Source organism: Topomyia yanbarensis, chromosome 2 (genome assembly GCF_030247195.1).
Source record: "Topomyia yanbarensis strain Yona2022 chromosome 2, ASM3024719v1, whole genome shotgun sequence".
Lineage (NCBI taxonomy): Eukaryota > Metazoa > Arthropoda > Insecta > Diptera > Culicidae > Topomyia > Topomyia yanbarensis.
In genome coordinates, this window is record NC_080671.1 from 155,427,867 (window position 1) to 156,581,299 (window position 1,153,433).

General features: G+C 38.4%; 8 protein-coding genes across 14 annotated transcripts; 5 read left to right on the top strand and 3 right to left on the bottom strand.

Annotated features, from left to right (window-relative positions):
• Positions 1–30,478: 30,478 nt before the first annotated feature.
• Positions 30,479–95,538, bottom strand: LOC131681818 (protein bicaudal C). 2 transcript variants are annotated; one of them, XM_058962870.1, is made up of 11 exons: positions 95,270–95,538; positions 58,461–58,906; positions 45,335–45,384; positions 45,111–45,260; positions 44,566–45,018; positions 44,330–44,440; positions 34,252–34,359; positions 33,216–34,124; positions 32,799–33,153; positions 31,920–32,216; positions 30,479–31,817 (listed from the first exon to the last, which is right to left on the bottom strand). In XM_058962870.1, exons 2-10 carry the CDS (start codon positions 58,666–58,668, stop codon positions 31,969–31,971), a joined length of 2,592 nt encoding a protein of 863 aa, XP_058818853.1. In that variant the 5' UTR covers positions 58,669–58,906; positions 95,270–95,538; the 3' UTR covers positions 30,479–31,817; positions 31,920–31,968. The 2 variants fall into 2 exon arrangements, with proteins under 2 accessions (XP_058818853.1, XP_058818854.1); XM_058962871.1 differs by lacking the exon at positions 95,270–95,538 and adding an exon at positions 94,828–95,006.
• Positions 95,539–138,002: 42,464 nt separating this feature from the next.
• Positions 138,003–714,010, bottom strand: LOC131681821 (uncharacterized). 5 transcript variants are annotated; one of them, XM_058962877.1, is made up of 9 exons: positions 712,853–714,010; positions 592,846–592,989; positions 591,105–591,763; positions 295,745–295,959; positions 256,980–257,109; positions 247,060–247,193; positions 192,264–192,386; positions 175,185–175,374; positions 138,003–138,792 (listed from the first exon to the last, which is right to left on the bottom strand). In XM_058962877.1, exons 3-9 carry the CDS (start codon positions 591,163–591,165, stop codon positions 138,656–138,658), a joined length of 990 nt encoding a protein of 329 aa, XP_058818860.1. In that variant the 5' UTR covers positions 591,166–591,763; positions 592,846–592,989; positions 712,853–714,010; the 3' UTR covers positions 138,003–138,655. The 5 variants fall into 5 exon arrangements, with proteins under 5 accessions (XP_058818860.1, XP_058818859.1, XP_058818858.1 ...); XM_058962876.1 differs by having other exon boundaries at positions 592,637–592,989; XM_058962875.1 differs by having other exon boundaries at positions 591,105–591,881; positions 592,637–592,989.
• Positions 487,739–488,403, bottom strand: LOC131681822 (microsomal glutathione S-transferase 1-like). Its single transcript, XM_058962879.1, has 2 exons — positions 488,186–488,403; positions 487,739–488,121 (listed from the first exon to the last, which is right to left on the bottom strand). The coding sequence occupies exons 1-2, from the start codon at positions 488,309–488,311 to the stop codon at positions 487,795–487,797; spliced, it is 453 nt and encodes a 150-aa protein (XP_058818862.1). The 5' UTR covers positions 488,312–488,403; the 3' UTR covers positions 487,739–487,794.
• LOC131681820 (probable cytochrome P450 4d14) lies at positions 626,057–628,159 on the top strand. Its single transcript, XM_058962872.1, has 3 exons — positions 626,057–626,804; positions 627,470–627,603; positions 627,659–628,159. The coding sequence occupies exons 1-3, from the start codon at positions 626,145–626,147 to the stop codon at positions 628,011–628,013; spliced, it is 1,149 nt and encodes a 382-aa protein (XP_058818855.1). The 5' UTR covers positions 626,057–626,144; the 3' UTR covers positions 628,014–628,159.
• Positions 714,011–1,001,720: 287,710 nt separating the features above from the next.
• LOC131679850 (uncharacterized) lies at positions 1,001,721–1,002,266 on the top strand. The gene has a single exon (XM_058960599.1). It carries the CDS (start codon positions 1,001,721–1,001,723, stop codon positions 1,002,264–1,002,266), a length of 546 nt encoding a protein of 181 aa, XP_058816582.1.
• An 89,301-nt stretch (positions 1,002,267–1,091,567) lies between these two features.
• Positions 1,091,568–1,093,339, top strand: LOC131681834 (aldehyde dehydrogenase, mitochondrial-like). Its single transcript, XM_058962888.1, has 2 exons — positions 1,091,568–1,092,559; positions 1,092,623–1,093,339. Exons 1-2 carry the CDS (start codon positions 1,091,746–1,091,748, stop codon positions 1,093,273–1,093,275), a joined length of 1,467 nt encoding a protein of 488 aa, XP_058818871.1. The 5' UTR covers positions 1,091,568–1,091,745; the 3' UTR covers positions 1,093,276–1,093,339.
• Positions 1,093,340–1,099,363: 6,024 nt separating this feature from the next.
• On the top strand, positions 1,099,364–1,101,209 carry LOC131681835 (aldehyde dehydrogenase, mitochondrial-like). The gene is made up of 2 exons (XM_058962889.1): positions 1,099,364–1,100,377; positions 1,100,441–1,101,209. The coding sequence occupies exons 1-2, from the start codon at positions 1,099,564–1,099,566 to the stop codon at positions 1,101,091–1,101,093; spliced, it is 1,467 nt and encodes a 488-aa protein (XP_058818872.1). The 5' UTR covers positions 1,099,364–1,099,563; the 3' UTR covers positions 1,101,094–1,101,209.
• Positions 1,101,210–1,108,063: 6,854 nt separating this feature from the next.
• On the top strand, positions 1,108,064–1,109,732 carry LOC131681836 (trans-1,2-dihydrobenzene-1,2-diol dehydrogenase-like). 2 transcript variants are annotated; one of them, XM_058962891.1, is made up of 4 exons: positions 1,108,064–1,108,171; positions 1,108,227–1,108,436; positions 1,108,495–1,109,033; positions 1,109,161–1,109,732. In XM_058962891.1, exons 2-4 carry the CDS (start codon positions 1,108,232–1,108,234, stop codon positions 1,109,428–1,109,430), a joined length of 1,014 nt encoding a protein of 337 aa, XP_058818874.1. In that variant the 5' UTR covers positions 1,108,064–1,108,171; positions 1,108,227–1,108,231; the 3' UTR covers positions 1,109,431–1,109,732. The 2 variants fall into 2 exon arrangements, with proteins under 2 accessions (XP_058818874.1, XP_058818873.1); XM_058962890.1 differs by having other exon boundaries at positions 1,108,068–1,108,436.
• The last annotated feature ends 43,701 nt before the right edge of the window (positions 1,109,733–1,153,433 follow it).

A 1,153,433-nucleotide genomic window follows, 5' to 3' on the forward strand; every position in this document is an offset into this window, starting at 1 on the left:
CGGGATTCCACGAATGTCATCTTTCCTGAATGTGTCAAAGAATACAATTGCATCAGAAGCATGCGAAAGATTGTCACGGTTAGGATAAAAATCAGAGTCATAGCAATTCTGTTTTTCGTGGGAGGGAGGGGGTAATTTTTTTGATTAAGTTTAAGGTATATTTAAACATTTATGTTACAACGACATTCAATTCGCAAGGGATTGGAAGACGTAAAGTATTTTTAATGCTAAGAGTCTTAGTACTCAAGGAAGAGCGAGACGGTTATGGCTCCTACGGTAGAAGACAAAGGGTTAAGTCGTTGGGAAACTCTAAGCTTGGTCGTATGACCATTCTACGCTATTCTAAACTTTCGCACTTCACCATCTCGCTCATTACAACATTAAAGAAAAAATTGACTCACTCTTAGTCATTAATAAAATGAAAAAAAAAAAAAGAAAATCATTGCCAGAAGACCCATCCCTTGATCGGCAGCTACTACGCGATCTTCAATGTGGACAAAGCGGTTGCGCAGTATCGCGACATGGAGCATAACATAGCATGCACGAATACCTGCACAAATCGTAGATAGAGTTGCGGAAATGAACATATCCATTAGGGTGGGGCAAAATGATCGTTTTTTCAGCCCAGCGCTTTTTTGGTTCCTTTTGGGGTCCCAAAAAACTGGGCAAAATTTGGGGTCGATTGGTGTTGACCCGGCGTAGCGCATTGCGTTTGAAATTTGTATGGAGATTAGTATGGGAAAACCTACATTTTTGCATTTTTAATTCTACAGACTACAATTCTTCCTGTAGTATACCAACAAATAGATAGAAGTGTAGTCCAGGATATACTAAAAAACTTTGCTGAACGATATATGATGTTAGAATGTCTCTAAGCCAAGTTATAGCTGTTCAAAGTTCAATATGTCGAATTAAATGCCAAAAATTATTTTTATTGCCAACACTGCGGGTGTACCAATGGAATTTCATATAGAATTCCAAAATAACATTATTTATATTAGATTTATCACATTGATATGTTTGGATGAATTATTCAAAAGCCTTAGCTCAATTTCATGAGGTAGTTGTGCAATAGGGCGTAGTGAGGGGTGGGGACTTTAATATGTAAAAATTCGAACTGAAATGTTGTCGAGTTGGAATGTTCAGATGAATTATTTCAAAACATTTACACATTGTCCTACGCATAATAGTAACGATGAAATAAAACATTCTGTATCCATTTGCCTTGACTTTTATCAATAGAAGTTATGTTACAGACTGAATAAAATGATGTCGAGTTGATATGTCAGAGGATTATATTTCGGTATAATACGCATGATTTGATAGCATGCTCAATTCAATGCTGTTCGATCACGAGGCGTGAAGCTAATTTCTGGATTTCAACATGAAATCCACCAGGTCCCTACATCATTTTTGCTGCAGGTGATCGAACAGCAGCGAAATGAGCATCCCATCAAATCATAGTGCGTATTAAACTGAAATATAATCAATGCAATCCTCTGATATATCAACTCGACATCAGTTGATTCAGTCTGTAACGTAACTTCTATTGATAAAAGTCAAGGCAAAAGGATACAATATGTTTTATTTCAACGCTACTATTAAGGGTACGATATTGTGTAAATGTTTTGAAATAATTCGTCTGAACATCCCAACTCGACAACATTTCAGTTCGAATTTCTACACATTAAAGTCGCACCCTCACCCCTCACTACGCCCTATTGCTCAACTACCTACGGTCATGAAATTGAGCTAAGGCTTTTGAATAATTCATCCAAACATACCAATGTGGTAAATCTAAAATATATAATGCTATTTTGGAATGCTATATGAAATACCATTGGTACACCCGCAGTGTTGGTAATAAAAATGATTTTTGGCATTTAATTCGATGTGTCGAACTTTGAACAGCTATAACTAGGCTTAGAGACATTCTAACAACATACATCCTTCGGCAAAGTTGTTCAGCATATCCTGGACTATACTTCTATCTATTTGTTGACATACTACAGGAAGAATTGTAGTCTGTAGAATTAAAAATGCAAAAATGAAGGTTTTCCCATACTAATCTCCATACAAATTTCAAACGCAATGCGCCACGCCGGGTCAACACAACCATAAAATTTTGCACAGTTGTTTGGGACCCCAAAAAGTACCAAAAAAGTGCTGTGCTCGGTTGATGTGGCTATGATTACGTTTTGCCTTTCTCATATAAAGAAAGGCTATGCAATCACTGTAAAAATCGACTTTTTAACCGAGGCCCGGAGGGCCGAGTATCATACACCATTCGATTCAGTTCGTCGAGATCGGCAAATGTCTGTGTGTGTGTATGTATGTGTGTGTGTGTATGTGTGTGTGTGTATGTGTGTGTGTCATTTAAACTCACACAATTTTCTCAGAGATGGCTGAACCGATTTTCGCAAACTTAGTTTCATCTGAAAGGTATAACGCTCCCATAAGCTGCTATTGAATTTTTAGTTGATCCGACTTCCGATTCCGGAGTTACGGGTTGAAGAGTGCGGTCACACAGCAAATTCCTATATAAACTGGTACCACCATAATGTTCAAATGATGTAAAACATATTAAAATTGATGTAACATTACTCTAGTTTGCGGGTCTGGATCACTAATGATCAATCAAAGCAGCTTTGACCACATTGGCCACCTATGACGGTTCATGACGCCCTCGGGGAACCCGCCAAGTTCCTAAGCTAATATCACACCCATTCCACAACGAATTCTCTACCGATTTTTACGAACTTAATTTCAAATGAAAGATACAGTAATGCCATTGACTGCTGCTGAATTTCATTCGGTTCTGACTCTTGCTTCCGGAGTTACAGGGGTGTTAGTAAGGATACACTGGAATTTCCCATATAAATCGGTACAATCGTAATACCTCAGAGGCTAAAAACTATTGAAATGGTCACCAAATTACTTCTAATCGTAGATCTAGATCACTGATTGCCAATCAAACATTCTTTGAATATATTGTCCACTATCGACGATTCCGGAAGTCCGGAATTCCGGGCATATTCTACAATTAAAGTCACGTCGGTTCATCGGTGATGACTGAACCGATTTTCTCAAACCAAGTCTCAAATGGAAGGCAAAATATGCAGTTGAGTATTGCGTAGCCGCCCCTTCCCCCCCCCTCCCCACCTTGCCCTTACACCTCCCTCCTTCATCACTCCCCTCTTCTTGGATCACCCTCACGCCCAGATTTCCTTCATCCACCCCGTATACCGAAATAAGATGAAGGATTTCTGACGCATCCTCCACACCCACTCTACTAAACCCCCATTCCCTACACGTTCAAACGCATTCCACCAACCTTTGCAAATTATAATCACATGAAGATAACATTGAACTCATGCTTATTAAGCTAATTAAATATTATTCTTTTGCCTTTCTCATATAGAAAGGTTATGCAATTGCTCCAAAAACCGACTTTCTAACCGAGGCCCGCAGGGCCGAGTCTCATATAACATTCGACTCAGTTCGCCGAGATCGCAAAATATCTGTGTGTATGTATGTATGTGTGTATGTGTATGTGTGTATGTATGTGTGTATGTGCGGATTTGTTAACAAAATGTCCACATCGGTTACTCGGAGATGGCTGAACCGATTTTTACAAACTAAGATTCAAATGAAAGTTATAATATTCCCATAGGTTGCTATTGAATTTCATTTTCAACCGACATCTTGTTCCGAATTACGAGTTGAAGAGTATGGTTACAAAACAAAATTTGTTGATTTTTCCAAATCGGTTTCTCGGAATTTTCTGAACCGATGTTGACAAACTTAATTTTAAATGAAAGGTCCATCAGCTGCTGTTGAATTTTGTGTGGATCCGAGTTCTGGTTCCTGAATTACAGGGTGATACGTACGATCACGCAGCAAATCCCGATTCTAACGAATTCTGCGATGAATGTAAAAAGGTGATTTTTTTCCAAAATGTAAACACAACTGTTGAATTTGTAGATCTAGGTCAACAACAGTCATTCAAAGTCTCTTTGGCCACACTGGCCACCATCGACGAATCCGGAAGCATCCAAAGTCAGAATAACGGTTATATTGGTTTCTCGAAAATGGCTAGATTTGCTCAACTTAGTCTCAAATGAAAGGTGTTGCGTCCCCAGAAACTGATATTAAATTCCATCTCCATCCGACTTCCAGCACCGGAGTTACGGGTTGTGGAGGTCGATCACATAGAAAACTCCGATTCAAACCGATACCGCGATGAATGCAAAAAGGTGCTCTTATATATACTTACCAAGTGTAATAAGAATGAAAGACATTTCCATAAAGTTATATTGTACGAACCAGCTATTAAATCATAGTTTGGAGAAATGAGAAAGGCACAATTGCACCTCTAGGTGGATTAAAACAGGTTTTTTCATATAACAATGCCCCACCCTAATATCCATTGTCATATCAGTTATTGGCTCAATCCTCAATGACTTAGACTCGCTCTTTCCAAGCACCTGGCCACGTCCTTACAAACGTTTAAATTTCGTTTTTTATCATCTATATAAGGAAAACGCTCGGAACCGAAACAGTTTTCATAGATTACAGAGATAACAAAGGGCGAAAGATATAAATATTATATTAATTAGAAGTTATACAAATCGATTTTACTAATACTAATTAGTTATACTTACAAACTCAGCCCTTCTAGTATTCTATCCTTTCTTCAGCAAATAATAATATTACAAATCTTTATCTCAAAGTTTTATCTCACCAAATTATCTGCTCAAAGTATCGAAACTCGTTTTGAATATCCAATGTTACACGACATAGTCTTCGATCCGATCATCGGCATCGACATCTATCTATTAGGTTTTCCTAATCTGGCAGCCGGGAACATAATTATTCCGATCATCTGGGCTTGTGTCGAACTCGGGATTTGGAATTCTTGATCGATCGCTGGCCATCTTATTGGTAGTGTTTTATTCTCGAATTCTGGACTGTGATTGTACATGCTTTTGAACTTTTCCATTGATGAAAAACACGACACCATCATTGTAAATCTCTCACCCGATTTCCGACAAATTGTAAAATTACGACGGGTGCCCCGCTCTTGTTCCTTTTGGATCTCCAGCTGATTTCTAGATAAATATTTCGATACGTTGGTAGATTAATTTTCGTCCCGTTCTGTGCTACCGACAAATTTACTCGTTCGCCACTCGCTTCAAAATCTTTCGCAACAAAACAATTCAGGGTAAATTGGCACACAAAACTTTTCACGGAACAAAATCACAAAAAATTACTCTAGAAGGCTGACCGCGTACAGAAACGCCAAAAAAAATCGACGAAATTATGTCGTCATGTGGCTGCGATCATTGCACCTGCTGAGCTTTGCGTGCTGGGAGCTCACCAGCTGACGAAAACACTCGACTCACTAGTACAGCAATAGAGTGCCTTATCAAAATAGCTGAGGCATTACCGAAGACTACATATTAAGAAGACTGATATCTCTTTCCTTCCCCCATACAAACGAGAAGCGACTGAGGTTACAGCACCTCTATTGTAGGAAAGTAGGAGCTTAATGTAAAAATGTTTATGTGTGTGTGCATCACTATGGGAAGTAGGGGAATTGTGGGAAAAACCGACACTGTGGGTAAAACCGACACCCCACAACATTTCCTAGAAATCAAATTTTTATTCATTTCATAATGATACATTATTATTAGTACGTTTATTTAGAGCATTTGAAGAAAAATTGGATTTACGTTAGTACGCCGAATGTAATAAAAATAAACAAAACATACGACAGCAGCGTTCATACTCGTCTGGATGTTAAATTTCGTTGGTAGATTTTAAGGTTTTAACCGAACAAAAGCTTTTCAAATCACCACATTTTTCAGTACCTATTATTATCGGCCTGTCCTATGATCAACTAGGTGCATTGAAGACGAGTTTGAGAAATTCAATATTTTTAATCGCTTTTATAAAAAAATGTGCGCTGTTGGGGTAAAACCGACACCCTATGGTTAGGGTAAAACCGACACGCTGTCAAGATGGTTGTGTATATTTGCGATTCATTTCAAAATACTGGGGATCTTTGTGACACTTCAATTAGCCTGTTAGAACACTATAGTATCAACAGAAATGCACAGAAATACTTTTATTGTGTTTATTTCTTGTAAGTCTCTTTAAAAATCAAAAATTGGAATTTTTGCTTATCTGATTCTATCGAAGCTGTAGCTATTTCTGCAAAAAGCTCATCAAACCGAATTTCTAGTGTTCTCTTCGTTTGTCATAGACGAACTTTATCACAATGAGACAGTGATCTTATGTATACCCCAATAGATCGTTGATGATCAGAGTCCGAAAAATCAAATCTGAAAAAGATAGTTTTACTAAGAAGTGTGTGTGTGTCACTTATAAGTGAATGAATCCAATTAGCAGAACGTAGAACGCTTGCAAATCTTCTCGTACGAAATAATATGAAACTGGAGGTTGCAACGATGTGCGCAAGGATTATTTGGAAATACTCATCAATATATAATCCTATAGCATAAAATACTCTTATTTATAGTACTACGCTTTCCAACTTTCTTCCCCTCACTACATGATGAAGCAATAAAAAGCACATATTTGCATCATACATACTCACACTTTATTATTCACGCATATATCTCATGTTTAATAAAGATAAAGATTTTAAAAAGTGGAGAGAAAATAAATTAAAGGGGGTGTCGATCTTACCCCTATAGGGTGTCGGTTTTACCCGCAGTGCCTACAAAAAGTCACTTTGTTTTCCAAGTTTTACAACCAATAATTTTTAATGAAATTAATTTTTTGAAGTGCTGAAAAAATTAAGTCTTGTTAAGAATTTTCTTAAGAAGAATTCTGCATAAAAACTATAATTTTATTGGTTTGGTGGCAACTTAGAAAAATTGTTAAGCTTAAGGTGTCGGTTTTAACCATAATTCCCCTACCACCTTCACCCGTAAGTGGCGTTGCTGTTACTGTCTCCATAGTCCATAGTTGCGAGTCTTCTTGATATGCAGTCTTCGGCATTACACTTTTATGACCAAATCAGCCACGACAAGCCCGAAGGTCTACCGGATATAGGCGATGTCACTAGCTTTTGAGCCAGTATTTGGGAAGCCCCCGTACAACATCACGAAGGGCAACCGTGGCTAAGGGCGAAAAGGAATGGGCAGGTGAAGAAATTGACGAGATACTAGCTGTCTCCTTCGAAACCAATGACGTACACGAGGCTTCGCGGTACCTTAGGAATTGGGCGACACCTGGACCCGACGGTGTCCAAAACTTTTGGTTCAATAAACTGACCGTGGTACATTCCACGATGGCTGTATGTTTCAATAGGGTGTTAGGCGAACCACGTTTACTGTCGGATTTTATCACCCATGGTACCACAATTCCCCTCACCAAGGACAGCAACACTTTCAACCCATCAAAGTACAGATCAATTACCTGTCTAGCAAGGCTGCACAAGATCATGAGCACCTTCATCACCACATACGTATGGGCCCACTGTGAGCAGAATAGCATCCTGACGGAATGCAAGACATGATGGCCATCATCTATGCAGTCATTTGTCAAACAGCACTTGTCCCCCTGGAGAATTTTACTAAAAACAGCGTTTTCCTAAATTATCAGACATTAGAAATATATAATGTTGAGAAAGTTTCATTTTCATTAGCGACGCCTAGTGGGCAATTTCAGAACTAATTTGTTTGTCTTAGGACAGAACTCGACCTGTCTATGAATATTACCACCCTTCCAAATGATCATGATCTCGAGATACAGGATATGAAAAATAATGCTCACTAGCGCCAACTGGCGGGTCCATTCAACTTTAATCTTTATTCATAATCGAGTAGCTTTTGACCTCCTCAAGAACTTTGCCGAAAACACCATCATTCTAAGTTATTAGACTTTTGAGATATATCATTATCTACTCCATGCTGAAAGCATCTACGCTCACTAGCGCCACATAGTGAGAGTATTCTAAACTAATCTGTTACCGTTGGGTAGTCCTCGACCTCTCGAGAAACTTTGTTGAAAACACCACCCTTCTAAACTGCCTTTATATTGAGATGCAGAAATTTAAAGGAAAAATTCGTGCTCACTAGCGTCACCTAGTGGGTAAAATCGAAATTTTCCTATACATTGTCAAACTGCACTTGTCTGCCTAGAGAACTTTACCAAAAACAGCGTTTTCCAAAATTATCAGACTTTAGAAATATATCTATAATGTTCAGAAAGTTTCATTCTCTTTAGCGCCATCTAGTGGGCGAATTCTGAACTAATTTGTTCGCCGTAGGACAGAGCTCGACCTGCCTATAAATATTGCCAAAGACACCACCCTTCCAAATGATCATGATCTCGAGATACATGCTTTGAAAGAAAATGCTTACTAGCGCCGCCTGACGGGTCCATTCCAGTTTAATCTATCCATAATCCAGTAGCCTTTGACCTCCTCGAAAACTTCGCCGAAAACACCATTTTTCCAAGTTATTAAACTTTTGAGATACATCATAATCTACCATATGTTGAAAGCCTCTACGCTCACTAGCGCCGCATAGTGAGAATATTCCAAACTAATCTGTCACCGTTGGGTAGTCCTCGACCTCTCGAGCAACTTTGTTGAGGATAGTACTAGTCTATCTAATCACGTTGTTGAGATATAGAATTATTTTAACATGTGTTGAATATTTGCATTGGCACTAGCGCCGCCTGGTGAAGTGATTGCTACTTATACTTTCTACCATCCAAAAGCTATGGACTTCTTTTATAAATTCCCCGAAGACACCACCTTTCAAAATAATCAGGGTCTTGATATATTTGACATTGAATCCATTTGATGATAGTCGAAATTACGACGAGAATTTCGATTTATTTACTCTCTCTTCATAACACCCCTGGCGGCATAGTTCTTAACTAATTGGATACCCAATTACACTAAGTTGTAGGCCCAAGTGAGTACAACAACTTTGCCAAAGAAAGTATGGCGCTACATGTTGACACGGACGAAATAATCGGCCACAGCCCCAATTAGTCGAAATCCCATAAGCTATGGGTATCCTACAACGCGGGTACCGCGCAGTAAGAATCCGCGCAGTAGGAATTCGCGTTGTAGGAATCCGCGTTGTAGGAGACCCGACTGTATTGAGACTGGATTATAATGAAAAGTGTCGAATACTATACAGTTTTATTGAAAAGACAATCGGCTCATTTCATATGGACCACTTATGTAATTGTATTTCCGTTGGATAGCTTATTCTCTGGCACTCCGCCAACTTACCCCTTATATACCGGTAACTTACCCCGAGGCTGGGGTAAGTTGGCGGCTTTTCCGCGTCACATATTTTTGTCTCTAGAAATGAAGACAACGTATCAAACATTTTAATAAAATTGAGAGAAGTTGCCAATAGTCTACCCTTTCATGCAACGTTTTCTATTTTGCAAGATTTATGAAAATCAAAGTGGTAAAAAAAGAAAACTGAAAACACCGCGAACTAGCCCCGGTCTCCCCTATTGTGCAATCTTTGCGTAACATAATTGATGAATGATCCACAATACCACTTTTCCAATTTGCTGGACTAATGCATCCCTTTAAACTCATTGTTGATGGTCCATTTTATATTATCGACAACACTCCCGAGAGCCGGCTGTCCGGAGTTCAAGTTGTCAAGTGACCTTACAGTCAATAAACTATTCAAACTTCTAATGCACGAAAATATATTCTCAGTCGCATCGCTTACTTGAGGCGAATCTTGACTAACATCCCACCCACCACCCAATCCGTGGTAGTTATGGGAGTGTCACTGAATCAGGGCCTTCCGTTAAGTAAGTACTACATCAACACTTCCTTTCTCATATCCCAAGTTGCGGTAAAGATGGTCGTGGCACGCACGTCATGGTGGTTCTCAGGCGAAATTCTCGCCTGGACTGGATCAATTGTTATTCCCAAGTAGTCTGGCTGGAAATAAGAGTCATCAGTCTGCAATCTACGAAGTATACAATGCTTGCGCAATGCAACGTAATAAGGAGAAAACCGTTTAAAAACCATCTTTGCGCGTGAAGAAAATGAACATCCAACGGTTTGAATATTCTAGCCTCGCATGAACAATGTTACGGTTTCGCATGCGCAGGTCCGTGCCCCAAAGAGTGTTCATCGATGTTTCTCTCGTTAGTCCATCAATGAACCGGTGCCAGTAACTACGTTTCTTGGTTTTGATCAATCACTAACGTCGCGTACTGTCGATAACTGGCCGTCGGCCCAGAACGTCTCCTACGCGGCGGCTTTCTCGCGTACACTTCTGAGAACTTTTTATCCCACCATGGGTTGGGAGGACGTCTGCGTGCGTTCGCGTTCGATACGTGATTAGTCTGAGTTTGAATTGCTTTGTCGAGAGTCAAGTAGGAAAAAACCGGTACTATTTCTCCAAAGGAAGCTCTTGTGAGGACTCGACCTGATTGGATATCGCGGACGCGTAGCTCTTTCAATCAGCATTTCATACAAAATTGCGATTGTACCTTGATTACCTTCCACATGCAATCTAACCGCAGCGATGTCAAGCAGAAGGATAAGTCTGAGACATTCTGACGTGCTGGGGAGCCGGAATCCGTGTCATTTCACCCGTACACAAAATGGTCATATTGAAGTTGTCGCAAAATTCGTGGTGCGAGGTATATTGATTATCATTATGAGGGTAAGCTTACCGCGAGAGGTAAAATCACCTAAAACTTGCCTTGGTGCGGCGAGGAGTTCTGCAGTATCTAGGCTCTAGGAAGAATGTAAATGGAAGCTAATTATAATTTGGCACGAGACAACATTATACCTGCCGTCTAGGGGTGATCGATTCGATTAATAGAATAGAAATTTTTGATTTTCAAAAGTACGTGTCCGTAAGAGACTTCTCGATCCAAACGAATAATATTAAAATCGTGAACGTTGAAATCTTTTCTGGAGTTCTGAAGACATGTTTCGAATAGTACAAAGTATCAAATTATTTATTAAAATAGTATTTATTAAAGTTTTAAAGGAATCGATTTTCTCGATAATGTTTCTGCAATTCCACTGTAAAAGAGTGATCAGATCCGTGACCTCGTTCGATGAATTAGTCATAGAAGGATACAATCTTATCGAAGAATATAATGAACCCTTCATTTTGCAGTCAACTGCCTCAATGTTTGTAATGCGAGAAGAAAGTTTATCAAGATGCTTTCAAGAGAGTGATTAAATAAATCTGTGAAAATATGGTCCACAACGTCAGAAAATTTTTAGGCCAGCGCTAGTTTTTTTCTCTGGTTGTGATATTGGCCACATGGGATTTTTGATGTCCCAGAGAGTTCTTGGAACTACTTTTCTGAGCTTAGGTTCCTGAGACCAGGAGCTACTAGTTCGATTTTGCACCAGTACTTTCTCGAGTAGTTATTTTTTGAGGGCCTTGAATAGACAGACACCTTCTAACCTTTTCATTAATGCTTCTAGGCAGAGCACAGGAAGTTCTCTCCTAATGTTCAACAGTGTTGCAGTTTGCTTCAGTTTCTCGTCGCGCTGTTTGTACGTGGGTCATTTCAGGAGTACATGTAGATTTACTCCAAAGTAGAAACACTTTTAAACATCCCTTCACATGATTCACATCGCATTTCACACAACAAACCTTATTGCTACAATGAGAGACTGTGTGTCCCAGTTGTTTGCAATTAGTGCAGTTCAGGAACCGCGGTACAAAAAGATGAATAGGTAGACGAACCTTGTCAAAGAGAAGTTAGTTGGGTAGAGCAGACCTGATAGGAGTGTGAGTAGACATATGTGCTCTTCCCGTCAGTTGCGACTGATGCTGAATGCAAACGTTTGCAGTCCAATATCTTCACTAACTCAAGTATGGGGTGTTTAAAACAAACAATCCTATGTGTCAGCAGATCCCAGCACTTCAAGCTCGAATCGAAGACGACCCCACAGATTTCAACCCGATTAGCTGGTACATATACTCAATCGTCATTAGGCCATTAGAGTGATAAGAAAAAAACGACCCCTGTCGGCTCACCCCTGAGTCGATTCCTAGTCCCACCAGGAGTATTTTCTCCAAATTTGAAGCAAATCGGACAAGTCTAGCTACCGAACCAACGTGCCTGAAGTTTGTATAGGATTTTTCGACAATTTACACTAGTGGGACTAGGAATTGACTCAGGGGTGGGCCGATCAAAAATTCATTATTTTTCTGGGCAGTCTAATGGCCATTTTGTAAGCGGACTGAAGCCGCTTATATTTGTTTGTAGTTGATGAATCAAACCGCAATTATACGCCCTTCGAATAAATTCCCTAAGAAATCGCCTTGATCGAAATGATAGTTGAAAATATAAACAAATAACTGTAATAACTACACGGAACGGATTTTTTAGAATTCATATAAACTGCAAAAAATCAATTCTTTCTCTTCAAAAATTAGATGCTGGGAAAATTCAATCCATCGAAAAAAAAACTTAAATTATCTATAATCCAAACTAACAATTTGGAGCTTTATCTAATTCGACAACACTGCTCGTCGGTTGTGTTTACGGAAAGAATTTTTAAGCAGCGCTTTAGCTTGTTTTTAAAACGGTAATCATAACCAACTGTGAATAACAGATAATGGTTAGTACGCCATGTATACTATTTATCGTTGGAAATTTAGGTTGTATCGATGAGCAAGTATGTTTGAGACAATTATTTTTACAATTTTAGGCAGCGGAGTTTACTAGAAAATTTGATTTGAAAGCAGAGTCATAGTTCAAAACCAAATTGTCAGATTTCGAACCAAGAGGGGTACAGTATTGCAGTATTCGAATTAATAATATTCATCGATGGATTAGAAAAATAATTTTGTAATAACTTTCAATGAATTAGGTTATGTCTGTTTGATTTTAGATCCGTTACTGACACATCATTGAAGCTCTTGAAACATATATTATACCATCATAAAGCATTATTACTTCAAAAGAAGCGATTTCTTGGGCGCACCTTATGGTGCCTAGAGATGACATACCTGTCCTAAGCGAATCACCAACAACAAAACAACTATTGTAACATGTATGGCAAACAGAGGCAGCCACAAAAGCTAACAGGAAAACAAAACGTCAAGTATGACGTCATATGAAAAATCTAGTTATCGATCGATTGCTATCTATTTCAAACGATGGGACTACATTCTGACATTGATGATACTTTTCCAATGAAACATAAGCCACTAATTCTTTTTCGTCTAGCGTTTCGATTTGATTGAGTATTTTTTAGCATGGAAAACAATACAAAACATTTCTATCCATGCAATAGGAAACGGATCTTACGTCTATTCGCTGCATACATTCACACTAATCCAATTATAAGCTTGTTAGTTTTCAATGGAAGGAGATACATTTTGCGCTCGGTTTCAATTACCTGCACTTCATCGAACTGGACGGTCGGACAGTTCTCATTTATGATCGTGCCAATTATCCACACTTTCCAATGTATTTTCCTTTTTCTATGAGTGCGGCATGCTACGGCCAGAGTACCTATTATGCTTCATTACCTTTCCTGTGATTTATCGCACTGCCGCAGCATCAGGTTCCCATAGACTGCACCAATTAAGATGCCTCGGTACATTCATTTCAAGTGGGTAGATGGGGTGGATTCTGTGCCAACGGCGTTATTGTTTTACATTCTGTAGCTCAACAATTAAGTCTATAGTACTTGCTGTCAGTCGCACAAACATTAGTTTATCTAATCGTTAGATACTGTTTTCATCTGTTATCTATACATAATTGGAACCACCTCAAGGCTTCCAGTCACTTCAAGCCCGCCCGAACGCTTCTACTTTGCAACGCTGAAAAATTAATTACCTATAGCACCATTAGGAAGCGGATAATTGCGGCTTCATTATTTCGTAGCTCGCGGTCACTATATCGAGATTCACTTTATTCTCGGCAATTTGTGCGGGCGCGATAATTGTGATAATGATAGCTCTGCAGGGCGATGCGGATTTGCGATGCAGGTATGCTAATTGGATCGGTTTTTTATAATCATTCTGACCAGCAGGAAGAAGACAAACTAATCAATCAACAGTATCGATGCTGGAAATAAATAAATCCTTTTAAATGGTGGCACTATTTTTCTCGAAAAAGATTTTTTTGCGTTAAATTGTTATCACTTTGGGCAATGATATCAAATAAGGGGACGGGCATAGCGTAGTTGGTGAATCGATAGCCTTGTACACAGCTCACCTGGGTTCGATTTCCAAACCCGCAAATAGGGTTAGAGATTTTTCCAAAAGGAGATTTCTCTAACGCGAAAAGAGGCGAATGATCATATGGTTAAAACCTCTATAAACCAATGAATAAAATAAGCAAATTCACTCTCAGTACAAGGCACTCTAGCCTAACCTGAAGTGCCAACCACTAAAAAACTAGTTGTGGTCTACAGGGGGCAGAACATGGATGTGGATAAGGATTTCGTTGGAAAGGTATTCCGGACTGACAGCCTCGCAATTGCACTACCCAGAAACGGCGAGTGAGCTAATGATACTGGTTGTCCCCCGTTCCGGTAAAACTTTGGTCGAACTCTAACTGGGATCGAAACTGGCCTTAGCCAGTGAAAGTAGGCTCAGGGTAATGAAGGATCGCGTCAACCCTCTGCTTGCAAATGTAACCATGGGATAATATAGAGGTAATTACTTACTACGGGCGTAGATAGCGGCTTGGAGTTGGGACCCAACAACCACAAACGAGACGAAAAACAACAAAAATAAAAAAATATCGGAGCAAGTGTGCTGAAAAGCAGCCGCAACAGCAACAGCAGCCCAGGGAGGCCATACGCAGCACGAGCGGAGACAAACCAATAGGACGCCAAGGAACGCTAGGGTTTAAGCACAGCAAACAGACGTAACACGAGAAGAATTTTCATCGCCCACAGAAAAAAACGGTCGATTTAAATTATGTAAAATGCGCCATCTCACCGAGCGTGGCGCTTGTGAAGCGATTTTGACACATAGCCATAATGTGTCACTTCGTTACCACAAGCACCCGAAAACTAAGATGACGGGAAAGAAAGGCGGGAACATTCGTCACTTTTGAGTGTATTAGTTTTATACATGTCAAATTGAGCAAGGCTTCCACGACCCATAAAACCCATAAACATAAAAATCGGAACGAGCATCCTGATTCCATCCTGGCGCACAATGGAAGGAGAGAAAAGGCCGAACTTCACCATGAATCTTCCGATTTGAACACTTAGGGACACTTTTTAATCTCGAAACTAGCGTTAAAAATTGTTATGACTGAACCGAATCAAAACCTTTGCCCACTACGTTATTTGTTTATGTTTTTAATCTTCATATCCATTTGTTTTATCGATTTTATCGAAGAAATATGGCAACAGTACGTATAGCTGGAACAATGTGACATCCTGTACCATCTTGCCCGAAAACATAACCGCCATTTTCATTTTATGCAAACCAAAACAAACAAAATGGTCCAGAAATGTGAAATGCATTCCTGTCGAAGTGTTCAAGGTAAGAATTGTTCAAAATCATTTCGTAGTTTCCTGCACGACGCTGATCGGTGAGCAGATACATTTTAGGATCTTGCCAATTTAACTGGTTCGGTGTAACAAATCTAACCAGATGTATGCAATGGATTCGAATTTGTTGGTCCCCGGAGACTTACGGAGAAATTCAACTTTGGCGGGGCGCAGGAGGTACAAATATTGAAGATACGCTTAGACCATATTCAATCTAGATATATTTAATGATCCGTCGCAACCCAACAGGAGGTAAACTATCAAGTCGTGGGATTATTATGAATGATAATCACTACATATTTAGATTGCGTAAGTATATAGTTCCGTAGAAGACCAACACATCTAACATACTTTGCACTCAAGACAGAAGCAAAGATTTCGTTGAAAGAGAAAGTAGTGCCATGTACTCGTATGCAGAATCATCGTGGCGAACCATCCGTTTAGAATTTTATAAAATTAAATTCTCCCATAGCCTATATGATGAGTTTTCACTTACGGAAAACGTTAAAAATGAAATCGTTGATGCGAATTGATCCTGATATTGGCAAGGAAATTTTAGGGGTTGTGTCTCCGTGATCTTGATCCAATGATGACCTCGATAGCACAGCCGACTCTTTAAAAATAGACTAAATAAAATTAAGAGTACCTGATGTCTCCGGGATTCCAAAAGAGCGACGACAAAGAAGAGTAAATAGAGACAAAAATCAATCATACGACCAATTGACAAAAATTGATTTCTTCACACGAAAAGAAAAACAATTTTGGCGTTGCTTAATTTCCCGAAACAATAAATGGTTGTGTTGGGTTTTAAAAATGCAGTCGTAGCTCTGCATTTTTTAAATTTGTCAATTGCAATAATTATGCCATGGAAAATTGAAGTACGTGACAGGCGATTTTTTTTATTTTGCTCTTCAAATTTAGCAGCCGCAACAATGCCCCTACCTTTCATCTACTATCTTGCAGTTGAAAATCGGTATGGGCATTGTTGCCAGTACTTCGGTTGAAAAAATATTGTCCCATGGTTGCCAGAATCACATTTTGTGCAATGTGTTCAACAGATGTCGCTAGTATACCGTGGGCGATGATTTTTTTTAAATTTTATTCGAGCTGTTACGTCTGTTTGTCTGTGGTTTAAGGTTCGCACGCCGAAATCAAGCATAACACAAGCAAACCAACAGTTTGGGTTGCCTAAAGTGTTCAAGCTGAGGCGAATTCGTTGTAGCTGCCGCTGAATGCGAACAGATGACGTTACTAAAGCGAGCTGAAAACGTCGAAAACAGTGAAGATCACAGAGAAAGAGCGAAAGCAGAAGCCTATGAGACGTCAAAAGGGTGAGCGGTATTCTCGTTCTGCGAAAAGAGTAAGGAATACACCAGGAGAGGAGGGGTAACCGAAGAAACCCAAGAAGGTTAGTGAAGGACAGTGAACCAGCCGACAAATGAAGAGTGGATGGCGAACCGTAGAAACCGTAGAAGAGAGGAGGAAAAATAGCAAGAAAGGGATGAAAAGAAAGAAAGAACAATGAAGAACTTAGGCCGCGCTAGGAGGGGTGTAGAGGAGACGCACTAGTCGTCAAAAGAAACGACAACTTGACGTACGCTGAGATCCTCAAAAGGGTGAGAGAGGACCTAAAGCTGAAGAAGGTAAAGGAGAACGTAGTAAGAACCAGACGCATTAAGAAAGGTGAGATGCTCTTTGAGTTGAAGAACGATCTATTGATCAATAGTTCGACCTATCGAGAAATTGTTGCAGAAGTGGTAGAGCGAGAAGCTTTAGTTCAGGAAACATAATCTGGACGAGATCACAACGGAAGAAGAAGTGAAAGGCTCGCTAACAGGGCAAGGTAACCTGGCGAAAGAGCAGATGTCAATGAAGTGGAATACAGACAGGTAAGATCTAAGTCCGGTGTGCTGGTTACAATTGATGCCTAGAGCTACTAAACGAATGGAGAGGTGTTCCAGGCACCTGATTTTCGCTCATCAGGCAAGAAACTGCAAAGACCCGGACAGACCTGACCTGTGCCGAAAACGTGGGGAAAAGAGACAAATTGCTAGAGATTGCACAGCACAGAGCAACCGAAGTGCTCTGCACAAACATTCTTGTCCCTGGTTAGGAAAAACCACATAACGGGAGGCTTCCTATATCCAGAGTACAAAAAGGCAAAATCAGTTCAAAGATAATGTAGATAATCCAGCTTAATTTCAATACTTGCGACATTGCACAGCAAATGTTGGGGCAGTCATCAACAGAAACGAAATTCAACGTTGCAATTCTTGCAGAGCCGTGCTCCCCTCGATAACGGTAACTGGGTGATGAATAGTGCAGGGATGGCGGCAATTCAAGTGTTGGACGGTAGATAGCACACACGAAGACTTCGTGATCGCCAGGAGCAATGGCTTATTCGTATTGATTCTGTTATGCTCCTCGATGGTGGACAGCAGAGCAATACAAGCGGATGCTTGACGCACTAAACGACTCGTTAGTCGCACGAACACCGGTTGTTGTAGCAGGCTGACCAACGCAAGTGGTTACAGCTTGTTGGAAGCCCTGGAGAAATTGGATGTATGATTGTGCAACAAAGGTTCCGCTAGCACATTGCGTAAAGATGGTCGGGAATCCATCATCCACATAACATTCTGCAGTCCTTCGCTGATGGATAACATGAAATGGCGAGTTAGTGAGTAGTATACACATAGCGACCACCAGGTGATCGGTGAATTGTATTATAATGCGGAAAGGAAGCGGAAATGAAAAATAGGACTTCGACAAGGATTATTTCAAAGCACTTCGTGCTAATAGCCTCCCTCCAATTCAGAATGCCTATGAGCTGTCGGAAACAGTAGCGAGGGTATGTGATGTAACAATGGCTAGGAAAATATGAGACGAGGAACTACCGGCGTCTTGCAAACTGGTGGAGCGAAAGATTCAGCATCCTCCGGGCTGTCTGCCTAAAAACCAGAAGACGCGTTCAGAGAGCAAGATCTGAGACAGTCAGAGAAGAGTGTATGGTAACATTTCCGGCGGCCACAGCCGCTTTTAAACGTGAGATAGTGCTAAGCAAGTCAACAGGGAGCTGTGCAGAGTAGTAGACGCAACACTCTTGGGCAACGCTTACCGTGTCGTTATGACCAGAATCAACGGTCCAATGCCGCTAGTCGAAATGTGCGCTGACAAACTAAAAACTATCATGGAGGATTTTTTCCCGAAGCATGACCCAATCGCATGGCCGCCTACACCGATGCAGACGGTGGAAATAATGGTGGCAATTGAGTCTCTAACGACGAGCTTTTTTTTATTTCGATTATAGAGGTTTTAACCTTAAGGTCATTCGCCTCTTCGGGTTAGAAAATTCTCTTATGAAAAATTTCTAACCATATGTGCCGGGTCGGGACTGACAACGAGCTTCTTATAGTGGCGAAATGATTGAAAGCGAAGAAAGCTCCCTATCCGGACTGAATCCCCAACGTGGCACTGACGACCGCGATCATGGTATTTCCGGACATGCTCAGGATAGTTGTGCAAAAATGCCTGGGCGATGGCTACTTCCTGGATAGATGTAGTAGCTGGTGTTGCTGCCAAAACCAGGGAAGCCACCAGGAAATCCAGTATCGTATTGGCCTATATGCCTGCTGGATACTCTTGGTAAACTTCTGAAAGGGATTATCCTCAACAAGTTGACGAACTACACTGAGAGTGAGAACGGACTATCTCATAGGAAATTCGAATTTTGGAAAGGGATCTCAAAGACGGACGCCATCCGTACTGTCATCGCGAACGCGGAGAAATCATTAAAGCAAAGTAGAAGAGGTAATTGCTACTGCGCCATGCTTACGACCGGCGTGAAGAACGTGCTGAACAGCGCCAGCTTGGTGGCTGTCACCGTAGCGCTGCACAGAATGCGGGTCCCGGATTTTTTGTGAAAGATTCTGAATAGTTGTTTAAGGTGACGGGAGTACCTTAGTGCTCCATACTCGGCTCAACGCTCTGTTGACATCGGAACTGCCCAGGGGAGTTGAGATCGTCAGTTTTATAGATGAAGTTGTCCTGAAGGTGAGACTCTCGAGGAGGACTGATGCCAAGTTGCAAATGGCTCACCCCAAGTCGGAGGTAGTGTAATCAGCAACCGTAAAAATCCAACGCACCATGACCAGTGTCAGAGGACACTCAATCCCATTGATGAGTACGCTGAGGCACCTGGGTGTGATAGTAGTTTTTGTCTGGGCACAGATGCTTGCGGGAGTACCTGCATCGGTTTGGACATGCTTCATCATTCCTTTGCCCGAAATGTGTGAACGTGCAGGAGACGAAGGACAACGTGGTCTTCGACGGCCCTATGATCGAAGAAGTTCGAAAAGGTATGCCCGACGTTACAGTTGACAAGTTGGTCGAAGAGATGTGCCACGATAAGTATATCTGGTATGCGGTCAACAAATAAGTGTCGAGTATTCTATACGAATTTCAGAAGCAGTGGCGAAGGGACCGCCGCCGACTAGACGGCCTCCGTGAAACAACAAATCGGGTTAGCATAGCATAGCATAGCATGAACACCTGCACAAATCGTAAGGTGGAGTTGCAGAATTGAGCATAACTATTGTCATATCAGTTTTCGCTACGATCTGCAATGACGTAGACCCGCTTATTTCTACACACCTGGCTACGTCTATACAAGCGTTTTTATTTTGATAATAGTCCGATCATCCACTTATTGAAAACGCTCGGAACCGATACAGTTTTCATGGATGACGGAGATAATAAAAGGCGAATCGAATGTATATAAACCTAAAGTGGAAGTTATATCAATACTAATAAAATTACCAATGCATACACAGCTCTCCTGTTTTCGTGTAATCAAAATAACATAGAAAAATCTCACCGGGAACTCCGTGGTACCTTCACAACTTCCGGCGGAATGCCGGTACACGTAGGACCCCTAATAGTCGGCGAAGGAATTTCCGAACTGCCGTCTGGGTTTCACACCAGCACGCAGAAGCAGTCCCAAAAGCCGGCAGATCAAACAAAGCAACTAATGGTCTCTTGTTGGCATCACGTAGGAAACTGTCCTCCCGGGAACGCTGCGCCTTTTGTTTCTTTGATGATTCACTATCAAAATTACGGCACCGTGGGTGAAAAACAAACTGTTATATCAATTAAAATGCACAGTAGAAAACTGACAACGAAAAAAGCGTTCTACTCCAGACGAGACGTTCTACTTCTCGGCCTCCGTGAAACAACAAATCGGGTTCGGCAAAAAAAATCGCCGCCGGAGTAGTCAGTCAGTATAGTCAGACGGTTACCAGTTGAGTAGTATGAGTAGTAGGCCAGATCTACCGCCGGGGTCTAGATCGAGTAGACTGCGTTGAACAACTAGTGGCGGGTTGTTGGGGCGTCAATGATTCGGAAGCTACGCTCCATCCGGGATCGCTGGATGGTACCTCATGGCTGGCCCATTGAGTAGGCTAAGGTAAATTAACCGCCGTGGTATTCACGGTACGGTTGATTCTAATTTGGCTGGGTGCAAATTGGCTCACGAAACAATCGACGGTAGCGAGGGGAACTCTCAGTGGGAGTAGTGTAGTTTCACTGTCGGATAATATCCGAGTAGATCTCGATAAAGCGGGGAGCTATATTACTCAAGATAGCGAGTATCAGTGTTGGGAGAACTTCCTCTGTCGGTGAACTCTCAGTTGGAGTTCATCGCTGGGGACTATCTGAGTAAATCGTAATATGGCTGGTGGTTGAATAACTCGCGGAAACAGGAAATTGCGATGTAATAGATTGAAATGAAGAGCAGTAGACGAGCTAAATGACTCAAAGGTCGAGCCATTTCATAGATCAAGTGAGGCTGCAAGACAGCTGCGGAAAACTCGTTAGCAAAAGAAAGAGATTCGATGAAAGCACAACGAGCCACCTACGAAGTAATACCATGATGTAGTTCCGAGGGGAAGAAGGGTGAAATAAGAGTGAGAAGTGCTTTAGTGGTTAGGCAGGACGGTCCTATACACTACAGCCCAGATATTTGAAGCTTTGCAAATCTTGCTAAATAAAAAACGGAGGAAGCAGGGACAGGCCCCTTTTTTCATTGCGCAATTGTGTTGCGTACCCCAGCCCAGTGTGGTAGTGTGACAAAAAATCACAGCCACTTTTTCAAAAGCACCATTCAGCTAAGCCGATGGTTTTTCCAGCAGGTATTTTCCATGATTTGAATCATGGTGATCTAAAAAATCGACTGATATTATTCTTTTAGAGTTTTGAAAAGGTTAAAATGGATAATCCGGTGGCAAAGCTGAACACAAATTTTCCTACGCACACTACCAAGCGTTCAATTCTAACATATGCTTAAAAAAGGTAACTGGAGCCTTAAGCTAATGCAAAAAATCAAGGATATCTTTGTTTACGTGGAAAGCAGGCTCGCGCCCAAAAAAATCGTGGAGAGGGTTTTGAATTTTTTTTTCGTCATTTATATCGACTTTTCAAAGGCTTTTGATAAAGTACCTCACGACATCGCAATCCGGAAACTACAGCAACTAGGATTTTCATCATCTCTGACTAATTGGTTGCGATCGTATCTCTCTGATCGGTCCGTATTTGTTTGGATAAATAACACGCGGCCAAGCATGTTTAATATACCCAGCGGTGTCCCGCAAGGCAGTCATCTAGGTCCACTCATTTTATATCTTATTCGCTAATGATCTCTGCAGTCGTGTCAAGTCTGGAAAACTGATGTTCGCTGAGGATTTCAAAGTTTTCCGTACCATAGTTACGGTACTCGACTCTATAGTGCTTCAAGAAGACATCTGCGTGGTACAAGAGTGGTGTATGCTTAACGACATGGAAGTTAACGTTAAAAAATGCAACGTGATTAGAGTGTGTACAATGATGTTTCGTGCGATTCGCTCTCAAGAAGCTTCCTTGGAACGATCCCGTCAGATCACCGCCATACACAGACAGATGTATGTTGCTTGACTTGTAGACTTTGGAGATCCGGCGCATCTTTCTGCAGGGAATTTTTTTTTTCAATTTGTTTATTTGATAAGGCACGTATGCGTTAGCTTAAAGGTGCCATTTTTTCATTGTTTTACATTTTGAATTTCTTAAAACTAGAGGGTTACACATTTCAATACTATTTTGTTTTATATAATGAAACTAAAAAAAAAACTTTACAGCTAACTTATACATATAAAAGAGGGGATAATATATTATTCGTAAGATTAGGGGGGCGGGTCATTTTGTGTGTTCTTTGTATAGTAATTCACTTCATAATTTTTAGAAGGGAGATTGTAGGAGAAATTAATTATTAACTAAGCGGAACATTTTACAAGCGTATTAACTAGAAATAACTAGAAAGAGTGGTGGGAATTAATTAGGGCTATTTTAAAGTAGTGGTACTGTTGGGCATTTTTAACGAGATTAAATATTGATGAACTAAAACTAGAAGATAGGGGGGCACATAAGTTTTGGGAAGATATTCAAGGGGAGAAGGGGGTGAAGTCATACATCTGTGTATCAGAGACATGGGAGAGAGGGTGGACAAGGCGGAACGGGGGGGGGGGAGATATAAACTTTCAGTTTCCGGCATCAGGAATCAACGGCCAGGATTACAGATCGAACGGATGCATCAAGTATTGAGACGCCGGGTGGTTTTCCTCGAGCCGGCAGGGGTTTCTCCAGACGATTTCGTATTACGGCTCAGATACGGATCGGAAACACACCGCGTTGCGCGTGTGATGTTTTACTGTAGGTCTCGTGTTGTTGTCAGGGAATTTTAGTATTCGACTTAGTGTCGGGCAACATCGACAACCCCAGTCAGGGCCGCAGAGAGAAAATGCGGGCCCGGGGGGTCCAATGTACCGGCCTCCACCACTATGTATTGCCTGAGTACCAAAAAAAGTTAATGTTTGAAATCCATTGGAGTTTACTAATATTATGTACACTCAGGTTTTTACGCGGTTTTTTGCGCGGTATTTTTTACGCGGATTTTGAAATTTACGCGGTTTTCATTTACGCGGATTTTGAAATTTACGCGGTTCTCATTTACGCGGTTTTTTTTAATTTACGCTGTATCCATTAACGAGGTTCCCATTAACGCGGATTCTTAAATTTACACGGTCTTCATTTACGCGGATTTTGAAATTTACGCGGTTTTCATTTACGCGGATTTTGAAAATTTGCGCGGTTTTCATTTACGCGGCCTATATCCCCCGCGTAAAAAAACCTGACTGTATAGTACACTGAAATTTTTTATTCATGTACCAGTTTTTTCTCTAGTTGTTTGTAGTGCCAATGAAAGAAAAAAACGTAGTTTTTTACACTTTGGGAGTTTTTTAATACCTCTTCGACAGTTTTGGTGACTTTGAAAAGCGCCATTTTTGTCAATAGGAAAACTAAATATTAAAAGAATGTACAAAAGAGCTAAAAACAACAAAATCAACCAAATAAACAAATTAATGTCAGTTGTCAAAAAATGTTTATAAAAAAAAACCAAAACGAAACCTATAAAAATTGATAAAAGAAAACAGGAAACTAGAAAAACATATTGCGAAGATTGAAGAAAGTAGGAAAATTTTAAGAAACAATGAAAATGAAAAAAAGCTACCGAATACTTTAATATGAAAATTCATAAAACTGAAAAACTCGATAAATCAAGAATAATAAAATTTATTTAACATTAAAAACAAGACACATTAAAAGCAATAGAAAAAGTAAATAAAACGTTAAGAATGCATAAAATTAGAGGAGTGTATATAAAAGACAAGAATAAAATAATTATAGAGAAATTAAAAAAATGGACGAACTGGAAAATTTTGAAAACTGCAAAAATGGAATGATGAAAAGACGAAAAAGTAAAGAAAATTGGAGGTATTAAACAAAAACGGAGCAAACAGACAAAATGGAAAACAAAAAATAGTAGAAAAAAGTCAACTATAGATCTATAGAAACACAAAAAATGAAGAAATTAACACGAAGAAAATGAATAAAATAGATTAAATTATTTAAAGAATAGAAAAAACACTAGAAATGAAATTTGAAATAAATTCAAGCAACGAACTAAATGTAAAATGAAGAAAAAGTGCGCATAGTGTCAAAAAACGCTTTTAATCCACCTAACAGTGTGATGAGACATTTCTTATAACTCTTATCACTCTCTTCGGATATTATATCGTTTGAGAACATTTAGAACTTGATGCTTCGCGATGTTTTTGATAACACATACTACATGGGATAGTGGCAGGAATCACTCAAATCAGCATAGGACAACATCAGTGCTAGAAATTTCAAACCAAATCAATGGGAAGGCGAAAAAATGGCCCATAAAATATACATACAAACGAATTATTGCTAATGCTTTGTTAATAAAATATCTAAATTCCTCAATCAATGCATTGTGGTGGGAAAACTGATTTTTCTAAAGGGGTTATGTATATTGTACTGAGCCAAAAAAAAAATCGTTTTTTTAAACCGATTTGAAGTTTATACTTTACTCAAATTTCCAACGCGACTGAGAATTAAGAAATCAACGCTTTTTCTTGAAAAAACCCACCATTCCACTATGGGTCACAAGGGCGGTTTTTCGGTACAAAAATCAATAACTTCCAAACCGTTCATTTTAGAGAAATTATGTCTGAGAGAATATTTTTGGAAATTAAATTTTCTTTCTTTTGAAGCAAAATGTAGCTATGGTGGTCCTCTCAAACATTATTTTCGAAAAATTATGTTTAGAACTAAATGGTGTAGCAAGGTATTTACTTCCGCAAAGTTGTAGAAAAATGTTTTTCAAGTAACATTTTCAAATGCATCAAAGTTATAGCATTATAGCATTATCGGTTTTCATGTTATAATTATTTTTCTTCTTTATCTTAGGGTGTCATTTTAGTGTTTCTGAAAAAGTCAGTTTTTTAACTATAACTTTTTAAATAGTTAGTCTATCTTCATACTCTCTATGAAGCAATTTTAATACTCTTCATTGCGCATATTTCTGCTGAAGAATGTGAATCGATATCATTTTTCGTTATCGAATTACGATCATTTTTTTAAATAAAAATGATGACCTCTAACTCAGAAGGTTGCAAAAACTAGCAGCTAAATTTGTACTCTTTCGAAAGTGCATCAAAAATACTGTAAAATATCTCAAAATCAACTTTTGCTTTTTTTGTCATTCAGCGAAAAATGTTGACATCAACATTATGATTAAATGACATCAGCATACGGCTGTTTTTAAGGGTCTGGTCATTGCCATTTAGAACCTGCTTTACTAGATCAAAAAGTCGAGTTGTTAAATGATTTTTTGAGCTTGTCAAATATATGTACACAAATATTGAAAACGTTAGGCTCAGACAGATATTTATTTTACTATTCTACGTAACTACTTTATTATCATCGTCATCCTCATAATTATTATAATCACAATCATCAACATCATCAGCATCGTCGTCGTTATAGTTATCTGAATCGTGTCTCTTTTCTCAAAGTGCTAACTCATTTAATATTGAACTTATTTCAGTGCGTTTATTGTATCGGGATCGTCTAACTGCAAGAACCGGATTAGACGAGTCCATTGCTCTAAAGAAAACATCTTCCATGTTCGCGACTCTTGAACAATTTCTACCGTGACTCAGCCGATCGTTCCGAGCCTCAGCTCCTTGTTCGCTCATGAAACTTGTTGGTAATGGAAGTGTTGACATAATATAAAATGTAGCGCATTTTGCCTTAAAAAGCAAATGAATTAAGGATTACCCTTCATTCTGTTCTAAGTAAGCGACGAATTTCTGTGAATGCTGGTTTGGGAGGAAGTGCAGTTTGAATCTTTTGTAGGAACTGTTAACGGCTTCTCAAAATATTTCGAATTTTTATCGAGCACTTTCGTCTCAATTCGATTACTGTCTTTCCAAAATTGATCAAACCTTTTACATGTTTTAATTGTTACAGCTTTTGCATTCTGAGTGAACTTATTTTTTTCATTTTGTCCCACATCAAATTATCTCATTATTTCCTCAAACACAACTTTTATTTTATTTTTATTTTCACCTTTGGCCACTTTCCAGAGATCGAACAACTTTATTTTATGCATTTTAACAGCACTAATAATACAAAGCACTACACGCGTTGATCAGAGCAGTCGTCGGCTACTGCGATTCGATTCATGAATGAGATTGATACCAATTAAACTGTCACGACTCGTGGTGTTGTTGTTTATATTTGACATCGAAGGGCAAAAATGCTGACTTTGATTTTGAAATATTTTATAGTATTTTTGATGCACTTTCAAAAGAGTACAAATTTAGCTGCTAGTTTTTGCAACCTTCTGAGTTAGAGGACATTGAAAACTATCATTTTTATTTAAAAAAATGATCGTAACTCGATAACGAAAAATGATATCGATTCACATTCTTCAGCAGAAATATGTGCAATGAAAAGTACTAAAATTGCTTCATAGAGAGTATGAAGATAGACTAACTATTTAAAAAGTTATAGTTAAAAAACTGACTTTTTCAGAAACACCCTAAGTTAAAGAATAAAAATAATTATAACATAAAAACCGATAGTGCTATAACTTTAATTCATTTGAAAATGTTAACTGAAAAACATTTTTCTACAACTTTGCTAAAGTAAGTACCTTGCTATACCATTTTGTTCGAAAAATAATTTTTCGAAAAGAATGTTTGAGAGGACCACCCTAGCTACATTTTACTTTAAAAGAAAGCGAATTTAATTCCCAAAAATATTCTCTCAGACATAATTTCTCTAAAGTGAACGGTTTGGGAGTTATTGATTTTTGTACCGAAAAATCGCCCTTGTGACTCATAGTGCATTCAAAGAAAATCAACAGTGAATATTTCCAGACTTGGTTCTATTTCCAATTTAGAACTATTGTGTTTTTTACATCCTAGATGGCATGATTCAGTGATCGAAACCCAAAACTTCATGAAGTATTTGAAATTATTAAATTAAAATTTGTGTTTGCTATTGAAATTGACAAAATGATTGTATATATAGTATATAGTCCCTTTGGCGATTGTTTACTTTTTCGGGTTTACGGCGAAATCAATTAGAATTTCGAATTAAAGTGATCACTCGACAGAATTTTGGAGCACTTCCATTGCTTTTTATTGTATAAAACGCTTAAAAACAAATAAATATGCACTGTTTTATTTCATATGTAGCTCGTAACACTAGAGGAAAAATATCTTATTTTCTTCACATTCACCGTAGAGTGTAATGTTTTGGTAAAACACTCCACCTTTCTGTGCCATTCACATTTAGTTGTATGTTTTTGCATATGTTAACAGTTTTGTTGATATAGTTGGGTGTAGTACTTCGCTTCCACGGATATTCACAAAGAATCTAAAAGCACCAGCTACTCTCGCTGTGAAGGATAACCCTCTGCTTCTCAGTAAACAAACAGGATTTGCTCTGCTCCTCAGTAAACAAACACGGAGTGTGAAATTACACTTCAATTTTTTTCTAGAATCTTTGTGAGGAGCATTGATCCATTGAAGCGAAGGTTCAATGGGGTAAAGTAAACCCAAATGGCACTTTTAAAATAATATTTGTCAACGCCAAAAGGGGCCCTCCTTAACAACTAGGGCCTGCAACCCGAGGATGATGTTTATGAGGACTGGGTGCGGGACGGTTCCTGGTAAAGAAAAGGGCAACGTAAAATTGCAAAATAATCCAATGGATTCTTCCGGGCGAATTCGGATTTACCTGGACGAAGAGACGGAGTTCGCCCAAAAAACGGTATGGCAATCCTAAGCAGGGTTTTTTTTCTTTCAATAATTACTTTCGATACTAATCCAGCGCTTTCGAAGATTGGAAATTCAATAAATAAAAAAATCAAATTCATATTGGGGAAATTTGAAGACAACCTCATGACTTCTAATCAAACCATTTAATGGTTTAACCTTAACAAGTCTGATCAGAATTTAGTTTCGAGTTTATTTTAACCTTAAGGTCATTCGCTTCTTCATTCAGGTTAGGAGTTTTCCTATAAAAAATCTCTATTCCTGTGTGAAGGGTTGGGATTCGACCCAGGTGAGCTGCGTACATGACATTCAATGTACAAATTCCGCTATGCCCGCTCGAGTCTGACCTTATTTCGATGCGATAATTAGGTTGGTATAAACATATTTGATATCAAATATGCAGTAGTTTAGAACTTTCGCTATTCTAGTTACCTCATACACAAGATATTGAATTTTTAATTGCATTCTCAAAAAAATTTTTGGCGAGAAAGTATTTGTCAAAATTTTAGTTTCTGTTAAAAATCCGGCCCCCCTTCAGAACTCTGGGCCCGGGGGGAAACACCCCAGTCCCCCCCCCCCCCCTCTCTGCGGCCCTGACCCCAGTATTAGTTTGTCTGTGCCTCCTCGTTTTTCTACGTAACGCCACTATGTTATGGATCCCTATTCACCGAACTGTGTATGGTGAAAATAGCCTAATCGACAGATGTTGCCGCAAATTTAACGAGATTTGTTATGTGTACGATTTTAACGCGTCCAAGAATAGATATGTCATAATTGGAAACATTTAAAACAAAAATACGTCTGTGTGGTAATTACCGAAAATTTAGAAATGAATAAATAAATAAAAGAAAGATATAAAAACCCTCAAACTTGAGGGTCTAGAGAGTTGAGTCTAGTATATCAATCGACTCAGCTTACCAGAGTGGGTAAATTTCTATTATGGAGAATGAAGCTTCAACAGACACCACAGCCTGCCGGCTCGTGGTATTCACACCGATCCGTTCGGGGAAACCGGTAGGTACTACTTCAGTACGGATGTTGCTTCTGCTCTTTTTATTTTGTGTTGTTCATGGTTTTCAATTGCTGGACAATAAGTAACATGTTCATGTTACTTATTGTCCAACCTTCGCAGCGTATCTGACCATCTCTTTACAAACACCACGCAGGATTTCTTATCCTTCTATGGTGCTACTCATTCCTATTTATCTGATAGCTGATGCTGAGAGTTCCTCGGCGGTGGAATTTCTCCCAATACCGATGCCCATTTTTGTGAGCCATTTACCTGTCACCCACTACGACGGAGAGATCATCGACGGTTAAATTTTTCTGGACAATAATATCCCGATTTTCTCCGACTTCGTCTTTTTCTTGCTTAGCTCCCGATGCTAGCCCGCTGACTGATTTTTGCTGTGTAACTGGTCTACTAAAGACTTGCTAATACCGAAACTTGTCAAAACATGATCCGATTCAGAGAAGCCGACCAACTTGACATACATCCCTTTCAAGCCACCGTCGCAAGGATCCTTCCTTGATTTCTTCAACGACTTGTTTCTAGAGTAACTGAGCTCAAATGGCATTATATGTGTCAAAACGGCTCGCAGTATAATTTAAAGTTAATTAATAACTTTTTAAAGCTAATTCAAAACCCTCGTCGGAGGGGTTTGAACCCCTAGAATCTTCCCCATGTGATCGGACCTGGTGGTAAGCAAGGGCAACGTGCGCGGACATATCAGGGATCTAGTAATTAACGTCAAATCCACCAGAGCAGCCGTCGCATGTGCACAGATGGCCTTGTGAGAGAACTGAAAACGTCGAACAGGCAATGAATACCATGGAAGAATGACATTTTCCTATCTCGACGAATTGAGTCAAGTGGTATATGCCAGCCGGCCCTCCGAGCTTCTATTTGAAGATCGATTTTTGGTGTGATTGCAATTCAATAATCGGACAACGCTTTTTAATACTCCCACCTTCACTGAGATAGGCCGATGGTACTAGGCTTCCAAAAAAGGTCGGCACGAAATAAAAAAAAACATTTGTATTGAAAATAGGACGGACACTAATAACATTTTGGTGAGATGAAAATAGAACAGTTTTCTGGGTTACTGATCCGTTTTCATAAAAGGATTTCGGACAATATTATCACATGAGTTGACTGTAATTTTTATCTGAATATGATACTTTATAGTATTTGAAAATGAATCAACATCGCATATTGTTTAGGCTGGTGTAAGTGTAAACAGTGTGCAACAACTCATGACTATTATTACCATTAAGATCAATCAACACAAGCATATTTGTTAGTGTTTTTTCATCATACTGAGAAATTAATTGGATCAACATAACGTTACAATAAATAGTCAAATTTTTAAGTGCTGAATGGTAATTGAACATGCAAGTTTAATTAAAATATTTCTCAAATGTTTACAATTAGTTAAATTGTGAGTGTTTCTGATAATAATTACCTAGCTCGTGCAAACTTTAAATTCGCTTCCACGATAGCATTCCTTTTGCTTGCCTACTTCTAAATAACAAGGTAACTATATCTCCGATCGCTTCAGGCTAACTGCTGTTACTTATACGTGTACAATATGTGTTGAGAATTGGAGTTGCCTAATTTCAAGTCCGAAACGAAACCTTGACGCGTCGGTTGCCATTTAGAGTATCTAGCGTAACAACTTCTGACCCAGCAGACAACGTTAATAATGGTCCCGTCTGTCAAGCCTTCGTTTCGCCTGCGGGGCAACCAAAACCACTTCACACGGAACAGCCAACGGCATCGGTTTAATTGAATTTTTATTTAAATGGCACGAAATTAAGCGGCTACTTCCAGAGATGCTGGCCCATGGACACCGGGGTGCCTTAATTACCGCGGCAGAACGTTTCCGTGGCTCAAGCTTCGGTAAAATGAAAAATGCTACTATTTTAACCAGAATATTTAAAAAGTGTGTGAATCGCATGCAATTTGAAAAGTGTGATGAGTATTAATTGAATGTGGCAAATGCTCAGGGGCATCAAATGAAATAAATATGATGCAGATGAGGGCGGCAATGTCAAACTGTCGATGCGGTCAGCGGTGGTAGACGAATGAAGCGGAAACTCACCAGATTGCAAAAGTTACAGAATGGCGGGTGGCAATGTTACATTTAATTAAAATTATTTTGGGTTTGTTCCCTTTCCAGGCTGAATATCTTCTGGATCGCTGTGCAGCTACTAAAGAATAACAATGCAATAGTGCACGAGAAGATAGGTTCGATATTCAGCTGTGCTTTTCTTCTACTCGCGGCTGCAAAGCGAGAATAAACACAATTTCGCTCACATTGAATTATCTGCGGGTGCATCTCGTAAAATCAATAATTAATTAGTTTCTTAGGCGATGAAATACGCAGAATCTGAGTGAGCGAATAATCGCGAAAAGGCGAATAATTAAAACCAAATTAAATTAATTGTTTTCTCGTTAATATAGCATGCACCGCCGTTCTGCCGAGGGTTATTATCGTTTTTTAGAGATAGCATGCTTTTTTTCTCATTTCTATGTACGATCGAATACACGCCTGAAAAAAACTTATGAATTACTATATAATGAATGACCAGGCGTCTCCATCCTAATTTATATAGCGGAGACGCATGGTATTTGGTGCGAATCATTTACTTACCTCGGATACTTTCCTCTAGATTTTTCAACCACCCTAAGTCTTATCACATCTACTGACCGCTTGAAGTACGACGCTCAGCTCCGGGTGCAGCTGATCCAGAAAATCGAGACATTGACGATGACGACGACGCCGGTGACATGTTTGCGAATGGGTTTCCGTGGTGACGAGTGTACAGGTCGTGAATTGCCATTAGAATTTTGCGGCGGGCACCTAGAGGTTTGATGTCCAAATTCAACAGGTCCTGGTCGGTTAGCGTTTGAAAAACGGTCATGTCAATTTCACCATTGATGAAGTTTTCTGAAAGGGGTCAATCGATAAATTTTAGGAAAATTCATAAATTGAAGAAAAAATAGAAACACGAAAATCCGGGTAACAAATGAATGATCATGGAGCCTTAATATTCAGTTATCCTGGAAATTATGCGGAAAGCCCAAAGTCCATTTAATCAAGGTCCTCGCATGCGACAAACCTGTTAGTGGTAGTGAACAAAGACAGCCTATAAAACGCGAATGAATGAATGTTAATGACGTAGACGCTATCATTCGCCTTAGAAACTGTCACACATACGAGCACAGAGGCAGTTTTCGTTTTGACGCATGCTAGGATCTTCCTATATAAGGACTTTGCGAAAGCCTGAAATTTAGCATATAAGAATGCTCATTTTTTAAATTGAAGGATTTGAAAAATATTGAAAAATTCAAAAGTTTTAAAAGGTTTAGAGCTTAAAATACTCGCAAAGTTTTGGCAGCCTAAAAAGTTTAAAATGCACGAAATGTCAGAAAGATTGTCTAGTTTGAACATTTTTCAAAAATCTTAAAGTAGTGTTGAGCTGTTACGAACAGTCAGTTCACCTCCAATTCGATCGTCAAAAATACTCACTGATATAATGATCCAGTCCCAGGTTGGTCAGTATGGAGGTAACGTCATTGTACTGCGATAGCTGCTCACGTTGACGCATCGGAGTGACCTCGATCATCGTGGTAGTCATGTTTAGGCGTGAATCGCTCCCGGCAGCTACACTACCACCGCCTCCGCTGCTGCTTCCACTGCTGCTGTTGGCCCAGCTCAAATCGCAGGCTTCCAGTGGAACCGGTGACGTCTGGCTTAGGCCCAGCCCTTGCCAGGATGGGGTCGGAGTGCGCAGCTCTCCGTGCTGGGGTGGAAGGTGCATCGCCTTGTAGCCGGCAACGACGCGTGGGTCAAAGTTGAACACGAAGGAATCGTTGAGTGTGCTCTGCGAAAAAATAGGATTGCTCAACTCTCGATGGCATGACAGCTATAGCACTTTTGACTAACCTTCTGCTCGTAGGGCATCGGCGTCCGCTGGTCGACATAATCCGTCTGGAACTGGGGGCTGTCACTATAGCTCGTGTGGCGACATCGGTTCAATGCTGATCCACCGATACCGCCGTTGTCCGGCGAACTATTGATAAGTGATGTAGAAGTTGACCCGGAAGAGCCAGGAATGGAAGTGTTGCCAACTTGCAGCTGCTGATCCAGAGAACTGTTGCTACAGTTCAAACTATGATAACCGCTTGAGTGGTCACCGCTGACGCTACTATTGCTGGTATTTTGACAGTTTCCATTGTTGCTGCTGCTACTGTTGGAGCTGCGATTGCTTAACGGTAAATGATGATGCTGCGCTCCAGGCACTTGCAAAAGTGTTTGGCCTTGAGAGAAATTCATACCCGGATGAAGTGGTGGCTTTCCAGCGCCGTTGTAGTTTCCCAAACCCGGAGGGACCGTGAGAGGATGGTGCATTTTCGTTGGTCCCAGATTGAAGTTTTGAAACTGGTTTCGCATCTGATTGAGCGCAAATTCCGTTGCGGGCGTAGGTGATGGCCATGCATTAGTAGCAAATGGCATCGGGTTGATCGGTGATAGTGGCGAAAACGGTTGTGGAGTTGGACCGGCCAGCATTTGGGACACATTTTGGGAATTCTTTGCCTGCTCGTTGGGTCCCAGATAGGACTGAGGCACGTCCGCCACAACTGCCGGGCCAGTACATTTGAGCAGGTTGTACCGGGCCTCGTAGATGTTGGAAATAAACTTCTCGATTCCTTTGATGACAATGCAGAGGGTGCTTTGACGGGACTTTTGACGAACCGAAATGAAGACATCGTGCGAAAACATCAGTTTGGTGATCTCTTCCGAATCCACAGTATTCTCTGGGTAGTCGAATATCAAAGCAATCGGGAGGCTGCCCTGTTTTAATTGAAAACAATTTTTGATTATGATCTATTTATAAATAGCACCTGATTTTCAGGATAAACGAACAGAGGGACGCATTTTGCCAAGATTGCAAATTGCACTGCCCCCGGAATATTCTTACTATTAATTGCTGTCTTGCCAGGTAGACGCCGTTTATTGAACCGGTAATGGTCACCTGGGAGCGCTTGATTGGTTTTATGTTCACATCGTTCGCATCTGGAAACATTATCTGAAATGAGAAATTTATACGTGGGGCGATCGGATCAATGCGAATATGAATAAAACAATCGATGGTTATTACTAGTTAGACAACAATAACGCCAGAGAATAGGACGGACAAACGTTGTCAGGTGGGTTGATATTTTAAAAATTTGCGGGTTTGCTTACATTTGCAAATATTTTGTTACTACATTTCTCACAAAAGAAATGTATAGGATTCGCTCAAACTTTGTAAACTTATCCCGATGCCCGGCGGGCCGAGTCTCCTACACCAATCGACTCAGCTACATAATTGTACAAAATGTCATGTAATTATCTCAGCAATGGCTGAACCGATCTTAATGAAACTAGTTTCAAATAAAAGGCCTAACGCACAGTGGTGGATTTCCCTAAAACCTGGCCAAAAGTCGAAAATGGTTTTGATTGACCTGCAAAGGTGAATGTTACGGTTTTTGGGGCGCAGATTACGATTTTGATGTCAGATTGCCAAAATTTCAAATGGCGGATGCAAAATGGCCAACATTTTAATATAAATATAAGTAAGTTTTCACGAATGAAGATTTAATGGATCCAGTGTATGCCAATAACGTTTATAATGTATCGATTTTTAAACAGTGTGTAGTTAAATGATAGAATTTGTTGATTTGCACGCATTTAGATCTTTGGGTGTCTAGATAATGTAGCTATTATGAGAATTGATGTTATTAGTCATTTCAAACTTGTATTTTGAAATATTATGCAACATAGTTACAAAACTTTTAAACTCTCTGTACGATTATTATTCAATTGCTGTCCGATGCCCATATTTCTCAAAGAACAAAAAATAGTATTTTTCTTAATTACAGAAAATAAGCCGATTCTGCGGCGAAATGCATGGAGTGAAAATTGACAACAAGTTTGCAAATTAGAGTAACTAAAAATTAATATGAGAAAAATACAAAAATAAGTGAAATTTTATAAGATTCATAGTTTTATTTAAATTAAATTTGACCGAGGATTGGTCAAAAGTCCATTATTACGATGAAACGGCCATTTAAATTCATGCGTTATACTTGGTCAGGACATGCTTTTACTACTTCCTGGTATAGTTTTGAGCAACCACGTTTTGTTGTAATGCTTGCTGACATGCTATTACTGTCAACCTTCTCACAAACAAATTTGCCAAGCTGGAGTGTACGCTAAAATGAGCTCTTTGACAAAATCACTGCCGGAAATGCCAGTATTCTTCTGCACTACTCTACTCTTTTCGCTTGTAGTATCCAGTCATATATTTCACCTCAAGATTTGTTCTGCTCTGCATGATCAAACGACGTAGTATCCCGATAACGTTTAATCATTGTATTCATAATCGATTTTTGATATTTGGAATCTTTGACGATCACTTCTGTTGACCTCGTTGAATTTCTATATGAGCGAGCAAAATTACTTACGTCTTTTGCGTTCCACTTTTGATAACTTTTGAACATGTTTATGAATCTCGATGAAATTTTCACCACTAAATACACAATTCTTCCTGATCAAAATGAGCAAATTCTATTTAGCACAAATTTTTTTTCGGGAATATGTGACCAAAAAGTAAACTTTGAATTCCAAAGCAAATTGAACGTTCCAGGTTCCTGATAACTAATTAAAGTCCATTAATAATGTTGAAACACCATAAGGTCTCGGCATGAACCATCATTTGCCATTCCTCACATGCCCTCACCATCTCTCTCTCATCGTATTCATGGTAACTGTCACGACTTACATCTATCTGGCTATTTCTCTATCCATTTCTTAGTTGTGCGATAAGATCCTCTGCTAATCTTTATTAATATTCAAGCTAATTACATGTGTGCGATGTAATTGTGATGGTTTGAGAAAAAAAAAACTATTTTTTTGTCTGCTGTTACCATATTATTTTTTTTGTAGAAGAGACCCACGGAAACAAGTTTAATAATACATCCTACATGGCGATTAAAATATTTGTAGTCCTGAGTAAATTTGCAACATATTTGCATTATGGGAAAACTATCACTATTTTCAAGTGAAATAGGTATCCCATCGAAACGTTGCACTATGGGTAAACAGGTGACCATCGAAAACTACATGCACTCAAATTTAATTCCGTTCTATTCCGAGCTTAAAAATAATTAAGGAAATTCAACCCTGGTTTCAATGGCAGCCACAATTAGTAGTGAGGCATTGGATAATTCAGCACACGTTTCGTTCGAGTTTTCCATATTGTAGAAGTCAATTAGCGAGGATTAAAATAAGAGTTTATGCATTGGACAGTAGTTGATCTGACTAATTTTTTTGCCATCCTGATAGTTTGAACCATTTCTTTTTCACAGTATTGGTTTGTATAAAACTTATTTTACCATATTTCCTGAACGAGAATTCCGAACGAAACAATATGCAAGCAGAGTTACCACTATTTTTCAAAGAATATCTGGTAGATCAATTAAAAATGTCTGGCAAAATCTGTCACTTAACAGCGACCTCAAAGTTATCGAAACTTATCACTCGATTTTTATTAAAATGGGGGAAATATGCCCAAAATTTCCAAAATGTATGTGCAAACACTTCTATAACTTAAAAATCTGGCAGAATGAGAGGTTTGTCGTTTTGTCTGGAAGACGCAAAAAACTCTGATTGTGCCAGATAAATCTGGCATAATGGCAGCCCTGTATGCAAGCTATAAGTATGGCTGGAAAGAGACTGCATTGTAATCAATTGAATGCACGCCTTTTATGCTATCAACATAGCCTAGACAATTCACACTCTTTATTTTAATGCAAATGAAAACTTTGAAATATTTACTTGTTACCTTTACGAATCGCATTATTTCTCTTTCGCTCTCTGTTCAAGGGGCTTGAAAGCACATCGTCGCTGTTGTGCTATCTTATGACAAGCGCCATTTAGCACTTTTCGAGAAAAACGATTTTTAAAGTTTGAGATTGAATATCTTAAAATTTATAAATGCTAGAAGCTTTTCGGAAAATACATTCGATACTTCTATCTTTTCTGAAGTAATCTCTCGATTTGTGTGAAGATCGGTTGACTACACTTACAGTTTTTGCATAAAATTTAAACTAAAGTCGCTCGCATACGTGTCATAAGTGTGTATTCATGATAAAATATGTATGACGTGTCACAAATGTGCACAGAAGATTTCATATAAAAATGAATTATAACTGGTTCGTAAAATTATGCGTTATAGATAACTATGTCCAATATTATACTTTTCCATGCGATAGCAGCAATATCAGGTTGCAAAATGATAGTATTGGAACACAAAGTTTTCCCAATTTTCCTCCTTTATTCAGGAAAAACAATAAACAAAAGTTGGTTTCATTGACAATTTAGAAACAATGTCTGTCAAACAATGTTATTGTTGACAGGTGACTAGACGAAACAAATATTCTTCTTGCATAATCCATCACTACATTTCGGTATACTTTCCAAAACAAGTGGAAATCTCAAAAGGAAATTTGTTCAATAATCTTGAATATATAAGCCAACCATTCCCAGAAAAAAAACTATGGTAGGAAAAGTTTTGCTCCCGAGACAAGAACCTAGCTAATGCTTATGGTTGATCTGCATAGGAATTACCTATGTCATCAGAGACATCTGTTGGCTTGCTATAAGCTTTTCGGCTTATAGCAAGCCAACAAACTAAGAATGTTGTCTCTTTTTTCTTTGTCATAAGATAGCACAACTCGATCACTCGAGAAGTTGGCGCTTGTCATAATCGTGTTTCGCTATATCTCAGTAACCCAGCAGAATTTCAAAATTCTGAAAACGCGACTTTATGGAGATTTTAAAACTTAGTAACATGGCATATCTAACTCAGTTCACCCCAAAATGGCGTTTGTCATAAGATAGCACAACAGCGACGACATGTGACCTTGTCTCACTTTACTATATTCAATTGGGCGTTAATTTACTGGACCAGCAAATTCTATTCAGCACAATTTTTTTTGGGAATATGTGACCAAAAAACGTAAACTTTGAATTCCAAAGCAAATTGAACATTCCAGGTTCCTGATAACTAATTAAAGTCCATCAATAATGTAGAAACACCAGATAATCTTAAAACGACGCTGTCAAGTAAAGAAGCGTGAAAACGAAAAGACTGAAACAAAAAAGAGATGGAAGCCCTAGAAAACCCATTGTATATTAATTAGTTTTTTTCTAAGAAGATAAGATTTTCAAAAACATACCATAACTTTCTGATGCAATGGTTCTCAAATTCAAGATTGGGTTATTTATTTTCAAAAATGTTTTTTAACTTAAACTTTAAATGATTATAAAATTTTAATTAGGTATTTAATTCAGCATCTTTTTATTCATTTTGTTCATCTGCGTTCATTTTATCTACTTTATTCTTTTCATCATTTGGATTCACTCTGACCAGTTTATTCTTTTCGTGCGTTTTACTCATATCATTCATTTTACTTATTTTATTGACTGTTTTCATTTAATGCATTCTATTCATTTTTTCCAGTCCATACATTTTTTTCTTCATTTTATTAATCTGAGTATTTTTCAGTTTTTTTTCATTTCATCCAAATAATTTATTTGACACAATTTTTTTTCTATTAATTTATCACCGTTTAACATCTTTTAATTTTTCATTTCAATAAATGAATTTTATTCTGCTCATTTTCTTCTTTTTTATTCATTTTATCAATTCAGCTCATTTTGTATATTTGATTCGTTTGTTGCATTTATTCATTTCATTTATTTTTTTATACATTTTATTTTCTTTGTTCATTACATTTTTTTATTCATTTGATCCATTACATTCATTTGATCTCCATTGTATTCACTGCATTAAATTAAATTGATTCATTTAATTCATTCGATTCATTTGATTCATTTGATTCATTTGCTTCATTTGATTCATTTAATTCATTTGATTCATTTGATTCATTTGATTCATTCGATACATTTGATTCATTTGATTCATTTGATTCATTCGATACATTTGATTCATTTGATTCATTTGATTCATTTGATTCATTTGATTCATTTGATTGATTTGATTCATTTGATTCATTCGATTCATTTGATTCATTTGATTCATTTCACAGTAATAGGCACATCCCATTTTCTAAGGATATTTTCTTTCAATTGCATCGAACTCCAGGGGTATCGGAGTCGATAAAATATATCGACTTCTTCCAAAATTCGGCGAACCTATTCCGATTCTTGCGATAGTTTATGTTAAAAGGATACTCTTTTAACATAAACTAAAACTTTTTTAGCCCCTAAATTAATTTGTATATTTAAGGGTTTATATGTTGCAGATAGAGAAAATTCAAAAATTTTCAGCTTTTTCTACAGAAAATTACAAAAGCTTCTTAAACAACTGTTTCTAATAAGATTATGTAAATTATAAAGTATTTGAAAATTTTTAATAGAAGTGACGGAAGGTTATCGATAAGTTTCGTGAAAAAGAAAATTTCAGTAATGATAATGATTTTCCCTAACGGGTTTCGAGAGTTTTTTATTTGTTCTTTGGCATTAGAATTAGGGATAATAATTCAGATCAAAGATACTAGTGAGAAGTCGTTTTTAGAAAAAGTCGATATCGAAGTAAAGTTTGAACTATGCACGCATGCACTTCAGAGGTAGCGAGATATCAATAGCTGAAATTTCAGTGCTTAATTCTTACCCGCTTTGGCAATTTGAGTAAACGGTATTGAGTATGAACTTCAAATCCTTTCGAAAGTTTGTTTTTAGAATTTTTTGACTCAGCACAACATTTAGTTTTCCCTGCACAATGCATTGAATGAAGTATTTATATATGTTATTAACGGAAAATTAGCAATAATTCGTTTGTATTTCTATTTTATGGGCCATTTTTTCGCTTTGCCATTAAATTGGTTTAACCTTTGAGATTTCTTGCTCTGATATTGTCCTGTGCTAATTTAAGCGATTCTCTGAGCCCTGGCACTATCCCAAGTAGTATATGTTATCAAAAACATCGCGAAGCATCAAGTTCTAAATGTTCTCAATCGATAAAATACCTGAAGAAAGCGATAAGAGTTATAAGAAATGTATCATCACACTTGTAGGTGGATTAAAAGCGTTTTTAAATGTAAGTTTGAAAATTCCTTAATTGCAATCCACTAGTTTTAAGAAATTTAAAATGCAAAATGCAAAAATTGGCACCTTCAAGCTGTAAGGGTACCGTAACAGATTAAATAAAAAACCGGCTTTAATCCACCTAGCGGTGCAATTGTGCATCTCTCAATCATGAACACTAGAATTTAATGTTCATTTTAAGCTTCTTAATGTACAAATTACATTTTTATTATACATGACATGGCAACTATATACAAGAAAAGAAATCAATATTCGATTTCTAAAATTTCGTAATAAAAATAAGACCAACTCGAAAACTTGAACCATCAGAACCAGTAATCGGCGGTTTGCCACTTAGTTTGGTTATCTTGATCAGCTGGTGAAAGAAGAAGGGTTCGCACCCTTGAAAAAAAAATCCCAAAGACGTGAATAAAGTGCCATTCAGGAACAATCACGTAAAATAGTTCACAAAATCAAAATTTCATTCATGAAATTGTGAACTGGTTCATGACTCGTAGTACATGATTCACGACTTATCTTGAGTGCTTATGATATTCAAAAGATAGCCGTAATCATCTTCTATTTCATGCATATGGTCTTGAAATTTTCGCGTGAACTGTTTTACAAAATTGGTTTTTTTCTCGTGAAATGTCATATATTTATGTACAGCCTATAGCGACTAGTAACTGGTGCAAGCAGCAGATATAAGAAAACTATTTGGACCTCGAACATCATTATTCATTCGATAAAGTTCAATGTGATGTTTGGACAGAAAACGAAAACTGCGCTGAGTATCAAAAATATATCATAGAGCCACGATTCTTGTTAGTGAAGTAGTTCACAAAATGCGATACCGCGAACCATTTACGGTTTTATGAACCAAATCAAATTGTCACGTTACTCCGAGTAAAAAATGCGACAGTGATTAAAAATGCACAGTAATCACATTAGTGCACGAGTCAAATGCGAACGTGAGCTCAAGAATAAATTATCATGATAACGTGCATATAAGTTGCATATAAATAACGAAAAAACGTGAACATCATGAACATAAATGACACTGTGATTAAAAAATCAAAAATCGTGACTATGATCCTGTAATCAGGAACATAAATCACTCTACGTGTGACTAAAATATCACGATAACGTGAATAGAAGTTACGGAAATTGTGACTGAGATCCTGAAATCATGAACATAAGTCACATTACTCTGCCAGAAAAATCCGATATTAAACTCATGAATAAAATATCACAGTAAGGTTCTGAAATCATGACCGTCGTTTTAGTTGATATACTACAAACCAAAGTGTGTATATCAACAGTAACCCAACCAAAAATTGTAATGCAACGGAATGTCATGTCATAACTTCAGGCACTTGGTCACGATTTTCGTTAATCACTTAGTTCACGAAATCGTGATTTTTTGTTCATGAATTTATGAACGGATTTTTTTTCCGTTTGTAGGAATGATATTTTATGCCCAAAAAGTCAAAACACCAAGAAGTGTTCCCAAAAGTTTCGAAGCAGCCAGACTTTTATTAAATTCAAAAAAATGCGAAATCGTCCCAAAGCCCGAAAAAGTCGATTCTTGTCAAAACAATTTTTTTGAGATTACATAACAACGCAACGTTTCATGCATTTCAAAGATATTTGACATCAAAAATATGAATTCGATTTCTATAAATTCATTGGGGTCCCCTCTTGAAAAATAAAATAGTTCCGGCTTATATGGGAAATTCATATGTGAGCGGACGGTTAAGTATATATTTACGGAACCATATAACCGATCCGTACGAAATTTACTGTACGTCTATTGAGATAATATACCTTTCATTTGGGACTTAGTTTGTGAAAATCGGCCAAATCATCGCCGATAAACTAATGTTAGTTTGTTAATGTTGATAAGTGGCCACTTTTCCGGCACACTTCCGGAACTGTCTATGACGGTCAATGTGGTCAATGAGACTTCGGTTGGCCGTCAGTGACCTAGAACAGCAAATGGAAATTGTTTAACACACACCAGCAAAATTTTTACATTTTTGCTTTCACGGCTGTATCGGTTTAAAGCGGAATTTTCTACGTGACCGCACGCCACAACCCGTAACTCCAGAACCGTAAGTTGGATCGGAATGCAATTTAATAGCGGTTTACGGGGTTGTGAAAACTTTCATTTCAGACCAAAGTTATTTCCACTGAACTTGTCATCTTCGAGAAACCGATGTAATTGTTATTTTAAAACCGTCGCTGGTGGCCAATGTGACCAAAGAGAGTGTTGGTGACCTAGAATGCAAACCCAAGCAGCTGTGGTCATATTTTCGAAAAAAATTCAACTTTATGCGTAGATTACAGTATTCGTTGAAACCGGGATTTTCTACCTGATATTGCCCATCACGCTATAATTCAGGAACTACAAGTCAGATCTATACAAAATTCAATAGCAGACGATGGAAGCGTTGTACCTTTCATTTAAGACTAAGTTTGTGAAAATCGGTTGAGAAAATTCCGAGAAACCGTTGTTGACAAATTAAAACAAGATTTTCTGTGTAACCGTATTCTTCAACTTGTAATTCTGGAACCCGATGTCGGATCAACACAAAATTCAATGGCAGCTGATGGGATTGTTATACCTTTCATTTGAATCATTGTTTGTAAAAATCGGTTCAGGCATCTCCTAGAAACTGATTTTTGTTGTTGGACATTTTGTTAATATATCCACACATACACACACATTGATACATACATACATACACACAGACATTTTGCAATCTCGACGAACTAAGTCGAATGGTATACGAGACTCGGCTCTCCGGGTCTCGGTTAGAAAGATGGTTTTTGGAGAAATTGCATAACCTTTCTATAAGAGAAAGGCAATATAATAGAAAGGCAAAAATTACATAATAAAAAGGATGAAACGAATAATCTTGTACGAGATGTTTTACGAAAGATTTTATTTTTGAGCAATTTCTTTACAAATTCGATAAACTAGTCATTTTATAGCGAGTTATGGACTGGTTTACAGATGTAGCCATAGATAATCCATCCTAAAGGATCAAATGAATAAATATACGAAAATTTGGTTCGCTGAATATTCGTTTTATATTCAAACATTTAGCAAAATAGCGAAATAATCACAATAAATAGTTTCGCTTTCTACGATAAATTTTGTGCAACGTACACTAAATATTTAAAATGATCAAAAAATTCGTTCATTGCGTTGCCATTTTTTCAGTTCATGATATGAACGACACCAACTAACGCACTAAAATGCTTTGTTGCAGAAAACGTCGAATTGCATTATACTCATTTTCATTTTATTTATTTTGGCAGCGATAAAAAAATAATGTTTGCTTAGGAATGGCAATGCGTATATTATTGAGAAAACATCGGGGAATTTTTTTTATGGCATGGTTTTTATTTTTTGCTGCTTATTTTCCTTTCGCCTTTGTCTGTGCTGCGTGACTATTACCGACGGATTTCTCCATTTAATCCCACTATAATAGTGAAAATAAACGAAAGACATTTCTCTTAGAAGAGTTCAAACTCAACTCGCTACATTATTGTATATTTGCATTCTAATTCTGATGTTGTCCATCAAAGGTATTTCAAAATGAACAAAAAATATTTAATATATTACTAAAGAAAAATCTAAGCGGTCTTATGACTTTGTAATACTTTTGTAATTAAGCCCATTAATATTATTGTTAGGGACTGGAATAAAATCATTGCAAGTATTGAACATAATGCAGTAAAGTATTCAATAGCGCAACTGTTTACATTTTCAGTTCACACAAAACAAACAACTAAATTTTCCAAACCTACACAAAGCGGCCAAACAGAGAACCCAGCTCAAAACATTCAGTTAGACAAACCTACAGACAAGCATCGTACATACTCAATAAATTTACCTGTGTTCCGGTTCTGCTCATAATTTCCCGCAAATTGCTTGATGCCCGACCAAGCACAATCGGATGATGTTGGGTGGATATTTCCAGCTGCATTTGCACCGGTATCTGGCTCTGCATCACCGGCGACGGCAGTCGGAAATAGTCATAGAGTGAAAGAGCAATAGAAAAGCTCGTTGCAGAAATTACAATTTCGCTATCATAATTCATAATCAAGCGGCATTCGGGTCGGTACATACCGCAATGTTTTCGCACATCAGATCCATCAGACGACGGGTGGCTTCCTTCACCTTCAGCTCCTCCTTTTCGGATCCCTTGACCAGCACCAGTGAGGAATGTAGTTTGGGCCGGGTGGAGAAAATAACCTGCACGCCGTACTCCTTTTCCACTTCTTTCACGTAGGGGGTTTCATTGTCCGGCGGTGTCTTCCCGGGAGCAAGGATAGGCAATTCGAACGAGATCAACAGCGGGGTCGAGATGCGAACCAGCGCACGTGCCCTCTCGACGCCCTCTAGACTACCGCACAGCGACACCTGGTTGCTCTTCTCCGTCGGATTCGACCGGTTCGAGTCCGGAAAGTGGATATGGGTTGCCGTTTCCTCCATGATGCGCTTGATGTTGTTTCCCCCGCGGCCGATAATGAACGAGTGATCAGTGTACGAGACGTCCATTTTCATAATAACGCGGCTTCCCTGAAAGACAAAGCCATTGCCAAACGGAATTGTTGAAATATTGAATTTCATCGACGGAAACGACCGTGCTACAAATCGGAGAACCACATTACCCGTGAGTCCAGACGTGCCATCACTTTGTCCTTCGCCTTCAACACATCGGCCATTTTGCCCACAATCCGGATGTGTGGATCCTTTTTCGTTTTGGCGCCAATTTTCAGGCGGCACGGCCAACTAACGTACGTGGTGGTTTCCTTCATGATCTGTAGGCATGGGAAAATTTGGGAAATTTATGTCGTACTCTGACCTGTATATGCGTAAATCATCTTTCACTTACATTTGTGAAGAATTCCTCGGCGCTATTCATTCCTTCTGAATACGTTTCGACTGAAAGTAAACAAAACGAGAAAAAGACAATCAGTGGCTGGTACCTAGCAAGCCATGCGAGGTTGGTGATTTTTGATTCGGGTTGGTGGGGTTGGTGTCACAAATTCGATGATTTATGCCATGGCTTGTAAAGCGAACGTGATTTTTTTGCGAGACATATTTTGTTGATGATTGTTATTGATTCGATGCCGTAGCCAGCCATAGAACCCAGGTCCTCCCTAAACCAAATTAAATCAGTGGCGGATCCAGGGGGAGGGTCCCGGGGGCCTAGACCCCCTCCGAAATTATTTTACTTAAGAAATTTTAAATGAGTTTCAATTTTATATTGGTTTCAAACTCAAAATCATTCAAAACCAAATTTGACCAACAAAACTGAATTTAATTACATAAGATTATTACGTATTACGAAATGTACAATCTTCATTTTAAAATCGAAATTTCGGACCCCTTCCGAAATTTTTTTCTGGGCCCGCCCCTGAATTGAATAACAATTTTTTTAAAACCGTTTTCAAATGGAAACTACCCCAAGTTATTAAAAAAAACGAAACGTAACTTCATAGGATTCTTTTGTTTTTGTTTTTTCACGATTTTGTAGAAACGCTAATTTAACTAATTTTATAATCCCTGTTAATTTTTGATTTTATTTTGTACCGCAGTTCAGTTTAGTTCCTAAGACGTTTTTTTTTCAAGAATTGTCTTCGAGTAAATTTAATTTTTCAAGACTATTATTTATCATCACTACGGTATCAGGTTTTTTCCAAACTTGTAATCAACATGTATTTTTACTTTCGATCCACAACATTAATTATTTTGAAAAATTGTTTTTTTTTGCTTATTTGACACGGCTCAATGATTAGCATAACTAAGGCTTGAGTCCTTTTTTTTATTTTTACGATATGTAAATTATAAAAATTAGTTTTCATTTTCATCATATTCTCGTGTATATATCTCTATTATCCTTCAATCAATTTTAATAAAATGTACCTTGTTGAACGTGGAAAATCTCGAGGAACAAAATAAAAATTGATTCATTCCCAACAGGACCATGTGCGGGGGGCGGGGGGAGGGTTCAAACCCTCCCATGAGCGTTTTGAATTACTTTTAAAAATTTATTATTTTCCTGTCCAGGAAAAAATATACTGCAAACCGTTTGGACACATAAAATGTCATTTGAGTTCGGTCACTCTAGAAACAAGTCAATGAAGAAACCAAGGACGAAACTTTGCGAGGGTGGCTGGCAGGGGATGTATGTCAAGTTTGACGGCTTCTCTGAAGGATCGGTTAACGTTTCGACAAGCTTCTATATTAGCAAAAGTAGTGAGTAGACAGCAGATGTCGGTCAGCGGGCTAGCAACGGCTGTTATGGAGGAAAAACACTAAGTTGGAGAAAATCGGGATATCGTTGTCTAGAGAAAGAGTGGCAGCGAAATGGATCGCGAGAATGGGCATCGGTATAGGGTGAAATACTGCCGCTAAGAAGTTCTCAGCACCAGCTAGCAGATAATTAGGAACGAATAGCACCATGAAGGATAAGAAACCCGGCGAATGTGGTTGTAAACAGATGTAAATCCTTATGGTCGACACCTCCGGATCGGTTCATGTACCAACATATTTGCACGATATTTGCAGCAGAACTGAGCAAGTGAGATATATCGCGAAGGTTTGACAGCAAGTAAGGAAAAGTAGCTATGGATAAAAACATGACGATTAACACAAAACAAAATAAGCAAGAACACAATCCTTACTAAAGCAGTACTTAGCGGTTGCCCCGGATGGATGAGTATTACGGGATACAAGAGGTTTAAGTTTAGTCGGTTGGCTTAACAACTACTACAAACCAATCAGAATCCACCACGAGCCAGCAGGCTACGCACAGTGGTCGGAAATGCCAAAAACGTCACTAGAGGCCAAACCGTTGAATATATTCATAGGGTATCTTTGGAGGAATTTTTCGTAAGAATATTTCCCACAACATGATAAAAATTAAATCGAGGCATGGCTTACTATGATTGAACTAGAAAAGTTAACTTTTTATGCTAACGAGGTAGAAAGTTGGTGTCTTCGACAAAGTTTTAGGAATGCTCATAATGAAGAATTTTGCTCAACAACTTGAGCTTGTTGGACTTAATGTTATCGATTTATAAAGCGTTTTCTAAGGCAAACCCCTTAAATTTAGCTTTTTAATATAGCTTTTTTCGCTGTGACTTTTCGTGCAAACGATGTTCCAGAAAAATGTTGAGGTGTTAAAACCACATAATATTGTTGAAGAGTGCAAGTAAAAATTAAATTATTGTTGAAGACTGCATGTAAAAATATTGTTGAATACTGCATATAAATTTTTTACCTGAAATCGGTGGCGCGGCGCACACCCCTTGTAAAAATACTCATTCGTTTTAGAGTTATTGCAGAATTTTAAATTTTTTTACACTAAGTTCAACTGCGTATAAGAGAGAAAGGAGCAAACCAAAATGGACGAGCAGGCACTATTTTTAATGTCCGGACTACGCATAATAAAGGTAATAAGGTTTTAACCTCATTTTGTAATGTTTTTTACTTGGGAATTTTTACTTACAGTCTTCAACAATATTATGTGGTTTTAATGCCCCCACATTTGTTTGGAGCACGGTTTGCACGAAAAGTCACAGTGGAAAAAGTTATGTTAAAAAAACTTAAATTTGAGGGTCTTTCCATAGAAAACGCTTTACAAATCGATAACATTAAATCCTACAAGTTCAACTAGTTCAACAAAATTCTTTATTACGAGCATTTCTAAAACATTGTCGAAGACACCGATTTTCTACCTCGTCGTTTAATTTGATTGTAGCAAGCCATGCCTAATTTTAATTTTTATCAGATTGTGGGGAATATTCTTACGAACAATTTGTCCAAAGATACCCTGTGAACATAGTCGATGCTTTGGCCTCTAGTGAATTAAGCTCACGTTTTTGGGGTTTCCGACTACTATGCAGCGCCCTACCAACAATTGTGGTTTTATGATAATTTTATAGCCACTGATAAAACTTAGATTGCACTTGTAGCGTGCTATGAAACTTCAATTGTTACTTGGGCGGTGTCTTTTGATGACTCCTTCTCGATAACAAACATTTACCCAATTTATTGAGTAGAGTCGTTTGGTTCACAAGACTAGGTCCAGGCCTCTGAAAAAATTTTCAAAGTTTGAGGGTTTCTGTACGTTTCTTTTGAAATAAACGTTAACAAATCAACCCCCCCCCCCCTTTGAGAATTTTCTGCGCACGGGCCTGGTTCCCAATAAAGTTCAGAAACATCAGATTTTTGGTATTAACTCTACAAACCACATTTTGATGTTTCTAAATTTTACCGGTATCCGATCAGAAACATATAACAAAAAGATTTCAAAACTATATCTCACGTTGTTACTTGTTACAATTTTTTGTTATTTTAACTACTAACGAGACCTAATTTATAACACAATGTGTTACGGAAATTGCATTCTGGTATAATCTTGTTATTTCATTCTGATCGGGTAACGAATCTATTTCTATTTTATTCCCAAGAAATTTCCACGTTCAATAAGGTACATTTCAAGAAAAGTGATTTGATTCACACTTTTATTCTCCGATTGTCTGGAATACCCTCTAACGTCAAAAATGTGAAATAGTTATTATCAAATATATGTTTTCACAAAAAAAAAAATTAAAGGGTTGTGTACAGGACACGACCACGGTGACATTAAAAATGTAGCTTTTTTCAAGAGCGTGCAAATGAATTTTATCTATCACACATATCGACACGTTCTTGCTCACTCGCCTGTTTTCATATGTTACAATTTTCTATATACCCTTCCCATTACAACATAATTTATTGAAGGTCATTTAGCGGTAATCTATTATTACAATTAATCAAGTGTCTCACTAGGTGATTGGCGTTATTTGGCTGATCCATCTAGTAAAAATAGGCTATAGGCCAGAACATATATTCAAAAGAAAAGTTCCATATTGAGAACTGTGATGAGGAAGCCCACGCCCGCCAACGGAAATATACAGATTCTCCATGAAATATGAAATTTCATTTTCCATTTAAATTTTCAATAATGTACTAATGAACTTAAGTAAACAATCTTAAGGTTAAGTATTTCTTGATAGATTAGTGGTGGAAAAAAGGAAATTATTTGATAAATTACATTGTTATACAACGTTCGCACTACCAGTTAAAACGGGTTTTTATGCTATCTTGGTGACATTTTTCTTGTTGATAATTATTATTACATGTTATAACTCTGTAGTGTAAACATTGTATTGTTGAACCAATTCTGCAGCGTCTTATGTTATATAGGTGTTTTATGTGGTAATAGGACTGACATAATTATATCTTCAGTACAGCGGTGTGTTTCATAATGTAAAACAGATTTTTTTTTAAATTTAAATTAATATACCCGACCGTTCTATTAGTTGTAAACTTTAAAACGCAATTAGAACTGTGTTTTAAATACATAGGGCAGGACAGACACTCTGACTGGATAAACTGGGAAAACAATTTTAAGTCCAGTAACGCTTAAGACATGGCTTGAATTTGAATCGAAAAAGAACACCCGCTTAAACCGCTGCTGGGACGGTAAGTTCTGTTTTAAAATTTTCCGTTGTGTGCAGTACGAAACAAAAGTGTTTGAAATTAGAAAACAAAAAGTTTTGCTGGGAATGTGATTGTTTCCGATGCAATTACACTCAGATTTTTCACGCAGGGAATACAGGCCGTGCAAATGAAAACCGCGTAAATGATACGCGGTTTTCAGTTTCAAAATCCGCGTAAAAAACCTGAGTGTACTCTCCTATATAAAATACTACGCTGCTGAACAGTGCAATAACTACAGAAGCACGTTGTCAGATGCCTTACTGATAAAAAACATAACCGAAATATATATATCACATATAACCGAAATATGAAACATATGAAAACCAATAGGCTCTTTACCCTACGCAGCTTCAAAGCGCCGTAAACATGGATTAACAAGTTACAAGGCACACGCATGCATAAAAATAAATATATTTTTTTCAAACGCAACACTCTTAAGCAGCACACACCGTATTGAATTAAATCCAAACCACCCCACCCACCCACTTTGCAAATCATTCTGTGACACCGTGCTGGTACCCGAAAAATCCGCACACGGCAACCGCTGCCGAAAATGCATAGCGTCTACCGCTTATTGTAGTGCCCAGACACTGCAGCCATGATCTTCCCCGTTCGACATAAGAACAAAAACTGATTCAAACGGGTACGGGTCACCTCTATTTATAAACTAACCGTATATGGTTTAGTCACTTAGGTGCGAGTGTATGCGAATGCCAACGTTGCCGAAAATCGATAGCGCTTATTGCATCGCCCGGAGACGATGTTGCTCATATGGGATAAGAGCAACAACTGATTTAAACGGACATGCGTTGCTTCTATTTATGACTTTTCGTTTGTGATTGAGCCACTAACCTACCCTCTAATGACGGCTGTGTCTGAGAAATCTGCATCACGAATGGTAATTTTCCCTTTTTCGTGAACTTTTTAATTTTACCAATTTTTAAAAGTCTACTTTTATTGGGGAGATTTTAAATTATTACCAATATTTAAGTTAGGTGTTTCTGAATCGGTTGGTGTATGAATGATTAAAATCCATTTTGTAATATCGGAGTTATAAGCGTGCAAACCTTACATAGTTTCGTTACATGGGAGATAGTTTAGATTTTAGAATGACACCTAGCCCCAGATAGTGGAGTAAGACATTTTTAATGTCAAAATATTTAAAAAAAGCTTTTTTGGACCACTCGATCGATTATGTTGATGTTGGTCGCAAACAAAAGTTGCAAAGATACTGAGTTTTTGTGTAGAGTATCATTCAACTTCTATATAATAATAGCACAATTGAACAATATTTTTACAAAATCTCATTGCAGAAACTGAACGAATAGCAGTAACCAAGTACAGGAGTGAATTTCGGGTTGATGGGTGCGGAAATACAGAAACTCTGAATTCAATACGATTATACAGAAATACTGGATGTGAACAAGTACCAGTAAGTAGGGTTCGTCGCGGTGCGGATGTGGGCGGTAAATGGATTGTCCGCACCGGAACCGCAATAAAAATAAAACCGCACCGCTTACCGCAACCTCACATTATTTACCGCACCGCACCGTGCGGTAAAATTTTTATATTTTTAAAAATAGTGTTGAAAAATTGTTCATTTGTGTAACCATATATAATAAAATGTTATTCTTATTCACACGAAATTTAACTTTAAGAGACTATTCAGAATGTAATGTTTATGAAGAAAATCAATTTTTACTGCAGTAATAGGAAAACTTTTGTTTTAGCAACCCTTCAGTTAATTGAAAAAAGTGGAATAAAAATGTAATAACAAATGAAGTTGCATATTTTTTTCTTTAAATTTTCATATTTTCAATGTTTTTGACATATGAAAATGAAATGGATGAGTTTCGCATTAACGCAGTAAAAACCACCTTTCATTCTTAAAGGAATTTCACAAAAAAAAATTAAAGTCGAAATACCAGTACTTCTATATAGTAGCGCATATATTCCAATACAGTGAAATAAAAACATATTGTATTTCATCAATAAGAACGACGCCATATTTGACGAAAACAAATTGCTCTGTACATTACATCTAATCAGGAGTCCGGTCTCTACCGGTACAGAATTATTGAACATTAGAAAAACTGCAAAAAAATGTATGATTTGTAGCATACAGAAAAAATGATTTTTAAAAATAGGGGGTTTTACGGACAAAATATCCCAAAACTCTAACTTCCGCATCCTTCTAGAAACAGATGTATTCTGATTAAAAAACTAAGATTGCTTCCTTTAAAAATGTATGAAGTGTAATTTTCTAAAGGCTAGTTGGAAATTTCTAGCATTTAATGTAATTTCCTCCAATATTTTCCCAAAGAGCCAATGGCAAAAACTTCAATTGAAGTGAACGGGAGTCAAACTATGTGGTATTCGGCAAAACAAGCTTCAAAAACCTGTTTTAATCCACCTAGGGGTGCAATTGTGCCTTTCTTATTTCTCAAAACTATGGCACGGAGGCTTTTTATGTTCAACATAATTGTGGAAATGTCCATTACATTCTTAGTACACTTTGCACTTATACACAATGGCTTGCCAGCCACGAACTTGATGAGCTACGTGTCGACGGTGAAACACTTGAAACAAAAAAATATCGTACTTCATTAGCCTAATCAGCATTAGATCAATGTTATCTGCTTGCTAACTCATTTTGTCATGCGGGGGTGAGTATGTGAGGAGGGCGAAAGTCCCATGAACGAACGACTCCCCAGCTTAAATTGGTATGCTTTGTGATATAGTGGTGGTTTAAAGATTATGGGGTTGAAGGGGTGGTCTGAGGGGTGATTTAAGAAGATTTTTAAGGGAGGAGAGTGAACAGTAGAGGGGGGAGTGTAACCCCTCTCCTTAAACCCTGTTAAAATCCAGAAACCTTATGCTAGTCAAAAAAAAAATATTATTGGGATTAGGTTGAGGTTTTTCAGAGTGATTGCATAACCTTTCTATATGAAAATCCCGCCAGCTTGAAAGTGAATGATTAAGGGAGGCTTTGAATTTGAATCATGGTTTGAGCTAAAAGGCATTTGAAAATGAAAATTTGCACCACTAGTGAACACACTAAATGTCTTCTACCTTACGCTGTCCCGTAGGTGATGAGCTTCTGTTTGCTGATGAGGCCTACTGAAATCGAACCTTACTTTAAGCTAAGCTCTAACCTACGGAACATTAAAGTTTTTCTTCAGCAAAAACAATTGTTTTGCTTTATTACGAACTTTTCATGAGTTATTTGCGTTTCTCCATCAACAACAATAGGTTTTTGACAGTTCGTATACAATTTTCTGAAACTTTCCTTTTGACATCAAGGCGATAATGACAATTATTTGAAAGCTACATGAAAACAATGAATATATGATTAAACCATATAGTCTAAAGATTCAACCATGTAGGTGAATCATATTTTTATTGTTTTTATGTTATAGCTTTCAAATGGTTTATAATATTGCCTTGTTTCTTTTTGAGAGTATTTATTTTGTTCTGCAGTATCCATGCTCTGTAACTCTCCAGCTTCAATGGCATAAATTTTGGAAGAAGTTTGAGATTGAAAGTTTGCAGCTCTTTAAAAATTACAAGTTTGCTTGCTAATTTAGTCACATTCAATTTTCTGCATGACCTTATTGAGATCGCCGGTTCATGAGCAAGCATAACCTGTTTAAATATGTAATGCTTAAATCAATTGGCCTGCGTTAAAGCAAACCGAGCTGAGTGCCATAATTTTTCCTAGTATTCTTCATGTTAAAATGTATTTTTAGATAACTTACCATTAACGTAGTAAGTTAATGAACACTTATTTACTTTAGTTAACTATTTGAGTTCCCAAAACTAAATAGATGGGGGAGTTGTTAGTGCTATGTCGGATGCAATAGCGTTTTTAGAGCATGTGTCTCAAAATGGCGCTTGGTCTTCTTTGGCTAAACAGGCTAACTTTAATTAAAAATTAAGCTAAATTAAACCAAATTCATTGAATTGATTAAACAATCAGAAAGCATGTATTTATTTGGATGCCAAGCTATTAAATTCGTCTAGCTCGCCCCACCTATTTCGGTAATTGGCATTCGAAGGTTTCTCATACAGTGTCGGAAATGATGCAAATACCCACCATACACAATTAGAGGCTGCTCAGATAAAAATTTGAGAGGCTCCGAATTGATGGACTGTTTAACCAGCACAAATTTGCACAACTTAATGTAACAAATCACCCAATATTTGCACGATCTGGCAGAGAAGAGGTGTTAGATGTAACTCTCTGCTCTGACAGTATTACGCATGAGTTGGAAAACTGGGTCGTACCCAACGAGCTCGAACCGTCAACATAAGTATGTACATCGTCTTTAATCATTTGAATAAGTGGTAGAAAAAATTGAATTTTCGGGGAATCGAATATTGAGTCATTTCCCACAACATCAGGTGTGAAGAATGGTAGTGAGCTTGAGCTTATGAGCTTGTGCGACCACCCCTGGCTGCTACTCCGTTATCGATCTGGACTAGCTTAAGTTACATAGGGAATTAGTAGCTAATTATGCCTGGGAGTAGCGAAACATCTTTCAATGTGCAACTCCTGGTATTCCAAAAGTGTTTATTGATCAATACCGGCGCCGGCCAGGCCCGAACGTAGATCGCGGAAGGAAAGGGAAGGGATGTTAGTTCGATACTTGCTTTTGCTAGAGGCCGAATATACTACTGCGCACTCCACAAGTATCACGGTAGGAGGAATTTGTTAGTAAGTATAGAAGTTGGATTCTACTTCTCCTTTACCGACGCCAGAAAGGACTATATGGACTAGATATTATCGATCCATCAACTCATGGACCAGGGACCAACGGCTTTACATCCCTTCCGAAGGAAGACGTGACCACAGATTTTTCACCTCAGAAAAATCTCAACGACCTGGGCTGGAATTGAACCCAGGCCAACTGGAATGAGTGGCGGTCGCGCTTACCACTCAACCACCGGCGGCGTCCATCAGGTGTGAATGCTAGTAGTTGCGAGAAACGTGCTTCTTCTAATTCCTTAAAAATGAAAAAATGATCAAAATCAAAGAAAAGAAGAGGTGCTCTCTTCAGCAATGCTTCGGTTCATTGCATAGAGTCTTCGAGTCTCAATACTCATCGAGTGCAAGCAAGGTTGGAGAGAGGTCACTTTTCGATAGGGTGATTTGTTGAAAGATCTTCACAGGTGTCTCCTTTCAACCCGCCTAACTCATTCATCCCCAGTTCAGTGAGTTTGGATAGGTGTGGTATTGTTTGGTACTCTCCGGATAACGAACAAAGCTGTACCTGACTGAAATAGAAATTGGAGGAGATGAGTGAGAAAGCAGGGTACTTCCTTTGTGTGAAATCCCAAACAATGTTTGAAGAGTATTAAGGTTCAAGTTACCTTTTTTAAGCATGTGTTAGAATTGAGCGCTTGGTAGTGTGCGTAGAAAAATTTGTGTTCAGCTTTGCCACCGGATTATCCATTTAAACCTTTTTAAAACTCTAAAAGAAGAATATCAGTCGATTTATTAGATCATCACGATTCAATTCATGCAAAATACCTGCTGGAAAAACCATCGGTTTAGCTAAATGGTGCTTTTGAAAAAGTGGCTGTGGTTTTTTCATTGCGCAGTTGTGTTGCGTACCCCAGCTCGGTGTGGTAGTGTGATAAAAAATCACAGCCACTTTTTCAAAAGCACCATCCAGCTAAGCCGATGGTTTTTCCAGCAGGTATTTTGCATGAATTGAATCGTGATGATCTAATAAATCGACTGATATTCTTCTTTTAGAGTTTTGAAAAGGTTTAAATGGATAATCTGGTGGCAAAGCTGAACACAATTTTTCTCACGCATACTACCAAGCCTTGAGGTAACTTGAGCCTTAATGTTTTGATGAGGCTACAGTTCCATAATCCTGGTTCGTAGGCAATTTGCTGGGAAGTTCTGAGAATCAAGTCGCTTACAGAAAAAATACAGCACTATTTTTGCGGTATCGACGACCGTTCTCTGGAATTTATAGCGAAAAAGGGTTATAAACTGAACTACGACTTTCAATAAGTCACGGCGAAAGTTTATAAACCTAAATCGGTTTAGGCCGAAATTGAATGACAGTATCTCTTCGGGGGTGTTGTCGTTCTGTTATCTCAATATTCTCAAAGATGTTGATATATCCGCACATCGAAAAGTGTCTTTATTCCCTTGGGAGTGAAGACTTGACTTGACTTGACTTCCGTATTGTCTATGTTCCTTGTGTCGTTATTTCCCTTATCCCTAACCTTATCACTTCCCCAATCTTGCCCATCGGGGAAATGACGAAACGACAAATCATGGCAAGGCACAAATCTCCGAACAACATGGGGGACGTGCCATTTGGACCATTTGCTACTGATTCCTGATATTAGGCTTGTATTGTAGTTTAAGAAAATTTTGCTTTTAAATTTTGTAAATATTCGTATAATCCAAAAACCCGACCAATGTTAATTGGCGTAAGAGTCACTTAAGATCAAACGATCAGGTTATGAGACTTTCAAAAGTTCAATCAGCTCATACAAATTAAATAATTGGACATATGCATCATGACATAAAACCTACCATGAATATTTTCCATTTGGAATATTCCTACGACTTCAAGAACTTTTAAATCGAAGTTTATATCGATTTCTTAGTTACACTTTTATTTCCCAGCTCATGTAAGTGGAGTAAAAAACATGCATAGAGAGTACAGAAAGCCTATTAAATCCGAAACTATCCCACTTAATCCTGGGACTGGGGGCCCAGCACTGGCGGCTCTAGGGGGAGGCACACGGGGGCACGTGCCCCCCCCCCTTTTCAAACAAAAAGTTTTCCAGTAGAAAAGCGCTTGCATATTTTTCGAGGAATAAATGCTTTGCCAAATTTTTCGTCGCATTCTACGCTTGCCAGGAAAAGCGTTTTCAACAATCGAAATTCCACTTTTAAAATCATAAATCATCAGATATATTTTGCAAGGAATGCGTGCCCCCCTTTACCATCGGGTTGGGGCCCAGCGAAATGACTAAGACAAATAATATACGTAAACAGTAGACTGTCCAGAAAAATATTAAATTTTTGAAAACTCAATCCGCCCACCTCTGAGTCGATTTCTAGTCCCACCAGGAGTACTTGCTCCAAATTTGAAGCACAACGGACAAGTCTAACTACCAGACCAATGCTCCTAAAGCTTGTATGGGATTTTTCGACAATTTACATGGAGAAAACCCACTATCTCGCATTTTCACCGCTAGGTGGCACTGTATTCATCGTATAATCACTATAAGTAGAACTAAGAAAGATAATTTAATTGTCTATAACTTTATCCAAGACTGCTAGTCAATTAAAAGACTGCTAGTTTTTTTAAAAGAAGTTATTAAACTTTTAACGAATTGATGTCAGAGTAAGTTTTGCATGGGGCCTCGCAGTGCATGGTTTTGTATCAGTACTCGATTCCTACGAACTATTTTTTTTTTAAATATCGGATAGGTTTATCTCAATCGTATGTAACTTCAGGAGTTGGTCCGGTAGCTAAACTTGTCCGATTTGCTTCAAATTTGGAGCAAGTACTCCTGGTGGGACTAGAAATCGAGCTGGGACTAGAAATCTTGTCACTCTAGTGAACAGTTTGGGGCGCTTTAAGCATGCGAAGCCCATGTTCAAGCGTTAAGCAACGGTTATAATAATAAACATAATGCAAAAACGAATCAAGTTAGAGATGCAAATTTTATATTATGAGAGTCACTGGAAGTTATTAATTAATAGAAAAACATCCTAAGATATAACCAAAAGGCCGCAAACGCATATTTGAAATTTAATAATTATAAATCGAACCTTCGTTAAATTAAATACAACATGCTTAATCTTGCTAGATAAGGTGTAACTAACCTTGAAAGATTACTGATTTTGTTTAAATTACCAACGATATTGGCTCAATCAGTGATTCAATATGTACACTAAATAAACAGTTTAATAATTCCAAAAGATTCTCAAAACTATGTAATCAAGAAAGCATTGCATGCAATTTTTTTCCACTGGAACACTTTCTGTTTGATTAAGAGGAGGGGAGTGCAAGTACCTTTCGTGCCGTCCCCAGGGCCATTTTTCAATTATCCGTTACATGTTCATGATATCAGGATTTACCCTCCATCAAAATATCGTGACATAAAGCAGCAAACAATCGCCAATCCTTACACCTTTGACACTACTAGTTCAGACAGCTTGTTTGATGTCATTGAGGGGCCTCAATATTTCTAAACCTAGCCCATATTGCGCCCGTACTTAAAAACGGTATGATTAGAACCTTTGCTATCAACCCAAATCATCCATTCATTACTTTGATTTTTTTTCATTGAATCTGTAGAGTAAGTTTAAAAATGGAATATGAAAACCTTTCCGGTACCCCAAAAAATACAATCAAACAAAATCATCAGCACCCCGATAACGCGACGGCTGAAAAGGTTGACAAATCAAGCGGCTTACCTACCTTTGATCATATCCTCAAGTTTCTGACGGTCCACCTTGAACCGCTCGACATGCAGATCGTCCGGGTTGGCCACACCCAGCTGGGCCGCAATCAATCGCAGATCACCCCAGTCGCTTTCGACCGACGAGATTTCGCTGCCGGTCGTCTCGCTTGGCGGTCCCCCATTGATGAAGATGTGCTTGTTGAAAGGCGTACAGGATGTCATCATTTTTCAGGCTGTGCGACGTTGCTGTTCGGTCTCTGGTTGTTTTGCGGGCGAGGATTTTTTTTTCTCTGGTCGCGGTTTGTTCTAGTTGCTTGTAAAAATTTCGCCTCGATGGGATGTTAGGCGGAGGAGACCAGGCGTTGTGTGACAATGTGTGAAGCCGGTTTGTTGTGTTTTTTCCGCACGCAGATTTGTATCTGAACAGCGCACCTGGATGGCTGGTGGAAGTTGATGTTGGATTCTGTAAAGAAGAGGGGATAATCCGGAAATTAAAATCGAAACATGATTCTGCCGTCGAGGGCGACAATAAATTGGATTTTTTTTCGAACATAATTGATGGTATCTCATAAATTACTTTTCAGCGGTTGTACTTCAGCTATGACAAACTAGGTTCAGTGGATGGAGCGCGAAGTTGGGAACAAAAAAGGGCTATAGATTAGTTATATTGTACCTTTGGTAATATTTTTATTCAATGCTTTTATTTGATACTTAGATTTGTGATAGCTCTTATTTGCGAGTATGTTATGTTTACAATAATTAAGGAATTTAACATTTATGAAATTTTGCAAGTAAGTCAAAACCAATTTAAAATGATTTTGATTATTAAAATTAATCTGTTATTTTTTCCTATGACATACAAAATAGGTAATTAAACATGACATACAAAATGGGTATTGAAAATAAACAGGGTAGTATTGGGAAATTTATAGCATAAAAAAGCAAGTGGATTTAGATTATTTGATTAAAGTCCTACAAAGTGCCTAGATGAATTTGGTTCATTTTTTTTATAATTTGTTTTAATTGTGTCGTAATGACGCGGTGGGATGAATCCGACCTCATTTTTTGCTATGAAATTGTTCATGTTTTTTCAATTATAATGTATTTTTATTATGTTTTTTAGCACAATGGTTAGTAATTACAAACGAAAGACACTGGAATGTGATGAATATAGTATTCGTCGAGCAGTTGGCGCGATGCAAATGGGAATATCGTTACGTGCTGCTGCTCGTGATTTTGACATTTCGAGATTGACATTTAATTTCATTTTTTTTATTGCCCTTCAATAGCATAACATTCATTTATTTATCATTGAAAAACCATCAAATTTAAGTAATATCTGTACTAAATTAACCAAAAATATAGGCGGTCGGGTTTACCCCACCATGTAGTTTGAAATACAAATGATCGAGCATTTCGGGCTTTCGAATCTCTAAATTATAAACCAACAAAAAAGAAGCTTGTGATTTCATTGGGTCTTAGAAGAGATGCTTCTTGAAGTCACAATTTCAGCTTGCCTTTTTGAGGGTTAAAACTTGTAATTTCAACCATCAAGCATTTCCCATCAAAAGCAGTTTTTATGTCCAGTGACACTTTCAATGAACACTTGCTTTTCTAAGAATTAAAATACTTATCCTGACAGTTTCAAGGATTGGTTTGTATAAAACTCATTTATTCATATCTCCGTAACGAGAACTCCGAAAGAAACAATTCTCAAGCAACAAGGATGACTGTTAAGAGATTGCATTATAATCAACTAAATGCTATCGACAAAGCTTAGACACATTACACTATTTACTTCAATGCAAATGAAAACTTTGAAATATCTACCTGTCTCATCCACGAATTGTATTGTCCTTCTGTCGCTCTCTGTTTAAGGGGCTTGAAAGCACATGTGACCTTGTCTGACCTTACTATTTCGAAATACGCGTATTTTTGTATTCTGTACAAAAATCTTTTTCTCGGGAATATGTGACCAAAAAGACTTTGAATTCCAAAACAAATTTTACATTCCGGTTTCCTGATGACTAATTAAGGTCCATCAATAAAGTAGAAATACCAGATAATCTTGAACGACGCCGTTAAGAAAAGAAGAACGAAATCGAAAAGATAAAAACAAAAGCTAATGGAAATCCTAGAAAGTCCATTGAATATTATTTAGCCATTTTTCGGATTTACAAAAACAATTCATAAATTTCTGATACAATGGTTCTCAAATTCATACAATTATTCATTTACTTTGATCAAAAATAATTTTTAATTTCATTCTTAATAGTTATTTTTTCAGTTTATTTTATGGATTTCATTCGTCTTGTTTATTTTATTCATTTTGAATATTTGACTAATATTAAGTACATTATCATTGTATTTTAATTAATTATTTCATTCAGCATTCTTTTTATTCACTTTGGAATTTTTTAGAATTTTGTGTGAAGCGAATTGATAAAAAAAATTGGTACGTTATAGTGTATCATTTCAATAACATGCTGTAATTTTTCTATGCAAAAACATTGACAAACGACTCGGGGACGAAGCTTTTTGAAGAACATCTCTGGAAAAACATGATTTGCGGTGTTACCTGCCATTCCAAAACTACTGAACCGATTTCTTTCAAACTTTTCATACACATTCACTGTGAAAATACCTAACCCCTACGTTGAGTTTTTTAGATAAATTTCAATTCAATGATGATAGTTTCGGGAGCTCAAACTTCTCGATGAACCCAGGATACTGACATAGTTGATCGACGATGAAGGATTGTGATCGAGGATGCCTTCACATATAGATGCCGTGAATTTCTTATCTACGAACATATAATTTATTCAGTTTATTCGAGGTTTTATTCTTGCAGGAGCCTGTTGTGTGCCTACTTCATATGAGTTCTGCAAACTAATAAATTATCCAACAGTGAGATGTGAAAGAACTGTCTCATTTCACTGCTAGGTGAACTAAGTTGGTTTTCTAACATATTTTAATTTTTTTTTCTTGGAAACGGAAAGACAAATTGGATTGAGATTTTTTGCATATAACACACACTAGTCTTGAATAATAATTTTTAGTTGCATACCAAAACCCCCTCACCGCTCCCCTCTGGTTCATTGCAGTTGAAATACAAAAAAAGATGACATGCGGTACCATGTGTTGTCGCTTGTAGGTTCGTCTAGGTAGTAGGTCTTTGAATACGTAATGATTTCATTCTGCAGTGTAGGCAAAGTAACTTAAGATTTAAGATAAAACTTAATGTTAATTGCTTGAGTATAGCTCTGTATGAAACGACATGCAAACAGATTTTTTGTTTCAAAATATGTTTTCCTTTTTGAACGTCGTACAACGGATACCGCAAGTTACCACAAACAATTATGTATTTTTTATAGATATTTTAACCTTAAGGTTACTCGCATCCTCGCGCTAGAAAAATCTCTTATGAAATTTTTTTAACCCTATGTGAGGGGTCAAGACTCGAACCCAGGTGTGCCACGTACAAGGCAATCGATTTACCAACTACGACACGCCCACCCCTTAAGCAAGCAAATATATCTTAGTTGCTGACAAACTCAAATAGGGTACTCCAAACAAAAAAAATGAACGAGATGAAGCTGGAGTAAAAATTATCCAGTTTTTTTCTTCCTTTTAAAATTCTTTCTTATTTATTTATTTATTTATTTATTTATTTATTTATTTATTTATTTATTTATTTATTTATTTATTTATTTATTTATTTATTTATTTATTTATTTATTTATTTATTTATTTATTTATTTATTTATTTATTTATTTATTTATCATCTGATCTTGTTGGTTCTAATGAATATGGGGATGGGAAAGCCAATTTGAGTGAAACATTAACTCTTAACTGCAATAAACGTTGACAACGAAAATTTCAAACACAGGAGTACCCCAGGAAAGGCACTTGGAACCGTTAGGAATTCCACGAAGATCTGTCCGAAAATTTTTAAAATCGCGACCGACCATCTTAGATTCCGATGAAACTGTACACGTTAAACCGACATAGAAGACTAAACATTTTCCACAGTCGATAAGATTATTTTGACTCAAGTGCAATTTTTTAAAAGGGCGCAGGCGTTTCCATGTGCATTAATTTTAAATTTTTTTGCTCTGTTACTCTATTTTATATAGTAAAACTATCTGAGAACGAGTTATACTACGTTCACACTACGAGTTAAAACATGTTTTAACGCTATCTTGATGACATTTTTCTTGTTGCTAATTATTATAACGTGTTTTAACTCTGTAGTGTAAACGTAGTATTACAGAGAATGAACGAAAAAAATATACACTGAAAAAAATGTTGTCATATTTCGCAAAATATATGTTAAATTTTATATATGTTTTTTAAATATTATACTAATTGACATACAAAACTGAAAATTTATTACAGAATATAAATCTAAGTATTATTTTGAATCAAAGTTCATTTAGAAATATCTTCCAGAATGCGATAGTTTTCGAGATATTTGGAATTTTGCTTCAACAAAAACAATTAATTCGTATAATTTTGTCATTTTTAAAAGTTATTCGCGTTACCCCCATCATAAAATGTCAAAAATATATTGTTTTTGGTTTTAAAGACATAAAAGATACTTCTTCAGTGTATTTGGATCATGGAGAAGCTTTCAATAAAAAAGTTTTCCTAAGAAAAACTTTTGACAAATTTTTATAATTCATACTATTTGCAGCCAAAAGCAGAATTTCATTTTTGAGTATGATTTTGAATGCCGTTCTAAATCAAACTGTTCATAACAAAAAATTTCCGAAATGTAGTAGTTCTCGAGATATTTTAAATTTTGTTTTAACAGCACAATTATTTTGTTTGATTACGACCTTTTCCGAAGTTATTCGCGTTTCTCCATCAACAACAATTAGTTTTTCGGCAGGCTCATAACGTTTTCTGCAACTTTCCCATTGACATCAAAGCGATATTGTACCATTCGAAAGCTACATGAGAACAACCAAGATATAATTCAATTACATAGTTTAATCATCAAACCCTAATGGCGAACAAAAGTATTTTTTGGCTCTCATTGATGTTTTTGTGATTAAGTGTCTTCAGCTGAGTTACATGAAGTTTGATTACACCTATAAATCGGCTAGCACCTTCACTTTTCTTAAGGTACTACCATTTCCAGAAACATTTTTTTCTTCAATATATTAAAAATATTTTTCTTTCTCAACCTTGTGTAACGGTTTATGTTGGAGTAACTTAATTTAGGGCACTATTTATCTATATGCTTGTACGAGCGATATACATATCTATGTGTTGGTAGCAGTTCCTTAAAAGCTGTTTCTCCCAATGAATTTATACAACTTAGGCTATTCTTGTTCTTGAAATATTCATTTTGAAAAAGCATCAATTCGTTCAAATTTTCGCTTTTATCTCAATATTGATATCACTACAAATCAATGCGTTCACGAAAATTAGTGCCTGAAACTTTAAAGAATAAACCGAAGTAACTAATACTTAGATACATGTCGCCCATTTAATATAAAGAAAAATACACTAATCCTATATGTCACTGTGTTAGGTTCGTTAATTTGTGGATATACCTTATTAAGAACCTATACCTGACGCAAATGATCATTTAATGACATTCCGAGGTGAAAAAATACATTTTAGCTATGCATCCTCTTCCATTGAGTGCGGCATCTCACCCGCAATTTTGATGCGGTGCTGAAAAATTTGCGGCACTCCGTGGTGCAACTGAACGCACAAAATCATTAATAAAATTTTCGTGAGTAATTAAAAAGGATTATTTTACATCTCTAGAGTTATAATTCTTCGAAAGACAAACTCACAATATCATATTACCGTATAAAAGTGACCCCATATACGAGATATAGAGAGTGCGGCATCTCTCCTGACGCGGCATCGCTCCCGAAATTACCCTACCGTATACTGGACACGGAAATTGATCCCGTTAGTGACGTAAAGGATTAAGCAGTAATATTGGATTCGCAACTTACGTTTAAACAGCACGATTTCTGTACAATTACCAAAGCATCTCGAACTTTGGGACGGATCTTTAGAATAGCCATAAATTTTACTGCTCTTTATCGCGAACATTTGTGAACAATTGCTGTGAAGTTTGAAGCCCAAACTATAATAACGGCGCTTTTTAAGTTTTGAACTTCGTAGATTGCCGTGGAGACCCTGTACCTGGCCCAGTTACAAAAGCCGGTGCCAGCTGATTCATTTGAATGTTAGAAGGAATACTGCAGGGGCTGTGTTGGTTGCTGAAACTTTGTGAAGTGATCTGGATTTCCCAGTTATCTTGGAACAGATAAACATAAATGTCGCACCTCGACCAACGCGTTACAACTTTATGCTCCGATTAACATTTCGACGCATCAATTACACGCTGCTACAAAAAGTCAAACATCGAACGAACTTGTGACCTAGTATAAGTTGTAGGAGTACTCAAATACAACTCAAAAACAATTTCAGCCGGTTTAATATACCCCCAAAATCTTGATTTATAGCAACAAGTCAATTTTTTGGGACTTTCTGCACAAAAAATTAGCTGCGCTGCCATTTTACAGCCAATTTTCAATATTGTAATAGTTTTGGATAGAAGAAAAATAGACCATTCCAACAGTATGCTGTATGATGGTCTTTTGTAAGAAATAATATGCGATTACAATATAAAATTTGCTAATATTTTTAGAATTTTTGCTGAAACATATGCAAATGTTTCAAAATTCTTCCAAAAGCACGTCCTAATTCTAACCACAATTCGAAAGAACATTCAATTCCGCTTCCAAAGATATCTTGATCGTCAAAATACCCTAGTTATTCAATTTTTCTCAAATTAGGAATTGTCACCCATGACTCTTAAGGGGTTTATCGAAGACTACATATTAAGAAGACTGATATCGCTTTCCTTCGTCCAAACCAATGAAAAGGGACAGAGGTTACAGCACCTCTATTGGAGGAAGGTTGAAAGCTTAATGTAAAAGTGAATATGTGTTGCAGTTACTGTCTCCAGATTCTGGACAGAGTTGCTTGTCTTCTTGATATGCTGTCTTCGGGATTATGTAGCATTGCTACTGTGATCAGAATTGCACCACAGCGGTTTTCGCGAAATTGCATTTTTCGCCTTAACAGTTATGTGCCCAACAAAAAAAACACCTTTAACAGGCCAACGTGGGTACCCGGGTACCCACAATTTGAAATGCTCATAACTATGGCTTCCTTTAACCGATTTGGACACTTTTAGATGTTTTGGATTCAGAAACTCGTCCACTTTTTGATTCTGTAAAGTTGAACCGGATGAATGGATCTGGTTCTTGGTAATCCGGATTTTCCGGGGTAATGTTCCAGTACTAGGGTATGATTTGTAAATTTTAATAATGTCCTAGCAATATTAGTATCAAAACTCTTCAAATTGTCTCGGAAGTCTGTTATTTATTGTTACGGGACCCTATGGCAATTTAAAAAATTGAATTGGAATGGAATGGCCACTCACGACCCCACGGGAACCTGCTCCGGAATGTCCGTTCCGGGGTCAAATCACCAAATGGTTCCAAAACCACGAGATACAGCCTACTGATACAATTCCAAGAATTTTGATACCCATATTGCCAGTATTCCATTGAAGTTCACAAATAGTATCCCAGTACTGGAACCTGCTTCCGGAAATCCGGATTCCCGGAAACCGAATGAAGTAACCCGATTCATTTTTACCGCGTCCAAAAGCGGATGAGTTTCTGAATCCAAAACACCCAAAAGCATCAAAATCGGTTGGAAATTACCTTAGTTATTGGTATTTCAGTTTTGTGGGTACCCGGGTACCCACGTCGGCCTGTTACGTAGTAAAAAAATTCAGGAGCCCCTCCTAACTCCCTCCCTTACTATATCAACAGTATTATTAACCTAAAAGCTTGACTTAGTGAAGTTCTAAGATGTCGCAAAGTTTCGATTTCCAGCTATGGATAAAACATGAGAATTTTATTAATTGAAACCTAAAAAGGTACCCGGGTACCGCGTCGGATACACAACGGTTAAGAGTCAGTGCTGCATTCGGTAACCGTAAACAGAAATCCTTCCTACACGGTCGCATGCACTCATATTCGACTCTCTTTCCGTGTAAGTTCTCACACTGAGACAGCAACATATACTGTCAGTCATACTACGTGAGTGCCTTTGCGGAAAAATCTAGACCTTTTATTCAAAACGACATATCTACAATGAGTGACTCTCTTTGTTTACTTTCTCTTCTGTTAATAATTCAGTCGCTTTAACATTTATCTATAAACTCTGCATAATATGCTAGTCAAAACTACCGTCTTTCGATCTGTACTGTAAAATAAGTGAAAAGTGCTATGGAGACGCCGTAAAAATCGAAAGAGAAAGTAAACAAAGAGAGTCACTCATTGTAGATATGTCGTTTTGAATAGAAGCTCTAGAAATGTTCTGTCTTTTTGCTCTTTTGCTCACTTGGTTTCGGTTCAGCTTGACTGAAACCTCTCGATGACAGTCAGTTTCGAAAATTATTGTCATTAAGTCTGGCAAAGGAAGTGTTAAATTCTCCACGATTCATGTTTAGAATTCAATATTACAGTTCAAATATATTACCTATTAAAAATTGGCTTAATTGCTAACCGAAGAGGAAAATTGTATTTCAATTTCCGTCGCATTTTGGAAAAGAGTTGTAGTAGAATTACGCAAACTCTTGAAATCATTCGATGTATGATGATGGAACATGCTAAAGCCGTGTAAAATGCTCGTGTAATGTAATATTTGATAATATAATATTCGTGCTGTATTCTATGGGATTCCTTAATAATATAAGCCTGAATTTTGTCAATTCGCAGTCTAGAGCATAGAGAAGATAGAAAACCTAACCTATTACCAATAGCAGTAGGCAGACTTAAAATGTAAGGAAATCAAAACAAATAGGTTTTTAGCTTTTTAGTCATGTTTGTTGTGTATCGAATAATTAAAAGGCACAGTTTAGTTTCCACCTCTTTATTCTACGACTGTCTCTCGAGAACTGACTCACGCATCGTTTACAGGAAACTTCCTTACACACTAGTTCGCTACCAACTTAACAACTAACAATAGTAATAATTTATAATATAACATTTTGTTTCAAGATAATCATAGGGTTCTGTATTAGTACACATATATATCATTTCTCCCCTTTTAGCTGAATATTTGTTTACATTTAATAAGTGACATTTGTTCTTCTTCGATTGGATTTTTGACTCATGTTAAAAAATTCTGTTTGTTTACGTTTGCGTTGCGATCTTCTTAAATTTGAGAAACCGGTCCATTTGTTTCTATTGTATCTTTTCCTATTAAGACTATTTCCACCCGTGATGACTTGGTTTTTCGGTGGTAACACTGTACTGGGGACAACTGCTATATTAGGATGAAATTTATCACTCAAATTAGATTTCCTTAGCGCTGACATATGAACTATTCTAACACAATCATTAATCTCAATTTTATACAACGTTTTTGATATCTTCTCCAATATTCTGGCTGGTATCCATTTAAAAAATGTTTTGTGGTGATTTCTGTATAATACCTTCTCGCCTTTTTCAAAAATACTTACAGAGTTTAAAGTAGTTTTCTCACTGTCAAACATATTTTTTGTATTTTCGTTCGTTCTAAATGTTTGCACTTCATTTCTAACCTTAAGTTTGTCAATTAAGGTGTTTGGAGTAAACCGGAACACTGCATGGGAAGGAGAAATTCCAGATATAGCATTTGGGGTATTACGGTATTTAAATAGAAAATTATCAATTTGTTCTTGAATTCTTAGTTTGTTGAATTTCGAATCCAGTAAGAAACGCTTCAATGAGTTTTTGACGGTCTGGACACCTCTTTCCGCCAATCCATTTGACTCCGGGTGGTAGGGAGGAGCTTTTGTAACTTTAATCCCCTGTCTATAGCAAAATTGAATAAAGTTTTCAGAATTAAATGGCGGCCCATTATCTGAAACAAATTCTCGTGGCAACCCAAATGTAATTATGAATCTTCGAACATGTTCTATCACTGTGAAAGCTTTAGATGAAGCTAATAGACATACTTCAATCCATCGACTATAAGCATCAACCATTATTAGAAACGTATACTTTCCAAAGTAAAACAAATCAAGATGGACCCGTTCCAGTACGGTCCTTGTTTGTGGCCACGGAACAAATGTTTTAGAATTTGCCTTTTGCGTTTGCTGGCAAGCTAAGCATCGGCTTACAAAGGTTTCAATATCATCATCAACTTTTTTCCACCAAACATACTGTCTCGCTAATATTTTCATTCTAACTATGCCAATGTGACCATCATGCAATAGTTCTAGTACTCTTTCGTGCAATACTTCTGGAACAACTAATCTGTCTCTGTACATTAAACAGCCATTTTCAATTGAAAAGCTAGTTTGAAGTTTTATATAGTAATTCATTTCGTTATTCGAGCGGCTCAATTTGGGCCACCCTGATTGGCAGTAATCCAAAAGCTTTTTCGTTAACTCGTCACTTCGATAGCATTGTTTTATCGTTTCTATATCTAAGGGTAACTCATTTGTTAAATTTAGTGTTTTAATTTGATCTAGGGGAGAGAGGGTAGCAATGAAACACATTTTTTCTACAATTTAATTTTGATGATAATGCATGTTATTTGTGTAATCAAAAGTGATGCATAGTGCCACTATGTTGTTAACTAATACATATATTTTTTCCAGCTGGTAAAATTCACGGGAAATAACATTTTTTGGATAATAAACAGTTGGTGGTAAAATGTATCAGTGTGCCCCATGGGTAGGAACTATGAAACACGATGTCATCTATTGTGAAATATTCTACTTATAAATTTTATTCTTTTGTTTTGACGAAGAATGATCCTAACGCTTTGAATTAAAGTTATATTGAGGCGAAAATCGTTTGTTTACGAAAGAATCCACTATATCATCGTGTAACATCGAACCACCATATATGCATATTAGCTGCAATCCTGAAATAAGAGACAATTTCTACAAAATTTGGCCAAATTTACTAATTTTGCACTATATGAGTAGTATTTAGTGTGGAAAATCGGAACCCATTGACATTTTGAGACAGACCACAAAAACAAACAAAAATCACTGTTCCCCATACGCCATCGTTTCACAGTTACCCAATGGGTCTATTCATGAAAATTGTGAAATCACACAGAACCATGAGTAGTTACCAAAAAACTTTGTTCGCGGCAAATGTTGAGCATAAAATTTGCTATAAATAGCAATAGACTAAACATTTATTCAATGAATGGTAATGCATAAAGATGGAATAATGTTTATCATTGCAAATTTACTCTGGCTATCACAAAACAAACAAATATCCATTAAAAGAGATAGAGTTAGCAGATCTCTTACAAAATATAGCAACACGTGTAAAGAATTAGAAATTGTGAAATATGAGGGAATTAGACGATTTCGATCATGCATTGTGATTTTATTGCGAATGTTTCATAGTTCCTGCTGATCCACTGTTACCCTCTCTCCCCTACTCCCGTAGTATCGTCCAAAGGTAACCGAGATAATGCATCGGCATGATTCATTCTGGAAGACTGTTAACTGAACAGCCCATCGCTGCAGTCGTGCAGCCGCAACTGCATTTTTACATTTTCTTGGGTTCAAAATCACTTGGAGTGGCTCATGATCGGTGTGTAGCTCAAAAGAGTAGCCAAAAATATACTTATGGAATCGATTAATTGCAAACATGATCGCTAAAGCTTCACGATGCAATTGGGAGTTTTTCTCTGAGGGAGAAAGAGTGCTTGATGCAAAAATGATCGGCCTCTCCTCTCCGTTTACTTCATGTGAGAGAACTGCTCCTACCCCGTATGGAGACGCGTCACATGATACTAGCCGCGTCCTTAAATCCACCAGCAACTCATCGGTATTTTGATGACTTTTTGTTGCGGGAGAGTAAAGCGACGCGCTGTGACACCAGTGTGCAACATAAACAAACCTTGATTATGTTGCGCGAGAGAGAGATCATCACATCAGACAGCTCAACAATCCATCGTACGGTGAGGGCCGATGATTTGGTCAACAAACGGCATCGAGAGGAAAGAGACTTTTAAAGTACACATACCAATACACCAGTTATTTGGCATGCGCTAGTATTGAATTGCTGGTGAATAAGTTTCACTTCTGCGTGTCAGTCGAGTGAGCAGTTTAGAAACTGATTGGACTTGCGCCTGTCGTTTTTTCCTATTTTCGGCCTGGGCAACTTATGCGCATCTTATGTACATTTTAGTTAATAAATTGCTTATCCTAAACACTAGTTGCGCACTCTGAAAATAAGACAATAAACAAAGAACAAGTTCACTATCTCGCTTTTCAATTGCAATCAGAATACTTTTCCTTTATGGACTATTCTTTAAATGCATTTTTTTAGCTTCCTACAGTTAATTATATAGCTATTTGAGTGTTTTTCGTGTTGGGTCTACTAAAAAGGTCTATATGTACTCGTCTCAATGCTTCAGGCATTAATTGAGATGAAACCAAAACTGTTATTAGCATTTATAATTTAAGTTTGATTCGGTGGTAAGTAGTTTCTTCAAAATTGTTCGCGCTTTTGAAGATTCAAAATTTGAATATCTCATCTTCAGTTCAGTGTTTTCCGCACAGCTGAACGGTCAGTTAATTTTTTCAATTAATAGTTCAGCAACGTGGCTTCAATTTACTGATTTTCAGTAATATATTTTCCGAGTTTCAGCAAAACAAACGTCACTTGTACTGAGATCTTGGTTAGCTCGGCTGCATAAAACTTGGTAAAAAGTTGCGGAAAAAGTGAGAGTCGGTAGAACAAAATTAGTGGTGTAGCTTCCAATCTGCTTATTTCGTTGACGTTGGAAAATGCCTGTATATTTTTATGAAAATATAAGGTAATGAGCAGATTTTCTCCTTGTTTCTATTATCACCCTACCTGTTAGATCAGAAAAGCACCTAAGCCTAAACAAACAGTATATTTACTGTTGGAAAATAATTCAAACAATAATACGTTCAATGTTGCTGATGTATACCAATCACTTAAGGGACCATAGATGTTTTTCTACGTTTTCTGATCCGTCTTAAAAAAAATCATCGAACACGAGAATGTCAAATATATTGAGGTCTCTTGCGTAGTTAAAAACACACTTCAGTGTTTAAATACAATATTTGGCGACATGCAAAAACTGTTTTACTGCCCCTCTTCGGTACCTTGAAATTGTTTAGGCAAAACAGATAAAAAGCGCAATAGTTGCAATGCTATTTTGAAAATACTTTCGAGAGTCCACAGAGTTCCAGAACAAAGAATAAGCCAGCGGTCACTGCTTGATGAATGTAAAATTTACAAATTTTACATTAAATGCGGTGTTGTTTTTGTCGAAAGGAATTTTTTAACTTTAATTGGAACTAATTGGAATTTGAATTCGAGTTTGTGTAAAATTGGTCAATTCATATTCTAGAACTTATATGGACCTTAATTCAGTCACCAGTATATATTAATATCAGTAAATCTACTAAAAATGCTTCCGAAAAAAAAACTCTGAGTTGAAATGAGAAATTCATGAAGTTTCAATCTTATTTTAGTTGAGATTTTCTACATGCTTTAAAAATTATTATAAAGGTTTTGAATCAGTTTTATCGATTGACCACATTATCTTTGTACAGTATTATTGATGCCACACATGATCCATTTCGGCACCGATTCGTGTTGGCCAACCGCATCAAAGACATTATTTACCAAACTCTGAATTTCTAACAAACAATTTGGTTTCAAAAACATTTAAATATGGCTTTAAATAATTTTGAATTATTTGTTACAAAAATGTTACACCTAACGAATGGCTAACATTTTTCTCGTTGTTTCACTTCATATAGTTTCGTAGTAGGTAGGGGAAACTGGTCGGTTGCCGTCACTGGTCGGTTGTCGACAATTGATTCGTAGGTTCTGTACTACAACCAAAATATTTGTTGAACAAGTGAAAACCTGCTTAAATTTTTTTTGATCATTTGCTGAGTGTTATAGAAAGAAGCAGATCGATCGAAAAAGTATGCACATAGAATATTTACGAAGTGAATTAATTTTATATTGTGGTTCAAAAATTGAATGCCAATTCGCCACAATTGTTATTATTTATTTTACCCCATTTTTGTGGCAAATGCTTAATTCTCTCTAACCTAATCAATATGGGTATTTTCGGAACAGGCTTTACGAGTAGATACCAGAGATCGATTTTGGACGCAATTCTGAAAACCAAGATGGCAACTTCTGGTGAACCGTTTTTGATAATTTACATGGGAAAAGCCCATGGGTCGTGTTTTCACCGCTGGGTAGCACTGTATACACCAAATTGTCACGACCAGAGAGACAAGGGGCCATTCATAAACCACGTAGACCAAAATTTGAGAATTTGATTGCATTGCTTAAAAATATCCCATCACGGTATTACACTTAAATGAGAGCAACAGGAGCATGTCTTACCTGTGAGGCGATCGTAAGCAAAAAGATGGCCGGTCGAGGTCGCTGCGATCAATGAGCCCTTTGGCTCGTCGTTGCTAACGCTGGTGTGCGTATACGAGCAATGCATTAATGGCTCAAAAAAATCGTGCTCAAGGCATTTAGCTGAATACAATGCGATCGTCCCGATCTGCCATGCCAAGCTTTGTAGCGGTAATATTTTATGCGGGCGGCCATTTTGTTTTAGTCTTACGATTGATTATATGCAATTATGCGATGTTATTATGTTAGAACAAAAGGAAAACTATTTGTTTTGTGATTTGAATATAAAGTGGTTGTCCCGAACCGTCATGCCTAGTTTTCATTGCGGCAAGGTATTTTTGCTGATATTTATGCGCGAGCTTTTTTATTCAATTGCGATGTGGCGTACTGTAAGGGGCCGTTTATTTACCACGTGGACAAAAAACCCCTCTTTTCTGACCCCCTCGTGGACAAGTGTGGACGATTCATAAACCCCTACCCCTCCCTACGGTGTCCATGTGGACTTTCAAAAAAATGGGTAGTTTCATAAAAATGGGATCTAGAAAATTTTCCCATGTGGAAGACTAATATGAAGCAAACCTTATGAAAATCGTTCAAATCTCAACGACTTATGATATTTTATATTTACATTTCAAAGATTCATCACAAATAACCTTTGAATTCTTGAATTGGTTCGTAATTTCAACCTCTAGCTATGAAATCCAAAATTGATGTGATTAGACCATGTTACAGGTAGAGGAGCCCGTATTCATCTCATTAGTCAGGATATCACACTCTTTCGTTGATAACTCGACTTAGAGTTAGTGGATTGCGCTTAAATAGGTATCATCATCTTCGCTTCGTTCCTAAGAAGCAGCACAGTTTAAAAAATTTTCCTGGGAATTGTAAAATACTCGCGTTTGAGCGAAGCGAAAAGTCGAGCACAACGTACCCTTATTCATCCTACCATTTGAGCTAATGCGTTGAATAGAGATAGCAGATACTGCTCTAACTAATGTGTTCAAATGGGTGAGATGAATATAGGTGTTAAGATGAATTAGGGAGCCCTAGTTAAAAAATTCTGATTCTTTTTCGTGCGAGTTCTTATGATTTTTTCGATCATAGTCTTCATAGATGTTTTCAATTTTCACACGTGATGCACACGCACTTATAAGTTATAAGCACTTGGACTATTTAAAAATCTTGAAAAAATTGAATATAACCGCTCACACCAATGACAATACAAATTTGTTTCATTTTTATATAAAAAACAAAAATATGACGACGTGGACATTACCCATACCCCCATCCCAATGGACAAGCATGGACTTTCTCGTGACCTCTACCCTTTCCTAAATGGTTCACGTGGTATATGGATGGCCCTTAAGGCGATTTTTGCGAAATATAATATATGCATGCGGCTGCTGAGTTTTTTCTTTGCAGGCTACAAAGCAGCCATTTTTCATGACAGGCGACCAAGCAGCAATTTTGCTAGTATGAAAAGGCACGTGGTTTACACGCTTTCACAATTCTTTTTCTTTCGAGTCGCCATATTGTTTTGGGAAGCCTTTCAGTTTACACGCTTTCACTCTTTCCTTACTTGATTTAACCGCATGGGGGATTCTAACTGGATTCTTTTTACAATAACCGGCAGGATCGCCAATGAAAGAATTTGATTTTACCAATGCTCATTCTACTATTAAATTTATTCTATATCATTTTCACATCAATTTGAAAACACGCTTGTTTGGAATTATTATTTTTTTTATTTGTGATCATTTATCATTATTCCCGAAAATGTGGTGGGGGAGCAGAGTTACTCTTTAGACTCCCCCTCCTTCCTTCTGGCTACGTGCCAGCGTGGACTTAAGTCTGATTTGTCCTAATCTTTAGTTAAAATATAGGTTGCCTGAAACTCACTCAATTGCAATGAATGCGATCCGCCAGTGCAATAGTAGTACGTAATACTCGCACCAGTTTTTCACATAGGTACATATATCGTGCATCTAATGAAGAATGATGTTGAAAATGCCTTTGATGGTGGTTGAAATGAATAAATTTCCTTTTTTTAATGTTTCTCTGAAAAAAAAATCTGTCCTTTGAAATGCAAAGAACTTTTTTAGCAGTTTATTTTTTGCGTGGATTTCGAAATTAACACGGTTTTTTTCAAAAAAATATTCTGAGTCCTTTTGAATGCAAAAGACTTAGAAGATTTTCAGAAACCTGAAAGACGCGGGTCTGGAAGATTCCTTATGGCCCGCACCTCAACAATATGGATATTTTCGGAATGGTCTTGAAGTAGGTACCAGAAATTGATATTGACGCCATTTTTAAATCTAAGATAGCGACTTCCGGTTTAGCGAAATTCGCTATAACATAATCAGTATGGGATGTACAAATAGCTTTAATTAGGCAGTTGAATTTACTTGAATTTTAGCAATATGTTTAATTTGAATCAATTAAAACCCCCAACTCACATTACATACATCTCTTTCTTCTCTCATTTCCATTCTCACCGCACTCTTCAGGATGCACACATAAAAATATTTTACATTTCGCTGGTTTATGATTAGATCTTTTATTCGAGGATGTTTTGGATGATCGCCCAGATTTTCCATTCAGGAATTTCGGTTAACCGGAAGTCGCCATCTAGAATTTCAAAATGTCGTCAAACTCGACATTTGTCTCCTGCTCGTCAAAAACCATTCCGAAAATATTCATATTGGTTAAGTTGTAGAGAATCTCGCTAAGCCGGAAATCACCATCTTGGATTTCAAAATGGCTTCCAAAATCAATTTTTCATGGACAACCTTGGGCTGAAGATGCTGATTTATTTATTTATTTATTCCTGGCACCTACTCGTTAACACCATTCCGAAAATACCTATATTGATTGGGTTACAGCGAATTTCGCTAAACCGGAAGTTGCCATCTTGGATTTCAAAATAGCGTCAAATATCAATTTCTGGCACCTACTCTTCAAGACCATTCCGAAAATACACATATTTATTGGGTTATAACGAATTTCGCCAAACCGGAAGTCGCCATTTTGGATTTCAAAATGCCGTCAAACACACATTTCTGGCACCTATTCGTCAAGACTATTCCGACAATACCCATATTGCATGGGTTGTAGAGAATTTCGCTAAACCGGAAGTCGCCATCTTGGATTTCAAAATGACACCAAAAATCAATTTCTGGCACCTACTCGTCAAGACCATTCAGAAAAGACCCATATTGTTGAGGTGCGGGACATAAGGAGTCCAGACCCGTCTCTTCCATCTTTCCGAAAATCTTCTAAGTCTGTTGCATTCAAAAGGACTAGGCATATTTTTGTAAAAAACGAGATAATTGCGAAATCCGTGCAAAAAAAAACTTTTAAAAATATTCTAAGTCTAAATATATTCTAATATTCTAAGAATTAACGCGGTTTTTTTACGAGGATTTTCGAATTAACGCGGTACGTAACCCCCGCGTAAAAAAACCCTGAGTGTAATACATTTTCGTTATACATGACATGACAACTATATACAAGAAATCAATATTCGAGTTCTAAAATTTTGTAAAAGAAAAGACCGATCAAATCGATAACTTGAACCAGTAATCAGCGGTTTGAGTTTGGTCGTCTTGATCAGCTGGTAGGAGAAACAGGATAATGTTCGCATAATGTATAGGAAGGATGCCCATATGATCTAAACACCAAAAATGGTTTGGTTAAAATCTCGATGTTTCATGCATTTTAAAGATATTTGTCATCCCAAATTCAAATTCGATTTCTTAGAATTTTTTAGTTCCTTCTTCTATGGGAATTTCATGTGACCGGACGATTAACAGTTTATATTTCCGGAACCATACAACGGATCCGTACGAAATTTTGTAGCAGGAAAACATGCCTTTAATTTGAGGCATTTGTGATAATCGGCCAAACCATCACCGAGAAACTGATAATAGCAAAAATAACCCGAGAATAGTGAAAAACTGTATTTGAGCGCAATGAAAACTTGAATGCTCTATTTATCATACAACTGCGCGCATCAATTAACAACCATCCTACCAGATGCGAGCCCAAGAGCACACTGACGACAAAACTTCGTTGACGGTGGTATACGCATTCTTGAAAGAAGCTTATACAACAGGTAAAAGAAGCGAAAGAGATAGCATCCTGGGTGCCGACCACATGTTGTGAGAATGGGAATTTATTTCGGCCGACTGCATGCCCCCACCATCATTTCAAGAACGAATGAGAAGCGCGATTGACAGATCTGTATGCGTACTGCGCAGTGCTACCAAAAGTACAGATGTTTCTATAAAGCTGCAGATTCTTTGAATTGTATAGGTACAGATTAAAATGATGTCTAAGGAAACTACAGCATGGTACATATTTTTGGAGATAAAATGGTAAAGCAATAGTTTTATTTGACATTTCTAATACCTAGTAATATTAAGAATGTTTATATAGGATATATAAATTTACGGAAACTGTTTTTCTTTGGTGTGTAATACAAATATATTTTGTAATTTGACTACTCCAAACAAATGATTTGCTGGCGAATGAACTTATTATTGAAACCTTAACAATAGAACAAATGATTTTTGCACTAAGAACTCAGTGTTTTTTATTTATTATTGACGGAAAAATAAAGCGAGATTGGAAAGGTTGATGTATAAAACACCCAAATTAACCAAATATTATTCAACTAGCAAAACGTTTGCATTAACTTATTGCTGTAAATTTCGGTACAAATTTTCTGAAAAAGTAGTGCGATTTTTTTATTCCCGGTAAATAATATAAAATGTGGCATCACTGGTACCAGCTTATTTTAGTTTCTCTTTGCTGCTCAGCAGCGAGAGGGGAATGGGTGTCGCAGCTCTCCAACGTGCAATGTTGCATCCGAAGTTTTGTATCACAACAGAGCAAAACTTTCTCTTTTGCTCACCGAAAAAAATCGCGGCAGCCATGTTTAACTCAACAATTTGGTCATCGATGACCAATTGTTGAGCAATGTTGAATTTCGAAACACGCCTACTACTATAAGCTTTTTCGTAGGATCGTAAATTTCAAGCAATTTATTAGAGAGCAGCAGTTTTTTACTCTGCTCAAAAGCACGCTGACATTCAATTGACCATTCGAACTTAACGTCTTTCTTTAAGAGATCATATAGTGGTCTCAAAAGAGAGCTCACATTTGGTAAAAACTTCGAATAGTAATTCAGCAATCCCAAATATGATTGTAGTTGAGTTACATTGGATGGAGAAGGAGCTTTTACAATAGCCTCCACTTTCTCAGCACATGGACTAACTCCGTTTGCACTCATCGTGTGCCCGAGGTAATTTACACTCGGCGTAAAAAAACTGCATTTGCTAAGATTCACATGGACGTTGTAATCATTCAGTCGTTGTAATACCTTTTTAAGATTCTCAAAACACTCTTGAAAATCTTTTCCTCCGATCAATGTATCATCAATGTATGATCTCACATGTTCTAATCCTCCTAATACCTGATCAATGACTTGTTGAAAGGCGGATGGTGCGCTTTTCACACCGTAACACAATCTTTGAAACTCGTACAACCCCTTATGAGTATTAATGGTTAAATACTTTTTCGAATTATCCGACAATGCAATTTGCTGATAGGCACCCCTAAGATCGAGAACACAGAATACCTTGCACCCCGAGAAGCTGGCTAAAATATCATCTACCCTGGCTAAAATATCATAAGGGGTAGTGCTCAGTCTCCACAAATGCATTTATTGTTCTTTTGCAATCGACACAGACCCGCACAGACTTTCCATCCGATTTTGGAACAACCACAATTGGGCTTGCATACCTACTATATTTAACCTGTTTCAAAATTCCCGCTGCTACCATTTTATCAATTTCTTGTTCAACCGGCTCTCGCGTTTTTAATGGTAATTGGTAAGCTTTATGAAATACCGGAGTATGCTCCTTCATTACAATGTCGACTTTGAAGTCTTTTATGGGTGCACTCATGTCTTCATCTAAAGCCCTAGGAAATGAGTCTCTTAAGGCTCTCAAGAACTCACTTGTGTTTTCAGTTACCAAGCGTTCAGTAAAGAAATCTAGATTCAATTTTGTATATCCCACCTTATTCTGCTTTACTGCGTTATCATAACCGAGTTCCTCTTCAATATTAAGCAATCTCTGCTTCCATCCTGGGTATAACACATTTAACCAAGATCTCCCAAACAGTGCTTTGAATTTGTATTCTGATTTAATAACACTGATCTCTAAACTAACGATTCGCTCACTGTTAGGAAAGTTCACTCGGAATTTACCCACACCCAACGATCTAAACTTTTGCCCAGTAATCACTTGAAAGGATCTCAACTCAGGTTTGAGCTCAATATAACCAAATTTTTCAAGATATTCATCTTCCCCGATTATTGTTTTACATGCGCCACTATCGACTTCCATACTCACATTCTTGCCTTCAATTTGCACCGATAGCGTCAAAGGGGTCTCAGTTTCACCTACCCAATGAATGCTACTAATCAAATTAGAGTCATATTCACTACTCTCATCGTTATCTCTCTCTTCTACTAAGTTAACACTTCTCGTTCTACACTGGTTTGCAAAATGGCCTTTCCTTTGACACTTATAGCACGTGCTTCGAGCCGCTGGACACTCATTTTGCACATGGTTAGATCTTCCGCACTTGTTACAATTTTTAACAATTTCTCTGGTATGCTGCTTCCCGCTAGCTTTACGATTCAATAAGGCGTGCCCTAGGGGCTCACTATCCCCCTGCCTTTTCGGTTGCACATAGTTAACACTGTGATTCCCTTTTAAGCGCGATTCTTCGGTATCAGCTAATTCCATTCCTACCGCAATTTTGAAAGCTTGGTCGAAGTTCAAATCTTCTGATAGAATCCTCCTACGTATTTTGACGTTATTGATCCCTATGATGAATGCATCACGGAGGGCATCCGACAGGAAGTTTCCAAAATTGCAGGTTTGAGCTAAATGCTTAAGTGCTACTGCATATTCGGCAACCGGCTCGTTGAATTTCTGTTTCCTCGTGTACATCTTATACCGTTCAGCAGCAACAATTACCATAGGTTTAAATTGGTAAAGGAGTTTTTCAACGATTTCGTCAAAAATCTTGTCGTAGGGATCCTCTGGACTAAACAATGAGTCCAAAATCTGGAACGTATCGTTGCCCATGATCGTTATGAACACAGCCGATTTCAGATTTTCTGGAATTCCGTTGGCCAGGAAGTACATCTTAATACGCTTAATGTACACCTCGAAATCATCACCTGGTGTGAATGGCTCCATCCTTCCTACCGAAGTCATCTTGGAATTTGTTTCACTACTTCCCAACAACGTCTGTGCTTTAGAATGTTGTGGGATGGACATTTTCCACTCTTTCCTCGATCACGTTTTTTTTGCACACACGTGGGTTACTTAACCTCGTCGCCAATATCTGTTGTGTATCGAATAATTAAAAGACACAGTTTAGTTTCCACCTCTTTATTCTACGACTGTCTCTCGAGAACTGACTCACGCATCGTTTACAGGAAACTTCCTTACACACTAGTTCGCTACCAACTTAACAACTAACAATAGTAATAATTTATAATATAACATTTTGTTTCAAGATAATCATAGGGTTCTGTATTAGTACACATATATATCAATGTTGATGTGCTCGGTTAGTTAAAAAATGTGCTTTATCTGTTGATAAATATGGTCAACCATATATCACAAGCTCAAAAAGCATATAAGTATCTTTCAAGTTCAAATATCAGTATAGTAGTTTTCGATCGAATTTAAGACAAGTGCGAATGGCCAATAAATACTGGCTAGTGATTGAATCATATGGTGTTATTTCAAAGAATAAAAACCACGATTGTAGAATTTGCGATGTAGACAAAACAGCGCGTGGTAAACAAAACGGAAAGAGACGAATTTGCATTGTGTTCTCACTTAACTCTGCTGTCTGCGCTGCGTTCCGTCACTTTTTTTCACTCTCCTTCGTCACTGCTGTTGGCACTCACTATGCTCAGTTTTGGTTGCTCAAGTTCTCTCAACTGAAAAAGACGATCATTTTGATTTGTGACCGAAGTTTTATGTACATTTTGATGAAAAAGTGATAGTCTTGATTTCGTGCAACTCTGACTTAAGACTCAATGCGCAACAATTCTTCATTTGGGAATAATTGAATAACTTTATCATTTCCCTACCGATTTTCATGATCAAAATGTCATTGAACGCAGAATTAAAACTTCTTTCGAAGTATCATTAGAACTAGGACGTGCCTTTGTGAAGAATATTGAACCATTTGCATGTTTTTCATGAAAAAATCTCGAAAGATTGGTAATTTTAATATTGTTATCCGAAAATTTCACATTGTTTCTTACAAAACAGCATCATATAACATACCATTAAAATATTAAACACAAATATTAAAATATTGGAAATCGGCTGAAAATGGCAAATATTGGAAATCGGCTAAAAATTTTTTTTTGTGCAAAAAGTCCCAAAAAATTGACTTTTTGCTCTAAATCAAGATTTTGAGGGAATACAAGTATTTCTCAATCAATTTTTTGTACTGCATTTGATGCGCCCTACAACCTATACTAGTTCTCTTGAAAAGTTCAAAATCACTGTAGCACCGTGTTGAAGTATGCATTGAGCCATTACAGGCCTACAAATGCTCTTCAACAGGGTCACTTCACCTTTCGACTTTAATTAATCTTGCCAAACTCTGCATCGACGATTTTCTAGAACCTTCCATGAACCTGGTAACTTCGGCTGATTTATTCATTAAAAATCATTCCTAAATTACGTAATGCTTTTAAAGGAAGGAGTGTGACATTTCATTATGGGGAAGAGGGAGTAATGTGGAACGCAAGGTAACATGAGTTTACTGAAGAAAACAAAATTTTGATAGCGGATTTGTTACTCATTAGAGGAGGGGGATAAAGAAGTTTATGACAATTTGTTACATTCACTTTATTGTCATTATATTTTTAAATACATTTGTGCCGCGTTAAGTTTTACTAATAAGCTTAAAATCTTACATCATTGGGGCTTTTTATTGCCTATTCTGCCGTTATAAGCATATTTGTCCCATGTTCTATGGGATTCCCTATATACATGGAACAATTATGCGTAGAACGGCAGTATTGGTGTATATAAAAAAATACAAATAATAAACAATTCGAACCAAAAATGTTTCATCCCATCACATTAATGGTTTTCCTGCAGTCCATTTTCAAAAATGCGTTAAAAACTACAAGGGGCAGCCCTATGGGGTTGCACGAACTGTAGACGTAGAACTATACTACTTAATGTAAAATATTTATTTTCTTAGTACATTTAGAGTAATAATAAATCAAACATATTCCTTGCGGATAGTTTAAGCACAACCAATCAACATCGAATATTACATATTGAACCAAACCTTCTTGGTTATAAGCTCATTTCATTTGTAGTAGGTGATCGAATCCGATTAAACTTATTTAAGAAGATCTGAAGAAAGAAGACAGAAAACCGTGACCGAACTAATATCTAGAACTAAATTTATATACCACAAGATCACATGCTTTTAAAAATTGTAAAAAACTTTTCTATTGTATGTGGTAAAAAACCCGGACCGCTGATGAAAAATCAAATATTAGACAATATAATCACATTTCATGTATAGACCAAGCTTTCTATTTATATATTGCCGTTGTTGTAACTACAAATGTACCGAATGCACTAGTCTTAATCATATACCGAAACTATAAATATACAAGAATCGAAAAGAATTTTATATATGGACTTAGGTGCATTATTGCAACGGTTTTTCGAGTGCAGTGTATTCATGCATAAATAGGCTTTGTAGTATGTACCTATTAGCAGAATCAAAATAGGATAGGCTGAGTGGAAATTAATCACGTGAAGTGGAAATGAATCAATTAATTGATTGAATGTAAATAATAAATTTTCGTTGTGCTTTCCATCGATCCGCGTAAATTTGTTGCTAAGAAAGTTTTCGCCTTTGCGCAACGAAAGTACAGATTGCTATCATACAGGTTGCGCATGCAACCGCTAACAATATGTGACAAATCACAATATTTCTGAAAATCTGTGAAATTTTCATCAAATTGTCAAAAATCTGTCATCTGTAAAAAAGAATCTGTGATCAAAAATTGTGAAAAAAAATCTGTGATATTTCAGTAAAATCTGTGAATATGGTAACCCTGTTAACAAATTAGATGACATTAAACCCAAGCAAAGAAAATGTGTTAACGCTGAAAATGATGGGTAGAGTGAAAGAGACAACTAGTACCACGACACCATGTTTGCAAATGGAGCTCGAATGTACAAGCGATTTTGTGTACGAATAATTGTGTTCGATATTAAACATAAAAGTGTGCTGGAAACGAGGACAACACAAAAGAAAGCATAGTGTTTGAACGGACAAGCTCAAAGGCGCGCGCTAGACGACACTGGGTAGCGTACCTCCACAGCCAGTGTAACGAACTTCTAACTCAGCTACACTGGCTGTGAAAAGACACAGAGCAGTGATCTGCTCCGCCTGCCGTTGAACAGGCAACTGAGCTTGTCCCGCCAAATCCGTTCTTTAAATAGTCGATGATGACGTCATTCATAGAAGCGTAGCGCGCTCGGTACACAAATATGTCGTGCCGGACTTGAAAAGCGCTATCTTCTGTGTGTAAATGCGCGATATTTTGACTAGGTTGCACATTATTTAAATTTTTAATGCCATGATATCAAAAATCTTTGGGTTTATCGATTGTAATCAATTCTTAGAAATATTTCGGGGCGATATGTGCAAAAAATTGAAAATTTATCGTGAGATGGCTGAACGCATATATTTAAAATTGGACCACTTTTCGTTACATACCATTCTTGTAGGATTTGCAAAGTACACCCCCATATCGAAAACAAAGACGTAGTCCTACGTCAAAAAGCATTATTTGTAAAGGACTTCCTTAAGCAAACATACTCTGTAGAGTACCTTAAAAAAACCACGAGTAATAGTTCGCATGTCGAAACAATCGTTTTGTTGTACACAAGCATTAACCAAAAAATTCAATTCGACTTGATTGTACAATGTGGCCCCAGGGTGTCACTTGTCAATTTCGCGAGCAAGCTTACACACACAACCGCGTGGGGATTATGGATGAAAATCTTCTCCAGTGTGTGTTGAATTCAGACTAAAGCACCATTCAAACTATTTACATCGACAGAGGCTGTATTTCATACTGCCAGTGCAAGAAATCACCATAAACGAAAAATCATCACGCCATAAATCACACTCGAGTATCAGATAACACATAAATCAACAAACATGAAATTATGCAGCAAGCTTTCAGCGGATGGTCCGAAACTGCATTCGATAAATACGATCTCAGATCAGGATCTATCTTTGCACCTATAAACCATTTTCCAAAAGCGCATGGGCAAACAAATTGCCACTCAACAACGAGTCCCTAATTGGTGGTACCGGGCCAACCGGGACAGCAGCTGAACCGTCTACGCAATTCGGGACGGGGGTACTTACATATCGCAACAATCGCGTCGCGATGTTGTTTGCGGAGCAAATTGTATCTGTTTCGAAATCAAATTTCAACCATTTGTACCCTCATTCGCGAATAATTAATAATTGTTCGGGTAAGTCAGGACTCGAAAACCCGCAAATGACATCAGAGGTTGCGGAGAGATTCCGGGAACAATAATTGAAACGTCGCTCAGTGGATTCAACCTTAGTGGCTCACTGCGGATTGGCTTTGAGGGATAAAACCGCTGTGATGGTGCATCGTGCCCGAACGCTGCGATCGGATTCTGCCGGGGGTGTGCATAAATTTTTCAAATTAGCTGTTAGCGCGATGCAGTTTATTTAGATTTACTTATTGTTCTGATTGTAAAGTTCGTGGTTCAGCTGTTCACTTTATTTCAAAGCTATAATCACTAAATGTCCAGTGCAATGTAATAAATTCATATTGTTAATCTTTGAGTGACTAGACTTACAAAAAGATACCAGAGATCGATGTGTGTACTTCCCAGCGATAATACTGAAAAGTGTTGACAGTACGAAGAACCGTAACCCGTATAGCATAGGAAATTTGGCCCGGTTCGGAACAACCCTACTTAGCAGCCAGTAAACCGATTAGTGCTCTTGCTCTGAATTTTATGACTTGCTTTCACTTTTGTCAGTTCGGTTGACTGCAAAGCAAATGACAATCGTAGCGGTTTGCTATCAGACGAAGGCCGTATATCGATGCTGTCAATAGGGCGGCGGATTGCAAGGATTGCTACACCACACGAATCCGTGGTCATGCATCGAGACAAAAGTACACCGACCGACCGTAGAGAACTTGCGCCCAATTTGCCACTGAATACCTACAGACTGCTACACTTTGGCCACCCAGTCATAATTAATTCGAAAACCTACAGAACAGCTTTCCCCTGGCAATGGGTTCGAATTGTACCAAAATACTGTTAGATTTTTTGGTTCAGATTCGGAGCTGTTCAAACGTGTAACTGGGAATGAATTGTGAAGGCGGACTTTGTCGATGCCAGGCACCACCGGTGCCATGCGAGAAAATGGACAAAGCGTTGACCGGGAAAGGATTTGTTCGCCAACAATTTTGCTTATGGGTGAACTTTGATTGCTGTTCGTGGTGGGAGTCATTTCCGGAATGACAAGGAATGTAGTTTGGCACCGTAAGCAGCTAGATAACATCGATTAGGGCCGTGTAATGCTATAGAGCTCGAATGAGGTTGGCTCTTCGCGGAAAGTCGTACCACCTAAAAATAGGAACGAATTTTTGTAATTGCACTGATAAAATAAATTCGTAAATAGAACGAAAAATGAATATACAATGCACGAATTCATTTGTCGTTTTATGCAACGAAGCAATTTCGCGCTTTATGAATAATTGGATTCGTCCATGTGAAGTAAGAAAACGGCAACTTGAAAAACGAAAATTTTCGGGATTTTGGTGTACGCTGCACGAAATTTATCGTCGATGGCGATATTATTTTTCGCGATTGAAACGAAAAGTTTCGATTATTTTACTAAATGTTTGTAAGAACATTTTAGGAAAGGGCGTTCTTCGTTCTTCAAGCCGCCATTTTTTCAGTTCGTGAAATGAACAAAACCGACTAGTTTACAGAGCCTATTTCCTCACTACTGGAGATGGTACCGTAAACCGGGGTGACTTTGATTATCGGGGTGACTTTGATCACTCCAAACTTTTTTCGTAGATTGCTTATTTGGACCGAATAATCTACCGAATCCTTAATATTTGAAATGAGTTTTGCTCTAAACCTTATAAAATACTGATTTGTTATATTTTTTGAGTATATTGTTCGGTTCTTGGGTAAAAAAAAACTACAAAAAACCGAAATTTTGCTTTACTTTATTTTACGAAGCTTCGTATAGTGTCTATTTTTTATAAAGCAAATAAATCTCAGATTTTAGAGTAATAAATTCTAAGTGAGTTTTAATTTTTCTTTCGAGTGGGGTGCGCAAAATTTATTTTAAATAGTTCGCTTATTTTTAAAACAATTTTCTGTAAAACTAGTTGGCAATAACTTCAGATTATTTCCAGCGAAAATTCGCTATATTTTTTATATTCAATACTCCAAAGCGTTAAAGTGGATGAACTCTTTGTACATTGCTAAACTACTGAAATAAATCAAGTTTAGCAATTTAAAATGCTTTCAGATTCTTTTATTCTAGTTAAGCTCGAAATATACAAATTCTGGTCACTCGAATTTCACAGTAGATTGAAATACTTTATACAATACCAATTAACATCTATTTTTAACATTTAACCCTTTCATGCCCAACTTTTTTCTAGTGCATGTAGGGTTTCAAAACTATTTTTCCTTGAAAACGGTGGGGTCAAGAAAGACGAAAAGCCTATTTTCATAAAGATAGGTACTTCTATGACAGTGCTAGAAGCTGGTAAATTTTTACCTTGTAATGCTCAATACAATTCTCCTAGAATAATTACAATAGTCCAATTACGTGGAAAACGTAGCCAACGACGGTCTAAATTGATAAGTTTTATCGGTTTTCAATAATATTGCACCATAACGAAGATATATGAAAAAATCATTTTCGGTCGTCAACGTAAACTGTCCCTGGCAGCACTGTTCCATCGGAATCCAATCAGACTAATTGCAATAATTTCAGTTCTAGAGCTGATCCTTGTAACTGTTAGCACTCAAATTAAAGACAATAATCACATTAATGAGCCTTACTTGTTTTTGTGAGCAAATCTCGCCTCAATCAAAAGTTATAGCTGTTTAAAAACGTTGTTGTCAACACACAACATGGGCATGAATGGGTTAATAATTGAATATCTTTACAGAATTAGTCTAACTAAACAAACATTTGAATGGAAAATATTGACATCAAGAATTTAATGTGGGTGAACATGCAGGTTATCAAAATCACCCCAGAATACGAAAGCGGATTTGAAATTGATTTTTGGACAAATAGTTATAAGCGAACAATTTCAGGTAAAACCATCCAATCTTCTTCACCATACATCAGCACATGGTTTAAAAATGATAAACTTGAAAAAAAATGTGCTGCGTGGAAAAATATCTAATGATTACTTCCAAAAGTGATCAATGTCACCCCGGTTTACGGTACCTCATTTCATCTACTCGGCCTACAATCGATGGAATGCGTGTGAATTGATATCAGTACCTTTGCCTCGTTCTTAAGAACCAATATTATAATACAAATGGTCTAGAAATAGTGAAGTGCTCGTATTTGGGCCAATATGGGCCCCGTTATCGCCCTGCCATTTGAGCCAATGCATTGAACAAAGATGGCAGACGCTGCGCTGAGATACAGCTCCAATCGGTATGAATATAATAGAAACTGGATGAAAAGAGGCTCATAACCCCATTTACAATGCGTTTTATGCAATTGATTTTTCGGTGAAAAATCGTTCGTATTACGAATGATGCTCTCAAATATTAGGAATAACTTCGTATATCTCATTTCGGCTATTTCGCCTGACTAATGAAACCGATTCGTAATAAGCCAACGAAAGTCGTTTCGTGGTTTTTACGAAAACTCGAAAAAAAAGTTAAAACGATTCCATACAACTACGAATGATTTATCATATGTACAAAAAAAATCGCATATTTTATCAAAGTTTTCTTCACGATACACTTTCGTAGCTGATTTATGAATATATTCTCTCATTTCTTCTGGAAAATAGATAAAAAAGGCTTCAACATTATTTCAAAATTAGAATTTGTTACATATGTTTCGTAAACCGAAACAAACGTTCTGCAAGGATGTTCAAATTTTGTCTGATCACTGAAGATCCCATTTTATGCATCCAATTTTATCAGCTGAATCAGAGATCCGAAATATGCAAAAATAAAAATTTTATTTTATTTATTTTGCGCTGTCAGATCACCTTAAGATAAATTTAAACTAAATAATCAGAAAAGGTTATAAGGCTATTCCTAGGGAATAAAGAAGAATATTTTTAGAGCTTCGGTTTATTAAAAAGAAAGAAAAATGTATATCCCGATTTTGTCAATGTCCCCGTTTTATGAGTCTAAAATTCACCAAGGAGCTGATTAAAACGGCTCTTTACTGTAGTTAGATACATACACTCACAGTTTTGTATTTCATATTTCGGTTATGATTCAATTGTGTAAGAGATACTGATAAAGAGTGAGTCGTGATAGAATCACGAGTCTGTCGATACCAGTAAAGTGGAATAATACTGTAGACGAAATTCGCGCTAATTCGAATACATGTTCGCAGCACCCTCACAGATTTTAATGAAACTTTCTGTACAAGAGATCTTTGTCACAATGAGCCACTTTGCATACTTTGATTTTTTCAAAAATGGTCTGGACTGTCTTTTGAAAAGGGGCAAATTTTTTAACATTTTTTTCAAATCTATCTACCTATCTATCTATGTCTATGTATATGTATATCTATCTATCTATCTATATATATATAAAAGTCAATGTTTGTATGTATATGATTTATGGACTCCCAAACGGCTTAACCGATTGCCGTAAACATTTATACTTAGTTGGCATTTGTTCTGGAGCGTGTTTGTGTGCTATTGGTTGGGGATTATCTGTCCGCCAGATGGCGCTTCAGAACAAATTGTGTTTCCCTCCTATTTCACAGAAAGTCGCAGCAACGCGCGATGGGTATTAGCTAGTAGTCTATAAAAATGACAAATCCTACAAAAAAGTTGTAGGAGTGATTTTCTTCATCGACTCCTACACTGAAAAAATCGATTTTATAAAATTTAGTCGATTTACAAAAAAACACCATCTTTGATTTGGATAAAATTTTGTTCCAAGATAGGTAATTATGTTCCCTACCTACCGTCAAAAATTCCACTTGGGCACTTTCAAGGAAAAAAAAATAATTTCAAAGAAACTTTTCCTTGTCCAAACTGAATGGTTTTCAGTGTATTTTTATCGAAAATTAAACCAATGAAAGACACCATCACCTCAGAATATAATTTCCCAACTGCTAGTTGCCTGATTCATACAAAAAGTATCAGTAATGAATTTGGTATATATACATAACAAACTTAAATGAGGACAAGGGGAAGCCATTTAACATCATCGATATATACGCGATTCAACTAAATACTACTTGGCCGTGTACGAAGAAGTATCTTATCTATGTACCCGCCCGGGAAGTGGAGATTGATGGTGTAGTCTCCAACAGGGGCCTTATTGGGAAGTATGAGATTCGCTCCTTCAAGGCCAGTGAAAATTCTGGCTAGCAAGCAATTGCGTTCAGGAAAAATCAAGGAGTATATGAAAACAACTTATTTTCCATAAGCTTCATTTCGAAACTTTCGACGAATCTGTTCTTCCAAACTTTGATCTTTTGGACGGGGCTATTCTACTAGTTCGCCATGAACTGCCGTCGTTGGAAGCAATTGGGCCTACAGCGACTTATTGTACAAACAAGCCATGCTGTGGAGAGAATCATGAAAAGTTTTCCTACTGTGGAGAGACTCCGCATGATCTCTCGACATATCCCGCATATAAATTATATGTCGACAAAATAAAACATTCTTTTAAAGAATGCTCCTATACGAAATGCAAAAGAGCGCTTCGCCGCCGACAACGACTAATTTCTACGTTTCCTTGTATACTAAAGAGCGAGAGTCTAACCATCCCATTGTAAGAACAACTTCTAATGTGCCTATAAATTTCCGAAAGAGGAAAATCAGTTTTCTCTCCAAAGCGTCCTCGTAAAGGCCTGAGAGTATCCATTGAAGGGTGATGTTACAAAACCGTAGTAAGTGGTTCCTGGTCTCGATAATCTTAGAAACTAGCGGAAATTTCCACATGGGACATCGAAATCTCCAAGTGTTCCTATATTTCACAATGCACTACGATTAAAGGTAAGACGAAACGAGTACCCGACGCGAACAACCGTGAACAGTCTCCTACTTCGTAGTGGGCAGAGAGTGCTTAGAACTGTACGCGAAAGGAACTTTGGATCGCTCGAATTTTTCCCAATACACGCGACGCTACAAATGCAAATGAAAAACTTGATGAAAACTGAAAAATGCGAATATTGGCACCGGTCCGTCGACGGATTAACGAACGGATCATCAGAGAGCCAATGTTTCGTCTAGTGGCTAGCGCCTACGTTGTGTATTCGATTCATCTTGTGATTAGAATACACGGAACGTTCGTCATATGATGACAGCTATGCATCATCCTGGAGAAAACATGGGAGTTTTTGAGTAGTTTATCTGAAAAATCATAGCAGATTACTTTGGTTTGAGTTCTTTCGCAGTGCTCCATTCCGGGTGGTGAGAAGGCGGACACTTGGATTAGAATGATAATGAGAAGATGGGCATTAAGGTATTAGAATGTGATATTTATGAAAGATCTCGTAGCGTCAACGAGTTTTTAAATATTTCTTCTCAGAGGACGCTCGAAAGTTGGCAAGTTTCGTGGAGCGATGGAAGTTCAGGAATCCCAAAGGTATCAACAAACCTTGGTCCAAGAGAATAGATGAGGGCCATGACTTCATTCGGGTGATATCTCAAGTCATGTACAATCATTAGACGTAGTATGCCCATCTCCAGCGTATTGGGGTCGTGGAGAGCGGTCACTGCGCATGAGGGTGGCGGTTATCGCGATATTAAACATGTTGTCTGGTCGTGCGCTGAGTGTTCTAGTACCAGATCTCCGTTAAACGAAGCTAAAGTTTAGTTTTCGATAAAAATACCTTGAAAAAAATTCAGTTCGAACAAGAAGAAAAAAATCAAAATAAGTTTTTGACTTTCTCATATAGAAAGGTTATGCAATCACTCTAAAAACCTCGAACCTAATCCTGGCCCGGAGGGCCGAGTGTCATATCCCATTCAACTTAGTTTGTCGAGATCAGAAAAAGTCTGTATGTATGTGTGTGCGTGTGTGTATGTATATGCGTGTGTGTCAAAAAATGTCACTCATTCTTCTCATTCCAGAGATGGCTGGAGCTATTTGTCCAAACTTAGTCTCAAATGAAAGGTGCAACCTTCCCATCAGCTGCTATTGACTTTTGTATCGATCGGAATTCTGGTTCCGGAATTACGGGTTTAAGAGTGCGGCCACACAGAAATTTCCCATATAAACTATAGGAAAAAATTAAAATAGAATTTTTATTTTTGATGCCAAATGTCTTTAAGGTGCATGAAACGTCGAGATTTGATGCAAACTCGAAAAAAAAAATTACGAGAATTCACTTTTTTGGATTTTGGCACATTTTTGCATTTCTCATATAGAAAGGTTATGCAATCACTCTGAAAATCGTCAACCTTTTTGACTCGCTTAAGATTTCTGGATTTTAACAGAGGCGCAGTTGAGGGTATACGGAGAGGAGTTAAACCCTCCCCCCACCCCTTCACTGTTCACTCCCCTCCCTTTAAAATCCCTTTAAATCACCCCTCAGACCACCACCCTGTCCAGCCCTCATACGCCACCCATCCTCCTTAATCCGATCATCTTTAAATCACAAAGCATACCAAATTAAGCTGGGGAGTCTTTCGTTCGTGGGATTCTCGCCCTCCTCACACACCCACCCCCGCATGACAAAATGAGTTAGCAAGCAGATAACATTGAAACTAAGCCATTGTGTATAAGTGCAAAGTGTACTAAGAATGTAATTGACTAATCCATGTGCAGTTGTGTTAGTGCAAGATTGAGATTAAATCGGGTGGCAAAACTATTTTGCCAAAGGAGGTTAAATCAGATGGCGAATTGTAAACATTGCGTTATATGTATGTTTTCCATACACATTGCAACTGTGTTGGTGTCCTAGACGTCAAATAAGTTAATGGACATTTCCACAATTATGTCGGACATAACCAGCCATCGTTTAGTTTAGAGAAATGAGAAAGGCACAATTGCACCGCTAGGTGGTTTAAAACAGGTTTTTTCCTTGTAAGTGCCTTGTAATTTTTTTAAATCGATTTTTTTCAGTGTAGGAGTCGATAAAGATTTTTTTCAATATTTTAATTAAAATGTTTTGTAGTATTTGTCGTTTTTAGATTATAGCCATATGAAAAAAATTCATAAAAAAGTTTGACCCTTTTCAAAAGACAGTCTAGATCATTTTTGGAAAAACAAAATATGCAAAGTGGCATTTTGTGACAAAGTCTTAATGTACAGAAAGTTTCATTAAAATATAAGTGGGTGCTGCCAAAATTTGTTTTGTCATATATGAAATAAGCACTTTTTGTCAGATTGTCCCAAGGCTGGGCCGTTGCATGATACGTATTCCTCCATGGAAATACCTGAATTTCTACGATCTCAAGGAGTTAATCGCAAAAATACTGTGTGTTTTGTTCAAAGGGTTGATTTATTTCCAGTAAAAAGCTTGCTTTTTACCGTATGTTATGAATTTTGCTTCATTTTCTCTCAGCATATTTGGTAACCCTAGCTAAACCAAGGACAGCCAGAAACCTGGCGGAACGATTTTTGTCGGAGGACTCGTTGCCCGAGGAGATATTGATTCAAATTCAAATTTTTCGTCACTTATAACATGAATTTAATATTTAAAATTTTTTTTATTCAAAATGGAGTCTACTATGTTTTTGTTCAAGTCTGATGTAACAAATACAACCTCTAGAAAATAAATCTAGAGAACTGCTTGAATTATCTGACACATTCTTTCGTGACGTTTACAACGATTTGACGAATCTTCAGTCGACAAATCTGTTATAACTTTATCAAATGGACGCCTACATCAAAACTTATAACAGATTCAGAAAGTAGACAAAATTTTACGAAAGATTCAATCAACATGAACTGAATATACTGGAAGAGGATTGTTTTATGTCCGATAATGTAACGTGACGATACAACAAGTCACAAACTAGAACTTTCAACGTATTTCAATAAAAGTCAAATCATCATATTCTAGAATATTCAATTTATGTTGAATGAATCTTTCGTGAAATTTTGTCAACTTTCTGAATCTGTAATAAGTTTTGATGTAGGCGTTCATTTGATAAAGTTATAACATATTTGTCAAATAAAGATTCGTCAAATCGTTGTAAACGTCACGAAAGAATGTGTCATCTGCTTTTAAAAAAAGACGACGTGCCTTGTTCAAACTCTGTATCACTTCGTTCAAGCTGAATATCTTCTAAGAAAGTCAGCTTGATTTGCAGCAATAAAATTATCTTTCTTATTTTCACTTTCAGTGATAAAGTGATGCATACACCACTTAACGGTGAAAGGGTGAGCTCATCGGTTTCCTCCATGTAAATTATCGAAAAATCCCATCCAAACTTCATATACGTTTTTCCAGTAGCTAAACTTGTTCGATATGATTCAAATCCAAAAGCTTTTAAAATTAAGTTTTATTTCTGGACAGACTATTCGACATTTATTTTTGCCCCTAGTCTTGGAGAACGGGTATAGATGCTTCGAAAACGTTTAGTGTCACGAATCATAAATACAAAAATAATTAAATTTACCGAAAATAATTAGCATAGCATAGCATAGCATATACGATTGCACAAATCGTGGGTGGATGTACAATGATCAGCTAATATTCACCAAGATATTCACTACATCGTGTCGCAAGAAGAAAAAAAACATTTGGGATTACCGCTTTTCCTTCATAGTGGAACAAGCATCATCGTGAACATTTGGCCACGTCCTTGCAATCAAATTTACCGAAAGTAATTACGCAAATAAATTTAAATGTTAAAATGATTTAAAATAAAATATCTTGAACAAAATCTACCTTTCTTATCAAAAATTTAGTTATTTTTTAAGATCTTGATATATTTACAAATATTTCAAAAGTTTTGTATTCAGAGCTGCTGGAATAGTTGGATTAAGGAAATCTTTTATGTAATAGTATAATATAAGTTTTCTTGATTCTTCTTTGGCTAGGCATTAGCCAGTATAAATATATCGTTCAAATGATCACCAAATATATTGATCAAATGAAACAAATAAGTGTTCATAAATTTGATTATGATTATGATAATTGCTGATTATTTTGAACAGTTTGGAATATTTAGTTTGCGTTGTGAGCTCCCATTTGGATTTTCGTCACTTGAGCCGTTCATGCATTGAACCCCTCAGTTAACCAAATAGTAATCCACTCATTCATAGTCATGCCAAATCCAATATTCTTACACCGAATTATGTGATCCAGAAATTTTCAACAGAAGAATTCAACGTACATATTTATTTTGTGTCCAAATAATAATTTCGAATCGCCATATATAAGAACCTAACAATCTCAATTCACTTTCTGTGCTGTTCTGGAATAATTTTCATAGTCGAAATCATACAACACTATCCTATACACACTAATTGAAACCCACGACCCAAAAAATCCATGTGGTTCACACTTTAGCAATCGTAAAGTTGTACAAAAAGAAATTACCTGAGATATCAGCTACTTTGTTCAGGCTCACTTCAGTTCACGTACTTCTGAGGTGCGCAAGAATCACGAAAATTCAGCAAACTGTTCTCTTTTAAATCAAATAACCGACCTATTCAAGTCTGGTCAAGAAAGGAAATTTCAAGGAATCACTAACCACAACCACTGATTTCAAGAGACTGATGGCTATAAATGGCGTACATTTTGAAGGTTCATCATTTAAAGACGGCTAAAAACCAACACAACAAACCCAAAGGTTATTGACCTCAGATCCTAGGTCAACGAACTTGTCCCGAGGTAAAAACAAACCTAGGTGTAAATAACACGGCTACTGCTCAAAATACTCTGCCCGGTACGGTGAGCAGTTAGTTCGTATGTGTGTTAGTATCCAGCACCCTACCCATCGCTGGTGGTACCATCACTAAGTCAATCAACGCTTTCTTACCGAAATTGGTTCGTACAGCCACTGCCTGAAATTGATCGCGTTCTCGATGATTCCTTGCCGAACGAGATCACTCACTCACACGCTTTTCAATGTCGCGAAACTAAACTTGAGCATGCAGATTGTTCACTACATAAAAAAACACGCGACTTCGATTACGGTTAACCACTTTCCTAACTCTGGGTATCAATTTTTCACAAAATTAATAGCAGTTTGGTACATTGGATCGCACTGGCGATCTGGCGTCGTATTGAACTGAAAGGCGTGAGAGTGAGAACCGCCAGCAAAGAATCGATCGGTCGATTATACGGGGCAAGGGAGATGGATACTAATTGGAGCGGGAAAGCAGAAAATCCGATCGAAATGAGATGGGTGCTGATAGTGCTATCATTTCCTGTTGCACGCTTGACGAAGATCGTTGCTATAAAAGAGTGCGTTCAATGACTATCGGATTGTTAACCCTTTCATTTACAAAGGATGCGGTCAGGGGATTGGGTGCTATCAAAATTAACGACACTCCAGCAGATAGAATATGTTTTCTTCCTTTGATGAAGATTTCAACGTGCATCTTTTCACAAGTCCCGTAGCTTGAAAATTACAATTTAATAAAAGTGGAATAATGGAGTATGTTTGAATAAGACAAAACCCTTGAGTCGAAGAAGGTGTCGAGCTTCTTCCATAGGATGAATTTTTCATTTATTTGATAGCCGTGTTGCACCGTGCTAAGGTGCATAGTGGGAGAGAATACTCCTTTCGAGGATAAAATTATAGCATTCTGAATTGGCCGTCTTGGTACTCGACCAGCGTAAACCCATCTTTATTGCTATTAATCTCCTCGATCATGTTGCCTGAACTGCTGCCACAAATTTGGCAATTGTTTGTGGTTCAGGTATTAGTAATGAAAATTTTGCTTTGGATTGTTTTAAAGTGGATGAGATGGCATTTGTTTGAGATGAATTTTCTTCTGCAATTTCTGCACATGTTATCCATGGTATATTGTTTGATTACAGTACTTACAAGTATGTGTTTGCCCTTCATTGGTGCACAGCATGGTTTATTTGATAGTTCCGTGAGTTTCCAAGGTCTTCTTTCCAAATGATGGTACCGCATCTCGATAAATATTGGGTTGCAGTAGATGCATTTTACTTAGCACCTTCGGTGCAGGGTTTTTCATGATGTGTCGTCTGATCATAGAACTGGCACGTAGGATTCTGTCCTTGATGGATGACTAACGTGGTTTGTGTAATATTATTTCCATGTGTTTTGAATTGCTTGGTCAGATATAAAGGAATAGGTCTTGAGACCCACTCCTACACCACAACATCACCGTTAGGGATATCCTGAAAAAATTTTTTCCAAGTATCAGATGTGATAGATAGCAATTAATGACACATGAATTTTTCAATAGGATCACAGGGAGTACGCGGTGCCCAATCGTTTGGTCTTATTCCAACGTTCTTACTTTCATCCATGTGTTCTAGGTTGTTTTACAAAGCGGAACGTTCTACTTGGGTGAGGGAACTGTATTAAGGCTACTTCCATTAGCCTAGGTTATAGTAATAATAGTAGTAATTATTCAACCTTAAAAGTATTCGGTCGAATACCATAAAATTTAAAGTCGACTACAGCGGTCCTGAACATCGCTTTTTGTCACATGGAGATAGGAATGAAAGCAACTGTTTCTTCATTTTTGAGACAATGCACACTAGATCGAGATATTGTTAGTTACTGTTTTCTCGGCTCAACTATAGCTCTCATTCTGGCACTGGAACTCGTAGCCTAGATTAACGGGTGTATGAAATCCAATTGCATCACATTCAAATTGCTGTAACGTTTGCCAAAGTTTTTTCTATCAATTCGTACGGAGACTCTCGAAGCGATCAGTTGAACTCTCGAGTCCGTTCAGTGTATAGCGATAAAGAATAGTGTTAATCCGTGTTCAAAGTTATCTGTGGATTCTTCGCCTCTTCGAGGTTTTGAACTTTTTTATTCTTTTGTGTGTGTTAACCATCAATCGACCAGCAAAGAAGTAGCAGTGTTTCGTTTCGTGAGCAGCCTAGATATCGGGATACCGCTATCCAAGATAAGTACCGCCACTTTTCCCTTCTTGGATCACCTACTAACGTGCACTGGGCGCCTACTGGTCTTGCTACCTGTTGTCTGTATATTTATTTATTTATTTATCGCGCGCATCAACAGGCCGCACTCGGCCCCAATGATGGAAACTAATTACATCTAAAAAACTGCAGGAATCGATTTCTTAATGATATCCGAGACAAATGAAAGACGAACAGGTGCGACACACGATTGAAGAGGTGTTGTAGTCCCGTGATAGCGGCATTAGCTGTTTGAATAGTTCGTCGAAACGGTACTCTCAGAAGAACGTTTCCGCGTAACGTTCTGGACCTTGCTTGGATGTTAACTCGCTCTAGTAAATCTGGAGAATCGATGCGTCCTGACAGAAGATCAGAGATGAATAAGGCTCTTGCAGTTTCTCTACAACGCTGGAGGGTATCGAGCTGATTGAGTTGACACCGACTCTCGTAGCTTGGTAGACGAACAGGATTGCGCCAAGGCAGGCGTCGAAGAGCATACCGTATAAATTTTCGTTGAACGCCTTCAATTCGATCGCTGCTGTTCATGTAATTCGGGTTCCAGACCGCCGAACAATACTCCAGCGTGGAGTGCACTAAAGAGCAGTATAGGCTTTTGAGGCAATAAATGTCTGTAAAGGATTTAGCTGTACGGAAAATGAAGCCCAGGCTTCGCGATGCTTTACCAACAACATACGAAATGTGATTCTTAAATGTAAGTTCCGAATCTAAAAGGTTGTAGCCGGTCTTCCCATGAACATCGACAAGTTTGCACCCGTGTACAAAATTTCGTGCACGCGTTTAACCTCAAACATGCTTTGGCTTTGTGTACAGGTTCGCATCGAACACCGAACCCAAGCGAACGATGTTCAAACTTAGGTTTAAACACCGTGTGCATACATAAGAAAGGGACACACAAAACAGAATGAGTCAATGCTAGCGATGATGGGTGAGAGAAAGAGAAAACTAGTATCAAGAACCTGTGTGTACGAACACCGCTTACGTACATGGGGTTCGGTTGTGCAGACGAACATGTGCTCGTGTTTTGGTACGCATTAGCGCGTTTGAGTTTGCACACGAAATGAGCGAACGTGGTGTTCGATGTTAATTTGGGAAGACTGGTTGTCGCAATAGCAATTTTCTATAGACTGATATTAAACACTGAAGAGGGCGATACGTATTTGTTGGAATACTAGTATCCGATTGACAGTTTTTGATTATTATTTCTATAGTGGAATGAAACGGAAGACATCTGTCTTACCAGGATTAATTCGGGTGGTGGTAAACAGTTTAAACCAGGCAAATGATATTGCTGACAACGGGTTTTTTATGAAGGATGTAACATTTTGTGTTATGCAGCAATTACTAAAAGGACATTTTTAAATTATACATTAAAATAAACTAATTACAGCTGAGTGTAGATGCCATAAAAATATATCAAAGAGGAGGCGGCTCGGAATCGTAATAAAGATTATGTCTTGGCTAATCGCAACGCTTTAAGACGGCTATTATCTCTATTGGAAAATTTTAAATGAACCACATTGTGTTATATACATTGTTTTCACGCCAATTATGTATGTAACCGCCACGTTAAAAAAATCGCCATTTCGAAAAGTAACCGCCTCAAGTCTTTATCGAACAGAGGTTTCGTACACAAGGAATTTGAACTACTGGTGCATTTCGTTAACGGTTTGGCTGGTATCCAGAGTTATAAGTTCTGGACACGTTTCTTAATTGAGTTAAGTGCTTAAAGTAGTATTTATTCGAAATTGACTAAGAGTTATATAGTTTCTTTCGACCAAAAACTGGTCGTTGCGTCCAACTTCTGAGTTTTGCAACAGACTAGTACACGACAGCGCTTGTCCAATGGCGGATTTATATTGTACGGGCTGGAATTATTTGGACAATCGGAACGGGAGTCGTCATCTACGTTCAGTGTGGACAGACTCGTCTGCTTCTTGAAGGCCCGCCATTTTGGTATTCAAACGGAGAAGTGGTAAGTTCGCTTATTCCGTTGTGAAATTTACACAGCGTCCACCAACAACCGCCGAGCTGATTTCTACGTTACATTTCCTCGTGGATCGAAGTCCTAGAGCCGGCCTTCGTCCCATACGTAACTAAAAGCGTAACGAGGTAGCGAGTCTGAAACGGGCGCGAAGGCCATCCAGAACACGTTTGTCTCCGTGGAAAACTTCTCCAGGAAGCGTACCTCACTTGTGTCGTCATGTTTGCTGTAGTTAGAACAAATCGGAAGCTTCGTTTTCGAGCGCTCAGTCGAGACAGAAGTGTTTTATTGCATGGCCGGGCAGTCTATAGCGACAAAGAATAGTGCTAATCCGCGTTCAAGGTTATCTTGCGCACTCTCCGCCTCGTCGAGGTGTCAGCATTTGTTTTGTATTTCTGTTTCTAAGTAACGTTAGCCGGTCAGTGAAGTGAAGCAGTGTTCTTCTAGTAAGCCGTCTGGATACCGTTACCTACACAAGCTAAGTATTAGTTTACGTTTCCCCCTCTTGGTTCTCTTACTAACGTGCATTGGGCAATAGGCCCGTGCAAAAATGACTTCCTGTGACGGCGGTTCATCTCAAAGTGTGAAGATACTGGAGTGCAAACGTTTGAATTCAGCATCAGTCGCAGCTGACACGAAGAAAATATACGTCAACTCAGCCTCTTATCGGGTGACCTTCGCCGGCTCTGCCCTAGCCAATTACCTCCGGGTCCTACCGGGTCATGAACTGTACTAATTGCAAACAATTGGGACACACAGCCTCCCATTGTAGCAATAAAGCCCGTTGTGGGAAATGCGGTGGGAATCATACGGATGATTCCTGTGGTAGAGATGTCGAAAAGTGTCTCTACTGTGAGGGAAACCCACATGATCTCTCTTCATGTCCCGCGTACAAACAGCGCGAGGAGAATCTTAAGCGTTCCCTTCGGAGACGCTCTAATCGATCTTTTGCAGAAATGCTTAAGATAGCTACGCCACCTGTCTCTACGAACATCTATACCAACTTGTCTACTGACGAAGGCGACTGTGATGAATCCCTGGTGGTAACATCTTCTGCTGTGACAAGAAGCAATAGAAAAAGGAGGAACATTTCCTCTCCCAAGCTTCGTCGTAACGGCCAGAAGGTGTCTCTACATGGCCCCCTAAAATAACCACTCAAGGAAATACTGGTGCAAAACCGAAGCAAGTCGCTCCCGGGGTCAGAAATCTGAGCTCAGAAAAGGAGTTCCCAGCACTTCCAGGAACATCAAAACCTCAAGTGTTCCCATAAAGTTAAGTAAAAACATTTGCGATGCGGTTCACTGTGAAATGGCTTCTCTTTTAAGTGATTGAATCCTTCGATGGCTAATTCATCGAACGAGGTTACGGATGTGGTCACTGATCTACAGTGGAATTGCAGAAGCATTATCCCGAAAATCGATTATTTTAGAATTTTAATAAATAATTTGAAATGCGATGCATTTGTATTATCCGGACACTGGTCACTCCAGAAATAGACCTACACTTGCACGATTTTAATATTATTAGTTTGGATCGAGAAGACTCTTACGGAGGCGTACTTTAGGGGATTCTATTCTTTCAATCGACTCGACCTCCTCTCGACACCAGACATTGAAGTTGTTGCTTGCCAAACCAAAATTAAAGGCGAAGACCTTTGCATTGATTCCACCTACATCCAGCTCCTTCCCGCACAGAGGCTAATTTTTGGTGATTTAAACTCCCACGGTACAGCATGGGGTTGCTTTCATGACGATAATCGATCTACCTCACTCCAGAAGCTTTGCGACAACTTCAATATGACAATTTTGAACTCGGATAAAATGACACGGGTTCCTGTCGCTCTGCACGACATCGCTGCGGTTAGACTGCATGTGGAAGGTAGTCTCTGATCCCCATCTGCCAATCGTAATTACTATTGCTAACGGTTCAGGGCCACCGAATACAATCAATGTTTTGTATGACCTCACACGAAATACTGATTGGAAGCGCTACGCATCCGCGATATCCGCTAAAATCGAATCGACACAAGAGCTTTCTCTAGAAAAAGAGTACGGGTTCCTGGCTGGCTTGATTCTCGATACTGCAATTAAAGCTCTGACTAAACGCGTACCAGACGCGAGCTCTTGCGGACGACCTCCCAACTCATGGTGGGACAAAGAGTACTCAGACGTGTACGAGAAGAAGGGCGCCACGTATAAGAACTTCGGGGAGGACAAGTTACCCGATATCTACAGGTAGTACGCGATGTTAGAAACGCGAATGAAGAGATTGATGAAAGAAACGTAGCTACTGGCGCCGGTTCGCTGACGGACTAACGAGAGAAACACCGAAGAGCACTCTTCGGGGCACAGCCCTGCGCTTAGGAAACCTAAACAGTACTACCGAGGGCGTGGAATATTCAAACCGTTGGATATTCGATTTCGGCAAGAAAATTTGTCCGGATGCCGCCCCAAAACAAAAGATCTACCACGCCGCGTCCCCTAAAGATAACACGAACGAAGCACCGTTTTCAATAGTGGAGTTCTCACTTTCTCTCTTATCATGTAACAATAAAACTCCCGGTCCATACAGAATCAAATTAAACTTGTTGATGAATCTACCAGACTCTGCCAAGAGATGCTTGCTGAATTTATTGAATAAGTTTCTTGAGGGTAACATCCAAAATCCTTGAAAACCAGCCTCCGATCACAACTCGTATCGACCGATTGAAATGCTGTCCTGTATCCGAGGATTGTTCGAGAAAATGATCTTGTTTCGCCTCCACTCATGGGTTGAAGCAAATGGTTTACTGTCGTATATACAATTTGGCTTTCGCAAATACAAAGGGACGAGCGAATGTCGTGTCAGAAACAACACATACATTTTTCGCATGGTGATCTATCGACATCACGAATTGGCTGCATGGGTCTTCCCCAGGGCTCATGTCTTTGCTCCCTTCTCTACACTTTTTGCGTGAATGACATTTATGAGTGTCTTGTCAACAAATCCTGCACGCTAAGGCAGCTTGCAGATAACGGTGTGGTCTCTTTTACAGGTCCCAAAGCTGTCGATTTGCAAAGACCATTGCAAGATACCTTGGGCAATTTGTCTGCTTAGGGCCTCCAGCTGGGTATCGAATTCTCCACGGAGAAAACTGAGTTAGTCGTATTTTCAAGGAAGCGTGAACCAGCACAAGTACATCTTCAATTAATGGGTCAAACTATGGTTTAGCTTTCAACTTTAAAATATACGTGGAATCTCGGATCACATACGTCCGCAAGTGATCCCAAGCATCTCTCATAGTAAATTTCGAGAAGTAAAATGCAACAAGATGTTTTACACCGACAGGTCAAGCCTCGACGGCTCCACTGGCTTCGGTATATTCAACCAAAACCGCCTCATTCAAACTCAATGATCCTGCTTCAGTTTACGTCGCAGAACTTGCTGCTATTCAGTATACCCTTGGTATCATTGATATTTTTTCCCACCGATCATTACTTTATTGTTTCGGATAGCCTCAGCTCAGTCAAAACTCTCCGTTCAATGAAACCCAGAAAACATATTCCACATTTTCTGGGGAAAATTTGGGAGCTCCTGCGTGTTTTGTCTGTAAGATCGTACAAGATTACCTTAGTTTGGGTTCTCTCGAATTTCTCCAACTCAGGTAATGAAGAAGCGGACTCTTTAACGAAAGCGGGTGCTTTAGAAGGTGACATCTACGAAAGATCAATCTGCTTCAATAAATTTTTCAATGTCTCTCGTTAGAAGACGCTAGAAAGTTGTCAGACATTGTGGAACAATGGAGAGTTAGAACTGTGGCTAAATTCTGTCATCCCGAAGGTATCAAAGAAGCCTTGGTTTAGAGAAATGGACATGGGTCGCGGTTTTTCTCGTGTGATGTCTCGGCTTATGTCCAATCACAACACGTTGGGCTCGCGAATAGTGGTATCTGTGCTTGTCGCGACGGTGATCACGATATCAAACATATTGTCTGGGCTTGCGCTAAGGATTCTTCTTCTAGATCTCAGCTAGCGGATTCCCTTCGAGCCCGGGAAGGTTCACCCAATGTCCCGGTTAGAGAAGTACTGGCAAGCCGCTACCTTCTCTATATGTCTCCTGAATATACCATTCTAAAAACCAACAATATACAAGGTGTAACCGTCCCTTTTGTTTTCTTATCATTCTCAGAAGTGCCCTCTTTCGCCTGTACCGAAGCTAACGAAGGTTTGATAAGACTTCAGGTAACACAAAACATTCCTGTTGACTGAGTTAACAAACATGGGACTTACAATACAAACATCACACGCGCAACCCAGTGTGTTGCCGATTCACATCAGAGCCGTACTACGAAATTGGTTGGTGAAACTCTACCGGGACCATCCGGTGCCCCCGTACATGATGCTTGCTGATGAAGGTCGTCCGAGTCTGTAATCCACGCCGTTGATCTCCTGATGCCGGAAACTGAGCGCTAATATTTTTCTCCTCCTGTCATCATTTTCCACTCTCCCTTGTCTCTGAAACAAAGATGTAGTAATTAACCCCCCGCACCTTTTCTCTGAATATCTTCCCCAAACATATTTACCCTCCCTGTCTTTTGTAGTTTTAGGTATTAAATTACAGAATCTCGTTGAAAATACCCAACTATACTACTACTCATAAAGATAGCTCTAATGAATCTCACCTATTCTTAATAAAATTCAATCACTCCCACTAATTAATCTCAATTTTAAGATGATTGTAAAATTGTTCTCCTTAGTTTTGAATTAATTGCTACAGTAATCGTCTTGTTAAAAAAATCATAACTGTATTTACTATAAAAAATATTTAGTTTTAGAGCCCCTAATTTGACGAAAATTTGATTTTCCTCTCTTGTATATGTATAAAATAGTTGTAAAATTTCCTTAATTTGAGTATAAAAAATATATCAAAGTGTAATCTTCAGTTTTAAGAAGTTTAAAATGTAAAGCAAAAGAAATGACACCTTTGAGCTAACGCAAACGTGCCTTATGAAATAAACGAATTGAATAAAAGGTTTTCCTATAAAAATTTTGGCTGAAATTACTCCAATAATGTAAATTGTTTTCATTGTGTAAGTTTCATTTCCAACTCTGTAACCTTTGTACAAATGGAGTCCAAAGAACATCAGCGACGTAAAAAAAGTTTGCGCTACCCAAGTAGCACTTGTAACAAGCAACGGCAGCGATTAGTTACATAAGCATAAGCTTTTACACGTGCGCTTTTTTGGTTGCTAAACCAGCTCAATAATCGTTGCCATATACCTTTATGTAACGAATTATGTTGCTGAAACTGCTAGTCAACAATCGGTGTTGCTCGGGTAGTACCTAGAAAATCCGAATCTCTCCCACCGTACCATTAGCAAGAAGCTGAAAATGGTCCAATCTACGGTAAGTCGTGTTGAAAACGATACAACGATCATTCGGAGAAAAGTGGCAATAACGGATCTCCGTAAAGTGTGAAGTAAGCGAGTAATCGAAGCTTTTCAGACGAATTCCAATAGTTCAGTGAAAGACGTGGCGAAAAAACTGCATTTAAGCAAAATATTTGTGCTAGATGCAAAAAACAAATTGAAGGGATGCGTTTAAAAGACGCCAAATTGCGAAGAACGGCAGAGAGAAAATCACGTGCACGGAAACTCGTTGATGAAACTACATTATTTTGTTACGGATGGCGAGAATTGTGTGAAAGCAGATTTTCGGAAACTTTCTGGGTTCCTTTTAGTCGCTGCTAGTCCTAAGTTCGGCGTCTCTAAGGAAGTTAGAAAGCAAATATTTATGTTTGACAAACATTAGATGATTTGGCAGGCAATTTGGAAAGCGAAGCACCTCGTTCCTGATACCCGGAACGGTCAATAGGCAGATTTACTTAAAAGAATGCGTTCAAAAGTGCCTACTTCTTCTTTTGAGGTCTTTCGATGGCCCTAACCTTTTATGGCCGTATTTAGTCTCATGTCATTTACCCGAAAGATATTCTGGAGTGCAAGGATCTTAATCCAGCGAACGCACCGGAATTGCAACTAATTGAGAAATACTGGACCATAATAAAGCAGGCACTCCGGAATCATCACAAGAAAGTGAAATCAGAAGCAGAAATGGCGGAAAATGGATTTCTACTCAAAACTAATTTGCCCTAAACGATGTACAAGTCCTTATGATGTACAAGTGTTAAGATGAAGATACATACGTTTATTTGGACATGACCATGAAATTAAATAAAACTAATCTAAAAAGATTTAATAAGTTTTAGTTTTCTTTCCTAGAAGTTTAAAAATGAGTGATTGGATTCCGTATACCTTTTAATCATGTCTACTTTAGGAAATAGGTACAACTAAATTTTTTGATGATTGAATATAAATTTCTTGGTCAATTTTTATTTTCATTGCAATCGAAAATATAATGTTTATAATTATGAAGTAGAGAAGTTTGTCAAAACAACCAACATAAACGAAAAAAGCCTTTTACTAGGGCTTTTCTGACTAAAAATAGTTCCGATTCAGATCAATTTCAAATGATCTTAGTGAAAACAATTGAATACGCAAGTTACTTTAGCGATGACGCCAAACCACGGGAATACATACCAATATCTAAAGAAATTTTGTTCGGCGAAGGTAGCTTACTACCCCACAGTGCGGCTCGGTCGCCGCGTTTTGCAAATGGGAAAGAATGAGAGTGCCAGCGTAATGTCGTCATTTTTCATCAAGTCGCCTACCATCGCCCTTTCACCTGTGAAAATGCGGACAATCCGTTGGGAGTCACACCTCGACGCTACTGTTGCTTACACTTAAGGACCATCTGCGGTCCGTAGGAAGATGATTTTTCCTGTGTCTTTTTCTCCGGGCGGAAGAAATCTTCGCTGTCATTCGCCATAAGGTCGACTTATGTTATCTACTGCGGATTACATTCGTTTTTTGTACAGTACTATACTCACCCCCCGTTCCTGTGCAGTTAGGGTACGCAGAATGTCATCTAACTGGTAGTGTGCTTGATCAACATACCTTTTCGGCTCCTATTTTAAAGCTATAAATAAATGTGACCTGTCAGCGTAGCCATAACGGGAGCATATTTCTTACGTTTAAAGCATTTGTTCTGGCACCCGTCGGAAATAGGCGACCCACGAGCAACAGTTACTTTTACGACTTCAAAATTGATTAGTCTTCTTCTTGATGGATCATTTCAGTCACATTTGGAGACTTTTCCGGAATAACACTATCCCATCGGACGATAGATGAAATATTTCAAGTGATATAAACGTTTATGAGTGGCTATCAGGCGGACCCAATTTCGACCGATTGGACCTTGATTGCTTTTTTTGTTGACAGCCATGTCAAAAAGGGGTACACTGCAGTAATGAGATATCGAAATGGCTTTCTCTAGGACGGTGGACGACGCTATACGGATATTAAAACTTGTCAATTGTTGACTATCGACAGGACAAATAATCAAGCCCTAATCATAGCGGTGCAGTCATCCAAAAACCAATAACAATGAAACCAAGACTTTATTATTTCGTCACAATCGTGACTCGTTTGATGACAATAGTGTACATCGTGAGATAAGTGATTCTTTTATGTTTTTTTTTTACATTGCTGAAATATTTTACACGATCAAATTTATAGTTTTTGTGTTATTATTGACTTCACGTATTTCGCAGAATTTGTACATTTGTGATATTGGCAGGCATTGTAATTCTCTCTCACTCACGCGAGAAGTAGCTTATCCGATGCCCAACTTTTCCGAGATAAGATGAGTCGCAAAATTCTCCGTCTCCACAAATAGTGTGAGAATGATTTTCCGGATAAAATTTATTTGACTTTTTCCTTCTCACCGGAGAAGGTGATAAAATTTTAATTTCGTGGAAATCAATTAAAACTTCAAAAAATACACTTAATTGCAAAGAAAAGCGGCAAAGAAGTATGATAGACTTGTTTTTTCGTGTTTTGGAATAACGACAACGAAGCAGCGAACGCAAGAAGGATACCGTGATCAACTCATTCACTCATTCTCCGGCTGTTTTATTTATCCGGAGAAATAACACGTCGTATTTATCCGAAGAAGTTGTGTGAGTGCCAATAACTTTTCGTGTGAAAATGTGAGTTTTTATTGTCGCAGTAGCAAACTATCCGGGCGCATTTACTCATATGAGCGATAAATACAATGCCTGGATATTGGTAAACATCGTGTGGTTATTCTCCATTCCATCAATTTATTCGCTGTCATGCAACGAAAACAAATGTAGCCTTTCCTGGTGAGGATATTTTGCAGGGCCTAGCAAATGTGTTTACATTTCATATTATTTTCTTTATCAGATTATAGTGTGAATAAGTGTGATAGTATTACGAAAATATGAATGTTGCGTATTTTTGTATTTATTCTGGTCGAACAATTTGGGTGTTGCACAGTGTTTTAGTTTTGTCAAAAAACGTCGTGCGATCCATATTATTGATGATATCTTTTAACATTTTTATGGACGTTTGGAGTGGATTTATTTTTATGTTATATGTTCAATGAATTAATATGCAATATTGCAAAATATTTGACTAATGTCAAGAGCTTGAAAACTTTTTCGCACATTACAATTACATTACATCAATGCAATTTCATGTATTTTCGAAATTTGTGTACTTTATGTTGGAAATAGTGCCAATTTTTGATAGAAATAATTTAGGGACGGGTAGAAAGGGACAGTCATCACAAGTCACAATTTAAAGTTCAATAAAAGTGCAATAAAACACATTGGATCTAATTTGACTATCGCTACTTGCCATGTAAAAAGTTGAAAAAATTGTTGTTTCTCAAGACTTAATTAATCCATTATTGCCCAACCTGCTATATTTAGCATGTTTTATAATAACTACGATTACTCAAGTAATAAACTAAAACAGGCATTATCAATAAGTTAAAATTTAGCAAGTATTCTTGCTGGATACGTTTGGGCAAGTTATAGAGGATAAACAACTGTTTATGTTTAGTTTTTGTACAATTTTCCCTTGAGCGGTTATAATTTTTTGTCAGGGTGAACAAAATCGATTTTTTTTTAATTATGTGTCGATCAATCGAAGAAGGTGCGTTAAGTTCGATACGTGGGACCATTACATCGCTCCACCGGTCTTTAAACTCGATTATATCAAAATTATAAAGCTCCGTTGCAGCGACTATGATATCAGAATTAGTTCATGAGATATCGTGATCGTCACAAAGGAACTTTTCCGATCATTCTGATTTTTTGACCAGTTGTTCAGTTGTTCCTTTTAATCAACTAGTCTATTTACAAAAATATTTTTATTTGAATACGTTGTTTGCGAAATCTTCGAAATTTATCTTCTAGATAAATCACTCAGCTCACACTATTGTGGGGTATGAAGTGGAACTAGGTATGTGCTCCGATTAATTTATGATTGACGGTGACACTTTTTCGTCTTTGTCAAATAAATCAATTGAACTCCTACGAATTTTCTCTAACCTTGGGAGAAAAATCGCGTCATAACTAGGGTTGTGGTACCGGTAATACCGGTACCGAAAATCCCGGGAATACCGACCCATTTTTGGTACCGTAATACCGGTACTGAACAAAAGCCAATTTACAGAAAAGCAAGAGAGGAAATGCGAGCAACCTGCTCGGATTTACTGCCATTCTCTCTTTGATTTACTGTTATTAATAGGGTTTCTTACATTTACCATCTGTTGAAGTCAACAAAAATCGCACCGCTTAGCAGTTAGTGATATCAAAGTGGCCTAGTATTTAAAATAAAATAAAGTGCCGCATACGAAAAATATCTTCTGTGAAATGAGTCATATCATTCCGAAGCAATTAAAAACAATTAACATGTTTTTTGATCAGCACAAATCAATCATCTGAGAATAAGGTCATCAGTTTGAGCATTCGATTTCACTTTGAAGCTGTTTTTGATTTTTTTTTAAATGTTAGAGTACCGGTACTTTACCGGTACTACCGGTACTGAGGGCTTCAGTACCGTAGTACCGGTTCTCACCAAAAAGGGTCGGTACTGCGAACCCTAGTCATAACTTGCGACTAATAGGATAGCAAATTCCTTAAAATGGAATCACTGAGAACTGACATACAAGTTTTCAACTTGTGTAAGAAATAAAAGTGTCGCTTTGAAATGACAACAGCGAGTAGCAACTTGCCACTGGTCGGCCAGCAATCGCTATACGACACTTGTGTGCAAACTTGGATACAATGGTGATTAGGGTTCGTCGCGGTTGCGGTAATTACCGCAACCGCGCGGTATTTACCGCATCCGCACCGCAAAATCTGCGGTGCGGTGAGACGCTTTTTCCCGCAGATGCGGTGCGGGAAAGAGCTTTTACCGCGCGGTTTTACCGCAACCGCACCGCAAAAAATAATTGATGAAGTGATAATTTTGATTATTCTAAATTGATAAACTGACTGCTATTACGAAAGAAAATCTAGCTGTGTCCGAAATATTTTGACGCTATTATTTTTACGACATATTTTGGACTAGTTATTTGATACTTCTAAGTAAAAATTCACAAACTAACCAGTTCAAATACATGAAATGCAAGATCCAAATAGAGACAAAATTATTACATCATTTAAAAACAATAAATTTGTACTCTTAAATCCAATTTAAAAGTGCATCACTTCTCCCGATTTCTGTTGGTAAGAGTGGAATTATGAATCGTATACGATATCAATTTTTCAATTGCGAATTTTGACTAATCTAAAGGTATTAGAAATCAACTAATTATGCTGGGACTTGAACACAATCCAAAGAATATATTTATCTTCGTCAAACCAAACGAATTTGCAATAATTGGCAGTAAAGGATACAAATGTATGAAAGCGTCCAAAATAAGGAGGGGTCCAAATTTGGATGATTATTCTATCATTCGATCCTCAACATCGTATTTCTATCTTCTTTGATTGCTGTGTAAATTCAATGTAAATTTTTCTACAGTCAATTTTAATGGACTCTTTCTCAAAAAGTATGCTACATAACTTTTTTTCGCGTACTTCCATTCAAATTTACTATAATTTTCTACCAAATCAAGTCCTAATATTTTTCAGTTAAGACTATTTTGTAGCTTTTTTGAAGCTTTTTTTTGCCAAATACCACATAGTTTGACTCCCGTTCACTGCAATTGAAGTTTTTGCCTTTGGTTTATTGGTAAAATATTAGAGAAAAATACATTAAATGCTAGAACTTTCGAACTAGCCTTAGGAAAATTATACTTCATACATTTTTAAAGGGAGCAATCTTAGTTTTTGAATGAGAAAACATCTGTTTCTTGAAGAATGCGGAAGTTAGAGTTTTGAGATATATTGTCCGTAAAACCCCCTATTTTAAAAAATCATTTCTGCTGTATGCTAAATCATACATTTTTTGCAGTTTTTCTAATGTTCAATAATTCTGTACCGGTTGAGACCGGACACCTGATTAGATGTAATGTATAGAGCAATTTTTTCGTCAAATATGGCGTCGTTCTTATTGATGAAATACAAAATGTTTTTATTTCACTGTATTGGAATATATGTGCTACTATATAGAAGTACTGGTATTTCGACTTTAAATTTTTGTTGGTGAAATTCCTTTAAGAATGAAAGGTGGTTTTACTACGTAAATGCGAAAATCATCCATTTTATTTTCATATGTCAAAAGCATTGAAAATTGAAAGAAAAAAATATGCAACTTCTTTTCTTATTATATTTTTATTCCCCTTTTTTCAATTAACTGAAGGGTTGCTAAAATAAAAGTTTTCCTATTATTGCAGTAGAACCTTTTTTGAATGTATCATGTTTGCCTTAAAATGAACGGAATTTTATTAATAGAAAATGCAAAAGTTGATTTTTTCATAAACATTACATTCCAAGGAGTCTCTTAAAGTTAAATTTCGTGTGAAAAGAAATAAAATTTTATTTTATACTGTTACACAAATGAACAATTTTCCAACACTATTTTTTAAAAATATAAAAATTTTACCGCATTTACCGCATTACCGCGCGGTGCGGTGCGGTAAATAAAGTGCGGTTGCGGTAAGCGGTGCGGTTTTATTATTTTTTTGCGGTTGCGGTGCGGACAATCCATTTACCGCCCACATCCGCACCGCGACGAACCCTAATGGTGATTCACGCATGCAAAGCTGTATGCGATGGTGACTTTCAACGTATTTTCATTTACGTGTTTACACAGGTTTTTCGAGAATGTTTGTTCTAACTTATATATTTGTTCTCTGTGATGGAATTTCTACTTAAAACGGAGAAATGGGCTAAATCCGGAAACATTTTTCGAAATTTAGCGAAGATCTTAGCTGAACCATCTATGGAAAGTCCGGAAAATGTTTTTAACGAAAGAGCTCGTTCTTGTAGCAGCCTCAAGTGCGACAGCTGAGTGGTGAACGGTTCGTAGAAAAAAAATGTACCTAAATGTTTTAAAAATATCCAAGGCGAAGATATAGAAGCGTTCCGAGCACTCGAAGAGACGATTGCATTCATTTGCAGAAACGGTTTCAGTAGGGATCAGTTTCATGACCTGCGATCAACTAACCTCAACCACAGAGAACAGACAAATAAGCTAGAACAAACTTTCCCGAAAAACCTGTGTAAACATTTACATGAAAATACGTTGAAAGTCACCATCGCATACAGCTTTGCATGCGTGAGTCACCATTGTATCCAAGTTTGTATACAAGTCCCGTATAGCAATTGCTGGCCGATCGAAGCGCCGACCAATGGCAAGTTGCTACTTGCTGTTGTCATTTCAAAGCGACAGTTTAATTTCTTACACAAGTTGAAAACTTTACTTGTATGTCAGTTCTCAGTGCCTCAACTAGGGTTCGTCGTGGTTGCGGTAATTACCGCAACCGCGCGGTATTAACCGCACCCGCACCGCAAAAACTGCGGTGCGGTGAGACCCTTTTTCCCGCGGATGCGGTGCGGGAAATGAGCTTCTACCGCGCGGTATTACCGCAACCGCGCTTCAAAAAATAATTGTCTGCAGTCTGCATTAAAAAGTGAATTAAAACTATGACTTTTACCATTTGAGAAGAACGCAACTAGATTTATTTTCTGAACGAATGCTTATCAATGTCATTATTAGGAAAATTCTTCTGTCAGAACGTTCGAGTCTTACTTATTACCCTACAATAGAGAAACATAATAAACATTTAATTGCTCTAATTTCCATAGACTTGACAATGATTTGAGAAGAAATTCGAATATAATCTGTATTCGACCTATCGCAATTTGATTTTTTACATTTTGGTTATTCTATTATGATAAAATATACTATTACTAAGAAATAAAATCTATAAGCTGTGTCCAATATAATTTGGCACCATTATTTTTACGACATATTTTGAAAACTATTTATTTAATACTTCAAACTAAAAATTTACAAACGAGCCTTTTCAAATACATAAAACGCACAATCCAATCATTGAAATTGTGCTGTCAAATCCAATTAAAAATGCACCATTTCTCTCGATTTCTCTTGGAAATCGCGGAATTATGAATCGTTTTCGATGACATTTTCTCAACTGTGAATTTTGATTAATTTGGAGAACTTAAAGATGAACTAATCATACTTAGATTTAAAAACAACCCACAGAATGTAATTATCATCATCAAACCAAACGAATTTGGAGGATTTTTTTTCGCGTGCATCCATTGTTCGTCTAACTGGGAATTTTTTCTACCAAATTAATATTTTTCAGTTAGGAGTATTTTGTAAATTTTTGAAAGTAGAGCTTTCGTAGTTAGTGTAGGGCATTGCGATTTTTTTTGTGTTTCTCAAAGCCTCCCCTCATACTGTGAAAAGTGTAAAAATTAGCCCAGATGCCAAATTTTGAATAGTTTGGACAGTTTTTGCCTTAATTGAAAATTTATCTTGAAATCTCAGCGTAGGGGTTAGGTATTTTTACATAGAATGTGTATGCAAAGTTTGAATGAAACCGCTTAAGTAGTTTTTGAATAGCAGGTACCACCGCAAACCATGTTTTTCCAGAGACGTTCTACAAAAAGCTTCGTCACCGAGTCGTTTGTCGACTGCATGGATTACAGCATGTTATTGAAATGATACACTATAATGTACAAAACTTTTTATCAATTCGCTTAACTCCAAGTTTAAAAAAATCGCAAAAAAGTATTTTTTTGCGCCAAAACCCTTACCACTCCCCCCCTTAATAAAACTTTCACGTTGAATTCTTTCATAAATATTACATTCAGAGGAGTCCGTAAAGGTAATTTTGGTGTAAATAAGAATAACATTTTATTATATATGGTTATACAAAATAAATGAATAATTTTTAAAAATACATGATTTTTACCGCATTTACCGCATTACCGCGCGGTGCGGTGCGGTAAATGCAATGCGGTTGCGGTATGCGGTGCGGTTTTATTATTTTTTTGCGGTTGCGGTGCGGACTATCCATTTACCGCCCACATCCGCACCGCGACGAACCCTAGCCTCAACCAAGCAATAATTTTGACCTTCATAAAACAGTATTGTTGAAACAAAAAACTCCAACTCTGTTATATAAGCGCATCAAATATTTTAACAAAGTTTAATATTTTTTAAATATATTAGTGAAGTAAGTCAAGTATTTAGAAGTGACTGTAGGGGGACTGCTGTGGTAGACTATTCTGCAATGCGCTTAATTGAGTACATCAAGTACAATACTGCCGCTCTGGAAATAAAAATGATTTTGATCATCAAATGGAGAGCTGATGAAAGTTTTAATCATGGTAGGTAAGAGGTGTTATATCATCGACGAAGATGAAACCAGAGAATACAACGATTCTCCTGCATTTTTGATGATTCTATTGCGTTTGCTGGTGGAAAGTTAGAGGAAACCGATTCTAGTTTCTATTTCACTCATACATGACTATTTCACCGTTTTCCGGCACTCTTTTATCATAAGAGAATTTGAAATTTTGGTACCATAAATGTTTATTTGCACTACCTCATGGCAGCGCTGGGCGACGATTTGCCAAACAATATAGAAGTGATTCGGAGCTCGCTACGGAGCTATTCAGATCGTCGTTTTTTATTTTTTACAATGAAATTTTATTTACCTGTGAAATGTTTGTTGTAGAAACTCCTTAAGAAGCAAAGAAATAAATAAATTTGCATTACAAAACTGTTACAGCTGTCGGTTGTATTGGTTCTACTTGGGCCTCTATACGATGCAGCTGGAATGACAGTCAACAGGAAGACCATTTCAGATCTCTTTGATAAAAGCTTAATGTTTGCACGTAGCTTCAAAAAGAAATGGCCAAAAAACTGAAAAGCCTCAAAATCGACAGCGCTTCCCGTGGAAACCGCCATTTGTTTGGTGCTAATACACAATACTACTACGACGGTAAAGATGCAATCCGGAACCTTGGTGAATTAAACTGATCTACCATTCTAGACGAAAAATGTTTGCTCAGACACCTTACTCCTTCAACCTCGTTGATTTAGAAACTTGTTTTAATTGGTCAAAACATTTTTCGTAATACATATTTGGAATTTAATAACCTCATGTTAAATAATATTTATTCAATGATCTAATAATTAAAAATATATTAATTATTTTAGCTGTTCAAGAAATTCACTGTCGTCAAACAAAAGAAAACCTAAAAGACGTGATAATGGAAGTTGTCAAGGAATATGGTGTTGATATGAAGCAGGTGTACTCCATTGCCCATGATAATGGTAGTAATATGGTGGCGACAGTGAAATTGTTGAAAGAAATGCTAGAGAAATCTGGAAAAAAGCCCAACAATTAACTTGCTCGTGGCAAATGAAGAGGTAGCATTTTTGAGATAGCTGATGATACATATGACTTTACAAGTGACGATGAGTTAATGTCAACGGAAGAAGAAAGCACCGTATCCAACGACGTATTGGAAGATAATTTCTCTAATGGCAAACAAGGGAACCCACATTTTGTAACTCCAGATGAAGAGGAAACATTTGGCAAAAGCGAGGAAATTCTCGACAGCACACGATGCGCTGCGCGTACAGCACAGTTGGCAGTATGGGACGTATTAAAACCCTACAAAGAACGTATCGCTAGGATCCAAAAAATAGTGGTCAAACTACGGTATCGCGAATATCACCAGACGTTTAGAACACACGATGCACATCTACCTCCTATCGCCAATGACACAAGATGGTATGGGAAATTTCTCATGATGACATCGCTTCTTAAACAACGTCAGTTTTTCAATTTGTTGAAGACTAGCTTTCCTGAAACAGGGGAGAAAAATTAATACATAAAATTTAATTTATTTTTGCTTATATCTCATAAAACTTATATTTTCGCAACGCGCTATAAAATTGTCGTTAATTTTTTGTATAACGTTACGAATATTACGCATTTATTTTTCATGGCTCGTTTTCATTCTAGACGTCACTCGACATTGGCCGTTTATTGAAAACATTTGTGAAGCTTTAGAACCAGCTTTCATTCTAACTCTCAAACTGCAGAAAATGCATTTCCCGTTGTCAGATTACTACATATATTGGCTGCAGGGCCAAGTACAATTGGATAAATTAAAATCGAATATTCTCGCTAAACGATTGTTAGATGCATTTAAAACACGAGCAAACAAACTCACCAGTTTCCTGCAATTCAAAGCATGCTTGTACTTGGATCCAAGGTTTAATTTCTTAGGTTCCAAGCGCATCTCAACAGAGGATAAAGAAATGGTTCAGGTAGGAATAATGTTATAAATTGTAATTACTTGTGATCGGAATTATACGTTAATTACTAAATGGATTGTAAAGGAAAAACATCTCTCTACCATTATTTAACAATAACTTTAAATCTGGACGAATTATTAAAACATTATCAAAATTTTCAGAAATTTCTTCTCCAGCTTCATCATCGGCTTAACGAAATTGAAGGCGTAACAACAGAGCCAGCCCCATCTACATCTGCTAGTAAGCCACAGGACGACTTAGTTTTATACCTTTCTGCTTATTTCGAAGAAGAAAACATTCCGATGGGAGTATCACATTCCATAGACGAATCGGTACTGTCTCAGATTAACGAAATGGAAATACAAGAAAAAGTGCCAATTACACAACTCACAGACGTCTCCAAGCCAAATACTCAATTCAACATACTAACGTATTGGGAGTCAAAGAAAGTTACGTCTCCGATTCTTTATCGTTTGGCGATGGTCATTTTAGCTTCACCTTCTACTCAGGTTTCCGTGGAGAGGGCTTTCAGTGGTATTAAACTGATTCTCACAGATCATCGTATGCGACTGACTGAGAAATCGGTGGAAGATTTGCTTGTCCTCAAACTTAACTCGGATTTATTGAAAAAAGTTGCTGAAGGTTTGAGTATCGACACTAAATTTTAAGCCATTTCTTGTTTTATTGCTTTGCATTTGTTTTGAATTTCTTAAACTGTATTTTATTAACTGAAATATATATGTAAAGACTATTATGTTTATTTTATGAATTGATAAACCCTATCGAATTACTACTTATCGAGGTTTTGTACTGTATGTAGTTATACACTCCGATCTTCTTCTTCTAGTTATGGTAGTTGAACGGCTTACTGAAATACATTACCTTCTGGCAGTATTCCACCAACGATTCGTTGATTCCACTTTCATTATTCCTTTGATGCAACTATTGTACGTCTGACAAAAAGATTAATAATTAACTTAATAAAATTCAGGACGTTTGCATTACAGCAAGAAAGTATAACCCTATAACATGGTCGAGTAAGGCCGTTGACACGCGTACTCAAACTCCGAAACACTAGTAATGAGTGAAGTTGATGCATCTTATGTTGGTTTCGATTCTAGATTTGAGTTTGTAGGTTCACTCTAATGTTTTCAAAATTAGGATTGGCTTTGAGATAACCTTGAGCGACCCAAATATAACAATTAAATCAGTATCTCTATATAGTGCCTGTGAAGAATGTGTAATTCCACTATAGAAGAAGTAGTGCAAAGGCCAACCTCAGTGATATCCTATTGGTGTTTCCTATACACTGTTTCTTCGCATATGCTACGCATACCAGCGGAGGATATGAAGCCACAACAAACATTTGGAATAACTATACGTTTACTATTCCTGAACGACCGTCTGTATATTCCGACGCGCTTGCAATATTTTAAGAAAAAAGCTTCCAAAGATTCTAACTCGAACGGTATTTAAACATTTAAGCTGACCAGGAAAACATGTTTTGGCCAGGCGCAAACTTCATCGCAGTATTAAAGAGTTCTGCAATCTTGCCAAAATCGCGTGCAATCATTGATAGATTTCCATGCATATATAGTTCCCGTTATCCTTTCGAGAACATATTGCAACAGTCACGTCACCTAGTGACTAGAAGGAAACTTCCTTCTAATCGCTAGGTGTGTGACTATGAAGGTGTCCCGTATCCAAGGGTTATTTTTATTTTTATACTGAATAATATATTCTCGGAGATCCGGAAGTATCAGAAGCTTTTCTGTAAAATAGAAAAAAGCGAGATATTTCCAAAAAATACGTGATGTACCGATATAGGAAAATTATTTCTCGGTTTTCCAGCAGCTTTTCCGAAGTTCGCTTGGACGCTCGCCTAACAATCAGTCATATATTGCACATGTGGATGTACCTTGCCTTTAACTTGAAATGGAGAACGCCAAACCTCCTGAGAAATCAGCTTCTAGACCTCCAGCCAAAGATCTTCGGATTCCGAACCATCTAAAATGATCCTGTTCTGAAAAGTGTTTAATTGAAAATGAAAAGTCCATCGAAATCAAAGCCAATCTCGATCGAGCAAATAATATATCAGGTATAACTGACTGCTGCCCCAACAACAACCAGTAGCAAGTTGTATTGCAGAAAGTAAAATCAATCACACTTTATTGAAGGTAATTTCCAACCGATTTTGATACTTTTTGGTGTATTGGATTTGCGAAGTTATCCACTTTTAGATTTGATAAAAATCCGGATTTCCGGAAGTATGTTCCAGTGCTGGGCTACTATTTGTGAATTTCAATGGATTACTGGCAATATGGGTATCAAAATTCTTGAAATTGCATCAGTAGTCTATATCTCGTGGTTTCGGAACCATTTGGTGATTTGACCCCGGAACGGACATTCTGGAGCAGGTTCCCGTAGGGCCGTTAGTGGCCATTCCATTTCAATTCTATTGTTCAAATTGCCATAGGGTCCCGTAACAACAAATAACAGACTTCCGAGACAATTTGGAGAGTTTTGATACTCATATTGCTAGGACATTATTAAAATTTACAAATCATGCCCTGGCACTGGAACATTACTCCGGAAAATTCGGATTACCAAGAACCAGATCCATTCATCCGGTTCAGTTTTACAGGATCAAAAAATGGACGAGTTCCTGAAACCAAAACATCTAAAAGTTTCCAAATCGTTTAAAGGAAGCCATAGTTATAAGCATTTCAATTTGTGGGTACCCGGGTACCCTCGTTGACCTGTTAAAGGTGTTTTTTTGTTGGACACACAACGGTTAAACAATAAAATGACTGAAATTAAAAAAAATCAGCCATATTAAAATATAATAGAATTAATAGAATAAATTAAATGTTGTAAATGAAATGAATAAAATGAATGACTGAACAAAATTAGTCAGATTATTAAAATGAATAAAATGTGTGAACCCGAAAAATGATATAAAATTGCATAATACGATAAAAGTGAACGAAATAAATTAAATAAATGATACGAAAAAGATACATGAGATAATAAACTGATCGGAATGCATACAACGAATGAAATGAGTTCAATAGATAAAATGAATCAAAAGAATGATAAATGAAAAAAATCATTTATCGTATACAGGGTGTTTGGTTCATGGTTAAGAACCTCTCGAGGGATGACTGTCATATTTAGAGAAAAAAATCGTTCTACACATACCATGAAATCTCATTCGTTACTAAGTTATTGAACTTTTTGTGTTAAAAACTTAGTTGTCTTAAAAAAGCTCTAACTCAAAAAATATACTTTGTATTTCAAATCTTTTAGATCCATTGGATAGGTGAAAAAAATTTCCGCTGAAAAATGTCCTCAAATGTTTCAGCTAATGAGGTTAAGTAATCTTTTCACAGCATTTATTCAAAATTTAACAATTTTGATCGATTTTTCATTCAATTCGCAAAAGTATGGCACTTATTGTACCTTCTCTTATTTTTATTCGAAAGCCAGGAAAATTTTGCAGAGAAAAATGTATTAATACCTTTCAGTTAAGCGAATTTAGTATTCTTTTAGAAGTTAATTAGTTTAAAGTTAGTGTTATTATTAGCATTTTCGTTATTTTCTTAAAATAGTAAATAATAAATTTCACCATTATTATCATGGAATTAATGCATCTCAGCAGGTTCTACAATTCTTCCTTTAACTCCATTCAGTTATCTCTTTTAGTTTCGAAGCAAAATCATTTTTATCTTCTCATTTCATATGCAAAAACAAAGATTTCGAACCCACTGCAGGATGGCCTGTGTTAACTATTAAATAGCAGCGAAATGAAAAGCGATAGGGATAAAGTGTCAAATAACAAGTTGGAGAGAATATTAAGGGGCACCAAATGAACAACAGTGACGATAAATTTAGTTGATTAATAATTAGAATAATTGCAAAAATCACCAAAAAACGCAAATTTTGAGTTATTTTACTAGTAAAAAGTTATGTAGTACACTTAACTAAAAGATATCTATACATACATCAAAACGAAATTTTCTCAGCTTTCCAATGAAGCCCTGATAATATATATAAAGCATATTTTTAGATTAGAGTCTTTTAAGAACTTGCAAGTCAATTACTGGAAAAGTTTAGAAGTCAAATTACATGGAAACGAGAAGAGATAGGAATATTATGTTGTAGAACAAATTATGAATCGTCTTCAAACCCAACTTTTGGATAATAGATATTGCTATAATCATAATTCATTATTTTGAGAAAATTAACAAAAACCTCATCAAAAACACTAACTTTTAACCACTTTTCAACTAAAAGGTAATTAAAACTAATTATCTAAAGTTATGAGAACATTACTCAATAGAAAATTTTCTCACCTTTCCAATGGCTCTAAAAGATTTAAAATACGAGGTATACTTTTTGAGTTAGAGGTGTTTTAAGATAAACAAGTACTTTACACAAAAAGTTCAATAACTGTGTAACGGTTGAGATTTGATGGTATGTGTAGAACGATTTTTTGCTCTAAATATGACAGTAAATGACCCCTCGAGAGATTCTTACTCATGAACCAAACACCCTGTATTTAAAATAAGTCAAATATTTAAAAAAAGTAAGCAAACGAATAAAATCCATAAAATTTAAAAAAGTTAAATGAAGTAAATGAATAAAACGAATTTCACGAATTCCTAAACCATTGTTTCAGAATATTCTGAAGTGTTTGTGAAAATCTTTTTGACGGCCTTTGAAGATTATCTGGTGTTTCTACTTTATTTATGGGCCTTAATTAGTCATCAGGAAATCTAGAAAGCAGGTATTTGTCTTTTAATTAAAAGATGTCTTTTTGGTCACAGATATTTGAAAAATGATATTTGTACATAATAGAATTTTCAGGTCCAGTATATTAACGCGTGACTTGAAATAGTTAACTGAGATAAGGCCACCTGTAAATAGTATTCATTTGCATTGAAGTGTATAGAGAAGAGTGTCAAGTGTCTAGGTTATGTTGACAATTATATTATTGTCGAAAATGCAGTCTTATTACACCCAAATGCAGTCTTATTACACCCATCCTTACCATTTGAGAATTGTTTCGTTCGGAATTCTCGTTCTGGAGATATGGATTTATGAGCCTTAAATTCATCGAAAAGCCAGTGGCCATTAAAAGTATCCCTAGACTGCTTTTGAGACACGAACATTCTTGAAATTACAAATCGTGTTTTTTGGCCGTGTTTTTTGTTTTATGCTTTTAGTCACATTGATCATGAAAAATGTATATTGGGTTTTTCAGTACAACTCAGTATTAGTTCCATATCAACATTAGAATAGGGCTAATAAGATTTGTGAACAAACTTTTGTTTTGCTGATTCCTCTTAATTTGTTATATTTTCAACCCAGAAGACATTTGAAATTGATTCTACCAAGGGTAAAGATGTTGATTCATGTGTATCTTTCATGAAATTCGACTCGACAGCGAAGTCATGAGCAAAATAAGTTTGTTTATAAAAATCTCATTAGCCCTTTTGAAGAATTGATATTGAGTTGTAGTTACACAGTAATATGTATGACATAAATTCAGTGAGATCAACTATCTGCCCAATGCATCAACTGTGATTGTAATCCTCGCTAATTTACATGTAAAATACGGAGCACTCAAACGAAATGTCTATTAAATTATCCAATGCCTATACTAATTCTGACATTGAAGCTTTAATTGAAGCGTTCTCAGCATAAGACAAATTTGGGCAATTGAAACTATCGCTATACGTTAAAAGCATCCTTTAACTGGGATGCAAGTATAGTTCGATAGTTCAGCGTCTTTGGGCGCCATTTTCCCCGGAGCAAATTTGTGAATATTTTTGGAATTTGATCTGTTATGTTTCATAAAAGTGCAATCCAATACAATAAATCTCCTTTTTTAATAATATCAACCCACAACAGGTGTTCTCAATTTTCAAATGACATATTTGGGCATATGTTTCATTTTAAATTCAGTAGAGATACGAAAAGTTTAAAAAAGTGCACGTGGGTTGTCTCTGTTCAACAACCATATTACCCAATTTGAAATACCCAAAGATTTCCGTAATTATAGTATATACAAACACTCAGTATAGAATTGAATTAAATTGGAATTGATGTAGTTTTCGGATTTTGGTCATATGCCTCTCCTTAGTGCAACGTTTCGAAGGAATAGCCCCTCATCTTCAGAGGAAAGCAGGGTTTGAACATAAATTAGTTATAGTTTTCTTATAATACAAATATTTTGCAAATTTTGCCAGGACCACAAATATTTTCTTTTTTCAAGTAGTATGTAATATTTAGTTTGTTTCCGCAAGTGGCTCTGTTCTACATTAAAATGGAAAACTATATTTATAGAGAAACAGAAGACAAAAATAAGTTTGTTTTCTTTAACTTGAACAAATACATCGCAATATTAAATTAGTTGTGGAAACTAACAAATATTTCAGATTAGTTGAAAATCTTATGACACATCTTAGAAATGTATTTGGAAATATCCGAATAGATCTGAGTCGTGACAGTTTCCACGAACACGATTGGTGAGTGATCGGGAGTGGGGAGGGCGACAAGTGAGGAATGGTAAATGATGGTTAGTACTGTGACATTATTTTTGTATATAGGGCGAAATTTTGATTCCTTTCATCTTCATTATACATAATGCAACTGATAATTTTTACGTCATAATTAGTATAAAATAAAAAGAAAATAAACTTTCACTAGGATTTTTTTATTCAAAAACGTAGTTGCTCTCGGTGATGCTACGAGTATAATATGAATATGAATTTTGGTAGAAATCTATTTTCTCACTACTATATCGATTTCGTTGGCTATTTTCGGCAAATTTAAGACTAAGAGAAACGAATGCAATGAAATTGAAAGACGGATAGGTATTCTAGAGCGAATCAGTTATAAACTTAGAACGGAAAACTAGAGCTAGGCGGGCTCATATGGGCATGATCGAAAGGAAATGTGAAGAATTCTTTGCCTTCTGCAGAGTGGGAGTTGGGCGTTGCACCCAAGTCTACCGCATGGTCTATGGTAGAACATAACTCATGATCATGTTTTACCGTTTTAACATGTTGATGAGTTATGTTCTACCATAGACATTACGGTAGACTTGGGTGCAACGCCCAACTCCTACTGTGCAGAAGGCAAAGAATTCTTCACATTTCCTCACTACTAGGTGGATTACTTGGTGATCTGTGAATTCATATACCATCCAACGTCTATCTCACGACCGAATAGAATGCTTAATCCAACGGATAAATACATAAACTCTGGACAAATTTTCACTTTGAACTGAATTTACACATTGTTTTGTCTTTAACTTGCATATTAATTTTTGAGAAATAGTTAATTATTAAGTAAATTCACAAAATGCTTTCGCAATCGAATTCCTTCAATCGCGCAGATGTGTTTTCATACCCGGATATTTAAAATCGGTTTAGTCTGGCTCCTAAAACACTAGTAAAACAATACTCTGTATCTAACGGTCTCATTTTAGCTAATAAAAATTGGTACGCGAGGAATTAAAATACAAAATGTTTAATATGTCCGCCGTTTGTATACGGATTTTAACAATCTGTAGCTTGTTCGAAAGGTATTTTACGCTACTATTTTTACGTTTACGCTTTCTAATTACGCGCACATAATACGACTGAATTGCTTTGTTCGAAAGTTATTTGCTAGACCCTTTGCGTTTTGACAAAATCGTCTATATCTCAGAAAGTAAACAACATGTCGAAAAACAATAATAATAGTGTCAAGTGGCAGGCCTTTCATTTGAAAATAATTTCGTTAAGATCGATTCAGCGGTTGCTGAGATAAGTACATGACGTTAGTGCACATTCATACATACACACATACACACACACATTGTCCCAATTTGTCGAGCTGAGTCGGTTGGTATTTGAGCCTCAGCAAATAGTTTTCAAACTTTGAGCGAATCCTGTACATTTCTTTTGTAAGAAATGTAACAAGAAATGCAATAAATCATATTATAATCTTTCGGTTAAATCGAGTAAATCGATTAGTCGATGTCAATAAGTCGATAACATAATTCATGAAAGGTATGTTAACGCCAAATATACACATCGCATAACAAAAAGAAAAACGCCCTAAAATATACCCACCGACCTTTTTTTGGTTGGCGAACTAATATTTACTACCTAATCGATTATTTTGGTCGATTATTCTAATCAATTATTCGAGGTCTCAAAAATTACTCGGTTAACGAAAAATCGAATAATTTTTTCTTCGATATTAAATTATTATCTATAGGCGGTCAGCTATTTTTGTCCGCGTACTTTACCACTTATTTTTATAAAGTGTTATAAAGTGTTTCATCAACAGTGCTATCTTTGAAAAGGCAACTTGGTTATGCAACCTTTTTTCAATGCAAATAACTATTTTAGTAGTTTTCATTTTATTATATTCAGAATGGGACATATTGTGTCGTATGCCATTTTAAATGTTTTTTGGTTTGATGCCATTGGAAAATAACACGTATCCGCTTGTTGCTGCCAGCTAACATTTCTTTGGACTGAGTAAATTAATTTCTTTGTTTGTTAAGTGTTCATTTGAACAACTAGGAAACTAATCCACTGGGAATTTATTGTGCGTAGGGAATACGCATTGTATTGTCTGAGTGAATGATGACTTTTTAATTATGTATGAGGGTGGAGAGTTGACTAGAACTAGAGAAGAATCTAAAACCGGTTACCAATTTGCGGTGGTCATAGAACAAAATTTTTATTGCCATCTTCATTGGTTTACTTTTAGTCCATTAAATCATCAATCATTTATATTAATTGTTCTCTTTGTATTGAGCACTTTCATATGCTTTGGAGTCGTACATGCACTATATTATTGTCATGTGTACCATATTTATTCATGAGTAAAACAGCTTGATTATTGACGAAAAAGGTGACAAATTAGTTTCTATTCGTTCTTATTATCTCTAATCTTGTCCTAGTAATTAGCACCTGCCGTTTGATTCAATTAGCTATAAGCAACATTCCAGACTGTCTGCTGTCCGGAGTTGAAGGCATTGCATTTCAAAATAAATTCAACAAACGATAAATCTATCATAAATTCTCGGCAGCCGGCCCAGAGCAATAAATACTCTGTAATACTGCTGAGAGTTGCATGGATCGTATCACTTATCAAGGTGAATCCAGATTTGTGTAACTCTTTACCCTATCCTATTATCAGAAACTCCTTCCCATGGCACACGTGCAGATAAAGAATTCTACACAGTCTCCATAACAACGTTTGTCACACTACCATTCCTTTCCTTCCTCGATGACTGTACGGACGCTATTATTGGCATTTCAAAGTATAAAACACTTGAAACGTGCTTATTGATGATAGTTAGCTAATCCCAGGCTCCATTTGTTGATTCTCTGTGCAATTTCGCTTGCTCTGGTCAATTACGGAGTAGCAATTACGAATTGTATGGCCATCATGCTCATGCTCTTACTCATACTCATGCTTATTATTAAATTAAATTGATATAAATTAAAATTCAAGTGTGTGTAAATGATAAAAATCCATTCAGTACTAGCGGAGTTGCAAACGTGCAAACCTTACAAAGTTTCGTTATATATACAGAAATATTTTTGATTTTAGAACCCCTAGCTCCAAATAGTGCAGCAAGACATTTTTTATCACAAAAAAAGTACCGAAGAATTTGAAATTCTATTTGATTAACCCTTTCATGCCCAACTTTTTTGCATGTTAGGATTTTTAAACTATTTTTCCTTGAAAACTGTGGGTTCAAGAAACATGAAAAGCCATTTTTCATAAAGATAGGTGCTTCCCTCGCAGTGCTAGAAGCTGCTCAATTTATACTTTCCAATGCTCAATACAATTCTCCTAGAATATTTACAATAGTCCACTTGTGTGGAAAACGTAGCCAAAGGCACTCTAAATTGATAAGTTTTGTCAGTTTTCAATAATATTGCAACATAACGAAGATATATGAAAAATTCATTTTTCGTCGTCAACGTAAATTGTTCCTGGCAGCGCTGCTCCTATGGAATGTAATCAGACTAACTGCAATAACTTCAGTTCTAGAGCTGATCCTTGTAACTGTTAGTACTCAAATGAAAGACAATAGTCGCATTTATTAGCCTTACTTGTTTTTGTGAGCAAATCTTGCCTCAATCAAAAGTTATAGCTGTTTAAAAACGTTGTTGTCCACAAACAACATGGGCATGGATGGATTAAACTGAACTGATAGATTCTTACTTGAATAAAAATGTCTGTTTTCAGGTATAGGCGTGCATGACCTTAAAGGCATAAGAGTCCCATATTAAAACACAGCGGAGGAAAATGACAATGTAATCCAAATATGCAAGATGTAATAAAAATATTTTGCCAAACATCAACCATCGTCGTTGTGTTCATTATCGTGATACAGATGTCACCATATAATCAACAGTAGAATCCATCAACTTAGGAAACCAAGTAGGTAAATGACATCGTTGATCGTTCTAAAAAGAAAAAGATTCAAATAGGTATCTTTGGCATTATATTCTATTAAAACTTACGCTGAAGTGCAAATTATCCGAGTTTTAAATCTGAAAATCTTCCTGTATTCCATTTCTACATTATAATACCTAGAAATAATAAAGTTAATTGTAAGAAATTTAAATTTGATTTTATGTTTTCGGAGTTTCGGAACTGGGTAAATTACATTTCAGAACGGACTAAATGGCATCTCATTGATTTCGAGGAAAATGAGTTCAAAGTTTGAATCGCTGCATCCTTTACGCTATCATTTGAAATAAATGCATGCCGTAAATGTTGCTTATGGTAACATTTTACAAATTCGGCAATAGTGAAATCTAGCTGAAGGATCCAATGCAATCATTTCCTCATTTTCTATGATTTGACTACTTAATCCGCTCTCACTTAATACCGACCATATAGTTGATCCACCCTTCGCAATAAATCAATAAAACTTCCGTTTTTTATGAAATAGTAGCAGTAACATTTTATTCGTCTTTCATGTATTCACTAGTTGCGATCTATCTGTTTTCCTCTTCTCATTGGCTCCGCTCGGCAAAGTGATTACGTTTTTTTCTTCATACGTACAAAAACAGTTTGAAAACATTGTTAAACATTGATAGACAGTTTTACCCATTATTGTATCGCCGTTTGCTAGCATTTAATTCGTTTAACTTTTTACACTTTTTGCTCTGTATGTACTTTGATTTTCCGTTACATTTCTATTTTGTTTTGTTTATTTTTGCCTTTCGAGAAACTAATCTACAGAGGGTTACCATTCGCTACAATATTTACAGTTGGGTTTTAGAACGGTTGCAACAAAATCCTAGTAACAAGTGGTGAAGGTTGCAACAGCGCGTCGAATCTAGTGTTCTTTGCTTTCGGTCTATGGGTTTCGACGTTTGTTCACTGAGATGGGTTCTGGTTGCGTTGGTTTCTGTAGAATTCGCATGGTAGGAAAATAATAGTAGTTAGGTTTCTTGAATGTTTGGTCATGTAAAAATTTTTTTTGCATTTTTAATTGGCAACATTTTGACAAAGGATGTTCTATGGAACTAATTAATACAACTGGCCGATTCCTGTTAGCACACAAATACGAACTAGAGGAACATTATGCAAGAGAAAATGGCGCTTGTGGCATGCCTACTTCAACCTAGGGAGCATTGATAGCGAAATTTTAAGGCCATACACTAAATAAGGGAAAATAAAAAAAGGTGGAAGTAGATTTGCAAGAGCTACCCATAAAAACACAAAACATAGAACGGCTCAGTTTTGCAAGCGTGTTGAGCCGTGTCAAATACTAAAAAAATTAGGATTAATAGAAACACAACATCCGGAACATTAATACACCCAAGGTGTCGCATTCGCTGACTGTATGCAATCGAGTAAATGCACAGGCGTCTCGCGTAAAAGGAGCCTCTGCCTGACGGTTCACAGTGGGACGAAATCCAAAGAAGTCGGACATTAATATTTGCATCCAAACTATTGGTTATAGTACTTCGATGTCTTGAGGAAGGTTTCTTTATTTTTTCAGCAATTTAATATGATGGCGGCAAATTTTAATTTAAGGGGAATGTACTCAGATGAAAAACTTAACTTTTTCTTTTATTGTTGAAATGGTAAAGTGTCTATGAAAGGTTTGTAGATCTAATTTTGAGAAAATTTGTTGAAGATGCAAAATGTCGATCTCTTAATACAAAAAAGTTATAAAGTAAAATAGATGTACATGTCGATATACCCCCTTAAAACAAGTTTTTTTGCTATATCTATTTTATTTGATTTTTCATTTTTTTGTAATGTTTTGGAAAGTTGTAGATGCTTCAAAAACCTACATTTTTGTGAAGTACTCCAACTCGCTATCTCTTCTCCCTTACTTTGTTGGATTTTTTCACTCTAACTTTAATGGACCTATAAAACCTAAAGTTGCAGAAAGTTGTAGCTAATATTTGTTGTTGTTGAAAAATGCCTAACAAACAATCTAGTAAGACTTTGAACTATTAACAATTTTCAAACGATAAATTATTGTAAGTTTTTTGTACATGTCACTTGGAAAAAAGCAGAATTATTAAAGAACATACAACGTGAGAGTCCATTTTTCTTAACCATCATAGGCTGATTCATTGGCGAATAATGAATTTTTGAAAAAAAAAAAAATTCTGACACAAACTTGCATAGATTTAACGTTTCCGACAGCTACACTGTCGGTAATAATTCAACGATTCACAGAGTCATCTGTGGTGAGCTGATATTATTATATGGTGCAATGGGAATGTAAATGATGTAAAAAAATCAACAGCTCTAATGAAAGAACTTCATTTTTCGTCTTATGGCCAGCCCTTCGGGATTTTTGACCAATTTTTTTTGCTCAGGAAAGTTAAACTGAATCGGATGACGTTTCCGCGTGAACGTAACCATTGAGCTTACTCGTGTTTAAAACCATTCGGTTTAGATCACACCACGTACTAAAGCTGTCCAGTTCAGTTTTACCCCGCATTTGTTGAAAAAAAAATCATATCGTCGGCGAAAGAAAGACGGGGTCTTTGTAATTTGATATTGAAGTCATTAAAGTGGAGGAGGAAAATTAATCAACCGAGGTGGCTTCCTTGTGGGATGCTGGATGTAGCAAATAACACTGCAGATAGGCAATCGCAGTTACAGCGCTTCGAAGCGCGCTGCGTTCACAAAGAACAGTAGTAACTTGAAATTTAGAGCTCAATTATCTCGAAATCTCGTTTTTCTGATTTTCTTCAATTTTTTGTTCAGTTGTTTGTAATTAATTTTTCTCATACCTTAACGAAGCCTTTTTATGCATACATTTTCGTTTAATAGATAAGAATTTTTAATGCAATTTTTATAGCTTGAAACATCGATATTTTAGTTGATCTTTTGGATTTCGTGATCACCGCAAGCCTGTTAAATATAAAATGGTTTCGGAAAAAAGGCATAACTCTTTCAACTAAATTTTTATAAACTGTACTGTTAATATTGTTTAATAAAATCATTGCTTTATACCTTTATATAAATTCAAACTTTCTTGAAAGGAACAGCCATGTGATAGTTAAATGTTATGTGGATGATAATTTGTTAATTTGTTAACTTTGTTTCCACGCCACGGAGCGCTAGTGCACACATCCAATAAAGAATTTAGATGTAACATAAATGAAGAAACTCTTGAAAAGCTCAACTTGAGGAATAAATATGATATAAGATCTTTTCACTACATTTTCAGCTTATTCAGGTTATTCACGTGATATTAATTGCATGTCCAAGTAATTTCAAAATTTTCATGTTTGGTTCACTTTACGATCTGGAAAAAGAACGTTTTCCGTTCGATATTTTTTACAAACTTGTTTAATTTCTACTGTCAAACGTAGTGGTCATGATCAAATGAAATAAATTTCCCATGTACACATGATCAACTTCGTATAAGACGTAAAACAAACGAACCTTTAGGTTTGCCACCCCTCCTGGTTTGACCCGGACACTCCTGTTTTGACCCGGAGACTCCGATTTTTGGGGGCAATCTCTGAACATCCGGGTTGTACCTCAATTTATCCGGGTCTGGTGAGACGACACATTTTTAAATTTTTACAGTGCTGAATTTATTTGTTTTAAACTATTTCTTCTGGTGTTATGCTGCCTGCTCCAGCAGTGGTCCTTAACAGTTGATCAGTGAGGAGAGATTGTTGGAACCTGCTTGCGATGAATAATCCGCAAAAAAATCCGGAAAAGGCTGCAGTGTCATTCGCTGTTCTCTTCCGCTGTCGTGAAGAGCAATGCTCATTCGGCTTATCCACTACAGCGAGAATGGCTGGTGCTATTGGGTTCTTTGCGGTTAGCCGGGGAAGTGAAACCCATCTAAACCAACAGAACTATTTACCAACGCGAAAAATGTGTGTTTATAAAGCTTAATGTGAACGCAACAGAACTGTGGTACGCATCATGCTTTATCAATACAAAACACTCAGGTAATTTTCCTACCAGTGCTTAATTGATACCCTGACGAGTTACTGATGGAATGAAAAAGTATTTACTTGTTTCTTTTCATCTCAGTAAGTAATAATAACCGATTATAGTTCTCTAAAATGTCAGACCGCAAGAAGAACGAGATAAAACAAGTTGAAGTACACAACTTTACATGTACACTAGTGCCATACAGTTAAAAAATTTCAAACTAAAATATTCGCCTGTCTGATTCCCTTGCATTGAATAACAACTTCTCCGAAGAGAGAAATTATGTAGAAAATCAGGATGTCGAGATACAGCATCGCGACTTGACCCTTATTCAGGTGATGCTAAACTTTTTGGGGATGTTGCAATACTTATTGAAGCAGTCGGTTCAACAATCCAACTGTATATTTTATCTTCCGGTTGAAACTTGGTTTAAGAAAATCGGTTCAGTCATCACCGAAGAACCGATGTGACTTTAATTGTGGAATATGTCGATAGTGTGACCTTACTAACCAACCTGTAACTCCGGAACCAAAGTCGAAACCGAATAAAACTCAATAGCAGTCAATGGGATTACTGTACCATTCATTTGAAATCCGGTTTTAAAAATCGGTCAAGAATTCGCTGGGAAATAGATGTGATATTAGCATAGGAACTTAGCAAGTTCCCCGGGGGCATCAAGAACCGTCATAGGCGGCCTATTTTAATATGTATTAGATCATTTGGACATCACGGTGTTACCAGTTTATATGGGAATTTGCTATGTGACAGCACTCTCCCACCCTTAGCTCCGTAACTGAAAGTGGGATGAACTAAAAACTCCGGAACCAATACTTCGCTCAAAAGAAATTCGATAGCAATCAATGTGAATACTATACCCTTTATTTAAAACTAAGAAACAGAGAAACAGGTTTGACTCTAAGTTCGCGTTGGCCATTTCCTCGGATCTTCCGGAATGCTCAATAGTTCCCAAAGTGGTCACAGAGACTTTGATTTGCAATTTGTGATCAGGACCAACTATTTCAAGCAATTTAAAACTCATTTCAATCAGTTTTGCATCATTTAGATGTAATGATTATACCGGTTTATATGGGAATTTCGCATGTTACCGTATTCTTCAACCCGTAACGCAGGAACCAGAACCCCGACTCCAATTGAATTTAATAGCAGTTCATAGGGATACTGTAGCTTTCATTTGAGACTAAGTTTGAGAAAATCGAATCAGACATTACTGAGAAGCAGATATGAATTCAATTCAGGAAATTAGCCACTTTCCCGAAGCTTCCGGTTCCGGTGAAGGTATCCGAAGTGATCAATGTGGATTCGATTGGGAAACAATGAGCTGAAGCTATAAATCCTGACAATTCAAAATACATTTTATGAAGTTTTGCATCTTTTAGATAACACGCTGATTCCTATTTATATGGGAATTTCATGGGTGACTGCACTCTTCAACCCGTAACTCCGGAACCAGCAGTCGGAATTAGATGTAATTCAATAGCAGCCTAGGGGAACGATGTACCTTACATTTGACTTGTTAAAATCGGTTCGGCTATCTCCGGGTAACCGATGTGCATGTATTTGTCGCATGCATACATACACGCAGAAAAAAGATTTGTAGGTTTAATAAAAATATGGGTTAAAATCAATAAATTAAATTTATGGGTAGGAAAACAATAAACTTATTTATTGAATTCGATAAAATTTATTTATTGTTTCGATAAAAAAAAATTTCGTTCCATTTTTCAATAATATTTTTATTAAAATTAAAAGAAAAATATTGAAATTAAAAATTTAAAACAAATATTTATTGCTGTTCTAATAAAAAAAAAATTTCCAAGCCAATAACTTTGTTGGTTAATGTGATAAATAATAAATTATTTGATTCAAAAACACATATTTTTGGTTTAAATATGCTAAATTTTCCTGCGTACACACATACACATAAGCAAATTAACAGTTTACGTAGTGTTAAAATGAACAGCTACTTGATACACTTTGTGGATAACTTGTCGAGAGACACTTCATTGGATACTCTTTGGAACACAGCCAGAAGAATTCGAAATCGAAAGGTAAAGGTAAAGGTTTAGATTCTAATACTGTGCAGAATATCATTTGATATGCAAGTAATGTCTTAATTGACTCACACAATGATGGAGCTTTCAATTGAATGCTCAGGGTCAAAACAAAATCAAATTCAACTCGATGAAAAATCTTTCTTGCAAAAAGACGCTAGTTGAATTTATTAATTTATTATTTTGTTCAAGATGAAATTTTCGGTAACCAATCACGATCTGGTTTTATTTGGGTGCTGTAAAATCCGTTTGTTTCGGCTCGGTGTATGAAGTTAGCAGTAAACAATCACGAACTGGTTTCGGTCGGGTGTTTAAAATCCGGTTTTTCGTCGTGCATGCTACTCTCTAACCATCAGAAATGAAAATAATTTCCTCTGCTAGTAGTTACCTAAAACGACCCAAACTGATTCATCCACCAGCCGTGTACAGTTCACAAATATTTTCTTCCCGTTATTGTACAACCCTTTGAGAACCCTGTACGCTCTAAACAGCTCAACACAAAATGAAACAAAACTGTATTTAAAGTTTCTCATCATTTCAGTGTCTGGTTGGTGCATCATATTGAAGGCTCTGACCGAGATGAGCTGAAACGTTTCCCCATTTCCAAGTAGTTTTTTTTGAAAGATTTTCCAAAACAGTTTTTCGTTATTAATGCATGTCATACATAACTCAAAATTTTATACAACATTGTTGAACTTATTTTCGACAAATTTCGAAAATTAATTAATTCCATGCAGTATGATATGATAAGATATGAGCGTTCCAAACCTTACACGACTTTCATACCGAAATTTTGAAAAGGGCCCGTACATTGAATGATAAGTTGTTAGTCACGACAAAAACGGAATAGCAGTTCATAGTATAATGGGTTCCGCCGCGGTACAATTTTCGAAGAAACACACTTTTATTGGCCTACTTTGGGGCCCTAGAAATAATGTCACTGTTGAGTTACTTAGTGCTTTGGAATGCACAGGGCTCCAGAAATTTAAATTTGTAAATTTAGCAGGAATTTTATATTTTTGCTAAAATTAAATGATTTACTCTTACAATATGTTTGGCAAAGTTGTTGTATTTTACAAGCCCTTTATTTTGGTTTAAACAGAAGCTAAGGTGGTTGTAATTTTAGCAATATTTAAAATGAAACTTTTGAACGGTTCGAGATAGAGCTTGACTATCTTCGATGAAGTTGTAGAACAACATATTTTTATATCTGCTGAAGACACGCAAGCTCTTGCTTTTATACTTTCTATTGCCCGACAAATCCAAATGTAGCTTTAGGGTGTTTCTAAAAACGGGTTTATTTCTATGAAAAGTTTTCATTTTACACTAAAGTACCCTTTGGACAAGGGTGCAAGATTATTTTAAGGTGCATAATTTTCTTTAAAACACCAACTAAAAAAAAATTTTCGTTTGAAAGGTATGGAAATTTGACTTTTTCAAATAGCATTATCTTCAATTAGGACACTTAACATTTAGGTGTTGCAATATTTACGTATAAAACAGTTTATTTTTAGTAAAAAGTATATATAACTTTCTAACGAGAGATGCTAGAGGTTCGGTACATTGAGATAAAATGCTCTCCTTCAAAACATCTGAAAGTATTTATAACGTGATCTTAATGAAAAATTAAAATTGCAAAAGTTATATAAAGAAAATCATTTTTTTTAAAACACGCTATTTTTTGGTAAATTTCTTGTAAAATGGAAAATACATGACATAGAGTTCCAGTGTCTTCGACCAAGCTTTTTTAAATTTTATTTTCTACGAAGCTCTATCTCGAACCATTTAAAAGTTAATTTTATGATTTAAAAAAATTAGAACCACCCACATCAAAACGCTAGCTTCTATTATTCAAAAGATATAAGTAGTTATAATATCACAAATAGATTTTTTGTAATCATCTTTATGAACTTTTAGAAAATAACGTATTCGTTATTTTTTGCTCGATTATAACTCTAGTAATGACCTTAGTTGTACTTGAAAAAGAATTATTATTTGTTTGCCCCAATGAGGGATATTGTTATTGTTGGCGAAAAAGTGGTCATAACTCTTCAGCAAAAATAGTTAAATATGTGGTGCCATGAACCAAGTTATCCGTCTTAAAACAATCTAAAGTTGTCTGAAGACTACTTCACTTTTAAATCAATACCGAAGTCGTTCTACAACTTCGCTGAATGTTATTTGGCTCTAGCTAGAAAGATTAAAAAGTTATTTTTTCGATCTTGGTAGAATTAGAACCACCCTAACTGTGTTTTTAACAAAAAGAAGAGGCCCACAAACTACGAAAAGTTATCCAAAGACTTATTAATGCTAAGTTGTATCGTTTTGGTAAAATCTCAAAATTCCTGCTAAATTTGCATTCTGGACCACTGTGGAATCCGTTTTTCAGTTCACATGGACTACAATTACAAAGTATTGATTTGTATTGTTCAGTTTGGAAGTTTTGTGAGGTACCAGATACGACGAAAAATTGACTATCGGGCCTTCAAATAGGCGTAGTATCCTTTGCCTACTACCAAAATATCAGTCCCGTACTCGTATACCACACATGGTACGTCTTGAGGCGACCAACGAGCACCGACGACAACAACATACACTATATTCCGCCGGCGATAGCGAGCAACACCCAGCCGGTTCAGTCTCTACTGTAAGAGCGATCGACAAGCACCGTTAGCAATTTTGTACCTCTCGCAGGAGACGATCTAGCCATGCCAGAAGAACCGCAAAAGCAAAATTCAAATATCTACCCAAGCAACATGGTATGTTGATAAGCTGTTTTTACAACACCAATGTCAAACATTAATTTGTGAAAATATTCGTTGCAGCAAGCGTTATTCAACTGTTATGCAATTAAAAAAGCGCAAGAGGTGGAGCTTATATGCAACATGTTCATTTGTTACGAATGATTTACCAAGAATCATACTAACAACAGAGATTGTTGCAGAAATGCTAGCGATCGCTTTGAAAACAACTTTGTCGAAATGAAATGAAACTTAATGTATTTCATGAAATTATGAAACAAACAAATCATAAATATTATGTCCACATTCGAATATGACAATATTATTAATGTGGGTGAAAATTTATAACCAATAAAAATGAATCTAGTAATTTTTGAAAACGCTTTGATATTTTTAAAGGGCCTTAAAATATTGTTGATATAAACTCAATAAATTTTATACTTATTGTGTGAATTATTTATCGTACGCAAAGCACTGTCTTCAAATTTGCTTTTTTCGAGAGTAATCAAAAATTTGAAGCATAATAATGATGAAAATTTTGGGTTCTGATCATAAAATCTAAACATATCGTCAGCAACTTTTATCGAGAAACAATTCATTCCATCAATAAATATGGCGGTTGTTTTTATTTCTACTAGGTTACAAACTCAAGTTGAGTAAAAGTTTTATAAGTGAATCCGAAATAAAGTTTGCTGGCAAGTTGAATAATAATGTCATCTCTAGTTTTCGCGATGATGCTTGCAACAAAATTGTTTTAGCTGTTCAGTAGAGTCACAAAGATGTTGCAAAAACACCATATTATGGGTGTCAAATTTGATTGTTTCAGAAAACGTTAGCAATACAAATAAATAACTAAGATGTAACGTGCAGCAGCTGTTTTTCACACATGCAACAGTCGTGTTTTTTTGCAATTCGGTTGTGATTGTAATGCAACAAATAACTTTTGTTGGTTTTATATAACATGTTGCAAGTGCCACTTGGATAGTGATGTACCACTCTGATGGGCAGGAAGCGCAATTGGCATGCACGCTTTGCTTATTTGCAAAAAGGGGGGGGGGGTGTTGAATATAATATAAGCACAGCGCGAATTGAATTGTAGCCTACTTAGGTATTTATCCCAGGGTGGCAATATTCTAGCACAATATAGTACTTAAGCCCTGTAGTCCGCGTAAGATAACAGAATATATTTCGAGCAGCCTATTTCTAAGTTATAAGTGAGGACAGATATGATGGAAAAGTCACAAATTGGCATTCGAATGACCCTAGTAGTTCTCCAATCTAACTGGATTGACAGCGCATTGTGTACGCTTCTTCTGCGAGAGGTAACAAACGAGCACTATATAATAAATATAGGAATTAGGAAACATTCAAAAGGTGTATTAAAGTATATTTATTCTCAATGCTGTTTGCACCACTAAGCGGCCTAAATTCTATTTTTACGAGACAGGAAAGCCTTTGAAATACTGTATAACTTCGCAGAACATCAGATTGCACTATCTCTTACCATTGTATAGGTAGGAGTATTACCTTGAATTAATTTTGATCACTGGCGCCACCATGTGGTAAAATTCTGCATTTTTTAAATGAGAAAAGAAAATATTTTTTGCTACTCTACAACTTTGTAGAACATCCAAATGCTCCATCTCTTACAGTTGTACAGATAGGAGTATTCCCTTTAAATTTCTTGGCTCGCTACCGCACCCTTGCGGAGAAATCCTGAAACTTTCCAGCCTTCGTAAAAGGAATGTCGTTTGTTTGCCAAAAATTCTTTTATCTCTAAAAATACAAAAGTTATTAGTAGATTGTGTTTATTAATTTACGCGGGTCATTTTTCGGAGAAACCTAGCAGCATCAGTACCTGTACCAACAATTTGCACTTTTTTAGATCTAACATTTCCGATTACCTGGCAACCATAAACCCATCATCACATCTCATAAACACCAAGTGAATTTGAACACTAATTTCATCATTGATTCATCCGAAGCGCGCTTTACAAACGGAGCGAAAAATCTTTCGCCTATTTTAATAGATTTAACGGCCAAAATAATGTACAGCTCTCCAATGGGCAACACCATATTGAATCATCAGATTTTGCAATAATTTATTTACACAGTTAACATTTGCTTGGATTTTCGCGATCGCGTGCCAATTTCTGTCCCACTCCCACCGCACACGACAACTATATAAAAATTCTTTTCCGCTGCCCCCAACCTGACCGGACAGCAGTGGTTTCAGTGGGGTAGTTTTTTCCAGTGTCCCGGTGGAGCCTTTCTGCTTCTGTATTTTGCATATCAACAGTTTAATCTTTAAGCACAATTAATGTTCACTACCCAGACCTTGTATAAACAATTCCGACTTCTATTGTTTGTATTTCACTTAACTACAGCTATTTACATTTGCGCGGGCTCCTCCGCCGCTCTTCGAAAGGGCTATTGTTTTGCGGACGCAGTTTTTGTTTATGTTTGTTTGTCTTTCCTTTGGTTGCTTTCATTTCACGCAGATTACAGTTAGGTGTTAAAACTGTTTTTAATTAGTTTTGAAAACCATTTCAGAAGTTATTTGGCGGTATTGCAAAATCAAAGGAGTGCTGTTCCTATACTATTATTTGATACAGTGTCAATCGATTCAGCATCAATCATAATTCAACAACCTAATTGATCTAATCGTTGTAACTTAATAACACCTTCACTCTTTCTCCTTTTTATGTATGCCCTAGGGTCCATATTCACTAATTGGAACTACCTTCTATTCATTTCGCTCAAGATCCGTATTTTCCTTTACGTAAGCGTTCGGTGACCGTGCACACTGCTTCACTTAATTAAATTCCACCGAACTAAACCCAGCACATTCAATGTTCCTGCCCCACTCGATAAAGTCGGTAGAATTGCCTTAAATATGAACTCGTGCAGCATTCCTGTAGTATGTACTAATAGAGTGAACCAGCTAGCACCTCTCAATCGCCAGCTAGCCGTTGGCAGTTGAACTGCACCGGTAATTTTTGCTGCCCTGTTTCGCTACACAACTCGTTGTTCATCATAGATTTTGCTCGGTAAAAAAGGGTTCCTTCACTATTCGATCGCTGGAAGAAGATGCGGTGATTTGGAAGCAAATTATGGCGTTGTTTGTTATCTCACAATTTCTCAATTTTAGCACTTTTTTGGCTCCGACTCCGGCATTCGCCCAGTCATGTTAGTTTATTTTCCGTAGTGCAATCCATTTTGGGTACGCTTTTCAAATTTTCAGCTACTGCCGAGCATCGACAGTACCGTGCTCGTTGGTGCCGGGATGGTTCTGGAAGGGGTTGATGCAGCTGGGCGTTTATATTTTGATTATCTCCTTCAGGTTGTACAATCAGGATATTCCAACTCGAAGCGAGTACAGCAGCACGGTGCAGATGGTGCAGATGTAGAATGTGATCCAGCATACTTTCACGTATGATCCCACCATCATACCGGCGGACGAAGTCGTTGGAGGCGAGGATTTGTCTGCTGCAAGCAAAAAAAAATGAAGGAAAATCGATTACTGCTTGTTTAAGCTGAATGTTAGCTGAAGAGAAAGGTTTCTATTGATTAGGCATTGTTGATTGTTAGACTTCCTGTTTGGTTAGTAGAGTATTGGGAACAAAAGTTTTTTGTGTGTCTTTTTTAGTATGAACGTACGAAGAGTACAGTGATTGTAGTTGATTTGATATTTCTTTGTGAAGTTGAATGGCGCCCATCGAACATTGCACAGTGGGCCAGGAACCGATATGAAAAACACTCCAACGCTTTGGGTATGCTATTTATTGTTAACTTTCATAGTTATCACTCTAGAGGTTTGAAATCTTCGTCAAAATTCTAGAATGTGTAAATCCATGACAAGTTTTCGAAGCTACTTAGGTATATATATATATATATATATATATATATATATATATATATATATATATATATATATATATATATATATATATATATATATATATATATATATATATATATATATATATATATATATATATATATATATATATATATATATATATATATATATATATATATATTATTAGGTTACAAAATAGTTGCGATTTTTGTAAGTTTTACTGAAATTGACAATTTTTGCACAATTTTATTTAGATTCGTTAAATTTCTTTATTTCGTATGTATTGGTACTGATAATTTGCGTTTTTTTTTTGAAGAGTTTTGCGAATTTTCGACATGTTTGATGTACTTTCTGATAAAAAGTCATCTACGTTCATTAGTGTATCATATATGTTCAACCAAATATGGAAATATGCTCATAGTTTCTGCTCGTAGTACACTCAGCGCACTAGAGCATCTACCGGAAGATTACACATGTTGAATTTTTGTGTCTACACATAGACCCCCTACAAAAAAAAATCAAAATTTGTTAGTGTTTAGGGTCTTATACAGAGCTGTACAAATAAATTACGGGCCCGAAGGGTACAGCATAAGGGTCCCCTTCAGCATTATAGATTTTTCGAACATAGAATCGGTTGATCTATTCGAACATAGAATCGGTTGATTTATACAGTCACCTCGTCCACTTTGTTCGCCACAGCCAGTTTACTTAAACAGTTTTGAGTCTTCTTCAGGTTCCGCTTGACGATGGACTAATAGTCCTCGATAAGGCCGTGCTCTTTTGTGTAAGGAGAGTTCTTGTCCTTGAGCGCCACCTGGCAAAATAGTATAGAAGATCTCAGCAAAATACCACAGAAACATCGTATTGTTTATGAAATGTAGCGAACGTCTTTTCATGCACTCTTTTATGTAAATTTCCTGGGTGAGGGTCTTGGTTGTAATGAAATTGTTACTTTTCAAACCACAAGTACAAAAAGCGTGCCAAATCAGATATTTATGTGTGTACTTCGACAGCTTCAAATGCTTGAAAATATCGGTCGTTATACCCTTCCGGTTGGCATTACGCTAGTGGCAGTTGATTTGGTTACGAGCAAAATTTCGCTGTGTTGCTTCTTTCACTTGGACGATACTTTTATAACTGAGAGAATGTCAACATCAAAAAAGAGGCATCTTTCTGCATGCAGGCAAATGTAAGTTTTACAATTTTTTTGAATATCGTGCATAGAAATGCGCCAACTTTTGAAAATCTCTACGATTTTTTTTGAAGTTTACCAATAATTCATAATAATCCAGGTTTCGGTATTGCATAGATTTGTTCGGATCTTTTTCTAGTTTCACCTAGAATTCGTTAAAGTAAAACACATTCAACCAAGTCGGTGTGCTACAACATTGCCTGCCGCTGAAAACAAAACATTTCATTTGCTCGATAGTGTAAGTGCTGACTTTTTTCGGTTTCGGAGAAAACTGATTTTGCGAGTGTTTGTACAATATTACTAAAAACAAATATTTGCAACCTTGTGCAAATAGTAACAAAATAGAACCGCAATAAATTAAGAAAAACATCCAACGTAAAGTTTAAAGAGGGAAAACAAAAAAGTCAATAAGAAACAAACGAACAACAAATAAAAAATATATAAAATGGAACAAAGCGAAAAAATTGAAAATTGACATTTAAAATAATGGAAAAAGATTAATAACATGCAAATAGTCAAAAACCTACCAATATTCAAAATAAAAATAAATGCAAGGCGGAAAAACAGCAGAACATGAACAAAAATTACGACGAAGAAAAAATTGAAACTGAAAGCCTGTAAAAAATAAGTAAATAGCAACATGAAACAGATTGAATAATTGAAACAATGAAATTAAATGAAGGAAATTAAAAATGAAATTAGATCGAAACTGAAGAAATGAAAACGGGTAAACGACAAAATAAAAAATAAAATATCATAAGCTTGGAAACAGGAAACGATAAAAGGTAGAAAAAAGAATATAAAAAAAATAAAAACAGATCTACAAAAAAGTAAACGAATATAAAAGTGATCAAAATAGATCCACTGAATTAGACGTAGAAATAACAATAATACGAAAATGGAAAGAATGAAAACAGAACAATAAGAAAAATGTACAAAATGATTCAAAAAAGAATAAATGATAAACAAAGAACGAGAATGGAATAAAGAAGTAAAATTAAAATAGCCATGAAAAATCAAAAAAATGGACGATTTTTAGTAAAAGATCTAATTTGGAACTGAATAAGTACAATGGAATAATAAATGGGAACAATTGGACGCAATAGATTGAAGACAAAAATAGAGAACAGGAACAAATGGAAATAGCCCAAAACCAGACAAATGTGAAATCATAGAAAACATATAAAATTTAAAATGGTTTAAATGGGTAAAAATGAAAATGCTAGACGACATGGGAAAAATAGGAATAGTGAAATAAAGAAAACTAATAGAAAATTTTAAAAATGAATGGGTTAAGGGGTTATATACAAAGTTGTGGTGAAAAGGTGAGCTAAGTTCGTGACTGTTTTGAAGTGTTTTATACAAATTTTATTTGAAAATGCGAAAGACAGTTCGTTAGAAGCACTATCGAAGAGAAAAAAAACGAGACGAATTAAAAAAAAATTCAAGGTTGTCGGAGTTATGGCCCATCCCCCGAAGTGAGTTTTTTTGGCAGAGGTTTGCGGTGAACTCTCCAAGGCTTTCAATTGAGCGAACCGCTCAATTGAAATCCAAAAATAATAAAGATTATTGAAGAAAAATGTATTGTTGTGTAGTTGAACGGATCGGTTTCCCAATAATTTTTTTTTTGCAGAAAAACATGTTGACCAAAAAATTAAGTTTTGTTGTGTTCAAAATTTTAAATAAAAATTCATTGCAAAGAATTAATAATTTTTTTAAGAAATAGAAACCATTCAAGTACACGTGATTGTAGATTAGAGTGCCCAGAAAAGTAATGAATTTTTGAAAACTCTATCGGCCCACCCCTGAGTCGATTCCTAGTACTTGCTCCAAATTTGAAGCAAATCGGACAAGTCTAGCTACCGGACCAACGTGCCTGTAGTTTGTATGTGATTTTTTGACAATTTACATGGAGAAAATCCACTAACTCGCATTTTCGCCACTAGGTGGCACTGTGAGCATCGTACTATCACTGTAAGTGAAAATAAGAAAGTTAATTTAATTGCCTACAACTTTGTCGAAGACTGCTAGTGAATCCGGATTTGTTAAAGGAAATTATTAAACTTTAACCGAAGTGATGTCTGAGTCAGTTTTGCATGGGGCCTAGTAGTGCACGGTTGTGTATCGGTACTCGATTCCCACAAACTATACATTTTTGTGAGATAATGGTTAGATTTAGCTGAATAACATGTTCAGAAGAAGTGTAGTACATAATACGAGCTATGCTTTGGTTGGAAAATTTTAGTTCCACTTGTGATCGCATAGAGGGCACCAATACTATCTTTTATAGAAGTGATCCAATATCGAGATGTTCGGAAGAATTATTTAGAAATGCTTGTTCTACAACTTTGTAGAAGACACCTAATCTCTAATCTTTTTCCGGTGCAAAGTTAGTGTTGGCGCCCTCTATGCGGTAAAATGTGGAACTAAAATTTTCGAACCAAAATATGACTCGTATTACTTACTATAAATCTTCTGAACATACTATTGACCTAAATCTAACCATTATTTCACAAAAATGTTTAGTTCGTGCGAATCAAGTACTGATACACAACCATACGCTGCTACACCCCATGCAAAACTGACTGAGACATCACTTCGTTAAAAGTTTAATAACTTCTTTTAACAAAGCCGGATTCACTAGGAGTCTTCGACAAAGTTGTAGGCAATAATTATCTTTCTTATTTTTACTTATAGTGATAATACGATGCATACAGTGCCACCTAGCGGCGAAAATGCGAGTTAATGGGGTTTCTCCATGTAAATTGTCGAAAAATCCCTACAAACTTCAGGCACGTTGGACCGGTAGCTAGACTTGTCCGATTTGCTTCAAATTTTGAGCAAGTACTCCTGGTGGCACTAGGAATCGACTCAGGCATGGGCCATTAGGGGTAATTTTTTTTCCTATCACTCTAATGTAGATACAAACAATTCAAAACAAAAAAAAATGCAACAGTTAAGTTAATAACAGTTTTTGAGATATTACGTTCACCGCAACGGTACTTTTCAAAAAACTTCATTTCGAGATAATTGCATTTAAAGTTTTGTGTCCACTTCATTCGTAGTAGAACCATCGCGCAGCAAACGGCTGTAATTTTAAATCTAGTACTCCGATCAGGATGGAATTTCGCAAGGAATTTCGCACAGATATTTTCAAAAGTATGTACTTTCAGAACATTCAATTATTTTTTTTGATTTTTTGAGTTCCAATTGTGTATATAACCCCTTAAATGATAAATATATTCGAAAGACAAACAGAGATGAACAGCAGCAATTCTCATTGATTGATGCTAATCGTCAACAGGTTTTCAGTGGTGATCTCGCGTGGCTTTTCTTTGGTCGGTTCACATGGTAAAGAGAGACAAATCTGTCTTTACCAAGAGACATGCTGGTGAACTCGAGTGATTCGTAGTTATGCTGCCTAAGCTCGGCCCTCATCAGCAGAAGACAAAAGTTAAGCCCGTAAGATATTAAGCCTATTCTAATGACCCTGCCACTTCTAGTTTTCCGATCTGTATACTTCACATCCTTGCTCTCACTTGAGTACTATGTCTCTAAATTTTCATAGCTTTCCCTACCCTGTAATTTCTAGTTAATTGAATGTCGTTAAAATGTAAAAAAGAAAATGTGATTAACATAGTCAGAATTAAAAAAAATGAAAAAATATTCATATAGCGTATAGCTAAAAATTGGATGAAATGGGAAACAGAAAACATGCACAAAATACAAAAAAGTCAAAATAAAATAATAGAAAAATTGTTAAATTATAAAATAATCAAAAAAGAAAACAATAAATTCAAAATTGTTAAAATGGACAAAAAGGGAAAGTCCTAAAGGCAATGGAATAAAATAATAAAGAAAAATTGAAGAATATTAAAAAATCTATACAAAAGAAAAGTATAAATTTCGGAACTGCCAAATGGAAAAGAAATGATTTTTTTTAGAAAATGAGAGAGACCTAATAATGAAAATATGGAAAAAGTGAAGAAAATATTAAAATTAGATTATTGGAAAATTTAAAAAAAATCAAGAAAATCACAGGAATTAAAATTTTTAATTACATATGTTTGAAGAAATGAATTGAAAAAACAACAAACAAAACGATAAACAAAAAGCAAAAATAAAAGAAAAACATAAAAAGATGAAATGAATAAAAAAGGACAAATATAAGAAAATTAGAGGAAATTTAATAAAAAGTGGCAAAAATGGCAAAAATAAAGAAAAGAAAATATGTAGCAAAATATATAAAACAAAATGTGAGATAAGAATACATGAAAAAATAGAAAGTTTAAAATACCTGGATGAACTGAAAACTAAACAACAAAAAATGCAGAAAATTAAAAAATGAAACGATAAAACAAGCAAAAAAGGATGAATAGAAACTCCAGATTATACGAAGAATTTAGAATTTATCCGACTAAATGTCAATAAATGGAAAAAATCGTTTGAATTGAAAAAGTTGGTTTTAAATGAAAAATAACTATCGGGTCCGCGTGTTTAAATAATACTTTGAATTGAACACGAGAAATTACTTCATGATCTTTCTTGATTTGTGGGGTTATTCAGAATTCGTTACTCAAGTCTTATTTGACAAATTGAGCACTCTAAAAGAAGGTTGCTGAGTTTTCTTCTTCTTTCTGATAGATACTTTCGTGATTAATTTAGAGGGTACGAAGGATTGAAAAAGTAAAAATAGAAGTGACATATCATTCTGAAAAGATAACAAATTGCAATTAGACTAATGATTTTAACCGTATAGCAGCTTAAACTAAAAACAAGCCACGGTTTTTTTGAAACCCATCTACAGATTGCAAAGTTTCGAATTACTTGGTAAAAAAAAATTCGAGAGCCCTGAACTCAAAAAAACTTAAGAATTATTTAAATAGTCAGTCAAAATCCAAAAGTTAATTATAGTAAAGTATGAAATAGAAAACAAATTTCAGTCTCTAGTAGACAAAGATCTTATGTATTTTTGCCCACTGCACGTTGAAACTGTTTTTATGTTCGCAAAGTTTTTATTTGTTTGGTCTTTCATACAGTGTAAACTTTACGATATAATTTACAATTGACTTTATGGTGGAAATTGGACCATCTTAGCTAATTTCTGTTTTTCCCAGAACGGACCTCTCACCATAGTTCAGTTTGGCTTTATCAGTTGAGGGATTCCACGAAGATCCGTCGGAAAATGTTTAAAATCGTGACCGACCATTTTAGATTCCTATGAAACGTTACACGTTTCACCGGCATAGAAGACAAAACATTTTCCACAATCAATAAGATTATTTCAAGAGCGATTTTTAAAAGTGCGTAGACATTTCTACGTGCATTAGTTTCAAAAAAATACGATCGAAAACTTTCTGAAAACGAGTTACAGGGAATGAACATTTCTGTACGAAAAAAATATACACTGAAAAAAATGTTATCATTTTTCACTAAAATTTTTTTTTTTTTTTTAATTTTAAATTGCAAAAAACCCATTTTTTCAGATTTTTTATATTTTGTCAACAAAAACCTATAGATATAAGAAACGTTTGGAAGGAGATTGTATGATGGAGAACATTTCGGTAAAAAAGTTTTTCTAACAATAACTTTATACATGTTTTTAAATTCCATACTGAATGACATATAAAACTGTAATTTTATTACAGTTTATAATTCTAAATATCGTTTTAAATTAAAATGATTTTAACAAAAATCTCCCAAAATGCGATATTTTCGAGTGATTTGGAATTTTTTCCCACCAAAATGATTAATTCGTGTGATTATGCCCTCATTAAAAGTTATTCGCGGTACCCCATCATAAAATGTCAAAAATTATATGTTTATCATTTTAAAGACGTAAACGAAACTTTTCTTGGTGTATTTTGACATAGAAGCTTTCAATAAAAAAGTTTTCCTAACAACAACTTTTGACATATTTTTATAGTTCATGCTATTTGCAGTCGAAAATACAATTTAGTTTTTGAATATGATTCTAAACGCCATTTTAAATCAAAATTCAAATAACAAAAAAATGAAATGTCGTAGTTCTCGAGATATTTTAAATTGTTTTTAACAGCACATTTCTTTTGTTTTATTACGACCTTTTCAGAAGATATTCACATTTCTCCATCAACAACAATAAGTTTTTCAAAAGGCCCATAGCACTTCCTGTAACTTTCTCTTTGACATCAAGGCGATATTGTAAATCATTTGAAAGCTATACGAAAACAATCAAAATACTATTCAACCAAAGGGTCTGATGATTGATTAAACTAAATAGCTCGATCATATTTTGGTTGGTAGGTTTGTTGACAAAATTTTAAAAAAATATGAAAAATCGGTTTTTGCCATTGAAATTTTTTACACAAATTTTTGTTTTTGTGACACAACATTTTTTCAGTGTACATTTTTTCATATAGAAATGTTCATTTCCTGTAACTCGTTCTCGTGTAAAGTTTCATAGGAATCTATGATGGTCGGTCATGATATTGCATATTTTCGGACGGATCTTCGTGGAATTCCCCAGCTAATACAATCAGTGAGAAAGCCACAACCAATGACGGAGTGAAGGGAAAGATGTTAGAAAGAACACTTGATCAAGAACATCAAGGCAGCATCCCCGTGGATGACATGGACGTGTGCGACGGCGAGAAACAAAAAAACTCAAAGATACAGTTGGCGTGATGCAAATATTTCCACGTCGCAAAAAATGATCTCGGTCAACGTCAAGTCGCGCGTAAGGAATTGGGCGGATTTTTACCATAATAAATATATAAAAGACCCAGTAATCGTCATAATTCTATTCCACTTCAGCTACAATTAGTGCCTACCATTTTACAAATAATTGTGCTTGATTTGATCTCAGACCTTGAACACATGCCTAATAGAGTGGGACATGGTTATATGAAAAAAATTAATTTTCGCTCCGAGTAACTTTTTGGGTTCCATTTGGGTTCTAGAATAACTGTGCAAATTCTAAGCTCGATTGGTGAAACTATATTTTTGCGCCCATTATTTAAAGTTTACATGGGATTTCGTATAGGGAAATCGTCTTTTACGAAATAATTCATCCAACAGTCGCCCAGTGCTTCCTAAAAATAAATCAATGTAAAATTTTTATAGCAAATTTATCAAGGAAACAAAGTCTCGAAGAATGAAAAACGATTTGACGATTGTGGAAAAAGTTATTAAACAAAAATCAACTAATGTTCTGAAAATTGATGAAAATTTCAATTTTCATAGCACCACTGCTGCTGACGGTCGAATTATATACAGAATTTTTAATTTTCTCCAATTTTGTACAAAAGAAGCCTCAATTTACCCTCAAAACTCTTGGGAAGTGAACAAACAGTTCAGATCGTTGATTTAGAACAGTAAAAGAGAGTCAAAACAAAATTATATATAATTGGACAGCCAAATGCAGTGGTGCTAGAAAAAATGAATATTTTTCCAATCGTAAGAGCATCAGTTGATTTTTGCTTAATAACTTTTTCCACAATTGTCAAATCGTTTTGCGGTCTTCGAGACTTTGTTTCCTTGATAAATTTCCAATAGAAATTTTACATCGATTTATTTTTAGGAAGCACTGAGCGACTCATGGATGAATTATTTTGTAAAAGTCGATTTTCCCATACGAATTCCCATATAAACTTTAAACCGTGGGCGCAAAAATATAGTTTCACCGATCGAGCTTAGAATTTGCACAGTAGTTCTAGGACCCAAATGTAACCCAAAAAGTTGCTCGGAGCTTGAATCTAATTTTTGTCCCACCCTAATGCCTATATAGATATTTATATCGCAGTGCAATTGAACCCTTCTCTTCCGCATTTTCTGTGACATGTATTAATAAAACTTTATCCAGTTTCAGCATTCTATTTTGAGAAGAACCTGATGAAAGGTCGGCATTGCGTTATTTGCTAGTGAAATCGCGTTGATAAATAAAGGAAATCCTATCATTTTATCGCCCATTCGTTCGCCAACAATTTCATCACACCGGTTGCCAGTAAATCAATGGAAATTAAATTTCGTACATTCCCCAACAGGATTTCCTAAGGCTATGTCTCTACCGTCTATTGGTTTTCAGCGTTCCCATTGCTGAAAACGGAATTTTCAAAACACCGTTGCAGCCTTCGGAGGAAATCCTATTTTCAGTTTCTTTCATCGGCACAAAATGTTGCCCACAAACACACGAGTACACAAAGGCAACCCAAACAGGCAATCGAGCAAACAGTAAAACATAGACTACCCCCGGAATCCGGTACTGCACAGTTGAGTCTGTGCGGGGGTGTACTGGTTGGTGGGAGGTTAAACTGCACGAACAGCACAAATTCTACGGGATTCCTTCTCGGTTTTCTGTGAACAGTTCCCATCGGTCCCGTCATGCTTTCGAGCGCGGTGTGGCTCGGTGCGGCTCGGGGCCAGAGTCTTTCAAAACAAGATTTACTTTTTTTATCACATTTTTTCCACAGCGGAAAACAGATTTCCACTAAATGACCTCAAAGTCAGTTTGCAAATAACCGTAACCAATTTAGATCGCACTTTTTATGCTTTACTTGGGTATGGCATTTTTCTCCTCTCTTTATTTTTATTAAACATTGCCGACGTTTTGCAGCTTTTCTGGTCCTGGTGCCATTTGGTTGGATTTCGAATTGAGTTATGATTGTGTCGTTGTTTAAGTTTGTTTGTACATTTTTTTCCTGGACAGGATGCCTGATTTGCATAATTGGCCAATATTGGATTTGCGTTCATTTCACGGTTTCTGTTCCATTTGATTGCCTTCGAAAAATTGGTGAAACTGAGATGATTATTTGAACAGGTAAGAAAAGAAATACACAATCGGAGAAATTTATGACCGATTCTAGCCCTTTCTTTTGATGTAAGGTTTTTGTCGATTAATTCCTCTAGAAGTCATCAGCTTTTTTTTCAAATTGCCTTCTACTCAAATATAATGAGTGTTGCGAATGTCACTCGAACACAGACAGCCAATTTGAACTAGACCCAAAGCATCATGTCACAATCAATGAATGGCGACGGCCGCTTTTTAAGGGCCAGATTTTACGACCACCGACAAAATAATGCTCACATCCGAAGGAATACTAACCGGACATGAACATCTCATGCACATATTTTTTCCATGCCATTCAGGAATATTGCCTCCTGTGGAATCCTATGGAAAAATTTTGTCAAGTGAAAGAACCGGCCATCTTCAGCGTAACGTCTGTTAAGGTATAGGAATGTAAGTGGGAGCAAGCATCGCGTTTTTCAAACCCAAAATAAAAGCAAATGATCGAAAAGTTAAAACCTCTGCAATCAAAATGGGAGTGTTATAAGTATTCTAAAAACATCCAAGGATGGCTTACATCGCACACGTACACATATTTTGTAGCGTGGAGCGTTTAGATATTTTTCGAGAAAACAGTTTCACATATGAAAGGTTCCTTTGTTCGCATACCCAACATAATCTCATTGAACTATTTTTTATTCTATGACCAAAATTTAAATCTTATGAAAACACAACCCTTAAAGAAATAAAAAATATAATTCTTCGCGTAGTAAAGTAACATAGCAAAGTAGCTGAAACGAAAGCCTAAGAATTCCAACGTCGGCCATCCCTTTGTCATTGAAATTCACGCGGGATAGCAATGTTATTTAGCTGCTAAAGTTTTGTAATCGATTTGATATATCGACATTTCGTGGTTTGGCACCTTATTGCAATTTAACATATTGCGCCTTCGTGAAGTTGTTTTCGACAACTAACGCTTGGGCATACGTCTATGTTTTAATACGGTACAATATCCAAATATGGAGATGGAATGTTGAAACAGTGATTCAAAATCGAATTCGTGCACCTATAATATATTTATTTAATATTGTCTTATAACACTAGTTTACAAATTTTGGGGTGATTGCATGAAGTATCGAAAAAAGGTATTTCCTAAGTCAATTTTGGATCACTGAATACGAATATCATATCCACGTTATTTTTCGAAGAATAGTTTTTGAGATTTTAGAACGTGTTTTTGAACACTTTTTGCAGTTATTGAGCAATATCTCCGGGACAAATCTTCCGATTAACACAATGAACTCATCGTTTGAAAAGTATTGATGTGCCTATTCAAAAATGTATGATTAAATGTCAACAATTTAAGGTAAAGAGCAGCCAAAATAAAAAAAACTTTTTTAATTAATCATTTTCAGTTGAATTATCATAAAAAATAATTCAATGATTTTTTTTAATCTTATGTGACATACAAACTTCTCACGTAAATTTTAAGCCTAAGATTACGAAAGTCTGATAAAAAATTTTGATGTTATTAAGCACCGAGTAAAAATTGTTGTTTTTCGCATATCTCTTACATTAAATTAGATTACACTACAGTTTAGTTAACAAGAAAAATGAAGTTGCGACAAAAAGGTTTTTTTCTAGATTAACCTTCCGGCAGTCGCGCTAGTGCACTGAGTGCACGTTGCTCTGAAAATCTAGCGAAACCGTCTTAGGGCACCAGCAGCTGCTTGTTCAGTGAGCCATAAGCACGACTTACGGAGGGTTGATTTTGAGTCGCTGAATACGAAAATCATACTCAATTTCCCTTTCAAAGAAGTTCGAGGTTTTTTTACATCACTGACAAAAGAAATGTATAGGATTCGCTCAAACTGTTTCCGTGGCCCGGAGGGCCGAGTCTCATATGACGAATTTCGCGCCAACTCGTACAAATGTTGACAACACCCTCTCAGATTTTAATGAAACTTTCTGTACATGAGAACTTTGTCACAAAAAGCCACTTTGCATACTAAGTTTTCGACAAAAATACACTGAAGAAAAAAATTCAGTTTGGACAAGTATCGAAAATCGAGTATCGAAAAAAGGTGTTTCCTAAGTCAATTTTGGATCACTGAACACGAATATCATATCCATGTTATTTTTCGAAGAATCGTTTTTGAGATTTTAGAAAGTGTTTTTGAACACTTTTTGTAGTTATTGATCAATATCTCCGGAACAAATCTTCCGATTAACACAATGAACTCATCGTTTGAAAAGTATTGATGTGCCTATTCAAAAATGTATGATTAAATGTCAACAATTGAAGGTAAAGAGCAACCAAATTCAAAAAAAACTTTTTTGATTTTTCATTTTTAGTTGACTTTTCATAAAAAGTAATTCAATGATTTTTTTTTAACTTTTTGTGACAGACAAACTTCTCACGAAAATTTTCAGCTTAAGATCACGAAAGTCTGATAAAAACTTTATTAGGTTATTAAGCACTGAGTGAAAATTGTTCTGATTTTCGCGTATCTCTTACATTACATTATATTACACTAGTTTACAAGAAAAATGAAGTTACGACAAAAAGTTTTTTTTTATAGATTAACCTTTCGGCAGTCGCGCTAGTGCACTGAGTGCACGCTGCTCTGAAAATCTAGCAAAATCGTCATAGGGCACCAGCAGCTGCTTGTTCAGTGGGCCATAAACGCGACTTCCGGAGGGTTGATTTTGGGTCTCTGAACACGAAAATCATACTTAATTTCCCTTTCAAAGAAGTTCGAGTTTTTTTACATTTCTGACTAAAGAAATGTATAGGATTCGCTCAAACTGTTTCCGAAGTACGGAGGGCCGAGTTTCATATGACGAATTTCGCGCCAACTCGAACAAATGTTGGCAGCACCCTCTCAGATTTTTATAAAACTTTCTGTACATGAGAACTTTGTCACAAAAAGCCACTTTGCATACTTAGTTTTCGATAAAAAAAAAACTCTGAAGAAAAAAATTCAGTTTGGACAAGGAAAAGTTTTTTTCAAATAACTTTTTTTCCTTAAAAGTGCCCAATTGGAATTTTTGATGGTATGAAATTAACATAATTATCTATCTTGAAACAAAATTTCATCCAAATCAAAAATAGGTTTTTTTTCGTAAATAGACTTTAAATTTTTAAAATCTATTTTTTTCAGTGTAGGAGTCAATAAAGAATTTTTTCAATATTTTTATTCAAAAATTTGACTAATTTTGTGAAAACCACTCCTACAACATTTTTGTAATATCCATTGCACAATATTGTATTTGTATAAAAAAGTCCAGCTGACAATTTGTCTAAATGAACTATACTAAGATAAGGTAAACTAAACATAATTAAACTAGTGGCAATACACGACGAGGAAACTGCGAAGAATTCATGACGAAGTCGAAAATTTCATCAAACTCGTTGAAGCGACGACTCATTGCTAAAATTGCTAAAATTGGACTATTGGTTAGTGCTGCGCATTTCGTAGAGGCTGATTTGCGCTAGTAGCTCCGGATCATCATATTCAGCCAGCAGAATCTTTGACACGAAGGTAGTTTGCGCTGCATGTCTCCTGAATGTTAAAGTATTAAGTCCTAAAAGACGAGAGGTTTTGTAAGATTTGTTATTTTTAGACTATAGCCATTTGGAAAAAAAATGGTAAAAAAGTTTGGCCCTTTTCAACAGACAGTCTAGATCATTTTTGATATGAATATGCAAAGCCTTCATGTAGAGAAAGTTTCATTAGAATCTTGGAGGGTGCTGTCAACTCTGAATACGATTTGACGCGAAATTCGTCATATACCAATTGACTCAGTTCGACAAATTGGATCAATTTCTGTATCTATGCGTGTGTGTGGGTTTACACTAGTGTCATGTAATTATCTCAGCAACGGCTGAACCGATCATAACAAAACTGGTTTTAAATTAAAGGCCTGGCATGACAATTTGACACTATTATTTTATATTTTTGATATGTTGTTCACTTTCTGAGATATGGGTCATTTTGTCAAAATACAACATGTTATAAGCAATTAACTTTCGAATGAAGCACTTGTTTATAATTAGAAAGCTTATGAAAATATCTTTCTAACAAATTATAGATTCTCAAAATCCGTTGCCGAATAGTGGAGATATTAAATATTTCATATTTTCAATCCTCACTTACCAATTTTCAATATATAAAAATGAGACTGTTGCATAAAGAGCATTGGTTAACTGGTGTTTTAGGGGCAAAACTAAACCGATTTTGAATATCCAGGTATGAAATCTGCGTGATTCAAGGAAATCGATTCCGAAAATATTTTGTTAATTTATTCAATAATCAATGGTCTTTTCTCAAAAATTTCATACATAAGTTCACTTCAAAGACAAAATAGTGTGTAATTTCGCTTCAGATTGAAAATTCTTTCAGAGTTGTGATTACCCCTTGGATTAAGCATTGCCTTCAACAGAAAGGATGGTGTTATAAGTATATTTCATATAATACTTATGCAGATTATAATCGTGGAGAACCGAGAGCAACTTTATTTTTGAATCCCAAAACTCTAGTGAAAATTTGACTTCATTTTCACGATTTAGGTTATACTGGTCATGCTGAAAAAAATACCAGTTACGTTAAAACAGGGATGCAAGGTCAAAACAACTTGAAACAAGTCGTCGAATGTAAAGACATTTTATACAGTATCTCAACCTATAAAGATGTTGACAGTATTGAAATGAAGCTACATGATCTGGCACCACGTACTAATTCCGCTGCCATGAAACACCTCATGTCAAAATACGGAAAGGCGAATAGTAGGGTGTCCCAAAATAACATCATCTGAAAAAAGTCATCGGGCTCACTTCTTAAATGAAAGGAGGACTTTCTTCTTTGGAGTGAATTTGCTAAAACGCTTCCTACTGGTGGCGAATTTTGATTTTTTGAAAAATGGGCCGTTTTTGGATAAAAAGTCAAATTTATGCCTGTTGAAGTGGTCCTGAACTGTCTTAGATTTTTTCCAGCATTTTTTATTTTTCTGGAGATCCAAATGGAGAAGTTTGGTTAGTTAGTTTGCACAAATTTTGAATTATAAGAGCGGCAGAGCCATTAAAACTTAGTAAAAAGTGAAATTTTTGATGTTTTTTAGTAGTTTTTATTCAAAACTGGGTACCTATAAAATTTTAAACGTATAGAAAATACTTTATATAATTGAGCCGAATACAGGGGCGTAATTTTGCTGAAGAAAGTGTATAGCTACGGCCAATGGGGCATGAGTTATTTAAGTTTTTGTTAAGTAATTTTTTGACATTTTATGATATTCATCAAAAATAACGCTGTTCTACAAAATAAAACAACTTAATTGTGCTTAGTCCGCATATTATTTTTCGGAAAATAGAAGGAAAATTATGAAAAATGGCTTTTTTCGCTTGTCTCTAGTACATCAGAATCGGTTTTTATGAGCATTTGACGATTTTTTTTAAAATTATTTTGTATACTAATAGCCACCTAGCGGGTTTGAAAATCACTAAAATTAAAGAAATATGTCGAATTATTGGTAAGTTATGGCGTGTATTTGAAGGCTGAATTGATTGGCGTATTCACATTTTGTATATAAGGCCTTATTTCCATGTTAGGAACTTTAAAGTGGAGAAAAATGCAGAAGAGTGAGATGAGTGTTGAAAAACTAATATTTACTGTTTAAACCACATAATAGTCATAGTAGTCAAATTTGGGGCACATATCCTCCAAAAAGTTTTACAACAGAATACAGCGCATCTTCTGACACAATTATTTTGTTGAAGATGCCTCCTAGAATTAATTATGCAGAATTAACTCTTCAAAAAATAATTAGAGACTTGGCGTCATTAGCAAAGTTAACATTATTTTTATAATTTAAGTTACAAAAAAATCATCAGATGCTCATTAAACTTCGTCCTGACATACTAAAGAGTGCAGAAAACGTCATTTTTCTTCTATTTTCCGAAAAACAATGTGTGGTCAAAGCAAATTTGAACTAATTTACTTTTTGGATCAGCATTATGTTTGATTAATTGCCAAAAATGTCAAAATATTTTTTAACAAAAACTTAAGTAACTCATGCCCCATTGACCGTAGCTGTACACTTTCTTCAGCAAAATTGCGCCCCTATATTCGGCTCAACTACTCAACCCATTTTTTCAAGAAAAACTACTGAAAACTCAAAAAAAATCACTTTTTACTAAGTTTTAATGGCTCTGTCGCTCTTATAATTCAAAATTTGTACAAACTAAATTACCAAACTTCTCCATTTGGATCTCCAGAAAAATAAAGAATGCTGAAAAAAAATCTAAGACAGTTCATTCGACCACTTCAACAGGCATAAATTTGAAATTTTATCCAAAATCGGCCCATTTTTCAAAAAATCAAAATTCGCCACCAGTAGAAAGTGTTTTAGCAAATTCATTCCGAAGAAGAAAGTGGTTCTAATACCCTAACCTTTCATTTAAGAAGTCAGCCCGATGATTTTTTTTAACATGATGTCATTTTGGGACACCCTACTGAATAGTGTTAAGGAAGATACTTAGAGGAACGTCTTCCCAGCACTTCACAACGGCGTTAATGTAGTGAGAATGCGTCCGACAAAACTTACACACTCCTACTTGACCGCCTCATGCAGTGATCACCAACGTGTTGAATATTCTCAACGAACACTAGTCACGTACCCAGGGCAAATTCCTACATGCCAATATTGTGATCAGCCGCTACACCACGGAAAACCTTGCGCAGATACTGCTAAGGAAATTCCACCTGCTACGACCAAAGCCGGTATGCAGTCGTCGTATGCTAAACCACAACCAGTTGGTGAATTAACGACTGCGGTCCAGGCAGTAACAAACACTAGCTCAACAACGATCGGGCCCAGTACCCCTACACCAACTGCCGTTACCAAGACCAACGTAACAACGATCACACCAAATGTCTCCAACCCAAAAACTAACACCACCAACAAAGAATCAAAAACCGACGAAGGATTTACAACAGCGACATATAAGTACATGAAACCAACAAGAGCATCCGATCGTGAGCATCATGAATACAGTACCGATGACGACATGGACGTGAACGAAAACGTGATAGAAGACGGATCAAATGACCTTCAAGGCGCGGCAGACAACGTACCTAATGTTTCACCGCCAAGGAGGATGATCTCAACACGCAGCAGCAAACTGCGTCGACAAGACCCGATGGACAGTTGAAACTTAATTTTAATTTGTACTTATTGCAAAAATCTTAAATGACCCACTGCTCAGTTATGCTAACGCATTGAGCCGTGTCAAATAAACAAGAGAAAAAGGGTGGCCGGGAATCAAACTATCGTCGTAATGTCACACCACTAACCATTACCTATAATTCCTCACCCTCCTCTATCTCTTACTTTTCGTGTTCGTGGCAGCTGTCACGATTCATAACTATGTTGCTATTTCTCTACCCAGTTCTAAATTGAAGCGTAAGATCTCCTAGCAATCCGAAATATTTGTTAATGTCCAAAGTATAGAAAGACAAAACCATTTTTGTTTGCTTTTTCCCTACAAATAGTTTTTGCTTTTTTGTATACAATAAATTTAATATTACATCCTACATGAAAAACAAAATATTTGTAGGCCATCCAAAAATTTGCAAAATCTTTGTATTATGAGAAAACTATAACTAGCTAATGTTCAAACCCTGCTTTCTTCTGAAGATGAAGGAGTATCTCTTCTAAACGTTGAACTATAGGCAAGCATGTGGTCAAAAATCGAAAACCACATGAACTCCTATTTAATTCGATTCTAGACTGAGTGTTTGTGTATATACTATAATTAACGAAATATTTGGGTATCTCAGAGAAATATTCGACTTAACATTAATGTTCAAAGATGATTTTGAAAACAGACATTTCACGTGCATTTTTTAAACTTTTCGTATCGCTCTTGAATTTTGAATGAAACATATGTTCAAATATGTCATCTGAAAACTAAGATAACCCGTTTTGGAAATGCAAATTAATTGTACTGACTGGTACTGGCACTTTTATAAAAAATAAGGGATCAAAGTCCAAAAATATCCACACATTAGATTCGGGAAAAAGTCTCCCAAAGATCCTTTAAACTCTCGGAGGGGGTTACAAGTATAATGATTCTTTTAACATAAAGCGAAGGTTTCAGTTGTCCACATTTACTCTATACTGAGAACGCTTCAGTTGGAGTTTAAATGACAGTCACAATTAGTAGTCTTTTTCGTGGTATTGGTTTGTATAGGACTCACTAATCCATATCTCCGGAACGAGAATTCCGAACGAAACAATTCGCAAGCTATAAGCATGAGGCAGCATTGTAATCAACTGATTGCACAGCCTTTGTACTATCGACAATTATATAACTGCTTACATAGCCTACCCGAGCAAACAAAAAGCCCATAATTCCCCCATGGTCATGGTCCAAATTCACTCCCACTTTATGGTGCTTTTATAGTGTTTGAAATGGGTTTAACCCATGAAAACACCATCACCATGGTCCAGAAGATCCCATATAAAAACCATATTTTAGTGTACTTATGGTTTCTTGAGACCATTTTATGGTTGTGAAATTTGGCGCGGACCATAATCATGATATCTTAATGAGGTTGTGTAGGGTTTAAATCCATGAGAATTTACTCGGGTAGAGACTTGCACTCTCTTCTATTTACTTCAATGCAAACGAATACTTTGAAATATTTACCTGTCTCTTTCACCAGTATTCTCTCTCTATCGCTCTCTTTTTAAGAGGCTTGATAGCACATGTGACCATTTGTCATCGTATCTTCTTTTTTTCTGAAATCTGTGATCAAAAAGACATCTTTGAATTCCAAAACAATTTGAACGTTCCAAATTCCTAATAGCTAATTAAGGTCCATAAATAAAACGGAAATACCAGGCAATCTTGAACGAAATCGTCAAGAAATAAAGAACGAATACGAAAAGGCAAAGAATGGAAACACTAGAAATTGCATTGTCTACTAATTAACCATTCTTTTTTTCTTTTTTATTAAAGACTAAGAGTGAGTATTTTTTCTGTTTTTATGTTTTGAATGCGAATTATCCAAGTCTGCGGCATGCCCGGACAAGCGTAATGTAACTTAGCATTTTACACTGTCGGGTTTCTTTAAATAATTAGATTTTACCAAACATTTCAGAGCTTTCTGAAACAATGCTTCTAATATTCTTATTTGAATCATTTCAATGTTTTTTTAATTCCATTCTATAAACTCATTCTATAATTCATTCATTTGGTGGATTTCATTCGTTTTGGCAAGTTATTTTTATAAATTATAGTAATTTTTGTGAAAAAAGTCAAAAGCGCGATTTTTTCACTTTTTATTTTGTTCAAAGCAATTTATGTATCATTGATTCAATAAATTCCGTACTTTCACTTACACAGCTGTTTTCGCAATTGAAAAACGAAGAAAATTATGTATTATAGTGCCTGAAACTTTAAAGAATTAACCGAAGTAACTAATACTTAGATACAAATCGCCCGTTCAAATATATAAATAAATTGACTCATATTCCTATATGCCACTGTTTTAGGTCCGTTTAGGTTGTGTATATACCTTATTAATAATCTATACCTGACGCAAATGATCATATAATGTATACATTTCGAAGTGAAAAAAATACATTTTAGCTACGTATCCTCCGCCATCGAGTGCGGCATCTCACCAGCAATTTTGATGCGGCATCGCTCCCAATCGTATGGGAGAGATGCCGCACGACGAAATTTTCCTCTGAAATTATGGATGACCGTGCTCATGATCAGAAAGCCTTCTAAAAGGTCCCAGCTACTCAACCGATACATGATTTACCAAAAAAAAAAATCGAACAATTTTAAAAAAACGAAATTTTAATGTGGTACTGAAAATCTTTCGACACTCCGTGATGCAACTGGACGAACATAATCATTGATAAAATTGTCGTGAGTAATTAAAAAGGATTATTTTACATCTCTAGAGTTATAATTCTTCGAAAGACAAACTCACAATATCATATTACCGTATAAAAGTGACCCCATATACGAGATATAGAAAGTGCGGCATCTCTCCTGACGCGGCATCTCTCCCGAAATTACCCTACATTTGTTTTGCTTGCTTTTTTACCTGCGAAAATTGCGATCAAACGCGTGGGGTTAATAAGTGCAACCTTCTAGGGTGAAAAACGCAAGTGCAACATTCTAGAGCTTTATTTATTTTATTGACTTTATTTTTCTTACCCATATTGTTTTTCGTGTTTAATTAATTTAATTTTTTTATACATTTTGTGTATCTTTTTACTTTATTCCTTTTTCTCTATTCATCCATGTAATTAATTTCATCCATTTTCTGATTTCATTCAATCCATGCATTATATTCATTTTGTTTATTTTGTTTATTCTATTCATTTTATAAATTTTATAATTTTCTTAATTTGATCAATTATATGAATTTTTTCAGTTCATTCATTTTATTCAGCTTCTTTGTTTTATTAATTTTATTGATTTTGTTCATCCATTCCTTTAATTCATTTCATCTTATAAATGGTATAAACAATTCAAACAAGACAATTGATGCTTTTATTTATTCTGTATTAATCTCTGAAATATTACGAAGATCACTTTGATATGTTGCGAGTTTTTACTAAAAATGTAAACAAAAGTCGCACTCACAAGTGTCATAGGTGTGTATTGATGATAAAATTTGAATGGCGTGTCATGATCGTGCATGAAAAATTTAAACCAAGTCAAGATTTTTTAATGAATGAGGTTCAACAATTTTACTCAAATTTTTACCCGGCAAACCCTATTGGGTCGTATTTGTATATCCAAATTTTATCAAAGTCCTCCCTAATGCTTTTCAACTTCAGCAAATAAAACAACAGCCTAGGAATGTTACTTGCCCGGTTTCTATATAGAATATTTTTCAATTTGCTGCACCTTTTCACTGTTCGATAAAATTTACCAGAAGTCAGGTAAGAAGTCAAACAAGCAAGCTTAACTGGAGATCGGAAACACGTTCAAAATCATGCACAGAGGCACTTACAGCAAAGTGATAAATCGACACACTATTCAGTTATCTTATCGCACCGGTACGAGAGCTACTTCCTGGTAGCAAATACGATACAAAATCCTGTGCTTAAGGATTTGTACCTTGGTTGCGAGAGCGACGAGAAGAGTTTCTGTATAAATTCAAGCTTTTTCCTCTATACAGCTGTCACGTTTTGGTTTCCACCTAATGTGTGTGTACGAATATTCTACTTTTTTTCTTATCAAGTTTTGATTTATGATTCTGGACGTGGTCTTGTACATTCACTACAGCACGGTGTGTTCCTGTATGGTGATTATCGTGTTTTTTTTAATTGTGAAATTGTGACATATCACAAATGAGCAGCATGAAATAAAAGTCAGAAGGGCGGATAACGCTTCGCATACTGTCTAATACACTGTGTGTAAAATTTGGACTTAGGTTCGGCGAAAGAATTGCCTAAGAAATCATGCCCCGAAAAAATTGACAGTAACACTAAAAAATGGATGTTTTTCATTCTACTCTTAAATCAAACAACCGCAGTCAGAAGTTTGCACTTTAAGGTAATAGCAGACTTCCAGAAATCTTCTATTATCATTGAAGGGTTTAAGAAGAATAGGCTGTCTGAAAGCCTTGCAGCATCTGCTTCATATTTCATCTCATGGCTATGTTCAAATTCTTGTACCAATCAAACTTTAGCATATAAGCTCAAAAATTCAACCCTCGGGAAACCGAGCGTCGAGCATTCCAGGTTCCCCAAACTTTCGATTGCCACAGCCACGAACGCTGGGGCTATGATTTACAACGTAAGATGAGCTGCACTCTCGGTGAATAAATTCTCAAAGAGATTCACATTTCACAAGTGTGCAACAGAAAAGACTTAGTATTACAATTTATGAGCTTCCTTACTCGAGTTTATGCTTGCACTATAACTGCTAACTCCGCTCCAGCCATTGAATCAGTTAGTGGTGGGTGGAGGCTTGTCTCGGCTCAAAGTACTTTGCTAGGGAAGAGTTTAAGGTGGTCAAAACTTCTACCTTCTGTGGCCCAAGGTGGCAAACAATCGCACCGTTAAGAGTATTTCATAGTTTATAAAAAAAATGTTAAAAATAAATTTCTAAAGTGAGGAAATGCATTCGTCAGATCCTCGAACAATCTTCAGGTGAAGCGTATCTATTCTACTTAAATTTCGTTCCACTCGAGAAGACACCCCCATTGCAGAGCTGAAGCACGTACTCGGAAGAGTACATTTGAAAATAGACCATCGTTTATATGGGATAAGGTTGTAGATCGAACGGACGCCGGCAGTAGTCTTGCAGAGATGGCAATTGCACGAGGATGGACGGAAAAAGATGACAAGTCGACTAGACGGGATAAAAGATGGTTTGTTGATTTCCCAGCACTCTCATTCAGCCTGCTTGAGTAGGTATAGTTCGGATCATAGTTTGCCTTTTTTTCCTTCTTTGTAGCCATATGGCCGGAAGAGTTCATCGTTGCTATACTTGGAAGTGGTTTCCAGGGAATAGTTAAAAGACGATTTTATCATACATGTCTATTGAAGAGATTTATAGATGATTTTGTCCGGAGTGAAGCTAGAAGTACTATCTCAAGTGTGCATCATAACATCGTGAAAAAGAAACTTTGAGATTAAAACGACTTCAGAATTCAAACTAGTGTAAGTAAGGGAGACGGAAGTCAGTTGGCAATGTTTTGAACTCTGTTTATTCAGCTGTTTAATGTTCTTAGACTATGAAAAATAAAACAAACGTTTCATAAAAGTGCATAAAGCTGGCTACATCACCGAATTTGATCAGAGTTTGATGAAATGTAAGCAATTTTTTAGATAGGGAAATGAGCTTTTTGCACCCTGTTTCTATCATCACCCTCCCTATTTGAAACCGTTGGTTAGGGCAGCGTCTGTCATATTTGTTCAACGCCCCCAACGGCTCTAACGGTAAAGCGATAATCGGGATATTCAATTCGAGTTTTCTTCGCGCTCAAACATGAATATTTCACCGTTTTCGGGTCATCTGGTTTGTTATTTTTGGTCTTAAGAACGAAGCTAATCAGTTGATGCCAATTTGAACGCAGTTCGTCGATTTTAGGCCGAGTAATTAACGAAACAGTGAGACACCCTTCCTAATAGAGCCAAAATAGTCACTTTATCCAAAATAAAAATGATGCTGTAGTCCTACATGTATGTGGTAAGTTAGCGTAATATTAGAATTTGTTTTTCTGGCAAAGTTATAAACATTTGCTCCGATAGTCAGGCTGTATCAATGCCCTTAGCTCGGACAAATCACGGTACAAGCTAACGATCGTAAATTCGTTCACACGAGCGACTGTTGCCAACTGTGGATTACAAAGTAGTCAAACCTTTGTGCGTACTAATTAACCATGAATAACGCACCAAGCAAGAAATCTAAAAACTTCACAGTAGTTCACGATATGGGAAAACTCCGAATGAACGATGAAGCTTGAAATTTTAAGAGCAGCGTCAAATCTTCACGCGTGAATGTTTGTCACATAGATTCGCGAAGCTTAGAAAGGTTTCTCGATGGATGAATACTACTTATTTTTTCAGTGTATTTTTACTGACAGAGCGAAATGATAGAATAAAGAAGCAACTGATGTGCTTCTTCGTTGGTTGTGATAGCTTTGGTTCGCGTGTGTTCGCAGCGCAAGGTTGCTATGCATCATTTTCCAAGGAAACAGAATGCATCACAACTGAAGAAAGCTTATTTGTGAAGTGCAAATGAACGGTTCGCGATGTGATATTTCCCATGAGCTGGATACTTTTTTCATTTAAGTAAACAGTTTTGGTTCAAGTACATTTCAAACCTATTAGATGTATTACAATTGTATCCAAATATTGAAAAATAAAACAAAATAATGAACAAACATTAAGCTTTGGAACCTACGTAAACTTGCAGTGTTATGGATAGCATCAGTATTAGGCTACGGTTGCTACCCCAAGTAGCAATTGCAACTTGTTGAAAATTTTAAATGTTTGCACAACTGCTACACAATATTTTTTATTGGTGGATATATTTGAAAAGAATTTCCACGGGTTTTTAAACTGATTGTGCAACTATGTAACTATAGAGCTGGCCAATAGTGTTAAGTATGCAAACATCAATAACAGTTGTGAAACTAATCAGAAACTTTGCTAACTTGCACAAACAGTCTAACAAGTTGCAAATGCCTCTTTGTTTGCCATTCCACCCTAAAACAGAACTGTCCAACTACCCAGTGCTCGACAAATGGCACAGCTATTGTTTTCATTATTTTGCTGCAATTAGGAACATGTTGCACAACATAAAAACAAAATGCGCTTTTTTCATAACATAGTTGTTACCAAGAGAGGTACAAATACTATACAGTAGTAACAAAGCGTGCTACTTGGGACCTTTGTGACCATACCTTTTTTGTTTCGGTAACTAGCACAGTACCAGAAAAAATTCTTCCTCGTATTAGACGCATCTTTGATGGCCTCAAGCATATAATCGTTGAACTGAATAATTTGCGTGTTAATCAATATGGAAGTAGCAAATTTCATATATTCGTTGAATGAATAATAAAATGCACCATTCTTTCTTTCATGAGCTGTTCTTCGAGGCATTTATTTTCTTCTATTCTATTTAAATTCTATGTTCAGTAAGATTCCATTTTTGGCATGCTCCCTATTTGTCATACTCCGATTTTGGAAACAAATGGGACAATTGATACTAGACTGGCGAATCGCCCGGACGTATTGTTAACGTTCAATATTTTACAAATTTCCAGTGTTATACAGTATATTCAATATGAAAATGAAATCAATCGTGTAGTAGGTCATTTTTCCTGTTGAGTTGCGTTTTAGTAGGTTGAAATATCGCTATAAAAGTGTGATTTTGCATCAAGATTTATCGCCACAACTTTGCCATAGGAGTATGTGAGGCAAGCCGCCAAAAATACACGCTTTCGTTACGCTTAGCGCCTACAGCGCTATCTGGAACTGAGTAGCTCCCAACACATAGTTATAATTTTCTGGTTACCCAAAACGGTAACACCGGACCCTTCTGAATCAACCTTTTCGAAGACGATTACTATCTTACTGGACGGATGCTGCACTTCTAGTAAAACAGATTTGTCCGCTGGTTCTTTATGACGAGATGGAGGATGTCAGGGAATTAAACTTTTCGAAGACTGACTTGTCTAGACTTCATAACTCACTATAGGCAATCGATTGGGAGACAACTTTGAATTTCGGGATCGATGTAGATGTTGCCGTAGAAAAACTTTTACTGGTGCTAAAATAGCTTTTCAGGATACATGTGCCTGCACCTGGTCCCCGACCAAAACCAGCTTGGCCCAACAACCAGCTATGTAAACTGAAAAGATTGTGAAGATAGATCACAAGTAAACACTATATACACTGATCTTAAAGCTCCTTCCGATCGAGTAATCTGCTACTCTCTTCATCTGGCAAAAATCGAGCATCTGGGCGCTCCATCAAATTTTACAGGTTGGCTTGTATCATATCTCGTAGATCGTTCTCTGTCTGTGAAATTAGGAAGTAAGGTGTCACATAGCTTCATCAACTTGTCGGGGGTCTTAAGGGAGCAATCTCGGACCGTTACTTTTTTCTTTATTCCTCAATGACGTTTGCTATGTTATACCCCCGGGTGCAAACTTATACACGCTGATGATCTCAAACTCTTTCTCATTGTGCGGTCAATAGAGCACTGTATCGAACTTCAGTAACATCTAGATGCTTTCTGTAACTGGTGTAATCGGTGTAACTTGTTGGCTCTCAGTGTGTCCAAATGCTCTATAATATCTTTCACGCGCAGAAAAAAATCCAATTCTCTGGAGCTACGACATCGCCGGCTATTCGCTAGAGACAGTGTCAGTAATCAGAGACCTTGGTATACTCCTGGATTCGCAACTGACATTCAGAAACCATTACTTTCACATTATAGCAGAGGCAAATCGAAAACTTGGTTTCGTAATAAGAATCACCAACGAGTTTACTGATCCATATTGTCTGCGGGCACTGTATTTTACACTTGTTCGGTCTTTCCTGGAAGCTTCAGCAGCCATTTGGTGTCCTTATACGAACATTTGGACTAACAGACTTGAAGCAGTGCAAGCAAGATTCCTCCGCTGTTCCTTCAAACAAGCGTTTTTTGATGAAATTGAGTTAGGTTCAGGCAAAACAGAGGTGATGTTGGCGCACCAGAAATATACTTCAGGTTAGAACCCAACGCAATTTCCAGACCTGAGTTAGTTTTTGCCTCAAGCAAAAACAACACATAAATTACCCTTCGTTTGTCACCAGCGAAGGACTACTCGAAATTCGGAAATAGATTCCATTGGAGTGCTAAGAAAACCTCAATCAGAATCCTGGAAAGTATCCAAACAGAATGATCACATATCATTATCCCAAGAGAGTGTCAGAAACCGACCGAACAAAGTAGGAATAATGACATTTTATGTGTCACAAAAAACCTGCAGTAACCGATATGCGTATTGCGAGAAAAATATGCTTTTAGTTTAAAACTAAAAAGTTGCATATTTGGCAACACCGTTAAAAACCAGTGTTTTTTCTAGATTCATTCTTGAACAAATACTCCTAAAATCATCTCGCTGATTGATTCTAGTGCAAATGGTACAATTTGTTAAAATTAAGGATGGCGTCTGGTGTAAAGTGCTCAAACCCAATTTTTTTATGATTTTGATGGCAAGGCAACAATGGATCTTTTGTGCAATGTTAAGATTTATTTATACATTCATTGTGTACGAAAAAATGTTTTTAATTGCGCAGAGCCACACACATGAGCGTTCCAAGAGTAGACGTTCAACCAATTCAATAAGATTTGTAAAGCTTATTCGTGATCTAACGCTAGATGTCGACCGCGAGAGCATGGAAGTGCAATGATGATGTTTTTATTTTCGTCTGTCAAAACACATTGGAAAGTAAATTCTAATTTTTTAAATTTTTTCAATATTATAATTAAATGTTATTTCTTCTAATGAAAAGTAATATTGATGAAGAAAATATGTTTCCTGCCTCTGAAAAATATCCAGATGGTAAATTTCTTGTTACTTCACTCACATTTGTTCTTCCGGTTTCAATTTATACTAAAATGAAATTCAGAGATTGAAATTTCGATAGAAAACACGATGGTGGGCAAAAATCACTGGATTATAGAGTGTAGTTGTTGGTAGTCGACGTTATCCACTGATAAGTCCAATTTCTAGATAAACATTTTCCATATCTAAAACAACCAACCTAACCTCAACAATACAAAAATAATTCCGCATCTCAATAATTCGTAATAAAATATTGAGTTCAACTGGATGTTTTGGTGTCAAACGAAAGAACGAGTGTTTTCTTATCACCTGTAATCAAGCTTTTTGTGAAATTATGTGATATTTATTCTAAAACAATTAAAATAGAACAACCATCCTGGGAGTGGCCGTAGCGTATTGGTAAATCGATTGCCTTGTACGCAACGCACCTGGGTTCGAGTCCCGACCCCGCACATAGGGTTAGAAATTTTTCCTAAGAGATTTTTCTAACCCGAAGAGGCGAATGACCTTAAGGTTAAAACCTCTATAATTGAAATAAAAAAAAACAACCATCCTATACCATCAATGCTAGAAAATGTTTTCATCATCATTTGACTAGTACCAAAAATGAAATCCAGTTGGAGCATCGAGCGAAAAAGTTTCGCTTTTGAGAGCCAATTAGTTACTCACTGAACTTAACTTTCTTTGGTGTTGTAGTCAATATGACCCCAAATGAAATGTATAACTTTTTAAGTTTTACACCCAGAAGTTTTACAATTTTTTGACTCTTCTTCTTTCATGTAGAGCAACGATTTTCAATAGAGTTTTAGCTCATTCCTGAAGGGCAGTACAAAAAAATTACGAATAAGGTGTTAGCGAGTCATATTGACCCCGATTTCAAACTCAGATTTAAGACACATTTTCAACCAAATCCATATGAACTGGTACTTAAATTGTTTGTTAGAGTTTAAATTTTCAGTTTCTGGTAAATATTACCGTTTTTGACCGGGATGGTCTGTGGGAATCGGTGCCGAATGAGGTCATGTTCGGGATCCATAGATGTAAGAAGAACCATCATCATAAATCGCAGGTTTATTAAGAGAATACTAATTATAAATACAAACAAAACTAAAATGAGAATGTATATATTAAATTTGGACATGATACGACCGATCTTGGATGTCCCGGATTACGATTCCGATGCCGATTCCGGTGGTACAATAGTATTTCTCTTTTACTATGTTTTAATTGCCGCAAGGTTCTACTGTATCGATTTTGTTGGCTATTTTCGGCAAATATGAGACCAAGAGAAACGAAAGCAATGAAATTGAAAGATGGATAGGTATTCTAGAGCGAATCAGTTATAAACTTAGAACGGAAAACTAGGACTAGGCAGGCTCATATGGACATGATCGAAAGGAAATGTGAAGAATTCTTTGCCTTCTGCTAAGTAGGAGTTGGGCGTTGGACCCAAGTCTACCGCATGGTCTATGGTAGAATATAACTCATCATCATGTTTCACCGCCGATGCCGGCAAAAATTATTCACAAATCCTCGCCTAGAACGACCATGCGATCATTCTTCTCCCCCGAAAAATCGGGTCCAACCTGCACAACAACAACCTTAAATTTCATGGGTTAGATGAAAAATGAGAAGTTAAACAAATAAATAAATAAGAAATACACCAAATTCTTTTTTTGCACGGGGGATGCGTTCCGTGCAAAAAAAAAACCGTGTAAAAAAAATCCGTGTTATTTCGAGAAACCGTGTAAAAAAAATCCGTGCTATTTCGAGAAACCGTGCAAAAAAAATCCGTGCTATTTCGAGAAACCGTGCAAAAAAAATCCGTGTTATTGTGAGAAATCGTGCAAAAAAAATCCGTGCTATTTTGAGAAACCGTGCAAAAAAAATCCGTGTTATTTTGAGAAACCGTGCAAAAAAAATCCGTGTTATTTTGAGAAACCGTGTAAAAAAAATCCGTGCTATTTTGAGAAACCGTGTAAAAAAATCTGATTTTTTTTTAATTAACAGCTATTTTCTTATGGTATTTAACAATGAATACTGTTGGACATTTTAAATGCACAAGGAGGCTGTCAATGTGCCCAGTAGAAGTTTTTTAATTTTTCGAGGAGGTTTACATTTTTTAGAAAAATGTAAGTTTTTTTATTCGTTAAAAGAAGTTATTGTCCTTCGAAAAGCAATAGTTAAAATGGTAAAATGTTTCAACTATTTAGAGTTTGTTAACTTTTTGTAGATTACACTGTGCTACAGTGATTTTTAACTTTTAAAATGAACTAGTATAACATATGCGATACAAAGTAATGTACACACGAAAATTTGAAGCAAAAAAACATTTTTTGGGACCTTTGCCACAACAAAATTAGCTACGTTGTCATTTTCAGCCGATTTTCGGTTTTGTAACATTTTTTGAACGAAGAAAACTAGACCTTTCGAACAGTATGCGGTCATATACAGTTTGGTAAGAAACATTGTTCGATTCTGGGACAACAATATCAAAATTGTATTTTTTTGCGATTTTTTCATGTAAATGGTTATTTTCTCATTAAAAGAATTTTCATGAAAAGTAAAAAAATCATTTTGATGCAAAGACTCTTGCGCAATTGAAATGTCAGAAATTGTCAATTTTCAGCGGCCTATTGATTGGCTTTTACTTAATTAAATACTCTTTCCTGGAAAGAGGCAGCATTTGCCATTTTGCAATGTTGACATTTGCCATTTTGCAATGTTTGATTAAAAATTCTTTCCTGAAAAGTTGAAAAATTTGTTATTTTTCACTTAGCGAATCTAGTTTTTTTAACGACTGCAACCTATGCCATGGTGGATATCGGTCCGTCCCGCGAGGCAAACTTTTCAAAATCGTACGAAATTGCGACTATCTGCCAATTAAACACCGATCTTCAGGAGGACGATAAAGTTTTGTGCATGTGTGTCTCAAAAAGTGTGATGTCCTCTAATTTGTCTACTTCTAAAAAATATTCTCCTGCCAGTGCGTTTGAGTCGTCTATATCTATACTAAACCAATTTAGAATTAGAACCGCCTTTGTTTCTATTCTTTTCTTTCGTCTCCTAGGTCTGAAGCGGATCAATCGACTATTAATAAATATGATAAAAGATGCCAGCAGTATTGGCCCTTATTCGCAAATACTTTATTCACTACAACTGTGCTATATTTCTTCTCGATCTTATAACAGAATTTGAAAATCTCTGTTCTAAATAGTCGATATTGGTAGTTGTTATGATGTACAATACATTAGGAAAATATGCTAGAGTAGTGACAATATTTTTCAGTTCCACAGATACAATCTCCCTTTATTGGATACTTCAGAGTTATTCGCATCTGCTCTCGGAGACCACCAATCCTCCAAACACATTTCAACCACTGAGCATTCAACTCGAGCATATCACACCGAGGAAGCGATTTGTTATTTCCAAGAACCAAAGCTCGAGTAAAACAATCAACATTCTCGTAGGTGCCAGTCCTGCATATCTTCTTGGAACCAGCTAACATATCCAAGCTCGACAGCTAGCTGAAGTCACATATATTTCCACCCAAGCGAAGTGATCAATCACTTGTAAGTAGGACACTCATCCACAAACCAGTCATGAACATATCCGTACCAACGAGAATGGATCATACCAGACGAAGGCCACAGGTCCAGCACCAACTTGTCCCATCTCAGTAAAAAAATAGACTTGTGCCTGTTCCTAACTCTTTGAAAGCTCTATTTAATCAGAGATCACTGATTGGTTGATAAAAAGAAACATCAGTCGTTATCTACTCAGACCAAACAATACGTATTGCGTATCCCTGCATATTAAAATCTCCGCTATCAGTTTCTAGCTTATCAAACTGAACAAGCAAAATTAATATACATTGTGTAGTGGCACTACCCGGAGGAACTTGGCCAAATACCAATTGCTCCATTGCCAATGCGATGTGATATATGAACCGGAATATTATTTGATGATATCTAAAAAGCATACAACCCTATACAAACCATAGCCCAACATTATTGATTTTCAACTACCATAACTTGAATTTTGATTAACAACTCTTTTCCTAAAATTGAAAAATACGCGATTTTTACACATTGGTAGATCATCCCCATTTGTATTGCAAATATCCAATGCCATTTATTTTCAGCTGCCGTTACTAAATGCCTATTAAAAAAAATATTTTTTTTGCACGGTTTCTCGAAATAACACGAATTTTTTTTGCACGGTTTCTCAAAATAACACGGATTTTTTTTGCACGGTTTCTCGAAATAACACGATTTTTTTTACACGGTTTCTTGAAATAACACGGATTTTTTTTGCACGGTTTCTCGAAATAACACGGATTTTTTTTACACGGATTCTCGAAATAGCACGGATTTTTTTTACACGGTTTTTTTTTCACGGGATGATCAAATCATTAAACTGGTATATCGAAATAGGTATTTTATACATAAAAATCGTGTTATTTTGCAAAACCGTGCAAAAAAAGTCGTGCAAAAAAAATCCGTGCAAAAAAAGTGCGTGCAAAAACAGAATCCGGTGTAGTTTTATAGCTCGCAAGTATAATTTGCGCACAATAACTGCTGTAACAGCAACGTTACGGGTTACCAATGCATTACTGGTCAGAAATATTTATTCATTTCAATTTCCACCCCATTTCGTGGTATTTTCCAAAACCCGATTTTTAAACTTTCACTCTTTCAAATAATTGCACTTTTTAAAACTATCGAAATTCAATTTTACTCCGTTTCGAGACCATTCTTTCAACTTTTAGAACCATTTGATTTTTTTTCAAATTGGTTTAAAATTTGCAAAGTTAGTCAAAACCGCGATTTTTTCTCTTTTTATTTTGTTCAAACCAATAGGGATCTTTAATTTGGAAAAATTGTGCCAGTTTTTCATATGTATTGGTAGCGGGTGTCCTTACGACTCCACTCATATCATTCTTAAACCTTAATTATTCTTTTATGATTTTTAAATAAAAAAAACCAAATTAAACTCAACCAGCAAACTGACAGTTGTCCTACTAAATGACGTATCTGCAAATATCTCGTTCGCCTCATTGTTAACCGGGACAGCACCCCACACAGCATGATCTGGTACTTTGTCAATCCGCTAGCAACCTGCCATCTCAAGTTTCATCTGCAAACTATGGTAGATCTGATAAGGCAACCTATAGGGTCGTGCAAGTCGCATGGGTTTGGATGTGTTATTGTCCTAAAAGGAAACAAACTAAAAAATGTTTTTTTCAATAGTTTCGGGCCAAAAAATTGAAAAAGGACTGAGATATTAACTCACGGTACTAATCTGCATCAGAATATGCCTTAACCCGCACACCCCTAAAGATCCCTATTTATGTATCATTGATTCAATAAATTCCGTACTTTAACTTACACAGCTGTTTTCGCAATTAAAAACGAAGAAAACGATGTATTATATATTTGTTCTGTTTGCATTTTTACCTGCTAAAATTGCAATCAAGTAAATTTGTACCCCAGTGCAACGTTCTAGAGTGGAAAACGCAAGTGCAACATTCTAGGGTTAAAATCAAAGATAATACCTTGTGGCGGAATTGACTTGAATGAAGCTTACCTCAATAAATGATATTGGATTGCAAACCTGAATTTGTACGTACCGTCTTCTAAGGTGTGGTTCTCACAAATCACACAGAAATTATTGCTCTTCCCAGAGAAAATTTAAATTGAAGTTTGTTTGAATCAGAACAGACCATAATAATGGTCGTCATCAACTAGAAGTGGTCCCAAAACTAGGTTTTATTTTGGGACGAAATGTTGTTCATCACTTGACTCAAACACTTCAACATTTTGACGTAGGACTTACGTCTTTCTTTACTATACTGGGTGTCATTTCAAAATTTTCAAAACGGATGCGTTACGTACACTTTGAACCTTAATAACTTTTCTCCTATTTAAGGAATTACTAATGTGGTTTTCGTTTGAGGGGGAACTGAGTCAGTTCCTAACCCCAACTGCTGTCAAAATGTATGAACTGACAGCAGTTAGGGTTAGAACCTGACTCAGTTTCAGGTTCAAGCGAAATCGCCATAATATTGTTTCATAAATCGAAAGGAAAACGTTCAACGCTTGCTATTGATACCTTGTTTGCTATGTAAAACTTGTTTAAAAAGTTCAAAAACTACTTTTAATGCGAATCAGCATTAATGCTAGAACCTATAAATATGGGTGTCACAGTTTTTCTTAAAGCCAGACGTGTCTAAGCCACAGAGCAGAACACACGTACGTGTGCTGCTCAACGAGAAGCTGCATTTGGACCACCAACCAAATCATAGCTACTGCCTTATCGCTGCCAACCAAGAACTGTCGTCGCCTAGCGTGAAATTCATCGCTCTCAGAAGTGGACAGAGTTACTAATTCGCAAGCTGCTCTTCCAGTGCCTGGTCCGTGAGATTGCACAGCATTTCAAAACCGATCTACTCTTCCGGAGCTCAGCCGTAATGGCCCTCTAAGAAGCCAGCGAGGCCTGCCTGGTTAGTTTTTTGGAAGATACCAATCTGTGCGCTATCCATACCAAGCGAATAATCATCATGCCGAGCGGGAAACGGCGAAATAATATTCACAACAAACGGTTCTTATTAGGACCACAAAATCGTTCTCAGAAGAATTACAATTGAAATTTCCATTTCGTGCTTTGGAAAATAACTTCCCTCTTATCGGGTTAGTTATTTTCTATAATAATATCCGAAAAATGTACGATAAAACTAATAAACTGACCAATTGGACGGAAGCAAGAAAATACCTCCAAAAATTTGAGTCAGAAAAGTGACATTGACGGAAAAATGCTTCGATCGTTTCTAAGTGTTTGGCAGCTGAAGTTGCCGATTTGTTTTCCAACGTCGATTATTTGCGCTGTGCTGTGCTGCGGAACAAACAGATTTTTGCGCGATTCGTTGGGAAATTATCAAAACAATTGTGTAGTAGATTCCGTAGATTTTACCGTAAATTTTGATAGAAATGATTTTGTAAAAGCATTAATTAGCCTGCTTTGATTGTTGGTTTTTGCAAATCTTTCAAGAACATTAGTGAATGTGGCAACCCTGCTACTAAGCGAAAGCCACATCAAAAAGAATGATGAAAATATTTCCATTTGTCTCACAAAAGGATGGACTTCCATCTGCACTAAGAAGAGATTGCATTGCGATATACAATGCTCATTCGATGTGAGCTGCGAAAGGAGAATGTTCGTGTATGTACGCAGCAGAAGCGAATTCGGGCAAGGTTCGAATCGTTAAAAAGGATTCTCGTCTGGTATCACCAAAAATAGTTATCTGCAAACCGTTCTTATTAGAATGAAAATATAATGGAGAATTGAATTAGAAAGTTCCATTTAATAACTTGGATTGAGTTTGCGCCTGTCAATTCTGTAATGTACATGTACCAGTGATTCATATAAGCAAATGTTTATCAAATTAATCTACAACCCCAAAGGTTTTTGCAAGTCCTAGAAAATCAGTGAATGTGGCAATCTAATACGACATGAAATTTCCAGTAAACATTCATTCAAAAAGTGCATTGGTTCAAATTATCCATGAATGTCATATGATATGCCCAAGTTTAGTCCTACGTCAACACCGCGGTTATGTCCCGGACATTACCCACTCCTAGTTTTTTTCCCATCCAACAATCTTGTTTGTTGTTTGTTTATTTATTACGGCTTTAACCTCGAGGGTCATTCGCCTCCAACAATCTTTATATATACTATAAATTCTGGTGATACTGTTTAGATTATCTTATATTTGTAAAACTGCCACAGCTTTGCTCGAGTGTCAGTTATTCTCAAAAATATGCATATTTTTCGACTGCAAACCCGTTTTGTACGTACAGTTATGCGAGTGCATTCCTTCGGAATGATGATTTATGTTATATCATGCTACAATTCACAGTTGAAATCCAGTCAGCCTTGAAAGGAAGCATAGCAATGTTTCAGTATATCTTTTCAAAGGATGACCGTATGAAAGAGAGCATTCCCATCGGTGTTGCAATCAAAATAAGCAATGGTAGCGATGTTTGTACGGCAAAGTAAACCAATCTTCTTCTGTTCGACATGTCTGGGGAGTCTTTTGAACCGAATGAACAGAAACAGGGGTGGGCAACGAAAGATAGCAAACGCGTGCACAATTTATGTTTTCGAGGCACAACTTGAAGTGGGCGAGTTTGAATGAGATATCCAGTGTGCTGTTTAGTTTATGTTGTGTTTGAGAATGGGATTTCAATGTTGTTGACGGATATTTTCACTTGTCTACCCGAAGCGAGACTGACGATATCGTACACGCTAGCTCTTATATTAGAAGATGGTCGTTGACGTGGCTTGCAAGTAATTGTTGATAAAATATGCAGAATTTTGAGTGATTCCAGACTTTCTAATTTATCTCTCTCCAAAAATTTCTTCATGTATTAACACAGGTCGTTTCGATTGGTTGCTTTTTCAAAAATTTAGGGATAGTATTGAAAAATATGGTCACAAGAGCATTCCAATGAATCATTCCACCTGAAACCACTTCTACTTTTACACTTGGAAATTTCCAAGACCTGTTACTTCATTTCGGTGCAGAACTCGCATCCGATACTTAGTGCACACGGCACTTGCAGGAATAGTGATATGATCATAATGACTACTAATGGTCTTTCTAGGCAGGCGATCAAACCTATAGGTACCACAAGGTGCTTATGAGACCAACGTCTAACTCGTTGAACCGCTGGACAAGAGAAATTTGTATCAGCTTCGATGATATCTTAATTCAGATCATACTTTTGACGCATTTATCATTAATTACATAAAACGTACCATCTAGATATGGATTAGTATTGCACTATTTCGAAACTTGTTCAATTTTGCTGCAACCTTCCAATTAAGCAATTATACTTCGCTATCATCCTCACGATCAATGAGTTTCAACATTCCACAATCAGTCAGCTTTTCACTCACCTTTGTACCCGTTCATGGTGAGATACCGGTCGCCCTGGTCGGTCAGCTCCCCATCATAAACGCTACTCTGAAACAGATTCATATTATGCCCGCTGGATGAACCGGTGGCTAATATCCGTGGTCGGTCCTCCTCCAGTACTCGTTCGGTACTTTCGTGGTAGATTTGATGTATCGATGCTTCACATTTTAGCTGAAAAGAAAAAAGAAGTGAAAATTGCAAAAATCAAGCGTTAAGCCGTTTTTAAACTTCAACACCTGCCTTGCGGAGAAGGACTGCAAGACAAAGCCGAACGCTAATTAAAAGGATAATTGAAATTAATCTATTCACACCTATCATCCTGCCGAGGTTTACGACAAGAGGAAGTTCGTCGTATGGCAGTCTCAGCTCAAACATGTACAGTGAACAAGAATGTAAAGTTCTTCACATGGGGAAGAATAGCCTAATTATTAGTTTCCTGTATGTATAAGCCACCACTCGTAGAAGGATGGTTCATGGAACACAAGACTGGCGTTACCGTAATAACATGAATATTCAGCCATGATTAAACTTTAGTTAGTGGCGTGGGCGGGAGGAATCCTTGACGTTAATAACTCTCTTCCACACAGTACCCAAAGAATTTTGTAAGAAGATAAAAATTAACTTAAGCTTAAGGAAAGTACCTTTTATATTATTATTTTATGCTAGTATTTCCTAATATTTTTAAAGGCCATTCCTTTGACCTTCATCACTTGGAAAATATTAAGAATACTAAGCCGATATCGAAAATCGGACGTCAGAATGCCGCTGTCATAAATCCAACGTGTTGGAATTTCGATTTCGCAAATCCGATGTCGGAAATCAGATGTCGAGAATCCTGCTTTAGAAATCCGACATCGAAAAGCCGATGTCGGAAAGCCGACGTCGAAAATCCAGCGTCGGAGTTCTGAAGTCGGAAACGCGTCGTCGAAATTTCGATGTGGTAAATCTGATGTCGGAAATCCGTTGTCGGAAATCCAATGTCGGAGTTCCGATGTCGAAAGTCCGGGGACGCAAATTCGACGTAGGAATGCCGTTTTCGGAAATCCGGCGTCGGAAGTCCGACATCAGAATTACTAATTCGGAAGCCCGACGTCAGAGACTCGTCGTTGTAAATAAAACGTCGAAAATCCGACGTCGGAAAATTAGTACTACAATATTATCACGAACTTAGAACTTCATCTTAAAAGTAAATGAAAATAATAGTGTTTCTGCGTATTGTACCAAGCTATCCAATATACATTCAAACTGATCCGTCTTGTCCGATACCCAAATTGCAAGCGATTTAAAAATATGGCAATTTTTACTAATTTGAGGTAAATCGAAATGCTGTGGGACCGAATACTATGTTGTGCCCACTACTCTGCCACGCCACGAGGCATCGATAGCTAAGTCCCAACATACTACGCTACGACCCTCCCACCTTGGCATGAGGCAGTCCACTTATACGCCTATACACTCACTCTTCTGTCTTGCTTCGGGGTGGCTGGGTTTACCCCTTACGCGGTTGCCAGTCGCTGCGCCAAACCTGCCTCGGCATGAACAGACCATTCACTCCCTTTTTTGCGCTTGGCCTTTTTCGCTCCAGCTAACCAATCGCTAGTTAGCCGTGCCCGTCGTCTGTTGCTCGGTTCGCCAGATTACCTGTAGCCTACTGGCAATCTGGATGGTAGCAGCCGAGACTGCGTTCCACTTCTCCACCGATTGACACATCCGCTGAATAAGGGTATCAGGGGTTGTGTCCCAGCCACAGACGTCAAGCATTGCTCTTCTTTCGACGTCGAACCGATAACATACGAACAGTATGTGTTCGGCAGTTTCGTCTACACCTGGGCAGTCCGGGCAGACTGGGACCTCCGTGTGCCCGAACCTGTGGAGGTACTATCGGAAACAGCCATGACCTGACAGGAATTGTGTCAGGTGGAAGTGAACTTCCCCATGGGGTCTTCCCACCCAGCTCGATATGCTAGGTATCAGCCGGTGGGTCCACCTACCTTTCGAGAAGTTGTCCCACTCACGCTGCCATCTGGCGACCGAGGTCACCCTGGTGCGCTCGCGGGCTCCCCTATTTCCACGTAGCTCGAAGCACTCCTCATCTTCCCGAATGACCAACCCGACTGGCATCATGCTCGCTATCACGCAGGATGCATCGTGTGATACCGTGCGGTAGGCAGATATCACTCTGAGGCACATCACGCGGTAGGTGCTCTCCAGTTTCTGTAGGTAACTGGTTACCCTCAGTGCTCTTGACCATGACCGTACCTGAGGATAGATACGGCAACGCCTGCCAGTAACCTACGTCTACTGGCGCACACCTTTGAGCTGTTGGACATCATTCTCGATAGAGCCGCAACAGCAGTCAACGCTCTCTTGCATGTATAGTCGACGTGGCTGCCGAAGGTCAGCTTGTCGTCTATAATGACTCCGAGAGACTTCAGACTCCGCTGTGAAGTGATCACGACTTCTCCCACATGGATAACTGCATGTTGTGCCGACTAGCGGTTGTTGACGATAACTACCTCCGTCTTATGCTGAGCGAGCTCCAGGCCTCTCGCGCTCATCCATTTCTCCACCATGTTGATCGCGTGTTCTGCGGTTAGTTCTACCTCAAGAATTGACTCCCCATAGAACTCCAAGGTTACATCGTCAGCAAAGCCGACGATCTTCACCCCAGGAGGGAACTTCAGTCTCAGAACCACGTCATACATGAGGTTCCATAACACCGGGCCTAGGATCGAGCCCTGCGGGACTGCGGTGGTAATAGGAAGCCTTTTCTGACCGGCATCGGTCTCGTATAGCAGTACGCGGTTCTGGAAGTAACTTTCCAAGATCCGGTACAGACCCACAGGTAGGCTAAGTCGGTGTAACGAGAGCGCGATGGCATCCCAGCTTGCGCTGTTGAATGCATTCTTCACGTCAAGTGTCACTAACGCACAGTATCGAATGCCTCGCCTTTTTCGCTGGATCGCTATATCGGCAGTCTTTATCACTGAGTTGATAGCGTCCACCGTGGACTTACCCTTCCGAAAGCCACACTGGTTGCTTGGCCGGCCGTCCGTACACTCTGAGTACGGGGTTAGCCTGTTTAGGATGATCCTCTCAAGAAATTTGCCAATCGTGTCGATCAGGCAGATTGGTCTGTACGCCGATGAGTCGCCTGGTGATTTCCCGGGCTTCGGCAACAGCACCAATTTCTACCTTTTCCATCTATCGAGGAAGCGGCACTCGTCAAGGCATCTCTACATAACTAGTCTGAACATGTTCGGGTTCGCTATGATCGCTGCCATGAGAGCGCTGTTTCGAACTCCATCAGGCCCTGGAGCTTTGTGCATTGCTAGGGAATTAGCCACTGCGAGTAGTTCTTCATTCGTCACCGGAGCCACCATTTCGGCCGCGCCTACACTGTCTGGTAGTGCAGGTGGCCAGAGGCTTGTGGCTCGAGACGGGAAGAGTACTTCGATAATCATCGCCAACCGGAGACCGTTCTGGGGGTGGAGAGCCCCCTTTGGTCTTGGCCATCACGATTCTCTAGGCGTCACCCCACGGATTCGCGTTGGCACTCTCACACAGGTTGTCGAAACACGCTCTCTTGCTGCTTTTAATGGCCTTGTTAAGGGTCAATTTCGCAGCTCGAAACACTTCACGGCGGTTCTCTCTTGCATCCTTGGTGCGGGCTCTTTGCATCCTACGTCTAGCTCTGAGGCAGGCTGATCGTAGAGCTGCAGCACTTCACCAAAATATATACCGGGCGTCTGCCGTTTTCCTCCGCATAATGGCGTCGCACGCGCGTGATAAGAAGTCTACCAGCGCATCCCCGCTTAGACTGTCGGTGTTGGCCTCCAGTCCCAGAGCCGCGGTGAAAGCTTCGATGTCGAAGTGATTGGACTTCCACCCGCGTACCTGACAGGGATCTCCCGCCCTCGGATGCTGCTCACCATAGTTGATCCTAAAGCGAATTGCTAAATGATAGCTATGTGTGTACCCTCCATTCCATGCCTGGAACCAGACCCGGGCTGGCAAATGTTACGTCAATCCATACCTCCACCCCGTCTCCAGGGAATGTGCTACGGAGCCATTATTGGATAACACAGCGCCGAGTTTCGCAAGCGCCTCCAGTAGCGCTTGGCCCCTGCTATTTGTACAGCGGCTGCCCAAGTGTTAAAGTCTCCCGCTATAACTACCGGTTTCCGGCCCACTAGGTCGGACGAGAGCCTGTCGATCATCTGGTTGAACTGTTCTATGGGCCACCTTGGTGGAGCGTAGCAGCTGCAATAGAACACACCATTGATCTAGGCAATCGCAACACCCTCGGCGGAGGAGTGTATTACCTCTTGAACCGGGAACCGTCCCGTTGTACAGATTGCCGCCATCCCAGACCCGTCCGACACCCAAATACCGTTGCCGGCACGGATGTTGTACGGGAATAGGTACGAATAGGAGGGTGACATCTGTCCTCGACTCCGAAACCGACTGCCACAATAGCTGTTGGGCAGCTGCACAATGGTTAAGATTTAGCTGTGTGACGTTCATGGCTTCTTCTTGTTGGCCTCACCGAAGGACGATGCAAAGTGTTTTTATAGTATTTGTCCTCGTTATAAAATACACATGGATGTGTTTGATTTTTATCAACTTATTTTACGTTTAAGTTTTTTGATACAGGCTTCATTTATTTTTAAACGTGGTGATTCTTCAAGAATCTACAAATAATATTGCCATGAGTAGAAAAACAGAAATTCTTTGGAGAAATAGCATCGACTAATAATATAGTGAGATGTTCTGACGTGTTCCATTCAATTTTATCCCTCGATACAGTGGGTAGCTATCTATAACAGCGCCAAAAAAAAACGTTTCATCTTCCATGATAATAATTAATAACACACTATGTCGCTGAACTGGACAAAACCTAAATATTTTATTTTACTGAAACACTGTTATTCAAATAATAATAAATCTGTTTAGCTATGATTCTGATTATAATAAAAAGTTTTCATTTTAAAGATAAATCTTATATTCTCACATTAAGAGAGGTTGGGGGTCTTTTTGAAACCGATCATTTGTTGTGCATGGCATTTGAGAGTTATTGTACTTGTATTTGTATTTTTGAATCACCAATGTAAAAAAAACTAAATATTAATTCAACCCCTCTAAATTTATTAAAAAGTTAAATTTACATCAAACATTAACAGCTTTTAAGGTTGTGGCCGACTATTGTAGGACAGGTTATCACTGTGCGGTGACATGCAACCATCCCTGGTAATGATTCAGTGAAGATGGGCTGGTTCTTCTATCGGTACCGTCTCAAAAAGGTTCCCAAATCAATTTAACTTTTAATTAACACCGTTTACCCGTGATGGAATTGAAGCTTTTGTTTGCTCTGGAAACGGTTCGAAAGGAAAGTGCCGAAATGGATTGAAGGATCCTACTTTCAGGCGAACCTTTCCGGCTATTGGAAATGCCTCGTTCGTGGAGAGCTGGTCCGCCACCCGCTCGAGAGCTAAGCTAGCCTGGTTGTACCTTATTTGAGGCGAATGACGAAAAAAATGAAGCGTTTTTTTCCTGCATTCGCGATCAATTCTTTCTACAAAGCAGCTCATTCAGCTGACCCAAAGATTTTCGCCCGGCGCGAAGCAAACTACGGAGAAAAGGGGTGACATAAATTTAAATTAGAATTTATAATTAATTAATTTAACTTTTCCGTTTTGATTAACATTTCAATAAGGCTGAGAAGCATTTACCGGTCCAGCGCTTTTCTTGTTTGAGGTACTGCGCAGCGGACTGCAACAATGCTGTTTTGCGGGACCAAGGAACAAAGTTTGCTGTTGTTGTGCAAGGAAGGGAAACGGCAAAAAGGGTTCGGGACCGTTGTATTGTCTCACCGCGAACGATACCGAAAACCGACTTGTAAGCAGAATAAGGAACCGGAAGTTCACTTCCAAAGTTGAAGCGAATTTTTTAACGAAGTGATGAAGCTACGTTTAATGAATTGCCGCTGCTTTCACTGACAAACAATGACGTCTTGTTGCACTTGGGAAAACTTTCAGCTCATTAACACATTTGCGAGAAACCAAGATTGAGTTTTTCCTATTTCTTGTGTTGCATTTTTTTTTCTTCTTTCATATTGTAGAACAGCCTCGATATTGCTTATAATCGTCGCAAAGCTTGTAGTTCTACTGAATTATATGCAGTTGTGCCAATCAAGGAAACTCCATGAAAGGACTGTCAATCTTCTCCCAGCGGATTTTTCAACGTGAAATCGTTTCGGAAGATCAAATTTTTTTGTAATGGTAGTTTTCCAAGCACAATTTCTTAATATATGTTATAAACCACCAGGAAGCCTAAAAAATCTTTTAAAATCGTCCAACACGAGTCCAACGATGGACGTCTGTTGAATGGTTTGTTGGACGTCGTTCAACGTTGCACAGTGGCACTTATCCATACAAAGGTGCGACAAAATTATAAAAATTGGTTCATGTAACTAAAAATTAGGGGACGGGCATAGCGTAGTTGGTAAATCGATTGCCTTGTACGTAACTCACCTAGGTTCGATTACCGACCCCGTATATAGGGTTAGAGATTTTTCTAACCCGAAAAGAGGCGAATGATCCTATGATTCAGTAATATGATGTTGTTTAGGCAGCTAATTTGAAAGAAGATTTATGAACTATAGGGCGTCTTTATATAGGTATTTTCAGAAACATAGATATAAAAATTTCGGCGCAAAAATGCGCAAGATGAGGCCATATCTTGAAACTACACTAAATTTTAAGTCAGATTTATGATAAGTGCCCCATGGGAGACCATCTCAAAAATTGCAAGACGTGTAAATATAAATTACTGATATGACATTGAATTTCTCAATTGCTTTTTCTCGATGCCAAATAAACGCAAATAATAACTGCACAAAAAGCTCACAACTTTATAACTTTATTACATATTCATTCTTTTTTACAAATAACTCAGAACTATTCCAATCGGCCGTATAGTTCTTGAGCTATCGCTATTTAAAATTCGAAGGTACGAACAATTCTCATAAATTGAATTGAACAGAAATCCTCGACATCACTTTCTTAAACTAAATGAATTTTTATTTCATTCGATTACACTAGTTTACAAAATAAAAATAAAAATCTGAACTTCAATATTAGAACACCATTTCTAATGTAAAATTGCGTGCTGAATGAGGTCCAAAAAATTTACAGTAGAACAGTTTTCAAGTTACAGAGAAAAAATGAATTTTACCTTTAAAATTAAAAGTACGTTCAGTAAAATACAAATATCTTCGGTTGTAGTGCATCGATATGAAATATTATTATGTTGAATTAAAGGTAATAGAATGCACTTTCGATCGTTAGAACATTTTGTTTTAAAGCGACTACTGGTTCTGACGTCATTAACGAATCCATTGAACTTTTTCTTAATTTTTCGTCATTTTTTAAGGAAAATTGAGTGTGTAGTCAATATTTTCGGCAAGATAAAGCAATGCTAAAAAATATATTTTTATGGGAAATTAAAGCCTGCCAATAACTAATGAAAATAAGCACTTACTAGTTTGAATCCGATGAAAATTGCGAAAGTTATTCAATTTTTTGTAAAATGCCAATTTTTGTGTTTTTTTTTCATTCATTTTGTTTGGAGAGATGATTCAACAGTACAATTGTGATACAAACATTTGTTTTCAGTCCAAACATAAAATGTTAGAGTCGAAATCCCAGTGTACTTTGAAGATAATGTAGTTGAGGAACGACTGCACGATTTTTCTCTAGAAACACCTGAGGAATTCCATGAGACACCGGCCGACTACAATATATGACTATCGTCGATTCGAACGAAACTTTGAAGTTGTGTTCGGTTTATGAATCATGATTTTGTTTGACAATTGCAATCTTTGGATACAAAAGTAACATTTCAAAAGGGCGTAAACATTTCTACATGCATTAATTTCATTTTTTTTGTTCGATTACTGTAATTTATATATATATATATATATATATATATATATATATATATATATATATATATATATATATATATATATATATATATATATATTATGAGAACGAGTTACAGGGAATAAATATTTATGTACGAAAAAAATATGCACTGAAAATAATGTCGTGTCATTTTTCACCAAAACAAAAAAAATTGTTTTTTATATTTTGTCAACAAAAACCTAAAGAGAATAGAAACGTTTTGAATGTGATTGTATGATGGGGAACTTATCAGTAAAAAAGTTTATCTAACAATAATTTTATACATGTTTGAAAATTTCATACTAATTGACATACAAAACTGTAATTTTATTACAGCATATAATTCTAAGTATCATTTAAAAAAAAAATGCATTTAACAAAAATTCTCCAAAATGCGATAGTTTTCGAGATATATAGAATTCTATTCCAACGAAAACAGTTAATTCGTGTGATCTTGCCTTTTTTAAAAGTTTTTTGCGTTACCCCATCACAAAATATCAAAAATCAAATGTTTTTCGTTCTAAAGACGTAAAAGAAACTTTTTCAGTGTATTTGGATCATGGAGAAGCTTTCAATAAAAAAGTTTCCCTAACAACTTTTGCATTATGTTTTATAATTCATACTATTTGCAGTCAAAAATACAATTTAATTTTGAATATGATTCTAAACACCATTTTAAATCAAAATTCTAATAACAATTTTTTTTTCTGAAATGTAGTGGTTATATTTAAAATTTTGTTTTAACAACTCAATTCTTTTGTTTTATTACGACCATTTCGGAAGTTATTCGCGTTTCTCCACCAACAACAAAAGACCCAAAGGTTTTTCAAAAGGCCCAAAACATTTCCTATAACTTCTCTTTGGATATCAAGGCGATATTATAACCCATTTGAAAGCTACATGAAAACAACCAAAATGTGATCGAACTATTTAGTTTAATCGTAAGACACTATGGTTGAATAGTACTTTGGATGTTTTCGTATAGCTTTCATTTGATTTACAATATCAACTAAATGTCAAAGAGAAAGTTACAGGAAATATTATGAAAAACTTATTGTTGTTGGTGGAGAAACACGAATAACTTCTGAACAGGAATAAAACAAAAGAATTGTGTTGTTAACAACAAAATTTAAAATATCTCGACAACTACTACATTTCAGAAATTTTTTGTTATGAGCATTTTGATTTAAAATAGCGTTTAGGATCATGTTAAAAAATGTATTTTTGAATGCAAATAGTATGAATTATAAAAATATGTCAAAAGTTATTGTTAAGAAAGCTTTTTTAATGAAAGCTTCTCCATGATCCAAATACACTGAAAAAGTTTCTTTTACGTCTTTAAAACGAAAAAAACATTTCATTTTTTATATTTTGTGATGGGGTAACGCGAAAAACTTTTAAAGATTTTTGTTTTATCCATTTTGATTTAAAATGATACATAGAATTATATTCTGTAATAAAATTATAGTTAGAAAAACTTTTTTGCCGATAAGTTCTCCATCATACAATTACATTCAAAATGTTTCTTTTCTCTTTAGATTTTTGTTGACAAAATATAAAAAATTAGAAAAAATGATTTTTTTACAATTTAAATTTTTAACGCAAATTTTTGTTTTTCTGAAAAATGACACAATATTTTTTCAGTGTATATTTTTTTCGCACATAAATATTTATTCCCTGAAACCCGTTCTCAGAAAGTTTTGCTGTATAAAACACAGTAATTGAACAAACATCTTCGTAATAATTGCACGTAGAAATGTTTACGCCCTTTAAAAAATTACTCCTGAGTCAAAATAATCTTACTGATTGTGGAAAATGTGTAATCTTCCATGCCTCCTCATCTGATGTCACCATTGTCAAATTTTTGGTGGATTAACCCTCTAGTTCTCAACACCGCCTCTAGGCGGTCTCTTTAAAAATCTAAATAAAACTACTGAAACATGATTGTATGTTGTCATCCGCACTAGTATTTCTTCCCAACGCTCACAACTTTGATACACACACATTGTTTGAATAATCGTAGCATTCTGTTAAAGGCAATTGAAACTCGAAGTTGAAAATTCGATGAAAATGTGGAAAAAAAACTATTTTGTGTTTAGTGGTAATCTTCCTTAAACAAATTTTAACTATTTTTGGAAATTTTAGCAACTAAAAAAATATTTTTGAGTAGCATGTTAGTAGCATTTTACTGTAGATGTGAATTGGTTTAGTGGAATAATTCGGAAGTTAAGCTTTTTTGGTAAAACACTTTGCCCGCCTAAAGGCGGTGTTGGGCACCTGGGCGAAAAAAAAATCATTCTTTTGTGATTACTTATCGTACCGAAACTAGCTTTATGTGCAATTTTAGCCGAAAAGAAGCATGTTTTAAAATCTTTGGGTGAATGCTGCTGTTCGAATATGGATGTTCTTATCATTTAATTATATTTAGGGGAGTCTGGGGTAAGTTGGCGAAATCTTTTTTTCTCCTTTTGTATTAGACATAGGGCGCTGTTTATAGTCCTGCACTTCAAGTACTGTGTAATACATTCTCCCATGTACTTATGTTGCATTACATTCTGTTTCGTTCATGTTAAGCGTTAAGTTTTTGAGCATATTAGCGTGAAGAGCCCATTTTAGTCGTATTAGGGAGGTTGCCTCACCATTTCATTAATTACTCGGAATATAATTGATGCAATGCGTACACACAGAAAAAAATGTTGGTAAAAATAAGAGTTTTTCACTCTTAGCAAAAAACAACCAACGCATACTCTTAGTTTAAAAATAAAACTTTTGTTTTGAGTACTATTCTTCATTTGCTTAAAAGGAAAACTTTTACTTTGATTGTTATTCTTGATTAATTTAAAAGTTTTACTTTCAACCTAATAGTTGGCGTTGGTTGCTTTTTGCTGAGAGCGGAACACTCTTACTTTTACCAATATTTTTTTTTCTGTGTGTATGCATTGGCACCAGTATCTTTGCTTTCTAATGCGTTGAAGAAAGATGGCTAACGCTGCTCTAACCACCGGCTTCACATGGTTAGGGCGAAAATAGGCTCATTACCCTAGGTGAAGTTTTTAAATTTCAGCATTTTTGTTATTTAGAGCTAGTTCAAAGCTATTCCACGAATGACTAGATTTTTCGATATCGCGCGAAAAGAACTTTCAGAGGCCGTATATACAATGTAAGTAACCACAAACAAAATTTGTTCTTTTTTGTTTGATTAGTTCGGAATTTCACCTGAAGAATCTCGAAAATTTTCTTTTACACGATCTTCTTAAATTAAAAAATAAAACATGATAAGTCAAACCATCGCCAGCAGACACTGGTCTCCCCTACTATAAATTAGAAGTCAATAATTAAACAACCAAAGCACTAGAGAAATACTCCTTAGCTTGGGTAATTTGCGTTCTGATGGAGTCCAAAATATAAACCATCTGAATTCGCTTGTTGAAGAAACTAGAAGAAAAATAAATTTTGTTTTTTATTCGTCAAGGTGCCCAACACCGCCTCTAGGCGGCCTACTTATTTTAAGGCTTTAATGAAAAATCCATTGCTTACATGAATTATCAACATTATTTTCGTTTTTCTCATCACGAAACCCACATACAAAAGTTTTTTCAAGCCAAACAAAAATTTGGGCACTAGAGGGTTAAGCAAATACTCTTTGTCAAGGAAGAAAGGTGGTTTCTTACATTCTCAACTATGTTCGAGTGGTGAGAATGCGGGGGACAAACCTATTATTTCCTTCGTAACCCAGCAACCTGGATCTGCCTATTCTCAGGCCACGCTGTGTACTTATGACGATCTGTCTCCCATGTGCCAATAAATAATATAAACAATCTGCACTCTATGGAAAATCTTTCGCAGACGTATCCAAGATAAAAACGTCTATTAAAACAAAAATAAATTCAGAAGCTCCACAAATATTTTTGTTCAACCAGTACTATTTATTAAACCGTCAGTGAATGCTTAAGAGCAATCATAAATTTTTTTTTGCGGTACTGAAAGTGTTAGTCTATTCAAACAATTTCTATCCAATAAGGCCAATGCAATTTTTTTCAAAACGCTCTGTTACAGCACATTTTTTTCTAAAAATAGAGTGAGGCAACCAAAATATAAAGATTTTATCCGAGTAGAGCATTTTCTGATAGTGGTTCTATCTATTTGTAAAATCCAAAGTTAAGCTTGAAAGTTCGCTACGCGCTTAGTATGAACATTAAAGAATACTTTTTAAGTATTATCCGAACGTTTAATTGCTTGGATAGTTGCGTTACGTCGTGGCGGCATATGGACCGACTTTGCACAAAAAACATGAAAATCCGCCAAAGATGACCCTGTTTGATAGAAATGTACAGAAACAGGATTATAACATTTTACCTATGGACCTTCGGAAAACATTCTGAAATAAGTCCAAAGGTGCTTCACAAATGTAAAGTTTTCGTCAATGGATGCTTATCAATCATTGACATTTTTTCCAATTGCGTATTTCACATACATTAGCCTGACGAACGTACGATTCTGTGCATATTGAAATTTTTTGAGCTGTGGTGGAAACGAAAGCTTTGGTTTATCGCTTGTGCTTGAAGACTTGCAGATTTACATGACAGTCGTTTGACTCTGTTCCGCGCTCATCTTCAAAATGGAGGCTCATTCGATCTTGAGATATAGCAAACTGAGAAAATAGCACGTTCGCTGGCGCTACCTAGGGACAGAATTTAAAACTATATGGTCTTCCATATGGTTTCATCGCGAAAGGCTCGAGCGTTTGCACGTTAACGTATTCGATCGCGCGTACGTTTGTATGACGCGGGTGATACCGTATACTTACCGTCGTGTGTATAAATTCTATTTTATAATCGTGTGCCGTTGCATACTCGCGTGTGTTCTTGGATGATCGTGCACGGGCCGTGAATCGGATACTTAATTTTCAGTGTACGGTTCAAGTGCTAACTTAATTTTGTTTCGCACATTGTTTTACTCATGATTTTTTTGTAGTTTATTTGGGGTATCGCTTGTTTATTAAATTTCTAGTCCTTCCAGCTATTTACCTTCCGGCTGAGGTCTTCTACGCCGCCAGCATCTGCACACATTAGAGCCATTTAGCTCCGAACACCAAACATGGCAGCGGTAAACTTCCGTGAGCCATTTGATTCCCGTTTCTGTGAGCCATTTAATTCCTATTTTCGCGAGCTTTTAGTTTTATCTTCCATCTCAATGAACCATTTATTCATCGGTGGTGGAATTTCTCCCTTCTGCGTGAGTCATTCAGCTCCTAGCTTTTTCGCAATCTACTCCTATATCCTATTCAACGGGCTAACCAGTAGTTGGCGAGTTCGGTTCGATGCGTAGTTTCAGGTTCGCTGAAGATTCGACGACCCACCGCTGGCGCTTCACTGGACCTACTCGATCTAGTACTTGGCGGTGGAAATACCTCACGGGCTTTGGTCCGGCGATTTGAGATGGTTCATGGTGCCCGGTACATTGGCGCCTCTACCAAAGCTGTGGTTGCTCTTGTCGTCTTCCTCTTAGCATAATCGACGTGACTTTAAAAGTTCGAGTAGATGATATATTCTACGACTGCGATTTTCGCCTGCTGCTGTCTTTCGGCTGCTAATCAACACATCCTCTGTTTTATGATGGTCTCCGAGTGCCTCCATCTCTTCTAGTAATTCCCCGACTGCATGGAACACCACATCATCCGCGGAACCAACAATCGTTACACATCTGAGAAGGTTCACCTTCAATACTCCAGCGTATACCGTGTTCCACAGCACATACAGCGTTTGTTCTGAATGGTAGGAAGTGTAATTTTATGTCATTGCGCATGTAAAGTATGTTTCATGTAAAATTAAATGGAACACAGTAATGTTCCGTCATTTCGTAAATTACGATTTGTTGAATTGTGTCATGTTTGCAATTACGTCAACGATAATATTCAGATTTTTTTGGTGTGCAGGTCCTTCTTCACTTTCACGACTTTCGCCATCTCGATCAGTTGTTTGTTGGTAATTTGAGCATGTTCTTCATAATCGTCTTCCTCACTGTACGGTGAAAGTTGGTTCATGCTGCGGGAGACACCTTTCGATGATGATCTTCATCTACTCTCACACCTTTCAGATGGTGCATGTGGGCCATTTATCTGTGCCATGGCAACTCTCGGCGACTCCGCGAGAATTCACGTTGGCTTTGTGGCAAAGCTCCTCAATGCAGCCTTGCTTGCTCAGCTTGACTGCTTTGCTGAGAGCGGTTCTTGCAGCTGATTTCCCTCTTTTTTACGGGCACTCTGACTTCTTCTTTAAGCTCGGAGACAACTTATACGTAGATCGGTAATCGTCGTATGGCTGCAGTATACTGACGTTAACTCGTTCGAATTTAGATTAGGGAGGATCCCCTCAAAATTAAGTCTTCGGCGGACACGTCCTTGTGAAATATCGGTGTTTTCCACCTTCACTCGTTTATGTGTTATTCAAACTGTGTCCTGTTACCAATTCCGTATCAGATAGCTTGATGGTCGCTGTGTGTATCTCCTCACACACTTTTCAGTTCATATTGCCTGGTACTCCAAGGCTACAAAAATTGACATCGATAATGGATTCCCGGCTCACCCTGCCATAAGTGCTGATTGTACCATTGTTTGTAAGATCTACATTTAGTTTTACTAGAGCCTTTTTCATCGCTGAAGGCCAGTCAAAGCCCCTTTGACCATCCCGACAATTCCGTAAATAACTGGTTCTTGGAATATTACAGAATTAAATTATTTTCGGCTCCTCGTAAAAGGTTAATTCGATTTTCACAAACTTAGTCTCAAATGGAAGGTTTTGTATCCTCAAAGTCTTGTTTGATGTTAGAATGGATCAACGGCTTCATTCGGACGTCGAATCCACCTGAGAACGGTCAAAACAAAACAAAAATCGGGTATGTCTCATGGTATGGCAAATTACGAATCAAATCCCGAATGGTTTTTGACGATAAAAGAAAATGGGCTATCAGACAATGCATAATATAATAATAAGGCAATTTCCGAAACTACCATAATAGTGTTCAACGACAAAAACAAAATTATATGAAAGCTTGTTTTATAAAACGAGACCATTTATTTTATTTTGGTTATCACTTAAAATTAAAAATTATCACCTGATGTTTTCAGTGTTTTTGAAGAGGTGGGGGGAAGGCGACAATTTCTTTTAAAATATTTGTAAAGACCTAATGCAGCATCGCCTTTCACCCCTTTTTGAAAATAGTTATTATTTCCAAGTATTTTAAATCAGAATTTCGCAGATACAGTAGATTACTATTAGAAAGCAACTAACCATTTATTTTATATTTTTCCAAAACCCTCCGGAAGTCGCGCAAATGGCTGGTGCCTGTAGACGTTTTCGCTAGATTTTCAAAGCAGCGTGCACTCAGTGCACTAGCGCGACTGCCGGAAGTATAAACATGAATGCGTAATGCATTTTCAACCAAATTGCACTGCACTATCAATTTTCCACAAATTTTCAACTTCCAGTGTATAGAGATTTCTCTAACCTGAAAAAGAGGCAAGTGTCCCTAAGGTTAAAACCAAGGTTAAAACCTCAATAATGAAAAAAACCGAAGGTTGCTTCGTTACAGTAAACCGCAAACTAAAGAAACAAATCAAATTTTTCAACAATGTCGAAGCCACTCAGCAGTGACTGTAGTATGGATGAAAGCGACAACGTAGGAAGCGGATCGAATGACCCTTAAGGAGCCTCAGGTTACACTGAATCCGGAAATGAATCTCCGCACGCACGTAGATGGACACGCAAACATATGTTTGTTTTATTATTTTTCTGTTTTAAATAAACAATGGACACACGGCTCCTTTAAGTACACGCATTGAAACATGTCAAATAAACGAATTGGAGGAAAAAAGTTCAGCATGACCGGTTTTATTGACACCCTTTAGGTCGGTGATTTTTCTTAAACATTCGTTACGTAGGTTATAAATGATTTAATTGGCATATGCGTCAAATTTAACGAAAAATGAATGTTTTAAATGTGCTTGGTTTTCTAGCCAGCATGCTAATTTCAACTCACCGAGCAGAAGAAAATAACTGCGGAATACTAAATTTAGGTATCAATACCAACGACTGTTTACCACAATATGGTATTAATGAGCTCTACATAAGAGGTAAAATACCAAAAAAATAACAAAGATATGTTCTACAAATAACTATTTGTTACTATGTTTTAATTGCCGCAAGGTTCTACTGTATCGATTTTGTTGGCTATTTTCGGCAAATTTGAGACTAAGAGAAACGAAAGCAATGAAATTGAAAGACGGATAGGTATTCTAGAGCGAATCAGTTATAAACTTAGAACGGAAAACTAGAACTAGGCAGGCTCATATGGGCATGATCGAAAGGAAATGTGAAGAATTCTTTGCCTTATGCAGAGTAGGAGTTGGGCGTTGCACCCAAGTCTACCGCATGGTCTATGGTAGAACATAACTCATCATCATGTTTTACCGCCGACGCCGGCAAAAAGTTATGATGAGTTATGTTCTACCATAGACCATGCGGTAGACTTGGGTGCAACGCCCAACTCCTACTCTGCATAAGGCAAAGAATTCTTCACATTTCCTTTCGATCATGCCCATATGAGCCTGCCTAGTTCTAGTTTTCCGTTCTAAGTTTATAACTGATTCGCTCTAGAATACCTATCCGTCTTTCAATTTCATTGCTTTCGTTTCTCTTAGTCTCAAATTTGCCGAAAATAGCCAACAAAATCGATACAGCAAATAACTATTTGATAATAAAACGAGTTATTATAATACCTGAATAATAATAAAACATGTTTCCATCTTCCAGTAACAAAATTCAATCTATGAAGGTATTCAATAAGGTATTGATTTGGTATTTGAAAAAATACTGGAATACATAAATAATACTAAAATAAAGTATTATACCTCATTGAGGTATTAAGCAGGTATTGAAAAATGTTTCTTCAATACCTGCTTAATACCTCAATGAGGTATAATAATCAATCGATACCAAGTTTTGATATGAATACCAAAAATAGTATGCTCGGATTATTGCCCAGTTATTTTCTCCTGGTCGGGACGCCATATATTAAAGGGATATCTTTACTTACCTTCAGCTTCCCTTTGATGAAGTGACTGTGAGAAACCATTACATTGATCCCGAGTATCGACGTTTCCAGTCCTGTGCTGGCATCCCGAATGGGTCTGTATTGTCTGGTTTGCTGCTGAAGTACCTAAGAGAATAATTTGTTTTGATTAAATGATTGCAAATTCAGATTCAGATTCGTTTTGTAATGGAAATACAATAAATGAACTTTCAAACAAATAGCGCATGTATATTTTTGGAAATGTATTAAGCTTAGGCTTAGTCCTAGTATTATGACTGTTCTATTGCAGAATAATATTACAGCAGCTAAATCATTATCCCACAAAATTGAACATGTAGACGCATCAATGTTTGACTTATATAATATTTCAAATACTAAGAAAATATATGAAAACTTTTCGTCAGTTTTTTTACCGCCACATTTACCGGCAGTTTTGGAAGCTTGGTTAGTTGGACCATTTCCGGTGAATTCCCGGTGGCGGAACACAGAGTACTATTCGGTGAATTCTAGCTCAGGGTTCTCGGAACGATTTGTTCCTGTCACTACCGTCTGTCCCTCTCTCTATATCAGAGAGCGTCGACCCTCTCCTCTTATTGCTGTCCCGAGTCCTGAATTCCCCACAGGTGCAGATGCATCTATGCAAACCACCAGGGCTCCGCTAGCGAATGACGGATCTCAATAGTGGCATGTCTGTAATAATATACGTACATGGAACTATTGAGAACCAGAGCTACAGGTCCCAAGCCCTGGTAAAGGAGGATGGTTGTGATGATCCGGGCCGAGATCACCACGTAAAGCAAGGTAGGGCATAACCCCAATTCCAAGGCGTGAAGCGACCCGTGCCGAGGGATGAGTGATCGAGGGGGTGAAAAAGATGCTCGATCGTTAACGGAGCCTGTGGGGTACCTGGGCAACCCCCACAGTAAGCGTCCCTTACCACGTTAATGCGGAGCTCTGGCATGGCGGACATTTATTCTCGCGCTACTCGTGGGATCAAACATGGAGTCAACGAAAAACAAAAACAAAGGGAGGTGCCAAACCCCTTTGCTAAAGGTGGTTTGGCGAGGTCTCCCCCCCCCCCCCCCCCCGTGGGGAGAGTAGTGGAGCGACGAGTGCTGCATCTGATAGCACCAGTGACTCCCCCGTAATGGTAGGAAATAGCCCTACCAACGCACTGGACGGGCCACTATCCGCGATGCGCAAAGTGGTGGAGCAGCTCGATTCAATAATCGAGTACACTAGCGCAAAGCAAAACATAAGCAAGGAGTTAAAACAGAGTCTCCTGGAACTTCGGAAAACTGTTCGTGTCGCAAGACAGAAACAGCAGGCTTATGCCAAAAGGGTGGAATGTCGGGAGAAGTCCGACAGAGAAACCCAGACAGTGGCCTCCAAGAGGGAGGGAAGAGAGAAGGTCGATACAGGCACTCAGACAGTGGCCTTCACCTTCTATGGAGCAGCCACGTCGCTCGAAGCGGCGGCCGAGTTCCCCTCGAAGGGAAAAGGCAAGGGCAAGGGCAATCGTAAGACGGCGTCGAATGCGAAGCGCCCTAGGAAGTCGCCAGGCGAGGGTGCAAAAACCGACACCACACGGCGTGCAACCGTTAAGGCCAAACGCCGTCTGTCCGAGGTAAGCGAGGGCGAGAGTGACCTCGCTGAGCAGAGCGTTGGTACCAGCAACCCGGGGCGACCGGGGCAGGGGGGCCCAACCCCTGGACACTGGTTACCAAGAAGAAGCCGGCACCGGAGGTACCGCGGCCCGCGAAGAAGGCCAAGGACAGAGGCGAGGCCTTGTGGTTAAAAACCGACAAGGACAAATACGCCGATGTCCTAGTCGATGAAGGCGGCCGAAAGCCTTTCGGCCCTTGGGCAAGATGTGCGTAGCGTGAGACGCACCAACATAGGAGAAATGCTTCTGGTGCTGAAGCGAGGCGCACAATCTAGTGCGGTATACAAGGCCTTGGCGCAAGAGGTCCTTGGTGAAGGCGCCCAAGCCAGGTCGCTAGGGGCGGAAATGACTCTCCAGTGCAAGCATCTGGACGAGTTCACGACCGCAGAAGATGTCGTCGTAGCCGTTAAGGAACAATGCGACGTCACAATCGAGCGGGCCTCTGTGCGATTTAGAGATGGACCCTCTGGCACCCAAGTAGCCTACCTCAGGCTACTGAAGGCGGATGCCAAAAAGGTAACCGAGAAAGGGAAGCTGATGATCGGCTAGTCGGTATGCCCTATTAGCATACCCCAGCCGCCATCAGTGGATAGGTGCTATCGGTGCCTTGAGTCCGGCCACAAAGCCTACGAGTGCAAGAACATAGACAGGAGCAAACTATGTCGTCGCTGCGGCGAGGAGGGGCATAAGGAGCGGGGCTGCACTAAGACGTACAAGTGCCTTATCTGCACCGCTAAAAAGCAAGCCCATAAACATGCTATGGGCGGTCCTTCGTGTCCCTTCGATGAGGCAAATAAGAAGAAGCCGTGAACAAACACAGCTAAATCTTAACCATTGTGCAGCAGCCCAACAGCTGCTGTAGCAGTCGGTCTCGGAGTCGAGGACAGATGTCGCCCTCTTATCAGACCCGTACCGCATCCCTGACGGCAACGGCAATTGGGTGTCGGACGGGTCTGGAATGGTGGCAATCTGTACAACGGGACGGTTCCCGGTTCAAGAGGTAATACACTCCTCCGTCGAGGGTGTTGCGATTGCCAAGATCAATGGTGTGTTCTATTGCAGCTGCTACGCTCCACCAAGGTGGCCAATAGAACAGTTCAACCAGATGATCGACAGGCTCTCGTCGGACCTAGTGGGCCGGAAACCGGTAGTCATAGCGGGAGACTTTAACGCTTGGGCAGTGGAGTGGGGCAGCCGCTGTACAAATAGCAGGGGTGAAGCGCTAATGGAGGCGCTTGCGTAACTCGATACTGTGCTAGCTAATAATGGCTCCGCTAGTACATTCCGTAGAAACGGGGTGGAGGCGTGGATTGACGTAACATTTGCCAGCCCGAGTCTGGCTCCAGGCATGGAATGGAGGGTAGACGAAGGCAATCCGCTTTAGGATCAACTATGGTGTGCAGCATCCGAGGGCGGGAGATCCCTGTCAGGTACGCGGGTGGAAGTCCAATCACTTCGACAGCGAAGCTTTCACCGCGGCCCTGGGACTGGAGGCCAACACCGACAGTCTAAGCGGGGATGCGCTGGTAGACTTCCTATCACGCGCGTGCGACGCCACTATGCCGAGAAAAACACTGCCAAGAAACGGCAGATGCACGGTATACTGGTGGAGTGCCGAGATTGCAGCTCTACGGTCAGCCTGCCTCAGAGCTAGACGTAGGATGCAAAGAACTCGCACCGAGGATGCAAGAGAGAGCCGCCGTGAAGTGTTTTGAGCTGCGAAATTGGCGCTTAACAAGGCCATTAAAAGCAGCAAGAGAGCGTGTTTCGACAACCTGTGTGATAGTTCCAACGCGAATCCGTGGGGTGACGCCTACCGGATTGTGATGGCCAAGACCAAAGGGGGCTCCTCACCCCCAGAACGGTCTCCGGACCGGTTGGCAACGATTAACGAAGTACTCTTCCCGTCTCGAGCCACAAGCCCCTGGCCACCAGCACTACGAGACAGTGCGGGCACGGCTGAAGTTCCCTCCTGGGGTCAAGATCGTCGGCTTTGCCGACGACGTAACCTTGGAGGTCTACGGGAAGTCAATTCCTGAGGTAGAACTAACCGCAGAACACGCGATCAGCACGGTGGAGGAATGGATGAGCGCGAGAGGCCTGGAGCTCGCTCATCATAAAACGGAGGTAGTTATCGTCAATAACCGCAAGTCGGCACAACATGCAGTTATCCATGTGAGAGAAGTCGCGATCACTTCACGAAGTCTGAAGTCTCTCGGAGTCATTATAGACGACAAGCTGACCTTCGGCAGCCATGTCGACTATACATGCAAGAGAGCGTTGACTGCTGTTGCGGCTCTTTCGAGAATGATGTCCAACAGCTCAAAGGTGTGCGCCAGTAGACGTAGGTTACTGACAGGCGTTGCCGTATCTATCCTCAGGTACGGCGGCCCGTCATGGTCAAGAGCACTGAGGGTAACCAGTTACCTACAGAAACTGGAGAGTACCTACCGCGTGATGTGCCTCAGAGTGATATCTGCCTACCGCACGGTATCACACGATGCATCCTGCGTGATAGCGAGCATGATGCCAGTCGGGTTGGTCATTCGGGAAGATGAGGAGTGCTTCGAGCTACGTGGAAATAGGGGAGCCCGCGAGCGCACCAGGGTGACCTCGGTCGCCAGATGGCAGCGTGAGTGGGACAACTCCTCGAAAGGTAGGTGGACCCACCGGCTGATACCTAGCATATCGCGCTATGTGGGAAGACCCCATGGGGAAGTTCACTTCCACCTGACGCAATTCCTGTCAGGCCATGGCTGTTTCCGACAGTACCTCCACAGGTTCGGGCACGCGGAGGTCACAGTCTGCCCGGACTGCCCAGGTGTAGACGAAACTGCCGAACACATACTGTTCGTATGTCATCGGTTCGACGTCGAAAGAAGAGCAATGCTTGACGTCTGTGGCTGGAACACAACCCCTGATATCCTTATTCAGCGGATGTGTCAATCGGTGGAGAAGTGGAACGCAGTCTCGGCTGCTACCATCCAGATTGCCAGTAGGCTACAGGTAATCTGGCGAACCGAGCAACAGACGACGGGCACGGCTAACTAGTGATTGGTTAGCTGGAGCGAAAAAGGCCAAGCGCAAAAAAGAGAGTGAATGGTCTGTTCATGCCGAGGCAGGTTGGCGCAGCGAATGGCAACCGCGTAAGGGGTAAACCCAGCCACCCCGAAGCAAGACAGAAGAGTGAGTGTATAGGCGTATAAGTGGACTGCCTCATGCCAAGACGGGAGGGTCGTAGCGTAGTATGTTGGGACTTAGCTATCGATACCTCATGGCGTGGCAGAGGAGTGAAAGGGTGAGCATCCAAGTCAGTCTCACACGGCATATTAAGGGTGAGCACAAAAGTCAGCCTCACATGGTATGGGTGGGGCGAGCACAAAAGTAAGCCTAGCAAGGAATGAGTAAGGTGAGCACACAAGTCAGACTCGCAAGGAACGAAAAAGGTGAGCACAAAAGTCAGCCTCATGTGGAGTGTTTGAGAGTGAATCAAAGTGCGATTGAGAGAGCACCCAAGTAAGCCTCATACAGGACGTATGAACACGTGAGTGAGAGTGAATGAGTACATTTAGTACAGCCATCCCCCCAGAAGTAATACCGAGAGGTAGTTCCTGGGAGGAATGATGGCGGAGCCCAATGGAGTTTAGTCGGTATTAATGGCAGCGTCACCATTCGAGCCCGACTCGCCCCCAGTGCACCCCGTGTGGTAGATTGGACCCTACCAATAGCACGTGTACTGGGCTAGGACGTAAAGGTCTTCTCCATTGTAAAAAAAAACCTCCAGGGCTTACCAAAAGGGATCAACTGGGCTTATTCCGGTTCAAAGTTAAACCACTTAACGTAATTTAAATTATGAAGGACTTGACAGAAAGGTATTCAACCTAACCGAAATTACGAAGGATTATCCAAATAAGGTTCGCGTTGTTTTGTCTGAAACACGTTCGCTTGCGATCAACTTTTCCTGTTAGAGTGCCTCATATAGGTACCTACTCGGGACGTGGAGATTGATGGTGCAATAGTCAAAGTCGTAGATTTGATGAAGCATGGAGTTGGCTATTTCAAGAGCTCGTTGCTTTTGTCAGTTAAGATACATGGATTTGTTCGGTATCGTTCATAGATGGGATGAAAACTTTCTCTCCATCAGATTCTTTTCGAGTGGCTTCCGTTAACTGCCCAGTGGCGATAGTATACTTCGATGACAAATTCATCGACTGAGGTCAGTCCTCCTACAGTGGAATTGAAGTATCATTCATAATATTGATTCTTTCAAATATTTGATGCATCGCAAAAAATGTGATACGTTTTCTTTTTGTAAAACATGGCTTAATCTCAACTTCCAAAACGTTAACACCATTTGATTTGAGCGAGATACAGCCGACGGAGGAATACATTTGAGGATCAAAAAGTCTTAGACCTTCAATCGGAGCTCAGAAAACTGGACATCCTAGTGTAAGCTTGAAAGGGGAACAAAATTCAATCAATGGCCGCTGCGTTGAATGGATTATTTTGATTGTTTACCTCGTTTATCCGTTTGCTGCAGTGTAGTCTTTCAGGTATTTTGATTTAACTTCAGTTGCAAACTGATTTTGTTTCTATGCTATATTTAAGAGATTATCGAGCAAAAACGAACCAGACATGGAGAATGCAGTTTACTTTTGCTCGAAAATGTAAAAGGTGTACCTTCACCTTCATTTTGTTCACAAATAACAAATTAATGTTTGAGGAAGACGTTAAAACTGAATGTTGGTTTCAGTAACTTCATTCAGAGATAGGCAAATTAGTTTGGGATTACGCACCACTGCCTTCAATAGAATTCACCTTCCCACGTCTCCAGGTATTGAAGTCAGTGGCGTAGCCAGAAAGATGGGGTGGGAAGGGGGGATTATGAAAATAGTTTATTTTTTTAAAATGCTAAAATTTATTAAGAGTTTCATCAATTTTTAAAAATTCAGAAACATAAGTATTTTAACAGATACCATTCCAGTCTACAAAAAAGGAAAACCAATATGGAACAGTGTTCGAACCTCTATAGAGTATTATCTTGTACAACATGTCAAGGAAGTCAAAGAAAGTAAACTTCCAAAGTGCGACAAATTTTCGAAAACTTTCTCAATAGTCAAGATCACATAATTTTGAAATCAACAACTTTGAATCATTCTCCTAGAAGTAATTGTGAAAAATTAACTCTTCAAAAATGATGAGTGACTTGGTGGCTTCAGTTAAGTTGTAATATTACTTTAAACAATTTTGTTGAGAATTTGAATGCAGAATATCGAGACATAAAACAATATTTAGGACAAAATTTTAAAGTCAGTTAACTGTTTTTGTAAGATTCAGATACTCATACTTTGAATGCAATGTGAATTTTATTGTTTGTAAACCGCAGAGGAGATTCCCCAAATACATTAATATCAGAATAAGTTGTTTAAAAGGTTTTCTTTTACAAATAGTCTACTATATTTCGATGCTCTGAAAATATAAAGTATTCATGTCATCAACAAAGTTGTTTGAAATAGCATTTTTGAAAACTTTGCTGAAGACATTAAGTCTTGAGCTAAATTTCTTGAAGAATAAATTCTCTATAATTACTTCTAGAAGGATTATCCTCCAAAATTATTTTATCAAAAGACCAGGCATGGGAAAATTCACTCATTCGTTTGATTGCATCTGATAGCCATTCATCCTTGGTTCAGCCGCACACAATCATCATAGTGAGCATGGAGCAACGAACCATGAGAGAATGCGATGAATCCTCTCTCCACCACCATGTTTGTGCACTCCGAACGGTCAGCGAACGCACTATGTAAGTGAGTGGTTAAAAAAATACTTGAAACGAACAGAACGTCAGCAAACAGGCAGGACTTCAATTCTGGATGAATCAAAATTCGCCCACTCATCGAATGCATTTGTTGACTCATTCAGAGGGTTCCTTGTATGGGACCATTCATAAATTACGTAACGCAAAAATTGCCCAAAATTGACTCCCCCCATGTAACAAATTGTCACAAATTTCTTTATCCCCCCCTCCCCTATTACGTAACAAAATCCTTGAAATTTTTTTTTTTCTTCGTTGAAAACATGTTACGTCACAATCTAGCTTACTCCCCCTCCCCCCTATGTCACAATATGTAACAACTTGTCGAACCCCCCCCCCCCCCCCTAAAAGCGTTACGTAATTTATGAATGGTCCCTATGTAATTCCAATAAGTATGAGGCGCTGTATATATCTTTACGCAGAGCTGTAGGAATTAGATTTTTCTTTAAACTTCTAGTTCGGCTCGGAAGCCTTTTGGTGATTATAAGCCGGGAAATTACATGAAAATATAGCACAGTTAAAATACTGTGTCTGTGACATATGACTTCTATAATAATCATTGCTTCATAGGCAAGGACTCGACGTCGCTTTTGGGAATGATTTGAGATAGTATCGTCGCATTCGGAAAGCGATAGAAATTGTTAAATTTAAAATTAATTCTTTTAAAAGGCTAACGCGATGTTTATATAAACAAATTCATTATACCGCTACGGAGCGTAATTTCCTCACCTTTCGTAGTAGCAATCGCACAGCTGTTTATTATAGTAAATTAAGAGTAAAAACGAAATTAAAGTTTGTTTTGCTTTTGTTAAGAATATATTGATTTGTAGACGGAGCTGGTCTAAATAAATTTAAGTGTTGGATACGTTGTACATAAAAACGTATTGACTCCAAAAATACGTCTGTTGAACTTTTTTTCATAACTAGTTCGTCGGGGTCGGGATAATGACGGATATCAATATTTTTGTAATTATCTTTGTTTTTGGAACGAGTTTGACGAGTGGGTTTTGAAATACCGTCATCGGTGATTACTTTACGCCAAAAATAGAACGTTTACTTACACTCAAGAACTACGATCACGCAACTTCAAATTTGAAACTGTTGGATGTTTTACATATGGCACAAGTACCTCCAAAGTCATTGAAAAGAACTTTTGGAAAATCAAGATTGAACGTGAAATTTAAAGAGCTAAAATTGGCGTAAAGTCAGCCCCACAAGGGGGCTACTTTACGCCAATTTTTTTTTCGCAAAATCATGTTAACTCCTTGATTTATTGTTATGGATTATGATCGTTATTTATGTGTGAAAGCAAATGAATGTACTGCTCGTAAAAATAAAAGGGTGTGTTCAAAAACTGCGTACTACGCATCCAATAACCTTCTTTTGGAGAGTCTTATCCTACAATGAAAAAAAGCATGCCGAGAAAAAAAGCTCTACATGATATTGATGATATTGAGCCTTAAGAATTAGACCACCTTGTTTTAGTATTTTTCTAAAAGTAGTTTTAATTGTGTTACGGAGTGCAAAGGCTTTTCCAACAGAAACGTTTTAATGGTCAGGTCAGTTCATCCATCTTTTATGACATATCCATTTATAATATGACGAATTTCGCGCCAACTCGAACAAATGTTGGCAGCAACCTTTCAGATTTTAATGAAACTTTCTGTGCATGAGAAATTTATCACAAAAAGCCACTTTGCATACTTTGTTTTTCCAAAAATGATCTAGACAAGCTTTTGAGAGGGTCAAACTTTTTTAACCAATTTTTTTCAAATGACTATTGTCTAAAAATGATAAATCCTACAAAAAAAATGTTTTGGAGTTATTTTCGCAAAATTAGTCATTAGTTGGGCACTTTCAAGAAAAAAATTTATTTTAAACAAACTTTTCCTTGTCCAAACTGATTTTTTAGTGTATTTTTATCGAAAACTAAACCAATGAAAGTCATAATCATCTCAGAATCCAATGAAACTCAGTTTGTCAAAAGATATTGTCCAATTTAGCAATTAAGGGTGTTTATACGCGATTAAAGAGTTTTTAAACTATATGGGGTTGGTTCGATCGGTAGTTACCGAAGAAGCTGGTTTCATTCCAGTAAAGCACATTCAGAATTTAAGCTGGCTTGAGGTTTCTGTCAGAATTTCGAATCAAATAAAACAACCGATCGCGGCTCATTGCTTCATTTAAAACTAATTGTGGCTGGTTTGACTAGGATTTAATAGTATTTACAGGTATGTTCCGTTGAGATCATTTTAGATGTTTTGATGCATTTTTTTTTTCAAATTTACCCTTTGGTCGTTATATCACCTCGTGCACTATTTTTGAACTTTATAACCTTGAATGTCATTTGCGTCATGATATCCAAAGCCATTGTTTAATATTGTGGTTGTAGTTGAAAACTGGAAAATCCAACCAGACACAATCGTATTTTCTTTTGTTTTTAGCAATGGAACACACTACTCCCGACGTCGTGAATTAGCATTGAACAAAAGAGAAAAAAATTGTCCCTGATAAGATTTTCCAGTTTTCAACTATAACGATAATATTTTAACTGCACAAAAGATAGACAGATTAATGAATAGGGGAATCGGGGGCAAGTCCGACACCGTGGGTAAGCCCGACACCCCATAACTTTTCCCAGATATCAAATTTTAAATCATGCAATAAAAACAGGATATCATTGGTACGATTATTTTTAGTATTTCGAGACACATATATGCCTTATAGATTCATCCAACGTCACAAAATAAAATATGTGAAAGCAAAGTTGATGCGCACTTGGATGTTATTTTTAGTTGAAACATTCTAAGGTTTTGACAGCACAAAAGCTTTGAAAATTACCAGTATTTTGCCGCACATTCTAATCTATTCTGCCGGATTGTTGATCAACAGAGTTCCGAAAAATCATAACACGAAGCGGATTGCTCACTACAAAAGAGTATGTGACTTCTAAGTGAATGAATCTTAGTAACAGGGGATATATTCTTCTTGCAGAACGGATCTTACGTTTTAGAATGGCTTCACAAGCGGTAATAAAGCTAGAAAAGATTAATGCGGAAAACCAAGTGTTGAACATTATTTATTCACACCACACATTCGTATGCTTTTCCTCTTGCTACGCGATGATATTCCAGAAAGCATGCATTTGCATCACACATACTCATATACATATAATTACACTTTATCACACATACACAACACATTTTTAATGAAAAAATTGGACAAAAAGAAAGCTAACAAGGGTGTCGCTCTTGCCACTTCGGGGTTTCGGTCTTACCCGCAGCGTTTTTAAAATGTTATTTTTCTCCTTTTGGCAACCGATAATTTTTAATGAATCCAATTTTTTGAAACACTGAGAAAATTATATCTTGTTAAGAACCATCTAAACAAGGATTATGCACAGAATATACAATTTTTGGAGCTTCGTGGTATTTTAGAAAATTGATTGCGCTTAGGGTGTCGGACTTGCCCCCGGTTCCCCTACTGAAATAGTAAAAAGTACTTCAACATGATACAGAAGAAATAAAGTCAGTAACTTATAGGTTAAGCTAGCCGTTAAACGATAAGCTTGCGTATGTAAAACTTGAAAATCTTGCATCTTGAGCTCTTTTACCTTTGCACTTCTACCCATATATTACCTCTACAAAGGATAGAGAACCGATTGAACGATTCAATGATTGGATATGATGATTGAATCAAGATTAGACTCATCGAGTGGCTCGCAAACCAAAACAATAATACACTCAGGTTTTTTTTACGCGGGGGATACGAGCCGCGTAAATGAAAACCGCGTAAATTTCAAAATCCGCGTAAATGAAAACCGCGTAAATTTCAAAATCCGCGTAAATGAAGACCACTTAAATTTAAGAATCCGCGATAAAGGGGACCTCATTGATGTATACCGCGTAAATTCCAAAATCCGCGTAAATGAAAACCGCGTAAATTTCAAAAACCGCGTAAATGAAAACCGCGTAAATTTCAAAATCCGCGTAAATGAAAACCGCGTAAATTTCAAAATCCGCGTAAATGAAAACCGCGTAAATTTCAAAATCCGCGTAAAAAAAAACCGCGTAAAAAAATACCGCGCAAAAAAAAACCGCGTAAAAAAAACTTGAGTGTATTCCAATCTGTTTCACTCACATCCAAACATCATTCTTAGAAAATATTGAGAGAATGAGAGGCTCTCCGACTTAGAACGAACGGGAGTCAATTGAGTGCCGCACAGCTGCTATCGCTAATGAGCTTTGCGACAAGCTCAGTGTATACTTCCTGGCGTTTACTTCGTGAGACAAACACAACGGTTGGTAGCATGAGATGTATCAGAAGATGAATACAGATGAATGAATTTCGAATGTATTTTTCCCATACCTGCAAAAGACTGCAAAATTCTTCAATAATACTTAACATCGAAATTTGACAGTTCCGAATGAAAGTGATGTTGACCGTAAAAAAGTTATCGAGAATTTATTTTACCTTTCTTCGTTATCCAAGCTCACAACAAGACAACGAGTCCTCGTACCTAGTACACAAAATGTCATTACACCATTGGATTCAGCAATCAAATATACACCAGTAACAGCTTGAAATATTGAAACATTCACCGAAAAGTACAAGCTGCATTAGCTGCTTACTGAAGATCGCTCTAAGGTGGTAACTGTTTGCGGTAGTAATAAGCCTCCAATTTTGATTTAAACGCAAGGACAATTTTAAAAACAGAATTTAAATGATAAGTATAGCTCATTAAACCAAATTTTCTCAATTCTGTAATTTTAAAGGAATTTTTGAATTCTAGTGAACATAGTCAATTTGGCACCACTTGCTTCTGCTCTACTCAACCTGCTCAAACACATTGCATAACGTAGGGCTGATTTGTGCTCTCATTCAGCCCTTCGTTATGTAAATTTGCGATATTGGGACAGATCGGCTAATCGCAGTGTTTCATAAAGCTTGGTTGTTCCTTTCGATTGGAAAAGACCGCGTGGAATTTCTGGTAAATGCGCTAATAGGGTAAAGTGCCTATTTTCACCATACTAAGCAGAGTGCCTCACTAATTCATTAATTTCTCGGCCTACAATCAATGGAATGCGAAAAAATTAACATAAACAGCTTTGCTTCGTTGTTAAGAACCAATATAATAACACAAATGCGCTGAAAACAGTGAAATTCTCGTGTTTGAGCGCAACGAAAACTCGAATCGAGTGCCCCTATTGTTGCGCTACCATTTGACTCAATGCGTTGAAAAAAGATGACAGACACTGCTCTAACCAACGGTTTCAAATGTGTTGGGTGAAACCGTTGGTTAGAGCAGAATATAGATAATAGAAACATGGCGAAAATTGGCTCAGCACCCTATATTGAGTTTTTTTTAACTCCTATCATGTTTAGCGGCTATTCATATAATTGATAATTCAACAGCACATCAATGCTCATAAAAACCGATCCTGCTCTGTTAGAGACAAACTATAAATGTCATTTTTCATCATCTTCCATCTACTTTCCGAAATGTTGTTCTTGTTCTTAATCATATTGAGTTTTTGTCTCTACACTACGCAACCTAAAAAAATACATTTTCACCAAATGTTTTTAATGAACAAGTTTATATTTCATAGACAATCAACCTATTTAAACTTAGCTTCCCATTCGAAACATTGTCTCTAATCCATATTTTGGAACATTCCTCAAAAAAAAGCTTGTAATAATTCAAGCAATTATTTTATTGTATATTGATGTAATTTGACAATTATTTAATCTCGACTAAGAAATAAGTTACATGATTCCCTTCTTATAATTTTCCAAAAGTTCTCATGTGATTAAAACAATATGCTCTCAATGTAACGATCAGACAAAAAATATTTTGTACAATATTTAATTACACTAGTCAGCATCAAAAAATTTTGGTTGCGGAGGGGGACGGTTTACCCCCAACCCCCCACCAATCTCTGGCTACACCACTGCACAGTGGCACGACTTAGAACAAAAGATGGACTAAAGTCCAAACTTTGCCGAATCGGTTTAAATAGGACGGTTTTATGTAATTTTGGTGCGCTGAATTCATTTTCGATATTAAAACATTTAAAAAATAAACATTTACTATTCGTTAGGGTGTCTCAAAAATATATTCTTTTCGAAATCGTTCTTAAAATATGTGTATATTAATTTTCGTGTGCTAAGTCGTTTTTGATATTAACACTTGTTAAAAAATTCATTATACATTAGGGTGGCTCAAAACTAATTATTTTGTAATGAAGGTTCAAAACTTTTTTTAAAGAAATTATTGTGCGCTGAATTTCTATTTTGGTTAAAAAGATAGAAATTAACTACTTATTAGAGTAGCTCAAAAGTAAGCTTTTTGTGTTTTATAATGATTTTTTTCTATAGTAATTTTGGAATTTATTTTCCATATTGAAACGAATTAATCGACATTTCATTATGGGACTTCAGAAATGATTATTTTGTTTTTACGTACCAAATGAAACACATTTTCTTTCATTTCGAAAACAAATATTTTGAGCGTCTTAGTGAAATGTTTAATTACATTCACTAATCAACAAGATGGTTAGCGATATTTTTTCACTGGTGTGTTTTAAGTTACTTAGAATGCTTATTTTATATTTTTACCATTTTTTTGTTAACCATTTTTGTAAACGACCTATTGAGTCAATTTGTCAACAGTTGTTACGGCATTTAATTAGCAAGGGACTGCAAGGTGAAGTATATTTTTCAATATTTAGAGCCATAGTATTCAAGGGAGAGCAAGGAGTTGAAGGGAGAAAGTTTAGAAAAGCGTGGAAGGATATATATGCAAGCTTAGAGCTCACCGGCGACTTAACTTTTTGTCTGCTACCGTAGGAGTCAGGGTCTTTTGGCATTAGAAATGCGAATCACCTGAGTCTACGGCATGTCCGAACAAGCGTAAAGTAACTTGTTACTTCATTCTGTCGTAACCGACGCTAAATATTGAAAAATATACTTCACCTTCCAGTCCCATGCTAATTAAATGCTGTAACAACTGCTTATTTTATATCTTAAATAAAAAGAAATCCAAAACCCTTTTTTCGCGTATGTGGTTCAAATGTGGTTAAAAATGGTCTTATTTTATTTGTATAATATCACATACCCTTAAGCTATATCAGTGCTATTCAAATTCGGATCAAAATAGTCTCACCAATTGACTAGAACTTAACTGTGTTCACTCAATTTGACAGTTATTGCGTAAGTTAGCAAGAAATAGTTCCTGAAACATTTTATAACATATTTCAGTTGCTTGAATATATTTACTGAATTTTAAACATTCTTAACACCTTTCCCATCTAAAAAACCATACTTCCCACTCGGCTCCTTACTCTTGATCACTAGTAAAACCCTTGTGGATCATGCTCTGAATGCAATTTGAAAGTTGTGTATGTATTCGTGTCATTATTCTAGCTAAAAAGTGATTATTCAAATTCAATATCAGTAATAACCATGCGTCTCCATTCAGAGTTTTTTTTAAATTTTGACTGCTTATCGCAAGTTTTCGCAAAATTAGCATGGACTAATTTTAAAGAGAAAATTAAAAATTAAAAATTAAAATTGAGTACAGTGTGATCGCGGGCATTCACGGGCGTCGTTGTTATTATCGCAATAGAAGTTCGAATTCAAAAAAAAAATCATGACAAACAGTTATTTAAACACTAACTAAACCAACTAGTGACTTATTTTTGGCGATTTTACGATGCAATTTCATCACGCGGATAATTTTGGTGAAGTAATGCTATGCATAAAATCAACCGTGTCTTTGAAAAATGAAAATAACCGTATGTAGTTCCTATGGTCAAATAATGCAAAAAAACACTTGAGTTATGCCCTTCAAAAAGCTGTCAAAAATTCATTTCACGTTCAAATCACTTAAATTCTCGCGAAAATGTCTGTGATGGCTCAGCTGATACGAAAAAAAATACTAGTGAGAATATCGCATAACCTTCATATATGGACTTAAGTCCGGACTCGTCCCACTGTGCACTGGTTGAAGCCGTCGGTTGTCAAATGAAAATCAAAGCGAAAGACCTTTTTAATTGCTCCTTTATAAATCCCTCCAAGAGCTAAAGTTGAGCAACGACAACTGTTCTATATTTTGGACCACCTTCCGGCTGCTTCCTAGATTTCAGAAGATTTGAACGACCACGGAGCTGCATGGGGGTCGTTTTTTAATAATAATAAAGCAACTCTGATATATAACTTTTACGATTACTTCAATATGACAGTTTTTACAACGGTGATATGACACGGATTCCTAAGCCACCAGCGCCTGCAAGTGCACTACACTCATCTCTTTGCTGATCCTGCGAAAATATGTTTGTACTTGCTCAATGGGTTTCTTGAGCAGAACATTTTTCTACCTGACTGTGAAAGTAATTTCTATCCATAAACCGGGAAAACCAGCCTCCGATCACAATTCATATCGGCCGATTACATTGCTTCCCTTTATCTGGAAATTGATGGTGAAAATAATCTTGTGACACCTAGATAATTGGGTTTAGGTAAACGGTTTGTTATCAGATATTTAAACTGAAGCAGGGCAATGGTCCTGCTTCAGTTTATGTCACAGAATTAGCTACACTTCAGTATAGGGGAACTGGGGGTAAGCTTGGTTGTTCCTTTCGATTGGAAAAGACCGCGTGGAATTTCTGGTAAATGCGCTAATAGGGTAAAGTGCCTATTTTCACCATACTAAGCAGAGTGCCTCACTAATTCATTAATTTCTCGGCCTACAATCAATGGAATGCGAAAAAATTAACATAAACAGCTTTGCTTCGTTGTTAAGAACCAATATAATAACACAAATGCGCTGAAAACAGTGAAATTCTCGTGTTTGAGCGCAACGAAAACTCGAATCGAGTGCCCCTATTGTTGCGCTACCATTTGACTCAATGCGTTGAAAAAAGATGACAGACACTGCTCTAACCAACGGTTTCAAATGTGTTGGGTGAAACCGTTGGTTAGAGCAGAATATAGATAATAGAAACATGGCGAAAATTGGCTCAGCACCCTATATTGAGTTTTTTTTAACTCCTATCATGTTTAGCGGCTATTCATATAATTGATAATTCAACAGCACATCAATGCTCATAAAAACCGATCCTGCTCTGTTAGAGACAAACTATAAATGTCATTTTTCATCATCTTCCATCTACTTTCCGAAATGTTGTTCTTGTTCTTAATCATATTGAGTTTTTGTCTCTACACTACGCAACCTAAAAAAATACATTTTCACCAAATGTTTTTAATGAACAAGTTTATATTTCATAGACAATCAACCTATTTAAACTTAGCTTCCCATTCGAAACATTGTCTCTAATCCATATTTTGGAACATTCCTCAAAAAAAAGCTTGTAATAATTCAAGCAATTATTTTATTGTATATTGATGTAATTTGACAATTATTTAATCTCGACTAAGAAATAAGTTACATGATTCCCTTCTTATAATTTTCCAAAAGTTCTCATGTGATTAAAACAATATGCTCTCAATGTAACGATCAGACAAAAAATATTTTGTACAATATTTAATTACACTAGTCAGCATCAAAAAATTTTGGTTGCGGAGGGGGACGGTTTACCCCCAACCCCCCACCAATCTCTGGCTACACCACTGCACAGTGGCACGACTTAGAACAAAAGATGGACTAAAGTCCAAACTTTGCCGAATCGGTTTAAATAGGACGGTTTTATGTAATTTTGGTGCGCTGAATTCATTTTCGATATTAAAACATTTAAAAAATAAACATTTACTATTCGTTAGGGTGTCTCAAAAATATATTCTTTTCGAAATCGTTCTTAAAATATGTGTATATTAATTTTCGTGTGCTAAGTCGTTTTTGATATTAACACTTGTTAAAAAATTCATTATACATTAGGGTGGCTCAAAACTAATTATTTTGTAATGAAGGTTCAAAACTTTTTTTAAAGAAATTATTGTGCGCTGAATTTCTATTTTGGTTAAAAAGATAGAAATTAACTACTTATTAGAGTAGCTCAAAAGTAAGCTTTTTGTGTTTTATAATGATTTTTTTCTATAGTAATTTTGGAATTTATTTTCCATATTGAAACGAATTAATCGACATTTCATTATGGGACTTCAGAAATGATTATTTTGTTTTTACGTACCAAATGAAACACATTTTCTTTCATTTCGAAAACAAATATTTTGAGCGTCTTAGTGAAATGTTTAATTACATTCACTAATCAACAAGATGGTTAGCGATATTTTTTCACTGGTGTGTTTTAAGTTACTTAGAATGCTTATTTTATATTTTTACCATTTTTTTGTTAACCATTTTTGTAAACGACCTATTGAGTCAATTTGTCAACAGTTGTTACGGCATTTAATTAGCAAGGGACTGCAAGGTGAAGTATATTTTTCAATATTTAGAGCCATAGTATTCAAGGGAGAGCAAGGAGTTGAAGGGAGAAAGTTTAGAAAAGCGTGGAAGGATATATATGCAAGCTTAGAGCTCACCGGCGACTTAACTTTTTGTCTGCTACCGTAGGAGTCAGGGTCTTTTGGCATTAGAAATGCGAATCACCTGAGTCTACGGCATGTCCGAACAAGCGTAAAGTAACTTGTTACTTCATGCTGTCGTAACCGACGCTAAATATTGAAAAATATACTTCACCTTCCAGTCCCATGCTAATTAAATGCTGTAACAACTGCTTATTTTATATCTTAAATAAAAAGAAATCCAAAACCCTTTTTTCGCGTATGTGGTTCAAATGTGGTTAAAAATGGTCTTATTTTATTTGTATAATATCACATACCCTTAAGCTATATCAGTGCTATTCAAATTCGGATCAAAATAGTCTCACCAATTGACTAGAACTTAACTGTGTTCACTCAATTTGACAGTTATTGCGTAAGTTAGCAAGAAATAGTTCCTGAAACATTTTATAACATATTTCAGTTGCTTGAATATATTTACTGAATTTTAAACATTCTTAACACCTTTCCCATCTAAAAAACCATACTTCCCACTCGGCTCCTTACTCTTGATCACTAGTAAAACCCTTGTGGATCATGCTCTGAATGCAATTTGAAAGTTGTGTATGTATTCGTGTCATTATTCTAGCTAAAAAGTGATTATTCAAATTCAATATCAGTAATAACCATGCGTCTCCATTCAGAGTTTTTTTTAAATTTTGACTGCTTATCGCAAGTTTTCGCAAAATTAGCATGGACTAATTTTAAAGAGAAAATTAAAAATTAAAAATTAAAATTGAGTACAGTGTGATCGCGGGCATTCACGGGCGTCGTTGTTATTATCGCAATAGAAGTTCGAATTCAAAAAAAAAATCATGACAAACAGTTATTTAAACACTAACTAAACCAACTAGTGACTTATTTTTGGCGATTTTACGATGCAATTTCATCACGCGGATAATTTTGGTGAAGTAATGCTATGCATAAAATCAACCGTGTCTTTGAAAAATGAAAATAACCGTATGTAGTTCCTATGGTCAAATAATGCAAAAAAACACTTGAGTTATGCCCTTCAAAAAGCTGTCAAAAATTCATTTCACGTTCAAATCACTTAAATTCTCGCGAAAATGTCTGTGATGGCTCAGCTGATACGAAAAAAAATACTAGTGAGAATATCGCATAACCTTCATATATGGACTTAAGTCCGGACTCGTCCCACTGTGCACTGGTTGAAGCCGTCGGTTGTCAAATGAAAATCAAAGCGAAAGACCTTTTTAATTGCTCCTTTATAAATCCCTCCAAGAGCTAAAGTTGAGCAACGACAACTGTTCTATATTTTGGACCACCTTCCGGCTGCTTCCTAGATTTCAGAAGATTTGAACGACCACGGAGCTGCATGGGGGTCGTTTTTTAATAATAATAAAGCAACTCTGATATATAACTTTTACGATTACTTCAATATGACAGTTTTTACAACGGTGATATGACACGGATTCCTAAGCCACCAGCGCCTGCAAGTGCACTACACTCATCTCTTTGCTGATCCTGCGAAAATATGTTTGTACTTGCTCAATGGGTTTCTTGAGCAGAACATTTTTCTACCTGACTGTGAAAGTAATTTCTATCCATAAACCGGGAAAACCAGCCTCCGATCACAATTCATATCGGCCGATTACATTGCTTCCCTTTATCTGGAAATTGATGGTGAAAATAATCTTGTGACACCTAGATAATTGGGTTTAGGTAAACGGTTTGTTATCAGATATTTAAACTGAAGCAGGGCAATGGTCCTGCTTCAGTTTATGTCACAGAATTAGCTACACTTCAGTATAGGGGAACTGGGGGTAAGACGGACATATTAAGCATATACTGAAATATAAAATAGTAAGAGAATGTTTTTGTCAACATGTAATACTCTATGTTGTAGCTAAATATGTTGGTTTTGGAGTGCCCAGAGGAATTATATTACAAAAATCAATAAGTATCATTTTTTAAAGAACTAAAAAACGAAGAAATATCTGCACTTTTTCCAGACTGCGGGTGAAACGGACATATTGTGGGGGTAAGACAGACATATTGCAGAAAGGATGATGACAATGCAAAATATTAAAATTTACTGTTTCTGGCGGATGTTTAGAATAGATTGTGGTTCTTCTTAATATATATGTTCAATTCGAGGTGAAAAATAACGATTTGGGGTACGATTTAGAGTTGAAGCAAATGATGTATTTTATAATATCGTTTTTGCCGTTGTCATAAGGAGAGCTATACAATCAGATCCAATGATCAGTCATAATTACTTATACAAAACTGGAAAGTTATATATTAAGCGCGTAATCGGTAACATTAGTTCCTCGATTAAACACAGCCAGAGTATGGGACCTGCAGAAAATCGTCTACCAGGTTCTAGGAATTCCGTATTGAGCCTCGGTCACATTAACGTATATCCTGCAGTCTACTGCATGTGAAACTTCAGCTAACTTGATGGTTATTCACGTTTGACTGCTTTAATTTCGTTTATATGTGCGAGACATTCATAAAAGGATGAATCAATAGAACTAATCAAGACTGTCCGTCTTGCCCCACCAGTACACATATTTTTTAAACGTTTGCACTTATTCGCGCATAAATAAACTTACCTGTTATTTTCCACGAAGGTGTCACTTAAGAGTTATTTTATCGAAATAAAGGAAAAAATCCGCGAAAGAATTGGTTTTTTCATCGCTAAACCTTAAAATCGGAAACTTGAAAATTACATCCGCACAAAACTGAACTACTGATTATTAATATTTACTTAAATTGTACACGTTTAGCAGTATTCAAGGCCTACTAAGTGTTTCATAATTCAAGGTTACCCATAATGATAGGGTACACATTAGAGTGGGACATGGTTATATGAAAAAAATAAAATTTGGCTCCGAGTAACTTTTTGGGTCCCATTTAGCTCCCAGAACAACTCTGCAAATTTTTAACTCGATCGGTGAAACTATATTTTCGCGCCCACGGTTTAAAGTTTACATGGGATTTCGTATGGGAAAATTGTCTTTTGCAAATTAATTCTTCCAAGAGTCGCCCGTTATCTCCTAAAAATAAACAGATGTCTGATTTTTATAGGAAACTTGTCGAGGAACCAAAGTCTAGAAGACTGCAAAACGATCTGATGCTTGTGGAAAAAGTTACTAAACAAAAACCGACTGATGCCCTGAAGATTGATGAAAATTTCACTTTTCATAGCATCACTGCTTCTGACGGTTTTATTATATACAAAAAATTTTACTTTCTCTTATTATGTACAAAAGAAGCCTCAATTTATCCCTCAAAACCTTGCGAAGTGGCCAAATAGTATAGATAAACGATTTAGATACGTAACAGAGAATTAAAACAAAATTGCGTATAATTGGACAACCACAAGCAGTGGTGTTAGAAAAAATGAATATTTTATCAATCGCCAGAGCATCAATCGGTTTCTGCTTAATAACTATTTTCACAAGCATCAGATCGTTTCGTGGTTTTCGAGACTTTTTTTCTTTGTTAAATTTTCTATACAAGCCACATAACGATTTATTTTTAGGAAGTAATGGGCGAATCCTGGAGGAATTATTTTGTAAAAGTTAACTTTCCCATACAAAATCCCATGTAAACTTCAAACAGAGGGCGCAAAAATATAGTTTCACCGATCGAGCTAAGAATTTGCACAGTTGTTCTAGGACCCAAATGGTACCTAAAAAGTTGCTCGGAACTGGAATCTATTTTTTGTCCCACCCTAGTACACATACAATGCAATTGACGTTTTAATGTTATATCCCTAAAATAACAATGTGTCCGTCTTACCCCACCTGTCCGTCTTACCCATAGTTCCCCTACTATTATAATCATTGACACTCTGCCTTAGATCATTATTTCATCTTCACTCATAGCCTAAGTGGGCTCCTTGATCAATGAAGGTCGATAAGCACTCCCCGTTTTTCTTGAGGAACATACGAAAAACTCTCACTGAAATCAATCACATCATCATATCACATTCTTCAATTTTGGAAAACGAGATTGCGGACTCTCTCGCTAAAATGGGTGCAAAATGGGTGATATTTTCGAAAGACCTATCGCTTTTAATGAATCTTTAGCATGACTCGGAAGGGAAGGGCGGTTGCTACATTGCATTATTCCTAAGGTATCGACGAAATCATGCTTAAAGGGACTGGATGTAAGTCGGAATTTTATTCGCGTAATGTCCTGGCTCATCTCCAATCACTATACGTTCGACGCTCATCTCTTTTGGCTTACTGACAGTAACCTGTGGCTTTGTGGCTAGGGTTACCAATACATCGAGCACGTTGTTTGGTCGTGTACATATCGTGGTGCTAGGTCCCTCTTAGAAGATTTCCTACCGGCCCGAGGAAACCATCCAACGTTGCAGTTCGTGAAATTTTATATGGCCAACCGAGATCTCCCTTACTTGCTGTCGATGTACAATTGTTTAAAACAATAAACATACAAGTTTGACTCTTTATTTTCTTATTGGTGTTGTCCACCCTCTATCCATTGTACAGATTGTATGCTACTTTGATGTTAAAATGTTTCTTTAGTTATAAATCATTGTCTTATTGAGTTGAGTAAAATAATAAGTTGTCTCCATAGTATTAAGTATAAATTTACTTCATTCATCTCAACTAAATGAGAATAATCAAATTGCAAGAGAATTTTAAAGAAAATCTCATATTGTTCGCCTTAGTTTTATGAAAATACCAAATTATAACTCCCGTAGTTTAAAATAAATGAAACGCATATACCCCGGTACCTCAAAACTAACACACGTGCTTTGTGAAATCAACTATCTGAATGAAAAGAACATACTAAGAAAAAATGGAGAACTATAGAAATTAACCATTCTCGACCTTGCTTATAAGCCTTTTCAACAGGTTGGCGAGTTTTAGGAAACAAGTCTGCATCGAATTGCATAACTATTGTATTAGAAAGATGTCACCTCATTGTTAAGTCGCTAAATCCCTTTTGCATCGAATAAGCTGAAAATCTTGATTGGTATCGTAATCAGCTGTAGCTGTGCATTTTTATAGCTCTACAGTTGCACAACCATCATAATGCTTCCTATATTATCCGGCTGATTCATAATGTAGGTTAAAAACATCGCAATGATTGTGTTTTGCAACTCAACCGATTCTCGAAAGCACATTCATCACTCAATTCAGTTCCCACTGTGTACATCTACGTTCCCCATCCAGAGTACCTAAGTTTCCATACCGGAGCACCAAAGGTGAAAATGTTTTCCTGTCAAGCTGGCTCAGGCTCGTACTCCCCGTGGTGACTTTTGAAGTTGGCATTCGCAAACACGAGTGGCACCGGTGTACCGATTCGCGTAGAAGTAGGTAGTTGAAGAGTTGTTCCTCTTCAATCCACACGCGTGGACTGGCTGGGTACAAGCGAGAGCGTAGGAAGCGCGATTCCCATCCCGACCATCTCAGTGTGCCGATGATTTGTTTGTGCAATTTCAGCATGCTTGCTTCGGCATTCATCTTTCGACGAAGTCTTACGTGACCTGTTTTTCGTGATGAGAAAGGCACACACCAGTTATGTAATGCTTCGCCGAGTCCTCTCAGCGCTGAATGGTGCAAATGGGTTTTCGAAAGTTTTCCGGCGCCATCGTCAAAACGGCATGAGGAGAAGTTGCGGAAGCGGAACCAGTCCCTAATACATCCCCAGAGGTTGTAGCTAGCTAGCTCTTGGAAGCTTGATTTTTACTTCAACCGTTGACCTTTCTACTGAAGAACGCTCACTGTTGGACTCGTGTGAAAATATTTCTTCCGACACTGCAGTTTCAAAGCATCGGGCGGTTAAAAATGTTGGCCAAATTCATCGCTATCAGTTATCAATTCATACCTAACGCTATGCTTGCAAACAACTCTAAATTACATTGTAAAGTACTGGGTTCTCCTCTCGGTGATACCGAATGATTACAAAGGTTAAATGGGATTTGCCATATAAAGCTTAACCACCATGATATCAGTAAAGATTATTGGTGGTCTTGGCAAGTTCCTCAGCATACAGTGCATACTGGGCCAAAAACCGAAATTATCAGCACAAAACCTCTAACGCTTCATCATTTTAAGTAAAATATGACCTAACTAATTCAAATCACAAAAATATGGAACAAATGAAACCGACACACTTTTTGCCCTTGTATGCAAAAGTGACGTAAATGCCATTTTAAAGTTTTTAAAATGAAAAAATTTTTGTTGCAAACTTACAAATGCGAAAAAAATTACGTCGCTTTGTTGAGTTTGATTTTGAGCCACATTATTTCCAGTGCACCTGTTTTTATTTCGATTGTGAAGGTTTCAAGCTTAGGGTCTTTCGCCTCTTTTCCAGGTTAGAAAAATCTTTTTAGAAAAATCTCTAACCCGACGGCCGCACGTTGGGAATCGAACTCAGACGAGCTCTGTACAAGGTAATCGATTTACCAGCAGATTATTAATGTTTATTTAGCAAAAAATAACATAATCTTCAATTCATTTTTGTTTTTGGCGTACGTTCTAGTACCTTATTTTTTATCTAATAGTTTATCACTTTTTTTCTTTCCTTTTAACCGTTATGTGTCCAACAAAATACACCTTTAACAGGCCAAAATGGGGACCCACAAATTGAAATGCTCATAATTATAGCTTCCTTTATCCCATTTGGACACTTTTAGATTTTTTTATTCAGGAACTCGTCCACTTTTTGATTTGTAAAATTGAACCGGATGAATGGATCTGGTGCTTGGTAATCCGGATTTTCCGGGGTAATGTTCCTGTACTAGGGCATGATTTGTAAATTTTAATAATGTACTAGCAATATGAGTATCAAAACTCTTCAAATTGTCTCAGAAGTCTGTTATTTATTGTTACGGATCCTATGGCAATTCAAAAAATGGAATTGGAATGGAACGGCCACTCACGGTCTCATGCGAACCTGCTCTGGAATGTCCGTTCCGGGGTCAAATCACCTAAAATTCTAGGAATTCTAGGCCTACTGATGCAATTCCTAGAATTTTGATATCCATATTGCTAGTATTCTATTGAAGTTCACAAATAGTATCCCAGTACTGGAAACTGCTTCCGGAAATCCGGATTCCCGGGAACCGAATGAAGTAACCCGATTCATTTTTATCAAGTCTAAAAGCGGATGAGTTCCTGAATCCAAAACACCAAAAGCATCAAAATCGGTTGGGAATTACCTTAGTTATTGGCGTTTCAGTTTTGTGGGTATCCTGGTACCCAAGTCGGTCTGTTACGTAGTAAAAAAATTCAGGAGCCCTTCCTAACTCCCCCTTACTATATCAACAATATTATTAACCCTAAAGCTTGACTTAGTGAAGTTCTAAAATGTCAATTTCCATCTATGGATAAAACATAGGAATTTCATTAATTGAAACCTAAAAAGGTACCCGGGTACCGCGTTGGACACATAACGGTTAACGACATTCAATCAGCTGGAGATTACTAAATAGGGAAAGTTATGAAAATGTTGTAGTCGTAGTACTCAAGTGAGCACAAGGATGTGAAATATACAGATTGGAAAATTAGAAGTGGTCATTAGGGATCATTCATAAATTACGTAACGAGAAAATTGCCCAAAATTGACTCCCCCTTCCTCCCATGTAACAGTTTGTTACAAATTTCTCCATTCCCCCTCCCCTATTACGTAAGAAAATTCCAAGAAATTTTTTTTTCTTCGTTAAAAAACATTTTACGTGACGATTTAGCTTACTCCCCCTCCCCTCTCCGATCTATGTCACAACATGTCCCGACTTGTCGTACCCCCTCCCTCCTAAAAGCGTTACGTAATTTATGAATGGTCCCTTAGGAATAGGTTTACAATTTTACGGACTAATCTCTTGTCTTCTGCTGGTAGGAGTCGGGCTTAGGCAGAGTTACTGTGCATCGCTCAAGCCTACCAACAAGTCTCTCTGCAAAGCGAAACTTATCTCTGCTCTCCACACAAATTTTTCAAAAATTAATTTAAGAAAAATCATGGTTTTCAATGACTCATAACAAATTTGTATCTTCTTTAGTTTGAACAAATTAACGAGAGAATGGTGAGGAAGATTGTTATTTCGTCACGATACCTGCTAAGTATGATGAGCGTAACGAAAACAATTCCTTTCACATTGTGTGACTCGTCGGAAGGACAAAAGAAACTGTTACTGTGATTCTTGCTGTGGTGATCTGTCGAGATGAATGAGTCACAGAAGCAAAAAGTGGTACTTCCGCCAAATTTGGAAGTCATTAAGTTCTGGCCTTTTCGCATAAGACGCATCAGGCATTCGTGATGTGAAGCATTTGCTGAAGGTGAAAATGGAGGTTTTGCTGACGGAAGTCGCCTTTATCGAGTTCTACCATGTGAGGCATTCAGTGTGGAAAGCGTTCAATAAATTAGCCCAGGCGAAACCAGTCATTTTGCATAAAAACTTGTAGCACGGTGGAGTCAAGAAACACGAAAAGCCCTTTTTCATAAAGATAGGTGCTTCCCTCACAGTGCTAGAAGCTGCTCGATTTTTACCTTCCCATGCTCAATAAAATTCTCCTAGAATATTTACAATAGTCGACTTGCGTGGAAACGAAAGCCATATACAGTCTAAATCGTTAAGTTTTCTCAATTTTCAATAATATTGCAACATAACGAAGGTATATGAAAAATTCATTTTCCTTCACCAACGTAAACTATCCCTGGCAGCACTGCTCTATCGAAATCCAATCATAATAATTGCAAGAACTTCAGTTCTAGAGCTGCTCCTGGTAACTGTTCATACTCAAATGAAAGGCCATATCACATTTATTACCCTAACTTGTTTTTATGAGCAAATATTGCCATCGGCATTAATGGGTTAAGATCTTCATATAAATGAATAACGAGAAAATCAATGCACGGCTAAAGAACTGATACCATTTACTTGAACCGGGACTATTAAAAGATTCATATCACATTTAGAAGAAATTTGATTCAATGTAAATCTAAGAAGTAATTCCCCGTATTTCAAAAGGTAATTTTGTAGTGAGAATCTAGGTGGATAGACCTACATCATGGTAATATTTATATACATTGTTTGTATCGTGGAAATATGTAAAATACCCACAACTCCGTTTAACTAACGCATTGAACCGAATCGAATAAGTGAATTATATAATAAAAAGTTTTAGAGAAATTGAGCACAAAAACTTTTCAAAATGAGCACTGTATCACTAGTTTTTGTTTCGAGCCATTTTAATGCAACAGTTTTTCAATTGACACTCAATTTCATGTTTATGCAGGGAATCCGTTCCGCACTAAAAACAATGTTTATCCGGAAAACCGTAATATTTTTAAGAATCGTTGTTCGAAACAAGCAAGCATGAAAACCATGCAAAAGTAAACAAGCCAAAAAGCGGTAGAACAGCGGTTTTACTGAGATGTCAAGTCAATCGATCATAATAAACTTAATGTTGCAACCAGCAGCAGCTTTTTAGTCGCTTTCGATGGATGCCAATTCATATCTATATAAGCTTGAAAATGACGTGGCGATATAGTGAACAGACATTATTAGGCTATCGCGGAGAGCGACTAAAATGTTGTAACTGGTTGAATCTATAAGTCAATAATTTTGAACTATTGTTTCGATTTCATGTTTTCAGTGTGTGACAGTCTTTTGTTTTATTTTTTTTTCGTTATAACAACATGAAAGAGATGATTTAAAATCACGCTATGATCCTTTTGATTTACGCTTTCGTTTTCGTTATCTTAGGACGTAGGACTTTGATGCAAAACTTTGTGGCAAAACGAACCTGTAATCAAACAGACACTACAGCTTTGTTCAAGTAGTCGAACATCTTGTGGAACAAAATCTGAGAAAATAATTTATTTACAGTTACTGAGCAGATTAGTGTCACTATATTTGTTTAACGGAGTGATGAATTAACATAGAAAGAAACCGAAATCGTCATAGAAAGTTGACCTCTTTCAGAAAGGGGAAGTAAGTGCGATGTATTCCTTTCTATGTACAGTGTTCTTTTTTGCCAAAATAGTGCGATCTATTAATTTTGCTTAAATCGTTAGATTTGGTTAGATGTCTTCAGAGGAATTTAGTGAACATTACAAGCCCTTTCATATAGTGTTGTTATTTTGATGATTATTCTCCCTAAAAGTAGGATATATATACCAACTTTCTTGCAAGTGCATATATTAAAATTATAACTATGTCAAAGTTGTAGAGCAAGCTTTTGCCAACAACTTTGCTGAAGATACAAAGTCTTCATTTTCAACATTATTGCTGGTTGTTTGTGGATGAACCCTTTAAGGCCAATTCATTACTTTAGCTTTTAAATATCATTCTGACATGTTCCGTAAAAAGGTTTGAATTATCAAAATGGGCAACCTTCTATATTACAACTGCGGCTTATCCTGTGTATTTTCTAAATTAATTTGGAATTTTTGGAAAATAAAGTGTTTCAAATGGTGATTGGTTGAAAGTGTGGAAACGGTTGAATATACGTCAATAGTATTTTCGGACTACTTATCAAAAATTGCTGTTATGATTTTCGCAATTAATAAGATTTTTCAACTCGATTTTTTTGGTAAAAAATTAGTTATATCTTCGGAAAGGTGATTGCTTACATGAATATTTTTTCTGAATACATGAAGTTTCTTTTTGTAATACTTAAGAAATTTTAGCTCGTTATATTTGGATGACCCCAAAGAATATTTCTTCAATTCGTCGCTGTTGTGCTATCTTATGACAAACGCCATTTTGGGGTGAACAGAGTTAGATATGCTATGTTACTAATTTTGGAAATCACTTCATAATGGCGTTTTCAGAATTTCGAAATTTTATTTAGTTTCTGAGATATAGTGAAGCACGATTATGACAAGCGCCAATTTCTCGACTAGGAGTGTTGTGCTATCTTAGGACAGCAAAAAACAGACCACCTTCGTATAAACAACTGTAGATTGAAACCATAAAAATTATAGCATACCAATAGATGTCTCTGATGGCATAAATTAATATTATATCAAATCAAAACCACAAAGGAGATCTTTGCATTCGAAGTGACCTTGTATGATGTGTCACAAATGTGAAAATTGATTATTTCTATGTTATTACATGGAATTTCACTTGTCATAAGACAGCATAACACTTTAACATATCCCAAAAAGGCACAATAGGCATTGTATGGATATGGTTTGCATGGATTTTTTAGAATTTCATGAGCACCATGGTAGATGTTTGAAACTGTTAACTACTGGTACAATAAAAAATTGGGAAACCCCTACAGGTGAAACTCATTTGTATGTCATACAATGTGTATTACACGCAACTCATTTTGCGCAGCATGATTGCGTACAACGTTCGGTCAATAATATTATATAAATCATAGATAGAATAAAATCCAATCTACTGCAATCTACTGCAAATCGAGTAAAAAAACAAAACAAACATTTTCGTTTAGGTTAATGTTAGATGAGAATGCACGATAAGTATTGTTGTCGATAGGAAAATTATTATATTGGGATATCTAGCAATTAAAAGACGCGCACTGATATCACACATTTTTACTCTTCCGTATTTTTTTAAGCCCAGGAGTTATTTGTTTGCCTCCAAATTACCTGCGAACAGGATTTGTTTTCCTCCAAATTAACTAATCAAGTACAATATTTTTTTACATCAACTAAAAACAACGCATTTTTGGTTTTAGTAATCAGTGAGTGTGAATCAAGGATATGAGTAAAGCCATGTCAAGTGATCCTCAAATTTTTCGCCAAATCACCGATTTTCATGAGATATGTTTTATTGTATAGGGATTTTGGTTAATAGCTTTTGGTATAAATATTTCGTTAAAACTCCTTTTTTCCTTTGAGATATTAACCCTTAAACTTTATTGCATGATAAAATTGCAAATTTTATATCTCAAAACCTACTGAAGATAATTGAATGAATTTTTGTACACTTATGGAATGATATTTACACTATCTCATAAAAATAATTTTACAATATAATTATGTGAATAACGGTACTTTTCATCTACTTAAAAATTTCAATTGTATTTTTTCTTGTGTTCTTCACGCTAAAAAAATTCAAAAGTTATGTCAAATTACGCGTCAATCTCCCACCTTCAATAATCTGTATTAATAATTTTTCATTTTTGTTTCTATCGAGAGTTATGGATGATTTTGTAACGGTGCGTACCTTCAACGCACGGCCCACTTTGATGCAGCCCGCGAGAACTTACATATTGGCAACGCCGCATGTAGCAACGTCCTACTGCGTATCGCTTTGGTAGAGCATACCTTATGCCCAAAATTGCCATCTTCGATATTAGAGCAAAAAGATAAGCTTTTCTGTGCGGATGTTTAAAGGTGAACATATTCCGAGTAATTTGCATGGTTTTTAGTGTTATATTTTTCAGGAATTATTTAATTTTCTGTCATTCAAACTCTCAAACCGGCGCGCTCGGATGTTGGCAGTTGCTGTGCAAACTTGAGCAATGGGCATGTTTGAATCTGCATGTATATGACTTTTTTTTGCAAATTGACATATTTTACCACTTTTTATCGTCAGTTGGTTCTGTCTAGGTGTTAGCACAGTATATTTGCTCACAAAACATTCGTTTGTTTTTATGTTATAAATATGGTTCGACCAACCGAATACTGTATTTCGTTAAAAAAGTAATGAAGATTTTGAATTATAAATCGTTGATGATTTACTGAAATTTGATGAAGTAAATAATATCTTACTAGAACTTGGAGAACCACTAATTAACAGAATTGACAGAAGCAATAGCGATAAAGAAAACACGCCAATGCGATTGAAAACAGATTCAAAGTAATTTTTTTTCGCAAGACACTTCGTTGTTTATAAGTAAGATCACTCAGTGGACATAAAAAAGCGAAGTAAAATGCTGTTTTCATAAAATGTTCCATTTTCCTGCATAATGTTGTAGACTAGTAATGAATTTGGATGAAACATCGACTAATAACGTTTTCGTTTTTAACCTGGTATACACCGGTATAGTGAAAAAAGAGATAGACTGAAGTTTGAATGAGTATAGCCCCGACAATACTGGTGTACGCTGTCAAAAACGAAAATGCCATAACAAAAGTGTCTTCGAAGATGGCAATAACATAAGCGTATTATATGAGTTATGTTTCGGTTCTTTGCGATACAGTTTAATTCCTAGTAACGTTAAATTATAATAAAAAAGTATTCATTAAACAAAATTGTTTTTGTTGTGCACCTCGGTCAAAAAAAATCTAAAAGTATCTCAAAATATCCAGAAAACCTTAACCTTTGATAATCCGTATATAAAAGTTTGGTCTTTTGCACCAATCTAGAGATGTGGTTTCATTTACTCATGCGATGCACGTTTACTACGCGATGCGCAGTAGGACGTTGGGACATGCGGCGTTGCCAATGTGTAAGTTCCACCGGGCTGCATCAAAGTGGGCCGTGCGTTGATGGTACGCACCGTTACAAAATCATCCATAACTCTCGATAGAAACAAAAATGAAAAATTATCAATACAGATTATTGAAGGTGAGAGATTGACGCGTAATTTGACAGCCCTTTTGAATTTTTTTAGCGTGAAGAACGTAAGAAAAAATACAATTAAAATTTTTAAGTAGATGCAAAGTACCGTTATTCACATAACTATATTATAAAATTATTTTTATGAGATAGTGTAAATAGCATTCCTTAAGTGTACAAAAATTCATTCAATTATCTTCAGTAGGTTTTGAGATATAAATTTTACAATTTTATCATGCAATAAAGTTTAAGGGTTAATATCTCAAAGGAAAAAAGGAGTTTTAACGAAATATTTATACCAAAAGCTATTTACCATAATCCCTATACAATAAAACATATCTCATGAAAATCGGTGATTTTGCGAAAAAATCGAGGATCACTTGACATGGCTTTACTCATATGCAAAAGTATTTCCTGTAAACTTCAACAAAGTAAAATTTTTAACTCCGCATGCAAATTTTTGGCAACATAGTCGATGTCACTCAAAGTTACTGCATATATTCTGGTTGCCAGAAAAAATAAGTTGGTATAAATTTATGCAGTGCTGCGCATTTCCCTGTACGGGATTCATTGAGTATACAAACTCCATGTTCGATGTTTTGCGATATGCAATGAACAGGATAGCATATTGGGATTTCTAAATTTTAGCATATTTGACAATACAAAATATCAAGTTAGGTTTGAGGAAGAATAATTATCCTGGAGCAAACCAGCAAAGAGCTGTTCCAACAAACAGAAAGAACATTCTCCAATTAGATTATTTTCTCTTTATAAATAGTCGACGATTATTTACGTTAAATTGTCACACAGTTGCCTCTTTAAGCTCACTCAAATAGTTATAAGACAGCACTAGCCACGGCCCTCTTATTTCTTTTCTTCACAGGGCAACGCGTTATGCTCAAACAATTGTGGCAGTAATAATTCTTCAAGCAAATGTAATAACTGTCACTTGTTTTTAAAATTGAATGGCTTGCATCTTATTAATATATTTGAAAGTTTCATTGTCCCTATTCTCATAGACCAAATGCAAAGGCCCTTCAATCAATAAAACAGCGTTACAACAAGCAAATTCGAAAAAGTCAACTGGCTACAAATCGAATCACGAGTTGTATCATTTTTTAGATTTCGTTTATATTTTACGGCCAACCAAACATTGACTAACCAGAGCGCGAACCAAAGCAAATCAATGTCAACCTCGACGAGATTAAATAACTGTGGTCTCATTTTTTATATCAATCACCCGCAAAAAAAAAATTCTATCGAACATTATTTCGGATCACAAAGGCCATTCCGTGACTTTTCATCCGCATCCGGATTCAAAGGACAACTTATATTGGTTACTTTCTATTTAAATAAATTGTATGTAAATTCGTATGTTTTGCTTGACATAATTATCAAACTGAATACACCGGATTCTGTTTTTGCACGCACTTTTTTTGCACGGATTTTTTTTGCACGACTTTTTTTGCACGGTTTTGCAAAATAACACGATTTTTATGTATAAAATACCTATTTCGATATACCAGTTTAATGATTTGATCATCCCGTGAAAAAAAACCGTGCAAAAAAAATCCGTGCTATTTCGAGAAACCGTGTAAAAAAATCCGTGTTATTTCGAGAAACCGTGCAAAAAAAATCCGTGTTATTTCAAGAAACCGTGTAAAAAAAATCCGTGTTATTTCGAGAAACCATGCAAAAAAAAATCCGTGGTATTTTGAGAAACCGTGCAAAAAAAATCCGTGTTATTTCGAGAAACCGTGCAAAAAAAATATTTTTTTTTTAATAGGCATTTAGTAACGGCAGCTGAAAATAAATGGCATTGGATATTTGCAATGCAAATGGGGATGATCTGCCAATGTGTAAAAATCACGTATTTTTCAATTTTAGGAAAAGAGTTGTTAATCAAAATTCAAGTTACGGTAGTTGAAAATCAATAATGTTGGGCTATGGTTTTTCTAGGATTGTATGCTTTTTAGATATCATCAAATAATATTCCGGTTCATATATCACATCGCATTGGCAATGGAGCAATTGGTATTTGGCCAAGTTCCCCCGGGTAGTGCCACTACACAAAGTATATTAATTTTGCTTGTTCAGTTTGATAAGCTAGAAACTGATAGCGGAGATTTTAATATGCAGGGATACGCAATACGTATTGTTTGGTCTGAGTAGATAACGACTGATGTTTCTTTTTATCAACCAATTAGTGATCTCTGATTAAATAGAGCTTTCAAAGAGTTAGGAACAGGCACAAGTCTATTTTTTTACTGAGATGGGACAAGTTGGTGCTGGACCTGTGGCCTTCGTCTGGTATGATCCATTCTCATTGGTACGGATGTGTTCATGACTGGTTTGTAGATGAGTGGTCCTACTTACAAGCGAATTGATCACTTCGCTTGGGTGGAGATATATGTGACTTCAGCTAGCTGTCGAGCTTGGATATGTTAGCTGGTTCCAAGAAGATGTGCAGGACTGGCACCTACGAGAATGTTGATTGTTTTACTCGAGCTTTGGTTCTTGGAAATAACAAATCGCTTCCTCGGTGTGATATGCTCGAGTTGAATGCTCAGTGGTTGAAATGTGTTTGGAGGATTGGTGGTCTCCGAGAGCAGATGCGAATAACTCTGAAGTATCCAATAAAGGGAGATTGTATCTGTGGAACTGAAAAATATTGTCACTACTCTAGCATATTTTCCTAATGTATTGTACATCATAACAACTACCAATATCGACTATTTAGAACAGAGATTTTCAAATTCTGTTATAAGATCGAGAAGAAATATAGCACAGTTGTAGTGAATAAAGTATTTGCGAATAAGGGCCAATACTGCTGGCATCTTTTATCATATTTATTAATAGTCGATTGATCCGCTTCAGGCCTAGGAGACGAAAGAAAAGAATAGAAACAAAGGCGGTTCTAATTCTAAATTGGTTTAGTATAGATATAGACGACTCAAACGCACTGGCAGGAGAATATTTTTTAGAAGTAGACAAATTAGAGGACATCACACTTTTTGAGACACACATGCACAAAACTTTTTCGTCCTCCTGAAGATCGGTGTTTAATTGGCAGATAGTCGCAATTTCGTACGATTTTGCAAAGTTTGCCTCGCGGGACGGACCGATATCCACCAAGGCATAGGTTGCAGTCGTTAAAAAAACTAGATTCGCTAAGTGAAAAATAGCGAATTTCTCAACTTCAACTATATAGAATTTTTAATCAAACATTGCAAAATGGCAAATGTCAACATTGCAAAATGGCAAATGCTGCCTCTTTCCAGGAAAGAGTATTTAATTAAGTAAAAGCCAATCAATAGGCCGTTGAAAATTGACAATTTCTGACATTTCAATTGCGCAAGAGTCTTTGCATCAAAATGATTTTTTTACTTTTCATGAAAATTCTTTTAATGAGAAGATAACCATTTACATGAAAAAATCCCAAAAAAATACAATTTTGATATTGTTGTCCCAGAATCGAACAATGTTTCTTACCAAACTGTATATGACCGCATACTGTTCGAAAGGTCTAGTTTTCTTCGTTCAAAAAATGTTACAAAACCGAAAATCGGCTGAAAATGACAACGTAGCTAATTTTGTTGTGGCAAAGGTCCCAAAAAATGTTTGTTTGCTTCAAATTTTCGTGTGTACATTACTTTGTATCGCATTTGTTATACTAGTTCATTTTAAAAGTTAAAAATCACTGTAGCACAGTGTAATCTACAAAAAGTTAACAAGCTCTAAATAGTTGAAACATTTTACCATTTTAACTATTGCTTTTCAAAGGACAATAACTTCTTTTAACGAATAAAAAAACTTGCATTTTTCTAAAAAAAACCTCGAAAAATTAAAAAACTTCTACTGGGCACATTGACAGCCCCCTTGTGCATTTAAAATGTCCAACAGTATTCATTGTTAAATACCATTAGAAAATAGCTGTTAAATAAAAAAAATTCAGATTTTTTTTACACGGTTTCTCAAAATAGCACGGATTTTTTTTACACGGTTTCTCGCAATAACACGGATTTTTTTTGCACGGTTTCTCGAAATAGCACGGATTTTTTTTTGCACGGTTTCTCGAAATAGCACGGATTTTTTTTGCACGGTTTCTCGAAATAGCACGGATTTTTTTTGCACGGTTTCTCGAAATAACACGGATTTTTTTTGCACGGTTTCTCGAAATAGCACGGATTTTTTTTACACGGTTTCTCGCAATAACACGGATTTTTTTTGCACGGTTTCTCGAAATAGCACGGATTTTTTTTACACGGTTTCTCGCAATAACACGGATTTTTTTTGCACGGTTTCTCGAAATAGCACGGATTTTTTTTACACGGTTTCTCGCAATAACACGGATTTTTTTTGCACGGTTTCTCGAAATAGCACGGATTTTTTTTGCACGGTTTCTCGAAATAACACGGATTTTTTTTACACGGTTTTTTTTTGCACGGAACGCATCCCCCGTGCAAAAAAAGAATTTGGTGTATTGCAGACTACGTGACAAATGAAATATGATTCAACCTAAACCGAAAATCAGCGAGTTGTCGGCAATTTTAGACCCGCCGGAAATGAACAATAGGAGGTTGGAACCATCAGATGTTATTTCGGATCAGGAGCGCAGTTGCACGATTATACAGCAAAGTCAGGGTCCACCTCTTCCCATAGAATTGGAACGCTGTATTAGGAGTGCTGTGGACATATCGACCGAAGGATGCAGCGAGCTGACAGCACTTTTAAGCCCGCCGAAAACGATCCGGAGCAGGCTAGAACCATCGGACCTTATTTCAGATCAACAGCACAGTTCCGCCATCGTACAGCAAAGCCAGGACCCGCCCCTGGTCACAGAATCAGGATTTTTTGTTGCTAGTGCCGTTGAAATAACGATCAAAGAATGCAGCGAGTTAATATACCCTCCGGAAATAAGCCGAACAAGGCTAGAACCAGCGGACGTTGATTCAGTTCCGCGAATTTACAACAAAGTCGAAATCCGCCTCATTTCGCAGATTCAGGACTTTCCATTACATGTGCTGTGGACATATCGACCGAAGAATGCAGCAAGTTATCGGCAGTTTTATACCCGCGGGAAGTGAGCCAAACGATGCTAGAACCATCGGAGGTTATTTCGGGCCATGAGGGCAGTTCTGCGATTTTGCAGCATATCCAAGATCCGCCTCTGCGTGCAGAATCAGGATCTTTCATCGCTAGTGATGTGGAAATATCTACTAACGAAGGCATTAACATGTAATTTTTATAAATTTATTAGAAAAAAATATTTAATTAGTTTAATTACAGAATATGTACATCCGACGCGGAAAATTTACATAATGAAAGTACGGATTAGTAAGTGAATATTTAAATAATTCTAATTTGCTTTAAATCAGTTTAGTTCAGTTCTGGCATATTTTCTGTAATGTTTGGATTAGGTTTATTTTCAGTTTAGTTTTAACGTTAGTGTATCCTATATTTAAGCTTTAGTTGTGTATAGTTAACATTTTTTATTTGTATTATTTATTTCAGTCTCCTTGCTGATATTGAAGATGGCTTTAGAAATTACCCTAATGCAAAAAAAAAAAGAAGGATGTAGCTAAATGGAAACGAACGATAGTTCGGGTAGCTCGTCAAGGCGGTGTAGAATACACGAATCGCTCAAAGATTACGATTCAAAAGAAAAAAACGTTCTCGGCAAACCATGTGGATCCGGTTGTGCATTTAAATGCAACGAGCGCATAAATTCGGATGAACGTCTTAAATTCAACGATGAGTTTTGGTCTTTGAACGATGAGCTGAAGCAATGTATGTACGGAAAATACGTGGAGAAAGTTATACCCAAACTTAGACGGACAAAAGCAGTATCAGAGGACAAAGACACCGTTCGTGTACCTAAAAAGAATTTTTCATTCAAATATTATATGCCGGATTACTCAACCAATGTAAAAACACAAGTATGCAGAACTTTTTTTCTGAACACTCTGAATATTTCCCGAGGAAGATTGGAGTACTTTTTTAAGAACGCAAGGAACCATGCACAAGGATTGCATACGAAGTCTAAAGTGCGTTTCGACTATGTTGTGCTTGCTAAACAACATATAATGAAATTCGAAACAACAGAGTCGCACTATTGCAGGAGTAACAATACAAAAGTATTTGTCGAACGTGGTCTCACGAGAGAAAAAATGTACAGTCTCTTTGTGGAGGAGCATGGTCCAAAGATTTCTCATTGAAGCCGTGTGGTGTCCGGCGGGCTGAAATCTTTTTGCACTATTTCAACCAAGAATAGAACCTCTGGGAACTGCTCCCATGTCGTAAGAGGCGACTAACAACATGCTAGGAGTTCCTAGGCCGAGGTTTTGTTCCGTACCGAAGACTTAATCTGGGCGGACCTTAAGGTTTTCCATATTACCCTCTTTCCAGTCTGTATTTAGTGAATCACTGACATATACCTTTTCTGATTCGCCTTTCTTGATTGTGTACCAACGTTTTAAGTTTCTTCTGGCGGTTGTATATTAGCCGTAAATGACGAAATCTAATTCTACACTAAGTAACAGAATATATTAATATACCGGCACTTCCACGCCAAGGTTTAACTTCCAAAGCTTTGGCTTAAAAACCGTTTTTAAAAAATGGAAACTTTCATGCAGGAAATTTATTGAATTGGCCTAAGATGGAGCTGTCGAATTTCACAAAAAGCTTTTTATGTTGCAAGTGATCTGTAGTTGTGTTAAATTAGGTATTTTTCTATTATATTTGGAACCGTCTACCGACAAATCTACATTTACGAATACCTCCAAAAGTGACTTCTTGAGGTCTCATGAAGGCCTGACACTAGCTTTATGATACTTTTGCTTTTCTAAACAGTAATAAAAATCTCAACAATCAAGAACTTCACTTTGTCAGAAAATGTAGGGCCATCGGAAGCTAAAACTTCGTAAAATCGCACTCCTGGTCCTTTTTTCAGTGCAGTACTCTACGTCACTCGTTCAAATTTGCACCGCTCTTATGGTAGTCGGTATTTGCTAGTATTACTGTTCTCCCATCCATTCTGGTAGTCAAACGGTGGGATAGCAAAATTCTTACAAGTTTCCTATCTCATGCCTCCACGCGATTCTAAGTCTATTGATGACATTTGGTCCTTAGACCGCAGAATGAGAGGGTGCGAACAGAATGAGAGGGTGCGAACAGATCTAGTCGAGAAAACATTGCCGTAAAAATGAATAGTTGATCGGAAATTAGCCCCAATACGACTAATCTGACTAGTATCTATGAACACGGCTCAATACGTATTGAAAATTCGCCGCGTCTGTTTTTATGAACCTAATTTAAAGCTCCGTTATTGCTAACAAGCCCGTGCATCAGATTAGCAATCCTTTATATTTCCCTTCAGTGTTCGGTATTATCGCTCGTATACTTGTATTCCACAAACAATCCGATATGGAAAATAAGAAATACTTTCCTTGATTTATAACATCTCGCGCTATTTTTGCCAGTATAATATGCTGTCACTTGGTAGTTTTCAAGCCAATAAATATATCGTAGAGAAGAAGTAGCGAGTTCTGTCCAAATACTGTTGCAATAAATAGTGATCCGGCCCATTACGCAGATAAGATTAGCTTTTCCAGGCAATACTCCCACGATCGGCTGTGTGGAGTTCAAATTGTTTTTGTTTAGGGAACATAGTATACTCTCGGTAGCCGGCTGCCCAGAGTTTAAAAATAACCAAAAACTAAACAAGATCATCTCTTTTTCGAGTGATCGTGCACTCGAAGACTAACTAAACAACTACCTAATAAAATATGCTTTACAGGTCGCATCGTTTGCTTGGAGCGAATCCTAGACCTGATACCCTTCCAAACCACCAACTCCGCGACACCTATGGAAGAGTCTGATGAATCGTCGTCCTTCCGTTAAGTAGGTGGAGCATCAACACTTCCTGTCTACCTTATCCTTTATCCTTCCCCGTGAACGATGGAGATGGGGGCGGCCGGCAATGATGGCTATCATGCTGTTGAGGTTTTAATATGGGTCGGATTGGTATGAATTCCTACTTACCACTTCCTAAGCAACTCTTATTAGATAATCAGCAGTCAAACATGATGAAGTCAGTGTGCAATCCGCCAAAATCATCGTCACAACGCAACGCAACGCAACGCAACGCAAAACGCATGGTCCAAAGATTTCTCATTGGAAGTGCTGTGATCTTTTGAGACAGCTAAACCTCGGGTTTATTTTGCCTAAAAAGAATCAGTGTGGTGTATGCTTTATACCACAGAATACATTTGAAACAGAGAGTTCAGAGTTAACTGCGCAGCGTTTGGAACACCAACGTCGATTGGAAATAACTCGTTCACAAAAAATAGACGATTGTAAGCTACTCAATGATAACATTGTATTGCTTTCATTTGATTTACAACAGATAATTAATTTGCTCAAAAGTAACGTTAGTGCATCGTTTTATCTAAGCAAATTAACATGCTATAATTTGACAGGTAGATGTGCCAATAACGGTTTGACATATTGCTCTCTGTGGACTGAAGCACTCTCAGGTCGATAAGCCAACGGTATAACATCAGAACGATGGGTGATTCTTGACCAATTAGTCGTCACTTTCCCCGACGTAAAAACAATAGTGTTGTATTCGGATAATTGCACAAGTCAGAACAAAAACTCGATTTTAACTTCAGCATTATTTTTATTTATGCAAAAGCATCAACAGATAATCTCGATCATCCACAAGTACGGAGTTGCTGATCATTCAGTAGTTACGGATGTTGACTCATCGCACAGCGTGCTTGAAAAGCTTCTTAGAGGTAAAGAAATATACTCGCCAGTTGCATTGAAGAAGGTGTACCAGTCAGCTAAATTCTCCAATTTTAAAATACAACTGATCGATCTGACTCCGTGTAATTTCTGGGCATTTTCTGAAGTTGCTAAAACATTCACAAATATGAAAGAAATACCATACAAAAAATTGCTTATATTGAATATCGACTTCGTAACTTTCAAGTTAAATTTAAGATAGCTATTGACGGTGAATATAAAACAGTTTCTTTGAAATCTAATGAATTTATCGAGCCCGGACTATTGCCGATTGGATGCCAAATCAACGAGAAAAAAAAATAAAGATGTAAAATCAATGTATAAGATGTTTTCGGAAGATCTTCTCTTTTACAAGAGTCTTCCAGGATTTGCAGACGCAGCAACATCGACTGAAATAATCAAACAGCTTGACGAGCCATCAGAAAAGAAAACAGATAAAGAACATTATAAAATAAGATACAAGGAGGAAGGAATTATTCAATCGTAATCAGGAAAAGGTGAAATAAAGAACATGGAGATAAATAGACAAGAAAAAACGGAGATGAAAACTAATAAGAAACGTGTGTCTCATACAACGGAAATTAAATCACAACACAAGTCAAAAACACTACAAGACAAAAGCCATATACTCGAAGCTGTGCAAAGCAACTAAACACCAATCGAATAACCACAATCTATGTATTTAATGTTCTGGAATAAAATGTAAATGTTTGTCTTATTTTAATTATTTTAATTGCGACTGCACAGTGGTACAACACGTAAATTTAGGAAACAATTACATTTTCGGATAAACTGTTGATTCCAGCGTATCGTGTTCTATAAACGTAAAACTTTGTTCAGTCTCTGATTTTGTCCAATACTAATTTAGTCCACCACGGCTTTTGTAAACATTTTTAATTTGTTAATTTTTGTGATTCGTGGAACGATGTTCACCATCCAATAATTTTTTTCTCGGATCTACCATAATAATCAAATTGGTTCATGTCTTTGGAAACAGCTTTCCCACCATAGTGTTTCTATACACCTAGGTTGACGGGTGTTTTTCAAAGTTTTAATGATGACTTTCTTTGAAATTGTATGATACAATACGGGAAGAAAGCATTTATTCCGTTTAGCCGCTTATCAGCAATATATTTTTTTAATATATATTTATATATATATATATATATATATATATATATATATATATATATATATATATATATATATATATATATATATATATATATATATATATATATATATATATATATATATATATATATATATATATATATATATATATATATATATATATATATATATATATATATATATATATATATATATATACTTTAAATTGTTAATAAATACATCCATATTTCCCTTTCATTCCCGGAAAATTGCGAAAATTTTTAGTTTCAACTCCATTATTTTGTATCCTATGGCCACTGCTATAACATGGACTAGTTGAAAAAAGGAAAATTTAGTTTTAAAACAGTTAATTTCATGAAAATTTGGACCTTCATTTTTATATGAAAGTAGCTGTGCACAATTGTGACACGTCATACATTTTTTGTCGTTCATACACACCTATGACACGTGTGACTGTGACTTTGCTTTACATTTTAAGCAAAATATTTTAATGTAGTTGATTGATCTTCGTATAAAAAGTTACTGGCATACAGAATTGATAGAAGCATCGATTGCCTTTACAGAAACATTTCGTTTGTTTATAGTTTCTGAGATATTCAATCGCAAACATTAAAAATCGTTTTTCTCGAAAAGTTGTAAGTAGGGGTTTGCCCACTACTCGGGTTCTTGTTTGCCCGGCGAACCCTTCTTTTCAGGGCGGCCTAGGTGCTTCTACCAAGACTTTCGGATTTCGTAACACAACAAGAAAAAGTAAACAAATAAATTATAAAATTTACCGACTTTTATTCCCGCTACTCTCTCAACTGCTGCTGCTGCTGGTGATCTGCTACTGCTGGCGGAAAGGCGGGCGGCTTCTTCCGACCGGCCGGGACAGCAACGGCCGAGTTCTCCCTATTTACGTTGGCTGCTCCGGCAGCGGTCCTTTACAATTAGCCAGGGAGGTGAGCTTTGCTCCTTTGTTGGAACCTCCCTAGCGACGGTGGTGACGAATCACCGGATTCTTTGCTCCCCGCAAAGAATCCCGGAAGACACCGCAGTGTTCTTCCCAGGGGGAGCCGCTGTCCACCCTGCTTCGCTCTCCTTGGCTATTAGCTGGGAAGGAGAGCAAGGCTCGTTCGGCTTATCCTTCCCAGCGAGGGCGGAATGGTGCGTCTGGATCCTTTACGGTTAGCCGGGGAAGCGAAAGCTCCTTGATAATTAGCTTCCCCCGACGGCGATCCAGCACCACACTTTCTTTAGCACCCGGACCACGGGCCGGCACTTTCGACGGGAATCTACCGTCGCATGCGCGCACTAAACTATTTAACAGTTGCGGGAAACTGTCCCGAAAAAAACCACAGCAATTTCCTGGACGTCTGATTGTAGCCGTGGTCCGTCACTTTCTGTCTTTTACGATGGCCGCCTTCCGCACTCGACCACAACACCAACACCAAAAAAACCGTACCGCTGCATAGCTGTCATCACCTATGTGCAGCATAGCCAGTACACGTATTTCAGCAGTAGGAGAGCGGTGGCCTATCTAAGCCCTATGTTAACTATGTACAATTGTCAAACAAAATTTACTACACCTATCTGAACGCACAAAACCGTTCACAAACGCGAAACTATATAAAAATTTACAAGAAATAGTGAACGATATCGAAACAGCGGTGAGCATAAATTTTCGTAAACAATACACTCTACGGAGAGAGTACGCACGAAAGGGTATATTTCCACCCAGTGCTAAATTGTTACCCTGACGGGTTACAATCTCGCCCACACCGGGTGGAAAAAAAATTGACAATTTTTTTTCTAAACTAACACCTAACACCGATACAATAATTATAACGAAATGAATCAATAAATAAACAAAGAAAAACTAACGAACCCTAACCATTTCTTCCGCAATTTATCAATAATATTCATCACAAAAATCTAATCGACCGGATGTCCTCATCGGTGAACTGTTTGACTGTGTTGGGTCGGATAATACTGACAGCATACGCGAAGCGAGAGGTTGTCAGCCATTGCCACTATTCGGTTATGGGTTGAACCCTAAATCCAATCCGAAAACAAGATCGGTAACACTCGATATTCCTAAAATTCTGCAAGTGACATTGACAATTTTCAATGTTCCAACTTGCAGGGGAACGGTTGTCGGCATTATATTGTTCTTTTCATCGACTGTCCAGAAATGTCTTTCGTGTCCTCACGGTACCAGTACTATACGCTTGTGCTGGGGTTTCTATCCAAACACATTCATACAATTATCCCATTCATTCATCCTCAATCACTGGCCTACTCGATCATTCACATTCCGATAATCACTTCGAATTTACCCCAAAACAATTTTATCTGATCATTCACACATTCCTTCAATACGATTCTGCACTCATACATTCACACATACCATACCGCTTAACACGTCATCGTTTCTCCCACTCGCAGACATTCCGGACAAAATGTTTGTATATTCCTCCCTTTTCGCCTCAAAACGCTTCGTACATGGCAAAAGAAACGTTTGAGAGGGACCAAAGAATGTCTTTCGCATAATTTAAACAGATCAAAATGATTCCCGCTGGAATCAAACGAACCATCCCAGGTTAAACCACAAACCCAAAATTATGCGAAATAAAATTTTGTTATTCGATTCGAGATCGAAGATGCGTGGCGCGTTTTAACCCACATCTCTCCCTAACACCCATACCATCCTGATCCGAATCGGGCTACACCTGCATGATGCAGAGCATTGGTGCGAACATCGAGGAAAGTGTCAAATCGATGATCCATTCGATATGATGAATGAATCATCAAAATTGTAAATAAAAACAAAACAGTTCGCGAAATTGGCGGTCGCAAATTGTTTTATTCGCGATTTTTATACCGTTTCCGCGCGATTTCGTGTTTTATTTCGGTCGGGAATTAGCCGCGCGTTTTTTTTTTGTGTCCCTATGGTAAAAGGGAGTACCTAGTGATTTTGTGCTCCAAACAAGGAGATTTTACATAATTTAGTGCACCCGTAGGTGCGAGTGTTCCCCACAGAAAGGGGTTTTTGAAAATTTTATGTTGCCGAACACGGCAGAGGAATGATGTGTATGCATCCGGCGGTGAAAAGACGGTATAGGTTCGTTTTGTTTCTTCCAAACACTGGTACTGGTTTGGTGAGAAAGTTTTCTTTACCGTAACCGTCTCGACCGCCGGAGCAAAGCAAATTAGTGGATAATTTGGTTACCTCACTGCGCGAGTGGGGCGCAAAAGAATTTTTAGTATTTGTTTGCCGAACACGGCAGGTAGTGTATTTAGATGCGTCCGATGCCCGGGAGAACGGCACGGTATAAGATTAGTGTTTTTTTAGTAGAGTATTCCACCATACCGTAGTCGTCACCGGGGCCAGAGCATATATTTCGTGCGAGTGTTTGTTTACCACACTGCGTGAGTGTGGCTCTGAAAAATTGCCAGAAGGTGTTGAAGAACCTTCTCGCAGCAGAGTTGGTCTTCCACAATAAAAATAGAGAAGACGGAGAAATGTTTATTGTTTTTTTATTCGGACCAAAGTCCGTGTTGTTGCCGTCGGGAACCGACGGCTGCTTTTGGAAAACTCCCAAGTGAGCAATCCATATAAAAGCATACCGTCAGTCCACCGACGACACGGAAAAGTTTTATGCTGGTTTAAGGAGATTTGCTGGCCAAACTCCAAGGTTTTTACCTGTTAAATCCTCCAGCTCGTAGGAGGATACACCTTTTTTTGAGACAATTTTAGCCGGTAAGTATTGTGATCCAAGTTTAGCGTTGTACGACTCGAGTGCATTCGACAACTTCATGTTTCGACGGTACACCATTTGTCCCGTTTCAAAAGGTTTGGAGAACTTTCGATGACGCAAGTTGTACTGATGTCGAATGCCCTCGCTTGCCTTTGCCAAATTTTTGACCACAATCTCCCGGATTTTGTCTATCTGTTGGTGTCTTGTTTCTAGGTCACCCTCACCGGAAATCCTGCTGAAGTCATCGGCAGATGCCATTTCACACCCGTGTATAATGAAATGAGGACTAAACCCAGTGGAGGAATGAACGGTAGTATTTAGGATGCGCTCCACATCGGTGATGTGGACATCCCAGTTGCGCTGCTCGGTTCGAGCATATGCCCGGATTGCGGTGTTTATCGAGCGATTTGTTCGCTCCACTGGGTTAGCCTGCGAATGATAGCGGGAGTTCAGCCAATGTTTGACGTTGGTTTCTTTTATGAATTGACTGAACTCCTTCGAGGTGAAAGTGGAGGCATTGTCGCTTAGCAGAATTTCCGGGCTGCCATGGCGATTGAACCACTGTTCGCGCAGTATCGTACAGAGTGACGTACTAGCGATTTTGCGAACGGGGGTTAACATGACGTACTTACTGAAGACGTCGAGGACGACAAGCAAGTGTTGATTGCCACGTTTGCTTTTTGGAAGAGGACCAATATAGTCCACAGAAACCATTCGCCATGGTGCATTAGTCGCACGCGACTTACCCATTTCGGGCTGGACTGGGACGAAAGGAGCTTTGATTTCCTTGCACGTCCCACATTCTCGAATAAACTTTCGTACTTCAGATCCCATACGAGGCCAGTAATATCGTAACTGCACTTCGTGGATCGTTTTATCGTATCCCACGTGAAGAAAATTTTCGTGGGTACGTTGAATCAAATCTTGACGGAACTCGGGTGCTGGGACGAGTTTCCAACTGAACCGCGAGTCGCACGGAACAACTTTCGAGTTTACATACTTGAAAAGTTGATCATTTTCTACTTTGAAGTCGGCATAGTCGTCAGGATTTTGGATAACTTTGGACTTCATGGAACAGTACCAGTCTGAGGTGGACAAAGCGGAAACGGCTGCTACGGCCCGGGATAACGCATCTGGAACGACATTGTCCTTGCCCTTCCGGTGCTCAATAGACATGTCGTAGAGTTGCAATTCTAAACTCCAACGACTCAAACGTGAACTGGTTTTCCATTTAGTCTTCAGTATCCATGTAATCGCTGACGAATCAGTGACCAGTCGAAAATGATAACCTTCCAAGTAACCTCGAAAGTGTTCAACCGCCATTATCACCGCCAGACCTTCCTTTTCAGTTGCATGATAGTTCCTTTGGGGAGTGGTCAGTTTGTGCGAAAAGTAAGCAACTACTTTCTCACCCTCGGGATACTCCTGCACCAGAACAGCAGCGACTGCTACGTCACTAGCGTCTGTCTGAAGAATGAATTCTTTGGAGAAGTCTGGTGGGACTAAAACTGGAGGAGTGACTAGAAGTTCCTTAATTTTAAGGAACGCGAGTTCTGCCTCGGAGTTCCAAACTAAGCTCTTGGTTTTCGTTTTGAGCAGATCGGTCAAGGGAGCAGTGACCTCACTGAACCGATCAATGAAACGGCGGTAATAACCGCACATCCCGAGGAAACGACGAAGTTTCATCACGGTAACCGGTCTCTCGTAGTCGAGAATCGGCTGAATTTTGTCAGGATTGACCTTGAGTCCGTCCCGATTCAACAAATAACCAAGAAACTTTAGTTCGGGGACTCCAAAACGGGATTTTTCCAAATTGATGGTTAGATTGGCTCTTGCTAGACAATCGGCCACTGCTTTGAGCAACTGTATGTGATGCTCGAACGTTTCGCTTACCACGATGATGTCATCTAGGTAGACGAAAACGTAAGGTTCCCATTTACCTCGTCCTAGAACCTGGTCCATCAGTCGCACCAGAGTAGCGGGGCTGTTGACGAGACCAAATGGTAGACGGGTAAATTGGAACATACCCCTGCCGGGAACACTGAAAGCGGTATATTTGCGACTATCCTTAGCCAGGGGTACCTGGAGAAAGGCCTCCTTCAAGTCTATGGTAGACAGGTACTTCGCCTTGGGTAAGCCGCCCAATATTCGCCCAGGGTGGGGCAGAGGGTATGCATCCCGTACAGTACGCTCATTGAGAGGCCTAGCGTCTAGACAAAGGCGGATTGAGTCGTCTGGTTTCGTGACTGCCACAATATTAAGCGACCAATCCGAATCAGACTCCTCGATAATTCCCATAGACCGCCATCGGTCAACCTCTTCCCAGACCTTTGACAGTTTCTTTGGGCTCATGTGATAAGGATATCGGCAAACGGGTGCCGCACCTTGGAATTCATCTTTGATGACAATCCTGTGCTCTGTGAATGAGGTTGGGCTTAGCTTTCCGGGCTCTACTGCCTGGAAACACTTCTTTACTTCTTCTACGCGCACTAACTGTTCCGAAGTGAGTATCGACTCACGCGGTACTTCATCTTCTTCATCGTCTTCTGATTCCTGACCTGAGTTCAACAGAGCACAGTTTTGTATCTCAGGAGAAATCCCAAAGGCGCGCCAAAAGTCCATACCTAGAATGGAGTTGACGGTCAGATGCTCTACTACAAGAGTGCATAGGACCTTTGTCAAATTTTGAAAAGTATACGGGAGATACGCTTGTCCAATGATTGGTAAGGATTGACCATTTGCAGAACGTAGTTCGAATGGTCGTTCCAACCTTTTCAAGGGACTTTTCGAAAACTTTCGGTATAGCTTTTTAGTTATAATTGTGGCGTTACTACCACTGTCGAGCAAGGCTTTGAAGGATTTGCCGCACACAGCGACAATTGCAAATGGACGGTTATCGAACGGGTCGTCAAGGACGATGGTTTCGACAGACAACGAATTATCATAGTCCTCATCACGAGCCGGTCGAAAACTGTCGTAAATCTGGGGATGGATTGTTAGTTGTTCTTTGGAGCGCTGCTTTACTGCCAACTGCGACTTCAGTTGGTTCTGATCCCGTTTTTTAGGCAGTAAGGGCAACGAGAAACATCAAAACCTTTAAACGCACACACGATGCAGAACACCCGCTTTGGTTTCCGACATCCCTCATGTTCGTGTCCTTTGTCTCCACAATTGTAGCAGACGCCGAGCACGGGAGGACGATGCTTTTCCACCAAATACTCCAGACACATTATAGGTTTCTGCGGTGGTTCTGTAGGTTTTTGATTGTTTCCCTCGAGATTCTTGCCATCCTGATTCCCTTGCTGTTTCTTTTTCTGGTTGTCAGGAGGCTTGTTTGAATCAAGACCTGCCGGTTTGGCATTCTTGCTCCAAAACGTTTTGGATTTTGCGTTGCCGTTATTCTGTCCACCTCCCTTTTGGTTTTGATTATTTTGTTTTTGTTTGTTTTGTGGTGGATTATCAGAATAAGCAGCAACTTGGCGAGAATAACCGAAAACTTTCTGATAAATCGGCGTCTTGGAGGCGTCGATCGATTTACCAAGACTCATCAATTCTGAGAGCGTGTTCACTGGCCTGAGGATAAGCATTTGTTTATAGTCGGCTTTCAGGTTCCGCTTGAGCACGTCGAGTTTTTCGCTCGGTGCCATTGGAACCGTCATAGCACGAAATATTTTTTCCATTTCCAGGAAATATTCCTGGAAAGATTCGTTACGCATCTGCCGGCGCTGGAGAGCCTTCATCTTGAGCGTAGCATCAAGTTCAGGATGTACGAAATTTACCTTGAGCTCGCAAACAAGATGGTTCCAGTTAAACAACCGGTTTTGCGTACGCATAGCCTGATACCAGGTCAAAGCATTGCCAGTGAACAAATGCATCGCAGAATTGAAAAGTTCGTCTTCGCACATTTGCTCACACGCAGCGTAACTCGCTACGGTGTCTAAGAATTCATTTAGTCCAGTTCCTTCATCAGTTCCAGCATACTTCCGAATCTTCCAATCAGCGACGCGTTGCGGGTTTCGCGAGTAATTCCTGGGGGCCACCATCGATCCGTTTCCCGCATGGGTGGATATCGAAAAGTTCGGATATGATGGTCCCGCCAGCTGTTCGGTCAATTCAGGAACGTAAGGCTGGTTCTGAGTTTGGTACGGGGCTGTGAATCCAGTATTCTGTTTCGGTTTCTCGATAGGAAGTGATGGACATAGATTTTGTTGACCCGAGAATCCTCGCTTCAACACAACTTGATCGGGACTGGGCGCCAGTGTTGGGCGAGGAATCTCTGGTTCATCAAATGAATCGGGTACGTCCATCAAACGCAAATCTTCCAGATCGGTCTGCAGATCCATCTCGGGTGCACTTTCCTTCTTATGTACTAGTGCCCGAAGTTCACTGACGGATTCACGAAGTGAGACAACTTCTTGAACCGTCTTTCTTAAAACTGACGAAATGGTTGTCAGTGAAGCAATCCCACCCATTAGCGTTTCAGTAGCTTTTGAAAAAGCATCAGACCCCTGAGACGCTAGGGCTCTATTATCGTCGGATTGCTGTCGCAATTGTCGAATCTCGTCCCTCATCTCGCACAAGACACGCAACAAGTCGTCCCCTACGAGCTGTTTAGAAAGAGATCCTTGGTTATCGGAAGGATTGGATCCCTGTGGAATTGCAGGTACGTCTGTACTCAGCAAATCTCCCAAAATTTCTCCATCCTCCCCTTCTTGGTTGTCGGGAGGAAGTGCTGCCTGTTCGTCACTGAAATGACTGGCATAAACTGCTAGAACTTCCTCCAGCAACCCCGAAATTTCCTGGTTGACCTCCCCTGCCGCATAATTTCGGATAACCTGGAGCCTAGACCCCAAATGAAGCAACCGTGTTCGGTAAATCTCCTTGTTTGGGCACCGGTACTGGAGATCTTCCTTGATTGTTAGTAGTTTACCAAGGCAGATCTCCTTTTCTTCACCCACGTCACCCCGAAAATTACGGACTAATTCCCTCCGAGTCGACCGCTCATGCGACAAAATTCCCCGAAGACGCCGCTGCCGCTGGACACCCGAAAGATCCGAATCAGAAGAGATAAAAATGCTTCTAGATAGCAACTCAAAATCCAGCTCATCGAAATGCAAATGATCGACGCGCATGAACACACACGCTTGGTTGAATTTCTCCAACGCCATCATAACTTGCGCTATATTGGAAGAAATCACCAAGACACAAAGCATGTAAGTACTGGTACGGTAAAATTTCTGATTTTTCGCCAACTAACGATTCCCTTAAAATTTCAGGAAATCAAGCTGCTCCAAAAATGTCTCAAACCGGATTGAGAATTCAAGGCGATTGGCCACCGCAACCGAATAAATGACAACAACCTTCAAACTACTCGTCCGGCAGACCAAACACAAACAACGCAATCCACAAATTCGGACAAAAAAGGAAAATGCAAAAATCAAAAAAAAAATATATACCAAAAAATGTAAATAAATAATAAATATACGACCGCGGAACAATATTGCGGAAGAAACCTCACCGACTGTTCTACGAAAATCCTAGATTTAGTAGAAGCACCCCACACTCCGGAAGAAAAAAATATTTTCCAAAATAGGAAAATATTTTTTCCAGTGTGTTTTGCGCTGTGCGCCAAATGTAAGTAGGGGTTTGCCCACTACTCGGGTTCTTGTTTGCCCGGCGAACCCTTCTTTTCAGGGCGGCCTAGGTGCTTCTACCAAGACTTTCGGATTTCGTAACACAACAAGAAAAAGTAAACAAATAAATTATAAAATTTACCGACTTTTATTCCCGCTACTCTCTCAACTGCTGCTGCTGCTGGTGATCTGCTACTGCTGGCGGAAAGGCGGGCGGCTTCTTCCGACCGGCCGGGACAGCAACGGCCGAGTTCTCCCTATTTACGTTGGCTGCTCCGGCAGCGGTCCTTTACAATTAGCCAGGGAGGTGAGCTTTGCTCCTTTGTTGGAACCTCCCTAGCGACGGTGGTGACGAATCACCGGATTCTTTGCTCCCCGCAAAGAATCCCGGAAGACACCGCAGTGTTCTTCCCAGGGGGAGCCGCTGTCCACCCTGCTTCGCTCTCCTTGGCTATTAGCTGGGAAGGAGAGCAAGGCTCGTTCGGCTTATCCTTCCCAGCGAGGGCGGAATGGTGCGTCTGGATCCTTTACGGTTAGCCGGGGAAGCGAAAGCTCCTTGATAATTAGCTTCCCCCGACGGCGATCCAGCACCACACTTTCTTTAGCACCCGGACCACGGGCCGGCACTTTCGACGGGAATCTACCGTCGCATGCGCGCACTAAACTATTTAACAGTGGCGGGAAACTGTCCCGAAAAAAACCACAGCAATTTCCTGGACGTCTGATTGTAGCCGTGGTCCGTCACTTTCTGTCTTTTACGATGGCCGCCTTCCGCACTCGACCACAACACCAACACCAAAAAAACCGTACCGCTGCATAGCTGTCATCACCTATGTGCAGCATAGCCAGTACACGTATTTCAGCAGTAGGAGAGCGGTGGCCTATCTAAGCCCTATGTTAACTATGTACAATTGTCAAACAAAATTTACTACACCTATCTGAACGCACAAAACCGTTCACAAACGCGAAACTATATAAAAATTTACAAGAAATAGTGAACGATATCGAAACAGCGGTGAGCATAAATTTTCGTAAACAATACACTCTACGGAGAGAGTACGCACGAAAGGGTATATTTCCACCCAGTGCTAAATTGTTACCCTGACGGGTTACAAAGTGCTAAATGGCGTTTGTCATAAGATAGCACAACAGCGACGAATTATCATTCTTACGGGTTTCATATATTCTACGAAGTTATTTTAATTGTCAAAATGCATAATTTTTAACAACGCATAATTTTTCATATCTCGAGTATTTTGGACATTTAAAAAAAACAAGTTTTTTCAAATCATCCATAATTCTACTGGAGACAACGAGAGACAAGTAAATTCTTGAAATTTATAGTGTAGATGCAGCATTTATAATTGCAACTAGAGTTGGCTGCCCATTTAAGTTATTATTTTTAAAACTTACAAATTTTACCAAAAATTACCCAATAACTTCTAAGTCGCAATAGATAAACCAAAAACCAACATGCTGAAGCTTTATCTACGATTAAGAAGTTATATTGAAAAAAAGATTTAAATGGGTCATTCACAAACAACGGTAAAACATTTCTAGTGTACTATACATCGAGATTTTTGGTCTTCAGTAAAGATGTTCACAAAAACAACTTTTTTAACATTTCTGAAGATTTCATCCTATTTTTCATACTTTGAAAAAAAAAATTATCAAATATCTCACTTCAAGGGGAATTAATCATTGTAACTATATCATCAAAATGAAGGTGTTGGATCTTCATAAAACATCCTAGAAGACATTATTGCTGCACGCTTTACCAATTTCGCCTGAATAATTTTTCGCACGTTTTTGGCGAAAAAAACCCACTGTGCTATGTGTCGGAAACAAGAGATGCTGAAATTATTGAGCTTACTCATTTTTGTTGTTGTTAGTTTTTTTGATGGCGTCATCAGTTACATTTAAAATTTACATTTAAAAAAATTATGTAAATTAGAAGATAATAGCGATTTTCTTTCGATTTGTGGACAATTTTCTTCAATAGATTAAATTCGGGGAGTTTCTTTTAGTTGATTAAATCATTGAAATATATATTTTAATCCTATTGACAACAGAGAATGTTTCCTGGTGGGGAATCTGATCTGCCAGGCCAGGATCAGCCTTGAAAATAATTTTATTTAAATAGAATATATCAAAAAATTGTGTTAGCATGATGCCATAGAGCTGATAATAGTGGCAAGATGCCACATCAAGAAAATAGAAGTTGAACCGTTTCTGCGCATCTACAAATCGCCTGCTAAATCAGAAGCTTTAGTGCAAATTTCATCATTCTCTTCGTTTGAACATTCTAACAATATTTTTCTACTCATTTCGATTTAGCGTCTTCTACATCAACGTATATTTTAAAATAGCATGCATTTTCTAGCTCCGTCAAGGATTGTCATATTCGGTTATCATATAAATACTTTGAACTCCTGAATATCCGTTAATGTAACGAGAGAAAATTGCAAATAAACAATTAAAATCAAATTCTACGTCAATAATCCGTCGAGGTAATATAGCCTTCCTTGTGACAAAGAACATGCTTTTAGAAGTTGGGTTTCTATTGCCTTACATTTGGAATTGTTTTCATAAGGAACTTCTAAAAATTTCATCAGCCCGGAATTAAAAATTTATGTAATCATTTTAAACCCCGTTCGAAACAAAACCCTGGTTTAAGGTTGCACAGAGAAAGCGCAAAATTCGCAAACGAAAAAAGCAGTTTTTTTCCATACCGTATGTCAGATCTTCATAAATATCAATCAGCAGTAATGTAACAACATTCTACATACGCTGATTGATTTTTATGAAGATCTGACATACGGTGTGGAAAAAAACTGCTTTTTTCGTTTGCGAATTTTGCGCTTTCTCTGTGCAACCTTAAGGCCTGTCTCTCCTTTTTTGTTGGTTCTCATGGTAAGGAAGGACAAGTAGAAAAATCTTGGGTAATTATCTGGCGTTAATTGAAGAAATGTAAAATTATCAAAATATCATCAAATTTAAAGAAAGGAGTGGTAAAAAACCAATAACGTAAGCGGATATCCGAATTTCCGCTGGTTTTTTCTAACTTGGAGAGATGCATGTGCGGTTAAATTCTCAATGTAAAAGATTTCATTAACTTCAGCACAACAATTCATTTCTTTCATTCATACACTTTATAAAATTGGACAGTCATTCAACGACTTATCTTCTTTAGAATTCGCCTAAATTTCCACGTTCACGCTTTAAATAGTTTCCAAAAATAAATTGCAAATGTGTACACAAAACGCACACTTTCTAATTCCCAGGCGTGTTCCACAGTGATTGCAAAGCCTTCCCGGTATAGAAATGACACAAAAAAATCGTGACACGTCATAGCACCCGCACGAATTCGGGTGGTGAAATTGGAAAAGCGTCTACTACATTTGAAGCGTGAAATTGTGCCCGATTGGGAAGTGCAAATTCAATTATATTTTAAATAGGTTTTGAATCCAGTTTGAGCTTTGTGCTTCGCATCCCCCCGGAAGGTCGTTGCCGCGCCAACGCCGACACCGGCGACGAAAATGGTAGAGTTGACTCAGGAATCGTGTGTGTGTGTGTGTCTGTGTATCTGTAAACCGAAGGAACTGTCGGAACAGTCAGATTGGAAATTGAATTTTACTGTGGTCGGAACGGGATGCGCACACTATGGGGCATGATGGCAAAGGACCCATCAGAATCAAATCCTGCAGCAACAGCCAACAAGTCGGGTGCTATTTTGTGGGGGCTTAATTTGGATTTTGGTTTCTACCTCTGAATGAATTCTGGCTCGGCCCCGAGGTCGAGCAGTAGGTAAGCTCCGTTGGGCATTGCGGGAAAGTATGAACTTGTGGAGATTGATGAATTACGGGGATTTGTCGGATTATGTATGGAAATATAAAAGCTAAACAACCAACTTGTTTGCCAGCTATCATAATTTGTATCGCCTGTTTTGTCGTTCTGGCAGAATTCGAAAATAACAATGAATATGTAAATTCTTACCGGCACATCGTTGATTGTCCACGTCAGGTTGGCGGCTGGTTTCGAGTGGAGTGAGGAACAGTTGGCACGCAGGATGTCCCCCGGTCGGTACCTTGTTTGCACTCCAATTATCGATGGGTTATCGACGGGAGGTTCTGTTTACGAAACGGTAGCCGTATGCAAATCAGAAAAGAAATAATAGTAAAATTATTATTTAGCAGCAGATATTTACGTGTTGAATTAGTTTATTAAACATTTATGTAATTCAATTTATTCTAGAACGTTTATGCATATCAACATGTTTAATTGGGAAATATTGTTTTTTAAATTAAATTGTATCAATCCATGGAACCAACGCAGCTGATCCATTATGTTCCACCTTCACATTATTTACGTCGTTTTGTTGCACTATTTCGCAACCGAGCTTTTACATTCGACTAATGGTAGTATTTTATGTTGTTTTTTGAAAACTAACTATGTTTTACAATAGATGATAGTAGCGTAAAACACGAAAACGCAAAATAAACAAACAAACGTGATTACGAAATTCGCAACCAAGCTCCTGATATTATGAACATCGTTTTAGTTGATACACTACAAATAAGGGTATCCCTAATGTATGCACAGGAATCATAACAAAAACTAAACATGTCCAGGGAACAACCACAGAAAGCCAACCAAAAAATGTAATGAAACGCCATGTACATTTTTGAGCGAACTAGTTTTTTTGGAAAACACACATAGTTTCATGAATACGAGGTTTTTTTTCCTTCGTTTATTTGAAATAGACTTTTTAACCATTGGTCATTATAGTCCATTTAGTATGCTCTGAATTACATTGCATTTGTTACATGTAATGTTTTCTCCTAACCGTAATTCAATTATCATTGTGAATTTTAATTCTCTCGAGAAATTTCAACATCTTTTGGGCCCTATTTTTATCATCTGCTAAAGCTTCACGTAAATTTGATGTTACTTCAGTCTTGTCTCTTTCGTTATCCAGTCCGGGGCAGTTGACAATTATATGTTTTACGGTTAATCTATCGTTGCACTATGGACATCTTGGTGGTTCTTCTCGTTCCAGTAGGTCCCGATGTGTCAATTTGGTATGTCCTATGCGAAGCCGAGTCAATATTACGTCATCCTTTCTGTTTCCTGTATAGATATATGATAGAGTATCAAGATGTTCGGAAGAAATACTGAAAAATGCCTCTTCTATAACTTTGTAGAAGACACCAAATTTCCATCTCTCTCCGTTGAAAAGTTAGTGTTGGCGCCCTCTATGCGGTAACATGTGGAACTAAAATTTGCTAATCAAAGTATGACTCGTATTATTTACTATAATTCTTCTGAACATACCATTTAGCTAAACCTAACGATTATTTCACAAAAATGCTTAGTTCGTGTGAATCGAGTACTGATACACAACCATGCACTGTTAGGCCCCATGCAAAACTGACTCAGACATCACTTCGTTAAAAGTTTAATAACTTCTTTTAACAAAGCCCGATTTACTAGCAGTATTCGACAAAGTTGTAGACAATTAAATTATCTTTCTTATTTTCACTTACAGTGATAATACGATGCATACAGTGCCACCTAGCGGCGAAAATGCAAGCTGGTGGGTTTTCTCCATGTAAATTGTTGAAAAATCCCATACAACAGTTCTGAACAGACCAGCACAGTGAAAGGTCGACTTTTCTGTGCTCCGCTTTACTATCTTTCGGGTTAACCAAAGCAAAACCGAACACGCTTAAATTGTGAAGTTTTTTACGCTAGTGCCCGAGCAAACAAAGTTCAACGGACCCAATCTAAGTTTTTATTACCAGTGTCCAGCTCCGATGCTGGGCACTGAGTCTTTACGTCGAAGCGGGGACTTCCCCGCTCTCGGGAATGTTGCAACAAGCACAAATGAACACGACAGATTTCTAGTGATCGAACGCGAAGGTGAAACTACCTCATTAATTGGTTTATCCCCCTTCCTAATCGAAAAACATGTAAAACAAGCTGTGCGAAAAATAGAAGATACGCGATCTGAGCAGAATGGTGCGAGATACGTAGTGAAAGTGCGCGGTGAACGTGATTTTCAGCGACTTCTCAGGTTGGGCCCACTTCCTGATGGGACCAGACTCACAGTTAAAGAACATGAACATCTGAATTTTTGTAAAGTAGTGATAAGTGCACCCGAGATTTTACATATGAACGAAGGTGAGATTTTGGAAGAGCTTAAGGAACAGCATGTAACCGAGGTAAGGAGAATCTCTAGAACAGTAGAAGGAGTCCGCGAACCTACACCAACAATCATTCTTACGATCCATAAGCCCACCGCTCCCGAGTTTATAAAAATTGGTTTTCTCAGAAAAACCACACGCACCTTCTACCCAAGGCCAACTCGCTGCTTCAATTGTTGGGATTACGGACACATTAGTACACGTTGCACAGCAGAAAGGAAATGTAGAAATTGTGGGCAAAACTGGCACGACGACAAATGCGATCGCCCAGCTTTCTGCTTACTCTGTAAACAAAATCATCCTACTACATCGCCACTTTGTCCAAAACACAAAATCGAAGTCGAAATAATAAAAATAAAAATCGATCACGATGTATCACTTCCCGTTGCCCGTCGCCTTTACTCTGAAAAAAATGACATCTTACGCTAGAGCTGCTAGCAGAAATCCTCCCCAACCAGCTAAACCATGTGGTTGTAAATGCTCATGCCAAAACGTTGCTGCTGCTCCGTCTCAAGTTAAACCAATGCCTGCCCCTGCACCTCAAGTTACACCAACGCCAGTTCAAATGCAAGCTAACACTAAGCCAAATCTCATTATACCAGCTACTACTACAACCGATCTTACCACTAACCCTGGAAACAGCAGAACTACCCGCAGTACTAATAAAACTTTAGCTGACAGTCTCTCTCCTAACGTCTTTACACATCCAAACCAATTAAAACAATCTGGAAAGAGGAGCCGCTCAAACACCCCAACAGGTACGAGAGAATCAGAAATAACCGGAGATTCCCCTGTGAGAAATAAACCTGCAATGAAAACACATACTTTAACCCAGACATACCAACGCACACAGACTGCCGACGATCTCGTTATCGATGATGATGTCTAGAGTAAACCAACCAACAGTAGACACTGGCAGAGCCATTCTTCAATGGAATATAAATGGACTTAGACATCGTCTTACAGAATTACGCACCATAACATCCCAGCACGACACCTACGCCATAGCCCTTCAAGAAACCCACACATCAGAAGATCTTAAAATCCCACATTTTAAAACATATTTCAAGCATGACTTCGGTCACCAAAGAGGACCATGGGGTGGAGTTTCCATAGCAATTCGTGATGGTTACCCTCACCACAAAGTATCACTGCATACCGCACTTTCCGCCGTCGCCGTTCGAGTAGATTTCCCGTTCTCTATTACTTTGGTATCTTTGTATCTGCCTCGAGGAGCTCAAAATAAAGATGCATTGACTGACTTATACAGACAGTTACCAAAACCATTTATTATATTAGGCGACATGAACTCTCATCACTCAGCATGGGGAAGCAATAAATCGGATTCAATTGGGAAAACTCTCCTCGAGACTATTGACGAAGAAGACCTCGTGATAATAAATGATGGCACCCATACCCATGTAACGCACAGCACAGGAAATACCGACGCAATTGACTTATCACTCAGCACTAGAGATATAGGTTCAAAATTCAGTTGGGAGGTACTCACAGACACACATGACAGCGATCATTATCCGATTCTTGTCAGAGTAGAGAACTCGAATCAAACTCTCGCATGCCGCAAACGGTGGAAGCTGAATGAAGCAGACTGGGTTGCTTTTGAAGATCAAATTACCGATTCATTACCCCCTACACAGTGACACAATATCAACGCCATCGAAACCGCTATTCAATCCGCAGCCGAAAATGCGATTTCTCGTACAAGTGGAAAACTACATCCTAACGCCATACCATGGTGGAATTCAGAGCTAGAAAATGCCATCCGTGCTAGGCGAAAATCATTGCGACGCCTCCCGCCAGAACATCCTAATAGAAATCTACTCCTTGAAGAATTCAAGTCAGCCCGAAGTAAAGCTCGCCATATTATGTGGAAGTCTCGAACTGAATCATGGGAGAACTTTCTGAAGGACATCAACCCAGAAACACCAATAAACACTTTATGGAAAAAGTACGTTCGCTCCGCGGAGATAAAAAATGTCATCGAGCACCCTGTATCCAGGTCGGTAGTACTCTATATACAGACACGAAACATATTGTAGAAGCTCTGGCTCGTCATTATGAATACGTCTCATCTAACGCGTCCTACACCGCTTCCTTTCTTAACACAAAACATAGAACGGAATCCCGATCTATCAGTTATCCAACACGAAAAAAAGAATTATATAACAAACCGTTCACGCTTCATGAGCTCTTGCGAGTATTCGACTCAGTGAAAGGTTCAAGTCCAGGGCCAGACAACATCCATTACGAAATGCTACGCCGGTTACCTCTCCACGCCAAACGATCGCTTCTAACCGCATTCAATCAAATTTGGGAAGGTAATGAATTCCCAGATCAATGGAGATTATCGTTTTTAGTCCCACTTTTGAAGCCAGGGAAAGACCCGAAACTTCCAGCTAGTCATCGACCTATAATGCTCACAAGCTGTTTGAGCAAATCTATGGAAAGGATGGTCAATTATAGGCTGGTATCAACATTAGAGATGCGAGGATTATTAGACAGTCGACAATATGCGTTCAGAAAGGGCAAATCAATCAATGACCATTTGACGACCCTCGAAGGATTCCTAAAAACATCAATACGAAATAAATACCATGCTGAAGTTGTATCTCTAGATATCTCCAAAGCGTATGATGTTACATGGCGACGGTTAATCATCGATACGCTTATAAAATGGGGATTCGGAGGGAACCTGGTTCGCTATATAATCAACTTTTTGGAGAATCGACGCTTCCGTATTATACTGTACGGCTCTGAAAGTGAAGAGTATAAACAAAACAACGGTATCCCACAAGGTTCAGTAATTAGCGTTACTCTATTTCTTATAGCTATTAATTCAATTTTCCGAAGTATACCAAAGCAAATCAAAATACTAATCTACGCTGATGATATCATACTAATCTTCGCCGCGAGAAAACATATTCGGGTTCGTAGAATGCTGCAACGAACACTCGAATATCTAAGTAACTGGGAGAGTAAAACAGGTTTTCGGATCTCTCATGAAAAATCAACATTTATGCATGTATGCCGCAAACGATCTCACGTAAATATCGCACCCCTAAAAATCGGATCCGAAGCACTTTCTGAAGTCAGCACTCAAAGAATACTAGGAATTATTTTCGATAAGAGACTTAATTGGCATGCGCAAATCTCAAACCTTAAAAAAGAAATAGAACCTAGAATTAACATTCTCCGAACAATTTCTGGAAACCAGGTAGGAGGACATCCAAAAACGCTACTGAACATATATACATCGATAATACTGAGTAAACTCACTTTCGGGTTCCCTGCTTTCTGTGGAGCATCGCCTTCGCAACTGAAAAAACTTGAACAGTGTCACAACAAAGCTATTCGCATTGCGTGCGGGGCTTTCACAACCAGTCCTATTGCGAGTATAATGGCCATTAATGGAGTACTCCCTCTAGAATACAAGTTTTGGGAGTGTATGATCAGCCATCTAATCAATACCATAGCATTAGATAAAGGCTTCACGAATGCCACTTGCATAGAACGTGCAGAGGAGATTGCAAGGGATATGCTAGAGTACACAATCCCATGAATTGAAACAAAACTAAATCGATCACAAATCTGGTCCTCAGAGAGGCCTCGCCTGTGCTGGAAACGGAAAAATTCTAACATCTTCTGCAGCTCGTGCAATAACTCGAAAACTACAACTGGAAGATTTTGTTGCAGCGGTCCACATTTTTACGGATGGATCCAAAAATGACAGAAGGGTAGGGGCGGGTATTTTTTGGAACAATACGACGGACGAGCTCGGACTACCTGGAGAAATCTCAACCTTTTCAGCAGAAGCATATGCAATCATGCAAGTCATTAGACAGCCTTCAACACATGGCCTAAGCCGTGTTATATTCACTGACTCTGAAAGTGTAATGACCGCTATAGAAAAAGGGAACTCCACCCACCCATGGATACAGTTTATCGAAAAACGCTTATCAATGGATCAAAATACTACTCTATGTTGGATACCAGGACATAAAGGGATCCCCGGCAATGAGTTAGCAGACAGCGCCGCGAAAAATGCTTCAAGGCTGGAACCAGAGGCAATTCCCGTACCCGCAGATGATGTTAGGAATGAAGTAGTTGGACGGATACATTGGAAATGGAAAGAAGAATGGAGAACCCTGCGCAACAATCAGCTCAGGGAAATTAAGGCAGATACTACCGCGTGAATTCCTTATGGAACCCGACAAGAGAAGAAAGCCATTACTCGACTGAGAATTGGCCACACCCGACTTTCGCACCAGCATATGTTTGACCATAGTGATCCCTTGTGTACAACCTGTGGAACGGCACTACCAGTAAAACACATTCTACAGGAATGCCGTAAATACGAGACCGAACGGAATGAAATAGGAATTCAAGGTTCATTGCAAGAAATTCTTAAAAACGATCGCGAAAGAGAAAGGGCTCTGATCAACTTCCTAAAGACTACAGGATTAATTGAGCAAATCTAGTCAAACTAATCACGTTAAACCTGCGAAGAGACCGTGAAAAGACAGAAGTTATGATGACCGCTACCTCAAATCGACACATGTCTCAATATAGTAGCTGATGGGAATGATCACCACGATCAGAAACTCCACGAGGGTGGCTGTGACAAGGCTGGAAGTTATGACAGTCGCCGCCTTCATATCAGTTCACGTCTCGATGGATATATGAACGAGAAATCAACATAATCAGCGAAGGATACCGAACAACTAAATGAGCTGATCGACCGGAAACGAATTCTTCGGGGGAAAAATAATGAACCGAAAATTTCTCGATACCACTGTAAATTGGATTGATGCCCAACCACAGAACAAAAATCGAAGCTTAAAGTGAAGAAGAAAATCGAAGCTTGAAGTGAAGTGTTAATTACATTAGATTATACTTACAAGTGATTCAAAACAAACCAAAACCTCACCAGCCAACACTTCGCCCAAGGAACAACAGATAAGTGAAAACACTATATATACTTTTATGAATAGTTATATAACCTTACTTGTAATTGTAATTACCAATTTTAGGACTTGAATGAACGCTTTGCGTTTAAAGGGTCCTAATAAACAAACAAACAACAACAATCCCATACAAACTACAGGCACGTTGGTCCGGTAGTTAGACTTGTCCGATTTGCTTCAAATTTGGTGCAAGTACTCTTAGTGGGACTAGGAATCGACTCAGAGGTGAGCCGATAGGGGTCATTTTTTCCTGTCACTCTACTCAATATTTGTGTTTGATTGGCAAGAAACAAAATGGAAGGGCAGAATTCAATATGTGGTGAAATAAGAGATTTATATAATAAAATTTTACTACTAATTGTTAAATCATTTTTCAGACGACACAGACCATACTTTTTATCAATCTTTTTGATGACATTGTCGATGTGAGACTTAAATGTTAACTTGTCAATAATTATTCCAAGATATTTTAATTCACTAACGCGATCAATTGTCTCACCATTTATTTCAACATTAACGTCTGGCCTAGTATTAGCCGAAGAGATAATCATGTATTTAGTTTTAGCAACATTTAACTTTAATTGTTTAAATTTTAACCAACGAGCAAGGGAATGAAAATCTTCGTTCAAATACGCCACGGCTTCATCTACATCCTCAGCTGCAATGAACAGAACTGTGTTGTTAGCAAACAAATTTATGTCACAAAGTCGTAATACTCGCCTCATGTCATTTATATACATAATAAATAAAATAGGACCTGAGACACTACCTTGCGGCACTCCAAGAGGATTACCGAGACAACAGTTGAAACTAGTTTTCTGAGTTCAACCACATACATAGTTTTCAAACCACTTATGTGCATCCCTCCGATACCAAATCGCTCTAAAGTTTTCAAAAGTAAAAATCTCGTAATTGTCTCAAAAGCGCGTTTCAGATCCAAAAATACAGCAAAAATAGTCTCTTTAACCTCGATTCAAGAGAGGCTCTCAGTTGCACTTAGGACCATTTGACATGTTTGTCGAGATATGCAACGAAAAGTATAAACGTCCATTTGTCGTTGGGTTGCCATAACTCAACCTGGGTCAGTGAGCATTCATATCCCATATCCGAATCTGCCGCTGATCAGAGACTAAATAACCTAAGCTACATCGTTGTCGGTATTCAGGTCCGTCGCAACGCAACATCTTTATCATTATCAACCGTCTTCATCTGCCGGCAAACCAACATCAAATTATATCGAGTGTAAAATTGAAAGAGACATCCCGCATAAAAGAAAATTGCCTGCCAATCCTGACGGCATAAATACCTACCGCTGCGCTGGGACGATGCCGATTACGTACCGCGCGACATGGCTTTGTATTTATGGCGATGACGGGATGACGGCGACGACAGGGCGCATCTGATTCAGTCATTGTGCTAGGGCCCCGGAATAGAGGAGGAAAAACTTATTGGCCGCCGCCTTGCCTTGGGGCTCAAGTACTGACTGAATAAAGAAAATTCTGCGAAGAGATTCCCACGAAACGAAAACGACTTTGATGGTAGTGGATGTCGCAGTACTTGTCGTGGGAGTATTCTCCTTCACTGCTTATTTCTTTAAGCTTTTGGGGGTCGTCAAGAAATGATGTAATGGTGCAATTTTTTGTACGAAACGTCAAGTTATAGAACATTTTTGGTCATCCCATATGAATGATTTTTTCCTATGGCAGAAAATGTACCTAGAATAGTACCAACGTTTGAAAGTACATCTTTCGCGGGAATATCCAATGTGCAACGTTTTGAAATTTGCATCGAACCACGAGAAAGAAAATCCCAAAGACAACATATCAAGAACACAAGCAATTATGTGCAATATCTCTATCAGGAAAAGGTGGTAGAGTTAAGAGCCTATTTTTGCATTATTCGGAAGGGTGCCCCATTATTTCATTAATTACTCGGCCTACGATCGATGGAATGCCTATAAGTTAGCATCAGCATCTTTCTTTCAAATGATCTGAAAGTGATGAAGTGCGCATTTTAAAGTGAACCGAACACTCGAATCGAGTGCCCCAATTATCACATTGCCATTTGAGCCAATGCATTGAACAAAATGGCATGCACTGCTCTAACCAAAGGTTGCAAATGGATATGGTGGAAATAGAAACAGAGCGAAAATAAGTTCATTACCCCATTATGTGTATACCTGTGCGAATGTCAACTCTCAAGTATTCGTCTTAAATATACGCATCCATTTCATTCTATTTGTACAAACTTCCAGTCTTCTTTTTGTTCGTCTTAAAATATGCACCACGAACGATCACCGGGTGGCTCAGTTCTAAGAAAACGCCCTTTCAACTTCGGAAAAGAAATCAATCGAGGGAAAACAGCAAATCTAATAATTTTCTATTAGTCGCAACAAATGGCTTGTTACGAATAGGATTTACGTGCAGGTCTGCTTCAATCTTGTTGTTTCCCAGCAAAACTTCCGAGCTCATTGCATCATTTGGTTTGAAATGATGCGTGAAGAACTGGAATCAGAGATTGCGTCAACCTCGCTTATTTTGTTCATGCTCAATCGCGAAAGAACAACTACCGAAGAAAAGTTGTTTCCAGATTCATCTATATTGAAGATTGAATTACCGATTGTTATTTGATAATTCAAGCTGGGTACCAAGCCGGAAAATGATACTTGTTCTTAGATTTTCAAAGCTGAACCTTACCATAGAATTTGGTGGGACGAATATCTTACCTATCACCTCCATGTCACCGGATACGATTATTGTGTGGAAGGAAGGAGCGTCCGCTGACACCTCGCAGCTGAATTTCCCTGACACGTTTGCTGATTTTATGACCACGTGGCTCTCGTTGGATAGGGCGCGCTGGAAGTTAAAAGAAATAGAAGTGATAATTAATGGGTTTTGATGAAATTCAACACATATAGTAGGGTATGTAATAAAAATTCAATTTACGAAATATATTGTATAATGACAGTCACTTAATATCGAACTAATTTCTCTGACTACATTCCATTCCAAGCTTGAGAATGTATCGATTGCGAGACTCCAAAATAATCAACTTTACTATTCGCAATTACACTGTTCGACAGAAACAACCAACTTGGGTGTGCTATCACCACATACTTGATTTTGAATAGTAGAAGGAAAATGACGATTTTCATTTGTCACATTGTCGATGTCACCCATGTTGGGCGGTGGAATCTAGGCTGTAGAAGGGACAGGATTTCCGGGGAGTCAATTTCAGCGTTGAGAAGCTTTGCTACGAATACTACTAGCTGAAACTTTCTGCGTTGTTCCAGTATGTTGAGACCGATTAGACGACATCGGGCAGGATACGGTGGAAGATCGAGGGGATTCCTCCATGGAAGATCTCGTAGTGCGAGTAGGACAAATCTCTTCTGCCCCCATTAAATCCGTAAGTTCCGTGTAAGCTGATGAGGACTCCAAATCAAATAAGCATTTTCAAGTAGTGGCCAAACCAGCGAATAATTTAACACCTTTATATTAAGCGGATCCCTAATATCCCGGCGGAGTTTTAAAAATGAAGCCGAGTTGTCGGGTTGCTTTCGAAATTAAAGCCAACAAAACGTCGAGGTCGCAGACGCAATCAACTTTAGTAAGCCTGGGCCCATCGATTTGGTAGTCGATACATATCGGACTGAACATGCGATAGAAAATTATAACTTAGCATTTTGCAATGTTATTAATGACACTAGCTGACGAATGTATCCACAAGCTCTTGAATACTGAAGTGCTACGAGGTACAATTTCAAATCATCGTCGTAAACCAGTTTGAACCCCACGCCAAGCTGCAACGCAGCATCGTTGAAGAATAATGCAAACAGTAGAGGTCCCATGTTGCTGCCATGAGTCACTCTAGATTTGTTCGTAAATTGAGATTGGAAACATCAAGCCCGAAACGGGTTGTCAAAAAGGTTATATTAAATCCTTTTTTCGTTTGTAATAATAATAAGTGTTGTGTCCTGTCTCGAGTCGCGTTTTCATGAAACACAAGAATCAAGCTGCATACGTAGGACTTTGTCAGTGCAGTAAAAGCCATTAATGAAATTCCGCAACGCACCCAGCCGTGAAACTTCAGTTAGGGGACTTGTGGGTAAAATGAACAGGGGGGGGGGGGGTAAAATGAACAGGTAGCTAAATCAAGTCAATGTTAGTTAAATTTAGAACAAACTTCACAGAAATGTGACCTGCCAAGTATTCAAAGGATATTGAAATAATTTCTTTTGATAAAAAGCTGTCCAATGTGAAATAAATATGATGAAAACCAAAATCGGAATTCATCTTTGTTGCTGATGTTAAATTCGGCATGTAGAATATAAGGTCTTTTGTGGTGAAATTTTAATTTTATTGTGAAAATGGTGTTACATGACAGTAGTTGAACCTCTTGCAGATATTTCACAGCAATAAGTAGGGATCAGGACAAATCGGCTCAATCGGAACGGCTGTTAGAAAATAAAATGTCTTAGGGGGTAAAATGAAAAGGTTGTAGTGGGGGTAATATGATCCATCTTGCTGCTCCAAGTACCAAGCCTCAAAATTAATTGCTAAGTTCAAGTTGCTATATCTTCACTGTTGTCCAACAGATCCTTAAATTTTATACACCTATGGATAACCCCAAGTTTGTAGATGTGTTTCCATGTCACAGAATTGTAAATTGGTTAGTATTACATGAAAATTTAATTTTTCCGTGACAAGTTTTTTTGCCTACAAAATACCCTGTGTGTATGCAATGCTCATGAGCCGCTGGGACATCAGCATTGCTCGGAAATTGCTTTTCAACGCTAAGCATTGCATACATACAGAACATTTTGCAGGTCACTAGAAGGTGTTCATTTTACCACCAGCACATGTTCATTTTACCCACATGCCTTAAACATGTCTCTTTTTTGGACATGTTTTGAAATCAAGAATAATGTTTGAAAACTTGTGTTTATGTCGAAATATTTTCACCAAATATGTACAAAACATGTCTAACAAGAAACGTATGAGGTGATTGTAGTATCTCAATCACTTATTAGTTAGAAAATAATGACTTTGCTTAACGTGTTCATTTTACCACCAGTTCCCCTAATAATATACAGAGGTCAATTCGGTCGAATGCAGCTTTTAAGGCCGTGTACACTGCATCAATTTGCGCCTTTTCCTCCATCTGCGTGATACAAGTTGATGTGAAATCTACTATTTCTACTGAAATCTAACTTTTCGAACGCGAGAGTACGAAAGTGTTTACTACAATCTTGGATGCTGCAGATAGTCAAGTTATGCCCGGTTGTTTTTAACATTCCGACACTCTTATAAACAGGGAACATGAACGAATGTTTCCAAATTATCAGAAATTCACCTTGTTCAAACCAGAATTACAAATATTCAAAATTATTGAATAAAAATTGATATTATTCAGCCACATTTATTTTCAATATAAAGCGACACAGCTGAAAACGTCAAACGAACAAACCGCCCGTTCATCCATGCAGATTTTTATTCGTCTCCGATTATTGAATACTTTACGGTGACGTCACAAATGAACTGGGTGTTCATTTTTGACAGTTCGCTTGTACAGGGCCGTCGAGAGCCGCGTCGGACCCCAAGGCTTGTATTACTGTCGGGCCCTTTTAAACCTAAGTCGTCTAGTGCAGTATGACTTAGTATCTCTTCAGCCATGGGAAACTCGTGAGTCCGAGGTTTCTATTAGACTCCGGTTGACTCATATTGCCACATCTACAGATTGCGTGCCAGACAGGCGAATTTCGACAGCTTCTTATTCCACGGTATTCAAATAGGGTAAAATTGCCGCATAGTTACAAGTTTTTAAATTTGTGGGTATTCAGGAATCAGTAGCGTCTGGCTCAAATGGCACATTCCCCATGTAGATCGGAGATCTGTACCTTGCCATGAATCGTTTTTTCATCATTTCCCTGATGGGAAGGATTGGGGAAGTGGTAATGTTAGAGGTAAGGAAAATAGGATCTGCAGGTGCTACAATAGCAGGAATAATACTTCCAACCCACGGAGTGATTTAGAATTTGTATTTTAACAGTGAGAGGATATATTTCGTTTCGCGAATCAAACGCTTCTGTTCCGTTGGTGGTCTGATACATAATCAGCACGCTATGTCTAACATGGTGAAATTGTATGGTGTAAACATTGGCCATCTTTAGCTCCATTTGTACTTTTAACAATAGGTCTCAAGGTACGCCTCGAAAAGTAAATAGGAATATATTTTGACCGCAAAAGGCCACTTTCTGCATGTAATCGTCACTCATTTTTTTCGACACAGTAGCTCGGAACATAATATTTTGCTTCTACTGTGCAGACAAAGCGACACATGGATTGATTTATTTGCTGGTAGCGGCGGAGCAGTTTTTGGCTTTTGTTGTTAGCAAAACGAGAAGGTAGCAGATGCAGCTCAAAATTCTCGTTTAAAATTATCAAATCCAAAAGATTTTCTATTTACATAAATAAGCTGTTAGAATATGTGGAACGCGACAACAATTTAGACACAGAACACAGTAATCAGACGCATATAAAACAACTGTGAGTACAGTAGACAATTGAGCACTTCTGCTGTCGCATGAGCTGAACTGATTTGATTTCTTTATTTCGCACATTATAATTGGGTTCTTATAGACATCACACGCATCTTTGGTGAGACCCAAAATCACCGTTCTATCTCAACACAATGCATTTTTAGAGGGAAAATACTAGTACGTGCTATAACAATACACAAATATAAAAATTAGCCATTTTATTCAACGGTTAGTTAAGCTCAGTCTATCTTCTCATCTCGCCCAGAGTAGAAACTAAAAATCGTTCCGCTATAGATACACAGTAAAAACGACTGCAGACGAATTGTGTTGCTATTGATTTTTGGAAATGTCCTGTAAGATCAGCTAGTGAAACAATTACTAAACGTGCAGAGATACGCTTACATGAATTATCTCCACACACCCCTGACATCGCGATTAACAAATTTATGTCAAGATACGGAGAAGTGCTTTTCATAACAGCTGAAACTTCACATTTTCCCAAATGTCCCTAACGTTGTTCTTATGGTGAGTACAAACCGTACAAACAAACTCCTTCATACGTAACCATTTTATGAGGATCAAACGAAAATGGGACGTTTCATTAGACAACACTGATTAATGATTATGCGCCCATGGAAGATTTTTTTATGCACTAATTCTGCATAAAGACACTACACCATGGACACTTTGTGCAAAAGAACAAAAAACCCTGCTGTAAACAGTACACCGTTATCTTAAGCCAAACCACAAACGGCTACAAAATCAATATCTACGGCTCTGACAGGAACAAATATTCACTCAACAACAACACGCCCAGTATCTCCACGCCAACAACCAGCACAACCAGTAAAGAAGAGAACGTAGAAGAGGACGGATGCGTTTGTCCGTGCGCTCGCATTCCTGTTTGACGCTCTATTGCTTTCTGTTCTTCGAACATACTTTGAATTGGCTTCTCAATATTTCGTAGTGTATTCCTCGATTCAAGTAATAAAACTCGCTTTTTTAACTTGTACACAAAGTAGACAATTCCCTTAAGAACGTTTGTTTTAACAAATGTCAACTATCAAATAAAGTTTTCATTTTTTACGCTTTCATCACACAATAATTTAATAAGACGAATGATTACAAATAATTTACTATTGATATTTTTATTGCTCTTCTATGAATACCGGACGTGTTCGCCCATCTACCGGGTAAAAACGCGTTTACATGGACTTCTTTGAGATTTCACTGTATCGATTTTGTTGGCTATTTTCGGCAAATTTGAGACTAAGAGAAACGAAAGCAATGAATTTGAGATTTGCTTTGAGCGAATCTAGTCGTCCACAAATTTTTCTAAGTCCATGTAAACAGTACAAGCGAACTGTCAAGAAAAGTGTGGTTAACTGTGTCAGTAAAGAACCTAATTAAACGAAGCGAACGTGCAACAACGAATCAAACGCATCAAAGTAGGCTCTGGCACAATGTTGTCGATGATAATTGTTATTTTATATGCTTCACCAGCATTTGAAAACATTTGCCTAGATAATTAGTGAAATGAATATTATTGTACGATATTTAACTGAATGAATAACAAGGATTTTCGAATGATTATTTTTGTCTATTCGCCACAAGTGGCATCAGATTCATTTTCCGCCGTCAACAAACAGCTTCGATTATTTTTAACTCTGGTTCAAACGAATGACAGATGGAATGCCTTCCGATCCCGCTGAATATGATTTTTTCAACCTATTGACAGCGGAAACAACCGTATCGGGAGTAATTACAAATGTACTCAATTTCACAGATTTTTTAGGAACATCCATCGAAGCAGCTTCAGCTTCCATGCCGAAGATAGTATTCTCAGAAGCGAAAAACTTTGCAAACAGTTCACGCAAATCCAAGGCAGACGTCTCTTGCCGATACACTTGGTCGGAGGATTTGAAGAACATTTTCACTTCGAGCTGACAAAGTTCTAGAAGTTTTTAGGATTCCAGCGAAGATCAGCCTGAATCCACATGTAGTGTAACTTGGCCACCCCATATGAAGAAGCACGAAGAACGAATAGAGTCAATCCAACAGCAGTCTTGTTATATGCACTGCGTAAATTAGACTAGGCAGTATTCCCTCTTCCATCATATGGCACACGTTGCATGCAAATCAACATTTTTTCACAACACATTGATTCGCAGATTTATTGTTCGATCTCAATTTTTCGGCTCCTTCCCGTCTATACGTAACAGGTTCGCGGTAAATCGACAACGCACAATTTACGCTAAGTTCGGAAACCTTGAAAATATTTCAAAACTTTGCGAAACCATAGCACAATGGCACGACTTAGAACAAAAGGTGGACTAAAGTCCAAACTTTGACATATTGGTTCATATAGGACGATTTTAAATAATGTTGATACTCTGAATTCGTTTTTGATATTAAAACATTTCAAAAATAAACGGTGCCTCAAAAATATTTTTTTTCGAAATCGCTCTTAAAATTTGTGTATATCAATTTTCGTATGCTAAATCGTTTTTGATATTAACACATGTAAAAAAATTTTCGTTATGCGTTAGGGTGGCTCAAACAATAAATATGTTTGTGAAGGTTCAAAATTTTTTCAAAGATATTTTGAATTTCCATTGTGATTATAAAAAAGAAATTATTTTTACTACTTATTGGAGTGGCTCAAAAGTAAGTATTTTGTCTTTTATAATGATTTTTTTCAATGGTAATTTGGGAATTTATTTTCCATATTAAAACGAATTAATTGACATCTCATTATGGGGATTCATAAATGACTATTTTGCTTTTACATTACATTTTTTATCATTTTCAAAACATTTTGAGCGTTTTAGTGGAATGTTTTTTTCGTAGGTGTGTTTTAAGTTACTTAGATTGCATATGTAATATCTTAAATGAAAATAAATCCAAACCCCTTTTTTCGTGTATATGGTTCATTTAAAAATTGTGTTATTTTATTTGGATAATATCGCATACCCTTAAGCTATATCAGTGCTATGCAAATTCGGATCTAATTAGCCCCACCAAACGACTGGAACTCAACTGTATTCACTCTATTTGACAGTTTCAGAAACATTTTATAACCTATTTCAGATGGTTGAAAATATTTACTGATTTCCAAACATTTTTAATACCTTTACCATCTAAAAAACATACTTTCCACTCGGCGTCTTACTCTTGATCAAAAGTGATTATTCAAATTCAATATCAGTAATAACCATGCGTCTCCATTCCCACTTTTTTTATATTTTGACTGCTTATCGCAAGTTTTCGCAAAACTGGTATATACTCATTTTAAAGAGAAAATTGAAAGCTTTCGAATGAGTAAAATGTGATCGCGGGCATTCACGGGCATCGTTGTTGTTATCGCATTAGAAGTTCGAATTCAATGAAAATTCATGACAAACAGTTATCTAAACACAAACAGTTATCTAAAAACCAACTAGTGACTTATTTTTGGCAATTTCACGATGTAATTTTTTTAATTTTAATCAATTCACTTAAAATCTCGCAAAAATGTCTCTGATGGCTCAGCTGATAGGAGAATAATACTAGCGAGAATTAGAGCTTCCATTTCCCGACGGTTTTCAGCTTCCCGGGATTCGGGAAATAAATAATAAATTTCCCGGGAAATCCCGGGATCCCGGGAATACGGAAGAAAAAGAAAAAGGTGAATGATTTTCTTAAGAAAAAAAGAAAAAAAAGAATAAATTGAAAAGTTTTCAAACCCGTTTGATTGCATGTATATGTGTCCTAAAAGCCGTTGGTGTCCTACACATTATTCAATCATTTGATAACTCGTCAATAAGTTTACACAACATCAACTTCTTGTGATTTTTCTTGACTATACTGCCCATAAAAGCATAAGAGTCCCATGTGGATTTTTGTCGAAAATGAGTTATCCGTTGGATTGTATTCTGTATCACCACTGAATCACACTGCACAAATAAGATTACCGGGTTTGTTCAGAAAATATAAAAAAAAATACCAAAACATGGTTGTCCCATCCATTTGGCTCAATGGATGGGACAATCTTGAACAGCGTTTTTCTCAGCTTGCTGTTTTTCAACATGGGACTCTTATGCTATTATGGGCAGTATATGTATAACGTAAATTTTGGTAATCACGGATACGATTGGGACGATATACTAAACGCAGCTGCTGGAGTTACTGCCCAAAATTGGAATTCGTTGTTCTGATACAATGGATCAATTTAATGTAAAGCACCTTCTTTGGTAATCTTGAATGAAACGATTAAGCTGCTTCAGGGTATTGTGCAGTTATTTCCGATCAAATGAGAAAATGTGATATATAAAATCAATTTCTGTCGCTGTAGGATCAGCATTATCCCGAATTAAGTGTGAATCAAAATCAAGCAGATAATGGACGAATTATGCAGCGATCGATGAAGCCTACAATCAATTTCCTGTTACGGGCGAGTATCTGGATTGCTTGATCTTATCCCTGCAAAAATCCTTCCTGCATCCTTGAAAGCGACATTCAAATAGGTTGGATGCGCATGATATTGGACATCTACAGCATTATGTCTTTCTTTTCATACATCCAAAAATTTATAGATATTACAGTTAGGGGAACATGGGGAGACTTGCCCAAGCGCAAAATTCTATTTTTGGCTATGGCGTCTTCTATTCGATTCTTAAAATATTTTCAAAAATATTTTTATGCTTGTTTCGATCCCTTAAGGTAATTTTAAAAGGTTGGAATGAATAATCCTTTCCTTACAGAAAATATTACGTGATTAATAAATTTGCATTAAATGATGTAATTTTTTATCAAAGTTTGTATGGACATATCTACTCGACTACTAATTACTATTAATGTACTAATATACCATCTTAATCCTTGTGAAGCAGTGAAATGATTTTACATAAATTGGAACATTGGAATAGTTATTACTAGAATTTGCATGACATTGAACGCAACAACTAATGTTGGGGAGACTTGACCAACATTTTATGGGGAGACTTGACCAAGTGGCAATTAGCTGAAGAAAGATACAAAATTCATGATATTTAATATGCTTTGGTATCTACTGTTAATGTTATTTACATCATAAAAAAATCCCACCTCAAACATAAGTCTTTATATTTTAGTATTAGTAAACAAAGTTTGCAATAGTAGGACTGATTTCGTGACGTGTGAACATGCAATGCAAACAGTACAGTTAATGCTTAAAAAAAGCATTAAAAAACGAAATGCTACCTAAGGATCTCGACAATATGGGAAAATATTAACAGTATGTTTTATGTCATTATTTTCTGTTATGATTTTTCAAAATTCCCTTGGTCAAGTCACCCCATGCCTTGGTCAAGTCTCCCCGCAGTGGGGAGACTTGACCAAAAAAACGATCACAGAAAAACTTTTGTAACTTTTCAAAAATTAAGTTAAAAATTCTGCAAAAAATCATGAAGACGCACAATAACTTTACACATTATATCTCAATGACTTTTGAGGGATTGAAGGCTTTTTTAGATATTTATGCAGTTTTAGCTGAAAACCTGGTCAAGTCTCCCCATGTTCCCCTACAATATAACAAATTAGACGAAATATGCATTCGATGAACCGATCAAATATTTCTGCAGACGTTCTAGAAACATTCTTTATTTTAAATAGCGTTTGCGTTAAGCATGATATCACTAAAAACCATCCCAAGTTTTGAAACAAACACTCATCGATTTTTTTAAGAAATTACCGCCATTTCAATTACTAATTTGATTGCATTTATTCAAGATCTAACTATTAAAAGAACTGTTAAAAATCTGATCAATCGGCTCCTCGGTTGCAGAGATATCGTGCGCATCACTAACGCTACTGTAACGAAATGCTTCGGTACAACGGCCGGCAAATTAATCCATTTTTGCATGAAAATATCAACATTTTTAGTAGTATTTTGAGCAAGGCCTAAAAATCATGAGAACATATCAGCGAGCCTAAAGATATATAGTCCAATGATCTGCAAATCAGTTGGAAAAGCATCTGCATTCACTGCTCACTCCAAATGTTTGCCGATAAAGATATTTCCTACAGAATTTCTTTCGCAGAACCTAAGCCTTTTGAAATAAATTAAAAATCTTTTTTCCCGGGATTCCCGAATCCCGGGAATGAGAAAACACAATTTCCCGGGAATCGAGAATCCCGGGAAATCCAAAAATCCCGGTATTCCCGGGAAATGAATTCCCGGGATGGAAGCTCTAGCGAGAATATCACATAACATTCTTATATGGACTTAAGTGCAGGCTCGTCGCACTGTGGCATAGTAGGGGAGCCTGGGTTTAATAGGCGGTTGGGATAACTTGGCAAAATCCCCTTTTCTTCTATTCCATTAGACATAAAGTGCTGATCTTCGTTGTGTATTTCAAGTTTTCGAGAAAAATTTTCAATTAAGGATTTTTTTGCTCATTTTAAATAAAAATTTCTATTTTTCAAGAAAACTTCCGCCTTTTTATGACTAAAAACCCCCTTAATCTCAAAAACTCAACGTAGGGGTATGCAATGGAAAGTTTGCAAGAAATCGGTAAGGTAGTTTTTGAACGCCAGGTAACACCGCAAATCATGTTTTTCCAGAGACGTTCTACAAAAAGCTTCGTCACTGAGTCGTTTGTCGATATTTTTCCACAGCAAAATTACAGAATGTTATTGAAATGATAAATTATTAGGTACAAAAGATTTGATAAATTCGTTCTAAAAAAATCTAAAAAAAGTGTTTTTTTTTACACTGAAACCTTTACCCTCCCCCTTAACTCATAATCAAGTTGCTACTCGAACGGCAAATTTCCATGTCGCTCAGAACAAGCAAAAATTTCAATCCAGCCCTTTTTTTAGATATTACGGTTTCGCTGTAACTCCACTCGGCTGTGTTGTGTAAGGTGCCTATCTAGCGAACCGGAGGATAACAACGCTCTACTTCCTCAATTGATAGATACATACTTCGTTGGCAACTGGTTTAGTGTTCAGAAAAAATGCTCCAATCCATTTCGTGGAGGATACAGTGATAAGACGGCAAACTGCCTACGTGGTGCCTTTTTACTCGATAAACCACTAGATAAGCAGCGACAGGAGCCACGCGCTGAAGAACGATTGTTTCGCCATCACCAATGATGGCAGATTGCCCAATAAATACAAAGGAAGTGGCAGTGACAGATACACCAATAGGAACGGTTATAAATGCTCGCTCTGGTACAAGCCACGATTTTATTGGGCAAGTTTTTACGGATATTACTCGTTTTGGTCGCTGACTTGGACACCTACGATTGCCTATATTTTATCTGACGATGCGGCATAGCGTATAGGTCAAGACCGTGACATATTTTCATTTCCGCGGTGAAATCGAACATTTTATATAGGTATTCTGTAGAAATTATATTATTGTTAAAAAGTTTAAAACAGTTCAACGAATGATTAACTTTTATTAATTTTGCTTCGATGTGAATAATTTTTTCTCTTCCCCTTCGTGATTCATTGGCTTCTATGAAAAACACAAATAATGATATTGATATCCACATTATATGAAGCACCGTTATCATACCGAGTCGCGGTACAGTTCACTCCCTCAAGCGTATAGCTATTCAATGAGCTGCACCCAAATCGGAACGTGAATAAACGATAGAAATAAATAAAATACAACCATTCGTCATCATAATAAATGGAAACAGTTCATCATCGCGATCCGTTTGCTTTTGCACGTCCCTCGCAACTCGAACGTTTTTCTTTTTACAATAATAAACTTTCTTGGGAAGAAAAAAAAATTTTTTTTCAGCTAAACAGCTTCCTTGCCCCGCTTCAAACGAGCCGGAAGCATCTCCCTGGTCTTTTACTATCGTTGATGTCAGACTTGCCACAGCCTTGACTCATTCACCACCCGGCAACTGAGGGGGAACGCGCGTTGCAATTTTAATCGACCGGAAGCTGGAGAAAAACGGGATTTTGATTTTTTTCTTCTCTCTCTCTCTCGCTCAATCAAAGCAGAGCAACGACGTGTTGTAAAGCAAAGTTTTTGATAGTTGCTCCATTTTGGCGTGCTGGTTTTCGTCGCCCCCCTTTTGGCTTTGTTCGACGAAATGGATTTTAAATGAGATTTTTTATTTTCTGTTCGGTGGAAGTTTAATTTGTTAGATTTTCTCAGTTGAACGATTTCTGTCAAACATTTTTATGTTTCATTTAGATGGAAAAAATATTGATGCTTGGTCGAAAAAATACAGACATAATTTGATTGCGTTTTTGTTTCAAATCATTCGTCGTGTAGTAGCTGCTTTTTACAATGTAGCGAGTAATCTTAAAACTATTTTGAAGAAGTTATTATTTATTTATACAGATCTATTGATCGCCATTAAGTATTCATTTTTCTATTTTATGTTATGTGTAAAAAATCCTGTAATATGGGATTTAGAACACTAATTGCGAAGCTCATTAAAGATTTTTCGGTGATTTTATCATAAGCTGAGCAGTATCTTTCCGTCGGTTCACGGTCGGTAATTCAACTTTCGCAACGTACACTTCATTACTTTACAATAGACTTTTTACTTCATATTCCATAGAAAACAAGAAACGGTGTGCGCAAGATTTTTTCGATATAATGATTTTTCGCGAAGAAACGTACTTTTAAATGAAATATAATTGAAAATTAAACAGAATCGGTACAAAATAGTTTATAAAAACTGTACAATTAAAATATACCTATTCTGAGATATTGCTCGTAAATGATTTGTTCGAGTTTCATTTCCGTTAAGTCAAAAAAACTGGGGAATTGTGGAATCATTGTGGCAGAAAACGCTGCAATTTTTTACTAGATAGCAACGTTCAGTTTGAACATTTACGCCCACCAACCGAAAGTAGCTTCTAACTAAAACGAGTAATTTGATAGAAGAGCAGCAAAATTTGCTCTTCCGATCGACCAAAATAGCGGTTGTTGAGAAATACACAAACAGTCATCTATTTTCACAACTTTCCCTTCTGTTTTGTAAACAAGCAGATAATTCATAGATAAGTTTTTCGCGATAAAACAATTGCCTCGCGCAACACAGTGTTGGTGGTATTGCTTTTAGCTACTGTGTTCAAACGGTGCGAGTTTGGAAACGTGCTCCGGAAAATTAGTCATTCCAGGCCATACTGTTCGAATATGTATGCTGCTTAGGAACGCAATCACGTAATTTATTGAAGCTATTGAATCGCTGTTTACTTCACAAACTATAGAATTTCATCCCTAGTAACAGCCTGAATGTTATTAGGATATTTATTTTATTGAATTTCAATTCAATGCATTACACGGTGCTACACATTCCCAAGAAAGATTTTTTTTCGAAAATTGTCCTCAGGAAACTTTTGTTTATTTTATTTTTCATTACCAAGGTATCAATTTTTTTCCCAAAATTTGTATTTTTGCTTTGACATAAGACCTCGACCTTTCATGCATTTTGAAATCATGTGGCATCAAAATGATATTTTTGGTTTCCGAACAAGTCCTTGGGACGAATAGAATGCTATTTTTGTGATTTTTCGTCGAAGTAATTTTCCATTCTTAATATGTTTTAAATAAATTTGTTGATAAATGTGTTTTAAATAAGATGTTTTTGGGAGTTCACCACTAGAAATGATGTTGAATCGAATAGTATTACGAGAAAATTACATTTATATGTAAGTTGCTTCATACAATGCCAAATTTACTTTTCTTGTCCTTTTCATTGGTATAGTTTCGAAATACGTTTAACCCTCAAAAAAGCAAGGAGTCTCAGAGGCCCGGCTATTTGCAGTTCTCTAGTTTCAATGAACTTGTAATTTGAAATACAAATGATCGAGCGTGTTTCGGGCTTTCGATTTTCTCACTTTTAAAAGAACAAAAAAGAGGCATTTGATTTCTTTGGATCTTAGGTGCAATGGTACTTGAAGTCATAATTATAGCTTGCCTTTTAGAGGGTTCAACATATTGCCTACACTTCTGTTGGAAAATATTTTAATCAGAAAAATGTATACATTGAATTGTACAAAGTACCTCGACCCACATAAAATTTTATATGGTTCGATAATAGATCAACATTAATCCAAGATCGTAGCGACAATTTCAACATGACCATCTTAAATGACGCGGATTCCTACACCACCAGCAAGCGCAAGCGCGTTGGATTTATCGCTTTGCTCGACATCGCTACAGTTAGACTGCATGTGGAAGGTGATCCCTGATCCCCACGGTAGCGATCATTTTCCTATCGTGATTTCAATTGCTAACGGTTCAAGACCATCAGAAACAATCAATGTCTCGTATGACCTCACACGAAACATTGATTGGAAGAGTTACGCGACCGCGATATCCGTTAAAATCTAATCCACTCAAGAACTTTCTCCGGAGGAAGAGTACAGGTTTTTGGCTGGCTTGATTCTCGACGGCGCGAATCAAGCTCAGACTAAACCAGTACCCGGCGCGAATACCCAAGGACGGCCTCCCACACTGTGGTGGGATAAAGAGTGATCAGAGTTGAACGCGGAAAAGTTCACTGCCTATAAGGCCTTCCGGGAAGATGGGTTACCTGCTAGTTATCAACAGTACGCATCGTTAGAAAGGCGAATGAAGAATCTAATGAAAGCCAAAAAACGCAGTTATTGGCGCCGGTTCGTCGACGGGTTAACGAGAGAAACAGCGATGAGCACACTTTGGGGCACGGCTCGACGTATGCGTAACCGAAACAGTACCAACGAGAACGTGGAATATTTAAACCGCTGGACATTGGCTTTCGCCAAGAAGATCTGTCCGGACTTTGCCCCGGTACAGAAAACGTACCGCGCCGTGTCTCCTCACGATACCGCGAACGAAACACCGTTTTCGATGGTGGAGTTCTCACTTGCTCTCTTGTCATGCAACAATAACGCCCCAGGATTAGACAGAATCAAATTCAATTTGCTGAAAAATCTGCCTGACACTGCAAAAAGGCTCTTGTTGAACTTATTTAACAAGTTTCTTGAGGGTAACATGATCCCTCATGACTGATGATCATAGCCATCCAAAAACCAGGCAAACTGGCCTCCGACCACAACTCGTATCGACCGATTGCAATGCTGTCCTGTATTCGGAAGTTGTTCTAGAAAATGATCCTGTTTCGGCTCGACAACTGGGTCGCAACAAATGGCTTACTGTCAGATACACAATTTGGATTCCGCAATGGCAAAGGGACAAATGATTGTCTTGCGTTGCTTTCTACAGAAATCCAAATGGCCTATGCTAACAAAGAGCAGATGGCATCAGTCTTCTTGGATATTAAAGGAACTTTTGACTCAGTTTCAACATTCAACATTCCGTCAGAGAAGCTGCACCAGCATGGTCTTTCACCAATTTTAAATAACTTTTTGCTAAACCTGTTGTCTGAAAAGCACATGCACTTTTCGCATGGCGATTAAACAACATCGCGATTTAGCTACATGGGTCTTCCCCAGGGCTCATGTCTAAGTCCCCTGCTCTACAATTTTTACGTGAATGATATTGACGATTGTCTTGCCAATTCATGCACGCTAAGGCAACTTGCAGACGACGGGGTGGTCTCTGTTACAGGGCCCAAAGCTGCCGACTTGCAAGGACCATTACAAAATACCTTGGACAATTTGTCTGCTTGGGCTCTTCAGCTGGGTATTGAGTTCTCCACGGAGAAAACTGAGTTGGTTGTTTTTTCTAGGAAGCGTGAGCCGGCGCAACTCCAGCTTTTATTAATGGGTGCAACGATCAACCAGGTTTTCACATTTAAATATCTCGGGGTCTGGTTCGACTCTAAAGGTACCTGGGGATGTTACATTAGGTATCTGAAACAGAAATGCCAACAAAGGATCAATTTTCTCCGAACAATAACTGGAACATGGTGGGGTGCTCACCCAGGAGACCTGATCAGGTTATACCAAACAACGATATTGTCGGTGATGGAGTACGGGTGTTTCTGTTTCCGCTCCGCTGCGAACATACACTTCATCAAACTGGAGAGAATCCAGTATCGTTGCTTGCGCATTGCCTTGGGTTGCATGCACTCGACCCATACGATGAGTCTCGAAGTGCTGGCGGGCGTTCTTCCGCTAAAAAATCGATTTTGGGAACTCTCATACCGATTGCTCATCCGATGCGACATTCTGAACCCGTTGGTAATTCAAAATTTCGAGAGGCTCGTCAAACTTAATTCTCAAACCCATTTTATGTCCTTGTACTTCGACTACATGGCACAGAGCATCAATCCTTCTTCGTACAATCCCAACCGTGTCCGTTTCCTAGATACTTCTGATTCTACTGTATTCTTCGACACATCCATGAAGGAAGAGATTCGTGGAATCCCGGACCATATACGCCCGCAGGTGATCCCCAATATATTTTATAATAAATTCCGAGAAGTCGACTGCGACAAAATGTTTTACACTGACGGATCAAATCTCGATGGGTCCACTGGCTTCGGTATCTTCAACAATACTATCACCGCTTCATTCAAGCTCAATGATCCCGCTTCAGTTTACGTCGCAGAGTTAGCTGCAATTCAGTACACCCTTGGGATCATTGACACTCTGCCCACAGATCACTACTTCATCGTTTCGGACAGCCTCAGCTCTATCGAGGCTCTTCGTGCGGTGAAGCCAAAAAAGCAACTCCCGTATTTTCTGGGGATGATACAGGAGTCCTTGTGTACGTTATCTGAAAAATCTTATCAGATTACCTTTGTTTGGGTCCCCTCTCATTGTTCTATCCCGGGCAATGAAAAGGCCGACTCATTAGCAAAGGTGGGCGCATTAAATGGTGACATATACGAAAGACTAATCTGCTTCAACGAATTTTTTTAGTATTTGTCGTCAGAGGACGCTCAACAGTTGGCAAACCTCGTGGAGCAACGGGGAACTTGGACGATGGCTACATTCCATTATCCCAAAGGTATCAACGAAGCCTTGGTTCGGGGGGATGGATGTGGGTCGGGATTTTATTCGCGTAATGTCCCGACTTATGTCCAATCACTACACGTTGGATGCGCATTTGCGGCGTATTGGGCTTGCGGAGAGTAGTCTGTGCGCTTGTGACGAGGGCTATCACGACATCGAACACGTTGTCTGGGTATGCGCCGGGTATTGTGACGCCAGGTCTCAGTTAAAGGAATCCCTTCGGGCCCGAGGTAGACCACCCAATGTACCAGTCCGAGATATGCTGGCAACTCGTGATTTCCCCTATATGTCCCTTATTTATACCTTCATAAAAACGATAAATATCCCAATTTAGCCCCTCTCTTTTATTTCTCGTTTTTAGAGTTTCCTCCCGCCTTGTGGAACCGATCAGCTCCAGAGTGCCACTATGTAACCGCCGTCGCCCTTACCACTACGCCTGCATAGAAGGAAACTGAAGCGAGAGCGACTCGAGGTCCGATGACTGTTGAAGGATTCCCCGCGGGTCCTAAGAATACCATCCGCCAATCCGGTACTCGACGACTTACTAGACTGAGGCGCAAATTTATTTCGCTGATCCCCTCCCCCCCCCCCCCCCACCCCTTCGAGCGAAAGTTGCAAGTTTTGCTCTTCTTTCCCTGTCTCTCCCCTGTCCTTGATACTTGATGCGGAAATAAGCCACCCTCTGAATATCTTGACCAAGCATAAGTTTTAGTTAAAAAATTCAAATTAGTATTCTGTATTCCTAGTTTTAAGATAGCTATAATTTTTACTCTTTATTGAAACTCTTGTCCTTCATTTTGTAAATAGAATTGAATCCCTAGTTTTAAAATTTCTGTGAAACTTCTCATAAATATTTGTTCCCCCCTTTTGTGTACTAAACTATATTGTTAGTTTTAAGATAACCGTAAAATATTTCGTAAAATACTATTACTCCTCCTCTTGTATATCAAAGTGAATCCCTTGTTTTAAATTTTTTCATAAAAAAATCTTTTGGCCCTCTCTTGTATATTGAATCTTATTTCTAGTCTTAAGATAGCTGTAAACTTTTTTTTTTCCTTTGTAAAAAAAATATTTCAACATTGTAACCTCCTAGTTTTAAGATATCCAAAATGTAAAAACAAAAGCATTTGGCACCGCCAAGCTAACGCATTTGTGCCTATCAAATAAACGAAATGAATAAAAAAAAAATCAGAGGACACTCGACAGTTGGCAAAACTCGTGGAGCAATGGGGAACTGGGACGATGGTTACATTCTATTGTCCCATGGTACCAAAGAAGCCTTGGTTCAGGGGGAGTGCATCTGGATGCGTATTTGCGGCGCATTGGGCTCACAGAGAGTAGTCGGTGCGCTTGTAATGAAGGTTATCACGATATCGATCACGTTGTCTGGGTATTCGCCGGATATTGTGACGCCAGGACTCAGTTAAAGAATTCCCTTCGGGCCCGAGGTAGACCACCCAATTCGGGATATGCTGGCAAATCGAGATCTCTATGTCCATTATTTACATCTTTATAAAAACGATAAACATCCCAATTTAACCCCTCTCTCTTATTTATCGTTTCCAGAAGCTCCCGACCAGTGCCAGAGTGCCACTATGCGACCGCCATCGCCCTGTATAGAAGGAAACTGAAGCGAGAGCGACTCGATGGTCTGATAACTTCCCCGCGGGTCTGAAGAATACGATCCGCCAACCCGTTACTCGTTGACCTACTGACAAGGCACTGTGTCACTGATCTCCCGTTTGCCCCTGTCCATGATACAACTGCTGCTACCCCGAAGATGGAAATAAGCCCCCCTTTGAATATCTTAACCAAGCATAAGTCTCCTTCAAAAAAATCAAATTTGTAATTCTTAGTTTTAAGATAGCTGTTAATTTTATTCTTCATTAACACTATTGTCCGCCATCTTGTAAATAGATTGTATCCCTAGTTTTAAGATATCTGTGAAATTTCTCATAAATATTTGCTCCCGCTTTTATATACCAAACTATATATTTAGTTTTAAGATAACTGTAAAATATTTCGTAAAAAACTATTTCCCCCCTTTTGAATATCAAACTGGACTCTTGTATATAGAACTGTATTTCTAGTCTTAAGATCTACCTCTCAATATAAAAAAATATCTGAACATTGTAACCTCCGTTTTAAGTATTTAAAATGTAGAAAACAAAAGAATTTGGCACCGCCAAGTAACTCATTTGTGCCTATCAAATAAACGAACTGAATAATAAAAAAAACAAACATTTACCCAATTTGTTGAGCTGAGTCGTTTGGTTCACAAAAGACTAACTCCAAGCCTCTGAAAAAATCTTCAAAGTTTGAGGGTTTCTGTGCGTTTCTTTTAAAATAAACGTTAAAAAATCAAAACCCCCCCTTGACAATTTTCGGCGCACGGGCCTGATGAGACGCTATGGTGAGTAGAAGACAAATTATATCACAACCGATATTTATCGTAGCATTACACAAGTAACGTGTGTTAGCGTGGCAAATAAAATTTTTAAAGTAGTTTTCGGGTGGATTTGCAGTTTCTACGACAATATTGTTGTATGATTCTTACTATCTGAATCGAGTGATTTACTTCTTTTGCAGTTCTAAAAAGGTTTCATATAGTTTAAATTATTATTTACTTACGCAAGCTTTACCCGTGTCTTGATCCTCAATCAAAATTTATCTACTAAACATCCAAAGTTGCACTGCTTGCGAGGTTCTTCTATACCGGGTCTTTGTACGCGGTACCCCATAACAGTTCATTGATAAAAGAAACTCAGATATAAACATATACTAAGAAACGAATAGCAATGTAACGAATATATGTACCTAGCTTACAGTAGCTACAATAAAATCAAGGCTCTGCAAATGAAAGAATCTCGTTTTTTCAACTCTGGATAATGGACGTACACCGCAGATGTGTAGATAGACAAACTGGCGTCTGGATGGCCAGGACACTCCCGACATCCACAGCAATCGTGATTTTGCAGACGCTAGGAATCCAATCTCACGAAAGGAAAAACACGGTCGTAAATAATTCTTCTGACATTATTCGTAGTTCCCCGCACAGTTCGGCTAGCGGGTGGATACGGCCCACTAAAGTCAGGCGAAAAATAATATTTGTCGCTAGATCTGTGAGCTGTAGGAGGGAAACCGTTCGCTCGTAAATTGGATTCATCAGATTGAGGTTAGAGATTTTGTTTCCTACAATTAGATTGTCGTTCGATTTCCGTTATCTAAGATCCCAACAACCGTGCTGAGATAGCCAAACAGATAGAATTGACTTGTAGCATGAATTTTGAATGTTCCCGGGCACGTGTGCTTGGCGATTGAACTGAATTGTGAAATAAATAAAGCATATACATGTCGACATTGAAAAATTGAATTTTACAGAGTGGTTAAACATGAGAATTCAATACATAAGAATAAATAGTTCAGATAGAAGTGAATTTATCTGAGGTTGCATGATCCGGAAAACCCTCAATGTTCATTGTTTTATCTTTTTGAAACATACGGCAGCTGGTGCTGGTTCCTCCGGAAATGTGGACCTGTATCTAATACCGGTTCCGACTGCAGTGCAACAAAGCCTTGATATTTTATTCTCACCGTATTCCAACGAAGCGAATATAGGAATCATACAATCGCTTTTGATGAAACACTGCGGTGCAACTACGTTGGGATACTATTTGATAGACTGGTTTAGCATTTAAATATTCTTCCAAGACGATGGGATGATTTTGTTTTTCAATTTTTTTTTATTGGCCACTGGCGACCCCAAGATTGAATACAGGAGGGTACCAGTTGCTCTTATCCAACCGAAAAGTGACCCAATAGAAAAGCATGAGTATACAACACTTGTTTTTGTAAATCATTATGACATGTTAAGGTGTTTATTTAGTAGATTGTAGCTTATTGACTAAATATTATTGACAAATAAAACAGAAACAAGTAGTCCTTAGCATAACTAAGGAGCATCTTAAATATTTTATTTCTACGTATGAGTAACTAAATTCCTCACCACCACCCACGCACATCAAGAAACGAGTTTCCAAATTTCGAATTTCTTTTTCCCAAAACGTGCTTCAGATGCAAGTTGCAGAGAATTCATCCGACTGGAGCCGCCTAAGAAGGTTCTATTTCCTGAAAAAATGGTTCGACAATGCCAGGGAAAAAACCGGAACGATATGGGACTTCACTCAGGGTTGTCAATTCAATATGTATTGAAATTAAACTCTTACTATTTAAAAAATATTTAATGGACTCGAAAAGTACCATTACGGTAGAATTGTCATATTTAATCAATTTAGGATTTTACTTGGGATCTACGAAGTTAAAGTGTGCTTCACATCCGAAAAAATACCGCAGTCTAGAGTGATATATTGACAATATCTGGTTTCACATATAACTCCTGAGTCAAAATATGAATTTCACTCATGCATTGATCTAGACCTTTGTCAGGCCCACCACGGTCATATTTTTTTCCATCCGATATCGATAGGCACTGTTTTCGATCATTTGACGGAACGATTCAACGTATTCAAATAACGAATCAACTAAATGAAATCTTAAGAATCGAATTTATTTGTTTGTTACACATACGAAGATATTCGATCCGCAGTGCAGGTAACAGTTGTGCTAAACAGAACTAGCTCTATCAATGCAATGTTCCCTTCCGCTTTCATGATTTTTCTCCAACGCAATTTAATGTCATGAACTTTGCGTCGTTTGAAGCTGATATTTTTTTTTTCTCCACATTCACCATCCCTCGTACAGCGCCAACAGAAGACCCATACCCCGAATCTCTCTCTCTCTCTCTCCTAACCAGTTAGAACAGTTTGAACTTCCTGTTTCCGGCTGACATTGGTGCACTGACTGCAGTGTTCCTGTAGTATTTCCTCGGATCTTCCCTCTCCCTTTATGTGGTTTGATTCTATTCCGCTAATGACGCCGTCGTCGTTATTTCGGGAGCCATCCTCCCTTTTTGCTCTTCTTACCGCAGAAAAAGAACCCGAGATCGCACAGAAGAAACCAGCCACGGTAAGCAGGAAACCTGCACACAGAAGTTCAACTAGCTCTGACACAAGGAATGATTCACGTATATAGCGTTGCTTCAACAATGGCCGCGCGGGAATTGGACAAACAAGAAGCGAGCTCGGAAATGTTTCTGACAATTTTAAAGAAAACCAATTAATTTTTTATACAATGCTCGATGACATAAATAACCCGTTGCGGAGCATTGGGACAAAACGGACTTGTTGATGAAAAATTAGCTGCTGAGTTGTATGATGTTATTGGGTGGTATGATGTAAGCATTTTTGCTACTAATTAAATGATTCCAACGGCGATGCTCAGGTAAGGTAGAGGGGGTAACAGTGAAAAACATTTTTTCTACGATTTCGTTTTGATTATAATACCAGGAGCGGATCCAGAAAAAAAATTTCGGAGGGGGTCCGGAATTTCGATTTTGAAATGTTCATTGTACAATACGTGATATGTAATAACCTCATTTAGTTGAAATCAGTTTTGGTGGTCGAATCTGGTTTGAAATGATTTTGAGTTTAGAACGAATTTAAAATAGAAACTTTTTTAACCCTTGTGAAGGCAAGCTAAAATCCTAACATTAAAGGGCAAGCGGGCCTCTCAGGCCCGTCTAAATTCAAGCTCCTTTTTGCCGTTCTCATATAGAAAGGTTATGATATCGGTCGAAATTTCGACTTTTTAACCGCGACCCGCAGGGCCAAATCTCATATACCATTCGAGTCAGTTCGTTGAGATCGTAAAATGTATGTATGTGTGTGTATGTATGTATGGATGTATGTATGTGGCAAACAATCTCACCGATTTTTCTCTGAGGTGGCTGGACCGATTTGTACAAATTTAGTCTCAAATGAAAGGCGCAGCCTTCCCATCGGTCGCTATTGATTTTTTTATTGATCCGACTTTCGGTTCTGGAGTTACGTGTTGAAGAGTACAATCACACAGCAAATTTCCATAGAAACTGATACCACCATAATGTCCAAATTATGCAATATATATTAAAATATGTGCAACATTACTTGGCTTTGCATGTCTAGATCATTAATGACCCACCGAAGGCACTTCGGCCACATTGGCCAGCTATGGCGGTTCTTGATGCCCCGGGGGAACTTACCAAGTTCTTAAGATAATGTCATACCTATTTCTCAGCGAATTCTTTACCGATTTTTACAAACTTGGTTTCAAATTAAAGGTACAGCATTCGTATTGGCTGCTGTTGAATTTCTAATTGATCCGACTTCCGGTTCCGGAATTACAGGATGATGAGTACGAACACGCAGCAAATCCCGATTTCAGCGTATAAGGCGATGAATGTAAAAAGGTCATTTTTTCCAAAAGGTGAGTACTCGGAAGATCACGTCGACTGTCGATTGGTTCTGAGCTCCATTTCGTTTGAACACGATCAATAAATGTTTCTGGGTTGCTATTAATTTTTTCTGATGCATAACCGGAGTACATATTCATATTTTTCTGCATCAGATTTATCGTCGGAAGCAATATCATTCACATCTTCTTCCTCGCTTTGCAAATCAGTTTCGGAATCGTCTACTGTTGAATTTGCTCGAATTTCTTCCATTATTTCAGATTCTTTGAGACGATTGAAAGCATGGGCATATCGTCTTATAGCCATTTCAATTTTTTGTTGCTTTTAGATCCTACAATTTGAATAATTACGACAACTATAACGCAAAGAATAGACAACAAAAATAGACAATAACGACAGAGTTAGGTTATATTGTATCCAAATAATTGTCAAGTAGATCACAGTGGGCGAATTAAAGGATTTACCCAAAAAATATGACACACGTCATTATCGTATGCTATTTTTACATTTCTTATAAAAGAAAAGTATAGAATTCGCTCAAAATTTCAAGATTTTTTTTTCTTATAAGAAAAGGTAAAGATAAAACCAATCGAAACATGAAAAAAATTCCTGCCAGGCCCGGCTTGCCTTTTTGTGCATGTAAAAAATTCAAACATAGCTGCGCATCACCCCATAGATGAAAATTTCACAATTCTTTATTTATGTTATAGATTTCAAAGCTACTTATCAAAATTTCCATGCCCAAGCTTATACTGCATACATATTTTTTTGTAACTAAAAAATTGTAACGTGCCGGGCCTCTGAGACCCGGTTGCCTTTTTGAGGGTTAAAATTTCTCAACAATTCTTTATGAACGTGTCCACTGGAAAACAGACAGAGAAAGAATGACCGGAAGAGTGAGAATGAAGAAACGGTGAAAACTCACCTTTATTGGAAACACTGAGAGTCCTCAAGCAGGAATCGAACCTGCGATCTCCCAGTCTCTAGTTGGGTGCGGTAACCAATCCGCCATCGAAGAACTGTGATGTTCCCAACAGTTTTTTGTGATCAACGCTGCAGCTTCCAATACCTCCTAATTGACCCATCGACCCCCAATGTCTCCTATAAGCAGATCGGGCCAAATATCTCTCTTTATCTATTTTTAGGTCCAGTGGACTGTGCTCAAGGCTTGAGATATTTATTATCACTGTGTTTGCCCCATTTCCTAACTCAGTCGCCACCAGACAGTTAGCAGTGAAGGAGCTATGGAGGGGCATGTTGATGTCTGCCCTCAAAGCCTATCGGCAGAAGCTAACGACAAATACAGCCGTTGATGGAATTTTATGTATTCCTTGTTTGGACGCGAGTCTTTGTTTCTTTCCATTCTTAAGGATTGGTGAATTTTCACCGTTTCTTCATTCTCACCTTTCCGGTCATTCTTTCTCTGTCTGTTTTCCAGTGGACACGTTCATAAAGAATCCTTAAGAAAGGAAAAAACAAAGACTCACGTCCAAACAAGGAATACATTTCACAAGAAGTTAAATAATTTCGGGGGGGTAGGAACGCTATGTGGGAAGCTGAGCTGCAAGCAACCAGGCGAGTCATAGGTGGTGGATAATGCTTAGTCGCGATAGCAACTAGTTGTGAATCGCGACCCGAACCAGTAGCGGGAACTGACTGCGGGTGTGGTAGGACGAGGTAGTGGGCCCTACACGTTCTAGGCCTAAATACCACATGCCCTAAAGCAGCCCTGACAAGGCGAGCCAGCGCTGCCTTTAAGTAAGCGCTTAGCCCAAATCTCTCTCCTCCCTTGATCCTTCAGCGGTTAGCGCAGGCCTAGCTAGCCGCCCATAAAAATAGCATGCTCAGGAAGTTCAACATGAAATTTCGGATAGACAAAATTGACACAGTCGTACGCAACGGAAACGGACAAGAGACTGGAAATTTGGGACAAGGAACTGCAGGTCGCTTAACTTTATCGGGAGCACTCACATACTTGCCGATATAGTGAAAGACCGCAAGTTCAACATAGTGGCGCTGCAGGAGGTGTGTTGGAAGGGGTCTACGGTGCGGGTCTTTCGCGGGAACCACACCATCTACCAGAGCTGCGGCAATACACACGAGCTGGGAACAGCTTTTATGGTGGTGGGGGAGATGCAAAAGCGTGTGATCGGATGGTGGCCAGTCAGCGACAGAATGTGCAGGTTGAGGATCAAGGGCCGGTTCTTCAACATCAGCATAATTAACGTGCATAGCCCCCACCTCAGAAGTAGCGATGACGACAAGGACGAATTCTACGCGTAGCTAGAGCGTGAATATCGACGTAAGGAACTATCGAGACGCTAACATCGACTCGGACCACTATCTGGTGATGGTTAAACTGACTCCAAAACTATCCGTAGTGAACAGTGTAAGATACCGGCGCCCGCCGCGGTATAACCTGGACCGACTGAGAGAAACCAACGTCGCGACAACGTACGCGCAACATATTGAAGCAACGCTGACACCGGAGGAGGAGCTCATCGATGTTCCCCTTGAGGACTGCTGGACCAGGACTAAAGCAGCTATAAGCAGCACTGCGGAGAGCGTCCTGGGATACGTACAGAGGAGTCGAAGGAACTATTCGTTCGATGGCGAGTGCCAAGAGATATTGGACGAGAAGAATGCAGCACGCGCAGCAATGTTGCTCCAAGCTACTCGTCAGAACGTGGAGTCATATTGACGGAAGCGAAAACTGCAGACTCGTCTTTTTTAGGACAAAAAGCGCCGCTTGGAAGAGTCTGAGAGAGAGGAGATGGAGCTGCTGTATCGCTCTCAAGAAACGCGAGCGTTCTTCAAGAAGCTGAATGACTCTCGCAACGGTTTTGTGCCGCGGGCCGAAATGTGTAGAGACAAGGAAGGTGTCATCTTGACGGACGAACGTGAGGTGGTCGAAAGGTGGAGGCAGTACTACAATGAACATCTGAATGGTGCGCATCGGGCGTTCGAGGAGGACTATTATGTCAGTGTCGCAGCCGACGGGGATGCACCGGCGGCCACTAAGAACGAGGTTAACGAGGCTATACAACAGCTCAAGAACAACAAGGCAGCTGGTAAGGATGGTCTAGGAGTCTATCCCAGATTCTGTGCCGGCGCCTATAACCGCTGGTAAATGGATTAAATAGGCCGGTTTCATCAACGGCGCGACCAAATCATTACTATACGGCAAATCCTCCAAAAATGCTGTGAATACCTGGTCCCGACACATCACCTGTTCATCAACTTTAAAGCCGCATATGATACGGTGGACCGTGTTGAGCTATGGAAAATGAAGGACGAGAACGGCTTCCCTGGGAAGCTGACAAGACTAATTAAGGCTAGGATGAATGGTGTAAGGTGCTGTGTCAAAATTTCGGGCGGCCTCTCGGATCCGTTTGAAACACGCAGGGGACTAAGACAAGGCTGCCTGCTGTTCAATTATAGCGCTGGAAGGTGTAATGCGAAGAGCGGGGTTCATCATGCGGGGCACGATTTTCACGAGGTCCGGACAGTTCGTGTGCTTCGCTGGCGACGTGGACATACTAGGTATAAACAAGGAGACGGTAGCAGATCTGTATACCCGACTGAAGCGCGAAGCAGCACGAGTAGGGCTGAAGATAATGTGTCTAAGACGAAGTACATGCTGGCTGGCGAAATCGATCGCGATAGGGAACGCTTGATTACGATCGACGGCGACGTGTTCGAGGTGGTTGACGAGTTCATCTATCTAGGCTCATTGGTGACTGGGGATAATAACACCAGCCGGGAGATCAGAAGGCGTATTATTTCTGGAAGTCGTGCTTACTATGGGCTCAACAAAACTTTGAGATCCAGGAAGCTTCACCACCGCACAAAATGCGCCATGTACAACACACTGATCAGCCCGGTGGTTCTCTATGGGCACGAAACGTGGACAATGCTCGAGGAGGGTCTGCAAGCATTCGAAGTCTTCGAAAGAAGGGTGCTGAGAACGATCTTCGGTGGTGTGCAGGAGGATGGCGTGTGGAGGAGAAGGATGAACCACGAACTTGCACGACTCTATGGTGAGCCAAGTATCCGGAAAGTAGCTCAAGCTGGAAGGGTACGGTGGGCGAAGCATGTTGTGAGGATGCTGGACAACAACCCCACCAAGTTGGTTTACACCTCCAACCCGGCAGGTATAAGACGGAGAGGAGCGCAACGTACCCGGTGGCTGGACCAAGTGGAGCAGAACCTGGCGAGTATCGGGCACCAGAGAGGTTGAACACAAGCAGCAATTGACCGAGTGACGTGGCGGAATATTGTGGAACAGATTAAATCATGTTAATATGATGTATAATCAGGAAATATAATATAATATTTGATATATTGTGTAGATGAAAAAGTGATACATAGTTCCACATTGTTGTTAATAAATACATATATTTTTCCTGGTAAAATTGAGGGGACATAACTTTTTTGGATAATAAACAGTCGGTGGTAAAATGTACCAGTGTGCTATGAAACACGACGTCGGGTATAGTGAAATATTTTACTTGCAAATTTTATTTTATTTTTTGCTTTGACGAAAAAAGATCCTAACGTCTCTAACTAAAGTCCACCACCCTAAATGCACTTATTTTACAATCCTGAAAAACGAGATAATGTCTACAAAACTTGTCCAAATTGACAAATTTTGCACTGGATGAGTAGTTTTTACTTCACATTTTAAGATAGATCACAAAAACAAGAAATTTTTACTCTTCCCTATACGTTATTGTTTCACAGTTACCCTATTGTTCTATTAATGAAAATTGTCAAATTACACAGAACTATGAGAAGTTACCAAAAAAATTAGTTCGGGTTAAATGTTGAGCATAAAATTTGCTATAATTGGCAATAGGCTAGATATTTATCCAATGAACGGTAACACATACAAATGGAACAATGTGTTTCATTGCAAATTTACTCTGTTACAATACAAACAAATATTCATTAAAAGAGATAGAGTTATCAGAAGTCTTCCAAAATATTGCAACACGTGTAAAGAAATAGGAATCATGACATATGAGGTAATGAGACGATTCTGTTCATGCATTATAATTTAATTGCGATTGTTTCATAGTTCCTGCTGTTCCGCCGTTACCCTCACTCCACTACTCGATTCAGGCAATAAATGTTCAGACAAACGCAAACTATCGCTTATATTCACTTTATGTGTGAAAATAAATTTATTTACAGGACTTTGGCATGGATAATAATGCTAAAGTATATTTCACAGTTAAGGGAAACGTACGAAGGTGTCACTACGGCAACATTTTCAAATATTCAATTCCTTCTATGGTGGTATTTGAGAGATTTAAGAGATGCGCGAAAACCGGATTATTTGTTTTGTTTTTTTTTTCAAGTGTAGGATGATACAATTACACTATGAAAGAATAAATAAAATATTACTATGTGAATGGCTGGCATTTAAAATGAGGTAACCCACATTTTGCATTTTTTACAGGAATCGGAAAAAACTTACGGATTTCCAAATTTCTTTTTATTTTATTGTAAAAATGCAATATTTTATTAACAGTTCATGAGCTCTTGTTGTCTAGAAAAAATAAGATCATTACATGTACTACTTTTAAATTCACGAGCATTTTTGTGATTCGGGGGGGGGGGGGGGCTGTATCTCCGGGAGTACCTGCTACTTCGTTATTGAAAGTTTGCAAAATGTTCATTGGAACAACGCACTTGGGAATAATATGATGAGCCGCATTGTGCAATCTATATTGTTCCCAAGGGGGTGGGCGTGGCGTAGTTGGTAAATCGATTGCCTTGTACTCAGCGCACCTGGGTTCGAGTCCCGACCCCGCACATAGGGTTAGAAATTTTTCACAAGAGATTTTTCTAACCCGAAGAGGCGAATGACCTCAAGGTTAAAACCTCTATAATCGAAATAAAAAAAAAAAAAAAAAAAAATATATTGTTCCCCTCATGCTGATCAATACCGACGCCGGCCACGTCCGAATGCAGATCTTCTGGAAAGCAAAGAATGTTAGTCCGATACATGTCGCTGCTAGAGACCGAGAAATCCTTTGCATCTCCACATGTATCACGATACGGGTTATTGTTTCAAGTATAGGATGATACAATGACCTCATACGAAACATTTATTGTAAGAAATACCAGAATAAAATCACGGTTAGTACAGCTTCGGTACAGGAGCTTTCTTCAAACAAAGAATACCACTTCCTCGCAGGCTTGACCATCGATGCCGCGGTTCAAGCTCAAACGAAACGCATGACTGGCGCGACGGTAATCATACGACCACCAATCGGTTGTGGAATAAAAAGCACCAGAACATGCTCATGCGGGAAAGTGCCAAGCATATAGGGTGATGAGCCTATTTTGGCACCATTATGGAGAGGGTCGCACTATTTTTTGAATAACTTAATAAGAAGCCATATTACCTATAACCTTTTTCAGAATAAAGTATCAGTGTACTGTTTCTTAAACATCTGTATAATGCTTATTTGGCAGAATTGTCTCAATTTTCAGCATAAATGAAAATAAATGTTCTATTCTGTGCATCTATTCCCACCTGAACGTTCCAATTATCGCCTCATGGGTGTGCCGATTTCCACCTCATCGAAAAACAATCTAGTTGAAACGCAATGCCTCATATTTCATTTGCGTCGTTCTAACTAGGTATCCAGATCATGGACGCCAACGCGTGATTTGTAAAACGAATTATTCTGCTTTTTTCAGCCGATCAAAACAAACGTAAACATTACGCACACGAAAGAAACTCATCAGCTGTTAGTAGAAGAGCGCCCAGAACTGCGCATGCAGGAAATAACCATGCGAAAGTTAACAACTGGAATATAAAGTTCACATCACACATTACTTCCTCCCGATCCAAATTGTATGTGCAGATGAAAATAAAATATCTGCGATCAACAATTAGTTGAATAACTTGAAATAATTGATTACTTATACCTGAAATTGCATAACATTATGTTTTCAAGTTCATGTTTTGGTTTGGCCGCACTGATGATTCTTTTCTGTATGATGGATGCAAAAAGTTGGTTTTGATTGTGGTAGTGTATCAGCAAAACATGCCAATAATAGGAACCCCCGTATTTAGTTTTATCCTATTATAACACTAGGCCTATTCTAGTGTTTGACGAGTGATTTTAAAGCGAAATAATCGTAAAAAGGTTCTCCAGCTAAAATAAAGGTATGTATCAGTGCAATATTTAATATATTTGTGCCGGAATAACGAGATATGAGGCGGTAAATGCTGGCTCGAAAGTGTTTATTTTGCTAAGCGCCGTTGCGTCCTGTTTCGGTTCACTACGCGAGTGAGGCGGATCAGCAGATATTTCAATAAGGTGATTTTGTTTTAATTAAAAGTTGGATTTAGTGGATAGTTCTAAATACGTATGTGCACAACAAATAAAAAATATAACTTGAGCTTTTTTTGCACACCTGTTTTAGCCAAATCGATATTGTCATTATCTCATATGCTTGGTTCGAAACCAAGGGGTACGAAATAGGGTCACAATAGGCTCTACTGCCATAATAGGCACATCACCCTAAACAATATCGAAAACTGCTGGTGAAACATCGAAAAACTTACACGGTTTTGGACAGCAAATTTTTGCACGAAGAAAAAGCGATTATTGGCGTAGGTTTGTCGATGGTTTATCGAGGGAGACATAGGTGAGCTCTGTATGGAACACTCATAAAAAAATACGTTATCAAAATGAAGCGACGAAAGTGAGGAATATTTGATGCGATGGTTTTTGACTTTGCGAAGAAAGTATGCCCGAACTCTGTCCCATAGAGAAAATTTTGCGCGACGTATCGCCGGTAAATCACGAAATTGACCTTTTGCCTTTCTCCTATGGAAAGGCTATACAATCACTCTAAAAATAGACTTTTTAGCCGAGGCCCGAAGGGATGAGTCTGTTATGCCATTCGACTCAGTTCGTCGAGTTCGGCAAATGTATGTGTGCGTATGTATGTGTGTAGGAGTGTGTATGTATGTATGTATGTGACCACAACAAATACGTAATGGTTCACTTGATTGAAGGTTCAACTCGCCGGGTAGCCAGAGACAGCAATATTTTCTTAACAACGAAAGTTTCATTTAGCAATAACTCATGAACCAGTTGTCATAGCTATGAATTGTCTTTAGAAGAAGTTGTTCAACTTAACTGAATCTGTAGAACGTAGCATACAATATATTTTTCATGGGCAACGGGCGGCCTATTTATGAATTTAATGATAATGTATTTTTATCTCGTAGTAAACTCCATGCAAACTTAGAATCGTTTGTGCCAAAAGATGTTCCAACAGATTTGATTCAGATTTAGCGTAGGAGTTCGTTGAAGAATTACGAAATTTTCTAACTATGATTTGCGGTATTCTATTTTTTCATACATCCTCGTGCCACAATAGGCGGCTCCAGCCGGCTGGCAAAAGGAGGGCACACCTTTCGAACAAAATGGTGTCGAGTTTTGGAAACTTATTTCTAAACACGGTTTTTATTTACAGATTGGCGAATAGTTAGGCAAATTACATCATCCTTGAATGCAATCACTATTATTTTGTCTCTACTATATTCCATTTCGCTATTGATTTGGTTAACATAAACAACACGTTGTAATTGCTTTTGTTTTCCAGTTAGTTCTCGACAAACATATGATTACGGCCTAAAAGCCAACTGTCAAAATCCACTTTGAATGGAAATTCCGGACAAACCGCTACGCGCCAATCATAGATGTTTATAGTAACCGAAAGAGAAAAGTTTTCTCTTTCATAAGCTGTTGTGAACTGTGTTCGGCTAGTAACGGTTTGTCCGGAATTTCCATTCAAAGTGGATTTTGACAGTTGGCTTTTTGGCCGTAATCATATGTTTGTCGAGAGTTCAATTTTACCCAACAGAATTTTCAATTTACTTTCACTGGTTACACAATTTCAAATGATGCCATAGGGCAATTTTGCTGACCCAACACCATATACAAATTCTTTATCCTCTAATAACAGCGTCTACAGTAATGTACCCATATTGCTTCCTAGTGTGACTGATTTAGCAACTGAGAAGAAATACGAAGATCTAGTTACCATTTTTTTCAAACAAATAAAGTCCTGACAGTCAATTGATTTTTTTTTATTCATTTCGTTTATTTGATAGGCACAAATGCGTTAGCTTGGCGGTGCCAAATTCCTTTGTTTTTACATTTTGGACATCTTAAAACTAGGAGGTTACAATGTTGAAATATTTTTTTTACAAAGGAAAAGAAAGTTTACAGCTATCTTAAGACTAGAAATAAGATTCAATATACAAGAGAGGGCCAAAAGATTTTTTTATGAAAAAATTTAAAACAAGGGATTCACTTTGATATACAAGAGGGGGAGTAATAGTATTTTACGAAATATTTTACGGTTATCTTAAAACTAACAATATAGTTTAGTACACAAAAGGGGGATCAAATATTTATGAGAAACTTCACAGAAATCTTAAAACTAGGGATTCAATTCTATTTACAAGATGGAGGACAAGAGTTTCAATAAAGAGTAAAAATTATAGCTATCTTAAAACTAGGAATAGAGAATACTAATTTGAATTTTTTAACTAAAACTTATGCTTGGTCAAGATATTCAGAGGGTGGCTTATTTCCGCATCAGTGTAGCAGCAGTTGTATCAAGGACAGGGGAGAGACAGAGAAAGAAGAGCAAAACTTGCAATTTTCGCTCGAACGGGGGGGGGGGGGGGTTGGGGGCTCAGCGAAACAAATTTGCCGCTCAGTCTAGTAAGTCGTCGAGTACCGGATTGGCGGATGGTATTCTTCGGACCCGCGGGGAATCCTTCAAAAGTCATCGGACCTCGAGTCGCTCTCGCTTCAGTTTCCTTCTATGCAGCCGTAGTGGTAAGGGCGACGGCGGTTACATAGTGGCACTCTGGAGCTGATCGGTTCCACAAGGCGGGAGGAAACTCTAAAAACGAGAAATAAAAGAGAGGGGCTAAATTGGGATATTTATCGTTTTTATGAAGGTATAAATAAGGGACATATAGGGGAAATCACGAGTTGCCAGCATATCTCGGACTGGTACATTGGGTGGTCTACTTCGGGCCCGAAGGGATTCCTTTAACTGAGACCTGGCGTCACAATACCCGGCGCATACCCAGACAACGTGTTCGATGTCGTGATAGCCCTCGTCACAAGCGCACAGACTACTCTCCGCAAGCCCAATACGCCGCAAATGCGCATCCACGGTGTAGTGATTGGACATAAGTCGGGACATTACGCGAATAAAATCCCGACCCACATCCATCCCCCCGAACCAAGGCTTCGTTGATACCTTTGGGATAATCGAATGTAGCCATCGTCCAAGTTCCCCATTGCTCCACGAGGTTTGCCAACTGTTGAGCGTCCTCTGACGACAAATACTAAAAAATTCGTTGAAGCAGATTGGTCTTTCGTATATGTCACCATTTAATGCGCCCACCTTTGCTAATGAGTCGGCCTTTTCATTGCCCGGGATAGAGCAATGTGACAGTCAATTGATGTCTATTCGGCCGAAGTCATCCTTTAAATTGGCATCCTTTGCAATGCACTGATTCAGACGAATCCCTCGGTTCACGAAAAGCAGATTTCCGTAAAACCAACCAGGGACCGACTAGCACGAGTGTAAGTACAAGTGGTGATTCAACCACATTCAACCAGCCTGTTGAGAAGCGTTATTTCCCACTCGTTGACATTGATTGAAATTCAATATCTTAACACAGCCTTTGAAGGGCTGGTAGCTCAGGCTCAATCTCAGTTGAAATGACTATAGGTTTCACACAAGGAAGTCACTTAGGACAATTGATGTTTGGTTTATTCGTTAAAAATCTATGCCATTAAGGCGAAAAAACTGAACATTGAACTATGTGGTGAATCCATCTTTGAGAGGGCTACAAATGTCACCGAGAAAATAAACAACTTAACAGTAGCCCCAAACAACATAAACCGGTCAGAACCCGGGTCCGTTAGCTGTACGGCCAGGTGCTGACGAAATTTGATGGATGTGTCGTGATCGACGATGGAACTTATGCGAAAACCAATTTCAAATTAATGCAGGGGCTCAAATTTTACAATGCTTCTGCTCACGATTTCTAGCAGAATAAAGTTTGTTTTAGCAACAAATGGTTTGGCAAGGAAACTGTTCCTGTGGCAAGAAAATCAGTATCAGCAGTCCCATGATGGCCCAATTACGAGCTAGATTATCTAGCCAGCTGTCATAACTTCAAGGACATGCTTCAATGGTTGTCAGTGGGGTTCTATTGTGTGTGTGTTTTTTTTACTTGGTGGTAAAGCTTTTACGCCAACCCAGCACTTAGTCTTCCATTTCGAGTAATTTCATCCATCGTGTGCCAGAGTGAGAGACAGTAAACAGAAAAGATAACTCTAAGCCCTACTCATCTAACCTCCAACAAGGAGTCCGACATTTGGCTGATCCCCTGGATTCCATTTGAAATGGCTACCTTGGGGAGGAGGCTGCATTCATGCACTTCACTTGATTCCAGGTCTGGTCGGGCTAGTACGCTGGTCTCATAACCGCCATATCAGTTCTGCACGGTATGTTATTCGACATACGCTCCTCGCTGCGTTGACCTGTTGGATGCCGTGACCGATCCACCGATTCCGGTTTTAGGTTGGCTGCTGGTTCACTGATGCCCCGACGACCCTATACTGGTGATTTATTGCGTTCGGTGCTACTTAGCATAGTCCCCGACGGTGGAGCTAGCCTACCTCGGTGAAGAGTTTCTGGACGAAAGAATATCCCCCGCAACCGTTGACGCACGCATTATTCTTGCTTCGATGTAGTCCGGTAGAAAGCCGAGGTCTGTCCGGCGATTCCGGGTGGAGGATTGCGTCCGGTTTACTGGTGCACCGACGATTCAAGCTAGCGAGTCGCTACGGAATACTCGGAACAGTCCCCCACGGTGTATCTTACCTACTCCGACGAAGATGCCGAGGTCGATCCTTTGATTCCGGGTGAAGGGTTGATTTCCAGTTCACAGGCGCCCTTACGGCTATTTGCCAGTGCTACTTCACGATCCACTCGTCCCCGGCGTAGCCTGGCGTGTGTAGTCTACTCCAACGTAGAAATTTCCCGACGTCGAAAGTTCACTCGTAACCGTCATCACGATGCTGGTCGGTTAGGTGCCGAGGTCAGTCCTTCGATTCCGGGGGAAGGATCCTCGCCTACTCCGATTGCACCTGGGAAGGATCTCGCCTACTCCGATTGCCCCTGGGAAGGATCTCGGCTACTCCGATTGCACTAGTCGAGTGCCAAGGTGGGTCCAGCGATTCCGGTTGGAGTGCAACTTCCGGTTTATCGGTGCCTCGACGACTTAAAACCGTGTATTGCTACGTTGCTGGTCGTTGCTCATCTCGCCACCTTCGTTGCAACGCTGACATGGTCTGATGAACTTTTCTGTTCATCGCGTCCAATTTTCGTTTGTCCGCGCACATTCTTTGGACAATATTGTTCATGTTAACGTCCTCACCGACAATGGTTCTCATTTCGTGCTCGATTCACGGGCATTAGAAGATCATATGCTCAGATGTTTACTCCACATCTCCGCACGCGATGCAGAACGGTCATCTCGCGTGACCGAACCTATTCAGATACTTTTTAAAAAAGCCATGCTCGGACAATAACTGTGGAATGTTGATGTTCACTTCTCCGTGTTCTCTGTTCACCCAAACCGACAGGCAGTCGATGAGTCAATCCACTGTTTACAGCGTTATCCCACAAATATTGCCACTTGCTCAAGGTGTCGGCTCGGGTTTGTTAACGGACTCCTCTCGTGCCTCGATCCCTACAACACTCGTTATCTTCTTCGAGTAGAAGGTTTAAGGGAATCGTTTCAGCTATCACGTAGACTGGCTCTGACGAGAAAGTTCGACACGCGCTAGCCACCCGTATGGCCATCAGCATAAATGTGTTGTTGAGCCGACAAGTGTTCCGAGATATTGTCGAGATCATTTTTACGCCCCCCCCCCCGCAAGCGTGGTCGATATGGATATTAAAGCGTAGCCGATCGTCTACCATTACTCTCAGTTGTCTAACTTCCCGCTTTGAGTTAATGATACACTTTCCGAACGAAATTCTCACCTGCTGCACTGCCTTTCGGTTGCTTATCAAAACCATCTCAGTTTTGTGGTGAGGCGCCAGCTTCTTCTCGTGCATCCAGTCTTCCACAACATCTATCGCCTCCGTTGAGAGCATTTCTACTTCCTCTAGTGATTCGCCGATCACTATGAGCATCACGTCTTCATGCCCCTGGGGAGGTTCAGCGTCAGTACTCCGTCATACATAGCATTCCAAAGAGTTGGGCCGAGTATGGAACACTGTCGAACGCCCGCTGTCACGGTTATACTTATTTTTAGCGGCAGTTTCGTAGATGAGTTGTCGGTTCTGAAAATAGCTCCTTAGAATCCTACAGAGGAACTCGGGAAGTCTCAGTCTGTTGAACGAATCAGCGATTGTAGCCCAACTAGCACTGTTGAAGGCGTCTTTTACGTCCAGTATAACTATTGTGTTTCTCTATAAAGGGCGAACACGAAATTATTGCGACACATTCAACAGGGCATAACTTTTTTACCATTGGGTAAAAATCAACCAAATTTTGCACACTTTTTCATTGATGTGTATTGTTTACATGCTGTCAAACTCGAAGTCGTGTTTTTCGATTCAACGAAAATGGAGGTGAACATACGCGAGTCGAGAGAACAAATTCTTTCCAAACACCTGGAATTTCCTGACCTATCGTACCGGCAGTTGGGAAAAATGTTGAATGATTCAACCGTCTCCAGAGTGTTGAAGCGGTTCCAGGAGCGGTTGACGTTGAACCACGGCAAAGGAGCTGGAAGAAAGGTACAGAACTTCTCAAACCGCGATGAGCGGCAACAATCGACGGCTAAAACTCGGGCACGGAAGCTCTACGAGAAGATGCTGACAAAATATGGCTGCTGTGTGATGGACGACGAAACGTATATAAAAGCCGATTTTAAGCAAATTCCGGGGTTGGAGTTTATCACCGGCAAGAGCAAGTTCTAAGTGGACGACAAATTTAAGAAGAAGAAAATGTCGAAGTTCGCCTCCAAATATCTCATTTAGCAGGCCATCTGCTCTTGCGGGCTGAGGAGTGAGCCTTTCGTGACAAAGGGCACAGTAAATGGCGAGATCTACAAATCTGAGTGCCTCGAGAAGCGCCTTTTGCCGTTCTTGCAGCAGCACGACGAAGCTCCGCCATTTTGGCCAGATTTGGCATCATGCCGCTATTCTAAAAGTGTCCTGGAGTGGTATGAGGCCAATTCTGTCCATTTTGTTCCAAAGGACATGAATCCGCCAAACTGTCCACTCAAGGCTCCAAACTTTTACACTTAAGGCTCCGTCGATTAACTTTTCTTTTGATTTTTGAAGTAAATATATGTATAAAACTACCCTAAAATTTTGGTTTGATTTTAAACATTATAAGAAAATTGGCATGACATTTTCGGTGTCGCAATAATTGCGTGTTCACCCTTTACTGCGTCATTCTACTGATGTGTGTGTCAGTTAGCTTCAGTTATCATCGAATAGATTTCTGGAGGTGATGGCATTTTAATTCTCGTAAAGTTTTCCCTCTAGGCTATATTCTATATAAACGTGACGCGCACGAGACAGGACACGGCGTCCTATAGATGGACAACAATGAACCCGTCGGGATTCCTGGATTTTCGTTACCGGTAGCATAACCCTAGAAGAAACTGTACTTTGCTTGTTACTAACAAAAATTAGAATTTACTTTTGTTACGAAATTTAATTAATTGTGTTTTACTTGATTAAAGAAGTGTTCCAAAGGACAAAACAAACTGATCCCCTTGTTGATCACTTCAAAAATATTAGCATGTTGAAGAAAGAAAATGCAAATATCTTTTTTACCAAAACAGCTTCTTGTCGAATAGAGGGGAACGAGCCCCCTGTGCCCTCCATGGAGCCGCCAGTGCGTGCCACCCTAATAAGCATTCCAAAACTGCTTCACACTGCAAACAACAATTAGTTCGTCCATTAATGCAAAAGAGATATCATTACGAAGTGGACTTTAAAGCTAACCAAACGTATGTATGCAGGGTAAACGGGTCGAATGTGCCCCCCTTAAGCAAAAATAGCTTTATTCAAACGTTGGGCACGTGGGGCGTTTTGGGAAGTAATGAGCTGCACTGTAAAAACATGAATAATTTCACACGGGCACATAATTTCAAACCATTTGAAAAACTAAGATAGAAACATTAATATTTAAATAAGTCGAAATAAAAGTCTGCCAAATCCGACTCTTTCCAAATGCTTATAGAAAAATAGTGAAACTTACATGAATGTGACACTTATGAACTTTTTCTTATACTGTTGTTTTGTATCACATTAAAAATGCCAAACTAACATAGTACGTTAAAATTCATGTAATGATACTGTTGTCAGTCATTGGTATGTTTCAGATAATTAGGATTAAAAGTGAGACGTATTGTACACTCTTACCCTAGCTCAGTATAACCGCTCTGTGTAGTAGTAATCCTGGCAGCCCACAAAGAGCCACTTGAAATGCACTGCAGCAAATATGAATGATTACATAAAGGATCTGGAAACAATTCGACCCATTTACTCCCGCTTCGATGTTAATATTGAATAGCACCCACCAAACTGCACTCACCTCCACTTCGACCCCACTGACAGTGTTGAACACCTTCATCGACGGTTGCTCCTGGGGCGTGTATCGGTAGAACTCCCGCTTCCCTTTGTACCACTTGATTGAGTAGAGTCGTTCCTTGTCTTCCATCTCGTAGTTGCAGTACAGGTGTGCTGCCTCGCCCTTCCGGATCGCCGTTGGTACCGTAACGCGGACATTACGTAATCCGAGTGATGATTCTGAAAGAAGGAAACGAAGAACACAGGTGGTTGTTTAGTTGTATGTTGCTTGCATTAGGTATTTGTCAACTGAAGTGTTGACTGAGGAATGGGCGGATAATTGGGGAGAAAAGGGGGAGGGGTGGTTATGTTTCGAGGGTGTAGGTGATGATACTGTATCGATTACATGCACCAGTGCCGTAGCATAGTCAGTGCGCTCGGGTGCAGAGAATGGAGATTGCTGGAATCAATAGCGGCTTCGGGTTGTTTGTAGATTAATTTGTGTTGCGATGATCAACGACGGCGAACGAGATTTAATTAGAGCGTGCAGTGTTGCTTAATATCTTAGGAAAAGCTCATGAAAAAGAAGCAGAATATAGGGTTCATGTTTTTGGAGAGAATTTCGCTCGTTCAAGCTGGAATGACGAACGAAATTATGTGTCGAAGTATGTTAAATTATGTTGCTTTGGATGCTTTTTTTTAATTATATGGATGCAGTACCCGGTTTTGTTAAACTCTTTGTATATTGTAGGCGAACAATGTTGGAACATGGACTATTGCTATAAATTCATTTTTAGAGACGTGAATTTTTTTTATTTTTCATTTGTGCATTTTTAGAAATTTGGCCATGTAAGGGTTTGACTTGATACGGGATCTACATAACATCAAACGTGACGCTGCAAATTAAGTAACAAATTTGACTGCTGTACAGCTTGGAACGGGCTTGTAAATGATAAATCAAATGATTTTAATGCCAAATATTTTAAATTTTTAAGGTAAAGGGTACAACACTCAACTTAGAGAAGTTGGATTTGGTATTTCATATTATCTCGTCAGTAACTAGCCCTCACTTGGGGCGAGTTAAACGCTAAATCCAAACTTTTCTAAGCTAGGTGTTGTGCTCTTATGCACGAATTGATTGATTGAAACCATGTTTTCCATTAAAGGAGTACATTTTGCATAACAAAATACTGTTTCAAAATACGATCTCTGGAAGGGTGACTTTTGAAATTAGGAACCAATACGTGTTATGCGTATGAAACAGTATTTTTTTTTGCTCACGTAATGGACCGCTGATCACCCCCATAATCAAAAATGCTCTCAAGTTCTCCTGCGTGCAGCACGCCAGCTGCAATTACAAATTCTTGCTGGTTAGCATATCTGTATAACTGAGTCAAGTTAGAGAGGCTCTACTGTGTGGGCTTAAAGAGAAGAAGAACTTTGCCATTCGCATCAGTACCAAGCACCGGATAACTTTCGACAGTGCACAGCGAAGTGCACGTCTTGAAAAACTAAGAAAGATGCTAATCCCCTAGCATATTTCAGCGTCGGTCGCGCTGCTGCCTATGGCGAAAGGATGAAATTTGATTTTAATTAAGGGATTATTCTTGATATTCTGTCACCTTACGGAAACTGTATATTTGGAGCGTAAAGTTTTGGCATACAGTTGTGTTGATTGGCTGTGAAATGATTCTAAAGATGCGCACTGATGATATATCCGAAGTTTGGTGCGATTATTGGTGATAGTGTGATCAGAAAAAATAGTGTTGGTTGTTTAACTTAAACACTTCGGTAACTTAAGGAAAATTAGGTAACTTAAAGAAAATTAGGGATTAGGGATATTCCACGCCAGAACGTAGTCGCGTACGAATTTAGAACAAAGGAACGAGCATGCGTTGTCACCACCTTGCATGGACTAACGTCTAACATGCTTGTTGCAGCCTTTGTCGCATAATCGAACGACAATGAAAGAATGCACAGCAAGTAGGCGTGGTAGGCATTTATTCTGTCCAGGGTTCGTCGCGGTTGCGGTAAATACCGCAACCGCGCGGTATTTACCGCACCCGCACCGCAAAATCTGCGGTGCGGTAAGACACATTTTCCCGCAGAAGCGGTGCGGGAAAGAGCTTTTACCGCGCGGTTTTACCGCAACCGCACCGCAAAAAAAATAATTAATAAAGTCTCACGTTTGCATTAAAAAGTGGATTCAAACTAGAACTTTAACCATTTGAAAAAACGCAACTACATTTATTTCCTTAGCAAATGCTTAGCAATGGTACTGTTAGGAAAACCCTTCTGTCAGAACGATCGAGTTTTTTTGTACTCTTAAATCCAATTTAAAAGTGCATCACTTCTCCCGATACCTGTTGGAAATCGTGGAATTATGAATCGTTTTCGATATCAATTTTTCAATTGTGAATTTTGATTAATTTAAAGGAATTAGAGATGAACTAATTATGCTGGAACTTAAACACAACCCAAAGAATATAATAATCTTCATCAAACCAAACGAATTCGGAGTAATTGGTAGTAAAGGAGACAAATGTATGAAAAGCGTCCAAAATAAGGAGGGGTCCAAATTAGGCTGATTATTCTATCATTCGATCTTCAATATCGTATTTCTATCTTCTTTGATTGCTGTGTAAATTCCATCTGAATTTTTCTGCAGTCAATTTTATTGGACTCTTTTTCAAAGAGTATGCCACATAACTTTTTTTCGCGTACCAAATTAAGTCCTAATATTTTTCAGTTAAGTCTATTTTGTAGCTTTTTTTAAGTAAAGTTAGTCGAAGGGTATTGATTTTTCTTGTAATTCTCAAAGCCTCCCTCCATATTGTGACAAGTGTGAAAGTTAGCTCAGATGCCAAAGACCACATAGTTTGACTCCCGTCCACTTTAATTGAAGTTTTTACCGTTGGCTCTTTGGGAGAATATTAAAGGAAAATACATTAAATGCTAAAACTTTCGAACTAGCGTTAAGAAAATTACAGTTCATACATTTTTAAAAGGAGCAATCTTAGCATTAAAAATGAGAATACATCCGTTTCTTGCAAAATACGGACGTTATAGTTTTGGGATATGTTGTCCATAAAACCGCCTATTTTTAATAACATTTCTGCTGTATGCTACAAATCATACATTTTTTGCAGTTTTTCTAATGTGTGTGTGTGTGTGTGTGTGTGTGTGTGTTAACCTTCCTATCTCCCACTAGCTGGTAGTGATTTACAGAAAAAAGATGTTTGCATGTATTTAAACATTCATGCAAATAACTTGGTTCACGGATTTAAGAAGGTGTTAGCTCAATTGACTTTCCGGTGACCCATTTCGTGTACAGTGCCAGACATGTTCCGAGGTCATCGTTCCATCAACTAGCCCCGCCTTACTGTAATGTTTGTATCAATTGGATTGTAACATTACAGTAAGACTTTCGATTCCATTTAAGCAGGAAATCGACGCGTATTTAGTATATTGGTTCAATTTGTATATATAACATAACACATGTGTACTAGAAAACTTACCAGTTTTTGCAGTTTTCTACCTTCATTTCTATCTCCCATTTATGTCCCCTTTGACTCTCATCCACATTTCTTGAATTCCTGCTTATTTAAGAAAGAAAAGGGGAAATAATAAAAAAGAACCGATGGACTCCGTGTTTTCCTCAGCGCTTCCGTTTCTCCTAGTCTGGTGTCACTGCCTGTTGGACTTGTGTAAGTTGTTCCATTGGAGATCTCCAAGGAGCTGTAATTGGAGGAAGATCTGACTTCTATCCAGAAGTATCAGTTTTTCACATTAATAGATTATATGTGTACACCACAAAACAATCCCGTGTATAATGCAACCATTTTTTGAACATTTATATAAACACATAAACACATACACATATATACACACATGTATACATAAAACCGATTTAATCCACCCATCAGTGGGATGAGACACCTCTCATACATATAACTGTTGTATTATTCATTAAATTGCCAAACGCACGCAAAGCTGGCAAGCAACTATATGTGAGACAAGCACAGCCTCGAGTCTTGCACGTATAACACGTATAATAAACAGAATAAATTAAAAAACAATAACAAAACAAACCAAAAATCAAAACAATTATGAAGCAAAAAAAAGTTATTCATAAAATGGATAGAATGATTCATATAAATCAAATTAATAAAACAAATCAAATTAGCTCAAATGAAAATCAGACAATATTAAAAAAGTTATGAAATTAAGAGAGTAAACTAAATTGTTTCAAGCTAACTGTCATCCAATAACTAAAAGAACTGACTAAACCGAATTAATAAAATGAAGAAACTGAACAATATATGAACTGGGAAAAACTTACAATTTAATAAAATGATTAAACAAATGAAACAAACAACATGATTAAAACAATAAAAAAAATTATTGAATTAATAAGATAAATAATATGAATAATGTGGATAACACTAACCGCCATGTTTGAAAAATGCAAAAACAACCAAGTCCATTGCAGCCGCCAGAAAATTTGTCGTCTAAGTATTGAAATTACCTTTAAATCGCATTCGCAAACAGCATTTGTTCCTAGGGGCAATTAGCACAGGCGAGTTGATTCAAACGTCAAACCATTCAAATGGCCTGACGATCTTCGTCCGCATTTTTTGACCGGGTACTGACTCCTTTCAGATATCCGAACCGGTTCCGGAATGAGTTTAACTGGGAATCAGTGAAATCGTTGCATCAACTAGTCAAGTTCAGATGGCGCTGTCGATGCTAAGTGGGAACATTTTTTTGGTAGCTCGCTCGAGTCGCGCACATACATAGTAAAATAATTGTGATGTGACGATAAAATCACTACGTCAAATTACACTATTCCAACGATATTTTTGCCTACCAACACATAACGCAACAGGAGAAACGACCTACCGAGCGATTAACTTCGATTTCCTATTAAATATACTATATTTCACTGCAAAATTTTGTAAACTATGGGAGGAACGCAAAATCACTTCCGAGAGATTCGGCAGTGCTGCCACCATCACCATTTTTTGCAGTTTTTCTAATGTTCAATAATTCTGTGCCGGTTGAGACCGGACTCCTGATTAGATCTAATGTATAAAGCAATTTTTTCGTCATATATGGCGTCGTACTTATTGATGAAATACAATATGTTTTTATTTCACTGTATTGGAATATATGCGCTACTATATAGAAGTACTGGTATTTCGACTTTAAATTTTTTTTTGGTGAAATTCCTTTAAGAATGAAAGGTGGTTTCTACTACGTAAATGCGGAATGTCCATTTCATTTTCATATATCAAAAACATTGAAAATATGAAAATTAAAAAAAAATATGCAACTTCATTTCTTATTACATTTTTATTCAAATTTTTTTAATTAACTGAAAGGTTGCTAAAATAAAAGTTTTCCTATTACTGCAGTAAAACGTTTTGAATGTATAATGTTTGCCTTAAAATGTACGGAATTTTATTAATAGAAAATGCACAATTTGATTTTTTTCATTGACATCATAATCTGAGGAGTCTCTTAAAGTTAAATTTCGTGTAAATAAGAATTACATTTTATTGTATATTGTTATACAAATAAACATTTTTTCTACACAATTTTTTATTTACCGCGGTGCGGTAAATAAAGTGCGGTTGCGGTAAGCGGTGCGGTTTTATTATTTTTTTGTGGTTGCGGTGCGGACAATCCATTTACCGCCCACATCCGCACCACGACGAACCCTAATTCTGTCTATAATCTTGAATTCAAGGCGATGTGATATACATATTTCGTCGCTGTTGTGGTATCTTATGACAAGCGCCATTTTGGGGTAAACTGAGTTCCCAACCAACATTTTGATTCACTTTTACCGATTACAAACCAATTAATCATATGTTTTACGATGCAAAATGATTGTATAGAATGCATATATTCCTTCTATGTGAACAAAAGTGGATTAATTTCATCAAAATATTTATACAATCCTTCAGGTTTTTCTTTTGAACTTGTATATGATTAGCTGTAGTTATATTGGGAAGCTTATACAACTTTATGGCTAAAATAAGCTAAGTATCCTATAACGAATACGGGTTGCATTTTGCTTAAAAATGCAAACGAGTGAGCAGTTCTCCCTATATATTCAAAATAAATAAATCTGTATAATTTTTGCTTAATTTGTTAAGACTGATAATATTTCATAGTTGAAGTCGTTGTTATCTGAACATATAATTTTAAATTTAAGTTACCTTTTGCTTCCAGTCTCGACCTGAGATATCTGTACCCGCAGCGTAACCGTTATGCATTGGTCTATATGTACACCGTTGATGAGTGGTAATATTCGCCTTTGTGGTTACGATTTCAAAATATTCTTTTCTTTTTGTGGTTACGATCTCTTCTTTTTGTGGTTACGATTTCAAAATACCATAATCGAATTCAAATATGATGCTCCCACATTGCTTAGAATTCAATGCGTGATATCTCGCTAAATGATTTTATTGGGAAATATATGCGGATTAGGTTTGACATAAATTGAATTTCTAACCGGTCATTTATATAACTCAGTATCGAAAATAATTATTGAGACATTGTTACCATATAAACTTTAATTCATGACGATTGTTTTTTTAATAATAACTGACACCGCAAATTATTAGTGCATTTTAATTGTTGTCATTCATTCGATTTAATTTTGTTTGATAATCAAAAAACATTACTTTGATTTCTGTTTTAAACATGTTTTGTGAAAAGAAATATCTGATTGTTTATAATTTACCATAAAATATATCTGGCAACAGCGGATTTTTCTGCCGGCGAACGCATATGCACGAGAAAGTAAACAAACATTTGTGCTTGATTGGATTGAGAAAATAACTAAAAGTAAGTTTTAAATGAAATTTTCCTCCTTTATCGACACAACACTATTAATAATATATTACAGATGTACGGAGTAACACAATTCATGGAAAATGGCAGGCTTCAGATTCTGTTGGTTCCCATGAGCTGGATACGAAAAGGTTGCCTGATGTGGCCGAAATCGCTGAGCAACGACAAAATGCGGAAAGAAGGGACCGTTTTCCATGGTATAACGAAAGCCATACCGGTGATCGTTACTAGAAAATTCCGTAGCTTCCAAACGGCGGAAGCTTCTGTGGAGGAACTAGCAAAAAAGATGTTTCGGATTTCGAGGGCAAGAAACAACAGCTAAAATCAGTCAGAAAATTAAAATCAATGGAAAAGCAACATGACTACAATAAGCTTTGCGAAGGTAATTTAATAATATTGGTAAGATTGTATATTTTTAATCAAGTCAAACTTTCAGCTATCGTGAATAAGAAGCAAAAAATGGGTAGCCTTGGGATACAAGCAGAAGGCACGTCATCAGATTTTTTCAAAGTTTAATCTTCCGCCTTCGGTAGAATCAAACCTTTCCCAAAATCAGTTGGTATCAATGGTAAGTTCCCCGACATCGAATCTCGTTGAACCTGCACAATCACTGACCGAATCGTTTGCATGTGTTCCGTCATTGATAACATCACCACAGAACAGCCCACAATTGTTTGCACGAACACAACAAATCAGGTCACAGGAAGACGGATTTATAGATGCACACATATATGCGTATGGGAAAAAAAAGCTGCCAGTATATATTGTCTTAGGTTACATACAATGCTATTTATGATAGGATTTTGTTTCATTGAATATTGTCAGATGATTTTAGTGTGAAAAATTTATTTTAGGAAATGACACAGCACAGGCCGATGTCACAATTACCGACTTAGATGCAATGGTTCGAAAAAATATAGTTGAGGCTGTCGAAAGGAATAGGTATACGATTCAAAACTATCTTGATGAACATGAAAAAAATTATTGACCGTGCGGTGGCATCAGCTGTGGATAAAAGTCTTGCGGCCAATTTTGTTCATATTACTGCTTTGAGTGGAGTGCTTACTAAAAGTGAAACCCGGGACGAAACAATTCTAGAGAAAATTTTCAATAGGACGTAAGTAACAATGAGAGATTCTCTTTGAGGTCTTTCTCTTCTGTTCATTACTCGACCATTTCAACATTTACTACTCTACTCTTTGCATAATATTGTAGTAAAAACCGTCGGCTTGCGATATGCACTGAAAAATTAGTACAAAGTGTTATAATGACGTCGTAATAAACGAAAGAGAAAGTAAACAAAGAGAGGCTCTCAATGTTACTTACGTCCTATTGAAAATTTTCTCTAGAATTGTTGAACAGCACTCGCCAATCGACACAGAGGAGCATCTGGTTAATTGGAATACGAATTTGTCAGATGATACTGTACGAAAAAAAATGTGAGTACTAGAATGGATGTATAGGAAATGATCGTGTTTCAACTCCCTCTCTCTAAATTGGGATTTTATGTTTTACAGATGGAATATTTCTCGAAAATTATTGTGCCTAATTCGTACATTAAAAAAGGAGATAACGCGTTCTACATCGTCACAGATTGTTTATTCACAAGGCACTTTTGGGACCGTTTTACTTGGACAGGCGTAAATAGAGGTGAAACATCCGAGCGTGGTTTTCGTGAATTTGTGAACGTCTTACAGATTCTTCTAAGTATCATCCAAATTGGCGACCCATCGTACACGAGACAGCAATTGGAAAAGTTTTGCAAGACACGTCTGTACAGGCATGCTAAATCACGGTCTACCAACAAAATGCTGCGAAAGTCATCATGTCGAAAGAAGCGTGTAGCAAAGCGAAAAACGCAAAATGATGACACCGTGGGTACTGATGACACAGACAGCAGCGTGCCTGATGTTTCATGCTCGGATGGCAAGGATACGGAGGAATATGGAAATCTTGCATCATCTCTCGACAAACATATGATTACGGCTTAAAAGCCAACTGTCAAAATTCTCTTTGTAACGAAATTCCGGACAAACCGTTACTCGCCAATCACAGACGTTGGTGGTAAACAAAAGAGAAAAGTTTTCTCTTTCCTTAACTGCTATGAACTGTTTTTAGCCAGTAACGGTTTGTCCGGAATTTCCTTTCAAAGAGAATTTTGACAGTTAGCTTTTAAGCCGTAATCAGATTTTTTTTTATGAACGTGTCCACTGGAAAACAGACAAAGAAAGAATGACCGGAACGGTGAGAATGAAGAAACGGTAAAAATTCACCTTTATTGGAAACACTGAGAGAAGATATGTCCTCAAGCAGGAATCGAACTTGCGATCTCCCAGTCTCTAGTTGGGTGCGTTAACCACTCCGCCATCGAGGAACTATGATGATGCCATCACATGTTCCCAACAGTTTTTGCGATCACCGCTGCAGCCTCCAATACCTCCTAATTGACCCATCGACCCCCAATGTCTACTATTAGCAGATCGTCACCTCTCCCTCTCGCCGATCGGGCCAAATCTCTCTCGTTATCTATTTTTAGGTCCAGTGGACTGCGCTCAAGGCTTGAGATATTTATTATCACTGTTTGCCCCATTTCCTAACTCAGTCGCCACCAGACAGTTGGCAGTGAAAGAGCTATGGAGGGGTTGTTGATGTCTGCCCTCAAAACCTATCGGCAAAGCTAACGACAAATCCAACCGTTGATGGAATTTTATATATTCCTTGTTTGGACGTGAGTCTTTGTTTTTTCCTTTATTAAGGATTTTTTTATGAACGTGTCCACTGGAAGACAGACAGAGAAAGAATGACCGGAACGGTGAGAATGAAGAAACGGTGGAAAGTCACTAATCCTTGAAGAAAAGATGATTTTATTGGTTTCGAGAACAAATCATTCTTTTTTTTTATCAAATGTTGATCTTTGATCAGAACTTCGCCATTCTTCTCGTAGATTCCTGTCATTTCTACAATTTTTAAGTCATTTGTGAGAAACCATCCATTAGTAGACTTGTTGTTCAAAAAAAAATTCAGGTAGCGTGAGTTTACATATTTTTTTCATTATTAACTACGTTGATAATTGATAATTTGTTTGAACAGCTTATGATATTTGAAGTGCCTTCATTCCTTTCCGCTTCCAGCACTCGTTTAGCTATTTGTACTAGTGGATTCGGCCCTGCTTTAATAAGTTTCTTTATCGAATGTAAGCAATTCTCAAAAGGATAGGCGGAAAGTGATATCAGTGTTCCAAATTTATCTACTTCGTCTGTTAAATGACATAGATTGTGTATATTACTTGTTACGAACTCTGATCCATAGAAGATCTCTTCTCTGTATGATTCAACCGAACAAATCCTAACTGTGCAGAAAAGTGTTACAAAGTGATCATAATATTTCGCTGGCAGGAAAACTTTTAAAATCACCGCCCCAACGTAGTTTAAAAATATTCTAAACTCCCACCCCTTCCATAGAGAAATATGTTACAGTGAACGCAAACGACGATGTATTTCTGCGGGGAATCTTAAGGCGACTAAATATGCCGAGATTTGCTGTTTTCCTTGAACACTCCATTTAGCCTGTTTGGTCATTGAACCGGTGCGCCAAGAATTCATGAGCTTGCGCATAACTCCCAATTTCAATAAATGTAAGGCATTCCCAACAATGACATCATCTATCATATTTATTGGAAGTTCTGTTAGAGGTGAAATGGTTCGTTGATGTTCCGGGTACATGAATACTTCGAGTTGATCAGTTCGTAATTCAGCAAACACTTCAGGAAAGTTTCATAGTTCGTGACTCATGTGAATATTTCCTCTTGGTTGTGCACTTAAGGCAACCGAATTTTCCATTGAAATTTGTCACACATTTTATGAAGACCCGAGCCGGTGTATCACAAATTAAATGCACATATTGTTACAGATATGTTGTGGTCATTAATGGACATGCCGAATTCCAGGATTGACAGAAGTTCTTTTGCTAATAGTGACAGAGATTCTCCAGTATCCTTCGGTTTGGTTTCTCCATAATTAATACCTATAATGAATGGTTTTATGTTTTATGTTCATGGATATTTGCAAGAATAGGCCAATAATGATTGACACTGCTTTTATATATTGGTAGATCGTCGATATTAATTTTTTGCTTCAAATGACTGTGATTGGCTCAAGTTATCTTTATGTATAAGATGTTTTTATGTGTAAAACTATCCGAGAAACAGTGGCATAATCATTTTAGAAACAAAAATACACGAATTGTGAGAAAAATGCAATATAAGTTTTGAACTGGAAATATAGCATATTTGGCAACACTGTAGCCAAAAATAACTATTTTTTCTAGATTCCCCGACTCATTTCCTTCAAAATGCATCTATCCGATTGTTTATAGACCAAATGAAGCCAAAGATATGAAAAGTTCATAATTGGTAATTTTTTGCTATGGAAAATTTTCCATGCACGGTTATGACACGCCATACAAATTTTGTCAACAATACACCTATGCGACTTTTGTTTACATTTATAGTAAAAACTCGCAACATAGTCAACCGATCTTTGAAATATTTGAAAAAATAATACAGAATAGATTGAAGCATCAATTGTATTCTTTGAATTGTTTGTACCATTTATAAGGTTCAAACTATTCAATCTCAAACTTTAAAAATCGTTTTTTTCGGAATGCGATAAATGGCGCTTGTCATAAGATAGCACAATAGTGACGATTTATACATCAATCAATTAATGCAGGTTAAAAAATTTTGCAGAAAGTTTTATGAAATTTATTGGAAATATGTTATTGCGTTATTGATACTAGTTGAATAAATAAAATATATTAATTTCTTCGTATTTCTGTGCTTTTATTGAGTTTTGGGTTGGGTCAAATAGAATCTGGAGATTTCTCGTTCGTTTTTCGAGGTTTAATGGAGAAGTAGTTTATCAATTAGCGATCCAGAAGTGTTAGGTTGCAGTTTAAATATCGGCGAACTCGGCATAAAGCCAATTTTAGTTGGATTGCGTTGTCCATTCACGTTTCGGCTCGAAAATCGTGAGTGCCGTTCATTTACTTGCCATATACGACTTATTCCATCAAATATATGTGCCTTGCCGGAATGAATGTTGTTGAGCGTATTTTTTCGAAAATTCCAGTAAAAAACGTCATGTTTCCGCATTGATTATTATTGGCCGAAAAATAAGGGATCAAGAAAAAAGGCGGTGATCGGGAAATAAAAAAAAAAACATTACATCAATTACAAAAGTCGGACAAAACCTAAACTATGATATACTATGGTTCTATGGACAAAAATTTCGGTAAAAACTATTTTTTCTCCATTAAGAAAAAACTGTTTAAAACCATCTTACACCTACAACTAAATTAGTTATAGAATTTGTGTTTCAACTTCGTCTCATCAGAATCCGACATTAACTTAGTGACAGGACTAAATCGGCACCAGATTGACGCTAGCTCCGAAAAATGAAAACACTATTTTATGTTTCCGAGCAATTTGTGTGCATATTGCATTGGCTTGCTAAGCCAAGTCAATTCTCATCAGCTTAGTCAGAACTCCTTTTCTTGTGGTACACAACGCAGTACTAGGAGTTTGCTCAGAAACACAAATGACCTGTGTTAAGCCAAACCAAATTGAGCGCCATAATTTTTTCCTGTTATTTTTAATGCCAACATTCATTTTTCGATAATTTACCATTATCATAGAACGTTTAAGGGTACTTATTTGCTTTCGATTACTATTTGAGTTCTCAGAAATAAATTGATGTACGTGTTTCTAGTGCGACATTGGATGCGATAGCGATTGTTAGGAAGGTACCTCCAAATGGCGTTTGGTCCTCTTTGGCTTAACACAGTGTTTGTTTTCATTTTTTGGAGCCAGCATAAATCCGGTGCTAGTTTAGTCCTATCACTAAGTTAGTGTCGGATTCTGATGAGACGAAGTTGAAATTTTTTGTCTTACCACCTCCGATATATTTAAAGAAAAAAGTCTTAGTTCGAAGGATACTTCGCAATTATACTACAATAGCAAACCAAATTTCCCTTCAAAATAAAACTAGTTGTGGTAAAATTGGATCAAAATCAAAATAGCAACATGCATTACTAGACTGCCCAGAAAAATAATGAATTTTTGAAAGCTTAATCGGCCCACCCCGGAATCGATTCCTAGTCCCACCAGGAGTACATGCTCGAAATTTGATGCAAATCGGACAAGTCTGGCTACCGACCCAACGTGCCTAAAATTTGTATGGGATTTTTAGAAAATTTAGATGAAGAAAACACACTAGCTCGCATTTTCCCAGCTAGGTGACACTGTTTGCATCATATTATCACTGTAAGTGAATATAAGAAAGAGAATTAAATTGTCTACAACTTTGTCGATGCCTGCTGGTCAATCCGGCCTTGTTAAAAAAAATTATTAAACTTTAACGAAGTGATGTCTGAGGCAGTTTTGCATGGGGCCTAGCAGTTAGCCGTTGTGTATCACTGTATTACTGTACTAGTTTTCATAAATGAGGACACAATTGCACCATTAGGTAGATTTAAACAGTTTTTGTAGTTTTGCTTAAAACATTTATCAGACTACATTACGGTTCTGTTCCCTATGCTATTAGCAAAGCTACAAATCGATTTGAACAAATTCGAGACATGACGATGGTGCTCGTTTCTAAATACTAATCTTATGCAACTGAGCTCCCTCTATAATAGCTTAGTGCTCAGCCATAGTTATCCTTGAACCTACCCAACTGTCTCACCCCCGCACGTCAAGCGTCAACGAACCGGCTGCAGCAGAGAGAGAGAGTTGCAATTCTGCAATCTTGCGGAACAGTGCGGCGGCATGCTTCGCTCGTCAGTTTCGTCTATCGTCAAGCATACCTACACAACTCCTCAACTCTAAGAAACTCCAGCGCGCTAGTAGGTAGGCAGGCAACAAAAGGGAAGTAGAGCACACTCCCGCTCCGTAGGGACTGCAGCGAACAGTTTTTCGTTGCCAAGCACAAGCTTGCCAAAGCGGAAATGTAAGATTAATTGCATCGGGGGACTGCACTCACCGCAGAATGAACTCGACACCGACTGACAGGGTGGCAGTACAGCGGCGAATGTGTTCAGTAAGGCAACAAGGAGAGGTGCGGCTTCCACCACTGGGGTTGGAAAGGGGAGGGGGGAAGAATGGAATTATCCCCAACCGGTTTGACTAGTGGCAACGCTGCCGGGTGAAATGAATTAAGGAAGATAAATTGATTCTAAAGTGGTCGTGTGTGTGTGTATTTTGGTAGCGCTTTTTGATAGCTGATTTCCCGAATCTTAAACATGTAAGATAAAGTCTACAGGGACAAGATGCAGTATTCCACTGATAAAGGAAACGTCAAATTGCTTAATTAAGTTGATTATGCTAACTGGGATTGAGATGGAAAGTAGAATTATAAAGTGTGCAATATTTGTTGTTCAAAATAATAATCATCAGGATTTATTATTCGTAATACATTTTTGGGAATTCAAGCTTGAATTAGTTAAGAACGGTGCATTCAAGTTATTTGTTGCAATGTTATTTACTAATGGGAAGCTCTTAGCTCAATCTTCTAAGTCAGTACTTAGAAAAATAGCGATAGTTGTGACGATCTTCCATAACATAAAGTTCTAAACAATATCGTCTAGCAGGTCATAACGTGAACGCATACGTCTGTCGAAACAATTTTTATCCTAACGAAAGTTTCGTTTATTGGAAGTAATCAACGTGTTGGTTTGTCGAGCAGAATCAACTTGACAAATAGTATTTTACAGAACAAAAACGACATCAAACAAACATTGAACATGTATTTCGGAATTTAAAAATAACGTGCTCTACCAGAGGGAGAGGGAGGGGGACCGGGGTGTTTCCCCCCGGGCCCGGAGTTTTAAAGGGGGCCTGAATTTTTAACAAAAAATATAATTTTGACAAATACTTTTTCGACAAAAATTTATTTGAGAATACAATTAAAAATTCAATATCTAGTGCATGATACCCGATCAGAAACACATAACACAAATATTTTAAAACTATATTTCGCATTGTTACTTGTTATAAATTTCTGTTAACTACTAACGAGACCTAATTTATAACACAATATGTTAAAAAAAATGTATTCTGTTATAATCTTGTTATTGCATGCTGATCGGGATGTAACTAGAATAGCGAAAATTCTAAACTACTGCATATTTGATATCAACTGTGTTTATACCAACCTAATTCTCACATAGAAACAAGATCAGACTCGAGCGGGCATAGCGGAATTAACAAAAAGATTTGTTATAGGAAAATTCCTAACCTGAATGAAGAAGCGAATGACCTTAAGCTTAAAATTTCTACAATCGAAACAAAAATATGATCAGACTTGTTAGGGTTAAACAATTAAATGGTTTGATTAGAAGTCATGAGGTTGTTTTCAAATTTCGTCAATTTGAAATCGATTTTTTTTTAATTTATTGAATTTCCAATCGTCGAAAGCGCTGGATTAGTATCGGAAGTAATTATTTAAAGAAAACAACCCTGCTTAGGGTTGGCACACCGGTTTTTGGAGGCGAATTCCGTGTCTTCGTTCTGGTAAATCCGAATTCGCCCGGAAGATTCCATTGAATTATTTTGCAATTTTGCGTTTCCCTTTTCTTTACCAGAAATCGCCCAGCACCCAGTCCTCATAAACATCATCCTCGGGTTGTAGCCCCTAATTGTTAAGGAGAGCCCCTCTTGGCGTTGACAAATATTATTTTAAAAGTGCCATTTGGGTTTACTTTACCCCATGAACCTTCGCTTCAATGGATTAATGTTCCTCACAAAGATTCTCGAAAGAAACTGAAGTGTGATTTCACACTCCGTGTTTGTTTACTGAGGAGCAGAGCAAAGCTCGCTCGGATTATCCTTCACAGCGAGAGTGGTTGGTGCTTTTGGATTTTTTGTGAATATCCGAGAAAGCGAATCACTACATCCAACTAAATCAACAAAACTGTTAACAAATGCAAAAACATACAACTAAATGTGAGCGGCACAGAAAAATGGAGTACTTTACCACAACATTACACTCTACGGTGAATGTGAAGCATTTTATACAACAAAAATCAATGGAAGTGCTCCAAAATTCTGTCGAGTGATCTCTTTAATTCAAAATTCTAATTGATTTCAACGCATACCCATATGTCGATTGAAATCTATTTCCTGCTCAGTAAAATTCTGCTGGTCAAAGCACCACTAGAAGCCGTACCCCTACCTCTATTTGAGAGTTCAATTGGTCAAATGAGTCATCAAAAACTCTTGATAAACCAAAAGAACTCGAAATTAATCCGAAAATTTAGATTTAAAATTTAATATATTTGGTTTGCCGTTCATTGATACAAAATCTATAAAAAATCATATTCAGATAAGAGATGATACCGAAACATTTTTGTAAAGGGGTCATACTCAAATGACGTAGCTTTTTTCGGCGATTTTCGACTACCAATTCCCCTAACAAAGAGGCCAGGGAAGGAAAAAAAATAAATACGTTTTACAATTCTTTCAAATACGGCCTTTTATCAACATTTTCATTATAACAGTAAATTGCGTACACAACAAGCCCCTTTCGTGATGAGTATAGTGTTAATAGTTTTCTTTTAAATTTTATATGTCATGGAGCATGAAGAGAAGATCTCTCAGTTCACAACCCTGCAGCTGCCAATGATTCTAAGAAGCATACGTTCAACTAAATTGCTAAATTGTGTTTGATTGATTTCGAAGAGAAAATTTAACTCTGCTACCAAACTAAATCAACTAGTTAGCAAGATTAGCTAACTAATGTAGCAAGGTTAATCCGCATACAAAATCTTTTCGTTTTGGAGGAGTGAGCGTGAGATTTTGAACGTCGCTTCCTGATCGTAACGATTTTATTTTTATTTTTGAACTATTTTCTAGAAATCAGTTACAATATTCTTGTAAAATATTTTAAGGTGTGCTAACACACCAACACAAATAAAAGAATAATTCATGTTTTTATAGGATTATGAATGTTTTAGAAACCAGCATAGTGCAAAATCCAACCAAAACCCTTATTTGAAATTTGATCCACGTTTCTCATTTTTTTCAATTTTTTTCTTCCTACATGGATTTTTTTTTATTTTATTAAAATTTCATTGATCTATTATTTCAAGTTGTGGATTGTATTTGTATTTCTACAATTGTAAGATTCTGCCTTTTTCATCTATTTGCATACTTTTATTTTATCCATCTTTTTACGATCCTTACTTTTGCTTTGTTTTCTATTGCTATCACTATCACTCACTTTAATTTATAGTTTTTTCTCTGAAATTTAATTTTATTCGCAATTTTTCGAGAAAATTCTTTCTTTATTTTTTTCTTATTGTTTCATATTTTAATACCCTGATTTTTTATTTGTTTCTTTTGTCATTCCATCAAATTTTTAGAATTTGTTTATTTACTACTTTTGTTCTTGTCATAGCCCTTTTCTATTTCCTTTTTTCATATTTTTTGCATTTCCAAAAGCAATTTTACTTATTCAAATTCATTCCAATTTGTCTTACTGTTTAATTTTTTACAATTCTCCTATTTTCTTCCCATTTTTTAAGTTTTTAGCTTTCCGTTTATCGTAGTTGTATTGTATTGTATTGTTTATTTTGGGTTTTAACCGTTAGGTCATTTGCCCATAATCGTAGTTTTATTTTTCTCATTGTTCATTTAATATAATTTTATTTATTTGTTATACCTTTTACTTAAGATTTAATTCGTTATTGTTATTTCTTCATGTTTTCCATTTAACCTATTTTGAAAGTACTTTTTCTGTTGACCATACTATACGTTAACATTGAATTTTTTTATTTTCCTAAAAAAACATTTGATTTATCTTTTCTTGACACTCTGCGCTCTTTTCCTTAATTTTGCATTTAGTTTGTTGTTTGAATTTATTTCAAATATCATTTCTTGTGCTTTTTCTATTCTTTAAATAATATCCATTTAATTCATTTTTTCGTGGATTTTCTACTATTTTTTGTTTTCCATTTTGCCTGTTTGCTCCATTTTTTGTTCAATACTTCCAAATTTCTTTACTTTTTCGTTTTTCATCATTTCAATTTTCCAGTGTTTCAAATTTTTTTGGTTCGTCCATTTTTTTATATTTTTTCCATAGTTATTTTATTCTTGTCTTTTATATATGGGTCATTCCACGCGAAGCGATCAAAAAAAGATGCAAACTTGAAATCGACCTTCACGGATTTGAACCAAATTTGATGGAATTGTTCATCTAGGGCCAAAATATAAAAATCCAAATTTTTTTGTCAATTGAACCACCCCTCGGGTCATGGGAGCACCCCTCGTTTTGACAAATTGCCAAAACCCTTGATTTTCTTTTGATCATATCTCCGGTTCTATTGACTCTAGATTTAAATCGCTAAACTGTTTTTGAAAAAAAATTTTCAAGGAGTCTAGAAAAAATATTAATATTGGGCGGCAGTGCTGCCAACCATGCGATTTTTTCAGTTAAATATTAAAAATTATTTTTTCTCTCAATACATATATTTTAATTTTGAAAATTCTAATACCAACGTATTCTTTAAACATTTTTAAGTAAGAAACACTTATAATCTCATTATAATTTGAGCGCATCCTGAGATACACCGTTTTGAAGCGAAAAACTCGCATTTTCTCATATAAAAATCCATTTTTATTAGCTGAGATTGTGAAAATCTTCAAACTGTCATAAAAAACGACCCTGATCTGCTAGAAGCAAACCATAAACGTAGTTTTTCATTATTTCTCGTCTACTTCACGAAAAATCATGTTTGAACTCAGAATACTCAAGTTGGTTTTTTAGTGCTGAGCGCTTGCGATTTTATATGGGAAATTGCGATTTTTTCCCTTCAAAACGGTATATCTCAGGATCCGCTCAAATTACATTGAGATTATAAGTGTTTCTTATGTAAAAATATCTGAAGAACACGATGGCATTAGAATTTTCAAAATTAAAATATATGTATGGAGAGAAAAAATTTTTTTTTTTATATTTAACTGAAAAATTCTTGATTTATCGAGTTTTTCAGTTTTATGCATTTTTTATATTAATGTTTGTGTTCTTTTTAGTAGTATTTTGTTCATTTTCATTGATTCTAATTTTTTTTCCTACTTTCCTATCGATTTTTCATTATTTTCACCATTTGTTCAATAATGTTCGACTTTTTTAATTTCCGCAATATTTTTTTCTAGTGTCCTGTTTTCCTTCATCAATTTTTTGTAGGTTTTGTTTTGATTTTTCTCGTTTAAACATTGTTTGACAATTGACATTAATTTGTTTATTTGGTTGATTTTGTTGTTTTTAACTCTTAACATTCTTTTAATATTTAATTTTCCTCTTGTTTTTTTATCCTTTGCCGTTGATCGCCGTTTAGATATTTTTATTTTTTGTAATTACTACATTCTTAAACTTGCCATTTCCTTGCTTTTATAAATACTATTAACAAAAATGGCGCTTTTCAAAGTCACCAAAACTGTCGAAGAGGTATTAAAAAATCTACGTTTTTTCCCTTCATTGGCACTACGAACAACTCAAGTAAAAAAATGGCACACAAATATAAAATTTCAGTGTACTATACATAATATCAGTGAACTCCAAAGGAATTCAAACATTGACTTTTTCGTACTCAGTCAATACACAGTGGTGCGGGCCCGTACGTTGGACCCCCCGGCCCCGTATTTTCTCTCTGCGGCCCTGTGCTCTACTATCTGGAACTGGATATATTTCGACAATTCGAGCATCACGAAACTATTTATGGTTCAAATACTTTTATTTTTTTTTACTATTCAATTTTATTGTGGGATGTGTAAGTATGGACCAGTGGTGCAAATTTTCATTTTCAAATGCCAACTTTCAGCTCAATCAAACCCAACCATGATTCAAATTTAAAGCCTCCCTTAAACACTTTCACTTTCAAGTTGGCGAGATTTTCATAACTAAACCATATGTCTTCATTTCAATTTGACGCTTTTTTCATTCACCAACCAAAGTTGTCATCTGCTCTGTAGAGGCCAGTTTAGGTTAAATGTTGATATATTTTGCGTTTTCAAGCTTACACGAACAGTAAGAAGTATGTTAAGAGTAGTTTTGCTTTGATAAACCTAGTCAATATCCTAGTACAGAGATATTCACAGGATTAATGAAACCGAAAATGGATGGAATATGATTGAGCAGCGTGGCTGTTTGAATGAATGATGCAAACGAAAAACTGCGAATTGAACGTAGTAGGTCATTGTTTGAGATTTGTTCTTCCTTCAAGTTCAAAACAACCTAGCGAAAATTTGCAGCTCTGGTATGAACATAGGTTGAATCAAAAAGACTTTATTTAAAAATAGAATTTTCTTTTTCTAATTGAATTTTGCACTACTAAGAAATGTACAGTCAAGAAAGTTTTCTCACGATTAAACTGTTGTTAAAAATATATTCAGGTGCATTGTATATCGTTCGGTTAATTGTCAGTTTTCCGTATCTTCTGCATGTTTCAGAGGGGCCTGGTACCTAAATATTGATAACGGTGCACAAACGTTAAATAAGCGTTTTCAGCTGCCGCTAGTTTCTGCATTATCTCTAGCCGGTTTTCTGTGAAAGCGAAAGAATATTTCTGTTTCGAAACATTGCCCAATGACCTAAAACACATTCTGTCTCGGGCAAGAAACCCGACATTTGCTGAATAAATTTTACATTTTTGCCGAGTATTCTTCATGGATAGCCTGTTTTTGCTACACTGAATTGTACGCTGCACGGAAATCTACTAGCTAATAATTTATTTGCAGCTTTCCCCCGGAATCACCCTAGTCACATTGTTAATAACATACAAACTCATTAAAATCATATGTATGTATTTTTGTCGGGGACTTTTCACATTGATCCAAACTCTAAAACACCCGCATTGTGGTGTATCAGTTGGGTGCGCTTTGCAGTGCAAATATGTGCAAAACCGAAATAATCAACGGCTAGGATTTATTTGAGAAGCATTCACCACATGACGCAGCTGGGTTATTGTTGGTGTTACACACGTTGCCCTATGCTGGTCCGGTGCCGATTCCTGTGGTGCAGCTAGAAACTATGCAGTGAGTGGCGACAGCTGCGATATGTTTGTGCAAGAGAGAGGAGACGATGCTGGGCTGGTGAAGAATGAGGGCAGATGGCACTTTTCCTGAACAATTGAACAATTGAAACCCATGCTTCGGGATGATCCTGCTGTCCGGGGGGGGGGGGGGTAGGCACAAGGAGGCAATTGAAAAGTGGATTTCCATTCGAGAGGCCATCGCAGGGGTGCATGCGTTCACCTGCTGGCTCCCGGTAGCAAACAAAGGCACGGTCAAGTGGGGAATTAGATGGTCAATTGGCGTGGAACAGACCGAGAAATCTGGGTTCAGAGAATCCAAGAGTGGGTATATTCATATTGCAATAGAGTGTGGAGAACAAATGAAACGCAGGTGTCAAGGAAAATGAAACTTTGAAGAGGATTATAATGGATTAGAATTACGTGTGCTGTTGGGCATTGTTTGAGGTATCTCCAGGTGGGTCATGCTATGCATGGTGGATGGTTTAAACAATGTTTCGATATCATAATCCTTGGTATGGAAACATGACTTCCCTGCTTAAAAGTCATATTTCTAGTGTTGAAGTCCTGTGTGGTTGCGAAAATATATAGTTGTCATAAAATGTTTCTCAAACATTCTGTAAAGTAACAGCAACTATCCATATTTGTCATTGTGAACAAAGTACGGTGTACCTGCATTGGTATTTTATTCAAATACTGCTGTTCTTTGCAAATCGATTTAACAGAATATACCTTTTGAAGTATGTAGTACATATGCGAAATTCAATCTGGGCTTCCCTCGAATACTGCTCGTCGTTGAACGAAAATCCCCAACACTCAAAGTGTTCAACCGGCGAGGACAGTTGGTGCAAGTGGCGTCAGGCAGAAGTAAAAGGAACTTTAGAAACTTTCGAACATGTCAGGATCTACGAAAGTCTATCATCCAAAATATCAATGAGTCTCTGAATAATGGAATCTGTTCCATAACGCCAAAACACATGCTCAAATTCTTGCAGGCAGGTGGTCAATGTTGTGACTTTTTGGCAGTAGGTATCTTCAACCAAGGATTTTCATCGATCTTACAAACTATGGAGGTGATGGGAATTACCTTGGGGACTGAAGCTGAAAGATGTGCTACTTGACTCGACAGTGAACGTATAACTCGTTCTGAACGAAAAGTGGCAAAACAGGCCCGAATTCAACAGAGAGAGCAAAATGTGCAAAGCAAGAACATTTTCGTGATGAGGAAGATGAGCTCTGCGAACCCGGTATAGTAGATTATCTAGTAAGCTACTGCTATAGAGTTTTCATAGAAGATCTTGTCCGATTTCAGTAATTTTTTCTCCAATTGTTTAGAAAACATACCGCTATGTTTGCTCGAGAGGTATTTGCAAAATGTCAATTTTTTCCATTTCTATGGCCCCTAATAGGCCAAAAAATAACGTAAATATTGGAAATTTTCACAAATCGTTACATAACATTTACAAATTATAAAATGAAAGAAATCCCTCTCGTCTGAACATAGCCAACGTGACCATGATTATAAAAAATATGAATTTTCTGATTACAGATTACCCAATTTACCACAACTTTACTTAAGCGGGATCCATGCAGTTTCAACATCAATGTCATCAATGAAGTTTCAATTTCAGGAGAGATTTTTTTTGTCAAGTGGTACTGATTATGTTCAAAAATAATCATTCGATTCCCAGAACAACATGAAACACGTCGTCGAATGTAATGACATTTTATACAATATCCCAACGCATATTGATGTTGACAGTATTGAAATAAAGATACATGACCTGGCACCACGTACTAGTTCCTCCGTTATCAAAAAAAACCATGTCAAAATACAGAGAAGTGAGTAGTATTACGAAGATACTTGGAGGAACTTCTTCCCAGGACTCCACAACGGCGTTGGCGTGGTGAGAATGCGTACGACAAAACCTATTCCTTGCCCTCAAGGTATTACACATTCTCCACGATCACTAGTCACGAATCCAGAGCAGATTCCTACGTGCCAATATTGCGATCAGCCGCTACACCACGGAAAACCTTGCGCAGAGACTGCTAAGGAAATTCCACGTGATACGACCAAAGCCGGTATACAATCTTCGTATGCTAAACCACAATCGGTTGGTAAACCAACGACTGCGGACCGGGCATGCACAAGCACCAGCTCAACAACGATCGAGCCCAGTATCACAAAACCAACTGCCATTACCAACATCGAAATAACAACAATTACAACAAATGTTTCCAAACCAACAACCAACATCATCAATAAAGAATCATACAGCGATGAAGAAGGATTCACAACAGCGACCCGGAAGTACAAGAGACAAACAAGAACAGCCGACCGTGAGCATCATGAATGCAGTACCGATGACGACAGGGACATGAATGAAAACGCGAGAGAATACGGACCGAATGACCCTCAAGGTGCGGCAGACAACGCACCTTAATTTTCACCACCAAGGGAGAGGATCTCAACACGCAGCAGCAAGCTGCGTCAACAAAACCCTATGGATAGTTGAGAGTATACTTTAATTTCTACATATTGTAAAAATTTTAAAAGACCCAAGGCTCAGTTATGCTAACGCATTGAACCGTGTCAAATGAACAGGAAAAAAAGGAACTAAGGGAGATTTTATTTTTTGTTCGATTTTCGAATTTTTCGTAGCACTTTGAAGCCAAAGTCCAATTATTGCTAAAAAACGATAAACATATAATTGTCGGGGTGCCTCCTGAAGATTCAATGTCTGCATCCACTGTCAGGTTCAATTTGTAAAGTTATGATTGTCAATCACGGGGTAAGTCGCTTAGCACAAATCGAATTGTGCACTCAAACAAACAGCGTGGTAGCTGTGCCGAAATGTGCCACGATGTGCCATGGTGTGCAGTTAAACAAAAGCAATGGTTGCTATGATTATTCAACTACACTTTGTTGACAATTTTTGAGTTGTCAAAAGTGTGCCTCATTGTGCCACACATTGTGGTAACGAGTGAAATGATCGTGCATTACTGTCAGTCGTAATCTTATATTGTGTTATCGTAGGTGATGCAGTGTGTATGGCACATTGTTCTAAGCGACTCACCCCTTGTTGTCAATTCATTTTTTTTATTCAGTTCGTTTATTTATTAGGCACAAATGCGTTAGCTTGGCGGTGCCAAATTCTTTTTTTTTTTAACATTTTGGATATCTTAAAACTAGGAGGTTACAATGTTGAAGTATGTTTTTCATATAAAGAGGAAAAAATTTACAGCTATCTTATAACTAGAAATACAATTCAATATACAAGAGTAGGAACAATAGTGTTTTATAGGCAAATTTTCAACAATATTAAGACTAGGAATTCAGTTTGATATTCAAGACGGAAAACATAAGTTTTTTTTAATGAAAAATTTTACAGTTATCTTAGAACGAAGAATACAATTTGATATACAAGAAGGGGAACAAATGTGTATGAGAAATTGTACAGCTATCTTAAAACTAGTAATACAGAATACAAATTTGGTTCATTTACAACATCGGTGTAGCAGCAGTTGTGTCAGGGACAGGACTTGTTGACAGAGAAAGAAGAACAAACTTTTAGGCAAACGGGAGATCAGCGACATGACTTAGAGCCACAGGTTTCCATGGGTTGATAGGTGAAATTCATCGGACCCACGGGGAATCGGGTCACTCTCGCTACAAGTTCTTTTTATGCAGGCGTGATAAGGGCGACTGCCGTCACATAATGGCACTCTGGTGCGTGTCGGCTCCACAACGCAGGACAGGGAACTTCTAAAAATGAGAAATAAAAGAGAGGGGCTAAATTGGGATATTTATTGTTTTAATGATATTGTAAATAAGGGATATATAGAGGAGATCGCGATTTGCTAGCTATCCCGGACTGGGACATTGGGTGGTCTACCTCGGGCCCGAAGGGAATCCTTTAACCTGGCGTCACAATATTCGGCACAAACCCAGACAATGTGGTCGATGTCGTGATAACCCTCGTCACAAGCGCACAGACTACTCTCCGCAAGCCCAATACGCCGCAAATGTGCATGCAACGTGTAGTGGTTAGACATGAGCCGGGACATTACACGAATGAAATCCCGACCCACATCCATCCCCCTGAACCATGGCTTCATTGATACCTTCGGGATAATGGAATGTAACCATCGTCCAAGTTCCCCATTGCATCACGAGGTTTGCCAACTGTTGAGTGTCCTCTGATGACAGATGCTAAAAAATTCGTTGAAGCAAATTGGTCTTTTATAGATGTCACCTTCTAATGCGCCCACCTTTGCTAAAGAATCGGCCTTTTCATTGCTCGGGATAGAACAATAAGAGGGGACCCAAACAAAGGTAATCTGGTACGATTTTTCAGATAACGTACACAAAGACTCCCGTATCTTCCCCAGAAAATACGGGAATTGTTTTTTGGGTTTCATCGCACGAAGAGCCTCGATAGAGCTGAGGCTGTCCGAGATGATGAAGTAGTGATCTGTGGGCAGAGTGTCGATGATCCCAAGGGTGTACTGAATAGCAGCTAATTCTGCGACGTAAACTGAAGCGAGATCATTGAGCTTGAATGAAGCGGTGATAGTATTATTGAAGATACCGAAGCCAGTGGACCCATCGAGATTTGATCCGCCAGCGTAGAACATTTTGTCACAGTCGACTTCTCGGAATTTATTATAAAATATATTGGGGATCACTTGTGGGAGTATGTGATCCGGTATTCCAAAAATCTCTTCCTTCATGGATGCGTCGAAGAATACAGTAGAATCAGAAGTATCTAGGAAACGGACACGGTTGGGATTATACGAAGAAGGATTAATGTGCTGTGCCATGTAGTCGAAGTACAAGGCCATAAATCGGGTTTGAGAATTAAGCTCGACGAGCTTCTCGAAGTTTTCAATCACCAACGGGTTCAAGGTGTCGCATCGAATGAGCAATCGATATGAGAGTTCCCAAAATAGATTTTTCAGCGGGAGAACGCCCGCCAGCATTTCGAGACTCATCGTATGGGTCGATTGCATGCCACCCAATGCAATGCGGAAACAACGATACTGAATTCTTTCGAGTTTGATGAAATGTATGTTCGCGGCGGAGCGAAAGCAGAAGCACCCATATTCCATTACCAACAGTATCGTTGTTTATACAACCTCATTGGGTCTCCTGGGTAGGCACCCCACCACGTTCCGGTTATTGTACGAAGAAAGTTGATTCTTTGTTGGCATTTCTGTTTCAGATACCTAATGTGGCATCCCCAAGTACCTTTCGAGTCGAACCAGACCCCTAGATATTTTACTGTGAAGACCTGAGCTATAGTTTGACCCATTAGTAAAAGCTGTAATTGTGCTGGTTCACGCTTCCTAGAAAATACAACTAGCTCAGTTTTCTCCGTGGAGAATTCGATACCCAGCTTAATAGCCCAAGCAGACAAATTGTCCAAGGTATTCTGTAATGGTCCTTGTAGATCGACAGCTTTGGGTCCCGTTACAGAAACCACGGCATCGTCTGCAAGTTGCCTTAACCTGCAGGAATTGTCAAGACATTCATCAATGTCGTTGACATAGAAATTGTATAACAGAGGGCTTAGACATGAGCCCTGGGGAAGGGCCATGTAACTAAATCGTGATGTCGATAAGTCACCATGCAAAAAATGCATGTGCTTTTCCGATAAGTTTAGTAAAAAGTTGCTTAAAGTTGCTGAAAGACCATGCTGGTGCAGCTTCTCTGAAAGAATGTTGATAGAAACTGAATCAAAAGCCCCCTTTATATCTAGGAACACTGATGCCATCTGTTCTTTGCTAGCATTTGAATTTCGGTTGAGAGCAACGCAAGACAATCGTTCGTCCCTTTGCCTTTGCGAAAGCCAAATTGTGTATCTGACAGTAAGCCATTTGTTTCGACCCAATTGTCGAGGCGGAATAGGATCATTTTCTCGAACAACTTCCGGATACAGGACAGCATTGCGATCGGTCGGTACGAATTGTGATTGGAGACTGGTATTCCTGGTTTTTGGATGGCGATGACCTTCACTTGTCTCCAATCGTGTGGGACAATGTAATCCTCAAGAAACTTATTAAATAAGTTCAACAAGCGTCTCCTTGAGTCTGCAGATTCTTCAACAAGTTAAATTTGATTGTCTGGCCCCGGAGCTTTATTGTTACACGACAAGAGAGCAAGTGAGAACTCCACCATCGAAAAAGGTGTTTCGTTCGCGTTATCGTGAGGGGGCGCGGCGCGGTAGATCTTCTGTGCCGGGGCGGAATCCGGACAAACCTTCTTGGCGAAATCGAATATCCAACGGTTTGAATATTCCACGCTCTCATTAGTACTGTTTCTGTTTCGCATACGTCGGGCTGTTCCCCAAAGAGTGCTCATCGATGTTTTTCTCGTTAATCCGTCGACGAACCGGCGCCAATAACCGCGTTTCTTGGCTTTCATCAAACTCTTCATTCGCTTGTCTAACGTCGCGTACTGTCGAAAACTAGCGGGTAACCCGTCGTTCAGGAAGGTCTTAAATGCGGCGGCCTTCTCTGCGTACACGTCTGAGCACTCTTTATTCCACCAGTGATTGGGAGAACGTTTTTGTATGTTCGCGCCGGGTACTGGCTTAGTCTGAGCTTGATTCGCACTATCGTGAATCAAGCCAGCCAAAAAGCTGTACTCTTCCCCCGGAGGAAGTTCTTGGGTAGATTCGATGTTGTCGGATATCGCGGCCGCATAGCTCTTCCAATCGATATTTCGTGTGAGGTCATACGAAATATTGATTGATTCCAATGGTCTTGAGCTGTTGGTGATCGAGACTACGATCGGCAGATGGTCGCTACCAGGGGGATCAGGGATTACCTTCCACGCGCAATCCAACTGTAGCGAGGTCGAGCAAAGGGATAAATCTAATGCACTTGGGCGCGCTGGTGGGGGAGGGATCCATGTCATTTCACCCGTGTTTAGAATTGTCATATTGAAGTATTGAGGAACGGTTATCATCATAAAGGCAACCCCATTCCGTACCGTGAGAGTTAAAGTCTCCTAAAACAAGTCGCGGTGCAGGCAGGGATTCTATGATGTCATGTAGCCGGCGGTGCCCAATCGCAGTGTTGGGGGGAATATATATGGAAGCTATGCAAAGATCTTTGCCTTTGGTTGTCACTTGACAAGCGACAACTTCAATACCTGTTATCGAGGGAAGGTTAATTCTGCAGAAGGAATTGCGCTTTTTGATCCCCAAAAGCACTCCTCCATAGGGGGTGTCTCGGTCCAGGCGAATAATATTAAAGTCGTGGAAGTTGACAACTATATATATCGGAAGTTAACCAAGTTTCACATAATGCTGCATATTTCTGCAATTCCACTGTAAAACAGTGATCAAATCCGTGACCTCGTTCGATGAGTTAGCCATCGAAGGATACAATCGCTGAAAGGAGGGGTCATTTAGCAGTCAACTGCTTCAAAAATGTTCTTATTGTAGGGAGAAAAGCTAACATAAGACTTTTAATAGGATCAGTTATATTGAAAGTTTTTATTATCCAGTCCACAATGTCCGAGAGTTTGATAATTACAGTGCCGCGATTAATCTTGAACTGAAACAGAGGAACAGTTGGGATTTTTGATGTTCTGGGAAGTGCTGGGAACTCCTTCTCTGAGTTTAATCCTCCGAGACCAGGAGCTACTTGCTTCGGTTTGGTTGCAACACTTCCAATAGATGTGACTTTCGGAGCCCCGTCAAGGGATACCTTCTGGCCTCTACAAGGATCTTTAGGAGAGGAAATGTTCCTCCTCTTCCTATAACTTCTAGGCGCCCTAGTAGATGTTCCCTCTTGTGGGTCATCAGCCTCGCCCTCGTTAGGAGGCAAGTGAGCATAGATGTTTGTTGAGGCTGGTGGCGTTGCTTTCTTTAGCATTTCTGCGAAAGACCGTTTGGATCGCCCCACAAGGGAACGTTTTAGTTTATCCCCGCGTAGTTTGTACGCGGGACATGCCGAGATATCATGCAGATTCTCTGCACGGTAAGGACACTTCTCAGCATTCTTACTGCACGAATCATCCACATGATTCTCACCGCATTTTCCACAGCGGACCTTATTGCTACAATGGGTGGCTGTGTGACCCAATTGTTTACACTTTGTGCAATTCATGACCCGCGGTACAAATAGACGCACAGGCGTAATTTGGCAAAGCGGTACCAGCGAAGGTCACCCGATAAGAGTTTGATTGGGCGTACGTTTTATAACCATCCCCCGCAACTACTACTGAGTGCAAACGCTTGAACTCTAGTATTTTCACTGGCTGAAGTAAGCGGTCTCTAAAACGGCCAACCCCGTACTCCAGCAGATCCTCGCATGTCAAACTCTCATCGGTGACAACGCCTTCAGATTGTACTTTTGCAGCCGGAATATACACGTAATAGTCCTTCGTAAAGTGCTCGCAGCAAGCAATATCGTTTGCCTGTTTTGAGTTAGTCAGCACGACCCTCAACCTGTCTGAGCGGACTTTTTTTATTTCGGTCACAGCCGATAATCGGATTCAATCAAGATTTTCGAAATCTGTAACAGATTCAGCGATTTTGTTTTGGGCCGAAAGAAGACCACAAAGGGACCGGTCGAGAGCTCTGGATATTGTTTAGGTCGGGGGAGAGCCTTGGGAGTCGATTCGACCTCCATTTGGCCGTCCAGGGGGGAGCCATCGACACCGTCGACGGACGGGGTTAGCACCCGCGCAGACGGGAATAAGCCGTAAATGTGTCAAAAGAGTCTAGTCTCTTTTGTAAGTCGGGGTTTTGCCCACTACTCGGGTTCTTGTTTTCCCGGCGTACCCTTCTTTTCAGGGCGGCCTAGGTGCCTCTACAGAATGTCGGATTTTCGTTTCAGCACGAAAGATAAACAAACAAAATAAATTAATAAGTTTACCGACTTTTATTCCTCCACTTTTTGTACTGTGCGCAGCTGGATATCGTCGATCTGCTGCTACCGTTGGCGGGAGGACGGGCGGTTTCTTCCGACCGGCCGGGATTACAACGGCCGAGTTCTCCCGGAATGGCGTTGGCTGCTCCGGCAGCGGTCCTTGGCGTTTAGCTAGGGAGGTGAGCTTGGCTCCTTTGTTGGAACCTCCCTAGCGACGTTGGCGAATTATCACCGAAGTCACCGCAGTGCACTTCCCAGGGGGAACCTTTGTCCGCCCTGCTTCGTTCTCCTTGGCGATTAACTGTGGAGGAGAGCTAGGCTCGTTCGACTGATCCTCCACAGTGAGAACGGTCGGTGTTTTGACTCCTTCTCGTTTAGCCGGGGACGCGAGAGCACTCCTTAGCGATTAGCTATCCCCTTATGGCGAATCAACACCGTACTTACGTGTGCCCGAACCACGGGCCGGCACTTTCGACAGTATAACTTGCCGTCGCACGCGCGCACTCTTCCTCACTGGCACTAGTGGCGGGAAACTGTCCCGGAAAAGGATCGATTATTCTAGGCGTCTGTTCACTGCCGTGGTTCGTCACTTTCTGGCTTTTCACGATGGCCGCCTTTTTCACTCGACCCAAAACGAACACCAAAACCAGCACCAAAAAAACCGTACCGCCGCATAGCTGTCATCACCTATGCGCCAGTACACTTATTTCAGCAGCAGGAGAGCGGTGGCCTATCTAAGCCCTATGTTATATATATATACATAAATATGAAACAAAATTTTCTTCACCTATCTAGACCAACAGAATCGTTCACAAAAGCTAAAACGAATAAAATTTACGAGAAAAAGTGAACGATCATAAGGAACAGTGGTGAGCATTATGTTACATAAACAATGCACTATACGGAGAGAGTACGTACAAATAGGTATATTTTCACCCAGTGCTAAATTGTTACCCTGACGGGTTACACTTTTACTTATCTGTAAATTTGTTTCCCACGACGCACCAGTCCAGCTTATATAGCTGGCTATTGTTCAATCCTCTCTACGCGAACAAAAGGCTGAGGAATGCGGCCTAACGGTTAACACACGCACAAAAGAAGAAAAAAGTCCAAAACCTCGAGAGGTATAGAATGTGCAAGATAACCTTGAGGGGGGTTTTTACGATTATACGATTCTTTATCTCACACTGACGGACTGGAAAAAAACACTTGCTTCTCGATAGACCGCTCGTAAACGAATGATGAAGCGTGATATATTCAAAACAAAACAAAAAATTACATTTAAGCATTAACCTAGAGTTACCAAATTGGCTGAGAGCAAAATAAGGACACACTGACGGCCAATTTCTTCACTGGATGAAAACTGGTTTTCGCTGAAAACCAGTTTTCAGATTGCAGGTGACCAATTAGCCGAAAACCGGTTTTCAACAAAAACCGGTTTTCATCCAAGTGAAGAAATTGGCCGTGAATGTCGACCGCCCCAAACTACCCTCCCCCTTTCAGTATCAGTAGATTATGTCCTAACGAAAATGAATGAACAAACGACTAGTTAATTAATTTTGAAAAAACAATCGATTTTTTATCGCCTTTAACTATGTATGATTTAATATAATAAAAGAATCAATGTTCGTTTTCATGTACATATTTTTCAGTACCTACTGCTAATTTTCTCCACAAGACCTACATTATGTGTTTCAAACAACGTGTTACTTCCTAAATCCGGCATCTTTGTTCACATTGCTCGATTGGAATCGTTGGTTTGAGTTCGATTGGCACTTTTAGTTTCAGTCCTCGCGCATCTCATTATGTTTGTTATCTCTGGCCTAGACAAAGTTTCAATCAATGAGGTTGATACTAAGGTGTGGCAATGCTATTGCTCTCTCGCTCGATCTCTGTAAAGCACGTGGACAGCAGGTATAAGGAAAATATATGGAGTTGAACTTTATTACGTGATAAAGTTACAGAAATTGAGCGAGAGAGCAATACAGCATTACCACACCTTAGTATCCAGTACATTGAGTTTCAATAGCTTATCGCTCATCCCCGGTCAAACCATTCGGAATTTGATTCGGAATCCTGAATGGAGTCATTATGGATTCCAAATCAAATGCAACAACCGATTCTGAGTCGGAATCGATTGTTGCATTTGATTTGGAATCCATAATGACTCCATTCAGAAATCCGAACCGGTTTCGGAATGAGTTTAACTGGGTCGGCGTCTATTTAAACCAGCCTAGTCGCCTTTTCTTTTACTGGGTATATACGCCTCCCCAGTAAATTCAGCCCACCCAGTCAAAAGGGGCTAGTTGCTGGCTAACGGGGGGCAATTTGCCAACTCGTATGCGCAAATTGCCCTTCAATTTGCCAGCAAATTTCTGGCAATTTGGGGGCTATTTCAAATGCAACATTTGGGCGATTTACCGCCGTTATTTTTTTGCCGCCCTACTCGCCTTTAAATCGCCCACGGAACGCGCTTTTTAATCGCTTTTAGTTGCCTTATTTGAAAATTACAAATAATACTTATTTTCGGATTCATTATCTAATCATATAAACATCACCAAACTATATGAAGAATTCTAGAGAAAATTTACAATAGGACGTAAGTAACAATAAGAGATTCTCTTTGGGGTCTTTCTCTTCTGTTCATTACTCGGCCATTTCAACATTTACTACTCTACTCTTTGCATAATATTCTAGTAAAAACCGTCGGCTTTCGATATGTACTGGAAAATTAGTGCAAAGTGTTGTAGTGACGTCGTAATAAACGAAAGAGAAAGTAAACAAAGAGAGGCTCTCAATGTTACTTATGTCCTATTGAAAATTTTCTCTAGAATTAATGGTGAATATGATATTGCACAACAAAGCTTACCAATCATTATTAGGCAATCTGAAGTTCAAATGAAATGAAATTTAGTTCAAAGATCTTGTTCTACTATACTTACACATGATTTCACAATTTCCCACATTCGTTGGCTTAATGAAGTGCACGAAACAAACAAAATTCATGCGAGAACATGCCAATTGTTAAAAAAAAAACTATTTTAAGCTTAAGCCAAACATGAACCGCCATGTTGGAAAAACAACCAAGTCTATTTCAGCTGCCAGAAAATTTGTTTAAGTATTGAAATTGCCTTTAAGGTTGCACAGAGAATGCGCAAAATTCGCAAACGAAAAAAGCAGTTTTTTTCCACACCGTATGTCAGATCTTCATAAAAATCAATCAGCGTATGTAGAATGTTGTTACAGTACTGCTGATTGATTTTTATGAAGATCTGACATACGGTGTGGAAAAAAACTGCTTTTTTCGTTTGCGAATTTTGCGCATTCTCTGTGCAACCTTAAATCGCAACCGCAAATTGCATTTGTTTCTAGGGACAATTAGCACAGGCGAGTTGAGTCAAACTTTTTAAATCAGCTGACCATGAACGTCCGCATTTTTTTCGACCGGGTATCCAGCCAGAATACGTGCCGGAGTTCTTGCTGGATTCTGTCGGAATTTTGGTTTATCCGCCGCTGTTTACTGCTAGAAAAACACTAACTCAATCATGAGTAAAACCTGTTGAATTGGTTAATATCAACATTGTAAAAGTAGCCATATTTATTGACGAAAAAACTCGTTGGAAATAAGTGACGAACGAAAATGATTGAATAGTTTAATTCTCTCGTAATAAATTTGATCTGAAGGATTTCAAATATGCCTACCACGGCTTGAGACTAAAATAAGGACATTTGAAGTAAAATAAGGACACTTTTCAAAGTCGTCGAAAATAAGGACATGTCCTTTAAAATAAGGACGGTTGGTAACCCTAATTAACCCATGTATTTATATGAACAAAAAGTAACAAAATGTTAAAGTTAGTCAAAAGAATAAATCATGCTAGGGTAATGAGCCTATTTTTGCCTTATTTCTATTATCACACTAACTATTTGAAGCCGTTGGTTAGAGCAGCGTCTGCCATTTTAGTTCAACGCATTGCGTAACACGGTATGGCACTACTTTACGTATCCCGTACCGTGTCTTAAAATTGTTGAACCAACCAAAACTAAATTTGAAGAAATCTGGCACGTTAAGGTTTTGGACAAATATCTTAACTATCAAAATCAGTGCATTCGAAGAGACTACGATTCAGTTCTCGTTGTTTCAACATCCATAGAAATAGTCCCATCTCCAATCGTTGATGTTGTCCTTTCAAAAGAAAAGTATTCACATCGATTCAAAAGAAAATGCATATCTCGGCATACCTACCATATCTTGCATGTTTTGTTTTTCTCATTATTTTGTTAAATTTTCCTGCGGATAACTAACAATTTAAAAAAAGAAGTCGATTCGTTTACCTGTTACCAGGGATGCCAACGGTACCGGTAAACTACATTTTTTTCGATATATTTACATTTGCACAAGCCGTACAGCCCGCTACAGCGACGCATCACTACAGCTCTTGCCAGAACAGTAACCAAACCGAGTACATTTTGCCGTACAGCAGTAGAATACATTTTTGTTTTGCTGCTGTACTCCGACTGCTCGGTGAGAGTGTGGCGTAGTAAAGTTTGTTCTCTCGCTTTGTACATTTTTCTCTGCATAGTCAAAGGGAGAGTCCCGCACACGAAAGCGTTGATGCCGGCCGTGGCGTAAATGAGCCGCATTCATTGTAGTCATTTTTGAATAAAAATATTAAAAAGATTGAAAATATTAAAAAATGTAAAATAAGGAAAGAGAAGCTGTACCGCTCGCGTCTGGTGGCTGTACTGGGGACAGTAGTTTTCTGTCATGTTACTGCTTTACACACAGGCAGCCGTACAGCGCTGGGCGTACTGCACTAGCGAATGAGAGCAGCATCGAGAGAGAAATGAGAATGTAGGCAGAAAAATTACAGCCGTGGAAAAGGTAGGCATTTTGCATCCTTGCCTGTTACACCAGACGGTCCTCCAGACGGTCCCTTAAGGACACGGCAAATAAGTAACGAAGAATTTAAAATTAAAATTGGGATCGGCCGAAAGATATTTCGGCAATCCTAGTCATTGCAACAACGTCTTGGTAAAACATGATTTCGAGATTATTCGAGTTTAAAGTTTCGCGTCACGCCCTCCGTTCACTTAAAGGAACAAGATAAACTGCACTATAACTTTGCTTCTACTACTTAGACCTCTATAAAAAATTCAGATACTTTCTTAAGAATCTATACTTTAAGATAAAAGAATAAAAAAGTTCGATTTTTTGACCGACCTCATCATATATAAACCCTTAACGAAATAGTCCGAAATCCAATAATAGGCTCATTACACTACATGTAAATAAGCCAATTATTTGTAAAAAAATATCCTAAAAGTGCGAGGACACAACATGTGGTTTCATTGGATCAACACGTAGTGTGCCTTGGCTGTTTTTCAAAAGGTGTGATATAATCGAGATAAAACCGTCATATAATCGAGGGTGACATAAGCGAGTATTGATATAAATGCATAGTGATACAATCGAAACATTACTGTATTATGTCACTACAAAATGCTGTACATCCTCGGCCAACTATCCAACACGTTAAATTTCTATGTTCCGAAACATATCGGCTACTAGTATGGAACGAGACATATGACGAAGAAAAGCTATTGTACTGCAAGAAAATATCGGAATGAAAAATAATTCACCATATTGTCTAATTTACTCATTTTCTTTAATTTGAATTTGTTGTTTTTTAACATTGTCGTGTTTCACAGATTAGAACGCAGCCATATAAATGACAGCATCGTTTGGTTATTTTAGGCGTGTTTAAAAGTTAGTCCGGTTTAAAAACAGTTAGCATGCCTTTGAGCTTACGGCTATCATTGTATGTATATGTATTAACTTTCAATCCCCAGCGACCATTGCAACCAGCATAAGCAAGCATGAGTATTTACTCTTCTTTCCGTTTTAGTCCAGCATTCAGGATAAATTCGTACAGGTACTTTTGTGAACATACGTGTATGCAGTTATTAGGCAACAAATTACGTCACAAAGTAATAAATTGAAGTTTTCATAATGAAAGCTCCCTACCATCCATTGACAATTTAGTTCTGCGATAATTTTTCGTAGAAGACGAGAATCTAGCATCACTTGTCTGCGTAATGCAATATCAAGTGAGCTGCGAATGAATAATCATCGCAGGCAAGCGCTTTATTTAAGAACTCCCCTCAGGGCACATCAATCAACTGTCGGATAATAAAATAATGTAACCTTAGTGATCCCACTTTGATTGGATTACGGCCGACGGAAGCGCAAAGCGTCGAAGCAGCCACCAACAGGGATGTCGAAACAAAGAAAGAAGTAGGAAAAATAATCTGAAAAGGAATAAAAATTTCAAACACAATATCCGTTTGGTGGATCTGCGCTCTCGATGTTAAACCGTGCGGGTATGTAATGCTAGAGGAAGGTGTGGAGTATGAGCACCGAGAGCAATTTGTCTTTTATGCTACATTTATTTCCCTTCGCGAAAAACTCCAGCAGAGTTATATCTTTTTTTGTGGACGTTCACTGCACGCAGTGCTGCAGCTTCAATTCTCCTGTGCAATCATACGCGAAAGACTCAACCCAAGCCGCCTGTCTCGTTCCGCAACGCCATAACACCGTCTGTGGGTCTGGGGAAAACCGAAAATTTAATTTTCCAATTTGATGTTTGACTGAACGCGTTTAGAATGTTGTCCTTCGGTGTTTTTGATGGGGAGAATTTATTGGGTACTGTCAGCTAAGAGATCATCACCGAGGTAATTTCGTACATGTCAGTGTCAATTTTCGACAGACGAGTCAAGTTTTAAATTGCTTCTTCCATGGAAGCCCTTGATGATTGTTGGGTACTTGAAAATTTAACCGCCACCGCATTTCGCCTTTGGCATCAATCAACTCTGCTAGGTGTTGCGTTGCGATATTATTTTTATGAGATGAATTTCAACGCAAATCGTTTCATTGCATAACAATAAAAAAATTCCTGGAAAATTCATTTGAACATGAGAAAAAACAATTAAAACGTTTAACTCACATTTGCTCATTGAAATGATCCTATTTATTCTTCCTTGCTGAATAAAAAAAGTTTCAACCACGAACCGCTGATTAAAGTGAGACACAACCACTCAAATTGAAACCATTCATGATGCTGGTACCGTTATCAGTAGACGGAAAATGAAAGCAACAAGCACCCGACATTCAAAGCTGTACAGTGCAAACGACGCTTTTTTCCTCTCCGTACAAATGATGGACAGCTGATATATCTCGTTTCTCCCGCAGTTCCGGTGCTTTCGTTTTTCATATTAACGCGAACGTTGCAACGATTCGCCGAAAATTGAAAACGTTCACAGGCAGCTGAGCCCTACGGATCGCAGAAGAGAAAAACTAGAGGTTTTAGTTTTTTGTCGATCAAAAAGGATGACATGAAAGAAAAAATGCCGCTGAGATACTTTTTCTACTGTTCGATAGACAGTTTTAATTGAGAGAAAACAACGCTTCCCTACAGTTGAACATGAACATGACTGGGAAAGATGATTGAATTTTAGAACACATATTTTAGAATGTTCTATTTCGATTCGATTTTGAAACGCATTGGAATCAATTTTGGATGGTTGAAATAGGCTGTGTTGAATCGGGAACGCTTTAAACATCACAATGCGCAACGTTTTCATGTGGTGGTAATCTTTTTTTTTTTTTGCAACAGAAATGCGATTGAAAAAACAACAAACACCGCATAATCCATGATTAGAGGCTTCCACACCGAAGCGGGAACAACAGCCCGCCAACGGAGGAAAACGAGTAACTAGCGGATCGTCATTCGCAGTCGTTTTCCATGACGCTGTTGACGATGTAGGGCCAGGGAAAACTGTCTCTTCCAGCAGCCCCTAAATGGAATGGTAGAACAAAATTTCGCAAAAAAAAGGACGACCGTACCGTACCAGCTGTTGCATAACCAGCTTATACCGGTACAGTTTTATTTTCAAGTGGCACATGGTGGATTTTCTCGCTTGTTTCATTTTTTTTTTTGGATTGTTTAAAGAGTGTCTCGACTCGACTTGTTCATTCATTAATGTGTTTTAATATCATTATCGGTAGCAAGTGCGCGCATAATTATAAGGAAGATGAAATTTGAAGTTCAGGCGATTGCGTCTGAAAGACAAAAAGTTAAGGATGAGAGTATCTAACTACAATTTAATACAATGGGCTAATTATATGAATTTTTGGAACACGTTTAACAATAATTTCAGCTTGGATAGTTCATAATCGTCTTCATCGTGGCCAAACAATTTGAGTTCTTCGAATCATGTATTTCAGGTTCCCAGGTTACAATTTCGTACCGTCTTCCCCCCGGAAGCATTGCCACTTGGATGGTCATTAAACTTATATAAAAATATATGTAGTGTCATATTTTGTCAATTTTACTGCACTTATATGTTTATACTGTGAAAATATCAAATATAAAGAGTTGTGGAAAAGCGGCATAAAATCGTGATTTTAAAATTGGGATGGAAAAATGGACATGTGGTGTTGGTAAAAATGGACATAGGTAAAGAGAACGTGAGACAAATCGTCACCAACCAATTTGATGGCATTCTGCTTTGTATACGTATAAAAAAAATTCATAAAATGTTCCCAAATTCTGAGTGATCAAATAAACATGACAACTTAGAAATATTTCCCAAGTTGAACGATTTTTAAGTTTTGATCATTATTTCTGCTGTCAAAATGTTGTATACGTTACGGTGCCCTCAGAAACAAAAAAAATAAATTTTAACTCAAATATCCAATAGTTCGTGTATTTGATAATAGTAGTATCTTTCAAAAGCATTTGAAACCTTCTCGATTATATGGTATCATTAAATCTTCATTGAATTTTGTGATTTGTGAGTAACACAAAGTGTGCATACTGTCCATCTTTCCTGTAGTGTTGATAACAGCGTGCTTTCCCCTAGTATTTCCTTTAACGGGATGAAGACAGTAATGGCCCTTGATCATATTTTCGAAACACAACCAAGAAAGATTCTTATGACATATTCGCGTGAAACCAGGAACAAGAAACAAGGTCAGTGGTTACAAACAAACGATTTTAATAGAACTAAGCTGGGTTCACACAATTCAGTTGTGGTAAGAGCGAACGTGATATATTTTTTCGGATTAGAATCTAACCCAATTTTCAGTTCAAATTGACTCAAGCGGAAATAGCATCAACGCAAGTTGGAACGTTGTGCTAGCATGCTTATCGCTAGAATTCCAAAAGTGTTTTGAAAAACCTGTTTTAATCCACCTAGCGGTGCAATTGTGCCTTTCTCATTTCTCTAAACTATGGCACGGAGGCTTTTTATGTTCAACATACTTGTGGAAATGTCCATTACATTCTTAGTACACTTTGCACTTATACACAATGGCAGGCCAGCCACGAACTTGATGAGCTACGTGTCGACGGTGAAACACTTGAAACAAAAAAATATCATACTCCATTAGCCTAATCAGCATAAGATCAATGTTATCTGCTTGCTAACTCATTTTGACATGCGGGGGTGGGTATGTGAAGAGGACGAAAGTCCCATGAACGAACGACTCCCCAGCTTAAATTGGTATGCTTTGTGATACAGTGGTGGTTTAAAGATGATGGGGTTGAAAGGGAGGGGTATGAGGGCTGGATGGGGTGGTGGTCTGAGGGCTGATTTAAGGAGATATTTAAAGGAGGGGAGTGAACAGTAGAGGGGGGGGGGGTGTAACCCCTCTCTGTAAACCATCAACTACGCCCCTGTTAAAATCCAAAAACCTTATGCGAGTCGAAAAAAAATTAGATTAGGGATTAGGTTGACGTTTTTCAGAGTGATTGCATAACCTTTCTATATGAGAAAGGCAAAAATTTGCCAATATCCAAAAAAGTGAATCGTCGTCAAATTTTTTTTCGAGTTTGCATCAAATCTCGAGGTTTCATGCACCTTGAAGACATTTAGCATCAAAAATAAAAATTCTATTTTTAATTTTTCCTATAGATTAGATGAGAAATTTCTGTGTGGCCGCACTCTTAAACCCGTAATTCCGGAACCAGAATTCCGATCGATCCAAAATTCAATAGCAGCTGATGGGAAGGTTGCACCTTTCATTAGAAACTAAGTTTGGGCAAATCGGTCCAGCCATCTCTGAGAAAAATGAATGACATTATTTGACACATACGCACATACACACACATACACACACATACACACACACACATACACACACATACATACATACACACACACATACAGACTTTTTCCGATCTCGACGAACTAAGTCGAATGGGATATGACACTCGGCTTTCCGGGCCGGGATTTTGTTGACGTTTTTCAGAGTGTTTGCATAACCTTTCTATATGAGAAAGGCAAAAAGAAACCCTGTTCCGCTTTAGGTTCTAGTGCCATGGTTTTAGTTTGCTTTTAGACCATATTTTAATGGAGAGCAATATATAAAAGTTCGCCTAACTGTGTGGAGCTTTCGCGAAGGGATATTTTGTTTTTATTTTCAGGATAACCACCACGTTTCGAATGGTATACACGAAAATATGCTTGAATTTATAACGTTTGGTGATGAAAAGTCAATATCGGTAAAAGGGGATATGGGACAGATATGCTTAGAACAGCAGTATATCTGTAAGAAAACTTCTTCTGTATCGATTTTGTTGGCTATTTCGGCTAGTTTGAGACTAAGAAAAACGAAAGCAATGAAATTGAAAAACAGATAGGTGCGATCAGTGGTAAACTTAGATCTGAAAACTAGGACTAGGCAGGCTCAAATGGACATGATCGAAAGGAAGTTTGGAGAATCCTTTGCTTTCTGTTAGTAGGAGTTATCTTTCCACTCAAGCCTACCGCATGGTCGTTGTTAGAACATATCTCACCATAATGTTTTACCGCCGACGCCGGAAAACTTCTTCATTATTAACCCTAGAACGTTATACTTGGACGGCGCCGGTGGTTGGTCTGGGTTCAATCCCTGCCGAGGTCGTTGAGATTTTTCTGAGGTGAAAAAATCTGTGGTCACGTCTTCCTTCGGAAGGGAAGGTAAACCCGTTGATCCTCCGGTCCATGAGTTTTTTATGGATCGATATCTAGTCCAGATAGTGGAGTCACCTCTCTGGAGTCGGTAATGAAGAAGTAGAATCCAGCTTCTACACTTACTAACCAGATATCCTTCTCCCATGATACTTATGGAGTGCGCAATAGTATATACGGCCTCTAGCGAATGCAAGTATTGGACTAACATTCCTTCCCTTTACTTCGCGATCTACGTTCGGGAAGGGCCATCCTATGACGACTCGGGGCCCCAGGACACAACTGAGCTGAGGGGCCCCTATACCACCATGAGATTTATTTTTCAAATTTAAGCCAAATCATTCAACATTGTAAATGTCCACCCTAGTAACAATTGAGATTTTATGATAGTTTTATAGTCACTAATAAAACTTAGATTGCACTTGTAGTGTGCTATAAAACTTCAATTGTTACTTGGGCAGGTACCGTCGAAAAACGAAAGATGATTATGATAGATCATAACAGATATTAGCATTACTGACCAATCTGACCGAAAGTGGCAAAGGGCCTAGCACACTATATGCGATTGTGGGAACTCAGGTGAGCTGCGTAATTGACTTACCATTTTTTCCGTTTTGTTGTTTAGTGTATATAAACCGTTCGTTTTTTAGGGGACGTGAAAGGGAACATATACAAAACAAGCTATTTTACTTATGTGCCATTTCGATAATCATTTTTTTCGCGTACTGCCAGGCTTCAGAATCGATTTATTTAAGGTGTGTATAAGGCTTTGTTAGTGTTCATTTGAAGAAAGTATTAACCGGAATTGTGTACGTTTTGTTTGTGTGCCCATTTGAAATATTCTCGTCGAATGAGCCTTTTCCTTTTCGAAAGTACAAATGTACGAAATCAATACCTTCATTGTTACTTAAATAAATAAACATAGTTGTTACCGACAGAAGAGCCGATGCGCCTCATTGGGCAACATTGAGTCAAAAACCTACCATCATTTACTGACACAGTCTAGACGACATTCTGCTAATGTCAGTACGAGAACAAATGTAGAATAACTACAGTTTGGATGGAAAATAATATCCGATAAACAGTAGTGTGATTTATATCACAATATATTTCTAAACTTAATAATATATGTAATGCTAAAATGTGTTTAGGTTCAACTACAAATTATGAGGTGAGGAAACCGAAATCTAAAAGGCAATGTATACTATTTAATCAACATATAAAATTATGTTCTAATGAAACACATTTAAATATAGTTACCCTATTTTCAAGCAGATATGCTATTCAAGTTCAATGCATTGTGTTGCGAACACAAGTTTTATTTAAAGGGTATAAAATGAAAGTAAAATCATAGTATGTATCTTCTGGAAGCATTGCTAATCAGATTAATCAAAGCAGGAATGTTGAATCCCATCCTCATTACAACTGTAATGCGAACAAAGGAATGGATAACGGAATAAGAACACTGCCTTTGAATAATGATCTCAACACTAGTGTAACATCCAAATTACTCGAACCTATTAATATGAGCAACCCAATTCATTTCATTAATTCACTACTACCACTATTACCAGTTCATTCATAATCAGCCGCAAACAGAAAGGCCAAAAAGCAAATGATATATTACTTAGACTGCAATATTATACAAAATGTAAACCCAAACATAAATGATTAAAAATTTAAGCTAAAAAAATCAGTTCAATACCAGTCATATAAAACAGTCGAAATAGGAAACATATCGAATGCACGCTGCCGTAAGGCACAAATCCTCGACTACCTACGGGATACGTTCCATTTGATCCAGTATTTGATTCCTGATTCTGACGGCCTAAAATATTTTTGATAACGCGGAGTGTCGTACTAAAATAACATAGTTACTTCTGTACCAGACTACGACGGCATAGTGAAAAATGCCTAATCTGTCCGCGAAAGTATCGTGAGACCTCAAGAAGTCCAGGAGTCATTTTTAGAGGTTTTCATATAGATTTGTCCATGCACAATATCTTATGACATGATGAAATGAAAATTTGCCACATTTTGTACAGCTTCCTTGTGCAAATTTTGCCACCTTGGTTGTTGCCGCTCTTGCTTGGTGCCTTTTGCACTTTCTATACGTGTTGTAGAAAACATTTCATTGTTTTTGCTCAAAATGAATTGAAACTTGAATCGAAAAGATGGACTGACGTTTGAATTGGTCCAATGCCATCCTGGTCATGCAGTGCCTCGTTTCCTACCGCTACCATCACTCCGCTTGATTGTCTGATGTTCTTTGAATGTCGCATAGGATAAAGTACAATGTCCGATTTCACCACTTCAACTTGTAAACCAGAAACCCACGATCGACGAACAGAAGGAGATCAGCAGAACTACACAAAGCATATCGGTGTTTTTGAACATGATATAGTGTAGTTTGTGCGACAACTGGCACTGTGAGGCTGGACCTTCCTCAGGTCAGTTCTAACAGCGTCAATCATCTCGCAGATACTGCTGTCCTTAACATTTTTACAGGTTTGACTGGTAACGAAGAACATATCCATGCTTCGCCTCCTCCTCTGACTTCACTCGGAGAAGGTCCATCGAGAGAACCGTATCGAAACGGTACAATCACCACCACTCCAGTCAGTGGCGGATCCAGGGGAAATTATTTTACTTGCTGAGAAATTTTTAATTAGTTTCAATTTTATATTAGCTTTAAACTCAAAATTACTCCAAACCAAATTTGATAAACAAAACTGATATTCTTTTAATAAGGTTATTACGTATTACGAATTGTATAATGTTCATTTTAAAATCGAAATTTCGGACCCCTCTCGAATTTTTTTTCTGGATCCGCCTCTGACTCCAGTTAAGAAACAACAAACAACGAGAACTACACAAAGTCTTTCCGGTCGCTGTCGGTAGTTCTGGAAGTTATCGTGTAGTTGTCTCGACAGAGGCTGGCACTGTGGGACCGGATGTTCCACAGGTCAGTTCAATATCACCAGTATGAATCCAAACACGAGAAACCCGTACCGAGATGACTCAACTAGCAACACGACTCAGTTTTCTAAGCAGCAAACAACCTGCCTCGTTTACGAACGGATTCTGTTGCGGTTTATCCCATTATAGATGTGACCAACACGCATCGAACGAGTAAACGGTTTGGGAAGAAGAGAAGAAAGTAGTTTCCCCACTTCATCATGAAGGGGACGACCAAAGGAAAGAGGACTGTCCCTACCTCCCGGATATACAGTGCTCGCAATTCTCCTCCTGGCTTTCCGCCGGTGAAGGATCATCACGCGCCAATACCACACAACTGCCCATGCGCCGAACATCGACCACATCTTCGTCAACACAGTCGATGCCGAATGGTCGTTCCAACGGATGTTTCGCACTGCGATGGAACTTGCGCGGTCCAAGAGCGAACATCAGCGAGCTGAAGCTACTGATCTCCGCACACGAACCTTGCGTAATAGCGCTGCAAGAAACGCGTGCAACTGAACACTAGCTTACAGGTCGTCGCCGCACGTATCTTCCTGCCAGCACAGGCAACAGTTGTGTCTATCTACAATGCCATGCAGCATTGAGCGACCTGCTCGATGAACTGGAAAGTCCATTAGTGTTCCTTAGAGACTTGAATGCACATCACATCGCTTGGGGATCTAAGTCATCGAACGCTCTAGTTCGCTTCATCGCAGAAACTACATTGAGTAGAAAGCTCGTGATTCTGAACGACTATTCTACAACTCGCATCAACCCCGCAACGGGCAATACTTCAGCTATTGATATTTCCTTCTGTTCGGAAAACCTGGCTCGAAAGTTCACCTGGTGAACCCTTCCGGACACACATAACGGCGATCACTTCCCGATCACGATCTCCATCCCTAGTTGGTCGATTGTACAAAGGACCAGACAAAAATGGCGCCATGATCGAGCAGACTGGCCTTTGTATGAGCGCATCTCGGCTGAGCCCATCAACGCTACAGATGAGTGGGACATTGATAAGTTCATGTTTACAATCGTGGTAGCCGCAATCAAATGCATACCACGAAGTAGTGGCCGACCTGAACCAAAAGCTTTACCATGGTGGTGCCCTCCGTGCTCTTCGACGTCTAGATATATCGGATCCAGACAGGCCGACAGCGCTCAGACGATTCCAGTAATCACGAGCAGCAGCACGAAAAGCGGTTAGGCTAGCGAAACAGCATTTCGATGGTAAGATTTCACCGAGTAGCACGACAACTGAGCTCTAACGTACAGTGAATACTTTGCGTGGTAACCGGTAGCGAAGCACTGTAGCATTCAAGCGATCGGACGACTTTACGAACAATCCCGAAGAAATAGCGGAAGAGCTAGTAAAACACTACAGTGAAAGATCGGCAACATCGACCTACTCTGCATCATTTCAAGCGACGCAAGCGCGAGCCGAGTAGCGGTGCATAAATTACTCGCCCGACAGCAATGATGTGTACAACACTGACCTTACCCTGAATGAACTGATGTGGGCTTTTGACAAAGGGCGAAGTGTCTCGACAGTACCTGACATGATAGGCTATCCGCTTCTTCGCCGACTCCCGTTATCCGTGAAGGTAATACTTCTCGAGATCTTCAACGTTGTTTGGCGCAGCGGTGTTTTTCCCGCTATAGTTATCCCTACCAAAAAACCCAATTGCAACGACTCTGAACCTGTTGCTTTTCGCCCGATATCGCTCACTAGCTATATGGCAAAGCTGTTCGAGCGTATCGTAAATCGCAGACACATCACCGTACTGGAGTCAAGTGGGCGACTCGATAAACGGCAACATGCTTTTCGTTCAGGACGAGGTGTCGATACATACATTGCAGAGCTAGAGAGGTCGCTCCCAACAACCGACGAGCACAGTCTCATAGCGTCGTTGGACCTCTCCAAGGCATACGACACAATATGGCGGCATGGTATATTTCGCACACTAAAGTCTTGGAGAATATGAGGTTGAATGATCAACATGCTGCAAAGCTTTCTCTCCGAAAGGAAGTTCCAGGTTTGCATAGGAAATTAGCTGTCAGAAATATATGAACTGGAAAATGGAGTACCGTTGTATCAGTGACACTGTTCCTCGTCGCGATGCAACCGATCTTCACAGTAATCCCAGCTGGCGTGGAAATATTTTTGTATGCGGACGACATACTGCTTGTGGTGCGAGATCGCAAAACAGAAAGTCTGCATCAAAAACTGCAGACCGCGGTGAGGGCTGTCGAAAAATGGACGAAGAATTTTGGCTTCACGATTTCAGATACAAAGTCGAACATCTTTTACTGCAGTCCCAACGCATGTCGAGACCCTGTGCGTAATATCACTGTCGGCCGTGTAGTTGTCCCGAAAACAAACCGATTGATGATCCTCGGTGTAACGTTGGACCGGACTTTGAATTTTAAAGCGCATTGCAACATGGTGAAAAAGTCCTGCGAATCCAGACACCGGATTCTTTAAATGATAGGTGCCAAACTTCCGCGTAGTAAACGATCGACATTACTTCAAGTGGGATCGGCGATGATCACTTCGAAACTAATTTATGGGATTGGCCTAGTGAGCAGAGAAGGCCAAATATCGCTGCAGACACTCGCTCCTGCTTACAAAAAATGGTTCGTTTTGCTTCTGGTGCACTTGTTACCAGCCCAATCCCTTCGAATATGGCCGAAGCAGGCACACTTCCCTTCGACCACTAGCGGTACAGTCGCTTGCGCGGATTTCTTTACGAGTGCTGGAGAAAGACCGTAACAACAGCGACCTCCCACTGATCCGACGAGCGTCGCAGCAATTCACCGGAGCAACGTTGCCCATAATATGCACGCCTACCCGAAGAAGGGATCGAGAGTGTCACACAGCGACACCGACGATTGTTTGGGACGTGAAGAAATTTGTACGGGCCGGAGACCCACCCGGTAGAGTTCGACCAATGGTCGAAGAACTTTTGAAAAACTGATTCCAGCAATTGACTGTATTATACACCGACGGCTCCAAATGTGATGATACAATAAGTGCCGGACTCCATGGTATTGGTATAGCGGGAACACAGTCTTCGGCAACATTTTAGCGTTTTTTTCTGTGAAAGCGTATGCCATTAAGATGGCTTTGCCGATACCAAGCATCCAGAACGAGCTGGTCGTTCTAACAGACCCTGCGGGCTGCCTGTTGGCCTTAGAAGGCGGTAAATCGAAGCATCCGTGGATCCAGGAGGCAAAAGCGTTAGCACAAAGCAAACCTGTTTGATTCGTTTGGATCCCAGGACATAGTGGCATAACAGGTAACGACGAGTCAGATCGACTTGCGAACGAGGTAAGGGCACAGCCGGCCATTGATGTACCAATCCCAGCTGAAGATGTTTGTAGAGCAATAAAAAACGTGATACGACGACATTGGGACATGCAATGGTTTGGTTTATGAGAGGCAAAGCAGCGAGAAATCAAATGCTATACACAGCGATGGACAGAGCGAAATATTGCTGCCGACCAACGCATACTGATTTGGTTAAGAATGGGCCACAGAAGACTGAACCATACATTCCTTCTAAAGAGAGAAGCACCACCAAATTATGAATGCTGTGGAGTAGTAGTAGATGTATGGCACGTGATACGGGTGCGCGACGTCAGGCATAAATACGTTAGGCATAATGGATGTTTGGCATTATATACGTTAGGCATAATGGACGATTGGCATAATGTACGTTAGACATAATGGACGATAGGCATAATTCACAAAAATATAAGAGTAATCGCAAACCTTTCATTATTGTAGGATTCCCAACTTTAAACTCGTTTTTGTCGGCTTGCTATATCATGCCTTTTAACGAGAGACAGCAAAAATACCGTCGGTTCTCATGGTAAAGAGGAACAGTCTGTCTTTGCCTTGAGATATGTTGGTAGACTTGAGCGATTCGTAGTAATGCTGCCTAAGATCGACTCCTGCCAGCAGAAGACAAAAGATTAGTCCGTAAGATTTTAAGCCACTTCTAGTTTTCCGATCTGTATATTTCACATCCTTGCTCTCATTTGAGTACTATGGCTTTAAATTTTCATAACTCTCCCTACTTAGTAATCTGTAGCTAATTGAAGGTCGTTAAAGGTCTTTAAAAAGAAACTGTGACTACATATTAGTCGAACTAAAAAAGGCTATTAATACAATTGTATCAAAATATTGAAATTTTGAGAAAAACTAACGTTGGTGGGGTTATGTTCGGCTTCCAGTCTTTGAAGTATTTACCAAACGAAACATTTATTTTTCATCCGACATTTCGGCGGCATATATTGCGCCTTTTTCAAGGAATTATGCTAGTTACCGTATTATCGGCAAGCACACCTTCCTATATTGGTGCAATAGTCATATTTAGCTATTTTTGCGTATGGCCACTGACTGTGTTCTTTGATGGCTTCAGGAATATAATCATTTATCTGAATAATATCGGAGATAATCAATATATAAGTTATAATATTCTTATATTAGATAAACGAATAATAAAATTCATCATTCTTTCTTTCATGAGCTGTTTTTCAAGGCATTTCTTTGACGTTTGCACCATTCATGTATGTAAGAGCTAATCTAAGTTAATGTACGTTTTTCCTACCTTAACCCCTTCATGCTCATGTTGTTTATAAATATTGCGTATTGCAAATAAATCTGATTGGATTCCAATGAATCAGTGCTGACAAAGACAGTTTAAGTTGATAACGAAAAATGAAATTTTAATATACCTTCGTTATTTTGTTATATTATTAAAAACTGATAAAACCTATCAATTTAGATTCAATCACGTTTTCCACGCACTTAGACTATTGCAATTATTCTAGCAGAATGGTATTGAACAGAAGGCAAAATTTGAGCGGCTTCCATCAATGCGAGGTAAGCGTCTATCCTTCTGAAAAAAGGTTTTTCGTGTTTCTTAACCCCACCCTTTTCAAAGAAAAATTATTTTGGAATGGCAGCCCTAAGTTTGCGCCGCTAAAACAACAAAAATGATCCATAAAAAATTGAAAAACGATCCATAAAAAAGTTGTCCATGTTCCATAAAACAAAACTGAAAATCCATAAAAAAGTGTGAATGATCCATAAAAAAGGGTGATTTGATCCATAAATTATGTAAAATTGAACCATAAAATAATCGCAAAAGAGCACTAAAATAGTAATAAAAGAGCAATTAAAATGAACCAATGCCCCATAACAATATTGGAAATGTTCCATAAAATGATACATTTTGCGCCATAAATTAACTGACATTGATCCATAGAATATTAATAATGTACATTAAAACACGTCGATATGTTCCATAATATCGACAAAAATGTTCCACGGTATTACAAAATGGAGCAATAAAATGTCAAAAAAAGTTCCATAAATTTGATGAAAATGTTTGCTAAATAATTTTTCTTGGTCCATAGAAGATGTAAAAATGAACATTAGAAATGATTCATATATAGAAACGTTAAATTATGGTTCATGGATATTTACAAAACGATCCATAAGAAAATAAAATGTTAAACGATCCATTAATATGTGCTTATGCACCAGAAAAATTAAATTTAATGAATTCATGCGAAATTTTTGCTATTCGAACTAATAATAAAGTTTATTACATTTGGTTGTAATGTCAAACTACAACAAACAATGCATACATTATAGTTAAACTTCTGCTTCCGTACCCAACTAGTCAGCTAACTGACCTTAGCTAACCTGAAATCATTATGGCAACTCTTTAAACGTCAGGGTATTTATGATATTAGAGCGCTGAGTGTTATTAGACCACCTATACAGGCTGGCATGAGTCGCAAATACTATCTGAATAACTATCTGAAGCGAAAACGGACACTTTATGCACGAACACTGACTAATGTGGCTACGCCACATCGCTTTCTTGTGCACTGTCCGACTTCGCTGCCGCTCAGTCGGCTTTTAACTAGCTATAGCCCCTATGTTTAAGTAAACCGGGCAAACGAAAGGACCACAGGTTTGCTTGCAATTCCAGCTACGGATTAATGAATGCCTCGTCCAACGGATCCTCAGCGGCTTTGCGCCGCTTCGCATCCTTGGCCTCGGATATGCGGCCAAGCCGCATCACACTAGCTCCCAGTATAAGCTCACTTGTTAAAACATTGTCACTGTTATGAGAATTATTAAGCACAACTTATTTTTTCAGTTTATCATAAAATTTCGCATGAATTCATTAAATTTATTTTTTCTAGTGCGTAAGCACATATTAATGGGTCGTTTTACATTTTCTTTTCTTATGGATCGTTTTGTAAATATCCATGAACCATAATTTCGTTCGATATATGAATCATTTCTAATGTTCATTTTTACATCTTCTATGGACCAAGAAAAATTATTTAGCAAACATTTTCATCAAATTTATGGAACTTTTTCTGACACCAATGCATTTTAATTGCTCTTTTATTACTATTTTAGTGCTCTTTTGAGACCATTTTATGGTTCAATTTTACATAATCTATGGATCAAATCATCCTTTTTTATGGATCATTCACACAGTTTTATGGATTTTCAGTTTTGTTTTATGGAACATTTACAACTTTTTTATGGATCGTTTTACAATTCTTTATGGATTATTTTAAATATTTTATATGCAAAAGTACATTTTCCCATTTTGGAATCTTATATGCACTGTAATAAAGATGAACATGAAAGCTGGGATTGATTTATACAAAAGTGATAAAACTATTTTAGTCATGTGAAATTTATCAGTTGTACGCCGAGAAATGTTCGCAATCTGAGTATGCTTTTATTTGAGCAAAGATTCAGAATAAATGTTGAATAAAATGTTGACCGAGGTTGATCAGTTCCCAGTATAATTCTTCAACATCAAAAAAGTTCAAACATTCATACTCTTACCACCCGAGGCCATAATCGCAAAAAAATCCTTTAAGTGATACTTGAACATGATAATTTATGCCTATCGTCCATTATGCCTAACGTCCATTATGCCTAACGTCTTTATGCCTAATGTCCATTATGCCTAACGTACGTATGCCAAGCGACCGTATGCCTAACGTATTTATGCCTAATGGGGTACACCCACGTGATACTATATTGCAGGAAATACACCAACGAGAGACAACTAGTTTGAGAGATGCACTGAATGGCAAGAAAAGCAGCAAAACAAAGATACTAAACTTTATACAACAGATCAAACTTGATGCACGAATTTGAACACTGAATTGATCGAAACGAATGGCATGTAAATCATATATTTTCTTGACACGAGTGCACCACCCAAAGGTGTAAAGTGTCATAAATAAACAAACAAACTAAGCCAGTTGTTTAGTGTTCACGCAAGACGTGTGACTTTTTGGATTTTAGTGTTTAACTAGTGCTAATTTGGGTACTAGTTTAGATACATCGTCTAACTAGCCACCCAGTTGGTGCTAGTTATTGACGAGGAGAATCCGAAGCACTAGAACAAAAACTATACTTTATGTAAGGTCTTGTGTCCTAATGCACAAAAAATTTGTTATTGTTCAAAATTTTCCCATTTGGGAATTTGCACAAACAAACTAATTTTTAATCGGCAGTGTTGCCAAATATGTAATTTTTTAGTTAATGCTAAATTTCCTGACCTGAATTTCCACGCTTTTCTAAATTTTCTTCTTTCAACTCCTTGCTCTTTATAGCTCTTAATATTGAAAAATATTTCACACCTTCCAGTCCCTTGCTAATTAAATGTCGTTACAATATAAAAAGGAAAGAGATTGACTCACTCTAAGTCAGTGGTTTTCAACCTTTTTCGTTCCATGTACCCCTTTCCCAACATTGATCACCATGATGTACCCCTTTCTGAAAATTGTTTAGCATCATTACCCTGTAGGGTTGCTACTCCTCCAGTTTTTGGAGAGGATCTCATTGCATCGGGGTTTTGCATCTATTTCTCCGAGTATAGTGACACGATGAATAATTTTAACTCAATATGTTCAAATGAGTTCCTCCGGTGTTAATGTTGACTGCTCCAGAAGCGGACCTTAACTGTTGGCCAGGTAGAAAAGATTTGCTACTTTGTTGGAACCTTCCTAGCGACTGTGATGACGAATAACCGAATATTTTGTGCCCAGCAAAAATTTCGGAAGACACCACAGTGTGCTTCGACGATGCTACCTACCGCTTTCCTGCCTGCTTAACGGTACTTAGCTGTGGCAGAGAGCAATGGTTGTTCGGCTGCTCCTCCACAGCGTGAGTGGCCGGTGCTTTTCGATTTTTGTCGTTAGCCAGGGAAGTGAAATTTCACACCTATCTAAGTGGACAATACGGTTTACGAATGCGATAAATTTACAGCTAATAAGAAAAGCTCAAAGTAGTGGTGTGCATCATGCTTTGCCAAAACAAAACAACAAACGGTCAATGTGAGTCAATTTTGGTGATTGATACTTCGACGAGCTACAAAAAGAATGGAAGAGTTTATACTTGTCTAATTTAAACTCAGCGGATAGGTCAGATAGGTTCAAAGTGATTCTATAAAAACCTATCCCAGGTCAGTAAAACCAAACCAAATCAAAGGTGGTAACCCTACTACACTATAAAAAAAATTCAATTGGATGAATGCCACAATTTTACAATAAGAAAACTGTTCCAGGGCAATCTCAGTAAGCATCTCAATTCTTGACATACTGAAACAATGTATAAAGACAAAAAACCCGACGGGAATGTTTGGATAACAAGTTAGAATTTGTCCAGCATAATTCACCCCCAACAATCGTCCAATTTACCCCTGGGGGTGAATTTACCCCCGGTTGAAAACCACTACTCTAAGTCATTAATGGAAAAGGTTAAGAAATTGTCAAAAGTAATTCAAAATCTTTAAGGTAGGCGTTTGAACAATCTATCCCGTCTCCCCCTCTCACCTTGTGCACGGGCCTGAACCTGCCTGAAAATAAAACCAACAATTCATAAAGGAAAATTTGATAATGAAGTACTCAAATACGGAATTTTGTAAAACTCGAAAGAAATTAATCTAGGGGTGGTTATGAACGAAATATTTTGGACGGAGTCAGGGCCGGCGGAAAGCGTGGGTAGTATGGGTAGTACTACCCACTCGAAAATTACCAAGGGGGGAATTACCCACTCGAAAGTTTGGAACTACCAAAACCTGAGTTTATCTACGTATGTGTCTTGCGCACAAAATTCTTGCATCTGAAATTCTCGATGTAAAACGATTTCGTATTTTTATTCAGATACAAATTTATTTGCTTTACAATTTAAATTTTTTGAGATTATGGGATAAAAAGGGTTTTTTTGAAATTTGGAATTAATTTTATACTTTGACACATCTAAAACAAGGGGTTCAGATCGTTGGACAAAAAATATTAATACAATTTTATTCATACTATGGGAAGCAGCTCGAAATATTTTTAAGGACAAGATATACAATTTTTATTTTTTCAAAATGAACAATCATTTGATTAAAAATTGAAACAAGGAGAAACAATCATTAGACAATCAATAGACTTTCTATAAAGATGTTGATTCCAACATCATTAGCAGTGACCGTATCAGTGAAAGCGAGGAGAGGGCGGACAAAAAGGACAGGGGAAAAAAACTTGTAGCTTTGTGGCAAACGAAAGATCACTATCAGGACATCATGAACCGGATCGACGACTGGCCTCCTTGGATCCGCTGGGAACTCTTGGGATCACATTTGCAGGTAGCTGCTAGAAAGTCAACTAAAAGAGAAGATATAAATAAGTTTGGAGGATAGCCAGCACGTCTCGGACTAGAACCAGGCCGAAGGAATTCGTTTAACGGAGATCTGGTGCTAGAACACTAGGTGCACGACCAGACAACATGCTTAATGTCGCGATAGTTGTCACTCCAAGCGCAGAGAACGCTCTCCACGACCCCAATACGCCGGTGATGCGTATAATGATTGGACATGACCTGAGATGTCACTCGCAGGAAGTCACGACCTTCATCCTTCCTTTTTAACCAAGGTTGGTTGATGCCTTTGCGATTCCTAAACTTCCCTTATCCTATGAAATTTGTCAATTTTCGAGCATCCTCTGACAAGAAATTCTGAAAAATTCGTTAAAGCTGCATGATCTTCCACAAATATTGCCTTCTAATGCCTAAGTATCCGTCTTATCATTATCATTCTAATCTAAGTGCCACTTTTCTCAATAGAATAAAGCGAAAGAACGCAAACTAATATTTGTAATCGGGAACGATTTTAACATAAAGAATCTATCTAATATTTTCTCCAGAAAAAACAAAGAGTGCTTTCTATGCTCCATCGATCGAAGCGCCTACTTGGAGCCTACTGCAACGATGTGGATATGCTCGTAGGGAAATATGCAACGATAAGTTTTGTGGGGAGAATGCTTAGCGCGAGTATCTTTGCTGCCAGATAAATTTGTGTGTTTGAAAAACAATTATTACGTTTATATACATTATATTAATTTCAGCGCAAAACGTTTATCATTTCAATGTGAATCTACGTGAAATGTTGTTGTTGTCGATAAAGGGTTCTTAGTTCCGTGTATTCTAATCAAAGGTCGAATCGAGTACACAACGTAGGGGTTAACTACCAGACGAAATATTGTTTCTCTCGTTAATCCGTTGACAAACCGGTGCCAATAACCGCATTTTTCAGTTTTCATCAAGTTATTCATTTGCGTTTCTAACGTCGCGTATATTCGGAAAAATTTGGGCGATGTGACGTTCAAAAAGTCATCATAGTGCCTTTTCGCATACAGTTCGGTGCACTCTCTGCCCACAACGGAGTGGGAAACTGTACACGGTTGTTCGCGCCGGGTATTTGTTTAAACGCAGTGTATAGAAACAAGCCAGTCAAAACGTTGTACACTTCCATTGGAGGAATTTCTTATTTTGATTAGATTGTTTCGGATGTAGTAGACGCGTAGCTCTTTCAATCAATGGGCACACTAATGGAATAGAGTACAACGATAAATCTAACGCGCTTGGCCGCGCTGGTAGGCATTCGAGTCATTCCCGCTGTATTCAAGATGCTTATATGGAAATTGTCACGAATATCGTGCAGTAAGATAGATCGGTTATCAGAATGAAGACAAACCCATGGCATACCGTTGGAGTTGAAGCCTTCTAGAACCAGCTGATGTGCGATGTATATGGAAACAATATCAATAAATCTTTACTATGATTCGGATTTAACAAGCGACAACTTTACTAGCTGATACCGAGCAAAGGCTAATCCGATTGAAATAGTAATACGTTTTGATCCCCAAAACGCTCCTCAATATTGTTTTCTCGGGCATGGCGAAAAAGGTTAAAATTGTGGAAGATCTACGTCGGAAGTAAACCAGGTTTTACACAATGCAAATGTGTAAAACGTAGGAAAAAAATAAAACTGAAATATAGAGACACTTGGAGTTTTGGATGTCCTATGTGGACTATCCGAAACCAGGAGACACTTTCTTCGGTTTTGTAGTAGCGCCCATCAAGGGACACTTTCAGGCCTTTACAAGGAAGCTTGGGAGAGGAAATGATTCTCCTCTTTCGAACACTTATAGGCAGAAGATGTTCCCTCGACGGGATTGTCAGAATCTCGCTCTTTAGTGAAAGCGTAGAAATTAGTCGTGACCGGTGCTTTCTTTAACATTTCTTGCCAGCGTTTATCAAAAGAATGCTTCAGTTTTCCCCCTATAATGCGGGGTATGTCGACAATTCATTCGGAGTCTCTCCACAGAAGAAAAAAAAATTCTTGATTCTTTCCGCATTTTTCACACCGTGCCTTGTTTCTACAATGGGTCCATTGTTTGCAACGACGGCAGTTCAAAAGGGCAAACAAGTAGACGAGCCCCGTTAAAATTAACAAATTTTGGAAGAACAAATCCGGCGAAAGGTTCAAAATGAAGCTGATGGAAAATAAGTTTTCTTATACTCTATACTTATACTCGATTTTTGCTAAACGCAATTGCTTGCATACCAGAACTGTCACTGACTAACGCTCGGGGATCTTGAAGGAGCCACCCCCTATATCGCAATTAAGGCCCTTCTCGGAAACTACATCATCAATCTCTACTTCCCGGCGGGTACGTAGACGAAATAAGTTAAATGGCTTACCTTTGGTCCGGAAGTAGACCATCCAGGGGCCGGTTGCATTAGATAGAATTTGCATCGAAAATGAGACTTATCGGTATTAATTTTGCCATCGAAGAAATATTCAAATTGACCTCCACAAAGCCTGAAAGGATGTCAGTTGTACTCGCGACAGGAAGGCTTTATAGCAGGGAACGGAAAATTAATGCAACGAGATTTAAAAGAATGGAGTGATTGGTACTTAGCTAAAGAACATTTGTAGTTTCTGTATTCAACAAACACATTTTCGCTGGGAAGTCGGAAATACAGCTCTGTTAATAAAGGGTGTTTCCAAATAGCCACCAGATATTATCAGGGAATTTTCATTTACACACGCTATATCAGAAGTTTCGTCAGTACGTAGAGAAATCACGCCGAATCTTACTACCCACTCCGAAAGGTGTTCCGCCGGCCCTGGACGGAGTCATGTTGACTAACAAAATACATTGACACCGGAACTTCTACTCGTAATCTCTGATAACAGATTCGAGCAACCGTGAAACGGAATTCACTATTTGATTTCGCTGGTTTTCATTTCAGATATTTTTAATGTACTTTGAATTGAAATAATTCGATATATCTACATAGATTACGTCAAAAGCGTTCGGTCAAAGAGGAATGCGGGGGTGAGGGGGATCAAAAAAACTACAAGGGGCAGCCCTATGGGGTTGCACGAACTGTAGACGTAGGACTATACTACTTAATGTAAAATATTTATTTTCTTAGTACTTAGTGTGTGGGAAAAACACCCGGACCGGTGAAGAAAAATCTAATTTTAGACAATATAATCACATCTCATGTATAGAACAAGCTTTCTAGTTGCTCTCAAACAGATCCTAAAAGTTCAAACACACATGGATAACCTCAAGTTTGTAGATGTATTTCGATGCCCCAGGATTGTAAAATGGTTAATATTACGTCATGAAAATTCAATTCTTCCGTGACAATTTTTTTGCCTGCAAAATGCCCTGTGTGTATGCAAAGCTCATGATTTGTTGGGATATTAGCATCAGAGCTGCAAATTTTCAACAGGTAGTTTTGATCTTGAAGGAAAGCCAAATCTCAAATCATGCCCTACTATGTTCAATTTGCAGTCTTTAGTTGGCATCATTCATTCAAACAGCCGAGCTGCTCAATCATTTTCCAATCATTTTCAATTTCATCGACCCTGTGAATATCACTCTACTTGGGTATCGACTAGGTTTTTCAAGCGAAACTACTCTGAACATACTTCTTGCTGTTCATGTAAGCTTGAAAACGCATAACATTCCAACATTTGACCTAAACTGGCATCTACAGAGCACATGACAACTTTGGTTAGTGAATGAAAAAGCATCAATTTGAAATGAAGACGACGGTTTGGTCATGAAAATCCCGCCAACTTGAAAGCGAATGATTAAGGGAGGCTTTGATTTTGAATCACAGTTGGGGTTGAATTGAACTAGAAGTTGGCATTTGAAAATGAAAATTTGCACCACTGATTAGCATTGATCGGAAAATGCTTTCCAACACTGCGCATTGCATACATACAGAACATTTTGCAGGTCACCAGAAGTTGTTCATTTTACCACCGCCACATGTTCATTTTACCCACTCGCTATAAACATGTCTCATTTTTTGACATGTTTAGAAATCAAGAATCATGTTTGAAAAAATGTGTTCATGACGAAGTATTTTTACCAGATATGTACAAAACATGTCTAACAAGAAACATAAGGTGATTGTAATATCTCATTCACTTATTAGTTAGAAAATAATGAGTTTGCTTAACGTGTTCATTTTACCGCCAGTTCCCCTACCTACCAACACATTCTCCCCAATCATTGAACTCAAAATTATAATGCAAAATGAGTCAACGCTGATGATGATGGCTAGAGCGAAAGAGACAACTAGTACCACCACGACACTATTAGCGCATTTCACCAAAATTCCACGCGGCCTTTCCCGATTGAAAGGAACGGCCGCGCTTAGCCCATCTGTCATAATATCGTGATTTTGCATAGCGAAGGGCTGAATGATAACACATTTTATTCCAAAAAACACAGCCCTGCGTTATGCAACACTTTGTGCAGGTTGATTATACCAGTTGCAAGTGGGGCCAAATTCACCAAGTTCCGTAAAATTTCTTTTAAATTACAGAATTGATAAAATTGCTTAGATGAGCTAAAGTAATTAATCAAATCCTGTTTTAAAACTGTCCTTGCGTTTAAACCAAAATGGAAAGCTTATTACTACATTACTTAATTTCAAGCGCAAACAGCAAATACATGTGCTAGTTAAACCAAAAATTTACTGGCAACATTACAGCGGCATTTAGGAAGCAGTTGGAGCGATCGTCTGTTGGACGACACAGGGTAGCGTCCCTCCACAGCCAGTGTAACGGACTTCTAGCTCAGCTACACTGGCTGTAAAAAACACAGCGCAGCGATCTGCTTCGCCAGCCGTTCAACAGGGAACTGGGCGTGTCTGGCCAAGTCCGTTCTTTAAATAGTCGATGATGACGTCATTCACAGAAGCGTTGCGCGCTAGGTACACCAATTCGTCGTACAGGGCTTGGGAAGCGCTATCTTCTGTCTGTTAATGCGCGATATTTTGACAAGGTTGTATATTATTTAATTTTTTAATGCTATGATATCAAAAATCTTTGGGTTTATCTATTGGAATCTATTCTTTGAAGTATTTCGGGGCGATTTGTGCTAAAAAATTGAAAATTTATCGTGAGATGGCTGAATTATATGCGTTTAAAATTGGACCACTTTTCGTTACATACCATTTTTGTAGAATTTGCAGAGTGCACCCCCATATCGAAAACAAAAACGTAGTCCTACGTCAAAAAACTCAAACGTTAGGCTACGTGGTTCATGAATGGCCCCAAACGTCTAGCAAATGGGTGGGAGTAAGCACTAGAGTCTCTTTCCACTCGATCAGTGCTGCCCGACGAAGGGGAGGAAAATACATCCCATCGATTTGGACCAAGTTTCTGCCTGGCGTCTTTTTTAGAACTTTTTCCGACATTGCTTCGAACGGGGAGAGCAAGAATAACGACGGAGGCGGACGGTTTCTGGTTCTGATGTGATGGAATTTGTAGTTTACGTACACAGTGAATGGAAGAGCAAACAAGAAAAACAAGTTTCACGGTACAACGCCGGTGGGTTTTGGTTTGCAAATTCCACGAAGGAAGATAGACTCTGCTTCAGCCTTGCTAGGTGATTCGTTTTCTTGTAAACAAGCAATTGCCGATGGAAGGCGTTGTGTACATAAGTAATTTGAATAAATGTAATCATTCTCGGGAATTTACGTTTAGACATTCTTCTAGAGAGGTAAATAGTTAGAATTTCTTGAACAAATAACTGATGTCTATTTGCAATTTTTCCATGCAAATGTTTGGAATGAATTCCTCTCATGGAACCGTTGTTGATAAGAAATTCACAGATTCATTTGTGCCCATTTCAAATAACTAGAAGGATATAGATTAGAATGGTTTTACATAATCCGTACGCAGCAAGTATTCAGTATGAATAATTCAACAGTGTATTTTTTCGTCCGCAGTTTCAATTATTTTACCAGCTCAAATTAGAATTCCAATGATTTTCAATTAATCCCATCAAACAACCAACTCGCATCTTTCACCGCGAGTGGGTAACAAATGCTGTTCCCACTATCAGCTATGTGCCAGGATGCTTCGGTTGCTATTACGAGAGAAAGAAATTTACATATTTTCCTTTTCGACCTCGAAAAGGTTTCATTATCAACAGGGTCAATGGCAGAATTTTTTCGTCACCTTCTATGCCCACCAGTGATGAAAACAGAAAAAAAACACTGACACTCACCAGAATGTCACAAAGTCAACTGAAGCCCGTACGCAGTGTGACGCGATAGCCTACGGCAGTCACGTAAATACATACACAATCAGCCGGAATATAAATGACGCGTCGTATGAAGCTCGTGAACACATTTATCTCGCACAATGATCAAATTGGCTCATCGTCACATCATCTGGCGAACGTGCGGGCGGTGATAAACCGGAAGAGGCACAACGAGCAAAACATACATTTGGAGGGGGGCTTCAATTCCGTCACTTTGAAGACGAATGGTTGACGAAACTGGTGCAGTTATGTGACAGGACCGGGAGAATGAGTACACGGAAAACCGATTCATCACAATTTTAATCAAAAAAGTTGTTGATTTTTTTATTTCGATTACTTCATATATAGACGAACTGAGTTTTTGTTGAAAACAATAATCTAGCACTATTGTTTTGATGCTGTCAGCCTCAGTCTGTACACAAATGTTTTAGTCTGACCAGAAAATATGAAAAGCTTACCCGTGTCAGGCAGTACACAAACAATTGGAATTCAACTGATGTGATTTAAATAAGTTCAACGTTAAATGCAACATAAGATATTTCAAAATGATGACTAATTCCGATTTACGTTTGACTGACGATCCACCGAATACTCCGGTGGTCAGTAATGCACACGTAAATTGAATATTGAGTTATTTGTCTCATAATGTAACTTTTTATGGACTGCAATGTCAAAAGAAACGAAATAAAAAAAAATCACTGATTGTTTGTAATTGCTTGGTAAATTTAATTTCGGATGAAAGGTATAATTTTTTCTGTGAGTGAGAGCTACATACTTTTTCCACTTTTAGATTGGCATCTGAACATCATTAGCATATTGCATATTACAAAATTGGTTAATAAATTAAATTTTATGATATAATCGACCAAATCTGAAAAAGAGAACTTTTGACAAATTCCAACAATACTTTTAATCTCCGGTAGTAGAAGAGACCGAGGAGAGTTGAAACAATGTTTGGTTTTTGTTAGATAAATCGACAAAAACTGTCATTTGATGATTGCTTATTTTTAAATTTCTTACTTCTGCTTATGCTTTATCAAATTACATCAGAATAACTGGTACAAATTAATAACAAAGCATCAATATATTGCTTTTTGTAACAGTGTACTATTTGTTTCAACTCTCCTCATACCGAGGTAAGTTGAAACAGCTATGAATGTGAGTTGAAACAAATAACCAATTATTTTAAATATTATCAAAACGTTTTCTAAAGCATAAAATGTTACAATTGTGTTATTTTTATTCGTGCAGACATGTCAACAAAATGTCCACATTTGGTTCCGGAGATACGAGTTGAAGGGAACGGCTACATACAAAATCTTGTTATAATTTGTCCACATCGGTTTCTCGGAATTTTCTGAACCGATTTTTCAAACTTAGTCTTAAATGCAAGGTACAAGGTTTTCATAGGTTGCTATTGAATTTTTAATGGATCCGACTTCCGGTTTCGGAATTACAGGGTGATGAATACGATCAAAGGTGTATAAAGGTGATTTTTTTTTAAATGCAACCACAACTGCTTCTAGATCACTAACAGTCATTCAAAGTCTCTTTGGCTACATTGGCCACCAACACCGGATCCGGTGGTCAAGGCGGAAGTATCCAAACTTATAATAACAATTACATCGGTTTCTCGGAGATGGCTAGACCGTTTGGACCAAAATTAAATGAAAGCTTTTACTACCTCGTAAGCTGCTGTTAAATTTAATTCTGATGCGAGTTACGGTTTCGGTGTTACGGGTTGTGGCATCCGGTCACACAGAAAATTCCGATTCAAAAAGGTAAAAGTTTCGCTAAAATAAATATATCTATTTGTCAAACAACTTGCATTAGCAGTTCTAGATCACTGACGGCCAACCGAAGTCTCGTCGACCGCATTGACCATCATAGACAGTTCCGGAAGTGCCCCAGAAGAATCGCCACCTATAGAAATTAACAAACTCACCTCGGTTTATTGGGGATGGTTCGGACGATCTTCACAAACTTAATCCCAAATGAAAGGTATATAATCGCCATAGATGTCTATAAAATTTCGTACGGATCGGTTATTTGTTTCCGGAAATAAAGACCGAACCTTGTATTCGCGAAGTATATAAAAGTATGCAATACAATGAGAACATTTAATTTAATTGATTTAACTCGATCGAATTTTTGGACTTAAAGGAAGTCAATGAATATGACAATAAAATAAGTGTTCTTCGTGCTGATATGACTGCTGCAAATTGGTAACTGGCTCCAGATTTTTCTTACGTCAATTCTGTACCCTCATACATGAATCAACAGTCATCATTTCGCTCAGACAAGACCATGCGTATTTCAAGACAAGACCATGCGTATTTCCTACGCATGCCCAGTGGATTAGTTTCCTAGTTGGTCAAATAAACACAAAATAAACAAAGAAATTAGTTTGCGCAGTTCAAAGAAATATCAGCTCGCTTGGCATCAGGAATCAGGAATCAGTAGCGTCTGGCTCAAATGGCACGTTCCCCATGTTGATCGGAGATTTGTGCCTTACCCGGTTGACCCGGCGCATACGTGTTCCCTTACAATGCCATCAAATCAAATACTACTTAATATTATGTACGAGAAAATATGTGCAATTCTGAATACAATGACATGAAGACTAATTGATTATTTGTAATAAAATAAGATCGAAAAAATTAGTTGTATAACCAAGGTTAATGTTGATGAATCACCTTTTAAAATAGGTGATAAGGGACGCGGACAAAAATAGCTGACCACCGCCAATTGCGTACTTCTGAATTTCTCATCAGATAAATTACGATTATTAAGCATGGTAATATAAATATTCAAAACAAATTATTCATATTCATTCACTATGAAAATGTTGAAGATCGAGAACGTAAACAATAAAAAAAATCGCTTCGTTAAAAAAATGACTTTAAATAGCAAGAAATGTCAACATCTAGTGTCAAAATACAAAAACTGTAAAAAAGCTTCAAAGAAAACCCGCACCGAGAATTTTTTTAAATAAATACCTCATGGAGGCCATTTGTCGTAACCATCGAATTTTCCTAACAACTGAATACACAATGTTTAATTCTACGATAAACCAATCCTATGCAGACTTTAAGCTCATTTAACCCTTAAATGCGCAATGTTGATTTAAAACAACATTGCGAAAACCATCTCAAAATTATCGTAGTAACATATTAAAGCTGTGAGATAATTTTCAGAAAATTTGAAAAAAATTGGTTTGCGCCTTTAAGGGTTAAAAAAAGAATTGCTGCTTGTTTTTCGCCGATGCATTCAAGCTTGTTTTCGCCGATGAATTTGTGCAGAAACTGATGATTTGGCAAAGAATTCGTAGCGACGGACACAAAACTAAGCACCACCCGACCTCCCCCTTACCACATCACCCAAATCATGGACTTGACGTTCTATAAACAAGAGTATCTAGAGAAATGAATACTACCTTTCATCAAGGTTCACAAAGGCCCAATGAAGCTCTGGATAGGTTTGGCAAACTGCCACTACAAATCCAACCCCCAACTGTCCGTAATTCCGTAAAATGTGAAATGTTTTGGATAATAATCAGGCAGAAGTTAAGGAAAACTTGAAGCTACTCCGGATGCTACACAAATAGCTCGACGTTGGCACAAAATGCCGCTGAGGCTGGCAGGCCAGTGTCAGGCTTTCGATGGAAGTGAAGAACATTAATTTCCTTTCTCGTTCCTATCTTGCACAGCATTTTAAGACCCCGCGTATAGAAGCGATCCCCACTGAAACTCGCGTTTTTTTCAAAAAAAAATCGCTAAATCCGATCACAATATGCACTGTTTTAGGGGTAAAGAAGAGTGGGTACAGAAGGCCAGTTTTCTTTGGTGAGCTCGTGCGATTTTGGCGCTGATTTTGACAAAAAAGCACTCGTTGGAAAGTTGGCAATAATGATTTTATGCCTGGCCAAATATTTTTAAAACTAAATCCAATAAGGCGACTTTTTTTCAACGTTTTTAAAATCTGGAGGTACGATAGGTTACTATATTCGAGGTTAAATTAAACAATTAACACGCCTACAAAACCACCGGTTAAACTTTTATTTGAAGAGTATTAATACTGTAGATTGTTTAAAAATTAAATTGACGTCATTGAGGTAAGAAAATGAGAAGTGGCAAATGAAATCATCAACCGCGAAAGACAATGTTGAAAAAACATGTTGTTTCGGCACCTGCGCCTAGCTTTGTACTTGTGAATGACTTCTTTGGTGGCCTCGTCGTTGCCAGAGTGTGGAATTGAAGTTGTTCATTCCGGCTCACATGGTAGATTAGCTGTGAGACGATCAGTAGTGACCTACAGTGTCCCCAAACGGCTGACCTATCGTGCCTCCAAACGAATGTTTCATGTTGATGTCCGTATTTTTTTCAACAACAAAAATATCGAAATACCAACGTTACGTTCTCAAAATTGTGTAAATTAAGGACATTTTCTTTAAAACAAGGATGGTTGGTAACCCTAGAATAAGCTCAAAACTCCAAATATAAACATTAGAGCCACCATCTGTGAAATTTAATACGTGACGTCATATTCCTATATAAAGGCGCAGAATTCCCCTGGATAAAGACTCACCATCTCTATCTTTTTCTTATTATTTATTTGTCAGTGTCATTCCAATCCGAGATGTACAGGTGTCGACATTTTTTCTATGTGTGCGGGACTTATTTTAAATATCGGTCTAGCAGCAGTTGTATCAAGGACAGGAGGGAGAGAAGGCGTGACATACTTCATTCTGATTGGTTAGTGATGTAAACATTTGCCCTTTTGCGATCCCGGACGCCATACTTATTTTTACCACGTGCTTACAAGCTTCGTTCCGAAGAAAATCGCTTCGAATCGTTCTGGAACGAGGGCTATTGACATATCTCATACTCGATTGGAATGCCACTGACAGATAAATGGTAAACAAACGATAGGCGTGTCGAGTCTTTATCCAGAGAGATTCAGCATTGTTGGTGCAGTAGACAACGCGAATACAAACCTGTTAGCGATAGTGATTTTCAGGTCCATAGCGTGAAGTTGGTCACCGCCCAGGATGCCAACAGTAGAAGGGCACCGAAATCTTGATTTATGAGGATAAGTCATAACATATGTTGGGATAAGTGTGCCTTTGCCAGGCACTAAGTTACTGTTCGAAACAGCGATGCCACATGTTTTTTGAAATGTCTGTAGAAGAATAACTAAAATGTCTGTAAAAGTTTGTAGATGGTTGTGTAAATCCTAGTTGCACTAAAATTTTACTTTAAAAATAGATTGAAAGTAGAATTCTATTGTGAAGGAATCACTCGTATTTGAAAACAGTTATTCTAGTGCAATTTTACTAAACATTATTACCCTTTTAAAAGTCTGTAGATCCCTGGCTACGTCTGTAGGAGACATCAAAAGTCTGTAAAATACAGACATGTCTGTAAATCTGGCATCGCTGGTTCGAAAGTCGAACTGAAAAAGAAATGCAATGTAAACACCAAAGGGGCACAAAACTGAGAAACGTTCGAAGGCATCAGAAGAGCCCGCCACAGTCTGCTAGTCCCTTTCAAATTTATTCACAAGAAATGGTGTTGTTCTCAAATCTAAAGTACATAGATAAATAAATAACTGCTTGAGTTGCATGACTCAAAAGTTTCAACTGCAAGAATTTCAAATTTAAAATATAGCGGAAATTATTGCTAACTTTATCGTTTGTTTTCACTGTTTCATAGCTACACTAATCAGAACTGTGGTCATGGGTAATAGAGCAGGTCATCTCTTTAAAGCTGTAGATCATGGAGTAAGCTAGATCGATTATAAATGCAAAACTTTCCCATGCCGTATCGTGAAAACCGTAGCTGGGATTTTAGGTGTTCCTTCATGCGATGAAATCTTCTTGGTTGATCTCAAATTTTTAAAACCAGGTGCTGGTTTCATCGCCTTTGTGTCAGCGCTTTCTCAAGCAGTTATATTGGTCGTGCTTTCAAGAGAAGAGTTTGAGCCTTAACAAGAAATTTAGGCTGCCTATAGTTTTTGTGGGTAGTTTGAGGATTGTCTGAGTAGCACTTTTCCTGAGCTAAGAGAGCATAAAGATTTGTCGCAAGCATTTCTGTAAAAAATTAAAGCGTCTTTTAAGGGATATCATCCCCATGATTGTCTGCGAACTTGCCACACCGGCCCTTATTGCTACAAAGGTCCATTTCCTAGTGCAGTCCCGATACGTGTTTGAAGAGACATACAATTTTGTCGCATCCTGTGCGATTGCCATTCAAAATACTCACTCAGTGGAGAAAGAGGTCCTTGAAACAGCCAACCCCTGCACCACACGCATGACCAACTCGCATCGGTGACCACACCGTCGATCTCAACCATGTAAACGGACATGTAGATGCGGTAGTCTTTCATAAAACACTTTTCGTCAATAATGTCATTTGCATGCTTTAGACAGGATATCATAATTTTGAGCTTATCTGGAGGAACTTACAAGATATCTGCCACGGCAGAATATATTGCGACTGAAATTTACATGAAATGAGCGACAGTCAAAAACGAACGAGCTTCGGTCGAATCGTTTGGGAATCCGGTTTCGGCGTTTTTTTACAAATTTCTCACCAAGGTTGGTGAAGGAACGAATATTGAAATAAGTTATTCAGATTGTTGTACGATAGAGGCTGCTGAAATTTTTTAATGCACCGTCTGCTCAGTGAAATAATCTGCACGCACTGTAACCCGGAAAATTGCTCCATCCGTTGCCTTCAAACACCTAGCGTAAATTGATTTCATAAATTTCCATACAAAAAATGTTGCCTACAAACACCTGAAGATTTTTTCAACATTAGTTTGCGTGCTTTTTTATAAACTCTTGGGTAAAATTGATTCGTGTGATATTTTGCTTAATTTTCCATCTGTATATTTCGGCTTCTGTGCACATTGTGTGAAGAAATAATAAGCCTGGGGGACGCCTGCAAGGGGTGCTTTAGTTGCTGTTTAAGTAAAACTAAGATAAGTCGTAAAGTAATTCGGGATGAGTGTAAGTACCATTTCTAAGTGGACACTTTATTATTGTTCGAAAATCGAACAGTGAAAGTAAATGTATGCATAAAGGGGCGCAAAATTGAGACTCTGCCAAGGGCGCCAGAAGTCCACGCTACGGCTCCGATGATTTTCAACGTATTTTTATTTAAATGTTTATACAGGTTTTTCAAGAAAGTTTGTTCTAGCTTATCTGTTTGTTCTTTATGTTATAACTTCAAAGCAATTCAACATAAAGACTTGGTGTTAAATTGATGGTGACAGGAAGCTTCACCACTTTTGTGGCAGACATCATATTATATCATATTTTCTAAGAATATAATAAAATATATTTTCTCACTTCTCCAAACATATCAACAGCAAAACTTAATCGTTTTGACGTTACCGAGTAACCGAAAGATTCTTTTAGGGAAAAGGCACTAAACTGGCTAAACTGATTTGAATAAAATTATTTTGGTTTGAATATCCGGTTCCGGAGACGGTTGGCGTTACATAAAATGATAGCTTTTTCAATTCACGAGAACACAACTTAAACTTTTATCGAAATGTGTCCACTCATGCGTACTTCCGATGGCGTGGATATTCTCTACAGATAGGGTTTGCTGCATAGTATTGTCGTATAGCAGGGTAAAACAATCCTGCTAATACCATGAATTCTACATGGCTGGGGCAGGAACATATGATAATTAAACCGTTAATAGGCACCACTAAACTATTACGTGATTCCCATGGTTGGGAACAATAATTGTTTTTTTTTCGGTCTGACTATTTGACGTCATGATGTATAAAAATTCGTTAAACAAAGTTACATTGTGTCAGAAATTTTCTTCACACAGCAAGTCTGATCGCGTATTCGCGGCAGACACATTTAGCCCTTCCTGCCAAGAGGTCTCCTGTTTCTATCGTTTGTAAGCAAGAACTCAGTTGATGGCTGAGATACTCAATCCCGCCGGGTGCCAGCCAAGCATCCGCTGATTTTGTGCGCGGTTGGATAAAAAGACTGTTATCAATCTCCAAAAGCACGCGCCCTCCATTCAATGTCATAGGGGCAACGTCACCCAATTTTTCCCATTTATTATAGGCGAAACCTCAAATATTTATCCCATCAGAGCACAGCAGATAGATTCAATCAACAAATTCTATTCTCCATCCACTGTAGCAACCGGAACTGTCAGGTGAACAGGCACATCATCATTTTCTCCATCAGCCAATGTGCCAAGCGCAAGTTGTAGAAGATGGTTCCGATTCGATCACCCGCTACCGCCCCCTGTCGCTCGTTTCCGATTGAAACCATGAACCTTCGCCCACCGTGAAACTCCTCTCCTCAGTGCTGGTTCAGTAAGTTGATTATGGCAACTTTTACACAATTTGATCAGAGCGAGAAGCGGCCTCACAAAAGATGGTACCGGAAAACTTTATCCTATTTACTGTAGGTACCTCGGCGACACCAGCAAACAGCAAAAAACAGCGACAAAAACAGGATGGTGTTGTTTATGGAATCCGGTTTATAAAATAGACACAACTTTGCCCATGACCACATTTTGGAAGGAGTAAAAGTTTTCTCGTCACCGGAATGTGTATAGATTTGTCCCCTAGCTCGCTTTCAGGATGAATGATGAGCAAATTTCAGCGAACACTCAGGCTTACCATCATCGAATATCGTGGTGGAGCCTGCTTCGCAAGAATTAAATCACCAAAAATCTCTCGAGGTTAATTTTCTCTCTCCGCGTCAGCGGGTATCAACCCCGACTCTTCCGATTGTGCAATCTGAACATCAAAGTTCAACCTCATGATGAAGATGAGTGATGGGAATGGAGAGAATGGAAAATCGATATAAATTCCATAGTTCGCCGAACAGATGATGATAGGAGGCTGACAAGGAGTCAAGATGATTATTTGAAATGAGTATGAAAAGTCTCTCGATCCCACTTCCTTGCGTAACCAGCCGCACCCAACCTTTTTATGCTAAATTAATATTTGCGAATATACGTCACCCGAAAGCTCGTTTTGATATAGATTTTTTTTTCCAAGCTGATGCACAAGCCAATCCCTTGTCAGAACGGATTTTCATCACGAAAAGATCAGATTTACCTCCCCATTCGCTTATCGAGTGGAAGTGGGGGTGGGAAGAAAGTTGGATGGAATGTTGCAACAAAAAATGCCACGACCGACCGAAGTGATGATAAATAGTGCTGTCAAGTGAAACGTGAATACATTTTCTTTTTGCTGCAGATGTGCTGTGACAATTCTCGCAAAGCTGAGTAGGAATAACATTTTGTTTCACGAAAAAAAGGTGGTTGCCGCAAAACTTTTCCAATTATGTCAATTTTTGATCAACTTTAAAACAACGGAGATACTGTTACTTAATAGGATTTATCTCTGTATTGAATTACTGAATCAGCCAGGTTTCACGGGGGTGTTGACAAGAACCATTTCAAATGCCTGCACACTTTGAAAAACATGAATATATCGTTTGACGTAAACAACATTATATAATAGCGTGTTGGTGGACGATAGATTGTTTTGCCTTTTTCGTTCAATTCTTTTTTGATAAGGCACGTTTACGTTAGCCTAAAGGTGTCATTATTTTGTTTTTCATTTTTAATTTCATAGAGGAAATTTTCCGAGTATTTTACACATACACACCAGGGGAAATGAAATATTCGTCATTTAGTCTTTTATAGTAATAGGGTTCAACATTTTAGTAGGGAAATTATTGGAGCAACTAATGCAGACAATTTTGCAACCATCCTAAAACTAGGAATAATTAGAGGGCGTGATTGTATTGTGTAAAAATTCGAAGAGATTAATTAGAACCATTTTTATGAGTAATAGCACAGTTGGGCATTTTTTCAACGAGATTATGTAATATAATAGTTAAATTTTAACAGCTGATTATGGCTTTCTCAGTCGGAAATATTTAGGCAAACGATTGGTTTTGGTTTTTTGACGTTTCGGCTGTTTTTGGTGGCCTTTTTCAGGGGAAGTTTAGCTTAATCGTTCTAAATTTTCCTTGAAAAAGGCCATCAAAAACGGCCCAAAACCTCGGGCAATTTACAAAATTAATCGTTTGCCTAAATATTTCCGACTGAGAAAGCCGTAAACATCTTTTAAAAATTCCCGTATCCAGTCGTTACAACATCTAAACATAACAGTTACAATTAGAAGAGACAGGAAGAGCAAAGTCCTTCGGAAAGATATTTGGAGGCGGGGAGTAGGGTATGGCATCAGAATCAGGGAGGGAGAAGGTGGACAAAGATAACAGGGAGAAGATTTCAGTTTCAGGCATCGGGCGATCAACGGCATAGGTTACAGACTCGGACAGCCGTCATCAGGAAGAATCATGTACTGTGACGCCGGGTGGTTCACCTCAAGGCGGCAGGGGTTCCTCCAGACGAGTTCGTAGTACTGCTCAACTGAGGACCGGCAACATTTCGAGTTGCGCGTCTGATGTTTCTGCAATAGGTCCCGTGTTTGTTGGCCTTTTCGACAGAGATATTTTGTGTCGCCTTAGAGTCGCATCAAACCATCAATGGTGTACGGTAGAGGCGGGAGCGGGCACTTCTGAGAATAACAAGATAAGTGTAAGAGGCAGTTAAATCTGTATGTCGACGGTTTTTAGAAAGGTGTACGTGGGACATATAGAGAAGATCGCGGTTTGCCAATACATCTCTAACCGGGGCATTGGGTGATCTTCGTCGGGCCCGAAAGAAGTCCAAATGCTGAGATCTGCCAGAAATTAATCGGTGCATGCCCAGACAATATGTTCGATATCGTGGTAACCGTTGACGTTACCGCTATTCGCGAGTCCAATTCGTCGGAGATGAGCGTCAAACGGAAAGAGATTATAACTACTAGGGGAAGCAAAGCGCTACTGTCTCCATGAATTCGCGGACTGAAACATGGGGTCTCGCTCTAGCATATTGTATCCCATTACTTTGACATGTCTGTATCCGGGGCAATATGTGTACATCTAATGGGCCTAGCATATGCTACAGCGAGATAATAAATTGTCAGTGTTGACAGTGACACGCGACCTCTAGTAGCTACAATCTCTTTTGTCTAACGTGTAGTAATTGAACATAAGCCGTGACATCACACGAATGAAATCCCTACCCACATCCATTCATCTGTACCAAGATTTCTTTGATACCTTCGGGATGATAGAATGTAGCCACCGTTTTAACTCTCCATTACTTCAGCATGCTTGCCAATATATATCAATTTATTTATTTATTAACAGATTAAGGCTGAAGTGGCCTCTGCCGTATACAAAAGATTCCTCCATTCCACTCGGTCCATGGCCGCGCGTCGCCAGCCACGCAGTCTGCGAAGGGTCCGCAAATCGTCTTCCACCTGGTCGATCCATCGTGCTCGCTGCGCGCCACGTCTTCTTGTACCGGTCGGATTGTAATTGAGAACCGTTTTCACCGGGCTATTGTCCGACATTCTGGCTACGTGCCCGGCCCACCGTAGTCGTCCGATTTTCGCGGTATGACAGATGGGCGGCTCCCCCAACAGCCGATGCAACTCATGGTTCATTCGCCGTCTCCATGTGCCGTCTTCCATCTGCACTCCACCGTAGATGGTACGCAGCACTTTCCGTTCGAAGACACCAAGTGCGCGTTGGTCCTCCACGAGCATGGTCCAGGTCTCGTGCCCGTAGAGAACTACCGGTCTAATCAGCGTCTTGTAGATGGTCAACTTCGTATGACGGCGAACTCTGTTCGACCGAAGTGTCTTGCGGAGGCCAAAGTAAGCACGATTTCCTGCCACGATGCGTCTACGAATCTCTCTGCTGGTATCATTGTCGGCGGTCACCAGTGAGCCCAAGTACACGAACTCTTCAACCACCTCGATTTCGTCGCCACCGATGCAAACTCGAAGCGGGCGGTTCTCATTCTCTTCTCGTGAACCTCTTCCTATCATGTACTTTGTCTTCGACGTGTTGATGGCAAGTCCGACGCGCTTGGCTTCTCTTTTCAGTCTGATGTAGGCTTCCTCCATCTTCTCAAAGTTTCGTGCAATAATATCAACGTTATCGGCGAAGCCAAGTAGCTGAACGGACTTTGTGAAAATCGTACCACTCGTGTCGATCCCTGCTCTTCTTATTACACCTTCCAGCGCGATGTTGAATAACAAACACGAGAGACCATCACCTTGCCGTAACTCTCTGCGTGATTCGAAGGGACTCGAGAGCGTCCCTGAGACACGTACTACGCACATCACCCGATCCATCGTCGCCTTCACTAATCGCGTCAGTTTGTCCGGGAATCCGTACTCGTGCATAATCTGCCATAGCTGATCTCGATCGATAGTGTCGTATGCGGCTTTGAAGTCGATGAACAAATGATGTGTGGGCACATTGTACTCGCGGCATTTCTGCAGTACTTGACGAAGAGCGAACACCTGGTCCGTGGTAGATCGTTCGCTCATGAAACCCGCCTGGTCGACGGCATAGTATTTGGTATTTGGGAGAGTACCTTGTAGGCGGCGTTCAGCATGGTGATTGCTCGGTAATTACAGCAATCCAGCTTGTCGCCCTTTTTGTAGATAGGACACACGACACCTTCCATCCACTCCTCCGGTAAAATCTCCTCCTCCCAAATCTTGGTAATCACCCAGTGCAGCGCTTTAGCCAGTGGCTCGCCACCGTGTTTTAGTAGCTCGCTTGGTATTTGGTCAACCCCAGCGGCTTTATTATTTTTGAGCCGGCTGATCTCCTCCTGGATTTCTTGGGGATCCGGAGCCGGTAGTGTAATGTCTTCCGCGCGTGCTCCCAGGTGTGTTACCGTGCCATTCTCGTCGTCTGCTGCATCGCCGTTCAGGTGTTCTTCGTAGTGCTGCCGCCACCTCTGGATCACCTCACACTGGTCCGTGAGAAGATTATATATCTCCAATATATCTCAAGAGGGATATTGAAAAATTCATTGAAGCAGATTGATCTATCGTAGATGCCACATTTTAAAGCGCCCGCCTTAGCTAAAGAGTTCGCTTCTTCATTACCTGGGATGGAGTAATGTAAGGGAACCCAACCAACAGACAAAGCACGTAGGAGCTCCCATATTTTCACCAGAAAGTATGGAATGTGCTTTCTAGTTTTCATTGAACGGAGAGCTTCTATTGAGCTGAGGTTGTCCGAGACAATAAAGTAGTGACCGGTGGGCAACGTATCAATGATCCCAGGAGTATACCGAGTAGCGGCAAGGTCTACTGAAGCTGGATCTTTGAGTTTGACAGTTTGATCTATTAATTAAAGTTGTAGTTGCACTGGTTCACGCTTCCTTGAAAATACGACAAGCACAGTTTTCTCCGTGGAGTACTCGATACCCAGCTGGAGGGCCCAAGCAGGTATCTTGCAATGGTCCTTGATGCAGAAGATGCTCCCTACTGCACCTTAACACAGTCACAAAATAGTATAGATGGTTGTAGAGGCCGGTGGCATAGCTATCTTTAGCATTTCTGCAAAAGATCGCTTAAAGCGACCCTGAAGGGAGCGCTTAAGATTCTCCTAGCGATGTTTACACGCGGGACATATCGAAAGATCATATGGGTTTCCCCCACAATAGAGACACCTTTCGACATCCCATCCACAGGAATTATCCACGTGATTCCCATCGCATTTCGCACTACGAGCCTTATTGCTACAATGGGGCTATCCCAATTGTTTGCAATCAATACAATTTTCATCCGCGGCACAAAGAGGCGAACAGGTAGACGAACCTTGTCAAAAAGTAGGTAGTTAGGTAGAAAAGACCCGGCGAACGTCACCCGATAGGAGTCTGAGATGACATTTCTTTCCATTAGCTGCGACTGATGCTGAATGCAAATGTTTGCACTCCAGTATCTTCACTGGCTGAAACATGGAGCTTTAAAACAGCCAACCCCATGTTTCAGCAGGTCCTCGCAATTCAGACTCGAATCGGAGACGACCCAGCAGACTTTAACCATGTTCGATGGTACATATGCTCTGTAGTCCTTCGAAAAGGTCCTGCAGCTAGCAATATCGTTTTCCTGATTCAAATTATTCACCACCACTTGAAGCTTATCAAGACGAATTTTCGATATTTCTATAACGGTCAAATATCGTTCCGTCAGAGCTCGGGAAATGTTCAGTAAATTCGAACACTTTTGTCTTTGGTCCGGAAGAAGATCATGTAAGGCCCGGTGGCCGAGCGTGGATATACCTTGAGCCAGGTAATCGATATTGTTTCGCCTTCCATCGCTCCTTGGCGCCACCTTGTAATTGTGTCAATGTAGCAAGTTAGTAAACATAGCGCTCAAAGATACACTATTGAAATTTAAAAACATGTTTGAATGGGCTTGTTTATTGATTACTTCTCGATGGTACAATTAGAATTAAAATATGGTGAGCTACTCGTAAAGAATAATAAATAAAAAAAGATTTTTGTTCTATTTTGTACAGATTTTCCAAATTTCAAAAATTAAACAATTGTTTGTTTTGTGTACATTGTTTTCGCAAATAACGATTAATTTCTCGGATGGTTTTGCTGTACAAAATACGTTTCTCGAACTTTTTTTCGTGCACATCTGTTCTTGGAACTGGCTCTCTAACATCAAAGTTTCCTCTATTAACTGGGTCATGAGCGGCGTTTTCTCGACTCATAGGAAAACATCATACACAGAAAAAAATATTTTGTAATTTTATTTTTATTTTCATCCGCATATTTGGAGCATGAGTATAAATGTAAAATTAAGTTCCACCACAAATACACACAACTTGTCGTGCTTTCTCCAACGAATTTTATTATAATTTTACACGTTGATTGAAAATTATAGTTTCATTAAACGGGATACCTATGCACTTTAATGTATTTTAATCCAAAGGATGACAAATACATTAAAGGAGGATTCTAAAGGATGACAAATAGTAACTTTAGCTGGGTCAGCTCTACTTAGTCACGTAATTATGGGAAGATTTTGTCTACCTGTCCGCTTGTTCAAACAGCGTATCATGAACTGTCCCAATCGTAAAAAGCTGTAGCAATCAAGCGAACGAGGTCACGGTTCAGTGGAGTTGTTGAAGTAATCTTCCAAAAATCGATTCCTTCAAAATCACAAGATAATTTAAAAAATAAAGCTTTTGCATTAGGCGCAACATGGCTAACTTAAGAAACCGACATCAACTTCCTGTATTTTAATATCAATCGCTTGGAAAACATTCCTACGGAGGAATACTTTAGGGAATTATAAAGTTCTCTTCTTTCAATTGAATCAGCCTTCCCTCAAAACCAAACATTGGAGTCATTGCTTGTCAAGTTCAAATTCATGACAAAAACTTCTATCTACATTACTCCTAGAGCCTCGGTAGAGCACCGAATGCTTTGTGATATCACATAATTCTAATGCTCAGTTAAAAGGAACTTTTAAACCCTCCGGCACGGCATTGTTTTCACAATCAGAATAGATCAACAGTAATCCAAGATCTTTGCTATAATTTCAATTAGATCTTTTTAAACAGGGGGAAATGACATGGTTACCTTCTCCGCGAATAAAACAGTTTTTGACGGCATCCAATCGTTAAACTCCCTCGACATTTGCAACTCATTTCGTTAGCACTTCAGCAATATTTTCTCCGATGACACTTCAACTGGCCAACGAATCTTTGATGCTACCAATAACGTCCCGCTACGCTCTTCCATTGGTTGCCATCCGATTCTTACGACTACTAAAGTTAACTCAGCTTGATCTAAGCTGTAGCCTTCATCAAGTACTGGACCTGATGAAAAGCCATCTGTTGTGTTGTGGAACTGCGCAAATAGTTTACTTTTCTACTTTCAATGCTGTTTAATATTTCTTTGTATTCAGGAAGTTTTCCAGACCAATGGAATTGATCATACATTGTTCTTGTCTTCCAAAAAAGGTGATAAAGGGGATATCGGCAATTGTCGTGAAATAGCTCAGTATGTGCAGTATCAAAGCTGTTCGATTTTTTCTTGATCTCATTACAACTGCTTCGCTTATATATTTGAGACCCAACAAGGTTTTATAACTAGGCGATCAACATCCTACACATCGTTCATCATCAATTCATTACACCACACTTCTAAATTATCATGATCTCTAGATATAGAATTTGAAAATTAGTACAGGCTCACTAGCAGGGCCGGCGGAAAGCGTGGGTAGTATGGGTAGTACTACCCACTCGAAAATAACCGAGTGGGTAATTACCCACTCGAAATTTTGAACCATTTCAAAAAAATTAGATGTGCAACGCATGTATCTCGCACTACACACATTTGAAAACATCGATGTACCACAATTCCATTTGCATAAACGAACGTAATTTAATGTGAATGTAATGTAAGCGTGTGCATTGTGAAAAGGGAAGAAATCCTTACTAATGGACCCCTCACCCTATGCTTTCTACCCACTCGGGCGTAAAGTGTTTCGCCGCCCCTGCTCACTAGCGCCGCCTGGCGGATCAATTTCAATTTGATTTGTCCATAACCGCGTAGCCCTTGACCTTCTCTGGAACTTTGCCGAAAACACCATCTTTCTAAGTTATTAGACTTTTGAGATGTATCACATGGGTCATTCCACGCGAAGTGATCAAAAAAGATGCAAACTTGAAATCGACCTTCACAGATTTGAACCAAATTTGGAGGAATTGTTCATCTAGGGCCAATATATAAAAATCCAAATTTTTGTGTCAATTGAACCACCCCTCGGGTCATGGGAGCACCCCCCGTTTTGACAAATTGCCAAAACCCTTGATTTTCTTTTGTTCACATATCCGGTTCTATTGAATCTAGAATCAAACCGCTAGATGGCTTTTGAAGAAAATGATTCAAGGAGTCTAGAAAAAATATAAATTTTTGGCAGCAGTGCTGCCAACTATGCAATTTTTTCAGTTAAATATTAAAAATTATTTTTTCTCCCAGTACATATATTTTAATTTTGAAAATTCTAATACCATCTGTTTGCGCCTACTTCTAATCTATTGTCGTCAGAATAATAGCGTTTCACTGTACACATAGCATATGTGCAATCTGTATACCGTTTAGATTAGATTCATTTTGTGTAGTTGTAGTAAGCATAATTTACGCTTCTGTTGGCAGTATTGCCAAATCAGTATATGTTTCCGGGTCAGAAAATGGTTTCCGGTTGAACCAATAGCGTTCGTCCAAAAGTGTATCAGGACTATAAAAGCCCAGCTCACGCCAGATCAGAAGCGTTCTTTACGTTTTTACGTTTGTAAGTTATGCCATCAATACTGTTTATACTGTTCGTCCGTCCCTTAAATACATTTAGATAAGTACATATTATATAGTGTCCGTCAGTCCGCCAGTAATTTTGTGAGTCAGATCCAAACCGCGTCAGTACCGCTTAGTCTAATAAACGGAAAGTGTGAAAGTAGAATCCACCGAGTTTATCTACATCGAGAACACGATATATCACCGACAAACCATAAAGACGCTTTGATGTGCGAAAACACCATCGTATTCCTCAGACATTTTTACATAAGGAACACTTATAATCTCAATATTACTTGAGCGGATCCTGAGATACACCGTTTTGAAGGGAAAAACTTGCATTTTCTCATATAAAAATCCATTTTTATTGGCCGAAATTGAGAAAATCTTCAAACGGTCATAAAAATTGACCCTGATCTGCTAGAAGCAAACCAAAAACGTAGTTTTTCATCATTTCTCGTCTACTTCACGAAAAATCATGTTTGAACTCAGAATACTCAAGTTGGTTTTTAGTGTTGTGCGCTTGCGATTTGATATGGGAAATTGTGATTTTTTCCCTTCAAAACGGCGTATCTCAGGATCCGCTCAAATTATATTGAGATTACAAGTGTTTCTTGTGTAAAAATGTCTAAGGAATACGATAGCAATAGAATTTTCAAAATTAAAATATATGTGTTGGGAAAAATAAATTTTTAATATTTAACTGAAAAAATCGCATAGTTGGCAGCACTGCCCCCAAAAATTTATATTTTTTCTAGACTCCTTGAATAATTTTCTTCAAAATCCATCTAGCGGTTTGATTCTAGAGTCAATAGAACCGGATAAATGATCAAAAGAAAATCAAGGGTTTTGGCAATTTTTCAAAACGTGGGGTGCTCCCATGACCCGAGGGGTGGTTCAATTGACACAAAAATTGGGTTTTTATATATTGGTCGTAGATGAACAATTCTTCCAAATTTGGTTCAAATCCGTGAAGGTCGATTACACGTGCCTTGATCACTTCGCGTGGAATGACCCACATTCTGTAATATACTGAAAGGTGGTACGATCGCTAGCGCCACATAGTGAGAATATCCCAAAATAATCTGTCACTATCTGGTAGTCTTTCATTTCTCGAGCAACTTTAATTAAGACAGTACCCGTCTAAATATTCTTGTTATTACGGTAAAGAATGATTTTGACATTAGTTGAACATTTGCATTCGCACTAGCGCCGCTTGATGGGATAATTCCGAGTTTTTATTTCCATCATTCAGAAGCTCTTGACTTTCTGGACAAATTTTTTTAAGACACCACCTTTCAAAATAATCAATGTTTCGATATATTTCATTTTAAACCCATTCAACGATAGTCACATTCTTTAAAAAATTACCCCTGGCGGCACAATTCTCAACTAATTGGATATTCAATTACTTTAAATTGTAGTAGGAGACCCTACTATACAGCGAATGAAGATGCTATATACATACACTGACTGATTTAACGGCTATTTTCTTAATTGGCTCATATTTTTACTCTACTTATTATCAAAACACCCACCTTCACAAATTGGTGCAAGATTAACGGGATGGAGATCAACCCCTCTAAATGCTTTATTATTTTCTTCTCCTACACTCTACTATCAACTCGACTATAATATTTCACAGACTATCCTCAAAGGGAAATTGTCCGCCAAAGGCCTAGGGGTTCTTCTGGACTCCAAACTGAATTTTAAAGAATACATAGACTGAACAATTTCCAAAACATCTAAACTCTTAGGATTTGTTTTTGGAGTCGCTAAAGACTTTGTCGATATACACTGCTTAAAAGTATTGTTCACTTCCCGCTCGAATATGTCACCAGCTGTCGTCACCTTATTATCAAAAAACAATATTCAAAGCATCGAATCTATCCACCGTAAATTCCAACATTCGCGCTTCGTCGTCTCACGTGGAGGGACCCGTTAAACCTCCCGAGCTACGAGGATCGCTGTAAGCTCATCGATCTAGATCTCCTGTCTGTTTGTCGAGCGTTCGTTGTAGTTCTCCTTCAATTACATATAGATTGTTATGATCTTCTGCAGATTTTATTTTTTTTTTAAATTTCGGCATTCGTCGTACCCTGCGATATAATACTTTCTTCCACATTGCTTTCACCAGACCTAGTTATGGCTATAATGAGCCATTCGCCTGAATGTGTCGTCTACTCAATAGTTGATTTAATGTTTTTGACTTTAACTTATTGCGTAGCGTTACCAAACAATTGTTTAATTTCAATGTCAATTCGATAGAACAATGTAAGTATAAATTGTAGAAATAAGCACTTAAATGTATCTTTTGCATGTTTGTAATTCATTGATGCAAAAGATGAGGAGATTTTCTGCCTGCTGGAGAAACAGTTTGAATGAACTCAAACGGGCTTTAACCTGCCCAATAAATAAAAAAAACTAACAGAAATAAAATTCAACAGTGAACTGCTTTATGCTTTAAAATTTTGGATTACAGGATCTAAATTAAATTTCAAAAATTTAATCGAAACTTGATCTTTCGTGAATTCTAAATAACTTTAGAATGCACAATTCATTGAATGCAGAAAAGTATGATTTTCTTAGTTGAAAGAGGAACAGTAAATCAGAATATCTACTTCAACAGACTTATTTCATAGCTACAAAGCTACGTAGAATTAAACTCATTATATTCCTTCAATTTACAAACAGGTTCATTGATCAGGGTTTAGTCATTGAAAGAAATATTTAAGGTGAAGCGATGCCAAAATCAAAACAAAGGTTCGGATATGTTCGACTATGTTCGGGTTACGTGCACCATCTGTGTGCGGTTAGAAAGTACTATACCGATATGAGATGGCACGCACACAAGCGTATCGTTCAGCAATCAGCTGACTGATTTTTGCACCACGTGTTTCATTTGTTTTGAAAAATAAAAAGGTACAAATTTCCCAAACGAATCAAAATTCCGTGAAGAGAATCTATTCATCAGCTTGTGCTAACATGCCTGCATACAGTGATACAATTTCTAAGCAATCTGATATAAGACATTCAAGTTACAAAAGATTTTGTCTTGCGCGCCAATGCAATGTTTTCATTTTGACAATGAAATAAAAAGAAGAAGCAGAAACGACGGCGGCCATTTTAGCTGCCACCTTGTGGCTCTATTCAGCATGTCCTTAAATGGTTTTTCCAATAAAAGTTCAAATTTTTCTCTACAAAACATTTATTTGGCTGTTCCCCATGGACCCCTTTTCCCTTCCTTATTATATACAATTTAATTCTGGGAATAAAGTTATCTCTGGAAACATTTATCTTCTTGCACGTTTAGAAAGTTTTAATTTCAGAAAACAAATTAATCAGAAGATTCCAATCTGCGAAAATAACAGGCGCTACGCCAACGGTTCTGCTGCGGTCAATAAACTGTAACTAGAAAATAGTTTCCTGGAGCGAGGTCGCATGTAAACATTGACAGTATGTTCACCTTAATCTTAAAGATAAAATCAGCATCATGTTTAATGCATCATATCTGATGTCCTGAATTTCAATCTTTGCACATGAAATTGCTTATCCCCGTAGCCGTTGCTCCTCTTAGGATCGTTTAGCACATCGAAGTCGGCTGACGGCAGTCTGTCCACTGCAGAACATAGACTCAGTGAAGCGAGAGGAAAACTTTGTGCTCCATTTTGCCACTTCTTGATTTAAATTGAACTTGCTACCCTGCTGCCATGCTTGGACAGGATAGATTATGCGGAATTTTTAATGAGGAAAAAGTTTTCAAACTTTTGACTAATTAATTATGAATGTATAAAACTTCCCCAAATGAACACGAAGAAGGTCGTAATGATACTTGAAGAAGTTGCCAACAAAAAGAACTATGGCAGGGGAATTATTCAACCAAAAAAAGTTACAAATTTAACATCAGCATTCGATAAGTCTTTGTCCAAAGTGTACATAGGTATTGTTTGTTCAAACCATACTAAACGGACCGTGCGATGAGCCAATTCACAGAGATACCCCGGAAGTCAAAACAGAAGCGAAACAAACAGATACAAAGCTAGTCACTGTCCCAAAACTTGAAAGAACCTTATCCACCCAGCACTCGTAATTAATACAACCGTAGAAAAATACACAGAAACGCCACTCCAATCTTCTATTTTCACTTCCTATCTACTTTACCAGCATTCAGTCTAGTAAAATTAATTAATGTTGGGATTTTCTGTCGGGCGGAAGGTTCTGTTCCTGATACTGGCAGAGAAGTAGCTTTACTGATTCAATTAATCCGAGCTCCAAGCAGCAGGTACTACCGGAGCAAAGTGCACCGTGAGGAAGTTTTATTATTTTGAGCAAAACAATTTTCTTTAGCTTTTCTGACTTGTTGATCTACAATGCAGTGTGAGATTCAATACAGACAAAAGATACGTTTAACGGGATTTTTTTTGCAAAGTGTTTCAAGTTTAATGAATGTATTGTTTATTTCAAGTGGGAAAAGATCTAAAGTTTGGTATGCTAATAACATTTTTGTTTAATTAATCTATAAAGAGAATCAAATTCATTCAGAAAAATATGCCCCTGATTTGAACCCTATTATTTTCCAATTATTCTATATCAATTCATACCCACTAAGCTATCAATTCCTTCATTTTGCTCTCTACAATCTGTTTCAATGTATTTCTTCGTCCCAAGCGATAAACTTTGGCCACCGCGTTCGTTTTTTTCCAAAGCAGCCTGTGTTCCTACTCTTTCCTACACTTGGCAATGAAATAATAAAAATCTCATCAAATAGGATTTATCTGAAAAATAGCACCAGCTGAAACACTCTTCTACTTCCGGCTAAGCTCCGGAACCAGTAGCACCGATCCGCATTGCTGCCAGCAGTGGCTTGCTTCTTGGCGCGGAAAGTAAGTGAAATATTGCAACGATATTTTCATCACGGGTTCAGTGCCAACCGAAAACATTTCTCACTTCAAATGCAGTTGTTTTCTTCGTTATGGACTCTACAATCCTCGGTGGTACCAAGTCGATCCCTCAGCGAGCGTAGTCTGTTTACCTCTACAGATACTTTTTCTATTGAATGTTGGCACTGGAACTAACAAGTAGTAGGTGGAATAAATTCTTCGCAATAGAAAATCGTTCAATTACTTATTGGAAATCCAACTCAGTACTCCGGGGAAAATGAGTATATGGGCAACAAAAACAAGAAAAAACAGCACAAACAAACCGAGAGTACCTAGTTGTTGAACGAAAGAAAACTAGTCGCATAATAACGTATAGCAATGCATTAGATTTTGCGGCAGTAGTCCGACTAATCGAGACAAGAGTTTACCTGTAATATTGTTCGGACAACTTTATACCAAGTGTGTGATACATCTGATGATTTTTAATGCGTTGTTGAGACTAGCATCTGTGAATATCCTAACATTTATTACCTGAAAATAAACAAAAAGGTATTTCGTATTAGTGTTTCGAGTTGCTATCAACGATTAATGAAAAACATTGTTCGCATGCAATGTCCGTGAACAATCTTAACTAAAATTGCATAACTTGCGAAATGCGACCGGCAGTGCCTTTATGGAAGACAGTTATCTGCATCTATGTAATGGTATATTTGGTATTGTCCATAAATGTACCCATTTTCCAGCCATGGAGATAAAACGCGATATATCTATTGTCATTCTACAACTCATTTCAAGAATGCGTTCATACATTTGCATTCTCAGGCTGCCTTTATATACAAAACATCCAGCGTGAAAAGAGTATGTTTATTTACGTATCGGTTTGGTAGTTAGTCAGGTCGACTGATTTCAATTTCAGATATTATTTTGTTTGGCATGCAGTCATCTGATATAATAAAACAGGAGTTTTTCTATTTATCCGACGTTTCGGCTCATGTTTTTTGCCTTCTTCCGGGAATCACTGTTAAACATTTGACATTTATGTAGTACATGTATGTCTATATTATCTCTACTTACTAGGTGTCTGTTTTTTGTCAAACTATGTTGTATTTGTTCGTCTGTTGTATGTCCTGGTCATGCACATAACTGTATGAAAGATATTTTTTAGTTTTATTATGCTTATGTTTAGTTTGGTAATGTACTGTCTCATACGTGTGGGGTGGACTGAGATTAAAATTTGGCGTGTACACTTCTTCGGCAGTAATGCGTTACTGACTGTGCGTGGTGTTAAAAATGTTTCAAATTTAAGTGCTTTTCGATTTTCTTTGAGTGGTTTTGTATTTGTCTATTGCACGTAAGATGCCTGCGTACGAACGATTGAGCCCTTTCACATCTGTTCGTTTGTTTACACTGTCGCTGCTGTTGTAGATCCATATCATTTCCAGGAGTGCTAGAGCTGAGTGCTTCTCTGATTGATCCAGTATTGTAGTTTCTGTGAGATCGAAACGGTGCTGCTCATCTATGCAGCGAGCGACGAGAGCTGTTTTCTCTCTGAGATGCATGATGTCGAACTGTGTGTGTAGTATCAGAGCTGAGCAGCTGATCGAGTTTGTTTATATTGCTTTGGTGCCCTGATAATCTCATTTTGAGTAGATTACTGGTCATTTCTATGTAGCTACATGTACATTGTACATGTCTGACATGGGATCCGGTATATTACATTCTGATGGTGAAGCATGGGTAGCGGGTCTTTTACGCGCGTGTGTAGATTTTTGATTAACTGAGGGCAAATAACCAAGACGATCAATTACCGGTTTATACTATCCGTTTTACTTCAGTTGAAGTTGATGAATAACCATGTATTTGTATTTGATTACATCGTTACTGCCTTGTTTTTGAGTGGAGTAGACTATTCCCTTTCATTTTTGCTTTCTCTGGCTACTATTGACTGTGTGTTGTTCTGTTTTTCTTAGTAATTTGGGGCCTTTGAATTGGATCGAAAATCTGTGATAACTCCTTTGTTGTCATCGATTATTTGTCATTCTTCATCCGTTTCATACGACGAATTTCGCGCCAAATCGTATTCAGAGTTGTCAGCACCCTCTCAGATTCTAATAAAACTTTCTGTACATGAAGACTTTGTCACAAAAAGCCACTTTGTATATTTTGTTTTTCCAAAAATGATCTAGACTGTCTTTTGAAAAGGGCCAAATTTTTTTACCATTTTTTTTTTTCAAATGGTTAGTCTAAAAATGGCAAATCCTACAAAAAATGTTGTAGGAGTGGTTTTCATAAAATTAGTCAAATATTCGTATAAAAATATTGAAAAAAATCTTCATTGATTTCTACACCGAAAAAAATCGATCTTAAAATTTTTTGATTTGGATGAAATTTTGTTCCAAGATAGATAATTATGTTTCCTACCTACCGTCAAAAATTCAAGTTGGGCACTTTTAAGGAAAAAAAACTCAGTTTGTGGGAAGATATTGTCTAATTTAGCAACTAAGCATATTTTTATTAAGGGGTTAACTACTTTTTCATTTTTCATGAAATAGATTTTTTTTAATTTATCTGAAAGTACAACTCCTTGAGAATGTTTTTCCAAATTTTTATAAATATCCGAGAAATGGATCGAAAGTTACAGCGCTTCCATGGGCGCTTCGCCTACCAAGAGCAGTGGTAATTTGAAATTTTAAACTCGATTATCTCGAAATGTCGTTTTAGTAAAAATGGTTTTTCCGTGATCAAGATTGCTGCAAAACTACTCAATCAATTTTCTTAATTTTTTTTTCGATTGATCATAATTAATTTTTCTCGTTCTTTAACGATTCCTTTTTTATTCATAAATTTTTGTTTCATGGTTAAAACAGCGATTTTTTACTAAAAACTTTCTCGCATGCAGGAAAAAATTATTACTTTTTCAACTAATCGTTAAGGTACGAGGAATACTCATATACTAATGGAATTTTTTGAGTTTTGGGATTTTAGATGATCTATTGGTCTCCGTGATCACCACAAACCTCTTAAATAATATAGGGTTTCGGGGAAAAAGCCATAACTCCGCCAATTATCAATTTATTTTTATAAACTTATGCTTTTTATTTTACTGAAAAATGTACTACCAAAATATTATAAGTTTGATGTAATGAAATCATTGCTTTATTCCTTTACGTAAATTCAAACTTTCTTGATATTTTTATCACTAAAAGGTATGTAACCCCTTAATCAAGAATCCCATTTAAAAGAGTTCATGTCGTTAAACAAATATTCCATTATTACTTTTTATTTTCTTGTTTAGTGCTGAGAAAGAATCAGAGAAAGAAATGGTCGGTGTTAAGTCAGACCGAACTAAGTCGCAAAACATAAAAAAATGAGGTAATGATAGCACTGGATAAAGAAATTCTTCATCTACATTCCACTTTTACCAGATTTTAAATATGAAACAATAAACAAGAATTATGGCAAAAATTATTTTCCAATTATAATGCAAAGGATGCTGCGATTCAAACTTTAAACGCGTTTTTCTCGAAATCAATGCACTGTCACTTAGTCCGGTCTGACCTAACACCGACCAAATAACCACCACAACATTATGTATCGAATTTTACATAATTATATATTTATTTTTATATATTACATTTGTCTTAAAACTATCTTCATGCATGATATTTTGTATTATTTCTATAAAAGGAAAATATGTTTGGTTCATTTTCTGAATTAGAATATCTTTTCGTCTCTACTTTGCCCCCAGGAATAGGCACAAAACTGTGGAATTTTTGAGTTCCAGAAATTGTTTTGGCGTTATTATACAGCTCTTAGAGTTCTACTGATATTTTGTTGTACTGTTCAGTGAATATGTAGCAGAAAATTTATTTTATGATATTTTATCAGTTTGTTCAACTGCCCAGTTATATAACTCTCGGGGACTTGTTATGGTATTTCCATAGTCGCGAGCAAGACTGGCTCTTTTTGCCATTCGCTTGAGAGTGCCACCAATAGCATCACAGAGTCCTTTTCCATGGGATACTGCAACAAAATGCCATTCTGCGTTTAATTTAAACTTTGACTGAAATCTACACAAGCTTCAAACATTTTTCTTATTTTTGTATTGTGCTGCTACTCAATCAGACATAAAATAAATTTTAGTAAAGTTTGTCAATTGTTTCATTAAATTTATCAGTTTTGAGAGGAACAAATGAACTACAGTCTTCAAGTCTTCCAGTCTTCTTGTCTTTCAGCCTTCCAATCTTCCAGTATTCCGATCTTCCAATCTTCCAGTCTTCCAGTCTTCATTCAAGTTTGTTATGAATATATACCAAATTTGTTACTGATACTTTTTATGAATCAGGCAACTAGCAGCTGTGAAAATGGATTCTGAGATGATTTGGTTTAGTTTTCGATAAAAATACACTGCAAAAAAAATTCAGTTTAGACAAGGAAAACTTTTTTTCAAAAAACTTTTTTCCCTTCAAAGTGTCCAATTTGAATTTCTTTCGGTAAGTAGGGAACATAATTACCTATCTTGCAACAAAATTTAATCCCAATCAAAAATGGTTGTTTTTTGCAAATCGACTTTAAATTTTTGAAATTGATTTTTTCAGTGTAGGAGTCAATGAAGAATTTTTTTTATATTTTTATTCAAAAATTTGACTAATTTTGTGAAAATCACTCCTACAACATTTTTTGTAGGATTTGTCATTTTTAGACTATAGCCATTTGAAAAAAATTGGTAAAAAAAAGTTTGGCCCTTTTCAAAAGACAGTCTAGATCATTTTTGGAAAAAACAAAATATGCAAAGTGGCTTTTTGTGACAAAGTCTTCATTTACAGAAAGTTTCATTAGAATCTGAGAGGGTGCTGACAACTCTGAATACGATTTGGCGAGAAATTCTTCATATACCAATTGACTCAGTTCGACAAATTGGGTCATGTCTGTATCTATGCGTGTGTGTGGGTGTAAAAGTACTGGGTCATTTTGTCCCCAAAATCCCTTATTTTTAATATTTTTACTGCTCCGTGATGCAATTCATACACATTTTGCAGTTTATAATGTGAAAAAAATCTCAGAAATCTAACGGAACCTTTTCGACCTTTGTCCGAATACGAGAAATTGGGGTTATAGTGCGTTTTGTCATTCATATAAAATTTAATCATTTTATCGTAAATGTATCTCTATTATTTTTCACTCAATTTTATTAAACTGTACCTTGTTGAACGTGTAAAATCCTTTGAAATAAAATAAAAATATATTCGTTACCGGTAAAATTTACAAACATCAAATTTTCTGACATTTAATCTCGCTTTCACATTTTTATTATTAAAATGCACATATTATTCTTAGTTAACTTTTAGTATAAAATTCACTTAGAGATCACATGAGAAAAGTTTAATTCCTGAAAAAATAGGGGAAGTTGAAGTATTAGGACATTTAATGATAAAAAAGTAATTTGTAGAGTAAATGTAAAAATGATGTTTCTGAATTTTACTGGTAAGGAATCTATTTTTGTTTTATTACTAAGAATTTTCAACGTTCAAAAAGTTAAATTTGATGAAAGTTGATTGAAGGATAATAGAGATATATACATATGATGAACTAACTATGATTGGTATGCGACATTGTATAAAAATAATTGTTTGTTTCAGTATAAAATACAGAGAAAAAGATTATTCTTAATATATTATAAACTATTTTTATAAGCTTAAATACTATTTAAAAAATACAAATTGACCTTTGATTGAACATTACCAATCCTACAAAGTTTTATCTGTGAATGTATTAGCTATGACATTTGAATTTTCGTTCATTGGAGGGTACTTTTTTCAAACAAATGAAAGGTTAAAAATTTGGTTTCCACTTTAAATTTATCCGATCTTTTGTACTTTCGACCTTGTGTACCTTCGACCTTTTGTCTTTTTGACCTTTTATCTTTTCGACCTTTCGTAATTTCGATTTTTGTATCTTCGACCATTTGTCTTTCGACCTTTGGTCTCTTCAACCACAACCACAACCAACGAATGTTGTTGTTGAAAAATCTGCAAACTTCAACTGAATGGACGAGATGAAATATTATTAAGTTGTCTGCGAAGGACCTACGAAGAGTCTTTAGCATTAGATACACACCATTAAAGTAAAGTAGAAACATCAACGGTCCCAACTAGCTCCCTGGGCTATTCCTGACAAAAACTACTTGGCTTGGAGGAAAAAAAAACCAGGACAATTCAAGCGTTTCCTTCGGCATCCCAGGGCAGTCAGTTAAAAACCAGGACGAATGGTCACCCTATTATTAGAAAACATTGAAAAATATTATACAAACACAACAACTTGTTCGAGCGATTCGGCAGTGCTACCACTTCACTTCAAATAGTTAAATAAAAGATCTAAATTATATACATTTCAACGATTTCTGTATCTGTATATCCTCGTAGAATTTCTTCCTAAAATTCTAACCACTCTTGAAAATATGATAGCTTTTTCAGAACACCCCTCCCCCTCCTTCATCTTCAAAACTTTTTTGTGAAAGGGGTGATACAAATAATTGGCTCAGAGCAAGATTTTTATTAAGCACTGTCAAATAATCAATCTGTTTATAGCTACCAACGACACCGGTTGCGTTTGAAGCGAACGAAAGTTATAAGTAAAACAATAAACGGCTGTCCGTCGGGATTGTTTTGTGCACTCTGAGGTCATAGTTTCAAGTTTGCTTATAATTTTACAGACATTGCAAAAGCTCTACTTTACATTGACATATCAAAAAATCTTCTGAAATAAAATCATTCATCGATTTAATTTCGGATGCCTCGTAATCAATTTACCAAATCATTGATTATGTCTATGAAACAATTCGTGATTCGTGATACCCCTTAAAGTTATAGAATTGTTTGGCTCAATTTTTCAAACAAACAACTGCAAGGCTCTCCTCTATAGATTACTTCCGTCAATCGTCAAAATCAAACGAATAGCCTACGGCAAATACACTGAGATAATTTTACTCATTTTCGTTATCCGATCGGCACACAACCCTTTCGTTTTATCTTATTACCCAAACCACATTAAACTAAAGCCCCTTAATCCGATATCCGATTGACGATAGAACAAACAAGAGAAACCAACTCAAAATGAAGTCCTCCGGCTTGAGTTGCCTGCCCCAATTGAACCCAAAATTTGATCCTTCCGCAATATTGAGAAGGCTTTTCGGACTCTATTCCATTCTTCCGGTTGGAACCGTCACTGCTGATACGAATGGCAATCTCCTGTAAGCATCGTACGTTTTCTCTGCCGGATCCAAACGGTAGCAAATAAAATAAGATGTAATTTATTTGTTTATTTCCTGCGAACGTCGTGTGTTCGTGTTGTTAGAATATATCGCAACGAAAAAAAACGATCTGTCAGCATTAGGCACACGACTGGTGGGGCGCGCTTTGATTTCGATCGCACATTTGCGCCTTTCCGGAACTGAGCTATTGTCAATTTGTTTACTACTTCCTTAGTTGGTATACAATCGATATAAAGGTGGTATATGGAAAGGTGGTAGATTGTTCCATTTTCCAAATCCTGTTTTTGCTCTACTAATTCGAACGCGTAGGATTGCACCCGCTCAGAGTGTGCTCGTCGAACAAATTTTTTTGCATGATTGTTTTTAAATGACCTATTTTATATTTATTCTTTTTTGGAAAGCGATAAGGATTAGATTATAATAATATCTTTCGTAAGAAAAAATATTTTAAAACGCATCACAGATTAAATATGTGTGTACTAATTATCATAAAGTGCTTGCTGTCAGACAGGGGGAAATTCGTTCGCGACTGTTGCTAACTGTGATTCACAAAGTAGCCAAAACTTCGTGGTCACTAATTAACCATAAATATCACACCAAATAAAAAGCCAGTATAAGCAGGGCCGTCTTATCGCCACCTGGGGGCCCTGGGCACTACTGAGCTAAGGGGCCCCTATAAGCAGGCACGTAGCTAGAAGGGGGACTAGGCGCTAAAGCCCCCCTGGAATGCTTTGAAAATAAATTTCAAAAACATTATTATCAGCGACTTTAGCTTGTAGCTCGTTTGGTTTGAGATAAAGTTAGAAGATTGCTGTTTCCAACAACCATAATCAATGGTCACGAAATTAAGTGTGTTTTATGCTTCTGTCCCAGCTGGTGAAGCGAACGACAAATAAAGTTACTTTTATATTGTGTTCCTTGTCTGAAAAACAAAGAAAACTTCTACTATGCAAAATCATTGATTTTGAATGATTTAAAGCCATTAAATTTTAATGGTTGTGTGTGACAATGCTGTAATTAAGATCTTCATATAAATGGACGGAGAATCAATGTTCGGATGCCGCTTACTTGCAGATACATATCACATATGGGAGAAATGCAGTACAAAACATAATGCGATAATACAATTAAAAATAGTATTCTTTGCACATATCAAAGGCAAACTAGTACGTTCCAGTTCTGTGGAAAACGTCACATTACGATTTATTTACCGCTGAACACAAACAATTACCAAATATGTGGCACATGTTTACAAAAGCTGCGTCAATATATCAAAATCTACAGCGAGCACAATCATTGAAGAAATTCACAATCATAAAGGCAACAAGCAAGCATGTTGTGTATCCTAATAATAGACAACGATCTCCTGTATGTATCCTAATAATAGACAACGAGCACCCAAATACCAACGGTGAAAATGGTAGCTTACAAATTAATAATAAAAATCAAATTCAAAAGCAAGAATTCGTCGATGTACTATATTATTTCTTGTATCATACAACATATTGTCTATTGCCTCAGTTTTGGAACTGTTTTCACTAAGAAATTTTCAAAATTACATTCAGTTTCAAGTGACTATCTCAAGTCGCCAGAATTAACACATTTATACAACAACTTTTAAGCCCCTCCCGAAACAAAATCCTGGCTACGGGCTTGCCTATAAGTGAACAGGTATAAACTACTGCAGGGTAGGAAGATCAAAAATAATCTGCAAGATCACGGAGCCATTTCTACTCCATACCAGCCTATGGCAATCAAAATATATAGAGAAAAAACAGTCAGATTTCCATCACTATATATGTCGATGTAATGTCCACACGCAAAAATTAAGCAACCCACAGAATAAGTTCTTTTAATTTAAATTTAGGTACTTTTGAGTTGTGCGTCGCTTTCGCACTTATTAATGTTGTCAAAAACAAAACGAGATATTCGACTCAGTCAAGGTCTTCCTTGCAGTTTGAGTTGTTTACAATGCATTTTTACAATGCGAAAGTACAAATTCAGCTTAAATTTAAGTAAATTAATCTCAAGTTTGAGTTATGATTTTTGCTGTAGTTAAATGGAAACTACCTTCAACACGGTTTACCTAATTTTACCTTCCTGCACGATACCACGAGATTGATTCAAAAGTACTCAATTTTAGGTAGTTTGTCGGTGGCGTGCAAGTACGGTCGGAAAACGAAATACGCTTTAAGAAGATTCTAAAAAGTTATTAGGACTTTTGACCGATAGTGACAAAGGGCCTAACACAATATATGCGCTGGTGCAAATTCGAACTGTGTAATGGACTTACCAACTCCATTATGCTCTCCGCGGACGGTGTAATCCTAGGTGTAATCTGATCTTCATAGTTGTAAGACGTTGTTTCAGGATGAAGAGTGCCTCCGCCAAGAAGCAGGAATGGTGGAGTAGGGCGGGTTAAACGTCTATTATTTGAATGCTATCCAGACTAGTACAAATATCTATTTTCTCTTTTTGTACAAATTGTTGATGAGGTAGATTCTTGTATATTCTGACAGACGTTTTGTTTACTCGTTTATTGTCATCATTTCGGGGAAGTGAAGAAATCGAACATGTATATTTTAAGTAATCAGAACAGAATCCATTTTCAACAAATTGGTTAAGTGGCAAGTCTATGGTTCAGACGAAGGAGTCGCCTCTCTGGTGTTGGTGATAGGCACTCAGTGCAGAAAGTGACCGACGGAAAATAAATTTGAATAATAACTATAATTAGCATTTTTACTATGCGAAAGTACAAATGTTCAATGCGCGGTGGCTTGAGGTACACATTCCCGACTACATACGGGGAATGTTCCATTTGAGCCAAAATATTCCGATTCCTGATTCTGAATCTTGCACGCACTGTGACGCATAATATGCTTCTGCGTTTGTCATTTTACCTTAAACTGACATTTGAATTTAGCAAAGCAAAACTGAATTTCAAATTTAAAATTATTTGATTTCTGCAGTACAAGAATTTTTGTGGAAAAAATATTGGAACCAATCAACAAAAAATTGTGCATACAACATAGGTCACCAAATAGTCGAGTTTTTTCAAATATTTCGAAAGATAAGCAGGTTTGCCTTGACTCCTATGATCAGATTTAGGGTAAAGACCGGGTTGATTTGCGTAGACTTTTTGAATAACAGTTTCTTAAACTTTTGTGCGGTAAAACGGTATGCCTTCATGCCGGCCTATTTTTTATATGGCGGAGTGTAGTGGAAAAATAACATTATTGTTTCAGTACCAGACCTCAAGAAGTCCAGAAGTCACTGTTGGACCTTCCGTATATATAATTTACCGTTCACGGCCCTAGACGTCGAGAAGAACGGAATATTTGACACATAAGCCAATCGCTTGCTCAACAAAGATTTTGTAACGAATTTCGACATCATGTTTCTCCACTTTCTGCATAGCTTCTTATGCAAGTTTTGCCACCGTGTTCTGGTTGCCGCTCCTGCTTGGTGCCTTTCGAGCTCCAAATAAACTTGAATCGGAATACTTAAATGACGTAAATTTGTTCAATACCAGCTCTGCCATGCAGTGTCCCGTTTTCTACCGCAACCATAATTCCGCTTGATTACCGGCTCTTTTTAAAAAAAAGGAAAAAGTTGCTAAGTGCGATTCTGAGCTGCTACTGATCCATTATTATCCACAAGGTAGAGAATTATAAACAATTGATTGCGACATTTTTTTGGAATATAACCTTGTGAATTATTTTATTTCGTCCTATGTTGGGGCCCACAAAATCCCGGGGCCCCTGGCCCTAGCCCAGTGTGCCCATGCGTAAAGACGGTACTGAGTATAAGCGTCTCTGTAGGTTACTAGATGCACAAACTGCAAACGAACGATGAAACTTGAAATTCTAAGAGTATCGTCAAATCTTCTTTTGTGAATGTTTGTCACGAAGCTCACAAATGTTTCTTCGTGTATGAATAAAACGAAGTATATTTTTTTACTGCAGAGCGCGTTGCAAGTGGGTTTGTGAAACTCTACATGGAATTTTATCTACTGGAGTTCTGTGCGACTCAGCTATTAGCTGTGCATTGTTTCAAATTTAAAAACGCTTTTAATCCACCTAACAGTGTGATGAGACATTTCTTATAACTCTTATCACTCTCTTCGGATATTATATCGTTTGAGAACATTTAGGACTTGATGCTTCGCGATGTTTTTGATAACACATACTACATGGGATAGTGGCAGGACTCAGAGAATCGCTCAAATCAGCATAGGACAACATCAGTGCTAGAAATCTCAAAACAAATCAATGGGAAAGCGATAAAATTACCCATAAAATAGACATACAAACGAATTATTGTTAATCCCAAGTAACAATTGAAGTTTTATAGGACACTACAAGTGCCATGCAAGTTTTATAAGGGGCTATAACACTATCATAAAACCAAAATTGTTACTAGGGATGCTCTGTTAATAAAATATCTAAATTCCTCAATCAATGCATTGTGGTGGGAAAACTGAATTTTCCTAAAGAGGTTATGTATATTGTACTGAGCCAAAAAAAAATCGAATTTTTTGAATCGATTTGAAGTTTATACTTTACTCAAATTTCCAACGCCACTGAGAACTAAGAAGTCAACGTTTTTTCTTGAAAAAAGCGATACTAGCAGTGATACCATTCAAAGAAAATCAACAGTGAATATTTCCAGACTTGGTTTTATTTCCTATTTAAGAACTATTGTGTTTTTTACATCCTAGATTGCATGATTCAGTGATCGAAACCTAAAACTTCATGAAGTATTTGAAATTATTAAATTAAAATTTTTGTTTGCTATTGAAATTGACAAAATGATAGTATCGACCCTTTGGCCATTGTTTACTTTGTCGGTCCCACCTATCAGCATTGAAGTATCGCCCTTACGTTTATTAAAATACCAATTTTACAATTGGTGGGGGTTTGGTGAAAATCGATCTTACTGTCCAAACGGCATAATTCCGAAACCGTAATTTTTGATGTTTTAAAATTATGCAGAATTTATTTTTCAGGAAATAGTAACAGAGTTCGTGTCTTTAGCGAATTTGTTGAGACTTTATTGTAGCCATGAATATTAACCTGAGAAAATTCACCATAAATACTTCTTGGACGATATACCGTCAAAATTATGTTATCAAATGATGCGCTGTTTAACGTTTGTAAAACTCATCGAAGATACTAACCCTCCGAAATTGGCGGTTTTAAAATGATGCTATCTTGACCTTAAATTACTGTTTTTAAACATTTGACCTATACATATAATTGGTCATACAACAAAAATCAAATGCTCATCAAAATCGATAACGACCTGCTAGAGTCGAATGAAAATCGGAAAGTGTTATCCTCGTTATTAATCATATTACGTTTTCGTTTCAACTCGACGCATTCCCAAAATAAAAACCTGTTTTAATCCACCTAGTGGTGCAATTGTGCTTTTCTCATTTGTCTAGACTACGATTCCATGGCTGGTTATGTTCAATACAATGGTGGAAATGAATATTACATGTTCAGTACGATTTGCACATACATACAATGGATCGACAGCCACGATCTGGAGATACTATGTGATACTGAAACATCGCTTGATACCAGCGGCGGATCATAGAGAAAGATCCGGGAGGTCCGGGTCCTGCCAAAAAATTTCAACTTGTTAGGAAATTTTAAACTAGTTTTAATTTTAAAGTAGCAACCCCTTACTGCATACTCCCTCCGGGCCGGTATGATTGACGATTTTTAGAGTGATTGCATAACCTTTCTATAAGAGAAAGGCAAAAATGTACCAAAATCCAAAAAAATCAATTTTTTTACTTTTTTCGAGTTTACATCAAATCTCAATGTTTCATGAATTTTAAAGTCATTTGGCATCAAAAATACAAATCTGATTTTGAAATTTTTTCATTTCAGTTTATATGGGAATTTGCTGTGTGATTGCACTCTTCAACTCGTAACTCCGGAACCGGAAGTCCAATCAATAAAACATTCAATTGCAGCCGATGGGAAGGTTGTTTCATTTCAGACTAACTTTGAGCCATCTCTGAGAAACAGAGGTCACATTTTTTTCACATACACACATACACACAGGCGTTTTCCGATTTCGACGAACTGAGTCGATTGGCATATGACACTCGGCCCTCCCGGTCGGGATTAGATTGACGAATTTTAGAGTGAATGAGAAAGGCAAAAACATTTTTAGCAAATGTTGAAAGTTGTGCATTTTTTTGGTGAGCAGTTCTATGTTTCATAGACATTAAATCAATTTTAACTTCGCTTTCTATTAAATAAAGACCCTTATTACAGTGCATCTCTACAAAAGCGAGCTCAATTTGAAAAGAAATCTGAGGATTACGATTGATTACAGAACTCTGGAATTTTCTATTGGAATGTTTTCAGGCAGGAATTTGATATTGATGCTATTAGACAACTATTAAATCAAGACCAATAGAACAGTTACATATCTGGACCCCATTCGTTTACATGTTTATGTTTATGTTTACAACAACAGGTTATCAATGTAAGAATCAGATAATTGTTATTGTGATATTGAATTAAATCAGTTAGCATCAATAAATTTTCAACTTCAATCCAAATTTTTTTTTTGTGTGGTGGGGGGGGGAGGAGTTGTATGGTGTTAAACACCAAAACCTTCTCTCGGCTACGCCGTTGCTTGGAGTTATTTGCTTCGCTTTCATTTTCCGATCTGTTTCAGATCGATCCGATGGTTATAAGTTAGAAAAATTGTAGTCAGAAGGTTCGCACAAATGAACATTTTTGCACTGATAAGCTTTCAAGTTCCTTCCAGACAACTTGGAAGTGTTCGATGATTATTTGTAGCGGTTGTAGATAGAAAAATGAAATACAAAATTCGTTTTATCGAAATAATGTTTGGCTTATTTCAATAGATTATTACTATATTGAACAATAAATAGGCGACAAAGTGTAATCCACAAACAACAAGCCATAACTTTTAAAGTATTCAAAATAGATATTTGAAGTCTTCAGTAAAGTTATTCGCCAAAATAAGAGCTATAAATTTGCTGAAGGCATCATTTCGATATAATCACTTCCAAGAAAATTTGTGAAAATATCTCACTCATAGGGGGATTAATCAGCAAAAGTACAATACCAAAAGAAAGGGCATATTGCTTCCATTAAATTCTCCGAAGATACTATTGACCTAAAATAAGCCGTTTTGGCGTTAATAATAGATTACATGTTTTTGCTCATAATTCTGGCAATGGGAAATGATAAAAATCTTTCGTCCGCATTTAATGTTAAACATCTCTTTTGATAATAGTCCGATTTCAACAATCTATAGCTTGTTCGAAAGGTATTCGTGAAAGCTGTCTAAAAACATATAAATTGTTAATCTATATTGTCATTTTCGGCAGATAATTTAAAAAAAAACTGCAAAAAACGCCATTTTTACGCATTCAAACATTCATATCTTGGAAACTAAACATCAGAATCAAAACAAATTAATAGGGTTCATACTGTTTTTTTAGTTCTTTCATTTAAAATTGGTTTGGATAAGATCGGTTCAGCCATTGCTGAGAAACACGAATGAGAATTTGTCCGTTACATACACACACACAGACATTGTCCCAAATCGTCGAGCTGAGTCGATTGGTATATAAGACTCGGCCCTCTGGGCCTCGGAAAAAATCTTGAAAGTTTGAGCGAATTCTATACATTTCTTTTATAAGAAATGTAAAAAATCTTTGAATATCAGTTATTCAATAAACGGTAGATGATATATTTTGCGAATATGAAAACGAAAAATCTATTTAACTCGCTGTTTAATGAAAATACCGTGTAAACCGCAAGACACTCTAGAAAAGCGTTGGGAAAGGATAGAATAAGAAGCAAATAGTCAGTTGCTTCATTGGTTGTTAACTGTGGCTCGCGTGTGTTCGCAGCACCAGGCTGCTATGCCTCATTTTCTAAGCAAACATAATGTATCACAAGTGAAGCAAGCTTTCTTATGAACGCCGTACGAACGGTTGGTGATGCGATTTTTCCCATCCCTGTCCGCCGTTTGACGCTCCGCGATTTTCTCAATCTTGTAAAGCCGGTCTCCTCCTTAATGAAAGTTCAACCACCAAATTCCTGATCATTAGTCAAGGATTAATTTTTACTTTGAATTTTGTATTTATTCCACCAACTCCAAAGATTTTCGATATATGATAAATGTTTAGGAATCATTACTCTTCTACGCCCTATTAAATATATTTTAGTTGCGTTATTTGGAATATAGCCGTAGAGTCCAAATTACCTAAAACTGAAAAAAAGTTCAATTAGATTCTACAGTCAAATATCTTGATAAATTTGGATGCACAGGCCTCAGATCTTATCGTTTATCGAAATCGCGTGACAAGACCAATTCAATTAGATTCTACAGTCAAATATGGGTCATTCCACGTGAAGTGATCAAGGCACGTGTAATCGACCTTCACGGATTTGAACCAAATTTGGAGGAATTGTTCATCTTGGGTCAATATATAAAAAACCCAAATTTTTGTGTCAATTGAACCACCCGTCGGGCCGTAGGAGCACCCCCCGTTTTGACAATCTGCCAAAATCCTTGATTTTCTTTTGATAATATCTCCGGTTCTATTTACTCTAGAATCTAACCGCAAGATGGTTTTTGAAGAAAATTGTTCAAGGAGTCTAGAAAAAATATTAATTTCTGGCGGCAGTGCTGTCAACTAAGCGATTTTTTCAGTTAAATATTTAAAGTTAATTTTTATCCCAATACATATATTTTAATTTTAAAAATTCTAATGCCATCGTATTCCTCAGACATTTCTGCATAAAAAACACTTATAATCTCAATATAATTTAAGCGCATCCTAAGATACTCTGTTTTAAAGCAAAAAAGTCGCAATTTTCCTCAAAAAATTACAAGCGCAAAACAATAAAAACCAACTTGAGTATTCTGAGTTCACATAGAATTAATTGTGAAGTAGACGAGAAATGGTGAAAAACTACGTTTTTGGTTTTTTTCTAGCATATCATGTTCGATTTTATGACCGTTTGAAGATTTTCTCAATTTCGGGAAAAAATGGATTTTATATGAGAAAATCCAACTTTTTGCCTTCAAAACGGTGTATCTCAGAATGCGCTCAAATTATATTGAGATTATAAGTGTTTTTTATGTAAAAATGTCTGAGGAACACAATGGATTCAGAGTTTTCAAAATTAAAATATATGCATTGAGAGAAAAATAAACTTTTTATATTTAAATAAAAAAAAATCGCACAGTTGGCAGCACTGTCGCCAAAAGTTAATATTTTTTTCTAGACTCCTTGAACAATTTTCTTCAAAAGCCAACTTGCGATTTGATTCTAGAGTAAACAGAACCGGAGATATAATCAAAAGAAAATCAAGGGTTTTGCCAATTTGTCAAAAGGGGGGTGCCCCCATCGCCCGAGGGGTGGTTCGATTGACACAAAAATTTGTTTTTTATATATGGACCCTTGATGAACTATTCCTCAAAATTTGGTTTAAATCCGTGAAGGTCGATTTCAAGTTTGTATTTTTTTTATCACTTCACGTGGAATGACCCATATTTCGACTTTAGAAACTACAGGACACAGGGCTCAGATCTTATCGTTTATCGAAGTGGCGTGACAAGCAGGGTGGCCAGATAGAATTCCTTAATATCGGTATGGTCACTAAAAGTTTTTCGGTAGTTATCGGTAGGCCGGGTCCCAAAAACGTAGTATTGACATAGAATTAAAAAATACTGACAACACAGATCTCAGACCAAATCCAACCCAAAAAATGAATGTTGAGTAGGATGTGTCCAAAATCAATAAAAATCGGTAGTTTTCGGTAGGAATAACAAAATATCGGTAGTTTTGCCTTGGTCTTCTGTGAATCGGTAGGGAAGACCAAAATCGGTAGGACTACCGATAAATCGGTATGTCTGGCCACCCTGGTGACAAGACTAATTTTGTTTAAATCAATTATTTTTTATTATTTTAATGTTGGACATGTTGTAACCATTTATAAATCCCGTTGGAGTAAATGCATCTCTATGCAAACTATTACGCCTATAGTCGTAATTTTCTTTCATCGTCTGAAGCGGTCATCTCCAGTTCACTCGGTACATAACTTTCGTCCTATCCTCTCAGGTCGTGAAGCCTGTACGGGTTATTTTTAATTTGTTCGATCCACCTTCCTTACTGCTCACCTCTCCACTGCATTAGCTTCGAAAACCATTTTCAACGGGTTTTCGAAAGAACACTTTACCATCATATTTCGTCAATATTGTGGACAACTGACCAAAAATTTGTTTCCAGCCAGGCGTGAGTATGCTAGAATCGTGTAACCTGCGACTGTGCCGAGCCCAAACCATCAGCAGGATGTTGCAAGTTTTACGCTTCGAACGTGCTGGTCCTGCCGGCTGGAGCTTTTAAGACGTTGGTCTAGCTTACCGTGAATGTGTGAGTGTGCGAGTGTTCTTTTAAGAATGTCTCGGGGGAAGATTTACGTCGCCGAGAGTGCTGAATGAACAGTGAGAAAACATGGAAAAGGATTTACTCACCTCATCAATTTTAATTGGTTTTTTAGTTGCTACCCTGTAGTAGCTTCCAGAGTAGAATCACGTGCTGATTGGAAGTCGAGCTTCAAGTTTCAGTCCAGTATGCTTCAAAACATGCTGTAAAATCTTGAGTTCCCTAATCGTCATCGTAAGTCCTGAGTTAAAGGCAGCGTATTTATTTTTTCAACCAAATTTTCGCATAGCATAGTCAATCACTTAGCAAATAATTCTTTGCTGATCACACTAAAAAGGACATTTTATTACTCAGACTCTGGAAATATTTCGCTGAAAATCAGCAAAATGTTAAATTCATTCGAAATTTTAAACATCAATCCCATCTGGTGGGTTGCCTTGTGAATGATGAAGTCGTAATGAGATCGAAAAACGAGAGCAGAATCCAAATAAAAAGTATGAATAACAGTGGACCCAAATTACTTCTTTGAGGAACACCCGAGTTGTACGAAAATGAGGCTGACTGAGTGAATAAACACATGTGACTCGTAACAATCAAACCGCAAGGTAGTGTATAATTTGTGGTCATATTGAAATTAACCACAATCAAGCCCCAAACTTTCCGAAAACTTTTCCCATTGAAATACTATTTCACTGCCGAGTGAGAAAACGAGATGCTGATTAAAAACATATTTCATCTAACTTGATGGACGTTGCAATTTGGTTATCAGCACCTATTTGCGCCTAGCGAGTATTGCTAAATAAAAAAGCAAAAGCGCACACACCGGAAGCACCATTCATCAACATCAAACGTCTGGTTTGCCAGTTTTAAACTTTTTTCCCCCCCAACGAGCATTCCTAAGCATCGTTTATCAATCAGAAAGTTAACAGTAAGGGATGTATTATTCGTGGCAGCCGCTCCGATAAAGCTGGGAGAGCATGCTGCCAGCGAAATATCCGCATATAATCTCCCCTGAGGTGACGACAGATGAAATACCCCAGTGCTGTCCCGGCTATGTCACAGCGAATGGGGATGAATGGAATAAGCAAATTGCATTTGAATATCTTGACTATTTCCGCACCATGAAGGCTTGTCAGACAATTCTCAATATTGTGGAGAAATTTCGAAGAAAACATAATTGCACGGAAAAGTTAATTTCCGAACTTAGTGCTATTACAGGAAATGTTTTTGTGTTCATGATGAAGAAATGCGAATAGCTAATCAGAAGGTCGTAATAAAACAAAATAATTTTATTTGATGAAACAAGATTTGAAACATCTTAAAATTGACTACATTTTCGAAAATTTTACGCTGAGACAAATTACTCCAAATGTACAAATTAGGGGGATCACTGTGAGACACTGTGGGTAAAACTGACACCCCACGTCTCTCTCTAGAAATCTTTTTTTTTCATTTCCTAATGACATGCATCCAATATGATATGCAAATGCAGACAATTTGAGGAAAAATTGGATTTACATTTGTACGTCAAATGTCATAAACATAAGCAAAACGACAGCAAACGTTCATGCTTGCTTGGATGTTAAATTTTGTTAGTATATTTTAAGGTTATGCCCGAACAACCGCTTTTCAAATCATCAGCTTTTGTCTTTCTCATATAGAAAGGATATACAATAAGTGGGACACGGTTATATGAACAAAAAAATTACTCCGAGCAAATTTTTGGGTTACATTTGGGTCCCAAAACAATCGTGCAAATTCTTAGCACGATTGGCGAAACCATATTTTTGCGCCCATGGTTCAAAAATTTCATGAAAATTCGTATGGGAGAATTGATTTTCACAAAATAGATCGATGTGTAATTTTAGTAGGAAATTAAACAGTGAAAGAATATCTCGAAGACCGTGAAACAATCTCACGCTTGTGCAAGAAGTTATTAAACAGAAACCGAATGATGCTTTGACGACTGATAAAAAAATCAATTTTCATAGCATCACTGCTGCTGACGGTCGAATTATATACAAAATTTTAAGCTTTCTCTTATTGTGGACAAAAGAAGTAACATTTCATTCGTTTTCGAGCTCTCCATCGCGACAGAGGTTTTTTTTTCTAGTCCGTAGTGCTGTGTGAGGCGATAAAGAATAGTGTTAATCCGCATTCAAGGTTATTTTGGCAGTTCGGTTCGGTTCTCAGTCTTTTGTTCGCGTGTGAGGATTAAACAATAGCCAGCTGTATAAGCTGGATCGGTTCGTCGTTGGACACCAGTTTAAAGCTAAGTGGTTTTTGTCTTTTGTAACACATTTATTGCTTTCTTCCGTCTGCGCGGGCGCTGACCCCGTGCGTTGACGTTTTCTATGGTTCCCTCTCCGGACGGTCAAATGGAAGTTGAATCGGGTGCAACTTCTAAGGCTCCCCCCCGGCCCAAATGCTATCCAGAACTCTCAACTGGTCCATTTGTGGTCTTCTTTCGGCCCAAGACTAAATCACTGAATCTTCTTCAGATTTTTAGAGACCTGACGGAACGGTTCTCAGCTGTGACCGAAATTTCAAAGGTCCGCTCGGACAAGGTAAGGGTGTTGCTAGCCAACTCAAAGCAGGCAAACGATATTGCTTGCTGTGAGCACTTTACGCGGGATTATAACGTGTATATTCCAGCTATAAAAGTACAATCCGAAGGCGTCGTAACCGATGAGAGTTTGACGTGCGAGGATCTGCTGAAGTACGGGGTTGGCCGTTTCAGAGACCGCTTACTTCAGCCAGTCAAAATACTTGAGTGCAAACGTTTGCACTCAGTAGTAGTTGCGGGGGATGGTTCAAAAATGTACCCCCAATCAAACTCTTATCGGGTGACCTTCGCTGGTACCACTTTGCCAAATTTCGTCCTCTTGCACAAGGTTCGTCTGCCTGTGCGTCTGTTTGTGCCGCGGGTCATGAATTGCACAAAGTGTAAACAACTGGATCACACAGCCACCCATTGTAGTAATAAGGCCCGCTGTGGAAAATGCGGGGAGAATCATTTAGATGATTCGTGCAGTAAGCAAGCCGAAAAGTGTCCTTACTGCGCGGAGAGTCTGCATGATATCTTGGCATGTCCCGCGTACAAACTACGCGGAGATAAACTGAAACGTTCCCTTGCGGGACGATCCAAACATTCTTTCGCAGAAATGTTAAAGAATGCTACGCCACCATCCTCAGCAAACATCTATACTCACTTGCCTCCTGACGAGGGCGAGGCTGGTAACCCACAAGAGGGAACATCTACTAGGGTGCCTAGAATTTATAGGAAGAGGAGGAACATTTCCTCTCGTAAAGTTTCTTGTAAAGGCCAGAAGGTGTCCCTTGACGGGGCTCCGAAAGTGACATCTATTGGAAGTGTTGCAACCAAACCGAAGCAATTAGCTCCTGGTCTCGGAGGATTAAGCTCAGAGAAGGAGTTCCCAGCACTTCCAGGAACATCAAAAATCCCAAGTGTTCCTTTGTTTCAGTTCGAGAGTAATCACAGCACTGGAATTATAAAACTCTCGGACATAGTGGACTGGATAATAAAAACTTTCAATATTACTGATCCTATTAAAAGTCTTATGTTAGCTTTTCTCCCTACAGTAAGAACATTTTTGAAGCAGTTGACTGCTAAATGGCCCCTCCTTTCAGCGATTGTATCCTTCGATGGCTAACTCATCGAACGAGGTCACGGATTTGATCACTGTTCTACAGTGGAATTGCAGAAGTATCATCCCGAAAATCGATTCCTTCAAAATTTTAATAAATAATTTGAGTTGCGATGCATTTGCATTATGTGAAACTTGGTTAACTTCCGACATAGATCTCAACTTCCACGACTTTAATATTATTCGCCTGGATCGAGACACCCCCTATGGAGGAGTGCTTTTGGGGATCAAAAAGCGCTATTCCTTCTACAGAATTAACCTTCCCTCGATAATTGAAGTTGTCGCTTGTCAAGTAACAATCAAAGGCAAAAACCTTTGCATAGCTTCCATATATATTCCCCCCAACACCGCGGTTGGGCACCGACGGCTACAAGACATCTTAGAATCCCTGCCAGCACCGCGACTAGTTTTAGGAGACTTTAACTCTCACGGTACAGCATGGGGTTGCCTCTATGATGATAACCGGTCTTCCTTAATCTTTGCGATAACTTCAATTGGACAATTTTAAACACGGGTGAAATGACACGGATTCCTGCTCCTCCAGCGTGCCCGAGCGCCTTAGACTTGTCCCTTTGCTCAACATCGCTGCGGTTAAATTGCACGTGGAAGGTAATTCCTGATCCCCACGGCAGCGACCATCTGCCGATTGTAGTCTCAACCAATAACGGTTCAAGGCCATTGAAATCAATCAATATTTCGTATGACCTCACACGAAATATCGATTGGAAGAGCTATGCTGCCGCGATATCCGACAACATCGAATCTACCCAAGAACTTCCTCCGGAGGAAGAGTACAGCTTTTTGGCTGGCTTGATTCTCGACAGCGCGAATCAAGCTCAGACTAAGCCAGTACCCGGCGCGAACATACAAAAACGCTCTCCTAATCCGTGGTGGGACAAAGAGTGCTCAGACGTGTACGCGGAGAAGGCCGCCGCGTATAAGACCTTCCGGGACGACGGGTTACCCGCTAGCTATCGACAATATGCGACGTTAGAAACGCGAATGAAGAGTTTGATGAAAGCCAAGAAACGTAGTTACTGGCGCCGGTTCGTTGACGGACTAACGAGAGAAACATCGATGAGCACTCTTTGGGGCACGGCCCGGCGTTTGCGAAACCGAAACAGTACTAACGAGAGTGCAGAATATTCAAACCGTTGGATATTCGATTTCGCCAAGAAGGTTTGTCCGGATTCCGCCCCGGCACAGAAGATTTACCGCGCCGCGTCTCCTCACGATAGCGCGAACGAAACACCTTTTTCGATGGTGGAGTTCTCACTTGCTCTCTTGTCGTGTAACAATAAAGCTCCGGGGCCAGACAGAATCAAATTCAACTTGTTGAAGAATCTGCCTGACTCTGCCATGAGACGCTTGTTGAACTTATTTAATAAGTTGCTCGAGGCTAACATTGTCCCACTCGATTGGAGACAAGTGAAGGTCATCGCCATCCAAAAACCAGGAAAACCAGCCTCCGACCACAATTCGTACCGTCCGATCGCAATGCTATCCTGTATCCGGAAGTTGTTCGAGAAAATGATCCTATCCCGCCTCGACAATTGGGTCGAAGCAAATGGCTTACTGTCAGATACACAATTTGGCTTTCGCAAAGGCAAAGGGACGAACGATTGTCTTGCGTTGCTCTCAACCGAAATTCAAATGGCCTATGCCAGCAAAGGGCAGATGGCATCAGTGTTCCTAGATATTAAGGGGGCTTTTGATTCAGTTTCGATCAACATTCTTTCAGAAAAGCTGCACCAGCATGGTCTTTCAGCGACTTTAAACAACTTTTTACTGAACTTGTTGTCGGAAAAGCACGTGCATTTTCGCATGATGATTTATCGACATCACGATTTAGCTACATGGGCCTTCCCCAGGGCTCATTTCCAAGCCTCCTTTTATACAATTTCTATGTCAACGACATTGATGAATGTCTTGACAATTCCTGCACGTTAAGGCAACTTGCAGACGATGGCGTGGTGTCTGTTACGGGACCCAAAGCTGTCGATCTACAAGGACCATTACAGAATACCTTGGACAATTTGTCTGCTTGGGCTATTAAGCTGGGTATCGAATTCTCCACGGAGAAAACTGAGCTAGTTGTATTTTCAAGGAAGCGTGAACCAGCACAACTACAGCTTCTATTAATGGGTCAAACTATCGCTTAGGTCTTCACAGTAAAATATCTAGGGGTCTGGTTCGACTCGAAAGGTACTTGGGGATGCTTGGGGATGTTTGCGTATCGCCTTAGGGTGCATGCAGTCGACCCATACGATGAGTCTCGAAGTGCTGTCGGGCGTTCTCCCGCTGAAAAATCGATTTTGGGAACTCTCATATCGATTGCTCATTTGATGCGATATCTTGAACCCGGTCGTGATTGAAAATTTCGAAAGGCTTGTTGAGCTCAATTCTCAGACCCGTTTCATGTCCCTGTACTTTGACTACATGGCGCAGAATATTAACCCTTCTTCTTACAATCCCAACCGTGTGCATTTCATAAATACTCCTGAATCTACTGTTTTCTTCGACACATCCATGAAAGACGAGATTAGTGGAGTTCCGGACCACATACTCCCACAAGTGGTTCCAAACATTTTTTATAATAAATTCCGAGAAGTCGACTGTTCTAAGATGTTTTATACTGACGGATCAAACCTCGAAGGGTCCACTGGCTTCGGTATTTTCAATCAAAATTTCACCGCCTCCTACAAACTCAGTGACCCTGCTTCAGTTTACGCCGCAGAACTAGCTGCCATTCAGTATACCCTTGGAGTCATTGAAACATTACCCGCAGGCCATTACTTCATCGTTTCGGATAGCCTCAGTTCCATTGACGCTATTCGCTCGATGAAACATGGAAAGCACTCCTCGTATTTTTTGAGGAAAATACGGGAGCTACTGAGTGCTGTATCTGACAACTCTTTCCAGATTACCTTGGTATGGGTCCCTTCTCATTGCTCCATTCCGGGCAATGAGAAGGCAGACTCCTTAGCTAAGGTGGGTGCCTTAGAAGGAGACGTTTACGAAAGACCAATTTGCTTCAGCGAATTTTTCAGTATTATTCATCAGAGAACCCTCGAAAGTTGGCAAACTTCGTGGAGCAGGGGGGAGTTGGGAAGGTGGCTACATTCGATAATCCCTAAGGTAACGAAGAAACCTTGGTTCAAGAGGATGGATGTGGGTCGTGACTTCATTCGTGTGATGTCCCGACTCATGGCAAACCATTACACGCTGGATGCAGACCTCCGGCGTATTGGGCTCGTCGATAGTGGTATCTGCGCTTGCGGCGACGGCTATCACGACATCGAGCACATTGTCTGGGCGTGCACCGAGTACAGTTCCGCCAGGTCTCGGCTAATGGATACCCTGCGGGCCCGAGGAAGACCAACCAACGTCCCGGTTCGAGATGTGCTGGCAAGCCGCGATGTCCTCTATATGTCCCTTATATACACGTTCCTCAAAACCATCAACATACAAGTCTAACTACCCCTTCTTATTTTCCTTATCATTCTCAGAACTCTCTTCCACCTGTATCAAAGCATCTGTATCGAATCGGGACCTACGGCACGAACATAACACGCTTAACTCGAAATGTAGCCGATCCACATCTGAGCCGTACTACGAAATTGTCTGGACAAACCCCTGCCATCTTGAGGAGGACCACCCGGCGTCCCAGTATATGATTCCCCTGATAAAGGCCACCCGAGTTTGTAATCCATCCGTTGATCTCACGATGCCTGAAACTGAAATAATGTTCTCTCCCTGCCATCTTTGTCTACCCTCCCTCCCCTGACTCTTATACCCAGATGTAACACCCCTACCCCCCCCCCCCCCCCAATATCATCACGAAGCATTTAGCTCTTCTTGTCTTGTTTTAACTATTATATTATATAATCTCGTTGAAAATGCCCAACTCTACTACCCACAAAAATAACTATAATTAGGAATCTTTACAAAATTCAATCATGCCCTCTAGTTACTCCTACTTTTAAGATAGTCGTAAAAAATTGTCCCCCTTAGTTAAACATTATTTGCTCCGATAATCTCACTGATAAAAATGTCAAACCATATTGCCACAAAAACTAAATGACCCTCCTAATCTTACGAAAATAATATTATCCCCTTGATATATAAGCTAACGCAACGTGCCTTATCAAATAAACGATTTGAATAAAAAAAACCGATTTAATCCACCTAGCAGTGAGATGAGACATTTCTTACACATTTCACTATTGGATTAGTTTGCAGAACTCACGAGAAGTAGGCACCCAATTAGAGGTGGGATGAAAACAGTTTCTAGTCTTGCACGAATAAAATCTCGAATAAACTGAATAAATTATAGAAATCAACAAAACTACCGAAATAAAAAAGTAAAGCAAAAAATGAAACAATAGGTTTTTAAATTCATAAAATGAGTAGAAAAATTAATGGAAATCATTATAATTTTGATCCAAATACACGAATCAAATTAGATTAGGTTATTACATGAAAATTAAGATTATATTTAGAAATAGTTATAAGATTAATAGAATAAATTGACTCATACTAACAAATTGAATGAAATAAAACGAATGACTGAACATGAAATGCATAAAATTAAAGATACGAATAAAATGAAACAGATATTTATTTATTTATTTTATTTTATTTATTTTATTTATTTCGTCAATCGATGTAGACTGGTATAGTTACAGTAATGTTTACATTTTTCTTATTTACTAAAATATATATATACGTAATTTTATTATAAATAAAACAATTTCAGCTTTTACAGAATCATTTTCTTATGCGTTAGAATTTCTTTTATGTATAAAATATTGTGTGAGTTTTAGTTTGGACATTGTAAAATCAATTGATTCGCAATAGCGGTTATAAACAGCCATCATTCGATTTATAGGGCCATATTTTGCATAATTTGTGCGATATGGAGTTATTGAGAATATGCTTCGGTTTCGTAGCTGTCGAGAAGGTGCATAAAAGTTCAATTTGGATAAAATTTCGGCTGAATCAATACGATGCGAGACGATATTATTAATGAACGAAAGCATTGCAAATTCACGACGTTCCTTCAATGTTTGTATATTGATAAGCATGCAGCGTGCTTCATAAGATGGCAAAGGAAATGCTATCCAACCTAGTTTACGAAGGGCAAATAATATGAATTGTTTTTGTACAGATTCTATTCTTTCTTCATGTGTGCTTGAAAAAGGGCACCAAACGATGCTGCAATATTCCAATATCGACCTAACATAAGCAATATATAATGTTTTGATTGTATACGGATCTACAAAATGATAACTAAAGCGTTTTATAAAACTGAGCATGTTGTTAGCTTTGTGAATAATTGTGTTATAATGATCAATAAAATTTAACTTGGAATCTAATATAACGCCTAAATCCCTAATTCTTTCACATTTTGCTACAGTCTGTCTTCCTAAGGTAATCACAACATTCGATGTTTGTCGTTTTCGACTAAAAGTGATTGAATTGCATTTTTTCACGTTTAGCTGTAGGAGGCTTTTTTGACACCACGTGTGGAAAACTAGAATTTCGTTTTGGAATGTATCAATATCCTCGGCATTTCTTATCTCCAAGTAAAGTTTCATGTCATCGGCATAGATTAGTACTTTCAGTTTTTTGAGAAGGAAGGAAATATCGTTCACATATAAAATAAACAATAGAGGTCCTAAATGAGAGCCTTGTGGAACTCCTGAGGTGACTTCAATTGGATTAGATTGCTTTCCTTTGAATTTGATTATTTGCTGGCGGTTGGATAGATATGATTCTAACCACGTACGCAGCTTAGGCTCAATTCCCATCTTTTTTAATTTATAAAGTAACATTGGGATGTCGATTCGATCAAATGCTTTACTAAAGTCTGTGTAAAGTGCTTCCACGTAGTTTCCATTGTCCATTGCAATCAGTGAATAGTTAATAAATTCTAGTAAATTTGTTGAGGTCGAACGACCTTTGAAGAAGCCATGTTGGAGGTTAGTAATTCTGTTTTTTATTTGAAGAAATATTTTTTCGTTAATGATTGATTCAAAAAGTTTCGGAATGCTGGAGATTATGGCTATTCCACGATAATTGCGAACGTCAGATTTTTTCCCAGATTTATATATAGGTACTAAGAAAGAACTCTTCCATGTTTTGGGAAACTCTCCAGATTGTAAAGACATATTAAAGAGCCAGAACAATGGAGTTGTAAGCTCGGTTGCTAGGTTTTTCATAAATAATGGTGGAATTCCATCAGGGCCAGCACCTTTTGATGAATCCAAATGGTTTAGAGCATTGAAAATGTCCTCCACTATGACATGACTGACGCCAATATCCATAGGAAAATCTGGAAGAAAAGCAAAATAATCGCGATCGCGGTCTTGTTCAGAAAAAGTTGTATATATTTCTTGGAAGAATGTTGCAAATAGGTTGCAGATTTCTTTCGGGCTATTATGTACGTTGTCATCCAAGTGCATTGTTGATGGGAAATTATCTGATTTTAATTTAGTTTTGACGTAGTTAAAAAAATTCTTTGGACTGGATTTAATCTGCTGTTCAGTTTTGGAGTTGTAATCCGCAAGTGCAGAATCTATGGCAATATTTAGTTTATCGCAAATGTCGAGATATTGTACCAAGTGCTCGTTATTTTGATTTTTCTTGTATAGCTTGTGGGCTTTTTGTTTCCTATTTTTCAGATTTTTAATTTGCCTATTGTACCAAATAGGATGCTTCGAGCTACCGTGTCGTCTTTTCTTCTTAATGGGCACCTCTTCATGAATAATTTCGAAAATTATTTTGTAAAATACGTCCAGGGCGGTTTCAATATTCGCTTCATTCCTAAGAGTATTTTGCCAGTCGACATTACCTACCTTCCGTCTGATATTGTCATAATTAGCTTTATGGTATTCAAAGACTTCCTCAAAGTCATAGACGTTGGGTTCTTGATTTTTATGGATGAACAAAGAAAATTCAATAGCAGTATGAAAAGCTTCATTTTTCCACAAAGGAGCCAAAGATTCAGATACACAGAAATCATCCTGAGTGTTTGTAAATAAAAGGTCAAGATAGCAATTCTGTTGATTTTTTACATGATTAATTTGATTTAATCCTATGCTAGCAGTTTTGTCAAAGATGAAATTCAATGTTTCGTTTTCTCCTACGACTGGGATTAGAATATTTTCATTTTCAGAATCCGGAATAAAATCGGCATTGCGCTGGTTAAAGTCTCCGTAAATGTGAACTTTGACCTCGACCGGAAGTTCAAATAAAATTTGTTCAGCAATTTTGAAAAAGGCTTCATACGATGATATATTAGCATGCTCTGGTGGGAAATATACAGAGGCAAAAACATGTATTTCACCTGAAATGTTCGCTTTAACCCACACATGTTCAAATTCTTTAAACTTCACTGTGGGAAGAATTTCAGAATTAAATTGAGCCGAAACGCCTATAAGAACTCCTCCACCAGACTTCTTTTGAGATACTAAAAGATTTCGGTCGTCTCTGAATACGTTAAAGCCACTACCAAAAATTTCCTCACTTTTTATGCTATCGTTCCAACTTGTTTCAGTGCCTAAAATAACAGAATAAGAGGAGCTCAATACATTACTATAGATTTTGCTCATTTTAGATGCGCTCTGCATACGATTAAAATTTTGACAATATATCAAAATTTCTGAAAGCGTTTCTCAAATGAATCAAATGAATCAAATGAATCAAATGAATCAAATGAATCAAATGAATCAAATGAATCAAATGAATCAAATGAATCAAATGAATCAAATGAATCAAATGAATCAAATGAATCAAATGAATCAAATGAATCAAATGAATCAAATGAATCAAATGAATCAATTGAATCAAATGAATCAAATGAATCAAATAAATCAAATGAATCATATGAATCAAATGAATCACATGAATCACACGAATCACATGAATCAAACGAATTAAATGAATCAAATTGATTTAATTCATCCAGTGAATACAATGAATCAAATTAATGAAATGGATCAAATGAATAAAAAGAATGGATGAACAAAATGAATAAAGTAAAAAATAAATGAAATGCATAAATAAAACAAACGAATCAAATAAATAAAATGAGCTGGAGTGATAAAATGAATAAAAAGAAGAAAATGAGCAGAATTAAATGCATTGATTAAAATGAAAAATTGAACAACAGTAAAAGGTTATAAATTAATATAAAGAAATAAATTAAATCAAATAAACTATTTGGATGAAATGATTAAAACTGAAAAAGTAGTCAGATTATTAAAATGAAGAAACTGAACAAAATGAATAAACTGGAAAAAAATAATAAAATACATACAATGAAAACAATGAATGATATGAGTAAAATGCACAAAAAGAATAAACTGATCAGAGTGAATCCAAAGAATGAAACGAATAAAATAAGTAAAATGAACGCAGATGAACAAAACGAATAAAAAGATGCGGAATGAAATAATTAATTAAAATGAAATGGTCATATATTTGAAGCCAAAAACATTTTTGAATAAAGAAAATGAATAAACCGGATTGTACGAATTTGAAAACCATTGCATCAGAAAGTTTTGAAATGTTTTTGAAAATCCCATCTTCTGAGCAAAGGCTTATAAATATGCAATGGACTTTCTAGGGCTTCCATCTTTTTTTGGTTTTATTCTTTTTGTTTTCATGCTTCTTTACTTGACGAATTCGAAGTTTACTTTTTGGTCACATATTCCCGAAAAAAGATTTATGTGCAGAACAGAATTTACTGGTCCAGTATTTTAACGCGCAATTGAATATAGTAAAGTGAGACAAAGTCACATGTGCTTTCAAGCCCCTTGAACAGAGAACGACAGAGGGCGAATGCGATTCGTGAATGAGACAGGTAGATATTTCAAAGTTTTTATTTGCATTGAAGTAAATAGTGTGAAATGTCTAGGCTATGTCGATTGCATAAAAGCCGTGTTTGTATTGTTTCGTTCGGAATTCTCGTGCAGGAAATATGGATAAATATGTCCTATACAGACCAATATTGTGAAAAAGAAATGGTTCAAACTACTCAGTATATCCAAATATGGACGACGATAAGTTAGAAGACACATTGTAGTTGCATCCCCCATCGAGAGTGGGTACTTTGGGGACTTCTTTTCCTGGATCTAATTTGTGGATATTTTTGGTCTTTGATCCGTTATTTTTCATGAAAGTTCGTACCAATACAACGAATGTGCAGCTGATGCAACTCATGGTTCATTCGCCTGCGCAACGTTCCGTCTTCCATCTGCACGCCACCATAGATGGTACGCAACACTTTTCGTTCGAAAACTCCAAGGGCGCGTTGGTCCTCCACGAGCATAGTTCAGGTCTCGTGGCCGTAGAGGACCACCGATCTAATCAGCGTCTTGAAGATAATCAACTTCGTGCGGCGGCGAATTTTGTTCGACCGGAGCGTCCTCTGGAGTCCAAAGTAGGCACGATTTCCCGCTATGATCCGTCTCTGAATTTCTCTGCTGTTATCATTGTCGTCGGTTACCAGTGAGCCCAAATACATGAATTCGTCGACCATCTCGATTTCGTCACCGTCAATCCGAACTCGGGTGGGAGGTTCACATTGTCGTCTCTAGAACCTCTTCCTCTCATGTATTTTGTCTTCGAAATCCTGACTTCAGCTTTCAGTCTTTGAGTATATATTTTATTCAAAATTCAATAGAGATACGAATAGTTTAAATATCGCACGTGGAATGTCTCTTTTGAAAATTTCCATCGTCAAACTTTCATATTACCCAGTTAAGCCAAATATTTTTCTGATATAGCTATGAATTTCCTTAATTATAGTGTGGATACAGGCTTTGAATACAATTGAATTGAAGTTGAGTTGATATAGCAGCAGACAAAAAATAGTTTTGTTTTCTCAAACCTTCGCAATTACAATTAAGAAATATTTCAGATTGGCAGAAGATCTTATCACACAACTTAGAAATGCATACAGAAATAGCAAGATAGATGCGATAGAAGAGAGACAGAGAGAGAAAGAGAGAAAGAGAGAAAGAGAGAGAGAGAGAGAGAGAGAGAGAGAGAGAGAGAGAGAGAAATGGAGGGGGGGGGCGTGTGAGGAATGGCAAATGATGGTTAATGCAGTGACATTATTTTTATAGGTATATTATTATGATATATTGATTCTTACATTCTTATCATAAATAATGTAAGTAGTAATTTTTGCTCCATAACCAGCATAACCTAAATCTTGCAAAAGATAGATTTTTGGGCTTCAAACATACAGTTGCTTTCGGTGACGCCACAAGTATATTAGAAATCTTTTATCTCACTACTAGGTAAATTACTTGTTGATCTGTGTATTGATATACCATCCAACATTTACCTCATGATTGAACGCAATGCCTAATCCAAGGAATAAATACTAGAACTCACTGTTTCTTTATCAACGCATCATTTTGTCTTTGAAGTGAACTTATATATTGATTTTTGAGAAATAGTTCATTTATTATAAAGGTAATTCACAAAATGTTCTCAACATCGAATTCCTTGAATCACGTAGATGTGTTTTCATACCCCGATATTCAAAATCGGTTTAGTTCTGCCCCTAAAACACCAGTAAAGCAATACTCTGTATGAAACAATCTCATTTTTAATTGATGGAAATTGGTAAGCGAGGACTAAAAATACAAAATGTCTAATATCTCCGCCGCTCGTGCACGGATTTAGACAATCTATAGCTTGTTAGAAAGGTATTTTTGCAAGCTTTCTATTTATGTGCAGTTTGTGGGACTGTATTGTATTGTTTGAAAGTTATTTGCAAAAAACCTGCTGTGTTTTGACAAAATCGCCCATATCTCCGAAAGTAAACAACATATCGAAAATCAAAAATAATAGTGTCAAATGGCAACGTTAGGCCTTTCATTTGAAACTAATTTCATTAAGATCGGTTCAGCCATTGCTGAGATAATTACATGACATTTTGTACATACATACATACACACATACACAAACACACACATACAGACATTGTCTCAATTTGTCGAGCTGAGTCGATTGGTACAGGTATACCTCGATTTAACATACATTTTCCGATTCAATCATGTATGTTAAATCGAATTTTATGTTAAATCGAAACACAAAAGAAATATTTGTTTTCGAATAGAATTATTTTTTTTGTTCATCATACGAAATATTTACGAGGATATTACTGATTGTATCCACCTAACAGTGATATAGAAGCCACATTCACAATTAAACAATTAGATTGCTCTTCTGAACATAAACAACATATTTCTCTTAACCTTGCCAAGTATTCGCCAATTCTAACAGATATTCATATCATAAAGTTCGTCGCAAAATTATCTCAGAGTTCAGGATAACTTATAAGAATAGTGTTATTAGCAGTACAGTACTAGTTAAATTTTTTTCACTAGATTCTTTCTAACATCAACAAAGTGATTAACCATTGTGTGCATGAAAAGCACAATGCCTAACTTTAGTAAGTAAGAAAATTTGTGTTTCTATTTTGTCTCATCTTTATCTTGGTAGACAAACCTGTGTGTCAGATAATCGCAGAATTCAAAAAGAGTACACTACTTGAGTTCCCGAGTAAACGAATAGTCACGAAGTTTTGTAAGCACAGGAGTTCTACTTGCTGAAAAAACAACCACAACAAGCCATTGTAGCGCTGTAGTTCTCCTTAAAGAAAAAGTTTGATTAAATCATTTTGTACACGACAGATACATTTTCATTACAATACAAAAAATATTTTAAATTTCTTGTTTAATCCTTATGTATATGGAGGTGAAATTCGCTAGAATGTTGATGTCACTATTATCGATCTCCAAAGTAGTCGCGTAGCATGTAATGGCTAAAGCCAAGAATTGATCCACTTGTTTCCTGCTCCCACGTTGGTTAAGGCGACAAAGACGGAAATCTTCTTTTCATTTTATTAGATCTATCTCCTTTTTCATTTATTGGAACCATCTCCTAGATTTCTATTTGAACGTGAACCTTTATTATGGTACTCCTGGGGACCATGTATCCAGAGTCTTCGATCATCTTGAATCGTACGCAAATGCCAGTACAGTTTATTCGAATCCCAATCTTTACTAACGACCGTTCTCTACCCGTTGCAGTTGTTGAGAGTGATATATACAGATATACAGAATACGCAGTAATATAAAAAGAATATAATCACAATCAGTGTCGGACTAACATTGCTTTTGTGTGCTTCCTCTGTTTACATTAAGTAATGACCAGCACCGGTATTGATAAATAAACACCGTGAGCTTACCAGGAGTCCTACATTGAATCTTCCTCATTATCGTGTTTTGGATTTTTTTTTTGCAAGAGGAGTCGATCCATAACGAAGTTTTTTTTGAAAAATGTCCACATGCACTGAGAAATTCACCTGTTCAATACAGCCTGAGAAAAGATATTATCTTAAGCAGGAATCGAGCTTACGTCCTTTCAAGCTATAGTTGGGTGCGTTAATCACTCCACCATCGAGGAACTGTAATGACTTCATTACAAATTTCCAACAGTTTCGTAATAACCGCTACAGCCCCAATGCCTATTAGTGGGACTCACCGTCCGCCATTCGTCACCGCCCTATACATTCCATCAACCATATCTTTCCAGTTATCTATCTTACACATAAAAACCCATAAAACTATTATCAGGAAATAACTTGAACCACATATTCGTGTATTCATTTTGTTGTGCGGTATCAAAATAAGAATGTTTTTGTATCTCAGAATCTTAAACATAATCTAGCGAAAAAACGAAAATAAATTATGTTTCTTTAAGCATTGGAAGCGGATCATAGTATAAAATTGAAATTGATTCTTAACATTTCGTTTTAGTAACATTGATAATGGAAAAAAATTTGCATGTATGTTAAATCGAGGCAAAAATTACGTTAAATCGAAATATGTTAAATCGAGGGTATGTTAAATCGTGAGTATGTTAAATCGAGGTATACCTGTATATGAGACTCGGCCCTCCGGGCCTCGGAAAAAGTTGTCAAAGTTTGAGCGAATCCTATACATTTCTTTTGTAAGAAATGTAAAAAGTAACATTTAATTCCAAAAAGCTATCCTGAGTGACCAAACAACTCAGATCATTGATATGGACTCAATAAGAGAATGCCAAAGAACATTGCATATGATTCGAAAGCCAACAGCAGTGGTGCTAGAAAAAATGAATATTTTATCAATCGTCACACCATCAATCGGTTTCTGCTTATTAACTTTTTCCACAAGCGTCAGATCGTTTCGCGATCGATTTTCAAGAGGTGATGCTGGTCGGCGGGAACAGTAGGCCTTGAACAAAACGGAAGCATTTTTTCTTGCAGCTGAAAATTTCTTCGAAAGCAGAAATTTGACGTGATTATCTTGTAACTGTGCCTAAAAGTGCTTTCTCACACATCAAAATCTTAAGTGTACACGGCTCAAGGATAAAATGTCGAGTTAGCAGAGTGTTGCGCGAAATAAAGAAGGCTTGCACTAGAAGAAAACCAACCAACTTAAGATCTACAACCCGAAGGATATGAAGCAGCTATCTGACAGACGTTTCCAGCTAAACTGTGGATCAAATGCGGGACATTTTCACCAGCAAGAGGGCACAAATGTAGATAAGTGAGATATTTCCAATTTTTCTTAGCTTTTTTCCTTCTTGTTTTGCTTGAAAACCCTGAAGCGAAACTAGGTCGCGTTAGGCTCGCTCTAATGTTTACAACATTCACATAAAAATGAATGTTTCGGGAGGCTCGGATTCAGAAGCACAACTAACATGTACCAGTTACAGTTTCAAGCAAAAATGACATCACAGTCAATGACCACATCATCGAAACCAGCTTTTTTTGTTTCTCTAACTAAAATTCTAGTCCTTAAATTGATCTGCCCGCGAAGTCCGCTTCAGGCAGCATCTGTACGTTTCTTTATTCGTGCAGTAGATTTATTTTGCTTCATTCCCATTTTCAACGCTTGACTCTTTACTCTTCCAGACAGAGACCGTAGGCCAATCTCGTTTCAGATTCAGACAAACGAATAATCAATTCCGAACACTTCAGAAAGAGTTCCGTTTACGGAAAATAATTTCTGGCGCATTGGCTAAGGAACCATAAATAATTTTTTAATCTCATAAGTAATCCTTATTCAGCGTTGCTAACTAGTGTTTCCAAATCCGTACAGTTATGCGAGTTCATCGTCCGTCTATAGCCCACCTTCTTATCTCCGACAGACGCCGATAACAAAACGTTTCCTAGAAACCTCAGGAAAAGTAATCTTCCACACCCGTGCAATCGCACCACAGATAGGCAATCCCAAAATACCTACGCGGTGCAGCTTTTTCACTTCAAACTCCAGCGAAGGTCCACATGCAGTAATTTCACTTTGTTAGTCTTCGCAATTAACACTTGATAAATTCGAAAAAAAAAAATCATCGGGCTAGCTAACATTTGTAGCAATACTCCCACAGTAGAGCATCGCAAAAATTTTTTTTGTTATTCTCAAAAGCTTCCCCTCCCATATTGTGACAAATGTCAAAGTAAGCTTAGATGCCAAATTTCAGATCATTTGGACAATTTTAGACTCCCGCCCACTTCGCTTGAAATTTTTGAAATTGGTGCTATGGGAAAATATAGAGGAAAAATATACTAAATGCTATAATTTTTGAAGTAGCAATCAGAAAATTACAATTTATGCCTCTTTTTTTTCTTGATGTTTCTGAATTTCACCGATAACGAATCTATTTGCATTGTGTTCCTAAGGATTTTTCACGTTTAACAAGGTACATTTTATGAGAATTGATTGAAGCATAATAGAGATATATGCACGAGAAAATGATAAAATTTAATATTAATGACAAAAGGCCCTACAACCCCAACTTACCGTATTCGGACAGAGATAAAAAAGGTTCCGTTCGATTTCTGAGATTTTTTCACATTAGAAAAAACTCCAAAATATGTATGATTTGCATCACGGAGCGGAAAAATTAATAAAAATAGGGGATTTTGGGGCCAAAATGTCCCAATTCCCCAACTTTTCCGTATTTTTCTAGAAACAGGAATAGTTTCCTTCAAATATTTAGGTTATTTACTTTAAAAAGGTATAAATTGTAATTTTCTGATTGATACTTCAAAAGTTATAGCATTTAATATATTTTTCCTCCATATTTTCCCATATTACCAATTTCAAAAATTTCAAGCGAAGTGGGTGGGAGTCTAAAATTGTTCAAATGATGTGAGATTTGGCATCCGAGCTCACTTTGACATTTGTCACAATATGAGAGGGGGGGGGGGTTCCTTTGAAAATTTAAAAAAAAAAAAATTTGCGATGCCCTATCCCACAGCTGGCTGTTTGGAGTTCAAATTGCAGTAGTTTAAGGTAAAAGCAAATCACTCTCGATGGCCGGCCATCCAGAGTTTAAACACAAGGAACACATAACTAAATATCTCTTTTTTAATATACGTGTACTCAGAGACTGACTATCCCACCGCATAAAAATATACTAATTTCGTGGTCGCATTGCCAGCTTGTGTCAAATCCTAGACCTATACCTGTCCTTCAATCCAATTCCGTAATACCTATGGTAGCGTCGCTGAGTCGGTGGCTTTCCTTAAGTAGGTATTACATCAACATTTCCTACCATATCCTAAGTATCAGTGAAGATGGACGTGGCCGGCAATAATGATTCTCATGCTATGGGTTTATGAACTCAAAAGAGACAAAGTTCATTCCCGATCATTTATCTCACAAGCAAGATGAGTTGAACTACCTATAGGCGACATGATAGTCGTTAGTATGCAATCTACGAATAGCACCGTGCTTCGCAACGCAACGCAACGCTAGCGTCAGATCGTATCGCGGTCTTCGAGGCATCGTTTCACTGATCAATTTCCAACTAAAACCATATACCGATTTATTTTTAAGAGAAATTCCGCACGGAATTCCAGAAGAAAATTCGCGAAAATTTCCGTGCGAAACTCCGTACGTAATTCCGCGTGAAATTCCGTATGAAATTCCGCGCGAAGCTCCGTGCAAATATCTGCGCACCATTCTTAAGGCGAAAAAAGAAATAAACGAAAAATTTTTTGATAGCCTTACACTCATCGAAGTGCGTTGACGATGAACTATGACGCTAAAATCAATGTCGTTAAATTCATAACTCTCCGAGCTCTCGATCGAAGCAGTTCGTTTTCTGGTGCTGTGCATAAAGTGAACAAGAATAAATTGTCAGTGAAGGTCAACCATTGTTCGAGGCAGTCTTTGTTCGCCGGTGCCCAGGCTGGTGAAGTGAATACCAGAATAGCCGGAATCGCCGCTATATAAGCTAAGTATTTTTTTTCTTTCATTTCCCTTTCCCCGATCGGTCTCTACTTCTGCCCTTTCCCCTGAATATAAGTTTCATCTCTCGTTTACACCACGTGTTATCCTCGTGCCTAAATGGCCGAGGGCGAAGTAACATTGGATGGGAATGATATTCCCATGGATATACCGGATAAACCCGAAATTACTCCCTCCCCTGATTCCCCCAGTCCTCCCCGTATTAAAACATACCCAGCCAGTTCGACTGGACCCTGGGTGGTGTATTTCCGGCCCAACACGAAATCGCCCAATATTCTAGAAATCTCACGGGAGCTGACTGCCAACTACCCGTCCGTGGCTCAGATAACACGTGTTCGAGCTAATAAGATACGCGTTATAGTAAATGACCTCGACCAGGCAAACCAGATTGCTCGCAGCGAGCGTTTTACGAAGCAATTCAAAGTGTATGTGCCTTGTAGAGTTGTGGAGATCGATGGGGTCGTCGCCGAACCGGGTCTAAAGTGCGAAGACCTGTTGAAGTACGGGGTTGGCTGCTTTAAGGACCCTTCACTTCAAAAGGTGAAAATTCTGGAATGCAAGCAATTGTATTCCGCAAAAACTGAAGATGATAAGACAACTTATTCTCCGTCAGACTCGATTCGGGTGACTTTCTCCGGATCTGCTCTTCCCAACTATGTCCTCCTGGATAAGGTTCGCCTACCTGTTCGCCTATTTGTACCGCGGGTAATGAACTGCAGCAATTGCAAGCAACTGGGCCACACAGCCACTTATTGTGGCAATAAAAAACGGTGCGGCAAATGCGAGGGAGAGCATGAGGATGACGCTTGCGGTGGAGAAACTGAGAAGTGTATTTACTGCGGGGGCCCTCCGCATGCTCTTAAGTCATGCCCGGCGTACAAGCAGCGCGGGGATAAAATTAAGCGCTCCCTTAAGGATCGCTCGAGGCACTCTTATGCAGAAATGCTAAAGAATGCTTCGCCATCTGTCGCTTCCGAAAATTCCTTTGCTCTTTTGGCTGGCGTTGAGCAAGAATCTGACGACCCACAAGAGGGAACATCATTGGTTAACCCAGGGGAATCCAGGAAGAGGAGAAATCCAGCCTCCCCTACATTGCCTCGTAAGGGTGCCAAGGTGTCGTCCACTCAGAGTGCGCCAACCGCAATCAATAAATCCAACGGAAGTGATGCACAAAAGCCGAAGCAATTTGCTCCAGGACTTGGAAATATTAATTCTAACAAGGAGTACCCACCACTTCCAGGGACACCAAAAACCCCAAGTGTCCCCTTTTTTCAAACAGATACTCAGTCCAGTAGCGGACTAATGAAATTTTCTGACATAGTGGACTTAATTTTCACAGCTTTCAATGTTACTGATCCTCTTAAAAGCCTTCTGATACGTTTTCTCCCTATAGTGCAAACATTTTTGAAGCAGTTGACTACTAAATGGCCCCTCCTTGCAGCGATCGTATCCTTCGATGGCTAAGTCATCGAACGAGGTCACCGATTCGATCACTGTTCTACAGTGGAACAGCAGAAGTATCCTCCCGAAAATCGATTCCTTTAAATTTTTACTAAATAGTTTAAAATGTGATGCTTTCGCATTATGTGAAACTTGGTTAACTTCCGATATAAATCTCAACTTCCACGACTTTAATATAATTCGTCTGGATCGAGAAAACCCCTATGGAGGAGTACTTTTGGGGATCAAAAAGTGCTATTCTTTCAACCGAATTAACCTCCTTTCGACACCAGGCATTGAAATTGTCGCTTGTCAAGTTTTAATCAAAGGTAAAGACCTTTGCATTGCTTCCATCTACATTCCTCCTAGAGCCTCGATAGGGCACCGAACGCTTTGTAATATCACGGAATCCTTACCGGCACCGCGGCTAGTTCTGGGAGACTTTAACTCGCACGGTACGGTATGGGGCTGCCTTCATGATGATAATAGATCAACATTAATCCAAGATCTTTGCGATAATTTCAACATGACAATCTTAAACACGGGAGAAATGACGCGGATTCCTACACCACCAGCACGCGCAAGCGCGTTGGATTTATCTCTATGCTCGACTTCGCTACAGTTAGATTGCATGTGGAAGGTGATCCCTGATCCCCACGGTAGCGACCATTTGCCTATCGTGATTTCAATTGCTAACGGTTCAAGACCATCGGAAACAATCAATGTATCGTATGACCTCACACGGAACATTGATTGGAAGCGTTACGCGACCGCGATATCCGTTAAAATCGAATCCACTCAAGAACTTCCTCCGGAGGAAGAGTACAGGTTTTTGGCTGGCTTGATTCTCGACAGTGCGAATCAAGCTCAGACTAAACCAGTACCCAGCGCGAATACCCATGGACGGTCTCCCACCCTGTGGTGGGATAAAGAGTGCTCAGAGCTGTACGCGGAAAAGTCCACTGCATATAAGGCCTTCCGGGAAGACGGGTTACCCGCTAGCTATCTACAGTACGCGTCGTTAGAAAGGCGAATGAAGAGTCTAATGAAAGCCAAAAAACGTAGTTATTGGCGCCGGTTCGTCGACGGGTTAACGAGAGAAACAGCGATGAGCACTCTTTGGGGTACGGCTCGACGTATGCGTAACCGTAATAGTACCAACGAGAACGTGGAATATTCAAACCGTTGGATATTTGCTTTCGCCAAGAAGATCTGTCCGGACTCTGTCCCGGTACAGAAAACGTACCGCGCCGCGTCTCCTCACGATACCGCGAACGAAACACCGTTTTCGATGGTGGAGTTTTCACTTGCTCTCTTATCATGCAACAATAACGCCCCAGGGTTAGACAGAATCAAATTCAACTTGCTGAAGAATCTACCTGACACTGCAAAAAGGCGCTTGTTGAATTTATTTAACAAGTTTCTTGAGGGTAACATTGTCCCTCATGACTGGAGGCAAGTGAAGGTCATCGCCATCCAAAAACCAGGAAAACCAGCCTCCGACCACAACTCATATCGGCCGATTGCAATGCTGTCCTGTATTCGGAAGTTGTTCGAGAAAATGATCTTGTTTCGCCTCGACAATTGGGTTGAAGCAAATGGCTTACTGTCAGATACACAATTTGGCTTCCGCAAAGGCAAAGGGACGAACGATTGCCTTGCGTTGCTTTCTACAGAAATCCAAATAGCCTATGCTAACAAAGAGCAGATGGCATCAGTCTTCTTGGATATTAAGGGGGCTTTTGACTCAGTTTCTATCAACATTCTGTCAGAGAAGCTGCACCAGCATGGTCTTTCGCCAATTTTAAATAACTTTTTGCTAAACCTGTTGTCTGAAAAGCACATGCACTTTTCGCATGGCGATTTAACAACATCGCGATTTAGCTACATGGGTCTTCCCCAGGGCTCATGTCTAAGTCCCCTGCTCTACAATTTCTACGTGAATGACATTGACGATTGTCTTGCCAATTCATGCACGCTAAGGCAACTTGCAGACGACGGCGTGGTCTCTGTTACAGGGCCCAAAGCTGCCGACTTGCAAGGACCATTACAAAATACCTTGGACAATTTGTCTGCTTGGGCTCTTCAGCTGGGTATTGAGTTCTCCACGGAGAAAACTGAGTTGGTTGTTTTTTCTAGGAAGCGTGAGCCGGCGCAGCTCCAGCTTCTATTAATGGGTGCAACGATCAACCAGGTTTTCACATTTAAATATCTCGGGGTCTGGTTCGACTCTAAAGGTACCTGGGGATGTCACATTAGGTATCTGAAACAGAAATGCCAACAAAGGATCAATTTTCTCCGAACAATAACTGGAACATGGTGGGGTGCTCACCCAGGAGACCTGATCAGGTTATACCAAACAACGATATTGTCGGTGATGGAGTACGGGTGCTTCTGTTTCCGCTCCGCTGCGAACATACACTTCATCAAACTGGAGAGAATCCAGTATCGTTGCTTGCGCGTTGCCTTGGGTTGCATGCACTCGACCCATACGATGAGTCTCGAAGTGCTGGCGGGCGTTCTTCCGCTAAAAAATCGATTTTGGGAACTCTCATATCGATTGCTCATCCGATGCGACATTCTGAACCCGTTGGTGATTGAAAACTTCGAGAGGCTCGTCGAGCTTAATTCTCAAACCCGATTTATGGCCTTGTACTTCGACTACATGGCACAGAGCATTAATCCTTCTTCATATACTCCCAGCCGTGTTCGTTTCCTAGATACTTCTGATTCTACTGTATTCTTCGACACATCCATGAAGGAAGAGATTCGTGGAATCCCGGACCATATACGCCCGCAAGTGATCCCCAATATATTTTATAATAAATTCCGAGAAGTCGACTGTGACAAAATGTTCTACACTGACGGATCAAATCTCGATGGGTCCACTGGCTTCGGTATCTTCAACAATACTATCACCGCTTCATTCAAGCTCAATGATCCCGCTTCAGTTTACGTCGCAGAGTTAGCTGCAATTCAGTACACCCTTGGGATCATCGACACTCTGCCCACAGATCACTACTTCATCATTTCGGACAGCCTCAGCTCCATCGAGGCTCTTCGTGCGATGAAGCCCAAAAAGCAATTCCCATATTTCCTGGGGAAGATACGGGAGTCCTTGTGTACGTTATCTGAAAAATCTTATCAAATTACCTTTGTTTGGGTCCCCTCTCATTGTTCTATCCCGGGCAATGAAAAGGCCGACTCATTAGCAAAGGTGGGCGCATTAAATGGTGACATATACGAAAGACCAATCTGCTTCAACGAATTTTTTAGTATTTGTCGTCAGAGGACACTCAACAGTTGGCAAACCTCGTGGAGCAATGGTGAACTTGGACGATGGCTACATTCCATTATCCCAAAGGTATCAACGAAGCCTTGGTTCAGGGGGATGGATGTGGGTCGGGATTTTATTCGTGTAATGTCCCGACTTATGTCCAACCACTACACCTTGGATGCGCATCTGCGGCGTATTGGGCTTGCGGAGAGTAGTCTGTGCGCTTGTGACGAGGGCTATCACGACATCGAGCACGTTGTCTGGGTATGCGCCGGGTACTTGGACGCCAGGTCTCAGTTAAAGGATTCCCTTCGGGCCCGAGGTAGACCACCCAATGTCCCAGTCCGAGATATACTGGCAAATCGTGATTTCCCCTATATGTCCTTTATTTATACTTTCATAAAAACGACAAATATCCCAATTTAGCCCCTCTCTTTTTATTTCTCGTTTTAGAAGCTTTCTCTTGCCTTGTGGGACCGATCAGCTCCAGACTGCAACTATGTAACCGCCGTCGCACTTACCACTACGGAAACTGAAGCGAGAGCGACTCAAGGTCCGATGACTTTTGAAGGATTCCCCGCGGGTCCGAAGAATACCATCCGCCAATCCGACCTACTAGACTGAGGCGGTAATCTTTCGCTGATCTCCCGTTTGAGCGAAAGTTGCAAGTTTTGCTCTTCTCTCCCGGTCACCATCTACGCTTTCTCTCCCCTGTCCTTGATACAACTGCTTCTACAGCCCCCCTCTGAATATCTTGACCAAGCATAAGTCTCCGCTAAAAAAGTTCAAATTTGTATTCTGTATTCCTAGTTTTAAGATAGTTGTAATTTTACCTCTTTGTTAAAACTATTGTCCCCCATCTTGTAAATAGAATTGTATCCCTAGTCTTAAAACACATGCGAATTTTCTCATAAATATTTGTTCCCCCTTTTGTGTACCAAACTATATTGTTAGTTTTAAGATAAGTGTAAATATTTCCTAAAAATTATTACTATTGAATTCCTTGTTTTAAAATTTTTTCATAAAAAAAATCTTTCGCCCCCTCTCTTGTATATAGAATCTTATTTCTAGTCTTAAGATAGCTGTAAAATTTTTCTTTTTTAAAAAAATATTTCAACATTGTAACCTCCTAGTTTTAAAATATACAAAATGTAAAAACAAAAGAATTTGGCACCGCCAAGCTAACGCATTTGTGCCTATCAAATAAACGAAATGAATAAAAAAAAAAAAAAAAATGTCGTTAAATTCAACGGAAAAATTATCGATTTGCGCGTTGAAACGATAACGTTGAATTCATCGTATTAGCAACCCTGTTCCATACTCTCTGTTATGTAGGATGTTAGGCATAGTAGGTTAGTCGTAGTCGAACGCCCAAACGTGTTGTTCGTCACTTTGGTATACTGATTGCAGTAAACCTGAAGAGGTTCTAAAATCACCAGCTCGAACAACTTCGAAACTGCACTCAATAAAGTAATACAGCGGTGATTATTGGCGTTTTGTTAATTTACCTTTTTATGGACATGTTCACTAACTCCAGGGGCTGATCCAGAAAAAAATTCGGAAGGGGGTTTAAAATTTCGATTTTAAAATGAACTTTGTGCAATACATAATACGTGAAAACATCATGTAATGAAAATCAGCATTGGTGATTAAATTTGGTTTGAAAAGATTTTGATTTTGAACTACACAGAAAAAAATATTTTGTAATTTTAAGTTTATTTTCATGCACATATTTGGAGCATGAATATAAATGTAAAATTAAGTTCCACCACAAACACACACGACTTGTCGTGCTTTCTTCAACGAATTTTATTATAATTTTACACGTGGATTGAAAATTACAGTTTCTTTAAACGGAAAACCAATGAATGACATGTAATATTACACGAATGAGAGTGTAAAATTGTATGCTGTTTGGTGCTCCAATTGATTTTAACGTAATTTTCAATCAAATTTTCGATTCAATCGTTGTATGTTTACATTCGTATTGATTTACATGTCGTTTAAATTTCATTATTTTTTGGTGTGTAATATAAAATTCAAACCAATTAAACATTTCTCAACAAGTTGAAATGGAAAGGGTCCGAACCCCCAGGACCATCCCGCTGGATCCGCCACTGGCGGACTTCCAGCAAGATGGAAAAATACCACTAGCAAAAGATGTTCTAATGATGTGAAGAAGCGGAGTCACTAAAAGGTCGATGTGATCAACTGTTAAGGTTTCATCTGTAAACACTTTCGCGAATTTCTCCGAAAGTAGTCTGCACATATCGTAGGATGTGGTAGCTGTGCTGCTAATGAAAGTTATAGACGACGGCAGTCCAGAAAAGTTTAGAGTGTAACTTAAGATTACCTCCACGGAGCAGCTCACTTCCGCTAAACTTCGGCCGTCACGTCGTGCTTGTTTGCCAAGGAGGGCCGGTTTGTTGATGAAGAACATTCTTCGGGACGTGTCTGTCAGTAACATAGCCCAAAACGTTTGAAAATGTTTGAATAATGTTATCAACATCTTCGGAGTCCAGAATATTTAGCCAATCGAGGGTGGAGAAAAGATCAGCAATATTGCGATGATCAGCTTTGTTGAAGTCGTAGAAAACGAGGACCGGAAAAACATTCAAACTGTTTTGAAGCCTCATCACCCCTAAGTGAAGCACGAAGTGATCGAAATTCTGGTAATGGAATCCATTGCGGGAAGATTTCCACGAAATACTGGGAATATTGAGATCTCCTAGTACGATGGTTACGTGGTTACGATTGCAACGATAATATAATTAACAGGTTTGAAATGTGTTTTAACCAAAACTGTTCACTTAAATGAAGATCCCTACGCCTATAATTTGACAATAACCTGGAACTTTTTACTGTGTTGACGGTGTAATCAATTAATTTTTATGTCTGATCACAAATCGACATATTTTTATGTGTAATATCTGGTTGTGCAAAAATATTTTTAATTTATGTAGAGTGAGAAAGTGGGCCCACAAAAATAAATAAAAAGTGCTGTTAATCTGTGGTTCGGAAAAGGAGATATTTGTAAAATTTCAGACTCCATAATCGCTGCTAAGTGTCTGTTTTGTTATCATTTTTTGCCCGGGCCAAAGGCCCGTGGATATGAACTCAGAAGAAAAAGAGCCCGGCAGCTCTAGCCAGCCGTGTGCTCAGTGCGCTACGCCTATTATTGATGGTCATGCAAGTGTTGAATGCTTCGGTCGATGTAAATTATCGATCCATGTACGTTGTCTACCCGGGGCGACGGAAGAAGAAATAGTGCTATTGCAGAATATCAACAATGCCGTGTTCGTGTGCGATGCGTGTCTAACGTTGAATGAGTTCGAGGATAGGCACAGTGAAAAACGATTAGATGAAATTGCCAAAAAATTAGATGATCTCGCGGGTGTTATGGAAATGGCAAAAAAATTCAAACAAACAGTGAAAAAGATAGTATGTGAAGAAATAGTGCGAATTAATAAACGGTCTACTGACGCTGGTGGTGATAAGGATGAGCTGCCTCGACGTATACTTACGCGATCATCTGCCAAGCGAAGGAAAGTGGATGAGTGTGAAAACCACAACGACGAAACGCCAAAAACAAGCTTTGCGGATGCGGTGAAAGGTCGAACCGACAACAAAACTCTAGAACAAATCAAGAGAAAGGATTCCATTCAAAAGCCCGACCCAGTAGTCATCATAAGGCCAGAAGAAGGCATACAGGTTGACGATGCGCGTGCTGAGCTGCGAAGGAAAGTGGATGCTCGAAGTGTGAATGTAAAACGAGTGACTAACGGCAAGAATGGTGAGGTTGTAATTGCGCTGAAAGATGATGAAAGTGTTGAGCTGTTGAAGAAACACGGAGAGCAAAACATGGACGGCAAATACGATGTCAGCGTCAGGGAGAATTTACGACCTACTATCAAACTAGTCGGCATGAGTGATGTACTGGATGAAAATGAGCTGAGAGACACATTAGTGAGTCAAAACGATGTCTTTGAAAACCTGACGCACTTCAAGCTTCGAAAAGCATACCGCAATGAGAAATTTCAGTTCAACAACTGCAGCGCTATCATATAACTCGATTCTAAAACGTTCACTGCGGTCATGCAGAAAGAAAAACTTAATTGCGGGTGGGACCGATGCAGAGTGCTTGATGGACTGCAGGTGACAAGATGCTTTAAATGTTGCGGATACAACCACAAGAGCAATGAATGCAAAGCAGAAATTTCAAAGTGCCCAATCTGCAGTGAAAACCACCCCGTGAAAGAATGCAAATCCAAGACGCAGAAGTGTACAAACTGTGAAAATCTCAACATTAAGAGAAAGCTTACCATTGACACAAATCACGCTGCTTGGAGTGTCCTTTGCCCGGTCTACACTAAACACTTAGAAAAGCGGAAAAACATGATTGATTATTCAAAGTAGCAATCATTGTACAGTTCAAAAGATCGTACCATCAACAACGTTCATCTGCTTCCCACAGAACTTGTCTGTCATGGCAGCGGCCTTCTCCGGTCAGATCCACAATTGCAGCATTCCGATGGGTGCAATCAGCCAGATTCCATCAACGACGTTCTTTTGGTTTCTACGGAACTTGAATGTTATGACAGCGACCTTTGCCGGTCAGATAAAGCTAAGGAGGGTATATGTCCTCCCGAAGCTACTCAAGATACTGCGCACCTTAAACTAGATCCACAATTGCAGCATTCCGACGGGTGCAGTCAGCCAGATTCCATCAACGACGTTCTGCTCTCCACGGAACTTTTATGTTATGGTAGCCAACTTTCCCTGTCAGGTAAATGCAATGAATGTATATGTTCTTCCGAAGTAGGACATACAGATGCTGCTCCCGCTGAAAACCCACCCCCATTACAGGTGGACGCCATCGCCGCTCATCTTTCTACCGCTCAACCGTCAGGACATTACTTGCAGGAACATCTTAGTATCTACTATCAGAACGTGAGAGGACTACGCACCAAACTTGACGAGTTGTTCATCGCTGTTTCAGACGCCGAATATGATGTTATTGTTCTAACCTAAACGTGGCTGAATGATCAAATCAATTCACTCCAGTTATTTGGCTCAAAGTACACGGCTTACCGTAACGATCGCGATCCAGACAGTACAGGGAAAAAACGCGGTGGCGGTGTGCTTATCGTAGTGTCCAACCGGCTCTCGTCTAAACATAAAACTGCTAGAACCGATGTCGAACAACTATGGGTAGATATTCGCGGTCGCGATACTAATATTTGTGTTAACGTAGTGTATATTCCCCCCGACTCCGCATGTGATATAGATATTATTCAGAAGCACATAGACTCAGCACTTGACATCGCAACTTCCATTTAACCCAACACGGACTTCTATGGAAAAGTACCTCCTCCGGCTATGCCTTCCCAGACCCTTCTGAATCAACCTTCTCTAGAGCGAGTATTGCCTTACTGGACGGAATGTCTGTATTGAACATGCTGCAAATTTGTACAGTAAATAACAGGCGAAATCGAACCCTGGACCTCCTTTTCGTAAATGAAGAAGCTTCTATTAACTGCACCGTTTCAGAAGCCCTTGAGCCGTTAGTTGCTTGTGACGCACACCATCATCCTCTTCTCGTAACGCAGATCTGTCCCCAGTTAGTTGTTTATGACGAAATGCTAGATGTCAGGGAGTTCAATTTTAAAAAAAAACTGATTTCAATAGGCTTCAGAACTCACTGCAGGCAATCGATTGCGAGACTTTGCTAAATTCCGCGATCGATGTAGATGTTGCCGTATAAAAGCTTTTACTGGTCCTTAAACAACTTTTCAAACGAGAGTTTATTGAAGCCAGCAACAGTTACAAGGCATATAATAGCTTTCTCTATTCAAGACACGTCGCACAAACCCAATCGAACCTGAAGCAAAATCCAAAGCAGTTTTGGTCTTTCGTTAACGGGAAACGTAAAGAAAATGGGCTTCCTTCCAGTATGTTCCTTGCAAATGAAACATCAAGTACCCCAAGCGACATCTGTGACCTATTTGCGCAGCATTTCTCAAGTGTGTTTAAAAAAGTCTCGGCCAACTCCACTCAGATGGAACATAGTTTTCAGGAATGTCCCTCATGATGTAATTAATTTAGGCATTATTCAATTTACTGACGAAGATATTCTAACTACTATGAGAAAGCTAAAGTCTTCAACATCGGCAGGACCAGATGGTATTCCTTCCATTATACTGAAAAGATGCGCAAGCGCATTGTGTACGCCTTTAAGACTAATTTTTAATCAATCGCTGTCGCAATCAACGTTCCGCGTCTGTTGGAAAAAATCAGTTTTGTTTCCGGTTTTTAAAAAAAGTGACAAGCAAAATGTTGCGAACTATCGTGGCATAACTTCACTCTGCGCTGGCTCGAAGTTATTTGAAATATTAGTAGGAAATGTGCTGTTTCGTGAGACCAGAGCATATATATCGAAGGACCAACATGGCTTTTTTCCTGGTAGATCGACAACTACTAATCTAGCCCAATTCACTTCGCTCTGTATTAAAAATATTGAACTTGGATCTCAGGTCGATACTGTATACACGGATCTAAAGGCAGCATTCGATCGTGTAGATCACTCTCTTCTACTGGCAAAGATGAAGCGGCTGGGCGCTTCGGATTATTTTATAGGGTGGCTTAAATCATATCTCGTAAATCGTTCTCTGTCTGTAAAATTAGGAAATAACGAGTCATACAGTTTCATCAACTTGTCGGGAGTGCCTCAAGGGAGCAATCTAGGACCGTTGCTTTTCTTGTTGTTCTTCAATTACGTTTGTTTTGTTATACCTCCTGGGTGTAGACTTATATATGCCGATGATCTCAAACTATTTCTTATTGTGCGGTCAATATAAGATTGCAAGGAACTACAGCAACACTTAGATGCTTTCTGTAGCTGGTGTAATCGCAACTTGCTCGCTCTCAGCGTGTCCAAATGCTCCATAATATCTTTTACACGTAGAAAAAATCCAATACTGTGGAACTACACCATTTCCGGAGAATCGCTAGAGAGAATGACAGTTGTCAGAGACCTCGGTGTACTTCTGGACTCACAACTGACATTCAGAAATCATTACTCTCATGTTACAGGTTACAGCACAGGCAAATAGAAATCTCGGTTTCATTATAAGAATCGCCAAAGAGTTCACTGATCCATATTGTTTGCGGGCACTCTACTTTTCACTTGTGCGATCTGTCTTGGAAGCTTCAGCACCCATTTGGTGTCCTTACACAAGCATTTGGATCAACCGAATAGAAGCAGTGCAGGCAAGATTCCTCCGTTTTGCTCTTAGAACACTGCCGTGGCGTAACCCAACAGAGCTACCACCGTACATCGATCGCTGTCGTCTGCTCGATATAGAAACCCTAGCCAAAAGGCGGAACACATTCAGGGCAGTATTTGTTGGGAAGATATTAGCTGGTAAAATAGATGCTCCAAATATTCTCTCACAAATAAATGTCAATGTGCCCCCGAGAAGTCTCAGATCGCATAACTTTTTAAGACTCGAGTTTCAACGCACCGAGTACGGTCAAAACGAACCCATTAGGGCGATGTGTAATGTTTTTAATAGTGTTTATGGCCATTTTGATTTTTCTGTATCTTGTGATGTTTTCGAAAATAGACTAAGAAGGTTGACTTAGATTTTAAGATTTATTTTTTTTGTAATATTTGTATTTTTTATTTATGTAATGCTGTGTACTATGTTATTATATTTTATTGTAGTGTGAATCCATTGTAATCAGGTGTGACTATATGAAAAGATAATGGGTTTTTACGCTCATTTGAGGATTGCTTTTAAAGTATATGGGCTTTTCCCATTCAACTACATTTCATGTAGACCAACATAGGTCAGATGAAAAATAAGAATAAATAAATAAATAAATAACATGGAAGAAAAGAAAAACCCGTTAAAGCTATACGAGTGGATGGTGTAGCATAGCACAGATTCTTTTAACCCGATAAAACAAGCCTAAGGTTAAAATTTCCACATTAAAAAGCAATGCAATTCTTTTGTAAATTATTCCAATCGTCTATTATGCCTAACTTATGTCCAACGTCGCGCACCCAACGAAAAGGGGAGAAGCCTTACGAACCACGAAATGCAACCAACACCTGGTGGCAGAACTACCCATTGCACGCACAGCAAAACGTTAAGTGATTTCTGTGTGTTGGCTACGTCGTCAGAATGCTAAACGACAATCTGGTAAAGTGTGCACGAAAGTAATTTAAATTGATTTATGGAGTTTTCGAGAGTGGCTGTGAATGAACACTCAAAACCGTGTTGACTAGGCATGAATTATTGGTATAGCAGAAAAGATCACGGCTTCCGACTAAATGCTAAGTTGTAGATAAGAACTGAACAAAATTGGACCAAAAAAGTCAAGCAATCATATCAAATATTTGGCATGTATCAATGGAGCAAGAGTTCCGGTTTTAACTCCGTCAACATTGCACAAATTCGATATTGCACAAATGCTAAAAAAAGCTTACATTAAAAGCGAAACAACTTCATCACTGGTATACAATAATGAATTCAAATACCACCACCACCACCCGCACTAACTAAATCATCGTTCCTGCTGCTTTCGTTCGTTTGTATCCACTGGAAATTAAAAGCGTACATCTCCCACCAAGTGCTGGAGTGACTCCGGCACGGGAGACGGCATATTTACCATGCAATCTTGCACTGTATGCGCGCCGATTAATGCAAAAAGCTTTATTCCACATCCCTGGCATCGAAATTATGCACATTGCAAATGAGATGGGAAACACATCGAGCAGAGTGTGGGGCGGGGTGGAAATTTGCATCCACCCGGCATCGATGCGTACGACTGCCTGCGAATCAGTGAACCGTATTTTAAAGTGCTTCGAGTAGATAGGATAAAGTGCGCTGTGGTTTTTGTGCGAATAACTTTCGAATGTGGCCGGGTGAAAGTTTCTGGAAACTCACACATATGAAATTTATTTAAATTTTTGATGGATACATTTTTGTTCTCACAGAAAAGTATTAGCAAATGGAGAGTGAATCGATCTGATGCTCCGATATGCCGGAGTAACTTCAAACGATGGGATTTGAAACAAAAATAGTTTATATAAGACGTATTGAAATTGTATATCTATCTGAACATCTGCTCCTTTGTGTTCAAGAAGGTAGTCCAAGGCAATGTGAACACCATCAGATAATAACTGTAGTGAACTGAGCCAGTAATAAAGATCTAATGTGTATCGGTTCAACAGATCTTTTCCTCGTTTACGTTCCATTTATCCGATTCCAGCAAATACATATATATTCGGAAATAAAAAGAAGCAACCGAATCGTTTCAGTTTGCTTTCAGGATCCTTAGCCAAGAAAACGAGCACATTTCGATCGTTCAGTATTTTTTCACTTACGCGACTATAGTAACGGTGTCAGTGAGAAATATGTGCAACCATTAGAACGTCTCTCGGTGCGACGAACGGAAGGACGGCAAACCCATTTAACCATTCGCCCATTCCAGTCCAGTCAATGAAAGTGTGTCCGTCGCCGTCATATTTCAACTCACGTCGTCCCACCCACGCTGTGGGGGTGTATTTCTCGATTCCACATCCTAACGTTGTACGCTTTTCCGCACTCCGTTCGCTGGCGACTCTAAATTGATATTTATCGCACCGTAAATTATGACACCGAAAGCAGTCTCGTTGGAAATCTCCAACTGACATACCCGTTGTTTGCGAACCTTAGTTGAGCAAACTTTGGCGTCGCCGCAACCGGATATGGTTTCGAATTCTGTCAACCCCTGGGTAGCGTCTGCACCGTATGCAAGCTGGCACTCCGTACATGTACTTGGAATAAAAATGTTACCCCCGCTGGATCAAATGATCGGGTTTGTTAATCAAAGTACAGTTAGTACCGCTCAGATGAAACTGGGCGGATTTTGCATCATAGAAAGTTTAAATACACCTGTTTAAGACCAAGTTGGCCATGAACTTCAGTTGTGATCGAGCACGGATAGCAAGTTCCAACGATCAGTGGTAGGGGAGACCGGGGCTAATTGGCGGTGTTTTCAGTTTTCAATTTTTACCGCTTTTATCTAGGTAGATCTTGCAAAATAGAACACGTGGCATGAAAGAGCAGACTGTTGGCAACATATCTGATTTTTTTAAATTGTTTGATGCATTGTCTCCATTTTTAGAGACAAAAATATGTGACGCGGAAAAACTGCCAACTTACCCCGACGTTTGAAAGCTCAGCTACATTTTAATGCCATTGCCATGCCAAATGATTGCCAATACCATCATTTGTACCATTTTATGGCAGCGCTGGGCGATGACTTACAAACCTCTACGTTTTCCATCCTTTTAAAATGTAGAGGTAATTCGGACCTCCCTAAGACGCAATTCAGAGCGTCATTTTTATTTTTTTTTAAATGGAATTATGTTTACCTATGAAACATTAAGTAGAGAAACTCCTTAAGAAGCAAAAATAAACAAATAGCATTACAAAAACTTAATCTGGTTAGTCACAGCTGTCGATTGGCGCATCTTGTATTTTATTTGCTGTGGTGTGTGCAATGGTGTGCGCAGCCGCAAGCCGCTGAATGGTGGTTGATGGAATAGGGGGTCCGAATAACCCCGAACGCTCATTTCGCACAAAAGTTGTGAACGTCTTGATAATAACAATGTTTTTACCCAAACAAAAATCATTCCATTAAATAGGAGCCTCAAGCTTTCCAAAACTTTTACCTTTCATTTTTTCATTTTAATTTCTATGCTATATTTCACCCTAAGGAGGAAAATTTGGTAAAATCCAAAATTTCTCACTAGGGTGAAAATTTGTTGGTAAAAACCAGTCTTTGTACAGGAGGGCACAAATCCTTATTTCATACTATGTTGCGTTTCGGCTTCGCCTCTGATGAGGCGAGAAATTTTGGTTTTTACCAAATTTTCCTCCTTAGGGTGAAATATAGCATAGTGCTTTCGCATAGGCCTGCTAAGCCAAGACAAGTTTCGGCTTCACTTGTGTCTCAACGGCATAAAAAGAACTTCTGCTCGAACGGGACATCACGTTTGATCAGTCGTTTGATTGAAACACATAGTGTGTTTTAGTTTTAAGGGATTTGCGTCAAGCCGGCGCTAATCTATTCCGACAATGTGTTAGTGTCGGTTTCTGATGAGGCGAAGCCGAAAGGCAACATAGTATGACATTTTAATTTGTTGCTTTAATCATGGTTTTACCATTATAATGATTTTTGTTTAGATGATGGCAAAAACTACAAGGGGCAGCCCTATTGAGTTGCACGAACTTTAGACGTAGGACTATACTACTTAATGTAAAATATTTATTTTCTTAGTAGATTTAGAGTAATAATAAATCAAATATATTTCTTGCGAATAATTTAAGCACACCCATTCAACATCGAATGTTACATATTGAACCAAACTTTCTTGGTTATCTGGTCATTTCATTTGTAGTAGGTGATCGAATCCGATTAAACTTATTTGAGAAGATCTGAAGAAAGAAGGTAGAAAACCGTGACCGAACTAATACCTAAAACTAAATCTTTATAGCACAAAGCTTTGTAATATGTACCTATTAGCAGAATCAAAATAGGATAGGCTAAGTGGAAATGAATCAATGAATTGATCGAACGTAAATAATAAACTTTCGTTGTGTTTTCCATCGATCCGCGTAAATTTATTGCTAAGACAGTTTTCGTCTTAGCGCAACGAAAGCACAAATTGCTATCATGCAGGTTACGCATGCAACCGCTAATAAACAGGGATGCCACAATGAAATCTATGTTTCGGTCAAAAATATCTTTTTACCATCTGTGATAACTGAAACAGGAAAAAACCTGTGAAAAATTTCCTAGAAATCTGTGAAAAATCACTATATTTCCAAAAATCTGTGAAATTTTCATCAAAGTGCCAAAAAAACAGCCATCTTCGAAAAAGAATCTGTGATCAAAAATTTTGAAAAAAATCTGTGACATTACAGAAAAATCTGTGAATACGGTAACCCTGCTAACAAATTGGATATACCTACCTACACATTCGCCACAAACATTGAACCCAAGCGCACAAAGCAAAATGGGTCAACGATGATGATGATGGGTAGAGCGAAAGAGACAACTAGTACCATGACACTATTTTAACCGTGTTTGCAAATGGAGCTCGAATCTATAAGCGATTTTGTGTATGAATAACTGTGTTCGAGATTGTACATAAAAGTGAGCTAGAAACGAGCACAACACAAAAGAAAGCATAGTGTTTGAACGGACGAGCTCAGTCGCGTGTTGGAAGACACTGGGTAGCGTATCTCCACAGCCAGTGCAACGGACTTCTAACTCAGCTACACTAGCTGTGACAACACACAGCGCAGTGATCTGCTCCGCCTTGCGTTCAACAGGTAACTGAGCGTTCTTTAAAGAGTCGATGATGACGTCATTCATAGAAGCGCAGCGCGCTAGGTACACAAATCTGTCGTGCTGGATTTGGGAAGCGCTATCTTCTGTGTGTAAATACACGATATTTTGACTAGGTTGCACATTATTCAAATTTTTAATGCCATGATACCAAAAATCTTTGGGTTTATCTATTGGAATCTCTTCTTAGAAGTATTTCGGAGCGATATGCGCAAAAAAAAATCAAAATTTATCGTCAGATGGCTGAATTATATGCGCTTAAAATTGGACATACCATTTTACATACCATTTTTGTAGAATTTGCAAAGTGCACCCCCATATCGAAAACAAAGACGTAGTCTTACGTCAAAAAATGGAACACTTTGTATCCCCTTTCTAAAAAGAGCCAAAGAAATAAGTTTTGCTCTTAAAATTAATGTTTTAGAATATCGGCTCCACAAATATGTACGACAGCCATTTTCAGAGAAATTGAGGGGGTCCGAATTACCGCCACTGTTTTAATAGCCCCGGGTGATCACACTAACCAATGTGTAACTCCGGAACTGAAAGTCAGAACGGAATGAAATTCAATTGCAGCCAATTGAAGTATTGCATCGATCATTTCAAATTTAGAAGATGGTGGAAATCGGTCAATAATTTTCTGACTAATAGGTGTGAAAATAACTCTGAACATTGGCAAGTTCTCCGGTGCATCAAAACTATCCTGAATAGCCAATGTGATTAAAGCAGAGACTGGAGAACAGAAGTTCAGGGACTTAACGACTACCGAACCTACTGCGAGTTGGGGAGTCTTGCTACGATATAGTGGGGTAAAGCAATGTTGGGCTCTGCTATACCGAAAGCAGCTCTGTCGAAGCACGTCGGTGCGCCTCCCGCTAAGGTTTTATCCAAGACTTTAGCATAAAGCACCCTCGCCTAACTGGAGTGCTAACCGGCATCAGTCAGATTCTAATTGCGGCATACTGGCGGCAGAACACGGATGTGAATAAGGATTTCATCGAAATTGATCCACGGACCGACAGCCACGCCATCTCACTTAGGGTAGTGATAATAAGGATGGGTGGCACTTTCCCGAAACGGCAAGTGTGCTATGTCTCCAAGTACGTACTAAACCCGGCACCTTAGCCGATGGAAGTAGGCTCAGTTGAACGTTCCTGACAAGCGCCCATCCGGCTCTGAACGCGGTACTCTTTGAAGGAGCGCGTCACCCTCGCATGCGACTTCATTGCTTGCAAAGGTAATCATGGGATCATATGGAGGCGACTACTTGTTACGGTCGTAAATAGAGGTTTGGAGTTGCGACCCAAAAAGCATGGAAGAAGACAAAAAGAACATTAACCCTCCCAAAGTCACGCTTATGGCCCACTGAATGAGCAGCCGCTGGTGTCCTAAGACGATTTCACTAGATTTTCAGAGTAGCGTGCACTTAGGGTACTAGCGCGACTGCGGGGTCGTCGACCTAGTAAAACGATCAAGTGCAACAGTATATGCAACCGCAACAGCAGCAGCAGCAGCGAAAGTAGCCCAGTGAAGCCATACCGATCACGAGCGGCAATAGGACGCCAAAGGAAAGCTAGGGTTTCAGGTGCACACGCCGAAACTATGCATGATCCGAAAAGATCAGCAGTCTGGGTTGCCTGAAGTGACGAACCCGAGGCAAAAAATCGAAGAACCCTACGAATTCGTGACAATCAAGGGCACGAACAAATCAAGGATCTAGTGATTAGCATCAAATCCGCTGTAGCAGCTGCCGATTGCGAACAGATGACGCTACTAGAGAGAAAGAGAGCTGAAAACGCCGAAAATACACTGAAGACCACGGAGACAGCGAAAGCAGAAGCCTATGAGGCGCCGAAGGGTTTCCGGTATTCTCGTTGTGTGAAAAGAGTAAGGGGGGAGGGAAACACCTGGAGAAGAGGAGGAACCAAAAAAGTCCAAGAAAGTCGGTGAAAAACAGCCGACAAATTCACAATGAATGTCGAACCGTATGAACCATAGAAGAGTGGAGGAAAAACAGAAAGAAATAGATGAATAGAAGAAAAAGAGAATAGAATACCCGCGCCAGGAAAGCCATAGGGAAGACACTCTGGTCATAAAAGCAAAAGACGATGTCACGTATGATACGATCCTTAAAAATGCGAGAGAGAATCCTAAGCTGAAGGAGCTGGGGTAGAACAAAGTAAGAAACAGGCGCACTCAGAAAAGCGAGATGCTGTTCGAGCTGAAGAAAAATCCATCGATAAAGAGCTCGGCCTATCGGGAACTCGTGGCAGAAGCGGTAGGAGGAGAAGCGAACATGAGAGCTTTAGTTCGGGAAGCAGTGGTCGAGTGCAGGATGAGAGCACAACGGAATACGAAGCTTCGCAAAGTGAGAAACTTACTAATAGAGCAATGCAACCTGTAGAAAGAGCAGATGTCAATCAGGTTGAGGCAGGCTTTCAGTGGCACACAGACAGCAGTGATGCGCTTATCGCCAACCGCAGCCAACAAGCTTATGTCGACCGGTAAGATCAAAGTCGGGTGGTTGGTGTGCTCGCTACGAGTGATCCTTAGAGCTACTTAACAAACGGAGAGATGTTTCAAGGTCCTGGACTGCGGTCATCAGACAAGAAGCCCGGACAGATCTGATCTGTGCAGAAAATGTGGGGGGAAATGACACATGCAAGAGAGTGCACGAAGCAACCGAAGTGGATGATCTGCACAAAGGAGAAAAGGATCACATGAAGTGAAGCTTCTTATGCCCAGAGTACAAAAGGCGAAGGCAGACCAATGAAGATGGGCACGGGCATGACGTAGATGGTCATTCGATTTCCTTGTACGCAGCTCACCTGGGTTCGATTCTCAAGCTCGCACATAGGGTTGGAGATTTTTCAGAATATATTTCTTTAATCCGAAAAGAGGCGAATGGCCCATAGGGGAAAACCTCTATAATCAAAATTAAAAAAAAGACCAATGAAAGTGGAGATAACCCCGCTTAATGTCAATCATTGTGACATTGCTCAGCAATTATTGTTGCAGTCGACAACAGAAACGAAGTGCGACGTTGCAATTATTGCAGAGCCTGACGTATTCCTCTTAGTAATGGTAACTGGCTAGTGGATAGTGCAGGGATGGTGACAATGAGAGCAATGGGTGGTTTCCCTGTCCAAGATGTAGTGGATAGCACACGAAGGCTTCGTGATCGCCTGAATTAACGGCGTATTCGTATGTGTAGCTGCTCTGCCTCTCCACGGTGAACACCACAGCAGTACAATCGCATGCTGGATGCACTAACCGACTCGTTAGTCGGCCGAACGCCGGTTGTTATAGGAGGAAATTGTAACGCCGTGGAGTAGGGTAGCATGTTGACCAACGCAATAGATTACAGTTTGTTGGAAGCCCTAGCGAAGCTGAATGTAAGGCTGTGCAGCGAGGGTTCCGCTAGCACATTCCGTGAAGGCGGCCAGGAATCCATCATCGACGTAACATGAAGGATGACATGTAAGGGCGAGTTAGTGAACAGTACACACATAGCGAGCACTACACCAATGGTTATCAGAATTTCCTTGTAACGCGGAGAGTGAGCACCGGCGAGCGGCATTGGAGAATAAAGGATTTCGACAAGGACCTTTTCGTGGAAGCACTTAGTGCCTCGCTTCAATTTCGAATACCGATTAGGTGTCGGAAACAGTAGCGAAGGTATGTGATGTAACAATGCCGAGGAAAATGAAGCCCAGGAACTACCGGCGTGGTGGAATGAAAGGCTCAACATCCTTCGTATTGTCTACCAAAAACGCGTTAAGAGAGCAAGATCTGTGGCAGTCAGAGAAGAGTGTAAGGCGACATTCCGAGCGGCTAGGACCGCTTTTAAACGCGAGAAAGTGCTTAATAAGTCCACCTGCTGCAAGGAGCTGTGCAGAGAAGTAGACGCTATCACCTGGGGCAACGCTTACCGTGTCGTAATGGTCAAGATCGAGGGTCCAATGACGCCAGATGAAATGTGCGCTGACAAACTAAAAATTATGGCGTAGGGTCTTTTCTCGAAGCACGACCCAACTGCATGGCCACCTCCACCGTACGTTGATGCAGACGGGGACAATGGAGACTCCAACGACGAGCTCTTTATGTGGCGAAAGGGTTGAAAACGAAGAAAGCTCCCGATCCGTATGGTATCACCAACGTGACACTGAAGACTGCGACCCTGGCGTTCCGGGACATGTTCAGGATAGTTCTACAGAAATGCCTGGACTGAGGTTACTTCCAGGACAGATGGAAGATCCAGAAGCTGTTGTTGCTGTCAAAATCAAGGAAGCTACCAGGATATCCAGCATCGTATCGCCCTATAGGTATGCTGGATGCTCTTCTGAAAAAAGTCATCCTCCAAAGGCTGACGAACTATTCTGAAAACGAGAACGGACTATCGCATGGACAGCTCAGATCCCGGAAGGGATCTCAACGGTTGACGCCGTCCGCACAGTCATAGCGAGCACAGAGAAAGCATCAAAGCAAAGAGGAAGGAGTAATCACTACTGCGCCGAGGTTAGATCAATGTAAAGAACGCGTTCAACAGCGCTAGCTGGGTAGCTATCGCGGTAGCGCTGCACAGAACGCAAGATCCGAACTATTTGTGCAAGGTTTCGTAAAGTTATTTCAGAACCGGGTAGTCTTCGAGACAAACCCTGTGCAGAGGTCGATTAGGGTCACCGCGAGAGTACCTCAGGATTTCATACTCGGTCCCACGCTATGGAATATAATGTACAACGGACTGTTAACATCGGAACTACCCAGGGGAGTTGAGATCGTCGGCTTTGCAAATGACGTTGTCCTGACGATAACCGATGAGACACTTGAGGAGGTGGAGATGTTGACGGCAGGGACAATAGCCGTCGTGGAACCCTGGATGGCTGACGCCAATTTGCAGCTGCCTCAGCACCATACGGAAGTAGTGCCGGTCAGCGACCGTAAAAAATCCAGCGCGTCGTGCTTAGAATTGGGGGACACTCAATCCCATCCTATCGCAAGTGCGTAAAGAACAATACCGTTGGAGGCAGTATGCGTTATTGCCGGGATGATCCCTGTCTGCATCACTCTGGCTTAGGACGTGGAATGCTACCTGCCGAGGAATACACGAAATGCAAGGAGACTGGTCAGAGCGGACTCGTTGACTAAGTGGCAGCAAGAGTGCGACAACGCGGAGAAAGGAAGGTGAACCCACCGACTCATTTTAAATTTGTCGGCTTGGGTGCATAGGAAGCAAGAGAACTTCCATTTAACGGAGATTTTGTCCGGGCACGGATGCTTCCGTAAGTACCTGCATCGGTTTGGACATACTTCGTCACCCCTTTGCCCGTAGTCTGTGAACGTGCAAGAGACAACGAATCATATGGTTTTCGAATGCCCTAGGTTCGAAGAAGTTCAAAAGGGTATGCCTGGTGTGACAGTTGACAATATAATCGAAGAGATGTCGTCGCTGTTGTGCTATCTTATGACAAACGCCATTTTGGGGTAAACTGAGTTAGATATGCCATATTACTCGTCTAACGAATCTCTACAAGATAGCGTTTCCAGAATTTTGAAATTTTGCTTGTTTACTGAAATATAGCGAGAAAAGTGATTAGAAATTGTGAATGTTTTGCTTCAAATCATTATATCTTGGGATTGACTCAAGTTATAATAAAGTTTTAGTTGCTTTTATGTGTAAAAATGTCGTAGAAACACAATGGCATAATAATTTTCAAAGGAAAAATACATGTATTGGGAGAAAAACGCAGTTTTAGCTTTAAACTGGAAATATTGCCAATTTGGCAACACTGTAACTAAAAATAACTATTTTTTCTAGATTCCCTGACTCATTTCCTTCGAAATGCATCTAACCGATTGTTTATAGACCAAATGAAGCCAAAGATATGAATAAAAGTTCATAATTGGTGATTTTTTTCTATGGAAAATTTTCCATGCACGATTATGACACGTCATACAAATTTTTTCATCAATACACACCTATGACACGTGTGAGTGCGACTTTTGTTTACATTTGTAGTGAAAACTCGCAACATAGTCAACCGATGTTCGTAATATTTGAGAGATTAGTACAGGTAGGTAGAAGCATCAATTGTCTTCTCTGAATTTTTTCTACCATTTATAAGTTTCAAGATATTCAATTTCAAACTTTAAAACGTGTTTAATCCACCTAACAGTGTGATGAGACATTTCTTATAACTCTTATCACTCTCTTCGGATATTATATCGTTTGAGAGCATTTAGAACTTGATGCTTCGCGATGTTTTTGATAACACATACTACATGGGATAGTGGCAGGACTCAGAGAATCGCTCAAATCAGCATAGGACAACATCAGTGCTAGAAATCTCAAATCAAATCAATGGGAAAGCGAAAAAATGGCCCATAAAATAGACATACCAACGAATTATTGTTAACGCTCTGTTAATAAAATATCTATATTGTGGTGGAATTTTTTTGAATCGATTTGAAGTTTATATTTTACTCAAATTTCCAACGCGACTGAGAACTAAGAAATCAACGCTTTTTCTTGAAAACTACTAGCAGTGACACCATTCAAAGAAAATCAACAGTGAATATTTCCAGACTAGGTTTTATTTCCTATTTAAGAACTATTGTGTTTTATATTCTAGATTGCATGATTCAGTGATCGAAACCCAAAACTTCATAAAGTATTTGAAATTATTAAATTAAAATTTGTTTTTGCTATTGAAATTGACAAAAGGATAGTATCGCACCTTTGGCGATTGTTTACTTTTTCGGTCCCATCTATCAGCATTGAAGTATCGCCCTTACGTTTTTTTACAATAACTACCGTTTTACACCACCGATTTCGTCCGTGTTTTTTTAATAGAGATCATTGTTACTATTTTCAGCTGATATCAGTTTGATAATCCTAAAATATACGAAAATAACAGTTTCGCCTCTAAACTGCTAGCAAAAAAAGTATCGCCCTGTTTGTTTGCATAGAGCGTGGAGGGCGAAACTTTAAATAAACAAACAAAAATACAGTTTCGCCCGTTGTATTTTTTGCTGTAGTTTAAGAAAGCAATATCGTAGAATCAAAATTTTTAGGTTAATTTGTTACGTTTCAAAGCCCTCATTCGCATGTAAGAAAAAAGCCCTATGTTTACATTTGTAAGTATCGCCCTTTTCACAAAAAAGCGTTGAAATGAAATCGCAGCTCCTGATATCACGCTATCTCTGAAGTACATGCGTGCATAGTTTCAAATTTTACTTCGACATCGACTTTTTCTAGAAATCGACTCAGGGGTGGGCCGATTGAGTTTTCAAAAAATTCATAATTTTTCTGGGCAGTCTAGTGCACAGTGCTCTAAAAATCTAGCGAAATCATCTTAGGGCACCAGCGGGTCTGTAAAGAATACTAAAAATTAATTTCTATTCCATAATTTTCAGTTCAGCAATTCGAGAGTTCATGCTCACCGCAAACCATGAAAAATAGACTACGTTGTGAAGCGATGATCACTATTTATTAAAAAATCACGGTTAAATAAAAAATAAAACTATTAAAAAATTTCAAATAGTTTATAATTTTCACAAACCTATTAGGAAAAATTGTATAATAAGCTTTCATAATATTGTGTAGGAAAAAAGCTGAAAATTTGAAAATAAATCTGAGAATTATGATTGATTACAGAACTCTGGAATTTTCTATTGGAAGGTTTTCAGGCAGGAATTTGATATTGATGCTATTAGACAACTGTGAAATCAAGACCAATAGATCAGTTACATATCAGGACCCCATTCCGACAATTTATCAGAAGTCCTCATGACGTTTACAACAACAGGTTATCAATCTACGGATCAGATAATTGTTATTGTAGTATTGAATTAAATCAGTCTGCATCAATAAATTTTCAACTTCAATCCAATTTTTTTTTTGGTGTGGGGGAGGGGGGTTGTATGGTGTTAAACCTCAAAACCTTCTCTTGGCTACGCCGTTGCTTGGAGTTATTTATTTCGCTTTTCATTTTCCGATATGTTTCAGATCGATCCGATTATTATAAGTTAGAAAAATTGCAGTCAGAAGGTTCGCATAAATGAACATTTTTGTACTGATAAGTTATCAAGTTCCTTCCAGACAACTTGGAAGTGTTCGGTGATTATTTCTAGCGGTTGTAGATAGTAAAATGAAATACAAAATTCGTTTTATCGAAATAATGTTTAGCTTATTTCAATGGATTATTACTATATTGAACAATAAATAGGCGACAAAGAGTAATCAACAAACAACAAGCCATAACTTTTAAAGTATTCAAAATAGATATTTGAAGTCTTCAGTAAAGTTATTCGCAAAAGTAAGAGCTACAAATTTGCTGAAGGTATCATTTCGATATAATCACTTCCAAGAAAATTTGTGAAAATATCTCACTCATAGGGGGATTAATCAGCAAAAGCACAATACCAAGAGAAAGGGCATATTACCTCCATTAAATTCTCCGAAGATACTATTGACCTAAAATAAGCCGTTTTGGCGTTAATAATAGATTACATGTTTTTGGTCATATTTCTGGCAATGGGAAATGATAAAAATCTTTCGTCCGCATTTAATGTTAAATATCTCTTTTGATAATAGTCCGATTTCAACAATCTATAGCTTGTTCGAAAGGTATTCGTTAAAGCTGTCTAAAAACATATAAATTGTTAATCTAAATTTCGGCAGATAATTTAAAAAAACTGCCAAAAACGCCATTTTTACGCATTCAAATATTCATATCTTGGAAACTGAACATCAGAATCAAAAACAAATTAATAGCGTTCATACTGTTTTTTAGTTCTTTCATTTAAAATTGGTTTGGATAAGATCGGTTCAGCCATTGCTGAGAAACACGAATGAGAATTAGTCCGTTACATACACACACACACACACAGACACACACACACACACACAGACATTGTCCCAAATCGTCGAGCTGAGTCGATTGGTATATAAGACTCGGCCCTCCGGGCCTCGGAAAAAATCTTGAAAGTTTGAGCGAATTCTATACATTTCTTTTATAAGAAATGTAAAAATCGTTTTTCTCGAAATGTGCAAAATGGCGCTTGTCATAAGATAGCACAACAGCGACGATGTGACACGATGAGCATATCTGGAATATTGTCAACAGAGTATTTACGAATATACTGTCCGAGCTGCAGATAATGTGGCAAAGGGACCAATAGGTCTCGGGAGAAATTCCGTGGTAGAGGAACTCTCCGCCAGAGTAGATTAGGTCCACCATCGGGGACCAGTTGAGTAGTCACCACGTTCGGGTCGTTGGGGCGCCAGAGAATCGGGCGTCAGACTCTACCGGAATCGCCGTACCTACCTAGATACTCTACCGAGTTACCCGTGAGTAAGCTAGATCTACCGCCGAGGATTAGCGCGAGTAGATCGTGACGAACACCTACCAGTGTGTCGTTAGGGCACCAGTGAACCGGAAGCTACGCTCCACTCGGAACCGATGGACCGACCACAGCACCTACTGGCTGGCCCGTTTAGTAGGCTCCACCGCCGAGGACTAGATGAAGGGAATCGGGACGAAACGGAGATAAATGGCTCACGAAATCGAACATCTGTATAGCGAAAAACCTACCTCCGGGGAATTCACTGTAGGGTAGATTCACCGCCGTGTACTATCCAACTATATCGTAACTAAAATGGGAGCGAATTGGTTCACGAAACAGATATCGGTACCCAGAGAAATTCCGCCGCCAGGAATCTTTCAGTCGGAGTAGAGTGAGTTAACGGGGGCTATCCTACTTCGGGATTAGCCTGGGAACTAGATGACTCACGGAAACAGAAGCTAAATAGCTGATGGAAGTAGCCTCTAAACAGCTCTCCGAGAAGAGAGCTAAATGGCGACGTAATAGAAGGAGACGGAAAGCAAGAGAACAGGCGAGAGTTAAATTGCTCAAAGGTCGAGCCATTTCATGGATCAAGCGGGGCTCCGAGATAGCTGCGTAAAACTCGTGAGATAAAGAAGGAGGTGCGTGGAAGCACAAAGAGATCCCCCTCCCAAGAAGTAATACCTTGATGAATTTCCGTAGGGAAGAACGACGAAAAAAGAGTAAAAAGTGTTTTAGTGGTTAGGCACGAAAGCGAGTCGTGAGTGCCAATACACTACAGGCCAGGCTTTTAAAGCGGATGCTATATGACACTCGTCTCTCTGGGCCGGGGTTAGGATCACGATTTTTTGAATGATTCCATAACCATTCTATATGAAAAAGGCAAAAACATCCAATTGGTACTGAGAATAAAGACGTTCACGGATTTTTTTTTGTGTGCGACTCATTATTTGTTATCTGATATTCATACCGAGGGTTAATTATTATCGATTAATTATTATTCGACAGTACCGATGCCTGTTTAAGCAATCCTTTCGCCGAAGAACTACAATCCGAATTGTGAGCTAGAAATTTATAGACCACCGTAATAGTAAATTCTAATAAAATTGTACGAGTTTCGAGAAAGTGTCTGCTCTTCCGACTTTCATTATCGACCGTTCAAATGCAAATTATAAACGCTGAACATGTCACTTCTACGATATCAAAATACCGTAATTTCTGCTAAATTGTTGTTTTACCATATTGCCAGCTGGATCAAAACGGGTCGTGCATAATTGAAATGAAAATGCCACACAACCAGCAAATGATTACTACAGAAGTGGCGTACTCGGAGACAGGATATCGGTTAACGTGTGCCACATTTGCACATCCTAGAGCCGCAAGTTCGAGGTGCATCGAGCAGGTCCAATGAAGTGTGTCTAATTTTATAAATTCAAAAACTCTACAGAGTGCAATTTGCATTAATTTGCCTGATTGCTGCCGAGATGTTGCGCACACCAGCACAGAGACTTGTCTCGATGGTTTCGAGGTTTGGTTCGTCTATCGTACGTGTAATCACTACTGGTGCGGAACCGAATCGGTAGGACATGTGCGCCAGTACGGCGCAGGAGGGCTAGGCGGTGAAGGAAAAGGCCTGAATGCAACACTAGAAATTTGGCAAGTTGAATGAAATTGTTTCAGCTGTCGAAAATGGACGGGTTTTGCTGTGCATACTAAATAAGCGAAGTTATGGAAAAGCAATTAACAGAGCAAATAGCGGTACGGAATCAATTTAACTACGAGCATCGGAAAGAGCAAGTTTGGATTTTTTTATCATAAATATTTGCAAATAGCGAAAGTTTCGTAGACACACATCAATATTTAAAGCACTGCCATTTGGTGTTTTCTGGGTTAGGTGAAAACGAGCCTGGTGGTAGTCAGTGAGCTACAAGCAGCTGCCAATTTCGGGGGCTTATTCAATCAATCAATGTTAGCTCACAGAACAGCGAGAAAGTTTTGATTGATTTTCCATTAAACAAATTACTGGTCGTAGTTAACGCTACAGAAGGCACAACATGTTTCGATCTAGATAATTCAATGGTTCTGAAGCGAATTCCGTTGAATAAACAAAATTGGTAATTCTGCCACGAACAAGTTTTGTTCAACTAATTTTCGTGGAATTCACTATTTCGTCCTGCGATTGATGAATCTTTCGTGGTTCTTGGGATGAACTCTTGTTTTCAATATGGGGTTCTCGCAAATATTATAAAATGATTTTTGAGGGCACATTACGAATTTAATTAATTATTATCATGAATGATTTTAATAAATTCACATAAAAGTTTGCAATGTCGTTTGATTAACTAAGACACAATTCCTATTCACTTTTGGATGTTATAACCCTTTTCCAATAATCACATCGGTCCTATTTCATCATTTGTATATCTAGCGATCTTCTATGCGATGCAGAAGTTTCTCAACGACAATAATGTTTTATAAAATTCGATTATAACGATTTGGGCAATGTGATAACCTAAAAGAGTCACAGTCCTGAAATGTATTTACTATATGAAATATTTAGAAAGGCAAATGTAAATTTTCTATTTCACGGAGGAGAAACATTTGTGTCTTTACCTTTTGTGCCCTTCACAATTATTCATGACTTTCTCGTTGTCGTCATCATGAATGTTGTGTTGATGTTCAGGATCAGATGTGGTTCCCTTGTGTGAATGTCCTATCGAAACACATTCTACGTCAGCCGTTTTTTGCCGGAGTTTTGACTTCTCGGAGTCAAACGACTCGACGGGTGACCACGGCAAGAATGAAAGTAAATATTTACATTGTTCTTTATACAATGCACAGAGCTAAAGCTACTGTTTTGTGACGTTCACTTTACTATTGTTCGTGCAGCAGTATACATCATACTGAGCTTCACGGTACCGCATGTCTTTTATTCTATAGGGGAACCCGGGGCTATTCTGATCTACTTAAGCAAATCGCCCATTTAGGTGGATAGATGTGGAAAAGTTTTAACCGGTAAACTTTTTCACATCTATCCACCTAAAAGGGCGATTTGCTTAAGTGGGTCCGAATAGCCCCGGGTTCCTAATTGTTAGTTTGAAACCTCAGCCACGTTTTGGTGCCGTAAAAGGTTCATTTATACCACTCAATGGCAGCGCTAGGCGACGATTTGCAAACCTCTACATTTTTACGCCATTTTACAATGTATGGGTAATTCGGACCTCCCTACAGGGTAATTCAGACCGTCATTTTTCTTTAATTTTTTACAATGGAATTATGTTTACCTATGAAATATTCAGTAGAGAAACTCCTTAAGAAGCAAAAAAATTGCATTACAAGAACTTAATCTGGTAAGTCACAGCTGTCGATTGGCGGCCCATCTATTTTCTTTGCTGTGGCGTATGCAATGGTGTGCGCAGCCGCAAGCCGCTGAACGGTGATTGACGGAATAGGGGGTCCGAATAGCCCCGTACGCCCATATCGCACAAAAGTGGTGAGCGTCTCGAAAATATCTATGTTTTCACCCAAACAAAAATTATTCCATAAAATAGGAGCCTTAAGTTTCCAAAAACACTTACCAGTTATTTTTTCACTTTTATTTGTTGATTTAATCACGGTTCTTCCATTATAATGATTTTTGCTTTGAGAATGGCAAAATAACGAAACACGTTGTATCTCCTTTCAACAAAGAACAAAGAAAATTCAGCTCTCAAAATTAATGTTTCAGAACAGCGGTTCCACGAATATGTACGATAGTCAGAAATTCCAGCCATTTTCTGAGAAATCGAGAGGGTCTGAATTACCCCCACTGTCTTAATAGCCCCGAGTTCCCCTATGTTTTCAACATAAATATTGTTTTAACCGAAGATTTCAACTGTTGTGATGCTTATAAAGTTCCTTTTATCGGCTATGACAGTATTTCAATAAAAGGTATAACGAGTTCCAATGTTTGTTCGACGTTTCGATAGTTCGTGACATCATCTTCAGGGGTAACTAGTTTAAAATGTCGTAGTTAGTCTGGTTTTGGGTTACTATACAGTTCTTGTACTTACAACATAGTTCGTTCTTTGTCTGAATGCTAAATGCTAAGCTAAATGGCGTCCAAAAGGGGCTAAGCCCACATTGAGTCTTATGGAAACTCAAGATTTCTAGTTCGTTTTCCGAGGTTTTCAGAAAAAGTAGTTCATCCATTCGCAATCAGTAAATTTTACGTTGTAGCTCACATATCGGTGAACTCGATATTAGACTGTTTTTAGTTGGATTGCATCGTACGTTGACGTTTCGGCCCAAACAGTCGTTCCTTAACGTGAGGGTCGCTCCCACACATTTGCTATGTATGGCTATTTTCTATCCAATATATATTTCAAATGTATATTATTGAGCGTATTTTTCTATAATTCCAGTGAAAGTGTCATGTCTCTACATTGAAAGTTGACCGAACAATAAAAGATTAAGAGAAAAACGGTACATTGTGGTCGGAAAGTTAAAAAACCTGTTTTAATCCACCTAGCGGTGCAATTGTGCCTTTCTCAAACATGAACACGAGAATTTTTGCGTTGTTTATATTCATTATAAGCTTCCAAATGTATATATTACATTTTTATTATACACGACATGACAACTATATACAAGAATAGAAATCATTATTCGAGTTCTAAAACTTTGTAAAAGAAAAAACAGCCACATTAATATTAAATTGAAAAAAAAAGGTGCAAAATCGGCAAAGTCCCAAAAAGTCGATTTTTATAAAAAAAAAATTTTTTCGTGATAGCATAAAATATCGACGTTTCATGCATTTTAAAGATGTTTGGCATCAAAAATACGAATTCGATTTCTGAAATTTCATGGGGTCCCCCCTTTGAAAAAAAATTTGAGTTCCGGCTTATATGGGAATTTCATATGTGACCGGACGATTTAGTCTATATTTCAGGACCCATATAAGCGGTCCGTATGAAATTTTATAGACATCTATGGGGATATTATAGCTATCATTTGGAACTAAGTTTCTGAAAATCGGCCCAACCATTTCCGGGAACCTGATGTGAGTTTGTAAATTTTGAAAGATGGCCGCTTTTCCCGGGCACTTCCGGAACCGTCTATGGTGGTCAATGTAGTCAACGAAAGTTTGGCTGGCCGTCGGTGACCTAGAACAGCAAATTTAAGTTTTTTGAGAGACATTTTAGCGAATTTTTTACCTTTTTTGCTTTCATCGGAGTATCGGTTTGAATCACAATTTGCTATGTGATCGCACGCTACAACCTGTAACTCCGGAACAGGAAGTCGGATCGGGATGAAACCTTTCATTTGAGACCAAGTTTAGCTGAATCGGTCTAGCCATCTCCGAGAAACCGATGTGACTGTTATTCTGAATTTAGATACTTCCGCCGGGGCTTCCGGAACCAATGATGGTGGCCAATGTGGCCAAATAGATTTTGAATGGATGTTAGTGACCTAATGCTACAAATCGAAGCAGTTGTGGTCATATTTTGGAAAAAATTTCACCTTTATACATTCATTGCAGAATTTATTAAAATCGACATTTTCTGCGTGTTCGTACTCATCACCCTGTAATTCCGGAACCGGAAGTCGGACCCATTAGAAATTGAATAGCAGCCTATGGGAACGTTACACCTTTCATTTGAGACTAAGTTTGTCAAAATCGGTTCAGCCATCTCTGAGAAAAATGAGTGACATTTTTGGTCTCATACACACACACATACATACATACACACATACATACACACACAGCCATTTGCCGAAATCGACGAACTGAATCGAATGGTATATGTCACTCGGCCCTCCGGGCCTCCGTTAAAAAGTCGGTTTTCAGAGCAATTGCAATACCTTTCTATTGAGAAAGGCAAAACGTGGAATCAATTATTATCTTTCGTTATAGAGTTATGGTGCCTTAGGAAAAGTTGCTGTATGGTACTTTGTGCTTTATTTAGTTGAATCATACTAGTTCGGAATTCAGTCAGGGGGCGGCGCTGTTATCAACTTTTTAATACAGCTAGATAGAAATTTGGTGTCTTCGAGTCCTATCATTTTAAACATCTCTTCTAGAGATGCAAACTTTGTAGGTCCTGTATGCTCCGAGATAGGGAAGGTTTTAATTAAAACATTTACTTAGGGATGATCCATAAATGACGTAGCATTTTTTGAGTGATTTTTAACACCCCCCTCCCCCCTCGTAGCATTTCGTCACAAACCTCTAAATACCCCCTCTGGTAATTACGTAGCTTGATGGTAACTCTGCCCCCTTTGTCCCCGTAATTTTTTTTAAAAAATTCTATTCTATTCCCCTTTAAAAAAGCTACGTAGCATGACATGATCCCCTACCCCCCTGTCGTCACACATCATCACAAAATACAAAACTCCCCCCTCCCCCATATAAGGCTACGTCATTTATGGATGATCCCTTAGGGTATCACTTCACCTTGTTTGTTTACATCGTGTTTACGTTTTTTGGCTCCAGTGCAAAATCAATTTATTGTGTGTTGTACCTATAGTGTTTCGGTAAAAAGAATTCCAATCGGTCGGTTCTATGCGAAAATTGTGACACTTCGATCTATGTGTAATTCCCCACCAAAAACTTTACACACTCAATTCGCCATCTGCAAGCGAGTAGTGGAAAGTGTTCCCCACACTTCAACTTGGCGCATAGCGAGTCGAAATCAAAAAGTTGGAAACACGGTGGGTTGGAATCAACAATGAGTCATAGTTGCAAGTCATACGACTCTCCCGTTAATGGGATTGAGAAAATTGCATGCCGCGGCCATTGCAGATCGATTTACCACCGCACCTGTATTCCCGGTATGCAGCGATCCGCACTAGACCTATTGTCAAGTGTCAACAACAATCTGTATTGGCTGTGTGACGATTGTGCTCGCTGTTTCAACGAGTGGGTGCAGAAATCCGATTCCGTTGCTCCCATTGTGGACTCAAAAAAATTATGTGAGGCTGTATATAATTTAAACGCTGTCGTCTCTAATCTCTCGAGCCAGATTGAAATTCACTTTCCGGCCAATACTGGTTCTGTGACTCAAAGGGGGCTCTTCGTCAAGCGACTTCCAGGGGATCTGCCCACTCCGCAGCGAAGTCGCGAGAATAATGCAAAAATTCGTGCCACCGCAGCCGCTGTCTGTGGTGCTAGAGCTTTTCTGCGGGAAATAAAAAACTGTTGCGGATGAGCGGGAGCAGATTTGGGTCTATTTGAGCCGTCTCGACCCGAGCCATACAGTGGAGGAAATTGTTGCTATGACCCAGGAATGCCTCGGAATAAGCGACACACCCAACCCAAGTAACAATTGAAGTTTTATAGCAGGCTACAAGTGCAATCTAAGTTTTATGAGTGGCTATAAAACTACCATAAAACCTGAATTGTTACTGGGGAAAGCAGTATTGTTGGTCAAGAAGGATACCGATATCACAAAACTCAGTGGAGAAAGTGGAGAAAGGGTCTTCCAAACTTCCCACTGCGGCATAGTATAATTTTGAATAATTCAAGCGCTGAAATTTCCCCCGATTCCAGTTCATCGTTAATTACTAGCACATTACCAGCATAAGCACCAGATGCCGTATTTCATATCAACGACCCGCAGTTGTTTACGTGAAGCACATAGTCCAGCTGCATTTCACGAAATATCGTCTATTCGGTCCCCGGGACGCATACTTGCCCCCAGTCGTGAGGAAGCCCTTAGCCCCCCCCCCCATCACAGTCGAGCCCTTCCTGCCAGCGACTAGCAGCCGTCCCGGTCCTATGGTGGAGTTGGGACAAGGGGTCTTCCGCAAACCTACTACAGGCAAGTACAATGCATCTGTGAGCTCTTCCTTGCCTCAAAGCTCTTCGATTTCCAGCCTTGATCAACGACAGGACAAGCTGCTGTTATACTACCAAAATTTTGGTGGAATCAACCCAATCGTTGAACAATATCGCCTTGCAGTCTCTGATAAGAGTTTTGACATCATTGTTCGCGTCGAAACGTAGTTAAACGATGACACACTTTCCAGTCACGTGTTCGGTAGGCTGCGAGGTGTTTCGTTGTGACCGTAGCCCGAATGATAGCCGAAAATCCACCGGAGGTGGCGTATTAGTAGCAGTTAATTCCTGCTTGAAGGCAAGAGCTGTCGAGAACATTTCTTGGGTTTGCCTTGAGCAGGTTTGGAGGATTATCGAGCTTGGAGACCGGAAGTTGTACCTGTGTGCGTTGTATGTTCCACCCGACCGCGCTCGCGACATCGAATATGTCGATGCACACTGCTGCTCGGTCTTTACGATCCTCGAAGATGCTAATGAAGTTGATGAGATCATGGTGGTTGGATTTCATGAAAATCTTCCCACAATGGATTTCTTTATCTGGATTCCGACCATTCCGTTCTCCACCCAGGTGCAGTGAGACTACTTGATAGCTATAGTTCAGCCACGTTACTATAAATAAATCCTATTGCCAATGAGCATAGCCGCCACCTCGACCTTTGTTTTGTTAGCGATCAGGTTTTCGCCACATCAATAGTGATGGCTCCCTCTCCTCTAGTAAAACCAGCAGCGCATCATCCTCCATTGATCGCCACGATTGATAGCACTGTTGTGTATGATTTCGATATTTCACCACTCTCCGTCTTCTACAATTTTCGTAAAGCTAAACACGAAAGTATCGCAGACCTTCTTTCCACCATCGATTGGGAAAACCGCAGTTCAAACTTTTTCCAACGTTCTGGCATACGTTATCGACAGGTAAGTTCTGAAGAAAATTCACCATCGACAAGCGGGCCCTCCATGGATAACGAGTACGCTGCGACGGCTTAAGTCCATCAAGAGAGCTGCCCTGCGGAGATTTACCAAGTATCGCACAATACCACTCAGAAACTATTACCAGTCTCAACCACGCTTATAAACGAGCCAGTCAACACTCTTTCTTTCAATATCAGCAAAATATTCAGTGTAATCTTAAGTCGCATCCTAAAAGTGTCTGGAAATACGTGAACGAGCAGCGCAAGGAATCTGGACTGCCGTCGTCTGTGACTTTCAATGGAAACACTGCTACCACATCGCGAGACATATGTGCATTTTTTCGGAAAAATTCGCGAATGTATTCACAGATGAGGCACTAACTATTGAGCAAATCGAACTCGCTGCTAGCAGAGCTCCACTTGTAGGCCCAGCTTTGGGTGCTATCGATGTCGATGCAATGATGATTACCAGAGCTTCCTCTCGACTTAAGTCATCTTTCAATCCGGGACCCGACGGGCTCCCCTCCGTTATCCTGAAAAGGCACATTGAAGCTTTGATTACTCCGCTTGTTCAGATCTTTCGAGCATCTATTGCTAGAGGAGTTTTCCCATCTTGCTGGAAATACGCGAACATGTTTCCAGTCCACAAAAAGGGTAATAAGCGAGACGTCAATAATTACCGTGGAATAACTTCATTGAGTGCTGTTTAGAAGTTTTTTGAGCTGGTGATTATGGAACATCTTCAGGCTCATTGTAAGCAGTACCTAAGTGACGATCAACAAGGCTTCACGTCCGGACGGTCAACTGCGTCTAACCTGCTGTGTTTAACATCCTACATAACAGAGAGTATGGAACATCGTGCTCAAACCGACGTTGTTTACACCGACTTATCTGCCGCTTTCGATAAGATAAATCAGGATATCGCAATCGCAAAAATGGAGAGATTTGGAATAAATGGTAGTGTTTTGCAGCTGTTTCCATCCTACCTCACAGACCGATAGATAGCGGTCGTCATAGGAGACTGTCAGGCTCCCACCTTCATTTCTACGTCAGGAATACCTCCAGGAAGCCACTCGGGACCATTGATGTTTCTGCTACACTTCAATGATGTACATCTAGTTCTGAAGACTCCACGATTGTCCTTCGCAGATGACCTCAAGATATTTCGACTAATTCGTTCAATTGAAAATTGCAGAATACTCCAACAGCAACAGCTCGTTTTTTTAAATGGTTCGATTTTTTTTGGTAAATCATGTGTCGGTTGAATAGCTGGGACCTTTTAGAAGGCATTCTGATCATAAGCATCCATAATTTCATGCGGCATCTCTACCCTACAATTGGGAAAGATGCCGCATCAAAATTGCGGGTGAGTTGCCGCATTCGATGGCGGAGGATACGTAGCTAAAATGTATTTTTTTACCTCGGAATGCATTAAATGGTCATTTGCGTAAGGTACAGGTTCTTAATAAGGTATATCCACAAACTAACGGACCTAACACAGTGACATATAGGATTACACTAGTTTACAACAAAAATGAAGCTTCAAGAAAAAGTGTTTTTAGACTAAGTTTGGGTCGCTGAACACGAAAACAATATTCATTTTTTTGTTCAAAGAAGCGATTTTGTGATTTTCTCAAAAAACTCGTTTTTGAGCACTTTTTGTAGTTTTTAGTCAATATTTCGTATCAAAATCATTCAATTAATTCAGTCAATATTCAGGTTGAAAGGGGCCGAGATGCCCTTTCCAAAAACATATAATATGTGTCGATCATATGTAAAATTTTTAGTGCTTTTGAAAAAAGTGCATTTTTGACCATTTCTAAAAGTTACTCATTTTTAAATGATTTTTTACCGAAAAATATTTTTTTCTTTCGGACCTTTTAGAATCTAAGATGACAGATAATTTGTTTACGTTAATTTTAAGCCTAGTATCACTAACATCGGATGGAAAATGTTGATGCTATGGCACATTGAGCGAAATGGAAATTTTATGATTTTAGCGGACCCTGCCCTGGTGCGGCGGTTTAGAGGGTGTAGCACTGGTCTCATAAGCCAGTCGTCAAATATTCGAGTCCCTATCGAGAAGGAGTCTCAGTGGGATCATAGCACTAGCCACGTAATATTCTGTGAACTGAGAATCTGCTGTGAAGCCTGTTGAAGCAGAAGGCGAAAATTCCTTTAATTCGTAAAATATGTACTCACCACAGACAAAACAAAAATTTTCCAACGATATTTTCACATTTTAAAAAGAGCACTTAGTTGTACAATGAAAAATCCAAAACCATTCAAATGCCGCAGGATGGATGGATGCAAGCTCGAGAAGACAGTACCCAAAACAAACAATAACTATCAAGTATAGAAGATTATTTCAGCCGAAAGTATGATTGTGCGAAAAATAAAAAGTTACAATTTTCACTCAGTGCTTCATACAATCTACATTTTCATCCGATTTTTGTGACCATTGGCTTAAAATGTATGCAGAAATGAATATTTATTTCATTAGATTCTAAAAGAATTTTCTTCTGTCCTTCATTTATTATAAAAAAATTACTAGAAATATGCATTTTTTTAAAAAAGTTCGAACATTAGACTTTTTTACTTTGGTCAATTGTAATCATAATAAATGTACATTTCTCGTCAAACATACGATTACGGCTTAAAAACCAACTGTCAAAATTCTCTTTGAAAGGAAATTTCGGACAAACCGTTAATGGCTAAACGTAGTTCATAGCAGTTAATGCAAGAGAAAACTTTTTTCTTTTGTTTACTATTGGCGGGTAACAGTTGAAAATTTCCTATCAAATAGAATTTTGACAGTTGGCTTTTATGCCGTAATCATATGTTTGTCGAGATTTGATCTACGCATATTATACATTTTCAGAAACGGCACATCAATACCTTTCGAACTGTTTCGATCGGATCCTATTTGAACAAGATAGTTGACAAATAACTAAAATAGTGCCCAAAAACACCTTTTTCAAAAAAATCTTGAAAATGCTTCCTTGAAAAAAAAAATGGACTTGGTTTTCGTATTCAGTGATCAAAAATTAACTGGGGAAACACGTTTCTTCTTAGCTTTTCGCGATTACCTTAAAATTGTTAAAATCTGTCACATTAGATTCTGAAAATATGAAAAATTATTTTTTTGTAATAAAAAATAGAGCAAAAACAAAAAAGCGGAAGCAAAAGAAAAACTTTTTTTTAAACTCGAACTTCCTTGAAAGAGAAATGGAGTATTATTTTCGTATTCAGCGACCCAAAATTAATCTAGAAAACATTTTTTCTCGTAACTTCATTTTTTTTTGTAAACAAGTGTAATCTTATTTAAGACCAAAAGATATATGTGAAAAACAGCAATTTTCACTCGGTGCTTAATAACATCACCAGTTTTTGTCGGATTTCCATGATCTTAGGCTTAAAATTCACGTGAGAAGTTTATCTATCACATAAGATTTTAAAAGATTTTTTTTTTGCTCATTTATTTTTTTATGAAAAATCAACTAAAAGTTAGTAATTTTACCAAACACTACTTTTTTCACTTTGGTTGCTCTTAACCCTTAATTGTTAATATTTAATCCTAACATGTTATACATTTTTGGAATGGGCACATCAATACCATGGTGAGTCGTTTGTGTTAATCGGAAGATTTTTTCCTGAGATATTGACCAAAAACTGCAAAAAGTGCTCAAAAACACCTTTTCCAAAAAATCACAAAAACGGTTCTTTGAAAAAGAAAATGGATATGATTTTCGTGCTCAGCGACCCAAAATTGACTTAGAAATCACCTTTTTTGTTAACTTCATGCAATTAACCCAAAATTTGTAAACTAGTGTTATGAGTCTATTTATCTATATATCTAAGTATTAGTTACTTCGGTTTTTCTTTAATGTTTCAGGCACTAATTTTCGTGAACACATTGATTTGTAGTAATGTCAATATTGGGATAAAAACTAAAATTTCAAAGATTTGATGCTTTTATTAAATGAATCTTTCAAGAACAAACCTACGTTATATAAATTCATTGTTGGAGAAACAGCCAAAAACGGCTACCAACACAAAGGTATACATCGCTCGTACAAACATACAGATAAATAGTACCCTTAATTAAGTTACTCCAACTTAACCGTTACACAAGGTTACGAAAGAAAAATATTTTTAAAATATTGAATGAAAAAATGTTTCTAGAAATGGTAGTACGCCCTTAAGAAAAGTGAAGGTTCTAGCGATTTATAGGTGTAATCAAACTTCATGAAACTCAGCTGAAGACACCTAATCACAAAAACATCAACGAGAGCTAAAAAATACTTTTGTTCACCATTTTTCAGTTTATGACCACGGTGCAGCGTCTCACCCTCACATGCGGCATCTCTCCCGCATTGACCTTTTTTAAATGTTCATAGAAATTTGATGATTTTTTTTTCTTGACAAAAACCATGTCACAATATTTTAGGGACTTGTTGTAATTGATAAAAATTATTTTAACGAATGCACCATAGCGACCGTGCGTGAATTACGTAGAACTAAGAAGAGGTGAGGAGGGTTGAAGCAAGTTTTTAAATAAATGCAAAGCTTCGATGACCTGTTTTGTTTGTCATTTCTAAAGTTTTTCACTAAATCTTTTAAAGAGACAGAGAGCTAGTATTTTGATAATGGGCTAAGAATTGCTTCTCCATTAAATAAATTAAAACAATCTTACAGATAGAGGAGTAGCAGACAAATATTACGGACATAGAATTTATTATTTTGCGGGTATATTCGAATTTTTTGTCACATTTTAAAATAAGATTTCATTTTCTCGTATATTTCATCCGTACAAATCGCGTGATTGTTATCCGTGAATGTTTAATTATATTCATTCTATTAATTTATGAAGTGAAAAAATGGAGAAAATCCTCTGAAACGTATAACACACCGGAACACCATTGTCTACTGTTGCAACTGAACGAACGAAAAACTGGAATAGGAGCACAATCATAGTGATTTATACTGCTCACCTGTGACATTTCTGAACGGTGTCCAAATAAATGAAATTATCTCACAAAAAAAACCCGAACAATGTCGTCCTTGCCATAATCAATATTAGCTGCCGACCAGTTCGATGTTAGACGTGGTAATAAAAATAATTATGTATGTGTGATTCCGTTTGATTATCAAAAATTAACTATACCGTGACTAAAATCCTCTGCTCATCTCACCGTGTTCAGCTGAGAGCTCGAGTTTCCATTCGTGGTAGCAAGTGAATAAAAATTTCCAGAAGAAAGATCAACACGCCGGATTTCCTTTGCATCCTGGTCTGCCCATGCTTTCCGAGTATATTCACTGCTGCTCCGGAATGTAGGTTCCAACTGAAGAAAGCACACTATTTTTCCACTGCTGATTGAACCGGGCTGGCACAAACCGACACACATACACATACAGTGACTGACACGCATCCGCCCAAGAAGTTTCCCTTGTTCCGTATCCGATGGCACTGTCGTTACTCACCCAGGCGGACAAAGGGGATGCAAATGTGAAAAGGAAGATATTGCTTTTTGCTCTCCGTAGCTGCGAGTATCAATTCGCTAGTATTCACTATCATCGGATGTCCAAAAAGCGGAGATAAGGGTTGGTACTGTGATGGAACGCGTGGACTCTTGCTTTTTGTGTGTAAAGCGGAAAGAAAAAAAAAGAATCATTCGACTCTTGAGGTGTTGTCTCGGGCTACACCCAGGTCCAATTCAGGATGGAGTTCAAAGGCTGACTACCACTTTTCCACCGTTGGGGTTCGGTTCCAGCGGTTCTGCTATGGTCGGCCCGGATGTATGGATTAATGGTGTTATTCTGCCAGTTCCAGCATTTGCATTGAAAAATGGATTATGAGCATTCTTTTGACGGATGACAAGAAAAAGATTTTTTCATTACTTCACGCAGTGTGTGCAGAATGGAACTCTAATGAAACGGGGAGGTTTCGGGACCATTATGATCTGGTTGAGTTCTTTTAGTTCGACAACGAAGATACAAAGCAGTTATTGGGAGTTTTACATGGTGTACGATGGACTTAATGTTCAACTATCCTTTTAGCTAGGATAGTGTATGTTTAGGAGATGGTGGGTTTCGTAATTTTGAACACACCAAGGAATTTTGAGAAGCATCGGTTCTATTGGTTAACGATTAACATTTTTTGATTTGCAGAAACAATTTTATTGAAGACGCAAATCTTTATCTTCAATATTATTGAAATTATTGCTTGGTACATTGTTAATGGAAGGCCTCTCAATTTATTTAACATTACTTGTTGAGTATGGTATGCCCTTGAAAGTAGTTTAATTTACAATTTACACTTCTTTTTCTTATTGATATATCTGCTTTTCGTAGTAATGAAACAAGAGTAAAAAACTCACGAAAACCATTGCCTTCGATATAATTATGATATCTTGTGAAAATTACTGAATTTAGATAGTACGACTTAGTATCATCTAGTCAACATGAGCCATGTAGTACGACAACGTCGAATTTTTTGCTTTATATCCCCTGCTTCGCATCATCTATTTGTATCGAACACATCATGCAAACATCGCTTAATATCAACGATAATGCAGAAAAAGCATAACAATCAGACAACTAGTATTTGGAATGCACTTATATGTACAAGAAGATACTTACAATTTGCACAGAAATTTTTAAGCAGTTAAATATCCAGCAGAAACCAATTTGTGCTTACCTGAAAATAAAAAAAAAAATCACAATTATTACACAGTCATGTAGTAGAAACTCTACGTCAGTTTTCTACCTTTGGTGTAGTTTCGCATGATTTTATGTGTCTAACGGTATTTTGAAATGGAATGGTTTTTTTAAGATTAACACAGAAGTTTATTTGCATTTGCTTAATCACATTTCATATTTATATCGCAATAATTACAATAATTTTTGCTATACAAATTCCAAAAAATAACTTTTTTTGAGTTTCTCTAATGAGTAAGGTGCAAATTCAACAATCTCTCTAATAAAATTATCGTTTATGCGACAACACTACACTACACGGCCTACACTCCCTCAAGCATGGAGTGAAAAGAATCTCTTTCCATCATTACATTGGAGTTCAAGCGCAAAAACGAAAATGCTTTAAGTTTAAACACCCCTACGATAAACCCCCACCGACATCCCATAAAATCTGAACCAATCACTTAAAAGAAGTTAACTGGTTGCGTGCTGATTTTTACTGCCCTCCCTATCACCCCGCCAAAGATCATACCCACCCAGACCCACCAGCATCAACCCGTACCTACAACGGTGCCAGCTGGAAATCATTTCGAAGTACAAGCACAAATAACATCAACCGAGATGGTAGGTCCGTACCGTTTTCCATGTCGGAGCAACCGGTCCCCTCTAAAATGTTGTTGTCCACAAAAAACTTTCTGCAATTTATTAGCTACCCTGCCTGTGTGTGTGCGGCCATGGCAATAAAACAAGTCAAACACACCCTCCCATTGACACCCGACGGTCCCTAGGGAAACATGAAATGCCCCGAAGGAAACGCAATCTGCTGTAGGAGTCGCGCGGCAGTGATTCCGGACGGAGCTTTTTCGTTCAAGCGCTAAACTTTTTGGCCAGTCTGTGGGGCATGTTTCTGTCTGCCTGCGTACGTGTGTGTGTTTGTTCGAACCCGTTCTGAACGCTAACCGTCAGGTCAAGGAAGGTGTGGTTTGAATTTGATGTGCTCTGTGTGCTCAGCAGGGGAAAACATGTCACCAGTGCCATCACCATCATCACCATCGGTGACATCCGTTCAGGATGGTCTGGCAGAGCTGGCGAAGCCTCCGATCCGGTCCGGTGGGAATTCATATACCGCATGGTACTACCCATTGATGGAGCACTATTGGAATAGGCGCTTTGAAAAAAGTTGGAAAATGATGTTGAAAGATTCGGGAGCTGAGCAGAATTTGCAATTAAGGGCGCAGCAACGAGGTTCAATTTTTTTTGTTTTTAAAGTACGAAACTCGTTTAATATCAAATCATAAAAGCAACGTTTAAGTTAGGTAAAAATAGGAATCGATTTTCACTGCCGGTTAGGATGTCAGCAAATAGATAACGATGACGGCAGACGCATAACTAAGGAAGAATGGTGGAAGACGGAAGATGGAAGACGGAAGACGGAGGACGGAAGACGAAAGACGGAAGATGGAAGATGGAAGACGGAAGACGGAAGACGGAAGACGGAAGACGGAAGACGAAAGACGGAAGACGGAGGACGGAAGACGAAAGACGGAAGACGGAAGATGGAAGATGGAAGACGGAAGACGGAAGACGGAAGACGAAAGACGAAAGACGGAAGACGGAAGACGGAGGACGGAAGACGAAAGACGGAAGATGGAAGATGGAAGACGGAAGACGGAAGACGGAAGACGGAAGACGGAAGACGGAAGACGGAAGACGGAAGACGGAAGACGGAAGACGGAAGACGGAAGACGGAAGACGGAAGACGGAAGACGGAAGACGGAAGACGGAAGACGGAAGACGGAAGACGGAAGACGGAAGACGGAAGACGGAAGACGGAAGACGGAAGACGGAAGACGGAAGACGGAAGACGGAAGACGGAAGACGGAAGACGGAAGACGGAAGACGGAAGACGGAAGACGGAAGACGGAAGACGGAAGACGGAAGACGGAAGACGGAAGACGGAAGACGGAAGACGGAAGACGGAAGACGGAAGACGGAAGACGGAAGACGGAAGACGGAAGACGGAAGACGGAAGACGGAAGACGGAAGACGGAAGACGGAAGACGGAAGACGGAAGACGGAAGACGGAAGACGGAAGACGGAAGACGGAAGACGGAAGACGGAAGACGGAAGACGGAAGACGGAAGACGGAAGACGGAAGACGGAAGACGGAAGACGGAAGACGGAAGACGGAAGACGGAAGACGGAAGACGGAAGACGGAAGACGGAAGACGGAAGACGGAAGACGGAAGACGGAAGACGGAAGACGGAAGACGGAAGACGGAAGACGGAAGACGGAAGACGGAAGACGGAAGATGGAAGACGGAAGACGGAAGACGGAAGACGGAAGACGGAAGACGGAAGACGGAAGACGGAAGACGGAAGACGGAAGACGGAAGACGGAAGACGGAAGACGGAAGACGGAAGACGGAAGACGGAAGACGGAAGACGGAAGACGGAAGACGGAAGACGGAAGACGGAAGACGGAAGACGGAAGACGGAAGACGGAAGACGGAAGACGGAAGACGGAAGACGGAAGACGGAAGACGGAAGACGGAAGACGGAAGACGGAAGACGGAAGACGGAAGACGGAAGACGGAAGACGGAAGACGGAAGACGGAAGACGGAAGACGGAAGACGGAAGACGGAAGACGGAAGACGGAAGACGGAAGACGGAAGACGGAAGACGGAAGACGGAAGACGGAAGACGGAAGACGGAAGACGGAAGACGGAAGACGGAAGACGGAAGACGGAAGACGGAAGACGGAAGACGGAAGACGGAAGACGGAAGACGGAAGACGGAAGACGGAAGACGGAAGACGGAAGACGGAAGACGGAAGACGGAAGACGGAAGACGGAAGACGGAAGACGGAAGACGGAAGACGGAAGACGGAAGACGGAAGACGGAAGACGGAAGACGGAAGACGGAAGACGGAAGACGGAAGACGGAAGACGGAAGACGGAAGACGGAAGACGGAAGACGGAAGACGGAAGACGGAAGACGGAAGACGGAAGACGGAAGACGGAAGACGGAAGACGGAAGACGGAAGACGGAAGACGGAAGACGGAAGACGGAAGACGGAAGACGGAAGACGGAAGACGGAAGACGGAAGACGGAAGACGGAAGACGGAAGACGGAAGACGGAAGACGGAAGACGGAAGACGGAAGACGGAAGACGGAAGACGGAAGACGGAAGACGGAAGACGGAAGACGGAAGACGGAAGACGGAAGACGGAAGACGGAAGACGGAAGACGGAAGACGGAAGACGGAAGACGGAAGACGGAAGACGGAAGACGGAAGACGGAAGACGGAAGACGGAAGACGGAAGACGGAAGACGGAAGACGGAAGACGGAAGACGGAAGACGGAAGACGGAAGACGGAAGACGGAAGACGGAAGACGGAAGACGGAAGACGGAAGACGGAAGACGGAAGACGGAAGACGGAAGACGGAAGACGGAAGACGGAAGACGGAAGACGGAAGACGGAAGACGGAAGACGGAAGACGGAAGACGGAAGACGGAAGACGGAAGACGGAAGACGGAAGACGGAAGACGGAAGACGGAAGACGGAAGACGGAAGACGGAAGACGGAAGACGGAAGACGGAAGACGGAAGACGGAAGACGGAAGACGGAAGACGGAAGACGGAAGACGGAAGACGGAAGACGGAAGACGGAAGACGGAAGACGGAAGACGGAAGACGGAAGACGGAAGACGGAAGACGGAAGACGGAAGACGGAAGACGGAAGACGGAAGACGGAAGACGGAAGACGGAAGACGGAAGACGGAAGACGGAAGACGGAAGACGGAAGACGGAAGACGGAAGACGGAAGACGGAAGACGGAAGACGGAAGACGGAAGACGGAAGACGGAAGACGGAAGACGGAAGACGGAAGACGGAAGACGGAAGACGGAAGACGGAAGACGGAAGACGGAAGACGGAAGACGGAAGACGGAAGACGGAAGACGGAAGACGGAAGACGGAAGACGGAAGACGGAAGACGGAAGACGGAAGACGGAAGACGGAAGACGGAAGACGGAAGACGGAAGACGGAAGACGGAAGACGGAAGACGGAAGACGGAAGACGGAAGACGGAAGACGGAAGACGGAAGACGGAAGACGGAAGACGGAAGACGGAAGACGGAAGACGGAAGACGGAAGACGGAAGACGGAAGACGGAAGACGGAAGACGGAAGACGGAAGACGGAAGACGGAAGACGGAAGACGGAAGACGGAAGACGGAAGACGGAAGACGGAAGACGGAAGACGGAAGACGGAAGACGGAAGACGGAAGACGGAAGACGGAAGACGGAAGACGGAAGACGGAAGACGGAAGACGGAAGACGGAAGACGGAAGACGGAAGACGGAAGACGGAAGACGGAAGACGGAAGACGGAAGACGGAAGACGGAAGACGGAAGACGGAAGACGGAAGACGGAAGACGGAAGACGGAAGACGGAAGACGGAAGACGGAAGACGGAAGACGGAAGACGGAAGACGGAAGACGGAAGACGGAAGACGGAAGACGGAAGACGGAAGACGGAAGACGGAAGACGGAAGACGGAAGACGGAAGACGGAAGACGGAAGACGGAAGACGGAAGACGGAAGACGGAAGACGGAAGACGGAAGACGGAAGACGGAAGACGGAAGACGGAAGACGGAAGACGGAAGACGGAAGACGGAAGACGGAAGACGGAAGACGGAAGACGGAAGACGGAAGACGGAAGACGGAAGACGGAAGACGGAAGACGGAAGACGGAAGACGGAAGACGGAAGACGGAAGACGGAAGACGGAAGACGGAAGACGGAAGACGGAAGACGGAAGACGGAAGACGGAAGACGGAAGACGGAAGACGGAAGACGGAAGACGGAAGACGGAAGACGGAAGACGGAAGACGGAAGACGGAAGACGGAAGACGGAAGACGGAAGACGGAAGACGGAAGACGGAAGACGGAAGACGGAAGACGGAAGACGGAAGACGGAAGACGGAAGACGGAAGACGGAAGACGGAAGACGGAAGACGGAAGACGGAAGACGGAAGACGGAAGACGGAAGACGGAAGACGGAAGACGGAAGACGGAAGACGGAAGACGGAAGACGGAAGACGGAAGACGGAAGACGGAAGACGGAAGACGGAAGACGGAAGACGGAAGACGGAAGACGGAAGACGGAAGACGGAAGACGGAAGACGGAAGACGGAAGACGGAAGACGGAAGACGGAAGACGGAAGACGGAAGACGGAAGACGGAAGACGGAAGACGGAAGACGGAAGACGGAAGACGGAAGACGGAAGACGGAAGACGGAAGACGGAAGACGGAAGACGGAAGACGGAAGACGGAAGACGGAAGACGGAAGACGGAAGACGGAAGACGGAAGACGGAAGACGGAAGACGGAAGACGGAAGACGGAAGACGGAAGACGGAAGACGGAAGACGGAAGACGGAAGACGGAAGACGGAAGACGGAAGACGGAAGACGGAAGACGGAAGACGGAAGACGGAAGACGGAAGACGGAAGACGGAAGACGGAAGACGGAAGACGGAAGACGGAAGACGGAAGACGGAAGACGGAAGACGGAAGACGGAAGACGGAAGACGGAAGACGGAAGACGGAAGACGGAAGACGGAAGACGGAAGACGGAAGACGGAAGACGGAAGACGGAAGACGGAAGACGGAAGACGGAAGACGGAAGACGGAAGACGGAAGACGGAAGACGGAAGACGGAAGACGGAAGACGGAAGACGGAAGACGGAAGACGGAAGACGGAAGACGGAAGACGGAAGACGGAAGACGGAAGACGGAAGACGGAAGACGGAAGACGGAAGACGGAAGACGGAAGACGGAAGACGGAAGACGGAAGACGGAAGACGGAAGACGGAAGACGGAAGACGGAAGACGGAAGACGGAAGACGGAAGACGGAAGACGGAAGACGGAAGACGGAAGACGGAAGACGGAAGACGGAAGACGGAAGACGGAAGACGGAAGACGGAAGACGGAAGACGGAAGACGGAAGACGGAAGACGGAAGACGGAAGACGGAAGACGGAAGACGGAAGACGGAAGACGGAAGACGGAAGACGGAAGACGGAAGACGGAAGACGGAAGACGGAAGACGGAAGACGGAAGACGGAAGACGGAAGACGGAAGACGGAAGACGGAAGACGGAAGACGGAAGACGGAAGACGGAAGACGGAAGACGGAAGACGGAAGACGGAAGACGGAAGACGGAAGACGGAAGACGGAAGACGGAAGACGGAAGACGGAAGACGGAAGACGGAAGACGGAAGACGGAAGACGGAAGACGGAAGACGGAAGACGGAAGACGGAAGACGGAAGACGGAAGACGGAAGACGGAAGACGGAAGACGGAAGACGGAAGACGGAAGACGGAAGACGGAAGACGGAAGACGGAAGACGGAAGACGGAAGACGGAAGACGGAAGACGGAAGACGGAAGACGGAAGACGGAAGACGGAAGACGGAAGACGGAAGACGGAAGACGGAAGACGGAAGACGGAAGACGGAAGACGGAAGACGGAAGACGGAAGACGGAAGACGGAAGACGGAAGACGGAAGACGGAAGACGGAAGACGGAAGACGGAAGACGGAAGACGGAAGACGGAAGACGGAAGACGGAAGACGGAAGACGGAAGACGGAAGACGGAAGACGGAAGACGGAAGACGGAAGACGGAAGACGGAAGACGGAAGACGGAAGACGGAAGACGGAAGACGGAAGACGGAAGACGGAAGACGGAAGACGGAAGACGGAAGACGGAAGACGGAAGACGGAAGACGGAAGACGGAAGACGGAAGACGGAAGACGGAAGACGGAAGACGGAAGACGGAAGACGGAAGACGGAAGACGGAAGACGGAAGACGGAAGACGGAAGACGGAAGACGGAAGACGGAAGACGGAAGACGGAAGACGGAAGACGGAAGACGGAAGACGGAAGACGGAAGACGGAAGACGGAAGACGGAAGACGGAAGACGGAAGACGGAAGACGGAAGACGGAAGACGGAAGACGGAAGACGGAAGACGGAAGACGGAAGACGGAAGACGGAAGACGGAAGACGGAAGACGGAAGACGGAAGACGGAAGACGGAAGACGGAAGACGGAAGACGGAAGACGGAAGACGGAAGACGGAAGACGGAAGACGGAAGACGGAAGACGGAAGACGGAAGACGGAAGACGGAAGACGGAAGACGGAAGACGGAAGACGGAAGACGGAAGACGGAAGACGGAAGACGGAAGACGGAAGACGGAAGACGGAAGACGGAAGACGGAAGACGGAAGACGGAAGACGGAAGACGGAAGACGGAAGACGGAAGACGGAAGACGGAAGACGGAAGACGGAAGACGGAAGACGGAAGACGGAAGACGGAAGACGGAAGACGGAAGACGGAAGACGGAAGACGGAAGACGGAAGACGGAAGACGGAAGACGGAAGACGGAAGACGGAAGACGGAAGACGGAAGACGGAAGACGGAAGACGGAAGACGGAAGACGGAAGACGGAAGACGGAAGACGGAAGACGGAAGACGGAAGACGGAAGACGGAAGACGGAAGACGGAAGACGGAAGACGGAAGACGGAAGACGGAAGACGGAAGACGGAAGACGGAAGACGGAAGACGGAAGACGGAAGACGGAAGACGGAAGACGGAAGACGGAAGACGGAAGACGGAAGACGGAAGACGGAAGACGGAAGACGGAAGACGGAAGACGGAAGACGGAAGACGGAAGACGGAAGACGGAAGACGGAAGACGGAAGACGGAAGACGGAAGACGGAAGACGGAAGACGGAAGACGGAAGACGGAAGACGGAAGACGGAAGACGGAAGACGGAAGACGGAAGACGGAAGACGGAAGACGGAAGACGGAAGACGGAAGACGGAAGACGGAAGACGGAAGACGGAAGACGGAAGACGGAAGACGGAAGACGGAAGACGGAAGACGGAAGACGGAAGACGGAAGACGGAAGACGGAAGACGGAAGACGGAAGACGGAAGACGGAAGACGGAAGACGGAAGACGGAAGACGGAAGACGGAAGACGGAAGACGGAAGACGGAAGACGGAAGACGGAAGACGGAAGACGGAAGACGGAAGACGGAAGACGGAAGACGGAAGACGGAAGACGGAAGACGGAAGACGGAAGACGGAAGACGGAAGACGGAAGACGGAAGACGGAAGACGGAAGACGGAAGACGGAAGACGGAAGACGGAAGACGGAAGACGGAAGACGGAAGACGGAAGACGGAAGACGGAAGACGGAAGACGGAAGACGGAAGACGGAAGACGGAAGACGGAAGACGGAAGACGGAAGACGGAAGACGGAAGACGGAAGACGGAAGACGGAAGACGGAAGACGGAAGACGGAAGACGGAAGACGGAAGACGGAAGACGGAAGACGGAAGACGGAAGACGGAAGACGGAAGACGGAAGACGGAAGACGGAAGACGGAAGACGGAAGACGGAAGACGGAAGACGGAAGACGGAAGACGGAAGACGGAAGACGGAAGACGGAAGACGGAAGACGGAAGACGGAAGACGGAAGACGGAAGACGGAAGACGGAAGACGGAAGACGGAAGACGGAAGACGGAAGACGGAAGACGGAAGACGGAAGACGGAAGACGGAAGACGGAAGACGGAAGACGGAAGACGGAAGACGGAAGACGGAAGACGGAAGACGGAAGACGGAAGACGGAAGACGGAAGACGGAAGACGGAAGACGGAAGACGGAAGACGGAAGACGGAAGACGGAAGACGGAAGACGGAAGACGGAAGACGGAAGACGGAAGACGGAAGACGGAAGACGGAAGACGGAAGACGGAAGACGGAAGACGGAAGACGGAAGACGGAAGACGGAAGACGGAAGACGGAAGACGGAAGACGGAAGACGGAAGACGGAAGACGGAAGACGGAAGACGGAAGACGGAAGACGGAAGACGGAAGACGGAAGACGGAAGACGGAAGACGGAAGACGGAAGACGGAAGACGGAAGACGGAAGACGGAAGACGGAAGACGGAAGACGGAAGACGGAAGACGGAAGACGGAAGACGGAAGACGGAAGACGGAAGACGGAAGACGGAAGACGGAAGACGGAAGACGGAAGACGGAAGACGGAAGACGGAAGACGGAAGACGGAAGACGGAAGACGGAAGACGGAAGACGGAAGACGGAAGACGGAAGACGGAAGACGGAAGACGGAAGACGGAAGACGGAAGACGGAAGACGGAAGACGGAAGACGGAAGACGGAAGACGGAAGACGGAAGACGGAAGACGGAAGACGGAAGACGGAAGACGGAAGACGGAAGACGGAAGACGGAAGACGGAAGACGGAAGACGGAAGACGGAAGACGGAAGACGGAAGACGGAAGACGGAAGACGGAAGACGGAAGACGGAAGACGGAAGACGGAAGACGGAAGACGGAAGACGGAAGACGGAAGACGGAAGACGGAAGACGGAAGACAGAAGACGGAAGACGGAAGACGGAAGACGGAAGACGGAAGACGGAAGACGGAAGACGGAAGACGAAAAATGTTAGGAAATGTTAGAATCTCTTTAACGGCATGGTGGCAGCAGGAATCAGACAATACGAAGTAGGTAAGGTGGACCTACCGGCTCATTCCAAACCGGTCGACTTGTGTCAATAGAAAGCACGAAGAGGTGAGTTTCCACCTAATACAGCTCCTGTCGGGCTAAGTCTGCTTCAGAAAGCGTCTTCATCGGCTTGGTCACCCAAGTTCACCATTGTGACTGGAGTAAGAGAACGTCGAGGAGACACCGGAGCATGTGGTCTTCGAATGGTCGAGGTTCGAAGCGACGCACAGGGAGATGCTTGAACCGGAGGAACGCATACCAGCCCGAATTGCAATTGGCTTGACGAACAACGAGCAACGACCTCAGGAGAGCAATCACCGCCGGGAAACTCTTGGCCGGAATATATCCTGCGTCTGGGGATAATCGAGCAGACTACGACAGAGCACAAAATATGGGTCTTCGGAACGGCAATGAGCCGGTTGCCATGCTCCACCCGGTACAAATATAGTGAAAACCAAAGAATAATCGGTATCGAGGGAATTTCTTTCGTCAGGAAACTCCCCGTCGGCGTAAGGTAGATTCACCGCCGAGGACTAGACTAAGTAGACCGCGACGAGACACCACCAGTCGTGGGTCGTCATGGCACCAGCGAACCGGACGCCCTGCTCCACCGGAATCGCCGAACTGACCTCGGGACCTGGCTGGTTGGTTCGGTTTCGGGAGAACTTCTCTCGCCGATGAACTCTCCATCGGAGTAAGCGAGGTCCATCGTCGAGACTAGACCGAGTAGTAGTTTGCGAATAAGTAGGGAGCTCAATGAGGATTTGGTACTAAATGGCACAAGAGAGTCGAAAGGCTCGTAAATTGCCACGTTGATGGATGGTCGAAAACTGGTAGTGTGACGAGGAGCCGCTGCAACAGCCACCATACAGCAGCGAACTTGCTATCTAATTACTTGAAATTATAACACCTACGAGCATACAACCAACTGCAACTGACTGCCCTCTCCATCTCGTATATATCCGGTATACAAGAACGATACTCGTAGAATTGACTATAATTTCAACTAACAAAGCCCCTACATCCCCCCGGGTCTGTAATCGGTTTCTCAAGGAGGTGCGAATTTTTAGTAATTCGGGCATAACTCGCTCAATGGAAACCACTACCACAACACCACTTTGGATACGTGATCAAAACTCAGGTTCGTCGTCTCCATCAACTACAGATGCAGAACAGGTTTTGCCATGGTTCACTCCAATTAAGGGGCGATCCCTGGGCTATAATGACGTCCCAGGTATACCACATGATTATCGCATAAGCGACAGTGATCGTACCATCGTATCCTAGAGCGAGATCACACACACATCGCCATTTAATTTCCCTCATTAGATTCCAAGGCCGGGATTTTGGAGACTGTCGAGAGTACGATCGTTTGAGGAATAGCGAAACTCGACAGCAGTTCCAACATCAATGTAATCAATGACGTGTCAAGATCGCCAATGTTTTCGTTTCTGAACTTCAAAATTAAAATTCAAAATCAAAACAAATAGATTCAAAAGAAAAAAATAGTATTTAATTTAGTAATAAAATGATCCATCGTATGACCAGGCCCGGAGAAATTAACGAAAGATCCCTTCAAAAACCGGAGTCTCCGAGTCAAACTATTGTTCAGTCAGAGCGAATCAACCATAATCCTCAACCCTTTCAGACCCTTTCTTGCCATATTTTTTTCCATTGCATATAGAGTTCCAAAAACTTTATTTTCTTGTTACTGTTTGGGACGGGAAATATAAAAAAACAGTTTTGATTAAAGTATTAAAGGTAGGTAGATCTTGCAGTGCTTGCATCTATTGAATTTTTACCTTCCAATGAGCAATGGAATTGTCCTAGAATATTAGCAATAGTATCATCAGTTTTCAATAGTCGTTCGTGACGACGAAGATATTTAGACATTTCAAAATTCGTTTCACACCGTTAACTGAAACTGTCCCTGGCAACACTGGTCCACGCGCATGCAGGTCAATTTTGGGATGGGAAGGAATGTTATTTCAACACTTGTGACTATTATGACCGAGGAATTCTCTGCATCATCCACAAGTGTCACAGGATAGGATTGGTGTTAGTAGGTAGTGAGATGAGTCAGGATATATCTTGGTAGATATTGTGATTTAGCTAAGTACTCACGTGCGTTGTCTTTTCATTTTAGATCAAAGTTTTCAGGTGTGCGACCTCCAGCATAAATATGAATGCCGTTCGAATAGGCATTTTAATAATTATTCTTCCACGGGGCGTTAAATAAAAGGATAAAGCCGCGTGGAATATAATAGAGGTCTATTCGTCTATAGACAATGTGATCTTAGCAATATGTACGAAGTCGCTCGCGATTAATTGCCGAAAATTCGAAACGAGCAATTTGAACTCCGAACAGCCGGTCATCGGAAGTACTGCGTCTTACTAACACTTAAATAATCATTTCTAAAGTTTGCAGTAAAAATAAAGCGTACAAAAAGTGTAAAAGATATCCCAAATGACCGTGAAGAAATTCACTGCGAAATTTTAATGACAAGTTGGCATCTGGGAGAAGAGCGATACTGGCAAAGACCAACCGAGTGCAGAGTACTGCACTGGATGATTTTGAATAAAGGACCAGGAGTGCGATTTTACGAACTTTTAGCTTCCGATGGCTCTAAATTTTCTAACCGAGTTAAGCTCGGGAATGCTGAATTTTTTCCACTGTTTAGGAAAGCAAAAGTAGTACAGAGCTAGTGTCAGACCTTCATGAGAACTCACGAAGTCACTTTTGGAGGTATTCGTCAATACAGATTTTTCGGTAGACGATTCCAGATTTCATAAAAAAATACCTAATTTGACACATCTACAGATCGCTTGCAACATAAAAACTGTTTGTGCAATTCGACAGCTTCATCTTAGGCCAATTCAATAAATTTTCTAAATGAAAGTTTACTTTTTTTAAAAACGGTTTTTAAACCAAAGCTTTAGAAGTTATACCTTGGCGTGGAAGAGCCGGTATATTAATATATGCTGTTACTTAGTGTAAAATTAGACTTCATCCTTTACGGCTATTATACAACCGCCAGAAGAAACCTTAAACGTTGGTACACAATCGGGAATAGCGAATCAGAAAAGGTGACTGTATGTCAGTGATTCACTAAATACAGAATGGATAAAGGCTATGATGCAAAGCCTTAAGGTTCGTCCAGGTTTAGTCTTCGGTACGGAGCAATACTTTGACCTAGGGACTCCTAGCATGCTGGTATTCGCCTTTTACGACATGGGAGAAGTTCCCAGAGGTTCTATTCTTGGCTGAAATAGTGCAAAAAGATTTCAGCCCGCCGGACACCACACGGCTTCGTTGCTGCGACTTTCAACGAAATAGGAGAAAAACACAATTTGTTGCGAAGCGCCATCTTGCGGGCAGATAATCCCCAAAAAATAGCACTCAAACACTTTTATATATAGACATAGACATGAAGAGATCAATTTACTAGTTCTCCGCAAATTTGTTCTGATTTGTATGTATACTTCTTTAACACACTTCGAGTTAACATTTAGTGAGTTGATGGTTCAAATATGTTCTAAGCATAAACATTATCGATCAATGCAATATGTACAAAAATACCATAACTGATTATGTGTAGCAACTTATATGCTTCTCGATTCTGACCAGCATATTAGAGCTTCCATTCTCCTATTTTATTCTAAAATACACACAATGCACGCGTTTTAATTGCAATGTGTTTTCATGGTAATTGAATTTTAATGATAACTGTCATTCTAAATTATGCCTCTAGTTATGGTTTGAAGAACCCCAAAATTAACAGTCAATTACGACGAACGCACGGCTTTCCATCAGCTGAATAAAGTTTTTTTATTTGCCCACCAATGCTAATATGCAGATATTTGCTTCCATTTGCTAGCATGAGGAAAATGGAATTGAGCTGATACTGAGTACCAGGAACGAGCATTGTAGATAAAAACCCCACTAATTCTGGCAGCAAATGCCACAAATTCGCATTAGGCGGAGTGGAAGAGGAAGCGGCGGCATATTGCTAATTAGTTTATTCAAGTCCGCACTTTGTTATCATTAGAGATGAACATATATGAAAATTAACGGGTAATTTCCACTAAATAGTGGTACCAAACTCACACACAATAGCTTTAGCGCCTTGAGGTGGAAAATGATGCACTTTTACCTTTACCCAACATATCATTAGGAGAGTGTATCTATTTGTGTAACCATGTTTTGGTTAAATTTGTTGAAAATATTGAAATAGTAATTAATTTAACAAAAAATCATTATTAAACATTATTAAATTTCTTTATTACTCTGCACCACATTGAACCAAGTAATAAATCTTCTCATCTTTGTGTTATCAGGGTTGATGGAGCGAACAACGGATTAAAAAGAATTGATTATGATTGTCATTCCATTTGCTATGTATATCAAGTCATTGAAATTCGTTTGTTTCAAAATAAATATGCTTGACATGATGAAAAATATCCTATAGCAGGAAAACCACAAAAAAATTCAATTAGTTTCTATTTAAAACACTAAAAGGTTGGCGAAATATTTAGTTAAAATAAAACGGAAAATTTGATTGACTATCCAACAAACCTTAAAGTCATATCCAGTTTTATTCTATATGCAAAAATACATATGCAAAAATCAAATATCATTTTTTTAGATTACAATCAAAATAAATTTTCACAAAAAACAAAATTTACTTACAGAAAAAAATCAATTTTATACGAATTAAAACATTTCAATGTGATTGAAGACTGATATTTTATCATAACAATGTCAAAAGAATTACTTTATTGAAAGATCTATTATCAGAGGCAATACTATTTGACAACCTGTAATAAATGTATTTCAAGGGTGACTACGTAATTTATTAATTATTTCGCTGAACTTTTTCCTGTACGATAAACACAGATTCAAAACTACGCTAAAGCGTAATGTACAAACCTCTTTGACTTCATACTATGTTGCGTTTCGGCTTCGCCTCATCAGAAACCGACACTAACACATTGTCGGAATAGATTAGCGCCGGCTTGACGCAAATCCCTTAAAACTAAAACACACTATGTGTTTCAATCAAACGACTGATCAAACGTGATGTCCCGTTCGAGCAGAAGTTCTGTTTATGCCGATGAGACACAAGTGAAGCCGAAACTTGTCTTGGCTTAGCAGGCCTATGCGAAAGCACTATGCTATATTTCACCCTAAGGAGGAAAATTTGGTAAAAACCAAAATTTCTCACTAGGGTGAAAATTTGTTGGTAAAAACCAGTCTTTGTACAGGAGGGCACAGAACTTCTGCTCGAACGGGACATCACGTTTGATCAGTCGTTTGATTGAAACACATAGTGTGTTTTAGTTTTAAGGGATTTGCGTCAAGCCGGCGCTAATCTATTCCGACAATGTGTTAGTGTCGGTTTCTGATGAGGCGAAGCCGAAACGCAACATAGTATGAAATAAGGATTTGTGCCCTCCTGTACAAAGACTGGTTTTTACCAACAAATTTTCACCCTAGTGAGAAATTTTGGTTTTTACCAAATTTTCCTCCTTAGGGTGAAATATAGCATAGCTCTTTGACTTGTTTTACTTCACAAATTAAACTAATTAAAAAAGACAAAAACAACAATAAATTATTTTTCGTGTGTTAAAGTTTCAATCTACAACAAACGCTCAATCAAAACGTTGGCAATAATTTTATAGTGTTAGACGACAAAGTACGTTAATCACGATACAGTTTTCACAACAGGGGGCGCACCCGACTTCAACCGACTCACTTAATAAGCTTTAATATAGCACGCCCTTATTACTCACCACACTTGTTAACGCGAAATGAATTCTGGATTTAATCTCAATTCTACTTAACCGCAAATTAGGTCTTCGGGTTACAATAGTAGGATCCCAAGGCAAATGTTTTACGGTTTTAATACAACCAATTTTTGATTTTGATGGAAACGAGAGTAGCATGTTATCGGATATGTTAAAATAAACTGGAAAACTAATAAAATGTTGCTTCCAGAAACGCTTTATTTTGAATTCGGTAAGCTTTCCAGCTGTCAACAATTTCAAAATCAATATACATTACTGATCAATGTAATATGTATGTAAAAGATGATTTCATATATACCTCGACTACATATACAAAGCTACACTGTGTCAAGGAGATTTAAGACATCACGATATTTTTCAATTTCCAAAAATGTTAGAGATCTTTCGTTCTAATTCTAATCAAATCAATTTATTTCAACATATTACACAACATTTCAACGATAAAATCCGAATTTATTTAATAAATATAAGAATTATATCGATTTTTAACTTTCGACATGTCAAAATCATTTAAGACAGTCACCAACTTTTTTCTCAAAATCCTCCATTTTCAAATCAACCGACAATTTTGCGACTCCTCAGTACTTGATTGGGTTTCCATTCTTATTAATGACTGCGTAAACTCTATTTGGCATACTATTTATCAGGTTTTTAATCACATCTGCTTCAACGGAATTCCATGCTTCTGTAATCGCACTTTTAAGCTCATTCACGGCAGCGTGACGATTGTTGTTAGCATAGATTCGACGTACGAGGATTCCCCACAGATTTTCTATTGGGTTGCAGTTAGGAGAACGAGCTGGCCATGGAAGTACATCGATTTTTTTGTCCTTCAACCATCTCATGGTTTCGGTACTTTTGTGAATTGACGCATTATCTTGTTGGAAAGTGAACTTTAGGCGTGAATACCGCCGTTTAAATGGAAGCAAACATGTTTCAAGGACATTTATATAATCTTTGCTCTTCATTTTGCTGGAAGTAAACGCCAAGTTCAGTTTTCCGCGACTGCAAAAGGCGCCCCATACCATGCAACTTCCTCCTCCAAAATTACGTGTAGAAAAATGTACCTCTTCCTTTCGTAGATCACGCCAATACGAATTAAATCCATCAGGACCATCAAGGTTGAATTTTTTTTCGTCGCTAAAGATAACCTGTCGCAAAAAATGTATTATTACTTTCGATGACAGACATATATCTATTATATTGCAACTATGTTTTCCCAATTTAGAAACTTACCAAGTTCCAGTCGCGGCTCATGTTAGCTCTTGCAAATTCAAGCCTTGCCATTTTATGCTCTTGTTTCAGACAAGGTGCACGCATCATTTTCGAGCGGCAAATATTTGGATTTTTCACCAACACCTGTCGAATAGTCTCCCGAGATACGTTTAAATCCAGCTCAGCCTTAATTTGGCTAAGCGATTTTGTTGAATTGGATGCCGTGTTGACTATTTTCCTTTTATCTCGGCTTGTTAGTTTGCTTTTGATGGTTTTCGGGTACTTTTTACCGTAATTTTCTGGATCCTCCAGAAAATTCCTGACCACACACCGCGATCTACCAACCTTCTTCGAAATCTGATTGATACTCATATTTATGCGCCTATATGTCAGTATGGTGGCCTTTTCCTCTTGCGAAAGGTACTTTCCCCGCGGCATAACTTTAAAATGACGTTAGAAACTAGCTAAAACAGAATAAAGTCAACAACTAATTAACTGTCTTAAAGGAACTTGACACTTGATAGTTTTGTTTACATTCGCTGAGCTGATAGCACTGTCCCAATTTGCTAGTGCGGCCAGTAAAACAATTATGTTTGCTGACTTCTTACTATGGATATAGAAAAAAATTAAAATAATACTTATGGCATTACATTTAGTATCAAATACAAGGGGTGTCTTAAATCAACTTGACGCAGTGTATAGCAATCTTAATCACACCTACCGCGAAATTTTTTGTCTAGTCATGATAATAGGTGTGTGAAAAATATTACCGGGCTCTTATTATACATAATTCCATTATAGGTTATATTTTGTGAGGTTTGTATATGTATTTGTATGCATATAAATCTATTTAAACTTTCTAAAACTCAAAGAATTTTTCTATAATGGGTCGAGCATCTCAGTAGTCACTGTACTCAAAAGAAACGGATTTGGGTTACAAAATAACGCCAAGAAGGTAAGACATACTAATATATCACGAAGAAGCTTCAGCATTTCGAAAACCTCGTAAAAAAGAAAACACGTGGAAAAGTCAAGAAAACATTTACAACAACTGACCATCGGATTACATTACTAATGAAATCAGATTCATTCGCGTTATCTAGGACTGTTACAGCATAAATTGGAAATGTGATAAGTCCGAGAGCAGTTCGCCATAGGCTGCAAGATGTCAATCTTCCTGGAAGGATTGCTAGGAAACTAGGAAAGTTTCATTCATTGAACATAAATATTTTTAAACAGCAATGCAATTTGCATTGTTCATGGGCCGAGCCGGACAGTATCAAAAAAGGCGAAATGTGCATTGCAGTCACGAATCGAAACACAAATCTTTTCATCCATCGTATCAGAGGCTCATAACAAAAATCTATCGAAGGCTCTGATTCACAGCTATATCTCGTTATGATACTTTGAAACTCTATAAAGTTAGTGCCATGAATTCTGGAACAGTCACGTTTTTACGTTATGAAAACAGGACCATGAACAAAAATCTTGTATTTTAAAATTATGTTCAATTTCCCTTCAGTAACGCCCACATAACGCTTTTATTAGTGGGAATATTTGTTTTTATTTTGTGAACTTCAGTCACGGTTTCCGCCAAGTTATTTCTAATTCGATTTTCAGTACGCGAAATAGTTTACAACTATATGAACATTATTCATAAAACCAAAGGTTGACGCATGATGTTTTTCATAGATATAGGAACATTAGTTCACAAAATCAAAATATTCTGGTTATGTTCTCGTGAACTATTTCACGAAATTCGGAATTTTATTCATGATTCCATTCAATCCCCACGAAAAAATCATGATTTGTAATATTTTACCCACGATCCAATATCAGTGCTCATGAAATAGTTCACAAAATCATCAAATATTGTTAATGAATTCGTGAACTGGTTCATGATTGCTAATATATTTGTTTCGACCCAACATCTGTGCTTGTGAAATATTTCACGAAATCATGAACTATTATTATTCATGTATTCGTGAACTGGTTTAGGATTCCTAACATATTATTCGCAATCGAATATCGGTGCTCGTGAACTAGTAGTAATATATTTGTTGCGATCCGATATCTGTGCTCGTGAAATACAGTGTATCCCACATTTATACGTTCACCCTGTGCGTTAAAGCCAAGAAAAACGGCTCCGTCTGGCAACACTAAACATGATCCACAAGACGAGGATCACTTGATCTCGTTTCATCACAATTATATTATATATGCCTTTCATTACTCTTATCACTAGTAGGTAGTATATATAAAATACCATTAGGCACGATCACCCATCGCTCGGGATTGATCGTGATCGATATTCACCACTGACCCATCGTATCGCAATGAATACGAGGGCAGTTTCAGTTCCTAATAAACCACGATTTGCATCGTACCTATTTACTTTGAATAAACGGTAGAGCATCAATTATAATTAACTTTACTAATTCCAAATAAAGTGTGGTTTTTTCGGATGGTTAAAAGTGTGGTGCGTGAGTCGATTAACCGAACATTCCCGGTCTGTACAGTTAGCCACGGGTGCTCAACTGTGACATAGTGTTGTAGAACTTTTTAGTTATAGAACTTTAATTACACATCAATTCGCCAACGGTCCTGGTAAGATTTATAAACATTTTTGGTCCTTCGAACCGGATCCTTTGATCCAGAGGACCGTTGGGCGACAGTTTTTAGTGGTACAATAGACATTGTGACCGCGTGGAAGTGAGACAATAGTGCCGGTCTGGAACAATAGTGGCGTCAGTTAATCCGCCATCGCAATTGTGGTTTCAACGCACTTGGCTGAAAACCGCCATTGTACCAAACGGAACGGGACGGCGGAGAGCAACGGAGAGCTAAGTGCACAGGGCTTCGGAGCGCTTGGAAGGCTCACTTCGACACACGGAGGAACCAGGATCAACATCTGAACCAAGAAAAAGGGAAGTACTGTTGCATGTGATCTGTGGTGGCGTCATGCATGAGACGTGCACCGATGAGTAGGGTGGTTCGAAAAAATAAAATGGTGGAGATAAATTGATTTTTCCTTTGCATGCGAATTTTGTGATCCCTGAGTTTGAGATTGACGGTTGGTCTTGGTTCTGCTGGCATTTTTTTTGGCTTGTTACTCATCTGGTTAGTTCCCCTCGCTGCAGTCAATTTTATTGGGTTGTTCAGTCTTCTGTCACCTCGGGGACGTCGAGTAGAGTCGCGGTTCGCGGTGTTCGAGTGAAAAGGTGAAGTGTAAGAAGTGAATGACATTAATAAACTTTGGAGTGCAGTGTAGAAGTGATATTAATTGAAAATAGTACGAGAGTGAATGAAATAAAAATGTCCAGTGAACTAAAAGATTTGAAACGGCAGGAGCGACAGTTACAAAGCACATTCAACGGCGCAAAGCAGTTTTTGCTAAAATTCAAACCGGAAAGGCATGCCGGTCACGTTGATAGTCGATTAGAGCTGCTGGAAGCCGCGATGAAGAAATTTTACTCGGTGCGGAGAAAAATCGAGTTGTTAGCTGACGAAGACGATGATAAGGAAGCATTCGATACCAAGGAAACACCAGGAGATCGTGCTGCTCGTGTTGAAGCTCTTGCTGAAAGGCGCGAGGCCGACAATTTTCAGATCCTTCAGAGCGCTGAAGACCTTTACTGTGAGCTGAAGTCATCGCTGCAGTCCCTGAGACCAGGAACATCAATACCGGTCCCAGCTGACGTTTTGCCAGCTCCAGCACAGGCTCCTTCTTGTTCGTTGTCGCGAGTAAAGTTGCCCGAAATTCGCTTACCTAGTTTCGGAGGCAAAACTAGCGACTGGGTCACCTTCCGTGACATGTTTCTGAGCCTTATTCATCGCAACGATCAATTGAGTGCAATCGATAAATTTTCGTACCTGCGATCGTCGCTGGTTGGTGAAGCATTGCAAGAGATTGGCACGATAGATATATCTATAGCCAACTACTCGATCGCATGGGATTTGCTCAAGAAGCGTTATGAAAACCGTAAGTTGATAGTTAAAGCCCATCTCGATGCCTTGTTTGCCATTGAACCAATAAAGCGTGAGCATTACGATGCATTGAGTCAACTTATTAGTGAATTTGATCGTAACCTTCAGATGTTGGAGAAAGTTGGAGAAGATCCGTCCCAGTGGAGCACAATTTTAGTTCACATGATGTGCTCCAGATTAGATCAATCAACCTTGCGCCATTGGGAGGCACATTATAGTTCGAAGGAAGTCCCCACATACGATGCTTTGATGACGTTTCTTCGGAATCAGTGTTCCGTTCTTCAATCTATAGCACCAGCAAAGCCTGTGCATTGTGAGATGAAGAAGCCCAAGTTTACTGTCACTCACACATCCGTGCAATCTTCTAATCGGTGCCCATTCTGCGGCGAAGGTCAACATTCAGCATTCAAGTGTCAGAAGTTCATCAAAATGAAGGTGTCTGAGCGGTATGATATGGTGAAACGCTCTCGGTTGTGTTTGAACTGCCTGTCTCCTGCGCATCTAGTTCGATCCTGTACGAAGGGGTGTTGTCAGCATTGTCATCAGAAACATCATACTCTTCTACATTCTGGAGTAACCAACGGCGGAAGATCATCAGCGTCAATCCCGCAGAATGACTCCTCCGTCCCACGAGTACAGAATCGACCACAGACAACGAACACTCAACAAACACAGCCACAAGCCCAGAACCAAGCCACACTCACTCAGTACACTGGACCATCCACAAGCTCATTTCCTATTGCAAATACAAATTCGCATTCGCAATCACACCCACCACCCACCACAGATCGTACTCCCATTACAAACTCTTTACCCGCCAACATCTACACACCAAAACGTCAAGTTTTATTATCCACCGCGTTAGTGCGCGTGTCGGACATTTATGGAAACGCTCAATTAGCTAGAGCGCTCTTGGACTCTTGCTCAGAGTACTGTTTCATCACCACGACTCTTTTTCAAAAGTTAAAGTTGGCTGAGACTGCCAGCTATTTGTCCGTAGCAGGGATCGGTGGTTCTGTAGTCAAATCTACAAAGAGCGTAGAGGCTACAGTATCGCCTCGGTCATTGCACATTTCTTCCTATTCCGAGAAGGTGCAGCTGCACGTCTTGCCGAAGCTCACCTCCAAACTGCCTATGCAGGCGGTCAATATTAGGACTCTCGCCATTCCGGAAGGTGTTACGTTGGCAGATCCAAATTTCTGCGACCCCGGACCAATTGACCTCATCATTGGTGCTGAGTACTACTACGATCTGCTGCTGAAGGAAAAGATGAAATTATCAGAAGACGGACCCACATTGCAAAAAACTGTCTTCGGATTTGTTGTGTCAGGACGCATACCCGGTAGCATTCTTGGAATCCCCAAAACTATTTCCCACACGTGTTCCTCTGTCGATCTTCGTGATCTCCTCGCGAAGTTTTGGGAACTAGAGTCCTGTAGCCGTAGAAGTACCTATTCTGTGGAAGAGACGACGTGTGAAGAGATTTTCGAACGAACGACCGTTCGCGATGCAGTACATCATCGAGCAACTGGGAGATTCAAAGGCCATAGCATTGAAACGATTCCACGGATTGGAAAGGCGATTGGAAGCAAACGACACGTTGAAAAGATTGTATGGCGAGTTCATTCAGGAATACCTGTCCATGGGTCATATGCGAGAAATTGACCAAGAATATTGCGGTGCACGGTCCTATTACATGCCTCACCATGCGGTATTGAAGCCCGATAGCACAACCACAAGGCTAAGGGTGGTATTCGACGGCTCTTGCCGTTCGTCGACGGGAGTATCCTTGAATGACGGACTGATGGTAGGACCCGTCGTGCAGGAGGACTTGCTGTCCATCATATTGCGTTTTCGTTGTTGGAGATTTGTGTTAGTAGCGGACATAGCTAAAATGTACCGTATGGTAAGAGTAGCAGATGCAGATCAATCACTTCAGCGAATCTTGTGGAGAAATTCACCGAACGAGTCAGTGAGAATTTTCCAGTTGACCACAGTCACATATGGCACCGCTTCCGCGCCTTATCTCGCAACCAAGTGCCTTCAACGTCTTGCAAGTGATGGTGCAACCTCGCATAAAGCAGCAGCGAAGGTCATTCAGAAAGATTTTTACGTCGACGACCTGTTGACGGGCACGGACAGCTTGGAAGAAGGAACCGTTCTCACATCAGAACTCATTGATCTTACGAGTTCAGCAGGGTTTGAGTTGCGCAAGTGGAGTTCCAATAGCTTTGAACTTCTTTCGTCTATTCCACCTCATCTCCGAGACGATCGTACCATACTGGAACTCGATTCGTCCAGATCCACAGTCAAAACGCTAGGGTTAATATGGGAGCCAAGCAAAGACTGTTTTAGATTTGCTGTACCGCACTGGAGCACTGAGCCAATCATCACCAAACGTATAGTGCTGGCCGACACAGCTCGTATCTTCGACCCTCTCGGTCTCATCGGTCCAGTCATCGTACAGGCAAAAATTTTCCTCCAGGAGCTTTGGAAGCTTAAATCGGATTGGGACGATCCGTTGCCAAAAGAGCTTCAGAATTTCTGGATTGAGTATCGATTGAATCTATCCGCTCTCGACACACTCTCAGTTCCAAGATGGACGGGCTTCAGAAGTAACCTAGCTTCAACGGAAATCCACGGATTTTGTGACGCTTCAGAGGTAGCATACGGCGCATGTTTGTACCTTAGGTGTAAGTCAGTCGACGGGTCAGTCACTGTTCGGTTGATTACATCCAAATCTCGAGTTGCGCCACTAGAAGATCTCACTCGGAAGAAAAAGAAACAATCCATTCCCAGATTGGAGCTTTCCTCAGCATTACTGCTTAGTCATCTCTATGAAAAGCTATGCAGTAGTTTCGAACCACCCGGCAAGGTATATTTTTGGACAGATTCCATGATAGTGAAGTGCTGGCTATCATCGTTACCTTCCCGGTGGCAAGCATTCGTTGCCAATCGTGTATCAGAGATACAGCATATCACTAAGAAGGGAGTGTGGAACCACATCGCCGGTGCAGACAATCCGGCAGATATCATTTCGCGGGGAATGACACCCACACAACTACAGTATCAACCTCTGTGGTTTGAAGGCCCTCTGTGGGTATGTCGAGCACATTCTACATGGCCAGAGTCAGCAGTCATCCAGTCAGAGCTGGATAGTTCTCTTTTAGAAGAAAAACCATCTGCGTCACTTCCGGTTCAAACAAAGCCTCAAAGTGACATATTTTTGCTGAGATCCTCGTTCCCGGATCTCGTTCGGATAGTAGCATGGATTCGTCGCTTCGCTTACAATGCATTGCCTCGCAACCGCAGTAGCAGGCGTCTAGAACACTTGTCATCGACGGAATATAATGATGCTGTAACGATTTTGGTTCGAGTTGCTCAACACGAGAGCTTTCCTGAAGAAATAGCAGCTTTATCGAAAGGTGAACCAATAAAGTCATCATCTAAATTGCTCTCGTCAAATCCTCGTTTAGTTGATGGTATTCTCCGCGTCGGCGGTCGATTAGCTCATGCACCAGTGTCAGAATATCGTAAGCATCCAATGATTCTTCACCATCAACACCCACTGGCAAAGCTGGTCATGGAGCATTATCATCGTAAACTGTTTCACGCCGGTCAGCAACTTCTCATAGCTTCGGTCAGAGAAAGGTTCTGGCCAACTCGCATTCGCGATTTAGCACGTTGGACCATCCATCGATGTGTTCAATGTTTTCGCAACAAACCCAAAGTCCACGAGCAGCTAATGGCTGATTTACCATCCGTTCGTGTCACTCCTGCAGCGGCATTCTTGAAAGTTGGAATCGATTTTTGCGGACCGTTCTACATTCGCTATCCAGTTCGTCGGAGTACGCCGGTGAAGTCCTTCGTATGCATTTTCGTTTGCCTAGCAACCAAGGCAGTCCACATGGAAGTCGTAGCAGATCTGTCAACGCAAGCATTTCTGGCGGCATTCAAACGCTTCGTAGCAGTCCGTGGCAAACCGCAACTAGTCATGTGTGACAATGCGACCAATTTCGTTGGGGCAAATCGGGAGCTCGAGGAACTACGGCTGCAACTGTATAACCAGCAGTTTCAGCACGAAATGATCAAGTCATCGGAAGAAGAGGGAATAGATTTCAAATTCATCCCACCACGCTCTCCGAATTTCGGCGGATTGTGGGAAGCGGCGGTTAAGTCCTTCAAAGGACATTTTCGCAAGACCATAGGAAGCAGACCGTTGACATACGATGAACTACACACCATTGTTCAGCAAATCGCAGCGATTCTAAACTCTCGTCCATTGACACCCTTGAGTAACGATCCTAATGATTACACTGTACTGACCCCAGGACATTTTCTGGTGGGACGACCACTCACGGCGATTCCTGAACCAGATTTGCAAGAGATCCCCGAAAATCGACTCTCTCAGTGGCAACGTACGCAAGGATTCGTACAACAACTATGGCGGAAATGGAAGACGCAATATCTGTCAGATTTGCATAACAGGACAAAGTGGACTCGACAACGCAACAACATCACAGTTGGAACGATGGTCCTAGTAAAGGAGGAAAACTTGCCTCCTCAGAAGTGGCGGTTAGGCCGAGTTGCAGAACTGTTTACGGGCGAAGATGGAAACATTCGAGTTGTAGCTGTCCGGACTAGGGATGGCACCTTCAGAAGGAGCATCTCAAAAATTTGCGTCCTTCCAATACGGGACAACGACGAGAAGTCCCCTACGGAGGCGAACTGAATCCCTCCCAACGATGGTGCTGCGGCACCGCGGAGGTCTCTCAAGGGAGGTCCTCCGCATCCCAGTTAAGTATTTATTCATCAATTTATTGCAAAAAACTTAAGGAATGTTCATCCCCCATAGCCACCCTGCATCTCTGTCCCGGTTTCCGGGGCAGTCGTCATCATTTTTGGTTCGTCGGTTCACACCAGTCCACCCCGTCAATCACCCTGGAAGAGTTGCCTTTGTGATGTCAAGCATGTTCTATCTACGGTTTCGGTGCATGGTCTTGCTTATCTTCTAGTTACACAGCTTCATTATCGTCACAGCAACGCTGCAAGTTCATCAAATTTCGTACTCCGAGCAATGGGCCCGTTTCTCGGTTCGCTGTCAACGCAACGACAGGTCGTCAGATGGATTGATCACCCGTTCTTGAAGGCCAACGTCTACGCAGACGCAGCATAGTAGCAATCTCAAGCAGCATGTGAACATCGTCATCCCCATCCGCCCGGCATACCAGTCGGCGACATCGGTGCCCAGAGCACCAGCGGAGGCCTGGAGGCCTCCGTTCCCGGCAAGTCCTGTAAATGTTCATCATTTCCATTTAAAAAGCCCCCTATATTTTACAGCAAAGATTCACCATCAACGGCATCCGTGGAAGAGCATCCGTCGAAGTAGAGGCACACCGAAGTGCAGTATCAGCAACCCAATCGTCCAACTTTCATCAAGCAACGTTCATCCGTCAATCCGAAAGTAGCAGTATACCCGACGGAAATCCGAAACGATCGTGCAAGGCCGCAGCGAAGGCAATCTCCATTTGCTTGAAGAAGCGTTCCAGTTCCAGTTTGTCGCAGTAACACCCACGTCGTCAACAATCATCAACGTTCAGATGCAGCGCAGACTGCAGTTTGTCGAGATGACCGAATGTCGATCAATGCAACACCATAACAGCACAACATTTGGATCCAGTAGCCCAATGGCAAATGAAAGTTCTTACAATAGTGTGCAAACAGAAATGAAATGTATAGAAGGTAGTTAGCTAGTATACAGTATTACTTGCTTTAGATTGGTTTGAAATCCTAGTGATTTCAAGGCCGGCGGCATGTTAAAGCCAAGAAAAAAGGTTATTCTGGGAAAATAGGATGAAAGGATAAATAAGGGACACATTTTTTACTTAAATTGCCATAACAAACAAACAAGAGATGCACAAGTGTTTCCAAACTTGGAGAAAAATCGTTTATTAAACTTTAAAATAAACGCTGAAAAACTGGAGCAGTTTATGTGAATAGGGAAAAGTTATACAAAAAAAATAGTAGGGGGCGTATAAGTGTGGGACACCACTTTTTTCATTTAAACTGCCAATAGCAAACAAACGAAACGCTCCAGGGCTTCGAAATTTCGAGAAACATCGTTGATTAAGTTGATTAAACTGAAAAATTGTTGCAGCTTGTTCGAACGAAAAAAAAGTTATACTGAAAAAACATGGTGAACGTATAAATGTGGGACACACTGTTGTTGACAAACCATGAAATATTATTCATGTATTCGTAAACTGATTCGTGATACCTAGTATAAGAGTCACAACTTCCCATTCCTTTTTGTGAAAATGTTCACGAAATCATAAAATATTATTCATGTCTTCGTGAACTGGTCCATGATTCCTAGTACATGATGTACAATATATTTTGCGTGCTGGTTATATTTAGAAGATATCCCAAATCATTTACAATTTCATGCAACATGGTAATAAAATTTTTACATGAACTCTTTCACAGAATTTGAAGTATTATTCATGGAACCATTTTTGTTCCATGCACTTTTTCATGAAATGTCCAGCACAATCACAAGAATCACAACAAAAACTAAACCTGTCCAGGGAGCAACAACAGTAACCCAACCAAACATTCTAAAGTAACGCCATGTATATAATCCGCAAATAACTAGTTTTAAAAAAAACACACAAATAGTTTCATGAATACAAGGTTTATTATTCATAATTTCTGGAACATGGTCACTGTTTTCGAAATGGCGACCAATAATAGGTACGAGCAAAAGATATAAAAAAAATTATTAGGACCTCGACCATCGTTATTCATTTAATAAGGTTCATTGTGATCTCCAGACAGAAAACGAAAACTGCGCTGAGAACCCTTAATAGTTCACAGAATCAGTCACATTTTTATGATCCAGTTCATGTTGTCACGTTATTCCAAATAAAAAAAACTGATAGTAACCAAGAAATAATTGATCACGATAAGGCGAAGAGATTTTGCGAATATCATGATAAAACAACTGATATCATGAAAATCAGTAAGATCTTAAATAAAATACCAAAACAAATAAAATATCACGATAACATGAACAGAAGATACAAAAATCGTGACTAAGATCCTGAAAATATGAACAGAAATCACACAACACGTGACAAAAATATCTTAAATCGTGACTAAGATCCTGAAATCATGAACATGAATTGCTCTATTCATGACTAAAATATCACGATAACATGAACAGAACTTACAAAAATTGTTACTAAGATCCTGAAATCATGAACAGAAATCCCACAACTCGTGTCAAAAATATCTATAATCGTCCGGAGACAAAAATATCTGAAAAGATCCTGAAATCATGAACTTGAATCACTCTACTCATTACTAAAATATCGTGATAACGTGAATAAAAATTACTTAAAATCGCGACTAAGATCCTGAAATCATGAACTTTAATCCTGCTAGTCTAGCACAAAATTTCGATATAAAATTCACGAATAAAATAGCACGGTATCGTGATGAGTAATCACAACAATCGCGAATAAGCTCTTGAAATCATGAACAACGTTCGACTGTCGGCTATGTATTCCCAAATCATGAACAAGAATCACAACAAAAACTAAACATATCCAGGGAATAACAACAGCAACCCTACAAAACATTCTAATGTAACGCCATGTAGATATGCGGTGCGAACTAGTTTTTTTGAAAACACAAATATTTTCATGAATACGAGGTTTATTATTCATAATTTCAGGAACTTGGTCACGGTTTTAGAAAATCGTTCACTTCACGAAATCGTGACATTTTGTTTATGAATTTATTAACGGTTTTTTTCCGTGTCGAACCCGCCAGGAATGCTAGCCTTCGGAGAGTGCCGAAATCTTGAACTTAATAAGAAAAAGTCATACAATGAGTCGGCATGAATGTGCCATGGACACACCAAATTATGAAAAGTCAAACCGAAAAAGAAAGCCAAAGTAAATAACGAAAGGACATAGGACTACGCTACTGCTCTGAAAATGATCCCGTAACCCGTAGAAAATATAGAGATTTATAAGCAAAACTGTAAAATTTCGTTCGAACAGAAGATGATCGGAATTAATTGTAGTCTGTTTTGAAATTGAATTCAGTTACACAGACACAGACATAAAACTTCATTTCAGATGAACAGTTCTCACGGGTCAATTTTGTGCGGTAGTCTTTTGATATTTTAATAACTCTAATTTGTTAACAAAAGTTAATGAATAAAACAACAATAAGTACATCACTGAAGGGGAGTAAAATATTGGTATCATTTTCTAGAAAAACAAATCATAGAAAGACATAACAATTACTCAAAGCTAGAAGCTAGTTTATAGAGCAGTTTGTTTATCAAAATCGGTCTGAATCGATAACCTGAAGCTGTCCTACAATTCAAAAAGATATTTTCACTTTATTAATAGCGTACCTATGGTCCTGGTTTGCTAGCTTTTGCACGAAAAGTTTGTCAACCCCTTCCCCTTGCTTTGTTTATGGAAAATACTTATGCAAACAGTTTTTACTATTCTTCTATTCCTTCGGTTCAGAGCGCATAAATTCCAGCAGACACTCATTCGGATTTGCCCGATATTCCTTAGCTCCAAGTGTACTGAAGGCATTGTCGTCCAACAAGCATTTATGATTATTATGGCACCATAAAGCTTCTTCATAACCAAGTAACAGCGCGACTGCTAAAATTTATTCAAACATTCAATAACACATTACTGTTATGAGCAATAATATGAAAGTTTGTTGATTTATACTCACAAACTTTTCAGCTAAATAATAATCGCTTCAACAATTGGCTATCGCTTATGTTGAAAACAAAATACAGTTTAAAAGAATATTGAATCAGATTATTTTAACCCTAAAATGATTGAATTGATAGTACCGAGTTTTATCACTTTGCAAATCTTTTTGCATTCAAAATTTTACCTCACCCCCATCAACCTACTTCATTCGATTACAATTACCGTGGCCGTAGTTAGCAGCTGCGTAATGATGGAAATTGACTGCTGATTTCAGTGTTATAGGTAATTCTTTTGTTCGACCACACACTTCTATCCCGTCTGTTGGCCGCTCTTTGCCATTATGATGAAGCGCACAGCCAAACGAGTTCTGCAAATATCTGCCGCCTCGTACTGCTATCATGTCCGGTTGCATGCAGGCTGCATGCATAACAAGGTATTCTAAGACAACACCGAACAGGGCACTGCCATACCAGACCACATGTCGAATAGAGTAGATAGATACACGCGAGCTCTCGAATGGTGATCGGTGTTGGAAGAAAAGGGAATGAGAAAATTTTACAATGTATGTACTGCCAACATGTGCAACAAGTTCCGAGAGGAACGTCAGCTTCAAACAGAAGTGGCGTTCGGAACAGACGGTGTTCCGAAATGAATGTTTCTGCTTCTAAGTAAAGCTCCATATTTAAACGGATATTTTTGATCAACAATGTCATTAGCTATGATGGTTGAACTCGAGTTGCAATTTATGGAAAACGTTTCTTATTCTTTTAATTACTAACATTGTTATCTTAGTTCGAATTGTCGGATGGACTGTAGATAGTGATAAACTTTCCAATGCATTATGAACCAAATATTTAAACAAATATCAAAAACTAACGTACCGTGCGCTTTCATATCCAAAGTCAATCTATTTGAATAGGTTTCAGTACATGAGCCCATTTTGTTCCCTTATCCTTCATTCACCCCTATTGAGGCACCACGTCGATAAAATGATCGAAATTTCCGTCTCTCACCTCCTGAAGTGCCGATGAAGTGAATAGATAGCATCAAACGGTTAAAAGTGATTTGCGAAACGTGCCCCGAATGACTGAATACCACTCCAAATTTCTACCGATATTAGCTATTCAAAAGTCGTTAATATTTTTTTTCAATCGTTTAATGCTCAGTTATACGGATTCAACATCTCACAGGAATTTGAGCAGTGTGTGAACAGCCATATAGGCACTGATAAAGTATCCGATGGCCCAGGAGAGACCACGTGCCGGTTGAGGAATCACAAAAACAGCATACACCAGGGTGTGTGCAATGCGGGCGATGGCAACAAGTCGAAACAGGTTGGTAGCTAGGAACACCGGGGGGTTGGTGAGTGTGTATAGAAATCCAATCACGAAGAAAGGCAGAATATTCTCCAAATCGTTTAGGTGAGCACGCCGCACACGTTCCACGTCCGGATCAGCCAGGTTTACTTTTCCGCCTGGGGTTGTTTTGGCATCCTCGGGATTGGCGAAGACCTGAAATAAACCATCAACTGTTAAATTGAGCCCAAACAATCAAAGCACTTGTTCTTCAACGTACTTTCTTAGCCCAACGCTTTCGGGCAGTTAAAATCGACATAAGCAGCATTTTCAGCACTAGAACCGAGGACCAAAACACATACGAACGGAACACAGTTGGGTCAACTTCTTCGAAAATGTTAGTCATTTTTTGTAGTGTTTCACTTTACAGCAAGGCAGGGCAAACAGCAGTTTCTATTCAGTTTGATGGTCACAAGTGTAATGATACCGCTAATGTGAGTTATGTCAACTATCTAAGCAAACCATGGTCGCTCTTTTCTGGCTTAGCTATCTTATCAGCCGCAACGTTGCACAGAGGCGTAACTAACTTCAAATCCTGGCCAAAATAGAAAAAATATTGTTTTTGTTTATTTGTCCACATTTTCAGCCTAAATTGTTCTTCGAAACATACTCTAACGTTTTGTTTAAAAAGAAAACCGTTTTCGTTTGATAATTTTTGTATGCAATAATTTGAAATCAGTGATTTTTTTACACATTTTATTAGCTTGAAAGCCATTATCCGTCAATTGCTCAGATTGCTCTAAAACTAATTACCCAAAGTCAATATATATAACTTCAATCAATTAGGGTCAATTTTAGCTTTCCTTTGTCATTTTTGGGTAGGTTTTATAAAAGTGCTCACTTTTATCAATTTTTCACATATTCGTTAGTGAAAAAAGTACCTTGTCGGGCAATGTCGGGTAAATCTGTTAAAAGGAGAAGATTATTTGGAGTGTCCTCTTACTGTTCTACGAAGAAAACATTCCCAATTAATCCCATTCGATTTTTACAGCTGTTTGAAAATCTCCTATAAGAAAACCAGAAAAGCAAAATAAACATATGAACTTGAAACAAATTAATTTATGAAAACAGTTGAAACAGACTAAATCTCAATGCGAGGTTTCCTCAAACTGATAAATTACTCTAAAACACGTTTACGTTGAAAAATGATAATGTTCGTAAAATTCGTTTATTTTCGGCTTTGCATCACACTGCAATATTAATATTTTCATATTTTGGTCATAAATTGTCTAAGACCATGAAAAACCATTTTTCATCACTTGTTATCGTATAAAAAGCTTAAAAACATGTGAAATAATTTGGCCATGGATTTGATATAGTTACGCCACTGTGCGTTGTTGCGTTGGGGGTAAACGCTGTGTATAGAAGCGCAGCGAAGCATAAACGGGAAGCGACTGGCTTATCGGTTGCTAAAAATGAAGCGATATCGATTTCAATTTGTCATGATGACGGGGCAGTCGTAATTTAATTCCGCAGATCATGTTCTAAGCAAAAAATTGTTCGGGGGTACTTTTGGTGTATTCAAACAAACTAAGCTTGCGCAAAAAAGGATAGTTGATTCTTGTCCAAAAATGCCACTGGCGAGGTATTTTATTCGACGAAAAAACTTAGAGAATTATTTAACTTTTTTGATACTCCTTGTTTTTTGATACTCTTTTAACCTGAATTGTAAACTTTCGTAAATGTTCAATTCACACTTATTTTTTTCAGATATCGTTCAGTAAGCTGCATTTACGCTTTGAATATTTTTTTTTTTCAATTTTAGAGATAATAAACTTAAGGGGTTCCACCACTGTAGAGCACGAAAATATAGGCATATTTCGGGAATATTTCTTGGATCAAAAACGAGATGAATTGAGATCTTGTCAAATGGGGTTTATAACATTGATCATGAAAAAATTATTGTTTCGAGTGATTTCATCATGTGTGTCTTTTTCCTGCTATTTTTAACCTTTAGTCAAAAACTCAAGTTTTTCTGATTCCTTATGACAATAGCAAGCGACGTACGTAGGATTTTTTCGATATTTTGATTTTTCGCGAAATGGCGAACTTTTGAGTGAAAAGATGCCGAAACTGCCATAAAAATCGACACAAAACTGCTAATTTAAAAAAAATTAATTTATCAATAAAAAAATCAAAATCCTACGTAGGTCGCTGAACTTTGAACATACTGTGAAAATTTCAAAGCGATCAAAAATCATTTGTTCAAGTTTTATTTCCGGCCAGCTCAAAAAAGTGGCTTCGAGAAAAAAGTGGTTTAAGTTTTCAGCCCACTCGAGGTATACATAAGTTGCGGCGGATTTGAAAAGTTGAACATTTCTATATTGTCTTCGTATTCCATTTTTGTGATATCATTTTTAACATCCTTAAGCTCCTTATAGGCTAATAAATAAAAATTCGTTTTTTTTTAATTCTACTGTGGTGCCTCCCTACCCCTTAAGAGTTTAAGTTTCAGTAAGCAAGTTTCTAATTTGGAAAAAAATATTAACCTGCCATTTTCCACCAAATTTGATGAAATTGGTCATAAGATGCGGAATAAAAAGTTCTCTCAAAATCTCGATTAAACCACAGACGTTTCTTTGGAAAAGTTTAATTAATTTCATGAAAAAATCGCAAAATAATGCTTGTTTTCATATTTTTGTCTTTAAACCGCACAGTATTTTCAACAAAAGAACATAATGTAGCATTCTATTGGAAAGGTCATTTCTTTTCCTTTCCATATCACACAAAAATTGAAAATCGGTTGAAAAATGACCAAGTAGAATATTTTTTAGAGCTGAAATTCAAAATTTAGAGGGTATACAGTATTTCACATACATTATTTTGTGTTGCATTTGATGAGATTTATAACCTTTACTACGTCACTTAAAAAATCACTGCAGTACCGTGTAATTAACGTATTAATGCTCCTAGCAGTGTAAATTAAAAAAAAACCGACGTTTGTTGTCGGTTCTCACGGTAAAGAGGGACAAGTCTGTATTTGCCGGTAGACTTGAGTGATTCGTAGATATGGTGCGTAAGCTCGACTCCTGCCAGCAGAAGACAAAAGATTAACCCGTAAGATTTTAGGCCTGTTTCTAATGACTCTGATAGTTTTCGATCTGTGTATTTCACATCCTTGCTCTCACTTGAGTACTGTGGTTTTAATTACTCATAACTTTCCCTACTCAGTAATCTCTAGCTAATTGAATGTCGTTAACAAGTAAAAAAGAAAATGTGACTACGTATTAGTAGAAATAAAAAAGCAAAAAAAGATAATTGTATAGATTCATACATCACCTAGTCAAATTCCTCTTGTCACATGAGATGTTTTGTGTAGTCTCAAAAAAGGTTTCGTTTCACATTTTCCCATATTTCAGCAAAAATATAGAGGAACCCGGGGCTATTAAGACAGTGGGGGTAATTCGGACCCCCTCGATTTCTCAGAAAATAGCAGGAATTTCCGACTATCGTACATATTCATGGAATCGCTATTCTGAAACATTAATTTTGAGAACTGAATTTGATTCTTTGTTCTTTGTAGAAAGGAAATACAACGTGTTTCGTTATTTTGCCAATTTCCAAACAAAAATCATTATAATGAAAAACCGGGATCAAATCAACAAATAAAAGTGAAAAAATAAATGGTGAGTGTTTTAAAAAGCATGAGGCTCCTATTTTATGGAATAATTTTTGTTTGAGAGAAAACACAGATATTTTCGAGACGCTCACCACTTTGGTGCGAAATGAGCGTACGGGGCTATTCGGACCCCTTATTCCGTCAACCACCGTTCAGCGGCTTGTGGCTGCGCACACCATTGCACACGCCACAGCAAAAAAATACATGGGCCGCCAATGGACAGCTGTGACATACCAGATTCAGTTTTTGTAAAGCAATTTATTTTTTTTACTTCTTAAGGAGTGTCTCTTATAAATATTTCATAGGTAAACACAATTCCATTGTAAAAAATTATAGAAAAATGACTGTCCGAATCACCCCGTACGGAGGTTCGAATTACCCCTACATTGTAAAAGGATGGAAAAATGTAGAGGTTTGCAAATCGTCGCCTAGCGCTGCCATTGAGTAGTTCAAATGGACCTTTTACGGCACCAAAATGTGTGTCAAACTAACAATTAGGACCTTTAACCGGTAAACTTTTTCACATCTATCCACCTGAAAGGGCGATTTGCTTAAGTAGGTCCGAATAGCCCCGGGTTCCCCTACTATTTACAAATACCACAAACCAACTCTCAAATGCGGCAAAGATCTATAATGTCTTTAAAATTGTCATTTTTCAAAGGTAAAATATGAATGTACCGACTACAAGTGAAAAAAAATAATATCCTATTTTCAACATTACCCAAACCACTGTACGAAGGATTAAATAGAATTAGATTTCACCTCCTCCTTAATTCAATTGATACATAACCTCCTTAATTCAATTGATACATAATAATGAGCATGGCCGTACAACTCGTAGTCGCTACTCCGTGATTGACCAGAACAAGAGAAATTGCACAGAGAACAACGAATGGGGCCTGGAAGTAGCTATCCATCCTAAACGTTTCGAGATTTCTATATTTTGAAATGCACTGGCACCGACCAAAGTCATTGGAGAAGGAAAGGAATGTTAGTGTCCCAAACGTTGACCGTGTATATCTCTGTATCCCCACACTTGCCACGAGAAGGAGTTTTTGTTAGTAGGATGAGATAAAGAGTTACACAAATCTGGATTTACCTTGATAAGCGATACGATCTATGCTCAGATAATTTATCATGTGTTTATTGCTCTGGGTAGCCGTCTTCCGAGAATTTATGAGATTTATTATTTGTTGAATTAATTTGAAAATGCTGTTGGGAATTAGCGAGGACATTTTATTTATTTATTTATTTGTTCGGATCTTCGATAGATACCGTACAAATTATATAAAAATACCATACTAAACCATTAAAAATTCCTAATAGCTAGCTTACAACTAGATTTAGTGACATAAAAACAAACAAATGAGAGGGTTTCGTTGAATTTGTAACAGCACACTGTTTTTACCGTAAACAGTACGGTGTCCAGGAATCCACACGGAGGACGGTTTCTTAGAGCACGGAGAGGTACAAACACATTAATCTATAAACATTTTCAAGGACTTTGGCAAAACAGTTCAAAAGTAAGACTTCTCTGTAATTTTCAACATTATTAATGTCACCTTGTGAATTGGAATAGCCGCTTCGGGAAGACGCTTTCAGCGGTTAAAAATAATACTAATCGGCAATGACAATGATCGTGCGGAAAATATCGGAGGCAAGCAGACAGGCCCTTTTTTACAATGGAGAATACATTTACGTACTAGCCCAGTACACGTGCTATTAGTAGATGCCAAGCTACCACACGGGGTGTACTGGGGGTGTGTCGGGCTCTAATGGTGACGCAGCCATTAATACCGACTAAACTCCATTGGGCTCCGCCATTGTTCTCCCCAGGGACTACCTCTCGGTATTACTTCTGGGGGGATGGCAAGTAGTCCGGGTCTGGTCCTTTAAATTAGTCGACACTGGATAAAGCTTTCAACACGTCTGCTTCACTTATATCCAAGCAAAGGAGACTGATATTGCAAGATGGTAATGTGTCTACACACCTAGAAAAAATCGTGTAAATTTACGTCTCCTGACCCTGACATATACGAGCATCAAAAATGACTTAGTTTTACGTTTGGTTTTAATTTTTCATGACGTTGATTTTCGTAAATCATGTAATTTTACTCCACATATTCCGTTTGTTTTCAGTGGCAGTAAGTGTAATTTTATGTCATTGCGCATGTAAAGTATATGTTTCATGTAAAATTAAACGGAACACGGTAGTGTTTCGTCATTTCGAGAATTACGGGTTTCTAAATTGTGTCATGTTTGCAATTACGTCAATGATAAAATTCATAATTTTTTGGTGTGTATATACTCTTGTGACGGAGATATAGCTGGGTTGGTGAATAACCCACGAAAGTATTCTGCAAAAAGGTCTACGGATTCGGCTGTGGATTGCGCGCTAGCATCCCCGAGATAAACATTTACGGGAATACCACCAGCTCGTTTTCTGTTGTTTACAAACTTCCAGAACGTCGAGGGGTTGTTTCGAAAGTTGCTTTGGGCATGAATCTCCTCGCATGACAGTATGCACTATTCCGGGCAGTTTCGTATTGAAGTTAGGTTTGGCGAAAAACAGTTTTGTTTTCATCGGTCTTGTGACAGAAGTATCGCTAGCGTTGATTTCGGAGAATGATGCGTAGACGACGAAGCTCGGAATTCCACCACGAATACTTGCAATCCGTGTTTCTGTTGACACGTTCCTTAGGAACTATGCGGCGGAGTATCTCATACACTGCTGCGTAGAACACCGCGACAGCATGATCCAGATCGTTTGTACTTAACAGATCAAACCAGCCAACAGGATCGAAGGCTGCGAATACTTCATCGAAATTGCAACGATAGAAATCAAAATTGAGGCCGTCGACGGTTTCGGCAAAAGTGCCTTCTGTTTCAGTTTGCATATTAAACCTCAGCACGAAGGGTTTATGGTGAGCGTCTACTATGAGTGTGGTGGTCGGAGACTCGAGAAGATCGACTAAATCGGCGTAGTTCACGAATAACAGATCGAGCGTCAGTCCAATTGCGTTAGTGAGAGAGTTGATTGACACAGTCCTCCTGCTACTATCGTTTCCGTAACAGCTATCTCTTGTTCGGCATTTCAGGAAGGTAGCAATTGAGGTCATCGTCGAATATCCATTTGAGATGGGGCACTTTGTTATCATCTACAATAATTAAACTGTCTGAACTACTAGCTTTATCCAGAATTTGTTAAACTGCAGAGGAGTGGGCAGTGTGCAGGTCTGGACTGCTGTTCGGCTGCAGATATATACAACAAATATTCAGAGATTAATTTGGTAGTGAAATGCGCACAATAACTTGTTCCAAGCATTCAAAACTAGGCATCATCACAGTTCCTCGATGGCGGAGTGGTTAACGTACCCAACTAGTGACTGTGAGATAGCAGGTTCGATTCCTGCTTGAGAACACATCCTTTCTCAGTATGTCAAAAAAGGTGAATTTTCTCCGCATCTTCATTCTCACCGTTCCGGTCATTCTTTCTCTGTCTATTTCATATTGGACACGTTCCTAAAAACCCTGAAAAAATGAAGAAAAAAACATGAGTCGCGTCAAAATAAGGAGTATATATAAGCTAGAAAATTTAATACTTACGAAGAAATACGATTAAAATAACAATCAATAATGTAGTGCATGTACTACTTGAAAGCAAATGAAAGAATTCAATAAAATAAAAACAATTACTTTAATTGATTTATTGTAAACCAATGAATATGACAATGAAACATATGTTCTTCGCGCTGATACGACTACTGCAATTTGGAAACTGGCTTCTGATTCTTCTCGCAAACTGTCAGTTCTCATCCCTCACATAGAATTCAACAGTCATGATTTCACTTAGACAAGACCATGCCTATTCCCCACGCACATTAAATGCCCAGTAGTTTAGTTTCCTAGTTGGTCAAATAAACACTAAATAATCAAAGAAGATAGTTTGATCAGTCTACAGAAATGATAGCTCGATTGGCATCGGCACGGATACGCGGTTCCTTACAATGCCATCAAGTCAAAGGACATTTTAACTTACATACAATATAATATGTGCAATTCTGAATATAGAAAAGTGAAGACTACTTAACTATTTGCAATTAAATAAGATATTTAGTTGCTTTACCAAGGTGGTCTATTTTCAACGATAGCACTGTTGATAAATCACCGCATAAAATAGGTGATAATGGACGCGGACGATAATGGCTGACCAAAGCCAAATTTTATTGATTTCATTCATGAATTCTATTGTTTTATTTATTTTATTCAACTCATCCATTTGATTTGTTTTATTCGTTTTACTCATTTTTTTATTTTTATTCAATTCATTCGTATTGTAAATTGTTGATGGCGCCGGTGGTTAAGTGGTAAGCATGACCGCCACTCATTCCAGTTTGCCTGGGTTCAATTCCAGCCGAGGTCGTTGAGATTTTTCTGAGGTGAAAAAATCTGTGGTCACGTCTTCCTTCGGAAGGGAAGTAAGGCCGTTGGTCTCTGGTCCTTGAAATTGGTGGATCGATATCTAGTCCAGCTAGTGGAATCACCTCTCTGACGTCGGTAAAGAAGAAGTAGACCCAACTTCTACACTCTTACTAATGAGATTTTCGATTAATTGACACCGGTGTAGTGGATTGCACTGGTTTTGCACTTTGTAGCAGAAGTGTCAATGAAACATACCCAATTTTCGACACTTCTGCTAGAAAGTGCAAAAACCGTGCAGCTTCAGTGCACTCCACTACACCGGTGTCAATCAATCGAAAACTCCATAACAAAAATATCCTCCTCCCGTGATACTTGTGGAGTGCGCAGTAGTATATACGGCCTCTATCAAAGGCAAGTATCGGATTAACCATTCCTTCCCTTTCCTTCCGCGATCTACGTTCGGGTCTGGTCGACGCCGGTATTGATCAAAAACACTTTAGGATTACCAGGAGTTGCACATTGAAAGATGTTTCACTACTCCCAAGCATAATTATCTACTGATTCCCTGTGCAACTTCAGCTAGTCCCGATCGATAACGGAGTAGCAGCCAGGGGTGGTCGCACAAGCTCAAGCTCAAGCAATTCATTCGTATTGTAAATTGTAATACTTTCATTAATATGATTTATCGTAATTATTTTAATTTTTTTTTATTCATGTAGTTCATGTAATTCGCTTAATTAAATTAAAAATATAGGGGAACCCGGGGCAACTAAGACAGTGGGGGTAATTCGGACCCCCTCGATTTCTCAGAAAATAGCAAGACTTTCTAACTATCGTACATATTCGTGGAACCGTCCTGAAACATTATTTTTATGAGCTGAAGTTAATTCTTTGTACATTGTTGTATCTCGTGTTTCGTTGTTTTGCCATTCTCAAAACAAAAATCATTATAAGGAAAAACAGTGATTAAAGCAACAAATAAAAGTGAAAAAATAAAAGGTAAGTGTTTTGGAAAGCTTAGGCTCCTATTTTATGGAAAGATTTTTGTTTGGGGGGAAAACAGAGATATTTTCGAGACGCTCACCACTTTTGTGCGAAATGAGCGTACAGGGCAATTCGGACCCTCTATTCCGTCAACCATCGTTCAGCTTGCGGCTGTGCACACCATTGAACACGCCACAGCAAAGAAAATACATGGGCCGCCAATCGACAGCTGTGACATACCAGATTAAGTTTTTGTAAAGCAATTTTTTTTGCTTCTTATGGAGTGTCATTGTACATTGAAAAAGGCTGGAAAAACGTAGAGGTTTGCGAATCGTCGCCAAGTGCTGCCATTGAGTGGTGAAAATGAACCTTTTATAGCACCAAAATGTAGCTGAGGTTTCAAACTAACAAATAGGACTTTTGACCGGTAACTTTTTTTCACATCTATCCACCTAAAAGGGCGATTTGCTTAAGTAGGTCCGAATAGCCCCGGGTTCCCCTATAATTAATTTAATTCACTAAATTTGACAATTATTTAAGTTAATTTACTTAATTAATTATTTTAATTCATTTTATTCATTTTAGTCATTCTAATAACTTAATTCACTCTTAAAATTTTATTCATTTCATTCATTTTATTCATTTTATTTTTTTCAGCACATTCATATTATGTTTTGTCATTTTACTAAATAAATCACTTCTGTCCAGTCAATTATTTTATTAATTTCATCCAATTTGATAATTTGACTTAATTTAATCTATTTTATTAATGATGTGACATATAATTTAGAACTTTTATAACTTCTCATTTGGTGAGCTAAACTAATTTGATTTATTTATTTCTTCAATTTGATTTAAATTATTTATTATACTCATTTTATGAACACGATAACTTGTTTACCTTTTTTGCTTCATAATATTTTTTAGTTTCGTTCTTTTAATTCATTTAATTGATCTATAATTTATTCAGTTTATTCAAGGTTTTATTCGTACAAAACTGGGTGATTACTTTACATGAGCTCTGCGAACTAATAATTAATTCAACAGAGGAATGTGTAAGAAATGTCTCATCGCACTGCTGGATGGATTAAGTCGGTTTTTTAATAAAGTACTCGATTTTTTAGCCTTTTTATAGCAGTAAGTTATAACCATTGTAAAATGAGGCTTCTTAGTACATTTTTTAATTCAGTCTGCACAATCAAATTCTCCAAAAAAGACAATGTTTACTAGTATAGCATTTATAGTTTTTTTTAACCGTGCACAGAGTTTTGAAACACATGGTTTTTATAAAATGGGCTTTAAAGTTTTTAGAAGCATAACAATCAAATTAATAAAAACTTGCAGAAATGAGATTTAAATCAACTATACCCTGAATTTTTGAAAGAATATTCTCAGATAATAAATCTAACTATTGAAGCAAAATTGATTTTTTAACCCTAGAACGTTGCGCTTGCGTTTTCCACCTTAGAACGTTGCGCTGGGGTAAAAATATACTCCACGCGTTTGATCGCAATTTTCGCAGGCAAAATTGCAAACAAAGGAAATGTATAATACACCATTTTCTTAGTATTTTAATTGCGAAAATAGTAGTGTAAGTGAAAATACGAAAGTTTTTGAATCAATGATACATAAATTAGTTTGAACAAAATAAAAACTGAATAAATCGCGGTTTTGACTTTTTCCATAAACATTACTACAACTTTGCGAATTTTCAACCGATTTGAAAAAAATCAAATCATTCTAAAAGTTGAAAGAATGGTCTAGAAACGCAATAAAATGGAATTACGATATTTTTTAAAAAGTGCAATTATTTGGAAGAGTGAAAGTTAAAAAATCGGGTTTTGGAAAATACCACGAAATGGGATGAAATTGAAATGAAAAAAATATTTCTGGCCAGTAATACATTGGTAACACGCAACGTTACTGTAACAGCAAATTATACTTGTGAGCCAATGCTTTGAAAAACTATAAAAAATAAACAATACAACAATAAAAATCAGCAAAAATGAGAACGATGTTTTGTTCCCCTTCAAAATTAATTAAATTAATTGAATGAATGATTAAAAACGATTATATAATACTAATTGTTACTTATGAAGTAGAGTAACCAGTATTTAAACTGGTATTGTCACGAATCACTTTTTTACTGACAGCACGAAACACTAACGGCAACTGTGCACTGGGGTACAAATGTACCCCACGCCAACTTTGACACCTGCTTCTACGAAGGCTAGAAGCAAACTGGCTATACCACCTTTTCCTACTCTTACTAGGAACTCTAAATTAAATTTTGGTTAGGGTCCCAGGTCGGAAAATGTCGAATTCTCGTCATTACATGGCGTTTTAGGGTTAAGCTAACTGATGAAGGGACCCCCTTAAATTATTTTACACAATTTTTTTCAACGCCTGAACAAAATGAACTAGTCAAATGGCAGAGCAAGTGTGTTAGATAAGTCAAAAACCCATTTCCGAAACCACCATCGCTCAGCATTATATTGATATCTAGATTTGGTTTAGTAAACGGCTTCTCGAGAAATAGCTGTTCAAATCAGAAACAACGGTTATATATGTAATTGTTATACGCGTAAAATATTCCATCCCATGCTTCTTCTGCCTATTCTCATAGTAAGCACATTTTTGCTTCAGTGAGTTTTATAAATTTCTACCAGTGAACCCTTCTTAGTACGAACTGAACCGAAGATCAGACCTATATTTTCACAAAGGGTTACTGAACCCGTTTTCTCCATAAGATCCTATTTTAAACCAAGTAATCTGAATATATTGGCACGAACAGCGTCTTGTCTGTTTTTCTCTATGTTCAACGTAATGTCTCAAATAGTATAACTCTGACTGATTCACTATGTTCGAAAAATTCAAACTTGAGTCTTTAATATTTTTAGGCCGAATTTCTTAATGCCATTGTTTGTCGGTCGAGTAACCAATAAATTTGAGAATAGGATTAAAACAGGCCAAATCACCCTATATGGACGTGTATCTACGTCAATAGAAGATAAATAACACGTTTTCGCATCCCCAGTATTCGACTGCATGAACGGGTACTGCCGTCAGTTCACAGGAAGACATTTCCCCCTTCGCACCCACCACATCAAGTTCCAGAAGTAACCGAAAATAGATAAATTCTTATTTTCCACGCCAGATACATATACGAACGGCGCTCCGTGAATCCTGTTGTATGACAAGAAGGCGAAGTTTTTTTTTAACGATCTTTCAGTTCTCTTTCAGTAACCCCTTTTCAGTTTTGGGCAATCGGTTTTCTCCCGGAACTCCATTGAAAGAAAATAGCCCCCCTTTCGCTTAATTCAAAGCTTTCAACAATCGTTCGGAACGATGGTATAGACAGTAAACATTTATTATCTATTCATCTTCATCTTTGGCCCCGGCAACGGCAGCAGCAGAGTAGGGCTGCCGACAACCCTTTTTTATGCGCAGAGCCGTAAAATAAATTCTCCATTAGGCGGATGGAATGGGTGGCGCGAGGTAGTACAACAATAAGAAAGGACGACGAGGAAAGCGCCAAAGTTGAAAATTGTGGCGGGAAATGAAGCTGCAACAAAAAAAAAGTTTGGCTGCCCTAAGTGGCATGATTTTTTCCGTTGTTTTGTTTCAAAGCGAACCGGGACTCGCAGCTTTTTCCGGAGCCCAAAGCCATCAAGCCGGCTACCCCTTCGTCAATTGCTGACACAATTTGCTTGATGGGAAACGGCAAAAGCGCGTTGTAATGTGTGAAAAATAAAGTTTGAGTTTTTTATGCGGAGGTGGATTTCTGCCCTAAACGGAAGCTTGTTGTTTTCCGGTGCCTTTTTCGGGGAAAGTGGAGCAACGAGTGAAAAAAAGTTAGAAAGTATAATCCGTTAACGATTAACTTTTATGCAAAATATTATTAGGCGGGAAATGAAAACCGTAGCGTGGGTATTGGGGGATGGGGGTGTTTCGAAAGCTGTCAGATTAAAGACGAAGTATAAGAACTACAAATGGCAGTCCTAAAGATTTTATCAGGTCGTTATTTCAGTCGTTAACGTGAGCTAACTACAGTGTGATTTCTTTGTTGTACCTCGAGAGATATTCGATATATATGTAGATAATATTCAATTTTATTTTTGTTGGTCTATAATAGACCTTAGAGTCATTCGCCTCATTTTTCGGATTAAAAAAAATCTAGAAAAATCGCTAACCCTATTTGAGGGTTTGGAAATCGAATCCAGGTGAGCTGCGTACAGGGCAATCGATTTACCATCTACACTATGCCCGTTCTCCAACAATTATTCTTAGCAAATGACTGTTGGCCTTGAATGGACCATTTAGTTGTAGTAACGTGAGGTCCAACAAAAAGCACGGAAGGTCACTCGAAGGACGGAGCTACCCGGGACTATGCGATACGTACTCGATAAAAGAAAAAAAAAGCGTCGAACTTCTATCGACTAACAATCTGTATGGTCTATTTGAATTACTAGGGGGTTTTTATAATTGGCGCAGACAAAGGGTAAAAAACTGTTGCCTAGCTTTTGATAAATAATAATAATGAGCTTATATACCATCATTGTTCTAGTGCCCCATCGCTACCGTTGGTGAAAATTTATTTTTGCTCGCTTTCTACCGTAGCAAGTAGGGTGACTCTCTTGCGCGAAATAGGAATGTCCTGTTCATTCCATCCTGCCACGTATTCGTCCATGTCCAGAAGAAATCGACGAAGCTTCCAGATATCACCCCGGAAAACACCGCTAACAGTTTGAACCGCAACCATTCTAACGAGTCTATCTTGACCGGGAAAGAGCTCCACGATTCATTCTAGGAGCCACTGCTGAGGTTTCTCGTCGTCAGTAAGCAGGACAAAATCACCTTTGGCAATGTTTGGTGTCGAAGATTCGCCAGCTTCTGCAATGATTGCACATATTTTGTCTGCCAGCGAGCCCGAAGTTCCTGAGCCAAACGTTGCATACACTTCCTACGCAATTACGAGCCTATTTGCTGTTCCAAGTTATTGACTTCAGGAAGTGCGGTCCGTGATGGCAAAAGTAGGATTACGAAGTGCGCGCCGGTGTTAGAGGTAGTGGATCCCTGGAATCGTCCGAAATTGCGGTGGCCAACCATACGGATTTTTCCGTAGGTCTGCGGATTTTTGTCCTTTCTATGAATCTATGGAATTTTCATAAATTTCTTCAAAATTCTACGAAAGTTTAGTAAAAATACACATTCGATTTGCGCAATCGAATTTCAATCACATACGCCCAATGGTTGTATTGCTCTTCTTTGCACTTAATATTGGTTCACTTTTCATGGTATGCCTTAACTCTGACATCAAATAAACAATCATGCATGCTTTGCTCGAAATCGGTTAAGGTTGAATTGATTTTTTTTCTGGGTATTGATTTGACAGGTATTCACTCTAGCACATTTAAATTAAACAGTTCGAAAACATATTTGTTCATTTGGAATACAGACTAACGCAAATAAGAACAACTGATCTGGAACAACTGCACAAAGACCAACTTTGACGTGAGATGTTTGAATGATTCGCACGATGCCGCTGGTGAGAAAACAAAAGTTTCCTGCGAAAAAAGGTCTCGTTCCGCGATAGCAAGTTGCGTACAAAAACATTCGACGGGCTAAATAAAATAATTTTTATTCTTCAATTGCTTTTGATCAAATTGAATTGATTTTGATCGTATTTTTTCCAATTACTTTAATTCTCTGCATAATTTCATCATGAAACAATATGCTCTTGAACACTTAAAAATATTGGAATTTTCAATCTTTAATTTCTAACCGGCAAAGTATTTTTTTAAGTTTACTGTCTAGCAACCATCTTTTGAGATAACACTGGTAGGTATGCAAAAAAACTCAAACTTATCGATAACATGCACTATTGCCATTCAAAAACAATCTTCTTTGATCAGACAGAATCGAACTCATTTTTTAAGAATCATCCGTATTCAGCAAACAATCGAAAATCGAGATTATACAAGCAGCAAAGAAAGAATTGGTCAACAGGACTGGAGACAAGTAACAGTGTTTGTTGTTCATAAAATGGAATAACCAGCTTTCGACCACAATTCGTATTGGCCGATTGCCGTGTGAGAAAATGTTCTTCGCGGATCGTGTATCGAAGAGTTTGTTAGCTTCTTTGTCAATTTATCCGTCTTCTATAGGTTCAATGTCACAGAATTAGCTGGGGCAAGGGAGGTTCCATTCCATTATCCCTAATGTACACTGCTGGCCAATAAAATAGGTGTGAGATAAAAATACATGAAATTTTAAGTTTTCTCTAAAACTATTTTTTTATTCCAACATTTTATAGTTAGGCACAGTCGTAAATATGAAAAAGAACACTTTAATTTGTAAATTAATTGTTATGCTTTACCGTAACTCTCTCTTCTCAATGAAATCCAAAAAAGTACCTGGTCAATGAAATAGGTGTATTGTAATCCATTGCATAAAATTTTTCCAAATCCAATGATTTTAAGACTTTAATATTTTTAACAACTAGTAGCCTGTGTAACATCCCTTATTCAACCAAATTTTATCCATTCGCCTTGGCATTGAGTCATTCAAACGCTGATAAGTTTCCGTTGGCATAGTGTACCATTCCTTTTAACCCTTTCATGTCCAACTTTTTTCTAGTGCATGTAGGGTTTCAAAACTATTTTTCCTTTAAAACGGTGGGGTCAAGAAACTCGAAAAACCTTTTTTCATAAAGGTACGTGCTTTCCTTGCAGTGCTAGAAGCTGCTCAATTTTTACCTTCCAATGCTCACTACAATTCTCCTAGAATATTTCCAATAGTCCAACTGCGTGGAAAACGCAGCCAAAAATAGTCTAAATTGATAAGTTTTATCAGTTTTCACTAATATTGCAACATAACGAAGTTATATGAAAAATTCATTTTCCGTCGTCAACGTAAACGGTCCCTGGCAGCACTGCTCCATCGGAGTTTAATCAGACTAATTGCAATAACTTCAGCTCTAGAGCTGATCCTTGTAATAGTTAATACTCAAATGAAAGCTAATAGTCACATTTATTAGCCTTACTTGTTTTTGCGAGCAAATCTTGCCTCAATCAAAAGTTATAGCTATTTAAAAATGTTGTTGTCCACAAACAACATGGGCATGAATGGGTTAAGCTGCTTCCCACAAACGACCCTTATTTCTGAAATTTTGACCGGATAGCTTCTTTTTAAGTACATTCCGTAGATTTTCTACCGGATTGATGACAGGAGATTGGTAGGGTCCGAAATTATAGTCACTTTATTATCCCGACATCATTCCTTTACATATTTCGGTGTGTGTTTTCGATCAATATCTTGCTGAAACTGCAATATAAAGGCACGTTATCTTTGACATAGCACTCCATGACATCCTTTAGCCTTGCATTCGTATCTTGCCATTATAGTGGTGTTGCGAAAAATAGGACCTGCGTAATCTCACGAAAAGTACCCCCAAACCTCATTGTTCTCGCCCCCGTGCTTTACCATATTTTGCGTGTGTCGCAGATCAAACTTTTTGCACTTTCGATGTCTAACATTTCGTTGTGCATCGGACGAAAATCGGTTTATCTTCGATTGGCTCCTTGAAAGATATGTCGCCAATTTTTGATTCCTTCTGAACCAGGCTCATTAACGGTGTTGAAAAGTAAATTGTATATTTCTGTGAAGGCTTTTTGCTTCGCAATAGTGGAACCTTTTTAGCCATTCCTTCTGGAAGATTGGAATTTTACATCTTAAGGCGAACTGTTCTCGGACTTGTAATAGTCAATCCTGAAGACTGTAGTAGTCGTGGATGACGCGAATGGATCAGATTTCGCTAATAATGCAATACAATGGTCAGCTGATGTAGATGTTTTCTCGGGTTTTTTTGCATGTTTCTTTTTTTCAAAGGTTTTAAGGCATTTGTAACGAAATTTTCGGAATGCCGTATATTCACGATTTATTTATACGTCTTATTTTCTTTAACAAAATTTCTTAGTAAAACTCGTTCCACTTGAGTACAGTGAGATGATTGACCCATTCTATAACAAATCATTGACTTATTAAACTTTTAAATACATTTATTAGCACGCAGAATACAAACTTTACCAAATAAAACATATAATGGTATTGTGTAAAATAATAACCCATTAATATATTTCTCACACCCATTATATTGACCACACAAAAAAAGCCTGTGGCAGTCTTGTTTTACATCTTGACAAAAATTGCAAATGTAATCAGCGCCAACAACTCACTAGTAACTTGACACATACCAAGGCTTGTGTGTGCGGTAGGTGTGATAGAGACTGCTGTAGCTTGGTATGTGTAACTGAGAGAAAAACAAAATAATCTATCACACACCTATTTTATTGGCCAGCAGTGTATAATCGAAAGCACGGTAGGAGGACTTGAAAGTATGTCTTATTTAATATACACACTAGGCCCATCTTTATTATATCAAACACACTGATAATAAACTATGCGTTTGTGGCAAGGTTTTTAAAGACATCGAGCACGTTGTTTGGGCGTATTCAGAATGTCGTGGTGCTAGGTCTCGGTCATAAAATTCCTTAAGCGTCTGAGATATACCACCCAATCACACCCACCCCAATCATAGATTTTTCTGTAATGCCACAGATTTATTTCGTAATTTTTTGTCAAAGAATCTTTTTCATCGATAACAGATTTTTGGTATTTGGATGAAAATGTCACAGATTTTTAGAAAAATTATGATTTTACACAGATTTTTGGAAATTTTGCATAGATTTTCACAGATTTTTTTTTTTGAGCATCACAGATGGCAAAATGATTTTTAACTGAAACACAGATTCCAATGTGGCATTCCTGCACCCAATGTTCGTGATACCTCGCGCATCGATCCGCGATCATCGACACCAGTCAAATCAAAGTCCAATTGGAGCCAACCCCCGAACAACAATTCGTCTTTACGGTATTGTCTTCCCGGTCAGATCCGCTCGCACCCCCTCACTCTGCCACCACCGGCAGAAGGCCAACAGCACCCAGTCGTCGCCTGTCCAAGGACCAAATGTCATCAATAGACCCAGATTCGCGTGGGGGCATAAGATAGAATTGAACGCTAACCAATGAACATGACAGAAAAACACTTATTCTTCGTGCGGACATAACTGAAGGTAATTGCCAACCGGTCCCCGATCCCTCTCGCGAATTGTCAATTCTCAAACATTGTACATAATTGAAGTCATCATTCCACTTAAATAAGGCCATGTGTTTTCCCTAAGCACATTGAATGCACTGTGGATCAGTTCCCCCGTTGGTAAGACAAACCCCAAACAAACATAGAAATTAGTTTGCTCAGTCCAAAGAAAAGTTGGACGACCGGCGGATACGTGTTCCCTTACAGTGCCATCACATCAACGAACGCCCAAAATTTATATGCGACAAAATATCTGCAATCCCGAATATAAAAGAATCAAAACCTCTACTCATTTGCAATAAAATAAGAAAGCAAAAAAAAAACAGTTGAATATCCAAGGCGGCTAATTTTCAAAGATAGCACCGCCGATGAAATACCCAATAAAAAAATAGGTGACAAGGGACGCGGACGAAATTAGCTGAGCACCGATCGGCTGGTTTGCCACCTATTTTTCGGGTGAAGATTTTTGGGGCGACACCTGGTAGTCGCAAGTCACTGGTGAAACACCAATTATTTGATTATGCCAAATTTTCTTATCGCCGTATTTTTTCACTTTTCGGATCGAACTTTATTTTCCGAAAAACCATTTTTTCACTATTTTTAGCATGTACACTGTGTTGCTAGATGTTTTCTGTGCACTTTTACTGTCCTTGCATCGGGAATCGACGGCCCGTAATGCGAGGAAAAGATTTTTTTTTTCATTTGCCGAAATTAGATTTTCACACTGTCACCACTCGCGTCAGTCGAAAAATGCTTTTAGAAGCCACTTAACTTTGTATAATCGTTAAATTGCACCGTTATTCACACTTTCGATAACCGGGAGGCAGTAAACTGCGACGAAAATGATTAAAATTAACCGACGCGAAGGGAGCTCTACGAGAGTCAACCGCTCGCGACGAAGATGCACACTCGAATCCTCTCTTGCGGGACGTCACGTTGGATTTGGGATTTACTTAGAAACACAAAAAGTTAGCTAGAGATTACTAGGTAGGGAAAGTTATGCAAATTAGAGCCATAGTACTCAAGTTAGAGCAAGGATATGAAGTATACAGATCGGAAAACTAGAAGTGGCAGGGTCATTAGAACAGGCTTAATATCTAACGGGCTTAACTTTTGTCTTCTGCTGATGAGAGTCTCCTGGCATAGACGGACTGATCCATACTTACCGCGTGAACCTACTCTAGCTAATTGATTGTCGTTAAAATGTATAAAAAAGAAAATGTGACTAACATAGTCGAAATAAAAAAGGAAAAAAGAACACAAATAGTGTTTTATTTTTTGGAGTTAGCGTCAATCCGGCGCTAGATTTCTACTATGTTAGTGTCGGATTGTGATGAGACGAAGTCGAAACGCAAATGTATTTATGTAGTTATAAGTTTTGTGCTCTTCAAATGTACCTATCTCCTGCCGTTTCTGAGATACTAATCGCGGCGCAACACCATGGCGCTTCTTTATGGAAAAATAATTGTTTGAAGAATTCACCGGTCCATTCTTGATGGTTTCTGTGAGAGTCTGTGAATGGTTTCTTGTTTTTTTGGGACAAGAAAGTTGTACGGAAGAAAGAATGCGTCGGATATGTTTAGAACCGAATGGGAACGAGATTACGAAAACTGAAGAAGAAAAACAAATCATGGTATATGTGGGAAAGGAAAGGGAAAGTTGACGGACAAATCAATCAGAGAGCTAACAAAATTTTATGGGCTTGCGATTCGGAGAAACTCAAATTTTGTAGAACATATGCGAAATGCAATCTGGGCTTTCCTCGAACACTGCTCATAATCGAACGAAAATCCCCAACACTCAAAGTGTTCACCCGGCGAGGACAGTTGGTGCAAGTGACGTCAGGCTAAAGCAAAAGAAATATAAGAAACTTTCGAACATGTCAGGGTCTACGAAAGTCTAATGATTTATTAAAAAGTTGCTTAGGAGCTCACACTCAAAACATCAATGAGTCTTTGAATAGTAGAATCTGTTCCTTAGCGCCAAAACACATGCACAAATTCTGGCAGGCAGGATGTCAATGTTGAGACTTATTTGACAGTCAGTATCTTCAACCAAGGATTTCCATCGATCTTACAAGCTATGGAGCTGATGGGATTTACCTTGGGGACTGAAGCTGAAGAACGTATAACTCATTCTGAACGCAAAGTGGGTGTCGCGGTAAAACAGGCTCGAATTCCACAGAGAAAGCAAAATGTACAAAACCAAGAATATTTTCGTGAGGAGGAAGGTGAGCTCTGCGGACCCGGTATAGCAGATTATCTAGTAAGTTACTACAATCGAGTTACATACCGTACTTTATCTTTAAACGCGTTTTCTCGAAAGTAGTGTTTTGTAAGCGGTCAAGTAAGACTTTTCATAGAAGTACTGACCCGATTTCAATAATTTTTTCTCCAATTATTCAGAGAATATACCGCTATGTTTGCTCGACAGGGATTTGCGAAATGTCAATTTGTTCCATTTTTATGGCCCCTAATAGGCCAAAAATTGCGTAAAAATTGAAAATTTTCACAAATTGTTACATAAATTACAAATAAAAAAAAACCCTTTCGGGAAAACATAGTCAACGTGACTATGATTATAAAAAATATGAGTTTTCTGATTACAGATTACACAATTTGCCACAACTTTACTTAAGCGGGACCCATGCAGTTTCAACATCAATGTCATCGATGATGTTTCAAGGTCGCTAGAAATTTTTCTTTTCGCCAAATAAAATAAAATTGCAAAATCCATTGAGTAGATGCGTTTCAATTTATTCCCAAAAAAGTGCTCAATTTAAGGCTTCGCGAGCAGAAGACCCCCGTAAGTAAAAATAATGCATAGTACTACTATTTATTCTTCTTTTTTGTTGGAAAAAAAGCCACATATACTACTTATGGTATATGTGATAACATGCCACGAAAAAAATGGCCCGTCATTTGTAACCAAGTTACTCCACACCGAATGCCGCCGCGCACGGTTTGAAGGCGTAAACAGCTTGCGTACCCGCAACCCCGCATAGACTAGCAGGTATGTTGCAAATTTTATCGCATTATCAAACGATGAATGGAAGCGCGGCAAGCAAGCGTGGTAAACATTTATTTAGCCTAAAAATTTGATAAATGGCGGCCATTTTTTCTCGGCAGCATGTTGCTAGGTACTGAAATGTGTTTTTTTTTCGACCAAAAAAGAGTTTCAGAACACTTTTGTATTTAATTTTATTCTAAACATTTTTTTCGAAAGTTGTCCTACTGGAGTAAGGTTCTCGAAAGGGCTCCCCGTCAGAATCACACACTACAATTGCAGACGAGACAGGCAATGTCGCTCACTAAACTACTGCTTAAGGCCAATTGCAGCGGGCCGTGATTCTGAATGTGATATTTATTGTACGGTTTAAATATGTGTGGACGTAGAGACTTTTCGATCGCGTGTATTATCGAGAAGGGTCCGAGCATTTGTACTTTAACGTGTTCGATCGCATGTGCGTTTGTAAGTCGCATATTCTAACGTGTATGCAACTTCGCATGTATTAATTCTATTTTATAACCGTGTGCCTTTCGCATATTCGCAAGTGTTCTTGGATGGCCGCTCGCGGACCGTCAATCTAATATTTAATTTGTGGTGCACGGCTCAGATACAAGAAGAACGTGAGATATTCTATATCACTAGAGTTCCCGGTCATCTCGCCATGGAACGTGTTGTCTAGTGGATATGAACTTTTTTTTTGATTGGTCCAACTGAATATATGGACCTAAGTGTCTAGGACGAAGGCAAAGATTTCCAGACGTGACCGATCCACAGTGGTCCCAAAGAGCAAAAAAGGGTTTTTTTTAGATTGCGTCAAAACTATTGACTTTAGCAATATGATGTCTTTGAAAAATTTTCTTGGAGTAGAACCCCCCTTCTTTTTGTCTTATCGTATTGATGATTAATCCCCCTAATAGTGAGTTACGAAATTTATTTTCTTCAATAATTCAGATAGACAAATAATTACTTCAGCAAAGCTGTAGAAAAACTCATTAAAAACATTTTATCTGAAGACTTCAACTCTTTGTCTTTTAAGCTTTTTGAGATATGGGACATTATTTGTGAAAGGCCCCTTAAAAACAGTTTATCGCTCATAAGTTTTCTTCGAGATTTTTTCCATTATATAAATGTTCTAAAACATTGTTTGGACTATTAAACTGCATTATTTTGCCGATGACTGAATCTTGCTGTCGCTAGTATGTGTGGAGATATTCACGTTTTACATTTCTTATAAAAGAAATGTATAGAATTCGCTCAAACTTTCAAGATTTTTTCCGAGGCCCGGAGGGCCGAGTCTTATATACCAATCGACTCAGCTCGACGATTTGGGACAATGTCTGTGTGTGTGTGTGTGTGTCTGTGTGTGTGTGTGTGTATGTAACGGACAAATTCTCATTCGTGTTTCTCAGCAATGGCTGAACCGATCTTATCCAAACCAATTTTAAATGAAAGAACTAAAAAACAGTATGAACGCTATTAATTTGTTTTTGATTCTGATGTTTAGTTTCCAAGATATGAATGTTTGAATGCGTAAAAATGGCGTTTTTTGCAGTTTTTTTGAATTATCTGCCGAAACTGACATGACAGAATAACAATTTATATGTTTTTAGACAGCTTCAACGAATACCTTTCGAACAAGCTATAGATTGTTGAAATCGGACTATTATCAAAAGAGATATTAAACATTAAATACGGACGAAAGATTTTTATCATTTCCCATTGCCAGAAATATGACCAAAAACATGTAATCTATTATTAACGCCAAAACGGTTTATTTTAAGTCAATAGTATCTTCGGAGAAGTTAATGGAGGTAATATGCCCTTTCTTTTGGTATTGTGCTGTTGCTGATTAATCCCCCTATGAGTGAGATATTTTCACAAATTTTCTTGGAAGTGATTATATCTAAATGATGCCTTCAGCAAATTTGTAGCTCTTACTTTTGCGAATAACTTTACTGAAGACTTCAAATATCTATTTTGAATACTTTAAAAGTTATGGCTTGTTGTTTGTTGCTTACTCTTTGTTGGCTATTTATTGTTCAATATAGTAATAATCCATTGAAATAAGTTAAACATTATTTCGATAAAACGAATTTTATATTTCATTTTTCTATCTACAACCGCTAGAAATAATCACCGAACACTTCCAAGTTGTCTGGAAGGAACTTGACAACTTATCAGTGTAAAAATGTTCATTTGTGCGAACCTTCTGACTGCAATTTTTCTAACTTATAACCATTGGATCGATCTGAAACATATCGAAAAAAGAAAACCGAAATAAATAACCCCAAGCAACGGCATAGCCAAGAGAAGGTTTTGGAGTTTAACACCATACAACCCCCCCCCCCCCCCACCACACCCAAAAAAAAAATGGATTGAAGTTGAAAATTTATTGATGCAGACTGATTTAATTCAATAATACAATAACAATTATCTGATCCGTAGATTGATAACCTGTTGTTGTAAACATCATGAGGACTTTTGATAAATTGTCGGAATGGGGTCCTGATATGTAACTGATCTATTGGTCTTGATTTCACAGTTGTCTAATAGCATCAATATCAAATTCCTGCCTGAAAACATTCCAATAGAAAATTCCAGAGTTCTGTAATCAATAATAATCCTCAGATTTCTTTTCAAATTGAGCTCGCTTTTGTAGAGATGTACTGTAATAAGGGTCTTTATTTAATAGAAAGCGAACTTAAAATTTATTTAGTGTCTATGAAACATAGAACTGCTCACCAAAACATTGCATAACTTTCAACATTTGCTAAAAATGTTCTTGCCTTTCTCATTCACTCTAAAATTCGTCAATCTAATCCCGACCCGGAGGGCCGAGTGTCATATGCCAATCGACTCAGTTCGTCGAGATCGGAAAATGTCTGTGTGTATGTATATGTCTGTATGCGTGTATGTGTATATGTGGAAAAAAAACTTGACCTCTGTTTCTCAGAGATGGCTAGACCGATTTACACAAAGTTAGTCTCAAATGAAAGGTACAACCTTCCCATCGGCTGCTATTGAATTTTCTATTGATTGGACTTCCGGTTCCGGAGTTACGAGTTAAAGAGTGCAATCACAAAGCAAATTCCCATATAAACTGAAATGAAAATTTTTCAAAATCAAATTTGTATTTTGGATGCCAAATGACTTTAAAATGCATGAAACACTAAAATGCATGACAAAAATTGACTTTTTTGAACTTTGGTACATTTTTGCCTTTCTCATATAGAAAGGTTATGCAATCACTCTAAAAATCGTCAATGATACCGGCCCGGAGAGAATATGCAGTGAGGGGTTGCTACTTTAAAATTAAAACTAGTTTAAAATTTGTTAACAAGTTGAAAATTTTCGGAAGAAACCCGGACCTCCCGGATCTTTCTGCATAATCCGCCGCTGGTTTCAAGCGATGTTTCAGTATCACATAGTATCTCAAGATCGTAGCTGTCGATCCGTTGTATGTATGTGCAAATCGTACTGAACATGTAATATTCATTTGCACCATTGTATTGAACATAACCAGCCATGGAATCGTAGTCTGGACAAATTAGACAAGCACAATTGCACCACTAGGTGGATTAAAACAGGTTTTTATTTTGGGAATGCGTCGAGTTGAGATGAAAACGTAATATGATTAATAACGAGGATAACACTTTCCGAATGTAGAGAGAAATTTATGAAAAATGACGATTTCCATTCGACTCTAGCAGGTCCTGATCGATTTTGATGGGCATTTGATTTTTGGTGTATGACCAATTATATGTATAGGTCAAATGTTCAAAAACAGTAATTTAAGGTTAAGATAGCATCATTTTGAAACCGCCAATTTCGGAAGTTTAGTATCTTCAATGGGTTTTACAAACGTTAAACAGCGCATCATTTGATAAAATAATTTTGACGATATATCGTCCAAGAAGTATTTATGGTGAATTTTCTCGGGTTAATATTCATGACAAGTCTCAACAAATTCGCTAAAGACACGAACTCTGTTACTATTTTCTGAAAAATTAATTCTGCATAATTTTATAACTTCAAAAATTACGGTTTCGGAATTATGCCGTTTGGACAGTAAGATCGATTTTCACCAAACCCCCACCAAACCGAATTTCTGGCTACGCCGCTGACTTCAAGTAAGAAAAAACAAATTCGTTCTACACTCGTTCACAAGAAACTTCTTCGAATGCTGAATATCTATTATAATACATTGAAACCCTGATTTTATCAGCCAAATATGAACATATGTTTGATGGGCTCTAGCAGACGAACAAGACTGAATTCGAGTAAATCCTTTCTTGAGCATGTTTTCCTTATCATGAAGATGGAAATATGCAAAAATGAAAAATTCATCATAATCAGAAATAGTTATCAGACTACATCAAGGGACGGGAAGAATATTTTAACAGCTTCAGTTTATTTTAAAGAAAAAACAATTGCCCGATTTAGTCAATGTCCCCATTTTGTCAGCCTAAAATACACCATGAGACTGATAAAAATGGGTCTTTATTGCATGTATTATTCACTGTGTTTCACATTAATAGGTATATTTCACTTTTGGGTTTTTTTTTTATTGCATCGAACTACAACAATTTTTAGGTAGTTTTCAAGGGGTTCTTCCAAAATTTGGCGAACCTATTCCAATTCGTATACCAATTAATCGGTATACTTAAGGGTTTATATGTTGCAGATAGAGAAAATACTGAAATTTTTTTTCCTACGCAATATTACGAAAGCAATTTTTCTTAATAAGTTTGTGAAAATTATAAACTATTTGAAATTTTTTAATAGTTTTATTTTTTATTTAACCGTGATTTTTTAATAAATAGTGACCATCGCTTCACAACGTAGTCTATTTCTCATGGCTTACGGTGAGCACGATCTCTCGAATTGCTGAACTGAAAATTATGGAATAGAAATTAATTTTTAGTATTCTTTACAGATTTAACTCGCCGCGCAGATAGCTCTGAATTAGACCCGCTGGTGCCCTAAGACGATTTCGCTAGATTTTCAGAGCACTGTGCACCCAGTGCATTAACGCAAGTGACGGAAGGTTATCGAAAAGTTTCGCGAAAATGAAAATTTCAGTAATGATGATGATTTTCCCAAACGGTTCGTTTTCGAGAGGTTTTTATTTGTTCTTTGGCATTAGGATTAGCGATAATAATTCAAATCAAGGATACTACTGGGAAGTCACCTTTAGAAAAAGTCGATGTCGAAGTAAAATTTGGAACTATGCACGCATGCACTTCAGAGATAGCGTGATATCAGGAGCTGCGATTTCATTAAATTTTCTTAGTTCTCAGTCGCGTTGGAAATTTGAGTAAAGTATAAACTTCAAATCGATTCAAAAAAAATCGATTTTTTTGGCTCAGTACAATATATAAGTTCAGTTTTCCCACCACAATTTAGATATTTAGATATTTTATGGGCCATTTTTTCGCTTTCCCATTGATTTGGTTTGAGATTTCTAGCACTGATGTTGTCCTATGCTGATTTGAGCGACTCTCTGAGTCCTGCCACTATCCCATGTAATATGTGTTATCAAAAACATCGCGAAGCATCACGTTCTAAATGTTCTCAAACGATATAATATCCGAAGAGAGTGATAAGAGTTATAAGAAATGTCTCATCACACTGTTAGGTGGATTAAAAGCGTTTTTTGATTGAAAATAACTCTTTCTCCAATGGCGATAACTTTTAAACGGGCAAAAATGGGCAAACCACTTTAGAAAAAAAAATAAAGTGCAAGAAAAGCACAACAAATGCTGGAAAAATCAAATCTCCCCAAGGCGGCCCTCTATGGAAATACATATTGCTAAAGTCAACAGTTTTGACGCAATCTAAAAAAACCTTTTTTGCTCTTTGGGACCACTATGCGATCCATGATCGCGTGATTACGGACGTTTGTAAGTTAGTGTTTAAGATCGCGTTTGAAACTTCGTAAGTGATAAAAAGTTTACCTTTTTACCGGGGTGTTATCAAGTTTGCGCAATCGCGGCCGTATGTATGCATTGTTGATCGCGAAGGGCTTAAGCGCTCGTATGTTAACGTGTTTGTTTCGTGTGCTCGCGTGTATGTGACTTCGTTTGTACAAAGCTCGATTTGTATGTTACTATGTTTTAATTGCCGTACGGTTCTACTGTATCGATTTTGTTGGCTATTTTCGGCAAATTCGAGACTAAAAGAAACGAAAGCAATGAAATTGAAAGACGGATAGGCATTCTAGAGCGAATCAGTTATAAACTAAGAACGGAAAACTAGAACTAGGCAGGCTCATATGGGCATGATCGAAAGGAAATGTGAAGAATTCTTTGCCTTCTGCAAAGCTCGATTTTGTAACCGTGTAACTGTCATTCTGATATTTAGTTTTCGGTGTACAATTCACATTCTGACAGGGAGTGAGTTTCCCCATATCACTAGAGCTCCCGGTCATCTCGCCATGGAACGTGTTGTCCAGGGCTTTTTTTTCAATTGGTCCAATTGAAGGCATGGACCTAGTCTGCCGATACCAAGGATAGTACCTTGTGGATGTGACCGGTTCAGTATCGAGCGAGCGCGGGAGTTTTTAGGTTCAGGCTTAAGAGAGCGTTTAAAAATTTACAAGTGGATGGTCGCGAAGGACTCAAGCATTGGTATGTTAACGGGTTTGTCACGTGTATGTGGCTTCGCCTGTATAATTTCAATTTTATAATCACGTAGCGTTTATTCTTGAATGATCGCGCGCGGATCGGGGATCTGATACTTAATTTTTTGTGTATGGTAGTAGAGAGTTAGTTTCCTCATATCACTATAGAGTTCCCGGTCATGTCGCTATGGAACGTGTTGTCTAGTGAATATGAGCGTTTTTTATTGATCCAACTGAAGGCATGAATCTAGGTTACTTGGACCGAGGTTAGACTTCCGGACGAGACCGTTTCATGATCGCACGAGTGGTGGATTAATACTTGAGACCTTTTTGTAAGTTTATAGGTGCTACAATATTTACTTAACTACCGGACTGTTTTAATGTTGGCGAAATCGTGGGCGCAACTATGTGTAGAATATAGCAAAAAACACAAAAAATCTGTATCTTACGACAATTTCATTGCTGGTTAGTTCGTTTAAATCGGTCAATTAGGTCGCCTGCAGTAATTTTTTAATTAAATCTTCCATCGAACTTGTAATTTCCCCAAATTTTTGGTAGACCGCTTGAGAAATTTGGACTCAGCAGTGACTTGCTACTCACACTCACAATTTCTCAGTGTGTACTAGTCGTGTGTCTATGAAAAATTTGAGCTTTCGTAGTACACAGAACTGAAATGATTGGGACTGGAAGATCAAGTATCCAACCAGAAGCAAAATGATACAGATGTCATGTGTTTGACAGGAAATTCTTGAATTTTCACATAAGACTCAATTAGTTCTTTTTAGATTCTTTGGGGCAACATATATTGGATGTGTGATAGAACAACTATTGTAGTTGTTTCGCCATTACGGAACGTCAACTAGTAACGTTGCCAGATAACTTCCCATCATAAAACATCCTTTGCAGCAATCAATGCACTACGGCCAGAAACAAACAAGTGTTGAATTTTTTAAACATAATATAATTTATAAATATGGGAATTCAGAATATCACTACAGAAAAGACCCAATTTTTTCTGCCACAAAAATACAACTTTGACGCAAAAATTTCCGAAAATATTCGCCTGCGAAGCTAAACGATTTGGCATTCATCCCGCCCTTCTTCAGTAGCAACCCAATAAAACAACCTAATTTGAGAAATTCCGAAAATTATTCCCATCAATCGCGATCTTCTATGGATGCATACCATCACAATCACCACACCGTATCCAAAGGCCTAATTTGGTTCAAATACAAATTGACTACAGCTAGAGGCCACGGTGGTCGCTCTGGCTCGCCTTTCGGGCTAATCTGTGGGAATTCGCTTTCAGCCACCGGTCGTCTAAATCTTCATAAAACAACTGGTTAGAAGGGTAGTAAATTAAAATAAATTAACTCCAGCAGCTGTAAGTTGATCCGTTTTCGTGCTGACAGTACCTACCGACACGCAGACTGGCTTGCCACTCATTCAAGCCCTGCAGAAGAAGCGCACCGTGTCGAGCAGTTTCGCGAAAAGCATACCTAGACTGGAAGGAACGCTTTGTCAGTACCCAGTACCGCCCGGAACGAGTCGGTCAGTCCCGAGGGATACATTTAATCCTTTCGCTGTCTGGCGACTGAAGGTGCCCGCGTAAAAATTGTCAGTCATCTGGAACTGGAAAGCCTCGAACTGAACGTCGCCACAGTAAGCGAAATTCCTTGTCGTCGGTGGACCGACGACAGTGTGGCAGATCAGAACAATGAAATTGGTTTTAATTTATTTCATTAATTCCTAGCAGAAACCGTTAATCTTGTACCCCGACCATTGTTTGCAGCTCCAGGAGAAATTGGTCGCATCTATCGGGGTTGGAAAGAAAAACGTGAACTGGCAGGGTCTAGGGATAAATATGGACTGCGGAGAAAATGGAGCAATTTTTCTCTGTCACCGGGAAGGAGCTTTTGTGTGGAGATAAGATTAGCATATAGTTAAGTGCTGGTGGTTTCGCTAGCAACGACAAAGTAAGTTGATTGATGATGAGAATTTCTAATGAAGTGTTACGTTATTGCATACAATATTTATAACAATCAATTGCATTAGTGGTGACGTAAACGAATTCGTCAAATTATTTATAGGAAATCGCTCCTATTTATTGAGTTCATAATTGACCAGATCCATTGGCAGGATTTTTTCGCGAGGGGCTTAAAAATTGAAGGCATACATGAACTAATCATAATGACTCGAGATATTCACAGAAAAGTTAACGCAACGAAGAAGTGGGGGTATAGCGTGTAATATTTTGTACAACACAAACAATTTTATCGCTTCTCTCCAGAATACCTCGTGTTGGCCGATAGATTTTGACTTTTTGGATGGGTGAGTGAATATATCGGGATTGTACTGCCAGGTGGCGCTAGTTAACATTTCTTCTAACTTGTGTACCTCAAGTTTCTGATTTTTGGTATATTTGTGTCTTCGACAAAGTTGTTCAGGAGATCACAACCTATGTTATGGCATCTAAGCGGCGCTAGTGAGCGTACCATGTTTTGAAGTACTGTATCTCAAGCTCGTGATTTCTTAGCAGCACGGTGACTAGCACGACGAGTGACAAAACCCTCAAAATCAATGTCTTGTAATTCTTTTCTGAATATTTATTTTATTTTTCTCTCAGTTTGAATAAAAGTATCTCAAAAATGTACGATAATCGGATGAAAAATGAATTTTTAACATGTCGTTGAAGCAAGTGATGTCGAGGATTTCTGTTCAATTCAATGAATTAGAATTGCTAGTACCTTAGAATTTCAAATAGCGATATCTCAAGAACTGCATTGCCGATTGGAGAAATTTTAAGTTCATTGGAAAGAAGAATGAATATGCTAAACTATAGATGTGAGATTTTTTTGCAAAGCTGATTTACGTTTGTTCTACATCAAAAAAACACAATTGAAAATTTTTATATCATATCAGTAATTTATTTTTATACGTCTTCCAATTTTTGAGATGGTCTCCCATGGGTCACTTATCATGAATCTGACTCAAAATTTAGTGTAGATTCAATATATACAGGCCTCATCTTGCGCATTTTTGCGCCGAAGTTGGTATATCTATGTTTTTGAAAATGCCCATATGGAGACGCCCTGTAGCTCATAAATCTCCTTACAAATTAGTTGCCTAAACAACATCATATTACTGAAAAATTAGTGGTTTTTACTGGTTTTGTCATCAATTTCTGCTATCCGATGTGATTGGCTACTATGATTAACGTCTATATTAACCCTTTAACGACCAACGCCTTCAAAGGGGTTTACATAAAAGTATTCGAAAAAATGAAATATGGAATTTCAAAACTGATAGCAGAAATGGATTCAGCGACCCAAAATTAGTTAAAATCCCAAGTTTTAGCCACATAGACCAATTTTTATAATTTTGTCACAACTTTGTATGAACAGGTGCCACTGTCCGGTGTCTTCGGCAATGTTACTCATGAGATCAAACACAACGAGGTACCCCTGATCCCCCTAATACTCGCATTGCTCCCCGTATAAAGCAGTACCCAGAAGGTTCCTCTGGGCCATGGGTGGTATATTTTCGGACCGGAGAGAAACCGGTTAATATATTGAAACTTTCTCGAGATCTGACTGCTAATTACCCGGCCGTAACTCAGATAACACGTGTTCGGGCAAACAAGATACCTGTTCTAGTGAATGATCTCGGCCAGGCAAACGCGATTGCTTGCTGTGAGCGCTTTACGCGGGAATTTAAAGCGTACGTGCCTTGTGTGGCCTGTGAAATCGATGGGGTAGTGTCCGAACCGGGCCTGAAATGCGAAGAACTGTTGGAGCACGGGGTTGGCTGCTTTAAGGACCCCTCTCTTGAAGAGATTAAGATCTTAGAATGCGAACAATTGTATACCGCAAACACCGAGGGAGGTAAGACTACCTACTCTCTATCAGGCTCGCTTCGGGTGACATTCGCCGGGTCCTCTCTTCCCAACTACATCCTCCTTGACAAGGTTCGCCTACCAGTTCGCCTGTTTGTACCGCGGGTCATGAGCTGCAGCAATTGCAAGCAGTTGGGCCACACAGCCACATATTGTGGAAATAAGAAACGATGCGGCAAATGCGAAGGAGAGCATGAGGATGACTCTTGCGACAAAGAAACTGAAAAGTGTATTTGCTGCGGGGGCCCTTCACATGCTCTTAAATCATGCCACGTACAAGCAGCGCGGGGATAAAATTAAGCGCTCCCTTAAGGAACGCTCGAGGCGTTCTTATGCAGAAATGCTAAAGAATGCTTGGCCATCTGTCCTGTCCGAAAATCCCTATGCTGGTTTGGCTAACGTTGAGCAAGAATCTGACGACCCACAAGAGGGAACATCTTTGGTTAACCCAGGGGAATCCAGGAAGAGGAGAAATCCAGCCTCCCCTACATTGCCTCGTAAGGGTGCCAAGGTGTCGTCCCCTCAGAGTGCGCCAATTACAATCAATAAATCCAATGGAAGTGATGCACAAAAGCCGAAGCAATTTGCTCCAGGACTTGGAAATATTAATTCTAACAAGGAGTACCCACCACTTCCAGGGACATCCAAAACCCCAAGTGTCCCCTTTTTTCAAACAGATACTCAGTCCAGTAGCGGACTAATGAAATTTAGTGGACTTAATTTTCACAGCTTTCAATGTTACTGATCCTCTTAAAAGCCTTCTGATACGTTTTCTCCCTATAGTGCAAACATTTTTGAAGCAGTTGACTACTAAATGGCCCCTCCTTGCAGCGATCGTATCCTTCGATGGCTAAGTCATCGAACGAGGTCACCGATTCGATCACTGTTCTACAGTGGAACAGCAGAAGTATCCTCCCGAAAATCGATTCCTTTATATTTTTACTAAATAGTTTAAAATGTGATGCTTTCGCATTATGTGAAACTTGGTTAACTTCCGATATAAATCTCAACTTCCACGACTTTAATATAATTCGTCTGGATCGAGAAAACCCCTATGGAGGAGTACTTTTGGGGATCAAAAAGTGCTATTCTTTCAACCGAATTAACCTCCCTTCGACACCAGGCATTGAAATTGTCGCTTGTCAAGTTTTAATCAAAGGTAAAGACCTTTGCATTGCTTCCATCTACATTCCTCCTAGAGCCTCGGTAGGGAACCGAACGCTTTGTAATATCACGGAATCTTTACCGGCAGCGCGGCTAGTTCTGGGAGACTTTAACTCGCACGGTACGGTATGGGGCTGTCTTCATGATGATAATAGATCAACATTAATCCAAGATCTTTGCGATAATTTCAACATGACCATCTTAAACACGGGAGAAATGACGCGGATTCCTACACCACCAGCACGCGCAAGCGCGTTGGATTTGTCGCTTTGCACGACATCGCTACAGTTAGATTGCAGGTGGAAGGAGATCCCTGATCCCCACGGTAGCGATCATTTGCCTATCGTGATTTCAATTGCTAACGGTTCAAGACCATCGGAAACAATCAATGTCTCGTATGACCTCACACGGAACATTGATTGGAAGAGTTACGCGACCGCGATATCCGTTAAAATCGAATCCACTCAAGAACTTCCTCCGGAGGAAGAGTACAGGTTTTTGGCTGGCTTGATTCTCGACAGTGCGAATCAAGCTCAGACTAAACCAGTACCCAGCGCGAATACCCATGGACGGTCTCCCACTCTGTGGTGGGATAAAGAGTGCTCAGAGCTGTACGCGGAAAAGTCCACTGCATATAAGGCCTTCCGGGAAGACGGGTTACCCGCTAGCTATCTACAGTACGCGTCGTTAGAAAGGCGAATGAAGAGTCTAATGAAAGCCAAAAAACGCAGTTATTGGCGCCGGTTCGTCGACGGGTTAACGAGAGAAATATCGATGAGCACTCTTTGGGGTACGGCTCGACGTATGCGTAACCGAAACAGTACCAACGAGAACGTGGAATATTCAAACCGTTGGATATTCGCTTTCGCCAAGAAGATCTGTCCGGACTCTGTCCCGGTACAGAAAACGTGCCGCCCCGCGTCTCCTCACGATACCGCGAACGAAACACCGTTTTCGATGGTGGAGTTCTCACTTGCTCTCTTATCGTGCAACAATAACGCCCCAGGGTTAGACAGAATCAAATTCAACTTGCTGAAGAATCTGCCTGACACTGCAAAAAGGCGCTTGTTGAATTTATTTGACAAGTTTCTTGAGGGTAACATTGTCCCTTATGAATGGAGGCAAGTGAAGGTCATCGCCATCCAAAAACCAGGAAAACCAGCCTCCGACCACAACTCGTGTCGGCCGATTGCAATGCTGTCATGTATTCGGAAGTTGTTCGAGAAAATGATCTTGTTTCGCCTCGACAATTGGGTTGAAGCAAATGGCTTACTGTCAGATACACAATTTGGCTTCCGCAAAGGCAAAGGGACGAACGATTACCTTGCGTTGCTTTCTACAGAAATCCAAATGGCCTATGCTAACAAAGAGCAGATGGCATCAGTCTTCTTGGATATTAAGGGGGCTTTTGACTCAGTTTCTATCAACATTCTGTCAGAGAAGCTGCACCAGCATGGTCTTTCGCCAATTTTAAATAACTTTTTGCTAAACCTGTTGTATGAAAAGCACATGCACTTTTCGTATGGCGATTTAACAACATCGCGATTTAGCTACATGGGTCTTCCCCAGGGCTCATGTCTAAGTCCCCTGCTCTACAATTTTTACGTGAATGACATTGACGATTGTCTTGCCAATTCATGCACGCTAAGGCAACTTGCAGACGACGGGGTGGTCGCTGTTACAGGGCCCAAAGCTGCCGACTTGCAAGAACCATTACAAAATACCTTGGACAATTTGTCTGCTTGGGCTCTTCAGCTGGGTATTGAGTTCTCCATGGAGAAAACTGAGTTGGTTGTTTTTTCTAGGAAGCGTGAGCCGGCGCAACTCCAGCTTTTATTAATAGGTGCAACGATCAACCAGGTTTTCACATTTAAATATCTTGGGGTCTGGTTCGACTCTAAAGGTACCTGGGGATGTCACATTAGGTATCTGAAACAGAAATGCCAACAAAGGATCAATTTTCTCCGAACAATAACTGGAACATGGTGGGGTGCTCACCCAGGAGACCTGATCAGGTTGTACCAAACAACGATATTGTCGGTGATGGAGTACGGGTGTTTCTGTTTCCGCTCCGCTGCGAACATACACTTCATCAAACTGGAGAGAATCCAGTATCGTTGCTTGCGCATTGCCTTGGGTTGCATGCACTCGACCCATACGATGAGTCTCGAAGTGCTGGCGGGCGTTCTTCCGCTAAAAAATCGATTTTGGGAACTCTCATATCGATTGCTCATCCGATGCGACATTTTGAACCCGTTGGTAATTCAAAATTTCGAGAGGCTCGTCGAGCTTAATTCTCAAACCCGTTTTATGTCCTTGTACTTCGACTACATGGCACAGAGCATCAATCCTTCTTCGTACAATCCCAACCGTGTCCGTTTCCTAGATACTTCTGATTCTACTGTATTCTTCGACACATCCATGAAGGAAAAGATTCGTGGAATCCCAGACCATATACGCCCGCAGGTGATCCCCAATATATTTTATAATCAATTCCGAGAAGTCGACTGCGACAAAATGTTTTACACTGACGGATCAAATCTCGATGGGTCCACTGGCTTCGGTATCTTCAATAATACTATCACCGCTTCATTCAAGCTCAATGATCCTGCTTCAGTTTACGTCGCAGAGTTAGCTGCAATTCAGTACACCCTTGGGATCATCGACACTCTGCCCACAGATCACTACTTCATCTTTTCGGACAGCCTCAGCTCTATCGAGGCTCTTCGTGCGGTGAAGCCAAAAAAGCAATTCCCGTATTTTCTGGGGAAGATACAGGAGTCCTTGTGTACGTTATCTGAAAAATCTTATCAGATTACCTTTGTTTGGGTCCCCTCTCATTGTTCTATCCCGGGCAATGAAAAGGCCGACTCATTAGCAAAGGTGGGCGCATTAAATGGTGACATATACGAAAGACCAATCTGCTTCAACGAATTTTTTAGTATTTGTCGTCAGAGGACGCTCAACAGTTGGCAAACCTCGTGGAGCAATGGGGAACTTGGACGATGGCTACATTCGATTATCCCAAAGGTATCAACGAAGCCTTGGTTCGGGAGGATGGATGTGGGTCGGGATTTTATTCGTGTAATGTCCCGACTTATGTCCAATCACTACACCATGGATGCGCATTTGCGGCGTATTGGGCTTGCGGAGAGTAGTCTGTGCGCTTGTGACGAGGGCTAGCACGACATCGAACACGTTGTCTGGGTATGCGCCGGGTATTGTGACGCCAGGTCTCAGTTAAAGGAATCCCTTCGGGCCCGAGGTAGACCACCCAATGTACCAGTCCGAGATATGCTGGCAACTCGTGATTTCCCCTATATGTCCCTTATTTATACCTTCATAAAAACGATAAATATCCCAATTTAGCCCCTCTCTTTTATTTCTCGTTTTTAGAGTTTCCTCCTGCCTTGTGGAACCGATCAGCTCCAGAGTGCCACTATGTAACCGCCGTCGCCCTTACCACTACGCCTGCATAGAAGGAAACTGAAGCGAGAGCGACTCGAGGTCCGATGACTTTTGAAGGATTCCCCGCGGGTTCGAAGAATACCATCCGCCAATCCGGTACTCGACGACTTACTAGACTGAGGCGCAAATTTGTTTCGCTGATCCCCCTTCCCCCCCGTTCGAGCGAAAGTTGCAAGTTTTGCTCTTCTTTCCCTGTCTCTCCCCTGTCTTTGATACAACTGCTGCTACATTGATGCGGAAATAAGCCACCCTCTGAATATCTTGACCAAGCATAAGTTTTAGTTAAAAAATTCAAATTAGTATTCTGTATTCCTAGTTTTAAGATAGCTATAATTTTTACTCTTTATTGAAACTCTTGTCCTCCATCTTGTAAATAGAATTGAATCCCTAGTTTTAAGATCTCTGTGAAGTTTCTCATAAATATTTGTTCCCCCTTTTGCGTTGCGTTGCGTAAGCACGGTATACTTCGTAGATTGCAGACTGATGACTCTCATTTCCAGCCAGGAGCATTGTTTGGGAATAACAATTGATCCAGTCCAAGCGAGAATTTCGCCTGAGAGCCACCATTGCGGGCCACGACCATCTTTACCGTAACTTGGGATGAGAAAGGAAGTGTTGATGTGGTACTTACTTAACGGAAGGCCCCGACTCAGTGACACTCCCATAAGTACCACGGATTGGGTAGTGGGTGGGTTGTTAGTCAGGATTCGCTTCAAGCAAGCGATGCGACTGAGAATATACTTTCGTGAATAAGATGTTTGAATAGTTTATTGACTGAAGGATACGTAAATATTTTAGGCGTTTAAACTCTGGGTAATCGTCTATCGAATATTGTTTCATCGGAAACAACTTGAACTCCGAACAGCCGGCTGTCGGGAGTGTTGTCGACAATGTAAAGTAGACCGCAAACAATGAGTTTAAAAGTGGTATTGTGGAGCATTCATAAATTATGTTACGCAAAGATTACCCAACACTAACTAAGTCTCTGTCATATTACCACGTTATTTTTATCCTTGGTCTAATACGAATCAAATGATTTTAGTTTTTCCTTCATTTTGTAGTAGCACATTAATGCCGCTACTTGCAAAAGTGTTCATGTTCCATGGAATTTCCTATATACATGGCGCAATCGTGCGTAAAACGGCCGATTGCGTCAAAGCACATGACGTGCTCCCCTCCCATTTATGTCACAATTAGTCATATCTCTTCCTCCTAATAGCGTGGCAGAATTTATAAATCGTCCTTAAGCATATTGTGATCCCGTAACTTGAAATTTTCCACCTCGTTCGAGTAAATGCTGCGTTCCTAAACGATATTAATGATGCACGAATCAAACACCCCCCGTTTCCAAATAGTACGTACTTATTCTCAGCCCAGTATAATTAACTGATGAGTTAATGGACTAAAAGTAAACTATTATATATGACCATAAAAATTTGTTTTTATGTTGAAATGATTGCCGCAAATTGGTAATTGGATTTGAATTGATCTTGCGAATTGTCAATTCTCCACCCTCATACATAATTCAAAAGTCATACACTCAGACAAGATCATGCGTATTTCCCACACGCATTAAAGACCCAGTGGATTCGTTACCTAGTTGGTCAAATAAACACTAAACAAACAAATAACTTAGTTTGCTCAGTCTAAAGAAATGTCAGCTCGATTAGCATCAACCGGCGGATACGTGTTCCCTTACAATGCCATCAAATGAAAATACATTTAAAATTACATACGACAAAATATGTGCAATTCAGAATATAACGAAATGAAGATTGCTTAATTATTTGCATTTAAAAAAGACCGGAAAAATTAGTTGCATAACCAAGGTGCTTCATTTTCAAAGATAGCACTGCTGATGAATCACTTTATAAAAATAGGTGATAAGGGACGCGGACGAAAATAGCTGACCACCGCCCATAAATATTTGTTCCCCCTTTTGTGTACTAAACTATATTGTTAGTTTTAAGATAACCGTAAAATATTTCGTAAAACTCCTCTTCTTGTATATCAAAGTGAATCCCTTGTTTTAATTTTTTTCATAAAAAAATCTTTTGGCCCTCTCTTGTATATTGAATCTTATTTCTAGTCTTAAGATAGCTGTAAACTTTTTTTTCCTTTGTAAAAAAAAATATTTCAACATTGTAACCTCCTAGTTTTAAGATATCCAAAATGTAAAAACATAAGCATTTGGCACCGCCAAGCTAACGCATTTGTGCCTATCAAATAAACGAAATGAATAAAAAAAACACAACGAGGTGGTATATGCGATTTATAAATGCTGGCACTAGACGGTGCTAATGTTCATGTAATTTTTTCAACCTACTATATCTCCAGCTTTTGGTTTTTTATAAGCTTTATGTCTCTGATAAAGTTGCTCATGAGATCAAAACCTTCTAGGAGGTATATTGAATAGTTCGAAATTCTATCACTAAGTGGCGCAAGTGTGAATGCCATTTTTGTAACCTATTGTATCTCAAGATACTATTTTTTAGCAGATCGGTTTCATGGATAGAGCTTGTCAGGAGAATAAAACCTGTGATGTGGTTCATCGAATAGTTCGTGATTCAGCAACATGTAGCGCTAGCTGATTTTTTAGCAAGACGGAGTCTTGCTTAGCAGATCAAAGCCTATGAAAAGGTCTCCGAATAGTTCAGGCGTCTGTCACCGGACAGCGTGAGTAAGCATGCACATGTATGATTTATGAATCTCATGATCACAACTATTTAGAAGTATAGGGTCTTTTTAGAGTTGGTTCAAGTAGTTTCAAATGTTGCAAACCAGGCAATACCGACATGCAAAGTGAAAAATAAAAATGTCACGGCGAACCAGCAATGCACTGTTATTACGAACCCGACATTTCTTGACCATTAATTACGTAGTATCCTACTGTCCAGCGCGAGTGTTCGCGGGCTAAAATTCAAAGGCCAACCAATCAAGATGCCGCTAGAAAATACAATATATTCTAGATTGCATGTTCACAAGGTGTAGAATACACCAAATAGGTATGAGTAGAAAGGTGTCATCGCCAAACCAGTGTCAGAACACTACCCACAGTTGCTCATAAAATCGTGTTGCATCGTTATGGCTGACAAACTTGCAACAAAGCCGGACACTCGCTGGAGAGAAATAGTTCAGCGTCAAGTCCAAGTTTACCGTACCAAAGAAGATTCGAGAGAAATAAATGTCAAAAGAGGACGGGCATAGCGTAATTGGTACATCAATTACCTTGTACGCAGCTCATATGGGTTCGATTCCCAACCCCACACATAGGGTTAGAGATTTTTCCAAAAGAGATTTCTCTAATCTGAAAAGAAACGAATGGCCCTAAGGTTAAAACTTCTATAATCAAAAAACAAATAAATCTAACCTGTGTCTAACAAAATCTAACCAGAAATTTCTGATCTAGCAAGCGATTTGGTTCATAATCAATTGAATAATTTTATAAAGTAGAACTGAAACTACATACATTCATATCTCAGATGTACTTTCACACAATGTGATAGATATTCTTATCAGATAATTGAGAAATTCAATAAACCTCAATAGCAACTACTTATTTAACTGATTCTATAAGTTACCATTTGTACATGCTCGACAATCGTGTTATTAAAATATCCTTCTACAGATCATTTATCATAAAATTAATACTTTGTATGTCTGAATTGAAAAAAATCTGGAAAATAGTTAATATAAATATCATGATCACTGAATCAATTTAACAAGGTACACCGGTAAATCTCATTCCCCAATTGAACACCGAGAGTATTATAAAGTAAGTATCCTAACAATTTTCTAAAAAAGCAATAAGCATTTTTGGTAAATAAATTTATGTCTCCTGACAATAACAAATATGAGAATCAAAAATCACATAGTTACACGTTTAAGTTTAATTTCACATGACCTTGAGTTTCATAATTCATAAATTCATTTTACTCTTCAATGGCATTTGTCTTAAATGTTGATAACTGTAATTTTATGGCCCTGCACATGAAAATTACACTTTTCATGTAAAATCATTTCAGGAATTACGGTTTATTAAATTGTGAAAAGTTTGGATTTACTTCAAAGATAAAATTCGATAAATATTTTTGTCGTGAATTAAGAAAATCATATCAATCTGAACAAACTATTTATCCATAATTATCAACATATTTGACAATGTTTTATTTCAGGACTGGACCTTTGGGCTATGCAAAATGGATATGTAACAGCCAAGAATTAGGAAAAGGTTAAATATGTAGACTAGACCGGCAACAATTTTGACTATTTTCGGAACACTGTTAAATCAAACGGTAATTGGCTTCACATACCACTTGTCAAATATGAGCTTTTTTCGAAAACACTGAGTCACTCACACGAGTTTTCAAGTTTGTATGTGAAAATATATGAAATATAGGCAATGGAAACAATAAATTCAGTACAAAATGCCAGTATCATCTTGTACATCCCAAAATTTGCAGATATATAGATTAAGGTGTAAGGATCAACATTGCCGAAAATTACAAATTGATCCGATTTTGCAGATAAAGATATTCTCATATAAAGTTATGTGATGCCTCTCTTTTTCGCACATGATTAAAATAGGAAATTTCAAAAAATTGGATGGTCTTCAAAGTCAAATAACTTTTTAGGGGATCTTCAAATCAATATGCGATCTTCAACAAAGTTATTCGTTAAAAAATAAACTACGCTACCGTAAGTTTTAAGGTACGCAGAGTGACTGTGTAATTTTTTTTAGAAACTTGAAACCTCTTGTGAGTAAACTAGAGCTATCGCAAAAAGCTCATATTTTGCATATGATTATCATTACCAATTACCATTCGAATTAGTTAACTCAATTCACACGAATCTATACATAGGTTTAGTACAATCACTTAAACACCGCTCGCTTTCGAAATAAGGAATATAGCACATTGTGTAGTTGTAACTCTATCTTCGCATTTGCGAAACAGGCTTACTTTTAAGTTTTCCAGTCCTTAAATTATTCAATCATTGTCAAGCTTCTGAATACTTTGCTACGATGATATAAACAACTTTTCAAATCCTGTATCTGGTCTGCTAGTCGTATAAACATCGCGATTATTTTCCTCACATTACCCAACTCTAGTTGTTACTTTTATGCGCAAGGCATGAGCAACGAAGTGAGGTCATAAATATTGAAATGTTCCCTTTTGGAGCGTTTTTGTCTGCGGATTCGCACAAATCAACGCTTTTCTTCTTTAGATTTTTTTGTGGCAGCACGAGTCTTATTCGATGGTATCGCTATACTTTCCAAGCAGACTTCCCAAATGAACATCGTTACGCAATGTTCGCTCTGGTTCTGTGCTCATATTAAACCAACATTTTGTGTACGAACTCGAACACACTATTTCGTACCAAAACACGTGCACATGTTCGCTTGCACAACCGATCAGGGTGTGCGTACACATAGATTCGTAGCAACAGTTTTCTCTTTCTCACTCTCATCATCACTAGCGTTGACTCTTTTTGCCTTGTGCGAATCGTTCTCGTGTGCGCACCCGGTGTACGTACACATATGTTTGAACTAGAATTTGTACATAACTCGCTTGGGTTCGATATTCGACGCGAACATGTACATCGCGACGAAGCATGTTTGAGGATGAACGTGTGCACGAAATTTTGTACACAGGTGCAAACTTGACGAGGTGCATGAGAAGTCCGTTTCTACTTAGGTACTCGCAAATTTCGAAATTGAGGTCGAACAAAATTTTTGAGCATGCAATAATACTCAAAAAATTGCTTTTTGAATAAAAATAAAAATCTCTGGTTTCTTCGCACAATCACTAAATAAAGAATAATATGTTCGTTTAAGAATTAAAATGGATGCTGCTAATGCACCAAATCCGTACAAATTGCTATGACGTAAAGTACTTAATGTCGTTATGTGAACCGGAAGAGAGGATCGAACCGCAATTTCGAAGTCACTTTGTGAAACTAAATCTTATCCTATTAATTAATTATTTGTCCTCTCTTGCCTCCCTGATTTTTGATCATCTCTTGTCATATCAATCGCTAAAAAAAGAACGGGAGACAATGCACCATTACGTGATCGATAATCGAGACATATCGTTGCTTTCCAAAGCCACGTTCTCCCTTAAGTATCTTAGAAATGTGTGTGAAGAAGTCGGCTGACACATACTTACACAAAGATGCAACCAGTCGCAACATTTTAGTCGCTCTCCGGAATTACCGATAGATAACATAATCTAAGGGCAAAACTTGATAGATACTTAAATGATTGATTGTGTGTTCGTTACTTTCTAGTTAGAAAGTAATAAACTAGTGCTAAATTCGGAGCGATGCGGTTAAATAAACCCGCATCTCAGTAAACTCAATTTATATCAGCACATTAGCAATCAGCAGTGACGAAGTCTTGATTTTTGGAGTCTGCTTGTTATTCTGCAAGATTTTTTCTTTAACATTCTTATCATTTTGTTCCAACTCTTTCTTGTGCATTCGCGAGAGACATGGTAATTAAGAGTCGTCTTTATTATCAAGCAAAAATTCTGAAAAACTGAAAGGGGGAACCCTAGTACCCTAGCCCCACACCCTCTGGCTACACGCCTGCGTCTGAAAAGATGATTTTTGGCAAGTCATTGTTCAGGCGTATATTTTTTCTATTCCATTAAAAATGACGATGTTAACTCAGTTGTTAAAAATACCCCTCTATATACTTGATAAGTGGGAGATTGTGTGTTCGAATCCTAGTTGAACTGAGCATATTCCCCATCCAAGACGTAGCCGTACACTTTGCGAAGACAGTCTGGAATCTATCATCGAAGTAGCATTCTGCAGTTCGCCGTTAGCGAGAAACACGGTTTGGAGAGTTAGTGAGGAGTCTGCCCAAAGCGACCAGCAGGCGACTCATTGTAGTACTGCGGATGAGAACAGTCGAGAGGAAAAGGAAAACGAAAGACTTTGACAAGAAATTTTTCATTGAGTCACTTCGCATAGATAGCGGTGTTTAGAACAAGGATGCAGACATGTTAACGAGTGATACAACTATACCTTGAAATCAGGTACCAATGAACAGACGGTGTCCAGTCTACTGGGGCCTGTCTTGTAGCCAGAAGATGCGTTCAACGAGCCATAACCGAAACAGATAGAAAGGCACGAAGCGTAAAGTAACGTACCGCCATAAACGCTATCAAACGCGAGATAAGGGTGAGTAAATCAAACTGCTACAAAGTGATGAGCCGAGAAGCTGATGCCAATCGTTGGGGTATCACTTATCGAGTCGTGACAGCAAAGTTCCACTGACACTTTTATCCCTTTACTGTTATTATTTTGGCGGTTATCAATAAGTTTAGCATTAAGACATCATTGGGGGCCCGAATAAGTTGTAGGTTATTGTATAGGGTCTTGTCCCATAGCACGAAGGACCAACGAGGTGGCCGCCGACACCAAATGGCAAGGCAGAACAAGAAAATGCTGGAGATATGTAGGTTATTCTGAGCAGAGTGACAAAATGCAGAAAATCGAACAGACAGTTCTAATTTCGGAAAGTAATATCGTCAGTGGAAGTAATCCGAACAGTAATAGAGAGAGAGAGAGAGAGAGAGAGAGAGAGAGAGAGCAGAGAAGGCGTCCACGCAGAAGAGGATGGGTAATCGGTACTGTGCTGTGGTACGATATATCTCAAGAATGCGTTCAAGCTCTTGGCTTAAAGAATGTCATACAAAAGATGAGTGATGCAGAAAGGACGTTAAATACCCCAGTAGAGTAGTCTTTCGGATACTACTGCGGCTGCAGAGAAGAGATCAACGAACTAGTGATCAGAGCTGACAGTTTGAATAAGTACACTTTACCGATCGTCGCGGAGTAGACTAAATTCTCCGAAGAAGACTAGCACGAATAGTTCAAGTCGATGAACTGGATGTAGATCGTTGAGATTCTGATCTACTGGATACTACGCTGCATCCGGAATCGCCGTACAAACCTTGACACCGTACCGAGTACCTAGTGATTAGCTGGATCCACCGCCGAGCACTAGAACTAGTAGGTCGCATCAAACAGCCAGTGGCAGGTCATTGTGCCACCAGTGAACCGAAAGCGACACTACACCAGGAATCGCCGGCACCTACGAATTGACCCATTTTGTAGGATTGATCACGGCACTTGCGGGTTGACTCGTTGAATAGGCTAGGTCCACCGTCGGGGTCTGGATCGAGTAGATCGCTACAAAGCGGGGACTTAAATGGTTCACGACAACAAACATCGATATCGGAAGAATAGCAACGCCGGGGAATTCACAGTCGGAGTAGGGTAGATACACCGCCGGGGAGTACACCATCATATCGTGACAAAGCTGGGAGCTAATTGGCTCATGAAAAGAACATCGTTATCGGGAGAAATTCCGCCGCCGAGGAGCTCTCAGTCGGAGTAGAATAATGGCAAGGGGGAGGTGCGATGCAAAACTCAACTGCATATTATATCTTTCATTTGAGACTTGGTTTGAAGAACCAAGAACCGGTGTAACTTTAATTGTGCTATATGCATGGAAGCCGACACTTGCCAAAGTGTCCATAATGGACAATATATTCAAAGAATGTTTGATTGGCAATTAGTGATCTAGACCTGCGAATCAAAGTAATTTCGTGACTATTTCAATAGATTTTTAACTAACTTTATTGTAACGGTTTATATGGGAAATTCCAGTGTGACCTTACTAACCAACCTGTAACTCCGGAACAAAAAGTGAGAACCGAATGAAATTTAATAGCAGTCAACGGGATTATTATTTTAAAATCTTTTAAAATCAAGCTTGTGAAAATCGGTCAAGAATCCTGAAAGAAATAGGTGTGATATTAGCTTAGGAACCTGACGAGTTTCGTTTCAAGAACCACCATAGGTGATTGCATAGTTTTTCTTTATAGGAGAAAGGCAAAAATGGAAAGCGATTCTCTTAACATAAGTTTGATCTTAATTTAGATTTTGATAAATAATGAATTCTAATTAGTGTAATGCCAGTCACAAAACGTAAGAAATTTGTCTCTCTTGAAATTTCCTAAACGATCAGCTCTCATTCTTCGGCAGCACATACCATAACGTTTTACGTAACATTAGCTCCTCTGCATATTACGCTCTACAATCTAGAAGGAATCATGGATTATCTTAAATCGCTTACCTACAGGATTGCAATCGGTCCGATTATTCAACACGAGATGACTTTCTCCTCGTTCGTTGGTTGCTAGAACAAAGACCCACTCGCTCGCTACAATAGCTTGTTGCCCTGTCAGATCTTTGTTCTATACTAGTCAATACCTCATCCCCCGCTATCGCACTGTTTAACCGAAAGGATAATGACTAAATCAGGGATAATTGATAACCGAGTTGGGTTCAATTTACGAGGCGACCGAGTGAGTGACGGGGGAAAATTAATCATTGTTCGGCCGAGCACCGTACGGTGGGCGAGGCGGAGGCGATGAATCAGGCAAATCGTTTGATCCCAATTAAGTAGTTCCGCTTTAGTCGGAGCACAGCTACCGACACAAAGTAAAATTGTGTAATAGATAATATGCTGCAAGGATTGATGAAATTGTAAATTCAAATTGCATTGAACTGGAAAAATGCATTTCCTGCTGCGGGAATGTTGAAATTTTCTTTACCACAGCTATTTCTCCATCTCAATGAATAGGCCAAAAAATAGGTAAATAATTGGTTCAGATGAACAAAATAAGCGATACGGCATACCTGTGCCTGCAAACCCAGCTAGAAAGCGGCACTCCAGGAAGCAACAATTCATTTACAAATGGTCTTTCTCGGAAAATACAATGAAGGAAAGTTAAGAGGTTGCCAGTAAAGGTAGATCACAGTTTCAATGTAGTGCCAAAAGGTTCAACAAAGTTAGATTGAGTTCGACATTGGAAGCCCTTTGATCTGGCGAATAGCACTTGAAAAGAAGGTTAACCAATTGGACCTGCTATGGCTTGATTTAACTAATTGAATGCTTCTGGCAGTGCCGTGTATGTTTCATTCAGTATCTATATTGGGATAGAATTTTTTGGTCAAGTATTTTTGAGCAGAATTTCGTTGGATGTGGTGTAGTATCTATCATTGAACTTCAAAATTAGTCTTCGACTTGCCATTGCAGTTTGTGAACTGTACAAGCGTCAGAATTCTTTCAAAATCTCTACGATTTGAGCGACCGATAATACAAGTCACAGGAACGGAATATTCTTCGTGAATTCCGTTCAACTACATTAGAATGAACAAAATACGGGTAAAATTTTCATGCGAAAAATCGGACTGAAGTGCTTCAGTATAGTAATCGCTCAAAAAGTTCTAACCTAAAAATGTAGGATGAACCTCTGCTATTGAAAATAAATAGTTCGTTCGCCATTCGTTACATTCAGGATTAACCCTAGAACGGTTTTGTGGGGTACATTCGTGTCCCAGAGCTATTTTTCAGTTCCTGTAATCCTGTTGAGATTTATTTTATCTGCAAGCTATCTCTATCATAAATCAAGTTGATTATTAAACTTTCATTAAAGCGGGTGCAACTTATTTGTTTCACTTGATCAACTTAACAGTGCCCGCTTAAAATTTGTCTGGGGTACAAATCTACCCCCACAAAGCCGTTTTCGTTAGTGTTTTGTCATGTGGATATAATTCGAAAAATTTATTATATCTTTTTTATAGTCAAAATATCGATGCATAGTAAGCAAGAAACTCATGTAAAATTGTATAAGCTTCAACACTGCTGACGAAGAGAATTTGTTATTTGATGAAATAAAGCTAGTATAGCAAAGTAACTGGAAAATGTACTTGGATAGTTATCCCTAGAACGGTTTTGTGGGGTACAATTGTACTCCAGAGATATTTGCAATTCCGTTATTCCGTTACGGTTTATATTAACTGCAAGCAAACTTTATCATAAATCAATTTTATGATTGAGCTTTCATTAAAGCAGGTGCAACTTATTTGTCTCATTTGACCAACCTAACAGTGCCCGTTTAAAGTTTGTCTGGGTACAAATGCACCCAACGAAACCGTTTACGTTAGTGTTTTGTCACGTGTATATAATTCGGAAAATTTTTTATATCTTTTTTATAAGCAAAATATCGATACATAGTAAGCGAGAAACTTGCGTGAAATTGTATAAAATGAATTTAAAATATGAATTTTATCATTGACGTAATTGCAAACATGACACAATTTAACATACCGTAATTTACGAAATGACGAAACATTACCGTGTTCCATTTAATTTTACATGAGACATATACTTTACATGCGCAATGACATAAAGTTACACTTACTTCCATTCAGAACAAACGCCATATGTGAAGTAAAATTACATGATAATCGAAATTCAATGCCATGTAAAATTAAAATCAAGCATATAACTAAGTCATGTTTTATGCTCGTATATGTCAGGGTCAGGAGACGTAAATTTACACGATTTTTTCTAGGTGTGCACCCAATTCATCTTCTGTAGCACAGGATCTGAAACGTACGATGCACTGGCCTGTCCCTGCCACGCCTTCCTATTTTGACTTCATTACTGCATATTGCTGTTTATTTACTGTTTGTATTGGCGTTTGGTGTTCAAATAAGCATCGGAATTAAAGTGACCAGACGTCCCGGATTAAGCGGGACAGTCCCGGATTTCGAGGTCTTGATCCGCATGGTAAAACGTCCCGGAAAGTGTCCCGCATTTATCAAAATGACGATTTTTGTTCCAAAATACCCATATTGTACATTCATATTGTTCCAATAACTCATAAAACTTTCGAGTCGTGCTGCCAAATCTCCCAATTACGTAGGGAATGTACAAAATGAGCCAATTTATCCTGATTGTCACAGTGCCCTTTTGGACTTCTAATATGATCCAGGTCATGAATCCTTACGAAAAGTTTCCCAATCTTACACAAGTTGTGCAAATATTTGGGAAATGTAAGGTTCTTGAGCGCGTCCTGCATTCGTCTTGAAAACATATGGTCACTTTAATCGGAATAAATACACTTTTTGGCCGCTTTTTAATAATTTATTATATGTTCAAAAGGCAATTTAATAATCTTCACAACGCCGTATAGATGGTCAAAATCGGTTAGAAACTTCCGAAGTTATAGCAATATTAAAGGGGTTTTTGAAGTATTTTGAAGTTCTATAAAAAAGAAATATTGCATAATGAAATTTACATAACGAATATTTTTGAAAAGGCTGCTTTGCTTGGCATATTTTTGATAAAACTATCCAATTTAATTATAAATTCAATAAAAACTATGGGGTGGGCGTAGCGTAGTTGGTAAGTCGATTGCCTTGTAAGCAGCGCACCTGGGTTCGAGTCTCGACCCCACACATAGGGTTGGAAATTTTTCATAAGAGATTTTTCTAACACGAAGAGGCGAATGACCTTAAGGTTAAAACCTCTATAATCGAAACAATAAATAAACACTAGGCATATTACAGCGGTTCTAGTTCCGGGGTAGAAATGTTCCCTACGGAACAGTTTAGTATAGAAAAAGTCACGAAACCGTTATAGGGTTATCATATTTTTTTTCTTTTGCGGATGAAAGAAACACACATTCTTGAATATGATTTATATTTAATATGCACCACGTACCACTCAATTCGTCATCTTCTGTACGTTAGGCTCTGGACTACACTTGTACTTTATATACATGTACAATGTATTGGCTCTACATTTCCCTTCGATGCCTTCCTGTTTTATCTCCGTTCGTTTCTGTTTGTATTAGCGTATGGTGTTCAAAAAAGCATCGGAATAGGGGAACATGGGGAGACTTGACCAAGCGCAAAATTCTATTTTCGGCTATGGCGTCTCCTATTCGATTCTTAATTTTTTTTCAAAAATATTTTTATACTTGTTTCGATCCCTTAAGGTAATTTTGAAAGTTTGGAGTAAAAAATCCTTTCCTTGCAGAAAATATTACGTGATTAATAAATTTGCATTAAATGATGTAATTTTTAATCAAACTTTGTATGGACATATCTACTCGACTACTAATTACTATTAAAGGACTAATATACCATCTTAATCCTTGTGAAGCAGTGAAATGATTTTACATAAACTGGAACATTGGAATAGTTATTACTAGAATTCGCATGAAATTGAACGCAATAACTAATGTTGGGGAGACTTGACCAAGATTTTATGGGGAGACTTGACCAAGTGGCGATCAGCTGAAGAAAAATACAAAATTCCTAATATTTATTATGTATTGGTACCTACTGTTAATGTTAATCACGCCATAAAAAAATCCCACCCCAAACATAAGTCTTTATATTTTAAAATTTGTAAGCAAAGTTAGCAATAGTGGGACTGATTTCGTGACGTGTGAACATGTAATGCAAGCAGTGCAGTTAATCCTTAAAAAGAAATGAATTTAAAAAAATCAAAATTTATCAAATGCAACTCTTTTATATTTTTTACTGCTACCTAAGGATCTCGACAATAGGTAAAAAATAAGTACAGTATGTTTTATGTCATTATTTTTTGTTATGATTTTTCAAAATTCTCTTGGTCAAGTCTCCCCACGCCTTGGTCAAGTCTCCCCGCAATGGGGAGACTTGACCAGAAAAAAACGATCACAGAAAAACTTTTGTAACTTTTCAAAAATTAAATTAAAAATTCTTCAAAAAATTATGAAGACGCGCAATAACTTTGCGCATTATATCTGGATGATTTTTGGGGGATTGAAGGCTTTTTTAGAGATTTATGCAGTTTTAGCTGAAAACCTGGTCAAGTCTCCCCATGTTCCCCTAAATACACTTTTTGACCGGACCTCTTCTATAAGAATGAAATATTACATAATAAAATAGACAAAACACGAATATTTTTAACAGACTGCTTTACGATGATTGATTTTAGAATAATTTTTTATTAATAAATTCATCAATAAACTGACATATAAGAGCGATTGTAGTTCTGGGGTACGAATGTGCCCCATAAAACTGTTCACGGATAGAAAAAGTCGGCTAAAGAAAATTACTGCAAAACCGGATATATTCCTTTCACACCAAAAAAAATGAATTTTATCGTTAACGAAATTTGAAACATGACACAATTTATCAAACCGTAATTATTACCGAAATGATGAAATATAACCGTGTTCCGTTTAATTTTACATGAAAGATATACTTTACATGTGCAGTGCTATAAAGTTACACTATCAACATTTAAGACAAACACCATGTTTGGAGTAAAATTACGTGATTAACGAAATTCTGTGTCGTGTAAATTTAAAATAGAACGTAAAACTGTGTCATTTTTGACGCTCGCATATGTCAGGGTCAAGAGACGTAATTTTACCCGATTTTTTCTAGGTGTGTTGATACAGGATTGATTTTTAGAAATGTGTGTAATCTCTCCCAAAATGACTTTACATTCAAGATTAACAGTTGCTTAAAGATACCTACTATAAGAAACCAGCCTTTTCGGTTTCTGCACTGAAAGTTTTTTCAAACGGCTCTTACATCGAAAATTATGCTGGAAGTTTATATCTGATTTTTACATCCCAATATTATTTCAAACGGATGGTCTGAATCAACCTTGACCTCTAACCAATCTCATCTTGTCGAAGACACTAGAGTACATATCCCGCAGAGCGTATCGGGTGTTCAGCGGTAGCAAACCGTTACCGATGATCCTGAAGGAAAAAGCTACCACACACTGTCTGAAAGACTCCATTTCACGGCTTCAACCCTTTAGAAAGAGAACTATTTTCTTCGAAATCAAATTTATTAACTTGGTTAATTCAATTCATCACGAACTCTATTAGCCTATCATCACAATAAACAATCTGACAAACAATCTGGCATATAGAGGTGGGGCTATGATGGCGCTTTGATATTCATAATATTACATGGGTGGTGTGAGTGATAACAGAATAAATCAACTTGCTAGCGCACTAACTACTCTATTTTATTGTTATATTACACACCTAGAAAAAATAGTGTAAATTTACGTCTCCTGACCCTGACATATACGAGCATCAAAAATGCCTTAGTTTTACGTTTGATTTTAATTTTACACGACGTTTAATTTCGTAAATCATGTAATTTTACTCCACATACAGCGTTTGTTCTGAATGATAGGAAGTGTAATTTTATGTTATTGGGCATGTAAAGTATATGTTTCATGTAAAGTTAAACGGAACACGGTAATGTTCCGTCATTTCGTAAATTACGGTTTGTTGAATTGTGTCATGTTTGCTATTACGTCAACGATAAAATTCAGATTTTTTTGGTGTGTAGTTAGAAATTACTTCCCGTTACCTTTTTTACTAAAAACATCCTAATACAAGTATTATTATACATTTTCAAAGATGCTTCAATTCTAGTTTTTTTTTTCTTTCACCCAGGACAAAATGCCTCTGGTTACAGTGTAATATTCCCCACAACAAAATGATGGTATGCCCTGCGGCAATCGGTGAGTATTGGTCCATTAGAACAGTGCGAGGCCAGTACAGCTTCAGTTGCAGTAGACTGTGTTGGCTAGTACGCGGCGGCCTGCCATAAAATGGTCGATGATCTCGTGCGGCGAATGGCACATCCAGCATATATCCACGGCGTCTTTGAGCCAAACATATTTCCTTCAATTCCTCCTCAGCATTATCTTGTCCTGGATGGCTATCATGTCGGCCTCGATCACTAAAGATAGTTCACCTCGCTTTAGTCACAGGTTCAATGCAGCCTTGTCGACGTGCAACTACTCCAACGAGTAGGAGTAGGTACCGTGCTTTCTCTACTTCCACTAATCTTAATAATCTTCTCCTCCGCAATACGCAGATTTCAGTTAAGGTTGTAGTTCGCTTGCGCTAGGTGAAGTTCGCTTTAGTTTCAATCCGCCGCACAAAATGCATGATATACTTCATATAAGGTAACTGCTCCCTAATTCATCTTAGCTCCTCTATTCATCTCACCCATTTGAACACATTAGTTAGAACAGTATCTGCTATCTCTATTCAACGCATTAGCTCAAATGGTAGGATGAATAAGGGTACGTTGTACTCGACTTTTCACTTCGCTCAAATACGAGCATTTCACATTTTCCAGGCAAAATTTTTAACTGTTCTGCTTCTTAGGAACGTAGCAAAGATGATGACACCTATTTAACCGCAATCCAGTCACTCTAAGTCGAGTTATCAACGAAATAGCGTGACATACTGACTAATGAGATGAATAAGGGCTCGTCTACCCTAGGTTGGCATTTTCCACAAAGTATTGTCGCAGTCGTCGCACCTGCGCTAGACATATTGCCTGGATGTAGACTATTCGTTGTCCCCCTTCATCCCGTGGTAATGTGAATCTCTCCAGTGCAGGCAGCTTGTCTAATCGCCGTCCTCAATCTTCTCCCAAGATCCTTGTTCTGAATCATCTCCTTTGTTGATCATGTAGTCACCAGTGTCGACCAATCGCCCTAATACCCGTTTCGATTAAGTGTCCTACTGAGGAGGTTCATCGACAAACAAAACCAAAGCGGGCTGTAAGAATCGGAGTATACCCGTAATGATGCGGAGCATTCTGGACCACAACACGTCTTTACCACTTCTGAGCAGCACTGTTGTCGTCCACCTCTGCATCGCCTACCGCAGGAACCTCACGACTACAGGATTAATTTTATACAACATTAATACATTGATGAAGCGTTCTTCTTGCGGTATGCAGTCGTAATCTTCTTGTAATCGATGTAGACCATACTAACGTTCCATTGGTTATACACTGCTTGTCCAAAAATGGCTTGATATTTGCAGTCATGTGTGATTTCTTGCATCTCTTCTGATCCTCAATCAGAACCCTTACGTATGTGGTAATGATGGAGGTCAGTATCTTATTCAGACTTGACAGACAGGTAATTGATCTGTAGTTTGATGAGTTGGACTGTGTTGTTGTTGGAGAATTGTGGTACCACGGGTTATGAAATCCGGCATTAAGCGTAGTTCGCATAACGCCCTGTTGAAACATACAGCCATCGTGGGATATTCAACGGTCAGCTTCTTGTACCAACAGTTTTGGACACCATTTTGTCCAGGTGCCACCCAATTTCTAAGGTATCGCGTAGCCTCGCGTGCATCATTGTTTTCGAAGGTGATATCTGACATTTCGTCAATTTCTTCGACTGTCCACTCCCCTTCGCGCCTTAGTCAAGATTGCCCTTCTTGATATTGTACCTCCCCAGTGCCGGCTGGAAAGCTAGTGACATCGCCAATATCCGGTAAAACTTCGCATTGTTGCGGATAATTCCTCTACGCCTTGCGTTCATCGCATTCTGATTCAAACGTCCGGCAAACTCTAGGTACGCCTCATCGAACATCTCGAGTAGCTGAGGTCGTCCGTTCATGTCGGTCTCAAGCGCTGTGCAAAGATAATAGACGTGGATCACGAATTTGTTCATCTCCGTTCTCCACATGATCCTACGCCTCCTGTGTTTCCGCAAGGGCGAGCGAGTGTCACTTCCTATCCGCAGCATTCCACACACGTTCAGCAATCATTGCTCTGTGTTATCCATGGCTGTTCTCTGCGTTCATTGTTTTTGTTTTAATTCTCTATTTTAGTTTTTTGGCCTTATTTTTAGCTACTAACCAGCGATGCCAGCATTTTAATTTAAACTGGATTCGTCCGATTTCTTTCATCCACGCAATTCAGTCAACGAAATACATTTGAAAACTTTCCAGTTTTATTTAAATGTGGTCCAGTTTTTTCGCAGAAATATTTTCTTTTTCTTTACCATATAATACCAGGGATTTGATTGTAAATGGTAAATGAAGACCATACAATTTTTGTAAATTGTTAGGGGACAACCAACTCTCAGGATCAAACTTTTGGGTAAGAGAACGGTATTTCCAGTCATATTCCACTTCTGGGTCCTAGTGGTATGATAAAGTGTTGGTAACTTAATGGCAAGGAAGAATGTTGGTAGTTCTCGAGTTGTTATCGACTACAGGAAACATTAGTTTGGTGAGCAACTTAAAATATGTCGTCGACTGGGAAGGTGTTACAATCACAATGTAATGTCGTAGGCGCTATTACAACGCCATTATTAATGTCAAAGCACGGAGGAGTTCTTTTCATGAAGATTTTGATTCCCTATGTGTCTATCGCATGTCATTCCTTCGTTAGTGTCAATTAATCCACGCACACTCAATGTTCAAACCGCACTATATGTATGAGTATCAAATTACCTTCTTCTTCTAACTTTTATATGTAACAATTGGTTCACAATCTATATTAAATTATATTATATTATATTATATTATATTATATTATATTATATTATATTATATTATATTATATTATATTATATTATATTATATTATATTATATTATATTATATTATATTATATTATATTATATTATATTATATTATATTATATTATATTATATTATATTATATTATATTATATTATATTATATTATATTATATTATATTATATTATATTATATTATATTATATTATATTATATTATATTATATTATATTATATTATATTATATTATATTATATTATATTATATTATATTATATTATATTATACTATATTATATTATATTATATTATATTATATTATATTGTTTTACCAGCAGACCCGGTAGACATTGTCCAGCCTATAAATATTTAGTAAAAAAATCAATCTAAAGCGATAATAGCAATGCGTGTGGACTAAATTTCTACTAATTTCAAGATCACTAAGGTGACCCTAGGTGTAAAACATATTACGAAAAGTCTTATAACAAACAACGCTTTCGTTTGTGCACCTCTTTATAAACAGTAACAATGTTGATGCTTTACCAATATAGAACAGGACCATGGGAGAATCGACGATACTCCAAATTTATTCCGAAGCTTTTCAATGACTTTCATTGTTAAAATCAATCCTAAATTAAAAATGTTCCTATTGCACAAATAGGTTATTTTTTTTTCTACCAAAGAATCTTTGCAGAAAATAACTCAAAATCAAAGAAATCCGTCATATCGTTCTTGAGTTATGCGATGACACACGAAAACCATTTCTTTTTTATATACAGAGATATCCAGCAAAAGGTGCGTACATGAGATAAGCACAATTGCATGGACAGGTGGATCAAGAAAATATTTCCGCTAAGTACCGTAAACCGGGGTGACATTGATCACTTTTCGAAGTAATCATTACATATTTTAAGACGCAACACATTTATTTCAAGTTTAATATTTTTAAACCATGTACTGATGTATGGAGAACAAGATTAGATGGTTTTACTTAAAATTGTCCGCTTACAGCTATTTTTTCAAAAATGATTTCAAGTTGAAGTCCGTTTTCGTGTTCCGGGGTGACTTTGATAACCTGCATGTTCACCCACATTATGTTATTGATGTCAATGTTTTTCATTCAAATGTTTGTTTGAACTAATTCTGGAAAGATACTCATTGTTAAATAGATGTTAATTGGTATTATACAAAGTATTTCAATGTACTGTAAAATTCGAGTAACCAAAATTCGTATAATTTGTGTCCAACTAGAATAAAAGATTCTGAAAAACTTTAAAACGGCTCAAATTGTTTTGTTTCAGTGTTTTATCAATGTACAAAAAGTTTCACGCATTTTAACACGTTGGAATATTAAACAATAAAAAAAATGTTGCCAATTATAGTTTAAAATAATTTGAAATAATTGACAACTAGTTTCACAAAAAGTGTATTAAAAATAAACAAACTCTTAAAACTAAATTTAGCATATTCCAATCTAAAGGAAAATAAAAACTCGCTTGTAATTTATTACTCTTGCTCAAATCTGAGATTTATTTGTTTTATAAAAAATAGACACTTTACGAAGCTTCGTAAAAATCGGGTAAAGTCAAATTTCGGTTTTTTGTAGTTTTTGTACCCAACAACTGAACAATATACTCAAGTATAACAAATCAGTATTTTATAAGTTTAGAGTAAAAATCATTTCAAATTGAAATGATTCGGTAGACTATTCTGGTTTAATAAGCGATCTACGAAAAAAGTTTCGAGTGATCAAAGTCACCCCGATGATCAAAGTCACCCCGGTTTACGGTATCTCGATAGTTCGCACAGATCTTCTCATATTGGCGATATCCTGTCCACAGAAAGCAATTGATGTTACTGGAGACAAATATGTAATGAAGGACTACCGCGCTTACATGCCCGCCCACGAAGTTGAGATTGACGATGTGGTTACCGATTCAAGTTTTTCATGTGTGGATCTACTGAAGCACACTGGCTATTTCATGGACCTCTTGCTTCAGTGAGCGAACAATGTTAACCGCATAGGGCGGGACAAAATAGTATGTTCCCAAGCAACACTTGCAACATGTGATAGCCGCGGTTTGTAGCATAACCATGAACTTTTGCTGGTGCACTTTTTCAGTTTCTAAATCAGTTGAATAATGGTTTATGTACGCTTCTTTTCCACAAGTTTTGTTGTAGAAATTGCTAATCAACAAGCGGTGCTGCTCGGGTTCCTACACAGTCGTACCGGTTGACCTTCAGTGGAACTGCTTTGCTTATTTACGTCTTGTTCACCAATACTGTGCCTACTGTATGACTCTTGATTTTATTATGTGCGAGGATTTTCAGTTTATCAATCGTGCATAAGACAGCGAAAACAACAAAATTGCTTTTATTTCCAACGTTTCGGTGGATTTGTTCCACCTTTATCAGAATCGATACATTTCGTAAACCATTGCATGAGTTTTCTTTTTTTCGTCAAATCCTTGTATACAGCAACGTTATTTCCTGGTGTACTATTTGTTTGCTTTATTTCTGAAATATATTTTTTTAATTTACAAAAATATTAAAACTTGGCTCCAATGATACAATGAATGAAAATTGCTAAAAAATTATCTTTGAAGCTAAGAAAATCATGATTCAAAATATACAAACGTGTACCGGTGAAAGTTTTTCCACTCGAGCGCAACTCACGCCACCTCCCCGCAAGGCGAATTCAATCAAAGATTAAATCAAAGCCCACTTGTCAATCCGTTATCCTGTTGCTGATCGTTTCTGGTTAACTCCGAATGGTTGGTAATTTGGATTCTAAATGAAGCACAATTACCATAGTATTTGTATTTGTTCCCAGTAGCGAAAGCGATTCGGTTCCTGGAACACAGCGCCTTAATTTGATGGAAATGAAATCGTCAGCGAGCGAGAAGAAAGGGATCTTTCACTGCAGCGCACATTCGAATCCAGCTGGATCAGCAAGGAAAATTGAATTTTCGTCTCGATAGCGTTAATTCTATTAGCACAGTGGTGCTCCGTTCGCGCCACCCTCGCCATCGTTATCTAGTGAGTTTGAGAGAGCCCGAAGCGTCAGTCGTTCGCAAATGGAACGAAAATCATCCGCCCCTCAACCACCATCACCCGTATGCAGATGGCAACCCAAACAGAAGCGGCAAAGAGCATAATTTTATTAGTATTCGATTGCGAGTGGAAAGGCGGGAACGTTTGAGTCGCTGTAAGTTGAAGGCGTTTTCTAGCGTTCTTTTTAGTTCGAGAATAAAAAAGATCTTACTCGTATTCAAGTCGGTGGGAAAATGTTACCGCTGTCATGCAACTCGTGAACGAACTCTAAATCTACATTGAAGTACTGCTACTATCACGAATTAGAGGTATAACGGATAAAATTATTTGTTTAACCTCAAAACAACGATTTAGAGGTAAACGGAAATTCAAGACTTTTGAATGGGTTTCGAGACGCAAAGCAAACAGAACTTCGATGCGGATCAAATTAAATTAAATTATCGTAAGATATTTGAACAGCCGTCTCGGCACTTAACGGTAAATTAATTTCCAAGGAATGCAAATCTAGAATCGAATGGCTTTTTTAAATTACCTAATTGAGACTAGGTTTAGAAATTCTTCGCTTGAAGTATAATTTTACCCTTCATCCGAATTTAAGTTGTTGGAATTTGAATATCTTATCGGTTTTCGAGTTACCAGTGATTGAAAATCATTCAATTTTATGAACGTCAAAAATTGAAAAAATCATATCTTAAAAAACACTACAAAAAATACTCATCGATTAATGTTCACTAAAGAATGTACGAAACATTTTCGAAGTGATTTTTATTTCATTATAAATCTGACATGAAAACAAAAAAAAATCTTATAAAAATATTGGTACCCATTAAACCGAACACATCACCATGAGAGGAGTGAAAATGTCTTTAAAAATAACAAACAACTTTTTATTTGTATTAACTGGACCATATTGCTCGGGTGTAATATACGAATATACGTAAATGGTATTTTTGCAAAACTTTCGGGCGTACCAAACAAGTATCTACGATGGCGAGTCACCCTGCTCTGTCATTGGTTGAAGATTTAAACGACTGTTTACTTCTCCGCAACCCTTACATGACACAGTCCGAAATCAACAATGAATCCTCATTGAGCTACTTTATGGCTTGGCCACATTCTGAGTAAGTACTTTTGGATTCCATTTGCCCCAAACTTTTTTATTTATCAAATTCCACATGCCGGAGTTATAACTTTGTCCCCGTTCGAGTGGAACCCATGTTCTAGCGCTTTCCGATTCGCTTAATTCTGAAAGAATCTCGCACGATAGAAGTAAAACCTTTTTTTGTCGCTAATAAAAACTTTTCTCTGTGGCGGTACGGGATGACCTCATAAAAGTTAACCGCATGCCCTTCTGCTCGCCAATGTGCATAAATTCAAGTGGAATGTGAAGGTTTTTTGCACTTACCAACTACACCCCCGCATTTCAGAATAAAAATCACAACGGGGGTCCCATTTGTAGTGCAGTTAAAAAAAACATTGAGGGAAAAGTAGTGCAAAAAACTCGCGTCTGCTGTCGAGCAAATGAGAGCATACAGAAAGTTAATCCCCTATTTAAATATTCCCAAATACGTTAGATATACTCTGACAGTGTACCGCCGGCTGACACTAGCACGCTGCGGTAATCCTTTCGCATTGCGACTCTGAAATAGTGGCGATAAAAGGTAGAATATTAAAATTTACATTTTAACAGAGTTGAGCCGGTAGGGCTGGTGTACTTGGAATGAAAAAGTTGTTGCTGTTAGAAAGAGAACCGTCAGGAGAATGGAGTGCTAGTGGGTGTAGGAAAAATATGTATGGGTTAATAACTAACGTGTACTACAACGGATGGGTTTGTGCCATTTTCCTAGATATGTGAGATCAAGGAATGAGTTGTATCATTGTAGTTTTTCAAAATTGCACGTGTCTAGACTGTGGGGCGAGAAATGCGTCGGACATGTTCTAGTTTAACAGGTTTGAGCTCGGTAATGGATTTTTTTTGGGTGAAACAATGATATTGAGTTTAAATTTAGGAGGCCGTTAAGGCTTTTTCGATGAAAGGAAAACCGTGTTTAATTTTTTAACATTCAATTTCTCCATAATAATGACACAATGGAGCAATATTTTCCTAAAGTGTCATTGCAACATATTTAAAACTAGCTGACCCAGCATACGTTGTCATTTACTGGAAAGTACAACCAAAGCAAAATATCAATATTTGTTGACCAAATTTCCATTTATTTCAAGTCCAGTGAGGTTGTGAGGTGATAATCATCCAACTGTAAAACATGTTACAAAAAGTCCGTTAATATACGTTATGATAAACAACGTTTTTGTTTGTGCCTTTCTCTATGTACAGTAACAATGCTGATGCTTTAACAATGTGTGAAAAGGGCAGTGAGAGAATCGGCAGTATTCCAAATTCATTTCGAAGCCTTTAAAAGAATAATTTTCATTATAAAAGGCAAGTCGAGTCGGAAATTCAATCCGTTTGAATGATTGGGGAAATTCGTGGAATCAAAACAGGCTATATTCATTCGTACTCTCCATACACGTTGTTCATCAACTGCTTCACAGTTCTACTTTTTAAAAGCATAAAAGCAATATATGTCCTAACGTGCTAATTTCGCACCATTGAGATTTTATTACGTAACTCCATAGGTTTATTGATTGTGTCTTTACCCATATGTTATAAGTACAATTCCATGCATGAAAATGAACAGATTCAATTTCATTTAGAGAATACAAATGACAATTTTCTTCAGCAATGCAGCCTTTTTATTATTTTTAAAGATCATTTTAGGACATAGTTACTATTGTCGAACAATAATATTTCTATTCATTGTATAGTGACAAACTATGCAAACAATCATAAACTATGCTCTTTTTCTCCTTAGTGGAGATATGCAAGGTATATGCAGTATACGCCTGCTCAGAAGTCTGTAGGAAACGAAACTACAGACATGCAAAAATCTCAATCTTCTCGGACAACCAAGCAGCACTGTTGGCATTAAGGTCGTCGAAATGTGAGTCCAAACTGGTTTGGCAGTGCATCACATCTTTACAACAACTGGAAGCTCGGAATAAAGTAATGATATTCTGGGGACCTGGCCACCACCAAGGAATCGATGGTAACGAAGTGGCCGATGAATTAGCCAGGCGTGGTTCATCAAACATGTTTGTTGTACCAGAACCATTTCTAGTTATATCTAGTTGTGCAATCAAACTAGAACTTTCAATTTGGGCAAGAGACCAACTACTAAACAACTGGCGTAACGTAGAAGGCGCTCGACAAGCTAAGAAATTCATACATCCAGATACAAAGAAAGCCAAAAAACTAATGGATCTAAAACGCAAAGATTTACGTATAGTCACAGGTTCATTTACGGGACAATGTTCTGCTAAGTATAATCTGAAAAAATTGGCAAAAGTCAAGATGACAATTGTCGATTCTGTAACTACGAGCCCGAGAGCTTGGAACATATTCTACACCATTGTGCAGTACTATTTCTTCGAAGGGAGCGATACTTCGAAAGGCATCTTATCACGCGTCACGAGGTATGACCTGAATAGTGGTCGCAGCGACAAAGTTTCCCCTAATAAATAAACTGCAGGTGTAATAAATCAATTATGCCCTTATGATCGGGTGGGCACACTTTGGGCCAAAAAGACAATTAGCAAGACAAATTCTCTAGCGCTTTGGTGAGGCAATTTTTTGAAAAACAATTTTCAGCACAGTTTGTTAGTATTACCTGAGCCTTCTTTCGGTGATTGAAATTGTTTTTAATTATCACTACATAGATGGCGGAGCGATGGAAACTTTCTTATTTTGCATTTTAGAGGTTTGGGGTCTTCTACAAAGTTTTAGAATATATAAAATGGAAAGTTATTGAAGATATCTAGCCTCTGTATCTGTTAGTAAAAAAGTTATAGCGGTTTTTATAGAATTGCGCTGAAATTTACTACTATTTTCATCATATTCGTTAAAATTATCACTTTCAACTTTCCGTTTCTATCGGAACTCAAAATTTTCGTCCATTTCAGACGGCTTTGTGAATTTTTGAAACGTTTTGAGCAAGGGATGAACAAAAACATTGAAAAATATCATAATTTTAGCGTTCCGTAGTGTACCATATATGTACCAGAATGTAATTCATATTTTGATTTATGTGAGATATATTGATTTGAAATTTCGCTGCTTAACGTTTCGAAAAACACTTCCTCGATCCCTAACTGAGTAGCCGTTGATGCTCAAAGTCGGACATATATGGTACACTAAAGGACGTCGATGAAGTTTTGCCAAAAAATGCAAATTTAAAAAAACTCATTTTTTAAATTTGAAATTATTGTTTTTCAATAATCTTGCTCTTATATTACTTAAAACGTGTCCAAAATTCGCAAAGTCTTCTATAAAAGACACAAATTATCAGTTCTAATAGAAACGTAATGTTGTAAGTGATAATTTTATCGAATATGAAGGCAATAATACAAAAAACGTAAATTAGAGTGAAATGTTGTAAGAACCGCTATAACTTTGTTACTAATAGATCTAGAGGTTAGGTATCCTCGACAACTTGTTGTAGTTTTAAAAGGTCTAAAACTTTGCCGAAGGCGAAATAAGAAAGTAAACATTGTAGCGCCACCTATGCGGCTCAGATTAAACCAAGACACTTTGCTGAAGACAGCATTTCAAAAAATTTACTGCCTAAGGCGCTAGAGATTTTGTCATGTTAATTGCTCTTTCTGGCCCAATATAACAGTATTGCGGGTATTGAAACCTCTCAGACGACCAATTTGAATGATTGCTACTAAGAGATTTTTTCGTTACTAGTGAACTCCATCATCTTCTCACTCACAGATCTTAGATCTATTTCTACAGGTTTTTTACACTAATCACATATGTCTCTGGCAGAGATTTGGCGGAAAACCAACCGTCTTTTGTTTGTAACGACTTTTTGTATGTTCCATTTTGGCGTTAAGCCGCCAATAACAGATATGCTAAGGCAATGGATATGGTTTTAACCTCCATTATTTCATTCAATCTATTCATTTCACCTTTTATCTACTTTTCGATCATTTTCCCTGTTTCCCACTGCCTTGCTTAATCTATACCTATACGGCTAAGCTGACCAACTCTGACGACAAAACTCGTACACCATACCGCAACGAAGCGTAATCGTTCACCACGCTCAGACAAATAGTTCGCACAGCGTACGGATTTTTTCGTCAGAGTTGGTCAGCATACCCTATCGCTATACCCTATCGCTTGTTTCTCTCCGAAACGGTTGGCAATGTCTGCAATCATTTTGTAGAAGACTTTTTCGTTGGTATCTAACGGGGAAAACATCGACATTGTGAGTTAAACGAAGGCATGTGCAAAAAATCACACCAGAGGTAGGGTTTGAGTCTGCCACCCTTGGGACTCCGGCCCAGTGCACAAACCCTTATGCTATCCCTGGGTTACGATAACTTTCCCGGAAGAACACATGCTTATCGCATTTGCGACAGCAATCGCGCCACTGCCGCTAAAGCGCGTTTCACCAGTGACACCAGACGATAATAAAAACTCGAACCTTGGCATCTAGCGGGGAAATTAAATACACAGAAAAAAATATTTTGTAATTTTAAGTTTATTTTCATGCACATATTTGGAGCATGAATATAAATGTAAAATTAAGTTCCACCACAAATACACACGACTTGTCGTGCTTTCTTCAACGAATTTTATTATAATTTTACACGAGGATTGAAAATTACTTTAAACGGAAAACCAATGCACCTCAATGTATTACTCGAATACTGCTGTAAAATGAATGACATGTAATATTACACGAATGAAAGTGTAAAATTGTATGCTATTTGATGCTCCAATTGATTTTAACGTAATTTTCAATCAAATTTTTGATTCAATCTTTTTATGTTTACATTCGTATTGATTTACATGTCGTTTAAATTTCATTATTTTTTGGTGTGCACACAGAAAAAAATATTTTGTATTTTTAAGTTTATTTTCATGCACATATTTGGAGCATGAATATAAATGTAAAATTAAGTTCCACTAAAAATCCACACGACTTGTCGTGCTTTTTTCAACGAATTTTATTATAATTCTACACGTGGATTGAAAATTACAGTTTCTTCAAACGGAAAACCAATGCACTTCAATGTATTTTTTACACGCTTTTTGCTGTAAAATGAATGACATGTAATATTACACGAATGAAAGTGTAACATTGTATGCTTTTTGATGCTCCAATTGAGTGCATTGATTTTAACGTAATTTTCAATCAAAGTTTTGATTCAATCTTTATATGTTTACATTTGTATTGATTTACATATCGTTTAAATTTCATTATTTTTTTGTGTGTAGATCAAATGTGTTGTGCAGCAACTGCGGTTCAGTGTGATTTCGCTTTAGAGGCAGGATACGATTACTGTTGTCAATGTGATAATCATGTGTTCTTTCTGGGACGTCATCAAACCCCAGGGATAACAGAGTTTTGTGTATTGGGCCAGAGTTCCAAGGGTTGCAGGTTTGAATCCTGCTCCTTGGGGGATTTTTGTTACATAATTGCTTTAGCTTAACTCGCTATTTCGATGTTTTACCTGTTGGATACCACCAAAAAGCCTTTACTTGTTTCGGTATGCGGGGAGGATGAGGGAATGGTGGTGTGGGAGTGGTTCAGGGGAGGATGGCTCATGAAGGGTGGTGCAAGAGTAAGAGAGGGGGGGGGGGGGGGTGATCCAACACCCAACTTCATATTTCACCTTTCATTTGAGACTTGGTTCAGACATCATCTAAAACCGATGTAACTTTAATTGCGGAATATGCCCGATAAACCACTTTCGATTTTTTTTAAAAAAACCTGTTTTAATCCACCTAGAAGTGCAATTGTGCTTTTCTCATTTCTCCAAACTATGATTTAATAGCTGGTTCGTACAATATAACATTATGGAAACGTCTTTCATTCTTATTACACCTTTTTGCATTCGTCGCGGTATCGGTTTGAATCGGAGTTTTCTATAGGATCGCACTCCACAACCCGTAACTCCGGAGCTGGAAGTCGGATGGAGATGGAATTTAATATCAGTTTCCGGGGACGCAACACCTTTAATTTGAGACTAAGTTGATCAAATCGGTCTAGCCATTTTTTTGTGGCCAAAGAGACTTTGAATGACTGTTGGTGACCTAGATCTACAAATATTTTAGCAACATGAATGTGTTTACATTTTGGAAAAAAATTCACCTTTTTACATTCATCGCAGAATTCGTTAGTATCGGGATTTGCTGCGTGACCGTACGTATCACCCTGTAATTCAGGAACCAGCACTCGGATCCACACAAAATTCAACAGCAGCTGATGAACCTTTCATTTAAAATCAAGTTTGTCAAAATCGGTTCAGAAAATTCCGAGAAACCGATGTGGACAAATCAACAAATTTTGTTTTGTAACCATACTCTTCAACTCGTAATCCGGAACAAGATGTCGGTTGAAAATGAAATTCAATAGCAACCAATGGGAATATTATACCTTTCATTTGAATCTTAGTTTGTAAAAATCGGTTCAGCCATCTCCGAGAAACCGATGTAGAAATTTTGTTAACAAATCCGCACATACACATACATACATACATACACACATACATACACACAGACATTTTGCGATCTCGACGAACTGAGTCGAATGTTATATGAGACTCGGCCCTCCGGGCCTCGGTTAGGAAGTCGGTTTTTGGAGCTATGCAACCTTTCTATATGAGAAAGGCAAAAGAATAATATTTATATAGCTTTATCAGCATGAGTTCAATGTTATCTTCATGTGATTATATTTTGAAATGTTTGTGGAATGGGTTTGAAAGTATAGGGAATGGGGGGTTAGTAGAGTGGGAGTGGAGGATGCGTCAGAAATCCTTCATTTTATTTCGGTATACGGGGTGGATGAAGGAAATGCGGGCGTGAGGGTGGTCCAATGGGAGGGGAGTGATGACGGAAGGAGGTGTAAGGGCAAGGCGGGGGGGGAGGGGCGGCGACGCAATACTCAACTGCATATTTTGCCTTCCATTTGAGACTTGGTTAGAGAAAATCGGTTCAGTCATCACCGAAGAACCGATGTGACTTTAATTGTGGAATATGCCCGGAATTCCGGACTTCCGGAATCGTCGATAGTGGACAATATATTCAATGAATGTTTGATTGGCAATCAGTGATCTAGATCTGCGATTAGAAGTAATTTGGTGACCATTTAAATAGTTTTTAGCCTCTGAGGTATTACGATTTTACCGATTTATATGGGAAATTCCAGTGTATCCTTACTAACACCCCTGTAACTCCGGAAGCAAGAGTCAGAACCGAATGAAATTCAGCAGCAGTCAATGGTATTACTGTATCTTTCATTTGAAATCAAGTTTGTAAAAATCGGTAGAGAATTCGTTGGGGAATGGGTGTGATATTAGCTTAGGAACTTGGCGGGTTCCCCGGGGGCATCAAGAACCGTCATAGCTGGCCAATGTGGTCAAAGCTGCTTTAATTGATCATTAGTGATCCAGACCCGCAAACTAGAGTAATGTTACATCAATTTTAATATGTTTTACATCATTTTAACATCATGGTGGTACCAGTTTATATGGGAATTTGCTGTGTGACCGCACTCTTCAACCCGTAACTCCGGAACCGGATGTCGGATCTACTAAAAATTCAATAGCAGCTTATGGGAGAGTTATACCTTTAAGATGAAACTAAGTTTGCGAAAATCGGTTCAGCCATCTCTGAGAAAATTGTGTGAGTTTAAATGACACACACATACACACACATACACACACATACATACACACATACATACACACACAGATATTTTCCGATCTCGACGAACTGAATCGAATGGTGTATGACACTCGGCCCTCCGGGCGTCGTTTAAAAAGTCGATTTTTACAGTGATTGCATAGCCTTTCTTTATATGAGAAAGGCAAAAAAGATTTTTTTTGGTTTTACTAGAAGTTTGGAAACAAACTATGTTAAAATAATAATGGTATAGATTTGGAATTTGTCTGAGAGGCGGTACCTCAAATCATTATTCCTCCCACTTTCCAAGAATATGCTATCGCATAACATTTATTTTTGCACGCTGGGGCTAGTGGCAATCGAAGATGCTAGGGCTAGTGTCAATACAAATGCATCACCCCAGAGAAGTTCTTCCCTTGATCGGCAACTTTGTTGAACATTTCTAAACATTATATCTCTTACTACCCGAGATACACAGAAAATACTCATGACGCGCATTTTCGCTCACTAGCGCCGCCAATCGGAATATGCCCGGAACAATCATATCACCTTAATGAAGATCTTCACGCATCATGCAATTTTGTAGAACATTCTAAAGCAGTATTTTTGAATCGGGGATGAATTCACCTCCAGGAGTACGATAGATGGTGAATTATGCCAGGTAAATTTCGATTTCGTTTTTTTTTCAACTACCCTATCCCGTTTTTCAGCCCGATTGCTAAAAATTCCATGGTAAATACAGGGTGTGCCATCTAGGTGTATCCTATTACAACATTGAACAACTCCGCCATTTTCCAGCCGATTTTGACAGATCAACACAATTCTGAAACGTTATTTAATGCCATTTTAACTATGAGTCGATTTACACCAAAAGAACGCGCTGAAATTGTAGCGCTTTACATTGCAAACGATCGTTCGATAATGAAAACTGTGCGTGCTTATCGTAAAAAACCGTTTTAATCCACCTGGTGGTGCAATTGTGCATTTCTCATTTATCCAAACTACGATTCCATGGTTGGGTATGTTTAATATAATGGTGGAAATGTCTATTACATATTCAGTGTGATTTACACATACGTACAATGAATCGACAGCTTCGAACTTGAGTTGCTATATGCCGACGCTGAAACACTTGAAATCAGCGGCGAATCCAGAAGAAGGGTACGGGAGTTTGGACCCCACCAAAAATTTTCACCTTGTCAAGAAATTTTAAATTAATTTCTCATTTCAAAATCATTTCAAACTAAATTTTCCACTGGTTTTCCAGACCCACTAGGAAAATTTATTCTGGAGAAACTAGAAAATTTTACTCGGGTAGGGAGGTATATGATGAGCGAAGGGCGGTTTAGGAAAAGGTGGTGTGTGATGTGGGGGAGAGGGGGTACCCCTCACCGTATTCCCCTAATTACGCCCCTGTTAAAATACAGAAAACCTATGCAAGTTAAAAAAAAATGGCCGGGATTAAGTTGACGATGTTCAGAGTGATTGCATAACCTTTCTATAGGAGAAAGGCAAAAATGTTAATTTTCTGTGTGTCCGCACTCTTCAACCCGTAACTTCGGAACCGGAAGTCGGAATTTAATTAAATTCAATAGCAGTCTTTGGGAACGTTGTACCTTTCATTTGAGACTAAGCTTGAAAAAATCGGATCAGCCATTCCTGAGTAACCGATGTGCTTATTTTTGTTCACATGCATACATACACATACACACACATACGCACGCACGCACAGACATTTGCCGAATTCGACGAACTAAGTCGAATGGTATATGACAGACGGCCTTCCGGGCCGGGATTAAGTTGACGATGTTCAGAGTGATTGCATAATTTTTCTATAGGGGAAAGGTAAAAAGGGTGAAGCTCAGAGAAAATCAACAAAATTGCCGGATTTGGGGGACACAGAACCCACACGTTATATATCAAATACCACTGCACGACCAAAAAGTAACTGTTTGGGCCGTAGTGTGCTCCAAACAATAATCAGTCCTTATTTTTTTTAAAGAGGGACAGACCATCGACGGCGCACGCCACCTTTGGATTTTGGCGCACTTTGTCTGTCCACAAATGCAGAAAAAAGGTCTGAAAAACTTCTATTTTCAACAAGATGGGGCACCTTGCCACACTTCAGCCGCTACAATCAAGTTCTTGCAGAACAAATTCCCAGAACGCGTTGTCTCAAAAAATGTTGATTTGGAATGGCCTCTCCGTTCTCCGGATATAACGGTTTTAGACTTTTTTCTGTGGGGTTACTTGAAAAGTAAAGTTTTTTTCTAGCAAACTTAAGAGCCTTGACGATCTGAAAGCTAATATACGAGCTGAAATTGCTGCGATAAAGCCTGAAATACTGTCCAATGTCATGCAAAATGCACGCAAAAGAGCTGTTTTTTGTGTATCAAATGGGGGTGATCATTTAATCGACGTTATATTCTAAACCTGGTTTATAATAAATGGCATAAAATATCCTAAAAAACTCGTTTAATCGGTTGAAAAATGGTGGAATTGTTCAATGTTGAAAAAGGATACATCCATGGAAAACTCGCACCACATCATTTTTCCTGAACCGTGTTATCAGACCTGTTCTTAACAAAACTTGTGAACAATCAGACGAAGAGGTTTTTCTGAGTTTTTACTCGTTCTAGAGTTATTTGAGAAAATGCATCGAAAGTTGGCGTTTTCAGCGAAACACCGTGTCCTGGGGAAAACTTCACCTTTAATCCATTTTTTCGGACTGTGTTTCTAATGAAGGAAAGACTCTTCGAATTAGTTTTCAGCATCTCGATTTGATTCAATAGTGAGTTTTGTTTTTTCCAAAGACAAATAGAGCCATCCTATCATCAACACAACTCTCATATAAATTCGTCTAGTTCACGCTCCCTCGCGCAATATATAGGAAAATGTTTGCTATTAGTATACACAATCCCTGAAAATACCAATTCAAAGAATCACAGTGTTTCCCTCCGTCTCTTAAAATACCTCCTGTCCTTTCGGAAAACACAGATTATTACAACCGTTTGGAATCCATTTATTCCCGCATTGTTCGATGCTTTCGACCTACCCACAGAACACTATCTCTTCACGTTCCAAATCGAAGCATTCCCACGGTCTATCCTCGACAGGATCCACCTCCCATATTAACAAGAGCACACACACATCCATTTGATTGCATTTAGCTAATCTTTGGCCGGCTTCTTTGCACGCTTGTTCCGAATCCTTACTGATTCTTCGATGCGACTAGGAGAACTTTCCCCTATAGTCACGGACAACCTTTTGCTTACAGCTTCAATCAATATTGATTTTGTAATTTGAACATGTACACTTGAAAGATAATACGCTTTTATGTGACTTCGATTCGTTGGCGTCACCGTCCTCGTCGTCGTCGTCATCGTCATCAGCATCGTCTTTGTCGTCGTTGTCGGTAGCACACCCGTGGTTTGCTCTACCACAGTACATATTCGAATCTGCGCCATCAGGGGGCGTATGCCACGACTGACTGGTGTCTTTTCATGTAAGTCCGTACGGCTTAGTGCAGCATCCGTTGTTGCTTGTAGATTAAATTACATACCTATCTTTGAAGATTGCTTTCCACCGACCATTGAATCGAGCACACTACAGCGGCTGTGTTTGATTATTGTTCTGCAAATGTGCTCGGATTTTGGACTAGCGGCCCACGATGGTAGGCATCGTATAGGCTCCATGTTCACCGCTCTAATTTCCTGTTAAGCGTAGATGTGTTGGAAAATGGTGAAATTTGTTTTTTGCTTTGCAAATAAAAACCAATGCACAATTTTTGTTTTGAGCACAATCAACACTCCATTGGAAGCATCATAAAATGACCCTTAGGTTGTCATCCTATTTCGCATCTCTTGGGTTCGAAACACGCATATGGGATAATTAGAATATCTAAACACCTAAAACAGGTGTCGAAAAATAAGCTAAAGTTACATTTTTGTAACTATTGCACATATTTATTTAGAACTGTATCTTTCGAATGCCGTATGACAAATTTATGGTCATTTTTTTTTTGTTAATAACGGTTTTAGGAACACCGTGAACTGGGATGCAACGGCACTAATTGCTACGAACCGCCAATTACCGCCTCATATCTCGTTAAACTCTAGGACAGGTCTAGTGTTATAATACGCGATTCAGAAATACGGTGGTAGACTACCACAATCAAAATGTTGCATTCAGCACACAGAAAAGAATTAACAGTGCAGCCAAACTATAAACATCAACTCGGAAATATATTGTAATGCAATTTCAGGTATAAATAATCATTTTTGAGTTATTCAACTGATTGCTGATTGTAGTTATTTTATTTTCGTCTTGACATAAAATTTGGGTCAGGACAATGCAATGATTCGTTTTACAAATCACTCATTGGCGTCCATGATCCGGTTAACTAGTTAGAATCGACGCAAATGAAATAGAAGGCATTGCGTTTCAACAATATTGTTTTTCGACGAGGACTTGGAACGGTCAGGAGGCGATAATTGTATCGTTGAGGTGAGAATAAGTGGACAGAATAGGACATTTATTTTCTTTTATGCTGAAAATTGACCAACCTGCTAAATAGGCATTATATAGATGTTCAGGAAAAAGCACAATGATACTTTATTCTGAGACATGGCTGGCGGAACACTTTTTTCCCGAGTGGGTAGTCAGATTCCTATGGCAAAAATAATGCCGATATGTCTGCTTTTCAATATAAATTATATCCACTTAATACACCCAGTCCCTGGATGGTAATCCTGGACCAAAGATAACCCATTTAACATCATCAATATATCGCGTGATCTAACTAAACAACGCTCGGCCGTTTACGACGAAGTATTTTGTCTACGTACCGCCCGAAAATTTGAGATTGATTGTGAAGTTTCGGAGAGGAAATATGGGTTTGGCTCCTTCCACAACCCAGTGAAAATTCTGGTATGAAAGCAATTGCGTTCAGCAAAAATCGAGGAGTTCATGAAAACAACTTATTTTCAATCATCCTCATTTGGAGCCTTTCACCGGATCTGTTCTTCCAAATTTTGTTATTTTGAACGGGGTTCGCCATTTGTGCCACAGGTCATGAACTTCCGTGGTTGCAAGCAATGGGACCATGTAGTTACCCATTGTTGAAACAAGGCACGGTGTGGAAAGTGCGGAGAGAATCATGAAAAGTTTTCCTTCTGTGGAGAGAGTCCGCATGATCTGTCGACATATCCCACATATAAATTATACGGGCAAAAAAACTGAAGCGTTCCTTTGAGGAACGCTCCACGAAGAAATGCTAAAGAAGGCTACATCACCGGCCACGACTAATTTTTGGGTTTCCTTGTGCATTAAAGACCGAGATTCTTACAATCTCATCGAGGGAACATCTTTCAATATGCCTATGCGTTTTCGAATGAGGAGAAGAATTTCCTCTCCTAATCTTCCTCGTAAATACTTGAGAGTGTCCTTCGATGGGTGCTGTTACAAGACCGATGTAAGTGTATCAGTGATATTATTTTCCTAGTTTATACACAATACATTTGCATTATGTTAAATCTGGTTATCTTCCGACGTAGATTTTCCACAAGTTTAACATTATTCGCCAGGGCTAAGAAAACACTATGTAGGAGCGTTTTGGGGATCAAAACGTGCTAATATTTCAATCGACCTTGGCGCCTTGGCTCGATAAGAGGTATTGGAAGGTGGTGGAGTCCAACGTTTTGATTGGCTTGGTTCTCTACACTGCGAAAAAAGGTCGGTCGAAACGAGTACCCGGCGTGAACAATCATGGACGATCTTCCCGTCCGTGGTGGGCAGAGAGTGCACAGAAAGTCCTATAAGGACTTTCAGAAGGTCGGATCACCGATTTTTTCGAATACACGCCACGTTAGAAACGCAAATGAAAAACTTGATGAAAGCTGAAAACGCGGTTATTGGCACCGGTTCGTCGAAGGATTAACGAGAAAAATAACATCATTACCCTATAAAAGGAGAACTATATGCAGTCACTTCCTAATTTCTTTCCAATTTCTGAGAGCTGAGCCTGGATGGAGTGCGTCGTTATTCAGAAAGATCCATCTCTAGTCGTTAATTACTTAACCGGCTCTTGATGGAATTCGAATAAATTATATAAAATAAATCTTTTCTTCATATCAAAGAAACAGTGACCTTATAGTAGTAACATATTCAAGTTTGAGTGAAACGGGCAACCCATATTCCATTCGAACATTTAGGTCATTGCGCTGAAAAAGGATAAAACAAAGTGTCTAATTTTACCCTATTAGAGAATGTACCTCACTAATTACTAATTACTACAATCGATGGAATGCCAATAAATTTGCATCAATAGCTTTGCTTCGTTGTTAAGAGAACAGTGAAATAGTGGCAAGAAAAAGGTGGCAGACGCTGCTCTAACCAACGGCTTCAATTGGGCAAGGTGATAATGGAAACATGGCGAAAATAGGCGCGTTAGCCTATCTATAGCAAGTTTTGGGTTTAATTTAGAATTTAGTGCAGATTATTCAGGTAAATATAACAGTCCAGTCATTTTCTACTTTCAAATTCATTGCTCATTCGCGATGCCTTTTTGCACCTAGAAGTTTGGAATTTCTTGACTTTTCCTCTTTACATTTCGAAACATGGCACATCCGATCAAACCAATGTCACCATCTACCAGGAAGTGCCATTGGTTTTCTTGAATTAATAACTGAACCTTTGTTTAAAATAGTAGGAAAATCCTGTCGATAAATTACCCTTGATTGCACGCGGGTGCTATGTGACCTGTGCTGCAAAAATTATACTCCGACGCCGTTATTGAAAGACGAGTCACTAAGAAGCCTACCGAGTTCATGCCCCTAGTACAAAAGTCCACAAAAACTTGAAAAAATATTTTCAAAAAGCTACCAAGCTTGGAGACCAAATTTGTAGACTGGCCAATTCTATACCGGATCATCCGACGGATCAATGGGTCCCTGTCCCAGTCACAAATACGAGTTTATGCGAAAAAACGCATATATTAACCAGAAACAAAAAATTGAATCTCTAGCATACAATTTGTGTACAATTTCATATTCCTAGATTTGATTGAAAATGCGTTTAACAACTGAGGTCGAAACTCAGGTCAATATGACACGCTAACACTTTATTCGTTACACCTAAGGAGGGTCAATGGAATTGATATGTGTACTACCGTCCATTGCTTCAGTGTTTCATGGCAAAACAAAAAAAAAATAAAACAAAAGCAGAGTATATACACCGTTAAATTTGAGAGGAGTTATGGTACTGCGACTGTAATGCGGCATTCAGCCAAAAAAAAATTAAGCTCGGTTAGTTGCTGCAAGGCAAATAGTAAATACCCAAGAGAATTAATTACAAGAATATATGATCTAATTGTTTGTTTCCGGTTCATCTATTTTAAATTATTTTAAATGTATGCAACATTTGTGTACAGCCCCTAATATTTGTGTTCCAAGACATTGCCTAGTTTTCGAGATATGCTTATATTACAAAAACATTTATTTTGTTTTATTAGGTCCTTTTCATAAGTAATTTGCCTTTGCGCATAACATTTCTTGCAGCCTTCCTTTTGACAACAAGGCGATATTGTATACTATTTGAAAGGAGCACAAAAACATCAAAAATACGATTCAACTATAGGTTGTAATGATACTATATCCGATCAGAAATTCACAACCAAATTATATCGAACTAAAATATTATTCAAAGATAGCTTTTTGGTCTCGGGTTTCAATCACAAAATATTTATTTTGCGTTAACGACTTTAACGCAAAATAAATGTTTTGTTATTCAAACCCGAGACCAAAAAGCCATCTTTGAATCTACAGAGTGTTCGTTTCCGTTCTTTGTAAATAAGATATTATATCATGAAAAAATATATATCTCTGACACAAAATATGCCTGGATAGTCGTTGAAATATCAAGTTTTTACACCAAGAAAATGTATCGCTTACACTAGTTTACAAATAATGGGGTGATTGCATGAAGTTAAGAAAAAAGGTGTTTTCCAAGTCAATTTTGGGTCGCTGAACAAGAAAATCGTATCCATTTTCTTTTTCACAGAATCGTTTTCTAGATTTTTTGAAAAACGTGTTTTTGAGCACTTTTTGCAATTATTGGTCAATATCTCTGGAACAAATCGTCCGATCAACACAATCGATTCACCATTCGATGTTGATGTATCCATTCCAAAAATGTGTAACATGTTTGGATCAAATATCAACAATTTCGAGTTAAAAGCAATTAAAGACTGAAAAAGTATTTTTTTTGTAAAATTCTCATATTAGTTGATTTTTCATAAAAATATAATTCAGCTAAAAAATCTTTTAAAATCTTATCTGACAGACAAACTTCTCACGTGAATTTTAAGCCTAAAATCACGAAAATCCGATGAAAACTGTTGATGGTGTTAAACACTGAGTGAAAATTGTTCTGTTTTTCACATATCTCTATTGGTCTCAAATAAGATTACACTAGTTTACAAGAAAAATGAAGTTGTGAGAAAATGTGTTTTCCAGATTAATTTTGGGGTCGTTGAACACGAAAATCATGCTCAATTTCTCTTTCAAAGAAGTTAGTTTTTTTTTTTTTTTTTCAAAAAACGTTTTTTGCTTGCCGTTTTTTTATTTTTGCTCTAATTTTGTATCACAGAAAAATATTTTTTTCATATTTAGAGAATTTGATGCGACAGATTTTACAAATTTTATGTTAATCATGATAAGCTAAGAAGAAATGTGTTTTGTAAGTCAATTTTGGGTCGCTGAGTTTCGTAACAAAGTCATTTTTTTTAAAGAATCATTTTCGAGATTTCGTTGAAAAGGGTGTTTTTGAACACTTTTTTTAGTTATTTGTCAATATCTCGCTCAAAAAAGATCCGATCGAAACAACTCACAGTTCGAATTATTGATGTGCTCTTTCCGAAATTGTATAATATGCGTAGATCAAATGTACCTTTATTATGATTAGAAGCGACCAAAGTAGAAAAAAGTTTAACTTACGAACTTTTTAAAAAATGCATATTTCTAGTTAGTTTTTTATAACAAATCAAGGACAGAAATGTAGATGGTATGAAGCACTGAGTGAAAATTGCAACTTTGTAATTTTTGCACAATTATACTTTTGGCTGAAATATTTTTCTACACTTGTTAGTAACCGTTTTTGTTGGGTACAATCTTCTCGAGCTTGCATCCAGCAGTAGTCCCTACCATGTCCCCTGATATTGATAACTGCTGAACCTCAATGGAATTTTACTTTTACAAAAAAATATACACAGATTTCTCATTGCAACAAGAGGATGCGGTAACACATTTCGTCAACGTCTTGATCTTACAAACCCGATCAGAAGGGCATAACTGATTTATAACACCTGGAGTTACTTATTTCAAAAATATTTTGAAACAGAACCTGTTATGAATACGGCTGGTTAGTTGTTAAAATAACAAAAAATAAAAGAAAAACCTGGCTAATTATAACAAAATTGGAACAAAGTTTGATATGATTTTATCAAAGTTAAAACTAAATGAGATATATTTTTTCCAAAAGTATATACGTCCTCTGTGAGAGAACTGTATTAGATATAATCATCTAATGACAGTAACAAACGATCAATTCATAAATTGATGGTCTCATAATAGATTATGTTATAATATTGATAGTATAGAAAACTGTCCGAAATACACTTTCAATTCCGTTATCTGAATATAGCTTCAGTTGTTATAAATATCAACCATAGTTAAAATAGTGTTACTGTTTTGTTATGCTCTTCTGATCGGGAAGCCTTGGCAGTACAATCCCTTAGAAGAATTTTCGCCCACTGTTTCAACAGACTTCGCAGCCGATTCTTAGTTTACAGAACATTACGTGGCTAGTGCTTCCCGATAGGGGTTCGAATATTTGACGACTGGCGACTTATGAGACCAGTGCTACACCTTCTGAACCGCCGCACCAGGGCTGGGACTGCTAAAATCACTAAATTTTTATTTCACTCAACGCGTCATAGCATCAACATTTTCCATCCGATGTTAGTTAGTTAGGCTTGAAATTAACGTGAATATTTTATCTATCATCTTCGATTCTAAAAGGTCCGAAATCGCTGTAAAAACTACAAGGGGCAGCCCTATGGGGTTGCACGTGCTGTAGACGTAGGACTATACTACTTAATGTAAAATATTTATTTTCTTAGTACATTTATAGTAATAATAAATCAAACATATTTCTTACGTATGGCTTAATCACAACCAATCAACATCGAATATTACATATTGAACCAAACCTTCTTGTTTATCAGGTCATTTAATTTGTAGTAGGTGATCGAATCTGATTAAACTTATGTAAGAAGATCTGAAGAAAGAAGACAGAAAACTGTGACCGAACTAATATCTGGAACTAAATCTTTATAGAATAAGATTAGATTGTAAAACCTTTTCGATTGTGTGTGGTAAAAAAACCCGGGCCAGTGAAGAAAAATCAAATTTTAGACAATATAATCACATTTCATGTATAGACCAAGCATTCTAGTTATATTTTGCCATTATTATAACTTTCCTAAAGTACGCAAACAAATATAGCGAATGCAGTGGTCTTAATCATATATCGAAACTATAAATATATAAGAATCGAAAATAATTTTATATATGCACAAGATGCGTTTTTGCAACGGTTTTTCAAGTGGCAGTGTATTCATTCATAAATAGGCTTTGTAGTATGTACCTATTAGTAGAATCAAAGTACTATAGGCTGAGTGGAAATGAATCACGTGATGGGGAATCAATGAATTGATCGAATGTAAATAATAAACTTTCGTTGTGCAATTTAGTAACAAATTAGACCTACACATTCGCCTCAAACATTAAACCCAAGCGCACAAAGCAAAATGAATCAACGCTGATGATGATGGGTAGAGCGAAAGAGACAACTAATGCCACGACACTATGTTAACCGTGTTTGTAAATGGAGCTCGCATGTACAAACTATTTTGTGTACGAATAATTATACATGAAAGTGTGCTGGAAATGAGCACAACACAAAAGATAGCATACGGACAAGCTCATTCGCATTCACTGGGTAGCGTACCTCCACAGGCAGTGTAACGGACATCTAACTCAGCTACACTGGCTGTAAAAGCACACAGCGCAGTGATCTGTTTCGCCTGCCGCTCAACAGGCGACTGAACTGCTTCGGCGAAATCCGTCCGTTTAAATAGTCGATGATGACGTCATTCATAGAAGCGTAGCGCGCTAGGTACACAAATCTATCGTGCTGGACTAGGGAAGCGCTATCTTCTGTGTGTAAATGCGCGATATTTTGACTAGGTTGCTCATTATTTAAATTTTTAATGCCATGATATCAAAAATCTTTGGGTTTATCTATTGAAATCTATTCTTAGAAGTATTTCGGGGCGACATGCGCAAAAAAATTTGAAAATTTATCGTGAGATGGCTGAATTATATGCGTTTAAAATTGGACCACTTTTCGTTACATACCATTTTTGTAGAATTTGCAACGTGCACCCCTATATCGAAAACAAAGACGTAGTCCTACGTCAAAAATAATCAATTAAAAATGAGTAACTTTTAAAAGTGGTCAAATATCAACTTTTTTAAAATTGGGTCGCTTGTAACACTAAAAATTTTACATATGATCGACACATATTATATATTTTTGAAAAAGTCATCTCGGCACCTTTTAATCCGCGCATTGAATAAAATAATTGGATGATTTTTACTCGAAATATTGACTAAAAACTAAAAAAGTACTAAAAACAAGTTTTTTGAGAATATCTCAAAATCGTTTCATTGAACAAAAAAAAGGAATATTGCTTTCGTGTTCTGGGACCCAAAATTAGTCTAGAAAATACTTTTTCTCGAAGCTTCATTTTTCATGTAAACTAGTATTATTTTTAGCAATTCGGACCCCCTATTCCATCAACCATCATTCAGCGGCTTGCGGCTACGCAGACGATTGCACACGCCACAGCAAAGAAAATACATGATGCGCCAATGGACAGTAGTGAGTAGCTAGATAAAGTTTTTGTAACGCTATTTTTTTGCTTCTTAGGGAGTTTCTCTAATAAATATTTCATAAGTAAACATAACTCCATTGTAAAAAAAATTGACGGTCTGAAAGCAGGGAGGTACCCCTACATTGTAAAATGATGGAAATACGCAGAGTTTTGTCTTACAATTAGAACCGTTGACCGGTAATTTTTTTCACATCTATCCACCTAGAAGGACGATTTGCTTAGTTAGGTCCGAATAGCCCCGGGTTCTCCTATGGTATATTATTTGATGTCGTTATTGACCAAGCGAAACATGATATAATTTTAAGTTAATCATAACTTGTTCCAAGCGACTTATATCAAAATTATTTTGAATGGTTTACAATATTGCCTTAGTGTGAAAAGGAAAGTTACAGGAAATTTTATGAGCATTTTGAAAAACATATTGTCGTCGATGAAATGCGAATAACTTATAAAAAGATCGTGATAAAATCAAATAATGGTGCTGCAAAAAAAAATTAAATTACTTAGAAAGGTTTGCTTATTCGAATTTTCCGAAGTGTTATTTTCATAAACAATCATTTTATTGGAGTGATATTAAATGGAATTGATATGCGTACTGCCGTCCATTGCTTCAATGTTTTACGGTAAAACAAAAAAAAGCCAAGTATATAGACCATTGTTTGGATTTTATTAATATACACCATTAGTTGTTATCATATATTTGAATGGAGGTAGATATGACATTGCGACAGTAACACAGCATTCATCTCGGTTAGTTGTAGGAAGGTTTTTGAAAAGCCGCTTACTCCTGACGTTTTGAGAATGGCAAAGATCCAAAAAAAATATGAATTTCAAGAATATAAGAACCAATTATTTGAATCGATTTCTTCATTTTAACTTTTTAACTGTTTGTGTTTCTATTTTGATCTTTCAAAACTCTTCATCCACGTATTCAAAGTACTATATTAAGCATGGAGTAAAATGCTCCGATGGTCAAAACTCACGGTGTTCCAATTTCAATCTTTATCAAAAAATAAACCATCATAACTAAAAACGCTAGTTGGTTCAGTTTATTATTTGTACTTCATTAAAAAAATAGAAATACGTCGTCTTAATGTGGTAGTTTCAAAACAATTTAACTAAAATCGATAAAAGTCACATCAAATAAATATTCTATTAAAGCAACGGATGTCAGTTTATTATTTTAGTCATATTACAAGTCTGTGTGAATTTGAAACAAAGTCGTTGCACATTTTTTTGGTTACGCCCTATTAAATTTTCAACCTTCAAACAAGAAAATTAACCTTGCATCACAACTACTATTCCACAGGGTGTATACGAAAAAATTGTCCAATGATTTTGTTGGAAATCCATTCAGTGATGTAGAATGACAGATCGAATAAACTGTCGCTCATCGCTGCACTAAAATATTTTAGTACTTGATACTTGTTTGAATAAAGTTCGAGTTTTTTGCAATTTCGACTTTGAAATGGCGTAACTAAGCAAAATGCGTTACGATATTCTTGAGAACCTACCGAGAGCAGAAGAATAGCAGATTAAAAAAGAATACTCCATCGTTATAATGACAATTATTTTCACTGTCATTTTTGCTTAATTTCTATCCGATTGTTTTGCAAATATAACATTTAATGGGTATAACGTATACAGATTAGTTCAATGATTTGTTTTAATCTGCCCGGATGTGTATAGGCGCTTCTGGATACATTTGTTCATAATAATCAAAAATGGAACACCGTTGAACCCCATCATCTATGTGCTCCTGCTAAACATACAAACGAGGCAATTACCGAACGCCGAACAGCAGTCGGCCGGTTTGCCGTGGTAACTCCATCGAAATGGATTACAAAAATAATGATAATGACATGGCACAACGGACGATTACGACCAGGAACGCGCGCGTTCGACAGCAACTGGATGCTTTCCCAGAATGATCAGAAGATACAAGTAATGACTACTCGATTGATGGTGTTCATGGGGATGATGTTTTCCTTTGTTCCTGAGCCCAATGGTGAAATTCATGGCGCAATTTCGCAACGGGAGAACACGCGTAGTTTTCATGATAGGGGAGCCCGTATCTAGTTGGCGGTTGGAGTAAGTTGGAGGCGGAATCCTCTTTTCACCGTTTCCATTAACCATAAGGCGCTGTCTCTTGCTGTGTACCTCAAGTAATATGAAATACATTGTCCAATGTGTTTAAGTTTTATTATATTTTGTTTTGTAGAAGTTGGGAGCAATATTATACTAAGTATTTTTTTTATTCTAAACAGGGAGCCTATTAATATTAATATATTCCGCTTATTAATATATTCCGCGAATAATTATATTATTACATATAGCTTGAAAAGACCTTTCAGTATCGGTGTAAGTATTACACCTGTCCGCAAAAGACGCAAACGCAAATTTTTTAAATGCTAATCTATAAAATATGCGGTTGAAGTAGGTTAGCGGTAACACAAGCGGGGCAAGTTGGCGATTTACAGTGCAAAAAAGTCACTAAATACTTGTATTTCTGGAACCCATTGCAAAGTCAGATAATCTTTTCAATTGAGTTCTACAAGATGACGACACGAATGAACTCATGATGAATGAAGTTCATGTTTGACAATTCTCGGTGGTTTGTTTACTTTGTCAGTCGCGTGAGTTCGAGTGCAACGGGTGCTCATCTGTTACATTCGCACTCACGTAACTCCCATGTAAACAAACCACCGAGAATTGTCAAACGAAGTTCATCCGGCTCATTTTGTGGGGTTATGTCAGTTGGTGTAAAACCTAATACTGAAAACATTTACTTAGGCCAATCGCCTGAAGAATTAAGATTCCATACCGTCAAGTTACCCCGAGCTGAGGGTTGTTCGCTTCACCTAGTTAAATCTATAAAAACAGAAACAATGTAACAAACACTTGGATAAAATTCAGAGATGTTGCCAACAGTCTGCCCTCTATGCAATGTGTTCTATTTTGCACGACCTACCTAAATCAAAGTGGTAAAAAATGGAATCTGAAAACACCGCCAACTAGCCCCGGTCTCCCCTAAAGTGAGCGGCCCAAATTACCTCCTCTAGAATTTCCAGGAAAAACTGATTACGAGTGTGTCAGTAACACTAAATTGAGAGTACCGGTAGTCAATGATAAAAGGTCAGCAATATCACCATGTACACGTTGAAAGCTTGAGTTGTCAGCACCGTTATTCGGATCAACGCTAAAATCTTTAACGGTGTCGCTTTTTCGGCTTGTTCAATGTTATGCATTTGACACGAAATCGCGCATAAAAATATTATGAGATTACGTGCATTTACGATGTACTCGACGGTCTATTAAAGCGTCTGAAAGTAATAAACACAATTGAATTTTGCTTATGAACTCCCTCCATGCATGAGATTTGAACTACTTTTCAAAACTTCTCCCTGTTCGAAGAGTGATCTTCGACAGAACAAATGTCATTTGACCGAGTTTAATCACTCTGAACACGGCTTCTGTTACGCTCTTAGTATTCTGATTACATGCTCCTCAAGATCCTGACAAACTATAAATCTGTAAAAAATGGGCAAAACAGATACAATTTTTTCAAACTTGCGCAAGACTTTTACTCACACAGATCTTATCACCATACTTATACGCGTCATACAAATCTCTTCGTTTGATATAAAAGAAATATTTCTGACCGAATGCCTTCATTGCCATGTCTACTCTGGTGCCAGCATATGTAAGGTAAGATTCATGGTTCTATATACTAAAAAAAAGATGATTGGCAGGCCACTGATGACTTATGAGCATGTTAATATCAAAAAAATTAACTATAGATATAGAGGTTGTTAATGCACTAAATCCATTTCAATATAATAGTGCAATATATGATCAACATTTTCTCAAAGTATTACTGCAAACCATTAAAAATGAATGAGTGACTTGGACTCAAAGTGCTACAAAAATCATAAAAAATAAAAATTTAACATCCTCAGTTATTACTGTGCAATATTTCGGAACAATTAGTCCAGTAGGTTTTGAGTTATGATGTACAAAATATGTTCTATGCGAGGCGCCGCTGTCGCTCGCTCAAATTTCCGTATTTTGCAATAAAAATTGTTTAAAATATTGATTCATTGTGGTATTATTATTTGGAAATTGAAAGAATATACTAACACTCTCTGCATAGCCAAGAAAAATTTTAGGTGAACCTTTTTAACCAAATTAACCTTACCTTAATTAAGTTTGCGGTACAGTCCGGTAATTTCCTTGAGGTTGCGGTTATTACGCTATTAGAACATATACAACCTTTGCACTATCTCTCAAAGACTAAGAACGGACAACAAAAACTACAACAAGGTGACCAACGGTTTGATAAACAACACATGAAAACGGCTTCTATGAAAACCCTTTCCAACAAACAAAAAACTTGGCTGCACGTTACTGAAAAAAGTGCACCATAACTCAACGACATAAACAAAACATTTTGTTTGATAAGCCTTAGCGCCAAACTGCCGGACCGGAAACTTGTCACGTTTCAGTAACCGATCTATCCCACCACCACCGTCACCACCACCACCACCGAAAGGGCAGCCAACTAGTCACTTTTCCTGTGTTTCTTCTCATCAAATTATTTTCATTTCCGTACCAAGCAGTGCAGAGAACGGAGAAACCACTTTGCTTGGGACTTACAGCCGGCCAAACCGAAAGCCGTACCTGGCTGAGTAACGAAACAAAACAACGAAGGACTTGGCAAACAACATGATACGGCAGTGAAGCTGTGAGAAATAAAATCCCAACCTCAGCTTTGGGTTTGGGGCTTGGGTTCCTCGGTCTGGGCAGAACAGCCGTTGATGGCAGAAAAGAGCCGAGTTCAGAAAAAATAGGTGGGTAGCTTCCTTGCAAAGGTAACAGTTGTAGGGGTGTTGCATCAAACTACACGATGAACAATATACAAAAATATCCATTGTGACTTGAGGAACTCTAGTCATACTGAACATAGTCTGCTTTTGAGCTGGTTATTTTTTTATGTTGTTGTTCAGGCCACGAAGGTTTTCCCTTCAATGGTTTCAACATGCAGCCTCTCGGCAGAATGACTGACCATCATTGCCCTTCGCCGGTGTTGCTGCAACCGGAAGGTGGCTACTGCAGGTGGCTGTGTATGTTTGTCTGTGTGTAGTTGTGGTTAACCCTACCAACCTCGGTGCGAACCTTTCTTCACTTTATCTGCTGTCCTCTTTGCCGTGGTTAGCAAATTCAATCAGTTTGAAATATTTTAAAATAATTAGCCTCGTGGTAAACTACCGCCCTTGAGGCAGCACTAAAATTGCCCATGGAAAGCATAAGTAATGAATCGCACTGCGGTATATTTCGTAACGTTTACGGAGCTGTGAGCAATTACGCCGTGAATAAATGGCCTGCAGCATCGTAATGGGCTGCGAATTCAATGTACGAACATCAAAGAGTAGTTTCTTAGCGGTATCATTTGCCAAGTGGAACGGTAACCTAGATCATATTGTTTTAGTGCTATCAAAATGATTTAATGTATTTGCGAAACTGTTGTCTATTCAACGAACATGAAGCTGCGCTAATTGATTTAAAATAAGTTAGAAAACAGTTTTACGAGTATGTTGTTTGGGATTAGCACATTTCAGATAAATTAAGCGAGAGTTGGTCTAGACTGTTCAATTTCAATCTTCCATAGATTTTAACAGCAATATTGTTTGAGTGTATTTCATTTACAAAAAATTAACCTCTACTCGGCTTATCAATAACTATCTACATTTCTGGAAAAGGTTTGAATTTAACCAATTGATTCCTGATTGCTCCTCCGTTCACCAACACTTGTTCGCCAGGAGACTCGTACAGTCGAATAAGTGAACTGACTGAGATCACCAAACGCTGCACTTCCAACTTTATGACACTCTAATATCCATCTAACAGCAATTTCCAAATATGTCAGACACACCACAGGTCAAACGATCGGAAAGTTGTTGATAAATGTTGCAGTACCTCGACCAGTCAATGGAAAGCGAACACAAACGATAAAACTCAAATCATCGCTCAACTTACCACCTCGTCAGCTCGGGTACTGCACTCACAGGCTCTGAAGACATGAAGACGAGACCGAGACGGCGACGCGACGTGCCAACCACTGACCTCACGTCTAAACAAACTGCCGATATTTGAGGACATTTCCTGCCGGCGGTGTTCGCAAAATCAATCAATCATTAAATTGTTTTCTGATTCGTCGAGGCTGTGCATCTTTGGGCATTTCGGGTATATAATCCTCAGCCTCTGTAGCTTCCGGGCACCCGAGCACGCATACTTTGAACGGTACTCATCGTTTATCGAACTGGAAAGCAGATACCGGACCTGGACGCCCACGTGAAGAACTGCTGACAAGTTGATGAAATTTCGAGATGCTTGGCACCCGAAAGCAACCACATTTTCACATGAAAATCAATCAGAGTATTGGATGTGGTAGGTGTAGGAAGTGGGTGGGAACCTGCTACAGTTGAGTAAACAAAAACCAGCATAACATAGCCACTTGAAGGCGATGGAGGCATAAGAGGGAGAGATAAGTTTCCGGAGGCCACTACATAATGATTGGAGAAAACTGGAAGAAAATTGATTTGGTAGCTGTAGATCAGTTGACCAAGAAGCCAGTAGACAAACTCGTGCATCGAGAGAAACTCAAATCAGGACAGCTTTCATCCATTCGATTGCCTTTTGGCATGTGTGTTCTGCAGGCTTTAAGATATCGATTTAAATTTTAAACTGCTCAGTCCAAAGAGAGCATAAATTAAATAGAATATCAAATACCGAAGACAACCAATGGTAGTTTTCGAAGATTGACAGCTAAGAGAGACAGAGCATACAAATGTGGAAGAGTGGGCGAGTCAAGCTTAGAACGGAGAAGTAGGCTGTTTCATAAAAGCGCAATCCAAAGTGTGACAAATCTTTTGCAATCTACTGTAGGAAATCGGACTACTGACAGTTTCCAGCGAGAAACATACTAGTTTTTGAGCAAGACCGGACAGCAACAACTGATGATTGTACAGTGGGTCAGAAAGAGAAGTTGGCAAGGCAATCCGTCTAGCCAGACCCGCAGAGAGAATGGGAGGGAGTGTTCCCGCCTTGCTCGAACTTCTGGAGAGGGCCGGATTTTGAACAGAAACTGTAATTCCGACAAATATTAATTGGACAAAAAATGTTTTAAAATACAAATAATATCTTAATATCTTGTGTATGACGATAGTCTAAACCGTTACTAGCTTTGAATTGCAGAAATTATGAATTTCAGCGCAAAATTATTCTCGTCAATTTTGATTTCTAATAAGATATTTCAATTGCATTTTTGAATGTAGAGGGACCCGGGGCTATTCGGATCTACCTAAGCAAATCGCCCTTTTAAGTGGATAGATGTCAAAAAAATTACCGGTCAAAGGTCCTAATTGTTAATTTGAAACCTCTACGTTTTTCCATACTTTTACAATGTAGGGGTAAATTTTATCCATAATTTTTTTTTACAATGGAATTATGTTTACCTTTGAAATATTTATTTGAGATGCTCCTTAAGAATCAAAAAAAATTAAATTGCGATGCAAAAATTTAATCAGGTTAATCACAGCTGTCAATTGTCACATCATGTATTTTCTTTGCTGTGGTGTGCGCAATCGTGTATGCAGCCGATGAACTGTGGTTGATGGAATAGGGGGTCCGAATAGCCCCGTACGCTCATTTCCCACAAAAGTGGTAAGCGTCTTGAAAATATCTGTGTTTTCACCCAAACAAAATCATTCCATAAAATAGGAACGTCAAGCTTTCCAAAACACTTACCTGTTATTTTTGTCACTTTTAGGGTAACAGTTCCCTAATTCATCATAGCACCTCTATTCATCCCACCCATTTGAACACATTAGTTAGAGCAGTGTCTGCTATCTCTATTCAACGCATTAGCTTAAATGAAAAGATGAATAAGGGTGCGTGGTACTCGACTTTTCACTTTGCTCAAACGCGAGTATTTTACATATTCCAGGCAAGATTTTTCATTATATTACTTCTTAGGAACGAAGCAAAGATGTTGAAACCTATTTAACCGCAATTTAGTGACATTTGGCCGAGTTATCAACGAAATAGAGTGACATCCTGACTAATGAGATGAATAAGGGCTCGTCTACCCTATTTGTTGCTTTAATCACGGGTTTACCATTATAATGATTTTTTTTTGAGAATGACAAAAAAATTGAAACACCTTGTATCTCCTTTCTACAAAAAAACAAAGAATTAAATTCAGCTGTCAAAATTTATGTTTCAGAAGAAAGTTTCCACGAATATGTACAACAGTTAGAAAGTCTTGCGATTTTCTGAGAAATCGAGGGGGTCCGAATTACCCCACTGTCTTAATAGCCCCGGGTTCCCCTAGCATAATCAGTTTTTAAACAATAAATGCTGGACCTTATTTTGTGATTTCCGATTATGGAATCGATCTGTTTGTTTTTTGAATGACCCAATATGTGCATTAGAACAAAGTCCATAAGGAAAATCATATTTAGATACGCGAAGATACCGTAATTTTTTTGAATTTATGCAATAAATTGCAATATGCAACATTGAACTCGAACTTATTTGCTAATGATTTACGCGATTTTTTCTAGAAGTTAAGCCGTTTACTATGGTTGCTAAGACTGACCAAAAATGACCGAGTAGAACAGTGGAAATTAAAACCTCCATAGGAGCTAAAGCCCTTTGCTGTAGTACAGATCCGTATACAGAACCGTTACTGCACTTGAGTAGTGCGGGGATTGAAAACTTTGACAGACTCAATTCAAATATCTGCTCCACGGTGGTAAATTTTTGACAGGTAATTCCGGTCATCCGTGCCTTCGATCTATTTCCAACTGTTCCACATATTGGGTACATGTTTTATAATTTTTCAATCGCTACATGTGCACTACCAGATCATTTGTCTCACTGACTTGTGAAAACTAGATCAAGGGCAATCTCAAAAGTAACTATTAAAATGTTGTAGAAAACATTCAAACCTATCTGTCAAAATTGGTTGAACAGAGCAAAAAAATAAACACAAAACGGCTAATAGCTCCAAAAACAAAATTTAAAATCAAGAATATAAAAACACAAACAGCCATGTTTTTATTTTTAGTGGTCCAATATTAATGCCTGTTTCAAAATCTTCGCACCGTCAGGGCATCAGATTTTGAACCTTAGCAATTTTTGCTACCTAAACGTAACAATTTCTTGTTCCAAAGTTACAACATTAGCAGTTATGTGTCCAACAAACAAAACACCTTTAACAGGCCAACGAGGGTACCCGGGTACCCACAAATTGAAATTCTCATAACTATGGCTTCCTTTAACCGATTTGGACACTTAGATGTTTTGGATTCAGAAACTCGTCCACTTTTTCATTCTGTACAATAGAACCGGAATAATGGATCTGGTTTTTGGTAATCCGGATTTTCCGGAGTAATGTTCCAGTACTAGGATATGATTTGTAAATTTTAATAATGTCCTAGCAATATGAGTATCAAAACTCTTCAAATTGTCTCGGAAGTCTGTTTTTTATTGTTACGGGACCCTATGGAAATTTGAAGAATGGAATTGGAATGGAATGGCCACTCACGGCCCTACGTGAACCTGCTCCGGAATGTCCGTTCCGGGGTCAAATCACCAAATGGTTCCAAAACCACGAGATACAGTCTACTGATGCAATTCCAAGAATTTTGATACCCATATTGCTAGTATTCCATTGAAGTTCGCAAATAGTACCCCTGCACAGGAACCTGCTTCCGGAAACCCGGATTCCCGGGAACCGAATGAAGTAACCCGATTCATTTTTACCAAGTCCAAAAGTAGATGAGTTCCTGAATCCAAAACGGCCAAAAGTATCGAAATCGGTTGGATATTACCTTAGTTATAGGAATTTTAGTTTTGTGGGTACCCGGGTACCCACGTCGGCCTGTTACGTGGTAAAAAAATTCAGAAGCCCCTCCTCACTCCCACCCTTACTATATCAACAATATTATTAACCCAAAAGCTTGACTTAGTGAAGTTCTAAGATGTCACAAAGTTTCAATTTCCAGCTATGGATAAAACATAGGAATTTCATCAATTGAAACTTAAAAAGGTACCCGGGTACCGCGTCGGACACACAACGGTTAATGTAATGCCTTCCAAAGTGTACACGACCAGCACAAAAATTCTGTTGCTGAAACCAGTATGTATCACGACACAACCACAAACCATTTCGAAATTTGTCTAGTTTTCCATTTTTTACAATCTACTTTTCAATTTTGTTCAATCCTTTCAATTTTTCGTCTGTTTTCCACGTTTTCTGCAAATTTTTTATGTAAATTCCACTTTTTCATTTTACCTTACTTTCCTATTTTTTAGCATTACCATATTTTTATGTTATTCTTCCGTTTACTTTTCAACTTTGGCTTTTTCATTATTAGCTGAACTTTATTTCCACATTTTTCATCTGGGGCTGTCTCAATGCATTATCCCATTATTTGGTATTTTTCGCAATGGCAAATTTTATATCCTTTGTTTTGTCTTAATTCCTTTTATTTTACTGCATCATATTTTTTTTATTTCGTTTGTAGAGGTTTTAACCTTTAAGTCATTCACCTCTTCGGGTTAGAAAAATCTCTTACGAAAAATGTCTAAGCCTATGTGCGGGGTCAAGACTCGAACCAAGGTGCGCTGCGTACAAGGCAATCGATTTACCAACTACGCTACGCTCATTTGCCTAATTGATTCATTTAGTTCAATTGCACCTTTTCATATTTTCTATTTGATATCATATTTTTCGTTTTTGCATTCATGCAAGTTTTCTTAATTTTTATAATTTATCCCATTTTTGTCCCACTTACTTTGTCGCTATTTTTGTTTTGATAACTATTTTTTGATTTTTGTTTGTTTCTTTTTATTTCGTTTTATTTAGTTTTTCAATTATTCTTATGCATTTCCTTAAATGATCCCTATTTCATTTTTTTTATTTTCCATTGAACGCACTTTGGAATTTCAATATTTTCCGTTTTCTTTTTTTCATCTCTATACGCTTGTATTTCGACTAATATGTAGTCACATTTCCTTTTTGACTTTTTTACGACATTCAATTAGCTAGAGATTACTGAGTAAGTAAAGTTATGAAAATTTAGAGCAAGGTTGCGAAATATTCAGATAGGAGAACTAATGACCCTGGTAAATACTGTACACTCCCTTCTAATGCAAATGAATACTTTGAAATATTTGCCTGTTTCATTCATTAGCTTTATCTCTCTCTGTTGTTCTCTGTTTAAGGGGCTTGAAAGCACACGTGACATTATCTTAGGTTACTATTTCCGATTACGCGTAAAATTACTGGGCCACAAAATTCTAACACTAGAAAGTTCATCGTATATTAATTAGCCATTCATTAATCAATGGGATTTTACCAAACATTTCAGAAGTTTTTGAAACAATGATTCTCCAATTCGTATAATTTGTTTTATTCATTTACTTTATCTAAATTATTTTTTTTTTAATTTCATTCAATACACATTTTTAAGATTATTTGAAGGATTTTAATCGTTTCGATTGCTTCATTTATTTTGAATATGTGACAAATTTTAAATATGTGATCATTTTATTTCATACCTATATTTTATTCAGTATAATTTTTATTCATGTGAGTTCATTTTTATTATTTTATTCGTTACATTCTTTGGATTTATTCTTAACAATTTATTCATTTCGTACATTTTCTTCATATCGTCCATTTGATTTACTTAGGGTGATGAGCCCATTTGTGCCATGTTTCTATTATCACTCTACCCATTTGAAGCCGTTGGTTAGAGCAGTGTCTGCCATCTTTGTTCAACGCATTGAGTCAAATGGTAGCGCAGCAATAGGGGCATTCGATTCAAGTTTTCGTTACTGTTTTCAGAATTTTACTGTTTTCAGCTCATTTGTGTTATTATATTGGTTCTTAACAACAAAGCAACTCTATTGATGTTAATTTTTATGCATTTTATCGATTGTAGGGCCAGAAATTAACGAATTAGTGACGTAACTTGCTTCGTATGGTGATAATAGGCACTTTACACTACTTCATTTACTGCTTTCATTTTATGTACTTTATTTTTTTGTTGTTTATTTTTGTTTATTTATTTGCTCTAATCATTTGGTTATTCGTACGAATATTAATTTTATTCATTTTATTTATTTTATTAATTTTGATCATTTTAATAATTTTATTCATTTTATTTCGTTTATTCACTTTACTCAGTTTATTTATTTTGTTACTACTTTACTTATTTTATTCATTTCTTTTATTTGATTTATTTTAGTCATCTTATTTATTGAAAAACTTTATTTATTTTTTTTATTTTATAAATTTCTACATTTTTCTTATTTTGTTATTTTACTCATTTTATTCAATTTAGTCAGTCTGTTAATTTAATTCGTTTTATTCTTTCTATTCATTTTATATGTTTTATTCATGTCACTAATTTTATTAGTTTTATAATTTTATTCCAAATTGGACAATAAAAAGGCGACAAAGAGTGATCCACAAGCAACATACTATAATCTCAAAAGTGTGCAACATAGATATTTGGTGTCTTCAGTAAAGTTGTTTGCAAAAGTAAGAGCTTTAAATTTGCTGAAGGCATTAGCTCAATACAATCATCAAAAAGAAAATTAATGAAAATATCTCACTTATAGGGTGTGCTTAAAACAGAACAATCTCTTTCCTCTTCTACCGAATCAGGTGTTGCTCCAGTGCGACTTTACCGAAAAACAGGGTCAAGTTTCCCTTAAGGGGTTATACCACTTTAGAATTTTAAACAAATCGATTTTTTATTTATTAGTCTAAAATGTGCTTTAGTATGTTAAAACTGATATCCCAACACATGGAAGACGGAAACAATAGATAAACGCCTCTTATGTATACACCAAGCGTACAGTGCTGGCCGGAAATGTAATTCGAACAAATGATTTTTGATCGCTTTGAAATTTTCACAGCATATTCCATATTGATTTCTTCAGCGACGCACGTAGCATTTTATTTTTTACTGCTTAATTTTTTTAATTAATTTAAATTAATTTTTATTAACAAATTTCACTCAAAAGTGCGTCATTTCGCGAAAAATCAAAATACCGTAAAAAGATCCCACGTACGTCGCTTGCTATTGTTATATTTTTTGTTTCGATTATAGAGGTTTTAACCTTAAGGTCATTCACCTCTTCGGGTTAGAAAAATCTCTTATGAAAAATTTCTAGCCCAATGTGCGGAGTCGGGACTCGAACCCAGGTACAAGGCAATCGATTTACCAACTACGCTACGCCCCCTTTGCTATTGTTATAGTTTTGGATCTAGATAAAAAATTACGGAAGATAGTTTTCTGGCCGTGGACCCCATCCAAAAAAACGCGCATGGGGTAAAATGCTGCACAGCCGCCTGGTGGTCTTGTGGTGAAATTACTCGAAAAAAAAATATATTTTTTTGTGACTCAGTACTTATGTTATAAATCCCATTCGAAAAAATCTCGATCTATCTATTTACGCGTCAACAACATTTTTTCGAAATATGGCTATTTTTCGTGTTCTACTGTGGTGTAACTCTTAAATGAAAATGCATAATATTTGAGAAAAAAAATTCTTAGAAAAAACTCTGGAGTCCGCAAACGCTTTAGATACTTGTAGGAAAAGGTAGCAAAAGACGGACACTGTGGGTAAGATAGACTGTACTTTTCTTACAAACTGGAAAAATCCAGTTAAAATGTTTTGACACTATATCACTTTTCGACGATTTCAAATAATTGTGTTAGATGCTACTATTATCTACCGCGCGAATTATACGATACTTAAGCAAAACTATTTTATTTCGAGAGAACACTCTAATGGATATATTTTTTTGACACCAGAATATAACCATTTAAACCTGAAAACCTTTGATCTTGGGAAATATTTCTAGCTTGACATGATGTACTGATTTTTTAGCACTTGACTTAGAAATACGAGGAATATTAATGAGTCGTTGATCATTTAGGAGCATTTTTTTAATTGGGCCTAATTTTGGGTATGACGGACCCAGTAAGGTAGTGAAATTTTTCTTATGCGAATGCCAATCAGAATTTCGTTAAATTGCATACACTTGGGCTATTGTTTATTATCGCAACATTATGAATTTGTGTTTCTCCGACAGAAGCCCCTTGTCCTATGTTCCTCTTTACCAACGTCACATGGAAGTTCACCTTACCCATACCAGGCATCCATCTTTCCCATCTCAGTTTTGAAATGAAGATTTTGTGCTTCTTTTTCACAACCATCTTAAGCATCTTTCTGTTTGAAGTTTAGTTAGTATAAGGTGCTATATTGATGGCATAAGATCTCAAATCACGGTTTGAGTGCAATACACAAGCAATGCCTCAATGGCTGAGTCGAATTTGATATTTAACCTTAAGGTGTCCGTCTTAGGCACAGTTCTCCTACAGAAAATGGTCCCATCCGCCTCGAACAAAACTACATCCTGCAAGTTAAAGCAACTGCTGTGTACCTACCTATTCCCTCTTTAAGTGGTAGGAAGTGCAGTGCAAAATCTCCGACCAGATGCGCGTGCATGAACTTCGACGTGGGAACATCTTCCAAACAGAACTGCTGACTGGATGCGAAGGAGAGCCGTATAAGCAAATTGTACCACAATACTGGGACAATAAAACGCTGATTGTTCTCAGTGGCTCCGAACAGGGGGCAAACAAATGCAAAACTTTGTCGGAAAGAAACGACACTCCATTTTGAGTGAATGACCAGAGTTTGCCTTTGCAAATGATTATTGCCTTTGTTTTATCGATAATTTAGAATGTTGTTGTGAATTCAACCATTGTTTTTGCATTTTATGAAAGTTTGTTGAAATTGAAGCTACGATTCGCTACACAATTTTCTTTGATTAAGTTATTCCACCCTGTCAGTGGAAATGGTGGTCCCGAGAAAAATGATCCATTGCATCATATGGCACGCCGAAGCTCACCCTTCAAACCGGCATCCATCCATCCCCGTTTTCATTGCATTGCAATACAATTTCCATTTCTGGAGAAACCCAGCACCCACGATTCACAAACGCCCGAAGAAATTGTTATTTACATGGTAAGGTTTTTGCATTATGAAAAATTACTGTTGCTACTAGCTGTGCTGGGGTGGATTTCCTTATCTTCCACCATCTGGCTCGGTCTTGTTGGTTAGCTCCAGTGGCATTGGATGCCCACATTCTCCACAGAACTATGAAACAGCGAGTCTTGGAAGCATGGTAGTTAGAGCAGCATAACGCTTGTTGCACAACTGGATTTTGTAGTACGGGTAAAATGAATGAATGGAACAAACCGGATAAGAAAAATCTTGGACCATCTGTTGAATGGTTGCTAATTAAAATTTTAAACACAATAATTAGATTTATTGTTATTCTGGCATGTAAGCTAATCACTTTAACACATCTGTTTCCATTTCCAGAAAAAAATCAAATTTTGAAATATAACAGTATCAAACTTTTTTATATATTGCAAAATCATTAATCAGGGAACTCAACAAAGAGGTCTAAAACACAATTTTGCAGGAAGTATATAAAGTATATACTCTTCTATAACTACACGGAAAATCTGATGGATTTTTCGCACAGCCGTATGTGATTCACGTTCATAATTTCAGATACATAGTCACGATTTTCGTAATTAACGGGTGTTCAATAAGAAATGAATATGATTTCATTATTTTTCTGTAATTAAAATAAAGAACGTAAATTTTTTTTCTCTCCAAAAGAATTGTTCTCAGGACTTCCTTGAAATAGCTAGCACGTTTCTTTTCACTCGGGTGCTGTCAGTTCAATCGAAGTTGGCGCGAAACAGCAAGCACTCCGCGAGCGTGTTGTACGGTTTTACGAAACGCATGGCCATCGTGGAAAAAGGTTTACGGCAGACCACTTTCGAGACGAAAACGTGCCGTTTACCGGATCCTGGCATCACTGAGCATGGAGCGGAAGGCCGGTAGCGGCTGTCCGACGAAGATAATGACGAAGAAGAAGAAGGAAGCGTTGAAAAAGCCGTTCGACAACAAGGACGGAAAGAGTTTACGTGACGCCGGCCGAAAATATCACTGCTCCCATATCTTGATTCACCGAACCCTCAAAATGGAAGACATCATCTGTCGGAAGAAGACTCGATCCCCTGTGCATTCGGACGAGCAGATAGCGATCGTGAAATCGCAGTGCCGGTGGATGACGAAGAACTACCGCGGAACTTCGTTCGTACTGGACGGCGAAAGTTACTTTCCGCTCTCGAAGATCCACATTCTAGGAACTGACAGCTAACATTTAACCGACAAGTAGGCCACATCCCCCGAAGTAAAATATAAGTTTAAGCATAAATTTGAAAAAAAGTTACGCTGTACATCGCCATATTGGGCAGAGGGATTTCAAAGCCGAGCGGTCTGGCCATCAATGAACAAGTGTACCAGGAGGAGTGTCTTGAGAAAATTCTTCTGGCCGGACAAGGCGTCTTCCCATTGGGCCAAGAAGACGCTAGTGTATCTTGAGCAGAAAAAGAGACCATACGTGCCGAAAGAAAGGAACCCGACCAACTAACTCTAATGCCGTCCGATTGAGGATTTTTTCGTCGCCCTCAGTGCCCTAGCGCACAAAAGTAATTGGCGGGCCAATAATATGAAGCAGTGCACCACCAGGATCCAGAATAATATCCGGATGATGGACGTCAATGCCGTCCAGCGCTCTTGTGAGAGCATCGCGACGTACGGCTGACCAGGACCCCTTCTCCAATATTCATTGACATTTTTTTTAAGAATAAACATTTAATAAAACATACTGAATCCGTAGAAAAAAATATTTGTTTTTTAACGACATGACTGAAAAATTCTTCTCATTTTTTCATGAGCACTTTGTGCGTTACCGTGTCATTTTAGTTTAGAGTTTTTTTACGCTAAGTAAAGTGACTATTTGCTCCGGTTCATGAAGCCTAACCGATCAGTGGTTAGTGCACGACCACGAATTGTGACTATGTAATGCACTTTTGGTACTCAGCGCAGTTTTCATTTTCACGTGAAAATTTCAAGACCATGTGCAAAGTTTAATGAAAGTTAAAAAGATTAGGAATGTCTTATAGATGTCATAAACATACAATATAGATCGTGAATAACGTACTAAGTAGCTGGAACCGATGGATGGTAGGTTGATTTTGTGAACTATTTTGCGAGCACGAATGATGAACCATAACTAAAATACTAGGAATCATGAACCAGTTCAAGAATTCATGAATAGTATTTGATGCTTTTCACGTGCATGGACGTCAAGTCGATACCAAAATATTAGAAATCATGAACAGTTCACGAATCCGTTAGTATTATTTTATGATTTTATTAAAATTTCGCCTCGTTGATCCTCTTGTTTCCATGCCATTTTCAGATCTGAATTGTAAATGCTACATCTTCAGCATGAGGGCTGCGCCTGTTTTTTAATGCACGATGAAAAAAATATGTCAGGTTGAAGTAGACCAATTTTTAATCGTAACACCCTTTATATTGCACAAACATAATTAAAAAAAAATCTTCTCCTTCTTCTTCTAGTTCTAGTTTTTTTTCGTCGGACTATTTCCGCTACGAGGCCAAACACCGGCGCCAGAGAGGTGACTCCACTATCTGGACTAGATATCGACGCATCAACTCATGGAGCGGGGACCAACGGCTTTACTTCCCTTCCGAATGAAGGCGTGACCAAAGATTTTTTTCACCTCAGAAAAATCTCAACGACCTTGGCTAGGATTGAATCCAGACCAACTGGAGTGAGTGGCGGTCGCGCTTACCACTCAACCACCAGCGCCGTCAATAACAGCTTCATCGTGATTTTTATGACAAACGTCATTTTGAGGTAAACTGAGTTAGATGTGAGCAACCGAAAACAAAAGTCGCAAGGACAGAGCATCCTTGGTAAAACCCGTTTCAAATATATTAGAATATAAAAACCGGATATAAACTTCAACCGGAAAGTGTAGGGTTTTATAAACCGGAAGAAAATATGTCCGATTCTTACAAATAAGTTTTTGTTAGCCGACTTTTAATCTTGAACATCACGACAAACGGATGCTCCTGCGAACGATTTATTTATTTTTAACAGGTTTTTATACTGGAGGCTCATTCTTACCGAGTTTTGCGGGCGAAGATTTTTTAAGCGATTCTTATGCTGAAGAATCCCCGTCCGATTTTTACGCTTGAAATTTATTTCCGATTTTTATATTCCAATGAATTTGAAACGGGTTTTACGAAGCGACTTTTATTTTCGGTCGCTCATATGTCATGTTACAAAATTATTAAATCAGGACAAATTGACGTTTTCATAATATTGATGTTCTTGGTTACTGAGATATGACGTAATACGAGTGTGATAAGCGCCAATTTATCGGTTCAATGAGTTGTGTTATCTTATGACAACATAAAATGACACATCAAAGCTAGTATCGTGCGCACATTGAAGAAATAAAAACGTATTGCTATCCAATAGATGTTTCTGATGCCACACATAATGTTTATGTTGCTCTACCTTATGTTCATATCTTCTCTGCTCCATAGGTTGACTTTTGTTTTCCAAACGAACGAATATAGTTCTATTTGAAATTTGCACTATTTGTGAAAAGTATGCTTAAATGTGATCGATTACGAATTTTTTCGTCTAGTATCCTGTCAACACAAACATTATTTGAGAGTAAGAGTCTTATTGGAGTCTTATTAGAAAAAAATCACTATATGTGGGGCTGGTAATCGAGCCCAGATGAATTGTGTATGAGGCAATCGATTTTTCAACTACGCTAAACCGGCCCCCTAATTGTGATATTCTGTCTAAATCAAGCAAATGACGTGAGTGGCGACAAGTCGTTTATGAAGGAATACCGCGTTAACATGCCCGCTTACAACATTGAGATTGATGGTGTGGTCTCAAATTCGAGTTTGTCATGCGTAGATCTACTGCAGCACGAGGAGGCTGTTTCAGGTACGCTTTGGCAATCGATTTAGAAGAGCCTAAATTGTGTGCCCCTGCAAACGTGTATTCGGTAACCTTTGGCGGGACCAGTGCTGCACAATCTCACGATGGTCTTTGAATTGTGACGGTAAATATGAGGTGACCGTATCACTACAGAAATGACCGTTACTTCATTTCCAGTTTCCTCGCATAGTGTTTCAGTTAACTATCTCTCACTGTAGCCGTGCGAAAAAGAGAGATAGAGAAAGAGAGAGAGAGAGAGAAAGAGAGAGAGCGCGAGAGAGAGCTGTTTGTGTGACTCCGCCTGATTGTTAATACTAGCTCGTTATTTGTAATAAGATGACGTATTAGTATTGGTGACGTTTATGAGGTATTTAAGATTAAAAAGAGAACCGTCTCACGGTTGTCAATTCATTGAAATGAGAACCGTAACTCAATAAGCATCGCTTACTGTTTTTTACAACTAATCGTTTCATTCTCTTTTGTCTAGCAGGTTTGCCATCAGTACACAGTGTTTCAAAACGTCGTTTTCGTTCTCAAAATTAATTGCGTCTAAACCGTCAACTTTAGAAGTAGAGTTTGTTCGGAGAAGTGGTTGTTCTTATGATTGCACATCCACAGAAGTATACCGTTTAGTGATTAATTCACCTATAAGTGATATACCAAATTTATTTTCCGAACTAATTAAGATAGAGACTTTGTGTCTTCGGAAAAGTTGTAGCATATATTACTACAAAAGAAATAAGTAGATTAGAGTGAATTGGTCGGTGTTAAGTTAGACCGGACTAAGTTACAATATTCCGATTTCGAGAAAAACGAGTTTGAAGTTTGAATCTCAGTATACTTTACGTTATAATTGAAAATTTATTCTTGTTTATTGTTACATATTTTAAATCTGACAAAAAACGAATGTAGCTGAAGAAATTATTTATCCAAGTGCTATCATTATCTAATTTTCTAATGTTTTGCGACTTAGTCCGGTCTGACTTAACACCGAGCAATTCTTTACACTGTATTTTTTTCGCTGTCAGTTTTTCGAAAATGGTTGTCGATAGATTGTAATCTGCGTGTGTAACAGCAAATACGCGCGAGGAATGCATGGCTGTTTAAAACAAAAGAAGTTCAGCGTGGCCACCGAGATTCCGAGAGACTATTCTAGAGGTTCCATGCTAACAATTAAACGAAGTCGATTTTGTTTGCTCACTACACCAGACGCTCTCAACACTCTTTTGCAGAACTACTAGAAAGAGCTATGCCACTCACCACCTCAAATGATTATGCTCTCTTAGCTCCGAAAGAGTGTGCTTTTGTTGAATCTCACCGTATCTTTACTACTCTCAAATCACAAAGAAAACAGTTTTGGGATTCAAAAAGCTTATATTTTTGTCTTCGCTTTCAATTTTTTTTCAAGAAGAAAAAACAAAATGGCGCTCGTGGTGACGTTCTGTCTAAAGTTAGGTGCGCGTGTAATTCCAAAACTGCGTACAGCCTGCTGCCTCAGGATCGATCTGAAGCACAAACACAAATAATAGGACTCTAAAGTAAACTAAATTTATTGGGGGAATGACGTAACAATGGGCAAAAAACTTCAAATTTGACGTAATGGTGCGATCTCAAACTTTGAGATAGATTTTTTAGCCCTTTTTTCAACGTTAAGGCTTCACAAAAAAAGTGAATATAAAGAACTTGTAGATTCTGTAGCTCATTCCTCCAATGAAAAAAGTTTTCTTTCTAGAGGTCAAAAGAAGTCTTTAAATTAAACCGTTTTCAAATGAGATTGTACGCAGTTTTGAAATATAATGTTTTGAGATAAACGCGTTTAAAATTTTGAGAACACTTTGGATTAATTATTCGTAGTAGAATGTCAATATTTTGTAACAATTGTATGGAGTTATTGGTTTTGGACATCGTTGATTACGAATCTGAAGTCAGTTTTTCAAAATTCAAAATGGCCGACCCAATATGGCGGACCCCCACGTAAAAATAAGTATTTCAGCCAAAATCGAGAGAGAAAGGTTTTGTGGATTATATATATACGAATTCGAGTTAATATGTATCAAAATCAAAGAAATAAAATGACGATTCAAATACGGCAGACTAAAATGAGATTTTAACAATTTTGACCAAAAATTTTCGTTATTTACCGTTTTCTGTGCATACTATTAGTGCTAACTCACTAATAGTATGCGATGCCTCTATAGATCATGCCGTGAAATACGTTTTCGAAACCTGTCCACCGTGCAACGCGAAGCATTCTAGCAATGCGCATATTGCCATGAAAAGGTTTCTACCTGAGACCAGTGATGTACCGATGGGAAAAATTCCATCTTACCGGGTTTTTATTTTTGGGTTTTAACCGGGTTTTTTATCGTTTTATCGAAGGTATGGTGTTCATTTAATGTTTTCTAACTTTTCGGCAGTAGCGCTAGTGCACTGAGTGCACGCTACTCTGAAAATCTAGCGAAATCGTCTTAGGACACCAGCGGCTGCTCGTTCAGTGGGTCATAAGCGCGATTTCCGGAGGGTTAAAGAATCTTGCATTTACATTTGAGACCGAAAATAAAAGTCGCAGGGATAAAACATACTTTGTAGAATCCACTCCAGATATCTCAGCACGTAAAAATCGAATATTGTAAAAATTGGACAGAGATCCTTCAGCATGAGAATCGCTTAGAATATTCTCACCCGAAAATATCGGCAAATATGAACCTCCAGTATAATTCGCTCATAAGAAATTCCGTACAACGCTACATTCAAGATAAAAAGTTGGAGAAAGAAAAGTCCTTTGTAAGAACCGGATATACTTTTTGCCTTTCTCATATAAAGAAAGGCTATGCAATCACTGTAAAAATCGACTTTTTAACCGAGGCCCGGAGGGCCGAGTGTCATACACCATTCGATTCAGTTCGTCGAGATCGGCAAATGTCTGTGTGTGTATGTATGTGTGTGTGTATGTGTGTGTGTGTATGTGTGTGTGTGTCATCTAAACTCACACAATTTTCTCAGAGATGGCTGAACCGATTTTCGCAAACTTAGTTTCATCTGAAAGGCATAAGCTGCTATTGAATTTTTAGTTGATCCGACTTCCGGTTCCGGAGTTACGGGTTGAAGAGTGCGGTCTCACAGCAAATTCCCATATAAACTGGTACCACCATGATGTTCAAATGATGTAAAACATATTAAAATTGATGTAACATTACTCTAGTTTGCGGGTCTGGATCGCTAATGATCAATCAAAGTAGCTTTGACCACATTGGCCACCTATGACGGTTCATGACGCCCCCGGGGAACCCACCAAGTTCCTAAGCTAATATCACACCCATTCCCCAACGAATTCTCTACCGATTTTTACAAACTTGATTTCAAATGAAAGATACAGTAATGCCATTGACTGCAGCTGAATTTCAATCGGTTCTGACTCTTGCTTCCGGAGTTACAGGGGTGTTATTAAGGATACACTGGAATTTCTCATATAAATCGGTACAATCGTAATACCTCAGAGGCTAAAAACTATTGAAATGGCCACCAAATAACTTCTAATCGCAGATCTAGATCACTGATTGCCAATCAAACATTCTTTGAATATATTGTCCACTATCGACGATTCCGGAAGTCCGGAATTCCGGGCATATTCCACAATTAAAGTCAAATCGGTTCTTCGGTGATGACTGAACCGATTTTCTCAAACCAAGTCTCAAATGGAAGGCAAAATATGCAGTTGAGTATTGCTATATCCCGATTCTAACTAGTTCTGCGATGAATTGGTGAGGTGATTTTTTTCCAAAATATAAACACAACTGTTGAATTTGTAGATCTAGGTCACCAACAGTCATTCAAAGTCTCTTTGGCCACACTGGCCACCATCGACGGATCCGGAAGCATCCAAATTCAGAATAACGGTTATATTGGTTTTTCGAAAATGGCTAGAACGATTTGATCAACTTAGTCTCAAATGAAAGGTGTTGCGTCCCCGGAAACTGATATTAAATTCCATCTCCATCCGACTTCCAGCTCCGGAGTTACGGGTTGTGGAGTGCGATCACATAGAAAACTCCGGTGCTCTTATATATACTTACCAAGTGTAATAAGAATGAAAGACATTTCCATAATGTTATATTGTACGAACCAGTTATTAAATCATAGTTTGGAGAAATGAGAAAGGCACAATTGCACCTATAGGTGGATTAAAACAGGTTTATACGGTTTTTATTCTATAGGACATAATCGAAAAGCTCCTGTCCGATTTTGAAACTTGAAGTACAAATCCAATTTTCACATTCTAGAATATTTATAACGGGTTTTATGAAGCAATTTCTGTTCCTGCGACTTTAATTTCGGTCCATTCCATATTCCAACTTGTTTCATATAATACTGGGAACAATAGTCATTGTTACTCTTACTCGTGAAAATTAGAATAATCGTGTGATGCCAAAATTACTTTTATTCTGCTTGTTACTCATTTTAGGGGTTGCTATACTTTAAGCGAAGTAAGATAGGTATTCACACAAAATTTAGAAAATACCTATTTAGTTCGGTCGGTGAAAAGTAAAAGTGAGTAATATGCAAAAAAGGGAGTGGCCTTGACATTCGTCTTTAATATGAACAGTAATCAGAACTCTCACAAATTGCAATCCCAATTCTTTCGGCATCAACTACATCAGCAACAGTAGAAAAAATGTTTAGTACGTTTAGGTGGATTCGCAGTAAGAAACGCAATCGATTTAACCCAACCCATGTTGAAAAGTTTTATCACTTGTTTAACCACAATATTTGTAAAGAAATAATGGATCACCGCTATAACAATGATTCAATCGAGGAAAACCATTCAGATTTCATATACATGCAAAACTTTATGACAATAATGCTCATAAATAAAATAAAAATGTTTGGATAACAATATATTAATGTTCAATTACTAAAATATCAAAAAATTGCAAAAAACCCAATCTTCCCGCGAAACAACCGTTTTAACTGGGAAAAAACCTTGGGTTTTTTCCCCAAAATTATAAAAACCCAATTTGGTACATCACTGCCTGAGACGCGCGTCTCGAGCGAGAGCATCCCATGGCGGCCAGGACGCCGCTTCGAACAATAGCCTGTAGAAAGGCTTATCTTATGTGCGAATCGAAAAACGTATTTAACACGAAATAGTACAAAGTTATACCTTTCAAAAAATGCAAAGGAAAAACATCAAATTATTGAAAATTTTGTATGAGAACCTTTTACTATATTTAGAATTGTAACATCTTCTAAAAAAGAAATGGAAATTTCTATTTGGGTATAACACTTATATTAAACTGTCAGCTAAACGGAACGCTGGAGTAATCTTTGTTATATCGGATGGGCAAATATGTTGCTTCGTGTAAGTTTTATTCGGAGAATTTTTTCTTGCTACTTGCTTACACTTTCTATCACTGGCTAAAATTAGTTTATTCTGAATGAAAGGGGTATCACATGCAAGTATGTACATTGTATGTATCTACAGAAAGCTACTCCGAATACATTCCTCAGCAGCGATTCCGAATAAATTGCGCACCTCCTTAACCCACACCAACAGTGTCCTTTCATTCTGCACCTCGACCTCACAGATAATACCGAACCGTTTTATTTCCCTCGAAACCCTTTTGAACGAACTTGCACAGACATGTTAAACCGTTGTACCATACATTTTTGCAAACAATGAATTGTGCCTTTGTGGTTGGCTGCACAGTGTGGGAGAAGAGGGCGGTACATACCTGCTACTATCAGCAAACAGAGAATCGGGAGCCGTAAATCCATAACCGCTGGGAGCCACATATTCGGTTCCGTTCTGTGCTACTTTTTTCTGCACTCCTTTATCATACGATGATGTCTGTAGTGGCAGCAGCGGTACTTGGCGTATGCATACGAGATAACTTCACACACTTGTGTTGTTAAGCGAGCGCAGTTCTCTCTACCTGCTCCGGGACCACTTACTTTGTACGACTCCGGCGGCGGTGAACCGAAAAACTCGCCTCCCACCTCCGCAACCCGTAACACTGGTAGCGGAAGGAGGCCGAGCAGGATGAAAACGATGAGGTACCGTCCTTGTAAAATTTGCAAAAGGTGCCGATGCTGCTGTTGCAAGCTACGCTTTACTCAACACACTCGCTTATCGGATTTAACGCTCTCTCGTGGGTGATCCCTTTTCACCGCACCTACACACTCCACTGGGATCTTGAACTCGCACACTCACTGGGGTTGACTGGGGCGGAATGGGTGAACGAACACGTTCTCTCGCTTTTCCTATTATTGTTACTTTCCACTTTTTTTTTCTTGGCACACAATTTTGTACTTTTCCGTGTTAGCTCCAATTCTTATTTCTACGGATGCTTATGCTGAGTTTTGAAACTCATTTCCACTTCGCACTTTAGCGCTGAAACATCATGATGATGCAGGAGTAAAAAAAGTTTGCAGAATTCAGTGTACGACTAAGTTACAACGCGGGGCTAGGACTTGCAGTTTTTCCCGATGGCTGTTGCAAAAATTGCAATCTATTTTCGTCGTAATAATGGGAGATAACGTGAAATGTGTTAGTTCGCGTTGCTGAGCTCGCTTCTACATGCTGTGTATTTTTTTTAGTAGTTTGGTTCCCTAGGTTAAGGAGAAACTTAAATTAATGTTTCTGAATGGTAAAATTTTTACGATTCACATTTCGCTAATTAATGTACCACGTTGTTAGAAAACGAATGAGTCGTATCAAGTTTTGTTTGGTACCTTCGGTATTGATGAGATGATCATAAATTATACCACGTAAGATGAACGAGAAAATCTTGTGTAACCGCAACTACCAGAAAACCATATTTCCATATCTTAAGCAAAGTCGTTAAAATTGCATCCATAGTGGCGAAAGTGTAGTGATAAAATGATTCGCAAATAGTTTGCATATTTCCTAACATCAAACTTACAAACGAATCATTAATGGTGCCACAAATAGTATACTCGTTTATGGTTTAGCTTGTTGCTGACAAACTACTCATGCAACAAAGCAGCCAAACATCAGATTTACCATTCAGAAATCTCATCATCTGTCAAGTCCTAGCTCATTATTCAACTCAAATGTCACCAAATAATAAAAAAACCAGTCCGTTGCTTGCTAATGCCCATTTGTCACCACAAACCCCAAGGACCCTTGGTTTCTTTTTTGCTCACTTCCACTCGTCATTGCAAATGGCAACCAATAACTGGTGTTTACCCGAAAGTACCACGGAAAAAAGTGTAACAGCGAATGCAAATAAATTTATGTTACCCGTTTTTTTTTGTTCGTGCGCCTCATGGATTATTTTAATTTTATGTTTTATGTGCTCTCTATTTTTTCCGTTTTCCTTCGGATGTTCGGAGTGGAACTACGCGTGGTTTGTGAGAAGGAAAAGTGGCGTTATTTGGTGCGGTTGTGTGCGACGTCTGGCAGACGTTTTTTTTTCTTGCTGCCCCAGGGAGGAGGTAATGTTTTTCTACAATTCTGTATTTTTCCTTGTGATTCACTGTCGGCCGGATCGGTAACGAGACGGCTGAGGCCGGATACTGGGAATTACGGGTTTCTCTGCCTATGAAGATCCTGCCACGCAGATGAATATACGTCTCGACGGAGCCGACGCGATGCTGTAAAGGGATGCAGAAAAAGAGAGCAGAAAAGAAAATAAATTATGATGGGAAACATACAGAGATGAATGTATTTTCTATCAAGATTCAGTCATCTCTAGCCGGGACATTGCGTAGGGGTCGGGAGCTTCGCGAAATAACATCATCTTTATTTATGAATTACAGTTGCAGGGTGGGGAACAATGGTCCAACAAATCCGGCAGTGCGGATATGAATATATATATTTTTCCCACAGCGGAGAATAACTTCGACACCGAGCATTTGGCGATTTTTCGTGTTATGATAAGAGGAATATTTACTTTTAAAAATGCAAATTCCATTAAATTATTTCTTTTTACCCGAACTTCCCTAGATGGAGTTCCTGGTTCTAGGTTGAAGTTTTTAGACCTAATTCCGTTTAGGCTAATGTTATTCAACCAAAAAAACTGGTGTATATCTGATCAATTTTTTTTTTATTCATTTCGTTTATTTGATAGGCACAAATGCGTTAGCTTGGCGGTGCCAAATTCTTTTGTTTTTACATTTTGGATATTTTAAAACTAGGAGGTTACAATGTTGAAATATTTTTTTTTTTACATTTTGGATATTTTAAAACTAGGAGGTTACAATGGTGAATATTTTTTTTTAAAAGAAAAATTTTACAGCTATCTTAAGACTAGAAATAAGATTCTATATACAAGAGAGGGAGCAAAAGATTTTTTTTATGAAAAATTTTAAAACAAGGAATTCAATAGTAATAGTTTTTTAGGAAATATTTACAGTTATCTTAAAACTAACAATATAGTTTGGTACACAAAAGGGGGAACAAATGTTTATGAGAAAATTCACCGGTGTTTTAAAACTAGGGATACAATTCTATTTACAAGATGGGGGACAATAGTTTTAACAAAGAGGTAAAATTACAACTATCTTAAAACTAGGAATACAGAATACAAATTTGAACTTTTTTAGCGGAGACTTATGCTTGGTCAAGATATTCAGAGGGGGCTGTAGAAGCAGTTGTATCAAGGACAGGGGAGAGAAAGCGTAGATGGTGACCGGGAGAGAAGAGCAAAACTTGCAACTTTCGGGCAAACGGGAGATCAGCGAGACAAATTAGCGCCTCAGTCTAGTAGGTCGGATTGGCGGATGGTATTCTTCGGACCCGCGGGGAATCCTTCAAAAGTCATCGGACCTCGAGTCGCTCTCGCTTCAGTTTCCGTAGTGGTAAGTGCGACGGCGGTTACATAGTTGCAGTCTGGAGCTGATCGGTCCCAAAAAGCAGGAGAAAACTTCTAAAACGAGAAATAAAAAGAGAGGGGCTAAATTGGGATATTTATCGTTTTTATGAAAGTATAAATAAGGGACATATAGGGGAAATCACGATTTGCCAGCATATCTCGGACAGGGACATTGGGTGGTCTACCTCGGGCCCGAAGGGAATCCTTTAACTGAGACCTGGCGTCCAAATACCCGGCGCACACCCAGACAACGTGTTCGATGTCGTGATAGCCCTCGTCACAAGCGCACAGACTACTCTCCGCAAGCCCAATACGCCGCAAATGCGCATCCAAGGTGTAGTGGTTGGACATAAGTCGGGACATTACACGAATAAAATCCCGACCCACATCCATCCCCCTGAACCAAGGCTTCGTTGATACCTTTGGGATAATGGAATGTAGCCATCGTCCAAGTTCACCATTGCTCCACGAGGTTTGCCAACTGCTGAGTGTCCTCTGACGACAAATACTAAAAAATTCGTTGAAGCAGATTGGTCTTTCGTATATGTCACCATTTAATGCGCCCACCTTTGCTAATGAGTCGGCCTTTTCATTGCCCGGGATAGAACAATGAGAGGGGACCCAAACAAAGGTAATCTGATAAGATTTTTCAGATAACGTACACAAGGACTCCTGTATCTTCCCCAGAAAATACGGGAATTGCTTTTTTGGCTTCACCGCACGAAGAGCCTCGATAGAGCTGAGGCTGTCCGAAAAGATGAAGTAGTGATCTGTGGGCAGAGTGTCGATGATCCCAAGGGTGTACTGAATTGCAGCTAACTCTGCGACGTAAACTGAAGCGGGATCATTGAGCTTGAATGAAGCGGTGATAGTATTGTTGAAGATACCGAAGCCAGTGGACCCATCGAGATTTGATCCGTCAGTGTAGAACATTTTGTCACAGTCGACTTCTCGGAATTTATTATAAAATATATTGGGGATCACTTGCGGGCGTATATGGTCCGGGATTCCACGAATCTCTTCCTTCATGGATGTGTCGAAGAACACAGTAGAATCAGAAGTATCTAGGAAACGAACACGGTTGGGAGTATATGAAGAAGGGTTAATGCTCTGTGCCATGTAGTCGAAGTACAAGGACATAAATCGGGTTTGAGAATTAAGCTCGACGAGCCTCTCGAAGTTTTCAATCACCAACGGGTTCAGAATGTCGCATCGGATGAGCAATCGATATGAGAGTTCCCAAAATCGATTTTTTAGCGGAAGAACGCCCGCCAGCACTTCGAGACTCATCGTATGGGTCGAGTGCATGCAACCCAAGGCAATGCGCAAGCAACGATACTGGATTCTCTCCAGTTTGATGAAGTGTATGTTCGCAGCGGAGCGGAAACTGAAACACCCGTACTCCATCACCGACAATATCGTTGTTTGGTATAACCTGATCAGGTCTCCTGGGTGGGCACCCCACCATGTTCCAGTTATTGTTCGGAGAAAATTGATCCTTTGTTGGCATTTCTGTTTCAGATACCTAATGTGACATCCCCAGGTACCTTTAGAGTCGAACCATACCCCGAGATATTTAAATGTGAAAACCTGATTGATCGTTACACCCATTAATAGAAGCTGGAGTTGCGCCGGCTCACGCTTCCTAGAAAAAACAACCAACTCAGTTTTCTCCGTGGAGAACTCAATACCCAGCTGAAGAGCCCAAGCAGACAAATTGTCCAAGGTATTTTGTAATGGTCCTTGCAAGTCGGCAGCTTTGGGCCCTGTGACAGAGACCACGCCGTCGTCTGCAAGTTGCCTTAGCGTGCATGAATTGGCAAGACAATCGTCAATGTCATTCACGTAGAAATTGTAGAGCAGGGGACTTAGACATGAGCCCTGGGGAAGACCCATGTAGCTAAATCGCAATGTTGTTAAATCGCCATGCGAAAAGTGCATGTGCTTTTCAGACAACAGGTTTAGCAAAAAGTTATTTAAAATTGGTGAAAGACCATGCTGGTGCAGCTTCTCTGACAGAATGTTGATAGAAACTGAGTCAAAAGCCCCCTTAATATCCAAGAAGACTGATGCCATCTGCTCTTTGTTAGCATAGGCCATTTGGATTTCTGTAGAAAGCAACGCAAGGCAATCGTTCGTCCCTTTGCCTTTGCGGAAGCCAAATTGTGTATCTGACAGTAAGCCATTTGCTTCAACCCAATTGTCGAGGCGATACAAGATCATTTTCTCGAACAACTTCCGAATACAGGACAGCATTGCAATCGGCCGATACGAGTTGTGGTCGGAGGCTGGTTTTCCTGGTTTTTGGATGGCGATGACCTTCACTTGCCTCCAGTCATGAGGGACAATGTTACCCTCAAGAAACTTGTTAAATAAATTCAACAAGCGCCTTTTTGCAGTGTCAGGCAGATTCTTCAGCAAGTTGAATTTGATTCTGTCTAACCCTGGGGCGTTATTGTTGCATGATAAGAGAGCAAGTGAGAACTCCACCATCGAAAACGGTGTTTCGTTCGCGGTATCGTGAGGAGACGCGGCGCGGCACGTTTTCTGTACCGGGACAGAGTCCGGACAGATCTTCTTGACGAAAGCGAATATCCAACGGTTTGAATATTCCACATTCTCGTTGGTACTATTACGGTTACGCATACGTCGAGCCGTACCCCAAAGAGTGCTCATCGCAGTTTCTCTCGTTAACCCGTCGACGAACCGGCGCCAATAACTGCGTTTTTTGGCTTTCATTAGACTCTTCATTCGCCTTTCTAACGACGCGTACTGTAGATAGCTAGCGGGTAACCCGTCTTCCCGGAAGGCCTTATATGCAGTGGACTTTTCCGCGTACAGCTCTGAGCACTCTTTATCCCACCACAGGGTGGGAGACCGTCCATGGGTATTCGCGCTGGGTACTGGTTTAGTCTGAGCTTGATTCGCACTGTCGAGAATCAAGCCAGCCAAAAACCTGTACTCTTCCTCCGGAGGAAGTTCTTGAGTGGATTCGATTTTAACGGATATCGCGGTCGCGTAACTCTTCCAATCAATGTTCCGTGTGAGGTCATACGAGACATTGATTGTTTCCGATGGTCTTGAACCGTTAGCAATTGAAATCACGATAGGCAAATGATCGCTACCGTGGGGATCAGGGATCACCTTCCACCTGCAATCTAACTGTAGCGATGTCGAGCATAGCGATAAATCCAACGCGCTTGCGCGTGCTGGTGGTGTAGGAATCCGCGTCATTTCTCCCGTGTTTAAGATGGTCATGTTGAAATTGTCGCAAAGATCTTGGATTAATGTTGATCTATTATCATCATGAAGACAGCCCCATACCGTACCGTGCGAGTTAAAGTCTCCCAGAACTAGCCGCGGTGCCGGTAAGGATTCCGTGATATTACAAAGCGTTCGGTGCCCTACCGAGGCTCTAGGAGGAATGTAGATGGAAGCAATGCAAAGGTCTTTACCTTTGATTAGAACTTGACAAGCGACAATTTCAATGCCTGGTGTCGAAGGGAGGTTAATTCGGTTGAAAGAATAGCACTTTTTGATCCCCAAAAGTACTCCACCATAAGGGTTTTCTCGATCCAGACGGATTATATTAAAGTCGTGGAAGTTGAGATTTATATCGGAAGTTAACCAAGTTTCACATAATGCGAAAACATCACATTTTAAACTGTTTAGTAAGAATTTGAAGGAATCGATTTTCGGGAGGATACTTCTGCAATTCCACTGTAGGACAGTGATCGAATCAGTGACCTCGTTTGATGACTTAGCCATCGAAGGATACGATCGCTGCAAGGAGGGGCCATTTAGCAGTCAACTGTTTCAAAAATGTTTGCACCATAGGGAGAAAATGTATCAGAATGCTTTTAAGAGGATCAGTAACATTGAAAGCTGTGAAAATTAAGTCCACTATGTCAGAAAATTTCATTAGTCCGCTACTGGACTGAGTATTTGTTTGAAAAAAGGGAACACTTGGGGTTTTTGGTGTCCCTGGAAGTGGTGGATACTCCTTGTTAGAGTTAAAATTTCCAAGTCCTGGAGCAAATTGCTTCGGCTTTAGTGCATCACTTCCGTTGGATTTATTGATTGTAGTTGGCGCACTCTGAGTGGACGACACCTTGGCACCCTTACGAGGCAATCTAGGGGAAGCTTGATTTTTCCTCTTCCTGGACTCCCCTGGGTTAACCAAAGATGTTCCCTCTTGTGGGTCGTCAGATTCTTGCTCAACGCCAGCCAAAAGAGCAAAGGAATTTTCGGAAGGGACAGATGGCGAAGCATTCTTAAGAATTTCTGCATAAGAGCGCTTCGAGCGTTCCTTAAGGGAGCGCTTAATTTTATCCCCGCGCTGTTTGTACGCGGGGCATGATTTAAGATCATGCGGAAGGCCCCCGCAGTAAATACACTTCTCAGTTTCTCCACTGCAAGCGTCATCCTCATGTTCTCCCTCGCATTTGCCGCACCTTTTCTTATTGCCACAATAGGTGGCTGTGTGGCCCAGCTGCTTGCAATTGCTGCAGTTCATTACCCGCGGTACAAACAGGCGAACCGGTAGACGAACCTTATCCAGGAGGACATAGTTGGGGAGGGAAGACCCGGAGAAAGTCACCCGAATCGAGTCTGACAATGAATAAGTTGTCTTATTATTCTCAGTTTTTGCTGAATACAATTGCTTGCATTCCAGAATCTTCACATGTTCAAGTGAGGGGTCCTTAAAGCAACCAACTCCATACTTCAACACGTCTTCGCACTTCAAACCCGGTTCGGCAACGACCCCGTCGATCTCCACTGCCAAACAAGGTATATACACCTTAAATTGCTTTGTAAAGCGCTCGCTGCGAGCAATCTGGTTTGCCTGGTCGAGGTCATTCACTAATATGCGTATCTTATTAGCTCTAACACGTGTTATCTGAGCTACGGCCGGGTAGTTAGCAGTCAGCTCCCGTGAGATCTCTAAAATATTAAGCGATTTCGTAATGGGCCGGAAATAGACCACCCAGGGCCCAGTTGAACTGGGTGGGTATGTTTTAATACGAGGAGGACTGGGGGAATCAGGGGAGGGAGTAATTTCGGGTTTATCCGGTATATCCATGGGAATATCATTCCCATCCAATGTTACTTCGCCCTCGGCCATTTAGGCACGAGGATAGCACGTGGTGTAAACGAGAGATGAAACTTATATTCAGGGGAAAGGGATCTAAGAAGTAGCGACAGATCGGGGGAAAGGGAAATGAGAAAAAAAAAATTAAAGGGTTGTGTACAGGACACGACCACGGTGACATTAAAAATGTAGCTTTTTTCAAGAGCGTGCAAATGAATTTAATCTATCACACATATCGACTCACGTTCTTGTTCACTCGCCTGTTTTCATATGTTACAATTTGCTATATACCCTCCCCATCAAAACATAATTTATTGAAGGTCTTTTAACGGTAATCTATTAATTAATCAAGTATCTCACTAGGTGATTGGCATTATTTGGCTGATCCATCTAGTAAAAATAGGCTGGTCTGTCCAGAAAATATATTCAAAAGAAAAGTTCCATATTGAGAGCTGTGATGAAGAAGCCCACGCCCGCCAACGGAAATATACAGATTCTCCATGAAATATGAAATTTCATTTTCCATTTAAATTTTCAATAATGTACTAATGAACTTAAGTAAACAATCTTAAGCTTAAGTATTTCTTGATCGATTAGTGGTGGAAAAAATGAAATTATTTGATAAATTACATTGTTATGCAACGTTCGCACTACCAGTTAAAACGGGTTTTCATGCTATCTTGGTGACATTTTTCTTGTTGCTAATTATTAAAACGTGTTATAACTCTGTAGTGTAAACATTGTATTATTAAACCAATTCTGCATCATGCATAATAATATCTTCAGTACAGCGGTTTGTTTTATAATTTAAAACAGATTTTTTTTAAATTTAAATTAGTATACCGAACCGTTCTATTTGTTGTATACTTTAAAACGCAATTAGAACTGTGTTTTAAGAGCATGTTCAGGAGTGCTTCAGTTTTAGATCCATAATTTTGACAGCTCTATAATATAAAACAGAAAATTTTAAAACTGGAACTTGTTGTCCCTAGCAGCAGTTTTAGCGGGTGTTCTATTCAGTTTAAAATTCATGTCTCGCCGTGCCTTCAGCGTTACTGCATTCAAATTTATTTTTCCCCAGTCCATCGTGTCTAAGTGTCTGTGCTGAAAACTTTGCATGTATTCAAAACACAGTTCTAAACGTGTTTTAAAATCATCAACAAATTGAACGGCCTCGAATAACAGTTTTAAATTTTCAAGTAAAACTGTTCGAAATTATAAACCAAAACGCTCTGCTGGGGATGTGAATGTTTCAGTTCCAGTTCTACTTTGAAACTCCTATATAAAATAAAACGCTCCTGAACATGCCCTAAATACATAGGATAGGACAGATATTCTGACTGGATAAACTGGGAAAACAATTTTAAGTCCAGTAACGCTTAAGACATGGCTTGAATTTGAATCGAAAAAGAACACCCGCTTCAACTGCTGCTGGGACAGTAAGTTCTGTTTTAAAATTTTCTGTTGTGTGCAGTACGAAACAAAAGTGTTTGAAATTAGAAAACAAAAAGTTCTGCTAGGAAAGTAGTTGTTTCCGATGCAATTACACTCAGATTTTTCACGCAGGGGATACAGGCCGTGTAAATGAAAACAGCGTAAATTTAAAAAAACGCGTTAATGAAAACCGCGTAAATTTCAAAATCCGCGTAAAAACCTCAGTGTTCTCTCCTATATAAAATACTACGCTGCTGAACAGTGCAATAACTACAGAAGCACGTTGTAAGATGCCTTATTGATAAAAAACATATAACCGAAATATGAAACATGAAAACCAATAGGCTCTTTACCCTACGCAGCTACAAAGCGCCGTAAACATGGATTAACAAGTTACAACGCACACGCATTCATAAAAATAAATATATTTTTTTCAAACGCAACACTCTTAAGGTTCAAGTTACCTTTTTTAAGCATGTGTTAGAATTGAACGCTTGGTAGTGTGCGTAGGAAAATTTGTGTTCAGCTTTGCCACCGGATTATCCATTTAAACCTTTTTAAAACTCTAAAAGAAGAATATCAGTCGATTTATTAGATCATCACGATTCAATTCATGCAAAATACCTGCTGGAAAACCCACCGGCTTAGCTAAATGGTGCTTTTGAAAAAGTGGCTGTGGTTTTTTCATTGCGCAGTTGCGTTGCGTACCCCAGCTCGGTGTGGTAGTGTGATAAAAAATCACAGCCACTTTTTCAAAAGCACCATCCAGCTAAGCCGATGGTTTTTCCAGCAGGTATTTTGCATGAATTGAATCGTGATGATCTAATAAATCGACTGATATTCTTCTTTTAGAGTTTTGAAAAGGTTTAAATGGATAATCTGGTGGCAAAGCTGAACACAATTTTTCTTACGCATACTACCAAGCCTTGAGGTAACTTGAGCCTTAAGCAGCACACACCGTATTGAATTAAATCCAAACCACCCCACCCACCCACTTTGCAAATCATTCTGTGACACCGTGCTGGTACCCGAAAAATCCGCACACGGCCACCGCTGCCAAAAATGCATAGCGTCTACCGCTTAGTGTAGTGCCCAGACGCTGCAGCCATGATCTTACTCGTTCGACATAAGAACAAAAACTGATTCAAACGGGTACGCGTCACCTCTATTTATAAACTAACCGTATATGGTTTAGTCACTTAGGTGCGAGTGTGTGCGAATGCCAACTTTACCGAAAATCGATAGCGCTTATTGCATCGCCCGGAGACGATGTTGATCGTATGGGATAAGAGCAACAACCAGAGATGCCAGGTACTTTTTTAAAATGTCTGCAATAATAATTTTAAAAGTCTGGGAAGAACAAAAAATGTCAGGAAAGCTACTGTAACCAAAAGCCTTTATATTCAAAAATCTGTAAATATCTGCAACCAAACTAAAAAATCTGCAAATATCTGCAACCAAACTAAAAAATCTGCAAATATCTGCATCATCGAAAAAATCTGCAGCTTAAATTAAAAGTCTGCGAATTTGCAGACTTGTCTGCAAATCTGGCATCTCTGGCAACAACTGATTTAAACGGACATGCGTTGCTTCTATTTATGACTTTTCGTGTTTCATTGAGCAACTAAGCTGCCCTCTCTTGACGGCTATGTCTGAGAAATCTGCCTCACGAATGGTAATTTTCCCGTTTTTCGTGAACTTTTTAATTTTACCAATTTTAAAAAGTCTACTTTTATTGGGGAGATATTAAATTATTACCAATATTTAAGTTAGGTGTTTCTGAATCGGTTGGTGTATGAATGATTAAAATCCATCTAGTAATATCGGAGTTATAAGCGTGCAAACCTTACATAGTTTCGTTACATGGGAGATAGTTTAGATTTTAGAATGACACCTAGCCCCAGATAGTGGAGTAAGACATTTTTAATGTCAAAAAGATACTTAGCTTATATAGCGGCTTGTCCGGTTATTGAACTATTCACTTCACCAACCTAGGCACCGGCGAACAAAGCCTGCCGCAAACAATGACTGGCCTTCACAATGTATATATTTATATTGATCCACTCTATGCACAGCACAAGAAAACGATCTGCTTCGATCGAGAGTTCAGACGATTGTGGTATCTGATCAATTGAAAAACATAGTAATAATATCAATGAACACACAAATAACAGCTCATGTTGTAAAAAACAACAATTTAAATTTAAATTAAAGTTTAATAACTGTAGAATAAATCAATGGAACCAGAAACAACTTGGAAAGAATTTTTCATTTTCATTTTTATTTTGCAGCGTTTTAGGCAATGAGAGCACAAGTCAGTTTAAGGTCGATTATACGAGAGGTAATGGCTGAAAGGTCCATGCAGACCACAAAAACGCCATGGATGTGAGTTGCAACAGGGTTAAGCAATTGATGTATGCACGACGAATAACTGCGATGAAAAGGTGAATCGTACAGTACTACTGTTGGCTGCTCAGAAATGAAAATGATACGTTTCTCCATAAGATTTGATATCAAATATTTGTTTTTTGATATTATGTGATGTCAATTTATAAGTGCTGAAAAGTTCACTTTAATACAGTGGTTGTTCCAAATTTGCTAGAATATAAGTGTGCGTGAATGATCGCGAAGAGCTTAAACGTTTGTATGTCCACGTGTACCAGCACGTATGTAACTTCACATGTATAAATTCGATTTCGTAGCTAAGCGCAATGGTCGGAAACCTCAAAAAAGTGAACTTAATTCACTAGAGCCCAAGCCATCGAATATATTCACAGAATGTCTTTTGAGGAATTGTTCGTATGAATATTCCCCACAAACTGATAAAAATTAAAATTAGGCATGGCTTACTGTGATCGAACTGAAAAAAATATTTTTTTTTACTGACGAGATAGAAAGTTGGTATCTTCGACAAAGTTTTAGAACTGCTCATATAGAAGAATTTTGTTGAAGAACTTGAACTTATAGGACTAAAGGTTATCGATTTACATAGCGTTTTCTACGACAACCCCCTTAAATTTAGTTTTTTTTAATATAACATTTTCCATTATGATTTTTCGCGAAAACGGAATTCCAGAGAAAAATGGGGGCATTAAAACTTCATAATATTGTTGAATACTGTATGTAAAACTACTCTTGGTTTAAAAGTTTTTGAAGATAGAAACTTCAGGGCGTGAGCGATAGATGATTGCGTGAACCTTTACCAATAACGACAATTGCATTGTGTTAGAGTTTTATCATGCTATGCTGATTGGGAATGACTGATTTACGTGCATCGGTAAACTAATTGTACCGTAAGTTATTCAATCCGACCTTCCCGAATTAGTAAAATCTAATTCACGAAATGAATCGTAGAAAGAACACCCACTATTCTATCATATGTGCCAGCTCTGCATCCACTCCCTGAAATAACTTTCACAAATACTCAGACGAACACATACACAGATAGACATTACGACTAGCACAAAACAATTGTAGACTTATACGAAAAACTACAATAATTACTACATTAACACTAATAAGCTTCTATTTTAACATTTCTTAAATTAGCCTATTCACGATGAGGAAATCGACCGATAAATCGACACACAATGACCTCCACTGTTAGCCGTGTTCACAAACACTGCCTGTAAATTGTGGAAGAATGTTTGCAAACACGGCCCACAGCAAAAGCCAATCCTGTCAGTCGGACATGCCAGCGCGCGCAGCCCAATAGTTAATCGTTAGTTCAGGAATCAGGAATCATAATATATTGGCTCAAATGGCGCGTACCCCGTATGTAGTAGGAGATTTGTGCCATGCAGTGTGTTTTCATCATTTCCTGAGCAGAAGGAAAAGAGAAAGAAGAGGGCGGAAGTAGAATTAGAACGGTGGGAAAAATAACAGCACAAAAACGCAGAAAATAACATGTAAGTTAAACTCACAAGTAGCTCAACTCGCCTGCGAGTAAGCCTAAAGCTCTTTACCATATTGGATAAGAAATTCTGGTATATCACTAAGTTTCAGTCGTCCACATATAGTGTCGTCTATGAAAGGACGGCAGAAAATCTGCTGGGCAGCTACATATCAGATGATATGTCCGTAGTCGGATTCACAAAGATCACATGAAAAAGACTCAGCGCGCTGAATAGTTGCCATGTGAGAATTGAGTTTGCAGTGGCCGGTTAAAGCCCTGGTCAGCTTGCCGTAGTGGAGCTTCGAAAAATGTAGGAGATTTTTCGAAATCACTGAGCACAGTTGTTCTATAACGACGCCCAGGATCGTATTTTTTCTCTTATCCAACTTGTCGAAATTGGCAAGGCGGGCTCAGGACCAATGAAATTAATCGCTGAACCTGCCCTGGCTAACTCATTCCCATGCATTTCCAGTATTACCGGAATATCCGGGCACCCAGACAAGGTAGATAGTGTTGACAATCGTTAGTTCTTCGATTTGGGTTCGGAACGTGATCACTAACTTGGACCGTGATTTATCTGAGCTAAGGGCCTTGACTGCAGCCTGACTATTGGAGCAGAAGTTTATAATTTTGTTGGACAAGCTCCGCACATAATCGCGAAGAGTTTTGCTTGGAACACAGTGCAGTATCTACCTAGCGATTGAAATTGTTCCAATATCATTTCACAACAGTAGACACCAGCACGTCCATCCATCAAATGTGTCGAAATGGACATTTGTCCATGGGGTAGCAGCAATATCAGCATTTTAATATAAAACTTATTCCCAAAATATTTTAAAAAAATTCATTTTGGCACATTGGTGGACCACCACGAACATTGAAAATGTCTAAAACAACTGGTTTTCATCAGCCATCAAAATGGCCTTCACGATAAAACTCTTTGCCAAATTGTTGAAAAACTTTCCATTTTGAATATCAGTTTTTTTACTAGCTCACTAGTACCGGGTAGCCCTACATCTCCTCAAGAATTTTGTTAAAACATCTTTCTAAATTATTAATTTTACAATCTACCACGTATTGAAAGCTTTCACGCGCACTAGCGCCGTATTGTGAGAGTATCCCAAACTATTATGTCACCATCGGGTGGTCCTTGACATTTCGAGCAACTTTCCTGAAAGCATCACCCTTCTAAATTGCCATCAAATGGAGATACTGGAATTAAAAGATGTATGCTCACTAGCGCCGCCCAATTTAATCAATACAGTATCAAACAGCCCTTGTCGTTCTCAGAAACTTTAGAGAAAACATCATTTTCCTAAATTAACAAAACATCTCCTAGCATGTACTGGAAGTTGTATTCTCTCTAGCGCCGCCTAGTGGCTGAATTATGAAATTATGTATTCGCCTTCGGGCAGCACTTGACCCGTTGATGAATATTGCCGAAGACACAACACTTCTAAATTATCATGATCTCGAGATATAGAATTTGAAAAATAGTACGTGCTCACTAGCGCACCCTGGCAGATATATACCTTAATTTATTAGATTTTTGAGATGTGTCGTATTCTGTAATGTGTTGAAAGGTAATACGCTCACTAGCACCACATAGTGAGAGTATCCCAAACTAACCTGTCACCATCTGGTAGTATTTGATTTCTCGAGCAACTTTAATGAAGACGTTATTCTCGTTATTGAGATGAAGAATGATTTTGACATTAGTTAAACATTTGCTTTCACACTAGCGCCGCCTGGTGGGACAATTCCGAGTTTTCATTTCCATCATTCAGAAGCTCTTGACTTTCTGGACAAATTTTCCTAAGGAACCACCTTTCAAAATAATCAGTGTTTCGATATATTTCACATTTCACGATAGTCACATTCACGATGAGTGGTTCGATTTACTTTAAAGCACCCCTTGCGGCACAGTTCTCAACTAATTGGATATTCAATTACTCTAAATTATGCAATTATTTTTTTTTCGATTTGTCGAACCTCAACTTTGTGTATAAACCCCTAAGTCTGCTTCCGAGATGTTGAGTAAAGTTAATTTAAAAACCCAACATTTGGGGAGAATTGGGGTAAAACGGATTAAAACGTTATATTCAGACAATCCTGGCACCTCAAATTCAATGCGTGCGGAGATTAGAAAAGTAGGCTTTGCCTCAAGCGGTCGTGAAAAATGTGTTACTCTCACAATTGTCGAAGATTTTTTAAACCGTAGCTTAAAGAAAAAATCGAACGGTTCATTTGCGAAAAGTCGATTGTTGAAGTTCATCGTGATGAAGGATTATTAGTTCAATCGTCCTTTCTGGAAGAGGTAACAGAAGTCACTCAGGCCGGAAGAGAAACTTCAAAAGATCCAGCGGGATTGATTCAGTGTTTCGATTACCCCGTTATTGGTGGACGAAAAACGAAACTCGGTCGACTTGACTAGAAACAGCCGATTTAAATACGCTTTAGTATCGGAATGGACTACTAATATTGCTAAGGATCTGTAACATTTTCATTGTCTATGAGTTTTTATATTGATACCATGTAGAAATATCGTGCGCTATGGCACCGATAAAATTATGATACACTAAATACGCGTCAATTCCTTGCTCACGCATTCGTGGCAAGGAATTGGAAGTTTGATTATAATACTGGTATGATAATGGTACATGTATTATAACTGAGCCGCGCTTGCCGACGGGCAAGTGGCCTCGGAATGTACCGCTAGGTATCTGTCACTCTGAAATGGGTCATTGGAAAATCGGTAGAGCTAGCACCTACTACGTCCCGAGATTAAGTTGTTTACATGGGATGAGTGGACCATATGCAGAAATTTTTTTCATGATACCGCTGCAGGCCAGTGGGATTTAGAAGGTTAACACACACATATATTCAGGCAATCCTACTATCTTCTATAGAATCATTGAACTTATTTGCATAAGAGACACTAACTATGGTAACCCGCATTCTGTTTTCTTTCCTAGTTATATAGCCAGTAATAAAAATAAACACTAGCAAAAAAAGGGATTAAGGCTAAACAAGCATTATAGTGTGCGTTGTAGTCATTTTAAATATCTGCAATCGATGCCCCCGATATGTTTACATAAGGACTGTATCGATAACCGCACTTAGCTTTCTATAATGCTGTTTACTAAAGTAGCGTTTTTGATACGTTTTTTTTCCCAATGTGCGATGTCGCGATATTTGGAAACTATGTTTAAAAGAAACTTGATTCCTTATAATTTTGTACAGTCTTCCCATGAACATCGACAAGTTTGCACGAGTGTACAAAATTTCATGCACGCGTTCAACCTCAAACAAGCTTTGCCTTTGTGTACAGGTTTGCATCGAACACCGAACCCACGCGAACGATGTGCAAACTTAGGTTTAAACATCGTGTACGTACACCGTGTGCGTACACAAGAAAGGCAAGCACAAAACAGAATGAGTCAACGCTAGTGATGATGAGTGAGAGAAAAAGAAAACTAGTGTCAGGATCCTGTGTGTACGTACACCGCCTACGTATAATGGGTTCAATGTAGTATATACAGATATGGCGAAGAGGGCACTTTGGTATTCGAATCGTGTAAACGCTATGACGTCGACCCGATGTGCTTCTGGATTGTTTACATATTTTTGGTTGCCGATACTAGCAAACCGTGTGTTGTGCCACACCTATGCATACCTCATTGCATGGGTTTCGGATGTGCAGACGAACACGTGCACATGTTTTGGTGCGCATTAGCGCGTTCGAGTTTGCGCACGAAATGAGGGTATAAGATGAGCACAGAACTAGAGCGAACATGGTGTTCGATTTTCGTTTGGGAACGGGGTTTGATTTTGTATTCCATATCATGTAAAATAAAAACTCCGTTGAATGTTTTGTATGATTATTTCGAATAAAGCAATTGACACATTCTTTCGTGACGTTACAACGATTTGACGAATGTTCATTCCACAAATATGTTATAACTTTATCAAATGGACGCCTACATCATAACTTGTTACAGATTCGGAAAGTAGACAAAATTTCACGAAAGGTTCCATCAACATAAACTGAATATACTGGAAGAGGATTGTTTTATGACCGATAATGTAACGTGACGTTACAACGCGTCAAAAATTGAATTTTCAACGTATTTCTATAAAAGTCAAAATATCTGCTCTATAAGATTTTTCATCAATCATTTCATCAGGCAATTCGATAATGTAGATGCTTCGATTATGTATTTGGGATTGTACCGGACGAATTGGTTGGTTGCTGACTGACAGCAGGTTCGACTACGACTACGAAGTTTGCGGACAGCCATATAACAGGCGTCTCGTCGACGATATCGAAGTGTGGAATGGTTGATTGCTGGGAGGAAAGATGAATTCAGGGAATGAATCAATATTCATACACAAATACTAACCCGAGAACAAAATTCGGAAATTCCCTCACAACCTTTCAACGCATGTCCAAGACTACGTTGCTGTTAGCGCAATTCTTCGGAATGTACCATATGACCAGCGCACAGTGGCTCAAAACAGCGTTTTGAGGTACTTAATTCATTGGAATCAAAACTGTTCATATTAGCGATTTTATATATCCTACAATGTTTGTGTGTGTATAAAAAGCGCCATCTTTTGGCAACATTGTTGTTTTGTAATGATTAAAAATACCTTCGAACATTGTTAACGCGAAAAATCAGAAACAAAAAAGTTATAAGTAAAAATAAGAATTGTAGGACTTCATCATAGAAAATATCTTATAACTCAATAACTGTGAGTGACAGAGGCAATATGTCTTCTGCAAAATTTATGAAAATACTCTCCTCTACAACTTGGTCGAAGACGGCTATGCGCTATCTCTTTCGGTTCAAAAGTTAAATTTTTTATAGCTCACTATGATCAATTTTTTAAAACAACAATGTTGCCAAAAGATGGCGCTTTTTACACTCACAAACATTGTAGAATATGTAAAATCACTAATATGAACAGTTTTGACTCCAATGAATTAAGTACCTCCAAACGCTGTTTTGAGCCACTGTGCAACGTACAGAAGAGTACGGCGTAGGTGGACTTTTAAAGAAATATAACGTTGTACAATCGTTTATTCAAATTACATCCTCCAGTGCATTCGAGTTTCATAGATCGAATCTTGCATAAAATTGTGTTTATTTTCTGAATCTCTAATAAGGTTTGATGGAGGAATTCAACTGAAAAAGTTATAACAGATTTATAGAATGAAGGTTAGGCAAACCGCTGTAACACCACGAAAGAATGTGTCGTTGGTATATAAACCCTTAATCACTTAAGGGTACACCCAAAACAAAAATCTCTTGCAATAATTGCAAGCGACAATCACTTGCAAATAATGTTAGCATCGCTTGCAATTTTGCAATTAAAGCCGCTTGCAATTATTGCAAGCATATAAAATCACTTCATCTCTCGCTATACGTACATACGTTTCTTCAACACACTGTCAAAGGATTACCACCACATTCACGTGCCTATGTTGGGTGTTATAGCAACGCACGGCGAGTTTTTATTTTCTGTCTACTTTTTATTCATTCCTCACCAACATCATCAAACGCAGTTTTGTGGTTTATTCATTACACACGGCATCAAATTGCGGATGTGGCGATTGTACGAATTTTAACGGCCTGTTCTTATGTGTAAGGACATATCAGTGCCTGTAGTTAGCGCTATGATATGCAAGGGCCTGAATTCAAATCTGGCTGCGTGTTTTACTTTTTTCATTAATCGTGAAATCATCCAAGTGTTTTATATGACTTTTATCCACTTATTACTATCTGGTAATATAGTTGGGTGGATAACGAATTGCTTAGCGATCTGTTTGTGCAGGGTTCATTTTTCAATGCAAACAGTCTTTTTTTTTTCTAACGCATATTGGTCACCAATACACATACATCGCTAATACGTAGGCAAAATTCGTTTTTTCGGTTTCTTGCATTGCATGCAAGGAAGCTTCTTGCAATTTTCGCACATTACCAGAACGCTTGCAATTTTCGCTCGTGTTTATTGCATTAATGTAAGCGAATCTTACCGGGTACGTTTTGGGTGTATACATTCTGAATTAATAAATATCACGCTAGTATAATTTCCTGTTTACGAAACAACTTGAAAGCGCTTCAATAAACCATACGATGTAAACTTTAACACTATATCTGAAAAATCATTAAGGTGTCTAATAAAAATTGATTTACGTGACGTTACAACGCAAAGTTTATCCTGTTGTAACTTTAGCTCCGCTCATCCAATACAGTAAATTGGAGCCTTTTTGAAAAGTATTTTTGAATACAAAGAGAATCTGGAATATAAATTTTAACAAAATTGTAATTTTTTGATAAAATAAACAAATAGGCATTTTTCGTGACGTTACAACACAGAAACAATAAAAAATTCCATTAGTTCAGAAAATATTAGTGATCAAATATTGGTGAAAATCATTCTAGTTTTATTATTCTACACTAAATAACGAACAAATTCCTTTTAACAGATACAAATTTTAATAATAGTTGCATGATATAGAGCTTTTTTTAGAAGTCAATAATTCAGAAACCAACTTTTTTCTAGCGCATGCAGGGTTTCAAAACTATTTTTCCTTGAAAACGGTGGGGTCAAGAAACACGAAAACCCTTTTTTCATAAAGATAGGTGCTTCCCTCGCAGTGCTAAAAGCTGCTCAATTTTTATCTTCCAATGCTCTATAGAATTCTCCTAGTATATTTACAACAGTCCAATTGCGTGGAAAATGTAGCCAAAGACAGTCGAAATTGATAAGTTTTATCAATTTTCAATAATATGGCAACATAACGAAGATACATGAAAAATTCATTTTCTGTCGTCAACGTAAACTGCTCCTGGCAGCACTGCTACATCGGAATCCAATCAGACTAATTGCAATAACTTCAGTTCTAGAGCTGGTCCTTGAAACTATTAATACTCCAATGCAAGACAATAGTCCCATTTATTATCCTTACTTGTTTTTGTGAGCAAATTTTGCCCTAATCAAAAGTTATAGCTGTTTAAAAACGTTGTTGTCCACAAACAACATGGACATGAATGGGTTAAAAGGATTTCCGTGCACAGATTAGTATATCAAATCTAGTTCCTTTGTTGTTCATTCTTAAAGACATCGTCAGGCTACCAAATCACATTTTAAAAATCAGATTATAATAGACTCGAATGACGTGAGCCACTCACCGGCATTAACTGATTGTAACCAATATTAAATAGTAGACTAGAAATCATTTCGATTAAAACTCAATATACTGCCAAAACTCTCGCTCGGCTAAAAAAGTGTTTTTTTGGCAAACTATTAGAACTTGAAACAACAAAAACTAGAAAAAGAGTGTTCATGGTCTTTAAAAAAAATACGAATGAAACACGCTGTTGTAATAGTATTGTATCATCTCGTAAAAATGACTGAAATTTTCAATTTCGTTGGTTAATAAATTGATCTATATGTTTGAAAAATACTTTCAAACGCATCAGAACTATTAAAAAGTACACCACGGTATAAACGAGAAACTGCAAAAATAATAAAATTGTTTCTGAAAGTAAGAACGACTAAATTGGTGCACCACTAGGCTCCACCTCGTTGAGTTACAACCCACAGAAAGCATTTGTTCCAATGACAACTAGAGCTTGAACAAAAACTTTACTGTCCTGCTTCTTAATCCAGCTCGAACACGTTAAAGTCTAGTTCGGATCGAGCGAAGCATTTTAACAGCTTAATGCTACTTTTGGCTCGCTGTACTTTAAACACTTTCCATTTTGGCTGCAGTCCCATTGGCACTCAGCTCTCAGACATGATTTATTGCTTGTTGTAGCAAAACTGGCAAACGAAGCAGAAGCTCGAAAAATACCTAAATTTATCTTCGTTTCAACTAGTACGACGAAAATGCCCGTAATGTGTGGTCCGAATCCAAGTATTTAACCAATGAAAGCCAACGACCGGGCAGTGCGGACCATCCCGCGATGGTCGCAAAAACACATTAATTTTATTTGAAAGCTTTTTCAGCTCATTATTAAAATATCATCACGTTAAATCCTGAACCTGCTGTTCATTACTGAACCCGGTTGATGATGCTAGCAGCCATGAATGAGAGAGAAAAAAATGTTGAAATTGAATATTCCTACCCCCCCCCCCCCCCCCCAAATTAATGTGAGTCCTTTGCGCCGCGTTGGGAAGAAAATATGCTTCATCACGTTTACGGAAACTCCCCACTTTTCACCGGGGGAGTTCAAAGTTCACTTTGAAGCTAGCGGCCGGAGTCTAACCGAAAACACCAAAACAGGCAATTGCTGATAATGGCGAACGGTCGCTGTTATAAGCGAAGATTAGGGTTGAATAAATAATTATTTTAGATTGCTTGCCGCACCGCTTCGTAGCTTCTCAGATGAAAGAGCCGTTTCGCGAGAAATGTGTTCCTCGTGTCGTAGCAAGCGTCAAGCGGACTGGTCAAAACTTTATTACTGATACGGCTAGGTCCCGATAGGGTAGTCGGCTTATTGCATTGTTATTGTAAAAAATTCAATTGTTTCTGTGAAAAGGATCAAAACAGCAATATTGTCGAATTAGTAAATCAGCTAAAATTGTTGTTTAATTTTTTGTAGTCACTGTGACCCAATACAAGAGGTATATAAAATTCAACGAGAAGAGAATTTTTAAAGCGAAATAGGTCAGCAGACTTCAATATTCGCATAAAATTTTCACCCCGCGACCAAATCCAATCAGAAAGAAAAGCTAAACGAAATCCGAAAGAGTGTGAACACGGATAAAAGGACAATAATTCACCTTCCTAATGCCCGCAGCCTTTCGGAACGGGCACGTCCCAACGGTTCATTCGGCGAAATAAAAAAAGATGAGTGGGTAATGTCTGTGACATAACCGGAGATATGTAGAATACATAAGGAACACGTTCTTCAAATATGTTGATACTCATTGGAATTTTCGGACAAAACGTGATTTGGGCGAGGAATAATTCAAATTATTCTTTACAAAAATGATGGTGGTCCTGAAAAGGACCGTTTTTGTTGGCGATGTTGGCCTTGGTGAGGGAGATGGCTAACGATGAAATGAATTGTTAGCATGAGGAAGTCGCATAGTACTGGCCAATGGCAGAACAGATAATAATTGATTCATGAAAATCAATTTTTCTTTATTCATGTAAATTATAAATACTTACAAATCTAATAGAAGATTCCTGGTCATATTTCTGAATCATTAGTGCGAACATTGTGTAATTTGGTTAAGTACAATGAAAGTTACAAACTTTCCAAACTCGACCTTCTGTTTCTTCCGAAATATTGAAATGGGGTGTCTATATTAAACCGTTAGTCGTGGTCACAATAAAAAAAGATGGGTGGGTAATGTCTGTGACATAACCGGAGCGTCGTGATTTCAATTCGAGACGTTAATTTAAATCTTATAATATTCAACAGAATGGCGTTTGAATGGGAAATTTTCAAGTAATTCTCTATGGTAATAATGGTGGTTCTGAAAAGAACCTTTGGTATCGGTGTTGGTGTTGATGGTGATGCGCTGGATCGTTGGATATATTTGGCATGATAGTTACGTGCCTGGCGAACTGTTTTGTAGCCTCGAACAAAACGACAAGACTGGCTTCTTCGAGTACCATTACGGCTGAACTTTATAAGTTTAGCTCGACTTTGAAATCCTGCACAATCTCACGAATCAGACGCTGGTAGGGCCATTTTGTTTGCTACTAGCACGGAGCTGCATAAAGAAATCAGTTAATGCAGTTAGTTCACGGAGGCTGCCAAAAAGCTCGAATAGAAGCATGCGACTTCAACGTTTCTCTTAAACACATGCAATTGAAGCAACACTGATCACTAGAGGGATGGTGAGGGAACACGCACATTCGTTTTGGTAATACTGATAATAGCAGTAGAAAGGAATGGAAAGCAGTGCACGAAACGAGCAAGAGGATAATTTAATTTTTTGTTCCGTGTGCAAGCTACTTCTTTCCACACAACGTATTATGTTGCTTGTTGAAAATTACACATCTTAAAATGAAAGTTTCAGTTTAACTCTCACTAGAACACAATTGATTGGTCCTGAAAAGAACCGTTGCTTTTATTGTAATTTACGCCCACTCCCCGCGGACACTGTGAGCCAATTTGATTTCTTTTGCGAGAAAGTTACGTACTTGGCGCACTTTTTTGTATCCTCAAACAAACCGACCAAGTAGGTATCACTGGCTTCATTACGGCTGAGTTTTGTAAGCGTAGCTCGACTTTGAAGTAATACACAACCTTACGAACCAGACGCTGGACTGTTAGCCAGCGGATTAGTTGCTCCGTTGCCCTGTAGTTGGGGCGAAATACTGGCATGGCGACAGTTCCTGATCGGTAGTTGGTTGCGATGGGCCACCAGTAGCTGGGACACTTTTTGGGACCGTCATCATTGCCAACTGCTTTCCTCCGGTGGACTGGTTGCTTGCTAGTGGTTGAACGAATACGAATGATGAGAAAAACCGACCGACCAATATTCATATATGAAAACATGAGAAAGCACTACTATCGCTCTCTCGCTCGTTTTCGTGCCATTTCTGTGCCTTTCCTTTCCGTTCGGCTACCAATACTAGCATAACCAAAACGAATATTCTGTCTTTCCATCGCCTTCAATCTAGTCTAGTGGCCAGTGCTAGCAAACTTGCATGTTCAGTTTTTCAATAACAACATTCCAACAATATTTTCAAAGAATGTTGCAGATTTGAAAAGAAGAAGGTAAAGATTTTCACAAATTTAAATTCTTTTGTCTTATTTGTTAGCGCTGATACTGGCCATGGGATGGTGGGGGAACACCCACATTCGTTTTAGTTATGATGGTATTAGCAGCAGAAAGGAATGGAAAAGCAGTGTACGAAAACGAGCGAGAGAGGATAATTTAAATTCTCTTTCTTTCTTTCCAGACATCGTATATCTTATATAGCTTTCTGAAAATTATTTGTTATACACCATAAAATGTAAATTTCAGTTTAACTCTTATTAGAATACAATTAATTGGTCCTGTAAAGAACCGTTTATTGTTTTATTGCGGGAGCATAATTCAGACGCACTCCCCGCGGACACGGTGAGCCAGTTTAATATATTTGGCCTGAAAGTTATGCGCTTGGCGCACTATTTTGCATCCTCGAACAAACCGACCAAGTAGGCATCGATGGCTTCTCGGGGCATCATTACGACTGAGCTTTGTAAGCGTAGCTCGACTTTGCAGTCCTGTACAATCTCACGACCCAGACGCTGGAACGATAGCCTACAGATTAATTGCTCTGTTGCCCTTTAGTTGGTGCGAAATTCTTGCAGGGCGACAGTTCCTGATCGGGTTGCGATGAGTCACCAGTAGCTGGGGCATTTTTTCCGACCGTCGTCATCGCCAACTGCTTTCCTTCGGTGGACTGGCTGCTTGCTAGTGCTTGAACGAATACGAATGATGAGAAAAACCGACCGACAGATATTTATATAATCGCGCTAATATGCACTACTATCGCTTTCTCGCTCGTTCTCGTGCCGTGCATGAGCCTTTCCTTTCCGTCCGGCTTCTAATGGCCTAACCAAAGGAATATGCCGTCTTTCCCCCACCAACTGCTCTCGTCAAGCAACCCAATGCGAATAGTCATAGGAACAAACATGTAGTGGACCTATATATATATATATATATATATATATATATATATATATATATATATATATATATATATATATATATATATATATATATATATATATATATATATATATATATATATATATATATATATATATATATATATATATATATATATATATATATATATATATATATATATATATATATATATATATATATATATATATATATATATATATATATATATATATATATATATATATATATATATATATATATATATATATATATATATAGAAAGATTTTTCAAAACACATTTTTTTGTTATTAGTGCATGTTATACATACTTCAAATTTTAATACAGCATAGAGGAACATATTTTCCACAAATTGGCCTAAAAATTAAATCATTCTGTTATGTATGATAAAAGTTATTAACGTTCAAAATCTGACGCGGCGCCGCAGCCGATATTTTGAAACGGGACCCCTATATTGAAAGCTTAAATGTATTCTACATTAAAAGAAATTCTGCAGTATCCCTCTTCTACCTCGGTCAGTTCGTTTGACAAAAAAAAATTAGGACAGGCTAATTGGGGTCGTCAAGCGTTTGGTCTTGAATAGCAGCCACAATAAATCGCTCTGGCGACTATGAATAATGGATGCCAATCGCCATCTGGAGAAGAGACTAGTTTGAAAAAATTAATCGCGGGGAGAATATTTGTTAGAATTTAGATTAGATTTTCGGTAATTCTACTACTACCGCTATATTTGATCCTACTTTCCATATGTGTTCTTCACTGCTCCTGTCCTATTTCTACAGTTTGCTTCATGCGATCTATGGATTGCATCGAAAATAAGTTATGCACATATCTCTCCATGTAATGAAATATTTTTCACAAAAAAAATCTTAATACATTATTGTACGAGCTTGAATTTGAACCTTATGAAGCACCAGATGAAATTTACAATATCCCTCCATCAATTTTTAAATGTTTGATTCCCACTTTTCAGTGATAAGTATTTCATGACATTTTGTAGATACTTTGGCCTAATTGTTTTCGAACTTTTACATATTTCCAGCTGCTTTTTGAACGTAACCTAACTGAGAGTTATTTTTGCGTAGTGAACCGACGCTGAATCCGGCCCAAACTTGAGAGGCATCAGCAACCTATTCTGCAGACACTCAGATCGGTAGATGTCCGCATTTATCGTTTCGGTTGTGTAAAAAATAATAGGTTTCACACCGCGGGAACATATTGCTTGCCATACCAGACGCGTCGTTCATCCAAATGCATGCATCCGGTCGCTGCAAAACTCGTGAATAAACTTGCAGGGCTCATGTTGCAGGACGTTGCTTTTGTGCTGCATTTTGACATTTAGATGGTCGTTCTGGCTGTATTGGCTAAATCACGTATCGACATTGATTAGAGATACTACTTTCGTGTTCAGGATTGAAAGAATTGGGTTTCTGCCCCTTCCTGACAGTTCATACGATCAGTAATATTCCCCAAATTGGTTTGTGTTGGATTTTATATTGTACTTTTAAAATAATGATTTATATTTTTTCTGTATTTTATATTAAGTAATGAAAAGAACTTAAATCTTAAATTATTTTTCTATTCTATGCTTGCTGAGCTCAGCTTTCTGATATCTGTATTCTGCTTCCTACATTCAACTTTCTTTCTACTTTTCACTTTTCACTCTCTACTTTCCACTTCTCCCTAAAGAAAGAAAATTTAGTTAGCACCAAAATTTCTCCCAAGCGTGCTTTCGCATTGACGCAGCTTCCGTTCAAACGGGACATCACGTTTGACCAGTTGTTCGATTCGACACGCATTGTTTCCGTTTTAGGATTTCGCGCCGGCTTGAGCGCAAAATTATTCTTGCAATATGTTAGTGTCAGATTCTGATAAGACGAAGTCGAAACACATACATAACTTTTTCACATTCTACTTTCTACTTTCCACTTTCCACTTTCCATTTTCCACTTTCCACTTTCCGCTTTGCACTTTCTATTTTCTACTTCCGACTTTCTACTTCTCTCAAATTTCTACTTGCTACTTTCAATTATCTTCAGTTAAATTTGCTTTTTCCTTTTCTTCTTTTTCCTTTTAATGTAGAATACATTTAAGGTTTCAATATAGGGGTCCCGTTTCAAAATATCGGCTGCGGCGCCGCGTCAGATTTTGAACGTTAATAACTTTTATCATACTTAACAGAATGATTTGATTTTTAGGCCAATTTGTTGCAAATATGTTCCTCTATGCTGTATTAAAATTTGAAGTATGTATAACATGTACTAATAACAAAAAAAATGTGTTTTGAAAAATCTTTCGAAAACGACTCGGAAAAGTGAAAATTTTCAGCCCATCCCGCACAGAGCCGTCGTTATGGTAGACCAACCGAACAATAAAATAATGAAAAGTTTATATATAGGTCCATTACATGTTTGTTCGTATGGTTATTCGCATTGGGTTGCTTGACGAGAGCACTTGGTGGGGGAAAGACGGCATATTCTTTTGGTTAGGCCATTAGAAGCCGGACGGAAAGGAACGGCTCATGCACGGCACGAGAACGAGCGAGAAAGCGATAGTAGTGCATATTAGCGCGATTATATAAATATCTGTCGGTCGGTTTTTCTCATCATTCGTATTCGTTCAAGCACTAGCAAGCAGGCAGTCCGAAGAAAAGCAGTTGGCGATGACGACGGCGGAAAAAGTGCCCCAGCTACTGGTGACTCATCGCAACCCGATCAGGAACTGTCGCCCTGCAAGAATTTCGCCCCAACTAAAGGGCAACAGAGTAGGCTATCGTTCCAGCGTCTGGGTCGTGAGATTGTGCAGGACTGCAAAGTCGAGCTACGCTTACAAAGCTCAGTCGTAATGATGCCCCGAGAAGCCAACGATGCCTACTTGGTCGGTTTGTTCGAGAATGCAAAATAGTGCGTTCTAGCTCACCGTGTCCGCGGGGAGTGCATCTGAATTATGCTCCCGCAATAAAACAATAAACGGTTCTTTACAGGACCAATTAATTGTGTTCTAATAAGAGTTAAACTGTAATTTACATTTTATGGTGTATAACAAATAATTTTCAGAAAGCAATATAAGAAATACGATGTGTGGAAAGAAAGAGAATTTAAATTATCCTCTCTCGCTCGTTTTCGTGCACTGCTTTTCCATTCCTTTCTGCTGCTAATACCATCATAACTAAAAGGAATGTGCGTGTTCCCCCACCATCTCATGACCAGTGTTGCCACAATTGCATGTCGCTATTACAATTTGAATTATTTTATTGATCCTCTCTAGTATTGATAAAATATAGAACGTGCAAAGTACACTAGTCGCATGCTTTTATTCGAACTTTTTGGAAGCCTCCGTTGATTAACTGCATAAATCGATTTGTTTGGTCAGCTCCTTGCTAGTAGCAAACTAAATAGCCTTTATCAGCGCTAACAAATAACACGAAAGAATTTAAATTTGTGAAAATCTTCTCCTTCCTTCTTTTCAAATCTGCAACATTCTTTGAAAATATTGTTGGAATGTTGTTATTGAAAAACTGAACATGCAAGTTTGCTAGCACTGGCCACTAGATTGAAGGCGATGGAAAGACAGAATATTCGTTTTGGTTATGCTAGTATTGGTAGCCGAACGGAAAGGAAAGGCACAGGAATGGCACGAAAACGAGCGGGAGAGCGATAGTAGTGCTTTCTCGTGTTTTCATATATGAATATTGGTCGGTCGGTTTTTCTCATCATTCGTATTCGTTCAAGCACTAGCAAGCAGCCAGTCCACCGGAGGAAAGCAGTTGGCGATGATGACGGTCCGCAAAAGTGCCCCAGCTACTGGTGGCCCATCGCAACCAACTACCGATCAGGAACTGTCGCCATGCTAGTATTTCGCCCCAACTAAAGGGCAACGGAGCAACTAATCCGCTGGCTAACATTCCAGCGCCTGGTTCGTAAGGTTGTGTATTACTTCAAAGTCGAGCTACGCTTACAAAACTCAGCCGTAATGAAGCCAGTGCCTACTTGGTCGGTTTGTGGGAGTGGGCGTAAATTACAATAAAAGCAACGGTTCTTTTCAGGACCAATCAATTGTGTTCTAGTGAGAGTTAAACTGAAACTTTCATTTTAAGGTGTGTAGCAAATTTTCAACAAGCAACATAATACGTTGGGTGGAAAGAAGTAGCTTGCACACGGAACAAAAATTTAAATTATCCTCTCGCTCGTTTCGTGCACTGCTTTTCCATTCCTTTCTACTGTTATAAGTATTACCAAAACGAATGTGTTGTTGCATGTGTTTAAGAGAAACGTTGAAGTCGCATGCTTCTATTCAAGCTTTTTGGCAGCCCCCGTGAACTAACTGCATTAAATGATTTTTTTGTGCAGCTCCGTGCTAGTAGCAAACAAAATGGCCCTACCAGTGTCTGATTCGTGAGATTGTGCCGGATTTCAAAGTCGAGCTAAGCTTATAAAGTTCAGCCGTAATGGTACCCGAAGAAGCCAGTCTTGTCGTTTTGTTCGAGGCTACAAAACAGTTCGCCAGGCACGTAACTATCATGCCAAAAATATCCAACGATCCAGCGCATCACCATCAACACCAACGCCGATACCAAAGGTTCTTTTCAGAATCACCATTATTACCATAGAGAATTATTTGAAAATTTCCCATTCAAACGTGATTCTGTTGAATATTATTAGATTTAAATTAACGTCTCGAATTGAAATCACGACGCTCCGGTTATGTGACAGACATTACCCACCCATCTTTTTTTATTGTGACCACGACTAACGGTTTAATATAGACACCCCATTTCAATATTTCTGAAGGAACAGAAGGTCGAGTTTGGAAAGTTTGTAACTTTCATTGTACTTAACCAAATTACACAATGTTCGCACTAATGATACAGAAATATGATCAGGAATCTTCTGTTAGATTTGTAAGTATGTATAATTTACATGAATAAAGAAAAATTGATTTTCAGGAATCAATTATTATCTGTTCTTCCATTGGCCAGTACTACGCGACTTCCTCATGCTAACAATTAATTTCATCGTTAGCCATCTCCCTCACCAAGGCCAACAACGCCAACAAAACCGGTCCTTTTCAGGACCACCATCATTTTTGTAAAGAATAATTTGAAATATTCCTCGCCCAAATCAGCTTTTGTCCGAAAATCCTAATGAGTATCAACATATTTGAAGAACGTGTTCCTTATGTATTCTACATCTCTCCGGTTATGTCGCAGACATTACCCACCCATCTTTTTTGTTTTTTCGTTTTCTTCTCTTTCCTGTTCCCTTTTTGCCTTTATGCCTTTTTGTGTTTTTTGTCTTTTTGCCTTTTTTCCGTTTTTCCATTTTTCCTTTTTCTATTTTTTCTTTATTTTCCTTTTTTCCTTTTATCCATTTTTCCTATTATTCCATTTTTCCTTTTTTCTTTTTTTCCTTTTTTCTTTTTTCCTTTTTTAATTTTTTTCCATTTTTCCTTTTTTTTCCTTTTTTGTATTTTTGTTCCTTTTTTACTTTCGTCCTTTTTTCTCTATTTTCATTTTCCCCTTTTTTCCTCTTTTCTTTTTTTACGTTTTTCCTTTTTTCCCGTTTTTTCATTTTTCCCATTCACCTTTTTTTCTTTTTTTTCCTTTTTCATTTTTTCTTTTGTCATTTTTTCCTTTCTTTTTTTTCTTTTTTCCTTTTTTTTCTTGTTTTCCTCTTTCCTTTTTCTTTTTTTCCTTTCTTCATTTTTTTCTTTTTTCTTGCTTTCTTTTTTCGCGTTTTTTCATTTTTTTATTTTTTTCTTTTTTTCTTTTTTTTTCTTCCTTTTTTTCCTTTTTACCTTTTTTTTTTCTTTTTTTCCATTTTTCCTTTTTTATTCTTTTTCCTTGCTTTCTTCTTTCCTTTTTTTTCCTTTTTTCCTTCTCCTTTTTTCTTTTTTTTTTCTTTCTTCCTATTTTACTTTTTTTACTTTTTTCCTTTCTTTTTTCATTTTTTTCCATTTTTCCTTTTTTCCATTTCTTTTTTTCCTTTTTTTTTGTTTTTCTCCTTTTTTCCTTTCTTCCTTTTTTCTTTTTTCTCTTTTTTCTCTTATCCTTTTTTTCCTTTTTCTCTATTTTCTTTTCTTCCTTTTTTCTCTTTTTCCTTTTTTTCATTTTTTCCATTTACTTCTTTTCTTTTTTTCCATTTTCCCTTTCTTCCTTTTTATCATTTTTTTTGTCATTTTTTCTTTTCTTCCTTTTTTCCTATTTTATTTTTTCATTTTTTCTTTTTTTCCTTTCATTTTTTCTTTTTTCTTGCTTTCTTTTTTCCCGTTTCTTTCTTTTTTTCATTTTTCACTTTTTTTTTCTTTCTTCCTTTTTTCCTTTTTACCTTTTTTTTTCTTTTTTCCTTTTTTTCATTTTTCCTTTTCCTTTTTTCTTTCTTTTCTTCGTATTTAACTTTTTTTCTTTTGTTCTTTTTTCATTTTTTTCCTTTTTTCCTTTTCTCATTTTTTTCCCTGTTTTTAATTTTTTCCTTTTTTCTTTTTTTCCTTTCTTCCTTTTTTAATTTTTCTTTTTTCTCTTTTTGCTTTTTTCCTTTTTTATTTTACCATTTATATATATATTTTCTTTTTATTCCTTTTTTCCTTTTTCCCTTTTTTCCTTTTTTCCTTTTTCCCTTTTTTCCTTTTTCATTTTTTCCTTTTTTCTTGTCATTTTTTCTTTTCTTTTTTCCTTTTTTATTTTTCACTTTTTCTTTTTTTCCTTTTTTCCTATTTTCCTTTCTTTCCATTTTTCCTTTTTTTTATTCTTTTTCCTTGCTTTCTTTTTTCCCTTTTTTATTTTTCCTTATTTTCTTTTTTTCTTATTTTACTTTTTTTCCTTTTTTCCTTTTATTCTTTTTTCATTTCTTCCATTTTTCCTTTCCTCTTATTTTTGTTTTTTTCATTTTTTTCTCTTTTTTTCTTTTTTTCTCTTCCTTTTTTCATATTTCCTTTTTCTCTTTTTTCTTTTTTCTCTTTTTCCTTTTTTATTTTTCCCATTTAGTTGTTTTCTTTTTATTCCTTTTTTCCTGTTTTCCTTTTACCTTTTTCCCTTTTTTACTTCTTCCCTTTTTGCTTTTTTCCTATTTTCGTTTCTTCCTTTCTTTTTCCATTTTTTCCTTTTTTCTTTTGTCACTTTTTCTTTGATTTTTTCCTTTTTTTTTCTTTTTTCCTTTTATACTTTTTTCCTTTTTTCTTTTTTGTTCCTTTTTTTCCTTTTTTTTCCTTTTTTCCTGTTTTCCCTTCTTCCTTTTTTCCTTTTCTCCTTTTTTCCTTTTTTTCCTTTTTTCTTTTTTTCTTTTTTTCCTTTTTTCTTTTTTTCCTTTTTTCCCTTTTTTCCTTTTTTCCTTTTTTCCTTTTTTCCTTTTTTCTTTTTTCCTTTTTTCCTTTTTTCCTTTTTTCCTTTTTTCCTTTTTTTCCTTTTTTTCCTTTTTTCCTTCTTTCCTTTTCCCTTTTTTCCTTTTTCCTTTCTTCCTTTTTTTCTTTTTTCCTTTTTTCTTTTTTTTTCCTTTTTTCCTTTTTTCCTGTTCTCCCTTCTTCCTATTTTCCTTTTTCCTTTTTTTCCCTTTTTTCCTTTTTTCCTTTTTTCCTTTTTTCCTTTTTTTCCTTTTTTTCCTTTGTTTCCTTTTTTTCCTTTTTTTCCTTTTTTTCCTTTTTTTCCTTTTTTCCTTCTTTCCTTTTCCCTTTTTTCCTTTTTCCTTTCTTCCTTTTTTTCTTTTTTCCTTTTTTTCCTTTTTTCCTTTTTTCCTGTTTTCCCTTCTTCCTATTTTCCTTTTTTCCTTTTTCCTTTTTTTCCCTTTTTTCCTTTTTTCCTTTTTTCCTTTTTTCCTTTTTTTCCTTTTTTCTTTTTTCTTTTTTTCCTTTTTTCCTTTTTTCCTTTTTCCCTTTTTTCCTGTTTTCCTTTTTTCCTTTTTTCCTTTTTTTCCTTTTTTTTCCTTTTTTCCCTTTTTTTCCTTTTTTCCTTTTTTCCTTTTTTCCTTTTTTCCTTTTTTCCTTTTTTCCTTTTTTCCTTTTCTCCTTTTTTCCCTTTTTCCTTTTTTCTTTTTTTCCTTTTTTTCCTTTTTTTCCTTTTTTTCCTTTTTTCCTTTTTTTCTTTTTTCTGGAAAAATGGAAAAATCTTTTTTCCGTTTTTCCTTTTATTCCCTTTTTTCATTTTTTTCTTTTTTTCCTTCTCCTTTTTTCCTTTTTTTCCATTTTTTCTTTTTTTCTTTTTCCTTTTTTTCCTTTTTTCATTTTTTCTTTTTTTTCCTTTTTTCCTTTTTTCTTTTTTTCCCTTTTTCCTTTTTTCCTTTTTTCCTTTTTTCCTTTTTTCCTTTTTTTCCTTTTTTCCTTTTTTCCTTTTTTCCTTTTTTCCTTTTTTCCTTTTTTCCTTTTTTCCTTTTTTCCTTTTTCCTTTTTTCCTTTTTTCCTTTTTTCCTTTTTTCCTTTTTTCCTTTTTTCCTTTTTTCCTTTTTTCCTTTTTTCCTTTTTTCCTTTTTTCCTTTTTTCCTTTTTTCCTTTTTTCCTTTTTTCCTTTTTTCCTTTTTGCCTTTTTTCCTTTTTTTCTTTTTTCCTTTTTTCCTTTTTTTCTTTTTTCCTTTTTCCTTTTTCCTTTTTTTCCTTTTTTCCTTTTTTTCTTTTTTTCCTTTTTTCCATTTTCCTTTTTTTCCTTTTTTCTGGAAAAATGGAAAAATCTTTTTTTCCATTTTTCCTTTTATTCCCTTTTTTCATTTTTTTCTTTGTTTCCTTTTTCTTTTTTCCTTTTTTCCTGTTTTTCCATTTTTTCTTTTTTTCCATTTTTCCTTTTTCCTTTTTTCCTTTTTTGCGCTATTTTCATTTTTTTTTCCATTTTGGGATCATCCATAAATGACGTAGCATTATATGGGGGAGGGAGGAGTTTTGTATTTTGTGATGATGTGTGACGACAGGGGGGTAGGGGGTCATGTCATGCTACGTAGCTTTTTTAAAGGGGAATAGAATAGAATTTTTAAAAAATTTACGGGGGAAATGGCGGGGGGGGGCAGAGTTACCGTCAAGCTACGTAATTACCAGGGGGGGGGGGGGGGGGTATTTAGAGGTTTGTGACGAAATGCTACGATGGGGGAGGGGGGTGTTAAAAATTACTCAAAAAATGCTACGTCATTTATGGATCATCCCTTTTCCCTTTTTTCATTTTTTTCCTTTCTTCCATTTTCTTTTTTTACTTTTTTTCTTTTACTTTTTTTCCTGTTTTCCATTTCTTTCCTTTTTTCCTTTTTCCCTTTCTTCCATTTTTTTCTTTTTTTCCTTATTACCTTTCTCCTGTTTTTTTTGTGGGTCTTGTGAAAATTGAGCTGCATACTATTTGTGCACTCTGAATCATTTCACTGAGAAAAACGGAGGACAAACATAACAGTTTTATTGATAGTCCTACTGTGTGCTTTCATAGGTGCGATTAGCAATTTGTCGGAACCAAAACAAACAGCCGCAGCCAAATCAACGCACGCTTAACCTTTTTAAAATGTGTGCAATCCCTATCTTAGCGATAAGCCAATTTCATTTCTGTTGAATGATTCGCAAAGTGTTTGGTCGTTCTCCATCAATTCCACTCAGTTCAAGTCCATCAGCAAGTTGAAAATGTTTGTAATCATTTTACTAGTGGCGCTTTCTGCGCTTTGGTTTCTGATATGGCAATGGCGTACTCGGGTACGCGCTCCGTTTTTGTCGATCCCCGGACCCCCGTCGCTTCCGCTGTTTGGCAACACTTTTCAAATCATCTCCAAATCATCGACGGAATTGTTCCACTGGATGCTGGAACTGGAAGAGCGATACGGAAAAGTATACAAATTAGATGGAATTAACCAGTATTGGTTGTTCTATGCATCGGCAGAGCAGATTGAAAAAATTATGACCAGTGCAGAGTTCAACTGCAAGGGAGATGATTACGATGTGCTTCTCGAGTGGCTTGGAACGGGACTACTGACTAGCAGTGGAAATAAGTGGTTCACCCATCGAAAAGCATTGACACCAGCGTTCCATTTCAAAATTCTGGATAATTTTGCTCCGGTGTTTGACAGCAAAAGTACTATATTGGCACGAAAGTTGCTCGAAAATGGCGGGGAATCCGTCAAAATATTTCCATTAGTTAAGCTGTACACTTTGGATGTGATCGTTGAAACTGCCATGGGAACGGCATCGGAAGCTCAATCCAAACAGTCCAGTTACACATTGGCGGTGGAAGAAATAGCAGCAATTGCATTCTTTCGAATGTTTAACCGGATTTTCTACTCAAACTTTATGTTCCAGTTCCACAAACTGTACGAACCGTACAAGCGCTGTTTGAAAACCATTCACGACTTTACCCTCTCGGTTATCGAAAAACGGAGGCTCACACTGCTGAACTCGCCCGCCGCCACTGATAAGACAGTAAGCCAGGTACCGGGCGATAGTGAGCTGGGATCAAAATCCAAGAAGGCACTGTTGGACGTTTTATTGCAGACCAATATCGATGGTAGGCCACTGACGAACGAGGAAATTCGGGAGGAGGTGGATACGTTTATGTTTGCGGTAAATATTGAAGTTTTCTTATTTTCCTTGCGATTGTCTGAGAGAGTTTCTCGAAAATGTTACAAATCGTTTCATTTCGAGAAAAATTGGTATCTATAGTCAGAAATGTACGGACAAATCTTTTTTTTTTCGTCTAAGCAGAAGTATTACGCGCACTGCCTACCATCTGTTAGGCTGTGCTTAATTTTAAAACTTGAGATTTTTAAGAAGCAAGCCAATTTAATCACTCTTAAAATTACACTGAAATTAATTAATTTATTGAAAAATAAAAACATTTCGAATAAGTCTTTATTGCTGTGCCGGAGTTTTTTTTTTAAATTGTTCTGGCAATAGGCACGTATGGTTGAGGTTTAGTCGTAGTGCGATGTTTAATTGATGATGCAAGTGGTTTGTTTTTTTTTTTGCATCCATACAGGGATTTTCATAACAGATTTGTTATGCAGCCCTAGAAGTTAGATAAATGGACTTACTTTATTATTTACAGGTTAGAAAATAATACTAATTTTTAACAGTAACCAGTTATCCGTATTACAAGTAGCCTAATAGAGGTCTCTAAAAGACGTTTCTGATAAAAATTTTAGGTGGACTAAATACTTTTAACAGCCTCCGACGATGTTCTTCTCAAACACATTTTCACGTTCGCTTTTCCAACTCTCAATTACCAGGGTCACGACACAACTGCATCCGCGATTACATTTCTGCTGTACTCACTGGCAAAACATCCGGAAATTCAGCAAAAAGTATACGAAGAAATAACTTCTGTCATCGGTGAGGACAAGGACACACCCGTTAATATCAGGTTTCTCAAAACAATGCACTGAGCACAATAATGAATATAGTGTAGCATTTTTCAGCTTTCTTAATAATCTGAAGTATCTGGATCTTGTGATCAAAGAATCGCTTCGAATCTTTCCACCGGTTCCGTTCATAACTCGAACGGCTCTCAAAGAGGTAAACCTAGCTGGACTGGTTATTCCGGCCGACACGAACCTTACCATCGGTATTTATAATATGCATCATAATGCGGAATACTTTCCGGAACCGGAACGGTTTCTGCCGGAGCGTTTCGAGGCCGAACGTGGAGCGGAAAAGTTGAATCCATACGCATACGTACCGTTCAGTGCCGGAGGTAGGAACTGCATAGGACAAAAGTTTGCCCAGTATAAAAGTTTGCCCAGTATGAAATCAAATCGACGATTTCGAAAGTAATACGACATTGTCGAGTGGAACTTCCTTTCGCATCCTACGAGCCACAGCTGAAAGCCGAAATGGTCTTGAAACCGCTGGACGACATGCCGTTGAAGTTTTATCCCAGATAAATAAATATGCAAATTCCGCGAATGTAAATGTTTTCGAATGAGTGCAAAAAACTTTTTCGTTTCTATCATCCCCAAGCCCAGAAACTAATCTCCATATTTGTACACCTCAAAAACCAGCAGGTAATCTACGCTGCTTGCTGCTTCTTTCACGCTTCGCGTCGCTATCTCCCAACAGCCTCTCATTGGCACTTGTGTAGGTACGTAAACATATCCATCTCGCACATGAAGCAGATCCAGTGCTCCTAATTTCACCCGAGCGATGTGTCATAAAATTTCGGAAACTTTCTCATCATCGCTCGAGGCCTTAAAGTTTATTACAATTACAGACACCGTGCCACAGTCTGCCACCCCGTCGTCCGGACAAGTGGGTGACTAAGTGTACGACTGACAGACTTCGCCAACTAAAGTGCCCTAATAAACGCAATCAAAACGATTCCTTCGAAGGGTATGAGAGGGCACTTCATGACATGAGCGTCAACCTTCATCTTTCCCAAAACGTTCCGTGTGTAGAACGGCATGAAATTTGTCATTAGAGTGTGCAAATAAGCAGGAAAAAGAGAGTATTCTGCTTCACGTGGGCGCAAGCATCTAACGAGATTTTATCAGTTTCAGAACTCGCTGAATGGTGACACACTTGTTCGGAATGGGGGTACGAGAAGAAGCTGCCTATGATCTTTCCGCATTATGTTCGTTTGAGGAAAAACGTGCCTTCAGTAGAAAGTGTAGCTTGGGTGATTCGATAAGGATTAGCGTTATTGTGGCCATCACATTACAGAAATGAGACGGTCTTAAAATTTGAAAAAGTTTTGTTCATCAATGCAATATTCATAGAAGTTTCGTGAATATATAGACACCCTCCTCCTTGTTGCAGTTATAGTCTATTTCGATCTGTCTCCGGGAACACTCGATGATGCTATTAAAAAATCAGGTCGTAATATGGAGAAGATCTCTATTTTAAAGTGAATAAATGGAGGCATTTTTTCTTAGGTATTCTCAGCGGTTTTTGTGTGGTGATAGTGCGGTTGAAGTACAACATTTCTTCCTTCGTTACCCTGGAACCTGGGTTTGCTTATGCTCAGAACACGCCTTGTACTTACTACAATAAGATTCTCACGTGCCAGTAGTGCAAACAGTCAGCACACTGTGGAAACCAGTACCGAAGACAGACAGACGCTGAAGAATGACCGGAACGGTGAGAATGAAGAAACGGTGAAAATTCACCTTGACGATCTGCTTATAGGAGACATTGGGGGCCGATGGGTCAATTGGGAGGAATTGGAGGCTGCGACGGCGATCACGATACTGTTGGGAATATGTGATGACATCATCACAGTTCCTCGATGGCGGAGTGGTTAACGCACCCAACTAGAGACTGGGAGATCGCAGGTTCGATTCCTGCTTGAGGACATATCTTTTCTCAGTGTTTCCAGTAAAAAGGTGAATTTTCACCGTTTCGTCATTCTCACCGTTCCGGTCATTCTTTCTCTGTCTGTTTTCCAGTGGACAGTTTCATAAAAATCCTTGAAAAAAAGAAAAAAACAAAGACTCACGTCAAAACAAGGGATGTACGTCAAGAGAAGTTAAATAAGCCATGCCGTTCTTCAACGCATTAAAGATAAGAGCCAGCACCGCCAACCAGATGACAGGAAACTAAGAAGAGGGTTTCGCGACCGCCATCCGTTTTCAATACATACATAATCAGATCTGCACGAAATCATGACTATCACTTTTTCATCAAAATGTACGTAAAACTTCAGTCACAAATCAAAATGATCGTCTTTTTCAGTTGAGAGAACTTAAGCAACAAAAACTGAGTATAGTGAGTGCCAACAGCAGTGACGAAGAAGAGTGAGAATAAAAGTGACGGCACGCAGCGCAGACAGCAGAGTCAAGTGAGAACACAATGCAAAATCGTCTCTTTCCGTTTTGTTAACTTCGCGCTGTTTTGTCTACCTCGCAAATTCAACAAGCGTAGTTTTTATTCACTGAATTAACACCATATTATTCAATCACTAGCCAGTATTTATTGACCATTCGCACTTGCCTTAAATTTGATCGAAAACTACTATACTGATATTTGAACTTGAAAGATACTTATTGTTAGTTAAAAAGCATATATATACTTATATGCTCAACATGACTAAAACTCAACACATCACATGACTAAAATGCTAACAACCTATTTGTTTTGATTTCCTTGCATTTCAAGTCTGCCTACTGCTATTGGGAATAGGTTAGGTTTTCTATCTTCTCTATGCTCTAGACTGCGAATTAACAATATTCAGGTTTATATTATTCGGGAATCCCATAGAATACAGCACGAATACTATATTGTTAAATATTACATTTCATGAGCGGCGTACGCTTAATTGATTGTTGATCTTAACGCTTGAGCATGTTCCATCATCATACATCGAATGATTTCAAGAATGTTCTATTAAAACTCTTCTTTTTGTTCTGTTACAACTCTTCTCCAAACGGCGACGGAAATCGAAACACAATTTTCTTCAAACAATCTTCGGTTAGCAATTAAGCCAATATTTAATGGGTAATGTATTTGAACTGTAATATTGAATTCAAGACTTGCATCGTGGAGAATTTAACACTTCCTTTGCCAGACTTAATGACAATAATTTTCGAAACTGACTCTCATCGAGAGGTTTCAGTCAAGCTGAACCGAAACCAAGTGAACAAAAGAGCAAAAAGACGGAACATTTTTCCGCAAATGCCTCACGTGGTATGACTGACAGTATATGTGGAAAAAATATTTTTACGAAGACTCATTTGCTTGTAATACCGCATACAGGACGTGCGGGATCAACAAACAACTGATCATGCAGACGATCCTTGTCGAAGAGGACGCAAAACAGTCTCGCTAAAATGTCACCCGACGTTAGTTTGAAGGTTCAGGGCGATTGTTACTCAAAATCGTCGCTGACTGGAGCAAGGGGTCATTGAAACAGACAATCCCGTCCTTCAGTAGATCCACGCTTGCCAAGATCGAATCGATAGCTACACCATTGATCTCAACTTTGTGAGCGGGCATGTACACGCGTTAGTGCTTCATGAAAATCTTGTCGCCAGTTACATCATTTGTTTGCTTAAAACAACATATCACAATCATGAGCTTATCTAGGCGAACCTTCGAGATACCTGGCACAGCTCAATGTTTCTGCGTCTTGCTGAATATTGGAATACTTCGCGGACTATCTTTTATCCGACAGCAGATCGGATACGGTCGAACCCAGCTCAATATTGATCAGTACTCTGATCATAAATAGAATTGTATGTAATTTCTCTGTAAATACTTAACACTAGTCCTAAATCTAAATCTCTAAACATTATATATTTAAAACTACGACTAAACTTAACTACCTAATTAAACTGAGTCTTAAATCTAAAACCTAATGTGTAACAGTTACAGTTTAATCACTAACCTAAACCACTAAACTCACCTAATCTATTTGATCTCTGATATCTGATTTATCGAAATAGAGAGGAACCGATAATTATAAAAGATAAAATTGTACCTATCATAACCAGTAGCACACGCGGAGCGTTCACATCTAAACCCAGTATTTTTTATATATTATTTTCTATTTGATTATATTGTTTTGTTTGCATTACATTTCTAATTTAGTATATTGGGTATTCAGCCACAAGTGGTGACTTTTCATCCCTATTGTTTACATGATTCAGTTAATTATTATTAAGATATAATATGCTTTCGCAGTTAAGTATTTTTTTCAGTAGGATGTTTTAAACCTACTTGTCTTCTGAATAAGAAGCTAAACAAATCTTATAAACTAACTTTATAAACTATAAAAAGAGCTAATCGTTGCAATTGAAGATTGCAACGATTTTTGTCGGAAGTTGCTTATAATACTGTTCGTCATAATTTCTAATGTTTCTATGTTTGCGAGTCCGTGCAACTCGTTTGTGCTAAACCAGGGAGGACGCTTCAAAATCATTTTCAGAATTTTATTCTGAATCCTTTGAAGAGTTTTTTATTCATAGTAGCACAACAACTTGCCCAGATTGGCACTGCATATAGCATTGCTGGTCTAAATATTTGTTTATAAATTAATAGTTTGCTCTTTAGGCAGAGCCTAGAATTCCTATTTATAAGAGGGTATAAACATTTTATATATTTCTTGCATTTTGTTTGGATTCCTTTAATGTCATCCTTAAAAGTGAGTTTTTTATCGTAAATCTAACCCAAGTATTTAACTTGATCTGACCACGTTAAATTCAAACCATTAAATTTATTAATATGGTTATTATTTGGTTTAAGAGAAGAAGCTCTTGGCTTATGCGGAAACACAATCAATTGTGTTTTTGCCGCATTAGTAGAAATTTTCCATTTTTTCAGGTAATCATTGAAAATATTCAAGCTTCGTTGCAGTCGACTGCAGATAATACGAAGACTTCTACCAGTGGCTGAGATGATAGTATCATCACAGAAAAGTGACTTTTTACAGCCTGTAGGTAGATTTGGAAGATCGGAAGTAAATATATTGTATAGGATTGGTGCGACGCTTGATCCTTGAGGGACGCCTGCATTAAGGGGTAGCTTATTAGATTTACAATTCTGATAAGAAACCTGTAGGGTGCAGTCAGAAAGATAATTTTTAATTATCTTTATTATTAAAATTGGAAAATTGAAATCCCACATTTTGACAATTAATCCTTTGTGCCAAACACTGTCGAAAGCTTTTTCGATGTCTAGAAGAGCAACTCCAGTGGAATAGCTTTCTGAGATATTTGCCTTTATCAGCTACTCTCACAAGTTGATGAGTAGTTGAATGTCCAATACGAAATCCAAACTGCTCAGGAAGAAAAATAGACTTCTCATTGATATGTGACATCATTCTAGTTAGGATGATTTTTTCAAATAATTTACTAATAGAAGAGAGTAAGCTAATTGGTCAATAGCTAGATGCTTCTGCTGGGTTTCTAACTGGCTTCAAAATAGGAATAATCTTGGCATTTTTTCATCTTTCAGGGAAGTATGCTAATTCAAAACATTTGTTAAATATTTTGACCAAGTATCTCATGGTGATTTCGGGAAGGTTTTTAAGAAGAATATTGAAAATTCCATCATAACCTGGAGCTTTCATATTTTTTAACTTTTTCATGGTGGATTTGATCTCATCATAGTTTATTTCAACAATATCGTGTAGAGACAATATTCGATTAGAAACGTTTTCTTATTTTTGTAAGACTTCGGTTTCAATAGGACTCACAACGTTGAGATTAAATTTATGAACGCTATCAAACTGTTTAGCAAGTTTTTGAGCTTTTTCTTCGTTTGTAAGAAGTATGTGGTCACCTTCCTTCAAAGCTGGAATTGGTTTTTGAGGATTCTTAAGAACCTTAGAAAGTTTACAGAAAGGTTTAGAATTTGGCTTGATTTGTTCAACCTCTTTCGCGAAATTTTCATTTCTTAAGAGTGTGAATCTATGCTTAATTTATTTTTGTAGATAGATATATTTCATAGCAGGATCACGAGAACATTGATATTGACGTATTCGAACATTTGTCAAGCGAATCAGAAGTTGAAGATCGTCGTCAATAATAGGAGTATTAAATTGCTTCTGTATTGTGGGTACTGATAAATTTCTAGCATCAACTATAGAATCACTTAAATTTTGTAATGCTGTATCAATGTCAGCTTTATTTTGTAAATCAAGGTCATGTAGTATAAGTTTTGTACCTTTCCCAATTCGCTTTGTGATAATTGAACACTGAGCTAATTGGATTGGAAACAGCTTCTTGAGAAAGTGAAAAAGTTACTGGAAGATGATAAGAATCAAAGTCAGCATGTGTAATCAATTCGCTACAAATGTGACTTTGATCTGTCAAAACCAGATCAATTGTTGATGGATTCGTTACAGACGAATAGCACGTAGGACCATTCGGGAACAAAAATGAATAATAACAAGCAGAGCAATCATTAAAAAGTAGTTTACCGTTGGAATTGCTGTGAACATTATTCCAGGCTCGGTGTTTGGCGTTAAAATCAGACCAGAATTTAGACCGATTTCTTGTAAGTTTTTGTAAGTCTCCTTTCAAGAAATTAATTTGCTCGCCAGTGCACTGAAAAGGCAAATAGGCTGCAGCAATAAAAATGATACCAAGATTAGTTTCAACTTCGATACCCAAACTCTCGATCACCTTGGTGTCAAGAGACGGCGTAACGCAATGTTTTATCCTGCGATTAACCGCTATTGCGATTCCTCCGCCGAATTCAGCAATTCGATCAAATCGATGAATAACAAAATTAGAGTTACTCTTCAATTTAATATTTGGTTTTAAAAAACTTTCGGTCGCAACGGCTACATGCACCTTATGTATCCTCAAGAAGTTGAAAAATTCATCTTCGCACGTTTTTAATGAATCAACATTCCAATTTAATAAATTTAAATGATTATTTAAAGTCACTGTTAAACTTAAATTTCATTACAATTTTGTTAGCAAATTCCCACCCGCTTGAAAAGCTTCAAACATGGAGGTAGAATTTACCATAGCAATCATCATAGGTAACATAGAGTCTTGCAGGTATTTTAAATTTTCTTCCGTTACGCTACCTAGATCCATTGGACTAAAGGAAGCGTTGAGTGCAAACGAGTTTGCAGGCGTGGTAATGATAGCCGTTATTTCAGCCTTGTTACATGCCACTGAAGCATAAGATGACACACCATTGTAGGATGGTGTGACGAAAGTAGAATAAGTTGTTATTCTGTTTTGAATTGGATTAACGCGTTTGGACGTGTTTTCTTGAAGTGTACCTGAAGAAGTAGGTACATTTTTAATTTGTTGTTTTTGTTGTCTAGAACGAGAATTTATAATTTTTTCTCGAACAAGACAACCCCAAAAATTTGAATTATGATTTTCGTTACAACTAGCGCATTTGAAACTTTTTGTTTTCTTTTTCACCAGGCAAGTATTTTTCGTGTGCGATTTATCACCACAAATCATGCATTTGGAATACAAATGACAATTGGATAATTCCAGAGCGTACTGGCGTGTTATCGTCGCTAGCCTTTCTCTTCATAAGAAAAACTTGTGAAGGAGAAAAGCCAAGTAAATTTTTCAATTCATTGGATATTTCATCCAAACTTTGACCTTGAATGGTCTATTTGTCTTGAAATCATATGAATAAAATTTATATAACTTCTCCGTAAGATACTGGAGTAGTCGTTTATGGCCAATCAATTCCTCCGCTGTAACTCGACATTCTCCTCTTCGGCCAATCTGAAAAGAGACTTTCACGTCTGGAAGGAACGTCGAAAGCTCAGTTCAAAAGGCCTTGAAGTCGGAGATCATCACTGTTATCGGCGGAGGTGATTGCATTTTCTTCTCATTGGCATTGTGCACAATGCGAGGAAATTTACAAATTTCGTTATCTTCACATTCGGATAAAACATTGAATAAGTTGCTGCCATTAATTGAATTATCGGGTGAAGAAGCCATCCTTTTTCGTTTAGCTTTAATTTTTGGCACACGGCCTTTCTGGGAGGACCCAGGCATGTTGGAAGAATTAAATATTTCTTTAGGCAGAATTTAGTCTTGAAAAAGACTGATTGAGTAGAAAAAGTAGGTAGTCTTGTGAAAGACTAATTTTCGAAAAAAAAAATATAGGTAATCTAGTGAAAGACTGATCGAGCGAAAATATAGGTAGCCTTGAGAAAGACTGTTGCTGTTGAAAAACTCTAGGTAAACCAGGAGCTATCAAGATTTGTGACCGGTTCGAACGAAGGTTCAAGCCGGTATGAGAAAAAGTTCGTTTGTAAACTTTCACTTTGAAGTATAAAATAAATAGTGTTCAAAATATATCGTAAAAAATATGGTGCCAAATTATATTGGACACAGATTATAGATTTTCTTTCTTAGTAACAATATGTTTGATCATGTTGGAATCAAGTCGATGGAAATTGGGGCAATTCAATGTTTTTTATATTTCTCTAGTATGGGGTAAAACTCAAACGTTCGGACAGAGGAGTTTTTCATAATAATGATATTGCTAAGCATTCGTTAAGAAAATATATCTAATTGCGTCCTTCTCAAATGGTAAAAATCCAAGTTTTTATTCACTTTTTAATGCGGACTGCAGACTTTATCAATTATTTTTTGAAGCGGTAATAGCTTATTTCCCGCACCGAATCCGCGGGAAAAAGTGCCGCAGATTTTGCGGTGCGGGTGCGGTATATACCGCTCGTTTGTGGTAATTACCGCAACCGCGACGAACCCTACACAAGAGTGCTACCCAGAACATTTAGTTGTTTTAATTTTAATTGTTCGGCACAATTCCCAATTCCATTACATTACCCGCGAGTTTATTTACAAATCGGGCAAGCGAAGTAGTTTAGTTCAGTTGTGTTCGGGCGAGAAAGCTGGGAAATTCAGTGTAAAAGCGGCGTGAAAGACTTCTCCATCAGTTTTTGGTGCCGTTCTGGAAGGACGAGAAGAAACACCTACGATACCGGCAAATACAGCATCCACGGGTCGATCAAATATGTTTGATTTTAAATATAAGCTCAGATCTTTTATAAGGCTCTCGCCTCGGGAAAATGCTTGTCCCAGATTGGGATTCGCCAAAACTCCGACTCCTGGTATGGGAGTTTCGGAGCGGGCACTCAAGGCCTCTTTTATTCACCGAGTCTCAGGGCGTTGTGGCTACGGGGGAGATTTCGGATGTGTGGTAACCTACACTTAATAAACCCTTGCAATAAATACCTTCTACGTTTTATTGTGTCAATACGACGGTGGCTACACGGTGGGATGGCTGGGTAGTGAGGATCTGCGGCGGCGGTGGTGGTGGTGATGATGATGGCAGCTGATCTGGACGGCGGATCTGGATCTTGACGATTGCGGTCTCTCGGCTCTCGATGGAGGGAAGGTTTGCGGCGGGGCGAAAATCCCTTCGATCACGGGTACGGTTTGTGGACGGCACGTGGTACGTCGGAACTTACGGCTCAATCCGGAGGGTATTAACACCCGTTGATATTGTTGCGTTTTTAGGCTTAAATTTGGGTTCATCCAAACACAACTGGCGATAATTCAGGGACCGGCCTCGTGCGGGTTAAGGTTTAACAAGACTCGTCCTTAGGGAAGCCATTCGGCTCACTATTTTCGCGAATGCAAAAAAACTCGTGCGTCTCGTTTAGCGGTCGTGACTTTGCTGCCTCATATATCGTTTTTTTTTCTCCCATCTCCAATCGACTCCAACCAATTTCTCCCCAAACCAAATTCTCTCCAAACCAAATTCTCTCCGTTCTTCCGTTTTGGATCAGTTCAGTGGATTGCTTTCCAATCCCCACCGACAGTAGTGCCACCAACGCAGTTTAATTAGCTACCCCCAGCAGTGCCACCAATGCAGTTTAATTAGCCACCCACTTGTGTTTGAAATGACCGTTGACGCAAGCTAAGCTATACAGAGTATTCCCTAAAATCCAACACGTACTAAATTGTTACCAAATGACGGTAACACTTTGGCGACGAATCTTGTTCGGCAACCATTTTAGGATCATTTGGGTCAATTCAGAAGTACACTTAATGTACGGTAGAGTGCCACTGTCTATGGTCTTCCTGAAATTTCAAATTGGACACACCACAAAAGTATAGTTACCCCGAAAAAGTCCCCATGCAAAGTTTGAGCGCTATCGAAAAACAATGTCATGAAGTGTCGAGATCTGGTGTAATGTTGAAAAATGTCTTTGTGGTACAAGGAATATTTTTGAATTGAGATGGGACTTGAGTGTTGAAATGCAGTTTTTATTTTTTTGCATGCCGAATGTTGTAGAAATCAATGAAATGTCAAAATCTGATGGCAATTCTAAAAAAAAATATTTGATGTTTGAAAATTAAAAGTTTCATGCAGTTCTAAGACATTTGGCATTGAAAATAAATTAAAAGTAGCATTTTCAAACCCCAGTATCTACTCAAATCCAGAATTTTTCAAGTTTCATAAAGGTTATCTTAAAACAAAATTCAGGATGACAGTAGATCTCAATGCTTCATTATATCCTGAACCATTTGGGCAATACTCCCACGGTCGGCTGTGTGGAGTTCAAACAGATTTTGTTTAGGAAATTTCTTTTGCATAGGATAATCTCGGTAGCCGGCTGCCCAGAGTTTAAAAAGAACCAAAAACTAAACAAGATCTTTTCTTTTTCGAGTGATCACAACTACATAATAAAATATTTCTTTACAGGTCGCATCACTTGCTTGGAGCAAATCCTAGACCTTATACCCTTCCAAACCACCAAATCCGCGACACCTATGAAACAGTCTGATGAATCGTCGTCCTTCCGTTAAGTAGGTGGAGCATCAACACTTCCCGTCTACCTTATCCTTTACCCTTCCCCGTGAACGATGGAGATGGGGGCGGCCGGCAATGATGGCTATCATGTGTGGAGGTTTTAATATGGGTCGGATTGGTATGAATTCCTACTTACCACTTCCTAAGCAACTCTTATTAGATAATCAGCAGTCATACATGATGAAGTCAGTGTGCAATCCGCCAAAATCATCGTCACAGCGCAACGCAATACGTTTCGCCAAACTCAGCATGGGTATTTATTATGCGTGTTTTTGCTAGTCATTATTCATAGGAAGGATGTTTTTAAAGTAAGCCAGCCCAACCGCTGTAATGTTCAAAACATCGCTTTAGTTAAAGCGCACAATTTTCAATATCAATTCCAAAATTCGGCGACATTTTTCAATTCTCAACAATTAGATTGTGCCCAATAATCCAAGGAAACCCATTCATACCACTTCGCCCAGCATCGCATCTGCAGATTATTCTATACAAGTACCAGACCAAAGTGCTAAGCTCGAAAGATAAATACAATTTCACTCTCATCCAGCGTGCAATCTTGACAACTTGATTGTTGCGCTCCTCGGTATTTCGGCTTTTCTTCAATTTCAGCTTCCGCATGGTAGCCCACGAAGCACAAAAACCATATTCCTATCGGTAGCTCGCAATATTTTCTTGCTGTTTATCGAGCGAGCTCAGGCTATACCAGAACAGCATCGCTCGCTGCTAAAGTGGGTAAGCATGCAATGATCCTGTTTGTCCCACCGAAAATAAATTTTCTCTGCAACGGAAAGTGCGACAATACGCTATCGCAGCACGCCATCACCGTCGTCGTCTTTTCAGCGAAGAAATCGACAGCTCCGAAACCGAACGCGATAAAAAGTCAATACATATATGGAAAGAGAGACCTTAGCTTTGTTCCGCTGCCTGATTGTGTAAAGGAAAAAGTGTGCCTTGTCGAAGAAAACAGATAAGCCAAACTGCTTTGTCGCTTCTAGCGGTCGATTCGAGCTGAGCATGCGACTATCGTTATGTCGCCTTTCGTCGACCTCGCGCAATGGTGCTTTTATTTTTTGGCAGTTCTTTATCCGCGTAGGACCGTAAACATTCCCGTGCAAAGCCTTTGCTAAATTGAACTGATACGATTTGGAAACGCTACATATACAGACTCACTGCAGCTGGCAGAAATGGTTTCTAGTCGAGCGTCGGCTGACTGACGACAGATGGAGGGTGAAAGAGCTTTCCTTTTTTCCGTTCCAGCTCCCACCAAATGTGGGCCACCTATGCCAGCCAACGTGGCAACGAACACGCAAGAAGCACACATACAAACAATTTTGGTGGAGGGTGTACTTTCCCCAGCAACAGGGGAGTTGTGGTAGTCCCAGTTCGTCAGGCACACAAAGCACAAGGGTCGTTACCAGTTAGACAGTAAAAGCTGACAGAAATAGAGAGCACCGACAGATGAGCAGACAAAGGAAGCAGTTTGAGATCAACACCGACCCGAACGAGGGCGTGGATCAAGTTCAAGCTTACGGTACGTTCTTTTTTTTGCTTTCATCGGCAAACGAACAAGAGCACGCCGTTGTTTCCAGCTTGTGGATTTAAAGTAGATTACAATCAGAAGATTTCCAGTTCAAAACTGATGTATGGGCTGAGACGGATTACGAAGCGAGATTGAGTTTGGTTCGTGTTTCCTTGAGTAAGCATTCGGAAAAGCTTAGTGTTTCGTTTTAGCCTATTATTAGAAGTAATAAAATGTGGTTGAAAAATCGCTTAAAATGCTACTGTCTTTAATTGGGGGAAAGCTAAGAGTTTCGCTCGGGGATGAACTCATTCAAGCCGCAGGGAGACCCTTGGAACCATTTATACCGTGGTGATTATTTAATTTTCGCACTGTATAGAACAACAGAGAAGATAACTGAAATTTAAGCAACCGGTTCGAAACACGCAGTACTTACACTATATTTTTTATTTCAACAAGTGGCATAGTCAGGTGAGATGTAGGGAAAAAAAATCGATGAATGCGATGATAAATTATTATAATTATTATTTGTACAGAGTCTATCCTGGTGTATATTCTTGACATGAAGTTTAGATGGGGGAAAAATTGAGTAATGAGCCTATTTTGCTTGATACTCTATGTTTGGTACAACTTTTTTGTGAAACTATATTATCTTAAACCTACACAAAATAAAGTATTAAATCATCACTATGGTCCGGAAGATCCCATTTAAAAAATTGTAAAATTTGGCACGGACCATATTCATGGAATTTTTATGTGGTTGTATGGTACTTGAACCCAAGAGAATTTGTTCGGGTTCTCAGTACTTCCAGAATGGAAGAAAAGGAGAAGAAGGAGAGAGGAAGCAGAATTAGAAGGCTGGGAAAAATAACAGCACAAAACAAACAGCAGGTAAATTAAACTCACAAGTGGTTCAAATAGTATGTCTTGCAGTAGTCGCTCAAACACGGTGTCGTCTATGTAAGGACAGCCAAAAACTCAAAAACGCAATTGGGCTACTGCTGTGCTGTTGCATATCACATGATATGAGGTTCCGGAGTCTGATTCACAAAGATCGCGTGGAAATGACTCAGCGCCATGTTGCCATGTGATAATTGAGTTTGCAGTGGCCTGTTTAAGCCCTGGTCAGCATGTCGTAGTGGAGTATCTAAAAACGTAAGAGATTTTTCGAAATCACTGGGCACGGCTGTTCTAAAAACGCATTTCTTTGGCGATACGTTTGTAGATTTGTTCAATAATTGCTATGCTCGGATGAAGCCCAGTACCGTATTTTTTCTCTTATCCTGCTTCTCAAAATTGGACGGGGCGGACTTAATCGCAGCACCTGGCCATTCATTTCCAGCAACACCGGAATGTGCGGGCAACCAGACAGGGTGAATAGTGCTGACAATACTTAGTTCTTCGGTTTGGGTTCGGCATGCATTCATTGGCTTTGACCGTGCTTTGTCTGAACTAAGAGCCTAGATTGCAGCCTAACTATCGGAGCAGAAGTTTATAACTTTGCCGGACAAGCTCTGTTGAAGGGCTGATTGCATCTCACACATAATCGCGAAGATTTCTGCTTGAAATACAGTACAGTAGCTACCTGGCGAGTGAGATTGTTCCAATCCCATTTCACAACAGTAGACACCAGCACCAGCGCATCCCTCTCTCAGAGAATCGTTAGTGCAACAGGTCTCTCGCCTTTGTTGTTGTCTCTCCATATAACCAGACAACTCTTGAGAGGGAATCTCCCAATGGAATGTTCTGTGTGAGGAAAACTACAGGTGAGTCTAATATCGCCGGGTGCAAGAAAATCTTCACCCCATATAACCATTTGTGACCACAGTCCCGTATGACTGGTAGTAAGATCAACATGGTTTTTGTCACAAAGCCCAGTAACCTGCAGTCTGTATGCACATGATAATGCTTTTTGTTTGAGGTGTATATGTAACGGATTGAGTGTTTCTGTGTTTTTCTTACGCACTGGTCGTGCCTCCCGCCGCTCCTGAATTTCAGTGAAATCTGCCTAGTTTGCGTTGTTTGAAATGGAGTCGAAATTTTTAGAGTGATATTCACCGCATTGCTATTCAGTAAATCGACACGTCGAGAGAAAAATTGTTGCTAATAGATGCTAAATTGGCGTTTTAGTATCAGCGTCGAAAATCAACAAATTTGCCATTGCTTAACTGATCACCACAACTCACGTACGCTGTAACGATGAGCTGCAAGAAGTGTGCCTCTGTGATAATGCCAGAAGAGAATAGCATCGTTTGTGAAGGCTTTTGTTCTGACCAATATCACGCCGATTGTGTTGCGCTGACCGTCCCAGAGGTGCTAAGTTGTAACAAACATCGAAATATTTGGTGGATGTGTACACTATGTATAGAAATAATGAACGACGTTCGACATTTGGGAGCTTTTCGTGATAAACGACAGACGCTGTCTGACGCTGACTGCTTCGTTCCGATTCGCCCTGCTTCAGTTGCCGTTCATGCAAAATCGCAGACAGATGAAAACAGCTCAAATTATCTCGAGGAGTTGAGCAGAATAAAACAACAAATTGCCGATATGCAGGACTCTATTGCTGAGATTTCCCGATTGCGTTTGGATGATACAACTGAACCAAACCATTCGCCCCCGGCACAGTCATCTCCGATGTCTTCTACTAAACTACAACACGGAACCGGTAGTATATCGACTACTTCGCGCTCTTCGACAATCTCTACGTCATCGTTCTGCTGGCTTTTCTTCACACGTATCAAGAACTCTGTTAGCGAAACGGAAATCGCCGCTATGGTTTCGGGTGCATTAGGAAGTGATTCTGTCGTAGTAAAAAAGTTGGTACCCGAATGGAAGGATGCAGCATCAATGCCGTTTATTTCATTCAAGGTTGGGATCGATGTAAAGTTAAAGCGCATTGCGTTATCTCCAGCTACATGGCCGCGCGGCATTTGTTTCCGGGAATTTCACGAGCGGTTCGGCGTTTTGGAGCCTTAATATGACTAGAATATATCATAAATTTTTCAATGTTCTAACTGTATAACGTATTGTTTGTTCCGAGTGATTCGTTCCTAATGTTAAAATGTAAATTAATTATTTTATGTTACGTGGTAGTCTGTATGGTGCTTCGCATCAAAGACGATATAAATAAATAAATATAAAAGGAGTCGGAGGTGAAATATCCAGTCAACGCTGTAAGCGCCATTCTTTGCAAATGGTTTAGCTTTGATTGGATTGTCATCACCTCTCCCCTCTGCAACTGCATAAGGCATCCATATGACAGTATTGGACGTACAATTGTCGAATTTGCATTAAGTCAAAAATTGTTCCGATGCAAAACCCAGTAATCACCAGCAAACCCGTAGGTTGGACATCTAAGCTCAATGAGTTTCCTCAACAAGCCGTCGGCAACTAGTTTCAATAGCAAAGGTGATAGAACGCCACCCTGGGGACAACCGCAAAAAATTCAATTGGCTTATCTCTACCTGTCTCAGCGATAAGCAAATAAAGCGGTTACTAAGCATTACGTTTATGCAACCCGAGAGATATTACCGCGCGTCGCATCCAATATTGTCAAAAGCAACCCCAGTATCTAGGAATACACCAAAGCTAGATTGCCTAAGCGAGAAGACCTTGTATAGTTCTCGATTTCTGCTCTGTGCTGCAAATCATACATATTGCGCAGTTTTCCCGACGTGAACAAATTTCAGGAATCGAACGGAGCTTTGTGACCTTTCTTTTTGTAAGAGACGAACCACTGCGACCAGTAATTAGATCAATTGTGGAATACCCTTTTCTTAATGTAAGTGTGCTATCTACTATGACATATCACTATTGATGAGCGATTATCGTTATTGAGATACACACTCTTCCCAGTTAGGCACACCACTTCGTATGAAAATAATAACCTGCTTTGAATTTGCAGTCTCGAAAGGCTCCAATATTCCTTTACCGAGGACTCGAGGACGAGGAGTCTACGTTGTATCAATGCATTCGTAGAGCAGATGCTATGATGTTTCTCTTTCAGATCTGTAGAAGCGGCATGTATCATTTTTAACCTTTGTTAGAATATGACAATTTGGGGTTCTAGGACGTTACATATCAAATTTATCATTTTTTCGTGCACATATCTCTATTACAGGTATATTTCTTTAGTACGTACATTTTTCCTCGGTAGTACAATGTTTATTCTTTAATTTTGTAAACTTCAACAAAGTGGGACAAATTTTATGGAAGTCCTAAAGGTTTCAAGCATACTTTAGAGAAGCTTTGTGTTAATCAGAGGAGTTCAAGTAGAGCATTCCAAACTTTAAGTAAGCCATAACTGCATCGTGAAAATCTATCAGGTATGAAAAGAATCCTATAAGCTCTAGGGAGTTCCTACAATTTCCGCGAGATTTCTAACGTACAAAAACATCCTCAAATAGTCATGATTTATACGGAACTAAGATCATCATATTTTTTTTGCCAAACAAGCTTACAGGCAACTCTTTAAGGTAGGTACACTTACTAGAGCAAAAATAAAACTAGTTTTTCTAATCGATCTTTAAACGTAACGTATATAAAATTTGAATGCCACATCCGGAAAATTTTAGGAGGCACAATGTTTTGAAAGCAATGGGATAGATTCCGACCATGCACGCCCAGCGGCTTTGATGGAGGCTCATACTACTCACAGAGCTGACCAAACGCAGCTAAACGAGCGTTTTTCTCAGTATATCGTTTGTAAATCTTGTGAATGCAAGTAAAACAGTATTTAACATATTGACGCGGTTCAAGGATTATCTCCTAACTTAGTGGGATCAATTTTGTGTGGTCAAACACTATGGCACTTTTTGCTTCTACGCCGCCATAATTTCTTATAGCTTTCACAAATTTATTTAAATACCCACATGCATCCGAAAAAACTCCGGCTCTATGGATAACACCGCTATATCACATTTTTAAAGCCACCAAATTACGGTTGTCTTTACATGATTGTTCGAATAGTTTGATGAACTGTATCTACTCTTATTATTGCACCAATAAAGTATACAAAAAAAAACAATTTCTTCTGCTTTCTACACAGAATTTTTTCCCATATCGTGAATAAAGTTCCATGAATTCTGGTACAATCATGCTTTTACATTACGAAAACAGGACCATGAACAAAAATCGTGTGTTTTATAATTATGTTCAATTTTCCTTCAGTAACGCCCGCGTAACGCTTTTATAAGTTGAAATTCATGTTTTGTGAACTTTAGCCATGGTTTCCGCCATTTCATTACCAAATCGATTTTCTGTACGTGAACTATGTAGTACACAACCAAAACCAAAGGTTGACATGATGTTATTCATAGATTTATGAACATTAGTTCGCAAAATCAAAAAAATCTGGGTGAACTATTCCACGAAACTTGCAATTTTCTTCATGAATCTATACATTCCTCGTGAACTAATTCATGATTACAAATATATTGAGCCAACATCCGTGTTCGAGAAACAGTTCACAAAATCTTCAAATATTATTCATGAATTCGTGAACGAGAATGTTAAATAGATCACGTAATCATAAAATATTGTTCATGCATTCGTGGTCTGGTTCATGCTTCCTAATGAAATAGTCGCCACTTACCATTTGTGCTGGTGAAGTAGTTCACTAAATCATATACACTCAGGTTTTTTTTACGCGGGGGATACAGGCCGCGTAAATTTCAAAATCCGCGTAAATGAAGACCGCGTAAATTTAAGAATCCGCGTTAATGGGAACTTCGTTAATGGATACCGCGTAAATTTCAAAGTCCGCGTAAATAAAAACCGCGTAAATTTCAAAATCCGCGTAAAAAAACCGCTTAAAAAAATGCCGCGCTAAAAAATACCGCGTAAAAAAACCTGAGTGTAATATTATTCATGTATTCATGTGATGGTGGTCCACGATTCCTAGCGTAGTAGTCACGACTTAGCATTCGTGTTCGAAATCATAAAATATTACTCATATATTCGTGAACTGGTTCATGATTCCTAGTGCACTAGTCACGGTTCACCATTCGTGTACGTGACATAGTTCTTAAAATCATGACATTATTCACGGATTCGTGAACTAGTTCATGATTCCTAGTACGATCTATCTTGTGTGCTTGTAACATTTAGAAGATATCCTTAATTATTGTCAATATCATGCAACATGGTCATGAAATTTTCACGTGAACTATTTAAAACAAGTTGAAGTATTATTCATAAGAGGCACGAGCAATAAATACAGTGAAGACTCGGTTTTATCAGCCCCTTGGTGAATTTATTTCTTTTTAATAAACCGAAGCTCATAAGATATTCCTCTTTAGTTCCTAGATATAGCCCCATAACCCTTTCTGATTATTTAGTTTAAATTTCCCTTAAGGGAGCCTGACAGCTCAAAATTAAAAAAAAAATTAAGCTTTTTTTTGCATAATTCGGACCTCTGCGATAAGAAAAATACACTCATGAAAGGATTCACTCCAAATCAAATTGGTTCGTCTGCTATATGCCCATCAAACTACCAACTATCAATTTTCATATAATCGGGTCAAAGATCTGATAAAATCGGGGGTAGATAAAATCGGCCGCTAATAAAATCGGAGGCTGATATAATCGGGTCTTCACTGTATAAGAAAACTATTAGAACCTAGAATACCGTTATTCACTTGATGAGGTTCAGTGTGATGCCTGGATAGAGAAAGAAAACTGCGGTGAGCACAAAAAATCAATTAGGGGCCATGCATAAATGACGTAGCATTTTGGGGGGTAGGGAGGGTATACCAAATTTGTGACGAAGTGTGACGAGGGGGAGGGTAGGGTTAGTAGTCGGGCGACGTAGCATTAAGTTTAAATTTTTTGACGGGCATCAAAACCTATTGATTAGAGAAAACAATTCAATGTTCCTCCATTCCCAAGAGAAATAAATTTAAGTTCACACAAGTTACTTTTCATGCGGTTTTTTATGATGTATATTTTACGATTCGTGGAATTACAAGCTTGCAAAAATACGGAAAGATTTTGTATGCGGATTTAATTTGCTGCATTAGTTAGTTAATGTTGCTAACTAATACACTTAGTTTGGTAGCTGAATTAAATTTTCTCTTCGGATTCAACTAAATAAAAATTAGTAATTTAGATGAACAGCTGCAGGATTTCGAACTGAGAGAACTTCTCTTCATGCTCCCCATGACATATAAAATTCAAAACAAAACTATCAACACTATATTTGTCATGAAATGAGCTTATTTTGTACGCAACACAAATAATGAAAATGTTGATAAAAGTCGTCAAACATTTTGAAAGGACATGTATTCGACATAATTGTAAAACATATGTAATTTTTTTTCATCCTCCGGTCGCGTTGCACAGGATGAGGGGGGGGGGGGGTAGGTAAATGCTACGTTATTTACGAGGGGGAGGTTAGAATTTTGTGACCAAATGCTACGAGGGGGGTGGGAGGGGTCAAAAATCGTCGAAAAAAAGCTACGTCATTTGTGTACGGCCCCTTATAGAGCCTCAAATCCGCAAATGTTCGTGCTGATGTCATGAACATGACTCACATCACTTCACGTGTCAAAAAATCTCTAGAATAAAATATCAAGAAAACATAGAAATAAATTACGAAAATCGTACCTAGGATCCTAAAATCAAAAACCTGTTTTAATCCACCTAGCGGTGCAATTGTGCCTTTCTCAATCATGAACACGAGAATTTTTTAGTTGCTTATATTTATTAAAAGCTTTCAAATGTATACATTACAATTTTATTATACATGAGATGACAACTATATACAAGAAATGAAATCATTATTCGAGTTCTAAAATTTCGCAAAACAAAAAACATCTACGGTAATATTGAATTGAAAAAAGGAACGAAATCGGCAAAGCCTCAAAAAGTCGATATTTATAAACAAAATTTATCGAGATAACATAAAATCTCGACGTTTCATGAATTTTAAAGATGTTTGGCATCAAAAATACGAATTCAAATTCTAAAATTTCATGGGGTCCCCACATTGAAAAAAAAATTGAGTTCCGGCTTACATGGGAATTTCATATGTGACCGGACGGTGCAGTCTATATTTCCGGAACCATATAAGCGATTCGTACAAAATTTTATAGACATCTCTGGGGATATTATAGCTATCATTTGGGACTAAGTTTGTGAAACCATTTCCGGGAAACTGATGTGAATTCGTTAATTTTGAAAGATGGCCGCTTTTCCCGGGCACTTCCGGAACCGTCTATGGTGGTCAATGTAGTCAACGAAAGTTTGGTTGGCCGTCGGTGACCTAGAACAGCAAATTTAAGTTGTTTGAGAGACATTTTAGCGAAATTTTTACCTTTTTTGCTTTCATCGGAGTATCGGTTTGAATCACAATTTGCTATGTGATCGCACGCCACAACCTGTAACTCCGGAACCGGAAGTCAGATCGGGATGAAATTAAATAACCATTTTTCGGGGACGCAATACCTTTCATTTGAGGCCAAGTTTAGTCGAATCGGTCTAGCCATCTCCGAGAAACCGATGTGACTGTTATTCTGAATTTAGATACTTCCGCCGGGGCTTCCGGAACCGATGATGGTGGCCAATGAGGCCAAATAGACTTTGAATGGATGTTAGTGATCTATACTAATCGAAGCAGTTGTGGTCATATTTTGGAAGAATTTTCACCTTTATACATTCATTGCAGAATTTATTAAAATCGACATTGACTCACGACTGCGTGTTCGTACTCATCACCCTGTAATTCCGGAACCGAAAGTCGGATCCATTAGAAATTCAATAGCAGCCTATGGGAACGTTGCACCTTTCATTTGAGACTAAGTTTGTCAAAATCGGTTCAGCCATCTCTGAGAAAAATGAGTGACATTTTTGGTCACATACACACACATACGCACATACACACACATACATAGATACACACATACACACACACAGACATTTGCCGAACTCGACGAACTGAATCGAATGGTATATGTCACTCGGCCCTCCGGGCCTCCGTTAAAAAGTCGGTTTTCAGAGCAATTGCAATACCTTTCTATTGAGAAAGGCAAAAATGATGATTTTTTTCTATGGAAAATTTTCCATGCACGATTATGACACGTCCTACAAATTTTGTCATCAATATACGCCTATGACACGTGTGAGTGCGTTTTTTGTTTACATTCATAGTAAAAACTCGCAACATAGTCAACTAGGGTTGCCACCCCTCCGGGTTTGACCCGGAGACTCCGGTTTTCGGGAGCAATCTCCGGGTCTCCGGGTTTTACATCAATTTCTCCGGGTTTGGTGGAAAGGTTCATTTTTTGGAATTAATTGATTCTTTACAAAATATTTAAAAAGTCTAAATTAACTATTACTCTGGTTCAGATTTATTTTTCCCGACTAACCCTTCGTTTCAAGGTGGCGAAGAGTTCACCAAATATTGCTAATTTCTTTCACAAAGCAATGAAAATGAAAAACAAATAAAATTTACTACAAATTAACCTTCCGGAAGTCGTGCTAGTACACTGAGTGCACGCTGTTCTGAAAATCTAGCGAAATCGTCTTAGGGAACCAGCGGCTGCTCGTTCGGTAAGCCATATGCGCGACTTCCGGAGGGTTAAGGAAAGTAATATTTAGCTATGTGCTACAATTGAAATGTAGCATTCCACTAAGTCGCTCAAAATGGTGTAAAAAAGTTATTTTACTGCAATTTTATTAAATCATTCCACTCTTAGTGGTTATCACCAGCTGCACTAAGGTTTGGCAGATTTGTTCTAATCCAACTGACTAGGTCAGCATCAAATGAGTTCTTGCGGTGTTGTTGCTACTACAGCAACGATCCTTAACAGTTATGTGTCCAACAAAAAAACACCTTTAACAGGCCAACGAGGGTACCCGGGTACCCGCAAATTGAAATACTCATAACTATGGCTTCCTTTAACCGATTTGGACACTTTTAGATGTTTTGGATTCAGGAACTCGTTTACTTTTTGATTCTGTACAACAGAACCCGAATAATGGATCTGGTTTTTGGTAATCCGGATTTTCCGGAGTAATGTTCCGGTACTAGGATATGATTTGTAAATTTTAATAATGTCCTAGCAATACGAGTATCAAAACTCTTCAAATTGTCTCGGAAGTCTGTTTTTTATAGTTACGGGAACCTATGGCAATTTGAAAAATGGAATTGGAATGGAATGACCACTCACGGCCCCACGGGAACCTGCTCCGGAATGTCCATTCCGGGGTCAAATCACCAAATGGTTCCAAAACCACGAGATACAGCCTACTGATGCAACTCCAAGAATTTTGATACCCATATTGCTAATATTCCATTGAAGTTCGCAAATAGTACCCCAGCATTGGAACCTGCTTCCGGAAACCCGGATTCCCGGGAATCGAATGAAGTAACCCAATTCATATTTACCAAACCCAAAAGTGGATGAGTTCCTGAATCCAAAACGGCCAAAAATATCGAAATCGGTTGGATAATACCTGAGTTATGGGCATTTTAGTTTTGTGGGTACCCGGGTACCCACGTCGGCCTGTTACGTAGTAAAAAAATTCAGGAGCCCCTCCTCACTCCTTACTATATCAGCAATATTATTAACCCAAAAGCTTGACTTAGTGAAGTTCTAAGATGTCACAAAATTTCAATTTCCAGCTATGGATAAAACATAGGAATTTAATTAATTGAAACTTAAAAAGGTACCCGTGTACCGCGTCGGACACACAACGGTTAAGTAATGCACAGTGGTCGGAAACGCCAAAAACGTGAACTTAATTCACTAGAGGCCAAACCATCGAATATATTCACAGAGTGTCTTTGGAGGAATCGTTCATATTAATGTTCCCCACAATCTGATAACAATTGAAATTAGGCATGGCTTACTATCATAAAAATAAAAAAAATAACTTTTTATACTGACGAAGTAGAAAGTTGGTGTCTTCGACAAAGTTTTAGAAATGCTCATAGTGAAAAATTTTGTTGAAGAACTTGAGCTTGTTGGATTAAAGGTTATCGATTTATAAGGCGTTTTCTATGATAACCCCCTTAAATCTAGTTTTTATAATATAACTTTTTTCATTGTGACTTTTAGTGCAAACTATGTTCAAGATAAATGTGTAGGTAACAAAACTACATAATATTGTCGAAGACTGTATCTAAAAATATTCATTGGTTTCAAAGTTATTGAGGATTTTTAAATTTTTTACACCAACTTCAACTACGTATAAGAAAGTAAGGTGCAAACCAAAATGCACGAACAGGCACTTTTTTAACTGTCTAAACCATGCACAATAAAGCTAAGAAGGTTTGGTGAGTGGCACTCTAGAACCCTATGAATAGGGTAAGCTTACTTTATCATGTTTTTTTACTATTTCCATACAAAAATCAGCAAAAAAATATTTTTTGATTTTTTTCCGTAAAATTTAGTAATTAATGGTATGACATCCATTTGTAAACATTAAATTCTTTATGACATGTCTATTTGAGTATATAGTTGTTTGGGATCTCCAATGATATTAAAAACTTCACATTTTTGCTCCCACGTTTATAAAATCTTAAATATTCAGGTATAAGTGAAAATAATACTTGTAAGTGAATATCAAACCAAGAAATTCAAAAATTGGGGCAAAAAAATAAAAAGTTTTTGCTGATTTTTGAATGTAAAAAGACAAAAAACGTGATAAAGTAATCTTACCCTATTCATAAAGTTCTAGAGTGTCATGCACCAAAACTTATTAGCTTTATTGTGCATGGTTTAGACAGTTAAAAAAGTGCCTGTTCGCGCATTTTGGTTTGCACCTTACTTTCTTATACGTAGTTGAAGTTGGTGTAAAAAATGTAAATGTGGGGAACATTCATACGAACAATTCCTCCAAAGACACCCTAAGAATATATTCGATGGTTTGGCCTCTAGTGAATTAAGTTCACGTTTTTTGGCGGTTCCGATCACTGTGCAATGCTCGTTCGACGAAAGTGAAATACTACACCACATTAAACCGATAAAACCGTTCTCAAGCGTGAAAAATTCACAGTTTTACTTTAACGTGGTAATAAAAAGCGATTAAAGTGCTTTAAAATGCCTAGCAATCGCTTTGATTCAAATTTCTGTCTCGTTCCACTCAAAATCTACTACCCCCCAGATCAGCGAAAATCTCCGGGTCAAAGCCTCTCCAGAGGTGGCAACCCTATAGTCAACCGATCTTCGTAATATTTGAGAGATTAATGCAGAATAGATAGAAGCATCAATTGTCTTCTTTGGATTGTTTATACCATTTATAAGTTTCAAAATATTCAATCTCAAACTTTAAAAATCGTTTTTCTCGAAATGTGCTAAATGGCGCTTGTCATAAGATAGCACAACAAACGTGCGTTTAATTAATGGTGATCTAGGATTTGATTTTAGCGATTTGGTGTGTTAGGAACACTTTTTCAGAATGGAAGCCCCCTTCTTTTGATGTATACTGAATTGTGATTAATCCACCTAAAAGTGAGATAGAAAATTTATTTCTACTAACTTTCGAAATAGAGTCACGATGTCTAAACATACCAACTCTCCAAAATGCAATGGTGTTGAGATACTGCGCGTTGTTCGTGGAAGGCACCCAAAATCATTTTTTCATTATAACTTTTTTCTGAGATTTTTTCAATTCTTTAAATGTTCTAAAAAGTTGTTAGAATTGAGAAACTACATTTGTCGAAGACATGAACACCATTGAACTACTACCAGATCTAGAACTGACTTCACAGGGGTGTAAAGTCAGCTCTGGATAATAATAATTTAGTCGAAAACTAGTTACAATAATCCAGTCGAAAGTCCATAAAATTTCATCTCTTTAGATCTTCGAAAGAAACGAACCATGTTATTCCATGGACTTTATATTAATGCTTAAAGTATTCCATACTACTTATTAGGCTGATTCGTGGTACAAACTGTTCCTACCCAAAGTAGAGTAATACTCTTAAAACCGTTTAACGTTTCATTTGCGTCCAGCCGTACTCGAACGTCTACGAACATTATCATCACTGCAATAACTGGTCGGATTTGTGGTTACGCATTACGTGCTGGTGCACATATCTTCACGATTACATCAGCGGCCCACAATTAGGGCAAAGCAAAAACACTTACTGCGTCACCCAAATATTCGAGCAAATAACTTCAAAACCCTTCCTTCTACTTTGAGGTTTTGCGCGCTGAGTGTCATCATCAGCTTTACTTTACTGGGACATCAGAAACGCAGACCCTCATTTTCTTCCGCATCGAACGACAGAACACGGAGGCGACCCGGAACCGGAGATCACTCCCTCGTGTGACATTAGCAAAAATATTCAATTAAAATTATTTCCTGGCGTCGTTCTTCGTCAGCTCGCTGATGAAACCGGAGATTAGGTTTGTGGATAAGCGAACATAATTAGTAGGGATGTTCGTTTCAGTAGCACAAAACCGTGATCAGCCATGTTCGGCGAGCTCCCCATAGACATCCTAAGTCCCACTAGTGCAATGAGCTGAGTTATGCTTCTGCCGGTATGAGCATGATTAGATTGGAATTCACTGAACGTACTAACGCTTACAAAATCAGTGGCAAAAGAAGATCTTCACCACAATCTTGATGGAACAGGCACCCCTCTTCCATCCAAGCCCACTTCCGGACTCAAGACATTCTATTCAATGATAATATCCAGATGAGAATTTCGCCGATTATCATAAGCATAAAAATCTGTTCGCTTTCGCATTTTTAATACAAACATAAACTCCCGGTCTTGTTGCTTTCATCTCATGCCTTCACATCCGCTGCCGCACGAGTTTTGCGCGTGTGTGTGTCGTGAGTCGTCATCACCAGCAACAGCAGCAGCAGCAGCAACCATCGCCGTCCGGGTCCTAACTTAACACTAATCTATTCGCTCGTGGAATGCTAAGCACATCGTTCCGCCATTTCCCAGCCCCGAGTCGGATGGCTCATTCGTTTTCCGTTCTGGCTTCTGACGTTGTCATCAACAGGCACCGACGGAGGCTGACTACACAAAACACATGCACGTTTCTGACATAGAAATATAACCTTGTTTTTTTCAGTCTCCGGGTTAGACTCCTATTTTAGGGTGAAGCCAGTCAAGCAAGGGAGTATAACTTTGAGAGGATCTACACGTGTTTTTGTGATTAAAACATAAAGATGCTGCGAGGGCATTCGAAGTGAGTAGGCGGTTTTATTGCAAAGAAATGCTGCGGGGGAAGATTTGTTATTGTGTTATGAGGCTAACAGGAATAGTATATGTATCTGCAAAAATGTGCCAATGGAATGATGTTTGATAAATCTTATATTCAATATAATGAATACGAATATGTTTTCGACACTAGATTTTTACATCGTATGCCGTAAAAAAACACTCAAATTGTAACACATGAAATGGTTTCAATTTGAGTGTTTTTTTACAAGACTTATGTTTCATTAACATTAATAAATAAATCTAATTAATCGTGGATGTTATACAGGTTATAGCATCATTAGTCTTATCACTTCTTATTCAAAAAGTTGTTGATCATGCACAATTCCATAAATCTCTCAATAACTACCTCAGAATAAGATGGTAAATTTCACACATAGAAAAGTTTTGTAAGATAGAGAGAAAACCTTTTTATTCGACACCCAAAATGCCTACACTGGTCAAGTTACGGTTGAAATATTGATCAATTCAAAAAATATTATAAAATTTAAAGGTTCCAAAGCATTTACTAAAAATGCTATATCTCAGCTCCCCGACCAAATTTTCACAATATTTGTTCACGACAATTTTTGTAATGAATAGTATTTTCCAATGCATGCCTTTGGTTTAATGAAACAGAATTATTGATATTCGTTTTGTATGGATTTTCTTCAAAATTAACTAAAAATATTTGACACATACGCACATACATACACACACACATACACACATACACACACACATACACACACATACATACACACAGACATACAGACTTTTTCCGATCTCGACGAACTGAGTCGAATGGGATATGACACTCGGCCCTCCGGGCCGGGATTAGGTTGACGTTTTTCAGAGTGATTGCATAACCTTTCTATATGGGAAAGGCAAAAATATTTTTTCGCCATGATTAAGAGATTCTATAATTGATTTAAGTACTTTTACGGGCCATACACTAATTACGTAAGGGCATATGGGGGGAGGGGGAGTTTCAAAATATCTTACAAATTCTTATCTGAGGGGGAGGGAGGGTTTGTCCTTTCTTACGTAATATCATAAAACAAGTTTAAAAAATTAAATCAGTGAGGAAAATATTCTTTTTAATAAGAAAAGGGAACTATTTTCATTTGTACCATATAATCCTTGTATATCAAACAATATGAGTAATTTTTTGGCTCTTGGTTGTACATTGTTCTGTTCGGGAACTTGAGTCACAATATGCCAATATGCCTTTTTTTTTTACAATGGAGAAGACCTTTACGTCCTAGCCCAGTACACGTGCTATTGGTAGGGTCCAATCCACCGCACGGGGTGCACTGGGGGCATGTCGGGCTCGAATGGTAACGCTGCCATTAATACCGACTAAACTCCATTGGGCTCCGCCATCGTTCCTCCCAGGAACTACCTCTCGGTATTACTTCTGGGGGGATGGCTGTACTTAGTGTACTCATTCACTCTCACTCATGCGTTCATACGTCCTGTATGAGGCTTACTTGGGTGCTCTCTCTATCGCACCTTGATTCGCTCTCAAACACTCCCACATGAGGCTGACTTTTGTGCTTACCCTTAACATGCCGTGTGAGACTGACTTGGATGCTCACCCTTTCACTCCTCTGCCACGCCATGAGGCATCGATAGCTAAGTTCCAACATACTACGCTACGACCCTCCCGTCTTGGCATGAGGCAGTCCACTTATACGCCTGTACACTCACTATTCTGTCTTGCTTCGGGGTGGCTGGGTTTACCCCTTACGCGGTTGTCATTCGCTGCGCCAAACCTGCCTCGGCATGAACAGACCATTCACTCCCTTTTTTGCGCTTGGCCTTTTTCGCTCCAGCTAACCAATCACTAGTTAGCCGTGCCCGTCGTCTGTTGCTCGGTTCGCCAGATTACCTGTAGCCTACTGGCAATCTGGATGGTAGCAGCCGAGACTGCGTTCCACTTCTCCACCGATTGACACATCCGCTGAATAAGGGTATCAGGGGTTGTGTCCCAGCCACAGACGTCAAGCATTGCTCTTCTTTCGACGTCGAACCGATGACATACGAACAGTATGTGTTCGGCAGTTTCGTCTACACCTGGGCAGTCCGGGCAGACTGGGACCTCCGCGTGCCCGAACCTGTGGAGGTACTGTCGGAAACAGCCATGGCCTGACAGGAATTGTGTCAGGTAGAAGTGAACTTCCCCATGGGGTCTTCCCACCCAGCTCGATATGCTAGGTATCAGCCGGTGGGTCCACCTACCTTTCGAGGAGTTGTCCCACTCACGCTGCCATCTGGCGAACGAGGTCACCCTGGTGCGCTCGCGGGCTCCCCTATTTCCACGTAGCTCGAAGCACTCCTCATCTTCCCGAATGACCAACCCGACTGGCATCATGCTCGCTATCACGCAGGATGCATCGTGTGATACCGTGCGGTAGGCAGATATCACTCTGAGGCACATCACGCGGTAGGTACTCTCCAGTTTCTGTAGGTAACTGGTTACCCTCAGTGCTCTTGACCATAACGGGCCGCCGTATCTGAAGATAGATACTGCAACGCCTGCCAGTAACCTACGTCTACTGGCGCACACCTTTGAGCTGTTGGACATCATTCTCGATAGAGCCGCAACAGCAGTCGACGCTCTCTTGCATGTATAGTCAACATGGCTGCCGAAGGTCAGCTTGTCGTCTATAATGACTCCGAGAGACTTCAGACTTCGCTGTGAAGTGATCGCGACTTCTCCCACATGGATAACTGCATGTTGTGCCGACTTGCGGTTGTTGACGATAACTACCTCCGTCTTATGATGAGCGAGCTCCAGGCCTCTCGCGCTCATCCATTCCTCCACCGTGCTGATCGCGTGTTCTGCGGTTAGTTCTACCTCAGGAATTGACTCCCCGTAGACCTCCAAGGTTACGTCGTCAGCATGAGGTTCAGCATGTCATACATGAGGTTCCATAGGATCGAGCCCTGCGGGCCTCCGGCGGTAATCGGAACCCTTTTCTGACCGGCATCGGTCTCGTATAGCAGTACGCGGTTCTGGAAGTAACTTTCCAGGATCCGGTACAGGCCCACCGGAAGTCTAAGCCGGTGTAACGAGAGCGCAATGGCATCCCAGCTTGCGCTGTTGAATGCGTTCTTCACGTCAAGTGTCACTAACGCACAATATCGAAGGCTTCGCCTTTTCCGTTGGATCGCTATCTCGGCAGTATTTATCACTGAGTTGAGAGCGTCCACTGTGGACTTACCCTTCCGAAAGCCAAACTGGTTGCTTGACAGACCGTCCGTACCTTCCGCGTACGGGGTTAGCCTGTTGAGGATGATCCTCTCAAGCAGTTTGCCAGTCGTGTCGATCAGACAGATTGGTCTGTACGCCAATGGGTCGCCTGGCCGCTTCCCGGGCTTCGGCAACAGCACCAATTTCTGCCTTTTTCATCTATCGGGGAAACGGCACTCGTCAAGGCATCTCTGCATAGCTAGCCTGAACATGTTCGGGTTCGCTATGATCGCTGCCTTGAGAGCGTTATTTGGAACTCCATCCGGCCCTGGAGCTTTGTTCATTGCTAGGGATTTAGCCACTGCGAGTAGTTCTTCATTCGTCACTGGAGCCACCATTTCGGCCGTGCCCGCCAATTTCGCAGCTCGAAACACTTCACGGCGGTTCTCTCTTGCATCCTCGGTGCGTGCTCTTTGCATCCTACGTCTAGCTCTGAGGCAGGCTGACCGTAGAGCTGCAATCTCGGCACTCCACCAGTATACCGGGCATCTGCCGTTTCTTGGCAGTGTTTTTCTCGGCATAGTGGTGTCGCACGCGCGTGATAGAACAGCTACCAGCGCATCCCCGCTTAGACTGTCGGTGTTGGCCTCCAGTCCCAGGGCCGCGGTGAAAGCTTCGCTGTCGAAGTGATTGGACTTCCACCCGCGTACCTGACAGGGATCTCCCGCCCTCGGATGCTGCACACCATAGTGGATCCTAAAGCGGATTGCTAAATGATCGCTATGGGTGTAGCCTTCGTCTACCCTCCATTCCATGCCTGGAACCAGACTCGGGCTGGCAAATGTTACGTCAATCCACGCCTCCATCCCGTTTCTACGGAATGTACTGGCGGAGCCATTATTAGCTAGCACAGTATCGAGTTTCGCAAGCGCCTCCATGACTATGACTACCGGTTTCCGGCCCACTAGGTCCGACGAGAGCCTGTCGATCATCTGGTTGAACTATTCTATTGGCCACCTTGGTGGGGCGTAGCAGCTGCAATAGAACACATCATTGATCTTGGCAATCGCAACACCCTCGGCGGAGGAGTGTATTACCTCTTGAACCGGGAACCGTCCCGTTGTACAGATTGCCACCATTCTAGACCCGTCCGACACCCAATCGCCGTTGCCGGCAGGGATGCTGTACGGGTCTGATAAGAGGGCGACATCTGTCCTCGACTCCGAGACCGACTGCCACAGCAGCTGTTGGGCTGCTGCACAACAGGAGGGGCTCTTGAATTTTTTTACTACGTAACAGGCCGACGTGGGTACCCGGGTACCCACAAAACTAAAATGCCCGTAACTAAGGTAATATCCAACCGATTTCGATACGTTTGGCCGTTTTGGATTCAGGAACTCATCCACTTTTGGACTTGGTAAAAATGAATCGGGTTACCTCATTCGGTTCCCGGGAATCCGGGTTTCCGGAAGCAGGTTCCAGTGCTGGTGTACTATTTGCGAACTTCAATGGAATACTAGCAATATGGGTATCAAAATTCTTGGAATTGCATCAGTAGGCTGTATCTCGTGGTTTTGGAACCATTTGGTGATTTGACCCCGGAACCGACATTCTGGAGCAGGTTCCCGTGGGGCCGTGAGTGGCCATTCCATTCCAATTCCATTTTTCAAATTGCCATAGGATCCCGTAACAATAAAAAACAGACTTCCGAGACAATTTGAAGAGTTTTGATACTCATATTACTAGTACATTATTTAAATTTACAAATCATATCCTAGTACTGGAACTTTACTCCGGAAAATCCGGGTTACCAAAAACCAGATCTATTATTCCAGTTCTATTGTACAGAATCAAAAAGTAGACGAGTTCCTGAATCCAAAAAATCTAAAAGTGTCCAAATCGGTTAAAGGAAGCCATAGTTATGAGCATTTAAATTTGTGGGTACCCGGGTACCCTCGTTGGCCTGTTAAAGGTGTTTTTTTTTTGTTGGACACATAACTGTTAAATACAGAAAACCTATATAAGGCAAAAAATAGGCCAGGATTAGGTTGTCGATGTTCAGAGTGATTGCATAACCTTTCTGTTTATGAGAAAGGCAAAACATTAACGAGTTAATAGAATTTTCCAATAAATGTTTTGAATGCTCAGTAATAAATAAAAGTTCAAACTTGCCAAGTCTAAGCCAATCAAAACCAACAGTTAATCAATCAGACCCCGGTCGCGCCTCCCGAATAAAGGAACTCAATTTTGTCAAACATTGTCAAAGAATGTCGTCTCATTGCACCTCAATCAAGCCTTCGACAAGTGGGGATTGCTTGATGTCATGACTCATTGAAGAAAAATTACAAACGAGGTGACAAATAATTGAAAGTTTATGATAAATTAAACCGAAAAGTCATAAAACTGTCTACCCCTTCTAAGGTTAATATGCTGCGTCACCTTCATCAACATTATCTTTTTCACCGCCAAGGCCACCGCAAACCATCGATGATAGCTCATCATCGTCATCATCATCGTCATAAGCATCATCAGCGCCATCATCAGTTTCGGTTTCTTCTTATATTAATAACAATCTCACGGAACGGAACGAAGCGCCCAAAGTTGCAAACGTCATTACTGTGTGACAAGCAAAAATCCACCTCCCATAAATCAACCCCATTCACTTTCGTCGAGATCGGGTGCAAACATTCCTTCAGATGTGCCCTCGGGGTGAACAGCAGCTACCTTCCTGTTCCACGTGCGCGAGTACGTGTGTAGCAGAAACCGGGGTTGGTGGGTGGCAAGCCGGGATAAATTGTTCCGAGTAAAGCATCCGACAAACAAGCAGCCAAACGTTCGCATAGTGGAACGCAGTGTATCAAGCGTGTATCCCTTTGTCGGCTGGCATAAAGAGTCAGAAGGATTGGTTATTATTCAAATCCGGTCTAATCTGTACACGCTCAGACACCTTCGACTCACACGTGCGACACGAAAGCTAACTGTCGAACGGTTTCTGTCTGTGCGACGATTTGTACGAGCCAATGAAAGTCTGTTAGGATTCTATAAATCATCCGAACGCCCGACATACGGCCACAAAATTTACTCCTTTCTTGAGGGAGTTAACCCGGACTCGTTTTCACCCTTTCCACCCGCCAAGAATGGAACCAAAGCTGATCCCTTATGAATGTACGCCTACAGGCATCAACCAGCGAATGCTGATATAAACTTTCCGATTGAGTTGAGCTTAGCTGGAGAATGGTGCGTATCAAAGTTTACTCACAAGATTGAAATATGTGTGCTTCCTATGGGAGGGAAGCGCCGGGTGCATATTGGAGGGTCTTTTCTTCCGGTGACAATGGCACGCCTTGCTACAATAGACCGAATCTATTAGGTGAGGGATAAGGAGTCTCGACAAACTGTTTATTGTGCTAGGTATGATTGGTGTGAAAATTTCACACCAGAGCTAGCACTTTGCACCATTGTGTGTGTGGAATGGTGCTCTAATGTATACCAGATTTCGTAGAATGTCTCCTGAGAACGCGGCGTGCGATAAGCGAGCCAACGGAGTCGAGTAAAGTTAAGTTACGTGTCAATGTCAGATGATACGATTTATTACATCGAATAAAAGATGTTAGATGGGAAATTACGTAAACTACCGCGCAGCTCAAAGCCGGACCGAACATAGTATCCTACTTTTACTTATTCGAACGACTGAAGTTTTCTATCTTAAAGCTATTTGAGTCAGCTTTAAACTACTATTCCAAAAGGAAATTGTTTTTGCTCAAAGACGTTTAATAGTTGTTACGACTGCAGCAGGCTCATGGGAACAGAAAACTAAAACAAACAATACGGTTTCCTTTCCAGAGAACTACTTATAGCAACTTTTATCCGAGTGTGATGCAAATGAAATGAGCCTTGCTTAGTGCGTATTACATATTTCTGCAAAAAAAATCTTGAATGCCAAAAACAGTGATAATCGGCAACTTCATAGCATGTCTGTACTTGTCCCTGCCAATCCTTACGGACGTGAAAGTCACAATTCGATTGGTTGAAGAGGAAATTACAGCTTCTTATGACAAGGCATCGTATTTCTCACTCACGCGAGAAAAAGCTTATCCGATGTCCATCTTTTTCAGTATATGCTGAGTCATAAAATTGTCCGTCTCCGCAAAGAGTGTGAGAATTTTTTTTTCCGATCCAATATAAGTGATCTCACCGAAGAAGGTAATTTTTTTTAGTTAAGTGGAAATAAACAAGTGTAAAAATATCCACCCCATTACCAAAAAAACGAAAATAAACGGAAATAGACTTGATGTGTCATGATGAGAGTGAGCGCCAGCAAGGCAGCGCGCTCAAAGGGGGTGCCGTGATGAACTCATTAGCACATACTGTAAAAATAGGAACTTGATTTATAAAAATTGCATACTTTTACAAAATAGTTAATGTTGAAACGAAATTGAAAATGTCTTGAAAACTATCACGTTTTGGAAAAAAGAGCATTTCGATAACACTAGTTTACAAGAAAAATGAAGTTTCAAGAAAAAGTATTTTTTAGACTAATTTTGGGTCGCTGAACACGAAAACAATATTTATTTTTTTGTTCAAAGAAGCGATTTTGTGATATTCTCAAAAAATTCGTTTTTGAGCACTTTTTGTAGTTTTTTGAATGTAAATTTTTTAGTGCTGCAAGCGACCAAAGTTTAAAAAACGCTTTTAATCCACCTAACAGTGTGATGAGACATTTCTTATAACTCTTATCACTCTCTTCGGATATTATATCGTTTGAGAACATTTATAACTTGATGCTTTGTGATATTTTTGATAACACATACTACATGGGGTAGTGGCAGGACTCAGCGAATCGCTCAAATCAGCATAGGACAACATCAGTGCTAGAAATCTCAAACCAAATCAATGGGAAAGCGAAAAATGGCCCACAAAATAGACATACAAACGAATTATTGCTAATGCTCTGTTAATAAAATATCTAAATTACTCAATCAATGCATTGTGGTGGGAAAACTGAATTTTCCTAAAGGGGTTATGTATATTGTACTGAGCCAAAAAATCGATTTTTTTTTGAATCGAAATGAAGTTTATACTTTACTCGAATTTCCAACGCGACTGAGACCTAAAAATCAACGCTTTTTCTGGAAAAAAGCGATACTAGCAGTGACACCATTCAAAGAAAATCAACAGTGAATATTTCCAGACTTGGTTTTATTTCCTATTAAAGAACTATTGTGATTTTTACATCCTAGATTGCATGATTCAGTGATCGAAACCCAAAACTTCATGAAGTATTTGAAATTATTAAAATTTGTGTTTGCTATTGAAATTGACAAAATGATAGTATCGCCCCTTTGACGATTGTTTACTTTTTCGGTCCCACCTATCAACATTGAAGTATCGCCCTTACGTTTTTTTACAATACCAATTTTACAATTGGTGGGGGTTTGGTGAAAATCGATCTTACTGTCCAAACGGCATAATTCCGAAACCGTAATTTTTGAAGTTTTAAAATCATGCAGAATTAATTTTTCAGAAAATAGTAAGAGAGTTCGTGTCTTTAGCGAATTTGTTGAGACTTTATTGTAGTGATGAATATTAACCTGAGAACATTCACCATAAATACTTCTTGGACGATATACCGTCAAAATTATTTTATCAAATGATGCGCTGTTTAACGTTTGTAAAACTCATCGAAGATACTAAACCTCCGAAATTGGCGGTTTCAAAATGATGCTATCTTGACCTTAAATTACTGTTTTTAAACATTTGACCTATACATATAATTGGTCATACAACAAAAATCAAATTCTCATCAAAATCAAAAATTTTAAACTAGTTTTAATTTTAAAGTAGCAACCACTCACTGCATACTCCCTCCGGGCCGGTATGATTGACGATTTTTAGAGTGATTTCTATATGAGAAAGGCAAAAATGTACCAAAGTCCAAAAAAGTCAATTTTTGTCAAACATCTCAATGTTTCATGCATTATAAAGTCATTTCGTCGCTGCTGTGCTATCTTATGACAAGCGTCATTTTGCACATTTCGAGAAAAACGATTTTTAAAGTTTGAGATTGAATATCTTGGAACTTAAAAAAGGTAGAAAGAATTCAGAGAAGACAATTGATGCTTATATCTATTCTGTATTAATCTCTCAAATATTACGAAAATTGGTTGACTATATTGCGAGTTTTTACTAAAATTGTAAACAAAAGTCGCACTCACACGTGTCATAGGTGTGTATGGATGGCAAAATTTGTATGGCGTGTCATAGTCGTGCATGGAAAATTTTGCATAGAAAAAAATCATCAATTTTTAACTTTTATTCATATCTTTGGCTTCGTTTGCTCTATAAACAGTCGGTTAGATGCATTTTGAAGGAAATGAGTCAGGGAATCTAGAAAAAATAGTTATTTTTGGTTACAGTGTTGCCAAATATGTTATATTTCCAGTTCAAAACTTAAACTGCATTTTACTCACAATTCGTGTATTTTTCTTTCCAAAATGAATAAGCCATTGTGTTCCTCAGATATTTTTACACATAAAAACATCTTATACATCAATATAACTTGAGCCAATACCCAGGCACAGTCATTTGAAGCAAAATATTAAAAATTTCTCTGCACGTTTCTCGCTATATATCAGTAACCAAGCAGCATGTCAAAATTCTGAAAACGCCACTTTGTAGAGATTTTTTAGACAAGTAATGTGGCATATCTAACTCAGTTTACCCCAAAATGGCGTTTGTCATAAGATAGCACAACAGCGACGATTTGGCATCAAAAATACAAATTTGATTTTGAAAATTTATCATTTCAGTTTATATGGGAATTTGCTGTGTGATTGCATTCTTCAACTCATAACTCCGGAACCGGAAGTCCAATCAATAAAAAAAATCAATTGCAGCCGATGGGAAGGTTGTACCTTTCATTTGAGACTAACTTTGTGCAAATCGATCCAGCCATCTCTGATTAACAGAGGTCATATTTTTTCCACATACACACATACATACACACACAGACATTTTCCGATCTCGACGAACTGAGTCGATTGGCATATGACACTCGGCCCTCCCGGTCGGGATTAGATTGACGAATTTTAGAGTAAATGAGAATGGCAAAAACATTTTTAGCAAATATTAAAAGTTATGCATTTTTTGGTGCGCAGTTCTATGTTTCATAGACATTAAATCAATGTTAACTTCGCTTCCTATTAAATAAAGACCCTTATTACAGTACATCTCTACAAAAGCGAGCTCAATTTGAAAAGAAATCTGAGGATTATGATTGATTACAGAACTCTGGAATTTTCTATTGGAATGTTTTCAGGCAGGATTTTGATATTGATGCAATTAGACAACTGTGAAATCAAGACCAATAGATCAGTTACATATCAGGACCCCATTCCGACAATTTATCAAAAGTCCTCATGATGTTTACAACAACAGGTTATCAATCTACGGATCAGATAATTGTTATTGTAATATTGAATTAAATCAGTCTGCATCAATAAATTTTCAATTTCAATCCAATTTTTTTTGTGGGTATGTTGGGGGGGGGGGGCGTTGTATGGTGTTAAACCCCAAAACCTTCTCTTGGCAACGCCGTTGCTTGGAGTTATTTATTTCGCTTTTCATTTTCCGATATGTTTCAGATCGATCCGATGGTTATGAGTTAGAAAAATTGCAGTCAGAAGGTTCGTACTAATGAACATTGTTGTACTGATAAGGTATCAAGTTCCTTCCAGACAACTTGGAAGTGTTCGGTGATTATTTCTAGCGGTTGTAGATAGAAAAATGAAATACAAAATTCGTGTTATCGAAATAATGTTTGGCTTATTTCAATGGATTATTACTATATTGAACAATAAATAGGCGACAAAGAGTAATCCACAAACAACAAGCCATAACTTTTAAAGTATTCAAAATAGATATTTGAAGTCTTCAGTAAAGTTATTCGCAAAAGTAAGAGCTACAAATTTGCTGAAGGGATCATTTCAATATAATCACTTCCAAGAAAATTTGTGAAAATATCTCACTCATAGGGGGATTAATCAGCAAAAGCACAATACCAAAAGAAAGGGCATATTGCCTCCATTAAATTCATCGAAGATACTATTGACCTAAAATAAGCCGATTTGGCGTTAAAAATAGATTACATGTTTTTGGTCATATTTCTGGCAATGGGAAATGATAAAAATCTTTCGTCCGAATTTAATGTTAAATATCTCTTTTGATAATAGTCCGATTTCAACAATCTATAGCTTGTTCGAAAGGTATTCGTTAAAGCTATCTAAAAACATATAAATTGTTAATCTATATTGTCAATTTCGGCAGATAATTCAAAAAAACTGCAAAAAACGCCATTTTTCCGCATTCAAACATTCATATCTTGGAAACTAAGCATCAGAATCAAAAACAAATTAATAGCGTTCATACTGTTTTTTAGTTCTTTCATTTAAAATTGGTTTGGATAAGATCGGTTCAGCCATTGCTGAGAAACACGAATGAGAATTTGTCCGTTACATACACACACACACAGACACACACACACAGAGACATTGTCCCAAATCGTCGAGCTGAGTCGATTGGTATATAAGAGTCGGCCCTCCGGGCCTCGGAAAAAATCTTGAAAGTTTGAGCGAATTCTATACATTTCTTTTATAAGAAATGTAAAAAGTGTATTTTTGACCATTTTTAAAAGTTACTCATTTTTAAATGATTTTTTTACCGAAAAACAATTTTTTTTTCGGACCTTTTAGAATCTAAGATAACAAATAATATGATAACGTTAATTTTAAGCCTAACATCACTAACATCGGATGAAAAATGTTGATGCTATGGCACATTGAGCGAAATGGAAATTTTATGATTTTAGCAGACCTGCCCTGGTGCGGCGGTTTAGAGGGTGTAGCACTGGTCTCATAAGCCAGTCGTCAAATATTCGAGTCCCTACCGGGAAGGAGTCTCAGTGGGATCGTAGCACTAGCCACGTAATTTTCTGTGAACTGAGAATCTGCTGTGAAGTCTGTTGAAGCAGAAGGCTAAAATTCCTTTAATTCGTAAAATATGTACTCACCACAGACAAAACAAAACTTTTCCAACGATATTTCCACATTTTAAAAAGAGCACTTAGTTGTACAATGAAATATGCAAAACCATTCAAATGCCGCAGGATGGATGGATGCAAGCTCGAGAAGACAGTACCAAACACAAACAATAACTATCAAGTATAGAAGATTATTTCAGCTCAAAGTATGATTGTGCGGAAAATAAAAAGTTACAATTTTCACTCAGTGCTTCATACCTACATACCTTCATATCTATATTTTTCATCCGACTTTTGTGACCATTGGATTAAAATTTATGCAAAAAGATTAAAGATTTACTCGCTAAACGCAGTTCATAGCAGTTAATGCAAGAGAAAACGTTTTTTCTTTTGTTTACTATAAAGAGAATTTTGACAGTTGGCTTTTAAGCCGTAATCATATGTTTGTCGAGATTTGATCTACGCATATTATACATGTTCGGAAAGGGCACATCAATACCTTTCGAACTGTTTCGATCGGATCCTGTTTGAATAAGATATTGACAAATAACTGAAACAGTGCCCAAAAACACCTTTTTCAAAGAAATCTTGAAAATGCTTCTTCGAAAAAAAAGGACTTGGTTTTCGTATTCAGCGATCCAAAATTAACTGAGGAAACACCTTTTTTCTTAGCTTATCGCGATTACCTTAAAATTGTTAAAATCTGTCACATTAGATTCTAAAAATATGAAAAATTATTTTTCTGTAATAAAAAATAGAGCAAAAACAAAAAAGCGGAAGCAAAAGAAATTTTTTTTTTAAAAACTCGAACTTCTTTGAAAGAGAAATAAAGTATTATTTTCGTATTCAGCGACCCAAAATTAATCTAGGAAGCACTTTTTCTCGTAACTTCATTTTTCTTGTAAACTAGTCTAATATTATTTAAGACCAAAAGAGATATGTGAAAAACAGAGCCATTTTCACTCGGTGCCTAATAACATCACCAGTTTTTGTCGGATTTTCGTGAACTTAGGCTTAAAATTCACGTGGGAAGTTTGCCTGTCACATAAGATTTTAAAAGATTTTTTTCGATAATTTATTTTTTTATGAAAAATCAACTAAAAATTAGTAATTTTACCAAGCACTACTTTTTTTTACTTTGGTTGCTCTTTACCCTAAATTATTGATATTTTATCCTAGCATGTTATACATTTTTGGAATAAGAACATAAATACCTTTCGAATTGTGGTAATCGGAAGATTTTTTCCTGAGATATTGACCAAAAACTGCAAAAAGTGCCCAAAAACACCTCTTTTAAGAAATCGCAAAAACGGTTCTTTGAAAAAGGAAATGAATATGATTTTCGTGCTCAGCGACCCAAAATTGACTTAGAAAACACCTTTTTTCTTAACTTCATGCAATTAACCCAAAATTTGTAAACTAGTGTAATAGAAATATATTTTTGATCGGTTAGTACCGAACTTAAACATCTGTTTAAAGGATTATCTCGAAGTGTCTTATTTCCAAAAATAGTTTTTCCGTGATCATGAGTGTCGAAATAAACACTCAACCGATTTTCTTGATTTTTTTTGTCAATTGAGCGTAATTATTTTTCTCGTACCTTAATGATTCATTTTATAATCATAATTTTTTGTTTTGTAGATGAGAATTTTTTAATATTATTTTTAGAGCTTAACACAGCAATTTTTTAGGAAAAACGTTCCTGAATGCAGAAAAAAATATTATTTATTAAACTAAACGTTAAGGTCCGAGGAACACTCATATGGGTCATTCTTCGGATTCCGCCCCGGCACTGAAGATCTACCGCGCCGCGTCCCCTCACGATAACGCGAACGAAACACCTTTTTCAATGGTGGAGTTCTCACTTGCTCTCTTGTCGTGTAACAATAAAGCTCCAGGGCCAGACAGAATCAAATTTAACTTGTTGAAGAATCTGTCAGACTCTGCCAATAGACGCTTGTTGAACTTCTTGAGGCTAACGTTGTCCCACACGATTGGAGACAAGTGAAGGTCATCGCCATCCAAAAACCAGGAAAACCAGTCTCCGATCACAATTCGTATCGACCGATCACAATGCTGTCCTGTATCCGGAAGTTGTTCGAGAAAATGATCCTATTCCTCCTCGACAATTGGGTCGAAGCAAATGGCTTACTGTCAGATACACAATTTGGCTTTCGCAAAGGCAAAGGGACGAACGATTGTCTTGCGTTGCTCTCAACTGAAATTCAAATGGCCTATGCTAGCAAAGAGCAGATGGCATCAGTGTTCCTAGATATTAAGGGGGCTTTTGATTCATGGCATATTCGTTTTTGACAGTGCACTACACCGGTGTAGTCGGTGCTACACTCATTCAAACTTGGGTGTAATCAGTCTATCTCTTTCTTTGCACTACACCGGTGTAGCACCAAGAAAAAACGAAAACGCCATCAGTTTCGATCAACATTCTTTCAGAGAAGCTGCACCAGCATGGTCTTTCAGCGACTTTAAACAACTTTTTTCTAAACTTGTTGTCGGAAAAGCACATGCATTTTTCGCATGGTGACTTATCGACATCACGATTTAGCTACATGGGCCTTCCCCAGGGCTCATGTCTAAGCCCCCTGTTATACAATTTCTACGTCAACGACATTGATGAATGTCTTGACAATTCCTGCACGTTAAGGCAACTTGCAGACGATGGCGTGGTGTCTGTTACGGGACCCAAAGCTGTCGATCTACAAGGACCATTACAGAATACCTTGGACAATTTGTCTGCTTGGGCTATTAAGCTGGGTATCGAGTTCTCCACGAAGAAAACTGAGCTAGTTGTATTTTCAAGGAAGCGTGAACCAGCACAACTACAGCTTCTATTAATGGGTCAAACTATCGCTCAGGTCTTCACAGTAAAATATCTAGGGGTCTGGTTCGACTCGAAAGGTACTTGGGGATGCCATATTCGGTATCTGAAACAGAAATGCCAGCAAAGGATCAACTTTCTTCGTACAATAACCGGAACATGGTGGGGTGCCCACCCAGGAGACCTAATTAGGTTGTATCAAACAACGATACTGTCGGTAATGGAATACGGATGCTTCTGCTTTCGATCCGCCGCGAACATACATTTCATCAAACTCGAAAGAATTCAGTATCGTTGTTTGCGTATCGCCTTAGGGTGCATGCAGTCGACCCATACGATGAGTCTCGAAGTGCTGTCGGGCGTTCTCCCGTTGAAAAATCGATTTTGGGAACTCTCATATCGATTGCTCATTCGATGCGATATCTTGAACCCGGTCGTGATTGAAAATTTCGAAAGGCTTGTTGAGCTCAATTCTCAGACCCGTTTCATGACCCTGTACTTTGACTACATGGCGCAGAATATTAACCCTTCTTCTTACAATCCCAACCGCGTGCATTTCATAAATACTTCTGAATCTACTGTTTTCTTCGACACATCCATGAAAGACGAGATTAGTGGAATTCCGGACCACATACGCCCACAAGTGGTTCCAAACATTTTTTATAATAAATTCCGAGAAGTCGACTGTTCTAAGATGTTTTATACTGACGGATCAAACCTCGAAGGGTCCACTGGCTTCGGTATTTTCAATCAAAAGTTCACCGCCTCCTACAAACTCAGTGACCCTGCTTCAGTTTACGCCGCAGAACTAGCTGCCATTCAGTATACCCTTGGAGTCATTGAAACATTACCCGCAGGTCATTACTTCATCGTTTCGGATAGCCTCAGTTCCATTGACGCTATTCGCTCGATGAAACATGGAAAGCATTCCTCGTATTTTTTGGGGAAAATACGGGAGCTACTGAGTGCTTTATCTGACAAATCTTTCCAGATTACCTTGGTGTGGGTCCCTTCTCATTGCTCCATTCCGGGCAATGAGAAAGCGGACTCCTTAGCTAAGGTGGGTGCCATTGAAGGTGACGTTTATGAAAGACCAATTTGCTTCCACGAATTTTTCAGTATTACTCATCAGAAAACCCTCGAAAGTTGGCAAACCTCGTGGAGCAATTGGGTGCTAGGAAGGTGGCCACATTCACTAGTCCCTAAGGTATCGACGAAACCTTGGTTCAAGGGGATGGATGTGGGTCGGGATTTCATTCGTGTGATATCCCGACTCATGGCAAACCATTACACGCTGGATGCACATCTCCGGCGTATTGGGCTCGTGGAGAGTGGTATCTGCGCTTGTGGCGACGGCTATCACGATATTGAGCACATTGTCTGGGCGTGCACCGAGTACAGTTCCGCTAGTTCTCGGCTTATGGACACCCTCCGGGCCCGAGGAAGACCACCTAACGTCCCGGTTCGAGATGTGGTGGCAAGTCGCGATGTCCTCTATATGTCCCTATACACCTTCCTAAAAACCATCAATATCCAACTTTAACTGCCCCTTTTTCCTTATCATTCTCAGAAGCCCTCTCTTCCACATGTACCATACACCCACGATGGTTTGATGCGACTTCAAGGCGACACAAAACATCCCTGTCGAATGAGCCAACAAACACGGGACCTACAGCACGAACATCACACGCACAACTCGAAATGTAGCCGATCAACATCTGAGCCGCACTACGAAATCGTGTGCCATCTTGAGGAGGACCACCCGGCGTCCCAGTATATAATCCTTCCTGATAAAGGCCACCCTGATTCTGTAATCCATCCGTTGATCTCCCGAAGCCTAAATCTGAAATAATGTTCTCCCCCTGCCATCTTTGTCCACCCTACTTCCCCTGACTCTTATACACAGAAGTAACAGAAGTAGAATTTCGTCAGCTACATTCGACTTTTGCCAGATATTTAACAATAAACAAGAATTATGGCAACAATAAATTTCCAATCATAATCTAAAGGATGCGGCGATTCAAACTTTAAACTTGTTTTTCTCGAAATCAATATTTTGTCACTTAGTCCGGTCTGAATTAACACCGACCATACATCCTTCGGCAAAGTTGTTCATCACATCCTGGACTACATTTCTATCTATTTGTTGACATACATGAGGAAGAATTGTAGTCTGTAACATTGAATATGCAAAAAGTAGGTTTTCCCATACTAATTTCCATACAAATTTCAAACGCAATGCGCTACGCCGGGTCAAAACTAATCGACTCCAAATTTTGCACAGTTGTTTGGGATCCCAAATGGCACCAAAAAAGAGCTGTGCTGAAAAAATGAGCATTTTGCCCCACCCTAATACATATGTATGTGTTTATATGCGTATATGCTTATATGTATGCGTAAAATGTTAACCGAATTTCGCAAACTGAGACAAATGAAAGGTACACAATATCGGATGCTATTAAATTTCAATTTGAACATACATTGGGTTCCGAAGTTATGGTTTCATAGGTAGAATACCCTGATGTAAACAATTATCACCAAGATACTTAAAAAGGTAAAAAGCGTCTTATAATGTGCACCAAATTATTCGAATGTGAAAGTCAAGGTCATTTGTTACCTACCAACATTTCTTTTTGTACATTGACCTCTACCTCTACCGGATCCGGAAATCTCGGACAAAGTAAACAAACCGCATTAACACTGGATTTACGGATAAATTTTCTAGTTCAGCGTGAGTGAGGGTGACTCAACGACATGGAAAAAAGAAACAGAAGGATTTCAAATCATACCTCAGTTGTGGAAGTTACGACAATGACCTTTTTAAGTGGCAACAATTTCTACAATGACGCAGACACCGATGCTGACAGTATTGTCAAAATTGGAACCGCTTAAATAGCAGTTTTGCGTAGCTAGTAGGCGGCGTCTGCTATTTGACTGCTCCTCTACCTTTTGGCACCTTCTCACAACCGACTCTCTCAAGCACCGTTTTATGCTCCTGTCTGTGCCATCGGCTAACCAAAACTAACCCGAGTAGCTGCTGACCCGGTACCCGGTCATCAAATACATGTAATAACAAACCTGTCGTTTTATTGCGAGGATGAAATCATTCATAGAACAGTATCAGTGTATCAAAAACATGGTAGGGAAACATCAAAAGTAACTCCCGATCGAACAGACGAGATTTATTGTAGGATACTCAACCTTCGTTATGGATACGCATGGTATTTTGAGTTAGCTTTATATCATTCAAGTATGTCATAAAATAATAAATATATTGTTTAACCCAAGGTTTTACCTCTGGGAATCTTTCTTTAAGGGTAATTCGGATCGATATGCGTGAACATATCGATAATTTACCTTGAAATGGCTGAATTAGAAGTGTCCGCAGCCTGATCATTGTTCGTTACTCATCATGTTTTATCAATTTGCAATGGTTTGAACCTGGGGCCCTATTCAAACATTTACGTTACTTAATGACTAGAAGGAAATTTCCTCCTAGTCATTGGGTGATGTGACTGTGAGAATAGGGCACCTGTGATAATATTCACATTATCTTTGCTCCTTTGTCCTACACAGTTTTCAGTTATTTCATGCACAAGAAATTTAAATACTAAAAGTATTCACAGGTTTGCTGCTTATTACAAGGCATCGTGCGTCCCCATCAAAATTTAATGTATAATAAAACCTCCATCACCATGTAAAATTGTTTGAGATATTGTCCACCAATTTAATATATTTTAATAGTTATTGTCAAACATATTTTCATATCAAACTAAGCGAAAATTCCTGTTGAATCTGAAAACAGTATAACTACTGGTAAACCGGCACCTTGCTCCCGTTACAGATTCATAATAAGAACCACATATTCCGCACAATATCAGCCCAACACGACGCTCTCGTCACCAAGGGAATATGAGCGGGCGGCAACAAAAAAAGAACTCTTGGGAAAAAATAGCTTCGTTATAATGCCAGAAACAGTGGGAGTCTCTTCGGCCTTGCTTCTGCCACCATCCTGCCACTGACCTGCCCCCATCATCGCTCGTGAATTATAGGGTTTCAACAGCGTCGAGCGAGTCCGACAGCGATGGTACCACCGATTGAGACGTTGATGAAGTCCTTCTGCTACCGCCGCAGTTTGATGGATGCTGGATGGTGCTCAAACCAGAATGCCATACAGTAGGATGGGATAGTGTGCGAACCTGCGAGCGAGGGGTTGGCAAGGGAGTGTGCACTACGGTCCTCGGTACCAACTCATTCTTGAAGGGGTTCCGTGCTTGGCTGGTATAATGACGTGTCAGAGTTGATTACGGCTAGGTCTGTCAATCCCAGCAAATATTAGTAGAACTGCTAGATAGGGTTGTGTGTGCGCGAAGTTCCCATAGGTTCGAATTTCCATAATTAAAACAGTAATTTCGTCCTGGTTTATGTGATTAATCTAAATGCCATTCTGTACTTGTAATTGTTAGATGCATATCACCATTTCTAAACATATCTTCTTTTGTCTGTTGGTAAGACTTCTGAAACAATACATTTCGTAGACCTATAATACTAGTCATCGATGTTATTTTGTTATCGTTTCTAGAGCAAAGATCAATCTTCTCCTACATGTAAAAGCAATTAATTATGCATGTTTCATAAATTACTAAGTGGTTCACTGGTTTTGCACTTAAACTGTATCCAACATTAAATGTTACTTGTCGGTACACCTCACTTACAAACAAGTATTAGGTTTGATAAGAGCACAAGAAAATGTCTGCTAATAGCTTACGCATATCGATGTCAAGATTTACTACTATTCCAATGAATGCTTGCCTCGTCAACAAGGCGGTAGCACTATTTCACTCGTGGTGCTGAATGGCCACTGACTTTGGTTGAAGACGCAAAGCTCGGTGTGAGATTTATTGTGGTTCGAGTGATTCTTTTCTTTTCTTTATGGGATCGAAACCAATATAAATCACCGAAGCCGGATGAAAGGAAAGATATTGCAATTGCAGGAAGATGATGATAATGATCATTCTGTGTCGTCAAGTAGTTGCAAAGATGAGTAAGGATTATTGTTGGTCTTTGGTCTATATCTTCGAAACAAGTTCTTACTATCGAAAGTAAATAATGCAAACGGCGCATATTTCAAGGACCGAATACTTTAATATTTTTTCATTATTTCTGTTGATATCAACCATTTTAGAATCGGATTTTAAATTATTACTTGTTGATTTCCGAAATGTTTGTTGCAGTATATCTGATAGTCTTGCTCAATGCAAAAAATCCCGCTCTTGATTTTTTTTAATTATCAAAAACGGATATATTTCTTACAGTCTAATAATACACGGTGTGTTTGGTAGAACAATTTTATTCGAAAAAAATCGGCATTGCTAAAACTTCAGCATGTGATAGAATGGACTTTTCCCTTTCATTTGAAAGTAAAATTAAAATAGTCTGTCGGGGGCTCCAGAACAACTTTTTATTTTAAATTTTTTTTGTTTGAAAACAGGTTTTTCAATGAAACTGGTTCACATTTTTGTCCCTAGGTAGTACTTTAGACATTCAAGTATTACCAAAGGTGGGAATCTGATGGACAATTTCTAAAATCGCCAGAGCAAGCTATTTAATTTTTATCTAAGTTTCCAGAAACATTTTTATTTGTAAAAAAAATGAGTTGCCTTATTTTAACAGTGTGCTCAGAAGAACCTGAATGCTAGCAAAGTCCCACATTTAAGCGAAAAAACATAATTCCAGATTCCACCGTTTTATGCGTACCAATGATATTTTAGGAGCATGGAGATATAGAGAAGAGTAGATAAAATTTGAACGAAATTAAAACTCTTTTGAAAGATGCTGGGCAATGCAGCAAAATGAAACAGTTTTTTTTTCTGTCACAGATATATTTGTTTCTTCTTTTTTTCTTCATTCATTCTGGAGTATGCTTGATGTAATCTTGAATCAACCTTTTTGCTCGTTAGCATCATGTGGGATATATTTGGCCTAAATTTTAACTTGATATTTGATTAAACTCGATTAGATATTCAGTCATTTGATTTGATTTCGATTGAGAATCCTGATTGACAGTTTCATGAAGGATAGGAAAATAATTCGATGAGATTTATGTTCAAGTTTGTTAACTTTTGGGAATCGCTGTACATTGAACAGAAATCGCAATAGTAAATGAGAAATAAAGGTTTTGTCTATTGTACGAAGATAGCGATCTGAATATAAAAGTAGATATAGAAAATACCTTTACCCGAAAGACGTGTTGCTGTTAATGTCTTCAGATTCTGAACTGAACTGGCAACTCTGTCTTCTTGATATGTTGTCTTTGCGCTTATCTCATATTATGAGGGAAATCTTCAATAAACAGACTTGTATTACTTTGATAATTTACTGAATGTATGGTCCAGCCTGATATTTTCTTGTTCGTTTTCTGTTGTGATCCATGTACAACGAGTAACGACTTCGGAATTTCTTCTTAGAGGAAATTATGAAACATGTTTTTGTTCTTTTTTATTTTTCTTTATGTGCTATGGAAATAAAATTTCTGGACAAGCAAAAATCTGCATCTAAAAATTCTCATGAAATGAATCTACCCCAAAAGATAACAAACATGGATCCAAAACTCGAAGAGCTTTTTTTATTTTTCAATCATCTTTCTTTTAATGTTGATAAAGACAAACAGAATTCTCAACCCAAAATTGCAACAAAATCCGTTGTTTATTACAATGACTCGAACTGTCTACTTTAGTTCATTCAAATATAAAGCTTTGAATTTAAGCCAATTGTATTTTACCAGGCAGGATAGGATCAGGAAGAAGGGTCATTCTAGTTTACATTAGCTATCCCCTAGAGCGAGTAAAGAAATGAAATAGGCATGAGGAAATCCGTTACTACATTAATCAACATCTTGAAAAGGTATAAGATTATCGAATAAATTTGGTCAACACCTTTCCACACCTCCTTGTTCATAAAGTGTCATTTTCGCCCAAGACCCGGAGAAATCTGAAAATATATTTTTTTTCTAGTGAGAATGGGACTTTGTATACGTTGAAATTTATCTGAATTTACTGTTCATTTAAACCTAACATTTTTTGTAAGTCCTTGTTAATCGATTTCTTAATTCATAGGCCCCGCGCACACCTAAAACTGATAAAATTTTAATAACTTTCTCGGGTGATTTTATATCGATTTATAGCATTCTACGAAGTTGTAGACAATGAGATTGTTCATCAGATTCTCACTTTTAGTATTTTTGAATGTCTTTAGTATCAATTAGTAGCAAAAATGCGAGTTAATTTCATTAAAAAACTTGAGTTTTCAATCAAAAAATTTTAAAATAAAAAGTTGTTCTAGACCTCCCGACAGAATATTTTAATATTACTTTCAAAAGAAAGGGAAAAGCCCATTCTTTCATATCCCGAAGTTTTACAGATGCCGATTTTTTTTAATAAAGCTGTTCGACAAAGACACCGTGAATATTTCTATTTAATTTCCGTTTTTCGTGATTTTTATCATAACGCGGTTCCGGAAAGCACGACGTGTTCTATTAATGGGTATTGGTCAATGTTTTTCTGTGACATGCTCTACTAGACCGGCGACACGCCACACCGAGTAATCAAATGGATTAAGATTGGAGCTGGCCACATATCCTTCGCTCAGAACGGCAGATGCTCCGGAAACCACATGTAGCATCGAACTCTAGTTTGTTAAAATTCTACGTTCGATTTCGGTACGTATTGCTCTGCATTCCATGGCAAAATTTCCATAGTTAAAATGCCGATGGAAACCTCTGGAACATCTATATTTACTTTGTCTCTTTCTGAAATGAATATCTTGTCCATTTTTTACCATCCGAAGGCACCAACAATAACACTAGCTGGATGGTTCGATCAAGTACAGAGTGCGCCAGTTGGATGTATCCTTTTTCAACATTGAACAACTCCGCCATTTTTCAGCCGTTTTTCACAAACCAGTTTTTTTAGGATATTTTATGCCATTTATTCGGGGCTGCAGAGAGAAAATACGGGCCCGGGGGGGTCCAACGTACAGGCCCCCACCACTATGTATTGCCTGAGTATAAAAAAGTTAATATTTGAAATCCATTGGAGTTCACTGATATTATGTATAGTACACTGAAATTTTATATGTATGTACCAGTTTTTAGCCCTAGTTGGGAGTTTTTAATAGCTCTTCGACAGTTTTTATGACTTTGAAAAGCGCCATTTTTGTCAATAGTATTTATAAAAGTAGGGAATTAGAAATTCGACAGCGCGAATCAAGCTCAGACTAAGCCAGTGTCCGGCGCGAACATACAAAAACGCTTTCCTAATCCGTGGTGGGACAAAGAGTGCTCAAAAGTGTACGCGGAGAAGGCCACCGCGTATAAGACCTTCCGGGACTACGGGTTACCCGCCAGCTATCGACAACATGCGACGTTAGAAACGCGAATGAAGAGTTTGATGAAAGCAAAGAAACGTAGTTACTGGCGCCGGTTCGTTGACGGACTAACGAGAGAAACATCGATGAGCACTCTTTGGGGCACCGGCCGGCGTTTGCGAAACCGAAACAGTACTAAGAGTGTAGAATATTCAAACGGTTGGATATTCGATTTCGCCAAGAAGGTTTGTCCGGATTCCGCCCCGGCACAGAAGATCTACCGCACCGCGTCCCCTCACGGTAACGCGAACGAAACACCGTTTTCGATGGTGGAGCTCTCACTTGCTCTCTTGTCATGTAACAATAAAGCCCCAGGGCCAGACAGAATCAAATTTAACTTGTTGAAGAATCTGCCAGACTCTGACAAGAGACGCTTGTTGAACTTATTCAATAAGTTTTTTGAGGCTAACATTGTCCCACACGATTGGAGACAAGTGAAGGTCATCGCCGTCCAAAAACCAGGAAAACCAGCCTCCGTCTACAATTCGTATCGTCCGATCGCAATGCTGTCTTGTATCCGGAAATTGTTCGAAAAAATGATTCTATTCCGCCTCGACAATTGGGTCGAAACAAATGGCTTACTGTCAGATACACAATTTGGCTTTCGCAAAGGCAAAGGAACGAACGATTATCTTGCGTTGCTCTCAACCGAAATTCAAATGGCCTATGCTAGCAAAGAGCAGATGGCATCAGTGTTCCTAGATATTAAGGGGGCTTTTGATTCAGTTTCGATCAACATTCTTTCAGAGAAGCTGCCCCAGCATGGTCTTTCAGCGACTTTAAATAACTTTTTACTAAACCTGTTGTCGGAAAAGCACATGCATTTTTCGCATGGTGATTTATCGACATCACGATTTAGTTACATGGGCCTTCCCCAGGGCTCATGTTTAAGCCCTCTATTATACAATTTCTATGTCAACGATATTGATGAATGTCTTGACAATTTCTGCACGTTAAGGGAACTTGCAGACGATGGCGTTGTGTCTGTTACGGGACCCAAAGCTGTCGATCTACAAGGACCATTACCTTGGACAATTTGTCTGCTTGGGCCATTAAGCTAGGTATCGAATTCTCCACGGAGAAAACTGATCTAGTTGTATTTTCTAGGAAGCGTGAACCAGCACAATTACAGCTTCTACTAATGGGTCAAACTATAGCTCAGGTCTTCACAATAAAATATCTAGGGGTCTGGTTCGACTCGAAAGGTACTTGGGGATGCCATATTAGGTATCTGAAACAGAAATGCCAACAAAGGATCAACTTTCTTCGTGCAATAACCGGAACGTGGTGGGGTGCCCACCAAAAAGACCTAATTAGGTTGTATCAAACAACGATACTGTCGGTAATGGAATACGGATGCTTCTGCTTTCGATCCGCCGCGAACAGACATTTCATCAAACTCGAAAGAATTCGGTATCGTTGTTTGCATATCGCCTTAGGGTGTATGCAGTCGACCCATACGATGAGTCTCGAAGTCCTGCCGGGCGTTCTCCCGCTGAAAAATCGATTTTGGGAACTCTCATATCGATTACTCATTCGATGCGATATCTCGAACCCGGTGGTGATTGAAAATTTTGAAAGGCTTGTTGAGCTCAATTCTCAGACCCGTTCCATGTCCCTGTGCTTTGACTACATGGCGCAGAATATTAACCCTTCTTCTTACAATCCCAACCGTGTGCATTTCATAAATACTTCTGAATCTACTGTTTTCTTCGACACACCCATGAAAGACGAGATCTGTGGAATTCCGGACCACATACGCCCGGAAGTGGTTCCGAACATTTTTTATAATAAATTCCGAGAAGTCGACTGCTCTAAGATGTTTTATACTGACGGATCAAACCTCGAAGGGTCCACTGGCTTCGGTATGTTCAATCAAAAGTTCACCGCCTCCTACAAACTCAGTGACCCTGCTTCAGTTTACGCCGCAGAACTAGCTGCTATTCAGTACACCCTTGGGATCATTGACACACTACCCCAAGAGAACTACTTCATCGTTTCGGATAGCCTCAGTTCCATTGACGCTATTTGCTCGATGAAACATGGAAAGCACTCCTCGTATTTTTTGGGGAAAATACGGGAGCTACTGAGTGCTTTATCTGACAAATAATTTTAGATTACCTTGGTGTGGGTCCCTTCTCATTGCTCCATTCCGGTTGAGAAGGCGGACTTCTTGCACATTTTGGATGCACATCTCCGACGTATTGGGCTCGTGGAGAGTGGTATCTGCGCTTGTGGCGACGGCTATGAAGACATCGAGCACATTGTCTGGGCGTGCACCGAGTACAGTTCCGCCAGCCGAGGCTAATGGATACCCTGTGGGCCCGAGGAAGACCAACCAATATCCCGGTTCGAGATGTGCTGGCAAGCCGCGATCTCCTCTATATGTCCCTGGTTTACACATTCTTAAGAAAACATCAACATTCAAATTTAACTACCCCTTCTTATTTCTATTCTATATCATTCTCAGAAACGCTCTCTTCCACCTAGACCATACACATACGAAGATTGATGCGACTCCAAGGCGACACAAAACATCTCTGTCAAATGAGCCAACAAATACGGGACCTACAGTACGAACATCACACGCCCAACTCGAAGTGTTTCCAACCCACATCTGAGCCGTACTACGAAATCGAAACCTCTGCTGTCTTGAGGAGGACCACCGAGCGTCCCAGTACATGATTCTTCCTGATGAGGGCCCCCGAGTCTGTAATCTTTGCCGTTGATCTCCCGATGCTTGAAGCTGAAAGTTTATAATTTTCTCCCCCTGTCATCTTTGTCCACCCTCCCTCCCCTGACTCTTATATCCAGTAGTATAACCCCTACCCACTGTAACGGACTTACTTTATAACATCACAAAATATTCCCACAAGTCATGAAAACCAATCCCTACATGCACCAACGTGAATCCTTCTCAGGTCACAGGTCATAAAACCCAAATTTAACATATCCTTTAGTCAGGCCACTTGAAATGAGGCCACACTCATATTTTCCCACAGATCGTAAATTACTTGAACGATCGTTTTCAAATCCAACTTGCATAACCAGATGGGCGAATTCCAGTTAAACCATTCTGGGTCACACCACTTGTTATAGCAACATTCTCACTAGGTCATTATTATGCCAAGGCGACAAATAAACAGTAGTGCGTAAGAAACAAGCACCGATAGCAACCGATGCACTCATATTTATTCATCGATTTGTAAAAAAGGGAAGCGCTACCCGTACATAATTATGTACTTTTGAATTGTAACTGACTCCTCCCATCTTGATGTACATAGAATAGTAAAGTCAGGTTAGCTAGATTAGCTCTTAAGATTTTAAAACCCAATAAATGAGTTAATGTAAAACCATCAAGCCACTTACATCTTGTCAATTCAAAAGAAAGACAAGTACAATCCAAAACTACCCCCCCCCCACAAATATCTTCAGGTCCTCGTTGAAAATGCCCAACTCTACTACCACATAAAATTAACTCTAATTAATTTCCCCTAATTTTTACAAAATTCAATCGCATCCTTTAGTTATTCCTACTTTTAAGATAGTTGTACAATTGACCCCCTTAGTTAAAAATTACTTGCTCCAATAATCTCACTGCTTAAAATGTCAAACCATAATGCCATAAAAACTAAATGACCCACCTAATCTTAAGAAAATTAAATTACCCTCTTCTGAATAGTACGAGATAGCTATAAAATCTCCTTAGTTTCATAAAAAAAAATCAATATGTAATCCCCTAGTTTTAAGTAATTTAAAATGTAAAACAAAACAAAACTGGCACCTTTAAGCTAGCGCAAATGTGCCTTATCAAATAAACGATTTGAATAAAAAAAGAAGAAAATAGAAATATTGAACAAAAACGGAGCAAACAGACAAAATGCAAAACAAAAAGTAGTAAAAAAAAATATAGCATGAAGTAGAAAAAAGCCAAAATGGTATACTATAGAATCAAAGAAAAAATTAACACGAAGAAAATGAATAAAATGGATTAAATTACTTAAAGAACAAAAAAACAGTAGAAATGAAATATGAAATGAATTCAAACAACGAACTAAATGTAAAGTGAAGAAAAAGTGCGCATAGTGTCAAAAAAAGATAAATCAAATGTTTTTTTAGGAAAATGAAAAAAAAATCAATGTAAACGTATAGGAAAATGGTCAACAGAAAAAGTACTTTCAAAATAGGATAAATGGAAGCAATGAAGAAATAACAAAAACAGTAACGAATAAAATCTTAAGAAAAATGTATAAACAATAAGTAAAACGATATTAAATGAAAAATGGGAAAACTAAAACTACGAAAAACGAAATTCTAAAACTAGAAAATAAGGAAGAAAAAAGGGGAAAGGTAAAAAATTAAACAGTAAGACAAATTGGAATTGATTTGAATAAGTGAAATTGCTTTTGGAAATGCAAAAAAAATATGAAAAAAGGAAATAGAAAAGGCTACGATAATAATAAATGTAGTAAATACACAAAGTCTAAAAATTAGATGGAATGACAAAAGAAACGAATAAAAAGCAGGGTATTAAAATATGAAACAATAAGTAAAATAAAATAAAGTAAACAGAATTTTCTAGAAAAATTGCGAATAGAATGAAATACCAGCGAAAAAACTATAAATTAAAGTAAGTGATAGTGATAGCAATAGAAAAAATCAAAAGTAAGGAACGTAAAAATAAAATAAATAGATAAAATAAAAGTATGTAAATAGATAAAAAAGGCAGAATCTTAAAATTGTAGAAATACAAATACAATCCACAACTTGAAAAAATAGATCAATGAAATTTTAACAAAATAAAAAAAATCCATGTAAGAATAAAAAATGGAAAAAAAATGAGAAACATGGATCAAATTTCAAATAAGAGTTGTGTTTGGATTTTACGCTATGCTGGTTTCGAAAACATTTGTAATCCTATAAAAACATGAATTATTTGTTTATTTGTGTTGGTGTGTTAGCACACCTTCAAATATTTTACAAGAATGTTGTAACTGATTGCTAGTAAATAGTACAAAAATAAAAATAAAATCGTTACGTTCAGGAAGCGACGTTCAAAATCTCACGTTCATTTCTCCAAAACGAAAAGATTTTGTATGCGGGTTTAACTTGCTACATTAGTTAGCTAATCTTGCTAACTCGTTGATTTAGTTTGGTAGCAGCGTTAAATTTTCTCTTCGAAATCAATCGAACACAATTTAGTAATTTAGCTGAACGTATGCTTTTTAGAATCATTGGCAGCTGCAGGATTGTGTACTGAGAGATCTTCTCTACATGCTCCATGAATTCAAAACAAAACTATTAACACCATACTCGTCATGAAAGGGGCTTGTTGTGTACCTAATTTGCTGTTATAATGAAAATGTTGATAAAAGGCCGTATTGGAAAGAATTGTAAAACGTATTTATTTTTTTTCCATCCCTGGCCTCTTTGCAAGGGGGAATTGGTAGTCAAAAATTGCCGAAAAAAGCTACGTCATTTGAGTACGATCCCTTGACAAAAATGTTTCGGTATCATCTAGTATCTGAATATGATTTTTTATTGATTTTGTAACAATGAACGGCAAACCAAATATATTAAATTTTAAATTTAAATTTTTGGATTAATTTCGAATTATTTTGGTACATCAAGAATTTTTGATGACTCATTTGACCAATTGAGCTCTCAAATAGCGGTAGGGTTACTGCCGCTAGTGGTACCGTAAACCGGAGTGACTTTGATCATCGGGGTGACTTTGATCATTCGAAACTTTTTTCGTAGATTGCATATTTGGCCAGAATAGTCTACCGAATCCTTAAAATTTGAAATGAGTTTTGCTCTAAAACTTATAAAATACTGATTTCTTATATTTTTTTAGTATATTGTTCGGTTTTTGGGTACAAAAACCACAAAAAACTGAAATTTTACTAGTGCAGAAATTCCACGATAATTTTTTACGTTCTTCCTATCCCCTTTCTTAGGAAACTGGAAAAATAAAAACTAATTTGAAACGACGGAAACGTTGAGGTGGCAAGCGATAACTCGAATAATCGGCGAGGAGATTCGGCAAGGCCGGGAATCCATTTTTTCAAGCGCACGGACGTAACTCAACCCGGGTCGGAAGAGGACGATCATTTTAGCTTGGATGCTGCTGAGATAATATGCAATTTACTCACTTGAAGCTCATCGATCGAACGTTCAATTTGAAGTACATTACTGGCACACAGTGCACAGTGCACTGTGTGTAGTGGGGCAGAATGCTACTTTCGACGCTTAGAACCTCTTTTTTTTACAATGGAGAAGACCTTTACGTCCTAGCCCAGTACCCGTGCTATTGGTAGGGTCCAATCTACCGCACGGGGTGCACTGGGGGCGTGTCGGGCTCGAATGGTGACGCTGCCATTAATACCGACTAAACTCCATTGGGCTCCGCCATCGTTCCTCTCGGTATTACTTCTGGGGGGAACTTAGAACCTCTAGCGCCCTGGGTATGTAATCTGGAGGAATGGTGTCTTCAGCAAAGTTTCTTGGATGGAAATGATCATTATTTTTACATTTTGATTAGTTTTGATCGCAATAAGTAGAAACTGATCTAGATCAGTTCTATCTATAATTTCAAGCTCCGTTATTGCTAACAAGCCCGTGCATCAGGTTAACAATCTATCTATCTATCTATCTATCTATACCTATTATATATATATATATATATATATATATATATATATATATATATATATATATATATATATATATATATATATATATATATATATATATATATATATATATATATATATATATATATATATATATATATATATATATATATATATATATATATATATCTATATAAAAGTCAATGTTCGTATGTATATGATTTATAGACTCCCAAACGGCTTAACCGATTGCCGTAAAAATTTATACGTGGTATATAATTGTTATGGAGCATGTTTGTGTGCCATTGATTGGAGATTATCTACCCGCCAGATGGTGCTTCGGGAAAAAAGTGTTTTTTACGCCTCTTTCTTGGATAGTCGCAGCAACGCGCGACGGGTATTAGCTAGTCCTTTATATTTCCCTTCAGTGTTCGTTATTATCGCTCGTATACTTGTATTCCACAAACAATCCGATATGGAAAATAAGAAATACTTTCCATGATTTATAAATCATCTCGCGCTAACTTTGCCTGTATAATGTGTTATCACTCAGTAGTTTTCAAGCCAATTAATATATCGTAGAGAAGAAGTAACAAATTCCGTCTAAATACTGTTTCAATAAATAGTGATCCGGCCCATTACGCAGATAAGATTAACTTACTTAGGCAATACTCCCACGGTCGGCTGTGTGGAGTTCAAATTGCTTTTGTTTAGAGAACATAGGATACTCTCGGTAGCCGGCTGCCCAGAGTTTAAAAAGAACCAAAAACTAAACAAGATCTTTGCTTTTTCGAGTCATCGTGTACTCGAAGACTAACTAAACAGCTACATAATAAAATATGCTTTACAGGTCGCATCGCTTGCTTGGAGCGAATTCTAGACCTGATACCTTTCCAAACTACTAACTCCGCGACACCTATGGAAGAGTCTGATGAATCGTCGTCCTTCCGTTGAGTAGGTGGATCAACACTTCCTGTCTACCTTATCCTTTATCCTTTCCCGTGAACGATAAAGATGGGGGTGGATGCCAATGATGGCTATCATGCTGTTGAGGTTTTAATGTGGGTCGGATTGGTGTGAATTCTTACTTACCATTTCCTAAGCAACTCTTATTAGACAATCAGCAGTCAAACATGATGAAGTCAGTGTGCAATCCGCCAAAATCATTGTCACAACGCAACGCATTAAATGGAGTCGCCTCAATAAGTATTGAATAATGCAACCCAGCCCTCGAAAAGTTTAACCTACGAAAGGACGAATGCATTATGCTGTATCTCGATATCCCATATTTGCTCTCTTCAGTAAACTACCCATGATCGCATAGTTGTCCCGTTTTCTATGGGATTTCCTATCTTTATGGGACTGATATGCGATCATGGGCAGTAAAGTTGTTCTTTATACCAAAAGGGTCCGGCAGGCGAATATATTCATGACCATGTACAGGACAATCATTTAAATTTAAATAATATCGATTATTTGTGAATTGCTAGAAAGTCGGCGTCTTCAGCGAAGTCGATTATAAAACTAAGGACGTGTGAATAGCAAACTTTTTGGTTCGGATTTCTACATGGAGTGGCTTGTGTGTAGAGTGGAATTCATAAATTTTTAATTTGTTTTATTGCGTGATCCTGACCACCATGAATGTTTGCGTGTCCGGCAAAGTTGTTTGGAAGACGATTATCGTGTGGCTGGAAATCTCTTTGGTTCGAAACTCTGTCATTACGTGTCACTAGTATATATATTTTTAGATTCAGCATTTCGCATAGCATTTAGTGTATAAGCGGAATACTGCTTTTTAGAGCTAAAATAATCTAGTGCAGTAATTTTCAACCTGTTTCTTTCTATATACCCTTTTCTGAAAATTGATCACCACTATGTACCCCAATACAAAAAATAACAAAAAGAGGAACATTTTATTTTTTCAATGAGAGACCTGTTCCTAAGCACTCAGCCAGTATATTAATTCTTGACACACTGATACAATATATAGAGACAAAAATTCGACGGGAATGTTAGGATAACAAACTAAAATTTACATTTACAGGTAAAGTAGGCCTTGTGAAAGTCATGTCGATAGCGAACTAAAATAGAAAGATATTGTGTTAATGTTAATGTGAAACAATTGATTATAAAATAAAGTTACTATAGCCGACTCTGTCACTACAAGGTTCTTGTGTGTTTGTGAAATATAACAAAGGAAAAGGTTTATTTTCAGAACATGAAGTGAACCAAATTTGAAAATCTTGGTATTATTAGGAGATTTTATTAAAATCACGGAAAATCTTGGAACCGGAGATTGATCGCAGCAACCTCTGACGACGATGGTGTTTTTTCGCTCCCGACTAGTTTCTGAAGAAATAAAGTTTTCTGTTTGCTAGTCCTCAACAACGCAGCTGATGAAGAGAACCATTTGATATGAAGAAGAAATTCGAGCCCCAAGCGGACGAAGTTCGAGAAGAAACGAACACAGGCATCCACTCGCAAGCGGTACAACCTCAGGAAATCCCCTTAAAACTGGCAATCCTGGAACTGGTTCATTCCGGTGATCTCCTGCAACAGATGTTGTTGAACCAGACAAAGCCATTCACTCCGGTGTGTGCAACATTCAAACAAATGTTTGAAGCGATGGGTTGCTCGATACGTGTTCTCTACCTAGTCAACATTGGCATCTTCATAGTAGGGGAACATGGGGAGACTTGACCAGGTTTTCAGCTAAAACTGCATAAATCTCTAAAAAGGCTTTCAATCCCTCAACAGTCATTGAGATATCATGTGCAAAGTATTCATGATTTTTGCAGAATTTTTAATTTAATTTTTGAAAAGTTACAAAAGGTTTTCTAAGATCGTTTTTTTTTTTGGTCAAGTCTCCTTACTACGAGGAGACTTGACCAAGGCGTGGGGAAACTTGACCAAGAGAATTTTAAAAAACTGTAACAAAAAGTAATGACATAAAACATACTGCAATTATTTTTTTCCATATTGTTGAGATCCTTAGGTAGCAGTAAAAAATATAAAAGGGTTACATCTGATAAATTTCGATTTTTTAAATTCATTTTTTAAGGATTAACTGTACTGCTTGCATTGCATGTTCACACATTACAAAATCAGTCGTACTATTGCTAACTTTGTTTACTAATACTAAAATATAAAGACTTATATTTGATGTGGGATTTTTTTTATGGCGTGATTAACATCAACAGTAGATACCAACGCATAATAAATATCAGGAATTTTGTGTCTTTCTTCAGCTAATTGCCACTTGGTCAAGTCTCTCCATAAAATCTTGGTCATAGCCGAAAATCGAATTTTCGAATCAAGTCTCCCCATGTTCCCCTACATCCATTCGTCCACGTGGAACTCAGTGATGTTATCAGATTGTAATCTAACTCGCTGTTATGCTCGTCGAGTTAACTGGATGAATCTGCCGGGCTTGATTGAATGCAACATCAACTACGACTGGAGTCCAGAAAGTCGTGAGTATTCCACGTGTGTGAGGGTCGACGCCGCCATCACGAGAGATGGAGATGGCAGTATTCTGGATGATCCTGTTACACGTGAGTCAGACTTATTTGCCATTTTCTAAAACATTGTTTCTGAAATTTGTTGGCGTGTGTGATCTTCAAAATTGTCATAGGGTTCAGTTATATAGTTCTCGTTGATTAACATGATATACTTTTTCTTAATAATGCCCAACCCAAATAAGATACGCAAGTTAAGAGCGAGTAGAAGTGCTTTAACATAGGCTAATTAGCCAGGGCAAGGTGTGAATACCTCTGTCCCATCTCAAAGGAGCAAAGGAGTGACATAAACCTTCTTAGCCAGTCACTCCCAATGAATTATTATATCCCAAGAAAACTGAAACGGTCTGTGCGGTTGTCTCCATTTCTTCCTCCTTTAAGATTCAAAACAATTCATTAATTAAATTATTCATTACATACATCGTCTCCTGGAATCATCAGGAATCAGTAGCGTCTGGCTCAAATGGCACGTTCCCCATGTTGATCGGAGATTTGTGCCTTGCCAAGAATCTTTTCATCATTTTCCTGATGGGAAGGATTGGGGAAGTGGTAAGGTTAGGGGTAAGGAAAACAACGACACAGAACAATTAAAACAGAGCATTCTGCACCCCCGGAGTGATGCTGAACGATCTGCAGGTGCTACAACAGCAGGAATAAAACTTCCAACCCCCGGAGGGATTTAGAACCTCTACTCAAACAGTGAGCGGATATATCAACACCCCCGAGGGGATATTGAGATAACAGAACGACAACACCCCCGAAGAGATATTGTCATTTAAATACGGCTAAAAAACTATAGCTCTTTACCACACTGGGTTAGGAACAAAAGCATATCCTTAAATTTCTGCTCTCTGTACATAGGTTCATCTATGTATGGAGAACCAAAAATCCGAATGCGTAATTGCATTAATACAGGGCAATTGCATATCAAATGATATGATGTTCCGTAATCGGATTCACAAAGATCACATGAATAATACTCAGCGCGCTGAATAGTAGCCATGTGATAATTGAGTTTGCAATGTCCAGTCAGTGCCCTGACCAGAATACACCGGATTCTGTTTTTGCGTGCACTTTTTTTGCACGAATTTTTTTTGCACGACTTTTTTTGCACGGTTTTGCCAAATAACACGATTTTTATGTATAAAATACCTATTTCGACATACCAGTTTAATGATTTGATCATCCCGTGAAAAAAAAACCGTGCAAAAAAAATCCGTGCTATTTCGAGAAACCGTGTAAAAAAAATCCGTGTTATTTCGAGAAACCGTGCAAAAGAAATCCGTGTTATTTTGAGAAACCGTGCAAAAAAAATCCGTGTTATTTCGAAAACCGTGCAAAAAAAATATTTTTAATAGGCATTTAGTAACAGCAGCTGAAAATAAATGGCATTGGATATTTGCAATGCAAATGGGGATGATCCGCCAATGTGTAAAAATCGCGTATTTTTCAATTTTAGGAAATGAGTTGTTATTCAAAATTCAAGTTATGGTAGTTGAAAATCAATAATGTTGGGCAATGGTTTTTATAGGATTGTATGCTTTTTAGATATCATCAAATAATATTCCGGTTCATATATCACATCGCATTGGCAATGGAGCAATTGGTATATGGCCAAGTTCCCCCGGGTAGTGGCACTACACAAAGTATATTAATTTTGCTTGTTCAGTTTGATGAGCTAGAAACTGATAGCGGAGATTTTAATATGCAGGGATACGCAATACGTATTGTTTGGTCTGAGTAGATAACGACTGATGTTTCTTTTTATCAACCAATTAGTGATCTCTGATTAAATAGAGCTTTCAAAGAGTTAGGAACAGGCACAAGTCTATTTTTTTTACTGAGATGGGACAAGTTGGTGCTGGACCTGTGGCCTTCGTCTGGTATGATCCATTCTCGTTGGTACGGATGTGTTCATGACTGGTTTGTAGATGAGTGCAGGGGTGGCGAAACACTTTACGCCCGAGTGGGTAGAAAGCATAGGGGGAGGGGTCCATTAGTAAGTATTTTTTCCCTTTTCGCAATGCACACGCTTACATTACATTCACATTAAATCACGTTCGTTTATGTAAATGGAATTGTGGTACACTGATGTTTTCAAATGTGTGTAGTGCGAGATACATGCGTTGCGCATCTAAATTTTTTGAAATGGTTCCAGATTTTGAGTGGGTAATTACCCACTTGGTTATTTTCGAGTGGGTAGTACTACCCATACTACCCACGTTTTCCGCCGGCCCTGGATGAGTGGTCCTACTCAAAAGTGAATTGATCACTTCGTTTGGGTGGAGATATATGTGACTTCTGCTAGCTATCGAGCTTGGATATGTTAGGATATGGATCCAAGAAGATATGCAGGACTGGCACCTACGAGAATGTTGATTGTTTCACTCGAGCTTTGGTTCTTGGAAATAACAAATCGCTCCCTCGGTGTGATATGCTCGAGTTGAATGCTCAGCGGTTGAAATGTGTTTGGAGGATTGGTGGTCTCCGAGAGCAGATGCGAATAACTCTGAAGTATCCAATAAAGGGAGATTGCATCTGTGGAACTGAAAAATATTGTCACTACTCTAGCTTATTGGTACATCATAATAACTACCAATATCGACTATTTAGAACAGAGATTTTCAAATTCTGTTATAAGATCGAGAAGACATATAGCACAGTTGTAGTGAATAAAGTATTTGCGAATAAGGACCAATACTGCTGGCATCTTTTATCATATTTATTAATAGATTGATCCGCTTCAGACCTAGGAGACGAAAGAAAAGAACAGGAACAAGACAAAAGGCGGTTCTAATTCTAAATTGGTTTAGTATAGATATAGACGACTCAAACGCACTGACAGGAGAAAATTTTTCAGAATTAGACAAATTAGAGGACATCGCACTTTTTGAGACACACATGCACAAAACTTTATCGTCTTCCTAAAGATCGGTGCTTGATTGGCAGATAGTCGCCATTTCGTACGATTTTGCAAAGTTTGCCTCGCGGGACGGACCGATATCCACCCAGGCACAGGTTGCAGTCGTTAAAAAAACTAGATTCACTAAATGTAAAATAGCGAATTTTCAGCTTTTCAGGAAAGAATTTTTCATCAAAGTGCAGTTTTGGAAATTTTAGTTGCAAAGAAGGGGTCTGTCAACATTGCAAAATCAGGAAAGAGTATTTAATTAAATAAAAGCCAATCAATAGGCCGTTGAAAATTCACAATTTCTGACATTTCAATTGCGCAAGAGAGTCTTTATATCAAAATGTTTTTTTTTACTTTTCATGAAAATTCTTTTAATGAGAAAATAACAATTTACATGAAAAAATCGCAAAAAATGACAATTTTTATATTGTTGTCCCAGAATCGAACAATGTTTCTTACCAAACTGTATATGACCGCATACTGTTCGAAAGGTCTAGTTTTCTTCGTTCAAAAAATGTTACAAAACCGAAAATCGGCTGAAAATGACAACGTAGCTAATTTTGTTGTGGCAAAGGTCCCAAAAAATGTTTTTTTGCTTCAAAATTTCGTGTGTACATTACTTTGTATCGCATTTGCTATACTAGTTCATTTTAAAAATTTAAAATCGCTGTAGCCCAGTGTAATCTACAAAAAGTTAACAAACTCTAAATAGTTGAAACATTTTTTTTATACGGACAAAAACTTCTTTTAACGGATAAAAAACTTACATTTTTCTAAAAAAAAACCTCTTCGAAAAATTAAAAAACTTGTACTGGGCACATTGACAGCCCTTGTGCATTTAAAATGTCCAACAGTATTCATTGTTAAATACGATAACCAAATAGCTGTTAATAAAAAAAGTCAGATTTTTTTTACACGGTTTCTCAAAATAACACGGATTTTTTTTGCACGTTTTCTCAAAATAACACGGATTTTTTTTACACGGTTTCTCGAAATAGCACGGATTTTTTTTGCACGGTTTCTCGAAATAGCACGTTTTTTTTTACACGGTTTCTCGAAATAACACGGATATTTTTACACGGTTTTTTTTGCACGGAACGCATCCCCCGTGCAAAAAAAGAATTTGGTGTACTGCAGTTGTGCTTGGAAAAATGCAACAAATTTCTTGTCATTTTCGGACTCACATCCGGCAGAAAAGCCTTTGTTTGAACGCAAGTTTGCAAGCTACGCCAATGGTTGGCATGTTCGAATGCAGCCCAAGAGCAAATCTTGTGCTTTATCCAACTTATTGACAGTGGTAGAACTGGTTCTGGACCAACGAAATCAGTCGCAGCGCCAGCTCTAGCCATTCATTTCCAGTAACACCGGAATGACCGGGTACCCATAGAAGGTAGACAGCATTTGAAATGCTAAGTTCTTCGATTTGAGTTCGACATACGATTACTAATTTCGATCTCGAATCTGCCGAACTAAGTGCTTTCAGGGCAGCCTGACTGTCAGAGCAAAAATAGATTTTTTTACCGCAAATTCCCTGTTGAAGTGCGGATTGCACGCCACACAGAATCGCAAAGATTTCTGCTTGGAATACGGTACAGTATCTACTAAGCGAATGAGATTGGTTTAATCTCATCTCATGACAATAGACACCAGCACCAGCTCGGCCCTCCAACAAAGAACCGTCCGTATAACAAACTACATATTCTTCAAGTTGTCGCTCCATCCAGCCAGACAGCCATTCCTCACGAAGAGGAATTCTCACATTGAAAGTTTTAGAAGGAAAACTACATGTGAGTGTAAGGTCACTGGGAGCAAGTGTATATTCATCCCAAGTAACCATTTGGGGCCACAGTCTTGTGTGGCTAGTTACACGATCTATTGGGTTACTGTTCCAGAGCCCAGTAACCTTAAGACGGTATGCACTAGAAAGTGCTTCTTGTTTCAGAAACACATGTAGTGGTTTTATGTTCAAGAGTGCCTCGAGAGCAGCAGTAGGTGTTGTCGAGAACGCACCAGTCATCGCCATCAAGACCATCCTCTGAAGATGGTTTAACTTTGATTGGATTGTCAGGACTTCTCCCTTCTGCCACCAAACAAGGCACCCGTATGCCAGTATTGGTCTAACAATTGTTGTGTAGATCCACTGAATGTACTTGGGTTTAAGTCCCCAAGATTTGCCGAAAGCCCGTCTACATTGGCCAAAGGCCATGCAAGCTTTCTTGATCCTGAAATCGATGTGAGCTGTCCAATTAAGTTTTGAGTCGAGAATTAACCCAACGTACTTAACTTGATCTTCGACAATAATTTCAGAGTCAAAAAACTGCAATGGACGAGCTCCGGTTGTAACCCTTCGTTGCGTGAAAAGCACCATTGGGGTTTTATTTGGATTGACTGATAGTCCAACATGAAGACACCACCGCTCAACAACACATAAGGCTTGTTGCATCAAATCAAAAAGTATGTTAATGCAAATACCGGTGATCATTATATGATAATCATCGGCGAAACCATACGTCAGAAACCCAAGCTCATTTAGTTTTCTCAACAAGCTATCGGCGACAAGGTTTCATAGAAGTGGTGACAGCACACCACCTTGAGGACATCCGCAGACACTCAGTTTCCTCATCTCTACTTGTCTTAACGATGAGCACAGATGTCGGTTGCTAAGCATTGTGTGTATCCAGTTCGTGATATATGAAGGTACTCCATGATCTCGTGCTGCTTCCAAAATGGATTCGAAAGACACGTTGTCAAAAGCACCTTCAATATCGAGAAAAACTCCTAAACTTGATTGCTTTTGTGAAAAAGCCTTTTCAATGTTGTAGACAACATTGTGTAACAGGGTGGTAGTAGACTTCCCCCGCTGATATGCATGTTGCATTGCATGCAGCGGGTGCTCGCCCAAGCTACCATCCTGAATGTAGTGGTCGATTAAACGTTCCACTGATTTGAGAAGGAAGGAGGTCAGACTGATCGGTCTAAAGCTCTTTGCCTCCTCACAAGTGACGCGGCCACCTTTGGGAATGAATTTGACAGTTATTTCCATTCCTGACGGTACTTCAACCCGCAGGATGCCACGCGGCCTCTAGGCTGGTTTTGTCCGGAGAAAGATAATAGAGTTATCAACCTCCTAGTGGACCACAGCCAGTTACTGGGGAGTTCGCCCGGCTCTTCCCAGGCTCCGTTCGCCATTGAGAATATTTTAAACCCCCTCAACAATTTTACCCATAGCACGGGTCGCATGACACTATGGAATTGGGGTTCCCTGTTTGGTGTTACCACCGGAACAGGTAGTCCGTAGTGTAATTCTTAGCCGGTTAAAACAACCACTACCGACACTACACGGCTTATCTAGGCTGTTCGGAGAAAGAAGCTGACATTGATGGACAGCTCCCATAGATGGCCGAACAGCCATTCGTTTCTTCCTCCTTTAAGATTCAAAACAATTCATTAATTAAATTATTCATTACATACATCGTCTCCTGGAAAATTGTCGATATCAATATTTGAAGCATTTTTTCATGTGACGCAAATACTGGCCTACTGTGCAAAGTTGGGTTTAAAGATGTTTCAAAATTAGACGACAATTTAGTCTAATTTTGAAACATCTTTAAACCCAACTCTGCACAGTAGGCCAGTATTTGCGACATATGAAAACATGCTTCATATATTGATATCGACAAGAAAAACACTGCAGAATAACTGCAGTATTTTTCAGAATGCTTTTCAATACTGGCAGTGTAAGGTTTAGAATAGACTAGAAATCTAGGAAAATCTTGGAACCGTTAGATTTAATTACAATCACTTGAATAGCTATCATCCGATATCATTTTCAATTCTCAAGTTGATTGAGTGGTCGCATTTTTCTCACTTCACGATCCAATGCATCCCAAAGAAGCTCGATGTGATTTAGATCGGGCGATTGAGCTGACCAACCCCAACTACACATGCGCACTAGCACCAAATTGTGGCAAAACTCTGAACCAAACCGTTCACCTACCGACCAGTTTGGTGAAGAGACTCACTTTGTAGATATCTTAGATCTCGAGATATAGTATCCTGTATTTATGATGCTATACTATCCGAGGTATTGCAAAATTCGGTAAGGGTGTTACAATACTTACTGAAGCGATTCCATACTTTTGAACGGTAGTGTACAATAATAAAAGCGAAAAATTTCGCGAATGGTTAGAATGACTGAAAAACAGTGAAAACTGAACGATGCTTCTGATGAAAATTTTTGCAATGAGACTCTTAACTAATGTTCTTCATGCAACATTTAAATTTCTTGTGCTCACAATTTTTGCGAAGAGATTTTACACTGTACAACGCCAACCGATTCATCAACTCAACCAGTCAGCGAGGAACAAAGCTTCAAGCTACTTCAATCATCGTTCCGAGCAAAGTAAATGATTTTTCTCCAGCCACCGACCGGGAGAGCCACGCGAGCCCGCAGAAACTCGACCCATCATATTTCATCTGTCAATTCAATTCCTCCCCTAACGGGAATGGGTTGGATCACACGGGATTAGGCTAGGAAGATCGGGATGGATGGGAATGAGGTAGCAACGAAGGGTAACGAAGCAGTATAAAAAGTTCATACCAATAAACAGAAATTTCATTTCTTTTAAATTTCGCTCGCGCTGGAATGGTTCGCGGTATGCCAAGTACCTACCCGCGGACGGAGCTGCCGCCAGGTTCGCAAGAAGAAAGAAAATATGTTGCCAGGGTCCGCTTCCGAGGTGAACGCAATAAGGCAAATTTTTCACAGCAGAAAATGGTTTCAGCGAAAATAAAGGAAATAGCTACAACAATACGATGCTCAGCGTCGAGTCATTTTGGTCCGTTTAGGATTTCGACGGACGGAGAAATTTTGTATGATTACGAGATGATTGATTATTTTTTTATTAGTTTCTCTTCTTCTTTCCGCTGCAGGAAGAGCTTTATCTCTGGATTATTTTGATAAATCCCATGTGGAAGGTTGTCTGCGCTGCCATTTTAGCAAGTTTTGAAGCAACATCATTGTTCGTTGCTATTTTTATCAACGGTAACATGTTTTTTCCATCTTTCGAAGAGACTATATCAGAGAGCTTGCGATGAGGCGTACGTATATTGTGAGTATTTCATTGATTATTTTGGCATTCTGGTAGCGGCATGTTTGCATCGTATCCCAACAAGGATAAGACAGATATAGCTAGAGGGAAACATGTGGGAAGATGTCTGTTTGCAAGGTAAGATACACACTGGTACTTCGTTTCCCGCTATGTTCTGTCCGCCTTCGTCAAAAGTGTTTATCGGAGTGTATGCAAATGAATCACCAGCGAACTTTTTCTCGGAACCTGAGAAAAAGCTGTAAAATATTTCGGTGGTTATGAGATTCGATTCTAGGTCAAATGAAAAGCGGTGTTATTTGGCTTCTGTAAGTGTGGAATAAATACCTTTGCGCTGGAATTTATTTTAGACTTCGGAGTACTCTGTGCTGATAACCGTTTCATTGTGAAATGGAGTTTATGCTTTACCCATTCCCCGCGTGTGATGCCATATGGCATCACCAGACATGACTTGTGTAATTTATCGTTATAGCTTGCATGAACATACTCAAACTGGTTCTTGCACTTAATGAACAGAGCATGGATTAGGCCATTTTTAGTGTATAATACATGACAATTCGTTCAACTATCATATCGTTATCACAGAAGTACTAAGAAAAAACCAGCCTTTTTACGTTTGTCTCTCGCGGGGAAGAGGTTAAATCTTTGGGGAATCTTGTAGTGTAGTTACACTTAAATTTGTTCGTCTAGTGAGGAACAAATTTAAGTGTAACTACACTTCAAGATACCACACATGTAACTAGACTTCAAGGTCCCACATGGCCGCATAATCATGTTGGTATTCCGAAATTAATCTGAAGGATTTTTTTTGCGCATTTTTTTAAAAGCAATTTTGCAAATTTCACAGGGTATTTATCCAACCTGTACATAACACGACTTTTTTAAGAGCCATTTTTTCCGCTTTTAGAATTTCATAAAGTTAGTTACAATTGAAAATATTTTAAAGCTAAGAGGAACCATTCTTAAACTTTCTAAATACAACGAATACAGTTATTTAGTGATAAACTGTTCTATCAATAAGTACTCAATTTTAGAAGAATGGTTTCCTACAACCAGATCGGTTGAAAACGGCACATAAATACATTTCCTCGGTCTCGTAAGTTACTTGATGTATTGTCGGATCTCCGATAATTTCGTGTGAGTTCATTGAATTTAGTTGCATTTCTTTGAGTGCAATGTCGATTTTTTATTCCTCATGTTTTTGATTGAAAAACGTATATTTAAATATATAGCGATTTGCTTTTAAATAGAAGTTATGACAACATATGAGATGAATGTTACATAAGCCATAGTCCCGTGGCACACCTTAATTCTAGAACTACGCCAAAAGGTTGAATATTTTCTTAATCCCTCGCACAATATTCATAAAAGAGGTATGGAGGAAAAACGCTCGTTTAGCTGCGTTTGTCCTGCTTTGTGAGTCATATGAGCCTCAATCGAAGCCTAAGCGTGCTTGTTCCGAATCTCGCTCATTCCATTCTAGAATGTATGGATTACAGCACTCACATTTTCTGTACATAATATTTGAAAATCAATTAGCAAAAATCATTTTGTCATCGCTCTAGATAGTTGGTATACTTCCAAAATTGCTAAAAAAAATTATGGAAAACTTATCTACATTTTAAAGGTTTATTTGAATTGAGTAATTTTTCTTTGAAACTTGTGATGTTTTCTGTCAGATTTTCTAATTTTTTTTCTAAAGTTTTTCTCTGAATACTTCATTGAAGTTAATTGTGAGTTTCAGGAAATTTACTTGAGGTTCGCAGTAATTTCTATGAAAATTTAACGAACTTCGTGAAAATTGCAGACATATCTCGATGTTTGAAATATTTACCAGAAATCCTTGGTTGAAGCTTCGGGAACTTTCCAGAGATTCTAAAGATTTCACACAAGGTCGTAGGATTTTCTTGACGTGCAGTTCAGTTTGAATGAACGCCGATAGCCGCCAGCAAAATATGAAACTGTAATAATATTTCATTATCTTCAGAAAACATTTGCGAAGTTCGCAGAATTATCGCGAGTTTGGTAAACTATATGTGAACTGAGCCTCCCCCTCTGACCCTTACATCATCTAACTACGTTTAAGAAAGGGGGCAAATCGTTTTGGATAAATCATCTGAACATACAAATTCGATAAAAAAAAATATTACGATGTCATTTCACTACTAAATCTACCTCCCATTGGTAGGGGAGAGTGGGTACGCTTGATCCCACTTTTGTTTTTTTCTCATAATTTTTCAATAAAATAAAAATTTCAATTGCAAAATGCACCATCTTATAGTCAATTCTAATTGTAAGAACTGTGAACAATGTGTAAACCCGAATACTATGTCCTGTCAGTAATATGAACAGTTTTGAAAATCATGCCGAAACAAGGTTTTGTAAAAACGTGTGGTACCTTGATCCCCCGCCTACTAGTGCTAAAAAAACAAGGCACACTATGACCTATAGATACGAAAGTTCAGCTAACCACCTATCCTGACAAATTAATTAATAAGGCTACCTTTTTAGATGCACGACAAACTTTAATTACAGTAGCAAGTCAACTTATACCATCCTTTGTTCACGGAAAAAAACATTTTAGATCAATTATTTATTTATTTATTTATTTATATATATATATATATATATATATATTTATATATTAATATATTAATTGTACCAGGTACGTTATCAAAATGATGTTTTTCTATTTCTATACATTTCGAAGGTGTTTGAGAGAACTAATGATAGGGATCAAGAATACCCAGTGTTACAGCGATCAATGATACCTGTTGTATGAGGTGAGCAAAATTTAATATTTTTGTATGTGTAGTAAAACTTTTATACGAAAAATGTGTTTTTCTAGGCAAAAGCCCTTATAAAGTAATCATACTTGAAAATATTCATAAATAATTAGTTCGACGATCTCATACAACCGTTCAAAAAATTTGTGAAAAGGTCTTCGAGATAGATGTAAAGACATATTTTCCAAATTATTATACAACTTTTCCAAACCAAATGTAATATATCAGATTTGTATTTTAAACATCATAAACGATCAAATACTTCATTTTCTTTTTATATTGTGATAACTTTATGCGTATAGATTAGGAGATATGGCCAAGGAATCAAATATCCCCAAGGATCAAGTGTCCTCACCCAAGTATTTATCTGAAACGAGTAAAAAATAACCCCAATGATGAAAACCTCAAAGCTCTTCTGCAACACATAACTAAAAAAGTTAATGTAATGAAGAAGCGGTGCAAAAAGGCCTACTTTGAAAACCTTCTATCCAACACAACTCATTCAAAACTTTGGAAAAATATTAATACCACTTTTGGTCGTTCAAAGTCGGATGTTCCCATCAGCCTAATTTCCAATGATATCAGAGTCACTGAAACTAAAGAAGTATGTAATGTTTTCAACGAATATTTCTCTAGTATTGGCAAAAATTTGTCTGACAATATTCCCACGAGTCCCAACTCAAATCCTGTTACAAATATACAACACGTCCAAGAAACAATCTTCTTGCGTCCTGCAACCATAAACGAAGTGATCCTTTTGATTAAAGGGCTCGAAAAAAATAACAGTTGTGGTCCTGATAAGATCCCCGCTAGTGTTCTTAAGAGTAACTGTACCACTTTTGCAAATATCCTAACCAAAGCTTTTAATTTAATAATTCAAACCGGCAGGTACCCAGACTGTTTAAAAATAGCCCGAGTAATTCCAATTTTCAAAGCTGGTGATCCAAACCAACCTTCCAACTATAGACCAATTTCAACATTGTGCGTTTTCAATAAAATTCTTGAGAAATTGCTCATCACTCGACTACTCGAGTTTTTGAACAAACACAACATAATTTACAACTACCAGTATGGGTTCAGACAGGGCTGCAGCACTTTAATTGCAATGACCGAACTAATTGATTCCATCATTAGTCAAATTGATAGCAAAAGAATTGTTGGTGCCCCTTTTCTGGACCTAAAAAATGCATTCGATACTCTGGATCACTCAATCCTGCTTAAGAAGTTAGAATGCTATGGTATCAGGGGATTAGCAAATCATATTATTCGTAGCTATCTGTCGCATAGGAACCAATTCGTATCTATTGGAGACTCGTGTAGCTCTTATAGACCAATATAAATAGGAGTGCCCCAAGGCAGTAATATTGGGCCACTGTTATTTTTATTGTATATCAATGACCTAGGTAGACTCGGGTTAAAAGGGACTCCTCGTCTATTCGCGGATGACACCGCGTTGTTCTACCCGAACAACAACTGCCTGGATATTGTACGCGACATTGAATCGGATTTAAAAACACTAACGACGTATTTCAACGAAAACCTTCTTTCCTTGAACATATCAAAAACTAAATATATGCTGTTTCGTTCATCTAGAAGAGCTATAGGCGTGCATCCAGACCCAAGAATGGGACAGTCTGTAATTCAGGAAACTAACTGCTTCAAATATTTAGGACTTCACTTAGACCCCACACTCTCCTGGATTGAGCATATAACATCTATAGAGAGAAAAGTTGCATCGTTATGTGGGGCTATGCGTAAAGTATGCTGTTTTGTTCCCCAGCATGTACTTCTAAAATTTTATTATGCGCACATCCACTCATTGCTGATCTACCTTGTATCTGTGTGGGGCCGTGCCAGTATTTCGAATCTGAAAAAGCTACAAACGCTTCAAAACAGATGTCTTAAAATTATTTATAAAAAACCATTTATGTACCCTACTATTTTGTTATACAATAATAATGCCCATAACATTTTACCTTTGCTTGGGTTGACTAACTACCAAACAATAATGTACATCCACAATACTTTGCATAATACTATTGCTCATAATAATCTAGAATTTACGACAGGAATTCGAGCTCACAGCACCAGACAAGCCAATCATTTATTATACTCCAGAGTATCCACGAACCTTGGTCAAAGACGCATGTCTTTCATCGGACCTAAGTTATTCAACCAGCTTCCTACGGATTTAAAGCAAATAACATGTCGCACTCGTTTCCAAGCAAAATTGAAACTAATTTTAAAAAATAAAATAGGAGAATTTTTAATATAAACTTCGTTCACCACCAGTCGAGCTTATTCCTTTAGCTATAATTGGTTAACATTTTTTAAATAAAAACAATTGATAAATACATTTTTTATAGCAATAAGTAATAAATAAATTTAAATTATTATGAGCTTCCTGCAAAGCTACGATGGGACCCTTAAAAGGATTCTTTTCCGCTGGGTACTCGCCGTAGCTTCTTGTCAAATTTTGTGTTTTGCCGGTCTCGTATTGTTTTTTTTTTGTTCTCAGCGTCTCCGCGATTCGTAACTTTGTTTTGTTGTGCTGACCTTTTTTTTGTACGCTGAGAACTGATGTGTCCACTACCAGGGGGCTCCGTTTGTGAGCTTTTTGGTGTGGGGGTCAGAGGCGGGCTATTAAAAAAAAAAGTATTAATTGAAGTTTTATAGCATGCTGCAAGTGTAATCTAAGCTTTATCAGTGGTTATAAAACTATCATAAAACCTCAATTGTTACCTGGGACTCTCCCCTACACTGGCAGTGTTGTTAAAAAATATATGAGATATTGCATTCTATTCAATCCATCGAATTTTGGAAAACTTTAACATTTTTCAAGAACATTTTAGCACCATGCTTCCTTTAGCGTCAGCATTTCCCTACTTCAATATGCCAAATATTTTAGAAATGATCAACAAGGTGATCAGTCTGTTTATTTCTTTATGCCGCTTTATTTAACCAAGTGAAGGCAAATTCATTAAATTTAGTATTAAATGCAATTTAGATTTTTTTGCAATAAGTATAGCATTGTTTTTTTATTAGGATTAAGGTACCGTTAGTACCAGTCTCAAAAATCCGGGGAATCCTGACCCATTTTGAGTGCAGTAAAGCCGGTTTCGAGCTCAATATTACTCATCTACAGGACGTATAGGTAAAAACTAATCTCGACATTCAATCCACACTGAACACTCAGAAGTGTTTGTAGACAGGGAATTCAGAAGCGACATGCAGTTTATGTGGCACACATTGTGACTAGCGAAAACTTGAAAGGATAGCGAACTCACATACGGTTAATGTGACTGATTTGCGCTTGAGGAATAGTGATAATTTGAGCGAAGAGAGAACTGTTTAAGTTATGGTATGCTGTGAGACTCTCTATAGGGCAATTTGGAGAGAGATGCCGCAGTTTTCTAAAAATCGATTCTGCATCAAAGTAGGTTTACTTTCAATATTTTCAATATTCGATCAAATCTTTTTATCAATTGACGAATTTCGCGCCAAATCGTATTCGGAGTTGGCAGCACCCTCTCAGATTTTAATGGAACTTTCTGTACGTGAAAACTTTGCACAAAAAGCCACTACGCATACTTTGTTTGTCCAAAAATGATCTAGACTGTCTTTTGAAAAGGGCCAAACTTTTTTTTCCATTTTTTTTTCTTTTCAAATAGCTATAGTCTAAAGATGACAAATCCTACAAAAAAATGTTGTAGGAGTGATTTTCACAAAATTAGTCAAATTTTCAAATAAAAATATTGAAAAATTCTTCATTGAATCCTGCATTGAAAAAAATCGATTTCAAAAATTTAAAGTCGATTTACAAAAAAAAACCCATTTTTGATTTGGATGAAATTTTGCTCCAAGATAGATAATCATGTTCCCTGCCTATCGTCAAAAATTCAAATTGGGCAGTTTCAAGGAAAAAAAAGTTATTTGAAAAAAACTTTTTCTTGTCCAAAACGAATTTTTTTCTTCGGTGTATTTTTAAAGAAAACTAAATCAATGAAAGCCATAATCATCTCAGAATCCACTAAATCTTGGTTTGTGAGAAGATGTTGTCTAATTTAGCAATAAAGCATATTTTTATTAGGGGTTAAGTACTTTTTCATTTTTCATGAAATCGAAATTTTTTTTATTACTTAATCTGAAAAAACAACTCCTTGAGAATGTTTTCCCAAATTTTTATAGAGATCCGTGGAATAGATCGAAAGTTACAGCGCTTCCAAACGCGCTTCATCTACCAAGAGCCATAGTAATTTGAAATTTTAAACTCGATTATCTCAAAATGTCGTCTTACTAAAAATGTTTTTTCCGTGATCACGATTGCCGAAAAACTACTCAATCATTTTTCTTAAATTTTTTTCAATTGATCGTAATTAGTTTTTCTCGTACTTTAACGATTCCGTTTTTATTCATACATTTTTGCTTCATGGATAAGAATTTTAAATACAATTTTTAGAGCTTAAAAGAGCGATTTTTTACTGCAAACGTTCTCGAATGCAGGAAAAAATTATTATTTATTCAACTAATCGTTAGGGTACGAAGAATAATCATATACTATTTTTTTGAATTTCGGGATTTTAGATGATCTACTGGTCTTCAATCGTGATCACCGCAAACCTCTTAAATAAAAATAGGTTTCGGGGAAAAAGCCATAACTCCGCCAATTATCAATTTATTTTTATAAACTTATGCTTGTTTATTTCACTGAATAATGTACTACCAAAAAATTATAAGTTTGATGTAATGAAATCACTGCTTTATTCCTTTACGTAAATTCAAACTTTCTTGATATTTCTTTTATTTGAATTTTACATAATTGTTAATTTATTTTTATATACAACATTTGTCTTAAAACTATCTTCATGCATGCTATTTTGTATTATTTCTATACAAGGAAAATATTTTTGGTTCATCTTCTGAATTAGAATACCTTTTCGTCTCTATTTTGCCACCAGGAATAGGCACAAAACTGTGAAATTTTTGTGTTTCAGATATTGTTTTGGCGTTATTATACAGCTCTTTGAGTTCTTCTGACATTTTGTTGTACTGTTCAGTGAATATGTAGCAGAAAATATATTTTGTGATGTTTTTATCAGTTTGTTCAACTGCCCAGTTATATAACTCTCGGGGAGTTGTTATGGTATTTCCATATTCGCGAGCAGGACTGGTTCTTTTTGCCATTCGCTTGAGAGTGCCACAAATAGCATCACAGGGTGCTTTTCCATGGGATGCTGCAACAAAATGCCATCCTGCGCTTAACCCATACTTTGACTAGAATCTTCACAAGCTTGCGAAATTTTCCTTATTTTTGTATTGTGCTGCTGCTCCATCAGACATAAAATAAATTTTAGGAAAGTTTATCAATTATTTCATAAAATTTATCAGTTTTGAGAGGAACAAATGAACTGCAGTCTTCAAGTCTTCCAGTCTTCTAGTCTTCCAGTCTTCCGATCTTCCAATCTTCCAGTCTTTATTCAGGTTTGTTGTGAATATATACGTTACTGATACTTTTTGCATGTATCAGACAACTAGCAGCTGGGAAAATGGATCCTGACATGATTATGACTTTCATTGGTTTAGTTTTCGATAAAAATACACTGAAAAAAAAAATTCAGTTTGGACAATGAAAAGTTTTTTTTTTCAAATAACTTTTTTCCTTGAAAGTGCCCAACTTGAATTTTTGACGGTAGATAGGGAACATAATTACCTATCTTGGAACAAAATTTCATCCAAATCAAAAATGTTTTTTTTTTTGTAAATCGACTTTAAATTTTTTGCATCGATCTTTTTCAGTGTAGAAGTGAATGATGAATTTTTGAATATTTTTATTCCAAAATTTGACTAATTTTGTGAAAATTACTCCTACAAAATTTTTTTGTAGGACTTGTCATTTTTAGACTAGAGCCATTTGAAAAACTTGGTAAAAAAAAGTTTGGCCCTTTTCAAAAGAAAGGCTAGATCATTTTTGGAAAAACAAAGTATGCATAGTGGCTTTTTGTGACAAAGATTTCATGTACAGAAAGTTTCATTAAAATCTGAGAGGGTGCTGCCAACATTTGTTCGAGTTTGCGCGAAATTGCGACGAGTTTCTAAAATACTGTGCAGTGGTTTTTATCAAGAAAAAAAATCATGAAATTTTCATGGACATTTAAAATAAAGGTCATTGCGGGAGAGATGCCGCATGTGCGGGTGAGTATTTGCTAATATTTCTCTTCAAAAGAACGAATACCGATTTAGTGCATAATTTTAGGCAAGATCCGCACGAATCGCTTCGGATGGCGAGTGGTAGAAGTCTTGAAGTTCAAAAGAGAGAATCAGGAAAATCGTACTTTAGTATAAGATAGCTGTACAGTTGATTGTGTTCTAGATGTAGTAGAAGGGAAAATCCAATCTAGCAAACTGAACATGTTTTGTTGATTTATTGTTGAACATAGAGTTTGTAGTATCCACCAGCTTCGAGTTGTAAGAAAGCAGCGCTGCTACAAAGTAATTGAATCAAAAAGCACGCCAAACCGCGGATCCAAAAAAGGTGAAAAATCTTCTAGTAAAATGCGAAATATTGTTCCAAAGTAAATTATACATTAAACATTCTTTGTTCATTAGAATACATATTAAGTATACAAAATCTGATCCAAAAAATAATAGTTTGAACGATCTATTTCACTATGGTGTTCTTCATGATTAAAACAAATGTTTAACCCCTTCATTCCCTTGTTGTCTATAAACAACAACGTTTTTACACATCCATAACTTTTGATTTAGGCAAGAATTACTTACAAAAAACAAGTAAGACTAACACCTTTCATTTGAGCTCGTACCGTTGTAAGTATTGTACGTAGAACTGAAGGTATTGCAATTAGTGTGATTGGATTCCTATGAAACAGTGCTGCCAGGAACAATAAAAGTTAACGGTGAAAAATGGAATTTTGAGAAATCTTCGTTATCTTGAAATATTGTGGAAAACTGATTAAATCTATCAATCTCAACTGTTTTGGACTACATTTTTCAAGTAATTGGTCTATTGTAAAATATCTAGAAGAATTGTATCGAGCACAGGAAAGTAAAAGTTGCGCAGCTTCTGCACTGCGAGATGAACGCCTATCTTGATCAAAATATGTTTTCCGTGTTTGTTGGCCCCACCAGTTTTAGGGAAAAAACAGTAGAAAAATCCTATAGAGTAACCCGATGAGAACGACATAACAGAAAGCTATCAAATTTATATCTCATGTTGATATTTATTACTCACTGTGTTATTTTTGTGATATCCCTATCAGCTAGGCAAGCAAACTTATATCAAGATTATATCTTCTAGTGATATCATTGAACTGCTAATATGATTTTAATGTACGCATATAACAATGATGTTATAATATATTACATATTCCATATTCTTTAACAATTATCTTTGAACGCTAATTGTAAACTGTAAAGCGGGCAAATGACCAGTCGGTTAAAGCCCCAATAAACAAATCGATCGATCAACTGTGAATGATTGTTATGTTTCACCAATGATCGTCTATTTGCTAATACGCTGAAGCCGTATGCGTATTTATTCAACTTTTTAAAGCAAATTTTCGAAGTTTTTATTGATTTCCATATATTTGCGTTTTCCACATGGACATTCAAAGTTCCACGAGAATAGATAAGTTTTAGATGCAAGAGGACGGAAAACTAGAAGGTGTTAACTTACTTGGTTGCATTTTGATTAAGAGATTAGCTTTTTGTGAGACACTCGTCTGACACGCAATTTCGAATATGTGGCTTATGATTTCAATGTTGAAGCCTTTATTCAAAAAGTTTTGGAATCGCAAAGTTATCAACAAGCTATTCTAAAGAATATAATTTTCATATAAAATTTATTTTAAAGAAGATGCAGGAAGTATCAAGCACTCCAGATGAAATAAAGAAACGCGGATTCAAATAAAAAAGCATTTTTAAACTATTTTTTATGGTTTAGTCAAATGATTCTATAAAATTTTTGCTTTTAATTAATTGTGTATATTGCGAAAACGAATTTTCAGAACTTAAAAAACTGTTTGATATATACTGATTTCCACAATACCGTTATGAATTTTGAGGATCTTCGAGGATCTTCTGTCCGATTTTTCCAATTTATGCGAGTTTTTCATAAACAACCGAAACTTGTCCAGTTTGTGGGTATCTGATTTTGTACGCTCTCCGAATTACCAAAGCATTGTAATTTCTTTTATTTCAACCCCCGCATAAAAATGTTTAAGTTTGAGATTGTTGTGTCTTTTCATTCCACCTAAGACAGTTTGACATTTACAATGAACTGACAATTACTTTGAATGCGCATTTGTACTAGTGTTTCTGTTGTATTCGATGGTGCTTCGTCCGTCTTAAAAAAACATCGAACTAACAAATTTTCGTAATAATCAAGATACTTGATTCATTTTGTAGAAAGTTAAAAAAGGAATAATGCGACCTGTTCAAATTGTTGAAAGATTAATATTTGTGAGTATGCTGCATAAAGCTATCAATATTTCAAAATGGCCTAGAAATCTGTGAATAAATACACATCGAAGCTGGTATTATTGTTTGCTGTTACAATTTCGATATGTGTTTTAGATAGTACTTGAAATAGCTGAAAACTTTAATGCAAAAATATTGAATAATTTCCTCCTTAAAACTAAATAAAATTTAGAAAAGAAAATGTATTTTAGAAAACATGAAATATTCTAAAATTCGTCACACCGAAGAATCCTCAACAATTTCTCGAATTTTATGATTATCTGTTATAATATTCGCAGTTGATAGATTGAACTATTATAAAAAATTGTATTTCTGAGAATTTATTAGATGTGAGATAATTGTACTGGTTTGCTTAATCTTCCCCATTTTAAAAATGCCAATAACAAAACCCCAAAAGCGACTTTACTTGAAATCTCAAAATGCAAGCCTCAAAACTTTGGTATTTGTTTCTTTGAATCTATTAGGAATAATAAGTAACATTTGTCGTAAAATAATGTAGGTAAATTATCCGCTAAATGTTACCATATCGCATCGACATTATTCCTAAAAATCGTGTAAATCGTGTTAACGTACAAGAGAAGCACCGAAGCGCACTATTTAGAATCTAAAAATAGCCCCACTTTCCTAATCTGAAAAGGTATTATAAAGCTATTCAGTCTATCGTAATATAGGCAGCTGTAGTAGTGAGCAAAACTGTATGAAAACAAAGCGTATTATACAAGGAAAACAAACAGTCCTTTGGCTTTGGCAAAGTTCAATGTGTGCGTTCTGGAAACATCTTCTGCATCTATAATCGTTTTGCCTTGACGAATGCGTAGAATATTATGCTAACATTAAACATCGATCGAAAGCAACGTCGTTGGTTCATGCAGGAAAACATCCTCATAAAACTCAGAATACCCAGGTTCAAATCGCTATATCCACTAATAACAATCAGCGTGTCATATATTCTATTCATAATAACAATCAGCCAGCATGTATGCAGTCATTTGACTAAACTATAGAAAGCTTTTGCTACCTGAAGCTTTTTGCTTCCAACCGAAAAGCGCCTTAATGTATGCTATATTTTTCTATTTTATTCTATTTTTAGACCTGCACGCTAAATTCGTTGATACTATACAATAGGTAATAAAAGCTATATTGGCCGTGGGTGAACCTAACAAATTTTGTTATAATTCTGATAGAAGCCTATCACAGGTTGTCATATTTTTGATATATACTAGAAGAATTTCTGTTATGTTTTCTGTTATTTTACCAACTAACGAGACCAAATTTATAACACAACTTGTTATCATAACAAAGTAACTCAGTCTGTAATAATTTTGTTATTTCTTTCTGATCGGGAAGGTAGGGTAAAAGTGCGCGTGGGGCAAAAGTGCGCATAGGACTTTTAGAAGCACACAAGCGCTAGAACCTGGCAACTCTGTATGGATTTAGTATATCATTAAGTCAACTAATCGCACATATAAGCATGAAAGGTTTGAATATAGTGGCTTGAAATTAAGGGGAAAGGACCATTTTTCGCTGTTTTGATGTATTTTTTTTTTAATTTTGGGAATCATAAATTGGCTGTTTGAATAAATCAGGATCTATTAAACTACAGTACCCTAAAAATCTTCAACATATGGTTCATTGCGAGATATATTTTATTTGATGAGAAAATTCAGTAATTTTCGTAACAACTTAATAAGTTAAAAACCTGACGGTGGGGTAAAAGTGCGCATAGCATATCCGCCCCTATAAAAAGACGCGAATGAAGCTTTTTATTTAAAAATTCAACTAATTCTTCCATGATTTAAAGAAGGGACCATCATCTTCAATAACTGCGAGCTTACCGGTCAAACTACGACTAATATGAGCGGTTTAGGAACAAAAGCACCAGCATAACTGGTTCCAAAGGAAAATTTAGAGTGCCGAAAGCTCAGAGTAATTAAAAAAGAAACAAAAAACTATGAATATGTAAATAAAGATGTATTTCCAATATTAATAGTATATTCGCAAGAATTCTCGCAGTGATCCACCCACCTATGAAAAATAATGATGTTACGAGGGGCGACAGCTTGATTATGAACGACATAGTATAAAAGATGAAACATACAAGTTTTTTCAACATAATGGAAAACTGAACAACATCAACCGAGGCAAAGGGAGGAGTACTTTTTAGTTATGAAGGAAGAGTAAGGGGGGATGGATATCCTAAAACTGATTAGTTTAATTTATGGGCGGTAATAAATCGGCTATTTAATCAGTGTGCACTTTTGCCCCGTGCTGTGCGCACTAGGATGACAGGAAAAAAATGACCCCTATCAGCCCACCTCTGCGTCGATTCCTAGTCTCACCAGGAGTACTTGTACCAAATTTGAAGCAAATCAGACAAGTCTAACTACCGGACCAACGGGCCTGAAGTTTGTATGGGAATTTTCAACAATTTACATGGAGAAAACCCACCAGCACGCATTTTCGCCGCTAGGTGGCACTGTATGCATCGTATTATCACCGTAAGTGAAAATAAGAAGGATAATTGAATTGTCTATAACTTAGTCGAAGACTGCAAGTAAGTGCGACTTTGTTAAAAGAAGTTATTAAACTTTTAACGAAGTGATGTCTGAGTCAGTTTTGCATGGGACCTAATAGTGCATGGTTGTGTATCAGTACTCGATTCACACGAACTAAACATTTTTGTGAAATAATCGTTAGGTTTAGCTCAATGGTATGTTCAGAAGAATTATAGTAAATAATACGAGTCATGCTTTGATTAGAAAAAATTAGTTCCACCTGTTACCGCATAGAGGGCGCCAACACTAACTTTTCAACGGAAAGAGATAGAAATTTGGTGTCTTCTACAAAGTTATAGAACAGGCATTTTTCAGTATTTCTTCTGAATATTTTGATACTCTATCTCTCTTCTATGAAAAGTTAGTAGTGGCGCCCTCTATGCGGTCGCAGGTGGAACTAAAATTTTCTAACCAAAACATAACTCGTATTATTTACTATAATTCTTATAAACATACTATTCAGCTAAATCTAACCATTATTTCACAAAAATATATAGTTCGCGGGACTCGAGTACTGATACACAACCATGCACTGCTAGGCCCCATGCAAAACTGACTCCGACATCACTTCGTTAAAAGTTTAATAACTTATTTTAACATAGCCGGATTTACTAGCAGTCTTCGACAAAGTTGTAGACAATTAAAATATCTTTCTTATTTTCACTTACAGTGATAATACGATGTATACAGTGCCACCTAGCGGCGAAAATACGAGCTAGTGAGTTTTCTCCATGTAAATTGTTGAAAAATCCCATATAAACTTCAGGCACATTGGTCCGGTAGTTAGACTTGTCCGATTTGCTTCAAATTTGGTACAAGTACTCCTGGTGGGACTAGGAATCGACTCAGGGGTGGGCCGATTGAATTTTCAAAAATTCATCATTTTTCTGGGCAGTCTAATGCGCACTCTTGCCCCGATCATGGGACAAAAGTGCGCATTTGAGTATTCATAAGAAAATAATTATTTCTCGGATTACAAGCAAAACCAAGGGATATCTAGTATTACGTTTGGAAGATGTGTGATGAGAGTATTAATTTTAGTTATTTTACGAAAACTGTTAGGTGCGCACTTTTGCCCCACTTTACTCTATGCGCTAGAGACAAGTGTAGCGCAAAAATTGGAATGTGTTCACAATTAATTTTATTTTTTTTTTATTTTTATGTAAGTGCTAAAACATTGTTATTAAGTTAAACAGGAGTAATTATGCGAAAAATCGTTTCCAGGCAAGATTCGAACAGGCACCGTTTTGAGTACCAGCCCCCTACGTTATCTCTGGGTATGATATCAACAGGAAGAGCACATAATTATCATATTGATGATAGTTAAACTTCTTCGCCCTCAAGCAAGGTCACTCAGCCGAACAACGCAACTCTATATAAAACATCAAATTAAATTTCGCGCTCAACAATCCATCTTCTTGGTACTAGGCACGGTCATTGCACTTCTCGGGAAACTGTGGAATTTAAAACAACAACTTTATGCCGATTTGGATAGTATGTACTAGATAATTTTTAGAAGCACATGTACACGGTTTTCTTGATATACCGTCTGCCTAAAGTAGTAACTCGTGATCTGGTGTAGGACTTACATATAATTTGAAATTGTCAGATCTGGTAGTTGTTGGTAGGGCTTGTCGCTTTCCCATCACTCGAACACCGTTAAGAACTTCTGAGAAAAAATTCTGTCAAATGTCATACCACATCTCTTTAGTGTGACATCTTGGTCACTGTTATTGTACCCACGATTAGACGAATGGGTACGTCAATATTTAACATCAACCACTACGGTGTAGTTTCACTGTGCAGGAATATGAATAGTTTTTTTTTGTTTTCGCACAATGTACAAGAAAACAAAAATCTTAAATCAGTTGTTTTGTACAATTATCCTTATCCGAGTTCCTTATCCGAGTTAGAGCAGACGGGACTACTGATTTTAAAGGTTGAGCGATTTCAGGATACACTATTCGTTATAATCGATGAAGTGCAGCACTACCAGTTGTAGTACCCGTGTTGTGGCAAATGTCTAGACGATTATCAGCGAATTAGGCAATTTTATGTACTAAGACATTTTACTGATTTTCCGTAAAGGAAATGAGTTGAGTCCACGGATAAAACATAGGAAAAACATTGTACCTAGGGGCAATGTCAAGAATATTTGCATTTTTTTTTCAAATAATTTGAGCAAAAAAAATCGAAGTTATGTGGTAATTTCTAAAACAATTCCCTAACATTATGCTGATAGCTTCATTGTTAAACTCAGACTTGACACCCGTAAATTTAATATATGTATATTCTGAAAACCTATTTTAAAATCATTTCTAATTCAGCGCGAAATTAAGAGTATAAAATAAATTTTCATTTTGGAATGTTTCCGATATCACAATCTCAAATATTTCAGAACGATTCCAAGTGAGCACACGTCAAACAAATCGACAGAATCCAAAACTTTCAAATGCGTATATTTTTAACCACCTATCGAAAAACTTCGTCGCACATCTTCTTCAGTCGCGGTTTTGGCAAGCTAATTCCGCCAAATTTTCATCCGACCATCATCTTTAGTTTCCGCTTCATTATCGTCCAATATGTCTCTACTGGACGGATCTGCCCATAAAGCAAATGGATCATCATGGGACAGCTAATGTTGATTTCTTGCCACAGGATCAGTTCCCTTGCCAAACTGATTTTTTCTGATAATTTATCTACGAAAACAAACTGTAATCTGTCAAAATCCGCGAGCAGCAGCCTTTTAAAATTCGAATTCGAAATTCGGGATTGATTTAAAAATTCGTTTTCGCATAAGTTTCATCGTTGATGAAACCGCATCCATCGAGTTTGATCAGCACTCGGTCGTAACAGCAGCAAAATTAGAATAAACCTTGATATTTTATTTTGCAATCACAATATGAAATCAAATTAACATTTAAGTTCAAAGCTAATATAAAAAATGTTATTTCGTTTTTCCGAAAATGCTTTTTAAGTTTGTATCACTTACAGTTCTGCTATAGCAAAACCCTTCAGATTGACCAATAGGAACAACATAAAATTAATTTTTTTTTCTTTCTAAGCAACACTTCAGCAATTGATGCAATGATCGTTTAAATCGTCGTCCAAATAAATATTTTACCTTTATAATCACAGGACTCCACTAGTATTTTGGATCTTGATAGAATAAAACCAGTAAATCAGTTGTGTTAAGCAAAATGAGTAAACATACCTGCACGAATCGAACCAACCAGTTTAACCACCAGACCAACCATCAGCTAACCTAATTAACAGCAGAAACTAAGCACTGAATCAAATCAAACGATTTGCGGTGATTGGAACCAATTTCCACATGCCCACTCCAGCCACAATGTGTATACCACTTCGTTTCCGATCACGGTATGTATAGTTGAAAGCACCTGTCAAAAGCAAAGGCCACTGTATAACCAACCAAATTAGCCAACTTGTTGGCGAATTGATTCCAGCCGCTTTATTATTGCCATTATCGACCCCGAAACCGTCCTCCCGCCACCGGTTAAATGAAAGCCAATTTTTCTCCCACTTCTAATAAATGGAAATAACCACGCACTAATACAATTCGATTCGTTCCACTTGAGCAGCCCTGTTTTTATTTCTTCTTACTCGACTTGATCGCCAATCACTCTAATCCGCTTGTTTTAATCAAAAACTTTCTCGTTTTCGCAGAAGTCGGCTATTACGGAGGCGCTAGGTCGTTGCTAAAATTTCACTCGTTTCCGTCGGTTGTAGTCAAACGACGTAGCACGATAAATCTAATCTCAACGACACGAAATACGTGAGAAGGAACCATTCAAGTTTTCCATGAAACAGCTTCTGTGTTTTTACTGGGCTTTTTTCTTCTCTTCTATACGCCGATAGTATTCCACTCGGATTTGATTCGAAAATTTGCACTATGTTATCATTCCATTTCCGCACGCACGACAGGATTATTTTTTATTCAGCATCTCTCGCTTTATAAAAATAACACCATTTCCGTCAAAATCCCAAAATAAACAATTCCACAACACCAAGCCACATTCGTTTGTGTTGTGGTTGACCGGATCAACCTTTGCCATGAAATTCGAAACCACAATTAATATTCCACGCGATTGTTTGTTGATATTTCATCCGCCCAATTCAGCCGAGTTGTTGAGCGAACTAAATTCCCGCAGTTGAAACCAACGCGTTCAATTGACCAATGTCAATTGTGCAGAATGTGTTTTTTACCTATTTTTTTGGGTTACACCCGCACAAATTCCACCTCGTAAAACTAGAACATTTTTTTCCAACACAGAAAAAATCTCGACAGATCCTCACGGACGCGCACTGGTTGAACCGGATCGTTCCGGAGAAGCAGACCAATCGAACAGGCGTATCTCCACTGACTGAAGCTTGTGCCATGTGCGGGAGCCATTCGCCAGGCGAAACGAGATAAAAAACATCATCAGCAGCAGCATCCCTGTCAGGATTTGCTCACGTGCCGATATCCTTTTGTCTCTGACTCGCTCTCTGAGAATATCCAACATCTCGCGAGTTCTCTGTTTTGTTGTGAACTTCTTCCGGGTTACGTTTTTTTTGGTGGGAAAAAGGAAGAAAAACGCGGAAAACTGTTCGACTAGAAAACGGACGCCTTCGGTAGGGCGCATGGTCATGTGAGACGTGAGAAATTTCGATGAGAAATGAATGTCTAGCGAAGGCAAGCCCAACCGTGAAGAGAGAAAATGCTCGAATTTTGCAGATGGAATCGAGTGGTTCATTTTCCAAGCTAGTTGAACAGTTTGTTCATTTGTTTCGTTACTTTGACTCAAATTTGTTTGTTTTTCAAATCCGGTAATGAAATCGTTTAGCATTTAATAGAGGTAGCGACATTTGCCATATTTATAGGTGCCGATTAGACTATTATTAGATTAGACTGGCTTGAGGTTGTGTGGAAACAGATTACGATGATGTAGCCTTCACTTTTTCCTAAAGGAAAAAAAATTATGTACCAATTTGTGCACAAGGGCATAAAACCAAACTTGGAAAAGTAGGATTTGAATGTTTCATGTTCCACTCGTCAGTAGCTGACACCATCTTGCTGCCAATTAGACTATATATCTAAACTAACACCAATTTGGCGGCAAAAGACAAGAGTTCGGTTCCCTATACTCGACAGCGACAGTCAGTTGCTTTAGACGTTCAGACATGTTGTGTGATCTGTTTGCATTTTTAATGTCTAACTGGCAGCAAGTTGGTGTCAGTTACTGACGAGTGGAACACAAAACATTCTAATCCAACTTATCATTAAAATAATTCAAATCAGCGCGCACAGAAATTTTTGAGCTACTTTTTTGGTCCCTAATGACTATGTAAATTACGGGAGCGATAGGTTACTCCTCGGATTTGCGCATTGCATTTAAAGATTGTGTAAAAATTAGTGTGGGAAAATGTACTTTTTCGTATTTTTTCATTCAACTTTGAAAAACCAGTGCAATTTTCAGAAACCAGTAATTTAATAGGATTTTTTTTATAAAAATGTTATTACGATTTTAAGAAATTTATTAAAGCACCACACCACAAATGTGCTGTACGAGTTTTGATTGTAAATAACTCTGAACCTGTTCATCGCAGAAATTTCAAATTTTCAGAAGAATTTTTCAGAATATTTTTTTGAATTACATAAAAATGGTTGAAAAGTTAAGAAAACAATTTAATTTAACTAATAGTGATATCGAATTATTCCGCTGTTATTCTTCACATTCTACATTTGCTCAATCGCCAACGTACCAGACCTATAGAACTGGAACGTGCCAACCGATTCATAAATAAATATTTTTTCTGAAAGCCTGATCAGTTGCGCACATTTTTTTCTAAGACGATTTTTCCGATATTTTACCGTATTGTGTATAAACGATTCTGCGCAAAAGTACAGGTCCGAATTACCCCAACCCTGTTCCAAATCGGACCACCCATTTTTGTCGAGTTTTTGCAATAGAAATAAATTCCTATTTTAATCGAAGTTTCCTATTTGATTTTCACTAAATTTCGGATTGTGAAATGAAAAGTTCTCTTTGATATATAAAACATTATAGTAAATATACAATAAAAAGTAAGAGCTGGGCCAAATTACCTAAAAGTTATGAGTTATGAGCTATAATTTCGAAATTTGTCAACCGATTTGCGAAAACTCATGTTTTCCTGCAAGCTCGACCGACTGCGTAAACTTTTTTCTCAAATGGTTTTTCGCGATCGCGTATTAGATCGTATATACGGCAAAAGTTCCGAATTGGACCAACTCATATTCTATTACTCACACACCGATTAAACAAAAAACAGTTGATAGTCTCGCCCAATATATTGTCTAGCGGATCCAAAATCACGATAATCCAATTGATTTATTTAATTGTTATCAGTGATGCATATTTTCATTTTCAAATGCCAACTTCTAGTTCAATTCAACCCCAACTGTGATTCAAAATAAAAGCCTCCCTTAATCATTCACTTTCAAGTTGGCGGGGTTTTCATGACCAAACCGTACGATTTCATTTAAAATTGATGCTTTTTCATTCACTTACCAAAGTTGTCATGTACTCTGTAGATGCCAGTTTAGGTCAAATGTTGGAATGTTATGCGTTTTCAATCTTACATGAACAGCAAGAAGTATGTTCAGTGTAGTTTTGCTTGAAAAACCTAGTCGATAGCCCAGTAGAGTGATATTCACAGGGTCGATGAAATTGAAAATGATTGGAAAATGATTGAGCAGCTCGGCTGTTTGAATTAATGATGTCAACTAGACTGTAAATTGAACGTAGTAGGGCATGATTTGAGATTTGTCTTTCCTTCAAGATCAAAACTACCTGTTGAAAATTTGCAGCTCTGATTGTTTTTGCCAACAAAAATCTTATTTTTCGGCTTACACATTTTTCATAAAAGCGCACCGAAACAACATACGCCCCTAGTGCACGCACACGGGAACTGAGAACCCCAAAATTTTGTAAGATAGAGCAGAGCTACTTGATATCCATGAAAATGATATATACGCTTTTCATAATATTACCATAGCTGAGAAACAGCTAGGGGTCCAAAATGGCCAGCGGTCCAAATTGACCCACTTCCCCCTAAGCTATTATTCGTTCGAAATCTAATCCCTTACACTTTAGAGCTACGATGTCTTCTGCACAAATAATCAGTATCGAAAACACCATTTTCAGATGTAGATGGTTTTCGGGTGGCTTTTATTGTTAGGGTGCTTAAAAAATTATTGTCTGAATATGTGGAGATATAATATTGCAGTCTTTAGCTACATTGTAGATGAAGCAACTTTACCGAAGACGGCATTGATGTATCTCAAAAGATTTTTATTTTATAACTCTTTTAATGTATCAACCTGGGATGTTCCTAAAAAAACTGTTTTTCTGCGCAAACTTTTTATTTTTTATTTCTTGTAAATAGTGTCTTCAGACAACTTTTAAAGTTCACTGATACAATTTTTTCCTAATAGAAGAATTCAGATATCACTTGTAGAACCGAAGTTATGAGCAACATTGATTGAGGCAAACGAAATTAATTTCTTCTTCCAACATTTCAAAGAAAATATTTTCAGGCGTGTTTAGAAAAAATAAATTACGAAGATGATATTTAAAAAAAATGTAAAGAAAGAAAATGTGACTAATATAGTCGAAATAAAACAAGGAAAAAAGAAAAAGGAACTGATGGGAATCCATCGACAGCGGTGAGTAGCCGCTGTAGACACAGCCATTACCTTACACAATGTAGCAAACCTGCTACGACTGTGACAATAGTCTAATAAAAATCTATCCCGGCATTCGAAAGGCAAACAGAGATGAACAGCAGCAATCATCATTAAGATTGATGCTAATCGTCGACAGGTTTTCAGTGGTGATCTTGCGTGGCTTAATTTTTGTCGGTTGTCACGGTAAAGATAGACACGTCTACCTTTATCAGGACACATGTTAGTGAACTCGGGTGATTCGTAGTTATTCTGCCTAAGCTCGACCCTCATTAACAGAAGACAAAGATTAAGCCGGTACAATATTAAGCCTGTTCTAATGACCCTGCCACTTCTAGTTTTCCGATCTGTTTACTTCACATCCTTGCTCTCACTTGAGTACTATGGCTCTAAGTTTCATTACTTTCCCTACCCAGTAATCTCTAGCTAATTAAATGTCGTTAAAATGTAAAAAAAATAAAAAATAAATAAAAAAAATTAAAAAAAATAAAAGAAAATAAAAAAAAATAAAAAAAAATTAAAAAAAATAAAAAAAAAATTTAAAAAAATAAATCGATTTTGAAAATTGTGATTTTACTACTGAAACTGTCTTATGTAGAGACAAAATTTCTCAAACGGGCCACTGTATTATACTAAATATTTCGAAGTATGTGATATATATCACGATATGTGTCTTCTATTTCTGCTTATTTTAATCTGTTGTAGCTGCTAAATGTATCACAAAAGCATCTATTCGAAAGAAGAAGAAAACTTTGCAACCTTCTTTTAGAGTGCCAAATTTGTCAAATAGTACTCGAGAAACGAATTCTGAATAGCATCCACAAATCAAGAAAGAACACGACCAATGGTAATTTTTCGTCTTCACTTGGAAAATATTGTTTAAATACCTATTTAATTTTTTTTTTGATTATGGGGGTTGTATCATTATGGTCATTCGCCTCTTTCCGGGTTAGAGAAATTTCTTTTTTGGAAAAATCTCTAACCCTGTGTGCGGGGTTGGGAATCGAACTCAGGTGAGCTGCGAATTAATTTACCAACTACGCTATGTCAGTCTTCCTTCAATTTAATTTTTTTCTCATTTTGGAATTTTGTTGAAGATATTCCATATTTTTCATTTAATTTAATGTTTCTACTGTTTTTATGTTTTCTCTTCTTCTATTGTTTCCTATTAGATTTTTTTGTTTTTTTTTCTATTTCATCCAGGTTTTTAGTCTTTCTATATTTTCTCGATTTAATTCTAGTTTCACATTTTTCTACATTTTGCTCCATATTTTCCTTTTTCTACTTTTACCCTTTTTGCTTTTTTTGCAATTCCTCTTCATTTTCTTATACTTGTCTCATTTGTTTCAATTCGTTTAATTTTTTCATGTTTTTTTCATTTTATTCGTCGCATTTTTTTTTCTTTTTTGTGCGCTTGCTCAATTTGTATCATTAAATTTTCTTAATTTTCTATTACTTTTTCTTGTATTTTTTAAAAATTTCCAACAAAAGCAATTTTACTATCTTCTTCTTGCGCCCTTTTTCCTTATTTTTAATTTCTATACATCCCATCTTTTTAAAATCATTTTCTTCTATTCCTTTCGTTTTAATATTTTTCGTGTTGTATTTTTTTCTATTTTCCATGCATAATTTATACTTGAGTAAAGCCATGTCAAGTGATCCTCAAATTTTTCGCCAAATCACCGATTTTCATGAGATATGTTTTATTGTATAGGGATTTTGGTTAATAGCTTTTGGTATAAATATTTCGTTAAAACTCCTTTTTTCCTTTGAGATATTAACCCTTAAACTTTATTGCATGATAAAATTGCAAATTTTATATCTCAAAACCTACTGAAGATAATTGAATGAATTTTTGTACACTTATGGAATGATATTTACACTATCTCATAAAAATAATTTTACAATATAATTATGTGAATAACGGTACTTTTCATCTACTTAAAAATTTCAATTGTATTTTTTCTTGTGTTCTTCACGCTAAAAAAATTCAAAAGTTATGTCAAATTACGCGTCAATCTCCCACCTTCAATAATCTGTATTAATAATTTTTCATTTTTGTTTCTATCGAGAGTTATGGATGATTTTGTAACGGTGCGTACCTTCAACGCACGGCCCACTTTGATGCAGCCCGCGAGAACTTACATATTGGCAACGCCGCATGTAGCAACGTCCTACTGCGTATCGCTTTGGTAGAGCATACCTTATGCCCAAAATTGCCATCTTCGATATTAGAGCAAAAAGATAAGCTTTTCTGTGCGGATGTTTAAAGGTGAACATATTCCGAGTAATTTGCATGGTTTTTAGTGTTATATTTTTCAGGAATTATTTAATTTTCTGTCATTCAAACTCTCAAACCGGCGCGCTCGGATGTTGGCAGTTGCTGTGCAAACTTGAGCAATGGGCATGTTTGAATCTGCATGTATATGACTTTTTTTTGCAAATTGACATATTTTACCACTTTTTATCGTCAGTTGGTTCTGTCTAGGTGTTAGCACAGTATATTTGCTCACAAAACATTCGTTTGTTTTTATGTTATAAATATGGTTCGACCAACCGAATACTGTATTTCGTTAAAAAAGTAATGAAGATTTTGAATTATAAATCGTTGATGATTTACTGAAATTTGATGAAGTAAATAATATCTTACTAGAACTTGGAGAACCACTAATTAACAGAATTGACAGAAGCAATAGCGATAAAGAAAACACGCCAATGCGATTGAAAACAGATTCAAAGTAATTTTTTTTCGCAAGACACTTCGTTGTTTATAAGTAAGATCACTCAGTGGACATAAAAAAGCGAAGTAAAATGCTGTTTTCATAAAATGTTCCATTTTCCTGCATAATGTTGTAGACTAGTAATGAATTTGGATGAAACATCGACTAATAACGTTTTCGTTTTTAACCTGGTATACACCGGTATAGTGAAAAAAGAGATAGACTGAAGTTTGAATGAGTATAGCCCCGACAATACTGGTGTACGCTGTCAAAAACGAAAATGCCATAACAAAAGTGTCTTCGAAGATGGCAATAACATAAGCGTATTATATGAGTTATGTTTCGGTTCTTTGCGATACAGTTTAATTCCTAGTAACGTTAAATTATAATAAAAAAGTATTCATTAAACAAAATTGTTTTTGTTGTGCACCTCGGTCAAAAAAAATCTAAAAGTATCTCAAAATATCCAGAAAACCTTAACCTTTGATAATCCGTATATAAAAGTTTGGTCTTTTGCACCAATCTAGAGATGTGGTTTCATTTACTCATGCGATGCACGTTTACTACGCGATGCGCAGTAGGACGTTGGGACATGCGGCGTTGCCAATGTGTAAGTTCCACCGGGCTGCATCAAAGTGGGCCGTGCGTTGATGGTACGCACCGTTACAAAATCATCCATAACTCTCGATAGAAACAAAAATGAAAAATTATCAATACAGATTATTGAAGGTGAGAGATTGACGCGTAATTTGACAGCCCTTTTGAATTTTTTTAGCGTGAAGAACGTAAGAAAAAATACAATTAAAATTTTTAAGTAGATGCAAAGTACCGTTATTCACATAACTATATTATAAAATTATTTTTATGAGATAGTGTAAATAGCATTCCTTAAGTGTACAAAAATTCATTCAATTATCTTCAGTAGGTTTTGAGATATAAATTTTACAATTTTATCATGCAATAAAGTTTAAGGGTTAATATCTCAAAGGAAAAAAGGAGTTTTAACGAAATATTTATACCAAAAGCTATTTACCATAATCCCTATACAATAAAACATATCTCATGAAAATCGGTGATTTTGCGAAAAAATCGAGGATCACTTGACATGGCTTTACTCACTTTTTATTTGCATTTTTTTGATATTTTTTTCAACCCTTACCATTTAATTTTGTTACCCATTTAAAGAATTTTAAACCTCATGTTTTCTATTATATTCATTTTTTTTATTTGAATATTTTTCCCATAATTTAATTTTAAACCTTTTACGTTTTGTGCACGTTTTCTATTTTCTATTTCATAAAATTTGAAAATTGTTCCACCTGTACTTTATATAGATTTATTTATTATTCAACCCATTCCTTTTCTCTAAATGTCTCCTTTTCATTATTGTAATATTCCTGTTTTCCTTTGTTTTGGCTACCCGAGAAGAAGAAAATAACTTCAGAATACCAAATTCAGGTATACTGTACCCAATACTTGAACACCACAATAAGATATTGAGGAGCCTTGTATAAGAGGTAAAATACCTTAAATAATAACTGAGACATGTACTGCGAATAACTAATTGATAATGAAACCAGTTATTATAATACCTGAATAATAACAAAACCTTTTCAACCTTTCAATAATAAAATTCACTATATGGAAATATTTAATAAGGTATAACTAGATAGGTCATAACCCCAATTCCAAGGCGTGAAGCGACCCGTGCCGAGGGATGAGTGATCGAGGGGGTGAAAAAGATGCTCGATCGTTAACGGAGCCTGTGGGGTACCTGGGCAACCCCCACAGTAAGCGTCCCTTACCACGTTAATGCGGAGCTCTGGCGTGGCGGACATTTATTCTCGCGCTACTCGTGGGTACAAACATGGAGAACAAAAACAAAAACAATAAACAGTCGGAGGTGCCAAACCCCTTTGCTAGAGGTGGTTTGGCGAGGTCTCCCCCCCCCCGTGGGGAGAGTAGTGGAGCGATGAGTGCTGCATCGGAAAGCACCAGTGACCCCCCAGCAGCGGTAGGAAATAGCCCTACCAACGCACCGGACGGGCCACTATCTGCGATGCGCAAAGTGGTGGAACAGCTCGATAAGCAAGCAAGGAGTTAAAACAGAGTCTCCTGGAACTCCGAAAAACTGTTCGTGTCGCAAGACAGAAACAGCAGGCTTATGCCAAGAGGGTGGAATGTCGGGAGAAGTCCGACAGAGAAACCCAGACAGTGGCCTCCAAGAGGGAGGGAAAAGAGAAGGTCGATACGGGCACTCAGACAGTGGCCTTCACCTTCTATGGAACAGCCACGTCGCTCGAAGCGGCGGCCGAGTTCCCCTCGATGGGAAAAGGCAAGGGCAAGGGCAATCACAAGACGGTGTCGAACGCGAAGCGCCCTAGGAAGTCGCCAGGCGAGGGTGCAAAAACCGACACCACACGGCGTGCAACCGTTAAGGCCAAACGCCGAGTGACCTCGCTGAGCAGAGCGTTGGTACCAGCAACCCGGCGCGACCGGGACAGGGGGGCCCAAACCCCTGGACGCTGGTCACCAAGAAGAAGCCGGCACCGACACCGGAGGTACCGCGGCCCACGAAGAAGGCCAAGGACAGAGGCGAGGCCTTGTGATTAAAAACCGACAAGGACAAATACGCCGATGTCCTAAAGTCGATGAAGGCGGCCGAAAGCCTTTCGGCCCTTGGGCAAGATGTGCGTAGCGTGAGACGCACCAACACGGGAGAAATGCTTCTGGTGCTGAAGCGAGGCGCACAATCTAGTGCGGTATACAAGGCCTTGGCTCAAGAGGTCCTTGATGAAGGCGCCCAAGTCAGGTCGCTAGGGGCGGAAATGACTCTCCAGTGCAAGCATCTGGACGAGTTCACGACCGCAGAAGATGTCGTCGCAGCCGTTAAGGAACAATGCGACGTGACAATCGAGCGGGCCTCTGTGCTATTTAGAGATGGACCCTCTGGCACCCAGGTAGCCTACCTCAGGCTACTGAAGGCGGATGCCAAAAAGGTAACCGAGAAAGGGAAGCTGAAGATCGGCTGGTCGGTATGCTCTATTAGCATACCCCAGCCGCCTTCAGTGGATAGGTGCTATCGGTGCCTCGAGTCCGGCCACAAAGCCTACGAGTGCAAGGGCATAGAAACTATGTCGTCGCTGCGGCGAGGAGGGACATAAAGAGCGGGGTTGCACTAAGGCACACAAGTGCCTTATCTGCACCGCTAAGAAGCAAGCCCATAAACATGCTATGGGCGGACCTTCGTGTCCCTTCGGTGAGTTAAATAAGAAGAAGCCGTGAACGTCACACAGCTAAATCTTAACCATTGTGCAGCAGCCCAACAGCTGCTGTGGCAGTCGGTCTCGGAGTCGAGGACAGATGTCACCCTCTTATCAGACCCGTACCGCATCCCTGCCGGCAACGGCAATTGGGTGTCGGTCGGGTCTGGAATGGTGGCAATCTGTACAACGGGATGGTTCCCGGTTCAAGAGGTAATACACTCCTCCGCCGAGGGTGTGGCGATTGCCAAGATCAATGGTGTGTTCTATTGCAGCTTCTACGCCCCACCAAGGTGGCCAATAGAACAGTTCAACCAGATGACCGACAGGCTCTCGTCGGACCTCGTGGGCCGGAAACCGGTAGTCATAGCGGGAGACTTTAACGCTTGGGCAGTGGAGTGGGGCAGCCGCTGTACAAATAGCAGGGGTCAAGCGCTAATGGAGGCGCTTGCGAAACTCGATACTGTGCTAGCTAATAATGGCTCCGCTAGTACATTCCGTAGAAACGGAGTGGAGGCGTGGATTGACGTAACATTTGCCAGCCTGAGTCTGGCTCCAGGCATGGAATGGAGGGTAGACGAAGGCTGCACCCATAGCGATCATTTAGCAATCCGCTTTAGGATCAACTATGGTGTGCAGCATCCGAGGGCGGGAGATCCCTGTCAGGTACGCGGGAGGAAGTCCAATCACCTCGACAGCGAAGCTTTCATCGCGGCCCTGGGACTGGAGGCCAACACCGACAGTCTAAGCGGGGATGCGCTGGTAGCTGTTCTATCACGCGCGTGCGACGCCACTATGCCGAGAAAAACACTGCCAAGAAACGGTAGATGCCCGGTATACTGGTGGAGTGCCGAGATTGCAGCTCTACGGTCAGCCTGCCTCAGAGCTAGACGTAGGATGCAAAGAGCACGCACCGCGGATGCAAGAGAGAACCGCCGTGAAGTGTTTCGAGCTGCGAAATTGGCCCTCAACAAGGCCATTAAAAGCAGCAAGAGAGCGTGTTTCGACAACCTGTGTGAGAGTGCCAACGGGGTGACGCCTACAGGATTGTGATGGCCAAGACCAAAGGGGGCTCCTCACCCCCAGAACGGTCTCCGGACCGGTTGGCAATGATTATCGACGTACTCTTCCCGTCTCGAGCCACAAGCCCCTGGCCACCTGCACTACGAGACAGGGCGGGCACGGCCGAAATGGTGGCTCCAGTGACGAATGAAGAACTACTCGCAGTGGCTAAATCCCTAGCAATGAACAAAGCTCCAGGGCCGGATGGAGTTCCAAACAACGCTATCAAGGTAGCGATCATAGCGAACCCGAACATGTTCAGGCTAGCTATGCAGAGATGCCTTGACGAGTGCCGTTTCCCCGATAGATGGAAAAGGCAGAAATTGGTGCTGTTGCCGAAGCCCGGGAAGCCGCCAGGCGACCCATCGGCGTACAGACCAATCTGTCTGATCGACACGACTGGCAAACTGCTTGAGAGGATCATCCTCAACAGGCTAACCCCGTACGCGGAAGGTACGGACTGTCTGTCAAGCAACCAGTTTGGCTTTCGGAAGGGTAAGTCCACAGTGGACGCTCTCAACTCAGTGATAAATACTGCCGAGATAGCGATCCAACGGAAAAGGCGAGGTATTCGATACTGTGCGTTAGTGACACTTGACGTGAAGAACGCATTCAACAGCGCAAGCTGGGATGCCATCGCGCTCTCGTTACACCGGCTTAGCCAACCGGTGGGTCTGTACCGGATCTTGGAAAGTTACTTCCAGAATCGCGTACTGCTATACGAGACCGATGCCGATCAGAAAAGGGTTCCGATTACCGCCGGAGTACCGCAGGGCTCGATCCTAGGCCCGGTGCTATGGAATCTCATGTATGACGGGGTTCTGAGACTGAAATTCCCTCCTGGGGTCAAGATCGTCGGCTTTGCCGACGACGTAACCTTGGAGGTCTATGGAGAGTCAATCCCTGAGGTAGAACTAACTGCAGAACACGCGATCAACACGGTGGAGGAATGGATGAGCGCGAGAGGCATGGAGCTCGCTCAGCATAAGACGGAGGTAGTTATCGTCAACAACCGCAAGTCGGCACAACATACAGTTATCCATGTGAGAGAAGTCGCGATCATTTCACAGCGAAGTCTGAAGTCTCTCGGAGTCATTATAGACGACAAGCTAACCTTCGGCAGCCATGTCGACTATACATGCAAGAGAGCGTCGACTGCTGTTGCGGCTCTATCGAGAATGATGTCCAACAGCTCAAAGGTGTGCGCCAGTAGACGTAGGTTACTGGCAGGCGTTGCCGTATCTATCCTCAGGTACGGCGGCCCGTCATGGTCAAGAGCAGTGAGGGTAACCAGTTACCTACAGAAACTGGAAAGCACCTACCGCGTGATGTGCCTCAGAGTGATATCTGCCTACCGCACGGTATCACACGATGCATCCTGCGTGATAGCGAGCATGATGCCAGTCGGGCTGGTCATTCGAGAAGATGAGGAGTGCTTCGAGCTACGTGGAAATAGGGGAGCCCGCGAGCGCACCAGGGTGACCTCGGTCGCCAGATGGCAGCGTGAATGGGACAACTCCTCGAAAGGTAGGTGGACCCACCGGCTGATACCTAGCATATCGAGCTGGGTGGGAAGACCCCATTGGGAAGTTCACTTCCACCTGACACAATTCCTGTCAGGCCATGGCTGTTTCCGACAGTACCTCCACAGGTTCGGGCACGCGGAGGTCCCAGTCTGCCCGGACTGCCCAGGTTTAGACGAAACTGCCGAACACATACTGTTCGTATGTCATCGGTGCGACGTCGAAAGAAGAGCAATGCTTGACGTCTGTGGCTGGGACACAACCCCTGATACCCTTATTCAGCGGATGTGTCAATAGGTGGAGAAGTGGAATGCAGTCTCGGCTGCTACCATCCAGATTGCCAGTAGGCTACAGGTAATCTGGCGAACCGAGCAGCAGACGACGGGCACGGCTAACTAGTGATTGGTTAGCTGGAGCGAAAAAGGCCAAGCGCAAAAAAGGGAGTGAATGGTCTGTTCATGCCGAGGCAGGTTTAGCGCAGCGAATAGCAACCGCGTAAGGGGTAAACCCAGCCACCCCGAAGCAAGACAGAAGAGTGAGTGTATAGGCGTATAAGCTGACTGCCTCATGCCAAGACGGGAGGGTCGTAGCGTAGTATGTTGGGACTTAGCTATCGATACCTCATGGCGTGGCAGAGGAGTGAAAGGGTGAGCATCCAAGTCAGTCTCACACGGCATGTTAAGGGTGAGCACAAAAGTCAGCCTCACATGGTATGGTAGAGGCTAGCACAAAAGTCAGCCTAGCAAGGAATGAAACAGGTGAGCACACAAGTCAGCCTCGCATGGTATGTCAGAAGTGGGGCCTAAGAAAAATGTCCCACATGGGATGCCAGGGGGAGTGACAGAGGTACAATAGAGTGGCACGATTGAGAGTGAATCAGGTGATAGGGTGAGCACCCAAGTCAGCCTCACATGGTATGGGTGGGGCGAGCACAAAAGTAAGCCTAGCAAGGAATGAGTAAGGTGAGCACACAAGTCAGCCTCGCAAGGAACGAAAAAGGTGAGCACAAAAGTCAGCCTCATGTGGGAGTGTTTGAGAGTGAATCAAAGTGCGATTGAGAGAGCACCCAAGTAAGCCTCATACAGGACGTATGAACGCGTGAGTGAGAGTGAATGAGTACATTTAGTACAGCCATCCCCCCAGAAGTAATACCGAGAGGTAGTTCCTGGGAGGAATGATGGCGGAGCCCAATGGAGTTTAGTCGGTATTAATGGCAGCGTCACCAAAATTGCTTTAAATAAGAGTTTTTGAAAATTGCTAAAGGCCCGACGATTTTTTTTCTATTTTTGAAGAAGAAAATCTCAATAATTACTTCAAGAAGAAATAATTACTCAAATATTATTATGCGCTGTTTTATGTTGGAAAACTTCCTCAAAGTTTTAAAATTTCAACGATTAAGGATATGGAATTATATAATTTTGACAGTAAGTTCACCAAACCGAATTTCTGACTACGCCACTGATTTCAGATAAGTAGAGTAGTCGTCCACAAGAAACTTCGAATACTGCCTATGTTTATTATGCATTGTTGCCCACAGTAATAAGTACATTTCATTTTTGTGGATTGTTTTCTATTGTATAGAACTACACCAAAATTTTATCATTTTCTCTATTCAATATTACAAAAATTTATTAAACGAACTTTCCATAATAACCTGATGAATATTATAAAGCATTTAAAAAAATATATTGAATTATTTTTAATAAATGGAGTAGATACTTTTGCTCCACAACGTAGTTAGGTGAACATAATATTTCGCGAATAGCTGAGCTGAAAAAAATTGTTTCAGTAATAAGGATGATTTTTCCTAGCTGGTTTTGACATTTTTGCCTTTCTCAATAGAAAGGTATTGCAATTGCTCTGAAAACCGACTTTTTAACGGAGGCCCGGAGGGCCGAGTGACATATACCATTCGATTCAGTTCGTCGAGTTCGGCAAATGTCTGTGTGTGTGTATGTATGTGTGTGTGTATGTATGTGTGTGTGTGTATGTGCGTCTGTGTGTGTGTACGCGAACACAATCTCACTCACTTTTCTCAGAGATGGATGAACCGATTTTTACAAACTTAGTCCCAAATGAAAGGTGCAACGTTCCCATAGGCTGCTATTGAATTTCTAATGGATCCGACTTCCGGTTCCGGAATTACAGGGTGATAAGTACGAACACGCAGAAAATGTCGATTTTAATAAATTCTGCAATGAATGTATAAAGGTGAAAATTTTTCCAAAATATGACCACAACTGCTTCGATTTGTAGTATTAGGTCACTAACATCCATTCAAAGTCTATTTGGCCACATTGGCCACCATCATCGGTTCCGGAAGCCCCGGCGGAAGTATCTAAATTCAGAATAACATTCACATCGGTTTCTCGGAGATGGCTAGACCGATTCGACTAAACTTGGCCTCAAATGAAAGGTATTGCGTCCCCGTAAATGGCTATTTAATTTCATCCCGATCCGACTTCCGGTTCCGGAGTTACAGGTTGTGGCGTGCGATCACATAGCAAATTGTGATTCAAACCGATACTCCGATGAAAGCAAAAAAGGTAAAAAATTCGCTAAAATGTCTCTCAAACAACTTAAATTTGCTGTTCTAGGTCACCGACGGCCAACCCAACTTTCGTTGACTACATTAACCACCATAGACGGTTCCGGAAGTGCCCGGGAAAAGCGGCCATCTTTCAAAATTTACGAACTCACATCAGTTTCCCGGAAATGGTTGGGCCAATTTTCACAAACTTAGTCCCAAATGATAGCTATAATATCCCCATAGATGTCTATAAAATTTCGTACGGATCGCTTATATGGTTCCGGAAATATAGACTAAACCGTCCGGTCACATATGAAATTCCCATATAAGTCGGAACTCTAATTTTTTTCAAAAAATTTCAGAAATTGAATTCGTATTTTTGATGCCAAACATCTTTAAAATGCATGAAACGTCGAGAGTTTATGTTATCTCGAAAAAATTTTATTTATGAAAATCGACTTTTTAGGACTTTGCCAATTTCGCACCTTTTTTCAGTTCAATATTACCGTGGCTGTTTTTTCTTTTACAAAATTTTAGAACTCGAATAATGATTTATTTTCCTGTATATGGTTGTCATGTGATGTATAATAATAAAATGTAATATATGCATTTAAAAGTTTTTAATGAATATAAACAACGCACACATTCTCGTGATTCATGATTGAGAAAGGCACAATTGCACCGCTAGGTGGATTAAAATAGGTTTTAATTTGTTCTTTGGCTTTGGATTATCAACAGTAGTTCAAATTAAAGATACTATTGCGAAATTTCAGATCGATTGGTTCAATTTTGACATATATGTTGCTCGCTGTGAGGTCAGTTTTTGACAAACTTGGTATCGAAATAAAGTTGGAAGTATGCAGGCATACACATCGTAGGTAACGTGATATTAAGAACTCCAATTTAAATTCTTAGTGCTCAGTCACGTCGAAAATTTGAGTGCGGACAATCGATATACGCAATATTTTTTTCCGATTTTTTGATCCAGCACATCCTATAGGAAAATTTAGTTTTTCCTACATACTGCATTGATTGAAGAATTTAGATATGTTATTAAGAAAGCATTAGTAATAATTCGCTTGTCCATTTTTTCCACTTTATTTTTGACTTGGTTTAGCCATTGAGATTTCTGCGCGGCTCTCGACGGCCCTGCACCTACCCCTAAAAATAAACATTGCATACATCAGTAATATTTCATCGCGTTCTCAGAATGAACCAACATATTTTCATTAAAATTTGCTAATTAAAGCTCAACTCAAATCAACATAACAAAGTTGAGTGAAAGAAGAAAAAAAACCTTGCAACCTGTTTGCTTCTCATACCAATGACGAAGCTGAACGTAAGCAAGTTTCAATTCATTATTTTGTAGAGCAGCGAGTTTTTGTGTCTTCCAACTTCTATGGGCTACTGATGACGAAATATGTATCTAGCGATGCTGACTTACCAACGCAGTGAGTGAGCGGATGAGTGAATGAGAAGTGCTAGCGTAACTGTTGAAATGTTCTGGTTTGCATGCACTTGGCCGAACTTTGCAAATATTTACCAACAATGGAGCCCCTCTTGCATCCAACCGGTCTGGATAGAAGAGATAGAAGTTTGAATACTGCCGGAAGGAGCAGCGAGCTGTGCTGTATATTTATTAAGACCTCACTGGTTTGCAGGGCGGAGCACATTGAAAAGTTTATGCGAGCGGTGATTGATGGCTATAGGAATGGGAACCAACTCAAACTGCGGAGCGGTTCTGAACAAAACTGTTGAGTTGAATAAATATTTTGTTTCAATTACTTTTGCTCAAATTGTTTGCGAAAATTTGCCCATCGACGATTCGCGGTTCCTCTGCGGGGTTTCATCATTGCGAGAAGAGCGAGAGAGAGAAATCAAGGGAAACATTGCAATTGTGTTGCATCTCTAATCGAGTACCAGAAGCAGCATCCGCACATCTCATAAGCGCGGTTTTATCTGGCAACCAATCGATGCAAACATGCGCTAAGTAGAAAAGTTTTATAGTTTTCCCTTTCTGTTTGGCAATACCCAAATCACTTGAGTGTATGCAAATGGTGGTTCGGGGAGTAGATCAACAATAGTTTCAACATGCAAAAAGTTTCTTTTCTCTCGACATACCACTCCACAATCGGTGGCCGGGCAAGGAAAATCGATAATACTATGACTGTCGGAAAACTTTGCTGTTAACCCTTATAAAATGGGGAATAGAACTATTGTGTAACGGGAATAACTTGAATTGCTTCCATGCGATGGCGAAAGAAACTTTTGAAAACTCTTGTTGTGGTGGTCAACTACGATGACCGATATGGAACCGTACGTTTCTAAAACTTTTTGTAGCGTTGGAAAGAATCGTAGGAGTTAGTTTACATGCGCATCCTGTTTCTCGATTTACTGCGATTGCTGAAGCGTAGCGTGGGTCATAGATTGCGATATGTATATAATCCAATGTTTTGGTCTTTGACTTTGCTATTCGTGCACTCAAACGCATCCAGCTAAGTATTTCCAATATCGTTCTGAGCTAGCATAATCAAATGTTGACGCTTTAGATAGTAGGTATACTCCAGTCAATACATGATTTTCTGCATTTTTTCTTACATTTTCCTATTATTTTCATGACTGGTGAAAAGTTTCGGTTAAGAAACTCAGCCCTTCTAATAACGGAGCAGAAGGATAACATACTTTCGAAGGCTCATCGAACCGTGGGATGACGGTACATGGGTCATGCGATAAAAGTTTAAAATTTCGGTTTGCCCTGGCCCCGGTGGGTGACAAAAACCAACAACTGTCAAGCGGTTGCATATGCGCGTGTATGTGTCTGTGGTAATGTGCTATCGAGTGTGTAGGCACCAGTTGGAACTGAACAATTTCCAAATTCCGAACTATATACCGTTAGGTTAAAGTGGCTGGTCCAATCGACGGTATGGAACGGAAAAACCAATTTCAAATGTCACCCGCACTTCAAAGACCGATGGTCGTTGTGCAAAAAGTACTTCCGGAAGCGTTTACTACTACGCTTGGCTCAAAGTTGTCTAAACATCTGCAGCATTAACCGGTTTAATTGAAAGCGAAGTGCACATTCATACTGGCACTGCACCAACAAATTCTGTAGCTCAATTCATCGGTGCTAAAGCGGCGTATTTGGACCAGTGGTTCACACATCAAAGTTAGATAGTTTCAGCAAATTCTGTTTGCTACCCAGCGATAGTTTACTGAAGCAATTTTATTGAAAAAGTTTTACTGAGAATATGTGTGTGTAGCAATTAACATGATGGATAAAAAAGTTTGGCATTGATTACTCCTTCTGGTTTCGGATCACTCGGAAACTTCTGATGGCCCATTGCACCCAGGCCCGGTGAGAGGGGGAGTCAGCCAGGGCAATTGCCCTGGGGTCCAGGTCGTAATTGGGGGCCCGCTTAAAAAATGAAAACTTTATTTGATAGTTGACATTTGTTAAAACAAACGTTCTTAATGGACTTTTTAGTTGTCTACTTTGGGTACAAGTTAAAAAAACGAGTTTTATTGCTTGAATCAACGGAATACACTGCAAAATATTGGGGGGGGAGGGTAGAGATAGCGTAGTTGGTAAATCGATTACCTTGTACGCAGCTGACCTGGGTTCAATTCCCAACCCCGCACTTAGGGTTAGAGATTTTTCGAAAGAGATTTCTCTAACCCGACGAAGAGGCGAATGGCCCTAAGGTTAAAACCTCAATAATAAAAATAAAATAGAGCTTCAAACAGGAATGCGCAAAGCCCAACGCATCCGTCCTCTTCTACGTTCGCTTCTTTGCTGGTGGTGCCTTTTGTTGGCTTGGAGACACTGGGCGCGATTATAGTTGACTGAATATTAGTTCCTGTCAGATCCGTAGATATTGGATTTGTTGCCGTTTGTGGTTTGGAATAAGATAATGATGCATTTTTAAGGTTTTAGTAGGCTGACTTTTCTTAGTTGCTTTTGTACAATGTTTCCCGTGGTGCAGTGTCTTGCAGAATTCGCCCAAAGGAATCTACCATAGATGCAAGACCAGTGTTGTATGATGAAATGTCCCATTTTTGGTTGATCCGCATACAATGGTTACGCATGAAGGAGTTGGTTTATACGGAAGCATTCTAACCACAAGAACATCGTTAGAGACAGCCGGGAAAATGCGAAGATTCAGCTGTTATGGAAGCCACTTCTCCGTAACTTGACATAAATTCACGATGTCAGGGGTGTGTGAAGATAATTCAAGTAAGCGCATATCTCTAGAGCCTATTCTATATATATATATATATATATATATATATATATATATATATATATATATATATATATATATATATATATATATATATATATATATATATATATATATATATATATATATATATATATATATATATATATATATATATATATATATATATATATATATATATATATATATATATATATATATATATATATATATATATATATATATATATATATATATATATATATATATATATATATATGGTGAGGATGCTGTTATCGTGGTAGCTTTCGTTGGTATGCTGCACGTTGTTTTGCGAAACAAACGACTGTGCTTCTTAATGTTTGATATGCTGCATTAGCAGGGCGTTAACTTCTCCCGGATTGAGCATAATCTGCTGCACGTTTAGTAATTATTTTACTTCCCGAGTAGCTGGCCTTACAGGGTATTTCCAAAAATCAATAGCAACACCATTCGTCTGCAGTCGTTTCTGTCGTGTATCTATAGCGGAACGATTTTTAGCTTTTACTTTGGGCGAGATGAGAAGGTAGACTAACCTTAATTAACCAATGATTAAAACAGATCATTTTTGTATTTTTATATTGTGCTATAAACCACATTCAAGAAATTTTTCTCCTAAAAATGCATTGTTTTGGGACTCGCCAAAGATGCGTGTGATGTTTATACGAACCCAATTATAATGTGCGAAAAAAAGAAATCAAATCAGTTCAGTTCAGTCAACAACAGCAGTACTCGGCTACCCGCTTTACTCGCAGCAGTTTAATTTGTGCCTGATTACAGCGTTCTGTGTCTATATTGTTGTCGGGTCCGACACTGGGACGGAATATGCGAAGACGGTCTTCTTTTTCCCTCCCAATATTTATGTTATTTTGCAGGGAAAAATCCGCTTGCAAATTATTCTCAAGCATATGACGATGATAGTGCTGTGCCGATACGGTATAGATTTCTGCCGATGAGGTACAAATTTGTATCGATAATAATAGAGCTCAAACATGACATGAATTATGTTATCGTGACTGTGCTATGTAAAACAGTGTATTGAGCAGAATAATAAAATTTCACATGCCGTCGATACATTTTGCATATTTGTTTCTGTGCATGTACATGCATCTAAGCAACATGTAAAATATATCTTTTAAAAGCATCTTTTTTATAGCCAGGATATTACGATACTACCCTGGCACTGTCCATCACTAGAACATGAAAATCGTCAAGAAAGATCCGGTTCGCAATGACAGGCCATTGCCGGTTCGCGGTGACAGTTATTTTATTTCACTTTGCACGTCCCTCTATGTTAGACATATCACATTGTTTATTAATAAAATTTGCATAAAATCTACGATAAGAAACGGTTTTCTTGGATTCAATATGAGATACACTTATGTAAATTGAAAATCTCATCTTGTTTACAACAAAAGTTATAAACTGCTCTACCGCTATCAGCAAACTTAAGTAACAAATTAAGTTTTAAAGCACACTATAAGTACAATCTAAGTTTCAAAAGATACTTCCAGAGCGCCATAAAGCCTCAATTGCTACTAGGGAATAAATCAATCTGTCCGTCGCTTCGTCTGAATAGTAGAAGCAAAATATCGTGTTCTAAAAAAAATCTAAAAATATCGTGTTCGAAAAAAACGAGTGACGGCCTATTGTGGTCAAACTGTATCCCTGTTACTTTTCGAGATGTTCCTTAATATCTATAGTACAAATGGAGCTAAAAATAGCGAATCCGAAAATGAGGTCCAAAAAATTTACAGTAGAACAGTTTTCGAGTTACAGTGAAAAAATGAATTTTACCTTTAAAATTAAAATTACGTTTAGTAAAATTCAAATATCTTCGGTTGTAGTGCATCGATATGAAATATTATTTTGTTAAATTAAAGGTAATTGAATGCACTTTTGATCGTTAGAACATTTTGTGTTAATGCGACTGCTGGTTCTGACGTTATTTACGAACCTATTGAACTTTTTCTTAAATTTTCGTCATTGTTTGAAGAAAAATGAGCGTGTGGTCAATATTTTCGTCAAGATAGAGCAATCCAAAAAATTATATTTTCATGGGAAATTAAAGCCTGCTAATAACCAATGAAAATAAACAATGAAATGTTAGTTTGAATCCGATGAAAATTGCGAAAGTTATTCAATTTTTTGTAAAATGGCAATTTTTGTGTTTCTCTGGGTCAACTTATTGAACCCTCTCGATTCCGATTTTTTCTAGAGCTTGTTTAAAAATATGTGAGGGACTCTCAGTCCGAATTGTGTTAAACAAGTAAATGGAAGAATTTTGAAAGAATTTTAAGTGGGGTAATATTCGAACTCGTTTATCCAAATGATTAAAGACTTCTGATAACAATAATTTCAGGTTCAGTGGAGTAATGCCATCAAAAATTTGGCATAATATTTACATGTGTCATACAGAATCGTGTATGTACAAAATACGTTGTAAACTGCACGCTCCACAATGCCTTTATACACACATCGGAAGCTTATGACAGTTCAAAATGCTCAATTCGGGCACTAGCTTCACGACTTATCCACCTATTTCGTCACGTTTTGTTCTACTACACGAACTGCTAGATGTTCTAGGAAGGAACACAAAATAAAAGTTTTACAAATTATTAATTTTATAATACTTGACGTATGTAATATCACATATTTCTACGGATTCGCATAGTTTGTATTAACACTGTACAAAACCCAGTTGAGCAGCTAGCGTTTCAAAATACGAATTTTATAATGTGTGCGGATTTAGTTTACAACAAATGTTGTATCATAAGAGTGTTATTTTATGTAATACACTTGTAAATATTACACGCAGTATTGCATACCAATCATTTGATGACTTATAATTTCATTGAGCCTGACATTATTGTCATCAGAAGTCTTTAATCATTTGGTTAAACGAGTTCGAATATTACCCCACATCAAATTCTTTCAAAATTGTTCCATTTACTTGTTTAACAGAATTCTGACAGAGAGTCCCTCGTATATTACTAAACAAGCCCTAGAAAAAATTGAAATCGAGACGGTTCAATAAGTTGACCCAGAGAAACACAAAAATTGCCATTTTACAAAAAATTGAAAAACTTTCGCAATTTTCATCGGATTCAAACTAACAAGTTCTTGTTTTCATTGGTTATTAGCAGGCTTTAAATTACCATGAAAATATAATTTTTAGGATTACTTTATCTTGCTGAAAATATTGACCACACGCTCATTTTTCTTCAAAAAATGACGAAAAATTAAGAAAAAGTTCAATAGATTCGTAAATAACGTCAGAACCAGCAGTCGCATTAACACAAAATGTTTTTTTTTTTTCAATTCGTTTATTTGATAAGGCAGGTTTGCGTTAGCTTAAAGGTGCCAATTTTGTTTTGTTTCACATTTTAAATTACTTAAAACTAGGGGCTTACATATTGATTTTTGAAATTAAACTAAGGCTAATTTATAGCTATACATATACACAAGGGGGTAGTATAATTTTCGTAAGATTAGAGGGGTCATTTAGTTTTTATGGCAATATGGTTTGACATTTTTAGCAATGAGATTATTGGAGCAAATAATGTTTAACTAAGGGGGAAAATTTTTACGACTATCTTAAAAGTAGAAATAATTAGAGGGCGTGATTAAATTTTGTAAAGATTCGGAGACATTAATTAGAGTTATTTTATGTGATAGTAGAGTTGGGCATTTTCAACGAGATCATATAATATAATAGTTAAAACTAGAAAAGGCAAGAAGAGCTAAATGCTTCATGAAGATATTTGGTGGGGGGGGGTGGGGGGGGGGGATGAAGGGGTGTTACTTCTGTGTATAAGAGTCAGGGGAAGTAGGGTGGACAAACATGGCAGGGGGAGAACATTATTTCAGTTTCAGACTTCGGGAGATCAACGGATGGATTACAGAATCAGGGTGGTCTTCATCAGGAAGAATCATGTACTGGGACGCCGGGTGGTCGTTCTCGAGATGGCAGGGGTTTCTCCAGACGATTTCGTAGTGCGGCTCAGATGTTGATCGGCTACATTTCGAATTGTGCGTGTGATGCTCGTGCTTTAGGTCCCGTGTTTGTTGGCTCATTCGACAGGGATGTTTTGTGTCGCCTTGGAGTCGCATCAAACCATCGTTGGTGTATGGTACAGGTGGAAGAGAGCGTTTCTGAGAATGATAAGGAAAAAGGGGCAGTTAAAGTTGGATATTGATGGTTTTTATGAAGGTGTATATAAGGGACATATAGAGGACATCGCGGTTTGCCAACACATCTCGAACCGGGACGTTGGGTGGTCTTCCTCGGGCCCGGAGGGTGTCCATAAGCCGAGACCTGGCGGAACTGTACTCGGTGCACGCCCAGACTATGTGCTCTATATCGTGATAACCGTCGCCACAAGCGCAGATACCACTCTCCACGAGCCCAATACGTCGGAGATGTGCATCCAGCGTGTAATGGTTCGCCATGAGTCGGGACATCACACGAATGAAGTCACGACCCACATCCATCCCCTTGAACCAAGGTTTCGTCGATACCTTAGGGACTATCGAATGTAGCCACCTTCCTAGCTCCCCATTGCTCCACGAGGTTTGCCAACTTTCGAGAGTTCTCTGATGAGTAATACTGAAAAATTCGTGGAAGCAAATTGGTCTTTCAAAAACGTCACCTTCAATGGCACCCACCTTAGCTAAGGAGTCCGCCTTCTCATTGCCCGGAATGGACCAATGAGAAGGGACCCACACCAAGGTAATCTGGAAAGATTTGTCAGATAAAGCACTCAGTAGCTCCCGTATTTTCCCCAAAAAATACGAGGAATGCTTTCCATGTTTCATCGAGCGAATAGCGTCAATAGAACTCAGACTATCCGAGACGATGAAGTAATGGTCTGCGGGTAATGTGTCAATGACTCCAAGGGTATACTGAATAGCAGCTAGTTCTGCGGCGTAAACTGAAGCAGGGTCACTGAGTTTGTAGGAGGCGGTGAACTTTTGATTGAAAATACCGAAGCCAGTGGACCCTTCGAGGTTTGATCCGTCAGTATAAAACATCTTAGAACAGTCGACTTCTCGGAATTTATTATAAAAAATATTTGGAACCACTTGTGGGCGTATATGGTCCGGAATTCCAATAATCTCATCTTTCATGGATGTGTCGAAGAAAACAGTAGATTCAGAAGTATTTATGAAATGCACACGGTTGGGATTGTAAGAAGAAGGATTAATATTTTGCGCCATGTAGTCAAAGTACAGGGACATAAAACGGGTCTGAGAATTGAGCTCAACAAGCCTTTCGAAATTTTCAATCACCAACGGGTTCAAGATATCGCATCGAATGAGCAATCGATATGAGAGTTCCCAAAATCGATTTTTCAGCGGGAGAACGCCCGACAGGACTTCGAGACTCATCGTATGGGTCGACTGCATGCACCCTAAGGCGATACGCAAACAACGATACTGAATTCTTTCGAGTTTGATGAAATGTATGTTCGCGGCGGATCGAAAGCAGAGGCATCCGTATTCCAGTACCGACAGTATCGTTGTTTGATACAACCTAATTAGGTCTCCTGGGTGGGCACCCCACCACGTTCCGGTTATTGTACGAAGAAAGTTGATCCTTTGCTGGCATTTCTGTTTCAGATACCGAATATGGCATCCCCAAGTACCTTTCGAGTCGAACCAGACCCCTAGATATTTTACTGTGAAGACCTGAGCTATAGTTTGACCCATTAATAGAAGCTGTAGTTGTGCTGGTTCACGCTTTCTAGAAAATACAACTAGCTCAGTTTTCTCCGTGGAGAATTCGATACCCAGCTTAATAGCCCATGCAGACAAATTGTCCAAGGTATTCTGTAATGGTCCTTGTAGATCGACAGCTTTGGGTCCCGTAACAGACACCACGCCATCGTCTGCAAGTTGTCTTAACGTGCAGGAATTGTCAAGACATTCATCAATGTCGTTGACGTAGAAATTGTATAACAGGGGGCTTAGACATGAGCCCTGGGGAAGGCCCATGTAGCTAAATCGTGATGTCGATAAGTCACCATGCGAAAAATGCATGTGCTTTTCCGACAACAAGTTTAGTAAAAAGTTGTTTAAAGTCGCTGAAAGACCATGCTGGTGCAGCTTCTCTGAAAGAATGTTGATAGAAACTGAATCAAAAGCCCTCTTTATATCTAGGAACACTGATGCCATCTGCTCTTTACTAGCATAGGCCATTTGAATTTCGGTTGAGAGCAACGCAAGACAATCGTTCGTCCCTTTGCCGAAAGCCAAATTGTGTATCTGACAGTAAGCCATTTGCTTCGACCCAATTGTCGAGGCGGGATAGGATCATTTTCTCGAACAACTTTCGGATACAAGATAGCATTGCGATCGGTCGATACGAATTGTGGTCGGAGGCTGGTTTTCCTGGTTTTTGGATGGCGATGACCTTCACTTGCCTCCAATCGTGTGGGACAATGTTAGCCTCAAGAAACTTATTAAATAAGTTCAACAAGCGTCTCTTGGCAGAGTCTGGCAGATTCTTCAACAAGTTGAATTTGATTCTGTCTGGCCCTGGAGCTTTATTGTTACACGACAAGAGAGCAAGTGAGAACTCCACCATCGAAAAAGGTGTTTCGTTCGCGTTATCGTGACGCGACGCGGCGCGGTAGATCTTCTGTGCCGGGGCGGAATCCGGACAAACCTTCTTGGCGAAATCGAATATCCAACGGTTTGAATATTCCACGCTCTCATTAGTACTGTTTCGATTTCGCATACGTCGGGCTGTTCCCCAAAGAGTGCTCATCGATGTTTCTCTCGTTAATCCGTCGACGAACCGGCGCCAATAACCGCGTTTTTTGGCTTTCATCAAACTCTTCATTCGCTTGTCTAACGTCGCGTACTGTCGAAAACTAGCGGGTAACCCGTCATTCCGGAAGGTCTTAAACGCGGCGGCCTTCTCTGCGTACACGTCTGAGCACTCTTTATCCCACCAGGGATTGGGAGAACGTTTTTGCATGTTCGCGCCGGGTACTGGCTTAGTCTGAGCTTGATTCGCGCTGTCGAGAATCAAGCCAGCCAAAAAGCTGTACTCTTCCTCCGGAGGAAGTTCTTGAGTAGATTCGATGTTGTCGGATATCGCGGCAGCATAGCTCTTCCAATCGATATTTCGTGTGAGGTCATACGAAATATTGATTGTTTCCAATGGCCTTGAGCCGTTATTGATTGAGACTACGATCGGCAGATGGTCGCTACCGTGGGGATCAGGGATTACCTTCCACGCGCATTCTAACTTTAGCGAGGTCGAGCAAAGGGGGGGCGCGCTGGTGGGGGAGGAATCCGTGTCATTTCACCCGTGTTTAGAATTGTCATGTTGAAGTTGTCGCAAATATTGTGAATTAAAGAGGAACGGTTATCATCATAAAGGCAACCCCATTCCGCACCGTGAGAGTTAAAGTCGCCTAAAACTAGTCGCGGTGCAGGCAGGGATTCTATGATGTCATGTAGCCGGCGATGCCCAATCGCGGTGTTGGGGGGAATATATATGGAAGCTATGCAAAGATCTTTGCCTTTGGTTGTTACTTGACAAGCGACAACTTCAATACCTGTTATCGAGGGAAGGTTAATTCTGTAGAAGGAATAGCGCTTTTTGATCCCCAAAAGCACTCCTCCATAGGGGGTGTCTCGATCCAGGCGAATAATATTAAAGTCGTGGAAGTTGAGATCTATGTCGAAAGTTAACCAAGTTTCACATAATGCAAATGCATCGCAACTCAAATTATTTATTAAAATTTTGAAGGAATCGATTTTCGGGATGATACTTCTGCAATTCCACTGTAGAACAGTGATCAAATCCGTGACCTCGTTCGATGAGTTAGCCATCGAAGGATACAATCGCTGAAAGGAGGGGCCATTTAGCAGTCAACTGCTTCAAAAATGTTCTTACTGTAGGGAGAAAAGCTAACATAAGACTTTTAATAGGATCAGTTATATTGAAAGTTTTTATTATCCAGTCCACAATGTCCGAGAGTTTGATAATTCCAGTGCCGCGATTATTCTCGAACTGAAACAGAGGAACACTTGGGATTTTTGATGTTCCGGGAAGTGCTGGGAACTCCTTCTCTGAGTTTATTCCTCCGAGACCAGGAGCTAATTGCTTCGGTTTGGTTGCAACACTTCCAATAGATGTGACTTTCTGAGTCCCGTCAAGGGATACCTTCTGGCCTTTACAACGAACTTTAGGAGAGGAAATGTTCCTCCTCTTCCTATAACTTCTAGGCGCCCTAGTAGATGTTCCCTCTTGTGGGTCATCAGCCTCGCCCTCGATAGGAGGCAAGTGAGCATAGATGTTTGTTGAGGTTGGTGGTGTAGCTTTCTTTAGCATTTCTGCGAAAGAACGTTCGGATCGTCCAGCAAGGGAACGTTTTAGTTTATCCCCGCGTAGTTTGTACGCGGGACATGCCGAGATATCATGCAGATTCTCTGCACAGTAAGGACACTTCTCAGCATTCTTACTGCACGAATCATCTAGATGATTCTCCCCGCATTTTCCACAGCGGGCCTTATTGCTACAATGGTTGGCTGTGTGACCCAATTGTTTACACTTTGTGCAATTCATGACCCGCGGCACAAACAGACGCACAGGCAGACGAACCTTGTGCAAGAGGACGTAATTTGGCAAAGCGGTACCAGCGAAGGTCAACCGATAAGAGTTTGATTGGGGGTACGTTTTTGAACCATCCCCCGCGACTACTACTGAGTGCAAACGCTTGCACTCGAGTATTTTCACTGGCTGAAGTAAGCGGTCTCTGAAACGGCCAACCCCGTACTGCAGCAGATCTTCGCATGTCAAACTGTCATCGGTGACAACGCCTTCAGACTGCACTTTCACAGCTGGAATATACACGTGATAGTCCTTCGTAAAGTGCTCGCAGCAAGCAATATCGTTTGCCTGCTTTGAGTTAGTCAGCACGACCCTCAGCCTGTCTGAGCGGACCTTTTTTATTTCGATCACAGCCGAGAACCGTTCCGTCAGGTCTTTTGAAATCTGTAATAGATTCAGCGATTTTGTTTTGGGCCGAAAGAAGACCACAAAGGGACCGGTCGAGAGCTCTGGATATTGTTTGGGTCGGGGGAGAGCCTTAGGAGTCGATTCGATCTCCATTTGGCCATCCGGGGAGGAAGCCATCGACACCGTCAACGCACGGGGTCAGCACCCGCGCAGACGGGAAAAAGCCGTAAATGTATCAAAAAGGTAGATTTCACTTATCTGTATACTCGTTTCCCACGACGCACCAGTCCAGCTTAAATAGCTGGTTATTGTTCAATCCTCGCTTTACGAACAAAAGGTTGAGGAATGTGGCCTAACGGTTAACACACACACAAAAGAAAATGAAAGTCCAAACCTCGAAGAGGCAGAGAATGGCAAAATAACCTTGAACGCGGATTACTGCACTGTTCTTTTTCCAACAGATCGAAAACAAAACACTTCTATCTCGATCGAGCGATGCGTAGAGACTGTGTACACAAAATGTTCTAACGATCAAAAGTGCATTCAATTACCTTTAATTTAACATAATAATATTTCATATCGATCCACTACAACCGAAGATATTTGAATTTTACTAAACGTACTCTTAATTTTAAAGGTAACATTAATTTTTTCACTGTAACTCGAAAACTGTTCTACTGTAAATTTTTTGGACTTCATTTTCGGATTCAGCACACGATTTTACATGGAAAATGATCACTAGCTTATTTAGTTCAGAAATGCTGTAACTAGTGTTATGTTCCAGGCCATCAATCAAGCAGAAGCGTTGGTTTCGCGAAATGAAATATATCGTTGTATGTGGCAACATGAAGTCAGTACCTCTTTCTGTGTATATAGGCGATGACATAAGCGAGGTACGAATACACGGAATAAGAACCTGTCGAAATTCACCTATCTGGCACGCTATCTGTGGATGTGGCAATATGAGTGAACCGGAGACCGATAGAAACCACAGACTCACGAGTACTAACTCATGCTGAACTAAAGTCTTAGTTTTAAAAGGGCCCGGCAGTAATACAAGCCTTGGGGCCCGACGCGGCTCTCAATGGCCCTGATTGCACCGAATCGCTGTGCTTAGGGTTCACATCCAAATACTATGCATTTGAATGTTTTTGTAACTGAAATCTTTCATTTTTTTACCTTTCTATTTTTTCTGAAACCAGCTGAAATTCCAAAAATTTTCTAAAATCATCTGAAATCTTCGCGTACGTACAAGTAACGAGGTAATCGTTACTTGTACGTACGCGAAGATTTCAGATGATTTTAGAAAATTTTTGGAATTTCAGCTGGTTTCAGAAAAAATAGAAATGTAAAAAAATGGAAGATTTCAGCAGTTTCCAGTAGGTTTAATTTAGGATGTTACAGTGAATTGTTTTAATTGAAGTGGTGAACTGATATTTCGGAATCTCTGAGTAGTATGAAATTCAATATTATAGAAAAAAATCTTACTACAGTTACAGTACGAATAACAAAATGAATATTTGAGGAAGTCTATATGTTAGGTGACCAATACTCGCTAGGTTCTGCTAGGTGACCAATACTCGCTAGGTTGCCCGAATTCAATGCACTTGAAAGCGAGTTGTTTGTTTGTGATTTCGAGAAGAAAGCAATTAAAGATTTCAGTACACTCGGGGTATACATAAGAGCCGTTGCGGAAAAATCGAAAATTTACATGTTACTACCGCCTTACATATTTTGGCATTTCACTTTTACGACCCTAATGCATATTTTAGGCAAATGAAAAAAAAATCTGCTTTTTTTAATTCTAGAGTGGTGTTACCCCTTAAAGAAACTTTTAATAATAAGTGTGAATATTACAAAGAACTTGTGTGTGAATATTCTAAAAGATTCATGAAGTTTTTCAATCAACGGAACTATGGCCTTCGCTACAAAACAAAGTTTTTTGTCGCTTGCGGTGAACGTGAATCACCCAACTGAAGCTAAAACAAACGATAGTTTTAAACATTCATCAGTGATTCGACGAATGGTTTCGCAATAAGTGGTTCAATAATGGAGATGATTTTTATATATTGAGAGTAGGGTTCGCCGCAGTGCAGATGTGGGCGGTAAATGGATTGTCCGCACCGCAAAAAAAATTAAAATCGCACCGCTTACCGTAACCGCATTGCATTTACCGCGCCGCACAGCGCATTAATGCGGGAAATGCGGTAAAATTGGCGTGTTGAAAAATAATTCATTCATTTTGAAATTTATATAATAAAATTTTATTGTTATTTACACGAAATTTAACTTTAACGGACTCCTCAGAATGTAACGTTCATGAAAAAAAATCAACTTTTGCAATTTTTATTAATAAAGTACCATACATTTTAAGACAAATGCTGTCGAAACAAGGTCAAATATTTTCATTCCTCTAAATATTAGTATAGCCCTAAACTTCTACGAAATGTAACTGTATTTCATTATTATACATACAATAATGTTCTTCCGCAGCAATACATAAGAAAACTTTTATTTTAGCCGTCCTTCAGTTAGTTGAAAAAATGAAATAAAAGTAATGATTAATGAAGTTGTATATTTTGTACTTTCAATTTGTATATTTTCAATGATCTTTACACATGAAAGTGAAATTGACGTTTTCCGCATTAACGTAGTAAAAATCACCTGCTAAAGAAATTTCACCAAAAAAATTTGAAAGTTAAACACCGGTACTCCTTCAAAGTAGCGCATATATCCTAATACTCTGTTCTAAAAACACACTGAATTTCATCAATAAGAACGACGTCATTTTTGACGAAAAAAATCGTTATGCACATACCATTTAACTAGGAATCCATCCAATCTCAACCGGTACAGAGTTATTGTAGGGGAACCTGGGGCAAGTCCGACACCGTGGGTTAGCCCGACACCCCACGACTTTTCCCAGATATCAAATTTTAAATCATGCAATAATAGCAGGATATCATTAGTACGATTATTTTGAGCATTTCGATACACACCCGAACAGAAAGAAATATCAAGATTATAATAGAACACATTTTTTGTAACACGTTGTGTTATAAATTAGAAATTTTTTGATTCAATGCGAACGACTGGGAGTTGTATATGGTATTCAATTACGCTATTATAACATCATGTTAATATTTGAAAAACGCGGAAATTCTGGTATTTGCATTTATTCCTTGTCAGTATTGCCTCAAGCTGACCAAAAAAAAAATCAGATTGAGCGCGATTCATAGCTTTATTATAAATCAAAAGGAAAAAGGATAATCTAATATGATATTCTAAAATGATATTGAAGAACAATTTTCATCGACTGTCGGATTGTTGATTAACAGAGTTCCGAAAAATCATAACACGCACCGGATAGCTTACTACAAAGCGTATGTTACTTCTAAGTCTTACTCCTTAAGCTGAAAAAATATATCTTGTTAAGAACCATCTAAACAAGGATTATGCACAGAATTTACAATTTTTGGAGCTTTGTGGTATTTTAGAAAAATGATTGCGCTTAAGGTGTCGGACTGGCCCCTGGTATCCCTACATTAGAAAAACTGCAAAAAATGTATGTTTTGCAGCATATAGGGGAATAGTGTTAAAAATTGGGGATTTTATGAACAAAATATCCCAAAACCCTATCTTCAGTATTTTTCAAGAAACGGTTTTCTAAAGACTAGGTCAAATGTTCTAGCATTTAATGTATTTTACCCTAACATTTTCCCATAGTGCCAATAGCAAAAACTTCAATTGAAATGGACGGAGGTCAAAAATTGTCTAAACTATGTGAAATTTCGCATCTGAGCTAACTTTGATACTACTGGGGTTTTGAAAATCACCCTACACATGAAAACACTAACTTAAAATAACTTTACTTCAACAAAGTCACAAAATACTCTTAACTAAAAAATATTAGGACGAAATTTGGAAGAATTTTTTTCCAGCTTTCCAATGGAAGTATGCGAAAAAATGTTATGCAGCATACTCTTTGAAAAAGATTCTTATTCAACGGACTGCAGAAAAAATCAAAAGAGATTGAAATACGATGTTGAAGAACGAATGATAGGGTAATTAACCTAATTTGGACTTTTTTTTATATATTTGACTGCTTTACTGCCAATTCCTCCAAATTCGTTTGGTTTGATGAAGATAATCACATTCTTTGGGTTGTTTATAATTCTCAGTATCATTAGTTCATTCTTAATTGCTTCAAATTAATGAAAATTCACAGTTACAAAGATTGTATAATCCCATGATTGCCATGGAGAAGTGATGCATTTTTAAATGAGATTTTAATTGTTTTCAATGATCTAATAATTTGGAATATGCATTTTAAGTAATTAAAATGGTTCGTCTGTAAAGTTTTTCTTATAAAACTGCAAAATAAATAGTGTCCAAAATGTCGTAAAAATTGTTGTGTCAAATTATTTTGGACACAGCTAGATTTTCTTTCCTAATACCAGTCCGTTTATCTAGTTAGAATACCCAAAATGTAAAAAATCAGGTAGCGATAAGCCGAATGCAGATTATATTCGGATTTCTTCACAAATCATCAGCAAGTCAAAGGAAATTATCGCAATTCAATATTTCTATGTTTTTCTATTGTATGGTGAAAAGTAAACTCGAACGTTCTGACAAAGGGATTGTCCCAAGCATTCGCTAAGGAAATAAATCTAGCTACGTTCTTCTCAAATGGTAGGAGTCCTAGTTTAAATTCACCTTTTAATGCAGACGTGAGACTTTATCGATTATTTTTTTGAAGTGCGGTTGCGGTAATACCGCGCGGTAATAGCTGAAAAGTGCTTCACCGCACGCAGATCTCAATTGAGAGCTTCCTAATTTTTTTGGCACTAGAATTAGTAATAATGGTTCAAATCAAAATCCTTTGTTCATTCACTAGCTATTGTGAGTCAATAGTATTCGCAATTTGTTACATCACTGTGAGGTCTCCTTTAGAAAAACTCAATATTGAAATAATCACGTTTAGGTAGCGTGTTATCAAGAGCTGCAATTTCAGTTCCAGTTCTCAGATCACCATGAAACTTTGAATAAACTCTATATATAATATGTACTTCAAATATACGCAATATTTCTCTAGATTGTTAAAGGGAAATTCAGTTTTCCATAAAAAATACATTTAATGAAGAACTTAAATATTTTATTCACAAAGCATTAGCAATAAGTGGATTGTCCGCCTATCTTCAAGGACATTTTTTCGCTTTATCTTTGAATTGATTCGACTTTCGAAATTTCTCGCGTGTGGGGGGTGTGGTATATCAAACTATCACATTTTGTTGAATATGGGAATGAGAGAGTATGCAAGAACGTTACGCTATATATTTTTACTGAAGTAAACAAATTGATAAAATAATTAATTTCGTACTAGGACAATTTGTGACAAGGGGTGAGGGGAGAATTAGTTTTTAGCAAATTTTGCGTTACGTTGTCTATGAATGCTCCCTAGTGAAAAACTGTAGCACTGTGTTATAATTTATAGCATTTTTGAAAAATCCCTCCCAAACCCAAAGGGCATACAAATTCATCAACTACACTAGAAACACTAGTGCAAACTTAGCAGACCATGTAAATTTATTTCTCATATCCTTCCTTCAATGACTGATGCAACAATGGATACGTTTTCGAGAAACGGGTAACTTGATGTGCACTCAGATGCCAGTGCACCGAAGCAAGGAGAACCTGAGAGCTACTGGTGCCATTGCGAATTGTCTTCCGTCGATGGAAGTCTTTTTGCATTTTTTTTCCAGTTCGAATGCGTTCAGCAATTGGCTTGCATTTTTGCACAAAGTGAATAGCCTGCATGAACAAACTTTCACTTGTATTTGGTTAGTGATCAAAGGGAAACATCGACTGCGAAGATAAGTTATTTGCAAGTTTCAAATAAATGTGAAAAAGAAAGAAGAATTTCCTTTAGTGATTATACTCTTTATGAAACCCGAATAAATCGTTACAGAACAGAGCTAGAGTGTTTCACAAAATAGCATTCGTGAGACTATGATTTTTTTATCCTAATACTAATTAGCGGTCACAGCTGTTTTTAGAATTTTTGTGGTCCCAAGCAATAGTTTCCCGGCTTTGTGCATCATGCTTTAAATTAGAATGGAAGTGAGCAGGAGGAAACCGGCGTGACAAAATACCTCCAAAATTATTATTGTACCATATTTTATTAAATTAATCAGCATCCGTTTTTTTCAGGCCAATTACTTAGGTTTTTTGAGGCGAGGGGGGTGATTAACCCCCAAAACCTCCCCCTGGCTATGCCACTGCTGCTTTGATACTATTCAAGTAGAGTAACGATTCCATATGATGTCCAAGTGAGAAATGTACTATATACCCATACAAATTCTTTCACTGAAAACTCTTCAACGTATTCGCACACAACGGATGCTTTCGCCGCACCAGGCTGTCAGTTAGTCGTCCGTAAATACCTAATCTCTCATCAATGAATTTCAAATTTCCGGTGGTGCGCAATGACGAGCATCGACAACAGGGGTTTGATCGTGCGTGAAAAATTCACCATCAAACGGTTGACCGGTCAGACCTATCTGATCGTGGTACAATATGGAAAAGTAAACAAAAACACGCAAAAACCACGAGCATTCAAAAATTGTGCCACAGCTTGGAAAATCCGTGAACTGGTTAACTTGGAACTCTGTTAAGGTTTAGCTTTTTGTGGATGTTGTTCATTTAGATACTACACAGTGTTTGCACTGAAAGTGGACTGCAGGTTTACTTTTCAGTGATTGTAATACTAGAGAATATTCAACTTCATGTTCTTTAACAGAAACATAAATGTATTACTTTGAATTTATTTCAATGAATAATAAATCTTATGTAGCGAGGTAGCAGTAATATGAAAACTATCAAGAACACTATTATAGAACGCCTCCAGCAACGTTAATGCACCTGAGCATAATTGGACTCAAATCCTGTTGCTTAAATATCGAACAAAAGACCTCCGTACGCAGTTATGTAGCGCCAAAACCAATGAAGGGAATTTATTCAGATCGCACTTTCGATGCACTGCAATCAATGCCTCAAAACCATCGGAGCTCTTTTCGCGTGATTCCACAGCTGAAAAACCAACTATTTTGGTTTTACCCATTCAATAATTGGAAGCCAAACCACGTGATAATAGTGCTTCCGACGGTCCGCCGTTTTTGCTCCTTTCCTTCCGTGTGCAGCTCGTATTCTCTGGCTGCTTCCACCAGATCCTTTTGCTTCGCCCACTTACCCACGAGCGCATCAGCGTTCGACCAACTGGTAAACGAGTATTCACGGCTGTGGTTGTGTTTAGTTGGTCCATTCGGTCAACTGTTCTAGTAGGGGAATTATGGTTAAAACCGACACCTTAAGCTTAACACTTTTTCTAAGTTGCCACAAAACCAATAAAATTATAATTTTTATGCAGAATTCTTCTTCAGAAAATTCTTAACAAGACTTAATTTTTTCAGCGCTTCAAAAAATTAATTTCATTAAAAAATATTGGTTGTAAAACTTGGAAAACAAAGTGACTTTTTGTAAGCACTGCGGGTAAAACCGACACCCCATAGGGGTAAGATCGACACCCCCTTTAATTTATTTTCTCTCCACTTTATTAAAATCTTTATCTTTATTAAAAATGAGATATATGCGTGATTAATAAAGTGTGAGTATGTATGATGCAAATATGTGCTTTTTATTGCTTCATCATGTAGTGAGGAGAAGAAAGTTCGAAAGCGTAGTACTATAAATAAGAGTATTTTATGCTATAGGATTATTTATTGATATGAGTATTTCCAAATAATCCTTGCGCACATCATTGCAACCTCCAGTGTCATTTTATTTCATAAGAGAAGATTTTCAAGCGTTCTACGTTCTGCTAATTGGATTCATTCACTTATAAGTGACACACAAACACTTCTTAGTAAAACTATCTTTTTCAGATTTGATTTTTCGGACTCTGATCATCACTGATCTATTGGAGTATACATAATATAATTGTCTCATTATGATAAAATTCGTCTATGACATTCCAAGAGAACACTAGAAATTCGGTTTGATGACCTTTTTGCAGAAATAGCAAAAGCTTCGTTAGAATCAGATAAGCAAAAATTCCAATTTTTGATTTTTAAAGAGACTTACAAGAAATAAACACAATAAAAGTATTTCTGTGTATTTCTGCTAATACTATAGTGTTCTAATAGGCTAATTGAAGTGTCACAAAGATCCCCAGTATTTTGAAATGAATCGCAACTATACACAGCCATCTTAACAGGGTGTCGGTTTTACCCTAACCATAGGGTGTCGGTTTTACCCCAACAGCGCACATTTTTTTATGAAAGCAATTAAAAGTATTGAATTTTTCAAACTCGTCTTCAATGCACCTAGTTGATCATAGGACAGGCCGATAATAATAGGTACTGAAAAATGGGGTGATTTGAAAAGCTTTCGTTCGGTTAAAACCTTAAAATCTACCAACGAAATTTTACATCCAGACGAGTATGAACGCTGCTGTCGAATGTTTTGTTAATTTTTATGACATTCGTCGCACTAAGGTAAATCCAATTTTTCTTCAAATGCTCTAAATAAACGTACTAATAATATTGTATCATTGTGAAATGAATAAAAATTTGATTTCTAGGAAAAGTTGTGGGGTGTCGGTTTTACCCACAGTGTCGGTTTTTCCCACAATTCCCCTAGTGCTTTTTCTGTAGACCGGATTTCGCTAACTGGTTTCAGTTCAGTACATGTTAGGTTACATTCTATGGAACGCTGAAAATCGCTCACGAAATAGGTGGTCTAGCAGCAGCAACAGCAGCAGCAGCAGCAGCAACAGTACCTAGTACCGGTACACAATTAAGCTGCGCTCCGATGCCAATGTGTGAATTATCCGACCCGGGAATGGCGAAGTTTGCGGAAAACAGAATGTGTTTCACAACACTATGGTTCCGGGTATCGGTCTGCTTCACAACCATGTCTTTGGTAGTGGAAAAGCCCGAAATCAAATTGTGTCCACACCTCACCATGACTATCAGTTTTTTGGGTATAAAAAAAACAAAGCCCTAATGAGTTTTACGTGCGGTGATTGCGAATTACCCAGAAAATTAGACATAACCTAGCCAACCATTGCAACAAGTGAAAATGTTTATAAGTGGTGGGGTTTGGGTTATTTGTTTGATTTATTTGCAACCCTTGCAACAAATGCTAAAAAGTAATGAGCTGGCAAGGGGGCTGTGATGCGAAATAAACTACATAAATGTAAAAGCGAACCGGTATTGAGTTGTTATTACTAAACGGATCCTTTAAGGCGATTTACTTGCATTTTTTAAATCGTTATTTCCTGGATATATCTAAGGTGTAACATATTGTTCAGATGACAAAAGAACATGATGAATTATTATTATAAAGTGGGACTAACTATGGTCAGAGCCGTAGCGTGATCTTCTGTCGCCCTTGGCAGAGTCTTATTTTTGCGCCCCGCTGGTGTTTACTTTGGCTTTCTTTTTCAGTTCGGCCTTCAAACATGACACACCTACTCCGTACTTCATTCATGTTTGACTGTCGTTCATTTCATGTAAATATCAGTCACAAATCATTTATTGTATTTTTATGGAATCAGATGACGCGACAGAAGGAGCATCTGTTCACAAGACTGTATAATAGGGTGCGAATGGTATGTATGGGAAACAGGTGCCCTTCGAATTTAATAACCGAACGCATGTCAGCAGCATTAGTGTCTCGAAAAAATCTCTTCACAAAATTTTGTCATGCATGAAACAGCGGATCTTGTATCTTCTCGTAAAACAATTGTTTTGACAATAGTTGCCCGTCTGGTACCTTTAATTATTTTTTTTGATTTTCAAATAAAAATCACGAATATTGTTTTCTTTGAATTGGCTCCAGATTTAGACATTTCATTGATTTCTAAAACATTTGGCATCTAGGGTAGGGACTTGTGCTGCATTTTCAAAAATTAGGGAAATTAAATGCATTTAAATTCAACAAAACGTCGAACCAAGTGGATCAGCGTAGGACATTTGTTGAATAGACTTTTCTACGAGGGAGTACAAGTTGATGCAATAATGGAAATGAATTGCATTTGTTCTAATTTGATGCAAATTTGTTATACATTCCTAGAGTAATCTGCTCCTAGTTTGGCATACAAATACAAATAAAATCTGCATTTCCAAACTCAAGTTCCATCTTAATTCAAAATTGTTCTTTGTATCATAAAGGTATTCTTTCAACATTACACCACATACCGACGCTTCATGATATTGTTTTTCGATCGCGCTCAAATTTTGCAAGGGGAATTTTTTTCGATGTACAATACTTTTGAGGTGCAAAGTTTTCTAATATTCAGCAAGACGCAGAAACATTGAGATGTGCCAGAAATCTCGACAGTTCGCTTAGATAAGCTCAGAGTTGTGATATTTTGTCTAAAGCAAACAAGTGACGTTACGGACAACAAGACTTATATAGAACTAACGCGTTTACATACCCGCTCACAAAGTTGAGATCGATGGTGTAGTTATCGATTCGAACTTGGCATGCGTGGATCTACTGAAGAACGGAATTGGGCGTTTCAAAGACCCCTTGCTCCAGTGAACGAAGATTTTGAATGGCAATCGCACCGGACGGGACAAAATGGTGTGTCCCTTCAAACTAGTGTTGGGTAGCGTTTGGCGAGATTGCATGCACTGCCACAAATTCGAAGCAAACAGCACTGGGTCTTAGACATTTGAGAAGAAACCAGAAGTTTCCAACGTTTCTAAGAACACCGAAAATCGCATGTGATATTTCAATCAGAGATACAACGTAGTGCAGGATTGGACCTAGGTTGGGAACCGGCAGATTTGTGATATTGCGAAACTCCTGCCGGCATCGAGCAGACCTCAATTTTTACGGCACGTTATGGAATTGTATTGTCGATGATAATTAATCTAACTCAAAAAGGTGGTCTGCTTACTACCCATGACCACATTTCAGTTCGCATTGTTTCTATGAGCGGAAAAAGTTTGCAAGAATTTTCGCTATTTCTGTTGAATTTTGAAGTCTTCGTTTTTGGGCCATGCACCAATATTCAGTATGACAAAAAATCATAGTAACCATTGACAAGGAACAAGGTGAAAAATTTCTGCTGCCGCTTTCATCTCGCGTTATTCAGTGTAAATCATAAAGACAGTAAACAGATTTCTGAGCGTGAAACCGTGTGACATAAGAATAATAATAGTGTTGAATTCCACAGGCTTGGTATCGGTCCATCGATAAGCTTGTGCAAAAGTACCTTAAAAAGCACAATCCAAGAAAACTACACTGAGCTCTCGAGCATGCACGATCAATGAAATGATGTTGAAGTTCTCATCTGCCAGCTGGAGGAAATATTAGAAATCGAAGGACATGCATATACCGCATACATCTGGTTCGGACATTCTTCATATCTTCGGACACCGAGACTCATCCGTGACTCCGATGCAAGGCTGATGGTTATTGCAAGTATAACGAATGCTGTTTCGAAGAAAAAGCGAGTACTGCGCCTAATTCAACCGAGAGGTTCTCTACGATCCTGAAATGCTGAGACTCAACCCATAAACACGAGGTCATTTGGATTACAATCGGGTGAGATCTTTCCTTTTACTATTTTATTGTAAAAATTGACCTAAATAATGAAAGATTGATATCGTACGTCGCGAAGGCTCATTTTACTTATTTTAAGGTTGTATAATCTATTCGGTAGTAGTCTAAAAAGAATGAAGGTAATCAGTCTGTAAAATAAGTAATATACTGCGTTTACGCGAAGCAACTCACAGTAGAATTTGTCAAATTTATTCTACTTTCAAGGGCTACAACAGCTACAGTCAGCGGTGGCGACAAGTGGGATTTTCGAGCTTGGTCAGCCGCGATTTCTGATGGCTAAGCATTGAATTCCGCCTAGAACGTTGAACGTAACCAAAACGTAATTCTTACAATGGTCAAGCAAATACGTCAGTCATGCAAATATTAAAATCAGCAACTCAGACCCTGTTTCTTTCAATACATTACAGCTGTAAGCTCCGATCTAGCTAATACCACTTTCCTGATTTCAAGTCTGAATTTAATCTGGATTAAAAGATTAATATGTGCCAATGCAGCGATATGAGAAGTATAAAAGTTCTTACTAGCGTATCAATAATTCGTCACCTTCATTTGCAATAATCCATATTTTCTAAAATTAGACAATGTAGACAAGAAATGTAAATAATTTATTTTTTCCGATTATTATTTTATTATTTATCACAACACTGTTTAGTTTGATGTCATTTGCTTCAAACTGGTATAACCGGAATTTGAAGTGCATGTATCGAGGATTCGGTTTCTGTATCTTGCACTACAATTACTAATACCATCTACGAAAAACAACTCAAAATAAACAATTTATTTTCTTAATTTACCATTTTCTGCATTACACATTTTGATTATATTGTTAACGTGTGTTAATTTACATTCATTATTGTTCAAATTAATGCCTTTTCGCTTAGAAATAATACACATGTGGATTATATTCATTCAATTCACCATACTCAATCACAAAGATTATATGTTTTATTTTCTCATTTTGATTGTGATATATTTATTCCATGATTATTATATTTATATTTATATTTATATTTATATTTATATTTATATTTATATTTATATTTATATTTATATTTAATACACGTATGCATCAATTTAATTCGTAGTGTCCCTATACTATGCTTTTTATTATTAACCCTCTCGCGCGAATGGCTCCCAAAATGAGCAGCCGCTGGTGCTGAAAGAAGATTTCGCTAGAGTTTCTGAAGGTTGCACTAAATACAGCGGCGCAAGTGCCGGAGGGTTAACATTTTATTTCAGCAGTACAAATATTCATGCTATTTTCATCTCACTTCATTATACGCATTTCATGTATTATATTCATTGTATATACTATATTTGTCTAATTTTGCTTACTTTACCTACTGATTACGTATCAAAATTAGTTGTAGATATGCGTTACATTTTTTTATGTCATATGGCATTTATTATGAGTTTTTATCTGTTTTATACACTTGTTTTATTGACATTTCAGTTCTATTCACATGCAGAGTATGAACGACCGAAAGAACAAGTCGTAGAACGCTTTGATTATATTAGTGTGTGGAAGTTGGATGTGGGTTTTGGGTGTAGAGGTCGGACTGGGGATTAATCCAGCTTTTACATTTACATTACATTTTCAGTATATAAAATTTTTAATATATTCATAAATTACAGTTTATTCCTTTTTAGTGCCTAGTAACTTTTATATTTGAATTATATTCAGTACATTCATCAAATACATTTTTACGTGATATTTAATTATTTTATTATTTGGGCCGGGAGGGTGCATCAGGGCATCATACGAACTGTATCATAGATTAGGGTACGTGGATCGCCTGTCTCTAGTCAGAAGATAATAATGTCTGCACTGACTTCCTAATTCTTCGGAATCATGTAGATATTGTAGATATTCTTATCTGTCACGGCACAAAAAATTTGACACTTTCTTCTCACACAAACCTTTATAACATAGCCGGCGTCGGCGGTAAAATATGATGATGAGTTATGTTCTACCATAGACCATGCGGTTGACTTGGGTGCAACGCCCAACTCCTACTTAACAGAAAGCAAATAATTCTTCACATTTCCTTTTGATCATGTCCATATGAGCCTGCCTAGTCCTAGTTTTCCTTTCCAAGTTTATAACTGATTCGCTCTAGAATACCTATCCGTCTTTCAATTTCATTGCTTTCGTTTCTCTTAGTCTCAAATTTGCCGAAAATAGCCAAAAAATCGATACAGTCGAATCTTGCGGCAATTAAAATATAGTAACACAAAAGACATACTCTGGAGCGCAAATGCATTTGTTTTTTCACTCACCAACTGTGGGTGAAACGGTTTCCAATGCCTCTATAATCTTCAACTGCATTAATATTCTATTCTATTCTATTCTAACCATTGCACAGCCAGTATTGAAAAGCATCCTGAAAAACACTGCAGTTATTCTTTAGTGTTTTTCTTGTCAACATTAATATTTGAAGCATATTATAATATGTCGCAAATATTAAAACGGCCAGGCCTACTGTGCAGAGTTGGGTTTGAAGATGTTTCAATATTATACGGCAATTAAATTATTCATTTAAAGAACAATTCAACCAACGAATCGTTTTGAAACTGGAATGAGGAAGAAACGAGGACAACCGTACCAACCGTTTCAGTTTATAGTGGGTTAGAATAAAATGTTTGGAGTTAGTTGGCTAAGAAGGTTAATGTCACTCCTTTGGTCCTTTGGGATGAGACAGAGGTATTTACTCCTTGCCCTGGCAAATGAGTCAAGGTTAAAGCGCCTTTGCTCGCTCTATAATCTTCAACTGCATTAATATTTGCGCAATACCATGCAAAACGCTATATCTACACGTTGTTGGCTACACAGTACAGAAATAACTTCATTTACACGTACCACCTTCTACAAGCTATCTCACTCGTTAGGCTAGTGCTCGCTGGTGTAATGATAACCAGTTTAAATAGTTGATTCGAGTAGCTAGTAGTTGTATGTCTTTGTCGCTCAGGGCGTAAAGTAACGTTTATAGTGACCAGAAGTTTGTTGAGGCTACGGACTGTTGTTTGAAATGCTGTGTGAAATGCTTCATTTTCCCACAATAGAGATAAAGATACATTAACACAATCTTCGGTGCAGATTTTAAATAGGAGGTTTAAATATAAGTTGAATATTTTTTACACGGTTCATTTGATGCAGGCCAAATTCTGATATTTTGTCAAATAAGTATTGAAGTGTCTCGTTTTCGCCTGCGACTAGGAATAAGATAGATTCGTTTTCAATGTCGACAATAAAATTGGTGTTACATTGATTAAAATCACCATAAATATGCAGATTTACTTCAAATTCCATGTTTGACATGATGGATTCTACAGTTACAAAAAATAGTTCAAATGATTTTTGTGAGCATTTTCATGTGGAAAATACACAGAGGTAAATATGTGCACTTCTCCTGATATTACTGCTTTTGCCCATACATGTTCAAATCCTTTATGATTCATGGTGTCTATTTGTTCTGAGTGAAAGTCTGCGTTTATGGCTATAAGGACTCCACCCCCAGACTTTTTCTGATGAAGAAAAAGTCTGTTGGTGGAGTCCTCATACATTGCTCTATCTTCAACGAGCGCTTGTTTGTGATAACTCTAAAATCAAAACTCTCATGTTTATGGGTAATGGAAACACCAAAATCAATTTACATGATCTGGCATAAATAACCTGCAAAGTGGCAATTAAAAGATTAATGTCGTATTTCGGAGAAGTGGAATTCATGACGGAGGGCACAAGAAGGAACTACTTTCCAGGTATTTAAAACGGTGTTTTGTGGAGGAAAAACGAGTAAACCAATCCATTCCCTCCTATCTTACCCTGCAGTACAGAACAGAAGGGGTAGTACCATTACAAACCGTACATAGCTCATCTCTAGAAAAAAAAGGCCAACATTCGGTCTCCAAAATCTTTACCTGGACCACAAACGGTTGCCAAATTTGTGGTAGTTGTTAATGCAAGATGCGTCAAGCTTTTCAAACTCAACAACCAATACCATCGGTGAAGAAGCTACTACCAAAGATGAAAAGTTCACCCGCTATATACTAGAAAGCACTTCTGATTACGAGTATCAAGGCAGTAATTAAACTTATGATACGGACGACAATGAGAGAAACATGGATGACCCCAAAGGTGTAGTTGGCGAGAAAACGAACCTTTCCCAGCTGCGAAAAAAAGATCTCCACTCGCAATGACAAACCGCGCGAATGGGATATAACAGGTTTTATATAAATAATTTTGTTATATGCATCTTTTAAATATATAAAAGATCCACGGCTCCAATAAACTAACGCCTTGACCCGCGGTTATAAAAGATTTAAAAATGTACCGCTTTTAGTAAGTTTTATTGCAGAATTACTACTGAAAGATCCATTTAAGGTCTAGGGCTCTTCTTATCATGCCAAAATCTTCGACTATGTATACATATTTTGGGACATTATAAGAAAAAAGCTTTATTTTAATTCAGGTAATCAATTTTCACTATGACGTATAAATAATGAGCACACCCGCGCTCTACACACAGATTTTCTGATATAAGGACCTAAACCCATGACTGTAAACTCGCCTCCCTGAACATTCCATACCCAGAAATAACCTGATGTGATTCAATATACTCGTACTGTGGTCATCCGTCATCATGATTAATGATGTGGATCCAGATCCTTCATTGCTTTTTTCATTGGTCAATTTCTTTCCAGTGCCTTCTACCATTTGCATGCTTACATTACGTGCCACGAATTAAATGCCGAGATTTTTTCTTTCCAATTGAGCTTCGGTGTAAGTTCGGAATGGAAAACGAAAACTCACTTTTCAGTTTTTCTCTCGGATGGCGAAGCAATTATCGAATTTTTCGGATATGGGAAACCGTCGGCCTGAGTACGGGTCGTATGTTGTTGTTGTTGGTGGTACTATTTCCGGTGGCACTTATTTTACACCGAAACAGCGCGCATACATATGTAGTATGACATGTACATTGTACACACTGCCAAACTGGTCTCACAGTGTTTCCTGTCCTCACACGCGGTGGCACATGTTGCCCGTAAAAGAGAAATCGATACAGCCACCGCCGGTTGGTCGGTTGCCCGGAAATTGCTCGGTTAGTCGGCAGTTATGGAAACAATAGGAAACGATCCCGCTCGCCATCTGGAAGACCATTGAAACAGAGACGGGGGTGCAATCAGAAGTTATTAATTTTATCTTCGTAATTTCTTTCGTCTGTTCCATTTGTTGGAATCTTCCGGTTGTTAGGTCATTTCAGATAGGTTCACTCGAACGGAAAATGGTAACATTTTCCGACAGGAAATGTTGTTTATTACATCCCCCTGTGAAGCTAACCTGTAATTTCTTTATATGAACAATTAATTGAATATTTTACATTTGATCGATTCTGCAAAGATAAATAAGATTAGCTGTTTTTGTCTGTGCGTGTTCAGTTCAATTTAATTTAATATAGTTATACTTTGTTTAACAAAACACATAATAATAATAATTATTATTATTATTAACAATTGTGTTGATACTGCCCTGAACACGTCACGAAAACAAAAAATTCATTCCAAACTCAAAATCCAACCATTTACCTCATTCCAACCATACCGGTGTGCGACATTGTTCCCGCAATATGGATGGTAACTTCAAGCTCGACGATAAAAACTATTATTCATCTCCTAATTCACTTTCCTTGTCTGGCTTTTATATCACACGACATCCAGCAACCCGCACCGTATCTGATGTCAGATGATGGCCAACCCTTGCCACTTTACCTCATCTAAACGAATCAGTCTAGGGCTGTGATAGCTGTAATCAACTGATACGAAGAAGATTCCCGGTTTCCAGCTTGGTATGCCCCATGAGTAGCTACTATTTACTTCCACCCAGTAATAAAGGGTTGGTAGATCGGCAGTCGACATTTAGTGGATATCTTGCAGAGTGCTCCGACTAAACGAAGTCGCTGGCGCTGCAGCGGAAGAGATGTCACTCTATACACCCTGATTGACCGGTATGAGTATCCTTGATGTTGGAATATGCATTTTTCCTAAAAAGATAACAGTGAAAATCATTCTTAGATAAAAATTCTCAGTTATAGGATCTTCAATCCGACGCTGTGTCAGAAGTCGCTTTTAAGTAATTATTTTAAGTACAGCAAATACCACAATTATTTAAAAAGTAAATGACAAATTTGGTGATATTTAATGACAGAAAAGATTTTAAGTACAGCTCATACGTATTTAAAGTACACATTTTTCCCCTGATTGACGGGAATTATGGGTTAAATCGACACCTTAAGCTTAACCCTTTTTCTGAGTTACCACTTAGCCAATAAATTTAAAGTTTCTACGCAAAATTCTTCTTTAGAAAATTTTAAACAAAGTCTAGTTTTATCCGCGCTTCAAAAATTTAATTTCATTAAAAACTACAAGGGGCAGCCCTATGGGGTTGCACGAACTGTAGACGTAGGACTATACTACTTAATGTAAAATATTTATTTTCTTAATACTTAGCGTGTGGGAAAAAACACCCGGACCGGTGAAGAAAAATCAAATTTTAGACAATATAATCACATCTCATGTATAGAACAAGCTTTCTAGTTGCTCGCAAACAGATCCTAAAAATTCAAACACCCATGGATAACCTCAAGTTTGTAGATGTGTTTCGATGCCACAGGATTGTAAAATGGTTAATATTACGTCATGAAAACTCAATTCTTCCGTGACAATTTTTTTGCCTGCAAAATGCCCTGTGTGTATGCAAAGCTCATGATTTGTTGGAATATTAGCATTGATCGGAAAATGCTTTCCAACGCTGCGCATTGCATACATACATTTTGCAGGCCACCAGAAGCTGTTCATTTTACCACCGCCACTTGTTCATTTTACCCACTCGCTATAAACATGTCTCATTTTTGGACATGTTTAGAAATCAAGAATCTTGTTTGAAAAAATGTGTTTATGACGAAGTATTTTTACCAGATATGTACAAAACATGTCTAACAAGAAACATAAGGAGATTGTAATATCTCATTCACTTATTATTTAGAAAATAATGACTTTGCTTAATGTGTTCATTTTACCGCCAGTTCCCCTACCTACCAACACATTCGCACCAAACATTGAACCCAAGCGTACAATGCAAAATGAGTCAAAGCTGATGATGATGGGTAGAGCGAAAGAGACAACTAGTACCACCACGACACTATTAGCGCGTTTCACCAAAATTCCACGCGGCCTTTCCCGATTGAAAGGAACGGCCGCGTTTAGCCCATCTGTCCATAATATCGTGATTTTGCATAGCGAAGGGCTGAATGATAACACATTTTGTTCCAAAAAACAGCCCTGCGTTATGCAACACTTTGTGCAGGTTGATTATACCAGTTGCAAGTGGGGCCAAATTCACCAAGTTCCGTAAAATTCCTTTTAATTTACAGAATTGATAAAATTGCTTAGATGAGCTAAACTAATTAATCAAATCCTGTTTTAAAAACTGCCCTTGCGTTTAAACCAAAATGGAAAGCTTATTACTACCACTACATTACTTAATTTCAAGCGCAAATAGCAAATACATGTGCTAGTTAAACCAAAAATTTACTGGCAACATTACAGCGGAATTTGGGAAGCGGTTGGAGCGATCGCCTGTTGGACGACACAGAGTAGCGTCCCTCCACAGCCAGTGTAACGGACTTCTAGCTCAGCTACACTGGCTGTAAAAAACACAGCGCAGTGATCTGCTTCACCAGCCGTTCAACAGGGAACTGAGCGTGTCTGGCCAAGCCCGTTCTTTAAATAGTCGATGATGACGTCATTCTTAGAAGCGTTGCGCGCTAGGTACACCAATCCGTCGTACGGGGCTTGGGAAGCGCTGTCTTCTGTGTGTAAATGCGCGATATTTTGACAAGGTTGTATATTATTTAATTTTTTAATGCCATGATATCAAAAATCTTTGGGTTTATCTATTGGAATCTATTCTTAGAAGTATTTCGAGGCGATTTGTGCAAAAAATTTGAAAATTTATCGTGAGATGGCTGAATTATATGCGTTTAAAATTGGACCACTTTTCGTTACATACAATTTTTGTAGAATTTGCAGAGTGCACCCCCATATCGAAAACAAAGACGTAGTCCTACATCAAAAAAACCTGTTTTAATCCACCTAGAGGTGCAATTATGCCTTTCTCATTTCTCCAAACTATGATTTAATAGCTGGTTCGTACAATATAACATTATGGAAGTGTCTTTCATTCTTATTACACTTGGTAAGTATATATAAGAGCACCTTTTTGCATTCATCGCGGTATCAGTTTGAATCGGAGTTTTCTATGTGATCGCACTCCACAACCCGTAACTCCGGAGCCGGAAGCGGATGGAGATGGAATTAAATATCAGTTTCCAGGGACGCAACACCTTTCATTTGAGACTAAGTTGACCAAATCGGTCTAGCCATTTTCGAGAAACCAATATAACCGTTATTCTGAATTTGGATGCTTCCGGATCCGTCGATGATGGCCAGTGTGGCCAAAGAGACTTTGAATGACTGTTAGTGATGTAGATCTACAAATTCAACAGTTGTGTTTACATTTTGGAAAAAAAATCACCTTCTTACATTCATCGCAGAATTCGTTAGAATCGGGATTTGCTGCGTGATCGTACGTATCACCCTGTAATTCAGGAACCAGAACTCGGATCCACACAAAATTCAACAGCAGCTGATGGACCTTTCATTTAAAATCATGTTTGTCAAAATCGGTTCAGAAAATTCCGAGAAACCGATGTGGACAAATCAACAAATTTTGTTTTGTAAACTCGTAATCCGGAACAAGATGTCGGTTGAAAATGAAATTCAATAGCAACCTATGGGAATATTATACCTTTCATCTGAATCTTAGTTTGTAAAAATCCGTTTAGCCATTTCCGAGAAACCGATGTGGACATTTTGTTAACAAATCTGCACATACACACATACATACATACATGCATACATACACACAGATATTTTGCGATCTCGGCGAACTAAGTCGAATGTTATATGAGACTCGGCCCTCCGGACCTCAGTTAGAAAGTCGGTTTTTGGAGCAATTGCATAACCTTTCTATATGAGAAAGGCAAAAGAATAGTATTTAATTACCTTAATCAGCATGAGTTCAATGTTATCTTCATGTAATTATATTTTGAAATGTTGGTGGAATGGGTTTGAAAGTGGAGGGAATGGGGGGTTAGTAGAGTAGGAGTGGAGGATGCGTCAGAAATCCTTCATCTTATTTCGGTATACGGGATGGATGAAGGAAATGCGGGCGTGAGGGTGGTCCAAGGAGAGGGGAGTGATGAAGGAGGGAGGTGTAAGGGTAAGGCGGGGGGAGAGGCGGCGACGCAATACTCAACTGCATATTTTGCCTTCCATTTGAGACTTGGTTTGAGAAAATCGGTTCAGTCATCACCGAAGAACCGATTTGACTTTAATTGTAGAATATGCCCGGAATTCGGGACTTCCGGAATCGTCGATAGTGGACAATATATTCAAAGAATGTTTGATTGGCAATCAATGATCTAGATCTGCGATTAGAAGTTATTTGGTGATCATTTCAATAGTTTTTAGCCTCTGAGGTATTACGATTGTACCGATTTATATGGGAAATTCCAGTGTATCCTTACTAACACCCCTGTAACTCCAGAAGCAAGAGTCAGAACCGAATGAAATTCAGCAGCAGTCAATGGTATTACTGTATCTTTCATTTGAAATCAAGTTTGTAAAAATCGGTAGAGAATTCGTTGGGGAATGGGTGTGATATTAGCTTAGGAACTTGGCGGGTTCCCCGGGGGCATCATGAACCGTCATAGGTGGCCAATGTGGTCAAAGCTGCTTTGATTGATCATTAGTGATCCAGACCCGCAAACTAGAGTAATGTTACATCAATTTTAATAGGTTTTACATCATTTGAACATCATGGTGGTACCAGTTTATATGAGAATTTGCTGTGTGACCGCACTCTTCAACCCGTAACTCCGTAACCGGAAGTCGGATCAACTAAAAATTCAATAGCAGCTTATGGGAGCATTGTACTTTTCAGATGAAACTAAGTTTGCGAAAATCGGTTCAGCCATCACTGAGAAAATTGTGTGAGTTTAAATGACACACACACATACACACACATACACACACATACACACACACATACATACACACACATACATACACACACAGACATTTGCCGATCTCGACGAACTGAATCGAATGGTGTATGACACTCGGCCCTCCGGTCGATTTTTACAGTGATTGCATAGCCTTTCTTTATATGAGAAAGGCAAAAAATGGTGTGTAGATAACAGTCCCCTTATTTAAAAGTCATAGATCATCTCGCGAAGCATCGTGCACATTTTTCAATGTCAATTGAAGAACAATTTCATCGATTTGCTTACTCTTACTAACAACCGACAACTTCCGGTCTAGAGTCACAATATCAAACAACGTTTAGATGCCCATTCCTTCCGCATCAGAGGAAACACTTGGCGAATACCGTATCCATCGATATGCCCCTCGTAGAAACACGGACATTCGTGGGACGCCGGGTGGTTTTCAGTGGTGCAGTGTTTTGTGGCTTCCTTGTATCAGGATGTGCTACAGGGAACGGCATCACAACATCAGACAACAACTTTTTCCTACTTGTGCGGTTTTCTTGGGTCGAGACTCGAGAGCAAGCTGTTGCATATGATGTGCTTCCTCCGCTCGGACAAGTGGCGCAAAATAAACAATCGGTCGACGGACGGTGGAAACCGGGAGCCAGGCAATCGGAAGAAGAGGAAAGAAAGTGCTGTCAATTTACACTTTATGGTGACGACGTGGGTTGTTTTGTTCTTCCACTATTTCAAGATTGGAAACCATCGGTGCCGGGACTAGATCTGAGCAAACTGGACGAAAATGACGATTTTAAAGGGCAAAGAAGTAGTTATTGAATTTGCTGACAGGTTGTCTCGTAAAATAGTGTTCCCATGGTTTAGAACATCTTGATAAAAGGGGTGCAAAAAACAGCCAAAAGTGTTAAAACTTTCCTCGTCTTGTTTCGATAAGTTCTAGTACAGAGTGATGGCTTTTGTTGTTAACTTTGTATTATCAGGCTGGGAAAATAGACTTTCTAACTTTGATCTATGCTGTCGTTGATAACTAGACAAACACCAACAAAACACAACAAAGCACTGTTATTTTTCGGGGCTAGTGCAGGAAGACATTTCCAAGAAACTAAACTCCAAGTAAAATATAACATTTTTTTAAAATTCAGTCACGTTCCACGAATCATTTGCACAATCCAGTAGCTATTGACGTCTCCCAAACTGTTTGGTCTAACTCCCCCCTCGGAGGCAATTTAGGGTTCTACACCCTTCCACCACAGTCTGTTTTCTCTAAATTGAAAAATAAATTTCGCCTTCAAAGTTTCTCTGGTTGGAAGCGTGTGAGTCTTGTTGTTTGTGAGAAGATAAAACCGAAGCGTTTATCCGGGATATTCTCTGGAATAGCGGCTACCTACACGTGAGGTGATGTGGTAAATAGTATGTGGAGCCGAGTCTAGCAAAGCTACTGCGTAAACATCATATGCGAGCCCCAGTTCTGCTGCTTCACTCTAGTCTGATTAACTGTTGCAGAGCAAATGCTGCGTACATGTTAGATATATTTTCCTATTAAGGTTGTGCTAAATTAAGTTGTTTGTGAAACGGTGGATTGAGGCACATTAAAACAAATACACAAATTTCTAAAGAGTATGTAATTGATGTTGAATGTGGAAAGTTTGTTCTCAGTCTGTTTTTTTGTTTCAATTATAGAGATTCTAACCTTAGGATAATTGACTTCATTTTGCGGGTTAGAAAAATTTCTTACCTCATGTGCGGGGTTATGAATCAAACCCAGGTGAGCTGTCGTTTCATTCTAAATCGGTGCTATATAGAAAACTTCAAGTCTCCAACAGCTCATTTGTAATGCATGGAACATTGAGTTCTTGAAATGTTTAATTCAGTATACCTTGAATCCAATAAATCTTTACGAATCTAAAGAATATGTAGAGAATGTTCTTAATATCTTCATTTTTTACCAAACCAAACCAACGAAACCAAACTTACTTTAAGCACAACAGACCACCATCGAATTAGGGTTATAATTTAATCACGGTACATGACACCACATTCTAATGCAATAGCATTGCTTACCTCAAACTTCCTTATTTTCCTTACGGTATGAACAAAATCCTTTCGCGAATGACTCACTGACTCCGGCAAAACTTAGCGTATGTAAATAATACACTTTGAAGAGAAAATAGTTTAAATTTGGTTCATTTAGGTCAAGTATGCAATTAGTTACGCAAGTTTAGAAATGTCGTAATAATTGTAATTTACATTGAAAAAGAAAGTTCCCAGAATCGTGTATAAATTGCCATGAATTCTAGAACAATCACGTTTTTACGATACGAAATAGGGATCATGAACAAAACCATATGTTTTATAATTATGTTCCATTATAATTCAGTAATGCCTATGTAACGCTTTTATTAGTGGAGATATTTGATTTTGTTTTATGAACTTCAGTCACGGTTTACGCCATACCATTACCAAATCGATTTTCTGTGCATGAACTAGTGCACAACTTTAAGAGCATTTTTCATAAAACCAAGGGTTGAATCGTGATTTTATTCATTGCTTTTGGAACATTATTCAGAGTCCGACTATGCGACGTGAACTGATTCATGATTTGTTACACCTTGAACATGAACATCTGGTTTTCGTGGTTGTGAAGTAGTTCACAAAATCAAAACATATTTGCTCTTGAACTATTTCACGAAACTCGGATTCAATATCCGTGCTCATGAAATAGCTTAGCTTAGTTGACCGCCCGTGAGTTTCCCGTGAATGATCACAGCCTGTTGATATTGAGTAAAGCCATGTCAAGTGATCCTCGAATTTTTCGCAAAATCACCGATCTTCATGAGGAATATTTTATTGTATAGGGATTATGGTGAATAGCTTTTGGTATAAATATTTCGTTAAAATTCCTTTTTTTCTTTAAGATATTAACCCTTAAACTTTATTGCACCATAAAATTCTAAATTTTATATCTCAAAAACTACTGAAGATAATTCAATGAATTTTTGCACACTTATGGAATGATACTTGCACTATCTTATAAAAATATTTTTACTTTATAATCGTGTGAATAACGGTACTTTGCATCTATTTAAAATTTTCAATTGTATTTTTTCTTATGTTCTTCACGCTACGGATTTTCAAAACGTATATCAAATTATGCGGCAATCTTTCACCTTTAATAATCTGTATTTATAATTTTTTCATTTTTGTTCCTATCGAGAGTTATAGAGGATTTTTTAACAGTCCGCTCTTTCAACGCACGGCCCACTTTGATGCAGCCCGCGAGAACGTACATATTGGCAACGCCGCACGTCGCAACGTCCTAATGCGCATCGCTTTGAAGGAGCGTATCTCATGTTCAAAATTGGCATCTCTGAGATTAAAGCAAAAAGACAAGCTTTTCTTTATGGATAATTGAAAGTGAATGTTTTCTGAGTAATTTGCATGCTCTTTAGCGTTATTATATTGTTCAGGAGTTATTTAATTTTTTTTCACTCAATACCTCGGACAAGCTCGCTCGGATGTTGCCAACCGATGAGCAAAGTTGAGCAGTGGGCATGTTTTAACCTGCGTTGACATATTTTTCACAAATTGACATACTTCATCACGTTTTTTCAGTTGGTTCGTCTGAGAGGTAGCACGGTATATTGCGAATCTTTTCTTAAATCCACATTGCGACTTTTCAGCCATGCGCCATCGGGTCGTGCGTTAAATTATGCGCTCATTTGATTTGCATCAGTGCGAGTGAGAAAACGTTTTGACGTTTGTTTTTGTTTCGATCGCACTTGAGTGTTTCCCATATAGAGACAACTCGATGAAATGCTATATTATCTCAAGATAGACAATATTTGCTCAAAAAAACATTCGATTGTTTTATGTTATAAATATGGGTCGATCAGACGAATCATGTATTCCGTTAAAAAATTTCATCAGTATGTTCGTCGTATCTTGTTTTTGTGGCATCCATGTGGAGTGATAAATTTAAAATTGTATTGGTCAACACATGTGCATGTGCAATTTTACATCCCATGCCTATAGTAGTGGGTTCCTCTATAACGCGTTTAAAATATAGGAAAATTTACACGTTTAATTTTCCTTCTTATAGTGTTTGCCAAAGTAATGGAACTGGAATATTCGATGACTCAACAGGTACATGCGGAAAACTGTAACGATGATTTTGAAATAAAGATCGTAGATGATTAATTGAAATTCGATAAAGTAAATAATATCTTACCAGAACTTAGAGAACCACCAACTAACAGAATTAACAGAAGCAATAGTGATAAAAAACCCCAACATCCATGCGATTGAACAACAGATTTTATGTAAACTTTTTTCAAAAGACACATCGTTGTTTAAAGGTAATATCACTCGGTGAAAAAAAGTGAAATAAAATGGAGTTGACATCAGATTTTCTATTTTCATATATGTTGCAGACTAAAATTGAATTTGGATATAACGTAGATGTATTTTGACTAACAAAAGTGTTTTAAAGATGTTAATTGTTAGTAACGTTAAATTATAATAATACAAAATATATTACACAACTATAATTTTTGTTGTGCACTTCGGTCAAAAAAATTTAACGCATCTCAAAATATCCGGAAAAAAATCACCTTCGATAATCCATATAGAAAAGTTTGCCCTTTTGCGATGTGATTTCTTTTAGACATGCGATGCGCACTTCCCACGCGATGCGCATTCTGACGTAGCGACGTGCGACGTTGCCAATATGAACGTTCTCGCGGGCTGCATCAAAGTGGGCCGTGCGTTGAAAGAGCGGACTGTTAAAAAATCCTCTATAACTCTCGATAGGAACAAAAATGAAAAATTATAAATACAGATTATTAAAGGTGAAAGATTGCCGCATAATTTGATATACACTATGAAAATTTGTAGCGTGAAGAACACAATAAAAAATACAATTGAAAATTTTAAATAGATGCAAAGTACCGTTATTCACACGATTATAAAGTAAAAACATTTTAATAAGATAGTGCAAGTATCATTCCATAAATGTGTAAAAATTCATTGAATTATCTTCAGTAGTTTTTGAGATATAAAATTTACAATTTTATGATGCAATAAAGTTTAAGGGTTAATATCTTAAAGAGAAAAAGGAATTTTAACGAAATATTTATACCAAAAGCTATTCACCATAATCCCTATACAATAAAATATTCCTCACGAAGATCGGTGATTTTGCGAAAAATTCGAGGATCACTTGACATGGCTTTACTCAATTGCATATTGAACGAATTGTATGATACTTGGGAGTAGTACATCAAATTCAACGTACAACCTAAAGAGACTAAGATTATAGTATGATCAATAACGTAGATGGCCACATCCATGCAGGCCAATTTTGGGATGGAAAGGAATATTAGTTCAACACTTGTGACTTTTATAACCGAAGAATTCTCCGCATTATCTACAAGTGTCGCAGGATAGGATTGGTGTTAGTAGGTAGGGAGATGAATCAGGATATATATTGTGATTTAGCTAAGTACTCACGCGCTTTGTTTTTTTCATATTAGATCTAAGTTTTCAGGTGTGCGTCCTCCAGTAGAAATACGAATGCCATTAGAATAGCCATTTTAATAATTATTCTTCCACGGGGCGTTACATAAAAGGATAAAGCCGCGTGGAATATAATGGATGTTTATTCATCTATAGACAATATAATCTTAGCAATATGTCGGTCAATTTCCGATAATTCGAAACGAGCAATTTGAACTCCGAACAACCGGCCATCAGGAGTATTGCTTCTTATTAACACTTCATTAATCATTTCCAAATAAGTACAAAGCAAACGTACAAAAATATAAAATATATCTCAAATGAATGTGAAGAAATTCACTGCGAAATGTTAATGACAAGTTGGCATCTCCACTCTCGCTATCAGACACGTTTCCATAATTGGGTTGAATGCCAAATTCCAACCGACATGTTTATTATGCATAATAAATATAATAAACACAACGACAAGGGCTCTTGATCCGTCGGAGGCCCAGAAGAAGAAAGGATGGGAGAAGAGTAATACTGGCAATGACCAACTATCACATGACCGGTTCAAACTCGAAAGAGTGACGCAGAGTACTGCACTGGATGATTTTGAAGAAAGGACCAGGAGTGCTTCCGATGACCCTACCTTTTCTGACAGAGTGAAGTTCAAGAATGTTGAAATTTTTCCACTGTTTAGGAAAGCAAAAGTAGTACAGAGCTAGTGTCAGACCTTCATGAGACCTCAGGAAGTCACTTTCGGAGGTATTCGTCAATGCAGATTTGTCGGCAGACGGTTACAGATTTAATAAAAAAATGGCTTATTTTGACACATCTACAGATCGCTTGCCATACAAAAACTTTTTGTGCATTTCGACAGCTTCATCTTAAGCCAATTCAATAAATTTCCTACATGAAAGTTTACTTTTTTAAATAAGCTTAAAGCTTTGAAAGTTACACCATGACGAGGAGTAGCTGGCATATTAATATTAATATTTGTTGTTAGCGAATCAGAAAAGATGACTATATGTCAGTGATTCACCAAATACAGAATGGATAAAGGCTATGATGCAAACCCTTGAGGTCCGTCTAGGTTAAGTCTTGTGTACGGAGCAATACCTTTACCTAGGAATTCCTAGCATGTTGTTAGTCGCCTCTTACGACATGTATGCATGACTCGTAGTACATGATTGACGATCTATTTTGAGTACTTGTGATATTTAGAAGACATCCGCAGGATTGGGAGTACCGGTTTTACCGTTGCCGAAAACTGGTAAAACCGTCCGAATATCCAATTCCGAAATGCCAGTTTCATTTTTATACCGGTAATTTCGGAATTGTTGTTAGGAAACATTCAAAAAAGGTTTTATTGTTTTTTTTATATTATGGAGATTTTGAAACACTTGCACTTTTCACTTGCTAGTGTTTTAAAAATTGGCCCCATTCGCAGAAAGCGCACCTAGTTTGGGACCCTTGACTCTTTTTAAAAGCAGAGGTATACTGTTCATTCCAACCAAAACATTCTTCTGAAACACTGCCTATCAAATTATGCTGGAATAAGTAAATCTACGAAACAAAATTTTTCAATTCCATATTACTACATACTTGATTTTGTATTACATTTTGTCTTGTTCTGCAGTTCAATCATATACAACTCGAGACTACCTTAGAACTGTCAATAGATTGAACAGTTTTAATCAAAAAAGGTCACTATGTTGAATATTTTTTCAAATATAGTTTCCATCTAAAGGTGATGTTGCTACGGGGTAAAATCGTTAGAAATTGAAAAGAAAAGCAAATAAACGCTAATATTTAAGACGATGTCGATTTGATGCTCAAGCGGTTCCATAAACTGGATAAAACTGTTCATATGGCATTTTTGGATACCGGTGACAAATTTGACCTGGATAAACCTACACTAGAGCAAATCTAAAACCTTTTTGGTGTGCTGGAATCTGTTCAACTGTTGAAAATTACTTCCAGTATATTTAGAAGCATTTGTAGAAGCAGAAAACAGAAACTTCATATCTGGTTTTCGGGGCAATTGTTTGCCAAATTCCAGAAAGCTGGCTGTATCTAGCTAACCTGATTACTTTTCTGGGCCAATAAACGAGTTAGACAACATGACGACACGTACACTTTTTCATGTTAACTATTTCTCAAAATTTAGTTTTTATCATGAAATATAGTTATGCCCAGCCTATAGGGACAAGTAATAGATGCGAGCAGCAGATATAAGAAAACTTTTAGGACCTCAAACATGATTATTCATTCGATAAGGTTCAATGTGAATATGTGATGTCAGGACAGAAAACGAAAACCACGCTGCCCACCAAAAAACGTTATAGAGGCACAAATCGTGTTCGTGATGATGTCCATAAAACAAAAAAATTGCGAATCAGTTACGCTTTTGTGAACCAAATCAAACGTGACGAACGTTATTTCGAGTAATAAATCCGATAGTAATTAAACATGAACATGAGCCACATTATCTCACTTGTCAATTTTGAACGTGACCTCAAATATGAAATATCACGAAAAGGTAAATATAAACTACGAATACCGCAACGAAAGCCCTGAAAACATGAACATGCATCGTGCTACTCCGCTACAAAAATCCGATTTAAAACTCATGAATAAAGTATTACAGCAACGTGATGAGAAATTGCGAAATTCGCGACAAAGCCCCTGAAATCATGAACATCGTTCTAGTTGTTATACACTAGACTGGTTCAATTTTTGACTTTTAGCTCCACCAGGCTCTACTGATTCCTTTTATGACCCTTGGTAATGGTGCAAATTTTGGTACCGATCGGTTATATCAACGGACCCTCCAAAAATGTTATAGTTTATATGGAAATTATTTTGGAAAATCGGTTAAAATTGAAAATAAATTCTTAAAAACCTGTTTTAATCCATCTAGTGGTGCAATTGTGTCTTTCTCATTTATCCAAACTAAGAATTGATGGCTGGTTATGTTCAATATAACAAATGTCTATTTCATTCTAATTACACTTGATGAGAATATATAAGTGCACGACTGTCACGAGCCTGATAAGCAACATGTCGATACTGACACACTTGAAACAAAAAAAAATTATGTGGCTTAATCAGCGTGAGTTAAATGTTGTCTTCATGTTAACTTCATTGTGGAGAAGGGACGGGATATAATTAGTAGGAGGGGGAGGATGTGTCGGGAATCATCTAACTTATTTTAGTATACGGGGTGGATGCATGTGGGAGGTTGGTCTGAGAGGGTGGGGTGACACAGGGGGGCCGGGTTGAAAGATAAGAAGTGAAGGGGTAGATGGAGGTTTCAACACCGAACTTCATATTATACTTTCCATTTGAGACTAGGATAGTGAAATTTGGTTCAGTCGTCACCGAAGTGGCTTTAGATCTGGATTCGCCCGGAGCCCCGGAACTTCCGGAATTATCGATAGTAGACAATACATTCCAATAATTTTTGATTCACCATCAGTAATCTAGGCCTGAGAATCGAAGTAATTTGATGTTCATTTCAATAGATTTTAAACCAATGAGGTATTACGACTGTACCATATTATATGAGAAATTCCTATGAGACCGCAATAACCAACCTGTAACTCCGGAACCAAAAGTCGGAACTGAATGAAATTCAATAGCAGTCAATGGGAGTATTATGTCTTTCATTTGAAATCAAGTTTGTAAACATCGGTTAAAGGTTTTCTGGAAAAAAGGTGTGACATTAGCTCGGGAACTTGGCGAGTTCCCAGGGGGCATCAAGATCCCTCATAGGTGACCAATGTGGTCAAAACTATTTTAATTGGTCATTAGACCATTAGAGTCTGGACCCGCAAATCCAAGTAATGTTGAACGTATTTGAATATGTATTACATCATTCCGACACCATAGGGTTACCAGTTTATATGGGAATTTGTTTTGTGGCCACACTCTTCAACCCGTAACTCCGGAACCGGAAGTCCGATCAACTAAAAATTCAATAGCGTCTTATGGGAGCGTTATACCTTTCATTTGAAACTGAGTTTGTGCAAATCGGTTCAGCCATCTCTGAGAAACAGAAGTGACATTTTTTCCGCATGCACACATACACACACAGACATTTTCCAATCTCGACGAACTGAGTCGAAAGGCTAATGATACTCGGCCCTCCAGTCCGGGATTAAGTTGACGATTTTTAGAGTGATTGCATAACCTTTCTATATGAGAAAGGCAAAATAAACAAATTAAATTAAATTCGTCAAACAACGACCTTTGTCTCCTACTCGTCAAGACTATTCCGAAAATACCATATTGATTGAGTTGTAGAAAATCAATTTCTGGCGCCTACTCCAGACCGTTTCGAAAAACCCATATTGATTGGTTTATATCGAATTTCACTAAACCGGAATTTCAAAATGGCGTCAAAAACCAATTTCTGGAATCTACTCGGCAAGACCATTCGGAAAATACCCATATTGTTGAGGTACGTCCCGTCTCTACCATCTTACCGAAAATCTTCTAAGTCTTCCAAGGATGTAAAATATTTTAGCGAAATCTGCGCAAAAAAAAACTTCTAAGAATATTCATAGTCGATTGCTGAGGGTTTTTTACGCAGGTTTTCGAATCAACGCGGTTTTTTACGCGGATTTTCGAATTACGCGGATTTTTCAAATAGGGCGGTTTTTTTTATGAATGCTTGTAAAAAAATCCGCGCTAAAACAACCGCGTAAAAATAACCTGAGTTTACTACCCGACATGTCCAGAGCACAACCACAGTAACCCAAACCAAAAATTGCAATGGATTTTTTTCCGTGTTAACTCACCCTTTTCCCATACTTATACATGCAAAGTTTTTTTTGACGTCAACGCTATCTCAATCCTCTTAATTACCTTTTTCATTTTCCACGAAAAAAAACAATCTGGATTTTTGAACTCAAATTGACTTTATGTCCATTGTTCAGTATTTTTGGCGGTTTGTCAATGATATCCGTTCTATAAAATAATGATTTGCGTAGCGTTGCGTTGTGACGATGATTTTAGCAGATTTCATACTGACTTCGTCATGTTTCTCTACTAGGAGTAGGAGTTCCTACCGATCCAACCCATATTAAAACTTCAACAACATGATAGCCATCAGTTTGTCTTCACATCTCGCCCTGAGCAGAAGCAAAAAATCGTCCCGCACAAGTGAAACAATAACAATAGCCTATACCTACTGTGCGATATAGTGATGAGTGACGGTGCCCAGCAAAAAGCAACCCAGATGCGGCCGAACTGTGTTGCTGTTGATTTTTCAAAATGCCCCGTAAGACCAGCCATTCGGGAAGTGGAACAGTTATTAAAAGTGCAGATGAAACTCAATCTGGCTGAAGTGAAAACCCTACAAATGCATCATATCAAACATTGCGTGCTGATTTCGTTCAACAACATTAACCAAGCTGAGTCATTCGCCTCGCGAAACAACATGCAGCAAACCGCCGAATGCGGCAATGTTAAATATAGCATTCCCGTATACATCGAGAACGGCGCCGTAGAAGTTTGGGTCCATGATTTGGCTACGCGTACCCCTGACGGCGCAATTAAAAAATGCTTGCAAAAATACGGAGAAGTAGACTCCGTTACACATGATACATGGAGGAATTTTTTCCCGGGCATCCCTAACGGTGTTCGTGTGGTGAGAATGCGTGTGACCAAGCCAATTTCCTCATACTTAAGCTTCACAGTGTTAGGAAGGGACGATGCTCTCATTCAACAGACATCACTAGTCACGTACCCAGGGCAAATTCCTACGTGCCAGTTCTGCACGAAGAAGCTGCACCTCGGAAAACCTTGCGTAGAAACTGTTAAGGAAAACTCAAATCCAACTGAAATCAGCACACAACCATCTTACGCTAAACCACTAACAGCTGCAAAACCAACATCTATGGATCAAGCACCAACAACCAGCAACAACAACAACGAAACGAATGCCGATAACGAACATACTAAAACGACCCTCAAGAGTAAAACACAAACTGGAACATCCGACTGCGAGCAGCAGGAAAGTAGTACGGAGGAGGACATGGACGTGAACGACAACGCGAAAGAAGACAAACGGATCGAACCTCAAATTGCAGTGGACAACACTGGCAATCTTTCGCCCCCTAGAAAAAGGATCTCAACACGCAGCAGAAAGCTGCGCCTGAACGAGACAAAAAACTTGACTTAGTTGTTTTTTTATTTAATTTAAAAAACGAACAATCGGCCTCGTCGAGCTACCGCATTTGGGCCTAAATAAATATATTAATTATAAAAAAAACATGATAGCCACAATTGCCGTCCTCATCTCCATCGTTCACGGGGAAGGACAAAGGATAGGAAAGACGGGAAGCTTTGATGCTTTACCTACTTAACGAAAGGTAGACGACACGTCCGATTCATTCAAAAATGTCGCGGAGTTGAAGGTTCAGAAGGGTAAAAGGGTTCGCTCCAGCAAGCGATGCGACTTGCAAAGCATAGTTTGTTATCAAGTTGTTTAGGTAGTGTTCGAGTACACGGTTACTCAAAAAAGAATATAAAATAAACTACGGGCAGCCGGCTACCGAGAGTAACATATGTTTTCTAAATAAAAGCAATTTGAGCTCCAAACAGCCGTCTTAGCCGTATATTATCAATTTTACATGTTTTACAATGTTTGTATGTGTAAAAAGCACCATATTCTATGACAATGCTATTTAAAAAAATGATCATAGCAGTCTAAAAAAAATAATCTTTTGAACCAAAAGAGATAGCGCTTGGCTGTCTTCGACAATGTTGCAGAGCAAAATATTTTTATAAATTTTGCGAAAAACATGTTGTCTCTATCGCTCACGGTAATCAAGCTACGAGACGTTTTTTTTTTTTTTTTAATTTCAATTATAGAGGTTTTAACCTTAAGGTCATTCGCCTCTTCGGGTTAGAAAAATCTCTTAGGAAAAATTTCTAACCCTATGTGTGGGGTCGGGACTCGAACCCAGGTGCGCTGCGTACAAGGCAATCGATTTACCGATACGCTACGCCCACTCCCCACGAGACGTTTTCTATTATGAACTCCTTAAACTTTTATTTTTTCTTATAATTTCTTTGTTTCTGATATTTCGCGAAAATAATGTTCGAGGATATTTACATTACAAAACACGTAACTTTCCCGCAGAGACCAAATAGATGGGAATACTTTGTGAAGGGTTATGACTAGTTTTGATTGTACTTTAGCCTGGTTTTGAACACGTAGGTAAAACCGTTGATCCATAAGCACTAGAGTGACAAGAATAAAATAACCCCTATCGGCATACACCAGAATTGATTCCTAGTCCCAGTTTTGGTTTTAGTTCCAGTTTTAGAAATTGTGTCTTCTACAAAGTTGTAGAACAGGCATTTTTCAGTATTTTTTCCGAACATATTGATACTCTCTCTTCTATGAAAAGTGGTAAAAAGTGAAACTAAAATTTTCTAACCAAGACAACTTGTGTTATGTACTACAATTTTTCTAAACATACTATTCAGCTAATTTTAACAAATATATCACAAAAATGTATAGCTCTTGGGAATCGAGTGCTGATAAACAGCCATGTACTGCTAGGCCCCCTGCAAAACTAACTCAGACATCATTTCGCTAAAAGTTTAAGTGTAGGCAATTAAATTATCTTTCCTATTTTTACCTACAGTAATAATTCGATGCGATGCAGTGCCATCTATCGGAGAAAATACGAGCTAATGGGATTTCTCCATGCAAATTGTCGAAAATCCCATGCAAACTTTAGGCATGTTGGTACATTAGCTAGACTTGTCCGATTTGCTTCAAATTTGTAGCAAGTTTTCCTGGTGGGACTAGGCATCAACCGATTAAGTTTTCAAGAATTCATTATTTTTCTTGGCAGTTTAATAAGCACCGGTTCAGAAGTTATACACTGTTATATAGCACTATATCTGGGCCTGTTGAAGTTGCGTGAATGACTCAATGAATGAGCAGATGCAGGTGTTCACAGATGCTTTCGCTTGATTTTCTGAATGACACGCACTCTGTGTACTAGAGCGTATGCTGGAAGGTTTACATCGATACTGAATGAGTTGAATTTTGTTACAGATGATGTACAATTTTATCTCGGTTCATTTTTTGCATGAATTTAAATTCCAAGAAAATTGTTGCATAAAATTGCTGCATTTACTGCAGTTTTAAATCTTTCTAATTAGCCAGCCGGTTAATGCAGTAATTATATGGAATATGTGTATTTTAATTAGTTCATTTATTTATTTATTAATTTATTAATTTATTAATTTATTAATTTATTAATTTATTAATTTATTAATTTATTAATTTATTAATTTATTAATTTATTAATTTATTAATTTATTAATTTATTAATTTATTAATTTACTAATTTATTAATTTATTAATTTATTTATTTTTAATTTATTAATTTATTAATTTGTTATTTTTTAATTTATTAATTTATTATTTTATTAATTTAATAATTTAATAATTTATTAATTTATAAATTTATAAATTTATTAATTTATTGATCTATTAATTTATTAATTAATTAATTTATTAAGTAATTAATTTATTTTTTTATTTATTTATTTATTTATTTATTTATTTATTTATTCATTTATTTATTCATTTATTTCGGAAAACAGCTTTAGACTCCAAAAATAAGTAAAACCATGTTTACTTAAATTGCATTCATTCTTTCTATGTCTTAAACAAAATTTTAATTTATTGCTGGAAGTAGCGTTGTCCATTTCTCTCAAAATTTTGATTTTAATGGTGCATCATTTGATTGACTGCCGTTTTTGCAGTTTTATATGATGTTTCCGATGCAACTGACGTTAATGATACCTAATCGAACTTATTTCACTATTTTGTAGGCAAAATTACAAATAAAGGTTTTTCACAAGATTGAATTATCACGACCACATCTTCCACTGAACTACCTTGATCCATATCCTTTTGCTGGGATAGCTGTCAAAAATGCTAACCCATATGCAAATTCAATCTCATGGAAGATAAATAGTGTCAAACGTTTTTTAGAAAATCAATTAAAAATCAACCTGAAGTTTTAAAGGCCGAACATATATATTGCTAAATTTTAAAAGATGCGCTCTATCGGTTTATGAAATAAAAGGAGAATTTTACTCATCATTTAACCTTCCCTCACTCGCACTAGTGCACTGAGTGCACGTCGCTTTGAAAATCTAGCGAAATCCTCCTAGCGTACCAGCAACTGCTTGTTCTGTGAGCCATTTGCGCGACCTCCGGAAGATTAATGATTCCTGCGTCGATTAAACCTAAAATTGATGAAATCCAACACTTTTTGACACACGAAGACACGAAAATACGCTATGAATGCTCGCGTATTCACAGTTCTAGCATTTCACCTCCACTAATACACTGTTAATCTAATCTGTTTTTCGATGCTAACTGAACTAATTTTCTCTAACTTAGTCTCAAATGGAAGGTATAATATGCGCATGAATTTTGTAACTCCCATTTACTCTCTATCTTTTCCTCTGACACACCCCCCCCCCCCCCCCGTACCCAATTGAGTTAGAAGGTCCCGAATATCCTCCTCCACATTAATCCTTTCCCACAGTGCATTTAAAAACATGTTTATATAGAGACAAAAATGAACTCGCGTTGATCAAGCCAATTAAACACGTTTTGTTTCCAGTGTGTCAGCGTCGACATATTGCTTATCAGGTTGGTGGCAGTCGTGCGCTTGTGTATACTTGCCAAGTGTAATAAAAATGTAATAGACAATTATATTGAATATAACCAGCAATTGCATTATAGTTTGGATAAATGAGAAAGGTAAAATTGCACCACTAGATGGATAAAACCTGGTTTTTTATAACATCGTAATCTTTGGTAAATTGTTTCCTAACTTGTCATATATCTGAACAATATTCACATCTTTTCCAGTGAGCTTTTTACAGCAACCCATATATTAAAACGTAAGCTAATATTAAGTTCGAGAAAAAAGTGTAGATATTTGGCAATGTCAAAGAACATCGATACAAGCATTCATGGAAGCAAAACTTGGCCCGACATTTAATTTGCACCTGAATGTATTCTCCCCAGAAATCATCTCGCAACTCCATCGGTGATGCTGATAGTATGTATTCCATCCACACCGTGTGTAATATCAATGTTCCACTCAATTGCCACCATTTTGACGGCAATTTACTCAAGAGTTGAAACAAACCAGTATTATGTTAAACGATGGAGTACTTATATTGTACTCACATGCAGGTACCGGTGCTCGGTTTGTGTAAGCATGTGACGGAAGCATTGTTGGTGCAGTTTTAATCTCTGCAATTAGGCACGTTTTCTGCTTTAGCAGCGATCTGCATGCACCTTGATAGTGACGAAGCAAACCAGTCTCCGAAGCGCAATCTCTGCTATGAATTTTGTTCAAGTCGTTCCGGCTTTTGTAGGTATGTAAGTAGGTATAAAATGTGATGCATAACGGAGTGCCAATTGTGAAATCTTACAATCACGTGCTTGTGCTGAGCAAAAGGTGGCACGTGAGCTTATCTTCTTTTTGCGGGTAGGTAAGATTTTCGCACTGCGCTGTACGTTTTCGAAAAATTTTCTCGGAAAAACGTGAGGTAATTTAGAGGTGACAATTCTGTAACGTGATTTCCCATATGACAAAATTACCTTAAAATTGGAAGTCATCAGTAATCGATATTTTGTTTGGAATATTAAGTGCTAAAAACATGCAACTAGAGTGACCTTACATTCAGTATTTGCATTGTTTGACGTAGGGTCTTTCTCAATAGACAAGCTACTTTGGATAATATACGAAATCGTTATTGAATCTAGAATAGTTTCAATAAGAATGAGCTTGCTCATCATCAAAATACAATCAGTTCGAAGAATGCTTTTGTGGTCAAAAAAGTTTTGATTTTCTAACAATGACCAAACATTAATAGTGATGGATATTTTAAATTGAATATGCGAAAAGAATTTGGTGTTTTACAACCAGTACAATTATTTAATTTAATATAAAACTTCAATACACCGTTTTATGTTGTCACCCCCACTGAAACCTTTTCATGACATTCCCACTGATCATACAAATGCATTAAGTTGCTCGTTGAAATCATTATATAAAATTATCTTTGAGTTGAAAGTTGGAAATTGAAGGGAAATGAGTAAAAAACGATTTTGCGTGTAATAGTACAATTCAATTGAAAACTTGTCACAAGTTTTCAAAAGAATAAAAATTATTGGTAAGTTTTTTTACAGTGGTACTTTGCCGTAGAATTGAAAATGTGTTGTGTACTACCATGGAACTATACTAATAAGCTTAGTTAAGCACGATCTTTTGGAGCCATCGGTTGTCTTCAACACAAGCTCCGCGTTTGCAACCAAGACTTCCGCTCGATCCACGCCACCCGCACACCTCCCGAAGCTCGGCCTTGGCCACCCGGTTAATTTAGTTCCCGGTTTTTGTTTCGGTCGGTTTCCGCGAGTGGTGAGTCTCGTATGTCGTCGTCAGTTCCAAAGGCTACTTGATTTTCAAGCTAAAAACCTGAACCGAATCTTTACTACCTATACCAGGAGCGCTGCCTCCAAATTAGTTGAGCGCCAACGCGTCTGCACCAAACCAACAGTTTTCGAACCGTAAACAACCATCCGTCTCCACTACGCGCATCGGCGTAGGCGTAGTAGCGCAGTGCGTGGTGTTTTTTTATATGCCGGTTACAGCCCACTCGACGTGCACAAACACTCCACAATCCAATGGGGATACCCCCGATTAGTAGAACAGCGACTTTCCTTTAAGTCAGAGATTGCCATGTTGGTCACGCAGGAGGGCAGAGGAGCCCGGTATGCTTTAACGACAACCTCGAAAAAAGTTGATCGACGCCCCCCAAACGGTTGAAGTGGTCTCCCACCCCACGCTCAATATCAGCCAGGCTGTGATATACGATATCGACACCACAGGCATGGCTAATGACGAACTCCTAAAAAAGATGGCAGATCAAGGTGTCGTAGCGGTCCATAGTATCACCAAGTCGCACAACGGGGTTTTAATCAATACCCCCCTTGCGGTGATATCGTTCCAGGTTGCAGTCCTTCCCTCTAATACTCCTCTCCTATCTTATGCTGTTACTGTAGCAAATTCGAGCATTGTACTAGAGCGTGTCTCAACCAACTTTATTAAAATGCAGTCAAAACCACCAATTAGACCAAGAAAACCCATGCACCAACAGTCCGAAGTACATAACCTGCAACGGCGAGAGCCAAACTAGAAAAATTCCCCAAATACGTGGAGGAAGAGCTCATCATTATAATAAAAGCCTCCAGAAACATTTAATTACCCGAAGCAAGAGCACTGATACACAAAACCGCAGAGGACTCAGCTATGCCGAACAGACTTGAGACCGCTCGGATTCGAGAGGAGACGAGGAAGACTGTACTATCTCCAGACTAAAGGAGGAAACCACTAAGCTAAAGGCAGAAAAGATTAAGCTGCCCAAGCGATTGGGACGAAAGGATGCTACGCCTGAAAAATTACCTGGCGGAGATTGTCCGCCAACTCAGAATTAGTACACACCAACAATTCGAGGTAACAAAGGGAACGATCAGAGTTAACCAACACACTGAAGTATAAGTATAAGGGGCATCGTGATTCAGCGAGATCACAGACGCGACGAACTCAATGTAAAATTGAACTGCAATTATAAATGAAGCAAACATTGGAACATTAAAACACCCACAGGGAAGTATATTTAATGCCCTAACTTGCATTCATTTGACCATTTCACAAACATCTACCACAGATCAATCACACCGGAAACTACAAAATCCACAACCCCAAACGACGGGAATCACGACCGCCTCCAGCGCATAACACCTTGCTGGGTCCCAGAGCAGGCCCGCCTAATCACGACACCAGAAACAGCAAACAATCAGTTGAACTACAGCGAGGGCTGGCTCAAGTCTCCCGATTCCCCCGCATCTGCCGGAAAAACTACAAGCACCAACAGCAACAAGTACGACTAGACTTCAGCCCGGTTGCTCTTGGTACCCGTTGCTATTTAAACCATCCAAGACGAGTACCACGTGGACCAGGCTAAATCTCAATACATCTGTTGCCATCACAAACTGTGACGTACACTTCCCCGTGCCTATCCTGACCGGGGATGTACCGTCTTGTAGAGATGCTCTCCCGGTGGCTGATGGTGCGGGAGGCCCAGGCACCATCCGGGTAAGTACAAGCACACTTAACCCCAATCGAAATCCATTTGCCGGCAAACTTTCGCTCACAGGTACAGCTGCCGGAAAGGTCTTTAGCGTGGAAGCACCCAGGAAACAGACTAATACCCAACAGTAGTAGTAAACTAATCATTGCCAAGACGCGAGTATCCATTATCTCACCGCAGACCCTACCAGCTCCAATAAAATCTGACTGATGACAACACGAGCGCCTTGTGCTTTTCTGTGTCGTCGTTGACCGGGGACGTTCTGCCTTGTAGCGATGAGACCCGGCCTCTTCCCGGGTGAGATCGTCATATGGTACACTTAGGTCGGAACCGTCTGCTTTTTGTATATCTCCCGCAGGAATTTGTATCATGGTTGCAACACTGAGACTCGTGGGATGCCCTCCCCGGCAAGCGATGCACTGATAGTGCCCAGTGATCAGGATATCCATCAGGGCACGTCAAACTACTCTACGAGCTGCTGTAGACGACCCACGCTAGCATTGGAGAGGAGGTACGTCAATTCAAAACTGACAGTCTACACGCCGACATCACTATACTCGACGTGGCGAAGGCTTATAATGCCGTGTGGAGTCACGGAGTACTGAAGCAACTGGCCAACTAGAATGTGACCTGAAAAAATGGGATGCTTCTTGAGCGATTACTTGTCTATCCGCACCTTCCGGGATGGAATCAGAGGTGCCCAAGCTGACACCTATTCGGTGGACAACTGGGTTTCCCCCAGAGATTTGTCCTCACCGCCGCAATATTCCTGGTGTCCATGAATATTTTATTTGTCAGTCATCGTTTACGCTGATCACATCATGCGAATCGTGATGGGAAGTACTATTGGACGAACCCATCGACGCAGTCTGATCGGTGAGCCGATGGGCTGCATACTTAAAGCGTGATTGCTCATTGCTGCACCACAAACCATATCGCCACAAACAGACTGACTCTGCTGGACGGGGCGTTGGTTCCCTACCGCAAGGAACCGAAGATTCTGGAGATAACCATAGTCCGTCGCCTCACCTTCGCGTCACACTTTCGACGGATCAAGATTAAAGTTGACTGCTGGTGCTGGTTGCGACTAATTAAAAATAGTCAGCTACCGACACAAGTGCTGTAATCGTCACGAGATAGAGCTGAAGTTCTGTGATATGGAAGCTTTTATGATTACTTAACCCCCCTATATCACGGGGCAAACCGCACTGCTTCTGGCCTGCTTTCCAGTACGCCATGGACCCCGACATTCTCCCTCTTCGTTGAGCGGGTGCGCTTACCATCCCTAGAAGAGCTCTAGGATTTTTGAAGCGGACTGTCGGAGAGGACAGCCGGAGCGGACTGTCGGAGAGGACAGCCGGAAACAGACAGTCAGTGAGATCCGTCGGGAATATACAGACGTGAACGTGCCACCAATTGCCCGTCTGCAACGACTTCATGACCGGGGCTGGTACGACCGCGGACCCAATCTAGACACAAGTCTGTCGACAGCGTTGAGGGCCGATAATAACCGACTCATGGTTACCTGGTATAAGGTACATTAGGATATTCACCGACAGCTCCAACTTAGGTGATGAGGTCGGAACATGAGTAAGCGGAACAAGGAAAGCGGTCTCCTTCCTCCTATCGGCGCCATGCTAGGTGTTCTCTAGCGAGGTGTCGGATATAGCGCTCGCATTGCTCAGAAATCGGAAGATAAACCCGTCGTTGTACTGGATGACTCTCTGGCTACTATAACCACCCTTGAATCGGGGAAATCTCGCTACCCTTTCATCCATCTGTTATGACACGTGTGAGTGCGACTTTTGTTTACTTTTTTAACCAAAGGCTCTTAATATAGTCAACCGATTTTTGTAATATTTGTTATAATATAGAGATGACTGGTGCGTTCTGGACAACATTTACTGCTGGTCTAGAGGAACTCTTGAACACAAAATCGCTAAATGTGTTTCTGAGACAAGTGGGACTCTCTTGAGCTTTCCGTCCTAAGTGCTCTGGAACAGTAACCCACTACGAAATGGTTACATGGGATGAGTTTATACTTGCTTTCACCGACCTTACACTTATGTGTAGTTTTCTTATTACAACTATTAATGTGAGAATTCCTCCTCGCGAGGAATGGCTGTCTGGGTGTACGGAGCGACAACTTGAAGAACATGTAGTTTGTTACACGGAAGGTTCTCTGTTAGAGGACCGAGCATTTTTCCAACCACAATTGCAGTACTCTAATCAGGGTACTGATTAGATTTTGCGAATAATTATCACATGGCTACTATTCAGCATACTGAGTATTATTCGTATGATCTTTGTGAATCAGATTACGGAAATTTATACCATTTGCTATGTATCTCTCCTGCAGTAATACAATTACGTATCCGAAGTTTTGGTTCTTTACGCATACATGAACCTATGAACAGGGAACTAAAACTGAAGGATATTCTATTGTTCCTAACCTAGCGTGGTACAGGCTGTATCAGTAGGGTTCATTATTCCTTCCGATGTGAAAAATCCAGGCTGTTTATTGCTTTGTGTAGTGATTGTATTGTGTTAACATTCTCCATTTCCCTACTTCACTTCTTTCACATTCCCTTCTAGTCCCATTAGGAAAGTGATAAGGCGACATGGCAATACACAAATCTCTGAATAACAAGGAGAACGAGTAAATCGAGCCAATATATTCTAATTCCTGATTTTATTTCGATCTGAGCATATCTGTCGCTTCACATCAGATTAGATGAACATGGCGTTTGTGTTCGGGCCTAGGGGTGGCCCTTGGTGTAGGAAATTTGCAGCTTGCTGTTGGTGGCTGGCTATGTTTACACTTGTCCGCAGACAAATAAAACTCTTGGAAGGACCACTCAAAACAAACCGCAAACAACTTATGTGGACTGTATTTTGGAAAACCACTTGCTGCTGGATGTGATGTGATTAGACCAAAAAGCACTGTTTCACACTTTACACTTTATTTGGCATATCTCTTTAATCGCACTTAACACATTACTTGTCAAAATAAAACTGAATGCTGATGTGCGCTGAGCGCGCTTATTTATATTAATCACCACGCATTCTAGAAACGCATGGATCATCCGCGATGCAATGCCACACATCGATCCTTCCCACATCATACGATTGTATCGTTGGATCACTCACGCTCGCTGACGATGATGCAATACCGCGTGTAGCGCTGCTGCTGCTATTGTTGTTAACACTGCTGTGTGTGTGATGATCGTGCGCGAATGGAATATTTGGCGTTCATTCGAGAATGTTCTTGCTAGTTGGAGATGTTGCTCGATTATAATGAAATGGTGTGGACAATTCTACTTGGCAGTGATTAGCGCTGAACAGAGGCGCGAACAGTTTGCCATACTGGAAATCGGATAATGAGGTGTCAAACATCTACAACATTGACACCGGCTGCTATTGATTTTTTGTCGACCAGAGTTCCAGTTCCGTAGTTATGGGTTGACGAGTGCCGTCACGCAACAATTTTCCATGTACACCGGTGCTACTATGATACCAAAACGATGCTAAATTTTTACAATGGGTGAAAAATGATGTGAATTTGCCAGCCTAGATCATTAATGATAAACCAAAGTATTGCACATCCATCAGACCATCTGCCCTCCCACAGACTCACCCCTCTCTCGTTCCCATCACCTTCACCCACCAGGCATTCTGAAATAATCTGGGAGGGTGATTTGGTTGTGGGTTTTTCTTCTCCACCGAATGCGAAAATAACATTGAACTAATGCTGATTAAGTTAATTAAGTATGATATTGTTTCAGGTGTTTCACCGTCGACACATAATTCATCAAGTTCGTGGCTGACGATCCATCGTATATAGGTACAAAGTTTACTAAGAATGTAATAGACATTTCCACTATTATATCGTAACCAGCCATAGAATGAAAGTTTAGAGAAATGAGAAAAGCACCATTGCGCCACTAAAAAATGTAAAGTCATTTAAATTATACACCTAGTATCCCTGGTCTGAAGTATCACTGTTGATCAATGGTATGTTCAATGCTAGAATATTATTGCTCTGCGATATGAAACCGTTACTACCCAGTCTGCTTTTAAATCTCACACGGATCGGAAGCTAAAATCGTTCTGCTTGTGAACGGTACAGTGAATCTAACTAAAGTTTCTACCTACAGCTTTCTGTCTACATGCACAGCGCCAGTGCTATAAGCAAGCAAAACAATCGAAAAATAACAGTCGTCCCTAGCCAGAGCACAGTTTGTGAACAATAAAGTACCGTTATTTTCATCGGTGAACTATCGAACGTTTATTTCAAAATGTTTGAAATTCAGCAGCAAAATTTGAACAATCTTTGGTACAATACGGTTGCCGTCTGCTTTAAACAGTGCCCAATCCGCCCTAGTCTTCGTGAAGTGGAACAGTTATTAAAGGTGCAAATGCAGCTTAAACTTACGGAAGTCGTCGTCATCCAATTCCACCATACTCGTAATGCTGTACTGATATCATTGAGAACTTTAGCCATGGCGGAAAATTTTGCTATGGAAAACAATATGCTAAACGTCGTTTAGCATGACAATGTTAGAATCAAGATACTCGTTTATATTGACGATGATAATATTAATGTGCGTCAGCGCGATCTATCCCCTCGTACTACCGATAAATTCATTTCAACCATCATGTCGGAATACGGAACAGTGGACTCCGTTAAGGTTGAAACCTGGACATTTTTTTTCCTACAGTATTTGCAACGGTATTCGTGTCGTGAGAATGCGAGGGACAACCTATTCCTTCCTACCTGGACTTTCAATACGAAGTAGAAGGCGTAACCAAATCTCAAATCACGCTGTGCACAAATAAAGGACAGACCCCAACGTGCCAGTTTTGTAACAAGAAGACACACTACGGGATACCATGTTCAAAAACCTCTAACGCAACAGCATCAACTGGAAGCGAACCCATCACAAAGCCCTCTTCAACATTAACTAAATCACAAACAACAGGAGTTACTGCTCAGACACTAACGGAGACTGGAACAATGGAACCTATGCAGAGCGTGTCCGATCATTGTGATGCGCCTACTACTTCTTAATCAACTCCCAGCACCACCGATAATAAAGTAAGTGACAAAAAACACGGATCGTGACTCGCAGTTCCTAAAAAACTCAAGCCAGGTAATCGTGAGAACCCATACAACATCAACAGCGAGGATAGCATTTACGAAAACGATAATTCAAGAGAAAGCGGACTCAGTGAGCCTCAAGCAACAGAAGGCGATGCAGCTAAAGGATCTCCAACAATAAATGAGATCTTTACACGAAGCAACAAATCGCGTACACAAGATGGATTTATAAAAAAGTTCGATTTTGTTATTAGTATTTAATACAAAGATCCACGGCTCGGTTAAGCTAACGCATTAAGCCGTGTCAAATAAACGAAATATATAGAACCCTTACTACCCCTATACTGTTCGAAATAAATATTAACCTTCGTTCTAAAACCATTTGCAACAATTTCTTTCTAGGAATAGTCTTACGCCACAATAATTACAGAGTCACCTGTACCGTTGTTGGTTGGTAAAGAACATTCAACTTTCACTTCCCATGTTACAGAACATATTTCATTTTGCTAAAGAAAAAAGGTCTGTTAATAATAATCATGGATTTCGACAGCATAAAGTGTTAAGTCACTTTACATCCTTTCTCTTCCTTGAGTACTATGGCTCTCAATATTGAAAAATACTTCACACCTTCCAGTTCCTTGCTAATTGAAAGTCGTGACAATATAAAAATTTACTCCCTCTTGGTTAATAAAAAAGGAAAAAAAAGTTAATAAATGTGTAAAAGGAAAAAATAAATATTTAAATAAATAAATACATAAATACATAAATGAATAAGTAAATAAATAAATAAATAAATAAATAAATAAATAAATAAATAAATAAATAAATAAATAAATAAATAAATAAATAAACAAATAAATAAATAAATAAATAAATAAATAAATAAATAAATAAATAAATAAATAAAAAAATAAATAAATGAATAAACAAATTAATTAATAAACACACATTCTTTGTTTTTTATAAATCAGTCAATGACTGCAATTTGTAGCTCTTCGATGAACTTTATAAGGTGTCTGTCCTTTTACCATCAATGATCGATGCAACTTATTAGCTATTTCACCCGATTCCTGTACAAGAAACAGTTATTATTGTGCGTTACGTAGTTACTTATCTGAATTTCTCTACCTTCAGCATAAAAAATTTCAATCACACAAGTCCTATCTTCTACACGTCAATATGAACCAGTTAATCACACTCCACTCGTGTCGATTATTTACCCACGTTCAGGGGGCCGTAAACGATTTGTCTTTCTCCTTTTGAGATCTTCCTCTGACCATGCTCTCTGCGACTACCGAACACACTCGTCCATCACTTCAGCAAACCCCGGATGTATTGAATCACTCGGTTAACGCCCGTATCGAAGAGCACTAAACAAATATATTTTATCGTTGTAGTGTGATATGGTCAGTAGGTATCGAAGCACAGTAACCTAATCCCTATGTCAGAAACCCTTTTTCTCAACGCCGAGTAGAATCAGAAGCAGTATACATATAGCTGCAAACACTTATAATAACAAATACAAACACACACATACACTCTATACGGCTCACAAACTTCCGAACTGCTATAAATATTCAAACGTGAACGATGATTTGCTGGTCATTAATATAATCAATAAGCTTGAAGAGGTGGTGTTTGCTTTGGTTTTGCACCAAAGGGGAGTTGATTCAATTATTGTGATTGTGCGGGTGTGGTTGTGGCTGCTTTCTTGCGCAGTTAATGGTATACGATTTAAAGTTGATTCGTTAAAATTTAAAATATTCGTTTCGTCGCACAAGAAAATACTATCAACAGAACTGACCTAGGCCAAAATATTCTCTTTTTCAAGTCAGCATTTCCGAATAATGCAACAATGGGATTTACAAATGTCATATACTGGAACTATTCTTCTTTCGAAGGACTTATTGAAAAAAAAACACAATACATAGTATTACACAGCCATGTGAAAATACAAACATTTCCCCGCCAGAGCTTTCCTCCTGCTCAACGCGCAATATCGTAGTTGTGCAACAGCGGCAAGCCAGATCTTCCAAGTTCAACACCAAGAGGCGAGTATTAGACGAGTGGGATTTGCTTACCTCATCAATTTTAATTGGTTTTTCTTTGCCGTGGGCTCCCGTTGTCGACGTCGTCGTCATCGTCATGATCGTCAGAATGGGACCCAGCCTGGCAGGTTGTTGGTATATGCCGTAAATGTGGCAGATGACGGTGAGTGATTTTCCTTTCGAAAAGTTTGCGAGAATGTAACAAACCACCACCGCCGCCAGCAACAGAAACAGTGCTGCTAGACTGAGCGCTCGTTGAATTAATGATAGCGATTAAATATAAATCTGCTCGCGCCGGAAACCCTCTTCATAGCATCCAGTGTGGGCTGATGATGATGAAAGCATAGATGGATAGTAATATGTGCTATAGAATCCGATAGCAACGAACGCACACTTTTCTTAATCCGATACGAAGAACATGATGCTTCACGAATCGTGTGTAGAGAATCTTTATAGGTATTCAAAGAGTTACAATGCATTCTCTTAAGCACTGATTAATCCGCACTTCTAATAAGATATTTTTTCACGGTCATAATTAATTGCTTGGGTCTTTGTCCAATAAGGTAAAGTCATTGACCTGGAAAATTGAAAATTTAACTCGCCTTAACTATTTTCTTAGTCAAACGTACATTGATAGTAGGAGCTTCTAGACATGAAATATTTTTATACTTATATATAGCATAGCTCATATATATTGGATTAATCACGTTTTGGTTGGCGCGATTTTCCACATGGAGACCGATCGCGTAGTCCTGCTTCGATTGTGTTTCCGTTCAAATAAATAAATAAATGTAAATCATTACCTTGCAGCCTTCTTGCTCAATGTAGTTCATTTTTTCGATTGAATATTTAAAATTGAAACTCGGCACCAGGGTCTTTAACGTTGAATTTAACTTTACCGCCGATGACGATGAATTCAGCGCCATTAATGGCGTTGAATATCGCGTTTATTTCATCGGTATCGTCAACGCACTTCTTTGAATTTCACGGTAGCGATATCGAATTTTTTTGCGTTGATCTCAGTGGCCAGTATCACACCAAAGGTTTTTCGCCGGATGTCAGCAAAAGTTTACTGAATTTTCATCAGTTGAAAGTTTCAGCAATATAAGATGCCGAAAAATTGGCAATTTGAATTGAACCTGTTTGACAGATTCGCTTTGCAGAAAATTCAGTTATTCAAATTGTCAAATTGGCAGCGCAATTGTCGAATTCTCAGTATTCCGGGCTGGATAACTGTAAATCCGGTAATTGCGGAGTCAATTTGACAATTTGAATTACTGAATTTTCAGCAAAGCTAATTTGTTAAACATCTTGTATTGCTGAAACTTTAAGCTGATGAAAATTCAGCAAAATTTTGTTGAAATCGATAACCAAATTTTGGTATGTATGTCTCCTTAAAATTATTCGCCGCCTCTGGGCACTGTTGAACTGAGGGGTGAAATTTTACGTGAAAATCCGTGCGAAATTCCACGCGAAATTCCGTATGACATTCAATGAAAAACCTGCTCGAAATTCTGTGTGAAATTCCGTGCGAAATCCCGCGCGAAATTCAGGCAAAATTCCGTGCGAAATCCCGCCGAAAATTCTTGCAAAATTCCGTGTGAAATTCTGTGAAAAATACCGTGTGAAATTCCGCCCAAAATTTCGTGGAAATTCCGCACGAAATTTCATGTGAAATTCAGCACGAAATTTCGTGCGGAGTTCCCTGCAAAATGTCGTGGAAATTCCGCACGAAAGTTCATGTGAAATTCCGCGCGAAATTCAGTGCGAGTATGAAATGAGAAATACCGCGAAAGTCCACACGAAATGCCGCTCGAAATTCTACGCAAAATTCCTCGAGAAATCCCGTGCGAAATTCCTTGTGAAATTCCGCGCTAAATTCCGTGGAAATTCCGCACGAAATTTCATGTTTAATTCCGTGCGTAATTCCGCGCGAAATTTCGTGCGAAATTCCGCACGAAATTGCATGTGAAATTCAGCACGAAATTCCGTATAAAATTCCGCGTGGAGCTCTGTGCGAAATTCCGTGTGAAACTCCGGGCGGAATTCCGCGTAAAATTCCATGCAAAATTTCGTGGAAATTCCGCACGAAACTTCATGTGTAATTCCGTGTGAAATTCCGCACAAAATTCCGTGCAAAATTCCGCGCGAAATTCCGTGCAAAATTCCGCACGAAATTGCATGTGGAATTCCGCGCGAAATTCCGTGTAAAATTGCGTGCAGAATTATGCGCGAAATTTCGTGCGAATTTCGTGCGAAATTCCGCTCAAAATTGCATGGAAAACTCCACGGGAAATTCCGTGTAAATTTCCATGCGAAATTCCGCGCAAAATTGCATGTGAAATTCAGCACGAAATTCCGTATAAAATTCCGCGCGGAGCTCTGTGCGAAATTCCATGTGAAACTCCGGGCGAAATTCCGCGTAAAATTCCATGCAAAATTTCGTGGAAATTCCGCACGAAACTTCATGTGTAATTCCGTGTGAAATTCCGCGCAAAATTCCGTGCAAAATTCCGCGCGAAATTCCGTGCAAAATTCCGCACGAAATTGCATGTGGAATTCCGCGCGAAATTCCGTGTAAAATTGAGTGCAGAATTATGCGCGAAATTTCGTGTGAATTTCGTGCGAAATTCCGCTCAAAATTGCATGGGAAACTCCACGGGAAATTCCGTGTGAATTTCCATGCGAAATTCCGCGCAAAATTTCATGCGAAACTTCATGTGTAATTCCATGTGAAATTCCGCGCGAAAATCCGTGCAAAATTCCACGCGAAATTCCGGCGAAATTCCGTGCGAAATTCCGCACGAAATTGCATGTGGAATTCCGCGCGAAATTCCGTGTAAAATTGCGTGCAGAATTATGCGCGAAATTTCGTGTGAATTTCGCGCAAAATTCCGCACGAAATTTCGTGCGAAATTCCGCTCGAAATTGCATGGGAAACTCCACGTGAAATTACGTGCGGAATTCCGCGGGAAATTCCGTGTGAATTTCCATGCGAAATTCCACGCAAAATTTCGTGCGAGATTCCACACGAAATTGCATGTAAAATTCCGCGCGAAATTTCGCACGAAATATCATGTGTAATTTCGGGCGAAATTTAGCGCGAAATTGCATGTGAAATTCTGCGCGACATTCCGTGTGAAATTACGTGCGAATTCCCCGGGAAATTCGTGTCAATTTCCGTGCGATATTCCGCGCAAAATTTCGTGCGAAATTCCACACGAAATTACATGTGAAATTCCGCGCGAAATTCCGCTCGAAATTCTGTACGGCATTTGCGCGAAATTCAGTGTGAAATTCCGTGCGAAGCTCCACGCGAAATTCCGTGTGAAATGCCATGCAAAATGTCGTAGAAATTCCGCTCGAAATTCCGTGCAGTATTATGCGCAAAATTTCGTGCGAGATTCCACACGAAATTGCATGTGAAATTCCGCACAAAATTCCGTACGAAAATTCGTGCGGCATTTGCGCGAAATTCCGTGCGAAGCTCCACGCGAAATTCCGCACAAAATTTCATGTGTTTTTCCATGCGAAATTCCGCGCTAAAATTCCGTGTGAAATTCCCTGCAAAATGTCGTGGAAATTCCGCACGAAAGTTCATGTGAAATTCCGCGCGAAATTCAGTGAGAGTATGAAATTTCGTGCGAAATACAGCGAAAGTCCACACGAAATGCCGCTCAAAATTCTACGCAAAATTCCGTGCGAAATTCCTCGAGAAATCCCGTGCGAAATTCCGTGTAAAATTCCGCGCTAAATTTCATGGAAATTTCGCACGAAATTTCATGGGTAATTCCGTGCGTAATTCCGCGCGAAATTTTGTGCGAAATTCCGCACGAAATTGCATATGAAATTCAGCACGAAATTCCGTATAAAATTCCGCGAGGAGCTCTGTGCGAAATTCCGTGTGAAACTCCGGGCGGAATTCCGCGTAAAATTCCATGCACAATTTCGTGGAAATTCCGCACGAAACTTCATGTGTAATTCCGTGTGAAATTCCGCGCAAAATTCCGTGCAAAATTCCGTGCGAAATTCCGCACGAAATTGCATGTGGAATCCCGCGCGAAATTCCGTGTAAAATTCTGCTCGAAATTGCATGGGTCTACTCTGCGTGAAATTACGTGTAGAATTCCGCGGGAAATTCCGTGTGAATTTCCATGCGAAATTCCGCGCAAAATTTCGTGCGAGTTTCCACACGAAATTGCATGTGAAATTCCGCACGAAATATCATGTGTAATTTCGGGCGAAATTTAGCGCGAAATTGCATGTGAAATTCTGCGCGACATTCCGTGTGAAATTACGTGCGAATTCCCCGGGAAATTCGTGTCAATTTCCGTGCGATATTCCGCGCAAAATTTCGTGCGAAATTCCACACGAAATTACATGTGAAATTCCGCGCGAAATTCCGCTCGAAATTCTGTACGGCATTTGCGCGAAATTCAGTGTGAAATTCCGTGCGAAGCTCCACGCGAAATTCCGTGTGAAATGCCATGCAAAATGTCGTAGAAATTCCGCTCGAAATTCCGTGCAGTATTATGCGCAAAATTTCGTGCGAGATTCCACACGAAATTGCATGTGAAATTCCGCACAAAATTCCGTACGAAAATTCGTGCGGCATTTGCGCGAAATTCCGTGCGAAGCTCCACGCGAAATTCCGCACAAAATTTCATGTGTTTTTCCGTGCGAAATTCCGCGCTAAAATTCCGTGTGAAATTCCCTGCAAAATGTCGTGGAAATTCCGCACGAAAGTTCATGTGAAATTCCGCGCGAAATTCAGTGAGAGTATGAAATTTCGTGCGAAATACAGCGAAAGTCCACACGAAATGCCGCTCAAAATTCTACGCAAAATTCCGTGCGAAATTCCTCGAGAAATCCCGTGCGAAATTCCGTGTAAAATTCCGCGCTAAATTTCATGGAAATTTCGCACGAAATTTCATGGGTAATTCCGTGCGTAATTCCGCGCGAAATTTTGTGCGAAATTCCGCACGAAATTGCATGTGAAATTCAGCACGAAATTCCGTATAAAATTCCGCGAGGAGCTCTGTGCGAAATTCCGTGTGAAACTCCGGGCGGAATTCCGCGTAAAATTCCATGCACAATTTCGTGGAAATTCCGCACGAAACTTCATGTGTAATTCCGTTTGAAATTCGCGCAAAATTCCGTGCAAAATTCCGTGCGAACTTCCGCACGAATTGCATGTGGAATCCCGCGCGAAATTCCGTGTAAAATTCTGCTCGAAATTGCATGGGTCTACTCTGCGTGAAATTACGTGTAGAATTCCGCGGGAAATTCCGTGTGAATTTCCATGCGAAATTCCGCGCAAAATTTCGTGCGAGTTTCCACACGAAATTGCATGTGAAATTCCGCACGAAATATCATGTGTAATTTCGAGCGAAATTTAGCGCGAAATTGCATGTGAAATTCTGCGCGACATTCCGTGTGAAATTACGTGCGAATTCCCCGGGAAATTCGTGTCAATTTCCGTGCGATATTCCGCGCAAAATTTTGTGCGAAATTCCACACGAAATTACATGTGAAATTCCGCGTTAAATTCCGCTCGAAATTATGTGCGGCATTTGCGTGAAATTCAGTGTGAAATTCCGTGCGAGGCTCCACGCGAAATTCCGCACGAAATTTCATGTGTAATCCCGTGAGAAATTCCGCGCGAAAATTCCGTGTGAAATTCCATGCAAAATGTCGTGGAAACTCCGCATGAAATTCCGTGCAGTATTATGCGCAAAGTTTCATGTGAATTTCTTGTGGATTTCGTGCGAAATTCCACGCGAAATTGGATGTGAAACTCCGCGTGGCATTCTGCGCAATATTTCGTGCGAGATTCCACACGAAATTGCATGTAAAATTCCGCGCGAAATTCCGTACGAAAATTCATGCGGCATTTGCGCGAAATTCCGCACGAAATTTCATGTGTTTTACTGTGCGAAATTCCGCGCAAAAATTCCGTGTGAAATTCCCTGCAAAATGTCGTGGAAATTCCGCACGAAATTTCATGTGAAATTCCGCGCGAAATTCAGTGCGAGTATGAAATTTCGTGCGAAATACCGCGAAAGTCCACACGAAATGCCGCTCGAAATTCTTCGCAAAATTCCGTGCGAAATTCCGTGTGAAATTCCGCGCTAAATTTCGTGGAAATTCCGCACGAAATTTCATGTGTAATTCCGTGCGAAATTCCGTGTGAAACTCCGGGCGGAATTCCGCGTAAAATTCCATGCAAAATTTCGTGGAAATTCCGCACGAAACTTCATGTGTAATTCCGTGTAAAATTCCGCGCAAAATTCCGTGCAAAATTCCGCGCGAAATTCCGTGCGAAATTCCGCACGAAATTGCATGTGGAATTCCGCGCGAAATTCCGTGTAAAATTGCGTGCAGAATTTTGCGCGAAATTTCGTGTGAATTTCGTGCGAAATTCCGCTCGAAATTGCATGGGAAACTCTGCGTGAAATTACGTGCGGAATTCCGCGGGAAATTCCGTGTGAATTTCCATGCGAAATTCCGCGCAAAATTTCATGGGAGATTCCACACGAAATTGCATGTGAAATTCCGCACGAAATATCATGTGTAATTTCGGGCGAAATTTAGCGCGAAATTGCATGTGAAATTCTGCGCGACATTCCGCGTGAAATTACGTGCGAATTCCCCGGGAAATTCGTGTCAATTTCCGTGCGATATTCCGCGCAAAATTTCGTGCGAAATTCCACACGAAATTATATGTGAAATTCCGCGCGAAATTCCGCTCGAAATTCTGTGCGGCATTTGCGCGAAATTCAGTGTGAAATTCCGTGCGAAGCTCCACGCGAAATTCCGCACGAAATTTCATGTGTAATCCCGTGAGAAATTCCGCGCAAAAATTCCGTGTGAAATTCCATGCAAAATGTCGTGGAAATTCCGCGCGAAATTCAGTGCGAGTGTCCATGTGAAATCCCGTGCAAAATACGGCGAAAGTCCACACGAAATACCGCTCGAAATTCCGTGCGAAAATCTCGTGTTTTCTTTGCTCACGCTTATCAGGGGCGGATCCAGAAAAAAAAATCGGAAGGGGTCTAAAATTTCGATTTTAAACTGATCATTGTACAATTCGTATTACATATTAACCTTAATGGATTTCAGTTTTGGTGGTCAATTTAGTTTGAAACTATTATAAAATTGAAACTAATTTGAAATTTATCAACATGTAAAATAATTTCCGAAGGGGTCCGGACCCCCAGGACCCTCCGCCTGGATCCGCCACTGACGCTTATAAATGTACACTAAAATTTCAGCTCCCTACTTTTTGCCGATAAACAACAGGACAAATTATTTATTGTGAGGTCTTAACATATGAAATCGGGGTAAAGATTTACGAAATCGCATATCTTCTCAGTCAGACTCGAACGATGCGTTTCGTTCCTCTGGATCTTATAGTACCGAAACGTCATGCCGGAAGCATGCACAAGTTTTATTACTTTTTTGGACATTGCGTTTATTTGGTACCAAGTCTCGATACTGCACCATCCATGACTTATTAACCCTCCGCAGTCCATTTGATTATTTGATGTACAAGTTGATCTGTTGAACTAATAGTAATAAAGAGAATTAAGTTTTTGTACATTGATGGTCGGATGTTTTGATTAAAACTTTCATTACATATGCGTATTTAGATTTTTCCATCGAGCATTGGGGTTGAATAATAGAACAAACATCTCATAACCCTCAAAAAGGAAAGCTAAAATTGTGACTTCAAGAAGCATCGCTCATAAGACCCAATGAAATCAAAAACCTCTTCTATGTTGTTTTATCTGTGAGAATCGAAAGCCTGAAAACGCTTGATCAGTTGTATTTCAAATTACAAGTTCATTGAAACTGTAACTAGCCGGGTCTCTGAGAACCCTTGCCTTTTTGAGGGTTAAATGTAGCAAATGTGCTTTTTGTTTAATTTGTTTCCTGTTCGGTACAAAAAAACCGTGCCGCTCATATACATGTATGTTCGATGTAGCGTTCATCTACCACTCAATTACACTCTGCTTGACGCCTCCCTACACCAACCATTACATCCAGTGGTACGTTGTGGTCAGCTGTGCTTGCCCCAACCAGTGCCACCTGATGGATACTACTCGTTCTGTGTCAATATATTAATTTTAAAATGTCACTTTACAAAGATTAATTTAAAAAGCTGCGTATACTACACACGTTCAATGAGTTTTCATCGTCGGCTGTTCAACCGACGCATGGCGCTGGAAATTGGAGTCTACCGGAGAGGCAAAATATATACAGTATATAGCATGGGAGCATGAGAGAGAAAAACAGCGAATGTAAGCCACATATTAAAAAATTAATTAAAACTCAGCCGTCTGCACTGGTTACGGATTCAGAAAAAAAAACTGACCACCACTGCCGCCATCAGTGGTGGGATCAGCCTACCTAGTTTTTTTTAATTCATTGTGCATTGACGCTTAGTCGATGTTAAGTTAGACCGAACTAAATGACATTTTATTGATTTCGAGAAATATAAGTTTTAGGTTGAAATCGTTGTATCTTTGAGGTTATTAGACTTATACCAAGTTTTATTTCGACCACATTTTGTTACGCTTCAACACTGTAAAAAAAACATAATTACGAGAAAAGAAGAGAAATTTATGACTGATTATAAGTACTTGGTCCACTATGACACAGAAGATTTTCCAGAGACTGACTCTGACTGAACCAATTTCAAAATCAAATTCCGTTCATTATTTCATGTGTAATGATAATAGATTACAGTTTCAAAATATCCTCCAACCACATCGAGCAATGTGAAATATTCTTTGCCTTGGGCTACAACTAAATCAAAAAACTTATCACGTAAGTGTTCCATTTTAAAACTATGTCATCATTATAACCCCTCTTGCAATAATTCTATCTTATTATTATCTTATTTGTTCAGTTCGTTTATTTAATAGGCACAAATGCGTTAGCATGGCGGTGTCAAATTCTTTTTTTTTAGATTTTGAATATCTTAAAACTAAAGGGTTACAATGCACAAATATTTTTTAATATTGAGAGGAAGATTTTTTACAACTATTTTAAACTAAAAATACGATTCGATATCAAGATTAAACAACAGTTATTTATCACAAAAAAATTTTTACAGCTATCTTAAGACTGGGAATGTAGATTAATATACAAGAAGGGGAACAAGCTTTCATGAGAAATTTCACAGGTATCTTAAAACTAGTAATACAATTAGATAAAAATGGGAAATGAAAAAAATGAAAAGGTTCAAGGCTGTTTTAAAACTAGGAATATAATACAAATTGGTTTTTGTAACCGCAGTAGGAGTTGTATCAGGAACAGCGGGGAGTAGGCGGGCACGACGACAGGGAAAGAAGAACAAAACTTGCAACTTTCAGGCAAAGAGAAGATCAGTGACATGAGTTAGAGCCTCAGGCTGGTAGATGGTAGATGCCTAGGATCAGGACGACGGCGGAGAATCCTTCAAGAGTGATCAGACCATCGACCTGCTCTTGCTTTGAATTCACTTTATGCAGGCGTGGTATAGGTGACGGCAGTCACTTAGTGGCACTCTGGTGCTCCAAAAGGAAGGACAGGGAACTTATGAAAACGAGAGCTAGATTAGGATACTTGTCGTTTTAATAAACATATAGGAAAGGTCGCGACTTTCCAGGATATCCCGAACTGGAACATCGGGCGTTCTACCTCGGGCCCGAAGGGAATCCTTTAACTGTGATCTGGCGCCACAATACGGCGCACACCTAGACAACGTGATCGATGTCGTGATAACCTTCATTACAAGCGCACCGACTACTCTCTGTGAGCCCAATACGCCGCAAATGCACATCTAATGTGTAGTGGTTGGACATAAGCCGGGACATTACACGTATGATAGCACAACCCACATCCACCCCCCTGAACCGAGGTTTCGTTGATACATTTGGGATAATCCAATGTAACCATCGTTCAAGTTCCCCGGTGCTCCACGAGTTTTGCCAACTGTTGAGTGAAAAATTCGTCGAAGCAAATCGGTCTTTCGTAGATGTCATCTTTTAAAGCGCCCACCTTTGCTAAAGAGTCGACCTTTTCATTGTCCGGAATAAAGCAATGAGAGGGTACCCAAACAAAGGTAATCTGGTAAGATTTTTCAGATAACTTGTGCAGAGACTCCCGTTGATCGTTATACCCATTAATAGAAGCTGGAGTTGCGCTGGCTCACACTTCCTAGAAAAAACAACCAATTCACCGTGGAAAACTCGATACACAGCTGGAGAGCCCAAACAGACAAATTGTCCAAAGTATCTTACAATGGTCCTTGCAATTCGGCAGCTTTGGGCCCTGTAACAGAGACCATCCCGTCATCTGCAAATTGCCTTAGCGTGCAGGAATTGGCAAGACAATCGTCAATGTCATTGACGTAAAAATTGTAGAGTAGGGGACTTAGACATGAGCCCTGGGGAAGACCCATGTAGCTAAAGTGCGATGTTGTAAAATCGCAATGCAAAAAGTGCATGTGCTTTTCAGACAACAGGTTTAGCAAAAAGTTATTTAAAATTGGTGAAAGATCATGCTGGTGCATCTTCTCTGACAGAATATTGATAGAAACTGAGTCAAAAGCCCCCTTAATATCCAAGAAGACTGACGCTATCTGCTCTTTGTAGCATAGGCCAATCGGATTTCTGTAGAAAGCAACGCAATGCAATCGTTCGTCCCTTTGCCTTTGCGGAAGCCAAATTGTGTATCTGACAGGAAGCCATTTGCTTCAACCCAATTGTCGAGGCAAAACAAGATCATTTTCTCGAACAACTTCCGAATACAGGACAGCATTGCAATCGGTCGATACAAGTTGTGTTCGGAGGCTGGTTTTTCTGGTTTTTGGATGGCGATGACCTTCACTTGCCTCCAGTCATGAGGACCAATGTTACCCTCAAGAAAATTGTTAAATAAGATCAACAAGCGCCTTTTTGCAGTGTCATGCGGATTTTTCAGCAAGTTGAATTTGACTATGTTTAACCCCGGGGCGTTATTGTTACATGACAAGAGGGCAAGTGAGAACTCCACCATCGAAAATGGTGTTTCGTTCGCGATATCGTGAGGAGACGCGGCGCGGTACATTTTCTGTACGGGGACAGAGTCCGGACAGATCTTCTTGGCGAAAGCGTATATCCAGCGGTTTGAATATTCCACGTTCTCGTTGGTACTGTTTCGGTCAAGCATACGTCGAGCCGTACCCCAAAGAATGCTCATCGCTGTTTCTCTCGTTAACCCGTCGACGAACCGACGCCAATAACTGCAATTTTTGGCCTTCATTAGACTCTTCATTCGCCTTTCTAACGATGCATACTGTGGATAGCTAACGGGTAACCTGTCTTCCCGGGAGGCTTAAATGCAGTGGATTTCTCCGCGTACAGCTCTGAGCACTCTTTGTCCCACCACAGGGTGTTTGCGCTGGGTACTGGTTTTGTCTGAGCTTGATTCACGCTGTCGAGAATCAAGCCAGCCAAAAACCTGTACTCTTCCTCCGGAGGAAGTTCTTGAGTGGATTCGATTTTATCGGATATCGCGGTCGCGTAACTCTTCCAATCAATGTTCCGTGTGAGGTCATACGAGCCATTGATTGTTTCTTATGGTCTTGAATTGTTAGCAATTGAAATTACGATAGGCAAATGATTGCTACCCTGGGGATCAGGGATCACCTGCCACATGCAATGTCGATGTCGATGTCGATGTCGAGCAAAGCGATAAATCCAACGCGCTTGCGCATGCTGGTGGTGTAGGAACCCGCGTCATTTCTCCCGTGGTTAAGATGGTCATGTTGAAATTGTCGCAAAGGTCTTGGATTAATGTTGATCTATTATCATCGTGAAGGCAGCGCCATACCGTACCGTGCGAGTTAAAGTCTCCTAGAACTAACCGCACCGTGACGGTAAGCATTCCGTGATATTATTCCCCAAAAGTACTCATCCATAAGGGTTTTCTCGATCCAGTCGGATTATATTAAAGTCGTGGAAGTTGAGATTTTTGTCGGAAGTTAACCAAGTTTCACATAATGCGAAAACATCACATTTTAAACTGTTTAGTAAAAATTTTAAGGAATCTATTTTTGGGAGGATACTTCTGTAATTACACTGTAGCACAGTGATCGAATCAGCGACCTCGTTTAATGACTAGGCCATCGAATGATGCGATCGCTGCAAGGAGCGGCATTTATCAGTCAACTGTTTTAAAAATGTTTGCACTATAAAGAGAAAATGTATCAGAATGCTTTTAAGAGGATCAGTAACATTGAAAGCTGTGAAAATTAGGTCCTTTATGTCAGAAAATTTCATTAGTCCGTTACTGGACTGAGTGTCTGTTTGAATAAAGGGGACACTTGGGGTTTTTGGTGTCCCTGGAAGTGGCGGATAGTCCTTGTTAGAATTGAAATTTCCAAGTCCTGGAGCAACTTGCTTCGGCTTTAGGGCATCACTTTCGTTGGATTAATTATTTGTAGTTGGCGCACTCTGAGGAGACGACACCTTGGCACCCTTACGAGGCAATTTAGGGGAAGCTAGATTTCTCCTCTTCCTTGATTCCCCTGGGTTAACCAAAGATGTTCCCTCTCGTGGGTCGTCAGATTCTTGCTCAACGCCAGTCAAAAGAGCAAAGGAATTTTCGGAAGGGACTGATGGCGAAGCATTCTTAAGAATTTCTGCATAAGAGCTTCGAGTGTTCCTTAAGGGAGCGCTTAATTTTATCCCCGTGCTGTTTGTACGCGGGGCATGATTTAAGATCATGCGGAAGTCCCCCGCAGTAAATACGCTTTTCAGTTTCTCTACCGCAAGAATCATCCTCATGTTCTCCCTCGCATTTGCCGCACCTTTTCTTATTGCCACAATAGGTGGCTGTGTGGCCCAGCTGCTTGCAATTGCTGCAGTTCATTACCCGCGGTACAAACAGGCGAACAGGTAGACGAACCTTATCCAGGAAGAGATACCCAACAAACATTCGGAGCTGAACTGTGAGACCAGTCGCTTGATTAAAAGCTGATTAAAGGTTACATAAGCTGAATAAAACCCTGGCTGAATTGTTTAACCAACAACAGTTTATTCAGCCTATCTCAACTCTAGTATTCGTCCATTTGAATTAGGCTGAACTGTATGCGGAATAGCTTATACTAACACTTCTAATAAACCCTTTACATTAGACTGAACAACCAGCTGCATTACAGTTTTTAGAAAGGTTTCTTCAGCTTTCCTTACACAACCTTTGCTTTAAGCTACAATATGCGTTTAATAGAGGTGATTGATCTAATTATAAGTATGATGTTAAGCTCTTTAGTTACCTGGCCAGATGGTACAGATTGTTAGGCTCTAATCTCATAAGCCAGTCGTCTTATGTTCGAATCCCTCTTTTGTTTTTTTGTTTAGTTTTTTTTTGGACAACTGTCAAAGTGATCCTTATAATAAATTTACATTTACCTACCAGGCATTGCATGCAAAGTTACTGTGTTGGATATTTGTCAATGTTATTGGTGACGTTCTGAATATCTACTGACTTAACGGCGATAATGGATAACCATACAATTAAGAAATATAAAAAAAGTGGATCATATCATAGAAAGTTACGAGCGAACCGCGATAATTGTGAAACATTTTTGAGGAATTTGTATTCTGACATTCGAAATAATAGGACAGCGGAAACTGAATTACCGGCGATGGAATATGAAAATGAATCAAGTACCTGTATTAATTTGTCCATAAAGGTGTGCATTTTTATTTTTCATGATTCAATCTATGTTTAGGTTCGGACACTTCCCTAACTGGTTCTGATTCACAATTTCTAATCAACGAAGATTCGTCCCAATTTTCTGATGTATCGGAGGAGGAGGTTCTTGAAAGTGACTGGAATGAAGATGATTATGAAGATGAAGAAGGTGATTATAATGTTTACGGTAATTACCAGCAGTGCAACGATTCGAGAGAAGCCTTACGACAATGGGCAATTGAGTTTAACATCCCACACGTAGCACTGAAAGGAATTCTGAATTTAATCAGACATGTATACGGCGATTTGAACCTGCCAAAAGATCCCAGAACATTGATGGAAACACCAAAAAAAACCAGCACTTCATGCAAACAAATTTCTGGCGGTCAATATTGGCACCAAGGTATCGAAGTATGTTTAAGGAATTCTTTCAAAAATTTGTCAGAAGACATCACAATACAAATCAACGTTAACATTGACGGACTTCCTATCCATAACAGTTCTAAATATCAATTTTGGCCAATATTATGCAATGTTCATAAAATGCCCCATATACGCCCAATGCCAATTGGAATTTTTCTTGGAAAGAACAAACCGCTGGATATTACCGAATATTTGAAACCATTTGTAGATGAATTAATACCACTTCTAACTAATGGGCTTATTGTAAATGGGCATCTACTTGGTATACAAATCAGATGTTTCATCTGTGATTCACCAGCTCGCGCACTTATTAAAGGTTGTTTATTTGAAATGAATTATATTTATGTATGTTGTCTATTGGTCTTAGCTATATGTACATTTTAGGGGTTGTTAACTTTAATGGTGTACATGGATGTCTTAAATGTACCACGGAAGGAGAATATTCATATATATCACGAACTGTAGTGTTTCCACAAATTCGTTGTAAACTGCGAACCGATGAAAAGTTTCGATGTGCAGAATATGGAAAGCATCATAAGCAAGATTCGCCACTGATAAGGTTGCCTGGCGTTGATATGGTTCAGGATTTCATAGTTGCTGATTCATTACATTTACTAGAGTTAGGAGTTATGAAACGATGCCTCACTGGTTGGAGAGATGGTAGTCTCGGCTTTGAAGGAAAACTGTGCTCTCGTGAGATTGAAACTCTATCCAATGAAATACTTAAGGTTAACCTACCATCCGAAATACATAGGAAAATGCGAGGCTTGGATTGCCTGGGATTTTGGAAGGCTACGGAATGGAGGAGTTTTTTGAACTATATCAGTATTGTTGTTTTAAAGGACATCTTAAAGGAACATATTTATAACCACTTCCTTCTTTTGTTTGTTGCCGTGACGATTTGTTCTTGTGATATTTATACTAAGTACCGTCCAATCGCCCAACGAATGTTTGAAGCATACATCGAAGAATTTAACAGTATTTATGGAGTACAATACGTCACCAGCAATATCCATAACTTAGAACACATAGTCAATGACGTCAACAGATTTGGTTCATTACAGACGATATCTGCTTATCCATTTGAAAACGCATTATATCAACTTAAGAGTTTGTTACGTCAAGGAAACAAAAGTTTGGAACAAGTTGCTAATAGAATTTTCGAGAGGAATTGCGTATTATCCAAAAATAACCAGCTAGACGAAGCTGCTCCCAGTATTAAAAAGGCAGGCAAAACCATTCGTTGTCAAGTGAAAAGTGGCCTTTTTCTGAGTAATGTGTTCAGAAATGCATGGTTTATGACAAAAGACAAGCAAATAGTTAAATTTATAAGTGCTTCTAGAGATAAAAATGACAAAATTCACATCAATGGTCAATCTATTATAAATATGTAAGATTTTTTTGTATTACCAATTCGCTCATCATTCTTGCATATATATTTAGCAAATAGTTCAAACTTAAATAATTCTGTTAAGTATAACCTCGAAAATATTTTATGTAAGTTGGTAGCAATAGAGTACAAAGCAGAGGAAACTGTATTTATACCATTACAACACACTTTTGAATGATAATATCAAATGCAAATTATTTATTTCTTGGTGCATGTTTCTACTTGCCTCGTAAACTACAAAATGAGTATTCTTTCTGCGATCATATTGATCGTAAAGTAAAACAGTTTAAAAATGGAATGTTGATTAGACTGGACAAAATTAAATCACGAACGTGATCGACTCTCACATATCAGCCTCTGTATATCTCATCCCTCTTATCAGCTTCAGAATTTGAATCAAATGAATTCGATTCAGCGGTATCATCATCGCTGTCGTGATGATGGTCCTGTTCGTAATCATTTAATTGTTCCTCTGAATTTTCTGAAAGTCATATGAATTAAGAATAATCAATAATATAATAATAATGGTGTATACCCATTCGTAAGGCGTTGACCACAGATTTCTTAGACCTCTTATGAATCGACGATTGACGTAAGCCTTTTGATTGGCTTCGTTTTTTAGAATTTTTCAAAATTGATTTGAAAAACTTTTCCAATAGTGTTTGGGAAAATCCTTGGTTGGCATTCCGAACGATTGCAAAAAATAAGTTCAGAATGTTAGTATATCTTTTAATCGCGCATTTCGGAGTTCCATCTCGACTGCCTCCACTCCATGAGCACTCCACCATAAATGTTCGGTTGAAAAAATAATCAACAAGCTGATAGCAGGAATTTTGGCCATTGCAGTCATCGCCGGTTACACCAACTATGTTTTTCATGAACATTGTCTATAAAGAAAGTAAACATTAGTCAACCGATACATCATAGACGTATAAATACAAATCACAAAATTACTGAAATGAGCTTTTATTTGTTCACAGTACTAAATTTAAAATTTTCGATTCCGGCTCATTTTCCGACTGAACTTTTCTGGGTTCTCCGCTACCAGTGGACTGCTGGGCGTATAAAACGTGCATCAACTGACTAAAGGCTAATAGATTTTTCTAGTTTATCATCTCATCCACCTGCCTTAATAGAGTGAGGGGTGTCACACATTCGAAATACACATGCAAGGATTGTTCCAGTACCAGGAGAAACTGGAAGTACTCCAGAGCAAACATGAAGATAATTGTTCCTGTATTCTCTTCTTCTCTTTGTTCTTCTTCTGGTAGCAAACCGGAGTAAAAAGAAGCAAGCATATTTTGCTCCTGTTTGCTCCGGAGCAACTTCCATGTACTTGAACAAATCTACATATTCCACACCGGATTCCGAACTGGATTCCGAATGGTTTGATCAGTCGGAAACAAAACAATTAAATAAAAGTCAAACCATTGAAGCCTGGCGATGTTTGTGTGAAAATAAAAAGTTATCCAGTGCGCAATACCACCACAGTTAAAACCAAACAGATTAGTGTGAGTTTTGCGATCTGATATTTGATTGTCATTGTGTGATTTGATGTGACAATTATACTAACTTGGCAAAAGATTCTATTATTTTGAATTCCAAATAAAAAAACCTACCATTTTCCTGGAGTATTCGTTGTCATTCAGGTTATCTTCCAGCTCTTCAAGGTCGTTTACTGATGACACCGGCGTGAACTTGAAATCCGTGGTATTATCATGGGGAGTGTTTTTAAGTTGTTGGATTAGTGCAAATTTTGCATCAAAATCACATTTGACTGCAGCGATAGTTTTCGTCATCAGCGTTTGAATTGCGTTGAGAACCGTGTCAGTAATCTCCGTTTTGACGCTATCAATCTTGGCAAGAATTTCTTTCGTCGTTTCGTCTCTCTGATTTGTTTGCTGGAATAAGCATAATGAATAAATGAGGCCAATGCAAAATGAAAACATATACCTGTTCAGTATTGCAAGCGAATCCACCCGACGATTCACTAAAAACATCGATAACGTCATGTTTCGGAGGTTGATTCGCAGAAGTTTTATACACGGTTGGTGTACACATGTCAATTGGTGAATGTTCCCCAATATGTTCGGTTTCGTCCAAAATATCAGCTGGTGCCAACGTAAATACTTGTGTTATAAGTGGTTGTTCTGTCTCTGATGAAAACTCTTGGTCTGAAGCCAGCTCTGCAATATGTGATAGCGGCTGAGTTGACAACGTTTGAACTGGTGTTGCCGTAGTTGATGTTGGATCCGAAGCAATCGGTCGTAGTGAGTTCAAAGGAAACACAAGAGGATCTAGAATATAATACAGTTAGATCTAGTTGACGTTGGGTAGCTAATAATTGCGTTTCCTCATCTTTTCTAACAGATTTTTCATTGAAAATATCTACGATATGTATGTATCAGTTGACAATGTCGACTATCAATATGATTACGTAACCTTACTATAAACAAAAGGCAAAAAACGTTTACCTTTTTCAAAGAATTCGCTGTTAAAGTCCCTGCTACTGCCATTCTTCTGCCTAACTCCGTTCGGAACTAAACCCTTTGTTCTGGCTTTTTTAGACGGCACTATCAATGGGGTATCAGATGCGTCAGTAGTATGACCGGACATTTCAGCCGTTTCTTTTTCAGCGTCCAAATAACTTGGAATCCATCTACGTTTTACCGTGCAAAGCATTTTGTTCCATGTCTTTCCAGGTTTGGAAGAAGGATCTTTAATCAATTTGTTCGCTTTTTTGTCCGGCCATGAAAGGTATTTGCCATTCACCCATTGATGTGGCACAATAGACAGTACCATTCTACCTGCCTCTTTCGTTTGGACAATGGTAAAGTGATGATTCCCACCTGTAACGATGACTATGTGTTTCAAAATAGTTCTACTAGGTTTTTTATATTATTTTACCTGCATTTTGGCTCATTTTACTCGAAATCGAAACTGCATCAAACCCGTATTATTTTTCATTGACAGATTACTAAGCTTACACGCTTATTCGGTCTTACGTTTGTTTAGGTACAAATGATCAGTCTTTTCAATATATAGGTAGAATTTGCTGCGTTTGATATATACAAGATTGGAGCAAGGGATAAGGTAAGTGATTATTATTCAACAGGTTGTGAGTTCGAATCCAACTACGAGAAAATTACATCAATGTGCGAGGTAATATGAATTTACAATTTTCATTGCTGACAATATTAATACCAATACCAAAACAATATGAATATACAACTATGAGGTTAAATTAAATAGATTCAATGTGAAAAAAGAATGAATTCTCAACTTTTGCTTTTAATTTTCCAATGTTAATTGTCATAGCTGAAGAAAGGTAAGGAAAACCTTTATTGGTTTAGCTGAACTAGGTTTTTTTTAAGGATGCACAAAATCTGAAAAAGTGTTTCTTAAAATGTGTTATTCAGCATGGTTGAGGTAGGCTGAATAAATTCTCCAAATCGAGATGTTTAAGGGTGGGATAAACGAATATTAATTACTCGTACACAGCCTATGTTCAGCTGGAGCTGAATAGTACTGGCTATTGAAACGTCTAGAAAACCATGAAATGTTACTTGGGTAGTTCGGGAGGGAAGACCCGGAAAAAGTCACGGTAATCGAGTCTGACAATGAATAAGTTGTCTTATTATTCTCAGTTTTTGCGGAATACAATTGCTTGCATTCCAGAATCTTCACATGTTCAAGTGAGGGGTCCTTAAAGCAACCAACTCCGTACTTCAACACGTCTTCGCACTTCAAACCCGGCTCGGCGACGACCCCGTCGATCTCCACTGCCCTACAAGGCACATACACCCTGAATGGCTTCGTAAAACGCTCGCAGCGAGCAATCTGGTTTGCCTGGTCGAAGTCATTCACTAAGATGCGTATCTTATTGCCTCGAACTTTTGTTGTCTGAGCTACGGCCGGGTAATTAGTTGACAGCTCCCGTGAGATCTCTAAAATAATAAGCGATTTCGTGATGGGCTGGAAATAGACCACCCAGGGTCCATTTGAATTGGCTGGGTATGTTCTAATGCGAGGAGGATTGGGAGAATCAGGGGAGGGAGTAATTTTGGGGTTATCCGGTATTTCCATAGGTATATCATTCCCATCAAATGTTCCTTCGACCTCGGCTATTTAGACACGAGAATAGCACGTGGTGTAAACGAGAGATGAAACTTATATTCATGGGAAAGGGATCTAAAAAGTAAAAACCGATTGGGGGCAAAGAAATTGCAAAAAATAAAACAATTATCATATCTAGCAGCGTGTTCGGATATTCTGCTATTCACTCCACCAGCGAACAAAGACTGCCCCAAACAATGGTCGACCTTCCCTGGCTGTATTTATACTTATTATTTTTTGTACGGAACTAGAAAACGATCTGCTTCGATCGAGAGCTCGGAAACGTGTGAGTAGAGTTCACTTGTCGCTCGTTGTCTCCAGTAGATGATTTGAGAATACTATTGTTTTTCAAAAAATGTCAAATATCTTCAAAAAGACTCAAAATAAGAAAACTTTAGCGTTCATAGAAATTTGTATTTTGACGATTGAAATAAGTTCGTAGAATATATAAAACCCGAAGCAATGACATATGAAAAGCTATTTTTTAAATATTTTTGAGGGTCATCCAAATATAACGAGCTATAACTTCTTAAGCATTTAAAAAGTGACTTCTTACATTCAGCAAAGATATTCGTAAAAGCAATCTACACAACTTTTCCAAAGACGTTACATCATTTACCAAAAAAAAAAATTGATGAAGAATTTCACTTATAGGAGGATTAATCACGAAAGTGATAGCACCATATGACAAACCTTGATATTTTTGATAAGTAGTCCGCAAACACTGTTGACTGTATCGATTTTGTTGGCTGTTTTCGCAAATTTGAGACTAAGGGAAACGAAAGCAATGAAATTAAAAGACGGAAAGGTATTCTAGAGCGAATCAGTTATAAACTTAGAACGGAAAACTAGGACTAGGCAGGCTCATATGGACATGATCGAAAGGAAATGTGAAGAATTCTTTTCCTTCTGCTAATTAGGAGTTGGGCGTTGCACCCAAGTCTACCGCATGGTCTATGGTAGAACATAACTCATCATCATGTTTTACCGCCGACGCCGGCATCTGATTCGCTCTAGAATACCTATCCGTCTTTCAATTTCATTGCTTTCGTTTCTCTTAGGCTCAAATTTTCCGAAAATGGCCAACAAAATCGATACAGTAGAACCTTGAGGCAATTAAAACATTGTAACATATAAACACTGTTGACGTTATCCCGTTAACAACAAATCACCATTTGAAACTCTTTATTTGTCAAAAAAAATGCCAAATTACTTCGAAAATACATGAGATAAGCCATTCTTGTAATTTAGAAAGTTTTTCATTTTGATATTTCAAAGCTTTTTACGAACTTGTCAGAATGATATTTTAAAAGTTATATTAATGAATTGGCTTTGAAGGGATCATCCACAAACAACTAACAATAATGTCGAAGATATTAAAGATAAAGACTTTGTGTCTTCAGCAAAGTTGTTGGCAAAGGCTTTCTCTAATTTTAATATATGAGCTTGCAAGAAAGTTGATAAATATGGGTATCTCCCTTTTACGGAGATTAATCATTAAAATAACAACACCATATGAAAGAGCCTATGGTGTCGACAAATTCCTCCGAAGACATTATTGATTTGGATTGAACGATTTAGGCGTAATTAATAGGTTACACGATTTTGGCAAATAGAAAGACTGCACAGTGGTCCGAAGGAGGAACAAAAAGGGAACTATGTTGATTGCGTCAAAACTATTGATTTTAGCTATGTGCCGTCTCTGAGGAAGTTTCATGAAATGAAACGCCTTTTCTTTCAATATTGTCGGAACGACGATTAATCTTCCTAATAGTGAGTTACGAATATATTTTCTTCAATATTCCAGATAGAAAAATACTCACTTCAGTAAAGTTGTAGAAAAACATACCGCGAAGATTTATTTCGGAGACTTTTGGTTTTGGAGGTATAGTGCGTTGTTTGTGGAAGGCCCCTCAATCCACTTTTTTCACCACAATTTCTTTTATGGAGCTTTAAATGATTTCTAATGTTCTAGGAAGTTATGTAGATAGCAGGAATATTTTAAATATGCTACTCTGTTATGGCTTGTATTTACAGAGCAATTCACGTTTTCGAATGAAAATAGCTAACTTTCTAAGGTCCACATTTCTAACTAAATGAAAGTATTTTTTAAATGCTGGAAAAAGCAGATTGCTGAAAGACTGCCCTCTACCCAAACAGTTGCCATGGTGTGTTTAGTAGAACAATTTTATTCGAAAAAAATCGGCATCGCTAAAACTTCAGCACGTGATAGAATGCGCTTTTCCCTTTTATTTGAATGTAAAATTAAAATATTCTATCGGGGGCTCCAGAACAACTTTTTATTTTAAAGTTTTTATGTTTGAAAACTTAAGTTTTTCAATGAAACTGGCGCACATTTTTGCCCCTAGGTAGTACTTTAGACATTCAAATATTACCAAAAGTGAGAATCTGATGGACAATTTCAGTGTGTACAACTTTGTAGAAAACTACATCTAAAATCGCTAGAGAAAGATATTAAATTTTTATTAAAGTTTCTAGATTCGCACGGGGCCTATTGGTTAAGAAGCTTTGTTCCAAAAACATTTTTATTTGTAAAAAAATGGATTGCCTAATTTTAACAGTGTGCTCAGAAGAACTTGAATGCTAGCAAAGTCCCACCTTGAAGGGTAAAAAAACATAATTCCAGATTTCACCGTTTAATGCGCACCAATGATATTTTAGGAGCATGGAGATATAGAGAAAAGTAGATAAAATTTGAACGAAATTAGTACTCTTTTGAAAGATGCTGGGCAATGCAGCAAAATGAAACAATGTTTTTCTGTCACAGATATACAGTAAAGACCCGTTTTTATCAGCCCCTTGGCGAATTTCAAGCTGATAAAACATGGACATTGATAAAATCGGGATATATATTTTTCTGTCTTTTTAATAAACCGAAGCTCTTGAAATATTCTTCCTTGTTCCTTAGATATAGCCTTGCAATCTTTTTTGATTATTTATTTTAAGTTCCCCTTAAGGGGGTCTGACAGCGCAAAATTTAAAAAAAATAATATTTTTATTTTTGCATTTTTCGGATATCTAAGATAAGAAATATATGCCTAAGAAAGGATTTATTCGAATTCAACTTGGTTCGTTTGCTAGAGCCCATTAAACTACCAACTATCAATTTTCATATGAAGCTAACAAAATCGGGTCAAAAAACTGATAAAATCGGAGGCAGATAAAATCGGGTGCTGATAAAATCGGGTCTCCACTGTATTTGTTTCTTCTTTTTTTCTTCACTCATTCTGGAGTATGCTTGATGTAACCTTGAATCCACCTTTTTGCTCGTTAGCATCTTGTGGGATATCTATATTTGGCCTAAATTTTAACTTTATATTTGATCAAACTCAATTATATATTCAGTCATTTGATTTGATTTCGATTGAGAATCCTGATTGACACTGAACTGAACTGACAACTCCGTCTTCTTGATATGTTGTCTTTGCTCTTATCCCATATTATGAGGGAAATCTTCAATAAACAGACTTTTATTACTTGAATGTATGGTACAGCCTGATATTTTCTTGTTCGTTTTCTGTTGTGATCCGTGTACAACGAGTAACGGAATTTCTTCTTAAAGGAAATTATGAAACATGGTTTTATTCTTTTTTCTAAGATTATGTGCTCGATTTGGAAATAAAATTTGAGGACAAGCAAAAATCTGCATCTATAAATTTGATGAAATGAATCTACCCCCATAAGGTAAAAATCATGGATACAAAACTCAAAGAGCTTTTTTTCTTTTTCAATCATCTTTCTTTTAATGTTGATAAAGACAAACAGGACTCTCAACCCAAAATTGCAATAAAATCCGTCGTTTATTACAATGACTCGAACTGTCTACTTTAGTTCATTCAAATATAAAGCTTTGAATTTAAGCCAATTGTATTTTACCAGACACGATAGGATTAGGAAAAAGGGTCATTCTAGTTTACATTAGCTATCCCCTAGAGCGAGAAAAGTAATAAAAAAGGCATGATAAAATCCGTCACTACATTAATCAACATCTTGAAAAAGTATAAGATTATCGAATAAATTTGGTCACCTTACCACACCTCATAAAGTGTCATTTTCGCCCAAGACCCGGAGAAATCTGAAAATATATTTTTCTGCTGAGAATGGGACTTTGTATACATTGAAATTTATCTGAATATACTGTTCATTTAAACCCAACATTTTTTTGTAAGTCCTTGTTAATCGACTTCTTAATCCATATACCCCGCGCACATCTAAAAACTGATTAAATTTTAATAACTTTCTCGGGTGATTTTATATCGATTTATAGCATTCTACGAAGTAGTAGACAATGGGATTGTTCATCAGATTCTCACATTTAGTATTTTTTGAATGTCTATAGTACCAATTAGTAGCAAAATGCGAATTAATTTCATTAAAAAACTTAAGTTTTAAATCAAAAAACTTTAAAATAAAAAGTTGTTCTAATATTTTAATTTTACTTTCAAATGAAAGGGAAAAGTCCATTCTTTCATATTCCGAAGTTTTACAGATGCCGAATATTTTTGAATAAAGTTGTTCGACAAAGACACCGTGACAGCTTTAGGTATGGTACATTTAGGAAAAAATATAATAAGTATGAAAATCGACAATAAATTTTGTGGGCTTTGTCCGGCCCGACCCCACTGTGCGATGAGAAGGTTGCACCTTTCATTTGAGACTAAGTTTGTGCAAATCGGTCCAGCCATCTCTGAGAAACAGAGGTGACATTTTTTTCCACATATACACATACACACACAGACATTTTCCGATCTCGGCGAACTGAGTCGAATGGCATATGACATTCGGCCCTCCAGGATTAGGTTGACGATTTTTAGAGCGATTGCATAACCATTCTATCTGAGAAAGCCAAAACTTAAGTTTTCGTTCAAAATACTTAAAAAGTTGTTCCAGTCCCCCCCCCCCCCGACCGATTATTTTGCCCCTGGTTTCAAATGAAACGGAAAAGTCCATTCTTTCATATCTCGAAGTTTTACAGATGCCAATTTTTTTAATGAAGTTGTTCGACAAAGACACCGTGGAAGGTGAATGTCGTATGGGTAGTTGTTTGCTCAATTCGGAACGTTGTCACTACGGGGCGCTAGTGTGCATGAAAAATAGTATGCTTTTAAACTTTTAAATTGGAAAAAAACATCTTGCAAATTTGATACAAATAATGAACAGATTATTGAATAATATATTAACCCATTCATGCCCATGTTGTTTGTGGACAACAACGTTTTTAAACAGCTATAACTTTTGATTGCTGCAAAATTTTCTCACAAAAACAAATAACGCTAATAAACGTGACTATTGCCTTTCATTTGAGTATTAACAGTTACAAGGATCAGCTCTACAACTGAAGTTATTGGAACTAGTCTGATTGGATTCCGATGAAGCAGTGCTGCCAGAGACAGTTTACGTTGACGACGGAAAATGAATTTTTCATATATCTTTGTTATGTTGCAATATTATTGAAATCTGATAAAACTTATCAAATTAGACTATCTTTGGCTACGTTTTCCAGGCAATTGGAATGTTGTAAAGATTCTAGGAGAAGTACATTGAGCATTGGAAGGTGAAAATTGAGCAGCTTGTAGTACTGCGAGGAAAGCACCTATCTTCATGAAAAAAGGCTTTTTGTATTTCTTGAGCCCACCGTTTTCAAGGAAAAATAGTTTTGAAACCCTACTTGCACTAGAAAAAAGTTGGGCATGAAAAGGTTAATATTGACGTTTTGAAACAGTTTTGTCAATAATGTTATTGACATGATTCTCGGCTCGAGTAGACGTGGTGGCCTGTTCAGAAGCTAAAAAATTGATTTTTTTTGTTGCCTTTACATTACTATGGTATTACAAAAAATTCAGAACCCAATGCAAAATATTTTGCAAGATATAAAAAGGAACGCATAGGAGTATTTTCCAAGCTCATGGTGTTTCGAAAAAAGAGATGGAACAAATTGAAACGCACCACTTCACATATACACTAGCGTCATTCAGTGAAAGAATTCCGAACAAAAATGTCCACCTACTTGGACTAAAGTACAACCCTGTAATCAGGATTTCAAGATGCCGTATCATGAATTTACCCTTTTCTAGGTGTTGTCAAACTTTTCCGGGAATGTATATTCAATATTGGTTTGTAATACACATTGAAACGATTCCAAACCATTAACGGGTAGTGTACTCTAGCGCTACGTTATGGTAAAGCTCCGAATCAAACAGATCATGTCCTTATACACAACTCCGCTGAGGGCACGAATCTTCTAGGAAATCAAGATCACCAGAAGAAACGTGTTCTAAATGTATTATTTTACATATACACCAGCGCCACGTTGTGGCAGAGCTCCATATTAAAATGATTGTCATGTGCATGATCATGACCATGTGAATGAAATTTCGGAAAACACGAATCTTTTAGGTTGTTAGAATGAAATGAAATAAGCTGAAGTGCAGAACTTCACATGTATAGTAGCGCCATGCAGTGACATAATTTCAAACAAAAATGTTCACCTGCCGAATCCTCTTGACTTAATGAAAAACTTTTCTGAAGAGAGCAAATATGTAGATAATCACTATTTTGAGATACAGCCCCATGAATTGAAGCTTTTCTAGGTGATGCTAAACTTTTCGAGTTGTTGCAATATTCAATATGGGTGTCGCAATACTTATTAAAGCGATTCCAAACTAATGACGGGTAGTGTAGGTATAGCAATAAAGGAAGTGATGTTATATAACTGCAAAATTGCGAAGAAGAAATATAGAATAGTACGCAAATTCTATCTCCGTTCTTAGAACTAGAGTCATTACTACGAAGTACAAGAATTTATATTTTTTCGAATAGAATATGTCCAGAACGAAAAAATATCATTTAGATTCCAAATGTATAATTTGGGATGATAATTCGTACACAAAGGACGTTTGTATGGCGAAAAAAACTAAAGGTAGTTTCAAATGCGTTAATTGTCGCGGAAATTATAAATCTAGAAATAAGAGTTATGCATGATTTCAGCGACTATTAGCGCATTAGGAATTTTCTGGGGTTTCTTTCACCGGATAAACGTCCTTTGTGTGCGAATTATTATCACAAATCATCCGTTTGGAATCTAAATGGCAATTTTTCAAAAGTTCATAGATTTCAAAAATCGAATTTGTATTCTTGAAGTCAAACGTCTTTAAAATGCATGAAACGTCGAGATTTGATGTTATTTCTAGAAAATGACGAAAATTGACTTGCTTAGGCGCTGATTTTTTTTATTTCGACATAGAGGTTTTAACCTTAAGGTCATTCGCCTCTTTCGAATTAGGAAAATCTCTTATGAAAAATTTATAACCCTATGGGCTGGGTCGGGACTCGAACCTATGAGCGCAGCGTACAAGGTAATTGATTTACCAACTACGCTGCATCCAGCCCAATACGTTGAATTTGCACATGTTTGCATTTCCAGTTTTTTAATACTTTGTACATCGGCTAAGCTAACATTTTAAATAAACGATTTGTAATTTTCTTTTAAATAACATTTATTTTAACTTTATATACGATGTAATAAGTACAAGGAGCTTACTGATAGGCGATAATGATTTAAAATAGATTTAATCCCTGTTACCGTATGTGACTTTTGCTTGTCTGAAATATCTTATAAATGAGTTGTTGAACAGTTGTTTTGTGCGTACTTTTTGAATCACACTGCATCAAAACAGGTCTGTTCTCTGTGCTGAAATGTTGAGTGGAATTTTAAAAAAATCAAATCAACGTAGGTAGTTCAACAACTTTTCCTCTGTTCCAACAATCAACTTAAAAAAATAATGCTTCAGCGTTGTCAACAAATTTACCTCCAACTCTTCTTTCGAACCACCAGTGTTACCCTTATGTTTCGATAAGGGATTAATAAAACACAAACCTTTATAAATAATAAATAGGAAACGGAAATTTAATCTCCAAGTACTCCATTTCCCCTGCAAAAGTAACAAGCAAAAACTTGTCCCATCAAGTGTCGACGACATCGGCGAGTAAATCTTGCCTTTATACACCTTTTCGAAGTGAGTAGGGAGGGGAGCATCTGTGGAAGGAAGACTAACGCAATAAGCAGTAAAAAGTAGAAGGGACACAAGGCTACAGCGAATTCAATTTTCAGTCGGGAAACAGCATTGCAGAGTATTGCAAAGAATCCGCAATAAATGAAACTGGAGTCGAGGGTGCATAATGGAAAGATTGCGTAAAGATGAGTGTTATTCACCTGCAATATTGTTTTTTTGTGGGGATTTCTGGAAGAGAGGATGTAATTTTATCTCGATGAAATATATAGAGTTTTCTTAAAGCAATCTCTGTACACGGTTCTAATTCTGGTCGGAATCAAACATTCATAAGATCAATTAGTAAAAAGCTAAACTTCATCCATGAATTCTGTCCGAGCTTTTACCTTTTGTTGCCAAAAAATGAACCTAGCAAACTTATCTTGCCTAATGTACTGTGAAGTGGAATTTCAATGGGATACTCACATACTACTAATACCTTTTACAGGAAACGGCACCCAGCAGAACCTTTTCTGATGATACCAGCCGAAATCTTTCTAATCGAAGAAGAATACAGTACGTTCCCCTCAAAGGGAACGTCGTCCTCTACTACTAAGCGATTCGGAAAACAAAACTTGTTGATGTTTGCAAATGCACGAAATTACCATAATGGTTCCACTGGCTGCCATCGTTTCAAATTCCTCCAACGTAGGAAAAAAGGCAGATCCCAATCCGCTTCGGGCAACTTTTAAACTATTTACACAGAAAACCAAACCTTCCTCACACTTGTTTCTGATTCGTTTCCGTTTCCATCTGTATGGTGTGCCTGATGTGGAACAAAAACCTATTGGAACGATATGTGACCCTTCTGGGTTGGTTTGCAGCCCGCATCGAGAAGATTAAGAAATTTTTATTAATTCAGCAGGGATCACACATTAGAAATGGTTCGGTTTCTATTCCAAATAAGTTTTTAAAGTACGGTTTAAAAATTGGTTAACTTTCCGGGGAAGGAAAAACTATAGCGATCAAAGCACATAGTGTAGAATTGTTTCATACTCGATATGTAAACTAGATATGTAGGTATGTTCTTCAAAAATATCTCTGTTATAAAAAAAACCATTTATAGCTTTCCTGAATCGATTGATTTTCTTAGCGGCGATGACCAATGCTTCAACATCGCAAAAATATTTATCACCCTAGAGTAGTCAGACCACTACCAAGCAGTGAGAGAATAGCTTTCTCATATTGTTCATTATTATGTAATACTCATGGTATCATTTTGAACCAAGAGCAATCATATTTTTAAATTCGAAACTTATGGTGTAAATTTAATTTAGATAGTACAATTTAAATACTGTTAGGAGATAAAGCACAAAATAACCTAATACATTACACGGTTCGACAGAAAACACAACTAATGCCTTAGCCGATAAACGAATTGAATAAAAAAAAATGATAGAATGGTTTGTAACCGCACATTTTTATCAAGGCCATCGAGAGCTGCGTCGGATCCATCGATATACGTTACTGACAGGTCCTGTTAGATAAATATACGAAAAAAAGAGGTTCATATATTCATGAATGTAAGATCATGATTTCGTGAACTGAAAGATTTACGAAAACCGTGACCAAGTTCCTGAAATTATGAATAATAAACCTCGTTTTTATGAAACTATTTGTGTTTCCAAAAAACTAGTTTGCGTCGAATATATACATGGCATTACATTCGAACATTTGCTAGAGTTACTGTGGTTGTTTACTGGGCATGTTTACTAAACATTGTTTAGTTTTGTTGTGATCCTTGTTCACAATTTGGGAATACACAGTCGACAGTTAAACGATGTTCATGATTGCATGAGCTTATTCGCGATTTTTGTGATTTCTCGTCAAGTTTCCGTCATATTTTATTCATTAGTTTACTGTTGGATTTTTCCGTCAGAGTAGCGTGATTTATGTTCATGATTGCAGGATCTCGTTCACGATTTTCGTAGTTTCTATTTCGTGGTATTTTGATCATGGGCAGAGTGATTCATGCTCATGATTTCAGGATACTAGTTACGATTTTTGTGTGAGTAATGTGGTTTACATTCATGATTTCAGGATCTTTGTCAGGATTTTCATTATTTTTATTAATGTTATTATACTATAAATCATGAACCAGCTCACGAATACATGAATAATATTTGATTTTATGAAATATTTTTCGAGCACGGATATTGGATCGTGACTAATATATTAAGATTCATGCATTAGTTCACGAGGATTGTATGGATTCATGAATAAAATTCCGAGTTTTGCGAAATAGTTCACAAAAAAGTACCCAGACTGTTTTGATTTTGTGAACTAATGTTCCTAAATCTATGAATGGTTTTATAGATAATGTTTTTAAAGTTGTATACTAGTTCATGTACAGAAAATCGATTTGGTAATGACATGGCGCAAAACATGGCTTAAGTTCACAAAATAAACATAAATATTTCTACTAATAAAAGCGTTACACGTTGCTAAAGTAAAATTGAACGTAACTATAAAAGCCATGATTTTTATTCAGAATTAATGACATTTTATTCACGATTTTGGGAACATTTTTTTCCGTGTACTTGTTTGAAATCTTGATTAGAGAGATTGTTTTTGTAACTGTTTTAATCAAACTTTGTTGTATTAGCCTACTATCATCGATTGGTAAAGCAATAACAAACTATATTATGCACTATGCTCCTTAGCGGAGATCAATCCTGGCAAAAACAATTTTTTCTCCACTAAGGAGAAAATTGTTTAAAACCATCTTTACGCGTGAAGAGCACAACCCTATAACTATATTAGTTATTGAATTTGCATTTCGACTTCGCCTCAGCTGAATCTGACACTAAATAAGTGACAATACTAAACTAGCGCCGGATTGACGCTAGCTCCAAAATACGGAGACACAATTTGTGCTCCTGAGCAAACCCCTGTATTGCAAATTGAATGATGTTAGTAAACAGTACTTCGATGGAGTTCGTTAACGGGTCCAGACATGATTGGGTGCCGAATTGTTCCATCCTCAGATTGCTTGCCAGATAAAAAATTATTTATCTAATTTCCATAGTATCTGTCTCCAGACACTCTCAGGAATGGTCAGGTTTTGAGGTGGTACCCATAATTATGCTGAACAATATTGTGGGCTTCTATCATAGATCCAGAACATTGTCTACGTGTTTTTTCGATTTTTGTTCAAAACGAATTGAAGCTCATTCATTTTCGCTATATCCTGAATCGAAAAAAAAGGGTTAACACTTGAATTGCAATCCTGGCCTTCTTTAAATCTGCTGTGTCTTTTTTGTGTCACTTGGTGGTTTGTTACTTGTACTACTTTATCAAATTAGCGACCGAAACTAAAAGTCGTAAGGATAGAACATACTTCGCAAATCCTGTTTCAAACATATTAGAATATAAAAATCGGAAAAAAGCATAAAAATCGGACAAAAATCCTTCAGCAAGAGAATCGCTCAAAAAGTTCTCACCCGTAAAACTTGGCAAGGATTAACCTCTAGTATAAAAATCGTTTGAAAATAAAAAAAAATCGCTCGTAGGAGCATCCGTATATTTTGATGTTCAAGATTAAAAGTCGGCTAACAAAAACTACTTTGTAAGAATCGGATATTTTTTCCGGTTTTTTGCACTGAAGGTTTTTTATCCGACTCTTGCAAAGGAATATCCCATTCCGATTTTTATGCTTGAAGTTTATATCCGGTTTTAATATTCCAATATATTTGAAACGGGTTTTACGAAGCATGTTCTGTCCTTGCGACTTTTATTTTCGGTCGCTCAAATAAGACACGAGCTAATAGCCATCGCGCCTTGTTGCAATTTTCAACGAAATAGGAGGAAAACATAATTTGTTCCGAAGCGCCATCTAGCGGGTAAATGATCCCCAATTAATGGAACACAAACACGCTCCATAGCAAATGCCTTCTATGTATAAATTTTACTGCAATCGGTTAAGCCGTTGGGGAGTCCATAAATCACATTCATACAAACATTGACTTTTGTATATGTAGATAGATGGCTATATGTGCGATTTTGAGCTATTTGCTGGTCTAGGATTTTCGGATTGACCTAAATTTTTTTTGCACACTGTGACCACATGACGGATTTGGCGAAAACTTTTGAAAAAAAACATCATACTTTAAACTACTTCAGTTTAATTTTTTAGAAATTTAAAGTACAAGCTAAAGTTCGACAAACAATGGAGTGGAACAATTTCTCTAATAAAGTGTATGTATGTGTATGTATATATGTACGTTGGTAGCCACCATCCCAGCTTGAGTCTTGCTCTGCATACGGTTCCACTCAACAGTACGCTTAAAATTCGTTACCATTCTGCATTCAGCATTCCGCTGTATGACGGGCCCCAAGGGGGGTGACGTACACGTAGGCAATTACACCTACTCAGTATCCGCGGGAATCAAAGAGTCTCCTTCCAACAATTTGATCCAACAGATTGGATAACGAATTTTGTAATACTTGTCAAGCTTTCCACGAGATGAAGGGTGCGCCAAGTTGTTTGAGAGAGAAAACTGCAGCCACGAACATGTGTGTATAAACACTGTACACGTGCACGTGTATCTGTAGGTACGTAACACCTTATTCGCGTTTGTACACGAAATGTGGATTTGATACGTGCAGAAAACTAACGAACATGGCGTTCGATGTTCATATAGACTGACCGATTATAGCACAAATTACGTTTGCTAATCGACTGAAGAAACAAGAAATAAAAGAAAAAATACTCACTGTATGTAGCAACCATCCAGAAGCAGCAGCACATCAGTAGTGTCTCCGCCTTTACATCTTTACACTCTCACCATCTATACATCCCCTCCTTGCCTGGCAAAAGTCACCGTAGGGAAAATTCTTCTTCTCAACACCAAGATCAACACACTGTTCCACACCACCTTCACCGTTTTTCTCTTTCCATCCTTTTTCCGAAATGGCCATTTTCAAGGATCAATTCATCGCATTCCATCGGAAATCTACGGTCAGGTATATGAAATGCACGCACACCACCACCCGAACCTCCATTCACTACAGAAGCAAAAAGCATAACACACACGACCGATAAAAAACCAGCCGGATGGCTGAGACCGAGCTAGACAGCAAAAAATCGCACACCACGTGCAGCCCGAGCCGAAACGAACCGTTAACTTCAAATTCTCAGACCGAACTCCGAATTTTTCTAATAAAGTCATATCATAATAATTTTAGAAAATAAATCACAGCTACCTTTGATGATGGTGGTCAACTTTTTTCGCTCCCGTCAACATTTTTCCGAAATTTTCAAGCGTTAATTTTTAAGACTAGTAAAATTACGACACGGAAAACTGATCAACGGGTTTTGAAACCGTTTCCGGCGTTTAAAGAAACGCTTCGTCTTGCGGATCTGGAAACACTACCTGGGTGAAGAAATTACTTCGCGGGCGGATCAATCGGAGGACTTGTTGGGGAACAGATGGAAATTCAAGCCATTTTCACACTGGTGAAGACTCCGGAAAACATGGATGAGCTGTAAGAAGGAGCACTCCTTAGTGCACAAACAACAAAGCTAAGATTTGCCTGATACAAATATGTTCGAGATGTGGTTCTGTCTTCGAATGTTCTATGAGTGTTGCAACTATCAGTTGTAGATCACCAAACACACATTATGTCATGTGTTGTTTCAGGTGACCCAGGGTCTTGAATATTCTGCAACTGTCATCAGTCAGAAGCGGCTTCAAGAACCTGTAAGCAGAATAGGATGTTGGACATATTTTACGTTCTGGACACCGGTGAGATTGTTCCTAATATTCTATTTTTTTTTAATATTGCTATATATGCTTTATGTTTGGAACAATATTGGATTTCCGGTCATATCTGCATCTGAAATACCGACTAATCTGCTTCCTTTTTTCGGTTTATTAAAGGAATATCTATAATTGAGTCTTTGCATATTAATTACCGCTGTTAATACACACGATCGGGGAGCAGAACGAAAAAAAATGGCAAAAGTTTGGGGTACCAGGAAACCCCTGGTGAATAAATTTTTGAAAAAAAATGGAACGGGGCTTTACAGACTAAAACCAAAGTTTGTATGTAGAACTAGGGGTGTTCAAGAGGGAAGATATCAATGAAAATGGTCATCTTAAATTTTCGCACAAAGTCTTACATAAAATGTTCATTACATCGAAAAAGTTATGTATGCAATTTTGTAGCTCAATCGGACATCATTAAGAAGGGAGCAGTGTTTGAATATTGATTTTATTATATTCGAAAAAATCCAAAGGGGGAGTCTATGTCTAAAAAATAGCATGAAACATCAGCATCTATTCCAGACTTAGACTTAGAAATTTTTGAAAAAAAATCGGCTATCAAAAATTTTATTGTAATGCCTTATGGTTTCAAAAAAAAATCCCAACGAGCTGAGCTTGGTAACAGAACAAATAAAAATATGGCAAAAATTTAGGATTGTAACTAAATTATCGTGAAGAAATTAAAAAAAAAATGGAACGCAATTTCCAGTGTTCGTGCTATGCTATGCTATACTATGATAATAATTTGAGAAAATTTCTGGTATTCATGACTTTGAATTAGTCTACTAAATCAAAACACCATTGATATTTTCTCTTAAACTATTTTTTTTTTCAATTTGTTTATTTGATAAGCACGTATGCGTTAGCTTAAAGGTGCCATTTTTTCATTGTTTTACATTTTGAATTTCTTAAAACTAGGGAGTTACACATTTCAATATTATTTTGTTTTATATAATGAAACTAAAAAAAAAAACTTTACAGCTAACTTATACATATAAAAGAGGGTATAATATAATATTCGTAAGATTTGGGGGACGGGTCATTTTGTGTGTTCTTTGTATAGTAATTCACTTTATGATTTTTAGAAGGGAGATTGTAGGAGAAATTAATTATTAACTAAGCGGAACATTTTACAAACTTATTAACTAGAAATAACTAGAAAGAGTGGTTCAAGATTAAGGGGAATTAATTAGGGCTATTTTAAAGTAGTGGTACTGTTGGGCATTTCTTAACGAGATTAAATATTGATCAACTAAAACTAAGCACTTAAGTTTTGGGAATATATTCAAGGGGAGAAGGGAGTGAAGTCATACATCTGTGTATCAGAGACATGGGAGGGAGAGCGGACAAGGCTGAAGGGTGGGGGGGGGGGGGGTGAGCTATAAACTTTCAGTTTCCGGCATCAGGAATTAACGTCCAGGATTACAGATTCGAACGGATTGATCAACTAACACTAGAAGATAGGGGGGCACATAAGTTTTGGGAAGATACTCAAGGGGAGAAGGGGTGAAGTCATACATCTGTGTATCAGAGACATGGGAGAGAGGGTGGACAAGGCTGAACGGGGGGGGGGATATAAACTTTCAGTTTCCGGCATCAGGAATCAACGACCAGGATTACAGATTCGAACGGATGTATCAAGTATTGGGACGCCGGGCGGTTTTCCTCGAGCCGGCAGGGGTTCCTCCAGACGATTTCGTAGTACGGCTCAGATATGGATCGGGAACACACCGCGCTGCGTGTGTGATATTGTACTGTAGATCTCGTGTTGTTGGTTCATTCGACAGATGTTTTGTCTCGTCTTGGAGTCGTATCAAACCATGGTTGGGGTACGGTAGGCGGAAGAGGGCACTTCTGGGAATAATAAGAGAAAAGATAGGGGCATTTAAATTTGGATATTGATGGTTTTGAGGAACGTGTATATAAGGGACATGTAGAGAATATCGCGGCTTGCTAGTACATCTCGAACCGGGACATTGGGTGATCTTCCTCGGGCCCGAAGGGAATCGAATAGTTGAGATCTGGCAGAACAGTACTCGGCGCATGCCCAGACAACATGTTCGATTTCGTGATAACCGTTGCCACAAGCGCAGATACCGCTATCCACGAGCCCAATACGCCGGAGATGTGCGTCCAGCGTGTAGTGATTGGACATGAGCCGAGACATCACGCGAATGAAATCCCGACCCACATCCATCCCTCTGAACCAAGGTTTCGTCGATACCTTAGGGATTATCGAATGTAGCCACCTTCCCAGTTCACCATTGCTCCATGAAGTTTGCCAACTTTCGAGGGTTCTCTGATGAGTGATACTGAAAAATTCGCTGAAGCTAATTGGTCTTTCATATATGTCACCTTGTAAAGCGCCCGCCTTAGCTAAAGAGTCCGCTTCTTCATTACCTGGAATGGAGCAATGCGAGGGAACCCAAACTAAGGTAATCTTGTACGATCTTACAGACAAAGCACGCAGGCGCTCCCAGATTTTCCCCAGAAAATATGGAATGTGCTTTCTAGGTTTCATTGAACGGAGAGCCTCGATTGAGCTGAGGCTATCCGAGACAATAAAGTAATTATCGGTGAGCAAAGTATCAACGATCCCAAGGGTATACTGAATAGCAACAAGTTCTGCGACGTAAACTGAAGCAGGATCATTGAGTTTGAATGAGGCGGTGAGGTTTTGATTGAATATACCGAAGCCAGTGGAGCCGTCGAGGCTTGACCCGTCGGTGTAAAACATCTTGTTGCAGTCGACTTCTCGAAATTTACTATGAAAGATGCTTGGGATCACTTGCGGACGTATGTGATCCGGGATTCCACGAATCTCGTCTTTCATGGATGTGTCGAAGGATACAGTTGAATCAGAAGCATGAAAGAGATTGACACGGTTGGGATAGTATGAAGAAGGATTGATATTTTGTGCCATGTAATCGAAGTACAAGGACATAAATCGGGTTTGAGAATTGAGCTCGACAAGCCTTTCGAAATTTGCAATTACTAACGGGTTCAAGATATCGCATCGGATGAGCAATCGATATGAGAGTTCCCAAAATCGATTTTTCAGCGGAAGGACGCCCGCCAGCACTTCTAAACTCATCGTATGTGTCGAGTGCATGCAACCTAAAGCAATACGCAAACAACAATATTGGATTCGCTCTAGTTTGATGAAATGTATGTTCGCAGCGGAGCGGAAACAGAAACTCCCGTACTCCATCACCGACAATATTGTTGTTTGGTACAGCCTGATCAGGTCTCCTGGGTGGGCACCCCACCATGTTCCGGTTATTGTACGGAGAAAGTTGATCCTTTGCTGGCACTTCTGTTTCAGATACCTAATGTGACATCCCCAGGTTCCTTTAGAGTCGAACCAGACCCCGAGATATTTGAAAGTTGAAACCTGAACAATAGTTTGACCCATTAATTGAAGCTGTAGTTGCGCTGGTTCACGCTTCCTTGAAAATACGACTAGCTCAGTTTTCTCCGTGGAGAACTCGATACCTAGCTGGAGGGCCCAAGCAGACAGATTGTCCAAGGTATCTTGCAATGCTCCTTGCAGATCGACGGCTTTGGGACCTGTAATAGAGACCACACCGTCATCTGCAAGCTGCCTTAGCGTGCAGGAATTGACAAGACATTCGTCAATGTCATTCACGTAAAAGTTATAGAGAAGGGGGCTTAGACATGAGCCCTGGGGAAGACCCATGTAGCTAATTCGTGATGTCGATAAATCACCATGCGAAAAATGCATATGTTTTTCAGACAGCAAGTTTAGCAAAAAGTTGTTTAGAGTCGGTGAAAGACCATGCTGGTGCAGCTTCTCAGAAAGAATTTTGATAGAAACTGAATCAAAAGCGCCCTTTATATCTAGGAAAACTGATGCCATCTGCTCTTTGCTAGCATAAGCCATTTGAATTTCTGTTGAGAGCAACGCAAGACAATCGTTCGTCCCTTTGCCTTTGCGGAAACCAAATTGTGTATCTGACAGTAAGCCATTTGCTTCAACCCAATTATCGAGGCGAAACAAGATCATTTTCTCGAACAACTTTCGGATACAGGACAGCATCGCAATCGGTCGATACGAGTTGTGGTCGGAGGCTGGTTTTCCTGGTTTTTGAATGGCAATGACCTTCACTTGCCTCCAGTCATGAGGGACAATATTACCCTCAAGAAACTTATTAAATAAATTCAACAAGCGTCTCTTGGCAGAGTCTGGCAGATTCTTTAACAAGTTAAATTTGATTCTGTCTGGCCCTGGGGCTTTATTGTTACATGATAAGAGAGCAAGTGAGAACTCCACCATCGAAAACGGTGTTTCGTTCGCGTTATTGTGAGGGGACGCGGCACGGTAGATCTTCTGTGCCGGGGCGGAATCCGGACAAACCTTCTTGGCAAAATCGAATATCCAACGGTTTGAATATTCCACGCTCTCATTGGTACTGTTTCGGTTTCGTAAGCGCCGGGCCGTACTCCAAAGAGTGCTCATCGATGTTTCTCTCGTTAGTCCGTCGACGAACCGGCGCCAGTAGCTACGTTTTTTGGCTTTTATCAAACTCTTCATGCGCGTTTCCGCCATCGCGTACTGTCGGTAGCTAGCTGGCAGCCCGTCGTCCCGGAAGGTCTTATACGCAGCGGCCTTCTCCGCGTACACGTCTGAGCACTCTTTGTCCCACCATGGATTGGGAGGACGCCTGCGTGAATTCGCGTCTGGTACGCGTTTAGTCTGAGCTTGAATCGCGGTATCGAGAATCAAGCCAGCCAGGAACCCGTACTCTTCCTCCGGAGGAAGCTCTTGTGTCGATTCTACTTTTTCGGATATCGCGGACGCGTAGCTCTTCCAATCAATATTTCGTGTGAGGTCATACGAAACATTGATTGTATTCGGTGGCCCTGAACCGTTAGCAATATTAATTACGATTGGCAGATGGTCGCTGCCGTGGGGATCAGAGACTACCTTCCACATGCAATCTAACCGCAGCGATGTCGAGCAGAGGGACAGGTCTAAGGCGCTCGGACGCGCTGGAGGGGCAGGAATCCGTGTCATTTCACCCGTATTCAAAATGGTCATATTGAAGTTGTCGCAAAGCTCATGGAGTAGGGTAGATCGATTATCGTCATGAAGGCAACCCCATGCCGTGCCGTGGGAGTTGAAGTCACCTAAAACTAGCCTCGGTGCGGGGAGGAGTTTCGCAATATCGCAAAGCCGTCGGTGGCTAATTGAGGCTCTAGGGGGGATGTAGGTGGAAGCAATGCAAAGGTCTTTGCCTTTTATTCTGGTTTGGCAAGCGACAACTTCAATGCCTGGTGTCGAGGGGAGGTCGATCCAATTGAAAGAATAGCACTTTTTGATCCCCAAAAGTACTCCTCCGTAAGAGTCTTCTCGATCCAAGCGAATAATATTAAAATCGTGGAAGTGTAGGTCTATTTCTGAAGTCAGCCATGTCTCGCATAGGGCAAATGCATCGCATTTCAAATTATTTAGTAAGATTTTAAACGAATCGATTTTCGGGATAATACTTCTGCAATTCCACTGTAGAACAGTGATTAAATCCTTGACCTCGTTCGATAAACTAGCCATCGAAGGATACAATCGCTGAAAGGAGGGGCCATTTCGCAGTGAACTGCATCAAGAATGTTTTTACTGCGGGGAGAAAGCTTATCAAGATACTTTTAAGGGGATCAGAAATGTTCAACGCTGTAAGAATACGGTCCACAATGTCAGAGAAATTTATTAAACCAGCACTGTTTTCTTTCTCTGACTGAGATATGGGAACACTTGGGGTTTTTGATGTTCCTGGAAGTGCTGGGAACTCCTTTTCTGAGCTCAGGTTACTGAGATCGGGAGCGACTTGCTTCGGTTTTACAACAGTACTTCCTTGAGTAGTCATTTTAGGGGGACCATGAAGAGACACCTTCTGGCCTTTACGACGAAGCTTGGAAGAGGAAATGTTCTTCCTTTTTCTACTACTTCTAGGCACAGCAGAAGATGTTCCCTCCTGGGGTTCATCACAGACGCCTTCGTCAGTAGACAAGTTGGTAAAGATGTTCGTAGAGACAGGTGGCGTAGCTATCTTAAGCATTTCTGCAAAAGATCGCTTAGTGCGTCCCTGAAGGGAACGCTTAAGATTTTCCTCGCGCTGTTTGTACGCGGGACATGAAGGGAGATCATGTGGGTTTCCCCCACAGTAGAGACACTTTTCGACATCTCTACCACAGGAATCATCCGCATGATTCCCACCGCATTTCCCACAGCGGGCTTTATTGCTACAATGGGAGGCTGTGTGTCCCAATTGTTTGCAATTAGTACAGTTCATGACCCGCGGCACAAAGAGGCGAACAGGTAGACGAACCTTGTCAAAGAGGAGGTAATTGGGCAGGGCAGAGCCGGCGAAGGTCACCCGATAAGAGTCTGAGTTGACGTATGTTTTCTTCCCGTCAGCTGCGACTGATGCTGAATGCAAACGTTTGCATTCCAGTATCTTCACTGGCTTAAGCATGGGGTCTTTGAAACAGCCAGTCCCATATTTCAGCAGGTCCTCGCAATTCAGACTCGAATCGGAAACGACCCCACTGACTTCAACCCTGCTAGCTGGAATATACACCCTGTACTCCCTCGTAAAGGGCTCGTAGCCAGCAATATCATTTGCCTGAGTTGAACTGTTAACAACCACCCGAAGTTTATCAAGGCGAATTTTCGATATTTCTGTCACGGCCGAATACCGGTCTGTCAGAACGCGAGAAATCTGCAACAGATTCAAACACTTTTTTTCTTTGGTCCGAAAGAAGATCACAAATGGCCCGGTGGCCGAGCTCGGATATACTTTGAGCCGGGGAGCCGATTTTGTTTCGACGTCCATCTCACCTTGAGACGAACCGCCGTCAGGGGAAGTCATTTTTGCACGGGCCTATTGCCCAGTGCACGTTATTAAGACAACCAAGAAGGGGAAACGAAAACTAATACTTAGCTTGTGTATGTAACGGTATCCAGACGGCTTACTAGAAGAACACTGCTTCACTTCACTGACCGGCTAACGGTACAGAAACAGAAACACAAAAGAAGGGAAAAAATACTGAAACCTCAACTAGGCGTAGAGTGTGCAAATAACCTTGAACGCGGATTAACACTATTTGTCGCTATAGAGTGTACGGACCGATGACAAAAGACTTCTATCTCGACTGAGTGCTCGATAACGAATGGTCTTAAACTATTTGATAAAATTCAGAATATTATTCATTAATCCATTTACCTATGTCTCGTGATCTCGTTCCTTTTCTTTTGCAATTCACTATTCGTTCATGAGAAATATTTCACAAAAATCATAAAATAAGTTTCCATTTTCATGATATAGTTCATACAGTAAGCATCTTTGTGCATGGTCGTATTATTTTTACATGAACAATTTCATATTTATGGATATATTTGTGCTTTGTGAACTAGTACCTGACCGTGATCATAAATAAGTTCATGAAAATAGAGATATCCTAAAACATTCGCATAAAAAAATGTAACAAAACTTAGGCTGTTATACATGGATGAATTTTGCTACGTATTCTATTTCTTGGTTTATATGTTATTCACGGGATTTCTTGGATACTCGTAAATACTTTTACAAATACTTTATCATTTTCACTTTCAGGCAACTTGGCTGTTGCTTTGCTATCTTCAAGGACTGCGCGATGGATACAGATTAGTTTACTCCATCCAATACTCTCACTATGCGGCGCTAATGAGAGTTTAAGCTTTCAATATTTGGTAGACTGTGATATATCCTAAAAATCTGATAATTTAGGAAGCAAGTTGTTTTTAACAAAATGTTTGAAGGGGTATAGGTCTATCCGGCACTAGTGAGTTAGTAAAAATTTTAAAATCGAAGGCTGAATTTTTTCATCTTTATGGTAATAAGTTTTTCATTTTAGGGTAAGTTGTTGACAGTTAAAAATCAATACTTTTGGACATTTAAAATGTTGCCTCGTCTACAGTCATGTTTAAAGAATGGTGCACATCGGTAACGTTTAATCGTGCAAGTTTTATGGATACAAATATAACCATTTTCTCCCTGTCATAGGCTAAAACAAGACGTGACAATCGGCTTCATATTTTTCTTTCGTCTTTCTTCTTTTCGCACTTTTTCACCCTGCCGAAATCTTCCGAACAGTGTTGCTATTTTTATTAATGAAAATGAAGTCTTGTTAATTTATTTTATGCCAACAATATTTTGTATCTTGAATCCACTATATTGATGAATGGCACCGCTTTTCCATGTCATGGGTGTTTAGTAAGGTTGGATGAAGCCAATTTCCGAATAATTTTAGATTATAGTGTGGTTTCTGTCTTATTTTTGTTAAGGTTAATCGATCACGTATACTATAAATGCTTGATAAATACTTGTTTCACTTTGCCGCACAATAGCAGTTCAATTTAGTCATTTTTACATTCTTAACGATAATAATTTTATTTGTCAAAAGTAATGACAATCATTTCCTATAAGTATAGCAACACTGCCAAACATCATTTCGATATCCCTGCAGTAACATTGCATACGGTCCAAAAAGTCAGAATCAACCAATCACGAGCTGGACCATTCTGACATAAATTGAATTCTTGTCGACCGGTCTCACGAACACTAATGCAGTTTCCTGGTTGAAAACAATCCCATTTGCTTTTGCCGTCTTGTCTGTATATTGTTTTCCACCAGCTAGTGATGTAGTATTTGTGTCATATGACGAGTGCGTACATGAGCCGTAGAAAAGTCTATTGGAACAAAAACGCCCCCCCCCCCCCCTATTGTCCCGTCTTGTCTTAGGTAGGTAGCTCTATTCTTGAACGGCTTAATTTATCAACCTATTTATTTGGAGTATGCGTCGTAGAGTTAGTGCGCACTCTATCTCTGTCGGTCAGTAACCACTCTGGCTAAGAGATGCTTTGAGTGTGACATCCATGTGATCGGTGTTGCTTGGTTTTGATGCTTGGGTGCGAGATGCTTTGTCTTTTGTGCTTGTAATGAGACGTTGTCATCGTTGTGTTGTGTCACATCAGCATTATGCAGAAATTTACTCGTAGTTGGCCTGTTGAAAACGAAAGACGGGGTTTGTGTGGTACGAGTAACTTTTTTCTCGATATTTAAAGGTTTTCCAGTCCCAGCTGTGGTAAGTATAATTAATTTCGGTTAATTAACTGATCACTGCAATGCATGTTTCTCGCTTTCAGATTATGGACACTGCATATGAGCTTCTGGAAGAAGAAAAAGGACGCAGACTCCTTCATCTTCAGAACAAGGATTATCGAAGCGGGCACCTGCCTTTCGTCACTTCTTGATGTCGTTTTCAGTCGTACCTCGATTAGGAAAGGATCCACAAACAAGCGTTCTTGGCTTGATCGCAAGGTTGAACAAAAATTTGAACGTCAAGTAGTGGAAAATAATAAAAGTACTGCCTCCAGAAAACGGCAACCAGCATATCATCATAGGACTGGATGAAACTTCAATTTCCCAGATATCTGATCAAATAATCGCATATTCTATTCGTTTTTGCAAGTTTTCGTGAAAATTTTCGAAAGAAACTAAGTTTCACTGCACACTACCACTGTAATAGTTCTTTGAACGAACATATGATTGAATTAAAATACCGTGAGTTAATACATTGCTTAAATTTGGAAATATTTTTTTTATAGACTGGAAAGTCTATAAAAAAAATATTCATTCAGTTTTATCTTCTCCAAATCGTGTAAGATGTGTGTGAGTGTGTGTGAATCCACTTATACTGCCCATGGTCGCATATTTGTCCCATTAGGTAGGCAGTATATTCCTCATTGATAATCAGTTCTTGACTGATTACGTCTCCGTCACTATCGTGAAAGAACGTCGGGGAATTGTGGGAAAAACCGAAACTGTTGGTAAATCCGACACCCCCTTATCTTTTCCTAGAAATCAAATTTTTATTCATTTCATAATGATACATTATTATTAGTACGTTTATTTAGAGCATTTGAAGAAAAATTGGATTTACGTTAGTGCGCCGAATGTCATAAAAATGAACAGACCATACGACAGTAGCGTTCATACTCATCTGGATTTTAAATTTCGTTGGTAGATTTTAAGGTTTTAACCGAACAAAAGCTTTTCAAATCACCACATTTTTCAGTACCTATTATTATCGGCCTTTCCTATGATCAACTAGGTGCATTGAAGACGAGTTTGAGAAATTCAATATTTTTAATTGCTTTTATAAAAAAATGTGCGCTGTTGGGGTAAAACCGACACCCTATGGTTAGGGTAAAACCGACACCCTGTTAAGATGGTTGTGTATAGTTGCGATTCATTTCAAAATACTGGGGATCTTTGTGACACTTCAATTAGCCTATTAGAACACTATAGTATTAGCAGAAATACTTTTATTGTGTTTATTTCTTGTAAATCTCTTTAAAAATCAAAAATTTTTGCTTATCTGATTCTATCGAAGCTTTTGCTATTTCTGCAAAAAGCTCATCAAACCGAATTTCTGGTGTTCTCTTGGTTTGTCATAGACGAACTTTATCACAATGAGACAATGATATTATGTGTACACCAATAGATCGTTGATGATCAGAGTCCGAAAAATCAAATCTGAAAAAGATAGTTTTACTAAGAAGTGTGTGTGTCACTTATAAGTGAATGAATTCAATTAGCAGAACGTAGAACGCTTGCAAATCTTCTCTTACGAAATAAAATGATACTGGAGGTTGCAATGATGTGCGCAAGGATTATTTGGAAATACTCATATCAATAAATAATCCTATAGCATAAAATTCTCTTATTTATAGTACTACGCTTTCGAACTTTCTTCCCCTCACTACATGATGAAGCAATAAAAAGCACATATTGCTGTCATACATACTCACACTTTATTAATTACGCATATATCTCATATTTAATAAAGATAAAGATTTTAATAAAGTGGAGAGAAAATAAATTAAAGGGGGTGTCGATCTTACCCCTATAAGGTGTCGGTTTTACCCGCAGTGCCTACAAAAAGTCACTTTGTTTTCCATGTTTTACAACCAATAAGTTTCAATGAAATTAATTTTTTGAAGCACTGTAAAAATTAAGTCTTGTTTAAGAATTTTCTGAAGGAGAATTCTGCATAAAAATTATATTTTTATTGGTTTTGTGGCAACTTAGAAAGCTGTTCAGTTAGTTAAGCTTAAGGTGTCGGTTTTAACCATAATTCCCCTACTCTAAATCTGATTTCAACCCAATTGTGGTAGAGCATGTCTGTCGTGGTGCGCCTAACTATGGATTTCCTATGCAATACTCTTATGCGTATCACGATAGTAGTCTCTTTCAGAAAGATTTCTTTACCCATCGTGGAAACTGACATCTTTTCTGTTTTGTATGTCTGTGGCGTCATATGCCCATTCCTCGACACTATTCACTGATTACCCTTATCCTTACTTATCCTTTCCCACACCAATATGATGAAAACATATGTATTATGAGGCAAGGTACAAATCTCCGAACAACATGGGGTACGTGCCATTTATGTCAATATTTTCTGATTTTTGATTAGTAAAAATTTTAAAACCCAAGGTGGACAATTTTTCACCTTTATGGTAATGAGTTTTTCATTTCAGGCTAAGTTGTTGACAGTTGAAAATCAATACATTTGGACATTTAAAATGCATAGAGGGTCTGTCGATGATCCAAAATGTAGCACAGAACCAATATACTAATTAATCTTCCTAACTAATTGAAATCCAACGCTTATTGCAGCACTTCCATGCGACAGTCGCATACAACATACATTGAAAGATGTTCCTTCAGGAATCACTTTTATGGAGCCGCATGGTAGTTGAATGGAGTTGCGGTGGCTATACTGCCGCTCTACGCATAATTGTGTAGGGGAAGATGGGGTAAAACGCACCCCCTAAGGAAATATGATCACAACTAAGCTATAAAACATCAATTGGGAGAATTTAATTAATGATATCGTTTAGCCAACATTTTCCTCTGTAATCAAAATCATAACGTGCTGCGACAACACTACGTTCATGTTAACCAAGTCTATAAAAAGACATCGAAGCGTTGCCATGCCGATTACTTGCGAAACGTGCAACGTAAGTTGAAGTCCGAACCTAAAACATTCTGGAAGCATGTAAACGAGCAAAGAAAGGAATCCGGGTTGCCTTCAACGATGAGCTATGGAGGACGTATGAGCTCTAGTTTACAGGAGATCTGCCAACTATTCTCTGAAAAGTTCGCGAGTGTTTTCTCCAACGAGAAACTGACACCGACCCAGGCTTCACGCGCGGCTCTCAATGTACCTCAATCATACCAGTCTTTGAACTCTATCAATATCGACAATAATATGGTACAACTGGCGATTAGCAAAATGAAGGCTTCAACCTCGGCAGGCCCAGATGGTATACCAACTATTATTCTAAAAAAATGCTCTGCCGGTCTAATTGAACCTCTTTGTCATCTGTTTCAATTGTCGCTAACAACCGGAGTATTTCCCGAACTCTGGAAATCCTCCTTCATGTTTCCAGTTCACAAAAAGGTGATAAAAAGGTAGTTGACAACTACCGTGGTATTACAACGCTAAGCGAAGTTCCTAAGCTGTTTGAAATGACTGTGTTGGAACCCATCTCCAGCCATTGCAAACAGTATATCTCCGAGACTCAGCATGGATTTATGCCGAAACGTTCAACATCTACGAATCTTCTGTCGTTCACAACATATGTTACAGATGCTATGTCGGACAGCCTTCAAACTGACGTTATCTACACGGACCTTTCAGCTGCTTTTGACAAGATAAATCACGCTATTGCAGTGGCAAAATTGGATAGACTTGGCTTTGGTACTAATATTCTCTGTTGGATGCAATCGTATCTCAGTGATCGTCGTCTAGCAGTCAAGATAGGTGATTGTGTATCCGAAGAGTTCTTTGCTTCATCTGGTATTCCGCAAGGCAGCCATCTCGGTCCATTGATTTTTCTTCTGTATTTCAACGACGTTAACTTTTGTTTAGAAGGACCACGGTTGTCTTTTAGCCGATGACCTCAAGTTATACCATAGAATCCGGAATACTGATGATGCAGCTTTCCTTCAACGCCAACTGGGAACCTTTGCGGAATGGTGCGAGATCAACCGAATGACCCCAAACCCCAAGAAATGTACGGTCATTACGTTCTCGAGGAAAAAAAACGCCAATTCGATTCGATTACTGTCTAGCTGAATCCACAATTGACAGAGCGAATTGCGTCAAAGATCTCGGAGTTTTTCTCGATGAACAACTGACGTTTAAACAGCATATCAGCTATATTGTCGCAAAGGCATCACGCTGTTTAGGGATCATAATGAGAATATCTAAGCACTTTTCAGATATATACTGCTTGAAATCTCTCTACTGCTCACTCGTTCGATCAACTCTGGAATATTGTTCAGTTGTGTGGAACCCTCATTATCTTAACGGTGTCCATCGAATTGAGACAGTACAGCGCAGATTTGTTCGGTTTGCCCTTCGTCGATTGCCTTGGAGCAACTCTCACCAGCTTCCAAGTTACGAAAGCCGTGGTTTGCTTATTGGACTCGATACATTGCAAGTGCGGCGGGATCTATTCCGTGCTATGACGCTATCGGATATTTTGCAAGATCGAATTGACTGCCCCGAGCTTCTCAGTGCGATAAATATGAACGTTCGCCCTCGCGCCCTTCGCAATAATTTATTCCTCCGATTACCTCTTCGCCGGACTAACTATGGAGTAAACGGTGCCATCATTGGTTTGCAGCGGACCTTCAACAGAGTGTCAGCCGAGTTCGATCTTTACATTCCACGTAGCAGATCACAATTTGACTTTTTAAATAGATTAAGAAATTATCATTAGGACCACACTGTGTCTGTTGATATTAATTAATTATAAATAAATAAATAAATAAATAAATAAATAAATAAATAAATAAACGCTTTGTAAAATATTCAAAAAACATGAAAATAATTCAATTCTTCAAAATCATTAAAAATCACCTTTTGAAAAATAAGCGGGGCAAAACGCACCACAACGACGGGGTAGAATGCACGGCGAACAAGAAAGTAATTTTGTTTTCTGACGAGATTTCACAAAAGTGTGCCATTAAATAGCCTTAGGTTATGCAATTGGTAGGTTTTCTGAACGATTTTTCTGCTTTCGACTAAAAAACAACAAAATCAGAGAAAAGGGCATTTTGCCCCCGATGGAGCTGCATTAAAAAAACAATTTAAGGATGAAAAATTCAGATTAGTAATCCTTTTAAAATAAATCATACTGAAATTCAAAATATGACTCTTTGTAAATAACAAACGAGAATTGTTCAAATCTTTTAACTGGAAGGCTTTTTAAAAAATGAAATTCTACTAAAATTTAAAATAAAACACCCTAGCTCTCTCAATATGGCCGCTAAGAGGTTAACACTTTGGAAAAATCACCTCTAAGCCAAGTTGCTTCAAACGGCTGAAGACTTTTCGATTTTGGTTTGGAGTCATATATGCTTACACAGTTAGATCCTTTGTTACTGGAATCCAAAGTACTGTTATTACACAATTTATGAAACCGCATGAACATAAATTCTAGCTCGTCTTAAAAAATAGCATTTCGTTGGAATTTTACAACAATACAATATCGCTGAAACACTTACTAAACTTACTAAACCTGCTCGACTCTTTTATATGAAACAAGTTTTGAAGTTTTCCTGAGGCAGGACTCGTAAGACATTTAAAAAAAATTAAAATGTCAGCAAAGTGCAATTTTTTTTATCAAATATTTGCCACAGTGTGTCTTAACAGCTACCAAACTTAATATTGTACGACGAAAGGGGTTTTCAACATTCTGATTCTTTCTTCATGCCAGGGCCTGATTTTTGCGCTTCAATTTATCCCATGACGATGATGATGTTTTCGACAGGCAAGCTTTTGTTCTTGCAAGCTTTCGCCCGATGAAATACAGATTGAGCTGCCGTTTCGAAGTCAGCTGTGGATACGACGACAAACTATCGCAAATAATCATCCCAGGGAAGAGATATGGGAAAGAAAGTGATGCCGAAGCTGAGTTCTGTGTGATAAACTAGGGAATAAATATGTTTCTGGGATGTGTTTTTCGCTCTTATTCGTCACCCTGGTGCACACTCGTGTGGCCGCATCCTTGTGGCCTGGGGGCACCCGTCTGAGCTGACGTGTTTATGCATCGCTCCTTTCATCATGGCATCGTCGGCTGGTTTCGTATGTCGTCGTTGTAGTTTTCGTCAGAGAACTGAGCAGTATACTGCAGAGGGATGGAAGAGGGGCCCAAACAAACTGTGGGAACTTACACGGAACAGACGCATTCGATGGCAACAGCAGAAACAGCAGTTGATGAAAAGCATGCATCTGCATTTATTCTGTGTGTGTATGTGTAGTCTGGCTGGTTGGATGAATATGCTGAACGATGTCTGGTGGCATAAGAACGAAGATATATTTGCATAATATCACTTTCTTTCCATTATCACTTATGGCAGGCATTGGAGCGATCCAGCTGTAATGGCCTCCGTATGAAGAAGCGAAAGGGTTGTAAAAGCTAGCGAAATTAGGTTTGGATAAAATTTATGCCTACTGTCGGTTCTAGAAACTGGTTTTGGTAATTTTTTCAGTGTCGTATGTATATTTGTCCTAATTTCCCTATAATGACATTTCTATTACTTGAACCCAAAACATCATTTGGATGAAAAGTACCTACTAATTGAATTGCTTTTCATAACCCTTCTTTGGGATTATCCTCTATTCCACGTCACTGCCTAAAACCACATAACTAAGTTCCAATTCTCGATCAGCAGACACAATTTTCGTACAGACCTCAGACGCAACTAATCCCGCTCGGAAGAGCTTGTTCCTGAGAGAGATTTCAGTAAAAAGAGGCATCCATCCATTACAACATGCAGCCGGTGGAAATGCAGTGTTTGCCTGACCGGAAATCAGGCTGGCTGTCCAAAGGGATCACTACATCACCTTAATTGAAATGTCGTTCCACAGCTCTATCATGGTTCGGTTGGGCCTGGATTAATGTTCGGCTTTCGTCGTGTTTGAAGTCACTTCTTCCCTCTGGGGTGACCAAGCTAGTGTAGTGTTCACTGGAAACATGCCTTGTGGCGAGCCGGTCTGCATTCGCTGCAAGTGGACCATAATTTATCAACTTTGTCACTGGGGCCGAGTGCATTCTGACGAGATCATTGCCCGAGCAGGAATTATTGAATGGCAGTGATTAGGATGATGTGAGTTTGCTGCTGCAGATGATGGCAGCTGAAGATGCTCTTCGGTTATTATGACATGCTCATGAAGTGGGGGATAAAACAGTTGTCCTCGTTTGAGAAGTCACTACATAACGAGTGCATTCTGACTGACAGCGTTATGCAATGGGCGACTGCTTGATTTGACATTTTAAGCTCCATTGTCGATGAATAATTCGATTTGAAACCAGCATCGAGACATAACACAGCAATGCAATCAATCAAAACAAACAGCAATTGGAGATAATTGCCCACTTCCGAGCCGTTTAGCGATAACCTGTTCTGAAGTGGAGGCGGAATTGAATAGTTGATCGCCCCGAAGATGGATTGAATACTTAAACACATTTTATAGGGGGGGTGGGAGGTTGGTGAAGGTTTCAGCGTGAAAAAAACACTTTTTTGCATTTTTTTTAAACTTTGCGTGAAGTAAATTTATCAAAACTTTTGTACATTATAGTACACTCAAGTTTTTACAGTTTTTTTTTTACGCGGTTTTTTTGCGCGGTATTTTTTACGCGGTTTTTTTGACGCGGATTTTGAAATTTACGCGGTTTTCATTTACGCGGATTTTGAAATTTACGCGGTTTTCATTTACGCGGCTCGTATCCCCCGCGTAAAAAAAACCTGAGTGTATATCATTTCAATAACATGCTGTAATATTTCTATTCAAAAATATCGACAAACGAGTCGGTGACGAACTTTTGTGTAGAACATCACTGGAAACAACATGATTTGCGGTGTTACCTGCCATTGTTACCTGCTTAACCGATTTTTTCTAACTTTGCATACATAGGGGAACCCGGGGCTATTAAGACAATGGGGGTAATTCGGACCCCCTCGATTTCTCAGAAAATAGCAAGACTATCGTACAAATTCATGGAGCCGCTATTCTGAAACATTAATTTTGAGAGTTAAATTTGATTCATTGTTCTTTGTAGAAAGGGGATACCTGTGTTACAAAATTTCAAAATCAATTACCTATTTCTGCTTGCATTTACCGAAACCGACATTCAAAAATCTCATTCATTCACATTCCAACTGACTGAAATTTCGTGCAGAATCTAATGCTTGAGAGAAGAGGAAATATAAATTCATTTACCAACCAAAGCATTCATTTGTTATTATGTCGACAGTCAGAAGTTAAGATCTTTTGCATTTTCGAGCATAAATGAACTGCGTAATCTATATCTGGTGCACTTTTGATCGATAATCCCTCTCAGAGCTAGCATAGAAATAAAATTCACTTTGCTTCTGAAACCGAACATGTCCGTACCTGAAAGCGCTGCGTCGGGCGAACGAATGACGATGGAAACGAACCAAAAATTTCATTCATCGCGGCGGGCATGAATTGAATTTCGTTTTCTTTCAAGTTCATGCAGCGATGTGAATTTTTTTGAGCTCTGGGAGATACAACGTGCTTCGTTGTTTTGCCATTCTCAAAACAAAAATCATCATTGTGTAAAAACCATGATTAATGCAACAAAAAAAAGTGAAAAAATAAAAGGTAAGTTCGGACTCCCTATTCCGTCAACCACCGCTCAGCGGCTTGCTACTGCGCACGCCATTGCACACGCCACAGCAAAGAAAATACACGGGCTGCCAATCGACAGCTGTGACATACCAGATTAAGTTTTTGTAAAGCAATTTATTTATTTTTTTGCTTCTTAAGAAGTATCTTTTGTAAATATTGCATAGGTAAACATAATTCCATTGTAGAAAAATAAAGAAAAATGACAGTCTGAATTGCCCCGTAGGGAGGTCCGAATTACCTCTACATTGTAAAAGGAGAAACGTAGAGGTTTGCAAACGTCGCCGAGCGCTGGCATTGAGTGGTGCAAATAAACCTTTTATGGCACCAAAATGTAACTGAGGCGATTTGCTTAAGTAGGTCCGAATAGCCCCGGGTTCCCCTATTCTATAATAAAAATACCTAACCCCTACGTTGAGTTTTTGAGATAGGTTAGGTATTTTTAACATAGAATGTGTATGCAAAGTTTGAAAGAAATCAGTTACGTAATTTCGGAATGGCAGGTAACACCGTAAATCATGTTTTTCCAGAGACGTTCTACAAAAAGCTTCGTGACCGAGTCGTTTGATGATATTTTTGCATAGAAAAATTACAGCATGTTATTGAAATGATATACTATAATGTACAAAAGTTTTGATCAATTCGCTTCCCACAAAGTTCTAAAACAATTCGCATAAAAAGTGTTTTTTTTTTACATTGTAACCCTTACACCCCCCCTCCCCTTAATTCCACTTATTGTATCGGCAGGTACGCAAAACTGTTGGGGAAAATTATAAGTGTTTACAAAGTGCTTAAAATCTTTTTTTTGCTTATTTGGCTATTCAATAGAACTGCTTCAATTTCTTAAGAGGTTATATACAAAGTTGTGGCGAAAAAGTGAGCTAAGTTCGTGATTTTTTTAAAGCGTTTTATGCATTTTTTTAAGCAAAAGACAGCTCGTTGGTAGTGCTAGCTCGAAAAAACAGTTGAAGATGAATTAAAAAAGTTATGCCCCATCCATTGTAGCGAGTTTTTTGGCAAAGGTTTGCGGTAAACGCTCTCCAAGCCGAACCGGTCAACTGAAATCAAAAAAGTTAAAAGATTGTTGAAGAAAAATGTATTGTTATGTACTTAAACAGATCGGTTTCCCAATAAAAAATTTCCTGTAAAAAATAACATGTCAACCAAAAAATTGAATTTTGTGGTGTTCAAAATTTTAAACAAAAAATCATGGCAAAGAATCAAAAAATTTTGGATGAAAAAGGAACCGTTCAAGTACACGAGAATGAAAATACAAACAATCAAAAAAAATTATGAAAATCGGATGAATAGTTTTTGCGATATCACGTTCACCGCAACGGTACTTTTCCAACAACTTACCCAAGTAACAATTAAAATGCCTAAGGAATTTATCATTGTTTTATCATGGTTTTATGAAGGAATCCTTGAAACCGGTGATTTTTTATGGTTTTATGCAGCTGTCATTTCATTTGTTCCTAAATTTCACTATAAAACTATGTTATGACTTCCACGATAAAGCTTTAGGTTACAAGTTTATATAGTGGTTGTGAAACGGTTATATATACTTTGTAAAAACTGGAATAAAACTAACATACAACAAGAAATTAAGTTATAAAACAGTTTTATCGTAGATTATTGCACGTATTCAGATTTCGGAATGTCTATATTAAAACCTCTTTACAATAATTACTCTTATGAAAGGCATGAGCTATACTAAGGAGTTATAAAATTGTCATCAGAAGCTCGAATCTTGGTATACTTGCATGTAATATAGTAACTGTAGTGCAAATAAGTTACTTCGAAACTACCATTTGGAAATGAAATTCTCCCTCAATTTCTTTTGACCCAAAGCAGAAGACGAACCAAGAAAGGATTATTTCGTCTTGACTAATGTTGATGCTAGAAAACATTTAACAAAATAACATTCGTTTGAAAAATAAGTAAATATCGAAATTAGATCATTTGTGAAAATTATTATTGAAAATTAAATAAAAGTTGGTAATTGATTCAAAGGGTTTGGTAATTTTCAATATTGAAAGCAGCAATGTAATCAATGGACTTTCATTATTTCTAGGTGTGATGAAGAATACATCACTTACAGTGGCTAAATTACCTGGGAGGGTTGTAATGATTTGTTTTTGACTGTTTACAAAAATTGACTTTGCCGGCAAAAACAGCCGTTGCAACAATTTTAAGAACCACTTCTCGCATTATATTACAAAAAAGGAAGTCCATCTGCGTTTTAGTACTATAACCAATAAGCTCATACAAATGCATTTCGGTCTAGGGTCAGATCACTCTAGAAATGCATAACAAATTTGAATCCAATTTGAAAAAACGCATTTCATTTCCATTTTTGCATCAACTTTTGCTCTTTTGCCGAAACATTTGTTCAACAAGCGTCTTACGCTGATCTACTTCGTTCGAAACTTTGTTGGAGTAGAGTTAGTTTGTGGCAGGGCTTTGATATCTTACACGCAACGCAAAATGCATTTCAAATTTCTATTTTGAAAGTAAATATTTAATATCGTCGATTTTTACAAATGCATCACAAGAGATCTATCCCTAGATTTCGGTACACAATTTGAAGAAAATCTCTGCGAAACTTTATCGAACGAGGATTATTAACAAATCTCGTGCTCGATTGGAAAGACACTGACAGTAAATAGAGATGGCGAGTGTTCAGTGTGTTTATTTTAATCTATTGCGCTACTCAAATTTGACAACCGCACCGTTACATAGTAAAAACTAGGGTTCGTCGCGGTGCGGATGTGGGCGGTAAATGGATAGTCCGCACCGCAACCGTAAAAAAATAATAAAACCGCACCGCTTACCGCAACCGCACTGCATTTACCGCACCACACCGCGCGGTAATGCGGTAAATGCGGTAAAATTCTGCATTTTTGAAAAATGTGTTGAAAAATTATTATTTTTTTTTAATAACCAAATATAATAAAATATTACTCTTATTTACACGTACATTAACTTTGACGGACTCCTCAGAATGTAACATTTATTAAAAAATTAAAAAAGTTGACACTTTGCAAGTTTTATTAATAAAATTCCGTACATTTTGAGATAAATACTTTCGAAACAAGGTAAATCTTAGCATAGCACTGAAGTCATATGAAATGTAGCTGTACTTAGGGTTGTGGTACCGGTAATACCAGTACCGAAAATCCCGGGAATACCGACCCATTTTTGGTACCGTAATACCGGTACTGAAGAAAAGCCAGTACCGGTATTTTCGGTACCATACAATTTTTTTTATGAAAAATATTTAGATTCTCTAGGGGTACATGTTTCAAAATATCGGTCTGCAAGATGACTTTTAATTATATTAATTACCTTCTATAAGTTAAACATTACTAGCTCCCGTTGTACTGAACGGAATGTTTAAATTCTTTATATTGTTATCATTAAATTTTAACGATCTTGTACTAAATTTCATAATATTCACATCTAGGGTAAGAGACGTAAAAATTTGCTAAGGTTTTTTTTTTAGCGACATTCTGATTGGTTTCCATTTTTTACTGGGTGGCACGTAATAAGACTATGGTCTAAATCATGTCTTTGGTTTGCTCTTAAACCTTTATTTATTAAATAAAGAACAGCGATTTAGCAGCTAACAATTTTAGACTTGGTGAGCTACTCCAAATGGGGCGATTTGTGATTATTAGTGATAGGAAAATTCAGTAAAACTCCATAGTTTACAGGAAAGCAAAGAGTCTTGGTATGCAGGTCGAAACCAATTTACAGCAAATCAAGAGAGGAAAAGCGAGCAACCTGCTCGGATTTACTGCCATTCTCGCTTTGATTTACTGTTATTAATAGTGTTTCTTACTTTTACCTTCTGTTAAAGTCGATAAAAGTCGCACCGCTTAGCAGTTATTGATTTCATAGTGGCCTAGATTTCGAAATAAAAGAAGGTGCCGCATACGAAAAATATTTTCTGCTGAAATGAGTCATGCCATTCCGAATCAATTAAAAACAATAAACATGTTTTTTTGATCAGAACAAATCAATCATCTGAGAATAAGATCATCAGTTTCAGCATTCAATTTCATTTTGAAGCTCTTTTCGAATTTAAAAAAAGGGCTTCAGTACCGTAGTACCGGTTCTCGACAAAAAGGGTCGGTACTGCGAACCCTACATGTACTTCATCATTATACATACAAAAACGTTCTTCCGCAGCAATCAATAGGAAAACTTTTAAGTTCTCCAAATTAATCAGAAGTTCTCCAATTTAATCAAAATTCACAGTTGAGAAAATGTCATCGTAAACGATTCATAATTCCACGATTGTCAAGAGGAATCGGGAGAAATGATGCATTTTTAAATTGGATTTGATAGTGCAATTAAATTGTTTTTGAATGATTGTATTGTGCATTTTATATATTTGAAAAGGTTCGCTTGTAAATTTTTAAAAGTGTTCAAAATATGACGTAAAAATACTGATCCCAAATTATATTGGACACAGCTTATAGATTTTATTTCTTAGTAACAGATTGTTTTATCATATTAGAATAAACAAAATGTAAAAAATCAAGTAGCGATAGGTCGAATACAGATTATATTCGGATTCATTTTCCAATCATTGTCAAGTCCATGGAAATTAGAGCAATCAAATGTTTATTATGTTTCCCTATTGTAAGGTAATAAGTTTCGTCGTTCTTAAATGGTAAAAGTCAAAGTTTTAATTCACTTTTTAATGCAGACTGCAGACTTATCAATTATTTTTTTAAGTGCGGTTGCGGTAATACCGCGCAGTAAATGCTCATTTCCCGCACCGCATCCGCAAGAAAAAGTGTCTTACCGCACCGCAGTTTTTGCGGTGCGGGTGCGGTAAATACCGCGCGGTTGCGGTAAATACCGCAACCGCGACGAACCCTAGTAAAAACCCCCACCTTTCATTTACCATCCTGGACAAAATCACTGTTAAAATAATCAAAACCAGCAAGCTGTGATTTAGTCCAGCATAAAACTTGTCACTCTTAACATAGATGCAGAAGTGCCATGATAAACACGCTTGCTATATGAATTGCATCTAATCAGTGAAAAAAATCAAGTTAAAACTGAAAGTTCTAACATGGATAGCATACGAAGTTTTATGGGCTTCTTCAGGAAGACTTTACACAGTTTTATGATGGTTTAATAGCGCTCATATAGTGGTTTTCCACACTGCTAGGTCAGGAGAAGGTTTTATGTTGTTGGTTTAATATCACACCTAAAGAGTAGAATAGAACTGTAATAAAACTATTACTCCTATAATAGTTTGCATAACACAATCTACTGATTACAATAAAACTGGGCCAATTTGTCATAACATGGATTTATAACCTGTAGGAAGTACATAAGACCATAAGGTTAGCATGGGAGGTTTAAAATATTAGTTTTATTAAACGCTATAAAACTTCAATGTAACCAAAATTGTTACTTGGGTAGTTCCGAGATAGTTGCGTTTAAAGTTTTGTGTTAACTTCATACGCGGAAGAACCAGCGAGCTGCGAACGGCTGTAGGTTGAAATTTACTGCTCCGATCTGGATGAAATTTCGCACAGATGTTTTCAAAAGTAATGTACTTTCAGAATATTCAATAATTTTTTTTCGATTTCTTGAGTGCCATCTGGTCGGTGTTAAGTCAGACCGGAATAAGTCGCAAAACATAAAAAAATAAGACAATGATTGCACTGGATAAAGAATTTCGTCAGCTACATTCGACTTTTGCCAGATTTGAAATATGTAACAATTAGCAAGAATTATGGCAAAAATTAATTTCCAATCATAATGTAAAGGATGATGCGATTCAAACTTTTAACTCGTTTTTCCCGAAATTATTATTTTGTCACTTAGTCCGGTCTGACTTAACACCGACCATCTTTGTATATAACCCCTTAACGTCAATAATATTTTCCTCTAATCCAGCATAATTCAATACATTATGTTATTTGAAGGTCTCTTATATTTTTACATTTCTTACAAAAGAAATGTATAGGGTTCGCTCAAACTTTGAAAACTTTTTCCGAGACCCGGAAGGCCGAGTCTCATATACCGGTTGACTCAGCTCGACAAATTTGGACAATGTCTGTATGTATGTGTGTATGTGCGTGTCTATGTATGTATGTACAATAATGTCATGTAATTATCTCAGCAAAGGCTGAACCGATTTTAATTAAACTAGTTTCAAATGAAAAGCATAACGTGACAGTTTGACACTATTATTTTTGTTTTTCGATATGTTGTTTACTTTCTGGTGATCTTGTCAAAACAAAACAGGTAAGGAAATTCTCAGAAAAAAATTAACTTAACTGGGTAATAGGGATGTTCGAAGATATTAATTTTGAAAAGAGACATTCCACGTGCGTTATTTAAACTCTATACTTCAATTGATGTTTCAATGGCAGTCATAATTAGTAGAGAGGCGTTGGATAATTCAGTACACATTTTGTTTGAGTTGTCCGTATTACACAAATAAATTAGCGAGGCTTACAATCAGAGTTTATGCATTGGACAGATAGTTGTTCTGACTACATTGTCGCCATACCATTACTGTGTAGCAACAAATGAACCCGAAGGTAACCTTTTCATGACCAATGTGACTAGAAACATATTTATTTGCAGAAAATTAAGACTTGTAATTTCAAGCATGTCCATCCATCAAAAGCAATTTCAATGACCACTTGTTTTTCCAAGAATTTTAAAAAACTTATCGTGACAGTTAAAAGCATTTCTTTTCATAGTATCGGTGTGTATATAACTCATTTATCCATATCTCCAGAACGAGAATTCCGAACGAAAGCGAATAAGGATGACAGGTGACCCTCTGCTTTTGGCGGGTTACGGGAAAATCGCTATAGAATATTCAAAACATGATTGTATGTTGTCAGCACTATGAAAAGATCTTCACAACAGTCCTATCAATCATACAAATACACTGTTTGCATTTTGAAATCACTATGTTAAATACAATGAACGTTGGAAGATGAAAATTGAAGAAAATGAGAAAAAAACTATTTTATGAAAGGCAGTATAATTTAGTAAAAAATGTTCATGCCTTTTTAAATTTATGGAGAAAATAAAAAATATTTTTAAGTTTCTAACTTATAGTGCTGTACATTTTTGAGTGTTAAATGAAAAATCTGCAGATTTCGTGAGCTGACAATATATTTTTCGGCTTTCTCATTGCAAAAACAATCTACAATACCTTTTTTAAGCAAAACAAAAATTTGGGCAGTTAAGAGAGGCTTTTGTGTTATCGACATAGCCTATACATTTCACACCATTTACTTCAATGAAAATGAAAACTTTGAAATATCTACCTGTCACATTCAAGAATCGCATTCTCGCTCTGTCGCATTTCCCTTTCTGTTTATGTGACCTTGTACAAAAATCTTTTTTTCGCGAATATGTGACCAAAAAGACATCTTTGAATTCCCAAACAAATTGAACGTTCCTGGTGACTAATAAGGGTTCATTTACTTTATTCAAAAATGATTTTTAATTTCATTGTAAATAGTAATTTTTTCAGTTTCTTCATTTCATTGATTTCATTCGTCTTGTTTATTTTATTTATTTTGAATATTTGACTAACTTTAAATATAGGATCATTGCATTTTAATTATTTATTTCATTCATCATTCTTTTTTTTATTTAATTCATTTGGGTTCCTGTTATTTATTTTATTCGTTTCATTATTTGTATTCACTGATCTGTTTATTTTTTTTTGTGCATTTTATTCATATCATTCATTCAAGTTGATATATTCACTGTCTCCATTCCATGGATTCTATTCGTTTTTTTCCAGTTCGTACATGATATTCACTTTCTTCATTTTAATAATTTGATTATTTTTTCAGTTTTATTCACTCCATCCAAATTATTTATTTGACACAATTTTTTTATTATTTTATAACTTTTTAACTTCGCCTAATTTTTCATTTATATCAATTCATTTTATTCTGCTCATCGTCTTTTTTATTCATTTTATCAATTCTATTTGTTTTAATTATTTGATTCGTTTGTTTTATTTATTAACATTAATGATTCATTGTATTCACTGGTTTCATTAAATTCATTCGATCCATTTAATTCATTTAATTCATTTGATTCATTTGATTCATTTGATTCATTTGATTCATTCGATTAATTTGATTCATTTGATTCATTTGATTCATTCGATTCATTTGATTCATTTGATTCATTTGATTCATTTGATTCATTTGATTCATTTGATTCATTTGATTCATTTGATTCATTTGATTCATTTGATTCATTTGATTCATTTGATTCATTTGATTCATTTGATTCATTTGATTCATTTGATTCATTTGATTCATTTGATTCATTTGATTCATTTGATTCATTTGATTCATTTGATTCATTTGATTCATTTGAGTCATTTGATTCATTTGATTCATTCGAAGATAGTTGGGTATGAAATGGTTAAGATCCTTCGAAAGATTTCAGAAAGGCTGTGTTTGTTCAACCGTTTTCGCTAAGTTTTCATTTCTTGAGATTTATCTAACCCAAAAAAGAGGCAAATGACCATAAGGTAGAAACCTCTTTAATCGAAACAAAAAAATCCTAACACCAACTATAGAATCATGTAAGTTCTATAATGTTACTATGTTTTAATTGCCGCAAGGTTCTACTGTATCGATTTTGTTGGCTATTTTCGGCAAATTTGAGACTAAGAGAAACGAAAGTAATGAAATTGAAAGACGGATAGGTATTCTAGAGCGAATCAGTTATAAACTTAGAACGGAAAACTAGAACTAGGCAGGCTCATATGGGCATGATCGAAAGGAAATGTGAAGAATTTTTTGCCTTCTGCAGAGTAGGAGTTGGGCGTTCCACCCAAGTCTACCGCATGGTCTATGGTAGAACATAACTCATCATCATGTTTTACCGCCGACGCCGTGGTTGCCATTTTCGGAGCCTTGATCATATAGCTTTGTACCTTTTTTAATTCGCTTTGCGATAATTAAACATTTAAGAAAACGAGAATGTTACTATAAGATGATCAGAATCTAAATCAGCATGTGTCATCAGTTCGCTACAAATGTGACTTCGATCTGGTAAAATTAAACAAAATGTTGTCGGATTCCTTAAAGACGAATGGTACGTAGATCCGTAAACGCTGAATAATAACCAAAGAATAAGCATTAAAAAATAGTATACTCATTTCCAGGAATTGGTTTGATCGCCAATATATTAAAAAGGGTTGCGGCACTAAAAATTATATCGGTTTAAACTTCAATTCTCAAAAACTTGAACATCTTGGTGTCAAAAGAGAGCAAAATGCGATGTTTGATTCTGTGATTAACCTTCCGGCAGTCGCGCTAGTGCACTAAGTGCACGCTGCTCTGAAAATCGAGCGAAATCGTCTTAGAGCATCAGCGGCTGCTCGTTCAGTGGGCCATAAGCGCGACTTCCGGAGGGTTAACCGCTATTGCGATTCTTTCGCCTATTCCAACAATTCGATCAAATCGATGAGTAACAAAATTAGGGTTACTCTTCAATTTAATATTTGGTTTTAAAAAAGGCCTCAAAAAGTTGTAAAAAATCGCCCTCACGCGTTTTTTTTTCGACTGAGTATTCCAATCCAAAAAAAAAATACGGGGAGGTTCTCATTCAAAGTTTTAAAATATTTAAATTTTTTTTCTCGTTCATTTTTTGAAAGGTGTAGGTATCCCTATGACTTGACCATGATTTCAGCTAATCCCTAAAATTTCTTAAAAAGCTTTCAATCCCTCCAAAGTCATTGAGATATAATGTGCGAAGGTATTCTGCGTGTTCATGATTTTTGCAGAATTTTTAGATTACTTTTTCAAAAGTTTTTCTGTGATCGTTTTTTTGGTCAAGTCTCACCATCACGGGGAGACTTGACCAAGCCCTGGGGAGGCTTGACCAAGAGAATTTCGAAAAATCAGAACAAAAAATAATGACATAAAACATACAGTAATCCTTTTTTTCGTATTGTCGAGATCCTTAGGTAGCAGTAAAAAAATATAAAATGGTTGCATTTCATAAATTTCGACTGTTTCAATGCATTTCCTTTTAAGGATTAATTGTACTGCTTATATCGCATGTTCACACGTTATGAAATCAGCCATATTACTGCTAACATTGTTCACTAGTACTAAAAGATATAGACTGATGGTTGATGTGGGATTTTTTTGTGAATTAGCAATAACCGTAGCTACCACAGCATAGTAAATATCAGAAAATTTCTTTCTTTAGCTTATTACCACTTGATCATGTCTCCCCATAAAGTCTTGGTCAAGTCTCCCCAACATTCGTTAATTGGGACCGAAACAAGTATAAAAATATTTTTAAAAGATGTTTCTTGGATCCAAATGCAAAATATTTCGAAAACATGCTGTATATATATATTTGGACGATTTTTGTCAAATGCATTTTGTATTTAACTTACACTTATAATGGTATTCAGTAATAACATTACATTTTTGTATATCAATTAGTATGAAATTTGAAACATGTATAAATTTATTGTTAGAAAAACTTTTTTACCGATAAGTTTTCAATGTTTCTTTTCTCTTTAGGTTTTTGTTGGCAAAATATAAAAAAGTTGTTTTTTTGCAACCTAAATTTTAATTTTTTTGTTTTTTTGTGAAACAAATTTTTTTTGTATATTTGTTTTTCGTATAGAAATATTCATTCCCTGTAACTCGCTCTCAGATAGCTTTGCTGTTTAAAATACAGTAATCGAACAAAAAAAAAATAAATTAATGTACGTAGAAACGTCTACGTTCTTATGAAAAATTGCTCTTGTATCAACTTTTTTCAATTGACAGAGAAAATCATGGAGATTCAGAAACCAAATACAACTGCAAAGTTTCGTTCTAATCGACGATTGTCATATTTTTTTATTTCGATTATAGAGGTTTCAACCTTAAGGTCATTCGCCTCTTCGGGTTAGAAAACTCTCTTAAGAAAAATTTCTAACCCTATGTGCGGGGTCGGGACTCGAATCCAGGTGCGCTGCGTATAAGGCAATCGATTTACCAACTACGCTACACCCACCCCTCACGACGATTGTCATATTTTGCGGTCGGCCGGTCTCTCATGGAATCCCTCAAGTGTTTACTATATTATGCTAAACAAGTTTTTCGATCCGCGCATCAAAAAAAATTCTACAGGCCATTGTTCGAAAAACATTTTAGTCTTGAAAAAGACGGATTGAGTAGAAAATGTAGGTAGACTTGCGCAAGACTGATTGAACGAAGGTTCAAGCCGGACTGGATTGAACTAGTGTAAATTAAACTAAATAAGTAAAAAATACGGACAGAAACATGAAACAAATGCTTGGAGATGCGATAGGTCAGCCGTTTGGGGGCATCAAAGATCACTACTAGAATATGAATTTGAATCATTTTGGCAAGGAAATGGTGCGTAATTTTGTGCGAAAAAACTCAAAACGAAGTGAAGAGGACATAAAGAACGTAATTGCATCTGTTCAAGATGGCGCCAGTATTCGATCTGCCTCTAAAGCAATTCAAGGTTCCGCTATTCAAAATAATAATTGAAGGTATTGTTGTAGTAGACAATCGAAAAAAATATGATCGAATAGAAGGACAATGAATCCGAAAAAAAAGTTCTCCGCGAACGTGGTCGTCCCACAGCTAAGCAACCACGCAAGCCATTCCACACTCTGGCGACGACGAGGATACCGAAGAAGTACAGCTGCTGAAAAAACGCATTTGTTTCAAACATTACCTTCCGCGGTTTCATGATTTTTAACATCATTTGCCACTTCCTCATTTTCTTACCTGAATGGCATCAATAGATTATGTGTGTTATTAATTTTTAAACAATCTGCAGTCTTCATACTCCTCAAATAAAAGTTGAGCCGCTGATTTTCTAGGGGTGCACATTGTTTTATTTAACCTCGAATATTGTGACAGATTTTAAAAACATTTTCGTTTAAAAAATATCTAGCCAAAAGGCATAAAATCATGCTAGAAGATACCATGTAAACAAAATGGCAGCGAACGCCCAATCCGGCACTTCGCTATTAGTCCAAAAAACTCTGGACGCAAAGGAGGATTATGGCATACCTTTTGTACAAAAAGCTGATAACCGTCCAAATGTACCACAACTGCGTCCAATTGAGGATTTCTGGCCTAATTTGAAGCGGACAGTAAATGCCAATAATTTTCGAACTAAAACTTTTAAATATCTGATAATCGAAATAAATAAAGAAATCAAAAAAATGTAAACTATAGTACAACTTTTCGAATGGGCTCAAATTTTTGTTCTACATTAAGCTAATAAGCTGACAAATGTTTTCACATAGGGGGACCATTTAATAAAGATGTTTGTACAAAAAACTTACGTCGCCAGTGGCGTAGCCAGAAATTTGGTTTGGAGGGGGTTTTGACGAAAATCTTAGATTTTTCAAAAATGTTGGCATTTAATCTGTAGGCCGAGATCGACTGGGTACTACCGTGTTCTGCAGTAATAGCGAAATGGGATGGTGTGAGCGGGCATGAGCGCTATAACCCTACCGTAGGCAGAACTAAATACCTGTCTCAGGTGTCAGTTATGTTGGGTGGCGGACTACGAGACAGGTTAGGTCAACGTCAACGAGTGGCCCAAAAACACCACTTTACTAACAATCAAGCAGAAAAGGATGAGCTGAAAACTCGCCACTTCGAACCCGTAGCATTTGAGGAGCCTTGATAGACGAGCCAGAAGGTGTGCAAATGCGGGGATCGAGCGACGGCACAATAGCTGGATAAAATGCGCCAACGCGTAATCAAGTGGCAGGCGATCAGCGAAAGGATGTGTGTAGTGTGGATCAAAGGCCATCTTCGACTAGAGCATCATCAATGTGCACTGACCTCAAGAAGTCGAGAAAGATGCATTTTATGCGCAGCTGGAGCATGTCTATGATAGCTGCTTATGTCGGAATGTTAAGCTCGTCATCGGTAACATAAACATGATAGGCCGGGAACATTGTATAAACCGGTTATCGCACAGGATAGTCTGTACACTTTATAAATAATGTGCAGAAACTCTCACGATTGATAAGTATATTATGACGAACACCTATATAGTGAAGCAGTAGATTATTGCAAGAATCAGCTTGGAGATGCGCGCAGTCGACGACAGATTACGGATTCATGAAAAAATAGGACGGTTGAACCGCTGGCAATGATCAACTGTCATGTGAGCTACTCAAACACAGAGTAGAGGAATTGGCTAGAACACTTCACTGGGTGCCTTTGAAGATCTGGAAGGAGGAGATTTTACCGAAGTATAGGATGTAGGGAGTAGTATGTCACAACTATAAAAATGATGTTAAGAGGGATTTTTGCAACTAATTACCGATTAATCACATTACTGAACTGCCCTTGTATGCAAAGGTGACGTAAATGCCATCGAGTATATTTTTCAGGAAATCAATTTTCAAATCTTGTATGGTACGGGTAAGAGCATGCTTTCGCCACTTTGCTTTTCGCATTACAACAGGTTTTTTTTGAAGTCGTTTGCACTTAAAATTGCGAATTTTCGTAGTGAACTTAAAAATACGAAAAAGTTCTATTTGACCAAAGTGGCGTTGAAGTCACTTTTGCGTACTAGGTAGTAAACGTCATCTACAAGATGTTCTTCCAAATTCTTTGTTGCCGCCTATAACCGTTGGTAAGGGAATTCGTTGTGCAATATGACCAATAATGCACAAATACGGGTTGCAATCATATCTTCAACCAAGCTATTTGCAATAACATTCTTGAAAACTTTGCTGAAGACACTAAGTCTCGAACTAAATTTGAATTTGATCGTCCAACTGGAAAAAATAATCAACAAAATTATGCTGCTAAATACTAAACCTCCAAAAGCTGATGATTTCAAAATTATCGAATCTTGGCGCCATTCAATTCGATACCCAAATGTGCATAATAAATAGCGAAAAACGTGAAAAATTTCCAATTTTTTTATTAGCTAATCTTAGCTAGTGGCACTTTATATAAGTGATAACCCAAATATCAAATGCACATAAAAACCGATTCTGACCTGTTAGAGACAAGCGTAAAACGCCATTTTTCTTCAGTTTCTATGTAGGCGTTTTCATTGAGCTATTTTGCTTGATATTTACATGATTTATCAACTATAGGATCCTCACTAAAATATTAGTTACAAGAACCAATTCTCACAATTTATAAAAAGTCCCCATAACGTTTAAAACATTAGGTTCTCAATGTAATGAACAGATAATAAACTTCCAAAATTATTATTTGAATATTTAATAAACTAGTCAGCATCAAACTTTTTTTTCTTCAATTCAAATATTTTGGTTTGGAGGGGGTTTTAACGCCCAAAACCCCCCCTTGGCTACGCCACTGTACGTCGCCGCTTGCTGTTGATCTCTCAGTTAAATAAGACAACAAGCTGGAAAAAAGTCAAGAAGTTCCGCTCAATAACCATCACTTACGTGTCATGAACAAAATTTTAATACCTCCAGCTCAACTAGAGAAAACAAATCGCAATGATAAGTTAGCTTTATAATCATTAAAAAAAAGCCACATAGCATAGCAGTGTGAGGGCGAAAACTTAAACTTCATACATTCTGCTTTGTGAAACAACCAAAAAAAATACCGAAACTCGTTATGCTGCTGCAGTGACCAAAAGGGGAAAAGCAAATTCGGCGTAAACAACATTCAGCTTTGCTTACTAGCAAAGTGCACCTGAATCCAGTGTGGGCACATTTGCTAGTGAAGTTCGTATTATTACTCATTAATTTTTAGTGCTGACGCTGTGTTCCGCCGTTTGGGTACACTTTGGGAATCTGGTAAATGAATATTGACCAACATATAACCACGCTGTGAACCACGCTGCTCCGCTGCGAAAGAGTGAAGGGGGCACCGGTACGGTCTGTGGGGTTGGGCTAGGAATTATACGGTTTCTGTGGTTTATCTCAAATTGCTATAGTTGCAACAATAACGATGTGTAATCTGGAATGGAAAACTGTACCGCTGGATGTTTTTATCTGGTCTCTACACTCTGGGGCGGCAGAATATATGCAGTTGTTGCTTTCGAAATGAGTGTTCTGTGCGGAAGTGTTTCTGGTAGTGGGAGAAACTTTCTGTTGAGGCTAGGATTACCTATGAGTTTGTGATAATTAGCTATATATCGGAACATTTCTAACATAGCTAAAATCGACAATTAATTTTCAAAATAAAGGTGATATTTTCTCTTTTGCATGATTAGGGAAAGTTTTCAGTATTGATTTCTCGGAGAAGTCCAAAAATCTTTGAATTATTTATAACGTTTTCCTTATTGAACGTATGTGAAACGGTTTATTGGACTAGGGCACAATGTAGGAGGTAGGTCCCTGGTTCGTGGATTTTGTAAGCTCATCTTCTAAGAATGAATTCATATGGGGTTTTCGATTGATTGACACCGGTGTAGTGGAGTGCACTGAAACTGCACCGTTTTTGCACTTTCTAGCAGAAGTGCAGAAAACTGGGTATGTTCCATTGACACTTCTGCTAGAAAGTGCAAAACCAGTGCACTCCACTACACCGGTGTCAATCAATCGAAAATCCCAATATTAACTAATGTTCATATAATAAGAAATCTTAACGTACGAAAGCGGCTTATAGGAATAGGATTTCTATTGGGAAATATTGCAGACAAGGCTACCCAACAAACATTTCGTGGTTTTATAAACGTTTTAACAGTTGCTTTATTCAGCTCTAGCTGAACATTGGAAGTATACGTGTAATCATATATCGTTTATTCCACCCTTAAACATCCGGGGATTTGGAGAATTTATTCAGCTTGTCTGATTAAGACACATGAAAGAACGATTCTTCAGCACGTATACAGCCTGAAGAAAACCACAGTACAGCTTTATCAATAAACCTTTCCGTTACCGCTATTCAGCTGAGAGAATTATCAAAGGAAAATTGTTAACAAAGACATTTAATTTCAAGATACACATGCCATCAATCTCTTTGGAAGCCATATTTTTTTATTAGTGTTACGTTACAGTTAGAGAAAAATTGTATTACATTGTTGGATATCATATCACGTACCTGGATCCGAAACCAGCAACCTGTTGAATACTAAGCACTTACCTTACTGTCTGCACCAATCTTGCATACATCGAATGCTTAAGATTTCACCGATGTACCGACAAGTCTAGGCTGCTGAATAGAGTCTGTACAAAGGCTACAGTAGCCTTCTATAGATTTGAGTGAACCTAGTTGGCTTGGGTTCGAATCCCAACCTACGATATTTTTTATTTAATTTTTTTTAATTAATAATTTTTAGAACATTCGGGAATTTTAAATTAGATAATTTATTTATTTCAAAAATGATGATTATAGTCGTTTTTGTTTCCAAGGTGAGGATTTATGGTTGTCACAAAACATTTAGATAAGTAAAAATGGGTGTTATATGAAAGTGGTGGTAACTGAATGATGGATTGAAGTCATTTATAATTCTAAGGTGGCAATCTCCTCAATTTATATACCACTCCCTGCCAAATGATTTTCTTTCCATTGTGATTTTTTTTGGTAAGCGGACGTCGCTGTTCGAATTCAATAGTTTATTTATTTATATCAACTAAGTTCGCCAGCGTGAATAATCATTTCATTCTACCTTTGTTTGCAAGTCGATGGATAGAAAAAAATCATGGTGACAATGCTGGTGACAAAAATTTATTGCGACGTTGGAACAAAAAGTTTCTCTTGTGTTCAATATGAGAATATTCATGTTTCACAAGTGAACAGACCGTTTTGAATTAAAAGGTAAATTTACATAAACGAGGGCGCGTGTGATTTGGTAAGCTTGTACATTGAAAAACTGTAAATCGTGTATTTCCCGTGGTGAAAACTCAGTGGATATAAAAAAACTAAATAAACTTTCTTTATTTCTTTATTCATTTATTGATCTATAGCTCCTTAACTGTAATATATGCAAAACATCTCAATTGAAATATACCGAAATAATAAAAAAAATCCTTCACTTAATAGTAAAAAAATATTGTGTGTGTGTTGGGACTCGAATCCAGGTCGGTTGCCATTCCTCATGATTTGCTAATCGCGCCAATTTTTGTAGTAGTTACAATTACCTTTGTTAAACACATAATTCAGCTAAAAGTCAAAGGTGGTATAACGGCAAATGTAAAGGTAGAAACAACCTTTTGAAGACATGTAGTGCAGCTTAATGAGTAAAGGTAATACTATTGGTAACAGCATCGTTTATTCAACTCGCAATTCAGTCTAATTAAGATGGTTGAATAAAAGCTTTAATATTGTCGCTATTACATTTATTAGAAGTATAGTTCAGCATAGTTGGAACTGGCGAATACTGGATTTTAAATAGGCTGAATAAACCGTTAATGTTTAAATAGTTCAGCGAAAGTTTTATTCAGCTTACATAACCTTTAATCTGCTTTAAATCAACACGTAGTCTTATAGTTCAGCTCCTAATGTTTGTTGGGTAGCTGATTTTTTGTTAATTTTACACTTTGACTTGCTCCCCGAGGAAAGACTTCATAGCCACTGTTTGCAAACTGCCTCCTAGTCTTGATGGGAGAAACGATTAGGATTACAATTCGGGCCCAACATTTCAATCGATTCTAGACTTGAATAATAATGATGCAGCAAATCAACAGACTAGCGAATTAGAAACGAAACAGCTACAGACAAAATTATAAAAATTGGTCTATGTGACTAAAACTTGGGGTTTTAACTAATTTTGGGTCGCTGAATCCATTTCTGCTATCAGTTTTGATATTTCATATTTCATTTTTTTAACTACTTTTATTTAAACCCATTTGAATGCGTTGGTCGTTAAAGAGTTAATATAAACATTAATCATAGTAGCCAATCTCATCTGATAGCAGAAATGGTTCACAAAACTAGTAAAAATCACTAATTTTTCAGTAATATGATGTTGTTTAGGCAATTAATTTGTAATGAGATTTATGAGCTACAGGGCGCCTCCATATGGGTATTTTCAAAAACATAGATATACCAACTTCGGCGCAAAAATGCGCAAGATGAGCCATATATATCTTGAAACTACACTAAACTTTGAGTCAGATTCACGATAAGTGACCCATGGGAGACCATCTCAAAAATTGGAAGACGTATAAAGATAAATTACTGATATGATATGAAACTTTTTAATTGGATTTTTTTGATGCAGAACAAACGTAAATCAGTTTGGCACAAAAATCTCCCAGCTATTGTTTAGCATATTCATTCTTCTTTTCAATGGACTTAAAATTGCTCCAATCGCCTGTGTAGTTCTTGAGATATCGCTATTTGAAACTCTAAGGTACTAAAAATTCTAATTAATTGAATTGAATTGAAATCCTCGACATCACTTGCTTCAACGACATGTTAAAAATTCATTTTTCATCCGATTATAGTAAAATTTTGAGATACCTTTATTCAAACTGAGAGAAAAATAAAATAAATATTTACAAAAGAATTACAAAACATTGATTTTTGGGGTTTTGTCACTCGTCGTGCCTTGTGCGGTGCGGCGGTGTCGAAGCTGCAATATCTGCTGCAGTCGCTGGAGGAACAAATCTGATAGCCATTAGGATCTGTTGATATAAAAGCGGACAACTAAGCATCAATTTGGGTAGCATTTCTAGAACGGAACAACAAGGGGTTCCTGAAGCATCAACTCTTTCAAGAATATTCCCAAGAAATTCATGATTTGGCGGACGATTTCCATCAGCAAGTGAAGTAGCAACTTTAACTTAGTATGTCTCTGAGTTTCAGTCGTCCAAATGCGGTCCATATAAGGACAGCCGTAAACTCGAAATCGCAATAGCGCTTCTACTGGGCAGTAGCATTCCATATGATATGAGGTTCCGTAGTCGGATTCTAAAGAATAGTTTCCATGTGATAATTAGGTTTGCAGGACTTTGAACTTTTCTCCAATAATTGCAGTGCACGGACGGGGCCCAGGACCGTATTTTTCTCTTATCCAACTTGTCGAAATTGGTAGATCGGACTAAGAACCAACGAAGTCAATCGCTGCACCTGCCCTGGCCAATTCGTCAGCCCATTCATTTCCAGTAATACCGGAATGTTCGGGCACCCAGACAAGGTAGATAGTGCTGACAATGCTTAGTTCTTCGATTAGGGTTCGACACGCGATCACTAGCTTGGCCCGTGATTTGTCTGAGCTAAGAGCCTCGATTGCAACCTGACTATCGGATCAGAAGTTTATAACTTTGCCGGACAAGCTCTGTTGAAGGACCGATTGTACTCCGCACATAATCGCGAAGATTTTTGCTTGCAATACAGTACAGTATCTACCTAGCGAGTGAGATTGTTCCAATTTCATTTCACAACAGTAGACTCCAGCACCAGCACGTCCCTCCATCAAAGAACCGTCAGTGTTACAGGCCACTTGCGTTTGTTGTTGTCCCTCCAGCACACTTAGTATTGGAAAAGACGAAAGAATGTGCCAAAATAGGGCAAGTTCAGAAGCACCTCAATGGCTGTTAGCAATGTTGACATAGAGCTGTGTTTTTTTTTTAATAACTTCCCTTCTTTATCGACACAGCAAAACAAAAAAATACCTTTCGATAAACATGCCGACTGTTTAAATTGACGATTTAGTGCCTATAGAAATGGAATTCGATCCTCAGTCGAAAACCTCGTCTCAATTTGGTATACGCGTTTGATCACCCAAGTAACCATAAGCACCAATTTAAAATTGTAGACTATAAGTTAGCATTCCTATTGCTAACTAGCCGTATACAAGTATTTTTAATGCTTCAACGCGCCTAGTATTTGAAACATTAAATCTAGCACTACATAGACATACAAAACATAGACATCGTGCTAAAAAGCTGTATGTATGTATGTATGTATGTATGTTTATTTCAGCTTAACCACTTAGGTCATTTGCTGGTTTCACCTGTTCGTATATGTACATGTCATTTGGTTGTGCTTAGAATTGTTCAATTCTTCTTGTAGTTTTAATCGTTTCCGTTTCCTGATCGTCATGTTTCCGGTCCTCTTGTCTTCCTTCCGAGTAGTATTTGACGTTTTCGGGTTGTTTCTTTTTAGTTTTCATAGGTCCTTGAAGAGGTTGGCGTCCATTAAGAAGGAGATTAGCTTCTCTTCGTTGTCCGGTTCGTTGGATAAGGTGTCCCTTAAAGATGTCGTCAGTTGATGTTGATTTCGAACGTCCTCTAACTCTCTGTAGTTTAATAAGAGGTGTTCGACGGTATTCCTTACCCCGCAGGCTTCACACTGTGGTGGGTCGACCCGCGATATTCTATGTGCGTGTGTTAATTTGGTGTGTGCGACTCTCAGCCGGGATAGCGCTTGTTGTTCTATTCTGCCAACTCTGTCGGTCCAAGCTTGAAGTGTGTCTTTAATCTTTTGTAGATGTCCGGTTTGACTTCTCCAGTGCTGATTGAAATTGTTCAACGTTAGGGCGTCAAAGTTCTTGGTTATGTCGGCGGCAGGTGTTTCCTTGGTTAGCAACCTTCTTGCTCTCCTGCCTTGTGCCGCTAGTTTATCAGCGTCTTCGTTTCCTTTGATCCCGCAGTGTCCTGGTACCCAGCAGATCCTCGTTCACATATCGCTGTTGTTTTCAATTGATTGCAGGAAAGGCTTCTTTTGGTCGCTTTCCAGAGCTTTGGTTACAGACAGAGAGTCAGTGAAAATAACTGTTGGCGTATTCTCCGCTTTATTGTTTATTGCCAATGAAATCGCTACGGCTTCCGCCGAGAAAACAAAGCATGTCGCGGGTAGCCTAAAGGAGAGTCTGATGCCCTCTCCGCTTACTCCTACTCCTACTTTTCCTTCTGCTTTTGATCCGTCTGTGTACATTTTGTTGTGTGTTCGGTACTTACTTTCGATTACTCGTTGGTGTTCTGATTTGGCTTTGCTGGGGGGATCTCCAGCGCGGACCATGACGGTTAGGCTAGTGTCGATTTCTATGGGTTTCGCTTTCCACTGTCTCTTGTTAACTCTGTGCAGCTTTGCTAGTTGCGGTAATTCGTTTCCGGTGAATTCCCGATGTACTTCATTGGCAGTCGGCGCTAAAATGTCGTCTTTTCCTTCTGTTCGTTCCATCCACCCCAGGAAACGCTTAAGTATCACTCTTGCCGTTGCCCATCGAAAAGGTAGTACTCCGGTTTCCATTCATACTGCTTCAGCTGGTGTGCTTGGAAGCAAGTTCGACGCTGCTCTGATCGCTTTGTTGTATTGAGGGGCAAGGATTTGGATGAGTCCTTCTCGGTTTAGGCCAGTTAGCTCGATGCCGTAGTATATCCTGCTGAATATAATCGCTTTGCTTATCGTTATTGCAGTCCCCCTGTTCCATCTTGGGTGTCTTGTGCTGATTGTTCTCACTAGTCTGTTACGACCGTCGCAGCTTTTTTTTTTGGTTTGACGGAAGTGTTGGTTGAAAGTGAGCTGACGGTCAATTACTATTCCAAGAATTCTTGGCTCCTTTCGATAGGGTATTGTTGTTCCGGCTAATTAAACTGTCTGCTAGTATCCACGAGCCGGGAGTTGCAGCAGTGTGTTATGGCGCATTTGTTGGCTGCTATGTTAAAGCCTACTGAATCGGCCCATCTTCTTACTGCGTTGACTGCTGCTTGTATCTTTATTCGTATTCTTTTTAGTCGCGTCCCTGTTACGATCATTACTATATCGTCCGCGTAAACGAGTATGCGTATTCCTTTGGGCAGCGTTGCGAAGATGGAGTTTATGCTCACTAGGAAGAGTGTGGCTGCTAGTATGGATCCTTGTGGTACCCCGTTTTCCTCGTTGAATTTTTTAGACTGCGTTCCTCCTATGCAGACCTTGAATGTTAGATCTTTTAGGTATTCGCTGATGAAACTTCCTAGGTTACCCTTTACTCCTCATTCTCGCAATTGTCGTAGTACTCCTTCTCTCTACATTGTGTTGTACGCCTTAGCGATGTCTAGGATTGCAATGTCGGCGTGCTGGTTCTCATCTTTTGCTTGTTTTAGAATCTCCCCAAGACTTGAAAGGTGAGTTCCTGTTCCGTGACCTTGTCTGAAAGCGTGTTGCCTGTGGTCCAGCAGCTGGTTTTCTTCCAAATACGTCATCAGTGTTTGGTTTACCATCCGCTCCATGGTTTTGCCTATGCATGACAGGAGATTGATAGGCCGAAAGCCGTTGGTGTTTCGATTTCCTTCGCAGCGTTTCGGAATGGGAACTATTAGAGCCGTCTTCTATGACTCAGGGAATTCCTTTCCATTCCAGATCTCATTGAAGCTGTTCAGTAGCGCTCTTTTCACATGTGGTGGGGCTCTTGTTATCATTGGGTAGCAAACTTCGTCGATACCGGCGGATTTACCTTTGGTCGTTGCCAGGGCCGTTACAGGCTCGATTCCTGTGCACGGTTTGTTGTACTCAGCTTCTGTCAGCCGGAAAGGAGGTTGGTTTTAACTCTGCCTTTCGCTTTCTGGGTAGGAATTTTGCTGGGAGTGATGTATCGGAGGATATTGAAGCAAAGTGTTCTCCCATCTTTTGAGCGATTACCTCTGGGTTGGTGGTGGTATTTCCGTCAACTTCTAGGGAGAATCCCGTTATCCTTCTTTTACCGGATAGTGCGTTTATTCTCCTCCATAACTCTGTGACAGGTGTTTCGGAGCGAATCCCTTCTAGAAACGCTTTCCAGCTTTGGGTTTTCGCCTCTTCTATGGCTTTCCTGGCTTCGTTGCGTAGTCTGCGAAAGTTAGCTTCTCTTTTTTCTCGTAGTGGGTGTTGTAGTTTGGTTTTCTTAAGAGACCTGAGAGCTCTTCTGCGTTCTGCGACGATCTTTCCCACTTCTGTATTGGTGTGCTTTTCGTGCGAGGGATACTTTTTTTAGCTGCCATCGTGAGACTTCTCGCAATTTCTTCCGGTGTATATTCGTAGTTTCTGTTCACTAGGCTTTCGAGTTCTTCTTCGTACCCCTCTCAATCCGCTTGTTCGACTAGCCATCTGGCTCTTCTGGTGGTGATTGGGGGGATTTCATTGAGTTGTACTGTGATTGGTACGTGGTCGCTTCCATGCGTATCCTCCATGATGGACCATATTAACGAGATTACGATGGACCTTGAGCACACAATGAGGTCAAGGGCAGAGGTAGATTGTCCTCTGTAGAAAGTTGGTCTGCCGTCGTTGATGATTACACAGTTTGCCTGTTCGATTGCCTTGCTTATTGCGTTTCCTCTTTGGCAGCATCTGCTCGCTCCCCACGAAGCATGGTGTGCATTAAAATCTGCCATTAATATGCAAGAGTCCCCAAGTTACTCTAATACCTTGGTTAGTTTGTTTCCAACGTCGGTTACATCCCGTGGTATATAAATTGATCCGACTGTACATTTTCTCGGAAAACTAATCCGTTGGGCGGTCACGATCAGCTCTGTGTCTAATATAACAGGATCGGCAGTAATATCCGTTCTGATGCCGACTCCAACGTCTCTGTATATGTTCGCACCGCTTGCTTTCGACCATTTGAAACGTCCGCTAAGCCATCCTAATGGGTCTATACCTGCTCTCAGATGGGTCTTCTGGAGTGCTAACACGATTGGAGATGTGTCGTTCACTAATCGTTGTAAGTCGCCGAGGTTCGCTGACATTCCATTTATGTTCCACTGCAGCGCATTTTTTTCGGGGTTTGCTACCTGCGCGTTGTGAAAGGGCTCCGTTCTTTCTGCGGTTTGTGAAAATGATGGATCTATGAAGATTGTTGGGGCGGTAATCGATTCGTGAGGTACGGATTTGTTTGTTGTACTTACCCGGGGAAAAGCCGAGCCCCCGCACCGGCAGCCGCCTGAGGTTCATCGGTATTAACCGGCACTTCTCTGGTCAGGGGCGGTACGGGGGAAATGCTTTTCCCTCCTTTCGCTTCTGTTGAAGTCGAGGGTTTCTCTTGATCATTTACTTTTCCTGTAGTTTCTTGTTGGCTTCTGCTTGCAATGTTTGTTCCGACGTTTCTTTAGGTTCATGGGTGTTGTTAATGGTTCTATGCCTTTGTTTCCGGATCTTGGTTTCCATTGCTGGTCGTTTTGTTAGTACTTTGGATGCGTGAAACGAACGTTTTTGTTCCCCAGAGCTCCCTGGAGGGTTGGTAAAAAGTGTACGGTGTCCTTCTTTCCGGTGTCTGCACAGTAGTTAATTGTTTTGAAATTGATTGGGTGCCAGGAGTATACCAGAATCGGACTCGTTTGTCTGTTGCGTTGTTTCTCCTCGGTTTTACTGTTGGGACGTTGTTCTTCTTTGCTTTCGTTTGTGTATTTTGTAAAGGTCGTTTCATCTTCGTTTGCTCGGTGTGGAGTTCTTGATTTGGTGTGGTGTTTGGGGTTTGTCTCTTTTCCTGTAATGGTTTTCTGGACAGTATTCTGTTCGGTTACTGAGATTTATTTTGGAGTACTTACCCGGTGGGAAGCCGTCCCCCCTGCGCCAGCAGCCGCCGGAGGCTCTTCGTTACCGGACGATACCTCCCCGATCGGGGCCGACGCAGGGGTAAAGGCCTTTTCCCTACTCTCTCCGCTTCTATGGTCCTTTTTGATACTTTCTAGTTGATGTGTTATGTGCAATGTGCTTTTTGTTGGTTTTGACGCTGTTTGTAGCGTCGTTTTATTTGTTGCTTTTATTATTTCGGCAGTTATTTCATTTGCAGCTGTTCCTGTTTCTATTATGGGTGTTGAGATTTTATTTGTGGCCATTTGTTGCATTTGTTGTTTTATTTTATTTGTTGTTGTTTTCGATCTTGTTGCTGCAGGTGTCTTGTTTGCTTAGTCCGATATGAGCTCCATGCTTTCGTTTGTGACGTTTGCTTTTTTGTTTTGTAATTTCGGGTTGTTGCATTGGGGTTTTTAACTGAGGTTTCTTCCTGTGAATTGCCTGTTACTCTTGTTTGGTATTCCTTATTGATTGGGCTGCGCGATTTGTCCGTTCCTTCTGCTCTGCGTTCCGCTGTGAATCGGCTTCGATTTGGTCTTCGTTCTTCGGAGGTTGCTATTGCTGTGTTTGGTTCGCTTGTTGGCGTCCGTTCGACCGATATAACTCTCGGGTTTCGATTGTGCCTTGCGTCCATCGCTGGTGGTCCCATTGATCTATTAGCTTCGCTTTTCTTCATAGTTATTACATGTTTTTTTTAACTCTTCTGGGGATCGTCGCACCGCGGCCTTTTCGTTCCGTAGTTCTTTATTTTCTGCTTTTGTTGTTGCCAATTCCTCTTTTAGTTTTTTAGTTTCGTCGTCTTGCGTTTCAGTCGGTGGGCGGTTTATGAGCAGTTCTTTGAGCTTCGTGACCTCATCCCTTAGAGAGAGAGAGAGTATAATTCGGTCTTTTTCGTCAGATTCTATCGTTAGCCTTCTTTTCAGTGTTTCTGAGTACGTTGGGTTGTTTGTGTTTTTGTTAACCAGCGCTCTGGCCTCGGGAAAAGTTATATTTCGATCGATTTTTAATGTTATAATGTCCGCTTCTTTGATTTGTAAAGGCATTTCCGGTCTCTTGCCGAGTGTTTGTCGCCGCAGTTTAAGCACTTCGTTGCATGCTTTGTCTCTATTTGTTTCGTGTTCTTGTCCGAAGTTTAGGCACACTCCTGCCTGCGTGCACACCCTCGTTCCGTGCCCGAATTTCCCGCAGCGGAAGCACTGCATGGGGCTTGGGTAGTACCTTCTTACCTTAACACGAATCATACCTAGGTATATTTCATCCGGTAAGTACGATCCGGAGAAAGTCAGTACTAGGAGCGGAGTGTTTGTTGGTTTGTCGTTTATCTTTTTCATGATTCTTCTCACTTCGATAACTCTTTGTTCGTTGAGTTCATTCAGAATTACTTCTGGGCCCATGCTAACGGTGTCCAGGTCATACATTATTTCTTGAATTTTGTCCAGGACAGGATGCGAAATAACTCCAATTTTTTGCCCGTCAGCTAGTTGTTTAATATTTAGCAAAGTATTGTATATTTTCCTAGATGTGGTTCTTAAGGCATATTGTGTACCTCGAGCCTCTTTTGTTGCAGATATATATATATATCGTTGCTTCGACTCCCAGTGCCTTTTTCAAAGATAGGTGAATTAGGAAAGGATTTGTGTTAGGTTACCGCTGTTTCCGTTGTCGTCTTTGTCGGCACGTAATAACAGCGTTTGCTGATCGATGTGGTCACCCGTATTCATATATGACGGGATCGCGTGACTATTTGATGGCATCCTTCCGGAAACCATTCGTTTGTGCTCATCGGTTGGCCTCGTCAAAAACTGTTGTTTTGTTATTTATCTGTAGGCTAATTATCTCTCCGTAGGTTAATTACACTTTTTACCTACGGTCGTCAGCAAAGTCTCTTGTTGTACTTTTTTGCTTGCATGCTGCTTTTCATTTGCGCGTCGAGCTTTTGTTCTTCTATACGGTGTTTAATACAACTGTGAAGGTTGTGTCGCACTGTATCTTACTTCGGGGTACTTTTATTTTGAACTTTTAGGCTTTTAGAAACTTATTTCTCTCACACAAATTTTTACACAACTGTAAAGATTGTATCGTTCCGAAAAGACTATCAGGGGGCTATTTCACCAACGCTACCGCCAGTGGGTGCCTTGTCTTGACCTTCGCTTTTCGTTTAGTTTTGTATCACTGCACTAAGATTTTCATTCGGAGTTCGCCAAAATTAATGCCACTGTCTCCAACCTAGTTATTTCACGTTTCACGTCAGGATTCGACGGCCCGTCCGTGATTACAACTTCAACCACCGATTTTTCACTGATATGTAAGTTTCAACCTTATTGGTTACTGACCAATGTCTTACTGTCCCGTAAAATGAAACTAAGGTCACTCTTTCTTAAAATGCCAAAAAAGGCCACATCCAACTCACATTACCGTGTCTCGCGCCGGGGATTAACGGATCGTTACACGATTTGTATGTTTGTCACGGATTTTAACTAATTTAAGCTACTTGTGTGTCGCTAGAGCCGAAAGACGTAGAGCTTTAGTTGCAATGAACCAATTGCTCTAAATAATCAGATCAAACTGTTCTAAAAAGCTTTTGAAGTTAAATGCTATGAAGTTTTTGTAGAAAACTCTAAATGCATGTACCTATGCGTTCCAATAATCACCTAAACTCGTATGCCCTGTAATATCCTGTAATAAATGATGATGCAATAAAAATCAATAAAAAATCACAATGCAAATTCTGCACGATTCTTCGAAAAAAATTCAATTGCAAATATAATTCACGTTTGCGTAATTTCAACTAAACGTCTAGGTAGAGTTTGGAATAAACCGAATATACAAGCAAATCTTCTCACAGATCAGTGATCAAACGCGTGTACCACATTGGGACGAGCTTTTCAACTGCGGATTGAACCCATTTTCTATAGGCACTAAATCGTCAATTTAAATAGTTGGCACGTCGAACGAAAGAAGAGCGGAAGGGTGAGTGTATTATCGAAAGTTTATTTTCTCTTTTGCAGTATAGATAAAGAAGGAAAAAGTTATTTTTAAACGGCTCCATATTAACATTGCTGACAGCCATTAACATTAACTCTATATAACTATGAAGCCGTAAAGCATATGTTTTGTATGCAAATATAGAACATATCTAAAGCCATTAAAAATACTTCGTAGTTACTTGGGCGAGGCCCAAAATCACCGTTCTATCTCACCACAATCCACTTTTTGAAGAAAAGTTCCTTGAACGTACTATAAAAATACAAAAATTATCCATTTTAATCACCAGTTAATTAAAGTCAGTATACCTTCTTATCTCGCCTAGAGTAGAAAATAAAAATCGTTCCGCTATAAATACACGGCAAAAACGACTGCAGACGAATTGTGTTGCTATTGATTTTTGGAAATGTCCTGTAAGACCAGCTACTCGTAAAGTGAAATAATTACTAAATGTGCAAACGGTACTCAATCCGGGAGAAGTTAACGCCCTGCAAATGCACCATATCAAACATTAAGAAGCACAGTCGTGCAGCACACCAACGAAAGCTGCCACGTTAACAACATCATCCCCATATAGATATATAGGCAAAGGGCTCTAGAGAGACGTGCTTACCTGAATTATTTCTACACGCCCCTGACATAGTGATTAACAAATGTATGTCATGATACGGAAAGGTGACTTCCATAAGAGCTGTAACTTCGCGTTTTCCCGGGGCTTTTGTGATAAGAATGCTCCCGTAAAAACCAACTTTTTCATAACTAACCACTTTATGCGGATCAACCGAAAATGGGACGTTTCATCAGACAACACTGGTTATGCAACCACGGTAGATTCCTATGCGCGAATTCTACAAAAATACAGTGCACCACGGAAAACTTTGTGCAAAAGCAGCTAAGAAAAGCCCACCTACTATAACCGTAAACAGCACACCGTTATCTTATGCCAAGCCACAAACGGCTAGAAAACGAATATCTACGGATCTGACAGGAACAAACATTCACTCAACAACAATCACGCCCAGTGTCTCTAAGCCAACAACCGGCACCACCTACAAAGAAGCGAACGTAGAAGAGGACGGATGCGTATGTCCGTGCGCTCTATTGCTTTTTTTCGGAAATACTTTGAATTGGCTTCTTAATATTTTGTAGTATATTCCGTCGATTCAAGCAATAAAACTCGTTTTTTAAGCTTGTACACAAAGTAGACAACTCCCTTAAGAACGTTTGTTTTAACAAATGTTTTTTTACGCTTTCCTCATTTAACAATTCAATAATGTAAATGACTGATTACTATTGCTATTTATATTGCTCTTTTATGAATACCGGACGTGTTTGCCCATCTTCCGGGTAAAAACGAGGGCCTCCAAATACGACCCAGGCGCCAGGGCAATTGCCCCTTTAATCGGGCCTGAGTGCACGTATCTAGAGTCGCCAGTGGATATCTACAACACGCACAGATATCATAATTAACTTTAAAAATTTTAGCTTTTACCAGATTTCTAGCTCGAAGATTCCTGTGTGTGTAGTGACGGAAATGCATCGGATTTTATTTCCTTCGAAGCAGGAAGTTGAATCGCTTCAGACATGAGTTCAAGGTGAAACAAAATAATGTCCAAAGCCAACATCATCATGAATGAATCAACAGTGAGAATAAATTCTGTAAACAGGCAGCAGGAAATGTCCAAAAAGATTGAGCAAAAACAGCAACCAGTTTACAGCAAGCATACATACAAGAAAACAAGGCACGAGGAAAAAAACCGAAGATAGCAAAAATTACCTGACAGTTTGTTTGTTTTGGTCCCCGACCGACCGGGCGGTGGGTTTTGTTCCATCGGTCTTGCATGTTTTCACCAAGAAAGATTGCTGGGTGAAAAAGTACGCAAACAGACGAAGCAAACTTTTAAAATGTTTTTGTACAAGCTCCGTATGGTATGAAGTGCAGGTCGGAGTGTGGAGAACCTCACTTACCACGACAGGTTCCGGAACCAGAATCTGTCGAAGAGTGACGCTGAAAGGATCCGGAAATACGTGGCGTGGCATCACAAAGCGTATAGCGTGACGGCTCTGAAGAAGGCACGAGAGTGGAAGTGTGACAAAAAATGGTTGAAAAAAACACATCGCAATAGCAGCAGTGCCATAATGTTACTGTGTGCATGGGGAGAACTGCTGGGTGTGCAAGAATTTAAATTAAATTATATAAATTTTATAAACAAACAGTGAATTTTTCAACACAAATGGAGCGGAAATTTCGTAAATAGCAATTTACTTTGTTGTCCTTCGAAACGGGCTGATTTGAGGATGTGTGTTTATATGCATGGTTGGATACGACTGTTCGGCACTCGAGGGTAAATTCCTTTGGATTACGTTTGACGCCCCAAAAAACTTTGCGCCAACATTTCGCTAGTAGATCGGTAAATAATGACAAGTAATTTTTCTTGCAATGTGTGCCCCTATATCCACTCTCAAACGTTCGATTGTTATTTGCATGTTATGAATGAACTCTTTTTATTAGCTTTTGGAGTTTCACCGTATCAGGTAAATTTACCTTGACACAACACATTTTGTTTATGTTGATGCAAATGAAGGTTGATTGATGTTACGTTTATCTGTTTGTTTGGAAAATATATTAAAATGTGTTTATCCAATATACGCCTGTTTTAAAACCCTTTTTAAAGGATTGAGTATTCGAGGCAATGGAGATGGTATCCAAAGCGTTAAGTATCAACATGCTACTCGCAGCGATAAATAATTGTCATATTCGCATAATTTACCCTGTACATACTCGTTAGGGCATTAGAGACCATTCTTAAATTACGTAAAGTAAAAACGGTTTTAAATTTACTGCCCCATGTAACAAATTACAAACAAACAATTTGTTTATTCTTCATCCCATAGCACGTAACAAATTCCAATGTCAGAACATGTCATATTTTGTTCGAACCCTCTCCTCCCTCCAAAAGCGTTACGTATTTTATGAATTATTTCTCGTAGTGTGCATTGCATTGTTGAAATGGTTAGTTATTTTTTTAAAATATAGTGCTTCTGAAGCATCAAGATCATAGTGTGGGTAATATATTCCTTGTTTTGACGTGAGTCTTTGTTTTTTTCTTTTTCGAGGATTTTTATGAACGTGTTCACTGGAAAACAGACAGAGAAAAAATGACCGAAACGGTTCCAATAAAAATGGTGAAAATTCACCTTTTTTATTGGAAATACTGAGAAAATATATGTCCTCAAGCAGGAATTGAACCTGCGATGAACAGATGAAGCTGCTTATCGCAGTGCGCTTGAATATTTCATTTTGAACCACTGCGATGGGATATTGTTTTGAACATAACACTCGGGGAGAATCGCGTCGACTAACAATCGGGCGACTACTTTCAGTATGTTATGATGTTGTTTGCTCCTTTTTGCTCCATAACAAGTTATTTAAGGTAGAAGTTACCCCGACAATATCGTAAAATTTTGTATATCTTTTTAAATTCAACAGATCGGAAGTACCGAAATCTATACCGATACCGCAAACAACTTTGTGGAAGATTTCAAGAAGATAGGAGAATGTTTAAAAAACTTATCATGAAAAAACTAATTTTGAGGGGTCTTCCATATAATATGTTCCATAACTTGTAAACTATTAAAGCTAGATATGTGATGTTTTCAGCAATTTCTTTTGTAGTAACATTTGCTACAACTTTAATGAAGACACAAAGTCTCTATGGGGCCATACACTAATTACGTAAGGACATATGGGGGGAGGGGGAGTTTCAAAATATCTTACAAATTCTTATCTGAGGGAGAGGGAGGGTTTGTCCTTTCTTCCGTAATATCATAAAACAAGTTTAAAAAATTAAATCCATGAGGAAAATATTCTTTTTAATAAGACAAGGGAACTATTTTCATTTGTACCATATAATCCTTGTATATCAAACAATATGGGTAATTTTTTGGCTCTTGATTGTACATTGTTCTGTTCGGGAACTGGAGTCACAATATGCCTTACAAGTTAAGAAATGTTAATACCCTTCGTGTTGTTAGACCGACTTTGTCCTTTTCAAACGTTCGATTCAAACCCACATGGTATCTGGAAAATGTTCTAACATGCGATTGTCAAAGATCTTCAATGTCGAATATTTCCAGAGTGTGAACTCTATTTTAATTCAAAAAAAATTGAAGATGGTTAACTCGGAGCTATGCGTACGATAAGCGTCACAGCTGGGACTTAGAATAAATTCATGCCAGAAGAGGTTATAAACTCTTTTAAATTCTACATCTCAAGAAAATAGATTCAAAGGAAGTGGAATATAGCACATAGATCAAAATACTGGTCGTAGTGGTTCGTCTCCGACAAAAAAGTGGAATATAGCAAAGCAGATCATGTGGACCAAATTGGAGTTACTGAATATCTGACAACAGTTATTCTTTCTACTGGGTGAGATTGGCATGCAATTAAAATTCTGCAGATGATTACAGTTAAATTTTGTCATGAGTTTTCTTGTAATAATTCTATACATATCGTTTTCGCTATCTTATTATTTGATAAATTAATTCGATTTTTTAATTACGATAATCATGATAAGATCTTATGTAGGGGGAGGGGGAATTCACCAAAATCTTACAAACTCTTATCTGGGGGGAGGGGGAGGTTGAAAAGCTTTAAAAAAGCCTTACGTAATTAGTGTACGGCCTCTATCTTAATTAGTTCGGAAAATTAATTTCGTATATCACTTATAGGTAAATTAACTACTAAACGCTATATTCCTGTGGATGCGCAATCATAAGATAAACAACTTCTTGAGCTTGAGCTTGAGCTTGTGCAACCACCCCTGGCTGCTACTCCGTTATCGATCGGGACTAGCTGAAGTTGCACATGGAATCAGTAGATAATTATGCTTGGGATTAGCGAAACATCTTTCAATGTGCAACTCCTGGTAATCCTAAAATATTTCTGATCAATACCGGCGCCGGCCAGGCCCGAACGTAGATCGGGAAGGAAAGGGAAGGAATTGTTAGTCCGATACTTGCTTTTGCTAGAGGCCGTATATACTACTGCGCACTCCACAAGTATCACGGGAGGAGGATATTTTTGTTAGTAGAGTATAGAAGTTGGATATACTTCTTCTTTACCGACGCCAGAGAGGTCATTCCACTACCTGGACTAGATATCGATCCACCAATTTCATGGACCGGGGACCAACGGCTTTACTTCCCTTCCGAAGGAAGACGTGACCACAGATTTTTTCACCTCAGAAAAATCTCAACGACCTCGGCTGGAATTGAACCCAGGCTAACTGGAATGAGTGGCGGTCACGCTTACCACTCAACCACCAACGCCGTCACGCTATCATAAGATAAACAACTTCTCCGAACAAACTATACTTCTAAAGTTAACGGTTTAGACGCTATTAAAGTTTAGCACGAAAATGACGTTTTAAAACACTGTTCGTTGGTGGAATTTATATATTCCTGATTTTGACGTGAGTCTATGTTTTTTTCTTTTTTCAAACATTTTTATGAACGAAATGAAGAAACGGTTCACCTTTTTTATTGAAAACACTGAGAAAAGATATGTCCTCAAGCAGGAATCGAACCTGCGATCTATCAGTCCCTAGTTGGGTGCGTTAATTACTAGAGACTGGGAGATCGCAGGTTCGATTCTTGCTTGACGACATATCTTTTCTCAGTGTTTCCAATAAAAAAGGTGAATTTCCACCGTTTCTTCATTCTCACCGTTCCGGTCATTGGCGATTCTACGTTGAAACCGCTCGCAGATAGCGCTGGAAGGAAAGTGTTACTGATTTGATTCTGTTCTGTCATAGTGCATATATTTTCTGTAAACATTGGTAAAAAATGACTTTTAAACACCAAATTACCGATCAATTTGTTGATAATTGTTTATGAAAATGAAGGAAAACCATCATTTTATAAGATAACGAGTAAACATCTTGCGAAAAGAGTGTAAAACATAGTGGTTTCTAATATTATTCACAAAGCTATATGTGTGCTGTTCCGAAATGTAATTTGTTGAGCACCGTAGCCGCCGCAACATCATTTCCCATTCCTCTTAAGTTAAGCTAAACCTTTATGAGATGGTGTAAATTCATGAAACTCTCCAGATCACGCGAGGAAAAATATATCCGGCTAATAGGAGCTTTGTATCATACATAGCCGATCCTTCTCTCTGATAGTCTTCACTGAATCTCCTACGTAGTCCAAAATATGAAGGAGTTTGGCATTGGAACTGATTGGGTCTCGGTTTCGAGTTGGAACTCTATTTACAGAACGATTTTTTATAACCACAATAATACCCCGATTACATTTCGAAGAAATGTATGAGCCAAATAGTTGCAAATGACTGTTATTTCAGAATAGTTGCAAATAAAACTAAATTTCTTACTCGTTTCATTCATATTTTGGCAGTGGTAAGCTTTTTCCGGAAAGAAAATGAAGTTTTAGTAGTAAGCTACGACTCACTTGCGGGTGAAAAAAAGCAAACTGTATCACTTTGCCAGTTCATGAGCTGAATCATAGGTGTCGCATGTCTAATTTTGGTTTTGCCGCAAATCGCCAATTCTTTCTCTGTCTGTTTTCCAGTGGTGTGGGTAATGTTTTTTTACAGAATGGTGCATCAGCGGAACCGAATAATTAAATCAAAGCAGTGCACAATGGGACGAACCCGGACTATGTCAAAATTATCATAGTAACGTATTAAAGCTGTGAGACAATTTTCAGAAAATTTGAAAAAAGTGGTTTGAACCTTTAAGGGTGAAAACAGGCACTTTACCCTATTTAGTCACATTGTCCGTACAACCTTCATATATTATATAGGTGTCGTGATGCTAGTGATAACTTGCAGTAAATGTGTTCGTTTTGGAGGTGGAGGCTGACTAACAAAAACATGAGTTTCCTGCTGCTGCTACAGTACAATACATGTATGCGGTTGAAACTAACCTAAAACAAAGTTTATTTATTCCACGCACATACCCGTATTAGCGCACCTGGTAGCAATGCTATTCCTGTCGCGCGAAGGGAAAGTTATTTTCTGCGATAAACAACCGTAATTTGGTGGTTCCCTAAGATTGCAACCATAATACATCGCGTTGTGGCTTCATAATACATTCGGTGTGAATACCAGGAATTTTACAGCCTCGGCGAAGCGATAATATAAACGTGGTGGATGGAAACTTTTTGGATTCGGACTAGTTTTGCTCATAATATAAAGGAAGGTAGATGTATGATCCGGTACGATTTAAGGCTCAAGTTACCTCAAGGCTTGGTAGTATGCGTAAGAAAAATTGTGTTCAGCTTTGCCACCAGATTATCCATTTAAACCTTTTCAAAACTCTAAAAGAAGAATATCAGTCGATTTATTAGGTCATCACGATTCAATTCATGCAAAATACCTGCTGGAAAAACCATCGGCTTAGCTGGATGGTGCTTTTGAAAAAGTGGCTGTGATTTTTTATCACACTACCACACCGAGCTGGGGTACGCAACACAACTGCGCAATGAAAAAACCACAGCCACTTTTTCAAAAGCACCATTTAGCTAAGCCGGTGGGTTTTCCAGCAGGTATTTTGCATGAATTGAATCGTGATGATCTAATAAATCGACTGATATTCTTCTTTTAGAGTTTTAAAAAGGTTTAAATGGATAATCCGGTGGGAAAGCTGAACACAAATTTTCCTACGCACACTACCAAGCGTTCAATTCTAACACATGCTTAAAAAAGGTAACTTGAACCTTAAATTGTTTCGAAACACGGGCGAAATATGCGAAGCCAAATCGATATTCCAATTCAAAATATTTTCGTTTCATTGATAAGAGCAAGATATATCTTATTGAATTGGGCATGGCTATTCTACCACATAGCACCCTTTCCGGTGGTAAATGTAAGGTAATAAATCGCAAGAAAAGCTAATTCAGTAGAACGTGATGCGAAAATAAATACAAGGTTCTTGTTTTCAGTGTCACCTTATGGGAAAATGTTAGCATATGTAGTACCATACGGCTGCAGTAGTTTTGCAGATTGTATTGCATAAAAGGAACCATTCATAATTTACGTAACTCTGTAATGGGGTGCGACAAACTATGACATGTTGTGACATATGGGGAAGGGGGAGTAAGCTAGAACGTTACGAAACATGTTTTACTGAATAGTTTTTTTAAGTATTCTTCACCCACTAAAGGAGAGGGGGAGGGTGGGATAAAGATATTTGGGACAATTTATTACAAGGGGGAGAGGGGAGTCAATATAGGGCAATTTTTGTGTTACATAATTTATGTATGTTCCCAAATATACTTCCTCAACATTATACTGGACAGAGTTAACAAGATCTACTACCGTTCGAATTATAAGTTACACATCGACGGCCATGACCAGAGTTATGGTACCGATACACAGAGGAACGAAATACTCGGGAATATCAACCCAATGTTGGTGCCGACATACAGGCACTGAATATAAATAATTACCGACTTTCTTGGGGTACAACGAATAACTTTTGAGCTACCGCTGTACAGAAAGCAATATTCCAATTACTTGTGCTATTTGGTCGAAAATAATCACAACGATCTTGAATAAAATTTCGAAGTATTTACAACTAGCATATATAACGGAAAAATTATTTTCCTTCTATCCTTTATAAGCACTGTTCCGGTTACATGCTGTGTTCCGACATAATTAATTTAGGGCCGAAGTATTTATTCGGGTTGCTGTTTAATTTTTATGTTTTACTATTTAACGATTAGAGATTACTGAGTACGGAAAGTTATGAAATTTCAAAGCCATAGTACTCAAGTGAGAGTAAGGATGTGAAATATACAGATCGGAAAATTATAAGTGGCAGAGTCATTCGAAACAAAATTAAACTTTTGTCTTCTACTGGAAAGAGTTTAGCTAGGGCAGCATTACTACGACTCGCTCAAGTCTACCAACATGTCTCACAGCAAAGACAGACTTGTCCTTCTTTGCCATGAGAACCGACTCAGTAATCTCTAGTTACTTGAATGTCATTAAAAAGTGAGACATACTATGAACTCTAAATTGAATTAAGGTTAGGGCCCCAGGTCTAGGCTAAATGCCGAATCCTACCTAATCTGTACCCCAGCGTAACGTTCTAGGGATAGACATTAGACTGGCCATTTTTTCAACATCGCTCAATCTCGAAGAGCACCGGGCTGAAAAAGTTTCCTTTTAGCCTAAAAATAACACCTGTTAAATTTGAAGCCGATCCAAGAAAAATTAATGGACCAGAAAATGGTTTGAAGTGAACCAAAGGCAATATTTTGACATTTTACAATTTTTCGCTTTTTTCCTTATATAAACTATTTTAAAGCTAATAAAATTAATATGAAATTACATATATAACATTTTTATTGATACGAGAAATAAATTACAAAATTTAAATTTCGCGCGGGTCGATCATTCTTAACCAGAGGTGACATCCCTATGTTGATGTAGTGATATTGACAGTAGTCAACATATGGTGGGCCCAGCCGCAACTAGGCCTATCCCTCCCATGTTCGGTTTGTTTTAATTTTAACAAAGGGAGATGTTTATTGTTATTTATTGTTTATTTGTTTTACACTATAGCTATAAAATCGTTTTTTCGTGGTCAAAACAATTTCGATCACGTTTTTGCCTATTTGGAAACACTGTGCGCCGCTGGTTTCAAGCGATGTTTCAGTGTCGACACATAGCATCTTAAGATCGTGATTGTCGATCCATTGTATGTATGTGCAAATCGTACTGTTCATTTCCACCGTTGTATTGAACATAACCAGCCATGGAATCGTAGTTTGGACAAATGAGAAAGGCTTAATTGCACCACTAGGTGGATTAAACAGGTTTATTTCAGAGACGTTCTACAAAAAGTTGTGTCACCGAGTCGCTGGGCGATGTTTTTGCCTAGAAAAATTACAGAATGTTATTGAAATGATGCATTATATTATACAAAAGTTTTGATCAATTCTCTTCACCCAAATTTCTGAAAAAATCGCTTAGAAAGTGTTTTTTTTTTCATACTGAAACCCTTACCACCCCCTGAAAGCCTGGTCAGATAAAGGTGACCTGAGGTGGTATCAAATCATCTCAACCGAATCTTTACAGAAAATAACTGACAAGTTGCCAGTGGACTCCAACATGTGCACTTTGCATAGTCCACCGAGATATAAAACTCTGATGTAAATTTTATTGTTTATTGTTTATAGGCTCCGCCAATTCATATCATGTTCAGAGCATCCACGCCAGCTTGACACAAAAGCAATTTCAAACTGATGGCTGGAGTGGTTAAAATCCGCTATCTTATTGCTACTTATAAGTGAAGGGAAAATATTGCTACTAAGCCATTTCTATGAACAAGTACCGATATTTCCTCTCAACTTCAAGGAACAATGGTAGGCGGTCGGGATGAGGGAAAAGCTAATTATGTAAGTAGAAAACAACTCACTTGACACGAGTAGTAGGATGCTGTTGTTTGCTAACGTGCCTTCCGTTAACTTCACCAGAAATGGTGGGGGCGTATGTATAGGGTAGAATACATTAACAGTTATGAGAACGTTAACTTTTATTAAATTGATAAAATTTATTAGAAAGCTGAACACCTGAAAAAATCGTGTAAATTTACCTCTTCTGACCCTCATGTATACGAGCATCAAAAATATAACTAAGTCATTTTTGCCTTTCACGTATAGAAAGGTTATGCAATCGCTCTAAAAATTGTCAATCTAATCACGGCCCGGAGGGCCGAATGTCATATGCCATTCGACTCAATTCGTCGAGATCGGCAAATGTCTCTGTGTATGTGGAAAAAATGTCACCTCTGTTTCTCAGAGATGGCTGAACCGATTTGCATAAACTCAAATGAATGGTACAACGTTCCAATCGGCTGCTATTGAATGTTTTGTTGATTGGACATCTGGTTCCGAAGTTATGGGTTGAAGAGTGCGACCACACAGCAAATTCCCATATAAAGTGAAAAATTCTCAAAGGGGGGAGTAAGGGAAAATTTCAAAATCGAATTTGTATTTTGGATGCTAAATGATTTTAAAATGCATGAAACGTTGAGATTTGATGTAAGGTCAAAAAAAAATTTTTTTGACGATGATTGACTTGTTTTTCTCATATAGAAAGGTTATGCAATTGCTTTAAAAATCGTCAACCCAATCCCGGCTTGTATAGGCTTAGGTAGGATTATGCAGTAAGGGGTTGCTACTTTAAAATTATAACTAGTTTAAAATTTATTGACGGATCTTCCTCCTTGATTCGCCACTGGTTCAAGCGATGTTTCAGTGTCGACACATAGTATTTCAAAATCGTGGCTGTCAATCTATTGAATGTACTATGTGCAAATCGTACTGAATATGTAATATACATTTCCACCATTGTATCGAACATAATGAGCCATGGAATCGTAGTTTGGACAAATAAAATGCGAACACGAAATTATTGCGACACATTCAACAGGGCATAACTTTTTTACCATTGGGTAAAAATCAACCAAATTTTGCACACTTTCTCATTAATGTGTATTGTTTACATGCTGTCAAACTCGAAGTCGTGTTTTTCGATTCAACGAAAATGGAGGTGAACCAACGCGAGTCGAAAGAACAAATTCTTTCCAAACGCCTGCAATTTCCTGACCTGTCGCACCGGCAGTTGGGAAAAATGTTGAACAATCATCATTCAACCATCTCCAGAGTGTTGCAGTGGTTCCAGGAGCGGTTGACGTTGTACCACGGCAAAGGAGCTGGAAGAAAATCGGGACCGGAGCACAAAAAGACGGAGGGAAAGGTGAAGCGGATGATTAAAGCAAATCCCAACGTCTCAAGCCGTGATTTGGCTAAAAAGATCGGCATGTCGCAGAGCTACGTCCAGAATGCAAAGAAGAGAGCTGGACTACATACATACAAGGTACAGAAGTTCCCAACAATCGACGGCTAAAACTCGGGCACGGAAGCTCTACGAGAAGATGCTGACAAAATATGGCTGCTGTGTGATGGGCGACGAAACGTATATAAAAGCCGATTTTAAGCAAATTCCGGGGTTGGAGTTTTTCACCAGCAAGAGCAAGTTCTATGTGGACGACAAATTTAAGAAGAAGAAAATGTCGAAGTTCGCCTCCAAATATTTCATTTGGCAGGCCATCTGCTCTTGCGGACTGAGGAGTGAGCCTTTCGTGACAAAGGGCACAGTAAATGGCGAGATCTACAAATCAGAGTGCCTCGAGAAGCGCCTTTTGCCGTTCTTACAGCAGCACGACGAAGCTCCGCTATTTTGGCCAGATTTGGCATTATGCCACTATTCTAAAAGTGTCCTGGAGTGGTATGAGGCCAATTCTGTTCATTTTGTTCCAAAGGACATGAATCCGCCAAACTGTCCGGAGCTGCGCCCGGTGGAGCAGTACTGGGAAATTATGAAGCGGGAACTTCGCAAGAGCAAGAAGACAGTCAAAGACGGGCAGGACATGTTAAGAAAATGGAAAAAAACTGAGAAACTGGTACCGTATGACACTGTAAAGACTTTGATGGAGAGAATCAAGCGAAAATGCGTTCAATTTTACACTCAAGGCTCTATCGATTAACTTTTCTTTTGATTTTTGAAGTAAATATATGTATAAAACCACCCTAAAATTTTGGCTTGATTTCAAACATTACAAGAAATTTGGCATGACATTTTCGATGTCGCAGTAATTTTTTATTGTTCGCCCTTTAAGAAAGGCACAATTGCAGCACTACACAGTGGCTCAAAACATCGTTTTGAGGTACTTAAATCATTGGAGTCAAAACTTTCCATATTAGCGATTTCACATATTCTACAATATTTGTGTGTGTAAAAAGCGCCATCTTTTGACAATATTATTTTTGAAAAAAGTTGATCATAGTAGGCTATAGAAAATTTAACTGTTGAGCCGAAAGAGATAGCGCTTGGCTGTCTTGGATAAAGTTGTAGAGGAGAGTATTTTTATAAATTTTGCAGAAGACATGTTGTCTCTGTCACTCACAGTAATTGAGTTATGAAAATTTTTTTACTTCGATTATAGAGGTTTTAACCTTAATGTCATTCGCCTCTTCGGGTTGGAAAAATCTCTTATGAAAAATTTCTAACCCTATGTGCGGGGTCGGGACTCGAACCCAGGCAATCGATTCACCAATACGCTACGCCCACTCCAGTTATGAGATGTTTTCTACGATGAACTCCTTCAATTCTTATTTTTGCTTATTACTTTTTTGTTTATGATTTTTCGCGTTTATAATGTTCGAAGGTATTTTGTATCATTACAAAACACACAACTTTTTTAAAGATACTAAAAAGCTGTGAATGATGTGTAAAGACTTATAGCTGATTTTGATTTTATTTTAGCCTGTTTTCAAACCCGTGTAACTTCACTATCGGCAAAAATTTTATTTATGCTATTAATTATTTTAATAGGACTGGGTTTCACCTGCAAAACGAAGTTAAAACCGTTTGTCCATAATCACCAGTTCAGAAGTTATACCCAGTTAAAAGCTTTATAGCTGGCCGTTTTGAAGTCGAGCGTATGTCTCACTGAACGAGTAGGCGCTGGTGTTCGAAGATGCTTTCGCTTGTGTCTCTGAGTGGCGCGCGCTCTGTGTACTAGCGCGTCTGCCGGATAGTTGACACCGATATTGAATGATTTTGTACCGGGTGATGTAAAATTTCATCTCCGTCCGGATTATCGTATGAATGTTAGCTTCAGGATAAAGAAGAAGACGCATAAAATTTCTGCATTCTTCACGATATGAAATATTTGAAAATAATCAGCGGGTTAATGGAAAATGTGTATCTTTTACTTCTTCTTCCATATCCTGAAACTAAAATGCATCCGATTAACCGAACCGAGATAAAATTGTACATCACCTATTAGAAAATCATTCAATATCGGTGTCAACCTTCCGGCAGACGCGCTAGTACACCGAATGTGCGCCACTCAGAAAAACAAGCGAAAGCGTCTTTGAATACCAGCGCCTACTCGTTCAGTGAGCCATACGCACGGCTTAAAACGGCCTGAAATAAAGATTTCAACAGGGTATAACTTCTGAACTGGTGATTATGGACAAACGGTCTTCGTTTTGTAGGTGAAACCCAGTCCTATTAGAATAATTAATAGCACAAATAAATTTTTTGCCGATAGTGAAGTTACACTGGTTTGAAAACACGCTAAAATAAAATCAAAATCAGCTATAAATCTTTACACAGCATTCACAGCTATTTAGTATCTTCGAAAAAGTTGTGTGTTTTGTAATGATAAAAAATAACTTCGAACATTGTAAACGCGAAAAATCATAAACAAAAAAGTAATAAGCAAAAATAAGAATTGAAGGAGTTCATCATAGAAAACATCTCATAACTCAATTACTGTGAGTGACAGTGACAACATGTCTTCTGCAAAATTTATAAAAATACTCTTCTCTACAACTTTGTCGAAGACTGCCAAGCGCTATCTCTTTCGGTTCAAAAGTTAAATTATCTATAGCCTAGTATGATCAACTTTTTTCAAAAGTTATTGTCAAAAGATGGCGCTTTTTACACACACACACACACAGACACTCAAATATTGTAGAATATGTGAAATCGGTAATATGAACAGTTTTGAATCCAATGAATTAAGTACCCCAAAACGCTGTTTTGAGCCACTGTGCACTAGGTGGATTAAAACAGGTTTATAATTTTAATCTTACATGACGTTGAATTTCGTAAATCACGTATTTTTACTTCACATGTAGCGTTTGTTTTTAATGGTAATAATTGAAATTTTATGTCATTGATTCGTCATATCGTGAGTTACAGTTTGCTAAATTGTGTCAGGTTTGTCAACGTCAAGGACAAAATTCATGTGATCGTACCCTTTATTAAAAAGTTGTACGAAAGACACGTAGTTTAGGTAAATTCTAAGTTTGACATTGTTGAAAAAAGTCGATAAAATACAAACATGTCAATATAACAGCAACAAATATTTTGCCATTAAACTGGAAGGAATATTATTATAATAATAAATAAATTTATCACTATAGAAAATGCGCACCTGACCACCCTCAACAGTCTTAATTGGTTCTGCGCCGAACCTCCCGCCAGTCTGCTCTTCCGCACGGAAATGTGCACTGGTCGTAATACAGAGCCACGGTTGCCACAACATTAACCGCGATCATTTTTACGATTCCCGTGCGAGTAATGACGCTGAATTAATTACAGATCGTTGATGACAATTTTACAACACATACACCCCGCTACGAAACAAGCGATAAGACTGGGACAGTACACTGTGCAAACATAATACCGATATTATTGCTGATGTAACATGCTCTGCGTGTAATCAGAAACTTTGCTACCATTGGTGACACCATGGCAGGTTCGGCTCCTGTCCGCGTCCCCCTTCTTGGCGCCATTTCGAGAGCAGTCTCAAACTGTGAGGGTCGTCGGTTGAAGAATTGATTGTCGTAAAAAAAATACTCTCGCCGTTTTTCACGCGTTCACAAATCTGACGCCGGGAAAAGACCCATGTCCTGGTGGAAGTGCCTTTATCCTTCCCCCTTGCGCTGACATAATTCATTTTTCCGGCCGATCCCAAAGATTTCGCTAAATGTAACCATTTGCGTAGAGTTACGAGAGGAATCTCTGTTTGAGATGGGTTCGCCACAGGGTCAAACATAGTCCTCCGAAAGTTAATTCTGCCTCGTAGACAGGCAAAGGCTGGCTCCTGCCCTGTCAAGTTGGTAGGTTTTTCGCTGGGAAGGCTAAGGGAAGAAGCTATTCAAGGAAGATGCTGCATGATGTGGGTTACGTTTGCAAAAAGCGAAAACGTGCTACTAATTGACATTTGCAAGGAGACCCAAGCAGTTCGGTCAAAGTGACAAAGACCGTTCCGCGTTCGGATAATGAGACTAATAATAAACTCGTACCCATCAGGCAGCTCGGAAGATTTTCTACCAGCAAGAGTGAAACGGTTTATATTGGGTTTGGGGAGCGGTTGCAGCATCCCACGGCGACTTCAACAACAGTTGGGTTTTACGATCCTGCCCGCGGATTTGTGCTTCACTGGCTGCAAATGTTCAACATGGTAATTATGGCGACCGGGAGGAGCAAAACTGGGGAACCGGAGGCTCCCGATGTCGGTTGGAATGAAGGCGAGTAATGGCGATAATGAGAAGGGAAAAAGGAAATCATTTTCCATAAAAATGATGACAGTGCCAAGCTTCTACGGTTTGGTGGCGGGGAATTTGGCTTGGGGCTGAGGGGACCTGACAATGCGTGTTTTATGTTGCTGTTACTCAAGTAAGGAACGCTAATTTGGTCAATAAAATAACAGCACAAGGTGGGAATCATGGGAAACACGTGCTTTGCCTTACAATACCTCCTAAGAAGAAGCTCGATTCCTTCCGTAAGATTAGAATATATTTTGGGCAACACGTACCCGATACAACTGACATAATCGCTACTGGAATATATTTTTCGTCATTTCAGCGCCAAAAAGTGAAACATTCTTTTATGTCACAAGATTGATTGATATTAATATAGCTTCGAAAAATTGATATGGCTTCGCATTAGAGGCTGGCTAAAACTGAGGTAATAAAAGGATACAATCATACTTCACTTTTAACGGTGGAATGACGAATAATATATTCAAGCGATTACTTTGGTTGTATTTAGTACGTGTTGCATGTTGTACTGCGAAAATTGATATATATCATCTACGATATCTCAAACGTCTCAGATCTACGGCACTTCGTATGTGTTGTCGTACATGTTGCCGATTCGAAAACAATAATTATCGATCGTAGATTTACTGTGCCCTAATTTATCTTAGCTCCTGTATTCATCCCACGTTTACATCAATCACAGACCGTCCATGGCGTGTAGCGAGATCCAATTTCATCGAGAAAATTCGGGTTTTCAACTACTTGCTAATAATTTAACGGAATGTCGATTCCGCTGATTCACAAAATGCCCAGACGTTGGTGGGATTCATGGCCGGAAGCTGTAATTTAGTTGCGATTGGATCTACGATACCACGAAAGCATTTGTTAGTAAAAATATTCAACGGATAATGGCATAAGGTCACAAGTTCTACACGGTTTTGAACGAATTCCTGCCTGATAATCAGTATTGTTAACTTCTGGCGTTTCCGCAGCGGACCAACGACGATTCCTAGCTCCCTCGCAAATCTCGGATGTTTTCCGGAAAAATGGCGCACGAGGTTGAAAGTTAATACAGTTGTACACCCGTCTGCACGACATTTCATTGCGACAGCTAACCCGAACGAAATTTCAATAATTTCAAAATAATCACGAATATTACAAGGTTACTTTGCCAAAGATATCGACGGAAGTTGATGTTTGTAAAATTTAAAATCGAAATAAGAATTGAAATTGAAATGTAATTTTCATAGTGAAACCCAATTGTCGAGGCGAAACAAGATCATTTTCTCGAACAACTTCCGAATACAGGACAGCATTGCAATCGGTCGATACGAGTTGTGGTCGCAGGCTGGTTTTTCTGGTTTTTGGATGGCGATGACCTTCACTTGCCTCCAGTCATGAGGGACAATGTTACCCTCAAGAAACTTGTTAAATAAATTCAACCAGCGCCTTTTTGCAATGTCAGGCAGATTCTTCAGCAAGTTGAATTTGATTCTGTCTAACTCTGGAGCGTTATTGTAGCATGACAAGAGAGCAAGTGAGAACTTCACCATCGAAAAAGGTGTATCGTTCTGTACCGGGACAGAGTCAGGACAGATCTTCTTGGCGAAAGCGAATATCCAGCGGTTTGAATATTCCACGTTCTTGTTGGTACTGTTTCGGTTACGCATACGTCGAGCCGTACCCCAAAGAGTGCTCATCGCTGTTTCTCTCGTTAACCTGTCGACGAACCGGCGCCAATAATTGCGTTTTTTAGCTTTCATTAGACTCTTCATTCGCCTTTCTAACGATGCGTACTATTGATAGCTAGCGGTTAACCCGTCTTCCCGGAAGGCATTATATGCAGTGGACTTCTCCGCGTACAGCTCTGTGCACTTTTTGTCCTACCACGGGGTGGGAGATCGTCCATGGGTATTCGCGCTGGGTACATGTTTAGTCTGAGCTTGATTCGTACTGAGAATCAAGCCAGCCAAAAACCCCAAAAACCTATACTCTTCCTCCGGAGGAAGCTCTTGAGTGGATTCGATTTTAACCCTCTAGTTCCCAGCACGGCCTCTAGGCGGTCTCTTTAAAAGTCTAAATATAACTACTAAAACATGATTGTATGTTGTCATCCGCACTAGTATATCTTCCCAACGCTCACATTTTTCATACACACATTGTTTGAATAATCGTAGTTTCTGTCAAAGGCAATTGAATCTCAAAGTTGAAAATTCGAGGTAAACATGAAAAAAAACTATTTTGTGTTTAGTGGCAATCTTCATTAAACAAATTTTAACTATTTTTTGAAATTTTCGTACCTAAAAAAATATTTTTGAGTAGCCTGTTACTATAGATGTGAATTGGTTTAGTGGAATAATTCGGAAGCTTAGCTTTTTTGGTAAAACACTTTGCCCGCCTAAAGGCACAGTGGTCGGAAACGCCAAAAACGTGAACTTAATTCACTAGAGGCCAAACCATCGAATATATTCACAGGGTGTCTTTGGAGGAATTGTTCATATGAATATTCCCCACAATCAGAAAACAATTGAAATTAGGCATGGCTTACTATGATCGAACTAAAAAAATTAACTTTTTATACTGACAAGATAGAAAGTTGGTGTCTTCGACAAAGTTTTAGGAATGCTCATAGTCAAGAATTTTGTTGAAGAACTTGAGCTTGTAGGAGTAAAGGTTATCGATTTATAAGGCGTTTTCTATGGCAACCCCCTCAAATCTAGTTTTCTTAATATAACTTTTTTCATTGTGGCTTTTCGTGCAAACTATGTTCTAGACAAATGTGTAGGTAACAAAACTACATAATATTGTCGAAGACTGTATGTAAAAATACTCATTTGTTTCAAAGTTATTGAAGATTTTTACATTTTTTTACACCAACTTCAACTACGTATAAGAAAGAAAGGTGCAAACCAAAATTCACGAACAGGCACTTTTTGAACTTTCTGAACTATGCACAATAATGCTAAGAAGGTTTGGTGCGTGGCACTTTAGAACCCTATGAATAGGGTAAGCTTACTTTATCATGTTTTTTACCTTTTTCCATACAAAAATCAGCAAAAAAAAATTTTTTGAGTTTTTTTGCCCCCCATTTTTGAAATTCTTGGTTCAATGTTCAATTACAAGTATTATTTTCACTTATACCTGAATATTTCAGATTCTATAAATATGGGAGCAAAAATGTAAAGTTTTTAATATTATTGGAGATTCCAAGCTAATATGTACTCAAATAAACATGTCATAATGAATTTAACGCTTACAAAAGAATGCCATACCATTATTTATTAAATTTTACGAAAAAAAGCGAAAAAAAATTTTTTTTGCTGATTTTTGTATGGAAAAAGTCAAAAAACATTATAAAGAAAGCTTACCCTATTCATAGGGTTCTAAAGTGCCACGCACCAAAACTTCTTAGCATGATTGTGCATAGTTCAGAAAGTTAAAAAAGTGCCTGTTCGTGAATTTTGGTTTGCACCTTTCTTTCTTATACGTAGTTGAAGTTGGTGTAAAAAAAATGTAAAAATCTTCAATAACTTTGAAACAAATGAGTATTTTTACATACAGTCTTCGACAATATTATGTAGTTTTGTTACCTACACATTTGTCTAGAACATAGTTTGCACGAAAAGCCACAATGAAAAAAGTTATATTAAGAAAACTAGATTTGAGGGGGTTGCCATAGAAAACGCCTTATAAATCGATAACCTTTACTCCTACAAGCTCAAGTTCTTCAACAAAATTCTTGACTATGAGCATTCCTAAAACTTTGTCGAAGACACCAACTTTCTATCTTGTCAGTATAAAAAGTTAATTTTTTTAGTTCGATCATAGTAAGCCATGCCTAATTTCAATTGTTTTCTGATTGTGGGGAATATTCATATGAACAATTCCTCCAAAGACACCCTGTGAATATATTCGATGGTTTGGCCTCTAGTGAATTAAGTTCACGTTTTTGGCGTTTCCGACCACTGTGAAAGGCCGTGCTGGGCACCTAGGCGAAAAAAAATGTCAGTCTTTAGTGATTCCTTATCGTACCGAAACTAGCGTTATGTGAAATTTTAGCTGAAAAGAAGTATGTTTTAAAAACTTGGGGCGAATGCTGCTGTTAGAATATGAATATCCTTATCATTTAATTATATTTAGGGGAGTCTGGGGCTAGTTGGCGGAATCTATAGTCCTGCACTTTAAGTACTGTTAAATACATTCTCCAATGTGTTTATGTTGCATTACATTCTGTTTCATACACCTTAAGCGTTGAGTTTTCGAGCGTATTGTGGTGAATAGCCCATTTTAGTCGTATTATGGAGGGTGCCTCACCATTTCATTAATTACTCGGAATACAATTCATGCGATGCGTATGAATTGGCACCAATATCTTTGCTTTCCAATGCTTTGAACAAAGATGGCTAACGCCGCTCTAACCACCCACTTCACATGTTTAGGGTGAAAATAGACTCATTACTCTAGGTGAAGTTTTTAAATTTCAGTATTCAAGGCTAGTTCAAAGCTATTCTACGAATGACTAGATTTTTCGATAGCGCGCAAAAAGAACTTTCTGTGGCCTATATGCAATATACGTAACCACAAACAAAATTATTTTACATGAAGAATTTCGAAAATTCGCTTTTGAATACGAAGTGTTCGCCGAATATAAAATGCCGGAATATTCAGGCTGAAAAATTGTATCGATAGATTTACAGTTTTATTGAAAAGAAATCTTACGCGATCCATACTTTATCATCAAAAGTGGCCAGGTGGTATCATTTTGCGTATAGTCGTAAGTTGGCGAGATTTCCGCGTCACATATTTAAAATTTAGTGATGCAGCCAACAGTCTGCTGTTTTATGCAAGGTATTCTCTTTTGCACGATCTTCTTAAATTTAAAAAACCTATTTTAATCCACCTAGCGGTGCAATTGTGCCTTTCTCAATCATGAATCACGAGAATGTGTGCGTTGTTTATATTCATTAAAAGCTTTTAAATGCATATATTACATTTTATTATTGTACATCACATGACAACTATATACAGGAAAATTAATCATTATTCGAGTTCTAAAATTTTGAAGAAGAAAAAACAGCCACGGTAATATTGAACTGAAAAAAGGTGCGAAATCGGCAAAGTCCCAAAAAGTCGATTTTTGCAAAAAAAAATTTTCGGGATAACATAAAATCTCGACGTTTCATGCATTTTAAAGATGTTTGGCATCAAAAATACGAATTCGATTTCTGAAATTTTGAGCTCCGGCTTATATGGGAATTTCATATGTGACCGGACGATTTAGTCTATATTTCTGGCCCCATATAAGCGATCCGTACGAAATTTTATAGACATCTATGGGGATATTATAGCTATCATTTGGGACTAAGTTTGTGAAAATCGGCCCAACCATTTCCGGGAAACTGATGTGAGTTTGTAAATTTTGAAAGATGGCCGCTTTTCCCGGGCACTTCCGGAACCGTCTATGGTGGTCAATGTAGTCAACGAAAGTTTGGTTGGCCGTCGGTGACCTAGAACAGCAAATTTAAGTTGTTTGAGAGACATTTTAGCGAAATTTTTACCTTTTTTGCTTCCATCGGTGTATCGGTTTGAATCACAATTTGCTATGTGATCGCACGCCACAACCCGTAACTCCGGAACCGGAAGTCGGTTGGAGATAAAATTTAATAGCCATTTACGGGGACGCAACATCTTTCATTTGAGACTAAATTTGGTTGATTCGGTCTAGCCACCTCCGAGAAACCGATGTGACTGTTAGTCTGAATTTAGATACTTCCGCCGGGGCTTCCGGAACCGATGATGGTGGCCAATGTGACCAAAGAGACTTTGAATGGCTGTTAATGACCTAGTACTACAAATCGAAGCAGTTGTGGTCACATTTTGGAAAAATTTTCACCATTATACATTCATTGCAAAATTTCTTAAAATCGACATTTTCTGCGTGATCGTACTCATCACCCTGTAATTCCGGAACCGGAAGTCGGATCTATTGGAAATTCAATAGCAGCCTATGGGAACGTTGCACCTTTCATTTGGGACTAAGTTTGTAAAAATCGGTTCATCCATCTCTGAGAAAAGTGAGTGAGATTGTGTTCGCGTACACACACAGACGCACATACACACACATACATACATACACACATACATACACACACAGACATTTGCCGAACTCGACGAACTGAATCGAATGGTATATGTCACTCGGCCCTCCGGGCCTCCGTTAAAAATTCGGTTTTCGAAGCAATTGCAATACCTTTCTATTGAGAAAGGCAAAAATTTCACCTTTTTACATTCATTGCAGAATTCATTAGAATCGAGATTTGCTGCGTGATCGTACGTATCACCCTGTAATTCAGGAACCAGAACTCGGATCCACACAAAATTCAACAGCAGCTGATGGACCTTCCATTTAAAATCAAGTTTGTCAAAATCGGTTCAGAAAATTCCGAGAAACCGATGTGGACAAATCAACAAATTTTGTTTTGTAACCATACTCTTCAACTCGTAATTCGGAACAAGATGTCGGTTGAAAATCAAATTCAATAGCAACCTATGGGAATAGTATACCTTTCATTTGAATCTTAGTTTGTAAAAATCGGTTCAGCCATCTCCAAAAAACCGATGTGGCCATTTTGTTAACAAATCCGCACATATACACATACATACATACATACATACATACATACATACATACATACATACATACATACATACATACATACACATATACATACATACATACACACATACACACATACATACACACAGATATTTTGCGATCTCGGCGAACTGAGTCGAATGTTATATGAGACTCGGCCCTCCGGGCCTCGGTTAGAAAATCGGTTTTTGGAGCAATTGCGTAACCTTTCTATATGAGAAAGGCAAAAGAATAGTATTTAATTAGCTTAATCAGAATGAGTTCAATGTTATCTTCATGTGATTATATTTTGAAATGTTGGTGGAATGGGTTTAAAAGTGAAGGGAATGGGGGGTTAGTAGAGTGGGAGTGGAGGATGCGTCAGAAATCCTTCATCTTATTTTGGTATACGGGGTGGATGAAGGAAATGCGGGCGTGAGGGTGGTCCAAGGGGACGGTAGTGATGAAGGAGGGAGATGTAAGGGCATGGCGGGGGGGGGGCGGAGGGGTTCTGATGCAATACTCAGCTGCATATTTTGCCTTCCATTTGAGACTTGGTTTGAGAAAATCGGTTCAGTCATCACCGAAGAACCGATGTGACTTTATTTGTGGAATATGCCCGGAATTCCGGACTTCCGGAATCGTCGATAGTGGACAATATATTCAAAGAATGTTTGATTGGCAATCAGTGATCTAGATCTGCGATTAGAAGTAATTTGGTGACCATTTCAATAGTTTTTAGCCTCTGAGGTATTACGATTGTACCGATTTATATGGGAAATTCCAGTGTATCCTTACTAACACCCCTGTAACTCCGGAAGCAAGAGTCAGAACCGAATGAAATTTAGCAGCAGTCAATGGCATTACTGTATCTTTCATTTGAAATCAAGTTTGGAAAAATCGGTAGAGAATTCGTTGGGGAATGGGTGTGATATTAGCTTAGGAACTTGGCGGGTTCCCCGGGGGCGTCATGAACTGTCATAGGTGGCCAATGTGGTCAAAGCTGCTTTGATTGATCATTAGTGATCCAAACCCGCAAACTAGAGTAATGTTACATCAATTTTAATATGTTTTACATCATTTGAACATCATGGTGGTACCAGTTTATATGGGAATTTGCCGTGTGACCGCACTCTTCAGCCCGTAACTCCGGAACCGGAAGTCGGATCAACTAAAAATTCAATAGCAGCTTATGGGAGCGTTATACCTTTCATATGAAACTAAGTTTGCGAAAATCGGTTCATCCATCTCTGAGAAAATTGTGTGAGTTTAAATGACACACACATACACACACACACACACACACACACACACACACACACACACACACACACACACACACACACACACACACACATACATACACACACAGACATTTGCCGATCTCGACGAACTGAATCGAATGGTGTATGACACTCGGCCCTCCGGGCCTCCGTTAGACAGTCGATTTTTACAGTGATTGCATAGCCTTTCTTTATATGAGAAAGGCAAAAAGGTGCTAAATCGGCAGTCCCAAAAAGTCGATTTTTAGAAAAAAAAAATTTTTCGAGATAACATAAAATCTCGACGTTTCATGCATTTTAAAAATGTTTGGCATCAAAAATACGAATTCGATTTCTGAAATTTCATGGAGTCCCCCTTTGAAAAAAAATTTTGAGTTCCGACTTATATGGGAATTTCATATGTGACCGGACGGTTTAGTCTATATTTCCGGACCCATATAAGCGATCCGTACGAAATTTTATAGGCATCTGTGGGGATATTATAGCTATCATTTGGAACTAAGTTTTTGAAAATCGGCCCAACCATTTCCGAGAAACTGATATGAGTTTGCTAGTTATGAAAGATGGCCGCTTTTCCCGGGCACTTCCGGAACCGTCTATGGTGGTCAATGTAGTCAACGAAAGTTTGTTTTGCCGTCGGTGACCTAGAACTGCAAAGTTAAGTTATTTGAGAGACATTTTAGCGAAATTTTTACCTTTTTGCCTTTCTCATATAAAGAAAGGCTATGCAATCACTGTAAAAATCGACTTTTTAACGGAGGCCCGGAGGGCCGAGTGTCATACACCATTCGATTCAGTTCGTCGAGATCGGCAAATGTCTGTGTGTGTATGTGTGTGTATGTGTGTGTGTGTCATTTAAACTCACACAATTTTCTCAGAGATGGCTGAACCGATTTTCGCAAACTTAGTTTCATCTGAAAGGTATAACGCTCCCATAAGCTGCTATTGAATTTTTAGTTGATCCGACTTCCGGTTCCGGAGTTACGGGTTGAAGAGTGCGGTCACACAGCAAATTCCCATATAAACTGGTACCCCCATGATGTTCAAATGATGTAAAACATATTAAAATTGATGTAACATTACTCTAGTTTGCGGGCCTGGATCACTAATGATCAATCAAAGTAGCTTTGACCACATTGGCCACCTATGACGGTTCATGACGCCCCCGGGGAACCCGCCAAGTTCCTAAGCTAATATTGATGATGATGATGGTCCCACCTCATACCCCCACAAAGGTGTGAGCTGAACGATTTATCTAAAAGATAATTAATATTTTGATCCATAACATAACCAGTTAACAAAAAGAAACGGACTGGTTCAATTTGCAGACATAGCCTTTCCTTCAAAAGAACGTAACCAGATACATTTCGAATATTCCGCCAACAACCAGGGTCCATCAAGAAAATTTCCATTCCGGGAAGATACTTGATAGAATCGGGAATTGAACCCAATAGCTTCCATTTCCGATAATTCTCTGTAAGACTCCTCCCGCCTGACCAAGGCATCGGTACTACCACCTGCTAAGGTGAGCAGTGACGAGCCTAGTGGCAGTGCAGAGTCCGGTCGAGTTATATCATCCACATCAAACCCCTTTATTGAAAGTTTCCTACCATTAACCCAAGGCAATTAAGGGATACTCCTATCCGAGAACATCCTTGATTGATCAGGAATTGAACCCGATGTCTAGTAGTTATCAGAAGGAGTCATCAAGCCCCATACTCAACGTGCTAACTCCGTTATTACCACTATCGCAGCAATAACCGAAATTAACTCTATTGTCGAGCAAACAACTCCATCATCAAATCAGACCACCACCCATTCCCCAACGAATTCTCTACCGATTTTTACAAACTTGATTTCAAATGAAAGATACAGTAATGCCATTGACTGCTGCTGAATTTCATTCGGTTCTGACTCTTGCTTCCGGAGTTACAGGGGTGTTAGTAAGGATACACTGGAATTTCCCATATAAATCGGTACAATCGTAATACCTCAGAGGCTAAAAACTATTGAAATGGTCACCAAATAACTTCTAATCGCAGATCTAGATCACTGATTGCCAATCAAACATTCTTTGAATATATTGTCCACTATCGACGATTCCGGAAGTCCGGAATTCCGGGCATATTCCACAATTAAAGTCAAATCGGTTCTTCGGTGATGACTGAACCGATTTTCTCAAACCAAGTCTCAAATGGAAGGCAAAATATGCAGTTGAGCATTGCGTCGCCACCCCTCCCCCCGCCTTGCCCTTACACCTCCCTCCTTCATCACTCCCCTCCCACCCCTCACGCCCGCATTTCCTTCATCCACCCCGTATACCGAAATAAGATGAAGGATTTCTGACGCATCCTCCACTCCCACTCTACTAACCCCCCATTCCCTACACGTTCAAACCCATTCCACCAACCTTTCCAAATTATAATCACATGAAGATAACATTGAACTCATGCTTATTAAGCTAATTAAATATTATTCTTTTGCCTTTCTCATATAGAAAGGTTATGCAATTGCTTCAAAAACCGATTTTCTAACCGAGGCCCGGAGGGCCGAGTCTCATATAACATTCGACTCAGTACGCCGAGATCGCAAAATATCTGTGTGTATGTATGTGTGTATGTATATGTGTATGTATGTATGTATGTATATGTGTATGTATGTATGTATGTATGTATGTATGTATGTATGTATGTATGTATGTATGTATGTATGTATGTATGTATGTATGTATGTATGTATGTATGTATGTATGTATGTATGTATGTATGTATGTATGTATGTATGTATGTATGTATGTATGTATGTATGTATGTATGTATGTATGTATGTATGTATGTATGTATGTATGTATGTATGTATGTATGTATGTATGTATGTATGTATGTATGTATGTATGTATGTATGTATGTATGTATGTATGTATGTATGTATGTATGTATGTATGTATGTATGTATGTATGTGTGTATGTGCGGATTTGTTAACAAAATGTCCACATCGGTTTCTCGGAGATGGCTGAACCGATTTTTACAAACTAAGATTCAAATGAAAGGTATAATATTCCCATAGGTTGCTATTGAATTTCATTTTCAATCGACATCTTGTTCCGGATTACGAGTTGAAGAGTATGGTTACAAAACAAAATTTGTTGATTTGTCCACATCGGTTTCTCGGAATTTTCTGAACCGATTTTGACAAACTTGATTTTAAATGAAAGGTCCATCAGCTGCTGTTGAATTTTGTGTGGATCCGAGTTCTGGTTCCTGAATTACAGGGTGATACGTACGATCACGCAGCAAATCCCGATTCTAACGAATTCTGCGATGAATTGGTGAGGTGATTTTTTCCAAAATATAAGCACAACTGTTGAATTTGTAGATCTAGGTCACCAACAATCATTCAAAGTCTCTTTGGCCACACTGGCCACCATCGACGGATCCGAAATTCAGAATAACGGTTATATTGGTTTTTCGAAAATGGCTAGAACGATTTGATCAACTTAGTCTCAAATGAAAGGTGTTGCGTCCCCGGAAACTGATATTAAATTCCATCTCCATCCGACTTCCAGCTCCGGAGTTTGCGATCACATAGAAAACTCCGATTCAAACCGATACCTCGATGAATGCAAAAAGGTGCTCTTATATATACATACCAAGTGTAATAAGAATGAAAGACATTTCCATAATGTTATATTGTACGAACCAGTTATTAAATCATAGTTTGGAGAAATGAGAAAGGCACAATTGCACCTATAGGTGGATTAAAACAGGTTTTTGCTTCCATCGGTGTATCGGTTTGAATCACAATTTGCTATTTGATCGCACGCCACAACCCGTAACTCCGGAACCGGAAGTCGGTTGGAGATAAAATTTAATAGCCATTTACGGGGACGCAACATCTTTCATTTGAGACTAAGTTTGGTTGATTCGGTCTAGCCACCTCCGAGAAACCGATGTGACTGTTAGTCTGAATTTAGATACTTCCGCCGGGGATTCCGGAACCGATGATGGTGGCCAATGTGACCAAAGAGACTTTGAATGGCTGTTAATGACCTAGTACTACAAATCGAAGCAGTTGTGGTCACATTTTGGAAAAATTTTCACCATTATACATTCATTGCAAAATTTCTTAAAATCGACATTTTCTGCGTGATCGTACTCATCACCCTGTAATTCCGGAACCGGAAGTCGGATCTATTAGAAATTCAATAGCAGCCTATGGGAACGTTGCACCTTTCATTTGGGACTAAGTTTGTAAAAATCGGTTCATCCATCTCTGAGAAAAGTGAGTGAGATTGTGTTCGCGTACACACACAGACGCACATACACACACACACATACATACACACACATACATACACACAGACATTTGCCGAACTCGACGAACTGAATCGAATGGTATATGTCACTCGGCCCTCCGGGCCTCCGTTAAAAAGTCGATTTTCAGAGCAATTGCAATACCTTTCTATTGAGAAAGGCAAAAACATGATAAGTGAAACCATCGCCAGCAGACCGTGGACTCCCCTACTATAAATTAGAAGTAAATGATTAAACAACCAAAGCACTAGAGAAATACTCCTTATAGTTTAGGTAATTTGCGCTCTGATGGAGTGTGTTTTTTATTCGCTCAGATGCCCAACACCGCCTCTAAGCGGCCTACTTATTTTATGGCTTTAATGAAAAATCCATTACTTACATGAATTATCAACATTATTTTCGTTTTTCTCATCACGGAACCCACCTACAAAAGTGTTTTTAATCCAAAAAAATTTGGGCACTAGAGGGTTAACGGATATCGCGGTCGCGTAACTCTTCCAATCAATGTTCCGTGTGAGGTCATACGAGCCATTGATTGTTTCTGATGGTCTTGAACCGTTAGCAATGGAAATTACGATAGGCAAATGATCGCTACCGTGGGGATCAGGGATCACCTTCCACCTGCAATCTAACTGTAGCGATGTCGAGCATAGCGATAAATCCAACGCGCTCGCGCATGCTGGTGGTGTAGGAATCCGCGTCATTTCTCCCGTGTTTAAGATGGTCATGTTGAAATTGTCGCAAAGATCTTGAATTAATGTTGATCTATTATCATCATGAAAACAGCCTCATGCCGTACCGTGCGAGTTAAAGTCTCCCAGAACTAGCCGCAGTGCCGGTAAGGATTCCGTGATATTACATCGGTGCCCTACCGAGGCTCTAGGAGAAATTTACCTTTGATTATAACTTGAGAAGCGACAATTTCAATGCCTGGTGTCGAAGGGAGGTTAATTCGGTTAAAAGCATAGCACTTTTTAATCCCCAAAAGTACTCCTCCATAAGGGTTTCCTCGATCCAGACGAATTATATTAAAGTCGTGAAAGTTGAGATTTATATCGGAAGTTAACCAAGTTTCACATAATGCGAAAACATCACATTTTAAACTGTTTAGTAAAAATTTGAAGGAATCGATTTTCGGGAGGATACTTCTGCAATTTCACTGTAGGACAGTGATCGAATCAGTGACCTCGTTTGATGACTTAGCCATCGAAGGATACGATCACTGCAAGGAGGGGCCATTTTGCAGTCAACTGTTTCAAAAATGTTTGCACCATGGGAAGAAAATGTATCAGAATGCTTTTAAGAGGATCAGTAACATTGAAAGCTGTGAAAATTTGGTCCACCATGTCAGAAAATTTTATTAGTCCGTTACTGGACTGAGTATCTGAGGTATTTACTTATGAATATTTTAGGGATCTCAACTGAGCGAAGATTATCCGGGATTCCACGAGTCTCCTCTTGCATGGGCGTGTCGAAAAATAAAGTGGAATCGGGAGTATCTAGTATAGTGACATATGTCGGTACATAACTAGAAGGTTTTATTTCTTGTGATATGTGATTTTTGGAGTGTATTGTTTACACTGTATTTTTACCGCTTTCAGTTTTTCGAAAAATGTAGCGATAAATTGAAATGTGCGTGTGTTATAGCAAATTCGTGCGAGAAATGCACGGCTCCTTAAAACAAAAGAAGTTCAGCGTGGCACCGATATTGCGGGATACTATTCTAGAGGTTCAATTCTAACAATTAAGCGGATAAAAAAGGAGCCGAATTTTTTCGCCCTCTACACCAGACGCCCCCCCCCTCCCCCCGCTTAAGTAAACTAAGGAAAGCGAGGCAAGGTGATGGCGTAATTGAATGTTATATACACGATCACGTTCTTGCGTTTTAAACTTTCAAGTCAAGAATTCTGAAATGTATAGCCAAAAACAATTTTTTATTCACAGGATTATATGACTTCGGAACTCTCAATTGTGGAGGATTAGTACCTTCGAAGTGATTATGGAGCATCAACTCTTTAAAAAACATTATTTATAGACTTTAAGTCTTCAGTAAAGTAGGGAATAATATTAAAGATCACTTTATTGAAGATATAAGAGCTCTATGTATGCAGCATATTGAGATAAAGAATAATATTTTTGAACTATGCTATATTTCTCCTTAGTGGAGAAAAAACTTGGAAAAAACTATTTTTTTTCCATTAAGGAGAACATTGTTTAAAACCATCTTTGCGAGTGAGGAACATAAAATCTATAACTAAATTAGAACTTGCATTTCGACTTCGCCCCATAATAATCCGCCACTAACTTAGTGGCAAGACTAAGTTAGCGTCGGATTGACGATAGCTCCGAAAAACGAAAACACTATTTCACAGAAACATCTGTTGCGGAACATCACTGGAGGTTTGCACAGAAACGCAAATGGTGTTTTCGTTTTTTGGAGCTAGCGTCCGACAGCTAATGAGACGAAGTCGAAACACAAATTCCATAACTAATTTAATATTTTCGAGATTTTATGAAATCCAATTCTCCTCATTATATACTATTTTACTGCATTTTTTAATATTTTGAATAGCTTGATGGTATACAACAATCTTCAAACATTGTTTGGTGTTGCAATTAATGAGACCTACAACCTTTACTAGTTCACTTTAATTGCTCGAAATCTTGTAGTGCAATTGAAGAACTACTTTATTCAAAAAGCATTTGTAGTAATTCGATTGTCCGTCTATTTTAAATGCCATTTCCTTACTCTCTACTATTGATTTGATTAAAATTTTGAGATTTCTCGCGCTTATGTTGTTGTATGTTTGATTTATTTCTCTGAGCTCTGCTACTGTCCTACGTAGTATGTGTTATCAAAAACGTCGCGAAACATCATGTTGTAAATATTCTCAATCGTTATAATATCTGAAGAGAGATTCCCAGAAGAATCTCATCACACTGTTGTTGATGTAAAGCGTTTTTATTGACGACTAACTCTTTCAAATGGATTTTTGAAGACCTAAGCCCGGAAGTGAAAGCCAGCTCGGTTTATTGATAGTCATCACAACGTGCTTTCCGTTGATAACATGGTGATAACGTTTGGCAAAATGATAGACACAGAAAAATACACGCCAGTTCAATAGTCAGAAGTTTGTACACGTTCGCGATTGATAGCTTATTTACATGCTAATGGATATGAAGTCAACTTTCTCCCTGCAGTAACTTGTCAATCCAAATCCATCATATGAACTCATTTCGAACCGTCACTTAAACTTTTATATCAGTTTAATTTTAGTTCGAGGGTTTATGGTTCTATTCACATTTAAAAGAAAACACAGCTTCCTATCAATCAAATTCCAAAACCTGTGAATGAACTTGCTGCGCTTTGACATCAGTTGAATCTTATGTAGAAGAAAATGAAATTAGTAAAAAATATTCCATAGAACAGGTATAATAAAGCACTGACTTCAATACATCAGACCCAAACAGCATGGGATCAAAACTAATTAGCCAACAATGCCAGGAATTGTCGTTCTAGTTTATTAATCTGCAGACTGCTTGCCTACAGCGGTAAACCCAGACCAGCTCGAATGTTTTCTCTGTCTTCAGACAAATATTTGCCTTCCAAGTATGCTTGTGACAACATTGGAATTCTTTGTTCAACCTTTAATTTCTCATCCACCACGTTCTTTTACTTTAATCTCTCTCGGGCCCTCCGACCGTTTGGGAGTCAAACTTTCAGAATGGCTCGCCAGCACGGCGCGTCTAGGAAACTTTATAGCTCTATTAGCGAAAAAGCCTTTTCCACTGTCGTCGTTCAGATTGATGGTTGGAATTTATGTCGCTACTTCACTGGTTTGTAATGTAAAAATTTCAATTTCGCAATGTGTCACTCGTCTAGTAATTTATGTTGTTTTCAATCTAAAAATGATACCTACATCTAGATATAAGAGATGTGTACGAGTGGTTCATAGTTCAACGCATATTTCTAGAAATAAATTAAGAAATTCCGACATACCGCGGTGTTTGATAGAATGGCACTCCTACTGCAAAAATAGCATCTCAAGAGGTTTTGCATATTTGGTTTTGAAAGGCTGCCCCAAATCGGTGGCTGCTCAGTTCTGCTATCACAGTCGAGATGATGTTGAAGTTTAAGGTGATCAGATAGGCCGAATCAAAACCCAGAGCAGTCGCAGCAAACTCAAAAAATGTGTAGGGTGGGTGCTCCTACAGTTGAGGTGTACCAATAGTTGCAGTAGTGGGTTGTACGCCTAACTAAGGTACCAACCATCAAGAAATATTTTTTTATCGATTCATTGCACTAAAATTATGCGACAATTAAACTGTTATGCTTGAAATTTGTTCAAATAACTATTGAAAAAATTGATTTTCTTCGAATTTTGAGCTCCCTTGCACCTTTAGTTGATCTAATGTACCTATAGTCCCATAAGAAATCAATGGGATTTGCAACAATAGGAACCGAAATTAGCGATTGCACCACTATTGGTACATGTGTCACCATAGTGGTGCAAGCGGTAGAGTGACAGGAAAAAAATTACCCCTATCGGCCCACCTCTGAGTCGATTTCTAGTCCCTCCAGGAGTACTTGTTCCAAATTTGAAGCAAATCGGACAAGTCTGGCTACCGGACCAACGTGCCTGAAGTTTGTATGAGATTTGTCGACAATTTACATGGAGAAAAGCCACTAGCTCACATTTTCGCCGCTAGGTGGCACTGTTTGCATCGTACTATCACTGTAAGTGAAAATAAGAAACATAATTTAATTGTCTACAACCTTGTCGAAGACATCTAGTGAATCCGGCTTTGTTGAAAGAAGTTATTAAACTTTTAGCGAAGTGATGTCTGAGTCAGTTTTGCATATGGCCTAGCAGTGCACGGTTGTGCATAAGTACTCGATTCGCACGAACTAATCATTTTTGTGAAATAACCGTTAGATTTAGCTCAATAGAATGTTCAGAAGAATTGTAGTAAATGATAGGAGTCATGTTTTGGTCGGAAAATTTTAGATCCAAATTGTACCGCATAGAGGGCGCCAACACTAACTTTTCAACGGAGAGAGATAGAAATTAGGTGTCTTCCACAAAATTGTAGAACAGGCATTTTGCAATAATTCTCCTGAAATTCTTCATATTCTATCTCTCTTCTATGAAAAGTTAGTGATGGCGCGCTCTATGCGGTCACAGTTGGAACTAAAATTTTCCAACCAAAATATAACTCGTATTATGTGGTATAATTCTTCTGAACATACTATTGAGCTAAACCTAACCGTTATTTCACAAAATTGTATAGTTCGTGGGAATCGAGTACTGATACACAACCGTGCACTGCTAGGCCCCATGGAAAACTGACTCAGACATCACTTCGTTAAAATTTTAATAACTTCTTTTAAAAAAGCCGGATTGACTAGCAGTCTTCGACAAAGTTGTAGACAATTAAATTATCTTTCTTATTTTCACTTACAGTGATAATATGATGTATACAGTCCACCTAACGGCAAAAATGCGAGCAAGTGGGTTTTCTCCATGTAAATTGTCGAAAAATCTCATACAAACTTCAGGCACGTTGGTCCGGTAGCCAGACTTGTCCGATTTGTTTAAAATTTGGTGCAAGAACTCCTGGTGGGACTAGGAATCGAATAAGGAGTGGGCCGATTGAGTTTTCAAAAATTCATTATTTTTCTGGGCAGTCTAGTGCAAGCGGTTTTGAATCCATAAATTGGTTATTAAACCATCTTTATATTTTTCCTATGAAGTAGGGATTGAAGGCATCCGTTTAGTGTATTAACATTGCCCATAGGTCTATTCATTTTTTAGCGAAAGTTTTCCTTAAGTATGCGACTATTGATACATCCACCCTATACACAAGTGGATGCAATCCATGCATGCATTCTTTGTTACGTGTGCTACATTTACACATACTTAATGTTATTATATTGAGATATTTGTTATTTTTAATCTTAATTAAGTAAAAGTATTCAAAAATGTCTTAATTTTCCTGATTCTATTTCGAAATTGAGAAGTGAATACACCAAAAAAGAATGCAGGATCTACTGATTCAACTGACGGTTCTCCAGATATTCCTTTGAAAACTATTAAAGTATCCTTTGACATTTTTAATTTCAAAGAGTACTTTAATAGTTTCAAAGGATGCATATTTTCGACGCTTTCTCAGTTCAACATTAAATATAAATAGGAATTTCTTGCAGATATTGAATTCTTTAAAATATAAACCATTCTTCTTATTTTTTTAGAATTTTATGAATTGTGAATGTATCTAAAAAAGTCAGAGATTTTTCCTTTTTATGCACAATTTCTTGGGAATATTTTTGTAACGTTATTGGTTTTATATGTAGATAAACATGTTTCCCCCAGTTACCTACATGTTTCGCAAGTTGTAAACCGTATGCTTTCAAACCAAGGCATTTTTGAACAATATGCTCACTCCTTAATTTTAATTGTCACTCTTCACAAAATCTAAATCCAAATAACCAAATTGAATCCCTAATATTCCTTTCAACAATGTCATTGAAGAGCGCCCCATGACAAACCTAAACTTGAAACCAGATTTTGTATCTTATTTCTGTGTTGAGTGCTATCTTTTTTCGAACACTTTATGGAGAATTAGTATTCAATAGTAGATTTCTTTGAAGGCGCTAATATGAAGAAGTCTTATCTAACAAAAAATCATGCCTAGATTAGAACATTCGGTGTGCTGTCAATCGTCATCAAGCACGTAGCTAGAAAAAAATCGGGAGGGGAGTTTTTAAGTAAAATACCGGCTTTCAAAGCATCTACCAGAAACAATGTTTCTATATACACAGAAATCTTTTTTATGTGATTTTTTGCAGACTCCAATTTTTGCGACTTTATATTTAGATCCATGTTTCAATATATGTCTATGACATAATTTGTAGCTAGCTGTTTGAATACTCCAAAGATAAGATTGGTATACTGGGAAGACAGTATTGATAACTGACCCAGGTTGTATTGTTTCCGTGCTGGTAGCAGACTAAGTGGAGGTTTCAACAGAATGAAATAACATATATACCCGATAAACTGCTTCAGTGCTACTAAAGGAACGAGTTCAAAGTGTGTAAACTTATAACCATGAATAACATACCAAGCAAAAGGGACTGAAAAAGGGTCACAGTGGGCCACTAGTTGCGCGAATTGCCTACGAATGATGAAGCTAGAACTGCTTAAGGTTGCACAGAGAATGGGCACAAAACGAAAAAGCAGTTTTTTCCAAATTATTTGTTAGATCTTCATAAAAATCAATCAGCTTATGTAGAATTTTGTTACAGTACTGCTGATTAATTTTTATGAAGATCTAACAAACAATGTGGAAAAAACTGCTTTTTTCGTTTTCGATTTTTGCCCCTTCTCTGTTCAACCTTAAAGTATCGTAGATTCTTTTCTCGCGAATGTTTATCACATAACGTTTTTCTTAAAAGAATTTTTTTAAATAAAAATCTTTTGGCGAAGCTATTTTGCTTTAAAGTTGAAATAGTTCTTTCGACAGCGCTAATAAAAATTTGCGAATAACGTATATCCAATGGATGATCATGCCCAGAAGTAACAAATTATCATTCAACGTACAACTCCTGGTATTCCAAAGTTGTTTATTGATCAATACTAACAGGTTTGTAGGTAGGTCACAGCAGGAAAGTAAACGAGTGTTAGTCCGACACTTGTTATTTCTAGAGGCCGTATATAGTACTACGCACTAGATAGGTGTCACGAGAGGAAAAATACTGAGAGTTTTGTGTTGGAATTCTCGCATGATTCAAAATTTCTCGGCATCTGGACACCAGGAGACTCGTTAGGTGCCTATCAATACGTTTTCGGCACGACGAATAGCGAGAAAATGTCTAGCAATATGCTTAAATCAAATTAGAGAAGACAAACAAATAAAGCGAAAAGCACCAAATCATTGAAAATAGTTTACCAACTAATTCTACAGCTACAAAAGTGTCGATTGTATTTCCGACGAAAACATGAAATAATTTTGAGCGGCCCAAAACAAGAATTAACTGTAGGTGAAACCTTACTTTGCAGGACAAACATACTAGCAATTTCACTCGCGCCTCTTTTATTATTATTATTATAAATTCTAAAAAGAGAAGCAAGTTTTATTTCGAAAAGATCAGAAAAATGATGTGAAATAATTTACTAATTTATTACACAAAATTAGAAAATCACACGGTCTCTAGGCAGGGTTTGTCTGGAGTAAGATAATAATGATATTTACCTACTATTGGACATCAGCTTCCTCTGCGATTATCCGATATTCAATAAACTAATCAAAACAAATAATTATCCAAGTATTTACTGTACACCGAATTCTTTTTTAGCACGGGGGATGCGTCCCGTGCAAAAAGAAAAGCGTGTAATAAAAATCCGTGTTATTTCGAGAAATCGTACCAAAAAAAATCCGTGTTATTTTGAAAAACCGTGTAAAAAAATTCGTGCTATTTCGAGAAACCGTGCAAAAAAAATCTAAAAAAGGTTTTTATTATCAACAGGTATTTGGTTATGGTATTTGACAATAAATAGTGTTGTACTTTTTCAATGTACAAGGGATGTTGATCTCTATACTAAACAAATTTAGAATTGAAACCACTTTTGTCTTATTCCTATCCACCTTTTTCGACTTTTGGGTCTGAAGCGGATCTATTTATAAATATAATGAAAGATGCCAGTATGGGCCTTACTCGCAAATACTTTATTCACTGCAACTGTGCCTATTTTTCTTTTCGATCTTATAACAGAATTTGATAATCTCTGTTCTAGTCGTTATTGGTAGTTGTTATGATCTACCTTAGGAAAATATGCTAGAATTCTAACAATATTTTTAAGTTCCGCAGAAATAATCCCCATTTATTAGATAGTTGAGAGTAATTTGCCATTTTTCACGGAGACCACCAATCGTTCAAATGACTCAATCTGCTCGAACTGAATGTGCATTTTAACCACTAAGCATTCAACTCGAACATATCACATCGACCTGAGAAAGCGATTTGTTATTTGCAAGAACCAAAGTAACTGGTCGAGTGAAACAATCAATATTCTCGCACGTTCCAGTCCTGCACTCCTTCCAGGAACCAGCCAACGTACTTAAGATCGACAGTTAGTAGGAGCCACATGTAACCTCATCCAATCGAAGTGATCAATTCACTTGTAAGTGAAGACCAGTCATGAACACATCCGTACCAACGAGAATGGATCATATTAGACGAAGGCCACAGGTCCAGCACCAACTCGTCTTTTCTCAGTAAAAAAAAAATATACTTGTGTCTGTCCCTAACTCCTTATTCAATCAACAATCATTTATTGGTTGATAAGAAGAAACATCAGTCGTTTAGTACTACCCGGGGAAAATCCTATCCTATGAAAACCAGGACTGTCAGGTACTCAAGCGTCACATCCCATTCACAGTCATACGTAAGCTAACCAACTCTCACGAAAAAATACATACACTTTGCGAACTGTTTGCCTGAGCGTGGAGAACGATTGCGCTTCGTTGCGGTATGGTGTACGGATTTTTTCACCAGAATTGGTCAGCTTAGTCATACGTATGAAGTATACTTATTACTTGATGCGACGGTCGAAAGAGTAGATAAGCGACTCCCCCACGCTTTGGCGAACCATTTGTGCATTTATCATTTCAAAAAATATTGTTTTACAACTGCATATAACTTAAGACTAGATGAAAGACATTTTGGCTGGAACAAAATTTATTGAAAAACTTTGGTGATCTCAAATTGATAAACGTTGGAAGTCACAGTTGCAATCCAACTGCATTGTGTCGATCACTGCGCCACCAAGCACATTTCAGCACCCGCGTTATTCGAAATTTCAATTACCGATGTTTAAAGACATTTTGCAATCGAGCCAAAGAATCCATTATCTGTGACTTGAATTGTAATTAAAAACATTTCCTGATATGTTAAAAAACACATTGATGCATTGTGCATTTAAAATGTCGAGAACTACAATTATTTTAGCACATTGCCGGACACCCTGTGCATTGAAACTGTCGAACATTATTCATTTTCAACTACCATTCCGATTAAAAATTCTTTCTAAAATAGAAAAATGCACGATTTTGACACATTGACAGACCCCCATATGCATTGAAAATATCCAATGCCATTTATTTTCATCTGCCGTTACTAAATTCGATTGAAAAAAATATTTCTCAGGGTTTCTCAAATCACTCAGTTTTTTTGCACGGTTTCTCGAAATAACACGTATTTTTTGCACGGTTTTTTTACGGGATAATCGTATGTCGAAATAGGTATTTTATACATAAAAATGGTGTTAATTCGCAAAACCGTGCAAAAAAATCGCACAAAAAACGTGCAAAAAAGTTCGTGCAAAAACAGAATCCGGTGTATTGTGGGATCAAACTAGAATTGTTTATGAAAACCAAATATAAGCCACGAGCCATTCGAGATGAGCCATGGAAAGGAATAGAATAATAAAGCAACCGATTCTTCTGCATTTGTTTTGTAGATTCGGTTCGAGTGCGTTCGCAACACCATGTTAATTTGCTTCATTTTCTGTGCAAGCAGAATGCTTCATAGGCGAAGAAAGCTTTGTTGAAAATGGTAAACGAATAGCAAGCAACTGTTCTCTAGCTTGCTAGCAATGAAATTGCTTCGTTCATTCTCAAGTGCGCACGAGAAAAAACTATGGGATTATTTTAAAAGAACTTTTGAGCAGGGATGCATGAAGCACAGCTGAGCGGCCGCTTTGAACGAACCAAAAGCAACAAGCACTGACACCGCTCGTGCTAGGTAACCTTCGTGCTCGAGCTGTAGGATTCGAAGAGCTAGCACAACGAGTTAGCACGATGAGCTAGCTCGGTGAGCTAGCACGAGTAAGCTTGTCCGATGAGCTAGAACGGTGCAGTAGTGTAAGCTATGGAACGAATGAATAGGACAAAGCAAGAAATATGCGTTATTGAATGTGCGACAGGTTGCTGAAAAAACGATGCAGGCAACATTACTCACACTAACGCGTCGTTTTTTTTATTCTACTTTGCTATAGCTTCGTGCAGCGTGCCAGCTATCACCGTGCTAGTTGCTAACTCTAGCTCATTAGAAACCAGCACAAGCACTAGCTCAATGAATTTAGCTCTGACACGTTATGAGCCAGTGCACAGGAATAGGACTCTGAGTAGCACCGTTCTTGTACATGCCTGCTTTTGAGTCGAGTTATTAAAACGTAGACGGAATCCTCTTCGCAAAGGAGAGTGAAACCGTTTATCATCAACTGCATAGACCTAAGGTCATCCAAAAGCTGTTTTTCCTACCGATCTCAACACCTCAGATAATGATTTGGCGACAAAACTGAATACTACCCGCTCAGCTGTTAGCGAAAATACTACACATACAACCCAACCTAAACCCCAAACAGCGCACGGTGGTCAATATTCGAGTCCGTAAGATGTACGACATTGTTCTGATGAAGCTCAATGGATGTGTTTTGATCGACCATGAATCATATGCGAAAGCCGATTTTAAATTTAAAAAATCTTTCTCGTGGGAAGTTTCCTAACTGGTTCAAGTTTGTTTTCACGAAAAAGAATTATAGTTTACCAAGGAATCTTTTCCTATTGCAAGAAAACTAGCGCTTTCTTGACGGATAAGACTACGAATTTGAAAGTGTTCAAAATGGAGTACCACGACAATCAGATTTTATCTTTATTAAGCCCCATGATGATATAATTACGTTTTTGTAAGATCTATCCAGTTTCCATTTTAGCAAGGACGAGCGACAAACGATCAATGACAATGGAGCACATATCATCCTAATCGAGCTAAATCCAGCAAATTATTCCCAGTTTCGTTCAATAAACAAACAATAAGCAATAAACAGGGGCATCAAAACAAAAGAGCGAGAATTTCTTTGAAAAAAAGATGAAATATTTGTTTCTGCGATTTTAATGAAAAATATGTTAGTACCTTTGTTTCATTCTTCGTTTTTCGATTACATAAAATATATAGGCATTTGTAAGGCCCCATAATATCAATAAAAAAAATTTAATAACGCGTACAGAATTGAACTAATAAAATTAAAATAGTATAAAATTAAATGAAATGAAATTAATGAATTGACAAAATAGATTGAGTGAATAAAACTAATATTGTTGAAAATTTCATAAAATTGATCAAACTAAATAAAATTATTAAAAATTTTAAAGCACAACAATTGAATAAATCAGTTAAATTTTCAAAGAAAATATAATTAATAGAACAAAAGATTATTGAATCATCAAATTTAAATGAAAAACTAAAATATTGAAACCTATGAAAATAATAAAATTAAATAGGGTAAGGTGGGGCAAATCCGACCGTTGGGTAAACCCGACCCCCCTCTCTTACCGAAAATCAGAAGCACTACGCGAACTAATATCAATGGTGTCGTGTAGAGCATCGAAAATAATCATAATGGTGGCATGACAGCATTTTATTAATCTACATTGAGATGCTCAAACGACAAAAAATGTGTTTTTACAACTTTTGATTTGACTTTTGTGCATTATTGCCTACAGGATATTTCTAATTGTTAACGTGATTGCATAAAAAATGTAAGTGGATTTAAATTCTTTGATTAAAGTCCTACAAAGTGCGTAGATGAATTTGGTTCAATCCGGTAAATCCGACCGATTTTTTGCTAAGAAAATGTTTATTTATCAAATTGAAATATATTTTTATTGTCATTTTATATTATTTTTATGAAAAATGGTTCATAATTACAAACGAAAAACACAAAAACGTGATGATTGTAGTATTCGTCAAGCAATTGCAGCGATGCAAATGGAAATATCATTACGTGCTACTGCTCGTGATTTTAGCATTCCAAGATTGACATTCAACTACATTTTCTTCATGTTACAATTCAATAACACAACATTCATTGATTTATAATTGAAAAACCATAAAATTTGGATAATATCTGCACTAAATCAACCAAAACCATAGGGGGTCGGGTTTACCCCACCATTTTTGAAAACAGCAAAAATGAACATTTCCGTAAAACGCTTGTATCTCAAAATATTCCCAAGATCCGAATAAAATGCTATATATAGAAAGTTGCCCAGGAGTCTAACCTTTAATTTGGTATATAAAACGACTTGATCCGATGCAAAATGAGCATTTTACAGCCAAAACCATTTACTAGGTCGGATTTACCCCACCTTACCCTATCTGGTAACACTGGCTCGCTTTGCAATGGACGAATTTCGCGCCAAATCGAACAAATGTTGGCAGCACCCTCTCAGATTTTAATGAAACTTTCTGTGCATGAGAATTTTGTCACACAAAACCACTTTGCATACTTCGTTTTTCCAAAAATGATCTAGACTGTCTTTTGAAAAGGGCCAAACTTTTTTACCAATTTTTTTCAAATGGCTATAGTCTAAAAATGACAAATCCTACAAAAAATGTTGGTCAGCTATTTTCGTCCGCGTCCCTTATCACCAATTTTTATACAGTGATTCATCAGCAGTGCTATCTTTGAAAATGAACCACCTTGGTTATGCAACTAATTTTTTCCGATCTTTTTTAAATGCAAATAATTATGCAAACTTCTTTTCGTTATATTCTGAATTGCACATATTTTGTCGTATGTAATTTTAAATGTACTTTCATTTGATGGAACTGTAAGGGAACACGTATCCGCCGGTTGATGCCAATCGAGCTGACATTTCTTTCGACTGAACAAACTAATTTATTTGTTTGTTTGGTGTTTGTTTGACCAACTAGGAAAAGAATCCACTGGGTCTTTAATGCGGGTGGGAAATACGCATGGTCTTGTCTGAGTGAATGACTTTTGAATTATGTATGAGGGTGGAGAATTGACAATTCGCAAGATCAATTCAAATCCAATTACCAATTTGCGGCAATCATTTCAGCACGAGGAACAAATGTTTTATGGTCATATTTAATGCTTTACTTTTAGTCCATTAACTCATCAGTCAATTATACTGAGCTAAGAATAAGTACATACTATTTGGAAACGAGGGGTATTTGATTCGTGCATGCTGTTAATATCGTTTAGGAACGCAGCATTTGTATTTTTTCTGTTTCGCGTCTTCATTCTAATATCGGAACGTTTAACTCGAAAATAACAAGTTACAGGATCTAAATATGCTTGTGATTATACCAATAAGGACCATTTATAAATTCTGCCACGCTATTAGGAGGAAGAGATATGAATAATTGTGACATAAATGGAAGGGGAGCACGTCATGTGCTTTGACGCAATCGACCGTTTTACGCACGATTGCGCCAAGTATATAGTAAATTCCATAGAACAATTTTGCTAGTGGCGGCATAAAAGTGCTACTACAAAACGAAGAAAAAACTAACATAATTTGATTCGTATTAGACCAAGGGGAAAAATAACGTGGTAATATGACAGAGAGTTAGTTAGTATTGGGTAATCTTTGCGTGACATAATTTTTGAATGTTCCACCATACCACTTTTAAACTCATTGTTTACCGTCCATTTTACATTGTCGACAACACTCCCTACAGCCGGCTGTCCGGAGTTCAAGTTGTTTTCGATGAAACAATCTCAATAAACGATTAGCCAGAGTTTAAACGCCTAGAAGATTTACGAATCCTACAGTCAATAAATTATTCAAGCATGCACGAAAATATAGTCTTAGTCGCATCGCTTGCTTAAAGCGAATCCTGACTAATAACCCACCCATTACCCAATCCGTGGTACTTATGGGAATGTCACTGAGTCGGGGCCTTCCGTTAAGGTACCACATCAACACTTCTTTTCTCATCCCAAGATACGATAAAGATGGTCGTGGCCCGCAATGGTGGCTCTCAGGCGAAACTCTCGCTTGGACTGGATCAATTGTTATTCCCAAACAATGCTCCTCAAGTAGTCTGGTTGGAAATGAGAGTTATCAGTCTGCAATCTACGAAGTATACTGTGCTTACGCAACGCAACGCAATCCTACAAAAAATGTTGTACATTCAAGTTAGGCACTTTCAAGGAAAAACGTTATTTGAGAAAAACTTTTGCTTATCCAAACTGATTTTTTTTTTCAGTGCATTTTTATCGAAAACTAAACCACAGATAACGGACATATAGGCTGGAACAAAATTTCTTCAAAAACTTGTGTAAACTTTCAAATTGATAAACGTTGGAAATCCGTGTTTCACTATTGCCATCTACGCAACTGTTTGCTACACGTGTTTATTCGTAATTTCAGTAGCGGGTATTTACACACGTTTCGAATCGAGCATAAACGTCTGTTATCTGTGACTAAACCAATTAAAGTCATAATCATCTCAGAATCCATCTTCCCAGCTGCTAGTTGCCTGATACATGCAAAAAGTACCAGTAACGAATTTGGTATATATTCATAACAAACTTGAATGAAGACTGGAAGACTGGAAGATCGGAAGACTGGAAGATTGAAAGACTACAAGACTGGAATACTGGAAGACTGAAAGACAAGAAGACTGGAAGACTTGAAGGCTGCAGTTCATTTGTTCCTCTCAAAACTGATAAATTTTATAAAACAATTGACAAACTTTTCTAAAATTTATTTTATGTCTGATGGAGCAGCAGCACAATACAAAAATAAGGAAAACTTTGCAAGCTTGCAAACCAAAAAAATCTTAATTTTATCGTTGACGTAATTCCAAACTTAACACAATCTAACAAACCTTAATTGACGAAATGACGAAATATTAAATATTGTTCTGTTAAATTTTACATGAAAAATGCACTTTTCATGCGCAGTGTCATGAACATTTTGTTGCAGCATCCCGTGGATAAGGACCCTGTCATGCTATTGGTGGCACTCTCAAGCGAATGGCGAAATGAGCCAGTCTTGCTCGCGACTATGGAAATACAATAACAAGTCCCCGAGAGTTATATAACTGGGCACTTGAACAAACTGATAAAAATATCAGAAAATGAATTTTCTGCTACATATTTACTGAACAGTGCAACAAAATGTCAGAAGAATTCTAAGAGCTGTATAATAACGCCAAAACAATATCTGGAACTCAAAAATTCCACAGTTTTGTGCCTATTCCTGGGGGCAAAGTAGAAACGAAAAGGTATTCTAATTCAGAAGATGAACTAAAAGTATTTTCTTTGTATAGAAATAATACAAAATAGCATGCATGAAGCTAGTTTTAAGACAAATATAATATATAAAAATAAATAAATAATTATGTCAAATTCAATACATAATGTTGTGGTGCTTATTTCTTTCTCTGATTCTTCCTCAGCACTAAACAAGAAAATAAAAAATTAAAGGGTTGTGTACAGGACACGACCACGGTGACATTAAAAATATAGCTTTTTTATCTATCACACATATCGACACACGTTCTTGTTCACTCGCCTGTTTTCATATGTTACAATTTGCTATATACCCTCCCCATTAAAACATAATTTATTGAAGGTCTTTTAACGGTAATCTATTAATTAATCAAGTATCTCACTAGGTGATTGGCATTATTTGGCTGATCCATCTAGTAAAAATAGGCTGGTCTGTCCAGAAAATATATTCAAAAGAAAAGTTCCATATTGAGAGCTGTGATGAGGAAACCCACGCCCGCCAACGGAAATATACAGATTCTCCATAAAATATGAAATTTCATTTTCCATTTAAATTTTCAATGAACTTAAGTAAACAATCTTAAGTTTAAGTATTTCTTGATCGATTAGTGGTGGAAAAATGAAATTATTTGATAAATTACATTGTTATGCAACGTTCGCACTACCAGTTAAAACGGGTTTTTATGCCATCTTGGTGACATTTTTCTTGTTGCTAATTATTAAAACGTGTTATAACTCTGTAGTGTAAACATTGTATTATTAAACCAATTCTGCAGCGTTTTATGTTATATAGGTGTTTTATGTGGTAATAGGACTGACATAATTATATCTTCAGTACAGCGGTTTGTTTCATAATTTAAAACAGATTTATTTTAAAATTTAAATTAGTATACCCAACCGTATTTGTTGTATACCTTAAAACGCAATTAGAACTGTGTTTTAAATACATAGGGTAGGACAGATATTCTGACTGGTTAAACTGGGAAAACAATTTTAAGTCCAGTAACGCTTAAGACATGGCTTGAATTTGAATCGAAAAAGAACACCCTCTTCAACTGCTGCTGGGACGGTAAGTTCTGTTTTAAAATTTTCCGTTGTGTGCAGTACGAAACAAGTGTTTGAAATTAGAAAACAAAAAGTTCTGCTGGGAATGTGATTGTTTCCGATGCAATTACACTCAGATTTTTCACGCAGGGGATACAGGCCGTGTAAATGAAAACCGCGTAAATTTAAAAAAAACGCGTTAATGAAAACCGCGTAAATTTCAAAATCCGCGTAAAAAACTTGAGTGTACTCTCCTATATAAAATACTACGCTGCTGAACAGTGCAATAACTACAGAAGCACGTTGTCAGATGCCTTACTGATAAAAAACATATAACCGAAATATGAAACATGAAAACCAATTGGCTCTTTACCCTACGCAGCTACAAAGCGCCGTAAACATGGATTAACAAGTTACAACGCACACGCATGCATAAAAATATATTTTTTTCAAACGCAACACTCTTAAGCAGCACACACCGTATTGAATTAAGGTTCAAGTTACCTTTTTTAAGCATGTGTTAGAATTGAACGCTTGGTAGTGTGGGTAGGAAAATTTGTGTTCAGCTTTGCCACCGGATTATCCATTTAAACCTTTTTAAAACTCTAAAAGAAGAACATCAGTCGATTTATTAGATCATCACGATTCAATTCATGCAAAATACCTGCTGGAAAAACCATCGGCTTAGCTAAACGGTGCTTTTGAAAAAGTGGCTGTGGTTTTTTCATTGCGCAGTTGTGGTGCGTACCCCAGCTCGGTGTGGTAGTGTGATAAAAAATCACAGCCACTTTTTCAAAAGCACCATCCAGCTAAGCCGATGGTTTTTCCAGCAGGTATTTTGCATGAATTGAATCGTGATGATCTAATAAATCGACTGATATTTTTCTTTTAGAGTTTTGAAAAGGTTTAAATGGATAATCTGGTGGCAAAGCTGAACACAATTTTTCTTACGCATACTACCAAGCCTTGAGGTAACTTGAGCCTTAAATCCAAACCACCCCGCCCACCCACTTTGCAAATCATTCTGTGACACCGTGCTGGTACCCGAAAAATCCGCACACGACCACCGCTGCCGAAAATGCATAGCGTCTACCGCTTATTGTAGTGCCCAGACGCTGCAGCCATGATCTTACCCGTTCGACATAAGAACAAAAACTGATTCAAACGGGTACGCGTCACCTCTATTTATAAACTAACCATATATGGTTTAGTCACTTAGGTGCGAGTGTGTGCAAATGCCAACGTTACCGAAAATCGATAGCGCTTATTGCATCGCCCGGAGACGACGTTGCTCGTGTGGGATAAGAGCAACGACTGATTTAAACGGACATGCGTTGCTTCTATTTATGACTTTTCGTGTTTCATTGAGCAACTAAGCTGCCCTCTTTTGACGGCTGTGTCTGAGAAATCTGCGTCACGAATGGTATTTTTCCCGTTTTTCGTGAACTTTTTAATTTTACCAATTTCCAAAAGTCCACTTTTATTGGGGAGATATTAAATTATTACCAATATTTAAGTTAGGTGTTTCTGAATCGGTTGGTGTATGAATGATTAAAATCCATCTAGTAATATCGGAGTTATAAGCGTGCAAACCTTACATAGTTTCGTTACATGGGAAATAGTTTAGATTTTAGAATGACACCTAGCCCCAGATAGTGGAGTAAGACATTTTTAATGTCAAAAAGTAGTAATGGAATATTTGTTTAACGACATAAACTATTTTCAATGGGATTCTTGATTAAGGGGTTACATACCCTTTAGTGCTAGAAATGTCAAGAAAGTTTGAATTTACGTAAAAGAATAAAGCAATGATTTCATTACATCAAACTTAAAATATTTTGGTAGTACATTTTTCAGTAAAATAAACAAGCATAAGTTTATAAAAATAGGCACACTTGGAAGCGCTGTAAGTTTCAATCTATTTATCGGATCTTTATAAAAAATTGGGAAAACATTTTCAAGGTGTTGTACTTTCAGATAAAAAAAATCGATTTTATGAAAAATTAAAAAAAAATCGTTGCCAATGTAGACAATATCTTCTTACAATCTGAGTTTTATTGGATCCTGAGATGATTATGACTTTCATTGGTTTAGTTTTCGATAAAAATATACTGAAGAAAAAAATTCAGTTAGGACAAGAAAAAGTTTTTTTCAAATAACTTTTTTTTTCTTAAAAGTACCCAACTTGAACTTTTGACGGTAGGTAGGGAACATATTTATATATACATATCTTGGAACAAAATTTCATCCAATTCAAAAATATTTTTTTTGGAAATCGACTTTAAATTTTAAAAATCGTTTTTTCAGTATAGGAGTCAATGAAGAATTTTTTCAATATTTTTATTAAAAAATTTGACTAATTTTGTGAAAACCACTCCTACAAAATTTATTTGTTTATTTTTAGACTATAGCCATTTGAAAAAAAAATGTTAAAAAAAAGTTTGACCCTTTTCAAAAGACAGTCTAGATCGTTTTTGGAAAAACAAAATATGCAAAATGGTTTTTTGTGACAAAGTCTTCATGTACAGAAAGTTTCATTAGAATCTGAGAGGGTGCTGCCAACTTTGAATACGATTTGGCGCGAAATTCGTCAAAGAGACATATACCAATAATTCGCCGAGACTCTGCTTAAACCAAACCGCTACCAGCAGATGACAAAAGATGATTTGAAGCCTACCTCTTGTTTTCCGATCTAGATATTTCAAATCCTTGCTCGCATTTGACTACTATAATTAAAAACTTTGGAACAATTGATTGTAGTTAGAACAAAAATAAAGAAAATAATAAAATTATTTAAATTTAAAGGGTTGATAAATTGGATGAAACCACAAGGATCCTCGTCATCACTTTGGGATGAAAATAATTTCAACAACAAAATAAAATCTTATTTTGATCTCAGTTCCGGTATTTTTTTTTTCGAATATATCATCAAATATTGATTGCTATCATTACATACTTTGCGAAATTTCTTCATCTGAGAGCGTTTACAAGTTGATCATATTGATAGCAGAAATAGTTTTCTGTTTGTTGTCACAGCGCAAATTTATTGCTTTCGATTTTGATCTTGTAACCGTTAAAACGACCAAAACGATATAAACCTGAGCAATTCTTACTCACAACAACACATTATCCAGTATAAATTTTTTTGAGGACAACTTTTAAAAAAATCTTTTGTGGCACTTCGAACATTTTTTTGATCGTCGAATTTTCCAAACGAACTGAACTGAACAAAACCAAAACTAAGAGTTTGGTGTTTCTACTAAATCAGTTAAGAAACATGTTTATTGTTTATACAAATTGTGAAGCCACGCTTCAACTTTTTCAAAATAACTAAACCACGGCTTTCAAAAAAAATTGTATTTGGTTTCGGGAGGGAGTTGGTCTCTTCGGGCCCTGTGGCTGGCAGAATATGGTAAATATGATACCTCAACCCATTTATTCAATTACATCGCTGATCATCTAATTTCAAATAAAAGATAGGGTAAGATACTCAGCCTCGCATGAAAAACTGAGTTATTAATCCAAACAAAATCGTCTGCATGATTTTTTAAATAATGAACATAAGATATATTTCACTGAGTATCTTACCCGTCTTTTATTTTTAAATTAAGTAATCAGCGAATTAGTTGAATAAATAGGTTGAGGAAAATATGATAATATACACCATATTCGGCCCCAAATGTAACAAGTTTATATCCGCAGTTCTTGTAAGTGCACCATATTTGCTACAGCCACCTATCTCGAACCGATTCTAAACGAGGATTACACTCACCGGTAACTGGTAATAAAAATGTCGGCCCTTCGCTGAGATTGTGTAAAACACGTGGGATTCGCTGATGACTACCCAGATTTCGAATCGCTACCAGATATGACCTGTCCGGACAGAGCCACACCAACAGCAGCAATGCTTTACGATTCGTTTGGTTATCTCCGGAAAATCGTACGGGTCTCGGCGGAAACGACAACCGGTGCATAGAGCCCTGCAAAGATAAATATTTTCGGATCCACTGGTTATTTGCCAAGGTCTATAAACTGTTCGCCCGCTCAATAAGGTATATTTCATTTTTATAGACCGTTACACGTTGACGCCGGTGCGGATGGTGGGTGTAACGGCGGTCGATATCTCCGTGCGTTTCGCATTTTCAACGGACATAAATTCTGAGGGATACTAGGTGAGTTTTTATTTGGAGGGGTGATGATCACATAACGAGCCAAACGATTTGTGTTGAGGGTGCTTGCTCATGCTGTTTTGGGAAGGCAATAAAAATAAATTGTGCCTTTTTAGCTGATGTGACAGTTTGTCGTCAATATCGATGAGAGGAAAATTTATCATCAAAGATTCGAATGTTTATACCGAGCTGGAGAACTGAATCTATATTACTTACCATTAAATCGAATTTAGTAACTATTGATTCAAATTACTAAAGTGTTTAAACGCCAGTTTTCCAACCAGCAAGGGATTACACAATCAGGATTGCGCTCACCACAGTATTGTAATAAAACTTCGGTTTCATTCACCGACCAAACGGTAAAACGACGTGATAAGCCAATGTTAAACCACTGCTGGCTCAAATCGAATACCCAAGTAAATACGTTTTAGTGAATAAAAAAAATAAACAAAAGTCTACCTCGAAAAGTGTAAATCTGATAGGAGCGCTGGTGCTGCCTCGCACTTCCACAAATGGATTGCGTACCGACCGTGGGTAGATTCGTGCTGGTTGATACGAGCGTTCAGAAACGGCAGAGCAGGATGTAAAGCGATTTTCATAATCGTAAATACAAATAAAACCGGAGTCCTGAAATGGTACCAAAATATCGAACATTCGGGAACACGCGGATGCTGGGAACGGAACCGTTCTCGCGCTGGATTCTGGCTTATTTACTCACTTTCAATCGATATTCAGGAGGTGCCACTGTTGATGTGAGTTAACGCTTGGCACTGGTAGTATCAGGACATAGACACGCGAAAGCAGTATGTTGCCTGTTTCCCGGTCTACAACGTCTCCCCGAAAGTATACTGATGAAGTAATAGTGTGTGGAAATGATAATATGCAACTAATTTGCAACTTAGACAAAAGTTTATCTTTAATTCTTTTATTTCTTATGAATATTGTTCTCGTGTATAATGACAATAGCAAGCCCAAGCCAATGAGGTGTATGCCTAAGTATACCAAACGTATGGAATTTAGCTAGACTGTGAGATTTTTTCAACGTGTTCATGGAATTTGGGACTTCAACGTAAAGAAGAGTAATTTAAAAAAAAATACTTTTGTCACTTTAGAAACGATATGAGTCCATATACCAGGATTCAAAAATTCAATAAACCGAGCTAATAAAAATACATACTAAAAATGATACAATTTAAACAAGCATGGTTGCTTGGATTGGACCATTGGAATGAATATTGGAATGAAAATAAATATAAATGCATTGGATTTTCATTTAATGAAATTGTATTTTTCAATCAACTCAATCAAACTTCACAGCCCTTCTCACTTTTCTGAAGAAAATTTTCTGTCGGTATGGTTTTTAGTGTTTCGAATTCACCTCATCAATAACTAACACCAACTTAATGCTAGTTATATAAGTCCAATTCAGTAATTCTGCCAGTTATTTTGCCTGCGTGTGCGATTGATCGGGTTTACAGGGAACTTGGTTCAGATACCGCGAAATGAGAACTCGAAAAAAATTTATGACCGACACCACTGATTTTGTTTTACTATCTGTTTTATTTGTTATGCTTTTTGTATACAGGTCATATTCAATTATCCTCCTTCCTTAGTCTCGATTATCCGTAGAAAATGATTCGATTATCCGTAGTACGACAATCCGATCAAATTGTTTCGATTATCGGCACATCATTGTTTTTGTCTCAAGCTACATCACACATTTATAATTTATTATTTGCTACCAACTACAGTTTCTGAAAAAATAGGTATTTTCTAAAAAATAATAAATACTTCGTAGAAATACAGAAATTTTAATTATTTAACATATAATTTTGAACTCGATGCGATGACTTACATATTTTCGTACACCAATCAATTACAATTGATACCAGCTACAGTTTCTGGAAGTCCAAAATTTTGTGTTCTCAAAAAATATTCACAAAAATACGTATAAATACAGATATATCGCATTTTTCACACAAAATAACTTTTTTTTTCCCAATATTTAAATACAAAAATCAATAGAAATTGATATTAGCTACAATTCCTGGAAGCACAAAATTTTAAACTCTCCTAAAAATTACAATAATTTGTGAAAATAAAGAAATTTCTTGTAATCGACAATTTTTTCAATTCAGTGCAGTGTCCTATAAAATTTTATGCACCTAATAGATTGGCTACAAACTATAATTTCTTGTAGCCAGCTATAATTACTAGAAGAACAAAATTTTAAAATCTGTGATTTTTTCTGTAGTTTTTAGAATGAATATAATGACCGGTTTTGTCAGCCCCATTATGTATTAACGATTGACAAAATCTGAACATATATGTTTCATATAGATAGTCCCATATCTAAAGTATGATATAAAACCCCACTCAATTCTTCGGAAGTCTATCATCGCATCAGTTAAAAAAATCGAAACATTTTAGTCACTTTAAGAACATCGACATTTTGAATTCTTAGCACGCTTAAGTAAAAGGCTTTTGCTTTAATCCCAACATGTAACATAGAAGAATCAAACCACAAGACTTTGTCTTAAATGTGGCTGATAAAATCGGGTCAAAAAGCTGTCAAATTCGGAGGCGGACAAACACAGGGACTAATAAAATAGGATCTTCACTGTAGAATAACGCTCTTAATTCGTTACGAAGTAGATGCACTGAACATCCCTTAAGTGACTTGGCTGCATAGAAAGCCGAACAGTGGCCAAATGAAGATTCTGGACGATGTTTCCACCAAACAAACAAGAGAAAAAAAGTTTATTGTGCGACGATGTATAACAAACAGAATCACTCATTGCGTTTGAACATATTTATAGCTAAAACTTTCCAAGAATCAAGAATCCAGTTTCTGAGCGGCTCTCCAAAGCTCGAGAGCGCATGACGACGATGATGATACTGCTGCTGATTAAACAAGGATACAATCCTTGGTATCGCGCGCAAAAAAAAGTTTTTTTTGCAGTAGGATTCCGTTTTTGGCAACAATATTTTTTTTTTCAGTTGCCAAAACAGGAACCGTGCCAAAAATGGAACCTTACTTTAAAAGCATTTATTTCCAATTTGTTACATCATAAATGTTACAACAACAGTAATTATATAAGAATATGTGATATGAAATGAAATGATAGAAGAATATCAGAAAATATAATTTTATTTGCTATGCCTGCCCCCATAAAATGTAGTAAATATGACTCCCATGTCTGGAAATTGATATCAAAAGTGATATCAATTATTAAAACTAAATGTGTATGAGCATTTTGAAATATATTTTTTATGTACAACAACAATGTTGCTAAAAACGGAACCTATTTGTTGCCAAAAATGGAGCATGCCAAAAACGGAATCTTACGTGTGCAAAATCGTCCAATGCTGGTCTTTCGTTGGCCCAACGTTAAGCGACGCCCAGCAGACCATTCAGCAGGCGTCCATTATTGGACCTTTTTTGGACGGTTTTGAAACAAATTTTTAGGCTTCTCAGTTGAATCTAGCGTGTTGCTTCTCTTAGAGCCGATTTCTTCACCCTCGCTTTACGCTTAAACCAGGTTTAAACGTACTGGTGAACCTGGTTTAAACGTTAAGCGAGAGTGGAGAAATCGGCCCTTAGAGGATTCCCAAAGTTTTGTTGTTATATACAAACCAGTTGTGCGTAATCATAAATTCAATTGTTATTTCTGTCAGAATTTACCGAAACCAGCATTAAGATAACTGAAGTTTCATGCAGAAAATTTCGTTTTATGCGTCATGATTATTAGACCAAACATAACTATCCCAATCAATCGAACACAATACTTTAAAATAAAATAACTCGGCTATATAATGGGGCCGTTCATATACCACGTGGACAGAAATAACTTGGTTTTTGACCCCCACCTCCCCCTCCGTGGACAAGCGTGGACAATCTCTATACCCCTACCCCCCTTCCCAAGATGTCCACGTGGACTTTTCCTATTTTTGTCGTGTAGTTTCATAAGCGTTTTAAATTCCAGAAAATTGTGGATTTTCATCTGTCCTGAACTACTTTGATATTGAATGTTATCCTAAAACTTATATTTCGTTTAAGCTTTGTCCACAGAATTTTAGTTTTTTTTTTACTTTGGTAAAAATATCTTATTTTTTAACAAAAAATATTATAAAAAGTGTTTTTAAAATTTTTGTATCTGAAAGACACATTTTTGCATCCATTATAATAGCGCAAAATGGAAGTAACACATGAATCATTGAATTGAGTCGTGAAACAAGTTATCAAATCCAAAAAGTAATGGGGATTGACGAAATTAAAGCTGATTGGATCAATTATTTCTGAGAGCAAAATTGTGTGATGTCAGTAAACACTATTACTATTATTCTTACTTTTGGAAAAAATTGGAAGGAAAAAATCAAGCGCCTATGTCGATGATAATACAAATTTATTCTACATTCCATTAAAGGAAAAAATATTCAAGAGTCCACGTAGACAATTCTCATACCCCACCCCCCTCTCCATGGACAAGCGTGGATTTTCCCGTACCCCTACCCTCCATTATACTGTCCACGTGGTATATGGACAGCCCCTAACTTATTTTTTTTACTTGTCTTACTATCACTTTATAGAATATAAAGTGATCAATATTCGTTATTAAAACGTTTGATCAAAAGAATGTTCCATGAGTGAAACATTGATGCATGTACCTTAGATACTGTTTTTCAACATATAACAAATATATTTCACGAAGAAAAAAAAATTGTTTTGATTCGATTATCCGAAGCGAAATTTTTCTGCACCTTACGGATAATCGAATCTGGCCTGTATATTTGACTATGTGTGTTTATGCTATGGCAGTTTGGCAGCTATGTTATATTTTGCAGAATCCATTTCTGCTTAAGATTTGCACAGTAGGCTGACGGTGCGAATCGTACAAGAAAGTATTTTACAGTGCATTTCTTATTCTAGGATTAGTTCACTTGTTCTTAGGGCCAGGTCCATATTTAAAACTATGTATGGACAATGTACATTGCATAAAATTTCATTCAATTTCAGCTTCATGTTGTGGATTAGGCGAGTATTGAACATTCCGGCCGCTAATGAAATTTTTAAAGAATACAACGAGCATTAGCGGTGGATGTTCGAGTTTCTAGCTGGTAACTGACCTTCAACGGGTTATTGAATGTATCTTCCCTCGTTACAGGCCTCCTTACAGCTTCCTGGATGATTTCTTCGTGGTTATATCAATTCCGACTGCAGGATTCGGTCCCGGAGTGGTGTACTATTATGGAGGAACATATGTACGCGAACTGTTTTTTGAACATTAGAAGGAGGCACTTGACTTGAGTCAAGTCCCAGCCGGAGGTTCTAGAATGCCACACGATGATGCTTGGTTCTTCACATGTGAACCATAAATCGTTCGATTCCCCCGAACTACAGCCAGGATCTCGTCTGGCGTCTCGTTTCCCCGAGTAGGAGACCAGGAGCTCGTCTGGCGGCTCTGTTCCCTGAGCAAGGGTCGGGTTCTCGTCTGGCGGCTCCGTTTCCTGAGTAAGAGCCTTCATCTTACGTTGCAGAGTAGCGAGATACCCCTTGTGCTAACGAGTCCTGAAATTAGCTGTTGTACTCTATTCCTTCGATACAATCTGGATTCAGAAACTTTGGGGCAATCTGGATCAGGTGCCGCATTCAGCGGATGCATAATCAGAAAATTTCCTGGAGTCTAAGGAAGCTCATCGGAAAGATTATCTGACCGAGCATTTCCGACGATTTTGCGAAGCAGGATATTCTCAAATCTCCGCAGGCATCCCAGAATGTAGGAGTTGGGAAAAAATTGAAACTGTATTCCGTCGTCTGTGTATTCGTTGGCTACTACATCTTGTTGACCTTGGGTTCGGAACAGTTTCCCGAGCCCGTCCAGTTCTCGCTGTACTGCAACGTGTTCGTGGCGTTGTCGCAGTAGATATACGTAGGTTTTTCTCTACGGCCGATGAATCTTCGCAGGCACGTAATGAATGTGCTTGTGGTCTGAACAAACAAGAAGTACAAATGAACGGCTTTGGTAGTCATACATATGTAGACGGTGATACAGGATTTGAAGAATGACGAACGCTTATTTCGGAGTGAGGTCCTCACATACATTGGCCCGGCCAAGTCAACGCTAACATTCTGGAACGAGTACATCTGGTTGACCTGAAAGATGGCAGATCCCGCATGAGCTGTTGTAACGGTTTGGCGCGTGCGCAGACCGTGCAGCAGTGTGCAACTAAATTCCGTCCGCCAACAGGCCAGAATCTATGGCGGTACGAGGAGAGCAGCAAACTGAGACCGACATGGAGTATCTTGTGGTGCTCTCGTGGTGATCATCTCGGTGAGACGATATTTGGGCAGAACGATCGGGTGCCTTTCGTTGACAGCTATTCCAGCATTGTGAAGCCGACCACCGACATAAATAAATTCCACGAGCTCCGAGTGCAGATACGAGATTTAGATTTACAGTAATCTTTTCGAGTTCACGTATGTCCTTAGTAAAGTGCTGTTGTTGTATGTGACGGACAAAAGTGAGCAGAATGCGATCAATATCAAGAGCCGTCAACGTCCCGACAAGAATTAGTTGTGATTCTTGTGGTGGAGACAGTTATCGACGAAACGTCGAAGAAGTGTGCCGATGCGCAGTAGCTGACGGAGATTAGAATACCGAACGACGGTTCTTCACCCACGACTGGAAGAGCAATAATCTGTTGGATCTCCGGTTGGTCTGAGCTTGACTTCGTTACGACGATATACTTCGCAGGCTAAAAAGCGAATGCTGCTTTCAACCACTGCGGCCCGTTCCACTACAATGCACTGGTGAGAGTTCATCGAGATCCATTCCTCGAGAAACGAGATCGGCTGTCTTCGGATGGGACATGTTTCAAAACGGTGTGAGAGGTCAGCTCATGAATTTCAGCTACTCGATTGACTACGAACGTCTTCCATGTCGATGGAGTTCAAGACGATGGAAGTATCGGTCCACAACTATGTGGTAGCGGTGGTGTCTATACTGTCCTGAACTTGTCGCAGAAGGTTGGACAGGACTTGACAAGGTGTGCAATAGTTTGAGTCTCCATCGGAACGATCTTGGATTCTGAAATCAACAAGCCAACTGTACGGGGTCCTTCGGCAGGTATTGATCAGGTATTGAATGCACCATAGGCAGGCTCCGAAGCATCGCTTAACCCGTGAATCTCCAAGCGATCGTAACCCGGACGTAAAACATGGCGTGAAACTCGAAGGCGAACAAGCGCTGATAGCTTTTGGTGCCAGTCGTAAACAAATTCATTAGCCCAGTCGAAATGAAGTTTCCAAAAGCCCTGCAGCAGGATTTTCGCCTTTGCAATGGTGGTTCCAATCAAACCAAAGGGGTCAAAGAGACTGCGAATCTGAGAAACGATCGTTCGTTTGTTCAAAACCATGCATTCCTTCCGATTCGGTGTCTTGAATGAAAGGAGGTCGAGTTTCTGCAGCACCCTAGCGCTAGGTGCTTGTGCCGTAGGTGACGGTGCGGAGCTGTTATCTCTTCAGTAGAGCCTCAGGATCGCCGCGCCAGAAAATGCGCTGCAGCAGTTAGTCGATGGGGCGGACCTAAATCTGCCGGTACATTTTTTCAATGTCTGCAATCGGACAATCGTGACGAGAGTTTCCTGGATGATAGGTCCAGGAAACACGACATCGTTGAAGGATCGTTACAGGATCTAGAGCGGTACGATATACGGTACGAAGCTCTGTAGTGGTACTGTCGAGTTTCATCACAATGTGGTATAGAAGGAAGTATTGCAGTTGCACGTCGATTTCATCGGGGCCAATCATCCTCATATGTCCCAATTTCACGTACTCGTGGATGAGCTACTGGTAGAGCGCCTTCTTATCGGGACTCGAACAGAGTGAGCGTTCCAGAGAAAAGAAGCGACAGATGGTGTTGTATTTGTTGTTTTTCAACTGCCAAAGCAGTTCGTCTCGCTTAGGAAACTTAACAACCTAGTGGCCGTCGGAGTTCCGGGCGATGTTCTTCACGAAATGGTCCTCAAAGTACCGTTCCGACGGAGACCATCCCTTTACATCCTGGATTTCTTCGAGCAGCCAGAATCGGCTGGCCAACTCATCGATAGTGACAATTGCGTGGATCGCTATGATTGTTATAATCCAACAAACACCTTCCCGAGACGACCCAACCGAATTCTGTATTCTACAGTAGCGGTAACTCTTTCCCGAGCGATATTCTGTCATTTCGAAGAACTCGGAAAAGATGGACAGCGCTCAGAATTATGTTGATGTCGCTGGTAACTTGCAGAGCCAAAGTTCCACGTGAGGACGGGCATTGCGTAGTTTATTGCCTTGTACCAGCTCGCTTCCCAATCCCGCACAGTGGAGTTTCCAATACATTAAGCCTGATCAAAATTATTTGGAAGGTTTTTTGTTTAACAAAACACTTATACCTTAATAAAAAGTAGACTGGAGGGTTCTGGAAGAAAAATTGTTCGAATCAATTCACCCTGAAGCGATGTTTTACTTTTCTCGTTGTCGAATTCATCTATTTAGATAAATATACCTACGAATAATTAAAATTATATGAATAGTTCTGAAATGAGATCTGTGCGGAACTTTTCGTAATGAATCATGACCTGGCTCATAATAGAAGTCGAAAAGGGTACCGCAACAATCCGAATAAATTGGCTCAATTTTCACATTCCCCACGTAGTTCGGAGATTAAGCAACACGTCTCAAAACTTTGCTAAGTGTTTTGTACAATACGATTGTTTTGGAATACGAATCAGCTTTTTCAAATCAAATCAGTTTTTTTTTTGTAAATGAGAAACACTTTCCGGGACGTTTGACCATGCGGGACAAGACCTTGACATCCAGGAATATCCCAATACGGGACATCTCGTCACATCGGAGTGCTTCTACAAAAAAGCAAGGTTTGGCGACACTTACTGTATTCACCCACAACTTTTGAAACATTTGATTATGTCGGCCAATTGTCTAGAGTTTGAATTTAGTCCAAGGAGGTCATCGAATTTAAACGTTTTTGCGTTGTACGAAAATATTCCTTCTTATAACTGGTTGCCTCCCATTCCTACTGTAAATCATTTGCAAATGTCTATGATCTTTTGTCCTGTAGGTCGGAAAGGATTAATGGCCTTAAATATTTCATCTACATGACACCTTTCCGAACATTCCTCCAATAAATCAAAAAGATGCTTTCTTGTAACTATGGCAACAATTCCGCCATATCTTGAAAAATATGCAAATTTATAAAAATTGCATAATATTTTCAAAGTTGTTTAAAATACGAAATCGGTAACATTCGGCAGATTTTATTTCACAATTATAACAAGGAAGAGCTGGTATTTCATATGATATATTTCATTCAACCGGATGATTTGTACGTCCTTAGCGTAACATCTTCCAATACCGTAACGCACGTTACGCTCAGCTGTCATCCATGTAGCTGGGTATGGCAAGAATATTAACAAAAGCAGCTACGGCTTCATTCGATTGTTACACGTTAAACAGTGAAGTTTATATCCAATGGTGACGAGGACAAAGTGAAGTGCATGTAATTAATAACGCCGTCAAACGGCATTTTCTTTTCTTTTCGCATATTCATTCAGTTGTCGGGTAGTGTAAGTGTGGCCAAAATCACTTTGAACTTTTTTGATGGTGAATATATTTTCTCTGGAGAAAGTTCAACAGCCTTAATTGCCGTGTGAAGGTATTAAAAAGAACGGTAAAATTGATTCCCGGCAGTTTGCGAGTGGCGTGGTCTAGACACATAGTAAGGTGGCGCCATTTTGCTTTTCCTGTTCATTTCCAAACTGCGTGTACGTTTATTAAAAAGGGAAAACTTACCAATTGTGGCCAATATTTAAAAAAAAATTACGACGAAAAAGTTTTTTTAAAGGTTATACTGGTGATACATTTAGAGATAAAGGATTTTTTTCCTTTTGTTAGACTAAATGCTCTTTTGTGGTACGGCGTTGTAGTTTTGTTTATGTAACAAAAGGTGTTTTGTTTCACTAACAATAGTGATTTAGACATTGTTAGCTTGAATTACTTGCATTATTTAATTGTTAACAAATACATCGTCTTAAGCCGGAATAATTAATTGTTCTTTGTTCTCAATCCAGGATAGCTACAAAACCGACTAGTTCCAGTGAACAGACCGAAATCGGATCCGGTAGACAGGACGGTGAAAGGATACCAGTCAGAAGTGACATGGAAAGATACGCCGCAAGAAGAGGCAAAGGCGCTCGCAAGGATTTAGGGTAAAGACGGCAAAAGTCGTCCGTGATAAGTCAGCTGAATAGCTTCGACTGGTTAATTGGATTTGTAGGATGAGTCAATCTGTTTTCTTATTTATTTTTTATTCATTTTTTTGTGCAATATTATTTTTCGCAAAATTTGGTTTTAATTTTCTATTCCATTTTATTTTCGAATTGAAATAGAAAAAAATGTCATAAATAAGCATGGCTTCGCTTATCGAGCCTTACAGAAAGGGCACTACTCCCTTCTGTGATTGGATAGATCGATTGGAATATTGTTTCGTGGCTAATAAAGTGGCCGATAATCTAAAGAAGGCCCATTTTATTACATTGGGTGGCCCGCTTGTATATGGGGAGTTAAAACTTCAGTATCCTACTGGAAATATAAACGAGGTGTCGTATGACGACATGATAAAAAAAATTAAAAACTCGACTTGACAAAAAGCCATCTGGTTTAGTTCAACGTCTAAGATTTTCCAATAGAACTCAGCACCCTGATGAATCCCTGGAGGACTATGTTCTCGCGGTCAAGCATGGGAAAAATCGCATCGTGAACTGTTCGTTCGCACTTCATAAGCAAGCTTTCTTCAGTTGTGATGTATTCTGTTAGCTTCGAAAATAATACTTAGCAACCTGTAGCTACGGACACACGCGAGCCAAAGCTATAACAACCAACGAAGAAGCACATCAGTTGCGTCTTTATTCTATCCTTTCCCAACGCGGATTGCTTCGTTCGCGAAGCTCTTCTCGAGCGGTTAGCGATTTGCATAGGATTTTCATTATATAGTTTTATTTCATTTTCATTTTCGTACAAAATAATTAATGCTTGGAAAACCATCTATCGTTTTAAAACTAGCCGATAATCAACGTTTTTCAAAACTTGCAACAATGCACCGCTGAAAAAATGACCGCAAAAAAACTTTAGTAGATCAAATTACTTGTAGTGTATCACAAAACTACCCATAACGCACTCTGTCAGCAAAAAATCCTGTGAAAAAATATGAGGTATGTTTTATTCATGCATCAAGAAACCTTTATGAGCTTCGCGAAGCTACGTGATAAACATTCACGAGCGAACAATCAACGCTGCTCTTAAAAATTTTAAGCTTCACTGTTTATTCGCAGTTTGCTTATCTAGTGACCTACTGTGAAGTTTTTACTTTTCTCCCTTGGTGCGTTGTTCATCGTTATTTAGTGAGCACAAAATTGTGGTTACTTGGTGATCCACAGTCAGCAACAGTCGCGCGAGTGAATGAATTTTCCCATGCCTGCTCGCGGTCAAGCTCCAAGCGGAGTTTTGTTCCTTCGGAACATTCAAGGACCAAGCTGTGAGGGATAGGGTAATTTCGGATATAGCGGATACCGCATTGCAGCAGAAAATTTTGAATGAAGACGAGGATTTAAGTTCTGAGGCTACTGAAAAAAATATTATAACGTGTCAGATGGCCAAATTAAATTCACAATCCATGGGTATTGGGAGTAAACCTGTAGCAATTGCATCAATAAATCCTATTAATAACCAACCGGGAGTAGCTTTGAAAAATCTTTTGAACGTCCTTGAAAATGCCCAAGATAATAACAGGGAAAATACGCCAAGTCCCTCGAGAGGTCCTGTTAAGTCTAGACTAGGATATAATCCATACAACCGAGCGGATACCTCTAAACCTACACTCAAACCAGTTGTTTGGTCACGTGGATCCGAGCGACAGAAGGCAGATTATTCTAGATTAACATGCGATTTTTGTGGGATTCCCAGGTGAATTCCCAGGAAGAAGGAAGCCACTGCACAGTGGTCCAGAATGCAAATTTAGCAGGAATTTTAACTTTTTGCTAAAATTAAATGACTTAGCCTTACAACACGTTTGGCAAAGTTGTTGTACTTTGCAAGGCCCTTCTTTTTGTTTAAACCGATGCTAGGGTGGTTCTAAATTTAGAAATTTTTACAATAGAACTTTCTAACGATTTGAGATAGAGCTTTACTGTCTGCGATGAAGTTGTAGAGCAACACATTTCAGACAAATTTGCTGAAGACATGCAAGCTCTAGCGTTTATATTTTCCATTGCACGAGAAATTCAAATGTAAGCTTTAGGGTGTTCCATAAAAAAACGGTTTTATTTCTATAACTTTTGAAATTTTTATTTTCTGCTAAAGTACACTTTGGATAATTTAAAGATTATTTTAGGGCGCATAATTTGCTTTAAAACACCAACTACTTAACTTTTTTCGTTTTAAAGTTATAAAAAAATATAACTTTTTCAAATAGAATTATCTTCGATTCGGGCACTCAACATTGAATACTGTTGCTTTCATATGAAATAGCATGCTTTGTAGTATAGATCACCAAAAAATATCTTGAAATATTCACTCAATAAATTATTTATTTTTAGTAAAAAGTATATATAACTTTCTAACGAGCGATGCTAGAGGTTCAATATATTAAGACAAATTATTCTCCTTCAAAATATCTGAAAGTATTTCTAAATTGATCTTAATGAAAAATCCAAACTGCAAAAGTTATTCAAAGAAAACCATTTTTTAAGAAACACCCTGTTTTTGGCAAATTTCTTGTAAAATGAAAAGTATACGACATAGAGTTTCAGTGTCTTCGACAAAGTTTTTCAAAATTTCATTATCTTCAATTTTGTGCAAGACAGCAAAACTCTATCTCGAACCATTAAAAAGTTATTTTTCTGATTTTAAAAAATTAAGAACCACCCTACCCACTATTTAAAATAATAGAAAAGTATTGTAAAAAGCAATATTTTATCATGAAAGCGAAAGTACATTTTTTATATTGTTCACCGTGAAAGTAATTTAAACATATTACAAAGAGTCAATTCATGAAAAACCAAATTTTTAATATAACTTTTTTCAGTTTTCATTTTTTTACAACCTATCCTTCAGATGTTTTTCAGAGTTTTTGAAGACGAACATTTTCTTCTAATACATCAAAACTCTAGCTTTTATTGTTCAGAAGATATAAGCACTTAATATTTCAAAAATAGATTTTTTTAAATCAATTTTATGAAATTTTAAAAAATATCGTATTCGCCGTTTTTTGCTCAATTATAACTCTAACCATGACCTTATTTATAGTTCAAAAAGAATTATCTTTTATTTGCCCCAAATGAGTGATATTGTTATTCACAACAACCCCATATTTGGCGAAAAAGTGCTCATAACTTTTCAACGTATATAGCTAGATATATAGTGCCATGAAACAAATTATTCACCTTCAAACAATCTTAAAGTTGTCTGAAGACTACTTCAGTTTTTAATGAATACAGCAAAAGCAACTGTATTTTGAAGAAACACCCTACGCTCCGACTTTAAATTTATTGTAAAATAAAAAGTATGACAGATAGAGCTTACATATCTTCAGCATACTTTTCCAAAATTTGTTGTTCTACAACTTCGCTGAAGGTCGTTTGGCTCTAGCTAGAATGATCAAAAAGTTAATTTTGTGATCTTGGTAAAATTATAACCACCCTAATTGTTGTTTTAACAAAAAGAGGGGGCTCATAAACAACGAAAACTTCTCCAAAGACTTAATAAGGCTAAGTTGTTTAGTTTTAGTAAAATCTCAAAATTCCTGCTAAATTTGCATTGTGGACCACTGTGCACTGGTTTCTTGGTTGCCGAAGGGTGAGGAGAATGATATTGAGGATACGGTGAGTGAGGAGGACGAGTTTAGGGGTTTCCCTGAGCAGGTTTTGCCCGGGAGGGGCGTGAAAAGACAATTTGACTTAGTTCCGTCGAAATTGTCGGAATCTGAACCAAGGAGGTCAAAACGTTTGCGAAAGGCAAAAGTGGATAAGAGTTTTATCTATAAGCTTTAAGATGAATTGCTAAAATAAGGAACAAACAGTTCATTCCGTTACTAGATAGTAAGCTCAGAAACTTGTAAGTTTTGAAGCAGTCAGGAAAACCTGATTTCGAATACCTTTTGCATTGTATAAAGATTAATTGATAAATGTACAAACATTGTTATATAATTTTAAGTTGAAATTTTTAAAAGGAAAAGTGCTGATGCGTACGGCCTTAGCGTAACATCTTTCCAATACCATAACGCACGTTACGCTCAGCTGTCATCCATGTAGCTGGGTATGGCAAGAATATTAATAAAAGCAGCTACCGCTGCATTCGATTGTTACACGTTAAACAGTGAAGTTCATTTCCAAAAGTGCTCCGATCATCCGATCTCCTCCTTTAATTCTCCCAGGCGGTCACGGTAGAGTCGTTGGTGGTTCCTAGGTGAGTTCCAGATATCGCGGAGATCGTTAATAGTCTCCGTATAGAGACGGACCGAAAGGAGTTTCTTTTTGGATATGAAACCGGGAACTACCGGAACATCAACTTTTTCAATTTTAAGTGAGCTTGAAAGTTTTCCTTCTTTTATTTAGTACATAAGTTCGTATGATGCTCGATAAATATTAAGGTAATTTATTTGGAATTGAAATACATAGTATGATTCTACAAGCCTTTTTTGCAACTTTAATGACGGTTTTGAATAAAATACGCTTTAGATTCTCCTGAACTTTTGAATTGAACACACAATACTTGAGAATTAAATGCAACTCAAAAAGAAACTAAAATCAGTCGATTATTACCTTTTGCAACGTGGATAAACACAACATTTAAATACCAGTAAAATCTGTCAAACAATGCGGAAATCATTGCACTACCAACAATGGTAACTTAATTTCAGATTTTTGACTTTTGCTCAAGTTTTGTATTAATTTACTCCTCTGTGCCCCGCAGAGATTTTTCTAACTCGAAAAGAGGCAAATGACCCTAAGGTTAACATCTCTATAATCAAAATTTAAAAAAAAGTTCAGCATTTTGGTATTTCCGATTCCGCCTATTGGGATTGCATGCGGCAATCGGATGCGAGAAAGCTGCAGTCATTCACAGAGAGTCCCCGAAACAAAGTTTCGTTAGGACCTGTACCATTACAGATGTTCACGAGCGCAGCTGGAAGGAAAACGGTACCAGGAATCACTTCACCAGGGTGTGATACGTGAGCAGTCCGAGAACTCGTGGAAGGTGCATGAACCTTGGCTTCATTTGCGACTGAGATTTGCAATCCTAATATCAAAAAGCTACAGTGTTCCTTTATCGAGTAGTTTTAGTCTGCATTGTATAAACGCTTCAACGGATTTTCTTTCAAATGTTTATACAGGCATTAAATTTTTTTTTGTTCGGACATGGATGTCTGCTCTGTAACCAAAAATAAATAATATCGACAAAATTTCAGCAAACAAATTAAAAAAAATTATTATATCTAGTCTACGGCAAAAATCATAATTAAGTGCGTCTCAGCCAAGAATCCGCCTGAAAGATGATGTTTCCGCCGGAAAGCTGCTATCCTGCAATGCAAACTGAGTTAATAAAATAATGCATAAACAATTAACCTGAGTTGTCATTTCCTGAGAAATGAAATTCTGAAACAAAGGAATCGTCCCGCTCATCCTCAATTTTTTAACGACCGTTTCATTCCGTTTATCCCACATCTTACGCAGTCGACGAAAGCTATCAAATTTCATCCGCTAATTTATCTACTTTTTGAGTCAATGATTCAACTCGAAACACTCGGGAGACTAGATTTGTTGCTGTCTTGTGGTTCTCGCTCGGTATCTGCAGCCGTGGTGGTTGACAGCCGTTTTTTCCAGCAGCGCACCGAGAAAGAAACAAAACCTTATCGGCAGGATTATCATTAATTATTGCGATGCGGTCGTTACTTTTTGTCTGAAATAAGCTCGACGGAAATGGGTAAGAAAATTGTTTACTGCTTTTTTCTGGGTTGTTCGCCGGTTCGGTAGAAAATCCGAACAAAGAAGCGATCCTGAAGATATCGTGCCGAAGGTTGCGTTTTATTTATGATGAGGATTTTTGCTCTATTAAGCAGTGGGTTGTTTCTTTACAAAAAAAAATACAATCGAGTGGAAACTTTGGAGACACAAACATTCGTAAGAACCGGGATTGAACTGGAATATCAAATTAACAAACTGATTGGTGATTCAATAATGTCTACGCTATTCCTATTAATTCAATGTTAATACCAGCGGAACTTCTATGATATGCTGACCGTTGTCCTAAAATGTATGATTTCAAAATAGACTGCCGATCAACAGGGGGCTTACATAATAAACCACAACATACACCTAAGCATTCCCAAGAGTGGACTACAGAGCAGTAAAATTTAATTCATCATCGATTACACAAAAATCGCACCACCAAAAGTTGGACTCGGTCGATTGCAGGTCGTTGATTAATATTCCCCAGTGTCAATAATAACAGCCGGATTACATCCTCTGCACAAGCCTGCTGGTAGTTCTTCCTCGTGGAAAACCAGGCAAAGTAATCGAATGCATTCAGAGCCCAGATTCAGAGGAATTTTCGTATGATGGTCCAACACCACACACAGCCATTAATAAAGCCTACCCCGTAACGGTTGCCGTAGATTTATACGTCCGGCGGACGATCAATTATTGTATTACTCAACGATCCGGAACTAATGGAAAATCGGAGTGCCGGGGAAGGGAGAAAAATATATTTTCACAAAATAGGGCCTGACTCCTGGACTATGCATTGGAGCTATTTGATAGCTTGGGCTAGATGGTGCAGCGACCAGCGTTGAGCATTTTCAAGGAAAATTTAACGAGAATTGTAAATATTGCTGGGAAGCAAGCATTTCCATCGACGTGTGGAAATTGTAAATTCCTCTTATTTACAAATTCATGCTCAACGGAAGCCAAATATCGCTAGAAAGTATCAATCCTGGGTCCAGTTGCAACGATATAGTTATTCTGAGCGTATCAAAATCGACATTAATGTGGTGACTGGAATTAAGCTTACAGATCGTTGCGTTACTAAGTTTCTCAAATCACTAAAACGTAATATACACTCACAAGCACGGATCATGTTGTTATGCCTTATTAAATAGTCCGTAAAATATATTCCTAGATTATAAACTGAGGTATTAAATAATCATCCAGTAGATAATGTTTTACACATAAAACATCGTTGATCTGGGAACTGCGTATTTATGGGAAATTTCATGTTCATTTTGAAAAACATATTGCTCTTGATAATTAACATGAATAACTTATGAAAAGATTGTTATTTTACGCATAAAAATTTTGAACTGAAATAAGATTTAGAAGTACATTCTATAAGAAAATTATTCAAAGTTGTTGCAAATAAAATGAATTTAAAAAAAATGTTTAAAGTTTTTGTTAAAAATAATGTTATTGTTATTTGCTTCATATTTAAAACTTTTTCTTTGCAATTATATTTAAAACAATTCTTTTTCTACGCTTGATAGTTTTGAATAATTTATAAAAAGGGCATATTTTCACTATTTAATATTTTTGTTGAAAGGAAATCAAAATATTTTGGAAGATTTTCCTTCAAAGCATTTTCCTTTGAAATGACTTTTAAAATCTTATTGTAATTTGCGAGTGTGTTCGTCAATGAGACACTGTCCTCGCAGCAGATTGACGTTGCAGCTAGCGGCGGTCAGTGAGTGAGATTCGTGTGGAGCACTCGGATATTGTATCAGCAGCATCCAAGCTTAAAGCATCGTCATCTCCCGGGCCAGATGGTGTCCCTGCTGTGTTTTTGAAAAAGTATATATCTGGTTTGGTGGAACTACTCTGTCAACTATTCAAAATGTCACTGACAACCGCGATTTTTCCTCAATTGTGGAAAGCAGCTTTCATCTTTCCTGTCCACAAAAAAGGTGATAAGAGGAACATTGACAATTATAGAGGAATTTCTGCGCCATTTCCAAGCTCTTTGAGTTAGTCGTGGTGGAGTCAGTGTTTTTGCACTGTAAGGAATATATTTCTAAAGACCAACACGGATTCATGCCGAATCGATTGACATCGACGAGTCTATTATCTCTAACCTCTTTTGTGTCCGAAGGGTTCGATGCGAATCAACAAACTGACTTATCTGCAGCTTTCGAAAAAATCAATCACGATATCGCAATCGCTAAATTGGAAAAACTTGGCATCAGTGGATCACTCCTGCGATGGTTCTAATCCTATCTCGTTGGCCGTCAACTCAGTGTGAACATAGGTGATGCATACTCCAAACTGTTCTCCGAAACGTCTGGTATTCCGCAAGGAAGTCATCTCGGACTATTCATATTCACTCTCTATTTCAACAATGTAAACTATCAGCTGAAAGAGCCACGGTTGTCGTATGCAGATGACCTAAAAATTTTCAACAGAATTAAGAGCCGAACGGACGCACTTTCAGCAGATGGTGTGAAAACAACCGAATGATTCTGAATCCGGCGAAATGTTCTGTGATATCGTTCTCTAGAAAAAAAGATCCCATTGAGTTTGAGTATAACTTGTCTGGAGCTCTTTTTTCCCGGTTGAGCTGCGTTAAGGATCTTGGAGTTCTGTTAGATTCGAATCTTACATTTAAGAATCACATTTCGTATGTTGTTGGTAAAGCATCGCGAAGCCTGGGCTTCATTTTCCGTACGGCTAAATCCTTCACAGACATTGATTGTCTCAAAAGTCTCAACTGCTCTTTAGTGCGCTCCACGCTGGAGCATTGTTCGGCAGTCTGGAACCTGAATTACATGAACAGCAGCGATGGAATTGAAGGCGTTCAACGAAAATTTATACGGTATGCTCTTCGACGCCTGCCTTGGCGCGATCCTGTTCGTCTACCAAGCTACGAGAGTCGGTGTCAACTCATCCAGCTCGATACCCCTCAGTGTCGTAGAGAAACTGCAAGAGCCTTATTCATCTCTGATCTTCTGTCAGGACGCATCGATTCCCCAGATTTACTAGAGCGAATCAACATCCAAGCAAGGTCCAGAACGTTACGCAGAAACGTTCTTCTGAGAGTGCCGTTTCGACGAACTATTCAAACAGTTAATGCCGCTATCACGGGACTACAACGCCTCTTCAATCGTTTGTCGCATCTGTTCGACTTTCATTTGTCTCGGATGTCTTTAAGAAAACGATTCCTGCAGTTTTTTAGATGCAATTAGTTTAAGTTTCCATCACTGCACAGTGGTTTAAAACGCGAAAAACGTGATCGTTTTGAATAACTTCGAAATGGTTCATTAAAGCGATATACAACCTTCGGAAGAATTTGTGACAATGGAACGCCCCTTCTTTCTAAATAAAAAAATTGTTGATTAATCCTCCTATAAGTGAGATTCAAAATTTATTTCTCGTACAATTAAAGATAGCGAGTTGAAGTATTCAGCAAAGTTATAGTAAATGCATTTATAAGAAACTTTACCGAAGGTGGAAATGTCCTATCTTTAATGGTTTTTAAGGTAGAGAAAAGACCGGAAAAAACTTGACCTTCTCTGTCGACACACTTTGAAGTCAATGTCAGGGTTTATGTGCCGCCTACTTATACTAAAAATCATTTCTCATTGGGGCTTGACCATACGACTACTGGCTTATAAACCAGCGTATTACCCGTACTACCACCGAACAATTCATTTTATCCAAAACCCAGTAAAGATAGAAAGCCGATATCTTCGGCAATGTTTCTTGTAAGAGTATTCTCCAAAACTTTTCTGAAGACACTACCACTTTATCTCTTCAGCTTCACCGAAAATGTTTCATACCATGATTTTAGACTAAAAAAACATCTTTTTCGACTCTAGCTACCAGAGCCCTGGATACAACCGGATACAAAGGATTTGTTCAGATGCTTATAGCATTTTTGTATTACTTTCAAACCCATACTGAGTGGTCTGCCCGTTTTTGCCTGTTCATGAGTTATTTGAGAGCAAAGTAGGCCGTATTTCGAACAAAAACGTAAATATCTCAAAAACGGTTCAACATAATTTATTACTTTGTTCACAAAAATTATGTATTTCATTAATTGTGATAGTTCTGTAGAACATTGTGGCCTTCTAAAAAATCTTGAAAAAAAGTTATGATGAAAAAAATGATTTTTCCGGTCATTTCTCAAATAATGCTCGATACCTAAAAAACCATTAAATATAGGACATTTCCACCTTCAGTAAAGTTTCTTATAAATGAATTTACTACAACTTTGCTGAATACTTCAACTCGCTATCTTTAATTATACGAGAAATAAATTTTGCATCTCACTTATAGGAGGATTAATCAACAATTTTTTTATTTAGAAAGAAGGGGCGTTCCATTGTCACAAATTCTTCCAAAGGTTGTATATCGCTTTAATGAACCATTTCGAAGTTATTCAAAACGATCACGTTTTTCGCGTTTTAAACCACTGTGCACTGGGGCCGAGCGCGGCCTGTTGATGTGTGCGATAAATAAATATAGGAAAATTATATTTATGTCTGGTAAATACTGTGAAATTCAATAGCATACTTAAAACTGTCGTTAAAAAATCTACTTTATTGACAGCAATTACTGATTTCTCTATTTTTAGGCTTGCGTTACCAAAAATACTCACAAAATTATAATATAATTATTATAATTATAATTATTATACACTGAAGTCTTTTTTTATGCGGTTTTTTTATGCGGATTTTTTTATGCGACTTTTTTTATGCGGATTTTCAAAGTTATGCGATTTTTTTTATGCGGATTTTCAAAGTTATGCGGATTTTCAAAGTTATGCGATTTTTTTTATGCAGCTTCCTTTTAATTTCTAGGGCATCACTTGAAGCGACTTTTATCGAAAGATAGATCCTCATGAATGCACATGCTTAAACAAAAGACATAAAATGTTCATATTTTTATTTTAGGTTATAAATTACTAGTCTTTGGGTTAAGGATATGAGAAGCATTCTTGATGCAGTGAAAATAAAAACAGAAAATGACTGAATACCTTTTTACCTTTCTCATAATAAAACTTATGCAATCGGTCGGAGGCCCGCAGAGCCGAATCTCTTATATCATTCGACTCAATTCGGCGAGATCGGAAAAAAGTCTCTGAGCGTGTATTTTTTTTACTTGGAGATAAAACTTTTACGCCGACCCGGCACACGTTCAGTAGTTAGACCATACTACCGATTTCGTCCATCGTGTGCCAGAGTCAGGGACTCTGAACAGAGAAGGTAACTCTGAACCCTATTCCTCTAAACTCCACCAAAAAGTCCGACATTTGCCTGATCCCCCGAATTCCATTTAACATGACTACTTCGGGGGGAGGCGTGCTAATGCACTTCACTTGATTCCAGGTCTAGCTGGTCGTGCTAGATTTCGCTTGTCTAATAACCGCCATATCAGTCCTGCACGGCATTATATCCTACATGCCCTCCTCTCTACGTTGACCAGTTGGATGCCGTGGCCGATCCGGTGATTCCGGTTGGGGGGTGGCTTCCGGTTCACTGGTGCCCCGACGAACCTGGTGGTTTGTCGTGTTCGGTGCTACTCGGCGTAGTCCCTGACGGTGGAGCTTGCCTACCTCGGCGGAGAGTTCCCCGACGAAAGAATGTCTCACGCTACCGTTGACGGACGCGTTATTCTTCCTTAGATGCAGTCCGGCAGAATGCCGAGGTCAGTCCAGCGATTCCCGGTGGAGGATTGCGTCCGGTTCACTGGTGCCCCGATGATTCAAGCCGGCGATTCACTACGGACTACTCGGAATAGTCCCCGACGGTGGATCTTTCCTACTCCGACGAAGAGTTCCCCGGCAGTGGAAGATCTTCCGAAACCGATACTACCCGGGCAGATGCCGAGATCGGTCCTACGATTCTGGGTGCAGGTAACTTCCAGGTGACAGGCGTCCCGATGAGCATCTGCCGGAGCTACTTCCCGATCTATTCGAACTAGTCCCCGGCGGTGGGCCTAGTCTACTCCGACGGAGAAATTTCCCGACGTTGAAATTTCTCTCGAAATCGTTATCTCGATGCTGGTCGGTTAGGTGCCGAGGTCAGTCTTGCGATTCCAGAGAGTCACGGTTCCGATAACATAAGTCATTAAGTGACTTTACGCTTGTCTGGACTTGTCGCAGACTCAGGTGATTCGCGTTTAATGCCAAATGATCCTGACTCCTGCGTTGCAGAAGAAAAAGAGTTAAGTAGCCATGAAACTCTAAGCTTGCTCATGATACCCTACTCCACGCTTTTCTCTAAACTTTTTTACTTCAAATCCTTGCTCTTCCTTGAGTACTATGGCTCTTAATAATGAATATTTCACACCTTATGTGTTTTTTATGCGGATTTTCAAAATCATGCAGTTTTTTATGCGGATTTTCAAAGTTATGCGGTTTTTTTTTATGCGGATTTTCAAAGTTATGCGGTTTTTTTTATGCGGATTTTTTTATGCGGTACGTATCCCCCACATAAAAAAAAACTTTAGTGTAATTATAATAATTATTTATTTTATGATTTATGATAAAAATTCAAATGAGCATGAGGATGAGCATGATGACCGTACAATTCGTAGTTGCTACTCCGTGATTGACCAGAATAAGCTAAATTGCGACCACGTTTACTCCAACTTTCTGCAGTTCACGAGCCAGAAGGCTCTCTCGACCATGTTCATTTAAGGTAGGGTGACCATATCAGACGAGTGAAAAACCAGGACAGTCGTAAGGGGACCCCGCCTGCTTCCTGTTCGAACATACCTGGTAATTTTTTATAGGTTTTCGGTAGTGAAAAAGTTTCAATTTTTGCAGATAATTGAAACCAACCGAGTCTTTCTTTTGAGAGTATTAGCTGGCCGAAACGTCAATCTTCAAATAAGCAAATCAGACGAAATATTTTGAGATCATCCGCAAAGGACAGTCGTGAAGTCTTAAGCACTAGATGTACATCATTGAAGTATAGCAGGAACATCAACAGTATCAGGTGCCTTCCATGAAGTATTTGTTGACGTTAAGGTTGCACAGAGAATGCGCAAAATTCGCAAACGAAAAAAGCAGTTTTTTTCCACACCGTATGTCAGATCTTCATAAAAATCAATCAGCAGTACTGTAACAACATTCTATATAGGGTAACAGCTCCCTAATTCATCTTAGCACCTCTATTCATCCCACCCATTTGAACACATTAGTTAGAGCAGTGTCTGCTATCTCCGTTCAACGCATTAGCTTAAATGGTAGGATGAATAAGGGTGCGTTGTACTCGACTTTTCACTTCACTCAAACGTGAGTATTTTACATTTTCCAGGTCCGATTCTTCAATGTATTACTTCTTAGGAACGAAGCAAAGATGTTGAAACATATTTAAGTGAAATCCAGTTACAGTAGGCCGAGTTATTAACGAAATAGTGTGACATCCTGACTAATGAGATGAATAAGGGCTCGTTTACCCTACGCGGATTGATTTTTATGCAGATCTGACATACGGTGTGGAAAAACTGCTTTTTTCGTTTGCGAGTTTTGCGCATTCTCTGTGCAACCTTAATGTAAATGTGGGTACCTGGAAATCTATATTGTGAGGTAGGATCGAAACAACTACAAAAATTATTGATTAAATATATCTGCATTTAAGTGAATGCTATATCGAGGGTCGATTTATCAGACGCGATAGGTGTGTTATTGGCTGATCACGACATTCCATTCTCTTTATTATGTAGGATGTTTGAAACAGAAAGTTAGCTGCTGTCAAACGTCCAGATCTGAAACGATGTTATTCGTCACCAAAGTATTGCTGTCACTGAACCTTTCGAGGTTCCATAATGACCAGCTCGAAAAGCTTCGACTCAACTCTCAATGAATTAATTCGATAGTTAGTGATGTTTCGCATAATGGCCTTGTTATGGACTGAAAGCATGTTCACGGATTTCTAGTAATTCATCTTATACTATGTTCACACTTCAGAGTTAAAAGACGTTATAATAATTAGCACCAAGAAATATGTCGTATTAACTCGTAGTGTGAACGTAATATTAAGGTTGCACAGAGAATGCGCAAAATTCGCAAACGAAAAAAGCAGTTTTTTTCCACACCGTATGTCAGATCTTCATAAAAATCAATCAGCAGTACTGTAACAACATTCTACATACGCTGATTAATTTTTATGAAGATCTGACATACGGTGTGGAAAAAAACTGCTTTTTTCGTTTGCGAATTTTGCGCATTCTCTGTGCAACCTTAAGCTGGAAATATACCACTGGCAAAAGATGCTCATAAGATGGGAATAAGCGGAGTCACCAAGCCGTTGAAGTGATTTTGTAAAAGTTTTGGATGAAATCCGCCGGGATTAAAAGACAATATAAACCAAGTAGAAAATCAGGTATTTATCATTTCCTCAACATCGACAGCGACCAGAGTTTGGTTCACGGCCAAAACCGGGTCGATTTGTTTACGGTGCGACCAGAATGAATTAAGCAAAGACTTTTTTTCCTTAGAAGCGCAAAACCAGAACAAATCAAGCATTTCCCTCGAAGTCCTAGGACACCAGGACAGTCCGTTAAAAACCAGAACATGTGCTGCGAAACCAGGACGTCTGGTCATCCTATTTAAGGTCCTTACATTCCAGATACCTGGTTTCCAATCATAGTCCTTATTTCGTTGCTGGGTAGGTTGCCAAACATACCATTCTCTTTTACCTTCTTCTTTATTTTTCATGGTAGTTTCAGACTTCAGTAAGCTACCGTACCCAGGTTGCGTTACCTACGTCGCGCTGGTGGGGCTGCCACCTTAGGTATAGCTGATGCGATACAGCGTTTCGGGTTTCAGCTGCTGGATGCCAGGCAGACACCGTTGGAGTCGCACCTCCTGGTGACGCCCGGGGTTCGCACCTCATCCTCTCTCTTGCTAATGTCAGAAAGACTTCATTGCCCACGCTGCACTACCAGCTAATTACACATCTCTTAGCAATTATTTTATTTTATTACGACATTTTCATAAGTTACTCGAGGTTATCCATCAACAACAATAATATTTCCTGTAACTTTCCCTTTGACATCACGGCAATCTTGTAATCTGGAATTGGAAGCTTGCAATTATTTAGCCTTGTCTCGATGTCTAGAACTATTTGTTCAAAATTTTATTTGAATGCTATCACATAATTAAGTCCCTGATTTAGTAATTTTGATTGCTCCTCAGTGAAGTTTTGGGATGAACGGTTGACTACAAAGTTCTCGAGAATCTATACTATCGGTTTGTGGGGAGAAGGTGGGGGGGGGTCAATGAAATATTTCTGTTTTAAATTATTAAGTATTTTGTCTAGAAGTTTTCTCTTACGTTCCCAACCCAAAAACTTGGAAAATTGCTCGAAAATGAATTTCAAAATATTTCTAAAAATTTCCCAGCCGATCAGTCGAGTGCACACAAGAATTCGCATTTCAACTGCAAAATTCAGGTAAAACGAAGAAGACGAAATAAGCGATTTGTAGTTATCCTCCATTTATCCTCCAAATATTTTTATGCTGTTGTAGGGTTTTGGAGGATAGCTACAAATCGACGGAGGATGAGCTTTCTGTGCATTTAAACGTGAAACTAATTGCAGGGATTCAAAATACTTTTACTTTTCATCGAAACAACGTACTTTTTTCATTAAATTTTAATTAAATAAGGTTGCAATAGAATGCGAAAAAAAAGTTTGTACCAGAACCTTATAAAATGAGCTGTAAATTATGCTGTTGTAGGATGATTTGGAGGATAACTGCAAATCGTTAGAGGATAAGTCTTGCATGCTGTCTAATAAACAAACACGGAAACAAATGCTTTATCGTTGTCATGATTATAAAATCATGAAATCAAAAATTTTGCCATCCTTAGAAGTCAGGATTATGGTTTATAATATCATAATGAAAAAGACGAAGATCATGAACTATAACAAGCACTCCCATGATTACTGATCATGGCTGCTAACACATACCGGCAATGTTTGAAATGTGAGAGCCTGGTTGCCGCTATTTAGGGGTATTCATTCAACTGTTTTCCTTCAGGACATCATATTGAATGAGTCAAATTGAACAAATGCAGTCCGAATCTTTGCGCAACGAATAAAGAAAATTTAAAGTCACGTTAATGAAAAAAAGTTCCGAGTCCTTCGCAATGAACACTACTTTAAAATCACTTAAAGCAAGTAACTATAATTGGTTTCTAGGCCCAAACCAAAGTGTATAATAGGAACTAGCCATTGGCGTTTATTCGAGGCTAAGTGCAGCTTACAAGCTAATATGTTTTGAATATAGGCAAATTATCGCGAATTTTTAGCACTAATTTACGGAAAAAATTACAGTATACTTTATTTAAAAATTACGAAAGTTCTCCTAACGGTGTTTTGTGTTATTTAGAAGTGAAAATTTTCTCGCATGCCAAATAAGAAATAGATAAGCCATAAGTTCCCGAACCAGTCAACGGAGTAAAAATAGCAACAGTATTTAGGTTATCCGTTATCTCTATCCTATGCTGGTGGTGCAGAGGCTAAATCACTGATCTCAAAAGGCCCTTCATTTAGGAAATATTACCAGTACGATCAGCACTACACCGCAGTTGTCCAATTGCGCGTTAGAAATAGGTTGCGAAAGTTCACAATGACGATTGTTTATAATGGCCAATTTCCCAATTAACTTGAAAATCAAGTATTGTTTTTTTTGCGCAGACTAGACATTAGGATCTCAATAGTGACAGGTTTGTTTAAACACGAAGAACTATTCTAATATGTTCAAACAACAGTTATTCGGTGCATCATTTATCATGCGACACATCAATACTGCAGCTCAATCATTTCAACATAGCGATTTTAAAATCTATTCACTAGGATTCTAACACGGTTTTTGAGCAAAAACCCTGGTGAATGAATAAGTGTCGATTTGAAATTAAGGCTTTTGCATGAAAACTGCCAATTTAATAATATTAATTGTGAGAGGTTAATTAATTTTAGTAAATAAATTATAATTGGATTGATAATTCCATAATTTATTCTCAATTTCATAAAATAAATTGACAATTTTCAGAAAATTAGTTCATGATACCTAGAATGAGAATCGTCATTAAAACGCCTGAAATTATACTCGTCGACGAAAAAAGAGTAACGCATATACTGCGTTACGGACAAATAATTCATGATATGATGCACAGAAATCATGGTGTATTTTCATAACATGAAAAAACACTATATTCCAAAAATCATTAGTCAGTTTTCTCATTTCGAGGAACGGATTTGTTCCCGTGTATTGAAACAGGGAGGAAATATTCTCATGCAATTGTTGGCTAATTCGATGAAAACTGTTGACAATAATACTGTTTGGTGGGATCGAGCAAAATCCCTGTTACACCAGGGACATCACTGAATGGAGGATAACTAAAGAATTTCGAAGCATGATGCATAATTTAATCAAATAACCATTTTAATTGTTTAAATAGTGATAATTTGTGACTTTTGATTAAATCGAATGAGAAAACATAATTGAGTGTGTTCATAAAGGGCATATGCTGCTTTTATTAATTTGTCAAATCGTGCCTTGGGAGAAAACGGAGGATAAGAGGGCAAAACTACAAAATAATCATTTCAAATCATTCTTGAGACCCCACGCAACAGATCCGCTTCATTGGAACTCGATGATTTCCTAATATTCTCAAAAAGATCAAATATTTTTGAATTTTCAAATATATTTCAAGTGTTTTCATAGATTTTGTTGAACTTGCCTTGGGAAAAAACGGAGGATAAGAGTTTCAAGAAGAAAAACTACAAACCAATCATTTCGAATCGTTCTTGAGACCCCACGCAACAGATCCGCTTCATTGGAGCTCGATGATTTCCTGATATTCTCAAAAACTATATATATAACTGGCAAGCTTTGGAATGGGTATTACCCTAGTACAAAGCATTATGTAGGTCATACTCAATTGTTCGAAGAGCCACTAGGATTCGCAATGATTAAAGGGGCCCGGTACAATGTGCACATGCAAAAATCAATAACTTTAACTGTAGGAGAAATGTTGACTAACTTCTCCGTTGAATCTCTTGCTCTAATAATGATAGAGAAATCTGGAAGAAAAGATGTAGACTTAATAAATTTTTTCGATTCCCCAAGCATTGTAGGAACAATTGATATCGACAAACCGAATGCTCTGTCCAGGATCGAAAATATTCTCCGGCGGAATAAAAATGTCATATGGATTGTCCCCGTGCTTACGGGTGCCCACTTTTGCTTATTAGTTGTAGACTGGCGGGAAAAGGTTTTGTATTATTTCGATTCGATGAAGTGTGATTCGAGAATGCAATCGGTTATGCAAGGATTCTTCATATCGATGCATATGGTGCAGAAAATCGGAACGCATCACATTAGTACTTGGACCATATGCAATAAAACAGTACCACAACAAAGGGATGCTGTTGGTTGTGGAGTGTATTTGCTTCGATATGTAGAGGCTTACTCACTTAGCCAGCAAGTCGAATCCTTCGATACAAGCAAGTACAGAGACTCTCTAAAATTTTTATTGCTCGAGAGTCTCGCACCGCATGGAGCGCTTTGTGGCATGTGTGGAGACAAGAACCTAACTCATTCCATTTCGTGCTATATATGTGTTAGACAAACCACACCATGTGCTTATCAAGGATTTCGTACTACAACGAAGAATCGCAAGACAGCCGTACTCTAAACGGTCTGTGGATACAGAAGAAACTTTGTTAAGTTACTTGGGAGCACCAGCTTCATCCTTATACGACGTTATAAACCCTTCTGCGACGTTTAGTGACCTGCATACCTGGTTCCGTTTAGTTATTTGAAACTAGTAAAAAATGAATTTGGGTAAGAAATGATCAACTGCGTCAATCGAAAGGTAAATCTATGTTTTTTTTTCAGTTTTTTCAGGCAAGTGATGTACTCTTGCGTAGAACAGCGCGCGGCCGCGCCACGCAGCCGCCGCCGGTACATTTAAACAAACGCCGACGTCGAAAGGTTGACCGCCGACGCCTTTTTCCCACGCCGACAATTCGCGAACTCAAAAATTGTTGGCTCATAATTTTAACCACAAATCTAGGAATATTGTCTATGGTTCAAATATACGACGTTAACTGATTCATGATTTATCACATATTGATATATGTGAGCTTTTGTAACCTAAACGAAGGGCCTTTTGAGATCAGTGATTTAGCCTCTGCACCACCAGCATTGGATAGAGATAACGGATAACCTAAATACTGTTGCTATTTTTACTCCGTTGACTGGTTCGGGAACTTATGGCTTATCTATTTCTTATTTGGCATGCGAGAAAATTTTCACTTCTAATTAACACCATGAGAACTTTCGTAATTTTTAAATAAAGTATACTGTAATTTTTTCCGTAAATTAGTACTAAAAATTCGCGATAATTAGCTTGTAAGCTACACTTAGCCTCGAATAAACGCCAATGGCTAGTTCCTATTATACACTTTGGTTTGGGTCTAGAAACCAATTATAGTTAATGGACTCAAACTTGCTTTATTTAAGAGTGATTTTAAAGTAATGTTCATTGCGAAAGACTCGGAGTTTTTTTTCCATTAACGTGACTTTAAATTTTTTTTATTCGTCACGCAAAGATTCGGACTGCATTTGTTCAATTTGACTCATTCAATATGATGTCCTGAAGGAAAACAGTTGGATGAACAAAATAAATAGCGACAACCAGGCTCTCACATGTCAAACATTGCCGGTATGTGTTACACAAGTAGCGGCCATGATCAGTAATCATGGGAGTGCTTGTTATAGTTCATGATCTTCGTATTTTTCATTATGATATGATAAACCATAATCATGACTTCTAAGGATGACACAATTTTTGGTTTCATGATTTTTTATTCATGAAAACGATAAAGGATTTGTTTCCGTGAGATCAACCTTTACCAGATGATTTGAAAAGTACATTCATTTTTTTTATTTTGTAGCACCGTGTTAGCATTATCAAGATGCTACGCATTAAAGGCTACATCATTGAGATGTGGGACACTTTCAAATTCGAGTATTTTTTACCCTTAATTCTTTTTTTAAATATGCTAACATTTTTTAATGCACCTTCTTTTAACCACTGCCTCGGCTAACGTACTCCACCAATTCTCCATCTGTCAGACGTCGCTGGTGATCGCTCCTTACACCTTCACTTCGAGTTTCATTATCGCCCAAGATGTTTCTATTAGACGGAATTGGTAATAATTTTGCGGATTCAGCTAGTTTGAGATGAAATGACTCCGATTGTTTTGGACAATTGTAGCACGCAGCCAACGCACACGGGGAGAGTTTTGGGGCTCAGACACATCTCACGTGGATTTAGAATAATTAACTTTAAAAATATCATAACAGGAAACACTACTGTGAGCCGCTTCAAACATAAAATGTCATTTGAGTTCAGACACGCTAGAAACAAACAGTTGAAGAAATCAAGAAAGAAATATGGTCGGCATCTCCGGATCGGTTCCTGTTTCGACAATTTGCGATATTAGCAATAGTTGTGAGTAGACACTGCAAATGTCGGTCAGCGAACTAGCAACGAGATAATAAGTAAAGGAAAAAAACGAACGAAGCACATGAAGTCGAAGAAAATCGGTATATCGTTGTTAGGAGAAATTTCACTGCCAATGATATCTCCGTCGGCGTGGTTGAGAACTATATGGCCCACTAAAAAAATACCGCCGCCGAGAAATTTTCAGCACCAACTAGCATATAAATAGGATCGTGCTGCACCAAGAAGGATTAAAAAAGGTCGTAATGGAGAAAACATAAACGATTAACGCAAAAGAAACAGAGCAGGAGCACAATCCATCCTGAAGTAATACATAACGATTGGACCCTGGGGATGAGGATTAGGGTAAACAAGAGGTTTAGGTTTAATCGGTAGGCTTAACTACTACAAATCAATGCACTAAGATTCCGATATTACCACGAGCCAGCAGGCAGCGATGTTTGTTGAAGAATCCTTCTCGATAACAGACATTGACCCAATTTGTTGAGCTGAATCGATTGGTACGAAAGATTCGGCCCTCCACGGCTCGGAAATAATCTTCAGAGTTTAAGAATTTTTGTATCTTTATTTTATAATAAACATAAATAATCAAAACCCTGCCTTGAGAATTTTCTGTGCACGTGCCTGGTAATACGCCCTTACTGTTGTGGCGGCTGACTAGATTTGTCCAACACGTAACGGGATCATCATAAAAATCCATGAAACGTAAAATCCGTTTATTTAAGCACTTTCTAACATGTCACCATGTCACCATGTCTCATAATTAAAATCAATAAATAAAAAAAAATATAAAATTTTGTATTTGATTTGATAGGAGTTAGGTCTAGAATTGTATAATTAAATTAACTGCCAATTCAAAACACTACCGCTATCAAACCGTCCGAGTGCGATTATCAGCTACCAAAGCCGGAAACACAAAATGCTCACAAAGATCGTAGTTGATCATATTGGAGGCTCGAGATCAGTTTGCGGGATAGACTCGCTCTCTTTGGCATCAGCTTTCGATCAAGCCACACGTACAGTGTTTAAGCTCGTCCAGCGAATTCAAGAAAAAGGAAGCGATCACACCGTCAGGGAAGAAAATTAATTTAATTAATTTGCGTTGTCTCCGTGATCAAGTCCAGGCGGTGTTTGGGTAGAAGTGACCGGTGAACCGAAAACCTCCGAGTTCTGTATCGGCAGAGAATTTGTAAAAAATAAGGTGTTCCCTCATAATTCCACCATCCCGAGCTCGGGTTTAATATAGTGCGCGCGCGTGTGACATAGTGCCACCTCAAGCGAACCCACACCCTCCAGCTGATGACCACGCGAGGGTCAGGAAATCGTGGGGCTATATAGAAAAAATCCTCTCCGTGGTCCGCGCTGCGGATGGTGAAACCGTCCCTTAAACCACTCCGGAATTCACCGAAGACCGTGAGTGTCCGAGCGTGATTGCGTGCTCGGAGAGAATAGCGGTCCACGTCCAATGGCAGTTAACCTCTCTAATGAGCTAGTTTAGGCAGCCCTCGAGAGAGTCAATGGTGAGTCTGCATGCTCATAGCTAAGCGAACCCTAACTTACAACTTCTTTTGAAACACTTTCATAGTCTAATCAGCCACAAATAAGCTGGATTTTTTGCTGAAGGAACAGATCCCTCCCCAAATCATTTTTTCTTGAACTTACCCACGAAAAAAAAAACTTGTATCTTCTTTGAACCTTTCCGTGAGCAAAAGCCTTGTAGAGTATGAGTCCCGATTTGCTTGAAATTCCCATAGACTTCATCATTACTGAAGACACATCCATCGAGTCAGTACCTGGTCGTACAGGTTTTTTCGCCAAACCATAATTCAAGGTGATGAGATCAGGTTTGATTTTCCGAATGACCTTCAACCGAGAACGGATGGCAATAGTGAGAGTTTCCTTGTACTTTTTAATCACTCGAGCCACAGGGCATTTAGAATAATCTAACATTATTGCTAGCTCCCGAGTTGACTTTGAAGGTTTTTCAAGTAATTGTTCACAGTTATTTTTGTTTTCTCCTCCTACTTGAAAAATAACTTGGCACCATGTTGGTACAAAACTGTGAAATAAATAGACCGTGCAATACTCTTTACAATCAATAAAAAGCTTTTAAAAGCTTGCTGAGATGAGCTCAAACATTCTAATTTCTCGCGCATTCCGTTGAACGAGGAATCTACTCAAAATCAATGGAATGCAAAGGCTCCTAATACTAGACCAAGCAGCAATATTCGTTTTGCAGATCAACTTAAAATGTATGACTTTTCAGTCATACATCAGTTACAGTATTGGAATTAAGATTCCCGTGTATATAGAAAATGACAGTATAGAGGTGAGGTTACATGGGCTATGAACGCGTACCCCCGTAAGCCAAATGCAAAATACACGTAATAATTTGGACGTGTAGAATCCGTTTCCGATACTTGATGAAACTTTTTCCCGAATAAAGCTAATGATGTTCTTGTGGTGAGAATGCGGGTCGAAAGATCGACTATACAATTCAAACACAGCGGAACTATAATTGAACAAGTCACCCTAGTGACAATGAAGGTGTTATGGTGGTTTTATAACCACTCATAAAACTTAGATTGCACTTGTAGCGTGCTATAAAACTACAATTGTTGCTTGGGATGCTATGCATCCATGATGGGCAGATTCTTATGTGCAAATACTGTAATTCGACGGGACATACTGGAAAACCTTGCGCGGAAGATGGTCAGGAGAATACACCACAACCGATTGCCAACGCATCTATGGCAAATCAATCCAACTACCATCACCTGAACCACATAAGGTTGGCAAATTTGTGGCTACTGTTTAACTGAAAACATAGCATCAAGCACTCCAACATCAACAGCCAGCACCTTCAGTGCGGATTTAGTCACCTATAAGTGCAATAGGCAACGAAAAACATCTGATAGTGAGCCCAAACATGGCATTACCGATTAGAGATGGACAGACTAGTTCTGGAACTAGATCACATGAATTATTTTTCCGTTCAGTTGAATTTTTAATTATAGACAGCGAATGATTGTCGCAACAGTCAGATCTGTAAAGGCCTGGAGACACATGCAGTATAATTTTGGAGCGAAAACTCTCGTTGAGCGTTTTTCAGCTGAACTGTTACACAGGTTCGTTGAACGGTGGCCAGTTGTTTATGATGAAATTACAGAAATAGAGAGTAAGAGGATTTTTTCTATTTTTCTTGCATGTATTTCTTCATCCAGTTCCAAATGACGAGAGCATCCAGGATAGTTTGTGGGACGGTAGGTCAGTGCATTGTCATCCGTTCGCCTAAAAATTGGTCACTTGAATTTGGCGACCTTCTTTAGGTGAACTGTGCTTTGAAAAGGAACTCCCTTTCACTCTTTCTATTTGAACAACCAGTTATCCTGAACCGTTCACGAGCGGATTTTCCATCTTTACGTGAATGATAAGAGAAAAGTAAATGAACCTCAAGATGCAGCAGGCGACCAGACAAGTGTTTCCCGCAACGAAAGAAGCTATAGAAAGTAGCACGCACGAAATCCGACTAACACTTAATAACATTAGGTTTTGTTTTTAGTTATATTTTGTTATATTTTGCAAAGAGCCGTATCGAATAAACGTATTATAAAAAATAGTGATTTCATTCAAGGATGGTTTTTGTTTCACCAGTCGCCAATCCCCAAATATTAACAGTGTTGAAAAATAAGAAATGAGTCTATGCATCTAAATGTATTTATTTTTTAAATCGTCTATAAGTAATAATTTGTTAGAAAGGCGTGCTCCTCCTTTGTAAGCCAGCTGGAGCCGCCTATGCGCCCTTTTACAAAATTGCTCTTGACTCCAAATAATCTTATTGACTGTGAAGAATGCTTAGTCTCTCATGCCGGTTAAACGTGTAAAGTTTCATCGGAATCTAAGATGATCGTCATAATTTTAAAGGTTTTCGGACGGATCTCCGTGAAATTCCTCTACTAAGACACCCTGACCTACTAACACAATCCTTTTCCCGTTATGCTCGTAGAGAGGTAGTCTCGGTGTCTCTCAACAGCGAGTGTCGAACTAACACTCCTTTCCATCCTCGGTAGAATAGCATTGGTAGTAGCCGGTGTCGTTATTAACCATTTTATGAAAGTGTTGAGACAGTAAAAAGTGCACAGTGAAAATGATTAACTCCTCCCACGGTCTATTTTCTTGGTTCATTGTGCATTTTCTCCCACTCGGTCAACCACGAAGTGCAACTACGAGCTAAGTTTTATCGATTGTTGTGCGAAATAGAAATTTATTACTATATTGAACATTTTTCACATGACACGATCTGTAGCTCTAATTCCGCGCTTTTCTATGACAGGGTGATGAGCCCATTTGCGCCATGTTTCTGTTATAACCCTACGCATTTGAAGCCGTTGGTTAGAGCAGTGTCTGCCATCTTTGTTCAACATATTGAGTCAAATGGTAGCGCAACAATAGGGGCACTCGATTCGAGTTTTCGTAGCGCTCAAACACGATAATTTTACTGTTTTCTGCGCATTTGTGTTATCATATTGGTTCTTAACAACGAAGCAAAGCTGTTGATGTCAATTTTTACGCATTCCATTGATTATAGGGCAGGAAATTACCGAATTAGTGAAGCGCATTGCTTAGTACGGTGAAAATAGGCACTTTATGGAATTTGCTTGCCTGTTTTATGTCAACAATGATACAACCAATTTCGACATCAGAAGTATTTGAGCCGGAATTTCGGCGAAAACTAACAGGAAATCCTAATCAAATTCCAAATGAAACTTTTTTCTTAATTGCTTCTCTCACTTTAATAATTAGAACGAATGGGGGAACTGCAATAAGATAAATTAAGGTACATTGAGACAACTTAGAAACATTTTTGAGCAAGTTTAGTACCAAAGTCGGTTAACAAGCAAAACTTACTTAACACTTCAATTATTTTTATGAGAATAGTCATACTTTTCAGCAAATTTGCTACTAATGAGATGAGTAGGGAAGCATCTATCTTAGTTTGTTGTTCTTTGAACGGAACGGATGTCTTTACTATCACATCGTAGATAGTTAACCAGTCGCCAAATCCGGACACAACAGAGTATGCGTGAAAGCAATCAAACTTATTCAAACGTTTGCTTGAAAGTGATACAATTTCGCATATACGAGAGCAAATTAAATCAGCATCACATTCGAACGAATCGCGTGTTTGTAGTTAAACTGTGTAAGAATTAATATAATATCATCTTAACATCTTGTAAGTTGCTATTCGCAAGATTTTATAAGGCGTAAATAATTACTTTAAAAATCGAAAACAGTTCAAAAACTCCGTCGAAAACAGAAAACTCACAGAAGTTTTCTTGTGCACCACCAACTTATTGCCACATTTGCTTTCCACTAATGTAGTAATGAACTTTCACTGCCGTTTTTTTCTGATTAAAGTTTGAAGCAATTTGCTGAAAAGTGGATTATGTTTCACAGCAAACAAAAAACCACTGCCGAAGGAGTGACTAAACGTCTTTGCCATCGGGAAAATACCGCACTTGCATCCGCTTAGCAACCCACCCGTCAGCAGTGCCGTGCGAAAAAGGGAGTTCTTCAAGGGGATCTGTTTTTCCTCATTCGCACTAGTTTAGTATGGAAGCAGAATTTTACCAGCAAATTCTCTTACTGTTGCAACGATACGACAGCGAATGTGGATAATGATAATGGAATGAAAGTGATATTATGCAAATATCGCTTACTTCTGCGATGCACGTGCATGTTTCCTTCGGGGAAAAAGACCACCCCTATAATGCCACCAACAGCTTACATTGGATAACTATGCCATTGCTTGCACTTCTGCAACACTGGATCTGCTGGCTGCTCAACAATAACAACATAAACATAGCAATTCTATTACAACGTGAAAAAGTGAGAGAAATTTCAGCAAAACATGTTTATTTTCCTATTTCATCAGACATTGAGCAGATTCGGATGCGGTTGCAACACCCAGAAGTGGTAAATGGATAGATATTGCTGTCAGATATAACCTTGCACAACACGATGCACGTTCATTTCTCCGTGGAGCACCAGGTGGGGGTCCGCAATACGGTGTTCTTTTGAGTAATTGCTTCTTCAAGGGACCACGTTTAAAGCGGACTATCGCACAGAATCTGCACAAACAACAACTCTAACTACAATCAGTTAGTACCTACGCTGTAGAATTGTAGATGGACGAAGCAAGCAGTTGCTCAATGTAACAGAAGTGGTATTAGGTTTATTAAATTATTCGTGTGCACTCGTTGCTAGTCAGCAACGTTGCTAGCATTGAAGACTGTTCGGCGAAGCACGAAGAACCTTCTGCTGGATAGTAGAATTGAGGAGCTGGTTCAAATCACGAATGTCGTAGAATATAGGTGTCAGGGTGGGGTGAGAAAGACATAAATAATCTAGTAGTCGATCATTTACACATCAAATCTCTCTGTTAGACAGGAACGTAAAGGATATCAAAATATAATCAATAGCATAATCCACATGTGGATGTATTAGTACGAGATTCAGGTTGAATCGCGTGGTATTCATGTAAAGTTAAATCTGGTGGAATATCTCACGTAATCATTTTAATTTCGTATAAATAGATGGCCATATACATTGCAATTGTGGTAGTTTCATAAACTCAATAGCCAAAGCTGAACAAATGCTACGCACGAAATGTAAATAATAGCGCCTGTTGTGACTTGTACCTTCTACCACCACGCAACACACCCGAATGCCAATATTGGTCTAAAAAATATTGCGTAGATCGCCTGAATGTACTTGGCTTTGAGTCTCCATGAATTGCCGAAAGTTCGTCTGTATTGGCATTTAGGTTGGTGTTTAGATTTAAGAATTACTTCCTAACATACTTAACTTGATCTGCGATAAAAAATAAAGAGTCAAAGAACTGCAACAGACAAGATCCTGTTCGAAAGCTTCATTACATTCCCGAGCAGCACCGCTTGTTGATTAATAGTTTCTACAACAAAACTTGTTGAAAAGAAGCGTACATAAACCATTATTCAACTAATTTAACAACTGAAAAAGCGCACTAGCAAAAGTATATGGTTATGCAACAAACATTTCATGTTGCAAGTGTTGCTTGGGTTAAAAGCACCATTCATGTTTTATGTGGATCAATTGATAGTCTAATATGAGGACATCGTTGCTTAACTATACATAAGTCTTGCTGCATCAGATCAAAAAGCGTGATGATGCAAATACCAGCGAAAATTATATGATAATCATCGGTGACCCCATATGTCGGAAATGCAAGCTCATTAAGTTTCCTACACAAGCCATCGGCGACAAGGTACTATAAAAGTAATGACAGCACACCACCTTGAGGACATCAACAGATCTCTACTTGATTTAACCATTAGAACGGATGCCAGTTGCTAAGCATTGCGTGTATCCAATTCGTGATATATAAAGGTACTCCACGACATCGTGCTGCTATCAAAATGGGTTCGAGCAACAGGTTTGCAAAGGCACCTTCATTGTCAAAAAGAACTCTTAGGCTTGATTGCTTTTGCGAAAAAACTTGCTATAAACATAAAACATTGTGTAACAGGGTGGACAAGACTTCCTCCGCGATCTGCATCCCGAATAGGACAGTCGATTCAACGGTCCACGGGCAATATGTCGTCGCTGTTGTGCTATCTTATGACAAACGCCATTTTGGGGTGAACTGAGTTAGATATGCCATGTTACTAAGTTTTAAAATCTCCACAAAGTCGCGTTTTCAGAATTTTGAAATTTTGCTGGGTTACTGAAATATAGCGAAACACGATTATGACAAGCGCCAATTTCTCGAGTGATCGAGTTGTGCTATCTTATGACAAAGAAAAAAGAGACAACATTCTTAGTTTGTTGGCTTGCTATAAGCCGAAAAGCTTACAGTAAGCCAACAGATGTCTCTGATGACATAGGTAATTCCTATGCAGATCAACCATAAGCATTAGCTAGGTTCTTGTCTCGGGAGCAAAACTTTTCCTACCATAGTTTTTTTTCTGAGAATGGTTGGCTTATACATTCATGATTATTGAACAAATTTCCTTTTGAGATTTCCACTTGTTTTGGAAAGTATACCGAAATGTAGTGATGGATTATGCAAGAAGAACATTTGTTTCGTCTAGTCACCTGTCAACAATAACATTGTTTGATATACATTGTCTCTAAATTGTCAATGAAACCAATTTTTGTTCATTGTTTTTCCTGAATAAAGGAGGAAAATTGGAAAAACTTTGTGTTCTAATACCATCATTTTGTAACCTGATATTGCTGCTATCGCATAGAAAAGTATAATATTGGACATAGTGATCTATAACGCATAATTTTACGAATCAGTTATAATTCATTTTTATATGAAATCTTCTGTACACATTTGTGACACGTCATACATATTTTATCATCAATACACACTTATGACACGTATGTGAGCGACCCTGGTTTACATTTTAAGCAAAAACTGTAAATATAGTCAACCGATCTTCGCACAAATCAAGAGATTACTTCAAAAAAGATAGAAGCATCGAATGCCTTCTCCGAAAAGCTTCTAACATTTATAAATTTTAAGATATTCAATCACAAACTTTAAAAATCGTTTTTCTCGAAAAGTGCTAAATGGCGCTTGTCATAAGATAGCACAACAGCGACGATGTACTAAAATTGTAAAGCGCTTTCGTTTTGCACACAGCTCCAGTGCTCATATGGGCATCGCAGCAATGCACTCTGGTTCAATAATTGATTTGAACCGGTGCAAAATAGAATAGAAAAAGGATCGCCCATGACACTCACCCTGCTGTTCCCGTCGTCGCTTATGCAGCTGCTCCATTCAGCGCATGTTTCTGGTTGAACCGGTCATAACAAAGCAAAAAATTTCTGAACTCTTCTCCTGGATTTGCAGAAAATCAAGCAATATTTGAGATTTTTTGCGGAAAAATGAAAAGACATATGAACTTTTGCTATTGATTTTTTATTCATTATATGTCGATAATTATAAAATGATTTTTTTGAAAATTCAAAATGGCAGCTCTACAAAGGGCGGATCTCGTCAGTCTCTGCACACGAAACTTCGTCCTACTTCGCCAGAATAGGTAAAATATAGAATAGATAAAAAAAAAACCAATTGTATAGACGTTAAACAAAAAGAGAGATTTGTCTCATTTAAAAATCATAAATAAATAATTTTTAATGCTAATTTAAGATATAATACATAAAACACGAATAAAAGATCAAAAACAGAAGTTCGTATGTCTTATTTTTTCCACCAAAAATTCTCAAATACTACTTTGATTTTTCCTGGAATTCAAGAAAAGGTCCCCTTAAGACAAAAGCAGGTCAGACTGATCGGTCTAAAGCGGTGCCAGAATTACAGGGTGATAAGTTCGAACACTCAGCAAACCCAGATTTCACGGTACATGGCGATGAATGTAAATAGGTGAAAACTGCTAGGCCCCATGCAAAACTGACTCAGACATCACTTCGTTAAAAGTTTAATAACTTCTTTTATAAAAGCCGGTTTGACTAGCAGTCTTCGACAAAGTTATAGACAATGGCAGTATCTACAAACATTTGCCATAACACTATACTAGCACTCAGCCATCAACCTTATCACAATCGATTTTGGTTGATAAAGTGAGGGAAATTATAAACCATCATGATAACCGATTCAATACATGCGCAGTAGTCAAGTCGGCCTACGGTAGCTAGTAAAGGCATTATAATGTTAGCTAGGTATCAGTAGCGGTAGTCGTTTCTCCAAGTTCAGTATTAAAACTAAACTCAGGCGTTTTGTAAGCAAGATAGATTTAAATTTTTTGGATAATATATAGAAATAGAGCATGAGATCAATAAAGGTTGGTTGTTCATCAAACCGTAATGAAATTTCGTTTCTGTGAACCGGAAGAGGAAGTCGGTCATTCGGAATCTGCGGACGATACCAACGGAGATTCAACTTAATACGTCTTGATCCGTCGAACCGTTCCCCACATAATATGGTGCCGTGACCAGGATTGTGGATCAAGCGAAATATACAATTATCGGAGAAGGAATTTAACGAAAATTCTGATCCCGCGAGATCTAATTACATGATACATTGGATTTGGAGCTAGAATAATTACTTAGCAAAAATCGCCATTGTCGCGGTTTCTTCATTGTTCAATTGGCATGGGTACGCCATCGCGGATCTTTTCATCTATCTATATTCAAGCATTGCAACGCCTATTTAGACAGGCACTCGGGTGAGTTCCTGTCCAATAAGCTCTATTATCATATTGCGGTGCTCCTGGGTCTTTTCTTTCCTTTTGAATCTAAGACAACGCAACGAAACTACAGTCACTGGCGTAGAACTTACTAATTCTCCGGAAATCCTCGATGATTACGGCCACGGAGATCAAAAGCGAGATCAACGAAGTTCGTAATTCAACTGCAGGAGTTCAGGGAATCGCAAGAACGTCAAAATATTTCAAGGCCTGTCTCAAACAGGTACCAGGTGAGTACCTGTCCAGTTAATCTATCGGTTGCTAGTGGGTGCTTCCTGTGTCTTTCGGTTCCAGATTTAACTTGCTCTCTTGGACCACTGAAAATTCTATATGGCGGACAAAAAATTAAAAGAGAAACTACGCAAACGGGACCAGCTATTTGCATCAGTGAACCGTCACGCGACGTTTCTGACGGAGTACAATGGCGGAGTGTTGAACGAGGTGAAACTCAGGTTGGACAAGCTAAATAAAAAATGGGAGGAATATGAAGAGCTACAGGATGTGATTGAGTCACTAGACGAGACTGCAGAGAAGGAAGAGGACAATGCCAGTGCTAGGACAGCTTTCGAGAAACTGTTTTTCGAGACAAGCGCCGGGCTTCAGGAACTTTTGGAAACGTCCGCGAGCGCCCCTGTTCATCTTGATCTTTCGATAGCAAGAGCAACAGCTGGATTAAACGCTTGAATCAGGCTTCCCCAGATCGTCCTACCTGAATTCGATGGGGACTACAACAATTGGTTGACTTTCAGGGATACATTTGTGGCCCTCATTCACGAGGCAAATGGGCTAAGTGCTGTTCAGAAATTCCATTATTTGCGATCGGCCCTGAAAGGTGAGGCGTTAAAGCTGATCGAAACTATAACCTTGACAGCCAACAGCTACGAAATTGCTTGGGAAACAGTAAGGAAGCGGTATTCGAATGATTATTTATTAAAAAAAAGGCACATGCAAGCACTTTTGGATTGCCCTAAAATAAAGAGAGATTCTTCCGCATCAATCCTAGGAATTGTCGATGAGTTCGAGCAACGGACAAAAAGGAGGAGACTGATTATTGGGGAGCATTATTAGTTCATTTAATGTGTTCAAAGCTCGATGATGCTTCGTTGAAGTCCTGGGAGGATTGTGCTGTTGAATTTGATAACCCGCGGTACGATCAACTCAAAAACGATCTAGAGTACTGGAAGCAGTTCAGGTTGACATGAAAAATTCTCACGCCATAGCGGTTGCTCCAATGGATAAGCGTGCGATGCCACATAGATCTACGTCACATTCAGCCACGGAGCCAATTCAGTACCGCTGCCATTGCTGTGGTGATATGCACTCACTGGTTCGATGCCCTGCATTCCAGCAAATGTCGGTTGAAGAGAGATTAAGAATGGTCAACACAAAACGATTATGCAGCAACTGTTTCCTCTCTGAACATTGGGTGAGAAATTGTTCATCAACCTACACATGCAGAACCTGCGGAAAGAAGCATCACACCATGATTCATCCTGGATTCACTGCAGCAGGCGGCGTTGCACATGCGGTAACTTTTGAAGAGGGATCACTTAACTCTGGAAGGCGCAATGGCGAAGAGGAAGATGCAGTTGTAGTAAATTCGTCAAGCGTCAGTCGTTCTCCAAAGAACACTCAAGCGTTGTTGTCGACGGTAATAGTAGCGATACCTGATCCCACAGGAAAACCGGTACTCGTTGGAGCTCTTCTCGACAGTGGATCACAGATCAATATTTGTAGTGAGATATTATGCCAAATTCTTAAGATGAAGCGTAGGGTGGTAAACCTTCCTATATCGGGTGTTGGACAATCTGTTGCACAGGAAAGGTACTCTGTTAATGCTGTAGCCACTTCCCGAGTTTCCAACTACTCGCGATCCATGAGTTTTGTGGTTCTTCCATCTGTAACGAGAAATTTACCAATAACAAACGTCGAAGCAAATAATTGGAATATTTCCGGAAAGCTGCAACTTGCCGACCCAACGTTTCACAAGTCTGGTAGAATAGATATGCTAATTGAGGCTGAATGGTTTTACGAGTTTCTTGTAACAAGTGAAAGGGCCAAAATTGAACTTGGGCCCAACTTACCAATTTTAATTAACACGGTTTTTGGATGGATTGTTTCGGGCAAAGCAACAGCAGGAGGAGAAAACACAGTACTGTGTCACGTATTATCTGAGGAGAACACGTTGGAATTGCTAGAAAAATTTTGGCAAGTAGAAGACCTATCAGATCAACCAGCGTGGACAAAAGAGGAAACAGATAGCGATGAATATTCCATACGAACCTTTGCGCGTTCATCCGAAGGACGCTATGTAGTCAAATTGCCAAAACGAGTAAATTTCAAGAACATGTTGGGAGACACTGCATTTTTCGCATTCAACCGGTTTCAACATTTTGAAAGGCGCCTTTCACGGGACGCCAAATTAAAGGAACAGTATGTAAATTTCATGCAGGAATATTTGGAATTGGGTCACATGAGAAAGGTCGCGGAAATTAATTCGGTTTCTGAGCTGAACGAAAGGCAGATAGAAGGATGCTTTTTGCAACATCATCCGGTTATTAAAGATTCGAGCACTACCACAAAGGTTCGGGTGGTGTTTGATGGATCAGCAAGGACCTCATCGGGATATTCGCTCAATGATGCTTTGGCTAAGGGTCCAGTTATACAGGAGGAGCTCCTTACACTGCTGATTCGGTTTCGAAAACATCAGGTTGGACTAGTGGCTGACGTCGAAAAGATGTACCGACAGGTGGTGGTTCATCCAGAGGATACGACATATCAGCGAATATTCTGGAGATTCGCCCCGAATGAACCTGTAGGAATTTACGAGCTGCAAACAGTAACGTATGGGCTTACACCATCTTTATTTCTCGCCACACGCGCATTGCAGCAGCTAGCAGAGGATGAAAAGCAAGATTATCCATTGGCAGGAGACATTGTAAAAAAGGACTTTTATGTTGATGATTATATCGGTGGTGAATCTAACGTTCAAAGGGCGATTCAAGTGAGGAAGGAATTGGAACAAATTATGGACAAGGGAGGTTTTAAACTTCGCAAATGGTGCTCAAACGCTCCTGAAGTACTTGCTGACATTCCTGCTTGTGATCTCGGAACCCAGCTGACAATCGATTTTAAACTGGAATCCGGCGAACATGTCAAGACACTGGGAATTACTTGGGAACCAGCAACGGACAAACTCAGGTTCAACTTCTCCACGTCAAACAGTCAAGTATCTTGGTATAAACGCAAAATTCTCTCAGCCATCGCTAGCCTATTCGACCCCCTGGGAATAGCGGCACCGGTAATCGTTATGGCGAAAATATTCATGCAAGAGTTAGCACTACTTCAAGTGAAGTGGGATGAGCCCCTCCCACAACATATCGAAAGGCAATGGAACAAATTTTACTGCAAGCTTAATTTGTTGGGGAAATTGCAAGTACCACGATACGCCTTCGTTGAGGAAACGATGAAAAGCGAAATTCATATTTTTCGGATGCTTCAGAAAAGGCTTATGGAGCATGTTTATATATAAGAAGTGAAAACCTCAATAAGGAAGTAGGGGTGAGGTTGATTGCAGCCAAATCGCGGGTCGCTCCTCTCAAGCGATTGACCCTACCCAGATTGGAACTCTGTGTCGCCCGAGAAGCAGCAAAATTGTATGCGAAAGTTACTAGGGCTCTTGCAATGACCACACTAGCGCTTTTTTGGTCTGATTCTACAATCGTACTCCAGTGGATACAATCCCCGCCAAATACATGGAAAACCTTTGTTGGAAATCGGGTGTCTGAAATTCAAACATTCACTTTCGGACACAACTGGAATCACGTGGCGGGAAAGGATAATCCAGCTGATCTTGTTTCAAGAGGGATGAACGCAGAGCTGTTTTTAAAAAGCGACCTGTGGCAGCGAGGACCGGAGTGGATTAGTAAAACAACAGAAGAATGGCCAAAATATGATAGAATCAGTGACCGTCGAATTCCACATGAAATGCTAGAAGCCAGACAGCAGGTGGTAGCTCTGTCGGCTATACCAGATATCAACCCGCTATTTTCACGCTTTTCCAGTTTGCAACAATTACTAAGAACCGTTGCATACTGTATTCGCTTTGCACGAAATTGTCGTTCGCGGACCAGTCGTATAACTAATGACTACCTAACCGTTGATGAGCTTAGGTCTAGTAAATTAGCTCTTACCAGATTGGTACACCAAGAGCAGTTTCTCGAGGACATCAAAGAACTGCGCGCCTCACGTTTCGTTTCTTGTAAGTCTGCCATCCGCTTGCTAAAACCGTATCTTGATGAAGATGGCATCTTAAGAGTGGGCGGAAGGTTGCATAATTTTGGCGAGTCGTACCAAACTAAACACCCATCAATCATTCCGAAGTCACACCCTTTCACCAAACTAATAATTGAACACTATCATCGGTTGAGCATCCACGGTGGTCGCCGGTTGACTTTGTCTCTCGTACGACAGGAATTCTGGCCACTTCATGGAAAAAGAGCAATAAATTCAGTCCTAAGAATTTGCCATCGATGCTGCCGAGCCAACCCCATTCCGGTGCGACAACCTTTTGGACAACTGCCATCTGCCCGGGTTTCCCCTAGTCGACCATTTTCTATTACTGGAGTGGACTACTGTGGTCCTGTTTATCTGAAACCTCTACATAGGAAGGCTGCTCCTGGAAAGGCATACATCGCTGTTTTTGTTTGCTTCAGCACAAAAGCAGTGCATTTAGAGCTTGCCACTGATCTGTCAACTCCTTGTTTTCTTTCCGCCCTCCGTTGGTTTGTGGGCCATCATGGATTGCCTGCGGAAATGCACTCAGATAATGGCAAGAATTTCGCTGGAGCGAAAAACGAGTTGTACGATCTGCATCGCATTCTTAACAGTCCTGCCAGTCAACAGCAAATTGCCACCGAATGCGCGGCGCAAGGAATTAAATGGTTCTTTATACCCCCGAAAGCTCCCAATTTTGGCGGACTTTGGGAGTCTGCTGTACGCTGCACTAAATCTGCAATAAAAAGAGAACTTGGAATTCATCGATTATCTTCAGAGGATATGCAAACACTTCATGTGCAGATAGCCGCTGCAATGAACTCGCGGCCATTAACTCCACTCACTGACGATCCTGACGACATAAACGTACTCACTCCAGCGCACTTTTTGATTGGCACAAGCATGAAAACGCTACCAGAAGTGGATTTGAGGAACGTCAACATGAATAGATTGGACCACTATAAACAAACGCAGTACATTTTCCAAAGGTATTGGCAGAGATGGCGTAAGGAATATCTAGCCGAACTACAAGCATCCGATCGAAGACATCGAGCCACTGTGATAAAACCTGGTTCTGTAGTAATCCTTTGCGATGAGTATTCGCCACCTGTTCAGTGGCACCTTCCTAGAATCATTGATGTGCATCCAGGCCCCGATTGAGTTGTTCGAGTGGTTGCTTTGCGGACCTCAACTGGAACTTATACCCGACCAGTATCAAAAATTTGCTTACTACCGGAGGATCAACGCGCTGAAAAATCGCAGTCGGACAACTGTTCCACTTCTGCATAACGATGCGATATCATAAATCATATTATTACAAGGCCTGATTGGACAGGCTCAGAAGGTGAGTACCTGTCCAACAAATGTACATTAACTTTCAGCTCTACCCGACTCTCTTTGATTTTTTATATTTACCTCTATACGATGGGAGCGGAACGAAAACAACCTGGCAAACAACCAAATGTAGATTACAACCATTCTGCACCACTGGATTTTCGCACAAATGTACTCATCACGATGCTTACCTGCATTTCGCTGCGACTTTCGTCTCTCTAGTATGACATTTCATTTGTTGTGTATTGTTTTGTTGAAACGTGATTTCAAGGGGGCCGGCTATGACAGCATCTACAAACATTTGCCATAACACTATACTAGCACTCAGCCATCAACCTTATCACAATCGATTTTGGTTGATAAGGCGAGGGAAATTATAAACCATCATGATAACCGATTCAATACATGCGCAGTAGTCAAGTCGGCCTACGGTAGCTAGTTAAGGCATTATAATGTTAGCTAGGTATCAGTAGCGGTAGTCGTTTCTCCAAGTTCAATATTAAAACTAAACTCAGGCGTTTTGTAAGCAAGATAGATTTAAATTTTTTGGATAATATATATAAATAGAGCATGAGATCAATAAAGGTTGGTTGTTCGTCAAACCGTAATGAAATTTCGTTTCTGTGAACCGGAAGAGAAAGTCGGTCATTCGGAACCTGCGGACGATACCAACGGAGATTCAACTTAATACTTCTTGATCCGTCGAACCGATCCCCACAGACAATTAAATTATTTTTCTTATTTTCACTTATAGTGATAATACGATGCATTTAGTGCCACCTAGCGACGAAAATGCGAGCTAATAGGTTTTCTCCATGTAAATTGTCGATAAATACCATACAAACTTCAGGCACGTTGGTCCGGTAGCTAGACTTGTTTGATTTGTTTCAAATTTAGTACAAGTACTCCTGGTGGGACTAGGAATCGACCAAGGTGTGGGTCGATTATGTTTTCAAAAATTCATTATTTTTCTGGGCACTCTAGTGGGCACGTTGTATTCGCGGCACTTCTGCAGAAGCTGTCGAATCGCGAATATTTGGTTCGTGGTGGCGCGGGAACCCATGAATCCCGCTTGGTGGTGCCCCACGAACTCCCTTGCAAATGACAATTGTTGTGACAATCGGCGGCAAAGAATTTGGAAGAGGACCTTGTAGTGTGATCGCGCGGTAGTTGCAGCAATCCAATTTGTCACCTTTTTGTAGATTGGGCAAACGACACCCTCCGAAAGGACTCCTCCGGAAAAATCTCCTTCTCCCAAATTTTGGCGATTACCCAGTGCAGCGCTCTAGCCAGTGTCTCACCACCATATTTTAATAGTTCGCTGGGTAGTTGATCTACACCGGCAGCTTTGTTGTTTGTCAACCGACGGATCTCCTCCTTGACTTCTTGGAGATCAGGGGCTGGCAGCCCACAGTCTTCTTCGCGTGCTCCAAGATCCGTTGCCATACCGACTTCGTCCTCTGCTGCTTTACTGTTGAGGTGCTCGCCATAGTACTGCTTCCACCTCTCAATCACCTCACACTCGTTCGTAAGAAGGTTGCCGTCCAAGTCCTTGCACATATCGGCTTGCGGAACGTAACCTTTGTGCGAACTGTTCAGCTTCTCGTAGAACTTCCGTGTGTCGTTTACACGGTACAGTTGTTTCATCGCTTCGCGATCTCGTTCCTTCTGTTGGCGCTTCTTTGTCCGGAAGACCGAGGTTTGCCTGTTCCGTGCTTGTTTGTATCGCTTCACATTCTGTCTCGTTCCGTGCTACAGCATCCTCGCCCGTGCTGCATTCTTCTCCTCTATTAACTGCTTACATTTGCCATCGAGCCAGTCGTTTCCTCGATTCGGGATCACTGTGCCTAGTGCCGCTATAGCAGTACTTCATTTGGCGGAACGGATCTCTCTCCAGCCATTTTCAAGAGTAGCTGCGCCCAGCTGTTCTTCCATGGGTAGTGCTGATTTCAACCGCTGTGCGCAGTCTTGGGCAACCCCGGCGTCCCGAAGTTGCGCGATGTTGGGTTTTGGCGTCCGACTACGACGAATGTTGTACACCGTCGAGAGTTTTGAGCGCATGTAAATTGCAACTGGGTAATGGTCCGAATCTATGTTCGAACTGCGGTAGGTACGAACGTTGGTGATTTTCACGTCCCGTTGCGAACCGCCGTCGTACACCTCCTCCAGCTTCGCATAGAACGCTTTCTTCTCGTCGTCGAGTCTCCCATCGTTTCGGCAGTTTACGTTGATGATGCTATAGTTGAAGAAACGGCCTTTGATCCTCAACTTACACATCCTTGCGTTGCCGGTTCCCAGCTCGTCGGTGGTGCCACAGCTGTGGTAAAAAGTAGCCGCCCGATGCCCGCTTTTCCATACCTTTTGTCCTGCCAAGCAAAGTTCCTACAGTGCTACGACTTCAAAGTTGCGTGGTTGGAGTTCATCGTAGATTATCCTGTCGTAAGCTAGAAAGCAGAGTAATCTGCAGTTCCATGTTTCGAGTTTCCGATCGTAGTCCTTATTTCGTTGCGTAGGTGTTTGCCGATTGTTCCGATTCGTATTTTCTTCTGCATTGTTCGTAACGGTTAGTTTTCCAGGGCGGGTTGTTGGGCCTTCCCCAGCCCCCTATCTCGCCGGAGGACTATCGTGTCAACTCTGTTTAGAGTCCAACGCTGACACGAGGACGATTCATCAGCCGTCCCTAACATAGAGAACAGACGCTGTTTTGAGCCGCCCATAACATGGGGAACAGACGCTCGGATGGACTCACCCTCCGAAAAGAGGAGCCCCCATTCCCTGTCAGCATACGACCATGGTCCCACCGGGGTTGGTTACCGGACTTTTCCTATGGTTCCTCGTACCCCAGCTGGCACCGTGGGGAGGTAGGGATAGGAGTTACTGGACAAAAGGCTAAGGACCACTGTGACGATCCACCGGGCATGTATTACGCATTGCCCAGTCATTTACCAACCAATTTACCGCAAAGTACTCCGGATACTGAAAAAAAAACATCCGCTAGCCATCCCATGAAAAAACAAAGGGCAGAGTTTCGTAGCCCCACCTCCAACCTTTTTAGCAAGATGCAGAAGACTCGGAAGAGCACCCATATGCTTCCCATCGGACTTCGGACAAGACTTCAACAGAGCGTTCTCCAAGAAAGAATTAACGGCGGCTCTCGCTACACCCACGGCAACTCCGCGGGACTAGATGATGTCGGCTACCCTGTGCTGCAGCATGCGAGCAATACAGTCTACCCCGCGAGGTGGTTCTCCGGTAACTAACTAGCTGGGGAGTCACCGGAAACCTTGGGAACTGCATCAAAGACTTCCTCAACAATCGTCTTATCCGAGTGGGAGTCGGTAGTCTACAATCCAGAACATATGTGGAAGAAAACGGTATCCCATTCGTCCTTGCCGTCGCATTATATTTCTTCAGCATGAACTTCTTCTTTGCGTCTCTGCCGGGGGAGCTTATATTTTCGTCTACGCCGACGACATAATAATCTTCGTAGTGGAAGGATGAACCGGTCAAGGGCGGGTAAGCTCCAAACCGCAGTAAACGCCTTCGGAAAATAGGCTGAAGCAGCGGGATTCAACAAAGCCGCCGCCGAATGCTCAGAATCAGATTGTTGCAATTCCTATCGCCTAGCCACTAACAGACCGGTTAAACCGAGAAATACACTTATCCCTTTCCGCAGAGAACCAAAAATCCTCGGTATCACGCTGGACCGCCGTCTCACATTCGTGTCGCACTTCCGGACTGTCAAAAGGGACTGTGAAAGCATGAAACGCCTCATTCGAACCATCACTGCCCGGCATCCGATATGGAACAGGATAACTGCTCTGAACGTCAGCAGTGCGCTCATCAACAGCAAAATATTCTACGGTATTGAAAAAACCAGTCACAACTTGGACGGCATTATGAGTATCCTAGCCCTCCTGTACAACGGAACGACTCGGTTGGCCTCTAGCCTACTGCCGAGCACTCTTGGCATTCCCCCATTCGGTTGGCAGCCGCTAACATCACACTCAAGCGCGTTCTGGGATTTCTGAAAAGGATTTCTGGTAGTACTGGTCCCCTTTTGAAAACGGCTCAAAATATGTTCCTGGAATACACCGGCACAAACCTCCCAGAAATAACTCGCCTCCATATACCCGGGACCGATCCTGGTACACGAGAAGTTCGAACACCAACACCAACCTATCCAGGTCGCTGCGAGCAGACCGCCCTACTTAGAAACTGATATCTCAATAAAGTGAAATTTGTTTGCTAATTTTCAGTGAAGTATTTTCCGAGTCCAGCTATCAAATGTCACTTTTACAGAGATCTCAGCAAAAAATTATTTATCGAGATCTCAGCTGTTGAGATTTCGGCAAAAGATGCGAAAAACCTGAAATTCGGCAGATAAAATTAAGAGTGTATGTCGGTTATATCCGCCCTGGAAACGGGAACGTCACGCCACCCTTACATACAGGCTATATAGGATACCTGCGATCCGTTGACTCGATATGCTGGGTACCTGGTCACTGTGGGATAAGCGGGAAGAAAGGCCCGAAGATTATTGACCAAATTGTTCCCGTCGACGGATATTATCTCCCACTTCAAAACAGAAACCACGGCTCACTTTATTGCTCACTGGAGGAGCCAACCTGGCCACCTTCAAAAAATCGAGGAAGCGATGGACCGACCGAAGTAACAGACAAAAGATAAGTAATAATAAAAGATCAACAGAAAATACAAAATGGAATTTAAGTGTTTTCATATCATAAAGATGAGAGACATTTCTTTTTTTTGTAGATATTGCGACCATGCTTACTTTTATTTTTCTTAAAAGCTTAGGAATCATCCATAAATGACGTAGCATTATATGGGGGAGGGAGGAGTTTTCCATTTTGTGATGATGTGATGACGGGGGGGGAGAGTTACCGTCAAGCTACGTAATTACCAGGGGGTATTTAGAGGTTTGTGACAAAATGCTACGATGGGGGGGGGGGGGGGGGGGGGTGTTAAAAATTACTCAAAAAATGCTACGTCATTTATGGATGGCTTAAGTCATATATAAAAGTTTCCATTCTATACTTTTTGAACTGCACAATTATTAAATTATCAAAAGACATTTTTTGCTGAAATGCTGACATGCGCCACCCAAAATTTGACTGATTCGTTCAATTAAGGAGGAGCATGACAATTAAAATATTGTTAACACTCCTCCATAAAGACCCGCACAATGAGCTGGATTGGTAGAACCAAACCACATATACTTGTACGTACCGTTGTACTTTTCGCTCTAGTGACTTAGAAAGACATGATGAAAAATGACACACTTCACTGATGCGAACATATTATTCTAACGGGATGAACAAGCTATTTTTAGGTTATGTATTTGCCTATGCAGTCTTATTTGCAATTCAAAATGTTGTTTTGAATTACAAATAAGCCACCAAAGCCAAACACATTATCAAAAGATGAAAAAGACAAAACAAAAGCCTACTACAAAGAGCAATGTCTATTTTTCTTGCTTCCTAAAACCAACGTTCTGTCGAAGCAAGCAGTAAGAGCGGTATGTTCCATTGGTGAAATGATGTCCCGGTACGTTGATGGTTGCAACCAGATAAAAGTCACCGCCCGGTACGACACGCGCTCCGTTGATGACGACATAGCGAAAATTGATGTCAACAAGTTTAATTTTCATGCGCCCTCCTCTCCCCTTTTGCAATTGCTGTGCCACCACCGGGCTAAAGTGTGTTTTCCGGGCCGGGAAGTGTTTCTTTGATTATTCTCACCCAGCCGCAGTGGAGACGTGATGTGCCAAGGTTGAAGCGTGCAGCATTGCGGTTTTCTTTTGCTCTCGTGCGAAATTTCTTTGTTGCAGGGCATATCGATATGAGACCAAGATTTATCTCGCCGCACGCTGAAAGTTTGAGATGAACTGAATTGAATTTAGTTAGGAATTTAGCCCAGTCAACAGATGGTCACCGTAGGACAGCTAAAGTGCGTGTGGTTTTTTTTCTGCAAAGTAGTTATCCTCCAGAGCGAGAAATGCGAAGACGCCATATTTAGCCAGCGAAACTGTCAAATTCTTTTCGGATTGGATTATGCTGAAACAGTACTGCCAGGGATAGTTTCAGCGAACGCAATCGTGAAAATGAAATTATGCTACATCCTCGTTGTTTTGAAATATTGTGGGTGAACGGAGAACAATGAGTCTAGTTATGTGCGGTATGCAAACTAGGCTCGATGGCGGATCCAAGACATAATGTCTCGATTATATACATTTGGAACAACATCAGATGTTGTTTCAAACTGTTCTCAACTCCTATTCGACAGCTCTCACTCACTGGTGTCGAGGGGGGTCAATTAAGGTTGTCTGACGTATTTTTGCTGGTCACATCATTGGCTTCTGCACTAGAATCGTCAGACAGTCTTAGTTGATTATAGAATTTGGGATTTTTTTGTAAAATAATTTATAATATATATGATTTTTGCTTCAGGTAGTTGATATTTGAGCTTGTAGAATCCCTTGAGCGTCTCATATACGTGTTCCGACGAAATTGAGGATTCGATGAAAGAAATCTCTTCTATGAGACGATCGACCGAGGGCATAAATTCCTCAGCTCACAGGTTAGTATATTGTATCGACCAGCCAACTCCAAGAGCTGCAGTTTTGATAAACAGAGCAATAAAATTCTCTCCAATCACAGAATTCATTCAACGAGACATTGATGCAATAACAGTGGAAGCACCGACGGCTAGAGGAAAGCAGGAGATTGTGATCGCACCTGCCTACTTCTCTGGCGATGCGGATACAGCATCACCTTCTGAAATCGATGCCCTCATAAAGTACTGCAGAAGCATAAACAAGCCCTTTATCATTGGATGTGATGCCAATGCACATCATACAATATGGGGTAGCACGGATATAAATACCAGAGGTGAGTACCTACTAGAATACCTTTCCTCAAATGATGTCAATATATGTAACAAGGGAGCTGTACCTACATTTATGCACGCAGTTAGGAGCGAAGTACTGGACCTTACGTTATGCAGCGCTCAAATAACGGAAAAAGATTTGGCACGTTTCTGACGAACCTAGTCTGTCGGATCACAGACACATAATGTTCGCCATAGAATTTAATAAACTCACAATGCAAAAACACATGGATAATGCGGCAAACGACTTGCAAAAGAGGATCATAACCGCCTATAATGACAGTTGTCCTCTTGTGACGAGGTCTGCATGTTGTGATGAAAAGTAATTTTTCATATTTTCAGAAACTAATGTGACAGATTTTAACAATTTTAAGGTAATCGCGATAAGCTAAGAAGAAAGGTGCTTCTTCAGTTAATTTTGGATCGCTGAATACGAAAACCAAGTCCATTTTTTCAAAGAAGCATTTTCAAGATTTCTTTGAAAAAGGTGTTTTGGGCACTATTTTAGTTATTTGTCAATATCTTGTTCAAGTAGGATCCGATCGAAACAGTTCGAATGGTATTGATGTGCCCTTTCCGAAAATGTATAATATGCGTAAATCAAATCTCGACAAACATATGATTACGGCTTAAAAGCCAACTGTTAAAATTCTCTTTGAAATTAAATTTCAGACAAACTGTTACCCGCCAATCACAGATGTTTATAGTAAACAAAAGAAAAAAGTTTTCTCTTTCATTAACTGCTATGAACTGCGTTTAGCCAGTAACGGTTTGTCCGGAATTTCCTTTCAAAGAGAATTTTGACAGTCGGATTTTAAGCCGTAATCGTATGTTTGTCGAGAAATGTACATTTATTATGATTACAATTGACCGAAGTTAAAAAAAAGTCTAATGTTCGACCATTTAAAAAAATGCACATTTCTAGTAATTTTTTGATAATGAATCAAGAACAGAAGAAAATTACTTAAGAATCTAATGAGATAAATAATCTTTTTGCATAAATTTTAATCCAATGGTCACAAAAGTCGGATGAAAAATGTAGCTGGTATGAAGCACTGAGTGAAAATTGTAACTTTTTATTTTTCGCACAATCATACTTTCGGCTGAAATAAACTTCTATACTTGATAGTTATTGTTTGTGTTAGGTACTGTTTTCTCGAGTTTGCATCCATCCATCCTGCGGCATTTGAATGGTTTTGGATATTTCATTGTACAACTAAGTGCTCTTTTTGAAATGTAGAAATATCGTTGGAAAAGTTTTGTTTTGTCTGTGGTGAGTACATATTTTACGAATTAAAGGAATTTTAGCCTTCTGCTTCAACAGGCTTCACACCAAATTCTCAGCTCACAAAATATTACGTGGCTAGTGCTACGATCCCACTGAGACTCCTTCTCGATAGGGACTCAAATATTTGACGACTGGTTTATGAGACCAGTGCTACACCCTCTAAACCGCCGCACCAGAGCAGGGTCCGCTAAAATCATAAAATTTCCATTTCGCTCAATGTGCCATAGCATCAACATTTTCCATCCGATGTTATTGATATTAGGCTTAAAATTAACGAAAACATATTATTTGTCATTCTAGATGCTAAAAGGTCCGAAAAAAATTTGTTTTTCTGTAAAAAAAATCATTTAAAAATGAGTAACTTTTAAAAAAGGTCAAAAATGCACTTTTTAAAATTTGGTCGCTTGCAGCACTAAAAATTCTACATATGATCGACACATATTATATGTTTTTGGAAAGGACATCTCAGCATCTTTCAACCTGCATATTGACTAAATTAATTGAATGATTTTGACAGGAAATATTGACTTAAAACTACAAAAAGTGCTCAAAAACAAGTTCTTTGAGAAAATCCCAAAATCGCTAGCGGTGCAATTGTGCCTTTCTCATTTCTCTAAACTATGGCACGGAGGCTTTTTATGTTCATCATAATTGTGGAAATGTCCATTACATTCTTAGTACACTTTGCACTTATACACAATGGCATGCCAGCCACGAACTTGATGAGCTACGTGTCGACGGTGAAACACTTGAAACAAAAAAATATCATACTCCATTAGCCTAATCAGCATTAGATCAATGTTATCTGCTTGATAACTCATTTTGTCATGTGGGGGTGGGTATGTGAGGAGGGCGAAAGTCCCATGAACGAACGACTCCCCAGCTTAAATTGGTATGCTTTGTGATATAGTGGTGGTTTAAAGATGATGGGGTTGAAAGGGAGGGGTATGAGGGCTGGATGGGGTGGTGGTCTGAGGGGTGATTTAAGGAGATTTTTAAAGGAGGGGAGTGAACAGTAGAGGGGGGGTGTAACCCCTCTCTGTAAACCATCAACTACGCCCCTGTTAAAATCCAGAAACCGTATGCGAGTCGAAAAAAAAATTAGCCGGGATTAGGTTGACGTTTTTCAGAGTGATTGCATAACCTTTCTATATGAGAAAAGCAAAAAATGTGCCAAAATCCAAAAAAGTGAATCGTCGTCAAATTTTTTTTCGAGTTTGCATCAAATCTCGACGTTTCATGCACCTTGAACACATTTAGCATCAACAATAAAAATTTTATTTTTAATTTTTCCTATAAGTTATATGAGAAATTTCTGTGTGGCCGCACTCTGAAACCCGTAATTCCGGAACCAGAATTCCGATCGATCCAAAATTCAATAGCAGCCGATGGGAAGGTTGCACCTTTCATTTGAGACTAGGTTTCGGTCCAGCCATCTCTGAGAAAAATGAGTGACATTATTTGACACATACGCACATACATACACACACACATACACACACATACACACACACATACACACACATACAGACTTTTTCCGATCTCGACGAACTGAGTCGAATGGGATATGACACTCGGCCCTCTGGGCCGGGATTAGGTTGACGTTTTTCAGAGTGATTGCATAAACTTTCTATATGAGAAAGGCAAAAATACTTTTTCTTGAAGCTTTATTTTTCTTGTAAACTAGTGTAATACGTCCTACATATCAATTCACAAGGCCCTGGCAAAAAGAGGAGTGGAAAAACTGATAGAGGACTGGATTATTGCAATGCTCAAGAGTCGAGGGATCACAGCACATTGGGAGACACGAAAGCAACTATAACAGCCAATAGAGGTTGTCCCCAGGGAGGTGTGCTATCACCCCTGCTCTGGTCACTAGTGGTGGACGATCTTCTCAATGATCTGACTGAAATGGGTTTCGAGATTTTTTTTTTTTTTTCAATTTGTTTATTTGATAAGGCACGTATGCGTTAGCTTAAAGGTGCCATTTTTTCAATGTTTTACATTTTGAATTTCTTAAAACTAGGGGGATACACATTTCAATATTATTTTGTTTTATATAATAAAACTAAAAAAAACTACAGCTAACTTATACATATAAAAGAGGGTATAATATAATATTCGTAAGATTTGGGGGACGGGTCATTTGTGTGTTCTTTGTATAGTAATTCACTTTATGATTTTTAGAAGGGAGATTATAGAAAAAATAATTATTAACTAAGCGGAACATTTTACAAGCTTATTAACTAGAGATAACTAGAAAGAGTGGTTCAAGATTAAGGGGAATTAATTAGGACTATTTTAAAGTAGTGGTACTGTTGCGCATTTCTTAACGAGATTAAATATTGTTCAACTAAAACTAGAAGATAGGGGGGCACATAAATTTTGGGAAGATATTCAAGGGGAGAAGGGGGTGAAGTCATACATCTGTGTATCAGAGACATGGGAGGGTGGGTGGACAAGGCTGAAGGGGGGGGGGGGGGGGTTGAGATATAAACTTTCAGTTTCCGGCATCAGGAATTAACGGCCAGGATTACAGATTCGAATGGATTGATCAACTAACACTAGAAGATAGGGGGGCACATAAGTTTTGGGAAGATATTCAAGGGGAGAAGGGGGTGAAGACATACATCTGTGTATCAGAGACATGGGGGAGAGGGTGGACAAGACTGAACGGGGGGGGGGATATAAACTTCAGTTTCCGGCATCAGGAATCAACGACCAGGATTATAGATTCGAACGGATGTATCAAGTATTGGGACGCCGGGCGGTTTTCCTCGAGCCGGCAGGGGTTCCTCCAGACGATTTCGTAGTACGGCTCAGATACGGATCGGGAACACACCGCGCTGCGCGTGTGATGTTGTACTGTAGATCTCGTGTTGTTGGTTCATTCGACAGATGTTTTGTCTCGTCTTGGAGTCGTATCAAACCATCGTTGGGGTACGGTAGGCGGAAGAGGGCACTTCTGGGAATGATAAGAGAAAAGATAGGGGCATTTAAATTTGGATATTGATGGTTTTGAGGAACGTGTATATAAGGGACATGTAGAGAATATCGCGGCTTGCTAGTACATCTCGAACCGGGACATTGGGTGATCTTCCTCGGGCCCGAAGGGAATCGAATAGTTGAGATCTGGCAGAACAGTACTCGGCACATGCCCAGACAACATGTTCGATTTCGTGATAACCGTTGCCACAAGCGCAGATACCGCTATCCACGAGCCCAATACGCCGGAGATGTGCGTCCAGCGTGTAGTGATTGGACATGAGCCGAGACATCACGCGAATGAAATCCCGACCCACATCCATCCCTCTGAACCAAGGTTTCGTCGATACCTTAGGGATTATCGAATGTAGCCACCTTCCCAGTTCACCATTGCTCCATGATGTTTGCCAACTTTCGAGGGTTCTCTGATGAGTGATACTGAAAAATTCGCTGAAGCTAATTGGTCTTTCATATATGTCACCTTGCAAAGCGCCCGCCTTAGCTAAAGAGTCCGCTTCTTCATTACCTGGAATGGAGCAATGCGAGGGAACCCAAACTAAGGCAATCTTGTACGATCTTGCAGACAAAGCACGCAGGCGCTCCCAGATTTTCCCCAGAAAATATGGAATGTGCTTTCTAGGTTTCATTGAACGGAGAGCCTCGATTGAGCTGAGGCTATCCGAGACAATAAAGTAATGATCGGTGGGCAAAGTATCAATGATCCCAAGGGTATACTGAATAGCAGCAAGTTCTGCGACGTAAACTGAAGCAGGATCATTGAGTTTGAATGAGGCGGTGAGGTTTTGATTGAATATACCGAAGCCAGTGGAGCCGTCGAGACTTGACCCGTCGGTGTAAAACATCCTGTTGCAGTCGACTTCTCGAAATTTACTATGAAAGATGCTTGGGATCACTTGCGGACGTATGTGATCCGGGATTCCACGAATCTCGTCTTTCATGGATGTGTCGAAGAATACAGTTGAATCAGAAGCATGAAAGAGATTGACACGGTTGGGATAGTATGAAGAAGGATTGATATTTTGTGCCATGTAATCGAAGTACAAGGACATAAATCGGGTTTGAGAATTGAGCTCGATAAGCCTTTCGAAATTTGCAATTACTAACGGGTTCAAGATATCGCATCGGATGAGCAATCGATAGGAGAGTTCCCAAAATCGATTTTTCAGCGGAAGGACGCCCGCCAGCACTTCTAAACTCATCGTATGTGTCGAGTGCATACAACCCAAAGCAATACGCAAACAACAATATTGGATTCGCTCTAGTTTGATGAAATGTATGTTCGCAGCGGAGCGGAAACAGAAACTCCCGTACTCCATCACCGACAATATTGTTGTTTGGTACAGCCTGATCAGGTCTCCTGGGTGGGCACCCCACCATGTTCCGGTTATTGTACGGAGAAAGTTGATCCTTTGCTGGCACTTCTGTTTCAGATACCTAATGTGACATCCCCAGGTTCCTTTAGAGTCGAACCAGACCCCGAGATATTTGAAAGTTGAAACCTGAGCAATAGTTTGACCCATTAATTGAAGCTGTAGTTGCGCTGGTTCACGCTTTCTAGAAAATACGACTAGCTCAGTTTTCTCCGTGGAGAACTCGATACCTAGCTGGAGGGCCCAAGCAGACAAATTGTCCAAGGTATCTTGCAATGGTCCTTGCAGATCGACGGCTTTGGGACCTGTAATAGAGACCACACCGTCATCTGCAAGCTGCCTTAGCGTGCAGGAATTGACAAGACATTCGTCAATGTCATTCACGTAAAAGTTATAGAGAAGGGGGCTTAGACATGAGCCCTGGGGAAGACCCATGTAGCTAATTCGTGATGTCGATAAATCACCATGCGAAAAATGCATATGTTTTTCAGACAGCAAGTTTAGCAAAAAGTTGTTTAGAGTCGGTGAAAGACCATGCTGGTGCAGCTTCTCAGAAAGAATTTTGATAGAAACTGAGTCAAAAGCCCCCTTTATATCTAGGAAAACTGATGCCATCTGCTCTTTGCTAGCATAAGCCATTTGAATTTCTGTTGAGAGCAACGCAAGACAATCGTTCGTCCCTTTGCCTTTGCGGAAGCCAAATTGTGTATCTGACAGTAAGCCATTTGCTTCAACCCAATTATCGAGGCGAAACAAGATCATTTTCTCGAACAACTTTCGGATACAGGACAGCATCGCAATCGGTCGATACGAGTTGTGGTCGGAGGCTGGTTTTCCTGGTTTTTGAATGGCAATGACCTTCACTTGCCTCCAGTCATGAGGGACAATATTACCCTCAAGAAACTTATTAAATAAATTCAACAAGCGTCTCTTGGCAGAGTCTGGCAGATTCTTTAACAAGTTAAATTTGATTCTGTCTGGCCCTGGGGCTTTATTGTTACATGATAAGAGAGCAAGTGAGAACTCCACCATCGAAAACGGTGTTTCGTTCGCGTTATTGTGAGGGGACGCGGCGCGGTAGATCTTCTGTGCCGGGGCGGAATCCGGACAAACCTTCTTGGCAAAATCGAATATCCAACGGTTTGAATATTCCACGCTCTCATTGGTACTGTTTCGGTTTCGTAAGCGCCGGGCCGTACTCCAAAGAGTGCTCATCGATGTTTCTCTCGTTAGTCCGTCGACGAACCGGCGCCAGTAGCTACGTTTTTTGGCTTTTATCAAACTCTTCATGCGCGTTTCCGCCATCGCGTACTGTCGGTAGCTAGCTGGCAGCCCGTCGTCCCGGAAGGTCTTATACGCAGCGGCCTTCTCCGCGTACACGTCTGAGCACTCTTTGTCCCACCATGGATTGGGAGGACGCCCGCGTGAATTCGCGTCTGGTACGCGTTTAGTCTGAGCTTGAATCGCGGTATCGAGAATCAAGCCAGCCAGGAACCCGTACTCTTCCTCCGGAGGAAGCTCTTGTGTCGATTCTACTTTTTCGGATATCGCGGACGCGTAGCTCTTCCAATCAATATTTCGTGTGAGGTCATACGAAACATTGATTGTATTCGGTGGCCCTGAACCGTTAGCAATATTAATTACGATTGGCAGATGGTCGCTGCCGTGGGGATCAGAGACTACCTTCCACATGCAATCTAACCGCAGCGATGTCGAGCAGAGGGACAGATCTAAGGCGCTCGGTCGCGCTGGAGGGACAGGAATCCGTGTCATTTCACCCGTATTCAAAATAGTCATATTGAAGTTGTCGCAAAGCTCATGGAGTAGGGTAGATCGATTATCGTCATGAAGGCAACCCCATGCCGTGCCGTGGGAGTTAAAGTCACCTAAAACTAGCCTCGGTGCGGGGAGGAGTTCCGCAATATCGCAAAGCCGTCGGTGGCTAACTGAGGCTCTAGGGGGGATGTAGGTGGAAGCAATGCAAAGTTCTTTGCCTTTAATTCTGGTTTGGCAAGCGACAACTTCAATGCCTGGTGTCGAGGGGAGGTCGATCCGATTGAAAGAGTAGCACTTTTTGATCCCCAAAAGTACTCCTCCGTAAGAGTCTTCTCGATCCAAGCGAATAATATTAAAATCGTGGAAGTGTAGGGTTATTTCTGAAGTGAGCCATGTCTCGCATAGGGCAAATGCATCGCATTTCAAATTATTTAGTAAGATTTTAAACGAATCGATTTTCGGGATAATGCTTCTGCAATTCCACTGTAGCACAGTGATTAAATCCTTGACCTCGTTCGATGAATTAGCCATCGAAGGATACAATCGCTGAAAGGAGGTGAACTGCATCAAGAATGTTTTTACTGCGGGGAGAAAGCTTATCAAGATACTTTTAAGGGGGTCAGAAATGTTTAACGCTGTAAGAATACGGTCCACAATGTCAGAGAAATTTATTAAGCCAGCACTGTTTTCTTTCTCTGGCTGAGATATGGGAACACTTGGGGTTTTTGATGTTCCTGGAAGTGCTGGGAACTCCTTTTCTGAGCTCAGGTTACTGAGACCGGGAGCGACCTGCTTCGGTTTTGCACCAGTACTTCCTTGAGTAGTTATTTTCGGGGGACCATGAAGAGACACCTTCTGGCCTTTACGACGAAGCTTGGAAGAGGAAATGTTCTTCCTTTTTCTACTACTTCTAGGCACAGCAGAAGATGTTCCCTCCTGGGGTTCATCACAGTCGCCTTCGTCAGTAGACAAGTTGGTAAAGATGTTCGTAGAGACAGGTGGCGTAGCTATCTTAAGCATTTCTGCAAAAGATCGCTTAGAGCGTCCCTGAAGGGAACGCTTAAGATTTTCCTCGCGCTGTTTGTACGCGGGACATGAAGGGAGATCATGTGGGTTTCCCCCACAGTAGAGGCACTTTTCGACATCTCTACCACAGGAATCATCCGCATGATTCCCACCGCATTTCCCACAGCGGGCTTTATTGCTACAATGGGAGGCTGTGTGTCCCAATTGTTTGCAATTAGTACAGTTCATGACCCGCGGCACAAAGAGGCGAACAGGTAGACGAACCTTGTCAAAAAGGAGGTAATTAGGCAGGGCAGAGCCGGCGAAGGTCACCCGATAAGAGTCTGAGTTGACGTATGTTTTCTTCCCGTCAGCTGCGACTGATGCTGAATGCAAACGTTTGCATTCCAGTATCTTCACTGGCTTAAGCATGGGGTCTTTGAAACAGCCAGTCCCATATTTTAGCAGGTCCTCGCAATTCAGACTCGAATCGGAAACGACCCCACTGACTTCAACCCTGCTAGCTGGAATATACACCCTGTACTCCCTCGTAAAGGGCTCGTATCCAGCAATATCGTTTGCCTGAGTTGAACTGTTAACCACCACCCGAAGCTTATCAGGCCGAATTTTCGATATTTCTGTCACGGCCGAATACCGATCCGTCAGAACTCGAGAAATCTGCAACAGATTCAAACACTTTTTTTCTTTGGTCCGAAAGAAGATCACAAATGGCCCGGTGGCCGAGCTCGGATATACCTTGAGCCGGGGAGCCGATTTTATTTCGACGTCCATCTCACCTTGAGATGAACCGCCGTCAGGGGAAGTCATTTTTGCACGGGCCTATTGCCCAGTGCACGTTATTAAGACAACCAAGAAGGGGAAACGAAAACTAATACTTAGCTTGTGTATGTAACGGTATCCAGACGGCTTACTAGAAGAACACTGTTTCACTTCACTGACCGGCTAACGGTACTCAGAAACAGAAACACAAAAGAAGGGAAAAAATACTGAAACCTCAACTAGGCGCAGAGTGTGTAAATAACCTTGAACGCGGATTAACACTATTTGTCGCTATAGAGTGTACGGACCGATGACAAAAGACTTCTATCTCGACTGAGTGCTCGATAACGAATGGGGTTTCGAGATTGTTGGATATGCAAATGACATTGTCCTAATTGAAAGGGGAAAACACGAACCTGTACTAAGCGATCGGATTCAACTAGCCCTAAACTTCATCATGACATGATGTTTCAAAGAGGGACTCAACGTGAACCCTGCCAAAACGGTCATTGTACCATTTACCAATAGAAAAAAAACTGAAGTTGGTTCCCCCAACTCTCAGTGGAACTACAATCAACTACGCAGAAGAAGTGAAACGCTTAGGTGTTATCCTAGACAAAAAACTGAATTGGAACTCGCACCTGACATACGCCGTTAATAAAGCAACAACAGCACTGCGGGCGTGCAGTAAACTCTTCGGGAAAACTTGGGGTCTCAAACCGAGGTTGGCTTACTGGGCCTACACGACCATCGCCAGACCACGATTAACTTATTCCTCCATTGTGTGGTGGCCCAAAGTTAAGCAAAAGACCGCCCAAGCTAAACTAACTAAAGTTCAGAGGCTAGCTTGCCTCTCTATCACAGGCGCTACGAAATCAACACTCACTACAGCTATGGAAGCCATACTTCATCTACCTTCATTGCACAAACATGTTATGAGGGAGGCGAGACTTGGCTCTCTGAGAGTGCTAAAAGGTAAACCACTATTTGATGGGGATTTAAATGGTCACCTGAGTATAATAAAGGAACTCAAACTAAACCCTGTCTTGGCAATAGTTCAAGATAAAATGGAGGCTAAACCGAACTTCGATATCTCATATGAGGTCCACATAGTGGATCGTCAGATGTGGGATGTAGGGGGTCCTATACTGCCTCAAGGTACAATATCATTCTATACGGATGGTTCTAAAATGGGTGAGCTGACCGGCTCGGGAGTCTACGGACCAAGAATTATATCAATGGGAAAGTGGCCTACAGTTTTCCAGGCAGAGGTATATGCAATATACACCTGCTCGGAGGTCTGTAGGAAACGAAACTACAGACATGCAAAAATCGCAATCTTCTCGGACATCCAAGCAGCACTGTTGGCATTAAGGTCGTCGAAATGTGAGTCCAAACTGGTTTGGGAGTACATCACATCTTTACAACAACTGGCAACTCGGAATAAAGTAATGATATTCTGTGTACCTGGCCACCAAGGAATCGATGGTAACGAAGTGGCCGACCAACGAGCCAGGCGTGGTTCATCAAACATGGGCAATAGACCAACTACTAAACGACTGACGTAACGTAGAAGGCGCTCGACAAGCTAAGAAATTCATACATCCAGATACAGCGAGAGCCAAAAAACTAATGAATCTAAAACGTAAAGACTTACGTATAATCACAGGTTTATTTACGGGACTGTTTTACTGGGCTGGTGGATGGAACGATGACCTCGAAATATGTCTGGCGCTGTACAAGAAATGGGTCATCGGAAAGTCAATTGAGCTAACACCTACCTAAATCCATGAACCAAGTTATTTGCATAAATATATTTAAATACATGCAAACATCTTTTTTCTGTAAATCACTACCAGCTATTAGGAGATAGGATGGTCAACACACACATCCTCGTTGTCTTGAAATAAGTTCTAACCATTGAAGTGGAGTAAAGCACGACATTCCAGCATCTTTCCTATTAAAAAAAACTCAAAATACACAAGATTGCTTTATCGCGCTGAACAAACTGAAAATTGTGATTGACAGGGCATGGTTCTTTATTACCATATACTGACATTTGATAGCAATGATGGTAAATTGTAAACATTATTATTATCGTTGCCAAATTGTCCTAAACAGAAACATGTCAAAGTGTTGCAAGTTACCCGGCTGTTGCAAGCTACTACGTTTGATGATTTAATTAAGAAAAACTAACTTTTCAGACCTGGCAATATGCTTTTCAGTTTTCTCACCATAAAAAAACAATATCATAGTTTTCGAAGTTCAACAAAAACTTGAGCAGTAGAGGGTTAACAACTGTCCGCACACTGTCCTGTTTTCATATCACACCTTCAATAGGTACTGAAAATTTATTGGCGCCATAAATACCACGAAAGCACTCATTGCCACCACATTAAATGCAATCACAGCAGATCCATCCTCTACCTACCCGATCGACGAAGCATTACATCACAATTAATTTTTCGTAGAGCGTTCACAATCAACATTATATAAATTTGTGGATAAATTCTTGATACAGTCAATTGCCAGATCTTGTGTAATATAGTGCATGAAACTGAATGCTCCATTGCACAGCATCATTAAATTTATTGATTGGATATATGATAATTAATACCTGTACAGAAAAGAAGCAAAAAATTCAGTAGTTCTGAGTACAAACATAAACACACTCTTCTTCCCGGCCGCTTCCCCCAAAACTCTTCAGCTTTGTTTATTTATTTGTTTCTGTGAACCAATTTGCTGCTCCAACAACACCGCTCCACGTTTGTTTGATGCCGAAATTAATATTTCCGATTCATTTTTTCACCCACCGTTCTACCACTGAAACGACTGGTCAGTTTGGATTGGGTATTTATTTTTTAATGGTTGTCCCTTCGTACCACTTCCCACGGGCTCAGGGGAACCATTTGCTGTTATCAACTACCGCCGACTACAGGTATTGTAGGTCAACTGGTGGGTTGGTCGGTCGGTCGGGTGGTTTATTGCGTTAATTAATGAAATGGGCAATCTGTCAGCTCCCGTTGATTATCATTATTTTGCAAAAGGATGTATTATTAAAAATTATATTCCCATGTTTCCACTGTTATATACCTATAATCGGTATATTTATAAAATTCGGGCATAAGAAGCTTTACGAAGCTCACGGTACATGATACAAGTAATATAGAAACATTTACCCCTATTTTGGAAAGATAGTTTAATATTTTGCCCTTTGCTATATGGATAGTAATTTCGCCAAATTAATTGTTTTGGCCAAGAAATAAAAGAAATAATAAGGCTGTCCTCAGTTCAATCTACCGCAACCAAAGATTCAAATTCAAAACCACCCACAATCATATTCACTTTAAAGTTGGCGGGATTCTCATGACTAAACCAAACGCCATCATTTAAAATTAATGATTTTCCATTCACCAACCAGAGCTGTCATCTACTCTGTAGTAGCCAGTTAAAATTAAATGTTGACATGTTTTGCATTACTCACAGAATGGGATAAACTCAGCTAAATGATCGAAAATTCTTTCAATAACTCTTTTGTGAAACATCCGAGTGTACAAAAAGTATTCTGCATATTGGCGTGGTTCAAGGATTATTTCGCAGCGTAACGAGACTCATTTTGTAAAGTCAAAAGTTATGGAATATTTATTTTTTGGTAATGTCGTCATAATTTCCATTTAAAATCATATCGTCTTTGCAAATATATTTAAATTCTTCGTTTATAAGTGTTTTGTGAAATTCATAGACGACCAACATGTACAAGAAAACGTGTTTTATATTGAAGGGAAAGTTATTGGCAGTTTTGGATATGTTCAATGGTGGTTCGACGATGTGTCTAAATGTATTTTTTCAATTTTTAGGAAGGTGTTTTAATGATATTGAAGGGAAATTTGTTGACAATTTAACATCAATAGTTTTAGGCATTTTTAATGTACAGGTTCACCAGTGAGTCAAAATAGATTTTTTTCAACATCTTACATTTTTGCAATTTTTGTATAATTCTGTTTAAATTCTACTGTTATTATAAATTATCATACAAACTTGATAAAATTACTAGCCAGCAGGGACAATTGCATCAATTTTGATTTATTTTTCATAACAAATTTAAGTTCATTTATACCTTAGATACGCGGAATTATGTGCCTGCACGGTAGACTAAATTAATTGCAGTGGTCTCATATTAAGTTTCATAGTGTTCACAACGAACTGAAAGTAGTGGAAAACATAATTTATTAAAAATGTTTTATAAGCAAACTTCTGATAAATCCCTTTTAATCGCTGTATGCAGACCTCATAATGTTTTATCATCACGTCAGTTTTTGGATTGGATTTGAGATCTTCACAAATCAATCCAAATGAGGGGAAATGTGATTTGCTGACGAAAATGCAGTAGCTAGCAAGAAAACGTGATATACATGGGAGGAATAAGCCATGGAGTGCAAGGGAAAGCATCGGACCAACCGTAGTGTTGCAGAGAATTGCGCTGAATTGTGCTTGAGCTGTAGTAGAAATGAGAATCCAATTTAGCAAACTGAGCATACCTTGTTGATTTATTGTTGAAAATAGATTTCATAGCATCTAGCAGAACTGAATGGGTCAATACAGTGAAACCGGGTTTTTTCAAAACGGGTCGCTGTGTGTGGTTGACATAGTTCGTGATGCGAGGCATAAACAAGCGGACAGTTAGGCGAAGCGTTCCATCATAACTAGGTTATATATAACTTATTCAGCAAAGATTACACGAAAATAGTCCGACTTAGCATACATCTTGTTGCGGTTATCTGTAGCGGTTGAATTCAAATAAATGCAACCCTGCACCATAACAATCTGATGTTGGGGGCCCTAAAATAGTCAACCCCATTCCCTATTCCCCCCGTGCAGGTGATACTCGTCTTGGAAACAACGCCATTTACCGCCACGTCACGAGCTGGAACATATACTCGATACTCTGTCGTAGAGCGACCAACGCAGGCAATTGCGATTGGTTGCTTCAGATTACCAACAATAACGCGCTTCAAGCGGCTTGGTCGAACCTTCCATAAATCAGTAACGGCCGAATAGTACACCGTCGGATACCGAGAAAAACAATTAACATTTGTATTGAGCAATGTTTCTTCAATTTAATTTTAATTGATATTTAAAACTAAATAACCCTAATTTAACTAATGAAAAAAGCCAACCATGTAATACGAAAGTTTTCCATACAATATATCTACGCTTAACGGTTTGGGCACCAACTGTTTTGTCTGCCTAAATACGACCTGCAGCTGACTTTTTCCTACATTTTGATTACACATTATCAATTTGAATCTTTAATGAAAACCTTCGTTCAAATATGTCACAGCTTTATTTATATTCTTAGCTGCAAAGAGCTGAGCAGTGCCGACAGTATGTTAATTATGTAACGATAACTTATAAATGGTGACAATACAGTTATGTTTACTCGGAACATTTTATTCAATATTATTTATATAAACTAGTACTCGGGATATTTAGTTCGCATACTCCAGTACATGAATCGTTCCATGCACTTGTCATCGAATGAATTATCTAAATCATCGTCATGTGTTAAAAATCCCACTGTAAAAAGTCCAAAAACTGCATCCATTTGAACCGCTTTCCCTCCACTTCCGGACATTTGAACGGTTCAAATGTGCATGAGTTCATCATGAAACAGCGACTGCATAAATAAAAATATCTGACCCAGTTTCGGTAAATTCCCACAAAGCTTGCACCCTCGGCAATTCCGGTAAGCCTGTGCGTTACGCGGAAGGGGATAAAATTAAAAGCGCTGAAAATTATCGGAAATGACAGTGTTTTTATGCACATTTACCGCTTGGAGCGGGCGATTGGCACAGCGGCAGCATTCAGACGCGGTTGTCTCTGCCCAAAAACCCAGTCCGGGAGCCGTCTCTTGGGGGTTACTGCTCAGCCATTCAATTTAAGCGCGAGCGCCGGTGAGGATGTTAATGAATATTAATTTCCCGTAATGCGAAAAGAAATCACTGCTGGCGGTTGACGAGTTGTAATGAGGCAGAGCGAATATTTCATAATGAATAATTATGGTGTTTTCATCCAGCGAGTGATTTGTCGAATTATAGGCTGCGATGCGATAGGAAATGATTCGGTGTCTCTTGCAAAGGAGCAGTAGTTAATTAGTTTTGGGAATTACCGGCATCACGCTATGGTGATTGTAGCTATAGAAACCGTTTAAATTTAATGAGAAGTGTATGTCCATAGTCCGCAATTGACTGATATTTTTAAAATAATTTTAATTAATTTTTGATCACACGAGCATTAGTTCAACCGTAAATCGTTAAGTAATTTTGTGGAAAGATAAATCCTCTTTTGATGAGAAAGCCTCTCCAGCTACTCATGATGTCGAAATTACTGGACATGACAAGGTGCATGCGAACTGTAGGACGTAGTTCGTGCTCCAGAAACGACAAGCCAAATCAGTTTAGTTAATCAGATTGCAATTGAATTATGACAGTATACAGTGGTGTGTGCAGATTTGGAGCACACTGTGGACGGATTATTGCAATGTCACGAAGTCACTGGTAACAATCGCAGCTAGATGCGAAGTACGAGTCTGATCATCAAAATTGAATGGCAGACCTAGCACAATGATGCATGATTACATCATTATAGACCTAGTGATTAGTTCCAACGGGCCCCGTGAGGGATGGGTCCTACTCCTGCTATCCGGTCGTCCGGTTGTCAGCTATTCCTGCACAATGGACCTTATTGTCATAGAATGAACTATTACGGTAATAGTTGTCAGACAGCAGCCGTGCAATCTGTACGCTTGTTGTGGCACGACGTGCTTCTCAAGCCAACATTAACGAGTCTTGGCCTTATACGTATAATGGATGCAGTGATCAGTAGGACGAAACATAGAGAAACGATTAAAAATCTATGAATGATTTTTAAAATTTTATTTTGACGTAGGATTTACGTAATTTCTTACTACACTCGGTGTTGTTTAAATATTTTCAAAATGAAAGCGATACGTCCACTTTAAACCTTTTTAACTTTCTTCCTACTGAACGAGTTGTTAATCCTGTTTCACAAATCGAAAGGAAAGTGGCCAATGCTTGCTAGCGATAGCTCGTTTGCTACATAAAACTTGTTTAAATAGTCCAAGAACTAGTTTTAATACCAATCAACAGAAATGCTAGAGCCTGCCACCGCCAGACCGTCTCTCCGAGTAGAGACGCATTTTTCGATAGTCGTCAGCTGTTTTCTCTCTGTGAGTATAGTTCGCAAGTACCGTGTCGTTCCAAGTTATGGGAAAGCGCGCTCCCTCAAAAAACCAACTTGATTCAGATGACGACGCAGACGAGGCTACCAACGTTGCGGACGGACGGATTCGTCTGTGTTCCAACGGATATAAAATCATCGTCCCTACTAGGTCACACTTCAAAGCAGTTCAAAACTCTTTGAACCAAGTGAAGTTTGGGAAACAGCTTGGGTTCCGTAAACATTGAGAGAATATACGGGTTAATCTGCTACGAATAGGTTTCGCGCAGAAAACTTTCGAAAAATATACAAATTTTTCGTACATATGATGAATAATTCGTAGTTCTATGAAAAAGTTTTTCGTAAAACCACGGAACTACTTGGGTAGGCTTATTACAAACCATTAGTCAAACAAATTGTTTGATGAAATATACGAAAATCTTTCTTATATATACAAGCAAGTCTTTGTTTTCAATATGGGGGTGCACTTTGCAAATTCTACAAAAATGGTATGTAACGAAAAGTGATCCAATCTTAAATGAATGTAATTCAGCCATCTCACGATAAATTTTAAATTTTTTGCGCATATCTCCCCGAAATACTTCTAAGAATAGATTCCAATAAACCCAAAGATTTGTGATATCATGGCAATTTAAATAATGTACAACCTAGTCAAAATATCGCGCATTTACACACAGAAGATAGCGTTTCCCAAGTCCGGCATGACAGATTTGTGTACCTAGCGCGCTACGCTTCTATGAACGACGTCATCATCGACTATTTAAAGAGCGGATTTGGCCGGATAAGCTCAGTTGCTTGTTGAACGGTAGGCGGTGCAGATTACTGCGCTGTGTGTTTTCACAGCCAGTGTAGCTCAGTTAGAAGTCAGTTACACTGGCTGTGGAGGTACGCTACCCAGGTCCGTCCAACACGCGACTGAGCTTGTCCGTTCAAACACTATGCTTTCTTTTGTATTGTGCTCGTTTCCAGCACACTTTTATGTACAATCTCGAACACAATTATTCCTACACAAAATCTCTTGTACATTCGGGCTCCATTTGCAAACACGGTTAATATAGTATCGTGGTACTAGTTGTCGCTTTCGCTCTACCCATCATCATCAGCGTTGACTCATTTTGCTTTGTGCGCTTGGGTGTTTGAGGCGATGTTGCGATATTAAAATACATCGATACTTAGAATCGATACTGGTATCGAGGGCAAATACTGATACTTTCGATATAATCGTAGTCGTAGTATCGATACTTCAAGGTATCGCTATTCGATTCCACAGTTTTGTAGTAAAAATGAGGTAATTTACAAGCCGTTTGCTTGACAACTCAGCAATGGGTTTTGTCAGCAAATGTTTTGCTTTGTTCCTGAGAACAGAAAAAACGGTCCGTCATACATATTTCCTTCGTCCGATTCATTTGATGTTGAATCTAGTCGACAATTAATTAGCTACTCAGAAAATCTGATGGACTGCCTAATAATGGGCAATGTTTGCAATCGATCGATGCTCATCAATCATCTACTCGATTTTTCCATCAAATGCGATCGGTGCTCCAAATTTTTAGCAACTCAAATGCAACAACCGATTCCGCAACGGTCGAATCTGAATCGGTAGTTGCATTTCACACGGAAATCATTTGACAGTCGTTCAAAATTCCGAACCAAATTTTTCCACCTACTCGTTGCTTCGATTCTTTTCAATGTCGTGAGTATTGTATCGATATTAGGAAAGTATCATGCTTGAACTATCGATAGTAAAATATCGAGTATCGGAAACAGAAGTATCGAATCCGTACTAGTATCGAAAGTATCGTAACATCCCTAGGTAGGTATATGTAATTTGTTAGCGGTTGTATGCGTAACTGCATGATAGCAATCTGCGCTTTCGGTGCGCAAAGATGAAAACTTTCTTAGCAAGAAATTTACGCGGATCGATGGAAAGCACAACGAAAGTTTACTATTTACGTTCGATCAATTCATTGATTCATTTCCACTTCACGTGATTCATTTCCACTCAGCCTATCTTATTTTGTTTCCGCTAATAGGTACATTAGACTGCCCAGAAAAATAATGAATTTTTGAAAACTCAATCGGCCCACCCCTGAGTCGATTCCTAGTCCCACCAGGAGTACTTGCTCCAAATTTGAAGCAAATCGGACAAGTCTAGCTACCGGAGCAACGTGCTTGAAGTTTGTATGGGATTTTTCGACAATTTACATGGAGAAAACCCTCTTGCTCACATTTTCGCCGCTAGGTGGCACTGTATACATTAGATTATCACCAAAAGTGAAACTTAAGAAGATAATTTAATTATCTACAACTTTATTGAAGACTGCAAAGCGATCTGACTCCAAAAGGAAAAGTTATTAAACTTTTAACGAAGTGATGACTGAGTCAGTTCTGCATGGGGCCTAGCAGTGCATGATAGTGTATCAGTACTAGGTTCTAACAAACTAAACATTTTTGTAGATTAATGGTTAGATTTAGCTGAATAGTATGTTCGGAAGAATTGTAGTACATAATACGAGTTATGTTTTGATTAGAAAATTGTAGTTCCACATCTGACCGCATAGATGGCGCCAACACTAACTTTTCAACGGAGAGAGATAGAATATCGAGATGTTTGGAAGAATTATTGCAATATTCTTGTTCTACAACTTTGTAGAAGACACCTAATTTCTATCTCTCTTCGTTGAAAAGTTAGTATTGGCGCCATCTATGCGGTCAGATGTGGAACTACAATTTTCTAATCAAAACATAACTCGTATTATGTACTACAATTCTTCCGAACATACTATTCAGCTAAATCTAACCATTATTCCATAAAAATGTTTAGTTTGTTAGAACCTAGTACTGATGCACTACCATGCACTGCTAGGCCCCATGCAAAACTGACTCAGACATCACTTCGTTAAAAGTTTAATAACTTTTCCTATTGGAGTCGGATCGCTTTGCAGTCTTCAACAAAGTTGTAGATCTTCTTAAGTTTCACTTTTGGTGATAATCTGATGTATACAGTGCCACCTAGCGGCGAAAATGTAAGCAAGTGGGTTTTCTCCATGTAAATTGTCGAAAAATCCCATACAAACTTCAAGCACGTTGGTCCGGTAGCTAGACTTGTTCGATTTGGCTCAAATTTGGAGCAGACACTCCTGGTGGGACTAGGAATCGACTCAGGGGTGGGCCGATGGGGGTCATTTTTTTCTGTCACTCTAAGGTACATACTACAAAACCTATTTATAAATGAACCGTTGCAAAAACGCATCTAAGTCCATATATAAAATTGTTTTCGATTCTTACATATTTATAGTTTCGATATATGATTAAGACCACTTCATTCGCTACATTTGTATGCGTACTTTAGGAAGTTACAATAATGGCAAAATATAACTAGAAAGCTTGGTATACATGAAATGCGATTATATTGTCCAAAATTTGATTTTTCTTTACCGGTCCGGGTTTTTACCACACACAGTTGAAAAGTTTTTACAATTTTAGCTATAAATATTTAGTTCCAGATATTAGTTCGGTCAAGGTTTTCTGTCTTCTTTCTTCAGATCTTCTCAAATAAGTTTAATCGGATTCAATCACCTACAACAAATGAAATGACCTGATAACCAACAAGGTTTGGTTCAATCACTGAGAACTGACATACAAGTAAAGTTTCCAACTTGTGTAAGAAATTAAACTGTCGCTTTGAAATAACAACAGCAAGTAGCAACTTGCCACTGGTCGGCGCTTCGATCGGCCAGCAATCGCTATACAGGACTTGTATGCAAACTTGGATACAAAGGTGATTCACGCATGCAAACCTGTATGCGATGGTGATTTTCAACGTATTTTTATTTAAATGTTTACACAGGTTTTTCGGGAAAGTCTGTTCTAGCTTATATGTCTGTTCTCTGTGGTTCAATATGTAACATTCGATGTTGATTGGTTGTGCTTAAACTATACGTTATATATCCAGCAACAGGCAATTCAAAGCCCCAATGATGTCTTAATGCTAAACTTATTGCTAACAGTCAAATCTTTAAAGACTTTGACAAAAATAATAACAATACAGTGAAAAAAACAGCAATGAAGGAATCAGCCGAAATTAACGGGTTCTGTAAAATTGTAGACGTAGAGTTGAGCGAGACAAATTAAAGTCGAAAGTTGATGCTACTCGGTTGAAGATCCTTTGTAGATCAGTAATGAGCCCGTGCATGCTATAATTAGTGCGTCGAAATGGCAATCGGAGCATGAGGTTGTTACGCGTTGTTCGAGGTGCGACATTTATGTTAATTTGTTCCAAGATGGCTGGACAATCCAGATGACCTCGCAAAGTATCAGCAACGAACAAAGCCCTTGCTGTATTCCATCGAACAAGCAGGGGTTCCAAACCAATCAGCTGGCACCGGCTTTCGTAGCTTGGCAGACGGGCGGGATCTCTCCACGGCAACATTCGAAGCGCAAAATTCTCAATTCTCTCAAAACCGTTGTTATAGTTTGGGCTCCAAACTTAGCAGCAGTACTCCAGTCTTGACCGCGACAAAGAGCAATACAGCGCTTTGAGATGATAAAAATAAAAAAATACGATTTAATTTATTATTACTCTAAATGTACTAAGAGAGGGTGGGCGTAGCGTAGTTCGTAAATCGATTGCCTTGTACGCAGCGCACCTGGGTTCGAGTCCCGATCCCGCACATAGGGTTAGAAATTTTTCATAAGAGATTTTTCTAACCCGAAGAGGCAAATGACCTTAAGGTTAAAACCTCTATAATCGAAATAAAAAAAGTACTAAGAAAATAAATACGTAAGCAAATTACCATTTTACGTGTGATGCTAAGCGTAAAAATTTACCGGTCAAAAGTCCTGATTGTTAGTTTGAAACCTCAGCCACGTTTTGGTGCCATAGAAGATCATAGAAGATCATACCATGGCAGCACTTGGCGACGATTTGCAAAATTTTTGTTTTTCCACCCTTTCACAATGTAGGGGTAATTCGGACCGTAAATATTTTAATATTTTTTGCTATGGAATTATGTTTACCCATGAAATATTTATTAGAGAAACTCCTTAAAAAGCAATAAAACTCTGTTACAAAAGTTACTCTTGTTGGTCATAGCTGTCGATTGGCGCATCATGAATTTTCTTTGCAGTAGCGTGTGTAATCATGTGCGTAGCCGCAAGCCGCCAAACTGTGGTTGATGGAATAGGGGGTCCGAATAGCCCCGTATGCTCATTATGCACACAAATGGTGAGCGTTTTGAATATATCCAAACAACTTTGTTGAAGACATGAATACTACTAGTTTCCAGAGTCTCGCAATATATTAGAGTATATGAGTTATTCTGATATTGTACTTGATAAATCTTTTCTGCTGTCAATAAAAAATAAAATTCACATTCAATTCAAGGTATGAGCCTCCGAAGCTTACAATTAAAAGTTGTGTTGAAGAGAACTGACTGATTCAAATTTTTCTAAGAATCCTTTCATATCTATATACTCTTTTTCTCAATGCGTTAGCAAAACTGAGCCGTGGATATTTTGAGTTTTTATAATAAGTTGAAAAAAATATACTAAAAATGTCTTCCTGCCATATCTTGTTGACGCCGTTTGCTATTACGTGTTGAGACCCTTTTCCTTGGCGGTGAAGCATTAGTTGCCTTATCCGTCATGGCGTGAGGGTTATTCAATCTGCTTTCTCTCTGTCTGCTTTATCGTTCACGTCTATGTCATTTCCGGTACTGTTATCTTGATGTTCACTGCAGAGGTTTTTATTTGTTTCTTGTGCTTTCGGTTCACTTGAATTTCTGACGTAGGACTACGTCTTTGTTTTCGATATGGGGGTGCACTTTGCAAATTCTACAAAAATTGTATGTAACGAAAATTTGGTCCAATTTTAAACGCATATAATTAAGCCATCTCACGATAATTTTTCAATTTTTTTGCGCATATCGTCCCGAAATACTTCTAAAAATAGATTCCAATAGATAAACCCAAAGACTTTTGATATCATGGTAATAAAAATTTAAGTAATGTACAACCTAGTAAAAATATCGCGCATTTATACATTACATTACACTTATACAGAAGATAGCGCTTCCTAAGTCCGACACGACAGATTTGTGTACCTAGCGCGCTACGCTACTATGAATGACGTCATCATCGACTATTTAAAGAACGGATTTGGCCGGACAAGCTCAGTTTCCTGTTGAACGGCAGACGAAGCAGATCACTGCGCTGTGTGGCGGATCTAGATCACTAATGACCAATCAAAGTAGTTTTGACCACATAGGTGGCCTATGACGATTCTTGATGCCCCCGGGGAACTCGCCCAAGTTCTTAAGCTAATGTCACACCTATTTGACAGCAAACTCGTAACCGATTTTCACAAGCTTTATTTCAAATGAAAGAAATAATACCCCCATTGACTGCAATTGAAATTAATTCAGTTCTGACTTTTGGTTCTGCAGTCACAGGTTGGTTATTGCGGTCACATAGGATTTTCTTGTATAAACCGGTGCATTCGTAATACCTTATAGGTTAAAAATATATTGCAATGAACATCAAATTACTTCGATTCGCAAGCCTAGATCATTTATGGAATTATTGATCACTCTCAATAATTCCAGAAGTCCCGGGTTCCGGGCATATTCCAGAACTTAAACTGCTTTGGTGATGACTGAATAAATTTTTACTAACCAAATCTCAAATGGAAGGTATAATATGCAGTTGGGTGTTGCATCCCCCCCCCCCCTGTCCATCCGTTCCCCTCCTTTCTCTCGCTTCCCTTCTTTCACCCCTCCCTCCCTCAGACCAACCTCACACCCGCATTCCCTGCATCCACCCCGTATACCAAAATAAGTTAGGTGCTTCTCGACGCATGATCCCCCTTTCCACTAATCATAAATATGTTCACGCTGCAGAGGAAAATACACTTTAATAATAAAGAACAAGAAAAATATCACCAAGATTTTAAAACTCTTTTAAATTCATAGTGTGAACGCAGTATTAGGTGAGGACTAGTGTAAGAAGTAGATTTATTAATAATTCCGAAAAATAATTAAATGATAAAACCAAAAACTAGGTTGGTAATTAACAGAGAGGAAAAACATAATTATTCAAAATAAACATCGAAGTTGAAGAGCCAGAAGGGTGAAACACTTGCATTGTAGACTAATTCAAATAATGAAACATTATTTATGGTGAAAAGAAACGGATTCAAAATTTAACTCATGCACTACCAACGTACTGAGCATAACTCTGTCTAATTTCCGCATAAAAATATTAAGATTTGACAAGCTTCCGGAATACGAATATTAGCGTAGCTGGAAAGAAATATAGCTCAAGTTTTCCCACAGGAGTGTAGAAATATGGTAAGAAAAATAAATTGATGCTTCACTATGTATGTAATCGAAGCTAATAAGCGAACACAGAAAGTTTAGAATAATATTCAATTAATCAATAATGATTATTCTAAATGATTCTACTAAAAAGCTATACAGGAATAGCCACGTAATTCCAGAATTTCTGGAATCATTTTGATCTGTTTGAATTTTGAATACATATGAACGACCTTTAGGCTAAAACCCAAACAACAGAATAAAAAATACATGTCAACCATTGCTTGTTCAAACAACAACACACCCAATTTACATTTTTCCACTGTTGCATTGTCCACGAATCTACAGCCAATTGTTAGAATTATCCAAACTCTAACGCCCCGAGCCCCAAACTACCAATACAGGCACTAAAGCAACGCTTTCATAGTCCTACAAAGTGTGACAATATGTAAGCACAATCGTTCTCAGCTCATATGCGGGGAAGTCTACAGAGATTAACAGCGGTTATCGCACCTACATCACGATCTCGTTCACCATGCCGACCGGGACGGGAACCCAAACGCATCCTGGTTAACTCCATTTGTTGCTGCGTGGAATTTGAACCAATACTCCTCCCACTTGACAAAGTGTGTTACAAATGGGCGTTCGGGTGTGAAGTGACAATTTTCACCTATTCCGCCAGGCTAAATATAGCGCCCATGTGTCGGTTCACATCAGCTCGCGAGAAACGGTAACCGGTACGATGAAAGGGAGCGAAAGGTTGATGTTTAACTTGTGCAAAAACAAATTGCAGTGCGAGTCGAGACGAGGGAGTAGATAAATTACCAACTGGGTTAGATTAAATTGCAACGGATCGTATTTGTATTCGCAGCGCATTCACCTGGCACCGACTCGTGAGGTGTTTGCACAATCAGCGAACTACACACGCTACAATCTGTTAAGCAGTTGCATACTGTTCAAATATTAGGGTTTGGTAAATTTCTGTGAATATATAGATATATGAGTTAAGCTGAAGTGAAATGCGGTTAACCTCAGCTATCCGGTCTCGAACGAATATAATGTCGAAATAATCCCCTCCATAAACTTTCTACATTCATTACAGATACACAGTACGAAAACTTATATGGTACCTTGAATTTGAAAAGTTTGCTGAGCTTTGGTTTTCTTCCAGTGCAGAAATTTTTCGACTATTGTTTTTGGAAGTTTTATGACCTTAAAATAACCGACAAAATAGTTACTGAAAATCTGACAGATATTTTGAAAAAATCCTAATAAAATTGTTGGAAACAATTCCAAAACAAATACAAAATCAAAAATGAAAATATAATATTTATATTACATTATTATGTATAATATTTTTGCAGCATGCCGACAGGTGCAATCAGCCCGATTCCATCAACGACGTTCATCTGCTTTCTACGGAACTTGCATGTTATGGCAGCGACCTTTCCCTGTCAGGTAAATGCAATGAATGTATATGTTCTTCCGAAGTAGGACATACGGATGCTGCCGCCGCTTAAAACCCACCCCCAATAAAAGCGGACGCCATCGCCGCTCAACCGTCAGAACAATACTTGCAGGAACATCTTAGTATCTACTATCAGAACGTGAGAGGACTACGCACCAAACATTGACGAGTTGTTCACGGCTGTTTCAGACGCCGAATATGATGTTATTGTTCTAACCAAAGCGTGGCTGAATAATCAAATCAATTCACTCCAGTTATTCGGCTCAAAGTACACGGCTTACCGTAACAATCGCGATCCAGACAGTACAGGGAAAAAACGCGGTGGCGGTGTGCTTATCGCAGTGTCCAACCGTCTCTCGTCCAAAATAAAACTGATAGAACCAATCTCGAACAACTAAGGGTAGATATTCGCGGTCGCGATACTAATATTTGTGTGGGTGTAGCGCATATTTCGCCTGACTCCGCAAGTGATATAGATATTATTCAGAAGCACATAGACTCAGTACTTGATATCGCAACTTCCATTCAACCCAACACGGATCATCTACTGTATGGTGATTATAACCAACCTGGACTTATATGGAAAAGTACCTCGTCCGGCTATGTCTTCCTAGACACTTCTGAATCAACCTTTTCGAGAGAGAGAATATTGCTTTACTGGACGGAATGTCTGTATTGAACATGCTGCAAATGTGTACAGCAAATAACAGACGAAATCGATCCCTGGACCTCCTTATCGTAAATGAAGAAGATTCTATTAACTGCACCGTTTCAGATGCCCTTGAGCCGTTAGTTGCTTGTGACGCACACCATCCTCCTCTTCCAGTAACGCAGATTTATCCCCAGTTAGTTGTTTATGACGAAATGTAGGATGTCAGGGAGTGCAGTTTTTCGAAAACTGATTGCCATAGGCTTCAAAACTCACTGCAGGCAATCGATTGGGAGACTTTGTTGAATTCCGCGATTGATGTAGATGTTGCCGTAGAAAAACTTTCACAGGTCCTAAAACAGGTCCAGAGTACATGTTCCCGCACCACGTCCCCGACCAAAACCAGCATGGTCCAATCGTCAATTAACCCATTATAACCCAGGGGTTTCAAAAAGTGAGCCAAATGCAGTGATATCCTCAATCCCATCAAAAAATGTATCGAAGATTTTGGGGAAAACAAAATCACCGCTTAAAATGGTTTTGAGATTGAAAATATCTCATGCAAAAAATTTCGTACGCTTAAATAAAAACAACAAATTTTAAGTTGTTTCGCATATTTCTTCGGATTTTTTGATAGACAACACTTCTTTTACACCTGTGTCACATAATGGAACTAATCCTAACAATAAAATTAAATCAAATGTTTTGCTTACTTTTCAGCCGCCATTTGCCTCAACAATACACGGTTAAAAAATGTAAATAAAATGACAAAAATTGGCAGCTGTCGTACTTCACAATGAAGTATGCGGTGTAATGATCCCATTAGTGCAATAATAAAGCAGTTAGATATCAAAATTCTACAGTATAAACGCCTTAAACGATGGATAGTCCTGCGTATGAAATTTCATACGCTAGGATATAATGGGTTAAGTAAACTGAAAAGATTGCGAACCAGCAACCGTTACAAGACATATAATCGCTTTCTCTATTCAACACACGTAGTGTTGACGTTTCACACTAGCACTGATCTAACCCCGCATCAGGGATGCCACATTGAAATCTGTGTTTCGGTCAAAAAAAATCTTTTTACCATCTGTGATGACAAACAATGGAAAAAAATCTGTGGAAATCTGTGAAAAATTTTCAAAAAATCTGTGAAAAATCACAATATTTCCAAAAATCTGTGAAATTTTCATCAAAATGCCAAAAATCTGTCATCTGTGAAAAAGAATCTGTGATCAAAAATTATGAAAAAAAATCTGTGACATTACAGAAAAATCTGTGAATATGGTAACCCTGCCCCGCATAGCTGTACGATTGACAGATGAGAATAATGAGCGTGTCGTTCTCACTGTTGAATACATGTGTAGAAACTTAACGAAACAAATGAAAAATGTTGAAGAGAGGAGAGAGGGATAAAATGATAAGAGGAGAAATTAATGTTTCAAGAGTAGTCTCCAGCATATGTTTTTTGTAACCTTCTGTGTATGTGGTATGAATTTAAAATTATCTTCATTCGTAATCAGCCTTCATAGCGATAGGATCGGTCACCGTCCGTACTGACGTTTGAATATTTGTACTTAGTCTGTAATATTGTGTAGTGAAAGCATAGTATGTAGTGAAATAAACGTGTAAGGTGATAAATGTAGTTTAGTAAATTCAGTACGGACTAAAAATTACGGAGGAGCGCTATTTGATAAGGGTCACAACATTGGTGCCGTGACCAGGATAGTGTTCCAAGGAACCGATACGGCGTTGCTAGCACCATTTTGAGTCCGAGGACAAATCAGAAACCGTCATCGCGCGCAGTCGCCATCATTCTACTTGCGTACAACCATTGAGATTCAGCAGTTCTGGATTCGTTTGACGTCGCCATTGAGTTTTTGGGATTGAACCAGGAAAGCTAAGAAATATAAGGCCTATTGGATGGGCTCACAAGGTAAGTACCTGTCTAATAACTCCATCTAAGTTTTCATCGCTACCTGGTCGTTTTTTCTACGTTTATTTCTTCGGTACATACTTCACTACGCACGGTGTTCATACGGTTGACGAAACACCTTGAACGGAGGAGACTTTTATTCTCTTTCTCGGAAAGTATTTTTGACATCGAGGAAGTTTCCTGGATCAACAAAGAGACGATCGCTTGGTACGTGGATGACTGTGCATGACTTGGGAGGTTACAGAGAACGTCGCTTGTATACTCCGGTAAGGTTGTTCATCAGCAACGGGTTGGTAATTCGCCGGCGGCCATTTTGGAAGACGGAGTCAACATCCATCGTCAGAAGTGCTGAAATAAGGTAGCGAAGCGCTACCACCTGTGATTCTTCTACACAACCGGAAGAAGGAACGAGTCGCAATTGTAAAGTCGAGTACAAGGCCTGTAGCGACAGGCTCCCAGGTGAGTACCTGTCCTACTCGACATATTGGTTTCGTTTTGTGCTGCGCTTGTGCATATTTACAGCTTTCCAAACAATACTATTTGCATCGTTTGGATTACGGGTCATCGTACGGCTGTCTTGGCTACTGACGTCATTATTGAGGATTTGGAGAAAATTGGTAACAGCTGTACGAGTTTTTTCGGAGAGTTCCTGAGAGATAAAAGATACAAGGCCTATTTGACAGACTCACCAGGTGAGTACCTGTCCAAATCGATATATCTCTCTTGGAAGGGTTTTTCTAGGAGACGATTGCTGATCCAAAACTCTCCAGCTCAACGGATCTGACTATGGGTAAGAAGCTGAAACCCAAGATCCACGTTCGGGATAGCATCGCAAATTCTCTACTGCGGATGGAGAAATTTCTCAACAGTAGCCAATACATTTTCGTCTGGAGAAACACGACGCGAAGTGGGACGAGTTTGAGGAGGTTCAATGCGATATCGAGGGATTGGAGGAGCACGAAGAGAACACGGAGGCACATCGGCAAGTTCGGGCGGGTTTCGAGGAGAAGTATTTCGAGGTAAGGGCAGGGTTGATTGGTAAGTTACCACGTCAGACTCCAGCACCGACACAAAACGGATCTAGATCCGAACCGGGCGGTGCACACACTTATGTGCGATTATCACAAATAAATCTACCGGAATTTGATGGTAATTTCGAAAAATGGTTTCCTTTTCATAACACATTTCGAGCCTTGATCGATTCTTCACCGAAACTCAGGGGTATTCAAAAATTCCACTATCTGCGGGCGTCTCTTAGGGGTGATGCGTTAAGGTTGGTCGATTCGTACCCAATGAGCGAGGCGAATTACAGGGTTGCTTGGAATGGTTTGGTTGCACTGTTCTCTAATGGATATCTTCTCAAGAAGCGGCATTTGAATGCGATGTTCGAGTTCCCGAAAATTTGGAAAGAGTCAGCAGCGGGTATTCACGGCGTCATCGATTGTTTCGAACGTAACACCAAAATCTTGGATCAACTGGGTGAGAAGACTAGCGGCTGGGGAGCAATGCTTATTCATCTGTTGGTATCTAAGATCGACAACGTCACACAAAAACATTGGGAGGAAACCGTTTCTAATGAGGTCGAGGTGATCAGCATTCTATCGCTCAATGTACCGCATTCAGCAAACTTCCGGTGGACCAACGGCTACAGCTTCGAAGCGTCTTTGCAATTGTTTGGGACGAAATCATATGGCGAGAGACTGTCCTTTCAAATTTCGGTGCAGAACTTGCTCTATAAAGCACCAGAAGAGCTTCATCCTGGATTTCCTGGTTATGGTACTGCTCCCACCTCCACTGCCTCTTCTTCAGCTACACAAAGCATACAAGCTACGGCTCCATCAACCTCTGGTGGTGCATCGAACTCCGGTGGTACAGTAGCAAGTTAGGTTGCATCAATTTCCTCCAATATGGCTGTGGGGCTTTCTGGAACACACGTATTGTTGCTAACGGTAGTGTTGAAAATAAAGGACAGCTGGGGTAGAACGCATCTCGCTAGAGCATTGCTGGATTCTGGTTCTCAAGCGAATCCTATGTCGGAGAATTTATCTCATCTACTCAAACTACCTAGACGAAATAAAAGAGTAGAAATCAGCGGTATTGGGTGTTCAAGGAAAAGTATAGCTCGCGAAGTTTCTGCTATTGTCTCGTCACGGGTTATGGATTTCTCTATGTCAATGGACTTTCTGGTTTTGAGGCAGTTAACAAGCAACCAGCCGTCTACTTCTTTACCATTGCATTGGTAGATTGGAAACCACCAAACGACATGGAGTTAGCCGATCCGAAATTCTTCGTCTCTGGTCCGATCGATTTGGTTCTTCTACGAATTTCATCTACTCGATGGTGGCCGGATACAAGTTTGCAAGCTCTAAGCTCCTTTGCCGATGTTCGTCAACGCGGTATTTGGTTGGGTAGCTGCGGGCAAGTCGGAGTGGTCTACAACAAAAGCTACCGTTAGTTCTCACATAGCGATGGTCGAACCGCTCGATAAGATCACAAAAAAATTCTGGGCAATTGAGGAGATGCCAGAGTAGCCACTTCGATCACAGGAAGAGAAAGACTACGAACAACACTTTCACCCGTGACGAATCGGGACGCTATATAGTACGGTACCCAAAACGGAATGGGTTCCACGACAAAATCGGCGATTCGAAGGGTGCGGCATTACGACGATTTCGGCAGCTAGAAAGACGTTTGGAAAGGGATTCTTATTTACGTGAGCACTACAATGAATTCCTACAAGAATACCTTGCAATGGCGCATATGCAACTGATCGGAGAAATGGAGGATACACTGGATGAAGGGCGCACTACTTACTATTTGCCCCACCATCCTGTGTTTAAAGAGTCTAGCTCAACAACCAAAGTACGGGTAGTGTTCGATGGATCAGCGAAAACCACTACAAATCACTCGCTCAACGATACTCTACTTACGGGTCCAGTAATTCAGGACGAGCTGTTGGACATCATGATCCGTTTTCGCAAGCACGTAGTCGCGTTAGTAGTAGATGTGGCCAAAATGTATAGACAGGTACGCATTCACCCGGAGGACGCGTCGCTTCAACGGATCCTGTGGCGCTTCGATCAGGCTAAACCGATCAAGGTGTACGAGCTACATACGGTCACTTACGGTTTAGCGCCATCATCTTTCCTTGCCACTCGCGTACTTAAACAGCTTTCCATAGACGCCGGTGACGCTGATCCTGCTGTAAAGAAAGATTTCTATATGGAGAATTTTCTCTCCGGAGTGGAATCGATTTGGAAGGCGTTTACGAAGCGAAGCTCAATCCCTAATGGCTGAAGGCGGATTCGAATTGCGGAAGTGGAGCTCTAATCAACCGAAGGCTTTGGCTGACTTACCTTCCTCAGCTCTTCCTCCATTAATGTAATGTTTTAAATAATGTTTATGACAATTTTGACTTTTCTTTATCTTGTGATGTTTTCAAAAAAGGGGCTAAGAAGGTTAACTTTGATTTGAAGATTAAATTTTTGCAAATTTTGTTATTTTTGTTCTTGTAATGCTGTGTACGTGATTAAATTTTATTGTAGTGTGAATTCATTGTAATAAGGTGTGAAAATACGAAAAAATAATTGGTTTTTACGCCCATTTGTGGATTGCTTCTAAAATATATCCTTAAATGGGCTTTTCCCATTCAACTACATTTCATGTAGATCAACATAGGTCAGATGAAAAATAAACATAAATAAATAAATCAATAAATAAATAAATTTGTCTGCCAGTTTGCTTCAAAACCGACTTTCCTTTATTTCTTGCAGAGGAATATATCGGTAGTCAAACCCGAGTTGTTAAAATCTGTAGAAAATTTCTGATGTGACACGCGATTTGAAGCAAGTTCTCCCCAAATCACTGCTGAAGAGAATAAGTGGTCCGGTGAACAAGGTATAGGGAATGCATAGGTGTAGGCTTGATCTAAGATCCTGCAACAACACTCGAAGCGTGTTGAAATGCTAAAGGCTCAATTATTGCGATACTTTCAAACTTGTGCAACTTTTTCATACTTGACTGAAATTGATAAAGGTTTGCCCAGTTTCACTTTAGAATGTAATGTGGTACATCCGCTAAACTATATAATTGTCAGTGAGATTCCGTTCAAGATGAAAGAAAATCAGCAAGCAGTTCACGGAAGGAATTCGATCGCCCACATGCAAAATCCTGGGCCGTCGCATCGCGCCTTGGAAAAACTTTCAACCGTCTCAGGGGTCCTCAAAAGTTTCTAGGATCGGATGACAGTGGACCATACGAAACGAAAACCGGGAATAACGCGTAAGAAAACCGACAGTGCGCTAATTGCTCATATCAAGCGGAAATTTGATGTTTCGCAAAGTTTCGTCTAGAGGGCCTAGAAACGATCCGGATTGAAAATGTTCAAGGTGCAGAACTTCCAAAATCGGGCCAAACATCAATAGAATGTTGCCAAAACGCGAGAACTGTACACAACACTGCTAACGGAATACCGGTGCTGCGTCAGTGATGATGAGACCCTTCACGGTTTCCTATCTGCTCTCTGCTGGTGATCCAATATCAACGGATTCTTGAACCTCTCGTATCGTTCACTTAACAAGTACCTGGACACATTCTTCAGATCGTGTTCATTCAACAATTTCTGACTTTCAGCGCGCCTAGAATAATTTAAATTAATCTATAATGTATCTTAGACTAGATTATAGATACATCAAAAGCTCGTAAACCAGTTTCAAATAGAAACAGAATTATGTATGCTACGGATGATATGAATTTTATATTTCATTTCATGGTTTCATTGATTCCAACCGATAGCCATATTGTCACGTAGGCAACAATATTGCCATTTCTTCATAATTTGCTCAGAAGAAAAAAGCCCATATATAGAAAAAAAATCGTTACCGCCAGTGCTGCTAATAGCTGCCAATTGAGCAAATAACTCATCGTTTAGCGCTGTTGCAACAATATACGTACCAAGCTCAAGGGAAGTTTCCACCCACTCTTACCATAAACGTAACTTTCCATAGACAACACCGTACAGGTCGGGCCGTCGCCAGACGAGTGCAATTTCAACTTTGTGTTTTTTTTCCTGCGTATGTAAGCACATTTGTGATGAGGCATATAGATCCTGCCACCAAAACGAATGCTAACGTTTCCACACATTGCCAGAAAAGCTTCAATGTTACTGGAGGATCGTGCACTAGCTGCTCAGACACAGTAGACTTCATTCCACCCAAGTCCGTTTGGGAAACTCATCTCTATTATCGACAGTGTAACATCGGTTTGTCTCGCAAAATTTTCTTGCCGTTGCAGTCAATGATTGAACACCAAGAAAAATATTAATTAAAATGCTTTGGTGCCACGTAGTCTAAAGTGGCTAAGTATGTCTAACGCTAAATATATGACGAATTTATATAATCTAGAAAACAAGTGCTCACAAAATGAGAATTTTTACATCTAGAGTTTCTTCGAGTGCTTCCAAAATATATTGTTTATCGCACATCCCTTTAGAGGAAAACCGCTTGTTTTGTTTTTGGCACCTTTTCACCGTGTCTCGAGCAATTTAGAATAAGGGCGAAAAAACCAACTGTCGAAAGACATTTTAAAGGGAAAATCTGAGGGAACCATCGACAGATAATAAATGGGAAAAGTTTTCTGTTCAGTTTACTGCTATGAGCTATGCACGGTGTGTAGTGATTCATAAAAAATCTCAAAACAGTGTATCTTTACAGTTGGCTATTAGGCCCTTATCCTCAATTATTCGGGATTTGCACCTAAAAAAATAGAACGCTTCTAACGCGTACTGTGATTTATATTCAACCCCGTCAGCTACTATCGAGCTATCGCTCGGAATTGGATTTCTGGCATATTCGATAGAAACTGTATTCAGTGCGACGTAGCTTGCTGAACAAGTAGGTAGTTCATTTCGGTGGCTGTAGTTAGCCGTTGGCAATTCTAGTTGGGCCAGTGGATTTTTTTTTCGACGGAAGTTTAGCCAACATTTTGCAACTCTTGAAGATACATATCGGTTTCTTTGTTGCTTACTAATCACGTTGGAGTGCGCGATAGTTGATATTTCATTTTCGATTTACAATTCAGCGGGAATCCATGGTGCTATTAGACTGACCTAAATAGGGGAAAGTGAGGCAATATGAGCACCCTAAGCTTGAAGGCAAATATATCTGCAGCAAAACAAACAAATAATCCCAAATAACTCTCTATTTGTAGAATACAATATATTCTTCACATGCAGTAATGACGATCTGAAGAAAATTCAAAAACTTTGAAAATAATCGTTGTTTGTAATGAACGACTTTTGGCTTGGTAAAAACCTTATGGGGCAATATGAGCAATCTTTAGGTGCAATATGATCATGTCGCAAAAAATATGTATTTTATCACAAAATTTAAAATAGATTTCACTTATTTTAATAAAAATCATACTTCTCATTGATTTAGTGACATATTCTGCTTGTGAAATTCATCTCATAGTTTTTAAATGGCATTTTCGGAACTGTTATTCCATCTTGCTCAAATAATATCTTTGTGAGTACTTTTCTAGAGCAAAAATTATTATTCATCGGTCGTAGTAGCTTCAGGTATGAAACGCTTACATATGGATAACTTTTCAGAATTTAATGTATAAACTCATATGAGGTTTACATGGTGCTCATTTTGCCCCATGCTGTTTTCGCAGATTTTTTGTGGAAACTACAAAGTCTTGTTAAATGATTTATATGTTTAAAATAATTAGAAAGATTTATTTCATATAGGATAATTCTTATTACGTTTTCAGTTATTTGACATCACGTCAGATTTTTGTATTTTTCGTGATTTAAGATTTGTTTTTTTTTCGCATTGCTTTATTACATCATCTCATGAACATTGATAGAGCATTCGCGCAACCAAAAAAATCGAAAATTGTTCATAAATTCTTGGAAAACGAGGGTGCTCAAGTCGCCCCACATGGCGATATTGCCTCACTTTATCCTAGCTATCTTGAAATGTGCTTAAGTGTCAGAATGAATAATTGTGCTTTTAACCCTTTCATACCCACCTTTTTCCTAGTACATAAAGGGTTACAATATTATTTTTCCTAGTAGCGATTAGGGTCAAGAAAAAGGAAAAGCTATTTGGATTAAGATAGATTCTATTCTCGCAGTGTTAGAAGTTGTTCAATTTTTTTTAGCCGTCTCTAATACATTTCTTCTAAAAAAATTTTAATAGTCCAATTACTTGGAAAAGGTAGTTTGAATTGGTTAGTTTTTTTTTCAATTTTCATAATACTTCAAGAAAACGAAGATACCTATATAAAAAAAACTACAAGGGATAGCCCAATGATGTTGTACGAGCTGTTAGCGTAGAAATACACTTCTAAATATAGAGTATTCTAATTGCAATGTTAATCAATTTGTTAGAATATTTCGATAAACAATAATAATCAAAATATGTGTATACTCTCTTGGCCACACAATTGGTTTCTTCAAAAGTCAATAGTTATTTAACGTTAATGAAACTCACACTAATTTTACGTAATTGTATATAAAGGGTAAAGTGCCTATGTTGACACTATTAGGAAGGGTGCCTCACTATTTCATTAATTACACGGCATACAATCGGAATGCGTATGAATTAGCATCTGAATCTTTGCTTCGTTCTTAAAAACTAATAAAATAACAAAAATGGTCTGAGAATGGTGTAATACTTCTGTTTGAGTGCCACGAAAACTCGAATAGAGTGCCCTAATTGTCGCACTGCCATTTGAGGCAATACGTTGAACAAAGATAGCAGACACTGATCAAACCAACGGCTTCAAATAGGTAGGGTGATAATATAAAAAGAGAAAAAAAACAGGCTCATGACCCTGCCTAGTGGGAATAAGAATGTGTGCGCACAAAAAGTTTAACCCAACTTAAGGGATCATATAATTTATCCTCAAGCGGCACTCTAACACAACCACACATGGATTAGACTATATGATAAAGATAAAACATTATATTTTGCAAATATTTCAAACCATTTTAGATCGTTTGCCAATATGTTAATATTATGTACTGTTTTTTCGTTAGACGTATATGAGCGACCGAAAATAAAAGTCGCAAGGACAGAAGATGCTTCGTATAACCCGTTTCAAATACATTAGAATCAGTGTTTCAAAAATCACTCCAATCAGCAGGTGTTGATGAAACCATAGTTTGACAAATCATTAAAATCCATGATTTCATCACTCATGGTTTTTTTGGCTCCTGAGGAGTGAAAACCGCCAAGGAGTGAAAACAGGTTACTAGATTATAATTGCTGCATACAGTTTAAAAGCCCGAGCTCAATTTAGATTTTCAATTTTCATTTTATCAAGCACAAAAGCAAAACAGATCCTTGGTACAGTTCATGGCGAAACCTTCTTTTCGAGAGACTTCGAAGGCCAGCATTCAATGGTTAGCGTACTAGGCTAAGCTTAGGCCATTACAGTAATAAATAGTACACCTGTTGTGCATCCTTCCGCTATGCATTTGAACTTTTGGATTTCATCACTTCAGCAGAAACTGTTTGGGACGGAGTGTGCTCCAAAACAATCATCGGTATTTTTTTCAAAGAGGGATAGACCATCGACAACGCACGCTACTGTTGGATTTAAGTGCACTTTGTCTGTCCAGAAATGCATAAAGAAGGTCTGAAAAACTTCTATTTTCAACAAGACAGGGCACCTTTCCACACCGCAATCAAGTTCTTACAGAGTAAATTCCCAGGACGCGTTGTCTCAAAAAATGGTGATTTGGAATGCCCTCCTCGTTCTCCGGATTTAACGGCGCTAGATTTTTCTGTGGGGTTATTTGAAAAAAAAATTCTAGCTAACCTAAGCATCTTGACGAACTCAAAGCTAATATACGAGCTGAAACTGCGACGAATAAGCCCGAAACGCTGTCCAATGTCATGCAAAATGACCGCAAAAGAGCTGCTTTTTGTGTATCAAATAGGGGTGGTCATTTAATCGACGTTGTATTCTAAATTGGTATTGGTTTATAATAAATGGGATAAAATATCCTAAAAAAACTTGTTTACTTGTGAAAACGGCTAAAAATGGCGGAGTTGTTCAATGTTGAAAAAGGATACATCCAGCTGACGCACTCTGTACAATCTGCTGGGATAATTGAGAAATTAAACATACAAATCTTGAAGCCCTACTAGCAAAGTTTGAAATTAAATTCGTTCTATAAGCGGCGCCAGAACAAGAATCACAAACCGGAGTGGACTAGAGGAGCCAAAACCAGGAGTGAAAACCTAGGAGTCAAAACCAACTTGGATTGCTTTGATTTTTTTACTCACTCCCAGAAACGTGCATAACAATGATTGGTTTCCACCGCTCGTTTGCAAACAGGCTCCTTGGTGTGAAATGTGTGGTTTATTTGAAACACTGATTAGAATATAAAAATCGGGAATTACTGGTCAGAAATATTTTTTTTTTCATTTAAATTTCCACCCCATCTCGTGGTATTTTCCAAAACTCAATTTTGAAACTTTCACTCTTCCAAATAATTGCACTTTTTTGAAAGCATCGAAATTCCATTTTATACTGTTTCTAGACCATTCTTTCAACTTTTAGAATCATTTGTTTTTTTTTCCAAATCGGTTTAAAATTCGCAAAGATAGAGTAATTTTTATTAAAAAAGTCAAAACCGCGTTTTTTTCACTTTTTGGGTGCATACCAATTTATGTATTATTGATTCAGTAAATTCTGTACTTTCACTTACATAGCTGTTTTCGCAATTGAAAAGCAAAGAAAATGATGTATTATACATTTTACCTGCAAAAATTGCGATCAAACGCCTGGGGTACATTTGTACCCCAGTGCAACATTCTAGGGTGGAAAACGCAAGTGCAACGTTCTAGGGTTAACTAGGTTATACATACATTATTTACATTTTTAATAACATGATATCAAAAATCTATGGGTTTATCCATCTAACCACTTTTCCTTACATACAATTTTATTGAATTTGCAAAGTGCACCCTTATATCGAAAATAAAGACGCACTCGTAGGTATAAAGAATTATTTTGATTTAAAAACCGGTATCTGAAATGAATTCAGTGTCCTAAAATTAGTTAAACCCAATATTTAGCAATATAAACCAATTTATATAATTTTATCACAAACTATTAGGAGGCTCTACTATGCGGTATGTCAGCACAAATTATTTTCGAAAACAACTATGCCGGTACTCTACCGGATCAGTGATTCATTGAATGTCTTCTTTGGCGGTTAGTGAAATTACTATTTGCATTCAAACCTGCAGCATGATACTACTCACTGCAGTCGTTCGCATATTTTTGCATTTTTAAAATTTTTGTGCGTTGAAATAATTCTGTCAATCCGTGGGAAAAACATTTTGTTTGATTACTCTGCTGTTGACTGGTAAGTGATTGCTATGCTTGTAGGATGCGATTTTAGAAAAATCAGTTATGATTCAACCATGATTCATTTGATTTTTTAAGCTAATAAAACTATTTAAATTAAGCCATACAAACTGGATTCGCTGTAACCTTCCGATCCAATTTGTTATTTAATTAAGAGACCGTAAATATTTTATTTGCATTCGCGCATCAATACATCGCATAAATCCTGTTCAGTTCACCGCTAGTCCCACGTGAGTTCAGCTCCTGTTACGTCGTTGCTATCCATCGAATAAAGAGGATATGAATTTTAAAATAATAAAAAAACACTATAGATGTTCCGACGGCGAACACACAACGACAGATGAGCAATTACATTTAAAAGTCAAGCATTAGTCCATCAACAAGACCGCACCACGTGCCATCGTACTACACAAATCCTCTATCGCTCAACGAAATATCCTTCATTAAAATTGATTTCAATTATGCGTCATTTCGCCACAGGTAGATACGCCTACGTATTATCGTTTCATATCGTCGCAAAATATTAAGTGAATTAATACAATTCTCCGAGCACAGACCAAATGGTTCGACGGAAAAGTTTTGCCGCTGGAGTCAAAATAGCACAGCTCAATGAAAACACGCACACGATGGCTAAATGAATCCACAGTTTGGTGCCCCAATGAACATTGCAGTATTTTAATTTTGTGTTAGTGTCTAGATTTCCCAAACGAGCCGCCCAAATTAGGCAAAATCACAATTTCAATGAAAGATCATTTTGTTTTTCATTAAAATATCAAATCAAATCCAGATGAATTATTCGAAAAAAAAAATGACAAAAATATTACCATATAAAGTTTTCAGCCCGTTTGATATCAAAAGTTCATTGTACGCCACTCAATTGACCGGTTTTACTGGTTCTGAAAAAGTGGCATTTTAGTTTAACTTTTTCGCAAATTGTTGATAACAACGTGGAAAACAAGTCTTCTGGATCTTTTCATTCATTAAAAAAACATCATATCATATCCAGAGATCCGTGGTTCGATTCTCCAGGAAAAATGATTCGATTATCCGGGTGCTTCGAAAAAATTTCAATCTCGACTAAAATTTTTAATGATTCAAAGTTGATTATTGGGTTTTTCCAGGGATACCAGGAAGGTGGCCGATCCATAGCATCATTGACCTTTCCTAAAACAAGCTTACATGTTTGAATGCAAATAATTCCTCGCACCTTTTTTATTTTTCGGTAAAGCTCGTGGTCTGACCTAGCTGCGGTGATAAGTAGATAAAGGGAGAGGTTTCTTTGGTTAGACTTTTGCTGAAGATTATTTCGAAGAAGTGTATTTCACCTTCAGGATTGAAGCGGCACACGCCAGAGATTCTGAAACCTGCTTGGCATTTAATTAATAAAATATCGGAATCAATATTTGGTAATAATTTTAAATTATTTTTATTACCTATTTCTCGTGTATATTTTCCTCATAATCATCAATATTAGCATAATATCAAATTTTGCTTTGAATAAGGTTGGCATTTCACAAATATCAAAGTGCACATTACTTTACACTAAATTTACAACTCTGCCAACCATCCCCGCACAGAACTCGGCCAACCTACCCCAATGTATATTTTCGAGAGCAATCACGATTTACACAAACAAATATAAGGTTACACTGGTAACCGTTATACCATTTTGTTGGGTTTTGAATACTCATTCCAGCAGTACAAAGTTATTGGAAATCGGATGTAAATTGATTCGCGTTACACATATTATTTTTCAGAATCAGAAATTTACTCACCAGTGCCGAAAAAAGAACAAACGTACTCCTGTACAAACGACACCACTAAAACACCTGAAATTACGTCGGTACATTGGTGACCTAATACCCCACCAAAATCACTATATCTGTCGCTACTGTGCATAATAGCCTTTTCATAAAAGGCACTCGGCCAACCAGCCCCGATCACCCCTATACGGGGTGGATGAAGTAAATACAGGTGTGAGATTGATATGAGAGGGAGGGAGTGAAGGAGTAGGGAGGTGGAGTAGAAGAGTGAGGGGTGAATGGGGAGTCCAACACCGCATATTATACCTGTCATTTGAGACTAAGTTAGTGAAAATTGGTTCAGCCATAACCCTAGCGGCTCCAGTTCTGGAATATGCCTGAAACCTAGACCTCCCGGAATTATCGATAGTGAACAATATATTCCAAGAATCTTTGATTTGCCATCAGTGGTCTAGGCCTGCGAATCGTAGTAATGTTATACCCATTTCAATAGATTTTTAACCTATGAGGTATTACGATTGTAACGGTTTGTATGAGGAATTCCAATATGACCGCAATAACCAACCTGTACCTCCGGAACCAAAAGTCAGAACTGAATGAAATTCAATAGCTATAATTTGGAGTATTATATCTTTCATTTCAAATTAAGTTTGCAAAAGTCGGTTAAGAGTTTGCTAGAAAATGGGTAGCTCGAGAACTTGGCGAGTTTCCCGAAAACATCAAAATCCGTCATAGGTGGCCAATGTGGTTAAATTTACTTTTATTCGTCATTAGTGATCTAGACCTCATAGGGTTACCAGTTTATGCGACCGCACTCTTCAACCCGTAACTCCGGAACCGGAAGTCCGATCAACTAAAAATTCAATGCCGTCTTATTGGATTATACCGTTCATTTCAAGCTAAGTTTTTGCATATCGGTCCAGCCATCTCTGAAAAAATTGAGTGACATTATTTGACACACACATATATACACATACATTTTGCGATCTCGACGAATTGAATCTAATAGTATACGACACTCGCCCCCCGGGCCTCGGTTGGAAAGTCGATTTTTCGAGTGATTGCATAGCCTTGTTTTATATGAGAAAGGCAAAAAATGATGACTACTACCCCGGAAACCGGGACAAAGATGCAGGGGTAGCTATGGAGGATAAACATTTCTTAAGTTTTTCGTAATAGATTGATTCATAAATACTTAACTGGGATGCGGAGGACATATCTTAAAAGACCTCCGCAAAGCCACTGCACCATCATTGGGAGGGATTCAGTTCACCTCCGAAGGGGACTTCTCGACGTTGTCCCGTATTGGAAGGACGCATATTTTTGAGATTCTCCCTCTGAAGATGACATCTTTGATCCGGACAGCTACAACTCGAATGTTCACATCTTCGCCCGTAAACAGTTCTGCAACTCGGCCTAACCGCCACTACTGAGAAGGCAAATTTTCCTCCTTCACGAAGACCATCGTTCCAACCGTTCTGTTGTATTTTCTAGTCCATTTTGTCCTGTTATGCAAATCTGATAGATATTACGTTTTCCATTTCCACCATAGTTGTTGCGTACGTACGAGTCGATTCCCGCGGATCTCTTGCAGAAATCGCCGTGAGTGGTCGTCCCACCAGAAAATGTCCTGGGGCCAGTGCAGCATAATCGTTAGGATCGTTATTCAAGGGCGTCAATTGACGGGAGTTTAAAATCGCTGCAACTTGCTGAATATTGGAGATAGCTCATCGTATGTCAACGTTCTGGTTCGTATGGTCTTGCGAAAATGTCCTTTGAAAGACTTAACCGCCACTTCCCTCAATTCACTGAAATTCGGTGAGCGCAGTGCGATGAATTTGAAATCGATTCCTACTTCTTCTGATTGTGGATCTGATCATTTCGTGCTGAAGCTGCTGGTTGAACAGTTGCCGCTGTAGTTCCTCGAGCTCTCGATTTGCTTCAACGAAATTGGTCGAATGGTCGCCGCCAGAAACGCTTGCGTTGACAGTCTAATACGACTTCCAAGTGAACTGCCTTGGTCGCTAAGCAAACGAAAATGCATACGAAGTGCTTTACCGGCGTGCTCCGACCGAGTAAACAAAATAGAACGGGACGCAAAAATCGATTCCAACTTTCAGAAATACTGCTCCAGGACTGAAACTGATTGCTAAGTCAGCCATTCGCAGCTCGTGGACTTTGGGTTGGTTTCGGAAACATTGAACACATCGATTGATGGTCCAACATGCTAGACCGCGAACGCGATTTGGCCAAAACCTTTCGCTGGCCGAAGCTATGAGCTGTTGTTGACCGGCGTGAAACAGTTTACGATGATAATGCACCATTACTAGCTTCGCCAGCACACTTATTTTTTTTCTGTCTAATCTCAACTTTTTTGCAACTTTTTCCGAAATCTCAACAGCTGAGATCTCAGCAAACATCTGCTGATAGCTGAGACTCGGAAAGTATTTCACCGAAAATCGGTAAACAAATATCACTTTACTGAGATATCAGTTTTCAGATTTGCTGATTACGTGGCTGTTGGGAAATTGCCGAGCTGAATTGAGTGTGAGAGGGTGTTCATGGTGAAGAATTGCGAGATTTTGACACTGGTGCCTGAACTAATCGACCGCCGACGCGGAGAATACAACGAGGATTTGACGAGAGCAATTGAGATGACGACTTTATTGGTTCACCTTTCGACAAGGCTGCCATTATCCCGGAAAGCTCTCGTGTTGAGTAACTCGAACCAAAATCGTTACAGCTGCTACTGCGGTTGCGAGGCAATGCATTGTAAGCGAAGCGACGAAGCCGTGCTACGATCCAGGAGCGAGGTTCTCAGCAAAAATATGTGGTTTATGGTTTCGTATGAACAGAAGGTGATGCAAATTGCAAAGAAAAACTTCCAAAAGAGAACTATCCAGCTCTGAGTGGATTACTGCTGATTATGGTAATGTAGAATGCGTTCGATATACCCACAAAGGGCCTTAAAAAGATAGAGGTTGATACTGTTGTTGTGTGGGTGTCATTTCCCGCGAAATGATATCTACCGGATTGTCTGCACCGGCGATGTGGTTTCACACTGTATCTCTGATACACGATTGGCAACCGAATGCTTTCCAGTTGGAAGATAACGATAATGGCCAGCACTTTAGTATCATGGAATCTGACCAAAAATATCCCTTTGGCCCAAAGGCTTTGGGTGTGGTTCGAAATTTCAGCATAGCTTTTCGTAGAGATGACTAAGCAGTATTGCAGAGGAAAGCTCCAATCTAGGGATGGATTGTTTTTTTTTTCTTGCGAGTGAGATCTTCTAGTGGTGCAACTCGAGATTTGGGTGCAATCAATTGAACAGGGACTGACCCGTCGATTGATTTATACCGAAGGTACAAACAAGCACCGTGTGCTATCTCTGAAGCGTCACAAAACCCGTGTATTTCCTTCTGAACTATGTTACTCCATCTTGGGACTGATAGTGTGTAGAGAGCGGATAGATTTAATTGATACTCGATCCAGAAATTCTGAAGCTCTTTTGGTAACGGATCATCCCAATCCGATTAAAGTTTCCAAAACACCTGGAGGAAATTTTTTGCCTATACGATGACTGTACGAGCTGTGTCAGCCAGTGATTATACCTTTGGTGATGATTGGCTCAGTGCTCCAGTGTGGCACAGCAAATCTAAAACTGTCTTTACCACGCTCCCATATTAGGCCCAGCGTTTTGAATGTGGATCTGGACGAATCGAGTTCCTGTATGGTACGATCGTCTTGGGGATGAGGAGGAATAGACGACAGAAATTCATAGCTATTGCAACTCCACTTGCGTAAATCGTATCCTGCCGAACTCTTAAGGTCAATAAGTTTTGATGTTTGAAGTTCTTCCAAACTGTCCGTGCCTGTCAACAGGACATCGACTTAAAAATCTTTCTGAATTACATTTACTGCTGTTTTATGCGAAGTGGCGTCATTACCTGCAAGGCGTTGAAGGCCACTTGGTTGCGAGATAAGGACAAAAACTGTATCATATGTGACTGTAGCCAGCTGGAAAATTCTCACTGGCTCGTCCAGTGAACTTATCCATAAAATGCGCTGAAGTGGTTGATCCGCATCTAGCACCTTTACCATCCGGTACATTTTTGCTGTGTCCACTGCCAACACAAACCTCCAAAAGCAGAATCGCAATATAGTGGACAGCAAATCCTACTGCACGACAGGGCCCACCATCAGTCCATCACAAAATAATGAAATTTAAACGACATACATAGGATACTCCCGTCGACGAACGGTAAGAGCCGTCGAATACAATCCTTAGCCTTTGATTGTGCTATCGGGCTTCGATACGGCATGACGAGGCAATAATAGGACCTCAATCTTCTTGGTGAATTTCTCGCATATATGGACAGGTACTCCTGAATAAACTCGCCGTACAACCTAATCAACGTGTCAGTCGTCGTTCCAATCCCTGACATCGTTTCAATGCTATGGCCTTTGAATCTCTCAGTTGCTCGATCATGTACTCCTTGGTGGTAAATGTACACGTGTGGTAAATAGTTTTATGGATCCCAAGAATGCTACCGGACAGGCGTCCTGACACAACAAATCCGAAGACGGTTTTTTACAATGTGGGTCCGTCTTCTGATAACTTCATCCTTTCCTTCAGCAGCAGTAGTATCTTAGTAGTACTCAGCCAATAATGAGGTCAATCAGTCCAAGTTCGCCGAAATTTGGATACACCAACGTAACACCTTTCGGAGTCGCGAGAATCCTAATGCTGACCGCCTGAATTGGTAGTTTAGATGTGAACTTCGGCAAAACGTGTAGCTGCACCTTCTCGGAATACGAAGAAATATGCAATGACCGATACCCCTACGCTTTTTGTAGATTTGACTACAGAGCCGTCGATCCCTGCTACAGACAAGTAGCTGGCATTTACAGCCAACTTCAAGTTTTGAAATAGAGTCGTTGTGATTAAACAGTACTATGAGAATGAGTCTAAAAGCGCTCTAGCTAATTCAGCGTTTCCACAAATTTCTGACACGTGCATTAACGCGGCGGATAATAAAACATGAAGTGTTTGTGTGTAAATGTTGGCGGGTAAAGAATTTGTAATGGGGGTATGATCTGTTGTGGATGGTGGGTGTGATTTCAAATACGAATTTGTGTTTGTAGTTGATGGACCTGTGTGCTGAGTAAGTGTGGCTTGGTTCTGGATTTGTGGCTGTGTGTGTTAAGAGTTCGTTGTCTGTTGATTTGCTATGAAAAATTAACTGCATTATGCATTTTTTTAAAAAGGTTGAAAATTAGACTTTTGACGTAGGACTACGTCTTTGTTTTCGATATAGGGGTGCACGTTGCAAATTCTACAAAAATGGTATGTAACGAAAAGTGGTCCAATTTTAAACGCATATAATTCAGCCATCTCACGATAAATTTTCAATTTTTTTGTCGCCCCGAAATACTTCTAAGAGTAGATTCCAATAGATAAACCCAAAGATTTTTGATATCATGGCATTAAAAATTTAAATAATGAACAACCTAGTCAAAATATCGCGCATTTACACACAGAAGATAGCGTTTCCCTAGTCCAGCACGACAGATTTGTGTACCTAGCGCGCTACGCTTCTACGAATGACGTCATCATCGATTATTTAAACGGACGGATTTCGCCGAAGCAGCTCAGTCGCCTGTTGAGCGACAGGCGAAGTAGATCACTGCGCTGTGTGCTTTTACAGTCAGTGTAGCTGAGTTAGAAGTCCGTTACACTGCCTGTGGAGGTACGTTACCCAGTGAATGCGAATGAGCTTGTCAGTATGCTATCTTTTGTGTTGTGCTCGTTTCCAGCACACTTTTATGTATAATTATTCGTACACAAAATAGTTTGTATATGCGAGCTCCATTTGCAAACACAGTTAGCATAGTGTCGTGGTATTAGTTGTCTCTTTCGCTCTATCATCAGCGTTGATTCATTTTGCTTTGTGCGCTTGGGTTTAATGTTTGACGCGAATGTGTAGGTAGGTAGATCTAATTTGTTACTAAATTGCACAACGAAAGTTTATTATTTACGTTCGATCAATTCATTGATTCATTTCCCCATCACGTGATTCATTTCCACTCAGCCTACAGTACTTTGATTCTACTAATAGGTACGTACTACAAAGCCTATTTATGAATGAATACACTGCCACTTGAAAAACCGTTGCAAAAACGCATCTTGTGCATATATAAAATTGATTTCGATTCTTATATATTTATAGTTTCGATATATGATTAAGACCACTGCATTCGCTATATTTGTATGCGTACTTTAGGAAAGTTATAATAATGGCAAAATATAACTAGAATGCTTGGTCTATATATGAAATGTGATTATATTGTCTAAAATTTGATTTTTCTTCACTGGTCCGGGTTTTTTACCACACACAATCGAAAAGGTTTTACAAGCTAATCTTATTCTATAAAGATTTAGTTCCAGATATTAGTTCAATCACAGTTTTCTGTTTTCTTTCTTCAGATCTTCTTAAATAAGTTTAATCGGATTCGATCACCTACTACAAATGAAATGACCTGATAACCAAGAAGGTTTGGTTCAATATGTAATATTCGATGTTGATTGGTTGTGATTAAACCATACGTAAGAAATATGTTTGATTTATTATTACTATAAATGTACTAAGAAAATAAATATTTTACGTTAAGTAGTATAGTCCTACGTCTACAGCTCGTGCAACCCCATAGGGCTGCCCCTTGTAGTTTTTTTATTTCTTTCGCTTGTAATCATAATAGATGTACATTTGATCTACGCATATTATACATTTTCGGAAAAGGCACACCTTTCGATCTGTGAGTTGTTTGTTTCGGTCGGATCCTTTTCGAACTAGATATTGACAAATAACTATAAAAAGTGCCCAAAATTAATCTAGAAAACACTTTTTCTTCAAACTTCATTTTTCCTGTAAACTAAGGAAATCTTATTCAAGACCAAAAGAGATATGTGAAAAACAGAACAATTTTCACTCGGTGCTTAATAACATCAACAATTTTTATCGGATTTTCGTGATCTCAAGCTTAAAATTCACGTGAGTTTTTCTGTGACATAAGATTTAAAAAGATTTTTTTGCTGAATTATTTTTTTTTATTAAAAATTCAACTAAAAATAAGTAATTTCATACAAAGTACTTTTTTCACTTTGGTTCACAACTTAATCCAAACATGTTATACATTTTTGGAATGGGTACATCAACACCTTTCAAATGGCGATTGGGTTAATCGGAAGATTTGTTCCTAAGATATTGATCAATAACTGCAAAAAGTGCTCAATAACACGTTTTTCAAAAAATCTCAAAAACGATTCTTTGGCAAGAAAATGGATATGATCTTCGTGTTCAGCGCCCCAAAATTGACTTTGGAAACACCTTTTCTCTTAACCTCAAAATTTGTAGACTAGTGTTATCAAATAGGACCACGCACCTAGACAAAAGCGTGTAAATTTACGTCGTGATATATACGAGCATCAAAAATAACATAGTTTTACGTTTGATTTTAGTTTTATATGTTGTTGAATTTTGCGAGTCACTTAATTTTACTCCACCTATGGCGTTTGTTTAAAATGTTGAAGGGTGTTTCATGGCACTGCGTATGGAAAGCACACGGTTCTATTTCGTCAATTACGATTTGTTAGATTGTGACAAGTTTGGAATTACGTCAACGATAAAATTCAGATTTTTGTGCATTATTGGGTACCATCTAACAGTGCAGGATTGGATTGATTGAATACAATTGGAAGATTGTAAGTCTGAATTACTGGTATAAAAGAATGAATTTACCGGAGGTGGATAAAATCGTGTACAGCAAGTTCATAGAAGCAGGGGAGCATCAAAACGGGTCGAAACTGTATATGTTTAGTCGTTTGGACAGAGTATCTATATTGACTAAAATACAGGGACGACAACAGTTTGTTTCTATGGACAAATTTTCAAAGAGAAGCGTTTTCCTATAACGATTTTCAATGTGACGCGGATTTTTCTTTCTCAGTCAAGTACCAGCTTCATTTGAGATCGATCCCAAACATAAGAATAAAATGACGCAAATACACAATGCCATATTGGACCCTGCCATATTTGATAAGCATTGTCATAAAAGCACCCGTTCTGACAATATGTAACAAATTGTTCGCAAATGTGTACATTGTTTGTTTCTCCCATTTCGGATTGAATGGAGCTTCACAGATTTGCAGATGAAGTTCGAGATCTACTTTAAGTGTTTATATTTGTACAGGCAACTATCAACGATAGGAAAAACTAATGGTGGGACAAATGTAGTTCAATGTGTCGAAGTGACCAAATGATGCAGTGATGTGACAGTTGTGCTGAGAAAACAAATGACAATACAACCAGAATCCGACAGAGTTTCTCTTCTTATAGTCCTTCCCCACACGAAGAAAAATATCTCTGGACAGGTTTCCTCCGATGAACCTCACCGTCCCTTTTGCTGGTCATTGTTCTGACGAGAATAAATGAATCAGGATATCCTTTTTTCTCGCTCAGAACAGCTGCCGCCACAATCGTTTCACTCCATATCCGTATAATGGATCACACACTACAATATAATGACAATGCAGCAGAAGGCACCCTGATGGATCTTCCAGTCGTTCCCTGTGGAAACACACTTAGAGATCAATGTACGCTGTTTTACGCTGACAAATAAAACGCCATCGCAAACACAATGGAATGAGAAAAAAATGCTCCCTAGTAGACCAACAGAAAATATGGCTATAATTTCAACATGCAGCTATTCTACATCGTCTCTGAAACATACGCGTAGCCTGGCATTTTCCTGGACAATCACGTCGGCGACGATTGCAACGTGGCTGGAATGAATTATTTGCCAGATCAATCTGGGAAAAGATAATGCTCCCTAGGGAACGGTGTGCGGTAGTGTGTATGACACCTGGCTTGCACCCCGACGACTTGGGTTCGATTGATAACAATTTTGAACATTAAATTGGATTATTCCATTTCGCACCAGCCATCAGACTGACAATAATATTTTCATCCTTCAAAGTTAAGGCAATGAAATCCATTCTGTGCCCAACCGCCCGTGCAAATCTGAATCTCGACGCGATTCTTCATCGAACTCGTGCATTGTGATGACGTAGTTCTGTTGGCTCTTGTTGGATTCTGTTGAAAAGGAATGTTTCATTCAAATGATTCTACCTGATGCACGAGGAAATTTTATATATTTAAGCAGAAATGGCGTATAAGTTATATTTGAGATGTAAATATATAAACCAATGTTTAACAAAACTAAGTGTGATGGAAAATACCTAATAGGCTTCAACCAAATATTATTAAGTTAAAGTTAGCTGCAAAATATCACGGTCCGAGACAGGTCATCTGTGAGCGCTTCCTGTCATACTCGAAACATTAGCACTCCCACCGTTTTATGACATGTACAAATACTTTTTGCGACAATCGGAAACATGTTTGAATGTTATGCCTATCCACATCAGAGCGCCGCTAGGAGATCTTTTGGAAATCTATAACTGCAAAATTGACAATTTGATGCTGGGAGCGACCTGAGGTCTGGCTCCTTTTAAAGAATTTCCTGCGAGCCGAAGAGGATTAAAATTTGATAGTATCATTACTATTTTCATTGTGGATGAACAAACTGGATTTTTCGGATCACGATCGAATGTACTTGAGACTTCCAGGATGCAAGATCGAGGACCGACGGTGTCCAGCCTCCTCATACGTTCGCCGAACGCGCCTCTTTCTCGATTGCACACAGGCAGCAAGCTCGGGGTTTAATCCAAAATCGACGAGGTCTTCCACGTTCTGTGCTGGACATTACTTTAGATGGTCTCTCTTCCGATATTCGTGCTAACTGCCACTGTAGTCTGCATCCATGTTTGTACATTTGGTATTAGTGCGTGGTTCATGCATCTGCGCAATTCTCCATTGTACTTTGAGCCGCAGAGTGCTGAGAGTAGAATTATCTTTCCTTAAACGACCACGCTTCATCACCATATAGAGCGATACGGCAACGGCAGCAGAGAATATCAGCGATTTGTGTAGTGCATGTTTTGAGCGCGATACGGGACTTCGATATCACATGGCAGGCATGTGATACAACATATATGTATGAACTAATCGGCAACCAAATACCGCACCCCAGTTCTTTCCACCTCAGAACCAACACTGTTCAGACTGCTCAATTATCCACCAGCTACTTTGTCTTATAAAATTTTATAGTCAGACCAATTCTAACAGCCTCCCTTTTTGAAAACAAATATGGCTATCATAAAGCTCTAAAATCGACTTCAAAGATAATGATGTCATTCGCAAAGCTAAGAAAAATATATTCTAATTACGATGGTTCTGATAGCTCTTTATGTCTTTCTCATAAAGAAAGATTATGGACTTGCTCTACAAACCGACTTTCTAACCTGGAGGGCCAAGTGTCACAAACCATTCGACGCAGTTCGTCGAGATCGGAAAATGTCTGTGTGTATGTATGTATGTATGTATGTATGTATGTATATTTTTTTTTAGAGAGCAGTAAAAAAAATCAGGAAAACCCTGATACCTGAGGGAAAATGTACAAAAACCCCAATGTCTCAGGGAACGGGTTTAGGTTGCCATCACCCGACCCGCTAAAAAACCACTGCTCTTGCCCAGAACCTGATTCCTCCCCGGCACTACCTTATGGCATTACTTCGGGGAGGAGTTTTTATGTGCATAGCACACACTCTAATTCGACTACTTACTAGTTCGTTTCTTCCGCAGGGTTACAGCCCCACTCCTCTACACACCACCAATTCTCTGCCATCCACACAGACTGGCAAGTTCTGCATGGCAGTCGGAAAGCTGGCTGTGAGTCGAGGCTTAGTACTCCTCCCCTCCGAATACAGTCTGGGCGGCAAACTTCAGACTGTCTAATTCACCGAGCCCTTTGGCTCTCTTGTGCCAGTTAGCACCGTAACTCCCTTCTCGCACCATTCAGCGCCGTTTACTCATTGAGCACCAGACTTGTTCGCGAACTACTCGGTCTAGTCCCCGACGATGGACCTAGCCTACTCCGACGGAGAATTCCCCGGCGAGAGAAGTTCTCCCGAAACCGAGCCAACCAACCAGATGTCGAGGTCTGGTTCGCTGATGCCCCGACGACCTGCGACTGGTGGTATTTCGTCGCGGTCTACTCAGTCTAGTCCCCGGCGGTGGATCTAGCTTACGCCGACGGAGAGTTCCCCGACGAAGGAGGCTCTCCCGATACCGATTCTTCTTTTGTTTTAGCACCACAATTTCTTGAGCCCTTTGGCTTCCTCTCGCTCCGTTTCGCTCTACTTTCCCGATGAGCCATTCAGCTCCCGGCCTCACTTGTTCGCGAACTACTCAGTCTAGTCCCCAACAATGGATCTAGCCTATTCTCCTGCAACCGAGCGGTAGATTTCTCCTGATTCCGATGATCGTTTTTGTGAGCCATTTAGCTCTCCGCGTCGTCCCCGGCGGTGGATCTAGCCTACTCAACGGGCCATACAGTAGGTGCTGAGGTTTATCCGGCGATTCCGGTTGGAGCGTAACTTCCGGTTCACCAGCGCCCCAACGAACCACTGCTAGCTCTGCGACGCGGTCTACTCGGTCTAATCCCCGGCGGTGGATCTAGCCTACTCACAAGCTACCCGGTAGGATGTCGAGGTAGGTTCAGCAATTCCGGTGAAGCTTGACGTCCGGTTCCCAGGCGCCCCGACGACCCAACTCGGTGCTACGTCGCGTACTACTCAACTGGTCCCCGGCGGTGGACCTAGTCTACACAGTTGGAGAGTTCCCCGGCGGCGGAATTTCTCTCGAAACCCGATTTGCGGCTTCTTGCTGGTCTCTTCGCCACTTCCTCTGCAGCTCGGAGAGTATGCTCGAGACCACTCTGTTGACAGCGTCCCAGGTATGTTCGTCACGGCACATCTCTTCGACGATATTGTCCACTGTCATACCAGGTATACCCCTACGAACTTCTTCGAATCTAGGGCATTCGAAGACCACGTGTTCGTACATCGTACATCCCGTTCCAAAGGGTTGGACCGAGAATGGAGCCCTGAGGAACGCCCGCTGTGACACGCAATGACTTCTGTCCTTCGCTCGTCTCGTACAGCAGCACTCTGCTCTGAAAGTAGCTCTTCAGGATCTGGCATAGATAGTCGGGAACCCTCATTCTATGCAGCGCTGCAGCGATGGCTTCCCAGCTGGCACTGTTGAACGCGTTTTTCACATCTATCGTGACCACAGCACAGTATCGATCTCCTCTTCGCTTCTGTTTAGATGACTTCTCAGCACACTCGAGCACTATCCGAATTGCATCCACTGTCGATGCTCCTTTGCGGAAACCGAACTGCATCTTGGACAGTCCGCGCTCACCTTCCGTGAATTTCGTCAACCTGTTAAGAATGATACTTTACAGGAGTTTTCCGAGTGTATCCAACAGGCATGTGGGCCTGTACGAGGTCGGGTCACCAGGTTGCTTCCCTGGCTTCGGCAGCAACTCCAGCTTCTGGACCTTCCACATTTCGGGGAAGTTGCCTTAGGCAACTCTGCATCGCTATCCTGAACATGTCCGGATATGCCTAGATCGTAGCTTTCAGTACCACGTTTGGTATTCCATCCGGGCCAGGGCCTTTCGTTGATTTTAGGCGCTTCGATGCCTCTGCTAGCTCGTCGTTAGTCACTTGCCGATCCGTGTTTGTTCCTTCTTCTTCGCCGTACGGTGTCGGTGACCATATAGTTGGATCGTGCTTCGGGAAAAGACCCTCGGATTGGCGTCTACTTCTCGGCATAGCTCCTTGTGGCACTCTGACTTGCTAAGTCTGATCTCCCGTTTTAAAGCGGCCCTAGCTTCCCGAAACGCTGCCTTACGCTCTTCTCTATCTGGTTCCGACCATGCTCTTTGGGCCCGCCTTCTGGCTCTGAGACAAGCAGCGCGTAACGTACTAAGCGTCTCGTACCACCAGTAAGCTGGACGGCGTTTGTTGCGTGGTTCCAGTTTTCGCGGCATTGTGGCGTCACAAGCCGCCACAATCCTTCTTGTTAGGTCAGCCGCATCCACGTTCTCGGTCCCGCCGTTCGGCCGAAGTGCCTCAACAAAGAGGTCTTTGTTGAAGGCTTTCGTCTTCCACTTTCGTTCGCCGGTCACCCTTCTCTGTACTGCCGCGGGGTTCCGTTGACCGATACGGTAGCGAATCTCCTGGTGGTCCCTATGCATATACGTTTCGCATACTCTCCAATCCATGTTCGCCGTCAATGAGGGACTACAGAATGTGACGTCGATGATGGACTCCCTCCCGTCTCTCCGAAATGTACTAACAGAGCCAATCGCACGTCTAACTTCGCTAGAGCTTCCTGCAGGATACACCCTCTTGTGTTGGTTACTCTACTGCCCCATTCCACAGCCCAGGCGTTGAAGTCACCACCAATGACTACCGGCTTCCGATCGATCAACTGCTCGGTTAACTGCTCCAGAATTAGGCTGAACTGCTGTACTGTCCACCTTGGGGGAGCGTAGCAGCTACATACGAAGATGCCGTTGATTTTGGCTATCACGAAGCCCTCGTATGAACGTTCTACCACTTCTTGGATGGGGAATCTGCCCATTACTTGTATCACAGCGGTTCCTCATCTATCCGCCACCCAGTTACCGTTATTAGGGGGGACTTGATAAGGTTCTGCGATCAAAGCGACATCGCACATAGTTTCTGTCGTAGACTGCCACAACAGTTGCTGTGCGGTATTACAGTGATTCAAGTTTATCTGGGTCACCTCCATCACCGTTGACCTGCAGTCGCCTTCTTGTAGGCTGGGCATTTAAAGCCACCCGTCTGATGGTCGTTTCCTTCCGCTGGGGTGCATTCAAGCACTTCGGCCTCTGCGTGCAGTCTCTCGCAAGATGGCCCATCTCTCCGCATTTCCAGCACATCCCGGATCTGTCCGGGCCTTTGCAAGCCCCTGCTAAATGTCCAAAGCCTAAACATTTGAAGCATTTCTGGTCCTTGCACACAATTACCATCTCCGGGCTTAAGGCTTTCACTTCGGCCTTTCCACCCATTGATTTAGTTATAGTCTCCTGCAAGGCAGAGCTGCTAGTTGTAGTATTCTTCTTAAGCTCGAGAAGCATCTCATTTTTTGGGTACGCCTGACGCTTAACACGTTTTCCCCCAAATCTTTCAGCTTCGGGTCCTCTCTGACCTTTTTGAGCAGTGCTGCGTACGTAGTCTCGTCATTTGCTTTGACGAGCACGGCTTCTCCCTTAGGCGCCTTCTGACGAGCCGAGGGTTCTGATTTCCTCTTCTTCTCCCCTTTTCGCTCCTCCTTCTTTTTTTGCTGTTTCCCGCGTTTTTCCTTCCGACCTACAACGGTACTCCAGCTTTCACCCTGTAAGGTGGCGTTCTTTCCTTCGGCAGCAACAGCGTCCTCGAGCGTCTGCCTCTTTGACCCGCCTGGTCTTTCGTCTCCTGGCGAGGATCTTGTCCTCTTTGAAGTTATGGGAACTGGCGTGTTCTTCACTCCAATCTGCCTCTCCTTACCCTGTTTCGGAAGGGCTAGGAGGATAGTGGCCTTAGCCGACGCCGATGCTCTCTCAGCTGAATCTGCCCTCTGCGTTGCCGTATCGTACTCTTTCACGGCAGACAGTAGCGCCTTCCGGATTTTGATGACCATCTCCTTAATGTCTTTGTGGACATTGTTTCTCGTGTCCACGAACTTGTGGAGCTCCTCCACCAAGTACCACTACCACTACCTTTGGCGTTTGTGGGGTGTAGCTCATTCCGCTCTGATCCGGCTGTTTTTGTTGCTGCTGTTGCTGTTGCTTCGGCTTCCTCTCCTCCTGCTCTTGCTGGATGACTTCAGCTACTATTGGTGGTGGTGACCTCACCAACCCACCTCTGGCAAACGGATTCACCGTGCCTGCTCCATTTATCTCGGTTGTATGTATGTATGTATGTATGTATGTATGTATGTATGTATGTATGTATGTATGTATGCGTGTATGTGCAGACATGTCAACAAAATGTCCACATCGGTTTCTCGGAGATGTCTAAACTGATTTTCACAAACTTAGTCGCAAATAAAAGGTACAATGTTCCCATCTGCTGTTAAATTTTATTTTGATCTAACATTTGGTTCCAGAGATATGAGTTGAAGTGTACGGTTACATAGAAAATCTTGTTATAATTTGTCCACATCAGGTTCTCGGTATTTTCTGAACCGATTATCACAAACTTAGTCCGAAATGAAAGGTGCAACTTTTTCATCTGCTGCTATTGAATTTTATGTGGGTTTGACTTCTAGTTCCGGAATTGCGGGATGATGAGTACGATCACGCAGAAAATCCCGATTTCAACGGATACTGCGATGAATGTATAAAGGTGATTTTTTTTTCAAAAATGCGACCACAACTGTTTGGATTTATAGTTCAAGGTCACTAACAGTAATTCAAAGTCTCTTTGGTCACATTGGCCACCATCGCCGGATCCGGTAGCCTAGACGGAAGTATCCAAACTTGGAATAACAATTTCTCGGAGATGGCTAGACCGTTTGGGCCAAACTTAAATGCAAGTTTTTACTACCCCGTAAACTGCTATTAAATTTAATTCTGACCCGACTTACAGTTCCGGTGTGGCGGGTTGTGGCATGCGGTCACATAGAAAATTACGATTCAAAATGATGAAGCCAAAAAGGTAAAAATTTGGCTAAAATGAATATATCTATGTGTCAAACAACTTGCATTAGCAGTTATAGGTCACTTGCGGCCAACCGAGGTCTCGTCGACCGCATTGACCATCATAGACAGTTCCGGAAGTGCCCCAGAAGAATCGCCACCTAGAAAAATCAACAAACTCACATCAGTTTATCGGGGATGGTTGGGACGATCTTCACAAACTTAGTCCCAAATGAAAGGTATATAAACGCCATAGATGTCTATAAAATTTCGTACGGATCGATTATATGGTTCCGAAAATATAGACCGAACATTCCAGTCACTTATGAAACTCCCACATAAGCAGGAACAATTTTTTTTTTCTTAAATGAAGCGACTAGATTTTATGTTATGTCGAAAAAAATTTCGGCTGCTATTGAATTTTATGTCGATCTGAATCAGTTTCCAGTTCAAAAGGCAAGAGATCTCAGAGGCCCAGCTAGTTACTGTTCTCTAGTTTCAATGAACTTGTAATTTGAAACACAAATGATCGAGTGTTTTCGGGGCTTCGATTCTCTCACTGATAAAACGACAAAAAAGAGGCTTACGATTTCGTTGGGTCTTGGGAGTGATGCTTCTTGAAGTCACAATTATAGCTTGCCTTTTTGAGGGTTAAGAGTGCGACCACACATACAAACTGATACCACTATAGCAGTCTTGATCACTAATGACACCCCAAAGTCGCTTTGATATTGGCCACACACCTAGAAAAAAAATCGTGTGAATTTACGTCTCCTGACCTTGACGTATACGAGCATCATCGCTAGGTGGATTAAAACAGGGTTTTTTTATAGAAAAAAAGCCCTGAGATGGCAGGAAAAAATGTACAAAAACCCCAGCCTCTCTGGGAACAGCTTTGGGCTTGCTATTACCCGACCCGCTAAAAACATATGTAGCTTTTTACCAGAACCTGATTCCTCCCTAATTCCTTAATGCTCTTCCCCTGCGAAGACAGTCTAGGCACCAACTTCAGATTGTCTAATACACCGACACTTTCGGCTTCCTTGAGCCATTCAGCACCGCAACTCCTGAATCTCGTACTATTCAGCACTTGTTCGCGAACTACTCGCTCTAATCCCTGACGATTGACCTAACCTACTCCAACGGAGAATTCCCTGGCGAGAGAAGTTCTCTCGAAACCGAGCCAATCAACCAAATGTCGATGTCAGTTCGGCGATTACGATGAAACAGAGCGTCCGGTTTACTGGGGCCCGACGACCCGTGACTGAGGGTGTTTCTTCGCAGTCTACTCAGTCTCGTCTAGTCTAGGAGAGTTCCCCGATGAATATCGATACCCGATCCTTCTTTGGTTGTAGCACCTGCTAAGCCAAGACCAGTTTCGGCTTCGCTGTGTCTCATCGGTTTACCAGAACTTCTAGTCTAACGAGACACCGCGTTTGACTTGTCGTTTGATTGGAAACATAAATAGTGTTTCCGTTTTGAAATTTAGCGTCAAGCCGGCGCTAATCTATTCCGCCAATAAGTTAGTGTCGGTTACTAATGAGACAAAGTCGAAACGCATCCATGACTTTTTTAAGTTAGGATTTGTATCCTAACGCGTCCGAAGGGACCTTTCATAAATTACATAACACTTTACGGCGGTGGGGGAGTACGACAAATTGTGACATATGGGCAGGGGTGTAAGGAAGCTAGAACATTACGTAACACTGAAGAAAAAACAAATTAAAGGATTTGTTGCATAAAAGGGGAGGGGGGATAGAGAAATTTGTGACAATTTGTTACATGGTGGGACGGGGTGTCAATTTTGGGAAATGTTCGTGTTACGTAATTTATGAATGGTCGCAAAGAGTTGATTCACTAAAAATTTTCGCCTTAGGGAGAAAGATTAGTGTTTACTCAATTTTTTCTCCTTAGGGAGGAATATAGCACAGAACAAAATGACTGTTATTGTTCTGAAGTGCAATGTCATCAGTTTTCACCGCAGGAAACAGAGCATACATTTTTTACAAAAGCTTAACGGAATTAATACAATTTCATAAAAAAAACATTTCAAATTTTATCTGGCGATGCAGCGAATGCCAATTGAGCAATATTTTCTCAAAATTTCATTGCACATTATTGAAAATTGAGTGAGAGGAAGTGAATCTCCAGGGGTGCCTTGAAAAAAAAATTTGTTTTGCGGTGTACATTATCAATCTGTTGGTCCAATCGTTTTTAAATTTTGCATTGTATTTACCCATATAATTCTTCAGGGAGCGATAGTAGCTTGTACTTTTTGTTCGATTTTTGAATCTTTTGTAACTCTTCCGTGGAATTACTGAAAAAGTAATGGGAATAGAACATATGTACTAAAAATTGAAACATTTCGAAAAGAATGCTGATAGTTGCAGGCTTAATGCGAAAACTAATTTCGGTAAAAGTAAATTATGAATGGGAGTGACGCATCCTCATACAAATTGAAATCCTAACATCCCAAGTGAACACCGCAGTATACCAATTCTATGATTATTAGCATAAAATACAGTGCCACTTATTCCAAGCATCCACATCGTCTTCATTGGAAGACTTCATCAGTGTCGTCACTTTGCCATGCTTTCTACATTCGTACGCAGAATCGGCGCCAATTACACCAACCGTTTGCTTAAACTCTCCGTGGGATGCTGTATTTTATTTCTACCATTTCGACGACATCTGCCGAGCTTCCTTAACCTTTCTCCCCAACTCATAACTTCACCTTTCCCCTTTTTATGCTGTTATTTCATTGTGCTTCATAAATAAAATTATGATTAATGTTATTTTCGTACGAGTTCCGTGCTCGTCTAAAATGTTACCTTGCGGTGATTTCCTGCAGAGTCAAGGTCGGTCGTACAAATAAATGTCGTACTTTTAAAGTTCCTTCTCTCGCAAAACCCATTTGGATTCAATAGCAGAAAAAAATCAACAAAACAGAAAAAGAAAGCAGCCCAACCGAGACATAATAAATCTAATCAATCATATGTGATATCCATTAATATCCCGTTACCCAGATGAAAAATTAAGGTTGCTTTATCAACAAAGCAGCAGGAGCAGAAGGAAACAATGTGCTTTTCTTTCTGGACAACCTGCCGACTGAAGCGTCTACGAACATCCTTTATCTAGATTATACATTGGCCTGTCCATAGCCGTTAACAGGACTTCTCGTTCGAGGGAACGACAGTGTTATGCGTGAATGCAGTGAGCTAAGAATTCTCGCGTACTTTTTGAAATGGATCTATGTGCAAAAGAGAGCCTCTCTTTGTTTACTTTCTCTTCCGATTATCACGGCATTACCATTAATCTTTCCAATAATGATCCAGTACATATTGGAAGAGCATGGTTTTGACTAGCATATTATGCAGAGTTAAGCAGCAAACGCAAATGCGACCGAGTTATTAGCGGAAGAGAAAGTAAACAAAGAGAGGCTCTCATTTGCACATAGGACCTTTTCAATAAGTTTGCTTGAATTGATATTCGCGTGACACCGCACTACAAGTTGATTACAGTATCTGGCCATAATGTTGTACATGCTGAATCCTGTATCCTTTTTAACTACAATACACGTTAATTACTTGAAAATTTGGGTTAGAGTTGAGTGTATAATTTAACTGAAAGATAAAATAAACTATTTTATTATATAGGGCAAATGAGCCCTTATTCATCTCATTAGTTCAAATAGGTTAGATGGATAGAGGAGCTAAGGTGAATTAGGGATAAGTTACAGTACCGTCTTTACGCATGGACATACTGGGCCTTGGCCAGTGGCACTCACTCACACTCACACAATTATTTGTAACCCTTTAGTGCGTTGCTGAAAAGGATATAATTTTGAATTGAAAGTCATTCAGAGTTCAAAGTGTATATAGAAATTGTTTCGTCAATATCCCAATATCTCTTATCGATGAATCGGAAGTATAGTAGTTTGGAATCGCACATTGATTCGTATCTCATGTGATCAAAACGTTCAAAAAGCATCAGATAATCAAGTGGAATGATACTGGCGGCAGGAAACGCGGCACAGCAAGGCCGAATTGATATTGGATCAATTAAAGCGTAGCTTGAGCATTTCGAATAAAGTTTTAATTTAATTAGAGCAAAAGCAATGATAGGTTTGGACTACAAGTATACACAGTTCAGAAGAGATCGTAGCGATAAACAGAAAACGATGACCAACAAATCTGTATCTGGTGGGCGTTCAGTGGATTTGGCTAAATGATTTAAATCTTCATCGCATTTGGGACCGTCAACAGGCAAATCTACAAAAAAAAAACTCCTCCCAAGCTGGCTTTTTTGAGGTCTCACGATCAGCATCATATCAATTTATTTCAAGGGTGGCGAGATTCGGCAAGGTGTGATGTTCATTGGAAGAGAATATGTGGCTTTTACTGAAGTTGGAAATCGACTCTGCCCAGTTTCATCGCATCCGGAATGTTGTACTGCTCACAATTAAAAAATTCTAAAGAAATTTAAACGAAACAATGTAACTGGATGCTATTGTAACTTTCGTGTGAAATATATTTGCTGTTGAAATTTATTTGGATGGCAAACCAGTCCTATTTCATCCACCTCCTTGGCAAAGGCACTCTTCATCCTCAAACAACGTCATGCAGCTATGAAGGTCAGATTTCTGCATATTGATCTCCACGCAATAACTTTCAAATATGTTTAGATCCAACCGACTTGCCATTACAAAATTTCCTTTTGGAAATCTTGGATTGAAACACGATATGATATTACGCTTTATCAACTTTTTTGTAGTATCGGGAGCCTTAGGGTGCCAAGGAATTTGATATTTTGGGAAACCTGTGCATGGCAGATCGCTTTTCAATAATTTAATCAATTTCCCAGAGATCCCGACTGGTTTCAAGACGGCCCTAAACAGTTACCCTATTAGATGGCGCCACATTACGCCGTTTATCCATTCTGAATGTTGGAATACTCTTGGTATTACTTTCTTATGATTCTACGTCAGATGGTGTTTTATTTCTTGTTCTTCATTGGTCTTTTTTATTGGTGCTAGTTATTGGATTGGAGAAATTTGCCATAATCACGGTTACCTCGCTGTTGGTATTGACAATTGTTTTCGTGATATTGTGAGCGATCGTTGTTGAGTTAGTAATTGTAATTTCCCGCCCGATCCGCAGCCATTTGTGTGGCAACTGCTTATAGTTTGGCATAAGACATGAGTGTACCGGTATTGCTCATAGTAGATGGAATTTCCTGAGGAACCCCCGCACAAAGTTTTCCGTAGTGTAGCGTGTAATCTTAAAATTGGCAAATTCAAATGAAACTATAGCATCTATGTATAACCTTTCTCCGAACAAAGTGTCACTGTTCTGTTTCTTAAACAATTTACAGTGCTTATTTAGCAGAAATGTCTCTATTTTCAGCATACAAGAAGATAAATATTCGCATCTGTGCATCTATTATCATCTCAACAATGCAAGTCTCGTGGGCGTGCCAAATTTCACCTCAGCGAAAAATAATCTGGTTGTAACGCAATACCTTATACTCCATTTGCGTCGATTCTAACTATGTGTCCAGAAAATGGACGCCAACGCATGATTTGTAAAACGAATCATTCTACTTTTTTCAGCCGATCAAAGCAAACATCAAAATCACACACACACACAGGAAAGAACCTCATTAGCTATTAGGCAATCCATGAGACGTTTCTGATCAGCTGATAATTTCTTGTTTACTTATTCTGACGTTACTCCGAAAGGTGCGACGTCCGACAATATCGTTGATTCGATCCAACATCAAACGAATCGGACTAACAAAGTTGTTTGTCGGACGAGTTTTTCTGTTCGCAAGAGTAGACTTGTTGACAGAACCCACCGCTGAATTGTCAAACAAACGTCTAATGGATTGCCTAATTAGAAGTGCCCAGTATAACACTCGCAGGAAATAATCATGCGAAGGCTAACAACTACTAATGACTAGTTTCACATCAAACATTGCACTGTCCCGAACTGAATTTTATGTGCAGATGAAAATAGAATCAGCAATCAGTTGAATAACTTGAAATGATTGATTATATATACCAGAAGTTGCATTAAAATATTTTTTTCAAGCTAATGGTTTGGTTTGACCGCACTGTTGATAGTCTCCTGTGAGCTGGATGCAGAAAGATTGTTTTGATTATGGTAGTGTACCTGAAAAAAAACATGGCGATAATATGCACCACCGTATTTCTGAAACATGCATTATAACACTAGATCCATCAAGCCGCAGCTACAGATTGGCACCAGCAAAAGTGAGGGGACTTTAAAAAATTGAAGCAATTCAACTTTTCAAACGGGTCTGGGTCATTTCTCCGAAAGACAGTTCGCCAAAGATCATTTCGCCGAAGGTCATTTCGCCGAATGGGTCGTTTTGCCGAAAGGTCATTTCATCGAAAGTCGTTTCGCCGAATGGGTCATTTCGCTTAATGTTATTTTATTAAATGTGTAATTGTAATAACGTAGTTATTTTAAACCCTACCATCAGAATACTTATAAATCAGTTCATTGAATTTATAACCATTAACATAAGAGGTTTTGAAGCAATCCTAAACGGAAGGAAGCAGTATTTTATGTGCTGTATTTGTTGAAAAAATCCTTCATTTCACTTTTCCTTTAATATACGCAGAATGGAAAAAAACTAACATACTATTTAGAATCGGATTTCATTATATCGGATTTCATTATATTGGATATTTTTAAATACCTTACACCTCTCCTTTCCATTAGCATGTTAAATCGTATAAATGTTTAACATGTGCAACCTCACGCAACCGCGAATTAGCACTTAGTCGAAGACAACATATTTAGAAGAATTGTAACTAGATTTATTATTTCATGCAAATGGCGCCATTGCTTACAGCGCCTCTAGTTATCTCGTAAAGGTAAGAAATTGCATGCTATAGAATTAACGTTTGCTTGTGTTTGTGCAGATATCAAGACGTATATTTATAAGTTAATATCAATTCAAATTTTTTCTCTCTTCTTTTTAGGACCTGAGACGGAAAACTTTTAGAACATACCCACTTATACTAGGAGCCAAATTTGATAGTCCTATTTACATGTTATCTTCGATCTCTGCATTTAGTAGTACATACATTATGATTAGGAAATCTTTGTTGACGCTAATGTAGTGTACAACTTTGTGCCGTAAAGCACTACCGAGGATGAGTGCTTACAATGCCGGCTCTTGACACATATCCAGATAATCACCTTCAGCAATGCAATCCTAACACGAGTCATGCCTTTTCATCAGGAACAAAGGGTAACCGCTAACGACGTCAGTAGCATGCATGACTTAGCAGTGTATGGCATACAATTTGTTATTTTAATTTCCAGTGACATGAAAGCGGCGTGTATGCATAAAGCAAAAGTACATTTTAATTATTTTATCATCTACAGGTACGGAAGGTCTTCTCATCTACAAAGTAACGCACGAGTAGCGAGGAGCCGACAAAGCCAAATGCATGTGACACGAGCTTTATTGTGAGCTTTAGGGATGAAAAGAAAACGTTTTCATGTATAAGTGTGTGTACCTAGCCCCGTAGAGCTGTGTACAGTGTAGGGGAAGTATGCTTGAGACGGCTACTCCGATGATATATTACGGACTGGATACGTTACGGGTTTAAGTACATACAGAGAATATTTTTAAATTCCAGATTCGATGTTAACAGTATACCAACCTTTTTGTACCACCCAATAGATATTGTCAAAGTAGCTGTCAATATATGGACAAAAACAAGCCAAAGGCGGTCTGATATACTTTTTATTTAATTTTTACCTCATGTGGCCGAAAATTTCGGACCCTGCAAAGAAAGTTTTCCCCATCTTTTAAACTTAAGATTTAAACAAACATGATAAATAAAATGTAGAAATTGTATAAAACTGTAGAAAAATGGTACCAAAATTAACTGCACATAACTAAAGAGTTTACGATTAAGACGGGCCCCATACAACTGCGCCTTTAGTTGAATTGCAACAAATTTTTATGATTCATTTACTTGAAACAATTTAATAAGTATGCTTGACAGAGAGCGAACACAAAATTATTCACACTTACAACTGGTTCTAACTATTTTACAACTTGACAAAAAATACCCAAATTTCGCACAGTTTCTCTTTGAAGAGTATTGTTAATTTGCTGTGAATTGCATTTTGTTGCGGTCAAGATGAAAGTGAGTCAATTGGAGAACTATTGGAGCTAGAACAAAAAGTTGGACAAAATAGGGAAAAAAAATTCTAACTTTTTAATCAATCTATATTTTTTAAACATTCTTCAATATTTTCTACATCATGTACCATTTAAATATTAACTAAAAACTTTAACCTATATTTGTCGCACATGGTCAAACATTATTAAAAATAAACAAGTTTTTTTACTACATAAATCAAGCATTAGAAACAGTTTCTAATGTAATTGAACAATACAATCAATGAAGCATTATTATACTAGGAAATGTCGCCAATGAGCTATTCTAACTCCTCTAATGCAGGAAATATCGAAATAAAAAATCAAACTATTTTGTTTTGATAAATGAAGGCCCTTGTTAATTTTATGATTTTCGTACTATTTCGTAATTAAAAAAGTTATCAAATTAAATCAAATTAATATAAAAGGTTAAAAGCATACGAAACTATCGGCTATTGTCAGTCCATCGCAAGTGGATATTCATCCGACCGCGTCCGACCGTTGGTTGATTTGAAATTTGTACGAAGCACGATGGGTAATGAACTAAAAATTAGACATCAGACGATTATAAAAAAAAACCCGGGCCTTGGTGTCTAGCGGGGAAATTAAATAGATCAAATGTGTTGGGGTGATCAGCTGCCGTTGTGTGTGATTCCTCGCTTTGCAGGCAGGGTACGATCACCGTCGCCAATGGGATAATCATATGTTCTTTCTGGGATGTCACCATACCCAGGGATAGCATAAGGGTTAGTGCATTGGGCCGGAGTCTCAAAGGTTGCGAGTTCGAGTCTCGCCTCTGGGGGGAATTTTTTTCACATGATTCCTTAGCTTCACTCACCATTTCCGATCGTTTTTCCCCATTGGATACCACCAGTCCTGAAATTTGTAGTTTTTGCATAATTTTGGTACTGTATATTAATCATTATAAACAACTATAAGTCTTATTTAACTGGATTGCCTGCTAAGATTTATTATCAGTTTCGTAAATTGTTTACCGTTTACTGTAGTCATATATTTTCGGTGACAAACCCTCACCTCCCTCCCTCCCATTTATTTAATATTTCATTTTAAACCACTGTGATGGGATATTGTATTGAACATAACACTCGGGGAGAAACGCGTCGACTAACAATCGGGCCATTATATGAAAGCAAAAAGCTAGTACTTTCAGTATGTTATGATGTTGTTTGCTCCTTTTTGCTCCTTAACGAATTATTTAAGGTGGAAGTTACCCCAAAAAATATCGTAAAATTTGTAATATCTTTTTAAATTCAACAGATAGGAAGTAACTATGTTAAGCAAAAATATGTGTTTCGATACCGAAAACAACTTTGTGGAAGATTCCAAGAAGATACGAGAATGTCTAAAAAAGTTATCATGAAAAAACTAATTTTAAGGGGTCTTCCATATAATATGTTCCATAACTCGTAAACTATTGAAAATAGATATATAGTGTCTTCAGCAATTTCTTTTGTAGTAACATTCTACAACTTTGTCGAAAATACAAAGTCTCTATCTCAATTGGTTCGGAAAATAAATTTCGTATATCACTTATAGGTGAATTAATCACTGAACAGTATACTTCTGTAGATGCGCAATCTTAAAAACAACAACTTCTCCGAACAAACTATACCTCTAAAGTTAACGGTTTAGACGCTATTAATTTTGAGCACGAAAACGACGTTTTAAAACACTGTGCCTCCTCGCCTTTTCAAACCAGCGGTAGAACTTGTAGGAACAAAGAGTTATCGAGGAATGCTATAGTTACAAACTTTTCTTCAGTATACAGTATACCAGCGGTTCTTAACCTTTTGCATACCACGGTCCCCTTAGAAATCACCCTGGGTTGCTGCGGACCCCCACGGATAAACATCGATTTTGTATGCTATCAATATGTTATTTTCAATTGTTAGGAAACTGGACTTGAAATTTCATTCTGCAATCGGAAAATATATTTTTCTTCACGGACCCCCCGCAACAACTTCACGGCCCTTTGGGGGTTCGCGGAACCTAGGTTGAGGATCAATGCAGTATACAATTCCGAAAGAAGTTTTTTAATGCTTTTGTTCATAGTTTATCAGCTATGAGTGTTTTTTTTTCTTTAATTTACTATTTACCAAGAGAATAAGATTCTTCTAGTAATTTTTCATTTACATCGACACAAATATTTTCTCCGGGTAGTCATTTACATCCGCACCTCAATTTTTGATCAAAACATACATACACAATGACGAACAACATTATTGTGACTGTAATATTGAATGCATGTAGTCAAAGCAGCAGTTTCTGTAGTATTCAGTTAAATATCGTCTCTTTTAAAAGTATTACTTTTTGCTTTGAGAATAATAACCTAGCAAGGTGTGGAATGATTATCAATATAACAAGGTAGTGTATGTATTGTCCCCAAGACAAATATAATAAAATACGTTAGAAAATCGTCCTACAAATGCCACTATACCCACCTTTCACAATGATTTCATTTAGGTTAATTTTTAAAGAAATATTAGAAGAAAACAAATTATACACTGTTAGGTGGATATTTTTATGAAAAATGTGCTCCACATCAAATATTTAAGCACCTCTTGAATTATAATTGCAAAATAATACACAGTACACTCAAGTTTTTTTTTACGCGGTTTTTTTTTGCGCGGTATTTTTACGCGGTTTTTTTTTACGCGGATTTTGAAATTTACGCGGTTTTCATTTACGCGGATTTTGAAATTTACGCGGTTTTCATTTACGCGGTTTTTGAAATTTACGCGGTTTTCATTTACGCGGTTTTTGAAATTTACGCGGTTTTCATTTACGCGGATTTTGGAATTTACGCGGTACCCATCAATGAGGTTCCCTTTATCGCGGATTCTTAAATTTAAGTGGTCTTCATTTACGCGGATTTTGAAATTTACGCAGTTTTCATTTACGCGGATTTTGAAATTTACGCGGTTTTCATTTACGCGGATTTTGAAATTTACGCGGTTTTCATTTACGCGGATTTTGAAATTTACGCGGTTTTCATTTACGCGGATTTTGAAATTTACGCGGTTTTCATTTACGCGGTTTTCATTTACGCGGCTCGTATCCCCCGCGTAAAAAAAAAACTTAGTGTACAGCAAAAAAAAAATTTGTCCAGCTTTTCAGCCTAGTTACCCCATAGTGCAACGGCCGGTTGACATAGATTCACAATGTCGATAAAGGCTGGCATAGCGTAGTTGGTAAATTGATAACTCGAATTTCCAAACACGCACACAGGGTTAGAGGTTTTTCTGAAGAGATTTTTCTAATCCGAACAGTTTTGAAATTCGTATTAGGGGAGACCGGGGCTAGTTGGCGGTGTTTTCAGTTTTCAATTTTTACCGCTTTGATGTAGGTAGATCTTGCAAAATAGAACAAAATAGAACGAGCAGAGTGTTGGCAACGTCTCTGATTTTTTTAAAAGTGTTTGATGCAATTTCTCCTTTTTTAGAGACAAAAATATGTGACGCAGAAAACCCGCCAACTTGGCGGTATGGTAGGATATGCCAAAAACTAAGCAATCAAATGGAGATTCAATTACCTCAAGGGTCCTTTTGGAACATGCTGAATGTCTTTTTGAGTAAACTGTATATTAACCGATATTTGCTATTATATTTCAGTTTCAATACCCCGGCATTTCGACTTTAGCGCTTACTCCCTATTCAAAACCAAATTTTCGAAATTTTTCGTTCAATTGGCCGGAATAAATGTCTCCTACATTGGAGAGATACACAAGAAAAAGATTTTCTTACTTTGGAATGAATTTCAGAAGTAAAATTTTTTGATGACTTTTTTACACTGTAAATAGTACCGCCAACTTGCCCCGCGTGCAACATCGCCAACTTACCCCAACCGCATATTTTATTAAAAACTATTTAAAAAATAACTTTTGTTTGTGGATAGATTGTAATATCTATACGGATACTGAAAGCTCTTTTCACGGGCTATCGAAAGATATAATCATTCGGGAAATTGATTGAAAATTACCCTAAGTACCGCAAAGTATTTAAAATTTAGAAAATTTACTTGGTATGCTCGAAAACACAATATCGCGCACAATTTCAACAAAACAAAATGTTTTGCAACAAAAACACATCGGATAATGTGTTTCACATTACTTGAGGTACACAACAAGAGGCAACGCTTTATGTCCAATAGAAACGGAGAAAAACAGCTTCCGCCAACTTACCCCAACCGCCAACTAGCCCCGGGCTCCCCTACTTGACAGAAAATTGGTACAAGTGGAAAGCAAAATGAAGTTTTCCAGATAAATTTCTACGTGAATTTCGGCGTGACATTTCACATCAATTCCACATGAAATTCCATGTGAAATTCAGCGCAAAATTTTATATAACATTCCACAAAAAATTTCAGGTCAAATTCCACGTGGAAAAAATTTGGCGTGCAATTACTCATGAAACTCCAGGTGAAATTTTGCGGGAAATTTCATGTTAATTTCCACGATGTCCCAGGTGAAATTCCGCTTGAAATTCATCATTCAGCGTAAAAATTTGCATGAAATTCATCATTCAGCGGAAAAATTATCATGAAATAACAGGTAAAATTCGACGTAAACTTCCACGTGATATTTAGCGTAAAATTTTACATGAAATACCACGTGGAATTTTAGGTGAAATTCCTGCGAAATTACACGTGAAACTCTAGGGTAAATTTCACGTGAAATCTCACATGAAATTCCACGTGAAATTCTGCGTAAAGTTCTGCGTGAGATTTCACATAAAATGGGGCATAGAATTCCGCGTAGCATTCAGCGTACAATTTTACATGAAATTCCACGTGAAATTCAAGGTGAAATTACACATAAAATTCTAAGTTAAATTTCACGTTAAATCTCGCGCAAAATTCCATGAGAAATTCTGCGTGAGATTCCAAGCGAAACACCGCGTGGAATTCCGCGTGACTTCCGCGTATAATGTTTCGTGAAGTTCCGCGCAAAACTGTAGGTGAAAATCCGCGCCAAATTCCACGTTAAATTTCACGATAAATTCCGCGATCTCTACGTGAAATTCCATGTGTAAATCGACTTAAAATTCCATGTGAAATTCAGCATAAAACTTCACTTGATATACATTGTGGTAAAATTATGTGTGAATTTCCATGTAAAATTGAAAGTTAAATTGCACATGAAATTCCTGGTGAACGTTCACATTGAATTCCACGAGGCATTCCTCGTAAAATTCCGCGAGAAATTCCATGTGCGTGAATTTCACGTGAAATTATTTTTAGTAAAATTCCGCGAGAAGTTCCACAAGAAATCCCACGTGAAATTTCATGTTAATTCCACATGAAGTTCCTCATGAAATTTTCTTGAAATTCCAGGTGAAGTCCCGTGTGAAATTCCATGTGAAATTCCCACAGAATTGCACGTGAAATTCTACGTTAAATTTCACGCAAAATTGCGCATAAAATTCTACGTGATATACCACGTAAAATTTTACGCAAAATGCAGCGTCACATTCCAGGCATAATAGCACTTTTGATTTAACCCGAGAATTCCGAGTGAAAATCCACAATTCATAGTGAAATTCACCCCAAATTCTACGTGAAATTCCAGGTGAAATTCCCACAAAATTACGCGAGAAATTCCAAGTTAAATTTCACGTTACTTCCCACGTAAAATTCCACGTGAAATTCTGCGTGAGGTTCTACGTGAAATCCCGCGTGGCATTCCGAGTAAAATTTTACGTGTAGTTCCGCGCAAAATTACAGGCGAAAATCTGCGTAAAATTTCAAGTTCAATTCCCCGAGCTCCTCGCAAAATTCCATGTAAAATCCGACTTAAAATTCCATGTGAAATTCAGCGTAAATCTTTACGTTAAATTCAGCCTGGTGGACTTCCACGTGAAATGCCATGTGCAATTGAAAGTGAAACTGCACGTGAATTACTGGTGAAATCGCACTAAATTCAAGGTGGCATTTCTCGTAAAATTTCGAGAAACTCCGCATAAAATTCCAGATGAAATCCCGCGAGTAATTCTACATGCAATTCCACGTGAAATTCCGCGTGAAATTTCACATGAAGTTCCTCATGAAATAAAGCATAAAAATTAATTTGAAATTCCAGGTGAAATTCCGTGTGAAATTCTATGTAAAATTCGACGTGAAATTCCACAGAATTTTACCTGACAACCCTCCCAAAAGTCAGCATGAAATAACACGTGAAATTTCAAGTGAAATTGCAGGAAATTTTTTGGCGCGAACAAATTTCACGTAAAATTGCAGGAAATTTTTTGGCGCGAACTCCACAAAAAATTTAACGTTAATTTCCATGACATCCATGGGAAATTTCATGAAAAATTCGACGTAAAGCCCCACGTCTCCATGTGGAAGTGAGCGTGAAATTTTACGTGATATACCACGTGAAAATCCATAAGTGACACTCCACGTGCATTTCCACGTGTGATTTTATCCAGGAATTCCATGCGAAAATCCACAATTCAGAGTGAAATTATCTCCTAACCCTAGTAACAATTTAGGTTTTATGGTAGTATTATAGCCTCTTATAAAACTTAGATTGGACTTGTAGCGTGCTATAAAACTTCAATTGTTACTTGGGAATTCTTGCATGAAATTTCACGTGGCTTCAGCGTAGAATTTTAGGTAAAGTTCCACGTTAAATTCCAGGTGAAATTCCGCATGAAATACCGCGAGATCCTCGTGAAGTTCCATGTAAAATTCGACGCAATATTCCATGTGAAATCATGCGTGAAATTTTACGTGAAATTTCACATGAAACAGTAGGGGAAATTCCACTCAAAATTGCAAGAGAAATTAACGAAAAATTTCGCGTAGGATACTACTAATTCCACGTGAAATTACATGTAAAATACGGCATGAAATTCAACGTTAAACTTTACACGCTCATTCAGAACTACTCAAAATTTGAGTTCGGAGTACTCAATTTCAAAAGTCATAGCAATATGTCAAAAAATGAGTTTTAATTTGAGTAGAACTAACTCATCTCTTGAGTAATCATTAAATTTTCAAAATTCTGAGTGAAAAAACTACTTGTTCTCAAAAAAGTGCAGAGTCAGACGTCGACTTAAACTTAAACAAGAGCTGATCGTTCATAAAACTAGAAAGTAGGTTTCATTGAATTCTCTTGTTTCCAAATCTAACTTCCAGTTTTTTGCAGTTTCTGCAATTTCTTCAAGATGCCGATCGCCATGAGGTAGATGTAGAGAAAGACCCTCGGATTATATTTCCTGTCGTCGTAAACGCATGGACAACGGCCTGGGGGATCAGGTAAATGACATTTGAAATAACAATGAATATATTTGTAGTTTTATTAAAATGCGGAATGATTATTTTTCGTTTTTGCCTTTTGAGTAAAATGTACTCAAGTTTAACATTTTTATCCCAAACTCAAAACTGAGTAAAAGAGAAAAACTCAATTTTTGACTACGTGCACTTTTAATGAAATTGGGTGGCTGGCAACTCAAATTTGAGTTTTTATGAGTGAGCGTGTACGTAAAATTCCACTAAAAATACCAGGTGCTATACTACGCGAAATTACACGTTAAAGTCCAAGTAAAATCACGCGTAAAATTCCAGGTGAGTTTTCACGCAGGATTCCACGTCAAAATCCACATCACAGTGTAAAACTTGCCGCAAATTCCACATGAATGTTCCAAATTCAAAATAAAATTTCTAGTGAAATTCGAGAAATTCCACGCAAAATTCCGCTTATGATCCCACGTGAAATTTCAAGTGACATTCCATGTGAAATTTCACACGAAATTCACGCGAAATTTCACTTAAAATTCCACGTGAAATTCCACATGAAATTCCGTGTGAAATTCCACATGAAATTCGGCGTGAATTCCACATAAAATTCTACGTTAAAGTCCCCGTGAATTTCCACATATGATTTCACGCGAAGTTCTGCGCAATATTCCACATACGATTCCATGTGGAATTTCACTTAGTCCACGTTGAATTCCACGTGAAATTGCACGTTGAATTCCCCGTTTAATTCCGCGTAAAATTCCATAAGAAATTTCATATGAAAATCTGCGTGGAATACCGAATGGAAGCCACGTAGAGCCTCAAGAAATTCCACTTGAAATTTCAATATAATTTCAAGTAAAACTTTACATGAGATCCTACGTACAATTCCACATTTCGCGTGCAATTCCTACATGAAATTCCACGTGAAATTATTTAAGAATTTCCAACAAGAGAATTTGTTATCCCGTGAAATTTCAGATGAAATTCCAAGCGGAATTGCACGTGGATTTTCAGGTGGAATCTCATATGGAATTATACGTGCAGTTTTACGTGGAATTTCGCCTTGGATTTCACACGGTTTCCATGTAGATTTTCACGTGAAATTTAAAATGGAATTTTACTCGAAATTTTACGTGAAATTTCACGAGGAATTTCACGCGGAAATTCTCGGGGCAATTGCACGTGAAATTTCACGCAGAATTTCACGCGTGAAATTTGACGTGGTACTTAAAGTGGAATTTCGTGTAAAATTTCACACGAAATTTAAATCGAAGGTCCATGTGAAATTTTACGTGAAATTTTTCTTGTAACTTCACCAGTGAAATTTATTGAAATTTTGGTGGAATTTAACGCAGAATAGCACGTGGCCTTTCCATGGAGTTTCACGTGGAATTTCAGACGGAATTTCACACTGAATTTTGCATGGAATTGAACGTGGGCTTGACGTGGATTTTCACGCGGAATTTCACGTAGAATTGCACGTGGAACTTCACGTAGAGCTTCATGCGGAATTTCAGGGGTAATTACATATGAAAGGCTATTTGGAATTCCACGCGAAACTTCACTTGAATTTCGACGAGAGAAACAAATAAAAATGTTCAAACATTGTTTATTTTCCATTTGATGAGATGTACAACCTATACTAGGTTATTTAACAAGTACAAAATCTTTGTAGCACCGTCTTATGTAATAAAACCAAAACCGAATAAATGTGATACTTTTGCCTCAAACTATGTCCATGTACAGCATCGCCTTAGAGCTTCGAATCGTTGAGCCATGTGGTAAATGAATTCGACAAGCATTTGCATGTATTTGCACCACTAGAAGATCGCCTTTTAAAATAAAGTTCCTTTGCCAGTATCGCGTGAGTTTAGTTCGATCACCGAGAAAAGAATAGCCAGTGACCTAACGTCAGAGAAGAAACAAATACACGTGGTCTTGAAACTTTGCAAAAAATCGTTTTTTATTCGAGCATACTTCGAAATTTAATGCAAAATAAATCGTTGGTCAACCAATTAAAAATACGAACATTCCGATTAGTATAAAATTTGTGCTTGTACATTATAGGTGAAATAGGTGTCCATCCTAAGCGTAGTTCCCCTATGCATTACCGCCTCGACGCAAGCTGTCATGAGATGTACTGTGATGCAACAGAAGCTTATGCCTGTATGACTTACATAAAATCATAATGCCTGCCACTTTATTCTTGGATCCAACCGACCGACCTTCCACCCGTAAACCCATCATCATCACCATCAGCATCATCATCATTACCAGCGTAATTCTATGGCGCAGCAAAGATTTCACCTCGCAAGCCTGTGCAGCAGCTTGTAAAACTTTTTTTTTGCTGAGCCCTCTCTTATTTGGGTCCCAAGCCAAACTCCGAACAAGTCCTTTGCTGGGACTGATTCTGTTTGTTCTACCATGTCTAACCTAGTGCGAGCGCTGGCAGTTGAAAAAGAGCGAGGCCTAAAAAAGATTCAAAAGGAACATCGGTATGCGAAGCCACTTGAGCCTGGTAGCTGCCGCTGCTGCTGCTGTTGCACCGTACGATGCGAGGACACAAGAGATGTTAAACTTGCAAGCGCGGTACGCCCGGTACACCGTAGTGAGCTGGCCTGGCCTACGACCGAGAAAGCACTTTCGGTTCGAGGAAGCTCATTCCAGTCCTCGTGTTGATGGCAGATGAAAACTCGCGTAACCTAATGCGCTTCGGGCTGACTGAGAGGCAAGCGTGAATGTCACATACTTTATGCTAATATTTTTTTTGCCTCTTTGTGCCGCTAAGGTGAGCACATCTTCTGCAATCTCGTTATAGAGGAACGCGAGCCGGAGTGCACGGGTTGACGAGATCTGTTTGAATTGCCGGTGCGGTTCTGGGATGGACACGTTTTGATTATAAATGTAAAGTGCTTTTGCCAGCGAGTTAACGGTTGTTTCGGGGAATTCTGGGTTTACTACTAAACGATGAATAGTTGCTTCCCAAATTTCGGGTAAACGTAATTATGCAACTATAAAGGACGAGGCTTTATGTTCGAGCCTAATGCAAACTACGGCTGATTGGATGCTTCATGCTTCGGCAATAAAACAAGCTTAAAAACTTGAACTATGCTATGCTACATTTCTCGCTATTGGAGAAAAATTGAGGTTAAAACTATTTGTTATCCACCACGGAGAAAATTGTTTTAAATCGCATTTGCGCGTTAAGAGCACAAAACCTATTACTAAATTAGTAATGAAATTAGTGTTCCAGATTCGTCTTATCAGAATCCTACACTCACTTAGTGACAGGGTTAAGAAAGATAGCGCCGGATTTACGCTATCTTCAAAAATGAAAACACCATTTGTGTTTCTGAGCAAACCCCTAGTGCTGCAATAAAACGAGTTCTGATGAGAATTAATGAAGTCGAAATCTGGTTTGGCTTAGCAAGCCAAACCAAATTTTGACTTTAAGCCGTCACTCCACCTCCAGCTTAGTCCTGCCACTAAGTTAATTTCGGATTCTGATGAGTCGAAACGCTAATTCCATAACTAACGTCACAACACTGAATGTTACCAATCGAATAACGATGTTTTCAATACTCCTAGCAGATTTCATATATTGTTTGGATCGGGGAGAGCCTTGGGAGTCGATTCGACCTCCATTTGGCCGTCCTGGGAGGGAGCCATCGACACCGTCGACGCACGGGATTAGCACCTGCGCAGACGGGAATAAGCCGTAAATGTGCCAAAAAAGGTAGATTTCACGTATCTGTATATTTGTTTCCCACAACGCACCAGTCCAGCTTATATAGCTGGCTATTGTTCAATCCTCACTATGCGTACAAAAAGCTAGCATGCACAAAAGAAGAAAAAAGGTCCAAAACCTCGAGAGGCAGAGAATGCAAGATAAACTTGAACGCGGATTAGCACTATTCTTTGTTGCTATACACTTACGGACTGGAAAAAACCACTTGTGTCTCGATCGAGCGCTCGTAAACGAATGTGTCAGAATCACGTATTACACTTGCAGACGAGACGGGAAATGTCATCTACTAATACACTGCTTAAGGCCAACTGCATCCGGTCGTGACCATAAATGTGATATGCATTGTACGCTCAGATATGTGCGGGCATAGGGACTTCACGATTGCGGGTATTATCACGTGGAACTCGAGCGTTTGTGCGTTAACTTGTTCGATTGCATGGGCGTTTGTATGTCGTGTGTGCTACTGTGTATGTAACTTAGCGTGTATAAATTCGATTTTATAGCCGTGTCCATTAGCATATTCGCTTGTGTTCTTAAATGACCGCGCGCGGACCGTGAATCTGATACTTAATTTTCGGTATAGCTTGTGGAATCTTCTGACAACTAGGTTGACGCATGAAGTTTTTTTTAATCACGTCAGTTTTATTTGGAATTTTATCTTGCAAAAATATACTCAGGATTCCAATTGTTTGAATTTCAAACCAAAAATAATCATTCGGTCAAGCGAACTTTTCGCAGGTTGCTGCCAAACAATTATCTTTTCAAACGTGGCTTATGTTTGGTTAAACGGGTATGTAAATAAATTGCATGCTAAAATAATAACCATGCTAAAATAATAACCATGGTTTGTACACGAATGGTATTCTAGGCACAGTTTTCAAAAACGATGCTGGAGCAAACGTCACCATCACTGGCGAACAATAATGGTAGAGGGCAGGTTTTGTTTAAACAAATGGGTAACAAGTTATACGGTCGTTGGAACTGTCGGCTCATTGAATACGATGTTTGATAGCAGAATCCTATCGAAAAACGGTTAGTTCGGTGGGCTGCATCGTTCTTGCGATTTAACGTATTTGGAATTTTTTATGATGGTCAAGTCACTCGTCTACGTCGATAAACACCTAACAACCGATGAGCTAGAGATCAACAATGAGACTGTTATTCATGAAATTTCTACAGTCGTTCTCGAAAAAAGGCCAAAGTTGATCAAAATTGAACCGACGGAACGGTATTTGCATACGAAGTCGTCGTTGATATTATCTGAAATTATTTTAAAACATTAAATTGGATGCCATTCGCTATCAAAATAAACAAACAACAATTGTTGTCAACGATTGCTTGTGTGTTATATTTAATTTTGATAAAAAATGATAAAAAATATAAACGCTTAACGGGAGTTTTCGTACCAACATTTTACTGCATCTGTTTGGGCGGTGGTCGGCTATTTTCGTCCGCGTCCCTTATCACCAATTTTATACAGTGATTCATCAGCAGTACTATCTTTGAAAATGAACCACCTTGGTTATGCAACTAACTTTTTCCGATCTTTTTTTAAATGCAAATAATTAAGCAATCTTCATTTTGTTATATTCTGAATTGCATATATTTTGTAGTATGTAATTTTAAATGTACTTTCATTTGATGGCATTGTAAGGGAACACGTATCCGCCGGTTGATGGCAATCGAGCTGACATTTCTTTAGGCTGAGCAAACTAATTTCTTTGACCAACTAGGAAACGAATCCACTGGGTCTTCAATGCGTGTGGGAAATACGCATGGTATTGTCTGAGTGAATGACTTTTGAATTATGTATGAAGGTGGAGAATTGACAATTCGCAAGATCAATTCAAATCCAATTACCAATTTGCGGCAATCATTTCAGCACGAGGAACAAATGTTTTATGGTCATATTTAATGCTTTACTTTTAGTCCATTAACTCATCAGTCAATTATACTGAGCTAAGAACATGTACGTACTATTTGGAAACGGGGGGTGTTTGATTCGTGCATGATGTTAATATCGTTTAGGAACGCAGCATTCATATTTTTTCTGTTTTGCGTCTTCATTGTAACATCGGAACGTTTACTCGAACGAGGTGGAATATTTCAAATTACGGGATTTCAATATGCTTGTGATTATATCAATAAGGACCATTTATAAATTCTGCCACGCTATTAGGAGTAAGAGATATGACTAATTGTTACATAAAAGGGAGGGGAGCACGTCATGTGCTTTGACGCAATCGGTCGTTTTACGCACGATTGCGCCATGTATATAGGAAATTCCATAGAAAATGAACACTTTTGCGAATAGCGGCATAAAAGTGCTACTACAAAATGAAGGAAAAACTAAAAGAATTTGATTCGTATTAGACCAAGGGGAAAAATAACGTGGTAATGTGACAGAGAGTTAGTTAGTATTGGGTAATCTTTGCGTGACATAATTTATGAATGTTCCACCATACCACTTTTAAACTCATTGTTTACGGTCCATTTTACATTGTCGACCCCACTCAGAACAGCCGGCTGTCCGGAGTTCAAGTTGTTTTCGATGAAACAATCTCGATAAACGATTAACCAGAGTTTAAACGCCTAGAAGATTTACGTATCCCACAGTCAATAAACTATTCAAACATGCACGAAAATATATTCTCAGTCGCATCGCTTGCTTGAAGCGAATTCTGACTAACAACCAACCCACTACCCAATCCTTGGTACTTATGGGAGTGTCACTGAGTCGGGGCCTTCTGTGAAGTAAGTACCACATCAATACTTCCTTTCTCATCCCAAGTTTCGGTAAAGATGGTCGTGGCCCGCAATGGTGGCTCTCAGGCGAAAATCTCGCTCGGACTGGCTCAATTGTTATTCCCAAACAATGCTCTTCAAGTAGTCTGGATGGAAATGAGAGTCATCAGTCTGCAATCTACGAAGTATACCGTGCTAACGCAACGCAACGCAAAATTTTACTGCATCTGTTTGGTGCTCTTCCGGTTTACCCAGTTCCGACTGTTTTGACAACCATTTGCTATATACAACTGAAAATTCAGCTGATTCATGTGAACTAGTTCTTTCCACAGAACTATTCTGTCCTTCTCTAATCGGTACCGCTATCTTCGTGCTCACGATTAAATGTTATTTGGACTTACGGGCTACCAACCAGCGCTGAAGACGCTAGGGTGATTAGCCTATTTTCTCAATGTTTCTGTTATCACCCTACCCGTTTGAAGTCGTTGATTAGAGCATCTTTGTTCAGCGCGTTGAGTCAAACGGTAGGGCAACAATAGGGCTACTCGATTCCAGTTTTCATTTGGTTCAAACACGAGCATTTCACCGTTTTCAGGGCCTTTGTGTTATTATAATATTCTTAACAACGAAGCAAAGCTATTGATGCCATTTTATACATATCCTATCGATTATAGGCCGAATAATTAATAAAATAATGAGGTACCCTCCCTAACATGGTAAAAATAGGACTTTACGCTATACAATACTCATACATGAGGTGCTTGATGCTGTGTTTATTGATGAACAATTGCCACAAATAAGGTACCCTTGCAAGGTACTGATGATGGTAATTGGATGGCTTTGCCGTTGATACGTTAGCAATCGATTGTATCATCTTCAGCACAAGGTTTTCTATGGTGTACCGTCTGTTCACCGTACTCGTACATATTAATCGGCGCATCAGGGATGCATAGCGTAGATTGTTAAGTTTTAGTTGAAAATCAACTGTCATTTTCCATGTACACGGAAATCTTAATTCCAACGCTGTCATTTTCAACCACTTGTTTTGGGTTGCTCTGTAAAACAAATTCTTCTGCTTGGTCAAACATATTAAACTATATCGTTACTGCATTGCAAAGGAGCTGATACTGAGGAAAGGTGACTTCCGTAAGCCTAAGCTCCGTTTTCACTTTTAGAAAGTATTCTACCTCACGATCATATAAAAACAAATTTAAAGTCAAGGACTGTGTGTCAGAGCAGCGCAACTCACTCATCACTCATAATGGCAAGAATAAATACAACGTTTACTTTGTTCTTGAGACAATGCACACTAGATCGAGAGACTGCTCGTTGGTAGCTCTGACTCAAGCAGTAGTAGACGATCACTATTGTTTATTCTCTGCTAATCTTTGAGAAGTCAATTACTCCATTGATTTTTTTTACTATAAACACCACATTTTGAATCTTTTCGTTTTGTTCCAGCTAGTCAAATTCTATCTGATGAGCGGTCTTTAGATTCAAGAGGGATTCCATGAGAAACCGGCCGACCACAAAATATGACCATCGTCGATTCGAACGAAACTTTGAAGTTGTGTTCGGTTTATGAGTCTCCAATATTTTCTCTGACAATTGCAATATTTTGATACAAGAGCAATTTTTCAAAAAGGCGTAAACATGTTTACGTGCATTAATTTCATTTTTTTTTGTTCGATTACTGTATTTTATACAGCAAAACTTTCTGAGATTTTCAGAGAATAAATATTTATGTACAAAAAATACACTGAAAAAAATGTTATGTCATTTTTACAAAAACAAAAGTTTATGTTAGAAATTTAAATCGCAAAAAAACCCTTTTTTTCCATTTTTTTTATATTTTAGAAACAAAAACCTCAAGAGAAAAGAAATATTTTGAATGTGACTGTATGATGGAGAACTTATCGCTAAAAAAGTTTTTCTAACAATAACTTTATACATGTATTATTTTAAATCAAAAAGTATTTAACAAAAATCTTCCAAAAAGCGATAGTTTTCGAGATATTTGGAATTTTGTTCCAGCAAAAACAGTTAATTCGTGTGATTATGCCCTTTTAAAAGTTATTCGCGTTACCCCATCATAAAATGTCAAAAATCAAATGTTTATCGTTTTAAAGACCTAAAAGAAACTTTTTAGGTGTAGTTGGATCATGGATTCAATAAAAAAGTTTTCCTAACAACATCTTTTGCCATATTTTTACAACTTAATTTTTGAATATTATTCTAAACGCCATTTTAAATCGAAATTCTCATAACAAAAAATTTCTGAAATGTAATAGTTCTCGAGATATTTCAAATTACGTTTTAACAACACAACTCTTTTGTTTTCTTACGACCTTTTCAGAAATTATTCGCATTTCTCCATCAACAATAATAAGTTTTTCAAAAGGCCCATAACATTTCCTGTAACTTCCTCGTTGACATCAAGGTGATATTGTAAACCATTTGAAAGCTGTGGCGGCAGCACTACGAAGAACACCTGAACGGCGATGCAGCAGACGACGAGGATGGCACGGTAACGCACCTGGGAGCACGCGCGGAAGACATTACACTACCGGCTCCGGATCTCCAAGAAATCCAGGAGGAGATCAGCCGGCTCAAAAATAATAAAGCCGCTGGGTTTGACCAAATACCAAGCGAGCTACTAAAACACGGTGGCGAGCTAAAGCGCTGCACTGGGTGATTACCAAGATTTGGGAGGAGGAGATTTTACCGGAGGAGTGGATGGAGGGTGTCGTGTGTCCTATCTACAAAAAGGGCGACAAGCTGGATTGCTGTAATTACCGAGCAATCACCCTGCTGAACGCCGCCTACAAGGTACTCTCCCAAATACTATGCCGTCGACTATCACCAATTGCAAGAGAGTTCGTGGGGCAGTACCAGGCTGGTTTCATGAGCGAACGATCTACCACGGACCAGGTGTTCGCTCTTCGTCAAGTACTGCAGAAATGCGGCGAGTACAATGTGCCCACACATCATTTGTTCATCGACTTCAAAGCCGCTTACGACACTATCGATCGAGATCAGCTATGGCAGATTATGCACGAGTACGGATTCCCGGACAAACTGACGCGATGGATCGGGAGTGTGCGTAGTACGTGTCTCAGGGACGCTCTCGAGTCCCTTCGAATCACGCAGAGGGTTACGGCAAGGTGATGGTCTCTCGTGTCTGTTATTCAACATCCCGCTGGAAGGTGTAATAAGAAGAGCAGGGATCGACACGAGTGGTACGATTTTCACAAAGTCCGTTCAGCTACTTGGCTTCGCCGATGACGTTGATATTATTGCACGAAACTTTGAGAAGATGGAGGAAGCCTACATCAGACTGAAAAGAGAAGCCAAGCGCGTCGGACAAAGTACATGATAGGAAGAGGTTCACGAGAAGAGAATGAGAACCACCCGCTTCGAGTTAGCATCGGTGGCGACGAAATCGAGGTGGTTGAAGAGTTCGTGTACTTGGGCTCACTGGTGACCGCCGACAATGATACCAGCAGAGAGATTCGTAGACGCATCGTGGCAGGAAATCGTGCTTACTTTGGCCTCCGCAAGACACTTCGGTCGAACAGAGTTCACCTTCGTACGAAGCTGACCATCTACAAGACGCTGATTAGACCGGTACTTCTCTACGGGCACGAGACCTGGACCATGCTCGTGGAGGACCAACGCGCACTTGGTGTCTTCGAACGGAAAGTGCTGCGTACCATCTACGGTGGAGTGCAGATGGAAGACGGCACATGGAGACGGCGAATGAACCATGAGTTGCATCAGCTGTTGGGGGAGCCGCCCATCTGTCATACCGCGAAAATCGGACGACCACGGTGGGCCTGGCACGTAGCCAGAATGTCGGACAATAGCCCGGTGAAAACGGTTCTCAATTGCAATCCGACCGGTACAAGAAGACGTGGCGCGCAGCGAGCACGATGGATCGACCAGGTGGAAGACGATTTGCGGACCCTTCGCAGACTGCGTGGCTGGCGACGCGCGGCCATGGACCGAGTGGAATGGAGGAATCTTTTGTATACGGCACAGGCCACTTCGGCCTTAATCTGTTAATAAATAAATAAATCATTATTATCATGGAATTAATACATCTCAGTAAGTTCTACAATTCTTTCTTTGACTCCATTCAATTATTTCTTTTAGTTTCGAAGCAAAATCATTTTTATCGCCTCGTTTCATATGCAAAAACAACGATTTCGAACCCACTACATTTGTTATGAAGTCATGCTTTGTTAACTATTAAATTGCAGCGAAATGACGAATAATTAAGTTGATTAATTAATGTAATTAGAATAATTACAAAACTCAAAAAACGCTAATTTTGAGTTATTTTACTAGCAAAAATTCATTTAGTTCACTTAACTAAAAGAAAACTGTACATACGTCGAAAGGAAATTTTCTCAACTTTCCAATGAAGCCCTGGTAATAGCGATATTAAGCATATTTTGTAGATTAGGGTCTTCTAAGAACTTACAAGTCAATTACAGGAAAACTTTAGAAGTGAAATTACAAGGAAGCGAAAAGGAATATTATAGGAATATTATGTTGAAAAACACATTATGAATCGTCCTCAAACCCAACATTTGAATAACAGATATTGCTATAATCATAATTCATTATTTTGAGAAAATTAACGCAAACCTCATGAAAAAACACTAACTTTTAACTACTTTACAACTAAAAGGAAATTACAACTAATTAACTGAAAGATATAAGAACACCATTCAATAGATTTTTTTTACCTTTCCAACGGAACTAAAAGAATTAAAATACAAAATTTACTTTCCAAGTTAGAGGTATTTTAAGATAAATAAGTTTTTTTACACGAAAAGTTCGATAACTCTGTAACGGTTGAGATTTGATGGTATGTGTAGAACGATTTTTTTTCTCCAAATACGGCAGTAAATCACCCCTCGAGAGATTCTTAACCATGAACCAAACACTCTGTATACCAATAAAATAAGGTCACGGCATTAACCATCATTTGCCATTCCCCGCACGTCACTCCCCCATCGCTATCTCACTCTCTTTCTCACCCTTTGTGTTCGTGGCAACTGTCACGACTCGCATATATCTTGCTATTTCTTTATCCATTTCTAAGTTGTGTGATAAGATCTTCTGCTGATCTGAAATATTTATTAATATTCAAGCCAACTTTATGTGTGCGATGTAATTGTGAAGGTTTGAGAAAACAAAACTATTTTTTGTCTGCTGTTACTCTATAAATAGTTTTTTGCATTTTAGTGTAGGAAAGAGCCACTCGCGGAAACAAGATTAATACTACATCCTACATGACAAATAAAATATTTGTAGTCGTGTGAAAATTTGCAAAATATTTGCAATATGGGAAAACTATAACTATTTTCAAATGTTCCCACCCTCAAGATGAAAGAAGTATCCCTTCGAAACGTTGCACTATGGGCAGAGCTTAAAAATATTGACATCGCTGCATGAACTTGAAAGAAAACAAAATTCAATTCATGCCCGCAGCGATGAATGAAATTTTTGGTTCGTTTCCATCGTTATTCGTTCTCCCGACGCAGCGCTTTCAGGTACGGACATGTTTGGTTTCAGAAGCAAAGTGAATTATATTTCTATGCTAGCTCTGAAAGGGATAATTGATCAAAAGTGCACCAAATATAGATTACGCAGTTCACTTATGCTCGAAAATGTAGAAGATGCTAGCTTCTGCCTTCAAACTATCGACATAATAACAAATGAATGCTTTGGTTGGTGAATGAATTTATATTTCCTCTGCACTCAAGCATTCGATTCTGCATGAAATTTCAGTCAGTTGGAAAGTGAATGAATGAGGGAGGCGTTGAATCTGAATGTCGGTTTCGGTAAATGCAAGCAGAATTAGGTAACTGATTTTGAAATTTCGTAACACTGACTATGGGTAGACAGGCGACCATCGAAAACTACATCAACTCAAATTTAATTCAGTTCTTTCTATTCACTATATACACTATAATTAAGATAATTCATGTTTGACGATCAAAATTTTGGAAAGAGACATTCCACGTGCGATATTAAAACTCTTCGTATCTCTATTGAATTTTGAATGAAAAATATGCTTAAATATATCATGTGAAAACTAAGAACTCCTTTTTGTGATGATATTATTGAAAATGCACATTCATTGTGTTGGTATTAACTTTCATGATAAATAACGGATCAAAGACCAAAAATATCCACGAATTAAATCCGTGAAAAGAAGTCTCCCAAAGTCCCCACTCTCGATGGAGGATGCAAGTACAATATATCTTCTAACTTATCGTCGTCCATATCTGCTCTATACTGACTACACTTCAATTGATGTTTCAATGGCAGTCACAATTAGTAGAGAGGCATTGGATAATTCAGTTTTCCATATTGTACAAGTAAATTGGCGAGGATTACAATCAGAGTTTATGCATTGGACAGAGAGTTGATCTGACTACATTTTTCCATCCTGATAGTTTGAACCATTTCTTTTTCACAGTATTGGTTTGTATAGAACTTATTTATCTATATTACCAGAACGAGAATTCCGAACGTAACTATATGCAAGTTATAAGGATGACTGGAAAAAGACTGCAGTATAATCAACTGAATGTACACATAATGTGCTATCGCCATATCCTGGACACATCACACTATTTATTTTAATGCAAATGAAAACTTTGAAATATCTACTTGTCTCATTCACTAATCGCATTCTCCCTCTGTCTCTGTTCAAAGGGCTGGAAAGCACAAGGGTCCTTGCCTCACTTTATTATATTCATTAGCGCGTTGAAATGCTGGACCAGCAAATTCTATTCTGTACAAAAAAAAATTTCCGGTAGTATGTGACCAAAAAATAAACTTTAGATTCTAAAACAAATTGAACGTTTCAGGTTCCTGATAACTAATTCGGGTCCATCAATAAAGTAGACACAAGAGATAATCTTAAAACGACGCCTTCTAGTAATGAAGCATGAAAACGAAAAGACTAAAACAAAAAAATGGAAGCCCTAGAAAGTCCATTGAATATTATTTAGCCTTTGCTCAGAAGATTGGATTTTCAAAAACATTTCATAACTTTCTGATGCAATGGTTCTCAAATTCGTACAATCCGGTTTATTAATTTTCTTTATTTAAAATATTTTTTAACTTTAAACATATGATCATTGAATTTTAATTAATTGTTTCATTCAACACTTTTTATTAATTTTGTTGATCTGCGTTCATTTTATCTATTTCATTCGTTTCACTCTTTGGATTTACTCTCAGTTCATCATTTTAATAATCTATTTGTTCAGTTTTATTCATTTCATCCGAATAATTTATTTAAAACAATTCATTTTTTGCTATTAATTTTCTGTTAATTTCAACTTTCAACATCGTTTAATTTTTCAATTCAATCAATGCATTTTATTCTGCTCATTTCTTCTTTTCATCAATTCAGTTTATTTTGTTTATTTGATTCGTTTTAAATGGATAACGTTCAACTTATTATTTATTTTATTCATTTTATGCATTTTGTTCATTCCAGTCATTTTATTCATTTAATCCATTTTATTCATTAGATACATTAGATTCATTAGATTCATTAGATTCAATAGATTCATTAGATTCATTAGATTCATTAGATTCATTAGATTCATTAGATTCATTAGATTCATTAGATTCATTAGATTCATTAGATTCATTAGATTCATTAGATTCATTAGATTCATTAGATTCATTAGATTCATTAGATTCATTAGATTCTATAGATTCATTAGATTCATTAGATTCATTAGATTCATTAGATTCATTAGATTCATTAGATTCATTAGATTCATTAGATTCATTAGATTCATTAGATTCATTAGATTCATTAGATTCATTAGATTCATTAGATTCATTAGATTCATTAGATTCATTAGATTCATTAGATTCATTAGATTCATTAGATTCATTAGATTCATTAGATTCATTAGATTCATTAGATTCATTAGATTCATTAGATTCATTAGATTCATTAGATTCATTAGATTCATTAGATTCATTAGATTCATTAGATTCATTAGATTCATTAGATTCATTAGACTCATTAGATTCATTAGATTCATTAGATTCATTAGATTCATTAGATTCATTAGATTCATTAGATTCATTAGATTCATTAGATTCATTAGATTCATTAGATTCATTAGATTCATTAGATTCATTAGATTCAATAGATTCATTAGATTCATTAGATTCATTAGATTCATTAGATTCATTAGATTCATTAGATTCATTAGATTCATTAGATTCATTAGATTCATTACATTCATTTGATTCATTAGATTCATTAGATTCATTAGATTCATTAGATTCATTAGATTCATTTGATTCATTTGATTCATTTGATTCATTTGATTCATTTGATTCATTTGATTCATTTGATTCATTTGATTCATTTGATTCATTTGATTCATTTGATTCATTTGATTCATTTGATTCATTTGATTCATTTGATTCATTTGATTCATTTGATTCATTTGATTCATTTGATTCATTTGATTCATTTGATTCATTTGATTCATTTGATTCATTTGATTCATTTGATTCATTTGATTCATTTGATTCATTTGATTCATTTGATTCATTTGATTCATTTGATTCATTTGATTCATTTGATTCATTAAATTCATTAGATTCATTAGATTCATTAGATTCATTGGATTCATTGGATTCATTAGATTCATTAGATTCATTAGATTCATTAGATTCATTAGATTCATTAGATTCATTAGATTCATTAGATTTATTAGATTCATTAGATTCATTAGATTCATTAGATTCATTAGATTCATTAGATTCATTAGATTCATTAGATTCATTAGATTCATTAGATTCATTAGATTCATTAGATTCATTAGATTCATTAGATTCATTAGATTCATTAGATTCATTAGATTCATTAGATTCATTAGATTCATTAAATTCATTAAATTCATTAAATTCATTAGATTCATTAGATTCATTAGATTCATTAGATTCATTAGATTCATTAGATTCATTAGATTCATTAGATTCATTAGATTCATTAGATTCATTAGATTCATTAGATTCATTAGATTCGTTAGATTCATTAGATTCATTAGATTCATTAGATTCATTAGATTCATTAGATTCATTAGATTCATTAGATTCATTAGATTCATTAGATTCACTAGATTCATTAGATTCATTAGATTCATTAGATTCATTAGATTCATTAGATTCATTAGATTCATTAGATTCATTAGATTTATTAGATTCATTAGATTCATTAGATTCATTAGATTCATTAGATTCATTAGATTCATTAGATTCATTAGATTCATTAGATTCATTAGATTCATTAGATTCATTAGATTCATTAGATTCATTAGATTCATTAGATTCATTAGATTCATTAGATTCATTAGATTCATTAGATTCATTAGATTCATTAGATTCATTAGATTCATTAGATTCATTAGATTCATTAGATTCATTAGATTCATTAGATTCATTAGATTCATTAGATTCATTAGATTCATTAGATTCATTAGATTCATTAGATTCATTAGATTCATTAGATTCATTGGATTCATTGGATTCATTAGATTCATTGGATTCATTAGATTCATTAGATTCATTAGATTCATTAGATTCATTAGATTCATTAGATTCATTAGATTCATTAGATTCATTAGATTCATTAGATTCATTAGATTCATTAGATTCATTAGATTCATTTGATTCATTTGATTCATTAGATTCATTAGATTCATATGATTCATTATATTCATTAGATTCATTAGATTCATTAGATTCATTAGATTCATTAGATTCATTAGATTCATTAGATTCATTAGATTCATTAGATTCATTAGATTCATTAGATTCATTAGATTCATTAGATTCATTAGATTCATTAGATTCATTAGATTCATTAGATTCATTAGATTCATTAGATTCATTAGATTCATTAGATTCATTAGATTCATTAGATTCATTAGATTCATTAGATTCATTATATTCATTAGATTCATTAGATTCATTAGATTCATTAGATTCATTAGATTCATTAGATTCATTAGATTCATTAGATTCATTAGATTCATTAGATTCATTAGATTCATTAGATTCATTAGATTCATTAGATTCATTAGATTCATTAGATTCATTAGATTCATTAGATTCATTAGATTCATTTGATTCATTAGATTCATTAGATTCATTAGATTCATTTGATTCATTATATTCATTAGATTCATTAGATTCATTAGATTCATTAGATTCATTAGATTCATTAGATTCATTAGATTCATTAGATTCATTAGGTTCATTAGATTCATTTGATTCATTAGATTCATTAGATTTATTAGATTCATTAGATTCATTAGATTCATTAGATTCATTAGATTCATTAGATTCATTAGATTCATTAGATTCATTAGATTCATTAGATTCATTAGATTCATTAGCTTCATTAGATTCATTAGATTCATTTGATTCATTTGATTCATTTGATTCATTTGATTCATTTGATTCATTTGATTCATTTGATTCATTTGATTCATTTGATTCATTTGATTCATTTGATTCATTTGATTCATTTGATTCATTTGATTCATTTGATTCATTTGATTCATTTGATTCATTTGATTCATTAAATTCATTAGATTCATTAGATTCATTGGATTCATTAGATTCATTAGATTCATTAGATTCATTAGATTCATTAGATTCATTAGATTCATTAGATTCATTAGATTCATTAGATTCATTAGATTCATTAGATTCATTAGATTCATTAGATTCATTAGATTCATTAGATTCATTAGATTCATTAGATTCATTAGATTCATTAGATTCATTAGATTCATTAGATTCATTAGATTCATTAGATTCATTAGATTCATTAGATTCATTAGATTCATTAGATTCATTAGATTCAATAGATTCATTAGATTCATTAGATTCATTAGATATATTAGATTCATTAGATTCATTAGATTCATTAGATTCATTAGATTCATTAGATTCATTAGATTCATAAGATTCATTAGATTCATTAGATTCATTAGATTCATTAGATTCATTAGATTCATTAGATTCATTAGATTCATTAGATTCATTAGATTCATTAGATTCATTAGATTCATTAGATTCATTAGATTCATTAGATTCATTAGATTCATTAGATTCATTAGATTCATTAGATTCATTAGATTCATTGGATTCATTGGATTCATTAGATTCATTGGATTCATTAGATTCATTAGATTCATTAGATTCATTAGATTCATTAGATTCATTAGATTCATTAGATTCATTAGATTCATTAGATTCATTAGATTCATTAGATTCATTAGATTCATTAGATTCATTAGATTCATTAGATTCATTAGATTCATTAGATTCATTAGATTCATTAGATTCATTAGATTCATTAGATTCATTAGATTCATTAGATTCATTAGATTCATTAGATTCATTAGATTCATTAGATTCATTAGATTCATTAGATTCATTAGATTCATTAGATTCATTAGATTCATTAGATTCATTAGATTCATTAGATTCATTAGATTCATTAGATTCATTAGATTCATTAGATTCATTAGATTCATTAGATTCATTAGATTCATTAGATTCATTAGATTCATTAGATTCATTAGATTCATTAGATTCATTAGATTCATTAGATTCATTAGATTCATTAGATTCATTAGATTCATTAGATTCATTAGATTCATTTGATTCATTATATTCATTAGATTCATTAGATTCATTAGATTCATTAGGTTCATTAGATTCATTAGATTCATTAGATTCATTAGATTCATTAGCTTCATTAGATTCATTAGGTTCATTAGATTCATTAGATTCATTAGATTCATTAGATTCATTAGATTCATTAGATTCATTAGATTCATTAGATTCATTAGATTCATTAGATTCATTAGATTCATTAGATTCATTAGATTCATTAGATTCATTAGATTCATTAGATTCATTAGATTCATTAGATTCATTAGATTCATTAGATTCATTAGATTCATTAGATTCATTAAATTCATTAGATTCATTAGATTCATTAGATTCATTAGATTCATTAGATTCATTAGATTCATTAGATTCATTAGATTCATTAGATTCATTAGATTCATTAGATTCATTAGATTCATTAGATTCATTAGATTCATTGGATTCATTAGATTCATTAGATTCATTAGATTCATTAGATTCATTAGATTCATTTGATTTATTTGATTCATTTGATTCATTTGATTCATTTGATTCATTTGATTCATTTGATTCATTTGATTCATTTGATTCATTTGATTCATTTGATTCATTTGATTCATTTGATTCATTTGATTCATTTGATTCATTTGATTCATTTGATTCATTTGATTTATTTGATTCATTTGATTCATTTGATTCATTTGATTCATTTGATTCATTTGATTCATTTGTTTCATTTGTTTCATTTGATTCATTTGATTTATTTGATTCATTTGATTCATTTGATTCATTTGATTCATTTGATTCATTTGATTCATTTGATTCATTTGATTCATTTGATTCATTTGATTCATTTGATTCATTTGATTCATTTGATTCATTTGATTCATTTGATTCATTTGATTCATTTGATTCATTTGATTCATTTGATTCATTTGATTCATTTGATTCATTTGATTCATTTGATTCATTTGATTCATTTGGTTCATTTGATTCATTTGATTCATTTGATTCATTTGATTCATTTGATTCATTTGATTCGTTTGATTCATTTGATTCATTTGATTCATTTGATTCATTTGATTCAAATTTTTATTTAATGATCTAATGTAATTTGATTCGTGCATTTTATAATTTTGATTTACGTTAATCATTATTCTCATTTTATGAATTTGAATACCTTTTTATTTTATTTTTTGCATTATTTTTTTATTTGGTTCGTTTTAATGATTTTCCATAATTTATTCAGTTTATTAGAGATTTTATTCGTGCAGGACTAGAAACTGTTTTCATCCCACCTCTAGTTGGGTGCCTACTTCGCATGAGTTCGGCAAACTAATTAATGATCCAACAGTGATATGTGTAAGAAATGTCTTATCTCCTAGTTAGGTGGATTAAATCGGTTTTTTCTATTTTTTTGTTTTTTTCATTAAATTATATTTTATTAAAAAGTTAACAAAAAGCTAAATTGTATCCCAATAATAATATGAAATTACCGTCGAAAAGATCCCGGAATTTTTACTCATCAACATAGTTTCTTACAATAGTATTACTGCCTTTGGAAATAAGCTTTCCCTTGAAACAGTTCACTCAGTTAATCCATTTCACGCTGCGTTTGTTATTTAGCGATAATGCACCCATTAGGCTACTAGGGCTAATACAAAATTCAGATCTTCACGCAATTCTAGGATTCTGGCTTTCACAGTGTGCGGATTTCGATTAAATCTTGTGTATACTATTAGAGCCGCTCTTGATAACCCATCGAATCGAGATGGCACTTTGTACTTGTGATAATCTGTTAATTATTCACCACTCGTTCAGTTGGGAGTGCGACAAAATCTCATTACAGACAACGGTTGAAACACAGACAAACAGACGTAACAGCTTGAAGAAAATTCTAAAAAAATCATCGCCCACGGTATAATAGCGACATCTGTTGAACACATTGCACAAAATGGGTTTCTGGCAACCATAGCAAATAATTTTTTTTCAACCGAAATCCTGGCAACAATGCCCACACCACTTGTCAAATGCAAGATGATAAATGAAAGGTAAGCATTGTTGCAGTTGTTAAATTTGAAGAGCGAAATAGAAAAATCGGCTATGTTATGTACTTCAATTCTCCATGGGATAATGATTGTTATTGGCAGATTTAAAGAATGTAGAGTAACGACTGCATTTTTAAAACTCAACACAACCATTTATTGTTACGGAAAATTAAGCAACACCAAAATTATTTTTCTTTTCGTGCGAAGTAATCAATTCTAGTCGTTCTTTGGCTGATTCTTGTCTCTGTTTACTCTTTTTCGTCGCTCTTTTACCGTCATCGACCGGTATGCAATGATTTTTAACAATTCATGCCGTGGACACATGGACAGGAATACATTTTACGTTTGCGGATTATTTTGTTAGTTTTGGTTTGCATTAAAGATGCTAACCGCCTTTAGAGAAAGACTCGCCATCTCTATCGTTTGTTTATCTGTCAGTGCCATTCCAATCGAGCAAGAGACCTGTCAGAAGCACTAAATCCTAAAAAATCACTTCGAATCCTTCTCGAACGAGGGCCATTGACAAGTCTCGTATTCGATTGGAATCGATAGATATCGCGAGTTGTTATTTAGAGGGATTCAGTGTCGATAGTTTGCATAAGATGAAAATGACGGTACCCAATTTTTCTATGTATAAGTACAGTTGTCATTTTTCTTCGAAAAAAAAACCGATAAAACAAAAGGATATGAAGAAAAACAAACAAATGACGATATAATTATTTTTATTGGTAGATACGAGATAAAAAAGTGTTCCTAAGTGTTCGAATCGGAATATCCGAGGTGAAGCTCGACCTTTTCTCATTCGGCTCTTTATGTTTATTTCCAGGGTCGCGGACATCATTTTTAATTTTACATGTATAAAAGTATTACACTTAAAAGTGACAAATGTTCCCACCTTTCTTTCCCTTCATCTTGATTTTCAGGTGGTGCGAAGTGACGCATTATGGCTATGTGTCAACATTGCTTCACTAGCACCACGCTCGGTGAGATGGCGCATTTTTCATAATTTAAATCGACCTTTTTTTCTGTGGGCGATGAAAATTCATCTCGTGTTACGTCTGTTTGTCTGTGGTTGAAAACTTGGTTGCTTTTCCAAGCCATAGGTATGACCCAGTTCAATCCATTGACATTTCCCAACCACATATAACGTAATATTATCAACCGCAAATGAGCTCCCTCATGAGCTCCCGCATACTTACGATTGCAATGGTTATTTGGTTTGGTGTAGCACTGCAATCGATTGTAATTAAGTTGCCCATTTCGAAAGACGTGAAACAAACATTACATCTGCTGCAGTCTTGAACACGTTTGGAACGGTGCCATCGGGAAGCGTAACGCGTGATATATTGTGTTTCCTACGCGAACATGGGACGGAAGTTCGAAACAGAAAAAAAACATTTCCCATGGGAAAACTTTTCGCCAAAATTACCACAGTATGCTAATCAGGGTAAATCTCTAAAATATTCTAAGAAAGTGTGTCATTTGCATAAGGTTGAGGAACCCTTTTCGCTGCCTTTGGCACTGATGGCCTTGGCGGTGGATGATGCATGTCAGTGTGAATTGCTTCGGAACGAATTACAAGGTTAAAAAGCGGCAGTGTTTTTTGACGCAGAACGAATGTAACATCGAGTATTGCATAATTTAATTTCTGCGGATTTAATTTGCATATCTTACATTGGTATATCATAAATGAAACCTTAAAACACAAGAAAAGGTTCGACAGAATTGAATGAAAGCTAAAAGAATGTTATATAATTTACAAACCCTTGGAACATCATCGATTCATTTCCAACTTCCATCACTCGTGTTTCAATCACTGACATTATTTTGCAACGGAAAACAAATAAATTTTGACTTTTGCGCGCATTTTCGACAGCGATAAATCTCGTTCCGATCTCACTCGACACAATCAAATCGCAAGAATTACGATACACTATCAAATTTAAATTCTCTCACGCTTGTGCTAGCTCCGGATATTTATGGCTCGATCCGAGCGGTGACACGTTACAATCACTTTCCACTTCCCTAGTTACGCCCCGCTCTGGCGAGGAATGCAACACAGTGCAGCGACAGCTCTGCCGGATCGAGTGGGTGTTCTTCTGGATGCTGGATGGGATCGGCTGGGCTAGGAGGGTTGCAATTTTATTCCGGCACATTATCCCATAAACACTGCAGCATAAAGGGGGATTATTTGGTCAGAGATTGGGCCCAGAACAAGCTGCTTCTGATGCCGTACACATGCAGTAAGAATATTGTGCAAGCATTCGCAGTGTAGTGAAGGAAACTTTTGGGGCCCAAGTATTTGCCCTAGGTCGCTGCCTTGCCCGGTGGAGCAACTTTCGACGAAAATGGGAAATCGTATTTCACAGATTATAATCCAATTACTTTGCTCCATGGCCGTGTGGGGTCGCTGTGTGCTTGCTGCTACATCAGCTGATGATGACGCGACGTGGTTGTGGTGGAAATATTCGATATAGGCGACAGCACCGGACAGGACGATTATGAAAAGTGGACCCCAGAGAGAATTTGTATTTGGAAACCATGGCATGGCAGTGAGGCGCGTGCCTTCTGTTCTGTCGGACCCCAGCAGCACCGACTATGGGATGGTTCTGGTCGTTCAACGGGAAAATAAGAATTCCAACGCGTTTCCAAAGTTTACGAGTTTCCGGCCGAGTGATTTTATACGGTATGCAATTTTTGTGTCCATCTCTCTGAGTCCGAGTGGTTGAGAACTTCCAGCATCAGTGTGTATATAGTTTTTTTTTCTATACTTTTCCGTTGAGCTGTGCATAAATTCTTGCATTCCAAGAGCGCCGGAGTAATAAATTTTTGGCTGAACGTAATTTGTTTTTATTTTTAACTATAAATCGCAACGGTGCCCGTTTCCAACCGGCAGGAGCAACAGCAAAGGAAAAATGATTCTAGTTTTTAAAACTTGTTCGCGGCAAATAAAATCGGATTTTCGGAGCTTTGTTCCGGCTAATAAACGGGATTGCAATTGGAGCGGTGAAATATATTCGTTTATTGCTTGTGTATTATATTTCCGCATATGTGCTGAACGCACATAGCTGAGAGAAAACATTGATTTAAAACAGATTACAGTTGTTTGAAAGGTATTCGATATGGAATTACATTAGGCAATATTTTACTGAAATTTTTGCACGACATGAAACGAGTTAAAAGGGGCAACCTGTGCGTTTGCCAATTTCGTCTGTTTTTTATTTAAACATTACAGCGAAGCATCAGTGATTTCGGAATCAATTCTTCAGAATTTTGTTGGTCTTTTACGCTACAACATCAGTGGCGGATCCAGAGGGAGGATCCTGGGGGTCCGGACCCCCTCCGAAAAATTTTAAGTTTTGAGAAATCATGAATTAGTTTCAATTTTATATTAGTTTCAAACTTAAAATCATTTCAAACCAAATTAGATCACCAAAACTGATTTTTATTAATTGAAGCTTTGACGCATAACGTATTGTACAATGTTCATATCAAAATCAAAATTTCGGACCCCTCCCGAAATTGTTTCTGGATCTGCTCCTGTACAACATCCATTTAAAAGCTTTTTTGTAATAAAGTGTAGGCCCAATTTTATCAGCCACGACAATTTTCGATGCTCATGTAGAATCAAAAGGTCTCTTTTGTGGAAATTGGTGGTATCATCGACTGTTACTTTGATTCCGAATGCTTTTTTATGATTTATGATTCATTTTCAAACTACGCCAGATTAAAAAAAATAACTTTTATTATTTTTGTCAGTTACAGTTAAAATTAAAAAGAAGCGATGTATCATATAATAAAATCACCGACAAACAGACGTAACAGCTTGAAGAAAATTCTAAAAAAATCATCGCCCACGGTAAACTAGTAACATCTGTTGAACACATTGCACAAAATGTGATTCTGGCAACCGAGGCAAATATTGTTTATTCAACCTGGCAATAATGCATACACCGCTTATCAAATTCAAGATGATAAATGAAAGGTGGGAGCATTGTTGCAGTTAAATTTGAAGAGCGAAATAAGGATCCATACACTAATTACGTAAGGGCATATGGGGGGAGGGGGAGTTTCAAAATATCTTACAAATTCTTATCTGAGGGGAGGGAGGGTTTGTCCTTTCTTACGTAATATCATATAGCAAGTTTAAAAAATTAAATCCAAAACCAATCTTTTAAACACTTTAACCGTTGTCTTCCGTTTTAATTCCACTATGATATTCTTTTTAATAAGAAAAGGGAACTATTATCATTTGTACTATATAATCCTTATATATCAAACAATATGAGTAATTTTTTGGCTTATGGTTGTACATTGTTCTGTTCGGAAACTGGAGTCACAATATGCCTTACAAGTTAAGAAGTGTTGATACCCTTCGTGTTGTTTGACCGACTTTGTTCTTTTCAAACGTTCGATTCAAACCCGCAAGGAATCTGGAAAATGTTTCAACATGCGATTGTCAAAGATCTTGGGTGTCGAATATTTCCAGAGTGTGAACTGTATTTTAATTCAAGAAAATTCGAAGATGGTTAACTCGGAGCTATGCGTACGATAAGTGTCACAGCTGGAACTCAGAATAAATTCATGCCGGAAGAGACTATAAACTCTTTTAAATTCTACATCACAAGAAAATAGATTCAAAGGAAGTGGAATATAGCAAAGCAGATCATGTGGACCAAATTAGAGTTACTGAATATCTGACAACAGTTATTCTTTCTACTGGGCGAAATTGGCATGCAATTAAAATTCTGCAGATGATTGCAGTTAAATTTTATCATGAGTTTTCTTGTAATAATTCTATACATATCGTTTATTATTTGAATTAACAATATACACCTATACATATCGTTTATTATTTGAATTAACAATTTGATTTTTTAATTACGATAATCATGATAAGATCTTATGTAGGGGGAGCGGGAGTTCACCAAAATCTTACGAACTCTTATCTGGGGGGAGGGGGAGGTTGAAAAGCTCTAAAAAAGCCTTACGTAATTAGTGTACGGCCTCTAAAGAAATTGCTATGCCACGTACTTCAATTTACCATGTGATAATGATTGCAATTGGCAAATTTAATGAATGCGGAGCTAGGATTGCATTTTTGAAACGCAACACAACGATTTATTGTTACAAGAAAATAAGCCACGCCAAAATTGTTTCTCTATTCATGTGAAGAAATCTTTTCTTGTCGTTCATTGGTCGTATCATTATCGTCGCTCTTTAAGAATCACGGAGACATAAGATACTCTTTATTTTATTTCCCAGGCTGGGGTTTACTTTTACTTCTTCTAAGCAGGTATGGGAAAAATAAATTCGAAATTCATTCCATTGCATTCATCTTCTGATACATCTTATACCACCAATTGCTGTGTTTGTCTCACGAAGTGATCGCCAGGAAGTATACACTGAGCTTGTCGCAAAGCTCATTCATGAAAGTAGCTGTGCGGCACTCAATTTACTCCCGCTCATTCTAAATTGGAAAGCCTCTCATTCTCTCAATATGTTCTAAGAATGATGTTTGGATGTGAGTGAATCAAATTAGAATATTATTGTTTTGGTTTGCGAACCACTCGATGAGTCTCATCTTGATTCAATCATCATATTCAATCATTGAATCATTCAATCGGTTCTCTATCGTTTGCAGAGGTAATACATGGATAGATTAAATTTGCACATGGATAGGTAAAATTGCTCAAAAGATAGGATTTTTAATTTTTACGCAAGCTTATCGTTTATCGGCTAGCGTGACCTACCAGTCACTGACTTTATTTCTTCTGTATTATGTTGAAGTAATTTTTACCATTTGGTTGTTCATTAATCTAGCTGTTATTTGTATAGTTAAAATATTATTGTTATAGTTGAAAACAGAAAAATCCGACCAGCTACAATCGTTTTCTCAGTGCTAATTCACGTCGTCAGAAGTAGTAGAATACAATCTTATTCAGTTCTAATTCACGTCGTCAGAAGTAGTACGCATTCTAGGGCTTCATTATATGAAAAATGTTCAGAGACAGAGAAATTATGATCCATGGTTATAAAATTCAAAAATGGTGTCCGTTATAACGACCGAACGGAAAATTTAAAAAAATTAAATGCATCAAAACATTTAAAATCATCCCAACGGAACAACACCTGTAACTACTATTTAATCCTAGTCAAACCAAGCACAATCAATTTTAAATGAAATAACTAATAATGAGTAGCGATCGGTTGTTTCATTTGATCCGAAATTCGGACAGAAACCTCAAACCAGTTCAAATTCTGGATGGGCTTCACTGGAATGAAACTATCTTCTTCGGCAACTGCCGATCGAACCAACCCCAAATAGGGTTTTCATAGGGGATTAATGAGTCTATTCAGAAAGTCGAAAGATGTCGTATTAAAATCCTAGAGACGAATATGTTTTGAAATTTTATTTTTGGTACTGGTTTAGCGAGTTAAGTGAATTTTCAATTTTAAAATGAAAAGTTTTTCTTCCATATTTTAAAATATACAGTAGCAATAGTAGAATCTCAACATGATGATGCACTTGCTTCTGTTAATTGTTGCCGAAAACAAAAAAAACTAGCTATTTACCAGATTTAGCATTTCCAATAAAGCACAAAAACGAAACGTCAAATTTCTGACAGCCCTAAAATTCTCGTTTCGTAATATTTCTTTGACCTAATTGCACAGTGCCAACACTTTAAAATAATTTAGTGCAGTTCTATATACAAATCAATATAATCTTAACAATGCAAACAAACTTTAATTTCGCTAATTACTCTTAATTTACTATAATAAACAATTGTGCGATTGCTACTACAAAGGGTGACGAAATTACGCTCTGTAGCGGTATAATGAATTTGTTTATGAACATCACTTTAGCCTCTTTCAATAATTAATTTCACATTCAACAATTTTAATCGCTTTTCGAATACGACGTTACTAACTCAAATCATTCCCAAAAGCGACGTCGAGTCCTCGCCTGTGAAGCAACGATTATTACAGAAGACATATGTGACCAACCCAGGGACAACTTGACAGATAGTGCTTGTTTCATATATGTACCACCGTTTTGGTGGTGGCGCTAGTATGCCTTCTCTGTACGAGTACCACGAACAACGAAACGAAAAAGTTTCAAGAGAAAAGCGTGTTTCGTTACGTGTGTTATGAACACCGTCAATGCGGCTAGAACAGCATTTAGAAAAAGCGTATTCCAAAATGTGGATAAAGAAAACTATTATTAGAGAATAAATTTATCCCTAACTGGAAACCGTCAGCAATGTTACATAAATCTTATTATAAATTTGGCTGGAGGTCGTTGTTTTTTGCCACCTCCTTCCTAACAACTTCTTGTTGTGTGAAGTTTAAAGTTGGTAAATCATTGGTGGTTTTTTCTCGAGAAATATAAATGAAAAACATTTTGGCCAATGAAAGCACATCACCAAGCTTAACAATTCGCGAACCTACGACACCTTGTTTCAAGTTCATTAAGAACGTCAAGAATTCTAGTATTTTGATCGGGAAAATAAACAATATATGTAGGATTTTCTACCTATTTAGCAAAATCAGTTTTAAATAGAATTTGTGTGCTTTTATCAGAATTCTGGCAGCAAACCGGTAGTGCTTGGTTTCAGCAAGAATGCTGCCTGGAATGTACAATTTTGTTCGACTCCTGCCAGAGTTTTGTTCGACTTTTGCAATTATTCTGTCTGGTAGAGAGTGCGATGGTTTTGGTACGGATCCCTTCAGAATTATTCTGGCAATTTATTCCAGTCTGAAAGAAACCTAACAGAACGGCATCTACCGGAGGATTTCATGCCTGGGGAAATGGTGATTCGGTCCGGAAGATTTTCGGGAATTCCAATATAAGTGGAAGTGGCTTGATTTTGAAAGTCATCTTCTTGTATTTCCGAAAATCGAATTTATTTTATTTTGGATTTTTAAAATTCAAAATGGAATCTGTGTTTCTGTTTAAGTGCAGCGGAATGAGAACAGCTTCTAATTTGAACAACGAAATAAATTTGATGATATAAATGTTTAAATTGTTTATTTTTTACAGATATGGAAAATAGTATATGGGTTGCATCTTTTTCAAATTTTGTTCGAGCCGCCATGACATCATCTAATCCCACAAAATTTGCTTATGAGTTCAATATATGGGAGCTGTCAAGTTGTCCCCGGGCTGTATGTGACAGAAGCAGTTTTTAAATTGTGTTATATTTTCATGTAATTCCCCGGCTTAAAATTATCAAAAGGGTTCCGATCCGAACTAGAAGAAGAAAATTCTAATTCCTACAGCTCTATATAAACGATATATACAGTGCCTCATGCTTATTATTGGAATTACATACAAGGAACCCACTGAACGAGTCAACGAATGCATTCGATGAGTGAGCGAATTTTGATTCATCCAGAATTGAATTCCTGCCTGTTCAGAGAAGTTCGGTTCGCTTCCTGTATTTTTTAACCACTCACTCATTTAGTGTATTCGCTGACCGTTCGGATTGCACAAACATGGTGATGGAGAGATGATTCATCGCATTCTCTCATGATTCGTTTCTCCATGCTCACTATGCCGATTGTGTACGGCTGAGCCAAGGATGAATGGCTATCAGATGCAATTAAACGATTGAGTGAATTTTCCCATGCCTACTTCTAAATACAATAGACTATTTTTAAAGAGTCGGCTGTGCTATCAAGGCCATCATTGGATCAAGATCGCGGAGACTCAACCCCTAAAATTTCCTTGCCAATATTAGGATGAATTACATTCGCATCAATGTTTTCACTTGTCACGTTTGTTACCGTTTAGTTAGTTTGCCCTATTGGATCAGTAGATGAGCATAAAGAGCGTGAGAGTGAGAGTAGTACAGGCCATACTACTGTTCGTAGCAATCTTATGTGTGCGAGTATTTCCTATAAAAGCATAAACGAAATTTGATAAAATTAACTTGGTTTATTAGGTGTACATAATAAATATAATTTATTCAGATTAGATAGCCTATACAAGAAATTATAAAAAAAGAGAATTAATAAATTTATAGAACTCCACTACGATGAACATGGTTAACTGTCATTTTAAAAATTATAGAACATAATTTGTTAAAACACTTTCTTTTTCATACACAACACCTAAACTAATTGGCGGACCTATTCAACGTAGTGATTTTAGCAAACAAACGGTGTATTTGGTGCGGATGTCACGAAGAGATTTTCGTAGTATTAACATTAGTATTAACAACATACAATCGTGCTTAGAATATTTCGCAACGGATTTCCCGTAACCCGCCCAAAAGGCGGGGTTAAGCAGCAGAGGTTTAATAGTAAACATTGATTTTTATTATATACTCATACAGTATACTATGTCTTAATTACTGTCTACTAACTAATAATATTTATGAAATTAATTATGTCTTCTGTGCGCTACACCATACATCTAATTCGATTATATTATTTTTTGATTCCTTGCGCAAAATTATTATTATATTCGTTGATCATTTATTAATTTATTGTATACCTCATTACAAGCTACATTTATCTTATATTTATTTTTCATTTTTAAACTAAATAACTGTATGATATTCATTTTACTCGTCGATGTTTCATTTTTGTATTTTATAATTATTATACGCATTATGTTCATCATTTTCATTGTATAAAAATTAAATATTATTGGGTTGGGTGGGAGCATCAGGGGATCATTCAAGTTACAGCTTGGTCTAGATGTCGTTGGTCGCCAGTTTCTATTCACAAGATAAGAATACTCACACTGATCGCATCATTCTACGGGATAATGCTGTTATTGTTACCGTTCTTATCTGACAAGAGGTAATAAGATCGACGCGCCCTTCTCACACAAACCATCAGGCAGTGCCTTAACATGTAATGGGAATTGCGTTATTTGAATGGCGGGAACTTATCATTGGAAGGAGATTCTCTGCCCCTTTTGATTTCGCATAAATGTTTCTGTTTACGGCTTCACTCCCTTTTGGCCCTTTATACAGTGATAATGTGAATGTCATTTGATTAATCGAATGTCATCATTGATTATAGTGATGATGATTTTCTCCTTGCTGTTAAAAGCATCTGCAGCCACCGGAGTATTCCATGCACTGATGGTGGGTTCTTATATCATCATCAACACCTAAACTAATTGGTGGACATGCCGGAGAAGGGGGAAAATGGAAAAATAATATGAAAAACAAGAAAGAAAGAGAGAAGATGATATGAAGATTTTGCTACTTAGTCTAAACGGTAGAAGGCTCATTTCCTTTTGAACTATTTAAGGGTACAGACTGATTTGTAAAAGTTTAAGAAAAGTATTGAAATTTTTGAGTAGATATTAGGATTTGTGAGGAGTCGAATCAGGTATGACGGAAAAGATGATAATCGTTGGGGTTATATCTAATGACCTCTTCCCGGTACTGAGATAGTTCATTTCCATCCTAAACAGGACCCATTAGATTGAATTAACAAAACGGCACACGGTGAACAGCCGACCAGGCAAGGAACTGGAATCCGGACAAAAAAACCATCTTCTCTTCGTCGAGACAATCCACGTGGGTCGGTCACTTCAAACATCGTATACCCGCAAGCGAGGCCCTATCAATCCACGTGACCAATCCACCGCTCGTAGAACCACACCGATCGTAAAAACCCCATCAATCACCATACATACAAAATGCTGAGCACCGACAAGCGCCCGAGATACCAGACACCCACCTAAGATTCAACATAGTGTCGATACCGATCATCTGTCCTCCCGCCCTACGGTTAATTGCGAGACCATCGTTGCAGAAAACCCTACCAGATCGCGTCATCGCCGGCCGGCCATCCACCCACACATACACACACACTGAAAATTAAACTGATGTGCCTTGTGTTTCTAGTTGATGTCCCTGAGCCGACCTTGATAGTACAGTCTCTCAAGCTCGAGCTAGCCGTGATAAAACAGGCGTTTGATGCCCACCCCAGATGGTTCCTTCTGACTGCGAAGTAACACGTTTTCCGTAGGTGAAAACTTGTCATATAGGCTAAGGGAGACTTCAATTTTAAAAAACTTATAAGCGATTCTGCATACGAGTCCATGGCACCACATGCCCTTTCAACAGGGGCTTTGCTTCTACCTTGAGTGCAAAGTATGGTCGATGTGCTGGTCTCATACGGAACTTTATTCTGACTCAACCTAAATATGTATTTTTATCATTCATAATAATTCCACGACTTGATGCTTTACCGCCTGTTGGGTTGCAACGGATAATTAAATATATCATGATTTCATACGGTCTGAGCGTACCTTCAGCTTTCGTAGCACCTGTTCCCTGCCAACGTTTTTCTTTCGCCATCTGTTCCCAGTACCGACAAACTCGAATCCATTGCATACATCCGGTTAAAGATCCCAAAATGATTTTGAGCTATTCCTGCGCTTGACACTTCGTCAGGAATACATTTTACATTTTCGGACCATTAAAATTTTTTGTTTGTTTTGGATTACATAACATGAAAATGGCGATAACTTTTTCGGGCGAGACAATCCAGGTGGTCATATTTTTTTATGTATAAGTACAGCTGTCATTTTTCTTCGACAAAACCGCGGAAGATCCACGATGAAGCTCTTTTCTCTCTTCTTCGAAGTGGCACATTATGGCTATGTGTCAAAATCGCTTCACTAGCACCGCGCTCGGTAAGATGGCGCATTTTTCATAATGTAAATCAACCTTTTTTTTCTGTGGGCGATGAAAATTAATCTCGTGTTACGTCTGCTTGTCTGTGATACAATTTCACGAAATGAAATTAAATTACGTTATATCACCAACATGTGATTGCTATACACTTGAAACAAATGGCAACTCATAACAAATTACATCGCAGTATTATGAGATCTAGCCTAAACAGTAAGACAGATTCAAATAAATTCTTTTTTGAGCATGTATTGCTTAACATATAGATGTAAAATATGCGAAAATAAAAAAAAACGATTTCTTTACTATGCCATATTTCTTCTTAGTGAAGAACAATTTAGATAAAACCTTTTTTTCTCCGTTAAGGAGAAAATTATTAAGAACTCTTTGCGCATGAAGAGCACAAAAATTATAGCGTTTTGTGGAGCTAGCGTCAATCCGGCGCTAGCTTAGTCCTGTCATTAAGTTAGTGACGGATTGTGGTGAGATGAGTCGAATATACAAATCCCTGTTTGGATTGTGTTGTGCCTAACTAGAGCTGGTATTCGTGTAGATACATCGTCAAACTAGACACCCGTCAAAACTGCACTAGCTTAGTCCTGTCACTAAGTTTGTGTATAATTCTGATAAGACGAAGTCGAAACGCAAATTCCAACGATTTCTTTAGTACGCTATTGAGAATCAGAATATATTGACTCGATTAGCAAGTTTCTCATGTAACTCGTAGATGTGTGCCTTGTCATATCGCCTCATCACTCTTTTTAATTTATTATCTAATTGATTATATGATTTTGTTTGCATTATCTTTCTAATTAAAGATATTGGACATTCAGCCATAAGTGGTAACTACTCATCCCTATTGTTTACATGATTCGGTTAATTATTAGTAAGATATAATAAGTTAAGTGCAGTATAATAAGCTAAGAGCATATAAGTGATTTTTGGAGTAGGAAGTATATCAATACTTGTTCGGACCTCTAGTTCGGACACCTAAATTTTAATAGCAGCTTTTTCTGTATTAGCAGTTTTAAACTATAAACAAATTCATTTTATTAAACAGAGATCTGATTCAATTAATCAATTTTCACTTACATGAATAGTTTTCCTTTTAACACCTTTTCCTCGATACTAGCTATGCGTGGTGGCACTTTGACTGCCACTATTAATGATAATGTAATTGAATGACATTAAATATATGAAAAGATTTTGTAATCAACTTACATAACCGTTGCTAAGACAATTCAATTAATAATCAACTTTAATTTTGTCCTGCTGACCATTCCACGCGGTAAGTTAAGAAATGCTGATCATGGGAGAATTCAATTATATTGCTGCCTTCGAAAAGATTTTAAGTCTACTTACATATACGATAGATCGATCAATAGAAGTAATTTTAATAGATTAATATAAATAATTTTAATGCTATATTCTCGAAATTTCACCGCTAATTATGGTTAACCGTCCTAGACACAATGTGACACTAGCTATCTTTTACCAAATTCTAGTGTGGTTCTTTCAATCTCACTCTCCACTGTCATTCGTTTGGGGCCTGACTTTCCGGGGTAGATAAGAGTACACTCAATGTCTGTCTAGTACTACATTATTAGCAATAGGGTCGATCGACGTGTGCCCAGCGGTGCGTACAATACTGTTAATTGGACATTTACTAAAAATGTGCACTGTTGGGGTAAGATCGACAGTTTTTGATGGGGTAAGATCGACACACTATTTAGATGGCAGGGTTCATTTTTGATTCAATACGAACGACTGGGTGTTGTTTATGATGTTCAATTACATTATTACTACATCATGTTAATAATTGAAATACACGGAAACTCTATTTTTTGCATTTATTCTATGTCAGTATTGTTTCAAGCCGACCAAAAAAATTAAAAATCAAATTAAGCGTGATTCATAGTTTTATTATAAAACGAAAGGAAAAAGGATAATCTAATATGAGATTTTTAAATGATATTGAAAAACAATTTTCATCGACTGCCGGATTGTTGACCAGCAGAGTTCCGAAAAATCATAACATGAACCGGATAGCTTACTACAAAGCGTATGCTACTTCTAAGTGAATGGATTTTAGTAACAAAGATATATCATTCTCGCAGAACTGATCTTAGGGTGCTTACAGAGTGGCGGCGAGAAGCTGAGCTGGGGCTGGTACTGACATTAGAGTGCGAGATGCGAGAAACCTGCTTGCAGTATATTAAATGGAGCCTGTCAGAGTGAAAGCGGGCAGTCGGCGCCGATCCGTTCGGCTTTCACTCTGACATCACCCATTTGGTTTGCAGCAAGCAGGTTTCTCGCATCTCGCATTCTAATGTCAGTTCCAGCGCCAGCTCAGCTTCTCGCCGCCACTCTGTAAGCACCCTTACTCGTTAGAATTAGCTTCACAAGCGATAATATAGCTCGAAAATATTGCTGGAGAAAATCCACACCATAATACAAACCAAGTCTCGACAAACATATGATTGCGGTTTAAAAGCCAACTTTCAAAATTCTCTTTGAAAGGAAATTCCTGAAAAACCGTTACTCGCCAATCACAGATGTTGGTAGTAAACAAAAGAGAAAAGTTTTCTCTTTCATTAACTGCTATGGGCTGTGTTTAGCCAGCAACGGTTTATCCGAAATTTTCCTTCAAAAAGAATTTTGACAATTAGCCTTTAAACACTAAACAATATTTATTCATAACACCACGCATTCGAATGCTTTTCTACTACGCGATGAAACTCCAGAAAGCATGCATTTGCTTCACACATACTCATATATGCATTATTACACTTAATCACACATCCCGAGCAGAGTCTGATAACAAATTGAGAACTAAACTTGATGTTGTGATGTAGTAGGGAATGATTGCTCATGTTGTTATCATTTTGGTCGGTTTAACGGTTAAAAGATCAAAATCGAAAGCAGAAAAATTGCACTATGACATCAAACAGAAAACAATTTATGCTATCAGTGAAAGCAAATTGAAAACTCATTGAGATGGTGAAATATTTCATTGATAACAAAATAAGTAATCAATTTGATGTTTGTCAAAGAAATAGAAACAATTTTTTTTTTGTAAGAATGTAAGCACATCAAAATGAGATCAAAATATGATGTCATATTTGAAAAAGTTTAAACTGATATCAAAATAAGATTTCAATTTGATGCTTGATATACACAACACATTTTTGATGTGACAAATTGGACAAAAAGAAAATTAAAAAGGGTGTTGCTCTAGTCACTTCGGGGTGTCGGCCTTACCCGCAGCGTTTTTAAAAAGTCATTTTTCTCCATTTTTTGGCTATCAATAATTTTTAATGAATGCAATTTTTTGAAACGTTAAAAAAATTAAAAAAATATCTTGTTAAGAACTAAACGAGTATTATGCACAGAAACCGCGCGGTATTTATCGCACCCGCACCGCAAAAACTGCGGTGCGGTGAGACACTTTATCCCGCGGATGCAGTACGGGAAATGGCTTTTACCGCGCGGTATTACCGCAACCGCACTTCAAAAAATAATTGATAAAGTCTGCATTAAAAAGTGAATTAAAACTATGGCTTTTACCATTTGAGAAGAACGCAACTAGATTTATTTTCTGAACGAATGCTTAGCAATGTCATTATTAGGAAAATCCCTCTGTCAGAAAATTCGAGTTTTATTTATTACCCTACAATAGAGAAACATAATAAACATTTAATTGCTTTAATTACCATAGACTTGACAATGATTTGAAAAGAAATCCGAGTATAATCTGTATTCGACCTATCGCTACTTGATTTTTACATTTTGGTCATTATAATATGATAAAACAAACTGTTACTAAGCAATAAAATCTATAGGCTGTGTCCAATATAATTTGGCACCATTATTTTACGACATATTTTGAAAACTATTTATTTTATACTTCAAAGAAAAAAATTACAAACGAACCTTTTCAAATACATAAAACGCAAAATCCAATCATTGAAAAACAATTAAATTGTACTGTCAAATCCAATTACAAAATGCATCATTTTTCCCAATTTCTCTTGGCAATCGTGTAATTATGAATCATTTTCGACGACATTTTCTCAACTGTGAATTTTGATTAATTTGGAGAACTTGAAGAACTACTAATACTAAGACTTAAAAACAATCCAAAGAATATAATTATCATCATCAAACCAAACAAATTTGGAGGAATTTTTTTTTGCGTGCATCTATTGTTCGTCCAACTGGAAATATTTTCTTCCAAATTAACAAATAATATTCTTCAGTTAAAGGTATTTTTTAACTTTTTGAAAGTAAAACTTTCGAAGTTAGTGTAGGGCAGTGCGATTTTTTTGTGTTTCTCAAAGTCTCCCTCAAGGCCTCCCTTCATATTGTGACAAGTGTCAAAGTTAGCCCAGATGCCAAATTTTGCCTAGCTTGGACAGTTTTTGCCTTAATTGAAAATTTATCTCGAAATCTTAACGTAGAGGTTGGGTATCATTTACATAGAATCTGCATACAAAGTTTGAAAGAAATCGGTTAAGTAGTTTTTAAATGGCAGGTAACATCGCAAATCATGTTTTTCCAGAGACGTTCTACAGAAAGCTTCGTCACCGAGTCGTTTGTCGGTATTTTTGCATGGAAAAATTATAGCATGTTGTAACCTCCGCAAGACTATGGGCGGATAACGACTAGCAAATTCGCTTCGAGTGTCGAACGAGACTCTATTTAGCTCTGGGTCGGCATTGGCTCAAGAGATAGCAGGATTACTAGTCACTTTTAACATTATATTTATTACACTGTGGTACTTCCTCAACTCCACTCTCTTAACCTAACCACGTGGTTTCAAACTTAATATACTAGGTTGTACATGCTTCTTTTTCTCTTAACCTAGTTTTAGTCTCACCCTCATGCTGCCATCATCACCACATCCATGCGTTCCGCCTGCCGCTTTCCTCTATGCTCGTTACTATTGCTCGTGCGTTCGGAATGTCTCTTCTGTCCGTTCATTGAAGCTGCTCACGTAGTCGGGGTATTGTAGCACGCCGCGGTCCGCGTCCTGCGGGCCGCTCAGTTGGTCACTGTAGTGAAACCTAAGGGTTTATACATGTGGGGTCGACATCGAAAATCCTGATCCACCGGTTCCTACCGGCTCGACGTATCGTTCTGGATTAGCGATTGCTCACGGCGGTTTGACTGGCCGGACTTAGCGATCGAACTCTGGATTCGGTTCACCTCGTGTTCGGAACTGAGACGGATTTCTATCCGTGTAATATGGGTCCTGCGTTCGAACAACGTTAGTATAGTGAAATCATCAACATTCGTAGATGCAGTATCTCTGATGTAGATTTCTTACCTGACTCGATTAACCGGAATGCACGTGGTTATGCGTCACTCGCGAACAATTTGTAAATTGTTGAATCACCGAAAACTGTTTCACCGTGTGTACTGTACAAGTGATCGATTTAGAATACCTCGAGGATTGGTGATGGCGTCCAACAGACTTCGCCGTTAAATGGTTTTGTGGCCCGTCAGCTATCTCCTTTCTCTGTCCAGTTATCACCACCCTTGTGATAACGGCGATCATATTATGGCATGGGTAGATATTCCCTGTGGTAACTTTGGTAGAGGTGATGGGCTGATTTTGAGGGGCTTTTAATCCATGCCGTATTGGTTTTCTTGGTAACCTAACCAGAACGGTTGCAATGTTATGGAAATGATACACTATAATGTACAAAAGCTTTGATCAATTCGCTTTACGCAAAGTTTAATCGAGAAAAGATTTTTACGCCAAAACCCTTATCCCCTTTAAAAAACTTGCAAAGTTGAATATTTTCATAAATGTTACATTCATAGGAGTCCGTCAAAGTTATTTTTCGTGTAAAAAAGAATAACATTTTATTATATATGGCTATACAAAACAATTTTTAAAATACATGATTTTTACCGCATTACCGCGCGGTGCGGTGCGGTAAATGCAATGCGGTTGCGGTAAGCGGTGCGGTTTTATTATTTTTTGCGGTTGCGGTGCGGACTATCCATTTACCGCCCACATCCGCACCGCGACGAACCCTAGTATCAACTATAGTATCACTTAAATTTTGCAATGCCGTATCCATTCTTAGCTTTATTTTGTAAATCATGGTCCTGCTTAAAATTCTTCTCAATATAAGTTTTGTACCTCTCCCTGTTCGCTTTGTAATAATTAAACACTGAGCTAATGGGATTGGACACAGCTTCTTGAGAAAGTGAAAAAGTTACTGGATGGTGATTAGAATCAGTCAGCATATGTAATCAATTCGATACAAATGTGATTTTGATCTGTCAAAACCAAATCGATTATTGATGAATTCCTCACAGACGAATGTCACTATTTTCGCCATGTTTCTATTATCACACTACCCATTTGAAGCCGTTGGTTAGAGCAGCGTCTGCTATCTTTGTTCAACGCATTGAGTCGAATAGTAGGGCAACAATAGGGGCACCGATTCGAGTATTCGTTGCGCTCAAACACGAGCATTTCACCGTTTCCAGGACATTTGTGTTATTATATTGGTTCTTAACAACGAAGCAAAGCTGTTGGTGCCAAAACGCATTCCATCGATTGTAGGCCGAGTAATTAATGAATTAGTGAGGCACCCCCCCCTAATAGTGTGAACATAGACACTTCACCCTACAATCAAATAAATAAATATATATACAAAGCACAAAAAAAACGAAAAAGGCCACATCATTTGTTCCGAATCAACTTTAGCGCCTCCGACCACAAACGAAATAAAGAGTGCTAATTGCCTTCAATTGACGGGGAGACCAATACCATAAGAAATGGAACCAATTCCCTACTCTTTGCAAAAGTGTCACGTATCAGTGTCAAAATATGTCCAAAGAACCGGATCACACCAGATCATCGTATGCCGAAGGCATTCATCGTCTTCTTATGTATTTTGGCTCGTCACGATGATTATGGCGCATTGTTCACCTTAATGAGTCACGATGCTGCGACAAGATTGGTTTTGTTTGATCCGATTCGAGCGGAGAAGAGCGAGTGCCGTGTGGTACAGAATATCAATTATGCTGAGAATGGGTCTTGATTGTTTTCGTGCTGTTAGTGTTATGCGGCAATAAATAATGTATGAAGCGAAAATGTACGATCCCACCGTGCTAATGGTGATGGAAACCACAACGTGGAGAAATTTTTTTCTTTGACATGCATGGTACAATTTAGCGAATCAGGAAAGACAACACAGATGGTCAATAAATCAACAATTATCACAGCAATCAAGGCCACATTCTGGCTGGAGAACCACAGAACGGATGCATAAGTTTCATCAATGGAGCATGTAATAGCGAAAATAGACCTCTCGTGGAAATTCATTACATCGTACAGCATCGATCAACGTGCAGCCATGAAGGCATGCTGACCAATGGGCAGATTTATGATACACGCTGCCGGCTAGACAACCGTAACCAGTGAATCATGGCAATTGAATGCACATTCATACGCACGATTAGAAGCTGTCTGCATGAGAGGATGTTACATCATAGCAAATCAACTGCTTTATGCTGACTTCTGTAATGGAACTATTCTTTAAAATTGTCAAATACGAACTATTCTGTGCATAAGTATTTACCATTGGTTCTTAAAGCCAAATTTATGTTTCACATGACCAAAATTTATTTAATTGTTCGAAGAATTGTTTTTAAAAATATTAACTTTCACTGCACTTACTAGCGCAGGATGAAATTTTTTTTGCTTAAAAATTTAACGTAGTATGTTTTACAATTCAACATATTAGTATAGAAGTATATAAATAAGACCGGATAATGTTTATTAATTTTGTTTTTTATTACTCGGCTTTCGGTCTTTCAAATCAGAACGGGTAATGTATACTGCCCGACGTTTCGGCCACTGGTTTTGGCCTTTTTCAAGGGAAATATGTTATCGTTCTACGTCTATACGTCTATACGTCGATAAACGACGTATAGACGTAGAACGATAACATATTTCCCTTGAAAAAGGCCAAAACCAGTGGCCGAAACGTCGGGCAGTATACAATACCCGTTCGGATTTGAAAAACCGAAAAGCCGAGTAATAAAAAACAAAATTAATTTTTTTCAGTTTCATTTCTCTGAGGCATTTAATTATACTTTTTTCTATTTTGCCATCGTTATATAGAGCCACTCATGGAGGATCACACGACGAACATCGACAATGATTCCGCAACAGTCGCACACTTGTGGTGAAGTTTTGTTCAGCAAGAAATCGTATGTTAGCAGGGTATGCTTTATGCGTACTTCGCATACGTGTAGTATATGTCAAATTATACTTCAAGAAACTATACTTCAGTTGACGCAGACCACCGATGATAGGTACCGCTGGTTTGGGATAGCTGATTTGATACGATTATCGACGTCTACTCTCGGAACAGATATTTGCAATTGAGTATGGCCCCTGCCTACCGTTTCCGTGGATGGCCGAGTTACCTGGAATTCAGCAATGTCGATATCCGACGATGTGGACGATGTCGGATCATGGTTTCAAGCTCCTATATCCATGGATGCTGGGATGTGCCAGCTTCAATTGACGATAAACAGCTTACCGACTCGGTCTTGATCATTAGGTCATTGGATGTGCAGTATGCAATTAGCGCTGTTTTTGTTGCAAAAGAAACCAATCGGTTGTTACAGAACATTCCTGCGCCTACTACATTGCCGATCAGTCCGAATGCATAACTGTTGAATGACTGAAGCGAACTATCTAGAGTTCTCTATCAACCGATCATCCATCATCCCTTCCGATATTCACGCTGTTTATGATATCCCACACGAAATGGAGCTTGGGTTCGTACCACTTTAGGCCAGCTAGTCGCGTTCGAGTGCAAATACTTAGAAGAGGCATTCCGACCACATCCGTCAATTGTTTGGTAGCTCGACGAATCACAGAAAGATCCGCATTATTCCTGCTTTTTTCAACACGTGATTGGGCAGTCGGGTTATGGTTCGGAGAACGAGAAGATCAAACGGTATGGTGCCAACTTCAACTAGAATGACTAAGATCAGACTTGTAAAATTTGCTCCGGATGCAAATCTTGCCATATCACAATCGCGATCGTTTTCAAATACCAACTTTCAGCTCAGTTTACTACAACCAAGATTCAAATTCAAGGCCTCCCTCAATTATTCACTTTCAAGTTAGAAGGGTTTTCATGACAAAATCGAACACTTTCATTTCATATTGATGCTTTTTCATTCACCAGCCAAAGCCCTCATCTGCTCTGTAGTGGCCAGTAGTTATTTTCAAACATACATGAATAGTGTGAAGTATGTTTCAAGACAGCTTTGTTTGATAAACCCAGTAGAGAGACATTCACAGGGCCAATGAAATTGAAAATGAATGAAAAATGGTTGAGCGGCTGACTGCTTGAACGAATGATGCAACTAACAACTCCATATCAACTTTTGATAAGGGCTAATAAGATTTGTAAGCAAACTTTTGTTTTGCTGATTTCTCTTATTTATTTTGTTATAATTTCAACACAGAAAACATTTTAAATTGCTTTTACGAAGGGTTAAGATGATGATTTTTATGCATTTTTCAGGAAATTTTATTCGGCTGGTGAATAATAAGCAAAATAAGTTTTTTCATAAACATCTTTTCACCCCTTTTGAAAAATTATTATTGAACTGTAGTTTTAACATAGTAGGGCATAATTTGAGATTTGTTCCTCCTTCATGTACAAAGAAACCCGTCGAAAATTTGCAGCTCTGGTTACGGTGTAACAATGACATTTATAGCAAGAAAGCAGTGTTTACCATGGGTTAGCTTAGTTCCAACCGTTTTCAGGATATTCAGTGCCCAGAAATAAGCGAATTTTTGAAAACTCAATCGGCCCACCACTGTGTCGATTCCTAGTCTCACCAGAAGTACACGGAAAAAATCGCCCCGAATATATACATGGCGTTACATTCGAATGTTTGGTTGGGTTACTTTTGTTGCTTCCTGGACATGTTTTCAGGAGCTTATTTGCCATTTTTCTCATCAGATTATGGTGCTATTTTATTCATGATTATTTTCGAATTTTTCTGTCAAACTAGCGGGATTTATGTTCATGGTTCCAGGATCATAGTTGCAATGTTCGTAAGTTTTATTCACGTTAACTTGATATTTCAGTCATGAGTGAATCAGTCTTCATGTTCATAATACCAGGATCTTAGTCACAATTTTAATCTCGAGTAATGTGATTTATGTTACTGATTTCAGGAACTTTGTCATGATTTTCTTAATTTCTATTCACGCTGTCGTGATATTTTAGTCACGAGTGGAGATTTATCTTTATTTACGTTCATGATTTCAGGATCTTTGTCACGATTTTGGATATTTTTGTCACGAGTTGTGTGATTTGTATTCATGATTTCCGGATCCTGGTCACGATTTTTGTAATTTCTGTTCACGTTATCGTGATATGTTATTCTAGAGCTTACTTTCAAATTCGACACGTAGAGTAATGTGAATCATGTTCATGATAACAGCAGTTTTATCAGGGTATTCGTAATTTCTGTTCATCTTATCACGATCAGCTATTTTTTGATTACTATCGGTTATTTTACTAGTAGTAACGTGACATTATGAACTGGATAAAAAGTTTGATTGATTGGGGGTATCTTGTTCTGTGAACTATATCACGAACATGATTTGTAGTGCTAAGCCCAGTTTTCGTTTTCTGTCCAGACATCACACTGAACCTTATCAAATGAATAGCGATGTTTGAGGTCCTAACAGTTGCCTTATGTCTACTGCTCGTACCAATTACTGGTCGCTAGCGGCTGCAGATTTCATAAAAAGTGCATGGAACAAAAATGATTTCACGAATAATACTCCAAATTTTGTGAAATAATTAACGTGAAAACTTCAAAATGTCAGCACGCAAAATAAATCGTAAATTATGTACTAGAAATCATGAATCAGTACACGAATACAAAATTAATGTTTTATGATTTTGTTAATTATATCACGAGTACGAATGGTCAGTCGTGACAATTGTACTAAGAATAATGACCGGTTCATGATTACATGAATATATTGTGATTTATTTCACGGGCACGCGTGTCAGTCGTGACTATTATACTAGGAATCATGAACCAATTCACAAATGCATGAATATTTTATGGTTTTGTGAACGATTTCACGAGCACAAATGGTAAGTCGTGATACTATTATACTAGGAATCATGAACTAGTTCACGAAAACATTAAAAAAATTCTTTGATTATAGAGGTTTTAACCTTAGGGTCATTCGCCTCTTTTCGGGTTAGAGAAATATTTGTTGGAAACATATCTAACCCTATGTGTGGGGTTGGGAATCGAACCCAGGTGAGCTGCGTACAAGGCATTCGATTTACCAACTACGCAATGCCTGTCCCCTAGAAAAATATTTTATGATTTTGTGAACTATTTCACGTGCACGAATATTGGATCATGACTAACATATTAGAAATCACGAATTAGTTCACGTGAATAAAATTCCAAGTATCGTAAAATAGCTGACGAGGAAATATCCAGAATGCTTTGATTTTTTTAAATGTTTTTTTAATCAATGAATAACATCATGAGCCAACCTTTGGTTTTATGAATGAAGTTCTTATAGCTGTGAACTAGTTCACGCACAGAATAGCGATTAAGTAGAGATGGCGGAAACCGTGATTGAAGTTCACAAAACGAAAATAAATATTTCCCCAAATATAATCGTTATGCGGGCGTTATCGAAGAGAAATTAATCATAATATTATAAAACACATTACTTTTGTTCATGGTCCTGTTTTAGTAGCGTAAAACTAGGACTGTTGCAGAATTTATGTCACTTCATTTACGATTTTTCGTGTATCTTCTCCAAATTTGAGCCGATTCGATCAAGTCAAGCTGCCATACGAATGTGTTAGAAGTTTGTATGGGATTTTTCGACGATTTACACTAAGAAAAAAACACTAGCTTGAATTTTCACTATGTGACACGGTAGTAAACCAGTACTATTTTTTGTTAATAAAACGGGTCATCTTTTTACAAGAGAATTTAGTTCAATATTCCACCGCGTAGAGGGTTCTACCAGCAACATTTAAAAGACGAATGATGTATTATGGACATGTTCAAAAGAAATACCGGAAAAGTTGAGCCTTCTACTTCTCTCCTCTGCGTTAATTTTCTTTTCATTCAAAAATCTGATGCAACCTTGTAGAATAGTTGTATAGGAGTATATATAGTATATAGTATATGTATATATATATATATATATATATATATATATATATATATATATATATATATATATATATATATATATATATATATATATATATATATATATATATATATATATATATATATATATATATATATATATATATATATATATATATATATATATATATATATATATATATATATATATATATATATATATATATATATATATATATATATATATATATATATATATATATACTAGCTGTAACCCGGTGCGCTTCGCTACACCCATCAGGACTAAACGAAATATTTTAAAAATACTAAAAATAACAAATATTTTTGCTCGCGGATAGACAATGTTCTTAGTTTGACCACCTGGAGCACAATTAAATTAATTGCTCTGTTTTTCTACACACAATCGTTTGAAATCCCTTGATACCATTCGAATTCGAGGTAGCAGTACATCTGTTACATATAAAACCAATACTCCTGAAAGCATGGTGGATCGACTGAATTAAATAATTCAACACGATAATCCATAGATTTATATGTGTAACAGAATTACCATCGATTTTATTTTGGATGGGATAGTGTATGAAATTGAAGTCAATATACGCAATCGATTAATTCTTCAACAGATTGTATTATTTTACACAACCATGTGGAAATGTGGTGCAAATTATTGTTGCATCGATTAACATTTTCCCAACCCATATATCTAGCTTTTTTTGGCGAATTAACCTGCGAAGGTGACTATAAGAATCATTCAATAAAACTATGCACATATAGTGAAAAGTTCTGTTTTCGAAACATATTTCCAATAATACGAAGACATAACGGAGTGTTGGTGGACGTGGGCAAAGTCAATTCATTAAAAATGGCACATTTAAAAAAATATTTTGGCGATACAGAGAGTGTTATTATATTCATTCTATATCATAGCAGAATACTGAAAATTGAGCCAGTGACAGAGAATCTCTTGAGGTATCTCGTTGAAAATTTGCTTTGTGGTGTACATTATAAATCAAAATATATTGGACAGCTTTAATTTTTTCTTGATATTTGAATTTTTCATAGCATTCTGCAGCTAAAAATGCAAATTTCGCTAAAAAAATCATGAAACATATCTTTGTGAACAAAGTTATGATAACAATTTGGTTCAGTAGATTTAGAGTTTTGCTGTACATCGCATTTATTCGAGGTGTCTCCTGAAGATTTTCAATATTTTGCGGTGAACATTAAGTAAAATATTGTATTATTGTCTGAATAGGCTAACACTCTCGGTATCGCCAATTTTTTTTAAGCGCGATATTTTTTTCAACAATAATCGTACCCTCTTAAGCAAGAACTGATTTCATCAGTAGGTGTCGACTAACGGATAAAATTTGACGAAGATCGCGGACCACGCCACCAAATATTCGATTAGTTGCTTTTATGAATCATCGTGAATTCGTCCGATATAACAGCGTTGCATTCTTTCGGCATTTTGCTTAAATCCGAATTTTGATTGATATTGTAAGTAACGTTTTCCGCAAGCGCAAGATTTAGTGGCTATTTTAGGGCAGAGCTGTTCGTCCATAATCCAGTAATGTTGATTTTACTTCAGATGAAGCGATCGCAAGTGCAATTTTCAATTTAATTTTCAATTTAATTTTCGACAAATTCATGCAATTCGTTAGTATTATATTGTCATTCGCGTAATAGATCTCTATCAAATAAATTCTTGCCATTTCATGTATGAGCTGGTAAACATACATGCAACAAAATTTTAGATTTTTGAAGTAATTGATAGATATTGCATCAGAAACCCTCCCTCTTCTTCAGATTCCGAAACCAACAATCATGTCCACCGTCTTGGTGGAAGAAATACTTATGCGAAATCATATATAATATATATATAGCTAAAAAAAGTTCTTCAGTATACCCCCCCCCCCTCTCCCTTTCCTCGGCTTAGGTACTTCTCACCCTCCCCATCGTGCACAAAAACCACCCCATGACCATCTCCTTAGTGAAAAGAATACTTATGTCAAAATTGAATTAATCGCTAATAATCACATTGAAGGAATAGATAAGGATTACTTCAGAACCCTCTTCCCCCCCCCCCTCCACCCTTTCTTGGTCCACTCCCATCATCCATTGGCTCAGTAGGAGAAATACATATGTCAAATACTAATAAATATGGAGATATAAATAATTCTTTGCCTAAAAAACAACTCCCTCCCCCCTAAGCTCAGTGTACCACCCCACCACCAAAAAAAACCATACCATGAACATCATCTTGGGGGAAAGAATACGTATGCCAAATTTCATCAAGATCGGACTTGTAGTTTAGAAGTAGTTAGCGGACATACATACAAACATACATTGATTTTTATATATATATATATATATATATATATATATATATATATATATATATATATATATATATATATATATATATATATATATATATATATATATATATATATATATATATATATATATATATATATATATATATATATATATATATATATATATATATATATATATCCATCTATTGCTAGGGATACCTTAACATCATTTTTTTTTACTATGCTATATTTCTTCTTAGTGGAGAAAATTTAGCTAAAACTTTTTTTTCTGGGGAGAAAATTGTTTAAAACTATTTTTCTACGTGAAGAGCGCAAAAACTGTAACTAAATTAATTATAGAATTTTCGTTGCGACTTGGTCCATCAGAATTCGACACCAAGTTTCAATTTCATTATTTCTCATCAGCTTAACCAGAATTCCTTTTTTTACGGGACATCACGTAGGACTAGGGGTTTGCTCAGAAACACAAATAGTGTTTCCGTTTTTTTGGAACTAGCATCAATCCGGCGCTAGTTTAGTCCTGTCACTAAGTTAGTGTCGGATTCTGATGAGGCGAAGTCGAAACACAAATTCCATAACTCACTCAAATAAGCCACTTTTCGGAAACGGAATAATTTAAATATGCTAGCCATCCAAGGAAGATGCGCGGACGACGAACGTGCTAGGAAACGGGCAGCCCAAGATCGAGCAATCTGAAAATCCGAAAAACGGGCAGTCATAGTTCGGAACACCCGGATTACTCAACCCCGATCATGATGATGGAGATTTGAGTACTTTTTTTAATTACAAAACAGTTGATAAACCGACTGTCTTGTCATGGAGCAGTGGATGGATATACTATTATTCTTATAATTTAATTTCATTGTTCTATGCTAGGTTGACTTTTTATTAGGCAGAAAAATTTAGAAAATAAAACATTCAACAATATAATATAAAGTAAAAATAGCTTTGGACGCACTTTTCCGAATTTGTTCAACTGTGCGCCGGCGCTTGTCAACCTTATCGTAGTTTAAAATACACTCAACTTGATATCAGTTGATACAAACAACAATGACAATAACATTGAATAAATTGCATAACATGGCCAAAACAGATGACTAGTCACGAATGCACCCCACACCGCATCGGTAATATTTGAATAAAAAATTGATAAAAAAAATAGTGCATCATCCGTATACAATGTATATATACTATACATACACCATGCATGGTATTCAGCAGAGCGTATGAAATTCACAACCACCGCAAAACTGACCCTCGGAAGAAATAAAAACAAACAATCATCGTTACACATTAGAATGTCCGAACACAAAGTAATGTTGTTGTTTCTCCACATGGCCGTTAAAATCAGCTGTGTCATGCTTATTCGCGCAGATGGCTGTGTGAATATCTTATCTATATTTCAACGCAAACGCACAAACAACATTATTTATCTCCTAAATATATAGCGACTTCGGGGGTAAAATGGAAACTAATGTTGCCCGTCTGTTTACCAAATTATTTTGAAAATTATTTTTTTGCTTATCAGGTATAGCTGCACTGAGATATTTGGCATTCGTATTATATTATTTCAAAAGGCTTCAGAGGACTCAACTAGGGCAGGTCTTCTTAACATTAAAAAAAATCTTGCTATTTTATTAGATTCTGCGCATACTTGCTGTTTTATTTCTTTTGCTTAGTTGCTCTATTCAGTTGCGAATTCGTCTTAAGAATAACGATAAGAAAATTCATCTTTCTTGTTTACTGGAAGTCGGTTTTGTAATATTTTGTACTGCCTACAGTTGTAAGTTGCGCAATAATTGACGGTGGAAGCATATAAAGGCAATCCAGGATCGCATCGAAATCCCAGCCGACGAAAACTCGACAAAACTCTGGTCGAGCAAAGATCGGCGTGCTTTTCATTTCTTCGTAGTTTCATTATTAATTTTATCGGAAATAGACTCGTAAGTGCTTGAAAGACTGTAATCCAGAAAAAAATTATACAATATAAAAAAATGGTTTTATTTTATTTTCTGAAACCATAATGTAATGTGGTCATTTTGGAGGGAAGAGCAAGTCAAAATTAATTGCAACGACAATTATATTAGGGTCTGGAAGGTGTGAAATACTTTTCAATAATTAGAACCATAGTACTGAAGGAAGACCAAGCAGTTGAAGGAAAAACGTTTGTAAAAGCGTGGAATTGGATCATACAAGCAAGCTTAGAGTTTTCCGATGACTTAATTTTTTGTCTTCTACCACAGGAGTCAGGATATTTTGGCATTTTTAAATGCGAATCACTTGAGTCCGCGGCATGTCCGGACAAGCGTAAAGTGACTTAATGAATTATGCTGTTGGAATCGATTTACACCCATTTACACAAACCTAGTGCCCCATTCACTCCAACTTTCTTTATCGCCAAACATTCACACAAACCAATCGTTGAATGTATGCTAGGGTGCGCTCTTAAAAATATATTCACAACTAACACTGGGTAATTCAAACCCTGACCACCCTGATAGTTCCATAACGAATACAGAACCATCAGGGTAGTTTTTTCAATTGTTGTCTAGACAGATGCTGAAAACAAAATATGTATCAGTCCATAGTTCACTACTCAACCAAAATAAATAAAGCACATAAATGTATACTTGTATTAATTCAGTTAATATTCCAGCAGTAAATTTAAATTCCTTCAACTCCCAGATTGAAGCTTTTTGTTGTGGTGACCACCCTAATAAAGCGTTTCATGAGTTGAAGATTTGGCGATCGCTGATTACCAAAACGCGTGCGGTAGCCGGCAGTCTATAAATATACAGCGCCATCAGCCAGCGAGGTACAGTTTATTTACTCCAGTGGTTCTACCGGCTCTGCTAGTGTACCATCTGAAAGCCAACAGAAACACAAACAATCTTAAGGATTAACTTGTCGCATTTGGACAATTAATAAGTGATATAAGAAACGTGTTGCAGTTTCGTTCGTTGAGACCAAGATGGCCAATTCAAATCCAGAGATTAAGTACACTCAAATCTTCATCAACAATGAATTTGTGAACGCGGTGAGTGGCAAAACCTTCCCAACGATCAATCCTTCGACCGGCAAAAAGATTGCAGATATTGCCGAAGGTGATAAGGCTGATGTGGACCTGGCCGTGAAAGCCGCCAAGGCTGCTTTCGACAGAAAGTCAACCTGGCGTCAAATGGATGCAACAGCTCGAGCAAAGCTGCTATACAAGTTGGCCGAGCTGATGGAACGCGATTTGCATTATCTGGCCAGTTTGGAATCGTTGGATAACGGAAAACCGTATATGAATGCTGTCTATGAAGTGTACGGATCGGTGTATTCGCTAAGGTACAGTGCCGGGTGGGCCGATAAAATCAGTGGTGAAACAGTACCCTCGGATGGACCCCATCTAACCTACACCAGAAAGGAACCGGTGGGAGTAGTCGGACAAATCATTCCGTGGAACTACCCAATGCTGATGTTGTCCTGGAAATGGGGCCCAGCTTTGGCAATGGGTTGTACAATCGTCATGAAACCAGCCGAACAAACTCCCCTGACTGCATTGTATCTATGCTCGCTGGCCAAGGAAGCTGGATTCCCGCCTGGTGTAATCAATATGGTTCCCGGCTATGGCCCTACCGCGGGAAATGCCATCACTGTTCATCCAGACATCAGGAAGATTGCTTTTACGGGATCGGTTGAGGTCGGAAAGATCATCATGGCCGGAGCCGCAGGAACTCTGAAGAAAGTGTCACTGGAACTGGGAGGCAAAAGTCCGCTGGTTATCTGCGATGATGTGGATGGTGAGTTTAAAATAAATGGTTCAGTTAATGTTACGGGCTAATCAACGATTTATCTTTTTGCAGTTGACGAGGCAGCCAAAATTGCGTATGCTGGAGTATTTGAAAATATGGGACAGTGTTGTGTAGCCGCGACGCGTACCTTCGTACAGGAGGGTATTTACGACGCTTTTGTGAAAAAAGCTACAGAATTGGCACAGTCCCGCAAAGTCGGATGTCCGTTCTCTCAGGATACTCAACACGGACCCCAGGTGGATGAGACTCAGTTTAAGAAAATTTTGGGATACATCGAAATCGGAAAGAAGGAGGGTGCCAAACTTGAGACTGGCGGTGGCCAGGTTGGAACCGAGGGGTATTTCATTCAACCGACAGTGTTCTCGAACGTGACCGATGAAATGACCATCGCCAAAGAAGAAATTTTCGGCCCAGTGCAGAGTATCATCAAATTCAAGACACTGGACGAAGTAATCGAACGAGCTAATTCAACGCAATTTGGGTTGGCGGCCGGCATCGTAACAAAAAATATAGATAACGCCCTCGTCTTCAGTAATGCCGTAGAAGCCGGAACAGTTTGGGTTAATACCTATCTAGCTGGTGCCGCCCAAGCTCCTTTCGGAGGATACAAACAGTCTGGAATTGGACGTGAAATGGGCAGGGAAGGAATGGAGCTTTACCTCGAAACCAAAACCGTGTCCATCAAGCTACCCTCGAAAGTATAACGTTTTTATATATTTGTGCTATACTTATTATATTTATATTTTGAAATTTTTACAATCAGTTTAAGTTACCAGTTTAACTCCATTTATACCGAACTCGCTAATCCGTGTCCCCCACACAAATGTTTTCCGAAACGGTAGGGTTGATTTTTCTCCTACAAGTCCTAGGTGAGTTTCTCGTCCCAGCTGCAGTATGATCCTTACACATTCTACAGACATCCACTGCAAGTCGTTCGACGATCATCTGATTTAGGGAATGAATCGGCAGTTTCGCGTGCAGAACAAGTTTACGCGTGGTATGATATCAAACTCGCGGAACGCGAAGTGAAAGAAGACAGTAACAAGCTTGTTCTGGCTGGCATTGAAGCGTGTCACCAATCTGTTTGTGTAGACAGCAGCTGTGAAGAGACCGTATTTCATACCTCTTTCATAATACACATAACTTCATTTGAATTAATGTCGTAGCAGCTTAATTGGTTATGGAAGTTGCGTTTCATCGCATCAGAATTCGACACTAACTTAGTGACAGGACTAAGTTAGCGTCGGATTGACGCTAGCTCCAAAAAACAGAGAAAAAATTTGTGTTCCTGAGCAAACTCCTAGTCAAGCGTAATGTCCCGCTTAGCAGCATTAGTGGGTCTCACATTGCCATTCGACAATATAACTGTGAGAATGGAGAACTGAAATTACTACATTCCAATATCAATGATTCATGTCTACGATCTATAATGTATGATGACATGCTTTCTCTAGTTTATTTCTCAAGATTCATAGTTTCTCAGCCTATTTAGGCTGTCAAACTCGAGTTAAAGTGCTTATTTTTTTATTTCGATTATAGAGGTTTTAACCTTAAGGTCATTCGCCTCTTCGGGTTAGAAAAGTTTCTTATGAAAAATTTCTAACCCTATGTGCGGGGTCTTAAAGTGCTTATGTTTCGCAGCTGTAATATATTCACTGTTTCTGGATCAGGCTTGCGAACCATTACCATAAAATTCGACTGGCACCGAATTGCATACAATCACAACCAGCCGCTACATGCTGCTATAGCATGCCAGTGTCTTAATGAGTGCTGTGGGTTACCGCGAGATGTATGACACACACGAGCGATGATCGGAACTCTTGGTTGCGGTCGCCGACAGTAGCCGAAGACTTTGGTGTTTCTGAGTGGCGCAGTGTATTAATGAACTTACACTGTATTGCCCAATTCGTTTTGAGCTTGTTCTTCGGGAATGTTACGATTTCGAGATGTTTTGACCGCCTAAGAACGGAACTGTTTTAATGGCTATAACCGCGATTGTATGGAACATAAATTACTCCACGAATAATTCTACCATGTTACATGAAATTGAAAATGATTAGGGATATCTTCCAAATATCACAAACATTCAAGATATATCATAAATCATGTACTAGGCATCATAAACCACTACCATGTCAAACATCCAGCGCTCATAGCGCTCAACAAATTAGCCCAGACGAAATCCATTCACTTCGAACGACTTAAAACACATGGTTGTGTGTGCCAATGCTATAATTAAGATCCTCCTATATATGGACGATGAGAAAACCAATTTTCTGCTACAAGATCGGTCGCCACTCACTTGCAGATTTATGTCACATTAGGGAGAAATGGAATCCATTCCGAAGGGCACGTATAGGAACCTACATCTCGGTATATCAAATATTATTTATCTGGGGAGAATGTCAGTGGGCCGATCCATTTTCTCCTATCTGACCCTGCATTAATGCGTTAGTACTGTTGCACATATCAAGGTCAAATTAATGCGTTCCAGTTCTGTAAAGAATTGCATATTACCCTGCTTAGAAACCGCTGAATTTAAACAATTGCAAAATTTGTGGCAGCTGCGCAGGAAATATTGACAATGGCAAAATCTGCGTCTAGTACCTCAAAATCTACAACCAGTACTATCTTTGAGGAAATTAGCATTCGTAAGGGCATGAAGCATGGAAGAAATCAGTTCTTCGCACACATAATAGAAGCAGGTACGATGACGACACGGAAATGCACAATAACCAGATGGAAATGAATAATACATGCAATGGCTAAGCGCTTACGCGAGAACTGCCGGACAACCATTAAAGCTCGTTTTATTATTATTTTATCTACAACTTTGATGCGTTAGGTGCAACAACTATATTTAAAACTATTACCTAAATAATGGTAAAACAAACCCGTAATCAGACAAACATTTCAACTTTCTTCATACATATTTTCCAAAAATCAATAGCTATTTATTTTTATTCAAAACAAACCAATTACCGAGCAGATTAATGCCAACAAATTTATTTAACGAATTAACGAATCAGTTTTGCAAAAGTTTCAAAGCATACAGATAATTCGCTGTAATTTAAAAACAGACAACACTAGAAGAAAGCCTTTTCGGAAAAGAAGAAATAGGTGTATGTCTTCTCTTTCGTGTGTCGGAATCAAGTGATACTGAAATTATTAAGCTCATCCATATTTGTAGTGTCTAGTTATTTTGGTAGTGTCATAAATGTTACATTTAAATTAGAGGCTTTCAGTAATCAGTGTCAAGTAATTTTCCTTCGATTAGTGAACAATTTCTGAGTAGTTTCCCTCTGTCGATAAAATTTTAGGTAAATTCCATTGGTAGATTAAATCATTGAAATATATAATATTTGCTTAATCTAGGTAATCTTATCAAGCCTCAACGAATTTGCAAGATTGCTGAAAGTCAATAGAGCTAACGTTTTCATTCTTGATTTGCAGGGAAAGCATTTCTTTTTGCACACACTTAACATTTTGACTTTTACCATAGTTTCAGGGATCTAGGGATTCTTCCGAACTAGTAAAATCAGTCAGCGATATTTTTAATTCGTAACTCCAATCATATAAAAAGTAGCAATTTCATAAAAAATAAGATCTGTGAAAGAATCTACTTAAATACATAAATAAATAGCTATTCTCAGTTGTCTAATAATCTAATAGCAATAGCAGCAAGACGCCTGATCATGAAAATAGTAGTTGAACGTGTTATTCGCATCTACAAATCCAGGCAGGGGTCATAAGATTTAAAACAAATTTCGACATTCACTTTGTTCGGACATTCTTTGCAACGGTAAACTTTGATTTCACACTGATATATTCCCATCCATGGAAATAACCTTGGAGTTGGTTTTGTCCTCTATTTTGGCGGAACACGATTTGATTAGCAAATGCGTGTAAAGTATCGTGAGACGGTTTTTAGATATTTTTCTACTCATTCCAATTTAGTGTCTTCTACATCTTGTAAACGAGTAGTCTAGAACACGTTGCATTTTCGAGCACCCCTAAATACTTTGAACATTTGAATATTCATTTTTGTAACTAGAGAAAATGGTAACTTGTAAATTAATAATAATCATCAAATTCAATTCGTTCACGCAATAAAGCCATTTTTGTAGCAGATAATATATTTTTAGGATTTTTAGGGTCTAATGCCATAGTTTTGAAACTGTTTCCACTAACAACTTTTCATAATTACATTCAGTTTCTAGTGACTATCTCAAGCCATAAGAATTAATACATTTATGTAACAAATTTTCAAGCTCTCCTGAAACAAAATTCTGGCTACCCAAGTAACAATTGAAGTTTTATAGCACGCTACAAGTGCAATCTAAGTTTTATTGGTGGCTATAAAACTACTATAAAATCACAATTGTTACTATGGTACGGTCCTGCATACACTGCAGAACTATTGCCCGCAGCCCTTCTTGTCATTTCACAACGAATTGCTTCAAGACACATAGTTTAAATACTTGTACAAACGATAGCGTTTTTATATTTTTGCACCATGCAACTACACTACTCAAATTGCAAATTATCGATTACAATTTGTTTTTCAAAACTGTCAAACTAGTACGCTAATAACAATCTGCTTTGAAGTAGAGTCAAATCCCAAAATAAGAGTAAATTTCAGATTAAATATACAGATTGTGTAATGTGAACTTGAGTAAAGCTTGGCATAAGTAGCCCCATTTTTAAAATAAAACTGACATATACTCACCTACTACCAAACAATCAAAAATAGGGATGGGAGTACCGGTTTTACTGTTACCGAAAACCGCTAAAACCGTCCAAATATCCAATGCCGAAAAAGCGTTTTTTAAGCATAAAAACCGGTATTTTCGGTATTTCTATCAGGAAGATCTATTTAAAACTTTGAAGCTTTCGAACCACTTGAAAACCTTTTTTCTATGTAATGTTCTAAAATAAGGTTCTATTTACAGCTCACCTGCTTTGTGACACTTTTTGAGCGGTGGAATAGAACTCGATGTAAGAATCAAAATACCTTCATTTGAAGAAGTGCATATCAAATTATGCTGGAATAAGTAAATCTGCAAGACAAAATCTATCAATTTCACATTCTCACATACTTCATTTTATACTCAATATGTTGTCCTCTACTATGGAAACCTGTAAAACTTGATACTGATAATAGAACTCTGTTAATTGAATCTATAGTATGATTAAAGAAAAGGCACTACACTGTATATTTTTCCATCGATATTGCAACAGGTTACTTTAAAAATAAATTGGAAAGTGTAGCAAATTAACACTGTTTTTTAAGACAAGGTTCAAGCAGTTTCATAAACTAAGTGTGACTATTCAATTGGTCTTCTGGGGTTTGGTGACAAATTTGAGCTGGATAAACATGATCTATAGCAAATCTAGAACGTTAATGCATCTTTCATGCGCTGGAATCTGTTAAAACTTCTGTTGAACATCGCCTTCAGTCCATTTTGAGGAATTTGGATAAGCTGTAAACCGAAATGTCCGGTCCGAAGCATATGTTTGTTAAATTTCAGAATACTGACTGCATCTTGATAATCTGCATTCCTTTTGGTCCAATAAGCGAGTTAGACAGCATGCCGACATTCCTACTTTTCACGCTACAATGCCAAAAACAAGCTACCGAAATACCTACATAAGGGATACTAAAGCAACGCATGTTGAACGTTTATCTAGTTAGTAAAGTGAGAATTGGCACCAAACTAAGGTGAAAATGACTGCATTGTAAAAATCACTTGTTATTCTAATTTTCTTCCTAGATACCGGTTTTTACCGGTTTTATCGGTTTTTTCATTTCCAATACCGAAATTATAGATTTTTAAATGCCGTAGTTTTCCCAACCCAAATCAAAAATATGGGCAAAAAGCACGAACACAAATAATTGCATTAAATTTCCAGGTTAATCATACGTAATCTATATTGTCTTATCTAATAATTTGATAGATGTATCACACCTTTCCAAAAGAAATTAAGTTGCAATGTTTTTGCGTATATTTTATGCTTCAGTATCATCGCCTACTATTAGCACCTATGTTCAATTTTTATATTTGTATTGAGCCAGTGAATAATACTATGTTTTGCTGTTGTCAAAATATATCGTTAAATTTGAACTAGAAGCCCAAGTATCATTCCTTACCTTTGGCGTAAAGCGACTTCCAATGACAGTATTTTGATTTTACCTAATCCATTTACGGTTTTTTGAAACAAGAGTCTTTCCACAATACAGTTTATGTGCAAAAATATTATCTCAAGCTGAAAACTGATATGATGAGCAATTGAAGCCCTAACCGAGCAAGATTGTTGATGTTTTTAATCCGAGTCGGGTTCAAATTGCTCTATACCAAAAACGCATGATAACACTTATTTACACAAACCTAGTGCCCCATTCAGTCCAACTCTGCATATCGCCAAACATCTACACAAACCAATGCATATTCGTTGAGTGTAAGCTAGGGTGCACTCTTAAAAATACATTCACAACTAGGACTAGGTGATTCATCTCGTTATATAACCATCAGGGTGATTTTTTGTTCAATTATTATCTAGACAGCTGCTGATAACAATATATCAATTGATAGTTCAGTCCTCAACCAAAATAAATAGAACCCATAAATTTATGCTTGTAGACACAAAGACACTATTCCAGAAGTGAAGTTAAAATCTCTTCAACTCCCAGCTTGAAGCTCTCTGTTGAGGTGACCACCCTAGTAAAGTGTGTGGTGCGAGTTGAAGAAATGTTTGAATGTGAAAAGAGGCGATCGCTGATTACCAAAACGGGTGCGGCAGCCGGCAGTCTATAAATATACAGCACCATCAGCCAGCGAGGTACAGTTTATTTACTCCAGTGGTTCTACCGGCTCTGCTTGTGTTCCATCTGAAAGCCAGCAGAAGCACAGTCTTAAGGATCACCTCGTCGCATTTGGACGCGTAATAAGTGATATAAGCAACGTGTTTCAGTTTCGTTCGTTTAGACCAAGATGGCCAATTCAAATCCAGAGATTAAGTGCACTCAAATTTTCATCAACAATGAATTTGTGAACGCGGTGAGTGGCAAAACCTTCCCAACGATCAATCCATCGACCGGCAAAAAGATTGCGGATATTGCCGAAGGTGATAAGGCTGATGTGGACCTGGCCGTGAAAGCCGCCAAGGCTGCTTTCGACAGAAAGTCAACCTGGCGTCAAATGGATGCAACGGCTCGAGCGAAGCTGCTATATAAGTTGGCCGAACTGATGGAACGAGATTTGCATTATCTGGCCAGTTTGGAATCGTTGGATAACGGAAAACCGTATATGAATGCCGTCTATGACGTGTACGGATCGATGAATACGCTAAGGTACAGTGCCGGTTGGGCCGATAAAATCAACGGTGAAACAATACCCTCGGATGGACCCCATCTAACCTACACCAGAAAGGAACCGGTTGGAGTAGTCGGACAAATCATTCCGTGGAACTACCCAATGCTGATGTTGGCCTGGAAATGGGGCCCAGCTTTGGCAATGGGTTGTACAATCGTCATGAAACCGGCCGAACAAACTCCCCTGACTGCATTGTATCTGTGCTCGCTGGCCAAGGAAGCTGGATACCCGCCTGGTGTAATCAATATGGTTCCCGGATATGGACCCACCGCGGGAAATGCCATCACTGTCCATCCGGACATCAGGAAGATTGCTTTTACGGGATCGGTTGAGGTCGGAAAGATCATCATGGCCGGAGCCGCAGGAACTCTAAAGAAAGTATCACTGGAACTGGGAGGCAAAAGTCCGCTGGTTATCTGCGATGATGTGGATGGTAAGCTTAAAATAAATGGTTCATTTAATGATACAGGCTAATCAACGATTTATCTTTTTGCAGTTGACGAGGCAGCAAAAATTGCGTATGCTGGAGTATTTGAAAATATGGGACAGTGTTGTATTGCGGCGACGCGTACCTTCGTACAGGAGGGTATTTACGACGCTTTTGTGAAAAAAGCTACAGAATTGGCACAATCCCGCAAAGTCGGATGCCCGTTCTCACAAGGCACTCAACACGGACCCCAGGTGGATGAGACACAGTTTAAGAAGATCTTGGGGTACATCGAAACCGGAAAGAAGGAGGGTGCCAAACTTGAGACTGGTGGTATCCAGGTTGGAACCGAAGGATATTTTATTCAACCGACGGTGTTCTCGAACGTGACCGATGAAATGACCATCGCCAAAGAAGAAATTTTCGGCCCAGTGCAGAGTATCATCAAATTTAAGACACTGGACGAAGTAATCGAACGAGCTAATTCAACGCAATTTGGGTTGGCGGCCGGCATCGTAACAAAAAATATAGATAACGCCCTCGTCTTCAGTAACGCAGTAGAAGCCGGGTCAGTTTGGGTTAATACGTATCTAGCAGTTGCCACCCAAGCTCCTTTCGGAGGATACAAACATTCTGGAATTGGACGTGAAATGGGCAGGGAAGGTATGGAGCTTTACCTCGAAACAAAAACCGTGTCCATCAAGCTACCCTCGAAAGTATAACTTTTTCTATATTTGTGCTGAACTTGTTATCATGTTTATATTTTGAGATAACTGACATTGCTGTGAAAAATAATCATTTATTGCATAAAGCGATGAAATGTTTATAATCAGTTCAAGTTACCAGTTTAACTCCATTTATGCCGAAATCGTTTTTCTGGTTCCCCCACACAAACATTCTTAAGAAAACGTAGGGTAGTGCTACCATCTACAAGCCCTAGTTGAGTTTCTCGTCACAGGCGCAGTATGATCCGAATACGTACGCATTCACCTTACATATTCTACAGATGTCCGCTGCAAGTCGTTCGACGATCACATGATTTAGGGAATGAATCGGCAGTTTCGTGTTCAAAACAAGTTTACGAGTGGTGTGGTGTGATATCAAACTCGCGGAACGCGAAGTGAAAGAAGACAGTAACAAGCTTGTTCTGGCTGGCGTTGAGGCGTTAAAGCGTATAATCAATCTGTTTGTGCAGACAACAGCTGTGAAGAGATCGTGTTTCATACCTCTATCATAATACATACAACTTCGTTCGTTGAATCTTTTAATGTTTCCACGAATGAATGTCATAGCAGCATTAGTAATGGTTCACAATACAATTTGATGATATAAAGGTGGTAATGGGGAACTTAAATTACGACTTACAAATATTAATGATTTATGTCGTATGGTGACTTGCATTTTCTAGATTAGCCCCCAATATTCATTGTTTCTCAGTCTATTCAGACAGTAGAATCCGCATTAAAATTGGTTGTATGCCCACAATTTCTGATTTATTTTTTGGACACTCATCTCTCAGTTCAAATAACAGGTCACTATTTTCTTATTTTCATCCAAATTGATTCCTTTTCTCGTGAAGAATAACCCAGATTAAAAAAAAACAAAATTACATAAACTATTAAAACGACCTTTTAGAGCACAAGTTGTTTTTTCAAATTTAATTTTCAAATGAATATTTTTTTAGTTTAAATTTTTAACTCAATATATTGGTTGTTCAACCACGAGTGGTAACTTTTCATCGTTGCATGATTTGGGTATAAACTAATACGCTATATGACTTGTCAGTAAGGTGTTTTTGTTGTGTTCTAATGAGTCATATAGTGGGTCCGGTCAGAATAATTCTCTTATCTTAAAGCATAGGTTCTTTGAACCCAAATTTTTAGACATCCAGACAGTAGAATGCAAGTAAAATCATTTTTCATCTTGCTCTCTCACGAAGGCGTGACATATCCTTCAAACCTAAAAGCGTTTATCTCCCAATCATCTTTTTAAAGACGTCATTACATTAACTAGGCGTATTAGCCAGGGCAAGGTGTAACTACGTCTACGTCTGAGATCACAAAGGAACAAAGAAGTGACATTAACCTTCTTAGCAAAGTCACTCCCAACGATTATTATATCATACTGAAAAGGTCGGTACGGTTGTCCTCGTTTCTTTCTCCTTTATGATTCAAAACATTCGTTAATTTAATTATTCATTGAATGAATAATTTAATTGCCGTCTTATTTTGAAACATCTTCAAACCCAACTCTGCACAGTAGGTCTGGCCGTTTTAATATTTGCGACATATGAAAATACACTCTGTCCAGATAGCTTAAGACCACCATTGTTTAATGACACATCAAACGAAATTTACAGACATTCAAAGAAACTATATATAGTTTAGTGAGCCCTACATTTGTGCATCATTCTGTGGTAATTACCTTTTCTGTAAAGAATATATTACTCTTCTGGACTCAACTTTATTTATTTACGCTGTCTATTTAACTTAAGACCACCATTGATTTTATTTCTATCAACGTGAAATACGTTTTATTTATAATGATTTCAACACGTCAATAATCGGTCACTTTACTATTCCTGTTAATGACCTGAAACATACGATTAGACATACTGTTTACCAAGTTTTGAAGAATATTTTTTTCAATATTTTCCCAAGCTTCCAAAATCGCTGATTTTAGCTCATCTACAGTAGCATACTGCTTCCCTTCAGCATAAATCCTGCGAACCATAATTCCCCACAGGTTTTCCACAGGATTCAAATCTGGGGAGCGAGCTGGCCAATCGAGTAAATCGATTTTACGACCCCTGATCCACCCCTTGGTTTCCTTGCTGGTATGAATTGCTTCATTATCCTGCTGAAACGTAAACTAGCAGACACGTTTCCAGCACCTGGATGTAGTCCTTGCTATTCATTTTAAATGAAGTGAATGCAAGATTGAGCTTTCCAGATGCACAGAATCCTGCCCACACCATACATGAACCTCCTCCAAAGTTCCGCGTCGTGAAATACTGCTAATCTTTTCGCAGATCACGCCAATATCCATTGAAACCATCAGGTCCATCTAGGTTGAATTTTTTCTCATCACTGAAGATCACCTGGAAGTGAACAAAACAGTTTTACAGCTTCCTGTTATTAACATACCATAATCATGTTCAAAATAGTTCAAGATAATAACTCCTACGGAATACTTACCATAGTCCACTGTCGATTCATATTAGCTTTTGCAAAGTTCAAGCGCCTCTCAATGTGGGAAGAAGTAAGATTTGGAGCTTTTGCCTTCTTTGCTCTTTTTATGTAGGGACTTTTAACCAGAACCTGTTGAATAGTCTCCCGACTAACGTCCAAATTCAGTTCTTGCTTAATATTCCTTAACGATTTCGTAGAGTTCGAAACGATTCTAACAATTTTCCGTCTTTCTCTTCCGGAAAGTTTTGATTTACGGGGTTTCTTTGAAGCTGTGCCATATTTTGCAGGATTTTTTAAGTAATTCAATACCACATGATGCGACCGACCAATCCGACAGGCTATTTCCCTTATTCCAACATTTTCTCCATGGAATGCTTCTATTTTGTCTTTTTCCTTATCCGTTAGAGCTTTTCCCTTCGACATAATGGTAGTTTATAAGCCACAAAACACTTTCAAACACTAACTGGTCTTAAATTATCTGGACATCGTAAAATGCGTTTGTTTGTTTATAATCATCAATATGAGTATGGGTAGCAGGCACCACTGGCTCATGCGACTGCTGTCACCAATACAACTACAATGGCATATAGTAGGCAAAAAGTAGGTTTGTTCCAGTACACGGAAGTCACTCCCTGTTGCTCCGGAGCCAAAAATTTTTGCTCCTTTTCACTCCGATTTGCTACCAGAAGAAGAAAAAGAAAAGAAGATAATACAGGAACGATTTTCTTCCTGTTTGCTCCGGAGTACTTCCAGTTTTTCCTGGTACTGGAACAAACCTAGTATTAACGTATTTCTTATTAGATTAGAGAAATAGTAGGTGGTCTTAAGCTAATTGGACAGAGATGCTTCAAATATTAATATTGACAAGAAAAACACTACAAAATAACTGCAGTGTTTTCCAGGATGCTTTTCAATACTGGCTGTGTGAGGGTTACAATAAAATATAATAAAAGAGAAAGACGTCATTACATTGACTAGGATTGCCGAAAAATCTTTTAAATGATTTCAATTTATTAGTTAGTTCAATTAGTTGTTTATAATTTATTTGCCGATTGCATTATTTCGTTTAACTTTTCACATTATTGTTATGATATTTTTACATTTCTTACGAAAGAAATGTATAGGATTCGCTCAATCTTTTCCGAGGGCCTACTCTCATATACACTGCTGGCCAATAAAATAGGTGTGTGATAGATTATTTTGTTTTTATCTCAATTACACATACCAAGTTACAGCAGTCTCAATCATACCTACCGCACACACAAGCCTTGGTATCTGTCAAGTTACTAGTGGGTTGTTGGCGCTGATTATATTTACAATCTTTGTCAAGATGCAAAACAAGACTGCCGCAGGCTTTTTCGTGTGGTCAATATAATAGGTGTGTAAAATATATTAACGGGTCACTGTTTTACATAATTCCATTATACGTTTTATTTGGTGAAGTTTGCATTCTTCTTGCAAATAAATGTATTTAAATGTTGAATAAGACAAAGATTTGTTATAGAATGGGTCGAGCATCTTACTGTACTCAAGTGGAACAAGTTTTCTGAGAAATTTTGTTCAAGAAGGTAAGGCGTACAAATAAATCACGAATACACTTCGGCATTCCGAAAACTTCGTTACAAATGCCTTAAAACTTTTGAAAAAAGGAAACACGCAAAAAACACTTGAAAACATCTACAGCTGCTGACCATCGTATTGCATTATTAGCGAAATCTGATACATTCGCGTCATCCAAGACTCCAAGACAGTATAAATTGGAAAAGTAGTAGGTCCGAGAACAGTTCGCTGTAGGCCGTGAAATTCCAATCTTCCAGAAAGAACTGCTAAGAAGGTTCCATTATTGCGGAGCAAAAGTCTTCGAAGAAATATGCAATTTACTTTTCAACAGCGTCAATGGGCCTGGTTCAGAAAGAATCAAAAAATTGTGACATATAACCTGTTTTCCTGCGATGCACAACGAAACGTTAAACGTCCAAAGTGCAAAAAGTTTGATCTGCGACGCACGCAAAATATGGTAAAGCACGGAGGCGAGAACAATGAGGTTTGGGGCTTGCTTTTCGTGGAATGGCGCAGGTCCTTTTTTCGGCAACATCACTATAATGGCAAGATTCGAATGCAAGGCTAAAGGATGGACATCCTAAAGGATGTCATGCAGTCCTATGCCTAAGATAACGTGCTTTTGCATGGCACTTTCAGCAAGATATTGATCGAAAACACACATCGAAGTATGTAAAGGAATGATTTCGGGATAATAAAGTGACTATAATTTTGGACCCTACCATTCTCCTGTCATCAATCCCGTAGAAAATCTAAGGAATGTACTTAAAAAAATGTTATTCGGTCAAAATTTTACAAATAAGGATCGTTTGTGGGAAGCAGCTTAAAAGGAATGGTGCGCTATACCAACCGAAACTTATCAGCGTTTGAATGACTCAATGCCAAGACGAATGGATAAAACTTGGTTGAATAAGGGAGCTTATTGGATTTGAAATTTTTTTATGCAATGGATTACAATACACCTATTTCATTGACCAGGTACTTTTTTGGATTTCATGGATAAGAGAGTTACGATAAAGCATAACATTTAATTTACAAATAAAAGTGTTCTTTTTCATATTTACGACTGTGCCTAACTTTAAAATAGTTGAATATAAAAATATTTTTAGAGAAAACTCAAAATTTCATGTATTTTCATCTCATACCTTTTTTATTAACCAGCAGTGTACCAATTGACTCAACTCGACAAATTGACACATTGTCTGCATACAGAGCCGTAGCGTGCGGTTGTCAAGGCTGGCCCCCGCCAGAGGGGCGCTTAAATCATGACCGGCCCTTTTTTGTGAGGATGAATCATGAAACAAGTCACGCTAATGTGCCATTTCCAATTGAAATGAACACTGAAAAAGAATAGAATGCGAACTCCAAAGGGTCGCAAAACTAATGCAGTTTTTGTTTGAGGAAAAAATGAGTCAGATTCTAACTACAGCTGCTGTTTCAACTGATCCCCACATGAGGATCATCAGAGTGATACTCTTCCAAAAGATCATATTGATTTGTCGTGGTGAGTGGCGTAGCTCTTTTTAGTTTTTCTGCAACTCCTTCATAATAGGCATACCTATTTTCCAGCATTCTCAATGCAAGAGTCATCCTCACTATTCGTGTAAAATAGCCGAACAGGCAGACGATTCTTGTCGAAGAAAACGTAACTAAACATCGTATTTCACCCGATACGAGTTTGAAGGGACACACCGTTTTGTCCTATCCAGTGCGATTTCCGAAATTTTCGCTCAATAAAGCAAAGGGAGCTTGAAACAGCCAGCCCCGTGCTTCAGTAGATCTGCGCACAATTTCGAAGCAGTGACCCCACCGTCGATCTCAACTTTGTAAGCGAACATTTAGACGCGGTAGTCCTTCATACAAGCCTTGCCGCCACTAACGCAATTGGCTTGTTTAGACTAAATATCACAATTCTGATCTTATCTGGACGACCTTTCCGGATATCTGTCACTGTTGAATATGTGTGCGTTAGTTTTTTCAAAATCTCTACAATGCTTAGTGGGTTATATTTAGTCCGAAAGAAGCTCAAATATGGTCCAACCGAGTTCAATCAATGTTTTTAAACGGGAAGTCGGAATGGGGGTCTTTTTAGGAGAGATTATTTACGCACGGGCCTAAAGCCCGGCGCAAAGTGAAAACTTAAAGAATACGATGCAGACAGAAATTACGAGAGATATAATAAATTTAAAAAGAAGCCAAAGGATAGTAATGCAACCATTTGATAAGTCTGGGGGTCCGCAAGAGATGACATTTCCAACGGTTTTCAACCAAAACTGTTTTGTCAAGTCAGCAAAACCTTTTATGTGATTACCTATAAATGAGGAAACATCTGACTGCATTGTAACATTACTTTGAATCTCTCACTTAACGAAAGAACTTAATGTTATCGAACTGAAACACCTGCTCCTCGAGTTTGTATCAGTGGAATGTTATACAACGCATGTTGTATGAAGTACTTCTTCGGGGGATTCATGTTCACCGCAGCATATTTGCTGATAATACTGCAAATACCATTGAGGTCACACCCTTAAGAGAGCGGAGCCTTTTCCATGTAGACAGGAACTGATTGTTCGATAGTCGAACTAAAAAGAATGATAAAGTTAACACCAAAGGGGTGCAAAACTGAGCCTTCGCCAAGGGGGCCAGAAGGTCACACTACGTGTATTGAATTAAATTTAATTGGATTTAAGGTTTTTTTTGATTTTTGGTCAGATAAAAATGCGAACCCCCAAAAAGTACCCGTGCCCCACTACAATTGCCCCCGCTCATCCTACCCACTCGACGGGCCTGACCGTGATTGACTTTGTTATCTCTGATGGAACACTTGACAATACTTGATAACACTATATTTATTGATACCACTATATTGATATTATTTGATAACTAATTGTAGTGGAAATGAAACAACACTCTACTTATAAAGCATTACCTATTTATAGGAGAGTTGTTTTCAACTCTTTCTACTGAACAGTCGCTTCACATCTCTCTCCGAATCAAAACCGGTTTCTTTTCAGCGCCTGCGCAGTGCTCGTTCTATCAGCCGGCATTCGTATATTTTTGTTTGTGTTCCAAAAGCAGAGCATTTCAAATTACTCAATTTACAGTCTCGATGGCACCGCTACGTTGGGGAATTGCTAGTGCAGGCAAAATTTCGCACGATTTTACCAATGCACTATCCACTTGGCCAAAAGAATCCCATCTGATGGTCGCCGTAAGCGCACGCAAACTGGATGATGCCAAAAAGTTCGCTAAGTTACATGGCATCGAAAAGTACTACGAAGGCTACGAGGCATTGGCCAAGGATCCAAACGTTGGTAAGTTCACAGTGCATTTTCTATTCCGGCGGAATTTAACATAGATCCTGACCCTCAGACGTTGTTTACATCGGAGCGATCAACACGACGCATTACGAGCTGGGACTTTTGATGTTAAATAATGGAAAACACGTTTTGTGTGAGAAGCCACTTTGCATGAATGAAGGCCAATCAAAGCGGCTGCTTGCTCATGCTGCAGAAAAGAAATTGTTCTTCATGGAAGCAATCTGGTCCAGATTTTTTCCGGCGTATATTCATTTGAAGAATCGCATCGATGCCGGTGATATGGGCGAAATAAAAGAGGTCGATGTCGAGTTTGGTTTCGAGTTGTCTGATGTGGATAGACTTCGACTGAAAAGTCTGGGAGGTGGTACGGTACTTGACTTGGGTGTTTACACAATTCAAGTCAGTCTGTGGGCCCTGCGCGCAGAACCATCGAAAGTCATCGCGAAAGGGCAACTCAATGAAGAAGGCGTTGATATGGAAGTCGAAGCAGTGTTGCACTTTCCAAATGGAGCAGTGGCAAAGATTAAAACAAGTGCACTGAAACCCTTGAGAAACACGGCAATCATCCGTGGCACTAAAGGTTCGATAACGGTAAGTAAGTTACTAACATTGATTGATGCTCATTCTGGTTAAATTCCCAGAACTTCCGATAATGTCTGATAGAATGAAGGTCTTAAACTCCTCACTAACCTCAACATATTTTTCATCTTTTACCCAGCTGCACGATTTCTGGAGCTCAACTGCACTGACAGATATTGATGGATCACGCAAGGAGTTCCCACTTCCCAAAGCTCGGCACGGTTTCAACTTCATCAACAGTTGCGGTTTGCGATACGAGGCAGAGGAAACGCGCCAGTGCATTAACGCGGGTAAGCTGGAATCCCTCTCGGTACCGCACAGTGAGAGTTTGCGCATTGCCCGTATACAGGACGAGATAAGAAAACAAATAGGCGTTCGGTTCCCAGAGGACGAACAGTTCAAATCGTAATCACCTGATGGCCCGGAGACCGCCCGAGCAAATGAGATACAGAATATTTACAGGGAAGACAAAATACGATGGTGATAGTGATACAATATGGGAGTCACACATCACGCAATCATTTGAGTGGAATAAATATTTGAATAAAATTATATACAATTGGTTGCCTGTTTACATGTTCGAAAAGAATGCAATTGATTGGAAATTATCGTGATCGTGAAAAATCGTATTCAATCCACCTTAGCAGTTTGATAATAACCTTCCTAGAAATAATGTTAATAAAGCTACAAAGCATTGTTTCTTTTCGTTTGCTTTGCTGTTTGTTTTCAAAGAATTAAAGGTGAACCTAATCATTTACAGCTGGTATTATCTATTTGTGCTAAAATGACTACATTATATTTGCAACACTGCTACTTTGTTCGTGCTATATAGTGTAAGCAGGGTAGCAAAGATGGAGCAGAAACATGCAAACTACCGGAAAAGGATCTCGTCTTGAGGCGGTCTGCTGTGGCTTTTGTTAGCTACATCGACCAGCAGAATAGTGCTTAAGTTTTAAGCATCGCACCAACAAAGAGCTGTTGTCGCAGAACAAGATTACATTTTTTGCGATCCATGTTGTGATGAGCTATAAGGGATGTGCGTTAAAAATACCTAATCCCTAGGTTGAGTTTTTGAGTTGAATTTTCAATTAAAAGGGTTTTTTACTCATTTTAAATTAAAATTTCTATTTTTCACGAAAAATTCCAACTTCTTATGAGTAAACACCCCCTTAAATGAAAAATAATCTCAAAAACTTAACTTAGGGGTTAGGTATTTTTAACATAAAATGTGTATGCAAAGTTTGAAAGAAATAGGTTAGTTTTTGAATAGCAGGTAACACCGCAAATCATGTTTTTTCTAGAGACGTGGTACAAAAAGCTACATCACCGAGTCCAAAACTTTCCAAAATTAACTGTTATTCTTTATGTAATAAAACCGATTTGCATTGAGTTTAATAATATTAATTTAATATTTAACGGGGTTTAAAGATTTTAAAATCAGTGTAAATGATTGCAAGAGAAATTTCAAGTTGATTAACTCGAGTAATCGCTTTGTTGTAGAAGTTTAACTAAACTGCTTGAACAACAGAAATTAATAAAAAATTAAAAAATCAATCCATTTATTGCTAAACATCGGGCGTTTTTTGTTATCATGGTAGTTTTAATGCTTAACTTTGCCAATTTTTGAATTTTTAATGGTGCATGCATTAAATGGTCCCTGCATGTCTGATGCTAACTTGTGGTGTCTTAGACGATAATTCACGGCTGCATGATTTTCACAGATAAAATCTTCCGCGGAGAGAAATTTTGGGAGATCGTCTTTAGAACTGTCGTTTTGTGTTATTCCTAGAATATTTTCTTGTGACCAAAACTATATCTAAATATGTATACGCAGGAAGCAACAACTTGTCGGGTTGTTACATTGTCAAAAAAAATAGGTTCTGGATTGAGTGGTCGCCTAAAAAGCAGTTACCTCAATAGTGTACTAGCTTCGAAGTGTCTGCATATATACATCCAGCTGAATCGACTAATATGTTGAACACAAACATCTTTAAATCCCATTTCTAAACAGTAATACGAGAATAACAGAAAATCAAAGTCTATTTAGACTTTGGCAAATCCCCCTCCCTTCCCCCTCGCAGACAAACGTAGCTAACTTTCGCTGGACCCACCCCCCCCCCATCACCCCTATGAGTCTACGTAGTTTATGAACGGCCCCTTTTCGTTCATTATGAATTTTGTGCATAATATGCATTCTTTCATAATGTCATTTTATTTGTTTCGGTTTTGGAATCTTTTTCATTCGTTTAATTTCATTCATTGTGTTAATTTAATGCATTTTTTTATTCAGAGATTCTTATTTAGTTTATTTAACTCATTGATTTTATTTAAATTAAAAAAATATTCATTTTCGGAACGGAGCCTGGGAAGAGTTGGGCGAACTCCCCAGTATGCTGCATTACGCAGCGGAACGTTCACTCCACACACCGATTTTTTCACCGATGATCCACTTAATTTTGCCGAATTTTTGTTGGCTGGGGATTTGCTGAGACTCTCGGCTGATGGTAGTTCGGTGAAGTTTTGTCGAGTTTCGATTATCAAATTTCGATGTGTACAGATGAACCTGCCCAGAGGCCGTGTGGTATCCGGCCTAGAATTGAGCCACTGGAGTCCTGCTCCCATGTCGTAGGAGGCGACTGAAAGTAGGAGACCCTAAGTCAAGGTGTAGTTCCGTGCCGAGAACTTAATGACTGGAGGGTCTAAAATATGCCAGTCCCGCACGGAGCATTTTGGGTTTTGCCCTTACTGTGTTATGCGAATCTTTGACACAGTGGACTATTATTTTCTTCACAAATCGTGGGAATTAAATGATCATGTCCCATTTAAACCTGATATGGCTCGCTATATGCGTTAACATCCCAACTCGCTTGGTGTCCTCTAGTTGTTGTGCAATTTGTGTTGAAGATGAAATGTACAGTTCTCTAATCAACAATGGTTAGAATAGCACAAATCAATCTCCAACATAAACGTACAGCAACTATGAATTTATCTCGACTCATGCAGGAAGGTAAAGCTTCTATAGCATTGGTTCGAGAACCGTATTTCCATAAAGGAAACTTCTGTTTTGGAAAGTTACTTAACACTGCCTTCATTGCTTACAACAAGACAGGCATGACTAACCCACGTGAAATGCCTCGTGCTTGCATTCTTGCAAATAAGGCTATTGACGCGTGTCTCATATCGGAGCTCACAACTCGCGATATCTGTGTTGTCACAGTTACACTGACTGTCGGAAACGTAGACAAATATATATATATATATATATATATATATATATATATATATATATATATATATATATATATATATATATATATATATATATATATATATATATATATATATATATATATATATATATATATATATATATATATATATATATATATATATATATATATATATATATATATATATATATATATATATATTGTTCAGTATACCTACCGCATAACGAATCATCTCCTTCTGATGATTTCAAAAGCGTTGTATCATATTGTAGCAGAAATGGGCTTCCGCTCATTATCGGCAGTGATGCGAATGCTCATCACATCATTTGGGGCAGCTCGGACATCAATCTGAGAGGCTCTGAACTGATGGAGTACATAAGTAGTACAAATCTCCATATTCTGAATGTGGAAAACCGACCAACTTTTGCGAGGTCTGGGAGGGAGGAGGTGTTAGACATAACACTTTGCTCTGATAGAATTTTGCATGAACTGGGAAATTGGTAGGTTCCAAATGAAACTGAACCGTCTCTATCCGATCATAAATATATATTTTTCGATCATTTTGATGTCACCTTCAATGTGATGACATATCGTAATCCTAAATCTACAAACTGGGACCTCTTTTTGGAAAACTTGGCGAATAAATTTCATGGATATTTTCCAACAATTAGTCAACTAGACGACTTAGATGACGTCGTGGATACGACAAACTCATTCATATTAGCATCCTACGAAGAAGCTTGTCCACTTCGTACTGTTAAAGCGACTAGGGGAACCCCTTGGTGGAGGGCTGAGCTTGAAAGAATGAAGAAAGTTATGAGAAGAGCTTGGAACCGGCGTCAGCGTGATGACTCCAGGGCTTTCAGGTCAGCTCGTAGTGCATATAAGAAATGTCTTAGATCCGCAGAACGGGCTGGCTGTCAAAGCCTATGCACTAATGTCTCTAGTCTGAACGAGGCTAGCAGATTAAATAAAATTCTCTCCAAATCGAATGATTTTCAGATGAACTCCTTAAAAACCAGAGATGGTGTTTATGTGACGGACGAAAAAGATGTTCTTAATTGTCTCTTCGACACACAGGTTTCCAGGTTGTATTTCCAGGTTGTATCGATCCAGAGTTGAACAATGTTCACATATCTCATTCTGGTGATTCGGACTCGTGGGCGTTAGCACGCACATTGGTTTCCACTGAATCGGTCAAGTGGGCAGTTGACAACTTTGCTCCATACAAATCACCCGGAAAAGATGGAATACTTCCCGTGCTACTGCAAAAGGGATTTGATATTCTCGAACATGTCTTGAAAAAGATTTTGCTTTCCAGTCTTGCTACCGGGTATATCCCGAAAGCATGGCGAGAAATAACTGTTAGATTTAGTCCCAAAGGGGGGCGCTCAAGCTATGAAGAAGCCAAGAGTTTTAGGCCTATCAGCTTAAGTTCTTTTCTTCTGAAAGCTTTGGAACGGATAATCGATCATCACATCAGGAACGTTAGTTTAGTTGAATATCCACTGCACAAAATGCAACATGCATATCAGTGCGGGAAATCCACGATCACTCTGCTTCACGATGTTGTTTACAACATTGAGAAAGCCTTCTCGCTCAAGCAATCTAGCTTGGGTATATTCCTAGATATTGAGGGTACTTTTGACAATGTGTCCTTCCAGTCTATTCTGGAAGCGACGCGCGGTCATGGGATACCTGCATGTATCTCAGGTTGAATAAACGCAAGGCTTAGTAACCGCGTACTTTGCTCGTCACTGCGACAGGCTGAGATACGGAAGTTGAGTATTTGCGGTTGTCCTCAGGGCGGCGTTCTGTCACCTTTGTTATGGAACTTAGTAGCTGACGGCTTGTTGAAGAAACTCAATGAGCTTGGATTTCCAACCTACGGGTTTGCTGACGATTACCAAATACTAATTACTGGATTTTGCATTGGAACAATCTTTGACTTAATGCAACAGGCATTAAGAGCCGTCGAACAGTGGTGTCGACAAGTTAAACTATCAGTTAACCCAAGCAAAACTTCAATGGTTCTTTTCACGAAGAAGCGAATAACAACCGGGGTTCGTCCCTTGCAGTTCTTTGATTCTGAGCTACTGTGTGCAGATCAAGTCAAATACGTTGGAGTCATATTGGATTCCAAACTGAATTGGTCTGCTCACATTGAGTTCAGAGTCAAGAAAGCGTGCATGGCTTTCGGGCAGTGCAGACGAACTTTTGGAAAGACCTGGGGTCTCAAACCTAAATACATCTATTGGATTTACACGACAATTGTACGTCCAATACTGTCATACGGATGCCTTGTGTGGTGGCAGAAGAGAGAGGTGGTGACAGTCCAGTCAAAGCTAAACCATCTGCAAAGAATGGCGCTCATGGCGTTGACTGGTGCTTTCACCACGACTCCGACTGCTGCTCTTGAGGCACTTTTAAATATCAAACCATTACACATACACTTAAAACAAGAAGCACTATCATGTGCATACAGACTGCAGGTTACTGGGCTTTGGAACAGTAATCTTGTTGATCTTGCTACCAGTCATACACGATTGTGGTCACAAATGGTTACATGGGGTGAAGATATTCTTGCTCCCAGCGATATTACACTCACTTGTAGTTTTCCTTACAGGACATTCCATGTGAAGATTCCCTCTCGAGAGGAGTGGTTGTCTGGCTTTATGAAAAGACAACAACAAACGCAAGTAGTCTGTTACACTGACGGTTCTCTGATGGAGGGACGTGCTGGTGCTGGTGTCTACTGTCGTGAAATGAGATTGGAACAATCTCACTCACTAGGTAGATACTGTACTGTATTCCAAGCAGAAATCTTTGCGATTATGTGCGGAGTGCAATCGGCCCTTCAACTGAGTTTGTCCGGCAGAGTTATAAACTTCTGCTCCGATAGTCAGGCTGCAATCAAGGCCCTTAGCTCAGACAAATCCCGGTCCAAGCTAGTGATCGCGTGCCGAACCCAAATCGAAGAACTAAGCACTGTCAACACTATCTACCTTGTCTGGGTGCCCGGACATTGCGGTATTACTGGAAATGAATGACGAATTGGCCAGGACAGGTTCAGCGATTGACTTCGTTGGTCCTGAGCCCGTGCTGCCAATTTCGACAAGTTGGATACGGGAAAAAATACGGACCTGGGCTTCGTCCGAGCACCGCAATTATTGGAAAAATCTACAAACGTGTCGCCAAACAAAGGCGTTTCTAGAACAACCATGCCCAGTGGTTTCGAAAAATCTCTTACATTTTTCGAAGCTCCACTGCGGCATGCTGACCAGGGCATTAACCGGCCACTGCAAACTCAATTATCACATGGCAACTGTTCAGCGCGCTGAGTCTTTTTCATGTGATTTTTGTGAATCCGACTACGGAACCTCATATCATCTGATATGCAACTGTCCAGCGGTAGCGCAATTGCGATTTCGAGTCTTCAGCCGTCCTTATATAGACGAAACCATGTTTGGTCGACTGAAACTCAGAGACATACTAAAGTTTCTTATCCAATGTGGTAAAGAGCTTTAGGCTTATTCGCAGGCAAGTTGAACTACTTGTGAGTTTTACTTATTTTTGTTTTGTGCTGTTATTTTTTCCCACCCTTCCAATTCTACTTCCCCACACCTCCTTGTCCTTTCCTTCCGCTCAGGAAATGATGAAAACACACGGCAAGGCACAAATCCCCGACTATGTACGGGGAACGTGCCATTTGAGCCAATATATTCTGATTCCTGATTCCTGATAGTTTCGTGCAATAGTTCACGAAAAAACATCCAGAATGTTTTTATTTTGTAAACTAATGTTCCTCAATATATGAATAACATCATGACTCAACATTTGATTTTGTGAATAATGTTCATAAAATTGTGAACTAGTTCACGTACAGAAAATCGATAGTGATAGTGACAGTATGGAACCGTGACTGAAGTTCACAAAACAAAAACCAATATTTCCACTAATAAAGGCGTTATGCTGGCGTTACTGAAGGGAAATTGAACATAATTATAAAACACATGATTTTTGTTCATGGTCCTGTTTTCGTAACGTAAAAACGTGATTATTCCAGAATTCATGGCACTTTATTCACGATTTTGGGAACATTTTTTCCGTGTATATTATCTAAAACCTTTCTAATGATAAAGCATCAGTGTACCGTTTCTTAAACATGTAGGTATATATTGCTTAGTTGGCAGAAATGTCTCTGTTGAATAACTTGTTATAATTAATTATTTATACTTGAAATTACATTACAATATATTTTCAAGTTTATGTTTTAGTTTAACGGCATTGCTGATTCCTTCTTGTATGCTGGATGCAAAAAGTTTGTTTTAATTTAGTATTGTACCGACATAACGATTATGTGCACCACACATTTATGAATAATCTAATATAACACTAGGCCTATCCTAGAATTTAACGAGTACTTTTAAAGTGTATTAATCATAAATGGATTCTGCAGCTAAAATAAAGGTATGTATTAGTGCAATGTTTAATATAGTTATGGTGGAATAACAAGATATGAGGTGGTAATTGTCGACTCATAGCACATAATTTTGCTAAGCGCCATTGCGCCCTGTTTCGGGTCACTATATGAATGAGGCGAATTACCACATATTTCAAGAGGGTAATTTTATTGTAATGAAAGGTTGTATTTAAAGGAAAGTTCTAAATAAATATGTTCACAACAAATAAAGAATATAAGTTCAGCCTGTTTTGCATACCTGTTTTGCATACCTGTTTTAGCCAAAAATATATATTGCCATTATGCCATATTCTTTGTTCGAAACCAAGAGGTACGAAATAGGGCACATTACCCCATCAATATTTTCTTTTGATCTATTTTATTCATTCGTACTAAAAATACATCAATTGCACTACCCTAGTAACAATTTAGGTTTTATGATAGTTTTATAGCAACTTATAAAACTTAGATTGCACTTCTAGCGTGCTGTAATTTTTGGTGAGATATGCAAACTGAATACTGGATACAACGTTTGAAGTAGGGGAGCCCGGGATTAGTTGGCTGTTGGGGTAAGTTGGCGGAATCCCCTTTTCTCCGTTTCTAATAGACATAAAGCGCTGTCTCTCGTTGTGAACCTCAAGTAATGTGAAACGCATTATCCAATGTGTTTTTGTTGCAAAACATTTTGTTTAGTAGAAGCTGTGGGCGATATTGTGTCCTTGAGCATACTTTGTAAATTTTCATAATTTTTAACATTTTGTGTTATTTAAGGTGGTTTTCAATCTATTCCTCAAATAATTATATTTTTCGATAGTGCATGAAAAGAGCTTTCAGTAAAAATATTTCACCTATCTATACACAAAAATAATTTTTAAATCCTTTTTCATAAAAAATGGGGCTGCTGGGGTAAGTTGGCGGTGACGCACACGGGACAAATTGGCGGTACTATTTACAGTGCAAAAATAGTCATCAAATATTTTCATTTCTGGAATTCACTCCAAAATAGGAGAAACTTTTCCTTGTCTTTCTCGTCAATGCAGGGGACAATTATTTTGAACAATCGCCTGAATAACTTCGAAAATTTGCTTTTGAATATGGAGTACGCGTCGAAGTCAAAATGACGGATTATTAAGACTGAAATATAAGAAAAAGTGTCGAATAATATACAATTTTATTGAAAAGATAATCGCCACATTTCATAAGGACGACTGATGTAATCGGATTTCCATTTGATTGCTTATTTTCTGGCTTTCCGCCAACTTACCCTATACATACAACCAACTTACCTCGGGGCTGGGGTAAGTTGGCTTTTCCGCGTCACATATTTTTGTTTTTAGAAATGAAGACAACGTATCAATGATTTTCATAAAATTCAGAGATGTAGCCATTAGTCTGCCCTTTCATGTAACGTGTTCTATTTTGCAAGATCTACCAAAATCAAAGCGGTAAAAAATGAAAACTGAAAACACCGCCAACTAGCCTCGGTCTCCCCTAATCATAATATTCCAAACATCAATTTTGCTGTTGAGCATTTGGTGTTCAGATTCACAAATAACTCACTTGAACAACGACACCACCTCTACTGAACTATCTCATATTTAGAACATAGCTAAGTTAAAAAAACGATGTTGTATAATCGGGGTCAAATGAATTAAAGCTTTGTTTCATCCGCAATCATTCAGCACGAGAAATAATTTAAAAAGCTAAATTGAAATAATAAAATCTACAATTGCTTAGTGCCATGAGTTAATCAATGGCGGCTACATCTATGCTGCTCATATTCTTATAGTAGTTTCGAAATTGTTTCTTGGGTACTCTACCAAAACCAAGTACTAATTTTTAAAGCGCTTTTATAATACCTGCAAATAAGTTTGTCATTATCCTCATCGACAGTGCATGTTACTACGTAATGAAACGCAAAAAAATGCTGATCTGTCCCGCACCACCAACCAAAATATATATCACAAACCTTTACAATCAATCAGAATTTATGATTGAACTGAATTAGCTGGCAGCGGAAAGTAGAAATCCCGGATCACCTCATCAGATGTCATAATTCACAGATATCTGCTAGCAGGACCCTGCTGATCGATTGTAGGCATGAACGGTAGAGCGAGCAAACAGCGACGAAGGAAAAATCCAATTACGAATATAATAAAATAACTCATCTTATCCATTTCCGCCGTCTTTATTTCCCGTTTATAATTTTCGGGCTATTTACCAATGCCACCGGCCAATCAATAACACGCTTCCCCTCCGAAGCTACCATCGAAGCCGAGTGGATGAACGGTTTATGGACGCACATTCGACCGAAACGGGGCAAGGATATACGGACTGTAAATTTTCACTACAGATTCCGCCGCGGCTATAGTGCGATTGAAGATCCGTCTGTCATCTGCTTCCTTGGTGAATAAGCCACTGTCCCGATGGTACGGGATTTTTAAGACCCGAGCAGATTGTGGATAGGCGGAAGCCGAAAATGTCACCTCGACTGCAGTAGCAGTGCTTATTTTTGCAGAAGGAGAAGGATAGCGAGGAACTCAGTGTGGAACGAGATAATTCTAGCCAAAATGAGGTGGATTGGGGAACAAAAACAAAAATCAATACCTATTTAATTAATTTCTTTGCCGTCCGTGTTCTCGTGTCATCGAATTGACGGGGTTTGTGCTCTGAATTGTGATGCTCAGAATGATCAGAGATGAATCTAGTGTTAAATGAACTCGACTATTTCATTTATTTCAAAATACATTTAAATACGTGACGTTTTGAGTATAAATGATTAGAATCTTTACGGAATTTAACTAAATGACTGCTAAACCAGAACTGCTGCTCTGGAAGTGCATTTGCGTGATTATTGGAGACTTCATAAACTAGGGTGTATGCTCGTGGGGTAGCAATAGTTGCACTAATGAGTTACACTCATTATTTGAAATTGTACACAAAATATGTTTAGCTGTTACCACACTCAGGCGAAATATGCTAGAGCTCTCTGTACCTAGGCATAGTCAATAGTGGAACAAATTTACATTACACATAGACATTCATCTAGCTGCACTACATATTTTGCCATATCTGCTATCATCCAAATTTGGGAGATAGCGGTCCAAAGGTTGGAAATGCCATCGAATTTATGTCTGCAACTTATATCGAACTTTGATTAAAAGTGTCACCAGTAAAATTTATCGTTATTGAATCAAAACAACGTTCTGCAGTTGACGGTTCGTGAATCAATTCTCGTTCCTTATGATTATACGAGCAATCAACTGTTCACTAACCACATTTTGTTTGTAAGTGTAATTTTACGTTGGACTAAAATTTAGTTTATTTTTCTGATCAAGTAGAAATCAATATCTTTATGAGTAGAACTTCAACGCAACAAAGCACAATTTTAGTATCCGACGCAACAAATCTTATATAATAAAATATTGGAATTTTTTAATTCAATTCCTATAAAGGCCAAAAAGAAAATGGTCAGTTTTGCTCTACTCTACTCGCCAGTAACTGATACCAACCTTACAGCAAATACGCATATCGAATTACTTTTTTTTTTCTTTATAGGTATTAAATTTTAAAAAAAAAAAAAAAGCATTTTCCAAGTATTTGACTGTCATGCCAAAAGGGTTCGTATTCAGTTCCTTGTCAGCGACCCGAGCTTCTGTGTTTGGCTTCCCGAGATTTTATTAATGACCAGCCAGTTGTTTAAGGCGTCCAAATAAGTTGTGTGAGCTCTTCTGTTCTTGTGTCTAACCGGTGCCAATTTGGTATCAACTTGGATTTCTGGTATAATTAACAGCAAGTTGGTGTCTGCTCAGCACCTTCTAAATATCTTACTACTCTCTAATACTAAACACCTTATTATTGTACTGTAGTGTATATTTTTTTACCTTTGTTGGGTACATTAACCATTGCGACCAGTGTTTTGATCTATTGTGGTAACTGTAGTGTAAACAGAGGAGTAGCGAAAATGATCGTTGCGATCATAACTTCGATTTGAACCGCAGAGAGAAAGAGAGGAAAATTATACTATCGTCGCGATCACAGATGGTCAAGACTGTTATATAAATAAGTCAGTTGAAAAATATATTTGGAGAAGGAAGGTCGATATTTCATTCTCGGGCTGAGTGAAAAGAGATAGAAACGCCATTTCATTGTTTTTCCATGTTGATTGTTGATAATAGAAGATATATTTTGCATTGACTTTACTATTCTGTATTCTGACGTGTTGATTTACTAACGCCCGTTCTATAGATACTGCGAAATATCCATACAGTATACAGTATAAAAATGCAGAAAAACTAAAAAACCCGAATAGTCCGGATTATTATACTTCGCTTACATATACTACATAACATGGCAAATCTAATCATGCTGAGTTTTGGCTCACAAAGTTTGAGAAATTTTGTAATGAAAAAGAGCATTTTTCATAGAAAAATCGATTTATATCCCGATACACATGTCATACATCATTAGAGTCTTCGGAAAAGTTATGTGTTTTGACGACATCTAAAACTTTGAAGAACATACCAATGTAGAAAAAATTAAGTTGTAGTATAGAAAGTTGAAAAGCTGATTTTAAGGTGCAACGTACATATCTCTTAAGGAAAAATATATAAATGACAGATATGTTCACCAAAGTTGTTCAAAATAAATTGCTCTACAAGATTCCGCACAAAAAAAAAATTGGTTGTCGAGCTAGAACAATTTTTTTTAGATAGCAGTTGCATCTTAACAAAAATTAAGATTCTTATACTACGTTCACACTACGAGTTAAAACGTGTTTTAACGCTATCTTGATGACATTTTTCTTGTTGCTAATTATTATAACATGTTTTAAGTGTGTAGTGTGAACATGGTATTATCCTAAAAGATGTAGGATGTTGTTCTAGGAAACTTTCCTGAAGACATTAAAACATGAAAATATCTGTGAAACTCAGAAAGACTTTTGACCGTCTTTTTTCAGTTTCGCCCCAATGTGGGGCGGTCTCTGGTTCCGCGTCCAATGGATCTACCTGTATTCCTAGGATCTGGAATTTCTCCATTACAAACGAAGATTTGGAAGCCGCACTTCAGAAGTTAGAAGCGATTTCCACTGGTCCTGAACACTCTCCTGAGTCAAATCGCTGTGAAGAGTTGTTCTTCAGTACAGTCAAGCGTGATCCGACTGGAAGGTACATCGTACGTCGAAGATCCAGAAATCTTCCTGGGGGCCTTCTGAGGCATCGTAGAACGCCGTTTTCACAGCCGGGAGCGCTGTTCGTCGCTTTGTCCATGAAGCGTACCTTCAGCACGGTCACATGAGCAGAATCGACGAGTGCGTAAATGACTGTTATCTCCCATGGCTCACTGTTATCTCCCACATCATCCCGTTTTCAAGGAGTCTAGCATCACGACGAAGATTAGAATCGTGTTCGATGCGTCCTGCAAGACAACATCAGGATATTCGCTGAATGATTCGCTTTTGGTCGAACCCGTAGTTCAGCAAGATCTACTCTCCATTGTGATGAGATTTCGAACGCATCACAACGCTCTAGTTGCAGACATCGAGAAGATATACCAGTAAGTATTCCTCCATCCTGATGATGATGAGCCGTTTCAGCGAAAACTTTGGCGTACAGGCCCAGACGAACCCATCACTACACCCAAAATCCGACGAGTATGTTTCTATTACTTTTGGGTAAGATTCTATTGTCTTTTCGGTAACAGACCATGCAATTGCGCATTGAGGTATTAAACTCATATTCCCGCAAAGGTAGTAAACGGTGGAATGAATAATTTCGGTTGCTGTTCATGTATGTGCATCACACAATCAAACACTTTTTCAGTATGTGTCAACCTCGGCTCTGTTCGCATGTAGAATAATTCGGTCGATTTCTATTAGTACCGAGTCAAACCAATAGGAATCCTGGCGGATATCCAACCAAATTCAGGCTGGAATCTACCCCAATATTGGCAGAAACCAGCTCGAATTACGGATTTTTTTACTGGGTAGGTTGGATAGCGAAAAAAATTTTTTAGGCAGTTTCCGGAACCGGCCTAGTTGCCAGATCCGACACAGTTTCCGATCCGGACCAGTTCTTGGATCCAGACCAGTTTCCAAATCCGAACCTCCCGGATCCGGACCAGTACCTAGATCCGGACCAGTTCCCGGATCTGGACCAGTAACCGGATCCGGACCAGTACCTGGATCTAACCCATCCCCTTTTCCCCTTTCCAAGTCCGGATCCGGACCCTCGGTTCGGACACATGGATCCAAACCATAGGTCTTGCTTCCCGTAAATGACGGGAAGGACTGTTCATGTTTTGTGCAGTTGCTATCTTGCTGTTAACGTCCGTGATAGAAAAGAAATTTCAATTTAACAGCGGCCGAAGTACCCCACCACTATTCTGAGTCGTTTTTTTTTTCTGACTGTGCTTTGAAGCTAGCCGAGTGTGAGCCAATCTTCAACTATGGAATGTGTCGTGTAGAAAAATCAAACCTCGTCTTTATCCCCATTGTGTTTACTCCGCTTGAAGCGCAATACAATGACAAGCGAAGTGCTACACACTTCCAGACAATCCGACGCGTTAATATTTATTGAATAAGAATTGATGAAACATGAGTGCGACGCAGAGAAGATTTGAATGTGTTGGTATTGCTGTTTGGGGAATTTTTTGTTGGGACCGTTTTAGCATGAAATGTCTTGCTATTAGAGCAATTTTTTCTTATTACCGTAAAGGTATTACGGCCGAGTTTTGGGTGTATCTATGAACTGCAAACAGTAACGTACGAAACAGTGAGCGCTCCGTACCTGCAGGATACCAGGATAACAGGTAGTTGTATCCAGTCGCATGTGACCAGTCCAGTCTAATATTGTATGAAAGAAGCCTATGGCGTTGGTGCACCTATTGATAGATACTGTACTGTGTTTGATTAAAATAAATATCTAACGCATACGAATTACAGGATAATATGAACGAATGAAAGTTTTTCTTAATGGTGCGGCTATTGGTACATCGACCCTACTGCAAATTGCAATCGTCATCACAGACTTGTCGATAAAACACAATTCCCCCTGACAACCAGATGTTTGAGTGAACCAGACCACCAGAAGAAGGACATCGATTTGCCAAATATCTACCATAAACGACTAAATTGGCCTATTTAATTCTGTGCTTCTTCGGAGCCCCTAGTTAGGCTGTACCAATCCATTATCTCCCGTTTCTCTCGTTCCATTTGTCATCACATGGGGAAGTTAAATTGGCAGGAACAATGCTCATAAAACTTACCTCCCCCCGTTCGACCTAGGCTTATTGCACCCATTCTTCAGGCTAGTAGGTGAATTAATCATGAATTTCATTGACACTTTTTTGGACCCCCCTTTTGGCTTGCAGATAATTTCGGCATCCCGTTCGGCTCTGTCGATGTATATGAAGCAGCCCACAAACCGTATCGCATCCCGGATGACGCTTTATTGGCTCACTCTACCACGAATCCCAACCGGACGGTCATAAACCAATCATTTCCGCTAGGATTGGCACCGGCTACCGAGCTACTGATGATGTGTTTTGTCTTAGCTATACATTGCTTGTGCGATTGCTGATTCGTCAGAATTGGCGTGTTGAATGTTTTATGCATTGACTAACACATACTGGAGTATTTAGTTTTGGGAAGTGGTCTCAAAGTGGGTCAGCTTTGACGTGCTATATCTGGCATGGTTGCTTCCGATCTCCGGCATCGGCTCCTTACCAGTGCTACGAGGGAAAGGTGTTAGATTCGGATGTCACACCTTACCCATCCGGCAAAAGCGTCAGAATGTCTTCGGTTGAACACTCAAGTCGACACTTCCGGAACCACCTGTATGATTACGAGTTGATCTTATTGTATAAGGAATATGATTCAATATAAGGGTAGGCGTTGGAAGATGAACAATGTGGTTTTATATAATTGACACAGCAGTAAGAAAAATTGTAGCCCTTACGTAAAAGGGGAGTTTTGGGCCCTCATTACGCTCTGTCCCCCTAACCTCTTTTTCGATATCTATTATCTATTTATTATCTATTCCAATTTTTGCATATCCAATAACGAAAAGCATCCTGCAAAACACTGCGGTTATTATACAGTATTTTTCTCTACAACGTTGATATTTGTAGAATATTACAGGGGTGGATCCACGAGAATGGTCCTGGGGGTCCGAACGCTTCCTTCTTCCGAAAATTTTTAATTTGTTCTGCCGTTCCTATCACATCTGTACCATATTCAAAATCATCCAATCGAGAAAAATGCAATAAAAGTTTCAAACATATTCTTTTGTACAAAAGGGGGTTTCAGCGTGAAAAAAAACACTTTTTTCAGCATTTTTTTATAAATTGATCAGAATCTAAATTGATCAGAACTTTTGTGCATTATAATGAATCATTTCAATAACATGGGGTAATTTTTCAATGCAAAAATATTGACAAGTGACTCGGTGACGAAGCTTTTTGTAGAACGTCTCTGGAAAAAAAAACACAATTTGCGGCATAACTGCCGTTCAAAAACTACTTAACCGATTTTTTTCAAACTTTGAATATACATTCTATGTAAAAACACTGAACCTCTACGTTGAGTTATCGGAAAAAAATTTCAATTAAGGGTTTTTTACTCATTTGAAATGAAATTGCAATTTTTCACAAAAAAAATCCGCCATTTTATGAGTAAAAATCCCATTACTCGGAAACCCTTACCTCCACCTTAAGGCAAAAGAATTTTACTAACATCCCGTTTGTCATTGTATTTGCATTAATAGGACTTATTTCTGATGACTCGTCATGAAAAGCACTTTTTGGCATCGAAAAATTCTCTATTTAACTTTAAATTTTTTTAGGGACAATTATGCTTGGAATAAATATTGAACTAGCCAAATCAAAGCATGCTTATTCCAGTGCAGTACTCGTGTTAGCAGATCTATAAAACTAGGTTCCGGAAAGACCGTTTTCCCAACGACACGACTGGACACTTGTATTTCAAAACTATATCGCAAATCGGACTACCCCTCAGTGACTCAGGTAACTCATACTGTCAAATATGAAAATTGGTTGAAAAATGTATGAAGCCTGCAACACTGAATAATCTGTTGTTATTTTTTTCCAAATAAGGTTAACCTTCCGTAGCAACCCCTGGTTACGTAGGAAAAAAAGTTTTGAAACGAAACAAACCGTTAGTGGTCCAAAAGAAACTCAATCGAAAAATAGGATTGTCGGAAGGATTTGTATATCGGAACCATGGTAAGAACCAAAATATGAGCTATTGTACTTACAGTTGAAATAAAGAATCCGTTTTCTTTGCAGATTATCGAAGAAATATCCAAGGGTGCAATCACGTAAGGTGATAAGTGATTATGGATGAATCTTACTTTTCTATACAAAAGGGTTTGCATGCATATAGATGTAAAAAAGTATTTTTCAAACACAATGACGTAGCTGACATAGAACGTCTGCCGGCAGAACAAGCGGAATCCAAAATTAGCGATGAACTGTAGGCGGTTTAAGATTACGAAAGCTATCTATACGAATACGAGAAGTAAAGGCCGTCCGCATGAAAATGTTGGCATTGCGAAAATGCTACAATCTTCGGATGTTTTTCAACGAGAGTCTATTATGGCGTATGGGTGAGAATGGACGAGGACTGGTGGAACATTTCAATGTAGATGTATGTTTGGGCTGTGTGTGATATCGTAGTATATGTAACTATTTTGCTCTTATTGTTTTTAGAAAACGGAAGCTAATCTATGGTCGGCTAGTTTGGATTGTGCCGCTGGTACGATCAGATGTTTCTGCGCCGGATTATCGTGGGACATCAACGGCTGTCCGGCTTAGGCTTTTCCGTTTCACTTTCATCACTACGACTTAGGCTGCCATCAATAGGCTCGATAAATTCAAAACCGAGCCAAAAATCTTTGTCGTATTTAAGGATTGCTATCGAAAGTGTCCCAGTAAGTTTAGCTCCAGTGTTCTGTTGGAATTTGTATTGCTGAAAACAATAAAATCAGCGCCGTTAGTTGTGCTACCAAAGGAGATGACTTGGTCAGCGTTGTGCTTAAGGATGCTCTTCAGGAGCGGTTCATAAAGGTAGAAGAAATTTCCCGTCGTCTGGCCGTTGCCGAAAGTGCCCGTTTGCTGATGTACTTCCTTTCGTTCCTGCAGGCGACCCTCATCGTCCGTCCCAGCGATTCCATTTCAAAGAAAAAACTGAAGGACAAACCATTCGATTTCAGTATGTTGGACACCTATGACATTCTGAATCGGGCCCGGTATTGGCTTGAACGAAGCGATTTGGTTCGCACCATGCAGTACATGAACTTGATCAAAGGTGCATCACGAAAAGCTGCACTTGATTGGCTGGACGAGGCACGTATACTATTGGAAACCCAACAAGCTACCAACACTCTGATGGCCCATGCAGGTTCAAGTGGTATTCGATTTCTGTGAAAAAATGTGTACATCCTCCCTAGGTTATTACCCGAAAGAATTAAAATTCAAATATTGTATCGCGTATGTATTGCTGAAATCTTTTTCGAAAAACAAATCTACATATGCTTGACGAAAATAAATAAATAAATTAGAAGCCCGTGGATATGAGTGCAGGGCTGGCGACTAAGAGATGGGTTATTATTCAGGACTTGTTTTAATGATTGTTTAGCTCGGTCAAGCACACTGGCTCTTAGAAATGCTCAGTAGCCCTTTTGGGTAGGTGTGGTCTGTTCGAGTCGATCCAGATGGACGTTCAGTTCAAGCAAACTTTATGGGGGATCGTGGATAAATATTTCTCGTGTGCTTTATGGGTAGAGTTTTTTTTGCGAATCTCTAAAGCCCTTGATAAAGCATGGTACTATGAAGCTTGAAGTTGCCAATTTTTTCGTTATACATTTTAAATCTAAATTTTTTGAAAATTGCGATGCGAACAATTTATAGACTATCTTAAAAATATTTAACAATTTTGGACAAATCAAACGAGAAATACAATTAAAAATCAATGGAACGATGAAAAAAATAATGGAAGTTGACGCCGTACTTGACCTCATTCCAGTCAAATTTATTATGGGAGCGCATGTGGTTCGAAAGCTATCAACCTAGTCCGTTTAGTTCTGGTTATTATGTAACAAGTTCTTTATCAATGGTTATTATTGAAATTAAATCAATCACACATAGAAACTCTGTAAATGCGGATAATCTAGCTCAACAAATCGAAGGAATCCTGTATGGCTTCAGTAAAGGCCGAAATAGTAATGACATCAGGTACCACATATGTTAAACTCGGAAAGCAGCGGTAGAAATAGTTTGCAGACTATGGTCATGGATTCATAGATCAATACTTCACCGTCAATGTCATTAGCGGCGAATCATGGTAAACCTTTTCTGCTCAGTGATGACTTGCTATCCTCGATTGGACTTACATTACCTTAGTTATTTTGTTTGTTTCATAGTGGTTCTAAAAAAGAAAAATAAGTAAATTACATATTTTTAGTTAACCAGTGCCCGCCCAGCGAATCCCGCAAATGGTCATCGGGTAGGGTTATTTGTGGACGGCGATGGGTTAGATGCAGAGTAGCCATTGTCATACGACACGATCGGATTGTAAACCAATTCCACACTTATTCCAAACACTCGTTCAAATCCGCGGTTGCCTTTGGATAGTTTTTGAATGGTAGTGCATTCAACGGTAGCGGTAAAAATCAACTTGAGAGCCTTATTACCATTCAAATAGAAAAAAAGTTTGCTCCTTTATTTACAACGAATAACATGGTTGCTATGAAAGCAGCTGAAAATAATAGGTAAACAAAGCAGTGGTGTTAAAGAAATTTATTTTCCGACCTTACCAAGGGGTTACTCGATGTACTGGTAACTGGCGGTAAATGACTCGGACACTTTTTTCTTCAAAATATTTCATTGAGTTTCAGGTCGTGTCGTTGGTTTTCCGCTGCGTTGCGTTAATGTTCGGAACGCAACCTGGAAGGATGTTTTTGATTGACAAACGTAAACAGATTAGTTGCTTGAAAAAAAAACTATTTCAATAGAGCTGAGTTGAGTTCACACGAATTGGTGGTGTTAAGAGCGAACCTGTTTTCTTTTACGAGTTAGAGCCCAACACAATTTTCAGTTCAAAGGCCACCAACCTAGGTTCGAAACTGGATTCAATCTCATTTGATAGCACTTTGCTTTGGAACAGAGTTTAGCATCAGTGTAAATGGGAGCGTTGTATTAGCATCCCGTTGACTTCCAAAAGTTTTTCGAAAAGAAACCAAGTTCCGAATTGGAATGTAATTCAATGGTTATGCTTTGCTTTTGGTCCTTATTTTACTAGGAGATAAAACATACATAATTTTGTCACGTTCTGCGATAAAAAGTTAAAACTGATGAATACGACGAGGGACAGATATGCTTGGAATGGCAGTTAAGAGATATTGAATTTATTTCAATTTTGCATTAGTTTTGAATTCAAAATCATTTGAAATCAATTTTTTCAGTTTTTCATTTAATGCGGTGTCGTCCCTGGTATATTACGAAAAGATACACATGTTTAAACGACCAGGCCTACTGTGCAGAGTGTAGTTTGAAAATAATTCTAAATTACATTATACCAACGAATTCTTTCGGATTTAGATGGCGGAAGAAACGAGAACAACCGTATAATTTCATTTAAGGGGGTTGGGGCTTGGATTAATGCCACTAATTTGGTCCTAGCTACTTGGCGTGAAATAGGGGTGTCCTGCACGATGAGCCTACACGGAAAAAAATTGTTCCCAAAAACGTGAATAAAGTGCCATGTATGCTGGAACAATCACGTTTTTGCGTTACGAAAACAGGACCATGAACAAAAAACATGCGTTTTGTAATTATGTTCAATTTTCCATCAGTAACGCCCGCCTAACGGTTTTCTTAGTGGAAATAGTTACTTTTGTTTTGTGAATTTCAGTCAAGGTTTCCGCCATGTCATTACGAAATCGATTTTCTATACGTGAACTAGTTCACAACTTTATGAACATTATTCATCAAACCAAAGGTTGTCTCATGATGTTATTCATAGATTTAGGAGCATTAGTTCACAAAATCAAAATATTCTGAATATTTTTCAAAAAGATGAAACTTTTGCCGACAAGGCGCTGTAAGCAGGTAAAGTTACGGTGGAATGGTCGAGATGCCCATTGAGAGCCGTCCCACAAGTGAATAAACAAGCCGAGAAATGCTTCAAGTGATTGGGCCTTGAACATTTGACAGGGTCTTGCAAAGGCCCGGATAGATCCTGGATGTAAAGACGGAAAGAAGTATATAATCGACGTCAGCGCATAGTTGTGGATCGGTACTCGATTACCACCAACTATACATTTTTGTGAGATAATGGTTACATTTAGCTGAATAGTATATTCACAAGAATTGTAGTACATAATACGAGTTATGTTTCAGTTAGAAAATTTTAGTTCCACCTGTAACCGCATAGAGGGCGCCAACACTAACTTTTCATAGGAGTGAGATAGAATATCGAGATGTTCGGAAGATTTATTTAAAAATGCTTGCTCTACAACTTTGTGGAAGACACCTAATCTCTATCTCTTTCCGTTAAAAAGTTAGTGTTGGCGCCCTCTATGCGGTAAAATGTGGAACTAAAATTTTCTAACCAAAACATGACTCGTATTACTTACTATAAATCTTTCGATCATACTATTGACCTAAACCTAACCATTATTTCACAAAAATGTTTTGTTCGTGCAAATCAAGTACTGATCCACAATCATGCACTGCTAGGCCCTATACCGAACTGACTCAGACATCACTTCGTTAAAAGTTTAATAACTTCTTTTACCAAAGCCGGATTGACTAGCAGTCTTCAACAAATTTGTAGGCAATTAAATTATCTTTCTTAGTGGGTTTTCTCCATGTAAATTGTCGAAAAATTCCATACAAACTTCAGGCACGTTGGTCCGGTAGCTAGACTTGTCCGATTTGCTTCAAATTTGGAGCAAGTACTCCTGGTGGAACTAGGAATCGACTCAAGCATGGGCCGATAGGGGTATTTTTTTCCTGTCACTCTAGTGCACATATTATGATAACGAGTGAAATAATTGTGCATTACTGTGGATATTGGATATTGGATCATATTGTTTCATAGTGTATTCGTAGCTAATACAGTGTGTATGGAACATTATTCTAGTCGCCTCACCCCTTGCCTTAACTTTATTCTAGGCAAGAATGACGACAGACGTTTAAGAGGATATTCAATAATATTGAAAAAAATATCTTTCAGTCCACAATGTAAGAGAATTTAATAATTTCAGCACAGAGATCATTCTCTTCGGGTTTCTGGAGTTTCGCAAAGTGCAGAGAATTCGGAAAATATAAATTTTCCGAGACCGGGAGCTATTTGATTCGGTTTTTTGTAGCACTTCCGAATTATGTTATTTTAAGAGCCTCTTCGAGGGACATATTCTGGCCTTTAAAAGGAAGTAACTTCTAGGCACTTCAGTATATGTTTTCTCTTGTGGGTCATACAGCCTTATTCTGCATTACGACGGATCGCTTTTTCGAACGAATGTGATTTGCATTCTCAATAACGACAGCAAAATCAAATGGGAGCCTGTTTCGATCGAAGCACATTTGTTCGAAAATATGATCCGCCGTAATGTAGAATAAGGTTGATAGTCATTCTCGTCTGAAGACAAGAGTGCAAAAAGGATCGTTAGAGACGCTGGTGTAGGTTTCTTTTGCATTTCTGCAAAAGATCGCTTGGAACGTTCCTGAAAATGATAATGTCGAGCATTGGGAAATTGTGTAACCTGGTTTCGGCTAATAAGCCGATGTTATTTCTCTCTGAAATAATATTTTCCGCTATTCTAGACGTCGTAAATGAACAATCCATTTTGAATCCAATTAACTAAATTACTCTTTAACATTGGACGATGAATTCGACGCATCTATATTTATTACGTCGTGATTATTGCCATTACCTATCTCGGAAGTCATCGTATGTACGAAGCAATAGGTTAGGAAACTTTCTACCGTAAGGCTGGTAATTGTTTTCCTTGCACGGACAACGTGACAATAGGGTGATATACGAGGTTGAAAGCAAAAAGTTTTTCCTCATTCTACCGATGATGCTGGCCCCGGTCGGGCTAGTATATGTACACTATTATTCCAGCCGAAAAAACAGAAACAAAACTGCTACCGCAATGCTTTTAGTACTTCTGATTCCCCTCCGCATTCCGTTGCCGACCGGATTTTATAGCAAGATATCCAGGACATTTAAAAAGAACTTACCCGATTCAGCCGGCATTTTCCATCCGCCTTTGACCAATGCATTACGTGTTTTAAAACTTTCATTCTCCGATCGATGTTATTTCGTTACAAATTTGCTTTCTTCGAACTGCAGTGCATAGTTTTTTTTTGCAATATCGGCAACCATGTGTGTCTGTGCAGTGGGAAGAAATACGAGAAACCGTACGAAAACTTATCTTCCTTTCATTACACAACTTTTCACACCATACATTTCCTACTTTTCTACCGGCTTCACGGAAGAACAAAAAATGCAGTGCACTTTGTTGGGCGAGGATGCTGAAGTTTTCCGTTCATCGATTCCCTCACAATGACAATGTTTGAAAACTTTTCGACCAGACATTTCGATTGTTTTTCGATTCGGTGCATTTTACTGGTTCATTTGTCATCCGGACCGGGGTCATCATTTAGGATTGAATGACAGGGAACATATATTTTACGGACTAGGATCTCGGAACAGAATGGAACTTACTATCCATGTGCGGTAATAGATTAGTGCTAATAAAAATAATGCCACGATCATATGCTTCGGTTTGGTCGCATTTCACACTTGAGACAAACTTCAAATTCATTCCAACAAATTTAATGAAACGTATTATAACCAAGGTAATTTCTTGTATTTCCAAAATCAAGTTCTGAACGGGTGTACCCGATTAGGCATAAATATGTTAGGCATAATTGACGTTAGGCATAATGGGCGATTGGCATAACGGACCCTAGGCATAAATTATCACTTCAAGAAAATAAAATTTTGACGGTGATGGTCTAGAATGATAAGAGCGTAAATGTTTGAACATTTTGGATGTAGTAGAATTACTCTGGAAGCTGATCAAACTCGATCAACAGGTTATTCTACTGTATATACTTGAATAAATCTGAACTCAAATAAAAGACGCAGACCGAATGCGTGGTATGCGGAAACTCAGCTTGTGTCAATTTCTCTACGTACAACCTATAAATTGCAATTTACTAAAATAACAATTTTCTTTAGATTGATATGAACACTGAAGAAGACTACAAGTAATATTTGAAATACTAGTATCTGATTGATGGTGAAAAGCAATTGTTTTTCATTATTATTAATATAGTGGAATTAAATGGAAGACATCTGTCTTAAGAAGATTATTTGTGACATTCCGCCAAGTCGCTCAAAATGTTTTGAATTTGGTAAAAAAAGTTGTAATTCAACTTGTTTTTTTTTTCTATATTTGATAGTACTCCTAACGAACTGTCTTTCGCTTTTTCAAATAAAATTTGCAGAAAACCCTCTGAAAAAATCACGAACTTGGATCAGTTTATCGCCAAAACTTTGTATATAACACTTTAAGGTATGAATAACGAACATAAACTAAGATTAGCTCTTACATACATGTATGGTGTATACACACATGTCCAAGAAGCAAATATGTGCTTTTGAAGAACATCTCATGAAAGAAAGAATGATTTTTTTTACATATTTAACGAATATTTTGCTGCTTCAATATTGATTATCTCCTATATGATTAAGTTCAATGATTATATACTTGAGGCCATCAAAATAGAACTACGAAAACTGTCCGATACGAGAGAGAGTTTATTTGTGTACTGTGACGAGGTACCGAAACAAAAAAGGTATCGTCACAAACGTTAAATCTGTAGCCCAAAACTTAATGTTTGTTCATTATTTGGCTTTTTTTAATATTTGGATGCAACTATACTGGTTATACATAGGATAATAGGCTTGAAATGTGCTTGTACCAAACTGTTGACTTAAATCAAGGGATACTTTCTTCATCTCGTCCACGGAAAAAATAGAAAAAAACCCTACAATTGCAAGGGATAAATATGTCGCATAGTATTTTTCGTTGTGGAGTCTCTCCGAAAAAACAAGTGTAGGATGATTGATGATGAACGAAAGCTTTGCGATTACTTTTATATTTTTGTGAAATATACCTATCTTCCATTATGCCTAACGTACATTATGCCTAACGTATATTATGCCAATCATCCATTATGCCTAACGTCCATTATGCCTAACGTACTTATGTCTAACGCATTTATGCCAAGCGTAGCGCACCCGCTCTGAACTATGTTTGCCATCCTGTGAAAAAAATGTTTTGTGTTCTATAAATTTTAATCACCAATATCTCCAATACCGCAATCTCTTCTTTCAATATTATTTTGTAAGCAGTCATGATTTCTGATCGCATTCTGATATTCCGAAGCATGTATAAATATGGCGTCTTATATGGTGGTTACATGGCTTTTTACGAGGTTTTTTATATTGATTTTTTAATTACCATGGTTTTTAAACCAATTTTACATTCGCTTGAGAGTGCCACCAATAGCAGTGAAGCGCAGGACCGTCAGTTGTCTTCTACAAATTCGTCGTGTTTTTTTTGCTTTTTATCGGTGTTTTAAGTCGTTTTGGGAGGAGATTATTAGTGCATTTGGAAGCTCGTCAAACGAAGATTCCTGTGATATTTTTGGTGTGTCGGTATACGTGAACTAACTTGCACAGGAGGTGATTAAAGAAACGTTATAGTTACACCCAAGCGAAGTGATACTATTGTGCTGCTTGGCGGGCGACCTACGGGTCAGCGGCCGCGGGGATGACCACAACGCTACAATGCGGTGCCTGCACGAGAGCGATAAGCGAAGAGAATGAAAAAGTTTTCTGCTACGGCCCGTGTGGAGTGATATTGCATTTAAAGTGTACAGATGATATCGATAAGCATGGGCTGAAAGCAATGACAACAAATCGCGGGTTAAAATATTTGTGCCATGGCTGTCGGAAGCATCAAAGCGGTCACAACGATATTCTGGCCAAATGTAATAACATTCTAGTGGAAATAACTGAAAGTATGAAGTTGTGGAAAAATGAAATGAGCGAGAAGATTGAGTCATTGGAAGATGCTATTGGGTCACAGATACAACGTGCAGTTGAAAGTGTCAAGCTAGAAATCTTGCGGGAATTAACTGAAAGCAGAAAATTGGTCGAACAGAAATCGTGCACATTTGCTGAAGTTTTGAAAAACGGAAGTGTTGCTGGCGAAAAAGATGCTACACCGGCTGGTCCGAGCAGGAATCTCAGGCCTAGAAAACGGCCCAGAGTTGAAAATGAACAAAAAATTGGTGAAAGCTCTAGTTCGTTGGAACCATACTCGCAAGTTAGTGAAAAGTGTAACAGTGAAACCCCGAAACAGCCTCGTAAGAATGAACCCGTTATTTTAGTGCGCCCTAAAGAATTGAATCAAAGTGCTAGGAAAACAAAGAATGAATTGCGTAGCCAAATTGACCGTGCATCGAATAAAATTCAAACTGTTCGAGAAGGCAATAGTGGCTCAATCATCCTCGGTGTGAAAAGTGCGGAGGCAATAGAATCAGTTGTGGCAGTGGTGAGAGAGAAGTTTGGGGAGAATTATGAAATCTCAGTTCCGAAACCGGCAAAACCAAGATTGAAGATTGTGGGGATTGCGGAACAGTTGTCAGAGAGTGAACTTAAAAATAGCCTGGAAGAACAAAATGAATCAGTGAACTTAACAGAGTTAAAACTCATAACGTTATTTAAAACTAAGCGGAATGATTACACAGCATATAATTATGTGATTGAAGTGAATGCTGATTCGTTTGAGACCATGCTCAAGTTAGGGCGTGTAAACATTGGCTGGGAAAGATGTAGAGTGGTTGAGTGTTTTGGAATAGTTCGTTGCTTTAAATGCTGTGCGTATGGACATAAGAGTACTGAATGTAAAAACTCGCAGGTCTGCTCTAAATGCGCAGGGGACCACATTACAGCAGAATGTGCATCAGAATTACTTTGCTGTGTTAATTGCGCTCAGATGAATAAGGACCGGAAGCTGAATCTGGAGACAAAACATGCAGCCTACAGTTTCGAATGCGCTGTGTATAGGAAGCTTGTTGAAAGAAAGCGTCAGCAAATTAGTCGTGACGAATAGCAATTACCGTTGACCAGCATACCAGGATATCTGAACGGATTACTTTCTGTTACTCCAGGTAAAGCCAAAGAGGGTATATGTCCTCTCGAAGCTACCCTTGATACTGCACCCCCTCAAAATAATTTTCGGTTCCAGTCTTCTGTTGGACAACATACTCCCGGCTCCGTAGCTGATATTCATCCAGCAATCTGCAATCCAAACGATGATGAACTCGCAACTGTTTCTCCAGGTAAAGCCAAAGAGGGTATATGTCCTCTCGAAGCTACCCTTGATACTGCATCCCCTCAAAGTAATTTTCGGTTCCAGTCTACCGTTGGACAACACAATATCGGCCCCGTAGCTGCTATTCATCAAACCATCTGCAATCTAAATTATGATGACCTCACGACTGTTTCTCCAGGTAAAGCCAAAGAGAGTATATGTCCTCTCGAAGCTATTTTTGATACTGCACCCCCTCAAAGCAATTTTCGGTTCCAGTCTACCGTAGGACAACACACTCCCGGCTCCGTAGCTGATATTCATCAAGCCATCTGCAATCTAAATTATGATGACCTCACGACTGTTTCTCCAGGTAAATCCAAAGAGGGTATATGTCCTCTCGAAGCTACCTTTGATACTGCACCCCCTCAAAGTAATTTTCGGTTACAGTCTACCGTTGGACAACATACTTCCGACTCCGTAGCTGACTTCCACCTAGCTATCCATGACTCAAATTATGAAGACACCACGACTGTTTCTCCAGGTAAATGCCAGGAATGTATATGTTCCTCCGAAGCTAGACATACAGATACTGCCTCCCTTCAAATGAATTCCCGTTCCCAGCTCAGAATATACTACCAAAACGTGAGAGGACTACGCACAAAGATCGATGAGCTGTTCGTAGCTGTAACCGACGCAGAGCACGACGTCATTATCCTGACAGAAACATGGCTGAACGACGAAATCAATTCCCTGCAGCTGTTTGGACCTAGATATACGGTCTATCGTAACGATCGTGACCCAGTCGTTTCTGGTAAAAAAAGGGGCGGGGGTGTACTTATAGCTGTTTCTAATCGGTTAGCGTCTAAACAAAGAAGTTTTAACAATAACGGCGTAGAACAACTCTGGGTAAACCTTAATAGCCATGGTATTAACACATGCGTGGGCGTCGTATACCTCCCTCCGGACTCCGCAGATAACATAAACGTTATTCAGAACCATATTCAATCCGCACTTGACATTGCTAATTCGCTAGAACCCCAAGCTTCTCATTTGTTATTTGGAGATTACAACCAGCCTGGTCTTGTATGGAAAACGACTTCTTTCGGTTATGCTTACGCCGACCATTCTGACTCATCCCTTTCGAGATCTAGCGTTGCTTTACTAGACGGGATGTCATTACTCAACATGCTGCAAATGTGTACCATCACGAACAGACTAAATCGCACGTTAGATCTTCTGTTTGTAAATGAAGATGCATACAAGAACTGCCATGTCTATCGTGCAGATGAGCCACTCGTTGAAATAGATTCGCATCACCCTCCCCTCTTAGTTGAGCAGACCTGTCCTGGACAGGTTATTTTTGACGAGATTCTTGACGATTTGAAGTATAACTTTTCAAAAACCGATTTTCCTGGCTGGGACATATATTTCAAACAGTTGGGTCAGGATCGATGAGAACTCTTCTACTGCGTCATTTACATCGGTTGCGTTATTGAGCAAAGTCACCCAGTCAATCGTTTGCAGTGAGTTGTTGAGCTCACTGCAAACGATTGACTGGGTGACTTTGCTCAATAACGCAACCGATGTAAATGACGCAGTAGAAGAGTTCTCATCGATCCTGACCCAACTGTTTGAAATATATGTCCCAGCCCCGCGTCCTAAACCAAAACCACTTTGGTCCAATCGACGTCTCCGAGAACTTAAACGACTGAAGGCAGCCGCGCTTCGGCACTACACCAACCGAAGAAATCCCAATACAAAGCGGGAATTCATATATGCTAGCAACAATTACAAAGCTTATAACCGCTTCCTATACTCTCGGCATGTATTACAAACGCAATCTGACCTTGAGCGAAATCCGAAACGTTTCTGGTCTTTTGTAAATGAGAAGCGTAAAGAGAGTGGACTTCCTTCTAGTATGACTCTGGCAAATGAAACTTCTAGCACGACTCGCGGTATCTGTAACCTGTTTGCAAAACATTTTTCGTGTGCATTTGAAACAGTTCCGACTACTTCAGAACAGGTCGAAATCGGACTACGAGATGTTCCCAGGGGTGTGATGGGCCTAGGTAACATCCATTTTACGGAGGAAGACATTGTTGCTGCTACTGATAAATTGAAATCTTCGACTTCGGCTGGTCCTGATGGGATTCCTGCCATTATTTTAAAAAGATGTGCGAGTGCCCTTTCCGCTCCCCTAAAGCTGATTTTTAATCTATCTTTGTCGCAAGGGACGTTTCCTCTTTGTTGGAAAAAATCGGTTATGTTTCCTGTTTTTAAAAAAGGTCATAAGCAGGACATAGCAAATTATCGGGGCATAACCTCTCTCTGTGCGGGGTCCAAGTTATTTGAAATTCTAGTAAGCAATGTATTGTTCCGGGAAGCCAAAACATATATATCAACAGATCAACACGGGTTCTTCCCAGGTAGATCAACATCCACGAATTTAGCACAATTCACTTCACACTGTATTAAAAGATTTGAATGCGGAGCACAAGTGGATACTATTTATACAGATCTCAAAGCAGCATTCGATCGTGTTGATCACTCGCTCCTACTGGCGAAGATAGAAAGATTGGGTGCCTCACTCAACTTCACCAAGTGGCTTAAATCATACCTTGTAGGTCGTACCTTATCTGTCAAACTAGGGAATGTTGAGTCACATAACTTTATAAATTTATCAGGTGTGCCCCAGGGTAGTAATCTTGGACCCTTGCTGTTCTCCTTGTTCTTCAATGACGTTTGTAATGTCCTTCCACCAGGATGCAAACTTATCTATGCAGATGACCTTAAACTGTTTCTTATTGTACGATCTGAATTGGACTGCATTGAACTACAGCGACAACTAGATGAATTTTGTAACTGGTGCACTCGAAATCGGTTGACTATCAGTGTATCCAAATGCTCAGTAATTTCTTTCACGCGTAGAAAAAATCCAATTTTGTGGTGTTATACTATCTCAGGGAAACTACTGGATAGAGTGTCAGTTGTCAGGGACCTTGGTGTACAGCTGGATTCTAAATTGACGTTTAGAGATCACTATTCCCACATCATTGCGAAAGCCAATCGGAACCTTGGTTTTATCATTAGAATAGCCAAAGAGTTTACTGACCCATACTGTCTGAGAGCACTGTACTTCTCTCTTGTACGCTCCATCCTGGAAGCTTCAGCTATCATTTGGTGCCCGTACACAAATGTCTGGATTACCAGAATTGAATCTATACAAGCTAGGTTTCTCCGATATGCCCTTAAAACCTTGCCATGGCGCAACCCGATAGAGTTGCCACCTTACATTGAACGCTGTCGTCTGCTCGACATGGACCCTCTTTCAAAAAGGCGAAATATATCCAGAGCCGTGTTTGTAGGGAAAGTTCTAACAGGTGAAATAGATGCCCCAAATATACTTTCTCAGATTAATGTAAATGTGCCCGCTAGAAGTATAAGATCGTGGAATTTTTTAAGACTTGACTATCAAAGTACTGATTATGGACAGAATGAACCCATAAGGGCGATGTGTAGCGTATTTCGTCGCTGTTGTGCTATCTTATGACAAGCGCCATTTAGCACATTTCGAGAAAAACGATTTTAAAAGTTTGAGATTGAATATCTTCAAACTTATAAATGGTAAAAACAATTCAAAGAAGACAATTAATGCTTCTATCTATTTTGTATTAAACTCTCAAATATCACGAAGTTCGGTTGACTATGTTGCGAGTTTTCACTATAAATGTAAACAAAAGTCGCACTCACACGTGTCGTAGGCGTGTATTGATGACAAAATTTGTATGGCGTGTCATAATTGTGCATGGAAAATTTTCCATGGAAAAAAGCATCAATTATTAATTTTTATTAATATCTTCGGCTTTATTCGGCCTAGAAACAATCAATGAGATACATTTTGAAGGAAATTGAGCAAGCAATCTAGAAAAAATAGTAATTTTTAATTACAGTGTTGCCAAACATGAAATAATTTAAAAGTAAAACTGAATATTTCTCGCAATACATGTATTTTTATTTTGAAAATTATTATGCCATTATGTTCCTCAGACATTTTTACATATAAACACATCTAAAACTTCTACATTACTTAAGCGAATCCCAAGATACAGTGATTTAAAGCAAAAAAATGACAATTTCTCATCACTTTTTTCGCTATACCTCAGTAACCAAGCAAAATTTCAAAATTCTGAAAACGCCATTTTGTAGAGAATTTTCAGATTAGTAATGTTGCATATCTAACTCAGTTTACCCCAAAATGGCGTTTGTCATAAGATAGCACAACAGCGACGATTTAATAATGTTTATGAATGTTTTGACTTCTCTGTATCAAGTGACGTTTTTAAAAATAGGCTTAAACGGCTAACTTAGTGCATAAGATGTGATTTAGATAGTGATTTTGATTTGTTAGATGTATTATTAGTAACACATTGTAATGTAATGTAATGTTATGTAATGTAATGTGTAATATTGTTTAATATGTATATGTGAAAAGATAATGAGGTTTTTACGCGCATTTGGAGGTTGTTTGATGGACTCCAAATGGGCTTTTCCTCATTCTATATTTCATGTAGGCCATGTAGGTCAGATGAAAAATAAAATAAATAAATAAATAAATAAATAAATAAATAAATAAATAAATAAATAAATAAATAAATAAATAAATAAATAAATAAATAATCCTTCTCAGAGTTCAGTTTGCTTCTGAAACCGAACATGTTCGAACCTGAATGCGCTGCGTTGGGAGAACGAATGACGAGGGAAATGAAACAAACATTTCATTCATCGCGACTGGGATAAATTGAATTTCGTTTCCTTCAAGTTCACGCAGGGATGTCAATTTTTTTAAGCTCTAATCCTTCCACCTGCAGGAGTAATGTCGTGAAATCTTCCGGTGATACTGGATTTTCGCCGATGATCTTCAAAAGGTGTTTTTAGCAGATCGAACTGCTGCCTCCCAGAGGCCTCCGAAATGTGGAACACTAGGTGGTGAAAAATGCCACTGAATAGCTTCTGTAGCACAAGCCGTAGAAACCGTTTCTCGACGGGTTTTATCCTTCAACCCTTTCATGCCCAACTTTTTTCTAGTGCATGTAGGGTTTCAAACGTTGGGGTCAAGAAACTCGAAAAACCTTTTTTCATAAAGGTGGGTGCTTTCATTGCAGTGCTAGAAGCTGCTCAATTTTTAACTTCCAATGCTCATTACAATTCTCCTTGACTATTTACAATAGTCCAACTGCGTGGAAAACGTAGTCAAAAATAGTCTAATTTGATAAGTTTTATCAGTTTTCAATAATATTGCAACATAACGAAGTTATATGAGAAATTCGTTTTCCGTCGTCAACGTAAACGGTCCCTGGCAGCACTGCTCCATCGGAGTTTAATCAGACTAATTGCAATAACTTCAGTTCTAGAGCTTATCCTTGTAACTGTTAATACTCAAATGAAAGCCAATAGTCACATTTATTAGCCTTACTTGTTTTTATGAGCAAATCTTGCCTCAATCACAAGCTACAGTTGTTTAAAAACGTTGTTGTCCACAAACAACATGGGCATGAATGGGTTAATAGGAACTCTTGCAGTTTTTTCCAACTCCAGACGAAGTGAATGCCGTTATCCGAAAACATTTCCATATTTCCCTCGTATCGCGACATATATAGAGGGCGCTCGAGATAGTGCTTCAATACCATACGAATGATAACATGACGAGCGGGTAAAGAAATTGAATGTTTGGCATCGTCATCTTCCTCGGATTTGCTGATTCGACCACCTGCTCTGATATTTCCATCCTTGGATATATATGGGTTATACCATCGTAACGGATATTTCGCTGGCATATGCCGCCCTTTTAGCACCCTTTAGCTTCTTGAAGTTCCGCAGTAGAGAAGAAGGAACCATCCTTTCGGTCGTGCCTTGGTTTACGAAGAAGCTTCATCAACCGCAGCCAGTACGCTGTCTGGCGAATCACGTCGGTGTAAGACGCAAACCGTTTGAAGTGGTCCTCGTTGAACTCGGCCAGTGATGTAGCAGAATTCGTCACATGGTGTATCGTCTTTCTTCTACTCCGATTTCGAATGAGTTCTCCGGTTGCGCTCGTAGATAACTTGTCCGGTCCTCTTCCAACCAATTCGGTCCGTTTCAACTGATATTGCTCCTGGTATGATCACACAGATACTAGTTGTGTTGAACAGCGGTAGTTGAGCATGGTACTTCTTCCAAACCTCATCCACCGTGGAAGGTAGTTTTCCACCATCATTTTCATTTTGAAGTGTCCACAGACACTGCATAAATATTTTTGCCGTAGTGATAGCCGCTCCTAGCAGTCGGAATATATCAAAAAATTAGCAATAACTGACAAAATCTGACGCTTCGAAAGTTTGGTATCCTCTTCTAACTCGGGAATGTTGCATTGGAACTTTAGTACATCGGATTTTGGCAGCCATGTTCTGCCTAGAGTTTTTACAGAAAGCGTTGGATACAGAGAAACGTCCTCAGAATCTCGAATCGCCCAATCTTCCAGTGGGATATCGTCCAGTACCTTGGAACAATTTGAAGCCCATTTTGACATCATCTTGTCCAGTTGAAATCCCATTTCCAGCGCCGTTTCAACGTCGTATGATCCTGTGATGACATCGTCCAAGTTTAACTCGTAAACCTCAACCTTCCCTCTCCTGGATCTGCACGCCATAAGATGCACTGAAGCGGTCTATCTTCCGGACTGATGTTGATCTGGCGGAACATTTTCTAAACATCGGGAACCATCATTATTTGTCGAGTTCGACACCGCAGGACTATGGACCGTATTACTGGGTCAACCAGCATCGAAGACTACTCGCACCTTGGTGGTGGTACTTGGTCTCCTCTTTGACCACCGGATGGTGCGGAAGATAGCACCGTTGCACCGAGCTTAGAATAGCTTGTTCGACCTTCCGCATGTGGCCCAACCGAAGATATTCATCCATGAAAGCGTTCCCTGAAGGTGTCGGAAGACGATGTCCCTTGACTCGCCTAACCGGACGTCATCATTTTTGGGAAGTGCGACGGTGTACCGACCATCTTCTTCGCGCCGAACGGCTTGCTGAAACAACTCCTCACAACTAGGGTTGTGGTACCGGTAATACCGGTACCGAAAATCCCGGGAATACCGACCCATTTTTGGTACCGTAATACCGGTACTGAACAAAAGCTAGTACCGGTATTTTCGGTACCATACAATTTTTTTAATGAAAAATATGTGGACTCTCTAGGGGGACCTGTTTCAAAATATCAGTCTGGAAGATGACTTTTAATTAAATTTATTACCTTCTATAAGTTAAACATTACTAGCTCCCGTTGTACCGAATGGTATGCTTAAATTCCTGCTTTATTTTGTCGAAATTAAATGTTAACGATCTTGTACTAAATTTCAAAATATTCGCATCTAGCGTAAGAGACGTAAATTTGCTATGATTTTTTTTATTAGCGACATTCTTATTGGTTTCCATTATTCACTGGGTGGCGCGTAATAAGACTATGGTCTAAGTCATGTCTTTGGTTTGCTCTTAAATCTTTATTTATAAAAGAACGAACAGCTATTTAGTAGCTAACAATTTTAGACTTGGTGAACTACTCCAAATGGGGTGATTTGTATATATTGGTGATCGGAAAATTCAGCTAGTTTACAGGAAAGCAAGCCTTGGTATGCAGGTCAAAACCAATTTACAGAAAATCAAGAGAGGAAATGCGAGCAACCTGCTCGGATTTACTGCCATTCTCGCTTTGATTTACTGCTGTTAATAGTGTTTCTTACATTTACCATCTGTTGAAGTCGACAAATGTCGCACCGCTTAGCAGTTATTGATTTCATAGTGGCCTAGATTTCGACATAAAAAAGGGAAATGCGAAATACGTATACGAAAAATATTTTCTGCTGAAATGAGTCATGCCATTCCGATTCAATTAAAAATAATAAACATGTTTTTTTGATCAGCACAAATCGATCATCTGATAATAAGGTCATTAGTTTGAGCATTCAATTTCACTTTGAAGCTTTTTTCGAATTTTTTAAAAAAATATTCGAGTACCGGTACTTTACCGGTACTACCGGTACTAAGGACTTCAGTACCGTAGTACCGGTTCTCGCCAAAAAGGGTCGGTATTGCGAACCCTACTCACAACGATTTTCCTCCAGGGAATAAGCCTTGCTATATCTGATTTCCTCGCTGACCCAAAAGCGTTCCATCAATGCGTCTAAGCCTTTAGTTGAAGCTACGTTGCAGTTAATGTGAAGTGAGTCCAATGTACTAAACGCATTACCGCAAACAACCTAATTGAATAATGAATGATTAAATGTCGTTGGAGCTCTCCCAGTGAGATCCGCCTTCCAGTCTCGAAGAAATCGAAGAAGTTCTCGATTTCGAGCACCATATCCACCCCTTTGGATTCGAAAAATGCGGGATCGACCAGTTCGATCCCACTTGGAACTGACCACGCATAAATTTCGATTGTTGATGTGGGAAGGTTAACCATAACCTTGGAGAGTACCAAAAACCCAAATCTCGCGAGAACTTGGAAATTCGCGAACGTACCATAGCTCGAATCCTATGCTTGACACTTGTTGCCGCTTGACCAATGCCAAGAACCGACATGTCCACCTTATCTCGAGTCACCTTCAAACACAATCATTCCATGATAAAGTTACTCTCAGACTCTGAATCTAAAAGAGCACGTGCTGGATACAGGTTGCCTTCATCGTCTTCCACCATGACGACCGCAGTAGCCAGTAGGGCCTGGGAGGAAAATTCGTGCGCAGCATCATATGTTGAAATGTTGCTGGCTGCCATGTTAGCCACTTGGGAGGAAGTTGAAGTAGTCGGTTCCTTACTGGATGACGAGTGTGTGACCCCTTCGTATTACTTTTTCTTCCTGATTTGAAGAAGACTAAGATATGATGGCGCCCCTTGCAGTCCAGAAACAGTTCCGGCAAAAAATAGCGTCTGTATCTGACACCGACAATTGTTGGAACGCACTGCACTGAGAGAGCAGATGATTGGATGGGCATGCCACACAGCGTCCCTCAGACGCTTTGGCTGTATTGGAACTGATCCGTAATTGGGGCGGCTTCTGTTTTGGAAACTGATGAGGCTGCTGGACACCACTGTCCATGGGCTTGATGGAAGCGACTCCAAGTCCGTGAGGTCTGCCAAGGTGTCCTGCTCATTAGCCGCCGAAAACTCCTGCCATCCTCTTAGAGTTACCGCATCGAGATGTGCTGTAAGGATGTTTACCAGCAAAAGGTCCTTGTGGTCAGCTGGCTGGAACCTGGACAAGTGTTTGCACGACACGCTGAAAACCTTCCAAGAGCGCATGTAATTCACCGACGGATTCCTTGAAGAGCGTAGGTAGCGCTAACAACGACTGAACTTGCGCTGCTTCAGCTTCTTGCTGTTATTGTAGCGTTTCAGCAGCATTTCGAATGCTACTGGTAGTTCGCCTTGGTTATCTTCAAAGGGCATACACAAATATACGCGATAACTTGCCAGTAACTTGACATATTTGTTTAATTTTCATGATTTTCAACCCTACTAGGTGGTTATTAATATATTAAATAATTTTTAAAAAATCGTCAAATGCTCATAAAAGCCGATTCTGATGTAGTAGAGACCAGAAAAAACGCCATGTTTCATAATTTTCCTCCTATTTTCCGAAAAATAAAATGCGGACTAAGCACACTGAAATTGTTTTATTTTGTAGAACAGTGTTATTTTTATGAATAGCATAAAATGTCAAAAAAATTAAATAACTCATACCCCACTAGCCGTAGCTATACACTTTCTTCAGCAAAAATACGCCTCTATATTTGGCTCAATTACTTGAAGTGTTTCCTATACTTTTAAAATTTTGTAGATACCCAGTTTTGAAAAAAAACTAATGAAAAGCACCAAAAACTACACTTTTTACTAAGTTGTAAAGACTCTGTCGCTGTTATAATCCACAATTTGTACAAACTAACTAACCAAACTTCTCCATTTGGAGTTCCAGAAAAATAAAAAGATGCTGAAAAAATCTAAGACAGTTCAAGAGCACTTCAACAAGCATGAATTTGAAATTTTACCCAAAATCAGCCCATTTTTCGAAAAATCAAAATTCGCCACCGAAGAAGAAAGTGGCCCTGATAACCTAACCTTTCATTTAAGAAGTGAGCCCGATGACTTTTTTAACATGATGCCATTTTGGGACACCCTAATACACATTCTATGTTAAAAATACCTACCCCCTACGTTGAGTTTTTGGGATAATTTTTCATTTAAGGGGGTGTTTGCTCATAAAAACGCGGAGTTTTTCGTGAAAAATAATAATTTTTATTTAAAATGAGTAAAAAAAACTCTTAATTAAAATATATCTCAAAAATTCAACGTAGGGGTTAGGTATACATATTTTTTAAACGTTTGTACTTATTCACGCATAAATCAACTTACCTGTTATTTTCCACGAAGATATCACTTAAGAGTTACTTAATCGAAATAAAGGAAAAAATCTGCGAAAAAAAATTATTTTTTCATCGATAAACCTTAAAATCGGAAACTTGAAAATTACTTCCGTACGAAGTTACACTACTGATTATAAATATTTGCTTAGATAGTACATGTTTAGCAGTATTCAAGCCATACTAAGTGTTTCATAATTCAAGGTTACCCATAATGATAGGGTACACATACAATATAATTGAAATTTTAATGTCATATCTCTAAAATAACCTTCTGTCCGTCTTTTTTTTTGTTGGAGTCCGTCTTACCCACAGTTCCCCTAAGTTGAGTTTAGAAGGCTGAGATGTATAAGAGCACTTCTACCCTACACCTCATCGCATTAGACACCAATCTGAAACCTGTCTCATTCAGCCCTGTAACCTTACAAAGAAACACTAAATCTAAGTAAATAAGCTTCTTGGCAAACAAAACCGAAAACAAAATACGTTTCCACTTATCTTAATAGAATAATTGAATGAAACAAAAGAAAAAACCTTTCGGCAATGATACCTATACCTAGATGTTTTCACCGGTGCTATTCGGTGGGTATCCGAGAAGGCAAACTGCCAATGAAAATGAAACGATTCGCCCGTTCGCCTTTCGAAAGCCGACAGGACCGAATCGCTCGCGAAGAGAAAAGTTTATTCAAAGTTAAAATTAATTATTTGACTTGTGATTCCTTTTCAACCCCTTCCTGAATACTTGATCTTTCCTCTTATTCCACCCAACTTGACTAACTTTCGGCACAATGCGAAAAATTCCGCCAACTAGTGAAGAGCTTTATTGTGAATGGTTTTGTTTTCCTTGCTTACGCTGAAGAGAAGTTTTCTATTTTTCCTGATTCCATCACTTCTGCTGCTCTGGTCACTGCTGATGCAGTACGGTTCCGCTCGACAAACGATGTAGGTCTCCTTTATCCAACAACAAGCTAAGACGAGAACTCTGGTTTTATGACCACCGAAGAGCACTATTTAATCATCATAAATGAGAAAAGCTTTTCTCTTCTAGCTCGTTGGACAAAATCGCTGTTCCGTCGTGCATACCGGCCCGAACAATCACTCCTTTTCATGCGGACTTGTTATGCGGAAGCAGCATTGTCAAACTGAATGGTTTCCCCCATTGCAGTATAGTTAGTCATCCGTTTTGTGGTCACCACTCACTTTTGTGCACTTTTCAACCTGAATTGAGTGAGATGTTGAATTGGTTAATTGGAAAAATGTTGTATAAAGAACTAACTTCATCGACCAAAGCCAATTGTGTATTGTGCTTATATTCGATTTTAAACTTTAACTCAACACTTCAAGTTTTTCACGAAGTAATTTTGCTACCTAATATTTAATTGTTTTCTTCTATAAAAAGATGGAAAATTTATTAAATCTGGTTGCACTCCTGTAAGCTTGATAATCAGAAACGACACAAGATTTGGTCAAAAACAGAATGCACAAAGATTACCTAGATGATAATTCTTGACGTCATCCTTATAGAATGATCCTATCATAGAAGTTGCTTATTCTCTTAGTTTTTCCTTTCTGTCCACTTTTCAGCTGCAGCTTGGCCCGAAAGGATTTAACTGACCCACTTTCTTCGGTGGCTTTAATCACGATGGAACATTGTATCGTTTTGAATGCACCGACGCTGACAAGCAGATCAGACAAAGACGGAACGATGTTCCACCATTCCCAAATGAATATTTTTTCCATTGTGCCGTGACTGGATGCTGAAAATGCTCCTTATGTTGGTCGGTACCATGACCGATAACAAAGAACAATTTTTACAATTACGCTTTATAGGTTTGACATGCGGCACTCGGCCGCAATGGGAAGGAAAATTTCAATTTTTTGATATTGAACTTTTCCATGACCGTCATGTTCCGTCTATATGTATTCAGTTCCTTTAGTACCTACCCGTTGAATAAGCCTGACAGACGGGTACTGGCTGACCTGTCTTACGTATAATGAATCACGTAGTATTATATGAATACAGGTCCATTTCCTATACCCGGCAGGAAGTTTCATCAATCATCGAAAACAGCAATAAAGTTATATCGTTCATGATTCATAGCAAGCGAGTAAGCGTTAATGAAACAAGTAGCTACGCGTCATCTTGCTTATTGGCGAGATGTAAGAAAATTTTAATTGTTCTATTAGCTAATCTTTTGAACCTAGTATTTAGGAAATCTAATTTATTATTCGTCGTTTTATATAGGCAGGCAGTTATCGTAAAAACTAAAAAAAAATGAATTTTAGAAATTGGTTATGGTGTTAAGATCTTACCAAAACATGGATGTCGGCAAGATTATATGAATTTATAAAATCGATTCCGCCGCAGCACCTCTTATACAGGGTGTTTGGTTCATGGTTAAAAACCTCTCGAAGGATGATTGACTGTCTTATTTGGAGAAAAAAATCGTTCTACACAAACCATCAAATCTCAACCGTTACTAAGTTATTGAACTTTTTGAGTTAAAAGCTTAGTTGTATATCCGCCCAGCGCTTTTCGATTGATATATTTTCGACTGTGCCTTTTTGCCTTTCTCATATAGAGATAGGCTTTGCAATCACTCAGAAAGAAAATCATTTTTACGAACGAGTGCCATACTACGTTCGACTCTGTATGTTCATGTGTGTATTGGGGTGGGGCAAAAATTAGATTTCTGCTCTTAGCAACTTTTTAGGTACCATTTGAGTCCTAGAATAACTGTGCAAATTCTTAGCTCGAACCTCGAAACTATATTTTTGCGCCGTGTGGCATCCTTCGGTTTGAAGTATCTCAGCCAATAATTGATCCACTAGCGACAGTAAGAGGCGACTGAAAACAGGAGTCCTCGAGACAAAGTGTCCCTCCATGCCGAGGACTAAATGGCTCCGTTTGTTTCTTCGGAAATCGTGGGATTCAAATGATAGTCATGTCACTAATGCCTATTTCGGGGTTCGCTATAGGCGCAACGTGTTTAGTATGTTCTAGTTGCTGTACAATAAGTGCCGGTGATGAAATGTGCAATGCTCTGATCGACCATGGTTCGAGTAGCACAAATTAGTTTTCAGCATAACCGTACAGCAACCATGAATCTATCCCGCCTTTTGCAGGTAAGAAAAATTTCCTTAAGTTCAAGAACCGTATTTCCATGAAGGAAACTTATATGTTGAAAAGCTACGTAACTCCGTTTTGGTAGCATACAACAAATTGGCATGACAAATCCACACGAAATGTATTGTGCATGTAAACTTGTGAACAGTGCGATCGACGCATATCTTCTATCCGACCTCAAAACTCGTGATATTTGTGCTGTCACAGTCAATATGACTGTCGATAACATAAACAGGAAATAAGGCTATTGTTCAGCATATTTCCAGTCTAGCAAACACGTCCGTGAATGTTAACTCCGGCGAAAACTTAAATGTTCGTTCATATGCTGACGTCGTTCAATCCAGTGTCGGCCACCCCGCATCAATTAGAAAGAGGAAAGTTGCCGCCATGACTGCAGGTGATCTTCCGGTGCACAAACAGTCAAACTCTAATAACTGCGACTCCATGGAAGTAGGTCAACTTCGGTCGGGCAAACGTCGATTTTTGACTGTTCCACCTAGCAGTGATAACCTTGGCAATGAGAATACGCCCAAAAGCGCACCTCTATGTAACTTTGCAGAAACACATCCAGCTAAATCCAATGCAATTGTGAAGCGAGAGCGAACAGTCATCATTAAACCAATCGAGCAGCAAGTCGCGACTGTTACAAAGCAGGAAAATCAAGGCAAACTTGACCAGTTTCATTGGGTGTCAAAGAAGTATATTACCGACCCAATGGAGAAGCAACTGTTAAATGTGACTCCCGTGAATCAGCGCTTAAAGTGCTCAGTACAGTGAAAGCGAATCTGTCTGAGAAGTATAACGCCGACGTCCAGAAAGCTCTAAAACCCAGAGTAAAAGTTGCTGGTTTTACTGACGACATCACTGCGGAAAACTTCGTGGAAAAACTAATTCAGCAAAATAATTTTCCTCAGCCTGCCAAGCTGACGGTGATACGAATTGTGCGAAACGAAAAACACACAGATAATCCGATCCAGATAATTATTGAAACTGATGCCAAAACATTCGAAAAGCTGATGCAACTACAACATGTCAACTTGAGTTGGATGCGCTGCAAGATCTCTGAATGTGTAAACGTGCTCCGCTGTTATCGCTGCTCGGAGTACGGCCATAGAGCTTCCACATGCAAGAAGTCCCCATGCTGTCCGATTTGCGCCGAAGAGCATGAGCACAAAGAGTGTGTCTCAGACATCCGAAAATGCATTAATTGTCACAATGCAAATGTGACAAGAAATCCTGAAGATCAAACGCCAACTGATCATGCTTCCTGGAGTTCTGAGTGCCCCCTGTATCAAACTCGACTTAGGCAGTCACACCGCATTATTGACAACAGTACATAGCAACTAGTGCAACACGGCGAAGCCGCGCAGTTTTCCGACCGTTCTAATCAGCACGATTCTGCCACCGACGCCCACCCGTAACTTAGATGTTATAGCAGCGACCTTTCCCGGTTAGGTAAAGCTAAGGAGGGTATGTGTCCTCCCGAAGCTACTCGAGATACTGCGCACCCTGAGTTTGATCCACCATTGCAGCCTGCCAACAGACGTAATCAGGTCAACTCCGTCACCGACACCCACCCGTCTACCACAGAACTTGAAGGACGCGACATCAACCTTTTTCGGTCAGATAACAACGCTCTAAACAAGTCAGACCAACTCTAAGGACATGGAATTCCTCTATCCGTTTTCTCAAGTAAATAAAATAATTGTATATGTCCTTCCGAAGTAGGACATACAGATGCTGCCCCCGTTCCACAGTGGTCCAGAATGCAAATTTAGCAGGAATTTTAACTTTTTGCTAAAATTAAATGACTTAGCCTTACAACATGTTTGGCAAAGTTGTTGTACTTTGCAAGGCCCTTGTTTTTGTTTAAACCGATGCTAGGGTGGTTCAAAATTTAGCAATATTTACAATAGAACTTTTTAACGGTTTGAGATAAAGCTTTACTGTCTTCGATGAAGTTGTGGAGCAACACATTTTAGACAAATTTGCTGAAGACATGCAAGCTCTAGCTTTTATATTTTCCATTGCACGAAGAAATTCAAATGTAAGCTTTAGGATGTTCCTTAAAAAAACGGTTTTATTTATATAACTTTTGAAGTTTTTATTTTACGCCAAAGTACCCTTTGGACAACTTAAAGATTATTTTAGGGCGCATAATTTGTTTTAAAACGTCAACTACTTAACTTTTTTCGTTTTAAAGTTATAAGCACTTTTATATAAAAGATATATTTCTTTCAAATAGAATTATCTTCGATTCGGGCACTCAACATGGAATACTGTTGCTTTCATATGAAATAGCATGCTTTGTAGTATAGATCACCAAAAAATGGCAAATACGATATTTTTTTGTATCTTGCAATACTTAAAAAAAAATATTTTTAGTAAAAAGTATATATAACTTTCTACCGAGCGAAGCTAGAGGTTCAATATATTAAGACAAATTGTTCTCCTTCAAAATATCTGAAAGTATTTCTAAAGTGATCTTAATGAAAAATGAAAACTGCAAAAGTTATACAAAGAAAACCATTTTTAAGAAACACACTAAATTTTTTTGGTAAATTTCTTGTAAAATGAAAAGTATACGACATAGAGATTCAGTGTCTTCGACAAAGTTTTTCCAAATTTCGTTATCTTCAATTTTGTGGAAGACAGCGAAACTCTATCTCGAACCATTGAAAAGTTATTTTTCTGATTTTAAAAAATTTAGAACCACCCTACCCACTATTTAAAATAATAGAAAAGTATTGTAAAGTGCAATATTTTATCATGAAAACGAAACTACATTTTTTATATTGTTCACCGTGAAAGTAATTTATACATATTACAAAGAGTCAGTTCATGAAAAAACCAAATTTTTAATATAACCTTTTCAGTTTTCATTTTTTACAACCTATCCTTCAGATGTTTTTCAGAGTTTTTAAAGACAAACATTTTCTTCTAATACACCAAAACTCTAGCTTTTATTGTTCAGAAGATATAAGCACTTAATATTTCAAAAATAGATTTTTTTAAATCAATTTTATGAAATTTAAAACAAATATCGTTTTCGCCATTTTTTGCTCAATTATAACTCTAATCATAACCTTATTTATAGTTCAAAAAGAATTATCTTTTATTTGCCCCAAATTAGTGATATTGTCATTCAAAACAACACCATTTTTGGTGAAAAAGTGCTCATAACTTTTCAACGCAAATAGCTAGATATATAGTGCCATGAAACAAATTATTCGCCTTGAAACAATCTTAAAGTTGTCTAAAGACTACTTCAGTTTTTAATGAATACAGCAAAAGTTATTGGAATAAAATTGTATTTCGAAGAAACACCCTAAGCTCCGACTTTAAATTTATTGTAAAATAAAAAGTATAACAGATAGAGCTTACATGTCTTCAGCAAACTTTTCCAAAATTTGTCGTTCTACAACTTCGCTGAAGGTCGTTTGGCTCTAGCTAGAATGATTAAAAAGTTAATTTTTTGATCTTGGTAAAATTAGAACCACCCTAACTGTTGTTTTGACAAAAAGAGGCGGCTCATAAACTACGAAAACGTCTCCAAAGACTTAATAAGGCTAAGTTGTTTAGTTTTAGTAAAATCTCCATCTAAATTTGCATTCTGGACCTCTGTGCGTTGAAAGCCCACCCCAATTACAGGCATTTGCTTCCATCACCACTCGATCTACCACAGTTCAACCGTCAGGAGAAAACTTGCA

Bases quoted from the DNA above. Each gene is read 5' to 3' on its own strand.
- LOC131679850 (XM_058960599.1), top strand. From the start codon at position 1,001,721: ATGGCGCATATGCAACTGATCGGAGAAATGGAGGATACACTGGATGAA.
- LOC131681821 (XM_058962877.1), bottom strand. From the start codon at position 591,165: ATGTGGCTCCCAGCGGTTATGGATTTACGGCTCCCGATTCTCTGTTTG. The intron at 192,387-247,059 runs GTAAGAATTTAC...TTATTCTCTTAG, and splicing joins GGACAATCAACGATGTGCCG to GTACTTCAGCAGCAAACCAG. The intron at 175,375-192,263 runs GTAAGTAAAGAT...TTTTCTTTTCAG, and splicing joins TCATCAAAGGGAAGCTGAAG to CTAAAATGTGAAGCATCGAT.
- LOC131681818 (XM_058962870.1), bottom strand. From the start codon at position 58,668: ATGATGACATCCTGTACGCCTTTCAACAAGCACATCTTCATCAATGGG. The intron at 45,385-58,460 runs GTAGGTAAGCCG...GTTTACTTTCAG, and splicing joins ACTTGAGGATATGATCAAAG to TCGAAACGTATTCAGAAGGA. The intron at 33,154-33,215 runs GTTAGTCAAAAG...ATTTTTTCGCAG, and splicing joins CGATGCCCTACGAGCAGAAG to AGCACACTCAACGATTCCTT.
- LOC131681822 (XM_058962879.1), bottom strand. From the start codon at position 488,311: ATGACTAACATTTTCGAAGAAGTTGACCCAACTGTGTTCCGTTCGTAT. The intron at 488,122-488,185 runs GTACGTTGAAGA...GGTTTATTTCAG, and splicing joins GAAAGCGTTGGGCTAAGAAA to GTCTTCGCCAATCCCGAGGA.
- LOC131681820 (XM_058962872.1), top strand. From the start codon at position 626,145: ATGACCAGTGCAGAGTTCAACTGCAAGGGAGATGATTACGATGTGCTT. The intron at 626,805-627,469 runs GTAAATATTGAA...CTCAATTACCAG, and splicing joins TGGATACGTTTATGTTTGCG to GGTCACGACACAACTGCATC. The intron at 627,604-627,658 runs GTTTCTCAAAAC...AGCATTTTTCAG, and splicing joins GACACACCCGTTAATATCAG to CTTTCTTAATAATCTGAAGT.
- LOC131681835 (XM_058962889.1), top strand. From the start codon at position 1,099,564: ATGGCCAATTCAAATCCAGAGATTAAGTGCACTCAAATTTTCATCAAC. The intron at 1,100,378-1,100,440 runs GTAAGCTTAAAA...ATCTTTTTGCAG, and splicing joins TATCTGCGATGATGTGGATG to TTGACGAGGCAGCAAAAATT.
- LOC131681834 (XM_058962888.1), top strand. From the start codon at position 1,091,746: ATGGCCAATTCAAATCCAGAGATTAAGTACACTCAAATCTTCATCAAC. The intron at 1,092,560-1,092,622 runs GTGAGTTTAAAA...ATCTTTTTGCAG, and splicing joins TATCTGCGATGATGTGGATG to TTGACGAGGCAGCCAAAATT.
- LOC131681836 (XM_058962891.1), top strand. From the start codon at position 1,108,232: ATGGCACCGCTACGTTGGGGAATTGCTAGTGCAGGCAAAATTTCGCAC. The intron at 1,108,437-1,108,494 runs GTAAGTTCACAG...CCTGACCCTCAG, and splicing joins GGCCAAGGATCCAAACGTTG to ACGTTGTTTACATCGGAGCG. The intron at 1,109,034-1,109,160 runs GTAAGTAAGTTA...TCTTTTACCCAG, and splicing joins GCACTAAAGGTTCGATAACG to CTGCACGATTTCTGGAGCTC.